Here is a 1,153,433-nt window from a genome sequence, read left to right on the forward strand (position 1 = left end):
ACACGCTCCTCATTCTGTTCCAAAGTAGAAGCAAAAACCAGTATGTCGTCCATGTATACAAAACAAAAGTCTAGATGGGATAAAGTTTGATTGATGAAACGCTGCCACGTTTGGGGGGCGTTTTTCAACCCAAACGGCATAAATTTGTATTGGAACAGCCCGAAGGGAGTGGTTATGGCAGTCTTTTCAATATCCTCCGGAGCCATAGGAATCTGATGAAATGCGTGCTTACAGTCCAAAACAGATAAGTACTTTGCACCTGCAAGCGCATGATTGAAGTCTGCAATGTGTGGGACCGGATATTTATCAATGATGGTGCGGGCATTTAAACGCCTATAGTCTCCGGCCATACGCAAAGTACCGTCTTTCTTTTGGTCAAACAGGATAGGACTAGCCCAGCAACCAGAAGAAGCTTCAATTATTCCCTTTTGTAATAGATCATCCTATTGTTCTTTTGCAATTTTCATAAATTCTGGCTTGAGGCGGCGTGGGCGTTGTGATATGGGCGGCCCATCGGTTAGACATAACCGATGAACTGTGCCATTAGTGACTACTGCAATATGTGGCGCGGCACGACAGTCAGATGTCCATGAAGCGGAGCAGGCAGTGGCGGACGGGCAAAGTTATGGCGCTGAGGGCACGGAAGTACAGGTGTGCCAACCGCTCGTAGGCTGCGTAAAGGCCGCACGCGTGTTTACATGGGCGAGGTTGGTACACTGGTTCTTGGTAGCGGGCCGTGCCACTACGAGCGCTGTAGGCACGAGTGGGTGTGGTCGAACAGCAGATGGCTGTAGTTCATTGCCACGAGCTTGGCAAGTTAATTGTCCATTCAGAACACAAGGAGCATGAACACTCGGGCATACACTATCATTACAAATGGGGGTGCTGACACAGTTTACAGAGTTCACAACATTGTCGTTAGCGTGCGCGGGCACGGGGACACCAGATTGGCAAGGACTGACCTTGTCTGTAGCCGACGAGTCGTCTCCTTGTAGTGCCGCGAGGCGTTGTTGTGTGGAGGCCAACTCGTGGTGTATGTTGCAGAGATGCAACAGCATTTCCGTATGTTCCATCCTCAACTTCGAAGACTTGGCGCACTCCACTAGCCACTTGTTTGTCCAAGATTGCAGCTCCAAGGATAGGTTTACAATCTTTTAGCACAGCACACATGTTTGGTGTTAGCAACACAAGGATCCCACACACGTCCACTAGGATGCACACTCAGTGTGATATCTGCTGTTTGGCGAGCATTGAACACCTGTTGACTAGCCAGCGCGGAAAGATACGCACGTGGCGGGAACTGATTCGAGTTTGAATTTACTACTGGATTTTCCAAAGTAGCAAAACCTCACTCGACGCCACGAACTGTATTGAATTGTGCGTTCGACACAGGAGTAGGAATGTTCCGACCAACACTCTGTGGAGAACACGTGGGAAGGTCTAGGCTAACAAAGCCAGAGTCCACGACCGTTGGCGGTTGGAAGAAACTGGTGGCACTCGATGAATTCCACTGCATGTTCTGGCTGAAGGATTCCGAAGATTCTTGCGGCATGTCCACTACGACGGCAGGAGTGCTGGAGAGATGTTGCTGAAATGCGGGTGGCGGTGAGTGCTGAAAGGCCATTGTCTGGAGCTGAACAAAGGCCCTCGCGATCGTGGAGAAACCCGACGCGGTAGGCGCGTAAATAACCTTCGGGTGGTAACTCGGACGTGTATTACACAAAAAACGGGGTCACCAGTGAGGGAATATGGAATAGTTGTAGGTAAACAACTAGAATTCTCTCAGATACAGATTTATTCACACTTCACTTCTACACAGATACAAGTCCGGAGGCTAACTGCCATTAGCGTCCAACATCCTGCCCAAAGCCCTCTCCCCAAAGATAGCACACTTATGCACTGAACAAATATTGATATTTATGGCGCTCTATGCCACAAAACCATCTGTCTGCTTTGTCTGTTGCTAATGTGACTTTTTCCTGTAAGTCAGCTTCACTATTTGCTTTAACAAACATACTTGTATCATCAGCAAACAGTACTGCCTCTGCTTCAGATAGTTGACTTGGTAGGTCATTGATAAATATTAAAAACAATAATGGCCCTAATACAGATCCCTGGGGTACTCCGTACAAAACTCTCTCGAATCTTGATGAATATGTCCTATCTGCATGGCTTATCTCCACTTTCTGATACCTGTCCGACCGATATGATTGAAACCATTTGTGGGCAACTCCACGTATCCCATAGGCATATAACTTCCTAAGCAGTAACTTATGGTCGATGACATCAAAGGCCTTTGATAAGTCTAAAAACAATCCACAATTTAATTCCTTTCTATTAATGGAATTTAGAACAAGTTGCAAAAAATTGAAGATAGCTCTTTCAGTTGATTTATTTTTACGGAAACCATTTTGCGCATTGACCAATATTCTATTCTTAATAAGAAATTTGTATAGTCTATGATACATTATCCTTTCTATTATTTTTGAGAAATCTGCAACATTGATAGAAGCCTAAAGTTACTAACATCATATTTATCACCATTCTTGTAAAGTGGCTTTATAGTTGACATTTTAAGTTTTGATGGAAACACCCCTGTCTTAAAAGATTCATTTATAATTTCAGTGAGATGTGAGGGTATGTTTCTTGCACTTTGCTTAATGACTTTGCCAGGAATCCCATCACACCCACATGACATTTTATTTTTTAACTTATTTATAGCATTTAGTACCTCTGATTCAGTTACTGGATAAAGAAATATTGTCATGTCATTCATGGGGATTTTTGCCTTGCAATTGGAATTGCATTTAGTTTTAATTAAATTTATGGCTATATTTGTGAAATGTTTGTTAAATATGTTGGCAATCTGAAGTGGGTCCTTAACAGTTTTACCCCCACTTTTAATGACATAGCTGTTATCTTTCCTTTTGTGTCTACCTATATTTTTATTTATTACCTCCCAAGTTGACTTCATTTTGTTGTACCTTTCTCAATATATGAATCATTATCAAGCTTCTTAGTTGCAATTATTACTTTCTTGTACAGGCTTCTATAACATTTCACACGTGCTTTCAGTGCTACATTCTTCCTGGCTGATTTATTTAACTTTCTGAGAGTGTCTGATGACTTTTTAATCCCCTGTGTAACACTGTGCCAAGATGTGCTGGCCGTGCACCAAGGCATGTTTAGCCACAGGGTGATCCTCATTACCAACAAACACTGTCTGCCTGTGTCCATTCATGCGAGTGGACAGTTTGCTGCTGATCACCCTGTGGCTAAACATGCCTTGGTGCACGGCCAGCACATCTTGGCACAGTGTTACACCGTCCGGGTTATCTGGATACTTCCCACTAACGTCAACCTGTCAGAACTCTGGAGATGGGAACTTGCCCTTTGGTATATCCTCTCTTCTCATTATCCGCCAGGCCTCAACCTCCGCTAATTTCAAGTTGCCGCCGCTCATACCTCACCTGTCTTTCAACAACATCTTTGCCTCTGTACTTCCGCCTCGACTGACATCTCTGCCAAAACTCTTTGCCTTGACAAATGTCTGCTTGTGTCTGTGTATGTGCAGTTGGATATGGGTGTGTGTGCGAGTGTATACCTGTCCTTTTTTCCCCATAAGGTAAGTCTTTCCGCTCCTGGGATTGGAATGACTCCTTAACCTCTCCCTTAAAACCCACATCCTTTCATCTTTCCCTCTCCTTCCCTCTTTCCTGATGAAGCAACCTTTGCTTGCGAAAGCTTGAATTTTGTGTGTATGTTTGTGTTTGTTTGTGTGTCTATCGACCTGCCAGCGCTTTTGTTTGGTAAGTCACATCATCTTTGTTTTTAGATATATTTTTCCCACATGAAATGTTTCCCTCTATTGTATCCATATCGAAAAGTAATATTATTTATATGTACTGATATAAAATTTTTGTATTTACTATCCAAGTTTTTGAAACAAATTAAAGATAAGAAACTATATTGTAATTGACTACATCCACACAATGTACATTGTTAATGGATTAATAAAGAGATTGATTGATTGATTGAACAGACAAAAAATTTTGTGCAACTGAAGTAGCTGTACGTATGTCCTGTATTAAATAGTGTGCAGTTTCTGCATCGCAGCCAATTCAATGTTTAAAATTTCTAAATGGGTCAGGTGCACACTACATATCAGATGCTGCTACCCAGGTAACTGACTGTGTATGGGATGCACATAAGACTTTTTTTAAAATAAGTGTCATAACACAATAAGGGTTTGGTTACAAATGACAGATGAACAACAGTACAGCAGCTATGGTTTAAGATGCACATTATACCATCTGTACTGTTTAATGTTATGACTGCACAAGTTTGGATGTCAACAGTTGTAGCACTGTTAGTTTCATAAGCCCATCCACCACAGCAAGGCTGTACCACATCAGATGGGAAAAATCAGTTTTAACTACGCCAAAAACTGCATAAAAAGCAAAATGACATCAGTTTCTAATTGTCATAAGACCTGCGCAAGACATGTTCAGTATGCTATCAACTGTTTTCTGCCACAAGTTGAAACTGAGAAACAACATATTCCACAACAAATTAGTGTGTCTTAGGGGTCATTCAGAATGTGTTGCACAATGTGTACCTTCAGTTCAGCTACATTCATAATTGTAGCACTGAACATATCATCTCTGAGATAACACCACTGCCACAAGTCATACAGATTAAGATCAGGTGATCTGGATGGAGAGGCTTTGAGGAAATGATGGCTGATAATTCTAGCATTTCTGAAATGCCTCTGCAGCAGCTGCTTCACTGGCTGTCCAATGTACAGAGGAGTGCCATCCTGCATAAAGAGGATTCTACCCACACAACCTGAAGGGTGGGAATAATGTTGGTATGCAAAAGACACTCATAGCATTTACCACTGATGGTACAGGTAACAGGACCCACAAAACTCATCTCCTTGAAAAAAATATGGCCATATGATAAATGACGCTGTCAGTCTACACCACATTGTCACCTTTGCAGAATGAAGTGGTTCCAGTTGATGTGTATGCAGATTTTCTATTTCCCATATTCTTCAATTCTGTATTTGACAGTTCATTGGAGATGGGAGTGACCTTTTTCTTTCCACAGAATGTTCCATGGCCATTCATTGTCCACTTTCATCTGAGCAAGAAATTCTAGAGCAAATATTTGTCTTGCGGCACATCAGCAGGAAGAAACTTCTGAACATTAGTGACTTTGTATGGATAAACACAGGAAGTTTCATTGGATTTTATGCACTGTGCATTTGAGCAATTTCACATGATTTGTATATTTGCACTTCACTGCTTGGCCCCTCCTGCAATGCTGTGGCCACATCTTTGACAGACATCAGATCACCTTCTTTCCTCCCTCTGCCACACTACACTTCAAAAGAATCTGTCTTTTCAAATTTTATCATCATTTTATTCAGAGCCTTGGCCGATATTGGACCAATGCCCTTTTTCATACCCTTGAGTGTACAGAACTTCTGTAGGACTACTGGTACACAGTCACCTTTCTTGTAAAAGAGCTTTACTAGCAGACATGATCTTTCATGGAGACTGTCATGCTGGGCTTCTCAGATTCAAACTGAGGAATATCTGTGTGCCACGTGTCTATTGGTGTGCATATTCTGATGCTTATAGTGCCATCTATTGGTCAAATTTTCATTGATTTATTTATTTACTTTCCTAAGATGTTTTTCCATGCATCAATCATACACTGTTCAAATTTGATGTCATTCTGAGTAGTGGTTCTCTTTCTACAGCATATTGAAACTGGAACTTTAATTATGGACACACTGTATACATTCAGTATCCTAGATGAAAAACCAGTAATGTCATATCTCAATGAGAAACTCAAAACTTTCAGCACAGGGCTGGAGCATGTAGAGGAACTATCGCTCAAGTTTAAAAGAATGGCTGACCATGCATTGGATAGCCATGTACCCAGTAGAACATTCATAATGGGAGGGACCCTCCATGGTAGACAGTCACTGTATAGAAACTTCTAACGAAGCAGAGACTACTGCATAATAGGTGTAAAAGAAAGTACAAGACTACAGATAGAGAGAATGAAATGCATTTGGCTGTTAAGAGAGCAATTCATGAAGCCTTCAGTGACTACTGTAGCAGGATATTGTCAAATGATCTTTCACAAAACCCATAGAAATTCTGGTGATATGTAAAGGCTGTTAATGGCACCAGAGTTAGTGACCAGTCTCTCGGGAATGAGGTAGCAACTGAAATTGGAGGTAGTAAAACAAAAACTGAAATGCTTAACTCCATTTTCAAATTTTCCCAGAAGAATTGCCCTAATTAATCCTTGTACCACTGAATAGCTGAGTGGAATAAGTGTTAGTGACAGTGGTATTGAGAAACAGCTGAAATCGTTAAAATTGAACAAAGCTAAAGGTTCTCATCTAATCCCTATCATATTCTAACCTGAATTTGTGGCCGAGTTAGCCCCTCTTCTATCTGTAGTAGATCCCATTAATACAAAACCCTGCCCAGTTCTTGGAAAAAAGTGCAGGTCACACCAATCTACAAGAAGGGTATGGTTGTAGAATCTTAGAACATATTCTGAGTTCAAATACAGTGAGGTATCTCGAATGGAATAACTTCCTCCATGCAAACTAACATGAATTCTGCGAACATCAATCATGTGAAACCTACTTAGACTTTTCTCACATGACATACAGAAAGATTTGGATGAAGACAGTCAGGTAGATGCAGTATTTCTTGATTTCCAAAAAGCATTTGACTTAGTACCACACTACACTTAATGTCAAAAGTATGATTATATTGGGTATAAAATGAAATTTCTTACTGGATTAAGGACTTTCAGTAGGGAGGATGCAGCATGTTATCTTGGTGGAGAGTCTTCACCAGGTATACAGGGTGCGGCAGTCAAACCTACATTTTTTAAATGAGTGTAAAATAAACATGGATGCAGGTATCAAAATTTTATTTCATATCATCTTACTCTATGTTAAAAAACATTTAAGAAACATCAGCACATCTTTGTCATTGTTTGAAAATAACATCAGCAAGATGGCATCCTTCTCGATCACGGCGTTCTCGCAGGCGATTTACGAAGCTGTCCATCACATGATGTAACATACCCTGAGGAATTCTCTTGATTTCCAGCTGGGTATTTGCTTTGAGATCACCAGTATTATGAGGTCTTTCTTTGCACAGTTTGCTCTTAAGGTAACCCCGTAAGAAAAAATCACAAGCTGTAAGGTCGGGTGAAGGAGGGAGCCAAGCAATCACTCCATTCTTGGAAATCACCAGGTTAGGAAAAACTTCATTGAGAACATTAATGCTCATGTGGGCTGTGTGACTTGTTGCTCCATCTTGTTGAAATAATGTGTCATCATTCACTACATATTGATGAAGCTGAGGTATGAAGAAGATTGTCCTTAACATTGTTGAATAGCGCTCAGCATTCTTGGTAACAGACTGCCCTCTTTTGTTCTCCAAAAAATAAAGGCCTATCATTCCCAATGAGGACACTGCACATCAAACTGTTATCCCGGTTGAGTACAGGGGTTTTTCATGGTCTTGTTGAGGGTTCTGATCACTCCAATATCTAAAGTTCTGTTTGTTCAGATATCCATTGAGGTGAAAAAGTGCCTTGTCACTCATCCAGAGGTTGTGAACAAGCTCCTTTTTTACTTCAGTCATTTTCAAAAGACTTTCACAGAAATGCTGTCAGACCATGAAGTCATTATTATTCAAAGTGTTAACCACTTGGATTTTGTATGGGTGGTGATGTAAGTCTAATCTCAAAAACCTTCAGACAGTCCTGTCAGAAATTCCAAGCACAACACTCTGTCTATTCGCTGATCTCTGGGGCTTCTTACATATTCCACATTCTTGGGAATACGCACTATCTTCAGTCTGCCACCTTCTTTCCTTGTTGTTTCACTGACATTTTCAAAGTTTTTGACCCAAGTTTTTATTGAGTTAACTGAAGGCACACGCCTATTACAATTAATTTGAAAATGCAACCGGAAACAATGCTGAGAGGCTACATAGCTACCAATTTGGTAGAACACTTTCACTGCAAACGGCCGTTGTTGCTTAGTCCACTGCTCCATGGCTACTGAAATGCTTTGTGCTGTGGAACAGAGTGGTGACCTTGGTTATTGGCCTCCCACTACTTCCAACACTTCCATGCACTGATAACAAATGCAGGTTTGACTGCTGCACCCTGTAAAAGTAACTTCAGATGTGCTCCAGGGTAGTGTGTTGGGACCCCTGCTATTCATGTTGCATGTTAATTACCATGTTGACAGTAATAATAGTAACTTCAGCCTTTCTGCAGATGATGCAGTTATCTATAATTAAGTACCATCTGAAAGAAGCTGCATAAATATATCAGTCACATCATGACAAGATTCTAAAGTGGTGCAATGATTGGCAACTTGCTTTAAATATTCTGAAATGCAGAATTGTACTTGGCCAACTCATATAAATACTTGGGTGTAAAACTTTTTAGGGATATGAAATGGTATGATCACATAGGCTCTGTGGTGTGTAAAGCACATCATAGACTTCAGTTTATTGGTAGAATACTGGGGAAATGCAAAAGGAGATTGCTTACATACCACTAGTGTGTATGGGAGCTGTACCAAATAGAACTAACAGGGGACACTGAATGTATACAGAGAAGGGGAGCACAAATTGTCACAGGTTTGTTTGACCCATGCGAGAGTATCACAGAGATTCCGAAGAAACTGAAGTGGCAGACTCCTGACACAAAATATCCCAAGAAAGCCCAATTAAAAAGTTTCAAGACCAGATATTAAATGATGACTCTATGTATATACTATAATACCCTATGTATTGCTCACATAGGAAACATGAGCACAAGATTAAATTAATTACAGCACTCACAGAGGCATTTAAATTATCATTCCCCACACACTCCATATGTGAATGGATTGGAAGAAGCCCTAATAACTGATACAGTGGAATGTAACATCTGCTGTCTAGTTCACACTGGTTTGCAGAGTATAGATGTAGATGTAGACCATCGTATCAAAGGAGAAGGATCAGCCACTTTGAGTTCATTTCTATGTCAATGACTGTATACTGGCTTGAATAGAGTTGGACATCTTCATCTTCAAGAACACCTGCACTCCCAGGCTCATCTGCGTCTCTGGAATCACAGTGGCATCTTTTTGACATCCAAGGTCAACATCAATGGAGAGGCAATAAGATGGGGTCCCCACATAACTTCTTCACCATCAAGATCTGTCAACAATAAATCCAGCTACCTTATACTGATGAACAAAAACATATCATCCTCTTCAGTGTTACATACTATATGATAAACTTTCTTTTAAATCACTCTATTATTTTGCATCTGACCTCCAACCCCACAACAGAGAGAAGAGTACTGTGTATGAACTCAAATGTTGGCTATTTTGCTCTATGACTGTTGTATATATAATTCTCTCTGGCCTTTTTACATGTGTTTATTTATCTGACTGTGTGTTATTTTCCCTCCCCCACTCCCCCACACTCCAACAGCCAAACCATAAAAACTCCTTTCTCTGTGTCCCACTCCTCCTTTTGCATTTATCTTCCCCTTTTCAGATTCTGTCCATCATTGTCCCTCACAAACCTGGTACTCCAAAAACATATCTCCATGGTACTGGCATCTCAGAACCACCTCTGCATCCTCTGCAAGATAATGCTGCTCTGTAATCCCTATTACATACATCATATCTCTGAACTTGGACCCCTTTTCCTCCAACAGCTGGAAGGGCGGCTGGCAGTCCCTCAAAAGTTATACAATCTCTGACATGCTACTGCCACCTTGGGGCACCACTAAGCCACTGCTATCCTACCCTTAATGTTCCTCCTCATCAACCACATATAGCCCCAGACCCTGCCTAGCTGACCTTTTGCACTTGCCACATCCCCCCCCTCCCCAAACTCCCTACCAATATTCCACTATATCCATAGCCAAAAATCGCAAAACACAGTTATTATTCTTTCCAACAAAATCCCCAGCCCCACAGAAGTTTTAGTCCCATTCAACGGCTTCATCTTTTGACCTACACCCAAATTTAACTGGCTTGCACTTGTTGAAGACCTACTCTCCTTTTCTTGATCCCTTCAATGGAAACACGTCTTTGTCATCAATCCCTTCAGCCAAAGCCAACCAAACCTTAACAATGAATTCTGCCTCTCCCAGGTCATACCACCATCCAAGTGTGGTCATTCCCTCCCTCTCACCTAAACATCCCCAGGTTACCTTCCAGGAATTTCTTACCTCCACCTTGGCCTCACCACCCTTCCCCAACTCCCTAACAACACCAGCCTTTCAGCAGAGGAAAGGGCAGCTATACACAGCCTCAAAACTGACCCTCACCTAACCATCCTACATGCAGATGAGTTAAGAATCACAGTGGCTACCTAGTGGAAGGCCTCTGTCAATTATCTGACTCCTCCACCTATACATTCTGCCAGAGTGATACAATCCCAGAAGTCCAACTCAATATCCAGTCCCTGCTTAAAGCCTTAGGCTTTTCCAGAACCTCTTCCCTCTGAACCCCTATGACATGCTGCACAAAGTCCACAATCTGATTATTGCGCCCCACTGAAAGAATTTTGGCCTGCATTGATCAACACCTAAAACCAATTGTCCAAAATCTAGACTTCCACATCAAATATACCAACCACTTTCTCCACCAACTCTCCACCATCCCCACCCTTTACCTCATGGATCCCTGCTCATCACCGTTGTTGCCCCTTTTCTAAATTTGTTTGTTTGTTGAGTTACCCCAAAAAACAATACCATGCCTAATAATGGATTCAAAGTAGCTTGTGTATGCTACTTTTCATGTGTCCATGTCAGCTGCAGTTGATAATATTTACATTTCAAAGGCAAAGCTGCTCAGTTTGCTAGGTATTGTTTTCCATCACACACCAAACATCAACAACCCAGCACGTCCTATTCAAGTCCTGTCAAAGGCTTACCCTACCTCAAAAAAAGGCCAGGTTTCCAGTGAAATCAGCCATGTCGTATATGAGGGTAATCCCAAACCTAAGGTCTCCTATTTTTTTATAAGTACATGGACCTGTTTATTTCTACAATGGTTTACATCAGTTTACAGCCATTTTTCGACATAATCACCATTTCTGTTGATGCATTTTTGTAGATGCTGTGGCAGTTTTTGTATACCCATATCATACCAGCTCGCCACCATGCTGTTCAGAAAGTTATGAACCTCTTCTTTCACCTCGTCGTCGGAGATGAATCACTTTCCAGCCAAACGTTCTTCTAACCTAGTGAACAGGTGATAGTCACTGGGCACCAAGTCAGGACTATAGAGTGGGCGGGTGATTAAGTTCCACTGAAACTGTTGCAGGAGAGCAATGGCTTGCCGAGCGATGTGTGGGTGAGCGTTGTCATGGAGAATGTGTATGCCCTTGCTCAACATCCTCTTCTCCGGTTCTGAATTGTCCGTTTGAGTTTTTTCAGAGTCTCACAGTACCTGTCAGCATTAATGGTGGTCCCAGCAATTCAGCTCTGACAACGAGGTGAAAGAAAAGGTTCATAACCATCTGAACAGCGTGGCAGCAAGCTGGTATGACATAGGCACACAAGAACTGCCACAGAATCTACAACAATGCATGGACAGAAATGGTCATGATGTTGAAAAATAGCTAAATGTTCTAGATGTAAACTGATGTAAACCATTGTAGAAATAAACAAGTCTATGTACTCACAAAAAAATAGGAAACCTTACTTTTGGGATTACCCTTGTACTAGCTCTGCTGCAATCCTTGCACAGATTTTTATATTTGTATGACTACCAACCAGCTGTCCACCAGGATGGATGGCCACTAACCAAGACCAAGAGCAAAGTGGGCCATCCTGTGGCACAATGTGCATCTGAACATAACATGCTCAACATCAATGGCTGCTTCACAACCTGGGACATTTGACCCTCCCCTCCACCACCAGCTTTTACAAAGTATGCAGATGGGAATTATCCTTAAACATATTCTGTATTCTGCAAAATTATCCCAGCCTCAACCTATGATAACCTACAGTCCTCACATTCTCCACCCAACAGCTTCCACCCCCGTCTGTCATATCACATCCTCTCAATTCACTTCCCCTCATCTTAATTGTGTGATACTCTCTGCCAGTACACCCACCGATCTTCCTCCCTCTCTGCTTTTCTCCTTTTCCACTCCCTAGTCCTCACCTCTTCCCCACAACCTCCTGACGCTGCATCTGGCAGCCTTATCCTGCCATCTCCTTGACCCTGCATGCTGTGCCAGACAGTGCTTTCCCTCCCTCTTCCCTATGCCACTCCTAGCTGCTGCCTTCATTCAATGCAACAGTTGCAGTCTGGCCTGAGAGTCTGAAGAAACTGACAACTTGTGCATGAGGTGTGTGTGCTTGAGTGATTGTGTATGCGTTTCCGTTTCTTCTCTGTAGAAGGCTTTGGCTGAAGCTCAGTGTGTAACAATATTTTTGTTGTGTCTCTCTGCAATTCAATGTGTTATCTTGATGGTGAGTAGCAGTCTATCCTTTTCATAACTGTTGGTTCATGAGGTAAATCAGAGGAGACACTGTAATATCAGTGGTATGTTTTAGGGTGTAATTTGAACAGCCATAGATATCTCCACTTTGTGAATTACCTAGTTTAGATACAGTTTGGTGTATCGTCTTGCGTCAGGCCTTAGTCCACCTGAATGTAATGTGTCTCAAATCGGGGAGGCCTATATTGTCCAAAGTCCCTTCAGAGTCATTTTCGTTTATTTTTGAGGTATCAGATTTTCCATGATTTGCACGGTTAATGAAGAAGTTATTTAGCACCTCAGCCATGAGCATCTGCAGTATTTTTTCTAAGAGGGAGAAAAATTCTAAAATTTTCATTTTCGAAATACAATATGATGTGATAAGTTTGAAACAGTTTTACATTCCTGGAATTAAATCTGACAAGAAATATAAAAAGCTTTCCCATGCCATATGCTCACACATCCCCAATCCTCCCACTACCCCAAAAACCAGGAACAAAGGAGCACCCACTTTGTCACCAAATACCATCCCGGACTGGAACAACTGAAGTACACTACGTGATCAAAAGTATCCAGACACACCCAAAAACATATGTTTTTTCATATTAAGTGCATTTTGCTGCCACCTACTGCCAGGTACTCCACATCAGTGACATCAGTAATCATTAGACATCCTGAGAGAGCAGAATGCGGTGCTCTGCAGAACCCATGGACTTTGAACGTGGTCAGGTGATTGGGTGTCACTTGTGCCATACACCTGTGCACGAGTTTTCCACACTCCTAAACATCCCCAGGTCCACTGTTCCCAATGTGATAGTGAAGTGGAAACGTGAAGGAACACGTACACCACCAAAGCATACAGGTCAACCTCATCTGTTGACTGACAGAGATCGCCAACAGTTGAAGAGGGTCATAATATGTAATGGGCAGACATCTATCCACACCATCACACAGGAATTTCAAACTGCATCAGGATCCACTACAAGTACTATGATAGTTAGGTGGGAGGTGAGAAAACTTTGAGTTCATGGTTGAGCAGCTGCTCATAAGCTACGTATCATGCTGGTAAATGCCAAATGAGGCCTCGCTTGGTGTAAGGTGTGTAAACATTGGACAATTGAACAGTGGAAAAACATTGTGTGGAGTGACAAATTACAGTACACAATGTGGTGATCCGATGGCAGGGTGTGGGTATGGCAAATGCCCAGTGAACGTCATCTGTCAGAGTGTGTACTGCCAACACCAAAATTCAGAGTCAGTGGTGCTATGGGGCTTGCACCCCTTGTTGTTATCACAGCACAGGCCTACATTGATGTTTCAAGCATCTTCTTGCTACCCATGTTGAAGAGCAATTCGGGGATGGTGACTGCATCTTTCTACATGATCGAGCACCTGTTCATAATGCATGGCCCATGGTGGAGTGGTACATGACAATAACATCCCTGTAATGGACTGCCCTGCACAGAGTCCTGACCTGAATCCTATAGAACACCTTTGAGATGTTTTGGAACGCCGACTTCGTGCCAGGCCTCACTGACTGACATCAGTACCTCTCCTCAGTGCAGCACTCCATGAAGAATGGGCTGCCATTCCACAAGAAATCTTCCAGCACCTGACTGACTGAGAGTGGAAGGTGTCATCAAGGCTAACAGTGGGCCAACACCGATGGAGGGCGCCACGAACTTTAAGTCATTTTCAGCCAGGTGTCCAGATACTTTTGATCACATAGTGTGCATTCTTCATCCAGGTTATAGACTCATAGATCTTGTTAACAGTCTTATATACCCCCAGATGATCCCCCCATTGCAGAACTATGATAACGTTTGAAAACAGCCAGAACGAGCATGGTATGCCGACAGATTTTAAGCTCTTTATCAGGGCGCCCACAGCAGCAGAGAATGTCCTTCTGCTGTCTGTACCTGGGAACTTGCTGACCAGGTCTCAATTGCTCTCTAATGGAGCCCAACTGGAGGCCCTGCTCTTGTCATTGCACAAGTTCAGCAAACAATGCCAGAACCTCAGTAAGCACTGAATTAACAAGACCTTCTACCACCTTAGCATCATGGGGAGAAGAACCCTCCTCCTCTTCAAACATTCTGCTTAAGATATTCGCTACAACATTATTGCACCCTGTAGTGTGGAACATGTTGAAGTGGAAGGTGGAAATTCAGACAGCCTACCTCACGATATGTCCTGTTTCATGTGGGCAAGCCAGAACCCAACTAAGGGCCTGGCTATGCATACCCAGTGTGCATTCCTGGTGTTCAAGCTAGTATTTAAATTTCTCTACTGTGAAGAGGACAGACAGCACTCCCAAGTAGAGTATTTCTTCTAAGCTGGAGACAGGCACCTACAGGCAAAGGCTAAGGGACTTCCACTTGCTACCTTGCTTCTGAAGCAACACAGTGGCAAGCCCTGAGTTAGAGGCTTTTGTTTGGACCACGAAGGATTGACTGAAGTCAGGAATGGCCAGAACAGGGGCTTACTCAAAGTGATCTTAAGCAACCCAGCACCTCCATGAGCCATGAAAATTCACCAATGCAGTGAGAAAAGGACATGGGCTCTATTAGAGGAGGAGCTTGACCATTAACAGTTCTACAAGTTTTATCCATGCACTTTAAATTAGGAAAGTTACAAATGATCTGGCATTTGTTTGTCCCTAATATAACCCTTTGGGTGCCAGGCTAGCATCCTAAGGATGCTCACACACCTCAGCCACAGGTAGAACTTAGTGCCTCTGGTAATCTCAACCAACTCACACAACCAGGCAGGTCCAAGATGGCAGACTTCAGAATACTGCTCAAGAGTGTTTCTCTGAATAGTAAAAGCAGTAAGTACCGGTTAATGATGGCTCTTGAGTGAGTGATCCTGGATCATAAGGTGAGATGTGAGTGTGTAACATGTCATTCCCTAACCATTCCTGTGTGCTATTGTCATCACTAGTGCTAGTTTCCAGCTGTAGGAGAAAAGGGGTCTTTGTTCGGTCAGAAGGCAATGGGATGGCCTTTCCTTAATCATCCTAAGTGGTTGATGGTGCAGTCCAACTTGATGAGTTTCACTGGCAAGTAATTTTCCAATGATGAAAGGTGTTTTTTAAAACCTATTGCAGAAAATCTTCTGAAAGTCCTGGCCAGAAACCGCACATTACAGATGCATTGTAAGTGGGAGTGGGAAATGACCAATGAAAGTGCCTTGATTCAGCTCTTGATTCTGATTGGCAGGAAAGCCTAAATGTCAATGAATTTCACAGAGCATTTTGGAAGCTTGTGAAATTGACTATTGGCTGACAGCTTCCATGCATGTACATGGAGTTGTGTGCCCTCTGTGGTGGAGGTAGTGGTCTAAAGTTTGCGTATAAAGTCAATAGCTGATGGTCATGAGTGATCAACCAAACTGTTTTCCAGTATAGGAAGTTCACAAGAATCTAAAGTGTTTTTCTGTGAGCCAGCATGGAATTTTGCTCATGCATTTTCTAGTTTTTCTTGTGGAATGTCACCTTTAAGTGAGCATGCATGTGCCTGGGAGGAAAAGCTGCTTCATCAAATCATAGAAGCAGTAGCTAGCAGGATGGAAGTTTTTTAATGAACAAGGTGGAATTGGCAGGTTTAATAGGCACCAATAAATTATATCTGTTTCTGCGGAGATTGAGAGTGAAGTTTTTGAGTATGTGCATTGTATTGAACTGTCAGTGGTCAGATCTCAGGATCTGCCCTGAAAGTAGTCAGATAGCTACAGAGCTTTTTATTATTGACTTTGGAGCTGTTAGAAGTTTAACCCTGTTTTTGGGTCAAAATGAGGCTGGCAATACTTATTTTGATTGATCTAATACTGTAGCAGAGCACAGAATTAACCCGGATCTGCCAGTAAGTGTTCCTGACTGAGTCTGTGGAGTAGTACATCACTTATTTTGTCTCACACATCATACACTGCCAAGAACGTGTGGATTCTGGTCACAGTCACTAGTTTGATTTTGCACATTGCCCAAGAAGCTCTGAGGCACAGATGAAAGAAACATTCCAGTATTCCTTAGCCACAGACAGAACCTGATTCCTCTTGTCAATCCAACCAACTCCCACATTGTTGGACAAGTGCCAGATGGTGGTATGTAGAATACTGCTTAAATGTACTTCTCTTTATAGGGACAGTTGTGAGTGAAGATGAGTGATGATGCCTGAATAAGTGATGTTGGAGCATGAGGTCACATAAGTGTTTATTGCATCATTGCACTTTATTGTGCTGCTCAGTCACTAGCTATTTGTTCCTTAAACACAGGGTATTGCCTTGTCCACTCTGTGCTGAATGTGTGTACAGAATACAGTTTGTTCTGCCTGATCCAAGCCTGGCCAAGCTATGATGTATATTGGTGGTGAACTTGATTTTCAGAATTATCCACTGATCATACAGATGTGATCTCAATGAGATGGGGCTGCTTTCAACTTATTTCTAAAGTTGACTTTGACCCATTCTTCTTTTTTAATTTTTTTGTGCAATGAATATTTTGTACCCAAACGTAGATTTATTCCTTATGGAAACATACAAACTACACCATCTTTGATAACTGAATCAGTTTTATTTTGAAAGTATCTTCCTGACACTTTTACTACCAAAATCAACAGATACGCAAAAAGCAAGTAGTTGTTGAAATGAAGGTTTAAAAACATAATCAAATGTTATATCTTCTGTCGTTATATCTACAGTGGAATTTGATTGGTCCTTACATCACCAAAAAGGTAATTATTCTGTGTGCAAACTGATAGATATTGTGCACCTTGAACTGCTGGCACACCTCTGAGAGTTCTCCTTTTTTTATGAGAACTACTTCAGCTTGATGGTGGTCTACTGATTGAGACTGATGGCACTGAGCATAAGGGAGGGCAGCTGATGGTGACTTTATATGGATAACAATAAAGGATGTTGTGTACGATTTTATGCAACATGTTTGCAGGCATTTCAGACGTTTCAGCAGTTCCCCATGCACTGCATGTTTGCACAACACCGCTCGTCCCCTCCTGCAATGCTGTGGTCACAACTTTGACAGATGTCAGATCAACTGCTTTCATCCCTCTGCCACACTGCACTTCAACAGAGCCTATCTTTTCGAATTTAGTAATCATTTTTTACAAGCCCTTGGGCAGACATTGGACCAATACTTTCTTTCATTCCCCTGAGTGTCCGGAACTTTTGCATCTCAGGCGCAAACTAAGGAACATCCGTGTGCCATGCAGCTGTTGTTGTGCACATTCTGATGCTTATTGGTCAAATTTTTGTTAAATATTTTTTGTTCCATGATGCTTGCCCCTGTGTCAATAATATGATGTTCCAATGTGACGTCATTCTGAGCAGTGGTTCTCTTTATACAGGTTTTTAAACTGGAACTTTAATCATGGACACCCTGTATATTCCAAAAACATTCTGTCCATTTAGTCGCTGGATATTATTTACTTGAGCAACTTCTTTTTCTGTTTGATTGAATATTTTCATTGTTTTGCAAGCTATCATTTGCCTTCCCTGAGTATCTCCTCTATCGTGCTGTTCCAAGATGGCCGCCGAGTAAGTGACGCCAGAAACTATTTCCAGAAAGTTAAGTGATTTAGACAGGAATATAATTTAGTTTAACGCCGATAACAAATTAAATACGTGCATTAGTGTATCGTTTAGTCTTGCCGTTGAAGGTTTGACTTTTCTTTGCGTATTTTTTCGGAAAACACGAAAAGATCGTAACTTCGCGAAGTCGCGCTTAGGCTTAAATTTTGTAAACGTGTTTGTTTCTTGTTTCACGGTAATTTAACTGGTTTCTCGGTAACAAATAAGTAAACTACCGTAAATAGCGTATAACTTCGTTGTTTTATAACACATTTCAGAAAAACAGCGTAACTTTATATCAGAAACTTGCTTATATACATTTGTTAATAGGCTTAATTCTCGTAACGTTTTTGGAGACTCAAACTTAAAGTATCTCCTTTAGTTGTCCTTTTTCTCATTCCATCGAGTGAAATATATAATAAATAGCGTATACCTTCATTGTTTTAATACAGATCTCAGAAAAACAGCGGAATTTTAAATCAGAAATTTGCTTATATACATTTGTGAATAGGCTTAATTCTTGTAACGCCTTTTTTTGATTTTCGGTAATTTAATTGATTTATTCTAGCTAAAGTATTATTTTTGTCATGAGTGAGAAGTGCCTGACTTGCCGTAGAATTGTTAGTTCCGGGGTTTGGTGTGATGGATGCAGTAGTTTTTTTCACTGGGGGGGACTGCAGTGGCGTGGGTGTCGGGAAAGTGGATCAGGCTCATCAGTGATTATGTAGGATTTGCACAGAGATAGGAAGATAGTGGAACAGGAGGGTAAAATTGCTGCCCTTCAGGCTGGGGTAGATCAGGCTAGGGAAGATCTGGACAGGTAAAGGAGGGAGAAGGGCAAAGAGATGTGGGAAGTGGCAACAGTAACAGAAGGAACAGGCCTAGAACAAAGTCTGACAGTTTTGTGGTGAATGTCAAAAATAAGTTTGACCTGTTGCTTCAGTTAGAAACTGATGAGCTTCAAGCAGAGGTAGGTGTAGACGGGACACAACAAACTTTCAATAGGAAATTGAAAAAGAATGTAGGAAAGTCATCAAAAAGGAAGAAAGTTTTGTTGTTAGGCAGTTCTCGTGGCAGAGGTGTAGGCCAACTTCTGCAGGAGGAATTAAGACCAGAATACCAGGTCACAATTTTTTTCAAACAAAGTGCTAGTCTGGATCAGGTGACAGAGGATTTAGGTTCACGCTGTAAAGGATTTACCAGGGAAGACACCGTGGTTATTGTGGGAGGGCCAGGGAACAGCATCAACAGAGATCCTGGGTACAGTATAGAGTGTGACCTGGTAAAGATTGCGTCGGCATCAAGACATACCAATGTTGAATTTGTATCTGTCCTGAGACGCCATGACCGGCTCAATTTGAACTCTTTTGTTGGGAGAGTTAATTTGGAGTTGGAACGGCTGCTTGGGTTGGGTGCGGGGGCTCATATTGGTGCGGTTCCTGTTGATTCTCTCAGTAGGTGGGACTATACCAGGCACGGCCTACATCTCAACAGGAAAGGGAAGGAGAAACTGGCTGGGGTAATAGCAGGAAATTTAAGGGGGGGAGGCTCTGCCATGAGTGGTAAAATACCAGTGGTTACAGGTGTTGGAGCAGCACTTTTTTTAGGATAGGTAAGACAGAAAGATGTCAAGTTCTATGAGAGGTCAGGATTGAAACAAATCTTCAGTTTAGGAAAGAAATTAAACAGCACAATTCTAGCACACTGGATCACCAATTACAGCTGTCAATTATAAATTTTCACCAATCACCAGAAATTTTATCTCCACCAAGTTGTATCTCAGTCCTAGGTAATTGCATTGATGAACTAAAGTCACCCAACCCAGTGGACATAATCTGCCTCTCTGAACACCATCTGACCACTGGTATAGGAACTAGGCCTAAGCACAATGAGAAACTCAGACAGGAGAGTACTGCAAATATTAGAATAAGGAAAGGTTCTCATAAAAGTATAGTTAAAAATAATGTAAGTATATTTCATCAAAATATTGGGAGTTTAAAGAATAAAATAGATGAGCTTCTGGTTTTTTTAGAAGATTTAGAAGCTGAGGATGAAATAGATATACTATGCCTGTCTGAGCATCACATTGTTACTGATATGGATAAGGTAAATGTAGGTGGATATAAGCTCCCTGCACATGTAATGAGAGAAAATATGGAGAAAGGAGGAGTTGCCATATATGTCAAAAGTTATCATTGTGCAAAAAGTATAGAAACAAAAAAGTTTTGTGTAGAGAAACACATAGAAGCATGTGCCTGTGAGCTTAAATTAAATAAAGGCACATTTACAATTGTAACTGTATATACAGGGCTATTACAAATGACTGAAGCGATTTCATAAATTCACTGTAGCTCCATTCATTGACATATGGTCACGACGCACTACAGATACGTAGAAAAACTCATAAAGTTTTGTTTGGCTGAAGCCGCACTTCAGGTTTCTGCCGCCAGAGTGCTCGAGAGCGCAGCGAGACAAAATGGCGACAGGAGACGAGAAAGCGTATATCGTGCTTGAAATGCACTCACATCAGTCAGTCATAACAGTGCAACGACACTTCAGGACGAAGTTCAACAAAGATCCACCAACTGCTAACTCCATTCGGCGATGGTATGCGCAGTTTAAAGCTTCTGGATGCCTCTGTAAGGGGAAATCAACGGGTCGGCCTGCAGTGAGCGAAGAAATGGTTGAACGCGTGCGAGCAAGTTTCACGCGTAGCCCGCAGAAGTCGACGAATAAAGTAAGCAGGGAGCTAAACGTACCACAGCCGACGGTTTGGAAAATCTTACGGAAAAGGCTAAAGCAGAAGCCTTACCATTTCGAACTCATTGATGGGGACATGCTGTGCCGAGTGTGAGAGGAACTTGATTATCGGCTTGATGTCTGCTGAATCACTAAAGGGGCACATATCGAACATTTGTGAATGCCTAAAAAAACTTTTTGAGTTTTTGTATGTGTGTGCAAAGCATTGTGAAAATATCTCAAATAATAAAGTTATTGTAGAGCTGTGAAATCGCTTCAATCATTTGTAATAACCCTGTAGGTCCCCATCAGGAAATTTTCATCTATTTCTGAAAAATTTGGATTCCTTGTTGTGCTATCTGTCAGACAGGGGGAAGCAAATTATTGTTTGTGGGGACTTCAATGTAGATTCTGAAAGAGGGTAATAGGAAAAATGAGCTTGAAGTATTAATTGGTTCTTTCAATTTGACACCCATTATTGATTTTCCTACTCAGGTGGTAAAGGATAGCAGCTCATTGATAGATAACTTCTTTATAGACCAAGATAAGTTTAACCAGATAAATGCTCAGCCTGTTGAGAATGGTCTTTCTGATCATGGTGCACAGCTAGTTACGTTCAGTCAACGATTTAACAATTGCAAATTTCAGGGAAAGCCTACAGCAGTTAGACTGGGGTGAGGTGTACCGTGAACCTGATGCCAATTTAAAATATAATTTATTTCATGACATTTTTGTAAATGCATTTGAAAACTGCTTCCCCAAGAAAATAGTTAAATATACTCATAAGAAACCTTGTAACAAACCATGGCTTACTAAGGGTATAAAAATATCTTGTAACCGGAAAAGGGAAATGTATCTGACAGCAAGAAAGAGTAGTAACCCAGAAACTATCAAACATTATAAAAACTACTGTGTTATATTAAGAAAAGTTACTAAAAAATCCAGAAGTATGTGTATCATGTCTGAAATCAGCAACTCTGATAATAAAATTAAAACTATTTGGAATATTATTAAAAGAGAAACAGGTCAACCAAGAGCACAGAAAGACAGTATTACCATCAAATTGAATGAAAACTTTACGAACAAAAAGTCAGAAGTCGAAAATATTTTTAATAATCATTTTCTAAATGTTGTGGATATAGTCGGATCCAGGTGTTCATTAGAAGATGGCTGTTAATGGAAGAGGCCATACCTATGCAATTTGATACAATTGAAATCCCACCCACTTCTCCCTCTGAAAGTAGGAAAATAATAAACTTTCTTAAAAGCAAAAACTCACATGGAATTGATGGCATTTCCAGCAAAATACTAAAAGCTTGTTCTCAACAGATAAGTAAGATTCTCAGCCACCTGTGTAATAGCTCTCTGGAACAGGGCATTTTCCCTGATAGACTGAAATATGCTATTGTGATACCTTTGCATAAAAAGGGGGATAGATCTGATGTCAACAATTACCGTCCAATCTCCCTTCTAACAGCTTTATCCAAAATTTTTGAGAAAGTAATGTATTTAAGAGTGGCTTCACATATCTGTAAAAATGAAGTACTAACAAAATGTCAGTTTGGTTTCCAGAAAGGTTTTTCAGCAGAAAATGCCATATATGCTTTCACCAATCAAATTTTGAATGATCTGAATAACCGAACACCACCCATTGGGATTTTTTGTGATCTCTCAAAGGCTTTTGATTGTGTAAATCATGAAATTCTGCTAGACAAGCTCAAATATTGTGACATGAGTGGGACAGTGCACAGATGGTTCAATTCGTACCTAACTGGACGAGTGCAGAAAGTTGAAATAAGCAGTTCTCATAATATGCAAAGATCAGCACATTCCTCAAACTGGGGAACTATCAAGAATGGGGTTCCACAAGGGTCAGTCTTGGGTCCTTTGTTGTTCTTAATATATATTAATGACTTGCCATTCTATATTCATGAAGAGGCAAAGTTTATTCTCTTTGCTGATGATACAAGTATAGTAATCACACCTGACAAACAAGAATTAACTGATGAAATTGTCAATAATGTCTTTCAGAAAATTGCTAAGTGGTTCCTTGTAAACGGACTCTCACTGAATTTTGATAAGACACAGTACATACAGTTCCGTACAGTAAATGGTATGATACCATTAATAAATATAGACCTTAATCAGAAGCATATAGCTAAGGTAGAATATTCCAAATTTTTAGGTGTGTCCATTGATGAGAGATTAAATTGGAAGAAACACATTGATGATCTGCTGAAACATTTGAGTTCAGCTACTTATGCAATAAGGGTCATTGCAAATTTTGGTGATAAACATCTTAGTAAATTAGCTTACTACGCCTATTTTCACTCATTGCTTTCATATGGTATCATATTTTGGGGTAATTAATCACTGAGGAATAAAGTATTTATTGCACAAAAGCGTGTAATCAGAATAATAGCTGGAGTCCAATCAAGATCATCCTGCAGACATTTATTTAAGGATTTAGGGATATTCACAGTAGCTTCTCAGTATATATACTCTCTTATGAAATTTGTTATTAACAACCAAACCCAATTCAAAAGTAATAGCAGTGTGCATAACTACAATACTAGGAGAAAGGATGATCTTCACTATTCAAGATTAAATGTAACTTTGGCACAGAAAGGGGTGAATTATACTGCCACTAAAGTCTTTGGTCACTTACCAAATAGTATCAAAAGTCTGGCAGATAACCAACAAGTATTTAAGAAGAAATTAAAAGAATTTCTGAATGACAACTCCTTCTACTCCATAGAGGAATTTTTAGATATAAATTAAGAAAAAAACATTATAAAAAAAATTAAAAAAACACAAAAAATAAAAAAGTTGTTATATTAAGTTAAGTATGTTGTTAAATTAACTTAATTATGTCATGTATTGGAAAATTTGACTCGTTCCACATCATTACGAAATATCGTATTCATGATCCATGGAACTAGTATTAATCTAATCTAATCTATTAAGTGCATGAATGATTCTTCTCTGTCTCCTTCATACTCATATGTGACATCGCAACCTAAATAAGCTATTTTTTGTCCACAGAAGGGATTTTCCTGTAAAAGCCATTGATTTTGTTTTCTTTTCTGAAATCATCAAATCATACTGACAGATATTGTGCACCTCAAATTACCCCCACACCTCTGAGAGTCCTGCTTCGTGATGAGAACTACTTGAGCTTGATGGTGGTCTACTGACTGAGACTGGTGGAACTGAGCATAATGGTCGACAGCTGATGGTGTCTACCTTTGTTGGTCATCTGCATTCTCATTCTGCATATAAAAAGCAGTTAAAGTGGGAATTTCTGTTAATCTTAATTCTCCCATTAAAAACTCATCTTTATTCCACAATGTATCCTAGGTGTAACAGTTTCCCTGTTGCTTATAACTGAAAACAACAGGAAAAGGACATTATAAGTCTTGTAGCTATACTTCAAAGACAAGGTGTCTGTTGACAACAGACACCAAAGTATTGCTGATGTCAGTGTAATAAGGGGCACTACTCCCAACCAAACATCAGGCACAACTACAAAAATAATTACATTCGTATTTCCAAAACACACATTCATTCAGTGACACACAAATCACTTCAATAAATCACTTACTATAATCTTTGCCTGTGACAGGCTTGCTCTGAAGTCAAGTCCACACTACAGTCTTATATCCAGAGCTGGCACTTCCATGGTGATTTCATGCATCATCGAAGAACAGCAGTCCTATTTTGGACAGGTGAACTGTGATGAACTGGAGTGATAGCGACTGGAACTGGAAGACAGACTGGCTCTCACTGGAACACTGCGAAATGTTGGTTAAGCCACAGAATGCAGCTTATATCCTAGTGTGCAGTAATACTATGTTCTGCACTGTTTGTTTCATGTGATGTGTGAAGTGAAACATAGGACCATAATTCCCCTATGCAAGTGATGTCTGCGGAAAGCTGCTAGTATTTGCTGGTGGACTCGCTTTGCCTGATGACATGGCCATCCTGCAGAGCTTTCAGTGTTTGAGGGAAGTCTAGTCTGCAGGAATTGCAACTCATGGCCACAACTATAGGACAGCCTTAGGATAGAAGAAAGGGAGCAATAGGCCCTGTGTAACACATTTTGGCCTGTCCAGCTTGGGTGACCTTTCTGGTAGATAAGCTACCCCGTAACTGTGGTTTGGAGTAGCATCTTTGATTACTAATCAAAATGTCCTTGGTCCCTGGTTCAAAACCTGCCACCCCTTAAATTTTGATTAACAATGAGCATTGGTGGCTGAAGACTTCTGGCATAAGAAGTCACCCTCATTCTGCCAATGGTCTTGTCAAAGAGGGTGGAAGGGCAGGTAGAGGTTTAGGGCACTCTCTTGTCCTTGGGGTGGGAAACTGCCCCTAAAATGCGGAAGAATCAGCAATGATCAATGGCATCAGGATGCAGAAGGCAATGGAAAACACTGCACTAAAGACACATAGTGTCTGTCAACAGGACACATGGCCTGTAATTGAAAAAGTGTCGTGATGATCTCTCCACTGGGAAAAAATTCCAGAAAAGTCCCCCATTGGGATCTCCATGAGGGACTGCCAAAGGGAGGTGACCATGAGAAAAAGATTGAACAACCAACAGAAGGATAACATTCTATGAGTCAGGGCACGGAATGTCAGAAGCTTGAACGTGGTAGGGAAGCTACAAAATATGAAAAGGGAAATCCAATGTCACAAGCTGAAGATGAAGAGATACAGAAAGTATATGAGGATACTGAAAGGGTAATACAGTACATAAAGGGAGATGAGGATCTAATAGTCATGGGGAACTGGAACGCAGTTGTAGGGGAATGAGTACAGGAGAATATGGTTGGTTGGTTAGTTGTTTCGGGGAAGGAGACCAGACAGTGAGGTCATCGGTCTCATCGGATTAGGGAAGGATGGGGAAGGAAGTCGGCCGTGCCCTTTGAAAGGAACCATCCCGGCATTTGCCTGGAGTGATTTAGGGAAATCACGGAAAACCTGAATCAGGATGGCCGGACGCGGGATTGAACCGTCTTCCTCCCGAATGCGGGGGAATATGGGTTTGGGACAAGGAATGAGAGAGGAGAAAGACGAAGTGAGTTCTGTAATAAATTTCAGCTATTAATAGTGAATAATCTGTTCAAGACTCACGAGAGGAGGTGGTATACCGCAAAAAGGCCAGGTGATACAGGAAGATTTCAGTTAGATAACATCATGGTCAGACAGAGATGCCAAAATCAGATACTGTGTTGTAAGGCACACCCAGGAGCAGGTACAGAGACAGATCACAATGTAGAAGTGACAAAAAGTAGGATGAAGTTTTAGAGATTAGTCTGGAAGAATCGATAGGCAAAGAAGTGGGATATGGAAGTACTAAGGAATGACAAGATACGCTTGAAGTTCTCAGTAAGAATGCAACAGGCATTCTGCTCTTAAATGCAGAAGAGAGACGAGATAAATGGAAAGAGTACATTGAAGGCCTCTATGAGGGGGAAGATTTGTCTGATGTGATAGTAGAAGAAACAGAAGTTGATTCAGAACAGATTGGGGATCCAGTAGTAGAATCAGAATTTAAGAGAGCTTTGAAGGACTTAAGAACAAATAAGGCAGAAGGGATAGATAACATTGCATCAGAATTTCTAAAATCATTTGGGGAAGTGGCAACAAAATGATTATTCACATTAGTGTGTAGTATGTATGAGTCTGGCGACATTCCATCTGACTTTAGCAAAAATATGATCTACACAGTTTCTGAGACTGCAAGAGCTGACAGGTGTGAGTGAGTATAATCACACAATCAGCTTAACAGCTCATGCATCCAAGTTGCTAACAAGAATAATATACAGAAGAATGGAAAAGAAAATTGAGGATGTGTCAGATGATGATCAGTTTGGCTTTAGGGAAGGTAAAGGCACCAGAGAGACAATTCTGATGTTATAATTTTCAATGCGATAGGGTCCACAGCTGCGATCAATTTTTTGAATGATTTCTTGAAGGCTTCAGCTGCCATTTTCTTTATTTCCTGTACGATTATACAGTTTTGGCCTTAGGCCATTTTCAAGTATGTTACAAATGAATTTTTGGTAACAGATTATGTCATATACAATATTGCTCCTATGACATCATATCATGCTCATAAATTGGTTCAAGGTGAACTATTTATGAGCATGATATGATGTCATAGGAGCAACAACGTATATAACATAATCGGGGGGGGGGGGGGGGGGGTAGATCTGCAGATATGGAGTATTTTTACTGTTTTGGAAGATGAATTGCAACTTGTAAGTAGCTGTAAAAAAAATCCAATTCTGACCCTGTTAAAAACCTGTGTAATACTGTCTTTTAAAAATTATTTTCTTGAATGAAAAACACCTTACTACACTATATTTATTCATTTCCCTGAGAGCTGCGGGATTTTTTTGGGAGGGGGGAGGGGGTACAGTCCCCCTTGGCCCCAGGTATGGCTGCTCTTGCCAGGTGCTGGAGTTAAATGACAAACTTTTTTCTGCAACTCGATTACAGACTTTGTTTCTGTCTAATACACTGGCAGAAAAACACCCCTTCGAACAAATAGTATTTTGTTTAACAGAATAATAAAACTTCTTGTATAAAAACTGTCATCTATTTATCATAAAATACATATATATTACACATATATCAAAAGCATTTTTACATTGCATATTATATCTACACATTCTATGTTACATATTTACAAAACATATACAAATGGCACTGATATGTACAAAATAAAATATGCACAGAACACCATTAAATGTTACATCTACTTACACAATTATTGTTATAAATTAACAAACTCCAGTAACATGTCATTTTGATTAGTTAATACACTACAGCCTGTTTCTGTTCCTTTACATGATAAGATTTATTGCTCATCAAAATGTATCTGAAACATTCTGTACTAATTTCTGAATGAAATGGTTTTGCATAGTAAATTTCTCATGTTGTCTGTACATTCATGTGTATCAGACAAAAGAATGGCAATTATTTGTTTCTTTGATGAGAATGGTCACTCTTGTTATCTGCAACTGCTTCTGAAATGTTGTGACAAACTGTTTTGCTGGCTTGAAATTGTGCTATGACATGTACTGAAAACACAACTTCACAACTTTCTATAAAGAACACAGTCTACTACAAACACTCATCTGAGAAAGCTTTTAAGTCTGATATGAAATCTACACAATTTTCTCTGTTTTGTGATGTAATTGCAACACAGTTTTTTTTATGTTTTACAATGTCTATGAAACTTGCATAGAAATGAGTATTTCTTTACACATATGAGTATTATGATGTGAAACATTGATCCATAACTCTTCTCTGAGAGTATAAATATGTTCAGTCTATGACATTGACAATACTTGCTTTATGGTGACTCCTCTCTTATAAGCAAAGTGACTGCTTAGCTCCTGTAGATAGGCTGACAAAATTTCTACCCTGCAGCTGAAGTGTCATCTTTTTCCATCATGGAAATATATTACTATAATGTAGTTACTTGATGTCATGAGGGGTACAATGACTATATATCAAGCAGAGGCTTCCATGCGTTTTTACTAACGAAACAGCAATTTATTTCTGGGAGAGAGGAATGTAGATGACTAACAACTAAGGTTTACAATGGTACTGACTGAGAATTTTTGTCAAAGCTACAAAATCTAAAGTAATTGTACATTTTATCAGCCTACCTATTAATGACTTGCATTTACTTGAGCAGTAAATTCCTATCCAACTTTGTCATGAGTGCACAATATAAACCATTTCCCACATTATTTGTACATGATCTGTCTTATTGCACACAGCAGTGAGATGTCTTGACTGAAAATAAAGTAAAATAAAGCCTCATTTGTGAGCTGCTTTTTATTTATGCTTCGATGTTGTGAATGTGTTTCCTATAAAGCTGTGCATCCTGTCATTACACTTGGAAAAGTCTTTTCTACTCTCAGCGATTTACATTTATAGTATCACAACAAAATTCTACCCAAACTGAGAATTTGTAATAACAGTACCATCATTTCTATCATCTTTTACTGTTGCCCTTCTCCCCACATTTGGTAACAGTCTTTTACAAAGAAACTGGCAGCATCTGTGCTTGCTGTTGTCATGATTCCTACTGCTTATTAATTTCAACACAAAATGGTACATTTCATAAATAACAGTCTACTGTCATCATGTTCACAGGATCACTGGAACTTAGTGTCTTCATGATCATTTTTGTTCACAGCAGACGATGCTCAGTTGTATGAAATTTGCCTAAACATTGCTGTAATCTCCTCCAAGGTCTTGTTCTTGGTCTCAGGTACTTTGAAATAAATAAACAGCACAAACAGTGCTTGAAGTATGACGAATATGATGAACACATAACCTCCAATTGCTTCCTGCAAAATGAAAAAGTAAAGGGTAAGATAATTCCTTAGAATATGCAAGCACACAATAGGACACTAAAACTATCACATAGCAAATCCAAAAATATACAATCAATTGCAGCTCAAAAGCAGACTACAAGGAAATGTAAATGTGAAAAAGTGTTTATCAACCTGAATTGGAGCAGCAGGGCAAAAGCCAAACATAGAAAAGCAAAAAATTTGAAGTCTATGGAACCAATAGTTGAGATTTTCTCCTCTTCTGTGTGAATCAATCAACCTGCTGTCCTCCAAGTTAGTAAACAACCAGTTTTCCTATATCTAGGTAGGCTACTAAAATCTGAATGCCATATATAGTTCCAGACTAGGGCCACACATGAAATTATGAGTAACTGAACTGAAATGTATGTGGAGAGCAAAAATTTATTATGGTAAAGTCTATATATCTAATATTTCTTCACTTTTTGTTTCTGTGCTTCTACAGTCATTCTTTAAATGCTACTTATGTATAGAAACTGATAGATTTGTTACCTGAATGGGTAAGAAAGCAATGCCCACAATGAAGTTGGCAGTCCAGTTGATAGCAACAGCAAGACTTGTAGCAGTTGGTCTCGCAGACTGATTGAAAAGTTCAGAAACCAAGAACCATGGAATTGATCCTGGTCCAACAGCAAACATTACCACAAACAGAATCACCAGGATGATTGATATCACAGACAGCCACATTACTCCTGGTTTCTGCAAGAAAAGAAAATCATTGCTATAAGGAAGGCAAGGAGAGTAGCATTTAATATCCAAAGACAAAAACATTATAGTCATGTATTAATACTTCATACTGGAGGTAAACTGGTTATGTAAATATGGTACAGAATGCAAATAAGCCGCAGGTGTGGACAATTAATTACAGGAAACCCACACTGTCAAGAGTTATCTAGTTTGTTAAGATGTGTGGGACCCTATTTCAGGCTTTCCAAATCTGGTAAAGCTTAGTTGATCACTCGACTATGCTTACGATTTCTAACCAAATTAGTAACAAAACCACAGAGATAACCAGTTGTAAATATCCATATTTTTAACTGAATTTTATTCTCGAGGTGTCTTCCTGAAGTCTGCATAATATTTTTGTTACTTACCACATATACAATGCAGATTGTGAGGAGGATGGTCACCACACACATTCCAGAGAAACCTATCAGAAGTAATGTTTTGCGGCCGGCCCTTTCGACCACTACCAAGGACACCACTGTCATGAGTACATTGATAGATCCCATACCCAGAGTTGCATATTGGGCATTTTCCTTGCTCAGCTGTGCCATGGTGAAGATGCGTGTTGAGAAGAACATCACCTGAAATGTAAGGTTTCATGATAATAACTGGAAAAAATTTCTGAGAAAGTAAAGGTATGAACTGTGCAATAATGATTTATAAAGAAAACATATATGCTGATTTTAACTTATTTTATGTATATTTCCTTTTATAGCTTGTCATGTGCAAAGGACTGTTAATGCTCTTCTGATGATGGAAATGAAATTTAAATCCTATTATTTTCTTTCAGTTCTTCTTTGTGTAATTTTATTGAGCCTGGTGTTCTTGGAAAGCTATTGTTTATTATAGGGGAGGTGGGGATGGAGGTAATGAAACCTTGATTTCTTGTATAAAATAACTGTGCGGCTTTACATAAGAATAGAAATGCTGTGTTCAATTGTATCCTGAACCACAAACAATTCCAACCACCTGCATCATTATAGCAACAGACTTGACACTGGTATACAGAAATTATTTCATATTTTAGTATATATAAAAATGATTCAACATATACATTATGAAAGACTATTTCAAATGCTGGACAGTTAGAATGTTTTTGATCTGACTTCAACTAATTAAGGAGAAGAGACTGGAACATTTACTGTATCTCTGGTTAATCTGCAGCTATAGAAATGGGAAGTGCCATACAACAACACTGGGATCAGGCCTCTACCACTACTTTGTACCGAAGAACAAACACAGGAAATGATGTTGAAATATAGGTATTCCCTCATGTGAAGCAAATATAGAATTGCACCTACACACATGCATAAGTTGTGAAATTCTTCTTTTTCAACTGAAGTGATTTGCAGCATGTTTCTGTTCTTGACCAGGGGGCAGCAATCACTGTGGAACTCCATGAGACTAGTTTCACAAACTGAGGGATAAAAGTTGGTAAGTTTTGAAATATCATTAATGGAATCATCGTACACTGTGACAAAGTTGGCAATAGGCATTTCAGGAGGTTGCTAGGGAAATATTTTAACATCTTATGGACAGACAATTTGTCATTTCTGTCCAGGCTATCTGTTGTAAAGCATGGAATACTTGCTCCATTTTTACACTTAATGCATTATTGAAAGCTATATTTTGTGTTTTAATATTGCCTCTAGTACCTTCAAGGATTATTTTTAATCAAGCTGTCAAGTGGAAAAATAGGTTATATTGTAGGCTAAAGAAAGAAAGGGAGGAGGAGTGGCAATAGATATTATTTCTGGAGCAACTGTCCAAGTGTTAGGTTCTTACAGCTAACAAATTTCATCATTTGGTAAAGAATAGTTTTATAGTAGCCTGAATTAATGTTTATCTGAAAAAGATTTTCATAGTAGCTCCTTTATTGCTTCACGAATCTCACCAATGGACTCCCTCACAGAAAGTACAAGACTAAAACCTGCAGCACAAAACACTAAACCTCAGTTCTATTCTCAAGATGCTTATGAAACATCCGTGTACATAAAAGTACACGGATGTGTAAAGTAAAAAAAAAAAAAAATAAAAGTACAGACACATGTTGTTACAATTTGCTCTCATATTTTTGGCACAGTTTACTTCATCTAGTCAAATCACTACAACCAGAAGATTTTTTTTTTAGCAAATTGTAGTGCCATTCCTATTTTAACCACGGATTGTTGACTAAGCGTATCACCAGCACTCTTTTATACATAGCCTCAACATGTAGTGAACAAATCTAATAGTAAAGGAACTGCAGTAAAATTAAGTTACTGTAAGAACATAGTTTAGAAGTATACTTACAGCATTAATACCAGAAAGCTGCTGAGCAATCATCACCATCATGGCAATTACAAGTGGAATACGAAGGCTAGCATTGACAAACATCTCGGTCAAAGTCACTTTCGGAACCATCTTCAGATTTTCATGTTCATTCCTCATTTCTTCCATCTCATCATGAACTTCAATTGTACCTCGCAACCAAGTAAGAGCTGGAATTGGAAAAAGTACCATGTGGAATACCACTGACATGCTGATATTCTGAGTAAGAGTAAATACAATACACTCAGAGTTGCTTTGGTGTGCTTCAAAATTGTGATTAATGAAACCCCAGAGCTTCTGTGATCTGAGGTGGAACTAATAAACAGAGTTTTCCAGAGAATATTTGTACTTTAAGCCAATATGTACTGAAACTCAATTACAAAGAAAAATTTATTTTTATATATAAAACTTTCATAGGTTTTGCTTTCATTTGTAGCTCATAATCTTTAATACAGAGTCTGAACTTAATATTGTACCTAACAGATTATCCAGAGTCCACAAGAAAATTCCAGAACCTTTTGATTTTCCCAAATAACACATTTATTGCAGCAGTAATTTATTGCTTAAAATGTGGCTTCTGTGACACAAATGTATTTTATGGGTCCTGCCATGGGCTGCGTATCTTACCTCTCTGTGCTTCAAGCTCCTGTCCCTTATTGATGAGCAAATACTTGGGACTTTCTGGACACATGGGCAGTGTTGCCAACTGGAAGAGGCCAGGCACAATGGTCAGTGCTAGTAGCAGAGGCCACAGGTCACTGGTTCCCAGGACAGATTCCAGGCCAAGTATTTGAGAAATTAAAATTGAAATTGTGATCACCAACTGGTAAACAGTACCAACCTGCAAAATAAAACATTTGTTGTAGGCCAGTTTCCAGACTGTCTTCTTCTTAAGAAAAAAAAAGTCAGAATTAGGTTGCTATAAAACAAAACTAACTGAATGAAGCTTTCACAATGAACTGACACTTATGCTACATCTTATTTTGTGTCATGAGCAAATGCATCAGATCTAGAGTTTTGTCTATCACCAGCAACAAGCTAGTGGTTGTGTCAACCATCCCTGTTTAGGGTATATATAATGCCCAGAGTGATCAACAACCATTCATGTTTAATAATAGCTTCTTTGCCATTGCAGTTATTATGCAGTCTTGATGATAGATAAACCATTTTCACACAGAAAAAACAGAACTCTTGACTCAAAAAAGATTTGTCTCAGTTGAAGGATGAACGAAGAATGGTAAGGCCAAACCCTTATTTATTATATGGCAACTGCAGTGTAATGTACAAATCCGTACATGTTATAATAAGGATGTACATGTGTGTTTACGTGTGTATATTCCACATCTCCTCCTAAACCACAGGACCGATTTCAACCAAATTTGGTACACATATCCCTTGGTCCCTTGCAACAATTACTGTGGGTGTAAGAACCACCTATCTACCATAGCTTAGAAGATATATCATACAAAATTACTACTAAGATGCTCCCACAGTTGAGTCTACTTGAGGAAATCCCCGACACTGGGTGTGCTTTTGAGAACTTACAATTGAAAAGTGCAAATGGCTGTAGGCAAAAACAATAGACATCTATAGAGCAATGAAGAGGTGTTGCCACAGACATGTAGACACACAAGAGAGCTGTACCCAGTATACAGAAACTGTCCAGGACCATCTCACACCAAGATTACTGCAGGAGTGCATACTGTATAAGGTAATAATAAATGAAAGGAAATGTTTACCTTTGTCACAGGTCAAATTGGCAAAATGAATACCTAAGCAATGCTAGTGTAGGCAGCTAGTACAATACTAAAATGTGGAGATGCACAACAAATTGTCGGTATCATTGATCAAACCCTTATTAAATGAAAAACTATCTTACTGGTGCACAAATAATGAAAAATGTTCAGTATAACATTATAATCATTTTAAAAGTCATTTTCTCCACTGTTCTTCCATCTTCTCTCCTCTTTTTATTTCATATCCTAACAAAGAAAATGTCTGAAGGTTCAAAAACCCAGTCTTGAATGTGTTACTTTAATCTGCATGTATTTCAGCCTATGAAGTCAAATACAAGCCCTCAGCTACCATTCCAAATCAATGGCAAAAATATTATGTATCATGGTGTGTGCCGTCTGTTCAATCTGATACCTCTCTGCCCTCCTTCCAGTACACAGATTTTGGTTCTGTGGGGAAAAAGTACTAATTGTTGGATATCTATGGCAGTGGTTGGTGGTGGATAAGGCATGTCTACTTTTATATGTGTTATTAGAATGCTTCTCAGTAGTATGTCAGACATACATGAATTGTCCACTAGTAATCTGTTGTGGCTTGAAACTTCACTTATAACCTGTATGAATCACTAGGATTATTTTATGTGTAATAAGTGTAAAAAATAGAATTAATTGCATTCATTTGCTTCTCCATTTAGAGACTAACAAATGCAATGGTCTATGTATTGTCAGTAGTACATGCACGTTCGAACAGTTTTACTTGTATTTCTCATACTGGTGGACTTTTTTCTTTTCCTGTTGACTTATTGTAGTATATTGTTTGCACCTGCACTTAACCAAGCCTGTGAATTTACAAAGTTCACATACAGATTGACCTTTACAAACTTTTTCACTTTCATACGTGTCCTTCTGATACTATTCCTCTTCATGTTCATGAACATTCAGAAATAAGTATGGAGCGACAGTGGGATGGAAGAGTAATTAGTTATACGTACCGCACCCCTGAGGTGCTGTGGAGAGATCTCTGCCAGGTACATTGGTGTGAGACCAGCATTTAGTCCAGAATTGATTCCTATTAGAAACCGGCCAATGATGATCATTTCATATGAACTTGCTGCCTTTGAGCACCCTGCAAAAATAAGAAGTAGGTTCTAATAATATCAACATTATTAGTGTGTTTGATGAATAAAAACTATTACTGTGAAGAAAATTTCTAATGTCCAGGATTATCCATTTTTATTAAAAAGAGTGAAATACAATAAAAGTTAAAATTGGAATGGAAGAAAAGGGTAGCAGTCCACTGTAGGAAAACTGACCTTTTTGAAACCACAAACTTCAGAAAATTTTAACAAATTTTACTAATGAAATAAGTAAGGAAAATGTGATTCACTAATTTTCACAGAGTAAGAATTAATGCGAATTATATGAATAGTAATTAAAATGTGATAGAAAAATATAGTGGTAAGGTAAATGGTAACACGACTATTTGTTGCAGTTATACAGGGTGGCACAGATAAAAGAAACCCATGTAAGTATAAAGGAAAAGCAGTGAAATTACAAAAATGAGGAGCCAAAATGGACTTATCATTTATTTACAATGAAAAATTCGTTTATAGATGTCTAAGATTATTCAGATACAACCAGCATAAAGTTCAGATACTGATGGCAGCAACTTCATGATTGATACTGTCTTTGTGTTGCTGTATTGTATGTGGATTTGTTTCATAGACCTTGCTCTTCAAGTGCCCACACGAAAACATCACATATTACAGTGAAGTTGGTGGCCATAAACGTTTGCTGATAGTTCTTTCCTCAGTAAAGACATGCGTGGTCTCATTTTTGGAATATGTTAGATATGTGGCATGCTGCTCCATTTTTCAGGAAGAAGCAGTATCATCTTTCATATTCAGTGATTTGAGACAAAATGTATCAGAAGTTTCCATATATGCAACTGTGTTGACAGTAGTGTCAAAAGATATTGGTCTAGTGATGTGTGTTACTGCTGCACCACATCAAACAGTGAGTTTTTCATCATGGAGTGGCTACTGACATACAGTTTTAGGCTCTCCATTGCCCAGTACCTCATGTTGTATGAATTCATATGACCAGAAAGATGAAACCATGCTTAATCACTCATAACGTAATGGAAATGGTTAAGCAAACAATCACTAATGTTATTCAGAAGCCACGTGCAGTAATCTACCTGTTTCCAGCTGTCATTCTCCCATAATTGCTGAACAGCTGTCGTACAATATCGCTTCAAATTAAGACTTTTCAATATCTGCTGGCCACTACTACTACTTTCATGCACCTGTTGGGTCAGTTTATGTATAGACTTCTTTGGGCTCCGAATAATTCTTTAGCCAATGACTGCAATAACTTTTTTTATGTTAACTGAAGGAAGCCTTTGTTATTTTACATTTTGCACAGATCTGAAGGTGTGCCAGTTTTTATACAGACTCTGTATTGCTCTCTATGCTGTTAGTCCTCTATCCATATACTTGACCCAAAAAATTTGGCAGGTTTCCTTAATCGAACCTGTTTTCGCATATGCTTCCACAATTTCAACTCTTTCTTATATTGATAAAGTCATTTGCAGACCATAAAGAGAAACGTGTAACTATACTGATGAAATTAGCTCAAATGCTGACAGAAAAATGCTTACAACCAATTACTGCATAAAACTGTCCATTGTTGCAGTTATTTACTCTCTTACAGAAGTCAAAATACTGCATTTGCATTCAAAGGACAGGTGGGCTACTTTTAACTGTGCCACCCTACACTTACTACGCTGCTTCAAGGTTTCTTGGGAATGGGTTATTTCATTTTCAATATCTTATTGATGACTCATTACACCCTGGTAATGCCTCATCAAGACAACAGATTGTAGTACAGAGTCCCAGATTTTAAGTTTGTCTGTCATCAAAAATAAGGGCAAATTGTTTTTGTGCTAAAATATTGGAGGCCAAAGGAAAAAAAAAATAATGAAGTAGATTTTAAAAGTGTAACTATCCTGGGAAAAAATATCAAGAAAGCTGTACATAAAAATGATTTTAAATTACAGTGCACACACAATGCAAAGCTTTTAGGAGGCAGTATGAACATTTATATATAAATACTTTGCCTGACAAAGCAAAAATAAGTCATCACTGTGTGATAGACAAGCCAAACTGCTTCAGTGTAGTCATATGTTTTCCAGCATATTATAAATTAGAAAAGCTGGAAATACCGAAAACAAGAAGAATTTTGATAAAACATTTGTCTACTCTGATAAATGCACAAGCCTGAGAGAAGATAAAAACAACGTACATAAAATCTACAGAAATTGCCACAATATAAAGTGATATTATTTCAACATTTAAATTGAATCAGTGGCAATATTTCAAACAAAATACACAAGAAGTCCACAATAAAAAGAAGTTGAATCCACAAAGTTAAAACAGACAGTAAAAAATAATATAGGAGACAAGAACCCAAAAGACATATGTTTTCAGGAAAGGAAGTTTGGATGAGAAGAGTTTCTAGAGCAGAACAATAAAATAACAGCATCAAGTGATGACGAAAAGAAGAAAAAATGGCTAGAAGATAAAGAATAGGAAGGGAAAATATGCATATGTAGCACATTAATGATTAAAAAAACGGAGGAAAGAAGGATGGGTGATCAGAAGGGCTCTAGTACCTTGCAGTAGGGCACTAACGACGACAAGTGCATTGTTGAGCAGAAGTCCACCCTTGCGGCCAAAACGATCTGCAACAATGCCAGTGATGGCGCCACCAATCATGCCACCCACACAGAAGATGGAGACTGCAATGGACCAGATCATAGTGACCTTAGTCGAAGTCACCACCTGGCCCGTCCGCGCCTCTTCTGTCTGATTGATCCATGTCTCGATGAGCTGTATTCAACAACACAAATTACACATTAGATTTTCTATTGACATAATCTCACTTGTGAGATGTAAACTTTCACAGTGCTAGAAATTTCACACATATTAAAATATTCCAAACTGCTGTGCCATGGCTGAATGAATTTTTGAAGAAATAATTGTTGATGAAACACTGAGTTTCTCCAAAGAAGAAATTCATTTGACCATGGAATAATAATCCAGAATATTTTAGTAAGTGTGACTGCCTCACTTACATTAGTATCTATGCATGTACTTTAATGTAAATGGATGGATAACTTTGCTATATGTATGTACTTCACAAGTCACTGTACAGTGTATGGCATGGAGTACTTTCTGTGGTTATTACTGTCTATCTTTCCTATTAGATTCATAATGGGAAAATGTAAGGGCTATCACATAATATTTATGAATGTCATCTGGAATTGTAGAGTGAGTGCAACAATCTATCCACTTAGTTAGGCAAGAATGGTCAACCATCGGAATGACCTCTTTTAAGGTTTCCTTTATTGTAACTTATGTGCGCTCTTGAAAAAGACAATAAATACTGTATTAATACTACTATAAAATTACCACAATAGTACTGGAACCCACCCACCATCTCTCTCTCTCTCTCTCTCTCTCTCTCTCTCTCTCTCTCTCTATGTGCTCCTCATAGATTCATACACATCTTAGCAACATTGATCTAAACGGGTTCATTTCTGAATGTACTCACCTCCTGTGGGGCATTGACGACTCCAGTGTTATACCCATGCTGGAACGAGGAGCCTAGGGCTGCCGCTGCAATGGCGAATGCGAGGCGAGCGTTGAATCCCTGCAACATAAACCAGCTGGTGAGCACACTTCAAACTGCATGAAAACAAGAAAATTTAACTCACATTATAAGTAAAATAATTTGTATTTTAAACAATCATCTGGTCTGTGAGCTTCCTAATAACTTTGCTCTGCAAAATATTGTTTCTCAACTAAATTTATTCAACATGATGTATAGGGCTGGGATAGTTCAATATGACTGGAATAATTAACAGTCAGTGCTCAGTATTCTACATACTTCATTTCTTGCAAATATAGCTGGTTAATTTTGCTCACACCCCTGTCTTCTATTCCTTTATTAATTTTCTTTATTATTTTGCACCTGGTGTGAACTAATAAAAAGAGTGTCCAGCTAAGTGTCAAACTCTGACCCCTGAATTTTGAACACTGTGCAGCTCCAATAGGACATCTAGATGCTTGACGAGAACCACCTCTGAGTTTTTATCTATGTCTCCTATCTTCAAAATGCGACAGTAGCTATCTTGGTGGCTACACAGTGCTAAATCCAAGGACAGCGAGGAAAAAGAGACACAGTGGAGGCAATCAATAGTCCTTAATGAACTTTTGAATGTACTGATACCCATCTACCTTCTTTCAGCCACATAGTATTCAGAATGGTGGGCAAAAACCACTCATCAAGCTCTAATATGCAGTTAAATGTTTTATAAAAATTCTTATTGTTTTTAATGTCTTCAGCATTTCTAATCCGTGCCCCATAACAGAAAATGTTATTCCCATGACTTCATGTTTGTTCGCTTCACCAACATACAACTAAACTGTCACCTTCCATCCTGATCTAGGTGCTAGGGCAGGCTACAGATCAGTTTGTCACCACAACCTACATTCCATAACACAATGCAGAAACAAATAAAACATCATCAGTGTTCTATTCTATTTCAGTGTGTGCACATATGATGTCACATCATCATTATGTCCAGTGTCATAGCTGATGTTCAGTACTGATATTTTCAACCCACTTGCCTATAGAGTAGAGTTTAAGTAGCTCAAAAGGAAGACCACTGGCAGATTCCTTGATGCCTCCAGATGTGTCCCATTAACTAATCCCTTATTTTACTCAAGGTGTACAGTAAATTTCTTTTTTGATTCGATTCAGTACCTCCTCAGTATTTTTTTGATCTTCCAATCTCATCTTAAGTATTGTCCTGTAGCGTCACATTTTAAAAGCTTCTTTCTCTTCTTGTCTGAAATCTTTATCTACGACATTCCACTTGGAAACAAGGTTGCACTCCAGACAAATGACATCAGGGGAGACTTCCTAAAACATTAAATCTACGTTTTATGTTAAGAAATTTGCTCTTCTTCAGAAACACTTTTCTTGTCATTGCTAGTCATTGCCTCTCTACTTCTACCATCATCAGTTATTTTACTGCCCAAACTCATCAACTACGTTTAATGTCTCATTTCCCAGTCTAATTCCCTCAGCATCGTCTGATTTAATTCAACTACATTCCATTACCGTTGTTTTGTTTTTGTTGATCTTCATCTTATAACCTCTTTCGAAGTACTATCCATTCTGTTCAACTGATCTCCCAAGTCATTTGCGGTCTTACAGAGTATGAGATTTAGGTTGATGAAAATATTAGCAAACGTCCATATTCGAATTCCTGCAGATGAGAAGAGAGAGAAGAATTTGTGATCGCGCTAATATTTACTGACTGGTGCCGCTCTGAGCATAGCGGTTTTGATGCAGCACTGAAAGCAACGTCGTAGCAAAATTTTGTCACAGCGCTTTCTTTTACCTAGTCTTGTTTATCAGTTTAGCAGCGACAATTACGTAAACGACGACAACGGCGTCGATGTCGTCATTAGAAGTGGATCACAAGGTCAGAATACGGAAAAAAAAATCGGCCGTGTCCTTTTCAAAGAAACCATTCCGGCATTTGGCTTGAGCTATTTAAGGAAATCACAAGATTCTTTCAAGCGTTAGTAGTTTCACGCATGTATGTTAATGACAACAAAAACTACCAGTGAGAAATCACGAACACAAACCTCATCATCGCAAACGAGATCAGTGAATTGCTACGTTCCCCTCATGACTTCTTCATATTTTCTGGAACGCCAGAGTTTCTAATAGCAGAGAGCAACTCGGATCAATCTCAGTATCTACACGAACCAGCGCCAAGCTGTGTCCAGTCTGGTAAGTGCTTGTCCCCTGCTGTAGTTGACGCGTGGACTGTTGGACTTTCGCACACCCAGAGCGTAACCTCAAAATTCCGTAGCTATAGCGTCTGCGAACAGTCTTATCTCTCTTATTCTTCCTTCTCGTCCCTCTCTGTCGAACGGATTGAAATAAATTGCTCGTGCTTGGGTGCCCGACTGGCGACACGCCGTCCGAAGGCGGTCAACCGCTTGTCCTCTCAGAGTGCTTAACAGTTCCAATTAGTGCCGCTCTGTTAGGCACGTCTGCTGCAGCTAACAACTGCAGGAGTTTAGGTGTACGCTGTTCTCGGTTGCCGTTAAGATATTTACTGGCGCGAGAATCACGTAGGGGTCTACATAATCGGGAGATACCCCGCCGTGTCATGGTTTAGACAGTTCGCTAATTGGCAGCTGGCTAATTGTAACCATTTTCACAACTAACGACAGCAACGAGGTACGTCCGGGCCTAAACTCACGTAGGCTGAAGGACCATGCAAAAATAAAGAGTTGCACTAATAGAAACACGTAATTTTTATTATGTACGTGTATGCGCGTTTCACTTTCATGGATGAAACCTTGGGGGCGTTCAGCGCTGTTTTTTTAATAAACTGTTGAACAATCCGTTCAGTCGTTTTATTGGCATTCAATGCACCCACATTCGTAGATATCACTACAGATTTTCGGTATGATTACATTTTGGATCACTTCATGTTTCGGTCGAGCTGGACTGCCGCAAGCAATTCTAAAGACGGAATTGCATAAATTCGAAATAGGTCGCGTGAATTAAATGTTATCAATAAAATAGCCGAGGGGATTAGCCACTAAAAGTACATTAACATTTCCTATTTTTAGAGTGATTCTGTTCGTATCTGTTTACAGCCTGAAACGGTGGAAGATTTTTATACTTTTTTGCTTACATAAAATGGCTTCTAATCGAGGGATGAACTACATCTTCTTGAATATGAAAGAATGACTGAGTCAAGTTCTTAATGAAACGATGAAAACAATGATTAACTGTACATCTCTAATAATGTGAAAACTCGTAGGGCTAATTTTCACTTGAGCCGTACTTTACCCTTCACTGAAGCAATGAAGGTGTGAAGTTATTGTCTAAACTTTCAAATATTGTTCTGGCTACGTGAGTCCTTCCTGCTGGTGGGATGACTTCGTGACGAACATCTGTAGGGTGACTTCGCCTCACTAAGGCTGCTGCGATGAAGGACGTCTCGAGTCCCACACTATCATTTCAAAATTATTAAGGTAGCTTCCACAGGAAGGAGAAGATATAACGTTAACCCACACAACTTTAATCACAGGAAGCGTACAAACTCTGTCAAGCTTATAACTCGAGAAATAGTTGGTTTATTCGCTCGCGATCCAACATCAGCTCCTCAAATTATGATCTGTAAACAATCCTTTATCGAGAACCTTGGCCAACTCTTCGTGGCTTGAACGACCCAGTTCCTCGGATGTTTCCATCAACGATGACGAATTTCTTTAATTAGGACGACTCCTGTAGCAACAACACAATCGTGGATCTTCCTGGAACCTGCAGCATATACTAAATACAGGTTTTGCACGTTCTTGCAACGAATCTCTTCGACAACCACTTACGAAATTATAAAAAAATTGGTAAACTCTACAGTGGACACACAATAGACGATTGAGTACAGATTATTTTAACGTAGCACCATCAACTGCGATGCGAAACGCATGTGTCTTTTGTGAAACATGAGCAATTTACAAATACGTATCTGACACATATTGCCAATTGAAGACCACATACTGCCTGAAATATACAGAGTGAGCAGCTGAAGTAGGACACCAAAAATTATAACGAGGTGCAGTTTAGTTATGAGGACCTTGTGGTGAATTTTCTTATACAAGCATCAAATTTATAACGTTATATTAAGGCCTAGTAGAAATCCTTAGGTGACACAGTCGGTATTGAAATTAATTAATGAAAGGAGAAAATATAAAAATGCGGCAAATGAAGCAGGTGAAAGGTATTACAAACGTCTAAAAAATGAGATTGGCAGGAAGTGCAAAACGGATAAGCAGGAATGGCTGGAGGACAAATGTGAGGATTTAGAAGCATATAACACAAGGGGAAATATAGATATTGGCTATTGGAAAATTAACGAACCTTTGGAGAAAAGAAAGAAGCAGTGATATGGACATCAAGAGCTCAGATGGAAAACCCGTCCTAAGCAAAGAAGGGAAGGCTGATATTGGAAGGATTATATAGAGGGTCTATACAAGGGAGATGAACTTGCAGGCAATATTATAGAAATGGAACAGGTCGCATATGAAGATGAGACAGGAGATATGATACTGCGAGAAGAATTTGATAGAGCAGTGAAAGACATTCCACAGCCACATTGCTGGGATGGTTCATTACGTGGAAGGAAACAGTGGGTGAGCCTGATATGACCAATGCGTAGACGGCATAAAGCAGTGGACGCCTTCCGAGAGGAACGGAAGGAAGAGTGTCAAACTGCACCAGACTCCTTGATTGTGAGGAGTTTATTACTGCGAGCAGTGGCGCATAGGATGTCATTGCACTTTTTGGCAAACAGAGATTTGACGGAGATCCGCATACCCGCAGCTGGAATTATGAAAGGGAATGGGGGTAAGTATCTGCTTCTCCAGCCAAACGGTCAGCCAGTTCATTCCCTGGACTGTCCACATGTCTTGGAACCGAGGGAAAGACAACTGAGCACGCGTTACGGCCAAGCGCAGAGAGGAGGTAATGGTTAGCAAAGACCAAAGGGCGACTAAAGTAGATTTGGTCGATAGCCTGCAGGCTACTCATTGAGTCGGTACAAATTAAAACACTGTGGATGAAGGCCTGAGAAACAAAATGGAGGGCTCTGTGAATGGCATGCCATAGAGGAACAATTCGGAAATGATGATTGTTTCTATCAGCAGACGATGCATCCTGCGAGGCCAAGATTTGCGGACAATATCATACCTAAAATGCACTTTCTTGCCGAGAGTCCCGATATGAACCCAAATGAACACGTTTTGGATGAATCAGAACGTAGCCTTCGCTCCAGGCCCCAGACTCTACCATCACTCTCTTCTCTAGTTGCGTCTCTTGAGGAAGAATGGGCTGCCATTCCTCCACAGACATACTGACGCCTTACTGAAAGTATCGTCAGCAGGTTTCAAACCATCATAAAGGCGAAGATTGGACACTCCCCATATTAATGTCCACTAAGAAATGTCCGAATATTCTTAAACAGAGAGAGCAGTTTAGCAAAAACCACAGCTCTGTATATCCTCTCGATTGTGGTATGTTTGGTGTGGCCTGTATTAGTTGTGACACCCTTCATTATTTGCGAACACTGGTGTCCATCCTAATTAGGATTAATGTCTGTAAAGGAAAGAAATCGAAGAAGGACATCAATAGGGTGGAGGATGACAGACTTTCAAAAATACTACATCGTTACAAACCAGCAGATTCAGAAATAATAGTGAGACACAAAACCAGATGGAAAGACTTGCAGTTTACCTCTGTAAGTAGGTGCAACAACCGGAGCCTGGTGTGTGCAGATGATGATGATGCTGCTGCTGCTGCTGCAGTTAATGATGATGGTGATGATGATGATAATAATAATGATGGTTCTCAGGTCAAAATACACCACTGGCCATTAAAATTGCTACACCTCGAAGATGACGTGTTAGAGACGCGAAATTTAACCGACAGGAAGAAGATGCTGTGATATGCAAATGATTACCTTTCCAGAGCATTTACATAAGGTTGGCGCCGGTGGCGACACCTACAACGTGCTGACATGAGGAAAGTTTCCAACCGATTTCTCATAGACAAACAGCAGTTGACCGGCGTTGTCTGGTGAAACGTTGTTGTGATGCCTCGTGTAAGGAGGAGAAATGCGTACCATCACGTTTCCGACTTTGATAAAGGTCGGATTGTAGCCTATCGCGATTGCAGTTTATCGTATCGCGACATTGCTGCTCGCATTGGTCGAGATCCAATGACTGTTAGCAGAATATGGAATCGGTGGGTTCAGGAGGGTAATACGGAACGCCGTGCTGGATCGCAACGGCCTCGTATCACTAGCAGTCGAGATGACAGGCATTTTATCCGCACGGCTGTAACGGATCGTGCAGCCACCCCTCGATCCCTGAGTCAGCAGATGGGGACATTTGCAAGACAACAACCACCTGCACGAACAGTTCGACGACGTTTACAGCAGCATGGACTATCAGCTCGGAGACCATGGCTGCGGTTACCCTTGACGCTGCATCACAGACAGGAGCACCTGCGATGGTGTACTCAGCGACGAACCTGGGTGAACGAATCGCAAAACGTCATTTTTTCGGATGAATCCAGGTTATGTTTACAGCATCATGATGGTCACATCCGTGTTTGGCGACATCGCGGTGAACGCACATTGGAAGCGTATATTCGTCATCGCCAAAATGGCGTATCACCCGGCATGATGGTATGGGGTGCCATTGGTTACACGTCTCAGTCACCTCTTGTTCGCATTGACGGCACTTTGAACTGTGGACGTTACATTTCAGATGTGTTACGACCCGTGGCTGTACCCTACATTTCAGCAGGATAATGCACGACCGCATGTTGCAGGTCCTGTACGGGCCTTTCTGGATACAGAAAATGTTCGACTGCTGCCCTGGCCAGTACGTTCTCCAGATCTCTCACCAATTGAAATTGTCTGGTCAGTGGTGGCCGAGCAACTGGCTCGTCACAATACGCCAGTCACTACTCTTGATGAACTGTGGTATCGTGTTGAAGCTGCATGGGCAGCTGTACCTGTACACGCCATCCAAGCTCTTTTTGACTCAATGCCCAGGCGTATCAATGCCGTCATTACGGCCAGAGGTGCTTGTTTTGGGTACTGATTTCTCAGGATCTATGCACCCAAATTGCGTGAAAATGTAATCACATGTCAGTTCTAGTATAATATATTTGTCCAATGAGTACCCGTCTATCAACTGCATTTCTTCTTGGTGTAGCAATTTTAATGGCCAGTAGTGTATTCAGCGTAGAATCTCATACAGTCTGCATAACTGTGACCGTAGTGGTTTAGAGCACCCAGTTTAACGTCGAGCAAGCAAGACAATCACCAAAAAGACATCACGAAGGTGGGCTACCTCTGCACTGACTACTGATTCGATTCGCAAGTAAACTGCATATTTAAGGAATCTCCGTAAATGCTTTTCAGAAGAACATGCAGGTCAGTGCCATGCTTTTTCTCTGTCTAATTTTCTTTAGCCGCTTTTTGTGTGTAAGCGGCAGGATATTCGCCGGCCCGCAGTTCCACAAGAAGCCGTTGCTCCCGTATCTGGGGCTCTTCCGTCCGCAGCGGAAGCTGTGGCGCAGACCCCGCACTGCTTGCCGCCAGCTCAACAGGAGAGACCTAGGCAGGTAGGCAGGCCGGCCGTCCTACACGAAGCCCTTTCAGAGCACCCGCAGGGCGACTCTGGTCTGGCTCTGGTGCGTATGGGGCGGCTTCGAACAGTGGTTGCGGGCCGCCGATAAGCCGCTATCTGTGAGCACAGCGCTATCTCCCAATCACCCGGTACAAATGGCGAAGCGACGTTCCGGCAGCGGTTCGCCGTACGTCCCATGGCGTGCAGCCTGCTATTCTGTGCCCGCTACTCAACTGCTTATACTCACAGTCACGGCTCCGAAACAGGCTACACTGTCACTTTTTACGCTAAGAACACGATGGGATACACTGACGGTCCGAACTCCAAAGTATAGAAACAAGCGTTCATCAGAGTGAAGCACTTTCAGGCTCCGTGTGACATGTGGATTTGATAAGGTTTATACTCGTGGTTGTTATAGCCATTCTGATTAAATGCTGCAGTTGTTGTGGTCTTCAGTCCGAAGACTGGTTTTGTGCAGCTCTCCACGCTACTCTATCCTGTGCAAGCTTCTTCATCTCCGAATAACTACGGCAAGCTCGTACTTTTCCACCTGTTTCCTCCACTCATGTCTTTACTCTCTCTTTATAATCCGCCCACCTCCTCCCCTCCCCCTCTCCACGCACACACACTTCCTTCCAGTGCTGATCCCTTGACTTCTCAAAATGTGTCTCATCAACTGATCCCTTCTTATACTCTGGTTGTGAAAAAAATTTCTTTTCTCCCCAATTCCTCATTGTTTATATGCTCTACCTATGCAACCTTCTGCATTCTTCTGTAGCACTACATTTGAAAAGTTTCTATCCCCTTCTTGTCTGAACTGTTCCTCGAGCACATTTCATTTCCCTACAAGGCTACATTCTAGCCAAATACCTCCAGAAAAGACTTCCTAACACTTAAATCTGCATTCGATGTTAACAAATTTCTTTTCTTCAGAAACACTTTTCTTGCCATTGTCAGTCTAAATTTTGTACCCTCTCTACTTCGGCCATCGTAAGATATTTTGCTCCTACTTTTAGTGGCTCGTTTTCTAATCTAATTCCCTCAGCACTGAATGATTTAATTTTACTACGTTCCTTTATCCTTGTTTTGCGTTTGTTAATGTTCCTCTTACAACCTCCTTTCAAGACACTATCCATTCTATTCAACTGCTCTTCGAAGTCCTTTGCTGCGTATGACAAAATTATAATGTTATCCGCAACCTCAAAGTTTTTATTTCTTTCCCCTGAAATTTAATTCCTTCTCCAAATTTTTCTTTCGTTTCTTTTTCTGCATGCTTAAAGTACAGACTGAAAAACATGGAGGATAAGGTACAACTCTGTCTCAAACCTTTCTGAACCTTTCATTCCCTACGACTGTTGCAACTGACGTCTTGTTCCTGCACAAGTTTTGTGTATGATCTTTCACTTTCTGTATTCTATCCCTGCTACCTTCATTTTCCTTAGCTTATCTTCTCAGACTAGTCGTAAAGTCATTATTACTTCGCTTGTTCCTACATTTCTACGGAATCCCTTCCCGAGGTCGGCTTGTACCAGTTTTTCCATTCTTCTGAAAATAGTTCGTGTTAATACTTCGCAATCGTGACTTATTAAACTGATAGTTCGTTAATATATACAGCCATCACCTGCTTTGTTTGGAATTTGAATTATTACATTCTTGTTGAAGTCCGAGAGTATTTCGCCATTTCATACATCTTGTGCACCAGGTGGAATAGTTTTGTTATGGCTGGCTCTCCTAAAAATATCAGTAGTTCTGGGGGAATGTTGCCCACTCTAGGTGCCTTGATTCGATTTAGGTCTTTCAGTACTCTGTAAAACTGTTTTCTCCTGCTACTTCTATCTTGATTTGGCTACACAGTCTATAGCGAAGTAAGTCTACGAGGAATGAAGTCTATGGAGAACGAGGTACTTGGAGAGCCCTTAGTGGCAGAAGGAAATGGTTACTGGAATATACCCGAAAGCTTCGAGAAATAATTCGGAAGAAAAATTAGAACGAGCAAGAGAAAAAATTGGATGGAGACAAAGAATAGAAATGAAAAACAGTTTACAGGAGAGACCTGAATGTTGTAAATACACAGAGAATAGTTCAGGGCTGCAAAGGATCAAACTAATGAAAAGACTGATGATAAACCACAAATAAACAAATGAAGACCTTTCCTTCATCTTCTAATGTTGGAGCTCCAAATTTTTTAAACAGCTGTAGAACGACATCTTTGGCTACGTGCTACAATCGCAAATGAAGCAAGGAATTCATCAAGTAGAATATCGGTTTATAAAACATTGATTTGAGTATTATAATCCTGTTGGTAGTGATCTATCTGCCTTTCACCCACTGGAGAACTAACTCAGAACACCTGTTACGTTTGGACCTTCAGCCACGGTTAAAAGACATGAGAAGAGCTGTGATTCAATGGAAGTCCAATAGAGCATCGTTGGATACCTAGTCAGATACTTAACTAGGTGAGTAATTACTCCAAAAATCTTTCTCAGATACGAACACAAAAACTTTCCATAATGCATACCACTGTAGCTGTTGCGACCGAACGAGGTGGCGCAGTAGTAACACACTACACTAATATTCGCGAGGACGGAGGCTCAAATCCCCTCGCGGGTATTCAGAATTAACTTTTCCATATTCAGAATTAACTTTTCCATGATTTCCTTAAACAGTTTACGGCAAATTCCGGGATGATTCTTTCGAAAGGGTGTGGCTGATTTCCTTCCCCATTTTTCTCTATTCCGAGCTTGTGTTTCGTCCCTGTTTACATCGTCGACGGGACGTTAAACGCTGAACCTCCTTCCTTGTGGCACAGCACTCGTGCAACGTGACAGTGCGTCCTTCCAAACGTCTCGTGAAAGTAATCGCTCATTCTGCAGTTGGACACGACAGCTTTCCGGTTGGAACTGGTTGGCCTCTGTGTGGGGTACGACGGGTCCGACACCGTGACGCACTGCCCCGTCGGACTTCGCACGCTGGCCTGCGACGCTGACGTCTGCTGTGTATGCTTATAGTATCAGAACTCATTTGTTTGTCGTGGTCCGCGACAACCCGGATCCGTAGACGCGACCGCCCACCGGCCGAGTACCCGCGCTAGCGTTGCGTGGGCTTCCCCCGCCTGCACTCCCAACTGAAGAACCATGCTGTGGAGTATACACACAACTGTCGAAATGGACTTCCCGGCGTCAACAACACAATCTCAAACACGAGTACGGTCCCTCCAGAGCAATCTCCCCTGTATATCTGTGGCAGACAATGGCTGTTTCTGGTGTGCATTCTGTATTTGTTCACCAGACCATAACCGTGTTTGATCGTCATGTCGTATTTAGTCAACAAGCAGGAATACGACATGCATTATGGGCGTAATTAGAGATATGGTATTCCTTCCCGTAAGTTATTCAGCAATGGGTTGGTTGTTCATGAACGTTGCTGCAATTGCTGTAAATCGGAACGCCACCTCCATGTCAAGACTTAAGTGGCCCATTACACCAAGTTAGACCAGAGAGGAGCACTGAGACATATGCTCTGCATAAACGATGCAGTCTGGGGGAGACACTCTTTTTCATTAGTGTAGCAACCACAATACCAATCGTGGCCTGAGGTCTACAACACTCTTCCTTCAGAAGCCATGGCACGCTTCGTCTACACAGTCGACCCATTCAAGCGAGCTGGAAGATACTCCCTCTGCACTGATTGATGGCGATACGAGATTCAACAGTTGACACCACTTTTATTATGCTATTTGGCACGTTAAAGACATCTAGAAGAGAAAACCCAATGAGGAAATGTTTGAAAATTTGTAACTAAAACAATTAAATGTCAGGCATTGTTCATTGACCACCAGCCACAAGCATTCTTGGTATAATTCATAGGTAAACTGAGGAGGTATCACTGCTATCAGCTGCAAGCAACGGAACGTTAAGCGGAATTACCGACGAGCAAAAATGTGTACCGGACCGGGATTCGAGGCCGGGATCTCCTGCTTACATGGCAGACGCTCTATTCATCTAAGCCACTGAGGATACATAGTGCGACTGCAGGTCCTATCACGCGCACGCCTCCCGCGAGACCCACATTCTCTCCTTATATATCCACATACTGCATTCGTTGTGTCCCTACCCATTGTGTCCCATATCCATCTAAGTACAGACTGTCCATTATACTCCTGTTCGATACTTAGAGATTCCCAGAGGAGGTCGGAGGTATCTGTGCATTCGCACTGAAGAAAGTGGATTCATTGCCCAGCCAGGCTTATCAATTATCTGAACGCAGCTGATAGCATTGATCACCCTTCAATTTACATATACTGTTTCACAGTTGCGGGATCTGTGTGGTGTCTGTTCTTCCAAAGGGACAGACACCATGCATTCAAATAAATGGTGTAATTCAGTTTGAGATCGTCTGTTAGCTGTATCCAATCTTTACGACTGACATACTAAATGGTGACGCAAGCACTGACAGATGAAGAACCATTGTCCAGCCACCAGCCATTTTATGTGGTCTGGAAGTAAGTTTAAGGGCCGTCGACACTCGTCTGAAAATATTCAACACTCTTCAACTACGTCTGCCGCATTCAGATTACAAACATAAGATAACCCTCATTGTAACTATCTATGTACCAAACCACCAAGCCAATGCCCATCACATTCTATGAGAAATTTCTCAAATACATTAGCATCAGAAAATCCGATTTCTCCACAGAACACGAGATATGACCTTCACACGTCACGGTAAACATTGCTCGCATGCACAGAACAAAGGCACAACCAATATTACATAGATTTTTATAAGGTATCCGTGACTGCATCGATCGCTTTGTCATAAGTCAGAGAGACCTAATCTGAATAAAGCTTCTGTCAAAAAATCGTACAGTTTGATGCTCTGAAAACTAGGGCAATCTTGGATTCATGACATGTCAGCCAGTCACCAAAAGCCGTAAATTCAGTGTTACTCAAAAGGAAACAATTTTTAAAAATCTCCCAACTGTTCTTGCAAGTAGTACAGTCCCCTTAGCTCTTCCAGTTTGGTTACATCGGTTTCAAATGGACAAGCAATAATACGAGTGGTTATCATAAGTGTATTGTGGACTACTTCCTTCATAGAGATACTACCATTCCTCAAGATGCTGCCAGTTTAGCGAATTATGTCATTCCTTGTCTCCATTGCTCGACACACGATGTCCATCTACGAGGCTGAAGGATTTGCATGTTTAAGTTCCGCATAGAGAACTTGCGTTTAATGGCCGCTGTAGTCCATTACTTTTCCTTTATGGAAGGATTGTAATCAGCCCTGTAAGAACAAGTAAGAAAGTAACTGAAGAAACAATGGCTACGCTACGCTGGCGTCGAAACCCGACATTAAATATCACGAGATTTTCGTGCTGATGTTGTTGTGAAACTTCGCCTGGGAAAGGTCACCAGCTATGGTAGGCTCACAAGCAGTTTTTCTGGTACAGTCTTTGGTGGTAATGTGACAAGCGTTTTGGCTGATCTGATGATCCATTATAGAAACGACGCTGCTGCCAACAGGTGGTCATCCATTCACTACTGCCGCACCATTCATTAGGTGTGATCCATTATCACTCCCGTTTCGCTACATCGTAACGGTTGTTGGTACAATAACAAATATAAAATTCGGCAAATGTCAAAATACTTCCGTTCGTCGAGTATAAACCATTCTTATAACCTCAAATAACTAACTGGAAATACAGTTAGAACGAGAGCAGAAACGTGGTCGCCCTTGAGTTAGTAGAAACATAGGCACGTGTCACACTGGCTAAAAGTCTGGTTTTGCGTTCGCTCGTCCGTTCGCCCGTCGCCGTGTTTAGCTTCTGAGTGAGCTGTGTGGAGACCGGGGCACGTTCTGTTAACAGACACACTAAGGCTAGTCTGCCGTGGCTCTTGCTGAGTAGAAGCAGTCCTCTTCTACAGAAAAGTTACCTCGCAGTGCAGCTGTTTTTGTGACAACCGTTCTGGAATCGGAGGTGGCTCCAAGGAAATTATTGTCCAATTACTGCAGCCCTAATTTCTTGTTTGATTTCAGTATATCAATCATGTGGTCTGCAGCACTTTAGTGTAGACCTCATCAAATCAGACGACTGAGAATAGTGGGCCCATTGTGACATCTACAGTTCTCTGACTTGGTGCCTACCTTCGAATTGGAGGTCTATAATTAGTAATACAAATGAAAAATCTGTCACTGACTGCTGGAATCAGATTTCGCTGGTTACTCCTAAATCCACACATCTGTTGGCCTCATACTCGGCTCACGCATCCCTGCCAAAGCTTTAAATTTTACGGAGACTGCAGCTTTACGAAACGACATACTCCGTAACGTGATCATACACCACCCTTTTCGTGTCGACGAGGCTTCATGGTCTCTAATGTAAGCGATTTTGTTGATAAACCATTTAAAATTGATCAACGATCCTCTAAAACTCCACACAAACAGCCAACATGGCCTCACTCAAGGCACTGCTCGAACCATGTACAATCTGTCGCTCGGTAGCTATCATCATTTACATTTCCAACCCTGCTTTGAATCTCTTATAAAGTAAATGCTTTCATTATGACGTTAATCTGACGAGAAAGAATAGTAAAGAATGCGTTGTGCCGGAACGAGGAGCCGCAGCGGTAAAATAATTGATTTATTTTCGAGGATCACGGTTAAATTCCAGTTCTTTCGAGGATCACGGTTAAATTCCAGTTCAAATGGTAAAAATCTGGGGTGTAACGTCCCAACGACTTAGAGACCACTCGTGTAACTGCTCAGAATAGCCAACGGTGCCATTGCGCTTTGTAATAATATTCCTATATAATAATTTACCTTAATCGACTCATGAAAATCGTAGTAAACCTAAATCAAGATGACAAACTAGGATTTGCAATCCGATCATTCTGAATAGGAATCTAGTATCTTACAAAACTCCAGATGTCAGACACTCAGATCGGTACCAAACGTTGTATGTCGACAGAGTATCAGCCAAAACTCCGATATAGTTCGTACTATGTGTTGTCATTCAGCATAACGAACGTCAACGTTAATTGAAAGTAATGCTGGGACTACGGACAACATCAGAAGCCTAACGGTGAGTAGGTAACTTATGTTGCTCCGGTTGGGAAGTTAGTAAAGCGTTAGATTTTCGTGCCAAAGGTCCCGCGCTCAAATTCCAGTAACGACAATTTTTTTTACTGTATTATGTGTGAAAGTGTTAAATGGGACACCGTATTTATGACATGTAGAAGGACTATTTAGAGTTTACAGCAATGTTCTCTTGGCAGTCTGCTTTCGCTTCGTTTCTTTGAAAGTAGTAAACCTGTAGAGTACATTTATAGTTTCACAGAATATACAATTAGAACAGAAAAAAATTACATAACACATGCCGAAGTAATAGTAATGAGAATAATTATTAATAAACAAAATAATAAATAATAAGATTATTAGTAAGTACATAATGTTCAACTAACGAAGCGAAAGCAGATTGCCAAAAGAACATTGCCAAAAACTTTGTAAAGTCCTTTTACATGTCAGGAAAATACTCTCACATACAACAATTTCATGTGTAAATAGTAAAAAAATATTGTTGTTGGTGGTGTTTGAACGCTCCATCTTCTCACCCACGCGAGTTGTACAATACAGTCAATCACAGGTATACTTTTCCTGTGCTCCGTAGCTCTGGTGATAATTACCGTTTCCGCATGTTCTACTCGACGACAGCACACAGCACGTACTAAATTAGTGTTTTGTTTGATACTCTGTCGGGACGCAACGTTTGGTACCGATCTGAGTGTCTGGCATCTGGAGGTTTGGGTGTCAGCAACTGCGCCACCTCCTTCGATGACTTCGATTTGGCCTTCGTGATTATGCTTGCGCTGCTTGCCCATATTACAGTTTAAGTCGCGACCTCTGTGCGACATCGATTATTAAACTACGGAATCATCAGGTGTAGTCGAGATATTAGTTTTTTGTGTAGTTTATATTGTCCCATCACACCATCAGAAATAATAGAACCTATCGAATGACGTGGCACATCAACTATTGAACTATTGATAAACTGGTAAAACGACATTGTTTTATTAGAAAAATACACGACACGGACGACAATGATTGTCCAGTTCAGTGACCAATCACAAAGTGTTCGTTACACACGTTGAAAAATGCTCAACGGTTAACTGTTCAGTTTGCTTAGCAGAGGTATGGTATATTAACTGTTAAATTTAACTGCTTCAGTTTCATTTGTAGAAACCCCTTCAAAAGGATGATACTGTTTTTGACAGGACATGGTCCATATCCCATGCAGTGATGTAGAATTAAGAAGACAAGAACACAGACGCCTAGCTGAGGATTAGTAGGCACATCTGAACATACTTTGAATGTCATCAATGTACTGAATTTAGACGCGGACTGGAGATATGATCTGACACCCCGTAATGAAGAGAAGTGGGAGCTGCTTGATACTTTAGTGAATAATACATCCGAAGTTACACTAGATGAATATCAAAATACAAGAAGTCTCCTTAAAGAAACTGAAGTCAGTAGCAGTCAAAACAACTCATCGAGTTCCGGTGCAAATGGAGAAACATCGCTTGGAGTTATGACAAGATAAAGATCAAGACGTGGTCTTCCCTGGAAGCGTGTAGTGAAGAGTCACGGAAGGCCAGTGGGGAAAGAACCAGTGACAGAAGAGAATTTTTGTGGGTTTAACTGATGGGGCGACGCCGGACGTCGGGTGCCGTGTTCTCCCGGGACATTCCAGGAGAAATTAAATGGCTCCCGATGAGTTTGGTGTGGATGCGATATTGCCTGCTGGAGCCACCGATGATGCCAGGAAACTTTCCTAATGAAACGGTGGTCATGCATGTCCCGCTCAGAGAACGAAAACCTTTTCGTGTCACAAGAACTTCCTGCGCACTCCATAATGTGAGATTGGCCAGAATGAATCATTAGGACTCTCATGGAAGTAACAAGATGTATAGTTAGTTGGTTGGTTGGTTTGTTGGGGGAAGGAGACCAGACAGCGAGGTCATCGGTCTCATCAGATTAGGGAAGGATGGGGAAGGAAGTCGGCCGTGCCCTTTGAAAGGAACCATCCCGGCATTTGCCTGGAGCGAGTTAGGGAAATCACGGAAAACCTAAATCAGGATGGCCGGACGCGGGATTGAACCGTCGTCCTCCCGAATGCGAGTCCAGTGTCTAACCACTGCGCCACCTCGCTCGGTGATGTATAATTATCGTGAGGTGTTATACTTAGCGCTTATTCAATAGCTTAGTATAGATTCTGGGTGCCAGAATCGTATTCAGTTTATATTCTATATCTCTATTCTTCGTGTCTACATATTTGTTTTTTAAACACATTTGTCAGAACGAGAGACCAGTTTGTTGATACCGTCACTGAAGTGTGTTTGGCTTTGTTGACGGAACCACAACCTCACCTCTGCTTGCACCACTTTATTACGATCAAATTACATGAAAATCGGATGGGGCTAAGGAACTCGAAGGCGCCGAATCATTGCAGCTGTCGCAACGCTCAAATGTGGTCTGGCAACGCCTTGCTGGCAGAACACACTGCCACGTTACAAGCTACAATTCGGAGACCTTTAGCGGCAGAGAGCTGCAAATGTGTAGCCACGAAGAAAAAATTTCGGAGGCATTGCTTTCCAGCAGGCCCTGGTAAAATGGCATACGTACTCAAAGTATCAAACCTGACATTTAGTTTCAAGAGGTTAAGTGACGGTTTCTTACGATAGATTATTCTGGCTGTAGAAAACTCATTCAGCAAAGAATAATGCTTGTAAGAGTGAAAGATTTAATATACCTGCAATTACAATTGGAGTTATACAACCTGAAATAGGTAGCGAGACTTCAGTTTTAGGTGTTTAGCTGTAATAAATGAGTAAAAATGTTAATTTGCGACAGCCACTATGTTTAATGCGAGGCACTACGGTATCGTTTTAAGATACAAATTCATGAACAGAGCCACGACCTGTTCTCCCAACATTTATTGTACAACACGGAAGGGCGTGTCAATTGGACGTTCAGCACTGCCAGATGAAAGTGAACAGCGGGGCTTGAGAAGTAGGGTTACGCGCATGCGCATTGTAGCCGTTTGTACCTCTTAACAGGCCGGCGACTGGTCGGTGACGCCTCGACCCCAATTCAACACCAGTGGTGAGCTACACACTTCGTTCACGATTGCCAGTGCGTACTCACGCGACACTGATTCCGCTCTACGTGCGACCTTCAACGTCGACAGCTCAGACCCTGCCCAGGGCCATCCCGTCAATCCACGAAGATCGCATCGCCCGAACCTATTAACACACTTCCGACAATGACAGGAACTTCCAAAGGCCGAGGTAAGACCGATTACGTACACAAGCGACATCAGCTGTCCCTGACATCCCTATTCTCTCTGAAAGCGAGCAAGAATTTCAGGACTTGTTCAATGGAATGGACAGTCTGCTGGGCGCAGATGGTGGATTGCGAGTAAAGGAGAGAATTTCGTACTGAGGATCAGCAGAAGTGAAGCAAGAGACAAGGTTAACATCGAAATTGGGAACCACATAATAGTGAAGGGATTCCGCTACCTTGGTCGCAAAATAACGCATGAAGGGCGGATAAACCATGAGAGAGAATTCAGACGACAGATGACCCAAAAATAAATTCCTACATTAAAATCAACATTAACTGCACAATACTGTACACTGTTCAGAGCAAGTAACCAATGTGGTGTCCCATGTTCCCCAAAATCATCTCTTGTTCACTATCTCTTTCTTTTTACATGCCTTGCAGTTTGTTACAAAAGAAATAATTTACAAGACAATAAAATATCCTCGAGTATTGCTCCCTTCCTGAGATAGTACCACGAAAAAAATGACTATGCCGGAAAGCTTCTTGGAGTTGATTGGCGGAACAGCTCAACAAACATACGAAGAACCAGTACAAGAAAATGGGTCTAAGCTCTGTGGGACTTAACATCTGAGGTCATTAGTCCCACTACAAGAAAACACGGACGGGGATTTGAACCGTCGTTCTCCCAAATGCAAGTCCAGTATGCTAACTACTGCGCCAGTCCGCTCGGTAATTTAAGACGATGGAGTAGACAACGATAAATGAGAGGAATTTCTTACTTTCGCAATTATACTGAGGTACTGAGGTTTAGCGGTATGCATGTAGAAGGCTGGCCTTGTCATCAATCAAAGTAGCGTAAATAATTAGAGATAACGGAATATGGAAGAAGACAAACAAAACGACTTTTCTTAACAGCAAGTTGACATCGGATGCCGTCCTCTTGAGTGAACGAACGGTCGTTGGACACTACATGATTTGATAAACAGTGTTCCATTAGTATGAACTGCCCGCGTATTCCATACATCCATATCCTGCTGTGAGTGTCAGTTTTCTAACAGTGATGCTTTTGGTGACTGTGTAACGGTATGGGATGTATTTTAAGGTGACAGCTGGACTCATATGGCTGAAGTGAATCAGTTATTAACTAGAAATAACTCTGATCACTATAGTTCCATGAACATTATTTATAGTACAAATGGTGACATCTTTCACAATGGCAGTATTTCATGGCGCTGGGTACAGACTTTTGCAAGCGAATTGACAACAGATGTACACAATTTTAGCACATTATTTGTCCACCGATGTTATGAAATATTTGGGATACCATCGAACGATCTACTTTATTTTCCACGTTAGATCCAGTGTGCACAGTATTACAGATATTGTAAATTAACGGCACAAAATTAATAATCTATACCTCGTAGAAATCGCCAGAAGTTAATCGAATGTGGTTTTTGAGGGCTCAGAATGCCAATCGCCACCAAGAGAACGATAATACGAGTCATGTTGCGCGGTTGCTTCCCCTGACGAGTGCTGGAAGCTTGAGACATCGGAAGTAAGTGTGAACAGTCCGAGCGATGAACTGTCTGAACAACGGAATGGTACAGTGTAGTTTCTGTTCTACTCTCTCTCTCTCTCTCTCTCTCTCTCTGCGCACGCATGTGTGTGTGTGTGTGTGTGTGTGTGTGTGTGTGTGTACGTACAGTGTTCAGTCTATGTTAGTTGGCCAGTGGCCACATTTCCGACCTCTAAACAACGCGAGTGATCCTTATTGCGAGTGGGCTTCCATGATATCCGTCGAAGCATAATTCACTGCGTATCTTCTAGGAATTTACGCCGACTTTAATAATCTATCGGTATGCTGTCCTTCGCTCGTTTTGAACACGTGCTGCTCAGAGTTACGGCCACCTCTAAAAGTATACTAGGCCCGTTTTTATCTAGCAAATTGTATTCCATTATATACTTGTCCGGCGGATGTAGTAATCTGTGAAGGAAAGTGCACGACTGAAATAGAGCGTACAGGCGACGAACGTGCCATCTTGGAACCGGAAGACAGCATCCAGGAACACTCGTTTTGAGGTGAAATTATACATCGTAACTAAAGATCCCGGTGAACAAATGATTAGTTAGAACTCTCATAATCCCAGAAGAAACATGACATACAATGGTTTGCAACGAATTCCTAGGGATATAGCATAAGCGGACGTGCTGAGAGGACGACGAATGGACGTAGTAGACGTCTCGCCAACGCCGAGATCGTTAAGGAATGAGCACTGCCGCAGTTAGAGCAATGAAGAGAAAGAAACCATCTGGGACTTTGCTGAAGGAACCATCCCAGCATTCTTGTGAAGCGATATATCTGCTCAATGGCGATCAAGAATTTCGAAATACAGTAAGAGTATGTCGACAGTCTGTCTGTTTCCCTTGATGACGTGCCAACTTACGCGAATATTTTCATAGATAAATCCTGTCTCTTAACGAGAACTTAATTTATCTTTACAAAGATAGCTGGATTAGCGATGAACACTAAATCTGATTTTTTTTTTTTTTTTATTGTGGAGAAGTCATGATTCTGTTGTGCTAACCGGGACCAGGTTTACCGAATTATCGAATGTCATTTTATTACTGTTGTTATTGCTGAGATCAAAGTAGAAATGTATGCAAAAAAATGTGATGAGATGACCGAGTAAACACAGAACTTCAGATTTATTCTCCTAAGTTTTTTTTTGGACATCAGTGTTTTCCTTGGTAAAGCGTCAGTCATTTAGGTCCAAAGACGCATAGCGAGAAAAGCAAGCCAAATCTCATTACTGTAAAAGCGACGCCAGTGTCAGAGGATCAGAAGCTAATAGTGTTACGGGCGCCGTCGTAACAAAGCAAAAAGCTCTGCAGCGATATGGCTTCTTTCCGGAAAACAGAAAATTTGCGGCGTCACAACTTTTAACAATGGTGATACTTGGTGTAAATGTTTAATGATAGCGCGTTGAACACCATCAGCTTGTTCCTTTCAACGGCACCGAGCAGGGAAGCGCAGTGGTTAGCACATTGGACTCGCATTCCCGAGGACGACGCTTCAAACCCGCGTCCGGCCATCCTGATTTAGGTTTTCGTGATTTCCGTAAATCGCTTAAGGCAAATGCCGGGATGGTTCCTTCGAAAGGGCAGGGCGGCTTTCCTTCTCCATCCTTCCCTAACGTGAGCTTGTGCTCCGTCTCTAATGACCTCGTTGTCATCGGGACGTTAACTAATCTCCTTCTACTCCTTTCAAGGGACTGTTTAAATATGTTACCTAACTTTTTTTCCCCTTAGCTGCGTGGATGTCAGTGAAGGCGACTTGCGGTAAACGTGTTTGAAAATAATACGTACGAAATTGTAACGGTACTTCTACAAAATACTATGCAGAATGACCAAATCGTGCTCTCACAAAAATCCGGAAGACTGACTACAGGACATAGAAAAAACCCCATTTCGTTAAAAAATTTCATCTTCCCAGTATCGCTGCTATACTTCACAAGCGAGAAGGTTGTCTTTTGGCTGAGAAGGTAGCAGCATAAGCGTTCAACAGTTTACTGTATATACGCAATTCTGTGTATATGGTGAATTTTCGAACAGTTACTACTTTAGTTGACTTTACCATGTAAATAATAATAAATAATTGTAACAGAAATTAATTTACAAAAGGTGTATCACATTTCTTGTTGTCTAAAGTGATAACGAATGAAATGAGTTTTTTTAACATGTCTAAAACAACGGAAACATGAATTCATCATCAGAACTCATGAAAAGCTGTAAAATGCAACGTAAATATAAAACTACTAGCACAAAACAACTGATAGCTTCATTTGAGGCAGATAAACAACAACAACAAAAATCCCAGTGACAACACAGCTTTTATGACTTATATTTGCTCCCTTGATGACTTTCGTTCTACGTGCCTTAGGCAGCCGTCCAAGGCATCTTCCTGTGCCTCAGGTTTCGTCTCCTAATGTTGGAGGCATAATCACAGGCTAGGAAGGAAAAGAAAGATTCTAACTGCCCTTATAACAAAAATCAACAAGGGCGCAGTGAAGATAGCGCAAAAAGTGCTGAAACATGTTTGGGTAAAGCAAAGATAATTATGTTAATATCAGTGACTATTGTCCCTATCTTCCTCTAAAGCCAAAAACATCACACGTATGGCCTTTCTGGGCAGTGAGAACTTATCCGTGATCCCCAACTTAGCCAAGTAACAGAAACTTCCGTTTGTTGCGCTACACGCTTCCGTCCCCAGAGCACAATTCCTCTTTTTATGAGAAAAGAAGGGCTGCCATCTGTGGTCGGTCCCGTAGCGCACCCCAGTAGCGCGGGAACCCGCCAAAGCTGCGCCGAGCGCTTACTCACCTTGACGTACATGGCTGCAACTTGCCGACTAGACCGTCACTCGGAACTGTGCGTCGCGCGGCGAGCCCCCAGACATATAAAGTGGGGATCCGGTCGTGCGCGGGTGGGAGGGGGAGGGGCGGGGGGAATGTGGGGGCACGGCCTCTGCGCGCGTGACGTGGCACGCTCCCATTGGCCGGCGGGAGGCTGGCCCATCGGCGTGCCTAGAGTCGCCCGCGAGCTGCGGCGCCGAGACGCGTTCCACGTGGGGCTGAGGGGACGCCGAACCTGGCTTTCCCGCCTCCGGAGAACAGCGGAAGCTGATGGCTTTGTGCCGGCCCCAAGGTCGCCAGTGTTCCCAGTAAAGTGTATCCTCTAATAGTGAACTGTCGCTGCCCTCAGGAGTCCCAAAATTCACGGAAAACTGAACTATTTCTGTACACCATCTTCTTTTCGTTTCTAGGCCCTAATTGCACCTTTTGAAGAGCAAAATTATGAGAATTGGGTGTGCAACGAACTTTTTTTTTCTTCCGTTATTTTCCTGATATAAACATGTGTTCCATCACCAATGTGGCCTTATTGTATTGAGACCTTAAATTCCAGTTGGTTAGGCTTTGTAGTATTTTCATTAAATGATCAGATACTTTGCCATAATTATTTTCAGCCATAATGGCTATGTTTGTGAACCGTGACTGTGTGGGAAAATTATTTATTTCAAGTTTCTGCTACCAGTAACTTTTTATTTTGTGCTTAATCTAACATGATGCAACGCGTTTCGAACATGTTTTGTTCATCTTCAAGCGTTTGTACATACACACATTTCTCGATGTATGTATGTATGTATGGATGGATGTATGTATGTACAAACGCTTGAAGATGAACAAAACATGTTCGAAACGCGGTGCATTATGTTAGATTAAGCATAAAATAAAAAAGTGACTGGTAGCAGAAACTTGAAATAAATAAATACTTTGTTATAATTTGTGTGGTTGTTCTAGTGGTCATCCATAATTTCCTTAATTGCAGATGGAGGTGTCAAAAAGTACACATGTTATCAATAATTTATCCACTTTGCTGGCTGTCGAGGTCTGTGGCTGTGGGCTATATTACGTTGGTGCATAAATTCGTAGCGTTTTTGTTTTGCATGTTGGTATTCCGTTACCTACGGGTGTATTTATTGATTATCATTTTTTTTATTTGTAGTTCACTGTTGCTACTTGAGTTTACATATTATCTTTTTGTCATTTGGACATAGTGAGTGGAGCTGTGGAAGCTAGAAAATGGAATGCCAAGTACAGAAATCGGAACATTTCATAAGTATTCTTCTTTTTGAGTTCAATAGAGGGCTGAAGCAACAGTGGTAACCACGTGTGGGGATAACGCCATTGGACGGAGCACGGCAAGAAAATGGTTTTCTCGTTTCATGGAGGATCGTTTTGATACTAGTGACTCCCCATGTTCAGGAAGACCTTCGGGTTTTGATGAAGATCGGCTAAAACGCATTAACCCACCACGATCCACATCAGTGTAATCGAAAACTTGTACATGTAATGAACTGTGCTCGTTCCACCGTCGTGCGACATTTGCATGCAGCGGTGAAGGTTGAAAATATGGTGTGTAGCTACCCTATGTTCTAAGCCCAAATCACAAAAATCAACGGGCAGGTGCGCATCCCTGCTTACTCGTCATCAATTGGGTCGTGAACAACACTGACCATTTCTACCCTGTATCAGTACTGGTGACGGGAAATGGCATCATTACGCTAACATATGGAAAAGAAAGGACTGGTTGAGCGCAAACAACTCCCCGAACAAAGACCTTCGCGCATCCAAAAAAGATAATGTTATGCATATGTGGAACAGTATGGTGTAGTACAAATTGCTTCACCTAGGTGTAGCCATCACTACTCACATTTATTGTGAATAACTGAGACGTTTTACAGACACAGTCCAAGAACAACGATGAGGAAGATTGCGTGAAGAGATGCTACTCCACGATAACACCCGCCCGCATTCTGTTATACTGACGAAAGAGACTGTACAGGAGGTGGGATGGGAAGTCACTCCGCGCCCACCTTATTCACTTGATGTTGTGCCTCCACATTGTCACATTTTCTGCTCTCTATCCAACGACCTTCAAGGAACTTCTTTTCCAGATGAAAATACGCTCAGAACATGGCTCGAGGAGTTCTTCGCCTCAAAACCACGTGATTTCTACAGTCGCAGAAACGAAAAGTTACCTCAGCGTTGGCAGACTGTTGTAAATAGCGAAGGAGAATATATTTTTGGTGACTCAAGTCTCTTATGTGTATCTGTTGTGTTTATCAAACTTATGAAAAAACGATACGAACTTATGCACCAACCTAATACTATTGTAAGGAAAATATCAACCAGCCACATTTTTATGTAATTTTATTTAAGACAATACGCATTTCGGAGTTTCACCCGTATTCAATTAGCGTAACACATTTCATAGTGTTCTGTAAGTTCAGTCACTATAATGTCTACAAAGTGTAGTAGCTAAACAAAATTTTTATTTTACACAAGGCAGCTGCAGAATCCAATCTGCTGTTGATGCTTTAATGATGTACTTACTGATGATTGTAATAAGCATTACGCTAGCTGAAAATGGATGAAAGCCCGAAACGCCTACTGGCTTAAATAAAAATACACAAAAACTTGGGTGGTTGCTGTATTTCTTAAAATAATGCACAAGTTATTTTTCGTAACAGCACGAAACAAGCTTAATCCCTGCCGCATTTGAATATGTATATTATGTTTCTGAAGTTCAGTGAGTGTTGTTACGAGACATAATAAGTGTATTATTTTTGTACCTGCACCTGCAAGAGAGGAGCATGTGCATGATGCCAAGCACAACGATACTAACTGTGGCAAGTTACGTAATCAGTTAATCCATGTCCTAAAGAGCGTGACCAACTAGAATTAATGCCTCGTTAACGTCAGACCACTTGGTTGAGGATGAAAATGTTCCGAAACATGTTTGAACGAGGAGAGTAATATAAAAAAGATTCTAGCTCTATTGCAGAGATCATCTTAGTTGCTACGTATACAAACATGAAACACATCCATTTATAAACGGAAGTGCCGGGGATACCTAGGATCACATTTAACGAACCTCTCGACAGAAACTGAGATCCAAAGTAATTTTTCCGATTTTCATTTTTTTTCCTCCACCGATTTTGGATTCCTCTAATGCTTTGACCAACTTCTCTTTCCAGTCAAGCTTAGCTAAGTCGGCTGGCAATTTTTCTTCGACAGTTTGAACGCACGTTGTCTTATTTGCTTCCTACTATCTCTATCGCCTGTTTAGCTGGATTACTAAATGTTTTACGCTTACCCCGATTACTCCACCGACCACCTGACAAATGTTCCGCACCTGCCTCTTGGTTTGTGTATAACGATTGCTCCACTTCACTTTAAAATTCAATTCGACCTACTCCCTTAAATATTTACATTCTCCCTCACTATCAGATACAACACACTTCTGACCTCTTATTCACTAGATCCATGTTCTCTGCATTTTATAATCATGTAGTAATTCCGATGTAACGAATTATTTCAAGAAATTTTTCTGTAACTATAGCGAAGTATTTGGGGCCAGCAGATTTCTTTTTTTATGTTCGCCAATACTAGTCCGCTTTTAATCTGCATCAGTATGTGCCGTGGATATAAAAACTACTACTATACATAGTATCATGTTACCCTTCCCCATTCCATTCACGGTGGTTCCCCTTAATGTACAAACGCATCTCTGCGATTTTGTCATACTCATAAATGCTGCACGTATGTTAGAGAAAAATACGTATTTCTTTGACTCCTCTTTGAATACACGCTCCCTGTAGTTCAAGAATAAGCTTTTACGTGGCGTAGTCTTTTTTGTCCTTACCTGTCAAACCGTAAGAACGATTTTATGCCACCCAGAAGTCGTAAACAAGCCTTGGGTAAGGAGATAATACAGTTCGTACCATGCGCAAAGAACTGAGCCAACAATATTCAGTATTTGGCTTCTTTTCTTCCCGCTGATTGCCGTTCACAGCGACATTGACACTTTTGGCCCACACTTTAAATTTCCTACGCGCGACTTAGTTCAAAATCACACATAGAAAAATTAAATAAAAATATGGAAATAAAATAATGAAAAACTTATACCTCTCCGACGTCGATAAGCGGCAACTAATGTAAATAAACACAAAATCGTATAGACAGAGGAAAGACACCTCCAAAATGACCGTGATGTGAGGCAACAGGCACACGTAACGCGTCTGACTTGGAAAATGTCAACACACATAAGCAGGCTCGACACTTCCTAGGAACTCATGCAGATATACTACGCAGTGCAAGGCGTCTGGGATTTTACGTCAGCCTAGTGTGACACACGATGTTTCGCTAACAACCCGTGGTAAACCCTAAGCAAACGAGTGCGTTACCGCCTTGACAAGATGCGCGGGAGATTTCCAAGGAGGTCGTAACTCAGAGATACCGCAAGTACACAGATAAGGACGCCATTTCTCCTCCGTACGCGACCTCTTATTCAAAAGTTTTGGGGACGCTTGCATCATACAACCAGATGAAAACGAAATTCGAAATTGGTCCGACAGATCCAAACGCGGGAAACAAACATTTTACGTACAACAGGAGCACGACGCCATTAAGGGATTACAGAAATGTTGAAGATCAGTGAGGTCTCGAACTGCACGTTATTAGCATAATCTAAATATGAAGCGTGAAAAGAATTATTGCGTAAATGTGCCTTGCAGGTGTAATTAGCTTTCTGTATTCGGAATCGCTACGAGTGGCACGACCATAGACGCAAACCGAGCTTTCGTAGTCTCAATCAACATAAGTGGAAGATTTATGTCGGAACTCGAACAAAAGCAGACGTGAAAAAGGAAATATTTCTATGCCCGTTCTGTTCAGTGGTGAAGCGTGCCTCTTGCGGAGGTGAACAACGCAGTTTGCCGCGCTGTGTGAAGTCCCTTATCCGTCTGAGGGGCTGTTTTGGTTGTCCACCCCTGGGCTGGAGATTCTGCCCGTGCCGCGAGGCACGTACGCACAACGCAGCCGCTGTACGCATCCGTTCGACGTCTCACCACCGCACATACACTCTTTCCTGCGTAACAGATTAACACGCATGTTCACTACAGGCACCGAATTAAATCACCCAATTGAACAATATAATTATCTGTCAACTCGCAATTAACATTAACTTAGAAACTTTGCAGAATAATGCATTAGACGCATACTTCTACCGAGCTCACAAAATATTTTTAATCTTATTTTTTATCTTTTCTAGATCTAAATTATCAGACGAGTATCACTTTTCAAGCTGTGTAGTTCGTCTTCTACCTTTTCGCTATCTTCGTTTCCAGTATATTTCATTTTTTGCTGTTTTATTCTTCCATCGATTTCTTAGCTTTCTTCTGCGTGTGTACACTTGTAGTTCAGTATTTTCTTCTCAAAAACCTCTCTTCTTTATCATTCTCTCAATCATTTTTTCCGCCGAGATCTTTTAATTTCTGCGGTCCGAAGTATTGTTAATTTAATTTTTTAAAAATCTGGGATATTGTTTCGGTGATGTATGGGGCAATGTGTTATGGTTTCAAGAACTATGTCTCCGAATTTAGTATTAAAATAAGTAACCTTTGTGTTTATTGTTTCTTTGTTCACAGAGAGAAAAGATTTCTTGCAATATACACAGATACTATATATATATATATATATATATATATACAGGGTGACGCAGAATAACGGGACTGTTTGAAATGAGTTGTGGCAGCCATGGGCTGGCGGCATCACTGCGGGTTCGTGACAGTTAACGAGTAAACAGTCCGCCATTTTAGTAACCATGGATCAGTGGAACGGACAATAGCGTGCGTTAGCCACAAAAATGTTTTATAAAAACAATGACAGTTTGGTAGCGGCGCAGAGGGAGTTTCGACGTTTTTATAATTCAGGACGTCATGATGATGTTCCGTCGAAACACGCGATAAAATGTTGAATTAATAACTTTGAAGAGACTGGATCTGCCCTCAAGAAGAAACCAACAGGACGACCATGAAATGTGCGTTCTCCAGCGAACAATGATGGCGTACGCGAGTCTGTCTTACGCAGCTCATGGAGTTCAATTCTAAGTAAGCAGCAGTTGTTGAAGTGTCCCGAGAGAGTGTTCGCAGAATTCTCCATGTTGTTTTAAAATTTCATCCGTACAAGCTACAGATGGAGCAACAACTGAAGGACAACGATTACCGGTTACCATTAGGATTCTGTCAACAAATAATAACAAAAATAAACAACTACCATGATTTTTTAAACAAGTTGTGGATGTCAGATGAGGCACACTTTCATCTCACAGGTTATGTGAATAAACACAAATGCTAATTACGTTCATGAGCGCCCTTTACACGCTAGTAAAGTGACAGCATGGTGTGGTGTTTCATCACATGCGATTATTGGACCGTATTTTTTCGCAAATGAACAGGGGAACACAATAACTGTCAGTTCCGATCGTTACGTGGAGATGTTACTACGAACTTTCATTACAGCTGCATTGAACAACTTTGCAAACGTTCAAGAAGCCTGGTTTCAACAGGGCAGAGCGACATCAAACCTTGCACGGCAATCAATGGCGTATGTGCGAGAACTGTTTGGCAACCGTGTGATCTCACGATTCGGTAACATTCCCTGACCCCCTAGATCGCCAGATGTATCCGTTTGTGATTCTTTCTTGCGGGGCTACCTCAAGAGCAAAGTCTACACGGCTCGACCAAGAGCCGTGGATGAGTTAAAACAGGGAATTCGAGACGCAGTTCACAGTATCCCAGCTGAGATGTTGCAGAGGTCAATGACAGCTGAGATGTTGCAGAGGTCAATGAGGAATCTCAACAATTGTACTCGTACAGAAGGACGCCCTCTAAAGGACGTAATTTTTTTTGAAAGTGTAAATGCCATTAATGTTTCGTAAATGGCAAAGTTGTAAGCCTACATCCTTCTGAACCTGCTTACTGTACACATCTTTTGGTCTCCCTCTACGATTTTTACCCCTCACGCTTCCCTCTAACACTAAACTGGTGATCCCTTGATGCTTCAGAATGTGTCCTCTCAACCGATCCCTTCTTTTGCTGAATTTGTGCCCCAAATTTCTTGTCTTCACAATTCCTTTCAGTGCCTTCTCATTAGTTACGTGATTTTCCCATCTAATCTCCAGCATTCTCCTATAGCACAACACTTCGAAAACTTCTTTCTTCTTCCTTTCTAAACTGTTTACGTGTATGTTTCACTTCATACATGGCTACACTCAATACAAATACTTTCAGTAAAGACTTCCTAGCACTTAAATCTACATTCGATGTTAACAAATTTCTCTTCTTCAGAAACGCTTTACTTCCCACTGCCAATCTACATTTTATATCCTCTCTACTTCGGCCATCATCCGTTATTTTACTGCCCAAACAGCAGAACTCGTCTTCTTTTATCTTACATCCTTCTTTAAAGACAATGCACATTCCGTTCAACTGCTCTTCCAAGTCGTTTGCCGTCTGTGACAGAAGTACAATGTCTTCGAAAGCCTCGAAGTCTTTATTTCTTCTCCCTGAAATTTAATTCCCATCCCAAATTTGTCCTTGATTTTCTGTATGCATGCTCAGTGTACATATTGAATATGTCGAGGACAGATTGTGTAAAATTATACCGTAAAATAACGAGACTGGTTTAGTCCTTTCAAAGACATTTAAGCAGATATCTAAGCTTTTGATGTTTTATGGTGGGACTGTACGTGGCTGCTTGATGACCTAGTTAAATCATCGGAGACTTGACACAACACAACACTTTAGAACATGTGTTACTCTTGATCCAACACCGCCTAAAATGGATGACAAGCTGATCGACCGCATATGAAACACAGCATGTTAAGAAGGGATGCAGTTGAAGGAGTGTCGTCTTAAATTAAGATTCTATACCTGTGGTAGAGCGTGCGTGATCAAGCTGCTTCTGCTGCAGCATGTGAAACAAAAGTGTCCCCTATTATGATCTGATCACTGTTCGCAAAGTGCAACGAAGTCACAACATAGCACAACTTGATACTATGCCGTTTTATCTTTATACTGACTACTCATGGAAGGTGTAGAACAAGTTAAGGATCCGGTAATGGTAGTCGAGTCTGCTTTTTAACAGAATTTTTATTTACTCTAAAATTGAACAAAGATAAATCAAAAGTTACTTGCGTTTCACAGAATTTGCCTATTGTCTTAAACGAAACAAATGTTGATTGAACGAAATCTGCCGTTAAGAGAATTTCATTTATTCAAAAATGAAGCAAAGTTAATCACAAGTAATCTGTCTTCAACAGAATCTCAGGTACCGAAAACTGAAACAGAATTTAATCACAGGTAACCTACGCTTAGCAGAATGTAATTTACACTTAAATGAACCAGAGGTTCGCCAAAAGTTAGCAAAATTAACTAGAGGTTAATCAAAAGTTAGCAGCAGAACAACATTAATTCATGCTTGAATTAGGATTCTCCAAGTTGTTTGTTTGGAATTTTCTGTTCTATTAGGAGACTTTCTAATAATACTTTAAAGTATTTTATGCTAAATGTTGACATTTGCACGTTTTGTCATCGAATTGCATAAACTCTCGAAACATAAACTTTGACACTCTAAATTTTTCTTATTATTTATTTTCATTATACACTCCTGGAAATGGAAAAAAGAACACATTGACACCGGTGTGTCAGACCCACCATACTTGCTCCGGACACTGCGAGAGGGCTGTACAAGCAATGATCACACGCACGGCACAGCGGACACACCAGGAACCGCGGTGTTGGCCGTCGAATGGCGCTAGCTGCGCAGCATTTGTGCACCGCCGCCGTCAGTGTCAGCCAGTTTGCCGTGGCATACGGAGCTCCATCGCAGTCTTTAACACTGGTAGCATGCCGCGACAGCGTGGACGTGAACCTTATGTGCAGTTGACGGACTTTGAGCGAGGGCGTATAGTGGGCATGCGGGAGGCCGGGTGGACGTACCGCCGAATTGCTCAACACGTGGGGCGTGAGGTCTCCACAGTACATCGATGTTGTCGCCAGTGGTCGGCGGAAGGTGCACGTGCCCGTGCCCGTCGACCTGGGACCGGACCGCAGCGACGCACGGATGAACGCCAAGACCGTAGGATCCTACGCAGTGCCGTAGGGGACCGCACCGCCACTTCCCAGCAAATTAGGGACAGTGTTGCTCCTGGGGTATCGGCGAGGACCATTCGCAACCGTCTCCATGAAGCTGGGCTACGGTCCCGCACACCGTTAGGCCGTCTTCCGCTCACGCCCCAACATCGTGCAGCCCGCCTCCAGTGGTGTCGCGACAGGCGTGAATGGAGGGACGAATGGAGACGTGTCGTCTTCAGCGATGAGAGTCGCTTCTGCCTTGGTGCCAATGATGGTCGTATGCGTGTTTGGCACCGTGCAGGTGAGCGCCACAATCAGGACTGCATACGACCGAGGCACACAGGGCCAACACCCGGCATCATGGTGTGGGGAGCGATCTCCTACACTGGCCGTACACCACTGGTGATCGTCGAGGGGACACTGAATAGTGCACGGTACATCCAAACCGTCATCGAACCCATCGTTCTACCATTCCTAGACCGGCAAGGGAACTTGCTGTTCCAACAGGACAATGCACGTCTGCATGTATCCCGTGCCACCCAACGTGCTCTAGAAGGTGTAAGTCAACTACCCTGGCCAGCAAGATCTCCGGATCTGTCCCCCATTGAGCATGTTTGGGACTGGATGAAGCGTCGTCTCACGCGGTCTGCACGTCCAGCACGAACGCTGGTCCAACTGAGGCGCCAGGTGGAAATGGCATGGCAAGCCGTTCCACAGGACTACATCCAGCATCTCTACGATCGTCTCCATGGGAGAATAGCAGCCTGCATTGCTGCGAAAGGTGGATATACACTGTACTAGGGCCGACATTGTGCATGCTCTGTTGCCTGTGTCTATGTGCCTGTGGTTCTGTCAGTGTGATCATGTGATGTATCTGTCCCCAGGAATGTGTCAATAAAGTTTCCCCTTCCTGGGACAATGAATTCACGGTGTTCTTATTTCAATTTCCAGGAGTGTATTTTGCTTGTTGTATTCCTGAACTTAATTTCACGCTCTTGGGCGGCAATTCGAAATTGATCTTAATTCAAAATTTGCATTCCTGGTGTGCTTTACTATTACAAAATATGGGCCATAGGCGAGAATCTATAGAATAGGGTCCTAGCAGCTATTATCGCCCATAATAGGAATTTATATATATGGTCAAGTTCTGGTTGATTTCACGTCAAATTTGATTTTGGTCAGTTCTTGGAATAGTCAGCGTTCGCATTATCTTGTCACATGTCCGGATCCCGCTCCATAATTAGTAGTGATGCGAGCCAGATCACGATGTGAACTTGGATTGGAAATTAAATTTTGTGGAAACTTCGACCCAAAGAAGGAAGTTAACACTCAGTCGATGATTTCATTTTAGACACAACTGAAGATTTTTCTCAAATTTGTAGTTGCTTATTTCGTATGATTATTTGCAGAAGATTGCGGTCTTACATCGTTCAGCTTTATGTTTACAAGCACTGAAGTTGCATACGAATATATGTAGTTTGTAATCCGTACGAAGTCTTGCCCTCAAGCGGTATTATTCTGACCGTATCACTCATACCAAAGAGCATCTATGCAGGAATGAATTATTACGGAAAATGAAGGCAACACATGGTAGATCATATACACCTTCTCGTACAAGTAGCTGTAGAGAAAGTGTCTGCTCGGGGAAATGCGCTTCTGTCCGTACATGGAAAGTATTCCGACTCAATTCCGAAGGACTGAATGAACAAATTACTGAGAACTTGTTGCGAGCGGCTGTTTCTGAACCCTGTCTCATATTTTCTCAACGAGTCCTGCAGATTGGTGCAGTATGAAGTAGTTTCCTTGTGGATACGTATCAGTATCCTAGTTACGTTAATGTTTTTCATCGGAGAGAAAATCTGTTTTTACAGGCAATACCTGCAGGAGGAGCCGACAACAGACTGGTATCAATGATGCTCGCTGATCAGTAGAAAACATGACTGCATATGTTGTGAAACTATAAATAAATGGAACTACCGATAAGCAAAATCACTACGGAAGAAGAGAAAGCATCTACGAAAGAGCTTTTGTCCTGCAAAGTCTTCCTAATTTTAACTTCAACAAAGTTTTGACAGATAAATAAACAAATAAATAACTGACGGGAAGGTGTGAAGATATTGTTCATTATGATGACAGTTCTTAATGTATAAAGACTTCAATAATTGCAAAACTATTTTACCTGTTGAGAAATGCTAGACCCGACGAGCTCCGAATTCAAAATACTCTTCGTGACTTAAATGGTGAAAAATATCTCCGCCTTACAGATATCAGTAGTAAATCCTCTCCGGGAAGGTCATTTCAGATGTTTAAGTCAGCAAAACGAGAATTCTTCCAAATAAGTCGAAATATTTAATGGTATTAGAGGTTCAATAGTCAGCAGAATGCAACCCAACGTTGAAAAGAACTGGGATCAGATCTACGTCCAGGCACTCGGACTTTTTTTCGGAGTTTTCCACAGCACGTCGGGCAGTGTTAGAACTGTCCCTCTAAAAAGGCTTCGGGCGATACTTTTATCGCGACTTTGTCGGTACGAAGTGTTGCTCGCATTTTAATGATCCGTGGGGCGTTAACCTGTAAATATTTCTGTTTTTGAAAAAACGCTTTGTTTTAGTTTACATGGTGTTCGTCGTGTAGCCCGCATAAGAATAGCAAAACAGCCTTCGTTTAGAATTCATACCGTGCGACGCTATATATCACCAGCAGGTAGTGGTTTACAGAGGGACAAGATGTACTTCCCCCGACTCCAGACAGATGACGACCCACGAGGCTGGCCGCTAAGAAACCACCAAGTGGCGCCTGTAGCTGGGGGAGTGTTGCTAACCAAGTGGTTAGCGCTGAGACTACGCGCAGCGAACACCGTCGTCACGCTAATGACGTCTTCGAGGCGACGAGGTAAGAGCGCGCCAACGTACGCCACGGGGGGCAGTCGTCTAGTCTCCACCAGCCTATAAAAGTAGCAGTAACGGCTGGCAGCAGCTTCTCTGGAGACAGCTAGTCAGTCCACTGCACTCCATCACGAACTGATGCAGCTTAGCCACAAGCCTCAACAATCTGGCTTTCGGGCAGGTTGTTACCTTGTATACTTCTAAAGGAAATAAAGAGTATTACGGAATGGGTGAGGAAGACCTTTAAAACTTCGACAGTCCCCACTCCTCTCTGGCCCGCTCACCTCTAAACACACAAGAAGATCAACATAAACATACGTAAGAAAATCCTTGGGTTTTGGGGTGCTTAATGAAAAAAGAAACGCTTTATATAGTCAGAAACTTACAACAAATAGTCGAAATGTCCGCAGATCGCTTCTATACATCCCGTATTCATCTGATCATGCAAAGTGGTTACCTTGCATGGAGTATAATGGTTCCACGACGCATTCGTGACACGTCTCTGTATTACGAAACCAATGGTTCCAAAAGGGTCCCGCAGATAGAAGTCCAAAGAACTGAGGTCGGGTGAACGTGCAGACCATAGAAATGGTCCCAATTTACCTATCCATGTGTTATGGGAGATGTCGTCCAGGGAATCTCAAACAATGCGATCGTAATGTGCTGGAATTGTATCACGTACGAACAACACGCTTCCTCTAATTTTCAGTGGTATGTCCTGTGTAAGTGTGGAAGAATATTCTGAATAATAAAGCAACACAATGCCGCTGGTACGATAGCCGCCGCCAACCACCACCACCACCACCACCACCACCATCACCACCACCACTTCAAAGGTGAAAAGTTCAAGACGTTATAACGTCAAAGTTCTAGGGGACTGATGACGACAGATGTTAAGTCCCATAGTGCTCAGAGCCATTTGAACCATTTTATAACCTCAAACGCACATATATGTCAAATGTAAACGTCTCCATAACCACGTCGTCATCTATAATGCAATGAGTTATTAGTGAATCTGACTTGAATCAAGAATATAACTAAAATCTCTGATGAAATAATTTGTAATTATTGAGAACAAGCTTTATTTGGTGGATTTAACTCGAACTACCTTGAACCCAAATTTTCATTAACAATGACCTCACAGAGAATTTTTCGAATTTACGTATGCGGTTCTCTTTGCCTGTTCTTATGTGAAATGCGCGCCAATGCCTGTAAAACCACACTAGATAAAACACGTGATACGGACGGAGAGAAAGAGGCTACAGTGTACGAAACACCCGTGATGTATAATACATTGTTATATAAGTGTCACAAAAGCGAACAACAAGAGCATCCTAACGTTTTTCTGATGAATTACCTACAATGCTCGTTCGACCTATGTTGATACATAGCTGAAAATGATGGGTGAGAGGACGGCTGCCAACTGACAAGTGATGAAAAGCCATTTATGTTCAATTGGCGACAGTGTTGTCAAACGGACGTTTCTGCACGGTTCCGAAGAAAGCCATTTTTGTGACGTTCCTTCCGTGTACAGAACGGAAAAAAATCTTACTACTAGCCACAATAAAAGATATCCTTTCGGCATCTACATAAACAAACTGCTTGGATCGCATAGCAGAAGTTACCACATTTTTACCTTCCTTCCCTGTTCCACTAGCGAACCGAGACACCTTTACATCAATATCCTCCGCAACTGCACTACACTTTCCGTGTGTTCTCCTCATAAGTCTAAGCGATTCATTAACAATACTTACCACAGTTTGTACGTTCGTCACACTTGATATAAATTTGTTGCCACTGAATACATTGAAGAGCCAAGGAAATTGGTACACCTGCCTAACATCGTGTAGGGCTCCCGCGAGCACGCAGAAGTGCCGCAACACGACTCACCATGGCCTCAACTAATGTTTGAAGTAGCGCTGGGGGGAACTGACATATAAAAAAAGTTCAAATGTGTGTGAAATCTTAGGGAACTTAACTGCTAAGGTCATCGGTCCCTAAGCTTACACACTACTTAACCTAAATTATCCTAAGGACAAACACGCACACCCATGCCCGAGGGAGGACTCGAACCTCCGCCGGGACCAGCCGCACAGTCCATGACTGCAGCGCCTGAGACCGCTCGGCTAATCCCGCGCGGCTAACTGACATGAATCCTGCAGGGCTGTCCATAAATTCATAAGAGTACGAGATCTCTTCTGAACAGCACACTGCAAGGCATCCCAGATATGCTCAATAATGTTCATGTCTGGGGAGATTGGTGGGCACTGGAAGTGTTTAAGCTCAGAAGAGTGTTCCCGTTGCCACTCTGTAGCAATTCTGGGCGTGTGGGGTGTCGCATCTTCCTGTTGGAACTGCCCAAGTCCTTCGGAATGCTCAATGGACATGAATGGATGCAGGTCATCTTATAGGATGTTCACGTACGTGTCACATGTCAGAGTCGTATCTAGACGTACCAGGGGTCCCATAACACTCAAACTGCACACGCCCCACACCATTACAGAGCCTCCACCAGCTTGAACTGTCCCCTGCTGACATGCAGAGTCCATGGATTCATGAGATTCTCTCCATACCCGTATACACCTCCATCCGCTCGAAACAATTTGAAACGAGACTCGTCCGACCAGACAACATGTTTCCAGTCATCAACAGTCCATTGTTGGTGTTGACGGGCCGAGGTGAGGCGTGAAGCTTTGTATCGTGCAGTCATCAAGAGTCCACTAGTGAGCCTTTGGCTCCGAAGGCTCACATCAATGATGTTATTTTGAATGTTCACGCGCTGACACTTGTTGATTGCCCAACATTGAAATCTGCAGCAATTGAACGTTTCTCTTCAGTCGTCGTTGGTCCCGTTCCTGCAGGATCTTTTTCCGGCCGCAGCGATGTCGGAGATCTGACGTTTTGCTGGATTCCTGATATTCACGGCAAACTCGTGAAATAGTCATCCCCACTTCATCGCTAGCTCGGAGATGTTGTGTTCGATTGGTCGCGCTCCAACTATGACACTACGCTCAGACTAACTTAAATCTTGATAAACTTCCATTGTAGCAGCAGTAACCGATCTAACAACTGTGCCAGACACTTGTTGTCTTACATACGACGTTTGCGACCACAGCGCTGCATTCTGCCTATTTTGCGTATCTCTGTATTTGAATACGCATGCGTATACCAGTTTCTTTGGCGCTTCAGTGTATATTGGACTAAATATATAGGATGGACTGAGTGTATGTGGTAATTTTCGTCTATTTCTTGCGTATGTTCTTGAATTTAAGATTTTGCACCAAGTGTGTGTTCCACCTGTCACACATTTAATGAAGGATTTAGAACGTATAGTTTACGTGGTAAAAAAGTAAAGAAGTCCCGGTATTAAGTGCTGTAAACATTCTGATACTGGGCACTGAGTCATTGTATTGTATATCGAAAAGTTTATTGCTGCAAGTTTCACGAAACATTCAATTCTGGTTCGTAGTTTTCATATTACGTAGCAGTGTTGATCGTCAAAAACATGTGGCGATTCATAGCACTGTTTACTGTTCGTGAAATACTGTTCTTCGAAACGCCTGATTTACACAAGACACAATCCTCATCACCTCAGATTACAAATAGGAATTAGTAAGAGTCTCGCATATTCTCTGTAAAACGTTTGGAATATTTCTTCGCAGCATAGCTCGAAGTATTACTTCTTCGGCATATTTGTTGTCAAGGTAGTATCACTAAGCAACCGGGGCATTATTATATTCAAGCAGTCACTCCCAAGTAAATTTTAGATTCAAATCGAAACACAACTGGAATTGGTGTCAAAATAACCGTCTTTTGACAGTAGTTAAACAGACTCAAACGTAAAACGTTTATTTGTATTGTATTTAGTCGTGTGTGACTAACGCCGTGTGAATTTCAAACCTTTCTTTGATGGTGTAGCTGTTTTTTGTTTAATGGAGCAGATTCATCATCAGAATATCTGACGACGTATGCGAACAAAACGATCATTCTGTAGTTCGCAGGCAGTCAGTTATTTGTTACGCTTTCCGTGTAACGCATTTAACAGACAACGCTTCGTTCTTAGACGTCACTGGCTGCAGTTGATTATCTGCCTGCGGCGAACTGACAAACCATTAACACTTTGTGTACTTCACGTTTCTTTAATTAACAAAGTTAGAGGTATTAAAACGTGTAAATTGTTCCGGAACTTCCTTGTATACCTATTTCTTTATCTAAATTGACACTGCCACTGGATTAACAAACCTCATTCTTAGAAACAGCCAGTCGAGATATGTACCTTCTGTGCAGAGAAATAATACACGTTTATTTAAACAATAGCCAAAAAATTCAACCTTCGTCAAGTAAGAGTGTCATCACATTGTGGAAACTTAAAAGAAGGGCAATATGTGAAGCCTCCATAACGATTCCAGCAAATTTTTATTGAAGAACTACTCCTAAAATCTTGAGAAATACTGATGATATGCAAAGTCTGCAGTGCCATCCAGATATTCAGGAATCGAAGTAGACAATACGTTAGTGCCATTCAATTGCTATAATAATACATGAAAATAAATAATAAATGAAAAATGGCGAGAAATATGAACCTTCCTATGAAGAACGACTGGTTCCGCTCTTTTCCTGTCGTACAAGTTCGTTTGACAAGTCGCCCACTGAACTGGCGTATGCTCTCTGATCGACAACGTATTCTCGAGGGTCCTCCAACTGTCACTGGTGAAGCTTTGTGGTTCCCATGTAAATTGCTTGAAGGGAGATTCACTATGCGTATATTCGGGACATTTTTGTTTTCATGCTATTACGTCTAGTTACTCTGATGGTTTGACAGAATGCTGAATATTCTGTCACAGATGATGTACGAGTATTTCACAATCCTAATAATTTATACATACCTAATTGTGGTATAAAATTGACTTCAGTCACTGTATATTTTCTCGATGTTGCAGTTTTCACAAACACGAGTGTTAAGTCTTGCCCACGGGAGGGTTCAACTATTCTTCTGTTGCGGACTCCCCTCACTAGATACTGTGGACCAATTTGACGGAACCACCGTTTCTTGCCTTAGTTGTAAGAACGAATGACTGATAAAACAACTGATATTGCCTTTGATTGCAACAAATTATAGTAAAGCTTTCGGCACTGAAAGACTGGCTAAGGATGTTTCACTCTGATCTTCAGTCCGAAGACTGGTTTGATGCAGCTCTACACACTATCCTATACTGTGTAAGTCTCTATTATCTTCTAATAACTACCACAACCTACATCCATTTCAACAGGTCACTGTATTCATTCCTAGGCCTTGCTTCCTTCGATTACCAAATATATTCTTCAGGTTTGTCCTATCAAATGATGCTTGCTTGCAGTCAAGTTGTGCGTAACTGTCTCTTTTCTACAACTGGAGACTTCTTCATTTGTTACTCGGTCTATGCATCTGATATTCAGCATTCTTCTGTAGCACCACATTTCAAAAAATTCCTATTCTCTTCTTGTCTGAACTGTTTCCCGTCCTCGCTTCACTTCCTCACCAGACAACACTCACTCAGGAAAAATGCCTCCAGTAAAGACATCCCGCCACTGGTACAAAGTTTAATTCATTGCTTCAGCCTACATCATTACTGTAGATAAAGGTAAGACTCAATTCGCCTCAGGAACCTCAACTGTATATGATTAATAGTAAAATTTATATTTCATATTAATAAATTTCTCTTTTTCAGAAATGCTATTTTTGCTGTTGCTAATTTGTATTCTATATTCTCTCTACTCGGACATTAGCTTTTTACTGCCCAAATAGTAAAACTCACCTACACTTTTAGTGTCTCTTTTCCTAATCTAACACCTTCTGCATCAGCTGATATCATTCGACTATATTGCATTACTCTTGGTTTATTTTGTTCTTGTTCATCTTATAACCTCTTTACGAGATTACTATCCATTCCATTGAACTGCACTTCCAAGTCCTTAGCGGCAAACCTTAAAGTTTTAATTTCTTCTCCATAAACTTTAATTCCCTCTCCAAATTTGTCCCTGGTGTCTCTTACTACTTACTCATTGTATATGTGGAATAACATCGAGATGTAGGCTACATCCCTGTGTCACCCGTTTCTTGGCCATTGTTTCCCTTTCATGTCCTTCTACCCTTATAACTGCAGTCTGGTTTCTGCAAAACTTGTAAATAACCTTTCGCTCCCTGTGTTTGATACCTGTTACCATCAGAATTTCAAAGATAGCATTCCAGACGACATTGTCAAAAGCTTTTCCTGACGGCTAGGAAGGAAGGTGGAGGACACTTCGTGCCAAGGTTAAATGCAAGCATTCGAGATAGCATATTCCCAGTTTCTCAGATCGAAAAATCTTGGTCTCTGAGAAAATCTTATCAAACGAGAATTGTATGGTAGGCCAACTCATTGAAAAACTCGGGACAACGGATAACGTACAAGTGGAAAAATCACAGATCCAGCGTTAGCTGCACAATCGAAGGTTAAAGTTCGTCCCTTTCTTCATTGGTTGGGCGGGAGGATTGGTCATGCTCTAAGAGGACTCCTTCAGTGGCCTGTACAAGGACGCAGGCAAGAGTTATCAGACGAGGACGCGAAGGTAGATGGCATAGTTGGAAAGAAAGTAGGTATCGACATCCTTGTAAACACTGTATCAGCTCAGTTTTGAGGTGACTGAACCAAAGTTTCGTCTTTTCTTGGGCGGGAGGTGGGGCGTGGGAGTGGTGATAACAACTGGTCTTGTATAAAAACCAGTGAAGTATTGGACTAAGTTGACTTTTACAAAGAGAATCGAAGGGCCACACAAGCATATCCACATTCGTGAACTGTTCCTCGTAACTTTCTAACACAATTCAGGAACTATGGGGCTGTGCACTGACTTGCTGAAGAATATAGTTACCTGCAATAGGCTATCTGTATCCTTCGCTAGTCAGATACTGGCACCCTTATCAGAAGTCTGATTTTGTCTCACGTGGTTTAGACGCTCACTTATCCTCCCACCGGCGCGCACCAAAGCGTACTATACCAGCCCAGCAGACCTCTCATTCTTCAAGCGTCCAACGCAGGTGTTCCTGCACGTCCATGTTAATTTCCGTGCCGTGTGCAAGGGCATATCCAGCGACTGGGAGGCGAGCGCAGTTGTAACCCCCCCCCTCCTCCCCCTTCTTATCTTAAGAAAAAAATATCTTTGAAAACTTAAGTCACATTCTGCCCTGCCAAACAAGCAGAAGTACTAGTTTCAAGGCATCAACATTTAATGGGTACTGACTAGCAGCAAGTGTATCGAGAGTCGTCAGATATCAAAGCTCCGCCGTCCACCATCCCAGGTCCTGGATACGCTCTTGTCGTTCGGTGAACAGAGGTACCGTGCATGTGTGGAACGGTGGACGCTTTGCCCTAAAGCGTGGAGGTTGATTTATGTAATGCGGTTGCTCAATGGTTGTCCCGCGCTAAACAATCGACGATATTCGACATCGATCCCCTGCACTAACAAGTTGTTGCCCACGCGAGTAGCGGATGATTATCTCATATCTGTTAATCTGTGGAACACCATTGACATTTGACACTTTGGGTTCATGTTTTTGCTGTAGGAGTATAAATTGACTCTCACTATATGGTCGAGATCAAATGCATTGATATCAAGTGTCTTGTCCATCCACCAATCGACTATCAGGCCAAGGAAAGGTACGAGACCTGACGATCTTCTGCACGTGTGACACGGCAAATTATTCCACTAGCCAAGGCAACAATAGAGCTGTTTCTCCAACACAATCACTGTCTCTCATTCAGTTGTTGATGAGTACATTAGAACTATCTGTTCCTTTCTGTCCCCAGATGGTGAGGTTTGTAGTACACACTTCACATGTTACTTTTAAAAAAGAAGTCAAATTACTTCGGCGGTACAATAGGTCCACCTTTATTGGTCCATTGCTCTTTGCAGATAGCGGTACTGTTCACTCACATCACATCACATTCCTGGCCTCTTCGTTCAATGAGCACACATGTCCCGCACATAATGCCATTCGTACGGATACACGTCGGAACATCAAAGTTGCTTGATAGGAATCTCCAACTCACATTTATCACAGTGGACTCTGTCCAGAATGTTTCCATGCTCTGAGCACTATGGGACTTAACATCTGTGGTCATCAGTCCCCTAGAACTTAGAACTACTTAAACCTAACTAACCTAAGGACATCACTCACATCCATGCCCGAGGCAGGATTCGAACCTGCGACCGTAGCGGTCGCGCGGTTCCAGACTGAAGCGGCTACAGCGGCCGGCGATGCGAACTTTTATTTCGTATCAAAGTCCCATGTCGACGTGACATTAATTCTTAGTTTTTCTGCATTTTGTTTTTCCTCTTATTTTCCTTTGCCAAAGAGAGACATTTTTGTAGAGCCATCACAGCTATTAGTTCTGTAAACCCTCACGAGTGCAAGGGCGTAGTGGTATTCTTTCCAGGTACATATTATTTGAGGAATGATATATAATCAAATGGAATGTATTTGTCAGTTTCGTCACCATTACTCTTCCTGGTGTTGACTCATGCTGGTAATGTAGCACATTTGATAGATTTTTGTGAGAACATTTTCAGGTTATTCTAATAGTTGTGAAGCCTACACAGCTCTTTGAATTTTTCAAGCGCTTGATAATGCCAAATGCTCCGATATCATGTGGTAGTGTACAAGTGAACAATGAAATAAAGAAACATTCAGTTAAAAGTTATTTAAACATCTGAAGGTGACAAAGGAGTTTCAACCTCCAAAAAACGTTAGAGTTAAATGTGAATTTCCCAATAATGATGTCTCAGTCTCGGAAAAGGGAAAGAGGGCCCAGATATTGTATGCGTAGAGATCAGCCAAAGGCACATACCATTGTCTTCGGTCACCCACCTCGCTAGGGTCTAGTACTCATATGAGACATCGTTCCCAAGTCTCTGGCAGTCATAATTTACTACGTCATTGTATGAACCTCATCCCCATATCCTCTACAGATTTCGGATGTACTGCAGACTGCACACAAGCGTGAGGGCAAAATTAAAAACAATAACAATAGCTTTAGGATGATTCTTTCGTGGTGCGTCTTTTTTGTCTTAGAGTGTATTTGTGTGCTTAAGAAAATGATAGAATGAAATGCAAATGACGCACTAACGGTCTATACCGACGGATATAACTACAGATTGGGGAGCAGTGTTGGGAGGATGCAGTTCATGCCTGCTGTCAGATCAGCACACGTGGCAGCCATGTTAAGTGTTGACTGACTAACCATCCGGTACTCTGTGCAGGGTAAATACATCACTTACAGTCAACTTGAGGGCAAGCACGTCAGCTCCAATTAATGAAGAGCGGAACTGCCAGTATGATAAGCGGATGAACGATAGTTGCTCGTGTCTTATTTCCCACGACCCCGCGCGTTGTGTACTGTTTAAACACCAGTTCGCTCCTTCACTATTAGCTGGCGTAGTTATGTCTGTGCAATGTTTTGGTTTCTTTCCTATCTTTATAGTCTGGGACGCAAAGCTCCTTGTAACCCCCCCTCACCCCTGCTCACGACAAATTATACATACGGAAATTTCCGCAAAACTGACACACCTACAACGTCACCAGTGTCTTGAACAAGTATGCAAATGTTTGAATTAGTCGGACAATAAGTAGAATAAACAGATAGCGCCACATCGCGTCTCATCCCTCCTGGAAACGCAAACACTAACGGACAGGTGTTTAGTTCTCACAGAAACGCTAAACGCCTGCGGTTAGCGTACTCGGCCGCACCGTTTCGCGGTACCGTACTTTTCCCCTGCCACTTCCCTAGTTTACGCGCGTCTGCAGGTCAATGGGTGGAGACAGGGATCAACTGAAGTGAATAGCGTGCGTAACTGGGGCCAACACAACACGGCGTTTATGTGTAGCACACGCATTGTCGAGTGAACAAGCGGTCTGACAAACCCTTTGATTTTAATCCCAGAACTGTTAGTTCAGTTAGTGATGTTTTTAGTTCTAAATTCTACATCTTTATACTTTTTTAAAAATACAGTAAAACGGTAATAGTGATAAGCCACTCCCTTTTCTAATAACAGGTATTATTTGAAAGGTTGAGAAATTTCCCCCCAAACTTTCTCTTTATGTGTAGTATCTTTACAGCTTCATGAATGACGTTCATTACTTTTGATTTAACATCAAATTGTCTAATAGTTTCATATATTGTATCTCTGTGCGTAGATTCAAATGTTTTCCTGAAACTATTAGATGACACTTTTGCAGGTTACTATTCTGTGATGAACGATTAATTTTAAGTTAAAAATCTGTTCTGTGCAGGATTTTCCCTTTCGAAGACTACCTTGTTATTCTCCTAGCTGTATGTCTGAAGTCTCTTCAGATCTATTCAGAAAATTTTTTAATTACATTTTGTGTGCCACTGGTAGAAGTGGCATCCCTCTGTAACTTAACATTTTTGCCTGTCTCCGTGATTTTTAGTGATCCGATTAATGCTACTTTCCGCTCTTATGGCACGTTTTCTGTTTCCCCAGTCTTCCCAAAAAAACAACTGTAGACCTCTTATGACCTTTAGTCCTGACCATTTGAATAATTTTGCTCAACTCAGACTCCAGTATTTAATTTGTTCTTTGTGTGTTTTGGTGGCTTCAAGAACTTCTAATTCTGTTCATGGGAAATCTTACTATGGATTTTCTGGTATTGCTGAAATCTTAGGAATCTTCGGCTCTTTAAAGATAGGGGTGAAGGCAAGTTACACTGAAACACCGAAGAAACTGGTATAGGCATGCGTATTCATATACAGAGGAATGTAAACAGGCAGAATACGGCGCAGCGGTCGCCAATGCCAATGTAAGACAAATAGTGACTGGCGCAGTTGTTAGACCGGTTACTGCTACTACAATGGCAGGTTTTAAAGAGTGAATTTGAACTGTTGCTATAGTCGGCACACGAGCGATGGGGAACAGCATATCCGAGGTAGCGATGAAGTGTGCGTTTTCCCGTACGATCATTTCACGAGTGTACCGTGGATATCAGGAATCCGGTAAAACATCAATTCTCCGACATCGCTGCGGCCGGAAAAGATCCTGCAAGAACGAAACCAACGACAACTGAAGAGAATCGTTCAGTGTGACAGAAGTGCACTTCTTTCGCAAAATGCTGCAGATTTCAATGCTGGGCAATCAACAAGTTTCAGTGCGCAAGCCATTCAACGAAACAGCATCGATATGGGCTTTCGGAGCCGAAGGCCCACTCGTGTTCCATTGATGACTGCACGGCACAAAGTTTTACACCTCGCCTGCGCCCTTCAGCACCGACATTGGACCGGCGATGACTGGAAACATGTTGCCTGGTCGGACGAGTCTCGTTTCAAATTGTATCGAGTGGCTGGAGGTGTACGGGTATGGAGACAACCTCGTGAATCCAAGGACGCTGCATGTCAGTAGGGGACTGTTCAAGGTGGCGGAGGCTCTGTAATGGTGTGGGGCCTGTGTAGTTCGTGTGATTTGGGACCCTTGATACGTCTGGATACGAATCTGACAGGTGACACGTAAGCAAGCATCCTGTCTGATCACTTGCATCAATTCATGTCCATTGTGCATTCCGACGGACTTGCGCAATGCGACACCCTACACGCCCAGAATTGCTACAGAGTGGTTCTAGGAATACACCTATGAGTTTAAACATTTGTTCTGGCCACCAAACTCCCCAGACATGAACATTATTGAGCATATCTGGGGATGCCTTGCAACGTGCTGTTCGTATTCTTACGGATTTATTGACAGCCCTGCAGGATTCAGGTGTCAGGTACTTCCAGCACTACTTCAGACATTGGTCGAGTCCACGCCATGTCGTGTTGCAGCACTTCTGTGTCCTAGCGGGGGGCCTACACGATAGTAGGCAGGTGTACCAGTTTCTTTGGTTCTTCAAGTGTATACTGCGGGTGGGGCAGCGACCAAGTGTGACTCATGCCCAGAACCGAAACCTAACCAGATTTGTGCTGCTGCGCTGTAAACCTCTGACAACCGCATGTGCCACGCGTAAGTCACTGGAGATGACCGTTGTGTACGTGCCTGAGGTTCTCTACGCGATCTGAAGAACGTCCTCGTTTGGTGCGAAACGCGCCTGCATCGCTAGGCGGGTGGGACTGCCCACCCGTGAAGAGGGCTGTTTACCGGCGGACGTGTCCGGCGTTGCCAAAAGGGCTGCACTAGCCCAGGGCCCGAGCGCGGCGATCGTCTTCTGCTTCACTGGCGTCCCGACCCAGGACCGCAAGGAAGTGTCAGCAGGGAAACAGCAGACGAGGCGTCACAGAACACTGCAGTCTTAATCCACGAGCCTCGTCAACGCTACTCTGCATACCTATCTGGCATTCTTCCAGCATCGACGTCAAGGAGACATCCGACCCATCTGCAAGTGTGGTAGACACTCGACCCTCGAATATTCTGCCTCGACATACATGTGGTACAACACTTGTCCACTATTCAATATAAAATAGGTCCTCATCTGTCGAAATAGCGATGGCTGAGAATTTTTTTCTTATTGTTCTTGCCATCCAGTACTGCAACATGCTTCATTATGCAGCAATGTTGCTCATTTTTCTTGAAGTGCGGTTCTGTTATCAGATGTTGGAGGTCTACACAAAGCTTCTATCTTCGTCCACCGCATTTTGATAAATTAAGGCAGATCTCCTTCTCAAAGGAATCATGCCGTCAATCGATTTAGAGGAACGAAAGAAAAACGAAATCTCTTAGGATGAACGGGGATTTGAACGCCACCGTCGCCATATACAGAAGGAACTTGCAAAATTTTATCACAGAATGTTTGCGAAAGAACAATTATTAAAAACAAAGAAATGGCTATAATTATGCTCCTTCATAAGAAATGGGTCATATGAAGCGTAAGAAACTATAGATTTATTAGCATCTTCTCTTAATGAATGAGATATTCACTAAAATAATCACCAAACTGCATATAAGAAAAACTGATTTTGATCAGGTGAAAGAACAAGCTGGTCTCCGAAGATGGATATAGCACAGTCGCGAACGAAATTACAGAATCTAGAAGTGAACATGACTTGTCAATATTTCTGGAATTTTCAGATTCCGAGGATGTTTACGACTCTTTTTTAACGGTATATTTAATAAAAATCCCAGAGAAACGAAACATCGATCTAACATATGTTGTTATAAATTCCATCTACATCTCCAGACATACTCGCCAAGTCGCCATATAGAGCCACTACTAGTCATTTCCTTTCCTGTTCCACTTGGAAATACATCGACGGAAAAACGACTGTTTGTATGCCTCGATACGAGTCCTAATTTCTCTTATCTTCGTCATCCTTACACGAAATGTACGTTGGTGGCAGTAGAATCGTCTTGCAGTCAGCTTCAAATGCCGGTTCTCTAAATTTTCTCAGCAGTGTTCCTTGAAAAGAATGTCACCTACCCTACAGGGATTCCCATTTGATTTCCCAAAGCAATACTTGCACTTTGACCGAACCTACCGAGAGCAAAATATTGCAGCTCATCTCTGAATTGTTTCGATGTCTTTCTTAATTCGACCTCCTGATGATCCCAAACACTCGAGCAGTACTCAAAAAAGGGTCGCACTAGTGTTCTACAGCGGTCTCCTTTATTAATGAACCACACAGTCCCAAAATTTTCTCAATAAAGCGATGTCAACCGTTAGCCTTCTCTATTTTAATTCTCATGTGCTCGTTTCATTTCATATCGCTTTGCAATGTTGCGCCTAGATATTTAATCGACGTGACTGCGTCTAGCAGTTTCCATAGGATTCAACAACGCAGTGAGAAATTCAAAATTTAAAGAGGATTAATAGAAAGAGATTATATCACCCAAGCTATCCTAAATAATTCTCGAGGATGTTTCAGATTGGTAGAGTGGGGAAACGAAAAACGGATACGAGTTAATGGAACAGATCTTAACTCTTCTGGTGGCATTGCACAATTTGCATGTATGGCGAATAAACTTCACGAACAAATGACACAACTAATAGAAGTTCGAAAGTAGCTATAATAACACTAAAACATTAAAATAAGCCACATACAATCATTCTACACTGCCTGACAAAGTTAAGCACCCAGAAGAAATGATAGGAAAGCAATGTAACTTCGTAGACGTTCACGTTATCGGTGGGTATATAAATGATCAGAGTTTCAACTCTCTTTAACAGGTAGAACGGCCACCAGAGTGCTTAATGTTCTTACCAGGCCTTGTGGTGTATATAAGCGACATGAACAGCATTAGATATTGAGTGATCATTGTGAATGACACGGAAACGCAGCACTACAGTGTAACAGCGTTATCAACACGTGGCAGAGTTGAAAAAGGGCCTCATTGTTGGCCTCCGTTTGGCCAACTGATCGAACCGTGCAGTGTCCAGATTTTTGGGGCATTCGTCTGTATCAGTTGCCGGACGGTGGACTGCATGGAAACGTGAGGGCAGGCATGTCCGTCGTCTATACCTGGTCGACCACACCTGGTCGACCACACCTGGACGACCACACCTGGACGACCACACCTGGACGACCACATCTGCACTAAGCTCAGAGTAACCCCTTCATATATGGTTTCTGTGAAGACTTGAATAAAACTGATACCAGCAGCCGTAATTTTGTGTAGTAATGATATGTAGCTATCAGTATGGTGCACCATTGGCACCATGTTCAGACCGCTATACACGAAACTATGTAATTCATCCAGTCGATTGTTATGTTATAGGGACCACTATATCCAACTGGTTGCCGTAGAGACTTGTAAAAACTTCTCAGTCGACGTGAGCTTCACATCTCTAACTGTGAAGGATCGTTTTTAGAAGTCTACGGAAACCAGTTGGATAAAGTTATCCCTATAGCAGCAGAAACGACTGGATGACTTACTTAGTTTCGTATATATGGGCCTGAAGATTGTGCCAATGAAGAACCGAAACTGGTAGCTAAGTACAGTTATTAAATAAAATTACGGTTTTTGCTACCAATTTTCTTCACGTCTGCATCTGTCATCCCTGAAGAAGTAATGGTCTCCCTGCAACAATCTGTGTCGTCGCGCTCCATTGGTCGGAGATTAGGAGCAGCCGATTTAGGGAATTGCTGCCCCACGCGTAGCGTGCAACACAAACGGCTCTTTTTGGAGTGGTTTCGTGACCGGCAATCGTGGACTGCTTGTGAAGGGCGTCGCATTGTATTCAGCGATGACAAGCGGTTGTGGACTACCCTCTATGACCATCGTCAGCGGGTATGGCCGCGACCTGGAGACAGGACCTTTTCTTCCAAAGTTTTGGACCGGCACAGAGGTGAACTTAGTGACATTTTGATGTAGGCTGCCATCGGGTATGGCTTCAGGTCACGGCTGGTAGTGACTCCATCGTAATGTGTTACCTCTCATTTGATAGTGTCGTGGTGCCCATCTAGACATGGCATATGTCTGTATATACCGTATGCGCGATGTTGAGATATTCCCGTGGTCAGCAAGATACCCAGATCTGTCCCCAATAGAACATGACGGGAGCAGCTCGGACGTCATCTCTGTCACACTGCCAGTATTCAGGACATCATGGACCAGTGACAACAGTTGTGGCCCAGCTTGAGACAGAACAGGCTGCAACGGTTTTATGACACCCTTCCCAACCGAATCACTGCATGCATCCAGGCTAGAGGGGGTGCAACGTCATACTAATAAGTGCCCTCATACTTCCAAGTTCAATGTAAATTTGACCCAATGTTGTAATCGTAGGAATAACGTCACATATCCTCTCAACCACTGAAGTGTCATTTCGTTCCTTCCTGCTCTTCTGTGTGCTACACTATTTTTTTTAAAAATTTTTTTTAGCCTTTCTGTCAAGTAACAGGAAACCAGGACTTTTAATGTGAAAACCATTCAAACCCTGAGGATGGCCCAGCGAACGCTAGGGAGATTTAGGTCGGATGTTACCAAGAGACACAAGAAGATGTACCATTATGACCGTAATTAAAATGAGACTGTGCTGAGCGCGATATATACCGAGACTAACAGATAGTAAATGGACGAAGTAAATTCCCTATCAGAATCCATAGGCGATAACGCACTGAAAAGTGCCTAGATGACATTGAAAAACACACAAGGTCAAATGGTTCAAATGGCTCTAAGCACTATGGGACTTAACATCTGAGGTCCCCAGTCCCCTATACTTAGAACTACTTAAACATAACTAACCTAAGGACATCACACACATCCATGCCCGTGGCAGGATTCGAACCTGCGACCGCAGCAGCAGTGCGGTTCCGGACTGAAGCGCCTAGAATCGCTCGGTCACAGCGACCGGCAGACAAGGTCAACAGTGATGTATACAGCTGAAAACGGAAGTACAGGGAAAAGTCTACAGAATTTTTAAAAAAAACTTGTAACACTGCTGATTAGATCGCTAGGAAAAAAAATCACTTGGTGTTCAGTAGTTCACATCTACTGTCGCGTTTCGAGATCAACTCATTATCAAAACATCTGTCAAAAGAACACAAAAGTCATATGCAACAGAGCAATAAAGATTTTCTGAATAACGGTTAACAGAATTATTTTTTTTAACATGCAGTGCAAACCCACGAACACACTTTCGAAGAAAGGTGTTAATCGTCGTGTGAGCTAACTGCTCCAGAGTACAACTAGCGTGAAGCCCATTACAGACTAGCAAATTGACAGAAGTGACCTCCAAGTTCTGTTGGTATATGAGTGAAGTGGCGCTACCAGTAACTGATGGAGGTGTGAAGGAACAGTTGTACTAACAATTAAAACACGATATAAAAGAGTAAATACTTAACCATATACAAAATGTAACAGGGGACAAAATAATGTTAGAAACGTCACATATGCATGAATAACAATCATCTTCGAGAGACCAAAAAGGCAAATAAAGGATCATAAGGGGCGGTAAAAAATGAAAATGGTAAAAATACAGATTATAGTTAAAATAAATGGACATCATACAGGTATGGTAAACGAAAAAACAGGAAATGGGACAGCAGCACAAAAGGAGCAATACAATTTTTATTGATTACACAAAATTACACACGATGTAAACCGATATAATGCTAGACACATTAAAAAATAGTGTTCCCATATGACCTCAGAGCAGTATATCAAATATCACAATTTCATTTGTTTAAATTATTTTGTTAAAATACATGTGAGAGAAGGGGGACAGACAAAAGGAAGAGTCAAACGATAAGAAAGGATGACAACATGCCACACATAAGGAAATCGTAATGTGCAAAATGAAAGGCAACCGATCCCATAAAAATATAACCAGGCGTTCAAATGAAACGAACAACATAAGTGTACATGCAGTCATCGCCTCATTCCGAATGGCGTGCCGTCAACAAGCCATCGAAAATACTATTGGCGAACGGAACCCGTCTGTTCACTATAGTAGGGTTAGCAGTAAGGTGAATATAAACTTCCAGCTCCCCGGGAATATCGATCTTTTCTCCTTAGGTTCAGTATGTAGTATTTTAGTGCCCTCGTTTATAGAAGGCAAAGCGAGTCCTCCATATTCTAGATGACGGTCAAGAGAACTACTGTTTCTATAATTATATTCTCTATACTCAGTCGCAAAGTCCCTTCCTATTTGTCCTATGTAGACACTATTGCACGACCCACAATGAATTTTATATACAGCAGGTTTTCAAGTTTATCTGATCTGTGGCTCAAATGGTTCAAATGGCTCTGAGCACTATGGGACTTAATATCTATGGTCATCAGTCCCCTAGAACTTAGAACTACTTAAACCTAACTAACCTAAGGACATCACACAACACCAAGCCATCACGAGGCAGAGAAAAACCCTGACCCCGCCGGGAATCGAACCCGGGAACCCGGGCGTGGGAAGCGAGAACGCTACCGCACGACCACGAGATGCGGGCTTATCTGATCTGTTGAGAAATCAGTAGCGCAAGAGCGTAGTACGTTTCTTAAGTATACGGAAACCTATTTTCACACCAGTCTTCTTAAAGGCGTAACCTAGTCTATCAGAGCAGGTACCAAAATAAGACAAAGCGTATTTAGTCCTTTCACCCCCAGCTAGCGCTCATTAACCGCTGCCTGCTCAAAAATTTTATACCAAGAGCACGGATGGATTTTTCAGCGTAACCATTAGCTATTCCAGCCTGAACTATAATCTCAAACTCTGTGCTGATAGCGTCTCCGCTAAGCTGCAGTTTGGCGAGTCTTCTGAACATACAGGAAAAGTATGCTTGCGTATGAACGAAGGGACTATACTAATCCATTTCGATAACGTGTCGGTGGTAGTTGGCTTAATATAAATGGCAGTAATCAAACTTGAACCTTCCCTACTTATCTTTTCAGAAGAAGTCTAAAGAAAACCTTTATCTAGTAACGGATATCCAATGGGTGGTGGTAGTGGTGATATCGAACGATCATCATCATCATCACTATCATCATCATCATCATCATCATCATCACCACCACCACCACCACCACCACCACCACCACCACCACCACCACCACTATCATCCCCTCAAGGATTAGGCTGTTATCTGTCATGAACTCGCAAAATAATTCCCATCTATTTCTAGACCTTCCATATCTCTTTTCCCATTCGGTTTGTAGTTCAGCATCTTCTGTGGAATTCTGTGACATGGCATTTTCATGAAGTGTTGTTTCCAGTCCTCGCGGTATTTTTTAATTTTTTCATTCATGCTGAAAATATTCAATTCTTTTCTAATATCTTCGTGTCCAAATCTTAGTTCATATCGATGATATCATCGATTTGAATTACGTTCATGAACCATGAGCCTTCTGCAAGATGTGTTAATTGCGTCTGACGTGTTGCTTGCCTGTACGAATCCATTCTTACAATAAGCTGTCAACAGGTAGCAGAAAGCTCATTACGAGTACAGGAGCGAATTGTGTAAGATGTGCGTAGACTCTTGCGGTAAACCGTAACGGTTCTTCGGCCACCAGCAGATACAGAGCGTCGTGGCCACTGCCTGGTCCGGACTGAGCCGGATCTAAGCCGAAGCCCCGGGCTGACCCGAGGGACAGAGATAGCGACGCCGTCTGTGGCTGTTTGTGAACGGAACTTGTGTCGGCCCTCGCGAGCGCGCACGTGTCCCCTGTTTGTCAACAGGATCGTTCTCTTCTGACACAACACGCTTCTCATAATTCAGCCTCGATGATGAAACAGCCGAAGGTACAGAGTGCACGCACCAAGCGCCTGTTCCTTATTGATTGGGGGCCGTCACGGCCTTTTCGCTTATTTCCCTTACAAGGACACAAGCTCCTCCTCTTCGTTAAGCTCGATATCTTTATTACTAAACGGCTTATTCAGGGCTCTATTCCAGTAGTAGGTTGCCTATCTACCGATTTCCAGGGGCAACAAACATTTGATTTTCAGTTTCTTATACAGTTATTAACCGAATTCAAAAATTTAAAATGCTGTTGTAATCTACTTATTAAGAATTACAATCTTACGTGAAAAGTTTAACACAATAACTGTTACAGTCAGAAATTGTGTGTGTGTCTTGAGGCAGCATAGCTCACAGCGCGCAAGTTACCCAGACTATATTCATCCGTTATTTGAGAATTAGAGCACTCACCGACTTCCAACAAACTTTACACATAATTTCAACCTCTACCGCACTTTATCTCGCTGACACCCCTCACAAACTGATAAAAGGAAAAGAGTCCTTATCTTACTACATTTCGCTATTCAGCATCAGCCATGACATTTTAATTTATTGCTTCTTTACCATCGACTCTATTCGGAAAACATTTTGGAGACAGTCTCCACATATTCAACGGAAAGTAAACGTCTGACCATTAAAATTGCTACACCACGAATATGACGCGCTAGAGACGCGAAATTTAACCGACAGGAAGAAGATGCTGTGATATGCAATTGATTAGCTTTTCAGAGCATTCAGACACGGTTGGCGCCAGTGGCGACACCTACAACGCGCTGACATGAGGAAAGTTTCCAACCGATTTCTCATACACAAACAGCAGTTGACCGGCGTTGCCTGGTGAAACGTTGTTGTGATGCCTCGTGTAAGGAGGAGAAATGCGTACCATCACGTTTCGGACTTTGATAAAGGTCGGATTGTAGCCTATCGCGATTGCGGTTTATCGTATCGCGACATTGCTCCTCGCGTTGGTCGAGATACAATGACTGTTAGCAGAATATGGAATCGGTGGGTTCAGGAGGGGACGTTTGCAAGACAACAACCATCTGCACGAACAGTTCGACGACGTTTGCAGGGCTGCGGTTACCCTTGACGCTGCATCACAGACAGGAGCGCCTGCGATGGTGTACTCAACGACGAACCCGGGTGCACGAATGGCAAAACGTCATTTTTTCGGATGAATCCAGGTTCTGTTTAAAGCATCATGATGGTCGCATCCGTGTTTGGCGACATCGCGGTGAACGCACATTGGAACCGTGTATTCGTCATCGCCATACTGGCGTATCACCAGGCGTGATGGTATGGGGTGCCATTGGTTACACGTCTCGGTCACCTCTTGTTCACATTGACGGCACTTTGAACAGTGGTCGTTACATTTCAGATGTGTTACGACCCGTGGCTCTACCCTTCATTCGATCCCTGCGAAACTTTAGATTTCAGCAGGATAATGCACGACCGCATGTTGCAGGTCCTGTACGGGCCTTTCTGGATACAGAAAATGTTCGACTGCACATTCCCCAGATCTCTCACCAACTGAAAACGTCTGGTCAATGGTGACCGAGCAACTGGCTCGTCACAATACGCCAGTCACTACTCTTGATGAATTGTGGTATCGTGTTGAAGCTGCATGGGCAAGTGTACCTGTACACGCCATCGAAGCTCTGTTTGACTCAATGCCCAGGCATATCAAGGCCGTTATTACGGCCACAGGTGGTTGTTCTGGGTACTGATTTCTCAGGATCTATGCACCCAAATTGCGTGAAAATGTAATCACATGTCAGTTCTAGAATTATATATTTGTCCAATGAATACCCGATTATCATCTGCATTACTTCTTGGTGTATTTTAATGGCCAGGAGTGTACTTCAAAATTATAACACTGTAAGACACATAGTTCAGGAGATAGGACACCACAAAAATTTAGATACGTTAAAAATTAGTTTTTCTCACAACGGAGTTCAATTCTTCATAGAATAATGGGTATGTTGGGGGTCACTGGTTCCAATCTTAACTAAAATTACGAACTTGAAACACTCTTTGGTGACCTCAAACTTTTTAAATTCTATGTAAAAGAATTAATTCATAATTTTATTGCCTATATGATAGATTTGTAACCGATTACGGATTTGCTAAATCTCTTCCGTCAGTGCTGCATTATCTCAAACTCATGTGCAGCTACTCTATATTGTTTCGCACACCACACGCCTGATATCCGAAGCATGAAACAACTGAAGTGTTAATCGAATACTTCTAATTTCTGCCATGAATGTTGTCTGCTCTTCGTCTGCTCGTAGCCTCACACGTATAATTATTTCACCTTTTCCGAAATTTTCGCCGCGTGAGATTCCAAAACTGTACTGATATTTAAAAATTTCATCGTTTATTTTTCCAAATTAGCTGCACATATCTAATTATAATATGACTAGTTTTGATCAAAGTTGATTATCTTCAGGTCTGTGTAGCTGCGTGAACGATCCGTCGTGTTCGTACGGAACTACACGTCAGAATACTGGACAGCTTGCCTAAGGTGCCTGATGAAATATCGGCAGTTCTGCACGCAACAAACCAGTGTCTCGTATCCTTTCATGTCAGGATGGAGGCCAACCGAAAGTTATTTGAAGTGTTCGGAAGAAATGTAGGTATACCATGATTAACGTTGCACTACCGCTTCTCATCACGGAAGTACTACGTTCTTCACAAGTTTCATCAACTGTAAGCCAGTAGTTGAGAGAGATAGTGCTCTTTTACAAACAAGTAAATTCACGTGTGCAGCTATGCTCTTCCTATGCCGGCAAATTATGGAAGCTATTTCTTGCCAGCTGCGTTCTATAGCTTCTTCCACTGCGCATTTTCCCAATTTGAAAATTACCATGCCACTTTTCTCTCTTCAGCTGCTTCATCACTTTCACCCACGACAAACAAAAGCGCGGGAGAGAGAGAGAGAGAGAGAGAGAGAGAGAGAGAGAGAGAGAGAAATCTCATTTCCTCAGCGTGTGACTAAGTTCAAATTTTTTGACTGCATTTAGGCTCGGAGAAAATGATGAAAGGTGGAAATCTACTGATTTCATAGAGTTGGGTTGATTTGTGGGGAGGAGACCAAATTGCGAGGTCATCGGTCTCATTGGATTAGGGAGGGACGGGGAAGGAAGTCGGCCGTGTCCTTTCAAAGGAACCATCTCGGCATTTGCCTGAGGCGATTTAGGGAAATCACGGAAAACCTAAATCAGGATGGCCGGACGCGGGATTGGACCGTCGTCCTCCCGAATGCGAGTCCAGTGTGCTGGGCACTGCGCCACCTCGCTCGGTGATTTCATAGGAATTAAAAAAAAAAAGCACGAAATAAAATTACAAAAAGTTTATTGCAAAACAAGATTCCCTTGCCACGACGTACCAGAGTACTGGACAACCTTACACTATTATTCTGTTTCGACAGTTAACAGCATTCTTTGAGTTGTTCGCTTCTTTCCTTTGCAATCTCACATAGTGAAAGGACGTGAATTCCCAGATATCACATGGTTACTGCTTGTAAAATTAGAACACTGCGCTCTAAAATAAAGCCCTATCTTACAGATACCTTTCCATCAGGCATGTAAACAATTCATAATCAATATGTAGCTTGGAGGAGCTTGATATTGACAAAAGTTCATGATAAAAATCGTGTCTTAAACACTACATAAGATTCGAAAGTAGATTGTCTGGACAACAGTCTGCAGGAGACATCTTAGAGCAACTGTTAGTGACAATGCTCTTCTGCTGCCTTAAACGATGGAGATAACCCACTGTGGAAAAAGCCAGAGATTATAAGACGTATCAGTCCGCAGACTGGAATGAGCACCTTGAAATGCATGAACTGGGGCAACGAAGACTAAGATATTTGTGTCAAGGCAGCTGAAAGCGTCTGTCGGCGATGATAACGGTAGAAATTTATGCGGACTCGAGAGATTTATATACACATCTCGTAAATGGAACATTACCGGCCTAGTGCAGATCCAAAGAAGGTAACGAAACTTATCATTCTGCTACATCATTTTTATTTAATTTATTGGTCTTTAGCTTGCACCTTATACAAACTTAGCGGAAGTGTTACAGACCATCGGTATTACGATATGTTCTTTTAGACACACGGGCTCCGTTGACTAGCCATCAGATATGGATGTCTGTAGCAACATCATATCTGAGGAGCGTGTTCTGGGGCTCGTAACAGGACGCTCACAAGGGATGCCAATAGATGAACAAGCCATAAAGTCCGTATAAGATGGCTGACGCAGTTTCATGTCGTCTGTGACACCGAAATATAAGTCTGTCTTCGTCCTCCTCCATAAAAACACAAAGGAAAGTCCATAATGTGCAACCTGAGGAGATGTTTGCAAAAACGCCTGCTGGAAAATTTGATTTTAACTGCTAAAGATGCCAAGCGCCTTCAGACTGAAAATTAATGGGGTTGGCTGTTTCATAAACAGCTGGACGGGTGAATGCAGAGTCCGTAGCTGTGCGTCATACTGTCTGTTGCAACGCCTTTAATTATTACCTGTCTGTAATCCGTACAGTTTTGAATCTTGGCGCAGCATCTTCTTGGCTTGGTGACCAATAACTTCCTTATGGGTAAACCGATTATGTGTTTCAGCCAGCCGGCCGTGGTGGCCGAGCGGTTCTAGGCGCTTCAGTCCGGAACCGCGCGACTGTTACGGTCGCAGGTTCGAATCCTGCCTCGGGCATGGATGTGTGTGATGTCCTTAGGTTAGTTAGGTTTAAGTAGTTCTAAGTTCTAGGGGACTGATGACCTCAGATGTCAAGTCCCATAGCGCTCAGAGCCATTTGAACCATTTGTTTCAGCCACCTGCCGATATCTTCTCGTAATATACGTCCTCCACGCATCGATACCAGCACTTCGGTGACCGTGTTTACATTAGGGTTTCCTACTAGCTGGTGCCAACGGTTTAGAAATTGCTAGAACAGATAGTCAATCACTAAGTGTACCGGATAAAGATGATGGCATCTCGCAGCAAAAGCGTTTGTAGGAAGGCCACGAATTCCGCAGTAATGATGCTTGTAGACGTTAGTAATTTTACGAACTCAGTTTTCATATACGACGGGAACTCACACACAAATTTTGAACCAGTCAAGCGTTCGTTTCCTGCTGACGTTTAGAGGATTTTTTGGTTCTCTCCAGTAAGTGGATGTAGTGCCACACGTGCAACTGGGTCGTGATAATGTCTGCGATCAGTGGTGTGAAGTTACTGGAGTGAGCATGAAATGAAAGGGAGGGAGATGGTTAAAATTATCGTGGTTTTCCCTTCCGCATTCAGCATTTTGAAAGGTTTGATGCTGTCGTCTGTTTCTTTCAAACTTAATCTTTGTGCTCCGTATACCCATCACATCTAAATCTTCGCCAGAGATATATTTTTTATGCAACTTTCAATGGTACGATAACAATTTTAAGGCGGCTTACTCTCATGGTACTCCTAGGTACTGCTCTCTTGAAAAATACCTGGAACGGGGAGAGGGTTGGAGGGGGGGGGGGTGTGGGATTGGCACCAAGCTTGATGTTACCGCTATCAAAATTGTCTCAGTTCTTACATTACCCACGGATTTGTAATTTGACAACATTGGCGTAATGTCTGGAAATCACAAACAGCATGCAACCATACTCGTGGGTACTGCATGTCCAGTCAGTTGTTAACAGGTAGGGAAGCTCTACGAGTTAGCGCTCTCCGACACCATGTTGTACTCGGTTAGTCCCATATTTATGCACGGGCAGCATGTGACCGGACTCGGCGTTGCGAAGTTCTAGGGGCAGCGTATTTTATGAAAAAAAAAAGGTCAGAAACCTGAGTTAAGCACGGATATGAAGTGAAAATAATGAAACAATTGAAATCTGCTACAAGTACAAATACTGTTCTTTTAAAATAACATAAAAGGGGCAGCCGGACATTTCCATATGGAGGGAAGAATCTCCATCTGATATACACGAAAGACTTCCATTGACATTGTTTGAACTCCTAAATTTTATCCATTTTGCAACTGATACAGGTATAAGAGTAAAAAATGGTACCAGTCCATCGAGTGAGATGGCGTAGTGGTTAGCACACTGTACTCGCATTCGGGAGGACGACGGTTCAAACTCGCATCCGGTCATCATGATACAGGTTTTCCTAAATCGCTTCAGGCAAATGCCGCTATTGTCCCTTTGAAAGAACACGGCTGACTTCCTTATGCCGCTATTGCCCCTTTGAAAGGCCACGGCTGACTTCCTTCCCCATCCTTCCCTAATCCGCTGGAACCGATGACCTCGTTGTTTGGTCCCCTCCCCCAGATCAACCAACCAACCAACCAAGCACCAGTCCCCATTCTGAAAAGCCAGTTAGTGAAATATTTGTAAACACAAAAAGAAGTTCAAGGCAAATGGGTTACCGATACATTTTGACGGACTATACTTACAACTTAGATTCAGTTTTAGTAAGTAAGTTAGTTAGCCTGAAGAGACTCCACGAGCTATAAAAAATCTTTACATTTTCTAAGTCTTTTATTTCACTGTTAGAGTAAAGGTTTTTGGACCACGGACATTCACAAAATTAACTGCAAAACTGGGTTTTGCAGTTAATTTTGTGAATGCCTGTGGGATGCCTTGAATTAATGAAGTGCAGTTCGGTTGTTTCCAGGACGCATGATCACTTCCGATGTTGATTTCAAAATTGAACTGACTAGATTGTTCTGGATATTTCCATTCACTAACGAGTTACGGTATCATTTTATACAATGTACACTGCCGCCCGCCGGTGTGGTCGTGCGGTTCTAGGCGCTTCAGTCTGCAAGCGCGCGACCGCTACGGTCGCAGATTCGAATCCTGCCTCGAGCATGGATGTGTGTGATGTCCTTAGGTTAGTTAGGTTTAAGTAGTTCTAAGTTCTAAGGGACTGATGACCACAGATGTTAAGTCCCATAGTGCTCAGAGCCATTTGAACATTTTTGTACACTGCCTGATAAAGCACCCAAATGAGAGCTCGTAACGAAATAGAAATCTCACTGGTTGAGATGATACGTGATATTATTTCATTTATTACAAAATCGACTCAAATTTGCTGTGTATGAATCAATGTACAGTATGACCGCACTTATCAGCAGGGTGTTACATCCCGTCTGCACCGTTATTTTATGGGCGGATTCAGTGAGAGAAGATTTCGAATATGTTTGAAATTATCTGTAAAGTTTGTCGGAAGTCGTCAAGTGCTCCCATTCTCAAATACTGGGTGAATATGGTCTGGGTAATTTGTGCGCCGTGTGTTACGCAGCCTCAAAACATAAACATACTTTCTAACCTTAATACTTGTCTTATTGTGTTAAACTTTTAATGTTGGATTATACGTCTCAATGAGTATCAGAGCATTTAAGATTTTTAAATTCGGTCAATAATTATGCACGGTCTGTCATAATAAAGTGACTAGGTTCTAGGTGAAAGTGCAATAACTACGTAAGACGGCAGGTGGCAGCAGTGGAGGGGGTATAAAGCGTGCCGGGGGACGCGGAAAACAGTGCAGTCGTTGTAGTAATGCGGAAACTGAGCGATTTATCTGACGTCCGAAAGGGCAACATCATTGGGTTTCAAAATTTTCAAATGTGTGTGAAATCTTATGGGACTTAACTGCTAAGGTCATCAGTCCCCAAGCTTACACACTACTTAACCTAAATTATCCTAAGGACAAACACACACACACATGCCCGAGGGAGGACTCGAACTTCCGCCGGGACCAGCCGCACAGTCCATGACTGCAGCGCCTGAAACCGCTCGGCTAATCCCGCGCGGCATTGGGTTGCGGGCCAAGGGTGGAAGCTGTTCTGAGGCGGCTATGTTTATAAACTGTTCACGTGACGCCGTAGTTGCAGTATACTGCGTATGAGAAAATTGAGCTATCCTTATCCGGCGTCGAGGCAACTGCGGTGAATCACTGGGCGTAGATGAAGGGGTGAACAGCGGATGTGGAGATGTGAACGGGAGAACAGACGTCGAACTCCCCAAAATGAGATTTCCACTCTGCAGCGGAGTGTGCGCTGATACTGCAAACTGTTGAGCATCTGACCGCTCAGATGAACCTAGAGGCTACAGACAGTGTATCCTCAACGACCGTTGCTGTGTATGGGCATCCGGAGCGGGCGCCTGGTTCGTGCACCCATGCTGTCTGATGTTCATCGGCGACGAAGGCTGGAACTTGCACGCCAATACTACAACTGGAAGTCCACGGAGTTGCGACTGGTGGCCTTTTCGGATAAATCACGTTTTTGCTCTATCAGATAGCGGGCCGTTGGCGTTTAAGACGTGAAACGTCTGAAAGCAAACATCCTGCAACCGTGAGGGAAGGCTGAGGGCTGGGGGATGTTTTTATGGCATTTTCCGGATGATCTCGTCATTCTGGAAAGCAAAATGAATCCACAGAAGCATGCATCTATCCTTGGTGACCACGTCCATTCCTACATGCAGTGTGTTTTTCCTCGGCACGATGGCATTTACTCTCCGCTGGCCGCTAGACTCCCCGGATTAAAACCCAACCGAAAATCTACGGGACCACCACAACCGTGATGCTCGCGCCATGGATCATCAGCCGAGAACCCTAGCGGAGCTGGGTACGCACTGACTCCACAACCCTGTCGATACCTTCGAGAACCTCACTATTTTCCTGAACGCTTCGCAGCGATCCGTGCTGCAAAAGGTAATTACTCAGGCTTTTGTCAGGCGGTTACATAAATGTGACTGGACAATGTACATTACTGGCCATTAAAATTGCTACACCAAGAAGAAATGCAGATGATAATCGGGTATTCATTGGACAAATATATTATACTAGAACTGACATGTGATTACATTTTCATGCAATTTGGGTGCATAGATCCTGAGAAATCAGTACCCAGAACAACCACCTCTGGCCGTAATAATGGCCTTGATACGCCTGGGCATTGAGTCAAACAGAGCTTGGATGGTGTGTACAGGTACAGCTGTCCATGCAGCTTCTACACGATACCACAGTTCACAGTGACTGGCGTACTGTGACTAGCCAGTTGCTCGGCCACCATTGACCAGACGTTTTCATTTGGTGAGAGATCGGGAGAACGTGCTAGCCAGGGCAGCAGTCGGACATTTTCTGTATCCAGAAAGGCCCGTACAGGACCTGCAACATGCGGTCGTGCATTATCCTGCTGAAATGTAGGGTTTCGCAGGGATCGAATGAAGGGTAGAGCCACGGGTCCTAACACATCAGAAATGTAACGTCCACTGTTCAAAGTGCCGTCAATGCGAACAAGACGTGACGGAGACGTGTAACCAATGGCACCCCATACCATCACGCCGGGTGATACGCCAGTATGGCGATGACGAATACACGGTTCCAATGTGCGTTCACCGCGATGTCGCCAAATACGGATGTGACCATCATGGTGCTGTAAACAGAACTTGGATTCATCCGAAAAAATGACGTTTTGCCATTCGTGCACCCAGGTTCGTCGTTGAGTACACCATCGCAGGCGCTCCTGTCTGTGATGCAACGTCAATAACCGCAGTCATGGTCTCCGAGCTGATAGTCCATGCTGCTGCGAACGTCGTCGAACTGTTTGTGCAGATGGTTGTCTTGCAAACGTCCCCATCTGTTGACTCAGGAATCGAGACGTGGCTGGACGATCCGTTACAGCCATGCGGATAAGATGCCTGTCATCTCGACTGCTAGTGATACGAGGCCGTTGGGATCCAGCACTGCGTTCCGTATTACCCTCCTGAACCCACCGATTCCATATTCTGCTCACAGTCATTGGATCTCGACCAACGCGAGCAGCAATGTCGCAATACGATGAACCGCAATCGCGATAGGCTACAATCCGACCTTTATCAAAGTCCGAAACGTGATGGTACGCATTTCTCCTTCTTACACAAGGCATCACAACAACGTTTCACCAGGCAACGCCGGTCAACTGCTATTTGTGTATGAGAAATCTGTTGGAAACTCTCCTCATGTCAGCACGTTGTAGGTGTCGCCACTGGCGCCAACCTTGTGTGAATGCTCTGAAAAGCTAATCATTTGCATATCACAGCACCTTCTTCCCGTCGGTTAAGTTTCGCGTCTGTAGCACGTGATCTTCGTGGTGTAGCACTTTTAATGGCCAGTAGTGTATGAAGAACTGAAAATAAAATTTTTGTTCTCCCTGGAAACCGTTAGACGACCGTTTAAATCTGTGACTTATTTCCACCTCTCAGAGAGCCGTCTTGATGGGATCCGTGGAATGGGACAGAGGTGATGTAATGCAGTGCAGTGCGCTGTAACCGTCAAAGTGCGCTTCACTAGTCACTACGGAAAGACTCGTAGTTTATGTGAGTTTGGTGACCAGGAATTGTACACAACCTCCTCTCCTTCCTCACAGGCTACGGTTTGTCGCTCAAAAGATCCAGCTACCAATACAAGGGGCGCCGAGCGGCACCGCAGCGGCGTACGTCAGCGACCTCGGCTGCCGAGACGCTGCTGAGTCAGAATGAGCCTCACAACACGACGGCTGCGAGCAACGATGTCGCCTCCGGGGTGACTTGCGACTATCGCGTCCCGTCCAAATGTCACGGCGCGCAGCTCCGTGGATAGCTGCGCCTTTCTGCAGAGGTAATTTGCGACTTGCTGTCTGTCAAAGACAGCATTTTAGTTGATTCACTAACGTTCTAAACATTCCTAGAGACAGGTGTCTGCGCGGTTACGAATATCTGCAGTAGTAATTATTTCGTGGTTAACAATCAGGGAATAGTGTCAGTGTTATGATTATCACCTATTTGCATTACCTGCTTACGAATACGAGAGATATACTCACAAACTTTTATTCGTCATCTCGACAAAATTAATTCTTTGAAATGGGCTCATTACCAGCTTTAAATCGCTGACACTCATAGACTCTCTCAGTGTATCAAGTAAGATTTTGTGCATTTACGGATACGGTGAATACTATTGTTTTAATGTACAAAATACTCATCTTTTTTCCAATCCGTTTGTGGCAGTCGTCATCTTTAGTGAGTCTTGAGGTTCTCATATTGTTTTGATAGTGATTGAGTAAACTTGCAATTCATCATTTTCTGGATTTAGTCAATTACGCATATGAAAAATTGTCACAATAGTATTCTTACTTTCCGCCATTACACTATCTTTTCCCGATTTCCTATGCACTTCCACAAAATTTTCCAATAACAAAACGATTACCTAACAAGGATCATACGACCACAAGACAATATATCATACGTTGTTACCCTAATGTGAGACAACTGATATACCTTTGGTGCCAAGCGCTGGTATTTATAATAAACTGTATTGCTCTAGAATATTCTGGAATAATGCTATGAAGTTAATTTACTATTTCATTTACGTTAGTAACAAACAGTGATAAGAAATGACGAAAGAGCACTATAGGTTCTTAAAAAAACCTGTAAATCAAAATTGTGATGGTAAAATTTTAATTAGCACCAGAATAATTATAAGAATGTCCAGAATTTTTTTCTTTTACAAAATTTCATTTTTGTACATATGGCAGGATTTTGAGTGATGTTACATTCGTTTCTGCAATCGGATTATCAAATGTTAACTAGTGAATAGTAAAATATTGCTGAATACGTTGTAGCACAGATTTGGAAATTCGTGGTGGTGGTGGTGGTTAGTGTTTAACGTCCCGTCGACAACGAGGTCATTAGAGACGGAGCGCAAGCTCGGGTTAGGGAAGGATTGGGAAGGAAATCGGCCGTGCCCTTTCAAAGGAACCATCCTGGCATTTGCCTGAAACGATTTAGGGAAATCACGGAAAACCTAAATCAGGATGGCCGGAGACGGGATTGAACCGTCGTCCTCCCGAATGCGAGTCCAGTGTGCTAACCACTGCGCCACCTCGCTCGGTTTGGAAATTCGTAATTACACGTGTTCTCTTTGAAACTAAACATTAGTAACTGGAAACTAATTTACTTGTTTTTGACACGTTAATGTTGTTTAAAATTATGTTTTTGAACTGATAAAGTCTGCATCTACATCTACATCCATACTCCGCAAGCCACCTGACGGTGTGTGGCGGAGGGTACCCTGAGTACCTCTATCGGTTCTCCCTTCTATTCCAGTCTCGTATTGTTCGTGGAAAGAAGGATTGTCGGTATGCCTCTGTGTGGGCTCTAATCTCTCTGATTTTATCCTCATGGTCTCTTCGCGAGATATACGTAGGAGGGAGCAATATACTGCTTGACTCCTCGGTGAAGGTATGTTCTCGAAACTTCCACAAAAGCCCGTACCGAGCTACTGAGCGTCTCTCCTGCAAAGTCCTCCACTGGAGTTCATCTATCATCTCCGTAACGCTTTCGCGATTACTAAATGATTCTGTAACGAAGCGCGCTGCTCTCCGTTGGATCTCCTCTCTCTCTTCTATCAACCCTATCTGGTACGGATCCTACAATGGTGAGCAATATTCAAGCAGTGGGCGAACAAGTGTACTGTAACCTACTTCCTTTGTTTTCGGATTGCATTTCCTTAGGATTCTTCCAATGAATCTGTCTGGCATCTGCTTTACCGACGATCAACTTTATATGATCATTCCATTTTAAATGACTCCTAATGCTTACTCCCAGATATTTTATGGAATTAACTGCTTCCAGTTGCTGACCTGCTATATTGTAGCTAAATGATAAAGGATCTTTCTCTCTATGTATTCGCAGCACATTACACTTGTCTGTAAGTGTGTTATAAACAGAATGATTATTATATTGTGACTTCATGTTCGGTTGTCGAACTTCATGAACAAATCTGAAATTTATGTAATTTGGCAATTTAACTTCGGGAGTCGAGTACCTCATTTGAAATCTGGTACAAATGTGGTATAGTACGCTTCACTATATCAGTTTCACCTGTTTGTAGTCTGTTATAACTTCTGTAATTAATCTTTGTTTAGTTACAGGGAAATGTTTGCGGTCGTGGCACTCACTGAAATCCCAGCGACACTTACCGTATTACACCGCTACAGATTTTAATTTGGCTCCCGAATCCGTGAGCTACCGTACTGTGGCATGACGTTTTCAATGTGTACCAAACTGGCAAATACGTACCTGCAAAGAAACAGAACATTAATCACGTAAGTTAATTTTTTTTCAACGAAATAATCTGAACTTTATTACTGTTCAACGTATTGTTTGGCATAAAATCAATGAATTTATCAACTTTAACAAGTTTAATGCTTATTACAGTGATAAGTGTTGCACATTAAAATGGTTTTACATTATCATCAACTAATCTACATCTATATCTATATAATCTACATCTATATAACTATAAAAGTAAACGGTATGGAATATGTGACAACAACTCACAATACGACTTCATCTGGCTTCCCAATACTGCAAAACCGTTGCGCAGAAAATTTTACAAAATTCTTTTCCGTAATTACGACAGAACGTTGCCACTTACGGAACGTATGAAGAATATGAGAGGGTATTAAAATGTAGGTACGATTGGCCTCTACTTTCTTAGTCTAAGTAATGTAAATTACGAGGACAGACTTCAGCAGACGTAAACTTTGGCCCCACCTTTAGAGGTACGGCGTACTAAACAAGTTGAAGTGGTTAAGAAAATTTTAATGTCCACGAATACAAGACTTGCAGATGCGAATGAGAGCTCTTGAGGATGGTACCACCTTCCTCGTACCCACGCAGACCCCTAAGGAAAAAGTGTCCATGTTTAGGAGGCTTTCTAACATAGAAAAGCGACTCTCACAATGAAAACCAACAAACAGACGCGTCGTCCTCCACGATGTTTATAAAACATGTCCAAGTTAGTCAGGGTGTGTAATTTTTTTTGTCTCCCTCTTGCTTTTGTTTGATTTTGACTTTTATAGTTTATTGTGATTTACTTCATGGACTGAACTCGTGCAAAGAGATACTACAATATCCCAATTCAAAGACTAATTAATGAACGAATTATTTCAGAATTCACCGACATTTCAAAGTGCGCTCACAGATGTATTCAAATTGTGTTTCATGCAATGTCAAAATGGAGCATTAGCGCCTAGTTAGCAGGGTATATAAAATGTCTGATACTTTTGTGTGAAATAAGAGAAATGAAGGTGGCAGGGGTAAAATACAGGGAGCGAAAGCCTATTTACAATTTGTACAGAAACCAGATGGCAGTTATAAGAGTCAAGGGGCATGAAAGGGAAGCAGTGATTGGGAAGGGAGTGAGACAGGGTTGTAGCCTCTCCCCGATGCTATTCAATCTGTATACTGAGCAAGCAGTAAAGGAAACAAAAGAAAAATTCTGAGTAGCAATTAAAATCCATTGAGAAGAAATAAAAGCTTTGAGATTATAACATTGTAATTCTGTCAGAGACAGCAGAGGACCTGGAACAGCAGCTGAACGGAATGGACAGTGTCTTGAAAGGAGGATATAAGATGATGATCAACAAAAGCAAAACGAGGATAATGCAATGTAGTAGAATTAAGTCGGGTGATGCTGTGGGAATTAGATTAGGAAATGAGACGCTTAAAGTAGTAAATGAGTTTTGCTATTTGGGGAGCAAAATAACTGATGATGGTCGAAGTAGTGTGGATATAAAATGTAGACTGGCAATGGCAATAGCAAGGAAAGCGTTTCTGAAGAAGAGAAATTTGTTAACATCGAGTATAGATTTAAGTGTCAGGAAGTCATTTCTGAACGTATTTGTATGGAGTGTAGCCATGTATCGAAGTGAAACGTGGACGATAAATAGTTTAGACAAAAAGAGAATAGAAGCTTTCAAATGTGGTGCTACAGAAGAAGGCTGAAGATTAGATGGGTAGAGGAGGAGGTATTGAGTAGAATTGGAGAGAAGAGAGATTTGTGGCACAACTTGGCTAGAAGAAGGGATCGGTTGGTAGGGCATATTCTGAGGCATCAAGGGATCACCAATTTAGTATTGGAGGGCAGCATGGAGGGTAAAAATTGTAGAGGGAAACCAAGAGATGAATACACTAAACAGATTCAGAAGGCTGTAGGTTGCAGTAGGTACTGGGAGATGAAGAAGCTTGCACAGGATAGAGTAGCATGGAGAGCTGCGTCAAACCAGTCTCTGGACTGAAGAACACAACAACACAAGAACAACAACAACAACAAGAGAAATGACTCCGTTTCTCTTTCCTTTTGTATCTTGGGAGGTGAAAAGTGAACAAAATGCTGGCAGCAGTGACATAGACGGTCAAATAGAGAATCCTTGATCGGAAAAGTATCACATGACGATATAATTATTCACGAATAAAAAGGGGAACACTACTGTCAACGTCATGGACAGTATACACTATCTGATCAAGCGTATCTGGATCCCTGTTAGTGGACATAATGTGGGGTGTATGCAACCTTCCTCTTTATGACAGCGTGAAATATGCTGGAGACACTTTCAACGAAGTTTCTGAATGTCTGTGGAAGATTGGCAGCCCAGTCTCCCTCAAGAGCCGAAAGCAGATGGGGTAGTGATGTTACACGATGAAGTCTGGAGCGAAGTCGATGCTCTAACTCATCTCAAAGGTTTTACCTTGCGTTCAGATCGGGACTCCGAACAGACCAGTCCATTTCAGGAACGTTATTGTCCAGAAACCATCGCCACACAGTTGCTGCCTCATGACAGGCTGCATTTTCGTGGTAGATCAAACAGTCGTCATCTTCTAATTGTTCCTCTACAGCACATAGTACACAATGCTGTAACATGTGATCGTATCCATCCGCTTTCAGCGTTTTCTTAAGCGCAATAATGCATCCTAACCACAAAAAAAAAACAACCCTCGTACTGTAACACCACCTCTTCCGCACTTCGCTGTTGGCACTACACGTGATGGCAGGTAACGTTCCCAGGCATTCGCCAAATCCAGACCCTTCCACCGTACCTCCGCATAGTGTAGCGTGATTCATCAGTCCAAATCATTTGTTTGCAATCATTCACTGGCCAGTGGCATCGCCCTTTACTCCACTCCTAGCGTCGTTTAGCACTGACTTCAGAAATGTGTGGCTTATGAGCTGTTCGACCATTACACCCCATTCTTAACTCGCTTCGCACAGTTATTGTGCAAGATGGGATTTCGGTAGCGCTTTGGAATCCACGAGTCATTCCTTCCGCTGATTTCATGCGGTTGTTGAGACCGATTCTCCACAATGTTCGACGGTCCCCGTCCATCAGTACGTGAGGTGTGTCTGGTCTTTGTTTAGTTGCGGTTGTTCCTTCGCGCTTCCACTTCACGAAGACATCACCAACAGTCGATCTGGGCAACTTTGGTAAGGTTGAAATGTTCCTGATGGATTTTTTACAGGCCGGCCGTTGTGACCGTTGCTGCTACGGTCGCAGGTTCGAATCCTGCCTCGGGCATGTATGTGTGTGATGTCCTTAGGTTAGTTAGATCTAAGTAATTCTAAGTCTAGGGGACTGATGACCTCAGATGTTGAGTCCCATAGTGCTCAGAGCCATTTGAATTTGTTTTGCTACTCAATTGATATCCAACAGCTAGTCCACGATCTAGGTCACCGACTCTGCGGACGGATCCATTGTACCGTTACTGCTCCTCTACTAACAACACAGTAACCTTCCCACCACCATCTACTTTTATGTTGGTGGGTCCGTTTCTCGTGACATGTAGTGGTTTATTCTGTACCACATAGGGGTGCCCGGATAATTTTGATCGTATAGTTAACGTTACAGGCCCAACTTACGATAATGAGAGAGGCGCTGAAACGGGTGTTTTGAGGTGCAGAACAAATTGTAGACTTTAAATATTCCAGGCTGTACGAAATCTTGCATGAGCAACACTTGTGATACACGTCTATGTGAACTGCTTGTCTTTCGTAACAGACAACTGCCTGCCAACGAACATTGCTGGCGCCAGATCGAAAAACAACAGACAGACGTCTGTGACGAGCCCACGCTGAAGTAGATCACCGTTTAGAGTTGACGACTCTCTATCAAAAATGGAGCATTACCTGTAACAGGAACTTGCAGACACACACTTAATATACGGTTCAGTGCATGAAAAGACTGACGAATGGATAAAATTAAGTTTCGCTACACGTGCCATCAGAATTGGAAGTAATTTATCGTTGTTGTTGATGTTGTTGTGGTCTTCAGTCCTGAGACTGGTTTGATGCAGCTCTCCATGCTACCCTATCCTGTGCAAGCTTCTTCATCTCCCAGTACATACTGCACCCCACATCCTTCTGAATCTGCTTAGTGTATTCATCTCTTGGTCTCCCTCTACGATTTTTACCCTCCACGCTGCCCTCCAATGCTAAATTTGTGATCCCTTCATGCCTCATAACATTTCAATACTTCATCATTAGTTATGTGATCTACCCATCTAATCTTCAGCATTCTTCTGTAGCACCACATTTCGAAAGCTTCTATTCTCTTCTTGTCTAAACTATTTATCGTCCACGTTTCACTTCCATACATGGCTACACTCCATACAAATACTTTCAGAAACGACTTCCTGACACTTAAATCTATACTCGATGTTAACAAATTTCTCTTCTTCAGAAACGCTTTCCTTGCCGTTGCTCCCCAAATAGCAAAACTCTACTACTTTAAGTGCCTCATTTCCTAATCTAATTCCCTCAGCATCACCCGACTTAATTCGACTACATTCCATTATCCTCGTTTTGCTTTTGTTGATGTTTATCTTATATCCTCCTTTCAAGGCATTGTCCATTCCGTTAAACTGCTCTTCCAAGTCCTTTGCTGTCTCTGATAGAATTACAATGTCATCGGCGAACCTCAAAGTTTTTATTTCTTCTCCATGGATTTTAATACCTACTCCGAATTTTTCTTTTGTTTCCTTTACTGCTTGCTCAATATACAGATAGAATAACATCGGGGAGAGGCTACAACCCTGTCTCACTCCCTTCCCAACCACTGCTTCCCTTTCATGTCGCTCGACTCTTATAACTGCAATCTGGTTTCTGTACAAATTGTAAATAGCCTTTTGCTCCCTGTATTTTACCCCTGCCACCTTCAGAATTTGAAAGAGAGTATTCCAGTCAACACTGTCAATAGCTTTCTCTAAGTCTACAAATGCTAGAAACGTAGGTTTGCCTTTCCTTAATCTTTCTTCTAAGATAAGTCGTAAGGTCAGTATTGCCTCACGTGTTCCAATATTTCTACGGAATCCAAACTGATCTTCCCCGAGGTCGGCTTCTACTAGTTTTTCCATTTGTCTGTAAAGAATTCGCGTTAGTATTATGCAGCTGTGGCTTATTAAACTGATAGTTCGGTAATTTTCACATCTGTCAACACCTGCTTTCTTTGGCATTGGAATTATTATATTCTTCCTGAAGTGTGAGGGTATTTCGGCTGTCTCATACATCTTGCTCACCAGATGGTAGAGTTTTGTCAGGACTGGCTCTCCCAAAGCCATCAGTAGTTCTAATGGGATGTTGTCTACTCCGGGGGCCTTGTTTCGACTCAGGTCTTTCAGTGCTCTGTCAAACTCTTCACGCAGTATCATATCTCCCATTTCATCTTCATCTACATCCTCTTCCATTTCCATAATATTGTCCTCAAGTACATCGCCCTTGTATAGACCCTCTATATACTCCTTCCACCTTTCTGCTTTCCCTTGTTTGACTAGAACTGGGTTTCCATTTGAGCTCTTGATATTCATACAAGTGGTTCTCTGTTCTCCAAAGGTCTCTTTAATTTTACTGTAGGCAATATCTATCTTACCCCTAGTGAGATAAGCCTCTACATCCTTACATTTGTCCTCTAGCCATCCCTGCTTAGCCATTTTGCACTTCCTGTCGACCTCATTTTTGAGACGTCTGTATTCCTTTTTGCCTGCTTCATTTACTGCATTTTTGTATTTTCTCCTTTCGTCAATTAAGTTAAATATTTCTTCTGTTACCCAAGGAGTTCTACTAGCCCTCGTCCATTTACCTACTTGATCCTCTGCTGCCTTCACTACTTCATCCCTCAGAGCTACCCATTCTTCTTCTACTGTACTTCTTTCCCCCCAATTCCTGTCAATTGTTCCCTTATGCTCTCCCTGAAACTCTGTACAACCTCTGGTTTAGTCAGTTTATCCATGTTCCGTCTCCTTAAGTTCCCACCTTTTTGCAGTTTCTTCAGTTTTAATCTACAGTTCATAACCAATAGATTGTGGTCAGAGTCCACACCTGCCCCTGGAAATGTCTTACAATTTAAAACCTGGTTCCTAAATCTCTGTCTTACCATTATATAATCTATCTGATACCTTCTAGTATCTCTAGGATTCTTCCATGTATGCAACCTTCTTTCATGATTCTTGAATCAAGTGTTGGCGATGATTAAGTTATGCTCTGTGCAAAACTCTACCAGGCGGCTTCCTCTTTCATTTCTTGGCCCCAATCCATATTCACCTACTATGTTTCCTTCTCTCCCTTTTCCTACTCTCGAATTCCAGTCACCCATGACTATTAAATTTTCGTCTCCCTTCACTAGCTGAATAATTTCTTTTACCTCATCATACATTTCTTCAATTTCTTCATCATCTGCAGAGCTAGTTGGCATATAGACTTCTACTACTGTAGTAGGCGGGGCTTCGTGTCTATCTTGGCCACAATAATGCGTTCGCTATGCTGTTTGTAGTAGCTTACCCGCACTCCTATTTTTTTATTCATTACCCCTATTTGATTTTGTATTTATAACCCTGTATTCACCTGACCAAAAGTCTTGTTCCTCCTGCCACCGTACTTCACTAATTCCCACTATATCTAACTTTAACCTATGCATTTCCCTTTTTAGACTTTCTAATCTACCTGCCCGGTTCAGGGATCTGACATTCCACGCTCCGATCCGTAGAACGCCAGTTTTCTTTTTCCTGATAACGACGTCCTCTTGAGTAGTCCCCGCCCGGAGATCCGAATGGGGGACTATTTTACCTCCGGAATATTTTACCCAAGAGGACGCCATCATCATTTGTCCATACAGTAAAGCTGCATGCCCTCGGGAAAAATTACGGCCGCAGTTTCCTCTTGTTTTCAGCCGTTCGCAGTACCTGCACAGCAAGGCCGTTTTGGTTCATGTTGCAAGGCCAGGTTACTCAATCATCCAGACTGTTGCCCCTGCAACTACTGAAAAGGCTGCTGCCCCTCTTCAGGAAATTTATCGTTATGGATAGAAAATTTCTAGAAACTGTATCATACAAGCAACAGGTTCTCGAAAATCACTTGTTTGAGGTGACAATGCTAGATCTACTTTTCACAGTTAAAAATACCCCACCTAATATGAATTTAGTTTTCAGCAATAAATAGTAATAAACAGGGTAAGTACTAAGTTCTTGGGAGTGTATATTAACAAAAACCTTAAATTGAAATAACTAGATCGTAGATGTGCCAAAATGTTTATATTCAGTTACTCTTGCGATAAGGACAATTCCCATCTTTAGGTAAACCGTAATCAATAAGTCGAAGTATTTTGCATATTTGAATTCATTGATGTTTTAAACTGCAGACTGAAAATAGTAGACATGTTCATCAATGTAATGTTAGAAGCGAATTTAACTTCTTCGCTGAAAGCTGTGCACTACTCAGCTATGAAATTTTTTGAGAATCTGCCCAGGGAAATAAAATGTTTGGCATACAGCAGAAGAGTTTTCAAATGTATATTATAATATTTTTCTATAACAATTCTTCTATATCATAGAGTAATTCCTGAATAGAAATAATTGGTGAACTACAAAACTGAGTAACTTTTTTTCTAATTGTCTATAGAAACTTTTGGCCGACTAACACGTCCCACGTTAGAAGTTTTTCATGAATGTGATCTATGGTACCAACATAACTATCCAAGTACTGATGGAACGGCAATTAGATCCCTATGATAAATAACGTGTGTAAGCAAGTTCTGCTTAACCCAGCATCAGTTCTGTCAATGGGTTCTGCTGTGATACATGCATTAACATTGGAGGTCGTAGTTTTGAACGTTTGCTATGAGCTCAAGTTACAGTTATAAGGTGTAAGATGTTTATGTCAATAAAAAGAACTGAATACTAATTTCCAAACATTATGTTTCAAACTTCTCAGTTAATGATCCTCTACAGTTTGTATAATATTGGCGCTAGAGACTTGCGTCACCCCGAGTACTGATGTTTACAGTACAGTTCAGTTAGGATGTAGTGACACATGGACAAAGCGTTAATTATTACAGAGCACAAACTACGCTGATCTGGGCCAGTTGTGGGTCTCTTGCGCATCTTAATCTTTTCTTAGTAAATCGCCAATCAATTTGGGTTTAACACCTGCTTGCCTCCTGGACCAACTCATGTAGTACATTCCTCGAACTGCTGCGACAGAATGAAATTCACCTCGAGTCCAACTCAGTGGATGTTTCAGACCCAGAAAAACAAAAGAAAAAAATCAGGCAGCATCTACTGCAAATCAGATTTCATTGAAGAACTGTCCGTGTTCTGCGATTGGCAACTGGCTGTAGAACAGCAATTCCTCTAGTCATTGTTTCAGAATAGAAGAGTAGTCCATACTTTCACCAGCTCCAGAGTAAACCTACCAACTTTGATACGTTGCATCTCAGTTCATCGGGTAGACCACGCATTTCTGGAACCACTAGCCACCAATTACAGATTGTTTTAATGCCGACATCACAGACTAGTGATATTGTTTCTTTTCACGAAACTCTACATTACATCCGTACAGCTTTTCTCACACAAACTGTGCTAGCCATACTAACGCCTGTCGAGTGCAAATCTCAAATAGCAGATCTCTTTTCCCACCATGAAATGAGATTGATGTTAAGGCACTGGTTTCTTATTAGGAATGAGTGGTGGTAAAATCCCTGTACGTCACCTAAACTTTGGCTTTCCGTGGCTTCCCAAGATGAATAATGCCAGATCGTCTCTTTTAAAAAGGACTCTGGATGTTTCCTTCACCATCCCTGACCAGTTACAACTCACAATCTGACTTTACTGACCTCCTCTTCCTTCAACAGAATGGTATAAGTTGGGGGAAGGATACGATTACACATTAACGTATATGTATTGGAAGCCTCCATTTGTGCCCAGGAACTGTTCTAAGACGTTTCGTCCTAACAGACGGCTGTTATTCAAGGGTACACCAAGATTTAATTCAGCGCCTTCAAAACTGTTTTATATACTGATAAAAACACTGCATTAGAAAATATAAAAAGAGAGTGAATTTTCTTACTACTGGAAAATACTGTCACAATACCGCCGCTGATGAGCCCAAACATTATGACCGATCTCCATCGCGAGGTTGAATACCGATGGTGGCGTTATGGGCACGTAGCGCCTAAGCAAAGTCTACAAGCTGAGCAGAGACGAATAGGGGATCATTCTAGCAACGATAGGGGCCACTAATTGGCAACTCCAATGACATAAGCGACTTTGACAAAGGTCATGTTGTTATAGCCCGGCCATTGGAAAATATCATCTCGGAAACGGCGACGCTACTGCTGCGACTGTCGTGAGCATCTATGGAAAGTTTTGAAGGGCGGTGATATCACCAGTAGGCGACGCTAAGTCTCATCACAAAAGGTGGACGTCGGAGGCGTGCCCTCTCTGTAATGCAGGATAGACAGCTATCTGCGTCACAACTAACGACAGAGTACAATGTTGGTGCAGTCATTAGTGTTTAGGAGAACATGCTCAGCACAAACTGTTGACCATGGAATTTTGCGGCAAACGACCACTACGTGTTCCCGCGTTGCCTAATGACATGCCAGTTACTTTGCAGAGGGCACGGGATCATCGAGACTGGGCAATTGTCAGTAGAAACGTTTTAACTGGTCCTATGAATCATGTTTCTTGATTCACTAGGTCGACAGTGGTGTCCAGATAGATACACCATCATCCAGAAACGGCTGCTTGAAACATTTATCGCATCACAGACGCAGGCCGACGGTGGCAGTATAATGCGGTGGGGGACATTCACCTGGTGTTCCATGGGACCTGTGGTAGTAACCGAAGGCACCATGGCACCTGTGGACTACGTGAACACTGTAGCGAACCACCTGCATCCATTAAGGCTTGATGTCTTCCCCAGCGGCGATGACATCTTCCAGTGGGATAAATGTCCTTGCCACAACAGAAATGTTTCATTAGTTTGAAGAGCTTGATGGAGACCTCATGCTGATGCCTTGGTAACCAAATTCGCCTGGGCTGAGCCCGATGGAACACTTCTGGGTCGCTATGGGGCAACAGCTCTGCACCCGCAAACCACCAGCTAGCAATTTAAGGGAACGACTCGACCTATCCTTGGACACTTGTTCCCATCTACCTCCAACAACCTACCACAGACTTGTTGAATCCATGACACGAAGAATCGTTACTATACAGCTTTCCATTTGTGGATTAGTAAGCTACTAAAAGCCAACCTCTTGAACGGGAGGTCGAAAGTTCAATCTTTAGTAAGACTCATTTGAAAAAGTGTTTTGTTAACATTATGACAGAAAAAAATGTTGGCTCACTATGTGCATCAGGAGGGCGACAGGGAAGGAGAGTCAGGGAGCTGCAGAGGTCAACCTTCTGTGGGATGTACGAGTATGTACAACATTCACAAAATGGACATCGTCGAGGTTCAAGAAATGTCGAAAACAAACCATTAACCAGCATCACGAAAACCGAATAAAAAAGGCACGCCACAGTGAACACAAAGGTACGTACCATCAAGATCGAAGACGAACTCCTTGGGAGTTACAAATCATGCAGGACGTTCAGCTAGATACCCACTCTTACAGATTGCATGTACACTGAAGAGCCAATCAAACTGGTACACCCGCCTAATATCGTGTAGGCCCGCGCGAGCACGCAGAAGTGCGGCAACACGATGTGGCATGGATTCGACTAATGTGTGAAGTAGTGCTGCACGGAACTGTCACCATGAATTCTGCAGGCCTGTCCATAAATCCGTAAGAGTACGAGGGGGTGGAGATCTCTACTGAACAGCACGTTGCAAGGCATCCCAGATATGCTCAATAATGTTCATGTTTGGGGAGTTTGGTGGCCAGCGGAAGTGTTTAAACTCGGAAGAGTGTTCCTGGAGCCACTCTGTAGCAGTTCTGGCCGTGTGGAGTGTCGCATTGTCCTGCTGGAATTGTGCAAATCCGTCGGAATGCACAATGGACTTGAATGGATGCAGGTGATCAGATAGGATGCTTACGGACGTGTCGCCAGTCACAGTCATGTCTCGACGTATCAGGGGTCCCATATCACTCCAACTGCACACCCCCGATACCTTACAGAGCCTCCACCAGCTTGAACAGTCATCTGCTGATATCCGGGGTCCTTGGAGTCACGAGGGTGTCTCCATACCCACACACGACCATCCGCTCGATACAATTTGAAACGAGTCTCCTCCAACCGGGCAACATGTTTCCAGTCATCAACAGTCAAATGTCGGCGTTGAAGGGCCCAGGCGAGGCGTAAAGCTTTGTGTCGTGCAGTCATCAAGGGTACACGAGTGGACCTTAGGCTCCAAAACCCCATATCGATGATGTTTTGTTGAATGGTTCATACGCTGACACTTGTTGATGTCTCAGCATTGAAATCTGGAGTAATTTGCGGAAGGGATGCACTTCTGTCACGTTAAACGATTCTCTTCAGTCGTCGTTGGTCCCATTCTTGCAGGATATTCCTAATATGCACGGTACACTAATGAAATGATCGTATGAGGAAATCCGCATTTCACAGCTACCTCGGAGATGCTGTGTTCCATCGCTCGTGCGCCGAGTATAACACCACGTTCAAATTCACTTTAGTTTTGATAACCCGTCATTGTAGCAGCAGTAACCGATCTAACAATTGCGCCAGACACTTTTTGTCTTATATAGGCGTTGCCGACCGCAGCGCAGTCTTCTGCCTGTTTACATATCTCTGTATTTGAATATATATGCCCATAACAGTTGCTTTGGCGCTTCAGTGTGGAATCATATCGGTATGACGGGGTGATGAGGATAGACTATGATGGCATACAACCAAATGCGAAACAGTCTGCCGTGGAGATTATCATGAAACTGGCTACAGTTTAAGGCATATCTGCATATAGTGCGATAATATGTTTTACAGGCACGGAAAAAACGAACACCCAAAGGTGGATCTGTCCAGTGGTTCCTGGTGGTATGAATTGCAATGTCACACATTTTTCAGAAGGGATATTTTGCTCTAAGGGAGTACGATTTTTATACTCAGATCAGGAATCAAGCAAAAGCAAGTTATTTTGGCCAGCTATTGGCCAAAAGCAGTGCACACCATATGTGTAATTGTCTTACGCTCATTTTGCCCTCTTGCTTCCACTGACGTAAATATTCCCTACTGCCCTAGAAAGGTCACGTACACGGGAAAAAATCTTAGCGGGAAGAGTACCTCCAACTTTTCTCAACACAATAGATAACTTTCTAGTCAATTTACCATCCAGATTAACAGTCGATATAATTGTATACGAATGCGTTAAGGCATTGATATTGGTTGATCTACAACTCTCTTGGTACCTCTAATTTCCAGAGTCCCTTTCGAACGGTGGTATAAGTTTGTTTATATCACCTACAAATTTTCAGGCCGATTCTGCAGTTGCTATGCATCGTCAAGTTGACGCTTTGTTTGAAATTTCGTTATCTTACGTCTTCCAATTCTGTAGCGTTGTTTGAAGTTATACAACCGTCTACTTCTTCTTCTTCTTCTTCAGTAGCTCTACAGCCCTTGGTGAGCCTTGGCTTCTTCAACAATCTTCCTCCACACTTCTCGGTTATTTGCTGCTCTTTTCCACCCCCGGACTCCCATATTGGTGATATCCATTATTACCTCATCGATCCATCTTCTTCTAGGTCTCCCTTTTCGCCTAACTGAATGGATCATACCTTTCATCATTTTCTTTGGGATTCTCTCCTCTGCCATTCTCTCCAAGTGTCCTAGCCATCGTATTCGCTGTGATTTCACAAATTTTACTATGTCCCTGCCTTGTATTAACTCTTGTAATTCGGTATTGTAGCGTATTCTCCAGCCTTCTTCCTCCCTTATTGGCCCATAGATTTTGCGTAGTATTTTCCGCTCAATGCTTCTTAGAGCATTTTTATCGTGTTCTGTCAACGTCCATACCTCTGAGCCGTACGTGATAACTGGGCGGACTAGGGAATTATATATTAGCAGTATAGTTTTTCTTGTAACAAGGCTATTTTTGAAAAACTGCAGTTTTGCAAAGTAAGCTCTGTTTCCTGCTTGTATTCTTTCCCTTATAGCCTTTCCAATACTGTTATCATTTGTTATTAGGGCTCCCAAGTAGTTAAAAGAGGACACTTCATTGCAGCATTTCCCATTGATGTTAAGGTTTTTAGGGGTTCTTCTGGCCTCAGATTGTGACATTACCATATGTTTTGTTTTGTTTTCATTTACTATGAGGCCAATTTTTAAGGCTTCTGTTTCCATTGCCCGGTATGTTTCTAGGAGTGTATTGGTATTTCTTCCTACTATAGCAATGTCATCAGCGTATGCACATATCTGGCTAGTTTTCATAAATATGGTGCCTCTTTTGTTGATTTTATTTACTGCACTATGCAGGGCTATGTTGAATAGGACAGTGGAGAGACTATCCCCTTGCTTCACACCTTTATTAAAGTCAAAGCTATCACTTGTTCTGCTAAGGACCTTTACTTTTGCTCTTGTCTCTGTCATTGTCATTTTGATTAGTCTTATTAATTTAGCACATATACCAACTTCTTTCAGTACTCTGTATAGTTCTTGCCGATTTATGCTGTCAAAGGCTTGTTTGAAATCGATGAATAAGAAATGCAGATCTATATCAAATTCATAGAACTTTTCCATCATTTGCCTTATCACAAATATTTGATCAGTTGTTCCTCTGCCTGGTCGAAAGCCACACTGATATTCCCCTAGTATGCCTTCTGCACACTTCTGTATCCTTTCGTTTAATATACTTGTGAAGATCTTATAAGCTGTACTTAGGAGTGTTACACCTCTATAGTTTTCACATGCTGTTCTGTCCCCTTTCTTATAAATGGGGACTATTATTCCAATTTTCCAATTATCTGGCATAGTTTCTGTTTCCCATATATCTGATATTAATGTGTGCAGTTCCTTTATTACAGCCTCACCACCAGTTTTTATTAATTCAGCAATTATGCTGTCTTCCCCAGGGTCTCGATTGTTTTTTGACTTGTGCACAGCCTGGGAGACCTCTTGTAGAGTTGGCTTCCTTGCCTCATTGGTTTCATTGTCTACTTCCAGCTCCACTCTTCCCTCCTGTGCAGCTGTCTCTTCATCTTCTAGGCTGGTGCTTAGTGTATCTTTGAAATACTCTGCCCACCTTCCCACTATCTGTTCTTCCTCCCTTATCATTTTCCCATCTTTACTGGAACAGGCCGTTGTTTTTGGTTGGAATCTATTCTTCATTTTGCCTATGGCATGATAGAACTTTCTTATTTCACTCTGTTCCTTTAGTTCTTCTAGTTCTTGAAATTTCTTCTTATTCCACTCTCTTTTCTTTCTCTTGCACAGTCTGTTAGCTCTTCTCCTTAATTCTCTATATTGTTCCACATTATTTCTGGTTTCTCTCTGTAGCACTTTTGTTCTTGCCCTGTTCTTTTCCTCTATTGCTGACCTGCAATCTTCATCAAACCACTCCTGGGTTCTTCTGTTCCTTCTTATGCCTATTATTTCCTCTGCAGCATCCTTAATGGCTTTTTCAAACCTGTTCCACCTTTCATCTACTCCTACTGTGGTCTCTTCATTGCTCAACTTTCTGCTTAGTGTTACTTGGTATTTTTTTACTTCATCAGGAATGTTCAGTTTGTCTGAATTCCATTTCATCATCTTTCCCATTCTGTTGCCCTTTGTTAGTGACAGTTTCTCTCTCAAGAGTGATTTTATCAAAAAGTGGTCTGAATCACAGGTTGGTCCTCTGCAGCTCCGTACATCCGTAACTGACGTGGAGTGGCGTGCAATCACTAAAATATGGTCCATCTGATTGACTACTCCATTGGCTGCAGACTTCCAAGTACCCAGATGGATCCTTTTATGTGGAAAGCAGGTACTTTTAATAATCATATTATTCCTTGCTGCGAATTGGCATAGTAAGTCTCCATTCTCATTGTTTTCTTCATGTAGTGAATATTTTCCAGAAACTCCATATGGATGTTCATTCCTCCCTATTTTTGCATTAAAATCTCCTATTACTAGCATCAGGTCATATTTAGGTACTGCACAGCATACTTTTTCCAAGTCTTCGTAGAACTGTTCTTTAATTATATCTTCTTTTTCCCCTGTTGGTGCATGTGCATTAACTATTGATATATTCCTAAATTTACCTTTTAGTCTGAGTCTGCACATCCTTTCATTTATAGGTTCAAATTCTAGAAGGCTTTTCCTAACTTCCCTAGTTATTATAAACCCTGTTCCAAGTTGGCCTGTTCTTTCTTCTGGTCCACTATATACCAATGAGTAATCAGGTTTATCTATCTGCCCATTCCCCTGCCATCTTATTTCCTGTAGCCCTTGTTGTTGTTGTTGTTGTTGTGGTCTTCAGTCCTGAGACTGGTTTGATGCAGCTCTCCATGCTACTCTATCCTGTGCAAGTTTTTTCATCTCCCAGTACCTACTGCAACCTACATCCTTCTGAATCTGCTTAGTGTATTCATCTCTTGGTCTCCCTCTACGATTTTTACCCTCCACGCTGCCCTCCAATACTAAATTGGTGATCCCTTGATGCCTCAGAACATGTCCTACCAACCGATCCCTTCTTCTGGTCAAGTTGTGCCACAAACTTCTCTTCTCCCCAATCCTATTCAATACTTCCTCATTAGTTATGTGATCTACCCATCTAATCTTCAGCATTCTTCTGTAGCACCACATTTCGAAAGCTTCTATTCTCTTCTTGTCCAAACTATTTATCGTCCATGTTTCACTTCCATACATGGCTACACTCCATACGAATACTTTCAGAAATGACTTCCTGACACTTAAATCAATACTGGATGTTAACAAATTTCTCTTCTTCAGAAACGCTTTCCTTGCCATTGCCAGCCTGCATTTTATATCCTCTCTACTTCGACCATCATCAGTTATTTTGCTCCCCAAATAGCAAAACTCCTTTACTACTTTAAGTGTCTCATTTCCTAATCTAATTCCCTCAGCATCACCCGACTTAATTAGACTACATTCCATTATCCTTGTTTTGCTTTTGTTGATGTTCATCTTATATCCTCCTTTCAAGACACTGTCCATTCCATTCAACTGCTCTTCCAAGTCCTTTGCTGTCTCTGACAGAATTACAATGTCATCGGCGAACCTCAAAGTTTTTATTTCTTCTCCATGAATTTTAATACCTACTCCGAATTTTTCTTTTGTTTCCTTTACTGCTTGCTCAATATACAGATTGAACAACATCGGGGAGAGGCTACAACACTGTCTTACTCCCTTCCCAACCACTGCTTCCCTTTCATGTCCCTCGACTCTTATAACTGCCATTTGGTTTCTGTACAAATTGTAAATAGCCTTTCGCTCCCTATATTTTACCCCTGCCACCTTTAGAATTTGAAAGAGAGTATTCCAGTCAACATTGTCAAAAGCTTTCTCTAAGTCTACAAATGCTAGAAACGTAGGTTTGCCTTTCCTTAATCTTTCTTCTAAGATAAGTCGTAAGGTCAGTATTGCCTCACGTGTTCCAGTGTTTCTACGGAACCCAAACTGATCTTCCCCGAGGTTGGCTTCTACTAGTTTTTCCATTCGTCTGTAGAAATTCGTGTTAGTATTTTGCAGCTGTGACTTATTAAGCTGATAGTTCGGTAATTTTCACATCTGTCAACACCTGCTTTCTTTGGGATTGGAATTATTATATTCTTCTTGAAGTCTGAGGGTATTTCGCCTGTTTCATACATCTTGCTCACCAGATGGTAGAGTTTTGTCAGGACTGGCTCTCCCACGGCCGTCAGTAGTTCCAATGGAATATTGTCTACTCCGGGGGCCTTGTTTCGACTCAGGTCTTTCAGTGCTCTGTCAAACTCTTCACGCATTATCATATCTCCCATTTCATCTTCATCTACATCCTCTTCCACTTCCATAATGTTGTCCTCAAGTACATCGCCCTTGTATAGACCCTCTATATACTCCTTCCACCTTTCTGCTTTCCCTTCTTTGCTTAGAACTGGGTTTCCATCTGAGCTCTTGATATTTATACAAGTCGTTCTCTTATCTCCAAAGGTCTCTTTAATTTTCCTGTAGGCGGTATCTATCTTACCCCTAGTGAGATAGGCCTCTACATCCTTACATTTGTCCTCTAGCCATCCCTGCTTAGCCATTTTGCACTTCCTGTCGATCTCATTTTTGAGACGTTTGTATTCCTTTTTGCCTGTTTCACTTACTGCATTTTTATATTTTCTCCTTTCATCAATTAAATTCAATATTTCTTCTGTTACTCAAGGATTTCTACTAGCCCTCGTCTTTTTACCTACTTGATCCTCTGCTGCCTTCACTACTTCATCCCTCAAAGCTACCCATTCTTCTTCTACTGTATTTATTTCCCCCATTCCTTTCAATTGCTCCCTTATGCTCTCCCTGAATCTCTGTACAACCTCTGGTTCTTTTAGTTTATCCAGGGCCCATCTCCTTAAATTCCCACCTTTTTGCAGTTTCTTCAGTTTTAATCTACAGGTCATAACCAATAGATTGTGGTCAGAGTCCACATCTGCCCCTGGAAATGTCTTACAATTTAAAACCTGGTTCCTAAATCTCTGTCTTACCATTATATAATCTATCTGATACCTTTTAGTATCTCCAGGGTTCTTCCATGTATACAACCTTCTTTCATGATTCTTAAACCAAGTGTTAGTTATGATTATGTTGTGCTCTGTGCAAAATTCGACCAGGCGGCTTCCTCTTTCATTTCTGTCCCCCAATCCATATTCACCTACTATGTTTCCTTCTCTCCCTTTTCCTACACTCGAATTCCAGTCATCCATGACTATTAAATTTTCGTCTCCCTTCACAATCTGAATAATTTCTTTTATTTCATCATACATTTCTTCAATTTCTTCGTCATCTGCAGAGCTAGTTGGCATAGAAACTTGTACTACTGTAGTAGGCGTGGGCTTCGTATCTATCTTGGCCACAATAATGCGTTCACTATGCTGTTTGTAGTAGCTTACCCGCATTCCTATTTTCCTATTCATTATTAAACCTACTCCTGCATTACCCCTATTTGATTTTGTGTTTATAACCCTGTAGTCACCTGACCAGAAGTCTTGTTCCTCCTGCCACCGAACTTCACTAATTCCCACTATATCTAACTTCAACCTATCCATTTCCCTTTTTAAATTTTCTAACATACCTGCCCGATTAAGGGATCTGACATTCCACGCTCCGATCCGTAGAACGCCAGTTTTGTTTCTCCTGATAACGACATGCTCTTGAGTAGTCCCCGCCCGGAGATCCGAATGGGGGACTATTTTACCTCCGGAATATTTTACCCAAGAGGACGCCATCATCATTTAATCATACAGTAAAGCTACATGCCCTCGGGAAAAATTACGGCCGTAGTTTCCCCTAGCTTTCAGCCGTTCGCAGTACCAGCACAGCAAGGCCGTTTTGGTTATTGTTACAAGGCCAGATCAGTCAATCATCCAGACTGTTGCCCTTGCAACTACTGAAAAGGCTGCTGCCCCTCTTCAGGAACCACACGTTTGTCTGGCCTCTCAACATATACCCCTCCGTTGTGGTTGCACCTACGGTACGGCTATCTGTATCGCTGAGGCACGCAAGCCTCCCCACCAACGGCAAGGTACATGGTTCTGGGGGGGGGGGGGGGGGGGGGGGGTAGCCCTACAATATCATATTTGAATTTTAAAATTTCATTGGCTATTTCTTTCATTTTTCCAGGCTGATGCATTGTCCTCACATTCCACGATGCTACAGTTAGATCCTTTATCCGTTTCCTTTGCCGGGGTCGTGATACATGCTTTCCATCCAGTTTCCGAGGCTTCTGTTGAATTTCCGTAATATTCTTTTTTTTACAGTATGGGGTTATTAGCCCCATGCCCAACCCCCAACCTGGAGCACCAGGATTTGTATGAGGTTTACTCCTCTAGGGAAGCTGGCTTCACTGCGCCTCTGGAACCCTCCCTGCCCTATGTTGTGGGGCACACTTTGTCTGGCTCCTCTGTCGAGACCAGACCGGCTTGGGAGAGGAGACCCTGCCAGTAGCTATGCTACCGCCGGCATAGCTCTCGACTTCACCGAAGCACGCAAACCCTCCCGCCCGGCACTGAAGGTGCCTACTATAAGGCGGTGTCCCCTGGGAGGGGACACTGCTTCCCTTGAAATAGCTGTAACTACGTTGCGCGCACTTTTATGCACATAACGTTGTAGGTCACTATCGTGCACATTTTGTAAATTGTATCGAGTATCCTTGAAAAGCGCGAACACCAGTTTTTGTAACAAGTGCGCCTTGTCCTCCCTTGAATATCCGTAGTTTTACCTTGTGCACAACACGATCATATTGCTGTTCATAACTTTTTTATTTTACTATGCTGCAGATAATCTTTCACGTACATAATTGTGTTTAGAACCAGCTCCTTGGACAACGATTGTCCTTTATTACGTTTCACTGGAGACAGAATTTGTGGTTCCCTGTCCTACAAGAATGATGAATTACATAGCTCGACACCTGTTTCAGTACCACTTTCACGTGTAATGCACGTGTCTTCATCATTGTACTCCTTATGTACATTGCCCGCACAGTCGAGCGTATACGATACCACACATCTTGCAGAAACGCTGACGGAAAATAAAGAGAACTTGAAGGAAATAAGCTACTACACTACGATGGAATGGCAATTTTTATCATTGTGTTTTGCGATACGATTTAGCAGTAAATGATCTCAACCGTGAACTTTGAGACTGAGACCTTAGAAAGACAGAGACAGATTGCAATGACCCGCAAAATTAATGAGACATGAAATTAACTCTGATACGGATTCGAGGAACGGACGTCAGTAGACTCTGATGAAACACTCAAAGAGGCAGGTCTGTCGGCAATAACATATCATTAAAAATTGCACCCGCTGATAGGACATTAAAAAAATATACCGTGTATGCAGCAAATACGATTGCTAGTGACACAAACATTTCCTCTAAATGAAGTAACTGTTTTCATAATCGTAACTACTGACGTCTGACAGAACCAACGCAATGGTGAAATGTTTCAACATGCTATTAGTTGGTGACGGCGACGCATGTACAACGAAAGCAAGCAGTTAAAGTAAAGGAGAAAAAAATATACCATCACGATTCACGAAAGTAATACAAAAATACATTTCTATTTTGATAGCAAGAATTTTTATTAACATGTGTCCGGTTTCAGTGCCTTTTGCACTATCGACAGATATACAACGTTTGGCTACGAATAGCACTGCAGTATCGTAAGCACCATGCTGCGAATGAAAAATATTTGGCACTAATAATTTCATAATTTACCAACAGTTTCGTGATCGCTGCATCGTAGTGACAGTGTCACCGTTTCATTTGCGAGAGTAACGAAAACTTTGTAGTACATTACTAAAAGTGGTAGAATAAGGTATCAGAGTTTCAAAAAAATTACATTAAATAATTATTGACAGTTAAATTTCAATAAACAACTTAGCAAAGAAATGATAAAAGATAACTAACATAGCAGCAGAATATAAAACTTAAATAACTTGTGTAATATAGTGTAATCGTAATAAACAACAATAGAGTCATGTTAGGCCTAACTTTTTCATGCAATGCAAGCAATGTACTATACAGAAATCCTTATCATAAAGGCCAGTCAAATGAAAACCAAACAGATAGAAAAAAGGAAAGAAATTGATTAATATTTCAAACTAATTGCCATAACTGTTAATATAGACTGAAGAACCAGAGAAACTGATACAACTGCCTAATATCGTGTAGGGCCCCCGCGAGCACGCAAAAGTACCTTAACACGACGTACCTTGGACTCGACTAAGGTCTGAAGTAGTGCTGGAGGGAATTGACACCATGAACCCTGCAGGGCTGTTCCTAAGTCCGTGAGAGTATGAGAGGGTGGAGATCTCTTCTGAACAGCACGTTGCAAGGCATCCCAGATATGCTCTATAATGTTCATTTCTGGGGTGTTTGGTGGCCAGCGGAAGTGTTTAAACTCAGAAGAGTGTTCCTGGAGCCACTCTGCAGCAATTCTGGACGTGTGGGTTATCGCATTGTCCTGCTGGAATTTTCCAAGTTTTTCGGAATGCACAGTGGACATGAATAGATGCAGGTCATCACACAGGATGCTTACATATGTGTCACCTGTCAGAGTCGTATCAGGAGTCCGATATTACTTCAATTGCATACGCTTCACACTATTACAGAGCCTCTATCAGCGTGAACAGTCACCTCTTGAAATGTAGTGTCCATGGCTTCATGAGGTTATCTCCATACCCGTACACGTCCATCCGCTCGATACAATTTGAAACGAGACTCCTCCGACCCGGCAACATGTTTCCAGCATCAACAGTTCAATGTCGGTGTTGACGCGCCCAGGCGAGGTGTAAATCTTTGTTTCGTGCTGTCATCAAGGCTACACGAGTGGGCCTTCGGCTCCGAAAGCCCATACTATATTTCGTTGAATGGTTCGCATGCTGACAGTTGTTAATGGCCCAGCACTGAAATCTGCAGCAGTTTGCGGAAGGGTTGCACTTCTGTCACGTTGAACGATTCTATTGTCGTCGTTAGTCCCGTTTTTATAGGATCTTTTTCCGTCCACAGCGATGTCGGAGATCTGATGCTTTACTGGGTTCCTGATATTCACAGTACACTCGTGAAATGTCGTAAGGGAAATCTCCACTTCGCCGCTACATCGGAGATGCTCTGTTCCGACTATAACACCACGTTTAAACTCACTTAAATCTTGATAACCTGCCATTGTATCAGCAGTAACCGATCTAGCTACTGCGCCAGACACTTGTGTTATATGGGGGTTGCCGACCGCAGCACCCTATTCTGCCTGTTTACATATCTCTGTATTTGAATTGTCATGCCTATACCAGTTTCTTTGTCGCTTCAGTGCATTTATCCAACTGTGAGACAAGACGGTTAATGACTGCATGAAAAAATGTCAGCCATTGTCTACTACACCAGACGTGCCCCTCTTCGTTCGAAGCAAATCGCCGGCCACAAATGCCTTTCTTCAGGGCTCCAAAAATATGGAAATTGCATTGGGAGAGATGAAGACTGTATGGAGGATGTCTAAGATCTCCCAACCGAAACTTCTGTAGCGTAGTCGAAACAACCTTGGCAACATGGGTTGGGTTGGGTCGATTTGGGGGAAGAGACCAAACAGCGAGGTCATCGGTCTCATCGGATTAGGAAGGATGGGGAAGGAAGTTGGCATTTGCCTGAAGCGATTTAGGGAAATCACAAAAAACCCGGATCAGGATGGCCGGACGCGGGATTGAACCGTGATCCTGCCGAATACGAGGTGGCAAAATGTCGGCCGACATTATCCAGCAACAGAATGACGCCGTCCGTCAACATTCCTGGCCGTTTGTACGTGATGGCTCGCTTCACGTTTGCCAAGTGTCCACGTGCCGCTGTACGTTAATTGCGGCGCCGTGTTCCAATAAGTCAATGAGCAGCGGGCCACTGCAGTCAAAGACAACGGTCATCATAACTTTCCCAGAGCCGGCGTGTCTGTTATCTCGACTGTGCTGCAGAAGTTTCTCTGGGAAGCCCTTCCGCATCATTTACACAGTCAAGATCTCTCCTCACGCAATTTTCATATTTTCGGAGGCTTGAAAATAGACATTCGTCGTCGTTGATTTGCTTCGGTGTAAGAGGTCCACCACTGGGTGCAATCATCGTTCCGTAGGCGACTGCAAACATTTTTCCCCAATGTATTGACCATCTTCCCTCTCTGTGGGGTAACTGTATTAACAGTTATGGCAATCACTTTGGTAATAATAAATAGTTTGCTTACTTTTTTCCAGTTGCCTCGTTTTCATTCAACTGTCACTTATAGCTGCAAATGACAAACTGTACAAAAATATCAGCTGTACTGCACACGACAGACAGTTACGTGGACATCATTATGTACTATTAAGATATATTTTTGATTAAAATGATATGAATATAATCATCACAATCGTAAAACTGTGTATATTATCATGCACTTTTTACCTAGTCTCATACGTAGAATAAATCCACTGACCTTGGTGAAACATCAGCGAAACAAGTATGGATGAAACAAGAAAGTAGGGCGTGCTTCAGGCGGAATCCTTTTCAAAATCTATTTGCTTAACAACAAATACGGCCAAAAAGTGAGCTGCAGCCCCAAGACGAAGAGTGTATTGTAGGTATTTCGCATTTTCTAAATTTTCATCATCTTGCCTTGTACTTGTTGTTGTTGTTGTTGTTGTTGTTGTGGTGGTGGTGGTCTTCAGTCCTGAGACAGGTTTGATGCAGCTCTCCATGCTACTCTATCCTGTGCAAGCTTCTTCATCTCCCAGTACCTACTGCAGCCTACATCCTTCTGAATCTGCTTAGTGTATTCATCTCTTGGTCTCCCTCTACGATTTTTATCCTCCACGCTGGTCTCCCATACTAAATTGGTGATCCCTCGATGTCTCAGAACATGTCCTACCAACTGATCCCTTCTTCTAGTCAAGATGTGCCAAAAGCTCCTCTTCTCCCCAATTCTTTTCAATACCTCCTCATTAGTTATGTGATCTACCCATCTAATCCTTCGCTCCCTGTTTTTTACCCCTGCCACCTTTAGAATTTGAGTGAGAGTATTCCAGTCAACACTGTCAAAAGCTTTCTCTAAGTCTACAAATGCTAGAAACGTAGGTTTGCCTTTCCTTAATCTTTCTTCTAAGATAAGTCGTAAGGTCAGTATTGCCTCACGTGTTCCAGTGTTTCTACGGAATCCAAACTGATCTTCCCCGAGGTTGGCTTCTACTAGTTTTTCCATTCGTCTGTAGAAATTCGTGTTAGTATTTTGCAGCTGTGACTTATTAGGCTGATAGTTCGGTAATTTTCACATCTGTCAACACCTGCTTTCTTTGGGATTGGGATTATTATATTCTTCTTGAAGTCCGAGGGTAACTCGCCTGTCTCATACATATTGCTCACCAGATGGTAGAGTTTTGTCAGGACTGGCTCTCCCAAGGCCGTCAGTACTTCTAATAGAATGTTGTCTACTCCCGGGGCCAAGGGTACCTTACACTAAATTATCTCTGAATAACCTCGGAAATTTATTCGGCTGATTTCGGGTTCGTCCTGTATAGCGACTGAATTATCAACAGTCGATGTAGTGACGAAGGAGCTTACAATGCGTACGTTTATGAAGAATAGGCCACAGCCACGTTTGGTGACTCACGGCGGAATTTTGTTGGTGGAACTGCCGGTCCCGATACATGTAACATGGATTACTAATAATAAAAAGGATCTGAGGCCTCACTGCTGATCTTACGTGACGCGAACTTGTAATGGCGAAGTGGTTTTGAAGCGCTATTGCTGGTTTGTCTGAAGGACCCGAACTATCGTGAGGAGCTTCATCTGTCTTAAAGGTGGCAGCTGGAGACGACTGGAAGACGGCAGTCCAGTGTCGCAACAGTCGGTGACTAAGCCCCACAAATAGATGTTTGCTTTGACACCGCCAGTCCACGCGTTATCTTCGCGTGGGAACGAGTTTGTACCGGATACTAGGCTCCGAAAACGTGATCGGATACCGACCTCGTGGATAGGGAACTCATTCGGTTTCGTTCATCGCATGCACGTGTTTGGACCAGCAGGAATCTCTCTTTTATATCTTCCAGTGCCAGCCAGTAGATTGGCAGATGAATTGGTTAACTACTGGAGTAGTTATTAAGGGTTTTATTATCAACAGAAGATTGACATGAGCACCTGATTGTTTAATTAGGCTACTAGGCACGGTACAATTGAAGCAGGTATGACCGACGTGTAATTCCATACGGAAGCGTTCTCGCCCGGCCTGTTACAGCAGCAGCTACTGCTGGTACAATCATAACACTGTGGTTTGGTAGTCAAACCTAACTATAAAGTCAATCATCGACTGCGTCTATGGTTTGCTTCAGCAATTAACATGACCTTCACTTCTTACCAGTTCTGTGCGCGAAAGAGTCTAGTTGCAGCGTTATCTGGTCTTCCGCAGAAAACTTCGGTCCTGAGGAAGGCAAGAGTGTCACGCCGAAAGCAGAGCCGTACTATACTAAAAACTGCGGTATTAAGACCAACCTAAAAGTAACTTACATAGGTCTGTGTCAGTAACTGACTGTGTTAGCAACCACACTTGTGGGTGCAAAGGGGGTATGTACCATTTACAACAGCGGCATGCCTAGAGGAACGCGGTGGTTTGAAATTATATGATTTTTGGGTTTAACAAAGCATTAGAGTAGCATGAAGAGCTGCATCAAACCAGTCTCAGGACTGGAGACCACAACAACAGTAGATGTATCCCCAAAACGCGCTAATCTTTTTGTTTCATTACGGTCACAACTGTGGCCGAAACACTGTTGAATCGCCCTTCGCAATCTGCTTTGGTATCAAGTTAACGTTGGTAGAGGAAAGTAGGCAACGTTTTCTTTGCTACCTCCGGTCACACAAAGTTACCGATTGTTCGGTTCTAGGGGACTGGTAAAAACGGTGGCACATATTAGGCGACGATTCTTGCCTATACTGTGAAGCTTCGAACATATAATTGTAGGACGTGACAATATCGCGAGTAGACAAATATTTGGAACGCCTGACGATGGAAGATTTTCATTTCGCGTCGTTCGCAACTATTTGTTGCAGGGATTCTCTGAAAATTATCAGTACTTTTAAGTACGAAACTCCTCGACTTAACTCTGACAGCATAAGTTCGTTACATGCACATAAGTAATGGCTGTTTCTCCTCAGTACTAAGACAGTAGATATACAAATGCTGGATTCATATCAGATCGAATGAACCATATAAAACAATAGAGAGAAAACTACAACACAAATAATTACATTGAAACACTAAACTGAGGCACAGTCTCTCAATCTGCAACAAAATGCACACCCAAACGATTTTTTTTGAAATATTATACTTAGCGTCAGACCAGTACTATGCCTTCCATATCTTAATTTTTTATGATGCTTCCTGAAAATATCGACAAGATTAAGCTTTATCATACGCAGCACGGAAGTAAAATTATAAGAGACGATCAAAAAGTTTCCACTCGAAGGCCATACAGTTTAGAATCGATATGCCAATCAGGCAAAATCGCCGCGAGCATTGTGGCAATCATCCCACCTACACGTCAGGTTGAAGATCCCTAATTGGCAAAATATCGTGAAGAAGTCTGTAACCGCCTGACGCACAACCACACTCGACAGTAGTCGTCGAGCCGTCAGGGACTTTTTTAAGGGACCGAAGGCACAATAACCGCATGGGGAGGGGGGGGGGGGGATTAGGATTATACTTCGGGTGCCCGAGTGTCCGCCATTTGAGTTAGCTGGCCCGCCAGCTCGACCGGCGTCTTGGGTCTAATCGTGACCAGTGCAGAACTTGGCGCACAATTCCACAACAGTGGTTTTCGACAGGCATGCTGCCCCACACAAATTCTTCATTCCTCAGTAGATGTCTGCTGGCGTTTGTTCTTCAGCAGCCAAAAAAAGATCAACAGTTCATTTATCACACGCACGTCAGAAAGACACAAACGGCACTCTCATCCCTAGCCTAAATATCGCTGCTTATATACCGGCATCGGAGTTGTGCGGCATTGGATATACATTGCAGCAACGCCTTCAAACATAATCTTTTTGAACACACCTAATACTTTCAGAATCACACAAAAATTTCACACTTAGACGAATGATGGTGGGTGGAGCCCAACGTGGAAGCAACGGCCATACATACAGCATAGCTCTGGCTGGAAAATGTTCACGATGTCATGGAGCCGGAGTTATCAAATTATTACTTTGCGCGTCTACATCAATGATGCCTGGCTGAAGGGGTTCATCTCTGGGTGAAGAGATTTTCGGATGACAATCTATTGATTAGGTGTACATGGAGGCGCTAGAGAATTCTACAAAACCGCTAGTGAGTGGATACAAGGCAAACAAAGTTGGGGGAAGGGGGAGGCGGGAGTAATGCGGACTGAATACTCGTCAGTCTCCAACACTAGTGAGCGGTTAAAAATTATTTGTTTCTAACCTAGTCGGGGATTTGAACTCTTCTTAATGAGACTCGACTCTTATACCAGGTACTTAAAGCATATGACGTTCAGAGTGGAATATGCTCCTGCGAATAAAGGAGAGCCTCCAGACATGTTGCTGCTGGTATGTAGCATGAACTCGAAGGAACGATAAACGGAAGTTCTGTGTAATACTCTGACGACTTTCAAAATAATACCCTGAATCGGTAAGGAAACTGGTAACGGTGCAAATTAGATGTACAAAAGGTGCCTTAGGTAATCCAGACAGACTCTTCCTAGAAGTCGTGTGAATGATGGAAATGTTGATCAAAACGAAAGATGAGAGGTGTCTGACGATAACTGTGAGCATAGAGACTAATCACGCTGTCTAGAAACTTATTAACATTCGAAAAACGATGCGAAATAATAGATAAATAGCACACGCTGCGTCTGTAGTCTCATATTATTTGTAATCATTGTTTTCTGTCCTCAATGTAACATATGTTGGTAACATTGTTTATAAGAGAAACATGCACGTAAAAACGTATACCAGGTGGTCTTCACTGGTATGTTCAGAGTAACGATTAAACCTTAAGGTCTAAAGTAAATACTGAAAGTCACCTGGAATATAACGCTCAGCATACAATCCGATGCTGAGAGCTATCGGCGGCTAGGAGAAGATTAACTTTAATTTTCTCTACCCCCATATGTCCTATTGTGTTAATTATCGTCAATTAACTACTTTCTACTCCAAGCGACGTAAGCCAGTTTTTTCTTCCTCTTCTTCAACACCTTTCAACTTCCTTGTACATTTCGTAATAATGTTTCCATAGCTACAAGAAAATAAATTAATAATTTCTCAAGTTTTCCATATAGTGATATATATTTCTAACGCGTGATCGACCGTATCCAAAAGATCACATGTTCCACATCAAAATGTAGTAACAATTACATTCTCATGGCTCTGCATATGCATTACCGCGTAAGCGACAGGCTGAGAATGCTAGACACATCAGTGACCACGCCGCATTCCATCTGTAATTTGTGTGCCCTATTCTTGCTAAGCGTGTTATGATTCACTGGCCGCAGTTTACTGCGATGAATCATTAACAAGCATTTGAGGATGAACCACCCTAATGGCAAAACCAGTCAAAGTCTAGCAGTGTGTGGAGCATTGTACTTTGGTACTGACGCGCTACAGTGAACACCGAAGGAAATGAGTTTCCGTGTCTTGTTGCTGGCAATACAGAAAGAGTAAAAATTACTTCGAATGGAAATATTGGACAGTGCTAATTAAAAGACTACCAGGCACTTTATTTCGATGATCAGGAAATGAAGGCTATAGAATTTTCTGGGATAATCTCTTGGCCCTGAGGAATAAAGAGTATGTGGATGTCTTCCGGTGTATAACCATTTATTCACGTTGGCCAAACTAATTTTGCCGCCGCCAGTGAGATTTTTAGTTATGAAAAGCACGGAAAATAGAGAAGGTACAAAAACAATAAATTCATTTCTTATGTTATTCATTACTAATTTCTTGTTGCAATACTTCAACAGCTTTTCCTTTTGCTACCTCACATAGGGCCAAACTCTTACTGTGTGTGTAGCTTATCACAGTATTCGACATGAAACATGAGCTCTGCTTGTAACTATAGAATTTACCAAGAGGGCTTCATTAACTTTAATTTACGAATGCTGAGAGAAGTTGAAATGAGCCCTGAAACAAAATAAAAAAGTATTACTTCTTTAATTTATTTCGGTTCTTTCTTGATTAGCATTCATCTTTTCAAAATACGACGAACTTAGCTGCAAAATAAACTGTCTTGTTTATGTTGATTGTTTATCTCGTGACAGTAGTTTGTTCGATAATTTGACCAATACGCTCTACGTGGGGACCGTTCTATTTATAATAATAAACTTAAGATTTATATTTTGGCGTGTATTTGAAGTTGCCTGTCGTGTTTCAAATCCTATGGACGTCGTTAATACGATATTAATGAAGATGATTATGAATCTATAATGGTTGGAATGAACTGATAACAGCATTAGAAAAGTTCCTCCATACAACAGCAAACATAAAGATGCAGTTTAAACATTCGTGGCACGACTGACTGCCAAAACCCTTGTACCAGCAATGCGAATAAGGACAACCATAGGCCGTAGAATGGAATGACGATAATGAAAATTTGTGGCGGATCGGGTATCGAACCCGGATTTCCCGGTCATCGTACCATTTGGCTATCTGTGCACGACTCACGACCAGAACCAAACTTGCATATGTCGTCAACCATACGTCTACGAGCTGTACTTTTACATCCATTATGTATATTCCCTTACAGGTCAGACGTTGTACTTGAAAGTCGCTTCCCCGGTATCGCTAGATAAATTCGATATTGCAGTGACTGCGTTATTCTGATTACGATGCAACGTTCCTTTGGGGCCTGCCGTTGTGGCCGAGCGGTTCTAGGCGCTACAGTCTGGAACGGCGCGACCACTACGGTCGCAGGTTCGAATCCTGCCTCGGGCATGGATGTGAGTGATTTCCTTAGGTTAGTTAGGTTTAAGTAGTTCTAAGTTCTGATGACCTCAAAAGTTAAGTACCACAGTTAAAAAAAAAAAGCCGTTATGAAATCAGAATAACACAGCACTGCAATATCGTAATCATCGAAAAATGGAAAAAAGTGGAACATCTGTTAATCTGAACTAATTCAGATCTATTCAAACACGGATACGTGCAAGTCATGTCTAGTAAAAATAATTTTACAATAAAAGATTCAGAAGTACTGTTACTATTGAGCAAAAGGGTGTGTCTTACAATTAATTTTTCTCGGTTGCAATATTTAACATAGTCATTTCGGCATTACTTGAAGTTTAAAGTAATTTTCGAAGTGGTGTGGTGGCAATATCATTGCGCAAAATCAATGTCAGTTTTCAGTGTAATTTTTCTCATCAGCAGCTTATCATAAGAATGTTTCAACTCGCAAATTAAGTGCAGCAATGTAAAAAGAAGAGAAAAAAAGTACGTCGCATGCTCATAGTTCCCTAAATGTTCTATGACCTTTCGTCTGTGAAATGCCTCGGAGCGGAAACCCTATCGGTGAGAAAAATCAATACGTTAATTGATGACTTCGTCTATATTTCGCCACAAAGCCACGGCAACCCTCGACATATCATCTATTGACAAACTAGGTTCAACGAGAATGTTTAGCAGATGATTGTGTACTGGGAGTAGTATTCACGATATGGCAAAGCGAGGGAACGGGCTGGAGTCTCCCCATGGGCCTTAGTGTGAGTTTTAATTCTGCCGTTGCAGTATGTGCACACTACAGTAGTAAGATCCGCTGACAGAAATAACAACATGTGCGAGAAAATTGCATGTTCACTGAAAAAGAAGCTATTTTCACAACAGAGACTATTCGAAGTACTGTCAGAGCTAGTAGTCTGACTGAGGCTCCCAAACCCAGTTTTTTTTTTTTTTTTGTATCACTGTATTGTTTACCCTGTTGCGATGTGCAACAGTTGCATGAATGAGTCACGCTCTTCTGCGCTAAAACATTATTTTATGCCACCAGTTTAATTTGATGACGAGCTTAGCTTATGATTTCATTGTGACATTTCTGATATTTTGCATTTCGGTTCTGTATGACTGATTTTTAGTCTGACAATATTGGTTTTGGGTGCCAAGTTTCATTTTATGGAGACCAAACAAACTGATGTGTCACGAGAAAAGACCGTAAAATACCACGAACTCTTGTAACCATCATCAATGTCTGTAGTCAGCTAACTAGGACAGCACGACCTGTCTGAGATTTGAAGACAAAGTATTCATGAAGCGTTAACAAAAATTTCAGTTGGAGACTGACAACTAAAAACGAGAAACACAAAATTTTAATAGAGTTCTGAACAATATTCTTCTTCGTCTTCTTCTTCTTCTTCTTCTTCTTCTTCTTCACCATTCTGTCTATATTCATTTTGTTAATACGTTTGTTCCATTACATATATACGTGCTCTATTTTTTTCACATAGTGTGTATTAAGTTCTGATCTGTATTTAACCCTGGGGGCACAACCTTGAACTATTTCTGAATTAGCATGCAGTCGGCTGAAATTAAATTTTTAAGAAAAAAGTTACTTATTATTATGTTCATTTTTCAGTAAAAAACTCATCTATACCAGTCTGTATAGGTCTACACTAGCACTCATCGCAGCGTACGTGTGAACTTGCCAGTGGAATCTTTTCGTTTTGTGTTTACTGGAAGACTCCAGAGCGTGTTTTATGCGTCGCGTGGGCAGGCTGGGACGTGACGGCTTTACTGAGTAAATACGCCGCCAGCCTGTGTCGGCGCAACCTTTCCCTCACTTAACTTTGCCGATCCTCCAGTACACATTGCGTGGCCTCCCAAACGCAACTCTTAACATACAGAGCAACGTAACATTCCATGGTTTTCTGCTGGACTTCTCAGGAATCAAGATATGTTTCTAATGTATTGAAAGTAGGAATAAAACAAGTTTTTGAAAGAATGCATCTGTACAATATGTTTCATGAAGGATTGAGGATACGTAGAGAGATGATAGTATAAACAATTCTGAACGTAAAATTTGAAAAAATACGCTGTTTTTGCGTTTATCGTACTCTAAAACTAGAAGTGTTTGCAGAAAGTTCAAAGGACTTGATTCTGCTTGTTTTTGGATTTCAGTTGTTTCCCAGATTCAGTTGTTTGAAACTCACAGATTTTCCCATGACAGCCACATAAATGTGAACGTCGTTTGTACGTAAATTCTAGCACCGTTTGTGTCGGACTAGCCTGGAAATGTTGGAGGAATTACGAGTGTGCTATGGTCAAGCAAGTAATTACACATACAGAGTATGTAATCAAGCTGTCTTAATGGGAAACGAGAATACAGACTGTAATGTATTCGTAATACCTGGACTACAGCTACCGCTAGTTATGCCACTTCTCCTGCCTTGATAGAACATTGACGGGATATCTGACTCCAGTTAGGGATTTAGTTAAACTCGACTTGAAGGAAGACAACTTCTCAGCAAAAACCGCATTTGTAAAACATTTATTTACGATGACCGGTTTAGGTAAACAGAGTTACCATCATTTGCTCTGTAAATAGTGTACATAAAGTGTAAAGCGTATTACATTACTAAAAAATAGCGTACAGTGTCATATATGTAATACATAGAATGAATTAGTATTACGTATATCTTGATAAAGGTCAATACACGTACCCAATTAGAGCTATAAATGTACTCCGTATCTTAATTAGCCAGATAGTTGACGTAAGATGCATCGGCATGTCAAAGTTAAATCCAGTATTTACAAAATGTTTCGCCAAGTCCAACCATCCCATCTTACAAACTACAGAGTACGTCACTAACAGAGAATCGCCGCTGAACTGAAGCGCGTCGACAGTTACTACAGAGCATGTTGACATTTATTGCCGCTTGAGGCCCTTATAAATTCATGGCATTGTTAATTGCACATATACGTAAATAATTGTAATAAAATTGTAGTAACTGGTATACAGTCATAAAATATTTGTAACAGATAGAAATTAAAATATTTCACAGAAAAGAATGAGCATGTCACTGTCAAATCAAATGTGTGTGTAATCTTATGGGACTTAACTGCTAAGGTCATCAGTCCCTAAGCTTACACACTACTTAACCTAAATTATCTTAAGGACAAACGCACACACCCATGCCCGAGGGAGGACTCGAACCTCCGCCGGGACCAGCCGTACAGTCTGTGACTGCAGCGCCTAAGACCACTCGGCTAATCCCGCACGGCATGTCACTGTCAATTGCAAATATAAATACGTAATTACAATTGCAAATACAAATATGTAATTACATGTTTATATTTGCAGTTGACAATAACATGCTCTTTCTATTCTAGAAGATATTTTAGCTTTTCCTTGCTACAAAAATTTTACAATTGTGTACTAAAATTTTGTTAAAATTACATGTGTGTTAGTCATGCTCCTCTGTGCTGCGTACTTTAACAATAATCACCATACCTGGAAAATCTTAATGAGTAATTTATTTAGCTGAGACTACTTACTATCACGGCCCCAGTTGACAAACACTGATCATGTTTAAAAATGTCTTACACTGTAATGCACTTCGTAGCTCATTTATTTACTTTGTTTTAGTGGAAATGCAACAACAACATTGCATTACAGTGGTCAGGGCATTACTAAGCACTGTTCTCCATTTTTCTCTTCTGTTATTCTCAATTATCAGTTTTGGCTGGAGTATGCTATTGCAGAGACGTTATAGATAAAGCTGGAAGAACAGAAATTTTGTGCGCAAGACCATATTCTTAGTAAGCCACCGTCAGGTAGTAAAGGGAAGAGGGAACGGTTCGCTGTTTACAGACGTTGACGTCAAATGTCGTACGATAGACGAAGGCGATATATTTATTGTTTACTCACGTACTGAGATAGTGAACGTTGACAAGATAAGAGCGGAAGGAACAGACACATTTGAGGACAGAGATCAAAGTGTGCGTCATCGGTAGCTTCAGTGAGAAGGATGCGTGGGGCTCGGCGGATGACTCTCAGCGAAGGGTATTCCAGGCGAGTTACGAGCTGTGAACGCACTTCCCCAATCGTCACCGCAGGCAGCACTGTGGTGTTTCGAAACAATTCTCTCCGCGTCGTCAGCGTAGCGGAAGTCCGGAAACGCGGTCTGCGTTCAGCGTAATCGTCCTTATCTGCAGAAGACCTAGCGGGTTGGCTATAGTAGTTCAGAGCTCACTGTATCTGCGTTAGCCCCGTCACAGTTCCATACTAACTCCCATATTTTTTTTCTCTTTGTGCGCTTTCGGCATCTTCTTTGATCCTAAACTGGTATTCTTTTTAACTTCGACTAAACCGAAGGGGTGATCCAGCAGGTTCACCATTCATAAGAGGAACATTTTGTTTGCGTTTATTTTGACTATGTGATTATCAAAAATAATGATTTCTGTTTTCTTTTGAAGAATCTGAGACTAAAATAAAATTTCACAATTACTTAAAAGCGGAGTTACACACAATAAAATTTATTTGCATCAAACAATGGCTGTAGCCCTTGTTTGAACTGACAGAATTGATAGGAAACAAACATTGAAAATTATGCCTCTCTCTATGCTCCCTCTACTGTCCCTTCCGTTGCGTGTGGCCGTGCGCTTCTAAGCGCGTCAGTTTGGAACCGCGTGGCCGCTACGGTAGCAGGTTCGAATCCTGCCTCGGGCATGGATGTGTGTGATGTCCTTAGGTTAGTTAGGTTTAAGTAGTTCTAAGTTCTAGGGGACTGATGACCTCAGTAGTTAAGTCCCATAGTGCTCAGAGCCATTTGAACCAACCTTCCGTTGCCTGCAGAAAATGGTGTAATACTCGTACCTAGGACAGGTATGACAGAGTGTAGAACAAGCACTGAAATCCTGCAACTACAGTAGTTTCTTGTGAGTTAGCAACACCACAGCCCAGTGTATTTTTATAAGTGAAGGTAAGCCCCAATGACTGCCAAAAGCGGGTTATACAGATTTACTTGTTCCAGTTCTGATGAGTTTTGTGTTGATCACTCACACAGAGACATAGAAACTACGTTGGCTGAACATGAACGCACCTGGAGAGTGCAGAATTCGTCTGCACATTTGCTGAGCATGTATTGAGTGTGGGTCACAGTTATCACCCACAGTCCTACGTCCTTCACTTAACAAATGCAGGTCAAAAATGTAATCTTTTGGAAGCCCCCAAATCAATAAATATCTGGCCCACATTCTTGACTTGATATTAAATTAACATACATCTCAGTACAACCAGCTTTTTACAATTAATTTAATCTTCAAATTTTTCCAATTATTCCCACACTGCCTGTTGAATTCTACGCGCCCATTTTCCTGATTCTTTCAATTTTATTGTCGTCATCTATGTATTTCTTGTAAGACGAAAACCGGTTGACAAAGTAAATTACTACCATAGAAAAGCAAAGACTGTGGAGCAAGCCCGTGACTGGGTTATGGGCGTGACTGTAGGCATAGTACATGCCATGGTACTATCGTTGAATCGGCGTAAGCTGATCCCTCACAGTTGCAGTGGACTGGGTGCGGCAGCTTCGCGCACCTACCTCGGAAATAACGTAACGCAGTTTTGTAAACGTCCCTATGGCAACGCCATGGTGTTGTCACAGCTCCATTAGACGGCTACTGTTTTCTCCTGCAGCTGTTCGCGCTTCGCAGCTGAAAGCTGCGCTGTGAGTCGTCAGCTATCTTCTTACGGCGACTTGATTATAGGGGGGAGGGTGGCGCGCCCGTGGCCCCGGCCGCTTTATGCCCCGCGAAATGTCCCCGGTACTCTTTTGAAGGCAGTCTGAGTGAACTTCAGGCTGTCCTGGAGGAACAGGAAGAGAAAAAATCCCCTGCCCCCTATCCGAGATTGAACCGAGGACGATACGAGCCGGAGTCGAGTACTCTACCTGCTCCACCAACGTGGTCACAGTATTTTGCTTTTCATTAATACCTTTAATTATCACTGTATATCAAAATAAAAAATACTTCTTTGCACAAAATAACCATTGATTTCGCTGAAATGTAGGAAAAAAGAGCAGGCCGTTACTGTGTTCATGAAGGATCATTGGACAGATATACGTAATTAAACACCTTACATAGCTAACTTCAATTTCTTGTAGAATTACAGATTATGTTTTATGCTTATGACTATTTTGGACAACAACAGCGTCCTCTGTAAGAAGCAACGCAGATACTGCGAACTGAGATTTTGCACTTTGTTTCGCGGGATTATTTAGTCGGTGCAAAAGTGTTATGAAGATCCTCAACGAACTTCAGTGACAGGCGCTACAAAAGAGGTGTAGTGGATCATGGAAAGGTTTAATATTGAAATTACGAACGAGTACCTTCCGGGAAGTCGAGCAACTTATTACTTCCTCACACATACGATTAACGAAATGGTCACAACGAGAAGTTCCGAGAAATTAGAGATGATTAGGTGATTTACCGACAATCATACTTCTCACGCGCTGTTCGCGAATAAAACAGGGAGGGGTGGACCAGATAGGGTGTACCAGAAGTACCCTCCCCCACTCGCCGTAGGTCCTCCCTGTGGTAATATTTGTTGTCCACATTATGCAGGTCCATCACTTCAAGTTTAGCATTCTCCCATCATCCTGGTATTCTGCCATGATTTTCATAACAGCATATGCTGTCAATTAATTGATATCTTTTTCTACTTCTGGTTCTCTTCCCTGTGGCCATTACTACTAGCGCGCCGCGCGGTTAGAGGCGCCATGTCACGGGCCTCGCCCGGAGGTCCGAGTCCTTCCTCTGGCATGGGTGTAAGTGTTGTTCTTAGCGTAAGTCAGTTTAAGTAGTGTGTAAGTCTAGGGACCGATGATCTCAACAGTTTGGTCCCTTAGGAATTCACACACACTACTAGTGCACCCTTTATTATGTAGTCTGTTCTCATACAGCGTCCTAGCCAATTTATTTTCCTCCATTTAAAAGTTCCCAGTGTTCGTCTTTTCTCGTTAAAGCTCTGTAACTGTCACATAACCAAGCCTAATGCTTATTATGAAATCTACGATACCATTGTGTATTCGATCCCTTCATATAAATTTATAGAGCAAGACATAAATATGTTCATAAAGCCATTTGTATAAATATTTACGCAAACTGTAATAATATTTACATGTTAATTTATGAGAAGAATGTTGAATACTTCCACTGAATACAACTACATCCTTTGAGTTACATGCATGATACGAAGAGGTGTTCAGTGAGTAGTGGAATACATTTTTTCTCTCGGCCAGTTTCGGTTGAAAAAAAAATGCAGTATTTGTTGTGGGGCATCGTGGAATATTTCCGCTTCACTTCGTATAGTTTCGTTAAATTCCGGTACGTGGTGGCTCAATAAGCAGACTTCAGACTGGCGTCTGTCCCGAGGACAAGCAGGGAGCTACCATTGAGTTTATTTTGGCGGAAAACCAGAGCATCGCATATATTCCTAAGCGCTTGCCAGAGGCTTGGCCGTGAACAAAAGCACGATGAGTCGTTCGGCGAGGTGCCTGTCATCATCGCAACAACGTCGCGCAAGCCTGTCCGATTTCCCGCGTGCCGGCTGGCCTTTGGTACAAGCGTTTGTACCAATGAAACGTTGTGTCAAAATTTCAAAGCAATTGGTCAAAAACTCTCTGAGATTTGCGATTACGAACATCTGCAAGTACAGACGTAAATGTTCGTTTCTTCAGAGTCTCAAATCTCCGAAAGTTCTTCATGGATTCCATTGAAATTTTGACACGATGTTGAATTCTCTTTCGGACGTTTTTTATGTAACTAATTCTTTAGTATAACCTTTAAACACATGTGGGCTGTATACTTTTACAAGAAAGCTGCATTTATGCCTTACTGGTTTATGATTAGAATACTACTACTACTACTACTACTACTAAATCTGAATTTGCAATAACAATAAACAAGGCTCAAGTTCAGAAATAGGGGGGAAGAGGTGATGGGCAGAGGGATGGGAGGATATGGACATAAAAAACGGGAAGGAGGAGATGGATAGAGAGAGTTGGCAGGAGGACAGAGAGGGAGAGAGGGGAGGAGAATGTGGGGAAAGGAGGAAGGATGTAATGGATTGCGAGAGGGGTAGAGGGAGGGGCCAGGAGGAGATGGAGAGAGAGAGAGAGAGGGGGGGAGAAGACAGACAGAGAGAGGGGAAAGAGGAGGAGACAGACAAACAAAGGGGGAGGGGGAGATGGAAAGAGACGGGGGAGAGAAGGAGATAAGGGCATATATCCAAATCCCATACAAATTAGAAACGCGTGCTATCTCTTTTCTTTCTTTTCAGTCTAAGCAGACTGTGCCACAGCAAAGTGTGGTCTGGTGCAGCTAGGTCGTTATTGTAAAGACGTGTTGCGTAAGACAACCTCGTTCCTTATTTTGCGTATCCATTTCACGCCTGCCATTCTTCTCGAGATCTACATCTCCGCCGCAGTGCCCATGTTTCTGAACCACGGAGTATATCATTTCATACAAAACACCTCACTGGTCTTTTCCGTCACTGTTTATTTAATGTACTACAGGAAATATTTCCCACCTTGTGAAACATTTCTTTTGCAGCAGCTATCTTTGTTTTTACTTCTTGATTACATTACATTGTATATTGAGCAAGCAGTAAAGGAAACAGAAGAAAAATTCGGAGTTGGAACTAAAATCCATGGAGAAGAAATAAAAACTTTGAGGTTCGCCGATGACATTCTAATTCTGTCAGAAACAGCAAAGGACCTGGAAGAGCAGCTGAACGGAATGGACAGTGTCTTGAAAGGAAGATATAAGATGAACATCAACAAAAGCAAAACGAGGATAATGGAATGTAGTCGAGTTAAATCGGGTGATGCTGAGGGAATTAGATTAGGAAATGAGACGCTTAAAGTAGTAAATGAGTTTTGCTATTTGGGGAGCAAAATAACTGATGATGGTCGAAGTAGTGAGGATATAAAATGTAGACGGGCAATGGCAAGGAAAGCATTTCTGAAGAAGAGATATTTGTTAACATCGAGTATAGATTTGAGTGTCAGGAAGTCGTTTCTGAAAGTATTTGTATGGAGTGTAGCCATGTATGGAAGTGAAACGTGGACGATAGATAGTTTGGACAAGAAGAGAATTGAAGCTTTGGAAATGTGGCGCTACAGAAGAATGCTGAAGATTAGATGGGTAGATCACGTAACTAATGAGGAGGTATTGAATAGAATTGTAGAGAAGAGAAATTTATCGCCCAACTTGACTAGAAGAAGGGATCCGTTGATAGGGCATATTCTGAGGCATCAAGGGATCACCAATTTTGTATTGGCGACATTGCCATGCGGCTTTCACGAGGAAGACCAAGGGAGTGATTGTCACGAGGCAATCGAGGAATATGAAGTTATCAATTTGTTTCAGCAACTAACGAAGTTTCACTTTTATCTTCCTCGGTTGCCTTGTGACAATCACTGCCTTGGTCTTCCTCGTGAAAGCCGCATGGCAATGTTACCAGTTGGACTTGCTGTCAGGATGAGTCGTGGTACTGGAGTGGACGCTAGTACACATTAGACGCTAACTCTATTAGCTGAGGTCGCGCGGTGTGGAGTGCGGTGGCCCCGTCCTCGCCACTTGGCAGTGCTTCGACTTCAGAGGTTGCCGCGGCCTTGTACCCGTTACGCCACAGCTCGGCCTGAATGGAAGTCGCCGTGTCTCCAAACCGCAGTGCGCGGCTAGCGGAAAGTCTCAACCGGAGCACTGTCTGCTATCGCTGAGCCGTACGTATAACTCGACTAAGCGAACGTCCGCAACGAGAACCAACTTGGTGACGTGGCTAGGTGCAGCCATGTTCTAGCTCAAAGTAGCGCGCGTTGGTACCTTGCAGCGCAGGCGCCAAAACTGATAGCGGAAAATCCGTTCCCGGGCAACTGCTGCGGCCTGCTATTAGTCGTCAAATTTATCGACGATGAGAAGGCGAAGAGAGTAATAGTGCTGACGGAAAAATTGTCGGAACTTGCTAACAACATTTTAAATTTGAATATAACTCGATGACGTGTCAATTACGGCACGGGGGCATGCCGCCCCAAGCATCAAACAGTAAAGTGGCCACAATAAATAACGCACTGACGAATGGACAAATGGGTTGTACGCATAAATTTGTCCAGTGTAATGAAGAGTTGAAAGGAACTACTACTTTGCGAAAAGTTGAACTCTTTTGCCGCACAACACTAGATTTCAAAATTGGTAAGGAAACTGATAGCCGGCCGAAGTGGCCGAGCGGTTCTAGGCGCTACAGTCTGGAACCGCGCGACCGCTACGGTCGCAGGTTCGAATCCTGCCTCGGGCATGGATGTGTGTGATGTCCTTAGGTTAGTTAGGTTTAAGTAGTTCTTAGTTCTAGGGGACTGATGACCTCAGAATTTAAGTCCCATAGTGCTCAGAACCATTTGAACCATGTTTTGAAACTGATAAAAATATTTCTCTTTCTATTCTTTTTAAAGCTGTCTCAATATAAAGGCGCATCACGTACGAACGAGACGACATACACTGTCTGATCAAAAGTATCTGGACACCTATCAGTCGATCATAATAAGGGGTCTGTCCATCTTCGTCATTATTACGACTTTAACTCTGCTGAGGGCAGTTTCAATGACTAACTGTCTATGTAACTGTCTAACGCGGGAAATTTATTTCGTTCTTCCTCAGGAGCCGAAACCAGAGAAGAAAGTGAAGTTGGGCAACGGGGTCTGGAGTGAAGTCGACGCTCTGTCTCATCCTAAAGATCTTCCACTGGCTTCAGGTTGGAACTCTGGGCGGGTCAGTCCATTTCAGTAATATTATTGGTGAAAAACCTTTGCCTCACAGACGCTGCTTTATGACAGGGTGCATTGTCATGTTGGTACAAACAGTCATCGCCTCCTAACTGTTGTTAGACTGCACGCAGTACACAATGTTGTAAAACGTGTCCTTATCTTTCTGTCTTTAGAGCTTTCATAAGCACAAGAAGGGGGCCGCAGTCTAACCACGGAAAACACCCCTATATTGTAACACCTCCACCTCTCTACTTCACTGATAGCACTACACGGGACTATAGGTAATGTTCTCCAGGAATTTGTCAAGCCCAAACCCTTCCAGCGCTTTACTATAGCGTGTAGCATGATTCATGAATCCTTATCACTCGTTTCCAGTCATCCAGTGTCCAGTGACCTCGTTATTTGACAGATGTGCGGCTTTTGAGGAGCTACTCGACCATTGCGTCCTATTCTTTTTAGCTCCCTACGCTCAGTCACTGCGCTAGGTGGACTGTTGGTAGCGCGTTGGAGCTTACAATGGATACCTTCCGCTGATTTCACCTGATTTTAAGATTCTATAGCTTAATCGGTAAAAGCAGAACCCTTATAGGATCACTTTGTTGTATATCTGTCCGACTGTTAAAAACCCTTTTTCCCAGGAATGGGTACACGTTTCAAGTTGAAATTCATGTCACGTGTTAAGGCCTATGGCCCCTGGACGCTGTGAGAAATTTATTCTTGTAAGCCAATACAGTCAAAAGATACGGCTATTTATGTCACCTACATTGATACTCGCAAGCTCATTCACTTTCCTTTGTCTTATAATCATGAAATTTGGTAAGAAGTGAGGTTTCGCAGTACAACTAAAGGAAAAACTTCGAAAATCGTTAATCTGCAATTATAATGCATGGAATTTTTTTTGCTCATTGGTATCTGTCTGTCTGTGTGTCTGTCTGTTCGTTCTCCTGTTAAGATCCCTTTTTCTCAGGAATAGTTCGAAGTATCAAGTTCGAATTTATGTCACACGCTAAGGTAAGGTCTATAGTCACTTGGCGGCGTGAAATCCTTAAGTTTCTGAGGCTGTGTAATCAGAATGTATGGCCTCTTAATTCACATATTTTATATTGACAAATTCACCCATCAAAACCTACAGGGTACTCCCCGTTGACCTAGAATCAGGATACTTGGTGAGATCAACGGTTTCGCAGTACGAGCAAAGGAAAAAGTCCGAAAATTGTTGATTTTTAATTATATCATGAAATCTTCTTGAGTAATACTCGAGTTCCCTAGCATCTTGGTTGTCGTGTAATTCTGCAGGCTTTCGTGGCCGTTGTCACTGAAGTCAAAATCTTCTGGGTTATTAGGCCGCGTCGTATTTGTACTAAAATGATCGACGTTTCGACCCCTCTGCTGGGATCTTCCTCGGGATCCTATAGACTGCTAGAACACTGTCAGAGACGAGTGTCACGTCGTCTTACAAAGGGGAGTTGTTAGTTACGCTAAAGACATTGGACTGGCCGACACAAGCGGAGGATGGACGCGAGTGTGTGGCAGGACACGTGCAGCGGACACGGGGCCAAGGTTAGTCGCCGTCATGCTTCCCGATGGGTCAGTCACGTGGACCTCCACTCACTTCATCGTAACACATGTGGTCAAGGATATTTAGTAGGGTCGTATATCGCCCCCCTCCCCGCATAGAAATTAGGAGACATTTTATAGAATCATAAACCGATGTTTATTTTTTCCTTGAAAGTTATTTGTATTCCTCGGCGCCCAACTTCACGAGTTCGCAGTCGGCTCTACTGTACTGTTTCATAAAACGGGTGTGCAGCTGAAATAGTGCAATGCGACATGACTAGTCACTGCGGAAGGCGTTACGTGCATTGGAATCCTCGAACGCTCGCGGAATGTTTATGGGCTCCCAACCTTGGACGGGTGTCTGGTGAAGGGGACGGCGCTTTAATGAAACTGGACAGCGAGAATTGCGCCTTGTTGACGCAAGCGTAAGTGGGTGCCCAGCCACGCCATGTAGCAACTTCCGACATCATCGAAGCCATTGCTCTATCCCTCACCGTTTGACAAAGGATAAAATCTACTCTTTATTTCCAGGTAACGATGTATACTGGACGTCAACAGAACGACACGTCCCGTCAAGTGGTAGTACGTCAACGTCACCTCACATTGCAGGGCCTGTAGCACCGAATGACGGAAGTGATGTTACGAAAGTTCTTCTGTCCTACAAGAGATCGGAAATCAGCATCAGCATTAAGGAAGCATAGATCGCGGTAGTACTACTAGGATAATCCCAAAAGTAAGGTCTCCTATTTTTTTTTTATAAGCACAGAACTCTGATTGTGTGGCAGTTGGTCACACTATTATGAAGAGTGCTTCACGCGCTGTGTGTAATCATGCGCACGCCTCGCTGAGGCGGTCAGTCTTGGCTTAGCAGCCGTTGAGAATGGAGCTCCAGTTGGATGTTACCGCCAAGTACGAATTGCGCGCAGTTATTTGGTTCTTGAACGCAAAGGGCACTGCGCCGATTGAAATCCATCGCCATTTGACGAAAGTGTATGGTCAGTCGTGCATGGATGTCAACAATGTTCGTAAGTGGTGTAGAGAGTTTGCAGCTGGTCGGACCGAAATTCACGACGAACAAAAGAGCGGGAGACTGTCAATTTCTGAGGAGACCGTGTTGAAGGTTGAGCAAAGCAAGCGTGAAGATCGGCGGATCACCCTGGATGATCTCTGCACGTTGGTTGCTGAGGTTTCCCGAAGCACCGCTCACAAAATTTTAACGGAAATATTTAACAACCGGAAGGTGTGCGCTGGTTGGGTGCCACGCAAGCTGACTGAGGACCACATGCGGCAACGAGTTGATGCTTCCCGTGCATTTCTTCATCGCCTTGCAGCCGAACAGGACAACTTTCTGGACTCAATTGTCACGGGTGACGAAACCTGGGCATACCACTTTACACCTGAGACCAAGCAACAATCACGCCAGTGGCAGCATCCTTCCTCGCCAAAGCCGCGGAAATTCAAGCAAATACAGTCTGCCGATTAAGTCATGACAACCGTCTTTTTGGGGATTGGAAAGGGGTATTGTTGGTCGACTTTATGCCAATTGGGACCACAATTAACGCTGACAGGTACTGTGAGACTCTCAAAGAAACTCAAACGGGCAAATCAGAACCGGAGAAGAGGAATGTTCAGTAAGGGCGTGCACATTCTCCAAGACAACGCTCGCTCACACATCGCTCGGCAAACCGCTGCTCTCTTGCAACAGTTTCAGTGGAACATAATCACCCACCCACTCACCCTATAGTCCTGACTTGGCGCCCAGTGACTATCACCTGTTCCCTAGGTTAAAAGAACATTTGCCCGGAAAGCGATTCAGCTCCGACGACGAGGTGAAAGAAGAGGTTCATAACTTCCTGAACAGCATGGCGGCGAGCTGGTATGACATGGGCATACAAAAACTACCACAGCGTCTACAAAAATGCATCGACAGAAATGGTGATCATGTCGGAAAATAGCTAAATGTTCAACCTGTAAACTGATGTAAATCATAATAGAAATAAACAGGTGTATGTACTTTAAAAAAAGGAGACCTTACTTTTGGGATTACCCTCGTATTTACGCCTGTTATTGGCCACAGAAAAATCAGTAGTGCATGTTACTGAGAAAGTTCATATGGTAAATTTTAAGCGCCAGAAAAAAATGAAATTATGGGGACAATGTGGAATAAACATATTAGAACGAACGTTTATTCGTTCAAGAAGGTGTATAATAGGGATATTTAAAGAATTATTTGTCACCTCGAAAAACTGACTATTTAATTAATTGTTTGTAGGCACGTATCTGCAGTCACGGTACACAATGAATAATCCGCGCAACAGTGGCGCACGTTGTTTGAGGTGCCAAAACAAAATGACTCAGCCCATTGATAAAATAGACTATGGCGTGGTAACGTACAATGAGGTGATAAAAGTCTTGGGATACCTCCTAATACCGTGTCGGAACTACTTTTGGCTGGCGTAGTGTGCTGCAACTTGACATGCAGAAATAATGAGCCAGTCTGCCTCTATACACAACTTTCCGTAATTGCGAAAGTGTTGCTGGAGCAGGATTTTGTGCACGAACTGACCTCTCGATTCAATCCCATAAATGTTCTATGGGATTCGTGTCGGTCGATCTGGATGGCCAAACCATTCGCTCTAATTGTCCAGAATGTTCTTCAAATCAATCGCGTACAATTGTGGCCCAGTGACATTGCAAATTGCCACTGAGGCGTAGCGCCGTACACCGATCCTGCCTTGGAGGCGGTTAAGTGGGAGATGTGTCTCAGAGCTGGATAGTGACAGATGGTGACGCGAGACTGGACGCGCATGTAGTTTATGTATAAGCCGATAGAGGACAATATTGGATAGGGGGACTGTGATTTTAGTTTCGATTGTGCCCACTAGAGTGCACCAAAGTAATACAATGTTTTTAATAAACTGTTCTAGTATTTTCATAAAGTGTCATTATGTCTTTTAGTGTATGTAAAATGTTATAAATGTGTTTTAGCAGTATGAATGATGCGTGAGTGTGGTTTAAGGTTAATATGAAGATAATTGTTTAACTTTAAAAAGTTATGTAGTGGGATTTAGTGGGAGAACATTTCGAAGAAGTATGGATGTGGACAAAGGGGATTTTTGTAGAATAGATTTGTAAAGTAAGTTTATGGCAAAGGGAAAGTTAATTCAGGTATAAACAACAATAGTAAATAACTTCATGCATAAGCAAAACTTCAGCATATTAGATAATTACGTCGGTAAAAAGTGCATTCGTCAGGTTTATTATTTTGCGATTGGTTATTGATGGAAAGCGCGGACTGACGCGTGAGAGTGTTGTTTTGCTATTGGCTGTTGAGTAAACTGACCAATGGTAAAGCAATAACCTTCGCGCGCCTTTCTCGGCTGGTAGAGAAGACTTAGAGTATTCTAGGGAAGAGTGGAAGCCTAGCCATGAAACAGTTCGGACGTATGTAGTAGTAGTTCCTATGGAAATGATAAGTTGCCGGATCTAGCATGTTTCATACATCAAACGTGTGTTAAAGTGACGGCATAATTATTCCGATGGGTGTGTAGAAATTTCGGAATTTTTAAGTGAATTTTGTGACGAGAGAAGACATATATTCCACGTGGTGTATTGAGCAGGTCGGTGGCTAGAAACTGTGACTGCATTTGGTACCGACAGACTTAATATTAGGCGAGCATTCTGAATCAAAAACAATCAGTACTTTGTAGCTATTACGTTTTCGGGAAATGCAATGCCATAAACTTGATAACGTGAGTGAAAGGGATTGTGAGTGACTGTGTTAAAACTAGCACGGGCTTGGCAGTGATACTTGTTCACCTAAGTTTCAGAATATATTAATTGAGGACAAAATTTCCAACCTTTCATTTCGTGTGAAAACTTTCTCCCGAAACGTAGATTAGTGACTTTAATTGCAGCCTGGTTCACGTCGAAGTACAGTAGGTTTCGCTCGGCCTCCCTACTGATGATATGCTGAGACAAGGTAGGTGCAGGTACGTCGAAAAGGGGCGGAAAGAACCGCGCCGCCGCACCATCCATAAAATTCCATCCTTGTTTCGGAACATGAAATCCATGAATGGCGCAAAAGCTCTCCAAGTAGCCGAACATAACCATTTCCAGTCAATAGTCGGTTCATTTCGACCAGAGGACAGAGTCCATTCCATGGAAACACTGCCTACACCAGTACGGAGCCATCACCAGCTTGCACAGTGCCTTGTTGACAACCTGGGTCCAGCTCTTCGTCCCGTCTGCGCTACACTCGGACCCTAACGTCAGCTCTTACCAACTGAACTCGGGACTCATCTGACCAGGCTACGGTTTTCCAGTCGTCTAGGGTCCAACAGACATGGTCACGAGCCCAGGAGAGGCGCTGCAGGCGATGTCGTGCTGTTAGAAAAGACACTCGTGTTGGTCGTCCGCTGCCACAGCCCATTAACGCCAGATATCGCCGCACTGTCCTAACCGATACGTTCGTCGTGCGTCCCACATTGATATCAGCGATTATTTCACGCAGTGTTGCTTGTCTTTTAGCAATGACTGTTGCTTGTATGTTAAGAGGGACTACTCTACGCAAACGCCGCTGCTCTCGGTCGTTAAGTGAAGGCCGTCGGCCACTGCGTTGTCCGTGGTGCGAGGTAATGTCTCAGACTGGGTATTCTCGGCACACTCTTAACAATGTGGGTCTCAAAATATCAGTATATTGAATCACATAACGACATCCGAAATTGAATGTTCCTTGCACCACAGTTATAACAGCCGGCCTGTGCGGCCGAGCGGTTCTAGGCGCTTCAGTCTGGAACCACGCGACCGCTACGGTCGCAGGTTCGAATCCTGCCTCGGGCATGGATGTGTGTGATGTCCTTAGGTTAGTTAGGTTTAAGTATTTCTTAGTTCTAGGGGACTGATGACCTCAGAAGTTAAGTCCCATAGCCATTCGTACCATCTGAACAGTTATAACAAGTTTAGTTTTCATTTTCATAAGGGCTGATTCTGGGATTTTTCCACTGCGGTTCGTAACGTGGCCAGTGTAATGCACTTCAAGCGGTCCCGCAGTCGCTGCTCTTAGTTTCTTAACAATAAATTTTAAGTTTATTTCGATTGAAAATTGTTTGAGAAGAAGGGAATTGAACAGAATGTGATATTATTGAAGAAACTGTGGTATTTGATGTTATCACACATTCTAACGCAACGTTGTAATATAGACACTGACTCACAGCGCTCGATTAGTCACAGCTCCAAGGATCTTGTCACCAGAACGTAGCCACCTCCGCTTGGTGTTTGTCCTGCTCCGATAAGCAGATTCGCCATGAGCAGGTATTTTATCTCAAGAAAAGCCAGAAGCAAAGGAGAAATCTACTAGGGTGGTCTTCGTGTCTCGTATTGATGGCGCGTCCTACAAGATCGTCAGACCTTTCGAGAAACGCCGAATAAAATGTGTCTTCTGTTGTCCGCCGCGAATGCAAACGATTCTGAATTCTGTTAAAGACGACTAGGGACTATACAAGATACTGTACCAGGGTACGAATACATACATTTACGTAACGCTGTGTTAAAGACAGATAGGATTAATATAGACGTCACACCGGACTAGATCTTCCAGAAAAACCTGCTGTTGCTGAATGTTGTCTTGATACGGGACTGTGGATGAACTACGGAGTGACTAAGATCCTTTCGTTTTGCCTCAACCTGGTGGGAATCGGTCTCAAAGAAAATTGACACACACATGCGATTTCAGCTCAGAAAAGTATGGGAACTAGCAATGGCGGACCCGAAGCATCGCTGGCTACAAACTAACAAATTCAACGAGATCATACCGACGGAAATCGAATCGAAGCCAGGACAACTGAACCGGGTGCCAGCACGTTGCCCCATCGCATACACTGCGGTCCACGGCTGATTTCTTAGTCAGGGAACACCGTGGGAACGACGTACAAGTTGGTGAATCACTACAGCCAGCCAAAGGCGTACCTGAAGATGGCGAGCAGGTGTTTCGTATAAATATTGTGCAGTTCCCACTCCACGATATTCAATGCTCGAGAACATTCCAAGGTGTATTTTGTATACTGCCAAAAATAATGTGAATTGACTGAATTTTGTTTCACAGCTGTAATAGAAGTGAAAAATTACTTTTTGCCGGTTTTGCTCCCTTTCTTTGAAAACAGTCAGAATTGCCAGTAAAATGGAAACAATATTGAGAATGAAACACTGCATCTAATGAGAAGTTACATTTATATACCACCAAAATATAATGTGACCTGACTGCGTTTCGCCTCGCAGGAGTAAAATAAATAAAAAATTATTTTTTTCTAGTTTTCTTCCTTTCTTTGGAACCAGTCAGAGGGCTTGCCAGTAAAAGAAATCCATATTGAGAAAGGAACACTACATCTAAAGAGAAGGGAAGAAAGATTTTTTTCCATACAGTAGTATTCCGTCTTCGCAACTAAATGAAAGGCAGTTTTTTTATGCCATAAGTGTTTTACTTCTTTTATTTCCGAAGCGCCAACGGCCTTGTCACGTTGGTAACACAAGTTTCCGCTCAATCAACGAAGTTAATGAACGTTGGATCCTGCAAGTACTTGGATGGGTAACCGTCCAGAGAAAACCGGGTCCCACTGGTTATGAGGACATGAAAGTCACCGAAGTGGCGTACAATTGAAAGACTTGCACCAAGCCGCGTTTCTGCAAGAGCTTGTTTCTTTCTATTTATTTGTGAAGCATCTGCTGACGCCTGTAATACGTGTTTGTTTCATGTATATGATACTTGCGATGTGTAGTAGTAATTACAAATACACTCCTGGAAATGGAAAAAAGAACACATTGACACCGGTGTGTCAGACCCACCATACTTGCTCCGGACACTGCGAGAGGGCTGTACAAGCAATGATCACACGCACGGCACAGCGGACACACCAGGAACCGCGGTGTTGGCCGTCGAATGGCGCTAGCTGCGCAGCATTTGTGCACCGCCGCCGTCAGTGTCAGCCAGTTTGCCGTGGCATACGGAGCTCCATCGCAGTCTGTAACACTGGTAGCATGCCGCGACAGCGTGGACGTGAACCGTATGTGCAGTTGACGGACTTTGAGCGAGGGCGTATAGTGGGCATGCGGGAGGCCGGGTGGACGTACCGCCGAATTGCTCAACACGTGGGGCGTGAGGTCTCCACAGTACATCGATGTTGTCGCCAGTGGTCGGCGGAAGGTGCACGTGCCCGTCGACCTGGGACCGGACCGCAGCGACGCACGGATGCACGCCAAGACCGTAGGATCCTACACAGTGCCGTAGGGGACCGCACCGCCACTTCCCAGCAAATTAGGGACACTGTTGCTCCTGGGGTATCGCCGAGGACCATTCGCAACCGTCTCCATGAAGCTGGGCTACGGTCCCGCACACCGTTAGGCCGTCTTCCGCTCACGCCCCAACATCGTGCAGCCCGCCTCCAGTGGTGTCGCGACAGGCGTGAATGGAGGGACGAATGGAGACGTGTCGTCTTCAGCGATGAGAGTCGCTTCTGCCTTGGTGCCAATGATGGTCGTATGCGTGTTTGGCGCCGTGCAGGTGAGCGCCACAATCAGGACTGCATACGACCGAGGCACACAGGGCCAACACCCGGCATCATGTTGTGGGGAGCGATCTCCTACACTGGCCGTACACCACTGGTGATCGTCGAGGGGACACTGAATAGTGCACGGTACATCCAAACCGTCATCGAACCCATCGTTCTACCATTCCTAGACCGGCAAGGGAACTTGCTGTTCCAACAGGACAATGCACGTCCGCATGTATCCCGTGCCACCCAACGTGCTCTAGAAGGTGTAAGTCAACTACCCTGGCCAGCAAGATCTCCGGATCTGTCCCCCATTGAGCATGTTTGGGACTGGATGAAGCGTCGTCTCACGCGGTCTGCACGTCCAGCACGAACGCTGGTCCAACTGAGGCGCCAGGTGGAAATGGCATGGCAAGCCGTTCCACAAGACCACATCCAGCATCTCTTCGATCGTCTCCATGGGAGAATAGCAGCCTGCATTGCTGCGAAAGGTGGATATACACTGTACTAGTGCCGACATTGTGCATGCTCTGTTGCCTGTGTCTATGTGCCTGTGGTTCTGTCAGTGTGATCATGTGATGTATCTGACCCCAGGAATGTGTCAATAAAGTTTCCCCTTCCTGGGACAATGAATTCACGGTGTTCTTATTTCAATTTCCAGGAGTGTATATTACTACATTACTTTATTCCTTGTTATTATCTTGCTTCTTTTTTAGGTGAGGAACAATTTCAGCAAGACAAGTTTCATTACCATTCAGCAGGACAAGTTACATTACCATTTGGTGCTACTTTTTCTGGTGTTATTAATTCGCATGTGTCGTCTATATAGTTAGTCTACATACTCCAAAAGGCCGATTTTCGGATATTTTTCCGAACACATTTATGTGAGCACTTAACTTACACTTTTACTGTGTGTCGTCCGCCCCCGGTAGCTGAGTGGTCAGCGCGACAGAATGTCGATCCTAAGGGCCCGGGTTCGATTCCCGGCTGGGTCGGCGATTTTCACGGCTCAGGGACTGGGTGTTGTGTTGTGTGTTGTCCTAATCATCGTCATTTCATCCCTATCGACGCGCAAGTCGCCGAAGTGGCGTCAAATTGGAAGACTTGCACCCGGCGAACGGTCTACCCGACGGGAGGCCCTCCCTAGTTACACGACATTTACATTTACTGTGTGTTGATCGTATGTGTTTACAGCCTGCACTAATCGACCACATTATTGTTGCACCTATGAGTGAGGGTGCTTCGGTCGGCTTATCGTGCATTTTTATCGCAGTATTTCACGAGGACACTCCGAACCACTTGTTAGTGATAGTATACGCACAACTGTCAGGAAAGGATTTACACTGCTATGAGTTTTCTATGTTACCACTACTTTACTGTCATGTCAGCGCGTGTTTTCGATAACGGCAACAGGAGGCCAAGTGCAGTGATATCGTGGTCTGGTAATAATGTTTCCAACTGTCGCTGCGTATATCACACGTCTTTTGTCTGTGTTGTCGTATCTACATTTAGTCTGATATTTGTTTGTTTGCTATGTGTACGTGAGTTATTATAGATGTTAGTGTGTTATTTCGTGTGTGACTGTGGTTTTTTTTAATTGTAAAAGGATATCTGGAAACACTTCGTAGTACGTAATACCAACCAAACAACATACACGCAATCTTCTTCACTTTAGTGTAGTATGATAGGTAATGTCGTGGACGCCACCTGCGAATCGCCCCAATATTCTTCAGTGCTTCAGATGTTTGGGATTTACGTTTCTGAGATCGAGATAGGGAACCAGTGCTTGACTATACGTTTATGGGAGACTGGTATAGTCACACTCACATTAGACTGTGTAGCAGTGCAACGCATGGTTAGTCTGGTGTGCAGGTTTGACGCAACAGTGATTTAAATTCGCATTCGTCGGCTTCGCCAACTCAAAACTAAATTTTTACATTTCAGCCTTAGCTATACCTCGACGTTCGCTACAGATCAGTCTATCACCAAACCTACATTCCAAAAAATAATGTAGACGAAAAAATTGCTATTATTTTACCTTTTTGTTTACTGGTACACGGCGTCACACGCCAAAACAACATTACGTCACGGGATGCAACCGAGATCCGGTGCCGGTAGGTTCAGTTGACTCGAAAATGGCACAATCGGCAAAATTGTGAAGAAGCTGTTAATTTTTCAGAGACTGGTGCAGGTGTTCTTGAGTAGGGGGATAGTTATGTGATAGGCTGAACAAGAGAAGCCGAGAGCCGGACAAGGAAGTGCAGATAGCAGCAGCAGCAGTTTAGACGCCTGGCCTGGGGTCAGTGATCTGGCAGAGGCGCGGTCTCCGGACCCCGGGTCGCTCTGCCTTATCTGTTGGCACTGATTACTCTTGCCCTGTGCGACAGACGCAACTGTCCAGCACCAACGTCACACGGGCGGCGTCTCACGCACGTCCGACCAACAGTTATCCTCGCTGTTGTCCTTTTAGTGGCCCGACAAAGAGCTATAATTGCGTCTCTCATAGTAGTTTTACCGTTCCATAGAAATTGCCAAGCATTCGAAATATCCACTCGTATTTATCTCTTGGCAGCGCTGGATTAAGGTCGGGCTGACTACGTAACACTAATTAACTGTGGAACTCATATTCAGCGAGATGTTGCGAAATCCCACGTGCGTTTGAATAAAGTTAACTGTATCAAAATTAATCGTGATGCAGACACATCCTAATACTGGAATACATGGATGCAACTGAATGATTAACGCCATGAAATATGGCGGCCCTAGCAGTGAATCGTAAGGTAGGAATATACGTTTTATCGCTGAAATATCTATAGCCATATTAATATTATAAATGCGAAAGTAACTATGTCAGTTACGGTTTCACAACTATTGATCCGATTTTGATGAAATTTGGTATGGGGGAGAGCCTGAACGCTCAGGAAAAACATAGGCTCCTGTAGAAAGTGTGTAGCACAAGATATTTACTGACCTGAAGAATAGAACGCGCAAAGTACTGTAATTGTTTGATATGTCCTGCATAATACAGTTCAACGTCATGAATGCAACGCTTATACAGAGCCGAAAGTGTTTAATTCATGCTTATATACTAATATTATTGCATTCAAAAGAAACAATGTCGGTTACGTTTCCACGGAAAATCGCTAAACGTATTTCGATGAAATTTTGCATGGACATAACTTGAATCGTGAAGAAGACCATAGGCTACTTCAGAAAGTAGAAAATAAAATCGACCCCTAAGAGAGTGAAGTAAGGAATAGAGCATCTTATTTTACATCAGTGAACATTAACTATATTAAAAACTGTTAAATTTGCTGCAAGACGTACACGTTGTCTAATGTATAGGAAATCATTGTCCGCTGCTTGCACCACTCGGGAACGACGCTGCGCATCCCACGTCTTCATACTTTGTAGATGGGGGCGGGCGGGGGAGTGGTCACACCACGAGCTATGCTTATCCGGACAGACAGACACATGAAGGCAGCTGACTTTGTGGAACATACAGTAGCTTGCTTACTCACCAACACTCAAGGAAGTTAATGATACCTGAGCCCAGCTGCGGATAAGAGCTAGCATTAAATATGACCAGGGAGAGGAACTCATTAGTTTATTACAAAAAGGCACGAGAATGAACCAGCCTCTAAATAAGTCATGTAATCATGAAAATTGCAAACACAGAATATTAACTATGGGAAGTAGATAAGTGAAATGTCGGATGGCAAAGTTACTTGTTTGGGGTTGAAAATAGCTCACAATCACATACCAGAGTTTGTAAAATTTAGCTCGACCTGCCCCCACATCAGTTACCATGATTTATTGTGTGACCGGAGTAACCAAGAAGCCCATGTAACTGAAAATGCGCTGACGAACGTGAGAAAGTGAATTCGAACACGAGTCTTAATTTCTTGTTCGCAATCGTCCTTACATGCCGAAGCTGCAAGTTGTGCTCAGCGTTATCGTCAGTGCGATATGAGCAGAATGGTGATACTGTGTCTGGCTGCCATTAAGTACGTCGCCGCCAAGGACTCTTTAAACATTAGACCCCACTCTGCTAATGGAGTCTGCTGCTCCAGCTGAAAGCGAGGCCCGAGGTATTACGATGCGTTTAGCGCCAAGTCTAGAGAGGAAGTTCTGAATTTCTGAGCCGCCGTACAGCCCAGATCAACGAGATTTTCGTCCTTTCGGGAATCTGAAAGAACATCTCGAGGGGAAGAAATTTTCGGGCGATGAGGACGCTCACACAGTGGTTCTCTAATACCTCCGTCACCATGGAGGTGATTTCTGTCGGCGATAATTTGGACGTTTAGTAGAAGGTTCCGACCGTTGATTACAGAGACTTGCTGAGTACGTTGCAAAATAGTGTCCTGTATCTGTGCCACTTTGAAGTGTAGTGCAGCATTTAGTAAAGGTTACTTGATCTGTCATGGTAATGTGTAATTTACTTTTTGAATTCTTCTCATAGTAACAGACTTTGAACTTTGCATCCATCCTAGAGGTGTGTCATGTATTTATTCTCGGTACCAAGGAGCGAATGTGCTCAGCACTTCATTGTTCCTAATTGTACTATTATACACACATCAAAAGAAGTTTTGCATCACCTCGATTCCGAGAGTTCCGGAACTTGTACAGAAAATTTGAATAGAGATCAACATAAACATCATTTCCGTAATTTTTATTTCTCAAAGAAACCACACACTGCGTGTTACACCACTATACGGCGAGAGCATCAAAGGCGGTGGTCCAGATTGCCGTACACATTGGTACCTCTAATACCCAATAACACGTCCTCTTTCATTGATCCATGCCTGTATTCGTCGTGGCATACTATCCACAAGTTCATCAAGGCACTGTTGGTCCAAATTGTCCCACTCCTCAACGACGATTCGGTATAGATACCTCAGAGTGGTTGGTGGGTCACGTCGTCCATTAACAGCCCTTTTCAATCTAACCCAGGCATGTTCGATAGGGTTCATGTTTGTCACTCTAGTCGAGCGATGTCGTTATCCTGAAGGAAGTCATTCATAAGATGTGCACGATGGGGGCGCGAATTTTTGTCCATGAGCCGTTATGGTTGCACTATCGGTCGGAGGATGGCATTTACGTATCGTACAGCCGTTATGGCGCTTCCATGACCACCAGCGGCGTTCGTCGGCCCCACATAATGCCATCCCAAAAAGGCAGGGAACCTCCACCTTGCTGCACTCGCTGGACAGTGTGTCTAAGGAGTTCAGTCTGACCGGGTTGCCTCCAAATACGTCTCCGACTTTTTCGTGGTTGAAGGCATATGCGACACTCATCGGTGAAGAGAACGTGATGCCAATACTGAGCGGTCCATTCGGCATGTTGTTGGGGCCATCTGTACCGCGCTGCAAGGTGTTGTGGTTGCAAAGACGGACCTCGCCATAGGTGTTGGGAGTGAAGTTGCGCACCATGCAGCCTATTGCGCACAGTTGAGTCGTAACACGACGTCCTGTGGCTGCACGAAAAGCATTATTCAACAAAGTGGCGTTGCTATCAGGGTTCCTCCGAGCCATAATCTGTAGGTAGCAGTCATCCACTGCAGTAGTAGCCCTTGGGCGGCCTGAGCGAGGCATGTCATCGACAGTTCCTGTCTCTCTGTATCTCCATGTTCGAACAACATCGCTTTGGTTCACTCCGAGACGCTTGGACGCTTACCTTGTTGAGAGCTCTTCCTGGCACAAAGTAACAATGCGGGTGCGATCGAACCGCGGTATTGACCGTCTAGGCATGGTTGCACTACAGACAACACGAGCCGTGTACCTCCTTCCTGGTGGAATGATTGGAACTGATTGGCTGTCGGACCCGCTCCGTCTAATAGGCGCTGCTCATGCATGGTTGTTTACGTCTTTGTGCGGGTTTAGTGACATCTCTGAACAGTCGAAGGGACTGTGTCTGTGATACAATATCCACAGTCAACGTCTATCTTCAAGTGTTCTGGGAGCCGGAGTGATGCAAAACTTTTTTTGATGTGTGCCTTACGAGAGGCGTCCATTAAGTAAGTTTCCCTGTTTTATGAAAAAGATTACACACAAATTATAATGTTGAAATAATTTTATTGGCGTTGGCGAATGCTTCTGTTGCATTTCTACGTGGTCGCCATTTTTTCCAAGCATTTTTTGTAACGCGACAGGTTTGTGAAAACCAGTTTCTACCAGGTTGAAATTCTGCGCTCGTAACCAGCTGTTTACTGTTGATATGACTTCATCATCGGTATTTAAGTGCTCACCTCCAAAATAACCTTCGTGCTGACGGAACACCTGAAAATCACTTAGGGCAATATCTGGTGAATGTGGAGGATGCGGGAACACTTCCCAGTTGAATTTTCCGAGCTTCGCTTGAGCCATTCGAGCTGTATGAGGGCGAACTTTGTCATGAAGGAAGAGAAATTCACGAGACTAAAGTACAGGACCGATGATGAAGCCACATCAATAGTGAACAGCTACTTACGAGCACAGGACCCGACCTAGTACAACACCCGTTTGAAAAACTTGTATCACGTTATCAAATAAGTTTGGAAAACCATGGCGACTTTGTAGAAAAGTAACAGAAGCAGTGTACAATGTCAATAAAATTATTTCAACACGATAAACTCTGTGTAATTTTTTTTTGTAAAATATGGAAACTTACTTGTTTAACGCCTCTCGTAGTTTTATCTTCAGTCTTCTGACTCTTTTTTTGCGACTCACCGCGATTTTATGACCTCAGAGCAGAGGTTCCACGGAACGTAGTTGATTCTTTGTTGTATGTGTTCCAACCTCTGTCTTCCTCTACATTTTTTGCCCTCTACAGATCTCTAGTACACCATGAAAATTAATCCCCTGCTGTCTTAAGACATGTCCAATCACCCTATACTTTGTTCCAAAGTTTCCATCATAGTCCCTTCCACGGAGATTTTTATCTAGCTCTACATCTATACTCTACAAACCACAGCGAAGTGCATCGTAGAGGGTACGTTCCATTGCACCAATTTTCATTTCAGCTAATTTTCAACATCCTTCCTTTGCACCGCACCTCAAACGCTTCAATTTTCTTCTTTTCCTTTTCCCACAGTGCATAATTCACCTCTGTAAAATACTGTGTTTCATATGCACACTCAGATATTTCTTTGTCAAGTTTAAGGCCTGTGTTTCATACTTGCATAGCTTTTTTGGCGAGTAATGCTGTCTTTCCCTGTGCTAGTCTGTATCTTATATTCTCCTTACTTCGTCCTTCTCGTAGCACCCAATTTTGATGCCAATATGTACTGCAGAAGGTTATGTTTAAGAATTGAGGTTATTATTTACTCTTAAAACACGTTTTGCCCTCCCAGTACTGCCACAACACAGTGCGTCGCTTACTTCTTCCTTAGGCACGCACTTTTCTTGGCTGAAAGATTGCTGGAGCGCACTTGTTTGTAAATACGCACTGCAGTTCCAAACGACCGGACACTCCTTCACGGAGACGGCGCGACCAGTTCCGTGTAACGGGATCTGGCAGGACAGCCGGGCGTCTCAAGGACGGAGTCTCGCTGTGGCCTTCAGGACCATAGTCTGTGCGCTGACAGGCTAATTGAACAAGCAACGCCTGTGCGGATGGGGGTGAGCAGATAGTGTAAATGGGACGTCCACTAATTACGTGAGGAGTATTCTTTAAAATTTGGATCCCCCCTCCCCTTTTGGCGACATTTGTTGAGATGTGATGGGATCCCCTGCCCCTTTTCCCCTCACGTGAGGTTTATCCCGTATTCTGGTAAAAATATATAAAAATGATTTTTTATTTGTTTTAAAAATTGATTAAAATACTTTAATAAAACCGTGTTTTATTTAGAAAGAGCATTGAAGAGTGTTTTTAAAACGTAATTAAAAACAGAATAGAATCATAATGTCATTGGGAAACCTCAAAGTTTTTATTTCTTCTCTGTGGACTTTAATTCCTACTCCAAAGTTTTCTTTGGTTTTCCTAATTGTAAGAAAAGCGTTTCTGAAGGATAGAAGCTTTTTAACATCGAATATAGATTTGTGTCAGGAAGTCTTTCTATGGATTGAAGCCATGAATGTAAGTGAACCATAGACAATAAGCATTCAGACAAGAAGAAAATAGGTCTTGAAATGTGGTGCTGCATAAGAATGCTGAAGATGAGATGGATGGATCACGTAACTATTGAGGAGGTGCTGAATACACTATGGGTGGACAATAACATGGAAACATCAGAAACACAACACAACGCATTACTTTGTCTATTAGGGTGTAGGAAAACCCTTGGCATTCAAAACAACTTGCAGTCGTCTCGGATTGGACAAATGCAGGTCCTGAATGGTTTTAGGGGGAATTTTATAACGTTCTTCCTGCAAAACAGTGGCAAGTTCAGGTAACTATGACCGAAAATGATAGCGGTCACGCAGGCACCAAAAAGGCTCAATAATATTGAAGTCTGATGACTGTGGTGGCAAGGCGAGATGCAACAGTTCAGCCTCGCGCTCACAAAACCAGTCCAGGACGACGCGAGCTGCATGAACAGGGCCCTATCATCTTCGAACACATCATCGCAATTTGGGAACAAACACTGTGTCATGGCATGCTTCTGCTCAGCCGAAATGGGCACAAATCCTTGGAAGTAATACGGCATTTCAAGGTAACCATAGGGCCCATAGAATGTCACGATATGGCCGCCCACATCATCATCGAACCGCCACCACGACTCACTCTTGTGACGTAAACACAGCCAGGAGTTGTAACGGCCTCGTATCAGTAGCAGTCGAGATTACAGGCATCTTATCCGCATGGCTGTAACGGATCGTGCAGCCACGTCACGATCCCTGAGTCAACAGATGGGGTCGTATGCCAGACAACAACCATCTGCACGAACAGTTCGACGACATTTGCAGCAGCGTGGACTATCAGCTCGGAGACTATGGCTCCGATTACCCTTGACGCTGCATCACAGACAGGAGCGCCTGCGATGGTGTACTTAACGACGAACCTGGATGCACGAATGGCAAAACGTCATTTTTTCGGATGAATCCAGGTACTGTTTACAGCATCATGATGGTCGCATCCGTGTTTGACGACATCGCGGTGAACGCACATTAGAAGCGTGTATTCGTCATCGCCACACTGGCGTATCACCCGGCGTGATGGAATGGGGTGCCATTGGTTACACGTCTCGGTCACGTCTTGTTCGCACTGACGGCACTTTGAACAGTGGACGTTACATTTCACATGTGTTACGACCCGTGGCTCTACCTTTCACTCGATCCCTGCAAAACCCTACATTTCAGCAGGATAATGCACGACCGCATGTTGCAGGTCCTCTACGGGCCTTGCTGGATACAGAAAATTATCGACTGCTGCCCTGGCCAGTACATTCTCCGGATCTTTCACCAATTGAAAACGTCTAATCAATGGTGACCGAGTAACTTGCTCGTCACAAGACGCCAGTCACTACTCTTGATGAACTGTGGTATAGTGTTAAAGCTGCATGGGCAGCTGTACCTGTACACACCATCCAAGCTCTGTTTGACTCAATCCCCAGGCGTATCAAGGCCGTTATTACTGCCAGAGGTGTTCTGGGTACTGATTTCTCAGGATCTGTGCACCCAAATCGCGTGAAAATGTAGTCACATGTCAGTTCAAGTATAATATATTCGTCCAATGAATACCCGTTTATCATCTGCATTTCTTCTTGGTGTGGCAATTATAATGGCCAGTAGTGTATGAATGCTCTACTTGCAGGCTTGGCTAGCATCTGCATTTGTGTGCAAGCACCCATTTCTCGTGGTGTTCCCATGTTTTCGTCCAACCTCAGTGACTTGCAATACCTGGGAGGTCAAGAGGTGCTTTGTGATGAATGTTCTCCCACTGGATCCGTCACCATCTTTTCGAATTCTACTGTGTGAAGAATTCTAGGTCTTTGACTCAAACGAGCACACTTACCTACGGCAGCATTATTATTATTATTATTATTATTATTATTATTATTTCCCCAACTAAGACGACTGCTGGTGTGAAACTTTTCCCTGCACATTCATTCCGCTTCCTGGTCGCTGCCGACTGCTGCACCAAACATTAAACGTGTACCAGCTGTTCTCGTTATAATCTGCTAAAAAATATTGTATTGCCCTCGTAACTGTCACAGATTGTTTTTTATTTGAAACCTCTTTCTTAATTTCTTTTGACGACAAGAAATCGTTTGCTACAGCCAGCCAAGTGCGTAATGCAGGTAAAAATAAACCCTCAGTCTGATTGCAATTCAGTGAAACGCCTGTCTCCAGCCGTGTACGGGGAGACAGTATCCGGAGGCAATCTGTAACTATACTGACGGCTCCAGAACCAATCACTCTGTCGAAAGCGCGTACTGCATACCATGTTTGCAGATGTGTAGGCTGTTTAAATCGGGAAGAGACGCAAGTAGCACGACTGCGGAACTTCTTGCTATACCAGAAACACCACGTTTCTGCTCGCAGATGACACCATCTCTACATTTTCTACTCAGTGACTCTTCATATGCTCTAACAGTACTTCACATTTCGCCGTTTTAGCAACTGTTTGATTGAAAACCCCTTTGTTTACAGCAAATGGCTCTGAGCACTATGGGACTTAACATCTATGGTCATCAGTCCCCTAGAACTTAGAACTACTTAAACCTAACTAACCTAAGGACATCACACAACACCCAGTCATCACGAGGCAGAGAAAATCCCTGACCCCGCCGGGAATCGAACCCGGGAACCCGGGCGCGGGAAGCGAGAACGCTACCGCACGACCACGAGCTGCGGACTGTTTACAGCAGTATCGAAGTGTGGGAACTGATGCATGAAGGAGGACATTCGGTTAATTAGGCTTGGATGAAATAACTATGTGGGATCGCTGGCAGTGAACCTGTCGACCACACAAACAAAGTAGCTGCTACGACAGTATGTACCACCTAGACTGAAATCCCAAGTACGGATTACCTGTAACTTTTTATTTCCACTACTGCAATTTCTGCCTTAGGCCATTATCAAGTGCAGATGTTTTGGCTGTAAGCCATGTGTACTTTATACAAGCTGACAAATTTATATGCCATTGTCATTTGCTGTTATATACATTCGTAACGCTGCTAAGTAGTGCGAGCGCAAATGTCCATATATCATAAAAGAGCACAATATATGGACATGTGTGCTCGCACTACGTAGCAACGTTACGAATGTATATAACAGCAAATGAAAACGACATATAAATGTGTCAGATTGTATAAAGTAGACATGACTTACAGCCAAAACACATGCACTTGATAATGGCCCAAGGCAGAAACTGCAATAGTGGAAATAAAAAGTTCAACAGTCACTGGCGTAAACATGAAGTCTTTCAAGAAATTTCACATGACTGAATCCCAGTTACAAAAAGTTAAGTAATTGGAGGAAACAACAAGACACAAAGACAAGAAGTATGCAACGGTTCACTCATTGGTTTCCTATTCTACATTCAGTCTTTATAGCTGAGCCGGTAAAGTTCATGTATGACAGTTGTAGTCCGCTGGGCTCGCCTTCTTCAACCAATCACGTAAAGCGATTTTGTAAACATCCCTATGGCAACGCCGCAGCGTTGTAACACATCTACAGACGGCTATTGTTTTCGCCTGCTGCCGTTTGCGCTTCTCAGTTGAAAGCTGGCAACTGTGCTGTGAGGCATCAGGGAGCTTCTTACGCCGCCTCGATTATAGACACCTCGCCTCCGTAATACCCAGACTCAAAATGTACCAAAGTATGTTTATGTAATCACCTTCAGATGATGTTCATCATAGAGACACCTTTCTGCTCTTTTGGAGAAGGAAAGGATGCAGAGGAAACCTTTTCTTTGAATGCTCCAGCCTACATGAAAGAACTACAATGTTTTTACAAGAACTTGTGAATATTGATCACCCGTTGCCGATCTGCATGATGACTTTGTTATCAACACAGGATCACTGACTTCTAAGATCGTGAGCAGGACAATGTGGCCTCCACACACCGTTCTCTTAGAAGAATCGAAGAATAAGTTCAGGCTTTCTTCCTTACGGGAAGAAGTAATGTCAGAAAAGGAAGTTGACCGCCACATTTGTGTGCATCCTAGGCCCACGAGAAAGACAGGCCACGGCGCGTACGCCACGAAGGTAGGCCTGAACTCGCTCGTTCACTCAGCTCAGCAGACAAAATGCTTTTCTAGACCTGTTGACTCGCAGCTCGGCGTGTACATACTACCGAGAATTGCATCTTCTACTTTAATCTGCTATTATGAAGTCCTACTAATTACCACCAAAAATTTAATTTAAGAGCAATATTCGACATACAGAAACGGTATAACAGCTTGTTCATAGCATTTACTCTCTTCTACTTAGCAGTCATATCAAACAAGAAGTGGTGCCTTAAGCAAGTGATAATCATTTTGCCATGATTTTAGTTTTATTGTACCCAAATACAGCCGTAACAAATTGCAAGCCCTGTGGACTTCCGATCATTGCAGGACTAATAACAGTAAGACTCCATGATTGCAGCCGGCCGAGGTGGCCGAGCGGTTCTAGGCGCTACAGTTTGGAACCGCGTGACCGCTACGGTCGCAGGTTCGAATCCTGCCTCGGGCATGGATGTGTGTGATGTCCTTAGGTTAGTTAGGTTTAAGTATTTCTAAGTTCTAGGGGACTGATGACCTCAGAAGTTAAGTCCCGTAGTGCTCAGAGCCATTTGAACCAACTCCATGATTGCGGGTTCCAGTAGAACATGCAATTCTCGTACACTTTCATCCGTCGTAAGTAACGTACATATTAAGTCTTTACTTGCTCCACTTGCAGGTCTCGTAACAAATTTTGCTGAATGCTGTTATTATCTCGACGTAATACCTACGACTCCATCGAAGTGCGTTTACTTTTGATCCGCTGCTTTTCTTCCAAATACAAACTGAATGCGATTATCCTACTAGCAACTGGAGCGCATAACAAGTTGTTGCCCGCCATATTGAAATTTTATGAAAAATATGACGACAATGTAATATCCCTTTTTACACCACGTCAAAGATCTTTGCCAAAGTAATATGATAGTGTAATACTGGCCTTAGCGGGATTGGAAGAGACGCCTCATCTACGACCCCTCTTTCCATGCGCAATCGCTAACCACTTTTTTCCCTTATTTAATTCATTATTGTTGGTTGCATTTGTTCGGGGCGGACGTCTATGGAACCTGTTCAAATTCATTGTTGATCCATTCACTCAATTTTTTGTGTTACAGAGGGCAGCTAACCCTCTGACCTAACGAGCTGAGCTGCCATGCTAGCGAACCACTGGACCACAATGACTTCTTACAGCTAGCTCCTTCGCACAGATACATTTTAGTTACACAATAGGTGCATACATTTTCTCTTGCGCTTTTCTCTGAATTGCCAGAGTAATGCACCTTGCTACTTGCGAATTATGCTATTTTAATGGCCTACTAGAGGCGTACGAAGTCTGAAATAAATCCGTGATCAGAACCTCGTGGCCTCGCCTTGTGGGTAGGGCGCTGTGACAAGCAAGCTACCTCTTATGTCCACTAGGTGGCAGTTTGGTAACAGACGTTACTGTCTGCATTTACATTAGACACATTGTGCAATTCATTTACCAGATAATCGCTTCAGTATTGTCAAAATATATGGCACAAATTTGAAAAAGATGAGGTATTTTACCTACGTGTAAGATATTATACTGATGTATTCCATAGCTACTGACATAGAAAATATGTTGAAACAGGTCATCAGTTCAAAACAAACACTTAGTGCGATCTTGCCTCAGAAATATTTCTTCAGATATTAGAATCCGTAGATTGCCTCCCTAACGAAAATGTCTGTATATATATAACATGTCCACAGGATCAATCAGGCTGTGATCAGTCTGATTTTTAATCGTATCTCCATACAGTGCAGCGTAAACAAGATTACCGCTACGCAAGTCAAGTCGTCCAGCCATTGATACTTACGCCTGTGCTACCCGTGAAAAGCCGCGGCGGATGACTGGTACTGTTATAAAATACGGCTGAGAGCCATGGGTCGCAGTGCGGCCATCACTGCTCTGACCTAGAGAGCCTGTATACAGAGAGAGTGGCCATAGGTGAAGTTTCCCGTGATTTGTTGATTAGCTTTGGCGCCATTTTTCTGCCAAACGACTCTCGCGGTTCCTATGTTCGCCGTGCTTTTGAGTTGAATTGAAGTTCAGAGGACTTTTGGAAACGATTAAAAGGTATTTGTATTATTGAGGGACTTGTTATGCGTTGTGCATGTATGTTCGATTTATTTGTATATCGTTTTTAGTTCGTAATTAGCATTTGCGATCTTAAATACGAGTTAAAATAATGAAGCGTTTTGTGTTGAAGTCGGTAGACCTACATGTTTGAAGTAAACACGTTAGTAATTGTACAGTATTGTTTTTGACATCTGTAATTCGTTCTGCAGACGTTCGTAAACAATGCCAGGTCATGCTGCATTTGGTTGTAAACAACTGCTTACGACTTTCATTCATCTGACGTAATACAAAAAATGGTTCAAAAGGCTCTGAGAACTATGGGACTTAACTGCTGAGGTCATCAGTCCCCTAGAACTTAGAACTACTTAGACCTAACTAACCTAAGGACATCACACACACCCATGCCTGAGGCAGGATTCGAACCTGCGACCGTAGCGGTCGCGCGGTTCCAGACTGTAGCGCCTAGAACCGCTCAGCCACTCCGGCCGGCTGACGTAATACAGGTACGTTAAATCTTTAGCATTATGCACTTCCGATACAAAACAAATGCTATACACTGTATTTCTTTTATTTACGTTACTTTCATTGCAATATGTCTAGTAAACGAACTTTATTCGTTACTTGCATTTATCTCCTCTAATTTTTACATCCACCGTATGAAATTTTCCTGTGCTGTACGTGGTAGGCTACTATGAGTATGTTATAGCTGTAAAGAAAGGCATTTAACGAACGATTTCTCCATATTGTCTTGTGCTTTTGATTCGGTGAATGTGTACTCCACTAATGGCCATTCAAAAGTCCCGCCCGCAGTTTGGCAGAAAAATGGCCACCGTATCGTCCGGTTGGCGACTCTCTCCCTATACAGGCTCTGTTCTGTCCTGTTGTCACTCCTTACTGAGATAGCGTCCGCCCCCGGTAGCTGAGTGATGCAGGCACGGTTGCTCAGCGTGCTCGTCAGAGGGTTAGCTGCCCTCTGCAATTAAAAAAAAAAAAACTGAGGGAATGGATCAACGAAGAGCTTAAACGGACGTCATAGGACGTCCGCCCCGAACAAATGGAACAAACTATAACGAACCATATGAGATGGTCAGCGCGACAGAATGTCAATCCTAAGGGTCCGGGTTCGATACCCGGCTGGGTCAGAGATTTTCTCCGCTCAGGGACTGGGTGTTGTGTTGTCCTAATCATCATCATTTCATCCCTATCGACGCGGAAATTCGCCGAAGTGGCGTCAAATCGAAGGACTTGTACCCGGTGAACGGTTTACCCGACGGGACACAGCTTCTGGCCGCTCACGACTTCCCAGCTGGGCTGGTGAGAGTGTCTGCGGCGGCCGAGCAGCGACCTCCGCGGCTGTCTGGCACGTGTACGCAGCCCGCACGTGCCGCCCACGACACGCTCGTGCGCCGCCAGACGGCGGAACCACACCACGCACTGCCGGAAACGATCACCGCCCACAGCGCTGCTCAGCGTCCACTGTCGCCGCTGTCGTGGTGGCGCCACGGTGTGAGCAGAACGTCTACAGACGATCGGGAACATTCGTTGCAAGTGCTACACCAAGGAAGTGTGACAGGATCGTTACTGTTACACAGTGAGGTGGCAAAAGTCATGGAATAGCGATATGCACATACAGGGTGTTACAAAAAGGTACGGCCAAACTTTCAGGAAACCCTCACACACAAATAAAGAAAAGATGTTATGTGAACATGTGTCCAGAAACGCTTAGTTTCCATGTTAGAGCTCATTTTAGTTTCGTCAGTACGTACTGTACTTCCTCGATTCACCGCCAGTTGGCCCAATTGAAGGAAGGTAATGTTGACTTCGGTGCTTGTGTTGACATGCGACTCATTGCCCTACAGTAGTAGCATCAAGCACATCAGTACGTAGCATCAACAGGTTAGTGTTCATCACGAACGTGGTTTTGCAGTCAGTGCAATGTTTACAAATGCGGAGTTGGCAGATGCCAATTTGATGTATGGATTAGCACGAGGCAATAGCCGTGGCGCGGTACGTTTGTATCGAGACAGATTTCCAGAACGAAGGTGTCCCGACAGGAAGACGTTCGAAGCAATTGATCGGCGTCTTAGGGAGCACGGAGCACTCCAGCCTATGACTCGCGACTGGGGAAGACCTAGAACGACGAGGACACCTGCAATGGACGAGGCAATTCTTCGTGCAGTTGACGATAACCCTAATGTCAGCGTCAGAGAAGTTGCTGCTGTACAAGGTAACGTTGACCACGTCACTGTATGGAGAGTGCTACGGGAGAACCAGTTGTTTCCGTACCATGTACAGCGTGTGCAGGCACTATCAGCAGCTGATTGTGCCTCCACGGGTACACTTCTGCGAGTGGTTCATCCAACAATGTGCCAATCCTCATTTCAGTGCAAATGTTCTCTTTACGGATGAGGCTTCGTTCCAACGTGATCAAATTGCACATTTTCACAGTCAACATGTGAGGGCTGACGAGAATCCGCACGCAATTGTGCAATCACGTCATCAACTCAGATTTTCTGTGAACGTTTGGGCAGGCATTGTTGGTGATGTCTTGATTGGGCCCCATGACCTTCCACCTACGCTCAATGGAGCATGTTATCATGATTTCATACGGGTTACTCTACCTGTGCTGCTAGAACATGTGCCTTTACAAGTACGACACAACATGTGGTTCATGCACAATGGAGCTCCTGCACATTTCAGTCGAAGTGTTCGTACGCTTCTCAACAATAGATTTGGTGACCGATGGATTGGTAGAGGCGGACCAATTACATGGCCTCCACACTCTCCTGACCTCAACCCTCTTGACTTTCATTTATGGGGGCATTTGAAAGCTCTTGTCTACGCAACCCCGGTACCAAATGCAGAGACTCTTCGCGCTCGTATTGTGGACGACTGTGATACAATACGCCATTCTCCAGGGCTGCATCAGCGCATCAGGGATTCCATGCGACGGAGGGTGGATGCATGTCTCCTCGCTAGCGGAGGACATTTTGAACATTTCCTGTAACAAAGTGTTTGAAGTCACGCTGGTACGTTCTGTTGCTGTGTGTTTCCATTCCGTGATTAATGTGATTTGAAGAGAAGTAATAAAATGAGCTCTAACATGGAAAGTAAGCGTTTCCGGACACATGTCCACATAACATAGTTTCTTTCTTTGTGTGTGAGGAATGTTTCCTAAAAGTTTGGCCGTACCTTTTTGTAACACCCTTTATACACATGGCGGTAGTATCGCGTACACAAAGTATAAAAGAGCAGTGGACTGGCTTACATTTGTTCTCAGCTGATTCACGTGGAAAGGTGTTTCCGACGTGATTAAAGCCTCACGACGGAAATTACAGACTTTCAAAGCGGAATGGTAGTTGGAGCTAGACGCATGGTACATTCCATTTCGAAAATCGTTAGGGAATTCAATATTCCAAGATCCACAGTCTCAAGAGTGCGCCGAGAACACCAAATTTCGGGCATTACCTCTCAACACGGACAACGCACTGTCCGACGGCCTTCACTTAACGACAGAGAGCAGCGGCGTTTGCGTAGAGTTTTCAGTACTAACAGACAAACAACAGTGCGTGAAATAACCACTGAAATCAATGTGGGATGTGCGACGAATGTATCTGTTAGGACAGTGCTGCGATATCTGGCGTTAATGGGCTATGGTAGCAGACGACCGACGCGAGTGCCTCTGCTAAAAGCACGTCGCCTGCGGCGCCTCTCCTGGACTCGTAATAGTGTCAGATAGACACTGGACTGGAAAACCGTGGCTTGTTCAGATGAGTCCTGATTTCATTTGGTAAGAGCTGATGGTAGGCCCCAGCAAGCCATGGACCCAGGTTGTCAGTAAGGCACTGTGCAAGCTGGTGATGGTTGCTTAGTGACGTGGGCTGTGTTTACGTGGAATGGTCTGGTTCCTCTGCTCCAGCTGAACAGACCATTGACTGGAAATTATTCTGTTCGACTACTTGGAGACCATTTGCAACCACTAATCAACTTCACGTTCCCAAACAACGATAGCATTTTATGGATGACAGTCTGCCTTGTCACAGGGCCACAATTATTCCCGATTGGTCTGAAGAACATTCTGGACAGTTTGAGCGAATGATTTGGCCACCCAGGCAGCCGGACGTGAATCCCATCGATCAGTTATGGGACATAAGCTGGTGGTCAGTTCATGCATAAAATCCTTCACCGGCAACACTCTCGCAGTAGTGGACGACTATAGAGGCAGCATGGCCCAGTATTTATGCAGGGGACTTCCAACGACTTGATGAGTCCATGCCATGCCACGTCGAGTTGCTGCACTAGGCAGAGCTAATGAAGGTCCGACACGACATTAGGAAGTATCCCATGACTTTTGTCAGCTCAGTGTACATTACCACGCGATACTCTATGGACTGGGCCATTTTGTTTTGGCACCTCAAGCAATGTGCGGTGCTGTGTCGCGGAGTATTTTCTCTGAACACATTTTTTAAAATGACGAAAGATAAGTGGTACTTGGTTTTGGTGAGCGTTTTATTAAACCACGAATTAACGAGTCAGTGGGAGAATTGGTATAGACCTAGCTTTATTTGTAACAACGGATACAACGTTGAACCAATCCTCAGAGCATCGAAAGTGTTACCTTCAGCTCCCTCTCAGAAAGAAAGAAAGCTAATTATCCTCATTGAGGGTAAATATGCTTCCTTTGCACTACTACTCTCCCTAGCGACACTTGCTTCACCCATACGCTGTACCGCATTTAAAATCTACCATGTTATTCTTGTATACTATATTACACTTCATTGCCAGATTCCTTACTTCTGAACTGCCATTAACTGGAAGACTTCAGGTTGCCGGTACTTTGTGCATGACCACTGCCTACAACAACAACAACAACAACAACAACAGCAATGAGTTGGCTCTATGACAATATAGTAACCATTGCATTTTTACTGTTGTGTTGTGGTATTATTGAGTTCTTGAATTCTTGGTGCTCCGCCGCTTTCAGATATTTATTAAAGAACATCTTGTATACACATGAAAAAATAGTTCAAATGGCTCTGAGCACTATGGGACCTAACATCTGTGGTCATCCAGTCCCCTAGAACTTAGAACTACTTAAACCTAACCAACCTAAGGACATCACACACATCCATGCCCGAGGCAGGATTCGAAACTGCGACCGTAATGATCACGCGGTTCCAGACCGAAGCGCCTAGAACCGCACGGCCACACCGGCCGGCTATACACCATGAGCTGCGCTAAAAATGTTTATTTGCCAATACCGGCTTTCGGGTTCCTAAGCAGCAGTGACATGCATATCAGTTAATAAGCTTGTAAGATCTGAATCTGTTTTGTTACATGGTACACAGGTTATCACGTATGTTAGCGCTGTCAAATCTTAGGGACTGATAATTCTTGATAACTTTGGAAATAACTGTCATATATGAAGTCGCTGCTTAAGATTTGACAGCACTAACATACATGACAACCTTTATACTGTTTAATAGGACAGATTATAGATTCTATCATATTAAATGACACGCAAGGCAATGCTATAGAGCTGCCACTGATGACAGGTTAGGAACCCGATAGCCAGATTTGGCAAATATACATTTCTAGTGCAGCTGATAGTGTATAGAAGATGCCGTTTAATAGTTAATGAGTTGGTTTATCTGTTGGGGAATGAATAATGAAGCAATTTCCGATCCACTGAGCGACTACTTGCAACTCGGAAAAGCCATTTCCGTGTGGTATCTAAGCCATATGTGACGTATATCTCTCAATTTCATTGTCATAGATGCATAGTATGAAGTATTTGTGTATTAGATGGAGTGTGTGTGGAAGATGACTTTCATACAGTCGTTTCGCAAGCTTTAATTTCCACCATAGTGTCTCATTCGTTAATCCTAATATTAAAATAGAAAAAAAGTGTTATTATCGCTAACATGTAACCAGTAATACAGTATTCCGAAATAGTGATAATAGTAATGATCTTTTGAAAATAATTATGTTTCGTCACCGAAAGAGTATCGAACTCTTTTGTTTTTACCCCTCAGAAAATTTCATTTTAGCACTCAAGGGGTAATGGAGAACCACCAATGTAGTGGATAGCGCCGGACGTTCCATAAGGCTGTTCACAGATGATACCGTTGTCAATAAGAAGGCAGCAGTGTCAGAAGACTATAGCGAACTGAGGGAAAACATGCAGAGGATGGATGAAGACTGCGGGAACTGGCTGCTGATCCGGAACGTAAATAAATGGAACCTATCGCACGTAAATATACGAAGAGATCCATTACTGTTCGGCAACACTATTGGTGACTAACCACTGGAAACAGTAACCACGAAATATATCTACGACTAATCATCCGTAGCGACCTAAACTGGAATGACTATATAAAGCAACCTGTAGGAAAAGCCGTGGACAGGCAGAGATTCATTGCGAGACACTTAAGGAAATGTAATTCATCCACATAAGAAATGGCTTAAGAAACATTTGCTGGATCGATACTGGAGTACTGCTCATCAGTATGAAATTCTCACCACGTAGAATTAATAAAAGAGAGAGGAAGATTCAACGAAGAGCGGCGTGTTTTGTCACGGGATGATATAGTCTCCGCGAGAGCGTTACAGGGACGCTCGACAAACTCCAGTGGCAGATAGTACAAAACATGGGGGGCGTCGTACATCACGAAGAGGTTTACCATTGAAATTCAGAGAGTGTACATTCCGCGAAGGGTTGCGCACAATTTTACTTACACCCGCATACGTCTCACGAAATGAGCACAATGAGAAAACCCGAGAAATTAGAGATAATTCGGAGCCTTCTGGACAATCATCCATTCAAATCGCCATTCGCGGATGGAACAGGGAAGCGCGAAACAGATAGTGGTACCAGAAGTATTTTCCGCCACACACCGTCAAGTAGCTTGCGGAGGATAGATGTGGATGTAAATGGAGCTGCGTGAAGACATAACTGGACGTCGCACATGCCCGTCTCGTCCATCAGGACGTTTACGAGCATAAAGGGTAAGATAGTGAGGTAATGGGCACTTGTTAGGCGTTCCGACGGTGTATCGTAACTTACAGCTAAATCTGACATGGGGGGGGGGGGGGGTAAGATAACAGAATCAAACACATTCTGCTAAGCACGTAAGTAACTGAATAAAATATGTCAATACGTCAAACGTGACATACAAAAATGTACCTTGCGATCGAATGTACAGTTGAGAACACAACAAGCAACAGTTGTTATTATAAGCATGCTTCTGCTCTTACAGAATGTTTTTCTGTGACAGTTATCATGGACTACTGTAAGGATTAGACAACAGTAAACAGGCGGCAGTTATTTAATATGCTGAGGCAGCTTTTCTCGGGTTAATAGCATATTAAAATGGCTCTGAGCACTATGGGACTTAACATCTGTGGTCATCAGTCCCCTAGAACTTAGAACTACTTAAACCTAACTAACCTAAGGACATCACACACATCCATGCCCGAGGCAGGATTTGAACCTGCGACCGTAGCAGTCACGCGGTTCCGGACTGAGCGCCTAGAACCGCTAGACCACCGCGGCCGGCAATAGCATATAGCATATAAAAGTGCAAAACATATACTACAATGCAATGTCATTACATTATTAATACAATATACAGAATAACACAATTATTGTCACATATTGAACAGCTAATGAAATAATTGTTCGGTGCTCATGTATGCGACAGCTTTGTGACAATTGTTGTACATGGTGGTAACGCCTTCCCCCATTCAGTCAACTGCAAAACAACTGGGAACGATAATAACAGGGCGAGTATTGTCATTTTTGAGGATACGAGGTTTTATCAATACTGTCTTTTAGTTCTTGTTTTGCGCTTTTGTATTTGTATCCAGACACTCCGTATAAAGCGGAATTGACCACCACATGTCAGGAAAGGTGGACCTTCAAGAATAAAACGAGGCAGCAAATATTGTGTGGTCACTAGAGAAGCAGTAACAGCAGACTTATCCCATCAGGAGAGTTCATTGACTTCTAACGTGGACTAATCACTGGATGCCATATGAGCAACAGATCCGTCAAGAGCATTTAAATCATTATAATACTGCTTAAGTGGAGTGTTAGTGAAGCGACTGAAGTGGAAACGCGAAGGAACAGCCACAGTTAAACCAAAACCAGGGAGACCCCATTCACTGACGGACAAGGCCAGTGGAGCAAAGCAGAGGGCGCTCCTAAATATCGCATGAAATCAGCAGAAGTTCCTAAGTTCTACCAGCAGTCCAGCTAGCAAAATGACTGTCAAGAAGGAGTTAAAAAGAATGGGGTACTATGGCCGATCAGCTGCTCATCAGCCACACGTTTGTGTAGGCAATACTAAGCGACGGTTGAGTTATGCATCTACATCGATACTCTCAAAATCACACTTGAGAGCCTGACAGAGGATTCGTCAAACCACCTACACAATAATTCTCTGTTATTCCACTCTCGAACAGCGCGCAGAATAAACGAACTCCTGTAACTTTCCTTGTGAGCTCTGATTTCCCTTGGTCGTTCCTCCCTATGTAGGTCGGCGTCAACAAAATATTTTCGCATTCGGAGGGTTAAGTTGACGACTGATATTTCGTGACAAGATCCCGCCGCAACAAGACACGGCTTTGTTTTAGTGACGGCCACCACAAATGCTGTATTATGTCCGTGACGCTCTCTCCTATTTTTCGAAAATACAAAACGTGCTGCTCTTCTTTGCACTTTCTCGATGTACTCCATTAATCCTATCTGGTAAGGCTCCCAAACCGCGCAGCAGTATTCTAAAAGAGGGCAGACAAGTATAGTGTAGGCACCCTCTTTAGTAGATCTATTACATTTTGTAAGTGTCCCGCCAATAAAACGCAGTCTTTGGTTAGCCTTCCCCACAATATTTTCTATATGTTCCCTCCAATTTAAGTTGTTCGTAATTGAAAATTCCTAACTATTTATTTGAATTTACGGCCTTTAGATTTAACTGATTTATCGTGTAACCAAAGTTTAACGGATTCCTTTCAGCACTCATGTGGATGACCTCACACTTTTCATTTTTAGTTTCAATCACCAATTTTCGCACCATATAGATATCTTTTCTAAATCGTTTTGCAATTTATTTTGATCTTCTGATGACTTTAGTAGTCCATGAACGACAATGTCATCTGCAAACAACCTAAGACGGCTTCTCTGATTGTCTCCCAAATCCTTTATATAGATATGGAACAGTAAAGACCCTATAACACTTCCTTGGGGAACGTCAGAAATCACTTCTGTTTTACTCGATGACTTTCCGTCAATTACGACGAACTGGGACCTCTCTGACAGGAAATCACGAATCCAGTCACAACACTGAGACGATATTCCATAAGCACGCAATTTCACCAGAAGCCGCTTGTGTGTTATAGTGTCGAAAGCCTTCCGGAAATCCAGAAATACGGAATCAATTTGAAATCCCTTGTCAATATCACTCAACTCTTCGTGCGTGTAAAGTGCTAGCTGTGTTTCACAAGAACGATATTTTCTAAATCCGTGTTGACTGTGTGTCAACACAAGGGTTTTGGAAATTTGTGGTAAGGTCTAATGGGACCAAACTGCTGAGGTCATCGGTCCCTAAGCTTAACACACTTCTTAAACTAACTTATGCTGTTTACGACACATACACCCATGCCGGAGGGAGGACTCGAACCTCCGATGGGGGCAGCCGCGCGGACCGTGAATGACGCCCCAGACCGCGCGGCTACTCCGCGCGGCTTACACGGTTTTCTTCGAGGTAATTCATAATGTTCGAACACAATATATGTTCCAAAATCTTGCTGTATATCGACGTTAATGATACGGACCTGTAATTTAGTGCATTACTCCTGTTGCCTTTCTTGAATATTGGTGTGACCTGTGCAGCTTTCCTGTCATTGGGTACGGCTGTTTCGTAGAGCGAGCGGTTGTATATGGTTGTTATTTATGGAGCTATTGCCTCAGCATAGTCTGAAACGGAACCTAATTGGTATACGGTCTGAACAAGAGGACTTGCTTTTATTAAGTGATTTAAGTTGCTTCATTAATCAGAGGCTATCTACTTCTAAGTTACTCATGTTGGCAGCTGTTCTTGATTCGAATTCTGCAATATCTACTTTGCCTTCTTTGGTGATTGAATGTCGGATGACTATGTTTAGTAACTCTGATTTACCAACACTGTCGTGTATAGTATTTCCAGTTCTATGGCGCAGAGAAGACATTGATTGTGTCTTGCCGGTAGCATACTTTACATACGACCAGAATCTCTCTGGATTTTCTGCCAGGTTTCGAGACAAAGTTTCGTTGTGAAAACTATTGTAAGCACCTCGCATTGAAATCTGTGCTAAATTTCGAGCTTCTGTAAATGACTGCCAATCTTAGGGACTTTGCGTTCATTTAAATTTGGCATGCTTTTCTCGTTGTCTCTGCAACAGTGTTCTGACCTGTTTGCCAGTCGACAATGAATGACTAGAAAGGAGTGGTTTGAAGTGACGAATCACGCTCTACTCTGTGGCAGTCCGATTGGAGGGTTTCGGTTTGCAAATGCTCAGAGAACTTTAGCTGTGGTCATGTGTAGTGTCCACAGTGAAATACGAAGGAGGTGGTGTTACAGTATGCGGGTGTTTTTCGAGGGTAAGGTGTGGTTCCCCTATAGTGCTTAGTAAAATTCTTAATGCAGAAAGATATTTTAACGAAATTCTTGCGCTGGCATACCAGATCAAGTGTTAAATGAAGAACACGAAATATTGTGTTTGAGAAGCGACTGGTTTGTTAAATTAGTCTGCGATCGTAAATTTTAAATATTTCAAGTACGCCAATTTTATTCGCATTTGTGCATCGGAATTAGTAATTAAAAGAAAAAAGAAACAAGCAGATTCTATATAATTACTACTGTTCGCAGTTGTCACAGTGAGGTAGCTGTAATGGATTACGTCCAGGCCGGCTAATTCTAGTCATGAAATAAACTCACCAGCACTCCCAAAAGATAGGGTGTTGAAAATCAAATATATCATTAGTGTCAGGGCAGTCAATAACCACTACTTAATGTGTGTATTTGATCGTACTTATTACTGTGCAGAATAAATTAAATAATTGTACATATCCATACAAATAGAGGCTAGGACGAGAATAGGTAACAAACAACGTGACAGGAGAATGTTGCAAGACAAAAGAAGAAAACGTATTTCCAAGCTTAAACACTATGCAAGTCTATTTTTATCACAAAAGAAATCATTAACTGTCCACATAAAATAAGTCACGAAGGAATCAAACTATGAGTACAGTTTACAGCATTGCGTACTGAGTGCAGTAGATGAACAGTTCGGAGACGATGACACTGCAGCCCGTCATAAAACAGCATCTGGGAGGCAGCGGCTTGTGGACAATAAGATTCTTCAAATGTACTGATTTGTCCAGGGTCCAGAACTGGTCCCAATGAAACACCTTGGGATGAGTTATAACGTCGACTTCTGAGCAGACCCCAACGCCAAACACCCAAAGTCAAACAACATTACCTACTCTGGTTTCGGCTCTTGAGGAGCAATGCACTGCCATTCTTCTACAGACACCCAGGCACCGGACTGAAAATGTCACCAAAAGGCTCCCAGCCGTCATAAAGGAGAAGGGTGGACACACGACATATTAATATGCACTAATACGGGTCCAGATATTTTTGATGAGATAGTGTTTATAAGTTGTAACAGCTCTGTCGACATGCAGGTATACTTTAACATTTATACCTAATATAAAACACGAATATTTTCTGTAGTTGCTTCTTTGTGTGTAGTACTTCTCCGGAAAAGAGGCCTCTTTCTGTTTTCGTATTTTTACGCGAATGTATCTCGAATTGATCTCTCTGTCAGCTTTTCAATTAGTGTGTATATTGAATTCCAAAGCACTCCGTCACTGATAAATATTAGCTTTCTTATCTTATCCTCAGCATATACTAGACTAAATAATTAATGTCACATGAGGTTTTATATGTATGTGCTCGGGGATTGGAAAGTCCGTGACAGGACAAAATTTCCATATGCTTTATCTTATCGCGGTGGCTTTCCGCTATATTGTTTCAGAGCGCCTGAAACAACAAAACTTGTCATGTGATTAAAGCGCATGTGTCCGGAGTACTATACACATTCCACGTTGCGTGTTCTGTTCTTTTCAGCGATGGCACACATTTACGTCATTTCGGATACAGTTTATATTTGACGAGATGCTAGGGTACAAAATTTCAGGTAAGTGCACCCACACAGTCAGGCCTTCGCTTTTCGGTGCATATGAAAATGGTTTGGTGTTCCACTTTATTAGTGCCGTAGCTCTTACTTGTCTTGTGAAAGTAATTTGGTTTTCACAATTCCATTGCCTGCGGTATTCTCAATCTTTAGTGGAATTCAGCGTAGTCATGTCTAGAATTATGTTGTATAGATTTATTGAGAAGTCTAAGAGTAACAAATTTATTTTCAATACTGAATTAACACCACAGCTACAATAATAAATGAGTATATTGTCAATAAGCATGACACTAGCCGGAGGGCCGTAACGCTGTTAGGTCGACTGATTCCGGATCTCATGGAATGCGACATCAAAACATTCTACAGTGCGTTTCGAAGTTTAGAATGGCGATACCCTTACAGATAGAGAGCGGGACGGAATGAAACACCGCCATCAAAGATTATCGGGAAAAAATTCTGATTTTGACGTACACGTAGGCAAACGACAGCTGCTGATATCGTATGTTCATTTACTCCCGCCACACTGATTCATGTTACAGTAGTAGATTTCGAGGTCTTGTGTCTTCTTGTCGGCTGAGTTGGGGGTATGGTAAAACAATGGGCTTATACGAGGGGGAGTTCAATTAGTATTGCAACACATTTTTTTCCTTGGCCCCGTTGAAAAATTGCCGAATTTACTGTGGAACATCTTGGAATATCCCCGTTTCATCACCTATAGTATTATGAAGTTCTGATAGCTGACGGCGTTCTATGAAGCTTTCAACATGGCGCCTGTAATGTAGATGCGTTGCAAGCAGAGGGCTGTCATTGAGTTTCTTTTGGCGGGAAACCAGAGTGACGCAGATATTCAGAGGCAGAATATCTATGGAGATTAGACTGTAAACAAAAGCATGGTGAGTCGTTGGGTAAAGCGTCTGTCATCATCGCAACAAGGTCGCGCAAACCTGTCCGATCACACACAGCTGTGACTCCCACAATGTTGGAACGTGTGGACACATTCATTCGTAATGTCAGACGGATCATAATGAAATGCCTCGTTGCACAACTGAACGTCTCTGCTGGTAGTGGTGATACATTCGTCCATCATTTGGGGCACTCAAAGGTGTATGTCCGCTGGGTTCCTCTCAGCCTAACAAAAGACCATAAAGAGCAACGAAGGATCATCCATCCATGCAGAACTGCTTGCGTGTTACAAGGCTGATCATGACAATTTTTTGTCGAACGTCGAGCAGACGATGAAACGTGGATTCATCACTACGATCCGAAACAAAACGGCAGTCCATGGAGTGGCACCACACCACTTCTCCTCTGAAGAAAAAGTTCAAAGCCGTACCGTCAGCCGCTAAAGTAATGGCGACGGTCTTCTCGGAAATTGAAGGAATGCATTCAGTGTGTTCGTCGCCGCAAAAATGCAAACGAACTTCTCCTTCTCCATGACAAGACAAAAAGGCCTCACATAAATTTGCGCACCGGAAAGGAGCACACAAAACTTCATTGGACCGTTCTTGTTCGTCCACCCTACAGCCTGGACATCGTACCTTCCCACTTCCGTCGGTCTGGCCCAGTGAAGGATGCACTCCGCGCGAAGGAGTACGTAGATGACGGGAGGTTACTGATGTAGCAAAACGTTGATTACGACGTCGACCAATAGTGGCTTCATGCAGGCATACAGGCCCTCCCAGTAAGGTGGCGTAAGGCCGTCGCATTGAAAGGGGATATGTTGCAAATTAAGGCTTTTGTATCCGAAAGGATGGGAAATAATAAGATTTATTGGAATCCTTAATAAAACAAACCAATGTTTTACATTACTTATTGAACACCTCACATATTTGAGAGAATGGTGATTCAAATACCCGTCCGGCCATCTAGATTTAGGTTTATCCCTGATTTTATTAGATCAATTCAGGCGAATGGTGGGACGGTTGCTTTGAAAGGACACAACCGATTTCTTTCACAGTGGGATTCTGCGCTATGTCTCTAAAGACCTTGCCGTCAAAAAGGTGTTAAATCCTAAACTTCTTTCCTTTCTTCCTTCATTCTTTCCTTCCTTCCTTCCCTCCTTCCTCTTAATCTTTATTTTATTACTTTCTTTGTTTTCGAGACACACTGCGAAGACTGGAGATGTCCTTGCTATTCTCCCCGTGCAATGTCTGCAAGTGAGAAATGATTAGGTTTTAGACTACCTGGACAAAGAAAAATCTAATTCTACGCACAAATAACAACATAAATAAGTAGGCGTTTTCTAATTAAACTGTCTCAACGGTGAAAAAAGACAGCTCAAACTTTTTTCCGACGTTATTTAGCAGACAGAAAGGAAGCAAAACACAAAGGGTATGTTCTGTCTTCAAAATATTGATTTTTTATATTTTTCCCTCTAGCAAATAAGCGAGGACTTAGAATGGAAGATAATCTTCCTATTCTTTCAGCTCTCAGCAGCGTGGGAACTGTATCAAAGAATCTTTGCGAAGAACATCCATTATGAATTTTTCTTAGGCTTTAATGAACCCTACTACCATTGCTAGTTGCTTAGTGCCCTTATTAAATTTCGCCTTCTTGTAAGATATATTGCCCTTCACATCAGTTCTTGGCTGAGCGACGAGACATTGTGCTGATGTTCCGTCTACGCGCAGGTGCCGACATAGAAGGGGGTGAGGGAGGGAGGAGCTTTGTCAGACATCACCACTAAAAACATTAGTAGGTGTTTTTAATTTATTAATTATGGTTTTCGTCACAGTCGGAAATAATATTTTCGAACTTTTCGTTCATTCTTAAGCCATTACCTTTATTGTGAGATACAACGTTGTTAACAAAACATGAAGTACAACATTTTCGAAATTACGGCAGTGCAGTAATTTTTTTGTGAAATACCTGCATTTGTAATGTTTCTCTGTACATGACACGTTTGTTTTTACATCAGACCAACATAACAAATGTTAGTTGGTTGGTTGGTTTGGGGAAGGAGACCAGACAGCGTGGTCATCGGTCTCATCGGATTAGGGAAGGATGGGGAAGGAAGTCGGCCGTGCCCTTTCAGAGGAACCATCCCGGCATGTGCCTGGAGTGAGACAAATGTTAGTACTGTATAACAGTAGTCTTGATACATTAAAAATCCGATACGCGTTTTTAGTTGTTTATACACAAAAATATGACAGGCGCCTTCAGTTGTTTATTGTGTGTCCATATGCTCTGTCTCTCAGAGATCATAATGCTACAACTAAATACATAGATCTGTATTATTAAGGGTCTCAGACATTGTCACACTATTTTATAAATTACTGAAATGTCAGAAGTTAACGGCTTATCTAAAACATGAATCATTTTAAAAAAAGAGCAAAAAATTTGTGTATTAAATTCCGACCGTTCGTTCAACAATTTGACCGGCTCCATTATCTTCCATTTATATATGTCCCACTCTTCAAATACATCTAACTTGATTCCTTTAGGTGTTACGTGTAGAATTTTCATAATACTGACCACACCACCAAGCCTATGTTTTGTGCTTCGCAAATGATGGCCAAAAGCGGTCTTGTTTGGGCGGATATGTTTCCTTCTATCTAGTTATAAAATTCTGGCCTATATAAAAACGATCACATGTTCCACTTGTAATGTCTACACACCAGATGCGTAATACATTTTTTCATTTTTTTATAATGTAATACCCTACAATTTAGTTTAAGCCTTAACTGACCTGCAGTTCGAAATGATATTTTGTAATGTTTAGGGCCGGCCGGGGTGGCTGAGCGGTTATAGGCGCTACAATCTGGAACCGCGCGACCGCTACTGTCGCAGGTTCGAATTCTGCCTCGGGCATGGATGTGTGTGATGTCCTTAGATTAGTTAGGTTTAAGTAGTTCTAAGTACTAGGGGACTGATGACCTCAGAAGTTAAGTCCCATAGCGCTCAGAACCATTTTTTTTAATGTTTAGGGAAAGCGTGCGCAAGCTTCTCGATAATACACCCATAATATTTCTATGTATTGAATTTTTTTCTTTCTTTACGTGGGTTTTTTCGCATTTGTATTTATTGGGAATTTGTGTAAACAAGCTTCTCTTAAAACCAGTGGCGACTGCTACTTGTTTGAGGATGCATAACTCCCGTTGTATTTCCGTTTGATCTAATGAAAGCTTACGTAGGCGAGCTCCCATACCAAAAAACTACGTATTTATATGTTGTGGTGGGTCACTGGAGTCATTCATTGTTACTGCATCTGGGTGTGTTGGTTTACGATGAATGGAAAATTTCAGCTTATTTTCTGCCCTCGTTCCTGTTAAGTCTTCCTTCTCCATGTGCCTTGCACATGACTCTTAACCAGCAGTATCGCAATACTGAATACACTTCAGAGAAAGAGTCCGAAAGTAAAATAATTCGATGTTATTACAAGTTTATCGAACCTTTCTTCCCGGCTACGTGCCACCTCTACAGCCATGAGCTTCCGTCGATGCCCATTATGATGTACATACTGACTGACTGACTGACTGACTGACTGCTGCTGCTTCTTGTTCTTTGGAGTTTGTCAGGCGCAAACACGTTCCGCTCACCCGCTATGCCTCCGTGTTGACCGAGAAAGAGTATCCTGTGTTGGCTGCTTCGTGTCGAAATTCGAAACGTCGTCTTTGCGGTTTGACGGGAAGTAGAGCGTAGACCGTCTCCATCTTCCGCTGTGATAAATTCTTCCTTTTTCTTTTTTCGGCCCCTGAGAACGTATCCCGACAACACAAAAAGGGAATAAGTACCTTCAACGACCCCCAAAACGTAAATAAATGTCATGAACAGATTTACTACAGAACACTTTCTGCTCTGGACAGACAACGGTGGACGTAAGGGAAAGTTATGAGTTTTCGCTATTGGCAGCGAGAATTTTTACTTGGAAAACAGCACTTATAATGTCTTTGTAGTTAATGGGCAGTTACGTGCGATCGTATAGTCCACATCAGGAATAAATCGACAATTTAAAAGTCATATCTGATAAAAACGACACTTCTCACTGTGTACCATACATTCTAAAATGCAGCATGAAACCATGTATAACAGTTTCTGACCTGGCAAAAATGATTGCAATCATCAGTGGGACAATTAAATAGAACATTGCGTTGAATTTTGCCATACAAAGCGGTATGTTCTTTCCCAGTTGCGATCTCGGAATTGTGTCTCCCAGCCAGTTAAAGGTAGACCTACAGTCCAACGTTAATCTTGACATATTTTCATTAATTCATTTGCATTCGCTGTGCTTCTTTCATATCAATTGATCTGAACATATTTTTATTAATTCATTAACACTTGCTATGTGTTTCTTTCATATAAATATAATCCAACAAAGTCCTATTGAAGGCATATAACAAAGATCGCTCATTGCTCTAAAGAAGAGTATCGGGAGCATTCGATGTTACTAGTCATTTTCATTTATGCATGTACTCAAACTGATTGCTATAAGGAGCTATCGCGATCGATTTTATTGTTTCGTAACTGGATTGATCATGATTTATGAAGCAGTGCAACCTGGGAAAAGGAGGACCTTACAAGGTAATAACTGGTGTTCAGAGACACCAAGGTTTGATTACTCATAACAGTAGTTTCTTAATGGTGAAATTCGACGGTCAACTATTCCTGTTCCAAACAGAGAATAAGTTACATATGTACGAGTAAGCTATGGGAAAGAAACATTAAAGGAAAGAGTAACTACGTCACAAATTAAATACCACGGACTTAAAAACTGGCAGGATACCTTTCCTTTGTACTATATGTTACATTTGCAATTGCTTATCATTCCTGTGACTAATCATTAACTCATCTAAATTTTTATTAGGACGTGGCCTTGTTCCTCTGTACCGTATTTCATTAGTTTTCTGTGGTTTTCTTTGGACGAAGTTTTATGACTGCTAATCAGTGACTCTGTTCAATAAAAATGCGGTATTTCTTACAGTACCTCGTTTTGAATAAAAAAGAAACCTCTTTTACAAGAGAGGCAAAACTAATATATAGCTGCAGGCTGTTACTGCATAACGCCCATGATTTAAGATATTGAAACCGAATTCTTAAGTCATTGCATTTAATATTTACAAATTATCATTCAAGTTCCAAGTCTACATTTGTATGGCTATGTAATATTACATTTCAGTTTTTCTTTTCCACCACCGCCATTCGTGCTGGCGAAACGTAAGAAATATCATCACACGAACGTCGGCCGAAGAACTCGAGACAGAAGGCAATAAGCAGTTTGTCAATTTTTCTATTATATGAAAAGGGCATTCTAAACATTTCTATAAACATTAATTACTGTTTGGTTCACTTCACACAAGTAATATGAAATATTTTATAACAAATACTGTAAAAAGTTGCGTGAATGGGTTAACCACCCACAAGGTAAACACTGCTGAATCCTCAGAGATGGGGAAAACATGGCGGACGATTCAGCCTCTTATATAGGAACTCTAGTCTGTGGCACAGACCGGCTGAAGTGCCTGTTAGAAAGTGCATTCACCCCACACAGGTCCGTCCCAGGCTTCATGGTGTTCGTCCAGAGTGAAGTAACCGGTGCCCGTTACACTGCCCATTGCACAGGCTGTTATCACCGTGGCCGTGATACTGCCATATCTTCGATAGGAAGGACATGCTCTTTTTCAGAAGGACAGTGCGCGTCGCCAAACGGCTGCTGCGGATCGTTCTACATGACCTGCGAGAACCACTGCCGAACTGCAATAAAAAGTCAAGACGCTTGGGACAATCTATTACAGGATTCCATTCGGCAGAGGGGGGGGGGGGGTGTGCACCAAGTGTTGATGCGACTATTTGTGCACCTTTACCGTGACATGTTTGTTTCATTTGGTCTGAATTAGTTATGAAATACTCCTACGATGATGAAGTGCCTGTAACGGACACTCAACTGAAGACGGCTAGACGGTTGTCAGCCGAAATATTGTCGCAAAAGTCAATATGATCCGGCTGCAATACCGAAACTTCATAAAATACCTGTCACCTCAAATGCTAGGAAAATGTCCTTGTTCTTGCAGGTACTGCACTCTTTCCTCCCTGCAGTGTACTTGTTTCATACAACCTGTCAAAGCCTTAGGAATACTATGTTGTCCACGTTCAAAGACCGTTTTCATTGCAGGCAAGGAGCCCTAAGATGTAACTTCGCGAGAGAAGGCAAATCGTGGAAGCAAAGTTGAACATAACATTTTTCTCAAACTGTGTTACACATTAAAATGACACTTTGAACGCGTACGAGGACAGATAATCTGACTCCAAATATCGTGCAAGTTTTTCAACATAGTACGAGATTTCAGGTTCTGTCATCAGTTCATGTAATTGACACGTACTCAACATATGCGAAAAAGCTTGACCCTTACAATTAAACTGTTATACAAAGTGCCATGAACGCGGTAAATACTCATAGATTTAGTGGCGACCTGGAGGAAGGCGCCTTAAGGAACCGGCTACAATGTCGGTGGAGGTAGTGGGGATAATTGTGGGGGCAGGAGCAAGAGAGCACTTCCCAGACAGGTCCCAGAGCAGCTTTGAAAAGAATGCAGGGGCTTCAGGAGCTATCAAAGAAACCGCGGCTCCGGAGGGTCCGCGCTCAGACACAGCTCTCTCAATAGGGCTCTCCGGTTGTGTGTCTGGTGGAAGTGGCTGACAAGCTGGAACCTCATCAAAGTGGCCGCCGTGCGTTTTGCTCTGTTATGAAGTTCTGAACTCGTCTTCTTTTTCTTGAGCCTTTGTCCAGCATTTTCGCAGGGTCGCATAGTTATAGCCTGATTTGGCACGGTTGATTTATGGGGTGGCCGGATGCCCTTCCTGTCGCCACCTCGTTGAATGAAGACAACACAGCACCTAGTCCCTGAGCAAAGAAAATCTTCGAACCAGCCGGGAATCGAACCCGCGCCCTTTTGCATGCCATTCCGTTGCGCTGACCACTCAACTATCGGGCTGACTTATGCAGTTCTTAACTATATTAATAAAAGCTACAGGTGTGCCAGAAGAAAACAAGCGATACCGTGAATCTGTCTACCAGCCACACGCTCCAAATCCCGAGGTACGACACAAATAGGAAAACTGTCAGTACGTACCAGAATAGTACATGTGTTGCACTGTCAGTCTTTGTCTTTTCCAATCATCACTGGTGCGTCAATACATCAGTGACTAAATAATTAACAGAAAAATAGGATATTTTGACGACGGCAGTCGAAGGTTAATTTGATCGAACTTGTCTTTATGTAAGATAGGTCGCAATATGCGTAGCAGTTCAATCGACAATACGCATGGGCGGAAATTTTACTGCGTGGGTAACAAGCTCATTGGCTCCTAAACTCAATTTGCCTTTAAACATTAGCTGTTAGTTTTCTTTTTATCCCGCTGACAAACGGACTTTTGGTTGTGTTCTCTCGATATGTCACTATTCGTTTATTATCTGATACATGAATTTCGTTAGTATTTGACCTGGTTCAGCCATCGCCAGGCAAAGGATACGCCAACAAAATCAGTGATGGATGGTCAGTTAGTCGGAATCCTGCAATCATAACTCCGCATATGAAGCCAGTTCATGCTTCCCGACTTGGTTTGTCATTATAACTTTTATTCAATTTTTTACTAGGAGCAAACTGGCCCCTAGATGTTTTCTGCGTTTTGAAGGCTTAGTAGAGTTTTCCTTTTTGACTAATTGTTATTACGTAGAGTATCATGTACATTCACGCTAGTTTAGCTGCTCTGGACGGATATTTACAACCTTGGCATATGTGTCTTGCAGACGAAGTAACACATCTCTAGCCCCCCCCCCCCCCCCTCCCCGATACACACTACACACACACTTCTACAAAACATCGTCTGATTCTGAGATTTAATTTTGCGAAACTTTTCGTTGTTCCTTTAGTGCAGTTCTTCCTCTCATTTCTTCTGATTGTAGTATGTCAAGTTTGCTGGCAAAAGGTACAGTTCAGGCCTAAAACACTGACAGTCGAAATTTCACTGATCATGACTTTGAATATTTCTCACTCGTATTAGACGAGCTAAACTTTCAACGTGCTTACGTGATCACGGTTGATGTGTTACTTGGCAAAACAATTGAGCAGATGTCGAGATGCAGATGGAAGTGTTTCAGGGTTTGGTCCCAGCCTTCTCAATGAATTTTTTGGTAGGCAACTTTATTTCGTTTCCGGTAATATTTTGAATCTGAGATAAAAAATAATAGCAATTCGCACTGTTATCCATATTTTATGATAAACTGCAGCTAATCCCTTAACTGTCTTAGCTAGGTCATCGATCGAAAGAAGGCTGCATCATACTCCTTCCAGGAGAAGCACGCTTGGTAAAGCAATGTACTTATGTTATTCAATCTTAGTCTTCATCATTGCCACGGGGGGGGGGGGGGACATTTAATGTTTTACCTTGAGCGTGCAGCCACCCGCTGTGGCGAAGCGGTTCTAGGAGTTTCAGTCTGGAACCGCGCTGCTGCTACAGTCGCAGGTTCGAATCCTGCCTCGGGCATGGATGTGTGTGGTGTCCTTAGGTTAGTTAGGTTTAAGTAGTTCTAAGTCTAGGGGAATGATGAGCTCAGATGTTAAGTCTCATGGTGCTTAGAGCCCTTTGAACCAACCTTGAGCGTGCACAAAAACAGTTTTCTTAAAAGCGCAACAGTCACCAACATATCTGTATAAACTACGGTTAAACCGGGCAGTAATCTTGTGAGTAGTCAAAACATTGAGTTATTACAAATAGATTAACTCCAAGAATACACGCCTCAGAATGAGGGAATAAGACTACCTGCAAATGTCTGCGAAGATTGAGCGCTGGTCCTAGTGCTCGCTACAGGACGTAATTTCATTAGACTGAACGTACACGGAACAGAATAACGAATCAAGTGAACGGGACATCAGGCACGTAAGTTTGCATTAGTCACTCACAAATGGATACGCTGACGAACTTCAGCCAGAAAGTAGGTAACGGCTATGCTAAGATAATCGCGCGAAAATGCTTGCGCAAAGGGAAGTGGACAGCGTATCGCGATCTCGCAACTGAGCGGAAGGAGGTGCACGCAGCTCATGGAAAAGCTGCGGAAGTGTTCACTTCCAGCCACCTGTGCGCAAATCCAGGGGCAGGACAAAACAACAGAAACCGGAGCACAGGGTCAACAGCACGTGACTGTTAATTCTCTGACCTCCCAGCTAAACACGCACAATGTTCGAGAGTGAACGTAAGTACTGTGCAGCAACAAATGTCACGCCTCATTATGTGTGTCACTGCCAGCCTGTATCCTGAATACTTTTACAAGACACTTGAGATACAATTATGTCTACTTCTTTCTACAGTATCCTTTCCTGACTATGTTTTTGAGGCTCTTACTAGAGTGTGCTTGGTTGAGAAGTACAAAATTTGTTGATTTGATTACGATTTCTAAAATCTGTGTGTGGGGAAACATTTAAGTATTATTTCAACTCACTTTTGTCGCTGTTCGCAGCGGTTTTCAAGTTGTTTTGCAGTAAAATTAAGAGAAATCCACTGAAGATAGTGGAGCCTAAAAATATTTATAAGAATTAGTGCACAAGACCAGATTGTGTACTACTCTACGTGGAATACTTACATGTGATGTTACTATGGCAAATACTGTAGTAAGCAGTAAGCCTTTTGAAAGGAAAAACAAGACACGTATTAATAATTATTATTAATGACTCGTCAGACGAAGCTGTTTCACTCTTCTTGGGTTTTTCTCCTAGGCCCATGGTCCAGACGACAATTTCCTATCTGAAATTTTGTCTGTCTGCTAGATGAAGTTGTGTTATTTCAGCTTCCTTCAGATGTTCTTTGACAGGTCCGATCTAATCAGACAAGGAGGTGCTTTTAGCCAACATGGTCTTGAACAAAATTATCAAACAATGGGAAGAAAAAGTAACAGAGATTCAGTTAGAAAGGACATGTGCAAACAAGACAATCATACAAATTGCTGGCTTTTGTCGGTGACTTGACAAGAAGCTCTGAATATTTCCATCAAGTACTTGGCAGAACAGGTCTGCATATATCATATGAGAAAAAGTAATGCATGGAAAGAACAACAACGCTCAAGCCATGCGCATACAAATACGGAAAGCTTAACGGAGTGGAAAAATTTAAATATATACAAATAGGAGGATCAAACAAGACATCCAACATAGAACGAACAGAAAACCTTCAGAAAGTATACAAACTAGCATGGACTCACTGCACTAAAAGAAAGATTTCAAGACAAGCCACAATGAGGCAGTACAATACAGTTGTACTGTCAGAAGCACTCCACGCATCAGAAACGGCCACTATCGGAGTATCAGGCACCAAAATGGTTCAAATGGCTCTGGGCGCTATGGGACTTAACTTCTGAGGTCATCAGTCCGCTAGAATTTAGAACTACTTAAACCTAACTAACCTAAGGACATCACGCACATCCATGCCCGAGGCAGGATTAGAACCTGCGACCGTAGCTGTCGCGCGGTTCCAGAGTGTAGCGCCTAGAACCGCTCGGCCACATCGGCCGGCCAGTTAGGTTCGCCAGATTAGTTGTTAATTAACACACGTTCAGCCCATATTTGATCAACTTTATTCAGGCTGTAACTAAACTGCCTTTACAGACGATGAGGACTTATAATGGGGACCAAGCTTAGCATAGGAACCTACGTCCGGAAACCAACGGCCGGCATCAGGCATCACAGAGACAGGAAAAATAGAACGTAAAGTACTCAGAAAAAAATTTGGAACAATGTACAGAGATGGTATATGGATGAAGAGACCAACCAAAGAATTAAACGATGGGCTCATGGGCACGGTCTGAAAAAGCCGATTAAAATTCTATGGACATATACGCACAATGAACAACAACAAACTCATAAAGAGGATTTCTGGTGCAGTAAAAAGCTCGATTATAAAAACTCTATTGCTTACAAGAAATAGAAGACCTAAAACAACCAGAGAGCAACAGGGCAATGACAATCGAAGAGATAAATTCCGAAACAAAATTATAAACACGAAATATGAAGCAACAGAAGAAAATAACTGGGAAAACATGTACAAAGCAAAGGAAACACGAACACAGTCAAAGAATGAAGAGATATTGCGAAGAGAAAAAGAAGGAAACAAGAAAAAATTGAATAATCATTTAACATTCAAGTTAAGCGTTGTCTTCATGGCAATAATAATAATAATAATAATAATAATAATAATATAGTGATTACAGAAATACTCTGCGAATTGTCATGCATTTTAGAAGAGAAATATGTCTGTGGGTATTAAAGAATCATCTGAAAAAAGAATTAAGGCAACAAACCAGTTTAATATTTACAAATTTTATTAATTTGAATAAGTTTGAAATATGTGCATCGGAACTGAATTACAATTTCATAATTCTGCAAAACACAGAACACAATTTCACCGTCAGTATTATTATCATTCTTCGTACAATTGTAAATTTAAGCAATGACACCTCCACAATATCAAACTGGTGAATGCTTCGTAGCGAGAAAGAACAGCGAATCTGAATGAAGCTAACAGACGGCATCAATAATGTGGTAAGTGAAGTGAAAGCGAGGAAGTGACGCTAGGGGAAGGGGGCTCCCTGAGTGAGTATGAATCATGGGCAACCAGCCAAGAAGTGATGTGAGGGCGGAGGCGTAGCGGATATGTGTGTGTGTGTGTGTGTGTGTGTGTGTGTGTGTGTGTGTGTGTGTGAGGCTCGCGAGAAGGGAATCCAAAGCTTACGTCCTCAAGGCTAGAAGGAAATTAGCAAACATAGTCGTCGTTGTTTAGTGACGATTAGCATTCTTTGTATAACTGTAAATTCAACTAATTACGTCACTGTGGAATCAAACTGCTAGACGCCCAGCAACATCTAAAATCGACATTACTGATTTGAAGAAAATTTACTCGCGGTAACTTTACTTCTGTGCAATAGTGAGATCAACCTTATTTATCTGAATCTGTCATACATATCCAATCATCGGCAACGGATTTTTTTTTTTTTTTTTCAGATAAAGATGTTAAAACCACGGATCAACTTCGTCACATGTTGTTGTCTTCGAAACGGGAATAAACAGTTGGTGACTCATTGCAATCAAGTGACGCCGTGCTCTCAGTATTTACTGGACAAACCGTTGTACTGGAAATAAGCTGGTGTGACGACAAGCGGGCGCTGCCAGAACCACTGCTGAAGAAAAGGAGTCGTATGGTGAATGAGGGACAGGGTGATAGGACGGAGCAGAGGGACACAAGTTAGAGATTTGAAACTAAAACGAGGACATTTTATCGAAATTACTTTATTTACGAGTGCTACTTTGCGTGTTCAAGTATTTCTTATTGATGATTTGAAAACAGACCGGCTTGATACTGAGAGTTTGACTCTCGAAAAATCCGTTGCCAACCTGCGTGACGACTTAATACACACAAGCTGTTCAAAAAAGACTGTCGAATACTTTGAGAGGGCCGGCCGCGGTGGCCATGCGGTTCTAGGCGCTTCAGTCCGGAACCGCGGGACTGCTACGGTCGCAGGTTCGAATCCTGCCTCGGGCATGGATGTCTGTGATGTCCTTAGGTTAGTTAGTTTTAAGTAGTTCTAAGTTCTAGGGAAATGTTAAGTCCCATAGTGCTCAGAGCCATTTGAACCATTTTGAACTTTGAGAGATGGTAGTACTCATCGAAACAAGAAAAATAAGTCCTATAGACAAAGGTCCGGAAACACATACTTTCCGAGATAAACACGTGTTTATAGGAAGGGCTTCGCGACGATTGATTGCGGATATCACCATAGTCGTTGCATTGGCTCTCCGCCAGATGTGTAGGCAGGGGATTATGATATCTTACTCAAAGTACTCTGCCTACCTTTATGCGGTCTGCAGTCTTAAGTGGTTCGAGTCGTGTTGCAGGCTGCGTTAATTTTTGTCGTGTTTATGTGCGTTGTTGTTCAGTACTGTCAACCCTGGGTACGTATCGTGGTGTTTTACCTTCTTCCAAACGAGGATTGCCTTGTGTGTTTACTGTTATTGCACTGTTCGTACCTACAAATGGTGTAGTACATTTACATTTTCTCTCCTCCACCACTTGTTAGAGATTGAAACCTACTACTAGACAAGTAAAACGGTGGATATGATATTCTGCTATGGTTTAGCTAATGGACGTAGCCTGTGAGGCCGTGCCCTCTACGCTGAAAAATACCCATAGCACAGAGTGCTCTCTTATATCATAAGCTGTTCGGCAGACTTTTCCAGCGTCTGAAGGACACAAGTACCGCTGCACCTCGGAACACTGACAGGGAAGGCTTCACACAGGCCGCACGCCTGACATAGAGGAGCGTGTGCTACGTTCGGTGGAAGAAACCCCTGGGACCAGTGTGCGACGATTGGCAGCGGCAGAAGGCGTGTCTCACTCTCTTATGTGGTAGATACTTCATAAACAATTGCTGTACCCGTATCAACTATAGCGCGTTCAGGCTCTAAGGCCACAAGATAATCATGGCAGACGGCTGTTCTGTCAATGGCTGTTGCAGAAGTGTGCTGCAGATCCTCTGTTCACATCCAAGATTTTACTACCGCCGGCCGTTGTGGCCGAGCGGTTCTGGAGCTTCAGTCCGGAGCCGCGCTGCTGCTACGGTTGCAGGTTCGAATCCTGCCTCGGGCATGGATGTGTGTGATGTCCTTAGGTTAGTTAGGTCTAAGTAGTTCTAAGTCTACGGGACTGATGACCTCAGATGTTAAGTCCCATAGTGCTCAGAGCCATTTGAACCATTTTATTACCGATGAAGCAGCGTTCACAAGAGATGGTGGTGTGAATTTACATAGCCATCATGTATGGGCAGATGGAAATCCCCAGCAATTCAGGAAATAGAGCACCAAAACCGATTCTCAGTCAACGTATGGGCAGGCGTACTTGGAGATAGATTAATAGGGCCGTACGTGCTACTACAAATATTAACTTTGGTGCACTATCTGGACTTTCTCAATAACGTACTGCTTACCTTGCTGGAAGCTGTGCCATTGCAGCAGCGAATACAAATGTGGTTCGTGTATGATGGCGCATCAGCACAAATTTCTTCACAACGTGCGCGAACATCTGACTCAGACATTTCAGGGTCGCTGGATTGGTCGAGAAGACCCACACCTTGGCTTACTCGTTTCCCAGGCCTCAGTCCTCTGGACTTTTGGTGAGGGGGACACTTGAAGGAATTATGTACTGATATGGATATGGTGTCTGTTCTTTCGGACATGTGCAAAAGAACAGACACCATTGACGACTTGCAGCCGTCTAAAACGAAATTAGAATTATATTTGAAATTACAATTATATTAATACCGTCAGCTGCTCACGAGCATTGATATATATCAACGGGGACAGGTGAAAATGTGTGCCCCGATCGGGACTCGAACCCGGGATGTCCTGCTTGTATGGCAGACGCTCTATCCATCTGGCCCATGTCCGAAAAAACAGACACCATATCCATATCAGTATATAGTTCTGGCAATACCGACCATGACCTCCTCCTCCTTTGCGGATGCACACATATTCCCCGAACTCTTACGGGACTTGGTAAGAATGTCTTCCACGAGTAATGAGTGTGTTGGGGTGGGACACTACGAATGCAGTGTGTGGACATACAAGGAGAGAATGTGGGTCTCGCGGGAGGCGTGCGCGAGATAGTCCCTGCAGTCTCCCTATCCTCTGTGCCCTCGGAAGCTCAGATGGATAGAGCGTTTGCCATGTAGGCAGGAGATCCTGGGTTCGAGTCCCGGTCGGGGCACATATTTTACCTGTCCCCCTTTATGTATATCAACGCCCGTGAGCAGCTGACGGTATTTATATAATTCTAATTTCTTGGAGGAATTGGTCTGCGTCACGCAAGTCACTGATGTGCGGACACCACAGGGTCGCGTCTTCAATGCACGCCAGCAGGTACAAGAACAACCGCATGTACTTCAAAGGGTGCGTCACTCTTTACGCCGGAGGGTAGAGGGATGCACTGTCAGAATGGACTCCAAGTTGAACACCTCCTGTAAACAGGTGTTTATCGCAGAAAGTATGCATTTCCGGACCCTTTGTTTATTGGACTTATTTTTCTTGTTTCGATGGGTACTACCACCTCACAAAGTATTTGACACTTTTTTGAACACCCTGTAATATCGGGTTTTTACCTGGTTATTAGTAAAACGAAACCTGTAATAACCGAGACCAAACAAATAGATAAAAACACAGGTTATTCAGAACTACAATACCGGTATCAGTTTTAACTGATCGGTTTTTCCCATCCCTAACCAAGTCTCTCGTGTAAGGCAGGTTTCAGAAGAAGAAGAAGAAGAAGAAGAAGAAGAAGAAATCGTGTGCTGAGCAGATTGCACTTGAAGCAATACAAAATGCAGCCTCACCCCTGCGACTGTGGCGCACTCGTTGCTCTCTGCCGGATGACGCAGCGCGCCGGAGGCGTGGCAGTGACGTCACGGCCGCGTCACGCGGGCTCGGCTGCCTCAGCATGAGTGGGCGGCTGACGCAACAGCGCGCCTCCTGTCGACTGCACCGCCGCTGTCCCAGTTCCACTGTACTCTGGTGCACTGTGCAATTCCGTCAGTATTTCCGACACCATAGCTCTGTCACTGCCGGACGCTTGCATACAACAAGGCAATTAAGTCAGCTGCCGTGCACTCGCGTTACGGATATCACTTCGCTTTCCAAGGTATAAAGCCGTTCGGCTGAAACGTTCAAGTGAGATATAAACAAATATGTGGACCTTACTGATAAGGGAAGTACAAATCCATCGGAGCACTGCTCTTGTCGTCTTTCGCACAATTTTAGTACACACTTAGACGCACGAAGTGCTCCTCTACTACGATGCATTTCTCAACTGTTTTCAAGAAGTCGAGGTTCAAAGTTTTTCGAGGCTGTTGACTGCCATACGAGAGGGCCAGCCATGAAGCAACGGCGCTTTCTGCATCCAGCTACGATGTCACATTACAATCTGCCAATACTGCGTTAGAGTCTCGTCATTTTCTCATTTTTCTAATCTTTCACCAAACACATGTACGCTACAAAGAATCATCTAAGAGGAACAACAACAACAACAACAACTTACTACTATTACTATTACAACGGCGACGACGACAACAGCAACAACAATAATAGTAGTGCTACATTCGTGACCAATAAATAATGATGACAAAAAGAACATTTATTTACCGATGCATTCATGCACATATCGCAGTGAAGTCATAGTGAGTTATATCTGCTTTGAATAACTATTTGAAGTACACACATGGAGAAACTGATCAATGAATGTTCTTTCCATTTACAATAAAAAATGTCAATCTAAAAAAGCGAAAATGAGGCATTAAAGTACAGTGGTGAAGCCAGCATGTCCACATACAAGCGATTGACCGGCACTAAACTATAACTTAGATACAATACAAATACTAGAAAGGCGAATCATTAGGAAATTATCAGGCCCATGGAAAGTTAGGAATCACGACGTAACGATGAAGTTTATCGAAACATAGAAAACTTACCAGAAATAATGAGAAAAACAAGACTGATATATTTCACACATTTATGTCGAATTCAAGACAGTAGATTAATCGAAAAAGATCTTCAGATATTTCTGGGATAAAAGGTCAACAACAAGTTGGATCCAAGTAGCGAAAAAGGATTTAGAAAAAGTAATATAAAAGCTGAAGCACCAACGCACAGAAGTATATACAGAAAAAGTTGAACTTGCAAGGATTCCGAGGAAGGAGAGCAAAAAAATAAATAAATAAAATAAAAATAAATATCTGGTCAGAAGAGACTAAGGAAAAATGCAGTGAAAGTAGATGAAAGAGCGTTGGAAGAGAAAGAAAACAACAACGAATAAGGAATTGAAATAATTGGCACGTGGTTCTTAGTTAGCCCAATCGATAAGAAAAATTTTATCTGGTTTCATTATTATAAGTCGTCACGTTGCTTTAGTGGTTGTAGCAAAGAGTGCATTACGCGTGTTATTACTCTGCTTCTGCCACGATTCAACTGTTCTACACTTTCTTAACGAAAAAGAAAGAGATATTACAACTCTACGACTATAACCTGAGATAAGCAGACGTAATTTTGCGGGTAAGAGTCATCCATTTTGTTTAAGTTAATTCAATTGCACTCGCACGATTCATGTGACGTGCTAATAAGCGTCAGTTATGAAGCGAAAGGGTGACTTGTTCTGCGAAAGGCCGTGCCAAAGAGAGCGGAGGGGCAGACAGCAATCTCTTGCTCTTGGGATGGGAAATGACTCCTAAAAAGCGGAAAAATCGGCAATGGTAAAAGGCATGAGGATGAAAAATTCTATGGAAACAACTACTTAAAAGACAAATAATGTGAATCCACAGAAATGTTGCCTGTAATTGAAAAAGTGTCATTACGACCTCTCCATTGGGACAAGATTCCGTACTACTCCCCCCATTCAGATCTCCGGGAGGGAACCGGCAAGGGGGAGGTGACTATGAGAAAAAGATTGCATAACTAACGAAAGCATAACGTTCAACGATTCAAGGAGTGGAATGTCATCAGTTTGAACGTGGTAGGGAAGCTAGAAAATCTGAAAAGGGAAATGCTAAGGTTTAATCTAAATATCGTGGGGGTCAGTAAATGAAATGGAAAGAAGACAGAGATTTCTAGTCAGATTAGTGTACGGTAACATCGACAGTAGCATAAAATGTTATAACGAGAGTAGGATTTGTCGTGAATGGGAAGATGGGGCTGAGAGTGAGTTATTGTGAACAGTTCAGACATAGATGTTCTCATCAGAATCGATAGCAAACAAATACCGACAACGATAGTTCAGGTGTAAATGCCGACGTCGCAAGCCGAAGATGAAGAGAGAGAGAGAGAAAGTATATGAGGATATTGAACAGATAACTCAGTATGTAAAGGGAGATGAAAATCTGATAGTCATGAGTGACTGACTGAAGGCGGTTGTAGGGGAAGCAGCAGAAGAAAAGTTTAAAGGGAGAATATGGGCTTGGTACTAGGAATCAGAGAGAAGAAAGAGTAATTGAGCTCTGCAATAATTTTCAGCTATTAAACACGAACACCCTGTTCAAGAGTCACAAGCGGAGGAGGTGTAATTGGAAAACGTCGGGAGGTACAGGAAGATTTCATTTAGATTACATGACAGACAGACAGAAATTCTGAAATCAGATACTGGATTGTAAGGCGTACCCAAAACAAGATATTGCCTCAGATCACAATTTGGCAACGATGAAGACTCGGCTGAAGTTTGAGAGACTAGTCAGGAAGAATCAAAGCCCAAAAAAGTGGGAAACGGAAGTGTTAAGGAATGAAGGGATACGCTTGAAGTTCTCTGACGCTATAGATACTGCGGTTAGGAATAGCTCAGTAGGCAGTTCACATGCAGAGGAATGGACGTATCTAAAAAGGGCAATCACCGATGTTGGAAAGAAAACCGTTGGTACAAAGAAGGTAAATGCGAAGAAACCATAGCTACCAGAAGAAATACTTCAGTTGATCAAAGGAAGTACAAAAATCTTAGAATTCAGGAGTACAAAAATACGAGTAACTTAGGAATGAAATAAATAGGAAGTACAGGGAAGCTTATGTGAAGAAACCGAAGAAGAAATTATTATCGGCAGGACTGACTCAGCACATAGAAATGTCAAAACAACCCTCGATGAAATTGAAAGCAACGGTAGTAACATTAAGAATACAATGGGAATTACACTGTTAAATGTACACGAGAGAGCGGGCAGGTGGAAAGAGTACACTGAAAGCCTGCATGAGCGAGGGTACTTGTCTGATGGCGTGATAGAACAAGAAACAGGAATTGATAGGAGAATCCAATATTATAATCAGAATTTGAATGAGCTTCGGAAGACTTAAGACCAAATAAGGCACAAGGAATAGATAACATTCCATCAGAGTTTCTAAAATCATTGGAAGGAAGTCGCAACAAAACGATTGTTCATGTTGGTGTCTGGAATATACCACCTGAATTTCAGAAAAACATCATCCACACAATTCGGAAGATTGCAAGAGCCGATAAGTGCGACAATTATCGCATAATTAGCTTAACAGCTGATGCATCCAAGTTGCTGACAAGGATGACATACAGAATAATGGAAAAGAAAATGGAGGATATGTTATATGAGGATCAGTTTGGCTTTAGGTAAGATAGAGGCGCCAGGGAGGCAGTTCTGACGTTGCGGGTAATAATGGAAGCAAGACTGAATAAAGATGATATATTTATAGGATTTGTCGATCTCTGGAAAGCTTTCGACAATATTAATGGTGCAAGATGTTGTAAATCCTGAGAAAAATAGCCGCGGGGAAATACAATATATACAAGAACCAAGAAGAAACAGTATGAATGGAAGACTAAGAACGAAACGCTCGGATTAAAAAGGGCGTAAGACAGGGATGTTGTCTTTAGTCCCTACTGTTCAATCTCTACATCGAAGATGCAATGACACAGATAAAACGAAGGTTCAGCAGTGCGATTAAAATTCAAGGTGAAGGGATATCATTGATAAGATTCGCTGACAACATTGCTATCCTCAGTGAGAGGGAAGAAAAATTACAAGAGCTGTTGAATGGAATGAAAAACCTAATGAGTACAGAACATGTATTGACAGTAAATCGCGGAAAGACGAAAGCAATGAGAAAAATTTCAGAAATGAGAACAGCGAGATGTTGATGAAGCTACGGAATTCTGTTACCTAGGCAGGAAAGTAACTAATGGCGGACGGAGCAAGGAGGACATAAAAAGCGGACTAGCACTGGCAACAAGGACATTTCTGGCCAAAAGATGTCCACCGATATCAAACAAAGGCGTTAATTTGAGGATGAAATTCCTGACAACATCGTTATAGGTACAGAAAGCTGGCTTAAGCCAGAGATAAGTTCTGCCGAAATTTTTACAAAGGTACAGACGGTGTTTAGAAAGGATAGATTGCATGCAACCGGTGGTGGAGTGTTCATCGCTGTTAGTAGTAGTTTATCCTGTAGTGAAGTAGAAGTGGATAGTTCCTGTGAATTATTATGGGTGGAGGTTACACTAAACAACCGAACTAGGTTAATAATTGGCTCCTTTTACCGACCTCCCGACTCAGCAGCATTAGTGGCAGAACAACTGAGAGAAAATTTGGAATACATTTCACATAAATTTTCTCAGCATGTTATAGTCTTAGGTGGAGATTTCAATTTACCAGATATAGACTGGGACACTCAGATGTTTAGGACGGGTGGTAGGGACAGAGCATCGAGTGACATTATACTGAGTGCACTATCCGAAAATTACCTCGAGCAATTAAACAGAGAACCGACTCGTGGAGATAACATATTGGACCTACTGATAACAAACAGACCCGAACTTTTCGAATCTGTATGTACAGAACAGGGAATCAGTGATCATAAGGCCGTTGCAGCATCCCTGAATATGGAAGTTAATAGGAATATAAAAAAAGGGAGGAAGGTTTATCTGTTTAGCAAGAGTAATAGAAGGCAGATTTCAGACTACCTAACAGATCAAAACGAAAATTTCTGTTCCGACACTGACAATGTTGAGTGTTTATGGAAAAAGTTCAAGGCAATCGTAAAATGCGTTTTAGACAGGTACGTGCCGAGTAAAACTGTGAGGGACGGGATAAACTCACCGTGGTACAACAGCAAAGTTAGGAAACTACTGCGAAAGCAAAGAGAGCTCCACTCCAAGTTTAAACGCAGCCAAAACCTTTCAGACAAACAGAAGCTAAACGATGTCAAAGTTAGCGTAAGGAGGGCTATGCGTGAAGCGTTCATTGAATTCGAAAGTAAAATTCTATGTACCGACTTGGCAGAAAATCCTAGGAAGTTCTGGTCTTACGTTAAATCAGTAAGTGGCTCGAAACAGCATATCCAGACACTACGGGATGATGATGGCATTGAAACAGAGGATGACACGCGTAAAGCTGAAATACTAAACACCTTTTTCCAAAGCTGTTTCACAGAGGAAGACCGCACTGCAGTTCCTTCTCTAAATCCTCGCACAAACGAAAAAATGGCTGACATCGAAATAAGTGTCCAAGGAATAGAAAAGCAACTGGAATCACTCAATAGAGGAAAGTCCACTGGACCTGACGGGATACCAATTCGATTCTACACAGAGTACGCGAAAGAACTTGCCCCCCTTCTAACAGCCGTGTACCGCAAGTCTCTAGAGGAACGGAGGGTTCCAAATGATTGGAAAAGAGCACAGATAGTCCCAGTCTTCAAGAAGCGTCGTCGAGCAGATGCGCAAAACTATAGACCTATATCTCTTACGTCGATCTCTTGTAGAATTTTAGAACATGTTTTTTGCTCGCGTATCATGTCATTTCTGGAAACCCAGAATCTACTATGTAGGAATCAACATGGATTCCGGAAACAGCGATCGTGTGAGACCCAACTCGCCTTATTTGTTCATGAGACCCAGAAAATATTAGATACAGGCTCCCAGGTAGATGCTATTTTTCTTGACTTCCGGAAGGCGTTCGATACAGTTCCGCACTGTCGCCTGATAAACAAAGTAAGAGCCTACGGAATATCAGACCAGCTGTGTGGCTGGATTGAAGAGTTTTTAGCAAACAGAACACAGCATGTTGTTATCAATGGAGAGACGTCTACAGACGTTAAAGTAACCTCTGGCGTGCCACAGGGGAGTGTTATGGGACCATTGCTTTTCACAATATATATAAATGACTTAGTAGATAGTGTCGGAAGTTCCATGCGGCTTTTCGCGGATGATGCTGTAGTATACAGAGAAGTTGCTGCATTAGAAAATTGTAGCGAAATACAGGAAGATCTGCAGCGGATAGGCACTTGGTGCAGGGAGTGGCAACTGACCCTTAACATAGACAAATGTAATGTATTGCGAATACATAGAAAGAAGGATCCTTTATTGTGTGATTATATGATAGCGGAACAAACACTGGTAGCAGTTACTTCTGTAAAATATCTGGGAGTATGCGTACGGAACGATTTGAAGTGGAATGATCATATAAAACTAATTGTTGGTAAGGCGGGTACCAGGTTGAGATTCATTGGGAGAGTGCTTAGACAATGTAGTCCATCAACAAAGGAGGTGGCTTACAAAACACTCGTTCGACCTATACTTGAGTATTGCTCATCAGTGTGGGATCCGTACCAGGTCGGGTTGACGGAGGAGATAGAGAAGATCCAAAGAAGAGCGGCGCGTTTCGTCACTGGGTTATTTGGTAACCGTGATAGCGTTACGGAGATGTTTAATAAACTAAAGTGGCAGACTCTGCAAGAGAGGCGCTCTGCATCGCGGTGTAGCTTGCTCGCCAGGTTTCGAGAGGGTGCGTTTCTGGATGAGGTATCGAATATATTGCTTCCCCCTACTTATACTTCCCGAGGAGATCACGAATGTAAAATAAGAGAGATTAGAGCGCGCACGGAGGCTTTCAGACAGTCGTTCTTCCCGCGAACCATACGCGACTGGAACAGGAAAGGGAGGTAATGACAGTGGCACGTAAAGTGCCCTCCGCCACACACCGTTGGGTGGCTTGCGGAGTATCAATGTAGATGTAGATGTAGACAATGTATGTATGGAGCGCAGTATTGTATGGAAGTGAAACATGGACTGTGGGAAAACTAGAACAGAATCGAAGCATCTGAGATGTGATGCTACAGAAGAATGTTGAAAATTAGGTGAACTGATAAGCCAAGGAAGGAGGATGTTCTCCGTAGAATCGGCGAAGAAGGTAATATATAGAAAACACCGACAAGAAGAAGGGACAGGATTGAAAGACATCTATTAAGACATCAGGGAGTAAGTTCCATGGTGCTAGAGGGAGCTGTAGAGAGTTAAAAACTATAGAGGAAAACAGAGATTGGAATACATCCAGCAAATAATTGAGGAAGTAGGTTGCAAGTGCTACTCAGGAATGAAAAATAGAAAGTAGCAGAACTAGGCGATGTTCGTTGAGGGACGTGGAAGCGATAACTTTAACAAACAACTTGCTTATGGTGTTTGTGCAACAATCTTCATGTAAAGTAACATTGGTGAGTTTCCTAGCTTCCTTGCAACAGGTAACATGGAGTGCAAAGGACAGGAGTAGTTTGAAGTGATATCTTCATCTCGCCACCGTCAAGTTCAATTTAATTATGTGTTCATTAAACTCTGAGATATTCGTTTCAGAAATAGACATAAACTTGTGAAGAAGAAATTACCACGCGTGCGGCTTCAGTCGTGACGATAACTTACCTTCCTGAGGCAATGTATTGCAAAGCTGATAAATATTGTACGATATTCGTTGCAAAATGGAAATTAAAACTCATCTACCTTGTTCGTTAACTTGTTGAAATAAATAATCACTAATTGAAACTTGACCTCAAGTGTTAGCTTCTCATTTAACTTTAAACTGAATTTAAAACTGCACGTTAAATACTTGAAACAGTATACCGATCTCGTAATTAATAAATAAATAAATGCCATATATCACTATCTTCCCCTTTGGCATAGATTTAATAAACGCAATGCAACACTTGCATATAGTTATCAGTTACTAATGGCCAAATACATTCCTCACAAAAAAAAGTAGTTGATCTGTGTGTACCCAGAGCAGCATTTATGGTGAATCGCAACAAATAACCTCACAAAACAGAGGTACTCCACACAACAGTAAGCAAGGTTACATCATGTTCCGCGAGGTCGAAAAAGCAGCAAGAGATCATCCTCCATCACTGGACTTTGTGAATCTCGGGTGAGTCTTCGTTCGAAGACGGGACAGCTGATAACAAACCTGCACTGCCTTCGTAAACTTGAACCGAACTTCTAAAGTGCAACAAATGCCTGACGGCGAAGGAGGAAAGCTACAGGCTTGCGCCAGACTGTCATTTATTTCTTTTGTTGGAAAACAAAGAGATAGCGAACAGGAAGTGAAAAGCCGGTTTGTGTGACCTCGGGGTAGCGTTAGTACCTCTTAGAGTGGAAGTGGTGGGTTATAGTACAACCTATTGCTTGACTGAATGGTTTTTAAAGAACCGTTACTGTGTGCTGATCCACTGCTGTGGGAAAAAAAAGGATTGGTTCAACAACGTGTGTACAGGCGAGATGTATTATAGCTAAAAGGCATTGCGAGCAGCATTTTATGTGGTGCTATAGAGGTTTATTGTGTGAAACAGGGATTTAACTGAATGTGGAACATTTAAAAATAAATATAACAAACTGGCCAAGTGCGAGTAGGGCTCCGTACAGACTTAATTATGTATAAAGACAGGTCATTCAATTCGGGAATCGAGAATCTCTAAGATCTTTGCCTATTACCAACACTGATATTCGCAAGATACCTGTCCCATTGAGTCCAAGACTTCCGAAAATGTTTCAATTTCAAGTTACAAGTCGGATAACAGATAACAAAAAAAATTTACTCGTTTCGTGTGATATAATTACAAATTCACAATACTCGGATTTTTTTTCCTTTGGTTGTGCTGTGAAACCTTGCTTCTTGCCAAATTTCATGATTCTGCGTCAATGGTAAGTATCCTACAGGTTTTGATGTGCGAATTTGCGAGAATAAAAAAATCCATGACATAAATGGTCGTATCTTTTGACTGCACTGACTTCAGAAGTTTAGATTTATTAAACCGCCAAGGAAATACAGACCTTATGTGACAAGCTGCAACTTGAAACGTGCATGTGGTCCTGAGAAAGAAAGGATCTTAACAGACGGACGGGCAGGCACTCAGTGTGATCACAAATGACAAAAACTTTTTTCTGTGATGTAAGTAGAAATTAGAAATTTTCCGATTTTTTTTCCTTTGGTTTTTCTGTGAAACGACGCTGCTTGCCAAGTTTGATGATTCTAGGTCAACGGAAAGTACCCTATAGCTTTTGATGAGTGAGTCTGCGTGTATCAAAATGTGTGACGTACATGGCTGTATCTTTTGATTGCATTGGATAATAGAAGCCTCAATTTTTTTACACCACAGGGACTGTAGACCTCAGTAAGTGTCATAATTTCAACTTGATACATCTGCCCCTCCCTGAGAAAAAATGGGCTTTTAACACTCGGACAGATAGAGAGAAGGACAACAAAATCGCTCCCAGTACCATGGGACTTAACTTCTGAGGTCATCAGTCCCCTAGAACTTAGAACTACTTAAACCTAACTAACCTAAGGACATCACACATATCCATGCCCGAGGCAGGATTCGAACCTGCGACCGTAGCGGTCGCGCGGTTCCAGACTGAAGCGCCTAGAACCGCTAGACCACTTCGGCCGGCAGAAGGACAACAAAGCGATGCTATAAAGTGTTCCTTTCCTACCGACTGATGTACGGAATTCTAAAAAGGACAAATAAAGAGAAAAAAAGGCAGCATTCGTCTTCATTGTCACTAGAAAATGAGAGAATTTCGAGGTGTGTATGTAAAAAAAAGACTATAACCACTGACGAAAAATTTCTTGTCATGATGCTCGTTAATACAACTTTCTCTGTTTAACTAGGCCATACTGTTGATTAATAATCAACACGCGTCTCTGTTGGCCTACCGCGAGGCGTTACCCTTGCTAGTACATCTATTTTAAATACCACTACAAAGTAAATATATTCATATAGCTTTGTACAGACTAATTAATTCATTTTGTCTGCTAAGAGACTACACGTGACATAGATCAACAAAGAGAGAATCAATATCGTCTCAACGAGCGAAGAACTAGGTCATAATCTATTTCAAAAGATGGCAAGTATTTGCACATCCATTGTAACACTATTACAAAATCGTGTAAACGAAAACAGTTATTGCGAAAGAAGATGTAGCAACCAAAACTCGAGAAACCAACCAGGATTTTGAACAGCAATTAAGTGCAATACTTGCAGTCGTCCAACTACATATACCAGGGGCTCTCAACCAATTCCTCTAACGCAACACTTCGAAAATCCTGGTACTTTGATGGAAAACCTTGTTTAAACTGAGGGTTAACAAAATTTTAAAAAGTGAGATAAACTTGTTTTCTTCAGGGATTACTTCAGTTTTGCCGACCAGTGTGGCCGAACGGTTCTAGGCGCTTCAGTCTGGAACCGCGCTGCTGCTACGGCCGTGGTTCGAATCCTGCCTCGGGCATGGATGTGTGTGATGTCCTTAGGTTAGTTAGGTTTAGGTAATTCGAAGTCTAGGGGACTTATGACCTCAGATGTTAAGTCCCATAGTGCTTAGAGCCATTTGAACCATTTTTGATTACTTCAATTTTACATCGTAACTACTAACACAGAAATCATAATATTATTTTATAAGTAATTAGAACCGTCAAAATTTCGAAAAACCGCCATGTTGTTAATACTCTTTTGCGTAGGTCTTATTCATTTCGCACGAGACACAAACGGTCCGCAGAAAACAGTTTGGGGAACCCTGGCAGAGACTCATGTTTTGCACTTCCATAGACATACAAGAAACAAAGTGTAATAAAAATGTACTGGCATTTACAATACTTGTATGATGAAATAATCAATCATCTAAAAACATTTTTATCTAAAATTGATAAAATGAACCTTCTGAAACGCATGTAGCTATTCCACAGTTCAAATTAAATGACCTTTCGTTTTTATAATCGTAATATGTAGCTAACTGAGGTTCAGATTAAATATTTTATTCTAAACAACTGCGCAGCACAGACGAACAGGATCACGGCTTGGGGGCAGTGAAAGGTTAGTAAACAATCAAAAAAATGCCACATATTGTCTTACTCTAATCTGATTGCACGCGAGTCGAAGTTACTTCATTTTGATGTGATGTGCGACAGGTATCATAAAAATTCACAGTTATGGTATAGGTTCAACAAATATGTAAGTATGTCGTTCTGTAATTCTGAATGTGTTTCAGCACAGTTTCGCAAACTGCAATTAAGAACCCATTATAGCTTTCCACAGATGCGCGTTTCTGGCGTGTTGACATCGCAGTGTAGGCGCTTACTTAACAACTGTGGCCTGATTATACCTAGACCTCGAACTGTAAATTGTCTGTAATACTGCTTGTAGCTCGAACTTTAAATGGTTTGTACACTGAAATCTTCACAGTTAATACAAGTTTTAAATTTGGAATTTGCAATTGACGTGGCAATCTATGACAAAAAATTTCTTAGCTTGATTTGTATTAGCATTACGACAGACTCTGATAATATTTCGTCTTGATGCAAGAGCTAGAAACTGGCTCTTCATGTGGAACGATTTAAATTTGTGAACGTAACTAAACCTACAGAAATAACATCCACTATGTACAGCATTGTTAACAACGGCTCCGCGCTCACGCATCACACATTTCGTCCAAATTTGTTGTACTTGCAGGACTTGGCCAGAAACGGCAATGACGGAAGTGGGGGCTTCAGATGGTAGAGTGTTTAGAGAAAACAGCATTTTTGGCGCGGGTCGAGAGACGCATGACCCATTTATGTTAGCGTAGTTGCAAGGAAGCGGTTTGCTCTATCGAAAATGTACAAAACGGTAATCCGAGGGTCGTGGGGTCGACTTCCTATGCAAAACCTTTTTCTTATTTTCAACTTTACGTTACTTACAGTGCAGATAAAGTGGAATAATGTTCCATATACTGTACTGATTAACATCTTCATAAAAATGCTTGAAAAGAAAAGGCAAAGGAAAATATGAGGACGGAAATAAATTACCAGGAACGGATTATAAGGCATATACAAGAACTTTGCATACAAAATCAGATAGATACTTTTATTATTTTACAGTTGATGGTTTACACATGCTGAGGTGAAATTCGTCGTAAGAACAGAGGAAGCAGTCATTTTCTCGGCATCTTGCGCGCGTTATAGACGACACATTTTTATGATTACGTGTTTCTATAGAAAAATAACTTCTGTTTACATTCATAAAAGTTTTACTTTCATCGCACTGTTTGGCAGGAAACAACGCGTAACACAACATTTCGCCAAATCTTGGCGAGGATAGTTGATAAGGTCCAGTGGAATGTATTTTGATGCAGTCTTCTGGGTATGTGATTTCTTATTCTCTCTCGATGAGTTTAGAGCCATTTTGCAGTTTTTTTATCAAATTCTTTACCTGACGACAAAAACGGACATCAAAGGCTTACACTTGCGGAATACATTTGGGAAGAATCACTTTAATAGTGCATGATGGCAATCCATCATCTTGAAAAACCTAGTTGTCGTTTTGTTTGTCTTGCCCACAAGTCAATTAAGAGAAGAAATTTGTTTTCCTCCACGTAGAGCTTTATCACATCAATCATAAAATTTTTATATAAGGCTGTTGTTAAGTTTCCCAAACTGAGAAATAACGACGACATTCCTGTGTTTTGCCCCGTACTCATCAACAGTTTTTTTTTTAATCTTCTGTACTAAAATAGTCAGAAGTCTCTTGCAGGCTAACGTAGACTAATGGCGATAATTTTCCAGAAAGCATTTAGCGTATTATGCTGTGTACGAGTGAATTACTTTATTAGTATTTTTTTTTTTTTTGCAGTGCAAGTAAGGTAAAAATAGATAATTTTAGAAAGTTCCCATTTAGGGGTTTGACCCCACGGTTGTCGCAATGTATTTGTGTACTATTACCGCTTCGTCAACCGCTGCTTAGTAACTGCTCTAACATAAATAGCTATGCCGCTCCGAATCCGCGCTAAAAATGTTCTTCTTTCTAAACACTTGGCTATCCCGAGCTAACATCTGTCCCTTTCGTTTCTGGTCAAGCCCTGTATATACCACAAATATGGACGAAATCTGTGATTACGAACAGACGCGGTCTTCTTGTGAGCTACAACTGGAATTTGAAATTTTCTTCGCCTATCTGGAACAATACAAGCGAAAATGATGTGGACGTAAATTCAGATTTGGGGAAGGTAAGTGGCAGTTCATTGATAGGACCTGAAGAAACTATATTCGTCTACGAATGGGCCTGCTCCCAATACACTAGTGCAACGTTCCGTAGAACATCGCTCGAACGTACAGAGGCAGAACACCAAGGATGAAAAGTCACAGCTGTGCAAAAGATATGAAGATTTATCGTAACTTGCATGTTCTAGGTTGCGAGTTATAAAACGAAAGTTAACTTACATAATCCAAACTATGCTCATTACTGACTGCCAAGTTAATCATTATGAACGTACAGTGTCTTGAATTACTATTACGCAACAATATTCAATAATAGCAAAGCATCTTCAATCACGATATGTTTGTAACTTTTTCGACGAATGAAATATTTCACCGTCGTATCTCCATTCTCAACGACTAAGCTTCACATTTACTGCAATGACGATAGTAACAGCCGGTTCGCAAAGTACTATCTGTAAGAACTTCGGAGAATCATATGTGCTGTAACCATAAGAGACTCAAAGATTAGATTAGTGATGATGGATACACGGTTTATTCGTGTTTTCTAGTCGCATGCGTGACTGGGGGGGAGTGAATATTACAGCAGAATGGAAAATATCTCGTGCCATGCAAATGACGATGAATAGTATTGTAGATATGGGATGCCGTGAACACTTAAATGGAGAGTTATCAACCTCCTGGCTGGCGGTCGGGCTGCGCGCTGCGTGCCGATTGGTTGGCAACCCTGCGCGCGGAGGCTCGGCTGGGGGCGCGGCCATGACGTCACGGCAGAGGCCGGTCTAACGGCTGCTATTCTGGGCAGAGTGGAATGCCCGCGCCGTGGCTTGCCTTGCAGCGTCTGCAGGTTGGGCTGATGCAACGTGGCAGGGTCCGCCGTAAGCCGAGACACGCACCCCACCCCACTCCACAGCCCAAGCTCGCGCAGGCACACGCGCAAGCTCACGCACACACGCACTCCAGATGTCTGGGCGCTCAGACGGGAGGGTCACGTAGTCAGCAAGGCGGAAGTCAGGGACCCTGCGAACGTGCCCTGTCTCACGTACGTTTAGAAAGCCAATAGACAGTCCTACGGCAGTAAGCCATGTTTACACCAATTTGCACGCGGGACCTACAGTCAGTGGCGTTACAAGGTGAAATGCTGTCACCTACCGACTGGGAAAAAGACTTAGGTTTTGCAAGTGACACCAAATCAACACTTTTGATTATATCTAACAGTAAGCACTATTCAAATCTAGCTGTTTAAATAATTTAGTACATGAGACAGTCCGCCCCGAAACAGTGTAATATGTCCGATGAACGGCACAATGAATGAAATATCAGTAACGCAATTTCGTGTTGGCCATACAGTAAACTGTTCAGAAAACATAAGATTCATTTCTTTCAGTTCAAAGAGACCCAAGCGATTACAATAATTCCTGAAAAAATATTCCTTGTCGAAGTTAGTAGCAACTAAGCTTTGAAAATTGTCTTCGTTTCTGTACAATGTATTTTTCATGAGTAGTTGTGATATTAATAATTACTTCTAGTACTGGGTGAGTACAGGAAACGATTTCATGTACCTGAACTTCGAATAATTAAAACGTAGAAGTCTTGTTACAGTTCTGTGTTCGATGGGCAGGTCGCTAAATACGACAAAGATCAACAGAAATATGCAAGAGTCACAAATTTTTACATCGTCATGACCATTGTAACACTAAGAAAGATAGGCATAGTAAGAGATAAACCTGCAAAACAGTAGTAGTTATCCACTGGCGTCAGTATGTTACACAGTGAATGAGAGACTACTCTAACCGTCAGCGTATTATTAAGCTCACAGAATGACGACATGCAATGAAACTAGGAACTTTTTATTGTACGTTGAACCTGCAAACTACCAAGTTCTTGAACAATAGAGACTAAGAAACATTTTTGGTTGGACGTTACGAATGCCATGTCACAAAATAAAATACTTAATGCAGAGGGAATTATTTATAATTTCCATAAAGCAACTTTACTATTTTCGTCTCCCGGTTAACTAAAACTGTCCACAGTTTCCGTCCTTACTTACTAGAAACATTAGCATGATGACCATCATTCTTACTTCCACAGCGGAAAGAAGCTCCTGGCATGCTTCTAGATTGTAATTCATACAGGCCATACAGGCCAGCGAATCACCATCAGTAAAAAATTTAGCCTACAAAAACTACTGTGAAAATCTTATTTGCAAACTTTCACCACAGACTAGTCTTACAGCGCGAGTGTTTACCGATGTTTAATTACGAAAACTGAAATGGCAATATACATGCAAAGTGCGGCTAGATGTACCATATTTCCGTATACAAATAATAATCCACCACTGAATCGGTATCCAGAGCATTCAATTCACGAGAGCACCGCGTGCCTTGCAATAGCCGAAGAAAACACTACACAGGTTTAGAACAAAAAGGCGTCCTGATCTTTCACTCAGTCAGGGACTACACTGGCTGTACTCGATGTATATACGCTCCTCAGCGCCCAGCACACTTGAGCCCACAGAAGCAATTACGAGGGCAGTTCAATAAGTAATGCAACACATTTTTTTCTGAAACAGGGGTTGTTTTATTCAGCATTGAAATACACCAGGTTATTCCCCAATCTTTTAGCTACACAACACTATTTTTCAACGTAATCTCCATTCAATGCTACGGCCTTACGCCACCTTGAAATGAGGGCCTGTATGCCTGCACGGTACCATTCCACTGGTCGATGTCGGAGCCAACGTCGTACTGCATCAATAACTTCTTCATCATCCGCGTAGTGCCTCCCACGGATTGCGTCCTTCATTGGGCCAAACATATGGAAATCCGACGGTGCGAGATCGGGGCTGTAGGGTGCATGAGGAAGAACAGTCCACTGAAGTTTTGTGAGCTCCTCTCGGGTGCGACGACTTGTGTGAGGTCTTGCGTTGTCATGAAGAAGGAGAAGTTCGTTTAGATTTTTGTGCCTACGAACACGCTGAAGTCGTTTCTTCAATTTCTGAAGAGTAGCACAATACACTTCAGAGTTGATCGTTTAACCATGAGGAAGGACATCGAACAGAATAACCCCTTCAGCGTCCCAGAAGACTGCAACCATGACTTTACTGGCTGAGGGTATGGCTTTAAACTTTTTCTTGGTAGGGGAGTGGGTGTGGCGCCACTCCATTGATTGCCGTTTTGTTTCAGGTTCGAAGTGATGAACCCATGTTTCATCGCCTGTAACAATCTTTGACAAGAAATTGTCACCCTCAGCCACATGACGAGCAAGCAATTCCGCACAGATGGTTCTCCTTTGCTCTTTATGGTGTTCGGTTAGACAACGAGGGACCCAGCGGGAACAAACCTTTGAATATCCCAACTGGTGAACAATTGTGACAGCACTACCAACAGAGATGTCAAGTTGAGCCCTGAGTTGTTTGATGGTGATCCGTCGATCATCTCGAACGAGTGTGTTCGCACGCTCCGCCATTGCAGGAGTCACAGCTGTGCACGGCCGGCCCGCACGCGGGAGATCAGACAGTCTTGCTTGACCTTGCGGCGATGATGACACACGCTTTGCCCAACGACTCACCGTGCTTTCGTCCACTGCCAGATCACCGTAGACATTCTGCAAGCGCCTATGAATATCTGAGATGCCCTGGTTTTCCGCCAAAAGAAACTCGATCACTGCCCGTTGTTTGCAACGCACATCCGTTACAGACGCCATTTTAACAGCTCCGTACAGCGCTGCCACCTGTCGGAAGTCTATGAAACTACACGAGACGAAGCGGGAATGTTTGAAAATATTCCGCAAGAAATTTCCGGTTTTTTCAACCAAAATTGGCAGAGAAAAAAAAGTGTTGCATTACTTATTGAACTGCCCTCGTATTTCTGCGTTATTACTGCTCCGGCCCCCGTAACATGCTTCACGCAAAGTACAGGGTAGGGCACTGAAGTATCCCTAACTTTGAAGGCTAATTAAAAAACAGTAAGAAATGCCACAACAAAATTATACCTTGGAATCAGTACGGTACAACTGCAAGTTAATTTCATGAAGTTTTCAATAACAGGTCTTGCAAGTGATTTTCATTGTTAATAAAGTGCTGCAGTTGGTTTCAGAAGTTCTGCATAGCTTTGTGAAGCATCTGTTCCTAAAAAATGGGTCTGAGCACTATGGGACTTAACTGCTGAGGTCATCAGTCACCTAGAACTTAGAACTACTTAAACCTTACTAACCTAAGGACATCACACACGTCCATGCCCAAGGCAGGATTTGAACCTGCGACCGTTGAGGTCGCGTGGTTCCAGACTGAAACGCCTAGAACCGCTCGGCCACAGCCGCCGGCACATCTGTTGCAGAATGCACCCTATTTCAAGGTGTACTGCACGCTTCAAGATTTGTAGGGTCCTGGGTCAATGTTTATACACTTCTCTCTTGAGATAGATCAATAAAAAGTAGACACATGGAGTTAAATATGGCGAAAGTGTGGACCATGGAATGATATCGCATTGGGAGATCAAGCGCCCAGGGAGAATTTCCCCTCAAAACAGTAATCAAATTTCTAGCAGTGTGGGCTCCATCCTGCTGAAACCACTCTAGTCCCAGGTCCATTTGTTGAAGCTGTGGTTCAAAAAGCTGATGGATCATGTTGACACATCGCTCCGGTGTACTGATAAAAGCATGGCCATTTTCCTAAAAAAAAACTAAGGCCCGATGATGATTTCAATACTGACTGCCCGCCAAACTGTCACGTTTTCACTGTGTAGACGCCTCTTGTGAATTCCCCTATGGTTATCACCACTCCAATAACGCATTTTCTGCTTGTTAACACATCCAGAAATGTGGAAATGTGTCTCTTCACTAAGCAAAACATGTGCATATTGAGGCAAATTTTGAATCAACATTTCTCATGCCTGTAGTCTATTTAGTCAATGCACAGTATGGTCAGAAACCGCTATGATGGATACATGTTTGGGAGCAGAATACTTAGGAAATTGCCAAATCTATTTTCTTAACCGCTCAATGTTTTCTGGAGTTCGACTGGTCCTGTTTGCACAACACTACCACACGCACCGAAATCCTCCACCTATACCAAAATCGATTTCCAGTTAGGAACAGTGTTCCAAGGAGAGATTTCATTCCGAGTATGTACCGCACGCTGTGCTACAACAATAGACTTGTATTGGTAAAGTACTTCTTGACGGCAAACGCATTTTGTTCGATCAGCGAAGCCCTGTTTACAACTGACAGTGGCACTAACAGATACTTCCACTGTTACTGCATCTTTAGGGCACGCCCTACCCTAATTTCCATCATTATCTGTTGCCTTAGCTCATAGTGCTCGAAATCTATTACTACCGACAAGCCTGTATTTCTTCACCTTTCCGTCGTTGGCTGTGTACAAGGTTTGTTAGAGAAAGTAATAGTGCTATAAATCACCCTAGACTGCAGTTACAAAAGACCAAGCAACAGCTGGTTATTAGAGCAATAATCTGCAGTCACGCTAAAGCTATGAGTGAACAACTCCGGTTGCATCTCATTAACATTGGAGCCATTATCAGTTTAATGAACCCCTTAAATGTCATACAAAAGAAATAATAAAATAATATAAGTCTCTACAATATAAAGGCGTATAGCATTCTCATCACAGAGAGTAGAGCATCCTAGAGTGAACGCCTTGAGATTTGGAACCAACGATCGGAAATGAGCGTATCGGGCGGTTACGAAGTACTGAAAGAGCAAAGCGTGTGTCTGTACACTGCTTATGTTTCACAACGAACAGCTGCCTACCCCATCACCATTGGTGGAGCTGCCTCGATAAACAATACACCATCATTTGTCAGATGTCGACGACGGAGTTTATCACATATACTTATATGGATATGGTGTCTGTTCTTTCGGACATATCCGAAAGAACGGACACCACATCCATATATGTATATAGTTCTGGCAACACCAGCCATGACCTCCTTCATCTGTGCGGATGCACACATATTCCCCGAACTCTTACGGGACTTGGTAAGGATGTCTTCCATGAGTAATGAGTGTTTTGGGGCGGGACACTACGAATGTAGTGTGTGGACATACCAGGTGAGACTGTGGGTCTCGCGGGAAGCGTGCGTGAGATAGTCCCTGCAGTCGCACTATCCTCTGTGCCCTCGGTGGCTCACATGGATAGAGCGTCTGCCATATTAGCAGGAGATCCTGGGCTCGAGTCCCGGTCGGGGCACACATTTTCACCTATCCACGTTGATATATATCAACGCCCGTTAGCAGCTGAAGGTATTAATATAATTCTAATTTCGAGTTTACCACTGTTTACAGCTCATGGTAGCTTCGCTGAAAATGCAGCATTGCTTGGTACGGGAACTTGTCCATATGAATTTAATGTGTGGTGCAGCAGGATGTAGTACCCAGAAACCAGAACGGATGTACAGAGGAAAGTTTCTACAAACAAGTGGCAACTATTTATATCCTAGACAGAAACTTACGAGATACGGAATCGTTCGAACTACACATAGCTGGCCAAGATTATCGACAAACAATTGGTGGCATAGTATGATTTGAGGAGATAGTGTTGGATGGGAGAGGATTCGTCAACAAGCAACCGCCAACTTGGCAGTAGTCACTCAGAATACTTGCCAAGAGTTTAAGCTGTAGCTCTAAAGTGCATGCTGGTTATGTCAGTAACCACTTTTCTTGCTGTTAGTACTCAATTTAGGTTCCTCTACCACGTACATAATTTTGACCCTAAATGTCTTGTACAGTTTTACATCATATCTTGTACAGACGAAAGAGAAAGAGTCAAGATGACGATTTCGTCTGGTCTTCACGCCTTGAGAGGCACCTAATATTTTCACCTCAAGTACCATTTGATACCTTGTCCATATTTGTAATCTATTTGAAAAATAGTTACAAGGGTTCTTTCTTATAAATAGATGACCAGTAAATTTCCATAGTCTCTGTCATCACCGAGACACAAACATCAATAAGTAAGAATAAGTATTATTGTTACTACTATTATTATTGTCATCATTTTTCATTTCAAACTGTGCTGCTGTTTGTTGTGCAATAGCAGTTTTCGGTAAGAAATTCAATTCTATGACTATTCCATACAGCTGAGAAGAAACTGCGGAGAATTATTTAGAATTTTCTACGCTGGGATGTACTCCCAGGAAATTTACACCCTTCAACTAAAAAGTTAGGAGACTGATTTTGTTCCTGGCATATAAGCGATGTCAGCGCAGTAACTACGGTGGCAGCTTGAACTAACAACTGTAAACAACCGATGTGCATTTGAACAGTTAGTTGTGAGCAGGCAGTGTTAAGTAGTGAACGTGCGGCCCTAGTGTGTCAACCTTGTTTTGCCACAAACGCAATTGAGCAACATCTCTAAATCACGTGGTCAGGACGTTCTCCAGGATGTTTTGAAGGAGGGAAATGCGTGTGCAAAGCTTGTCCCGCAGACCTTGACTCACGAATAAAACAACGACGCGTGCACGCCTGACGCGACTTTAACGAAGTGCAAACTCGGACAGTTCTTTTCTGAAAAAAAAAAAAAAAAAAAAAAATTCAGGGACGACTAAACTTGGTGTTATCAATACAAAAACAACTATGTACAAAAATTAATATGAACGTTTAAATTGGAGATTTGTGTAATTTGTAAGGTCTTACGGGACCAAACGACTTAGGTCATCTGTCCCTAAGCGTGCACACTACTTTAAATTAACTTACGCTATGGACAACACACACACCCGTGCCCGATGGAGGACTAGAACCTCCTTCCTCTTCAGATTCTCCAGTGTTTGTGTCTTTATCAGTTCTTCAAGCGACTTATCCAATATGTTAGTATCAAAATCAAACTCAGAACCATCTATATTGCGCTAAGTTCAGTAGAAAAAGCCGAGATTAGCATTGAAGAGGGCCAATGTGATACATTCTCTCTTCTATCTTTGGTTCGTATTTCACCTAAGATGCCACACTAAGATAAATTCTAAGCGATAAAACAAATACGCCGACTATTAGAAAACGGGTACACTATTATCAAACATTCGTAATGTTTACGAGAAGACCGCCGGTGCTAGAAAAGAGCTGGAATCAGGCAATAAATAATTCAGCCATTGTTGACAAGAATATTTGGCATGAAGGTACTCTAAAGAGCGCGTGTTGCTCATGTGCCGAGATGGGCGGGAACCGCGAAGAAGTACCAAGTGTAATCGTAAATTTTACGAGGGTTCAGTAATGTACGGTTAAGTGAGGGGAGATAGGAGACCTGAACCTTTAAAACCAACAGATTAACTTTTCTCTCTCTTTTATTAATCCAGTCTCGAAACTTTGCAGATTGATGGATGCCTCTCTTGACGGGAAAATATTTCTTCGAGGTAAAGAAGGCTTCCTAGTTGTGCACTGCACTTCGTATGAGTGTATATATATATATATATATATATATATGTGTGTGTGTGTGTGTGTGTGTGTGTGTGTGTGTGTGTGTGTGTGTGTGTGTGTGTGTGTGTGTGTTTTTTACGTTAAGTGTAGGGGACAATAATCTCGACATTATAGCGAAGCGAACGTATGGTGCCCACGCTTTTCCTGGTATCAGGTACCAGGGTATTTTCTGTAAGGCATAGATTCTGCTATTACATACGAATACGAACGAAAGGTTGCCGGTGTTTGTAACCGACTTGTGGGACATGGTCAGAGCTCTGAATAGCTGGAATGTCCGCGACCTCTAGTAATAAGGCGTGGCCGCAGAACTGAGCTGGAAATGCAAATGTGCGACACCGGACGGCCTTGATGGAGGCGTTGTTGAGCAGCAGTACTTACGGCTACAGAGCGTTCTGCCACTGCTTACCTGAAACACAAACAAACAGCCAGTCAGCACAACCAATACAAGGCATATAGTATCGTAGCTAAAGCTTTCAGAAAAAAATACATTCTCGTTCCCTACAACACTCTTTCTCGGATCTCCATAGCCACGATAATGGTAGGTGTCTTTAATTAATGTTTGTGAAACAGAAAGAAACTTGCGACACCACTCTGCAAGTGTGGCTGGTTCTAAAAACTGCGCTAGAAATAGGCGTGTATATGTACAAAGCACAAAATGAAAGCTTTCAGACACTGCAAACAGAGAGTACAACGATTTTTTTTAAAGCCGTCATTTCATCTGCATAAAAACAGTCTCGAAACATAGGAAAGATATGAAGCTGTATGGTGATTAGTTTAATGTGCTGGTTGATTGACAGCACTTCGGAAGGGACCAACTCTTTGCTATTAATTTTTGAGATAACCTTTTTTTCAAGCTACGTTACACATTTCCAGCCATCTCTTGCTATGGCACGTAATCCACAGGACACAGTAATAATAATAATAATAATAATAATTATTATTATTATTATTATTATAATTATTATTATTATTATAACGAAATTTTTCGCTAGATTAAGACTGTAACGGACGGAGGTTCGAAGGTAAGGTTCTAGGTTCGACTCCCTGTCCGACACACAGTTTCAAATTGCCTGAAAATTTTAAAACACCACACTGTCCGCCGCCGAGCGAAATCGTCATTATTGGAATGACAGTTATTAGGTATCGTACAGTGATGTACAGCGCTTCACATTCTCGTATTTTTTTTTCAGAACTTTCTTCTAGAGACCTGTCTCGGCACTAAAGCCGCGACTTCGGAAATATTTTCTGAAAGTAGCGCAGTGAAGAAAATTTATACGGCATGAAATAAAGTTCTCAGCTTGAACTGGAACTGTAAAGTTGCCTCTTATGTTGGCACTTGCCATTTTCAATTACGTTACCACTCTATTTCGCCAATTGGTCACTGGAGAAGCTTTGCAAAGATGATTCCGTACCAGCATCGACTGCAGACAGTATCTATCATTAAAGCTCTCCTCTGTGAGGATCGGCGGAAGAATGTTTAAACGTTTGTGGGCGCTTAGGCCATGAATGTTTAACCGGTACAAGAGCACGCGGTATCGGAGCATTTCAAACTATTCTTGTTCGTTGTTCTCGGCGGCGTGCATTTCTTCCTTGTTCTTGGCAGCGTGCGGTTGACTAATATTGATTGCGCCTTCGCAGGCTGGCAGTTTGCTAAGACGGTTCATGTTACTGGGGTTAACTGGAGGCATTGTCTACTCGCGATGTGATTTCGTTAGGTGTACGCGAGGTATTTCTATTACATTGTCAGATTTTCACTGATTTAACTACCGTAGTTGCTACGTTTGCCACTAGTGGAAGATTGTTCGTCGTGTCGTGACTTCTCAATTGTCTTACGAGGTCTGTAGCTACCAACCAAGGTGCAGAATCCGAATTCAGTCATTCCGTCCGAAGAGTGGTTCAGTCAACTCAATCACTCTAACATTCCATTTAAGTTATTTTGTTGGGCCCAACCTACATAGGTAGGAATGATCATCAAAATAAAATAAGAGAAATCAGAGCTCGAACAGAAAGGTTTAGGTGTTCGTTTTTCCCGCGCGCTGTTCAGGAGTGGATTGGTAGAGAGATAGTATGATTGTGATTCGATGAACCCTCTGCCAAGCACTTAAATGTGAATTGCAGAGTAGTCATGTAGATGTAGATGTAGAATAACAACATACGAAAGTTTGGGTCTGGCCGTGAGTCGTCCATAGATAGGTAATGCGGTTAAGGCGACCGTTCACGTAAACGAAAAATCCGGGATCGAGTTCCGGCCCGGCACAAGTTTTAACTGTCGTCATTCCATTATACAGCTGATATTTTCCGTATTCGCAACTGTGAAAACCTTTCATGTACTTTCCACGGTGGTTTGAACATGACCAAGGTCGCCACTCGCTGGGTTCCGTAAGTGCTCACTCCCATTCACAACGCCCGCCATTCTGATGCAGTAACGGAAAAGCTGCTGCTACACCAGACCAATCCAGATGGTTTCTTGATCCGCCTAGTCACCGTGACGAGTGCTGCGTGAATCACTGCGAGCCCGAGTCGACCGGAGCAAAGCAAGCAGTGGAAACATGTAGATTCACCGCCTCCGAAAAAGGCGATGACCCAACCATCAAGGGAAGGGTGATACTGGCTGACTTTAGGGTGTAATGTTGACAGATCATGCGCGTAAGGGACAAAACGGAACTTCAGCGGAAGCTGCCCAAAGTGAGGCTTCGCTGCACGTCAGTGCCCCAGCTCATTGTCCACATGAAACAGCCACACGTGCTGCTTTTTGGGGCTACCAAATTTTTCCTCTCCGCCTATATTTGTCGTGACATGGAGCCCAGAAACGTCTTCCACTTTCTTCGGGTGACGACAAGTTGCTTTTCGAGGGGGAACACTTCCTCCTCAACAACGAAAACGCAGAATGCTGCAACTAAAGTCTCCTCCAAGTAAGCCGTCGTTGGGGAAAATGTTTCGCGTTTAAGTACGAATATGCAGAGAGCGACAGGCCATTTTCCTCGAGGTGACAAATATGTATGACTACCACTCTAACATCAGTTGATCAGTCTCTTATACGAAACCAATAGGTGATACGTTTAATATTTTCTCGTTTTCTGCTGGACAATGACTATATTAGCTCATTAATTACATAACGAGTCTCGTTTCGGCTGTTTGCCACTTTCAAGGTATCGTGCAATATGCAATGATACTTTTTTTTTCAAATAAAACTATGGAGTATAGGTTAGATGGCTTACGTCTATTTTTCCAGATATTTACGTTTTTATGTGTCACAACATATTGTTGAAACCATGACTCATTTTCCATGCTGTTACAGTTTGTTACAATTTTATGGACTCTGTGCACTTTTTTATTTGTACTTATGCTAGTTTGATAGCATAAACCAATCCACAGACATAGCTATGTTTACAATGAAATTACGTTTCATATTCGCGAAACTTCAGTGATAGTAGTTACATGCAAAGATTGTATTATTGGGCGCTTTTACGTACTGTCCAAAAGATAATTTATGTTGAGAGTTCTACTGTTTGTTATTTATTTATTTCGTGGCATCGTGCCGCGCGGGGTAGCCGCGCGATCAAGGACGCCTTGACACGGTTCGCGTGGCTCGGAGGTTCGCGAGTCCTCCCTCAGGCGTGCGTGCGTGCGTGCGTGCGTGCGTGCATGCGTGCGCGTGTGTGTGTGTGTGTGTGTGTGTGTGTGTGTGTGTGTGTGTGTGTGTGTGTGTGTGTGTGTGTGCGTGTGTGTGTGTGTAGTCATTAGCTTAAGTCGGTTTAAATTACGTTAATCAGTGTGTAAGCCTAGGGACCGATGACCTCAGCAGTTTGGTCCTATAGAACCTTTCAATTGGCATCGTGAGGTGCTGAAAATCGTACTTTCTCTTTTACGAAGTCAATAAAGTTTTCTAAATATTGTCGTGCTTAATTGATTTCCTAAAAGAGAAAAAAATACAATTTTCACCATCTCACGATGTCAAGAAATAAATAAAAACAGTACATCTCTCAGCATAAATTATATCTCTTGCACGTTACATGAAAGCATAGAATAATACGATCTTTGTATGTAACTACTATCACTGAAATTCCGCGAACGTGAGACGTAAATTCATTGTAAACATAAGTTTGTGGCTCGAGTTTTGCTGTCAAATTAACGTAAGTACAAATAAAGAAGTTTACACAATCCATAAAATTCTAACAAGTCTCAGCAGCATGGAAAATGAGAGACGGTTTCAATAGATGTTCCAAAACAGCGTGTTGACACACAAAAACGTAAATACCTACAAAAATGTAAATAAGTCATCTAAACTGTACTCTATAGTTTGATTTGTGAAAAACTATACATTGCATATTGCACGATAACTTGAAAAAGGCAGACTGCCGAAACGGGATCCATCGTTTGTGTAAATAACGAGCTAATAAAGTCATTGTGCAATGGAAAACGGGATAATATTCCATATGTCATTCACTGACTTAAAGCATGCTGCAGGCCCATCAGAAACGAAGCTTTCGGAAACCGTTTTAGTTAAGCTACGTAACACACAAGCCACCCATGCACTGTCAGCTAGAAACGCTCGTACCAGTCTGTGAGGCGACGAGTAAATACGTAAGATACCGGTATGGATGGACGTTTAGCTTACGCCTACTGGCTGCGTTAACGTGTTTGCCGTGAGCAGGACGCGGCAGCTGGGCCGCGCGTGCACGTGTGGCGCGCGCTGGTTGCGACACGCCGCGCCGGCAGGATGCACAGTCCGCCAGGCATGGCGAGCCCGAGAAGCACCTCTGCACGGTTGGTAGCCTACGCTGCAGGGCGCTTTTCCCTGCGTTACGCGACTTATGCAAGAGTGACTTTCTTGTCTCGGTCGATCACTCGCGTCAGTTCATAATCTATACAGGGTGAATCAGGAGGGAAATGTACATGCTTTAATGGGTGATAGTGATTCTATACAAAAAAAAAAAAAAAAAAAAATGCAAGCATGTTCTGTTCTTACGTTTCTGAGGAAACTAACGAAAACTATGGAGAAAAGGACAAATCCAGATGTTAGTAAATTGAATTATGTGATCTAATGTTTCAATTGTGTACATTTCTCCACAAAATACACTACTGGCCATTAATACTCCTACATCATAAGAAATGCAGATGATAAACGGGTATTCATTGTACAAATATATTATACTAGAACGGACACGTGATTACATTTTCACGTAATTTGGGTGCATAGATCCTGAGAAATCAGTAACCAGAACAACCACCTCCGGCCGTAATAACGGCCTTGATACGCCTGGGCATTAAGTCAGAGCTTGTATGGCGTGTACAGGTACAGCTGCCAATGCAGCTTCAGCACAATACCACAGTTCGTCAAGAGTAGTGACTGGCGTATTGTGACGAGCCAGTTGCTGGGCCACCACTGACCAGACGTTTCCAATTGGTGACAGATCTGGAGAATGTGCTGGCCAGGGCAACAGTCGAAATTTTCTGTATCTAGAAAGGCCCGTACAGGACCTGCAACATGCGGTCGTGCATTATCCTGCTGAAAAGTAGGGTTTCGCAGGGACCGAAGGAAGCGTAGAGCTACGGGTCGTAACACATCTGAAATGTAACGTCCACTGTTCAGAGTACCGTCAATGCGAACTAGAGGTGACCGAGACGTGTAACCAAAGGCACCCCATACCATCACGCCGGGTGATACGCCAGTATGGCGATGACGAATACACGCTTCCAATGTGCGTTCACCGCGAAGTCGCCAAACGCGGATGGGTCTATCATGATGCTGTAAACAGAACCTGGATTCATCAGGAAAAAATGACGTTTGGCCATTCGTGCACGCAGGTTCGCCGTTGAGTACACCATCGTAGGCGCTCCTGTCTGTGATGCAGCGTCGAGGGTAACCGCAGCCATGGTCTCCGAGCTGATAGTCCATGCTACTGTAAACGTCGTCGAACTGTTCGTGCAGAAGGTTGTTGTCTTGCAAACGTCCCCGTCTGCTGACTCAGGGATCGAGGCGTGCCTGCACAATCCGTTACAGCCAAGCGGATAAAATGCCTGTCATCTGGACTGCTAGTGATACGAGGCCGTTGAGATCCAGCACCGCGTTCCGTATTACCCTCCTGAACCCACCGATTCCATATTCTGTTAACAGTCATTGGATCTCGACCAAAGCGAGCAGCAATGTCGCGATACGATAAACCGCAATCGCGATAGTCTACAATCCGAACTTTATCAAAGTCGGAAACGTGATGGTACGCATTTCTCCTCCTTACACGAGGCATCACGACAACGTTTCACCAGGCAACGTCGGTCAACTGTCGTTTGTGTATGAGAAATCGGTTGGAAACTTTCCTCATATCAGCACGTTGTAGGTGTCGCCACTGGCGCCAACCTTGTGTGAATGCTCTGAAAAGCTAATCATTTGCATATCACAGCATCTTCTTCCTGTCGGCTAAATTTCGCGACTGTAGCACGTCATCTTCGTGGTGTAGCAATTTTAATGGCCAGTAGTGTATGTCCGAAAAGTCCACCATATAATGCAACGCAATCTGCAGCTCTTGTAGACAGCTGCTGTGTTACTGAACTGAACTCAATCGTACGCTCCTGTACTTCAGCACACTCATGTAAAATACGAGTAGAAGTTCCTCCTTTGTGTCCACTTTGCGCCGGCCTCAGTGGCCGTGCGGTTCTAGGCGCTGCAATCCGGAACCGCAGGACTGCTACGGTCGCAGGTTCGAATCCTGCCTCGGGCATGGATGTGTGTGATGTCCTTCGGATAGTTAGGTTTAAGTAGTTCTAAGTTCTTGGGGACTGATGACCTAAGATGTTAAGTCCCATAATCATTTTTTTTTGTCCACTTTGCGCTTGTAGTCTTAGCTCTTAAGCAAACTCCACATGTCATTGTGGTTGTACCGAGTGGTTATAATAAAACTTTCCGTATTTAATACGCTATGACACGGAAAGTAATTACCGTACGGATACCAAAGTCGGTAGAGTAATGTCCAGAGTATGGGGTGCATGATTTGCCCCATGCATCACAGCGCCACCGTCCAGTCCCAATTATGGCCACTGCGTGCCGTGATCAGTCATCGTCATTCGTAGTCTCACACACCTGACCAGCTTCAGTGCACCAGTTAACGTGTCAACATGAGCTTGGATAAAAGGAGCAGGGCATTATGGGTGAAGCTCTGTTATCAAAACTACAATAATGCTGCAGCTGCGCCTCGAGAATATTGCCGGATGAAAGGATTATGAAAGGGTCATCTTTCTCCACCTACTGTGCTGAGCATAATGATGAAGTTCCAATCAACTGGAGAACTGGGCGTCGCTCCGGGAAAAGGCCGACGACCGGTTGCTCCACAGTTGCTTGTTGTAATCGCTGTTGCTATGGCAGACAACGTTGTGCGCAATTCCCGATCGTCAGGCAGTGCGTGTACTGTGTCACTACAGTTGAGCATCCCGTGGTTCACTGTGTGGGAGGTCCTTCGATCCATTCTCAAATGGTATCCGTACAAGATCCATATCGTACAGCAACACAGGACGCACAACGAAGTGTTGACTTCGCTCTCCACTTTCTCGGAAGTATTGAAGTTGACGAGGGCTTGGCCTCGACCAACCTATAGACAGGCGAAGTTCATTTTTCTCTGACCGGTGAGGTGAACATACAGAACTGCTGAGTGTGGGGATCTTCACTTCCAGTCACTGTGCATGAAGTCCTCTGTATGGTGAACGTGTCACCGTATGGTGTGGCTTCACGGCTACGTTCATCATTGGCCCACTCTTTTCTGAACAGATTGGCGCTCAAGGTCCAAAGACGGGCAGTGTCACTGGCCGGTGTTACTGTGATATCCACGCCAGCATGTCATACCCACCCCAAAGAAGAGGGACGCATTGAACTCAACAGTTTTCACGCAATATGGGGCCCCACCGCACGTCGCTCGTACTTAACATGCTTCTCCGAAGACAATTGGAAACGATCGAATTATCAGCCGATCGTTTCCAAATGCTTGGCCGGCACGATCATCTGATCTCACTCCCTGTGATTTCTGGTTGTGGGACTGCCTGAAGGACATGGTTTACAAGGGGAACATTCACACACATACTGATCTAAAGCGCAGCACATCAAGAGAGAAAGCCAGCATACCGACGGACATGCTTCGTTCTGCTTTGCAGAATGCAGTCCTGTACTTTCAGACTCTTCTAGACACTGATGGGTGCCATACTGAGCCCGTTTTGTAGCAGTAATGGTACCGGTATGTAATGGTCTGATGTACCGTAGCAGCACATTGAAAGTGTTCAAAAATGGCTCTGAGCACTATGGGACTTAAAATCTACGGTCATCAGTCCCCTAGAACTTAGAACTACTTAAAACTATCTAACCTAAGGACATCACACAACACTCAGTCATCACGAGGCAGAGAAAATCCCTGACCCCGCCGGGAATCGAACCCGGGAACCCGGGCGCGGGAAGCGAGAACGCTACCGCACGACCACGAGCTGCGGACCTTGAAAGTGTTTCAACTGAATTGATTCTGCATTATTTCTCTTCCCCATGTCCTTGACATTAATGCTACTAAGTTTGGTCCTCTTACAGTAATTAGTGACCGTTCCATAATGTGTTAAATAGAGAAATTTCAATTATAACCACCCGGCATTCGCATGCGAGCGCTTGTGAAGGAGGACATGCGAATGACGGCCATTATTTTCCAAGAGCTGTATATTGGATACTGTTAACAAAAGGGAAAATGTGCATTCGAAGTTTTTTATTCAGAATCACTAGTACTGTGACACTTCAAAGCATGTGCCTTTCTTCCTGATTCGTCCTGTACAGAAGTCTGAACACTATTGTTCGTTTTGGAACCGCCACATTAGGGCTAAAGCGGACTACACAGTGTAATGCCGTTAACAGAGCACTAACTTACTTCCGGAAGTATGTATCACTTTGATGGTAGTTTTGAACAGGAAACGGCGTTGCTATGTCTACAAATAAATCATGGATATCATACAAAGCCAACGTAAGTTGTTTGGTGGGAGAAAAATCACAAACCTCCACGTTTCGTGTAAAAAAATTCAACAGTATCCTCACTGTCGAACTGTGGCTGTGACGTTTCCTAAGACAGCAGCGATTAGTGCTCTGTATACTTTACAGTCGTATGAGATTTGTGTTGTGAAAAAATTTAGTAACTCGGTAGTAACAAGAGACATCTTTAGTGATCCCTTTTATAAACGAGTGCATATTTAATACAAACAGCGGAAACATACTGACAACGTCAGCACCATAAATGTAGCCTTACAATGTGTTTTTTTTTTTTAGCTCATACTAATTAATGGAAGACGGGGAAGGACAACTTACAAAATTGAAGCTCCACTTACAGATTTCAGGGAACCTAGAACCGACAATATTGTCAATGTAATAAACAGAAGATTTTCTTTTGCATGAAGAGTACCATTTGTTGCCTACACATTTAGCCAAAAACTGGCAACAGTCTGCTATTCCCCATAATAAGCGTATTTCATTCAGTCCTGACGATGTTTTAAATTATTTAAGTTTCAACTTGTCTTTCAAATTATGTGGGACAGGAAAAGACTTACACTACAATTTCCAAATACTGGTGTCTTTTTTTCATTACACTGCGTTCCATTTTAACGGCTTACTACCATCACTTCAGTTCATCTCGAATTGCGAGTTCTCAGAGTGAAACTGAAACGAATCATGCACACTTACACTCCATAGCAATAAACGTTTTAACTGTAATTTGATTAATCACTCATCCAACAAAACTTGGGACATATACTTCGTATCCACTTGTCTCTACTACTGGGCTCTAGCCACTTCGCTCTCCGACTATTTTCGTAGTAAATCTAAATATCGTGATTCCTTTCGCCGAGTTGCTGGTACTATTCGACGCAGCATAATACCGAATTCGAAGTTTCCAACTTCATAAATATAATCTCATTAACGAAAACTGTAAACAAACACTGTCTACTTCAGACAAGTAAAGACCCAAGATGGCTACCAGCGTAACGGATCATGGGAGCGTGACTTTATCTCTCCTGTACAGATCTTGACAACTGAGTCTCCTGCAGAGCCCCTATCGTGTTATTCCTGTACTGACGTTCCCTTGTCACGAGGGGTCGTTTTCTTTTGGCGTTGGCGCACTAGTAGCGCCGAGTATTACTCGGCGGAATAAATCTCAGCGTGGTGCTACTTTCGGTCTGGCGGTTACGCAGCTCCCTCTATGATGATTTAATGGGAAAGAAGCCAGCATACAGTCTCAAGACTTTAACTGGTTCCATTTATATTAAAAAATATATACATATGTTTGTCAGTCTAGAAAATCCTTTGTAATGTTTTATGTTTAATGCTGTGGGGCGTTTCGTGTATGAACTATGCCAAGAGTGTATTTTTAAATCCGTTAGAACGTGTAGAAGGTACTCATTAACACTACGGACTCTTTACACCAATATATTTTTCTCATAATTTTAATACAAAACTAAGGCATACTGGTTTGGCTTTAGTAATGACAGTGCAACTCATACTTCCGTTTACCACGAGAAATGGTACGTTATAAAATGTTTTCGTGGTAATCAGATAATCTTTTAGTTCTGTGGTATTGTAAGCACTGCATTAAAACCTAACTGTCACTAATTATTGTAGTGTTTAACAGATCTGAATATGAGCGACAGTTCCCGAAAGAGGTTAGTCTGAAATAATAAAAACAGCAGTCGACAGACGGAAAAAACGACATGTTCTATAAATAAGGATAGCTGGTAAGTCTCTGTGACAAGTAGGTTGTTCTGATGTTTACGTTCACTGTAGCCTTGTGAATCGGAGTAACTCGTGTACAGACTGCCTTGCACTGAGGGCGCCGTACATGTTCCACACTGGTTCGTCATTTCGCCTCGCAGCCCGCGCGCTCACGCCGCGTCGGCTTTAAAGAGGTCGCCCGAGGTGGCCCACAGCGAGTGTAAGCAGACACGCGCAGTCGCCAATTCCGGCCACTTCTGTCGGAGCGGCAAGCAGGCACAGTTTCTCACACGCCGCTGGCTGCTCTGGGATGCGTTTTGCGCTATTTGTAATCCACCGCACATGTTTATTGCTCAGGACGACCACTGCCTGCACAAAGGGTACGTCCATGAATTACGTGAACTCAAAAGAGTGTGGAAGGGTCCGACAAAATCTTACCAAATCATTTAAATTTGGGGGGGGGGGGGGGGGGAGGGGGAGGCAATGAAAATCTCACCGTCACCTTTTTAATTTAGTGAATATTCATTATTAAAACGGATAAAATTTTGTTTTAAAAAATTAATCCCAAGCATAGAAAATATTGAACTGCTTATCAGTCTTTATGGCCTCTTTGAACTGAACTGAATGCTTTGCACGTGTGCATGCTTGGGATTTCCCGATTTGAAACAAGTGCTGCACCAGTGTCAGATTTCATTCGCGGAGTTCTGTGCCACTGAGCAGTTGCTCGCGGATATTTTTTCGTTAAACTAATTTTTTAAGGTGTTTCCATAAGATTGACGTCTTTGAACATGCATCTGCCGGTGTGCCTTTAGTTATTACGTGCCAGGTATGTCAAGACATTGTGCATTCGACTCAGACCAACAGTTGACATTCCCTCAACATCCGTCCACGATCGCTATTTTTAGTCATGTTACAAGTAGGTGAGCTAAGTTCAACGGCAGCTTAAGTACTGAACACGCCGTTCGGCCACCATTGAGCAGCGCGGCAGCTATTCCAGAGGTGGCTACTGCAGCAACAAACTTTTATGTATCCGAATTTGTGCTAAGAGCAAATTTAAATGATGTTTTACAAGTTACTTCCTGGCGCTTGGTGCAAGTCTTTATTTATCACCATTTCAGCGACTTGCCCAGCGATGATGGTAAAGTGATAATGAGGACAACACACGTACACTCACTTGCAATTTAAAGAAATCGAACCTCGCCGCGAATCAGACCTGAGACCCCACGACTAAGTCAGCAACGTTAACCAGGGGAGCATCGCCTGTTTATGCACATCAGTAGGCCTACGCGTCTCAGAAGGTGTAACACAAGCGAGACGCTGAGCAGCTAAAATGCGAAGAGCTTGCCATTGATATTACTATGTAAGCATGGATTAAATATGCAAAGGATCTCTATAAGCGTTGTACTCATTACGCTGACTCGTATTATGTAGAACATATGAAACAATAAATGCATTTTCACAGATATGATATGTCGGCCGGAGTGGCCGTGCGGTTCTAGGCGCTACAGTCTGGAGCCGAGTGACCGCTACGGTCGCAGGTTCGAATCCTGCCTCGGGCATGGATGTGTGTGATGTCTTTAGGTTAGTTAGGTTTAATTAGTTCTAAGTTCTAGGCGACTGAAGACCTCAGAAGTTAAGTCGCATAGTGCTCAGAGCCATTTGAACAGATATGATAAAGTTCTGAAGTCAGAGATTAAATAGCTTATTCGAACACTAATTATTGTTCCATATTTCGAGTTATATTCTTCAGCTCAATAAAAGTGTAGTACTACACACTTTCTAAAGTAGTCTATAATCTTCCCCAGCGTTCAATCTACGTCCATACCAGATTTCATCAAAATGACTCTGAGCACTATGGGACTCAACTGCCGAGGTCATTAGTCCCTTAGAACTTAGAACTAGTTAAACCTAACTAACCTAAGGACATCACACACATCCATGCCCGAGGAAGGATTCGAACCTGCGACCGTAGCGGTCTCGCGGTTCCAGACTGCAGCGCCAGAACCGCGCGGCCACTTCGGCCGGCCATCAAAATCGGTTCAGCGGTTTAGTCGTGAAAACAGAGCAGTTTCGCATTTCTAGTATTAGTATGGAAGTACGGGTTTCAGCTAGCCAAACAGGCATATATTGTGGAAGTGACGAGTTATGGCTAATAAACCCAGGCGCAACCTGACGGAGGGGTACTAGTATAGCGGCTGTCTACTGGTTAAGCCCGGTACCTTACTCTGAGTCCGCTCACATGTGATCGACGAGCTGATTGCTGTCACGTAATTCCGGTGGTTCCACTTCCACGACTCATTGTGCCTACTCTGAATGTCACAACTCAGACGGGCCAGCCGGTTTCCACCGCCTTGTGTAGCAGCAGGAAGGCAGCTGGGAAGCTGGTACTCTGCAGAAGGTGCTGTCCCGTATGCAAAACTCGCCATCCTCTCGTAGCTGCTGCCACTCTCATCTTTTGTTGATCTCTTTTCTGCTGCTAGTAGCGTTCCTGGCGTTGACAGTACCACCACCAGCTTCTGTCTTCGACCGTGGAATGCGAGGGCGTTTGCCGTTTGAGGCAGCGCTACGGATGTGGCTTTGGCTGGTTGACAATCCGTTTACGGATACCCAGCGGATACACAGAAAAATGTACTGCCCTATGCATGTCTTGTGGCGAACGACACACACTGATTAGGCGCGGTATTCCCGTCTCATTTACACTTTCATTTTACGAATGTGTCGTACAGAAGTTAAAAAGCAAGCTGTGGTAACCCTATTTACAGCTCTCTGGGGATATATGATGAGCATCTTTCCGTGTGGCTGCTGTTTAACACAAAACTATGACGAATATTTCTTGAGGGGTAACAGTTATGAAGTCAAGAATGAATTATTCGGCTGTTTCAGGTGAATCGTCTTGTTTCTAGTTCTGCTTTATGACGGGGAGTTTCGAAAAATCAGGGAAAGAATATGAAGTGAGGACGAGTGTAAGGAAAATGGAAGTGATGAGTAGCAGCAAATATGAAGGGTCCGCCAAAATATCGTTGGAAGGAAAGATTCTGGAACATGTAAAATCTTTTAGGTATTTAGAGAGTGTGTTGCCAAAAAATGTGAGCTTTCTGAAGGAATTAAGTAGATTATCTACTAGTAAAAGTGCTTCTGAAAGGTGAAAGTTTGCTGTCAGAAAAAAGTATTCCGATATAAACAGAGATTCGCGAAGTGTTTTGTTTGCAGTGTATTACTTTATGGCAGCCCATCATGGACAATCAAAAAGAAAGAGCAAAAAATATTTTCATATTTTTGAAATGAGGTTGTGGTGAAATTAACTGACAGAATGAAGAACAAACAATCACTCCCAAGAATAGGCAGGAAAGAAAAGTATGGAAATGATAGAAACAGTGAAAACATTTTGGCTGGGACATATATTGCGAAGTTATTACCTACAACGAGGAATTTTTGAGAGAAAGAGAATAGGACAAGAAATGGAGGACCTGTATTGCTGGATGATGTTAAAAAGGAATTACAGGCAAACTGAAGAAGAAGTAGACGACTAAGGAAAGTGGTGCAGTGGTACAAGTTGAGTAGCATTAAGGGGTTCAAAATACTGTACTGCGTTGTGCTGGTGCGTGTAAATTCAGGCCACCTGCAGAATCCAGTGTTCTGAGATATGTTCTGTAATGGTCCAACATAACTGTTCCAAACTTCAACTTTGTGCGCCGTCGCCCAATGGCTACACGCAACATGCAGCAGATGCAACAACAACAGCGGAGCGGGAATTAACAAAACGCCAATGCCGCCACCGAGTCCAAACTGAAAATAAACAAAGCTAAGGTAAGATAAGGCTTGGATTTTACTACAATAAACAACGAGGGGTGTTGTGTATCGCGGAGAAGTTTACTACTGAAATTTTATGGGGACGGTCGGACAAAATATTACGTCTTCCAACACACCTCTCACGAAACAATCACGACGAGAAAATTCCGGAAATTAGATGTACCCATAATACAGAGGCTTACCAACAATCATTCTTCCCACACGCCACTGACAAGTGGAATACGCGGAAGGGGAGATCAGTTAGTGATACCAATTTATAACACAGTATTCATTTCCTTCCATCGAGCACAAGTCTGTCAAGTCATACCCTCAATCGATGAGGAGCCGATACCTCTTTCCACGCTGCTTTAGGTTTCAATATTTTTACTGTAACCGCGGATTAGAAAAGTCAGATATGACCAGGTGGGAGACAGATTTTCTTTGCCAATATACACTCCTGGAAATTGAAATAAGAACACCGTGAATTCATTGTCCCAGGAAGGGGAAACTTTATTGACACATTCCTGGGGTCAGATATATCACATGATCACACTGACAGAACCACAGGCACATAGACACAGGCAACAGAGTATGCACAATGTCGGCACTAGTACAGTGTATATCCACCTTTCGCAGCAATGCAGGCTGCTATTCTCCCATGGAGACGATCGTAGAGATGCTGGATGTAGTCCTGTGGAACAGCTTGCCATGCCATTTCCACCTGGCGCCTCAGTTGGACCAGCGTTCGTGCTGGACGTGCAGACCGCGTGAGACGACGCTTCATCCAGTCCCAAACATGCTCAATGGGGGACAGATCCGGAGATCTTGCTGGCCAGGGTAGTTGACTTACACCTTCTAGAGCACGTTGGGTGGCACGGGATACATGCGGACGTGCATTGTCCTGTTGGAACAGCAAGTTCCCTTGCCGGTCTAGGAATGGTAGAACGATGGGTTCGATGACGGTTTGGATGTACCGTGCACTATTCAGTGTCCCCTCGACGATCACCAGTGGTGTACGGCCAGTGTAGAAGATCGCTCCCCACACCATGATGCCGGGTGTTGGCCCTGTGTGCCTCGGTCGTATGCAGTCCTGATTGTGGCTCTCACCTGCACGGCGCCAAACACGCATACGACCATCATTGGCACCAAGGCAGAAGCGACTCTCATCGCTGAAGACGACACGTCTCCATTCGTCCATCCACTCACGCCTGTCGCGACACCACTGGAGGCGGGCTGCACGATGTTGGGGCGTGAGCGGAAGACGGCCTAACGGTGTGCGGGACCGTAGCCCAGCTTCATGGAGACGGTTGCGAATGGTCCTCGCCGATACCCCAGGAGCAACAGTGTCCCTAATTTGCTGGGAAGTGGCGGTGCGGTCCCCTACGGCACTGCGTAGGATCCTACGGTCTTGGCGTGCATCCGTGCGTCGCTGCGGTCCGGTCCCAGGTCGACGGGCACGTGCACCTTCCGCCGACCACTGGCGACAACATCGATGTACTGTGGAGACCTCACGCCCCACGTGTTGAGCAATTCGGCGGTACGTCCACCCGGCCTCCCGCATGCCCACTGTACGCCCTCGCTCAAAGTCCGTCAACTGCACATACGGTTCACGTCCACGCTGTCGCGGCATGCTACCAGTGTTAAAGACTGCGATGGAGCTCCGTATACCACGGCAAACTGGCTGACACTGACGGCGGCGGTGCACAAATGCTGCGCAGCTAGCGCCATTCGACGGCCAACACCGCGGTTCCTGGTGTGTCCGCTGTGCCGTGCGTGTGATCATTGCTTGTACAGCCCTCTCGCAGTGTCCGGAACAAGTATGGTGGGTCTGACACACCGGTGTCAATGTGTTCTTTTTTCCATTTCCAGGAGTGTATCTTGAATATTTTATTTATTATTTATAGTGAGAAGCACATACACAGCTCAAATGCAGAAGTGTGATTCGTTGATTTCATTTCCTCGCAGAAATCAGCTTTTTAGGATAGTATTGCAGTATGGACCACTGTGGGCGTAGCCAATGGCTTTTCCTAGCGCTAAACTGGCAGTGGAATTTCGCCGAGTTGCCTTCTTTCGGCCTTTTTACAAGGGGGATCGTGGCTGTTCACCTATGCCAAGTTTAGCGGACTGTTTTCTTTCAGCCTCAGTCCGCACACCGATTTCAACGTTCTTGCAGTGTAACACAGAGACTTTCCAGTTTCGTTAAGAAATCGGTCGTAGTCTCTAGCTGTCCAGTCCAATCCCCAATCTCCCCTCCCCTCCCCCCCCCCTCCACACACACAGACAGAGGGGGGAGGGAGGGAGGGAGGGAGGGAGGGAGATAGGAAGATAGGAAGGGAGGGAGATAGGGGGGGGGGGGAGGGAGTGAGAGAGAGAGAGAGAGAGAGAGAGAGAGAGAGAGAGAGAATAAAATTAAAACTGCCGTTCCAGTCACAGCTCCGCGCTGGTTTTGCACAATTACGAGTTCAAGGCAATAGGCATGGGGCTGCAAACTCTTTTACTAAAAGACGATTAGCTACATTCGCTTGGTTACGCATTAAAAATAATTTTCTCAAGTCATCTGCAGCGACATATAGCTTACCTGAGTAGGGTACTGTAAAGTGGTGGGGACGGAGTGTATGTGATCACCTATCAGTTAATTCGTAAATTCTTCAAGATGGCGTGAAACTATAGAGGTTTCTTTGGCCGTTGCTTTAAAAAAAAAAAGAAAAGGCGACGGCTGCCAGACGCCTCGTGCCACATCAATGAGGCCACACGGTGCGGTGCGTGGGCACACCGGATGACTCCTCACCTGAAAGCCTAAGTGACCATTGGCATTCCTACCCCCTTCACATTGGCAAAAGGTATCTCTTAGTCTTTGAGGAAGCACACTGTGTGAGGAACCGATTTCACAGAACTACACAGACACGCCCTTCTGGTGTCAGTTCGTGGCACTAAACGCGATTGTTTACTTATGAACACTACAGCCTGAAAGAGGAGTGAACAGGAAGAGCGTGGAGAGGGGAAGAGGTGGACAGAAAGAGCGGACAGAGGAGATATACAGAGAGAGGTGGAAGAGGAAATAGACGGATAAGAGAGGGAGGAGGGGGTGCACAGCGAGAGGCGAGGAGGAAGGAAGGAAGATTGGGTTTAACGTCCCGTCAACGTTGAGGTCATTACAGACGGAGCACAAGCTCGGATCGAGTCAAGAACGGAGAACGAAATCGGCCGTGCCCTTTGAAAGGAACCATCCCGGCATTTGCCTGGAGCGATTTAGGAAAATCACTGGAAACTTAAATCTGGATGGCCGGACGCTGGTTTCAACCGTCGTCTTCTCGAACGCGAGTCCAGTGTGTTACCCACTGCCCTCTCAGGGGAGGAGGGGATGGTGAGGGAGAGTGGGAAGTGGAGATGGACAGAGGGACAGGGTTAGTGGCGTGAAGGAGGATGGTGTGAACAGATAGACGTGGGAAGATTCCGTGGTTTCTTAGTATGGTCTCATTTTAGATTAATGTGTGCTGGTATTAAAAACGTATACTTAAAGTGAGAGTAATTCTACTCCGGCTTTGCAGCCAAGTCGCATGTGGAATCGTCCGTAAATGGGGTGTTTAAGAAATGTCCTAATTCCTGCAGGAGGTAGTACTGATCGAAACTAGAAGAAAAATTTCGATAATTTTGGGCCCGGAAACCAATAACTCTTGAGCTACAGGCTACAGGCAGTTTTACTTGTGGCGAGTGCCGGCCGCTGTGGCCGAGCAGTTCTAGGCGTTTCAGTCTGGAACAGCGCGACCGCTACGGTCGCAGGTTCGAATCCTGCCTCGGGCATGGATGCGTGTGATGTCCGTAGGTTAGTTAGGTTTAAGTGGTTCTAAGTTCGAAGGGGCTGATGACCTCAGCAGTTAAGTCCCGTAATGCTCAGTGCCATTTGAACCATTTGAACTTGTGACGAATAATAGCTAAGAGGCATCAGGACAATTCAGTACGAATATGTGGACAGTAATTGTCGGTGACAAGACTCTTAATGCCATATCCTTTACCATACAGATTGACAGGACCGGTGTATCACCGATTTTTGCCCGATGATTTACCAGCGCTACTGGAGAACGTAACCTTGCACAAAGACAACGACTGTGACGGGGCACCACCTCACTTTCTACGGATTATACGACAGTGCCTCACCGTAACGTTTCATAGGCGACGTTTTGGTCGAGGTGGTCCGGAATCATGACCTGAATCCATTAGATTTCTGGCTATGGGGTCATTTAAAGGCATTGGTGCATGACCCACTTATCGACAATGTGCAGACGTTAGAAGGTCGTGTGACTATTGTATATGACATAGTCCGAATGCAACCAGGTGAGTTTGATAGCGTGCGTGATTCAGTGCGAAGTAGAACTGAGGGATTTTTCAGGATGCACGGTAACATGCTGCACTGTCTAGTCTCTCCTACGTGACAGATGGGATTGATAGGAGAGATTGGCCCATATTTCAACAAATATAGGTTTCCGGCATACTATTGCAAGAACTATTTTGGCCGACCCTACCTCCCGGAAGTATATGTGGAACCTTCTGTTTTAAACACTCGGTATAAGTTAAGGGGATGGTGAGAGATTACGTCTCTGGCTTGGTTACGAGCTGTTACCACACGCTTAGTTCCCTTGCTCTGGTTTCGTAACTGTTGGCTCGCTTACAGGACGGGGTATATAATCTGTAAACAGCTGGGCCATGGCAACGCTCCACCAGTCCAACTGCACGAAGTCACTGTCAGTACGAAGCTGGTATAATTTGCGCGGTTCGGATCATTATGTACAATTATTTGTATTCAAGGTTCTTCCAGCAGGACTCGTAGCTTCCTTTCCTAACCTACGATTGTTGAACTAATACTCAGTTCCTGCTAATTCCCATGTTGATGACACGTAAAACAGATTTTTCGAGTAAATATCCTTCCACTGCGCCTCCGTATCTGAGTCTTCAGCTTCTGTGGCCTCCATATGAAGGACTCGGGTTCAGTCACCGATACCACCCGGGATTTTACGTTGGTGGGAGGAATAGAATAGAGGTGCTCTCAACCCCGTGAGGCCAACTGGCGAGCTATATGAGAAATGTCGGCTCAAAGGCCTGGAAGGATGAGAACTTGCCACAGAGGAATGTTCTGCCCCTACAGAGTTTCTGTTCCACTTTGGCAGTGTGCCTCCCCAGTACCCTTCCAAGAAATCCAAATCTTCCATTCGCCTACTGTAACAATAATCGTGCGCTTCACACCAATTCCTAGTGCTACCTTTAAATACTTATACGACACGAAATGCTCAAGAAGTTTACCACCAGTATCTGAATGCCCTTTGGGCCCACGGCGCAGTCTCTGGGTAAGTTTCTTAACATTGTCCCTGAAGTTGTGTCTTAACTACCTAATGCCTTGTATGAAGCAGCAGTTTACTGGAGCAACGAAGGGTACTTGGCGACTGGAAAAAAAAACAACGCAGGTTACTCCCTTTTTCAAGGAGAGCTGTAGCACAGATGGACGTAATTATAGACCTAGAGTGTTGACGTCAGTCTGTTGTAGGATTATGGAACACGTTTTATACTCAAGACTTATGACGCTTTTGGAGAACAAAAATCTCCTCTGTAAAAATCAACATGGATGCCGTAAACAGAGATGTTGCGAAACTCACCGCGCTGTGCTCCTCCGTGAGAGCCATGGGGCGGTAGACAACGGCATTCTGGTTGACCTCGTGTTCCTTGATTTCAGCAAGTCATTTGACACCGTCGCGCACAGCCGTTTAGTGAAATACATACAGGCTTACCGAGCATCGGAGCAAATTAGCGACTGGATTCGAGACTTCGTTGCAGACGGAACCAAACACGTCGCCCTTAATGAAACAGAATCTTCAAATGTGAAGATAATTTCCCGAGTACCGTTATTGTTTACATTACATGTGAATGATCAAGAAGAAATTGTCGGCAGCTCTCTGAGACTGTTCGCAAATGATACGATTGTCTATGAGAAAATAGCAACGCCAGAAGACAGCATTTGTTTGCAGAATAACATGCAGAGGATTGATAAATGGTACAGGCTCTGGAAGTTTACCCTAAGCACAAATAAATGTAACATGTTGCGCATGCATAGGAAAAGAAATCCTGTACCGTAAAATTCGACTGTTGGTGACAGACGGGGGATACGGTATCCACCGTAAAATATCTAGAAGGATTCTATCCGAAGTAGCAGGTAAAGCAGATGTCAAACAGATTTATAAGAAGGATCTCAATGAAGTGTATCTCATCCACTTCAGAAGTGGGTTAGAAGGAACTCTTCGACTGATTCTTACGTATTGTTCAACAATCCGGAGAGAGAGAGAGAGAGAGAGAGAGAGAGAGAGAGAGAGAGAGAGAGAGAAGATCCAACGAAGAGCGTCGCGTTTCGTCACGGGATCGTTTAGTCGGCGCGAGAGCGTTACAGAGATGCTGAACAACCTCCAGTGGCACACGTTACAAGAGAGGCGTTGTGCATCACGGAGAGGTTTGCTATTGAAATTTCGAGAGAGCAGTTTCCGCTAAGAGTTGAACATGTTACTTCCTCCCACACCCATCTCACGACCTGAGTAGGACGAGAAAATTCGAGAAACTGGAGCTAACACAGAGGTTTACCGACAGTCATTGTTCCCATGAGACATTCGCGAGTACAAGAGGGAAGGTTAACGGTACTAGAAGTACCCTCCACCACACACCATTCGGTTGCTTGCGAAGTATGGTGTGGGTATAGAAGGTATCGGGCATATACAGGCACCAGCATTCTAATATTAATTGAATTATATATTTTGAATGATAAAACATAGTAATATCTAAAAGCTGTATGATGTTACGTATTAAGCACGTCTTATCAATAGAAACGACACGAACAGCCAGCAGCGCTGGCAACTAGGAAAGGCAAAGCTCGACACTTCCTGTGATTAGAGCCACTGGCAAAATGTAGCAGGTGCGGCAGCTATGTCACGCCGCGCGGCAGTGAGACAGGCCACATACGGGTCTCGCTGGACGTATCTGCAAGTCAATGCGTCTTCCTGCCGCCAAACACGCACGGGAAAGCTCGCCGCGACGTCTCGGGGCTCGCATAGGGAGCAGACGTGCGGGTGTGCACGCAGTTAGCGGACGCGGGAGGCGGCTTCTAACAACGCCAACTAGATTGAGGTGGCGTTGCTTGTAGACTGCACGGCCCGTCGTGTTTACTACAAAAAAACCGGATAAGTGCGAGTAGCACCCGCGCACTGAGCGTTCAGTACAAACTCAGTTATGTAGATATCAATAACAATTTCGTGTGGCTCAGTGGCCTGGAGTAATTCTTTCTAGTGCGCGTCACTTTGGCGACTTGTGTGTTCCTGTCCTACCCGAATTATCAAACCGGGGAAAGGGGACATACAGATTAACGTGGAATCCGAACCGCGTTGTTGTTTCTGGCGATTCCTCACATCGTTTAGAGGCGAAGGCTAGGTTAAAACAAAAACTGGAAAATCCATGAGGTGAACGAGATACGATTCTAAGACCTCTCGGTTTCCAGATAATTTACCGCAAACGCACGAGACCCGACAGACGTATAAACTGGTGGAAAAAAATCACAACACCAAAAAATGGTTCAAATGGCTCTGAGCACTATGGGATTTAACATCTGAGGTTATCAGTCCCCTAGAACTTAGAACTACTTAAACCTAACTAACCTAAGGACATTACACACATCCATGCCCGACGCAGGATTCGAACCTGCGATCTTAGCGATTGCCCGGTTCCATACTGAAGCGCCTAGAACCGCTCGGCCACTCCGGCCGGCTCGCAGCACCACATAGTAATTAATGCAGAGTAATGAAATTTTGGAAATACATTTGTCTATGTAACACATTTCACTGATTAACATTGCAAGATCACTGGTTAATGTAAGTGCGAGATAAGCCATTGCAGATGTGAAATGCTGGCACATTAACAACCGGTGTAACCGCCAGAATGTTGAATGGAAAGAGGCAAACGAACATGCATTGTGTCGTACAGGTGGCGGATGGGAATTTATGGAATGGAGTTCCATGCCTGTTGCACTTGGACAGTTAATACTGTTGATGGATGATGCCGGCGTTTTTGTCCGATGATGTCCCATTTGAGCTCGATTGGAGACAAATCTGGTGATCGAGCAGGCCAAGGTAGCAAGTCGAGCGAACGGTGTCCTGTTGGAAAACACCCTCTGCAGTTCTGTTCATCAATGGTAGCACACAACAGGTCGAATCACCAGACTGACTAACAAATTTACAGTCAATGTGTGTATGATAACCACGCGAGTGCTCCTGTTGACATGTGAAATTGGACTCCAGACCATAACTACAGATGTAGGTCCAGTGTGTCAAGCATGCAGACAGGTTGTTGGCAGGCCCTCAACTGGCCGCCTTATAAACAACACACAGGCATTACTGCCACAGAGGCAGAACCAGCTTTCACCAGAAGACACAACAGACCTCCACCTTGTCCTCCAATGAGCTCTTACTTGACACCATTGAAGTCGCAACTGATGGTGGTTTGGGGTCGGTGGAATGCATATTACAGGGCGTCTGGCTCGGATCTGTCCTTGAAATAACCGATTTGTCAGTTGGTGCCAACTACCGGCAAAATTGCTGTTAGAGATGCAGAACGATACGCCAGAGCCTTACGCCGATCACTATGATCTTCCCTCTCGACAGTGTCACCTGGCCGTTCGAGCCCTGTGTTCTCGCGACCGTACATTCTCCTGATCACCGCTGCCAGCAGTCATGTACAGTAACTACATTCCTGCCAAGTCTTTCTGCAGTATCATAGAAGGAACGTTCAGCTTCTCGTCGCCCTACTAGACAGCCTCTTCCAAACTCAGTGATGTGTTGATAATGGCGTCTTCGTCGTTTTAAAAGCAATCTTGACTACATCAACTCGCCACGCGAAACATGAAAGCTAACGAACGCTCACGACCGTTATAGCGTGTATTTAAAGCAAACCTGATTTGCATCCTCATAGTGGCGCTACTAGCGCCGCTCTTAAGCAATTTCCGCGAAATTTGAATAAATGTCATCTTTCGTATGTAGAAACACGCCTACGAACTTTCGTTTATATCGTAGAATTCCTTCTTGGTGTTGCGATTTTTCCTTTAGAGTAGATAGTTCACTTATAGGTTTTGATAACTGAGTTTGTGAGTATCAAAATATGTGACATATATGGCCCTATCGTTTGATTGCATTGACTTAGAAGTTTAAATATTTTTACAGCCAAGGGACCATAGACCGTAGAATGTGACATAAATTTCAACTTGATACCTCTACTCGTCCCCAGGAAAAGGTGATCTAAAAAGTCGGACGGACAGACAGACAGATAGACAGATAGATAGATAGGTAGATAGAAGGACCACAAATGATCCTATACGGATTTCGTTTTTATTGATTGATGATCGGAAACGCAAAATCCTCTTAGCAACTGGCTCAGTCGTGTGGTTGGAGCTAATTTTCGGTCCACAATACACGCACCTCAAGCTGGTGCCGATTATCCCACCGTTACGTTGTCAAGTGAAGAATGTGATTGTCCAATCTTCTGGCAACAAATGGTAACAATCAGCAGGCGTTTGGAGTGTTTAATCTATTAAAATTTCGGGAGTCCTACTTAGCTGCAATAGCTTTGTGGTATGGCAGATGAGGGCAAACACAGTTGCTATACTATAAATAAATTGGCTTACAGACTTAAATTAGCATTCATAGTGGTCAACCAGAGTGGAAGAATCGATCACAGAGAATAGAATCAGTGACCTCCCTTCATCGGGCAATGTTCTATCGGTTCTACTGTCCAGAAACACTTCAAGTCAGTACTTTAAATTATCAGTATCTAAGATTCGAAAAACGTGAAGAGGATGCAGTAGTTGGGAAGAGACATTTGGAAATGGATTTAAGGTTCAGAGAGAAGAAATTAAAACTTTGTAACACATTGCGCTTACATACGAGAAGAAATCCACTGCTTAGCAATTGCACTATTGATGTAAAATTGCTGGAAACTGTACCCATCATAAAATATCTACGAGTAAGCACCCCACCTGAGCGACCTTACGCGGAATGACAATATAAAACGAACAGTTGGAAAAGCAGATGCTAGACTCTGATTGATGGGAAGAAAATGCAGGATATGAACCTCATTCACGAGAGAAGAGGTTTACAAAACACTTCTTCGATCGTTTTTTGAGTGCTGTTCATGACTTCAGGAGCCTTACCATGTTAGATTAATGCAAGAGCTACACAACATCGAGCGAGGAGAAGTGCGTTTCGTGACAGAGTCGTTTAGTCGGTCCGAGAACGTTACAGAGTGTCTTTGTGGATCATAGAGTGGTTTTCCATTGAAATTCCGATAAAGTACGATCCGGGAAGAGTCCTCCCACATACGTCTCGCGAAATGACCACAACGAAAAAACTCGAGAAATTAGAGCTAATACGCAGGTTTACCGACAATATTTCTTCCCACGCGTCATCCCCGAACCGAACAGGGAAAGGAGGAATCAGATAGTGGTACCACAAATACTCTTCGCCAAACAGCGTCAGGTGGCTTGCGGTATATTGGTGAAGATGCAGATGAGATTTGACAGTCGAACGAAAAGGATAGTGCCTTACTAAAGAGGCTACAAGGTGAAAATCAACAAAAGTAAAACAAGGGTAATGGAGTGCAGCCGAATAAAATCAGGCCAGGCCAGGGGAATTACATTAGGGAATGAGTTGTTAAAATTAGTAGAAGATTTTTGCTATTTGGGAATCAAAATAACTGAACGTTACCGAATTAAGGTGGATATAAATTGCAGGCTGGCAGTAGCAACAAAACTCTAAAACTATTTGTTGGGAGTGCTGTCTTACGTGAAACGTGGACGTTAAACAGTGTGGACAATAAGAGAATAGAGGCAACAATACTAAAGAAAAATGCTGAAAATTAGACGGGCAGATCGGATACCAAATTGGGAGAAACGAAATTTGTAGCAAGCTTGGCTGAAGGAACAGAACGGTTGACAAGTTACATATTGAGCCAACATGAAATAGTTTACTACGTAATGGAGGGAAGTATAGGGAGTATAAATTGTAGACGGAGACGAAGACTTCAGTAAGCAAATTCAAATTGATTCAGTGTGCAATATGTATGGCGAGATGAAAAGATTTTCTCAGGACAGACTAGCGTGGACAGCTGCATTGTCATAGTCTTCGTACTGATGACCGTAACAGCATCATCACGGCCTTCTCTCTATTTGTTAATAAATCCAGATTCATTCGTGGTAATGCAAGACAAACTGCCGCAGGAGGTCGGATATAGCGAGGAAAAAAGCCGCAGTCTAAATATGAGTTCAAAATTTAATGTGGTATTTGTGGCTGAAACTTCTGATACGAAGAAGCCAACGTCGCCGGTTCAGAATATGACGAGTTGACTTTTTGAGGTGTCCTGGGATTGTTCAACCGGCACCGATGTCCGTTCGCGGATGGCAACATTCGAATCTGTCTCTGCTGACTGTTTTGATTCATCACGACTGTCCGAATGAAGAGCTTGAGAAATGCAGTGTAGCAGTCGAGCTGGGGATTTCATAGCTAAAGAAGAATGATGCTGTCCTCACAGACCCTGGGGAAGGTTGAAGGCCACAAGGTTCGCTGCATCGTACTTGTGCAGTACTCAACGTAGTCAGTCCCTCACACGGCACGAACCCTGGTAACGCTGAAGGTGCATATAAAGTTCGGGATTGTTCGTTGCGTTTGGTCTGGGCGGACGTCATATGACATCCGTTCAATTTGATCGTTGATTCCTGATTCCTTTACTCAATTTTTTTTTATTACAGAGGGTTTTTCTTAGATATGTCTATCTGAGCCACCGCGAGGACAGAGGATAGTATGACTGCAGGGATTTCTCTCCTGCACGCTCCCCGTGAGGCCAACATTCCCAACTTAATGTCCACACACTACATTCGTAGTGCCCCTGCCCATTACACATCTTACCGAGTCCCGTAAGAGTACGGGCAATGCGTGTGAATCCAGCACAGAAGGAGGACGTCAATGGCCGGTTAGCCTTTACCATATGAAGATGGTATCTGTTCTTTCGAGCATGTCCTAAAGGACAGATACTATCTTCATATAGAGTTTAAAAGACGAGTGATTTTTTGTCTCTATTTGGCCAGCCGGTTGACTCGTGTAATATCCAGATTTATGGGGCATTCAGAAGTAACCGTTGCTCGATTTTCGACAGCATGGGAAAGTGAGAGCAGACATCGTCGTTGTGAAGCTTCCAGTGTACCACGGCTGAGCACCTCAAGCGAGGATCGTCATATTGTGCACAAAGAACACTATAACCTCTTGACAACCGGACGGAGTGGCCGAGCGGTTCTAGACGCTACAGTCTGAAACCGCGTGATCGATACGGTGGCAGGTTCGAATTCTGCCTCGGGCATGGATGTGTGTGATGTCCTTAGGTTAGTTAGGTTTAAGTAGATCTAAGTTCTAGGGGACTGATGACCTCAGAAGTTAAGTCCCATAGTGCTCAGAGCCATTTGAACCATAACCTCTTGACAGCTACGCCTGCCATCTGGGAACAAATAATGGATTTCCTGCAACATTCTGTGTCATCCTGCAGCAATAGTCTTAGACGAGCAGCAGCCGGGCTGTAGAACTACCGTAAAATGCATGGGCTGCCGTTAACACCACTACAGAGAAAGCTGTATCTGAAGAAGTGCCGTGATTAGGAGGCATGACCAGCTGATGAATGGTGCCGCATTGAGTTCAGTGATGAATCGCTGTTCTGCGCTACTCCAGATTCCATCGGCAGTGAGTACGACGGTGACGTTGTTGGTTAGAGTTAAAGGGACCGAACTGTGAGGTTATCAGTGTGCATCCTATATGTAACGAACCAGGAATAAACCTCAGAGGAAGGATACAAAAGGCAAATCCTGGGAAGCTCGATTGTAACCAAGACACAATAAGAAAGATATAAAATCAAGGAGAAGTAGGAGGGGAGTGAGAGAGGGTAATGTGGGCTAACCGCTCTGCCCACAATGCAGTTGGTGGTCACTGGGACATGGAATGCGGTCGGAGATGCACCCTCTTCATCCAACCAGCGCTACCTCATTGTCCGTTACCTCAAGGAAACCAGCATCACAGACAAGATGACAAAATTTTAGGGAAGACAAACCATTAAAAACGGTAAACATAAAAGAGTAAGGAGAATAAAAAGGTAGGAAGGGTAGGGGCCAGGCCAGACCGCCGAGCAAGGGCCGCCGTGGGTCCCCTGGGCCAGAGCAGGCTACAGATGCCCCTCAAACCCTTCAGGCGGTCAATGAGGCCAAAGGGTTCCACCTGACAGAGACGAGTAAAGACCATCTTCATAGGCGAAACATAAAACCAGGTTAGACGCCTTGGCGTCGTCTACTAGTACTGCGGTAGCGTATCAGGAAGCTTAATATTTGGCCCGAAGCAGTCATATTTGGGCAGTCTAGGAGGATGAGGGCCATCATCAGGCGGGCACCACATTGGCAGCAAGGTGGCTTCTCACGTCGGCGACCTGGGGAGAAGTCGCATTCTTCCGAAGTGTTGGAGAGATAAAGCGGTGTTACACCTGACGTTATGGTATGGAAAGCCATCGGGTATGACTTCTTGTCACGGCTGGTAGTTATCTGGGAACTCTGTCGGTACAACGGTACATCACAGTCATTCTGCGTCCTCAACTAACTACATGCTCGTGCCATTTTACAACAGGTCAACGCGCGTTTGCATATCACATTTGTATCTATGAACTACATCTACATTTATACTCCCGTAAGCCACCCAACGGTGTGTGGCGGAGGGCGCTTTACGTGCCACTGTCATTACCTCCCTTTCCCGTTCCAGTCGCGTATGGTTCGCGGCAAGAACGACTGCCGGAAAGCCTCCGTGCGCGCTCGAATCTCTCTAATTTTACATTCGTGATCTTCTCGGGAGGTGTAAGTAGGAGGAAGCAATATATTTGATACCTCACCCAGAAACGCACCCTCTCGAAACCTGGACAGCAAGCTACACCGCGATGCAGAGCACCTCTCTTGCAGAGCCTGCCACTTGACTTTGCTAAACATCTCCGTAACGCTATCACGCTTACCAAATAACCCTGTGACGAAACGCGCCGCTCTTCTTTGGATCTTCTCTATCTCCTCCGTCAACCCAACCTGGTACGGATCCCACACTGATGAGCAATACTCAAGTATAGGTCGAACGAGTGTTTTGTAAGCCACCTCCTTTGTTGATGGACTACATTTTCTAAGGACTCTCCCAATGAATCTCAACCTGGCATCCGCCTTAGCAACAATTAATTTTATATGATCATTCCACTTCAAATCGTTCCGCACGCATACTCCCAGATATTTTACAGAAGTAACTGCTACCAGTGTTTCTTCCGCTATCATATAATCATACAATAAAGGATCCTTCTTTCTATGAATTCCCAATACATTACATTTGTCTATGTTAAGGGTCAGTTGCCACTCCCTGCACCAAGTGCCTATCCACTGCAGATCTTCCTGCATTTCGCTACAATTTTCTAATGCTGCAACTTCTCTGTATACTACAGCATCATCCGCGAAAAGCCGCATGGAACTTCCGACACTATCTACCAGGTCATTTATATATATTGTGAAAAGCAATGGTCCCATAACACTCCCCTGTGGCACGCCAGAGGTTACTTTAACGTCTGTAGACGTCTCTCCATTGAGAACAACATGCTGTGTTCTGTTTGCTAAAAACTCTTCAATCCAGCCACACAGCTGGTCCGATATTCCGCAGGTTCTTACTTTGGTTATCAGGCGACAGTGCGGATCTGTACCGAACGCCTTCCGGAAGTCAAGGAAAATTGCATCTACCTGGGAGCCTGTATCTAATATTTTCTGGGTCTCATGAACAAATAAAGCGAGTTGGGTGTCACACGATCGCTGTTTCCGGAATCCATGTTGATTCCTACAGAGTAGATTATGGGTTTCCAAAAATGACATGATACGCGAGCAAAAAACATGTTCTAAAATTCTACAACTATCTGCGGGATGCTGAGTTACTGCCACGTCCATCAAGATCCCCAGATCTCTCACTTACAGAAGGTGTAAGGGACCAACTCGGACGTCACATCTGTTATGACGCCAATATCCAGGATATCAAGGACCAGTTACAACAGCTGAGGGTCACCTTGTCTCAGGAGAGGATAAAACAGCTTTATGACACGCTTTACAACCAAATTAGTTTAAGCATCCAGGACAGAGGAGGTGTAACGCCATACTGACAAGTGGACTAGTACTTGCCAATTTCTTTCTACATTTGATTCTATTTTTTAATCACTGAAATAACGTCACATAGCCTCTCAACTAGCGAGGTTTCATTTCGTTTCCTCTTCTTCTGGGCGCTTCACTTTTACTTGTCATGCAGCATGATTCTTTTCGGATACGAAAGAGAAGATAGCACGTAGAAAGACATAAGACAGTCTTGTTACAATAATAAACGGAAGAAGATGATTCCCAGACACGGTCTCTCTGGTGATGTCACAACATTGCAGGGAATGGGTAAAACGTTTTCCGGTCGGCAGTCGCCCGAGTATTGACGTAGGAGGATGAACGACGTGAAGTGCTCTTCAAACTATGGAGCAAGACGGGAGACTCTTGCCCCCAATTAACTTGCCTCACTGGGCCAACGCGGCGATTACGAAGTCTCCCACGCGAGATGACGGACGTAAACTTCAGAAGCACGTCGTGAAAACTGTAATGAGGCGGACGAGAAAAAGCAAGCCGTGGCCGACAACAGCTGCTCGTTGCAGTTCCTTTTTCCGGTGTAGGAATCCGTATTGTTTACACAATCAGAACAGGAAACTGCGTAATGGAGGAGCAGAGTGTGACGGTGTGTAACGCTTCGCTTGTTGTGGAAAGTGTAGAGCTAGCGCCAAGGCGCGTGGAACACTGCGAGTCGAACGCGAGAAGCACGACCTCCCGCGTTCGGGCAAAACAGCGCGAGGACCTGACAGTCACACGATGCGCGTAACGCTCATGCTGATCTCAGTCGCCGCAGTCTTTTGTACATCTTAAACCTGCAGTATGCGTGAGTCTACACGTGAAGGTGAACGTGTAAATAATCGTAAGGACATTTCACTTTCCATAACTACATGTCCCAGGCTAAATATTTCGGTCTGCTAATCACGAGGATACACACCAAAGTGTCGTGGTGACGAAGCCAGCATGCTAATTTAATGGTGTACAGTGAGTGATAATGCTTCATCATGAACAGTTCTCCAAGAATGCATCTATTTGTCTTCACTAATGACTTAGAACTGTCTTAACAACTGGCGGTATCTGTGTTTCCTGTTTAAAGAGTACAATGATAAGCCAAGATATGATGACTACCTATTTAACAGAGTGTTGGTCTACCTTTCGAATGCAACACAGTAGCGATTCTGGGTGGGATGGTAGGTAAGTACCACTCGAAGTCTACGCACAGGTGTCACAGTTCCCGTAAATCTCGGACCACAGATTAATGGGACGGAGCTGGCACCCGACAGTGTCCCAAAATTGTTCCACCAGGTTCACATCAGGCAAATCTGTCCAAGGCATCGACCTGAGTTCACTAATCATAATAGCCCGACTCTGGCCTTGTAACACGGACAGTTATCCGGCTGAAAGATACCACTGCTTTTGGGGGGCGAAACACAACATGAATGGATGTAGGTAGTCTGCAAATAAGTTCACCTAGTCCGCAGCTGTAACGGTGCCCTCTGTTACTGCCACAGACACCATGGAAGCTCAGCAGAATGTCTCACTATTGTAATACTGTCCCCACTGGCCTGCATCCATGCACGTTACGAGCTGCCGTTCTCTTCGGTGAGTGCACATGCAAACACTACCATCGACCTGGTGTAACCAGAAACGTGATTAATGCGGTCAAGTGACCCGTTTCCGTTGATCCGCGTCCGAATCTCTATGATCCCGTGCCCGTTGCAATCTTAATTGACGATATTACTCTGTCAAAATAGGAGCACGTAGGGGTCACCTCATGCTGAACTCCACGTCCAGCAAAGTGTGCTCTGGAACTCTTGTGCCTAAAACAGCATTGCACTTTGTCGTCAGATATGCAGCAGACTCTGCTTTACAGAGCATTCTAGCCTCCGACCTACACGTTCTGTTACGAGGACTGGACGTCCAACACCTTGTTGCCTGCTCGTGGTTTCATCGACCTTCGTCCAGTTTCCATAGATGCTCAGGACAGCAGCACGCAGGAAGCCGAACAGCTTCGCCGTTTCTGAGATGCTTGTTCTCAGGCATCTAACCATTACAATGTTCTCTTTGTAAAAGGTCGCTTATGTCAGAGGATTTTCCCATATGCCGCCCATAGGATGTCCCTCTCCTCTGCTTTTCTTATATATTTTTCGTAGCCCGCTACGTGGACCCAACGCCACCAGGCGACTTTGTATTCGGTGGTAGGCAGTGGTCACAATGTTTAGGCTCGTGAGTGTACGGGCATTCAATCCATGGAGCAGCACACGCAGGAGTATAGAGAAAAAGCAGGGCTCCGTATGACTGTGCAATAATCAAGATAAATCTCTGTAGTCTGTCATCGCAATATTCAAACAAGATGCCTGTAGTCCCAGATTACGTCATATCTCACGGTCTGCTGCCTACAGAGACGAACTGTCTATCATGGCTTCTTTCAGACGGCATACTCCGTAAACACTGGAGTTCTCAGGTGAGCCTTGCTAAGCAGAATATTCATTTAGTGCCGATATACGTATCTATTCTTCCACTGATTACACCAATAACGGTGAGAAAAGATTGTGTTTAATGAATGTCGCCAGTAAGTCTACATAGCAAAGGCCACACATCAGTTCATAAATCGTGTCCTGAGTATAAGACCTAACACGGTAGGTGATGATAATAGCTCTCAAACATTGCTCCTCAGCTACGTAGTTTACAGACAGGTTGCTACGCGAGAAAATTCTTTAAAAAAACTCAAAAGGCGTAAGACTTGTTTTTGGTAAAGCGTCTACAGTAAACTAAAGAAAATGTAATGTTAAGATGAAGAAAACTGGAAGAGAAGGGAATCGAGTATTTTAAGAAATTATTTGACAGAAGGTTGTTGCAAAACAATAAATGACGAGGTTTTCAGCAGCATCGGGGAGTAAAGGAATATCTGAAGAATAAGTGCCTAGTGAGTAAAATAAAAAATGGCCCAGAAAATAGCCGGCCGTTGTGGCCGAGCGGTTCTAGGGGGGCTTCAGTCCGGAATCGCGCTGCTGCTACGGTCGCACGTTCGAATTCTGCCTCGGGCATGGATGTGTGTGATGTCCTTAGGTTAGTTTGGTTTAAGTAATTCTAAGGGACTGATCACCTCAGAGTTAAGTCCCATAGTGCTTAGAGCCATTTGAACCCAGAAAATATCTGCATTAAGACCATCGAGGGTGTTTTGGAAAGTTACGCGTTTTACGCGCTACAGAACCCGATTCACATCATTTTGCCGCTAAGTTTTGCGACGCAGACTTGGCTGCAGGTTTTGCTAGAATATTTCCACACTTAATCCCTTGTGGAAACAGTTCCACAGACGTTTCCCGACGAGCTCTGAATCCCATAACACTCGACAATGGACACGCGCTGTTATATCATATCATTGTCCGCCTCCGGTAGCTGAATGGTCAGCGCGACAGAATGTCAATCCTAAAGGCCCAGATTCTATTCCCAGCTGGGTCGGAGATTTTCTCCTCTCAGGGATTGGGTGTTGTGTTGTCCTAATCATCATCATTTCATCCCCATCGACGCGCAAGCCGCCGAAGTGGCGTCAAATCGAAAGACTTGCATCCGGCGAACGGTCTACCCGACGGGAGGCCCTAGTCTCACAACCACACACACACATCGTATAATTTTGTGTCGCGTTCAGTTGGTCACTAAACACGTCCCCATTGCTCTAGAGAGAGTCGTAGAGAGTAAACACTTCAAAGGAAGTTAGAGATTGTTATATACACAGCAAATAATTGACGACGTTGGATGTAAGTGCTTCTGGGAGATGATAAGACTGGCATAGGTGGGGCCCAAACAAGTCAGAAGAGTCATGAAAAAGCTACATCGAGCACGCAGAGAAGTTAAATGTCTCTTACTCGGTCAAGAATAGCAGCGAGTATGAGTTACTGCTGTTTTGTGGTGGTGGTGGTGGTGGTGGTGATCAGTCTGAGAGACTTCGTTGAAATGTTCTGTTGGTCACGGGGACGATTTTGAAGGTATGAGGTTTGCCAGAAGATTATATTGCAAGATGACAAAGCAATATATCCTCGAAATTGCTGTATGTACGTCATGTCGATACAGCCGGAATGGCTAAAGAAACTGTAGTGATTCAAGGCAGAGCTTCACTATCTGATCCGACAGCGAGTCTTACACTCATGTTTAACAAAATCCTAGGGTAAAATGTACAAGAAATGCTCCGTTAATAATGTTGAAGGCATGCTTTATAGTCTCGGGCGAGGACCTCTCTGAGAACGTATCTCAGTCATTGTCATATTAGTTTAATTATCACTTTCATCTAATTGTAAGTTAGGGGAACCGAATTAGCAGTCAAACAATTGTTTTCCTCTCCCATGATTCGTAAGTGTAATAAGAAGAGAGAAAAATGACGTCGATATAGAGCACGGTATATGTCACCACTCTTGGCCCATATAAATGTAAACTCAGAGGTGTAAAATCTGATTCCGTTGATAGGACGACATGCGGGTATCAAACACCACGTCGAAAGCCATTATGAAAAACGATCTGTTTTGCTACCACGTAATTGTTTCACATATGTCACGTATCAGTCTGGTTCAGCGAAAGTGAGCTCGTTGGTACAGGTAGACAAAGGCTGCGTTGGCATAATGAAACGTGAAAGCCAGGCACCTTGTGTGTGATCTCGTCTGGATGAAGGGTGGTTCACAGTTCACTACACACATATTGACGGCTACGCACGCTTGGAAGAAATAAATAACACCAGCGAAGAGGCTTTTGATCGGGGGAAACTACATGGAAACTTCTACAGAACTGTGTATACGGGGTGTTACGAAAAGGTACGGCCAAACTTTCAGGAAACATTCCTCGCACACAAAGAAAGAAAATATGTTATATGGACATTTGTCCGGAAACGCTTACTTTCCATGTTAGAGCTCATTTTATTACTGCTCTTCAAATCACATTAATCACGGAATGGAAACACACAGCAACAGAACGTACCAGCGTGACTTCAAACACTTTATTACAGGAAATGTTCAAAATGTCCTCCGTTAGCGAGGATACAAGCATCCATCCTCCGTCGCATGGAATCCCTGATGCGCTGATGCAGCCCTGGAGAATGGCGTATTGTATCACAGCCGTCCACAATACGAGCACGAAGAGTCTCTACATTTGGTACCAGGGTTGCGTAGACAAGAGTTTTCAAATGCCCCCATAAATGAAAATCAAGAGGGATGAGGTCAGGAGAGCGTGGAGGCCATGGAATTGGTCCGCCTCTACCAATCCATCGGTCACCGACTCTGTTGTTGAGAAGCGTACGATCATTTCGACTGAAATATGCAGGAGCTCCATCGTGCATGAACCACATGTTGTGTCGTGCTTGTAAAGGCACATGTTCTAGCAGCACAGGTAGAGTATCCCGTATGAAATCATGATAACGTGCTCCACTGAGCGTAGGTGTAAGAACATACAGACGAAACTAACATGAGCTCTAACATGGAAATTAAGCGTTTCCGGACACATGTCCACATAACATCTTTTCTTTATTTGTGTGTGAGGAATGTTTCCTGAAAGTTTGGCCGTACCTTTTTGTAACACCCTGTATGTGTGTATTCCCGTTTTCAAGAAAGATCATCAAACAGGTGATCAGATATCTCTGACGTCGGTTGTGGAATTTTGGAACACGTTCTATGCTCCTGTATTAGGACATTTCTGAACGCCGAAAATCTTCTCTTTTAGTAACCAATGTGGGTTCCGGAAACAACGATCTTGTGAAACCCAGCTCACTCTGTTCACCCACGAGACCCGAAAGGACTAGATACAGGTTCCCAGGTAGATGCCGTGTTTCTGGACTTCCGGGAGGCATTCGATACAGTTCTGCAATTCGAACGTATGGAATATCAGTCCAAATGTGTGATGGGATTGAAGAATTTCTATCGAACAGAACACAGCATGTCATTCTGCACGGAGTGAAGTGCCCAAGGCGAGTGTTATAGGGCCTTTAAGTTTTACAATCATATAAATGAGATAGAGGATAACGTTGAAAATCCGTAAGATTTTTGCGTATGATTCTGTAGTAATCAGAAAATTCGCGAAGCTAGAAAACTATAGCGAAATGCAAGAAGACCTGCAGAGTTCGACGCTTAATGCAGGGATTATCAATTGATCCTCAGCATAAACAAATGTAACAGTTGCGAATATACAACAGAAAGACCCTTTATTGTAAGATTACACGCTGGCAGAACAGTCACTAGTCCATCACCAAAGGAAGTAGCTTACAAAACACTCGTTCGACCAATACCTGAATATTGCTCGTCAGTATGGGAGCCGTACCAGATAGGACTGATAGAGGAAGTAGAGAAGATCCAAAAAAGAGCAGCGCATTTCGTTATAGGTTCATTTAGTAAGCACGAAAATGTCAAGGAGATTATCAACCAACTCCTGTGACGGACACTGCAAGGATGGCGTTCTGGATTCCCGTATGGTTTATTGTAAAATTTTGAGAGCGTACGTTCCTAGAAGAGTCAACAAATATACTGCTTCCTCCTACGTACATGTCGCGGAAAGATCACTTTGATAAAGCTAGAGAGATGCGAGCCCACACGGAAGCTTACCGGCAATCGTTCTTCCCGCGAACTATTCGCAACTGGTTCAGGAAAGCGGTGGAGATACAGTGGTTCACAAAGTACCCTCCGCCACACACCGCGAGGTGGCCTGCGGAGTACAGATGTAGATATACGCAACGAATATTGTTACTCTTCTTATCCTCTCTCTCCTCTCTCTCTCTCTCTCTCTCTCTCTCTCTCTCTCTCTCTCTCTCTCTCTCTCTCCCCCTCTCCCTCACTCCCCCTCTAAGAAGAAGCTACGACGACAGTTGGAAAGCTAAATCTCCGTATAGATGTCCTCTGCTACAGGTGGGTTAGTCAGTCAGTCAGATAGGTAGCTATTTGGTTAGCTAGTCATTTGCCTGATTAATGGGTCATATTTGTGACCTATCGCTATCATAAGGAACGAATCAGCTTTACAGTTATAATACATTTCCTCGGCGGAAAACATGGTAACAACTACACATTCAGAAATCCTTCTATGGAGTAGGGGGAGTCGTCCAGCAGATGTAATTTCGGTTTCTATTTGAATTAATTTTATTATATATTAAATTCTTTATATCAATGGGTCCCAGATTTATATGGCTAAATACCTTACTTCTTTTTGTGGCACACTAAAGCCGAATGATGGATGGTGTAATCATTTCTCCTTTTAATATTATGTATTTACGAGTGTTACTGTTGTTTCCAAACTGTGACTGTTGACAAGAAACTTCATAAGGGGGTATATGAACTATGGGACTATTGCCAGTGTGCCGAACTGTTTAAACAGTTGTTCAAGATATTCTAAAGAGGACACCACGTACTACCCTTATTACACGGTTCTGGGCAATAAATATGTGTTGCCTCTATAGCGAATTTCCCGTAATATGTCATAACTGCACAATTCTGAACATTTTGTACCCAGATAGTGGTACTCTCGCCTTTTCGTCTGAGGCTGACAGCAAAAGACCCATTTAATGCTGCGCTGTAACTTAGTACGTACGTGAAGTAGCAGGGACAGCAAGTTTTCCGGATGCTACGTAAACCAGGTCTCAAAAACTGTGTCAACTGTTTGATAAGGATAAAGCCTCTCCTTTGATCTAAGCTACTTGCTGACATTTTCCAAGTTACAACTCCGCTGACGTCGTAAATCACTGCTACCTTCGTACTGAGTCTCGGACTCGACAAGAGAGCAGCAACTTTGTCCTCAATTAGGTCTTTAGTCCTACCACATAGTCGTCTGGAAATAGGTATGTTTCGGGCACACTTGTCCAGAAATGTGGACGAGAGGAGGGTCTTTCACCGCTGAGTGTTGTAATACCGCAGAAAGCGGCCCAAGCTCCTAAGCGTGGGTCGCAAGCTGTTTCGTGTGTGTATTTACTGCGTAACGTTTATCCGGGCGGGCTTACATAACGCGGGCCACGGACGCTGATGTCTAGCGCCAGGTCTTCCAGACTGGCTCCAGGACACAAATTCTAACCACGAGCTCCATTACAAACGGCAGCTCATCAACATCAAATGCGACATTTAGCCTTGAGCCACCACTGACATTAAGAGCTTAGCTGATGAGATAATCGTTTCATCTGATTTGGTCATTTCACACCATAAAAATTTGAAACGTTTCGCTAGAACGCTGCCATTATCGTGTGCGGTATATACGACATCACCCTACGGTCATCTAACCGAGTAAAATGTGCAGTACTTACGCTGTACAGTGAACGACTGCCACTACAGCACGTCTGAGGAAAAATCACGAGAAAATTTCAGAAAGCAAATTACACATTATGATGGCAGGCCAAGTAACTATTACTAAATGCTGCACTACACTTCAAAGTGACACAGATATGTTCCATAGCATTATTTTTCAACATAGCTTCCAGGTCTCCGCGAACAACGGTATCAACATTCTACCACTTTTTCATCAACGATCACAAAGCCATTCGAGAACTGACGTGTAAACATCCTCATCGTCGGAAAACCTTTTTCTCCCCCCAGATGTTCTTTCAGTTTGCCGAAAACATGGAAATCAAATAGTGCAAGATCTGGTGTCCCCATCTCACCAACATCTATGCGGTCTTAGTCAAATTGTTGGCAGTATTTTACTGTGGCTGGATGTGACATTCGTCTTGCCCACGAGAAGAATACTGTCCAGCCTACTTGAACTTTGGGAGTACGTTTCCACTTGTAGCTCCATTTCAGTCTCACATTCTGCTCCTGTTATACGTACCGCTGCAAAACTAAGCCTGATAACGCAAATATAATAATAATGCGCCGCTCTTGTTGCGCAGTGGTCTTAGCGAGGGAGTATATGTGTAACTTACTTTTCGAACTCGCTACATATGTAGGATAATGGGAAGTCCAGTACTGGAATGAAAATACTACAAGGTGATTCCATATAAAATAGTTTATACTAAATAATCAGAGCGCCATTTATGGCTTTGGTGGGCGAATCGGAACCTACCGACCGCCATGTCATCCTCTTCTAGTGATGTCATTGGGCGTGGTATGGAGAGGCGTGAGGTCACCGCACCGCTCTGTGATCAAGTTCCTTGATCCTTTAGAGTCTTACTTCTCATTCAAGTAGCTCCTCATCCCGCCTCAAGAGTCTGAGTACACCCCGGACCAGCCCTGAGACCAAGGTAAAGTCCGTGGCAGTGCCGGGAATAGGACCCACGTCCTTCGTGTAGCAGCCAGACACGCTGACCACTTTACCTTAAAAATATTAGTTTATTTATCGTTAGAACTACAGAGTTCACATAATAATAAGACAGGTGAGTATTTAAATAACAATGGAGGCGGAAATTCTAGGAAGTCCTAGAAAAAAATTATCAAATTTCGAAACTGGGGAAAGCGAAGTAGGTGTTCGCGTCATTGAAGCATCCTGAAATATTTGCATTTTTCTGATGATATTTTATAATTTGCCTCTTGTGAAGATAGAAGTTCAGCAATAATCATAGAACAAGTTTGCAAGTAAGCTTGGAAATCAATTACAATTATACTAAATAATGTAGAAGCGACATATTGTGAAGAAAAAAGTATGAAGTCACAGAACAAAACGAAAATTTGTTAATACGAGTATTTAGTGCAGTTTAAGACGATGCCTAGATGAACAGAAAAATAAACAGAAGAGTAAAACTGGCAAGGAGTGCTTTTGATAAATTAAATAGGGAATTGAAAACTAATTTTTCTGTAGGTAAGGGATGTTTGTGATCTTTTTGACATATTGCAGTGAGACATGGACTTAGAATAACGAACAAGGAGATCAGGAGACGAGTCGGTGACGTATATATGATTGCAGCGAAGACTAAAATGAGGTGGGTTGGACCTGTACCCCGTTGAAAGGGTGGTACATGTATGAAGTGATTCCTTTGCTAGATTTTACGAAATAAGAAATGACTGCGCTACAACAAAATGGAAGATGGTAGGTCAGAGCAGAAAACGTAAAGGAGCAGCGACGGATGCGTGTAGCTCAAGATCGTAATGCACAGGCTGATGGTGGTGGTGGGGGTGGTAGCCTACTTTACATGTGCTACTTACATCGTAAATCCTGGATCGTCTTAGCAGGACTGATGTCAGCGATAGGCTTAGTACAGCTAGGGAAAACAGGAGAGAGAATGGACACTGGAGAGTAAAACTGCACAGAGATTCACATTCACACCTTGATACTTCGATCGTATGACGCTTGTGCACAATTTTAGTGCTTCAGCTCGTCATTTAATACATAAAGGTGAATATTATCCCTTTTGTTCGTCTTCTATGCTTCTCTATACCATTCATCCGTTAGCGATGAAACTTTACTGAGTTGAAACCACCTACTTCCAACAGGGTTGCGGGTGAAAAGGGTAAGACATTGCAGTGTAAATCAGCAACGTGAGAAAGTTTCAACCAAATTTTGTATATAATGAGTCATTATTCGTATAGAACTAATGTGCGGGAACTATACCTCTTTCAACACTACGGGTGCGTGTGGGTGAGAAAAGCCGTGGCCTATAATAATATTAGATAACGACCCATATTAGTATCGAATTCATAATTTTCTGGAGCGCTGGGCGTATTGGTGACAGCGGCTATAAAGTTCTACCCCTTGGTGTGGGGTGCGTCTGTTGGCGTGTGCAAGTACAGTGACGTATCGGCGTATCTCTCTGACTACTGAAGCAATTTCTACCACACTTGGTACACGTATCACTGGAAAAAATCACTGTGACAATAGGACGTAATAAGACGTCTCCGGTATCCCTATGGCTAGAGTGGGAATGAAAAAGTTACATAAAAGCATGACCCAGCAACTCCTGGAGCGATTTCAACCAAATCTGGTGTATATGTGACTCATAGTATGTTATAAGAACACTGTGAGAATAAGATACCCCTTCTACAACTAGGAGTGTGGCAGGAATGAGAAATGATGACGTAAAAACATTCTACAACGATCTGGTGATATTTCTTTCCCGTATTAAGTTGACTTGGAATATTTTAAAAGTATGGAGCGTAATCTCTCATGCGTGTTGTCGAATGCTTTAACAGGGTCGCAAGAATGGCTAATGCAGCGAGCTAACATTTGTGTCAGCCTGTATACATACACGCGGACGAAGCCGCAGACAAAAAATTAGTTATTATTTTATAATTTTTCTAATAACAGTTACTGTTAAAGGTCACAACCACGCTAAGAAACTATCGCCACACATTGGGACCGATGACCTTTGTAGTCAGCACTAAGTAAATGACATAAAACGTATGTGGGCAGCCGTCTGAAGGTAAACCATTCAGTTTTAAACCTGTAAAGGTGCTATTTATTAAGAAGTAAAGCAATTAACTGCGTTTAGTTGCTGTTTCTACTTTCAGTAAGAATACATGTCTAAGGAGAGAATACTCTAACTACGGGAGTATGAGCCAAAGAACTGCAGAAATGAACAGTCCACTAAACATCAGTGAAAGAGTACATGTTGTCCAGTGTCCTGTACCAAGGAGCAACTTCCGTAGAAAGTAGACAGCGCAATAGGAGATGCCCGTTTCTTGCCGATGACACTCTCAGAATCTTCACCGTGTATGCATGCTTACTCACTTACTTGATCATTGTACTATGTATATTTTACATTTAATAGTATTATCAGTATTAGCAACGCTTGTGACAGGAGTAATAATCATAATGCTATCAGGAAATAGTCATAGTCAAGCACAAGGTTGTCTACAGGGGAGGGTAATCCGTCCAATGCTGCTAAACTGCTTGAGCGAAGTAAAATACCGGCACAGTAAAGCGCCTCTTCTGACCAGTGCCATCTCCTGCTCGAGCTCCAGAAGTCCTCTTTGTTTTTCTCTGGGTAGTCTCTTGCGTCATAAGCTGTGTGAGGAGAATACGATGAGCTGTGTACGAATGTAGTGGCTCTCCTTGAACGCAGTTGCACCTTGAGTTTTGTGTTGCAGCTGCAAACGTGCATAGGTCAAGGAAAGAAATGTGTTGACGCTAAAAGATATTTATGTTAAGTGCGGAACTATTAGCAAAGCAACTAATGAGGTGCTTTCAAACAAATGGTTCAAATGGCTGTGAGCACTATGGGACTTAGCCGGCCGCGGTGGTCTAGCGGTTCTAGGCGCGCAGTCCGGAACCGCGCGACTGCTACGGTCGCAGGTTCGAATCCTGCCTCGGGCATGGAAGTGTGTGATGTCCTTAGGTTAGTTAGGTTTATGTAGTTCTTAGTTCTAGGGGACTGATGACCACAGTAGTTAAGTCCCATAGTGCTCAGAGCCACTATGGGACTTAACATCTGTGGTCATCAGTCCCCTAGAACTTAGAACTACTTAAATCTAACTAACCTAAGGATACCACACACATCCATGCCCGAGGCAGGATTCGAACCTGCGACCGTAGCAGTCGCGCGGTTCCGGACTGCGCGCCTAGAACCGCTAGACCACCGCAGACGGCGGGTGCTTTCAGACTGCCGTGAAATGTTCTGCAGCATTTTGTTTTTCAATTTACGCAAGCAAATTATTTTACGCGAACGTATTGTCTCCGACTCATTCAGAACCGTGGGAGGAATTAATGACAAGAGTTGTACCACTTCGAAACCAAGTAGATACAACAAATGAAGTTTTTAATGTGTTATAATCACCTTCTTAGAGTTACTGTTATCTCTTATTACCATATTAACAATCTATAATTCAGATATTTCAGAATACTTCGATCAATAACTGTGTGTTGGATCTCAGGAAACTATCTGGAAGAAATTCATAGCTCTCCTCCAACATACATTATTATAGATCCTATGTTGCAGTAAAGCGACACTCAAACTTACGCCATTCCATTTGTACATCAATCATTTTCACACCAGCACACTTCGTAATAGGTGTTAATTGTTTTCAGTCATTGATCACGTATCCTGCACTGATAAATTTGCGACCCTAGTATGTGTTAGGATTTGTGACGACGGCACGATCATGGTGCATCAAAGCCTACAGGTACGGATGTGCCGTATGTTGCCGCCGCCCGGACAGCCGCAGCCGTGTTGCAACGCGACCCACATTCGCGGTCCGGTCTACAGTTTCACCCGGGCTGCACTAACTGCCTCTATGCGCAGCTGGCTGAGGCTTGGATTAGCTGTTGCACTCGCCACACTGATGTCATTTCACGCACTTATTGCCTAAGAGTAGCTCAATAATGACTCAGCGTTTTCGAGACGAGAAGGCTCTTAGATCTGTGTACATTCTCTGCAAGCTATTGCTCAGTGCATGAAAAAAAGTACAGCGCGTCAATAGTCGTCGCATCACTTTCAATTCCATTCGCGTACCCAGTTTGATGTTTCTTATTTTGTCTTTCTGACAGTCATAATCTAGTCCATCTCTAATGATCTTATCGTCAACAGGACGTCGAAACTTAATCTTTCCTTTCTTTCAAACCCAAATATGTGACAAGAGTGTGAATTGTTCTAAAGACTACCTGAAATGTCGTTTTTCCAAGATAATTTTTCCTTCGTAGAATTTCCATTTAAAATTCCTTGATCACTCCAACTTCACAACACTGGGTAAGGTTAATTCTACAAAACGTATTAACAATGTGGCAACTATTAGGAGCTTGACATTTATGCTGTAATATGACATTGCAATATTTTCGCGTTTAAATATTTCTTCTGAATTTACAAATATTTATGGCGTTCTTCAGGTTACTAACAATATAAAATTGTTTCCATATAACATTTTGGATTTCCTTTCTTTCTTCCACAAACGATAGTTTCCAGTAGAAAACAGCGCTGTCGAATAATGTGCTATTTCTGCTCAGTTTGTAAATGGTTTGTGAACCAAATGTGTGCATTAGTTGTAGTATTGTACAATCTTAGAGCAACTGGTCTTGGAGTCGTTTCTAATGTGACATCCTCCCAAACATAATGTACTGGGTGACATATGCTCCGGAAGTTACTGAATCTGTCAGATCTTGGATTTTGGTCCACATTATGAAACAGACGCCGTGTCCCAACTTTTGAGCACGCCTAACAACTCTAAATATAAAGCGTATTCATTGCAAAACCTGGTAGAGTCCGCGAAAATTCCGAAATGAGTTTCCAAACGCGTTCATGGTGGGAACCACGAAAGTTAGGATACAGTGCGCCAAGAGGTCGCGATCAGCTGACGAACTAAAATGACGCCTCAGCACATGCCCCACCTACAGGTTTCGGAAAGACTCAGCCGCACGGCTTCCATTGTTATATCATTGCCACCGTGCCGCTACTTCCTGAACTGCACCCTCTCGCCGACTGTCTGGCCGCTACTTGTCTTGTCGCTCCAGTCGGTACTCTGTTGATTTGTGCTGAAGCATGTCTTGAATTTATTACGAGCCTTAAGCTGGTACTTCTGATGAATAGAACTGTACTTTTGATTAAAGTGTACCAACCTTGTTCATCACGTACACCGCTTGACAGAAAAAGTGAAAACCTCAGAAGGGGAGGAAACTTCACAGGTTGAAACTTCACAGGTTGAAAGAGTATGTAACTTTATTTCAATGATTAGAGGATCCAGGCAAATTTACAAATAACTTGGAAGTATGAGTCCACTTGTCAGTATGACGTTGCACTCCCTCTGGAATGGCTGCGTGCGCTGATTCGATTAGTATCGGTGTCAAAAAAACCGCTGTATCCTTTCCTGAGGCAAGCAACTGTTCTAACTGGTCCTACATATCCTGGATACTAGCACGGAGATAGAGCTAACGACCGAGATGGTCCCATAAATGTTCTATCGGCGATAGGGCTGGCAAAGTTGCTGGTCTCGGGGACTACCTCACCACCATGCAGACAGCTCACTCACTCACTCATTCACACACACACACACACACACACACACACACACACACACACACACACTCCGTGTCTGGGTGAACATCGTCCTTTTCAGAGCGAAAAACAACATCAATATACTGTCGCATCAGATAGGACACATAAGAACGCAGGATGTATGTGACGTATGGAAGTGCCTTCAGAGTTCTCTCAAACATTATCAGCCGCAGCCTGAAGACATACCCAACTGCTCCTCACATCGTTACGCCAGGAGTAAGGGATCTCTGCCTCTCCACAACGTTGGGTCACTGCCATACTCACCAACGTTGGTCATGCGGGAAAGTGCAGAACTGCGATTCGTAGCTGATCACAATACGACGCCATTCATCAGCAATCCATTCTTCCCTGTCACGGCAACACTTCAAAAATTGCAGCTGTGCTGCTGTGGTGTGAAAGGCAGCTTATGCATGGAAAGGTATAAGGGGCGTTCAAAAACAAGCGAGCCGGAGGCATAATTACAGAAACCGGTACCTGTATGTCAGAAGTATTGACCCTGGCTATTGAGACACTTGTCCCACTGTAACACAAGGCGGTGAATGGCTGTCTCATAAAATTACTGGGGCTGCGATGTTAACCAGTTCCGCACGTACAGCTGGACGTCGTCATCCGAGGTGAATCATTTGCCCCTCAGAGCGTTTTTAAGGGGACTAAAAATAGCGTAATCACAAGGAGATAGGTTCGGACTGTATGGAGAGTGGCCGAGAACCTCCCATTTGAATTTCTGCAGGAGTGCCGCGACTGTGTCGGCCGTGGGAGGCTTTACACTATCGTGGAGCAGAATGACCCCAAGGGTGAGATTGCCTGGACGTTTTGATTTGATAGCTTGGCGAAGAGTGATCAAGGTTTGCGAGTAACGCTGGGCATTCACTGTTGTCCCGTGCTGCAGGAAATGAATCAGGAAAGGCCCATCTTGGTCAGAGAAGAACGTCAGCATAACCTTTCCTGCACTCGTGTGGATGGGCTTGGTTTTTTTTTTGGTGGTGATGATCCTGGGTGCTTCCACTAGAGACTTTGTCGTTTTGATTCTGGTTCTACATCTACATCTACATCTATACTCCGCGAGCCACCTTATGGTGTGTGGCGGAGGGTACTTATTGTACCACTATCTGATCCCCCCTTCCCTGTTCCATTCACGAATTGTGCGTGGGAAGAACGACTGCTTGTAAGTCTCCGTATTTGCTCTAATTTCTCGGATCTTTTCGTTGTGATCATTACGCGAGATATATGTGGGCGGTAGTAATATGTTGCCCATCTCTTCCCGGAATGTGCTCTCTCGTAATTTCGATAATAAACCTCTCCGTATTGCGTAACGCCTTTCTTGAAGTGTCCGCCACTGGAGCTTGTTCAGCATCTCCGTAACGCTCTCGCGCTGACTAAATGTCCCCATGACGAATCGCGCTGCTTTTCGCTGGATCATGTCTATCTCTTCTATTAATCCAACCTGGTAAGGGTCCCATACTGATGAGCAATACTCAAGAATCGGACGAACAAGCGTTTTGTAAGCTACTTCTTTCGTCGATGAGTCACATTTTCTTAGAATTCTTCCTATGAATCTCAACCTGGCGCCTGCTTTTCCCACTATTTGTTTTATGTGATCATTCCACTTCAGATCGCTCCGGATAGTAACTCCTAAGTATTTTACGGTCGTTACCGCTTCCAATGATTTACCACCTATGGCATAATCGTACTGGAATGGATTTCTGCCCCTATGTATGCGCATTATATTACATTTATCTACGTTTAGGGAAAGCTGCCAGCTGTCGCACCATGCATTAATCCTCTGCAGGTCCTCCTGGAGTACGTACGAGTCTTCTGATGTTGCTACTTTCTTGTAGACAACCGTGTCATCTGCAAATAGCATCACGGAGCTACCGATGTTGTCAACTAAGTCATTTATGTATATTGTAAACAATAAAGGTCCTATCACGCTTCCCTGCGGTACTCCCGAAATTACCTCTACATCTGCAGATTTTGAACCGTTAAGAATGACATGTTGTGTTCTTTCTTCTAGGAAATACTGAATCCAATCACAAACCTGGTCCGATATTCCGTAAGCTCGTATTTTTTTTCACTAAACGTAAGTGCGGAACCGTATCAAATGCCTTCCTGAAGTCCAGGAATACGGCATCAATCTGCTCGCCAGTGTCTACGGCACTGTGAATTTCTTGGGCAAATAGGGCGAGCTGAGTTTCACATGATCTCTGTTTGCGGAATCCATGTTGGTTATGATGAAGAAGATTTGTATTATCTAAGAACGTCATAATACGATAACACAAAACATGTTCCATTATTCTACAACAGATTGACGTAAGCGAAATAGGCCTATAATTATTCGCATCTGATTTATGACCCTTCTTGAAAATGGGAACGACCTGCGCTTTCTTCCAGTCGCTAGGTACTTTACGTTCTTCCAGCGATCTACGATAAATTGCTGATAGAAAGGGGGCAAGTTCTTTAGCATAATCACTGTAGAATCTTAAGGGTATCTCGTCTGGTCCGGATGCTTTTCCGCTACTAAGTGATAGCAGTTGTTTTTCAATTCCGATATCGTTTATTTCAATATTTTCCATTTTGGCGTCCGTGCGACGGCTGAAGTCAGGGACCGTGTTACGATTTTCCGCAGTGAAACAGTTTCGGAACACTGAATTCAGTATTTCTGCCTTTCTTCGGTCGTCCTCTGTTTCGGTGCCATCGTGGTCAACGAGTGACTGAATAGGGGATTTAGATCCGCTTACCGATTTTACATATGACCAAAACTTTTTAGGGTTCTTGTTTAGATTGTTTGCCAATGTTTTATGTTCGAATTCGTTGAATGCTTCTCTCATTGCTCTCTTTACGCTCTTTTTCGCTTCGTTCAGCTTTTCCTTATCAGCTATGATTCGACTACTCTTAAACCTATGATGAAGCTTTCTTTGTTTCCGTAGTACCTTTCGTACATGATTGTTATACCACGGTGGATCTTTCCCCTCGCTTTGGACCTTAGTCGGTACGAACTTATCTAACGCGTACTGGACGATGTTTCTGAATTTTTTCCATTTTTGTTCCACATCCTCTTCCTCAGAAATGAACGTTTGATGGTGGTCACTCAGATATTCTGCGATTTGTGCCCTATCACTCTTGTTAAGCAAATATATTTTCCTTCCTTTCTTGGCATTTCTTATTACACTTGTAGTCATTGATGCAACCACTGACTTATGATCACTGATACCCTCTTCTACATTCACGGAGTCGAAAAGTTCCGGTCTATTTGTTGCTATGAGGTCTAAAACGTTAGCTTCACGAGTTGGTTCTCTAACTATTCGAAGTGATGACACCATGACTCATCTCCAGCCACCACTCCTGGCAGGAACGCATTCCATTCCGAAGCATAGCGCTGCCAATGAGCAAGACAGTGGGCCGTTCGACATGCCTCCTGGTGTGGTTGAAGACTGAGGGGCATCCATTGGACACACACTTTGTGCATGTGCAGTCGTTCCTTCTTGATGGTGTGAACACTTCCGACGCGACCACGGCGGCTATGGCTTTCACTGTCACTCGGCGGTCCTGGGTGATGAGTGCATCCGCCAGCTGGACGATGTCATCGGTAATGCAGTGTGGTGCTCCAGACCGTGCATCATCGGCTAACGACACCCGTGCGTCCCTCAAGCGCTTGTGCCACGCCTTGATCCTTGCAAGGGACATGCAGTGTTCTCCGTTCACTTGTGACATTCGTCGATGAATGTCCGTTCCTCCTACTCCTTCCGCTGTCAGTAAACGAACAACACCTCTTTGCACTTCTGTTGACGCCTCCATGTCACTGTTTGCAATGTGACTGGCAGCGTTGGATGATTGATACAGACTGCTGCATGCTCTGTATAGTCACGTGACGTGCACGTGTGCCCTCTAGCGACGGGCTGTGAACTTCCACGCTCTGGTCGGAACCACACCTTGCTACACACGCCACGATATGACCCTCCTGTCACCGGTTCGCGCATTCGAGACTCCGGCTATAATTCATAGTCTCTGACTAATGATGCGGCATGACAAAGAATGTTGCAGGGATTACTTGTTCTTGGATGGCAGGAGCAAATGTGAAATGATGTACTCAGTGCACTATGCGACGACTAGTGTGGAAACCTCAGCTACCAACCATTCAACAGAAAACCCACAATAGGCTAAAACTACTAACTTGGCGAACGTGGGGATTACATCCCTCCACTACTCTCCACATCCACAAAACCCAGATGGGACCCATCCTCTGCAATGCAAATGTTGCTTGGATCTCCGCCCCACCAAAGGCCTGCAAGTCTCTCCAAATCCTCCAATGCCATGCACTCCGCCTCGCTTTCTGCATCCTTTTAACTTCACCCACCTAGATCCTTTACCATCTCATCAAATTCCCACACCACCTCACCCACATAGAACACCTCCGCATCTCCTACACTGTCCGCAAACTAGATTCCAATCACCCCATTGTCTCCCCTCTGATCACCAACCCTAGTATGCTGCTGCGCCTTCATAGATGTTCAGATGTGTGTGAAATGTTATGGGAGTTAACTGCTAAGGTCATCAGTCCCTAAGCTTACACACTATTTAACCTAAATTATCCTAAAGACACACACACACACACACACACACACACACACACACACACACACACACACACACACACACACACACACACATGCCCGAGGGAGGACTCGAACCTCCCCCGGGATCAGCCGTACAGTACATGACTGCAGCGCCTGAGACCGCTCGGCTAATACCGGGCGGCTGTGCCTTCACAAACACATCCCTCCGTCCCTACCATTACACACACTCCATATCTTACCCCAATGACACTTCAACCCACTCCCCCTCCCAGACAATATCCGCCCTCATATTTATCCCTCCTACCGACTTTAACTCTTCCCCACTTATCCCACTCCACATCAGGACTCCCCTCTTTCTTTCTGTCTCCATCCACCCCATCCCTTTCCTCTTGCAACAATTACCCTACCCACACGACACACTAATCCTAACCCTCTGTCTTACCCACCGACTATATTTCCCGCTATCCACCTCAGCTCCTACCTCTCGTCTCCACAGTTTTCCCTCCCTAACAGACCCTTTTCTTTCTACCCATACTCCTCAACCCTAGGGAACATACTCTTTCTTCCAGCAATACCTCTCATCCTGGCGCAAGTCCTTCAGTATTTAAGTGAAAGTGCAGTGCTCGGAGTTTTTATCAGAAGAATTTCACCCTCCTGCGAGGATTTATTTTAACTCTCAGTTCCTATGTAACCGATTTTCTGCAAATTGGAACTTCTAACACCAGTTGTGATACCCCTAAAAATTGCACAGTCCAGTCAAGATACCAGAACGAGGTGCTCAGCGGAAGATAATATTCAAATTGTCAAGTATTTGTTGTATGTTCAATATTGGGAATTTCTTATCTACTGCAGGTTTTTCAGTTTATCAACCTATCATTTTGCTGCATTTTACAGCTCGTAAGTCCTGGGACCTTACAGCAAGTCTTAGTGTTTAGAGTGAAATATTTCGCGAAAATAAAGAGAAATTGTAACAGAAGTCACGGAGAAGTACGGCGGGACATCAGATCTTCAGCCCTTGTTGGCAAAGTTGAGAAGAAAATGGAACGGAAACAGCACTGCGCAAGCAGACATGGACTTGTTGCTTTGGAGGAAGGTAAGTGAATCAGATCAGAGGTAGCTATCTGTACGAATGTGTGATGACACAATTAAATACACATAACACACATTTAAATACACTCACTTTTGGAACATGAAAACATAGTCTAAATTTTATACGAATATTTGTAAATTTCAGTTCACAGCGGAATTCGAGATATTTCAAAGTCACCAGTATTCTATGAATGTATCCAGTAACGCCGTCTGTTAGAAACGCAAATAACTGTTTGCACAAAGTTTTCATTTTCCTATACGCAGAAACACTTGAATGCTGATATTATTTTTGTGATTAGTTCTTTCAAAAGATTAATAATGTAGAAATCAAAAATATGTAGTGGAAGCAAATGCAACGTGTATAACGAATTAAAATGGCTGCACGGGAGCTACACTCGCTAGGCAGAGTTTTTATTGTTGTCGTAGCTTTGAGCACAATTAAGGTCTGTGGAGTTTGTTGTGTGATATGCTCAATGCAGAGCAGTAGCAGCAGCAGCAGCACTAGCAGCACGGGTCTGTGACGATAAAGGAATGCACAAGGGAAATTAACTTGGAACATGGCCATATACGGCAATATCAGAAGAAGAAGACCACTAAGGAATCATTCATGTAATATTGCCATAAAATGAACGATGAAAGACATGAAGGCTATCTACCGATAAAACACGACAACGATGACAACAACCCAGATAAAAGGCCCTTTTCTTGTAAAGTACTTTTTCCCAAGAAATAAAAATCTTTTTACTGTAAATGTAGGCACCACCTTAATTTAAATCAGTAAAATGGATCCGGTCGTTAACTTAGTTATTTTTCTAATCCACTTTATAAAACATTTGGCACTGAATCAAACAGATCATACTGCACAGTATTTTTTGTACATACAGTTATCTTGCTTAATTAATAGTTCGGTTGTATACTAGGGTTTCAAAAGTGATAGGATAGCGATATGGCGGTAGTATTGCGTACAGAAGGTATAAAAGGCAGTGCATTCGCGGAGGTGTCATTTGTACTTAGGTGATTCATGTGACAAGGTTCTCGACGAGATTATGGCTGTACGACGGGAATTAATACTTCGAACTTAGAATAGTAGTTGAAACTACGGCATGGGACACTCCATTTCGGAAATCGTTAGGGAAAGCAATATTCTGAGATTCACAGAGCCAAGAGTGTGCCAAGAATACCAAATCTCACGCATTACCTCTCACCACAGAAAAGGCAGTGACCATCGGACTTTACTTAACGCCCGAGGTCAGCGATGTTTGCTTAGAGTTGTCAGTGCTAACAGACTAGCAGCTGTGCGTGAAAAAACCGCAGAAGTCGATGTGGGACGTACGACGAGCGTATACGTTAGGACAGTGAGGGCAAATTCAGCGTAATGGGCTGTGGCATTTGACAACCGACGCGAGTTCAAAAAAAGGTTGAAATGGCTCTGAGCACTATGGGACTTAACATCTGAGGTCATCAGTTCCCTAGACCTAGAACTACTTAAACCTAACTAGCCTAAGGACATCACATACACCCATGCCCAAGGCAGGATTCGAACCTGCGACCGTAGCGGTCGCGCGGTTCCAGACTGAAGCGCCTAGAACTGCTCGGCCACCCCGGCCGGCGACGCTAGTTCTGCAGAACATCGCCTGCAACGCTCTCGTGGGCACGTGACCACATTGGTTGGACCCTAGACTACTTGAAAACCGTGGAATAGTCAGATAAGTCCCAGTCTCAGTTGGTAAAAGCTGATGGTGCGATAAGAGTGTGGCGCAGACCCTACGAAGCCGTGGACCCAAGATGTCAACAAGGCATTGTGCAAGCTGGTGGGGTCGGCCGGTGTGGCCGTGCGGTTAAAGGCGCTTCAGTCTGGAACCGCGTGACCGCTACGGTCGCAGGTTCCAATCCTGCCTTGGGCATGGATGTGTGTGATGTCCTTAGGTTAGTTAGGTTTAAGTAGTTCTAAGTTCTAGGGGACTTATGACCACAGATGTTGAGTCCCATAGTGCTCAGAGCCATTTGAACCATTTGCAAGCTGGTGGTGGCTCCATAACGGTTTAGGGTGTGTTTAGATGAAAGGTTTGAGTCCTCTGGTAAAACTGAACCGATCTTAGACTGGAAATGGCTATGTTCGGCTATATGGAGACCATTTGCAGCCATTCATGAACGAAATGTTCCCCAACAACGATGGAATTTTTATGGATGACAATGTGCCATGTCATCAGGCCTCAGTTGTTCGTGATTGGTTTGAAGAACACTCTGGACAGATCGAGCGAATGATTTGGCCACCCATATCGCCCAGCATGAATCCCATCGAACATTTATGGGACATAATCGAGAGGTCAGTTCGTGCACAAAATCCAGCACCGCAACACTTTCGCAATTATGGACGACTATAGAGACAGGATGGCTCAGTATTTCTGCAGGGGACTTTCAATGACTTGTTGAGTCCAAGTCACGGTGGGTTTCTGAACCACGCCGGGCAAAAGGAGGCCCGCCACAATATTAGGAGGTATCCCGTGACTTATCGCCTCAGTGTAGGTGTCACAAAAAATGGTTCAAATGGCTCTGAGCACTATGGGGCTTAACATCAGAGGTCATCTGTCCCCTAGACTTAGAACTACTTAAACCTAACTAAGTACATCACACACATCCATGCCCGAGGCAGGATTCGAACCTGCGACCGTAGCGGTCGCGCGGTTTCAGACTGAAGCGCCTAGAACCGTTCGGCCACATCGGCCGGCTAGGTGTCACAGTGTGAGTAGTTATTTTGTATACTATGACTGTAAGACACTGTGTAATCTAAAGTGACACAAGCAATACAGTTTGAAGACTTTCACTAACACTCCTGTGCTGTATTTTGTTTATTACTAATTTCAAAATTGTCTGTTTTTGCGCAAAAAAAACAGTAATTTTCCGTGTACTTGAAATTTAGTTATAGCACGGCGTTGGGTAGTCCGATACCAAAGGTCACATTTTTGCATAAATCGGCACTACTAAATTATATAAAATGCCGACAGTCACGTTATAAGCTGAAGCACGACCGTGGGCGTGGCGGGTGTTTTCAAAGCAGCAGCTGCTGGATTTCCAGCCGGCCAGCGGCAAGCGTGCTCCACAAGGCCACGTCCTTCCACCGCAGCCTTCTGCCGCCACAGCGCACTAATTCCTCCGTAAACACTGCTATCTACTTTTTGGTAAGGCACCAGCAAACACACCTGTAATGACAGAAACGGGGGACATCAAAGCCATCGACGCCGTGTAGCGGGTTTGTTTCAGTTCTCATTGTGTTGAGGATCGATGGGGACGCACGGCTGAGCATCTGAGAAGGGGCAGAACGTCCGATGTATCAAAATATACATGAAGCGACATATACTGAAGCACAAAATAGGCTTCTTTTCTGTCTGTCGATCGCTCTTTTTATTACTTCATGACCGATTTCAGATCTGTTAAACAGTAAAAATAAATGAAAATTGGGTTCAAATCCTGCGTTTACATTGTTACATAGCTACTATTTTTCTGTACAAAAACTGCTGTAACATACAACATAATTTGATAGAGAAAAAAGGTATTTAGCTTTGTAATATCGCAAAAACAGAATTAGAACTCAATTTTCATTTATTTTTTAACTGATTTAGAGATGGGTGACATTGCCCGAAACCGGTCATGAAATAATAAAAAACATCAATCTACAGAGAGGAAATCAATCCATTTTTTATAAATAAGAATCGTGGATAACACCTCGCGTGAAACATATCCAGTTTTGATAAAATATATTGAAGTTCCAACTTTTTTTTCGTGCCACTTGCGACAAGACACTGAATGTCTACTTACTGCATCTGTAGTAGAGGTGCTTCATCACTAAAACACAGGCAAAAAACTGCAAAGAGATAAACTACAAGTATATATTTCATGTTTTGTGGTTTCATTGCAGTCGTTAGGCCTAGATGGCAATGATGATCATATCGTATCGTGGCTTTAGCCTCGAAACTGATTACGGTAAAAGCTTTACTTCCTGTAATATTGTCAACAAAAAACCCATCAAAAATCTTGGTCTGAAAAATGAGAGATCAGGAACTATGTGAGTCTGATACCAGAGAGAGAGAGAGAGAGAGAGAGAGAGAGAGAGAGAGAGAGAGAGAGAGAACCAAACGTTTCTTAGCTTGTATTGCAGATTTGTATGGAATCAGTAAAGTTGCGAAATTCACAACACACAATTTCTCAACACGTTCTCTTAACCAGCAACGAATTCGCACATGGACTTGCAAACAGACAATTTTAATAAGAGACTAGAAAATACAGACGAAAATTTCAAAGAAATTCGTGAGTGTTTGTCATTGGAAACCAGCTGTATATTGTGCTGTGTTCAGTTGACCTGTTGATCGGAAATAAATAATGTCACGTACGAACCACACACACATGAGTACGTCATATGTACAACAGAGGCCATGACCCTTCTTGTTATACAATTTTTTGTTGCACAGCTGCACTTCTCTAGGGTAGTGGACGCATCCGAAGTTGCAATTCCTTAATGGAACAGTTAAAGAATTAGGACCGCACAACCCATACGACTATAAAAAAGTGAACACATTTTTCGTTCTAACACGTAACTGGAACATACTATCAATTCTCGGTGTTGTTCTCGATCAGTGAATAAGGCTATGAAGGACAAAGACGATCCATTGCAATTAGCAGCTGGGTCGCCATCATTTTGATTAAAGTTAAAAAAAATTTTTTTTCTCGATCTACACAGCTGGAAGTCCAGTACACACTATATTTTAAACACAGATACCAAACTACGGCTTATATTTTCACAGATACTGTTTTCTCTGTTCTTAAAACACACGTTTATATTTCTGGTGAAGTGTTCACTGGCTAAACAACGATCTTACAAAAGAACTTCCTCGCAGCATGATTTGCAATGGAGCGAAGTAGTGAAGTGCTTGAGTCGTGATTCATTTTCCGGAGGAACATAGTTCACTTCGCCCATACCGAGGAAGGGTCTCCACTACTTCACTAAATCAGTTCAGGAGAATGCACCGTTGTTTCTCCAAAAAATAAAAAAAATAAAATAAAGGCCTTACTCCTTCTCGAAATCATTTTCGATCTAATCGAGTTAGCTGCTCATATCTAATAATCTAAATATCGACGAAACGGTGCATTAAAAGTCAACGGATGGAAAACGAAAGTAATGGTAATACGAAAAACGTGAAACAAATTGAAGTCAGTATAAAAATGTATCATGTCAGAACTGACCAGGTGAAAGAATTCTGTTATCTCGGTAGAATAATCACAGAGGACAATAGATATTTCATGGGAATAAAGAGAAGGACTGCACTGGCAAAACAGATGTTTTTGAGTAAAAAAAAACATTTTCACCAGTAAACATATGATCATATGTGTCAGAAAATCCTTTGGAGAATTGCTTGTAATGGAGTACGCTGCTCTATGAAACTGAACCGCTTTGGTTGGATTGTAAAGGAATCGACTTGAAGCTGTTGAAATGTGAATATGATGGAAAATGACAAAAGCGAGCTGGACGGAAAGGAAAACCAAACCTGGAAGTCTTAAGGGTAGTCAGCGAAGAAGAAGATTACTAAAGAAATGGAAAACAGAAAAATAAAATTTATTGGGCACGTCGCCTACTCATCGTTAACAGCCTGAAGGCAAACGACTGTGCAAGGGAGGAAGATGGTTCAAAATGGTTCAAATGGCTCTGAGCACTATGCGACTTAACTTCTGAGGTTATCAGTCGCCTAGAACTTAGAACTAATTAAACCTAACTAACCTAAGGACATCACACACATCCATGCCCGAGGCAGGATTCGAACCTGCGACCGTAGCGGTCGTTCGGCTCCAGACTGTAGCGCCTAGAACCGCACGGCCACTCCGGCCGGCAAGGGAGGAAGAGGACGGCCCAGGAAGAGGTATTTGGAAAACATTGAGAAGAGGATACATAGGATGCGACAATTACAAGGAAGCGAAGCGAGCCTCGAATGACAGAACTTTGTGGTTGCATCAATACGATATTAGCCTTTAGAATATGTACGTATGCAAGTAAAAACGTCCGTTCATAATTGCGCTCTACTAAGCACCTTCGAAACACTTTTTCCGTTTGATTGATGAAGTCACCCATCTGTAAGAAATGCGACCATCCAGACTTGGAATGTAGTAATTCCATGGAAATGTCTTGATCGCTGAAAATTCTATTTATGACCCGTTTTGAGTAATCAACATCAGATAAAATATGCTTAGGAAAGCTCATACAAGTGAGAATTACAAGAAAAATACACAATCTCATGTACAAATGACTTAGACGTATTTTCCAAAGATGTTATTGCGCCGGCCGGGGTGGCTATGCGGTTCTAGGCGCTACAGTCTGGAACCGCGTGACCGCTGCGGTCGCACGTTCGAATCCTGCCTCGGGCTTAGATGTGTGTGATGTCCTTAGGTTAGTCAGGTTTAAGTAGTTCTAAGTCTAGGGGACTGATGACCTCAGAAGTTAAGTCGCATAGTGCTCAGAGTCATTTGATGTTATTGCGAGACGTCGTATGCCAAACTGCGATGCGACGTCTAACAATATCTTTTGCACATACGCTTAAGAATAACTGTACATGAGATTGTACGTTTTATTGTATTTCTCACTTGTATGAGGTTTCCTAAGCATATTTTATCTGATGCTGATTACTCAAAACGCGTCATAAATAAAGCTTTTAGCGATCGAAACGCTTCCACGGAATTACTGCATACCTACGAAACATTTTATTACAGTCACAGCTGACTTGGCTCTAAGATTACGTAGTTCGGTCACTTTGTCGATACTGGTCTGTGGTGGCAGTGGTGACAAGGTTTGAGGTGACGTTGCGAAGAGGGGCGAAGGGTCTGTATGGTTTATTGAGAAACATTCATCACCTGCACAAATGATTAGGGACGCTGAAGGCATAAAAATCATACAAAATAATTGACACTTTGCTGAGGTGCATCCCAAACATGGCACGCAAAGCGTTACTGAATGATGACGTCGAGATGACGATTATCCATCAACGGTGACAGAATTAGGCTTCTTGCCAGAATATACTTGGACGTCACCTTCGGTTGCTTTTTCACTCCGTCCTACCGTGGGAACCCTAGGCTTCACAACGGCAACGATCTCTCATCGTAGAAAGATGAATGTGAGATACAGCAAACGGAAGAAGCAGCGAACTTCTCCGTGCGCATCATCGCCTCTTGACATATTCTGAACCAGTCCTGGACAAGCTCTGTGCGTGACGTTTCTCAGTAAGTTCAAGGTTGAGAGCACACGACGACTGCTCGACTGCAGGGACAGCTTGTGGCAGCACTTGTTCACATGAAGTACGCTTTAGGCGCGCCTACCTTCAGCCTGCTGGCTCCCATGGCGTTGCGCGTAGCGAGGCTGGCGTGGCGTGGCGCGGCGTCTGCTAGCGGGACTGGCTCGCGCGCGCGGTCGCCGCCGCCTCTTATAGCGAGCAGAGGCAAACCCACTGCCGAGCCTGCCCTGTGCTGGCTTGGGTTGGCGCCGCGGCGCGACCGGTTCCCGCGGTAACCAGCCGCGGCTACAGGTGCCAAAGTCTGCTCTCTGTCTGGTATCGTTTACCAACCCACTGGACTAGAGGGTATTCACTTTCTGCCAGACAATCTGTATCGGCCCCTCCCAGGGGATACTGCCTTACCAAGAGTGTCTTCAGTAAAGGGCGGGAGGGTATGCGTTCCCCAATGAAGCTGATGGCTATGCTGGTGGTAACTCAACTACCAACAGGGCTACCCTGGCCGGACAGGCCTCAGCAGAGTGGAATACTTGTGTGGATTGACACTTCTACGGAGAGACATCTGTATCTAGAGCCTGGGGATTTTGCTGGGATAAACGGCTTTAAAAACTTTGAGGTTCGCCGATGACATCGTAATTCTGTCAGAGACAGCAAAGGACTTGGAAGAGCAGTTGAACGGAATGGATAGTGTCTTGAAAGGAGGATATAAGATGAACATCAACAAAAGCGAAACGAGGATAATGGAATGTAGTCGAATTAAGTCGGGTGATGCTGAGGGAATTAGATTAGGAAATGAGACACTTAAAGTAGTAAAGGAGTTTTGCTATTTGGGAAGCAAAATAACTGATGATGGTCGAAGGAGAGAGGATATAAAATGTAGACTGGCAATGGCAAGGAAAGTGTTTCTGAAGAAGAGAAATTTGTTAACATCGATTATTGATTTAAGTGTCAGGAAGTCGTTTCTGAAAGTATTTGTATGGAGTGTAGCCATGTATGGAAGCGAAACGTGGTCGATAACTAGGTTGGACAAGAAGAGAATGGAAGCTTTGGAAATGTGGTGCTACAGAAGAATGCTGAAGATTAGATGGGTAGATCATATAACGGATGAGGAGGTATTGAATAGAATTGGGGAGAAGAGAAGTTTGTGGCACAATTTGACTAGAAGAAGGGATCGGTTGGTAGGACATGTTCTGAGGCATCAAGGGGTCACCAATTTAGTATTGGAGGGAAGCGTAGAGCGTAAAAATCGTAGAGGGAGACCAAGAGATGAATACACCAAACAGGTTCAGAAGGATGTAGGTTGCAGTAGATACTGGGAGACGAAGAAGCTTGCACAGGATAGAGTAGCATGGAGAGCTGCATCAAACCAGTCTCAGGACTGAAGACCAAAACAACAACAACAACAACAACAACAACAACAACAACAAACGGCTTTTCACTGGTAGCATACACTCAGATGACAAAAGTCATGGGATACCTCCTAATATCGTGTTGGACTTCGTTTTGCCCGGCGCTGTGCAGCAACTCGATGCGGCATGGGCTCGACAAGTCGTTGGAAGTCTCGTGCGAAAATGCTGAGCCATGGTGCCTGCATATCCGTCCTCAATTGCAAAAGTGTTGCCGAGCCAGGATTTTATGCACGTACTGATATCTCGATTTAGTCTACAAATATGCGATGGGACTAATGTAGGGCGATCTGAATGGCCAGATCATCCGCTCGAATTGTCCAGAATGTTCTTCAAACCAATCACAAACAACTGTGGCCCGATGGCGCAATGGTATCCATAAAAGTTGCTTCGTTGTTTGGGAACGTGAAGTCCATGAATGGTTGCAGATGGTCTCCGAGTAGCCGAACATAACCATGTCTCAGTCAACGATCGGTTCAGCTGGACCAGGGTACACAGATCACTCCATGTAAACACAGCCCACACAGCTCGTCCAATGCCTTGACGACGACTTGAGTCCATGGCTTCGTTGGGATCCGTACCAGATAGGGTTGATAGAAGATATAGAGAAGATCAAACGGAGAGCAGCGCGCTTCGTTACAGGATCATTTAGTAATCGCGAAAGTGCTACGGAGATGATAGATAAACTCCAGTGGAAGACTCTGCAGGAGAGACGCTCAGTAGCTCGGTACGGGCTTTTGTCAAAGTTTCGAGAACATACCTTCACCGAAGAGTCAAGCAGTATATTGCTCCCTCCTACGTATATCTCGCGAAGAGACCACGAGGATAAAATCAGAGAGATTAGAGCCCACACAGAGGCATAACGACAATCCTTCTTTCCACGAACAATACGAGACTGGAATAGAAGGGAGAACCGATAGAGGTACTCAAGGTATCCTCCGCCACACATCGTCAGGTGGCTTGCGGAGTATGGATGTAGATGTAGATGTTGAGTCTGCGCCACACTCGAACTCTACCATCAGCTTTTACGAATTTAAAGCGGTGCTCATGTGACTAGGCCACCGTTCTGCAGTCGTCTAGGGTCCAACCGATATGGTCACGAGCCCAGGAGGGGCGCTGCAGGCGATGTCGTGCTGTTAGCAAAGGTACTCGAGTCGGCCACAAATGTGATGCCATAGCCTATTAACGCCCTAACTCATACGTTCATCGTATGTCCCACATCGATTCCTGATGTTATTTTACGTAGCGTTGCTTGTCTGTTAGCACTGACAACACTACGTAAACACCGCTGCTCTCGATCATTGACCGAAGGCCGTCGATCACAGTGTTGTCTGTGGTGAGAGGTAATGCCTGAAATTTGGTATTCTCGGGACGCTTTTGAAACTGTGGATCTCGGAATATTGACTTCCCTAACCATTTCCGAAATGGAATTTCCCATGCCTCTGGCTCCAACTACCATTCCGAGGCCAAAATCTTGTTAATGCCCGTCGTGCGTCCATCAACACGTCGCAAACATTTTGACACGAATCATCTGAGTATAAATGACAGTTCCGCTAATGCACAGTCCTTTTATCCTTATGTGCGCGACACTACGCGATCTGCATACGTGCGTATCGTTTTCCCATGACTATTCTCACCCCAATGTATTTAACTAATCTAAAAGGCGGAAGGCTAACAATGAACGCATGATTGAATATTCTCCCTGAAACCTAACACGTAGATAATATTAGACCCAATGAAATCTTTGCACAGCAATAATTAATGAACTCGGGCTTGCTGCTCACAAACTCAAAATAAATTATCTTTTCCTGAAATGCTCTCTTTTTATACAAGCATCTTAAAAATTATCCTTCATTGTCAGGTTACACATCATGGAACATCTCAAACAGAGATCTCTGTGCGGCACATCCGCTATCCAAGCTGCTCGTGCCGTGTGGTCTAAGGGCGCCTTGACTCGGTTCGCGTGGCTCCCCCCTCGGAAGTTCGAGTCCCCTCCCTCGTGTGTGTGTGTGTGTGTGTGTGTGTGTGTGTGTGTGTGTGTGTGTGTGTGTGTGTGTGTGTGTGTGTGTGTGTGTGTGTGTGTTTGTGTGTGTGTTTGTTTTGTCCTCAGTGTAAGTTAAAGTTGGATTAAGTAGTGTGTAGGCCTAGGAATCGATGACCTCAGCAGTTTGGTCCCATAGGAACTTACCACAAATTTCTAATTTCCAAGCTGCTCGTTCTTCCACGATACAATACTCTCTCTCCACGACTACCCAAGACTACAATTCGACTCCACTGTTATCTATTTGCTTGCCAGATCTGTACTCAATAATGCAATCTCTGTGAACTAGACACTGTGCGTGGCCTACTTGTCCATCAAGCAAAGATATTTTAAGTGGCAACTTTCCGAATACACTTTTAGTTTTCATTGTATTTTCATTCAAAGATGCATCAGGTGGCGATGCATCAAGCGAACTGTGATTTACTATCATTACTACCATTCAATTAGCCTTTCAAGGTACAGTGAGAATTTGTTTGCTATCTAGCAGTGTAGCATAATATGCTGTAGTCTACGATACGTTTCGCAATAAAGACTGTTTGGTCTTTCATATTATTAGGAATCAGTTGTAATGTGTGTTTAAAGGTTGGAAAAACTGCGACAGTTTTTTTTATTATGATTGTTTTGTCTTTGCCAGTTTCAGACAGGTTAGGCCGTATTCAGACCAGGCCTAGGTTAAGTTGTAATCTGGCACTTTGGTTGAAAGTTGGCAAAGCTAATGTAGTAACTCTCGAAGGGAAATCCTATGCTTTCAAGGCTGTGAGTTGGGTTAATTGACCATCACCTCATTATAAGAAAAGCTCTCTAATTCTAGAGAATCTAGAGTGAAGCCTCGGATCTCGCATGGGTAAAATAGGGTATGTGAATTCTTTATGGTGGCACAAGAATAGTAACAATAAGAACGGGAATGGATTATTCACGGGGGAACAGCAGAATATCAAGAATCGAGAAACAAACTAATGACCAAGTAGTAGCTATAACGGATACAAGCGAAAAAGTCATAGGATTGAAAGAAAATCATTAAAGTGGTATAGATATCTGTTGACAATGCCAGATCATTGGCGGCCAAAGAAAAATTATACGTTACGAGATATATATATCTCGTAACGTATACTTTTTGTTCGGTTGTAGGGCTTAAAACCGTTAAGGTCTTAAGCTCCCAAATCATGACTAAAAATTCACGTTTTCTAGGGTACGCGGTGTGTCGTCCTTGAAGTTACTTGACAAACAGGAGCCTAAACGGCATTAGTAGGTCGGTAAAACTATAATTAATAAACGCTCCTTGAAAGGCAACAACTAAAGTAGACAGTTAACTGAATAACTATAACCATCCTCATTTTTTTAAGAGGCCGTTCAATAGCAGTTTCTAGGATATCGGTGCCCAGGGTTGAAAATTATATGTCTTTCGCCATGTCACTACGGTGAACAAAGGGTAGAAAACTATCTAAAGCCTGTACTGTAACTGCTAAAATTCGGATAGCTCAGGTGACAAAAACACATTAAAGCCCAGAGGTTAAAAAATTGGCACAGGGTTAGAAATTGGCGCATTGTGAGATGGTTATGGCTGAAAAGACAGTGGCAAATACGAAGTCTAGTTGAAATCATCTCCTCGTGACGACAAAGGCGAGACGATTTCGCCCAAGCCGTAGGGAGAGCATTACTCTTGGATATCTCTGGCTTTGAAGTCATAAGATGCCTTTCCAAGATGTACTAAATAGTTTGGCTGACATTACAGCAGATGAGGCGTGACGTAAGAGATGTGGCGAGAGAGAGAAAGAGAGACAAGAGATGGTACAGTGAGAAACAGTCAGGGGAAATTGCGCCTGTTTTGTAGGAGGACTGACCGCTGACATAGCAGCCAATGTGCCAAGTTTAACGATTCATTTATTAATATTTGATAAAGTGTAATTCATATTTTGTTGCCTGTCGTTCTGAATACATTCTCCGTAGCAAGCTTTAATCCACTTGGTTCAGATCTCATTTTTTATAACAGTTTTAATTAATATTAGAATAACGATACTCAGACGAGGTACTTCGTGCACCTTCGGCTACCGCCAGAAATGCACTACGAAGCGAAGTGATTCGGTTCTGTCTGGTGAGTCTGGAGCGAGGGGTTGAAGGGTACGGTTCGCGTTACTGGCCGCACCATTAAGATTTCGCACCCGCGCCACATAACGCATATCCAGCATTTCCATTACAAATGGAGACAATTATGTGCTATTGGTGGTGACACGAAGGAGGAAGAATTATTGTGGGAATGGAGTGTTATTCAGACACAGAGTATAACCTTCATAATCGATAATTAGCTCAGTTAACATTTGACCTGATTGAAAATTGTTCTGATAGAGATTGCAAGCAGAATGTTCAGAGAAAGTGCAAATCCATCTTGTCGCCATATTTCGGACTTTGAGAAAAACCGAGTCGTCGGCATGAGGGGCGCGGGTGCATCATACTAGCGGATCGAATACACTGTTGGCTGTTGTGTAATGATGCATATTGGTGGAAGATAGTGTGGCAATAGGAGCGAGCACGGGTCCTTTAAAAAGGACTGCAAAACGAGAGGGTCATAGAACTGTTCTAATGTTTGTGACGAATAGACCATTGATTACAGCAGAAATCCGGACGGAGGTTACAGATGCAGTTTCTCCAAGAACCGTCGGGAATAGATTATTGGACGTTGGATTGAGAGCTGCAGTTTCAATGCGTCGTTTACCGCTGGCAGCAGAGACTTGGATAATGTACCGCTACAGTCAACTGGAATACTGAGTGGTATTCCGTGATATTCGGCAGAGTGTCTCGCTTTTGTATGTTGCGATCAAATTGATACCTACGTGTCCGTTGTCGACCTGATGAAATGTCACGGGTAGCAGCGAGTCTTAAGTCCATACCTTTGCAACACGTGGAAATGCACTGTGGGGTAATACTGGATATGACGACAGGACTGATTTGATAGTGACTGAAGGGAGGCTGAATGGTCATAAATATGTGGTAAGAATGGTGAACCTGCTGTGCTTTCCTCAATGACAAGGGTACGAAATGGCATGTTCCTGCATCATAATTTAATATTCCATAATGTCATTCACAGCGTGAAATGTGTGTATCGCGAAAAGTTTGTGATGTTTGACTGGTCTACACGGTCTCGCGATTTTACACCCATGGACCATGTCTGGAATGAGATGGACATTCACACTAGCCCCCAGCCAACAATCTTCATAAACTGACAAAGCACATTTTTAAATGAAGACAGGAAATTAATCAAGATGGCATTCGGAAGATAACGAATATAAGAGTCTATTTCGGTTCATATGGATCACACCTCATACTGATTTTGATGATGATGGACATCTGTTCTGAATGGAAAGAAAGTTTAATCTTTTAATGTCCGTTATGTAGTGAACATATCCATAAAGTTCAATAAATATTGGAGTGACGTGTCATAATTTAACACTTCCATTTTCGTCAGAGTATTTATGGGCAATATCAAATGGGACGATCGCGTAAAATCAGTACTGAAGAAGACGACTAGAAGGGATAAATTTATTTTAAGTATTATGGGAAAATGTAGTGCATCTATAAAGATAACCATATACGAGACGCTAGAGCGCTATTCCATCATTTGGATTGTTATGCGTGTAAGTACGCGTGACAAAAGACATTGAATGAATTTAGAGACACGCTGCTAGAATCCTACCAGAAATCCTCGGGGACCTGACATGGGAGTGCATGAAGAAAGCTTTACAGTTGTCACGGAACTCGGATGAGTGAATTTAGAAAACCTTATTCGAAAAAGACTGTGCGACCATTGTGCTGCCGCAACAGAATGCCTCTCACAGGGATCGTAAATTAAGATAAAGATTAGGACATGTGCAAAGGCATGCAGAGTTATGTTTACTTATTTAAGTGCAAAACAAAATCGTTAATACTGGTTCGATATGCTCTCCACCATGCACTGCACAGTTTGGAGAGTAAATACGTAGACGTATAAAAAACTGATACCTCACACAACACCACCTATTTATAATAAAAACGCTAAATAAGCAGAATCTGAAACAACTGGCACGTAAATTCAGCACGTTATTAACTCGGTAGTCTTACAGAATTTTGAATGACCTGAGCCGCACTGGCTGCAAAATAGTTTGAATAAAAGGCCAGACCGTCTTAGCGTCAATTAGAGACATATCCTCAATTGATTGAAATTATTATTAACAAGTTACAGAGGAAAGGTAACCGTCTTAGAACCGCTCTCCTTCATTCACGTCAAATTGTAAACAAATAGCGCGCTAAGAGTGACACTCCATAGTTAAAATGAAGCGGATAGCAGAACCTATAAAAACTAAACCATGCCTCGGGCAGAAACATGGTTCAGCGGCAGCTGGCCTGGCAGAAACGTGGAAAATTGGCTGCTGTTGCCCACAATTTAAAATAACATCCTCAGTCTTACAGAATTCTACCACATACAAACCAACGTCGCTGCAATTTGCCAGCTTTATACACTACCTCATACAATAAAATGAAACGCCAGCAAGTGTCAGGATTAGAAAGAACTTGGCAGTATGAGCACCCCCTATGGTATGGGCGAATGCACTGATTCGGTTGGGAAGGATGTTACAAAGCAGTCGTATCCTCTCCTGGGGCAAGCTGGCCAAAACTGTTGCAAGTGGTCCGTGTATCCTGGGACAAAGCTGACATCAGAGCTGATCTCATATTTGTTCTGTCGGGGACAGATCCGGGGATCTTGCTGGATACAGGAGTACCTCGGTATCACGCGGACACTCCACAGAGACACGAGTGCGGACGAGCATTGTCTTGTTGAAAAATGGTACGACGATACTGTCACATGAGAGGTATAGTGCACGCAATATACCATGGCCAGTAGATGCGGAGAAGGCAGGGCATGTGTGGGGAGAGCAGTAGTGAAGGGTGTTGCGGGCAGGCGCTGTAGGAGAAATGCGAGCGCTGGAGGGGAAGTGCTGTTCTAAACTGAAGCTTACATCCACATTTTTTGTAAATATTAAGCGGGGCCCATTCGCCCCCATACCTGCATGGTGATCATTTAAAAAAATCTCTCACGTCATCTTTGGTTAGCATCTAAAAAGACTTCCACTGAAAATGCAGCGATTTATTTTCGCCTGGTTTGTTAACCATTTGTAACTTTCGGAAAACAGTCACGAGTGGGGAATTTTGAGTAAGGCGTATCCACTTCTCTTGTCGCCAAGTTAAAATTTGTTTCTTTTGCCTGAACTCAGCGGAGTTTCCAGTACCACAGTAACTTCTTGTGCATACGCAGTTGCGAGAGAGAATTCTGAAACAGTGCTTTATTTAAGTTATTAAGCGAGGAACTGAAGAAATGTAAGGTCAGCATCTTATGAAAGAGCACATCCTCGCTAAAAAATAAACGAGTATTGATTTCACTTATGTGATTCCGAACCCCACAGTATTTCTCATTTCACCAGTTATCAATGGTCCTTTAAAAAGGTTTTGCATAATAACCACACTGCAAAATACTCTCCTCTTTCTGTGCTATCCTTTGCCAAAATCTCATTTCGATATCTCAAACTGTTTATGAAATATAAGGAATGTTATTCATATTTCACTCTGGCTTTATCGTTGGAGCGGTGCGATCGCAAATGAGTGTGTTACGTCAGATCGGTTTTTCCGAGATTGGTGACAGATAGACATCTCCACCCAAGTCTAAAGAAAAATTCAATATGGTAGCTAAATTTCATATGTAGCAACATATTGTGTAATATACACCAAACGCAAAATCATAGCGACTTCTATTTTTCATTGCAAACTTTTTCGAATTTCGTGCAGTGTCTTCCTTCCACGTAAATATCACAATAGGCTAACTATGGCTATTAACGAAATTATAGGCACATCATAATGAACCTGACATATAAATCTACACATAAAGCAAAAACGAATTTTTTTTACCGAATAGTTTCCGTAAAATTGTTTTCGAAAGATTGCAGGACGTGCGCATCGATTCCGTTATCGCCGACCGGCCGAATGGTGGCAAACGGTTGTCGGCCTCCCCTTCTGAACAAACGAATGAACTCGCCCAGCGCTTTGGACGAAAACTGGTCACTGCACATCGGCCTCCGTATACTGCGTGACGTATAGCACATGAGGATTCAAGATGTCAGTTACGAGCTGCTGTGCCCTCAAAACTACCTCATATCACTACCAGCCATGACCTGAAGCTATACCCAATGGTTCCCCACACTTTGACGTCAGGAGCAGCACCGGTATGTCTTGCCAAAACACTGGTAGAACGGAACCTCTAACAAGGTTGCTGCCATACTCGCCGACGGCAGTCATCCGGGGTAGTCTAGAACTGTACACAACGTGTCGCCATATCTCGGCAGTCCATGCATACCGGTCACAGTAACTCTACAAATCCGCATTTGTGCTGTGGTGTTAATGACAGCCTATGCATGAGAAGGTAATTTCCTAATCTGGGTGCCACTGGTTTCCAAACTTTGGTGGATGTTGACACAGAATGTTGCAGGGAGTCTACTACTAGGACTCGGGTGGTGGGTGCAGCTGTGGAGGGGGTTACGATATGCTTGGTGTACCCAATATGGCGATCCTCCCTTTTACTGGTCAAATTCAAATGGCTCTGAGCACTTTGGGACTTAACTTCTGAGGTTATCAGTCCCCTAGAACTTAGAACTACTTAAACCAAACTAACCTAAGGCCATCATACACATCCATGCCCGAGGCATGATTCGAACCTGCGACCATAGCGGTCGCGCGGTTCCAAGCTGTAGCGCCTAGAACCGCTCGGTCACCCAGGCCGGCTTTTACTGGTCAGATGTGTTCGACCGGAACCTCATCAACAGTATGTCTGTCCTTATGTTCCCCCACAGTGCAACATCAGGCCACTGTCAAATCCGAATGCCCCACAAATCTGGATACTGAACGATTCGACCAGCCAGCCAAATGGAGACCCACAATGAGGCCCTTTCAAAATCTGCTGAAAGAAGTACGTGACACATCCGTGTCCTTCGCAGTGACCATTCAAAATATGATGGTGTTCACTCCTTTTAAACACCCTGCTAGGCACAACCTACCAAATCTACACAAAAAAAAACTACTGTATTTTGGTGGCTGTTTTACTTGTCACAGAGAATTTCAACTCTTTTCATTTACATACCCACAGATGGTGTGTACATGTGCGAATTTACACTGATGTCCTGTTATGTCATCTGAGGGCTCACTTTTTTTGTCAGACAGTGCATGTGCGCAACTTCTGTGCCCCAACTTCAGCTGAAGGCAGTACCTGATTCCCGAGTGTATTTTTGGTTCCGCAATGGCAAATATGAGTAACTGGCTTCCTTGACAGGATACAACTGTCTTCGAAACAGATTCTAACCAAGTCCTTTGTTTTTCAAGAGTCAATACTTTTTACCACATTACAAATAGCAGGGAATGGATTATAGTACCAGGAAAGTTGAAAGTAGGAAAGAGCTGCTGAGACACTGCAGTTTTGCGATGGTTCTTTATGTGTGAAATGATCATAAGCGCATTGCCTGCGATAGGTGAGGTCACAGTACCGAGCTGCGACGTAATGCACAGTTGTAATGTGCCAGTAAATTTTATATATTTCAGACTTATATGATATTATGAGCTTCTTCACTACTTCCAGCATTTGGTGAGATAGTGGTTCTTTCCCTCTGATATTCGATGGAATCTACAGAAAGTCTGTAAGTACTCTCAGATATAGCGATGGTAGCTTATGCTTTCTGATGTTTCATTAGAAAATGAAACTTCTCTTTTTTTACCGATGTTAGTGCTAATGAGAAGCGTGCAGTGATCTTAGTCTGCCACTGCATAGTAATAATCTAATGCTGTAGCATGAGTACCTATGTCATGATGTAATGGTTATGTGGAATGTTATCGATGGGTACCAAGATCATATGTTGCTACGATATATTACTGACTTCAAGCCCGACTTCACAACGTGATGTCATCTTGCTATAAGCAGTCCGTCCACTGTAAGCGAAGAAGTAACTGAGACTCATCTGCACATTCACAAGCTGGTGAATAGTGTTTAATCCTGACGGTGCAACTTCTATGAATCGTGGCCTGTCACTATACGTCTGGCATGTATTTCTCAGAGGAGTTTTAATGTCTCATCCTACTACACGAAGAGCCATTTGGCATGCAATACACGCGCTAGGATCACTAAGCTACTGGATGTGTTCACATAACATCAGCAGATTCCCTCCGTCAGGTATGACTGAGATTGTGTCTTGTTACATCAGGTAAGCTGAGACGTGTTGTGCAAGAATCACGGACTGTGACTACTCCACCTCGTTGCTTCCTGCCTGTCCGCTGGCAATTTATCGTGCCCGAGTGAAACTGTCGAACAATATAGATGGAAAGAAAACGCGCGAAGTTGTTTTTACCCACCGTACAATTCTACTCGACCTTGGAACCGAGAACGCTGAGGTGAGTGTATCGGCATGTGGTTCACCATGTACTTTGTTCACATGAACACATTAGAGGAGGAAGGAGATGCGAGATAGAAAACTGAAAAGAAGATTAGCGTTTAATTTTCTGTCGACGGTGAGGTCATTATAGAAGGAGCACGAGCTGGAAATTGGAAAGAATGTGTAAGGGTGTCGGCCGTATCCTCATCCTAACTATCCCAACATTTGCCTTATTTTGCTTATATAAACCATGAAAAATCTAAATCTGGGTGGTCACACTGGGATCTGAAACCCGTTCCTCCAAGACACGAGCCCAGAGATATAACCACAGCGCGAACTTGCTCGCTTTTCGCACGTGAACTGCGTGTAAATAATTCGCATCAAGAAAGCTCATGGTCTCATGCCATTTGAATTTTAAGTCGAATTGCGAAGGTTTATCCGCTTACGTGGATATTTTTCGTGCACGCTGCTCTACCTCAGTGGATAATTCCACCACCATGGTGGTGGTGGCTCTGAGCACTACGGCTCTGAGCACTATGGGACTTAACATCTATGGTCATCAGTCCCCTAGAACTTAGAACTACTTAAACCTAACTAACCTAAGGACATCACACAACACTCAGTCATCACGAGGCAGAGAAAATCCCTGACCCGCCGGGAATCGAACCCGGGAACCCGGGCGTGGGAAGCAAGAACGCTACCGCACGACCACGAGCTGCGGACGGTGGTGGTGGTGGTGGTGGTTATGGTAATTCCCCCTAAAGCTGGCTGGAGCAGTCGTGCCATGTTCCTCCCTAAATCTTTAAAACATTCCTTCGTTGTTGTTTTAATCGAGCACAATTAAAGTACATTAGGATTGAATAGAATGGTTAGCGAAGAGAATGAAATTTTATTGCCACGAAATTACAGGTCATTTTCTGTGACAAATAATATAAAACACGGCACTGCCAGAGAAGAACTTCACATACTGCCCACCCGTAAGATGCCTTTTCAAAGTTTTCTGTTCGTGTGTACTCCACACCTGCTTGTTGGCCGTATTTTCGTTGCGTTTGTCCAACATTCTGGAAAATTTCTGGCTATAAGACAAGTCGTTTATGGTGTTCCACGTGAGCGGGCTATAAGGCGAGTCGTTCGGTGGGCGTCCAACTGATAACCCTTGTTATGGAGACGATACAGCTAACTTTTCCCCGATGCTAGTCGTGAATTCCAATCTGCTTTTTTCGCTGCCATTTATTTTGTATAGCGCGTAAACACTGAAGAATGCGACGTTCAATACATTACGAAAAAGCTTGTGATAAGTTCTTTGCTACATGTCATTTGGGACATATTCTTGTTTTAACCCATGACAACACTTGATTTTTGCAATATGCCATTCTTCGCATTTACACTCCTGGAAATGGAAAAAAGAACACATTGACACCGGTGTGTCAGACCCACCATACTTGCTCCTGACACTGCGAGAGGGCTGTACAAGCAATGATCACACGCACGGCACAGCGGACACACCAGGAACCGCGGTGTTGGCCGTCGAATGGCGCTAGCTGCGCAGCATTTGTGCACCGCCGCCGTCAGTGTCAGCCAGTTTGCCGTGGCATACGGAGCTCCATCGCAGTCTTTAACACTGGTAGCATGCCGCGACAGCGTGGACGTGAACCGTATGTGCAGTTGACGGACTTTGAGCGAGGGCGTATAGTGGGCATGCGGGAGGCCGGGTGGACGTACCGCCGGATTGCTCAACACGTGGGGCGTGAGGTCTCCACAGTACATCGATGTTGTCGCCAGTGGTTGGCGGAAGGTGCACGTGCCCGTCGACCTGGGACCGGACCGCAGCGACGCACGGATGCACGCCAAGACCGTAGGATCCTACGCAGTGCCGTAGGGGACCGGACCGCCACTTCCCAGCAAATTAGGGACACTGTTGCTCCTGGGGTATCGGCGAGGACCATTCGCAACCGTCTCCATGAAGCTGGACTACGGTCCCGCACACCGTTAGGCCGTCTTCCGCTCACGCCCCAACATCGTGCAGCCCGCCTCCAGTGGTGTCGCGACAGGCGTGAATGGAGGGACGAATGGAGACGTGTCGTCTTCAGCGATGAGAGTCGCTTCTGCCTTGGTGCCAATGATGGTCGTATGCGTGTTTGGCGCCGTGCAGGTGAGCGCCACAATCAGGACTGCATACGAGCGAGGCACACAGGGCCAACACCCGGCATCATGGTGTGGGGAGCGATCTCCTACACTGGCCGTACACCACTGGTGATCGTCGAGGGGACACTGAATAGTGCACGGTACATCCAAACCGTCATCGAACCCATCGTTCTACCATTCCTAGACCGGCAAGGGAACTTGCTGTTCCAACAGGGCAATGCACGTCCGCATGTATCCCGTGCCACCCAACGTGCTTTAGAAGGTGTAAGTCAACTACCCTGGCCAGCAAGATCTCCGGATCTGTCCCCCATTGAGCATGTTTGGGACTGGATGAAGCGTCGTCTCACGCGGTCTGCACGTCCAGCACGAACGCTGGTCCAACTGGGGCGCCAGGTGGAAATGGCATGGCAAGCCGTTCCACAGGACTACATCCAGCATCTCTACGATCGTCTCCATGGGAGAAAAGCAGCCTGCATTGCTGCGAAAGGTGGATATACACTGTACTAGTGCCGACATTGTGCATGCTCTGTTGCCTGTGTCTATGTGCCTGTGGTTCTTATGTCAGTGTGATCATGTGATGTATCTGACCCCAGGAATGTGTCAATAAAGTTTCCCCTTCCTGGGACAATGAATTCACGGTGTTCTTATTTCAATTTCCAGGAGTGTATTTCTTGAAATGTGTCGTCACCGAACGAACTGACGATCACAAAATCTCTCTTGTCCTTCCATTTCATCAATACATGCTTGTTTAAGTACATCGTTAGGTGTTTGCCCTGTTTCAGTTTCTCATTTTTCATGAAGTCAGTGAACCGCTTCCTGGTTTGCTGCACTGTATCGACAGCTTCTGCGTTCTTATTCGTTAGTTCGTGTACCAAATGTGGTCTAATATATGAGATGTTGATATGAATACAATAACCCTTCCCAGAAACTCACAAGCAAGCTCCAAAACAATTAGAGGAATTACGTTCTCTCCAGTATAGATTGACATAATTTGTGTCCTTCCCAGCATAAACACGAAAAACATTGTACTCGGCCGAGAATACATTACCTTGACTGACATAAGGTATCATTTAGTGAAGGAAGCGTTAAAACACCTGCCAACTGAAACACATTCCCATTAGGTACAAGTTACAGGATGCTGCGGACGGATATATCCGTCGAATCTACTGATGACGAGCAGGCCATGATCGGTATATCCGTCATGGTCACTTAATGGATCGAAATTGTACATTAGCGAATGATAATGAATGTAGATCGTATGTGGTACCTACGACTGCGGTCGCTTTACCCTTGTAAAATCCGGCCCCAATATTAATTAACGAACTGGTTTTAAATCTTCTCGAAAGACTGTAGGCAGTGCAACTGCATACTTTAAAAGTCAAAGACATTTTCTAACAATGATTGCTCTTGCCTGTCCATCGATAGAATCCAGACTGTAAATTAGGGCAACGAACTGGAGAAGCAAAAAAAGTGAGCTTAGTGGCAAAGCGACTATCTAAGAGGACAGTAATCGTGGTCTCTTTTTGAAACTCGCTTAGACACATAGTAACCAGTTTATGAGCTGGGCAGTCTGAAACGTTCAACAGCCCACTCGAGCCGCCGGCCGGGGTGGCCGAGCGGTTCTAGGCACTACAGTCTGGAACCGCGCGACCGCTACGGTCGCAGGTTCGAATCCTGCCTCGGGCATGGATGTGTGTGACGTCCTTCGGTTAGTTAGGTTTAAGTAGTTCTATGTTCTAGGGGACTGATGACCTCAGCAGTTAAGTCGCATAGTGCTCAGAGCCATTTGAACAACTCATCTACATCTATACTCCGCGAGCCACCTTACGGTGTGTGGCGGAGGGTACTTATTGTACCACTATCTGATCCCCCCTTCCCTGTTCCATTCACGAATTGTGCGTGGGAAGAACGACTGCTTGTAAGTCTCCGTATTTGCTCTAATTTCTCGGATCTTTTCGTTGTGATCATTACGCGAGATATATGTGGGCGGTAGTAATATGTTGCCCATCTCTTCCCGGAATGTGCTCTCTCGTAATTTCGATAATAAACTTCTCCGTATTGCGTAACGCCTTTCTTGAAGTGTCCGCCACTGGAGCTTGTTCAGCATCTCCGTAACGCTCTCGCGCTGACTAAATGTCCCCATGACGAATCGCGCTGCTTTTCGCTGGATCATGTCTATCTCTTCTATTAATCCAACCTGGTAAGGGTCCCATACTGATGAGCAATACTCAAGAATCGGACGAACAAGCGTTTTGTAAGCTACTTCTTTCGTTGATGAGTCACATTTTCTTAGAATTCTTCCTATGAATCTCAACTCGAGCCTATTACAGGATGTCTGGAGTTAAACTCATGATCCTAGTTATCAGCATGACGACCATGAATTACACGCCTCACTACCCCTCCTTGTCAGGTTAGAAATGAACAAGTTTGGGCCTAGCTTCAGATTACGAAAATAAGTTATCACCGAGTGAGGTTCTGCAGTGATCAGACTTGGGCTCGTACTCTAGAGTGTGGCAGTACAGATTCCTGTCCTACTATGTGAATTTAGATTTTCTGTTATTTCCCTAAATCGCTTAAAGCGAATACGGGTAGTTTCCTTCCCCAGTCTGAGCTTGTGCTGCGTCTCTAGAGACCACGTCGTCGACGGGACGTGAAACCCTGATTTGTCGAAAGGTCTGTTCCTAAAGACTGGAAAGTAGCAAAGGTCACACCAATATTCAAGGAAGGAAATAGGAGTAACCCATTTAATTACAGACCCATATCACTGACTTCAATTTGCAGTACGATTTTGGAGCATATACTGTACTCTAACATTACCAGTCACCTTGAAGGAAATGACTTACTGATACACAACCAAAACGGATTCAGAAAATATCGCTCTTGTGCAGCGCAGCTAGCTCTTTACTCTCATGAAATAATGAGTGCTGTCGACAAGGGATCTCAGATCGATTTCATATTCCTAGATTTCCAGAAGGCTTTTTATGCCGTTCCTCACAAGCGACTATTAATCAAATTGGGTGCATGTGGAGTATTGTCTCAGTTGTGTGACTGGATTCGTGATTTCCTCTCAGAGAAGAAACAGTTCGAAGTGATAGACGGTAAATCATCGAGTAGAACAGAAGTGATATGTGGCGTTCCGCAAGGTAGTGTCATAGGCCCTCTGCTGTTCCTGATTTACATAAATGATCTAAGTGATAATCTGAGCAGCCCCCTTAGACTATTTGCAGATGACGCTGTAATTTACCGTCTAGTAAAATCATCAGACGATCAATTCCAATTACAAAATGATCTAGAGAGAATTTCTGTATGGTGCGAAAAGTGGCATTTGGCACTAAACAAAGAAAAGTACGAGGTCATCCACACGGGTACTAAAAGAAATCCGATAAATTTTGGGTATACGATAAATCGCATAAATCTAAGGGCTGTCAATTCGACTAAATACTTAGGAATTACAATTACGACCAACTTAAATTGGAAAGACCACATAGATAATATTGTGGGGAAGGCGAAACAAAGACTGCGCTTTGTTGGCAAAACATTTAGAAGATGCGACAAACATTTGTCCGTCCTCTGCTGGAATATTGCTGCGTGGTGTGGTATCCTTACCAAATAGGATTGACGGAGGACATCGAAAAAGTGCAAAGAAGGGCAGCTCGTTTCGTGTGATCGCGCAATAGGGGTGAGTGTGTCACTGATATGATACGCGAGTTGGGGTGTCACTCACTGCAACAAAGGCGGTTTTCTTTGCGGCGAAATTTCAATCACCAACTTTCTCTTCCGAATGCGAAAATATTTTTTTGACACCCGCCTACGTAGGGAGAAATGATCATCATAATAAAATGAGAGAAATCAGAGCTCGAACGGAAAGATTTAGGTGTTCCTTTTTCTCAAGCGCCATTCGAGAGTGGAATGGTAGAGAAGTAGTCTGAAAATGGTTTGATAAGCCCTCTGCCAGGCAATTAAGTGTGAATTGCAGAGTAACCATGTAGATGTAGATGTAGATGTAGATGTCCTTCCTGCCTTTATAAATTACCATTCTCTCATCTACGTAGACACTAAGTCAGGGACAGAAGAACCAATGGGCCGCGCCTCCTTTCAGAACAGTACGCTGTCATTTGTCAGACGTAATTTAGCGATAGCTTAGAGACAGGCTGCGTTACGTCAGTGGAATTATACACAGAAAGAAGCTTCCGTTCCACAGAGACAATGCACCGAGGACGTACGCGCCAGCACGCATGACTTCTGTACAGCAGAGGCAGTCGAACAATGTAGCAGATTTCAGACATAAGAATATTGTGTGTGGCGTGCTACAACACCGCACGGAAAATTTCTCGAGAAGTTATTCAGTCGAGCACAGTAAACTACTCACTCATTTTCTTATCTCCTTATAATGCAATGAATCGCTAATTATTTGTCACAGTGATTTTTTCTGTATTTATTTCGCGTATGGCACAGCAAATCACATATATGTAAGATAAAATCAATAGTTAAAAAACAATGTATAAGTTCATGTAAAAGAACAAAGGGACAAATGACAAATGTCACAAACAGAATCAGATTTTTTTATGTAATCGATTACATGACGGGTAGGATCGCTGACCAGGATTGTCTATTGGCACCACGCCACATTCTGGTCAAGCGGCTTTTCCCCATCGATAAAGCGAAACCTACCATTTGCCCTGTTCTATTCTCGTCCGGTTGAGGATGGTTCATATTTTACGGCGTACGTCGAGGCCCGAGATTTTCTCTGTGATTCATGAAAGGTCCTTGGAACTTATTAACGAGACTTATTCCACCGCTGTTGTAACGATTTGGTGATGTTAAAACAGTTGACAAGTAGTTTTCTGGTTTTTGGTCCGAATTAACTCTGGAACGCCGTCTGCCGATTTCCACACACCTTCGAATGGAGGGTTGGGAGCATATAATCACTTTTTATTTTAACGTATTCTGTAACACCCTATTTTTTTTTTTGGGGGGGGGGGGGGGGGGGGATGGAGCTTGAACGTGGCTGAGCAGATAGAGCCAATATGTAGGCGTAGACCAGATACAAACTGCGTGTTGTGGTTTACTTTCCCGCTGCGGATCGATAGTATCCGGAGCAAGGATATAATTTCTTGGATTCCAAGAGATAAAAAAGACCTCGTGACGATTAATTGGTAAGTGTGTAGAGGAAACTATAAACCATGCAGGAAAAATTGGGATCCGTGCAGGTTAACCCTGTAATGTATGGAGAACTCTGGAGAATGGCTTTACTCAGCACATTATATGTTACGGATGACGATGGTAACACATCAGTGACTGGTAGAATAGCGACTACAATATGCAACAATCTAGTAAGACCACGAAAAAAAACTAGCAAAAATTATTCCCTCTCAATTCCCGAAATGTGCTTTGCACAGTCACGAAATCAACATCTCTGGAACACCTAGAAAGAATCTGGTGTACATAAATCAACTAAAAATCGAGGCAGGTGGTCTACAATCTTTTACTAATGGTTCAGTCACATCTCCCTGCACAGTGAGAATGTAGATGACAGGGGGGCGATGATCACATCACAAGATTTCGCCGCTACAGGCTACCGAAGGTACTTCACTGATCTCAGCTTGACAACCAATGAAGGCACAAAATACCGTGACGAACCAACATGACTGTTAGTTTGACAAACTACTGACGTAACACTAGTGAAAATAACTACACTGAAACATTACATTGCTATAACTAGCATCACGATACGGAATCGCAGGTTAATTTTCTGAGATATCTGGGAAAAGTTGTCCAGAAACCGGCATACATCACTACCTGTTTTAGTCATTTCTCCGTCTGCCAAAATCCGTCTCCATATTATCATCAGGATTCGAGTAATCTCCTTCTCAAGATTAAGCGTGGCTTTCTGGAATAAGAGCGTCTCTGAAGGACACATGGTTGATTCAGCCTCCGAATAGTTTTATCAATTTCGACGTACCTTGTACAGAGACACCGCAGTCCTAAAAACACTTTTTGCTCCCGACATTCACATTTGAGAATATTCAACAAGTTTTTGACAAAATAATCTCTTACCCAGAATCGAGGAATACAAATTCGCTGTAATTACAATAATTTTTATCTCGTTCCATAGTGGCAGAAAATATTTCGCCGTTGTTCAGCGTTCAAGTGATGAGCAATGATATGTGAGTCCACTTCTTAATAGCCCTTAGCATGTAATGCGTAACTACTTGCTCAGTTTTCTTCTTCTTCTTCTTCTTCTTCTTCTCCTCAAAGAATTTTCAGGTGTACAATGTGAAGCAACATGATCTTCGTAGCAAACTTTGTGAACCCAACAGTTTCGTATATGTGTTCCACAGTGCATTCCATTTCCTGGAATGACATCACTTTCCTTTTATAAACCGATTGGCTTTCTTCCTTTAGATTATATCACTGATATCTGAAATAATACGGAAGAGTCAGAGAAACATTCTTACCCCATCGTACCCTTTTTCATAAACAAAAATTATTTAAATAAAAAATCCTTTTAATGTAACACGTTTTTAAAAATGACTTTTTAAAGTATAAAATAATTTCTCCTAGCCCCATACAGATAGTCCTGAAAATTTATGCTTGTGAATTTTTAATACCTATGAAAATAGGGCCTACTCGTAAAATTTTAAACGAAGAAGCTGGGACGGATGCAATAAATAATAGTAAGAAGTGCAGAGAGAAGACGTCTTTAAAAATCGCAAACAATTCTTATATTTGCTGCGTAGTAAAACTGTTAGTGACTTAAGTGACCTATTCATGCATCAGTTATCTACTGGAAGTGCCCCATGTTCTTCCTTTTAAATTTTACATGTATTGTCATAGACACCTTGGACACTCCCTCCCCCCCCCCCCCCCCCCCACACACACACACACACACACACACACACAAACACACACCTCGTTGGCTACGTCCTTATTTGAAAGTCCCTAGCTCATTGAGAATTTAATTTAAAATCAATTGTGAAATTTGTACTGAATAAACAGACAACAAAGTGACGTAATAAAAATGAGTTAATAAAACTGTGTCAAACGTTGTATAAAGAAGACGTAGATATATGTTTGACGTTTGATAACCCTCTCATCGGTACCCTATGATAGTGAGAGTTCTTAATGTGTGTGTGTGTGTGTGTGTGTGTGTGTGTGTGTGTGTGTGTGTGTGTGTGTGAGTGAGTGAGTGAGTGAGAGAGAGAGAGAGAGAGAGAGATGGTTCAAACGGCTCTCACCGAGCGAGGTGGCGCAGTGGTTAGCACACTGGACTCGCATTCGGGAGGACGACGGTTCAATCCCGCGTCCGGCCATCCTGATTTAGGTTTTCCGTGATTTCCCTAAATCGCTCCAGGCAAATGCTGGGATGGTTCCTCTGAAAGGGCACGGCCGACTTCCTTCCCTAATCCGATGAGACCGATGACCTCGCTGTTTGGTCTCTTTCCCCAAAACCAACCAACCAAACGGCTCTGAGCACTATGGGATTTAACATCTATGGTCATCAGTCCCCTAGAACTTAGAACTACTTAAACCTAACCAACCTAAGGACATCACGCAACACCCAGTCATCACGAGGCAGAGAAAATCCCTGAGCCCGCCGGGAATCGAACCCGGGAATCCGGGCGTGGGAAGCGAGAACGCTACCGCACGACCACGAGCTGCGGACAGAGAGAGAGAGAGAGAGAGAGAGAGAGAGAGAGAGAGAGAGAGAGACAGAGACAGAGACAGAGAGGGGGGGAGGGGGGAGGAGGATCGGGGGAGCGGCTCCACTGCTCGTGTCTGGGTGGAGGAAAGCAATTCAAATCCTCATCCGGACATTGAGATTGAATTTTGCCGCGAGTTTCTTAAATGCCAGGATGGTTCATTTGTAAGGACACGGCCGATTTCCTTCTCTCCTCTTGCCCAATCCGAGCTTGTTCTCCATCTCTACTGACTACAACGAAACCAGGAAATTCAGCCCTGATATAACTCCTTTCCTTTCAGATTTAAATGGTTTTCTCTTTAGGTCATATGGCTGTCCCATACGTCAAAACCAGTAACGCACACTTATTTTTAACTCTTCGTTTAAGACGTATCGGAAACCGGAAACTAAATCGAGCTTTCGAAAACTCATTTTAATTCGCTAAAAGAACTCCGAGCCCCTATTTATTTCTTTTGCTGTGCGTACTGCTACTGTATTCAGTTAACGCAAGTAAACAAAGTCACCAATTAGTAGTTTGACTTCACTGTTAATTTATTTAATTTTATTTTCGATGTGTTGACTATGAATTATTTTTGCCATATTCCAGTGATTTTTCAGGTTTGCTCTCTAAAGTTTTATTGAGTTTTTCGATCAGTTGTTAATAACGGAATGCCTCCACTATAGATAACTTTCGACAGTTAATGGGAAAACTCAACAGAAAAAAAAAAAATGGTTCAAATGGCTCTGAGGTCATCAGTCCCCTAGAACTTAGAGCTTCTTACACCTAACTAACCAAAGGACATCACACACATCCATGCCCGAGGCAGGATTCGAACCTGTGACCGTAGCAGTCGCGCGGTTCCAGACTGAAGCGCCTAGAACCGCTCGGCCACCCCAAACTCAATAGAAAAAAGCTTTTTTTTTTAAAGAAACTGAGGGCGTGAAAATCGTGTGGGGAGAGATCATGATTATAGGGCAGGAGCTAGAGTGCCTCCCACATGAGTTAGTGTAACTTCTGCGCTGCGAAAATTCCGATAGGGGATTGCGTTATCATGAAAAGCAGCACCCAGCACAGAACCCCGCGCACCATTTCACACTGGTGGTTTCCAACAGATGTGCTGCCCCATACACATTCTTCATTCTCCGATGGATTTCTAACGATGTTTGTCCTTCGATAGCCAAGAAAGGAGTAACAGCACATTGGTCCTGTTTGGTCGAATTGGTAACATCACCACAGTTCACATTTACCCATTTACCGCACTCGCGTCGTAAAAACAAGAATGCCACACGAATCGCTTGCTTACACGTCGGTACTACACCACTGGCCACTAAAATTGCTACACCACGAAGATAACGTGCTAGAGACGCGAAATTTAACAGACAGGAAGAAGATGCTGTGATATGTAAATGATTAGCTTTTCAGAGCATTCACACAAGGTTGTCGACGGTGGCGACACCTACAACGTGCTGACATGAGGAAAGTTTCCAACCCATTTCTCACACACAAACAGCAGTTGACAGGCGTTTCCCGGTGAAACGTTGTTGTGATGCCTTGTGTAAGGAGGAGAAATGCGTACCATCACGTTTCCGACTTTGATAAAGGTCGGATTGTGGACTTTCGCGGTTGCGGTTTATCGTATCGCGACATTGCTACTCGGGTTGGTCGAGATCCAATGACTGTTAGCAAAATACGGAATCGGTGGGTTCTGGAGGGTAATACGGAACGCCGTGCTGGATCCCAACGGCCTCGTATCACTAGCAGTCGAGATGACAGGCATCTTGTCCGCATGGCTGTAACGGATCGTGCAGCCACGTCTCGATCCCTGAGTCAACAGATGGGGACGCTTGCAGGGCAACAACCATCTGCACGAACAGTTCGACGACGTTTGCAGCAGGATGGACTATCAGCTCGGAGACCATGACTGCGGTTACCCTTGACGCTGCATCACAGACAGGAGCGCCTGCGATGGTTCACTGAACGACGAACCTAGGTGCACGAATGGCAAAACGTAATTTTTTGGGATGAATCCAGATTCTGTTTACAGCATCATGATGGTCGCAGCCGTGTTTGGCGACATCGCGGTGAACGCACATTGGAAGCGTGTATTCGTCATTGCCATATTGGCGTATCACCCGGCGTGATGGTATGGGATGTCATTGGTTACACGTCTCAGTCACCTCTTGTTCGCATTGACGGCAATTTGACCAGTGGACGTTACATTTCAAATGTGTTACGACCCTTCATTCGATCCATGCGAAACCCTACATTTCAGCAGGATAATGCACAACCGCATGTTTCAGGTCCTGTACGGGCCTTTCTGGATACAGAAAATGTTAGACTGCTGACCTGGCCAGCACATTCTCCAGATCCCCCACCAATTGAAAACGTATGGTCAATGGTGGCCGAGCAACCGGCTCTTTATCTGTACACGCCATTCAAGCTCTGTTTGACTCAATACCCAGGCGTATCAAGGCCGTTATTACGGCCAGAGATGGTTGTTGTGGGTACTGATTTCTCAGGATCTATGCACCCGAACTGCGTGAAAATGTAATCACATGTCAGTTCTAGTATAATATATTTGTCCAATGAATACCCGTTTATCATCTGCATCTCTTCTTGGTGTAGCAATTTTAATGGCCAGTAGTGTACTTATACCCGCATCGGAGTCGCGCTACGTTGCATTTACACTGCAGCAACACCCGCAAGCGGAAACTTTTGATCGCCCCTGATATTAACGAAGCTATATTGTCTTGCTATGAGATTCTGTATTCTTTTATAGTGGGTTGTTACATAAGTTCGTAGCGTTTTTCCGTAAGTTTAATACATATAACAGAGAATTTAGTCATCAATAATATATTCCTCTTCGCTATTTACAACAATCTACCATCGCTGGGGTAACTCTTCGATACTGTGACTGTAGAAACTTCTTGGTTTCGAGGCGGAGAACACGTCGAGTCATGTTCAAAGCGTATTTTCCTTCGGAAAAAAAGTTCGTTGAGGGTTGTTCGACAGAGAAGGGGAAAGGTGGAAATCTAAGGGCGTAAGATAGGTGAATAACGTGAGTGCGAAATGACCTTCCAACCCAACTCCTGTATAGTGTTTTTTGTCAGTCTTACAGAATGCGGGCGGTCGTTATTATAGAGTATCATTGCTTCACGCAGTCTTCCTGGCCGTTTTTGTTGGACTTGGACTACATTTGCGCGCAGGTCTTTCTACGGAAGGTTGCTGCTTTGTTTACGCTCATTCATTCCTTTCTTTTCGTATTTTAGAATAAAGAGTCCATTCGGTGTTGTTCACGACCTAATTGATGCCGAGCAACCAGAGATGCACCTGCTGTCACCCACTGATTTTTGTGATTTTGGCTTGTGCAGTACGCATATACCCAATTTTTGAACCTTTGCTATTACATGCAAGTGCCTCACGATGGTGGAATGATCACAGTCCATTCATTACATTTGCCAGTTATCGAGTACAATGACGTAGATTAATACATTTAAACTATCTTCATCAAACCACGAAGTTCTTCCCGCACGTGGCAAGTTTCTAATCTCAAAAAGATCTTCCTTAAAACGAGAAAACCAATTTCTTTCCGTCCTCTGTCCAATGGCATTATCCTCATACACGGTGCGAATATTTCTGGCTGCCTCTGCTGCTGTCATCGATATATTAAATTCAAACAGAGGAATTTATCGGAAGTGTTCCGATTTCTCCATTTGGCATTCCATTTTCTAGCGTCTATAGTTAAACTCACTATCTCCAAATGATAAAATGACAACACGTAAACTCAAATAGCAACAGTGAACTACAAATTTAAAAAAAATTACAATCGATACATAAACCCATAGCAACCGGAGTACTAATATACAAAACAAAAACGCTACGAACTTAAGCAACAACCTATTACCTACACGTTTATATGAATTTGTTATCTGAAGCTGTCCATGTTTCTTCTTTGCCAATGTTGAGAGTACTTGTTTAATTACACTTTATGAATTCTATAAGTTATTATTTACACTACTGGCCATTAAAATTGCTACACCAAGAAGAAATGCAGATGATAAACGGGTATTCATTGGACAAATATATTGTACTAGAACTGACATGTGATTACATTTTCACGCAATTTGGGTGCATAGATCCCGAGAAATCAGTACCCAGAACAACCACCTCTGGCCGTAATAACGGCCTTGATACGCCTGGGCATTGAGTCAAACAGAGCTTGGATAGCGTGTACAGGTACAGCTGCCCATGCAGCTTCAACACTATACCACAGTTGATCAAGAGTAGTGACTGGAGTATTGTGACGAGCCAGTTGCTCGGCCACCATTGACCAGACGTTTTCAATTGGTGAGAGATCTGGAGAATGTGCTGGCCAGGGCAGCAGTCGAACATTTTCTGTATCCAGAAAGGTCCGTACAGGACCTGTAACACATCCGAAATGTTACGTCCACTGTTCAAAGTGCCGTCAATGCGAACAAGAGGTGACCAAGACGTGTAACCAATGGCATCCCATACCATCACGCCGGGTGATATGCTAGTATGGCGATGACGAATACACGCTTCCAATGTGCGTCACCGCGATGTCGCCAAACACGGCTGCGACCATCATGATGCTGTAAACAGAACCTGGATTCATCCGAAAAAATGACGCTCTGCCATTCGTGCACCCAGGTTCGTCGTTAAGTACACCATCGCAGGCGCTCCTGTTTGAGATGCAGCGTCAAGGATAACCGCAGCCATGGTCTCCGACCTGACAGTCCATGCTGCTGCAAACGTCGTCGAACTGTTCGTGCAGGTGGTTGTTGTCTTGCAAACGTTCCCATCTGTTGACTCAGGGATCGAGACGTGGCTGCACGATCCGTTACAGCCATGCGGGTAAGATGCCGGTCATCTCGACTGCTAGTGATACGAGGCCGTTGGGATCCAGCACGGCGTTCCGTATTACCTTCCTGAACCCACCGATTCCATATTGTTTTAACAGTCATTGGATCTCGACCAAGGCGAGCAGCAATGTCGCGATACGATAAACCGCAATCGCGACAGGCTACAATCCGACCTTTATCAAAGTCGGAAACGTGATGGTACGATTTCTCCTCCTCACACGATGCATCACAACGTTTCACCAGGCAACGCCGGTCAACTGCTGTTTGTGTATGAGAAATCGGTTGGAAACTTTCCTCATGTCAGCGCTTTGTAGGTGTCGCCACCGGCGCCAACCTTGTGTAAATGCTCTGAAAAGCTAATCATTTGCATATCACAGCATCTTCTTCCTGTCAGTTAAATTTATCGTCTGTAGCACGTAATCTTCGTGGTGTAGCAATTTTAATGGCCAGTAGTGTAGAAGACGCGGACCGTTACTAGAACGTAACGTTGCATTTAACGTGGGCTGCCATTTGAAGAGGGCAGCACGTAGCACAAGCAGAGAAAAGCTGTTTGGAACATCCTGCCTCTCCCACAGACACAATGACAGCTATCCTTGCAACACGCAAGCCATGCTGCAGTTATCTTCTCGCCGGTTGCTCTGTGCCCGACTTTTCAAAGGAATCTGTTGGAGCTGCCATTCCGTGTGTCACGCAATCAACCTGTAATACTCTCCATTTTCTTGTTGAGGAAATCGTACGGATCATTGGTGGACATATTTGGCCAAAATCAAGACTCTCAGACTATGGCGAGGTTCTTAATATTGGAAGTTCACCGACAGGCGACATACCTCGCTCCAGGCAGAATAATTTAGGATCACTTCTCAGAAGAAGAAATATGCTAACACAGTGACATTCATTGCTATGGTGTGAACGCATAGTAACTGTTCCTTTCGCCATCAGAGAATAACATCCCTGTCATCAGCATCAGCCAATTCAGCACTGTTTTTTTGCGTAGTTTCAATGCTTTGCTTTCCTTCAAAATTTTTCATCCTATCTCATGATTCCCCATACTTCCAAACTTATTGCACGAATCGCTGTCAGGACAGTCCCATGTAGAGCGAACTGCAATGTCCAGCAAATTCGCAGCTTACTCTTTATTTTTTCTAATCTCCCAAAAATTAATTTCATTTTTCATACAACTGCATTTCTGACTAAATGTTTAACCGTTATTACGCTACGCTTATACAGACTTGTTATTACACAGACATAAAAAAAACTGCATTTGTGAAATTTAAAGCACCGTGACTTTTATACGATCTTCGTTAATTAAACATGGAAAGAATTTACTTCTAATTAACTGTACCCGGATACGCGTTCCTGTGGCTCTTCCTGGTTAAATGGAAAAGAAAGAAAAGAGAATGTACACGTTTATAATATGTTTAATTTCACAACGTTCGCTTGTGTTCTGGCCTATCAGCAGCAAATGTTTCAGTGATTTTCTGAACCTGGGCAACGCTTCGCAACTGCTAAATATTTATGGGTAATGGATACACATCAACAGAACTCCTGCTTCCCCACGTCTTCGCGCATCTCCTCCACCCCATTCTCTACGCCCACTGCCTCCCCACACCCGTTTTCTGTCCTCCTACTTCTCCCTCTGACCTTGGGTCTCGTTTATTGTTATTGCAAATGGTATTCGAAAAACAACCAACGTCCAGACTTACGAGTTCGGTGACTGGCCGCGCCACACACAGTATTGCGCAGTGTTTCTCCGGATGCTGTGAAACATCGTTGTTCAATAGTTATGAGCAATCGGATTCCTGGAAATGAGCCATTTGCAGAGAGCTCACCAGCAGGAAGCGACGAAGACCGAGATCGCCGCGACTGCAGTTCAGAGTTCCCCACCCAAGGGCAAGTTCTGAGAACAAAGCGAACAGTTCGTAGAAAGCACACACTACTTTAGCCTATACGTCGTTCTGTGTAAACAGACGAACATCTGGTCTAGTAGTAGGGAAGTTCAAGTCCCTGCAGTTCAGTAAACTACCTAGGAGGTCAACCTCTATGTTTGACGGTCAGTGTATCGCCGCTTTGTTCTTTTGTCCACAGATGAATCATGGTCCTCACATCTGTCCCTCTTACCTATCAGGCAATGTATATTGTGTTATCTGGAGCAAAAATAATGGTATGCAGTGAAGAGAAATTGCTTCGCTCAGGCTTACCGTTTTACTAGCTACTTGACCATACTGACAGAAAGCCTTACTAACGAAAGCTGGACCATCTGGACACGAATGTGAATCGCGCTCTTCTTCATTAGAAATGTACATGATTCGCACATAAATACTTTACACAAATTATTCACTATACACTACTGGTCATTAAAATTGCTACACCAAAAAGAAATACAGATGATAAACGGGTATTCATTGGACAAATATATTATACTAGAACTGACATGTGATTACATTTTCTCGCAATTTGGGTGCATAGATCCCGAGAAATCAGTACCCAGAACAACCACCTCTGGCTTTAGTAACGGCCTCCATACGCCTGGGCATTGAGTCAAACAGAGCTTGGATGGCGTGTACAGGTACATCAGCCCAAGCAGCTTCAACACGATACCACAGTTGATCAAGAGTAGTGACTGGCTTATTGTGACGAGCCAGTTGCTCGGCCACCATTGACCAGACGTTTTCAATTGGTGAGAGATCTGGAGAATGCGCTGTTTCCAAAAAGGCCCGTACAGGACCTGCAACATGCGATCGTGCATTATTCTGCTGAAATGTAGGGTTTCGCAGGGATCGAATGAAGGTTAGAGCCACGGGTCGTAACACATCTGAAATGTAACGTCCACTGCTCGAAGTGCCGTCAATGTGAACAAGAGGTGACCGAGACGTGTAACCAATGACACCCCATACCATCACGCCGCGTGATACGCCAGTATCGCGACGACGAATACACGCTTCCAATGTGCGTTCACCGCGATGTAGCCAAACACGGATGCGACCATATTGATGCAGTAAACAGAACCTAGAATCACCAGAAAAAATGACATTTTGCAATTAGTGCACCCAGGTTCGTCGTTGAGTACACCATCGCAGGCGTTCCTGTATGTGATGCAGCGTCAAGGGTAACCGCAGCCATGGTCTCCGTGCTGATAGTCCATGGTGCTGCGAACGTCGTCGAACTGTTCGTGCAGATGGTTGTTGTCTTGCAAACGTCCCCATCTGTTGACTCAGGGATCGAGACGTGGCTACACGATCCGTTACAGCCATGCGGAGAAGATGCCTGTCATCCCGACTGCTAGTGATACGAGACCGTTGGGATCCAGCACGGCGTTCCGTATTACCCTCCTGAACCCACCGATTCCATATTCTGCTAACAGTCAATGGATCTCGACCAATGCGAGCAGCAATGTCGAGATACGATAAACCGCTATCGCGATAGGCTCCAATCAGACCTTTGTCAAAGTCGGAAACGTGATGGTACGCATTTCTCCTCCTTACACGAGGCATCTCAACAACGTTTCACCAGGAAACGCCAGTCAACTGCTGTTTGTGTATGAGAAATCGGTTGGAAACTTTCCTCATGTCAGCACGTTATAGGTGTCGCCACCGTCGCCAACGTTGTGTGAATGCTCTGAAAAGCTAATTATTTGGATATCACAGCATCTTCTTCCTGTCTGTTAAATTTCGCGTCTGTAGCACGTCATCTTGGTGGTGTAGCAATTTTAATGGCCAGTAGTGCCATGATGGTATCGAGATTGGAGTGAGATATACAGGGGTTGGACAAAAATAACACTGGAGAAGTGCATGCTTCAACACATTTGCAGATGCTATCGAAGCCGGCAGGTTGCCATGTTGTATTTGACGACGAGCGGCACCTGTGCACTGTGCTCAATACTTTTCAGATGTCAGTCGTGGTCAGAACAGCATTCTGTATAGGTGCGAGAGCATTAAGTGAATTGTAAGTGGGACAATTGTTGGCGCTCGTATGGTAGATGCTTCCGTAACTAAGGGAGACGAAGTGTTTGGTGTTAAATGTGGCACCAGATCCATGATTTATGCCTCACATAATGTCATACGCTAAGTCGCAGAGCGGACTGAAGAGTGTATTGAGTAGTATTGACGGGACGGTTATGAAATAGGACTGCGACGAAAAATAAGAGAACGACAGGTGTAACTGCAAAAACAGAATGTCTCTCTCTCGGACATTGTCAGCACCATAACACGAAGAAGCTCGATAAGCTGGGAATTGCAGGGCGAGCTGGAATTCCATAACGATTATCAGTGATGCAAATGGCAATGACAGGAAAACGTGGTGTCAAACCCGCAAAGCCTGGACTGAGGAGCAATGGAAGAAAGTGGGGTGAGTCTTGTTTCACACTGTTTCGAAATTCTGACTCAGTTCACGTCCCAAGAGTGAAACGTAGAGGGGGTTCGGCGATAGTCTGGGTAGCAACATCGCGGTATTCTATGGGCCCCACAGATACTCTGCTAGGACACATTACAGCCATGAATTATGGAATAATTTTGGCTGATCGGGTCCATCCCATGGTACTATGGTTGTGACCAATGGTGACGTATTCCAAAGCGATAGAGCCCTTGTTCTCACAGCTCACATCGTCCACAACTGATTTTGTGAGCACGGGGATGAATTGTCTCAATTCTCCTGGCCACCACAATCATCAGATCCCAATATTATTGAGCCTTCGTGGCCTACTTTGAAGAGTATAATGACTTTTCTGGAGACTAGAAATCTACTCTGTAGGAATCAGCATGGGTTTCGAAAAAGACGGTCCTGTGAAACCCAGCTCGCGCTATTCGTCCACGAGACTCAGAGGGCTATAGACACGGGTTCACAGGTAGATGCCGTGTTTCTTGACTTCCGCAAGGCGTTCGATACAGTTCCTCACAGTCGTTTAATGAACAAAGTAAGAGCATATGGACTATCAGACCAATTGTGTGATTGGATTGAAGAGTTCCTACATAACAGAACGCAGCATGTCATTCTCAATGGAGAGAAGTCTTCCGAAGTAAGAGTGATTTCAGGTGTGCCGCAGGGGAGTGTCGTAGGACCGTTACTATTCACAATATATATAAGTGACCTTGTGGATAAGGTCGGAAGTTCACTGAGGCTTTTTGCAGATGATGTTGTGGTGTATCGAGAGGTTGTAACAATGGAAAATTGTACTGAAATGCAGGAGGATCTGCAGCGAATTGACGCATGGTGCAGGGAATGGCAATTCAATCTCAATGTAGACAAGTGTAATGTGCTGCGAATACATAGAAAGATAGATCCGTTATCATTTAGCTACAAAATAGCAGGTCAGCAATTGGAAGCAGTTAATTCCATAAATTATCTGGGAGTACGCATTAGGAGTGATTTAAAATGGAATGATCATATAAAGTTGATCGTCGGTAAAGCAGATGCCAGACTGAGATTCATTGGAAGAATCCTAAGGAAATGCAATCCGAAAACAAAGGAAGTACGTTACAGTACGCTTGTTCGCCCACTGCTTGAATACTGCTCAGCAGAGTGGGATCCGTACCAGATAGGGTTGATAGAAGAGATAGAGAAGATCCAACGGAGAGCAGCGCGCTTCGTTACAGGATCGTTTAGTAATCGCGAAAGCGTTACGGAGATGATAGATAAACTCCAGTGGAAGACTCTGCAGGAGAGACGCTCAGTAGCTCGGTACGGGCTTTTGTTGAAGTTTCGAGAACATAACTTCATCGAGGAGTCAAGCAGTATATTGCTCCCTCCTACGTGTATCTCGCGAAGAGACCATGAGGATAAAATCAGAGAGGTTACAGCCCACACAGAAGCATACCGACAATCCGTTCCACGAACAATACGAGACTGGAATAGATGGGAGAACCGATAGGTACTCAGGGTACCCTGTGCCACACACCGTCAGGTGGCTTGCAGAGTATGGATGTTGATGTAGATGAAGCGTTATTGCTATCCACCTCCATCGTCGTTACATGAAATTAGCATAATTTTGCACGAAATGTGGTATGATATAAGCGTCTCTTGAAAACCATAAAGGTCCCCCCCCCCCTCTCTCTCTCTCTCTCTCTCTCTCTCTCTCTCTCTCTCTCTCTCTCTCTCTCTCTCTCACACACACACACACACACACACACACACACACACACACACACACACACACACGCGCGCGCGCGCCAAGTGAGGTGGCTTTAATGCTGAGACTCTGGATTCGTATTCCCTAAAGCACTTAACACAAACGCTGGGGTGAATGCTTTGGAAGGGTGCAGCCGATTCCTCCCCAATTCGACCTCGTGCTCTGTGTCTAATCATTTCGTTGTCGGCGGAATATTAAACCTCTTCCTTTCTCTCTACACAAGCAATCATTTGGTGTGTGACGGAGATACATGTTGTTGTTGTTGTTGTTGTTGTTGTTGTTGTGGTCTTCAGTCCTGAGACTGGTTTGATGCAGCACTCCATGCTACTCTAACCTGTGCAAGGTTCTTCATCTCCCAGTACCTACTGAATCCGTTTAGTGTATTCGTCTCTTGGTATCCCTCTATGATTTTTAACCTCCACGCTGCCCTCCAATACTAAATTGGTGATCCCTTGATGCCTCAGAACATGTCCTACCAACCGATCCCTTCTTCTGGTCAAGTTGTGTCACAAACTCCTCTTCTCCCCAATTCTATTCAATACCTCCTCATTAGTTATGTGGTCTACCCATCTAATCTTCAGCATTCTTCTGTAGTACTACATTTCTAAAGCTTCTATTCTCTTCTTGTCTAAGCTATTTATCGTCCACGTTCCACTTCCATTCATGGCTACACTCCATACAAATACTTTCAGAAAAGACTTCCTGACACTTAAATCTATATTCGATGTTAACAAATTTCTCTTCTTCAGAAACGCTTTCCTTGCCATTGCCAGTCTACATTTTATATCCTCTCTACTTCGACCCTCATCAGTTATTTTGCTCCCCAAGTAGCAAAACTCATTTACGACTTTAAGCGTCTCATTTGCTAATCTAATTCCCGCAGCATCGACCGATTTAATTCGACTACATTCCATTATTCTCGTTTTTCTTTTGTTGATGTTCATTTTATATCCTCCTTTCAAGACGCGGTCCAATCCGTTCAGCTGCTCTTCCAGGTCCTTTGCTGTCATACTTTACATAACATTCCCGAAAGTGAATAGTGCGCTGGAAGAGCGATTCTGTTGGTTGATTCTGTAATTTTAGATTCATGTTCATTTCGCGAGATATACTTCGGAGGAAGGAATCTCTTGGTTGACTGTACTAGGAACTTACGCTCTCTGAATCGTGACAGTAAAAGACACCGCTATACACATCTCTTTTGTAAGGTCTGATACTTGAGATGGATGAGCATCTCCGTGACGCTTACTATAGAAACTGTGACGAAATGTGCCGCTTTTCTTTGGATATTCTGTATTTATTGTATCAGTGCTGTCCGGTTAGAGTCACGTAATATTCACCTATCATTTGTACGAGGAGGTTTCATAAGTTCTCTCTCCCTTTTCCTCTCCACCCTTGCATAATCTGTGTCTGTTCGTGATGTGCTTTTCCCCATCCTGTATTTATCAGTATTGTATTCCTCTGACAAGAGTTACAGGCAGCGGGCCAAAAATATGGAAACATCACAAATGAAGCACATTACCATGCTTAATACGGGGTAGTACACGTGCTGGTATTCTAAACAGCCTCGAGTTGTCTGATTATCATAGAGTTTAATCGTTTGGGACCTCATCAGCGCTGGCCTGAGTGGCCGAGCGGTTCTAGGCGCCTCAGTCCGGAACCGCGCGACCGCTACGGTCGCAGGTTCGAATCCTGCCTCGGGCATGGATGTGTGTGATGTCTTTAGGTTAGTTAGGTTTAAGTAGTTCTAAGTTCTAGGGGACTGGTGAGATGTTAAGTCCGATAGTGCTCAGAGCCATTTGAACCATTTTGAACCTCATCAGCGAGGGAGATCTGCCGGAGAAACAGCTCTGGAAGTGTGCGTGGGCACTGCTCGCACTGAAAGAGCCCGGTGCAGACAAACACTGTGCGATTACATTGTGGGTGACGGCTGGCGTCAGTACAAACACGCTGAAAGGCCGGGGATAAAGTGCGCTCCACAGGAAAAACACTGACAGACGCTCCTGGCTTACCGGACGCGCTAGTCACCGCCAGTGTGGGCGCTTCAGCGGTTCACAGTACCCCAGACAAAAATATTCGGCCAGGAACATCAGTGTCTGAGGGATTGTGTAGTCGGAAGTATAGAAGGAAAGCTAGCCTTTTACGTCGCGCTGTCTTCGAGGTCATAAGATACTGATTAATATCAGACCAGTTGGGATAGGTAAGAAAAGCAGCTGCGTTGTCTTCGGTGGAAGGATCGCAGCATTCATTTCTAATGAAGCTTCGGAAACCGTAAAACAGAACGCCCGGAAGCTAATCCGAACCATCCTCCTACTTCTGCATTTGAATGCTGAATTCCACACACAGCGCCTACTTCAACAGGTAAATATTTCGAGGGCTTTAATCTACGTGAGAAATCTTTTGTTTGGTGACAACGGGTAAGAACGTTCTGACGAATTACGAAGCTTCTCCGAGACACGAACTGCGTAACTGCACATGCTTGTGAAGTCAGCTTCGCCACACATTTACAACTCCCATAAATTCTCAAGAGATTCAAGGTAAGGTGATATTAGCGGTAAGGTGAGATTAGCGCTTCTCGTGGCGAAGACATTTGGTACACTGAAGGCAAACAAAATCATTCCACAATTAGAAGCACACTTTAGGCATTAATCATTTCCACTACAAAAAATTCCGTTCAACAGGGCAAAAAAGAAAGAGATTGTGACACATTGTTTATAGACAGGACTCTTTAATAGTTAAAGTAGATTTCTGTTCCTCATCCAGACGTGGATAATATTTGAAAAATAACATATCAATAGAGTGAAAAGGAAACTGCCGGCCACTGTGGCCGAGCGGTTCTAGGCGCTTCAGTTTGGAACCGTGCTGCTGCTACGGTCGCACGTTCGAATCCTGCCTTGTGCGTGGATGGGTGTGATGTCCTTAGGTAAGTTAGGTTTAAGTAGTTCTAAGTCTAGGGGACTGATGACCTCACTTGTTAAGTCCCATAGTGCTTACAGGCATTTGAACCATTTGAAAAGGAAATTACTGAATTACTGAGGTCCAAGTACGTCAGATTAGATTCAATGTACAACTTTCACGTGATAGGGGATATGCATTCTCAAGTATTGCCGGTGCCGTACATTGAAATGAAAATTTAGTATCGGGAGTATAAGACAGGACGTGCATGTCGAGAGAAGCTATAACAAATACGCAAACGATGTACAGCGTACCGGATTACGGAAGGTCCACAGAATTACTACCTAGTGAAGCGCCACGGTGCTAAAGACTCTATACTATATTTCCTGAAGAACGAGGTTCGCATCACTTCCAACAATGGGTTGGAAGGAGATAGAAAGATCAGGGTTTAACGACCCGTCGACGAAGAAATCGTTACAGACGGAGCACAAGCTGAGATTTGGGGGGGGGGGCGGGGGGGGGGGGGGGGGAAGGATATGGGAAGCAATCGCCCGTCTAGAGTGTCGATTAGGGTCTATAAAGTACTAGATACGAATTTACTGGGAAAGATTTGAATTGCAACGTAACGTCATTTCTGAGGAAGGAGAAATTTCTCCAATTAGTTAATTATTTGGATCGATAAAATGCTGTAAGAAGCCCAGCACCAATTCCTTTTATTAGTGTTCGTTAGCAGTGCATTTCTAGTTACGTTACGACGTAAATATTTTCACGTTGACAACTACGATAGTGTGGGGGTAGCACATGCGTTAACACGCAAATCTGTCCATGAGGTATACCATACAAATGTGGCTGTGTTAGACATAATACAGCCCTTTCAAACGGGTACTTTATGCTGACTTTACGTTTCGTCCCCTTTTGATTTGATGTGACAGAAAAGATATAATAGTTACTTAACTTGTCAAATTTTCTCATTTGTTTCGTTGTCAAAGTTGCTGAGCGATTATGCTGTATTCTCCAAATTTACGATCGGCGTAAATGACGTACTCTATAAATGCTGCAAGCATGTACGGCTACTTTTATTTCACAAACATGTTTCGAGCTCTCGCTGTTCCGCTTTCTCTATAAATTCGTCGTTATTATTACATCTCAGCACGAAATTTCACCAAAGAGTAATTTATTTTACTCTCAGTCTCACATACACGTTTTTACTCGAACTTGCTCTGTGTCATGGAAGATTACACAAATTGTACGCTCTCGATGTTATTAGTTGCGAACAGAGATGTTAGGATTATGTAGTTACAGGTGTGTATAAATTTACACTGATTCTAACACACGTCATAAACACGATAAAAAGACGCAAGAAGTCTATTCGATGTTATTACTTTGTTTGTTAAGTATAGAAGTAGGGCCTTGACTAGTGTAAAAAAAGTGTAAAAACATAGTTGTAATGGCATTCTTCGTCATAATCATGTTTAACCTTATTTTATACACTAATAAAAGCACAATATCATGTCGCTGCTCTGACCTGCTCAGTGGCTTTTAGAGCCTCCGCAGTATGTACGATAATACGTAATTTAGCTGTCGTGATCACTGCGGTCGATGTTTTGGAGCATCTTTTACATTGCGATAGGTAATTATTTCGAATTGTTTCTCAGATATTAATCTCAGTGGCTAAGTGTTAGCCTATGGAAACAAAATCCACAATTTGTCCTTGGTGATATCGCTTCTTTCGCTGACAAGGATTTGGTATTACGAAAAATACCAAGCTGCAACGTGGTTCAGCATCCTTATTTTACCGTTGGTACCCCCTATAATTGGCTGAGTCCGTCAATTACCCACCACACGAACCAAGAAACGTATTTTTTTCTTCACGTAAATATTAAATTATTCGACAGGAAGACAAAGGCGAAAATTGGTTGCTTGTTCAAACAAATTTTGGGCTTGCAGCCGGTCGTCGTTTAATTGATTGCACGATATTTCGACTGGGCACCTGCCAGCCATCTTCAGACGACTTGGTTCAAATGCCTCTGAGCACTATGGGACTTAACTTCTGAGGTCATCAGTGCCCTAGAACTTAGAACTACTTAAACCTAACTAAGCTAAGGACATCACACACATCCATGCCCGAGGCAGGATTCGAACCTGGGACCGTAGCGGTTGCGCTGTTCCAGAATGTAGTGACTGGAACCGCTCGGCCACACCGGCCGGCTCTTCAGGGGACTCTTCGATGGCTCACCTGAAGATGACTGGCAGGTGCCCAGTCGAAATATCGTGCGATGAATTAGACGACCGGCTGGAAGCCCGAATTTTGTTTGAACATTCAATTCACTGGGAAAATTTTAAAACACACCATTTGCATTAGTTCGCTCAGCCCAATTTCCGAAAAGAATTTCCGATCTTCAAAGCAGAGCTTACACACCTTTTTCCCATCTAAAAAGAAAATCCTGTTTGTAAACAGTAGAAACATTGTAACTGAAATACTTTATTTCGCCCAGTAGTCCAAAGCTCTAAAATGTTTTGGGAGTAAATGTTCAAACTAAAATCAAAAATCGTTGTGCTTTATAATTAGCCGAAACACTTAGGAAATTGCATTACTCGTCAGAAGCGTTTATAGCTCCATGAAGTTTCAGCATCTTCCGACACTGGCATTCAAAAACAGTTCAGCTTCCAGTTACTGGCGCAGCATTAGAAAGATGCGATTTCGCAACACTCGGGATAAAGGGAGTAATCATTGATCGTCGTCAGGTCGACATAGTATATAAATACAGCATGGTAAGACGTTGACGTCACATAAGTAGAAATAAAAACTGAGGTGTTTGTAGAGGTATGACGTTCAATAAGGGCGACTCTCATAGCTTGCTAGTATCTTTGATGTCAAAGAACTGCCCTTCCAAGCCATATTTATATTCTATGTCTACCTGACAATAATCCCCGACTGAAACTAGTTGGAAATGAAAATAAAATGTTGATATAGCAGATTTCGGCGGATATTACGCTGAATTTAACAATTATCTGACAACTGTTGAGTCTTATTTAACCACTAAGTAACACACAATGCAACAACGGAACGCATTACATCGTCACGGAGCAAAACACATTTCAGTGGAAAAGAAAATTTCGATTAAAAACAGAAGGAAACTGAGCGTTAATCCAGCCTAGATTTACACACTCTTTCTGAATGCTGCAACATCACCCGGAAAAAACGTCAATCATTAGATACGACGGGTCTTCTCCGTCTGTTTGTCTCACAAAGCAGAAGAAACTCATGACAAATTCACTGTGCACATTTATGACAAAACGTCAAATATAAAGCATGGAGTCGGAAGTAAGAGTCTTCCCACTGTAGGCGTACAGTCGTCAGCTAGTAACGTGGTGGTGGTGTGTTGGGGCTTATGGGCGCTCAACATCGAGGTCATCAGCGCCGGCTAGTAACACTAGACACCTCTCGCAGCGCATCCCAGACTGGAACTGAACACGCAAAAGCCACACGCGCCGCATTCACTCACCCTGGGAGACGACATGCTGCCAGACTCGTCGACAGAGTCGGATCACTGTGCGTGCGACAGGCGAGCTCAGCGCTTATATCGCATCCGCCCCCGCCACGCCCCCTCAAAGGCACCGTCGTAGCGCATGCCCAAAGCACACACACTTCCGTTAAAGCCGCTACTGGCAGTGGTAAGGTTTCATACAAGACTGTCACACCGCTGCCACAATGTGTACTCATTGGTCGGCAACTGGCGTGACAGCAACGTCACCATGGTTTCCATTGTATCCAACAGCAGACTTAGATTTCATACATACAAAGCACCGTAAAAAAGGACGATCATGTTGATCTTCCTGAAGCCATTCGATACTGTTCCGTGTTGCCATTTAATGAGCTACACTGCCTGACAAAAATCCTGAATACCCAGAAGACATAGCCAGATGCGAATGTACCTTCGTGTGTGTGTGTGTGTGTGTGTGTGTGTGTGTGTGTGTGTGTGTGTGTGTGTGTGTGTGTGTGCGCCCCCCCCCCCCCCCCCCCGCCACACACACACACACAGCAAAACAACCATCAGCGAGAAGCCGCGTACTCGTCTGAGACACCATTAACAGCACGTGCCAGAGTAGAGCCGGCTGCTCGAATCGTGCAGTATCCAGATTTGTGGAGCATTCGATTGTGACTGTGGCCCGATGTTGGAATGCATGCGAAGGCATACTCGTCGTCAGCTATCGGTGGATCCCGTCTGACCACCGTAAGGGAAGATTGCCGAGTTGCGCATCAAGCACACCGTAGTCTCTTCACATCTGCGCCTGTCATCAAAAAATAAGTAGTGAGCCCCCTGCTATCCCGCACCGTTGGTCGGAGATTAGAGGCGGATAGACCAGGGAATTACCGCCCCAGGGGTAAACTGCCGTCAACACCGCAACAGAAACGGTTGTGGTTCAAATGGTTCAAATGGCTCTGAGCACTATGGGACTCAACTTCTGAGGTCATTAGTCCCTTAGAACTTAGAACTAGTTAAACCTAACTAACCTAAGGACATCACAAACATCCATGCCCGAGGCAGGATTCGAACCTGCGACCATAGCGGTCTTGCGGTTCCAGACTGCAGCGCCTTTAACCGCACGGCCACTTAGGCCGGCGAAACGGTTGTGGTTGGAGTGCTGTCGTGACCAGGAAGCATCATGGGCTGTTGATGAAAGGTGTCGCACTGTGTTCAGCTATGAATATCGATTCTGCATTACCGCGGATGACCATATTCGGCGAATAAGGCAGCGATCTGGGGAGAGCCCCCTCCTTCCAATGTTTTGGAGAGGCATACTCCTTACGTCATCATGTGGAGACCCATCGGATATGACTTCCGGTTATGACCGGTAGTGACTGAGGTGACGCTACCGACACAACGGTACGTCACTGACATCCTTTCACCTCACATGTCACCTCTCAAGCAACAGCATCGTGGTGTCATTCTCCAACAGGACAATGCTTGTCCACACACAACATGTGTCTCTACGAAGTCCCTCTGTGATGTTGAGGTACTCCCGTAGTGAGCAAAATATCTATATCTAACAGAACAACTGCGTGATCAGCTCGGACGTCAACTGTGTCCCACTGCCAGTAGCCACGATATAACGAACCAGAATACATCTATGAGCCAGGTTGCCTCAGTGAAAGATACAACTGCCTTATGAAACCCATCCCAACGGAGTCAGAACAAGCATCCAGAGCAGAGGTGGTGCAAAGTCATACTGATAAGTGGACTAATACAACCAAGTTCTTTATAAATTTTTCTCGATTTTGTCATCACTGAAACAACATCACATACCGTCACAACCCGTGAAGTTTAATTTCGTTTCTTTCTCTCCTTTTGACAAAGTAAACTGCGCATGGCACCCCCCCCCCCCCCTCTTCCCACGCCCTTTCCCATATTTAGTGGTAAAATGGTCCAGTAGATGATGTTGTTGTTGTTGTTGTTGTTGTTGTTATCTTCAGTCCTGAGTCTGGTTTGATGCAGCTCTCCATGCTACTCTATCCTGTGCAAGCTTCATCTCCTAGTACCTACTGCAACCTACACCCTTCTGAATCTGCTTAGTGTATTCATCTCTTGGTCTCCCTCTACGATTTTTACCCTCCACGCTGCCCTCCAATGCTAAATTGGTGATCCCTTGTTGCCTCAGAACATGTCCTACCAACCGATCCCTTCTTCTAGTCAAGTTGTGCGGCAAACTCCTCTTCTCCCCAATTCTATTCAATACCTCATTAGTTATGTGATCTAACCATCTAATCTTCAGCATTCTTCTGTAGCACCACATTTCAAAAGCTTCCATTCTCTTCTTGTCCAAACTATTTATCGTCCATGTTTCACTTCCATACATGGCTACACTCCATACAAATACTTTCAGAAATGACTTCCTGACACTTAAATCTATACTCGATGTTAACAAATTTCTCTTCTTCAAAAACGCTTTCCTTGACATTGCCAGTCTACATTTTGTATACTCAATATTTAGACCATCATCAGTTATTTTGCTCCCCAAATAGCAAAACTCCTTTGCTACTTGAAGTGTCTCATCTCCTAGTCTAATTCCCTCAGCATCTCCCGACTTAATTCGACTACATTCCATTATCCTAGTTTTGCTTTTGTTGGTGTTCATCTTAATAGCCCGTCAAAAATTGAACACAGATAAAGCATGAAATCAGGAAGAAGTTCTAATGAAATGTGAAAAAAGGAAAATGAAAACAGTGAACGGTCCAAGCTCAACATGTGCAACATCAAGCGTTTCGCAAGAACCACGGCGTCGTGGTTGTGTGGTCACGGTATTGGGCTGCAAAGCTGGAGATCTGAGTTCAAATCTCACTCCTGCCCTCTTTTTTTCCACAAAATTATGAACTCTACGTCCAGTCATTGATTTGTCTGATAGAATATGAACATATTACCCGTCGCAAGTAAATGTGATGAATCATGAGAGCAGGTGAGATGGTGCATAGAGCTCTTACAGAAATGAAAATAACATATAAACGAGTATGAACTATGTTACAACAAAGGGACTCGAGAGGCAAAACTTCCAAACGAAATGCAGGAGTCGTAAGGTGAGGTACTTGTGTACAACAAATAGGGGGAACGTACATCTGGAGGCCCCTTCCTTACACCTCGCTGTCGCATACGGAAGTTACACCATGATCCAGACACAAATCTGAATGCCGCGTCAATGACCGGACGTACAGTTCACAATTTTGTGGAAAAAAGGGGTCACGAGGGAAATTTGAACCCAGGTCTCCCACTTCAAAGTCCAACACCGTGACCACATAACGACGCCATGGCTATCCAGATTCATTCGATGTTGCACGTCTTGAGCTTGGACTGTCCACTGTTGCTATTTTGCTCCTTTTTCACAGTTCAGTACACCTCCTTCCTGTTTTCATGCTTGATCTGTGTTCAGTTTCTGACTGGCTACACACTGGGCCACCTTATCACTAGATCTGAGGGGGATGCGATGGGGAGTTTTCCTTGTGAGTGCTTCAATTATCTCGTCAGGCAGTGTAAATACGAGCTTATCAAGTGTCAGACCAGATTTGTTGCGGGTCACGGACTTCCTTGCAGACAAGACTCAACACGATCATGGAACAAAATGGAGAGATCTAAGGGTAATTACGGGAGTACACCACCGTGGAGTTATAGGGCGGTTACGCTATTTACAATTTATATTAATGACGAATGGATAAGTTTAAACGCTGCGTGAGGCTATCCGTGGACGATGCTGTTGCTTACAGGAAGGATGTGACGCCAGAATACTGTAATGGACTGCAGACTGACTTGCAGAAGATCGATTACTTGTGAAATGCCTGGCAGTTTGACCTCAACGTAATTACAAATACTACATACTGCGTATAAACAGGCGAAGAGATCCGCTACTGCTCGATTACACTGTTGGCGATAAATCAGTGCATACAGTAGCTAACGTAAAATACTTAGGCGTAACCAGCCGGAGCGATCTAAAGTGGAAGTATGACAAACCAAATAGCAGGAAAAGCAAATACCACGCGTAGATGCATAGGAAGAATCTCGATTATTTAAATGTTATTTACACACGAAGGAAGTGGCTTACAAAATACTTGTCCGACCGATTCTTGAGCACTGTTCATTACATCGGGACCCTTATCAAAGATGATTAACACAAGATCCAGTAACATTAATGTGACCACGGCCTACGTTCGACGTCAACGTGCAATTACCACTCACAGTCGTTAGATGGCAGCACTAGCAGCGGAGGATACATAAAGCGTGTCGGGGTTGCCACGGACAACAATGCAGTCGTTGTAATACGGAAACGGAGCACTTCATCTGACATCCAAAAGTGGACTGTCATTGGATTTTGAGCTAATGGTGGAGGCATTTCCGAAACTGTTAAGTATTTAACCTGCTCGCGTGCCGTCGTGGTTAAAGTATACTGTGCGTGGCAAAATGGCGCTACTCAAAATCGGTGCCGTGGCAACGAGGTGCAGCACGGGCCGTATAAGATAGGGTTGGACGACAGCTACGGAGATGTGTACCAGCGAACAGGAGTGACACCACCAGCAGTCGACCGATGGTGTAAACGCCCAGAAGATGACCCCTATATCGGGTGGAAACCGGTTGGCGGTATAATAATAATAAATGCGATTAAGATTGTTTTTGAATAACTGATTAATCATACTAATCGCTGCTTCAACTCCACAGCCATGCTGTCCAAAAATAGATGTATAACTGTTCAGCAACTGGCTACCCAGATGAACCAACGGCGTCTCCTGTCAACAACCTATCAGCGCCTGGTTCCTTGCACCCATGCTGACTCCTGTTCACCGGCTACGAAAGCTGCACTCCAGCAACGCAACTCGATGTCCAGTGAGTGGCGACAGGTGGTCTTTCCCGAGGAATCACGTTTAATGATCCATCGGACAGATGGCAGTTGGCCTTTAAGGATGAAAAGTCTAAAGGCAAAGTGTCAGGCACGAGGAGGGAGTGTTATAGTCTGGGGAATGTTTTCGTTGCATTATCTGGGTGATATCGTCACTCTGGAAGGTACAATGGGTTAACACAAGTATGCTGCCCTCCATGTTCACCTCTTTTTGCCCGGCCGGTGTGGCCGAGCGGTTCTAGCTCTTCAGTCTGGAACCGCGCGACCGCTACGGTCGCAGGTTCGAATCCTGCCTCGGGCATGGATGTGTGTGATGTCCTTAGGCTAGTTAGTTTTAAGTAGTTCCAAGTTCTAGGTGACTGATGACCTCAGATGTTAAGTCCCATAGTGCTCAGAGGAATTTTTCACCTCTCATTGTTTTTCCTCAGCACGATGGCATCCACCAGCTGTACAATGGAGCGTGTCACACAGTTCTCAGTGTATGTGTGTGGCTCAAAGAGCACCCGAAAGAGTTTACCGTACTCTCCCGGCCACCAGCTTCCCCGGGCTTAAATCCAATCGAACAACTGTAGGACCACCTCGATCGGACTGTACGCGCCATGGATCCTAAACCGAGAGACGTAGCTAGCCAGCCACGGCACTGCAGTCGGCACGGCTCCACATCCCTGTTGGTACCTTTGAAAACATTACTACCGACCTTCCTCCACGTCCCGCAGCGGTCTGAGCTGCAAAAGGTGGTTATTCAGACTTCTGACAGTTGGGCACATTAATGTCACTGGACAGAGTAGAAGAGGTCGAGATGATCCAACGAAGACCGGTGCATTACGTTATTAGATAGTTTGCTTGGTCCCACGTTGCGCCTCAGTTACGTACACAATCGGCCATTAAAATTGCTGCACCACGAAGATGACGTGCTACAGACGCGAAATTTAACAGACAGGAAGACGATGCTGTGATATGCAAATGATTAGCTTTTCAGGGAATTCACACAACGTTGACGCTGGTGGTGACACCTACAACGTGCTGACATGAGAAAAGTTTCCAACTGATTTCTCATACACGAACAGCAGTCGACCGGCGTTGCCTGGTGAAACATTGTTGTGATGCCTCGTATAAGGAGGAGAAATGCGTACCATCAAGTTTCCGACTATGATAAAGGTCGGATTGTAGCCTATCGCGATTGCGGTTTATCGTATCGCGACATTGCTGCACGCGTTGGTCGAGATCCAATGACCGTTAGCAGAATATGGAATCGGTGGGTACAGGAGGGTAATACGGAACGCCGTGCTGGATCCCAACGGCCTCGTATCACTAGCAGTCGAGATGACAGGCATCTTAGCTGCATGGCTGTAACGGATCGTCCAGCCACGTCTCGATCCCTGAGTCAACAGATGGGGACGTTTTCAAGACAACAACCATCTGCACGAACAGTTCGACGACGTTTGCAGCAGCATGGACTATCAGCTCGGAGACCATGGCTGCGGTTACCCTTAACGCTGCATCACAGACAGGAGCGCCTGCGATGATATACTCAAGGACCAACCTAAGTGCACGAATGGCAAAACGTTATTTTTTTCGGATGAATCCAGGTTCTTTTTACAGCATCATGATGGTCGCATTCGTGTTTGGCGACATCGCGGTGAACGCACATTGGAAGCGCGTATTCGTCGCCATACTGGCGTATCACCCGGCGTGATGGTATGGGGTGCCATTGGTTACACGTGTCGGTCACCCCCCAGTTCGCGTTGACGGCACTTTGAACATTGGACGATACATTTCAGAAGTGTTACGACTTGTGGCTCCATACTTCATTGGATCCCTGCGAAACTCTACATTTCAGCAGGATGATGCACGACCGCATGTTGCAGGTCCTGTTGGGCCTTTCTGGATGCAGAAAATGTTCGACTGCTGCCCTGGCCAGCACATTCTCCAGATCTCTCTCATATTGAAAACGTCTGGTCAATGGTGGCCGAGCAACTGGCTCGTCGCAATACGCCAGTCACTACTCTTGATGAACTGTGGTATCGTGTCGAAGCTGCATGGGCGGCTGTACCTGTACACGCCATGCAAGCTCTGTTTGACTCAATGCCCAGGCCTATCAAGGCCGTTATTGCGGCCAAAAGTTGTTCTGGGTACTGATATCTCAGGATCTATGCACCAAAATTGCGTGAAAATGTAATCACATGTCAGTTCTAGTATAATATATTTGTCCAATAAATACCAGTTTATCATCTGCATTTCTTCGTGGTGTAGCAATTTTAATGGCCAGTAGTGTGTTACGCAAACATTTGGAACTTGTCGTCACTCTTGCAGATAGGATTAACTCTGAACGCAGACAGGCGGGATACACAGATCCCGTCCTCGGTCGTTAATGAGATAAATCTAACCTTAGATGTTTAGTCTCTTCAACAATCAGTGGTCGTAGTAGTGGTGGTGATGGTGGTGGTGGTAGTAGTTGTGGTGTCACCGCCAGACACCACACTTGCTAGGTGGTAGCCTTTAAATCGGCCGTGGTCCGTTAGTATACGTCGGACCCGCGTGTCGTCACTATCAGTGATTGCAGATCGAGCGCCGCCACACGGCAGGTCTAGAGAGACTTCCTAACACTCGTCCCAGTTGTACAGCCGACTTTGCTAGCGATGGTTCACTCACAAAATACGCTCTCATTTGCCGAGACGATAGCTAGCATAGCCTTCAGCTACGTCATTTGCTACGACCTAGCAAGGCGCCATTATCAGTTGCTATTGATCTTGTTAATCATGTACCGTCAAGACCGACGTTCACCTTTAACGGATTAAAGTTAAGTATTCCACCAGCTACGTCCGTTTTTCTATATTCTAATTTCCTTGTCCTGTTCCAGACCTCACGCCAGCCTGCGTGAGTTAAAACGCGTGCCTTTCGGCTTCCTCTAGTATTCCTGGGTTGGCTCTCCTGCCAGCCCACAACAGTAGTAGTAGTAGTAGTAGTAGTAGTAGTAGCAGCAGCAGCAGCAGCAGCAGCAGCAGCAACAACAACAACAACAACAACAGCAGCAGTTTATTCGACTGCGAAGTCGTTATGGAGATACTCAACAATCTGTAGCGGAAGGCAGTAAAAGAGAGGTGTTGTTCATAAGGGAGTGGTTTCCTGTTGAAATTTCGGGGGCTTAGGTTCCCAGAAAAATAGGGCAACATATTATTTGTTCCTACATACGTATCGCGAAATGATCAAGACGAGAAAAACGAAGGAATCCGATGTTATATAGAGCTTCACTGAAGATGTTTCTTCCCATGCACCATTCGTGATTCGAAACGGGACAGGAGAGGAAAAAGAGAATGGTTGTCGCCAGAAATACCCTCAGTCACGCACCGTAAGGTAGCTTGAGGAGTACAAATGTAGATGTGGTGTAATGGTGCAAAGATGTGTACCCACGAAAAGACTGTATTTTCGATATTGTTTTTTATTTTGGACAAATGATTTCTTTAAACTTTCATAGAATGGTTCAAATGGCTCTGAGCACTATGGGACTTAACATCTGAGGTCATCAGTCCCCTAGAACTTAGAACTACTCAAACCTAACTCACCTAAGGACATCACACACACGCATGTCCGAGGCAGGATTCGAACCTGCGACGTAGCGGTCGCGCGGTTCCAGACTGAAGCGCCTAGAACCGCTCGGCCACAACGGCCGGCAAACTTTCATAAGGCTTATTCTTTCACGCCTTTCTCTCACTGTGTCCAAGAACGGACACATTCACAGACATATAGCTGGTGCAAAATTTTTCAGTAGTTTATTACGCTGAAATGTTGCGTGCACCAGTGGACAGTAGAGAATCCTGTTCTGATAGTGCGATGAGTAGCGTCAGACGTCCGTTCTTGACAACAGTTCACAAAAAGACTGATGCACCTTTCCTCTGAATCCGTAGCACTGTGTGCTTGACATGTGCGTTAGTGCCTGGTCGTCTCCACAGTCTTCTAAGACGATCATCAGTCGTCAGGCAGATCTTGCACTTGCCAGCAAAAATAGGCAGATTTCAGTGATATAGGTTCCATTAGTAGCATTCCGTTGTTCGTCTCCTTCGCCAGCTACGGTGCTACAGGTTTCATTATATGATTTAAAGTATCCGACCATCTATTTGTGGACATTAATAAGGTCTATGTCCACGGTTCGCCTTTATGACGGCTTGAACTGTGCTGGTGACTCTTTCCATGAAGTGTCTGAATGTGGAGAAAAGACAGTCCATTCTTCCTCAAGAGCCGTAATCAGAGAAGGTAGTTACATTGGACACTGTGACGGAGCAAAATCAACGGACTAACACATCATAAAGGTGTTCCATTGGGTTCATATCGCGACTCTGGACAGCCCTGTCTATTTCAGGAATGTTGTTGTCCACAAACTATTCTCTCACACATGCTGTTTTATGACAGGTTGCCTTGTCGTACTGACACAATCATCGTCTCTAACCTGTTCCTTTACTGTACGCAGCACACAATGCTGTTAAGACGTGTTCATATCCTCCCGCATTTAGCGTATTCTTAAGCGCAATAAGGAGACCATACCCTAACCGCGAAAAACACCACCATATCGTAACATCAGCTCTTCCGTGCTGCACTGTCGGCACTACACATTACGACAGAGTAAAATTCTCCAGGCATACGTCAAAACCAAATACTTCCATCGGACTGTCACAGGGTAGAGCGTGATTCATCACTCCAAATCATTCGTTTCCAGTCATCCACCGTGCAGTGACGTCGCTCTTTATTCCACAATCGTCGCTTAGTGTTAACTACAAAGAAGTGTGGCTTATGAGGAGCTGCTCGATCACTGTACACCACTGTTTTAAACTTTCTACGCAGAGTCACTGTGCTAGCTGATCTACCGGTGCTTCTTGAAAATCACTAACATTTCCTTCCGCCGATTTCATGCGATTTTTTTAAATCCACCCTCCACAATGTTCGACGGTCCCTGTCCATCACAGTACATGAGGTTTGCCCAGTCTAGCTGTGGCTGTTCCTCCGCGTCTCCACTTCACGATCACATCACATCACATCACTAACAGTCGACTTGGGCTGCTTTAGATGGGTTGAAATATTGTTACCCAGTTGACATCCAATGCCTAGTCCAATGCCTAGTCACTGTGCTACCCTGATTGGCCCATTCTACTGTTACTGCTTCACTACTGACAACACAATACTCCCAGTCTCATTTCATACTGGCGTGTCCGTCTCTCGTGTCACCCAGTAGCCACCTAACCAATTAGGAATTATATCCGGATACAGAGGCAAATATTCAATGTTTTGTATCTCACGTTAGTTGCTTAATATTCGAAGGATGTCGCTGAGGTGGACGTCATTTCGTTGAGAGGCTTCCAGAGCCGACAAACCTTCTACCGTAAGTTTACAATGCTCCGTCGAGGCTTGTTGAATAAATACCAGCAATCGGTAAAGAGTGAGAAAAAGGGTCAAAGAAGTGAAAGAGGAGATATTCTTTTGGATTTTTTACGCTCGTTATGTAGAACGTTCCAAAAATTCTCGCAGAAGTTGTACTCACAAAGGATGACAATGAAAAAAAAAGAACTGCTGGGTTACACTACTTACGGATAGGGAAACTAACATACACTATATGATAGATAGCATCTGGATTCCCCCTCCCCCCCCCCCCCCCCCCAAAAAAACGATTTTCATATTAGGTGCATTGTGCTGCCACCTACTGCCAGCCAGCCGGCCGCGGTGGCCGTGCGGTTCTAGGTGCTCAGTCCGGAACCGCGTGACTGCTACGGTCGCAGGTTCGAATCCTGCCTCGGGCATTGATGTGTGTCATGTCCTTAGGTTAGTTAGGTTTAAGTAGTTCTACGTTCTAGGGGACTGATGACCTCAGATGTTAAGTCCCATAGTGCTCAGAGCCATTTGAACCTACTGCCAGATACTCCATATCAGCGACCTCAGTAGTCATTAGACATCTTGAGAGAGCAGAATGGGGCGCTCTGCGGAACTCACAGACTTCTAACGTTGTCAGATGATTGGGTGTCACTTGCGTCAAACGTCTGTACGCGAGATTTCCACACTCCTAAACATCCCTAGGTCCACAAGTCCACAATTTCCGATGTGACAGTGAAGTGGAAACGTGAAGGGACACGTACAGCACAAAAGCGTACAGGCCGACCTCGTCTGTTGACTGACAGAGACCGCCGACAATTGAAGAGGATCGTAATGTGTAATAGGCAGACATCTATCCAGAGCATCACACAGGAATTCTAAAGTTCATCAGGATCCACTGCAAGTACTATGGAAGTTAGGCGGGAGGTGAGAAAACTTGGATTTCATGGTCAAGCGGCTGCTCATAAGCCACGCGTCACGCCGGTTAATGCCTAACTGACGGCTCGCTTGGTGTAAGGAGCGTAAATATTGGACGATTGAACAGTGGAAAAACATTGTGTGGAGTGACGAATCACGGTACACAATGTGGCGATCCAATGGAAGGGTGTGGGTATGGCGAATACCCTGTGAACATCATCTGCCAGTGTGTGTAGTGCCAACAGTAAAATTCGGAGGTGGTGGTGTTATGGTGTAGTCGTGTTTTTCACGGAGGGGGTTGCACCCCTTGTTTTGCATGGCACTATCATAGTGCAGGCCTGCATTGATGTTTTAAGCATCTTCTTGCTTCCCACTATTAAAGAGCAATTCGGGTATGGCGATTGAATTTTTCAACACGATCGAGCACCTGTTCGTAATGCACGGCCTGTGGCGGAGTGGTTGGACGACAATAACATCCCTGTAATGGACTGGCCTGCACAGAGTCCTGACCTGAATCCTACAGAACACCTTTGGGATGCTTTGATGCGCCGACTTCGTGCCAGGCCTCACCGACCGACACCGTTGCCTTTCCTCAGTGCAGCACTCAGTGAAGAATAGACTGCCATTCCCCAAGAAACCTTCCACCACCTGATTGAACGTCACGAACTTTTAAGTAATTTTCAGCCAGGTGTCCGGATACTTTTGATTGTATAGTGTACGTTTGTACAGTGGCGTGTACTTTCGATCATGCAGAGCAAAACCTACTGTAGAAATGAAAGCGAGAGAATATGGCGGAATGTAATGCACTTGCGAATGAAATGGAATGCAAAAATGGAGAAACTGGGGTAGGGGCGTGACTATGGTCACACGCCGTTTGGTAACTTACAAAGTGTGCATGTGAGAGTAAGGATAGACAGATGCTATGTATTTCATGTTGTTGGATGTTGAGCTGCTGCACCGGGCGAATAATATTAAAATAAGATCAGTACATTTTCAATGCAAGTTCCCAGGGAAACGTAACGTGCTTAAACATGTATTCAACTATAAAAATAACAACATCCAGAAGACTATTGCAGAGTGTATTTTATCCAAGTTCCACGCGGAATTCTCAGTAGTTTTGTATCTTTGGCGACAAATGAAAAAGTAAATCAAAACGTAAACGAAATAAGCAACTCGTCATTTTTTCTAAGAGTAATTATTATACAACTGCTTTGTTAGAGGCATGTCGTTATTGACATGATATTCGTTTAGTTAACTATTAGGTCTAGTACGGTAAATATATTTAACAGCGCAACCATTCTCACTGAAGCTCGATCAGTGAGAATTGAAAATCAGTAGCATGTTCTGATGTGACGAGTCAGACTGTATAAACGAAGCAAATGGACAGTCTGACGAATTTATGTACGTAGCGAGGTGAGTTGAGCATCTGCACATGAGAAGATTACTAACGCTGCCACCGGACGTTGCGATATCTGTCAACTCACTGAGAGACTGTAAGTGACATCAGTTCATATTTTCTTTTCATATACTTTTTATGACCATTCTGATTATTTTCAATGAAAAATAATTATCTGTTACTACTTTACGTCTTAAGAGAAACACAGAGAAATGTTCAGCTACTAAAAGCCGATTGTAATAGTGTGTATACGTGAACTATTCATGTCACTGAATGAACTTATTATTGGGAAATGAGTAGAATGAAGTTGAAGTTAACTGTCACCCATTAAAGTGATGTACTTCTATTTCTTTAAAGCTTCACACGATATATTTAAAACATCATCAGAATATTTTAAAGTGAGAAGAGCTGTGAGAATTTCTGTGTCTACTATTGTATACTTATTATCAACAAATAATATCTTAGCCAACCGTAATATTAGTATCGTTGAATTGTTAACCAATTCATATACAGAATGCTTCCGACGTTAAAAAATGTATTAAGAATAATATGGTTGTGATGACCGACAACAGCCGGCCGAAGTGGCCGTGCGGTTAAAGGCGCTGCAGTCTGGAACCGCAAGCCCGCTACGGTCGCAGGTTCTAATCCTGGATGTTTGTAATGTCCTTAGGTTAGTTAGGTTTAACTAGTTCTAAGTTCTAGGGGACTAATGACCTCAGCAGTTGAGTCCCATAGTGCTCAGAGCCATTTGAACCATTTTGACCGACAACGGACCCTCCAAGGAACCTTCGACAATATTTTCCTGAAATACTCATTCTCCGAATTGTAGGACAAGACAAAAATATCGGCGGATTCTTCCATCATGCATAACCGAAGTTTCAATCACGCAATTTTATACAGGGACAAGTAGAAAATACACTGGACTCTACGACAGTGTACACAGACCGAAAATTAAAGAAAATGGGACAAAAGTGCTATAACCACTCATGCCTGAAATAACGGAAGACTAATCACAAATAATGTAAATAGTAATTTAGAAATATTTTTGTCGACTGTCAACAACAGAGGACAAGCGTACATGTAAAGAAGTTGATACAAAGTTTCCTAGGATGTAACAGAGTCTGAGGGCTTATTTACCCACCCACCTGACAGAACGGTTGACGTAGCAGAAATAAGTTACACGTGCACAGAACGCATAGACATGCAGTTACAGTCTACGGCACATTGTTTCTAAAGTGACTTAGTGCCATGTGAGGAGGTAGCGAGAATATTCTTCTTCGGTGTTGTTAGGCCAGGCATTCGCAATCTCAATATGTCTGAGCGTCAACGAGAGTTTGTTAATCGAAACTAATCTCTTCCCACGCGCTGTTATCTGCCAACGTCAGTCAACTTTCCCTGTGTAAAGACAGCTGATAAGCGACGGGAGATCATACGATGGGCAGGCAGCAGCTGGACCATTTACCCGCGCATGGGGCAGGCAGCTGGGGACGGAATTCCGTGCCTGACAAGGTGTGGGACGAAGCAAGGTGTACTGAAACAAAGTAAAATATTCCTTTCTAAAGGATACTTCAGATTCAACAGATCTGACAGCAAACAATAGCTGCCAATGTGTACGATATGCATTCGCACAAGGCACTGATCGACTACAGAAATGTAACTTATGAACAGAATTTTTCTGTAAAATTGTATAACTCTTTCAGTATGTAGATCTCCCCTTTTTATTTCCATTACCTGTTTCGGACAATTTCTCCCATCTTCAGAACGCATTTTGTAAATACAGGGTGGTGGTTGTCGTGGTCTTCAGTCCGAAGACAGGTTCGATGCACCTCTCCATGCTACTCTAACCTGTGCAAGCTTCATCATCTCTGGGTAATTACTGCAATCTATAGCCTTCTGAATCTGCTTAATGTATTCATCTCTTGGTTTACCCCTACGATTTTTACCCCCCCCCCCCCTCCTTCCACCGTCCCACGCTTCCCCCCATACTAAATTGGTGATCCCTTGACGTCTCAGAATCTCAATCGATCCCTTCTTCTAACCAGGTTGTACTACAATGTTATTTTTCCCCCCAACTGTATTCAGTGCCTCCTCGTTAGTTAAGTGATCTACCCATCTAATCTTCAGCATTCTTCTGTAGTACCACACTTCAAAAGCAATTACTCTCTTCTTGTCTAAACTGTTGTTTTCACTCGATGTTAAGAAATTTCTCTTCTCCAGAAACGCTTTTCTTGCCGTAGCCAGACTATATTTTATATCCTCCCTACTTCGACAGTCATCAGTTACTTTGCTTCCCAAAAAGCAAAACTCATTTACTACTTTAAAGTTTCTCATTTCCTACTGTAATTCCCTCGGTAATTCGACTAAATTCCATTATCCTCGTTTTGCTTTTGTTGATGTTCATCTTATATCCTCCTGTCAAGAAACTGTCCATTCCGTTCAGCTGCTCTTCCAAGTAATTACAGAGTTACCTGTCGCAAGGAGACTGTCGGTTCACTGTCATACATATGGGTGTATGACATTATCAATGTGCGACACTGAACTGAGAGTTCCTTTACGACACGTTACTCTGTGACAATAGCATATGATCTGAAGATCGGGGTGTCCGAAACCTGTACTTAGGAAATAAAAAGCAGCGATCTGCAGGCTGAAAAAATTAGATAATTTTTTATAAATAAGGATCGCGGATACGTCTTTTGTGACGAATTTTTCTGATTTTGATAAACATTTATCTTATTTTACAGGCCGTTATGAGTACCGTTGACTTGCCGAGCTTTTGTTACTGAAGTGCAACATTTGAACTTTCGCTTGGCTGTTATGATGCACGATTTTGTGGTTTTACGAATAAAAATTAACGAGAAGGAGAGTGCCACTTGCTAACGGATCCTGTGTCCTCCATCTCTCCCCCCTCCCCCTCCCAAAAGAAATTAAACTGCGTATGGAATCAACATTTCCACAGAGACTTCATTACGGGACAACCTGTGGTAATTGTTTTCGTCTTGATACACGTTATTTGCTGACTGATTAATGCCATCACATGCTAAGACGATTTTCTTAATCCCCTGAGCACCTGCTCTTCAATTAACATACTGATCCGCTCGCTTGTGAAGCAAGGTCCGTTTTCTCCCGCAGTTGCAATCGTAATTAATTTCAGCCGATCATTAGAGGCAGTTGAATGCGTTCCTCAGCCCAGGAACTCGAACGAAAATACAATGTTGCGGGCGGAAGTAAACCTACGAACCATTTATGCGTATTACACTTCCTCAAACTTTTGTAGATAAGCCATTTAAAATTAATTGTTTTCTTTATCTCATATAATTTGACGAATGAAATAACTTAGATAAAAAGAATAAACATTCTAGGTGAAGTGGGACTCTGAAACATCCTCACTGAACGTTTCTAACCCATCTCGACGCTGCAGCTGACCAATCCCGTCGACTTAATGAGTTTTGTAAACTTGAAAGTTTTCTTCCAAAACTTCCTGTACACTTTAAGAATAGTATGAACTTCAATTTTTGTGTTTCTACGAGTATTATGTCTCTATGAATTACAAGTGAAAACAAGTGCTCTTACTTCTGATTACAGTGTCACCCGTATATTCTGATCTCGAACGATCTTTTCTACACAACACTGAACACGAACATTAACTATGTAGATTACTTTCCATGTGTGTGGTGCCAATTTCTCTAAGATCTGTCTCTCTGTAAATGAAACTGAATACAAAGAATGGCTTTTACAGTACACAGAATAACTTCCCTCATCAGACAATTAAATCACAATGATGAAATGTATTGAAACTGTGCCCTGTTAGAAAATGCACCTACTGGAGTACGTGAAAATTTTCAAATCTATTTTCTAAGTTTGTCTCACGAAGTACGCTTAGGCCTACAGTTGTTTCTTCCTGCGAAGAAAACCTGAGCTCTGCTGTTTGTTTAACTGCTTAGTTTGAAAAGTTGAACTGCATGAGGGCCCTACCTGAAATAATCACTGTACGACTGATTTCCTTCGCATTTATTTTAAGCTGCTCTATAAAATGAGACTTTTGCTATTTCTCTGAGAAAAACTTGCCAGCTGTCAACGCAATAGCGCAAGATGTGACAGAGTAGTAACGTTACGATTTGCATTCAACCTGGGAGGATAAATTTAGTAAAAATTTTTACAAATGAATGAAAATATTGCTTTAAATGAAATGGCGTTACGGTTTTTTAGTAGCACATAAATGCATCACACTAATGGGAAGACTACATTTTTCTGTAGCATTATTATGTACAATGAAAACTGAGCCAGACAAACAGTATTTAAGTTAAAAATTTAGTCTTTACTTTTCCTACAAAATGCTTTTAACTAAAGGCGGAGAGTGGCGAATAATGATTAAGATTCGGAACACTCGACCGACAGTTTGCCCTAGATATCAATTGTGGATACTGTTACTCCGAATGCAACATTTTCACTACAATACTACGCGGTTAGTGATCGCAGCAAATAAGAACTTTCTTAATGTTTCCTTTTCCAACTGTGCCCTCTGTCTGAAATCATCTCAAAATCATCCTCTAGCCTCAGTCACGCCAGGGAGCACCTCAAATAAAATTCATTCTCTATTCAGCATGTCCGCCAGCGAAGCCTCTCTCTCACAGCAGACTCTGACTCTGTCATCCATTCCTAATATGAGCCGAAGAGTAACGTATCATTAATGTGTTCAGTGATCGAAAGGCGTTCATAGTGGTAAACATTCCAAATAAAACTGCCATTTCTCCCGATGTATAAACCTTTCAACCTATTGTAATACACTTTCTCAGTATAGCAATCAAACAATATTTTGACTGATTTGTTGTTCTCTGTATTTCTCTCTGTTCTAGAAAGCAACTTCCTAATATTTGCGATGGGTTTGTACAAGGGATCGCAAGCTACACGGAGACATAGGGAGGAGAAAACTTGCCGAACAATGCACTTCAGAAATTAAGGAAATAAATGACGTTACAATATTGAACAAAACAAACGTGAGAAAGGACTCTGAAACTGGATAAACACTATGTGTGACGAAATTCAATCACGGAGTCCACCACTCATTACAGATTATTTTATGTATCAAGTAGAGAAAGAATTCGCACAAGTTTGACAAGATCCAACACACAAATTTAATATGGCAGCAAGTTCCACGCCGGCATCTTCTGTAGAACCTACATAAATATTCATTCAATCAAAACGCCTACACCTTTGGTTTTTACTGATATTTGACTCTTATCCTTCTTTTCGTGTTTTGTGTAAAAGAAAGTACAAAAATCAAAAGGATTTGTAAATAAAACAGTAAACGGAATTCTATTTCATGTTGAAATTACGAGGGGCGTTCAATAAATAATGCAAAACTTTTTGTCGGCCAGTTTCGGTTGAGAAAATAAGGAATTTGTCGTGGGACATCGTACATTATTCCCGCTTCGCCCATATAGTTTCATGAACTTCCGATAGGTGGCGGCGCTATGCGTAGCCTTCAAAATGGCGTCTGTAACGGTGCTTTTCTTTTTACAGAAAACCAGAGCATCGTAGATACTCGTAGACGCTTGCAGAATGTCTACGGAGACCTGGCAATGAACAAAAGCACTGTGAGTCATTGGACGCGGCGTCTATCAACATCGCAAAAAAGTCGCGCAATCCTATCTCCCGCGTGCCGGCCGGTGCGACACATCTGTGACTCCTGCAGTGTTGGAGCGCTCTGACACATTCATTCGACGTGATCAGCGGACTACAATCACACCTCGCTGCACAACTGGACGCGTCCACTGGTAGCGCTGAAACATTCGTGTGCTGAACGGCTTGGGCATTGCTAGGCTGATGGTGACAACCTTTTGTCGGACACACAGGCGTTCAGACAAGGGTTCATCGCTTCGAACCAGAAACAAAACGGCAATCAATGGAGTGGCGCCAAACCACCTCTCCTTCGAAGAAAAAGTTCAAAGCCGTACTCTCAGCTGGTAAAGTCATGGCGGCAATCTTCTGGGACTTTGAAGAGGTTATTCTGTTTTACTTCCCCCTTCATGGTGCAACGATCATCTCTGGAGTGTGTTTGCTAACATCAAGAAATTGAAGTAAAGACTTCAGCGTGTTCGTCCCACGAAAGAAATTCTCCTTCTTCAAGACAACGCATGGCCTCACGCATGTCTGCAAACCCGAGAGGAGCTCACAAAACTTCATCAGACTGTTCTTGCTCATGCACCTTACAGCCCGGATTTCGCACCTTCCGACTTTTATCTGTTTAGCCCAATGAAGGATGCAACCCGCGGGAAGCTGTACGTGGATGATAGGGAGATTATTGATGCAGCAAGACGATGGCTCCGACGTCGACCAGCATACAGGCCCTCCTAGTAAGGTGGCCTAAGGTCGTCGCACTGTCTGAGATTATCTTGAAGAAATAGGGTTTGGAAGCAAAAAGAGTGGGGAATAATATGGAGTACTGGAATCCTGAATAAAACCAAACTGCTTTAAGAAGAAAGTGTTGCATTACTTATGATCACTCCTCGTAATACCGATGAAACCAAGATAGTGTAATATTTCCAAAGATGCACTGAAAGTCTTTCACATATATGGCGGAAATAAATGTGGAGTGATGAATATCAACATTGTGACACACAAGAGGTGTTTAGCTTACAAGAGAGTTCAAAATGGCTCTGGGCACTATGGGACTTAACATCTTAGGTCATCAGTCCTCTAGAACTTAGAACTACTTAAACCTAACTAACCTAAGGACATCACACACATCCATGCCCGAGGCAGGATTCGAACCTGCGACCGTAGCAGTCCCGCGGTTCCGGACTACAGCGCCTAGAACCGCACGGCCACCGCGGCCGGCTGCAAGAGAGTATCCTGTGTGCAATTCATGAAGTGCATCTTCCAGTGATAGTAGTACACTTTCTTGGAAACAAGGGAGCTAGAGACGGAAGGGTGGGGGCAGGGGGGAGGGGAGGGGGAAACAGTAGAGAGAGAGAGAGAGAGAGAGAGAGAGAGAGAGAGACGTGTGGGCGTGTTTGTCGGCAGGTCGCATGCCGCACCTGTTTGCGCGGCCCTGCTCTACACTCTTGGCACGCAATTCCTGTCTGTCACACACAGCTTTGAACCTCCCTGTTTCACTGATACGCAGCTACTCAGCTGCAGGTCGTGAAGTGAGAAATATTCTCTTGAGGGCTCGTCAGCTGCGTCCGCGTTTTACTGCAAAAAGCGCTCTAGGAATGACGCAACCTCACGCGTCATGGAACAGTACACTAGTCGCGCAAGAAGAGTTTCTTGTGGCGAAATTCGCGAACGGGAGGCTCTTTCAAGGACGACAAACTTCGAGGAGTGAAGGCTTTACGATCGGCAACATCGCTTAAACGGCGGTGGAAGCGTGAGGCGTTACTCGATAGCCACATACCAGAGTTTTAAGTGTGATGCGAGGGTAATCCAGAACGTAATTACCTTATGCTTTACCAAATTCAAGAAAATTTTTTTAATAAATATTTACTTGTCACCAAGTTGGAGCTCAATTTCTCCCCACATTATCACCTCTGTTACGTAATCATTTGTCGTACCTGTCCATGAGCTTCGGAATTCCCTTGTACGAGGCAGACGCCAGTCGAATAAGCCATCCGTTCACTGCATTTTTCACCTCTGCGTCACTTCTAAATAGTTCCTCGCAAGGAGAATCTTTGAGCATCGTGAAAAGATGACAATCATTCAGAGCAAAGCATTCTACGGCTACGTGTTTGGATGGTCTACCGCAGTTTTCTTAGGTTGTCACAGTATCGACCTACATTGATCGAAGTATCTTTTGGATGAAACACACCAAGAGAGCATCCTTGCGATCCCAAATAAGTGTAATTTCCTTGTTCTTGCCCTTCATACGTTGCTCTTTGGTCTGTCTTCTCGTCACCTTGAACGTCACTATGATTCTTCGACCGTATGAAGGCCACCTTCTTTCCCATTATCTACAGACTCCTTGATAATTTCGAAATACTCTACACAAAACAGTAAGTGGTTGCTTAGCCGACATAAAACTGAGCCGGAATTCGAAATTATCACAAAAGAATCTTGTGACCTTTCTTCCGCGTTTTTCTCCGATCCAAGATTGAAATAACTGTATGTGGAAGTTTTTTTAAGTATAAAACGCATGGTTATTGCGCCCACGTGGGCACCACCGGTTCATTTAACAGTATGTTATGAGCGTAACTGCTCAAAAGAGTGTACATTATGATTTAATAGTCAGCAGAGGCAGCCATTGAGAAGTTATCATCAAAAATTGCTAGTTCACACACGTTATCACGTAGCACTTCGGGTAAAGGTTGAGATGTTAAGATATTTAGTTTCAGTTCCTTGTGCAATTGGTGAAAGATCCTTTTTCCTCCAATAGCGGCTCGTGAGGCATTCTTTTAGATTGGATGCAGACTTTATTAATGAGTGAGTGTTGTTCAGTTGACCACATTTAATCATAAATTTACCTGAAAGGCATCGCCAGTATAAATGTAACAGTGGCTCTGACGCCTTCACCAGAAACTCATTCGTTTGTTTCGACGTCATGCCCCCAGAGCATAGTCTTAGTTATTCTTGCTGTATTTACTTATTTGTGTTATAAATGTTTTGTCGTCGACCTATAGCCCACATGCCCATAGCCAAAGTGTGGTCTGACTATTGCTCTGCACGTTACTATTCGTAGCAACCACTGGCAACTGGAAGCAGAAAAGGACATGAGCTATGAGCTACGAACAACCGCACTATTTTGTTGTCATAGAGTAAACAGAATGGAAAACACCGTGCGTTGACCATGCATGTATATTTCGATAAGTATATGACATTTGGCGAGTCTTACACAAGTGCATTCGAAACACTTGATGAAAACGTGAATTACAAAGTTATAAGGAACTGGATCTGTGTTGAAACAGAAATCAGCAGGAAGATGGAGAGGTTGCCAAACTCCACATCATGTCAAAGCTGTACTTATTTCTCAGTTACGGAGCATAGGCACAAGCTACAGGTCGTGGAAGTACGGTTTCTATTGGTAACGACCATGCGGATGAAGACACACACACACACACACACACACACACACACACACACACACAGGTTACACGCGCAGTTATAAATGAAGCTGACGAAACCGTAAGGATGTTCATTAACGCCATTTAATGTGCTGTAAGGTGACATAGCATGTGCAGCTTCGTCACTTTTTCGAACAAGAGCAGAATATAACAAGATCACTCGAGAACAGCTTGGTGAGATGCTGCAGTATTGTGTTGAACTTGCACTGCAGACCTTCACAAATCGGCAAGTTGCACGGATGCTTCAAGGGATTTATTGGCAACTTTGTGCGTATTTTTTGGCCTCTTGCCGTCTTTTTTTAAGGCTTCCTTAAAGATCTGGCGTCCCCGACTCGCCTGAAGCCAACGCCATTGGAGAAGCTCCAATGGCGTTGCATTCCCTCATGTGCGCAGATATATTGCGTCAAATGGGGAGAGGATGGAGATGGAAGCCGACACTGCCACCCATTTAAACGCTCAATCTTGGGCGTGGCATTCCGGAACGCTGCCGCGCGTGCGTGTAAGAACATGTCCAACTTCTCTCCAAGCACCTGAGCGCCATGGATCTGTTCGCTTTCAGATGCGCGCAACAGTACGCGGGGAGGGGCGGGGATAATGCATGGATAGCGGCCAGATGGAAGAGCTTTATGAGAAGCTTCGTGCAAAACCTCAGGCTAGATGCTCATGAGAACCAACCGCTGAAGAGATGGGGAGCAGAGCTAGAAACCTCGAACAGCTTTCCAACAGAAAATGTTACTGGTGGCTGTGGCCTCCCCTATCCCTAATCTGTGGAAATGCTGCGCTGAAAGAAGGTCGTGCTAAATTGAGATCTCCTTCCGGCCGAGGCGGGCGTTGTCTGCAGCTGCGGTGAACTGTAAGAGCAGGGGCATAAATAGGTTGCGGCAACAAGGGCAATGCCCCGGAGCCCCCGAGGAAAGCAAGAGGTAGCTCTCAAAGGAAAGAATGACAAGACAAATTTAAAAAATTAAATGCAAATTAAAAGTCGAAAGATTAGTAAAATCGATTAGTTAAGTCCTTAACTATGCTAAACTAATGGACGATTGTTCTAAAGTACCTTAAGAGATATCACTTACCTTCATTACCCGTATCAATGATCAATCTGCATTTGGACATCAGTTAATTGAATCTATAGAACTAAAGTGATGAAGTACGTGAGTTGTATTCGCAGTTGCAAATATGGCCAACCATCAGCTGTATAATACAACAACGACAATGAAAATTTGTGCCGGACCGGGACTCGAACCTGGATTCCTCGCGTATCGCGAACGAGCTTCTTACTATTAGCCTATCCGAGCACGACTCACAGCGAGATGCAAACGTTTATATGGTGTCAACTATGTGTCTACAGCCTGCACTCATACATCCGTTATATATATCCCCTTGCAGGGGACATTTTAATTGAAAGTCGTGAGTGAGAGAACAAATGCGATAAGGCACTGCAATATTGTATAGTAAAATTAAGAGATGTGACCAAATTTTAGGGTCAAGGCTATAACCGAGCAAGCATCATGAGTGAAGCATACAATGGTTTGCAAAAAACAATCTAAATTAAACTCTCAAAAGCGCTACTCTTTCTTGTCATACTATGGTGGCAGGAGTTCTGGGGTACTTCCCACGTTAACGGCTAAAAACACTAAACCCATCCGACTAAAACCAACCATTGACAGATACGACTCCAAACTTGCGCTTAAAGGGATATTCACTTTCGTTATCAGGGCTCTGACAAAAATACTTCTTAAGAGTACGTAAATCAGCGAACGGTGTGTTTTAAAAACGCGCTTCAAACCTATAGCTTTCTTTTTCAATTTTAAGTACTAGAAACAATCTGTACATAACCTAAGTCCTTAATCTCAGAGCAGGGACCTTGTCGATGCATATGGCCTCGTAGAACAGTTATCTGAGATAGATAGCACCGAAAAATCATTCGACAAACTGCTTGACGAAACATTTTCAACATTTGTGAGAGATAGTGAATCGAATGTAAACGCTATGGCATAGATGCATACGGGGCAGAACAACCGTTGCTCGTTATAGCCACGTGGACTTTACGTTATAATTTATAGTCATTTAAGACCACGAACCACTATGACAAATGAATTCGAAGGAGCAGTTGATTCTTATGTTAAGAAGAAATAAAAGTACGATCACGTTGATAACCTCCGTTTTACAGTGACCAGCATTTTGTAGCCTTTACTGTAGGAAGAAGTTCATGAGCAGTTGTCAATAACAGTAGCAATATTGTGGACTCTAATTAGCGATTTTGAGTTATTCATGGATCAGTTTGACGCATGATTAAGCTTGTTAAGTTTTAAAAAGTTTGAGTAGTTTTAACATGGTTTAAATTTTTAGAGCATACCAATTCTAGAGCTATACCTAGTACCTCGCCATTTTATATAATCCCCCCCCCTCTCTCTCTCTCTCTCTCTCTCTCTCTCTCTCTCTCGTACGATATACACCTTTCTATACACACATCGAGATGTAGGCCATTGCGTAAATATTTGCAGTTAAATCGTAAGACTACTAAATCAGACAGAAATAAAGGACTTCAAGATGTATTTAAGAAAAACAGACAAAGAAGATGTACACAACACACTTGGAGTCAATAAAAATATAAAATAATGTGTCAGACATAGTCTACATGCTTAGAAAACTGTTATCCTGAAATTCTAAACAATCTCATCAGACAATCAAACTGCATGTATTATAAAAGAGGGACGGTAGATTAGAGTTCAACGTCTCGTCAATGGCAAGGTCCGTAGAAGCGGAGCATGAACTGAATGGAGAAAGGTAATGAAGTAAATCTGTCTCCCTCTACAACGGAACGATTCCAGAAGTCTCCTTAAATGGTTAGCAGAAATCGTGGAAAAGCTTAAGCTTAAATCTAGACAGGGATGTTAACAGGCGTTTTCTGGAATAAGATTCCAGGAATTTTCAAGGAAAATAAATATTTACGGCAACAAGTTTATAACTATTTGGAGAGCGTGGTAAAAATATGCAGTAAAAAAAGGAAAAAATAGGATATTTTTAAAAGGAAAATAATGAACTTATCATTAATATTTGCTTTATTATAATTCCAGTTTTGGATTGCAATGTTTATTTGTAATCAGGTTATTAACTTCGGTCGGTAATGACCATCTTCAGCCCTAGACAAAAATAAGCAAATAGAGGTAGCCTAATTTACAAACGCACTCCTAATTATACGAATGTAAAGTAGAAAAAACAACCTATCCATACCTGGGTAGAAAAATGTTACGTTACACATATTACGCCGTTATATGTGATGATGCGATCAAAATCATTACCCATTTCGGCTTCGTCAAGCAGTTATTATAGGGTATTTGTTTTCTGGAAATAGTCTTAAATGGTTAATTAAGTCATTTTATGCTCGTAACATGCTGTTTTCCTTCTTGAATTTCAGTATAATCTTACAAAAACGGAAATGAAATTCAAGTAATTTGAAAGCCCCCTAAAACGCACCAATTTTCGTAACCTTTCCACTATCAGCGTTCACAAAATTCCTTTCTATTGTTACTTAAAAGTTTTAAATGCGTTTTACTTCACTAAATAGCTTAACTATTTGCAGAAAAAGTACGTAAGAACCTAGTAACATTGACTAACACTCCTGTAACACACGTACAGCTTCGTCATACTCCTTGTCTATGACATCAGAGCTTCAGTGAATAACAGAGCGTTTTCGATAATATGATAAAATCTTGATATTTAATGATTTTTATCCTTTAATCGCTTTAAAGTAAGAGAGATTTTGTGAGAATATTGATCGTCAATGCGATTTGGATTTTAGAATCACCCCGAATAACAACGATTAGAACCATATTTTTAACATAAGGAAATAGTGTATTATGGTGTATAAAGAGTACCACTGAAGCATAAATAATACACATGAAGACTCAGTTACACCGCCGTGCTCCGGCAAGCAACATGCGTCTATCCAAGCCCGCTAGATATCGCCGCTGTGCGTCAGTTTACACGATTTCAAAGAAGTATATTCATATACACAATAACTTAGTTCACATTTTACGAAACGAAATGTAGAAAATCAAATGTAAATTCTTGTGCTTACACGTCGTATGATAAATTTAATGGGAAAGGATCCTTTATTAAAACAAATACTCATGTTAGAAGATTACAGTCTCTTCACACAATAGACACAATTTAATTACACAAAGAATTACAGCTCGCTAGTGGAAAGATTATCAAATGTGGACAACGCTCACGCAACACGCTCGGCAGAGTGGAGCTAGCAATAGACCACAGGCATAACCGTAAAATGGAATAAAAATGTCATTGCATGCCATAGCATCACTGCTACACGTCATCCATACAATAACCATGATTGTAAAGTATCAGTATATGAAAATGAATTAACACATATGCCGCATTAGGAATCCCAAGCCGCTGTACAATGTATCTGTTCATGGCGTTTCAGATGTCTGACTCGTAAAAAAAAAAAACAAAAAAAAACTGGGCAGGCTACAGTCGAGCAACTAACTCGCTAATCAAGAGCGGATAAAATGGCTAACAGAAAAGTAACGGCATGATGAAAAAACATTACTGCGAAAAAGTATCATCTGTTCTTGTGAGCATGTATAGTTTTTTATTACCGAATAAAATTGAACAGTTTTGTAGTCCGTGCACAACATCTTTGTATAAGGCAACCAGTATTAAAATACACACGGAGAAAAATGTTGAGAAAAGGAGGAAAAAGGAGAAAATCTCTCCAGCTTGATAAATAAAGAAGAAGAAAATTCATGAACGTACACACTGTGATCCAACAACCCGGTCGACAAAATGGGAGCCTCCAAAAGCGATAAAATATTGAAATATCATTAGGCATAAGAACCTCATCATACCTTATCTGCTTCTAAAACACAAAGTACAACTAGAAATTTTTTTATTAAAAATGTTTGCTAAAGATTTTTTGTACTAAATGTTCTACTTAAGATGGCTAGAAGGCTAAATTATACAAATGTATATCGGTTGGTAGGCTGCTCTTTGACAGTTCAATGTCCATATGTGAGTTCACAAAATTTTTTTGAATAAAAGAGCTATTTGCCAAACATGTGATTAACTTACATGTGTCACACAGTAACAGTAGATTTAAAATAATCCCAAAACTGTAGACAGTTTTTATGCAGTCCTAAAGCATCGAGTACACACCGACCACAACGCTGCTTTATGCTTTAACCAGCCGCCCATTCCTGGTCGGCCCATTCCGGTCGCAGACTTCGAGAACGTCAGTAGGGAGACGTTGCTTAGACAACGTACTGCGAATGGTAATAGATTGTCAAGTACTTGCACGTAGGAGGCACAGGAATCAAGTTATGTCTATTTTCTTTTTAGAAATAAAGAGTACAATCAATATTCAAGTGTTATGTACAGATGATTTCGGATTTCTGCCACCGGCCATCGCAACTTCTCTCCTTCCTTGTTCGTGTCGGTGCTGACCCCCACAGTAGCCAACACAACACTTTTAATAACTTTTTTCTTCGCGAAGTTGCAAATAATTTAGGCGTGAATATTTCCTTAGTGAACGGATGTAGAGTTACTCAAAAAGAGTTAAACAATAAATTTCAACCCTTGCATTTTTGTTTTTTAGTAATATTAATCGACACATTCTGATGAACTGCCTGTGCTGCTAAACCCAACAGTTAAACGAACTGTTTTCCGTATCATCAGAGCTCCCCACCACAGTAGCGTTCGAAATACTGGTTGAAATTGCTCAGTAATTGTGTGTGGCGGGGTCGATAAAAGCAATAGGATGCAGACGATACTGCCACCAGCGATATATCGCTCGTATATGCGCTTTCAATCAACTCATCGATGGAAGTACTTGGTGTTACGTCAAGAGGTAATTACGCAGTGGCATAATGCGTGATCTGCATGCACAAATGGCACTGCTACAATTTATTTTTCACCGAAATGAAACACATAATTAAGTACTGACAACTGCAGCTCGAATCCCAGTGATCTACCATTTCAGCGTTTGAGAGTGCAGAATTTATGAAAATATGAGCGCACTTTACTGGGATTGAGAATATTACAGAACTAATACAAATAAAATGCAGACCCACTCTTATTTACCTATACGTCAGGAGAAATAATTTCAAATCGCGTTTCATTCCGTTAACTGTTTAAGAGGTCTCTTATTTAAAGGGCAAATTAATTTCTGACAAAATTACAGCTGAATGCATGAAATCCGTCAGTACTATCTTAGAAATTCTTATAAAATTATATTGTTTGTTATGATGTGCGAACTGAAAACGTATGTTTGAAGACACTATGCTAATACACTGATACGTCAAACTTTCTCCATGTGAGTGCATGCAGAAGTGTACATGGCATTAAAACATCGCAGCAAAATTTATTATTGTAGCATTTCGATTTACCTTTAACTGCAATATTTATAAAATGGCTTATTCTACACAAACTGCTTCAGAAGCCGCTATCAACAGTCTGGAAGACTGGTTAATAAAATGAAATTGTTTTGAATGTAACTCCTGTGTCGAATAACTCCATATTTATTACACGTTATTTACTCTTAAAGAATATGCGAAAAACAATCACCGAATAATTAAGAAAACTATCTAGCGTTGATATAAGGACGTAACTAGGCAGGGGCAGCTCGGCCCTGGCACACCAAGGAAAGAAAGGAAAAAATAAAATGGGGAGCAAATGTGAAAAACTGTTAAAATATCAGTCAGGTGAGCCGTTTTGATATCTTAAAACAATCAAAGATGGTTCTGGAAATTCTTCAGTCGTAAAGATATGCGTATCATTTACCTCTGTTATCTAGGTCAAATGAGTCAAATTTCGCTGAACTTACAGGAACGAGCAATTGTTGACGCTAAGGCTGCTGTGGACCAACCGCCGTGAGTGTTATATACATACACAATGATATTCACGAAAGAATGAAGTCACAGTAAGTTTTTAAAGACGTTGTTGACATTCTCAAGGCTCTGACAAAACGTAATTTTTACGGGTAAGGAATGATGCGACAAACGGTTTGACGAATCTTTTAAAACATATGAAAAATGGTGAATCGAATTAAGTTTGCTAACGAACAAATAAAAATATTAAAGAAGCAGTTCGACAAACATATCGAGGACGAGAAGGCGACAGAGGCCGTATTACTCACTCAATGATTATCATCATTTACACGCAAATAAATACCTGTCTTGCTGCCTCCCTCCCTCTCTTGCGGACGACTGTGTTGGACACTGACTACTGTTATGATGGCTTTGGTTGCTACAAAGTAATGTAAGATTGTGAGGGAGAGGGCAGCGGCTGGCTGAGAGACCGTGTTTCGGCTACGGTTTGGTGAGGAAGGAAGGAAGTATGCATGCATGAAGAAGACGTCTGACTTTAGAACCTTACCTTGGGAACTCTATAGCCATAACTAAGAATGCGTAAGACTCCGGAGACCAGCGTCTGTTCGATGCTCCTCGAATCCAAAGCTATATTTGTAGCTTATTACAAGACAATATCGGCCACATATTTTTGGAAACACGTAGTCTGAGCGAACACGGAATATAAAATAAATCGTATAAAATGCAAGAAACATCAATACGACTTCCAGGGGATCGCAACTCAGAAATAAAAATGAGCCTGCAGCATCCTCAAAGACTGACTGCTCGAATGTGTGAGTTGCGATGGACGTCATCAACAATATCTGATGTTTCATCATTGATCGACTTCTTCACTTCTTTGTACAAGGAATGCTGTAATGGTGTAAATTCTCCATACGACCTTGTTTCTTTGCTTTCTTCCGGTATCGTTCAGTTTTTGAAAAGATTTCCTTTATTGTGTTGTCCTATGTATGGACCCATCGGTAAATTATTTTGCAACCACGACCTATCACACTGATAGTTCAGTACTATTCACACCTTTTAGCACCTGCTTCTTGTGAACTGTAATTATTACTTTCTTAACGAAGTCTGAGAGTATTCCACTTGTTTGACACACCTTAAGCTAACCTCGGGGAAGATCAGTATGGACTCCGGAGACAATACTCACCCTATAACTTTTCTTAGAAGATAGTTTAACGAAAGGCCAATCTTTGTTTATAGCATTTGTAGACTTAGAGAAAGCTTTTGACAATATTGGTATGAATACCTCTTTGAAATTCTGAAGGTAGCAAGGCTAAAATAGGCCAGAGAAATCAGACGGAATTTGTAAGAGTTGAGGGACATGAAAGGGAAGCACTTGTTGAGAGGGGAGTGAGACAGGGTTTCAGCGCATTCCCGATGTTATTCAATCTGTACAATGAGAAAGCAGCAGAGAAACCCAAAGAGAAAGAGAAGAAATTTAAGTTCAGGGAGAAGAAATAAAAACTTTGAGATTTGCCGATTACATTGTAATTCTGTCTGAAATATCAAAGGACTTGTAAGAGCAGCTGAATGGAATGAATAGTGTCTTGAAAGGAGGATACAACACCAACATTAACAAATGCAAAACTGGAGTAATGGAATTTAGTAGAATTAATTAGGCCGATTCTGAGGGAGCTAGATTTGGATACAAGGCACTTAATGTAGTAGATGAGTTTTGCTACTTGTGCACCAAAATAATTGATGATGGCTGACGAAGAGAGGATATAAAATATAGAGTGGCAATGGCAAGAAAAGCTTTTCAGAAGAAGAGAAACTTGTTAACATCGAATATCGTTTTAGGTGTTAGGAAATCTTTTCTGGAGGTATTTGTCTGGAGTGGAAGTGAAACGTGGATGATACACAGTTCAGACAAAAGGAGACTATAAGATTTTGAAATATGATTCTACAGACGAATGGTGAAAATTCGATGGGTAGATCATATAACTAATGAGGAGTTAGTGCACAGAATTGGGGAGTAATGAAATTTGTGGCACGGTATGACTAAAAGAAGGGATCGGTTGATAGGACACATTCTGGGACATCAAAGGATCATCAGTTTAGTAATGGAGCAAAGCGTGGGGGTGAAAATTGCAGAGGGAGACCAGCATATGAATAAAGTAATCAGGTTCAGTAGGACAAAGATGGTTGCACAGGGTATAGTAGCGTGGAGAGTTGCATCAGATCAGTCTTCGGACTGAAGACCAACTCAACAACATGTATGCATCCAAAAATCAACGGGTAGAACAATAATATAAACCTGTCCTCAATCTGAAGTTTGCCTTTCGCTGGCCTCAGAACTAAGTCACATAGCCGGTTATAGCGGGGCCTTAAGTTTTACATGGATTCCGACCCACGATGCAACATGACATTTTTCTTCATGCAGTCTTTGCCAGCACTGAATGCAGCGATGAGTCACAGAAAGGAATCGTAGAACCAGCTGGAAACTGAACCTCGGACCTATGGATTTATAGCTTGACATTTACCCACCTTGCCACAGTCGTCTGGATATTGACGGTCATTTTTCATCCGTCATCCTCTGTACGCTGCCAAGCGTGTGCTGCTATATTTAATTCTAATTTCTCAGAGTTCGTAAAAGCTATTAAGATAATTCTGTAACACTAACTATAAAATATAGTTTCTGGTTGGATAATTTTTTTTCCCCAGACGTTTAAGTACCCGTATTTGTACAAAGGATAATGGGCACAATAGGACGAGGAGGAAAATTAGAGTTTAATGAGGCGTCGAAAATGAGATTATTAGAGACAGCACACTAGCTCAGATTGAAAGGACGGGGAAGGAAAATGGTCGTAGTTCAGGCGCGGATGCGGGGTTAGGTTCTGCGGGGAGGATGTCACTGTTTCAGTCTCTTCTCCCCTCCACCCTACCCCTCCCTCCAAACTCCAACTTTCTGACTTCACACTTGCCTACGACAATAGCAACAATAAAATAATTTTGTATTTGTGTTATTATTTTTGGTCTCCGAGTGCTTTAGGTTTCTCGAAGGAATCATCCTTGCTTCGTTTGAAGTAAAATCTGCAATGATTTGACTGCTGTTTGAACCCTGCTTCTGATGCTGCTGGATCCGTGTCCAGAGTATTAACCACTGCGTCACCTAGCTTTGTAACCACAAGAGCAGATAGACCAGGAACTATACGGAGGCATAAGGTGTCAAGATTTTCCTTTTGCTTCTTTTCTAAATAAAGCAGCAAAGAGAACGACTTAGAGGCAGAAAGCTCCCACATCATACAATGCACAGTCGCTTAGGGAGTGTCTATGTAGATGTTTACTCTAGCACGCTGTGTATTAACGAAGCCTCCTCAGTAAATAACTGCGAATGCACATCTGCAGAAGCAGGAATTAATAATGGCAGCCAGCGAAGCAAACACTTGTGCGACTAACTGCTGTATCACTTCATAATACATCATGCTGCGCACACGCACTCACGCCCACTCTCCCCCCCCCCCCCCCCCCCCCTACACACACACACACACACACACACACACACACACACACACTGGACGTGGTCTGACCGCATACTGGTCCTTCTACTTCCCCTTCTGACAGTCATCTGCTATATATCTCAGTCTTATTAATGCTCTATAAAGCAATAGTAGCGTCCCTCTATTCCCTGGGTATGCTGCATTTAATCAGTCTCTTGGTATTTTTTGCGGCGTTCTTTTTGTTAAGATTACCTTTTGAAAATACGTGTGACACTGTTTACGAACTAAGACCGCGGAGTTGACTCATTACCTAGAAGAATTCAGATAATATGGATTCAGGAAGAACCTGACTACTTTTAATTATTTAAAAACAAAATTATAACTTCAAACAGCCAAGATCGCTATCGTACAGCATTTACTGTGATGACTGGTTTGTCATCGTCAGATCTGTAAAGAATAGATCAACATATACAAGCACGTTGGGATGATAAGTATAACATATCTTCCGCAGACTTACGAATAATCTTACGCTTTACACACATTCTTTGCTGAGACGGATATATCGGACGTATTTACTTATCTTATTCTTAATTTTCATGAACTTATAACACTCCTCAATTGCCTGGCTAGGCGGGATATCATACACTCCTGGAAATTGAAATAAGAACACCGTGAATTCATTGTCCCAGGAAGGGGAAACTTTATTGACACATTCCTGGGGTCAGATACATCACATGATCACACTGACAGAACCACAGGCACATAGACACAGGCAACAGAGCATGCACAATGTCGGCACAAGTACAGTGTATATCCACCTTTCGCAGCAATGCAGGCTGCTTTTCTCCCATGGAGACGATCGTAGAGATGCTGGATGTAGTCCTGTGGAACGGCTTGCCATGCCATTTCCACCTGGCGCCTCAGTTGGACCAGCGTTCGTGCTGGACGTGCAGACCGCGTGAGACGACGCTTCATCCAGTCCCAAACATGCTCAATGGGGGACAGATCCGGAGATCTTGCTGGCCAGGGTAGTTGACTTACACCTTCTAGAGCACGTTGGGTGGCACGGGATACATGCGGACGTGCATTGTCCTGTTGGAACAGCAAGTTCCCTTGCCGGTCTAGGAATGGTAGAACGATGGGTTCGATGACGGTTTGGATGTACCGTGCACTATTCAGTGTCCCCTCGACGATCACCAGTGGTGTACGGCCAGTGTAGGAGATCGCTCCCCACACCATGATGCCGGGTGTTGGCCCTGTGTGCCTCGGTCGTATGCAGTCCTGATTGTGGCGCTCACCTGCACGGCGCCAAACACGCATACGGCCATCATTGGCACCAAGGCAGAAGCGACTCTCATCGCTGAAGACGACACGTCTCCATTCGTCCCTCCATTCACGCCTGCCGCGACACCACTGGAGGCGGGCTGCACGATGTTGGGGCGTGAGCGGAAGACGGCCTAACGGTGTGCGGGACCGTAGCCCAGCTTCATGGAGAAGGTTGCGAATGGTCCTCGCCGATACCCCAGGAGCAACAGTGTCCCTAATTTGCTGGGAAGTGGCGGTGCGGTCCCCTACGGCACTGCGTAGGATCCTACGGTCTTGGTGTGCATCCGTGCGTCGCTGCGGTCCGGTCCCAGGTCGACGGGCACGTGCACCTTCCGCCGACCACTGGCGACAACATCGATGTACTGTGGAGACCTCACGCCCCACGTGTTGAGCAATTCGGCGGTACGTCCACCCGGCCTCCCGCATGCCCACTATACGCCATCGCTCAAAGTCCGTCAACTGCACATACGGTTCACGTCCACGCTGTCGTGGCATGCTACCAGTGTTAAAGACTGCGATGGAGCTCCGTATGCCACGGCAAACTGGCTGACACTGACGGCGGCGGTGCACAAATGCTGCGCAGCTAGCGCCATTCGACGGCCAACACCGCGGTTCCTGGTGTGTCCTCTGTGCTGTGCGTGTGATCATTGGTTGTACAGCCCTCTCGCAGTGTCCGGAGCAAGTATGGTGGGTCTGACACACCGGTGTCAATGTGTTCTTTTTTCCATTTCCAGGAGTGTATATGCTTGACACTTTCAAGCTGGGGGCGATCTAGCTTAATATAAAAACAGATCGCTCTTTAACTTGACAATGTCAAGCATTTGCCATATTCAGCCTAACCAGACTATTGGCAATTATGCGACTGCATAATAGATTATGAAAATTTTAACTCGTCTTCCAAAAATTACTGTAACTCATACTCAGATTGAAATGATCGTGACAATACTCCTTTTGAGTGTATGTGCCATTGCAATAACCACTGTTCATTTATATTTCCTTTAAACCACAAGCAAACAGCGAGGAATACACAGCGATGGCACTTAGAAAAATACCGCACAATATGCCAGAAGAAACAGTGGCGCATCACTTTACTGCATGAAATGTCGCGCTGTAGCGATTATTACCGTGAAGGACCGAGCAAAGCAGACACACACCAAGGTTTGGTGTGCACGCGGCCCGCAGATGGCACAAGCGTGCATATTGGTAAGCCGTTTTAACACGCCTATAGACACATCTTCCAAGATCCCATGCAGTATTCCATCTAGGAATCTCAAGTCTGTGGCACCCTGAGATTTGGTGAAAGAAAGTCTGGCCCACTCACACGTCCATCCAGGAACCCTGCTCATATGTTCAGACTGTATCGTTCCTTGAAACCCATAGGGATGCCCAGCATGTGGGTTTTCATCATCTCACACACGACTTTTCGGGAATTGAGCATACGGTCCCTGGTGAAACTGGTTTCATCTGTGAAAAGGATCCGCCACGGAAGTCGGTCTTCGCCATCTTCTGGGGATGGTACAGTTGTAGCTGCTGCTCATGCAGAACACGCCAGACAGCTTGGTGGTCCACATTAAGTCTACTTGCTGTATTTCTGGCACTCATTGTCGCTTTTGGTACTCGTTGTTGCATTCTCCTCCAATGCATGGACTACAATCTCTTCAAACTTGGGTGTGTGGTACTGTCGTGGAGTACTACAGTTGACCTTGCTGGTAGTGAATATAACCGTTGTGAGGTTCCTCCTTGTTTTGGTGTGTGTTCGTTTTCTCAAATTTTACGTTACTGGAACTCGGCATGATAGCGAGTAGTAAGCTGGTTACCATGGTGGCAATGGCAACGACTGGGCCGTATGGTGCGGTCGTGAATAATGAGAATGGAGAGAGGAATGTGAGCATTGAGAACAAATCTTGTTCGACACTACACGCCTAGGAGAACTACGAGTGTCCTACTTTAATAATAATTAATGATTTAAGTATACTTTTGGCATAACTGGTACTTGGAGGTATAGCTTCACAACAATAACAACACTGTGCAGTAAACCAGTAACTTTTGTAAACCACTGAATGTTGTTAACTTACTGAAAATGTACGAAAAGTTACAAAGTTCTACAATGTAAACATGAGACTTCGGCTACACTTTAATCTCGCTAGTCGGCAGTGGGACATACTCGGAGCTTTTTTTTCTATGATAGTCGGCTTTACCATGCACTCGAAGTTTATTAACATTTTGTGGAGAATTGTTTCATAATACTGGTACTAAAATGTTACTATTTTACTGTATTTCCAATTAAACTCGTTGTGGTGGTTTCCCAGGACTTATTTCATATGAATTAGCTACCTGCTCCACCGCTTACAGTCACAGGTCGCCAGTTTGCATCTTCTGCCGAATCCAGTGCGCTACATGAGCTGCTTCACAGAGAAGAGGCAGGAGATAATTCTATGCAACGAATCACCAAGATAATCTATGGCAGGGTCATCTTAACCAGTACAGCCTCTGTTGAGAAAGCCTGACCGCTATACTGTAGTCACTTATATTACCCTTCTACAGAATCGCGGCTGAACTGAAAAACTTGTATAGAGGTTCGGTGCTGCGAGGGGATTTTGTACCGTCTCTAGGCACGCTAGTACACCGTAGGAATCCTGCCCGGTTGGCCGTGCGGTCCAACGCACGACTTTCCGGGCAGGAAGGAGCGCCTGGTCCCCGGCACGAATCCGCCCGGCGGATTTGGGTCGAGGTCCGGTGAACCGGCCAGTCTGTGGATGGTTTTTAGGCGATTTTCCATCTGCCTTGGCGAATGCGGGCTGGTTCCCCTTATTCCGCCTCAGTTACACTATGTCGACGATTGCTGCGCAAACAAGTTCTCCACGTACGCGTATACCACCATTACTCTACCACGCAAACATAGGGGTTACACTTGTCTCGTGTGAGACGTTCCCTGGGGGGTCCACTGGGGGCCGAACCGCACAGTAACTCTGGGTTCGGTGTGGGGCGGCGGAGGGGTGAAGTGGACTGCGGTAGTCGTCGTGGGGTTGTGGACCACTGCGGCTGCGGCGGGGACGGAGCCTCTCCGTCGTTTCTAGGTCCCCGGTTAACATACAATACAATACAATACACCGTAGGAAAGGAGGGCTGTGGGGCCAGGCGGTGTGGCAAACGCTTCGCATACAAGTCACGAGCAGCCCTCCCCCCGCACAGTGCTTCACCGCACGATAACATCATGTCGGCGTATTCCGAAAACGTATAGTCCACCAGTCAACAGCAAAAAATGAAATGTACGCACAGCTTGCATTCTGTACGTAGTGAATGATTACTGCTGCACTGTAGTACATGTGAACATAGACCACAGGCACAACAGGGAGTAAAAAACCTCTCTGGACAGATCACAAACTCAACTGAATGGCATGTAAATGAAACCTGTAGTGGGTATGGGACAGTAGGTGGTCTGTGAATTACGTACGCAATACCCTAGCCATTGGCGCCGAAAATTCTGGAGATTTAAACGTGTGTTTTGCATGTAACGGGAAAATATTTTCCGGACATAGGTTCCTATGCTAAGCTTGTTCCCCATTACAAGTCCTCAACGTCTGCAAAGGAAGTTTAGTTACACCCTGAAAAAATTGATCAAATATGGACTGGACGTGTGTTAATGAAACAACTAAACTGTCGAATCTAACTGAATGCCTGACGCTCTGAAGCCCAAAATAAAACAAAACCTCTATGTTTTGGTGGACGAGAGGATGTTTGAGCATCTGCTTTAAGAACGCATGGTCCTGATAGATAGCGAAAGTAATTTTAAACCCGAACTGAAGTATGTTTTGCCAGGAGACTCTTAATTTTATTACAAATTTCTGAGTAGGCACCATCACTAAATCTGAATTTCGATGAGGACCGAAGTAAATCATTATTAAATTGCTACTGAAGCATTTTTAAAGATACATCTCTGAACATAGATATTTCACTTCTCAGTTAGAAATTTAAACAAATACATGTTTAAGTGTCTTTAGAAATTCAGCCCCTAGGGGAGTAAAATAGGAGATCAATGTTTTTGTGGACGTATTTAATTATGAAAGCATTTTTGAAACTAATTTTCTGTGAATCTGTCTTTGGCTTCACGGCTGGAAACAAAAAAATACGTGTTTCAGCGTTTTTTAAAAATTCAACCCCTTATGGTGTTTGCTTTCTAAAGAAATATGTGTTAGGGGATGACAGTTTCTGTGAAAATATCGCCACATCAAATTCAAAGACAAGTTTAACAAAGCCTTCCCTTTATCAGAATTACATTCGGAAAAGACCATACTTATATAGGCTTAATTAGGGGGAAAAGATTAGAAGACATTGCAATTTGTGAACAACATAAAAATTCGATTAAAGTTAAACACAAAATCTGTGCAGACCATACAGTCAATATGCGGACGAAGAAACGGGCACTAAGCAAGTGTAGCATATTTGAAAATCAATTGACAGGTTTCATATTCCAGCGAGATACTGTAAGTATGATTCATGGAACATACAAAGGATTAAGCGTCACTAAGTTACTAATACACAGTACGTTCCTCAGCAGAGGCAGATGGGTAGTACTGTATGCAGGATGATTCTTATTAATGTTCAAGAATCCCCGAAGCGATGTAGATGACGATGAGACAAATAGTTGAATGCAAGACAAATGGGGCCGCAAATATCTGAAAATACCCCAAAAGTAGATTAAAAAAAAGTTAAACACGTGACGTCACCAAACAACTTACCTCTCCGCAAATGCTGCAGGTGGGCTTGTCGATCGTACTGTCGTTGGTAGGGGGCGGTGCTACACATCGCTCCGCTATGCTACTCTGTTTTCGTAATGTAATCTGATTCATCGTAGTCTTGTATTACCACTACCGTGAGCACCACCGCACTACGATAAACAATGCAAGAACGAAAACAGAGTACCCTAGCGGAGCGATGTCTACCACTGGCCCTTACCGGCGAGGGTTGAACTGAAAACCCCAACCGCTACACTTGCGGCGAGTTACGTCATCTGGTGACGACAGATGTTTTTAAACGCTGGCAAGAATCACCCTGTATATGAATCTGAGGACTCCCCAAACAGCCAGTGATCGCAAATCCTAGTGAACCAAAGGAGATGGTATAAAAGCATTGCCTCCACTCGCCTCATCACACACGACACCCCAGAAACACGCATCTCACGCGCACCAAACCGGAGTTAAAATCCCCTCTCCCTCAAAAGCCCAGACCCATGCCCCCGAGTAACTGACAATATTTCGGCTGTTCAAGCAGCCACCGCTTGATTATCCTTTTCTCCAGTCTTTTCGTTTTAGTCCACTTCCTTCCACACGAACTGTAAGCGTATGAGGGATGCTCTTTCCTAGCGGGACCTATCCTCATGTTCACAAAGATCCCCTGGTAAAATGGGAACACTTGACAAACCACCCAACTCAGTATCGCCTGCAAGAGCACTCTTTAAGCAATGGTAAACTATCGGAAGCTAAGTTTGGCCTACTTACAGTAACCTAACCTCGTTCGCTAATTACTACCGACAAGAAGAGAATCGCAGTAAGATATGGAGCGACTATGACTTAAAAGAATTCGCAGGATGCTCTTACTTGTTTCAGTGACACAGTAGTGGAAATCAGTACACAGGCAAGGTTCCCAAGAAAGTAACTGTACGATGTCTGAAGCATATATAAATATCAAATTTGTTATGATATTAATAGATACATATGAGACAAACATTCATGGCGGAATTACATAGTTTCTTTCATAGCACGAGTAACAAAATATGGCATTTGCGTTTCTTGGATGGACTTTGGTATAAATGCGCTCACTGTCCTGTTGTGCTATTGCAGTGTTAGTACTTTGTCCCCTCTACGTTGTTTCAAATTACCCCAAAAGTTCTTGTCGGCATCGAGTTTGTTAGGGTTTGTAGTTCTTGCATTGAAATTGTTGCCCACTATTTCCGTATTGCTATTTTCAGCTCACGCAAGGCCTCAAACTGCCTTCCACTGCGATAACCACGCATTGCAAGTATTCTCCAAAGGTTCTTCACGGAGCTCAAATCCAGGCAACTTGCAGACCAAGGCGAGACATCGATATCTTTATCTTCAGCAGAAACATGCAACGACGCATTGTCTTGTTGAAACATCAGACTTTCGCCTCCTAGGTCGTCGTACATTATAATCCATTCCGTCTCTTCCATCTCAGTGTAGATGTTAGGGTTCATTCTAGTGTTCAGCTAAGCAATGCACGATTTACTGTTACACAGAAAGCTGCACGGATCATAAGACTTCCAACACCGAAGTCTGTGCTTATTTTACCTACTGCTCTGTTCTCAGATCGTACTAATAATACTGAAATACATCAGACCTATCTAAACTGAACTACTTCTCATCATTGAATGTCACTTTATCCCTTTCTGAAGTCGACGACGTATGTTTTTCAGAAAATTCCAATCAATCGTATTTATGTTTAGGTGTTAGAACAGGTCTGTGCAGTCGTTTCTTGAATACAAGAAATGTGTCATTTGACAAAATGTTTCGTATACGCATGGCAGTTACTGGCAACTGCAAATCAGCAACAAGCTGAGAAGAATAACGGTTTGTGGTCTTTGCTTTGCGCAAAAGTAACTCTTTCGATGCCTCATATAATGTTCTACTTTGCCCATATGTTCCGTTCTGTCCATACTGTACGACCAATCTAACAAATTTATTAATCACTGTACTTGAACAGTTAAACTTCTTGGCAATTAGAGTGTCCCATTTCCTCGTACGGATAGATTTTTGCTTCTTCACATTATAACTGTTTTCCGCGTGGCTGTGTCACAATCGTGGTTTATTTACACAACACGAGCTGTCACTAATGGTGTCTGTTTCTTATCTGCAGGAAAGGCACGTACTCACACAACAACACAGTACAAAGCCAAATCTTCCTTATACCGAATTCCACCATCTACAAGCTAATCACTGATGTTTTGTTATGTACTGCACCACTGACATCAAAGGCGATATAATTTTACTGCATTTGTATTACACTTGATCTCATACTATGGTACATACACTGTGAAAAACTATTAAAACCTACGATGTTAATTTTTCTATAAATATTCATGTCTTTGTACTGACTTCGACTGCTGTACGAATAATCCTCCGAATCTCGTCCCTAAAGTACACTTGTTCCCGTATGGTTAGCAAACGATAAATCACAACGTTATATTTTCTGTTCAAAAATGGCTCTGAGCACTATGGGACTTAAACATCTGAGGTCATCAGTCCCCTAGAACTTAGAACTATTTAAACCTAACTAACCTAAGGACATCACCCACATCCATGCCCGAAGCAGGATTCGAACCTGCGACCGTAGCGGTCGCGCGGTTCCAGACTGAAGCACCTAGAATCGCTCGCCCACAACGGCCGGCTGTTTTCGGTATTCCTCTGGAAATTTAATCGTTGCTTTATAGCAATTTAGATCACATTGTCACGTAGAAGAAGTTGTAATTAGATGAATGACGAACACTAACTTCACTTGCACATACAAGAGCGCGGAACTATCTCCTCCGGCCAGAACAAATACAGTATATAAACAGCTACAGAACATTCCAGTACAATGATTCTTGACATTTGCGGATACTTCTAGAATGTACTCGAACCGAATATAGAAAACAAAATATTACAGTCGAGGTGTTTCTTGTACTCGCGACCCTCCGTGCAACAGTTAAGTCTTATAATCACTACACCACTGTGTAGCCCAGCTTCTTCTCCGACAATATTTCGACCAAATTTTCTATTAGTGTATTGATTTCTTTAATCTTTCCCGAATAGGATCTACGAATCAAGGGAGCTAATTGGAAAACTCCGTGATTGTATGCAGCCTTGTTTCAGTTTGTATTACGTAGCGAATAGGAAGGCCGCAGAGAAGAGTGGGGCACCGGTGGGACGCCGAGCGTCGCGTCGGAGCAGCATGCCCCGCTGATTGGGGCTGTCATTACGCACTTAGGCGCATCCTGCTTTGCCTCATGGGGGCGCCTGGGATAAGACGCTGCGTGGATGGAACGTGGACCTGAGATCTGCCGAGAGGTTTGCGCTACCTGCAGGCGTTGGCAGCGCCAGAAGGGACTTCCTGGCAGCAGTCACGTGCCTACGGAACACCAATGTGATTTCAGTTGCTGAACGCGACCGCCTACTCCCCGTGCTCGCTGTGATTCAACACAAAGACTACACAACATTAGTCGTATAGTAAAATTTACTCGACTTCCAGTCGTGTTCAGTGGCTAAATATTTCGGCGGAATATCCTTCGGACACGGTCAACTTGGCTGGAATCCCTGTTGGATATTCTTCAGTATGCGATGTTTGTAGGAAGGTCCACAAGCTTCCGGTTTTTCCTTCCACTCTGCGTAGTGGGTAGCGCAGTGGTTAGCACATTGGACTCACATTCAGGGCGACGACGCTTCAAACTCTAATCTGGCCATCCTGATTTAGGTTTCCCGTCATTTTCTTAGACCGTTAACGCAAATGTCGGGATGGTTCCTTCGAAAGGGCACGACCGCTTTCCTTCTCCACCCTCCCCTAAAGCTTATTCCCCGTCTCTAATGATCTCTACATCTACATCCATACTCCGCAAGCCACCTGACGGTGTGTGGCCGAGGGTACCTTGAGTACCTCTATCGGTTCTGTCTTCTATTCCAGTCTCGTATTGTTCGTGGAAAGAAGGATTGTCGGTATGCCTCTGTGTGGGCTCTAATCTCTCTGATTTTATCTTCATGGTCTCTTCGCGAGATATACGTAGGAGGGAGCAATATACTGCTTGACTCCTCGGTGAAGGTATGTTCTCGAAACTTCAACAAAAGCCCGTACCGAGCTACTGAGCGTCTCTCCTGCAGAGTCTTACACTGGAGTTTATCTATCATCTCCGTAACGCTTTCGCGATTACTAAATGATCCTGTAACGAAGCGCGCTGCTCTCCGTTGCATCTTCTCTATCTCTTCTATCAACCCTGTCTGGTACGGATCCCACACTGCTGAGCAGTATTCAAGCAGTGGGCGAACAAGCGTACTGTAACGTACTTCTTTTGTTTTCGGATTGCATTTCCTTAGGATCCTTCCAATGAATCTCAGTCTGGCATCTGCTTTACTGACGATCAGCTTCATATGATCATTCCATTTTAAATCACTCCTAAAGCGTACTCCCAGATAATTTATGGAATTAACTGCTTCCAGTTGCTGACCTGCTATTTTGTAGCTAAATGATAAGGGATCTATCTTTCTATGTATTCGCAGCACATTACACTTGTCTACATTGAGATTGAATTGCCATTCCCTGCACCATGCGTCAATTCGCTGCAGATCCTCCTGCATTTCAGTACAATTTTCCATTGTTACAACCTCTCGATATACTACAGCATCATCTGCAAAAAGCCTCAGTTGACTTCCGATGTCATCCACAAGGTCATTTATATATATTGTGAACAGCAACAGTCCTACGACACTCCCCTGCGGCACACCTGAAATCACTCTTACTTCGGAAGACTTCTCTCCATTGAGAATGACATGCTGCGTTCTGTTATCTAGGAACTCTTCAATCCAATCACAAAATTGGTCTGATAGTCCATATGCTCTTACTTTGTTCATTAAACGACTGTGGGGAACTGTATCGAACCCCTTGCGGAAGTCAAGAAACACGTCATCTACCTGGGAACCCGTGTCTATGGCCCTCTGTCTTGTGGACAAATAGTGCGAGCTGGGTTTCACACGATCGTCTTTTTCGAAACCCATGCTGATTCCCGCAAAGTAGATTTCTAGTCTCCAGAAAAGTCATTATACTCGAACATAATACGTGTTACAAAATTCTACAACTGATAGACGTTAGAGTCTCGTAGTCGACGGGACGTTTAACTCTAATCTATTGTTCCTCCTCCTCCTCCTCCTCCTCCTCCTCCTCCTCATCGCCCACTTCGCTTATTTTACAAAATTAAACATTTTTTATTGATCTTCCGGAGATGATCGTGATGGCTGTTTTTGTTGCTGTTGTGGTCTTCAGTCCTGAGACTGGTTTGATGCAGCTCTCCGTGATGGCTAAAATAGTTAAAATGTTTATTTTCCTGGCACAAACATTACTATCTTTCCAGATTACCAGTTTCGACCATTTTAAATGGCCGTCTTCAGATCCAGCTGCTGCACGGGAAGGCCAAGTGTTGTCGGTCAACGCATGGCCCTTCTGTGCACCAAATTGATCTGAAGATGGAAGTTTGAGACGTTATAAACCGATGATCTAGGTAGGCAATTGCGTTCCTTGTATTTGGAAGTCCCTAATTTTGTTATTTATTTTGCTTCTTCTAACATCATATGCTCCTTACCGTGTGAGTAGGTCAGGCCAAGTGATAAGGCACGTCAGGGGAGTTGGTGTCGAAGAGCCTGGATGTGGCGCTGTTAAGACTGAACTACTACTACTACTACTACTACTACTACTACTGCGGACTCTGAAAGGAGAGGGAGGGGGGGGGGGGGGAGGGAAGGGGTAGGTGTCAGACTCAATGCATCGTTCTGCAAGGAAATGCAGGTACTGGATGCGTGTATACTGTGTCCCCCTACACTTCGGCGACGTGCTCCACTACCGGCCGGATAGTGCTTGTACGGCATGACGCGAGATGTACCGGTGTAAGTAACCTGCTTGCATTTTGGCCGTAGGATTTGAGGCGCCATGTCACGGGCTGAGTGACCCCACCTGCCTCAGGCTCGAGTCCTCCCTCGGGCAGTGTGTGTGTGTGTGTGTGTGTGTGTGTGTGTGTGTGTGTGTGTGTGTGTGTGTGCGTGTGCGTGCGTGCGTGTGTGTGTGTGTGTGTGTGTGTCGGGATGGACTATCAGTTAGCGAGTGGATAGGGAAGTGTGTGGACATGATATTCTTAGTGGAGACTCTGTGTTGGTAGGACATGTATTGTAAAGTGAGATTAAATGATGTGTTTATAAGAAAATACGCAAGGAAATGTATGATAATGGATGTATGGTTGATAATGTTTGGGTAGTGGAATTATTAACAACGATATAATTTTTGCAACTGGATGTCACATGAATAAGGTAAAATTTTCTAAATACATTGTTTGTTCTTTCAACAAAATCTTTCTTTTTGCTAACCATATGCCTCCTAGTAGCTAGAGTCCATAGTAGTTAGAATGTTTTTAATTAGCTGGCCGTTATTACTACTTGCTGTAGTTGCTGTAGTTCGTGCTTTGAAGATTTTCTGTGAAATAAGTGACTTATGAAAAAAATGGGGTTTTCACTGTCGGGATTCGTGACTGAAATGAGTTTAGGCAGTTAACAGAGTTGGAGGTAGTGTCATATTTCCTTAATTTCATATTTTTTGGGTTTGTATTATTGTTAGAGCTTCTTTCAATTCAGAGCCATTCATTTGTGTTAATTATTGGAAGTCATGTTGTCAATGTATAGCAGTCAGATTGCGTTGGGCTTGTATATTGTGGCTAATAAATGAATAGGTTAAGTTTGAATTGTCTTTGTCAGGGAAAATTCTGTAGTTCAGTGTTTACTAAAAATAAAATAATTGACGCAAGAGCTTCACCGGCAACTTCTACGTTGGGTTTTACAGGTGTAGCGGCTCTTAAGATGACGAAGCTCCTTCGCCTGCAGTTTGTGGATACTTGGCGGTGTAAGATTTTAAGTTGATAAGACAACTCAGTCAAAAGATACAGTTTGATAGGTCTACTCACCAACTCATTCATCACTTCCCGTTGATCTAGAATCATGGGATTTGGCAAGAAGCAACGTTTCACAGTACCAGTAACGTAAAAAACATGAAATTCGTAAAATTAAAATTACATCACATAAAAATGTCTTTCTTCCATTTGAATATACATTGCATTCATCATCCGTCAAAAGCGTGACAGAAAACATAAAACGTTAAGTTTTAGTCATGTTCTGCTAAGTAAATAAAAAATGTTTTATTAAATCTTCTCTCTCTACATACGCAATAAACTGAAGTGCCCTGCTCGATTCTTTTTGTATTGTCGCAGTGTTCTGAGGAACTACTGCAGAGATTTTGATGCGGCCTTGGAATTCCCACCATCAATATTTCGCCCGTGTCAATATTGATGACAGGCAAAAATCGCTAAGATTCTCGATTCCCATGACGGATGTACTCTATATACATAAGTTTCTACGGAACTCTCAGTGCGCGGATCCTACTCACACTTGGCCAACTCTTTTTTATTATTACCCCAACCAGTTTGGGTCACAACTGCCACGTCTATCGTCGTTAGAGTACACAGACTCAAATTTATTTGTGCATTCCTATAACGTCAGACATATTAGACATATAACCACTATAACCACTGGAAAATAGCCTTGGTGGCCAAAACTGGAAGTGATAACAAAAAAAGACAAAAGTGCAGCTGGCATTGTCATTTGATTCCAAGTAATACAGCTACAGTTCGGGTACGAGCACGACGATGCTCTATATGCTGGACAAGAAATACGATTTGTATTCGTTTCTGTCGTAAGCGTACTGCATTTTAAGAGAATGTTACACCGACGCGGTTCAGTTGCTGCACGTACATTTCTCCTTAAAATATTCGTCGATCTGAAGGAAAGATCTCCAGGAGTAGAACGAGAAGAGGATGCGCTTTGGTTGAGGCACTGGACTAACTAAAACGCCGTCTGGCCATCCAAATTTAAGTTTTCCACGGTTTCCCTAAATCGCTTCACGCAAATGCCAGGACTGTTTCTTTGAAAAGGGCCCGACCAACTTCCCTCCCTGTGCCTTACGAAATATGACGTAGAGCTCTGGAAACACTTTTCTATCCATGTAATGGACGAATAATCTCCGTATAAATCCTGTACCGGGAGAGGGGGCTGGGGCAGAAATTCCAGGACCAAAAAGAAGTTCTTGAAATTGAATAATTTGCGCGCATGCTTAGTCCTTTAGCGTGTGTGGTAATTTTCTAAGGGACCAAACTGCTGAGGTCATCGGTCCCTAGGCTTACCCACTACTTAATCTAAATTAAATGAACTTACGCTATGGAAACACACACCCATGCCTGCCCGAGGGAGGAGTCGAACCTCCAACGGGGGGAGTCGCACGAACCGTGGCAAGGCGCCAGAGACCGCGCGGCTACTACACGCGGCCGCTCAGTCCTTCAAACGCTAAGACGTAACATGAAATGCAAGCCACTGGGCTTGCTCTATTTGATATGATGATCGATACAGCTAAAAAAAAACTGGAGTTCACGTCCAAAATTGAGAGTCGAGGGAAAAAGGAAGATTACGATTTAATGTCCCGTCGACTAAGAAGTCATCAGAGACAGAGAATCAGTTCGTATTAGTGAAGAAATGGGGAAGGAAATCGGCCGGGACTTATGAGAGGAATCTTCCCGGCATTAGCTTTAAGCGATTTAGAGAAATCACGGAAAAACCTACATATGAATGGCCAGAGAGGGATTTGAACCGCCCTCGTCCTGAATACTGTTTCAGTGTAAAGCACGAGGATAAAGGATAAAGTGATGACCGTATATATACATATATATATAATAAGCAGCCAGTTGCATCTGAGAAATTTGATTTCTTGACCAGCTTCGGGCACTTAGTGCACCTCTTCGGAAGGTTTGCCTATCACATTATTTGCATTCTTTTCGATAGGCATAACCTTCTGAAGAACGGCACTAAGTGCCCGAAGTTGGTCAAGAAATTAAATTTCTTATATGCGATTGGTTACTTATTATTTGATTATATACGACTACTGTTGCTGAAGTGGACAAAATATTAAACATACATATATAATACACTCTAAGAAAGAAAAAAAGGACGCACCACTAAGGAATTATCCAAGTGGAAAAGAAATAGGTAGATCTAATGTACATGTACACCACATATTGTGGTTACAAATCCTGGTTCCAGTTGTTTAGCGTCTTGGGTGAAATAGAATCAGTGAAGAATCTGGAATGAAACTTCCTTTCGGACTGCAGTGTAAAATTTCGCGTAATGCATATAAAAGCAGAAGGCACTGCGCCATGAGATTCATCGAATGATTTACAATGAGGTTCAAACGACACGAAAACAGCTTCCTGGCCCCTCTGTTGTCTCCAACGAAGGAGAACAGATACATTCGTCAAGAATCATTATGGTGAAGCGCTCTAGCCAATGTGAATATTTCTGCCGCCTTGTCCATGAAGACTCAAGCGAAGCTACTTCTTACACCGTGGTGATTTTGGAGTGTTAAGCCCGCTGGTTTAAACCTCTCGTACACTGTAAGTGCCGAACTGCGCCGTTCGTTTCATGCGTGACCTGAATATTTAGTACAGCCATAAAAGCCGCGATATGCTTTATTGGCACCTTGTCGGTGAGTCAATGACAACTAAGATAGTGTGATGATATACAAAGCTTACATAATTTCAAAGATTATAACAATTCATGTGACAGCTCTACCAGAATCGATCATATAGATTACTAATGTCATAAATATCACTAATCAGACTCTTAGATTCCGTCAGTTTGCATCAGTATTTCAGATTGCTTACAACGGCAACAGCATTATAATACTAGGAACAACCTTAGGAATCTTGTATACAAAAACAGTCAGGATGAAAAGAGGCGATCTGAGCGTCAGACTGAGTAACTTATAGCACACTGCAGCGTCTCATAGACAACAATAAAATTATATTCCTTCGTTTAACTAAATCAGTCAGGTGAATGCTAGGATAACTGCTAAAATCAGACACGGGCAGATTTTTTTCTCCGTCCTTTTGGCATTAAGAACTAGTACTCTGTCGACTGAGTTGCCTTCATTTCAGATTAATCACTTTTGCACTAGTTTATTTGACTGACAACGTATAACTCTATTAGTAACTTCACTTGGTGTTCTTCCATTATTCTATAGAACGCCAAGGAACTATTGAGCACGACTGAAATCGACTTGTAACGTTCATTTTAGTGATGTGAAGAACAGGCGGTGTGCTGGCACTAGGTTTCACCGTTCTCTCTACCAACACCAACAACTCGAGCTCCACACTACACTCTACTTCTACTGTCTTCTCCCTACCAACACCAACAAAATTGCAAACTCCACACTACACTCTACTTCTACTCGCACGGATACTCCGTACTCAGAGGACACTTTCGCGGGGCACAGATGCCACGGTGCGCTAATAAAGGAACACTTCTAGTTAGACGGCTGAACCTACCTTTAGGCGGCTCTCAGTCAAAAATGCCGTAGGTCATTAGTTTATCTCGACGAGTGATAAGAGCACTGACGAAAATTTCGAATGTTCCTTATGCATCTAGCCATATTGGCTTCATTACACTTACAATGTTCCCACAGTCCATTTGTATCAATGTTTGTGGCGCGCTTGGTGAAGGTAAAGGCTTTGTAATTGCGTCGGGTCTGAATTTCACTGGCTCATCAAGCACTGTGGAACGTGGTTTTTCAGATTATGGTCGAAACATCACGATCTGAAGGGACTAACTGTTGAGTGCATTAAAAAAAAGGTTCAAATGGCTCTTAGCACTATGGGACAACAGCTGAGGTCATCAGTTTCCTAGAACTTAGAAATACTTAAACCTAACTAACCTAAGGACACCACACACATCCATGCCCGAGGCAGGATTCGAACCTGTGACCGTAGCAGTAGCGCGGTACCAAACTGAAGTGCCTAGAACCGCTCGGCCACCTCGGCCGGCCGTGCATAAACCCATATGGTCATTGCATCTGAAAACTGATTACAAGTCATTGTCAGGGTATCCATATGTTATTCAGGAAATGGAAACAAATGTACACATAGTGTAAGATCGAAGTTCGAAGTTATTTGCTCTCAAATGTATAAATGCAATGAACAAATTATACATTAATGTCCTTTACATACATAATATCAGTTTATCAAAAAAACATTGGTACACAAATACAGATATGTGTGTGTGTGTGTGTGTGTGTGTGTGTGTGTGTGTGTGTGTGTGTGTGTGTGTGTGTGTGTGTGTCTTTGTTTTCGTTTTCCAGAACAATTCTGAAATTTCTGCAGCAACTACATACGCCACTTGATCAAATTACCAACCTTCTCTTTACTCGTCCAAACTCCACATAGAGCGGTTCTAGGTGCTTCAGTCCGGAACCGTGCTGCTGCTACGGTTGCAGGTTCGAATCCTGCCTCGGGCATGGATGTGTGTGATGTCTTTAGGTTAGTTAGGTTTAAGTGGTTCTAAGTCTAGGGGACTGATGACCTCATATGTTAAGTCCAATAATGCTTAGAGCCATTTTAACCATTTGAAACTCTACATATAAATTTGCCTGTATGTTCTGTGAATTTGTAAAGGACAATGAATGATGTGTCAGAACATAAAGGTCGGGAAAATGTTTCTAAAAATTTCCATACTACTGTTTTTTTTATTAAACTCTGAATTAAATTAGGTCGAGACCGTCATCAAAACGCCTCACGAGTCCAAAAACTAAGATTCGACAGTAATACAGATCTATTTCAAAGATATGTCACACTGAGCCACCCCCAGCCAAATCTTAAGGAAGCTTAGGGTGCCTCACCACTCTGTAATTTCCTTCTGCAGTTTCTGAATAAAATTAGATGACATTGCTGCAGATGTTCCAAAGTTAAGTGTATTTTTTAATATCATCCCGCTCTCTTAGCGGTGGTAGGGGTATCTTACAAGTGATTTTGTTTCTGGAGAGTAGATCACATGGGCACCAAGTCTGGTTGAAATTACTACAAGCATTCAAGAGCTATGCTGGAACAGATCCACCAACATACATCCATTTTATATGTATCGATGCCCCCATTCCGTCATTTGGGCGTCTCCGCCGACATCATATCAAATGGCTCCCTTGGAAAGTGTAAGAGTAGACTGAGTGGCTTCATAGTGAAAGAGTACAAATTGTGTTGGGTTGAATAAACCTCCAGAAACTCAGCTGACCTCTGCAGACGTGTGTTACATTATCCTGAACGTAAAGGAAGAGAGTAAGACAGTGTACCACGTGGACGAGAACTACCGAGAAGAATATCACCTGGCATGAAGACTTGTATTTTGGACTAGCTGTTACTTGTGGCTGCACTCACACGCCAGTAGTTTTATTACGGTGAATCATTGTGAGTAAGCACACTACTGTATGCACAATATCAGCTGCTTTCACGTGGCTGCCTGTTCGAGTTAACATAGATCGTGATGTGTGCTCTGGTCTCCCATCTCCTAAGCTGGCTGAATGCCCGATGCCTTGGCAAGCCCTGCATCGCTACCGAGCAGTGCATAGAGTCCATGCAGAATACCATTGCCGGTAAATGCACAATAGGCAGGAGGAGCGGTAGTGGGGTGGGGGTTACTGGCAGTGTAGGGAAAACGCCGAGCACTGGAGTGCAAGTGCCGTTTTACACTGAAGGCTATGCCCACTCTGTTTGTAAATATTAAGTAGAGCCCCTCTACGCCCTCGCCTGCACGGTGACCATTCAAAAAGATCCGTCACCTCTGCTTTGGATAGTATCTAAACGGAATTCCGCTGAAAATGCAGCGATTTGTTTTCGCCTGGCTTGTTAAGTATCTCTAACTTTCAGAGAAGCGTCGTCAGATGCGAATTTTGAGTAAAACAGACACATTTCTCTTGACGTCACGTTAAAATGTGATTCTTTAGTCAAAACTCCGGGGAGTTTACACAGTGTCACCTCACTAACGTGTTGAGCAGACGCAACTGCGAGATAATTATGAAGCATTGGTTTATTACGGGAGCAACTGAGGAAAAGTAAGGGCGTATCTTATGAAAAAGCACATCCTCGGTACAAAATAAACGTCTAATGACTTTACTTATGTTGTGCCAAAAACTATAGCATTTCTCGTTTCGCCAGCTGTCGATTACACCTAAAAATTACATTATTTCACCGAAGAAGTCTGTAGTTAGTGGAATGAAGCGGCAGATAATGAAGTTTTGCATAGTAAATACATGGAAAAGTACTCTCCTCTTTGGATGCTATCATTTGCCAAAATCTCATTTTGATATCCCAAACATTTTATGAAATATGAGGAATGTTGTGGATATTTTACTCTGGCTTTATCACTGGAGCAGCGCAATCGCTAATGAGTGTGCTAAATCAGATCAATTTTCTCGAAATCGGTTATAGACAGAGACCTTCCACCCAGTCCAAAGAAAAATTCAATATGTTAACTGAATTTCATATGCAGCAATATAATATGCACCAAATGCAATCCCAATTTTTTATTGCAAGCTTATTCAAATTTCCCGTGAGGCCTTAACGATATGATGGACACACAATCATGAACCTGGCATATAAAGCTATAAATACGGCAAAAATGAAACTTTTCAGATAGTTTCTGTAAAATTGTTTGAGAAATACAGCAGGGCGTGCGCCTCGATTCTGTCATCGACGACTGGCCGAAAGGTAGCGAACACCGTCGTCCTTCCCTTCTGTATAAACGAATGAACTCCCCAAGCGCTGTAGATGAAAACTGGTCACTACGCATCGGCCATCACATCCTCCGTGGGCTCTACAGAGGGGAATGGACAGGACCGCGCATCTATGCACCGTGCTATTGAAGCAATGTGGAAGTATGGATTTAATACACTGAAGATTGTATAAGCATTGTATTCGTTAATTTGAATCGTATCACGTAGCACATGTCAACCAATAAAAGGGTTTTCTTAAATATGATAAAGTTCAAAAGTAAAACAGTAAATCGAACAGTGAACAGGTTTTTCGAAGAATAGATATTTTTCTCTAATTCCCATAATATTCTTCAAATCAATTACCATCTTGTACTACACACTTTCTAAGGTAGCCTATGTTCTTCCTCAGATTTCAAATTATCTCGTTACAAAATTTCATCGAAATCGGTTCAGCGAGTTTATTTATCAGTGTTTATGACGTCGTATATCCTAATTATGTGTCATACACTTGTACAATTTTGCAGGTACATTCAGTGGTACATGAGAACATTCTCTGCAAAATGTGTCGCGAATAAAGTTTAGAAGTAAATAGTTATAACGTCATGCCTGGTGCGAAAATGATCAGCAAAAATATAGTAAGCGACAAACTTTTTTTTTCTTTTCATCAAATCTGGGGGGGTGTAAGTGAGGAAAAAAATTCGCAAAGGTCAGAAATTGTGTGTAAAGTTTGTTGCAAGTCGCTAAGTGTTGTCGTTCTCAAATACTGGGTGAATAAAATCTGGATATTCACGCGTCATGGTCTACACTTTTTTTCGTCCCTACCTCCACCCCTTTGTTAGGTAGATAGTTCTTACCCCACAGTGATTATTTCCACACAGTAAGTGATACGCGTACCAAAGCGATTCTTTTCAGACAGTAAATGATATGTGTACCATATTTGGTTGAAGACGGTCCAGTGGTTTCGGAGGAGATGGAGTACTTACAAACATACATGCATATATACGTACACGTATTTTTATAATATGTATGGATATCTTTTTGCATCCGATTTTGATGAACTAAAGCCCTTACGAATCCCAAAATTATGTCGAAGTTGCCTGCAATACCCCCATGAAAATTCTTCGCAGGGAATTTAGAATCACTGTTGAGGAAAATTTAAAGTCATGTTGCAAAGAAGACATAAGCAAGCACGTTAAAAAGAAAAAAAAGCATTCTCGTTAACTCTTGTAGAAAATACTGTTACAAAAACTGCAGTTTTACGAAAAAAATAGATTTCATAGATTTCACAGCTTCAAAGTCAGGAGCAGTCCAAAGAGGAATTGTGCAACCCGTCGATTATCATCCATGATTTTTGTAGAATGATATAGTAATACCAAAATACTATTGCATACAGGTTTTTCCACATATAAAGGAAACTATAATATTCTGCCGCTAATAGCTGAAATCCCTTGTTTTAAAGTGGCTCTATGTCACATCCCTCTCGAACTATTACAAATGAAGAGCCACAGGAAATTATGTCAAAAATATAGTGCTGAGTGAAACAATTCTTGATGGATTACAATCTGTAATCTAACCTGAAATGGACCATTAATCAGAAATAGTTTTAGTTTGTGTGGAATATGTCAGAGTTATGGTACTCTCAGAACATTAAAAAAATGTCAGAAGTTCACAGAGTGATGTAATGATAGGTCGCTCTGAAAAGAGAAATGCGGTGCTTTATTACCTCCAGAGTAGGAAGCTGCTTGAAATATTCTTGAGTTGTTGTTGTTGTTGTTGTTGCGGTCTTCAGTCCAGAGAATGGTTTGATGCAGTTCTCCATGCTACTCTATCCTATGCAAGCTTCTTCATCTCCCAGTACTTACTGCAACCTACATCCTTCTGAATCTGCTTAGTGTATTCATCTCTTGGTCTCCCTCTACGATTTTTACCCTCCAATACTAAATTGGTGATCCCTTGATGCCTCGGAACATGTCCTACCAACCGATCCCTTCTTCTAGTCCAGATGTGCCACAAATTTCTCTTCTCCCCAATTCAAATCAATACCTCCTCATTAGTTATGAGATCTAACCATCTAATCTTCAGCATTTTTCTGTAGCACCACATTTCGAAAGCTTCTATTCTCTTCTTGTCCAAACTATTTATCGTCCATGTTTCACTTCCATACATGGCTACACTCCATATAAATACTTTCAGAAAAGACTTCCTGACATTTAAATCTATACTCGATGTTACCAAAATTTCTCTTCTTCAGAAACGCTTTCCTTGCCATTGCCAGTCTACATATTATATCCTCTCTACTTCGACCATCATCAGTTATTTTGCTCCTCAAATAGCAAAACTCCTTTACTACTTTAAGTTTCTCATCTCCTAATCTAATTCCCTCAGCATCACCCGACTTAATTCGACTACATTCCATTATCCTCGTTTTGCTTTTGTTGATGTTCATCTTATATCCTCCTTTCAAGACACTGTCCATTCCGTTCAGTTGCTGTTCCAATTCCTTTGCTGTCTCTGACAGATGTCATCGGCGAACCTCAAAGTTTTGATTTCTTCTCCATGGATTTTAATTCCTACTCCGAATTTTTCTTTAGAACTACTGATAGCCTTGGAAGACCCAGTCCTGACAAAACTCTACCATCTGATGAGCAAGATGTATGAGGCAGGCGAAATACCCTCAGACTTCAAGAAGAGAATTCTTGAGTTAACACGACGAATTACAGAGTAACTATTTGTAAGGCTCACAATGAAACATACTGCAGGAGCAGTCATGGCATTTTATTCTTCGGTGAAACTTAGGACAGCTACAAATATTTTCTTCTGAGCTCGGCTTCGTACAAGGGCTTGGCTCCTGTCCAACTCTTGAGACTGTTATTGATTTCGTCATACGTGCGACATGGACTCGTGATAAGACTGCTCATGAACTCTGTATACATAAAAAATCCGTCAAGCAAATTATGCGTTTCCCTCAGTTTTTTAATTAACTATGGCGTTGCCTGTAAAAAAAATGGTTCAAAATGCTCTGAGCACTATAGGACTTAACATCTGAGGTCATCAGCGCCCTAGAACTTAGAACTACTTAAACCTAACTAACCTAAGGACATCACACACATCCATGCCCGAGGCAGGATTCGAACCTGCGACCGTAGCGGTCTCGCGGTTCCCGGCTGTAGCGCCTAGAACCGCTTGGCCACTCCGGCCGGCCCTGTAAAAAGTTACCATCAATGACTAGCTGAATATGCGTTGACGAAATCTATTTACGTAGGAAAGTTAAAAATTAAAACATGCTTAAAACGTAAGATTTGTTTTACATGATAGTGTTTTATTTCACACGAGTTGGTTCCAGGTCGCATTACGGTAAGCACAAAAATTTCCCTGCTTAGTAAAACAATGGTGCAGATATCTATCTCATATTGGAAATAGTTGTGTTTATATGACCTTTTAGTACTTTAGTTACAAAATTCTTTGTGTTGGACGGTTTATGGTTATCAGAAAGTCTTACAAAAGAATGAAGGATTGAGTTCAGTTGTGAAAATGTTTCTCTTGAAGGCGATCCATGTGAAGAATTTTATAAAACTGAATGAGGACAAGACTTCAAAATACAATTCGAACCATGGTACAGTTTTGCATTTTTTACTTCTAAAATGCACCGCCAGAGGCGAAAGATCCTCTAATATTCGATTGCAAGAGATTTAAGAAGGTACATTTCTCAGCAGTCTCGCTGTGTGATCAGACTAAAAGGAACGAATACATGAATCAGTTGTAGTGAGAGTATGGTTTTCGTTGATTCGGAACAGAAATGTTCAAATGTGTGTGAATTTCTAAAGGACCAAACTGCTGACGTCATCGGTCCCTAGACTTGCACAGTACTTAAACTAACTTATGCTAAGAACAACACACACACCCATGCCCCAGGGAGGACTCGAACCCCCGGCGGGAGTTGCCGCGCAGTCCGTGACATGCCGCCTCAAACCGCGCGACCACTCCGCGCGGCTTCAGAACACGTGTATTGTATGTTCAAGAGAGCCTTCATGTAAGATACCCGTTCGACCTATTTTTGAATGCTAATCGAGTGCATGGAATGCCAAGGAATACATGCTTGAATTTGATGGAACCAACAGGTTTGCTTCAGCCGGAGCTTTAGTCAGCTTCGTTTGTCGATGTCACAGCGTTTCGTATATGTTCAGGTCACCTGCGTAGTTACAGGCAAGAAAGACAATACCTTCTCATAAAAGATTCGTAGACAGATTTTAAGAACTGTTTTTCGAGGTAAACTGTGCAACGATTCTTCTGCTTCCATCGTATATTTCGTGAAAGAACCATAAAGAGTAGATAAGGGAGATTACGTAACACGCTCTGCAATATATGAACATAAGCTTCACTGCCCGAAGCCTACTAGATATAATTATCTTGGGTGTAAGGCGGCACGGTGATGCAAACTAAATTTCAGCAACATATGCAGAACCCCAGGAGAGTCACGCAATCTAGACTGCCTTCTTCCAAGCGTGAAGCGTATTGCATGTTCTGTAATGGTTTGAGAGATTACATAGCGACTGTCAGTGGGTCCTTTGCTAGTAACGAAAGGCAAGATAACTGGCCAGGATTATGACATTGTTTTAGATGATTATGTTCATTCAACGAAACAGGCATTGTTCCAAGCAAGGTATTTTATCTTCCAAGATAATTACCTTCCTCCTCCCTCACACTAATGCAAATGTCCAGCAATATTTTGATGAGCGTCAGGAAGAAACAACACTTCTTTCTTATATATTCAGTCGGTCAATTGAAATATCATCTACTCATTGTGGTCAGTGTAGGGGAAAGAAGTAAGGGCAAGCTGTCTTACACAGCATCTCAAAGTATTGGAAGAGTTTCTGCGCAACAAATAATACAAAGTCCCGTTGATTACCATTTAGAATCTATGAGCGTCGAATCCATACTAATGTACAATATACGAGAGCTATACAGAAAGTAAGATTTGAACAGGCGCGTAGTGGAAATCACAGTGAAAATTCGATGAAGCTTTGCACAAATGTGTTGGGCAGTGTCTCCAGTATGCCCGTCGGTCGCGACACGTTGCTTCTTTCAGTTCTGCATGCACGGCACGCAAAGATGCCTAGGCCAATAGTGTCTCCGCCAAGTATGGCTGCCACTGTGAGGTTTCCCCCGATTTCATGCAACACCACTTAAAGTACCTGTCACACATTTCCTTCTTCATGACAATTCTCAACCGCACTCTGGCAGGGACAATGAAGATGCTCCTGCAGGGTTTTCGATGAGAAGTATTTCATCATCCACAACACAGCCCGTAATTGGATACCCCTGCGTTTCATCTCTGCTCACATGAACTGATGACTATGAAGACAACGTTTTGTCAGAGAAAACGGGCTGTAGACCAGCGTAGAGAATTGGCGCAAAGCACAGGCGGCTGTCTTCTACGAAGAGGGTACTGGAAAGTTGGTACAATGGCAAGTGTTTCAATTGGAGCAGCGACTATGTAGAGAAGTAGCTGGAAGGTGCAGCAAAACAAAATACTATATTTTTGAGTTTCTCGGTGGTTTCCATTTCGTGATCGATCGGACCTTTCTTTCCAATTAGCCCTCGTATTTTGATATCCCACGTTGCTTAGATGGGGAAATGTATTGTTTTCTTCTGTACAAGCTTATGAGATTTTGTTATTTTCTACCAGAGAAAAGTCGTAATTGACGGATTATTCGTGCGCGCGGAAAACACTTCGATTTCTTTTCACTTCGATTGAATTGCTGACTTCCGAAGCAGATTTCTTTACCTGACGTGATCTCAAGAACGTGTCGTACAATCTTCCTTTGTTCCGAGTACTAACTTTATGTATTATTACAACTGTATATACGACAACAAATTTTGTACAATTAGGGTAAACACTGACAATTTTTTTTTTTTTTTTTTTTTTTTTTTAAGATTAGGACTGATGAAATTTTGAGGGCCTACAAACCGTCCAATCTCTGTAGTGTCAGTTTGGATATGCGTGGTTAGTGATATTACATTATACGATTCTTGCTGCCGTACATGGCACTGTCAGGGCATTGCATTGTAGAGACGCTTTTGTATGCAGGTGTTGAACAAAAGCCGGCCGCGGTGGTCTCGCGGTTCTAGGCGCGCAGTCCGGAACTGCGCGACTGCTACGGTCGCAGGTTCGAATCCTGCCTCGGGCATGGATGTGTGTGATGTCCTTAGGTTAGTTAGGTTTAAGTAGTTCTAAGTTCTAGGGGACTGATGACCACAGCTGTTAAGTCCCATAGTGCTCAGAGCCATTTTTTTGTTGAACAAAAGCCATGAAAACCTGTTAGAATAACATAACTTAACCTTTAGTAAATGTTCGTACTCTAGTTTTGAAGCTCGCCGTCTGATGGACAACTATATATACATATCTGTGTATTACTGTCAATAATAGCTTTCGTGTTAGAAGTATGGTATGGTGTGGTGAGTGAAACTTCGTTATGGTCGAGGGCTCATATTTCATTTCGAAGCAAACATGGCTGTTGCCCGTCTCGCTGCAGCCCCAGTAACGAAACCGTCTAACCTTACTGGTGTCGGAAGGAACATATTGTCGACTGCAGTTACAGCCAATACGAAATGTGGAAGTAACCATCATCATTCGGGCACAACAGGGACCAAAAGTCGAAACTGACTGGTACGACACGAGGGCTTGAAAGACAGTTGCAGTGAGAAAGCACAAAACAACAGCATTCCAGATAACATATGAGACAAACACACGTCTACAGTAATCCAAATCACCAGAAACTATCTGACGCGAATTGCATGAGAAATGTTCGCCGTAGGGCTGTTATTACCAAACTGTTATTACCTAACTATTTAATAAATCTACTTCCTTAACATGAGGAAACTGATTTCACAAGCATACAAATGGGACACAACAACAGTGGAGGAGTGTCATTTGATTAGTTGCATTGTTGTTCAGATATTTCTCGACTAATAGACACGTTTACAAATGTAGAACATCGGTAGAAGCCTCTCATGTTGACAGTCTGTCTTCCATCGAAACGTGGCGGAGATCGGCGATGGTGTGATTGTGCAATGTCGCATCGTGGTCTTGACCTACTTGTCGCTCTGCTTGGGCGGACGACCATATATATGTAGCAGTCTGTGTTTCCTGGTGAACAACCACCGTACAGCAACAATAACAGTCCCATTCACACGTTTGGAATTGTACGAGACTGATTTATGGAACACGATGACTAACAAGGAGAGGTCCCCAGCGTTGCAATCGACGTTTTGAAACTATCTATACGGTGATATAGGTTAAGATCCTAGGTATCACACACTGCAGTCATTCACCCTGGTGGGCCCTCGGTTGCGAGTAATCGACGAAAAAAATTAGAGTTACGTGTGTCACGCAATAGTGATGAATAAGATACATGAAATATTGTGCTTGTGTGGTTTAATGGGTGGGACAACAGCTTCGCGTGCAGGAAGATGTAGATACGTATCTCGTCAGGTGTACAAAAAAATGTTTGTTTTTAAATCTTTACGGAAACGACTTTGATCATTTTTATCTAATTAATTAACTAATTCCATTCCATCGTCACATAATTTTAATCATAATATCAACTACTTCATTTACTCTCATTTTTCTTTCTATCATTCCTTCTCCACCTGAAATCGTTATTTATGTGTTTTAATTAATTTTATGCATTAATTTCCATTTAATTTCTATTGTTCTATCATCCTGTTTTTTCCGTCCACATCATTGCTTTCAATGTATCTATTTCTTATTGTGCTTCAGTTTCGTTTTACTTGTAAACCCGTCTTTCATTTAAATTTTCATCTGTGTTGTTTTGTCAATGGTGCAATAGGTATTTAGATTATGTTTTAAATGTTTCTATGACGATTACCATGTAAAAAAATTGCACATCTGGTAACAAAAATACATTTTTCACACCACTGTACTAACATAAATAGATCATTTCGTGTTCTGTTTTTTAACTGATGGCTCGGAATTTTCAAATAATTGAGAATTATAATAGACAAATAAAATTAAATTCATATTCACAAAAATTCCGATTGGAAAGAGAATATTAAAAAAATAAAAATAAATGAAAAAGTTCATACGGTAATTAAAATGATGTGACAAAGGAATAGAAATAAAAAATAGATTTAAGCCAATTTATTGAATAAAAACGATGATCAAAGTAATTTCGATAAAGCTTTAAAAATAAAAAAGAACTCGCGCATCCGTCACGATTCGAACCCACATCCCCCTTCATGCAGTGCTCTTGGCTTATCCATTATACCACACAACCACGGTACATTAAACATTTTTTATAATGCTATTGCGTATCACACAAAATTCCAAATTTTTTTCGTCAATTACTCGCAAAGGAGGGTTGACCACGGTGAATGGCTGGAGTGTGTGATACCTGGAAACTTAACTTACATGACCGTATAGATAGTTTCAAAAAGCAGATCGCCCTGCTGGGGACCTCTTCTTGTAAGTCCAATATTTCATGTCAGCCCGCCATCCCTTAAGCTGAATGTACCTGAATCTCTGTGTATTTTAGAGAACAAGTTGCTCAGTCGATTTCCTTCTCCATGGACATTTTCTGACTCAGTAAACTTTTTGCTGAACGGTTGGGGATATATCCTTTTCACTGTTGTGCATCCATCCCACGTCGGATACAATCTTCAATTCTAGTAAACGGAGAACCACAAGTGTTACTAATGAAGGTTTTCTCTCTTTTCGCAGGGGTTCACATCATTTTGTCCAACAGCATCACTAGTTGCGGCTTGTGGTTGGATATCAGTTTCAGAATGAGTATGTCAGAGAAGAGCGCTATGCTGTGCAGTTCGCGGGTGACGCAGTTTCTTTATAATAGCGTACGCCGAATGACTAGACTTGCTCAGAGCTCAGAACCCCGGTGAAGATTTATGTGATATAGTGGAACGCTGACTTCGTGCCAGAGCGCTTAGAGCCACAACAACTATACCTGGCGTCAGTCCAGCTCTTCCGCGAATAACAGGCCGGCGCTTCTCAGTAATCTTCTCTCCACCTGGTTACAAACATCCCTGCAAGAGCAGAACCGAGCGAGGTGGCGCAGTGGTTAGACACTGGACTCGCATTCCAGACGGTTCAATCCCGCGTCCGGGCATCCTGATTTAGGTTTTCCGTGATTTCCCTAAATCGCTCCAGGCAAATGCCGGGATGGTTCCTTTCAAAGGGCACGGCCGACTTCCTTCCCCGTCCTTCCCTATTCCGATGAGACCGATGACCTCGCTGTCTGGTCTCCTTCCCCAAAAACAACCAACCAACCAAGAGCAGACGCATGAAGTTGCTCAGACAGTGAGCTCTTGGTCTCGTCAGTCTACGTGCGGAGACCCAGTATTCGACATCCCCACAACGCCTAGTCCCTAATGGCAGCTGATATTCAGTATCGTAGTTTTAAAGATAATATCTGCAACATTTTATCAGAATGTGTAGTGCTTTTGTAACAAAGCACGTAAACATTTTTCTTAAGAACCACCACGCTATTAACACTGTTGTGAAATGAAAATGAAAGCTACAAACTAGCTCTAATGAGGCAAAATATTTAATAATTTACATGACAGGCCTATTTCGTTTAGTTTACATTATCAAGTAACATCTAATAAGGAAGTGATGACCGTACTGCACCTATAGTAAAGTTTTTCCGTTGAGTCTTGGTAAGTAACATTTTTTGTAATTGCAAAACGTGAAAAACACAATTTCACAAATATTTTGACGGTTCCAATATTTTCAGATAGTTCAAATGGCTCTAAGCAGTATGAGACTTAACATCTGAGGTCATCAGTCCGGTAGACTTAGAACTACTTAAACCTAACTAACCTAAGTACATCACACACATCCATGCCCGAGACAGGATTCGAACCTGCGACCGCAGCAGCAACGCGGTTCCGAGTTGAAGCGCCCAGAACCGCTCAGCCATCCAATATTTTCACAGTTTCCTTACTACGATGTTATATTGACAAAGTTTGTAAACAAAACGTCACTCGATAAGGCATTTAAGCCAAAATATTTCCGTCGTGTAAAATATTAAATATATTACCTTACTGCAGCTAGTTTCGTTTTATAATGAAGTATACTACGCTGCGGGCTCGGCGGAATATAAAATATTATAGTGGAAGTTGACGAGAGGAGAATGATATGAGAAAGTTAGGAGAGTGCTAACTGTTAATTGGAAACACGAAAATGTGTATCCTCTTGTGATGCTAGCGATCCACAGGTTGTGTCTAAACGGTGACCAAAAGAAGAAAAGAAGGAACAGCGTGTCTCAACCAGTGGTTCTAAAATCATATCATTAGAAAGTGGTGGAGATTAGAGTAATAGCGGTATTGTAAAGCACACGATGAGAACCACATTCAGGCTGTGGTTATTGTAAACTACAGCGTCATAACTCTCAGCAGTGTGCAGCCAGAAAAGTCCGTCTAAAAGAAAAGATGACGTCGTATCAGTTTTAAATGCGTCTAGGAATGGCAATGATTCTTTTTCAGACGAGGACATCGAATATTAGGACCAAAGAAAAGGGGGAAGAGATAGGCTGGTAAACGCTGACAGGTAATGAAGCTGAGGAAACAGATGGTTTGAAGAAGAAACCAGTAAAACTAGCACCTCTGCTTATTGATGAAGTTAGATATAACACTGCAGGCTATATAACAGAGAAAAAAATTCTTCAAAATATAGAAATATTGGATGTAAATCGAAGTACGGGATAATATGCATAAAAGTCTATGTTCGCCTACTTATGAAACATAAAAATTGTTTCTTGAAACATTATTCACAATCGCTTTTATTAAAAACTGAAATACACAGTATTAATGTATCTTTAAAAATATTTAAAATAAATATTATTGTGTATCATCATTACTGTGTATTTCAATTTCTAATGTGTCTATGTTCTTCCAAGTATCGACAGAATATTCCGTAAATGAAATCATTTTTATATCTTCCGTACATGATTCCAGAGTGTCAGTTACATTTGGGAGAAAATAAAGAAAATGTTAAAACCAGATATGTTCTTATTCTGATGGGGACTTGGGATTCGTACCTCTGGTTCACATCTATACACCAGTTATTTGTCCTAACAAATAATAAAAAAATAAGATGATGACGTACATTTCTTCTCAGAACATTTTAGTGGAATGTATAAGACGAAATTAACAGAAGTAAATTCATATCTCAGGACCGAAAGGATTTAATACCGCTAAATGAGACGAGCCAAGAGACAACTTAAGACTCCACTTCCAGGCCGTCTATAAGGTTTTACTCATTTAATATACGGCACGGTATAAATCAAAAATTTGGACTCAGTGCAGCTATAACCTACCTATATGAGCTACTCTGGAATATGACCACATACACAAGTATAACAATTCGTACCACTACACACCCGTACAGCATTGAGAATACTCATGTTCTCACATGCACAAACGCTTCCATTGTGTGCTAGTCTGTTGACAATCAGTTTCACATCGGCTAATAATATTCGACTCTCGCAAACTTAGCTGCTACTTTAGAAAGAACACGCAATTACCCAAACACAATCCTAACGGAAAATCACTTGGTATTCTCCTCGCCACGTGATGGTTATAGGAACTTAGTAAAGGTTTTAAATCGTAGCATGAAGCTGCCAAACATCCACGGCCTTTCACATAGAGTACGTAGGAGGGCATTACGAGGGATACTGCGTCCATAGAGTTTCAAACATTTGCACAATTTAAAACGAAGCTTATGAGTTCAACGCGCATTGACATCAAAGTCGCTAGACTAGACACTAAATACTTTTTCAGGTCGGCAAATAAGAAGAGCGAAGCCGATCGTGGTCTGAAGAAAACATGGAATACGTATATCGGGAGGGCTATCTCAATCGTTGAAAGAGTTACTAAGTGCTCTTTTTTTCCCCAGAGCATTGGGTCACGCAGCTACGCAAGACTGAACCAGTAACAGAGAGAATGATGCGTGTCTGTTTTGACACACGGAAACAAGAAAAGTTAGCTATTTCATTCCTGCGTGAAGAGTACGCCGTGCTCCACATGTATTTAGCCATGATCTGCCTAAAAGAATGTTTCGAGCCGGCTAATCACAGAAACAACTACGGAGTGCAGCTTCCTCGCCACGTACGCTCTATAGGAGGCAAATGGAGCCTACACACTTCTTGATGTCCACAATCTTAATGATACTTACAGGTCGTGCTTTCTGTTTTGAAAAGTTAGCAGTTCGGTAGCCATGAGTAAATAAGTAGTTATCGATGGCGTATCCAGTAGCCCAAGTGTACTTAGCGGTTTTTAAGCAGTGGGTTGGCATAACTTTGGAAGGTAGGACACCTATAGTTCGGTTTGGTACGTGGCCTAAGTAGGTATCACAAACAAAGGCCTACTCAGCGAGGAAGAGGGGGGGGGGGGGGGGCAACCGAGCCACCTCTCCTTCCTTCAGCTAGGTACAAACATCGCCCCGCAGACCAAACTGGCATCCTACCTCGCCAGACAGACAGATTGAAACATGTCTAGCAAAAAACGCATTATTTTTAACTTTCTTATCTTACAATGACATAATTACTCTGTATGAGAACCACGTAATTGAAAATGAATATAATTTCATGTGAAAAAGAGCTAATATTGCTTGTAATACTCTAGACTGTCTACACGAGAAACGTCGACGATAATTTTTAAATCTACATCTACATCTACATTTATGCTCCGAAAGCCACCCAACGGTGTGTGGCGGAAGGCACTTTACGTGCCACTGTCATTACCTCCCTTTCCTGTTCCAGTCGCATATAATTTTACATTCGTGATCTCCTCGGGAGGTATAAGTAGCGGGAAGCAATATATTCGATAGCTCATCCAGAAACACACACTCTCGAAACCTGGACAGCAAGCTACACCACGATGCACTCTCTTGCAGAGTCTGCCACTTGAGTTTGCTAAATATCTCCGTAACGCTATCACGCTTACCAAATAACCCTGTGACGAAAGGCGCCGCTCTTCTTTGGATCTTCTATTTCTCCTCTCTCAACCCGACCTGGTACGGATCCCACAATGATGAGTAATACTCAAGTGTAGGTCGAACGAGTGTTTTGTAAGTCATCTCCTTTGTTGATGGACTACATTTTCTAAGGACTCTCCCAACGCATCTCAACCTGGCACCCGCCTTACCAACAATTAATTTTATATGATCATTCCACTTCAAATCGTTCCGTACGCATACTCCTAGATATTTTGCAGAACTGCTACCAGTGTTTGTTCTTTTAATGTTTTATCAAACAACAATTGGGAAACGAAGAATTCCTCTTCTTGTAATTACTTCCATTTTCTCTTGCGAAGCGATCGAAGGTATGTGTATCTGCTCCTTGTACTTCCTCATTCATTAAATAATAATCTTCACCTTTCTGCTAAACGTGTCTGCAATCATTTGCAGAATCCCTTTAGTGAGAATACGTACATTAATTTTGTTCCGTGAGTTTCATGTTTCAGATGGATATGTCAGGATTGTGTACTAGCTGTTTGAGAGCAGAACGACTGATCGCGTCGTATCGTTGGAGTGTAACGTGCACACAGTCGAATCTGGACATTCTTTTCCATGAAGTCCGATTAACTACTCATTACTACCTTTTACAAGAAAATCATTATAGCAGTTTCATGGGCAAGATGCTTTCAACCAGTGACGATGTACAATAGCCACCAGGTCTGATACATCAGAAAGCAAAGATAAAGAGCGGTGGCACACGAAGGGTGATGAAATACAACACGAGAATTAATTCCAATTTGATGTGTTTTAAGGTAGCAAACGCTTCATGTCATCGCATTTGGGACGTGTCCTTCCTGAGGCAAACATTTCTTAATACAATGCATAATGTTTACCGGATTTAAGTATTTTTTCACCTTTTATTCTGCCGGTAAAGAAGGATGCTTAACAAGACGTATCGGTTCAACATAAGTCTGAAGAAACCTGGAACACAACACTGACTAATAGCAAGTGGCACTTGTTGTCAAATTTGAAAGCTTTTTCGTCATTCAACGCGGAAGTAACACGAATTGTCACAACCCCTCCAGTCCAACTCTCCAACCCAACTCAAACGTAGCAAATAAAAATTACAAATCTCGTTCGACATATTTATAGCAATGAATCATGAATAATGTGCTTTCCCCACCACCACACTCTGCAACAACTCTATCCACACAACGTCTGCTAACTACGAATCCAGGATGAGGCAGCTAAGACATGCTACTCAAAATATATCTAGGACGAATAAATATATCGAGGTGCGGTTTTCACCAAACTATACCGGAAAACGTGGTGAATTTCCTGACGTCCGCAAGTAATTTTTCCGTTTACAGACGCCGAATTGCGACACTTTTTTTGGCATTTGAAAGAAGCTTCTTAGAGCATTTCAGTGACATAACACGTGTGAGACTTGATATAATAGTATCAAGACAACAGCACCTCGAACAACTGTACCGCCGCCAGGAGAAGAGGTTCTATGAACGTCTGCCGCATTATACCAAATATAACCAAGCTCGTAACTCAGGTACGGTTCTTGTGTTTTCCTGTGCCCATAAGTCCTTCTTCTGCTATTGTAGTAATGAGATACCTTGCTCTTAAAGCTATGGCGACATCCACAATTTGAACGACAATCGATAAAGTGATTATTTTTTATAGCGAGTGCCCGCCAAGCTATTAGAGTAGCGGTGCGCTTGTATTTTGGATAATCCAGATCAAGCCAGGCACTCACGAACTGTCTTTACAAATATTATAAAAAGTTCTAGAAACTAGACGTTTGGAGTATAAATACGGCTAAGAAGTGAAGAGCAACTGATAAAAGAAGTGAAACTAACAATTTAGCAGCAGTAACACACGATGCAAATGTCCCTAAAGAGGCATCTCGGAAGTACGAGAGGGATCAACCAAACGAATGTTTTGGGAACACTACATTCGACTGCGTTTCATCCTCTTCATTTTGCTAAATCTTCAGCTTCATTGCAATAACTTCCGAAATTGGTTACAGTTCTCCAAATGTTATCTATGAAAAGTGCGAAGTGATGCGGCACATCTATCCAAAATTTTGTTTAAGAAGCTTAAAACCATGAGCAAGTCAATCTTCGCATTATGCACTAATCGTCAGCTGAAAATCCACGCTGACTTAAAAAAGTGGATAAAAACAATGCTTTTGGTCTATCAACGTTTGGTGCGTATTTTCCAAGACCCGCATCATTCGTCCCTGTTGTATTGATGGGAATCTAAATACACTCAATTATTTAGAGTTCCTAATATACGCTGCTGTCGCAGTTATTGAAAGACATCCCACTGGATATAAGGTAATCGGTGTGATACCAACATGACCCTCCCATTCCGTATTTGTAGTGACAGATCCTCTTAAGAGAACATTTGGAAAGCACTGGAACAGTCGTCCATAAGACGCATAATAATCTGCACACTCACCAAGCTAGTACAATTATTCTTTTATATATTGCGAACATTAAAACAAGGTGTCTATTAGGAAACAGTGGAGACTCCCGAAGGCATGGAATGCCATATAACACGGGCCTGTGCTGTCGTTAATTCCAAATGAAATTAGATGTGCAGAATAGTTCTCCAGAATCACTCTATAGCGTGTAGCAATGTTCAATGTCAACACACTAAGCACTTGGTATCATTGCCGTGGTATTAAACACACGAAGCCTACCTGTGTTACGTGCGTGCTTGCATTTGGTATAACAGGGCAGACTTTTGTGGAACCTCTTCTCCTGAGGCGCGACAGCGGTTTGCTGCACTGTCATTTTGATACATGTTATGCCGTTCAAGTTCTTCTAGGCGCTTCTCTCAAGTGCCACAAAAAGGTACAAATTTCCATTAGGAAAAAAAGTCGGTGTCCTAATTCGGAGAGTATAAAACGATAAAAATTACTTGTGAGCTTCAGGAAATTCCCCACATTGTCCGCTATAACTTGCCGAAAACCGCACTTCGCTGTATTTATTCATTCTGATATGTTTGGGATGGCCTGTCTTAGCTGCCTCACGCTGCATGGCGGGAGAGCCTTCGAAGCCCACGTTCTTCGACGATGTAACACCTTGTGTAGCAGCAGTCTCATCGTGAGTCAACAAGTTTCAACGAAGTAATGACGGCGTCACGCGAGCGACCGACGACCTCGCTGTTTCCCTGAAGTAAGTTCTAAACTCCACCGCTGTCATTTGCTTTCTCCCAACGTCAATTAAATCAGCTTCTTTTTCACTTTCCGCAAACGGAACTCACTGATTTCCCTTTAATTCAGAAACCAGCAATTATACAATCAGAACGTATCAGGAGATGTCTTCCGGTGATTCTGAAACACCGCATTGAATATAATATTGACAACTCAGTTACGCGTACAATAGGTTTTCGATCTCTAGACTAACAGGACGAAAGGAAAGGGATAAGAACAGCCAAGTGGTCAGAAACATGTATTATATTCTAAGTTGAAAAAATAGCGAATGCAGGTTTAATACATAGTACACACCGTTGGTATTGCACTGACGAATCCTTTCGAAGAACGTACACTGATCTGAAACCAACAACAGTGTATAACCCAGCTCAGTCTTCCGTTCTTGAGGACCCGAATGGTGTGGATAGCGTTGTTTTCTGATTTCCGCATGGTCTTCGGCACAGTTCCCTCTGGGTGATTAGTAAGTAAGGCAGTTGGTTGCGGAATATCTGATCTGTGTGGGTATGCATTGAAGACTCCTCAGTGAATTGCCAACATCAGAAGGAAAGTAGGTCACGATAAGTCGCGAAGAATGTGATATCGTTAGGTCCCACAAAAACTTCGTATGGCGACATTTAACAGCAAGTGCTGATTTTATCCTACGCTGGAAAACTTCGTATTTTATCTATTCACAGAGAGGAAGACGAAATGTAATATACATTCTGTTAGCAGAAACTAAAAACACGCATTCGTGCACTGTTGTATCGTGGCAGAGAAACATCGTATGTTCTCGTATGTTATATGACTCAGTGACATTTGATAACCAAGAGTCCAGGTGTTTAACGTGCATTTTTGTTGATTAGTGACTGCTGTTAAATGTCAGATCAATGTGCACATTGAACTACTGAACTTTAGTGTTCCATAGGGTGTCCGAGAAGTGCCCGTAACCACTCGACATTGTATTGTTGGGGAAATTAATAGTTGCATTGTTGAGATTCCTGCTTTGGACCAGACAAAAACCACTCCTCACTATTCTATTATTTTGTTGCAGTTTCCCATGGTTTCAGTAGTGACGCCACGGCTGATGTGAACGGACACAGGTTATTACACTCTCGATGAGCGGTAAGTGACGTGTTTGTATGTTCACAAACGTCCACAGGCAGGGCAAACAATGAATGCGTTTAGAGATGGCTTTGGAAAGGCACACGTCGTAAAGCAATCATGATTTATTGGGAAATCCGATCTTTTGTTTCAGGGAGTGGCAAAGACAGGCCGCGCAATGGACATGAGAAAGCGCGAGAACAAACGTGTGCTGGTGTCGCTCAATCAACTGAGCACTCTCTAGTGACATCCGTACACAGAAGAGCAGCTGAAACTCATTTACTGTGGTCAACAATACAGTCTGTCTTGTCACTAATTGAACAGCCCACACAGAACCGTATGTCTTTATGCTTTGGTTATTGTGTTGCAGTGCACGAAAGGGCTCCAAATCTAAAATCCTCTCGACTAATGATACTAGTAATGGTTAATGGAATGTTCCAGTGGAAATTCTGTGATAACTGTCTGCTAACGTTCATGGTTTCACTTCACAACGCCTCGAGATCATCGACGATCTATATGTGTGAATGCTTTTCATTTCTGAAGTCGAAACTGACGGTTTTAACTGGCTCGTGTTTCCATTTCACGACTACATCAACTATTACCAAACGTGACATTTAGAGCTTGTAGCCACTCTCATGGACATATCACCCCCATCACAATAGTGCGTCCATTTCGACCGATTCAGCTTGTAACACTTCATTCGGGAATTGTCCGGTCTCATGCAGATCCGTGACATATGTTTCAGTTACATCTACCATATTTTCAAGAGAATATGATAGGTCACAGGAAGATCGTCTACTTTTTGCCGTAAGTAAATTAAGCCCTTTTTCTCGCTGAAATTTTGCGATGTTGTTAATTTTTCCATTATTGTTTCATCCAACAAATATTTGTAAAACCTAGCACTAGTGATTCGCAGTACTTTAGCGCTGTATTCAGCAACTGTATCATTACGAAAGCTGTTCGGGGTGGTCAGTGGCGGCGGAAAGGGGAGGGGGTGGAGCATAGGAGTCCTCACCCACTTCCATACGTCGGTTGCTACGCAATAGACTAAGTTGTTCCAAATCTGCGGGAGATCTAATTACTTATTGCCCCCAAGTGTATTCTGCTGTGCATTCCATTGTAGAGGCCAGTTAAGTGCTTTTGGCTCCAAGGTGAGGAAAGGTATCTGTGCTACCTTCTCATTTGCATCTCGTTCTTGAAGTAGACAGTCCTGCAAGTAGACCTCGTTTATGTGACCAGCTAAGCAGGAACAAAGCATTACTCGTATGCTTTAGTCGTTTACTACGTTTTGCATCAGATCTGGAATTTATCTACCATTTTGCAAGCCATTTGTCGTGTTTCGTGAGTTTACACTACTTAGATATTTTGAATTTCGGTAACCTATGTCGTAAAGAGGGAAGGTTAGTATTTAATGTGTATTTGAGAACGAGATAATTAGAGCTGGAGTCAAGTTCTGTTAGGACAAATGAGGGAATGGCAATCGGCGGTGTACTTTTTAGGGGAAGGATAGCTTGATACTCGTTAACAGATGACATTAGACTCCTTCCGAGCGTCTACGCATTGCCTCAGCTGTGCACCACCTCACTCGGCACCCTTGTGAGGAAGCGTCTAGGTGAAACGACGGGTAATCCAGCTGATATGGCCCTAAGTCGAACTTCGACACCTGAGGCGGCTCGACGAGGCTACATACCAAGCACTAAGGCCCAAGTATTAGTAAATTGAATTAAACGATATTACGGGAGTTCAAGCGGGAATAGAAGTAGAGACCTAATATTCGCGACTAGAAGCCTATTCGGATCACTGATAAGTAATGTAGAGCTTAGAGACCAGTTTAATTTTGAAACATCCTGGCAGATTAAAACTGTGTGCCGTACTGCAATCCGAATCGGCGGCCAATGCTTTTTCCAGCTGAACCATCGAGGAAGAACTCTCGCTGCATCTCTCAGCTTTATTATGTCAGTGCCTATCTCTTACTTTATAAACAAACTACACAGAAGCTCGAAGCATACATCAGCAGGATCAAGGATACAAGGTCCATTGTTCGAGTCCTGGTCCGGCACATAATTTTAATGTGCCAGGAAATTTCAAAATTGTGCATTGTCACCTACGTAGTTATAATGATAAAGCGGTATTGTCGTTGGACTGGTGTAAGTCTTTCAATTAGATGCCACTTCGGCGACATGGGGTGTCCCTGAGCCAACGACACCCACCGCACCCAGTGTTGACGGGCCCGGTATTTCCATCGTGTCATGGCCACTGGCCGTTACATAGTGAAAGTGTCCTTCTGAACAAGAACTGACTCGGGTGGTTAATGAAACGGAACATGCGGTTGCTGATGGCTATAATATTAACACTAAAATAATAGTGTGCGTGGCAGGTGGACATGCTTGATGGCAAAACGTTAGGTGAGGACAACAGACTCTTTAACAGACGGACGAACTTTGCTAGCTCAGAAGTAGAGTAGATAAGAAGGAAGATGCAAAAAAAAGGCACAGTAGCGACAACTGCACAAGCCAGAAGGGCTTAGAAAGAAGCAGCTACTGACATCCAAAATACAAACCTCGAGACCAGAAAAGGTTTATAAAAAGCTGTGTTTGGAAAACAGCTCTGTACGGATGCGAAACATGGACTACTGAGGGAGACGTAAATAACGTCTGATGAACGTCAGATGGATGGATGGCTTAAGGAACGAAGACATCCTGCAACGAGGCGAAGGGAAAAGAGACTGGGGCATAATAAAATGAAGTTTCAGCGCATATTACGACTTGAGGTGGTAGAAGTGCAGGCCTGGAATGAGAATGTAGGACAGAGCCTCGTCGATGTCGGATGCACCAGTCATGCGATAGGAATGGAGAGCGGCATCGAACCAATCTTAGCGTTGATGACCAAAATAATAATACCTGCTCTGTTGCAAGACCATTCTCGTTTAATATTAATAAATATACAACAGGAAAGATCTTAATGAGCCATTAAACACACGATGCAGAATTTGGACACCATAGATTATGTAGGTATAGAAAGTTAGCTGTATTAATGTAATATTTTTTTAACTTATTGGCTTTCGGGGCGCGCCCATACAGCCGCCTCAAGAGTGGAATGTCATTTCAGATGATACGAACGTAAGGATAACACAACACGCAGTCCACTAGCGGAGAAAATCTCCGACCTATCCGCGAATCGAAGCCGGACCCCTTCGGTTAGCAATCCTCTGTGCTGATCGCGCAGCTACCGAGGCAGATTTAACGTAACATTCTTTTCATTTTGCTTTGTCCCATTTTTTGGCATTGTGAGTGACATTTACTTGCCGTATTCCCATCCTCACGCCGCCCCTCCTCCCAGGAAGGAACCTGTGTGCAGCTGTCTGCGTATAGAGTAGATATTACGTTCATGTGTAGTAACGTATTTGTGTAATGTACATCTGAGGCGGGACGTGGGTACCAGCGCGGTATTTATCTAGTTGTATGTGGAAAACTGCCTAAAAATCCAAATCCAGCGGCGTTCATCTGCGAAGCAGATCCGATCTGGGACTGGATCGCCTCCCTGTTTACCAGAATCAAGCGCTTTAGTGCTATCGGCTGTACGGTCGGGTCTAATATTTACTTAATGGATGACAATGTTACTTGAACAATATGGTTCAAATGGTTCTAATCACTATGGGACTTAACATCTGAGGTCATCAGTCCCCTAGACTGAGAACTACCTAAACCTAACTAACCTAAGGACATCACACACATCCATACCCGAGGCGGGATTCGAACCTGCGACCGTAGCTGCAGCGCGGTTCCGGACTGAAGCGCCTAGAACAGCTCGTCCACAGCGGCTGGCTCATGAACAATAATTTATATAGTATAGCAATAAATTTTACTAGTCTTATTTTATAAACACCAGTATCGTTTCAATGCAGAAAACTGCCGTGGTAAGCTGCGCTAGGTTTCTCGGCTGACGATCCATGACGTCTACAGCTCGATCGAGGTGGCTGCACGGATTCTCAATTGGATTTAAAACATGGGAATCTGGTGGCGAGGGGAGTACGGCAAGTTCTTCCTGGTGCTTGTAATATCTCTTTATATCCTACTATTTATCCCTGCACAATTCTATGAGTGAATTACGTTTCCTACTTGATCATCGCCGGTCTCGGTGGCCGTGCGGTTCTAGGCGCTCCAGTCCGGAGCCGCGTTGCTGCTACGGTCGCAGGTTCGAATTCTGCCTCGGTCATGGGTGTGTGTGATGTCCTTAGGTTTGTTAGGTTTAAGTAGTTCTAAGTTCTAGGGGATTGATGACCTCAGCAGTTGAGTCCCATAGTGCTCAGAGCCATTTGAACCATTTGAGCCACTTGATCATCTATATACTCGCAGAATCGATGCGAAAAGTAGTACAGTACTATTACTATTCCATGAGCGCATAATTACTCTTTGTAATATTTTCTCTCTGGTGTGTGTTGAGAGGACTTCTAGGATTTTCTCCGTGCCGAATAGCCGCATTGAATAATTGTAATTTTGCTATCGAGATTACTGGAAGAAAGAGATTGGAAATATATTGTATGCTAATCAGGAGAATATATACTGAGCATTTACATCAAAGGTCTGTAACGAATTTAATTATGTATGTATTCTCTAATTGGAAGTTTGCTCGGATGTGTCGTTTCGTTGGTAATCAGAAGGGAACTTCCGATGAATTGGAAAAGAACCTGCAATTATTAGATCCAAGAGCTCCATTACTTCATCAGATAATTAAACTCTATCAAAGCAAACTTTCCGCTTGATCTGAGGCTTCCCGACTGACTACGCAACGCAAGAAAACCAGGACATTTTATTTACACAGCATTGCAGATCGCTTCGAAACTTCGAGACTGCGGACAAGGAGAGTCATCGTCTGATTCTGATTAAACAAGTAAAGCTTAATTATAACTTTATTGAGCGACTGTGATGACTGTGATATTGGTGCTTATGAATGAGATCATTAATAAAATATTAATAACTAAATTTCCTCCTTACCAGTAACCAGTATAAACACAACAATTAATTAAAATTATATGCTCTTCGAACGACACACGTACACTACAAGCTGCCTGGTAAATGCCATCGTGCCGGGGAAAAACAAACGGCATGTAGGGGTTGACGTGCTCCTCAAGGACCCATTGTGCCTTCGAGAATGAAAAGATCACCCAGAGAGTGCCACGAAAACATTCACCAGACTACAAAGCTCCCTCCTCTGCTCTGAACTCTTCCGGCGATAGTTGCAGGGTGTTTGCTATCAGTCTGATGAAGCATAAACCGTGATTCATCTTAAAAGGCCACCTGTCGGCATCAGTGTCGTACAGTTGCGTTACTGGCGTGCAAATTCCAGGCTTGGTCGCCGATGAATAGCAGTTAGTGTGGGTGCAAAAAGCAGGCGCCTGCTGCAGAGGGCCACACGCAGCAACGTTCGCTGAGCAGTCGTTAAGGAGACACTGTTGATAGCCCCCTCATTCATCTGGGTGGCCAGTTGCTCAACAGCTGCACGTCTTTTCATCCGTACCCATTTCCACAGCCGTCGTGCACCTCGATCATCCAGGGCCTGTGGTGCGCCTCAGCTGCCTCGGCGCCGGTTTTGGAAAGTACCATTTTCCCATGGCTGCACGCGTACAGTTTACAAATGTACTTTCGTCCTATTCCCGGAAGCCAATGATCATCCCCTTTTAAACGTCAGATAAATCGCCCCGTTTTCGTGTTATGACGACGATTGTACATCCCCCCCCCCCCTCTCTCTCTCTCTCTCTCTCTCTCTCTCTCTCTCTCTCTCTCTGTCTCTCTCTCTCTCTCTCCTCCCCCCCCCCCCCAGCTCCCATGGACACGCTTTATATACCCTCCACTGCTAGTGCTGCCTCTGTCGTCTGTGAGTGATTATTGCACCATCGAACATAGGCCGTGGTCACATTAACGCGCTTGGACCGTACACAGAGAAGCTGCAGCATTAGAAAATTGCAGCGAAATGCAGGAAGATCTGCAGCGGATAGGCACTTGGTGCAGGGAGTGGCAACTGACCCTTAACATGGACAAACGTAATGTATTGCGAATACATAGAAAGAAGGATCCTTTATTGTATGATTATATTATAGCGGAACAAACAATGGTAGCAGTTACTTCTGTAAAATATCTGGGAGTATGCGTGCGGAACGATTTGAAGTGGAATAATCATATAAAATTAATTGTTGGTAAGGCGGGTGCCAGGTTGAGATGCGTTGGGAGAGTCCTTAGAAAATGTAGTCCATCAACAAAGGAGGTGGCTTACAAAGCACTCGTTCGACCTATACTTGAGTATTGCTCATCAGTGTGGGATCCGTACCAGGTCGGGTTGACAGAGGAGATAGAGAAGATCCAAAGAAGAGCGGCGCGTTTCGTCACAGGGTTATTTGGTAAGCGTGATAGTGCTACGGAGATGTTTAGCAAACTCAAGTGGCAGACTCTGCAAGAGAGGCGCTCTGCATCGCGGTGTAGCTTGCTGTCCAGGTTACGAGAGAGTGCGTTTCTGGATGAGGTATCTAATATATTGCTTCCCCTACTTATACCTCCCGAGGAGATCACGAATGTAAAATTAGAGAGATTCCGAGCTCGCACGGAGGCTTTCCGGCAGTCGTTCTTCCCGCGAACCATACGCGACTGGAACAGGAAAGGGAGGTAATGACAGTGGCACGTAAAGTGCCCTCCGCCACACACCGTTGGGTGGCTTGCGGAGTATAAATATATCGTGCCACACTTATGAATGAAAAGGTATAATCTACATGCTGATTGAGATACTGAAACATAACAAATTAGCCTGATCAGAAAATCCCGCAAGTTAATAGCCAGTGCATCAAATCAAAGAAGTGTTTCGCATGTATGAGTTTATCGACACGTACTGCAGCAATAAGGAAGGAAAGAAGAATCGCTAGATTTATCGTCTCGCTGACTGACACTATCACTGACAGAATATTTTCTCACAAGGAAACCTTAGAAAGCACAATTGCGATTATCCGAAAGGAAATCTGAACTACTTTTTCCTTAACAGAAAACCACTCCACCGTCTTATCGGTGGTCACTGTAGCTACTTACATGCTACTAGAATCTCCCAACTACCATATGCAGGGTACGCCTCTGAGGTTTAATATACGAACTTGCTTGGGAACAGAGCAACGTAAATGTAATACATGTTTTGTTAATGACATTGGCAACATGGATGGGCAGCTGGTGTCGCTGCGAAAATATCTCGCCAAAATGGCAGTAGGAGGGTGGGAGTACAGTAAAGTGTCTCTCTTAAATGAGAACAATGTCTAAAACAAATCACACTAACATCACAATCGAGTCAGAACACAATCCTGAACCAACACTAGGATAATTATATCATCTCCTTTTGCCAACTGATAAGTCGCTACTGGTGAAGCCACAGTGGTTAGAACAGTGGTCTTACTGTCGGAAAGGGTAGAGTTCCATCCCCGTCCAGTGAACAAAGTTTGGGTTTTATGTACAGTATACGTATATCATTCAAGATCCCTTTGGATACGGACACACTTGATTTCCTTTCTCGTCGTTCTCCAATCCGATCTTATATCCCGTCTGATGACGTCATCATCGACAGAATTGGAACTCTGTCTTCCTTCCTTCCTTCCTTCCTTCCTTCTTGTGCTTTCCTTTAGTACTAAAATCGGTTCCACATGCTTTACTGTAGAGTAGATCGCATCTTCACCCAGTTTTTGAAATTACATATTCATTGTGGCTATAATTAAACTTTCGTTACGTGAAAGCGCCTCCATGAAAAACTAGTGAACGTAGGAGAATGAAACTTTGTGGAGTCATTAGTAAGGACATGCAGAAGTGAAAAAACGAATAAACCATTGAAAGAAACATTTTAATTTTCACATCAGAGGGTAGCATTTGTGTACCGTGTTTCGTTCCAGGCTACAAACGTTGCTTAATGTGAAGACCGTCTGCATCCACAACAGCCTGGAACCGCACCGAATGTTCCAGTTCACAATTGCTCGCAGCACGTTTCGAGCGGTGGACTATGGAATGTTCACCTGTCATGACCGCTCGTGCATTGCTTGAAGATCGCACATTGCGTCCAGCGTTCTTAGCCATGGGAACAGTCACTTCTTCAAGAATTTGTGGCGCAATTGGTCGTCAGCCTCTCCGAAGAGCAATTCCCAAATCGCCAGTTAATTCAAACTTCCGAATCATGTTCTTCAACCTCGGTGCGAAGAGAAGACCTCGCCCTGTTCCTTTAATACATCGATACTCGCGAAGAGGAGTACTATTGCTGTTATTTTGATAAACAGCTTTACGAGCAAAGCACCTCGTCCGGATCCATATTGACTGACTGCAACTGTAATGCACACTGATGCTAACAGCAAGTCATGACTCGAACACTATTACCAATGCAAATACTACGACGCGCGGCCGGAATATCATTTACATAAAACTGGGTACTCGCACTGTAAATAGTTTTCCGTCTACACTACATGAAGTAATGAAAGTCTTTATGACCATTCGGAACATTCCGTTAAAGGGGTTGCTAGAATTAAGTATTGTTTGTTGCTGTCCGAATGTACGAGACTCTAAACTGTCGATCAACAAAGTGCGTGAAACAGCTGAGGAAACACGGTGGCATCGCAAACAGCTGGTGCAAGGCCTCAGACACACGCACTCTGTGGTTAGCACCTGTCTGATGTCCCTGGGAGGGACGACGGGAGACCATAAAATTCGAGGCGAATTCGGACGAAGCTCCCAGACAGGTGGTCTGATTTCTACCATTGCACGAGAGAGGGCAACCACCTGGTTTTATAGCCAGTGTACGGTAATTCCCATTGCTACGTCATTGCACTCGTTAAAAAGCTGTGACCGAAATCAAACGAAACAAGACGCATACTGATGAACCAAAATATTATGACCAACAGGAGATTAAATTCTCCCTGGTGGTGTTGGGAGGAGTCGACGCAGCAAAGAAGGCATGTAAGCGGAGCAGAGACGAGTGAAGAATCCCGCTAGAGACGAGACGGGCCGGAAATAAATAAATCCACTGACACAAGCGACTTTGGCAAAAGACTGATAGTATTGTCCGAGCGCCTGACAACCATCATCTCAGTAACGAACAGCTGTTCAGCTGTTGGTGTCTTACTGTCTTGAGCAGCTATGGAGAGTGATTGTAGGACGGCGAAACCACAAGTAGGTACTTGGATGTATAAACCTCACTACAGAAGATGTAGGTCGGCGGCTTGCGTGTTGTGCAAAGCAGGATAAGAGAGATCTGTGGTAGATCTGGCGACAGAGTAGAGTGCTAGTGCAGTCGTAAGTGTTTCACAATACACTGTTCAGCGTACCATGCTGAACATGTGGCTCTGCAGCAGGCGACCCTCTGCGTCTTCTCATGTGGATCCAAAGATATCGTCAGTTACGTTTTCAGTGGGGACAGTACTGTCGAGAATGGGCCTCGGATCAATGCAAACGTGCCGCTTGGTCTAAAGAATCACGTTTCTTGTCACACAGGTCGATGGTTGTATCCGAATACGCCGTAGTGAAATTGAACGACTGTTCGAAACATGCACCGTGCCTCGGACACAGGTCGGTGTGGGCAGTATTACGGTATGCGGGAGATTCATCTGGGCTTCCATGGGACCCATTGTGATAAAGCGCCATGATACGTAGGTTGGAACTTAAATAGTGGCAACGCTGCTGTGGAGACACTATGCAATGGAATCTACTATTGTCGCTGATAGCACACGTTGTTGACATACCTACCTTACCTCCGAGCAATTGGGCTCGCCCGTCCCGTGTCACCGGCGTGCGCACAATCGAGGGAAAAACAGTCACTTGTGAGCGAGCGGTCTAACGTAACGGTGTCACTGTTTTCGAAACAGGAACAACGGAGTTGGATCAAGATTGAATGTCCGAGAGGTCGTACAGCACGACAGTGTCATCAAGGTCTTCAAGAGGCGTGCGAGGAATCGGCATTGCCGTACAGAACAGTGGCACGTTGGGTAGAAGCCTTCAACGAAGGCCGGAAAACTGTGGCAGACATGCATCAGGCAGGTCGTCCGAGCGTCTCTGTGCACGCTGTTGCCGCGTTAGTAGACAGTGATCGACGCCATACGATTCGTGAGCTCGCCCACGAAACCGGATTAGCATCCTGAAGGAACGCGTAGGCATGCGAAAAATTGCATCACGATGGGTTCCGCATGACTTGACGGAAACGCAGAAATGGATGCGTTACGACGCTGCTCAGACGCACCTGGAGCGCTATGAGCGCGAAGGAGAGGCTTTCTTGCGCCGTATCGTAACACTGGATGAGACATGGGCCACATCGTAGGAGACAAAAGTGACACGCCAATCCAACGATTGGCAACATTAAAGGTCGTCGCGTAAGTCGAAAGTGCGTCAGAGTCCCAGTATGGTGAAAGTTATGGTGATTCTCGTGTACGGCTGCGATGGTGTTATCCTAACGCATTACGTTCCTCCACGGCAGACCGTCAGTGCACAGTATTACTGTTCGTTTATGGAGCATCACCTGCGACCACCTTTGCGAAAGAAGCGGCGACACTCTCTCCGCAACCCACCCATCATTTTGCACGACAATGCGCGGGCGCATACAGCGCAAGCTGTGGTTGCTCTGTTCGGTCGATGAGACTGGAAAGTACTGTACCATCCACCATACTCCCCGGACTTAAGTCCTTGTGACTGATTTGATTCCGAAGATGAAGGAACCACTTCGTGGCATTCGCTTCAGAACTGTTCCAGAGATTCGACAGGCAGTAGACCGCTCGATTTGCACCATTAACAGAACAGGATCTGCCAACGGTATACTACGCCTGCCACATCGCTGGCAATGGGTTCTACACAACGCTGGAGACTACTTTGAAGCACAGTAACAGGTGTAAACATGTAACTCTTTTTTATCAGTTGTGAATAAATAGTTGCCACTATTTAATTCCAATCTTCGTAGCTGTGGACTACATTAATGTTACTGTGGGCCACCTGCATCACTTCATGATTGATGTCTTCCGCGACGGTGATCGGACCTTTCAGTAGGATAACTTTGTGTCATGAAGCCAGAATAGCGCTACAATGGTTGAAGGAGTATGATAATGAACACGCGTCAAAGCGGCGGCCCGTAATTTATGGCAATTTTGTGATCTGTGCGAAGACGTCTGGTACCACATAGCTCCACAAAACTTCCTGGGACTTGTCGAGTCCATGCCACGCAGACTAAATGTTGGTATTGAGTTCTCAAGGTGGACCAACACGCTATTACGTAGGTGGTTATAACGCTTCGGCTTAGCAGAGAATTTCAAGACAAAAAGATATCCACAACCATTTCCTCACAGATGCTGCTTTATGACAGGCTGCACTCTCGATACAGTTATCGTCTCCAAACTGTTTCTCTACAGTACTGTGCTTTGTATAAAATGCTGTAAAATGTCCTCATATCCATTCGCATTACCTTACTGTTGGCACAACACATGATGGCACACCACATGATGGCACACCACATGATGGCACAACACATGATGGCACAACACATGATGGCACAACACATGATGGCACAACACATGATGGCACACCACATGATGGCACACCACATGATGGCACACCACATGATGGCACACCACATGATGGCACAACACATGATGGCACAACACATGATGGCACAACACATGATGGCACAACACATGATGGCACAACACATGATGGCACAACACATGATGGCACAACACATGATGGCACAACACATGATGGCACAACATATGATGGCAGGTAACGTTTCCAAATCCAGACCCTTCCATCGAATTTCCTGAGGATGTAGTGCGAGTCATCACTAGAGAGCATTCGTTCCCAGTCATCCGCTGTCCAGTGGCGTCGTTTCTTAGATTACTTCAAACGTCGTTTAGAACTGACTACAGAAATGTGTGGCTTATGAGGAGGTGGCGTACCATTCCAATCCCTTACTCTTATGCGCACAATCAATGTTCTAGCTGGACTGCTGGTAGTATTTTGGAACTCACGAGTAATATCTTCCACTGATTTTATACAACTTTTGACAGCCACTCTCCATAACGCACGGAGGTCGTTGTCCGTCAGTATATGAGGCCTGTCTGGTCGTGTTTTAGCTGTGGTTGCTCCTTCGGGTTTCCGTTTCACCATCACACAACCAACAGTCGACTTGGACAGCTTTAGGTTTGAAATGTCCCTGACTGATACGTTGCTCAGATGACATCCAATGGCTAGCCCACATTAGAAGTCACTGAGCTCCCCTGCCTGACTCATCCTGTTGTTACTCTTTCGCTACTGATGCCAAGATGCTCCTTACCTAATTTTATCCTGGCGGCTCAGCGGCTCGTGACGTATAGTGGTCATTCGCAAATTACATAGGGGAGTCCGGATATTTTTGATCACATAGTGTACATCGAAGGAGTAGAGAAGGAAATAGAAGCAATACTGCAGAGCGAGGTTAAGATTCAGGGTGAAATCGTATGAACGATGAGGGACTCTGATGATATTGGCGTCCTCTTTAAAAGTGGGGAAGGATTACAGGTCATGTTGAATGGAATTACAGTAAACATTTAACTGATTGATTGAAGACATTTTTACACCACGAAAAAGCTGATTTAAATCATACTTTATTCAGATAGAAGCTGCTGAGTGAACAACGACATTTTCCTGATGTAATGACTTATTTTACACAATTTCTCAAAGTTGTGGAGTACATCTTAAAGAAGAACATGTATTGTGATGAAAACAAAGAAAGATGAGCGTACTAATTGGTAGAAGAAACAAGATTAGTGACGAACTTCAAAAGTGGTGACCATTTAGTAGACGAAGTAATGGAATTCTGGTTCGTGGGTAACAACATAACGCACGATAGATGAAACAAGGTGGAGACAAGAAGCAGACTATCACAGGCAGAAAGCTCTTCTAGCCGAAATAAGTCTGCTAGTCTCAAACATAGGCCTTAATTTAAGAGAGAAATTTTTGCGTGCGTACTACAACAGTGTACAGAAGTGAACCATGGACTATGGTAAAACCGGAAAAGAAGAGAATCCAAACATTTGAGATACGAATCTTCGCAGAATCGGAGAGGGAAGAAATGAATCGTAAACCCTGACTAGAAGAAGAGACAGGTTTGGGGTATGCATCAAGATACCAGGAAATTATTTCCGCAATGTTAGTAGGAGGTCAAAAGTTACAGAGGAAGACAGGAACTAAAATACAGTTGCGTATAAAGATAGCAATATCAAAAAATAATTAATGTAGGGTCACGACTTTTCCGCAATACATTTGTCTAGATAACATATTTAACTGATTAACGTTCTAAGATCACAGATCAGTACAAGCGTGAGATAAGTCATTGCAAATGTGAAATGCTGGTACGCTAATGACTAGTGTAACTGCCACAATGTTGAATGTAAGCATACAAACGTGCATGCATTGTGCCCGCACAGGGGCCCGATGTCAGTTTCTGGCATGGAGCTCCATGCATGTTGCACTTGGTCGGTCAACACAGGGACGGTTACTGCTGTTTGTGGATAACGCTGCCATTGTCGTCCGATGATGTTCCATATATGCTTGACTGGAGACAGATCTGGTGATCGAGCAGGCCATACCAACATGTCGGCAGTCTGTAGAGCATGTCGGGTGACAACAGCGGTAAGTGGGCGAGCGTTATCCTGTTGGAAAACACGCCCTGTAATGCTGTTCATGAATGGCAGCACAACAGGTCGGATCACTAGACTGACGTAAAAATTTGCAGTCAGGGTGCGTGGGATAACCACTGAGAGTGCTCCTGCTGTCACACGGAATCGCACCGCAGACGGTAACTCCAGGATTTGGTCCAACGTGTGTAGGCCACACAAACGTTATGTGGAGGCACTCACCTGGTCTCCTTTTGGTCCTCAGATGGCCATCGCTGGCACGGAGGCAGAACCGGCTTTTATGAGAAAACAAAAGAGACTTCCTCTCCGCCTTCTAGTGAACTCTCGCTTGACACCACTGAAGTCACAAACGGAAATGGTTTGGGGGTCAGTGGTATGTACGCTACAGGTCCTTGAAGTAATCGATTTGCCACAGCTCAGTGTCATTGTGGTGCCAATTGCTGCCCTAATTGCTGCTGCATATGCGGTACGATGCACCAAAGCCATCCTGACCTCTCGCCCACACTCCCTGTCTCAACAAAAAATAGTGTTCCACAGTATTAGTTCATAATGTAAATCCACAAGCCCTCCTTGGAAGTGCAGATAAGCGATTGATTAGTCTCTATAATTAAACGGATCAGTGTTCCAATTCACGTTTATAAATTGTAGATTACATTCCTCTTGATTCTTGGCCTTTTAGGCATCCTGTGACTGTTACCTGAAAAAAAGCGTGTTTCCTGGCTATGGAGTCTAAACTTTAGTTTGACCTGTTTCATCATCACCAGATACGGACAATCTGAAGCAACATATTTGTTTACCTTTCTCTCACAGGCTGTGTGACGTTTGGACCCCTAGCGTTAATGCATATACAGTCGTCATGTTCCTTCATAAATATTTAGGCTAACCAACATGAGCCAAGTGAAAGGCAGCATTGTGCAATCTACATACTCCAAACATTGTCCCAATGGCGACAAAATGGATTTCTTGCTTCCGGAATAGAGTTAATTATTAAAAATGTTTTATAATGGAACTGATGAGAGTAGGACTGCATTATAAGGAAGACGAGACGTTCAGTTAAAGGTAATGAAATGAGCGGCGTAGCTGGTTTTCGTGGTCAGTCATTAATAGGATGATGCTAGACCGTGCATTGGTAGTAAAGGTTTTAATCGCCAATGGTTGTGTGCATATAAACACGTACAATAAATTACAATAGGAAGGCAGGTTCTACGACTGATCATGCAAATACGCATTAGGTGGCCGATCAACTGTATCACCTTATCAAGACTTACACGTTGTCTAGTCTCATTAATGCTGAAACAGAGAAATACGGGTAAGGACAAGGCAGATATGTCGATTTTGTGTAAAAAAAGTTTAAAGAATATACTGTCACAAAAGACACAAAATAAAAAAAAAAACGGCAGCTCCTCTCAAAGCATGCGTCTATATTGGAGGAAAAACAGTAGAAGTGTCCGAGAGACACTCAACAATAACGTAGAACGTAAAAATTCGTTGGACAACGACGTTGTTCAGCGGCCTACAGCTTACTACAGACACTGCTCTGTTCAATAGAATTACGGAAGATTTGAGGTAACAGCACTTAGCAGTATAATGTCTTTAATAGCAGCGTAAGGTCTCTAACACTATCACTTGTGATCAGATGGTAGGATATTTCTGAGTAAATAGCATAACAAAGCCTTCGGTTCAGGACTGTTGCATGTTCGCCTATCATTGGTATGTTGACACGGAGTATAAGAGATGAGAATCCACTTTTAAATCTCTCCTGTGACGCTTTTAAGATTCTTAAGTCCTCTGTTCGAGAAACTGGACCATATTTGTAAATTTTACCGTAGAATTTCACTGGCTAGTGAAGGAGTCATAAGAATTTTTTTTTATAAGTTGCAGCTATATTTGTACTCCGAAAGCTACGATGTATCAAGAACAGGAAAGATGATTACGATTTAAAGTCCCTTCGATGACAAGAACGTTAGAGAGGAACCTCAAAAGTTCGATAGGTAAATGAAATCTGTGTCTCCCGTTTAATGAAACCATTCTGGAATTCGCGTTATTTCACTTAGGGAACACACTGAAAACCTGGATGACTTGGTGAGATTTGGAGTTCGAGTCCTGAATGCAAATCCAGTACTACTACAGCGCCGTCTCGAAAAATCAGGATGTAGGGTGTGTCGCAGGGTACCCATACAATTATCTGCTTGATTCGCCCTTACTTTTCCACTCATCGACGCTTTACCCTACGAAAGATTACATGTACACAACTCGTTGTGAGCGAACACCGGTGCCTGTATCATCACTATTATCGCTGACCAAAATTTATCAGGGCTCACGTCGGCAGCTTCTCTTAATTTTCAGATTAGATCATTGCAAAAGAATACAGCCGCTTTCATAGCTGTGATCAACAACGTACGCTTGTGCCATAGTGCATGGTGTAGCTCGTCCGATTCATGTTTGTCGAACAAATATTCACCTTCAGTATTTGGCGAGCAAGGGGAAGAGAGGTGGCTCTGTAAAGCTCCTGATCACCACACTGACTGCCAGTTCCCTAAATTAAATGCCAGATCATCCCACAGTATCCCATGGAGTGAAGACATATGAAACTGTTTATAGTGATACAGTCGTTGGATTGTGACCTTAAGCTCGACACCTCCGTTGGTACTAATTAGAGAGCTACGTGCCGGCACCAGGTTTTACCTCTCCCTTCTTTCTCATTGCCATCAGCAACCCAAACACGACACAAAATCCACACACACAGTCACCTATACTCAAACGTACATTCCAACACAACGTTTACATTCGACAAAGTAATAGTGCCAACACGAGCGAAAAAAGACCTTTCTAGTTAGGCTGGTGAACCTATCCCTCAGAGCTTCCACCAAAGTGTCATGTAACTTCACTCAAGTTTTGCAAACTGAAAGATATACTCCCGATGGACTTCGCGGTTGGGATATATGTAGCTGAGACCTTCTGTAATGATCACGTGGTCATCAGACTCGCACTGCCTCTCACCATAGACTACATGAGACAATACGTAGCGTTGGGTTACGCGATACCTCATATAAGGAAACTGTGAAAGGTAGGAAGATTAGGATTTGGTATTTGGCCTATGTTGCTGTCACTAGCACTGGACTGTAAACTCGGGATGGACAAAGAAGGTGAAGAAAAATGACTGTCTTTTTTTATGGTTGAGTAATAAACTGTTTTTGTTATACTGATTTATGTTTATTTCTAACTACTTTTCGGCTTATTTAGGCCATCTTCAAGAAAATAGTTAGAAATTAATAGTTTTTATCTGAAGATAGCACAATTAAAAAAATCGGAACAAAAATAGTTTATTTTTTCTCATCTTAAATACGGATTTGTTCTACCAAGAAATGACAGAAAAATCCATAAATAAGAGTGTGACCTTCTTTGAAGAAACATCCCGATATTCTATCAAGCCATTTATGGAAATCACAGGCGAACTAAATTAGGATTTGAGACTCGTTTCTCCCTAATTTAAGTCTATCTCCGTCGGCTTGCTCTAATGCAACCGGGTCCGCATACATCGTGCCGAAGAACGAAACGTGCAAGAACTACGTATTATCGTACAGTGTGAAGCTACGTTTTAAAAGGTTGCGATGCTCAGTAGATGCTTATCACAGGATCCTTTAGTATTCTGTAAGCCCGCAGTATGTATTTTTCGCCACTGGAATCACTTCACGTTTCCACTTGGTTATAGCAGCGGGAAGAGCTACGCTGTGATGCTTAGGACGACGACATTTCCTGCAACCACCTGTTACAGGGCCCGTATAAACGTGCGTGAGCTTCACAGAACGATCTGATCTGCAGTGCTGTTTCCTTTCGTTGCGGCTGTTTCGCGCGTTAGATGACATCAGTGTCTCATGATAAACGCTAATATTAAGTATCCACAGCAACAAGTCAAGCTGACTGTGAACTGTGGGTGACTACTTAAGCATTGTGGATGAAACGGCCATCGTCATCATCTATACCACCCAGGTCTCTGCAACTCTGCCACGTCGTCATTTTTCAATAATATTGTACTTAAAATCTAGTGGGTTCTGTAGCATATGTTTAACTCAAGTGACGTATAACAAGGAATAATGAAATGTGGCTGTGCCTTGAACAAAAACAATTTGTCGTCGTTTACTACCCACACATGTTTTGGAGAAGTTTCTCCATCTTCAGTAGATTTTATTTATTATGTGTTGAACAACAGACAAAGAATTTATGCTTTATGATATTTACCAGTTTTGGAGATTATGGTGTTTACACTACTAGAAGTATTGACAGAAATAGTAGCATGAAAAATAAATATGTACCTTATTGTTACACATTGGTGTCCACAAGTCTTTTGGTGTTTGCAACACAGCTATAATTATTGCCTTCCAGTACGTCATCCTCAATTAATAAGCGTTTATCATTGTTTTGTTTCGTGATTTCTCAAATTTTAGGTCTCATATATTTTTCGATTTTTGTTGTATATGGGGCTACTTTCATTATATTATGTTATCTCGTAAACAAAGATTCGCTGTTTTATTCTTTGACTGCCTAATGTCAGTGCAAAATTGAAAATTCCAAGATGGCGGAGCGAATGAACATCATACAAACAGTGAAGTCTGTGTGTTAGGAAACTCCACTGAGACACCCTATAGAAGGACGAAAACACGACGTGTACAAAAAGTGCACACATTTACGCACATAGTCTGCTCCCCCTCCCCCACCACCATTTCACAAGGCCTAATCACTATCAGCTTACACTTCAGCACTTTTTCTAAAAATGGTACCGTAACCTAAAAAATGCTAGTGAGAGAGTAACATAGATCTTTGTTTACAAAACAACATAAAGTAATGACAGTTTTGAATCATATGAGGCCTAAAATTAAGAGAACACTGATAAATATTTATTGTATTATTGCAGATGACATAGTCGAAGACAATAATTATATACGTGCAGTGAACACGTTGTGTGTCGTGGGGCGATCACACTGTTTTTAAAATAATTGAAAAGCCACAATCGCTTCAATCTTTTATTAGATGACCGGTTTCAGCACTCTGAAGGTGCCATCATCAGATCTGTGAAGGTATAACAGGTTTGAGGGAGGGCTTACATGAGTTAACTATATACATATGTGACCAGTATGTGAGAAGCAGTTATAGTAAAGTTATGTTTTAGTAGTAATGAGTGGTTATACCGTAGGACTGTGTATGCGCTGCTTGGACAGCGCTATCTGGTGGCCGGTTGTGAACCGCTAGAATCACAGCAGGTAAGCCTGCGCGGAATAGGGCAGTGATGATGCCGACCGGTGTTGGGCGAGCAGTGGTCGTTTTATCTGGTGACTTCAGTTTTATATTTTATAGAAAGAACGAACATGAGAACGGTTTTTTATTAATTTTTATTGGTTGTGACAATGATTTTATCAGATGGTCTGCCTCATATGCCATGATGTCCATATGGTTTTACAAATGTTAATCCACGTTTCAGGTATGTGGTTCTGTAATAATTGTAATGTATATAGTTAACTCATGTAAGCCCTCCCTCAAACCTGTTATGTTATACCTTCACAGATCTGATTATGGCACCTTCAGAGCGCTGAAACCGGTTATCTAATAAACGATTGAAGCGATCGTGGCTTTTCAATTATTTTAATTATGTATGTGTTGCAAACAGCAGACTTGCAAACACTAATATAAAGAGTGTTCAAAGAAAAGTGTCGAATACTTTGACAGGCGATAGCACTCATAGAAACAACAAAAATAAGTTGAGTAAACATACGTCCGGAAACGCGTACTTTCTGCGATAAACGCGTGATTATAGAAGGGCTGCGAGACGCTTGGTTGCGAATATTAGCACAATCGTTGCATTCGCGCTCCGTAAAATGTGGCGGCAGTACTATGAGGTCTTACTAACAATACTCTACCTACCAGTAGGTGGTTTGCAGTAGCTGTTGGTTCGAGTTGTGTTGCAGGCAACGTCAGTTTTCGTCGTATTTGCGTGCCTTATTCTACAATACTGTCAATCTGGGTACGTATCATGGTGTTTTACCTTCTTCCAAACGCGGATTCAGTTACGTGTTTACTGTTATTGCGCTGTCTGTACATACAAATGTTGTAGTACATTTACATTTTCTCTCTTCCATCACTTGTTAGCAATGGAAGCCTACTATTCGATAAGTAAAATAGCGGATATGATATTCTGCAATAGCTCACCAAACGGACGTGCCTGCGAGTCCGTTCCCTCTACACTGAACAACACCCACAGCGCAGAGTGCCCCCTGGTAAGGTATTCGGCAGACTTTTCCAGCGTCTGAGGGACACAGGTACCGCGGCGCCTCGGGAGACTGACAGTGGTAGGCCCCGCACACGCCTGACATGGAGGAGCGTGCGCTACGTTCGGTAGAAGAAACCCCTGGGACCAGTGTGCGACGATTAGAAGCAGCGGAAGGCGTGTCTCACACTCTTATCTTGGGGGTACTTCGTGGCCAATTGCTGTACCTATATAATCCAAGGCCTCTGGCCACAGGATCATCATGGCAGTCAGGGGTTCTGTCAATGGCTGTTGCAGAAGTGTGCCGCAGACCCACTGTTCACAACCAAGAGTTTATTTACGGATGAGGCAGGGTTCGCCAGAGATGGTGGTGTGAATTTACATAACCAGCATGTCTCGCCAGATGTAAATCCCCAAGCAGCTCTGGAAAGAAGGCATCAACACCAATTCTCAATCAACGTAAAGGCAGGCGTATTTGGCGATAGGTAAATAGGGCCATACGTGCTACGACAAAGGTTAACTGAGGGCCGTTATTTGGACTTTCTCATTAATGTATCGCCCGCCTTGCTGGAGACTGTGCCATTTCAGCAACGAATACAATTGTGGTTCATGCACAATGGCGCAACAGTATACTTTCGTCGCAACGTGCGCGAACATCCGACGCAGACATTTCAGGACCGCTGGATTGGTCGGGGGTTCCACACCTTGGTCTGCTCGTTCCCCAGACTTCAATCCCATAGATTTTTGGTTATGGGACATTGTAGGGAATTGGTCTTCGCCATGCGAATCAACGATGTGAGGACACAACAGCGTCGCCTCTTCGATGCCTTCATCATTTCTTACGCCGGATGTCATGAACGGACGCCACGTTGAACACATCCTGTAAACACAATTTTATCGCAGACAGTATGCATTTCCGGCTCCATGTTTTTTGTACTATTTTTTCTTGTTTCGATGAGTACTACCACGTCTCAAAGTATTCTACGCTTTTTTGAACACCCTGTAATATAAGATATATGTTTATTCTTCATGTTAATATTTGTAAGTTCTCATAGTAATGTAAACTTTATCATCTCAAAAACTGGTTAAGTATCATAATGCATAAATTCTTTGTCTATTGTTAAGCAGCTAATAAATAAAACCCACTGAAGATGGAGAAACTTTTTCGAAACATGTTTGAGAAGTAAAACAAGAAACATTGTGTTTGTTCAAGGCAGAATCATATTTCCTCATTACATATTAGGAAGCAAACGCTGACAAGAGCTTCGACCATAAAATTATCGTTAAGTCCCAAGACCTGTGTCATATACGTATTTCATTCTAATTATAGATCTAAGCGTAATTTAGAAACGGTAATTACTTCACTGACATAGCAGCACAGTAATATTAAAAACTATGATTTGATTTTAAATAAGGTTAACTGAAAGGATGTATAGCTCAATAACGAAATCTATGGACTGTATTTAAGGGGGGTAGGACGTAAAACGGGCCGACTTTGAGCAGGGGAGGCATCACAGGACATTTTAATTTCCAGTGTCTATACTTTTACAAATAAATTCATCAAACTTTGTCAGCATCACCAGGAATGATTCATGATTCACACCCATTGCAGTGGAAGTTCGAAAACATAACAAAATAAATTTTTTTACGTGCAAAATTTCATCATTTTTTCACTTACTAATGGCTGCATTTGTTGCTATAGGTACAATTTTCTTCATAAGTTAGATTCTTCGGTGAATTTTGCACAGCATACATACCATACTCACAGGTGTATGAAACTCTAGAATTTATTTAATTTATGAAAAAACGAATGAACTGTTATATTTTAAACTTCATGTTTAGAAAAAACTCAAATTTTATAGATAATTACCTCAATTTTTACCACAGTTTTTAATAGATTTGGAAAATTCTAGAGTTTCATACACCTTTAAGTATGGTTTGTAAGCTGTGCAAAATTCATCGAAGAATGTCTCTTACTTATGAAGAAAAGTGTACCTACAGCAACAAATGCTGCAATTAGTAAGTGAAAAAAATGAAGAAATTTCACATGTAAAAAAGAATTATTTCTTATGTTTTCGAACTTCCACTGCTAAGAGTGTGAATTCTGAATCCTTCCTGATCATGCTGACAAAGTTTTATGAATATATTTGTAAAAGTATAGACAGTGGAAATTAAAATGTTCACTGGTGCCTCTCCTGCTCCAAGTCGGCCCGTTTGACGTCCTACCCCCCTTACGTGATAATTTTGCTGCTAAGGAACATTCAATTTTTCTCATTCTCGCATTAAGTGAGTGGATAAATATTTGGAAATAACTGACTACACAGTTTACAAGACTTAGCGATCGCTAATTGTCCTAACTCGCTTATGTATTTTAATGTTGAAGTACTAACACGCACTGCAGCACGATTTCAAGTAGTGTTCCGAGTAAAGCTGATTTCAATTTAAACATAACGATGTGAAGCATATTTGAAATATGAACGAGTACGTATGCCTTGATTCTAATGCTTCTAGTTGTTGGTACTAGCATTCGTTTTGTTTCCGTTCAGGGATAGCTGCTGTAAAACCATCGGTGAAAAAAGTATGAAGCTCTTTAAGTCATGATAGGCGAAAATCGCACAACTGCTATAATTAGGCGTTAGTGTGAGATTAGTGCAGAAATTTCAAGTGCACGTATAAAGAACTCAGATTCAGCAATACATGCAAGGAGCATTGGGATTGATTTAAAAATTAATAGAATTTTCGAAGACCTTAATCAGCACTGCTCAGAACTTCTACAAAATTTTGTCCTCTATTAGTTTTGGAATTTATAATATTATCTACACTCATATGTCAAAGAATCCCAACATCCGCCTGGGGTCTTAAAAACACAAATATTTGTAACATTCTCCAAAGCACCAAGCAGGAAGAATTACACTTGACACTATTAGTGAACTTTTCATTGTTTTCACTGTCGCCGGCCGGAGTGGCCGAGCGGTTCTAGGCGCTACAGTCTGGAACCGCGCGACCGCTACGGTCCCCGGTTCGAATCCTGCCTCGGGCATGGATGTGTGTGATGTCCTTAGGTTAGTTAGGTTTATGTAGTTGTAAGTTCTAGGGGACTGATGACCTCAGAAGTTAAGTCCCTTAGTGCTCAGAGCCATTTGAACCATTTTTTTCACTGCCACATTGTGCGTAACCATGAAACACGGAGACTTTTGAAAGTATACAACGCAGGTGGCGAGGCCACGACGACTGCCCAGGCCAGCTCCTACCACAAAGAAACAGATCCGAATAAAATTAATTTCTCAATTTTTATCGCAGATTCGAATGGCTCGCTAAATTCCCAGCTCATATATGTGTTATCACTTTTCGATATCATAGCGACGAAACAGTAAGTTGCCATTAGACGGCAATGGCGGTCGCTTGGCATCTGGCGGACCCAATGGCGCGCACCCGCTGCGTCACGCCTCCAATGACTGTGTTACGAGAGCCCTCTGCCGCCCCAATATCGGATGGCCAGCGGCACTTGGAGGCTCATCACAACGACACCATCGTTCGGGCTTAGTACAGTGAGCCTCGCCCTGGTTGCTATTTTATCAGCTGGGCTCTATCTCTTGCTGCATTATTTGTAGCGAGTCTTCGTTCGCTTGGAAAAATGCAGGATAAGTAAATCTTCTGTTTGCTGTATTAAGTTGTTCACTAATCATTTCTGCTGCTGCCCAGCTTTCCTACGACTGCCACGTCATTCTGTAGCCCACCTATCCTTACTGTTGCGTGCGAAGCCATACACAATATAATCCCATACAAGACTTAATTAATTAAAACGTCGTTAAAATAAATTAAGCATTTTATGTAATTAGATTAATTTTCTCCAGCCAACAGATAGGACGGAAAACTTGCCTGCATGAAGGACCAGCACGTGGATGAGTGGATTAATTTTCAAATTTGCCAGTTAATTAATCCAGAATGTAATCTACAAAGTTCCGGGCCCGTTACATTTGAATTTTTAAGCTGGAGCCAAGCCGTCACGAATGCACATTAATTCCTCCCTTGTTCGGTGAACTGCCGCCCAGACGTGTGTGTCCCACCTTGAACATCAATAGTTCGCACATCTCCACCAGTCCGAGGCAGAAACCACGGTTACGTCTCCGCTCCCTGTCATGTTCAAATGGTTCAAATGGCTCTAAGCACTACGGACTTAAAATCTGAGGTCATCAGTCCCCTAGACTTAGAACTACTTGAACCTAACTAACCTAAGGACACACACACATACATGCCCGAGACAGGATTCGAACCTGCGACCGTAGCAGGCGCGTGGTTACGGACTGAAGCGCCTAGAACCGCTCGGCCACAGCGGCCGGCCCTGTTATGTTGGCTATGGAACATTTTCGTTAACCAGGGAGCCTTTCTACTGCCCCTTGCAGCTGCAGACGTCTGCACATCGCGATTAGTAGTAGTAGTAGTACTTGTTGTTCTTGCTATTGTGGTCTTCAGTCCTGAGACTGGTTTGACGCAGCTCTCCATGCTACTCTATCCTGTCCAAACTTCATCTCCCAGTACCTACTGCAACCTACATCCTTCTGAATCTGCTTTGTGTATTCATTTCTTGGTCTCCCTCTGCGATTTTTACCCTCCACGCTGCCCTCCAATACCAAATTGGTGATCCCTTGATGCCTCAGAACATGGCCTACCAACCGATCCCTTCTTTTAGTCAAATTGTGCCACAAATTACTCTTCCCCCGCCCCCCCCCCCCCCCCAATTCTATTCAATACCTCCTCATTAGTTATGTGATCTACCCATGTAATCTTCAGCATTCTTCTGTAGCATCACATTTCGAAAGTTCTATTCTCTTCTTGTCCAAACTATTTATCGTCCATTTTTCACTTCCATAAATGGCTACACTCCATATAAATACTTTCAGAAACGTCTTCCTGACACTTAAATCTATACTCGAGGTTAACAAATTTCTCTTCTTCAAAAACGCTTTCCTTGGCATTGCTAGTCAACATTTTGCATCCTCTGTACTTCGACCATCATCAGTTATTACGCTCCCCAAATAGCAAAACTGATCTACTACTTTAAGTGTCATTTCCTACGCGATTAGTAGTGGTCCCATAGTGCGATCGTATTACGACGAACTTTGTCGTTCAGCCCCTGTCTGTTTGATGTGGTCGAATAGGGGGAAGTCAAATGAAAACGAGACAGAGGGAAAGAACGTACGTGAACTGTTTATTATTTCAAAAGTAATCGACCTATTTATTCATATATTTATCCCACTGAGAGACAAGACGATCAATGGCTTAATGGAAAATTGCTTGCGGTTGCCTAGAGAACGATGGTTGTTCCCTGGCGTGGACCTCTTCGTCAGAAGCAAATCTACGGCCACAAATGTCTCTCTTCAATGCTTTAAAAATATGGAAATCGCGTGCGGGAGAGTTTCGGACTGTATGGAGCATGTGCAACGGCTTTCCATCGAAACTTCTGCGCCATAGTCAAAACAAACTGCCAACAAAATGCTCGCCCACATGTTGCCAGGTTTGTTTCGAATACGCCGCCAAAGTTTCTCTGGAAAGCCGGTACATATCCTCCATATAGTCCTGATCTCTCCCCATCTTGACCCCCCCCCCCCCCCCCAGTGGGATAAATGTATTACGGGGATTACTTTGGATACAATTAACGCTTTACATACTTTTTTGCATCTCGTTTTCATTTGAGTGCGCCTTAGATTTTGGAACTCATGGCTAATGTGTCTCATAACCGTGATTCATCTCTGATTGTACAGTTCTCGCTCTCCCTAGGGACTACGTTTTCTTATTTAGTTAACATTGTATCTCTACGTATTTTACATTTCATTACTTGTTCTAACGCAAGGTGGCAGCCTATCAAGTCGCTCAGTATGGTGAGTGGTCTCCTTAAAACATTATGACACGAATATATCTCACATTTGTCTTTTTCTGTAACATTTTTATAGTTAATCACATTACTGGTAATTGTGATCTGTAGCTTTCCCACTGTTCTTTTTGCTTTAATTATACTATCAATTTAAGCGAAGAAACACTTGCTGTAAGTGAAGAAGCACAACACCTTCACAGTCTGGAAACGGAAAATTAACTGGTGAGTGCAATTTCTGTCTGATAGGGAAACAGTGGTAATACATTCCCCAGCTTTTATCCATGCTCGTCACAGACTTGACTACAGATACAGTACAATGTACAATATTTATCTGCATCTCTCTCTCTCTCTCTCTCTCTCTCTCTCTCTCTCTCTCTCTCTCTCTCTCTCTCTCTCTCTGTGTGTGTGTGTGTGTGTGGTGTGTGTGTGTGTGTGTGTGTGTGTGTGTGTGTGTGTGTGTGTGTGTGTGTTTTACATCCGGTTTTCCGGTATAGGGCAGATAGCATCCTACAAGAGACACTGTTTTTACGTGATACACACATTTTGATCCTTCACACAGCTCGACACGTCGTGCAGTGCGGATCAAGAAGAAAAGTGAAACGTTAGCACATTCGAAAATCGCTACATCATGTTCAGCTGTGTTAATTCTGTACGAGACGTGATAACTGGCAGGCGTCGCCTACTTGCTACAGAAGTGCGTCAGAAGCCTAAATGTCGTACAGTTGGTTAACGCTCCTGCGACACACAGTCGAGCATACTGGTGCCGAAAGACGCGCTAGGATTATTGTACATCTAGATAAGTACTCCGCAAGCACTGTATAGTTTATGACAAAGGGTACACACTACTGATGGTTCAAATGGCTCTAAGCACTATAGGACTTAACATCTGAGGTCATCAGTCCCCTAGACTTAGAACTACTTAAACCTAACCAACCTAAGAACATCACACACAACCATGCCCGAGGCAAGGTTCGAAACCGCGACCGGAGCAGCAGCGCGGTTCCGGACAGAAGTGCCTAGAACCGCTCGGCCACTGAGGCCGCCGATTATCGGTATCCAGAAATGTCATAACACACGAATATACAACATGTTCCAAAAATCTACAACTGTCCGACGTCAGAGATATAGATCTATAATTATGCGCGTCTGTTCGGCGACCCTTCTTGAAAACAGGAATGACCTGAAATTTTTTTCCCGATCATCAGTAACACTTCACCCCCCCCCCCCCCTCCCAAAGATCTTCGTCACACCGCGTCTAGAAGAGGGGCAAGTTCTTCCACATACTCCACGTAGAGTCTTATTCGTATCCCTTGAGGTCCAGTGGCCTTCTCTCTGTTGAGCGATTTTAGTTGTGATTCTATCGCATGGTCATTTATTTCGGTGTCTACTATATTGTCGTTCGTGCATTGATTTGAAGGAGGCTCTGCAGTGCGAACTTCCTCTGTGAAACTGTTTTGGAAAAAGACGTTTAGTATTTTGGCCTTCTGAGTCGTCATCGGTTTCAGGGAAATTATTGTGTCTGTGTACTAAACTGGAGAGCTAGAAACGACGTAGAGGCTTCGTCCGGGCGTGGCCCTCATTGATTCACAACCCCACAACAGGCCACAGCAGTCCACCCACCCCACCGACGCCCCACACTGAACCCAGGGTGATTGTGCGGTTCGGCCCTCAGTGGACCCCCCGGGAACGTCTCATACCAGACGAGTGTAAACCCAAATGTTTGTGTGATAGAGTAATGATAGTGTACGCGTACGTGGAGACAGTGTTTGCGGAGCAAACGCCGACATAGTGTAACTGAGGTGGAATAAGGACCACCAGCTCTCATTCGACAAGGCAGATGGAAAACCGCCTTAAAAATCATCCAAAGGCTGGCCGGCACACCGGACCTCGACGCTAATCCGCCGGGCGGATTCGTGTCGGGGACCGGCACGCCTTCCCGTTGGGAAGCAGCGCGTTAGATCGCGCGACTAGCGAGGCGGGCATAGTGCTATTATGGTCACTCAGTGTCTAAAAAGATGGCTTCGACCCGTTTACTGTTTAACATAATACAAAAACTTCTTAGGATTATGTGTCTCCTTATTGTGTATTACAGGCTTCTTTACTGTTGCGAGGCTAGTTTTCCATGTAAACAAGGGTTATTGCGGCAACAAACCGAATAAATCACAATTACGTTATTACTATGTAATCAGCCCCTGGACGCCGTGGGTCTCTTACACCAGAAGACTCAGAAGGTATCCCTGAAGCACCTCAGAAAGTTTGTAGTTTGTCGGTGGAATTCTGAATCAACCTTTATACATATGAACCCTCCCAATATACAATTCAAACATGAGTATTCACCACATGCGCTGATCTACCGGTCTTGAAGTGATGAACAGGAAAGAGAGGAACGTACTCTGGAGTCTTTACACCGTTATAAAGCTCCGTAGAGCTGTCACACTCTACTAGAAATAAAGGTGCCCAATTTTGTGCGTTGTGCTTATATCGATAGCGAAGCCCTTGGCACCGAGACACAAGGAGATTACAGTTGGTGTTACCGTAGGACTGTATACACAAGCTTCTCCGGTCATAGCTGCGAAGTTACAGAGCTTCATCAGTCCGTAACAGCTACTGCCTGGCAACTCCTCCATGTCTGTGCCATATAAGCTTCCTTTTGCAATGTGATCAAGAGGGGATGGCTTATGCAGAAGGATAATTCCTCAAGAGCACCTGCTTGCCGTCTCAGCTGAAGCACAACTCTTTATTTCACCGAATATTAGGTATTAGGTATTAGGAACGGAAAGTTGGTTAAAACCGGAAGTGAACAGTAACGAAATCCTAGACACAGAATGGAATATATACCGCAAGGATAGGATAAACGCCAATGGTGGAGGAGTATTTATAGCAGTAAAGAATTCAATAATATCCAGTGAAGTTATTAGCGAATGCGAATGTGAAATAATCTGGGTTAAGTTAAGTATCAAAGGTGGGTCAGATATGATAGTCGGATGCTTCTATAGACCACCTGCATCAGCAACCGTAGTAGTTGAGCGCCTCAGAGAGAACCTGCAGAACGTCGTGAAGAAGTTTCGTGATCATACTATTGTAATAGGGGGAGACTTCAATCTACCAGGTATAGAATGGGATAGTCACACAATCAGAACTGGAGCCAGGGACAGAGACTCTTGTGACATTATCCTGACTGCCTTGTCCGAGAATTACTTCGAGCAGATAGTTAGAGAACCAACTCGTGAAGCTAACGTTTTAGACCTCATAGCAACAAATAGACCGGAACTTTTCGACTCCGTGAATGTAGAAGAGGGTATCAGTGATCATAAGTCAGTGGTTGCATCAATGACTACAAGTGTAATAAGAAATGCCAAGAAAGGAAGGAAAATATATTTGCTTAACAAGAGTGATAGGGCACAAATCGCAGAATATCTGAGTGACCACCATCAAACGTTCATTTCTGAGGAAGAGGATGTGGAACAAAAATGGAAAAAATTCAGAAACATCGTCCAGTACGCCTTAGATAAGTTCGTACCGACTAAGGTCCAAAGCGAGGGGAAAGATCCACCGTGGTATAACAATCATGTACGAAAGGTACTACGGAAACAAAGAAAGCTTCATCATAGGTTTAAGAGTAGTCGAATCATAGCTGATAAGGAAAAGCTGAACGAAGCGAAAAAGAGCGTAAAGAGAGCAATGAGAGAAGCATTCAACGAATTCGAACATAAAACATTGGCAAACAATCTAAACAAGAACCCTAAAAAGTTTTGGTCATATGTAAAATCGGTAAGCGGATCTAAATCCCCTATTCAGTCACTCGTTGACCACGATGGCACCGAAACAGAGGACGACCGAAGAAAGGCAGAAATACTGAATTCAGTGTTCCGAAACTGTTTCACTGCGGAAAATCGTAACACGGTCCCTGACTTCAGCCGTCGCACGGACGCCAAAATGGAAAATATTGAAATAAACGATATCGGAATTGAAAAACAACTGCTATCACTTAGTAGCGGAAAAGCATCCGGACCAGACGAGATACCCTTAAGATTCTACAGTGATTATGCTAAAGAACTTGCCCCCTTTCTATCAGCAATTTATCGTAGATCGCTGGAAGAACGTAAAGTACCTAGCGACTGGAAGAAAGCGCAGGTCGTTCCCATTTTCAAGAAGGGTCATAAATCAGATGCGAATAATTATAGGCCTATTTCGCTTACGTCAATCTGTTGTAGAATAATGGAACATGTTTTGTGTTCTCGTATTATGACGTTCTTAGATAATACAAATCTCCTTCATCATAACCAACATGGATTCCGCAAACAGAGATCATGTGAAACTCAGCTCGCCCTATTTGCCCAAGAAATTCACAGTGCCGTAGACACTGGCGAGCAGATTGATGCCGTATTCCTGGACTTCAGGAAGGCATTTGATACGGTTCCGCACTTACGTTTAGTGAAAAAAATACGAGCTTACGGAATATCGGACCAGGTTTGTGATTGGATTCAGGATTTCCTAGAAGAAAGAACACAACATGTCATTCTTAACGGTTCAAAATCTGCAGATGTAGAGGTAATTTCGGGAGTACCGCAGGGAAGCGTGATAGGACCTTTATTGTTTACAATATACATAAATGACTTAGTTGACAACATCGGTAGCTCCGTGAGGCTATTTGCAGATGACACGGTTGTCTACAAGAAAGTAGCAACATCAGAAGACTCGTACGTACTCCAGGAGGACCTGCAGAGGATTAATGCATGGTGCGACAGCTGGCAGCTTTCCCTAAACGTAGATAAATGTAATATAATGCGCATACATAGGGGCAGAAATCCATTCCAGTACGATTATGCCATAGGTGGTAAATCATTGGAAGCGGTAACGACCGTAAAATACTTAGGAGTTACTATCCGGAGCGATCTGAAGTGGAATGATCACATAAAACAAATAGTGGGAAAAGCAGGCGCCAGGTTGAGATTCATAGGAAGAATTCTAAGAAAATGTGACTCATCGACGAAAGAAGTAGCTTACAAAACGCTTGTTCGTCCGATTCTTGAGTATTGCTCATCAGTATGGGACCCTTACCAGGTTGGATTAATAGAAGAGATAGACATGATCCAGCGAAAAGCAGCGCGATTCGTCATGGGGACATGTAGTCAGCGCGAGAGCGTTACGGAGATGCTGAACAAGCTCCAGTGGCGGACACTTCAAGAAAGGCGTTACGCAATACGGAGAGGTTTATTATCGAAATTACGAGAGAGCACATTCCGGGAAGAGATGGGCAACATATATCTCGCGTAATGATCACAACGAAAAGATCCGAGAAATTAGAGCAAATACGGAGACTTACAAGCAGTCGTTCTTCCCACGCACAATTCGTGAATGGAACAGGGAAGGGGGGATCAGATAGTGGTACAATAAGTACCCTCCGCCACACACCGTAAGGTGGCTCGCGGAGTATAGATGTAGATGTAGATGTCTTTCGGCATGTGGCTGCGTCTCGTGCTGGCACGTGCAGGAAGTAACTACAGGAGATCCCACCATTGGTTAATTGCACCTCTCCATCACTTCCACGAGATATTTTAACGACAGGAAAACAAGCCATTAGAATGGAGCGCCTCGCGCCATTAACTTCACGGCATGAGCACCGCACCATTAAGTTGCCGTGTCAAGCCTGGAGTCTGTATTACTTCAGCAAGGGTCACTCCCAACAACACTGTAAAACGAAGGTTATGGTTTAACGTTCCGTGGACGACGAGGCCATTAGAGATCATGGACAACCTCGTTTTGAGGGAAGGATAGGGAATAAAACCGACTTTTCTCTTTCAAAGAAACCTTCAGCGATTTAAGGCATCATGGAAACCTCAGATATGGATGGCTGGACGGGAATTTGAACCGTAGTCCTCTCTAAAAGAAGTCCAGCGTCTCACCATGGCAAATAACAGTGTGGACGCTGTGACTGGCGAGAGAAACATTCAAAATCGATACAATGTAAACATTAAGTAAATAAACATTATACACCACCGGCTATTTTTGTTACTTTTGAAGTGTAGCCACTCGTATCAGACGTCCCACCGGTCTGCTTTGCCGACATCGCTGACGCTAACCTGTGCGGTGGACCTGAATGACATTTTCACAGGCCGGCCGCGGTGGCCGAGCGGTTCTAGGCGCTACAGTCCGAAACCGCGCTACTGCTACCGTCGCAGGTTCGAATCCTGCCTCGGGCATGGATGTGTGTGATGTCCTTAGGTTAGTTAGGTTTAACTAGTTCTAAGTTCTAGGTGACTGGTGACCTCAGATGTTGAGTCCCATAGCGCTCAAGCCATTTGAACCATTTGACATTTTCACTCTGCAGCGGAGTATGCGCTGATATGACATTTCCTGGCAGATTAAAACTGTGCGCCGGACCGATACTCGAACTCGGGACCTTTGCCTTACGTGGCCAAGTGCACTACCAACTGAACTATCCAAGCACGACTGACGACCCGAGTTCGGGTTTCGGTCGGGCACACAGTTTTAATCTGCCAGAAAGTTTCATATTTGTACGTTGTTACTCGGCTCGTAGGTACCTAGTTCGAATCTCGACGGTGAAAACAATTTCATAGTCAATTTAGGGAGAGATGTGGAAGCCTAAAGTTCCTCAACAACAGTCTCCGCGCCGAACCCTTAGTTTAAATTCTAAACCTCTCCTCATGGAGTGAGGGCGTATGTCAATTTTGCAGATGACCCGTCCATCGGATGGGGTTGTTGAACTCAGAGACCTTTTTGGTGCTTCTGGAGAGGAGTAGTCGCTGGGCCGGCATCAGGTTCTGCAAGTGTCCGTCTTCTACTTTCCAGCTAGAGGCCGCTCCTGTCGTGGTGCGGTCCTTGTCAGTGAACTATTGGCTGACGTTGTCTCACAGCCTTCTCTGCTCTTGCGTTCTTCATCTTCCTGGCGGCGCTTATCGTTACGCCGGAACAGTCTTACCGTGGGACGACTTGTGTAAGTTACTTTTTGATGTTGCCTTGTACAAAAGTAGCTCTTACAACTGTCATCTAACGCCCACGTTAGTCACTTGACACAGTAGCTCGACTGAAACGTGGCCGTTAGATGACTTAGAAGTGCTACTTTGCTACTCGTTCTCATAATGACGCAGTAAGTCGAAACTGGCATGCTGTTGTGATTCCACCTAACACGATCCAGGTAAATTGTTTCTAAAAATGGTTTACAAATTAGATCCCGTGCCCTAATTCCCCATGCCAGTTTTCTTTAAAATAACCTTCGCGTCGCCTTGTCTTGTGTCCTTAGTAGGCAAATAATCATAATGAGACGACTATCTATCTACCTAGACGTCAAACTCCACGGTATTAGTGTGTATTAGAGACTTCGCTTATGGAGACAGATTGATAATTACTTGACAGTGTAATATTTTTATCTACTAGCGTTATTAGCAAGCTGAGGCATGAAACGGTGTTCCAAAAATCCTAAGACCTATAGAAAAAATTTTCTGATATACACACTGGAAAAATTCAGAAGCAGGCTCTGGAGTGATGTACTACAGTAAATAGTGTGCCCTAAAGCATTTCCACTACCTTTAGTACACAGTACCTTCTTTATCCCCAGATCTGCTGAAATTGATTTTTGTAACGAACGAAAGAGCACACATGGAGTAAAAAAAAAAAAAAACGTAGGACCTGAGCAATGCGTGCCCCTCTTCATCGGCGTCGTCGTTGGAACAATGTTGGAGGCTTAACTAAATTCTACTCGATTATTAGGCTTTCTACATACTACCTCCTGAACAGAGTCCCGATAGCTTCTTAAGGAATGTAAGAGGAAAACCACGCGCCCGAGTCACCCAGAGGATTTTACATTTATTAACAACAGCCAGGAAAGTTTTCAGACTTATGGCCGATTCCGGTTGGCTGTCCACGGAACGGCACAAAAGGCGATGTCACCGTCAAACGCAACGTCACTTCACTTCACGTAGCCCAATATCAAACGGTGAAAATGAGTTTATGAGACACAGTGATACAAAAATTCGGAACATATCAGAATTATGGAACAAATACTCATAATATACTTTAAAGCAAAATTCATAGGGGATGTTCTTGACAATGTTTGTACGGTAAACTGATGACGTGTTAGTCTGTACTGACAAGCGTAGTCCGCTAAGTGTTGCAGATGCAGAAATCAGATCGCAAACTTTGTGACATATTTGTGGGAAGACTGTTCGACACGGTGAAGAAACAACTAACATACTGTAAAAATATCTTCACTTATATCCGTTACATCCCGTATGTACAAACGATAGCGTATCAAATATGAACTATAATTTAAATTTGGCATCTACATCTACATCTACATTGATACTCCGCAAGCCACCCAACGGTGTGTGGCGGAGGGCACTTTACGTGCCACTGTCATTACCTCCCTTTCCTGTTCCAGTCGCGTATGGTTCGCGGGAAGAACGACTGTCTGAAAGCCTCCGTGCGCGCTCTAATCTCTCTAATTTTACATTCGTGATCTCCTCGGGAAGTATAAGTAGGGGGAAGCAATATATTCGATACCTCATCCAGAAACGCACCCTCTCGAAACCTGGCGAGCAAGCTACACCGCGATGCAGAGCGCCTCTCTTGCAGAGTCTGCCACTTGAGTTTATTAAACATCTCCGTAACGCTATCACGGTTACCAAATAACCCAGTCACGAAACGCGCCGCTCTTCTTTGGATCTTCTCTATCTCCTCCGTCAACCCGACCTGGTACGGATCCCACACTGATGAGCAATACTCAAGTATAGGTCGAACGAGTGTTTTGTAAGCCACCTCCTTTGTTGATGGACTACATTTTCTAAGCACTCTCCCAATGAATCTCAACCTGGTACCCGCCTTACCAACAATTAGTTTTATATGATCATTCCACTTCAAATCGTTCCGTACGCATACTCCCAGATATTTTACAGAAGTAACTGCTACCAGTGTTTGTTCCGCTATCATATAATCATACAATAAAGGATCCTTCTTTCTATGTATTCGCAATACATTACATTTGTCTATGTTAAGGGTCAGTTGCCACTCCCTGCACCAAGTGCCTATCCGCTGCAGATCTTCCTGTATTTCGCTACAATTTTCTAATGCAGCAACTTCTCTGTATACTACAGCATCATCCGCGAAAAGCCGCATGGAACTTCCGACACTATCTACTAAGTCATTTATATATATTGTGAAAAGCAATGGTCCCATAACACTCCCCTGTGCCACGCCAGAGGTTACTTTAACGTCTGTAGACGTCTCTCCATTGATAACAACATGCTGTGTTCTGTTTGCTAAAAACTCTTCAATCCAGCCACACAGCTGGTCTGATATTCCGTAGGCTCTTACTTTGTTTATCAGGCGACAGTGCGGAACTGTATCGAACGCCTTCCGGAAGTCAAGAAAAATAGCATCTACCTGGGAGCCTGTATCTAATATTTTCTGGGTCTCATGAACAAATAAGGCGAGTTGGGTCTCACACGATCGCTGTTTCCGGAATCCTTGTTGATTCCTACATAGTAGATTCTGGGTTTCCAGAAATGACATGATACGCGAGCAAAAAACATGTTCTAAAATTCTACAAGAGATCGACGTAAGAGATATAGGTCTATAGTTTTGCGCATCTGCTCGACGACCCTTCTTGAAGACTGGGACTATCTGTGCTCTTTTCCAATCATTTGGAACCCTCCGTTCCTCTAGAGACTTGCGGTACACGGCTGTTAGAAGGGGGGCAAGTTCTTTCGCGTACTGTGTAGAATCGAATTGGTATCCCGTCAGGTCCAGTGGACTTTCCTCTATTGAGTGATTCCAGTTGCTTTTCTATTCCTTGGACACTTATTTCGATGTCAGCCATTTTTTCGTTTGTGCGAGGATTTAGAGAAGGAACTGCAGTGCGGTCTTCCTCTGTGAAACAGCTTTGGAAAAAGGTGTTTAGTATTTCAGCTTTACGCGTGTCATCCTCTGTTTCAATGCCATCATCATCCCGTAGTGTCTGGATATGCTGTTTCGAGCCACTTACTGATTTAACGTAAGACCAGAACTTCCTAGGATTTTCTGTCAAGTCGGTACATAGAATTTTACTTTCGAATTCAATGAACGCTTCACGCATAGCCCTCCTTACGCTAACTTTGACATCGTTTAGCTTCTGTTTGTCTGAGAGGTTTTGGCTGCGTTTAAACTTGGAGTGGAGCTCTCTTTGCTTTCGCAGTAGTTTCCTAACTTTGTTGTTGTACCACGGTGGGTTTTTCCCGTCCCTCACAGTTTTACTCGGCACGTACCTGTCTAAAACGCATTTTACGATTGCCTTGAACTTTTTCCATAAACACTCAACATTGTCAGTGTCGGAACAGAAATTTTCGTTTTGATCTGTTAGGTAGTCTGAAATCTGCCTTCTATTACTCTTGCAAAACAGATAAACCTTCCTCCCTTTTTTTATATTCCTATTAACTTCCATATTCAGGGATGCTGCAACGGCCTTATGATCACTGATTCCCTGTTCTGTACATACAGATTCGAAAAGTTCGGGTCTGTTTGTTATCAGTAGGTCCAATATGTTATCTCCACGAGTCGGTTCTCTGTTTAATTGCTCGAGGTAATTTTCGGATAGTGCACTCAGTATAATGTCACTCGATGCTCTGTCCCTACCACCCGTCCTAAACATCTGAGTGTCCCAGTCTATATCTGGTAAATTGAAATCTCCACCTAAGACTATAACATGCTGAGAAAATTTATGTGAAATGTATTCCAAATTTGTGGTAGTGGACGGAAAATGAGCGCGATTTTGACGGGATGCTGGTGGGTACGTCTGGAATAGCACTGTGACGGCGCAGTTGTGTGACATGACCGCTCGATTCAGGCCACCATGTGCGAGCAAGAAGTACACAAGTCTGTTGCGCAGCGAGTATGGGCGAGTTCTTCATGAAAATGGTACCAAATCCGCAGAAATGTTGAGGAGGCTCAATGTAGGCTGGCGAAGAAACCCTTTCGAAGACCAAGTGTATGAATGACATACATCATTTGTGGCATGACAGATAGCTGTGGAAAATTAACACCATCAAAGACGTTACACTAGACAACACTCCTGCCTTACAAGACCTTATTGCAGAAGATCGGCGCATAAAACTTCCCGAAAATGCTTCAGTGGTAGGAATACGAAATGGAAGTACCAGAAACAGATCCGAAGCGTGATTCTTCTGCACGACAATGCAAGGTCGCACTCTGTTGCTTTAAAGAGGGAAAACTGTAGAAAATTCGTTGGGCAACTCTGGGAAATCCTCCTTATCGTCCAGATTCATCGGTGCGACTGGAAAATCTCTGCACACAGCGCGAGAGGAGGCCACAGGCGGCTGCACTGACGTCCCTCTTCTTTGGAGGATGGCATCAAAAAGTTGATGGGAAAATCCGTAGCAATGTCAGAAAACATTCACTAAAGTACCAGGTGTACCGGTATGAAATGACCGTTTTTTGCGAAAATGAAACACTAATTTTGAATTTAAAACGAAAAACATTTTATTCAAAGTACTGACCATTGCTTTCTATACATTTTGACCACCTTTCTGGCAATTTGTGGACACCACGCCAATAGAAATGTTCGTCTTTTGAAGCAAACCAATCACACACCCAATTTTCGACTTCATAGGAATCGAAGTGTTCCTCAGCCAATGCGTGTCCCATTGATGAAAACAAATGGTAGTCGGAAGGGGCCAAGTCTGGTGAATACGGCGGGTGGGGTAGCAGCTCCCAGCCAAGTGTTTTGATTGTATCCTGAACCAGTTTTGCTTTGTGTGCATTGTCGTGTGTAAAAAAAAAAAAAAAAAAAACTTTCCCATGTCTTCTGGCCCATTCTGGTCTTTTTTCGATCAATGCATAGTTCAAATTGATCATTTGTTGCCTGTAGCGGTTAGTATTCACAGTTTCATCTGGTTTTAGAAGCTCATGATTCACCACACCTTTCTGATCCCACCAAACACAGAGCATTGTTTTCTTGCCGAATCGATCTGGTTTTGCAGTCGATGTTGATGGTTGTCCCGGATTAACCCATGATTTTTCCCATTTAGGAGTATTAAAATAAATCCATTTTTCATCACCAGTAACAATTCGATGCAAAACTGATTTTCTTTCATGTCTTTGAAGCAAAATTTGACAAATGGTTTTTCGATTTTCCATCTTTCTTCCATTCAATTCATGTGGCACCCACTTTCCACACTTATGGATGTTTCCCATAGCTCTCAAACGGTCAGAAATTGTTTGTTGTGCAACATTTAGCATTGCTGCCATTTGCTTCTGATTCAAAGTATCATCTTCATCCAATATTGCTTGCAATTCGGCGTCTTTGAACTTTTTTGGTGGTCTTCCACGTTCTTCATTTCTTATATCAAAATCATTATTTCTGAACCGTTGAAACCATCTTTTGCATGTTGCTTCTGATAGAGCATGATCACCGTATGCCTCGACAAGCATTCTATGCTACTCTAGTACTTTTTTTCAAATGAAAACAAAAAATTGATGCTTTCCGCAAATCATCACTTTCTGGTACAAATTTCGATATTGTTAACACGATGAAAACACATGATGTTGCTTGTTCCATGACTTGATGTATACTAAATATCTTTGACAGATGTCATACCAACCAAACAAAAAAATAAGGCTCGTTCACAACAAATGTTCCCTATCGACACATTTGTATCTTAACGCTCATTTCATACCGGTACACCTGGTAAAGTTTACAAAGAATCATTCCGGTTTATATTTGACCTTCCCCGCACAAACAACACAGAAAAAATTTTTACCTTATTCATAGTTTTTTCCTTTTCCTCCTTCTAAGTAACATAACAATTTCTTTACTAGGGTTAATTATTCCACTCTGAAAAAAATTATTCACAGGCACTGTCTGAACGTTTTCTTCGTAAAGGTTTTGTAAATTCTAAACCATTTTTTGCTTTCATATATCTCGTTTGTTTTATGGAGCTACACTCATAAGAAAAATGTGCGACACGAAAACAAAGCAAGCAAAAAAATGAAGAGTAAGGAGACACAAAATCACAAAACCCACTACTACGACGTAATGTGAACACGCCTAAAATAAGTTAACTTTCGATGTTAGCAAACGACTTGGGGCCGCCGCCGCCCCCCCCCCCCCCCCCCTCCTTTCCCCACTCCAACGTCAACATCGAGACTTTCTTCCCGAGAAACTTTCACGTCTCGTTCTGTTCCATTGATGGCCTGGGTGAATGACTCTATTTGAAATGCATCGTGGAATGTTTTGACGTTCCGATCCGTAAAGAGTGAATCGACCTTTATATAGCGTTTGAGACACTGACCTATGTAACCCAAGAACAGTCGCCAGTGTTGAAGGCGTGGCACTGCTGCCTGGACCACGTGCGGCTTTGAAACTGCAGATGACGCCATCGTGAGTAGACAAATAAGCTGTTGAGATTAACGACAAGTCATTTCATCTGCGTGGCCGTGGGACAGAAGTTAAACTGCTGACTTGCACTTCCCATTTACCCATATTATCTGCCTGTGGCCTCTTTATCTAAAGAAGAGGATTTGGCTCGGAGCAAGTATGTAAACCTTTTATATCCCACCAGTTAAGAACATCATAATCGTTATACTTGAGACAGAAAAGTAACCATCTCCTTTTAAGCGCAGAGTTAACTCTTGAACAAAAGCAGAAACGAGATGCCACAGTGAACTTAGACTTTCTTCTTGATAATTACTAGATTGAAATCCTCTTTTGCTGTGATGGAGAAACAAAGTAATGATGAAATTTTTTTCTTTACTAGCGACATGCCCCGATTTCAAGCGAGTAGCATTGAATATCCTCGTCCGCACAATCGGTGTGGCGTGGCGGTACTAAATTGTACATATTACCGGCATTGTGTGAAATCCCGGTATTCTATAGAATGCCTGATGGTGTTATGCAAACTAAAAAATATAATTTTTTGTGAAAATGTTACGTACTTTTCTTAGGAATTTTATACAATTCCTAGGCATTATACAGAATGCCCAGCACCATTTACTCAAAGTAAAAAGTATTAAATGGCACAAGATGAGAAGCCTTTATTAATGAATACGCATTTGAAACAAAGAACAAAGCTACGAAATAAAGAACTGGATATACGTACCGGAAAACAATGAAGGAAGAATTGAGATTTAAGTACTTGTTGCAGCAAGGACTCGCTTTTCTTCTTCACAAAAAAATTTTACATTTTGGCAATCTGACCTTGTACATACAAGGTGCGACAATAAAGTAATGAGACTGATTTTCTTTGCAAGATGTGGCAACCTTGCAGGCTTGCATAGGCACAATACCTATGACTTTGGTCTATAAGCTGCTTCTAGTCCAAGTGGCACATCGATGCAACTGCTCAGTCGTGAGTTGTTCTGTAATAAGTTAACACGTGTTTGTGTCTCTCGTCAGGGAAATGGAACTACATAATATTGCACAATGGTACGCCATTTCTTTTTGCATTAAATTGGGTGAAAACACGACGACAACTTACGATAAGCTTCAGAAAGCTTTTGGAGAGGTGGTTATGTCAAGATCTCAAGCTTTTCTTTGGCATAAAATGATTAGTGAAGGCAGAATGAATATTGAAGATGAAGACAGCAATGGACGACCATCAACCTCGTGGAGAGATGTCAGCTTGGCCAATGTGTGTGAACTCGTACGATCTGACTGATGATTATCCGTGAAAATGATTGCAGAAGAACTGAACATCAATCGATAAACGGTTCGTCTAATAATAACTGAAGATCTTGATATGAGAAAGATTTGTGCAAAAATTGACCCCAAAAATCTCACACCACAACAGCGAGAAACACGGAAAAATATGGCAGCCGATCTGTTAGAGCAAACGGAAATCAATCCGGAATTGTTGACCCGTGTGACGAAAGTTTTTTTTTTTTTTCAGTGAGATCCAGAGGAAAAACCCCAAAGTTCGCAATGGTGCTCAAAGGGATCACCCAGACCAAAAAGATCTCGCATGTCAAAGTCAAAAGTGAAATGCATGCTTGTGTGCTTCTTTGATTCCAAGGGAACTGTTCATAAAGAGTGGGTGCCTCCTGCACAAACAGTTAACCAATATTACTACAAAGAAATTTTAGAAAGACTTCGTAAAAGAGTTCTTCGTGTCCGTGCCAACATTGCTGCTAGTTGGATTCTGCATCATGATAACGCGCCATCCCATACTGCTCTGTCGATACAGCAGTTTTTAACCTCAAAACAAATTTCAGTACTACCACAGCCACCTTATCACCAGATATCGCTCCGTGCGATTTTTTTCTATTTCCAAGAATCAAAACGGCGGTCAAGGCACCTCATTTTCAAAAACATAAAATGTCCGAAAAGCTGTGACGAGGGTCTTTGGAGGATATTACAGAAGACGAGTTCCTGAAATATTACCATCAATGGCAGAAGCGCTGGAAAAAGTGTGTGCAATCAGAAGGGAACTACTTTGAAGGAGACAACACTAAACTTGACTAAAACGGTAGGCAACATTTTTTTTTTTACATCAGTCTCATTAGTTTATTGTCGCAGCTCGTACATTTCATGACTTAAAGACTTGTTGCAGCATGAAGGCTAGAGAGACATTTTGAATTGATCTTAAATTTCTTTTTGACACAAAGACACCTCATATTTTGCCTTTTCGGTTTGCACATACACCTGACGAATCGTTGGCCGCTTCCTGTGGACTGAGAGGTTGCTGCAGATCGGAGAAGCATTTCTTGGTCAGGAAAGTTATCAATTCTCATTAAGTTCTATGGACATACGATGGATTCTTATCTTGCGCAGAATTGCTTAAAGATTGCTTTTGCAGTTCCAAGTCGGTAAAAGCCATCTTCCGTCACGTTCATAACAACTGACAATAGATTGCTTGAGTCACCCCGGAATGGAATGGGAACTCGCACAATGGGGCACAGGAGGAATTTTTTGTCAGAATCCATTTTCATTTATTTGGACTAAATTTCAAGTTTCAGTTTCGATTCCCTTTTAGTTTGGTCAGCTTTCTCAATACTTAAGAGAACACTGCATAAAATGCTAACACTATAACCTTCTACTTCGTCGCCGTCAACATCTTTAGGAGAATGTCAACAGATGGCATGAAAGTTTCGGCCAAACTTTTGACGTGTAAGAGCGTCGCTGGTAGACGCAACTGATAGAAAAGTAAGGATTTTCGGTAACCAAAGAAATGGAAGGCTGTTTGATAACCATGGCTTCATCACTGTTTTGGTTTCCTCCATCATCATGGATTGCATTCTCACCTATCTCTTCTGCAGAAGCCTTGCATTGATTCATCTCGTCTTTATTTCTGATGTTGTGTTATTTGTGCCATCTCAATTATTTTTTCCAGCTCTCCCTCAGTCTCTACGTCTTGCAAAACGTCGTCAGGCAGGAACGACGAAGAGAGACCTACTCTAACTTTGCAGCTGAGTAGAGCATCGTATGGTGTTCTGTCAATCCCAGAATGAATAGCTCTGTTTTTCGTAAGTTGGACGAACTACAGTGCGTCACTCCAGGAGCTAGTTTTTTCATCTTTCATCCAACCACGTAGCATATTTTCAGTCTCCTGATTTGCTCTTTCGACGCTCCTCTGACTTTGTGAGTGGCGCGGCTTACCATAGGGCATAGACGATCTTCAAGGTGGGCCAGTACTCCTCACCACACTTACCACATTGTTTGCAAATTCCCTGCCGTTGAGCACCAAGCAACGTAAATGGGGTGATGAGGTTACAGACTTCTTCCGCTATATTTGATTTCAGGGCCCTGAGAACTACAGACCTTTATAAACTTGTGCACCCTATCAGGGTGAAACTGAAAATCTGAGATCGACCTAACAACGGGAAATGAACTCCGGGAAAAAAAAGGCTCGACTACAACACCTTTACAGCTCAATATCACGACGGGTAATGATCTTATACTTAAGTGAAAGTTCTTCCAGCATCCTTTCTCGGCCTACATGACCAATAGCCAAATGGGCCTTATGCATTATGTCAGGTACACTGGAGATTGCGACGTAAACTGAATAGCACTCGTACCTTCTTTAAAAGCCTTTTTCACATCATTGACTTACTTTTGGTGGTTCGTATCGATTAGGAAAATACAGACTTTTGGAACCATTGGCTGATATTTGAGATAATTCATCGCAAAATTATCGTTGCATGTCAGCATGGCGTGATTCCTGTCTTGGCACTACACTCCCTTCAGACATGGTGAGGGAAATAAAAGTGGCTCGGATAACAGGGTTCCAGAATACTAAGAAACACAGCACAGGAAAGGAAATACAATAGTAACCTAACTATAGCATGCGCTGAACGTCACCAACATTCCATCTCTTGACACTTTTCGGTCCTGGTCAACACGTTGCTGAAGGCGGATTGAAGATGGACGGCCGGAATTGCTGCCATCTCATCCGGAATGTTTTGCTGTATTTCTTGTGGACAATGGGGGTTGTTAAGATACACTTTAGATTTGAGGGCTCCCCACACAAAGTAATCGCACATTGATGGATCAGGTGACTTCGGTGGTCAGCTAGGACCGCGAACTGACTGACCTTGCTAACAACTATGTCAGACGTGAAGATTGTGTAATTATGCTCCAAGGTTCGTCCGGCTGTATGGGCAGCTGCACCTTCTTCTTGGATGTAACTATAGGTCTTTTTCTCCTCCGTTAATGCACATTTACACATCCAATCGTATCCACTCGTCGGGAGTATTTTTATTTGCCCCACCCCGTACAAGAACAACGGGAAAGGATGGCGGGAGAGCACCTGTGGAACTTCAATCGGATATTACATGCTGCAGAACTGTTATGGCGATGTCCGCGCTGTGATAGTTGAACGTTGCACAACAATGCGCTGTCTTCGTAACATTAAACAAAGGCCCGAACGCCAACGCAAACGCTGGTTGCGGGAAAAATGGCGGAACTGGGCGTATTATATAATTTGCCAGCTGACAAGTCGACAAGGTATACAACGCCCAGGCAATGTATAAAGTATCGGTCTTTTCATACTTTGACGTTCGATTTTAGTCATTCTATACATTACCTAGACATTCTATAGAATATATATACTAAGATAGTATCTGTCCTTTCGGACATGTCCGAGAGGACATACCATCTTAGTATATATATAGTTATGGCTCACCGGCCACTTGATCATCTTCTTCTTCTGTGCGAATGCACAAACAGTGCCCGAACTCTTACGGGAATCGGCAACGCGCCGCGAGTAATGAGTATAATGGGCAGGGGCACTACGAATGTAGTGCGGGACAATACGTTGAGAATGTGCGTTTCGCGGGAGGCGTGTCAGAGATAAATCCCTGCAGTCGCACTATCCTCTCTGTCCTCGGTGGCTCAGATGGATAGAGCGTCTGCCAGCAGGAGATCCCGGGTTCGAGTCCCGGTAGGGGCACACATTTTCATCTGTGCCCGTTGACGTATGTCAACGCCTGTAAGCAGCTAAGAGTTTTCATTTCATTGTAATTTCATTCTATAGAATGCCAGATTTTACACACTGCTGGTAACACTTACACAACCTTCCCTATGAATCAGTTTGTCTATTAGCGAAAACCGTATCAAAATCCCAACAGTAGTTCTTCGATTACCCTTCACATGTAGGCAGAAAAACGCGGCGGGAGTCTTTAATTTGTAACTCGTATAGATAAAATTACGTAAACTCCGGAGTAAATTTTCTTGGAGGCTCTTATTGGATACGGGGCTTATAGCTTCTATATATTTATAATAAAGTTAGTTTATGTTAGTGTAAGAAGTTTGTAAGTCTAGGGACCGATAACCACAACAGTTTGGTCCCTAAAGAATTGACACATACACTCCTGGAAATTGAAATAAGAACACCGTGAATTCATTGTCCCAGGAAGGGGAAACTTTATTGACACATTCCTGGGGTCAGATACATCACATGATCACACTGACAGAACCACAGACACATAGACACAGGCAACAGAGCATGCACAATGTCGGCACTAGTACAGTGTATATCCACCTTTCGCAGCAATGCAGGCTGCTATTCTCCCATGGAGACGATCGTAGAGATGCTGGATGTAGTCCTGTGGAACGGCTTGCCATGCCATTTCCACCTGGCGCCTCAGTTGGACCAGCGTTCGTGCTGGACGTGCAGACCGCGTGAGACGACGCTTCATCCAGTCCCAAACATGCTCAATTGGGGACAGATCCGGAGATCTTGCTGGCCAGGGTAGTTGACTTACACCTTCTAGAGCACGTTGGGTGGCATGGGATACATGCGGACGTGCATTGTCCTGTTGGAACAGCAAGTTCCCTTGCCGGTCTAGGAATGGTAGAACGATGGGTTCGATGACGGTTTGGATGTACCGTGCACTATTCAGTGTCCCCTCGACGATCACCAGTGGTGTACGGCCAGTGTAGGAGATCGCTCCCCACACCATGATGCCGGGTGTTGGCCCTGTGTGCCTCGGTCGTATGCAGTCCTGATTGTGGCGCTCACCTGCACGGCGCCAAACACGCATACGACCATCATTGGCACCAAGGCAGAAGCGACTCTCATCGCTGAAGACGACACGTCTCCATTCGTCCCTCCATTCACGCCTGTCGCGACACCACTGGAGGCGGGCTGCACGATGTTGGGGCGTGAGCGGAAGACGGCCTAATGGTGTGCGGGACCGTAGCACAGCTTCATGGAGACGGTTGCGAATGGTCCTCGCAGATACCCCAGGAGCAACAGTGTCCCTAATTTGCTGGGAAGTGGCGGTGCGGTCCCCTACGGCACTGCGTAGGATCCTACGGTCTTGGCGTGCATCCGTGCGTCGCTGCGGTCCGGTCCCAGGTCGACAGGCACGTGCACCTTCCGCCGACCACTGGCGACAACATCGATGTACTGTGGAGACCTCACGCCCCACGTGTTGAGCAATTCGGCGGTACGTCCATCCGGCCTCCCGCATGCCCACTATACGCCCTCGCTCAAAGTCCGTCAACTGCACATACGGTTCACGTCCACGCTGTCGCGGCATGCTACCAGTGTTAAAGACTGCGATGGAGCTCCGTATGCCACGGCAAACTGGCTGACACTGACGGCGGCGGTGCACAAATGCTGCGCAGCTAGCGCCATTCGACGACCAACACCGCGGTTCCTGGTGTGTCCGCTGTGCCGTGCGTGTGATCATTGCTTGTACAGCCCTCTCGCAGTGTCCGGAGCAAGTATGGTGGGTCTGACACACCGGTGTCAATGTGTTCTTTTTTCCATTTCCAGGAGTGTATTTGAACAATTTTGGCCTTAAAACATTTTATGTCTCTGACTTTATTAGCTTCTTAGTAAACTACAGAATAAAATAAAATGTTTTAAGCCTGATTTTAGTTACAATAGTAATTATTTAAAAAGCACCCGAGTTTCACAGGCATGAGTAAACGAGTCACTGATGGCACCAAGGTGCTGAAACATGTTTGGGTGTTAAAGGAAGAACAGTTGTTTGCTTAATATGCATACCAGAATTCCAGTTATTTAATTAGGGAAAGCGACTGCTATTAAAGCTTCAAAACAAAATGACGACGATTCTTTGCATTCTATCGAAAATCTATCGGCACACAGGCAGGCTGCGTTTAGTGTTGCCAGATGCCCCGATTTTCGCGGGGTGTCCTGATATTGATAGGTGTCACGACCCGACTCACGTAAGCGTTAGGCCCGACACCAAATGTCCCGACATTTGGGATCTGCTGAGAATGCGAAATACAGAGCGTATTCACTTAAAAAATGCTACAGTACATGAAAATACAGAAATTAGCTCCTGACGGTAAGCAACAAAGTTAGAATACGGTGCACCAGGTGGTCACGATCATCCGCTAAACTGAAACGCTACAGCGAATGCCCAAAGTGTACATTTCGAAAACACTCAGCCGCACGGCTTCTATTGTTGGGTTATTACCATCACGCCTCTACTTCCTGAACAGTGATTCAACTCCAGCCTTAAAATCACTCTTGCCCATTGATAGGCTGCGACTCCTCCCGTCGCGCCAATGAGTACGCGCCTTGTGCTGAAGCGAGTCGGAAATTTTTTATTACCTGTAGTTGACACTACCGATGCACAGAGCAGTACCTTTAACTGCAAATGTTCCTGTCCACCAGCTTTATTCGTAATCTATTAAGAGGAAATAATTACTTCATGATTGAAAATTTACGTTCTTTTGTCCCGTCTTTTAGGTCCTTAATTCACCAATTTTTGTAAACAACCTGTCCTGATTTTCTGCAAATTAGACCTGGAAACACAAGTAGGTACGTCAGCCCATTTATGTAATCGTTGAGCAACTTTCATTATTTATACACATTGTAACAACTTTAGAACAGCGTTTCGTCGACTTTAAGCCACCTCAAACCGTAGCACACTAATTTCTCGAGACTAATGAGCCAGCTTTTCCTGCGTTAGTCTGCCTATCTAAAAGTTCTTAGTTCGCTCGTGTCCTTCTTGCGGTTAGTTCTCATTCACTATTCACCTAAGGTAAGTTAGTTCTGTAAGTCCACGATTCTTAAGCCGGTGTTAATGCACTATTCCGTGACCATATTTTAGGGGAAGGAATAGGCCATGACCGTGAGAAACTATTCCAGTATTCACGTAAAGTATTTTATTTACGCAACTGATACTTTTATGTAAATTACCCATAAAGATAGGGTGGTCTGCTCAAGTAACGCCCTATTGGAGGGTCTAAACTCAGTGTCTTTTCAGCCCAATATCAGACGAGCTCATGGTGTGGCGTGGGAGACAAAACTCGAAACACCTGGAAGGGAAATCCCAGATTCAGCAGTTGACTTACAACCAAGGTTGGTTAAAAGAGGGGGGAAGGGACCAAACTGTTGGTCATCGGTCCCTGCAACCAAGGGAAACCTCCCGAAGACAATGGTAAGAACTGAGGGATGGGGACTAATTTTCATTTAGTTCTGGGTTAATATGCCCCACGCAAAATAATGCAACCCTATGTACGTACATGTGTATTTGTTTTTTTGTAGCGACTATGTTTTGGGGGAAGGAATGCCCAATTTATCTGACAAGTGAGTGTTTGTTATTAGCTAAAGACGGTAACAGAACTAACTGAACTAATTTTGATTTAGTTCTAGGACAATATGTCCCACACGAATAATATGGGAGCTTAAAGTAAGTATAGGTGTATTTGTTTATATGTAGCTACAGTTTTGTGGGAAGGAATGCCCAGTTTTTCTAAGTTGTTGTTATAGGCTACATACGGTGACCTAACTGATTTATATGATGGAGTAATGAGCACTGTCCTTTTTCAAAGCTGTCATCGCCGCACTTAAAAGCTTCAGACTGCACTAGCAGAAATGCACAAAACTGTGTGAATGTGAATGGGCTCTCACACAAAAAAACTGAACGCAGGGATCGCTGATCGTTGGCTACGAAGGCAGATGTCTCGCCGCTTATCCTGTGCTGCCATCTATTGGCCGCGACCGCTACTGTAAGTCCGCAGTGACCTGTATAAGGAGACCTTGGAAATTCCCAATAATCCATCAATCAAGCGGGGTGCATTGTAAATATTGGTCACCGCTTAGTTATTTACACTTTCCATAAATCATATTCATGATAAAATTATAATGTAGAACGGATCACATGCACGAAAGTTACGAACATTTCATTCAGTAGGAGATGCAGTAATTTGCTTTCCAACACACCTGGGTCGTTTGTTAGATACTATTTTCATAAGCAGATAATCGAACAGTATTTGTGGTCGTTTTGATCAGTATAGGTCACTGATGTATCTATTTCCTTCTGGTATTTATGACTGTCATTGTTTTCTCAAAATTATTTGTATTATTTATTCTCACTTGGGAACACAGGTGCTGTGAGGCTATTATAAATAATATTACGTGTTTAATCACATTTGCCTACGACAAACGAATTTACAACCAACACGCAATATTTTTTTTTTTTTGAACAATAAAATATTTTAGCCTCAACTTCTCATGACAATAAAAACAATTCAACGTCTATTTATAAAATTATTAAATATGTATCAATCATTGAAACTGTAGGAAGCAAAACGTAAACCAAAACCAACAGAAGTATAGAACTGTTTCGCACACCACGTGTCGCCTTAGGATATGCAAGAGCGTCAACTTGTGTAAAATCGCCGTTCTCGAGTGTGTAGCAAACAGCTAAAGGGATCCAACTAATTGCAAAATGTTTTATTGGCCAATATGCGAATCGCTGCGTCTCTGTTCAGAGTGAGTCAAGTGGTTTGGGTTTTCTTATTTTTTTGTGCCGGACGGGGCATTAACGCCCTTTAGAAAAGCTGACCGTAGAGAAATAAGGTGTTCTAGTAACTAAATTCCGTGTACTTACCTCCACATCCCCTGCGATTTTGTCTTCCTGGTGAAGCGTTAAAGGAAGAAAAAGTATTTTTGTTAGTTTCCTAGGCGAATAGGTATGTTTAAAGTGATCAAAATTTTAATTCTTTAATACTCTATGTAGGGATTTCAAAATGCAGCACATAACGCAACTAAATATTTTTAGCTGCCGTGTTACTGGTGATTTGCCTAGCGAATAGTTGGTATCAACACTGAAGTCACTCCCAGAATAAAAAGTTCAAGCATTGCTGACTCTTTTAGAGAAATGACGTAAAAATGTCGGCCATATATTTATATTGTTCTTCGTGACGAAAATCACGAAGACTATCTTACATATCAGGTATTTATTGCAATCGATAATGTTTAGTAGCCGCTCAGATACTGTGCTGCTGCGCACCTAGAAAAATCGCTGCAGACACCTTTCAGACATGAAATGATGATTAAACGGACACCCTAGCTGCAAACAGGCGTTGATGTACTTCATTGGGGACATGTTGAAAATGTGTGCCCCGACCGGGGTTGGGTTGGGTTGTTTGGGGGAAGAGACCAAACAGCGAGGTCATCGGTCTCATCGGATTAGGGAAGGACGGGGAAGGAAGTCGGCCGTGCCCTTTCAGAGGAACCATCCCGGCATTTGCCTGGAGCGATTTAGGGCAATCACGGAAAAACTAAATCAGGGCGGCCAGGCGCGAGATTGAACCGTCGTCCTCCTGAATGCGAGTCCAGTGTCTAACCACTACGCCACCTCGCTGCCCCGACTGGGACTCGAACCCGGGAACTCCTGCCTACATGGCAGACGTTCTATCCATCTGGGCCACCGAGGGCACAGAGGATAGTGCGCCTGCAGGGACTTATCCCTTGCCCGATCCCCGTGAGACCCACATTCTCAACATGTCCACACCACTACTTTCGTAGTGCACCTAATAGATGTTTGCCCATCATATTCATTACTCGTGGCAGATTAATCTACCAAGTCCCGTATGAGTTCGGGCATAGCGTATGCGTTTGCACAAGAAGGTCAATGGCCGGGAAGCCGTATTTTAACTATCTGTGACGGTAGTATCTGTTCCGGAAAGAACAGTTACTGTAGATGACCATGCAGCATTGCTAGAAATGAAATGATAATTAAATGGACACCCTAGCTGAAAACAGGCGTTGATGTACTTCATTGGGGACATGTTTAAAATGTGTGCCCCTACCGGGACTCGAACCTGGGATCTCCTGCTTACATGGTCCATTTAATTATCATTTCTAGCAAAGCTGCATGGTCATCTACGGTAACTGTTCTTTCGGGAACAGATACTACCTTCACACATACCTTTCAAATATCCTTGCTGATTTGAGGTGAAGCATCGGTGAGTTTCGTTGCTATTTACGCACAACAAATTTTCTAGGATTGTGTCACATGGATTATGATTTACATAAAATTCAGGCTACTCCCTTTACGTTGTGTTCGTCAATAAGCGACCACTAATCCCCTCCTCCTTGGATTAAATACACGATAGACTGAACAACAATTTTACTGTTTGTCCTGTAAACTGGTTTTGTGAATATCTTTGCGTTTTCTTTTGGAATAATTTCGTATTTCTTCAAATGACATCAACTTAACCTCTCTTGTGCAATATTTGGTAGCAATTTTACAAAAGCCACAGTTGCTTCATTCGGAAAAAAATGAAATGTAATGATCGTATGGTATTGTTATCCAGCCGCCTGATGCAAGTCTTTCTTTATGACGACACTTCGGCGACTTGCATGTCGATGAAGATGGAATGGAATGCTGAGGACAAAACGAACACCCAGTCGCCGACCGAATAAAATGTTCGACTCGGCTGGGAATCGAACCTAGGACCCCGTTATCTAGAGGCAGTCACGCTAATAACTAGACTATGACCTAAGAACTGTTCAAAAAATGATTTGTAATATGATGAATTTTATTAGTGGCTGTCCATCAACAATCTGTACTCGTTTTTTAAATTTAATCTGTGCCTATTTCGGAACGAAATCTCTGTCTTCAGGCCGCACGGATTGAAACTGAGTGCCTCCATCTCAGCCCGAGGGAGCATACACACTTGTATTTAATGCAAAAAAGAAGGCAAATTTAACGTCTCCTCTGCGATGGCGCCATTTGGACACAAACTCGGATAAAATAAGAACAGTGAAGGAAATCGACTAGTTAGTATTTCTGAATAACATAAACACCAAAATATTTCAAGCTAATAATTACAAGTAAGCGTAGATTCATTCAACGGCTTACAGTCAGTATCCATTAGAGCACAGCCTTTCTTATTGCTTGAAATGATTGGATTTTGGAGTTATTTCTCCAGGATACCACCATTTAATTCATTTTTCATTCATCAATATGTTAAAAAAGATCATCCGTTCTTGATCGTCCGAACCTAAATCCAATCCGGTCTTCAGTTAAAGTTGGAAATTTGTGGTAAGGTCTTATGGGACCAAAGTACTGATGTCATCGGTCCCTAAGCTTACACATTACTTAATCTAACTTACGCTAAGGACGACATCGATTCGAACCGCAGACGGGGGCAGCCACGCGGACCGTGACAAGTCGCTCTAGACCGCGCGGCTGCCCTGCGCGGCCAGTTAAAGTTGTTTTGGGCATTTGTTAACCTTAGAGTTAAAATTTTTGCATATACTTTACAGCCAGCTATTAAAATACATATTCCCCTATAATTAATATACTGTTTACGACCTTCTTAAAAAAAGATATAACACCTGTTGATCAGACTTTCGGTGTTCTCACTATCTTGCAGCCAAATATTTTTGTTTGCATAACATAGCTGCCTGTAGGTTGTAAGGCTCCTCACCCCTCTTTTCATTTTTGTCTTTTTAAGTTTATGTTTCTACAGCTATCGGACTCAAATATGGGAGCTTTACATAGAGACCACACTTCGTTGCGAAAATAACCCGAACAAGTGCCTAATAAGAATACGTGTCTCATAAATACTGAAGGTTATTTAATTAAAGAATTAAAAACGTAACTTTGAAAAACAAAGTACAAGACATTACTATGGTGTCGTAAGCACAACACGTACCACCAGGCAGCACCACAGGCGTCGGTAGGTCGACAACAGACTCCAGAGATGGCATATGGCCCAGCGATTGTCGGACCAAGAAGTCGCAGCAGTGGGGGCCGCCAGAGAAGTGATATTCGCTGGCGCCAAAGCAGTGCAAGTCAGCTCGACTACCGAGAAGACCGCCCTTCTGCTTGTGTACGCCGTGCCGTATCGTCTGCTTCTAGCGAGTCCACGCCAGCCCATCTTCAGTGAACATTCTAGTGGGGCAAGAACTGTTCAATATCCAGCCTTAACGTCTGGGATATTAGTTGAACTTCAGGGTCTGCTGCCTGATATTAATAAATGTGTTTGTTTTTGTCAGTAATTCTTATTAGTGTTTCAGTGTTCTCTCATATTGTTTCCCTCAGCGCACTATAAATAGCTGAGGGTGGCGATGAGTGACATCTTCTGTGGTTGCATCGCACTTCTGATAAAATCACAGGAGTTTTACTTGTCCCAATCCTCGATTATTCAAAGTGCTCTGAGGGAAACACGTGACAAGAACGCACATTTCTTGGCGAATACTCAACTTTGTACAAGTCGGCTCGGGCAGCAAATCCTGAAGCTCAGCTACTATTCCAGAAGCTAAGACTGGATAGTTAACAGTTCTTTTCCCACTAGAACGTTCACTGAAGACGCGCTGCTGTGGACTCGCTAGAGGCAGACGATAGGGCACGATAGTCGAGGTGACTAGGAACTGCCCTCTCTGCTGCGGCGCCATCGCATATCACTTCTCTGGCGAGGCCACCACTGCGACTTCTTGGGGCGGCAATCGCTGGGCTATATGCCGCCGTCTTTGGAGTCGGTTGTCGACTTACGACGCCCGTGGTGCTGCATGGCGGTGCGTGCTCTGCTTACGCCACCACATTTACTTTGGTTAATTGTTCCTTTTGCACGTAACACACTTCCCTACCAATGTCTACCCACATCCAGTCTCGTTTGACAGTTATGTTTGTTTCACATTCACACTGATGTAACCATTGCTCCGCTAGGTCTCCACACTAATTAAACAGGTAATCACTGATCCCGGAACACACTTCATTTACGTTCTACTAACAATATGTTTCCCTACGACAGTTACTGATTCTCAAACACGACGCTGCATCAACCTCAAATGTCTTAAATCCAGGCGCCTTTCCGCTGAATAACTGAAATACTTTTTTCTGCAAACCGATGTAACACTTAATTATTAATTACACTTCCCACTAAGTTCTGCACATTGGTTATCGCCGGCGTTCGGTGCGCGATTTGTTCGGTACGGAAGCTCAACAATCAAGGCGCTAGGGCATTGTTGTCATTATAAGGCAGGACAATTGTCCCTCACAGAAAAGGCGCGCTAGGCTCCGAAAGTTCCAGAAGCCAGCTATTTACTAAAGAGTACAATATTGATACGTTTGACATCAAAGATAGCAGTACTCCTTGCAAGATGAATGCATACTGTAGAAGAACTGCAATCAGAATGTCGCTAGGTTATTCCTGATATTAGCAATTTTCGTACTTTTATGTAAATTCCACATTTAGTAATACACCGAAATGTTAATTAAAATATTGAATTAATTTTTTAATAAAGGTAGCATCTTTTTATTTTTAATTACTATTTGCACAAAAATGCATATATTCACAATACACTAAAACTTGATAAATAATTCGAAGACAGAAAATTTTTGACTTCTAGAGATTGAACAATACTACTGAGGCGTATACTTTTTTTTCATTTAACAAAAATGCATTTCTCATATCTGTACCGATAAATAAAAATAAAAAGATTTTACTTTTATGAAAACTATTTGTCAAATAATACTTTCGGTTGTTAATAAAAATGGAGTTTTAATTAATTAAAAGAAATTTGCTTGTAGAGAAATTCGAATCAGCATTTTCACGTTCACAAACCTGTTACTCTATTCACGCAGCTACGCGCGAAAGCGTTAAAAAATACTCAGGTATCTCGAGTACGTAACCAGGCTTTTGTCAAAAGAGAGGAGGGGCGATTTTTTTAAGAGGACGTTGAAAAGATTCATGTTTTTCATTTATTCTTAAATTTTCCATAACGAACGATAAACCATTTTATCCGAAAATGAGATCGGAGTTTTCACCAAGCGGAGATATAGTCTCGTTGCTTAGGAGTGCTGTATTTTAGCAAACCACTGAGCAACAGTCATGCTCCAATGTCCCTTCACTCTCCAAGGTTATTTTACTCTTTTTTTTCAGTCTGGGTTTTTGGTGGCGAAAATGCAAAGGTTGTACCTGGAATTATTCAACCTTAGACTTTCCCAAATTTCTTCGTTTAAGTATGGACTTGTCACTTCTTGCCATGTAAGAATGAGTGTCCCTGCAGACAAATGCACGGGGCTAAATGAGAACAATTTGGATTTTTATTTATGTATCATATGGCTTCTAGTGGCGGGAGTCTGGTGATTGAGCTCTTTTCATTTCCGTAGAAGGGCTGCACATTCAAGGGATTTGGAATCTGTCAGAAAAGAAAGGTAGTCGGAAGGAATGGCTGTGGCCTATAGTAACAGAAAAACCACGGTATTTGCCTACATTGAAAATGAGCCATTGAAAACCATTTTCAAGGTTATCGGCGGATGGATTCAAACCACCTAGCCTCCTGAATCCAGGGATTGCTAGCTCAGTGTATGTCCTAAGCCACTAATGTTAAATTATTGAATTTAATTACCCATTATCTTGGAAACTTTTTAAGACACCAACTTACAATTTTCCATAATTATTGAATGCACCTTTCTAGATACACTGCATTAGAATTATCATTAAAATTGTATTGTGGGGCATGTTATGTTTTTATTCAAACACTCAATTTCTTGACAGAATTTTGTAAATAAATGAACATACAAACAAAACAACTCAGGATATTTTAATTATTCTAGTTCCATATGTGTTGAATCTCACTCTTGGCATGTTGTGAAAATTTCATGTCTCTATCATCAGTACTTTTATAGGAAACGGGTCATTTATTGTAAAAAAATTAGTTAAGAGATATTGAGGTTTAAACCTTTTTTTCCTTACAAATTCTTATACAGACTTACATTTCTGCGTCTTTTATACACTAGAATTGCCCTGGCCCAAAGTCTGTGTCTTCTTCAGTGTCACAACAGACCAGTGCTTGCCTCTTCCTTTTCTTTCTTGCTTCTTTTGTCATTTGCTGAGCAGCTAACTCTGTTTCACGTACACGAAGAACATCACGTTCCCGCAGTCCTCCAACTGTGTTCTGTCCAAATCTTACCCCTAACTCCACCAGAACCGTAAGTCTTTCATAGTTCCAACGATTAAAAGTTATTACAGCATCAGACAGTGTGAAGTTTAGATTCATAAGGCTAACAAATACATTTTTAGGCACATGGCACCACACAACATTATTGAAGAACTCATCACATTCTGGGTCTTCCCATGTAAACACTTCTTTAGTAGCTCAGGATTTGCCAAATCTCTGTAAATAGGTTTGATTGCATCCATTACTGCCAAAGGAAGACAACGTTTATGTGTAAATTCATGCAGGTTGCCAGAAAATTCAGCTTGCATTAATTTACGCCAGGTGTTTGGTGGAGGTGGGCACAAAACTTGATATGGCTTTTCATCGGTTGATACTCGATAAAAGAAAGCGCTCCACACAGCTCTTTTCATCTTCTCTAAATTGTCACAGTTACCTCTAATGGCCTTCCCGTAATATTCCTGTAATTCATCACTTACTTTGTCCGTTAGTCTTCCAGCACATTTTATTGTCTTGCCATCAGAAAATTATGTTACCCAGCTTGGTTTTTAGGTTACGCAGACGTGTTCCCATCCTTTTCTTTACATGTCCTACACACTCAAGAAGTGTAGTCCCCAAGATATGACTGCTGAACTGTGGCAGTATATGCGTAGCCACGAAATTTGACAGTCACACGTCAACATTCAAAGTGTTATTCGAAGGTCTCACAATTGTCCGATTTTAATGTATTATATACCAAAATGTTCAGGAAAGTCCAAAGTACATAATGGAGTAGCAAACAGAAAATGTCAAATTTCAACGAATTTTACGTAGGATGTCCCCTTTGGATGAAAGGAAGAGGGAGAGTTGCAGTGCGGGCTCGACTCGCAGGAACTCAAGCAGCCCGCTGAAAAAATCTTTTACATACGATCGAACTACAGAACGTGCTGCCATAGCATAATATCCCTTCCGCTCTGCACAAAGCCCTCTCCATCTTTCCGTATTGGATCGGGTTTACATAATTGTGTATCACCTGAGTGACCAGACTAGGCTATATTTAGCCATTTGGTCTACTAACGATAGAATATTGAGCAAATTTTTTAAAGAAATGTTAGCATCGTCGTTTGAGCGATATTTATGTTGATCAACGCGATTTTCGGGTGACACAGGCAAATCCATGTGTATTTTTATGTGCTAATTTTAATTTAATGTTAGTTGTAAGTATATTTACCGCTCCGCCCCTTTGTGAAATACTGAAATACTGGAAGCCCAAAGTTCTTCCAGCCTCCAAATAACGAATCCAGTGCTAACATTAAAGTACTGTAGGTAGGTAAATAATGTACTACAGTACTGCTTAAATATTTTTAACTTACCATAACGCTAGTGGAGGAATCAAAATCGATTTTCCTCTTGCTTCTTGTTACAAAATTATCCATAATTAGAAACTTGTACAAAAGCACACAGCACAAAACAATAAAAGTTAGCACTTACATTAAATTCAACTGTAAATGAGAATTTGACTGATTAACAAAAAAACGAAGCCCAAACACAACTAACAATTGTCTTAGTTAAAACAGAGATGGATGATAACCGATAGTATCATGAATGAAAGATAGTATAAATCTATTGTCAGACTTGATAATATCGACAGTGCGTACTACTTTTCGTCGTATGACTGAAAATCAAGACAGCTTTCAATTTCACTACACGGCAGTTCGATCATGTGTAATTTCATTTAGGTGATAGTGTGGGTCCGGACTCCCTGGACGCCCCCCCCTTCCCCCACCTTTGGTTGCGGCCTTGGGTATCTGATCAAACACATTTGCATAAAGTATTGGGTGTTAGGAACGGGTGGAGGGGGGAGGGGTGGCAACACGCTCACGGGTACAGCGTTTCTTGTAAGCTTTGCTGTAAGTAAATCAGGTGGACGTCTCTCTTCAGTGGGTGATTGGTGGGATATTAGCAGCGAAAGAGATGATTTACGAATTATTTGACCCGCTTATTGTTTAATGCCGCTCGACATTTAGAGATAAATTTCCTTGATTATAAAGATAACACAGAGAGAATGTGTAGAAAGGGTCAATAAGGACGTACCCACATTTTTTTTTTCAGCCTACTGAGAGCTGCGCAGATACTGAAAACAATTTGCAAAGGCTACAGGAACGATGTCAGCCATTTCATGATGATGATCTTACGAAATTTCAAGATCAACCTCCCGCTGCAGTTGGAGCAGGGGACCGTATAAATGAAGTTATATTTCTAGTAGTGTGCTTGCGGAGAAACTTAAGAAACTACCATCCTGTACTACAAACGTGAAATTAATGAATGAGAGAAATGTATAAGGTGGCATTACAACACGAGCAATGTGTTGAGCCTGCAGAGGCTGCAGTTTAGATGTTCCTGAAACTGGAAAAAGCCTAAAACCAGTGACTTTCTCTGGTTAGTATTTCCAAATAAAATAAATACCAACACGTTTAAAGCGTATAATTATACGTAAGCGTACGTCCATTCCACACCTATCAGTCAGTATTCACGATATAAAGTGCAAAGCTTCTCGTATAGCTTGAAATGACTGGATTTTGGAATTATTTCGCCAGGATACCGTCGAGCACGCTCTTCGGAATGTGTATACGGCATACACGGGCTACAACAAAACCCTGTCTACTAGCAGATTGAAATCTGCGACGAGAATCCACCTTGACAAGCTTACTTCACACTGCACCTCTCAGAAAGTTAGCATTATTTACGAACGCTGTCCGCTATAGATATAGTAGACATGGTGTCTCTGAGCACGCAGACGAAATTCAATTACTTACCTCTTTTCCGTTCGTCGATCCAACGGAAGTCTTCTTTCCTTGAGGCAGCTTGTAACAGAAAAGTGGACAATGCTTAGCAACCTCGAAATATAGAGCACAATGTGTGTTGGTAAGCAACAGGTGTGAGTGGCAGCTTTCCTAAACATGTAACGCACCACTGGTAAGAACCCCTCGATACGATATGGCTGTACTACTTGAAATGGCTAAAATTTTATTCTTAGCTTCTTGCCAAGTAACTGTAACCATTCTGTAGCGCTACCTCTGGCATGTCTTCAGTATGCAGATGAAAAGAACCGTTCTCCAACAATACTCGTAGAGGGTAAATATCTTCTTTTCGTGTGATACCCTCAACAAATGACTAGCTGTAAATGACTTGTTTTCCTACCCGAAACGCGACGTGAATGTGAATGTGAAGGTGACACAGCACCACGAAATGTACACATCATTCAATGAGTCAGAGCTCACTGGTATTTGTTTACATCCAGAGGAGATAGGCTACAATGATTACAAGGCTGCACAAACGTACAGAGGTTAAACGGGATATGAGGTCAAGGAGAAACATCTTTCATCTCCGAAACTATGCCGGCATTCATAACATGTGGACACATTAAGCCATGTAGGTCCCGGTAACACGGAGTTGAACACATTGCAAGTGAGCGCAGACTGAACTGTTGTCCACTACGGTCGTCACCAGCGACATGAGCTAGAAATTGTGAAACAGTGTAATCGACAAGACCCACTGTATAACTGGGGAGTTGCAAATCATATGTATTTATTATTGAGCAATAAGCATTCGACGAAGCCCAAACAACTGATTCGGTGCTCAATCGTAAAATCCTTCGCGAGTTTTCTTCAGGTACGCAGTTCGTGCCTGACCCGAGCCGCGTCGGTTGTTTTCCCATTCCAAACCGCTGCTCCTCCAAATTCGTTCTCGCCAGGTGCGCTCTGAACACCGACCTACACGGAGTGTCTAGTGCAGGTTAGTGTTTTATCTGGCTTAGTATTAGATATGGTAAATCAATGTTTGAAACACTAACTTCACCTCTTACTTGCATCCTATAACAATTTTGATGCGATAACCGCAGTGAAATTATGTTTATTTTTAGGCCTTAATTATTCCTTTTCGTCAAGTTATCTATGTGACCTACGTAAACAGACATCTTAGATAAAACATCTCTATCACTAACATTTAGTGGTGACTCCCTGCATAGGGCGGGGCGGTATTCACAGTCTAGATGTGGCGCAGTATCCGAAATGGCAAATAATTATAATTCAACACAGGATTACTGTATAGTGCACAATTTAATACTGTGCGTAACGTTCAATTACAAGGATTATTGGTAAGTAGGAAGTGACCGCATTTCGTCCATGTTGGACAGTGATTCGGGACCTAATCACAGATATCTGCGACTGTTTATAACGGACAAATGAAAAAAATTAATTATTTCTGTCGGCTACTTATTTTCTTCCACGGTGCGTTTGAAGGGCATGTTCCCTGATCTTCAGGGGGACCAGTGGTTTACATGTGTATTCTTTTTCCCAGATGTAGCCAAGTATCTGTCTTACGATCATTTGGAAGACGTGCCAACAAAGTACGTGTTATATACGGGCTTCCCATTTATCTCGGACGTCCCGAATAACTTTTTATCCAGAACCAAAACAGAAATGTACCAAGTAAATGTTGTTTAGCTATCAGCTGAACTTTTTGAGTCATGAATCTTCTTCTGACTGGTTTGATGTGATACACCACGAGTTTCTCTCTCGTGCCAACCTCTTCATCTCACAGTAGCGCTTGCCATCTACGTCCTAAATTATTTGGGGCAATACGCCATGTGACTGCCCTCATTGTAACTTTGCTTTTGTATTTTTTAAATATCGCCCCATATTTTTATTCGGTAGTTCACTTCCTCTCTACAAGACGTGCTCAAAGACGTTGGTAGAGATGACAGTAAACAAATCTAAACACAAGGCATCTGAGCACTTATCATTCAGTCAACCGTTTTTAGTCGGAGGATTGTGTCAGTAAATGTTCAACAACGAAGAGATGGTAGAAAGGCTACTCATCTATGGAGAATGTAAATTAGCAGAACGGTAATTACAACAATATTTTCTTACCTGCTTTTATTTCGTTGTGTTTACTGTCAACTCCAGCGAATAGCCGAGTTACATTACCATGGGCACCTACAGTATGTGCTAATACGAGAGAGACAGTTACTTTTGTGTTATGTTTTTAATAACGTTATATTATGTGAATTAACACTGTGAATTGATTTTGAACAGATACTGCGCGGGGAAGTAGATTACTGAATAAAAGATGTAGGGTGCTGTTTAAAAAAGATGAACGCCTGTTCATACCTTCGTAACGAACAGAGTTACAAGGAATGCAATTATGCTGGTTGATGCCCAAATACCATTTTTGTTTTGTTCTGTCACTGGACAAAAAATTTTTGGGACGGCCAAGTTAACGTAGTTTTTGCCGTAATTCCTCTAAATGATGTGTAACCCAGACTATTTGCAACATCCAGGAAAAGGAATAATCATTTAATCCACTGATACACCTGAAGATGCGCGTGCAAGCCCTCGAAATGCGTCATGAAGAAAATGAGTGACTGACGCACATCATTGTTTATCTTTGTCTATCATAGGTAGAAGTGACTGCAGCCCATGGCAGGTGCGCTAACAATTCACTTAGTGTCAATAATCTTTTGAAATTGGCAATACTTGTAGTAGTCTCTCCTCACTCACCGGTGAAAATTCTATTTAGTCAACAACCTAGCGATTTGAGATTCTGTGTTGGCACTTGGAAAGACGGCGGTTAAAGTCCTTGTACGGCTATACAAATTTAAGTTTCCCTAAATCGCTAAAAGCAAATGACAGAGTGTCCTATTCAAAGTAACTGGCTGGTTTCCTTCAACAAATCTAGCTAATGTTCCGCCTCTTACACCTTGTCGTTGGAGACTGTAAATCGTGATTTCTGTCAAGAAAAAAGAGCGCACGTACTGTTTGCGATAACAGTTTGCCAGAAAAGACATGTATTGAAGTAACTTCGTAGGTGCTGCGCTGCTACTTTCGATAACACACAGTAGGTTCTTTTGAATGTCTCGCTTACATTTATGCTGCCCCGTAAGAGCGTTTGATATTAAGCACTGCGTCTTGAGACACGGTGTGGGTCAAAAATGCAAGAAAAAGGGCGACTTCGAAAAAAAAGGATATGAAGTTGGCACTACCGTGCGTAGCCAGATTAAAATGATGTGTCAGATCGGACAAAGTATACGTATATAAATGCGGAACGCACCTATTGTAGTGGTAGTGGGGAGTTCCACGTACTATGTAAGGTAGAGTGAGTCTTAGGAATAGAGCTTAACGTGATTGAGTGATGAATTTTGAAAGACGCTGGCACCGTGCAAATTCGCTAACATTTGGTGAGCATCCAGTATGCTTCTGGTGTTTAAGACAGTACAGTAGTCAAGGAGTGTACAGTTTCCCGATGGACGATGAACCGATCTGGAAACCGTGACGAAGGTTCACAAACAGCACCCAGCTGTCCGAGGGCGCGCGTTGATGGGTGTGAAAGATTCTTGCAACAGGTGGTGCGACGCGTGACAGGGCGTGTATCGTCTTACTGAACCGGAGTAACTGGCGCTACGCAAACACAAACGGTGTCAGATACTACCACACCTTTTACAGGTGTGTTTGCCACAAACAGAGCACCTGCTGCACCAATATTTACACAAATTATGAATCTCTTCTCGCATCAATGCTACATAACTGGTGAGTGGACTACATGAGAAGAGTCTTCATTTTACAGAACTACTCGAAACGAATATGCCAGAAAGGGTAGTGTAGTGATCGATGAGGTGCCATTGTTGACATTCTCCCTACACTCGGTAAAACAGTTGTTCCAGTTGCCTTGATATGGGCTCGTGACCGTTTCTACTCAACCATTCAAGTGAATTTTGTATCGACTCCTTCAAAACCAATTCCTTTCAAATGATTAATTGTTCTACATCTTCAATTCTGACTACTTCATTATAGTTTAGACGCTACTGGGTGATATAAAAATAGAAGACGATGTGCTGACTTATTTTCCACTCCTTATATTTTTCTAAGCCAGGTAAAAGTCTACACAGAGGAACAAAAGGTGCTAACTGAGTGTAGCTTACCGAAATGAATATACGAGCAATTTAACTACTCACTCCGCCTTAAGACACTTTTCACAGACTAGAATAATAACCTCATACTGTTTGACGAAGTTGAATCTAGCGCAGTTTAATATCTACCACCTTTTGAATCTCTTAGATTGTAATTTCTCTGCCTGTGAAGAAAATTTCCGACTTATGCAAGATACAATTCACTTATCACCGTTTTACCCATAAGAGTTTCAGAATTTTGCATGCTATTTTCAATGATTATTATTATTATTATTATTATTAAGATTCTGTGACATAAGAAGTTGAGGTTCCTATGAATTCGACTTAAAGTTATTCCTGAATAAACAGAATTTTTTGCTATTGACAAATAGCAGCAGGTACCTCCTATACTACAAGGGCCATTGTAGCGAAGTAAAATTTACCAGCACGAACATGTTTTACCTAACCACACATAGTCTTAACCTCTTAATTATACAAAAATATCTTGATGGCACAACCAGACTGCAAACGGGGATCGATTGATAGAACACGTCCTGAGGCATCAAGCAATAGTCAGTTTGATAATGGAGGAAAGTGTGGGCTTAATGACAATAAGCAAGTTAAATAGATTTAGTCTCCAGTAACTATGCGGAGGTAGAGACTATCAGTGGTCGTGGTCAGTCAGAGATCAATAACAGCCTGAAATCTTCCAGTTTCTGACAGTTCAGAAGTAAGAAGTGCAGCAATCAAATGCCTTACGTACGGTAAGTATAGAACACACATTTTAACTTGGTTTACTTTAAGTGGTGTTGCAATATGCAGGTCAAGCAAGTGCCGCAATGAAGACGAGTAATGCAATAGAAGCATGTTTTGTAACAAGTGTCAACCCTCACTGTGGACAGTCAGTTTTCTTTTATGAGAAGGAGTTGTGGGTAACACTTCGGGTGCAACACGAATTACTTCGTCATTCATTCTAACACACGTGCAAACAAACAAACTAAATATCATTCATCTTTCATCATTTTAAAAATAAAATTGTCCCGAGAAAAGTCCTTCATTTTACTGATAGTTGTGCTAAAGTTGGCGATAATGTGGAGGAGGGGGGGGGGGGCAACAGACGGCAGCGGGGGATGGTGGGGTACTAGTTAATGTCTAACTGCACTTGGGGACAATGGTCTGCAAAAGGTTGGTAACCACTGATCTAGAACGTGCAGCTACATCAGACTAATCTTCAGGTTGACGACGACGGCGACAACAACAAAACTCTGCGACAGACACGGTTTTAAGACAGCCAAACACGTTTTCTGAAATACAACTTCTAGAATTTTTATTGCATAAAGACGGGTGTGCTGACACATTATCAGAAATAGCAAAATTAAGTGAGAGTATGAACGCAGCGCTATGGTGCAGTTACATGTGGAATGCGAACGCCGATACGACTTGAAAAAATCTTTCTATATCTAAAGTTGAAATGCGCGATAAACAAAATTTTTGAGGACCTTGACTATCGGTAGTGACCCCTTTTTGACATTTAGTCTGACACTCCCCACTGACCAAGATCCATTCAGTCCAGTAGTATAATAAAGAACACACGATGCAGTTTTAGCAAAACAAATAGTTATTATTAGAGTGAACTTTTGAAAGATAGCAGTCTCAAAGAAATATCGTAGTCGGCGGTTTCTGTACAAATTTTTGCAAAAACTAGTGTCAGTAAGATAAAAGTTTTCGAAAACTTACCTCGTGCATCTCGGTCTGATCCTTCGGCTTCTGAGAAGCAGCGTGCAAAAGACAAGACACCTTGATTAGAAAAAAAAAATTCAGGCAAGTGTCAAGTTAACGCCCTCTTACTAACGCAGATAAAGTTGAGTAGGAAAAGGACAATCTTCGGCTTTGTTACTGACATGAGGATAACTGACTGCATATGTTTGTGTGTCATTTTGCGTGAACCAGTTTATACAGAAAACCCAGAAGCAAACTACTTCAACAACGAACGACACGTTCAACGCATTTTCACCACAGGAATAAGATCTCTAATAAAGAGCAACCATGGCAAATGTAATAGGTGTTTTTGTTTGACGAAACTAAAACGAATGGTTCGGCTCTGTTCGGCTTTCTGATTATCACGTGGGAAGCAAATCGCAAGAGCAGGCCTGTAGCTGCCGTCCTCACCAGCGACAAAATGAAAGCAGCGACGCATACTGTTCAATTTTAAATTGTTCTTGAGTTATAAAGTCCAAAATGTATGTGTGGTGTAAAATTCATAAAATCAGACAATATAAAAATACATTACGTCATGAGTAAAAACAGTCTCTCTCTCTCTCTCTCTCTCTCTCTCTCTCTCTCTCTCTCTCTCTCTCTCTCTCTGTCTGTCTCGCCCGGCCAAACGCGGCGTACGCACATCAAATTTCATTTTTCTCTCTTACCTCAGTATCCATGGTGCTCTACAAGCTGCGTCCATGTGAGGCAGAAAAACAAACAGACGCATTAGTAGAACAGACAATATCGCAGGCCTTAAATTTTACTCTTCCTATAAGCAACCATCACACTTTCATTGCAACTGGCTGTTGGAAAAGACACAAAGCCACCTCTCTCTCTCTCTCTCTCTCTCTCTCTCTCTCTCTCTCTCTCTCTCGCCTCACCATGTACCTATTGCTGTTTTGAAAAAGCACCCTTAAGGCAAAGCAAGAGCATGCTCGCAATGACATAGCATACGAAGTATGTAAGTAATAAGTGTAGATAATGGGGTTGGTAATGCTTACTTACTACAAGCTGCATAGTGCCCTCAGGTAATATACATTGAATGTGAACTCTATGGAACATGTGCACTGATGCATTTTTAATATTCATTTCAGGAATGCACATCGTGGTATTTTAACAGTGGAATCAAAATGCCTATAACCGAGTGATTGCTTGCAGGTCAGATTTAACGTATGTGCTGTCACTCGACTCCTTCTGAGTAGGCACCACAGCTTTGATAAATTTAGAGAACGAAATCGCTTAGAATAGGTTGATTGTTTGAATGAGTATCTTGTTATCAACAACTGGCCAGAGTAAGCGTTCATTTTCAACTGTACAAATGCGTGACGACAAAACATCCTCGTCGTAAGATTTTAACAAGAACCACACTTACACTTTAAAATAAACTCCTACGCGAAACTGGCTCATAGTATTTAATAAAGTACTCATTTAAAATATCAGGCTGGTGGAAGCGATATTCTTTCTAAATGGTAACATTTTACTTAGCCACGGAAAGAAATCAATCAATGGCTACGATGTATCTGCTGATCCCAAACAACGGCTTTAGTATGTAAATGGATACAACCAGACACAGAAGCAACAAGAGGACACTTTTAGAGTTCTTTATATCCCCGGATATAGCTTCCCAAAAGACACAATTCACCATCCTGAGAAGTGCTCAACGCCGAATGGTGATGAGGTTGTTTCTTTGAGAATAATATCTCATGTACTATATACTTATCATTGCATCGCACCCTGAACGCATCCCTGGGACAATGAGTGATAATCTCGCTGTCGGAAGTTCACCTTACAGGTGTTTTCACTTAACCCTAAACGCACAGTGTCACCTTTGCCTTGAATTACCCTGTATTTAACAATGTTTTACAACTTTGTGTGAATAGGCCATGTAACAAGAAATGAAATAATGTATTTGTTGTGGGATTTTTTACATTTCATAATTTTCGCCATCGACTGTGCTATTTACTACAATTTCCACGATAGCAATGTCGACTTGATTATTTTCAAGTAGTTACTGGCACTACTGGTAAAAACGCAGCAGTAGTGAACATTAACAAGATGAATAAAAATGATGAGCCTCTATGGCAGGGTTTACCCGGCTTCTTGTCGCTGCAAACCACTTGACTTCTCATAAATTTGGGTCTACCTTCATAGCTTCATAGCTTGTTCACTTTTTAATTAACGAACTCTGAAGTGGGTAAGGAGGGGGGGGGGGGGGAGGAGGGGGGCTGCGGGAGGTTGGGGACGTCTGTCGCAGCGGTGGCTAACGGGGCAATGGGAATAATTCTCGCCACATTGCTCAGTGCTGACAGTACAAACACTGTTTTTGCGACGGAGTGATCAATTACTGTGTATGCCAGAAATCTGACACACACAAATAACACGGTTTGTGGGAGGACTTTCTTGCAGAGTCATTCATGTTCACATGTGGCACTTACTTGTAGCAAATAATGTTAAGTTAAGCCTATTCTGATACAAATATTCTATGAGTAAGAGAGGAATGACATTTCAAACACTTATTAAACTTTTACATCACAAATAATATAAACCAGTTGTGCAACATGGTAATAAACTGAGCGTGGGCTAAAGTAAATTAGAGTTTAAAGAACAAAAGAACTCAAAACAAAATCAAACTTTGACGGCAAATCAGATTTCAAAATCAGTAATTAGTCAGTTATCAAATTTAGACGAAAGAACATCTATACGTTCAGCTGGGAGCATGCTACTGTTCATCTTTAAACATAGCTTCAAAGTCTAGCTCCATTGAGCTCAACTTAACTCCAAAGTCTTCTTAAACGCTGAGTCTGTTTCTGTATTTATTTTTAATGTACAACTCAAGAAACCCACTTTTACTCTTGTAAGTAGTAAAAAACGCCATCAAAACTCGGATTGCTTGTTTGAAAATAGAAAGGTACCGTTATACTATTCTTGTTCTCATCCGAAAAGAAAGCAGAGTTTTCTGTCTGAAAGCATCTTCCATTAAGCTGTAGCTCATATGTCGATGAAAGTTTATTAGTAATTGCTTCTTCATGTACTTTTCCTGAAAATAAATGCCTTATCCAGTTACATTGTGTATTCTTCGGGAAAGTACTTTTCAAAACTTTTTTGTAGGACCTCTAAACGTGCAGCAATGTCTCGAACTAAATCTTCCATGGGAGCTAGTTCCAAAACTGATGTAAAAGTAGGGAATGCGAAAAGGTCATTGTTCAATACTCGTGAACTAAAGAGTTTCAACTTACTTTTGAAAGACGATATTCTGTTATCTGATAAGAAGGATGCTTTGCCTCATCCTTGCACGTCTATAAACAAAACGCTAAGTCTGTGAAAGACATCAGCTAAATAGGCCTATCTTGATAACCACAGATCATCGGCGAAAAATTCTTCATGTAATTGTTTTTGTCACTGAGATACATAACAACCTCGATTCTCAGCTCAGATATTCAGTTCAAAATCTTGCCGCGAGACACCCATCTTACTTCAGCATGAGGAAGCAAACATTTAATTTTAACTCCCGTATCTTCACACAGTAGCTTGAATAACCGCGAGTTTAGAATCCTTGCTGTCATAACGTTTATAACCTTTGCAGCGTCTGTCAAAATAAAACTTTTTCGGCCATATCCTTGGAAGCTACTACTTCTCGGTGTATTATACAGTGTATGCTTCGACAATCAGGTGCTTTTACTTGTACTCGTTCCACCTGAAATGTCCTTCCAATACCAGCAGTGTTATTCGTACTAGCGTCTGGGAATCCCTGCCGTATGGGGTCGTGTCAGCATTAGTCACGTACTCCATCGGTACGTAATCCCATCCGCTACACACCAGTGGTGTATCTGACGAATGATGACGCTCACATCATTTTTATTCATTTTATTGATATTGACTCAATGGTGTGTTCTCACCGCCTTTAACCGCTTGAAAATAACCTAGGATCGAAATTGCAGTCGTGAAAGTTGTAATAAATAGTATAGTAGACGGCGAAAACGAAATTTAAGAGCCGGCCGGTGTGGCCCAGCGGTTCTAGGCGCTTCAGTGTTGAACCGCGCGACCGCTACGGTTGCAGGTTCGAATTCTGCCTTGGGCTTGGATGTGTGTGATGTCCTTAGGTTAGTTAGGTTTAAGTAGTTCTAAGTTCTAGGGGACTGACGACCTCAGATGTTGAGTCCCATAGTGCTCAGAGCCATTTTTTGAAGCTTAAAAAAGCAACGAAAGAGTTCGTTGTCCGACGAAACATTACTGCTGTGCCACTCTTAGTACTGACCAAACTACGACGACTCCTCCCATGTCTGTACTACTATTACAAGGCTGTGATTCCGACAAACCGCGAGGATACGTAACGTCGGAACACACACCCGGGATTCGCATTTGCCGCAAGGAATTCTTGCGAAAGGAAGACAGGAACGTCTGAGTCCGTACTTGTAATTGTTTCTCTCTTCTCGCACATGGACAGCAAACTGCAGAAATAGATTGTCTATTATAGCTACTTTCCTCTTCCTACAAGAAGTGAGTGATAGCCAGTTCCTCAATCATAAATATGTTTATTATGAATATTGCCGCCCAGGAGATTCGTTGTTTACTTGGTAAGACAGGTCTACTGTTTTTGGAATTGACAGTACGTCCCGATTGGATTGTTAATGGATTCCTTAATCTTACACACTCTATTTCGGCGTGTGCACCGTTTTCAAGTGCGTCAAAATCGTCTTCGCACCCAACCAAATTCATATATTTAATTTAATCTCTACGTGAATAAACATATTTCTCATCGTCTGTATAAAAGGATGGCATAACACTTCACTTCATATAGGCATTCCCACAGCAAATACTGCGCCCTTTTTACCACCGTATGTGTCCCACGTCGAACTGGTGCACGTCTACCGGCAAAAAGAACGCAACATTCACAAGGAGTTCAATGCAAATTGTTACATTAAGTAACATGTTTTCCTTTTATGCAGACGACGAGACCTACGTTTATTAGCAAACAGATGAAGTGAAATATATGAATGTAGTTGAACACGAACGTGGAAACTAAGATGTATTGACGCTCTTCGCAATGAGATATAATTTGAAAATGGCACAGACGCTGATATCTCCGACTGTGAAATAAATTAATAAATCCAGTAACAGTCTTGCTGGAACATGCTGTCGTTTCGGAAACCCACATAACTGGGCACATTCAAGAACACTGGATCGATCTACAAAGCAGTTAAGTGAGTTTTAACACACCTGAAATGGCAGTTTGGCGCCTACTATAAAAGCTGCAACGTCTAAAATATTATCATGAATAGTTATACTTATTGGGCTCTGATGAATTTCCGTTTGAAAGCAGTATACTCCAAAATCCTTATGCCAATCAGGCAAAATCGCCATGAAGATCGAGGCAATCATCTCACTGCAGCACATCTTCGTCCGACAGGAATCGTTGACCCTTCAGGGCAATTTTAAGAGCCTGAAGGTGTGATAATTGCATGGGGGCAGATCAGGACTAAAGAACTGGTGATCGTCTTCCATTTGAGTTTTGCGTAAATTCTGCGTTACGACATTTGCGATATGGGGGCGTGCGTTAAAATGGCTCAAATGGCTCAAATGGCTCTGAGCACTATGCGACTTAACTTCTGAGGTCATCAGTCGCCTAGAACTTAGAACTAATTAAACCTAACTAACCTAAGGACATCACACACATCCATGCCCGAGGCAGGATTCGAACCTGCGACCGTAGCGGTCGCTCGGCTCCAGACTGTAGCGCCTAGAACCGCACGGCGTGCGTTATCACAAAACAACACCCCCTTGGTGCAACATTCCAAAAGGGTGATTTTCGACAGGCTTACTTCCCCCTACACATTTTTTTATTCTCCGGTGAACGTCTACCGGTGTTTCTCGTTCGGCAGACAAAAATAAATAAATAAATAAATAGCAGCACGTTTATCCTGTTTGGGCGCATTTGGTAATAACGTCGGCATAGTTAACGTTTACGCATTTGGTAATAACATCGGTATAGTTAACGTTTGCGCATTTTTTGTACGCACTTCGGAAGGCACAAATGCCACACTAATCTCTTTCCCATATGTCGTTGCTTATACACCCGCATCGCAGTCGCGTTACGTTGTACGTACGCTGCAGCAACATCCTCAGACGGAAAATTTTCGATCGCCCCTTATATGTTCCGAAAACAATTCTTGGCAGGGTACAAAATGAAAGCTGGCGTAGCGAGAAATTTATCCAATTGGGGCTGTTCCCACTGATATCGAAATTAATCACAAGTACTAATCAGATCTGGGAAGTAACTAATTTTATCGTACGTTATTCACGGCAGTAAATGGTCGGGATACACCCCCTTGTCCGTGCTAAGGGCTGCCAATTCTACCTGCAAGCGACATTTGATCGTAAATAACATGAGACACACAACCAAAAATTTTAAATAAACAAATTGGTGCTAACATAAATATCACTAGTTCAGCGGCGGTTTGTGCAACACAAATATGGGTAGCGGCGGCACTACTTCGAACAGCAGGGCGAAGTGGACAGGAGCTGCCAGCCACTGTGCCAAGACTACCTCACGGTCGACACAGCGCCCGCCACTGCCCACGCCTGTTGGCGTTGTCCGTGTCGCAGCTCCTGCCTGAGCCCCTACGCAGCAGAGCGCCCTCACCTGTGCCGACGGCGACGCTCGGGCAGTCGTGACGCCACTGACGGCGCCGGCGCCGGGGCGTCTGCCCGCGCCGACCGATCCACCCCCGCACCCCTTCTCAGCGCTGAGCGAACTAGGGCGGCCGCCGTGACGTCATGGGCTTCCCCGTGACGTCACGAATCGAAGACCGGCCGCGCGCGGGCTTTTAGGCGTCGCTTCGTCAGCGTACGGCGCAGCGCTTCCGAAAGGGCTTATCGCGTTACAGCTGACGCGCCATTCAACGTGTCTGGAGGGCGGATGGCGATGTCATCGGCCTTGACGCTGATGGAATTTACCGGGAAGTTCATCGCAGAGTGTAGGACAGAGCGAGAAAATGTATAGAGATCTAGAGATGACTGCGGGAGGGTCAGCAACATAAACATAACGACCCCCACGTTGATGGCGTGTACCTTCACTTCCGGAAGCATCTGACAGAATTTCACACTGTCATTTAGTGAAAAAGGAAAAAAAAATACTCTGTATCAGACCAAGTTTGTCACTGGATTCAGAACTCCCTTGCAGATAGAGCTCAGTGCTTCGTTCTTAGCCGCGCGGAGTGGCCGCGCGGTTAGAGGTGCCATATCCCTAATTGCGCGGCCCCTCCCCCAGCGGATTGGAGTCCTTCCTCGGGCATCGGTGTGTGTGTGTGTGTGTGTGTGTGTGTGTGTGTGTGTGTGTGTACGCGCGCGCGCTCTGTCTTTAGCGTAAGTTAGTGTAATTAGTGTGCAAGTCTAAGGACCGATGACATTAGCAGTTTGGTCCCTTAGAAATTCACACACATCTGAACATTTTTCAACTTCGTTCTTAACGAAAAATCTGGCCAGTCTGAGTACGACTCACATCCCGCCTGGGAATCGAGAATCTCGACGATTTTTGCCTGTTATCGATATCGATACTGGCAAGATACTGGTCGCCCCAACTCCAAGGCCGTATCAGCATCTCTACTAATACTCTGGGCTAGCCCGAACATACAAAAAGAAGCGAGCAGGGGACTTCAGTGTAATACGTAAAGAGCGAAGACTTAGTAAAATTTGTATTCTCTTCTTAGCAAAACATGACTACAACTTACATTTTATATTTCCAGGCAAATGTTCGTCTAGCTCTTGATGGATGATGAACGCAATGTTTGTTCAAATGGCTAAAGATAGATTTTGTGATGCAATTGCAATTTAAAGACTTTCAGATTTTTAATTTACTTGTAGTGGGAAACGTTGTTTCTTGGCAGGTTTTATGATTCCAAGTCAACGGAAAAAAAAAACTTTTCATCGCACTGACTTAGGAGATGAAACTTTTTACACCGCCATGGAATCATAGACTTAAGTATGTGGCATAATTTTTTTCTGTTACTTGTAATGTAAAAATTTGGTCATTTCCAAATTCCACTATTTCAGATCAACAGCAAGTACCTTACAAGTTTCTATGAGTGAGTTTTCGAGTATCAAAATATGTGACATAAATGGCCGTATCATTTGACTGAATTGACTCAGATGCTGAACATTTTTTTTTTTACATCGCCAAGGTACCATTGACCTTAAGATGTGATATAAATATGAACTCAATACGTCTACCCGTTCTTGAGAAAAAGAGATCTTAGCAGTCAGTCAGTCAGTCAGTCAAACAAACAAAGCGATCCTGTAAGGGATATGTTGCTACAGATTAAAGCACAGAACCTGAAAATAACTTGTAAGGGAACAGTTCTTGGTTGGTTGGTTGGTTGGTTTGTGGGATTAAAGGGACCAGACTGCTACGGTCATCGGTCCCTTTTCCAAATACTAAAAACACCCACAGAGAATAAAAACGATGGACAGAATAGATCACAGACGACACAGAACAAGAGAAACTTAGACAAAGACCAGACAAAACGAACTAAAATCACACAGATGTTGACGGTGGTTGGCCGACCATAGAAATAAAAAAGGAAAAGCCAACCACTTAGAAACACATTAAAAAATCAGTTTAAAATCGTAGGCCAAAGACCAGAATCAACACAAAACAATAAAATAAAATAGAAACACTCAGATTAAATGATAAAAAACCCCTGCCCGAATAAGGAACAGTTCTCTTAAATATTGGAATATAGTATCGCTGACGCCACAATGTGTAGTGAACAAAAAGCAGTTGTATGTTAACCTTAGTAGCAGTAAGAATAGTTGTGAGCCAGCGATGGCGTAGCATGGCGGTTCTCGTTTATGGCACACAGTATCGCGAACTAGAGTATAGTGTAACACTTTAAGTGGTATAGAGATCTGTAACCCTCTCCAAAAGTACGCGAAGAATTATCGGTGCTGATGGATAGTAGTAGCTCATAACCTTTTAAGGTAAGTTCAGGAGTATCCAAAGGGAGCGTGATAGGGCCAGTACTGTTGAATGTATCGTAATGATTTAGCCGATATTGATGGATAATGATGATGATGATGTTTGGTTTGTGAGGTGCTCAACTGCGCGGTTATCAGCACCCGCACAAATTCCCAACCTTTGCTCAGTCCAATCTCGCCACTTTCGTGAATGATGATGACAACACAAACACCCAGTCATCTCGAGGGAGGTGAAAATCTCTGACCCGATAACGTTGGAGGTTTTGTGTGTGGATTCATGGACAACGCTGTTGTCGAAAGGGAGATTGCACCGCTAGAAAACTGTAGCGAAATAGGAATAACAGCTCGAGTATCGACGTTTGCTGCACGGAGTGGCAGTCGAACTCGAACACGAGTAAATGTAGCGTATTTCGCATGAATAGGCGACTAGATCTTCTTCTGTCCAATTACACTATTGGCGACAAAACATTGAAAACAGTAACTACCGTAAAACACCAGTGAGTGACCTTCCGAAGCGACCTAAAGTTAAATGACCAAATGAATTAAATTGTGGCAAAAGAAATGATTTACTAAACACTTGTTCTGTCGATCCTCGAGTAATAGTCATCAATGTGGGATACTTACCGGGCGTGACAAAGGGAGGGAGGGAGGGAGGGAGAGAGGGAGATCCAACGAACAACGGCATTGGATCGTTTCATCTGCGTGACACCGTTACGGATATGCTCAGCAAACGCCAGTGGCAGACACTACAAGGAAGATGTTGTGTACCAAGGAGAGGTTTACTGTTGAAATTCCGAGAGCGTAGTTTTGAAGTTACTTGCTCTCAAATTGTGAAAAAATCAGAAAAATTAGTATCCACACCGATAATCATTCTCTCCACGCAACCATTCGCGAATGGCACAAGAAAGAGGGACAAGATATTGTTAACAGAATACCCTCCGCCACGCACCGTAAGGTGGCTTACTGAAGCTAGTTACACAACCAATACTAAGCTGCTACAATATCGTGGACGGCCACAAAATGTGCTCACAGTTTGACACTGACGGGTGGTCCGAATTTTCGTGGTTGAGTTGTTTACAATGAGATGGATTATTAAACAAAAATACTCTGTGTTAAAAATGTCCCTCTTCTATGAGAAAACAGCTCTTAGAATGTGCTGTGGGAAAACAACTCAAAATGGGGAGCCCTTGGTAACTTGCTGTCAGAGCTGAATGGCGCAGTTCGGGTTTCTGTTACCAGAGGTTTCCAGTTTAAAGCGTGTCAGCTTCAATAAATGTTTTGTTTGGTATTTTCTTGTACAAACTGATTTATCGGTATACATAAACTGAGATGGGGACTAAACTTTACAATACTTTCCACAAACGTCCATCGTAATTCTTAAAGATATGGGTGGCAGCATACAAAGTACGATGCAGTGAAAAACAATAAACGCTTGAACTAATTCTAATGACACAGTCGGGAGTGTAACGTTTTATATCAAATGACTGTCTAGTCATATTTTTTAGGTTTTCAGGTTCTTAGATCACGTGCGCTGACTGGCATGGTGGTGTGCTTGTAATGACCACAGCCATTTTTTTCACCATCCTCATTTAATTTGATTTCGTGTTCGTGTTAACTTCATCAAGGGGTCTTTAAGCCATAATTTTGCTTTATTTTTTCGCTTGAACCAAATACTGATCATTTAGAATAATTTCTGCAGGTTGCAATTTCCCACCGGAGCCGTCACTTCCTATCAGTTTCTGAGACGTCCCGGCATCAAATACCAAGTCATTTATATACAGTGCTAATAGTAATTTATCTATGGACCGTATTGAGATTCCCGGGCAGCTTCTTACTTTTCTGATATAGTTAACCTATATGAGATGACTTACTGGCTTCAGTACCCTTGCAGATGGCCACACATTTGTAATTAATTTCTTTTGTTCACTGAGTGATAATGTGAAACAGTAGCAAATAATTTAAAAAATCCGACTGTGTGTCGCTGTCGAGAGCTATAGCCTGCTGGATGACACTACGACCCCTCCCTCTCCTCGGACTAAACTGAAATGACGAAAGTGACTCTCTCACGATGTGTCATTGTCAAATAACATAGCTCGATGAAACTTGAACCATACATAGAAAGAACTGCTACATTATGGTACCCAAGACACTGAAAGAAATACGCAATGAGACGAACAGATATTACACTTTTAGTCAAAGACAATGACTACACCGAAGTCTTCGCGATTTATGATGGTCCCCTGGAAAATGCAAAAGACGGCAAAGCATGCTCATTCAAGTTCTCCCATGCTGCCCAGAAACTTCGTAAGGGGTTTTATGGTAGAGCGCCCATGCCTCCACCAGTGCGGTTATATTACTAATGAAATCAAGGAGCCCAACAACGAGCTGAATACGGATTGTAGTTATATTTAACATTTGGGATGCATTCAGAAAGTATTGGTATAATGAATCAACATTATATTGAATAAAAAGCGAATGCTGGATGGTTCTTGGTGCATGTGGTCTCTTCCCATCAGGTGCTCGATGGCATTTAGGTCGGAGGAAAGGGCAGAGCCTAATAACCTCTATTTCTAAGAGCTCTCCCACCTGCACAATTCGAGTATGGGGAAGGAGTACAGTATCACAATAGCGTTGACCAATGAAAGTACGGTGTTTAAAGATTTGGAGATCAGTGCGCCCATGCAACAATTCACCTCCCCTCTCCATAATACCCGGACCAAAAAAACATCGTGTTCGATAATATTCCTGGGTGCATTGTGTATTCCTACCTCTCGCCATATGACGGTACGTAATGCACCCAGGAACACTGTGGAGTCCCACGGATTCCCAACAATGCACATAAAAAGTGCGGTGACTAAGGCTTCAATCGCGTGGTGCCCACTGTCACCGAAAATTCTGCCAAGACAAAGCATCGCTGAACAAATCCAACCGACATTCGGAATCCACTCACAGTTCTAAAAAACAGAAGTTTCAGCACAGTCACTTTGATGTCACTTACTCCTCCACCAACGTGGTCTTCTTGCGTTTTTTTCTCGCCTCGCTAGAGGTGCTGAGAATTTACACCAACAGAGTTACTAAGCTAGGTCTGCTGTTTCTGCCCACCGCATTCTTTATGAAAGGGGCTGATGGCTACCTGCAAAAGCGCTTCCAGAAAACATACAAACGCGGCTCTCTCCCGCCGTTAGAAAGCTGAGCACGTCAATGTTTCGTCTTTTGGCATGCCCCTTGTTATAAAAAACGCATTAAGCCCAGCGTGACTCCTCACCATCTCTGCGCCAGATTCCTGTTACACAGAGTCGCTCGGAGGCCGGACCAAGCTCTCCACAAAGAACCGTCTTCTTTGTTGCCGCGTTCCTCTGCCTGTCCACGTCCCCTCGCAAATCAACCATGCTCTGCTTTTCCCGCACAGCAGATACTTACGAAAGTAAGCTATCCATCACCAGGTTAGAGAAAAAAAGGAGTCATGCTTTCTAAAGTAGTACGTCCAGTCTCTGTAATTATGAATCGAGACACCTTGAACTGCTTTGCTATAGATCTCCTTTAAGATTCTAATTAAAATATACATGAAAAAAGAAAGGGCATGTGACCAGGCTTGCTGCCTTTCAAATGAGTTAATATCGTATAGTGAGTGATATGTGATAGCAATGTCGCAGTACTTTTGGTGCCTAAAATGGATGAATGTTTTTCGATTTCCATGAACATATACTTTCTCTCCCAATGAACTAGAACTACAACCTCCCATAATCTAAGTTCACCATGATTGTCTTTAGCAGATGTCCACTCACATTGTGGAAGAGATTAGTGAATGACTTCTGGGTTCCAGCTGAGAGGCAGGCATTGTTTTGGAATGAAAAAAAATACAAAAAAAAACAGACATACGCGCGTTGGTGCAATTATGGTTCAACCACAGACCTTAGTACTTTGATATCCAAAACTTGAGGACAAAAATTATTTCTAAATGATAGGTCACTGCAAAGTAACATAGCCTGATGAAACTTGGACTACACATAGAAAGAATTGTTGCAGTATAGTACAAATGACAACTGAAAGAAATACGGAATGAGACAAACAGAAACGGCACTTTTATTCTAAGACACTAATTACACTGAAATCACCGCGATTTATGATGGTCCCCTGGACATCACAATAGGCGGGACATGCTTCTTAATAGGTAGTGTGGTCACCCAGAATAGCAGTGTGTACTCTGCAAAGTGCTCCCATGCTGGCCACAAGTTTGGTAATGAGAGCTTGTGGTAGAGCGTCTCATTCCTCCACAAGCGCAGGTGGTAGCTCAGAAAATGGTTCTGAGCACTATGGAACTTAACATCCAAGGTCATCAATCCCCTAGACTTAGAACTACTTTAACCTAACTAACCTAAGGGCATCACACACATCCATGTCCGAGGCAGGATTCGAGCCTGCGACCGTAGCAGCAGTGCGGTTCCGGACTGAAGCGCCTAGAACCGTTCGGTCACAACGGCCGGCTAGCTGGTAGCTGTTGGACGGTCGTTGGCACATGTAGATGTGGTCCGATACAAAAATGTTCAAATCTGTGTGAAATCTTATGGGACTTAACTGCTAAGGTCATCAGTTCCTAAGCTTACACACTACTTAACCTAAATTATCCTAAGGACAAACACATACACCCATGCCCGAGGGAGGACTCGAACCTCCACCGGGATCAGCGGCATAGTTCATGACTGCAGCGCCAGAGACCGCTCGGCTAATCCCGCGCGTCTGAGGCGATACATTTCCCCAGAGCATCGCACACGTCCTCGATGGAATTTCAGTCGGAGAAACGGGCAGGCCAGTACATTCTCCTAATATCCTATTGTTAAAAAGCTCCTCCACCTGTGAAATTAGATCTGGGCGCACAATGTCATCCATAAAAATGAAGTAAGAGCCGAATGCACCCCTGAAGAGACGCACATAGAAAAGGAGTATAGTGTCGCAGTAACATTGGCCGGTGAGTATCTGGCGTTCAAAGATTTGGAGGTCAGTGTCCCGTGAAACGTAATGCCTCCCAATACCATAACTCCTGGTCCACAAAAACGATCATGAACCACAGTGTTTCTGAGTGCATTACGTACCCTCATATGGCAAGAGGTAGGAACACGTAATGTACCCAGGAGCATTCTCGAAAATTATGTTTCGGTGGTGCATATGGAGTGTCGTATCGGTTGTGTGACTGGATTGGTGATTTCCTCTCAGAAAGGTCACAGTTCGTAGTGATAGACGGTAAATCATCGAGTAGAACAGAAGTGATATGTGGCGTTCCGCAAGGTAGTGTCATAGGCCCTCTGCTGTTCCTGATTTACATAAATGATCTAAGTGATAATTTGAGCAGCCCCCTTAGACTATTTGCAGATGACGCTGTAATTTACCGTTTAGTAAAATCATCAGACGATCAATTCCAATTACAAAATGATCTAGAGAGAATTTCTGTATGGTGCGAAAAGTGGCAATTGGAACTAAACAAAGAAAAGTGCGAGGTCATCCAGATGGGTACTAAAAGAAATCCGATAAATTTTGGGTCTACGATAAATCGCACAAATCCAAGGGCTGTCAATTCGACTAAATACCTAGGAATCACAATTACGAGCAACTTAAATTGGAAAGACCACATAGATAATATTGTGGGGAAAGCGAAACAGACTGCACTTTGTTGGCAGAACACTTAGAAGATGCGACAAACCCACTAAAGAGACAGCCTACATTACACTTGTCCGTCCTCTGCTGGAATATTGCTGCGCGGTGTGGGATCCTTACCAAGTAGGATTGACGGAGGACATCGAGAAAGTGTAAAGAAGGGCAGCTCGTTTCGTGTTATCGTGCAATAGGGGTGAGTGTGTCACTGATATGATACGCTAGTTGGGGTGGCAGTCGCTGAAACAAAGGCGGTTTTCTTTGCGGCGAGATCTATTTACAAAATTTCAATCACCAACTTTCTCTTCCGAATGCTAAAATATTTTACTGACACCCACCTACGTAGGGAGAAATGATGATCATAATAAAATAAATCAGGGCTCGAACGGAAGGATTTAGGTGTCCTTTTTCCTACGCGCCATTCGAGAGTGGCAGGCACTTAAGTGTGAATTGCAGAGTAACCATGTAGATGTAGATGTCGACGTATTATGGGGTGGGGAGGCGTAATCTTGCATGGGCATTCTGATCTCCAAATCTTTAAACACCATACTCTCATTGGTCAACGTTATTTTACTCCTTCCCCATGTGGAATTGTGCTTGTGAAAGAGCTCTTGGAACTAGAGGATATTAGGGTCTGCTCCTTCCCCCGACATAAATCCCATCGAGCACCTGCAGTATGCTTTGAAGAGACGTACTGCAACCACGTCCACATGCACCAACGACCATCCAGCATTCGCTTTTTATTCAATATAATGTTGGTTCATTGTATCAATACTTTCTGAATGCATCCCAAATGTTAAATATAACTACAATCCTTTATAATGCTCATTACACGGCTCCTTTATTTCATTAATGATATAACAATGCTGGCTGAGGCATGTGGCGCCCTATCATGAAAACCCCTTTCCAACCTTTTCGGCAGCTGTGCCAACGAACGTCCAGCGGTTGCCAACTACGCTTGTGGAGGAATGGGTGGGAGGGGGGGGGGGGGGGGGGGGAAGGAGGTAGAGGGGGCGCTCGACATCTTGGTGGAATGGGACGCTCTACCCCAAGACCTCATTACCAAACTTACGGCCAGCATGCGAGCACTTTGCAGAGCACACATTGCCGTCCACGGTGATCACACGCACTATTAACAAACATGTCCCGCCTTTTGAATTTTCCAGGAGACCATCATATATCGCAATAATTTCAGTGTAATTATTTTCTTTGAATAAAAGTGTAATTTCTGTTCATCTCTTTGCGCATTTCTTTCAGTGCCCTGTGTATCAAGCTGGAGCAGTTCTTTCTGTGTACGGTCCAAGTTTCATCGAGCTATGTTACTTGGCAGTGACACACCGTAGGAAAGTTACTTTCGTCATTTCAGTTTTGCACACTAATGAATTAGTCCGAGGAGAGGTCGTGGTCGTAGCGGCATTCAGAAAGATATAGCCCTCGACGGCGACAGACAGTCGGATTATTTTGACTTTAAAAAATTATTTACTACTGTTTCGCGTTATCACTCAATGAACAAAAGAAATTAATTTAAAAAATGTCTGGCCATCTATAGGAGACTGAAGCCAGTAAGTCATCCGGGGTAGCCGCGCGGTCTGTGGCGTCTTGCCACGGTTCGTGCGGCTGCCCCAATCGGAGGTTCGAGTCCTCCCTCGGGCATGGGTGTTGTATTATCCTTAGCGTAAGTTAGTCTAAGCTAATTTAAGTAGTGTGTAAGACTAGGGATCGATGACCTTAGCAGTTTGGTCCCTTCGCAATTCACACACACACATCCTGTACAGGTTTGTGATGTAAGATGCTTTCCGGGAATCTCAATACAGTCCATAGATAAATTACTACTCACACTACATACGTAGAAGTAAGATTCGGCCTCCGAGCTTTGTGAAGAGAGGTTGGGCTCAGCCCTGTGGGGTTGAGTTCGACGTTCGGGATTGTGTTCATCACTGTTTCTTTTCGGACACTCCGTGTTTTGAAGATTGATTTGAGACAAGGTCCGGAGTCGGCTCCTGTACAGACGTCCATTGTTCGAGCCGTAACAGCGGCATAGTCTTCCGCGGCGTCATTTCAGCACGCGTTAGCATAATTCGCAGCACTGGCGCATAGGAAAACTCTGTCATTCATTGGGTTTTATGTCGTAGACAAGATTATGTCGTAGACGAGTTTGTCTCAAATCCGCAGTAGTTGTGTTGAAAGCTTGTGGTTTGTCGATAATACGGCAGATGTCCACTGACTGTATTTCGTCATTATATTTCGTGCAGTTTAACTCAAGTTAACGGGGTTCAGAGTGGGTCAGCACTGCATTGCAAGGGCCTAATTATTCAGCAATGGGATAATTCTGTGAGCCAGCGAACACAATCACTTTATACTCTTATTTGAACGGTGCTTGCTCATTATAAATTTGATTCAAGTATTGTATAAATATCGACTTTTCATATGAATGAATTAGTATTTAATTACTCGGTGGGTACGTTCAGCCGAATCACTGATATTTTATGACATATTGGTTGTGACATTGATAGCTTTGGGGGCTTTCAGATAGTGTTGTTGAGATGCATTACGTACACTAATTAGTGTTCTTTGATTGAAACGATGTAATGTAAATTTCTGAATCAGAGTATCAACCACTCTCATATACACGGCATTTAGCCCATTTTACAACCAAAATTTCACAATTACGTTTGTGTACACTTGGATTATGTGCTGGAAGAGAAAGCTTCGCGTCTTGCTCGAATCTCAGGTGTGGGTGAGGGTTCTTTTGTTGGCAGAAAGCCCAGCAATAGCCCTCATTGCACCAGCCAAGCGTCTTCAAAAAAATGTGTGTGTGAAATCTTATGGGACTTAACTGCTAAGGTCATCAGTCCCTAAGCTTACACGCTACGTAACCTTAATTATCCTAAGGACAAACACACACACCCATGCCCGAGGGAGGACTCGAACCTCCGCTGGGACTAGCCGCACAGTCCGTGACTGCAGCGCCTGAGACCGCACGGCAAATCCAGCAGCCCAAGCGTCTTTGAGGGTGGGCTAACTTCGGCATAAGTCGGGATGGCCCGCGCCACCACCACAGTGTGCAGGCAAGCTGTCAGCCTGGATGACAGGCGTCCCGTCTGCCTCACAACCCCCGTGATATAAATTCAGTACGACAATAAGGCTTCTCTAAGCTCGCTTCTAAACGCCTGACTCCGTCGCGCCAGACAGCTAGCGTGTAGCTTCATCTCTCTTTTCACTCCAAAAATTTGGTTTACTCGATGAGGCTGCATTGTGCCATCAAGCGCAAGGCGTGAACGCGCCAACAATCGAAGTAACACAGTGTTTCAGTCAAGGGCCAACCTCGTGTAAGCATAGAGGTGGAACTTTGCCGTCTTTTCCCCGATTTTTCGAAAATTGTGACATTTCTCGGCAGTGGCGTAGGCAATAGTTTTTGAGAGGCAGGAAGATGGGCAGGAGGGAGGAATTTTTCGAGGATCCCGGATAGAGTTTCGAGGCCGTCTGGGGCTGTTTGCGCACTCCGCTGACTCAGAGCAGATGTAAGTTTCCCCAATCTGCTGCAGCGCGATACAGAATCTGAGCAGCTCGCTACTCATATCTTTTAGATCTGCAACCTAAATTGCTAAGTTAATTCCAATTTGAGTTTGTGTTCTTTAATCTTGCATCATCGAGCTGCACAGATAATGATATCTTGTCTTCAAGCAGTCTTCCTTCCATAGTGTTCCTCCACAGTGAAACTCTCAAGTTTTGTTAACACAATTCGAGGTTCAATTGATTTTGTGTCCTTGCTAACTTTTGATTAACCTTTACTTTATTTAAGAGTAAAAGATTTTCCGTTAAAAGCAAAAAATCTTTGATTTAGCTTTGTTCAACTTTATACTAAATAACATTGTGTTAAAAGTAGACCTTACTTCCATTACATGATCCTTAACTTGTCCTGAAGCTTTACTGGTTAGTTAGTATAAAGATAACCTAGTATTCTGTCAAGTTATGCTTGGCTGTGTCGGAGCTGTCCTCTGCGTACAGTGGCCAGATTAGACGCTAGGATATTGTTATATAACATTAATCCTTGAGCCATATACCATGAATACGACATTTCGTAATGATGTGGAACGTATCCATTTAACATAAATTTTATTTACAAGATATAATCCTTCTTTATACAATTACTGCTTAATATCTAAAAATTCATCCACTGAGCAGAAGGCGCTGTCATCCAGAAAAATTTTTAAATGCTGGTTGGCTATCTGTCAAATTTTAATACTATTTGGTAAACGACCAATGATTTTTGTGTCAGCACGATTAACTCCTTTCTGTGCCAAAGTCTGAGTGAACCCAGAATAACGAAGATCACCCTTTCTCCTAGTGTTGTAGCTATGTACTTCGCCATTATTTTTGAAATGGGATGGGTTATTAATAACCAATTTCACAAGTGAATACATGTATTGCGAAGGTACTGTGGGTATCCCGAGTTTCTTAAATGTCTGTGAGGTGATCTTGGGTGGTTTCCAGCTATTACTCTGATTACAAACTTTTGAGCAACGAATACTTTTCTCTTAATGATGAATTACCCCAAAATATGTCATATGAAAGCAGTGAGTGATAATAAGCGTAGTAGGCTAATTTACTGACACGTTTATCAGAAAAATTGCAATTATCCTGATAGCATAAATAGCTGAACCTAAATGTTTCCGCAGATCGTCAATGTTATTCTTTCAATTCAGTTTCTCATTAATGCACACACTCAGAAATTTTGAATATTCTGCCTTAGCAACACACTTCTGTTCAGAGACTATATTTATCAGTGGTGCTATGCCATTTTTATATGGAACTGTATATACTGTGTTTTCTCAAGATTTAGTGAGTCCATTTGCAGAAAACCACTTAATAATTTTCTGAAAAACACTATTTACAATTTCCTGATCTAGTTCTTTTTTGTTTGGTGAGATTACTATACCTGTATCACCAGCAAAAGAAGTAGCTTTGCATCTTTATGAACACTGAGTGGCAAGACTGAACCTTGTGGGACACCATTCTTGATAACCTTCCAGTTAAATATGAATTAAACCATTTGTGCACTGGCCAACTAACAACAGAATACTTCAGCTTACCTAGAAGACTTTCATGATTCACACAGTAAAAAGCCTTTCATAAATCACAAAAAATCCCATTGAGTGATGTTCGGTTATTCACATCATTTAATATTTGATCAATGAAAGCAATTTAGCACTTTACGTTGGAAAGCCTTTCTGGAAGCGAAACTGATATTTTGTTAGTACTTCAATTTTACAAATACGTGAAGCTACTCTTGGATAAAGCTATCAGAAGTGAGATTGGGCAGTAGTTGTTGGCATCATGCAATGGTTTAGAAACAGCTTATTTCGGTCTATCCGGAATAATGCCCTGTTTCAGGGAGTTACTACATATATGGCTGAGAATCCTGCTTATCTGTAGGGAACAAGCTTTTAGTACTCTGTTGGAAATAACATCAATTCCATGTGAGCTTTTACATTTGAATCAATTTATTATTTTCCTAATTTCAGTAGGAGAGGTAGGTTGAATTTCAATTTTTACCAAATTGCATAGATATTGCCTGTTCCATACACAACCTTGCATTTTCTAATGAGTAGCTAGATCCTATTATCTCTACCCCACATAAAAAAAGATTATTAAAATTTTCTACTTCTGACGTTTTGTTAACAAACCTTTCATTGAGTTTGATAGAAATACAGTCTTCCTGATGCTCCCAGCTGTCCTTTTAACAATATTACAAATTGTTTTGATCTTATTATCAGAGATGCTAGTCTCAGACACGATGCACATATGTCTGGTCTTTCTTATAATTTTTCTTAATACAGTGCAGTAAATTTCATAATGTTTGACTATTCCCCCCCCCCCCTCCCCATGAACCATGGACCTTGCCGTTGGTGGGGAGGCTTGCGTGCCTCAACGATACAGATAGCCGTACCGTAGGTGCAACCACAGCGGAGGGGTATCTGTTGAGAGGCCAGACAAACGTGTGGTTCCTGAAGAGGGGCAGCAGCCTTTTCTGTAGTCGCAGGGGCAACAGTCTGGATGATTGACTGATCTGGCCTTGTAACACTAACCAGAATGGTCTTGCTGTTCTGGTACTGCGAACGGCTGAAAGCAAGAGGAAACTACAGCCGTAATTTTTCCCGAGGGCATGCAGCTTTACTGTATGATTAAATGATGATGGCGTCCTCTTGGGTAAAATACTCCGGAGGTAAAATAGTCCCCCATTCGGATCTCCGGGCGGGGACTACTCAAGAGGACGTCGTTATCAGGAGAAAGATAACTGGCGTTCTAAGGATCGGAGCGTGGAATGTCAGATCCCTTAATAAGGCAGCTAGGTTAGAAAATTTAAAAAGGGAAATGGATAGGTTAAAGTTAGATATAGTGGGAATTAGTGAAGTTCAGTGGCAGGACGAACAAGACTTCTGGTCAGGTGAATACAGGGTTATAAATACAAAATCAAATAGGGGTAATGCAGGAGTAGGTTTAATAATGAATAGGAAAATAGGATTGCGGGTAAGCTACTACAAACAGCATAGTGAACACATTATTGTGGCCAAGATAGACACAAAGCCCACACCTACTACGGTAGTACAAGTTTGTATGCCCACTAGCTCTGCAGATGACGAAGAAATTGATGAAATGTATGATGAGACAAAAGAAATTATTCAGGTAGTGAAGGGAGAAGAAAATTTAATAGTCATGGGTGACTGGAATTCGTCAGTAGGAAAACGAAGAGAAGGAAACATAGTGGGTGAATATGGATTGGGGCTAAGAAATGAAAGAGGAAGCTGCCTGGTGGAATTTTGCACAGAGCACAACTTAATCATAGCTAACACTTGGTTTAAGAATCATGAAAGAAGGTTGTATACATGGAAGAACCCTGGAGATACTAAAAGGTATCAGATAGATTATATAATGGTAAGACAGAGATTTAGGAACCAGGTTTTAAATTAGAAGACATTTCAGGGGCAGATGTGGACTCTGACCACAATCTATTGGTTATGAACTGTAGATTGAAACTGAAGAAACTGCAAAAAGGTGGGAACTTAAGGAGATGGGACCTGGATAAACTGACTAAATCACAGGTTGTTCAGCGTTTCAGGGAGAGCATAAGGGAACAATTGACACAAATTGGGGAAAGAAATACAGTAGAAGAAGAATGGGTAGCTTTGAGGGATGAAATAGTGAAGGCAGCACAGGATCAAATAGGTAAAAAGACGAGGGCTAGTAGAAACCCTTGGGTAACAGAAGAAATATTGAATTTAATTGATGAAAGGAGAAAATATAGAAATGCAGTAAATGAAGCAAGCAAAAAGGAATACAAACGTCTCAAAAATGAGATCAAGAGGAAGTGCAAAATGGCTAAGCAGGGATGGGTAGAGGACAAATGTAAGGATGTAGAGGCTTATCTCACTACGGGTAAGATAGATACTGCCTACAGGAAAATTAAAGAGACCTTTGGAGAAAAGAGAACCACTTGTATGAACATCAAGAGCTCAGATGGAAACCCAGTTGTAAGCAAAGAAGGGAAAGGAGAAAGGTGGAAGGAGTATATAGAGGGTCTATACAAGGGCGATGTACTTGAGGACAATATTATGGAAATGGACGAGGATGTAGATGAAGATGAAATGGGAGATACGATACTGCGTGAAGAGTTTGACAGAGCACTGAAAGACCTGAGTCGAAACAAGGCCCCCGGAGTAGACAACATCGCATTAGAACTACTGATGGCCTTGGGAGAGCCAGTCCTGACAAAACTCTACCATCTGGTGAGCAAGATGTATGAGACAGGCGAAATACCCTCAGACTTCAAGAAGAATATAATAATCCCAATCCCGAAGAAAGCAGGTGTTGACAGATGTGAAAATTACCGAACTATCAGTTTAATAAGTCACAGCTGCAAAATACTAACACGAATTCTTTACAGACGAATGGAAAAACTGATAGAAGCCGACCTCGGGGAAGATCAGTTTGGATTCCGTAGAAATTTTGGATCACGTGAGGCAATACTGACCCTACGACTTATCTTAGAAGAAAGATTAAGGAAAGGCAAACCTACGTTTCTAGCATTTGTAGACTTAGAGAAAGCTTTTGACAATGTTGATTGGAATACTCTCTTTCAAATTCTGAAGGTGGCAGGGGTAAAATACAGAGATCGAAAGGCTATTTACAATTTGTACAGAAAGCAGATGGCAGTTATAAGAGTCGAGGGACATGAAAGGGAAGCAGTGGTTGGGAAGGGAGTGAGACAGGGTTGTAGCCTCTCCCCGATGTTATTCAATCCGTATATTGAGCAAGCAATAAAGGAAACAAAAGAAAAGTTCTGAGTAGGTATTAAAATCCATGGAGAAGAAGTAAAAACTTTGAGGTTCGCCGATGACATTGTAATTCTGTCAGAGACAGCAAAGGACTTGGAAGAGCAGTTGAACGGAATGGACAGTGTCTTGAAAGGAGGATATAAGATGAACATCAACAAAAGCAAAACGAGGATAATGGAATGTAGTCAAATTAAATCGGGTGATGCTGAGGGGATTAGATTAGGTAATGAGACACTTAAAGTAGTAAAGGAGTTTTGCTATTTGGGGAGCAAAATAACTGATGATGGTCGAAGTAGAGAGGATATAAAATGTAGACTGGCAATGGCAAGGAAAGCGTTTCTTAAGAAGAGAAATTTGTTAACATCGAGTATTGTTTTAAGTGTCAGGAAGCCGTTTCTCAAAGTATTTGTATGGAGTGTAGCCATGTATGGAAGTGAAACGTGGACGATAAATAGTTTAGACAAGAAGAGAGTAGAAGCTTTCGAAATGTGGTGCTACAGAAGAATACTGAAGATTAGATGGGTTGATCACATAACTAATGAGGAGGTATTGAATAGAATTGGGGAGAAGAGGAGCTTTTGGCACAACTTGACTAGAAGAAGGGATCGGTTGGTAGGACATGTTCTGAGACATCGAGGGATCACAAATTTAGTATTGGAGGGCAGCGTGGAGGGTAAAAATCGTAGAGGGAGACCAAGAGATGAATACACTAAGCAGATTCAGAAGGCTGTAGGTTGCAGTAGGTACTGGGAGATGAAGAAGCTTGCACAGGATAGTAGCATGGAGAGCTGCATCAAACCAGTCTCAGGATTGAAGACCACAACAACAACAACAACGACTATTTTTTGTATTATTACTCCAGCTAGCTATGAGATACATTTCCCTTTTCTGTTTATGAGAGATTTTAATCCATTTAGAAAGCCATGGCTTTTTAGATGGTTTCTTACAATTATGTTTCACTGTTTTCTTAGGGAAGCTGTTTTCAGATACACTCAGAAAAATAACATGATATGAGTTAAATTTTTAAATTAGCACTAGGTTCCCTGTACACCTCATCCCAGTCTAACTTTTGCAAGCTTTTCCTAAAATTTGCAATTCTTAAATCGTTAATTGAATGCACTATTATGGAAAACTGTTTTGCATTACTGTATGGAGCTACGCCATATACTGTAACTAGGTGTGCATCATAATCAAAAAGACCATTATTAAAAGGAAAAGTTTTTATTTGATTAAATTTATCCTGGTCTATAAAAACATTATCAGTTGCTACTTTCCTGTACTACCTTAGTAGAAAAATCAGTAACTGATGTGAAATTGAAAGAACCAAGTAATGGCTCAATGCCATGCTTTTTATCAGAAAATCTACATTGAAATTCTCACAAAGAGTAATTTGAATCCCCCTGTCTGACAAATATCACAACAAAGAACCAAAGTTTTTCAGGAATAGCTGAAAATTTCCCAATGGGAACCTATACACAGTTATAATTATAAAAGTATCATTATTTAGTTTAAGCTCACATTCACATGCTTCTATATGTTGCTCTACACAAAAAAATTTAATTTCTAAATAAACTTTTAGTTTCTACAATAAATTTTAACATACCAGGTGATCAAAAAGTCAGTATAAATTTGAAAACTTAATAAACCACGGAATAATGTAGATAGAGAGGTAAAAATTGACACACATGCTTGGAATGACATAGTGTTTTATTAGAACAAAAGAAAGTTCACAAAATGTCCGACAGATGGCGCTGGACAGCAAAACGTCAGTGACTGCGCATGACAATCGTGTATAAAATGAGCTGTAATGAGAGAGAGAATCAGATGCGCCAGCTTTTTGTGAAGCTGTATTATCAGAATGGGGAATGTGCTGGTTTAGCGTTACGGTCCTATCGCCATAGGAAGGGGATTCGAACGGGTAAAGGTCCATTGACAAATGCAGCTGTGGTGAGAATCATTTCGAAGTTCGAAACCACGGCTTGTTTAGACGATAGACCCCGTAGTGGCCGACCGAGCACAAGGCGTAATGCTGCTGAGAAAGTTCAGGAAGTAATAGAGACTGTAGCGGGTTCGTCTATGCATGAGGAAGTCAGCGCTCGTGCAGTCGCACGTCGCACCGGCATTCCATACACTACTGTTTGGTTGGCACTGAGGCGTACCCTCCGATGCTATCCGTACAAAATCCATTGGCATCATGAACTGTTACCTGGCGATTTAGTGAAGCGGAGGGCATTTGCGGTGTGGGGGTTTCAAAAGATGGCGGAAGATGACGATTGGTTGAGTAACTTGTTGTGGACCGACGAAGCTCACTTCACGCTTCGAGGGTCTGTCAACGTCCACAACTGCAGAATTTGGGCTACCGAAAATCTTAGAACTGTCGTAGAAACTCCATTGCACGACGAGAAAGTCACGGTATGAGTTGGATTTACCACATCCACCGTTATCGGGCCTTTTTTTCTTAGAGGAAATGCGTGATTCTGGTTTTGTAACCGCTACCGTGACGGGTGAGAGGTACGCCGATATGTTACAGAATCGCATCATCCCCAGCCTGGCTGATAAACACCTGCTGGAACGTACGATGTTTATGCAGGATGGCGCTCCACCCCATATTGCTAGACGCGTGAAACATCTCTTGCGCGCGTCGTTTGGTGATGATCGTGTGTTCAGCCGCCACTTTCGTCATGCTTGGCCTCCCAGGTCCCCAGACCTCAGTCCGTGCGATTATTGGCTTTGGGGTTACCTGAAGTCGCAAGTGTATCGTGGTCGACAGACGTCTCTAGGGTTGCTAAAAGACAACATCCGACGCCAATGCCTCACAATAACTCCGGACATGCTTTACAGTGCTGTTCACAACATTATTCCTCGACTACAGCTATTGTTGAGGAATGATGGTGGACATATTGAGCATTTCCTGTAAAGAACATCATCTTTGCTTTGCCTTACTTTGTTATGCAAATTATTGCTACTCTGATCAGACGAAGCGCCATCTGTCGGACACTTTTTGAACTTTTGTATTTTTTTGGTTCTAATAAAACCCTATGTCATTCCAAGCATGTGTGTCAATTTGTACATCTCTAACTACATTATTCCGTGATTTATTCAGTTTTCAAATTTATACTGACTTTTTGATCACTCAGTATATGACAACTCCTCTCCATAGTGTCTCTACCTACATGTGCTAAAAGCTTATATCCACCTACATTTCCTTTCCATATCTGTGACTAGGTGATGTTCGGACAGGCAAAATACATCTATTCCACCTTCGGTTTCTAAATCTTCTAAAACAAACAAGAAGATCATTTACTATCTTCCAATCCCTTGACATTCTGATGCAATACACTAACATTATTTTTCACTGTACTTTTGCGAGAATCCTATGATATTTTAACATCTCTAGTTCATACCTGTCTGAGCTTCTAATTAACTTAATTTCATTCAATGTTGAGAGGTACTCCCATGAGTTTCGTGCCCTCGCCCTTGAAGATTTTTCTATTGCCATTGAGATGCAGGTCATACCTTGTGAAGTCCCTCTTAACAATCCCAGCAACACAAACCAAACCTGTGCCTGACAAAGTAGCCACCCGAAGCATCTTATCAAACTCCATACTGACCCTCCTGACAGAGCAGTTCAACTGGGTCGATCATACCACATGAAAGCAGGAACTAAGCGAACATTTGTATGGTTCGTTGCAGCTATTGCAGCTACTATTTTTACCAGGTCACACTCAACATTGTAGCGCTCATTCCTATCAATACTGTTACCGGCGCTATCCACCGTCACAACAAAATCCTGCTTAGTAAAACCCTTACACAATGATCCTGTATCCTCTGTCACTAGACTAAGACATGTACTGGACTTGAAAACAACTTGCGACCTGGAACTGTCGCCTAATTTTTCCTGCAAGACTGGCCCACACCCCTTCCGCCGTTACTACCTAACAACAGAACTTTCCTCCTACTTCGCGCTTTTTTTTAAAACAGTTGGTTTCCTGGTGAAAGTATGTTGAGTATTAACCAGACTGACATCTGTCTGTGCCCCTTTCTTAGTTAACTGAGGTAGCATGGCAAATCTGTTGTTTGTGCCAGTTATGAAACTTTCAGATACTGTTCTCTTTCTGTGACTCTTGTTCCTTTTCTATCACTTCCCACCTGTCTTTACCCTTCTTCCGCCTTAACCTCATCAGTTCCTCCTTAGCACTATCGAGTTCAGCCTTAAGGCTTCCCTTCCTGTTCAGCTGTTTTCCTGTTCCTTGAACATTCTTTGCAATGCCATGGAAGAGACCCATTTACTTCCCCAGTTCACATGCCACTACATTCCCCCCAATGTAACCATCTGTGGCAACACTAACATAGAACCCCAGAACTAACTTTCCTATGGCAGCTGAAACATAAAACTTAACTCCACCCGAACAGGCCATGAAGGTCCAACGGTACCGACCGGCCGCAGTGTCATCCTTAGGCTACAGGAGTTACTAGATGCGGAAACGGAGGGCATGTGGTCAGCACACCGCTCTCCCAGGCGTATGTCAGTTTACGAGACCGGAGCCGCTACTTCTCAGTCAAGTCGCTCCTCAGTTTGCACCTCGCTTGCCAGCAGCGCTTGGCAGACTGGGTGGTCATCCATCCAAGTGCTAGCCCAGCCCGACAGTGCTCACTTCGGTGATCGAACGGGAACCGTTGTTGCTACTACGGCAAGGCCGTTGGCACTTCTCGCTCATGGTTGTCGACAATCTTTTTACAAAATTTATCTACGCAATAAAAGCAGTGTTCTGTTAACTACAGATCACAAGAATCACTAAAGTTATGAAGAACACTAACATACATGTATACTATTAACATAGTGATGTAATGCACTTGAAGTAACGTTAAAACTCGAAGCTTGTATACCCGAAGGACATATCGCGTTTTGAAAAGAATTAAAAGACAGAACTTAAAACTTTTAATTCCCCGAGGAGATACAGCACTACTAAGTACTATATATGTGTAACGAAAACAACAAGTTCTTCACTTACTATTTATGCAAACTTCTTAAATTTTTATGAAAACCTACCTGTAAAGTGCGCGGAAACAAGCCCTTATAATTTCTTCCGATAAATACGTTGAAACAAGTAAAATATTCAATGGATAAGATGAAATAGGCTCTAATTAAGTTCCTTGTGGTGTAAAATTAACTTAATTGACAATTACACAATTAACTATTTATGTTCACGAGCTCCATATCCAAGCGAGTGCGGTCTGCGCCAGGGTTGTTACACATGCTGCAGCTTGAGGAGATTACGTTTTACCAACACTTATAGAATCAAATTTAAAACGACCATCTTTGGTACTTTATAGGTACTGGTGATAGGCCAGCACTGAAATCTGCAGCAATTTGCGGAAGGGTTCCACTTCTATCTCGTAGAACGATCCTCTTCAGTCGTCATTGGTTCCGTTATTGCAGGATCTTTTTCCCGTCGCAACGATGTCGGATATCTGATGTTTTATCGGATTCCTGACATTTCAAGATACAGTCGTGAAATGGTTGTACGGCAAAATCTCCACTTCATCGCTACCTTGGAGATGCTGTGGCCCGTCGCTCACATGCCAACTACAACACCACGTTCAAACTCATTTAAATCTTGATAACCTGCCATTGTTAGCAGCAGTAACCGATCTAACAACTGCGCCAGACACTTGTTGTCTTATAAAGGCGTTGCCGACCGCAGCGCTGTATTCGCCTATATGACTGTTTACAAGTCTCTGTATTTGAATAGGCACGCCTATACCCGTTTCTTTGGCGCTTCAGTGGGTATACCATTCAATAAACTCCGAGTTTGACTAGACTCATATTGATAAAATCGGCTTTATATTCCTCTGATCGCTGTTGCTGCTCTAACTACGCCATACACACACGCTCCAGCTATACGTTGTCTAATTAAGAGTTTCCCGATACCCCTATATGATGCGGAATCTACCAATGAATGTCACGTGAGACAGACCCGCCAGTACAACAGTACCGTGTTGTCAGCAGAGAATCATTAGCAGCAGAATGGTTCGATTAGGAGACCTCAGTGACTTCCAGCATGGACTAGTCATTGGTTGTCATCTGAGTAATGAAACCATCAAAGACATTTCAACCCTTCAAAGTTGCCCAAGTGAGGTGACTGTGAAACGAGAATCCGAAGGAACAACCACAGCGCATCAAACACCAGGCCAGTCTCATGTACTACCGGACAGTGACCGTCGAACACTGCGATAGGCGATTGTCAAAAATCGTATGAAATCACTGGAATGACTTACTGGTCAGTTCCAAAGCGCTACCAACAGTTCGGCTAGCACAATGACTGTGCATATGAAGTTGAAAAACTGTGGTTGAATGGTCAAGCAGCTCCTCATAAGCCACATACAGTCTGTAAAGTAAGAGAGTGGTCGGCATTACACGCAACTGAGCCCAGTTTACGCGTCGAGTTTATCAAAAATGTCTGATGCTGTGTGTCCAACGTTGGTTTATCGACAAAAACGACGATTGGAGACTGCAGGAGAACAGTGATCCGAAGCGCCGCAGCAGGCCTTGCAGCGACTGGAAAAAGGAGAAAGGTGTGCAGGAACTGGATTGGCTCTCAGGTTCCCCCGACACTACTACTACTGAAAATATATGGTCGTACGTCAAACAGAAGTTGCAAGGAAAAAGATCTTCACTCTGAAACAAACGTCAAAGCAGATGCGGCGCAGTTTGGGGTCCCTTCCATATGAATATGCGGAAAACTTCGCTTCAAGCGACACTCGATGTCAAGCAATTATCGATACTACGGGCGACTGGACGTATTATCACTTGTGATTGCAGATTTCTTTTGTTCATGCATGGTGTAGGTATATGTTTTAGTTTGTTGTCAAGTACATTTTTCTACTGATTAACTTGACCACGATCTTACTTAACGGACTGTCAACGCTGAGTGACGCTTGAGGCTGTGTAAAAAGCGACGCCACAGAACAGTAGGTGACTGGAAACTAGTGATTTGGAGTGATGAATCACTCTGTGTCATGTGGTAAACCGATGGAACGGTTGGCAGGATAACGTTACATGCCTTGATTTATTGTGCCAACAGTGAACTACGGAGGAGGTGGTGTTACGGTTTGGAGATGTATTGCGTGGTTAGGATGTAGTCCCCTTATTGCGCTTGAGAAAACTCTGAATGTGGAAGGATATGGACAAATTTCACCGGGATGTGTACAGTAGAGGAACAGTTCGGAGACGATGACTGTATCGGGATGACAATGCGCCCCGTCATAAAGCAGCATCTGCGAGGAAAAATGGGAATGCAAATTTGTGGTAAGTTACCATGGGACCAAACTCCTGAGGTCATCGGCCCCTACGCTTACACCATACTTAATCTAACGTAAACTAACTTACGCTAAGAACAACACACATACACATTCCCCCGGCAGGACTCGAAACTCCTACGGAGGGAGCCGCGCGAACCGTGGCAATGCGCCCAGACCACTTAGCTACCCGCGCGGGTATCTGTGAGGAAATGGTTTGTGGACAGGAATACTCCCTGCCCCGAGTCCCGACCTGAACTGAACAGACTACCGTTCGGATGAGTTAGAGCTTCGCCTTCGCTTCAGACCGCAGCATCCAACATCACTATATTCCTTGGCTGCGGCTCTTGAGGAAGAATGTTCTGCCATTCCTCCACAGACGTTGAATCTCCACACAAAGTGTCTCCAGGATGGTTCAAGCCCTTGTAAAAGCGGTACGCAAACACAACCCATATTAATGCCAACTTAGTAGGTGTCCGTACACTTTTGATCAGATGGCGTATATGACGTCCCTGACTGTAAAATCTGCAGCACTATAAATACCCTCCACTTTAGGCTCATAACATAACGTTGAAAATGTCAAATGTTCACAGGCCCTTCAACAAAACGAAGCAAAAGCTGTGAGCCACAATTCAACTTTCCGTCGACATCCAGATCATCAGACGTTATGAAATCTTCAGCCGTCCAATTGGCATGTTCGATTTGACGAGGCTAGTCATATAGCAGATGAATGAGATGGGGAGTGCAAGTGTAGCTGTGGCTAGGTGTTGAAATAGCTACGAGTGCAACTTTTGAGACGTAGTAATCGGGGAAATGTTATTGGGATGACTGCTATCATACTGGTTGGTAATTTACTTACACTCTCGCGCATCTGTTGACAACCATTAGTCACCTAACTTTACGTTAACCTTATCTGTCAATTGTTCTTAAAATATCGATTATCATAGCTACACTTTATTTTCGTGGAGTCTGCTACTTCGGAAATATCCATAAGAGTAACAGCTGTTATTTATTTATTTTAATGAGAGTCAATTCCCTTGCATTTGCAACTTTTTAAAATGTTATTCTCATGTAAGTACGAAACATACACCAAAATAAAAGAACGACTATTTTTTTTCCTTCAAACATCCAACTTTTGTCCTACATCTTTGCTATTCACGGAGGTCGTAGAAACATTTTTCCCGTTTGTATTCAAATCTAATTTAACCTGTTTCTGCAAGTCGTTCTGTCGTAGCAATTCGTAAAGATGGCTGTTGCAGTTTGTCTTCAACTGAAGCAACGTGCTGTTCTGGAGTTCCTGCGTGGTGAGAACAAGGCACTGGCAAACATTCACAAGTGATTGAAGAAAGTTTATAGACATGATGCTGTTAATCGCAGCACAGTTAGTCGTTGAGCAAGCAGATTATCTGGTGAACGTGGCACAAAAATTCTCGGGATCTTCCGTGCAGTGGCATACTGAGCTCTGCACACACCCCTGACAGTTGTGTAGAGTATTCACAACCTGATTTTGACTGAAGAACGCATAACAGTGAATAAACTGTCAATTCAAGTCGGAGTATGCGAAACTAGTATGCGCAGAATATGGAGTCAATGGAAATGAAAAAAAGTTTGCGCCAGGTGGGTTCTGATAATGTTGACGGATGTCGGTGAAGAAATCAGGGAAGACAGCGTGCAGTGAACTTTTGCAACGGTACGGGAATTCTAGAGAAGACTTCCTTACAAGAAATGCGACGAGATACGAAACCTGGTTGCAACACTTAGAACCAGGAACGAAAAGACAGTCGATGGAATAGCATCTTGCAAACTCGCCGAAGAATGAGAAATTGAATACTGCGCCTTTACCAGAACAAGTGATAGATACTGTGTTTTATGACTGAGAACGACTTCTGCTTATGGACATCTTGCCACACGAAACACGTAAATGGTAGCCCTTAAGAAACTTCATGTTCGAATGCGTCGCGTTCGACAACATAGGCAAAAACACTATATTCTGCTGATGTATGATAATAGCAGGCCAACAGCAGATGTCAGTCAGAAACCACAACTGTGATCACATAGCTTGCGTGGACAAACTAAAACATCCCGACAGCCTGATATGGCACCGTGTGATTACCACCCCTTCCGTAAACTGAAGGAATCCCTTCTCGGAAGGAGATTTGGAGGTATTGACTTTGTTGTGAAGGCCGCTAAACAGTGGCACAGACATTTTTGTGTCATGGCCTTAGTTCCATGGTGGTTTAAGGCAGTTCAAAAGGGTCGTAGATTATGTGGAAAAAAAAAGAAATTTTGTCTCTCAATAATGTATCAACTAATCGTAAAAATATCAAATGTACGGAAAATAAATTGGATGTTTATAAAACATTGTGAATTTCTTTATTGCAGTGATACTCATATAATCCATTTGAAGACAATATTATGTCATCTTCAGGTACTTGTTAGACATACTTCATGAATCCAACGCCGTGAGTACTGTGACTGTCACAAACTTTTCTGCCTTTGTTTTATTTATTTACCTTTATTCCTTTGCTATTCGTTTCGAGATCTCACTGCATTCATTCTTGTAATCTGCCAAGCTGTCAAGTTGAAACCTGGGAGAACCGCTGGCCACGGACTAAGGAGGCAACTGTCAATCTTTTGACGAATCAGCATTAAATACGGTGGTACTGCAACAGCTCACATATGCAGTCCTCTGGTCGACTCTGATACGTCTTCTCAAATACTGCTTACTGAGAATTGAAACTCAGTGTGCCAGACAGCTGAACGATGACGCAAAGTGAGTGTACAGAGGGTGCACTGGCTATTGTATTGTTTCCAAATACTAGTAGATGCAAGAGGGTTTGATGTATCTTATTACAGTAACACAAGGCAGTGTTGAGTGCGTAAAAAAATCGAGAAATTTGATAGTTTTTTGGAAACTTTTCACAATTCAACAGTGTTATGCCACGTACCAGTATCAGTTTGGATTCCGTAGAAATGTTGGAACACGTGAGGCAATACTAACCTTACGACTTATCTTAGAAGAAAGATTAAGAAAAGGCAAACCTACGTTTCTAGCATTTGTAGACTTAGAGAAAGCTTTTGACAATGTTGACTGGAATACTCTCTTTCAAATTCTGAAGGTGGCAGGGGTAAAATACAGGGAGCGAAAGGCTATTTACAATTTGTACAGAAACCAGATGGCAGTTATAAGAGTCGAGGGTCATGAAAGGGAAGCAGTGGTTGGGAAAGGAGTGATACAGGGTTATAGCCTCTCCCCGATGTTATTCAATCTGTATATTGAGCAAGCAGTAAAGGAAACAAAAGAAAAATTCGGAGTAGGTATTAAAATCCATGGAGAAGAAATGAAAACTTTGAGGTTTGCCGATGACATTGTAATTCTGTCAGAGACAGCAAAGGACTTGGAAGAGCAGTTGAACGGAATGGACAGTGTCTTGAAAGGAGGGTATAAGATGAAAATCAACAAAAGCAAAACGAGGATAATGGAATGTAGCCGAATTAAGTCGGGTGATGCTGAGTGAATTAGATTAGGAAATGAGGCACTTAAAGTAGTAAAGGAGTTTTGTTATTTAGGGAGTAAAATAACTGATGATGGTCGAAGTAGAGAGGATATAAAATGTAGACTGGCAATGGCAAGGAAATCGTTTCTGAAGAAGAGAAATTTGTTAACATCGAGTATAGATTTAAGTGTCAGGAAGTCGTTTCTGAAAGTATTTGTATGGAGTGTAGCCATGTATAGAAGTGAAACATGGACGATAAATAGTTTGGACAAGAAGAGAATAGAAGCTTTCGCAATGTGGTGCTACAGAAGAATGCTGAAGATTAGATGGGTATCTCACATAACTAATGAGGAAGTATTGAATAGGATTGGGGAGAAGAGATGTTTGTGGCACAACTTGGCTAGAAGAAGGGATCGGTTGGTAGGACATGTTTTGAGGCATGAAGGGATCACAAATTTAGCATTGGAGGGCAGCATGGAGGGTAAAAATCGTAGAGGGAGACCAAGAGATGAATACACTAAGCAGATTCAGAAGAATGTAGGTTGCAGTAGGTACTGGGAGATGAAGAAGCTTGCACAGGATAGAGTAGCATGGAGAGCTGAATCAAACCAGTCTCAGGACTGAAGACCACAACAACAACAACATGCCACGTACACTTTTATTTTCTGAAAACGATGCGTCACTCGGAGGAAAAATAAGAACGAAATTTAACGTTCGACCATCATAAACAGATTGCAGTTAAATTGGAGGTGGATCAGAGAAAAGATAATGACCTTATTAAAGGAAACATTCTGTCATTTACAGTAGTATGAATACTAGTATGTTGATTTTTGAGAAAATATATATTTATAAAAAAATCGAAGGTTAACAACTCATATTTTATTTACATGTTCACTTACGAAAAATCATGTCATATAAGTGACGGCCATTCTTTCGAATACAATTTTCAAATCTATACCTGAAGTTTCTCCAAACTCGGGCCAACAAGCATTGGTCAGTGAAACCCAGCTCCTCTTTAATGATATTGCACCATCCTCTTGAAAACAAACAGAATACACCTCATGTTCATTCGTCGTCCCAGTAGTTCCGCCAGAAAGAATGTATTCAGCCTGTGTGCTTAACGTTCTGAGTTCACTGTTACGCCGTCTCACCAACAGCAGTTACGACACATCACACAGTCACATTTGGGGATTGGACAGGTCTTTCATGAAGTACGCAAGGCTGTTCGGGGATCCGAAAACGATATATCTGTTTAACTGACTCACGTAAGTGAAAATGTGTCTCATGGTTAGTAAACACTACTATATTTCGGTCGTCTTCAAAGATCACTTGCGTACGCACAGCGAACCCGTCTTATTATTGAAACCCCTGTATCTGATCCACTGAACTATCAGAATTTTATACGAATGGAATTTTAGATCCAAATGTAACGTTCCTGTCATCCGTAGACATCGTGCAAGTTGACGTGTGCATGCTCTCTGACTCCTAAAGATTACCTCTCTAGTAATGTTTTCAGGTGAAGAAAGTTTTCTGTTCTGAAAGCTGTAATTCATCAAGGACCGTAGTGCAACTTGGAACTGTGCAATTAAAATGGCAAAGAAATATTCGCCGTGTTGTAACGACAGACTCGGTATGTACGATAGAGATATCGCATGCGAATAACCGATGTTCTATCGTCCACTGTTCCACTGCTACTGACATGGTGGACAGTCCTGAAGCAAACGACGTTTGCGCTGTCCCCTTCCACTATGACAGCGATGCACTGGACTCTCTCAACACGTTCGTCATCCTATATAAGAAAGCACTGAAAACTTAATTTGTGGTATTCATATCAACTGAAGTTACCATTTAAACACAACTGCCTCAGAAACAGCCTCTCCCTTCTTTCTGTATTACAGCTATCCTGAGCTTAAAGAATGGAAAGGCAAACAATTTAATTACAGAAGCTTATAGACCCATGAACACACGTTCTTTGCTGCAGCTCTTTGTCTACCTAGAGGACGCGGACTCGCATGCAGCGCAAGTAGTCCGGAATCAGCCGATCTCAGTCACGCGATTGGTCGACTGTTTAATTCATTGCATTAGCCCCCTTCCCGCCACTGCACTTACTTGCCCATCTGTGAACCGACTACTGATAGAGAAACTTTCTACTGTGGTTGAAACATTCCAAGATATCTTCAAATTTCCCCCTCTCTTGACTTGCGCGCGCGCGCGCGCACACACACACACACACACACACACACACACACACACACACACACACACACACACACACACACACACACAAAATTGCATTTACTATTTGTCACACACTCAGAGCAGCTTTTCTCTGTGTTACTATTTCCAGTATAGATCATAATTAACACGAAATGCTCCCGCTGGTCTTCTTTCGTTTTAGTCGACTTTGGAGAACTTTAAATCAATCACTTTTTAATGTCATGTGCCTTTCTATTAGCTCAGTATTCTCATTCATTCTGATATTGCTTCCCTTTCTTCTTCACAGATTTGGACCGTTCATTAGGTTTTAATTTTGACTTGGAACCTCTCCTTTTTTGCCTTGTTATCTATGACCATGTTTTCTGTGATTTGGAGTTTTCTCAAGTCCTTCTCTGTTTCTCTAAATCAGTTCGGTTGGTATTTTTCCGTTGTTGCGGAAGTAGTAAAAAATTTTTCTTAATCTATTTGCTTTCATAAATATCACAGACTATTTTGTAGCAAATAGCATGTCATACTCAAGGTTTAACTTAGACTACGAAATAAGTCGACGTCGCAAGATTTCTTAATGTGTAAGAAAGACGAAAAACCGGACAGCCCACTGTGTGGAAAATTCTGAGCAGAGACGGAGTAACCCATGGAAAGCGTATGTATGGGGAGCAGTACGGGTGTTCCATCATCACCACTTGGTGTGATGTGGGGCCGCTTATTCCGATTATTATTATTATTATTATTATTATTATTATTATTTTGGTTCTTGGGACGCTCAACGGTGTGATTATCAGCGCCCGTACAAATACCCAATCTTTTCACTATCCAGTGTCGCGATTTTCCCTAATGATGCTGAAAGGATGAGGACAAGACAAAGATCCATTCCCAGATGGAGAAAATCCCCGATCCGGCTGGGAATCGAACCCGGAAGCCCGTGATCCAGGTGGCTTACTCCGTGCTGCTGCCGCTCCAGATATCGCCCTATGGAATAGCACCATGGACGACAATGAGCAACCGTCTTCTTCTCTGTGCAGAGAGATCATATGATGCTGGTCTGGAGCATGTGTGACGATCTGTCACACAGAGAACACTGTCCGCTCTGGAAACTGTAACATTAACGAGGTGTATTCGAAGAAGTTAATGCGAATTGTTGTTTATGGTGTTTAATAATATATTAGTTGAACTGACGTCCCAGTAGTTGTTGATTTGGTGATGTTAGTTGGAGAACAGCATTTCGTGGAGCTCCACACACAAAAGCCGGTTGAAAAGGAACGATTAGCACGGCAGACCGGAACCGACTAGCGGAGGCGGTGCACTATGCAAACGGCGACCGAATTATTTAAATAAATCATGAGTACTCGGAGCACCAGACAAGACGGTGTATGCACTTGCACGTACTACATACGTAACTACCAGCATCGATCAAGCCATTGCGACGTCGCAGGATTTGTCCATAAAAATCAGTTCTTCTTTTCCTCATTGTGTCTGAGTTTTTTTCTTAGTTTGGTAAAGAGTTTCATTTTTGATTTGCATTATTTTGTCGTTGTAGGATCTGGGGCCAAGGAGTTTTCTTAATATATTTTTTCTTTGGTCTCCAGTCTTTCAACTGGCGCGTGATTGGTGATGGACAGTGTTTTGGCTGCATACAGAGCTTCCAGTATGATTACTGTGTTGTAGTGTCTTACTTTTGCATTCCGCGAGAGCGACTTCTTGTTATGTGTGTTTTTGGTGAGTTAGAAAGCGCTCTCGCTATTAAACACTTCAGTTTACTTTCAATGGTTTACCTTGTGCTTATGACTTATTTATTTCTGTGACATAAGTGAACGGACCATTAAATGCAACACACAGAAACTGAATTTCTTACCCCGTTAATCAAAGAATCTACAGAAAATGATAGAATGAATGCTTTCACGACAGTGTAACTTGCTGCTGATAAACTTTGAAACGTCCCCTTTGAACAATTATACATGGTTGTGCTTAAACTGACACACAATATTTTTTAGCGCAACGCAATCTGACTTTCAAAAATCCCTACAAAAGAATGGCCCTGACTAACATTAACCTATACGTTTCACAAATCTCTTACCTCACAAAAATCTTCGTTACTCGAACTACTGCAATACAGCGAGCGCCATTACTGCCAGCTAAATAAAAGATTCAAACTACGGAAGGCACTAACTACTGATAGGCATAGTTAGCAAATGAAAGATTTTAATAGAGAACAAACAATGTATTTACCTTAATAGTGTTGACAAATCATAATATACATAGCAGTTCATGACATCCAGTCTAACAAATTTCTAAACTTCGCCATCTCTCTCCCCACATCCACCACTGCTGGCGGCTCACCTCCAACTGCGCAACGCTACGCGCTGTTCACAGCCAACTGCCCCACTACAATGGCAGACAACAATGCAAACTAGCCACAGACTGCACACAGCACAGCCAGTGATTTTCATACATAGCGCTACGTGGCGTTACCAATAAGAAAACATAAACAGCCTACTTACAACTTTCTGGGGTATAAGCTCGTGGTCCACGAAAATCTTCTGTTTTTAACGTTTCGTGCAGAACTGCGCTGGACACCTTTAGAGGCGTTGCTCCTCCGTTGTCTTGCCGACTGACGGGTCGGACGACTGAGAGCGACATACATAAGGCAGAAAAAGGGGCGTGGCCGGAGTTACACGTGATAAGCACAGATGATCCTTGTCAAAGTTAAAGTATATAATATATATTAAAATATATAAACACAGGGATAATTTTAATAGGAAAGAAGAGACAATGGAACTTGGCGGCATATGGATAGTGGCTCTGCAGAACAGCTACACAGTTTTTTATCTTTGACAGAACGAAAACAAATAAGTTTAATCTTTGACAGGACGAAAACAGATGCTTAAGTTTTATCTTTGACAACGATCATCTCTGCTTACCACGTGTAACTCCGGCCACGCCCCTTTTTGTACGTTATATATGTCGCTCTCAGTCGTCCGACCCGGCAGTCAGAATCTGTGGGACCACCTCGATCGGGCCGTTTGTGACATGGATCCTCAACACCGAAACCTAGCAGTTAGCCACGGCACTGGAGTTAACGTCACTTCACACCCCTGTTGGTACCTTCTAGAACCTCACTGACACTGTAAAAGGTGGTTATTCAGGAATTTGACAGGTGGTCACATTAATGTAACCAGAGAGTGTAAAATATATGGCTGCGTCTCTCTCACTTTTCTGGCAATTTTGTCCTTACGAAACTGTAGGACGCACAGTTACACCAGTTTTATTGAGAAACGACTAGGTTTTGTGATGAAATAATATTTTACACTGCATCTCTGGCAGACTTTGTTAAATGTGAAAAATCCTGTATTGCACCCTGGCCTGGGGTCTACATTAATAAGTTGACCTGCAACTGCTTGGGTAAGTCTGTTCAGAGGAGCGGAGGAACACAAGGACGAACCATAACCAGTAAAGAGCTGTGGTGTTCAGTCCAACCCTATGGTTGAGGGTAGTACATGTTTCGCATTCCATAAGAGAGGCCGAAGCTAGATTTAAGAAATTTAATTAAGAGAATGTTTTACTGTCATTCAGTAGTCCTCAAGCACTAAAGAAACTTACTCGCCTCCACAATGTGCTGTACCTCTCGGCCCTGCTGTAGGGTCACTATGTCTGACTGCTGCAGCAGGCGAGAGGTCACTTTGATAGCACGGCCACCGCGCCACAAATTAAGAGATATGTGAAATGTATTCGCAGTTGCGAATATGGACAACCATCAGCTGTATAATGGAATGACGACAGTGAAAATACGTGCCGCACCGCGAGTCGATCCCTGATTTCCCGCTTATCGCGAGCTGTCGCCTTACCATGGACAGACCCAAACGTCTATATGTCTACAACCTGTACTTGTACATCCATTATGTGTCTCGTATTTATCCGCCGACTTCGCGGCAAGCAACTTTCCAGTAGGCCTCGTCTGTGCGGAATTACGTACCAATGTGTGTACGAGTACAGACTGTGATGCAGGAACGACGATATGTTAAAGTTTCGGGTCTGACTGTGAATGGTGCACGAGTAACCAAAGTTGTTAAGGCGACCACTTGCGATAAGCGGAAAATTCGGGTTCGAGTACCGGTCCAGCGCTAATTTTCATTGTCATCATTCCAGTGTATAGCTAATGGTTGTCTATACTCTCAACTGGGATTACATTTCGTGTATTTCAAAACGGCTGTACTGTAGTCGCCACAGTGCCTGTTCCTTCTGCGGCGGAAAGGGATCGTTCTGTCTTTCTCTCGTCTCCTTTGCTCTCTCTCAGTCATTTTCATCGAACAGTTCACTTACCTCTATATTTCTTCCTTCAGACTCCCTTCACTCTGCAATAGTCGATCCACGCTAGGTAGTGTAAAGCAGTGTTGATGAAACCACTATCTAATACCTACCACACAGAGTCTGCATAACTGAAGTTGCAAATCAGTTCCTGTAAGTTCATTTTCACAAATTTCGGGCAATAGGAGAATGCAGTTTAATTGCAGTAAGCATTTGAAAATTCTAGTAACGTCTTTTTATTGATAAGGAAGCACATGAAATGGCTCTGAAGTCCGTATTTACTATGGTAATACTCTATCATTCAAAGTTCACTGCCTATCCAACATATTTCACACGTAAAAGCAGCCAGAATTCCTGCAAGTCCGACCCGATTAAATTTGCGATCTAACAGTCACTGACCCACACTTTTAGCGAGTTGAACATTCGGTCATTTCAGTGGTGTTCTATGTTAGAAGTTGTAAGGTGGCTTGGTCTCCTGACCTTCATTTCTTACATATTCCGTCCTCACAATCGTATTCTGCACATCAAGACGCTTCATTGAAACCCAAACTCGATAAGGTAGAGTCAATTTTGTATGAATTTATGTAAGCGATATGCAAATCTAATAAGTAAATCGCAAGTGCATACCAAGGTTAAAAAAGTCGAGTCTGGCGTACACAACATGACGGCCATAGGAATATTCGTTCTAGGGAGGGGGCTGGCCCGCTGGGAGGCATGTCCCTTCAGAGAGGTGGGTCGGCACACACCCACTTCGGCCGGAATGACCACCCAGAGAGAGGACAGCTTTTGCCAGAGCGAAGGGATAATGACCCCCGTGTTCAACTTAAAAGCAAATTCCGCTAGATTGTGTGGGAGCGCCCAGAAGACGCATTTTTTGACGGATCAACTGCGTAGTTATGGAGTTCTCACAGGAGAACAGTATACGCCTAGAGGAGATGCTACATATTTCTGCATTGGTCGACTCAAACGAAACGTCATTCTCCCGTTTAAAAGAGCAACGATGATTGGCGGAATATTTCTGACACAAAGAGCCAGAGGAGTGAGGGAAGACAGCGAGTGATATACCATTGCAAATTTCCAGAAAAAGGGACCGTTCCGTTGTCGCTCTTGGAGCGGGAACACGTAACAAGAGTGAGTGCACTCATACATGCACGCAAAGAGTGAGGAACATAGTCTCTCCTTAGTACTTCACTGGGGGAGCACCTCTGTCGTTAGCGAATCGAAGTGATACTCTATATTGAGTCGCTCGCAATTAAGCGTTGTTCACTGTGTTGGCCGCCACACTTATTGTGCAGTGCGAACATGGACAGAGTACTAGTTAAATGCCTGTGAACGAATATTGAGTGGCATCGCGGTGGACTGGTTATCTGACCGGTGTACCACGCCAATAGTTATTGCGCGCTACAGCGTATGTGAGCCCCATCTGTGCTCCATAATAATACACTCCATTACATTTCTCACGCGACAGCCTTGAGCGTACCTAGAAAAGTTATCAAAGTTATGTAGGCGCGGCTCTCAGCCATTCTGCCAAGTAAATAACGTTCTTAAAGAAAAGGGAGAAAATAACCTTTCCATACTTTGTAAAATAATAGCATTCCTATCCGTAAGAGGCAATCTACTGTTCTGAAAAGAACCCGGAAATTTATTAATTTATAAGAAAAATTTTCACTTGATTTCTCAGAATTTTTTTTTACAATAAATAATATTTTTCGTTCATTTAATGTTTTTCTTACACTATATAGCAATATTCCAGTACCCAAGTATTACACTAGTGATAGAATATTTTTCTGTCATTTCCTTACAGCGGACGACTCCAGAAGATATTTGTTGCTGAATGTTTTTCAAGCAGTTCTTTTTGATACATTAGGAGCATCTGTCTGACTTCTGTAGTAGTGTGAGGTGGAAATTGTTTCTTGCAGGAGCCAAAGGGTGCTTGTTAGATCAGTCCACTGTGCAACTTGACAAGATAAAACCCACACACTCACAAAGTGCTCGTCAAAGTATTCCATAAAGAACACGGAACATGCCACGCGGAATTCTCTCTATGACGAAAAGATCACACGCTTATAAAACTTCAACTAATTAATTTCGAAACACCACACTTTCCTCAAAATGTTGGTAACGTAAACCACTTTAGTCACGACACGTTCTATCTGAAATGATCTCATTATCTCTTCATTTTACATACTATTTTCGCGGAGACATCTAGCATGGTGTTACTCGCAAGAAGGTTAGCAAGCGACTCTCTCGATGCTCTTTTCCTCTCTGCCTATCTATCTGCACGTGGAAACCGCTTAATTCTGATTGGCTATTGATCTGAATGACCAATCAGCATGATCCTTCCAGATCATTCTCGCGGCAAAACTTGCTTTAGCCAACCAGTAATCAGATAGACATTTACGTCATTACAATTTCAATTGCTAATATATTATTTAATAAAATAGAACGAAATACAAAAGTTCTTTAAATTAATGTAGAAACTTTTTCCACTTCAGGCTTTTACCCTGGCTGCTCTCTTATAAAAGCAAGTACACATCGACATATATTTTCCCACAGTTGAATTTTATAAGGTTTTAGATAAAATGACATTAAGTTTTAATGATTTTATGAATTGTTAGCTTTGTTATCACTTCAGGTGATATTAAGACATTTGGTTATTGTTCCCAACTGAGTTTTGAAACGTAAGTGTCGGTTTTAGGATATTTAAGTAACTATAATAAATAAAAATATGAAGTTTTGACATGATCGCTTCCTTAATAACAAAAGATTGCGTACCAAGTTTGAACAAAATCGGATAATAATTGCTACGGTTTATTTAGATCTGTTGAGGGGTATGATTTTGCGAACCGACTGAGTGTTACTTGAGACCTTTCACACGGGCGGTAGCGTCAGCTGCGCTGTGAGTCAGAGCGGAGAAAAAACGTAGCTATTCTGAAACCACCGTGTTACACTGCTGCGTGCCTTATTGCATGGAATGTTAATTCGTAATAATTTGCTACGTTACACTTCGGACATGCAGGTATACCCGAAGGAACATTGCATCACAAATCGGAATTACATAGGCATTGCAATATCGTAATTAAGATACATGCTGCACGCAGAACGATACTCTTCGTAATCAGTAACTGCATACTGCAAGATGGATTACGAAAAAAGGTGTCACTCTTCAAGTATCCCTCTTGCAATCGCCTTTAGTGGTGTATTGAAGTCTCAATTGACGCGATACGTCGCGCAGAACTGTACATAGCGATGACAGACGTTCTATCTTGACGTCAGTGATGGTCATTTTGTAACTGGGCGTCAACCAACGATCAGGATGCACCAGGTGCTGGATACGAAACCGATATACAAGTCAATGCATACAATGGCCGTACACCTCTGGTGCGCGTTAAGGGAACAATGGAAACTCTCAGAACATCGATCAACCCATTTGCGTGGCCTCTATACAACTTAATCGTATGTGCTCTTCTAGCAGAACAATTCCCGTGACTATAATTAATTGTGCACATAATGAACCTGTCTGCACTGATCCAAGACGTTATCAAAACGGTGAACATAACCCTCTCACTGAACGCCAATACGGGTTATTTACATGAGATACACAATCGTTGGCTTCCCCAACTCGCAACCTAACCTGCTACGCTATAAACTAAGGTGATAAAAAGTCATTGGATAACGATGTGTACACATACAGTTGGCGATAGTATCGCGTACACGAGGTATAAAATGGCACTGCATTCACAGAGCTGTCATTTGGACTCAAGTGATTCATGTAAAAAGGTTTCCGCACGACGGGTGTAAACTGACCTTGAACGCGGAACGGTAGTCGGGACAGGACATTCATTTCGGAAATCATTAGGGACTTCAGTGTTCCGCGATCTACAGTGTCAACAGCGCGCCGAAAATACCAAATTCCAAACTTTACTTCTTGCCACGGACAACGCTGCGGCCGACGGCTTGCAATGAACGACCGATAGCAGCGGCGTTAGCGTAGAGTTGTCAGCGCTAACAGAGATACAACACTGGGTGAAATAATCGCAAAAATCAATGTGGGGCGTACGACGAATTTATCCGTTAGGACAGTGCAGCGAAATTTTGCGTTACTGGGCTGTGGTAGCAGACGGCCCACGCGAGTGTCTTTGCTAACAGCACAATATCGCCTGCAGCCCCTCTCCTGGGTTCTTGACCATATCGGTTTAACCCTAGAAGACTCGAAAACAGTGACCTGGTCATTTGAGTCCCGATTGTAGTTGGTAAGAGCTTGTAGTAGGGTTCGAGTGTGGCCCAGACCCCACGAAGCCATGGACCCAAGTTCCCAAGGCACTGCGTAAGCTGGTGATGGCTCCACAATGGTGTCGGCTGTGTTTACGTGGAACGAACTAGGTCCTATGGTCCAACTGAACCGATCATTGACTGAAATCGGCTATGTTTGGCCACTTGGAGACCATTTGCAACCGTTCGTGGACTGCCCCAAAAACAATGGAATTGTCACCGGGCAACAATTGCTCGAGACTGGTTTGAAGAACATTCTGGACAATTCTAGCGAATGATTTGTCCACCCAGATCATGAATCGCATCGGACATTTATGGGACATAATCGAGAGGTCAGTTCGTGTACAAAATCCTGCACTGGCAACACTTTTGCAGTTATAGGCAGTTATAGAGACAGCATGGCTCAGTATTTCTGCAGGAGACTTGACAACGACTTGTTGAGTGCATGCCACGCCGAGCTGCTGCACTATATCAGTCGAAGTGCGGTTCGACACGATATTAGGAGGTACTCCCTAACTTTTTTCTCCTCAGTGTAGATCACTCTGTAACCGCGACCTACACTCCACAAAATGATAGACTTACTTGGCTTAATTCCTTTGGCCCCTATGGGGGCATAGGGCATCCAGGAGAAGTCGCCATCAGTCTCTGTCTTTGACTATTTGTCTCAGTTCTGCCCAGGTCTTCCCAACTCTTTTTGCTTCCCCTTCCACTGTCCTCTTCCATGTGCCCCTTGGTCTTCCTCTCTTCCTTGTTTCCTGGGGATTCCATTTCAATGCTTTTTTCTCGATGGTTCCATCTGGCTTTCTCAAGGTGTGCCTCAACCAACCCCACATTCTCTCTCGTATCTGGTCTTCTACAGGTATCTGGTTTGTTATTCGCCAGAGCTCCTCCTCATATTTTTTCTGGCCACCAGATATTCATGATGCGTCGAAGACATCTATTTATGAAGCTCTGTAACTGGGATGTTATCTTTTTATCCATTTTCCAGCTTTCACTGGGGTACAGAAGGACAGCCTTCAACATTTGTATTAAAAATACGGATTTTTGTTTTGTACGTGATATTTCTATTTTTCCATATTGGATACAATTGTATGAAGGCAGCATTTGCCTTTTTAATGCGGTTTTTCACGTCATCTCCAGCTCCACCATCTTCCGTCACTATACTACCCAGTTACAGGAATGAGTTGACAGTCTCCACCCGCTGCTCACCTATTAACAGTGGCACCTCCATGTTCCCTGAATTTACTTTCATTTCCTTTGTTTTGCCTGTACAAAATAATAGAGGAGCAAAATAAATACTGTCAGTGTTCGTTCTATATCTGTTTGCACAAAGAAGCCGTCACACCCACCACACCATTATAAAGTACGGGTGTAACCCATCGACCGATATCAGTAGGTTCTACCTATCACTCCTTGCGTTGTCTCGTGGTGTGTCCAAGAATTTAGCAACTCTCCTGAAAAAACAAATCCTGCATGGCTGCTCTCCATTGATGTAATGAAAGGGCTTCTGGTCCTATATGCGTTATTGGCAACAATCCTTGACCACTAACGACAACGGGTGGGAGTAGAGCGCCTCTTAACCCTTTCAGACCCTCTGGCTAAAATTGTGTACATTAACTTTTACAGTTTGTTAGCTGCAACAAAAGTATTTCTTTCCTATGCGAACTTGAGCTACACACTTGTGAATGTTCAACCTTTTCATCACGCGCAAGTGCTGCTATAAAAATATCAGCAAGTCAATGTAGCATGCGCAGCAACTCTTGACCACCAGAATACACGGTTCGCTATATTCCAGTGTATAATTCAATATCGTTGTTATTTTGCATGGAAATTACTGAATGATCATTTCACTATTTATTACAATACAGAATATTTCACAATTAGTTATTTTAGTCCTTTAAGTTAAGCCAAGTGAACAAAGTATGTTTTGGAAACAAATCTTGCTCCTAAAATCGTTAAAAAATCACATAATACGACTACCACATATAGAAAAAATTTTCTTCCTCCAGAAAAATTTCGGGTCTGAAAGGGTTAAAACGACATTTGACATCTCTATGAAGTTCTTCATACACGATTGCTGGACTGCACTGCAGTTACGGCACAAGACAAATTATTGTTCAGGAGTGAGTGTCCATAGGCGAATGGCCCTGTGATTTTGAGCAAATTAGTGCCCACGATACAAAATATGAATAAAGCGTCATTCCTTGGGATCTATTGCTTCAGCGTATTTCTTCATTTCCCACAAGTATATGCGCCATTGAATTTTGTGGTGTAAATGTAAGGCAGCCTGCACAGAATCATTGCTGAAAGGAGACTGAAGATTGTGATGTATGTTCCACGCGTGAAAGATACAAGAATCCCCAAATCAGCACTATTGTAGAAGCCAAAAGATGGAGGCAGATGTAGAGAAGACCTTGTAAGACCTGGAAACCAACTTATGTACGGGACGTTTGATGCATGAAAGTGAGCTGGGAACAAGCTGAAAACATGGCAGCTCATCGAGTATGCAGGAGGTTACTTGTTGCTCGATACGCTACTTGGCTGTGGGAGAACTAATTCTACGTCTAAGGCAACACTCCAAGACAACTTAGCTTCGAATGAACCGGTAGATTTAATCGAGAGCTCGAAGCCAAACATATCTCCTCTCCTCCTTTCATTACTGTGACTGCACCGTTAGTTGTTTTTTGGTGGCTATGATAGTCGCAGGAGAGCATAAGATATTTGGAAATATAAAGAAAAATTAAAAATTCGTAGTAAGGAATTCAGTTGTATGGTGCTGAAAGTTCTACAACAGCTATGGTCAGCAAAGTAATTTTGCAATCTGTTCTCATTTTACTCAAGTATTAACGTAGTCATATTAACCGTGTACAAGTTGCATTTAAAAAATAACTGCGCGAGCAGCAAAAACTGGTTTGATAGTTCTGCATGAGCGCTTAGGCCACTACACAGCTGCAGGATGGGTAAGGTCTTGGCAGCTGTCTTTCGCTGTATGCGGAAAATGAGAGCGCCAGATTTCGCTGACTATAGAGCGCACAGCTGCGCGCTTTGGGCACCCCTGGTGACGTATCGATTGCCAGTGCCTGGCCCACCTTCGGAGCGCTCCCATTGGTGGAGCGTGTGGGTGTGGCGCTCAGCTGTTGCGTAACGGTCGGCTGACCTCCAGGCGACCTTTAGCGCCGGCGCCTGCTACGCAAAAACAGCTGCCATTGTTATTGGCAGCCCTAGCGTTGCTGATGGATGACTGCTGAGAACAGGTACACCTCAAACACATCTTAAACACGGCGGTATGTAGACAAAAGATGCCGCAAGTTCTTCCAGTGAATGGTTGATCATCATTTGAGCTTCGCTTCTCAGTTCTCTGCCGAGGACCAGCCCGGATCTATGGGGGGAGGGGGGAGAAGGGGGTGCAGGGGGGAGGAGAAGGGGGTGCAGGGGGGGGGGCGGGGGGTTGCAAACCGGGGTATCTGCCACGGGCGGCAATTTCAGGAGCACCAAATTGATATTCTTGAATAAAAAACTTCGTTTCACAAAGTGCCTAGCATCAAGTGCACGCTGGTCTATAGATTATTCATATGATTTTGAAACGAGTTCTTGTTCGTGTTTGAGCATTTTTGAACACATTCTAAGTTGTTTCTGAACAACTCATAAATTGATTTTTGAATGCGTGCTTCGTGTAGCATACGTAATCTTTCTGCCATGGGAATCGCCGTCGCATCTAGAAATAAAAGGCTTTAACGCAGACAAAAGGGGACGGGGCTATGCGAGCTGAGCCGAATAAACCAGAACGGGTGAATGTCAGTCGCTGTTTATGTGATTGATTCGGTGTGTGAATGATCAGCGTTGTTGTAATTACTAGCGAAATCCATAGATTCAGACTACCACAGTAGAAACTAACGAGTAACACGTAAGAAAAATTACATATTAATCTTCTCCGTGTATCCAAGAAAATGAAATTTTGACAAAGTTTTTGCCAGATCGCTACACTACTAAGTGCCAGTTGTACAGTCCCGGGTTAGCAGTCGCTTAAGTTCTTGTCTCGGAATCTCGCTGAAAACGCGTTGTACGAACATGTAATAACGCCTAATCGAAGAATGAACGTGAGATAACTAAACTGGCGATTGTGGCAGGATTAGTGAAGTTAAACGGAGAATAAGTTTTGACAATAGCAGGTACAGTTACAGAATTAGTGCGACAAGATTGTTTGTTGGAACAAGGAAGGAGACGAAACGGGGACATCACACGAATTATATGGAAGTAATTGACGATTCCAATTTTATATAAAAATTTCTTACTACTACTTATCAGTCTCATGCTTGAGAAACTAAAGCGTATGAATGAAATGTGGTACTATTTCCTAACATAAAATTTTTTGCTTGTAGTAGGCCTAACAGGCATTTGATATTGGTACTTCGTGAACTGTATTATGTCGTGTTATCTATGTAAATCAGGTAGATAAAAATGACCATTTGTGTCAAAACAGTCTCGTTTATTTGGCTTGTGTTACAATTGGTGCAAAACTAGAAAGGCTATTTGTTTCATCTAGCAGACAGTGACAAAATAGACGTAATCAGATCAAGAAACCACACCAGTCTTGGGTATTGTTCCTATTAACGGCTTTTTCAGTATTAGACAACGACATTTTGATTTTGCACGTAGCAAAACGTTTGACGAACTTTGTATTTGTCATTACAACGAGCTGCTAAAACCTTTCCAGGAAAAAAATAAGAAAAACAAATATTAGAAAACTAAAGTTCTAGCTCATAGAGCCCTTCGTATGCATCCGATGATTGGAATGCATTTCTGTCACTGGCAGTAAAACTAGTATTACCACCATATTTCTACAAAGCTGTTCACAGTATACACTATGACAAATGTAACATTCTGCTGAGGATCTTGTTTGTTGAGCTGAGAAGGCAGAGCGCAACGCAGTGCAGGCACGTAGCCTGCCCCTTTCGAAAATCACCAAAACGGCCTCCAGGCTTTGTATTCATTCCTATGCGACACAACTTCCGGTAGACGAGAAACGAAATTTTGAGACGAGTTTACCCTGTCGTGTTTACATGTTGGCTGTATCGATTTTGCTAGCCTGATCAGATATCTGTTTTCCAATTGTCAGTTGTTTTACACAAATAGCTTCTGGAATTCAGTTGTTTTAGCTTTCTGTTCATTCAACACGATGGCTGTTCCTTTTCAATCAAATACTTCTTTCTTAGGCTAATATTTCTTCCACACAGAGCACAAAAAATCGCTACGTCCAGATTAGCTGATTTTGAAAAGAAGAGTAATCCTGACAACCAAAGCACATTTTTTAAAAAGGCTGAGCGTTTGGTGGGAGCGAAAATTGGTTGGGGAAACCCGACAGCTACGAGTAGAACAGTATTTCAGAAACCGGTATTGGAGTCTTTTCGATCACCAGATACAGGGGTCCCCCGTGAGCGTAGTATGTAAAACATTGCGGATCGGTATGTGATCTACGTCGCGTTACTGGCGCCCAATCTCGTAATCAGGAAATTAAGGTCTCACATATCCTCCCCCTACGAATTACTTCATCCGCAAGATTAGTAACCTTTCACTTTCTCGAGTGATAGTATGTGAATTCGGTGATGTCAGCCATGCAGACGGATTTTTTATCGGTCTCGGAAATCTCCTGTTGCGTTAATTACAAAATTTCGATGCAACACCTGCAGATTTCCAATTATAATTGCGTAGAAGTTTCTGTAAACGATTTACCAGCTTTAACGTAAGGATATTAAGTGAAATTTGCACCTTATTTTCTGCTACACGATCCCACTAAACATTTTCAGCTTAATCGATGAAAATGACGTGATCGTCACCATTTTATGGTCACCTGAATATGTCCACATGCCTTTCTTTCCTCTAGAAGCGATGCATTCCGATCCCTCTGCATGAATGTTTTACTTACTTCGTTTACAGATAAATCGCCATTATTTAACAACTTTCTTTTGGACTTTAGTGAGTGATAAGTTACTGTTTTTCGTTGTTGTGTATAATATAAGAATACGATTACACCCTGGATATCTCTGGCTTGCCTTACCGGCAGTCTTGCTGGTAAAATGTGCGTGACGTTTTAGATAAACATGACGCACCTCATACTGACTGAACCTATTTTAAGTCGTAGGAAACTAGGTCAACTTCAATAATGCAGTTTTAAATAACTGGATTTCTTCCATTTTAAAATGAAAAACAATAAGATTTTTTATCTGGAAATAACCATACTGTCTGCAATTCTTTTTCCGAGGAGGGATGAAACGGCAAACAATTGAATTTGTAAAATATGCCAGTAGCTGCAACCTGAAGTGCAATAGTCCATGGACGAGAAAGCATACAACAAGGGGAAAATTTTTTTGATTGTTTTCTGTACGAAAACTAAAACAAGCGCATGAGATTTCTATAAATCTCTAAACTGAAACATTTTAAATAACATTTGTTCTAAAATTTATAGAACTTTAAAGATAAGTTTGTTTAAAACAAAGTATAAGAAAAAGTTTTTCCTTAATAAAATACTATATACTTAGGCCTAACTTTACGGACGCCTATCAGCCTACAGAAATTTCGGCACTTATGCAGTTTAGCAGGTACGGAAAAAATTTTTCATTTTTTTTCAAAATTTGATCGATTATAGTCAAATTTGATACGCTGATTACGAATACGATATTTATTTTCGCCCCAGTCAATTATTTACATCAAAAAAATTGTTTTAAATTTTTTTAAAATTTTTTTATTTTTTTTTTTATTTTTCAATATTTTGTCGATTACAGTATACAGCCGCATTCCAAAAAAAAAACTCCCAACCTAACCTCAAGTGGGCTACGCTACAGATCACTTTATTTATGAAAATACAAAGTACAATCACCAACAAACTTTACATATTCACCCACAAAGCTCTCCAAGCCAGATACATTTGGAATGAAAAATTTTTTCCGTACCTGCTAAACTGCATAAATTGATCTGTAGCGTAGCCCACTTGAGGTTAGGTTGGGAGTTTTTTTTTTTTGGAATGCGGCCGCGGCCGCGGCAGCGGCCGCCTATGATTTGAAAATACTGATTAGTTAGTGTATTACGCAATGTTGCGTCATCGGCAGCGCCGCGCTTATCGGGCAGAAGATATCGCCGACGGTCAAGGGAAAATGAAAATGGATGTTATATTCGAAATCAGCGCATCAGAATTCACTATATCGACAAAATATTGAAAAATAAAAAAATTTTAAAAAAATTTAAAACAATTTTTTTGATGTAAATAATTGACTGGGGCGAAAATAAATATCGTATTCGTAATCGGCGTATCAAATTTGACTATAATCGATCAAATTTTGAAAAAAATTGATAAATTTTTTCCGTACCTGCTAAACTGCATAAGTGCCGAAATTTCTAGCACTTTCCTGATATTTTGTTCTAAACATCGGCGTCAGGAAGACTGTTTTTAATCGTATAACTAACAGTATAACCACATAAATTAGCACAATAAATATTATGATCAAATGGATTTTGCGTAGCTTTGTGCCAATGTAATTGGTTTACAAGAAAACGGAAGATTGTGGCCGTAGCTACTATAGTATTGAAAATTCCAGTACCGAAAAGCTATACTTTTTACTTACATTTCGCTGGCCCATCCAAACCACACTCTTGTCAGCATCCCAAACGTAACACGTCGGTTGGTTAACTTTTACTGTGGCGAGAGCCCACGTGCTTATGCGGCGTTAACTTAGTCTCTCATGTGTCCTAGTAAAAACGGTAACTCAGAAAGTGCATTTTGATACGTTTGTACGTCACTATGCGTTTGTATATAGCAGTTACTTTGAAGCATGTGTGAGTTCTTTACGTCATTGAACATTAAAAGAGTACGACTCCAATTTTCCCATTTGAAGACAATAGTGTCACGCTTCTTCTGTTTTGACGTGGCTACACTCTGGTAAATCATGCGTAGAGCTCCTTTTTTTTCCAGAAAATAGCGTATTAGTTGCTGCGAACACACACTGGCACGTTGCACGTCCGTATGTACACTTTTCAACAAATAACATCGGTCACCGATTCCTAAGCCGATAACAAGGCTGTTTGTTGACAGTGTAGACATCTGGTTGCTTGGGTAATCAGAGAACAACACAAGTCCCGTGTCAAAGATGCTATACGAACTAAGTAAAATGACTATCGGAAAACTGTTGCTCTTATCAGTAATTCGCCAGATTAGTTGGAAAGTTCGTTTGTTGGTTAATAACGGTGTAAGACAGCTTTATTTTGGCATTGAAAGATCTGTTCTCTTTAGTATGTTTCGTAAAATAAAAGCAAGATAAGCTTATTCAGCGATCGATGCCATCTAATAAGACTAGTGACTAATTTCGTTCTTGCGAACACGGACATTGTTCTACTGGTGCTCGTTGACGCTTAATTAATGTATGCGGGGATATTAGGTAAATGATTACTCCATGGGAGAAATTGTTTCTAGTAAATTAACTCTGTCGAAAATTCTTTGTCTGCAAGAACCGCACCTAACTTTTTTTCTAAAATTTAGCGAATGTTTGTTAAACTGCAAATGAAAACTGGAAACGTTAGCGATTTGACGTCGAAAAATGTTAGCGTACTATTGAATAGCAGAAAGTACAGCACTGAAATAAAGAAAGAAGCAATCTAAGAAAGCAAGATCAGTAGAGCTACGCAAGCCTGAAAACGTCGTACTGACACTAGGCAGTGCATGCCGCGGTTTCGTACACGCTACTAGTTTCTGAATATGGTTTGAGTTAGCAAGCTATGAAAATGTAAGCCACGTACGGGGCATCCTATAATCATCCGCCATTAACTGAATTGCAGCTTCTAAGCTGTCACGTAAGTGCGTTTATTAAGGTGGTTGCAACTTTTTTTTTTTGTTTTTGATTCATAGCAATATGTTAGTCTTTCGTTAAGTAACTGATTTCAGCAAGCTCGTGGTAGACTACTAGCATCATCAATTCAAATTTTCGTTGTTCTAAAAGGAGCATTTCAGTTCAGACAGGTGTATAGTTCCTAAGAGTAAACGAAACGAATGTGGCAAAACGTCTAATATTAAATATACAATACTTATTGTCCCATCGATAGCGGTATTATTAGAGAGAAGCCTACATGCAACGATAGTCGGAGACAGAATCTCTTCTCATCTTGAAGATTTGTAGGAAAATGCAAATGAGCTGTACTGTATTAGGACTGCCTACTATGATTACCTTCTGGTAGTTTTAACACGGCATCAGTTTTGTAGGTAGACAACGCTACGAAGAAGGAATCCAGATGATTGTAACTACTAAATTTTAAATAGTGGGTTTATTTTTCAAACAAACATGGGACGTTTAGAAGATTTTTGTCATAAGGAAGTAAAAAGAATCAGAAGGGGTAGACTTAATGCACGGTTTTACTAAATAGATTGCTCTTGAAGAAGGTTTACTGTGTGTCTCTCGGCTGCTTGAGCTGTACTATCCATTTCATTGTGGGGTGACCTGTACTCTAAAATGAAGAGTAACACGCGATGTGGTTTGGTTTATTTCCCGCTTAGAATGTGCTGGCAACTGCTCTAGCATCAAGGTCTATGTCACAGACTCTGTGGATTGTCTTGACAACCAACAACTATGGTGTTATCCCGCTCTTTCCGCGTTTACTGACCTGTGATAGAACGATTCCACGTTGGAAAATCGTTGCCATTCTTCTACCCCACGCGGGCGCTGGCACACACAAAACGTATTGTGTGTGCTCCGTTCTCCCCATTGAAATCCGCTTACTGCACAGCGGTTGGTTCATTGCATTGTAGGGAAGCAGAACAATGGCTTCGTTCTATTTCTCAGGCGCCTTGTTTTTCACGCCTGTGAGCGCTGACCTCAAGCGTTTGCCAGTAAACGTTGGAATGGTAGTATCAAATAGTTGTGAATCTTGACAAGTCAAGGGAACAGCCGCTATAGCTCAGAAAGCCTTAAAAAACTGTTAGCACCAAGTGTATGTTTCCGTTCGCCTTGGCCAACTGGCAACTCAGTGAACGAGTTACGTGATTACAGAGACCTAGGAAATACCTCAGCTGTCATAGGTACACGTGCACCTTATTTTTCGCGATAACAAGTAACTTATATTTTTGATCATTTCAAGAGCGCTAGTCGACCAATAGCGCCGATAGACTTGCTCCATGATGTTTAGTACTAAACCACGCCAAAAGTTAGAAGAAATGAGCTACAATCTTGCGAAGTTTGTACAGCAAACTGGCAACGCAGCTGCTGGTAAAATAATGTCTGGCGGCGGGAAGAGTGCCAAGTCTGCGCACTGGTTCTGCTCGACCTCGCCAGCTGTGGACGCAGCCTGGGACCTTTCGTGTTATGTTGCTCTCTGAACCCGCCTCTTCCAAAGGCAACTAACAGCCATCACACGTAACCAAACGACGACTCCCAACGTTCTAGGAATTATTCAAAATAAAATTATTACAAATTTTCATTGACGAAAAAATTCTGATGATATACAAGAATTATTATGGGAGGCTGACAATACTGGAAGAATTTATGATAAACTCCAGTACATTATATTGGATGGCGAATGTTTAACAGGAATGAAAGTAACACCGTTTGTGTCCCATTAGGGGTCCAATCTCCTCAGTTAGCCTACAAAATAAGCGACTTTACGATTTTTTTTTGAAAAAAAAAACAATATCAAACCCATAAATGTAAATCTTTTTGTACATTTTTTATTTGTAGATTTCTGGACAACTTTTTTCTAGTTTTTTAAATTAATTCGGTTATCTTTAAGACCACCATCCAAGAGTTCAAGTTGCTCTATCCAAATGAGATATGTCCATGACGGAAGTCTTGCAATCTGCAACTCTTATCTGAAAAAAAATTTAAAAAAAAACAGAATTTTCTTAATAAATAGGATATTGCGCTTTGAGAAATAGCACAGCTTTTGAAATTTGAAAAAAATAATAAGACTAGACGTTTGAACTAAAGATGTAATTTTGTCGTATGTTTTTCGTCACGTTTTTGCAATGCTTGATGAATAAATTAAAATAAAAAATAGCCTATTGCTCCTTGTGGACTCGTCCGATGAGTACTTCAGCCAAATTTCAGAAAAATGTCTTTATTAGTGTGCCTGAAATCTATTCCGTCAGCTTGAAATACACTGTATCTCAGGCTGACAGAATGGATTGCGGACACACTAATACAGACATATTTTTGAATTTTGGCTGAATTATTCCTTGGGCATGTCCGCAAGGAGTAATACGCCACTTTTTTCTTTATTCATTAGGTAGTGCAAAAAGTTGACCAAAAACACATGACAAAACTACAGCTTTGTTTCAAACGTCAGTTCGAAATGCAGAAGAGTCATGATTAATACGCTCGTAACACGAACAAGACGAATTTGTGAGCCGCAACACCTCAGACGCGGGATGCAACACTTGGAAAGTGTTCTGAGGAGTAATGGGTTCAAAATGGCTCTGAGCACTATGGGACTCAACTGCTGAGGTCATTAGTCCCCTAGAACTTAGAACTAGTTAAACCTAACTAACCTAAGGACATCACAAACATTCATACCCGAGGCAGGATTCGAACCTGCGACCGTAGCGGTCTTGCGGTTCCAAACTGCAGCGCATTTAACCGCACGGCCACTTCGGCCGGCTGGAGCAATGGGTACTCCGCAAATTATATTAGAAGTGTAACAGAGCCAAACACTCGGCGAAGTAACAAATCAGAAAAAGAAATGTCGGGTACTGCCTTTCTGCCATACATTCCCAGAGTGACGGACAGAATCGGCCGTATATTGCGCAAACACGGCGTAAATTACTCCACGACAGCCTTAACAATTTTGTATTACGTCTCAAGTTCTCAATATACGTAAAAGATTGATAGGTGAGGGTTAGCAGTATTTTTAAACTGTTCGCTGTCGATAATGTTGTCTGGGGGAAAATATTGTCCCTGGAACTGAAGTATGATTTCGTCCTTCTACTTCAACGAAGGCAAACGCAAGAAAAAGCACATAAACAAGAGGTAGGTGCGCCATAGGGATCCATAATCGGTCCACTCTTGTGCTTGTTATATAGATGTGATCTTCCATGACGTATCCAAGATGCAGTTGTCTTACCTCACGACGCTAGTATTATAATCAAGCCTAAAAGTGTAACTTCAACACTTGAAAGCGTAAACAAGTTTCATGGAAATTAATAATCAGTTCTCTGCAGAGACTGTCACCGAAAGTAGATTAAGCACAATACAGGTTGTTTAGTATAACACAAAAGTTAACCACACCATTAGAAATAATACATGAGTGGAACTAAAATCATGAAGTAGAATTTCAAAATACGTAGACGTTTATATTGATAAAATATGAACTGGAATTCACATGTTACAGATCTTCTCAAAAGTCTTATTTCTGCAACTTTTGTCTTACGGATAACATCAGATTTTGGAGATGAAAATGTAAAATTGTTACACTATTTTCCTATGTTCATTCACTAATGTTTTGCGGGATCATATTGTGGGGTAACTCCTCACTGAAAAAAAAAAGTTTGTTGCACAGAAGCGTTTGGTACCCACACTAGAACCTGTAGTAGACAACTCTTTACACAGCTAGACGTACTGACAATAGCCTCTTAGCATACTACTGGCCATTAAAATTGCTACACCACGAAGATGACGTGCTACAGACGCGAAATTTAACCACCAGGAAGAAAATGCTGTGATATGAAAATGATTAGCTTTTCAGAGCATTCACACAAGGTTGGCGACGGTGGCGACACCTACAACGTGCTGACATAAGAAAAATTTCTACAGATTTCTCATACACAAACAGCAGTTGACCGGCGTTGCCTTGTGTAACGTTGTTGTGATGCCTCGTGTAAGGAGGAGAAATGCGTACCATCACGTTTCCGACTTTGATGAATGGCCGGATTGTAGCCTATCGCGATTGCGGTTTATCGTATCGCGACAATGCTGCTCGCGTTAGTCGAGATCCAATGACTGTTAGCAGAATATGGAATCGGTGGGTTCAGGAGGGGTAATACGGAACGCCGTGCTGGATCCCAACGGCCTCGTATTACTAGCAGTCGAGATGACAGGCATCTTATCCGCATGGCTGTAACGGATCGTGCAGCCACGTCTCGATCCCTGAGTCAATAGATGGGGACGTTTGCAAGACAACAAACATCTGCACGAACAGTTCGATGACGTTTGCAGCAGCATGGACTATCAGCTCGGAGACCATGGCTGCGGTTACTCTTGACGCTGCACCTGCGATGGTGTACTCAACGACGAACCTGGGTGAAGGAATGGCAAAATGTCATTTTTTCGGATGAATCCACGTTCTGTTTACAGCATCATGATGGTCGCATCCGTGTTTGGCGACATCGTGGTGAACGCACATTGGAAGCGTGTATTCGTCATCGCCATACTGGCGTATCACCCGGCGTGATGGTATGGGGTGCCATTGGTTACACGTCTCGGCCACCTCTCGTTCACATTAACGGCACTTTGAACAGTGGACGTTACATTTCAAATGTGTTACGACCCGTGGCTCTGCCCCTCATTCTATCCCTGCGAAACCCTACTTTTCAGCAGGATAATGCACGACCGCATGTTGCAGGTCCTGTACGGGCCTTTCTTGATACAGAAAATGTTCGACTGCTGCCCTGGCCAGCGCATTCTCCAGATCTCTCACCAACTGAAAACGTATGGTCAATGGTGGCCGAGCAACTGGCTCATCACAATACGCCAGTCACTACTTTTGATGAACTGTGGTATCGTGTTGAAGCTGCTTGGGCAGCTGTACCTGTACACACCATCCAAGCTCTGTTTGAATCAATGCCCAGGCGTATCAAGGGCGTTATTACGGCCAGAGGTGGTTGTTCTGGATACAGATTTCTCAGGATCTATAGAGCCAAATTGCGTGAGAATGTAATGACATGTCAGTTCTAGTATAATATATTTGTCCAATAAATACCCGTTCATCGTCTGCATTTATTCTTGGTGTAGCAATTTTAATGGCCAGTAGTGTACATTCACTCCCTTGTAAAATTTGTTGTCAACAATCAATCACAGTTTAGAAACAACAGTAAAATCCGAAAATGTAATATTACGCCTTCCAGTCATATGAATGTGACTATCTGTCAAAAGCCTGAATATGCACCTTTTGCAGCGCGAGACGTGTAGGAAGAGAGACAATGAGGTTCTGGAAGGTAACGATAAGGATGTGGAGCCATGCCCACTCCAGTGCCAGGCCAGCAGCGCTTCGTTTCTCGATTGAGTATGCATCGTAGGAATAGCCCTATCGAGGTGATCCATAGATTATCGATTGGGCTTAAATATGGGGAGTTTGGTTGCCAGGGAAGTGCGCTAAACTCATAGCGATGCTCTTCGAACTACGCACGTGGGCTTCAGAGCAGTGCGACGCGTTGCATTTTCCTGCAAGGCCATCTTCGCTGAGGAAAAAAAAAAAAAAGCCGCATGTAGGGGTGGACATGGTCCCCAAGGCTGGATGCATACTTGTGTTGATCCATTGTGTCTTCCAGAATGACGAGGTCACCCAAGGAACGCCTCGAAAACATTCCCCAGACATAACGCTCCCTCCTCCGGCCTGGATCCCTCCGTCGATTGCTGCAGGGCCGTACATGTCAACGACCATCGGTTCGATGGAGCGTAAAACGTGATTCATCCTAAAACCCTATCCGTCGCCACTCAGTGGGCGTCCCGTTACGGTACCGGCGTGCAAATACCAGCCTTCGTTGCAGATGAACAGCAGTCACATGCGTGTATGGACAAGGCGCCTGCTGCGGAGGCCCATACGAAGCAATTGAAACGTTCCCTTAGGAAAATTATGAATGACTGTGCTGGTAAACGTCTGGTTTATTTGATTTTCAAACAGCTGAGCAAAACTCAACGTACTCAAACAGTTTTCTCTTTACTTATTCTGATCATCACTAAACTGTCACAATATTTTTAGCGCAATGCCATATGACTTTCAATAATCCCTACAGAAGAATGCCCCTGACTAACAGTAACCTATACCTTTCATGAATCACTTACCTCGCAAAAATCTTCGTTACTCAAACTACTGCAATACAGCGAGCGCCGGCCGCGGTGGTCTAGCGGTTCTGGCGCTGCAGTCCGGAACCACGGGACTGCTACGGTCGCAGGTTCGAATCCTGCCTCGAGCATGGGTGTGTGTGATGTCCTTAGGTTAGTTAGGTTTAAGTAGTTCTTAGTTCTAGGGGACTTATGACCTAAGATATTGAGTCCCATAGTGCTCAGAGCCATTTGAACCAATACAGCGAGCGCCAATACTGCCAGGTAAATAAAATATTCTAACTACTGAAGGCAGTAACTACTGATAGGCATAGTTAGCAAATGAAAGATTTTGATAGAGAACAAACAATGTATTTACCTTAATAATGTTCAAAAGTCATTATATATATATATATATATATATATATATATATATATATATATATATATATATATATATATGTCATGAACTTATATATATATATGTCATGAACTTATATATATATATATATATATCAGTTCATGACATCAAATCTTACAAATTTACTTTCTCTGGCGGACACACGTCCAGATCGTCCTCTCTCAAAATTCTGCCATCTATCTCCCAACATCCACAACTGCTGGCGGCTCACGTCCAACTGCACAACGCTACGCGCTGTTCACATCCAACTGCACAACAGTACAATAGCAAATATTCCAACAATGCAAACGAGCCACAGGCTGCACACAGCACAGTCAGTGATTTTTATACAGAGCGCTACGTGGCATACCAACATAAAAACCTAAACAGCCTACTTACAAAGTGTCTATCACAGTTGCGAGGACTATCTCTGCATGCCTCACTGCCGATCGACGCTCCCACCGAGCGCCACCTATCCGCAGTCTGTGTCCATTTCCTCTATGCTCGCTACTCTGAGATTCCCGCCGCAGGTCGGGCGTACTTGTGCACCAGTACTGAAGTAGGTAAGTCCACGGACCATTTAGGCGAATCAATTGTATGAATGCGTGGTGTCTGTTCTTTCGGGCATGTCTTCAGTACGGATGCGGAAGTACGTCGGACTCCAGCGGGAACCTCAGAGTAGCGAGCGTGGAGGAAGTGCATGGCAGCCGTGAGGCGTAGCGAGATAGTAAGCGCATTTGCGATACAGCCTTGTATCCCGGGTGGCACAGTGGTTGACGCCATTGCTTAGCAAGCAGCAGAGCCCGGGTTCGAATTCCGGTCCGGTACACATTTTAACTCATCGCCGCTGATGCTCCACAAATTCGTGATACAGCTGATATCACTAATTCCTTTCCTTTTCTTTCCTATCTCCTCCTTCCTCCTTCAATTAAATCACATGCACTCAAAATTGTTGGCACCATTTCCCTACGGCTGGAACGAAATAACGTTTCGTCCATATATCTCCAGAATTTCATGCTGAAAAGGTGAGACGCTTTGCACACAAGAATCGCACAAACCTGCGTACTTCAGCACTGGAGTACGTTTCCAATTGACGCGTTATTTCACTCGCACAATGTGATACTCCTACCATCCGTGCTGTGATACCCATTTCCGTAAATTAATCGGACAACCGCTCGCTCCAGAGGTCGAACGACGCGACGTAGTATAACATTTATGGAACAGCAATCTGTGATTCTTCAAAAGTGAATCAGCCCCTTTTGAGCCAAATGGCAGTAGTTTCTGTAGAGAGGGGGAACGAGGTGGTGCAGAGGTTAGTACACTGGACTCGCATTCGGGAGGACGTCGGTTCAAACCCGCCTGCGGTCATCCTGATTTAGATTTTCCGCGATTTCCCTCAATCGCTTCAGGCAAATGACGGGTTGGTTCCTATGAAAGGTCATGGCCGATATCCTTCCCCATCCTTCCCTAATCCGAGCTTGTTCTCCGTCTCTAACGACCTCTTTGCCGATGGGACGTTAAACACTGATCTCCTCCTCTTCGTTCTGTAACGAGGGATCCTGTCTCCTTCACTCACTCTCTTCTGTGTTAGCTCCCGATATAGACGCACGCTTGATAAGAGTGTGCTTAGTTTGTGACATTATATCAGTTAAGCTGTGAAATGCTCTTATTTAAAATAAACCATTCCAACTACCTTGTCCCAATCGGCATTTATTTAATTCAGTGTCAGTTTGAGATGAGGCAACGTGGAAGTTTGATAGGGTGACGCAATTGATCGGCAGCCATTGTAACAGCCAATATGCAAATATGCATGATCATTCATAGAACCTGACTTCATTATCTTTTCATGATTTACGAAGTCCGATTACAATTTGTTGCACGTATTTTTTATGCACATCATCACTGGCGATTCAAACTTTCATTACCGATACTCGATCTAAACTAAACTCCGTCTGAACAGGCATGAAGATTCAGCGGTATCGACCGACCGCCATCTCATCCCTAGACCACATTCACTTAATGTGGATATGGAGGGGCAATTGGTCAGCACACCGCTCTGCCTGCCGTTGTCAGCTTTCGTGACCACGGCCGCTACTTCCCAGTCAAGTAGCTCCTCGATTGGCGTCACAAGGGTTGAGTGCACCCCGCTTGCCAACAGCGTTCGGCAGACGGGACGGTCTTCCACCCAAGTGCTAGCCCAGCCCGATAGCGCTAAACTTCGGTGATCTGAAGTGAACCGGTGTTACCACTGCGGCAAGGCCATTAAAGATGCACATTATAGCATCATCCTATTAATGAGTGACCACGCTTACCAGCTACGCCGATTTTTAAACACGGTCTTTTGTTCATTTCATTTTCCGTATCAGAACGCCTCGTATTGCTTACAATATTGCTGCTCCCATCACTTTCCTTAGTTAAAATTTTTTTACGACACGACGTAGTATAACATTTATGGAACAGCAATCTGTGATTCTTCAAAAGTGAATCAGCCCCTTTTGAGGCAAATGGCAGTAGTTTCTGTAGAGAGGGTGAACGAGGTGGTGCAGAGGTTAGTACACTGGACTCGCATTCGGGACAGGAATATTATAGTATCGCTACACAACTGTGGCTGCAGGTAACCTTGTTGATGTTATCTCTTCTGACAATGCGCAACTCTTGTTGCACAGTGGTCTTGGTGTGCGGCGGCATGTCTGAATTATTTTTTGGAGTCGTCTCACAGATTGGCCAATTAAGCTCTTTACCGCGTTCAAAGAGAGGAGAAAAGTCAAAGACAACGATATAATGAAACTTTTGAGGTAGATGGTATTAGAAAACATTCAGAAACATCGTGGATGCTTATCAATGTCTATGCACTGGAAAGCAGGATACCTTTAGCAAGTAGTGGATGTCATATGGTTGTTGTTCTTATTGTTGTTGTCAATTATGATGATTATAGTAGTAATGATGACTGATAGTTACCAAAAATAACAGTTATCTATATGGTGTGAGTACAGGAACCTGTTTACAATGGACGTCGGTACTTGTAACTCTGCTAACAGGAGATTTCAATTCTTGAATTTTGATAATGACGCAGACTGCACAAATACTGGATAATGGGGTACTGAGGAAATGGCGCAGTGGTTGAGACATCTGCAGCTTCCATCAGTGTTTGGGAAATTCTTTATTCCCCAAATTCACACAAGGGAAATGATAAGTTTTCACATCTTTCCAGAGCAATGTGATATATGAACGTGTGTATCTACATAAAATGTTTTCGTCTTGCATAGCGTATAATTTCTTCAAGTTCTATGTCAAAGACTCAAGGTATCTAAATACCTACATTCTTTGTGCGTCATTTTTTACGCTTTGAAACGAATATACATCCGTGACACACAGAAGTGAGCGATTCAGTGTCAGCTACTCCTCACCTTGCCAAAGGAAACACATACCGGCGCCAGTCTCTGCTGGGACAGACGGTGGCGCAACGTGCAGCGGAATCAGAGCGAGAATGGAGCCGCTGTGCTGGGAACCGGAGACAGCATTCCAGCCTTCAGCCACGACCTTTCTGCTTGGAGGACGCCGCCTCGCGAATCCCACACCGTTACTCCACACCCATCTAGTTTTCCCGAAAAACGCGCTATCCGGATCATCCTCACGGAAGGTAGTTGTTGATAAGATTGCTTTGCTGTGTTAAGGCTTTTTCTGTGAACACGGACTTATGTGGCGCATAGATGAAAACAATGAAATCCTTTACATTACGACCAGGATTCAACTGCACGTCTGACCTTCCAGGTAAGTTTCCTATGGCTCAGTGCCAGTATGATTTGTGTGGCTGTGTGTGTGTGTGTGTGTGTGTGTGTGTGTGAGAGAGAGAGAGAGAGAGAGAGAGAGAGAGAGAGAGAGAGAGAGAGAGTACCTGTTTATCAGAGTGTGTGTATGCTCTTGACGTGGCTTAACCAAAGTGCTAGGATACTACTAAACAAGACGGCTTCAGAGATTCGCCTTAATATAGAGCAGGTTGCTTCCATGTGTGGCCACCCATGAAAAAATTTTAAGATACTCGTCGTCATTCGTTTACAACATACAGTAGAGGGTGGTTATAATTAAATTTTCTCTACCTGAGAAACACCGATGAAGAACGAGTGATCGTACGACAATGAAACTTTGTGGAAACATTTGAATGGACATGCCGAAGAGAAATGACGAAATAACCATTAAATGAAACCCATTTTAATTTCCACATGAGAGGGTTCAAATCTGGTGATATTGGTGGTAACGCAGTTTCTACATCTACATACATACTCCGCTAGCCACCAAGTTTGTGTGGCGGAGGGCACAATTCGCCGCAGTCACATAGTCACATTCCCCCCCCCCCCTCCCACCCCCTCTGTTCCACCCGCGGATCGCGCAAGGGGAAAACGACTGTGTGAACGCCTCAGTACGAGTTCTAATTTCCCTTATCTTTCAATGGTGATCATTGCGCGACTTGAAAGTTGATAATAATAATATATGCTCTACATCCTCGGGAAGATCGGATTTTGGAATTTAGTGAGCAGCCCCTTCCGTTTAGCGCGTCGTCTGTCTGCAAGTGGGTCCCACCACAAACTTTCTATGAGATTTCTAACGCTCTCGCGATGGCTAAATGTACCAGTCACGCTGGGCCATCAACGATGGACCAATAACTCGGTTTGTCCTAGCAGACGCCGACGGCCATTTGCGCACAAATTGTTGAAGTTACTGTTGGCATGGCTGAGAATGCTGGACGCAATGTGCGATCTTCAAACAGCGCACGAGCTGTGTCATGGCAGCTAAACATTCCGCGGTTCATCTTACGACGGTACGTAACGGTTTTCTGCTGCTGAGTTGTTCTTCCAAACAGCAGTCCATACGAGCAAACCGGTTGCGTCTTTGCCTGTGGTATCTGGGCTATGCACGGCTCTGTATAAAAAGAAAGGTGTTTCATGTCCCTCGCTAATTCACTGCAAATAGTAACATGTAGCTGTGACCCTGCAGTCACATAGTCTATGCATTGACTAGAATTGCGAAGTAATAAAATACACAGAAATAGAAAATAAAAGTTAAATAAATAATTTAACAACAAGGTTTCTATTCTAACGTCTGTAATTGATGTAGGCGACAGAGAATTATGTTGAATAATGTTTATTCAACAAAGAACATCTCACATAAACGGGAAATGATCGTAAGATATTCAGTTAAAATACAGGTGGCAAATGCCCTTATCAGAGTCTTGTGATAAGCAGCAAAATCCCCAAACTAAATTGTAATCAAAGATATGCAAAAATTAAGACCATTTCGTAAACAAAGTTCACCAACTCAAAACAGTTCAGAGTTCAACAAGATTATTTACAGATTACGACACACCATCCAAAGAGTAGTAACTCATGCTTCGTCTATGGTCAGTTATTTATATAAATGGAGAAAAGTTAGCGTCCTATTTTAGAGAACATTTAGATCTCTCCAAATATAAACTCCCTTCAGAAGTTAAAGTGTGGTAGCAGCCACTCGACGCCCAGAGTCAAACACCTCCACGGCTGAATACCACTTGTTACCATAGGCACTTGTGCCTCCTTTCAGAACTCACATTAAAGTGCCCAGAATCGCTCCCTTGAGCTCTTCACTCGAAAAGTCGCAGTCTCCACTTGATTCCCATAGTGTTCCACTACTGCCTGGTTTTTCATTGGCCGAAGGCCGTTCCCACCAAAAATGCATCATTCTTACGTTCTACAGACATCATTAGACTCAATTTGACCACTTTCCACACTAAACTGCTATATTATGACAATACGTAAATGAAGAAAAGTTGTAAACATCCGGTTACAGTCAGACCATTCACAATAAATACAAATAAAGTTTTGTCCGCAAATAACTAAGCCATTATTTTTCTGCAAATGCGCTCACTATAAATGACAACAGATTGTCGTTAAATATTGTTTATACAATTATTTTGGCCTGTTTGTCAGAAGCGCTGTTTTACAAAGGTGGTGTCAGGTAACACTTGCGACTGACACTTCTTAAACTACCATGATTTTGTATTATCAGTTGTAATCAATATCTAAATAAAGTTACTGCCAAAATATACACTGTTTATAAAATAAATACACAACTATGACAAAATGTGAGATATGCATGCTGTTTTAATTGCTGGGTCGCAGGTTCGAATCCTGCCTCGGGCATGGATGTGTGTGATGTCCTTAGGTTAGTTAGGTTTAAGTAGTTCTAAGTTCTAGGGGACTGATGACCACAGTAGTTAAGTCCCATGGTGCTCAGAGCCATTTTTAATTGCTGTGTAATTGAGGTGGATACTATGGTTTGATAAACGTTTTGATACTGAGAAGATGTAAAAGACATAGTAAATCAAGAAATAAAATAGACATTGATATGTAGCTTTCAGATATGATAGCCATAGTCCAATGCTATGACTTGAGACATCATATGTTGAAATTGCCTAAATTGTTTTAAAGTTTTTAATTCAGAGGCTCATTGTGAAAATGTTTTTTCATTCTGAAATATTAACTTCTGTAGTTTTAAAGATACTAAAATACTGCTGTGTCATGAATGCACCTTAATTTTCTGAGATCACAAGTGTATTCAGATTTGCTTTAATACTTTACTGTGAATTATTACGGAGTTTTGAAGAGCTGTAAGAAGCCATCTTTCAGCTTGTCTGACACCCCGCCATTTCTTGGAGCACTGTCTGTCCTCTTTAACTATCAATATTCACCGTACAGGGGTTTACCGATATCCAGTGACGTGCTCCTTGTCTCTGCACTTGAGCCCACCAGGAGCAGCAACACGACTCACACCCAGGCAAGCAAGAAAATTCAGTTCTCATCAGTACCAGTCCAAGATGGACGAATAGCTTGTCCACATACTCGTAACATTACAACCACTTGAAAAGTGCTGCAGACGATTGTGAAAAGGTATATGTATGAAGCTCACGTTATTCACCAACTTTTACCACACCTCACAAGGGATGAAATCGACTTGGAACATTCTGTGAGCGATAAAGCACACTTTACGTACACTGGGCCAGTGAACACTCACAATTGTCGCATTTGGGGATCGTCACCGCCAACGAATTTGCACGAAGTTCTCCTGAATAGTGAATGCGTGACTGTGTGTCGTGGCTTCACAGCACAGTTCATGATTGGTCCAATTTTCTTGGAGGAACTCGGATCCCGAGGACCAAGGACATGCAGCTTGAATGACACACGTTACTGTGATCTGCTTTGCCAATATGTGATCCCTGCTCTACGGGAGGGAGGTGCTTTGGACTCAACTGTTTTGATGTACTGTTATCTCACATTGTTCATGAGGCCACTCGGTTACTCCGTGACATATGCGGAGAAAACTGAATCACTGGCCGATCGTCCAAATTGTGTAACCACCAAGATCACAGATCACATGTGGAAATTGAAATGTGTTTCTTTCAATGGTTTATTCGTTATTTCTGCTCCACATGTCCTTACAAATGATTCTACAAAGTTTCATTGCCCTACAATCACAAGTTTTTCATAGATGCCGTCTTAAATAGCGAAATTTTTATTATACCCACCTTGTACATGCGAAAAACAAATTGTCCAGCAAGTATATTAAGAGCTTCGTAGTTTCCACAGTAAAATTTACGTGTCGACAAAGAGACAAGATAGCATTCTGCCACTGAATTTCAGATGTGGAAGGTGCACAGAGTCGGTCACTCGCCCTGTGATTACGCCATTTGTGGTCGCCTTAAAAAGGCTCTGAGGAGCAAACGATTCACCTCGGACGACGATGTCCAGCTGTACATAAGGAACTGGTTAACATACCAGCCCTGGGAATTTTATGAGACAGCCGTTCATCGCCTTGTGTCACAGTGGGACAAGTGTCTCAACTGCCAGGGTCAATACTTCTACCATACAGGTACTGGTTTCTGTTATTATGCCTCCAGCTCATTCCTTTTTGAACGCTCCTCATATATTCGCATTTAAAGCTTATCATCATCGTCTCGACTCTTTTTTCCATTCTGTAACGTGAACATTCAGTCAGTAATATAGTATGAAGAAGTTGATCTTCCACCATAGGACTGTACCCTGGGGACCTCCCCAGTTTCTGGCAGGCGTACGTCTTCACCCCCACTGCATATTATTGCGTTTAACCGTCGTTTTTTTTCGATATTATTTTATCTTTTAACCTTTTCTGACTTGAACACTATATCTATATTCTAGAGTCACATGGGGCTGCCAGTATGGGTGGAAGGTGGTGGTATCTTCCGTTGTAGTCTAGACCCGAAGGAGGAGTAGTCTCCTGCTGCTTCAGACCAGCACATGCCTCCTACCTAACTGCGGTCCCTTATCTTTTGAAGTTTGCTTTCCTTCCCTCTGCTTATTACCTGGCTCTCTGCCTCAGACGCTGCTCAAGCTGCCAGTTCATCCTTTCCTTATCCCAGAAAACACAGGCTTCGATTATCAAAGGAAAAAAGGGACTACTGACATTCAAGTCAGGTCCCTTTTAACCTTCCCCAAAAATTCAATTCAGTTTTAAATAGAAGTAGTTTACAGTATTATTAGTACGAGAGGAGTTCAATAACTGAAGCAACACTTTTTTCTGAAAGCAGGTTGGCTATATCCAGAATTCCAATATACCATATAATTCACCACTCTTTTGAGTACAAAACCCTATTCTTCAACATAAACTCCGTTCAGTGGGACTGCCTTACGTCACCTTATTGTGAGGGGCTGTATGCCCTCATGGTACCACTCTACTGGTCGACGTCGGTGTCAACTTCTTGCTGCATCAGTAACCTGCCCTTCACCCACGTACTGCTTCCCGTGGAGTGCCCTCCTTCATTCGGCCAAACAGATGGAAGTCGGAAGATGCGAGATACGGGCTATAGGATGGATGAGGAGAAAGAGTCCAATGAAGTTTTGTGAGCTCCTCTTGGATGCACAGACTTGTGCGAAGCCTTGCGTTGTCATGGAGAACGACAAGTTCTTTTGCATTTTTGTGGCGACGAACACGCTGAATTCGTTTTTTCAACTTCCTGAGGGTGTATGCTCAGTGCAGCTGGCAGGCAGTAGGGTGATCGGACCGGTTTGTGTGAACTTGTTGCGATGATGACAGATACCTCGACCAACGACTCACCGCGCTTTTGTTCACTGCTAGATCTCCGTACACATTCTGCAAGCGCCTATGAATATCTGCGATCCTCTGGTTTCCTGCCGAAATAAACTCAGTGACAGCTCTCTGCTTGGAACGCACCTCCGTTACAGACGCCATTTTGAAGGGTGCGTGTAGCGCTTCCATCCATCGTAGGTTCATGAAACTATAGTTACTGAAGCGGGTATATTCTACTACGTCCCATAAGAAATTCCTAATTTTTTCAACCGCAACGGGGTGAGAGAGAAAGCTTTGTATTACTAATTGAACGCCCTTCATAATAGTATTGTACTGTGGCTCAAAGGTCTGGTGCAGGTCTTTTTCAATTGGACGTCATTTCAGCAACATGCGTGTCCCTAATCTACCCCAGTTATCCAGCCAGGGAATGGGGAGCTACTAACTGACGGGGAATCCGAACCACTTGTTGTTCCTGGCGACTCCTCACATCGTTGAGAGTGGGAGGCTAGATTATAGGAAGACTGGAAATTTCGGTGGACCATGCGGGATTCGATGTAACGACCTCCGAGTTTTCAGGCACGGGCTTTACCGTTATATCACCAGGCAGTATCAGTTAGCAGAGATGAGGAAGCTGACACAGGAGAGACTAGAGAACGGCACGGAAATACACTACTGGCCATTAAAATTGCTACACCACGAAGATGACGTGCTACAGACGCGAAATTTAATCGACAGGAAGAAGATGCTGTGGTATGCAAATGATTAACTTTTCAGAGCATTCACGCAAGGCTGGCGCCGGTGGCGACATCTACAACGTGCTGACATGAGGAAAGTTTCCAACCGATTTCTCATACACAAACAGCAGTTGACCGGCGTTGCCTGGTGAAACGTTGTTGTGATGCCTCGTGTAAGGAGGAGAAACGCGTACCATCACGTTTCCGACTTTGATAAATGTCGGATTGTAGCCTATCGTGATTGCGGTTTATCGTGTCACGACATTTCTGCTCGCGTTGGTCGAGATCCAATGACTGTTAGCAGAATATGGAATCGGTGGGTTCAGGAGGGTAATACGGAACGCCGTGCCGGATCCCAACGGCCTCGTATCACTAGCAGTCGAAATGACAGGCACTTCATCCGCATGGCTGTAACGGATCGAGCAGCCACATCTCGATCCCTGAGTCAACAGATGGGGACGTTTGCAAGACAACAACCATCTGCACGAACAGTTCGACGACGGTTGCAGCAGCATGGACTATCAGCTCGGAGACCATGGCTGCAGTTACCCTAGACGCTGCATCACAGACAGGAGCGCCTGCGATGGTGTACTCAGCGACGAACCTGGGTGCGCGAAAGGTAAAACGTCATTTTTTCGGATGAATACAGGTTCTGTTTACAGCATCATGATGGTGGCATTGTGTTTGGCGACATCGCGGTGAACGCACATTCGAAGCGTGTATTCGTCATCGCCATACAGGCGTATCACCCGGCGTGATGGTATGGGGTGCCATTGGTTACACGTCTCGGTCACCTCTTGTTCGCTTTGACGGCACTTTGAACAGTGGACGTTACATTTCAGATGTGTTACGACCCGTGGCTCTACCCTTCATTCGATCCCTGCGAAACGCTACTTTTCAGCAGGATAATGCACGACCGTATGTTGCAGGTCCTGTTCGGGCCTTTCTGGATACAGAAAATGTTCGGCTGCTGCCCTGGCCAGCACATTCTCCAGATCTCTCACCAATTGAAAACGTCTTGTCAATCTTGGCCGAGCAACTGGCTCGTCACAGTACGCCAGTCACTACTCTTGATGAACTGTGGTATCGTGTTGAAGCTGCATGGGCAGCTGTACCTGTACACACCATCCAATCTCTGTTTGACGCAATGCCCCGGCGTATTAATGCCGTTATTGCGACCAGAGGTGGTTGTTCTGGGTACTGATTTCTCAGGGTCTAAGTACCCGTGGTCTAGGGGTCCGATCCCCGCCACTGCCTAAATTTTGATAAATAATCAGCATTGGCGGTCGAAGACTTCCGGCATAAGAAGTCAGCTTCATTCTGTCAACGGCCTTGTCAAAGAGGGTGGAGGAGCGGATAGAGGTTCAGGGCACTCTCTTGTCCTAAGGGTGGGAAATTTCCCCTAAAGGCGGATGAATCAGCAATGATCAACGACATGAGGATGCAGAAGGCAATGGAAACCACTGTATTTAAGACACGTAATGTGTATCCACAGGACATGTGGCCTGTAATTGAAGAAGTGTCATGATGATCTCTCCATCGACAAAAGACTCCGGAATAGTCCCCCATTCGGATCTCTGGGAGGGGACTGCCAAGGGGGAGGTTACCATGAGAAAAAGATTGAATATTCAACGAAAGGATAACGTTCTACGAGTCGGGGCGTGGAATGTCAGAAGCTTGAACGTGGTAGGGAAACTAGGAAATCTGAAAAGGGAAATGCAAAGGCTCTATCTAGATATAGTAGGGGTCAGTGAAGTGAAGTGGAAGGAAGACAAGGATTTCTGGTCAGATGAGTATCGGGTAATATCAACAGCAGCAGAAAATGGTATAGCGGGTGTAGGATTCGTTATGAATAGGAAGGTAGGGCAGAGGGTGTGTTACTGTGAAAAGTTCAGTGAGCGGGTTGTTCTAATCAGAATCGACAGCAGACCAACACCGACAACGATAGTTCAGGTATACATGCCGACGTCGCAAGCTGAAGATGAACAGATAGAGAAAGTGTATGAGGATATTGAAAGGGTAATGCAGTATGTAAAGGGGGACGAAAATCTAATAGTCATGGGCGACTGGAATGCAGTTGTAGGGGAACGAGTAGAAGAAAAGGTTACAGGAGAATATGGGCTTGGGACAAGGAATGAAAGAGGAGAAAGACTAATTGAGTTCTGTAACAAGTTTCAGCTAGTAATAGCGAATACCCTGTTCAAGAATCACAAGAGGAGGAGGTATACTTGGAAAAGGCCGGGAGATCCGGGAAGATTTCAATTAGATTACATCATGGTGAGACAGAGATTCCGAAATCAGATACTGGATTGGAAGGCGTACCCAGGAGGAGATATAGACTCAGATATCAATATAGCAGTGATGAAGAGTAGGCTGAAGTTCAAGACATTAGTCAGGAAGAATCAATACGCAAAGAAGTGGGATACGGAAGTACTAAGGAATGACGAGATACGTTTGAAGTTCTCTAACGCTATAGATACAGCAATAAGGAATAGCGCAGTAGGCAGTACAGTTGAAGAGGAATGGACATCTCTAAAAAGGGCCATCACAGAAGTTGGGAAGGAAAACATAGGTACAAAGAAGGTAGCTGCGAAGAATCCATGGGTAACTGAAGAAATACTTCAGTTGATTGATGAAAGGAGGAAGTACAAACATGTTCCGGGAAAATCAGGAATACAGAAATACAAGTCGCTGAGGAATGAAATAAATACGAAGTGCAGGGAAGCTAAGACGAAATGGCTGCAGGAAAAATGTGAAGACATCGAAAAAGATATGATTGTCGGAAGGACAGACTCAGCATACAGGAAAGTCAAAACAACCTTTGGTGTCATTAAAAGCAACGGTGGTAACATTAAGAGTGCAACGGGAATTCCACTGTTAAATGCAGAGGAGAGAGCAGATAGGTGGAAAGAATACATTGAAAGCCTGTATGAGAGTGAAGATTTGTCTGATGTGATAGAAGAAGAAACAGGAGTCGATTTAGAAGAGATAGGGGATCCAGTATTAGAATCGGAATTTAAAAGAGCTTTGGAGGACTTACGGTCAAGTAAGGCAGAAGGGATGGATAACATTCCATCAGAATTTCTAAAATCATTGGGGGAAGTGGCAACAAAACGACTATTCACGTTGGTGTGTAGAATATATGAGTCTGGCGATATACCATCTGACTTTCGGAAAAGCATCATCCACACAATTCCGAAGATGACAAGAGCTGACAAGTGCGAGAATTATCGCACAATCAGCTTAACACCTCATGCATCGAAGCTGCTTACAAGAATAATATACAGAAGAATGGAAAAGAAAATTGAGAATGCGCTAGGTGACGATCAGTTTGGCTTTAGGAGAAGTAAAGGGTCGAGAGAGGCAATTCTGACGTTACGGCTAATAATGGAAGCAAGGCTAAAGAAAAATCAATACACTTTCATAGGATTTGTCGACCTGGAAAAAGCGTTCGACAATATAAAATGGTGCAAGCTGTTCGAGATTCTGAAAAAGTAGGGGTAAGCTATAGAGAGAGACGGGTCATACAATATGTACAACAACCAAGAGGGAATGATCAGAGTGGACGATCAAGAACGAAGTGCTCGTATTAAGAAGGGTGTAAGACAAGGCTGTAACCTTTCGCCCCTACTCTTCAATCTGTACATCGAGGAAGCAATGATGGAAATAAAAGAAAGGTTCAGGAGTGGAATTAAAATACAAGGTGAAAGGATATCAATGATACGATTCGCTGATGACATTGCTATCCTGAGTGAAAGTGAAGAAGAATTAAATGATCTGCTGAACGGAATGAACAGTCTAATGAGTACACAGTATGGTTTGAGAGTAAATCGGAGAAAGACGAAAGTAATGAGAAGTAGTAGAAATGAGAACAGCGAGAAACTTAACATCAGGATTGATGGTCACGAAGTCAATGAAGTTAAGGAATTCTGCTACCTAGGCAGTAAAATAACTAATGACGGACGGAGCAAGGAGGACATCAAAAGCAGACTCGCTATGGCAAAAAAGGCATTTCTGGCCAAGAGAAGTCTACTAATATCAAATACCGGCCTTAATTTGAGGAAGAAATTTCTGAGGATGTACGTCTGGAGTACAGCATTGTATGGTAGTGAAACATGGACTGTGGGAAAACCGGAACAGAAGAGAATCGAAGCATTTGAGATGTGGTGCTACAGACGAATGTTGAAAATTAGGTGGACTGATAAGGTAAGGAATGAGGAGGTTCTACGCAGACTCGGAGAGGAAAGGAATATGTGGAAAACACTGATAAGGAGAAGGGACAGGATGATAGGGCATCTGTTAAGACATGAGGGAGTGACTTCCATGGTACTAGAGGGAGCTGTAGAGGGCAAAAACTGTAGAGGAAGACAGAGATTGGAATACGTCAAGCAAATAATTGAGGACGTAGGTTGCAAGTGCTACTCTGAGATGAAGAGGTTAGCACAGGAAAGGAATTCGTGGCGGGCCGCATCAAACCAGTCAGTAGACTGATGACAAAAAAAAAAAAGTACCCAAATTGCGTGAAAATGTAATGACATGTCAGTTCTAGTATAATATATTTGTCCAATGAATACCCGTTTGTCATCTGCATTTCTTCCTGGTGTAGCAATTTTAATGGCCAGTAGTGTAGTCCTCGGTTTGAACAGCATAACAAAAAGGCGTCAAAAATTGCTATATTTTCCGTAATAATGATGATACAGGCCATTTGCTGTGAAATATGGTAGCTGAGATGTTTGTGAGGGAACGTGCTTCCCGGCCTGACGGAGGGAGAGAGAGAGAGTGTGGAGGCGTGGCGGCCTTCCGCCCTGTTCCACGGCGGGTCGCCGTGCGGCTGGGCCGCCTTCTGCAGATGCCTGACGGGAATAGCGCCGGCAGCTAAGTTTAGCGTCACTTCAGGGGTCTCCAGACACTGCCAGTCGTGCCCGCGATATGCTCCGTGGCAGACCTGCACATCGCCACCAGCACGTGTCGGCGAGCGCCGCTACCGCCGCCTCCCGCCAGTGGCAAGAGAGCCTTTAGGGGTATCTTATTAGCTTGGCATGCTTTACACTAAATTGGAACATATCCTGCCACGCCCAGAAAGAATGTCGTTCCTTCGATCTTGTACAGTTCCATTCGCAAGTACACTCTGCAAAAAAAGGTTGCTCTCAAGACGCGTGTGCGAGCCTTCCTCGAATAGAAGACGAGTGGATCGGGCCCTTACCACGTTGGTCTAACTGGAGATATTGAACGTATACAAAGAAGGACAGTAGGAATCAGTAAGTCCGACAACATACTTAAGACTATACGGAATGTAGTGAAGGAAGAGATTGGACGACCAGCCGCAGAATATGTCAGCATCACTATTGAACTGAACTGAAGGGCTATAAGTGATTAGTCACAGGCAGCAGAAATATTTAATAATCGTTCTTACATACAGTAGAAAGCATAGGAACAAGTAGTTCAAGAGAAAATTCACAGCAGTATGTTAAAAAAGGAACTATCGTAAAAATCAATCATAGGGATGTATCACCAACTTATCCTTATGAAATTACGAAAATTATAAATCCTATTAAAAATAAAAGCTTACCTAATTTTGATGGTGTTTCCAGTAGGGTACTAAAGATTCGTTTCTATATAATAAAATCAGTATTATCTGAAACATGTAATTCATCACTAACTCAACACAGATTTCCAGTGATACTCAAATATGGCGTTGATAAATCACACTTTAAGAAGAGTAATAAGAGATATATCAATAACTACCCATCTGTTCCAGTACTGACATAATTTTCCAAAATTTTTGAGAAGCTGATCGTTCTAGACTAGTATCTCACGTTAACAACAATTATATCCTCAGAAAATCAGGATATCTCAGTTTTGGTTTCAGAAGAGTTCTTCTACTGAGAATTGCGTTTACATTTTACAAGCATTAAATAATAAAATATGCGCTGGTTAGTATTTTCTGCCATCTATCTAAGGCATTTGAGTGCGTGAATCATAGTATTCTCCTAGATAAATTGACGTCTTATGGGACTGATGGCATAGCCAACCACTGGACAATATCAAATCTAACCAAAAGAGTGCAGAGTGCAGAAAGTTTTATTTAGCATTTCTGCCGATACTGACTGGGGAGAAATGACTACGGTGTTCCCTAAGGCTGAATCTAAGGTCTACTATTGTTCCTCAGATATGTAAACGATGTTCCATCTTATATACAACAAGCAGAATGAGTTCTTTTTGGGATGACACTAGTATTGTGATCAAGCAAGGAATACATACAGAAACAGAAGAAATGGTAAACAATGCCCTTAAAAATATCAAGGACTGATTTATGCGAATGGTCTCACCCTAGTTTTAAAAAGACACTACATATTCACTTGTAAATAATAGATTTCAGCTATCAGCCGTCCTTTGGAATTTTTATTAGCAGATCTAGATTTAAGCTAGATACTAGCCATTCTCAATGCACTATCATTTTTGGTCAATGCATGTAATGCGTGTTGGTTGGGCTTTGTCCGCAGTTCATTGAATACTCAATTCTGCCAATAAAAATTCCAAAGGGCGACTGATAGCTGAAATCTATTATTTACAAGTGAAAATAACAGTCACTGCGTGCAACAGCCTCTGAATAGAGGGTAACCTGACTACATATTCAGTTCTGTACATCTAGGGGTGTTATACCAATGATAATGTAACACATGGCGAGGAAATAATAAGTAGTCTGGAAACATCGAAATTCTTAGGCGTCATAATTGAAGAGAATTTAAATTGGGAAAAGCACGTTTTGTAACTCCTAAAACAATTTAGTTCATCCACGTTTACACTTAGAATGATAGCAAATGTTGGGGAGAGACAACTCAGCAAGTTGACATATTTTGCATATTTACATTCGATAATGTTGTAGGGAAACTCATCTTTAAGGAAAAGAGTCAGAATCTTGCTGTAAGAATAATGTTTGGTGCTCACCCACGATCATCTTGTAGACATCTGATTAATGAGTTGGGCATTCTGACTACTTCTTCACAACACATTTATTCTCTAATGAAGTTTGTTTTAAATAATCGACTACAGTTCAAAAGGAACAACGATGTACATAATTGCGATACCAGAAAGAAGAATGGCACCCATTACTCCACATTAAAGTTCTCTTTAGCACAAAAAATGGAGCACAATTCTGCAACAAAAATTATTGATCACTTACCCTGTGATCTAAAATGTCTGACAGACAGAAAAGTAAAATTTGAAAACAAAATGAAAAAATTTCTCCTTGACAGCTCCTATTCCGTAGAAGAATTTGCATGATAGTAATGTGTAAAAGGTTGTGGGTACCAATTACTAGCCCACATTTGTAAATTTAGGAAAAAAGCTTCTAAATGGTCATTATGCAGCTATATTTATAAATCAATTTGCTATGTGGATATAAAATGGCGCGTTCCACATCATTACGTTTTATCGTGCAAAATGACCCATGGACCATGGAACTGACTAAAAATGGTCTCAGGTTTGTGTGATCCATGAGAGTCTGTGGCGGTGATATCGAAGAGACTGAGCTGGCAAACGCTTGAAGATTGAAGCAAACCATCCCCTGAAAGCTTGCTTACAAAGTTTCAAGAACCAGCTTACAGCGCCGAATCTGGGAATATACTCCAACCCATTACGCGTCGCTCCCATATAGATCTCGATGACAACATTAGACATTACATCGTGCACGGAAGCGTTTAAAGGCCCAGTCTTCCCGCACTCTCTACTTGAATGGGACGGCAAGGTGTTACTGACATCCTACAGTTCGCCCAAAATTCCATGGAACGATCTACACTATCTGACCAAAAGTATCCACACATCCACTATAGGGCGTGTGCCCGCCCTTCACGTTTATGATGGCGTGAACTCCCCCCGGGGCGTGTGTCCACCGTACACTTTTACGACGGCTTGAACCCTGCTGGTGACACAGTGAGGTGTCTGAATGTCTGTGAAGGAATGGCAGCTAACTCTGCCTCCAGAGCCGAAACCAGAGAAGACAGTGATGTTGGCGCTGGGGTATGGAACGGAGTCGAGGTTCCAACTCATCTCAACGGTATCCCACTGGGTTCAGGTCGGGACTCTGGACAGACCAGTCCATTTCAGGAATGTTGTTTTCCACAACCCACTGCCCCACACATGCCGCTAGATGACAGGGTGCATTGTCCTGATGGTACAATTAATTACCGTCTCCGAACTGTTCCTCCAGCGTACGTAGTACACAGTGCTGTAAAGTGTGTCACATCCTTCCGCATTTAGCCATTGTTAAGCGCAATTTCGGGACGACACCCTAACCACGAAAAACACCCTCGTATCATAACACCACCTCATCCGCAAATCACTGTTGGCATCACAGATGATAGCAAGTGACGTTCTCCACCCATTCGCCAAGACTAAGCCCTTCCGTCGGACTGCCACAAGGTGGAGCCTGATTGATCACTCCAAATAATTCGTTTCCAGTCACCTAATGTTCTGTGGCATCGCTCTTTACACCACCTCAAGTGTCGCTTAGAACTGACTACGAAAACGTATGGCTTATGAGGAGCTACTCGACCATTGTACCCACTGTCATTGCGCTACCGTCGCTTCTGGTAGCACTTTGAAACGAGTGAATCCTTCCACTGATTTCATGCGATTTATTTTTACAACCGCTCTCCGCAAATCTAAACGGCCCTGTCCATCTGTACATGGGATCTGCTTGGCCTTGATTTAGCCCTGGTTTTTCCTTCACGTATCCACTTCATAAACACATCGCCAAAAATCGACTTAGGCAGCTTTAAAAAGAGTTGAAATGCTCCTGATGGATGTGTTACTCGGGTGACATGCAATGGTTAGTCCACGTTCGAAATCAGTGAGCTCTCCTGACCAACCCATTTTGTTGTTATTGATTTTCTTGACAAGATGATACTCAACGCCTCCTTTTATACTCGAGGTCTAGTGGTTAATTCCGAATTAGATAGGGGAGTGCGATTGTGGTTGTAGACAAGCAGTACTAACATCCTTGAATACACCGATAATACTGAAACAGCTACAGCCACAATGAACTATTTCACGTCAAGCAGATAGTATCGGACCACTTTACACGTATGATAAAAAGAGACGATGGAGGAGCATTAAGCTGGATTTCTACACTCTGCTAACAAGGAGAACCCACGCCCAGCGACGAACCATATCGAGGAGATTCGACATACTAGTCGGTGATACACGGAAGAAACTTCTGTGAAAGACTTTGGCACGCTAGACTCCCTTGGTCAAAGAAATAAAAAATATATGAGGTCGCCAGTTAAGTGATTTTAGGATCAGGAGGAATCGTTGGCCAAGTTGGGTGTTAGACAGTAAGAACCATAGTTGATTATGTAAGTGAGGTTCTTATTATACTTATGTTAAAAGATTCTGTCGTGTATTGAACAGTTCTCTCTTTAGTGCACTGTCCGTCGTAATCCTTGAGAGTTAATCGTTGAAACAAAGTCTGTTGCCAAAGTCGGAACTAATGGCTGTACACTGAAATAGTGGAACGTTAAAGATGCGCGACTCAGAGGGATAGCACACAGAGAAAATGGAACAAAACCCAGATACTCAAGCAAGAGGTATTCAAAATCAGTCTATTTAGATTTTTTGTAATGCACCAACCAAGTGTGAAAGCTGGACGAGTCACCGTAAGGACCGAGTGGTTGACGGCGGAAACACTACACAAACCCGAAAGGACAAACCGAGAGTAATCCAAAACGTCAAAGTCGAGAATCTTCAGCTTCGTACAAGCAAGCCACAATAGGAAAGAAAGCAAAGCAAGCGAGTAACTGTAGTTGAAAATAGCGTCGGCGATCGGAAAGCTGCGGAAACATCAACACGATTGGACGAGAAAGCATATGCCAACTGACGCAAAGTCAACACCACCACTCGCAGTGCAGATGCGAAACCAAACAACTCTGCAAATGTCTGAATGCCTCCGTCTCGATCTGGATGTACAAATCCGGCGAAGATACTAAAATCTAAATGGTTAAAAGTTAAGATCATTCTAGTTTTCTCGTTAAGAAAAGAAATTATTTTGGAATACCTGACGTCATTGGCTTCGTAGGACCTAATTTAACGATCCGAAGTCCAAGATAGAACTGCATCTCCGAAATGCATCCTAACTAATAAATATAAATCTTGTGTCCGGTTACGGATTGTTTTTGGCGTTCCAACGCATAAATTGGCTATCCAAATTGATTTATTATTTCGTTTTATCCACGGTAGTCGAACCATTAAAAATACATCTGTCACTGTCGCGAAGCTGGTACATTGTTACACAGTGCCTTGCCGACATCTGGAACCGCAATTCCGATCGGCACTGTCCTTTAGAAACCGCCTTCCCCAAAATTCTTCCGATCCAACTGTATGGCTTACTTTCGGGAGTCATGCACACTTCGTGCATTACTCCATCAACGAAATCAATGTCCAGCCACAACTTTATAGCCAACTGAGTTGTTTGTTGGGCAGTATGCAAAAGATTAATTTAGTATCGGTTCACTCAACAGAGAATAACTTACGTATCTTTGGTAGAATTTCAGTCGTTTTTTTTCATGTAAGACAGATGAAAATACATTCGAGTTCTTTGGAGTTTTTTTCTTTTGCTGGCTTCCATAAATGTAAGACTAATTTGTAATTACACTTAAGCTATATGCTACTAATTACCATAATTTTGGCAGATTTTGGGTTCATATTCATTCCAATAACCTTTCCTATAACCATGAATATTTGCGTGTTCGTAATTTTTGTTTCAGACATATTTTTCCCCTGTGAAGCATAAGTTCGGATTAAGTTATTTATTTTAGAACCTGCAGTCTTACCTGCTTGTAAAACGAACCCCGAAGGTTTATTGCTGTACATTGCGATACATTTCGTCGTATTGTACCACACGGTCGTACATCATTGGAATGACTGCTGTCCAACAGTGTACTCTGCACCTGCATATAATTCCTCGAATACAAAAAGTAAAAGAAAAAAGCGCAGAACCAGGTATGGAGCAGTTTGGTACAAACAAGTATTCCAGTGGTTTTAAAAAATCTTTTATCAGCCATATTCAATCCCGAAACAGCTCTTGTAATATATTCCGTGGTAAGCAAACTAAACAATTAATCTCCACATTTTGACTTATACAGACAACGGAGTATATTGCAAGTAGTGAGTGCTGTCATTGGCAGTGTTCCCGTTTGAGAGTATAACCTTTGTAATACGCTGTTTCTTAGAAGGGCGGAAGACCTGGAACTGTCAAACTAAAGCTCCATTGTTTAGGCGCTGAATCGTAATATCAACAAAGGCCTGCGTTACTTGTGTGACACTTCCCTTGTGTGACACTTCATTAACGACCTCGGTCGGTTGGATACTTTTCTGAAGGTAGACAAATTATTACCGACAGTAACAGGTGCTTCTTCTTCACAGATTCGGATGGAAAACGTATTTTCTTATGGTTTAAATTCAATCGCGAACACAGTTAACAGAATTTCCACTCCCCTCTCTGGCATTGCATCCTCTCCAAGACCAAAGTACAATTAGAGTCTGACACAACCACTGACACGCACCATATGATGTGATACTTTATGCCGCGCGGGATTAGCCGAGCGGTCTCAGGCGCTGCAGTCATGGACTATACGGTTGGTCCCGGCGGAGGTTCGAGTCCTCCCTCGGGCATAGGTGTGTGTGTTTGTCCTTAGGATAATTTAGGTTAAGTAGTGTGTAAGCTTAGGGACTGATGACCTTAGCAGTTAAGTCCCATAAGATTTCACACACATTGGAACATTGATACTTTGGTTATGTGACCAATGGCGAAATCCGTAGGTGGTGCCGAGTGGCATCTATTGTTGAGAAGATGAAGCAAAGCAGTCTATGGTGGTGTAGAAACGTAGTTTGTGCAGACCAAGAAACAATAGCAAAAGTCGATTTTCCTTGAAAGTCGATCGTAAAGGACCTTTTTGGATTCCGAGGCAACGCTGGCTAGATAACCTCCATATACATCTCAAGACAGCGGGTCTCTTTTTTGGCAAAGCACAAGTTCGCGCCAAATGCAGACAGAGCCGAAGAGGCAGGCTCCGCTACTTTGCGGGACAAAAGCTGAGCAAAAAGAAGACTGTGCTGTACGAATTCGCTCCGCAGTCGGAAAGTGCACTATAACGCACTGGAAGTGCAGAGAAAAAGCTCCTAGTTAATTGATGGCGGGAGCTGCTGGTCGGCTTTGTTTTCAAGCAATAAGCTAATGGACCGCCATGAAATGAGTTATTACCGCCGCCAGGAGGACATCAGGGCGCTTTCACATTGGCAGTATACCAGAGAAGAATTAAACGATGATTACTCTTTCGATATGGATCCAGCAGGCAATGAGTCATTAGGGTACTGGAATCATAATGAGTACACTGACAGTCTGTTAGTACAGGAGCATCGTAATTAAAGTCTAGAAATATGCACAGATCACAGCCAAACACAAGAAAGGAAATAGAAATAATAAATTTTAGACCCGTATCATTGACATCGACTGTCAGTATGTTATTGAAACATATACTGTATTCGAACATTATGAAATGCCTCGAACTAAACAATTTATTGACAATTCCTGGTAGATTAAAACTGTGTGCCGGACCGAGACTCGAACTCGGGACCTTTGCCTTTCGCAGGAAAGTTCGAGTCTCGGTCCAGCACACAGTTTTAATCTGCCAGGAAGTTTCATATCAGCGCACACTCCACTGCAGAGTGAAAATCTCATTCTGGAATTTATTGACACACAAACATCACGGATTCAGAAAATAGCGTTCGTGTGAAACACAACTAGCTCCTTACTTACATGAAGTAATGTGTACCACCGAAAGGGGACATGAAGTTGACTCCGTACCTGAAGTAACGTATACCATCGACAGGGGACATCAGATTGATTCAATATCCCTAGATTTCCAAAAGGTTTGTGACACAGTTCTTGGTACGCTGCTACTAATAAAATTGCTTCCCTGTGGGGCATCATCTCGATTGTGCGATTGGATTCCTGATTTACCGCCAGGAAGTTCACGGTTCGTGGTAACTGACAGAAACAGAAGTGATATATGGGGCCCCTCAGGGAAGTGTTACATACCCTCTGCAATTATCAATCTACATAAACGATTTAGACGACAATCAGAGAACTCCTCGTAGAGTGCTTAGAGATTATCCGTCGTTTGCCGCCTAGTAAAACCATGAGAAGGTCAAAACGAATTGCAGGACGATTCAGACAAATTTGTATGGTGCGAAACGTGACAATTGAGTCTAAACAATAAAAAGTGAGTTCCTCTGCGTGAGTACTAAAACAATCCATGAAAGTCAGGCACGTATGTAACGGTTTTCGATGTAACTAAATACCTAGAGTGCAAACAAGATAAATAGGAACCTATAACAAAGCCAATATTGTCGGGGAGACGAACCAAAGATTCCGTTTTATTGGCGGAACAGTTAAGAAATACAACAAATCTACTAAAGAGACTGCCTCAATTACGCTTGTCCCTCCTCTTCTGGGATACTGCCGCGAGATAAGAGATAATTGATAGATAGTATTGACAGAAAACATCGAAAAAGTTCAAAGAAAGGAAGAGTATTTTAGGCAGAGACAATAAGCCTGTCAGGATAGGAAAATCTAGGAGGTTAATTCAGACAGAATCTTTTTTATAACATGTAAGTTCTTATACAAATAGAGTTATCACGGGATGACACTGCAGTGACGTATTTCAGATAAAGAAAATAACTATTGCATTTTTATACTATGATGACTCTCCGAGGGTTAAAATTATTGATTTAGCAAATTAGGGTGTAAGAACGTCCATCAGGACGTTTATCGGAGGGGCAGCGCAGTGACTCCTTTATGTCGGGAGCAGTAAGAAGGTTGCAAGACGAAGAAGTTCGCCACTGTGTGGGCGAGATGTCAGATGGCGGTAGGAGCCAGTGAGAGGTCATTAGCGCGGTCCAGCGAAGGAGGGACGCAGTGCCGGGTCTCAGCTGACACTACCTTCACAAATGATGCGTCAAGCAGCCAACATGGAGGCTCCACACAGAATTACGGACTAGATAAGCTCACAACGCCTATGCTGCAGGCATCTGATGGCTGACAGTCGCGGAAGTAAAGATGGCTGCCGTTTACTCCGCCATATGAAGAAAGGGACTTCCATCATGGGGGACTGATGACCTTAGCTGTTTAGTCCCCCTTAAACATCCCAACAACCACCACCACCACCACTTCCATCATCTTGTAAAACGACGCTTGTGCCTTTAAAGACATGCTGGAAGGACTTTTTAATAACTGATCTTAACACTGTAGCGATGATTCTGAATTTCATTTGCGTAAGTCGCCTTGTTTGCTAAGAATACATCATCAATAAAAGACATTTGAACCCGTGAGTTATTACTCCTCTGGATCATTCTGATTTAATGAGGCTGCCACAATACAAACTTTCTTTCGGAGTAATAAATGGGGAATGATATCAGACCAGCTAGGGTTTCACCTGTCGTCGTCTCGTCGAACTCAGTGCTACGAAGGCATCACACATAAGTGGTGGATTTCCCGACCACATAGAACTATGACCAGCACAATTTTATTCGATAGAGTTAACTGCCTCAGCTACTTTTTACTTAATTAATTCTGCTGCTGCTGTAACTTGTAACTGGAATACAGGCAGTTAATTACTAGTTTTTTAATATATCAATAGAAAAATTAGTAAGAAACTTTTATTATTCATCTTGTTCATATATCTATGTGGGTCGACTTCTTCCATGATGCTGAGAGACGTTTTTGAGCATTGTTCATGAAAGCACTGTGTTCAGAGTTTGCGATCGTGTGGGGTAGTAGAAGGTCTTGTATCCCGCCTGGAAGGCGGCGCGTGGGTCTGCTCCTGTAAACTGAAGGGTAGGCCGAATGTAGGAAGTGAGTAGGAGCAGGAAAAGGTGAAAATCCTTCGGCATTGCTCTTAGAAATGGTTTTACTATATCACAATATTAACTGAATACATAACTTTGCACTGAGGTGCGAAGCCTTAGACGCGTCGTAAGTAATACATAGTCTCAATAGCAAGCGAAGTGTCCCGGCCGTCTGCTCTTGATCAAGTGGGCTGAGAATCTGCAGCGGAGCTCGTAGATCTGGACAGCACCTGCTAGAGGGCGTTATCGTCGGTGTCGGTCGTAGTGACATCTTAAGTACTTGCACCCACGCCGTAGCATCGTGTCTATCGATGCACCAGAAGGAAATATTTTTATTTTACTTCGCAGCGTGCCCGCGACTGGCCTATAACCCACAACCGGAAGTCAGTCGCGGCAGTAAATTTTACGACCAAGGAAGCGGCCGGTATTTTAGAGGGGAACGAATAGCTGACGGAAAATGAGATGAGAAAGTTCCTCTTGTGAACAACTTCAACTCCGCGACTCTGCAATAAAAATGGCACTGATACTAACGCGAAACTATAAAAAAAGAAATCTGGGAGCAGAAAAATTGTTTCGACCCGAATAAAACGACAGCTTTCGTGACAACAAGTGCTTGGTGCATTATAGGGTCGCCATTTAAGTGTCCCAAGCATTAACGAACGTAAAACATGGCCAATATACACAGCCTGACAAAAAATTAAACCTCCCAGAAGGGGAGCAGGAAACGAAATGAAACTTCACGGGTTGAGAGGCTATGAGATGTTTATTTGAGTGAGTACAAAATCGAGTCAAACTTACGAAGAAATTGTCTGTATGAACCCACCTATAAGTATGACGTTGCGCCCCATCTAGTCGCTTTGCGAACACTAATACGGTTGAGAAGGCAGTCATAAAACCTTGGTATCACCTGCTGCGTCATACTGGCCCACAACTGTTGAAACTGGAGCTTGACATCCTAGGTAGTGGCACTGGGATAAAGTTGACGTTCGAGCAGGACAGATTTGGGGATCTTGCTGGCCACGGAAGTGCCTCGGCGTCACGCAGACTTGTCATAGACACATGTGTCACGTATGTACGAGCCTTGTCTTGTTGAAAAATGGCACCACAACACAGTCACATGAGATGTAACTCACGAGAAAGCAGGATGTTCGTGGCGTGCAGCTGTGCCGTCAGAGCTTCCTCAATCACTACAAGCCGTGACGAGAAATCATACACGAAGTCTCTCCATTTCATGGCACCAGAAGTAACACCGTTCTGCCTCTCCTAACCATTGGAAGAATCGGACCTTTCCCCAGCTCGCCGCCATAGTCACTGACGAAGATCATCCGGGAGAGTGCAGAACGGCTATTCATCACTGAACACCATGCGACACCACACGTCAGCAGTTCATGCTTTCCGGTCACAACACCACTCCCAATGCAACAGTCCATGTTCCATTACGATGTGTCTAAACATCATACTCCATTGTTTTATCGATGAATGTTACAGGGTCTGAAGAATGTTTGGTATGATTACTTACTGGATTACATCATTAACTGATTACATAAACAAGTTTTATGTATTAATAGAATGGAGTTTTTTAAGAATTCCCTAAAACTTGTTGTTTTAATATCGCTATAGTTTCTGATTTGGATCACGCTTTGCATATAATCATGGTTATGTGAAAGCACTTTTTTCAATTAGCATATTAGCAATTACTTAGTATTGTATATTCATGACTTTGCTTTACACAAAACGATTGCAAAATGTACTATTACAATGCCACCTGGCTTAAGGAGTAGTTGATGTGTATACCCTGCATCTCAGTCTGTAGTTAGATATTGTTTGAGCATGAACACTTGTATTCGGTGCACTATCCTTGTGTTTGTGCAGATTGTTTCTTTTAAATCCGACATGCTGATATCCTGTAATTTTCACCATCTTCACAAGCACATTCGTGATGTGACATGATACACAGCACAGATGAAGGAGATTATGTGAATTTGTAGAGCATAAGGTACGTTACTTTTCCAAGTGTATGGACAACTCATTTTGTGCATTGTTATACTTCACTTGTAAATTTATTACCCTGTCAAATTTGTTCTGCCATTACAGATCCAAAGATAGTCACGTAATCTTACCGAAACCGGAAATCGAAATAAATACTTTACTAGCGATCTCGGCTTTTCTTCTGAGTTTAATACGCCGTAGATTGCCCCCATTCTGGCACCATGTCAGGAATGTATAGCGTTTAGCCGTGTTAGCGACAGTCTACCTCCGGGACTGTAATTCCCTCGTCTGGCTGTGACATATGGTGCGGGATGATACAGACAATAGTGCAGGGGGTCCATGCTTGTTCTCAGACGGAGAGTGCAGATGTGAAGATGTTACAATGAATATTTGTGCTCAATACGGTGATCTTCCTTGTGGTGGTCAGATGTTGGCGACTGGAATCTTGATGACCAGTGTGCCTGTCCTCACTTTCCCGTGCACTTCAACATCAGCCCACAGTCACATCCGAATGCCCCACAAATCTAGATATGGCATTGTTCGACCAGCCGACGAAATAGATACAGACAATAGGACCCTTCCAAACTCTGTCGGGCGCTGTTAACACTGTCTCATTCGAGAACGTGGCATCTCAATATCCTTCACAGCGATCACTCAACATCTGACCCTGTTCACGCCTGTTATACACTCTTCGTGGCCCAGTAACAACACTAACCACGAACAGCAATAATGCAAGCTGGAGACCATTCTACCTGTCACTGACAATTGCAACTCGTATCATTAATAGAGGGTGTAACGGTTATAAGTGCAGATATTTCTGTTGGTGACTGAGGAATGTGTTGAACAACATTACATCAGTATTTGGAGCATTTACTGAATAATAATTATAGTTGTTGCAAGTCGTATGTTTTTAGGTTGGTTACTACCTCGAAGCGCCAACGGTTTTGCCGCAGTGGTAACACCGGTTCCCGGCAGGTCACCGAAGTCAAGCGCTTTCGGGTTTGGGTAGCACTTGAATGGATGACCATCCGGATTTGCTAAGCGCTGTTGGCAAGCGCGGTGCACTCAGCCATTGTGAGGTCAATTGAGGAGCTACTTGATTGAGAACTAGCGGCTACAGTGACGAAAATAACAACGATTGGGAAAGTGCTCTGTTGTCCACATGCCTTTCCATATCCGCATCCAGCGACGCCTGTCGGCTGAGGATAACTTGGCGGTCGATCGGTACCATTGGGGCTTCCGAGGCCTGCTCGGACGGAGTTTAGTTTCGTTAGTACCTCCAAGTACGTGTGGCAAGAGTAAGCCACTGATGCCAAGGTTGGTTTATACTGGCACGCGTCGTTAACTTCGCAGCTCAGGTATGGACATACAGAGAACAACAGGTCGTAAAGTTTCTGACGTTTTTGGGGGGAGCCGGCCGCGGTGACCGAGCGGTTCTAGGAGCTACAGTCTGGAACCGCGCGACCACTACGGTCGCAGGTTCGAATCCTGCCTCTGGCATGGATGTGTGTGATGTCCTTAGGTTAGTTAGGTTTAAGTAATTCTAAGTTCTAGGGGACTGATGACCTTAGAAGTTAAGTCCCATAGTGCTCAGAGCCATTTGAACCATTTTTTTTTTTTTGGGGGGGGGGGGGGGTGGGAAGACTGTTCGTCGCAGAGAGAAAACAACCAATCCACTGATCGAAGTGTAAAAATACACTGAAGCGCCAAAGAAACTGGTACAGGCGTGCGTATTCCAATACAGAGATATGCAAACAGGCAAAATACGGCGCTGCGTTTGGCAACGCCTATTGTAAGACAAAAGTGTCTGGCGCAGTTGTTGGACCGGTTACTGCTGCTATAATGGCATGTTATCAAGACTTAAGTGAGTTTGAACTTGGTGTTATAGTCGGCTCACGAGCGATGGAACACAGCATCTCCGAGGTAGCGATGAAATGGGGATTTTCCCGTATGACCATTTCACGAGTGTACCGTGAATACCAGGAATCCGCTAAAACATCAAATCTCCGACATAGTTGCGGCCGGGAAAACATTCTGCAAGAACGAGACCAACGAAGACTGAAGAGAATCGTTCAACGTGACAGATGTGCAAACCTTACGCAAATTGCTGCAGATTTCAATGCTGGGCCATCAAGAAGTGTCAGCGTGCTAACCATCCAACGAAACATCTTCGATATGGGCTTTGATGACACAAAGCTTTACGCCCCTCCTGGGCCCATCAACACCGACATTGGACTGTTGATGACTGGAAACATGTTGCCTGGTCGGACGAGTCTCGTTTCAGATTGTATCGAATGGATTGACGTGTACAGGTAAGGTGAGAACCTCATGAATCCATGGAGCCAGATGTGAGCAGGGGACTGTTCAAACTGGTGGAGGCTCTGTAATGGTGTGGGGGGTGTGCAGTTGGTGAGATATGGGACTCTTATACGTCTAGATATGACTCTGTCAGGTGACGCATACGTAAGCATCCTCTCTGATCACCTGCATCCATTCATGTCCATTGTGCATTGAGACGGACCTGGACAAATCCAGCAGGTCAATGCGACACCCCATACGTCCAGAATTGCCACAGAGTTGCTCCAGGAACACTCTTCGAAGTTTAAAAACTTCCGCTGGCCACAAAACTCCCCAGACATGAACAGTATTGAGCATATCTGGGATGCCTTGCAACATGCTGTTCGGAAGAGATCTCTAGCCCGTTGTACTCTTACGGATTTATGGATAGCCCCACAGGATTCATGATGTCAGTTCCCTCCATCACTACTTTAGACATTAGTTGAGTCCATGCCACGTCGTGTTGCGGCACTTCTGCATGCTCGCGAGGGCGCTACACAATATTAGGCAGGTGTACCAGTTTCTTTGGCTCTTCAGTGTATCTGCACTTCTACCCGTTACACCCTGTATACCCTCCAAGGATGTGTACTTGTAAGACATCCTACCGCGTCTTCTGGGAGCTTCACTTCCTTTTTATCGGGCATTGTAGTTGAAGTCGCAACTGAGGATGGCTGCAAGTTATGTGGTACGAGCGCCTGCTGGCAGTACTCACCGGCTGCGGACGGCGCACCACTGTGGAGTCCTGGCGGACGTAGATGGGCGCCGCGAGGTCGCTGACGCTGGACGAGATGGAGAGCCGGCCCGGCACCTGCAGCATGGCCGCCGCCTGCGGCCGCAGGGGGTGCGACTCGGCGTGGTAGCCCTCGCCCTCGTCCGGGGAGCCCTCGCGGGACATGCTGCCCCCTGCGCTGCGAACACCACAATGCAAGGCAGCTGTACCACACCAGCACTCTGTCAATACACACTGATGAGCCAAAACATAACAGCCACCTGTTCAATAGCGCTTGATCTATCTTTGAACGCAATACAGCAGCGAATCTGTATGGCATGGATTCTACAAGTTCTTAATACACACACACACACACACACACACACACACACACACACACACACACATACGCACACAAACACAAAAAGTCGTCTTCGATTCATTGGTAGAATTTTGGGAAGATGTGGTTCATCTGTAAAGGAGACCGCTTATAAAACACTAATACGACCTATTCTTGAGTACTGCTCGAGCGTTTGGGATCCCTATCAGGTCGGATTGAGGGAGGACATAGAAGCAATTCAGAGGCGGGCTGCTAGATTTGTTACTGGTAGGTTTGATCATCACGTGAGAGTTACGGAAATGCTTCAGGAAGTCGGGTGGGAGTCTCTAGAGGAAAGGAGGCGTTCTTTTCATGAATCGCTGCTCAGGAAATTTAGAAAACCAGCATTTGAGGCTGACTGCAGTACAATTTTACTGCCGCCAACTTACATTTCGCGGAAAGACCACAAAGATAAGATAAGAGAGATTACGGCTCGTACAGAGGCATATAGGCAGTCATTTTTCCCTCGTTCTGTTTGGGAGTGGAACAGGGAGAGAAGATGGTAGTTGTGGTACGAGGTACCCCGCACCACGCACCGGATGGTGGATTGCGGAGTATAGATGTAGATGTAGCATGACGAGGGAAGCATACGAATGGGACGGAAATCAGTAGATGTGATCTAAGTGTACAGAAAAACATATCATTACAGTTTCAGAAAAACTGCATGATTAATTTAAGTAAAAGGGCTTCACAAATTGAGGAAGTCAATGACATGTTGGTCCACCTATTGCCCTTACACATGGATTTATTCGAATTCGTATTGACTGACAGACTCGGATTTCCTCCTGAGGGACATCTTGGCAAATTCTCTCCGATTGGCACGTTAGATCGTGAAAATCCCGAAACTGGCGGAGGGCCCTGCCCTTAATACACCAAACGATCTCAAATGGGGAGAGACCCGGCGACTTTATTGTCAAAGGTAAAGTTTGCCAAGCATAAAGACAACCAGTAGCAACACTCGCTGTGTGGGGGCGAGCATCATCTTGTCGAAATCTAAACCCGGGATGGCTTGCCATGCAGGGTAACAAAGTGGGATGAAGTACATTGTCAATGTTCCGTTGTTCTGTAAAGGCGCAGCGAATAACTACCGAAGGGGCCCTGTTACGAAAAGAAATGGCATCCCAGAACAGCAATCCTGGTCTACCTCTACATCTACATACATACTCCGCAATCCACCATACCGTGCGTGGCGGAGAGTACCTCGTACCACAACTAGCATCTTCTCTCCCTGTTCCACTCCCAAACAGAACGAGGGAAAAATGACTGCCTATATGCCTCTGTACGAGCCCTAATCTCTCTTATCTTGTCTTTGTGGTCTTTCCGCGAAATGTAAGTTGGCGGCAGTAAAATTGTACTGCAGTCAGCCTCAAGTGCTGGTTCTCTAAATTTCCTCAGTAGCGATTCATGAAAAGAACGCCTCCTTTCCTCTAGAGACTCCCACCCGAGTTCCTGAAGCATTTCCGTAACTCTCGCGTGATGATCAAACCTACCAGTAACAAATCTAGCAGCCCGCCTCTGAATTGCTTCTATGTCCTCCCTCAATCCGACCTGATGGGGATCCCAAACGCTCGAACAGTACTCAAGAATAGGTTTTAATAGCGGTCTCCTTTACAGATGAACCACACCTTCCCAAAATTCTGCCAATGAACCGAAGACGACTATCCGCCTTCCCCACAACTGCCGTTACAAGCTTGTCCCACTTCATATCGCTCTGCAATGTTACGCCCAAATATTTAATCGACGTGACTGTGTCACGACGGGCTGTATGGCGAGGGCAGTCAGTTTGGTGTTCTGCCGCTATTCTGGGCGTCACCAGACACGTCTTCGGCCTGGAATCTCATTGATTTGAGTAGAATTGTCTTCGGTTATGGAGACCCGTTTCGAACTCAGCCCCGATGACCAGTTGCAGGGATACCAACCTGACTGTCGCCTGCCATGTGGCCCGACAATCAGGAGTCATGATCTGATGCGTCATTTCTTTTCATAGCGGAACCCCTTTGATTGTCATCCGCGGCGTCCTTACAGCACAACGGTACATCGACGACATTCTACTCTCCGCTTTGTTGCCCTTCATGGCAAGCCATCATGGGCATACATTTCAGCAAGATTATTCCTGCCCGCACACTGCTTGTCTTTGTGCTTGACAAAACCTACCTCGGCCAGCAACGTCTCCGGCTCTCCCCCCAAATGGAAACGTTTGGGATGTTATGGGCAAGACCTTCCAACCAGCTCGGGATTTTGACGATCTAACGCGCCAATTGGACGCAGTTTGGAACGATATCCCCCAGGACGACATCTAATAATCAATCAGTACCAAGCCGAATAAGTGCTTGCACAAGGAGCAGAGGTGGACCAAAGCGTTATTGACTTGCTCAGTTTGTGGAGCTCTTTCTCTTGAACAAATGATCAATTTTTTCTGAAATCGTAGTCATTTGTTTGTCTGTACATGCACACATGTTCCTGTGGGTGCAGATAAATGGAATTTGGTGGCCCAGATACCAACTTTAAGTTCAATATCATGACCCTAAGATTACTGTAACGCGCTTCCGGTCTCGTGACAGGCCAGTTATCGTGCTGGAAGAGGCCAGTGCCGTCGGTAAAGTCATCAGGCATAAAGGGATTCAGACGGTCCACAGTAACGTTCACGTTGTACGTGCGGGAGAGCGTACGGTATTTCGCCCTGCAATACTTTCTGAAAAGTGACAAAGGGCTAATACAAGGGCAAGACATTCACATAAGTTGTTAGTGGATACTTTCCTTATTTGTTCTTCACATCATTTTTGAATATACTGATAGATTATTTTAATCTGTTTGTAGTTTATAAAGAGACACTAAACTATAAGTTGATTACTGAGATGACCGAATACAACAACTAAACCTGCTATGGAACAAACAGGGAGAAGATAGTTCGTGCATTGATAGCTTCTCTCAGTGTCAGTGCTAACTGTAACCAAACGTAAAGAGCATTCTACAGTTACGGTAGAGATATGGACTTCAAGAAACGACTTAATGCCGGCGCTAAGCAGGATACACAATTTAGGGGAGTAGAGAGGAACGACAGAAATCCTGAAATATACAGTAAACAATAATATGACAATCAGCTGAAATCACAGAATTAAATGAAAAAGCAAAAAAAAAAAAAAAAAAAAAAAAATACGTTGGGAGGGGGGTGGAATGTGATATTATCTCTTATTTCGTTATCGTACTCTTAGGCGTCTGCTTACTTCGTTATAATACTTATGTTCTAGAGCGATTCTACTTGCTTCCTGCAACTTCTGTGTTTTCCTACGCATAATATAATATCTGTGTTACTATGTTCTTTGGTTCAACAAATATGAAAGTAATTGTTCTTATTTTCCGTAAAGTTATGTTTCCAAGAATTAGTGTGTGGATATAGTTTTCAAAACTATATCCTTTTATAATGTTAAGGTAGTGTGAGTAAAACTGGTTCATGCATAGGACACGTATGACAATACTGTATGTAAAACCTGCAACGAAGTCCTTCCCCCAACGACAAAACTGTAGGTGGGAATGTAAAAAGTGGTTTGGCGCGAAGGACCGCAAGAAGTCTTTGCGGCACATACAATCGGTGGTCAGCATCCAAACACTTAACATTCTGTGTGCCGAATGAGGCTGGATTTGTAGCAAGATTGGATAAATTATGCCTCGGATGTGGATCTACATGTATTAGATCGTGAAAATTATTGGTGTGCCATGAACCATAAAATTTTGGCGCTAAGAAGATAATTTATAGAGCATTTTTACATTAAGGACAATAATTTCGCCGGACGACTTCATATTGATGTTACAGAAGATCACGACAGCCACCACCTTCAGGACAAGTTAAGTCTACTACTGTGTTTATTTGCCTGCACCAGCGATTTGCTTAATGTGAAAATACTAACTGATCTAAAATCTACTCTGTGTAGATTCCTCAACCATTTACCTGGACCTGTTCCTCTTCCTAGCGATGCAGTAATTCCAAGCGTCCGAAATTACTGAACGTCAAAATCGATACTATTTCAAAAGTATTTGTTAATTGTCGTAGAGTAATAAATTTCTAAAGTGTTTTGTATGAACTGCTTCATGGGACCAGTAAAACGAATAGTTGAAGTATTCCAACAGATGAGTGCAAATAAAAAGGCCTAATTACAATATTTAATTTTCTTTCTTTCTAAAATTTTTGCTCAGTACTTAAAGTAACATAACAGGGTTGTGACTATGAGAAGCATTCATAAGCCCATGCAGATTAGAGGCCTACACAATTATGATTCACTTTGAAGGTTTGTAATAGTGCTTTTGTTCTTATATTTCCATTTATGTATTTATCTTTACTGTGTTGGTCAGAAGTACTTGTCTTAAATCTATTCAGTAGACAGAATAGTTTCTGGGATTCCACCGCACGTTCCGAAAGTAATTCAGTAAATATTACAGTGAAAGTGTTCACAAAGTGTGACAATCATTTTAGAGCCATTTGTGCTCTTATAATTTCTTAGACTCTCATCTTGTAGAATCGGGCATTCTGCCGGTGGTCCGTGTCTTCCCAACACGATTTTTCGACGTCGCAATCCGGCATCTTCATTAAGTGTCTCCTGAGACGAAATACCTGATGAAGACGCCTAGCTACAAAGTCGAAATATTGTGCTTGAAAGACGTGGGCCACTGGCTGATTCTACGAGGTGGCATTTGTGCTCTTGTTAAAATAACTGGCAAGAATTTATTAAAACCATAATACATTCAGGGCCCCATGTTTCACTTAAGCTCTACATAACGCAAAGAAGTATGTTCTGCAGCCGGCCGGAGTGGCCGTGCGGTTCTAGGCGCTACAGTCTGGAACCGCGAGACCCCTACGGTCGCAGGTTCGAGTCCCGCCTCGGGCATGGATGTGTGTGATGTCCTTAGGTTAGTTAAGTTTAAGTAGTTCTAGGTTCTAGGTGACTGATGACCTCAGAAGTTGAGTCCCATAGTGCTCAGAGCCATTTGAACTATTTTTTTATGGTCTGCAAATGAAAACATATACCGGGTGATCAAAAAGTCAGTATAAATTTGATAACTTAATAGACCACGGAATAACGTAGAGAGAGAGGTAAAAATTGACACACATGCTTGGAATGACACGGGGTTTTATTAGAACAAAAAAAAAACTAAGTATTGGTAGACGCATGAAAGATCTCTTGCGCGCGTCGTTTGGTGATGATTGTGTGCTCAGCCGCCACTTTCGTCATGCTTGGGCTGTCAGGTCCCCAGACTTCAGTCCGTGCGATTATTGGCTTTGGGTTACCTGAAGTCGCAAGTGTATCGTGATCGACCGACATCTCTAGGGATGCTGAAAGGCAACATCCGACGCCAATGCCTCACCATAACTCCGGACATGCTTTACAGTGCTGTTCACAACATTATTCCTCGACTACAGCTATTGTTGAGGAATGATGGTGGACATATTGAGCATTTCCTGTAAAGATAATCATCTTTGCTTTGTCCTACTTTGTTATGCTAATTATTGCTATTCTGATCAGATGAAACGCCATCTGTCGGACATTTTTTGAACATTTGTATTTTTTTGGTTCTAATAAAACCCCATGTCATTCCAAGCATGTGTGTCAATTTGTACCTCTCCATCTACATTATTCCGTCATTTATTCAGTTTTCAAATTTATACTGACTTTTTGATCACCCAGTAGTTATCATATCCGTTAGTATAACAGTTTAATGACCATTCCTATATTACTGTCTTTCAAAAGTAAAGTGTTAGAGCTAACTCATGGACTCGCCGACACACTGGCTCTTCTGGGAGCCGGTAAGCTGATTGGAATTCCGCACCGGGAGTTTTGTGGGGGCTACCAGCCTTCATCACTTAACCCCTATTAGTTGGGAGCATTAGTAAGGAAAATGACCGCAGAAATCAATGTGGGACGCACGACGAACGTATCCGTTAGGGCAGTGTGGTGAAATCAGGCGCTAATGGGCTACGGCAGCAGACGACCGACGCGAGTACCCTCGCTAACAGCACGACATCGCCTGCAGCGTTTATCCTGGACTCGCGGTCATATCGGTTGGACTCTAGACGACTGGAAAACAGTAGCCTGGTCAGATGAGTCCCGATTTCCGTTGGTAAGAGCTGATCGTAGAGTCAGAATGTGGCGCAGACCCCACGAAACCATGGACCCTAGATGTCAACAAGGCACTGTGCAAGCTGGTGGGGGCTCCATAATGGTGTGGGCTGTGTTTACATGGAATGATAGGATCGTGCGGTCCAACTGACCGATCGTTGACTGGAAATGGTTACGTTCGGCTACTTGGAGACAAGTTGCAGCCTTTCATGGATGTCATGTTCCCAAACAACGATGGAATTTTTATGGATGACAAAGCGCAATGTCAGCAGGCCTCAGTTGTTCCCGATTAGTTTGAAGAACATTCTGGACAGTTGGAGCGAGTAATTTGGCCACCCAGATCGTCAGATATGGATCCCATCGAACATTAATGGGACATGATGGAGAGGTCATTTTGGACACAAAACCCTGTCCCCGCAATTAACGATGACTGTAGAGGCAGCGGGACTCATTATTTCTGCAGGGAACGACTTGTTGAGTCCATGCCACTACACCGGGCAAGACGAGGTCCGACACGACATTAGGAAGTATCCCACGACTTTTGACACCTCAGTGTACTGTCTTCACAAAGTCTGTGCCTATCGTTTCCTTGTCTTCCTACCACTTGAGTTACAGTTCGCGGTAGTGTTTCATCTCTCATTCTATTTACACACTGTTTCCGCCTTCTTCTGTATTCAGCTGTTTCCTCATTCATAGGACGCACACAGTTCATTCACACTAATGTAAACATCGCCTATGTTCTACATCAACTTGCAATAACCACTCACAGATGGCAGGTGGAGGATATAAAGCTTGTCGAGGGGATGATTCGTACTGTGCAGTCGTCGTAATGCGAAACGTAGCGATTTACCTGACGTCCAAAAGATTAGTATCATTGCCTTTGCCGGCCGGGGCGGCCGAGCGGTTCTAGGCGCTACAGTCTGGAACCGCGCGACCGCTACGGACGCAGGCTCGAATCCTGCCTTGGGCATGGATGTGTGTGATGTCCTTAGGTTAGTTAGGTTTAAGTAGTTCTAAGTTCTAGGGGACTGATGACCTGAGATGTAAAGTCCCATAGTGCTCAGAGCCATTTGAACCATCATTGGCTTTCGGGCCAAGGGTGGAAGCATTTCGGAAGCGGCTGTTTAAACTATTCGCTTACCGCCGTGGTTGAATACATACCGCGCACGGCAAAATGGCACTAACCAAAACTGGTAGCGAGGCATCTGTTGTGCACCATGGGCCATAGATGACAGGGGTGAACAACGACAGGGGCCTTGTGTACGGACGAACGGACGCGCAGTTGTTGAGCAATTGACCGCCCATGTGAACCATGGGGCTACTACCAGTGTCTCCTAACGACCGTTCGGTGAACGTTTCTACGTATGGGCCTCCGCAGCAGGTGTCTGGTTCATGCACCCATGCTGTTGGCTGTTCATAGGCGATGAAGGCTGGAATTGGCACGCCATACCGCAACTGTATGTCCACTGAGTAGCGAGAGGTGGCCTTTTCAGATGAATCACGTTTTATGCTACATCGAACAGATGACAGGTGGCATGTATGGCGTGAAACGTCTGAAAACAAACCCCCTGCAACAATCGTCGGAAGGGCCGAGGCTGGAGGCGGGAGTGTTATGTTCTGGGGAATGTTTTTGTGGCATTCTGTGGATGTTCTCGTCACGCTGGAAGGCACATTTGATCAACATGAATGTGCATCTATCCTCGGATAACATATCCTCCCTACATGCAGTTTGTTTTTCCTCGGCACGATGCCATTTACCAGTCGGACATTGCAACGTGTCACACAGCTCACAGTGTACGTGCGTGAGTTAATTGTACTCCCCTGGCCACCAAGCTCCGAGGATTTAAACCCTGTGGAGAGTCCGTGGGACCACCTCGATCGGGCTGTTCGCTCCATGGATCCTAAGCTGGGAGACCTGGCGCATCTAGAGTCGGCATCGCTCCACATACCTATCTGTGCCTTCCAGAACCTCATTGACTCTCTCCTGCATGCCCAAGCGGCAAAAGGGGTTATTCCGTCTTTTGACAAATGGAAACATCAATGTGACTATACCGTGCGTATTCAATTTGCAACCGTTCAGTCTCCTCAAGAGTCTTAGCATTACTACTTGTAGTTTTCCGTCACTTTTCCTTTTATTTGTCGAACTCTCTCTTATACGCAACAATAATGGAATCGCCATAGTTTTATAAAATTTGTGTATCTTTTCTCGTTTTTTAGTTGAATATCTTTGTTCAGTTTTTAACAGATTACTTGCCGACTTTTCCATCTCTATCGTAATCATTATTCCAGTTGCAGCCCAGTTATTTAATACGTAACTCCTGTACTAGTATTTCGTTATTAATAGCTGCCTTCGACGATACTGAGTATTAATCGTAAAAGGTCATAACTTTCGTCTTACGTAATGAGTTTTTAAGACTGGTTCTGTACATATTTGTTTTAACAGATGTACTATAAGCTAGAGGTCATATGTTAACAGCAGTCCGTTCTAATTTATCATATTAAACCAAAAGTTACTTATTTGCATTAATCGATAAACTTCTTAATAATCATACGGAGCAGAATTATAGAACGAGTTTCCAATTATATGCAAAGTTTCGTAGTTTTTATTGATAAGGAACTTGTTAGTGTTGACATTTTTGTTGTGTACCTAGCAGAAGAAGACAAATTCCGTATTTTTAATGCAACAAAGTCGCCATTCTATAGCCTTAGTAGTACACTGAGCGTGAAAGTAATTTCTCATTTAGTACAGAACCCATTGTAGCTCAGACAATTTATGCTTCATTACAGAATAGTGATGTAGCAAATCATGATTCGACAAAAATTGTTAAATTTGTCACTCTCCAATATTTCTGTTGAGTTTTGTCGCCTTTGGTAATGTATCCGTGTAAAACAGAAGTGTGTCAAGATTTTTATGACGTAGTAAATTGGAAATTTGATGGTAAGATCCTATGGGACCAAACTGCTGAGATCATTGGTCTCTAAGCTTACACACTACTTAATCTAACTGAAACTGACTTACGCTAAGGACAACACACACACCCATGCCCGAGGGGGGACTCGAAACTCCGAAGGGGGAAGCCGCGCGAACCGTAGCAAGGCGCCCTTTACCACGCGGCTACCCAGCGCAGCTGTTGATTGTAAGAACAGCTAGCTCTACTGTTACACACAAATAAAATTTCGAGGGAACATATTGAACAAACAAACCTAGTTTAACAGCCAGATGTTTTTAACAATTTCAGCAATTTATTGTTCTCTAAAGAGGGCAGAGTTAACAGTTATAACCATTTTAAAACACAGAAAAATCGAATACCTGCAGAAAAACTTCGTTTTGCAAATAATATCTGTGTACAGATAAAAATGTAACAATATTGTATCTCCCTAGAAATAACATCAACTGTGTGTATATAAAATGTAAAGTCTTTATACTGAGATTCTGTCTGACTTGTTGCTTGCATATAAATATGTTTACACATACTGTAACTAAGATCTATGTAACTACCTCTGTACATAGCAAGTAATTCTCTATCTTGTGTTAGTTTTATAAAAATGTACTTTAATTATAACATAGTATATTATCTTGCAAGATACCTATGTATGTTTAACAGGACCAGTGGTAATCTGATTTTTAAACAAATTCGAATTATGCCGTACATTGCAATAAAAATCATGTTTAGTAACTGAAAGTGTATTTTTTCTTCTTCTTCTTTTTCTTTACGGTAGTTATACAGTCACCACAACAACAGTGACGTTAATGGCCAATAATAATTTTTTTTCTGCGCAGTTCCATTATTTCCGAAACACTGAATTATGTGGCAAATCTTCCACTAACTCCGCCGTTCGTCAGATATATACAATCCTCGACGGCAAACTGTTTTAACACACTTAATTAGTCATAATAGGAACGGCATTTGCTTCAGTCTTTTATTTTATAACTTATTAAAACAGCTGCTATCTTTGCATTCCTCTTGCGACACTATCTAATTGTAGATTCCACGCACATTCTGGCAAAAATATGGCGGACGCTTGACGATTGGCAACTCATTGTTTGCAGAGTATACAGGTACATCGCCGACAAAACTTCGCTTGTTCAGGCATATTTTTGAGAATTTTGGTGCAAGACACATGATTCCGGTGGCTCGTAGCAGAGTAATAAAATGATTATGATTGATTCGGTTTACTACAGCCAAAAATATTTATTTCTGTGAAAATACCTCTACAATAGTGAAGACGCAATAATTCCAGTACGGAAGAATCTGGTTTCTTGTAAACGAATCACGGCTGCAAAAGTACCAATATTCTCTCACTGTCCGGCTCTTCCGCCGTATTCTCTGAAACCACACACGAGGTGCATATCGGGCAACTCTTCCATCGGTAACGTTATCCATACTACCATGTATCAACACAAGTAAAACTGCAGGAAGTAAACTATTTCGAGACAGAACCGAGCCGTACTGAATGCTCACTTGACGGGGAAGAGTAAAGAGTTGCAAGTACCGTGAGTGGATAAAGCAAATTTGTTTCAAAATACAGACACAGCACATACCGTCGATATTTGCTCTGTTGTTCGGATATTTTCCGTAAAATACAAATATAAAGATAATTAGAGGTTTAGAAATCAAATTTTCTAACGACCAACCGGTAACCACAGATTCCTTACACCAAAATAGTCGGGAAGTATCTCTGAATGGCCTCCGAAATTTTGCCGGTTGGGCTGGGTTTTGACCTGTCGAACCTGTCTTTAAGGATTCTAACGGTGACCGGTCAGCAGCGCGGTCCTCAGTGCCTGACCGAGGAGTTATTTGGTCTCCACTTCCCACCAAAACTGACCAGTAGTTCTACGTGACCTGTAAACTCAGACTGACTACACAATAGCTTTCTGAAAGATAATACAGTCCGTCGACATTGCTGTACCAAGTGGTTGATTCAAACTTGGCAGGACATTACGTTTTGGCCACTTTTCTTAAAAAAAAAAAAATAAAAACAGGGGCGGGCAGAGAACAGAGAGACACTCGAAAGAATCGCTTTCGAAGATCTGAAAATTTCCGAGAGTTATTCAGTATAAAACATTTGGAGCATTTGAACAAGACTCGCTAAAAAGATATCTGAGAGTGTAGCGTAGAAGTCTTGCAATCGCAAAGCTGCCGGTTCGATTTTTACTAGTGGTAGTTCTTTTTTACTTTTCATTTAATAGTATATTTACGAGCGTGATTTGAAAAGTTCTCGGAATCACCACGAGAGGTCAGCGCTAGCGCAACGAGTTGTTCACGTGATTTTCATTGGACTGCTGCCTATAAACACATGCCAAGTCAGTGCTCTTGGAAGAGAGCTGTGGCGGTGACGTCGCTCTGTTGTTGTTCCCCTGTAGTGATTTGCGAAGATGGAAAACATCGAGATTCGAGCAGTGATTAAGTACTTCGTAAAGAAAGGTATGAAAGCAAAGGACATTCATACCGATTTCCAGAAAACACTGGGGGACTCTGCTCCTTCATATTGAACTGTTGCCAAGTGGACAAATGAATTTAAATTTGGTCGGAAGAACTTTAATGATCTGCGCAGTGGTCAGCCAAGATGTGTCACTGCTTCAGAAGTCATAGCAAAAGTGCACAAAATGGTCATGGAGGATCGCCGATTGAAAGTGCGTGAAATTGCTCACGCTTGCCACATGTCATCAGAAAGGATATATCACATTTTAATTGAAGAATTAGAAATGAAAAAAATTATCTGCAAGATAGGTGCTGCTACTCTTGACGCTGGATCAAAAACGCGTGAGAATGGACATGGCAGAATTACACTAGTAAGGTATGAATTGTTGCCACACCCGCCTTATTCACCTGATATGGCTCGTCAGACTTCCATCTCTTCCCGAAACTGAAAATTTTTCTTGGTGGACCAATATTCACTTCAAATGAAGAACTTATAGCTGGAGTTGACAACTATTTTGCAAGCCTGGAGAAAACTCATTTTCGCGATGGAATCGAGGCAGTGGAACATCGTTGGACCAAGTGCATTAGTCTACAAGGAGACTACATTGAAAAATAAAAAAAGTTTCAGTGATGTAAGTACTTTTTTTCTGTTCCGTTCCGAGAACTTTTCAAACCACCCTCGTATTATGAAACCAGCAATCCATTAAGGGTTCGCGCGGGATCTATGACCGGACGACTAATCTGGTACAGCGATAATTTTATTTACGGACCACTGCGTAGAGTTAAGCATAAAATTCAGAGAACTACGTTGGGTAAAGTCTCTCTTAGTGAAAGCCGTACCAAAATCGCTAAAGCAGTTCCTGAGATTACCCTGAGCAAGCGGAGAGAAACCACGACAAGGGACTCTAATCTATACTAAAAATAATTCTATAAAACAGTTGTGTCTTGTCTGTCTGTTTGAACATGCTTCTCCAAAACTACCAGACGAATCTTCACTGAGTTTTCGCAGGTTACTTGAGCACAGCTGGGGGCAACGTATTCGTTTTATTTCATCAAAATCGGATAAAGAAAAAACAGCAATTTAAAGTTTTATCCATACTAATACTATAAATGCGAAAGTTAGTCTGTTACTATTTCAGGACTAACCTACTGAACTGATTTCGATGACACTTGAAATGGATGAAGAACATACGCTGTTTCAGAAAGTGCGTAGTACAAGATACTTATTGATCTGAAGAAGATTACGCGAATTAGAAAAAAAATTTACTCTTTGGAAAACTCCTCGACTTTCTTATCTTTATCGTATTTATGAAAACTGGTTGATACGCAGTGGTTAGACACTGGACTCGCATTCGGAAGGACGACGGTTCAATCCCGCGTCCGGCCATCCTGATTTAGGTTTTCCGTGATTTCCCTAAATCACTCCAGGCAAATGCCGGGATGGTTCCTCTGAAAGGGCACGGCCGACTTCCTTCCCCATCCTTCCCTATTCCGATGAGACCGATGACCACGCTGTCTGGTCTCCTTCCCCAAACCAACCAACCAACCAACCAAAACTGGTTGATATATGCTACGTGCTACGATTCAAATTAACGATTGCAATGTTTATACAATCTTCAGTGTGTTTAATCCATACTTCCACAGTTTTGTTGCATAATATGTATGTTATAGTATAATGAATAGCTACTTAATAGCACGATGTATCGATGCGCACTCCTGCCCCTTCCCGTACTAGGGCTGCTGATATTTTTAAAAATATCGGGAATCCATTATATCGCTACCTAAAAAGATAACATTATCTGCACACATCTTGTAAAAGTATCGATATATCGACGGAAAAAATATTGACGCACCGGCCTATAAAATATCGGCAGCAAATTGTACACTACTGGCCATTAAAATTGCTACACCACGAAGATGACGTGCTACAGACGCGAAATTTAATATGCAAGTGATTAGCTTTTCAGAGAATTCACACAAGATTGGCGCCGGTGGCGACACCTGCAACGTGCTGACATGAGGACGGTTTACAACCGATTTCTCATACACAAACAGCAATTGACCGGCGTTGCCTGGTGAAACGTTGTTATGATGTCTCGTGTAAGAAGGAGAAACGCGTAACATCACGTTTCCGACTTTAATAAGGTCGGATTACAGCCTATCGCGATTGCGGTTTATCGTATCGCGACACTGCTGCTCGCGTTGGTCGAAATCCAATGACTGTTAGCAGAATATGGAATCGTTGGGTTCAGGAGGGTAATGCGGAACGCCGTGCTGGATCCCAACGGCCTCGTATCACTAGCAGTCGAGATGACAGGCATCTTATCCGCATGGCTGTAACGGATCGTGCAGCCACTTCTCGATCCCTGAGTCAACAGATGGGGACGTTTGCAAGACAACAACCATCTGCACGAACAGTTCGACGACGTTTTCAGCAGCATGGACTATCAGCTCGGAGACCATGACTGCGGTTACCCTTGACGCTGCACCACAGACAGGAGCGCCTGCGATGGTTCACTCAACGACGAACCTAGGTGCACGAATGGCAAAACGTAATTTTTTCGGATGAATCCAGATTCTGTTTACCGCATCATGATGGTCGCATCCGTGTTTGGCGACATCGTGGTGAACGCACATTCGAAGCGTGTATTCGTCATCGCCATACTAGCGTATTACCCGGCGTGATGGTATGGGGTGCCATTGGTTACACGTCTCGGTCACCTCTTGTTCGCATTGACGGTACTTTGAACAGTGGACGTTACATTTCAGCTGTGTTACGACCCGTGGGTCTACCCTTCCTTCGATCCCTGCGAAACCCTACATTTCAGCAGGATAATGCACGACCACACGTTGCAGGTCCTGTACGGGCCTTTCTGGATACAGAAAATGTTCGACTGCTGCCCTGGCCAGCACATTGTCCTTATCTCTCACCAATTGAAAACGTCTGGTCAATGGTGACCGAGCAACTGGCTCTTCACAATACGCCAGTCACTACTCTTGATGAACTGCGGTATCGTGTTGAAGCTGCATGGTCAGCTGTACCTGTACGCGCCATTCAATCTCTGTTTGACTCAATGCCCAGGCGTATGAAGGCCGTTATTACGGCCAGAGGTGGTTGTTCTGGGTACTGATTTCTCAGGATCTATGCACCCAAATCGCGTGAAAATATAATCACACGTCAGTTCTAGTGTAATATATTTGTCCCCGTTTATCATCTGCATTTGTTCTTGGTGTAGCACTTTTAATGTCCAGTAGTGTAAATATACTGCCGGTCTTATAGCTGTGTATTTACATATTGGTTTATTGTTAGTTATGCCTTACATCAACAAACTAGCAGCCTGCTTATCCCACTTAGAGCAAGAACTGAAAGGAAACCGATGTACGTTCACGCTTGGCGTCTTGGCGATAACCACTTTGCTAATAATGGTAACTGCAACTAAATGGCACAATAAAAGATTTCCGATGAGTCCGCCGTTCGGTTTTGTCACATATCGGATTTGTCAGGAACACTTCATGTCGACTTCCCTGTTTTTTCATTTCTGCAAACGCCAGCGACCTAGCAATTATAGTGTCAAAATTTCGTGGTGAAGCTAAACTTTGCAGTTTCTGTTGGTAGCGCCGAGCGCATATTACGTCAGCATTTCCTTTCAAACTTCTCTGCCCACCAAGAGCGGTGGCTCAGTGGTTGGCACACTGGATTCGCACTTGGGAGGACGACGGTTCAAACCCGCGGTTGGGCGTCCTGATTTAGGTTTTTTGTGGTTTCCCTAAATCGCAACAGGCAGGTGCCAGGATTGTTCCATTGAAAGGCCAACGACCGACTTCCTTCCCTAATCCAATCTGACCGATGACCTCCCTGTTAGTTCTCTCCCCCCAGATCAACCAACCACCCACCCGTCTCCGCCCACGGGAAAGACCTACCTTGTCATTTAGAGTTTTGTAGATTTTCAGCAACCGTTTCTGAAGAAACTAGAGTGCTCTTTCTTCACTTCGTAAATCTTGTAATTGAATTAACACCGCCACATCCCAGTGCAATCGGTCTTCTTCTTTGTGCCACCTATATCTACATCTACATCCATACTCCGCAAGCCACCTGACGGTGTGCGGCGGAGGGTACCTTGAGTACCTCTCTCGGTTTTCCCTTCTATTCCAGTCTCGTATTGTTCGTGGAAAGAAATATTGTCGATATGCTTCTGTGTGGGTTCTAATATCTCTGATTTTATCCTCATGGTCTCTTTGCGAGATATACGTAGGAGGGAGCAATATACTGCTTGACTCCTCGGTGAAGGTAAGTTCTCGAAACTTCAACAAAAGCCCGTACTGAGCTACTGAGCGTCTCTCTTGCAGAGTCTTCCACTGGGATTTATCTATCATCTCCGTAACGCTTTCGCGATTACTAAATAATGATCCTGTAACGAAGCGCGCTGCTCTCCGTTGGATCTTCTCTATCTCTTCTATCAACCCTATCTGGTACGGATCCCACACAGGTGAGCAGTATTCAAGCAGTGGGCGAACAAGTGTACTGTAACCTACTTCCTTTGTTTTCGGACTGCATTTCCTTAGGATTTTTCCAATGAATCTCAGTCTAGCATCTGCTTTACCGACGATTAATGTTATATGGTCATTCCATTTTAAATCACTCCTAATTCCTACTCCCAGATAATTTATGGATTTAACTCCTTCCAGTTGCTGACCTGCTACATTGTAGCTAAATGATAAAGGATCTTTCTTTCTATGTATTTGCAGCATATTACACTTGTACACTGAGATTCAATTGCCATTCCCTGCACCATTCGTCAATTCGTTGCAGATCCTTCTGCGTTTCAGTATAACTTTCCACTGTCACAACCCCTCGAAATACCACAGCATCACTCGCAAAAAGCCTCAGTGAACTTCCAATGTTATCCACAATGTCATTTATGTATATATTGTGAATAGCAACGGTCCTACGACACTCCCATGCGGCACACCTGTAGTCACTCTTACTTCGGAAGACTTCTCTCCATTGAGAATGACGTGCTGTGTTCTGTTATCTAGGAACTCTTCAATCCAATCACACAACTGGTTCAAATGGCTCTGAGCACTATGGGACTTAACATCTGAGGTCATCAGTCCCCTAGAACTTAGAACTACTTAAGCCTAACTAACCTAACGACATCACACACATCCATGCCCGAGGCAGGATTCGAACCTGCGACCGTAGCGGTCGCGCGGTTCCAGACTGAAGCGCCTAGAACCGCTCGGCCACACCGGCCGGCACACAACTGGTCTGATAGTCCATATGCACTTACTTTGTTCATTAAACGACTGTGGGGAACTGTATCAAACGCCTTGTGGAACTCAAGAAACGCGGCATCTACCTGGGAACCCGTGTCTATGGCCCTCTGAGTCTCGTGGACGAATTGCACGAGCTGGGTTTCACACGGTCGTCTTTTTCAAAACCCGTGCTGATTCCTACAGAGTAGATTTCTAGTCTCTAGTGCTTCATGCAATCAAAGAGAAAGACTGGACGTAATAAAAGCTCAACAATTAGTAAGACTCCTTTACACAGTGAAAATAAAATTATTTTCTACTACCATTTCAAAAAGCGATTTCAAATATTTGCCGATAATTGCGAAAGAAATATAATGTAAAAATAAATATTGTCACTCGATATTGCCATTTCGATATTGTTATATCTGTGAAAAGAATGTCGCCGATATATATAGACATGTTCTGGAAAATTATGATATTTTATCAACAGCCCTACCCGGCACGCAGTGCTCATTAGCGACGTTGCGCGTGTTGACGCACAGCTTGGTAGGGGGGAGAGCAGGCCGCACATCGCGAGCTATGCTTACTCGAACAAGCAGACACATGAAGGCAGCTGGTGCTATTGCAGGTACTCACCATCAGTCATCATAACAAAACTACTGGTATGCGAGTGCAACTGCAGGTAATAGCTAGTTTTACAACATTTGTAGAAGTAGACATGTGTAAATGTTACGATTTTGGTAATAATAAGTTCGTGTACCTCAATGGCCTGGTGCGGTTTCTTCAATTGAACGTCACTTCATGTCCGTACTGGACAACACTGACTTCGTCTTTTAAGATGCGCGGGCAGCACAATGTGTGTGAACCACAGAGCGGAATAGATCGCACAACCATGAGAATGGTGTCTTGTAGCGAACGGAGACTCTTCGCCGCAGCAGGGAGCGGCGAAGATCAAACGCACAGTCTCGATAGCGCAGTGACAGCCCGTGCTGCTAGAAACATTATCGTAATACTCAAAGTGAAGATAACTGACTCGACGGAAACCACTGGCATTGCTCTCCAAACAGACAGTGGCAGCAACGGCGCGATAGGAGATACGAGCCAGGCTATTGAAACAATGGACGCTGGCACGAACAGCGGTGATGGTCCTGTGAATCGGGAGGGACAATATCTGAATTAGTCTATGTATAATACGAGCGCGTACTGAAAAGTAATGGCTCCGAATTTTTTATGTGAAAATTCTTAAAGATTTTAAATAAAACAAATTTTATTAACATTATGCACCTTTATTCGTCATGTCTACATATTTATTTCTCAACATAGTCACCTCGGCGACGAACACATTTCTCACAACGGGACACCAGTTTGTTGACACCGTCACTGTTGAATGTTCGACTTTGTCGATGGAGCCACAACCTCACTTCTGCTTGTACCGCTTCATCACCATCAAAGTAAAGTCCTGGAAGGGGTTTTTTAAGTTTGGGAAACAGGTGAAAATCGGACGGGGCAAGTCGAGACTGTATGGAGGATTACAGATAACAGCCAAGGCGTCAGGCTGTAACAGATGTCGGAGCCCTTGTGTGTGGTCTGCCATTGTCTTGCTGAAAGAGAGATTGTTCTATGTGTGGACGAACTCTTCGAATTCGGAACTCGATTACATCACGCAGTTTCTCACGCACCAACGTAATTACGTTACACATCGCCGCGTTACATGCTGCAATTCGGAGCTCTGTAGCTGCAGCACTTCAAATATGTAGACATGAAGAATAAAGATGTAGAATGTTATCAACGATTGTTTTACTCAAAAAGGTTTAAGAGTTTTCACATTTACTTCTCAGCATGCCCTCGTATGTGTGGATGATACCGAGAGTTCTGCCATTCACTGCTAGAGGGCGATGACATCGTTTTCGCAGTAATGGTGGACGTTAATTCATTATAGTTCAGCCAGTTTGCACGAAATATTTATAAATTATATACACAAACCTTCCTCGTGAATCAATCTATGTATTACTCACAACTAGTTAAAAATCCTTACAGTAGGTCCTGAGAATAGCCTTCCACACAGACTATAAAATCGTGGCAGGTGCCTGTAATTCATCATCATCACATATTTATAAATTATATACACGAATCTTACTTGTGAATCAATATGTCTATTAGTGAAAACGCTATCAAAATCCCTACAGTAGTTCCTGAGACAGAAAAAGTGGGATAGGACTTTCTAACATGTATAAAAGGAGACTGTATGTATACATGTACTGATTTTGATAATAATACTTTAGTGCAGTTCAATATCCTAGTGCAAGTCTTTCAGTTATCCAGCCAGGAAATGGAGACCTATGACTCAACATGGAGTCCGAAACACGTTTAGTTTCTGGCGAATCTTCACACCATTGAGAGATGATTCCTAGGTTAAAAAACATGAAAATCTTCGGTCTGACCGGCGTTGTACCTAGTAACCTTTCGGTTCCTTGGCCGTACTTTACCACAAGATCAGCAAGCCTGACTTCCCTCTGGGAAAATGAGATCCACAGTTTACCATGGAATCCTCACCATGATCCGCTCGTGACGAATGTCCACATCACTGAGACGTAAAGGCTGGGTTAAAAGACCTTAAAAAATCCATCGTTCGACTTGAATTGGATCCCGCGACCTTTCGGTTTTCAAGCACGCACTTTATCGCTAGATCACCAGGACCGATGCAAACTCTGCTCAAGCTTTGTAGCAGTCTGGATTTGCGGCGGCTGTACCACTAGATGGCAATGTCGTCTTTTTTACAGTGGTGACGGACTTCAATTCATCGTATTTCGACCATTTTCCACAAAATATATATAAATTATATTCACGAATCTTCCTCATGCATCACTCCAACTATTAACCAAAGACAGAACAAAATCCTTATGGAAGTTCCCAGGATTAGCCGGTACATACAAACACATGTGAGTAGGGAATTTCAATATACACACATCACATAAAATTTGCATCACCACGGTTCACGGAACTCCTGAAGATAGACGTTGACTGTGGGTGTTGTATCACAGACACAGTCCCTTTGACTGTTCAGAGATGTCACTAAAGCCACCCAAAGATGTAAACAACCATGCTTGAGCAGCGCCTATTAGACGGAGGGGGTCCAGCAACCGCTCAGTTCCAGTCATTCCGCAAGGAAGGAGGTACACGGCTTGTGTTGTCTGTAGTTCAACCATGCCTAGACCGTCAATACCGCGGTTCGATCGCGTCCGCATTGTTACTTTGTGCCAGGAAGGGCTCTCAACAAGGGAAGTGTCCAGGCGTCTAAGAGTGAACCAAAGCGATGTTGTTCGGACACGGAGGAGATACAGAGAGAGAGGAACTATCGATGACATGCCTCGCTCAGGCCGCCCAAGGGCTCCTACTGCAGTGGATAACCGCTACCTACGGATTATTGCTCGGAAAAACCCTGACAGCAAAGCCAACATGTTGAATAATGCTTACTTGCAGCCACAGGACGTCGTGTTGCGGCGAGCAATAGACTGCATGATGCGCAGCTTCACTTCCGACGTTCATGGCGAAGTCCATCATTGAAAACCATGACACCATGCAGCGCGGTACAAATGGGCCCAACAACACGCCGAATGGACTGCTCAGGATTGGCATCACGTTCTCTTCACCGATGAGTCTCGCATATGCCTTCAACCAGGCAATCGTCGGAGACGTGTTTGGAGCCAACCAAGACAGGCTGACCGCCTTATACATACTGTTCAGTGATTACAACAAGGTGGAGGTTCTCTGCTGTTTTGCGGTGGCATTATGTGAGGCCGACGTGCGAAGCTGGTGGTCATGGAGGTGCCGTAACGGCTGTACGATACGTGAATGCCATCCTCCGACCGATAGTACAACAATATCGGCACCATATTGGCGAGGCATTCGTCTTCATAGATGATAATTCACGCCCCTATCGTGCACATCTTGTGAATGACTTCCTTCAGGATGACGACATCACTCGACCAAAGTGGCCAGTATGGTCTCCAGACATGAACCCTATCGAACATGCCTGGGATAGATTGAATGGGCTGTTAATGGACGACGTGACCCACCATCCACTCTGAGGAATTTACGCCGAATCGCCGTTGAGGAGTGGGACAATCTGGACCAACAGTGCCTTGATGAACTTGTAAATGGTATGGCACGACGAATACAAGCATGCATCAATGTAAGAGGACGTGCTACTGGATATTAGAGGTACCGGGGTGTACTGCAGTCTGGACCACCATCTCTGAGGGTCTCGCTGTATGGTGGTACAACATACAATGTGTCGTTTTCATGAGGAATTAAAAAGGGCGGAAATGATGTTTATGTTGATCTCTATTTCAATTTTCTGTAGGTTCCGGAACTCTCGGAACCGATTTGATGCATAACTTTTTTTGATGTATGTATATACCGTTGGTTTCGCGAGGATAAGACATATATGCTAGATAGTCAGCCACCTGTGGCACAATGTACTCGAACAGAGGAAAAGTTTTGTGCTTAACGGCATTCGGGAATTTTTGATGGCGATTTTTATAGCATTTTTTAAAAAAAAAAACGAGTGCGTCGCAATTAATTAGGGACAGATGTCCAGGGAATGACCTTCAGAATTCAAAATTCGATACCCCAAAACTGGTTAATATCCTAACATAATGTCACTTTTCTCCTCAGGTAGCGTGCCTTTGTGGTAAAATGCTTGCTTTCTGTGTAAGGGTCCTGGTTTCAATCCCTCAATAGTGCAAATTTTTAAACATACGTGCATGTTCTCACTAGCATTTACATGTACCGCAAAATGAATAAAAATGGAAAAAAATCAGTGGCGTTCGAGTTGGTACTCGCAGGTTCAAGTCTCTTTTCGATCATTATTTTTTTCGTTTCTTTCCATTCAGTTCGAATACCTACGTCATTTAAATATTAAATTCTAATTAAAGAATGTGTTATTGTTATTTTTATAAAAGAATTGACGTCCTCTCACTTCTAATTACACATTCCTGAAAAAAATTTGTGAACTCCTTTAGAAGTTTCCAACTCCTTCAAGATCTGTTGCTGCAATAGTGGATATGCGGTACATGAAATGATTACAATTAGAGATAAGTAGCACAAGCAATTCTGAGGTAATAGTTATCGACTCACACTAAAACATCGACATTAGTACATGGTGTAGCCTCCACGTCGGCAATGCAGGCATTGACTCTGACATGCAGGCGATCGAACAGATGGCGAATATTGTCGTGAGATACGTCATGCCACGCCAGCTCGACCTACTCAATTAGGTCTATAAGGGTTGTTGGCTGACGAGCCACACGAGTCAAATCTCGTCCCCTCACTCGATTGGAGACAAATCCAGTGATCGTTCTGGCCAGGGAAGTTGATGCATGTCTTGCAGAGCACGTTTATTGCACGGGCAGTGTGTGGGCGAGCATTACCATGTTGGAAGAACAGCGAAATATCGGGTCTAACAACATTCTGCACATACCGAGAGCTGATTAGCGTCCCTCCAGAAACACCAAAGTTGAACGAGAGTTGTAGCATATCGCGCCCCAGGCCGTAAGGCGTGGGTTGGTGTAGAATGGTTCAAGTGGCTCTAAGCACTATGGGACTTAACATCTGAGGTCATCAGTCCCCTAGAACTTAGAACTACTTAAACCTAACTAACCTAAGGACATCGCACACATCCATGCTCGAGGCAGGATTCGAACCTGTGACCGCAGCGGTCGTGCGGTTCCAGACTGTAGCGCCTACAACCGCTCGGCCACCCCGGCCGGCGCGTGGGTTGGGGCCATGTATTTTGGACGCATGCATTCTACGAGACAGCATTCACCAGATCTACGTCGTACGCCCAAACGACCATCACCTGTGTACAGGCAGAGTCTACTTTCATCGTTGAAGACCAAGGCGTCCCATTAAATCTTCCAAACGATCCTCTGACGGCACTAATCGAGCTGTACACGTCGATGTTGTGGCGTGAGTGGAAGACGGGCTGGAGGCGTGCGTGCCCGTAATTCCACTGCTAATAACCGGTTCACAACAGTTCGTGTTGAACGTCTGTGCTGTGATAGCTGTACGATCTGCCACTGCTGCCCCTAAAATACGACCATCCTCGCCGGCGTCTGCGCTGGGTTGACGTTCAGATCTTCATTTATGGACATGAGAATGTTCATGTGAATACTGATACCATCATCGTTGCACAACTGACGCAGCACGTCCAACTCCTGTGGCAGTTCTATGAAAGGAGCATCCGCAACTCAGAAGGCCACAATCTGACCCCTTTCAAACTCGCTCAGTTGGCTGTAAGAAGCACGAATGCATCTCTGTGGCATGATGGCCAGCTTGCTTTACAGCATTGCACCACAATGACCCTTCTGGATGTGAACATTCCCTATTAAAGGGTAGACACAGATGGCGCTCTGGTAGCTATACCACTACGTAATCTGTTGGCGGACGACGCTGAAACCATTATCAGTACCTGCACTACCCCCCGGTGGGATATGCCGTCATCGGATCAAAATCGACAACGACTTTCGAGGCATACTAATTTTTTTCCTGAGATGTATTTTACGCTTCATGGAAATGATCATGGAACATGCACCATTGTTTAAAATTTTACTATAATCAGGAACCAAACCCAACCCCCCCTCCCCCTGTGAGGTTACAAGGGATACTGTAATAGTATAACTAATTTGCTGGATGTGGTAATGTTTACTGTGGAAGAGCAGTTGGGGTGTAGCAAACACAAGTCACTATATTTATGGAGTCACCTTCTTGGTAAAGAGAGGAGGCAGACTATAACAGTCTCACATTGAATTACTTAGTTAAATAATTGCCTATGTCTCAGTGCATAACTTGGTACATATGTTAATAATGTAAGGTGTGTTTGTCTTGCTAATCATTGGATTTGCTGGGTATCTGATCACTGAAATAGGAGTACTTCATAAACATAAGAGCTCTTCAAAATAGTTCAAAACTCAAATTTAAAGCATAGTAGCAGAGATATTATTTTGGACATTAAAGAACATGTTTTATATAAAAATTAAGTTGTAAGGATGTTTGGGAACCTCTGCGTAATAAGTTATTGTCTTTTATTGTGAAGGTACGTTCAGTTTTCGATCTGTGTGGAGCAAAATGAGTATTTCGTATGCCACACCTTTTAGAAAAAGACGTGATTAAACAAAAGAAGAGGGGTGAAACTGCCAAAAAGTGGAGTGCCCTTAAATATGTAAATAATCTGGTGATTGTCTACAAAATAATATAAGGTATTTAGTTTTACGTATTTTAATATTGTAACATTGTAAATGCATGATGGTCACGTTTAGAAATAATATATTTGACTAATGTAGTGTCACGGGACCGGACACAGGACAGAGGATAGGGGACAAGGGTCGCGGTCTTTTCATCGTGGCCCGTCGGCGCGGTAAGGTCGGTGCGGCTAAGAGCCACCGACATAGTATCACGTGGCCATCAGTTTGTTTTGTGGATGAGATTTAGTAAAATAAAAACGTTTTCATTCTAAACTGTTGTCGGTGTAAATCATTTGTGAACGATCGTGATTTAGACAAATACTTGAATTCATTCACTGCTGTACTTAGGCTGGCTATTTACTCAGTATAGGCGCGAATGCAACTGTGCACAAACGAACCCCTTTTGCAGACGAGTAATGATAAAAGGTTGTGTACAAGCCCGAGTGAAGTTGCACCCCCAATGGGTAGACGAGCATTCTACCACATAGCCACATGGGCCCTCAAGCAGGCTCGGCAAATTTCAAAGTCTATTTTTTCGAGAATTGTTGAGATTTGTATCGAACTGCTTTTGCTGATTGATATTTGAGTTCAGCTGTTCATGTACGATAAATATAAAAAGTGATTAAAATACGACTACCGTGTGGTCTCTTTGAAAATACGAAGAGAATGGAGCAGTGCGTGAGGTCCCCTTGCGAGGTCTTCCGGTCAACGGACCAGCGTGCGTGCGCAGGCGGCGCAGGTGCGGTAAACACATTAACCTTGTGACGAGCGGTTGCCCAAGCGGTCGCGCCTGCTGGCAGTCGCGCACTGGTGACGTCAGCGGTGCGTCGCGGCGCCTCGGAATTAGCCGGCGCCCTGGCAGCGACTGCCTGAGTTGCGCAAGCGGCGCTCTAGCCTATCCTAGCCTAGACGAGCCCTAGACTAGCCCTAACAGAGTGCACAGCGTGGCCTAAACACAGCAGTCGGAGTTGCGAAAGTCTTGGACCAGCCGCCGCTACTGCGCTCCACGTGAGAACACGTGCGCCGCAGGAATCCACTCGCACAGGGACCTATTTGACAATGTCACAGGCACCTCGTGCCATGCATCGCAAGCACCTCTCGTGGGTAGGTAATGCATCGTAAGAAGACACGAGTGATGGGACCGTGCAGCAACACGGCCCGAAGTGCAGAGACTTGGCAGCCAGTCAACACATGGATAGAACACCTTTGTCTGCTAGTTGCAGTTAAGGATCCTTTCACAATGTGCGATAAATTTAAACATAACGAGATATCTTACCGAGTATCACATCAGATTTGTGTCTGGATTCTGGACTTTCTTGAACATAGAACTCAACACGTCGCTTTTAAGCCCCCTTTACAATGAAGCGAACACGCGACAGCGAACGAGGATTCTCTCGGGTGTAAACACTTGGCGCGTGGTGTTAGGTGGTGTAAGGATTGCATTCACAAGTCTTTGCTTGTGATCCGCTGGATGTCGGTTTTAGACTGAATTATCAAAGGAAATTCTGTAGGTGGCAGGGGTCCAATACAGGGAGCGAAAGGCTATTTGAAATTTGTACAGAAGCCAGATGGCAGGTAGTAGAGTCGAGAGGCAAGAAAGGGAAGCAGTGCTTGAGAAGGCACGGAGACAGGATTGTAGGCTATCCCCTATGTTATTCAATGTGTATACTGAGCAAGCAGTAAAGGAAACAAAAGAAAAACTGGAGTAGGAATTAAAGTCCAGGGAGAAGAAATAAAAACTTGCAAGAGCAGTTGAACGGAATGGACAGTGTCTTGAAAAGAGGGTATAAGATAAACATCAACAAAAGCAAAACGAGGATAATGGAATGTAGTCAATTAAATCAGGTGATGCTGAGGGAATATTATTAGGAAACGAGACACCTAAAGTACACACATCAAAAAAGCTTTGCATTGCCCCAGGTCCCAGAACACCTGAAGATAGACGTTGACTGGGGAAATTGTTTCACGGACACAGTGCCTTTGATTGTTCAGAGATGTCACTAAACCCGCCCAAAGATGTAAACACCCATGCAAGAGAAGCGCCAATTAGACGGAGGGGTCCAACAGCCGATCAGTTCCTGCCATTCTACCAGGACGGAGGTACACGGCTCGTGTTGTCTGTAGTTCAACCATGCCTAGACCGTCAATACCGCGGCTTGATCGCGTCCGCATTGTTACTTTGTGCCAGGAAGGGCTCTCAACAAATGAAGTGTCCTGGCATCTCGGAGTGAACCAAAGCGATGTTGTTCGGACATGGAGGAGATACAGAGAGACAGGAACTGTTGATGACATGCCTCGCTCAGGCCGTCCAAGGCTTACTACGGCAGTGGATGACCGCTACCTACGGATTATGACTCGGAGGAACCCTGACAGCAACGCCACCATGTTGAATAATGCTTTTTGTGCGGCCAGAGGACGTCGTATTACGACTGAAACTGTGCTCAATAGGCTGCATGTTGCGTAACTTCACTCCCGACGTGCATGGCGAGGTCCATCATTGGAACCACGACACCATGCAGCGCGGTTCACATGGGCCCAACAACATGCCGAATTGGCATTGGCATTGCGTTCTCTTCACCGATGAGTGTCGCATATGCCTTCAACCAGACAATCGTCGGAGACGTGTTTGGAGGCAACCCCGTCAGGCTGACCGCCTTATGCACACTGTCCAGCGGTTACAACAAGGTGGAGGTTCTCTGCTATTTTGGTGTGGCATAATGTGGGGCCGACGTACGCCGGTGGTGGTCAGGGGAAGCGCCGTAACGGCTGTACGATGGATGAATGCCAACTTCCGGCCAATAGTGCAACCATATCGGCAGCATATTGGCGAAGCATTCGTCTTCATGGACGACAATTCGCGCCCCTATCGTGCACTTCTTGTGAATGACTTCCTTCAGGATAACGACATCGCTCGACTAGAGTAGCCGGCATGTTATCCAGGCATGAACCCTATCGACCATGCCTGGAATAGATTGAAAAGGGCTGTTTATGGACGACGTGGCCCAACAACCACTCTGAGGGATCTGCGCCGAATCGCCGTTGAGGAGTGAGACAATCTGGACCAATACAGGCATGCATCAATGCAAGAGGATGTGCTACTGGGTATTAGAGGTACCGGTGTGTACTCAAAATGGCTCTGAGCACTATAGGACTTAACATCTGAAATCATCAGTCCCCTAGAACTTAGAACTACTTGAACCTAACCTAAGGACATCAGACACATCCTCCGCTAGCACTGCCAGAACTTCGGCAATTTCTTGCCAACTATCATTTTTTTGGTGAACATTTTTTTGTTTTGTGGATCCCTAGGATTCCAGAAGCACCTGTTGGATATGTACTCTTCTATCAACAGAAGTACGCTTTCATCTAAACAGTCCATCACCAAAAAGAAAACACTTACAGTAAACAACACCAACTAGAGTCTGCGCGCGTAAAACAGCGCACTGGGGCAGGGCGAATGCATTGTGTCTATCACGGAAGTTAGCGCCGAAGAGGAGACTAGACGCGATCTTCCTTTCATGTTGTTGTTGTGGTCTACAGATATCCACGCTACTCTATCCGGTGCAAGCCTTTTCATTTCCGAGTAACTACTGCAACCTACAGTCTTTTGACTCTGCTTACTGTATTCATCTTTTGGCTTCCCTTTACGATTCTCCCCCCCCCCCTCCACTTTTCCCTCCAGTACTAAATTTATGATCCCTTGATGCCTCAGAACATGTCCTATCAACCGTTCCGTTCTTCTAGTCAGTTGTGCCACAAATTTCTCTTCTCCCCAATTCTATTTAATACTTTATCATTAGTTACGTGATCCACGTATCTAATCTTGAATATTCCTCTGTAGCAGCACAATGCAAATGCTTTTATTCTCTTCTGGTCTAAACTGTTTCTCGTCCATATTGCACTTCCATACATGGCGACACTCTATTCAAATACTTTCAGAAAGGACTTCCTGATACTTAAATCTATACTCGATGTTAACCAATTTCTCTTCTTCAGAAACGCTTTTCTTACCATTGCCTGTGTACATCTTATATCCTCCCTACTTCGACCATCATCAGTTATTATGCTGTCCAGATAGCAGAGCTCATCTACTACACACATCAAAAAAAGTTTTTCATCCCCTCATTTCCGAGAGTTCCGGAACCTGCACAGAAAATTGGCATAGAGATTACCATTAATATCATTTCCGCCCTTTTTATTGCTAATTAAAACCACACATTGCATGTTGTACCACCACACAGCGAGAACTTCACAAGTGGTGGTCCAGATTGCTGTACACACCGGGCTGAGCGATTCTAGGCGCTTCAGTCTGGAACCTCGCAACCGCTACGGTCAGAGGTTCGAATCCTGCCTCGGGCGTGGGTGTGTATGATGTCCTTAGGTTAGTTAGGTTTAAGTAGTTCTAAGTTCTAGGGGACTGATGACCACAGCCGTTGAGTCCCATAGTGCTCAGAGCCATTTGAACCATACATTCGAGGTATCTGTCTCAATATCACAGTTTAGCTACTATGCAGTAACGGAATGCTTAAATGCAGAAACAGAATAAGGGATAATTGTTTTCATTCTGATAGAGATGTCTGGTCTTTCACATATTTTTACATTACATTACTCATTTTTAATGACTGTGTCTCCCTCACATTTACCTTTATAAAATCCACGAGTGGTTCGCATGTGGCACTAAATACTTCAGAAATTATTAGGGAAACAGATGCGGTTGATGTACGAAACAGATATTTGACTCTAGAGTAACTGTCATTTGTTGTTTAAGGGGAGGTTTACTTTATTTTGGTTTAACAAATCAATTTTTTTAAAAATTGCATTTTTGGATCCATAAAAGTGTTTAGAATCCACCCCCGAAACGGTTTTTCCGAATACGGAACGGAAATGTTTGTTATTCGCGGTTGGACAAAAAAATGCACCTGCCTGAAATCTGACTTTTCCACACACCAGTTCTTTTCTTTCGGAGGACGAGTTATTGTATCGGTGCTTGGGAGGAAACACACAAAATTCAAATGAAAGTTTGAACGCGTGTGTTTGGAAGTTAGCCCCCAAGCATCTGAATTCTGGTGCGAAGACTGGAGATTGCAACTTTCCTGGCAGTGAGCAGTTTCAACGAAGGGTATTCAGCAATTCTGAAGGCCATGACAAAGATGGACGGCACCCTGGGACTCTATTCGACAGTTCGCCAAGCATTCGGACGACCACCAGATTTAAGCGGCCGAAAACCGTTTACACCGGCCGTACGAGCGGCTCTGGAGCAGCACAGAATGGCTCAGATCGAGCAGAACTCCCTCTATGAGGAAGAGGAAGGACTAGTTTATGGACCCGGAATATCAAATTGAACGTACCTTGCATAATATTGCATTTCTATGTAGTCAAAACTTCAAACGCGTTTTTCTCGAAATGACTTTTTTTATCGCACGGTATGGTAACTTCAAATCTACTGAACCGATTGGCATGATTCTTGGTTTCCGACGAAGCTAACTAAATTGTCTAGGAGTTGTACCACTTTTATTCCGATACAGCAACTATAAATGTTTTTACTTGGCCGACGAAGTCGAAAAATCGATGAAAAAACCCTATTTTTTCACATGGCCTCAATTTTGTTTCCTATGGTCCAAATAACTTCAGCGAGGTACAACTCCTAAAGAATCTTACATACTTCGCTAACGTCAACTCAATTTTGATTTCAGACGAGCCGACTGACCTGTGACATACCGCGCGTGGAGGTCTACACCGAAATTTTGTTTCGTTCCGACGGCACTTCCGCCTTTGCTCTTCGTCATTTCCGGTCAAAAAAATTCCAGTTTGTAGAGGAAATATCAATAAACATTTTGACCAAATTTGACATTGATATCTATAACACACCCCGAGAAAAAAATTCTCAAAGAACATGCTGCTTTCAGGCCAAAGATAGTAAACCTCCCCATAAGAATCGCAGCGCTAGTCCTAGCCTCTCTCCTGCTGTTGTAGATAGTCGACAATCTGTGTCTTGCCGTGAGATCTTCGATTCACGGAACACGTATGCCTTGTCTTCCGCTCGCTCTAGTGCAAACGCTTATTCGCAGGTAGAAGTCAATGATGGAGCGCACAAGCGAACCCCCCCCCCCCCCTCCCCCCTCCCCCCTCCCCCTGCGCGTGCTTGCGAATGTGCATTCGCTTGCGTTCGCTCGTTTTCGCTTCGGTGTAAAGGAGGGCACAAAATCAACAAATGCAAATGTAATTTCGGGAGTGTGATTGGGCCTTTACTGTTTCCAATATGCAGGGCGTCGAAAAATGTATTCCACATTTTGAGAGGTGGTAATATGGCCAAAACAAGACAAAAGTGTCTAATAAACATTGACTCTAAAATGCCTACCTTAAGAGCTATGGGCACTTGCTCGTCTTCGCAACTGTGAAACACATCTCTTCTACTGTAAGCTCTTTTTTATTACCAACGACCTGCAGGAAACAAGTGAGGACATATTCCTCTGTTATACACCAAACCGGAATAGTCATGTGATTTTGGGATGACGTTGCTTGCCTGCAATTTGCGGTAATAGCTAAACTTGATGATTACATATTCGCCTTGTTTTATATACGTTTACAAATCTTTAAAATAATGCAGCGCTTCAGCAACCGTGAATTGTTCAGAAAATAAGAAATTCAGCCTTCAGTTTACCTAGGTTTGGATGCCAATAATGGTATCTTCTTCAGAACCTATAAATTAACCCATACGGACGTATATTAAACGTTGAAATACATCATCAGTCTAATGATTTCATAATAAGGAAAATCGTGATATTTACAAAAATTAAATTATTTTGAGGGCCAAACGTTGGCCATGTCACAGAATAAAACTAATACAGAATAAAATAGCATAATCATAAGATTATGTCTGTAAATACTAAAAACAATAAGAAAAACGTATACGGAGCTACGGGCCGGGCCAGGAATAAGGGTCACACGTAAGCAGCAAGGAAACTAGGCGTCGCGAGCACTTCAGTGGCGAGGCTCGGCCAGCGGCCAAGCGCATGCGCAAGCGCTAGAGACAAGCTGTTTCAAAATTACTTAGCGCAACGCAAATTGTAAACAAAATGTGTCAGGAAACAGTCTTGCAGATGGACAAATGCCTACCTAAGGTACAGTACATTAAACAATTTTCCTAAGAACTAGCTACTAAGTCAGAGCAAGGAAATTTACATTCAAATATTATAATAAGAGGGCGAAACCCCACTACAGTAATTAATAAATTAGTATGGGAGACACAGGCGTGCGAAGCATGAAATATCTTGAACATAAAACAGACAAATTAAGAAACACCTTTGCAACTGGTGTCATTACCTGTATAATACAAAATATACGGAGACACAATGTACAAACGCACTATAGTAAAGGGGCAAAGCAGATAGGAAACAGCATCGGCCATTCGAAGCAGACCATGGGTCAACTCCTCTGGGGTAAAGGTTGAAATCCTTCGAAATAATTTCTATTTTTCAGTTGCAGCTGACCATTAAGTAAATTTTCTCTATCAATAATAAGATGTTTAAAAATTTGCAATTCGTTGTCTAACTTACATCCTTTGACTTCATTTTGCAAAAGTTCTGCATCTTTTAGAGGCTTGGGAGCATGGGACATTTGGACAAGATGTTCAGCAAATGTAGATCCTCGTGTTCCACCGCCGCTTTTAGTCGGCAGATGCTCTTTAAACCTAACAGACAGGGCCCTTCCGGTATGGCCAATCCAATAACAGGGACATTCATTACAAGTGATCTTAGCTACACCTGACAGAGATGATTTATCAGTACCTTTATCAAGATAATGGAGTAAATTCTTTTTAAGGTTGTTGGTGGTAGAGTAAGAATCTTTACACCCTAGGTTTTTTAATAAACGACCTACCTTGTAGGATACGTTACCTATAATGGGAACTGATATGTATTTCGTTGCCTGGTGTTGGTTGTGGGTACCTGACCTGGAAAGGGTGGTAGTCTTCCTTCGTGTTTTTTCGTTAAACAACTGTCTCACTATACTGGGATTATATCCATTATTCTGAGCGATGTTTTCTGGGACCTTTAATTCGTTCTGTAAATTGTCTGGCGAAAGCGGAATGAATAAGGCTCGATGGATATTCGAGTGAAAGGCCATTTTATGGTCCTGAGGACGGGTGGAATCAGCTGGGATGACGTTATCGGAATAGGCTGCTTTGTCGAAAAATGATGGAATCTATTTTGTTGCCAATAATGGATAGAGTCAGATCTAGATGGCCTAAGGTCCTGTCAGCTGTCTCATTTTCTTGCGTGAAGCTGATTTTTTCATGGAGGTTATTGAAAATGGTAAATAACAGTTCTAGGCCTTCATGGGAACCTTAAAACACAAACGGCAAGTCATCTACATATCTCGCATAGAAAATTATATTATTTGCCAGCTCCCGATAATTCCGAAAAAACATCTGCTCTATTGAGTTTATAAAAATCTCTGACATGATACCAGCTAACGGGTTGCCCATAGCTAGACCACAGCGTTGCGAATATAATTTATTATTAAAAGAGAAGTAATTGTATTTCAGGGTGGTGCGTAACAGAACCATTAGTTCATCAATCTCAGGGACAGATAATTTTTTATGGTATCGCAAATTGGTTTCTATAATGTCCATCGTCTGCTCAACAGGTACATCAGTGTACAAACTTATAACATCAAATGATACGAGTTTTGTGATGTAAGAACAAGCTAAGGTTTTGAGTTTGTTGGCCAGGTCTGCCGAATTTTTGACAGAAAATTTTTATATACGTTTCTCCACGTTGAGTTTTAGTGACAGCTATGGTGCAATATTGTCGTTATAACGTATGTAAAGAGAAGTATGTGAAAGGAGGAGCTGTTACTTTTCATAGGTGCGTTCAACAAACGTGTAATTGCAAATGTCATAGCGATATGAGGTACTTCATATGTTGAAAAATATCGAGACATGGTATTGTAAAGTCTTTTATTGTACACATAATTTCTGCGATGTTATGGCCATGTGTTTACGGGACAAGTGCTAAGTAAATATGCAAGTGCGTTTGAGTAAAAAGCTAGTCAGTGTACACATATTGGTAATATGTTCATATGCAAATAAAATGTATACATGATCTTCATTAATTTCCTCCAATTTATGCATTTTCTCAAACCATTGCATGTATTTAAGTATTTCTGGATGAGACAGTTTCCTGTACAATGTCATTGTAACGTATCTAATTCGACGATATGAATTAGTGCAATAGGAAACGTCAAAAAATTATTAGCTGTCACTTCTATTATTACTCCAAAATCCGAGCTTTTACCTCGTATTTTTTTTTATTTTTGTGCATAGTATCTGGTTTTACTTTTCTTATAAGCTAACGAAAAAATGTTGTAGATATTTTACCTGTTTATAAAAAGCAGAGGGATGAAAGCAGAAAAACTAAAAATAGTAATGGATACGCAGGTGGTGCAAAACGCTTACCGTATTTACTGTAACAATTTCATAGTTCCAAATGCGTTGTTTTTTTCGTGACGCCTCAGAGACGTCTGCAATGTCTTTGTAAAGCAATTAATTAGAACAGAGATTAGAAAATATGAAGTGCAATGTATAGCGAAAAAAATATTGTTGGCTGTCAATTCTTATCCCATTACCGAAAAACGTAAATAAAATGGAATCTGAGCTATGATACTGTGAAGGAAAAGCAGATAACTATTTCTCTTCACGTCTTCAAGCCAACTTCAGTTCCAGATATCAAATTTTTAAGATGTCTGTAAATCCTTATACAAAGTTTCACGGTACTCCTGAAAGTGATCTACCTGTAGCAGCTAAGTAATAACACTCAAAATACGCTAAGTGCTACACGGGCTAAAACGCTACATCCCAAAATCACGAGACTTGAGCAGTAGGAGACGTTGCAAGCAGAATTCTCGTTCTACACATCCGAATTCTTACTCCTTAGATATTTATACTCTATGCCTTACTAACGACCTATACAACGCACTAAACAAATGGAGACACATTCCTCTATTACTGTCCATGGATATATCACCTAGTAAACACTTAATATTGTTGTTAGTGTAAACCGTATTCACAGTTCTGGAAAAGTGCAGCATACACATTAGTTTTGATGGTACGAATCTGCGTTTTGATAAGTTTGTGGAATGCTTTTACACTGTAATTTCATCTTTGCGCGTACCAGCATAATAGAAGCCTATTATTCTACGCGTAAATGGCAGGTTTCCATCTGGACAACTATTCCAGCGACTAGCAGTCTGTGGTTTCAAAGCTCCACAAACGGCGGATCGTGGCACACCTCGCACCATTCGTACTGCTGTTGTGGGGAAGCGAGTCTTGCAAGCAAATTACATTACAAGATTTGCAATTTCACAGTAAAAGAATGTGTTCTCATTTGTTCACTCATTTCCCTATTGCATTCTGTACTTCGATCGTCACGGGGTCGTTTAGTGGCAGACGCTGCAAGAGAGGTGGTGTGCATCACTGAGAGGTGTACTTTTGAAATTCAGGGAAGAGTCGGGCAACGTATTACTTATTCATACAAGTATCTCGGTAAATGATGACAACGAGAAAATCCGAGAAATTAGAGCTAATAAGGAGGCGTATCGTAGTTTTATATCTACGACGTGTTCTAAGCTTTTCATCTGCAAACAACGAAACGTTAATAGTTTTTCTGTTCATTTCACACCGAAAATTGCTTTAGTGCATCTTGTTATTTAGCGTGTTACTTACGGTTGTTTTGTGCTGTGGTCCTGTTTCCCTTGTTTACAATACGTTAAACATTTATTTCTTTCGCTATTGTGTTTTTTTGCTGTTACACACACATTTGACATATTTCATCACAAAATCATAACAAATGGCGAAAAAAAACTTTTGTTTTGCCGAACTGTCTAAAATGGACGAAAAACAGATTTTCTCGTTGGAATCATTTACCGAGATGTTTGTGGGAGTAAGTGATACGTTTGCGTATGACATGTATAGAAGATATATAACTCTGTCCGAACAGGCCTCGCAAGACTTAACGGTACCGACCGACCGCCGTGCCATCATCAGCCGATAGGCGAGACATGATGTAGATATGGCGGGGCATGTGGTCAGCACACCGCTCTCCCGACCGTTATCAGTTTTCGTCTCTGGAGCAGTAACTTTTAAATCAAGTAGCTCCTCAACACGCCCACAAAGTCTGACTGCACACCGCTTTACAACAGAACTCGGGAGACCCGAAAGGTCACCCTTCCAAGTGGTAGCCTAGTCCGACAGCGCTTAACTTCGGCGATCTGAGGGGAACGGGTGTTACACTGCAGCAAGGCCGTCGGCAGTAGATATAAAACTACCAACATACAAAGCTTATAGCACCATGTGAGGTATATGGACAAATGTATAATCATCTTATTTTTAAATTAGTATCCTACACCAAAAGTATTTGAGGATATCTCAAGTGTACAATGCCCCAAATCTGTGACATGTGTCTTTAACTGTAAATATTAACTAATGTAATTGTGGCTTCTTTTTTAAGCAAAAAATTCATACAATCTGCACAAAATGTTAACATGTACTACCGATAATTTTCAGAAAAAATAAAAACTTACTGGTGATAACTGAGTAAAATAAAACTAATCAAATAGTGTCTTGTATAAAGCGTCATTTCTCTCCAATTTTTCTTAACAAACACGGACAGAAAGACTAGCTACAACATCCTAAAGATGATTATGAATTTTAGAGTTCAGCGTCCCGTCCACAACGAAGTCATTCGAGGTGGGGCACAAGCTCAGACTGAGGAAAATGGGGAAGGAAATAGGCCGTGTTAATTTCAGTGGAAACATATTGGCATTCGCCTTTGGCGGTTTAGGTACAACAGGTCTGGATGCTCGGACGGGGTTTTGAACCTTAATCCTTTCGAATGTAAGTCCATTGTGCTAAATGCTGCTCTTCGTCTTTCCTGAACGTTGAGCGTGTTGTAGCATTGGAAAGTTACCTGATAAGAATTTCGTTAAACCATGGTACGAAATTCAGTCATGAGGAAACAGATTGAATTTTGTACATGCGGCCGTGGTAGTGGTAACGGGTACGAGGCTGCACTGCTCTCTTAAAACGCATGTCCATGAAGAACATATGCGAACATACGTCTTTTGCAGCAGTTCCGTGGTTGGACATTTCTTCGACCTCGCTTCTTTGGATTATTATTACCTGTGTGACCACGTAAAACAACAACGTCTGGCATAACTAATGCAGAGACGCTTACGTATAGTGTCAGACCATGAACTGTTGTATGGATGTGTATGTAGAATACAGAGAGAAAGAGAGAGAGAGAGAGAAAGAGTGAGCGAGAGAGTGGCCGGGGGGGGGGGGGGGGGCAGGCAGGAGAAGGAGACTGGTTTGTTTATTTGATTTGGGGGAGGGGACCAAACAGCGAGGTTATCACTCCCATCGGAATAGGGAAGGACGGGGCAGGGAGTCGGCCTTGCCCTTTCAAAGGAACCATCCCGGCTTTTGCCTGAAGGGATTTAGGGAAATCACGGAAAACCTAAATCAGTATGGTCGGACGGGTTTGAACCGTCGTCCTCCCGAATGAGAGCCCAGTGTGCTAACCACTGCGCCACTTCGCTCGGTGGGGGAGGGGGGGGGAGGAGGAGGAGAATAATAATAATAATAATTTACATCGATGTTAGACGAAGTATAGGGACAGCCAAGCAACAAGTGGCAATGAAGGTAAAGAAGTAGCAGGTTGTGTCTGATTTTGCAAATCGCTCTCCTCTGAAACCACTTGCTCACTGCAGCTCATTTGACAGGCTTATAGAGCTAGGTATTGGTTCAAATGGCTCTGAGCACTATGGGACTCAACTGCTGAGGTCATTAGTCCCCTAGAACTTAGAACTAGTTAAACCTAACTAACCTAAGGACATCACAAACATCCATGCCCGAGGCAGGATTCGAACCTGCGACCGTAGCGGTCTTGCGGTTCCAGACTGTAGCGCCTTTAACCGCACGGCCACTTCGGCCGGCCAGCTAGGTATTCAGATGCAAAACTTCAGCACACTGTGACCTCTTCGTTCGGTATCCTGGACGTACTCGGGAATCGAGATCGAGAAGGACGCACAAGTGCTGGCCATCCATAGTTGTTCGGTTTGGCGTCCACACCGCAGGCGGCGTGGACTTTGCGCCAGTTGGCAAGACCCTCTGGTGGCGCAAGTTAGGAGGAAGGTGTGCGCGCTTTCCTCGTCCACTTGTGTTGATGTTTCCGAAGTTTTCCGATAGCCGACGTTATATTTCCGTGCAGCTACTCGTTTGCTCTTTATTTCCTCTCAAAAATGTTCAAATGTGTGTGAAATCTTATGGGACTTAACTGCTAAGGTCATCAGTCCCTAAGCTTACACACTACGTAACCTAATTTATCCTAAGGACAAACACACACACCCATGCCCGAGGGAGGACTCGAACCTCGCCGGAACCAGCCGCACAGATTTCCTCTCGGTTTGCTATTTGTGGCTTTGTCTGTACATTGTTGACGATTCTTGGCTTTCAGATTCAAGATTGCCCTCAGTTTGTCCTTTCGAATGCGTGTACTGTTCCCGTTGTCGACCACTCGACCTTTACGGCCACTCGCCATTTCTGAGAAACTGGTTAGTGTCACTCTCACACGGGGTAGTGCACTAAACTTCGCCTTGGTTGTCCACGGCACGCCCCGCACTTCCTGTTGCGTGCGCACGTTTCTAAATTTTCGGCGTAGCTCATTATAAACTGTCGAGATTACTCTGTGAAACTAACCAAGTCGCCTAGTTTGTACCTCATTCTAACTCTTAAAGAAAACTACCTATAGCTTGAACGTTATTATGAATCAGAGAGGTGGTAGAATAATTTTTACAGATTGTAGACATGCATTTTCGTGAAGGAAGGAGTTGTTGTGTCAGTAACCCTACCTGCAATAAATTTTATTTCAGTTTTTATTATTTTGTTGTGTTACCGTACATAAATGTTTTCAAAAACTATCACAGACTGGCAAATGAAATTACACACATCAAAGAAAGTTTTGCATCACTTCGGTTCCGAGAGTTGCGGAACCTGTACAAAAAACTGGAATAGAGATCAACATAAACATTATTTCCGCCCTTTTAATTACTCATGAAAACCACAAATTTCAAGTTGTACCACCTTACAGCGAGACCTTCAGACATGGTGGTCCAGATTGCTCTACATACCGGTACCTCTAATACCCGGTAGCACGTCCTCTTGCATTGATGCATGCCTGTATTCGTCGTGGCATACTGTCCACAAATTCATCAAGGCACTGTTGGTCCAGATTGTTGGTCTTCTCAACAGCGATTCGGCGTAGATCTCTCAGAGGGGTTGTTGGGTCACGTCGTCCATAAACAGACCTTTTCAATCTATCCCAGGCATGTACGATAGGGTTCATGTCTGGAGAACATGCTGGCTGCTGTAGTCGAGCGATGTCGATATCCTGAAGGAAGTCATTCACAAGATATGTACGATAGGGGCACGAATTGTCATCCATGAAGACGAATGCCTCGCCAATGTGCTGCCTATATGGTTGCACTATCGGTCGGAGGACGGCATTCACAAACCGTACAGCCGTTAGGAGCCTTCCATGAGCACCAGCGGCGTACGTCGGCACCTCAACATGTCACCTCAAAACAGCAGAGAAACTCCACCTTTCTGCACTCGCTTGACAGTGTGTCTAAGGCATTCAGCCTGACCGGGCTGCCTCCAAACACATCTCCGACGGTTGTCTGGTTGAAGGCATATGCGACACTCATCGGTGAAGAGAACGTGATGCCAATCCTGAGCGGTCCATTCGGTATGTTTTTAAGCCCATCTGTACCGCGCTGCATGGTGTCGTGGTTGCAAAGATGGACCTCGCCATGGACGTCGGAAGTGATGCTGCGCATAAAGCAGCCTATTGTGCACTGTTGAGTCCTAACATGACGTTCTGTGGCTGCATAAAAAGCATTATTCAACATTGTGGCGTTGCTGTCAGGGTTCCTCCGAGCCATAATCGGTAGGTAGCGGTCGTCGTCTGCAATAGTAGTCATTGGGCGACCTGAGCGAGGCATGTCATCGACAGTTCCTGTCTCTCGGTATATCCTCCATGTCCGAGCAACATCGCTTTGGTTCACTCCGAGACGCCTGGACACTTCCCTTGTTGAGAGCCCTTCCTGGCACAAAGTAGCAATGCGGAAGCGATCGAACCGCGGTACTGACTGTCTAGGCATAGGTGAACTACAGACAACATGAGCCGTGTACCTCCTTTCTGGTGGAATAACTGGAACTGATCGGGTGTAGAACCCTCTCCGTCTAATAGGCGCCTCTCATGCATGGTTGTTTTCATCTTTGGGCGGGTTTATTGACATCTCTGAACAATCAAAGGTGCTGTGTCTGTGATACAATGTCTATATTCAGAAGTTCTGGGAACTGAGGTGATGCAAAACCTTTTTTGAAGTGTTTACATTGTCTGGTTGGTTTTCTGTTGTAAATGGTCAGGAAAACTGGAATCGTTTCTTCAGGAGCAAAATGATCTCCACAAATAATGCTGTAGTTTGATTTAGGGTAAACTGTGCATTCGGTTTTTTTTTTGTTTTGTTTTAGAACTTTTTTTTTTTTTTTTTTTTTGTTTTTTTTTTTTTTTTTTTTTTTTGTTTTGGAACGTTCCCCTCGGGAGAGCCTGTAACTCCTAGAGGGCGCGTCCCCAGGTGGCGGATCGGGGAACGCCTCCCAGATATGGGTGGTAGGAGGGAAATCAAATACCTCCCGCGGACCAACAGGCCGGGCAGAGCAAGTTCGTTAGCTGAAGTGAAAGCAACTGCTCTAGGGGTAGGCATCCCCGAAATCAAGACCCTGGTCCTCCAGGTTGGGGGTTGTGCTTAGGGCCAGCGACCCTATCACAGGATCCTGTAGGAGAAAATGGATTGCTACGAATCAGAATGACAAGAATGCTGGGCCACCAAACTTGATGACGAACTTGCAAAATTTAAAGGTTATGAATATGGGAACATGGAATGTATTAAGTCTCTATAGATCAGGATCACTGATAAATGTCATACAGGAACTTGAAAGGTATAAAATGGATTTAGTTGCAGTACAAGAAACCAGATGGACGGGCAATGGAAGTATAAACAAAAATAAGTATACAATAATGTATGGGGGAAACGATACACAAATACATGCACTAGGGACAGGATTTATAATAAACAACAAATTGTTACCTTTTATTAGGAAATTTGAGGCAGTGAATGAAAGGATATCTCACATTACGATTCAATGCAAATATAAGACTTTAAATGTTATAAATTGCCATGCTCCAACAGAGGATAAAGAGGACAATATTAAAGAAGAATTTTACAACAAATTGGAACAGGTATATGATACATTCTCGAAAAATTCAATTAAAATAATTCTAGGAGATTTCAATGCCAAGTTAGGACATGAAAATCATTATAAACCTACAATTGGACCTCATAGTCTACATCAGCAGAGTAATGAAAACGGAACAAAACTTATTAGCTTTGCCACTTCCAAAAACATGTTGATCAAAAGTACATATTTTGCACATAAAGATATACATAAACAAACATGGGCTTCAAGAGATGGCATCACAAAAAATCAAATTGATCATGTATTAATCGAAAAACAACATCATAAATGCATACATGATTTCAGAAGTCAAAGGGGAGCAGACTGTGATTCGGATCACTTTCTTGTAAAAGCCAAGTTCAAGATCTCACTCTCAAGACATAAATGGTCTAAATTAAATGGTGTTCCTAGGTTTAATACAATGAAACTGAAAAACCCAAACATTCTCAACCAGTACATTAGAGAATTAGAAACACACAAACCTGAAGTGGAAAGTAAAATTAACAATGATGATACTAATCAAGCCTGGAACGCTCTGAAAGAAAATATCACACGAGCAACTACCTCAGTTTTGGGACATTTTACTACAACTAAGAACCCCTGGTTTGATGCCGAGTGCTCGAACGCTATCGAAGATAGAAAATTAGCAAGGGAAAAATTCCTACAAAAACCAATAACACAAAACAAACTTATTTTTGAAGAGAAACAGAAACTTGCCAGGAAACTCATTAGGAAAAAGAAAAGGGATTTTATGAATTACAAATTAAAAAGAGCTGAGAATGACCGTACCACAGACTCCAGAGGATTTTTCAAGAGCATAAATATGTTTAAAAGTGGGAATATAAAAAATTATGGACAGTTCATAACAGACCCAGATGGCTCCTTGCTAACAGAAAGAAGTGACATTGCTAACAGATGGAAGGAATATTTTAATGAGTTACTAAATGCTCCAACTATAAGCGTCTCTCAGGAAGATGACAATGAATATCTTACTGCTGACCCATCGGACGAAGAGCCCAGCTTAGCAGAAATTAAAGAAAGCATCAAGAAGCTGAAGAGACATAAAGCTCCTGGAAGTGATGGTATAGACACAGATATATGGAAGCTCAGTAAATTTCCTTTTGTAAACTGCTTACACAAAATCATCACCAACATCTGGAAGCAGGAACAGGTCCCACATGATTGGAAAGAAGTAGTTGTGTGCCCTATATACAAGAAGGGGGACCCAACAAATTGTTCAAACTACAGAGGAATTGCGTTACTAAACACAACATATAAAATTCTGACAAATATACTGTTAGCAAGGATAAGCCCTTACGTTGAAGACTCCCTAGATGATGCCCAATGTGGATTTAGACCTAACAGATCGACTATTGACAATATATATGTCCTAAGGATGTTGGGTGAAAAGAAATATGAATTCAATCAAAATGTACATATGCTTTTCATTGATTTTAAAAAAGCTTTTGACAGTATCAACAGGGAATATTTATGGAAGTGCATGAGGCAGATTGGCATCCCTAACAAATTGATAAATTTAATAAAATCTTGCACTTTAAACTCAAAATACAAAATAAAAGTAGCTAGCAAACTTTCTGAAGACTTTGAGGTTAAAACTGGAGTCAAACAAGGGGATTCACTCTCACCAGTTCTTTTTAACATAGTAATCAATAGAATAATCCAAAAAGTAAAGCTACTACAAATTGGAGCACAACTGGAAAGCAAAATTAACATTGTAGCATACGCTGATGACATTGCATTATTATCTGACAGTGAGAATGATTTGAAGCTTCTTACAGCACAATTAATTAAAGCCACAAATGGCACAGGCCTCCAGCGGAATACAGACAAAACAATGTACTTTATCTTATCCCGCTATCCATCAAATAATAATGTACTGCAAATTAATAACACAGCTTTCACAAAGACAAATGAATTTAATTACCTTGGTACAATAGTAACCTCTGACAACTCCATAAAAATTGAAATAGAATCACGAATTCAGAAGGCTAACAAATGCTACTATAGTCTCTTGACAGTTTTCAAAAGCAAGTTAATTTCTAGGAACACCAAACTACAAGTATACAAATCATTGATTATACCAGTACTCACCTATGGATCTGAAACCTGGACTCTCACAAAAAAAGAGGAAAACAGATTAAGAGTATTTGAACGAAAAATTTTGAGAAAAATATTTGGACCCATAAGAGATAGGATCAGTGATGAATGGAGATTGCTAAATAACAATGAAATTTACAAATTATATAAAGACTCCGATATAGTGGCCAAAATTAAAGCCAAAAGACTGAAATGGATAGGGCATGTCATCAGAGCACCACCAAACAGGACCATCAAGAAAGTGACTGAAGAGATTCCCACCGGAAGACGACCTCTTGGACGCCCACGCATGAGATACTTGGACAATATTCAAGACGATCTCAGAAAACTAGGACATGACAGACAGTGGCAAATTACTTGTAAAGACAGAGCAAAGTGGTTCAACATTGTCCATTCTGCAGCAAAAAGCCTTCATGGATTGTAATGCTTAATAATAATAATAATAATAATAATTTAGAACGTTCGATTGCGAGTGAGGAAATTGGTAAATATTTGGCTTTTGTTAGTTGCTTTACTCCTTTTTCTCGAATTTATTTTTTATTTTTCTACTTACTTGTCATACGTAATTTCTAAGGCCGGATAACAGTAAATTGTTTGTGTTCTACTGATTTTTGTTTCTTTCTAAATACTCGTAGTATCTGGTTAATTGGGCTATCTTCAGGAAACAATTATCTAGAATCCATTATGTAACCAAACATTATACGCAAAGAACTTGGACAGTATTTGTGTACGAGACATGTTTTTTTAACACTGCAAATTACACGTCATGCAATGAACATATAAGATGGCAAGAACTATGCCCCTTACATGAAGTCATTAAAGATCACCGAACTCACGTTGAGCGAACAGTAGGGCTGAACAAAAATGACTGACAAGGCACAATGCATCTTGTAGAGGGTACAGTATGGACGTATTGGAATAATTAATGTTGGGTGATGGTTTTAATGTAATTCACGCGAAATGAAAACTTTGTGGAAATGTGTCGATTTACTGGAGGCTAGTTTATCCCAGGGAAGTATTCAGAGTTGACTGCGGCCAGGTGGCGGCAATGCGCTGTGGAGTGGCGAAGGGAAGCGACAGTAGGCAGCTTAGGGCGGCTCAAACTCTGAGAAAGCGGTAGCGGGGCGCGGCCTCCAGCTGCCTTAAGATGAGTGACAGTGAGGGGGCGGTTGACCCCATGCAGGTGTACTGGGAATCAGACGGAGAACTAACTTGTACACCTGTTGATAAATGTCAGTCGTCCCGTTTTCAGTGAAACATGCGAGAAAGGCGCGTAAAGCTACGGTGGAGCGGTCAACAGAGGCTGAAATATGCATGTTCGTGACTATAGCAACTTCACGCTGAATTCATGGTCCGCAGAGTCTGAAGTAAATCAGGTGAAGAGTGACAGAATGAAATATGCCGGCCTCCGATGGGAACGTAGGACCAAGGAATTTGAAGTACTCTCCTGAGAGTCAGACTTTCGAAAAATTGGTGTTTTATGCAGATACTAACCTTGATGGGTGGCCTAGGAGGAGCTAAATAGCAGAAGTTGAGCGGAAGGGAAATTTTGTTGGAATTTGTTCACTTCCCAGAGCAGGCATTGGTCGGCGCTGGGAAGCGACGCACAATTAACACAACTTGTGCTGCAATTGGCATAAGTGATTTTGCTGGAGAGGAAACCGAGGCGAAGAGCAGACTGACAGAAGTCTCCTAAGCGTATCCGTTCCCAGCTTGCCTAGAGTGCAGACGTGGCGTTCTTTACTCAGCTTGCCTGAGAGGGAGTGAGCATCTCTGCAGTTTAGGACTTAGCAAACGGAACGATTTAGCTATGTACTGAGCAAGATAGCTAGGCGTGAATAGACAAGCGCAGCCTTGCAGCACCACGAGGCCGGCCGACGTCCGCACAATGACGATGCCCCGTCACGCTGGATTTGGTGATATTGCGCCCGCTCCGGCTTGAGTTAGGCCACTGATTAATTTGTTGGATCACGTCGGCAAAGTTTCCACAAGGGTTTCATGGGCCGTGTATTGTAGAATTCTTCTTGCACTTCGCATTACGCCTGGGTCAGTCGATAGGAATTAATTTTGATTTAACGCGCTTTACTCCAAGTAAATGCAATTTATTCCCACTGCGTGTTAGGACAGTCATGTACGTGATGACTGCAGGTCGTGAGTTAAAATAAATTTGTGCTAATCGACTGCATCTGTTTTCAATCAAGTAGTTGAAATCCCAAGTCACTTTCTTAATTATTTTTATGTTCAACATTTGCATCTGGTGTTCAATAGCTGAATATAACATCAATGTGCACCCCTTTTTAATTAAAAGGGACCAATTCTGAATCAATTAATGTCAACACTGCCACCGCAGTTCAATCAGGAGTCAGAGGGCCTTATTACTTTCTTTGCGTTATCCGATATTGTGGCAGTTTTGCACTCTCTGTTGATCTGTTAGTCAATTAGCTGGGGTGAACACACGCCAAAACCAGATAAGTGGCGGGTGGGGTATTACAAACAAGATTAAACAATAAATAATTAAAACACACGATATTGCAGTATTCCAGGTTTTTTAACTATGATGCTATAATTTGTGACGTCGTGACATTGGTTGAGAACTAAGTGAGCAATAGTCACTTATGTTGTGCAACAGACATGTTTTAGACTGTAAATTGTAATATCGAACACGATACAGTGTTAAAATACACTCTGTTACAGTATTACAGGTTATATTGTTATAATGTTGAGGTTTGTGAGATAAGGAATATAAAATTCTATTTTATTTTAATGCTGTGTAGCAGTATGTGTCATTGTGATGGTCTGCGGGCATATGGCTGGTTGACTGCATCATGGGAAACTTGAAAGTTGGGTGTGCTCATTTGTAATTGCTCATTTAGAACCTGCTGGGGATTTTAAGCTAAATGTTTGTGCTTCCAATAGGCTTAGTTTCCTTCCTTTGTGGCTATACATCAGCAGCTTTGAAATTTAACGCCGCTTTCAGTCGACCATCAGTTACTGCATCTGCATTCAACACAGTTGTCTATCATTTTCGTTCGAAATATCAGAGCAAGAGGCACTCGATAATCACACACTCTGAATTCCAAACACCAATATAGTCCCCCCCCCACCCCAATTAGTCTTTCCGAAGACGGCCTTGAGTCTTCTCTCCAACATTGAAGTAAGCTTGCTTGGGCTGGTTACAAGCTGCTCAGATGGCAGCGCCTGCACTCAGCTGTATAGGCAACCCAAGGTGCTCTTCGTCTGGTCTTGCTTCCCGATAGCAACAGGTCTGTGTGGATGAGGCAAATGCTATCCCTCCGTCAATTTAAGCGCATCCTCAGTCGCAAGTCTTTTACCCAAATTCACAACTTGGGATGTTAAAATGCTATAAATCACTTTAACTCGTGTGGTACGTCAGAGATCTGAAGTAAGCTTGCACTCGGCCTGACGGACGTCGTAATTTACATTCCGCTGACTAAGAAGGCAGAGGACTGTCATCACATTGTAATATAACATAGCCAGTCATCTTCTTGATACGTTCTGCAAGTTAAAGTTGTCTATCGTAATTACTGAATCGGATTTCGTTGAATTTTCTGTGTAAAATTTACGTAACACTAGAAAGTTAAACGAAGTCCTGTCACAAGTTGACGCGACATATTTCACACGATTAAATGTTAGTCATATAGTTGGTTTATCAAATGTACGATAGTTCAACAAAAAGTTACGTCAACTTGCTGCGCTTCTCAATGTCGCAAACTCTCTGAGGTTCTTTGTAGACAAGCTGCTGTCTGTAGGAAGATTTCAACATCTCAAAACTACAGCGAAAGCAGAAAAGACTTGCACAGGATCGATGATTGAAGGATGGACTTAGAGTTGATCCTGAATGTAAGCAGGTGTAAAATTTTGCGTGTAAATAGACGAAGAAATTCATTACAGTTCGAATACGCTATTGGTAAAAAATGTCATTGGATACAGTAACAACCTAAATTAGAAGTGATCTAAAGTGGAATGACCTCATAAAACAAACTGTAAGAGAAGCAGATGCCAGGTTGAGATTCTTAGGAACAATCTTTAGGAAATTAACTCATCCACGAATGAAGTGGCTCACAAATAATCTATTCGACCGGTTCTTTAATGTTATTCGTTCATGTTGGGCTCTTACCAGGTAGGGTTAACTCAAATGGTAGTCGCTACAACAGAGATTATGTGTATCATTGAAACGGGTGCTGTTGAAATTTCATAGGCGTACCTTAGAAGAAGAGCTGGTCAAAATCTTAGTGTGTGCCACACATTTCTCGTGAAATGACTACAACGAGAAAAAAAGAGAAATTAGGAATTCATACATAAATTTATCGACAACCGTTCATCCCACGCACCAGTCGCGAATGGAACAGAAAAGGTGAGAAAGATAATAGTACCAAAGGTACCCTCCGACACACTGGAAGAGTATAGGTATAGATGTAGTTGTAAATGCAACAAGCGTTGCATTTTGTACTTATAAAAACAAGGTGTAACAGGTACAAGTGAAGATAATTCTGTTGGTGAATGAGGAAGGCTTTCTGTCACAACATTAAGTCAGTCATTTTTCCCACTAATTATTATAGCTATTACAAATCGCAGTTTTTAGGTTGGGTAGTGCCTCTAAGAGCAACCTTAAGGCTTATTTTCCCTTGTACAGCAGGTCAGTTGTTGAACTGTGGACGCGTGAGAGCAAATCGTAAGCCATACTGACAGGCGTAGTCCATTTAGTGGTGTACTTACGACCGTGCAGAAAACACCAGATCGTCAAGTTTGTGACACAGGAAAAAAAAAATACCAACACACTGATGTGATTACATATTAAGATAACATATATAAAAATCTACATTTATACCCATTACACCCACTATATTGAGATGATAGATTATCTGATTTTATACTGTACATTATCTACGTCGCATTTGATAGACAATCAAAAATCAGACCATGAATCGAATATTCTGATTGACAGAGTATTCACCAACGTCCTTGACGTCCCATTATGGCAGCTTTCAATAACATCAGAAGTGATCGTTCTTACTGGGAACAGGAATGAGACAGACATAAACTCATGACACGGGAGGAACAGGATGTATGTGTATTTGTGCAGGAAACCAGGAAGAAGAGAATTTCCACATCTTTAGTCCTGGAAAACGTCGAAAACGCATCTTTCTTCTATGGACACTCCGACCCGAATAAGAGCGACTTAAAAAGTAATAATTATAATTAGGGCAAATGTAGTAATACAGGAATGTTGCAACTCGACGTTTAACCGCAAAGTAAGTATTATTGTGGGTATCCGCAGATAATAAACATTCAACTGGGTAGGACCTCTAATCACAGCAGAAGAGCCTGACTGCAAGTCGGGGTACGTTGCCAACATGGCTAAACTTTTTACAAATGGCTATATTAAAATCACGTCAAATGTACTCACAAGGACACTGAACCGCATAAACGAAACGGAAAGAACCATCAGAAGCATCAGTGCAGAGTCCTCATTCTGAGCTGTCAGGTGAGGTGGAACTGTTAACTGTACGTTGACGCCGTGTCTGTGTCAGAGCATCAGTCAAATTTAATTTTTCAGGTTTTATCCTGCTGTTTTCAGTTCTGCAGCCGATGAAATAGAGAGGGGGCGGTATAGCGATTTAACTAAAGGTGTTTCTGGAGTACTATCTGTGAGGTTTATTGCTCCAAACCGCGGGCTATGGACATGAATCTGGGTAGTCTACGTATCAGACTAAGATTGGTAAATGAATACAGTCACGGGCGTATGGGTCGGTAACAGATCTCCTTGTCTGTCAGACGTCATTGCCAAAGAATTGTGTGAAGACCAAGCCACTGAGCCTAGGGATTCATGAACGAATTCAACTGCTGCAAACTGCAAGAGTCTGTTACAGTACTTTCTACTTTTCTCAAACTGAATTAAGCAGATTAGCACAGTTGAGGACCTACATTACATCTCTAAGATGTCATCGCTACACAAAAGATAGTATAACACCCTTAAATATGGGTCATGAAGAAGGAACTGCTGGCGAATCACGCTCCTAGAAGGCAATGCCATTAAGATATTATTATAGTTTTTGATGCGCTACAGAATGCGAATTTTTATCTCTCTCTTTCATTTAATCTACTTAAAGTGCATCCGTTTGAAATTTCACATATCTGACTCCCTAGTTTCTGTAACTACCCTAACGCAAATGCAGCAATGTCTTCGCCACCGATAGAACGTTAACACCTAATCTTCTTTTCATCCTTTAATTACGTGCGACATAAAATTAATTCTTTTGCGATTATTCTCCGATGCCCCTTTTTTTCACCGCCTATGTGCCGAATATATCCAAAGTCTGTGATTTCCCATCAACACAATAATAGCAGGTGCTAAGTGCATGTGGTTTTTCTTGGCTACAGGTAAGCCTTAGCTGCCTGCAACTTCACACAGTCGCGTAATTCATAATATATTAGGCCGGTGCGTAAGTTCGTAGCTTTTTTGTTTTGGATATTGGTGTTCTGTTAGGAGATTTTTTATCGATTGTCATCTTTATTTGTAGTTCACTGTTGCGATCTGAGTTTGCATATTGTCACTTTGAGATAGTGAATGCAGCTGTTAGCGTTAGAAAATGGAGTTCCAAGTGAAGAAATCGGAACATTTCCGGCATATTCTTCTGTTTGAGATCAATAGAGGGGTGGCAGCAGTGAAGGCAGCCAGAAACACTTTCAAAATATATGAGGATAATGCCATTGGACAGAGCACGGAAAGAAAATAGTTTTCTCATTTCAAGGAGGAACGTTTCGACATTAGTGACTCTCCACACTCAGGAATCCTTCGGTGTTTGATGAAATCGTTTAAAGGCATTAATCCACTATGATCAACGCCACTGTACTCGAGAACTAACAGATGTGATGAACTGTGATCATTCCACCATCGTGCGACATTTACTTGCACTTGAGAAGGTTCAAAAATCGTATGTATTGGTGCCTCACGCTCTAAGTCAAAATCACAAAAATCAATGGGTAGCCATATGCAAACCTCTGCTTGTTCGTCATCAATTGGCTCGTGAACAGCACACACCATTTCTATCCTGTATCATTACTGACGGCGAGAAATGGTAAAATAAGGAAAAGAGAGGAATGGTTGAGCCCAAACAAAGCAGCAACTTCTCGCACAAAGACCTGCGCGCATCCGTAAAAGATAATGTTATGCATCCGGTGGAAAAGCGTCAGTGTGGTGTACTACGAATTGCTTCTCCGAGGCGTAACCACAACTGCCGACATTTGTTGTCATCAAATGAGACGTCTTGCAAACGCAGTCCAAGAACAGTGACCAGAAAGACTGAGTGAAATGTTGCTACTCCACGAGAACTCCTACCACCACATTCTGCTAGACTGACGAAAAACACCACCCTTATTCACCTGATCTTGCGCCCTTTTCCGCTATCTATCGAACATCCTTCAAGCAACTTCCAGGGTCAAAATGCGCTTCGAACATAGACCGAAGAGTTCTTCGCCTCAAAACAATGTGATTTCTACAGTCACAGAATCGAAAAGTTAGCCAAATGTTGGCAGTCTGCTTTAAAAAAATGGAGAACATATTACTGAATACTGAAGTCTCTGTTATGTGTATCTGTTGTGTTTATTAAACTATGGAAAAACGTTACGAACATATGCACCAACCCAATACATACTGAAGGAATATAGGGAGATTAAAACGAAACTGAGAGTAAATATGACAAAACAGTACGTGCTCAACAGTGGCATAACTCCGAAATTGGAACAGCGAAAAATTGCGTCCTTTAAGCCATTGATGTTTTGTCTCCGGGTTAGCATAGGAAACCTAAGTCACTGGTAGGCCTTGTCTGGTAGGCCTTGTCTTCCGTACCGTAACGAAAAAAGAAGTCCAGAAAGCATCCATTCGTTCAGGTTTGCGGTTAATAGAAAGGAGTTCTGGAACCCAACGAGCAATTAGCTTATGTTATGGTAACTGTTTAGTCAGGGTATCTCGATGAATTAATTCAAGAAAAGATAAGATTAGTGTGCAAATTTCTGTACAATGAAGATTTCCTTAACGGAAGTACCGGCGCAAAATGACAATAAGTGCTTCAACACGTGTATTTGAAACTCGCATGTCATGACTGTGGGGCAAAAACTGTTGAAATAGCAGCATATATAGCTGCAGGCATATTCAACGTAGGTTATTCATCTATTCTTTAGACAATGAAAGCGTTAAGAATCGTCACAGAGTCTAACAGAAAAACCTTCGCGGAGTTATCTAACGGAAACACGTGGCCGCCACAGAACCAGGAATGTCTCAGTTTGTTAAAAGGGGCCGGTTTGAATAAATACAACACCAAATTCGGAACCAGGGCATGTTTGAGGAAGAGGAAGAATGCCTGTATCGTAGATTGAGCGCAAGTTTTGAAACAACGTCGTCTTTTTGTTACTGAAAACTTTAAACGCGTTTTTTTCGAATCATTTTTAGTGGGAAAAGCTTTGTAGAATCTCGACAGATTAACCGAGTCATTCGATTTAAAAAAAAATGATGGTTTGATTTAGGGGCTCTTAGTGAAGGCTTTTTTTATTCGAATTTTATTTTTTTTAAGGATTTGAACTTAGAAAAGCATGCCAAGAAATTGAAATGTTTTTGAAGTAGCTGCAGTTTTTTTTCGAAGTATTTTGCAACATTCCGCCGTGAGGCCCCCCCCCCCCCGAAATTCATTCTAGTTCTTGAATTTGTAAGTAGGCTGTTTAGGTTTTTATGTTGGTAACGCCACGTAGCGCTCTGTATGAAAAATCACTGACTGATCTACGTGCAGTCTGTGGCTGGTTTGCATTGTTGGAATATTTGCTATTGTAGTGTTGGGCAGTTGGATGTGAACAGCGCATAGCGTTGTGCAGTTGGAGGTGAGCCGCCAGCAGTGGTGGACGTGGGGAGAGAGATGGCAGAATTTTGAGAGCGGACGATCTGGACGTGTGTCCGTCAGAAAAACGACATTTGTAAGACCGGATGTCATGAACTGATATATATATATTATGACTTTTGAACACTATAAAGGTAAATACATTGTTTGTTCTCTATCAAAATCTTTCATTTGCTGATTACGCCTATCAGTAGTTAGTGCCTTCGGTAGTTAGAATCTTTTATGTAGCTGGCAGTATTGGGGCTCGCTGTATTGCAGTAGTTCGAGTAACGAAGATTTTTGTGAGGTAAGTGATTCATGAAAGGTATAGGTTATTGTTACTCAGGGCAATTCTTTTGTAGGGATTATTGAAAGTCAGATTGCGTTGCGCTGAAAAATATAAATTAAAAAAAAAATAAAAAAGTTTGTGTGTCAGTTTAGTGTTGATCAGAATAAGTAAAGAGAGAAATGTCGGAGTACGTTCAGTTTTACTCAGCTGTTTTAAAATCAAATAACGTAAAGGTTTACCAGCACTGTCATTTGTATAATTTTCAAAGGGGATATTTCAAATTTTCTGTTTTTATCGATTTTAGAAGTAGTCACGAATCCTTACAACGCATCGCGCAAACCAGGGCAGGTTCTGCAGCCGCCAATTTTTATTTGTTTGAGATTTAAAATAACTTATACACAGATGTTTGTGTAATAAAATGGTAAAAGCCGTATTTTAATAAAAACAGTCCTTGTAAGAAAAAATATTCTAAACTTCACCCATATTTCGTGCCACTCGACCAGAAGTTCCCTTTAAGGCAGTGGTAGCGGACGCTGGCGGCGGTTTCCACAGGAGGCCGCAGCCGGAGTGCGAGACGGGCGAGAAGCGCCGCTGCAGCTACTTACCTGTCAAACTCGGTGAGTCGGATCAGTGTGGCCGCGGAAGAACGCGAAGTTGCGGGTGGACGCGTGTGCAGAGAGGATCGCGCAGGCACTGGCCACGGCTAGGGCCCTGCGCCGCGACCCCGGTCCCCGGTGCCAAACGGCGGGTATTTTGGGACCCTGCGGCTCCCACGCGCCGAGCTGCACTCGTGATCTGCACGCCACACCCCTGCCTTCTCGTGTGCTCCATAAACACAGTGTCCCATTGACAGCGGCCACCGAGCGGGAGTATCTAAGCAGGGAGCACTGCGTACTCCGCATACCGCCAGCATTAAACTGTGACTGTTGGGCGCGGTTCACACTGAGATGATACGACATACGGTACTAAACACGATACTACACTACTGGCCATTAAAGTGGCTACACCAAGATGAAATGCACACGATAACGGGTATTCATTAGACAAATATTTTATACTAGAACTGACATGTGATTACATTTTCACGCAATTTGGGTGCATAGATCCTGAGAAATCAGTACCCAGAACAACCACCTCTGGCCGTAATAACGGCCTTGATACGCCTGGGCATTGAGTCAAACAGAGCTTGGATGGTGTGTACAGGTACAGCTGCCCATGCAGCTTCACCACGATACCACAGTTCATCAAGAGTTGTGACTGGCGTATTATGACGAGCCAGTTGCTCGGCCACCAATGACCAGACGTTTTCAATTGGTGAGAGATCTGGAGAATGTGCTGGCCAGGGCAGCAGTCGAACATTTTCTGTATCCAGAAAGGCCCGTACAGGACCTGCAACATGCGGTCGTGCATTATCCTGCTGAAATGTAGGGTTTCGCAGGGATCGAATGGTGGGTAGAGCCACGGGTCGTAACACATCTGAAATGTGACGTCCACTGTTCAAAGTGCCGTCAATGCGAACAAGAGGTGACCGAGACGTGTAACCAATGGGACCCCATACCATCACACCGGGTGATACGCCAGTATGGCAATGACGAATACACGCTTCTAAAGTGCGTTCACCGCGATGTCACCAAACACGGATGCGACCATCATGATGCTGTAAACAGAACCTCGATTCATCGGAAAAAATGACGTTTCGCCATTCGTGCACCCAGGTTCGTCGTTGAATACACCATCGCAGGCGCACCTGTCTGTGATGCAGCGTCAAGGGTAAGCGCAGCCATGGTCTCCGAGCTGATAGTCCATGCTGCTGCAACCGTCGTCGAACTATTCGTGCAGGTGGTTGTTGTCTTGCAAACGTCCCCATCTGTTGACTCAGGGATTGAGACGTGGCTGCACGATCCGTTACAGCCACGCGGATAAGATGCCTGTCATCTCGACCGCTAGTGATACGAGGCCGTTGGGATCCAGCACGGCCTTCCGTATTACCCTCCTGAACCCACCGATCCCTTATTCTACTAACAGTCATTGGATCTCGGCCGACGCGAGCAGCAATGTCGCGATACGATAAACCGCAAGCGCAATAGGCTACAATCCGACCTTTATCAAAGTCGGAAACGTGATGGTACGCATTTCTCCTCCTTACACGAGGCATCACAACAACGTTTCACCAGGCAACGCCAGTCAACTGCTGTTTGTGTATGAGAAATCGGTTGGAAACTTTCCTCATATCAGCACGTTGCAGGTGTCGCCACAGGCGCCAACCTTGTGTGAATGCTCTGAAAAGCTAATAATTTGCATATCACAGCATATTCTTCCTGTCGGTCAAATTTCGCGTCTGTAACACGCCATCTTCGTGGTGTAGCAATTTTAATGGCCAGTAGTGTAGTTGGACCTCCTTTTTCTCACAGTACTGCAGCAACTCGATGTGCCATGAACTCAACAAGTCCCCTGCAGAAATACTGAGCCATGATACCTCTATAGCCGACCATAATTGTGAGAGTGTTGCCGCTGCAGAATTTTTTGCGCGAACTGACCTCTTGATTAAGTCCCATAAGTTTTGAACGGGATTTATATCAGGCGATCTGGATGGCCATATCATTCGGTCGAAATGTCCAGAATGGTCTAGGAACCAAACACGAACAATTGTGGACCGCTGATAATTCCATCACTGTTACCACTGTTTGGGAACATCAAGTACATGAATGACTGCAGATGGTCTTCAAGTAGTCGAACGGAACGATTTCTAGTCAACGACTGGTTAAGTTGGACTGGAGGAGCCAGTTCATTCAGTGTAAACACAGCCCCTCCATTACCTCCTACCATGTGAAATCGGGACGCATTTGATCAGGTCACGGTTTTCCAGTCGTCTAGATTCCAAAAGATATGGTCACGTGCTTTGGGGAGGCGCTGCGGGTGATGTGCTGTTAACAAAGGGACTCGCCATAGCCCATTAAAGCCAGATTTCTCCACACTGTCCTAACAGATACGTTCGTAGTATGTCCCACATTGATTTCTGCTGTTATTTCACGCAGAGCTGATGGGCTGTTAGCACAGACAACTCTACGCAAACGGCGCTACTCGCGGTCGTTAAGTGAACGACGACGGCCACTGCGCCCTTGGTGAGAGGTAATGGTAGAAATTTGATATTCTCAGTACACTCTTGACACTGTTGGTCGCTTAATGTTGAATTCCCTAACGATTTCCAAAATCGAATGTTCCAGGCGCCTAGCTCTAACTACTATGGCATGTTCAGAGTCTATTAATTCGCATCGTGAGGCCGAAATCTCGTCGGAAAACTTTTCACATGAATCACGTGAATACAAATTACAGCTCCGATTTTTTTTTCTTTATAGTCATTTTACACCTTACACAAGGTGGGCTGGCAGTGGCAACTTTACGCCGCTCTTCAGCCACAGGCAGTACAAAGAGAGAAAAACAATGAAGACACAGAAGTAACATAACATAACGGTGGACAAAAAACAGTAGACACAGTAATTAAAAAACACGAAGCCGTTCACACGCGAAGAAAAACAAAGAAACTATCAGCACTGTACACGAACACTGATGATTGAGATGACACACATGAACGATGGAGCGTGGGCAGCGAAAACACTGAAGCACAAACACGACGGCACACACACAAAACCGATGGCGATGATCTCCAGCGCGCTAATGTTCACGTGATGTGTGCGAGTCTGGGGACCTGCCAACAGGGGAAAAAAGGTAGGGGAGGAGGGAGAGGGGAGAGTGGAGATGCCAGTGGCAGAGGAGACGGGGGGAGGAAAGAAGGTATGGGGGGGTAGGAGGAGCCCGGGGGGAGGAAGGGAGGAGGGAGAGAGGGGAGAGAGGGTGCCCTAAGGAAAAAACACAGGAAGTGGAAGAGGAGGATCAAAGTTGATAGGAGGGGTAGATGGAGGGGATGAGGGCATCATCAGGGAGGGGGAGCTGGTGGAAGCCACCTTGGGAGAGGGTATGGAGAGTGGAGAGATGGAGAGCAGGTGGGACTTGGGAATACAGGCGCGGCAGTGGATGGGGGTGGGAGAGGATGGGAGAGACAAGTGGGTGAGAGGGATCAAGTTTATGGGAGGTGCAGAGGATCCATATTGGTTCGAGGGAAAGGAGGAGGTGTGGGAACAGAATAAGGCCATACAGAATCGGCATGGGGGAGGACAGACGGATGTGATAGGTGAGGCAGAGAGCATGGCGTTCTAGGATTTGAAAGGAGTTGTAAAAGGTAGAAGGGGTGGAGATCCAGGCAGGGTGGACATAGCAGAGGATAGGGTGGATGAGGGACTTATATGTGTGGAGAATGGTGGAGGGGTCCAGACCCCATGTGCGGCCAGAGAGGAGCTTGAGGAGACGGAGTCGAGAGTGTGCCTTGGCTTGGATTGTCCAGAGAGGGGGTTCAGGAGAGGCGACGGTCAAGGGTGACGCCAAGGTACTTAAGGGTGAGTGTGAGGGCGATAGGATGGCCATAAATGGTGACATAGAAGTCGAGGAGACGGAAGGAAGGTGTGGTGTTGCCTACAATGATCGCCCGGGTCTTCACCAAGTGATGAACCGGTCAAGATGGGATTGGAGAAGGCGTTGGGAGTGTTGCAGGGTGGGGGCAAGGGCAAGGGCAAGGAAGACGGTGTCATCGGCGTACTGGAGAAGGTGGACGGGTGGTGAAAGTGGCGGCATGTCCACCGTATACAAAAGATATAGAAGAGGAGAGAGGTTGGAACCTTGGGGCACACCAGCAGAGGGGAAAAAGGTGTAGGAATCCCTGTTATGGATGGTGACGTAGCTAGGACGTTGGGAAAGAAAGGACCCGATCAGACGGACGTAGTTGATAGGAAGGGCGAAGGTTTGGAGCTTGAAGAGGAGACTGGAATGCCACACACGGTCATAGGCGCGTTCAAGGTGGATGGAGAGGAAGATAGTGGAGTGACGGGAGTTGAGCTGTTTGGAAAGGAGATGAGTGAGGTGAAGGAGAAGGTCATCGGTAGAGAGCAGGTGGATATAGACTGGGAGACTCAAACGTCCATAACGGGTGGCAGGGACAAAGAATCCAGTGAATTTTTTTTAAGTGCTTTATCTGAAAACTACCTTGAGCAATTAAACAGAGAACCGACTCATGGCGATACATATTAGACCTTCTGGTGACAAACAGACCCGAACTATTTGAAACAGTTAACGCAGAACAGGGAATCAGCGATCATAAAGCGGTTACTGCATCGATGATTTCAGCCGTAAATAGAAATATTAAAAAAGGTAGGAAGATTTTTCTGTTTAGCAAAAGTGACAAAAAGCAGATTACAGAGTACCTGACGGCTCAACACAAAAGTTTTGCCTCAAGTACAGATAGTGTTGAGGATCAGTGGACAAAGTTCAAACCATCGTACAATATGTGTTAGACGAGTATGTGCCAAGCAAGATCGTAAGAGATGGAAAAGAGCCACCGTGGTACAACAACCGAGCTAGAAAACTGCTGCGGAAGCAAAGGGAACTTCACAGCAAACATAAACATAGCCAAAGCCTTGCAGACAAACAAAAATTACGCGAAGCGAAATGTAGTGTGAGGAGGGCTATGCGAGAGGCGTTCAATGAATTCGAAAGTAAAGTTCTATATACTGACTTGGCAGAAAATCCTAAGAAATTTTGGTCTTATGTCAAAGCGGTAGGTGGATCAAAACAAAATGTCCAGACACTCTGTGACCAAAATGGTACTGAAACAGAGGATGACAGACTAAAGGCCGAAATACTAAATGTCTTTTTCCAAACCTGTTTCACAGAGGAAGACTGCACTGTAGTTCCTTCTCTAGATTGTCGCACAGATGACAAAATGGTAGATATCGAAATAGACGACAGAGGGATAGAGAAACAATAAAAATCGCTCAAAAGAGGAAAGGCCGCTGGACCTGATGGGATACCAGTTCGATTTTACACAGAGTACGCGAAGGAACTTGCCCCCCTTCTTGCAGCGGTGTACCGTAGGTCTCTAGAAGAGCGTAGCGTTCCAAAGGATTGGAAAAGGGCACAGGTCATCCCCGTTTTCAAGAAGGGACGTCGAACAGATGTGCAGAACTATAGACCTATATCTCTAACGTCGATCAGTTGCAGAATTTTGGAACACGTATTATGTTCGAGTATAATGGCTTTTCTGGAGACTAGAAATCTACTATGTAGGAATCAGCATGGGTTTCGGAAAAGACGGTCATGTGAAACCCAGCTCGCGCTATTCGTCCACGAGACTCAGAGGGCCATAGACACGGGTTCACAGGTAGATGCTGTGTTTCTTGACTTCCGCAAGGCGTTCGATACAGTTCCCCACAGTCGCTTAATGAACAAAGTAAGAGCATATGGACTATCAGACCAATTGTGTGATTGGATTGAAGAGTTCCTAGATAACAGAACGCAGCATGTCATTCTCAATGGAGAGAAGTCTTCCGAAGTAAGAGTGATTTCAGGTGTGCCGCAGGGGAGTGTCATAGGACCGTTGCTATTCACAATATACATAAATGACCTTGTGGATGACATCGGAAGTTCACTGAGGCTTTTTGCAGATGATGCTGTGGTGTATCGAGAGGTTATAACAATGGAAAATTGTACTGAAATGCAGGAGGATCTGCAGCGAATTGACGCATGGTGCAGGGAATGGCAAGTGAATCTCAATGTAGACAAGTGTAATGTGCTGCGAATACATAGAAAGAAAGATCCGTTATCATTTAGCTACAATATAGCAGGTCAGCAACTGGAGCAGTTAATTCCATAAATTATCTGGGAGTACGCATTAGGAGTGATTTAAAATGGAATGATCATATAAAGTTGATCGTCGGTAAAGCAGATGCCAGACTGAGATTCATTGGAAGAATCTTAAGGAAATGCAATCCCAAAACAAAGGATGTAGGTTACAGTACGCTTGTTCGCCCACTGCTTGAATACTGCCCAGCAGTGTGGGATCCGTACCAGATAGGGTTGATAGAAGAGATAGAGAAGATCCAACGGAGAGCAGCGCGCTTCGTTACAGGATCATTTAGCAATCGCGAAAGCGTTACGGAGATGATAGATAAACTCCAGTGGAACACTCTGCAGGAGAGACGCTCAGTAGCTCGGTACGGGCTTTTGATAAAGTTTCGAGAACATACCTTCACCGAAGAGTCAAGCAGTATATTTCTCCCTCCTACGTATATCTCGCGAAGAGACCATGAGGATAAAATCAGAGAGATTAGAGCCCACACAGACGCATACCGACAATCCGTCTTTCCACGAGCAATACGAGACTGGAACAGAAGGGAGAATCGATAGAGGTACTCAGGGTACCCTCCGCCACACACCGTCAGGTGGCTTGCGGAGTATGGATGTAGATGTAGAGAAGGATGGCCGAAAGCCACACTGGGTATCGGGAAGGAGGCAGTGCTGGTGGAGATGCTGGTGGATGCGTTGGGTAAGGATGGATTCCAGGACCTTGCTGAAGACTGAGGTAAGGCTGATGGGATGGTAGGAGGGGACAGCGGATGGCGGTTTTCGGGTTTAAGGAACATCAGGATACGGGATTTTTTCCACAGGTCGGGGTAGTTGCCAGTGGACAGGACCACATTATAGAGCCTGGCCAGTGTGGAGAGGAAGAAGACAGGAGCTTCGCGAAGGTGGCGATATGTGACACGATCGTGACCGGGAGCGGTGTTGCGTTTCATGCGGAGTGAAGCTATGATATCCTGAGTAGTGATGGGGCCATTGAGTTCATTGTGTGCAATGTTGTCCAAGTACTGGAAACCAGGAGCGAGTGGAGGGACAGAGGTGTCAGTTCGATCGCGGATATCCGGGAAGAGGGAGTAATCGAACTGGGGATCGTCTGGGATGGTAAAGACATAGGAGAGGTAGGAGGCAAAGTGATTGGCCTTACTAAGGTTGTCAGGGAAGGATTGGTTATCATGAAGGAGAGGGTAGTAGGGGAGGGGGGGGGGGGGGGTTAGATCCAGTAGGGCGGCGGAAGGCGGACCAGTACTTGAACGAGTTGATAGGAAGTGTAGCATTAGGATGGGTGCATGTCTGTCGCCAGTCCCGGCGTTTCTTAGCCGCGAGCAAGTTTCTGATGTGTCGTAGTGTGTTGGGGTCGTGCGTGTGAAGGAAGGCACGGTAGAGACGGCGGGATTCATGGAGAAGCAGGATGGCCTGTCGGGGTAAAGTAGGACGGTGTGGGTGGATGGCGACGGACAAGGTCTGCTGGAGAAAGGAGGCAGCATGGGTGACATCATCAGGGTGATGGTAGGTGAGGGGGTGGCTACCGACCTTGGTAGAGAGGGTATCCCGGTAGACATTCCAGTCGACACAGGAATAATCATGGACGTACTTTGGGGGAGGGTTGTTACGAGGATCAGGACGGGGGCGACGACCGTCTGAAACAGTGAGGAGGACAGGGAGATGGTCGCTACCAATATGGTCCAGGACATCCACCGCTATGCGGCGAAGGAGGTTAGAGGAGAAGAGGATGACATTGGGAGTGGAGTTGGATTCAGGGCGGGTGTGCTGGGGAATGGGAACGAGGTCGCCTTGGAGGGAGGAGAGGAACCGATGCCACCGCCGTAACTGGGCGGCGGAACGACTATGGATGTTGAGGTCGGCGGCGATCACGTAGGAGGAGACGGTATGGTCAATGTGGGAGAGGAAGTCAAAAGCAATAGGGGCGTTAGAACGGACATAGATGGTGGCGCAGGTGACGGTAAGGCCAGGGAAGAAGAGACTAAGGATCAGGTGTTCTGTGGGGTCGGGAAGGAGAGGTTGCAGCCGAACAGGGATCTGGCGGTAGTGGCCAACGGCTACTCCGCCACGCGCTATCGGGAGGGGATTATCGGAGCGGTGAAGGAGGTAGGGCAAGGTGTGTTCGGTGTGCTGGGGCTGAAGAAAGGTTTCATTGAGGAGGAAAGCTTCCACGCGGTGGGTTGCGAGGGCGTGCAGGAGGAGGTTCTTGTTGGCGGGAAGGGAACGGATATTATTAAACAAGATACGGTGCTGTCGCGCCATGACAAGGATTTAGACGAGGGTGTCGAGACGGGAGAAGGTGAAGTAGGCCTGATTATGGGAGTAGGTGGCATATGTGTTGAGGTGGAAGACGGATCGGGCGGCGAGGGATATCTACTGGAGGGTGTGGGGGCGCTGGAATGGGTCGACATCCTGGAGGAACAGCTCCGCCAGTGTACTGCCCTTTTATACCTTGTGTACGCGATACTAACGCCATCTGTATATGTGCATATGCATGATTTTTGTCATATCAGTGTAAAGCACAGCACAGCGCATATTTTGGAAAGTCAGCAGTGAAAAATGTAGTCGCTGTTCATTTTACGTTTGGTGCATTTCTTTGATACGAAGAAACTTACCTAACATATCTAACTTGTCTTTAATTCTGGAAGGAAAGTCGTACCTCTGTCCAGTCTCGAGTAAATGTGTGATGCATTGGCCTCGAAAAGCTACGACGCGCCACGCAATGCGGAAACTGCCTCGTGTTGGCGTCTCGACCAGTGAATTTATTTTTGATCTGCTTATAGTCAACGTGTCTTTCACACAAGAGAACTATTGTAGCATGACATCTTTCGTCCAACTTGTTGAGGAAAGCACTCTTCTGTGGGATTTGTCATCATCATAGGCTTCTTCCATTTCTAGTACAACATTGTCTACTCCTACACAGAACTTACCATCTCACCCTACAACATCGATGACGACTCATCTGCCTTCAGATCCGGCAACGTTCCTTGTAAATACGTGTGAATCTGAATCATTTTCTACCGTCACGCACTGAACAGTTGCAGCTTTACACAAGATATTTGTTATTTATAGATGTACTTCACCTGAACAAAATATCACACTGTGTGATCTTACTGAAAATAGAGTTCTCTTGGTGGAATTTTCAACGTAATTCACACTCTTTCACCAGGTTGCTTTGTTGTAATGAGTAGCTTCTCGGCAGGAGAAATAGCAGGTCGAAAATTTGTGTCCTGTTTTGTCGTGGTAGCTAATATTGACCGCTCAAAAAACTGGAAACTGACAACTCATTCTGCAGAATTCGTGGAATTTGCGTTCATGTTGAAAGAGCTCACGCGAAACCATAGCGTAACTATGTTCGATACTAATACCGTTGAATGTGTACACAAAGTACGTCCATTGTTCAGCTTTTTGAGCTTTAAATATTGGTAAGCCACGATGACGTCCTCTTCAGAAAAGCTCATTATTGCGATTGAAACAGAAACGTGATTCGGTCTGTCACGTTGTTTGTCGTTGCATCGCGTATCGCATCGCATATCGTATCACTCTAGTGGGAACGCGAGTGTCCTACCGATAAGCATGGCGTCGCGCAAACTTTATTACAACGAATCGTACCGTATATGATATTACCTCAGTGTGAACCGCACCTTAAGCGACTTCCGGATAACGCTGTTTCTTTACATTTTGAGCTGAGAACGAACCGTTAGTATTACACTTGTTTACACTGTTCTCAAACGTCAGCTTATTATTAATAACAATAGTGAATAATATAGGCCTACAAATTTATACAGTGGGTGGACAAAGATACGGAAACACCAAAAACACCACACATTACCATGCCTAATACGGTGCAGGGAAACCGTTTGCATTCAAAGCAGTTTCAGATCGTCTCGGAATGGATAGATACATGTCCTCTGTGGTTTCCAAGACAATCTTACACCACTGTTCCTGCAAAATGGTGCAAGGTCACGTAACGATGACGGAAGTGGATAGCAATCGGTAATATTGTGATCTGGTACCTATGGTGGGCAGGGGAGATGCGACAGTTCATCCCTGTGCTCACAAAACCAGTCCTGGGGGAGCCGAGATGTGAGAACAGGGGTCTTGTTGTCTTGGAACACATCTTCACCATTGGGAGAAACATCGTGCCATGAGACGGACCTGATCAGCTAAAAGGGTCGCATAGTCCTTGGCAGTAATGAGATCTCACAGAGCAACCATGGGGTCCATGGACTATGTCTGACCGAATCATTACCGAACACCCTCCATGTTTCGCTCTTATAACATAAATCCGGCCAGACATTATAAATAGCGTGAAACAAGAAGGATCCGACCAAACAGAGACCAATAGTTCTCCCCAGTGCAGGTTTTGTGGTTTCGGCACCACGTTTTCCTGTTACTTGCATTTTTAGTTGATCTCATTGTTTCTGATATGCTGAACGTTTCCATCTACCAAGTAAGACTATTCCATAAAATGTTGATGAACATACAGAAAATTCGTACAAAATGCATACTTTCAAAATACAAAATTGTTCAAAAATCGTGCTAAAACAAGATACACCTAACACTACAATGAAGTATAATGTTCTTCAGTACTAATACAACGGCAAAAATCTCTTCCCTTAAGTTCCGTTTCGAACTACTTCTTTTGTGCACTGCCTGGGGACAATCCCTGAGTATAACCCAGCAATAGTCAGCTATCACACTGACATCCCATCGACCCTGGTAATCAATTCCATTTCTTTAATGTCTCCTTCTCACTCATAGCACTTAGATTTTCTGGAAAATACCTGATGCGGGAGTCCACGAAGTGCAGCTTCAAGATCGTCGAGGGACCCAAAACTTTGAAGTTATCCAACAGGTCTCTTACTATTTCTCTTAATTACAGTCTGTGCAATTGCCAAGAAAGTTATTGGCAACTTCTTCAAAGGATATTCAAGCTCATATTTCAATTTACTTCGTTCTATCTTCAGATATTTCGTCTGTCATTAGTTTCTGAATGCCAACACCGACGGAGGGTCGTTCTTTCAGCTTAGCTTCTGATAGTCATGGAAAGGTACTTACCACATACTTTGGAGTGTCACCGTCTTTCGGCACGGCTTTAATTGATTGTTTCATAACGCCTAGTTTTATGTGAAGTGGAGACAGGAGTAGTTTCGGAGCGTCCACCAAAGAACGAACAGTCTGATTTTTCCCTCCAACATTTGTCTTTCTTCTTGACCAGACTTTCTAAGACCTGTACTTGTCGTTTTCATTATTGTTCCCTTCACTCTGCAAGTAGCGGTGATTGGTATAGCCACTCTGTCGGTCAAGGATGATAGAGAGTACTTTCAAATTCCTGCGTATAATTCATTTGTATTCTCTCTTTAGGGTCAAGTAGCCCCATTTACGGTAGCTCTATTATATACTACAAAATAAAACAACTTTTTGTAGCAGACTGCATTGCGAAACAAACTGGGGTTATTACAGTGAGGTGACAAAAATCATGGGACACCACCTAACACGGTCCTCTTTTTGCCTGCCGTAGTGCAACAATTCTACGTTCCACGGACTGAACAAGTCGTTGGACGTCTCCTGCAGAGACATTAAGCCATGATGCCTCTATAGCCATCTATAATTGCGAAAGTGTTGCCAGTGCAGGATTTTGTGCACGAACTCACGTCTCGATCATGTCCCATAAATGTCCGATGGGATTCATGTTGGACGGTCTGGAAAGCCAAATCATTCGCTCGAATTGTCCAGAATGTTCTTCGAACCTGTCGTGAACGATTGTGGCACGGCGACATGGCTCACTGCCATCCATAAAAATTCCATTGTTGTCCGAAAACATGAAATCCACGAACGTCTGCAAATGGTCTCCAAGTAGCCGAACATAGCGATTTGCAGTCAATGATCGGATAAGTTGGACTAGAGAAACCAGTCCATTTCATGTAAACCCAACCCACACCATTACGAAGCCACTAATAGCTTGCACGGTGCCTTGTTGGGACAACTTGGGTTCATGGCTTCGTGGGGCCCGCGCAGCACTCGAACTCTACCATCAGCTCGAACATCGGCACTCACCTGACCACACCAAGGTTTTCCAATCGTCTAGGGTCCAACCGATACGCTCACAAGCCTAGGAGGAGCTGCGCGGGCGATGTCTTGCTCTTACCAAAGGCACTCGCGTCTGTCGTCTGCTGCCATAGCCCATTAACGCCAGATTTCGCCACACTGTCCTAACTGATGCATTCGTCGTACGTCCTACATTGATTTCTGCGGTTATTTCGCGCTGTATTAATTGTCTGTTAGCACTGACATTTCTACGCAATCGCCGCTGCTCTCAATCGTTTAGTGAAGGCTGTCGGTCACTGCTTTTTCTGTGGTGAGAAGTAATGCCGTGGGTCCGGCCGCTTTCCCTCCGGGGAGATCCCCGGCACTCAATTAGATAGCGGGCAGAGTGGGCCTGGGTCCGTCCTGGAAGGACAGAACCAACGAAAAATCTCCGTCCTTAATTGGGATTGATCCCAGAACCTCTAGTGCGGGAGTCTAGCACTCTATCCGCTAGACCACCACGTCAACCTTTCAAGCAAAAGTTTTACATGTTTAATAGCAGTTTTAAGATATATAAAAAACCGATGGATATAACGGATTTTTTAATATATATATATTATATATATATATATATATATATATATATATATATATATATTGTTGGTAACTACGGTTTTTAAAACTTTTTAGACGATCTTTTATTACTGTTGAAATATAATCACTGATAATAACGCTCAAGTTGTATAATGATAGAGCTGGTGATACATGAAATGGCCATGTTCACGATGGAGGTGGAATGATGAGTACGGCTATGGGACCTTAGGAACCGCAGGCAGCGACTAAAACTCATTGATCGGGACGAAGAGGGAGGCAGGAAAGGATGAAAGATGGCATGAGCTGGGCCATTGCAGCCAGGACTGGAAAGAGGGGTAAAATGATTTTCGTCGTTAAGTCGTGATGATTCTGGAACCGCGCGACCGCTGCGGTCGCAGGTTCGAATGCTGCCTCGGGCATGGATGTGTGTGATGTCCTTAGGTTAGTTAGGTTTAAGTAGTTCTAAGTTCTAGGGGACTGATGACCTCAGATGTTAAATCCCATAGTGAACAGAGCCATTTGAACCATCTGAAGTGGTGGTGATTTATTGAGGTTCTGGAGGATGAGGATGGATAAGACACGAAGGTGCATGTAAGTGTGATATGGATGTAGCGGCGCAACATGTATTGGTGATTAGGGATGGGATACTGGGTCCCAGGACTGCGTTTCGCCGCGCGGAGTAGCCGCTCGGTTAGAGGCGCCATGTCACGGACTGCGCGGCCCCTCCCGCCGGAAGTTCGAGTCCTCCCTCGGGCACGGGTGTGTGTGTGTGTTGTCCTTCGGGTAAGTTAGTTTAAGTAGTGTGTAAGTCTTGGGACCGATGACCTCAGCAGTTTGGCCCCTTAGGAGATCACACAAATTTGAACATTTGATTGGGTTTCGCGGTTAATGAATCGGATTTGATTGTGCTGCAAGGAGGGGAACAGGTGTGGTAAGTGGATGAGTTGTTATAGGATGCTCTGCAACTGAAAAAAAAATTGAGTTGAAGTCTAAGTTTTCGCTGTATTCTTTGTGTTAAAATGTTATGATTTTAAAAACTGAATTATATTGTGTATTTTATTTGTACGAATAGGCTTGTAACATTGACTGTCAGGTTTCCTTTTGAAAGGTCTCTACATGAGCAATTTAACTTCATTTTCCATGTCTTCAGCACCTCATACTTTCGGTGCATTTAATAGATCAGGCAGCGAGAAAACGTCAGCAGTTGAGTGTATCATTTTCAGTCACAAATTCATACATTTTCTGAATTTATGTTTGTTTTGTATTTGTTTTACATGCATATATGTCGCTCTGCTAAGTATCTGCGATTCGTCCAGCTTCCCCACACTTGATTATGATGCTGTAATGTTGTATGCTATCCTTCTTTTCCATTTCTAGCTTCTTAGAAAGACGGAATGAGTAAATGCATGTGGATATTGGGTTTTCATAGTGTCTGGTGGTGGGTAAACTTCTTATCTGCTACTGTGGCGGTTTTGGCAATGTTTGTGTAAGCTTAGAGAGAGGCCAGGAGGTTTCGTCTGGTCGAAGCGCTATTGTGCTTAAATTGGCAGAGTGAGGAATGCGTTCTCTCTGACAATTCTCGCTGTCTGTAAGGACCCGATTTGGTTAGCATGTTCTTCTATGGTTTCCTGGGATTTTGGAGAGAGAGCGTTTGCTCGTGGGAGCTCGTTTGCGATAGTGAGTATGGTAACTGAGTTCATATATGTTTCAGCCTAGCTGAGGTATTTTATATTTTTTCTTGATCTGGTGTTCTTCTACGGACTGTCAGAAATCACCAGTATCTGCATTATGAAATTGCCTTTACATTTCCGCCACATTATTCTAGCGGGCAGATGTAAAGATGATATCGAGGGATTTAAAACTTTGATCCAAAAGCTAGGTGAGTGCGGGCAAAACAGCGCAGCGGATGAAGTCAGTGTAGGAGACAACATGGCGCATGGCGGCGTGACCAGGATAACATCATCACCAGCCAGCCACAATAACAGAAATGTTCGGTATGATAACTAGCAGAACTATAGGCTTGACTGTGCTGAGGAACAGAACTGGCAAAGGAACAGTTATGGGAACCCTGATTGCGTCTGTGATGAGTGCGGTGGGAGCAATAGTTATATTGGTCCACCACCTGGTGTTGAAATGACATCCATAGAAATCCACCGGGAGACTGACAACAGGCACTACAGTGACGGTTCCCCGACACGGAATGCGTCGTGGTGGAAAGAACCGTGGCAACAGAGTGCGGAGTATGGTATGTCGCAAGAGAAGATGTAAGAAAAGAATTGTTATGAGAGCCTGTCAACATGAGAGATCCCATTGTTAGTCCCGTAGTAAGGATTTTGATTAGGGAGGTACCATTTGTGGGTTCTGGATACTCAGAGTTCCTTGATCATTATTAGTAAGGAGGCGTTTCAGAAGTGCGAGGAGGCATTAGCTTTGCCATCTTTCCGTTTGGAGGTACGAAGCTGAAGGATACGACTCATTGCAAGAGTGTTGATATCCAAAGGCTGGCTTGTATTAATTTTAAATGCCAGGGAAGTGAGTTTTCATTTAATTTTCTAATGGTTCCCGTGATGATTGTGGAGGTTGTTCTGAGGATCAACATTATGCATGCCCACCATGTGGGGACCGACCTGTGCGGAGAAATTACGACATTGAAAATAAAAGGAAGCCCCCATAAAAGTAGTGCTTGACGAGTACATTGTGCGTAACGACTCTGTAATGAAGTGCCTAAAGTTTAATACTCGGCCCAGATAACGACCCGAACTGGAGGTCCTCGTCAATTGTGTTGGTGTGTTGAGCCCCGCGTCTGACGAATGAAGAAGAGATGCAATCTTCGCTGGTGTTGCGAACAGAAGCGCCTGGTGCAACTAAAGGTATTGTTTGCTAGTCTAGGATGTGGCGCATCCCACATCCCAACGCCATGGAGAGGGAGAAAAAAAAATGGCTCTGAGCACTATGGGACTCAACTGCTGTGGTCATCAGTCCCCTAGAACTTAGAACTACTTAAACCTAACTAACCTAAGGACATCACACACATCCATGCCCGAGGCAGGATTCGAACCTGCGACCGTAGCAGTCGCACGGTTCCGGACTGCGCGCCTAGAACCGCGAGACCACCGCGGCCGGCATGGAGAGGGAGACTTTTCGGTCATGGCGATCAAGGACGCTGCAACGTGAAGCCACTCATTGAATGGTCTGGGTGATGACGGATGAAAGTCACGTGAAAATGACGCAGCGGCACTCAGATCCTTTGTGTTGATTTTGTTTTGTTGTGTGCCCAGTGGAAATTCAATGTTTTTTTCATTCTTTTTTCTACGCTAGAATGTCATCAGGCTTGATGGTCTCGAAGCAGATGAAGTGAAGGAATTATGCTACCTTTTTTTTTTTTTTGGTCATCAGTCTACTGACTGGTTTGATGCAGCCCGCCACGAATTCCTTTCCTGTGCTAACCTCTTCATCTCAGAGTAGCACTTGCAACCTACGTCCTCAATTATTTGCTTGACGTATTCCAGTCTCTGTCTTCCACTACAGTTTTTGCCCTCTACAGCTCCCTCTAGTACAATGGAAGTCATTCCCTCATGTCTTAGCAGATGTCCTATCATCCGGTCCCTTCTCCTTATCAGTGTTTTCCACATATTCCTTTCCTCTCCGATTCTGCGTAGAACCTCCTCATTCCTTACCTTATCCGTCCACCTAATTTTCAACATTCGTCTATAGCACCACATCTCAAATGCTTCGATTCTCTTCTGTTCCGGTTTTCCCACAGTCCATGTTTCACTACCATACAATGCTGTACTCCAGACGTACATCCTCAGAAATTTCTTCCTCAAATTAAGGCCGGTATTTGATATTAGTAGACTTCCCTTGGCCAGAAATGCCTTTTTTGCCATAGCGAGTCTGCTTTTGATGTCCTCCTTGCTCCGTCCGTCATTGGTTATTTTACTGCCTAGGTAGCAGAATTCCTTAACTTCATTGACTTCGTGACCATCAATCCTGATGTTAAGCTTCTCGCTGTTCTCATTTCTACTACTTCTCATTACCTTCGTCTTTCTCCGATTTACTCTCAAACCATACTGTGTACTCATTAGACTGTTCATTCCGTTCAGCAGATCATTTAATTCTTCTTCACTTTCACTCAGGATAGCAATGTCATCAGCGAATCGTATCATTGATATCCTTTCACCTTGTATTTTAATTCCACTCCCGAACCTTTCTTTTATTTCCATCATTGCTTCCTCGATGTACAGATTGAAGAGTAGGGGCGAAAGGCTACAGCCTTGTCTTACGCCCTTCTTAATACGAGCACTTCGTTCTTGATCGTCCACTCTTATTATTCCCTCTTGGTTGTTGTACATATTATATATGACCCGTCTCTCCTTATAGCTTATCCCTACTTTTTTCAGAATCTCGAACAGCAAGGTGGACATCAAAAGCAAAGCAGATTAGCTCTGGCAAAAAGGCCATCCCTGGCAAGAGACGTCTACTAGTGTCAAACATAGGCCTTAATTGGAGGAACAAATTTCTGATAATGTACGTCTGGAGTACAGCATTGTATGGTATTGAAACATAGACTGTGGGAAAACGGGAACAGAAGAGAATCGAATCATTTGGGAAGTGGTACTACAGACGAACGTTGAAAATTAGCTGGACTAATAAGGTAAGGAATGAAGAGGTTCTGCGCAGACTCTGAGACGAAAGGAATATGTGGAAAACAAGACAAGAAGAAGGAGCAGACTGGTAGGACACCTGTTAAGACATCAGGGAATAACGTCTATGGTACTAGAGAGAGCATTAGAGGGTAAAAGCTGTGGAGGAAGACAGACTGGAATACACCCAGAAAATAACTTGGGACGTAGGTTGCAAGTGCTACTCTGAGATGAAGAGTTTGGCACAGGAGAGGTATTCGTGACTGGCAACATCAAACCAGTCAGGAGCCGGATGATTCGAAAAAAAATGGTCAAATGTATAATGTATGAGTGCATGATGACAGTCTTCTTCACTCGAGGTGTGTATTGATTTTACATACGTGCTTTCTTTGTGAATCGGCCTTGCCGTTCAGTGTAAATGTTTCACGGGAAACTTCGTTTCATTCATGGTTCTGCGATCATGAGCAGCTACCGCGAACATCAGAAGTCGTGGAGAAATGTTGTCTAAGACAAAAAGAGGAGTAATGCAGTTAGCTGGATGTGTAGTAAAGACATTTCTTATTAACCTTGTCCAAACCATTCTATAGAGTAAGCGAAAGATTTTATGGTTTAAAAGTCAACTTTTTTTTTTTTTGTTCGAGTCCCACCATATTATATTATTATAATAAATTTTCTAGTGATATTATTATCGTAAATTTTCTAGCCACGTCATTATCATAATTTTTTAGTTCAAATAGAATTATCCTTTTGGTAAAGAATAGTAAGTAATTTTTTGTTGTTGTAAGCCTATCATGTAAAGTTATCTTGAGCGGATAATTTTGTAATCATTTTTAAGTAGTAGGGTTAAAACTAGAATTTAAGACTGTCTGCGATGTTCTTAGAGGGACAATATTACTATTTGATTTTAATTTGATGCCATATTATTAACCTAAAATATTATGAGTCCAGTTGGCAGTGAGAAGCGAGGCACCTGCCAATAACTAGCACCGAGTACACTGCAACTGCGTGGAAGAGTCGTTAGCAGCCGAGGTACGCAGGGATTTTCGCGGCGTCAAGGTGTTCGACGCAATTAGCTGGCCGCGAGGGGTGGCCAAGACGCAGAGAGGACGTCGCTTGCGCTACCCGTCCTATTGCTCTGGCGACGAAGCTCGCCTGGGTGCAGCATGCCTGAGTCCTACACTGGCCCTCTACACTGGTCGGGCTATCTTGAGCACGAGGCAGCAGCCGAAACCGGGCAGCCACGCCGGAAGACCCACTGGGCGATGGAGGTGTCAAACTCATATGCTGTGACCAGGGGCGGATTAATGCAGTTTCATGGGTGGGGGCGGTCGCCTAGAGCAAAAAGAGGACCCAGCGGTACTCCCTTCGAAAGTTAAGAGAAAAAAGCCTCGAAAACTACTGTTTTAAGCTGTTTTGATACTGACAAGTATCAAAGATTGTAAAAATGTGTTTTATTTTTGACAAAAAAGTTTTAAATTTATTGAAATGTGTAGCATTCACAACCTTGTTCTGAGTAACTTCTATTATATAACAGTTAACATACGCAACAAGCTCATAAGACTCAATCATTTTTTTCTTCTGGTCCGGATGTAGAGGTTCGGAAAAATTTAAGGAAATATACACGGTCATTCACTCAAGAGCGCCCATTATATCAACAAGTACGTCTACCCACGAACGCTCACTTTTCGTTGCCCAAGTAAATACAGTAAAACTAATTTAGTTTTATCAATTAGTTTGATCCATTTACCACCTGAAGATGATGGGTGAACATCAAAACACTTCGTGCTTATCAAGTAAGACGACTGATGTAGAAATTCTCTGTACTTTCTAATTGAACTTTGCAATCGCAGCATCAAAAACAGTCCATTGAGGACGAGAACGGGTAAAATTTTGTGTAATCTCAAATAACGTTACTTTACTAAGACTAATTCCGAAATTAAGTAATATAGGAACAAAAAGCACTGGTCAACATAATACGCAAGGAGTCACTTACAAGTTGCCTTCTGTTTACAGAGGAGAAAGATATTATTTCTGAAACTTGTTTCATGTCGCACAAAAGTGAAAAACTCCACACTGTCAAGAGGAACGTCCCCTTCGCACTGAGCTACCGCTGGTGGAACACTGATTTCAATAGTGGTCTTCACATGACGCCACTAGGTGGCCAAGTCTCCGATCGACGCCTATGGAAAGTCGGAACGTGACGTCAGCGTAGCAGTAGCAGAAGGCGCACTAACAAAGCTGATCGTGGTAACATCAAAAGCTGATCGCAGCAGCAGCGGCAACTGTTTCTCAATGGCGGCGTACCGTGCCGCTCTCTGTGAAGGCCGGGGCGCTGCAGAGAAGCACTTCTCGGTGGCCTCACGTGGAGGCGCCAAAACTGTTTGGATATGCTCCTGAATTATGGGCAAGTAGTCCAACAATACTAGCAATTACAACAATAAGGGCAAAGCAGATAGTGGCTTAAGGGAAACGCGAAGCGCGTGCTTCTGTGGCAGATAGGGAAGCTCTGCTAATATTTGGCGCCCCCAAGTCGAACAAGAGGAGGAGCACATGTCACTGGTATAAGTAGTACATTCTCTCGAGCACACGAAGTAAGATGGCTTGGGGAATACTGAATTAAATGACTAAATCCACTGACCGAGACTCTAAATTCGCGTGCTTAACGTCGGTGCAGATTACTAAAATTATCATGTAGTTTTAATTTAGTTTCAACTCTCGGTGGGGCCGGTCGTCCCCTCAGCCCCCCCCCCCCCTCCCAACGCCCAAAGTCTTTAATCTGCCCTTGGCTGGGGCGTGTAACCGCTCAATGTCATTCAATACGATCACGACGACACCCCTCGATCGACGTTAACACGCGTGTGTCACTCGCCTTCATATATGCCAGTGGACGTTTGAAAATTCGTGACGCTAGCTCAATGGTCGTCAATTGATTTAAATGTTATTCCCTGCTGACTCTTAGTTCAATTACTGCCACGCGGGTGAGGAGAAAGAACACATCCTGGTGGTACCAGCATTATGCGTGTTTAGATGTTCGATTAATCTGAATGGTTTGCAATGTTCCAGCGATTCTATTCGAACTCTATGCTGTTGTACCGACAAGGACCATGTTCGCAGATAAACATGCAAGTACGTAATGGATGTTCAGTTTCTCAATATAGTCCGTCGCACTCACACATTATACATCCTCTGTAAGAACAATTTCATTCATTTACATTTTTGGCGTCCCACAATATTGGTTGGCTAAATATTACGGTATTATGACCATACGTTTTATACAACTTCCACAGATATTGTTTATCATTTAGTCAAGACGACGTAATGAAGCCAAAATCGTGGATAAAATTGAAATGTAGTTTGTTTATTATCACTTTTCTTCTCACTAACTAAATATGAAATATGAATCGGCATTGGAGGTGATGATCCTATCCTTCATATCTGGTAGTTAATAAGCGAACTATTTTTATGCTGGCGCGTTGTGTGTATCAGTTACCCCCGCAACCATCCAAGGATAAGATTCTCTTAATGTTCCGCGCACACGCGTTTCACAATTTTATAAAATGCAGAATTACGTAAACTATAGCTCTGCGTTGCGTACAACTTTCGTGGGTTCCACAACCATAATAGTTTCCCAAGGGTATTTTTCCCAGCTAACACAAAGTTCGAATTATGTTGTCGGAATCATTTTCACTTCACCCGACGATAAACGTCTCTGATCACTTCGTCACACGTAATGTATTTTAAACGTGCTTGAAGTGTCTTTAAAGAATCTTCTTAACGAATTTCGCCGTCGCGTACCACTTTTTCATCGACTAGCCCGATCGCGGTAACTGAAGGTAGAGAGCTCCATAATGTGTTACATGTTCTTTTATATGTATTAAAAACAAACGTGCCCCTATATCTTTCTGTCCCGCTTGGTCTTTGCTACTTTGCTTTTTATTACTTTTCATTATATTGCTTCTTGGTAATACTGTGCAGTTATTAAAGTTTCTTATTACTTTCCCCTTTTAAATTCTTCCAAAATAAAGTCAATTTGTCCCCGATTTTGCCCCTATATCTTTCTGTCCCGCTTGGTCTTTGCTACTTTGCTTTTTATTACTTTTCATTATATTGCTTCTTGGTAATACTGTGCAGTTATTAAAGTTTCTTATTACTTTCCCCTTTTAAATTCTTCCACAATAAAGTCAATTTGTCCCCGATTTTAATTAATATGATGCTAATTGACACGCCTACCCGCAAAGTACCGTTATAGACGGGATCGCTGGTCGCACGCGTGTGACATTGCACTAACGTGCGGCGAGTCCTGCACTGTGCCTGTCAGATATTCGCTATGGACTTCAAGTCGATGAAGTTATAAGAAGAAGACTGGTGCAGCACACGGGTGTACTACCCACGAAAGGTATCGTCTTATAGACTGCAGATGACACCACTAAGAGATGTCAACGGCGCGAGTCGACGCGCCCACCCAGCTGACAGCTTTCAGACGCCAGCACCACCACAACCATGGAAGCTAGGACAAGCTTCACTGCCTGCTAAGTGGGGCACAATGAAGAGATTATACGTGCCACCATAAGGCAGGAACATCTAGGACGTTGTCAATACATCATGCCACAAAACATTGCCAACCCCAGGTGGATGTACAAATGCCACCATCGGCATGGTAAGGTCTATCGAAGAAGAGACTCCACACAAACTGCTGTGAATGAGTTTATCTGTTGGATCAGAGGCAGGAAGGTCGTGTTTCGTGAATGGACAGTCAGCGTCTACTGACACTGTGACGACGAGCGCCTCCCCCTTTCACCATCCCCGAAAACTGAATCCGAAGGTGTCTCCCTCAAGACTGTGTTTTGTGCCAGTGGTAAGCGAAGTGCGACATATATCTGAAATGTGAGTGTTCCTTCAGCAAGACTGAGTATTATTCTTTGATTACTAGTGTGTTATTCTTCCATTTCATTGTCTGCTCTTATAACACGAGTCACTCAGATTTCCCTTTTTGGTCGTACACAAATGTGCCAAAGACGTACATAATTTTCGAGTTATCGGAAGAGCTGACTTTTGCGTAGTCGCTAAAGATTTAGAATCAGATTAATAATTATTTCTTTGGTTGATATAATACTGAATTTTTAACTTTGTTTAATGATAATTTTGACATGTTCCTTTGGGATAATGTTTTGTTTAAGTAAGTTACTTTTTTCTTTGATACAGAATGTTCGAAAGATAGATGGTTTTAAACGACATTCAAGATTAGAATCGTATCATTCGTATGTTTCATATTTCATTATTTATTGATCATTGTGATGCATTTTTGAGATGTTTTGCTTTAGTTCATTGTTTGTTTGAATTCATTATTGTAGCACTTTTGCTTTTGTGAAAAAAGTGTTTGTAAATATTTTTGATTTTTGGTGATATCTGTTCTCCATCAGGGTAACAGCCTCCTGTTCATTTTAATATATAGCGTAGAACCCAATTAAATTTGGCTGACATCAATAACGTCCAAAGTAATTATTTGAATCGGCTGTCACAGTATTAACATATTTTTAATATTAATGAGTACTTTTAGTTAAATTTTTAGCCTATAGTATTGGTTGCCTGTATGCCATTTTGCAAATTTTACTTTAAATCGTTTGCACATCGGTTCATTGGCTCGTATGAGTGGCGTGAGTTTAGAAAGCGTGCTTGGTATTGTCATACATAGCCAAAACACTGCCTGCACAGTCTTTCCCTCCGTAGCATGAGGGTGATGAAAGATGTCTACACGAGCCATATCATACTGATTTACTGAAATTTTACTTCATTTTCCGTGTCTTTAGCACCTCATACTTTCGGTGCATTTAATGAATTAGTCTGGAAGAAGAGCCAGCACCTGAGTGTGTCATTATCAGCCATAAATTCATACATTCTCTGAATTCGTGTTTGCTTTGTATCTGTTTTACATGCGTACATGTCTGTTTATTATCTGTTTCCCTCAACCCACCACACTTCATTTTAATGTTTTGGTGTTGTTCTGCTATCCTTCTTTCCTATTCCTACCCTCTTCGAAAGACAATGAGTGAATGCATCTGGGTATTGGGTTTTCATAATATATGGTGGTGGGTAAACATCTTGTCCGTTACTGTGGCGGTTTAAACATCTTTATGTGGGTTTAGAGAGAGGCAAATAGGTTTCATTCCTTGTGGTCAAAGTGCTATTGTGTTTGTTGGCAGGATGTTGACATGCGTTTCTCTGACACATTCTGCTACCTGTGAAGGCCCAGATTTGATTAGGCTATTCTTCACTGCTTCCTGGAATTTTTTTTTTTTTTTTTTTTTTTTTTTTTTTTTTTTGGGGGGGGGGGGGGGAGAAGTTACTCATGGGAACTCGTTTGTAGTAGTGGGTATGGTAACTGAGTTTGTATAAATTTAAGCCTAGCTGAGGTGTTAACCCGCTTCTTTTGCAGCTTCAGACTTTAGAAACCACGCAGAATATTTCACTGCGAACAGTAAACATAGGAATGTGAGAGCATGGTGTTCTAACTATACTTGGTTTTAGTTAATATTCGCATTTAGCAGTATGAAAGTGCATGTGAGTGCGTTTCTGATATTAGTTGGTTTTGTTTCTTTAGTTTAATCTGTAATTAGCAGTTCCTACCCGTTGGTGCATAAGCCTTTATAGGTTCAACCCCTATGTTTGTCGTTGATTTGGAGAGCCTTAGTTCTCTGAATATGTTTCATCTTGCAATTATTAAGCAGTAATTTACTTATGTGGGTAATTCCTTCCAGAGAGTAACAGACGTTTCGGGGTTTTGTATATTTTTTCTTGGTTTTCCATGGTGTGGCTTGGCCACGAGTTTGAAAAACGAACGAGTCTTCAGCTTGTTGAGTTACAGTCTCGTTCTATTCCGGTAGTGGTTAAATTACATTCCCTGCACGTGTGTGTGGTCTCTTGAATGCATTCATGATATGATTTGCGTACCCAATCGTAATTCTCGTTCAGTTTCAACGCTTGAGATTTCCATGGGATTAGCCTAATGGATCGCACCTAATGCCGACTGTACGTATTCGCCGTGCGTCTCATAGTTCTAGTTTCTTTTGTGTCTTCTGCGTGGTGTTAATGTGAATGCAAAGTGCATGTGTGATTCCTTACCATTACATTATGCCTACTTTGTGAGAACCTAATGATTTACGAGTCCACCATGTATCATATTATTTGTTGCATTTTTATATAAAATACATAGTGCTTTTCTAATTGTTTATGGTAAATAAGTGTTCGGTACGAGTTAAACAGAAACCCACTGTTACTATTGGCAATTCATCCCACACATCCCAGTCTTTGTTCCGTAGGATACACCCGACTGCATTTTCCCTTGTGCAAATATACGGGTCCAGTCATTTCAGTGCTTATTAAGTAAAGACTTATTTGATAAAGTAATTAGCCTAGGAACAAGTTGACTGTTTGATTAATAATATATTTAAGCTATGAGCTTTCAGCCTGCCCCACAACTAAAGAACTAATATTTTGAATGTGTACTATTGATTGACGAGGGCCTCATCTGCTCCTTATTAAATTCGAACTATTTACTGTAGAGCAAGATAATTACACAGTGGAGTCACTTTGAATTAACTGTAAGACTCATCCAGCAATTGCACCAGTGAGTAATTTAATCTATTAATTTTAAATAAATCAATCTGTAAAGTTTGTGCTTATTCTAGAATTGAGAACAACTGTGTAAGTTGAAATGATATGTTTAATTTCACAAATTTTAGCACAAAAATTACAGCTTTTACACAGATTTCAACTCGATGACATAAAAACAGCGCAATGGATAACACATCTCGCCAACACCAAAAAGTGAAATAGTCCTATACACAACACTATTAAATATCACTGAAAGAACATTAATCCTAAGCACAATAATATGAAAGTTTAATTGGAAGTCTCTTTACAAAATTGCTCCTACACATACGTTATGATGTTGGTCAGTACTACGAAAATTGTACGATTCCGGTTCAAAGTTCGGTACTGTTTAGGATGACAATCAGTTCTACGGTGGGTGGTTAGTTATGTGACAAATTTGAGCGCAAGATTACGCAAGGACGCTCGAGTTTACAGTGGACGCAAGCTTGTGAACCAATAAAGTTTACGCTTCCGAACGCATATCTACCTTAAGATGCGACGAGCTGCCGGCTGCAAGGCCGCTCTCTCCCACTGAAATTCCTACAAAACTAATGAGGCCTTTGCTGAAATTTCCAGCAGAAACTTTCGCTATGTTTCCCATTACGCGAGAAAACATGCACTCAGCCCTAGTCTTAGTATGTGGCAATATACACGCACATGGTTGGATCAGCATGCATATTATAGTGCCCTCTCAGTACCCGCAAGAACAATTAACTAATTTGGCTGATTCGTTCGCTGATTTGTTTCTCCACAGTTGGAGCTCAACGTTGCTACAGCTAATATCTAGCCGGATTGCAGCCGCTATGAACGCAGTGTCCACACAAATTTCTTCTCTGCGTTGTACAGAGCGTTAAGTGTTCTGTTCTGCACTTGACGCCAGTTCAGAGAAGGGTCCACGAAAATTTCTCTCTTGTCCTACTCATGGCAGAACTTCCTACCCCGCTTGGGTTCATTCGTTCTTCACGTCATGGCCTTTTACTACCAATATGAGCGCTCTTCTTACTTCGTGGAAACTCTCTCTACCAATCGCAGTGTCCCTTCTATCAAACTGCGTCAAAACTTCAGTATTTTTCTCCTTTCTACTGCGTTTCAGCCAATCGGACGTTCTCGAAATGCATTACTAGTTTTGTTCGTATCGTGTTGGAATTCCGAAACGCAGCTTGCTAAAGCTTTTTCTCTGTCCCTTGTGCAGATGTGCCGCTACACTCAATCCTTCCTCCTGAATCACCTGGTCGGGGTCGCTGACATTCCTCCTGCCACCCCTTTAAGTGGTTTCTGTCATCACCCCTGCAGTGCGCTTTCGCTATGCAATTGTCCGCCTGGTTTTTCAAACTAAGAACGACTCGCATTGCCTATTCCGCCTTCTCCTCAAAGACATGCATTGTATAGGAATGGTGTGTTTATTACCGTCGATTGACTGTCATCCCTTTATGCATTACATACTCTTAGGCAAATTTTCTCGTAACCACCAAATTATGTTAGATGTCATATTCACCTACTTGTTGCGATGTATAAAGTTCTCGTGTAAGGTGTGAATCTGACCATTTATTCTGCCACCTAACAAATCGAACAGTCGATTATGATATTTGATATCAATGATTGCTTTATTTAATGGTTCAAATGGCTCTGAGCACTATGCGACTTAACTTCTGAGGTCATCAGTCACCTAGAACTTAGAACTAATTAAACCTAACTAACCTAAGGACATCACACACATCCATGACCTAGGCAGGATTCCAGACTGTAGCGCCTAGAATCGCTTGGCCACCCCCGCGGGCAATTTGCATATCAATTTGATATCAAAAGTGTCCTTATAACTCCAACTCCATACTACTTTTGCGCACCCTTACCTTCGCGTCCTCCTTCTGTTAATCTCTCCTCGTTTCGTTTTTTTTTTTTTATCATTTGAAAGGTCTGTGTTGGATTCCCTTCATGTTTAATTTCTTAAATCTGTTGTCATTTACGGCATAAATTCCTCTTCTAAATTTACTGTGGCGTTTCTGACTATCTGGGAGGAGACTGAGTAGTGGAAAGTGTTACTTTTACACATAAACAAGAACGATCTGTCACACTACTACACTTTAAAACACAGTTTATATGTAATTCATGTCACACAGTCTCATACGGAACCTACATCCGCTTTCTTTTATATACTGTATATGATAAGATACTGACATCCCCCTTCCCTTCTGTGTGAGAGGATGAATGAGCAAATGTATTTCTAGTTGCATGCTTGAGGGTAGCAGACAAGGCTGTCTGCTAGAAAACAGTAGGACCAACGTCGGAACAGGTAGCTACGCTTTCTAAAAGCAAAGAGGTTTCTATCCTTAGTATGGTCCTGTCCGTCCGTTGTCATGTTGGTATAGGAAGCTGCCCCTCTGGCCACTTCCGTTTGTATTGGTGAGCCACCCCTCAGGAAGGGACCAAGCAGTCGATCCGTGGCGAGCGTCTGAAGTGGTAAGATCTCCGGCTAAGCGCGTGTCTGCTAAGTCCGTAGGACAATGGATTTCTTAAGTTCAGCCTAACTGAAAATTTAATCACCTTTATTTCAGGTTTAGCTCTAAAATATCTAATGTTATCTTAAATTGCAGCGCAGTGTAATTCTCGTGTGAAGTTCAGATTATTTTCCGGTAGTTGCTTTGTCACTACTTTGTGAGTAAAGTGGAACCACGCGTTGATCAGTAATTCTAATTAAGATCAATCTTAAATGCGAATGCTTCTGTGATTATAACGTCTCGTCTTGGCAATATTTTTCAACATAGCAACTTTTCTTCATGTTCAACCCACGTGGGGTGTACTTTGCGAGACCAGTACCACGTGCTTATATAACTGTTTGACCCGTCAGGTTAACAGTAAGACGTTAGTAACCAGTTCGAGGTTTTTCTTTTGTAAATTGCTTATGGATCTAATTTATTTTAATTATCAAAATTATTGTGGAGTTACACTCTTTGTGTAAACCAAGTTGGCCACCTGAAGCAAGTGGTGTAATCATCAAAGTAGCCCTCAGCTATTCTTTTCGCGAAGATTTCACAAAGAGTTAATATGAATTTAGTATACCAGTGTGTGGTAATTACATGACGGACAGGATTGTGCTACGAACGTATCTTCTTTGGGTGAAAATTTGAATCTGTTGGTAGTGGTTAACTTTCTCTTGCATACGTTTCAACGTTCTTTGTGTGTTGTTTTATGAATGCAGTGTTGTATGCAATCTCCCGATCTTGCCTCCATATTTGATGTGTTCCGTAAGATTGCAATCTCACATTTTCACAATCCTAAATAAGGCACCAGTTTATTTATGAATCAAATTTAATATGCTGAAATTTCAATGATCAATCTTAAAATAAATTTCCAAATATAAATTGATTTATTTCTTTTTATTTAAATTCTCTTTTTTATATATATATATCACCAGTTGTCGTATGATTATTAAAAGATTATAATTAATGTTAGTCTGTTTGGGAATTTGGTAAACCTAGACTAGATACCTGGTGAAACAGTTGCGCAGTAATGCACGGTTAACTCCCCCCCGACAGCTCACAGCTTTTAACCGCTTTTATCATAGCAAATTAAAGTAGCAATTTTACACACTCACCAAATTTCTCCCCTCATCCGTTCTCGGTGGTTTGCCCTATCTGAAAACGTCTGTAAAGCAAGAGAGTAGTTTAAGCAAGAATAATTTGTTTGGAAATTTCCCGTAACCTGTCTCGAGAAAGTCAAAATGGTTCAAATGGCTCTAAGCACTATGGTACTTAACATCTGAGGTCATCAGTCCCCTAGAACTTAGAACCACTTAAACCTAACTAACCTAAGGATATCACACGCATCTATACCCGAAGCAGAATTCGAACCTGCGACCGTAGCAGTAGCGCGGTTCCGGACTGAAGCGCCTAGAACCGCTCGGTCACAGCGGCCGGCGAGAAGGAGTCACCAGATTGCAAATTCCATGTTTCAAACCAACCAAACTAGCTATAGTTATAAGTTTTTTGCACTGTAATGAGCTAATGTTATGTAATTAGGAATAATTAAATATGTTTATGGTTGACCTGCTGCAAAAAATTGATTAAATATTGTGTACCTTGATAACAATTAACAGTATCTATTGAGAATAAAATGAAACTATCTATTGGAATCAAATTTATCTTTACGTTATACAATTTATTCAGTTGATAGAGATATCCAGATGGAAGGAAAGCGCAATACCAAGAAGGTGTTGTGCGACATAAACGAAAGTTGGTAGGCATGTTTCTGCATGTGAAAGACGATGTCTCTTCAAATTTCGCACCAGTCACATAAGTGTGGCTACTATGAGGATGTCACTCAGGTTTGCTTTAAATACATGCTGTAACGGTAATAAGCGTTAGTTACCTTTGAGATTAGACGTGGTGAGGTGATGTCAGTCAAGAATGCCTTTAAGGCGACAAAGACGCCATTATCAACACATCCTGAGTTTGAACGTTTTCATGTAATAGGGGTCCAAGAAGCTGGATGTACCTTCTGCGATATTGCAAAACGACTTGGCATGAATGTAGCCACTACACGTAATTGCTGGCAGCGGTGGTCACAGGAATGTTCGGTCGCAAGAAGATTGGGCTCCGAATGGCCATGTGGCACTATCGAGAGGGAAGACCATCGTGTTCGGCGTATGTCTCGAGCATCGTACTGCACCGCCAGCAGCAATTTGAGCAGCAGTTGACACCACAGTGACAAAACGAACTGTTACAAATCGGTTACTTTAAGGATTACAAATCGGTTACTACAAGACAGTTCCGAGCCAAACGCTATGCAGTGTGCATCCCACCGACATCAGATCACCACCATTTGTGACTTCAGTGGTTTCAAGTGAGACCTCATTGGAAGGCAGGATGGACGTCTGTTACGTTTTCTGATGAAAGTTGGTTCTCCCTCAGCGCCAGTGATGGCCGTGTGCTGGTCAGGAGGAGGCCAGTTGAGGGCCTGCTAGCAACACGTCTGTGGCGTAGACACACTTGACCTCCACCTGGAGTTACAGTCTGCTGTGTGATTTCATATGACAGCAGGAGCACTCTCTTGACTGTAAACTTGCATGTGAGTCTGGTGATTCAACCTGCTGTGCTGCCATTCATGAACAGTATTCCAAGGGGTGTTTTCCAGTAGAATAACGCTCGCCCACATGCCGCTGTTGTAACCCAACATGCTCTGCACAGTGTCAACATGTTGCCTTGCCCTTATCGATAACTAGATCTGCCTGCAATCGAGAACATGTGGAACATCATCAGACAACTCCACCATTAACTGACCCTGTATTGACCGGCCAAGTGCAAGAGACTTGAGACTCCATCTCACAAGCTTGACACACGGCATCTGTACAACACAATGGGCACGTCTGTATGCCTGAATTCACCATTCTGACAGTTACATCAGTTATTAACATACCAGCATATCACATTTGCAATGACTTACCTTGTGTGAACTTGCAATGTCAATCACTCAAATATGTCGTCTAGACTAACGTATTTCTGAAATTTCATAACTTTACATTAATTATTTTTTTGGTATTGTGATTTTTCCCATCTGTGTATACTCAGTCACCATTAAATAAAGCAATCACCGGCCGGAGTGGCCGAGCGGTTCTAGGCGCTACAGTCTGGAACCGCGCTACTGTTACGGTCGCAGGTTCGAATTCTGCTTCGGGTATGGATGTGTGTGATATCCTTAGGTTAGTTAGGTTTAAGTAGTTATAAGTCTAGGGGACTGATGACCTCAGATGTTAAGTACCATAGTGCTTAGAGCCATTTGAACCATTTTGATTCTTTCTCGAGACAGGTTACGGGAAATTTCCAAACAAATTATTCTTGCTTAAACTAGTCTCTTGCCTTACAGACGTGTTCAGATAGGGCAAACCACCGAGAACGGATGAGGGGAGAAATTTGGTGAGTGATAAAAAAAAAAAAAAACGAAAAGAGGAGAGATTAACAGAAGGAGGAGGCAAAGGTAAGGGTGCGCAAAAGTAGTATGGAGTTGGAGTTATAAGGACACTTTTGATATTAAATTGATATGCAAATTGCCGGCAGGGGTGGCCGAGCGGTTCTAGGCGCTACAGTCTCGAACCACGCGACCGCTACGGTCGCAGGTTCGAATGCTGCCTCGGTCATGGATGTGTGTGATGTCCTTAGGTTAGATAGGTTTAAGTAATTGTAAGTTCTAGGGGACTGAGGACCTCAGAAGTTAAGTCCCATAGTGCTCAGAGCCATTTGATATGCAAATTAATTAAATTGATCAAATAATCACCCCGCCCCTGCCCACGCACGCCCCCGACCACGCCCACCCCCACCCCAGATGACGTCACGCGTTTTTCTCAGCCCCTCCCCCAACCTACCCCGATGGCGGGAATTTCGAATATTGGTGAGAATTTTTTGGCCCAAGGCTATGCTGAAATCCCACCCCCCTCCCCCCTCGGGAACTGGTGGGAAATTAAAATTGGTGGTTCCATTTCCGGGACTCGAATCGTTGTCCTCCTGGAACGGAAGCCCAACTACACCCACTAACACAATTGAGGTGCTTGGAATTGATGGGAAATTAAAAATTGGTGGTGCCCTTTTCAGGACTCGAATCCCGGTCCTCCTGGCCAGAAAGGCCAAGTGCACCCTCCTAATGGAACTAAACTACTAGAGGCGCTTGGAATTGACGGGAAATTAAAAATGGTGGTGTCCCTTCTGGGACTCAAACACTGATTCTACTGTATGGAAAGCCCACGTACACGCCCCCAACATATGGAGACTGTCCAGATGCGAGAGAGGAAGGTTAGGTTAGTGTACTTTATTCATTTTGGTCGGGAAACTGACGTAAAGATCGACCCTAATTACGTAATTAATCACAAAGATTGGGCATAATTACACAACCGTATGCATAGTGCTACACAAGGACGGCGTAATAGCGCAATACAACTCAAAAATTAGCGACACTATACAACTGGTGTTATCCTGCTGGGAAAAAATTTCGCAATACCACTCTAAACTATTGACAGACACACTCAAACTCTACCCTTGACCTACATGCTCGTGGGAAAAAGGCAGAGGTGTAAGGTACTATCTTTATTCTATTTGGTGGGAACTATGATCAACTGACGAGATGCTGGTGTTGGACAGAGGGGAATTTAAAAATGTATTAGCTATAAGCCTACAGTACAGGGCTATTACAAATGATTGAAGCGATTTCTTAAATTCACTGTAGCTCCATTCATTGACATATGGTCACGACACACTACAGATACGTAGAAAAACTCATTAAGTTTTGTTCGGCTGAAGCCGCACTTCAGGTTTCTGCTGCCAGAGCGCTCGAGAGCGCAGTGAGACAAAATGGCGACAGGAGCCGAGAAAGCATATGTCGTGCTTGAAATGCACTCACATCAGTCAGTCATAACAGTGCAACGACACTCCAGGACGAAGTTCAACAAAGATCCACCAACTGCTAACTCCATTCGGCGATGGTATGCGCAGTTTAAAGCTTCTGGATGCCTCTGTAAGGGGAAATCAACGGGTCGGTCTGCAGTGAGCGAAGAAACGGTTGAACGCATGCGGGCAAGTTTCACGCGTAGCCCGCGGAAGTCGACGAATAAAGCAAGCAGGGAGCTAAACGTACCACTGGATGGTGCTCCACCGCACTTCCATCGTGATGTTCGGCATTTCTTAAACAGGAGATTGGAAAACCGATGGATCAGTCGTGGTGGAGATCATGATCAGCAATTCCTGTCATGGCCTCCACGCTCTCCCGACTTAACCCCGTGCGATTTCTTTCTGTGGAGTTATGTGAAAGATTCAGTGTTTAAACCTCCTCTACCAAGAAACGTGCCAGAACTGCGAGCTCGCATCAACGATGCTTTCGAACTCATTGATGGGGACATGCTGCGCCGAGGGTGGGAGGAACTCGATTATCGGCTTGATGTCTCCCGAATCACTAAAGGGGCACATATCGAACATTTGTGAATGCTTATAAAAAAACTTTTTGAGTTTTTGTGTGTGTGTGCAAAGCATTGTGAAAATATCTCAAATAATAAAGTTATTGTAGAGCTGTGAAATCGCTTCAATCATTTGTAATAACCCTGTATTTATAGTTGTTTGACGTTAGAGTTCGCTACAGACGCCTGCTCAAAAACCACCTACAGCCCAGGTAATCGATGCCAGTACACACTACCATAATTGATGGAAAAAAATGCGTCGCAGTTTTAATTACACTTCGAAACCGCAGTGAAAAAACCAGCACTCGTAATGAATGGATCATAATGAAGCACATGTGCTGGGGGAAATCGTAGTCCTAAATGCCTTCAGAAGGGGCGGTAGTTGGACGTGCGTTCTCCTCGATGTACAATCACAAACTGCCGAAAATCGAGGCCATCTTCCTTCCTCCACCCCCCTCCCTCAATCCACCTACGGGAGGGGGGACACATGCTTTTTGAAATGGCCAGATACTCCGCCGACCGCCTCATGTCTTGCCCCCCCCCCCCCCCCCCCACCACTGCCTGCACACACTCCACGGTCACTCGCGATACGCAGCATGCCTCGAGGCGACCGCCATAGACAACACAAAAGGGGAATTTAGTAGCACAGCTCCGCCCATCCGGAGAAAGGCGCAGATGGTCCGCACCACTCATCTTTCCACCATCTGGCCACCATCTTAAGGCGACGCTCCTACGCCAACACAATAGTGTCTATATTCACCTAAACAATAGGAGATAGGACGGCTGCCTCAAGTGCAACCTGTTTGTCTAAAGTATAGTAACACAGCCGCCTCTAAAAGTTAGGGAGTACACCTATGGCAGCTACATGACACAGACTAGGCAGGCCCCCAACACTTCCAATTGGCCTCTCGTTCTGCGATGGAAAACACTTTTATTTGACGTCAACCCATCTATAATCAAGCATGTATTAAACAAGGAAGACACAACTGCGACGATAGTAAATGTCCTCTTCCCACGAAAATAGGCAAAGTACATTTTCTTTTAGTTTTATGAGCAAAATCTGTATTGTTTTTACTTTCAACTGCATGATACAATCTGCATCTCACTATTCTGTGACATCCAACGAAATGCACCGCTACCGATCACAAATGATCAACAGAGACATGTGCACCATGTGTAAAATCAGGAAAAAAAACTTTGACTGTTTTGCTGCGAAAATTACCGATCACGGCAGAATGTCCTTGTTACCTCGAAACCGTCATTGGAGTAAAGAAAAAGCGAGAATATAAACTCCAAAGAAAAAAATCTGTATTAAGCAATTTCTTTCAGCTTGTTGAGAGTTTCTCTCGCTTTTGGTGTCTGTAAATAAACTGTCATGCACGTTTGTATTACAAACATTTCAGACAATCTTTCATGCAATTGGCCTACATGTCGAAAAAAAAAAACACATTCATTTTACATTTGACAACAGCAAGCTATAATTCAAGAGAACGTAGCTGGTTTGTACACAATGACAGGTCCCCTTTTACCAATGCGATGCTATATCATACAAATCGTGGGAGGCTGTCTCAGTCTGTGAAGGTGGGAGATTTCGTAGAAAGATATCGCCGCAACGAACAAAAAAGAAATGTCTGTCAAGAATCATTCTGTGGTGTCCTAGTCATCTCCTCCACACACCACGTGGCATGTCATCGATATCAATTTGATAGGCTGAGTAATTAAATTGATCACGAGAGTCAGTTTACATGGCGAGTAATTTTTTTTTTTTTTCAGTAGCTGAATTACACTCACCAGGTAGGTCAAATGGGAATACTAGCTCCCACGACGTGATCTTCCCGCTGGTGGATCCAACTTCGAACATACAACACAACTCTGTACGTACCGCGTGATTGATCCACCTGCTAGCCTTATCCCAGATGTGACGTGTTGTGGATCAGCCTTCAGATCCTATTTCGGACGTCGTATATTATGGATCCTCATCTCAACATCACTCCAGATATAACGCTCTGCAGATCCACACCCGAACGCTAACTCGGGTTTACTGTGGGACCTGGGAGCCATCCGTGTCACCTGCACAGACACAGACATACATAAAACAGAGAAAATGTGCTGCAATTGTAGAACATGCGGTTGGAGGTGACTGGATGCATTCAAATTCAGTGCTATACTACGTCACCCGACCAGAAAAATAGTGCATTTGCGCTAGTTGTTGGTAGCTGTACTACATTTACAAGCAATTTTAGCACACAGAACGAGAAGTGATGTTGTGATCGCATGGACAGAAGCGACATAAAATCGATAAAATGACGAAAAATACGTATAAACTTAGGGAAAATACGACGAAATGGGGGGAAATTGAGAGAGTACTTGCATATTTTCTGATTGGTGTAGTACAATTCTTGTACACGGGAAAGAGTGCATGACAGCAAGAGGAAAACAGAAAAACGTTGAAATGGAAGCACCGGGAACTGGGGAAACAATCTTTTATTTCTCGTCGTGGCAACATTCTACTGTCTGTCTATTGAGGTAAGAGTGACACGCGCAAGTTGACTACTGTCTTTGATACTTTCCTGGGAAAAACATAACCATCTGCCTCTAAACTTACTTGCATAAGCGTTAAAGGATGATAGTGGATGGAGTGATTGGCTGAGATGGAGTTGTAACGAAGTAGTATTTAATGGTAGACTCATAATGCATTCTAGAGAGATAGGGACATATCGCTGCAGGTCATTTGACCTTTTTTTCCGTTGTTCTGTCGGGATGCATCAGTTGTGTGACATAACCTACGTTCGACTCTCATACAACTGCGTGTTCTGTGTGTGACTTAGAACACTGTCTACTTGCGCTCGTTAATGGCAAACGTTTAGGTCATCAGAGGACTTCTATCCTGTTTCGACACATTCCTCTAGACGAACGAAGATTTACGCGACGTACTCCATTCCCTGCCGCATCTTGGACATAAAATCGAGTCTTCAGTTTGATAACTGCGGTGATTCTAAGTTAGCGACAGTTGTTTGTGAGGTACTACCATCCCTGTGTACATCTGCTTGACAGATGTCCTACTTACCGAGTTAGTGGCGGCATGACATGTAATTTCGCATGTCAATTATCGCTCTTTCTTTGTAAGATACATTCTCCGTTATAACTTTCATTTTATGTAGGACTGATGCGAGCATAGTATAATTTCTGCACCGTGATCGGACTGAGTAGTGGGGGCTATACACCTCTGGAAAGCTATATTGTACATGTATCACAAGGAGTCGACGTTTTGGGGCCGGCCGAAGTGGCCGTGCGGTTAAAGGCGCTGCAGTCTGGAACCGCAAGACCGCTACGGTCGCAGGTTCGAATCCTGCCTCGGGCATGGATGTTTGTGATGTCCTTAGGTTAGTTAGGTTTAACTAGTTCTAAGTTCTAGGGGACTAATGACCTCAGCAGTTGAGTCCCATAGTGCTCAGAGCCATCTGAACCATTTGAGTCGACGTTTTAAAGAAGCAGTTTTTCATTTCACAGTTTATCATCATAGTTTATGCTAGAGAAACCTACAACGAGAATGTATGTCAAGCACTGGAAATATATTTCTTACACTGGCACAGTAAGAGTGCTGCATTCGATACGACTAATAGGTCGGAAACCGCAACTATCTAAAATTATAGCGTGTTTTAAGTGTAGAACCTTGCAGCCTTAGGAATGCATGTTTTTACAGGGTGTTTCAAAAATGACCGGTATATTTGAAACGGCAATAAAAACTAAACGAGCAGCGATAGAAATACACCGTTTGTTGCAATATGCTTGGGACAACAGTACATTTTCAGGCAGAAAAACTTTCGGAATTACAGTAGTTACAATTTTCAACAACAGATGGCGCTGCGGTCTGGGAAACTCTATAGTACGATATTTTCCACATATCCACCATGCGTAGCAATAATATGGCGTAGTCTCTGAATGAAATTACCCGAAACCTTTGACAACGTGTCTGGCGGAATGGCTTCACATGCAGATGAGATGTACTGCTTCAGCTGTTCAATTGTTTCTGGATTCTGGCGGTACACCTGGTCTTTCAGGTGTCCCCACAGAAAGAAGTCACAGGGGTTCATGTCTGGCGAATAGGGAGGCCAATCCACGCCGCCTCCTGTATGTTTCGGATAGCCCAAAGCAATCACACGATCATCGAAATATTCATTCAGGAAATTAAAGACGTCGGCCGTGCGATGTGGCCGGGCACCATCTTGCATAAACCACGAGGTGTTTGCAGTGTCGTCTAAGGCAGTTTGTACCGCCACAAATTCACGAAGAATGTCCAGATAGCGTGATGCAGTAATCGTTTCAGATCTGAAAAATGGGCCAATGATTCCTTTGGAAGAAATGGCGGCCCAGACCAGTACTTTTTGAGGATGCAGGGACGATGGGACTGCAACATGGGGCTTTTCGGTTCCCCATATGCGCCAGTTCTGTTTATTGACGAAGCCGTCCAGGTAAAAATAAGCTTCGTCAGTAAACCAAGTGCTGCCCACATGCATATCGCCGTCATCAATCCTGTGCACTATATCGTTAGCGAATGTCTCTCGTGCAGCAATGGTAGCGGCGCTGAGGGGTTGCCGCGTTAGAATTTTGTATGGATAGAGGTGTAAACTCTGGCGCATGAGACGATACGTGGACGTTGGTGTCATTTGGACCGCAGCTGCAACATGGCGACCGGAAACCCGAGGCCACTGTTGGATCACCTGCTGCACTAGCTGCGCGTTGCCCTCTGTGGTTGCCATACGCGGTCGCCCTACCTTTCCAGCACGTTCATCCGTCACGTTCCCAGTCCGTCGAAATTTTTCAAACAGATCCTTTATTGTATCGCTTTTCGGTCCTTTGGTTACATTAAACCTCCGTTGAAAACTTCGTCTTGTTGCAACAACACTGTGTTCTAGGCGGTGGAATTCCAACACCAGAAAAATCCTCTGTTCTAAGGAATAAACCATGTTGTCCACAGCACACTTGCACGTTGTGAACAGCACACGCTTACAGCAGAAAGACGACGTACAGAGTGGCGCACCCACAGACTGCGTTGTCTTCTATATCTTTCACATCACTTGCAGCGCCATCTGTTGTTGAAAATTGTAACTACTGTAATTTCGAAAGTTTGTCCGCCTGAAAATGTACTGTTGTCCCAAGCGTATTGCAACAAACGGTGTATTTCTATCGCTGCTCGTTTAGTTTTTATTGCCGTTTCAAATATACCGGTCATTTTTGAAACACCCTGTATGTTCTCTCTTACTAATATTCAGACACTAGAATAATACTTTAGAATTGGTAGCGCAGTTGATGCAGCAAACTCCGTCCATCTGGAGCTCCATCATGCATAAAAACCACCCGTTTCTTGTTCTTAATCGTCTGTTATATCATCACAACAGTTTCATATCTACTGTACAACTCCTCGACATTCGCACATCTGGAGAAATCTTGTGCTCTTGGATGGGTGCGGGACAGCAGTTACAGCCTCAGTTCGCACTGTTCCTAGACGGAACGTGGAATGTAGCGCTCCACTTCTCGCCAGCTGCAGGAAGCATTGATCAAAGACAATGCGAGGAGATCTTTCGGTCTCTGACTTTATCCTAAGAACGCGAGAATGCCCTGTGACTCCCATCCACACAGAAAAAGCTCGTAAATAATGCACTATGATTGAAGTGCTAGAGATATGTAGGTCGCTGTCTGGTATACTTTGGTGTGTATGTTCGAGAATTAACAATGAATGAACGTACCGCATGGTCCTCTATTTACATTCGCGATTGTACTCCCAAAGTAGTGGAGGACTGTTCAGCGATGGTACAGAAACTGGTACGCATGCTGCCGTGTCACTGATCGGTGTTGAAACTACGATAAAATTGCTAAAATTGACCGCACTATTAACTTTGATGGTTGTTATTAATACAGTACATCGACAGTGGCTTTTCCATCCCAACAGTCCACTGCTATGCTGCTGATTACCATATAGGCCTTATGACTGACTGATACCGCTTGTTTTAAATGGAGAAAGAGATCAAACGGAACACAGCGCCGTCAGCTATCCCGTCACTGTGAATGATGACTTTAAATATAGAGGTCGTCAATCTCAGCAGTTTGGAAATGCTCCACAATGCCTCAAAACTCTTCCAGTTTCCTTATATTGCGACTTTCTTTGATTTCAATCACCCTGTGTATGAGTGTGTTGTGGGATCAGCAGCGCCAACATGATTTATGCCATGTGATGTCTAGTTTTCTGGGGGAGCCAATGGACCAAAACGTGTTAATATCAGTTTAGAATATAACACAGACGTCGAAGTCGTGGCGGAAAAAAAAGAAAAGAAATGTATGGCAGTGAACAAAGCGTGTTACAGCAGAAAAAGCGGTGTATCAAACAACGAACTGTGACTGATAAACTGTGGGAGAATGTTCTCGTACAGTACAGGTGGTGAAACTTCACACCGGTCTGTGCAAGCATCGTCGATCACTGGTCACCTGCTCCACATACGCTCGATGGCGGCACGTAAGCGTATTCGTTTTCGAAATATCGGAAGAGAGAGATGCAGTAAAAATCTATCGAATGAAGTTAGCGGAGCTTTTATATTTCGTAATTTTTCTCTGTTGGATGGTACAGAATAACGACGATAAAATGTTTGGGTGATAGACGTGAATGGACCCTGAGGGACGAGGATCTGCTTCAGACTGCAGTCCCTAATTTTCCTGATAAGAAACACCACCGTAACTATTCGTACTGTCTTTTATATTACGTCGTGTTGCACGGGCAGGCTTCGTTTGGCGCTGACCTTACACATCGTACACGGGTGGCGGAACTGCGACAACTTGTTCCCTTTTCCACCGAGTGGTCCAAACACGGTCTTATAGTATTAACTCAGCTCACTTATTTCTACACAGGTTGTAGAATGTGGTAGACATAGCTCTCTCCGACGTCTGGGTAAAATTGATCTTGCTACCAACTATGGTGTATGTTAGTCATCGTTCCACATTAACGGTGGCTTTCTCATCCCGACCGTACACTGGGAACGCTGATAATTACCGCATAATGATTGACTGACACCTCTCTCAGCTGAGATGGAGGGAGCCTTGGCGGAACATCGGATATCTGCTACTTGTCGCTGTGGAGCATGGGATTAAATGCAGAGATCATAACCTCCATACAGTTGTTTGGTATCGTTCTTCAATGCTACAGGCTGGTCCTATTTCCATGTGACGCCCTTCAAATGCTTTTATTTTTTTCTCACCAATAAGGTGACAGTACCTCTTTTTTTGTACTACCCCACTCATGTTGTGAACAGAACCTCCCGCCGATGATCAACACCGGAACAGTAATCATGTACATGACTGCAAAATGAAGGAACAATGCTTTTCGAAATGGAACACCGAGACATCCGCTATGCTGTCGATAGAGAAGATGAGGTTAACTGTACGGGTCATCACCTTCGAATAGCTGTTGGAAGCGCTCTACAACACCGCAAACTCTTCCAGTTTTCATATGTTGCGATGTCTTCCACATTTTTGTCAGTGAGAAACATCGCCTCTGTGTTTTATTTCTACCAGTCTGTGTTGTGATACCTGTACAGTTTATGCCATGCAATGTTCAGCTTTCTATGAGAGCCAGAGCATCGAAACGTGTTAATGTTGGTCTGGTCGTACGTCAAATCTATGTATGCTACAAATAATTCAATACCTTCTCTTGCTGACAGTATGGGTAATGTAATTGATGATGATAAACAGGTCGAAATTCTAAACCTAGCTTTCAAAAACTCGTTTACGGTAGATGACTACAGCACCATTCCCCCTTTCAGTTATCGAACAAACGCAAGGATGGCTGACATAGTGTTTAGTGTATCTGGAATTGTAAAACAGTTAAGATCCTTAGACGCCAGGAAGGCAACAGGCCCAGACGGTATCCCCGTAAGATTATATATTGACTATGCTTCAAATATAGCACCATTCTTATCCATCATCTATCAGAGATCATTGGAACAGCGTAAAGTTCCACGAGACTGGAAGAAGGCCCAGGTCATAGCAATCTATAAAAAGGGTAGAAAATCGGATTCACATAATTATCGACCAATTTCACTGACATCGATTTGTTGTAGAATTATGGAACATATTTTGTGTTCAGACATAATGACCTTTCTAGACTCTGAGAAGCTCACCTGTAGAAACCAGCACGGTTTTAGGAAACAGCGGTCATGCAAGACACAGCTGGCCCTCTTTGTGCATGATATACAACAGGTTCTAGATACTGGCTCCAAGGCTGATGCCATATTTCTCGACTTTCGAAAGGCTTTCGACTCAGTTCCGCACTGTCGCTTGCTCCAATAAGTGCGCACTTACGGTCTATCCGATGACATATGCGGTTGGATAGAAAGTTTTCTAACGGACAGGGAGCAGTACGTCGTCCTGAACGGGATGATTTCAACAGAAACAAGAATAACTTCAGGTGTGCCCCAGGGCAGCGTAATAGGTCCACTGGTTTTTACGATTTACACAAACGATCTGGTTGATGGTATTGACAGCGGCATTAGGCTGTTTGCCGATGAAGCTGTAGTCTACAGGAAAGTAGTATCACACGAAAGTTGTGAACAAATCAATGACGATTTGCAGAAAGTAAATGAGTGTTGTCATGACTGGCAGTTATCTCTCAATATTAGTAAGTGTAACCTACTGCGTATAACAAGGCGAAAATCCCCATTAATGTGCGAGTACAAAATAAATGCCCAGACTTTGGAAGTGGTAACACCAGTCAAGTATCTGGATGGGACTGTTGGAAATGATCTCAAATGGAATGATCAGATTACACAAATAACGGGTAAGGCGAATTCTACATTGCGGTTTATTGGTAGAATACTGAAGCGATGCAGTCCTTCAACAAAGGAAATAGCTTACAATACGTTAGTGCGTCCAGTATTAGACTATTGTTCGTCTGTATGGAACCCTGACCCGTTGGGTCTGAGTCAAGAGATTTGGAAGGTCCAAAGAAGAGCGGCAAGATTCGTGACTGGTACATTTAGCCAACGCGTTACAAAGTGGGATACACTTGCAGACAGACGGCGCGCTAAACTGAAGGGGCTGCTCACTGAATTCCGATATCCGATCTTCACCGAGGATTACCACCAACTTTCAAACCGCGCAATGATCGCCATTGAAAGATAAGGGAAATTAGAGCTCGTACTGAGGCGTTCAGACAGTCGTGTTATTCCCTCGCACGACCCGCGAATGGAACAGAGGGTGTGGGGGGGGGGGGGGGGGGAGGGGAGGGGGGAAATATGATTTTGGAACGAATTGTGCCCTCCGCCACACACCGCTTGGTGGCTAACGGAGTATATATGTAGATGTAGATGTAGCAGTAGCTGACACGGATTTCTAAGTCATGGTAGAAAAAAACAAAGTGTATCATGGCGTACACTGATTGGATGTGATACATCCGGAAAAACAATGTATTAAATTGCTTATTAAGGAACAATACACGAACCCTCTCTTGTGATTGATAGTCCGTTGGATATGGTCATCCTACAGTATAGGTGATCAAACCGTTCACCGGAAACAAGTTCGATCATCAAGATGCAGAGGGTCTGTCTAAAAAAATAGCGCTGGAGTTTTTGCTGTGTGGGATTCGTAGCAAAAAGGTTCGACAAAGGTTACTTGTTTCGAGATATGAGAGTGGCACGAATATGATTCACCAGTGGCTGTTAATGAATAGACTTAATTCCAAATCGCAGCCAGCATTTCTGCCTGAAAGCATAACACTATCAGCGACTGTTGTGTGTGCCTATAGACTCAAGACCACTTTTTATGCAGCGTGACGGTAACATAGTCGCTACGATCTTGTTTTCAATAGCGCAGCTCTTGCGCGAAATGTATGGTGTGGGCTGTAGAATCCCTCTGCTGTCAGCTTCAAATGTCGCTTCTCAATAGTGTTCTCGAAAGAAACATCGCCCTCCATTGGTAGAAGGGGACGTGTCATAGTACACAAAACAGCTACGTTCTCTTGAATTATAGCTTGTTGTTGGCAAACGTAAAATGAAAAATTTTTCCCCACATGTGAGCCAATGGCACGAAAGATTGTCTGAGATGTTTGTAATACACACATGCATGACAGTTTATTTACAGACACAAAACGCGAGAGACACACTCAACAAGCTGAAAGAAATTGCTTAATACAGTTAAGATGTGTTTCCACTAGCGCCCTTTATGCCACCCCGAAAGGCTGTCTCGTGTAGATTTTGAGCGGCGGCGTGTCTGAAATGTTTTCTTCTACCACCCATATGGAAAGAACGTGATTTCAACGATGACGTCGCGGTTCTGAGCTCCATCGCATTGGCGTCAAAAAATGGGGCGAAACGGGGGTAAGAAGGAATTTGGCGACCTCCATATCGTGTGACGCGTCAACGGTGGCACTGGGCAGAATTTTGATGTAAATTTGGTGCCAATGTGGCGTAATTAACCTACCTTACACCACACTTGAACTTCTGAGCTCTGACCTTTTTTTCGCATGTGTCGACACCTCGCTGTATGAAGTGTCACCGAGCCCAAGGGTGGCGCTGCAAGACGTAACGCTTTTGCACCATTAGAGAGGAATGTTGTAGGTACCTCGAAATAAATTTCAAACATCGCAGTGGGAGACAACGACAACGTTTCGAACAAGTAATTCCTTAACTGCATTGCGCAGTGTGTTTTCCATGAAGTTACAGCAAAGAGTTATGATTCTTTAAACAGAACATTTCTTTCCTATCGTTTACCTGACACATAAACGAACCGTCTACTAATTACTTCCTATCATACACTGAAGGGCCAAAGAAACTGATACACCTTCCTAATACCGTGTAGGGCCCTCGCGAGCAAGCAGAAGTAACGCAACACGACGTGGCATGGACTCGATTAATGTCTGAAGTAGTGCTGGAGGGAACTGACACCATGAACCCTGCAGGGCTGTCCATAGATCTGTAAGAGTACGAGGGGGTGGAGATCTCTTCTGAACAGCACATTGCAAGGCATCTCAGATATGCTTAAAAACGTTCAAGTCTCTGGAGTTTGGTGGCCAGCGGGAGTGTTTAAACTCAGAATTCTTTTCCTGGAGCCACACTGGAGCAGTTCTGAATGTGTAGGGTGTCACATTGTCCTGTTGGAAATTCCCAAGTCCGTCGGAATGCACAATGGACATGAATGGATGGATGCAGGTGATCAGACAGTATGGTCACGTACGTGTCACCTGTCAGAGTCGTATCTAGACATATCAGGCGTCACAGATCACTCCAACTGCACACGCCCCACACGATTACAGAGCCTCCACCAGCTTGAACAGTCCCATGCTGACATGCAGGGTCCATGGATTCACAGGTTTGTCTCCATACCCGTACATATCGATTCGCTCGATACAATTTGAAAAGAGACTCGTCCAACCAGGCAATATGTTTCCAGTCATCAACAGTCCAATGTTTTTGTTGACCGGCCCAGACGAGGCGTAAAGCTTTGTATGGTGCAGTCATCAAGGGTACACGAGAGGGCCTTCGGCTCCGAAAGCCCATATCTACATCTACATCTATACTCCGCGAGCCACCTTACGGTGTGTGGCGGAGGGTACTTATTGTACCACTATCTGATCCCCCCTTCCCTGTTCCATTCACGAATTGTGCGTGGGAAGAACGACTGCTTGTAAGTCTCCGTATTTGCTCTAATTTCTCGGATCTTTTCGTTGTGATCATTACGCGAGATATATGTGGGCGGTAGTAATATGTTGCCCATCTCTTCCCGGAATGTGCTCTCTCGTAATTTCGATAATAAACCTCTCCGTATTGCGTAACGCCTTTCTTGAAGTGTCCGCCACTGGAGCTTGTTCAGCATCTCCGTAACGCTCTCGCGCTGACTAAATGTCCCCATGACGAATCGCGCTGCTTTTCGCTGGATCATGTCTATCTCTTCTATTAATCCAACCTGGTAAGGGTCCCATACTGATGAGCAATACTCAAGAATCGGACGAACAAGCGTTTTGTAAGCTACTTCTTTCGTCGATGAGTCACATTTTCTTAGAATTCTTCCTATGAATCTCAACCTGGCGCCTGCTTTTCCCACTATTTGTTTTATGTGATCATTCCACTTCAGATCGCTCCGGATAGTAACTCCTAAGTATTTTACGGTCGTTACCGCTTCCAATGATTTACCACCTATGGCATAATCGTACTGGAATGGATTTCTGCCCCTATGTATGCGCATTATATTACATTTATCTACGTTTAGGGAAAGCTGCCAGCTGTCGCACCTTGCATTAATCCTCTGCAGGTCCTCCTGGAGTACGTACGAGTCTTCTGATGTTGCTACTTTCTTGTAGACAACCGTGTCATCTGCAAATAGCCTCACGGAGCTACCGATGTTGTCAACTAAGTCATTTATGTATATTGTAAACAATAAAGGTCCTATCACGCTTCCCTGCGGTACTCCCGAAATTACCTCTACATCTGCAGATTTTGAACCGTTAAGAATGACATGTTGTGTTCTTTCTTCTAGGAAATCCTGAATCCAATCACAAACCTGGTCCGATATTCCGTAAGCTCGTATTTTTTTTCACTAAACGTAAGTGCGGAACCGTATCAAATGCCTTCCTGAAGTCCAGGAATACGGCATCAATCTGCTCGCCAGTGTCTACGGCACTGTGAATTTCTTGGGCAAATAGGGCGAGCTGAGTTTCACATGATCTCTGTTTGCGGAATCCATGTTGGTTATGATGAAGGAGATTTGTATTATCTAAGAACGTCATAATACGAGAACACAAAACATGTTCCATTATTCTACAACAGATTGACGTAAGCGAAATAGGCCTATAATTATTCGCATCTGATTTATGACCCTTCTTGAAAATGGGAACGACCTGCGCTTTCTTCCAGTCGCTAGGTACTTTACGTTCTTCCAGCGATCTACGATAAATTGCTGATAGAAAGGGGGCAAGTTCTTTAGCATAATCACTGTAGAATCTTAAGGGTATCTCGTCTGGTCCGGATGCTTTTCCGCTACTAAGTGATAGCAGTTGTTTTTCAATTCCGATATCGTTTATTTCAATATTTTCCATTTTGGCGTCCGTGCGACGGCTGAAGTCAGGGACAGTGTTACGATTTTCCGCAGTGAAACAGTTTCGGAACACTGAATTCAGTATTTCTGCCTTTCTTCGGTCGTCCTTTGTTTCGGTGCCATCGTGGTCAACGAGTGACTGAATAGGGGATTTAGATCCGCTTACCGATTTTACATATGACCAAAACTTTTTAGGGTTCTTGTTTAGATTGTTTGCCAATGTTTTATGTTCGAATTCGTTGAATGCTTCTCTCATTGCTCTCTCTACGCTCTTTTTCGCTTCGTTCAGCTTTTCCTTATTAGCTATGATTCGACTACTCTTAAACCTATGATGAAGCTTTCTTTGTTTCCGTAGTACCTTTCGTACATGATTGTTATACCACGGTGGATCTTTCCCCTCGCTTTGGACCTTAGTCGGTACGAACTTATCTAAGGCGTACTGGACGATGTTCCTGAATTTTTTCCATTTTTGTTCCACATCCTCTTCCTCAGAAATGAACGTTTGATGGTGGTCACTCAGATATTCTGCGATTTGTGCCCTATCACTCTTGTTAAGCAAATATATTTTCCTTCCTTTCTTGGCATTTCTTATTACACTTGTAGTCATTGATGCAACCACTGACTTATGATCACTGATACCCTCTTCTACATTCACGGAGTCGAAAAGTTCCGGTCTATTTGTTGCTATGAGGTCTAAAACGTTAGCTTCACGAGTTGGTTCTCTAACTATCTGCTCGAAGTAATTCTCGGACAAGGCAGTCAGGATAATGTCACAAGAGTCTCTGTCCCTGGCTCCAGTTCTGATTGTGTGACTATCCCATTCTATACCTGGTAGATTGAAGTCTCCCCCTATTACAATAGTATGATCACGAAACTTCTTCACGACGTTCTGCAGGTTCTCTCTGAGGCGCTCAACTACTACGGTTGCTGATGCAGGTGGTCTATAGAAGCATCCGACTATCATATCTGACGATGTTTCGTTGAATGGTTTGCACGTTGACACTTGTGGATAGCCCAGCATTGAAATTTGCAGCAATTTGCGGAAGGGTTGCACTTTTGTCACACTGAACGATTCTCTTCAGTCGACGTTGGTACCATTCTTGCAGGATCTTTTTCCGGCCGCAGCGATGTCGGAGATTTGATGTTTTACCAGATTCCTGATATTCACGGTACACTTGTGAAATGGACGTACGGGAAAAATCCCGATTTCGTCGCTACCTCGGAGATGCTGTGTCCCATCGCTCGTGCGCCGACTGTAACAACACGTTCAAACTCACTTAAATCTTGATAACCTACCACTGTAGCTGCAGCAACCGATCTAACAATTGCACCAGACACTTGTTGTCTTACATAGGCCTTGCCGACCGAAACGCCGTATCCTGCCTGTTTACATATCTCTGTATTTGAATACGCATGCCCTTATAGTTTCTTTGGGGTTTCAATGTGTTTCTGTCCATTTTAGTTAGAGAACTAGAAACGTTCAAAGTTATAGGGATGTTTGCAACATGCTGTACATAAATTTGCCAGTATCATGCAGTGACAAGTCTCCTCGAATTGCTATTTGAAATCAGGATTGATTAGACTGTAAGAAGTATCTTTACACTGTCGTATACAAGGCAGATCGGAACCCATGTACAAATGAGGTTCGGACTACCACGGAAACGGACGTGGAATAAACATGGCATACACAGATAACAAGTATCTGACAAGTTGCTGATGCTCAGTGAAGGCCGACATGATGCCAATGAAGCAGCTATGGCTTAAGCCGTGAGATATATTGTGCGTAGAACTCTATCAGCTATTAAGTTTTTACATGCTGAATAAAGAGTTCGAGAAACAAGTAATTTGAGAAAGCGCGGATTTATGGACGAAGATTAGTAACAAGTAACGATATGGAAGTGTTTGCTTGTGTTTGGTGTGGTGTCACCGCCAGACACCACACTTGCTAGGTGGTAGCCTTTAAATCGGCCGCGGTCCGTTAGTATACGTCGGATCCGCGTGTCGCCACTGTCAGTGATTGCAAACCGAGCGCCACCACACGGCAGGTCTAGAGAGACTTACTAGCACTCGCCCCAGTTGTACAGCCGACTTTACTAGCGAAGCTACACTGACAAATACGCTCACATTTGCCGAGACGATAGTTAGCATAGCCTTCAGCTACGTCATTTGCTACGACCTAGCAAGGCGCCATAGCATTTGATATTGAGATTCTATTAATGTATCATCAAGAGCGATGTTCTACAATTGTGGATTAAAGTTAAGTATTGTATCAACTACGTATTTTATTTGCTACTATTAATTCCCTTAACTGTTCCAGACCTCGCGCCAGTCAGCGTGTAATTAAACGCGTGCATTTAGGCCTCCTCTAGTAACACAGTGTTGGCTCTTCTGCCAACACTTCATTTGGTTTAGCTACAACATACCACGATGCGCAAGTCATTTTATGCAAAGTTGCTGCATTCACTGGGATCAGCTTCAAACCTGTGTGGTGAGTACTACATGGCTACACGTTTCGCACGTACTGCTGCCACTGACTCGGAGCTACATGGGAACGATTGCAACCGGGTGGGTTACTTTCTGCAAACGAGCCATGAGTCATTTGACTCTGGACGCCTTACAAAACTTCTGTTTTTAGTGGATCTGCAATCGCAAATTATACTGCAGAGAAACCTTATAACAAGCATTACAGGGCCACAGAAAATGCTAGGTGAGTATGTCTTGCTGATCGTCGAAATTGGTGGTGTGCAACCCTTTGAGATAAGATCAATGATTCATATCACTTCGTAAATCCTCAAACAGATGAGATGTATCGAGATTTTATCGAAGACAATTCAGATACTTTCCTTGAAAACGCCAGTTTAGACCAGGCCTGACCAAACAGCACTCTGAGAGCAAGAGCACTCCTGCCTAGCGCTCGCAGTGCAGTGGCGAGTGGGGCGGAGGGACGAGGAGGAACAAGAAAAGGCTGCAGTCAGACTCTGCTAGAGCGAGGCAGTCGGCTTGTCCAGTTTACTAACAAAACCAATAGTGCTAAAACAGACTTACGTCCTGCATTAAAAATACCGTGGCGTCTACGTACTTGTCCAAAAACAAAGAAAAAGTCGAGAAGCCACATCATTCAATGCTGAAAGGGAATTGTTTTGCTTTACATATAGTTTCAAGGTCTTGCAAAGTACTTAAGACACCACCACACTATTATGAGCTGGGAAAATATTCATTCGACCATCATTACGTGAAGACAATATGCTGCATTTGTCTTCTGTCGAACGAGTGTGATGCTGGCTGAATTTAAGGTGGCCATTAGGGAAAAACTCAGTTAAGGGTAAATGGAGCAGTGACGACGATGATGTTTGGTTTATGGAGCGCTCAGCTGCACAGTCATCAGCGCCCGTACAAAGTCCCAAGTTTTACACAGTCCAGTCAAGCCACTAATAACGATGAAAACACAAACATCCAGTCTCCGGGCGTAGTAAATCCCCAACCTAGCCGGGAATCAAACCCGGGACACCGTAATCCAGAAGCAGCACGTTAGCCACTAGACCACGAGCTACTCGCTAGAGCAGTGACAAAAACTTTTATGGTAGACATCAGCACTTATTTGATTTAATTAAGATTTTCAATGCAAGAGGAGAATAATTTGGTAACATTTGTGGTAGATAAGAATAATACAATCAAACAAAAATTAATCGCAAGGAAAAATCAGTTTGAAGTTCATGACATTTCCCGAAACAGATATGTTTGACTACTTTTCAGTAACTGAAACATTTCATCGTAAGTTCTCAAAGAGATTCCAAGAGTTTGCACGTTGGAGACTGATTACGATTTATTTTCCAGGCAGTTCTCGCTTTTAGCAGCTGATATACCTTATCATTAACTCTAACGTGAGCTGATAAAAGGAAGTACTGTGTGTACACATTCAACGTTATTACACTACTGGCCATCAAAATTGCTACACCACAAAGATGACGTGCCACAGACGCGAAATTTAACCGATAGAAACAAGATGCTGTGATATGCAAATAATTAGCTTTTCAGAGCATTCACACAAGGTTGGCGCCGGTGGCGACACCTACAACGTGCTGACATGAGGAAAGTTTCCAACCGGTTTGTCATACACAAAAGGCAGTTGACCGGCGTTGTCTGGTGAACCGTTGTTGTGATGCCTCGTGTAAGGAGGAGAAATGCGTACTATCACGTTTCCGACTTTGCTAAAGGTCGGATTCTAGCCTATCGCGATTGCGGTTTATAGTATCGCGACATTGCTGCTCGAGTTGGTCGAAATCCAATGACTGTTAGCAGAATATGGAATCGATGGGTTCAGGAGGATAATACGGAACGCCGTGCTGAATTCCAACGGCCTCGTATCACTAGCAGTCGAGTTGACAGGCATCTTATCCGCATGGCTGTAACAGATCGTGCAGCCACGTCTCGATCCCTGAGTCAACAGATGGGGACGTTTGCAAGACAACAACCATCTGCACGAACAGTTCGACGACGTTTGCAGCAGCATGGACTATCAGCTCGGAGACCATGACTGCGGTTACCCTTGACGCTGCATCACAGACAGGAGCGCCTGCGATGGTGTACTCAACGACGAACCTGGGTGCACGAATGGCAAAACGTCATTTTTTCGGATGAATCCAGGTTCTGTTTACAGCATCATGATGGTCGCATCCGTGTTAGGCGACATCGCGGTGAACGCACATTCGAAGTGTGTATTCGTCATCGCCATACTGGCGTATCACCCAGCGTGATGGTATGGGGTGCCATTGGTTACACGTCTCGGTCACTTCTTGTTCGCATTGACGGCATTTTGAACAGTGGACGTTACATTTCAGATGTGTTACGACCCGTGGCTCTACCCTTCATTCGATCCCTGCGAAACCCTACATTTCAGCAGGCTAATGCACGACCGCATGTTGCAGGTCCTGTACGGGCCTTTCTGGATACAGAAAATGTTCGACTGCTGCCCTAGCCAGCACATTCTTCAGATCTCTCACCAACTGAAAACGTTTGATCAATGGTAGCCGAGCAACTGGCGTTCACAATATGCCAGTCACTACTCTTGATGAAGTGTTGTATCGTGTTGAAGCTGCATGGGCAGCTGTACCTGTACACACCATCCAAGCTCTGTTTCACTCAATGCCCAGGCGTATCAAGGCCGTTATTACGGCCAGAGATGGTTCTTCTGGGTACTGATTTCTCAGGATCTATGCACCCAAACTGCGTGAAAATGTAATCACATGTCATTTCTAGTATAATATATTTGTCCAATGGATACCCGTCTATCATCTGCATTTCTTCTTGGTGTAGCAATTTTAATGGCCAGTAGTGTAGTTCCCTAACTAAAATTGATAAAAATTTAAACTGATTTGTAGACAGTCCGTTTAAGTACGTCGGCTAAATGACAGAAAAAAGTGCCATACAACTAATTTTTATAACTCTGAAAAATACTAAATAAATAATGTGCATAACTCCACAGAAAGAGCAACGTTCATTTCCCTTAACTATTGATATAATTTTCCGTTTCCCTCATTATTCTTGTAAGCTACAGACAAAAACAGATTATCTGAAACAACATGTGTAATTGACCTGATTGGTAAGGTCTAGAGCTCTATGAGGCTTCTGCAGACAACTTAGCTGTACACGGTTAGAAACTTGCTGCAGTACGCAGAGCTTCTTGCAAATGATCAGTGTCTGGTGCAGAGATTGTCAGCTGGTCCTCAACGTAACTAAATGCAATGTAATAATCGTAAGTAGACGAAACGATCGGATATCGTTTGACTTCAGGATCAGTGATATAAATCACTGGATCAGACAAAAACTTCACGTACCCTGGGAATTGCTATCTGTAATTATTTAAGGTGGTAGCTCAGATATTTTTAGCAGTCGGGGAAGCAAATGCCAGGCTCGGATGTATTGGAAGAGCCCCACAAAAGCGTAATTCACGTACATCATATACAAAACCCTTGTTATGGTAGCAGGGTATTTGACTGTTTTCTGGAAGCTGTCTTAATTAATTAATTAATTATTTCATTTTATACTCCTAACCCGCTTTTTTTCCTCTTGAATTGCAGTATTCCTTTATAAAAAACGGCAATGAAATTGAGATAATTTGAATGCCCGCTAAAATGCTCCATTCGAATCATGTGATACCTGTGACGTCACTGGCTAGCTCGCTGACGTTTCAGAAAATGGGTTAAAATGGTGTGTAGTACCATACTGTACGAATAGATGTCCAAAAACTTCTGAGAAGTTGTTTTTGAGTGTTCCAGAGAATGAGAAGATGCTTTTTGTGGTTGCTCTGTATCGGCAAATTGCCACCACGTCGACACTCAAGTTCTCTAACGTAATTAAAAGTGTGTTGCACTGTGAAGTTAACATTAACTTATGTCCGAGATATGCTCCTCCCACTGTTACAACGAAGGATAGCGTTATACAATGAAATTAAACTCCTAGTGAAAATTGTCACTTTACCCAACAACACCTTAATTATTCGGTAGCTCAGCGTGTTCGGTGAGAGGGTTAGCTGCCCTCTGTAATAAAAAACTGAGTAAATGGATCAACGATTAATTTCAATGTGTGTCATGGGACGTATGTCCCGTACAAAGGAACGAAAGATAACAAGCAAAATAAGATAAAAAAAGTTGTTAGAGCGGTAAACCGTCGAATTTATAAGACGATGTCCATAGATCGCTGGTTAGAATCTAACCCGAAAGAATATATGATCTACTTTTAAAACGACTCGACAGTTGTATCATATGAAAACCAAATCACAATTACCCAACTTCACCACACCGATCAGAAACAGAATATTATTGCGTTTTTCTTGCTTTTCACATGCGCTTATATTTGCAATCGCTGTTCACACACGTCACGTTCAAAAAGATATTTTGAAGTTAATGTAATCACACACTTTTTACTTTCTTAAAAACTATGTTTCCATCTTCGTACTGTCTGGCTAGGATCCTTATTGTGTAAACTGTTGCAGTTTCATCATCCTATTTAAATAATTACTATTAAAAACAGTCTTGATCACGATTTATTTAACAAGGTGACCGGTTTCGACCACTACTGTGGTCATCTTCAGACCATTGAGTAGGAACCTCTTTCTGTTGAAGTGATTCTCCAACAGAAAGAGGTTCCTACTCAATGGTCTGAAGATGACCACAGTAGTGGTCGAAACCGGTCACCTTGTTAAATAAATCGTGATCAAGACTGTTTTTAATAGTAATTATTTATAAGACATTGATCACTGCTGTTCCCATAATGCATTCAAAAGTAATCTTATTTAAAGATGAAGCACGTCTGCTTCGGATGCTAACGTTAGTTTACACTCCAAACATCACCTCGCTTACGTTTGTGTCACTGCATGTTGTACACGCTTCATATCTCTCCGTATAAACTCATCTTTCAACACCTCGCTGTACTGTGGCGGTATGGACATATCTTCACTACTAACAGTGCTTTCCAAAAATTGAATTGTTCGTTTGCAAAGTAAATGCGTCCGTTTCTCAGACCAAGACTACTCTGAAGCTAGGCATAATACTCCTCACAATCCCGGCCGTCCTGATTTAGGTTTTCCGTGATTTCCCTAAATCACTCCAGGCAAATGCCGGGATGGTTCCTCTGAAAGGGCACGGCCGACTTCCTTCCCCATCCTTCCCTAATCCGATGAGACCGATGACCACACTGTCTGGTCTCCTTCCCAAAACCAACCAACCAACTCCTCACAATCGAACCCAACTGCTACAATCAGTTCTTGCTAACGCTGTTTTCCTATTGCGTCTAAAACTTTTAAAAAAGTATTCGTCCCTTCTGGCATTCGCACATGTGATCTCTTGCACTACAATCGTACGCGCTATCCGTAGCGCCACGGAAGGCCTATCAAATGCATTGTCTCTGCTGAGTGCCTTCTACACAGGTAATCAGCACCCAAGTTTTACCAAGAATACCTTTTTTGTAATTTGGGTCGTAGCTCGTGACTGGTAGTCCATAATCTAGTTATAATACACGGACCCATTTGAAAAAGTTTTGCAATTCCATAGTTTTGAACGTGTGTAATGATGTTGCAGGGACCATGGAAAAGAATGTCCGACGTAGCACATGTCGCCGCCCGAAAGGGGGGGGGGGGGGAGAGAGAGAGCATAAACGCTCAACTTTCGCAAGGCTTCCACTATCAGCGTTCACAAAATTCCTTTCAATCGTTACTTAAAAGATGTAATTGCGTTTTCGATCACTCAATAGCAAAACTGTTTGAATGATTTTCAAGCTTTAATTACATAAAAATAATAGATATTTTCTGAGAATATTGAACGGAAATGATATTTAATGTTATAATCAATCAGAACAACAACAGTCCGAAACATATTTCTAACATAGGAAAAACAGCCTATTCTTGAATATTGTTCACTTGTATGGAACCCTTGCCCAATTTTGCAATTGGAAGAGACAGAGAAGACCCTAAGAGGAATCTCCAGGTTGTTTAGTAGGAGTGACAGAGTGCGATCTTCCTTGCTTTGTGAAGTATAAAATCTCTCGTAGCCTTCCTGATAGATTTATGGCCCTTGTACTAGCTTAGATATAACGAGCTATCGGTCGCTATTACCTGCCCCTTCAGTGAAACTGTCGATATGGTAAAGTCTGTTTGCAGCCATCGATCCAAAATATTTACCTCACGTGCGGGCTATCCAAATAGTTCATTAATACAGTTTTCTGAGAAAACACTCAAGAACTAGTTTGCAAGAGACTGCATATCTGTTCCACGGGTAGTGAATCCATAGACTTCTCTCTAGGGTTAAGTCTTTTTCTATTACTCATGCAACGGTGGCCGATAAGAACATCTTATGACTAATTTGTAAATGTCTGCCGAGACAAAAGTAAATGCATTTGACAGTTCTTAGGAGAGACGCACGGTATGTACGAGGTGAGCCAGAACTCCAATGACAAACTTTCAGATGTGGTAGTATGCGCCGAAACAAGAAAGAAATGTCACGTAAACATAGGCATTAACTGCATATCCTAAGAGCTATGAGCATTTGTTCATGTTCGGTTCTGTAAAACATCTCTTATACTGTAAGCTCTTTGCTTTCCAGACTTTGGATGGAGATGGGTGGTATGGAGCAAGACAAGAAAAGAAAAGTTCTGTAAACGTGTGCCCTATAATGCATACTTAAAATGTGTGGAAGCTTATTCAGAACAAGAGTTGTGTTCACCAGACTTTTTTCCTTAATTTAGTCCATATACCATCTCTGAAAGTTTGTAAGTCGAGTTCTGGTTCACTTTATAAACGACCCATCCAAGATTTGCACGAGTAGCATAAAGCATCTACGGCGGCACGACTGTCAGGCGTAGCCGTAATAAATTACGTACGCAGACCTTCCTCGTGAATCATTGACCATCAGTGAAAACCGTATCAAAATCCCTACAGAAGTTCCTGAGAATAGCCTACACATACAGAAAGAAAAACGCGCCATAGGACTTTATAATGTGTGTAGATATGTTTGTTCTTTTTTATATGCAACGTTGTTATAACGCTACTGACATGAATAAATAAATTGATAAATTACCGAAGAATTCTTAAAAATTAAGTAAACCGATTGAAATTATTTTGTAGATGGCTATATGGGCAGATAATAAAAGGACAATAAAGAAATTATAAATAATCTATACACAACACGAAACCTGCAACAGTGCTGTGGCCTAGCCATCATTCACCATACGTAGGGCGGCCAGCCGTAAAGAAACAGGGCGACTCGTTGGAGATTCGAGTCAGCGGAACTGACGTAATCTGACGGAAAGTAAGCGCGGGTTCGGCGCCGTCGCGCGTATACGCCGTCTTTTGCTGGTCACGAGTGCCGACGTCACACAGGCGGCAGAAATAGCGGCGCAGCTGCGCGCGCCCCCCATTCACGGCGCGGTCCTGTGCTGCACTCACACGTACCTCATCGCACCGGCACCACGGCGCGCTTTTTCCCTGTTCTGTGCAAAGGCGGCTACACACGTAATTGCAAGCTAGACAAGCACGAGTGTTCAACCTTGCGCAAAAACCTCCTTCGCCTTGTAATGAAAGCAAAAGCAGTCTTTCCTTAATCTTTCAAAATCTCAAGTTTCGCTCTTTCCAGATTTGCAATCTGCTCACCACTCCATTTTCTGGTTTCTGTTTCTCCTCTTCAATTTACACTATCCTCCACACGTCTGGAAACACCATGGTGCGTATTACACTGAAGCGCCAAAGAAACTGTATAGGCTAGTGCATTCAAATACAGAGATACGTAAACGGGCAGAATAAGGCGCTGCGGTCGGCAACGCCTATATAAAACAGTTGTCTGGCGCAGTTGTTAGATCGGTTACTGCTGCTACAATGGCAGGTTCTCAAGCTTTAAGTGAGTTTGAACGTGGTGTTACAGTCGGCGCACGAGGGATGGGATACAGCATCTCCGAGGTAGCGACGAAGTTGGGGTTTTGCCGTACGATCAGTTCACGAGTGTACCGTGAATATCACAAATCCAGTAAAATATCAAATCTCTGACATCGCTGCGGCCGGAAAAAATATTCTGCAAGAAAGGGACCAACGACGACTGAAGAGAATCGTTCAACGTTACAGAAGTGCAACCCTTCCGCAAATTGCTGCAGATTTCAATGCTGGGCCATCAGCAAGTGTCAGCTTGCGAACCATTCAACGAAACATCCTCGATATGGACTTTCGGAGCCGAAGGCCCACTCGTGTACCCTTGATTACTGTACGACACAAGACTTTACTCCTCGCCTGGCCCCGTCAACACCGACATTGGACTGTTGATAACTGGAAACATGTTGCCTGGTTGGACGAGTCTCGTTTCAAGTTGTATCAGGCACATGGATATGTATGGGTGTGGAGACAACCTCGTGCATCCATGGACCATACATGTCGGGAGGCGACTGTTCAAACTGGTTTAGGCTCTGTAATGGTGTGGGGCGTGTGAAGTAGGAGTGATATGGTACCCCTGACACGTCTAGATACGAATCTGATAGGTAACACGTACGTAAGCATCCTGTCTGATCACCTGCATCCATTCATGTCCACTGTGCATTCCGACGAACTTGCGCAATTCCAGCAGGACAGTGCGATACCCTCACACGTCCAGATTTGCTACAGAGTGGTTCCAGGAACACTCTTCTGCGTTTAAACACTTCCGCTGGCCACCAAAATTCCCAGAAATGAACATTATTGAGCATATCTGCGATGCCTTGCAGCGTGCTGCTCAGAAGAGATGTTCAACCCCTCGTACTCTTACGAATTTATGGACAGCCCTGCAGGACTCATGGTGTCAGTTCCCTCCAGCAATACTTCAGACGTTAATCAGTTCACGCCACGTCGTGTTGCGGCACTTTTGCGTGCTCGCCTGACAACATGCGTCAGCGCATAGTCAATGCATGTGCGAACATTACGGAAGGCGAACTACTCGCTGTTGAGAGGAATGTCGTTATATGTATTGATTGCCAAATGCATTGAGGTTGACGGACATCATTTTGAGCATTTATTGCATTAATGTGGTGTTTACAAGCAATCATGCTGTAGCAGCACGCGTTCTCAGAAATGTTCTCAGAATAAGTTCACAAAGGTACATGTATCACATTGGAACAACCGAAATAAAATGTTCAAACGTACCAACGTTCTGTATTTTAATATAAAAAATCTACCTGTTACCAACTGTTCGTCTAAAATTGTGAGCCATATGTTTGTGACTATTACAGTGCCATCTACCACAAAGCGAAAACAGTGGTCCAACTAAAACATTCATATTTCTTTACGTACTACACGAATATGTAATAAAAATGGGGGTTCCTTTAAAAAAAAAAAAAAAAAAAAAAAAAAACACGCAGTTGATATCCGTTTGACCTATGGCAGCGCCATCTAGTGGGCTAACCATAGCGCCATCTGGTTTCCCCCTTCAAGCTAGACAAGTTTTGTTCTTTGTAGTTTTTTCGTTTGACGCTTATTTCGTGAGATATTTGGCCCGGTCACGATTAATGGACCACCCTATATATATTGACTGATACCAAAGACGATCCTATCAGTTTATTAACGTTAAGGTTCGATGATTAAATCAATCGCTTTCACCATCAAGGATAATTTTCTCTGAGCCTCAAATCACACTGACATCATGCTATCAAAGCAGACTGTCGGATGGGGGCGGGCTAACTATTTTTCCTGTTCATCCTTTAATTCATGTTAAAATTTCTCAAGCTGGCCTGTTGTCTTATGAGTCTTTTGCCGTTACTTTCAGATATGGCCAGAAGGCCAGTAGTTACTCAAGGCCACCAACTTGCCATGTATTTCGGGGAGTTGGCCCCCAAAGAGGCCTGGCAACCTAATTTTTAAATGACCAAGTCACGCCTTCAGTCCAGGACACAGGAACTGTTAGCTCCAGACCCTCCAGATATGTTGGCATCTGGCACCATTTTACATATCACAGAAGTGCACTTTGGAGAGGAAGCCAAGGTATCAAAAGTCCTTAGAGGGATCTCTCAGCCCAGTCAACAAATGTTCAACTGTGTGTGAAATCTTATGGGACTTAACTGCTAAGGTCATCAGTCCCTAAGCTTACACACTACTTAACCTAAAGTAGCCGGGACCAGGGGCACAGCCCATGACTGCAGCCCCTTAGACTGCTCGGCTAATCCCGCGCGGCTCAGCCCAGTCATACGCAGATGTTTGAAGATGCAAAGCGTGCTGCTTCACAAGTAGCAGTAACACGGAAGTGGTAAGTGTCTTAGTCAATGCTATTTTTTCATCACTTGGGAAGCAGGCTATGAAATGTCATCAATACCAGAATACCGATCGGAATCTTGCCACATCTTAGGTGGTTGCTCACATGCTGTTAATCAAAGTACCACTCTTGTGTCTAGCACTATGAATCCGTTAGCAGTAATATAGTAATTTACATTGTGCCACTTTTCTACTTTTGCACCTCAACTCCCGTGGACTGCTCTTGCAATGATCAAGGTAGATCACACACTCTCTCTCTCTCTCTCTCTCTCTCTCTCTCTCTGTCTGTCTGTCTGTCTGTCTGTCTGTCTGTGTCTCTCTCCCTCCGGGATTAGTTCTCAATTTTATTGCTCCCTTGAACTACACACATGTTTATCTTATATATTTTCTGACCTACAGACAGGATAGAATCTCGCCATTTATGATACAAACATAATGTTCGTAACAGGTGGAGGAGATTAGTTTTGAATGTCCCATCGACAACATCATCATTAGAGACAGAGCACAAGCTCGAATTAGGGAATGGTGGAGACGAAAAGTGACCACGCACTTTCAAAAGAACCATCTCAGCATTTGCCTTAAGTGGTTTAGGAAAATCATGGAAAATTCAAATCAGAATGGCTGGACCCTGGTCTGAACCATCATCCTCCCGAATGTGAGTCCAGTGTGCTAACCACTGTGCCACCTCACTCAGTTTTTGTAACAGCGCTACCTCAAATTTTGTTCTCTTTGGTTACTATATATTTTTAAATTAACATCTCAAAGGGCCTCTGAGTGCAGCTTTCCCCTGTCCTAATCCTATTATCTGAACAACTTCTAGACAGCACCACGCCCACCAGTAGAAGAAGAATCTGATAGCCTACACAGTTAATGGGCCATACATTTGTAGGTAAGTGACTATCTTTGTGTCTGATAGGAAAAAGATGTGAGGTCATTTATTAATCTTTAATCCCAGCTGCTGCATACGCATTGAGTGTTTTGATAACAGTAACAGTCGGTTACCAGTATTAAACCACAGTTGTCTATGATTATTTTGTACAAAATCTACAAGTCAGTGTTATTCAAGTGTGATCTGTCACTTTAAAAGAAATCCAGTTTTCATTGGTCATAATTTGCCAAGTCAGTACTGGTGACAGAAGAACAATTTGTTTCACATTAGCCACACTGCAAGTGGTGACCACAGGTTTTTCCTTCCTTGTGTACTTATATCAAACTGCAGCTGTGAGGGAAAGATTGCAATGCTGCCCAGGCAGCCTGGCTGGCAACTCAGAGGGCTGGCCTGGCACTGCACAGGGTGAGCCATCCCAGTGTTCAGCCTTAGCAGAAGCAGGTCCAAACCGTTACTGAGACAAAGGAAACAGTCCATGCACAGGCATCAATGGACTACCTTGATGGCCCAAAAGACACGGATGTTGTTCCTGCCCAACCCACTGATGGTAGCAGCTTGCTGCACCATCCTGTGTTGAACATTGATGGCGTCTCTGGTGTTGCTGAGATGATGATAGCGCCACCTCCACTGCCTCTGACATTGCCAGCAATGGTGAAGCTGCCACCACCGCCATCGTATCACAGCACACTGACGTTAAGGAAACTGACTTGCAGATGTCAGTGCTGTTGGTTGCAGAAAAGCTACAGACAAGGCAAGTGCCACTTATCAACCAGCTATTGTCCACTCTGACTTGCAAGGTATCTTGGATCAGTTGCTGGCCACCATGTGTGCAAACTTAAATTCTCAGAATTCTGAATTAAGGGCAACACTAGATGAGAAAAGTGATAAATTAAGTGCACAACTTAATAACCTGCTCAACCAACAGTTCCAAGCCCTACAGTCTGTAAAAAACTCATTTTCTACAGCCTTTCACGGGCACAGCAACGAAATTTATTGGCACCTAGATGCTCAGGCTATGGATCTTCAGATTCAGGGAGAGGTCCTGGGCAGTGCTTACAGATAATGAGCAAACACAGAAGACTTTAGAAATAAAATTAAGTTCTGTAGATGAAAATTTTTGGGCATGGAGGAACAGGTAACCACCACTGCCAATCAAATCTAGGGACAGAATGCAAAAGTGTGGAGGAAACTTGAATTGTATTTTCTGGGTGTGCAGAATCATTCTCACCTATGGTGCCAAGAGTGGTGGTGATGATGAGAGAAAACTAGTAAAGTTTCAACCAGGCTTTAATGAAAATATCACAGAATCATATGCTGAAATAGAAATACGCCTGATGATAAAATTAATGATAACTTGCAGTGCAAGAAGGTTGACCAACAGAATTTTGTTTCTGGTGCAGGAATGTCTGTGTCGCCTAGCACTCAGATGATCTCACCATTTCAGGTGGCGACATCATTCAGTCAGGCAGTGTGCTAGAACAGACAGCTTCTCTATCAGATGGCGGCAAGTGTGCAGATCAACTTCAGCCCATGCTTGTGGTGATGCCTTTGAACTGTGTTCACACTAATGAATAGCTACAAGTGTCCGGGAAACAACTGGAATAAATTCATTCACCTCAACAGAAAGAGCACTGCTGATCCGTGTGGGAACTTCTTCAGAGAATTTGGTCAAGGGAGAGCTAATAAATTAGGCACCTACAAATTGGTTACAGCCTTTCTGGTTTTATATCCAAATTCCACCCCCAAACTAGGAATGGTTTTGTGGGTTAAATTCGAAAATTCATCCAGAAGACTTCCTGCAGAACTTTCAGGACTGGTATGGGTCTATGATTATCAGTTGTGGTCCATCTATCACAGCTTTTGGTCAGCATCTCATCTCCAAGCCAACTTGTTGATACAAATAATGAGCCGCTACTGTGTGTATTTCATGCAACTAAACATGGAGTTTTTGGTTGAGCATTGGAACCAGCCACATCAACAAAATGTTAGGTATTCTTTGATGATGGATGCATCTTAAAACCCTTATTGTAGGGCATTCCATTATTTTTTCTTGTGTGAGATGGCAGCAGTGCATCATCTGGAGCCTCCCACAGACGTTGAGGAGGTATCTGAAATCTACCACCGAATACTGGAATGGGCACGGCAACAGCTGTTGAGTGTCCCCATTGCTAATATCAAGTAGTCATTTATGGTCTTGTCAACTTTGGATGACTTTCAGGAAGAAAGAAATTGTCAACTGCCTGCCGATGAAGGGATAAATACAATAAACAATCAGTCACAAAAGAGCCATGGTCATAACCTAAATTGCTCAGGCCACACAAGGGATCAGTCAGGGTGAAACATAGGCGGGAACAACTGGCAGACAAACCAGAATGACAGGAACACTGCGTTGATATGATTTATGAATAATAGAGGATGGAATCAACAAGCATATCACCGGCTGTGGGTGCCTCTGCAGAACAATGGGGAACATGCACTACAGGTGACTGATGCTAGCGTCTCTGAGATTGCCCCAGAAAACTATCTTTCACAAACCAGTTACACTCATGGTTGGCCCACTGAGGTGCAGCAGCAAGGCATAACCAAAAACAGGACAATTGTGTGACATGTGACAGTGAACTCCATGTACGTTAGTTACTTTAGAGAAGTTAGGCAGCTGAAGTGACTACACTGGTTTGCCAAACATTTGCATTGGGTCAAATACACACCCCACTTCAAGCTTTCTCCAGAAGATGATCTTCAAACTAAAATAGTAGTGACTTCGAGAAAAATTAGAAAAAAAGGACCTCTCAGGACAGGGAAATATGATAGAACTGCCAAGAAAGCCATTATCAAGAAGGGGGTTCCCTATTGGTAAGGAGTCACCCTAAAGCATATTTGATTAAACAAAGTATTACTAATTTCTATATATTGTACGATGGACTCTATGTATATAAAAAAAGTACTAGTTGACCACCCATTCTTAGCTGTCAACCTAAATTCTGGGGCAGAAAAGGGCATTCAGTTGATTAGCAATATTTATCAGCTACAGGCTGCAAACTTTAGAATTAAGATCTTTTGGAATTTTGTGGTCTTGTGTGCTTGTATGGTGAGCAAACATTTTCACGCTGTTAATTTGAACAGATTGAAAGAGAAAGATGAGTATTAATTTGTGTGCTTTAAAGAATATGTTGACGTAAGATAGCATGTAATTTTCTTTTTATCACCTAAAGAGTGTCACGTAACTGGGTGAGGAAGCATCCAACACTGGGCGTCAAGAGAGAGGAATACGAAGGAGTATCTCTGGAGTAGGAATACAGTGCTCAGGTCAGGAAGAGTAAGACACTGGGAAGATGGTCACATGAACTACAATGGCTAGAGGGGTCATAGAGGTGGTACCAGTGAGAATCTGTTCCCTTTGAGGCAGGAGCACCCCGACTATGGCCTCCTGTGTGTGTTTAGTGTGACTGGCATACAGACTACATCTCCCAATAATACTTGCTATTGACAGGGTGTACCTGTGGATCGATCTACAGCCCTGACATCCTCACAACTTAGTATGTAGTCCCATTGCACATGACAAGTAGTCAGTACACAACCACTATCTCACACATGATTACTCACCAGAGCCAACCACTAATATAAGTGAATTTGATCTTTTCTTTTTTGTTATGAGTAAGTTGGACATGCTCAAGAACAAAGACAAGGGAGAAGAGGTAAACTGAAAGAGCAAAACAATAAGCAATCAGAGGCAATAGTTTAAGCATCCTGATGAGCAAGTAGATGAGCAGAATAGTAAAAGGTTAAATGAAACAGAGAGAATTAAATAGGAGGAGGGGTTAATAAAAGGAGAGCTTAAGACACCACTATGCCCAGACAGTAGCTGAAAGCGTGGAAATGGGATACATCATGCAATACACACAAGAGGGTACACTGAAAATGCAGATCAGTTGAAATCCCTTATTCGGCTAGTGACTATTGGGAATTGTAGAAGGAAAAACCAAAGAATTAAATGGTAAGGAAAAGCACTCTCATGACACATAGACACTTTATCTGTGGTACTCCATTCGTGATTTTAAAATATTTCAAATGAAACCTCACCCTGAGGTCAGGAGATCATAATGTCCTCAGAATAAGATACCAATGAGAAGAGTTAATGAAACTGTACAGTAATTAATTTAAAAAAACTCAGGGGAGGGAAATCCTAAGTCTATCAAAGGTCAACGAAGACCTGATAAGTGTCAAAAAAGAAGAAAGAAGAGACACAGGAAGAAGGCAGGTGAGGTGTCCCATCTAGGAAGCAGCCAGAAGTCCCCAAAAGCAAACTTCAATGTGAGGGGAACATATATACCCCCCCCCCCCTCCTCTCTTACCAGAGGTACCCCACTCAGGAACTGCCCAGGAAAGACTAGAAACATGGACAGGGCAAGAAAAACACATACCACATGATAGGGGGGAGCAGTTAGGGTGAGGCCTGAGGTAGACCACCGAGCTCAGACAGCCAAAGCCCAGTCTAGGTAGAGGAGGCAACAGTGCATCCTGCCAAGCCCTCAATGGGTCAATAAGGTTAAATGGCCCTCCCTTTGGGGGAGTAGTAAAAGCCCCTTTCATGAATAAATTATAAAACAAAGTCAGTCACTGAGGCACTATCTTCTAACACCAGAAGTTGCATCTCAGGGAGATCAGGAGTCTGCCACAGGGTGGCTAGGTTGGGACAGTTCAGCAAATTTGGACCACTGTCAAATGGGAACCACAATTACACTGAGGTGGGTCTTTGCAATTGAGGAGATGACCTGAGTCAGCCAAGTACAGCCAATGTGGAGCCATCAAAGGATGGTAGATTCCTTGCAAGAGGCCTGCATGGAGGACCTCCACGGATTGGTAGCCTCCTTTGTGAGCCATTCTATATTCCAGATCCCTAAAACTTGACGTCATTCAGTTTCCAGAATACCAATCTCAAGAGTCAGCTTGCTAGTAACCAGTTTAAGTAAGCTATCAACAAGTTCATTCCCTGGGATCCCAATGTGGCCTGGGGTCCAGACAAAGGTCTCTGAGTGTTCACATTGTTCAATGGCATACAGGGAATCCTGGATAGCCAGGGCCAAGGGATAGCGAGGGTAACACTGGTCAAGAGCTTGCAGACTGCTCAAGGAGTTCAAATGGCTCTGAACACTATGGGACTCAACTGCTGAGGTCATTAGTCCCCTAAAACTTAGAACTAGTTAAACCTAACTAACCTAAGGACATCACAAACATCCACGCCCGAGGCAGGATTCGAACCTGCGACCGTAGCGGTCTTGCGGTTCCAGACTGCAGCGCCTTTAACCGCACGGCCACTTTGGCTGGCTGCTCAAGGAGTCACTGCAGATAAGAAGACACTCACCAGTGCAGTAACAGATATGCTCAAGAGCACAAGAGATGGCACCAACACTGCACCTCTATCTGGCAAGGAGCTCAGTTCAGTATGTCCCACATGACTATAAGTAAAGCCTACATGACCAGCCATCAGTATTTGACTGCTTCTGAACCCTGAGATGCGGCAAGGATGGAGATGAATTGGTGGTTGAGGGCCTCAGATTGAACTGAGTCTTTTGGACCTTGTGATAGGTCAAGACGATGCTGATGGGATGCAACATGGAGCTGCACCACAGAGATGTACATGAGGGGATCCAGATGAGATGTGATAGAGGGAACAACTGGAGTTCAGAGAGGAGTGACTGGATGCAGATTGTTGTTGTAATCCCTGATTTGGGCCATCACTGCAGGAGAAGATCTCCCTGTTTGGAAGGAATGTGTATACCGTAACTGACAAGTTGTTCTTGGCACCTGATCCCAGTGGAGTAACCACAGCCTCCGTGAGTAAGCTGTTCACAGGGCTAGTTTGAAACGCTCCAGTCACAAGTCAAACATCACAGTGGTGAATCGGCAATGCTGAGGATGAAGCCAAACCACACACCAGATTCACAAGGCTGCAGAAGGGTAGTGGGATCTGTACCACAGGTGGCGTTATTCAGGCAGTGAAGTGTATTAAGGTGCAGCCAGCACTTTTGCTTAAGCTGGCAAAAATGGGGAAGCAATGTCAACCGAGCATCAAAGACCAGTCGTAAAAAGCCTTGAGTATAGTGGCGTCTCATTTTCTTCTGTGTTTTCTGGTGCCACTATGTTTGCTAGCGTCGTATGTCTATGAGTGGCAGCAGCAGCAGCAGCAGCAGTTATCGATATATAGTATGGTGGTACTATCTCTGGAGGGATGTCAAGTGTTTCCCGGGTCAGAATGTGTCAGGGAGTTCAGTTGGGACGGGGGTAGCAGTGAGGTCCGGCAGTGCGCAGGCACTGCCAGATAGAGGGGCTGTAGTTGCGAGGGCAACAGCCTCGTTGTCCACTAGACCCGGGACGTTTGAGTTGAGTGAACATTAACCCAGTAGTTAAACCTCCACTACTTTGAAATCACACTGTTTGTTCACGCCTTGCTGCTCACAGGGTCGCTGAGATGAAGAGCAATGAGTGGAGTGTTTGGAGTTGGCGAAATTAATTAGCCATCCACAACTTCTTATTATTAGTCATTGAATTCCTTGTGTTATTATTGGTGAAGTTCAACCAGAGGTATTTTTCTACCTAGTGGCCGCTAACGCCCCAGTTACCTGCCCTGGAGGTTAGCGTATTTTCGCGGCAGTGTATCTTTCCTCGCCTTTTTTTAAATTAGATATTGTCTCTTAATAGTGAAATTTTGATGACTGTCTTTTTTTAAAAAAAATTTAGTATCTCTTGGAGAAGTTTAACAGGTTCTTAAGAATTTGCTATCCAGGCCTTCAGCCATCAAATTCTTTCTGAGTTACTACTATTGGGGACTTCAGTCGACAAATAATTTGAATTTCTGGTCAATAAGGCCTTCAGCCATGAGTGCAACTTGCTTAAGAAATTTTTAAGTTAGACATTGTGTCTTAACAGTCAAATTTGATAATTGTTCCTTATTGTCAACTTTATTTGCAATTGCTTCCACATAAAGTGTACGTGATTTTAAAAAAAACTGTGCAACCAATGGTAACTGATTACAGCCCCATCCACACCAAATCCTGCCTTTCCCTAATTACCAGGTCTCAAGTCTCCACCACATTGAGTCGCTGGTTGTCAAGGTAAAGTTCTTGTTGTGGGTGAATGGTCCAACATTAACAGAAGTGTATGACATGAATCTTAGCAGCTGAAAACCGAAGGCCAGGGGTGAGGGCCCATGACTGGGCCTTTCATATGGCACTTGCAGTTGATGTTCAGTGATACTCACACTAGAGGAGCAATAGCAGAGGCAAAAGTTGTCAGCACACAAGGAGAGTGATACTAAGGATCCCACAGCTGCTGCTACACCATTTATGGTAACTAGGTGAGGGACACTCAGTACAGAGCCCTGCAGGGCTCCATTCTCTTGGGGGTTGGGAGGTACTGTGGGAAGCACCAACCTGAACCTGGAAAGTAAGATGCGACAAGAAGTTCTGGATAAAAATCGGGAGTGGGTCCTTGAGACCCCATTCATGTAAGGCAGCGAGTATGTGGTGCTGCTATGTGGTGTCATAAGCCTTTAAAAGTGGAAGAAGACGGCTATAAGATGTTGATATTGGGCAAAAGCTGTTTGTATAGCAGACTCCAGATAAACCAGATTATCTGTAGCAGAACAGCTTCAGTGAAAACCACCCTGGGATGGAGCTAAAAGACCCTGACACTCAAGGTGTCAACACAGCCGCCAGCTCACCAAGTGTACAAGCAACTTACAGAGAACATTGGTGAGACTAATTGGGTGATAACTATCCATCTCTAGAAGGTGCTTACCCAGTTTTAGTATAGGGGAGATGATGCTTTCTCGCCACTGCGAAGGAAACTGTTGGGTTAAGGGTTTATTGCCCTAGTGAATGGAAAGGTACATGGAGGAAAAAGCACAAAGGTAGAGCCTACAATGCATTAGGTGACCTCTCCTGCATAATCTAACTTCTGGAAAATTTTGAAAATTGATGGCAGGTCAAACCCAACAATGGGGATCATGTGTTTGTTTAATGAAAAGTTGTAGAAAATTTTGGAAATGTAAATTCAATTCACAGGTCATAAAAAAAGGTCCAAGCAGGGTCTGCACCAAGAAACCCATCCGATGAAGAGGCAGACAGGGAAAGGGATAGTGGAAGTATAAGCTTGCAACAAAGAAAGAAAGTAATGCTGCAAAGCCTGGGGCCCCATGGTAATGTAAAGCAGTATGGGACATAATCAACCAAAACAATTCACAAACCCACACACAAGATGGAATGCTGGTCCCAGAAGTAGTAAATAATTACTTCCTAACCTCAGTGAGTGAGCTGAAAAACAAAATCAAGCAAAATGGCACTTGTGCACTAGATCATCTTGGTGCTGTGTCCAACAGGAGGGATACTTTCCACTGGAATGTTGTCACCCCAGAGGAGATTGTAAAAGCTGTGGCAAGGTTAACCAACTCCAAAAGTATGGACTGTTATTAGTTCTCTATCCATGTAATGAAAAAATAATATGCTTTATCTGTCAACGTCTTTCTTTCATTTTTAATGTGTTTAGAATCTGGAGTTTTTCTAGATGCACTCAAAACTGCTAAAGTGATACCAGTCTGTAAAAAGGAAGATAAGCATCTGCTCCAAAACTATCGACCAGTTTCTATTGTCCCAGTTTTCTCTAAAGTTTTTGAATATCTAATGTACAGCCAAGTAAATAACTATTTTGTAACGTATTTTAAACATAGCTGCACAACAGCAATGGTTCCACATAATAAAATTATAAACAGCCGACCAGTTGCAATGGATAAAGAATTCTTTACCTAGGTTTCAACAAATTTAAATTTGTCTCCAACAGACAGTTTGCGTATCAACATGGTAAAAATACCACTACTGCTGTCACTGAAGTTGTTAACCAGGTGTTAACTGCATTCGAAAATAAAGATCTAGTATCAGTTGTACTTTGTGATCTTAGCAAAGGCTTCGAGTGCATACAATTTATGGTTCAAATGGCTCTGAGCACTATGGGACTTAACATCTGTGGTCATCAGTCCCCTAGAACTTAGAACTACTTAAACCTAACTAACCTAAGGACGTCACACACATCCATGCCCGAGGCAGGATTCGAACCTGCGACCGTAGCAGTCGCGCGGTTCCGGACTGAGCGCCTGAACCGCTAGACCACCGCGGCCGGCGCATACAATCTAACACCCTACTTGCAAAACTGGAATTTTATGGCACACGCAAACTATCTTCAGATGTAATCAAATCATACTTAGGTAATAGGAGACAGTTGGTATCAATTAAAAATAGATGCTCCTTGCTGAAGGAAGTTCGGACTGGAGTGCCTCAGGGCTCGGTCCTAGGTCCTTTTCTGTTCATCATTGCAGTTAATGACTTACCTTACCTTGTAGGAGCAAATTCAATTGTGTGTTATGCAGATGACAACACTGCTCAGTACACACCATTACACAACAGAACTGCATCGGGCAACACAGGAAAAACTAGAACTAGTAATGAATTGGTTTTCTTCTAATTAACTCCTATGTAATCCTGATAAAACACAAGAACTAATTCTGGGTTTAACTACAGCTGTTGAAAGCAAATCAGTAGAATTGTTAGGATTCCACACTGATTCAAAATTAAATTAGGAGGAACATATTAGCCATATCTGCAAGAGAATAGCAAGAGAGTGTTATCTCATCTGGAGACTGACAGGTGTAGTCACTGATGAGTATCTAAAGGTGGTATATTTTGGCCTGTTTCCTATGTTTCCCTATGGCATATTGTTATGGGGACATTCTTGCTTTGTCAGTGAAGTTCTGAAAATTCAAAAAAAAAGTAATCAGAATAATGAGCAAAGTTAAGCTTAAGGAACACTGCTGCTCCCTCTTTATCAAGAACATGATATTAACTGTTGTCAATCTAAACATCTACACAGCACTACTTTATGTCAAAAGCAACTTAAATGAGTTCAAGACCAGAAAGAACATATATCCCCACAACACCAGAGGCAAACTGGACTTCGACATACCAAGACACATACTCACAAAGGCTGCAAACTCACACAAAATAATGAGTTTAAAACTCTTCAATAAACTTCCAGTTGCTGCTCGGTCACTGACCAGTAATATTTTCAAATGTAAGATTAATGACTGGTTACTCAAACACCCATTTTATAAGATAACAGAATATTTTGAAATAATCATTGACATTAGTACAAAAGAATATTCCTAAAAGAAGTGGAATTAAATTGTAAAAAGTTTACTGTAAAGTTATTGTTAATTGTATATTTAATGTTCACACCTATTCTGCTGTAAGTGGTCAACAGTGAGTAAACTGAATACTGAATAGCCAAACACATGCTCACAAAGGAATTTTAAGTCCCCCTGGGGCTGGAAAGAACTTTAAATTGTCATGAAGCCAAAGCCCACTGTGTAAAGAAAGGGCATAAAGGTGAGAACTATTGATTGAGGTAGCACTATATGAGAGAGAAGGTGACCACAGGAAAAAATAAAAACAAATCCTTTAAGTATTTGTATTACCACTGTTTGAGTAGGTATCAAGTACCTATAACAATAAGATGAATTAACATGTAAACAAACCTCGAGTCTGAGCAAGGTTAGTCTACAACTGAGCCATCACAGTTGTGTATCACAGGGTCCATTTCTGAGATGGCCTCAATCAGTCTGCACAATTGGGGCAGTGACTCTCTCTGGATACGTCAGATGAAAATAGGCGGTGGTGAGCAGATACCTTCCACGCCCTAGGGAAAAGCGGGCAGTAAGCTAAGAAACTGCAGGGATATGTTTCAGTGGCTGCAGCAGTGACACTGAGTCCCATTGTGACCAGATATCAACTGTCCTTGGGAATCTGTTACTGCCCTTCAGCCATGCGGGATGGCTCTGCAGATAGTTTGAAAGTCAGTGGCCACTGCTCACCCCAGTCCAGGGGCCAGGCTGTGGCAAATACTCGTTGGCATCCTTTGTCACCTCTGATAAGACATCGTAACTGACTGTTTCACAATGGCCAAGCCCACCACCTACTTATGGGGAGTGTTGTGAGTAAACAGTGGTCCCTGTTAGATTGTGGGGGGGAAGTTAAAGCCCTTCCAAACCAGTGAATAAGTGAACACACCAGGTGTGGCACAGTCAGACTCTGAAGCACGAAAAATGTCCAGGGTCCTATAAGTTTAGTGCACACCAAGTTTAGTAATAGTGTAGTTCATTGTTTCTAATGAACATCCCTCTTGGAACAACCCTGTCCTCAAGGGCTATAGCAAATCAGAAAATAGTGAATTTATTAAAATCATACATGCTATATAAAGTTTTGAATAACATTTATTTTGTTAAATAAAAATTTCTATTGTAAAGTAAATTTTGATAAATTGGGAAGACTGCCTCTGGAACTTAGTTCCTGCTTCTGTGCAAAGAGTACTTCATTCCCACTGTTTTTGTAATTTTTGTTCATGAATCTGTAGGTCTAACTTCTCATTGTAGTTGTTTTTGTAAACATAATGTACGGACTGATTAGCAAGGAATTCTGATTCCCGAGTGAGAACGGCTGTTGCCTAAATCAATATCCTGGAGTGGGCAGCTGTAAGCCATAGATTATTTGTAGGCAGACCACCTATTTGGTGTGGCCACAAAGACTGCCCTTTCCAGTGCCAGAGTGCAAGAGAGACATATAATTCAGCTAATCTGATTACTGATTCACATGGATGGTGAGATAACAACTAGACTGATCCCTATCGGATGATCAATTGACTCATTCAATTTGACCATTAGAACTAATTTTCTCTGACTATCAAACTATACTGATGCCATGTCTTTGAAGCAGACTACTGGATGGAGGGGCTAACTATTTTTCCTTTTCACCATTTTATTTACATTTCAATCCCTCCAGATGGCAGGTCGTCTTAAAGTCTGTAGCTGTTATATGCTAATATGACCAGAGGGCTAGTGGTTGCACAGAGATAACAATCCATCATGTGTTTCAGAGAGCTGGTGCCCAAACAGGCCTGGCAACTTAGTCTTCAAAATGAGGAAGTCACACCTCCGGTCCAAAAACAATCTACCCACTTTTAATATGATGGCATCTGGTACCATTTCACTTATCAGGAAAGTGGACTGTGGAGAAATGCTGGCACCAATATTATGCATCACAAAAGTGCACTGTGGAGAGGTGCCTGAGGTACTGAAAGTCCTCCAAGACCATATGTCAGCCCAGTAGTACACAGTTGTTTGAAGATTCAAGATACTGCTTCACGAACAGCAGTGAAGCAGAAGTGCTGGCTATCTTAGTCAAGGCTGTCTTTACATCACTTGGGGAGCAGTCTCATTAACATCCAACTGCTATCAAGCACCCTGAATAACAACAAAAACACTAAGAAACAAACTGCCGTGCATTTCATCAAAGAAAGTGTTCCTAGTTGACGTACCATTTAGACACGACCTTCCAAACAGGTCAGGTGTAAACACAGACATAACAAATACAAACTTACAAATCTATAAACTCTGTTCAAAATTCGCTAATGTCACCATAATTGAAGCTAGCAAATTTCGCAGAGAACACTATACACGACATGCGTTCCACTTGAACAACCTTGGCAGAAGAGAAATTGCAAATCATATATCACAATCTGTACAGCAAAAGAAAGGGCAAAGCGGTCCAACAGTACCTTTTAGATTTTAGGAACAAAACATAACTATAAAAAACCTTGCACCCAAAGACAAAACCAGTGCAAGCCATACAGGTTACGCCAACAAGGGTAGGATGTTAAATCTAGAAATTTTTTTATGACCAAGCCCCCTACCTCCACAGAGGCAAAAGAGCCATCAGTGTCCACATACATACAACTTCTCCATATACCACCAAAATGTGCAGTCAATAACAAACAAGCTTGCAGAAATCGAACTCCTGTTCACAACAGACCTACAATATGTAAATGTCATTTGCATTACAGAACATTGGCTGAAACCAGACCAAATTAGTTTAGCTAGCATACCTGGTTACACATTAGCTTCCCACTACTACAGGGAAAGCCAGAAAGGTGGAGGTGCTGCCATATTTATAAAAAGTTTCATAAACTATAGAAGTTTTGACCAGTTTGACCACTTAAATAAAGAAAACGATTTTGAGGCAGCTGTGATCTAAATTCTAGAAGCAAATATAATCGTAACATGTATCTATCATTCTCCAACAGGCAATGTACGTGTCTTCCTAAAAAAAAAACCTTGAAATACTCCTAAACAAACTTCACCAAAACAAAAAGGTACTAATTTTATGTGGTGATTTCAATGTTGATTTCCAGTCTATAGGGCATGTGAAAGGATCCCTACTGAATCTCACTAACTCATTAGTCAGAATCCCACAGTAACATTTCCCACAAGGTGCAAAAACAACACCAAAACCACACTTGACCAGATATTTGTAAACTGTCTCTACCACAGAGTCGAACCTCTGGACACAGGCTGCAGTGATCACCGTGGCCAAGTCCTATACCTTACAAATGTTCTCCCCTTAGAGTGCAACAACAAATACACAACTAAAGTAAAAAACTACAGCAATGAAAACATGAAAATCTTCAATGATTCCTTAGCTGCAGAAACATGGAACAAAGTACATGAAGCAGACGATACAGACAACAAAATGGAATCATTTCGAAACACATTTCTATATCAATTCAATATCAACTTTCCTCTTAAACTCAAATGCACCACATCAAAAGAACCCAATAAGGAAGCCATGGATAACAACTGGTATAAAGATTTCTTGTAGAAGGAAGAGAGATCTGTTGAAGTATCTAAAAAATAACAACACCATCCCCACCCCATCTCAAGAAAGATATATCAAGCAAGATGTCAAAATCCTTAAAAAAAAAAAAGTCATAGCACTAGCAAAGCAAACAGCAAATGACAACTATGTGGCAACATCCTCAAACAAAACCAAGGCAGTGTGGAACATTATAAGGAACGAAACAAATCAACAGCCATATAAATATGAAACCACTATCCTGATCCACAACAACACCAGAGTTACTAATCCACAAGAGATTTCAAATATTTTCAACAATTACTATGAAAATATTGTTAAAAATCTGTTACAAAGCTTCAACAAACCCACACCCAACAGGCAAAACAAAATAACAACCCCTGTAGAATCTATATTCTTCTGGGAAACTACTCCTGAAGAAATTGTACCAAGTGCAAAGTACCTCAAGAATAAATTCTCATCTGGAATCGATGACATCCCAGATTTTATCATCAAAAACTGCATAAACAAATTAGCTCTCCCACTCTCAAATGTGTACAACTCATCGTTGATGGCAGGTACATTTCCAAAATGCATGAAAGTGGCTAAAGTCATCCCAATCTTTAAGAAAGGTGAAAAACTCAACACAGAAAATTACAGACCCATATTGCTGTTACCTGTGTTTGGTAAACTTCTGGAGAGATTAGTTCACCAAAGACTAATAAATTTTCTTGATAAGAACCAGATACTATATGATGCCCAGCACGGTTTCAGAAAAAACAAATCCACAACTGCCTTATATGAGTATTTACATTCCACCCTAGATACTCTAGACAAAAAACAAAAAGCAGTTGGGATCTTCCTAGATCTGTCAAAGGCATTTGATGTCACAGACCACAAGATTCTTCTCAACAAACTGGAGTCATATGGCATCAGAGGCACCCCACTAAACTGGTTCAGCTCATACCTGACAAATGGGAAACAAAAAGTGTCAATAAAACATAACAACCAAGGACTTATCGAAACATACTACTCTGACTATTGCAATATTACACAAGGTGTGCCCCAAGGCTCAATACTTGGACCAGTGCTCTTCCTTGTGTACATAAACGACCTACGATCAAACATCAATGCCAGCACCAGTACACTCTTTGCAGATGATACCAGTATCCTCATAACAAGCAAAAATGAACATGAACTCCAAGAGGCCATAAATGGAAATACAGATGAACTTGGTGACTGGTTTGAGAAAAACAAGCTCATAGTTAACACAAAGAAAACCACTTACCTAAGCTTCCACCTAAGATCAAATAAAATTATGCCTGATATGAAATTACACCGTTCCCAAATATCACCAAATACAGAAACAAGATTTCTAGGCTTATGGATTCAGGATAATCTACAATGGCAAACACACATTAATAAAACTAATAGTTAGCTAAACCAAGTGTGCTATGCCCTACGAATCCTCGCATACTGCACAAGCCCAGAAACTGTTCACACAGCCTACTATGCACAATTCCACAGTGTAATGCAGTATGGTATTATATTCTGGGGAGAAACTCTCCCTTCAACAAAGGCATTAAAATATGCAATAGCCTGCCATCAGAAATAAAAAACAGTAAGTCCCTGACTGTATTTAATAAAAAATTAAAATCATTCCTACTTGATCATTGTTTCTACAGTGCAAGTGAATTTCTGCTCCACATGAGTGGAAAGAAACATGAAACAAATTGCAGCAAAGAATTTTGTAAAGAGTAAAACATTAATGCAAGTATGTGCAAAAATCTTGCATCTATATCATCTGCTACTAAGCAGATTAAGTGCAGAAAGAATATCCAACCAGGTACTGTTGTGTATATGTGTTAGAGGAATATAGCATTAAAATACAAATGTGTAACTGAGTATGTAATTTGTGTGTTCATAACCTCAACTCCCTGTGATTTGCTCCCTTGAACTTTACGCATGTTTACCTTGTTTATTTCCAGTCAGCAGCACGATGGAAGCTCACCATTTACACCAGTATTTGTGATAATACAGTCAAAATTTTCATAACAACACTACCTCAACTTGTGTTCCCTTTGGCTACACCATATTTTCAAATTAATATCTCAAAGGATGTCTGGGTGTAGCTTTCGCCTGTCTGCTTTCTATTAATTCATCAAATTCTAGGCAACAACATCCCCTGCCAGTAGGAGAATAATGTGACGGCCTACACTGTCAATAGGCCAGACATCAGGTGAGTGACTCTCTCTCTCTCTCTCTCTCTCTCTCTCTCTCTCTCTCCCTCTCTCTCTCTCTCTCTCTCTCTCTCTCTCTGATAGGGCAAAGGTGTGAAGTCTTTTATCAATCTTTAATTCCAGCTACTGAAGACATGTTGATTGTTTTGATCACAGTACCACTCCATTATGTTCAAGTGATTAACCAAATTCCTACTTGTTATACAAAGTAACAGACATGGAAATGGCAAGTATTCTAGAAACTTACAAGTTATGTTTAACACTGAATACTATTCACTTTCATTAGTGAGAGTTAGGTCACTGGCATGAGCTTGCAATCTAATGAACTGCAGAGACCATTCCAGCCCAGTATTGGTGCTCATTCTCAGGTTGGCTGTATCTGCTGCCAACACTGTCATGAACTCAGACATGACAAAAAGGGAAAGATTCTCTACTAAGAAAAAAGCAGCAAAGACTTTCTCTCCTGAATGAACAGATTTTTCCCCACCATACACACACTCATTTAGCTACTGCCCACAGACCCATATTCACAATCGTAGGGATAAATGCTGACTCTCATGATTGCGCACTTCCATTTGACATCATTTAAATTATTACTCTGTGAAGGTTGTGGTTCTGTCGGTATTGTAGTTCTTAAATCAGCTACATGATATTTCAATTTTTTGGACGAACACAGTTCGACATGTGTATTTCTCTGAATGGTAGGAAGCTATGTTAAAGGGGTATATGAAGCACTCATCTAAACAAATTATTATTATATTAAACATATTATATATTTTACCACTATTATTAAAGTCATAGGCACAAGAGGCATGTTAAAAGTGATTTACAGCAGGTTATAGTTGGGGAAAAGGGTGGAAGGGAGCCAGTAACAGATTTTTACATGCTTCTATGAACCGCTTGCCTTCTAGCCATTTTCTTTCTTTCTGTCAATATTTTTTTTGCGTCTATTTTTCCTTTTGCCTGCTTCATTTGCTGCATTCTTATATTTTCTCTTTTCATAAATTAAAATCAATCTCTCTTTCCCCCGTTTCAGTCATTTGTTGCCTAAAGTTCCCTTTGCAACAAACAACAAGATCTGGTTCTTTCAACTTATCTAGGTCCTTCTCCTAATTTCCTATCTTTTTGCCATTTCTTCAGTTTTAATCTACATTTCATAACCAATAAATTATGGTCAGAGTTCACATCTGCCTCTGGAAACGCCTTACAGTTTACAATCTGTTTCCAAAATCTCTGTCTTACCATTATATGATCGATCTGAAATTTTCCAGTGTGCCTTCCCCATATACAACATTCTTTAGTGACTTAAACCAAATGTTAGCTTAAATTAAATTAGGCTCTGTGCCAACTTTTAGCTGGTGGCTTCCTCTAACACTTATTTTCCCCAGTTCATATTCTCCTACCATTTTTCCTTGTTCTACTACACAATTCTAGTCACCCATTACAAATTTTGTCTCCCTGAACTGCCTTAATAATTTCTTTTACCTCAACAAACATTCTTCCGATCTTTTCATCATGTGTGGGGGTAGCTGGCATATAAACTTTTATTACTGTGGTGGGTGTTGGCTTCAAGTCTGTCTTGAATAAGACCATGAATTCACTTTGTAGAAGCTTATCCACATTCCTATTTTCTTATTCATTACATTATTACACCTACTCCTGCACTGAACCTATTTGATTCTGTGTTTACAACCCTTTAATCACTTACCAGAAATTCTGTTCATCCCACCACCAAAGGTAGCAAATTCCCTCTACGGTATATCTAACTTTGACCTAGTCATTTCCCTTTTAAATTTACCATCATATCTACCAGATTAAGGGATTTAACACTGCACAGACTGATCTGTACAAAGCCAGTTTGCTTTCCTGGATGGTGACATCCTCCCGAGTAGTCCCTGGCAAAAGATCCAAATGGGAGACTATTTTACATCCAGAATATTTTACCAAAGAGAATGCTACCAAAAGATCCAAATGGGGGACAATTTAACATCCAGAATGCTTTACCCAATCATACAGCAGATCTGCAGGTCATCAGTAAGAGTAATGGCTGCAGTTTCCCCTTGCTATCAACCATTCTCAGTATCAGCACAGCAAGGCCATGTTGGTTGATGTTCAAAAGCTAGATTAATTAACAGTGCAGATTTTTACTACTGAAAACGATGGCCCCTTCAGGTACCACATGTTTGGAGGAATCTGAACAGATACTCTTCCACTGTGGTTGTTTCCATGACACAACTAATTGCATCACTGAGCACACAAGCCACTCCACCATGGTAAGGTTTGTGGCTCAGAGGGGGTCGCAACTCAAGCTAAACAATCCACCCTATTCTGTGTTAAGGAGAAACTATAAAATAACAAGGAAAAATGTTATTTTCCACCCAATAAAAGTGCTGGCTTGTTTTTTGACAAACCTACCTAACAATTTAACTCGGGGAGGATGTGGTAGGGTCAATTTGACCTCGCTCATTTTGTTTTGTTGGCAGTTCCTTGTTGTGCAGTTGCACATTGTTGAAGTTCTCAGTAGCTGTAATTATTGAACACCCCTCTCTAATGCGTGCAAGCACTGAGTCGGTTGCTGTCCATGAAAGGAGATAAATGAGTGCAAACAGTATGAGAGTATTTTTGACCCTTCCTCAACCGTGAAGTAGTATTTCTGTGCCTTTTTCAGTTTATCTTTTTTTCATGAATGTTTCTTGCTTTTTGGTGTTTTTAGTCAAAATGGACAACAAAGAAAGGGAGGCTGAGCATAGACATTGTTGGCTGGCGGAATTATCGAACAGTGAAAACTACTTTACGACAGATGGCAGTGAAAATGAAGATTGTGTAAGTGAGCACATTGGCAGTAGTGGTACTGAGCAAGATGCACGTGAAGGCAGTGACAAAGAAGATAATAGACCACTAAATCAACTCCAAAATATTCCCCATAATGCTGTGTTACCAGAATTAGTCAAGCAATCGGAAAAGCAGGTACGCAGTTCACTTTATTTTGGTAAAGATGGATCCAAGTGGTGCAAAAATCCACCTCAACAACAAGTTTGGACTTGTTTAGAAAATATCATCAGGCAGGTAACTGGCGTGAGTTTAGTGGCAAGATTAGCAAAGGCAGAGTTTGAATGCTGGAGTCTGTTTTGAAATGAAAATATGCTTAGTATTATCTTGAAATACAGAAACTTGCAAATTGCAGAAAGGAAAGCAGCTTGTGAAGTAGGACTGCAGTGATACAAAATCTACATTTCCCACAAAAAAGTGAAAAAATCTGAAATTCACTTACAGTATAGATCTAAATAGTCTCTCTAAGCATGTGAAAAATCTGTTCTTAATTTTGATCAGTGGCAGAGTTGTGTTATTTCCTAGAAATAGAGGAAATTTTCATACCCAGAAAAGTCTCCAACTACAGATAAGGACCCCTGCTGGTGTATTGCTGGTGGGAGCTGTCCATCCAATCAAATACCTTGTAATTTAAATAGGACCATAGTAACCATATATCGTCACAAAAATTGGTGTTTTTAATGGCTAGAACTAAGAATGTTATGCACAATAGCTTAATTAAGCTAATCCAGTCATAATTACAATGTGTGGCACTTCACGAGCCTTTTAACAGCTGTGATATGCTGTGACATGGAGTGAATAAAACTGCGGTTTTCAATGTCCAGTAAGTCCTATGACAAGAACATGGACAGTTCAATCAGCTTCTGCAACCCATTATGAGTGAATGGCAGAGGATACTTTTCACCGTACCACTTAATACAGTGTCTTTTTCCCACTCCATTCATGTATGTAGTGCAGGAAGAAAGACAGCTCGTGTGTGTGTGTGCGTGTGTGTGTGTGTGTGTGTGTGTGTGTGTGTGTGTGTGTGTGTGTGTGTGTGTGTGCACATGCTGTAATGAGTCTGATCTTGTCTTCCAGTCCGCACAGGAAAAATACATAGGAGGGTTATAGTAAATTCCTAGATGTCTTACTTGAAGTTTGTTCTTGAAACATTGAAAACTTTTTGTTGACTTTGACAGGGTAGCTGGTGTTTCACTACCTCAGTGCAGCTCTCACAAAATTCAAACTAACCTGTGACCATTTGTGCTGCTCTCCTTTGTTTTTCCACTATCCCCTGCTGGTGTTATTTTGTATGGGTTCCACATGCTTAAACTACATGCTAGGGTGGGTTAAATGAGTATTTTGTAAGCATTTTTTCACTTTACCTATGATCCTATGTGATCCTTTCATATCCCGACAAACCTACACCCAAGTATTTGCACAAGCTGGACTGACCCATATTGACACTTACTGTTTCTGTAGTTTTTCTCCTTCTGTGAAGTGCACAATTTTACATTTCTGAACATTTAAAACAACTTTCATCAAACAGTACTTCATTAGAGATAACAGTATCATCTGTGAAACACCTGAGATTACTATTAATATTGTCGGCCAGATCCTTAACACACAACATGAACAGCAAAAGTTCCAAAACACTTCCTGAGACAGGCCTAAAGTGACTTAAATCTGTTGACTCTCCACTGAAGATAACAAACTGCTCCCTCACTACTTGGATACCTTCAACTCCTTTACAAATTTCGGTTGATACCCCCAGATGATCATACTTTCATTAATAAGCATTGGTGTGGTACTGAGTCAAGTTTTCACAAGCCATGTTGGTTGGCTTATGGTATGTCATTCTGTTAAAAATACCTCATTATATTTCAACTTTGAATATGTTACAAACTCTACAACAGATGAATGTCACAGATATAGGAATGTAGTTTTGCAGATTATTTCCGCTACCATTTTAGTAGCTGTCTGTGACCTATACTTTCTTCCAACTACCATGCACAGTTGTTTGTTTGAGGGATCTTGGGTATACAAGGGGTAGTCAAAGTTTTAATCATCACTTTGAAAAATCTAGCTGCAACCTTGAAATTCAGTCATGGTTTTATTCCTCTATGTATTTACTCTTCAATGTGACATTTTTTCACGCAATGTATGTCATGACATATACCTTGATTGTTGAAGCCTGGATTTTGGCTGTTGAGGAAACATTCCATCACTAAAATCACCTTCTTGTCATCCTGGAAATGCCTGCCATGCAATGGTTTAATCATGAGAGGAAAGACGAAGAAATAACTAGGTGCCATGTCAGGAGAATAAGAAGGTAAGGCAAAATCTGAAAGCCCAAAGAAGTGGCATATGTGTGTCCTGTGCAGAATGATGTAGAGCATCGCCTTGAAACAAAAACATCTGTTTGTACAATTTTCTCCATAATGCTTGCACTTGACAGCCTGCCACAGCCTTGTCAATGGATTTCATTAGTACGCCCTAGTGATGATTTGCCCCTTATGAGCCTAATCTATTAGCACCATGCCATGGCAGCCAAGGAGAGCTTCTGTGAAGTTGGGGAGAAAGGATATATCTACTAGTAGAACTGCAAAATTTTACATGCTGCATCTTTTGATTAATGCCAATAATACACTGTCATCCCAACATGAAGGCACAATAGCCATAACTAAAATCAAGAGTTAAAGATTATCTTGTGACCAATGCAGGTACTGAGATCACGAGCAATGTTGTTGGTGCTGTACCACAGAAAAATAAAAACATGAGTAGAAAAAATTCAAAAAATCAAAATAGCTCAATGGATTTATGAGCTTCAAAAAATTCAAAATAATTATACAACTTGGTTGATGAATTTGTCACTTTTTAATTATGTGACTTCACTTCAGGGCCTTAGGAAAGAATATGTTTTGCAGTAAGATTGTATTAATCATAATTTCAAATGATTGACAATGTATTACTCTGTTATACAAATTAAATTATGTATAGTAGCTATATGAATTAAAAGTTAGGACACAGCCAAAATAGTAGATGAACATTTGTTTTTAGAGGCACATCTGCTCTGATGAAGGCCTGTTGTAGTATAAATTAGCCCAGTCAGGAACACAGTTGGTCTTCATATAGGACTCCTTCGTCAGGGACCGTGACACCAAGGAGTCTGTTGCACCAAATATTGCACCTGGAATAAAAAATTATTTATTTCGATATCTTACAGTACCATTAATACCAACCTAACAACTGGGAAAAAGCTGAATGACATCTGAGCTTAAAAGCTTCAAAACTATAAGAAATAGCTTGGTATTATATTACACATAAAATAAGGCCACAAGAACCTGATATGTATATCATCACAATAATGCTGACTACCGTATTTGGCATGCTTGCTTATTTAAGTCGTCTCTACCCTTTACATACTAGATTCTTGGTATTAATATTCTCCTCTTTGGAACATGGGCAGAAAGTTGATTGTCAGGGACACTGTGCAGCAACTCCTGTACAGGAAGTGTTGGACTTTAAATCATTTTACAGAAGTTACAAATCCGGAAGGGATACAATGGTATACAGTAATGAGGAAATGACATGCCCCAAGCCACTTGAGCCAATGTTTCTACAAGATTAAAATTATACGACGCCATGTCCCCATTTATTTGCCAAATTGTTTAAATACCTTGGGTACAAAGCTCATCTCAATTATGAACACAATAAATTCTGCCTTTTAGCACACATCTGCATCTTTCTTCTTTTACAATGTCCGCCCCGGTAGCTGAGTGGTCAGCGTGACAGACTCTCAATCCTAAGGGCCCGGGTTCGATTCCCGGCTGGGTCGGAAATTTTCTCCGCTCAGGGACTGGGTGTTGTGTTGTCCTAATCATCATCATTTCATCCCCATCGACGCGCAGGTCGCCGAAGTGGCGTCAAATCGAAAGACCTGCACCAGGCGAACGGTCTACCCGACGGGAGGCCCTAGCCACACGACATTTCCAATATTTCAGTGTCAAAATAACAGTATGCTTATTTTCAAGTTCACAAACCCCAACAGATGCCTTACAATTACTTTCTTTGGATGTATGATTTAGGTACTTCAGGACAACCAAATAAGGCACTGCTGGTGTTATGGCTGCAGATTCACATTCATCTTTATCCAGTTTGACCTTGTGTTTTTATCTCTGATGATCTCACTCTTGACGTAATGCTAAACTCTAATCTTCCGTACTATTGGACACAGTAAGTGACTTACATTACGTTCATGTAGTGAAGTTTTGAAATCATGATTAACATTGGCATGAGTAAAATAATTTTAATGTCCATATCTTCTTTTATATATATGAGGTCATCGGACAAAAAATTAGTCACCCCTAGACATAATCACAAGCATAATTTAGTGTCCAAGTATGTCACATCCAGTTTAAGCCATTCACTGAGGTTTTGATGATGCAATTCCACCAAAGTTGTGGGACTGCTGATGCCGGCATTTTACCTGCTGTTCCACCATGTTCCACAGATTCTCTATGGAGTCCAAGCCCAATGATTTTGCAGGCCAACTGAGATATAACATGGTGGGAAAGTCTTCAGGAAACAAACTACATATTCTTCCAGCCTGGCGAACTCTGATGTAGTGGTTGTTATGTGCCTGTGTGAGCAATGGCCTCTTGAGAGGCAACTAGCTCCAAATGTTCATTGCATGCAGTTGCTGTTGAGCTTGGAAATGACTTTAATTCACAAGCTGTGAAATGTGTCCCTGGTCCCTCTCAGTCACAATCTTTTTCCAACCACAATTGTCATATTATGTTTCACGGCCACACGTGTTACAACACCGTGTAGACACGTTGAACAGTTCCCTGCAACCATTCCAGCAGCTTCACACACCTTATGGCAATGAGTGTGGCCAAACAATATTGTCCATTTTGCCACCCCGTCACATCCTTAAATTCACTCATGTTTAGATACAATGTTGCTTGAAACATAAATGTCTCACTTAGCGCCTTACGTTCACATAGAGGCAATGCGTGCACAGTTGAGCACAGCTCAGTTGCTGTGCCACCCGTAAAAGCTTAATTATTCATCTGAGGGTGCATACTGGGATAACTAAAACTGCCATATGCAACATTCAAGAACGCCAATGTTCAGTCAGTCTTCACTTTCACAGCATGTTCAGTACTACATTGTCTGAAGATTATAGACCTACAGCAATGGATTACAATCACAACAGTGATGTAGAAACAAAGATGTGATACGGAGCACGGCAGTTCGGGGCATTTTCCTAAAAATACTCCATAAATAAACTTGCTATGACTTGTGATGCTATATAATTATTTGGAGTATTACCTATAATGCAATAATGTTTTCCATGTTACATATTAATTGTTCTTGGTGTTAAGATGTTCTGATCACATTATTTTATAGTGTTTATTTCTTCTGTAATCTCTAATCTTCTGCAAAACGCTTTGTTTTGAACAAACAAAAGCAGACATTAGCTGTCAAATCCTTCAGCAAGTTCAATTATATTCAGTGTTTGACTGCGGTAGGCTATCACAGAAGTCACAATTTTTCATGGCCCCAATGATGATGCCTAACAGATAATTTGCTACGTAACTACTGTGGTGCATACTACTGATGTAGGATCAAGAACTGTGTATTCATTCGTTTGTGTGTGTGTGTGTGTGTGTGTGTGTGTGTGTGTGTGTGTGTGTTTTTAGCAACAAATTAAAACTAGAGATTATCTGCAAGTACTGGAAATTGTGGGAATTACTTCTAGTTACTGACTCTTCTCCCATACAACTCAGCTGCTGTTTCTATCTAATACTTCAAACAACATATTAATGTCTTTGCATAAAAATTTCTCGCTTCACTGGCTGTGTCAAATTCGGACAAAATTCTAAGCTTTTGATGATATACACCATAATTTTCATCTTGGACTAAAAGTTACTGTCATGAGCTGGCAAGGTTCCCTCTTTTGTACCCCGAGAATGGCATCCAGTTGGCTGGATTATGTGACAATGGTGCTTACAGTGGTGGCGCACCCTACATCCATAGATTTTGCTTGCACTCACACTCTTAGCTTTGTTTGCAGCATCACCTGTCACATCAGGCAGGGACTTGTGGGAAGTTTTCCTCTGTATTTTTTCCCTCTCAAATGCATTCTTTCATGCGTTGCAATGTGCATAGCCATTGTCTCAAAGCTGTTTTCACAAAGTCTGATATCAACAGCTTCTCTAGTCACAGAATGCCAACCGTTTGATGCATGAGCCATTACTCTCATTTGATCAAACAAGATCTTGTTATTACTTAACAAGCTGTGCTCTGCTCTCAATGGGCACAGCTTTCACCATTCAGCTCAGAAGGGAGCTATGCTGAACACCTTGTTATACAAAGCCAGAACTATTTTGGACATGGACCACCTCGGTTCTGAGATTAAGTATCTGAAGACGATATTCAGAAGGAACGGGTGTTCTGTCCATGACATTAGATCAACGTTGTGGCTACCATTCCGGGGTGCAACAACAGCAAAATAGGTAGTCCTAAATAGTAAAGGAATCAGACCAGTCTTCAGACCACCAAGAAAAATTAAAGAAATATTGCAACCCGAAGATGATTTTGACCTGAGAGTACTAAGAATTTATAACATTCCTTGTGATACAAGCATTCGGATAAATCAGCAGTGGCAGAGCACAGCTTGTTAAGTAATAACAAGATCTTGTTTGATCAAAGGAGAGTACTGGCTCATGCATCAAATGGTTGGCATTCTGTGATCAGAGAAGCTGTTGATATTAGACTTTGTGAAAACAGCTTTGAGACAATGGCTATGCACTTTGCAACGCATGGAAGAATGCATTTGAGAGGGAAAAAATACAGAGGAAAACTTCCCACAAGTCACTACCTGATGTGACAGGTGATGCTGCAAGCAAAGCTAAGAGTGTGAGTGCAAGCAAAATCTATGGACGTAGGGTGCGTCACCACTGTAAGCACCATTGTCACATAATCCAGCCAACTGGATGCCAATCTCGGCGTACATGGACCACCTCAGTTCTAAGATTAAGCATCTGAAGGCTATATTAAGAAGGAATAAAATCAGATCAATGCTGTTGATAAAACAAAGATGTGTCTTTATTCATAAATGTTGCCTCCATGACAACAAGAGGACCAACACCTAGTATAGCTTCCATTCTGCGGCGCAACAAGTAGCACGGTAGGTAGAGCCCTGGACAGTCAAGGAATCAGACCAAATTCCGGCCACTCAGAAAAATTAAAGAAATGTTGTGACCCGTAGAAGATAATCTTGTCCTGACAGTGCCAGAAATTTGTAACGTTCCTCATGAGTGTGGAAAGAGTTACATGGGCCAGTCTATACAGAGAGCTGCTGATTGTTGCATTGAGCACCAACGTCACTTTAAATACAGGCATTTAGATAAATCAGCGGTGACACAGCACAGCCTGTTAAGTAATCACAAGATCTTGTTTGATCAAATGAGAATACTGGCTCACACTCCGAACTATTGGCACTCTGTGATCAGAGAAGCTGTTGAAATCAGACTTTGTGAATATAACTTCAATAGAGACAATGGCTATTCACTTAGCAATGTCGGCAAGAATGCACTTGACAGGGAAAAAACACAGGGGAAAACTTCACACAATCCACCACCTGATCTGATGGATGGCATTGCAAGCAAAGCTAGATAGAGAGCGCAAGCAAAATCTGTGGATGTAGAGTGCGCCAACCCCTGTACCTGCCATCAAGACATAATCCAGCCAAATGGACGCCATTCTGGTGGTATAAAAGAGGGAACCTTGCCACTTCATGACAGTCCATTTTAGTCCCCAAAAAAAGATGGTGGCAGATATCACTGAAAGCTTGGAATTGTGTACAAATTTGACAATGGCAAGTGAACCAAGAAATTTTTATGAAAGGCATTTATATAACTTGACACAGACCACAGTCAGCTGTCTATGTACTAGCAAAGTCATTACAACCCTAAGTTCAAATTTTCTAATAAATTGTGGAGTGGTTAATGAGACATTCTTTTACTTGATTTTTTAATATCTGAGAATTTTCAGTGTCTTGCCTGATGTCTGTTAGTAAACTGTTAAATGATTCTGTACTCCATTCTGGAATCTAGATGAAGATGCATAGTCTAAAGAGAAATCATTTTTACTCCTAGTACTTCAGCTGTGAAATGCACAGCTTATCCCATATTCACTTTTGTTATTAACCATAAATACCACCAGAGAGTATGTGTATTGGCATGTAAGTGTAAGATTCCCTAGGTCCCTGAAGATGTTTCTCCAAAATGGTCAGTTGCCAACTTCACACAATATTTTTACTGCACAATTCTGTAGAATAAAGACTTTCTTGACCTTAACTGCAGTGTCCCAGATGACTATTTTATAGAACAGAATTCAGTAAACATAAGCAAAGCACACCAATACTCCCATGTGTGGGTCAACACAATGACAGAGATTCTTAAGTGCAAAGCAGGCAGGACTGAGTTTCTTGTTTACCTTACCCATCCACCAACACCACCTATTATCCATCTGGATGCCTATGAACTTCACACACGGGGCCTCACCCAGTGTGTAAGTCATCTTGAGTTATTTGGAACTACACAGTATGAGTATTAGATCACGGATTAAAATGTTTGTTGTGGATCAGTTGTAAGACCATTTTCTTACTCTTCTGGCTCTGTCTGATACTGATGTGTTTGAGCTCATTATTAGTATACTAGTGTCACCATTAAGTCTCACAGCTTTTGAAAAGTCCTTTCATGTTCCCGATAAATTACATATGTAGGCCAAGAACAGGAAGGGGCTAAATACAGAACCTTGCGGGATGCCATTTTATGCATATCCCTGTCACATTAATGTAACACCTCTGTTTTTTATTGTTAATATGGCTATCCATGCAAGGGGACTGCCTTTAATGACATACCATTTTAGTTCCCCTCATAGAATTTTATCAACTATTCAAAAAAAGTCCTTGGCTAAATTAAAAAAAAAAAAAAAATCCAAACATGTAATTTCTCTCATTTTCTCACATGTTGTATTCTCAGTGAAAAAGCCTTCAAAGAAGGCAGATTGAGCTCCTGCTGAAATATGGTTCAATATTTTCTTCTAAAACGAATACGAGAACAAGAGAAGGAGGGATATGAGTCTATAATTATAGGTCACTTGCTAATCTCCACTTTTATAAATGAGTGATACTGCTACATACTTAAGCATTCACGAAAATACACATTGACTCATTAACAGGATACTGTAACAACTCAATAGGGGTGCCACCAAGTCAGCACAAGATTTTAGTACTTTAAAATACAATCATAGCCTATCACTTTCCAGCAGCCTAGTAATTTTTGTGATCTCCATAACAGGTGATTTAGCAAAACTGATGCTTGGTGGTGGTGGTGGTGGTGGTGGTGGTGGTGGTGGCGGCGGCAGCGGCAGCGTATGGTGTATGAAAGTAGGTCTAATGGACTGTGGATACAGCATTCTTTTTTGAGTGTATGTCAGTGACTAAATGCTATTACTATTTGATGAGTTGTCTCCTTTACTCCCAAATTATTTAAATTCTGACAGAACTTTCCTTACCATATAAATCTTAACAGTCTTTTTCAGTGGATCATTTTTAATCCCTATGTTTTCAGTTACTGTTAGAAAGAATTCACTGAATTTAGAAGCCAATGTTTTGAGTCTGTTAACATCTGTCTCACTGCTAATATCATCAGTAAATTGAACAGCATTCACCTTGTCAAATTTATTCCAATAACTTTACTTTGTTCTTGAATTTTTTTGGACTTAAAGCACGGGTTTTTCCACTTTGAAGCCACAGTAAAGAATTTCGGGGACAAGCTGCTTTTGTCCATGGTGTTAATCATCCTTTCCTTCAGCTTCTGCTCTTATCATTCCTGACCCATTGTAACAGAAAACTGGATTATTATTTTGTAAGAAAGTTAAGGGTCTTTAGAGTTCATCAAATTTCTCACGATTATATCTTCTGCATCACTGAAGATAAAATGCGGTTTAAATCTTTATTTATGCATTGAAACTAAAAGTTTACCTTAGCCCCCCAATGTAAGTTGCCAGTTCATGTGACTGCTGTTACAGCTCTCCTTCGTGCAGCTAGCTGACTCACTCACTATGTGTGTTGAGCGAAGATCGCAGTAACATAGCAACAAAATGTCTTTTACACTCCTTGTTTCAAAAGGTGCAAATCAGTTACAACTATGTGTTGGCAGTGTGGCACTGAACTCACTAAAGTGTAAGATGTGTATGAATTTTGTATTGCACCATTGGCCTCAGATGTTGCCTGATCTCACACCATGGTTTTCAGGGGGGGGGGGGGGGGCAGGGGTGTTGCAAAAGACTATAAGCCTCCCCTTATAAAAACTTGGGATGAACTGTAATGCCACAAAGCAACAGCAGTAAATGCCAACACCAGATATGCTTGCAAGTGTATGATGCGAGTATGATTATCATCTGAATGCTTGTGTCCTACATCTGCTGACAGGCATTACGAACATTTATGAAAAGCAAATGAAAACTATGATCCTAAAAGAAATTGTAAGAAGTACAGAAAGGTATGTACACACATGTAAAAGATGTACTCTTGTAAAATCAGAGGGATCTTTTGGAAATAAAAACGTTGTACCTCTATACGAAAGCCAAAATTGACCCGAAGTTTCTATGTTCATTAATGTGGAAGATATAGTCACGTGAAATCAAATGAACCTTTTTGTAATACTTTATATTTACAAAAGAATATAAAATTTCTCATCTATCTTTTTGTAGTATTTCATATTTAAGAGTGAATATAAAATTTCTCACTTATCTTCTTGTAATACTTTGTATCTAAGGAAAAAAAAATATCAAATTCCTCATTGATCACATGTCCTTGATAAACTACTTCCCATTGTTCATCTCATAAATTTTCTCTGAATGGTGTAACTGGATTAGCACTTATGCATAAGTAAAACTGTATGTTTCTTTCTTAGATGAACCTAACTGATGGGGATGCTTTATTGCTGCCATTTGATCTTATAGTAACAAAAAGCATTTATTATTATGAAAAACAGATGATTTAGAAATAAATTGTCAATTGATATTGCCCTATGTCCTCTTCTTGTCTGGATTGTTATATTGTGAACAAAACTGTTTAAGAGATGAATCACAATTAAGAAACAGTTTCTATTATAACTTAATGAATACAAAGATCTTGTTTCAGAACTCATCAACAGTCAAATTTTCTTTATGCATGCATAACATAGTCACAGACCAAAGTCTGTCACTGATCACCATAATAGTAGTAAGTGCAGATGCCCTGTTATTCTTAGATTTTGAAAAAGGAATTACGATTATTCATTGCATATAAAGCTTTTGGTAGTTGATTCAAATGGCTCTGAGCACTATGGGACTTAACTGCTGTGGTCATCAGTCCCCTAGCACTTACAACTACTTAAACCTAACTAACCTAAGGACATCACACACATCCATAACCGAGGCAGGATTCGAACCTGCGACCATAGCGGTCGTGCGGTTCCAGACTGTAGCGCCTAGAACCGCTCGGCCACCCCGGCCGGCGATAGTTGATTCAACATGATGTTTAATGATAACCAGTTATGTCTAAAATTTGGCAACCTTTGCAGAGAAATTGATTACATTACTTACAGTTAATTCAGTTGCAAAGTTATAATTTTTCCTTACTACTTGATAACTAAAAACTTTATTGCAAGAGACTCACCTCCAAGCCATGCAGCATAATTTTCTTTGGCAGGGGCTCTGTGAAATTTCAGATTTGGCAATGAAAGCTTACTGGCATAACGCTCCAAACCCAAAAGCTGTCTCATTTCATCCCGTAACCTGGCACGGAGGCCAGGTACCATTGCTGTCCCACCAACAATGAAGATATTTTCTGCTAGCGGCCGACGAGCATCTGTTGCACACTGTTTAAAATTGAACAATTATTGTAATGAATTATTCATAGTATTTCACAGCAAAATTAGATGCTTTTTCAGCAGTCATCTTACAACTAATTAAATTAAAAGACATACTATTTTTCAGTTGTCTTTGTAATGATACATATTTCACTGGTGATTGGGTAGTTATGGCAATCAAATAGTGATATCCTAATAACAGAAAATGTTCACACACACACACACACACACACACACACACACACACACACACAAATTCTTATTGCTGACAACTAATCATTCATTTACCACATCATAATGCCTCCTCCCATCCACTTTTACAACCTTTTCACACGTTCCTAATTGTTGAGGCCAGCTCTCCATTAAGGTCAGACACTGGCCTCTCATCATAACAAAAAATAAAATGATAAAAGAAAGATGCCCCATGATCCTGCCAAAGGAGGTCACGTGTCTCAAATATATTAAAATCACTTCTTTAAGTCTGCATGACTGAAGGACTGTCTACCACCACATGACTGCTGGTTGAATGTCTGCAGTTTGTTACTTTGTACCTCCCGTAGCTCATTCTCACATTTTTTTTAGAGCCTTCCCTTACTGTCCTATTAGCTTGCTCCTTTCCATTCAATCCCATGTGCTTGCTGACATAACCAACACAGACAGTGAGGAGGAGTTATCACAACAGTCCAAAATCAATCCATACTTGCGGCCTGCACTGCCAATGGCATTGCGGGCTGTGAGTGATCCCCGTAAGACGAATGGCAGAAAGGAGCCACACCCTTGAAGCAATCGCCATGTCACCTTGGCAGGATCCTGTGGCCAACCTGCCCGATATAAGCAGGCACTCCATCGGAAACTGCAATTCTTGCTGGTGCTCTGTACGACCTGCATATTACGTCGGCTGCCTTGGGGTGGCAACAACCACCTCAGATCTGGACAACTTTTGGACTGTGTGATTGTGTATTTATTGTTCACTGTTTGTGTATTCAGTGAATATAGCACAGCACACAGCACAGCACTCCGTCTTCAGGCCACAAGTGGCCCATTGGGACCATCCAACCGCCGTGTCATCCTCAGTTGAGGATTCGGATAGGAGGGGCGTGTGGTCAGCACACTGCTCTCCCGGACATTATGATGGTTTTCTTTGACTGGAGCCGCTATTATTCGGTCGAGTAGCTCCTCAATTGGCATCACGAGGCTGAGTGCACCCCAAAAAATGGCAACAGCGCATGGCGGCTGGATGGTCACCCATCCAAGTGCCGGCCACGCCCGACAGCGCTTAACTTCGGTGATCTCAAGGGAACCGGTGTATCCACTGTGGCAAGGCCGTTGCCATTCAGCGAATATGGAATAGCGGTAAACTTCAAAATGTTCACACCCAACAGAATACTATTTTCTTATGCTGCTTGGGGGGGGGGGGGGGGGGGGATATGTAAAAAGTGTCCTGTATGTACAGTTAAACTGTGTCAGGTGGGCACATTTGCAAAATATGAGGGTGATTACAGATAATGAAAGCACTTGAGAAAATTCTTTTGTCAATTACATATCTTTTAGTCGTTTCACGACAGCATCGGAGACCATAAATCTTTTAGGAAAGTGTATCTTAAAAACAATTCCAGAAAAAAACTATGAAGCAGACAACACTGACTCCAAACATTAACTCATCAGTATAAATTATGAAGGAGATTATGCTCAACAGAAAAAGAATAATAGGCTTCTTTAAAGTAAAATTTTATACACGCAGCCTCTTTACTAAGCTAAGCTTAAAAACAGTCTGCGCCTCTCTAGGCTAGACATGTACCTGAACTTTATGATAGAAAATCGAAGTTTGCCACACCCACATTTGTTTAAATCTAAAATGGCACTGTCTCTCTCAACAAAGAGCTTCCGAAGTTTCATATATTTCTCTTTTATATACATTCACAAAAGCCTTCACTACTGCAGAAGCTTTAGTTTCTCTGCATGTGATCTGAGTTCATTTGGGAATCATATGATCTATTTCAATACAAATGCCATTTCAAGATGGATTTTTCTGAATGTGTCCTTTGTAATGCCATGAGAATACTTTCTTCACTTAAGGCTCAGACAGTATATGTCTTTAACTTTATTCTTGAACAACCATCACAACTTTTGCCATTGTTGCTGTTGTGGTCTTCAGTCCTGAGACTGGTTTGATGCAGCTCTCCATGCAGCTATCCTGTGCAAGCTTCTTCATCTCCCAGTACCTACTGCAACCTACGTCCTTCTGAATCTGCTTAGTGTATTCATCTCTTGGTCTCCCTCTACGATTTTTACCCTCCACGCTGCCCTCCAATACTAAATTGGTGATCCCTTGATGCCTCAGAACATGTCCTACCAACCGATCCCTTCTTCTTGTCAAGTTGTGCCACAAACTTCTCTTCTCCCCAATCCTATTCAATACTTCCTCATTAGTTGTGTGATCTACCCATCTAATCTTCAGCATTCTTCTGTAGCACCACATTTCGAAAGCTTCTATTCTCTTCTTGTTCAAACTATTTATCGTCCATGTTTCACTTCCATACATGGCTACACTCCACACAAATACTTTCAGAAATGACTTCCTGGCACTTAAATCTATACTCGATGTTAACAAATTTCTCTTCTTCAGAAACGCTTTCCTTGCCATTGCCAGTCTACATTTTATATCCTCTCTACGTCGACCATCATCAGTTATTTTGCTCCCCAAATAGCAAAACTCCTTTACTATTTTAAGTGTCTCATTTCCTAATCTAATTCCCTCAGCATCACCCGACTTAATTCGACTACATTCCATTATCCTCGTTATGCTTTTGTTGATGTTCATCTTATATCCTACTTTCAAGACACTGTCCATTCCATTCAACTGCTCTTCCAAGTCCTTTGCTGTCTCTGGCAGAATTACAATGTCATCGGCGAACCTCGAAGTTTTTATTTCTTCTCCATGGATTTTAATACCTACTCCGAATTTTTCTTTTGTTTCCTTTACTGCTTGCTCAATATACAGATTGAATAACATCGGAGAGAGGCTACAACCCTGTCTTACTCCCTTCCCAACCACTGCTTCCCTTTCATGTCCCTCAACTCTTATAACTGCCATCTGGTTTCTGTACAAATTGTAAATAGCCTTTCGCTCCCCGTATTTTACCCCTGCCACCTTTAGAATTTGAAAGCGAGTATTCCAGTCAACATTGTCAAAAGCTTTCTCTAAGTCTACAAATGCTAGAAACGTAGGTTTGCCTTTCCTTAATCTTTCTTCTAAGATAAGTCATATGGTCAGTATTGCCTCACGTGTTCCAGTATTTTTACGGAATCCAAACTGATCTTCCCCGAGGTCGCCTTCTACTAGTTTTTCCATTCATCTGTAAAGAATTCATGTTAGTATTTTGCAGCTGTGGCTTATTAAACTGATTGTTCGGTAATTTTCACATTTGTCAACACCTGCTTTCTTTGGGATTGGAATTATTATATTCTTCTTGAAGTCTGAGGGTATTTCGTCTGTTTCATACATCTTGCTCACCAGATAGCAGAGTTTTGTCACGACTGGCTCTCCGAAGGCCATCAGTAGTTCCAATGGAACGTGGTCTACTCCGGGGGCCTTGTTTCGACTCAGGTTTTTCAGTGCTCTGTCAAACTCTTCACGCAGTATCGTATCTCCCATTTCATCTTCATCTACATCCTCTTCCATTTCCATAATATTGTCCTAAAGTACATCGCCCTTGTATAGACCCTCTATATACTCCTTCCACCTTTCTGCTTTCCCTTCTTTGCTTAGAACCGGGTTTCCAACTGAGCTCTTGATGTTCATACAAATGGTTCTCTTATCTCCAAAGGTCTCTTTAATTTTCCTGTAGGCAGTATCTATCTTACCCGTAGTGAGATAAGCCTCTACATCCTTACATTTGTCCTCTAGCCATCCCTGCTTAGCCATTTTGCACTTCCTGTCGATCTCATTTTTGAGACGTTTGTATTCCTTTTTGCCTGCTTCATTTACTGCATTTCTATATTTTCTCCTTTCATCAATTAAATTCAATATTTCTTTTGTTACCCAAGGGTTTCTACTAGCCCTCGTCTTTTTACCTACTTGATCCTCTGCTGCCTTCACTACTTCATCCCTCAGAGCTACCCATTCTTCTTCTACTGTATTTCTTTCCCCCATTCCTGTCAATTGTTCCCATATGCTCTCCCTGAAACTCTGTACAACCTCTGGTTCTTTCAGTTTATCCAGGTCCGATCTCCTTAAATTCCCACTTTCTTGCAGTTTCTTCAGTTTTAATCTACAGGTCATAACCAATAGATTGTAATCTATCTTATACCTTTTAATATCTCCAGGGTTCTTCCATGTATACAACCTTCTTTCATGATTCTTAGACCAAGTGTTAGCTATGATTAAGTTGTGCTCTGTACAAAATTCTACCAGGCAGCTTCCTCTTTCATTTCTTAGCCCCAATCCATATTCACCTACTACGTTTCCTTCTCTCCCTTTTCCTACACTCTAATTCCAGCCCACATGACTATTAAATTTTCGTCTCCCTTCACTATCTGAATAATTTCTTTTATTTCATCATACATTTCTTCAATTTCTTCGTCATCTGCAGAGCTAGTTGGCATATAAACTTGTACTACTGTAGTAGGTGTGGGATTCGTATCTATCTTGGTCACAATAATGCATTCACTATGCTGTTTGTATAGCTTACCTGCATTCCTATTTTCCTATTCATTATTAAACCTACTCCTGCATTACCCCTATTTGATTTTGTGTTTATAACCCTGTAGTCACCTGACCAGAAGTCTTGTTCCTCCTGCCACCGAACTTCACTAATTCCCACTATATCTAACTTTAACCTATCCATTTCCCTTTTTAAATTTTCTAACCTACCTGCCCGATTAAGGGATCTGACATTCCACGCTCCGATCCGTAGAACGCCAGTTTTCTTTCTCCTGATAACGACATCCTCTTGAGTAGTTCCCGCCCGGAGATCCGAATGGGGGACTATTTTACCTCCGGAATATTTTACCCAAGAGGACGCCATCATTATTTAATCATACAGTAAAGCTGCATGCCCTCGGGAAAAATTACGGCCGTAGTTTCCCCTTGCTTTCAGCTGTTCACAGTACCAGCACAGCAAGGCCGTTTTGGTTATTGTTACAAGGCCAGATCAGTCAATCATCCAGACTGTTGCCCTTGGAACTACTGAAAAGGCTGCTGCCCCTCTTCAGGAAGCACACGTTTGTCTGGCCTCTCAACAGATACCCCTCCGTTGTGGTTGTACCTACGGTACGGCTATCTGTATCGCTGAGGCACGCAAGCCTCCCCATCAACGGCAAGATCCATGGTTCATGGGGGGGGGGGGGGGGGGGCTTTTGCCATAAAATTCAAATTAAATAGGTTCTGTTAAACAAACTGTTGTATCTGTCCCGTAGAAGCTGCAGACAGGAAATAATTATAAATTTGTGTGTGTTAACTGTGACTGAATGACTCCTTAATCCAATTCAGTTTTCATGTCATTTCAGATACGCACCAAGGTTTTTCAATATCTGAAGTAACACACTGCCAGAAGAGAGTTGTTTCACATTAAACATTAGTTTAATAGAAGTATTACAGATAAATGATTGGAAATTGCTAACAAGAATAGTATTAATGTGAAATTATAGGATGTGAAAATTCAAGCTAAAGGGAACAATGACCTCCAGTATAGCATCCAATATGAGATTGGACAGAGACAACTGGTCACCATCCTCTTCAAACAAAACTTCAAAAGCAGTTTCACGCAAGTTGCCAGGAACAGTAATATGGCGTCCACATGCCACTGGGTAGTCCACGGAAGGGGGTGGTTTTACTTCACTTAGCTTTTGAGAGCGTTCCAGTGTTGTCACGAAGCAAGTTCTAACTGAAAGAGATAGTACTGTGATCAAAAATTTTTAATGCAACAATGGAATGTACAAAAATGCACTTTTATAAATATGCAATGCACTATACGTAACTTAAACTTTTGACAATCCTGGTCCAATACTGGCATGCCTGAAAGACACATAATTGAAGCGTTTAATCTTATCTGTTAATTCAAGTTTCAGTAATTTGTGACTGTCATAACCAAAAATAGAGCCCTGCTGTCATGCCTACATAGTAGTGAAACACTATCAGCCTTTGAATTAAAAGAGAAGTATTTCTGTTGTCACCTTTTATGATTTCAAAGTGAGTTCATGAGGCTAGAGCAATTGCATATAGCAGTGGTCTTACACTCAGGCCACAGTTTCTCATTGAACTGATTATGTTCAACCCCAATAATTTTTTAAAGATGCAAGTAAGTCTAGCGTTAATCTGCTACCAGTACTGAAGTAAATGTATTTTAAGAATGACCATTAAAATTGTCAGTTGCAATTATCAATACACTAAGTGTTCTCTCTTGCAGCTTATAGGAGAGACTGAGTGTGTCAAACACACACAGTTAGGCAAACTATTCCACAGAATAGCAAACATTTTCAGATCACACAACATTAACATTGCTTTCGCAACACAAAACAAACTGCAACACACATGGACACAATGTAAACAAACAGATAGATAAACACTATCAGGTATTTACAAAGTAGTACGTCATACATACAAAGCCACTCTATGTAGGTAAAATTAGGAGAGACTTCCAAAACAGATACAACCAATAAACAAATGTCTACCATGCAAACAATTATACTAAATCACCATACAAATAATTATACTAGATCATCAATAATCACCCACATAAAGAACCCTGGCCACCCATACCATGATATCATGAATGATCTTTGAGTATTACATAAAATGGACAAGGGACACCAAATGAAATTGTATGAAGAATTAGACATCTTCACTCATGGCACAGTACATTGTGACAGGCTGCTGAATGCTTAGCTAGAAAGTAAAAGAAAAATCTCTTTAAAAATTTCTGTACTATCAAATTCTTATTTCAGTATTAAAAAAATGGTTATATCATTTAATATGTGCCATTACACCACTACATCTATATACAAAGGTTTCATCTTCATTGCACAGACTATCTTAGCAACTGAAAGCAGTTTATCTTATTAGCAAAGACTCTCTGGAATGACACAAACACATGGATGTGAAAGTGTTAAGTTGTGAAGTGACTGTTACTGTGCTCTGTGTGACAACCAGCTTCCAGCAAAAGTATGAGTAAATATGTGAAGGAAACAATTTAAAACAAATTCCACTTATGTATCTTTCTGTACAGAGTTATATTTCAATACATTATCACACTAGCACATCCAGTAAAGGAATCTCATCACAAGTCAGGTTACTGTAATGCACATGTACCTGTAATGCACACAATGGTGGCAGTATGCTGCTGAATAACATCATGCTAATTAAATGTTAGTGAATAGTGACTACTTCAATAGAAATTCTATCACAAACAAAGCATACTATCTAACCTAGGTGCTTGATACTAAATACTGGAGAGCTCTGTCAACTAATTCTTTATCGTTTTTGGTTCTGGCAGTTCAAATTGCTGGTGTTAAAACATGGTTTTACCATCTATCGTCAAGGATTGACCATGAGACAGTCAGGCACGGTGACCACTCAATCACAGCTGTAGACAAAGCAACTGTTTATGAACAAAAATAGGCATTTAAAAAGAAACATCTACAAGACTGTCTAGGAAAAGGAAAAATCCCTCTAAGTATCATGTCTGTAACATTTTTAAACAAAAATTAAGCTTTGTTGCTGCAGAATAGATTGAAACTAGCTGTACTGATTAACTAATTAATGTGGTATATTTGATAGAAACCAAACAGTTATCAGATTACCAACCCTTAATGTCTTCAATTTGCTCACTGCTCAGGTCACAGGGGCTACCTTCACTTGCTGCAAGTTGCTCTCTGATGCGCCTGAAAACAGGAAGTAATACATTACTTCTAAACTGAAGTAATACACATTAAATAAGAAAGAAAATCTTGTGATCTCTAATCAAAATGTGTATCATTTAAATGACATGGCAAACAACAAAAAACTAGTGTTCTTATATTTTCCAGTGTTTATCATATAAACAGATCCCACTTAATCTTTCCAACATGTTCTGGGACAAACAACATCAAAATCCATTACTGCAAGCAAGATGCAATTATTTAATCCTAAAATGAGACAGAAATAAAAATATTTATTAAGACAGCATCAAAGTTTTCAGAGAGTAAGGCACATCATTAGGAAACTATTGATCCCATTAACTGTGGTAATTGGACTGTAAATTACAAGTTGGTAGTTAACTGTTTATTCCTCTCCTTTAATTGAGTAATCTGAAATTAATTTATCACATCTTGTACAGGCAGGACTAAGAAAATAATCAGAGATTTGTTGCCAACAGTGCAGGACTTGATTTTCAGGGAAAACAAAGCATAGAAGTTCCACTGACAATGTTATGACATCAACAGCTGCTTGATTTTGCAGGCCATTTGGATACCCCCTTCCAGCACAAGTTTCTCTGCACAGTGCACATGGGAACTGTCTCTTAAATACATTCTGTGCTCTCAAAGACCTTTAGCGTAAACCTCTGCTAACCTATTCCCACAGTCTTATCTTGATTTTTCCCTTCTCACTTCTGTCCAAACCACACCTGCTCCATGTAGATCATGTACCGCTTTCTCCCACCACTCTTCCCTGCTCCCTCCCCTCCCATGTGGGCATACAGAGTGATAGAGTCGGTCAGTCAGTCAGTCAGTCAGTCAGTCAGTCTCTCTCTCTCTCTCTCTCTCTCTCTCTCTCTCTCTCTCTCTCTCTCTCTTCCTCCCTCCATTCAACTTCCTCTTCTTTTATCCTCCCCCATTTGCCCCCTCTCCCTTCTTCAGTTATTAGGAGTAGACTACATGCTGGTACTGGGTGTCACTGTTTCCCTTCATCCATAACACACACAAACTCAACACTACAGCGTACACATACTCCTCAGAGTTGTAAAAATTGAAATTACTGATTTGCCAGTGGCAACATACTTACAAACACTGTTCAGCCTTCTAGACGGGCATAACTACCACCAAATTATCAATTACGATGAATGGGCACAAGCATAGGCTGTATACTGTCAACTCACAATATCCTGTTCCAGAGCATGCTCTGCAACGTGACATTCGTGACCTTGGTGCCCGTTTCACCACACATGCCATCTGGATTCTTCCCTCAGATACGAGTTTCTCTGAACTCTGCAGGTGGGAACTAGCACAACATGTCCCTGGTTCTCGCCACCCACCTGGCCTTAATCTACATTAATTTCTTCCATCTCAGCATTTCTTCACTGTAACTACTCTTTCCTATGCTCCATTTTAGTTTTCTAAATCTTTCATTGTCTTTGCTGTCTGTTTTTCACTGACAACCCCCCCCCAACCTCTGTTACGTACAATGCACTTAGCTTTTCACTCTTCTTATTAACTCATGCATGATGTTTAAGCAGTAATCTCTGTCTGTAATCTCTTTCTTCCATTTTTAATCTCTCAAGTTTTCAAATCTAATCCGATGCAATCGCTAACAATCAGTCTTTCCTTCTCACCCCATATGGTAAGTCTCCCCTGACCCACGGTTCTTGGCGACTTTGTCGAAATCTATACCCCTTTTCCTAGACCTCTTCAGTCCTCCTCCACACCTCTTCCTTCCTCTTCAACCCTTCTGCCTGAAGAAGGAGCCACTGGCTCCGAAAACTTGCTAATTACAATCGTCTTATTTGTTTATTCTGCCGCTGCTTGGTGAGTAGATTTTTATTTATCAACTTAAATAATTTTATAAATTTTTCAGTACTTTGTAGTTCATAGTTTGTTATGTATCTCCAGAACTATGATGCAAATGTAATGTAGGCATGATTCTGAAGATTGTTTATCCCATACTGTTAAAACTTTCTTGCACAGTTAATCATATTCAGGTGGAGCATTGACTTCTGCTAAACAGCACTGAATCTATAATTTTTTTTCTGAGAAACTAACGCATACTCCATTACAAACATCCAGTAATGAAAAGTCCTCCTTGCTGGGATATGAAGAAAGGAAGGTAGGTTTAGAGTTTCACACCCTACCAAGACAGAGTGCCAAGTCCAGCTGGAGAAGGTTGAGGAAATAATCTGATTGAGATATTGTTTGATAAATTACCTGTGTCCATCTGAAATGATACAGGGAAATAGTGGCACACCTAAAATACAAAGGACAGATGGGGAAATGTGTGCTACGTGACCTGGTTATGAGAACGGTCAGAGAGGACCGAACAATGGCATAAGGAACAGTGCCTGCCACATGCAGCATTTCTCTGTCTTCATAAAGAATATCTGTATCAAGCATCATACATAAAGACTAAGTTTACTTCTGTGAGAACTATCTGAAACAATACAAATAATGACAAATACCACATGTTCCATGCCTGCTGGTCATAGTTCACAGTTATTTAAAAGGTAGAGTTTTTACACAAATTTTACATTTCAAGAGGACAGAGATTTTAATACAAGTTTCACGTGCAGTATTCTTGCATCCATGCTAATCTCTGTACTTTGTGATATATAATGAGCCAAGGCATATGTATGACGTAACGTAACTGTCAGTGTTAATTAGTACTGTAGAACATGATTTCCTATTAGCGAAAAGCCTGATACCATGTGTATTTGTTTTTACACTTTCATTAATTTACCAACAAAAGATGTTTTATTTTACCTTGCTGAACTATATTCAGTGTCTTCTGTGTGATTTATATTTATTTTGTGACAATTCTAGTACTTATAACATTGAACATTTTGTTAATAGTTGTACGTTATTAAAAGGAACTCACTTTTTCAATAGCTTTCAAATAAACTTTATAGGAATAATGAAAAAGATATTTCTGAAATTGTTTATACAGAAATGTAAAGAATGACATAAAATACTTGTAGTAATGTTAATAATAATTTTGGAATGTTTTACATGTAAAATTACCAACACAAATAAGTATTTTGCAACTGATAAACCCTTATGAATTTCAATGGTTATTTTTTGATATTTATAAATTGTATTTATAAATTGCTGTATTTTAAAATATTACAGTTGAGGTTTAATCACTCAAACACTACAAAAAGTTAATAATTATTTGTAAATTAACCTAATTAGTTATATCTGAATTTGTTTACAATGAAATACTCCTATGCATCATTAAAATTTTTGTAAGCAGCTCACACACATGTAACTTTGTGGCAGTATTTGATTGGCAGAATTTTATGAGCTCAGTATCGTTAATATGGTACAGTTTAGACTGGAATTTGCAAAAGTTGATGCATGAGGTGTCGTGCTTGTTACTATATCTTGCTGCAGGAAAAAATAAAAGAAATGTAATGAGAAAAGTGTGTCACGTTATTAATATATAATAACAGCCATGGACCAGTTTATCCTACATTGATATTAAGTATAACACATTTTTATTAATATTCTAAGAACATGCAGTTCTTAAAATTTTGTTTTTGTGAGGATCCCACAGTCTCCAAATGCTTAATAAGAGAAAGCAAGGTCTGTAGTAGGCTATAATGTAGATGAGCCTCATTTAAATCATGTGATTAGCTGATTTCAATGACTTATTTTCAAGCACCTCACATTAACATACCACCTTACTATGCAAAATTCCTAGTTATATGAGTAATATTACATATTACAAGTAATTTTCAAATCATTTCTCACCGCATGTAAAAAATGGGCGTTACATTCCACCCTTACATTACTAACGTGACAACTTTAATCATCATATTGTGGACTTTGCTCCAGGTACTCCACACTTAGCAAAGTTCATCTAGAATTGTGACATTAATGTGAATCCATTCATAATGTAAGGATGGAATACAACATCTGTGTTTTACATGCAGTGAAAAATAATTTAGCAATTATGACACGTAGTCCGTAATATTACACTTTTAAGTAGGAATTTTGCACAGTCAGGTAGTATGTTAATGTGAAGTGCTTGAAAATGACAAGCCATTGAAATTAGCTAATTGCACGATTTAAATAAAGGTTGTCTACGTTACAGCCTACTACAGACCATCTTTCTTTAATTGAATGTCCATTTCACTGTTGGAACTTAGTTATGTTTTAGGTTATCTTGCCATGAAAATCACCTGCTAAATTAATTCTAGTATTAAATTTTTTGTAATCAAAGATGAAATATGAATACGTTGAAATGGGCTGATATCTTTTGTACCCAAAGGTCAGGAGATATTTCTGGATGACACAGGAGCTCACCAGTTGTTGAACAGTGAACTCTACGTGATTTATGGAATTGTAATTCACCTATACGCCATTTTCTGTTATCAATGACAACCATCTGTGACCCCTGTTATCAATACATTGTTCTTCATGGCAGTTGAGGCGATCATGCTGCATGTTTAACTCTGTGGTATCTGTTTATTCTAGTTCTTGAATGACCTTAGGCTGTATCATTGACAGAGAATCAATGTTACGGTTATGGGAAAATGTACTTAAGAATCTCTTGCACTGTGCACACCCAACTTCTGTCACCATTACAACCAGTACAATGTCTGATAGTATGTCAGTCATATGATACACCAAACTATTAATTTTCTGTTGCTACAGGAGCACCATATCTCTCAAAAACAGTAATGAAGGCCTTGTTCTAATAGGGTAGGCTATACCTGTGATGGAACCAGACCAGCATATGTTGCTTACTGTCAAAGGCAGGTCTTGTACCTGAGCCTTCCACACTGATATGACTCATATGACCAGGGACTGGGCATGAGTGTGGGTGTGGCAGTAGAACAGACTACGAAACTTCAAGAATTTGATAGGCAGCAGAGATAGAAATGACTAATTCAATGATAGGTAGTCAAGCACTGGAGAAGGCGGTGCTTAAGTAGTTCCAGTCTGGATATGTAGTGGGTAATGCAGATGGTTTGTGGGAGTGACAGAAAGATTAGGGATGCGTGTGTATATGACATGGCAAGTCTGTTGTGGAACATGTTTGAAAGACACTGCCAGTCCCTATGAAGGCCATCATCAGCATCATGGGAAACGGACTGCTGGTCACTGAAGATTCACCATTCATGCATAGCCAGATCATATGAAAGTTACTCTTTAGTGTGGAAAGGTCTCATAAGGGTAAACATTTGCAAACATTAATACATTTCTCATTTTACTATTTATATTTTTTATTTGCCTCTAAAACTTACTGGTCCAACTTTTGAAACATATGTTGTAAAAGAGATGTCTGTGAAACACACTGTGACTTTTTATCATACAGACTGTAAAGTTGATCAAACTGTCTTAAGGTTCCAGTATTTCTTACTCATGATATTCACGCAGCACAGGAAAGAATACTTACGAATTTATGGAAATGAATCAGAGATTGTTCCAGGAAGAGAAAAGTGCTCAGTATGGTTTTAACACCCTGCAGTCTGGTTTAGGAAACTGAATTTCTACACGATCTCAATAGTGTTTTACAGTAGTAACTTTATTTACACTTAATCCTGGGATTTGATTTACCTCTCCACTGCCTCTCCTGCTATAGGTTGTGCCTGCCAAGCACGAAGCACTGGAACACCTGCATACACTGGGACGACAGTGGCTTCGCGATACCCCAAATCTACAAGGAGTGCTGTATCGGTGCCCAGTGTACAGAGAGCTGCTAACTGTGATGGTAGAAACAACAGCGAGGCCACCTGTGCCACACAGCGCAAACATGATTAATTAACAATGAAGATGCCAAGACAAGCTGAAAGTGGAAACAAGGGAAGTACATTCATTACAATGAAATAAATGTGGGGAAACATTACTTCGCTGCTTACCCCTTAACTACTATGGACACAGACAGGAACATAGTTGCTATAGAGGGGTCTCTTGGACCAGCTTTTTATGTTTTATAGATAAAACGAGTGTTTTGCTGCTGAATATATATTTTCATGACTGTCAATCATTGCACTTCTTAGAAATAGTCTTTGTGGAAATTTGAATGTTTTTGAACAACACAGGATTTTAAACATTTAGACAAATAAAACACAGCAAAACTTGCAGTATGTTTTTAATTTGTGTGTTAAAAAAAAAAAAAAACAGTAGATAGTTCTCTGCCCACTCACAGATTATCACCAAAGAGATAATATTTCATTTACACAAAATAACTAGTTGGAAAAACACACTTCACTAATGAGAAATTGGATGCAAAGTCAGTTTTGAGTTTACTGCTCACTGTTTCAAAGTAGAATGACTATTGCACTCCATAATTCAATAATGGAAAACTTTTGCCACATTTTATTTTTAAAAACCAAGTACAAACTAATCATGAGTTCCTGAATCATATTTCAGTCACTTTCATCTTGCATGCATTTCACACTGACCTTGCTAGAACACTCCAAACAAATCGGAATGCCACGCTGTTGACAGGGAAATATTGTTTTACTCTTCAGATGAGTTCTGTTTTTAACTGTTCTTTTTGTGTCTGCGACTTATCTTGAAAGTGAAGTATTCTTCTGACGGTGTCACTCAATTCTTGTGGCAAGCATTCTATAGAAAGTCTGCGCTTCATATGAGGCTCAGGAAGACCTCTAGCTAGAGTCTTCCTGAAGATCAATCTTGTCATTACTTCTGCCTTTGGATAAGCTTGACATACCACGTAAGGATCCACACCACAAGCAACATCCACTAATGTGAAGAACATGATCAAAGGCCCTCTTCTCATCTGGCAGCTTGATGAATAAGCTGCACACCTTTGATCGAGAGTGTTCACACCATCTTTTGTCGTATTATAAAACATGATGATCTTAGTTTTTCCTGATTCAGGATCACTGTTTACTGCATGGTGCATAGTAGAGATCAGTATTGTAGCTTTTGATTTCTTGGGCACAAAGGAATCTAGTGTAATGTCTTCTGTATATAGGTAAACAGTTGTCTTCACACCTCGTTTATTATTAGATAGAAACTGCTGTGGTATCTCCTTTTTATTTCTTTTCAGCATACAGACATATGTGAGGCCTCTTTTCGAAAGCTCATTGACTAGTTCTACTGATGATTACCAGTTGTCACCTGTGGTATTTCTCCATCGTGTATTTATATTAGGTTTCACCAATCGAAGAACAGCCTATGTGGGAACACTGTGGCCTTTCTCATAGTCTAAAGGCACATGACCACCGCTGCCTCTTCGAAAATAAATGTATGCATATTACAAGCAATCTGTATATTATACCAGTCAAGCACCAAATTTTCACGCCATGTTTTGTCGGTTTGTTTGACATACACACTCTAAACCCACACCTTCCATGGAAAGGTACAAGCATTTCATTGACACAAACTGTTGCACCTACAGAGTAGCTAAGTTAACTGCTTTCGATGAAATGCCGAAAGATGTGTGAAATTGCTGGTGACTTGTCTACTTCCTTTCTCTCCTCCTGATCATCTGGGTTATCAAATAGTAATGCATATAATAAAAAAAGAAATTTTTCTTTACTAACAGCGCAGCTGAAAACATTTCTGCCTGTCCCATCAGTTGCAAATAAGCTTAAACCAATTTGTTTCCCAATTGAAAATGGCTGAATACATCAACAGATCAATCAGTGCCTTCCAATCAATGACATCAACATCTTGTACATAGGATAAGCGATCATTTGTGTACTGTGCTCTAAGCTTAGATATCTTCAGATTTGTCCCTAGAATGATTTCATCTAGAATATCATGGGTAAAGAACAGTTTCTCTATCTCCAAAACAGCAGTGTTTTCTTTGAGACATTTCACTGTCTGTCACAGTCTAGGAAGCTGCAAGACAATATCTGTTGCTTTGTTCTTACATTAGCTGGTGGCTGCTGTTTTCTCCAGCAAAAACATCTGATCTTACTGAGGTAGTAAGCTTCCACATTGTCATTAGCTGTCATATCTTCATCACTTTCTGTTTCCTGTTCTGAATTAGAAAGATAGATTGATTGATTGACTGATTAATCGGGAGGGGGGGACTAAATGGTGAGGTCATCAGTCCTGCGATTCCAAAGTTACACATGGAAGAGTGGGGGTCCACAAAAGTGGACACATACAATCACAGGAAGTTAAAACACAAACAGTAGAAGGTATGAAAGGGTAGCACAAATCTAAAAACTAGGAAAACAGAGTGGCCTTTGGAAGGGGGAGTGGTCATGGGTCCCAAACTGAGAAAGCTTGGAGAGAGGCCACAACCACAAGCACCTTGCCCCTGCTCCAGGAGTAAAGCAAAACCTTACATCTGAACATAAAAACACATTCATGGAGGAAACCGAGAACCAGTTCAACCATCCATGAATCCTCTGCTAATATTAAATTTAAGGAATCTGGAAGACTATACTTAGTAGCAACGGCCAAAAGAAGGGGACATTCCACCAACATATTAGATACCGTCAGTCAGGCTCCACAACCACATTATGGGGGTGGTTCAGTATGCAAGAGGAAACAATGAATGGGCCTTGTACGACAAATGCTTGGAGGTATAAAACAGTGGACTTCTTCCGACAGGAGTGGAAGGAAGAATGCCGAACTGCAGTAGACTCCTTGATCGTGTGGAATTTTTTTACTGAGAGCTGTAGCACAGCAGATGTCATTTCACTTTTGGGCACAGAGATTTGAGATACATCCACATATCCGCAGCTGGGATCATGAAGGGAATGGTGCATTAGTGTCTGCTTCTCTAGCCAAACAGTCAACCAGTTCATTCCATGGAATCCCACATGACTTGGGATCCAGAGAAAGACAATTGAGCAGGTGACACGGACAAGGGCAGAGAGAAGGTCTTGGATAGCAGAGACCAAAGGGTGATGACGGTAGCATCGGTTGACAGCCTGCAGGCTGCTCACTGAGTCTGTACATATCAAAACACTGTGGAGGGAGGCCTGAGAAAGAAAATGGAGGGCCCCATTGATGGCTAGTAACTCTGCTGTAAACACACTACATGATCCCAGCAATAAATGCTGGTCTAAGCCAGAGGGAGACATGAAAGTGTATCCCACCTTATCTATCGTCTTAGAACCATCAGTGCAGAAGATGGTGGGACCCTGGAACTCTGCAAGGATGGACCGTACAAGATGCCGCAAAACAATAGGGGCAACAGAGACTTTAGGACTCTGGAATAGGTTGGTCCTAATCCGTAGTCTAGACGCCGTCCAAGTAGGAGGAGGGGGTGGGGGTGGGGGGGAATACACAGAGTGCATTCCAGTGACTGGAGGTGGAGAGTGACAGGATTGTCAGGGAATCAGCTAATGGCGATTGTGTAAGAAACCAGGAGTTAGCTCTGTCGTATTTGTAGAGGGGGAATCCCCACTTCTGCGAGGAGACTGTCAATGAGACCAGTGCGGAAGCTACCAATACCTAGACACAACCCATAACGTTGAACAGGGTTGATTATTTTCAGAGTGGAAGGAGCTACTGGGCCATAAACCTGACTACCATAATCTAATCTGGACAAGACCAGAGCACAGTAAAGATGGAGAAGAGCAGCACACACTGCACCCCAATATGTGTGGGCCAGGAGGCAGAGAGCATTAAGTTTCCACAAGCACGTAGTCTTCAGATGGTGAATATGGGGCAACCATGTCAGCTTTTCATCAAAAACAAGGCCCAAGAAAGGGGACTGTACTACAACATCGAGGAGCTCGTCGCCTAAATAAAATTCTGGATTGGGGTGTACTGTGGGTCGACAACAAAAATGCATAATCAATGTTTTGGAGGGAGGAAACTGGAAGCCATGGAAGACGGCTATGCACACAGGATAGTGGCTTGGAGCTGGTGCTCAGCAGATACTACTGAATGGGAGCTGCAACAGATGCAAAACTCGCTGACATACAACCCTGGGATACCACAAGCCCAACAGAAGTTACAAGCCCATTGATGGCTATGAAGAAGACACTGACACTTAACACAGAACCCTGTGGGATACTGTTCACCTGAATCCGAGGGGTGCTGAACGAAGTGCCAACTCAAACTCAGAAGAGCCAGTGAGATAAAAACTTGTGGGTAATAACTGGAAGGGGGCCTCAAAAGCCCCAATCATGAAGGGTAACTAAAATATGATGGTGCCCAGCCATGTTGTATGCCTTATGTAGGTCAAAGAAGAATGCGACAAGGTGCCGGCAGTCAGAAAAAGTCTGTCGGATAGCTGTTTCCAATCTGAGTAAATGGTCAGTTGAAGATCATCCTTCCTGGAAGCCAAGCTGATATGGGGACAACAGGGCCTGAGATTTGAGTATCCAACATAATCGGATGCTAACCATCCTCTCAAGATGTTTACAAAGTATATTCGTCAGGCTAATAGGACTGTAGGTGTTGAGAGATGTTAGGTTCCTCCTGGACTTATGGATAGGGATAAATATACTGTCTCGGCATTGTGACAGTAAAGCACCCATGAACCAAAAGAGGTTGAAGACACTGAGTACATATTGCCTCTGCGTAAAGTCCAAGTGTTGGATCATCTGGTTGTGAATGGAATCCAGACATGGGGCAGTATCATATGAAGAGGTAAAAGCCTGCAAAAATTACCATTCAGTGAAGCATTCATTATAGGGTTCAGCGTAGTGGTGACTGAAACAGAGGGGGGTCTGTTCAACACAGCATTTCTGCTGGAGAAAGGTAGCGGGATAGGAAGAGGATGCTGATGCCATCACAAATTGTGTCAGAAGGTGATCTGATCTGCAAGGACCAATGGATCAGTGCACAAAGCACCTTGGAGGCTCAATAGATCAGTGCACAGAGCACCTTGGAGGCTAAGAACCTAGATAGTTGACTGTTGCTGGTAGTCCAGAAGGCCACAGAGCTGAGACCAAACCTGCGAGGAAGGGGCATGTGCCCCTGGCAGGAAACAAATCACTCCCAGCATTCCTATTTACTCTGCTTAATAAGGTAATGAGCCTTAGCACAGAGACACTTAAAAGCGAGGGACCGATGACCATAGCAGTCTGGTCCCTTTAATCCCACAAACCAACCACCAACTTAAAAGCGAGGAGGTTGCTTTGTGAAGAGTGTCTTTTAAATCGCTGCAGTGCCTGTTAGTGGTCCTGGACAGCAACTGCTATGTCTGTGGTACTGATTGACGAGTGGGGGACGTGGTTAGGGGGACGGCAGTGCCAGCAGCAGGAAGAACAGCGGCAAAGACGCCCTGCATGACCACGTCAACGCAATTCGAGAGAGAAATGTCGAAGTGCACAACAGATGTATATAAAGGCCAAATGGCCCTGCGGAATGCCCAATGTGGGGGCCTGTCTGCCTGGTGGTGGCAGGGGAATGATAGAATCACCGAAAACTGGTCACTCTCACAAAGATCATCATGGGGTGCCCAATGCAGGGAAGTCATGAGAGGTGAACCGTCACTGAGGAGACACAAATCAGTCAGTAATAAGCTGGTCAATTAGGAGACCTCTACCTGTTGTAGCGGCACTCCCTCACAAGGGATGGTGTGCATTGAAGTCATTGAGGAGGAGGAATTGGGGCGGGAGTTGCTGCAACAAGGTAGAAAGTTCAACTAAGGAAGTGGCCTACCTGGAGAGAGGTAGACATTGCAAATGGTGATTGCCGGAGTCACTTGCACTCTACCCACTATTGCTTCCAGGTTGGTACAAAGGGGGATCCAGTCACTTTTGACAATGAAGCACTCCCCCCCCAAAGATGCTATCCTGTGGCCAACACAGTTCCGACAGAATCCCCGAGAACGATGAAATGGTGAAGCGTGGTAATCACAGAAGTACATTTCTTGAATAGCAAGACAGAATGCAGAATGGAAGGAAACAAGAGGTTGTATTTCCAGTCGGTGATGACAGCGTCTGCTGCAATTCCACTGGCTTATCATGTGGCAAGTGTCGAGGTTAGACATAAAGAAGCCAAGAAGTGATCATGTTACTCTGTCAGCTGTTGTCACCAACAAGGATGGGGTGACCAAGGATGGGGTGACATCCGTAAATAAGATGTCAGACTCAGGTTGCGAGGGGGAGATGGCACCTCCGGGGGCACTGAGGAAGCCTTGTCCTGGGACTTCTTCTTCTTCTTCTTCTTCTTCTTCTCCTCCTCCTCCTCCTATTTTGGAGGTAGAGGAGGGCAGGGGACAGAGGGAGTATAGGCTTCTGCAAGCTCCAAAACTGAAAGAGAGTGAGAAAAATTGGGGCGCTCAGATGGTGCGTCTCATAGCAGAATTGTGGTAGTAGGCCTCCAGCCTGAGAGACACCAGTGAGACGGGTCTCTGGTGGGAACCCCATTACCGGCAGGTGCAGAAGAAGTGGGACACTACTTCGGCCGGGAAGGGCAAGCAGCTCCTGGAGGGGAGATCGTTTAATCTGCAGAGGAGGGGGAGGGGAGAGGGGAACGGGGCTGGGGTAAGGATGAGGTAGGAGGAGAAGGATGTAACAGAAGCAAAAGTTGAAGAAAGTGACACCGGATGGGGGCTCTCATGTTTTTGGCAAGTCTCAGCATAAGACAGGCGATCCAGGGACTCGTAATCTTTGATCTTTTCTTCTCTCTTGTAGGCTGGGCAATCTGGTGAGCGAAGGGAGTGGTGATCATGACAACTGACACACACACGTGGTGGAACACAGGGACTTCCCTGATGGTGGGGGTGCCCACAGTCACCACACAGAGGGTCCGCCATACAGTGGGAAGATATATGCCCAAAAAGCAAGCACCAAAGCACCTCATGGGCGATGGGACATACAGCTTCATGTCATATCTGTAGCAAATAACCTCGATCTTCTCTGGGAGGGTATTCCATCAAAAGTCAGAATGAAGGCACAGATATTGATGTCTTTGCGACCCATCTGCACATGTTGAACAAAATTAACATTGCGTGGTTCCAGATTAGCCCAGAGCTTCATCATTTTGTAGGATGAGGTCCATACGAAAAATCACTTCCTGTATCATATGCAAAGGTTGGTTAGGGGTAATAGACACTGGGACATTGGCAAGACCATTAAAAAATGAGAACTGCAGATTAGGTGGCAGAAGAAGTTTTAATCAACAGGAGCCCAACTGCACCTTGCTGAGAGACTCCACTTCATCAAATCTGTCCTCAATATCCTCCAAATAAAAAATGGCTTTGTGGCAGTAAATGTGCCCCATCTGTACTAGCACAGATGAGGTAGTGGGGTAAATGTTTCATCCCAAGACTGCGAGCTTGGCCCTCCTCCCATGGCGTAACCAGGGAAGGGAAGGCTGCTGGATCATATGAAGCAGCATTCAATGATTCATCATCATTCAAAGAGACACCTGTTTGAGGTTTTTGTAGCTTCATGCACTTCAAGCACAAAGTATCTGTCCTGATACTACCCCCTCCTATCAGGGGCTCTTCCCACAGGAACCACCGAGCCACAGCAAGGGCTGCTTGGCACGGCGACTGTTGCCCGGAGTTCCGATGCTCCAGGAAGACAAACAACCACTCCTTGGCATACATGGGGAGGGAACAGCTCAGCTATCAGTAGTGTGATCCCTGTGTTGTCAGGGGGCTCAGCCAGATGGGTACATAATCACAACATGGACTGGCTACACATGCTGGCAGACTAGCGGGGTCCAGGGGGCTAGGGCAGAGAAGGAACACAAGGGAAGGATGGGGGAGAGGAATCCATACCATAAATGGTAGGGAGAGAGTTCTTCCTCAAATGGCTCACACTAAAAACAGAAAATTTACAAGTGGAGGTCAAACCTCCAGTGCGGACCTAAACGGCAAAAAGGATAAAAGACAACAGGCAGGAGGAACAAACACTGCAAGCAACCTAGGGAACCAGATGGATAGCCAGGTTGACATAAATCAGAACACCAAGTGAGGGGAAGGAGGGGGCAGAGGGGAAGGAGCGAGGATAGGGAGGGAAGGTGGGGCAGGGTGAAGGAAATGCACCCAAGGAAGGATGAATGGGCTGCAATAGCTCGGGGCCCTATGTGTGCCACACACAAATTCACGAAAGAACCGTGAACCTCCACGAGGTGGGAGAGAGGTGCTCTGAATTAGTGTCATGATCACTAATGATCTTGAAATCAGGATCATTATCACAGCAATCAAAGTCTTCATGTGACGATTCACTAAGATTTTCTTTAACATTCACATCTCTGTTACGTAAAATATGTTCCACAAAAGGTCCAGTTCTCTGTGCCATGGAGAAATGGTGGCATTGAACAAAACAATGACACACAAACACTATGGTACATCTGTAAGGCCTCTCAAGATCCATAAACAAGAAACAAAGAGCAGCAATAATGCAAGAGTTCTGGCATGTGTAGCTTGTCAAACAATAGGAATGCGCACAGTATAGTCCATTTCACTTCACACGGTTGTGCGAAATATCATGAGACAAAAAATCGTAGTGGTGTGAGAGTTGGTCCACAGCAGTGAAGGGTTAACAAACAGCAGTAAACAAAGAAAGAAACAAACAAAAGGTGACACAAAGTCTGGCTATTGGAATGAGAACTTTATATGAGTAGAATGTTGCCCCTATCCTTGCCATGTAGCAATAAAACACTTTCTCCATTTACATTCTGTTGATATTCATTTTGAAACTACTGTATGTCATAACATTAGCAAGATTTTTCGTGTGTGTGTGTGTGTGTGTGTGTGTGTGTGTGTGTGTGTGTGTGTGTGAGAGAGAGAGAGAGAGAGAGAGAGAGAGAGAGAGAGAGAGAGAGAGAGAGACACTCACATCAAAATGCCGGAAGAAGACCTTAGCCAAAGTATCTCGAAAACTTGTTGGGCACAAGAGAGATTCAACGATTACTACACGCCGATCCTTCGGGCTCACCAACAGCTTCCTACAACAGAAAAAAGGTAATAGACATAAATTATTTTTGTCCATTTTATTTGTGAGATCTGTTCAAAAAATTCCGGAACTTTGACCACAAAATTTTTCTACGCTTACCTTTTACTTATTGTGCATGGACTCCTTCGAAATACTCTCCTCCACAACTGTTACATTGCTCCCAATGCCATTTACACTTCTAGAAGCAGTCCTGGTATGCCTCTTGCTGGATCGCATAATGTGCTGTCTGTGAATTTTCTTTTATCTCGTCTATCATTGCAGATCTTGACGCTTTCAATGGGGTTTTCACCTTTGGAAATAAAAGAAAGTCCACAGGGACCAGGTCTCGAGAGTATGGAGGATGAGGCAGCACAGTGATTTCATTTCTTGTGCAATAATCATGCACCAACACAGATTAATGAGCGGGTGCATTATCATGGTGCAAATGCCATGAATTGTCTCGCCATGTTTCAGGCTGGCTCCTTCTCACATTTTCTTGCAGGCATCACAACACATCCTGATAGTACCACTGATTAACAGTTTGTTACTGTAGTACAAATTAATGATGAACTAATCTTTCAAAGTCAAAGAAAACTATCGGCCTTGCTTTGACATTTGACATGACCAGCTTTTTTTGGTCTTGGGGAACCTTTCCTGACCTACTGTGAAGACTGAACCTTGGCCTCAACATCATAACCATATACCAACATCTCATCACCAGTTATGATTCTCTTCAGGAACATCTCGTTCTCATTTGTGGGATCTAAACACTCTTCACAGATTACGAGATGAGTGTCTTTTTGGTCTTGATTCATGAGCCTTGGGATGAACATGGCAGCAACAAGATGCATTCCAAGATGCTGTGTCAGGATTTCATGACATGATCCAACTGAAATGTTACAGTCTTCTGCAAAAGAATCTCTCAGACAGTCAGTCTTCAATTGGCATGCACAATTTCATTCACATTCCTGACATGAGCATCGTTGACAGACTTCGAAGGGCATCCTGAATGAGGGTCATCTTTAACTTCCATCCAGAATTTTTAAACTTTGTGAACCATTTGTAACACTGAGTATGGCTTATGCATTCATCACTGTAGGCTTCCTGCATCATCCAGTGTGTCTCTGTAAAGGTGTCCTTGCGTTTAACGCAAAATTTAAGTCAAACACGTTGCTCCTCTAACTCTGCCATCTCAAAATTCACAAACTGTGTGTGACAACTTTCTACTCAATGCACCACTGAATAACAACTAATACACATTCAACAACGAAACTTCTGGCAGTTACACATTACACACAGGCATGTGCAGGGATGCCAACTGCATTTCGCCCCGATACACCACTGGTGCAAAATTATGAATGTTCCGGAATTTTTTGAACAGACCTTGTACATTATGACAGGTCAAAATGCTTACCAGAAACAACAGAGATAAAAAACCTGCTACATCACAGTCTATCCAAACAGAGTAACTAAAAGCAATGCAGTAATGACAAATTCAGATGGACACATGGACTTCATCATTATTGGTACATCACCAATAATAAAATCTTACTACAAAAGGATGTATTAAAAAAAAGACCAGCATATTAAATACTACAGCTCAGATGTCTTTAAATAAATATTTACTATGACTACTGCACTGAAATTGGATATATACAAAAACTTGTGCCACAAGTAATACATTTCAGCTATCTTTGGACTATAGACACCATTGCATCAAAAGAAAAATTCACTTGAGGCGCACCAACGAGATAGAGTTGCTGATCATCACTTACCTTCAGGAGGCGAAATTCCAGTTACACTGTCAAACATATTTACAACTTGAAAACTATTTCTAGCTTTCAAAATTTATAGTTTCTACCTCAGGTTGGAAAAAAAGGATACACTGGGTAAGGTAAGAAAGTAAGACCAGTCACTCAAGACCCCAAGATGAGGGGAAACACCTTGTTATAAACTACATTAAAAGATTTCTTTAGAATTGCTGTACATCATTAGACTACTATTAAGGAAATGTCTTCCAGTAGAAAGTGGACAGTAATAATCATCTTGGGTTTATATTTTTTAAATGATAAATATCTATTCATTATACTGTTTTCCACGTTCTCTTTTATGAATATAATCATCTTATGAACATACACAGAATACAAAATCAGTAAATTAAAATTTAATAAAGCAGGCTCAACATGATTGACATTTGTTCACATTATTAATTATTCACAGTCTAAGTCAATACTGAGGAAGTCAGCACTTCGTTGTTAATTTCTGTGTGCATGTAAAATGCAGTCTTGCAGCAACCTGACTACAGTGAGCATGTTCCTGCAGATGGGAATTGTCTCTGCAACATATCCTGTGCTTCCACAATAAGCCTGATCTAGACCACCTCTAATTGGTTCCCACTGCCTTACCTTAACTTCTCTCTTTTCTCTTGTGTCCACACCTTTCCTTCCCAAACAAGATTGTGCGCTGTCTTCTCCCACTAGTCTTCGTAGCCCCCCCCCAAGGCTTACCACCTCCTTCACCTTTCTCTCCTCGCCCGCCCCCACCCCTTCCCTCCAACCCTCAGTTTGCCCATATCCCCTTCCTACATATCTTTTTGCTGCACCCTCTTTTCATCTTGGTGTGCAGCTGCACAGTCATTTGTCCAAAGACCTGCCTCTCACGCTACCCCTTCCTCAAGCCCCTCTCTACCTTATCTCCACCCCCACCAGCTCAAGCAACTGCATTCAATAATCAAGCATCAATAATTAGTCTTGCCATGGCATTTTGTGACTGGATTGAGGACTTTTTGGTCGGGAGGACACAGCATGTTATCTTGAATGGATAGTCATTATCAGATGTAGAAATAACTTTGAGTGTGCCCACGGGAAGTGTGTATTGGGACAGTTTCTGTTCATTTTGTATATTAATGACCTTGCAGACAATATCAACACTAAAATCAGGCTTTTTGCAGATGATGCAGTTATCTATAATGAAGTACTATCTGAGAGCAGCTGCATAAATATTCAGTCAAATCTTGATAAGATTTCAACATGGTACAGAGATTGACAACTTGCTCTAAATGTTCAGAAATGTAAAATATAGAACTTCACAAAAAGAAAAAAACATAGTGTCCTATGACTGTCACATCAATGAATCAATGTTGGAATTGGCCAACTCATACAAATAACTGGGTGTAACACTTTGTAGGGATATGAAATGGAATGACCACACAGGTTCAGTCATGGGTAAAGCAGGTCGTAGACTTTGGTTTATTAGTAGAATGCTTGGGAACTGCAATCAGTCTACAAAAGAGATTGCCTACAAATCACTCACATGACCCAGCCTAGAATACTGCTGAAGTGTGTGGGACCCGTACAAATAGGACTAACATGGGATATTGAATGTATACAGAGAAGGGCAGCATGAATGGTCACAGGTTCATTTAACCCATGGGAGTATGTCACAGAGATACTGAAGGAACTGAAATAGCAGAAGTAAAATATCCTGAGAAAGTCTATCAACAAAGTTTTAAGAACTGGCTTTAAATGATTACTCTAGGGATATACTACAGCCCTCTACATATTGCTCACACAGGGATCATGAGGATAAAATTAGAATAATTACTGCATGCACAGAGGCACTCAAACAATCATTAGATTTGGGTGTCTGTTGTGGTTGTGTGTGTGAATGTGTGTAGTTTTGCAAGAAAAAGAGCTAGCGCTCAAAACTTACGGTGAATGCCATTTCCTGTTCCATGTTTCTGTGCTCCACGCATTGATCTGGTATAAGTGAGTGATCACCTTTCTTTTATTTTACATACTCATATCTTCTTGAGCCTGGTACCCTACCAATGTACTGCTGTCTATGCCAAATTTCAATCACTTACTGAAGGTGCAAGTGGATCAATCCATACAAGATTTATTTTAGGACTGGAGGTGTTACAGTTGTAGAAAGGAAGGAAGGAAGGAAGAAAAGTTAGGGTTTAACGTCCCATCTACAATGATGTCATTAGAGATGGAGTGCAAGCTCTGATTATTTCAATGAAGGAAAAGGAACTCCACAGAGCCCTTTTAAAGGGAACATCCCAGAATTTGCTTGGGGCGATTTGGGGAAATCATGGAAAACCTAAATCTGAATGGTCAGATGTGGATTTGAGCCATTTTCTTCCCAAATGCAAGTTCAATGTGCTAACCATTGTGCCACCTCACTTTCTCTCATGCCTACATGTTGTATTAATAAGCAAATGTTTCACCTAATTTATTCACAGATGTAGCTGATATGCTCTTTCCATGTAAGATGTTCAACTGTAACAATACCTAAAATTGGTTTATCACTTTTTTCACCTAAAGAAAAAGCAATTCAGCATTTTTCCATGGATTATAATTCATCGAAAACTTCATCACAACTGACCTATTCATACAAGTAGTATCTGGATCAGTCCTGGCAAAGAGTGGCTCATGAGATATTTTTCTCCAGTGAGCACTTCCGTCTCCAACTTTACTCACATGGTGTCATCACAATCTAGCCACAGCCTGTGGTTTGCTTTAGCAACAACTGAGTGAGGCCGCATCTTTCCCATAAGGCATAGGCTTTTGCATCTTCACACTCTGTCTGACTTTACTGAGACATCATTGGTTTGTTAGTCCAGTTGCTCTTGGTGTATTGTTCAGATTTATTCTCCTTAATATTGGGCTATTACTCAGGTTGTCATTTTGGTTATTACTTCTGGCTGTCATTCTGGTTATTACTGTGGCTATTTCTATATTACAATGCTCAAGAATGTCAAAAGCAAACAATTCCGTAAGGAGTGGGAGATTAAGTACTTTTTTTTTGTACACAATTCCTAGGAAACCACATTTCTCTTAGCTTCGTAAAGTGGACATTACTCTCATGACTATCAATGTGCTTTAGTGTTCTGGAGGGAGGGAGGGAGGGAGGGAGGGATGCAAGAACCATCAAGTCTTAATAAAAACAGTTTTATTGTATCATATGTGGTATCCTTAAAGTTAGCAAAGGGTCATAAATGGCAAATGCATTTGGGTACAATGATGTCACTGAACATTTTACAACAGCTGCTTTGTCATGTAACACTGTAAAAAGTCTATTTCTTGGTATGGGACATAGAATAAACAATTTAATGGCAAGTGCCACTGCTGGTGGGATAGAAAGCATACATAGTGCTGCAGTAGGATCAGGGAAGGGGATAGGCTGAAGGCTGCACCCAGCACGTTAGAGGAATGAAGTACAACTTGCAGGGAGAGTTCCTGCCTGCAGAATTCAGAAATGTTAGTGTTGATGGGAAGAATCCAGATGGCACAGGCAGTGAAGAATTCACTGGAGTTAAGCACATCAAGTCGAGCAGCATGCTCAGCAACTGTGCAGTCCAGCTGTCTATTGACCACTAGCCAGTCATGCAGACAGACAGCTTGTTAGCTATCACACACGGTAGAATGTGGCACAGTGATTGGAGCTAAATTAGTAGAGCACGTGGTTGCTTCCACAGGTGGGCTAAGAGATGCCTGTGTAGGACTGGAGTAGGTGTTAGTGGAATGATGGATTAGTCTTGCATCAAAGGCTATTGCAAGGATTGAGCTGTAAGGCAAGGAGTTGGAAGCAGGGGTGGAATAAGGGTGGGCAAGGATATAGCATAGGTTGGGTGGGCAGTGGAATACTACTATGGGAGGCATGGGAAGGGTAATTCTCATCTGAGGGCACGATGAGATGTGAAATTTGTTTCCTGGACAGGATGGGGAGGGCGATTTGGTCTGAAGGCCTCAGTGAGATCCTTGGCACAAGTGAAGGGCGGCAGCATATCATTACAAATGCAATGACCCCATGCTGCTAAGGTTATTGGCTGTGTTGCAGATCTGTTTAGGTTCTGGGACCTGTAGGGTGGATGTGGGGGTGGAGGGATGAAGAGATGGTTTCTGAGACTATAGTAAATGCAGTACATCTGCACGGCAGAGTTTGACAGCTATGTGGGTACACGAGGGAAGTATGGAATCGGTAGCAGCAGCCTAAGTAGAGATATTAGTGGTGGTTGGTAGGTTTGATGTGGACAGACGTACTGATGTAGCCATGCTTGCAGTGGAGATCGACATCAAGGAAGGAGGCTTGCTGGGCTGAGGAGGACCGGGTGAAGTGAATGGGGAAAACGTTGTGTGGTTCTCGAGGAATGTGGATAGTGTCCTCACCCTCAGTCCAGATCATGAAGTCATCAATGAATCTGAACCCGCAGAGGGGTTTGAGATTCTGATTGATTAGGAAGGATTCCTCTAGATGGGCAATGGATAGGTTAGAAATTAGTGCCATGAGGGTGCACACAGATCAGTTTGTAGTGACACCTTTAAAGAAGTAATTTGGGATGAGGATTACTTGGTTAAGGAGACCACGAAGGAGGCTGGAATCAGTCAGGAGTTGGGAAAGGTGTAGGTAGTGTTCTCAGAAACAAGACCACAGACATTGAGAGGGAGAGGGTACTGACAGCGATGAGCAGGATGCTGGGCATTGACAGTAATGAGCAGGGTGTTAAAGGAAATGCAACTTATACAGTAGGGTAGGTTATGGGTAATAGGCTGAAGGTGTCAGTCCACAAGGGCAGAGATTCAGTCTATGGGGGCAGGGCACAGTAACATGCCACAATGAGTCATCCTGGGTGGGTGGGTTTTTGTACTTTGGAAGCTATTAATTGCTGGGGGTCATGGGCATGAAGAGGGAGTTAAGTCAAGTGAGAGGTTGTGGGATGGATCTAGGGGTTTGAGAAGGGACTGAAGATGCTGCTGGATCTTTAAATGGAAATCCCTGTGGTTCATAGCCAAAGCAATGGAAAATTTTTAGGCAGTTAGGATTATAAGGTGGGTGCAGTATGGCAGAAGGGTGCAGCTCAACACAGTCACTTCAATTAATTATCTGAGCATAATGTTGCAAAGTGATATGAAATGGAATGAGCATACCATGTTGGTAGTAGGGAAGGTGAATGCTCAACTTCGTTTTATTGGGATAATTTTGGGAAAGTGTACAGGATTCATAAAGGAGATGGCAAACAGAACACTAACACAACCTATTCTTTAGTACTACGCGAGTGTTTGGAATTCCCACCAAGTCAAATTAAAGGTAAACATTAAAGCAATTCAGAGACGGGCTGCTAGATTTGATACCAGTAGGTTCAATCAGCATGCAAGTATTGTGGAGATGCTTCATGAACTGAAATGGGAATCCCTGGAGGGAAGCTGACGCTCTTTCCCCAATTGCACAAATATAGATAATTGGGATCTGAGGCCAACTGTAAAAAGATTATACTGCCGCCAACGTACATTTCACATAGGGCCCATGAAGATAAGATATGAGAAATTAGGGCTTTTAGACAGTTGTTTTTCCCTTGCTCTATTTGTGAGGGAACAGGAGAGGAAATGACTAGTAGTGGTACCAGGTAACCTCCACCATGCACTGTACTGTGGTTTATGGAGTATGTATGTAGACATAGATCAGTTTTTATGTGGTGGATTGTGATTGATACAGTGTGTTGATACACTGAAACTGTCTTCTCCTGCAAGCTCTTTGCTTGCCATATTTTGAGAGAAGGTAGCATGGACCAAAACAAGAAAAAGATGTCCAATAAACATGGATTCTGAAATGCATAACTTAACAGCTACGAGCACTTCTTCGACAGAAGAGATGTGTTTCACAGTACCACATGCATTTTAGAACCATGTTTACAAGGCTTTTTTCCTTGTTTTGTTGCAGGGAACCCAAATTTTGTGAAAGTATTTTGGAAACACCCTGTATATGTCAATTCTCTATTGAATGAGTATTACAGAATTATTTGCTTTAATCAAAAGCATTAAAAACAGAAGAACAATAATGGTTTGAATGTAACTTAATTTGTGCAATGGAGAGGTTGCTATTTACAACTTTACCTGAAGTACAGATGGTGTATAAACTCCACAAGCAAATCGTAAAGCTTATCATCCTGCAGATGATCAAATATCTTAACCCTGGACTTGTTTTCTGGAAGTGCAGCTTCTGTTCGTATAAAACCCCTTGGTGCTGCTTCACCTGTGAATCCATACCTGAAGAGCAACAAAGAAACTTTATGCATGTTCATGCTGTAACAATGTTTTGGTCTTACAAAATCTAAATAGAAATGCCATTAGTGAGGGGGGGGAGGGGGAGGGAAGTGAAAGGAATAGATTTCAATATCCTTCTTTATATCCTATCTTATTTTCTGACGAACATCTATACACAAAGCCAAATTGTTAATATTGCACATGTATTAATGAATTTACTAGATTAGTAAGTAACATGATACAACACTGACAGAACGATGACGTCATAAACATAGTGTAGATTTGAGTCTCCAGAAATGACCGATGGATGATGTCACTAAAAAATCAACAAACTGATGGGACCTTCATGGAGACAGGGTTTTATGAACAGGGATATTATTGTTTGCATCATGTTGAAACACATTAAAAATTTGAAATGTCTGACCTCAGTGCAAAAATAGAGGCTTCCAATGTGGAAAAAATCTGGGTAGCAGCTTTATATACTGGTACTGGGCTTTCTGCCACAACAAACTGAATAAAAGGATCCATTTTGGAGAGATTTTTAGTGCTTGGCATCACTGAAACTACATATTTTCAGAATACGCACATATAAATACAAAAGCCACCAAATAAGACACAACAGCTTCGGAAATTGAAATTGAGATTTCACTGTGTGATGTGCTTTTATTAGACAGACATGTCATCTCATCAGCCAATTAGAGCAAAAGATATGTGAGCTTGTCAGCCAAACAATGCACAGAATTAGAGCACATGAGACGATTTAACAGCCAATCACATTTTCAACACGTCAACACACAAACAAAGAAAAATATTAAGCATGAAACAGGAATGAAGTAAATGTCTAAAGTAGTATACAAAGTGTTCAGTACCAAGCAAAGCAATGCTGTACTTATCTTTAATGGCAAGGAAAGTGAAGGCCCCGGTTTCCCCGAAAGACGGAATTGTAAACCGCAGGCGCTAATAGTGCTTACAGCATTCTTCACAAGAATTACTGCATCACAGTTCTGTTGAATGGGTTAAGTTTATCTGCTTCAATGAAATAGTGCTGTAATATTTCTTTCAAGCAACCAACAAAATGTTTGGTTTTTTTGCCTTATCATTGGGTGATACAGCTGACATCCCACCCATGCTCTCCACATTCTGCCTGTGAAAAGAATAATCTTTCAGGTCTACAAAGTTCAGAGTATGGTTGACTCTAAGGTGTTGGAAACATTCAGTACCTAGAGTGTTATATGAACTGAAGCAGTTGCTAGTGTTCATCATCCCAGGGAGGAACTTTTCCTTGCATTTTTCGGCCCTTGCTGAATTCCACCAAACACTCAAATTCCAACAATTTCACAACTGCTGCCTTGTTTCCTTTTGCCAAATATCACCTCATCTTGTGTATCGCCCACTTGATAAACACTTCACCACAGAAGGAAGACCAGTTCATCAATGTACATGAAAACATTCTGAAATGCGTGACAAGTCTCACTACAGCTCTGGACAACAAATGGAGACCAACATGGTGCAGAAGTCGAAGATTTTTTGGATCGTCATTAGTGAATTACCAACCAAGTACCGATATGGGCACTCCATTTGAATATGGCATCTGTGGTAGTCCACTGCCCATGGTGGTATGTTGTGCTCCACCAACCACAACCCTAAGACAGTTTTGCTTAAACTATAAAATGCAACTTCACCTAGAGGGCACTCACAGCACTCCATTGTCAAGACTGGGCTACAAATACGCAAATGATAACTGACTTCGAATGAGCCCAAAATTAGCAATGCATCACAGCACTCAATACAGTATTGACATTGGTTGAACAATAATATCAATTTTGACTTGAGCAGAGTAAGTACTAAAGCATACTACGAACTAGCCTCAAGTTATAACTCTGCTTAAAAATTGACAGTTTCATGAAACAGGAAATTTATAATCTAGGTTACAACAAATAGTTAGCTTCACCTACTGAAGCTGTGCTCTTAGTATTCTGCCTATGCCCACCCCCAGAGGTGGTGACATATTTGGAGAAATTTCTCAATATTGTTGACAAGCAAGATTACAAATTTCACTGCTGCACCGCAAGTTACGGATAACTCGATCATCACAATCAAACACTGGAATATCCAGAATGGAATTATGACAGTATTATGATAAGAATAGTTGCTACCCACCATATAGCAGAGATGTTGAATTGCAGATAGGCACAACAAAAAGTGTGATGAACAATGCACGTGCCCCCCCCCCCCCTCCCCCACACACACACCCGACCAGTCTTTTGGCTGCCAAGGCCAGACTGTGAGCAGCAACACATGATGGGAGAAGCAAACTGGCTGATGGGGGTAAGGAGGAGGCTGGGACAGGGAGGGGTAGCAGGGTAGGGGTTGGGGGCAGTAAGGTGCTGCTTGTGGGAGCATATAAGGATGTGGTGGGGAGAGGGTACGGCAGCTGGATGCAGTTGGGGGGCTAGACAAGAGGGGGGGTGGCAGTGGAAGAGGAGATAATTAAAAAGACTGTAGGTGTGTTGGTTGAATAGAGGGCTGTGTAGTACTGGAATGGGAACAGGGAAGTGGATAGGTGGGTAAAGGACAATGACTAAAAAAGGCTGAGGCCAGGAGGGTTACAGGACTTAGGATATATTGTAAGGAGAGTTCCCACCTGCACAGTTCTGAAAAGCTGGCACTGGTGGGAAAGATCCAGATGGCGCAGGCTGTGAAGCAGTTACTGAAATGAAGATCATCATGCTGGAATGTGTGCTCAGTAACTCGGTGGTCCAGCTGTTTCTTGGGCACAGTTTGTGGGTGGCCATTCATACGGACAGACAGCTTGTTAGTTATCACATCCACGTAGAATGCAGCACAGTGACTGCAGCTTAGCTTCTAGATCACATGGCTGCTTTCACAGGTAGCCCTGCCTTTGATGAGATGGGTGATGCTTGTGACCGGACTGGAGTTGGTGGTGGTGGGTGGATGTATGGGACATCTATGCTCCCATGAGCAGCACTTTACTGCTCCCCACTTCTACCTTGCTATCCCTCCCCCATCATCACCCCAGCCTCCTCCTTACCCCCCCCCCCCCCCCCCCCCAATCAGTTTGCTTCACCCATCATGTGCTTCTGCTCACAGTCTGGCCTTGGCAGACTTAAGATTGTTGTCATTTGTATATTGTTTGTCTAGCCCTGATAAATGCCGAAAGCTTTGTTTGACAGTCTTTTTGTTGTGCCTATCTGCGACTCAGCATCTCTGCTGTATGGTCATTACAATCAGGTTTTCTGCTTTCACACTCATTGGCTTTGCCAAAACACAACCAAACTGTCACCTTTCAACCTAACATGGACCCAGATTGGTCTGCTACCACAACCAGACTTTGTGCTATCAGATTTGTTGGTTTTGCCAACACACAACTGAACTATTAGTCTACAACCTAACCTTCGGGCTACGCTACTGGTCATTGTCACCACAACCAGACTTTTTTGCTTTCACATTCGTTGGTTTCACTAACTCACAACCGAACTGTTACATTCGAAGCTGACCTTGATGTTGGGCAACACTACAGATCATTCTGTCACCACAACCAAACTTTTACTTTCCAAGCTAATGTAGAAATCAAGCCATACTACAGATCAGTCTGTCACCACAACCGGGTCTATTGTGGCAATTCAAACAGTGCCCTTGTTTCCCAGCCTGACGACAGCCTCAGAAACTGCAAGATATATAGAGAAAAACAACCTAACCACGCTCTGGGGAAAAAAGTAGCAGGCAGTATTATTGACAACCAAAACTATATGTGAAGGTATAGCGCTACTTATTTCTATACCGTATGTATATTACTTTGTAATTGGCTAACTAGGTCACATCTGCTGTGCTCACAGTAACTGGCTGATAGCAAATCTAGTTACCAGTCATCTTAATTTCAGTGTTCTGGAAGCTATTTGGTGGATATTATATTTACACTTGTGTATTTCAAAAACATGCAGTTTCAATGTCAGGTGCATCATAGATCTCAAAATGACACATCATTTGGAGTAAGGAATATGCGCTACAGTGGCAGAAAGTCTGATACAGGTATATAAAAAAATTTACCCATAATCGTAAGAATGGAATGCACAGCATCAGTAAACAAAGTGAAGATACAAGCCTCAAGAAATTGTTATGCTCCACAGTAGTGAGGTGACTGAAAGAAACTACCCATGGATAGTCACTTTTAATGATAAAGCACTAGGAAAACAAAAGCTGACAAACTAAGGTGACCTCCACAGGAGTATAAAGTTTTGATCTGGTATGTTGTTGTTTGTACCTTCAAAACTACAAGTCATTAGCTTTGACCAGTGATATAAAAAATGCTACAAACACCATAAACAAATGACAACTCTAATGTGATGTACTGATTTTTCCAACAGGCTAGGCTACAGATCAGCCTGTCACGACAACCAGATTTTTTTATCATATTTGTTGTCTTCACCAACTAACAACAGAACTGTGAATATATGCAATGAAAGGTGACGTGACAGCAGCCATTCATTATGTCACTGACCAAAGGTAACTTCTATCGAATGTTCCTCTCAACCTCAAAGCAGAATGGGAACACTGATTTTTATACCTCAATATCTCCACTAGACGTATGTAGGTCTAAACAACAATTAAATAATATATGATCACACTTCAAAGGATACGCCTGGGTTTGAATTACTATGCAAGATCTGGTTGGTTACTGACACAATAACAACAAACACTGGCAGGCATCCCATTTCTCAGCATAATTGGAAGAATAACTTCTCCAACTTATGTCTGAGGTGCTGAGAAGCAAGACATTCACCGTGTAGTTCAAGAATGTCCTCCGAGAGCTGTCCCTGGCAATCTAACAGTGTTCTTAATGATGATGGAGGAATCAATAAATTACAGTTGTGACCAAGATATTAGTTTGTAATACGATATAAGCATAAATATTAATTTTTACTGATGTAGCCCTATACTACACAAAATATAATTAAAATCTGTAATGCAGCTCACTTTAATCTTTACATCATACTAAAACTGTCCTTGACAATTTCACCCATTCCATTATAGGAGAAAGATTACAACGAAGCAATATGTCCACTACTACCACTACTATGCCTTCCATACTACTGAAAACATCTTCATATTAGCTTTGGCTTTCTAGCTTTAGGTGTCTATTACAAGATCTGAATAGCCACACTTTGAGATTCCAACACCTGATTTTTATTTGGTCCTGTACAAACGTTGGACTGTAATGTAGGACAAATGAAAGAGTATAATATTACATGGATAAAAAGACGGAGAAAATCAATACTGGAAACAACACATTCACAAACCATACAATAATACACCAACAACATAGCATATAACATTACAATATCACAAAATTTTAACAATGGCTAAAGCAGCAACTGTTGGAAATCTTTGATGAAAACAATGACAGCCAAACAGTTGCAGAATAAAGATTTATTGTAATCCTTGTCCACAGTTTTGGTAATAACTACATATACCTTCATCAGAAGCAAAAATACACCTGAACAGGGAGACACCTTCATTAGCAGAAAACTTAGCAACATAACTGAGATAGAAGAAAAAACACTTGTAGCTTTAAGTAACCATGAAAATTACCGAAGTATTACAAGCACAAAAACGTTTAGTCACTCACTAAAATCACATCATGCAGTAGAGATGCATTAAACAATTGTGCCCTCTCTCGGTGAAACTGGCTGCCCTAGTGCTTCCACACCCTCTTCACACTAGTTCACAGGCTAAGAACTGATAGCATGCCGTGTTTGCATCGACCATCTCTCTATAATTATGCTGTACAGATGGAGATGATATTTTAATTTTAACTTCTGATTGTTTTATGCATCTCTACTGCAGGAAGCCCAGAGAGCATCCCAGAGTGCCCCAGAGAGCATCCCAGAGAGCTAAAACACCAACAAGAATCGCTTCTCGGCTTTTGGCAAGATCAATGTGTAGTATTTGTGGCCCTTAAAAGGGCCGTTTATTCAGAACTGCCTTCAATGATTATATAAAGTACAATCACCCACAATGCGACAATCTACCAAAGAAGAAGGACCACTAGCCTTCACCCGTAAGTGAATACTGGAATCAGAATTTATCTTACAACGTCTACGACAAGTCAAAGACAAACTCCCGTGCGGCAAAAGGTAGGAACCCTCACTAGCAATAATAATCTCAGAAACAGGTATAGTACGGTAAGCTAAGATTTCCCGAGTTTCAAAGGATTAAAAAATCATCGCTGAGTAGATATACTGACTTGTGAGGATCAATATTCCAAGTGTCTTTCACAGGTGGCTATAAGAGGTCTGATTCGTAACACCACAGATCATCCGCATAGCTCTTGTTTTATTAGTTTAAAAACTTTTTCTACTTTTACATTTCCCCAGAGTATTGTGCCACATGAGACCCGTGAGTTGAAATATACATGATATGTTATCATTATTTCCCTGTCAACTTTGGGTGCGTTATTGCTTCAGATGTAACCTGCATTGAGGATTTCATGCCCTAGATAAAGATACTTGTAGCATCAGCAGACATTATTATACAAGTATTTGCCTTATTGCTGATGCTGGTAAGTTGTTAATGCAAACCAAGAAAATCTGCTGTCCGAAGACTGAACTTTGAGGAACACTGTACTTAAAGAGTTCACCACTATGACTTTACTGTTTTACCTGCAACTGTTACAGTGTTACAGCAACTGTTTGCTATCATGCAAGCAAGATTCTGGTCAGGCTAGTGGTTCACCTTCAATGCCATAGTGTGGCACAGTTGAAAGCTTTAGTGAAGTCACAGAAAATCGCCAAAAGAAATCGTGTACAGTTCAGTTTATCTAGAATTTCTTTTGTGAGACAATATTGTTCTTGTTACATAAAAACATGGGAGAACTACCAGACATCAGTAACACAGCAATCTGTGTGGTTCAATAAAATAAGAAAATACATAACTTTGCATAAGCTTAAAAACATTTAATACAAAGTAATTTTTAAAATTGAACCAACATACAGTGTTCAGAACCTGGGAGAGTGAAATGTGTAATGTGTACTTGTGGTATTGTTGCTATAGACTGACATCACATTCCTGATATTTTCGTATAACGAATCGTACAAAGAATGAAGTATTTTTGAGATCCTCGACTGGTTCCAACAAGTAAACAGTATAATTTCGCAGAAAGCAATTTTAAATACAGAAACGGTTATATATCGGAACGAAAACATAAATATGTATGGGATAGGTTAGATATTATCAAAGCAGCATTACAGAAAATGAGTCTTTGACTTCAAATATTTGTTAAGTGTAAGTTAAATCTGGAAATTAAGTGCACATTTCTCAAAATAGTACGTAAGCACGACCTGCTTCGATTGTGACCGGAATTAGACACTGTGACACGCATAAGCAGTATAACCAAAAGACAATCAAGAAACAATGACTTAAAGGTGTGTTACCTTCACCACAATCTATCCTGGAAATATCCTGTACAATTTAGAGCTGAATTTTATGTAAGACACCTCTGAATTTGATCATAAAGACAGTGTGTTCTGATCTCTCAGTTTCTGGTTGCACTGAACAAAAAAAAACCGTAATATGATGTCAGGGAAATGCAAATAAAGGTAAAATCATGTAGCGAAATGTCAATTATTGGGAAGAAGTTGAATATTTTAGCAACTAAAATAACAATCGGCAAAGTCTTATAAAAGGATTCACTAATGGCTTAGTAATTGGGCCAAAGACCGCCACATTGTTTACAAACATTGGCAGCCCGTTCTTCCAAGTTAAGCGATGTAAAACTAGTGAAAGCAGCGTGTACAGTAACGTAGAATTTACAACACATACTTCGTATACGCATATCCGATGTCCAACACAACTGTTTGCCTATCAGTTGTCACGCCAAGTCCAATTCCTTCATAAAAAGCCATCATATAAACACATTGAAAGGCCAACTGACACTGACAGCACCTTCATAGATCATACATAAGATGCCAAAGATATAATACTCACATCGAGCGACTTCAACAGGGTGGATGATCGTAGTATCATAAACATCCATAAAAAATGTTTTTACAAATAGTACTTTTATAAATAATATTTAAAGACGCGTAAAACCGTAGTATAATCTACTGAGCACCTATCCCTCAAAACTTGCAAATAAATAATGAACATCACTAGCTCTTCAAAATTCCCAAACGACCTCGAGACGTCTGAGTGTTTCCGCAGTTTATGTGTTCACCGTTCTGGCGCGTCTGGAACGAAGACTCCTGCCACCGACTGACTGCATTGTCCTATTGCTTCTGAGAATACTTGTGGACCGTCCCCTGCTGGGTGTGACTGTCTGGCGCCGGATGGCCAGTGGTCTAGGCATGTTGTATTCGTAGCTGGTCAAACGGCAGGTTCAGTGCCCTCAGCTGAATAGCGAGGCATGATTGGTCAACTTAAACTAAGCCTAGTTTACGTCATAAAGCCCTGCTCTAAATTGGAGGGAATGGTCGCTATTGGCGCGAATGATGTTCTGAGACAGTGTGGGGGAATTTAGGAATCAGCACTGAATGCTGATTCGAGGTTTTTCGAGGAGAGTAAGGAGTTGTAAGACTGAGATTTAGGAAGTAGGTTTTAAATTGTAAGACATTTCCAGGGGCAGATGTGGACTCTGACCACAATCTATTGGTTATGAACTGTAGATTAAAACTGAAGAAACTGCAAAACAGCGGGAATTTAAGGAGATGGGACCTGGATAAACTGACAGAACCAGAGGTTGTAGAGAGTTTCAGGGAGAACATTAGGGAACGATTGACAAGAACGGGCGAAAGAAATACAGTAGAAGAAGAATGGGTAGCTTTGAGAGATGAAATAGTGAAGGCAGCAGAGGAGCAAGTAGGTAAAAATATGAGGGCTAATAGAAATCTTTGGGTAACAGAAGAGATACTGAATTTAACTGATGAAAGGAGAAAATACAAAAATGCAGTTAACGAAGTAGGCAAAAAGGAATAAAAACGTCTCAAAAATGAGATCGACAAGAAGTGCAAAATGGCTAAGCAGGGATGGCTAGAGGACAAATGTAAGGATGTAGAGGCGTCTATCACTAGGGGTAAGATAGCTACTGCCTACAGGAAAATTAAAGAGACCTTTGGAGAAAAGAGAACCACTTGCACAAATATCAAGAGCACAGATGGAAATCCAGTTCTAAGCAAAGAAGGGAAAGCAGAAAGGTGGAAGGAGTATATAGAGGATGTATACAAGGGCGATGTTCTTCAGGACAATATTATGCAGATGGAAGAGGATGTAGATCAAGATGAAATGGGAGATATGACACTGTGTGAAGAGTTTGACAAAGCACTGAAAGATCTAAGTCGAAACAAGGCCGTGGGAGTAGACAACATTCCATTAGAACTATTGACAGCCTTGGGGGAGCCAACCCTGACTAAACTCTACCATCTGGTTCAAATGGCTCTGAGCACTATGGGACTTAACATCTGAGGTCATCAGTCCCCTAGAACTTAGAACAACTTAAACCTAACTAACCTAAGGACATCACACACACCCATGCCTGAGGCAGGATTCGAACCTGCGACCCTAGCGGTCATGTGGTTCCAGACTGAAGCGCCTAGAACCGCTCAGCCACAACGGCTGGCTACCATGTGGTGAGCAAGATGTATGATACAGACGAAATACCCTCAGACTTCAAGAAGACTATAATAATTCCAATCCCAAAGAAAGTAGGTGTTGACAGATGTGAAAATTACGGAACTATCAGTTTAATAAGCCACGGCTGCAAAATACTAACGCGAATTCCTTACAGACGAATGGAAAAACTGGTAGAAGCCGACCTTGGGGAAGATCAGTTTGGATTCCATAGAGATATAGGAACACGTGAGGCAATACTGATCTTACGACTTATCTTAGAAGCTAGATTAAGAAAAGGCAGACCTACGTTACTAGCATTTGAGGACTTAGAGAAAGCTTTTGACAATGTTGACTAGAATACTCTCTTTCAAATTCTGAAGGTGGCAGCGGAAAAATAAAGGGAGCGAAAGGCTATTTACAATGTGTACAGAAACCAGATCGCAGTTATAAGAGTCGAGGAGCATGAAAGGGAAGCAGTGGTTGGGAAGGGAGTGAGACAGGGTTGTAGCCTATCCACGATGTTATTCAATCTGAATATAGAGCAAGCAGTAAAGGAAACAAAAGAAAAATTCAGAGTAGGATTTAAAATCCATGGAGAAGAAATAAAAACTTTGAGGTTCGCTGTTAACAATTGTAATTCTGTCAGAGGCAGCAAAGGACCCGGAAGAGCAGCTGAATGGAATGGACAGTGTCTTGAAAGGAGGGTATAAGGCGAACATCAACAAAAGCAAAACAAGGATAATGGAATGTAGTCGAATTAAGTCGGGTGATTCTGAGGGAATTAGAATAGGAAATGAGACACTTAAAGTAGTAAAGGAGTTTTGCTATTTGGGGAGCAAAGTAACTGATGATGGTCGAAATAGAGAGGATATAAAATGTAGACTGGCAATGGCAAGGAAAGCGTTTCTGAAGAAGAGAAATTTGTTAACTTCGAGTATACATTTAAGTGCCAGGAAGTCGTTTCTGAAAGTATTTGTATGGAGTGTAGCCATGTATGGAAATGAAACGTGGACGATAAATTGTTTGGACAAAAAGGGAATAGAAGCTTTCGAAATGTGGTGCTACAGAAGAATGCTGAAGATTAGATGGATAGATCACATAACTAATGAGGAGGTATTAAATAGAATTGGGGAGATGTTTGTGGCACAACTTGACTAGAAGAAGGGATCAGTTGGTAGGACATGTTCTGAGGCATCAAGGTATCACCAATTTAGTACTGTAGGGCAGCGTGGAGGGTAAAAATCGTAGAGGGAGACCAAGAGATGAATACACTAAACAGATTCAGAAGGACATAGGTTGCGTTAGGTACTGGGAGATGAAGAAGCTTGCACAGCATAGAGTAGCATGGAGAGCTGCATCAACCCAGTCTCTGGACTGGAGACCACAACAACAACAACAACAACAACAGGGAGTTGAGCAATGTTGGCTTCGCTCTTGCGTTGCACGAGCGCTGGGGATTCGGGATCTGATCTTCATCAGAGTCGGACGGTCTTGCGACTTCGTCGCACTTTTTCAGCAGAACTTAGAATTCTCGAACAGCCTTCGAGGCCAGGGGTTGAAACAGAATTGCTGCACGCCAGAAGCCGGCGCCTACATCATCAGAAAGCTGCCTACCGACGCCCTGCTACAAATTTCAGGATTGGTAAAGTATTTTGCGGTACCAGCATTCTAGGACCTATCAATTTTATACTGAAGTCCTCAGCAGCACGCGTGCTCGCTTTGCCAGAAGTCCACCTTGCTTGTTTCTCCATGTGATACCATGTGAGCTCTCACTACTAATCGCGATACTGTGATATAGTCGAGAGAGTAATATTTGATTGATTAGGACCTCCAGTCATCATCGCCAAGCTATTGCATCACAGAGATTAGGAGCCCCTGTTCTCGAGACAACTCTTACTTGCATAATAGTTCAGAATACCCTATCCTTTAACCTACTGTTTGTGTCGATAATCATGTGCCTTTACGTTCTGATGTGTAATAAATCCCACTGCAATATTTAAGCTGCATATCATTTTGTAGATATATGCAGAATCCCATTTCCTGTTTATTATGATAAAGCTCTCTTTTTTTCTCTTAGTAGATTACGATTTTTATTAAATTATTGTGAGTGTAAACTCCTTATTTTATCCACTAGCAGGGTCCACCATCATTTCCCTTCGTTACTGTTGTGTGCATAATTAATTAGGTGGTAGGTGAGGAGGGGGTCGAGTGCATGTCTCGTTCTCATGCAAAATTCGTCAGAATTAAAGAGGTACAAACTCTTCTCCACCTCGGCACCTCGAATCTGCATCTCCTTCATGTCTGAACAACATTGCTATGGTTCACTCTGAGACGCTTGGACTCTTCCCTTGTTGAGAGTCCTTCCTGGCACAAAGTAACAATGTGGACGCAATCGATGGTATTGACCATCTAGGCATGGTTGAACGACAGACAACACAAGCCATGTACCTCCTTCCTGGTGGAATGACTGGATCTGATCGGCTGTCGAACCCCATCAATCTAATAGGTGCTGCTCATGGTTGGTTGCTTACATCCTTGTGATGGTTTAATAACATCACTGAACAGTCAAAGGGGCTGTGTCTGTGATACAATATCCACAGTCAACGTCTATCTTCAGGAGCTCTGGCAACTGGGGTGATGCAAAACTTTCTTTGACGTGTGTAATTTAAAAGATTTTCTGCCACAGGGCTCATAAGGCCTCATCTGTTTTTGATATCCGTAAATGACATTAAATATTGCTCTCGAAGCTCCAAAGTAGTCCTGTATGCAGATGTATGTCCATTGCATATAAAAAGGAATCATATAATGAACTAGAGACCTGGTGCAGTAATGTGGCAAATGAAATTGTTCAGTACTTTAATGAAAGCTACCTAAATGTAAACACTAGGAAGAACATCTCACAAAGATAGAAAGTAGACTTAATTATGAAATTAAACTGTACACAGGTAAAGAAAAGGTAAAAAAAGCTTTCATTGTAAAATTTCTTGTTTTAACCATTCAATGCAATTTGCAATGGAACATGCATATTGATTCCCTAGCATGTAAGTTATCTACAAACATATTTGTAATCAATATTGACTACAAGAATCATCTGTGGAGTAAATAAGGGGAATCATCCTGTGGCCTCTTTCTAAGTATTGGTGTGCTGAATGCAGTAAACATGTGTATTCTGAAAGCTATACTGTTTGTGAAAAGGCTGCATGCCAAAAGATATTCTGATCTGTTAAATTACAATGATAAAACTAAAGAATCTTTTACATGAGGAGCCACAGAAAAGCATTCTATGAAAAGGATCCAGTGTATACATGGTGGCTGCAGTTAGAATTAGAGGTGTCTGACATTTGAATAGGATGTATTTATTAGGCCAAGTGGTAGCAATAAAAAAACCACTCTTGTGATCCATGAAAAGCAGGAATCTTACATAACAGAATGAACACACTCAACACACAATAGCTATGAGCAATGAATAGATTTTTACTTGACAGTAAAACCGTCCCTGAACGATAACATTAGCTCATAACTAGTGAAACTCCTTAAATATGTATACACTGCAATGAATGAAATATGGAATGCCAAAGTCAAAGACTAAACGGTCACTGCTGCTGTTGCATACAACAACATTACTGGCTTGTAATTAAATCTGGTAGTTGCAACAACAACATGCAACACACATAGGAGATGATGGCGATCTGATGCTATAACAGCCTCCTTAATGGAAGTACAGCATCACTGAGAGAATGCATGTTACATTCAGATCAGGTCATGTGCACTGGTTGTGTTTCTGCAATGTGCAGCTGTTGCATCTGTGATGTGTTTGTTATGTTGCTGCTGGAAGATGAGGCTGCCTTCAGGATGCTTCAACTGGTAGTACATACTGGAAAATGTATGTGGGCTTGACATATTGAAAGAAACAGATGTGTTCTTGATGTTCACCACAATGTCCAAAGTCGACACACCTCTTCTTAAAACACAATGTGGATCAGTGTAAGGAGGTTGTATTGAAGATGTCACACCATTCATACATAACATTATGTAAGATGTAACGCGTGAGCCCGTCTTTAGCCCATAAAAAGCGCATCATTTGTTTGTGTCGCCTCAACTTATTATCGATTTTTATGTGCTAGGAGAATGAAGAGTTTATTAGGTAGTTTGTACAGATCTCTTATATATTTTTTGTTATGAGAGTCGTTCAATAAGTAATGCCCCACATCTTTATTGTTAAGAGTCAGAATTTGGTGACAATATACATCAATACGTCTTGTCCATGTCCTATTTTACTACATAGTCTCCATCACGTTCTATGGCCATACACCAATGTTGTGGAAGAGCATGTATTCGCTGCTGGTAGAGGCAAAGTGGTGTACCCAACTTTTGTCCCCTGTAACAATCCATGACAGAAAGGCCTCTCTGTCGGTCTCAAAATGCTGCAACAATTCAAATGAAATGGCCTTTCTTTGATTTTTGTGGTCCACTGTGAGCATTCGTGGAATCCATCGTGAGAACCTCTTTGAATATCCGAGAGTCTCAATCATTGCAAACGCACTTCCAATGCTGACCGACAACTATAGAGCCAATTGTCGAATTGTGATGCGCCGCCCAGCACAAGTAATGGCGTCTGCACGCTTCAGTATGTCTGGAGATGGGGCTGTGACAAGGTGTCCCGAGTGAGGCTGATCATGGAGCTCTGTTTCTGCATTTCCTGAGGCTGTAAATTTCTTTATCCATCGTCCAACTGGACTCCTATCAACTGCAGCATCTCCATGCACTGCACACATACGTTTATGGATGTTCACCACAGTTTCTTTTTCTGCATACAAGAATTCAATAACAGCACGTTGCTTGTAACGTGAGTCGTATGTAGACGCCATTTTGACGCTGTACTATGGCTCTGCCATCTGCCAGAACGATTCGAAACTTCACCGATTCACAGAACAAACATCAAATGTGAAGCACCAACAAGGACGTTTATCCATGTATATTAATCACTTTTTAAGAAAAAAAAAGTGGGTCATTAATTATTGAACGACCTTCGTAAATTGTGGCACCCGATGGTCGAGAAAGGCTGTGTCCTGTCAAATCAGAGACTTTGTTACGCTCAGCCGACTGCTGAATCGCGGCGAGCGCAAATATAACAACTATGGTGCACCTGGCCCCTATGAACGTTTGCTGGCGACAGCTAAGAAGAAACACTTATTGCTAAAGAGAGAATTAGTGTAATATGTTTGTTCGCAGAGAATGGTTCTTGACTTGTCCTTTTAAGATTTCAGTAGTAGTGTCCGAGTACTGTTCGAGTAGTGAGCCTCGAGAGAGATAACCTCAAGAATGTGATGAGATCGGCTCGCACCTACTATACGGAAGTAATCTGCAGTGGGGATACAACGCAAGTGTGTTCAAAGCAGTTCTAACTCGTTTAGAAAGATATTATGAGAAGATTATAGGCTGGTATAGAAAATGTTTATTTCGCCAATTTTGGTAGAGTGTAGACTCCCAATGTAGAGGAAAAAATTCCGATTTATTGAAGTGTGAGATTAGTTTCTCCTACATGTGATTAACGGCGCGTTGTGCTGCTTAACAGTCATGCAATGCTAGACGAACAGTGAGATATTTTTGTGAGATTTTCCGTTGGATGGTGTACTGAAGAGACGTGTTCACGTGAAGTCGTTTATTTATTTTGTGGTTGAGGGTTAAAGCACGCAGTATGGGAAAGTAACATTACATTGTGTTACTGTGGTTGTACAGGTGTACACAAGCACTGAGGAACAGTGACTTCGCGATATTTGGTTGGGATTTATTGTGTGATTTCAGCGTGAGCGTTGTAATACAGTAAATGTCGGAAACCTTGTTGGATACACTGAATGTATGGTCTACATTAAGGAGAACAGTCGTCATACATAATAGTTATTTATTGAGAAACAATCAGGAGTTTATTGAGAATTGGATAGCTTTACCCCTTATCCCTAAGTGACAAATCAAGAACCATTTACTAGAAAACGTGGTAATCCTCTCCGAAAGAGATCATCGAGTGCTGTGATTTGAGTTATAAATATTAGTAGGTCATGGAAGTCAACGCCTGAAGTGGTTGAGCTTTGTCTGATTATTTAAAGCTCATATAGCTGTAAAGTGGCGGTGACCTAGGCATTTTGTTTTTATTTTTTAATTACATTACTGCTTAGTCACTTTTTGAATAGAAAACTAACACCCCTAAAATCAAACGCTGACCTGTATCTGAAAATGATTTAACTGCAGGAAATAAAGAAAACGGTTTTGAACTGAAGTAGGCAGTACCCGACTTGTCGTTTATTTCCAAAGCATTATTTGAAAGCAGACTAATATATCGTATATATATTTTCGGAATAATGTAAATCCAAAGGCCAATAAAGTAAAAGACTGGAATATTGGTAAAAGCAAAGTTCAAAGAAATTAAAGTGAAGGAATAGTAATTTTTAGTGAGTGATTTGCAACAAAGAGAAAGATACTTAATCTATAGCCAGAGAAAGATACTTAATCTATAGCCAGAGAAAGCAAGTTTAGATGTTATTGAAAAGTGATTAATTGTAAATGAAAAGTTATTCCATTTAATTCTGAAAGGTTGAGATTAACAAAATAGTTTATTATGATAAACTTTCGGTAGAGTCAAGGATATTGTTGTGGCTAGATGCTACTTACAGAGGCTATCGTTGATTGACAACGAGATATAAACAATATGAAATCATATCTTCTGTAATCTGATTACAATAAGTTATATCTAAAAACATATGAATGTATGCCCTAACTAGTGTGTAAGACGAAGAAAAAAATGTTATCTTGTTACATGTGTCAGTACATTTATTTGTGATAGCTAAACAATTCTTATTCTAGAAACCAATAAAAAAATGAAAAGAAACCATATCTTTAACTTGTGAACTTATTCTCCGATGTACGTAAAAATTTATAACGTTCACTCTGATTGATGTACGGTTTTCGTTGAATCTTTTTAAAAGAGAAGTAACTACAATCGGCAACGGATCTATATGACATATTCATCAGTTGTGTACGAAAGCTATCGTTTCTGGCAGCTACGTTGTTGAGAAAGTGTTTAGTTGCGTCGTCAGAGTACACACAGTAAGCTCCAGTGTTGGATGCTGTTATTGGTGAAGTACATACGTCATTCCTACTCCCTGTAGATTCTCACATTTAGCATTTTTCTGGTGACTGATATTAGGTTTGGTGGTAGTTTATCTTTCGAACTAGTGAAACTTGAAGGTCAGATGCGTTGTTGTAATTAATATCCAAATAGCTACTACTGATCCCATTATACCACGAAAAGTGTTATTGCGTCCTCTCATTTGTAGATAGTGATGTCATAGTGAGCTGTAATGTGATTTATAGCGTAAGAAACTGAATATCGAATCTTACGTGACGTCGTCGTGTTAGTACCGACGATTATTTCAAGTCACACAGATTACGAAATTGAGTGTAGGCAGGGTCTTGTGAGGACAACTCACAGTAGTATTACGAGAGTGAGCTACATGGTTTGACATTGCTTTTCACCTATGTATTGCAGTGCTGTTGAGCCTGTTCGTACAGTATATCTCCTATGAGTTAAGTGGTATCTAAAGGTTGGCTCAGTACAGAGAGCAACTGTGTAAATCGTGATGCACGTAATGGGTGTTGTGCCATTTCTAGAATCTTTGTGGGGCGAATGGAAGCTGCGGGGTCCTTTGGACGATGAATGAAGTCTGGCTGGTCTTGAGTGGATGACTGCAGAGGATTTGCATCAATAACTTCTCCTACGCGGCGTTATGCTTCTCCTCAAACAAGTTCTGCTGACAATGAGTTTATGTCTTGCTTGTACATGTTTCGCAGACCAAGGAAAACTATGAGATAGCAGTCGTTCAGTTAGTGCGAGTTCACTCTTTCGTACAGAAGGGGAGGCCGACGGTGTTGGCCACCTTTCAGGCAATCAACGATGACAGAATCGAGGCGCACACCCTGCAGTCTTACTCAACGAATTTTATGGAAACTATTCAGTGAAAAATTTCATTCTTGCGTTACTTGTAGCTTTATCCGTCAGGTTCATGATGATATGACTGTAAGTTTGTTAATTATCGTAGTTATTGTGGTATTTGTATGGAAGTAAGACACTGCGAGAAATTCGAAAAAGTTTGCAATGAAAAATTGAGGTAGCTATGATTTTGTTTTCAGTGCGTATTACATAATACGTTGCTGCATATGAAATTTAGCGAACATATGGAAATTATTTTTAGTCTTTGGTGGAGGTCTCAATCTGACACCCATTTCGAGAAAATTGATCTGATGTGGCATACTCATTTGCGATCGCGCCGCCTCAGCGGTGAAAACAAAGTGAAATATCAACAACATTCCTCATATTTCGTAAACGATTTGAGATATTGAAAAGACGTTTTGGCAAATGATAGAACACAAAGAGTACTTTCCCATACGTTTATAACGCAGAACTTCGTTATCTACAGTGTTATTCCAATAGCCATAGACTTTTTTAATGAAAGAATTTAGTTTTTAAGGGCCATCAGTAGCTGGAGAAACAAGAAATACTGTGGGTTTGGGGGTAACATAATTGAAGACATTACACATTTTTGTACCAAGGATGTGTATTTTCATAAGCTGCTGACTTTACTTATCCTCAGTTCTCCATTAAATAAATCACTGTTTCAGGATTCTCTCGCAACTGTGTCTGTACAGCATGTTAGTGAGGTGACATTTTGTAAACACTGCTGTGTTTTGGCAAAAAATGAAAATTTTAACATGGCAACAAGAGAAATGTGTAGATTTTACTCAAAATTCGCCACTCATGATGTTTCTATGAAAGTTACAAAAAGGTTAACAAGCCAAACAAAAATAAATATCTGCATTTTCAGTGGAAATCTTTTTAGATTCCAACCAAAGTGGAGGTGACAGATCTCTTTCAGTGTTCACCATGCAAATTTGGGCGTGGAGGGACTCCACTTAATATGTACGAAAAAAATGAGCATCAGCTTCAGTTTAGAATGGCACTTCCCCCTGCAGCTTTCTGCATTTTCCCGTGGCGACTGCCCATAACCCCCTTCACTACTGTTCTCTCCAGGTGTGCCCTTCTGACAGTGCATCTACTGCTCACGGTACTTTGAGCGAACTTTGTGAGATGGGAGAATAAGTCAGATTTAAATTGTTGGATGTGGTAAGTGTTAAAGTGCGATGGGCAACCAAACCTAAATAATCCTGCTGATACAGAAGTGGGGGCTAATTTTTCTCCAGAAATACTCTCTACCAGCCCCGCTTCAGGCCAGCCATATTAAGCAAGTATCATTGGCCGTTCTACTGAGGTAATGGTCCTAGAACGTCAATATGCACGTGGACAAAAAGTGAAGTTGTGTCAGGGAATCTCCTGGCGCTTGCATGTGGCGAGACACTTTGTAACATTGATACTGCAAACATGTGTCTGTCCACAAACGGCAATCTTTTTCCATCCCAGGCCAGACAAAACGTTTTGAAACCAGGCGAATTGTTGGACAGACCCCATGGTGACACAAGTTGTGTAAGCTGTTGAAGGCTTGTCTGTAGAATGCAACTGGTAGGAAAGAATGTGATCCTCTCTGAGAGACATTGCAGTACATCTTGTTATCTTCATCAGGGACGTTTTCGAGCTGCGACTGCAACACAGATGTAGCATCGTATAGGACTCTTTGGAGCTCCTGATCATCTTGTTGAACCTGGGCGAGTTCTGTGAAATCAGTAGGACTTAACACCCTGTTGACACGAGAGGCAATTACAGCTACATTGCCAGTTCCGGAAATTTGCTTAATTTTGGTGCTAAATTAAGCTATAAATTCGAGGTAGATATATTAATGAGGTGTGCAGTTATTGCTTTTTGCACTTGAAAGTGTAAGTCATGGCTTATGATCCATGTAGATGGTAAATTTCCTTGCTTCTATCTGCAGCCAAACGTTCTTGACTGCTTCATACATAGCAAGAAGTGCATGGTCATAGGCATTTCATTTCTGCTGTGATGGTGACAGTTTTGAGAATAGTGAGCTAGGGGCTGCCGTGAGTCATGTGATGGCAGTTGCAACACTGCACCAACAGCTGTCTGACTTACGTCCACCACTAATGCGAAGGGGGCATCAAGCTTGAGCTCTGCACGAAATGCAATGTTCGCCATACTCTGTTTTTAAGCCCTGAAAGTGGAGTACATCGTATCACTCCACTGAACTGGAGTGTCACCTGAACAGTCAGTTCCCTGAACGATTAAAGTATTCAGTAGTAAAGCTGCTTAATAAAAAGGGAGAAAGGGATAATGTAGGCAACTTTAGACCTATTTCTATGCCATGAGTATTTGCTGAAGTTATTGAAAAGGCTGTGTATATAAGGATAATTGATCATTTTATATCACACGATTTACTATCAAATGTACAGTTCGGTTTTACAAGTCGTTTTACAACTAGAAATGCTGTATTCTCTTTTCTCTGTGAGGTACTGGATGGGTTAAATAAAATGTTTCGAACGCTAGGCATATTTTTTGATTTAACTAAGGCATTTGATTGTGTTGATCACAAAATATTGCTCCAGGAGTTGGACCACTACGGAATACGGGGAGCGGCTCACAATTGGTTCACCTCTTACTTGGGCAACAGACAGCAAAAGGGCTTTATTCACATTGTTGAGGATGGCTGTGATGTGCGGTCTGAGTGGGGTATGGTCAAGTAGAGGGTGCTCTAGGGATCAGTGTTGGGGCCACTCCTGCTCCTCATTTATGTAAGTGATATGCCCTCTAGTGTTACAGGTAATTCTAAAATATTTCTGTTTGCTGATGACACTAGCTTAGTAGTAAAGGATGTTGTGTGCAACACTGGCTCAGTTTCAAATAGTGCAGTTCATGACATAAGTTCACAACTTGTAAAAAATAAACTAACGCTAAATCACAGTAAGACTCAGTTTTTACTGTTTCTAACACACAATTCAACAAAATCTGACTTTTTAATTTCACAGAATGGGCATATGATTAGTGAAACTGAACAATGCAAATTTCTCGGTGTACAGATTGATAGTAAACTGTCATGGAAAGCCCACGTTCAGAATCTTATTCAAAGACTTAATACCGCCATTTTTACTAATCGAACGGTATCAGAAGTGAGTGATCGCTCGACACGAAAATTAGTCTACTTTGATTATTTTCATTCGCTTATGTCATATGGTATTATATTTTGGGGTAATTCTTCCCATTCCAAAAGGATATTTTTGGCTCAGAAACTGGCGGTTTGGGCAATAAGTGGCGTAAGTTCACGAACCTATTGTTGACCCCTGTTCACGAGTCTGGATATTCTGACGTTGACCTCTCAATATGTATATTCCTTATTGTCATTTCTTGACAACAATGTTAGCTTACTCCCAAGAATAAGCAGCCTTCATTCAGTTAATCCTCGGCAGAATCAAACCTGCATTTGGATCGGACTTCCTTAACTCTTGTGCAAAAAGGTGTTGCAGTATACTGATTCATCAGTTTTCAATAAGCTACCACTAGAATTAAAAAAAAAAGGTTCAAATGGTTCTGAGCACTATGGGACTTAACATCTTAGGTCATCAGTCCCCCAGAACTTAGAACTACCTAACTAACCCAAGGACATCACACACATCCATGCCCAAGGCAGGATTCGAACCTGCGACCGTAGCAGTCGCACGGTTCCGGACTGAGTGCCTAGAACCGCGAGACCACCGCGGCCGGCGCTAGAATTCAAAAATCTTAGCAATAATCCATGCGCTTTCAAATCTAAACAGAAGAGTTTCGTCATGGATCACTCCTTCTATTCTGTCGAGAAGTTCCTTGAAAAATTAAGCTGATTCTTGTATTACTGATTGCGTTTACTTAAACTTATGGCTTGACTTTTTTTGTGTTCATGAACATTTTATTTTTATTTGTTAGTACTTTTATGTACTGATACGTTCCATAACCTTGCAGATTTGCTCCTCAATTTGGTCCAACGGAACTTGATGGGTAAATAAATAAATAAACCTCAGGGCCAACAAGTGCTGCAGTTAATGGTTTCTGTACTTCTTCTGAATGCAGTAGATGGCGGCGGTAGAAATTCATCATTCTTAGGAAGTGGCATAATTCTTTTATGGTGTCTCACTTTGGGATCTGCAAGATGGCTTTAAACTTTTCTGATAATGGTAGGGAGCCTGCAAAAGATATCTGATGGGCAAGGATATTGATCTAGGATTACCTGAAAACACATTGAGCAGTGTTCAAAATCGCACCACACTGCTCTAAACGCTTGGACACTTCAATAACGTGTTGTTGATGTTGCTCCTCGGTGGTCAAAAAGGTTAGAATATCATCGACATACGCAAAACAAAATGGCAGACCTTGCAGAACTGAATCAATAAATTGTTACCATGTCCAAGCAGCGTTTCGTAAGCCATAGGTCACGTACATACTCTCAAGTAACCCAAAAAGAGGGATAATCGCTGTTTTGAGTATGCCTTCCTCTGCCACAGGGATTTGGCTATAGGATTTGGCACAATCAAGAGCACTGAATATAGTTACACCAAGCAAGGTATTAATTGTGGTCCCGCAACAACGGTACTAGGTAGATGATTGCATAGTTCTGGCGTTAAGCGCGCGATAGTCTCCATATTGGCGCCACACTCCACACTTCATAGGTACTAGGTGTAGGGGAGATGACCATGGGCCACCTGCTGGTCGGATAATGCCTTATTTGAGCCTAGTGGTAAACTCGGCTTTAGTGACAGCCCGGCAGTCTGGTGCCAAATGCCTAGGTCTGCATGATACTGGTGGGCCATCGGCAATTTTTATGTGGTGCAGCTATGATATAGCACATATTTAGGAGCACCTGCAGGTCTGTTCAAAGCTGGGAATTGCTGTAACAGTGAGGCATGCTTACAATCACTCACTTGTTCTAGCATTGCACTGTGCACTGCTGTGCTGCAACGAATCCTGTAGTAGTCAGGCCAGCAATGCTGTCAACGAGCTGAGCATTCGCCACGTCTGGCTGTTGATGGCAATAAGCCAGAAGATCGGCGCCTGTCATTGCTTCCAAGACGTTGGCGACGGTGAAGTCTCAGACGAAGGGGTGATGCAGTCCTAAATCCAGTTCCATTTGCTGGGTTCCATGTGCTGTTGTTCATTGCTGATAAAAAGAACGCCATTGGTGGTCTGCAGCAATAAGCTGAGGTTTGTGACAGTAAACTTAAATCAGAAACAGTGTCCATCAAATATTTTTGGCCTGATTTCCTGTCGCTGATAAAGAGGTGCTGCGTGGTTGACAAGCAATCAGTTGTGCCTAGGACCCACTGCTGCAGGCATTTGGGATGAAACATGGCGCAGTATACTTTTGCGACTGCTCACCGAATTTGCGGTGTCACCGACTAAGGGATCCTCCGATGAACAGCTCCTTGGTCCTGTTTGGTATTGTCCTCTGTCGTTGCTGGCCCCACACTGGGACCACTGATTGCTGATTTGTGTACTCATGATCATTCAATAACAAAAATACACAATTCACTCGATGATTTAGATATTAGACAACATAGAATATTCAGATATACGTTTATACTGTTTAATATTAAAGACTGGGAAAGTATAAGTTTATGAGATACTTATTTCTCATCGAAATGGCAGGAATTCAACAAAGGCCAGTTGCTGTGATTACAGTGGTGTATTACAAATAGACTGCACTATTAGCCACCGCATGCTGAAGACGTGCCTTGTTGTACTCTACAATTTTCGTTGATTGTGTTGAGGATATCATGGAACCAGCTAAGTACAAAACCCCTGCATATCACACATGTATTTACATATATAAGTTAGATCCGATATTTCCTTTGTAGGCGATTACAGCCAAGTGTGTCAGATAAATTCACTTCGAAAATCTAAAATTCAAATGTTCTTTTCTTGTTACTTGTAACAAAATTCATACATGTGTTGTGATATGCTATATATTTTCGAACATTAAGTGCCTATTAAACGTATATCATGCTGTTGTATCAGTTTTAATCCACTTTTCTGCGTTATACAATTTTTGTTGTACTATCCTCGTTCAAAAAATCGTTCACTCCTAATTTCAGAGTTTTTATATGTGAATACAGAAATGTTGTTTTAAAATTCTCGAAAGTTATGCAAGTTATGAGTGTTGTACATAACATATTTCATAGTAAATGGGCTTTTCTGCGTTAATTTACTGTTACTTCAGTATATTATTATTATTATTATTATCATTATTAGATAGAAATCACTTTCCTGATGTTATACGAAATTATATTTATGTGGCCACAAACTGGTTGTCTGGTTCCTAGGTCGTCTTTGTGTACGAGATAGCCTAAGAAGTTGAAAGTTGGTTCATGACCAAACATAATTTTGCGGAACATTAGGAAGTATTTCCTATTTAATATTATTATATTTTCTGCCAAGTACTGACGGAAAATTCAGTTAATATTATTATTAATATTAACGTTTTGGAGCTACTGGATCATGCAGGGTACAACAAAGGACGATTTAAGAATTTTGTTTTAACTTCTTTTGTGCCCATTTTACTTTCATTCCTTCAGAATTGGCTCTATCCCACTTGTGAATCTAAGCTGTTCCAGTCTTTTTGGGATTTTCTCCCAGCCTAACTATCCAGTCAAGAATTTTCTCCCTGAAGTTTTTCTATTTGGTATACTAATTTGTGTTATTCCTATTTCTGTCAGGTCTTTTCTTGCAGTGTGATCTGTTTTATTGTTTCAATTTTAGCATTACTATGGCTTTGGCAGAATTTCACAACTAATCCGACTATCGTGACTGAATACATTCTTTTAATATCCCCATAGAATTCTAGAAGTTTCAGTTTATCTTTTTACTCTTAGTCTGCATATTCCTTCTTCAGTATAATTTGGACTTAGATTTCACTTATTACTTTTCTTTCCCTGGTTTGGATTTCTTCAGTGTTTCTCTATCCTCCAGTCATTACCGTATTTTCTACAGGAAGTACAGGATCCACCACGAGTATTTAAAACCTATAAAGAACTCTGATTTGATAAGTGTATTCTAGTGTCTCTTTTGTGTATTTTGAGATGCCGTTTTGTTTTAGGTATCTTTTGTTAGTCTTGTGGCTGCTTTCACTACGTGGCAATGGATTTTGTTTCCCATTTTTTCTAATTTAGTCTCGTAGGTGGTTTCGCTTTTAGAATTTTGAGTGGCTAGTTTTTACTAGATATGTCATTTGTTTTTCAAATATTATTTGTAGAACTATTCTTTTTGTTGTTTCTTTAAGAATTTCTGTTTGTTTTTGTGCTGTTTGAATGGCTTAATATAGAATCGACAGATCGTCTACAAAATGTGAGCAGTCTGTCCCAAAATTTGTTCTTCCTTGCCTGCTTTTCATCTTCCTAACGCAAATTACAACTTTAAATTGGAGTGTGTTTGTCTGCATTCATCATAAATTTTCGATATTTTCGAGTTTCCTGTATGATATAACTGTGTAGGCTTAATGTAAAAAAACTATACTTGATAAAGCAACGTCTCGGCCACAGTTGCTGTGGCCATCTTATGGGTCTACTGGTGTGTTTCAGCTGTGCAGAGTCACTTGTATTTTTTTATTAGTGCTCGCTGAGTCTTACATTACCTCACAATTTCAAAAGAGGGTTGTTGTAATTGGTCTCTTAGGGTGGAAGGGATGGAAACCTTATTGTGATAGGTTACTACTGTGGAGGGAGTTGGGCTCTGCTGCTATTGTTTCTTGCATTGTGAGTCATGATTGGTAGTCACTGGTGTATGAGGCTTCTACCTTTCTCCTTCTGGGCGCAGTCCGCGCAGCGGCAGTTACTCGCCGGTAGCGCCCGCAACTCGTATATTTGGTGTGGCCAGATACAGTCTGAGGACTGGCAGCCAGCATGGGGCAAGCTTGAACCCATCCTCTCTATTCATGTTTATAGGATGTTTTCGTATTTCGATGACTTCTCTCATTTTGCGTTTTACCAAACCCAGGTGTTGGTAAGTACGCAGATTTCGTTAAATTTTATTTCCTTGCCACGGTCTTGCTGGTGTTCGGCCACTGCAGATTTGTTGTGTTGCCCTAGACGAATGTAGCGCTCGCCCTCTCGTATGTGGGTCGCTATTGACCTGCCGGTCTCGCCAATGTATACTTCTCCTCACTGATAAGTCACCGTGTAGACACATGCAGTGTGTAGAGGAACTACCTTGTCCTTTGTGACGCCTAGCACAGATTGGACATTGCAGCTGCTGAAGGAGACAGGCTGGACACCAACCTGGCGAAAACGTTTACTAGTCGGGTCAGTGACATTCTTCACGAAGGCTGAGAGAGTGTGTCCAAAACGTTGATTTCTCGAGCAGAACTTTTTACATCATGACATGGTACCACATTCAGAAAACGTTCATGTCGACTTTCTTACATGAGTTTGTAGTGACCATAACTTTAAAAATTTTCTAATACTTTCAGGGAACCAGTCACCTTCATCTCAGGGTTTCCTCTTATCATAATAGAAATCTATTGGTTTTGTGTTAATTGCCTCAGTTGTTAGTATAACAGATCCAGAAAGTAAAAGAGAATCAGCTAATTTAGTTTAAAGTTATTTGTTTGCTTCACTTGCCACAATGCGGCCCCACGGTAAACACTGTTCTTATAAGCAACTGGAAATCTTCCTGACTACTGTCACACAGCTGAAAGCTGCAGATAATGGATGTGTTGGGGGAATTATTAACAAGAAACCACTTGAGAGTGAGTTGGCAAGTTCAGTCTTTAGTAAGGCTCATTTGAAAGTGTTGTGTTAACAATTTGGACAGGAAAAATATTAGCTGCTAGTGACACACAATGCGCATCAAGAGGGCGACAGAAAATGAGCATCTGGAGGCTGCAGAGGTCAATCTTCTATTGAATGTTTGTATTACACTTCACCAAATCGACATTGTCGACATTCAAGAAATATTCAGCAGAAAACACTAACTTGCACCATTAACACCGAATGAAAAATGGCGCGCCACAGTGATCACAAAGGTTTGCACCATCAAGATCGAAGGCGAACTCCTTCGGACTTACAAACAGTGCAGGACGTTCAGATAGGTACCAACTCTTAAAGAATGCATATCGAATGATATTGGTGTAACAGGGTGATGAGGACTGATGGAATGTGATGGCATGCAACTAACGTGAAACAGTCTGTTGTGGAGCTTATAGTGAAACTGGCTATCATTTAAGGTATAGCTGCAGATAGTGCGATAATACATTTTATAGGCACGAAAAAAATAAACTTCCAGAAACCGAATTTGTTCAGTGGCTCCATTTGTAATTAACTGCAGTATCACACACATATTAAGTCGGTAGAGTTTTTCACAGTAAACGAGTTTAAGAAGGATTTAGTGTTTTTGGCAATCTTCTTGAGAAGTTTTGGCTGGCAGTTTTAGGAAGATTCACTGAGACAGAAACAGACTAGCAGTTAAGCTACACCTGTCGATCTTTCTGCCGAGGATAGTTCACTGTATCTTTTGAAAATATGTAGTCAGATAGAGTTCGATTTCTCGATAGCAAAAATACGAGTCTCCCTATTTTTTTATTAATGTTGCACTTCTTTTCAGGCATTGTAATACATTTAAAATTTTTCAATATAATCTGCAAATTTCTGTGCAAATAAACGTGACGATTATTGAGAACTTAGTTACGTAGATGGGATGCATTATAGTGTAAATGAATACTTCATTTATTCTTTTGAATTTATGAGCATTATAGTATCGAAAACCAGTTTCTTTCTTCCGTTTGGTCATTGTATATTAAGTTGTTTTTAGCGTAATAGAATTTCATCATGTTTGGCACAACGGGTAACTACGAAATTTCATCGTAACACAAGGCAGCAGAGAGTGTCGCAAGATAATGATTCAGAACAGGAAAAACGTATCATTTTGAACAATTAGCACTAGCCAGTAATTTACACGAGATCGCAGGAAATAGCCGCGGATTTGCAATTACCAATCAAGTCAGTTAACACTAACGATACAGAACGAACGATGAGTAATGAAAACATAAATCCTGAAGAAGAGTCTGTAGGCAACTAGTCGCCAGTCTTGGGAAATTTTACAACATCCGATAACAGACACATCATAATAGGGCGTCGCATCGTCTTTTGAGCGAACACAATCCACATCATCTTCAGGGAACAAGAACATAGAAACATGCTGCTCTAACCCGACAATGTTTCTAGAATCAGTCAGATGCTTAAAGAAACATGAGATAAAAAGAGTAAGAAAATCGACAAATCACAGGATGAGAATAGAAATTATAGGAAGAAATAAATTTGAAAATGCAAAATTTACCTTTTGAGATTAGGTAGATTAGGGGATAAATGAAAAATTACCTTCAACTGGCCATTAGCGGATTTGCAACTAGATTATGTAGCCTTGAAACAGAAAAGGAAAACATGAAAACCAACCAGTGGAATGACAAGGTCTAATTGTTAGCTAAAATCAACACTGTAGTTTAAGTGTGATAGTTTCATCAGTGTCTATTGTCGCAATAAAACGTTTCTAAATCGTATTTAATGAACACATTTCGTATTGTTTACCAGTTAGATAGATGCGATCTAGTCCTAAATTTTCCAAGTTGTAAACGTTTAAAAATCTGACCAAACATGCTTGTTACGTAAATTCTCTAAAACCAAAGTGACGCTCATATTTTCGTCGTATAGAGCTACCCGTACTTAACAAATATTCAAACACGCACTGAGAATATACTTGAACGGTTCATTACTTGGTATTACAGAAAAAGAACGATAGTTGCTATAGGTAACTTTTAAACAACAAAAACAGTAACCAAGGAACAGAATAAACATAAAAACGAAAGTTATAACTCCAAGGCGTAGGCAACAACATTATTCAGCGCTCCAAGCGGTGGATTCGAACTTGGCGGTTTACATCATTCCTTTGTTGCCGTGCAGTTACTGAATTCGCGACACAACTGTATCTATGGATGGCGCGAACGGAACTAACGTGTGCAGACACAGCAGTCGACTTGAGTAGTGGTCGCTACAAAAGTAGTTGCTAATTCATTCTTCTGTCATTGTATCTCTAAATCAGTACAAAAACAACAACAAGCGCACAGAAGACCTTTGTGTCATTTTTTGTTTACATTCAGCCTATCTCGCGTCCTTGACAAATTTAAAACATTCTTTAAACTTAATTATTCTTTCGAAACTGACCATGAGTGAGTAATGTGGGAGCTGTTATAGGGTCGTTATTAGAGGGATTTGTTGCCAATCTTGTAGGAAATATTTTCACTGGGAGGGATGCAGAGGGGAGAATGTTGGGAGAACAGAAGAGGCTCTCTCCTGGAACTGCAGAGTATGCAGTAGGAACATTTTGATTGGGGAATAGGAAAGGAAAATCTGTGCCCTTCAGGCACAGTCAGAGGGAGCAAGGAAGGAACTGATAAGGATCAAGGGAGATAGGGGGGAGAAGGGTGGTTGGGAACTGGCAGCTGGTAGGACGATAGGAAGAAAGAGAGCGCGATCTGACAGTTTTATCATCAACACCAAAAACAGGTAGCCGCCACTACCAGACATAAGTGGAGAAAAGCCTCAGGTAGAACGAGGAGCAGAAAATGTGCAACACACTTCAACTGAGCCCAAGAAGCCTAAGAGTGTACAAAGTGTTAGGAAGAAGAAAGTGCTGCTACTAGGTAGTAGCCATGGGCGAGGTGTAGGCCCTCAGTTACAGGAAAGTTTAGGAGCAGCGTACCAGACCATCAGTGTCTTCAAGCCAAATGCAGGGCTAAGTCATGTGATAGAGGACTTAGGTCTTTATGTAAGGACTTTAGAAAAGAGGACCATGTAGTGATGGTGGGTGGGGTGAGAAACAGTTTGGACAGGGATGAGACATATGGCATAGGTGGTGACCTGGACAAGATAGCTTCTCTGACTCATGCCACTGACATACGCTTTGTTGAGCTGTTGCGGCGTCATGATCGGCCACACCTTGATGGAGCTGTGAGTTGAATCAATGTGAGGTTAGGGATGGTTCTGAGGGCAGCCAACTTTGCTCATGTTTCTCTGGTGCCCGTTGGGACTATCAACAGATGAGGTTTCACTAGGCATGGCCTACACCTAAACAGAACTGGGAAGGGAAGATTGGTACAGCTGATTCATGAAAGTATATGGGGTGGATCTCGGGCCACACATGGTCAAATACCTGTTGTCATGGGTAGGAAAAGTAAGTCTTGTTTAGGATGTGTTTGATGTCCTTAGGTTAGTTAGGATCAAGTAGTTCTGAGTTCTAGGGGACTGATGACCTCAGATGTTAAGTCAGATGTTAAGTGGGATTGACGGGAGACATCAAAAGGGTGCAAAAAAGGGCAGCTCGTTTTGTATTATCACGTAATAGGGAAGAGAGTGTGGCAGATATGATACGCGAATTGGGATGGAAGTCATTAAAGCAAAGACGTTTTTCGTCGCGGTGAGATCTATTTACGAAATTTCAGTCACCAACTTTCTCTTCCGAATGCGAAAATATTTTGTTGAGCCCAGCCTACATAGGTAAGAATGATCATCAAAATAAAATAAGAGAAATCAGAGCTCGAACAGAAAGGTTTAGGTGTTCGTTTTTCCCGCGCGCTGTTCGGGAGTGGACTGGTAGGGAGATAGTATGATTGTGGTTCGATGAACCCTCTGCCAAGCACTTAAATGTGAATTGCAGAGTAGTCATGTAGATGTAAGTCCCATAGTGCTCAGAGCCATTTGAACAGTGACAACAGCTTAACAGGAAAATAGCATAACAACTGATATCACGATAAACGAAATTCTTTTACACCTCATGAAAACAAAAAACATTTGGAACTCGCAAAACAGATATAATAACAGAGACAATTACTGACGGGTCAACCTACATCATCCGTAAAACGTACAATACTCACTGATGAATAATGATTATGGTGGCAGAAGATAACTTCCGTAGTACTCACTATGAACTTGATACAAGGTATCACAGGAATCTCGGTAATAAGGACGGGTATCGCCATAATAATGCCAACAATCAAAACAGCACTCAAATTTAAACGAACATCACTCACATTACGGAAAACATTCAAATTTTAGTGGACAGCACTGAAATTTAAATAGTCATCTTGGTAACTCTAATGGCACAATTCAGGCAGATCGAGTCCGCAAAATAAACGACATGACAACAATCATGCATACACGAATCAAAACAGTCAAAACCACCACAGTCATAGTAACAGCATCCTCTCGAAACTGACAAAATTCTGGAAGGAATAGCCCATCGCGGCAAATATAAGTAATCTCAGTTGGATTACCAAATCCACGACATAATCAACGATGAGGAATCAATACAGAACAATGACTTGCCGCTGCTTTAAACTTTGATGTATTGAAAACATCAGGGAGATTCTATTGGACGAGGTGGAGAATAAACAATACTCTGTAATACAACGAATAATAAAAAGTGCAGTAGGCAGCACTATTCTTTCGGCTGTTCCTGTGGTCAGTGATACTGCATTCCACAAATGTATGAAAACAACACATTGTCTGACTTTACCATCACGAAAGATTAAACTAGACGTTGCGATTTCTGGAAAAAGTGTAGACGTCAAGGACATAGCCAAAGGGGAAATGGAGGGCCGCATCCCCCCCCCCCAATCACCAAAACGAAATTACACGCTACATGGTCGCCATATAGTGAAACTGAATGATATTTCGATTTTCAATCGTAGGACGAAGAAGGGATACACGCTTGAGGTCAGTTGTTGTTTTGCTGATGAGTTCAGTTCTTACTTACAGGTTTGCTTTTTATTGCTCTCGTGCTGCGAACTGTTGTAGTTTCTGATTATGGATGCGTTTCTAACGAGAAAGAATAAGAAACCCGATTTTGATCGGTCCCATAGCGTTATGGTAAGTTAAATATATGTATGCACTTCTAAAGAGCCCAATTACCCATCACAGCAGTTTAATGTTAGTACTGGAGTCGTTACTTGGAGACTTCTAGAACTTCGAGGTTGCAATATTTCAATACGTCACAGGGCAGCGGAGCTGTAAACATCGTCACAAATAACATTAAATTAAAATTAGTACATAAAAACCACTTGGATTTACCTGTGTTGCCCAAAAATTGCGTTTATAAAAAAAGTCTACCAAACGGCCATGACTGCATTTCTTTAGGTAACTTGCTTAAAATTCACTCGTTAGTAGCGCAAAAGGCGTAATATTGCCCAATTTGGTCACCTGGGCGGTACCCAGTTACGAAAATCAGTTTCGATACGGATAATGGGGAGGGGTTTGTGGGAAACGGAAGGGTTTCGTTTGTTCACTCGTTTATAAAAGATTTATTCAGGAAGTTGCTTGAATAAGTCTGAGCCTTCTGCATCCTCCTCCACGGTCACTCCCACCCCCCTTCCACGTTATCGTCCAGTATCTATTAACGCTCTTGTAATACTATAATAACTGAAGCTTTTGTAAATGTTCTATACTTATCTTCAAACTGTAATGTTTTTAAGTTGTAGAAACAATGATATAAAATGTGAATTTGTCGTTGCTTTTGTAACAGTACTTATTTTGATGGACTGGGGTGCACTCAGCCTCATGATGCCAATTGAGGAGCTACCTGATTGAGAGGTAGCGCTCCAAGATGTGAACGTCGACGTCAACAACTGCAGGGAATGTGGTGTGCAGACCCATGCCCTCCACACAGCATCCAGTGCTGAGTGACTGAGGATGACACCGTGGTCAATCGACAATCAGGGCTCGATCGCGATCTTCCTGTTCCTTAACAAATAAATTTGGTTGCCACAGTTTTTAAGATGACTTGAAATAATTATTTAAAAAAGTTCTTGATCACTTAAGGAAACTGAAGAATTTTAGTGAAAGGTACATTAATAAAATTTGGTACTGAATTAAGAAATTGGGGTGCCTTGGTGTGCTGACTTTGTTTCAGGTAAGTCGTAAATTGAAATGCAAGATTGTAGTACAATGTCAAAAGAGGTTTGAAGCTACTTAACTTTTATAAGTTATTCAACCTAACGTTAAGATTCTTCTGCTCTGCACTAGTGAACCTCATGCTAGAAGACTGTGCTGTGTTTGTTATCAAAGGGGCAATACATTACATATACATGTATATGGACACACTGTTATTCAGCTACCTTACCTATGAATTTTATGCAACGTGCAACTCATCCAAAAACCACCGGCCACCTGCAAGATTTTCATATTCTATCATTCTCTCGCTCGGCACGCGCAAGCTCTTATTTCTATAGAAAAGAATGAACAGAATATTTCTGTAGAGAATTTAATGTAGTTAATTTTTGTACTGTGGTGCATTTTCGAAGATTTCATAGTTTGTGAGTTACTCAATAAAAACGTATTTGAAGGTTCTTTTGCACTTTTGTAAGTGTTTGTTCTATAATTGTAAAACTACGTTCCCTAGCGAAAACGTATCCCAGTAAAAGATTTAACTACTTTAAATTTCCTACGAAAAGGTCGTGTCCATTTTTTCTGTCGGACTAAAGGTTGGCACTTAGCGAATGAAAGAATACGATATCAAGTGCATGGTATTTGAGGGATTTTGGGTTGCATAAAAGCCGTAGGTAGGGGTAGCTGTATCACCAGCTTTTCTTGCTTAATGTTATGGACCAAACTACACTATTTGCATGAAGGCAATCCAAAAGCAAATTATGCACATAAATTTAAAAAAAGTAAGCAAATGTGTTTTCGGAATAAATTAAAAACATAAGCCTTTTTAAAGCCCTTTATGAGAAATCTGACAGCCTCCATCTTTGACAAAGCCCTGACTAATCCTCAGAGATGTGAAACATCACACCTATTTAGACTTTATGTATCAAGGCTGTAACTTTTTGATGAATTTCTTGATTGTTCCTCTCTTGTCCACAGAAGTAATATTAGATGTAGATTTTCTAAATAAATATAAAGTAGTAAAAATGGAAGTTGAAGGTAAACCTATTTATTTAATATTTCAAGACTAGATTTCGAGACAGGATTAGGAAGTAAATTGTTTATATTTTTTGGCAGATAATGCATCACATTTTTCGGCAGGGTACCTTCATAATGACACATGTTGCCCAGATATATTTTATGATGACACTGATCAGGAAACTGACATACAAAGTTTGATTCAGGAAAAAGAAGACAGAGTAGAGCACTACATTGAAGTAGACAGAAAGGATCTTTTTGACATTTTCTGCACACATTCAGTCGTTTTTATATCTTGTGCAGGGACTGTTAAGGGTTCTCCAGTACAAACTTGATGCTAAGGAGCACAATAAATTTCACATTAGATTATACATCATCCACTCTGCGTCAGTGCAAAAGTGAAAGCAGAAATTTAGTCCACTTTTTTCTGTGGATCTGCAAATAGAGTTACACTGAGATTGTACTAATATTAAGTTATCATTCACTGATGTGTTATTTGTAGAAAACTATGCATATTATAAGACTGCTTGCACTATCTTTGTCTTAAGATCCGAATTTTAAAAATATGATAAAACTTTAAACTTATTACTATGCATACATACAGCCAAGGAATTATGGGACAATCACATGCATGTTTGGCACACTATTAAAAGAACTGTTACATACAGTGAAGATCACTAAGATATGAAATTACCAAAACAGAATGAGAAGCAATAATATGTGGGCACAGAAATATACCAGCTACGTTTTCATCATTACTTATCTTACAGAAACAATGTACTTATGGGCATTCGCCTGTAGAGGAATAGTGACTAACAAATACTTTAATAATGTTGATTTTTTTACTTTTCAGCTTTGTTCTTTTGCCACACCATAGTTTATGAATTTTTTGCTTATATTTCTACTAGCATGTGTGACATTTTATACAGATTATTTTCTTGTATCTACTGATGATCTAATGTAATAACATGCATTACTTTAGTGTAAGGAATTTTCAGGTTGAATTTGTCTCTTGCACTGAAGTCATTTCTTGGATTTCTTTGTAGTGCATATTATGTGTACAAATTGTTACTATAGGAAGAAGTGCCATTAGTACAGCAATTATATTAAGTGTAGTATTGTGTTGAGCTCTAGTAAGTCATGAAAGATGTGTGTGGGGGAAGCAAAAAGATAAAGGCGAGGAAAAAGGTGAAAGAAAAAATTGGTGTGCTCCCTGCCGCCGTTGGATAAGCAGCTGCAGCAGCAAGTCGTATACCCCTAGCTTACTTATTTGTTACATAGTTTAATTCTTAATTTCTTTGCATGCTTTTGGGTACTTGCATTGTTTCATTCATAAATTTCGGGCGTATTATAGTATTTGAGAGTTGTAGCATCGCTCTTTAGTGTTTGCTTTGTAGATTCTTACTTAAATTGCGTGTGAGTTTCGTATAGGAGGTGTAATTTCGAGTTTTAGTTACTGTAATCTTAAATTGGGGCGGATTGTAGCACAGTCGTTAGGCATTTGTACAGGTTAGTTAATACATTCTTTGCCTGTTTGTCTTGCGTTATCTAGGCACAGACTCGTGTTTCAGTAACTGCTGTTCAACATCGATTAGAATGGACAGGGACTGTGATTGCTGTGTTCGGATGAGGGCTCAGTTGGCATCCCTTCGCTCATAGCTGCAAGCGGCGCTGACTTTGGTCACGCAGCTTGAAGCTGTTGCCGATGGGCACCACTGTGGGGAGCTGGACTTGGGTATCACGGGGATGTCAACCTCGTCCCGTCCGTCCCCAGATCGGTCTGCCACTGTGGTTGCCCCGGTTACTGCCCGCAGTGGGGCTGAGCCCTCGCCTGTGGTTGATTGGGAGGTCGTTCCAAGGCGTGGCAGGCAGCGAAAGACGTCCCCGGAGGCTGATCAGAAAGCCTCCCCGGTGCGTCTGACAAACAGGTTTCAGGCACTGTCTCTGGCTGAGCCAGTTGCAGCTGCCTGCCCTGTTTCAGAGGATGATTCTCAGCCTTCAAGGTCCGGGCAATCACAGAGTGTGGGCTTATTGGTAGTTGGGAGCTCCAATGATAGGCGCGTAATGGGGCCCCCGTAGGGATATGGCGGCTAAGGAGGGGAAGAAATCCAGTGTGCATTCCGGGTGGAGTCATTCCTGATGTGGAAAGGGTCCTTCCGGATGCCATGAAGAGCACAGGGTGCAGCCAGCTGCAGGTGGTGGCACATGTCGGCACTAATAACGTGTGTCGCTTTGGATCTGAGGAAATTCTCTCTGGATTCCAGCGGCTATCTGATTTGGTGAAGGCTGCCGGTCTTGCTTACGAGATGAAGGCAGACATCACCATTTGCAGCATCATTGACAGAACCGACTGCGGGCCTTTGGTGCAGAGCCGGGTGGAGGGTCTGAATCAGAGACTCGGGCAGTTTTGCGACCGTGTCGGCTGCAGATTCCTTGACTTGCGCCATAGGGTGGTGGGGTTTCGGGTTCCGCTGAATAGGTCAGGAGTTCACTACACTCAGTTGGCGGCTACATGGGTAGCGGAGGCTGTGTGGCGTGGACTGGGCGGTTTTTTAGGTTAGAAGGCCCCGGGAAAGTACGGGGTGGGCTGCAATCTCAAAGCGTGCATGGCAAATACAGGACGTGCTTGGATCAAGGAACAGTCGGAATAGTAGTTGCAAATTGTTGTAGTTGTGCTGGGAAAGTCCCTGAGCTTCAAGCGCTAATAGAAAGCACAGAAGCTGAAATCGTTATAGGTACAGAAAATTGGCTAAAGCCTGAAATAAGTTCTGCAGAAATTTTTACGAAGTCTCAGACGGTGTTCAGGAAAGATAGATTAGGCAGAATTGGTGGTGGAGAGTTTGTGTATGCCAGTAGTGGTTTATCTTGTAGTGAAGTCGAATTGGTATGGGTGGAGGTTATACTTAACAGCCGAACTAAGTTAATAATTGGCTCCTTCTACCGACCCCCAGACTCCGATGATATAGTTGCTGAATAGTTCAGAGAAAATTTGAGTCTCGTAACAAATAAATACCCAACTCATACGGTTATAGTTGGTGGGGACTTCAACCTTCCCTCGATATGTTGGCAAAAATACTTGTTCAAAACCGATGGTAGGCAGAAAACATCTTCCGAGATTGTCCTAAATGCTTTCTCCGAAAATCATTTCGAGCAGTTAGTCCACGAACCCATGCGAATTGTAAATCGTTGCAAAAACACACTTGACCTCTTAGCCACAAACAATCCAGAGCTGATAGAGAGCATCATGACTGATACAGGGATTAGCGATCACAAGGTCGTTGTAGCTAGGCTCAATACCGTTTCTTCCAAATCCACCAGAAACAAACGCAAAATAATTTTATTTAAAAAAGCGGATAAAGTGTCACTAGAAGCTTTCCTAAGAGACAATCTCCATTCCTTCCGAACTGACTATGCAAATGTAGACGAGATGTGGCACAAATTCAAAGATATAGTAGCAACAGCAATTGAGAGATTCATTCCTCATAAATTGGTAAGAGATGGAACTGATCCCCCATGGTACACAAAACAGGTCCGAACGCTGTTCCAGAGGCAACGGAAAAAGCATGCGAAGTTCAGAAGAACGCGAAATCCCGAAGATTGGCTAAAATTTACAGACGCGCGAAATTTGGCACGGACGTCAATGCGAGATGCCTTTAATAGGTTCCACAACGAAACATTGTCTCGAAATTTGATAGAAAATCCGAAGAAATTCTGGTCGTATGTAAAGTACACAAGCGGCAAGACGCAGTCAATACCTTCGCTGCGCAGTGCCGATGGTACTGTTACCAACGACTGTGCCGCTAAAGAGGAGTTATTGAACGCAGTTTTCCGAAATTCCTTCACCAGGGAAGAGGAATGGAATATTCCAGAATTTGAAACACGAACAGCTGCTAGCATGAGTTTCTTAGAAGTAGATACCTTAGGGGCTGCGAAGCAACTCAAATCGCTTGATACGGGCAAGTCTTCAGGGCCAGATTGTATACCGATTAGGTTCCTTTCAGATTACGCTGATACAATAGCTCCCTACTTAGCAATCAGATACAACCGCTCGCTCACCGATAGATCTGTACCTACAGATTGGAAAATTGCGCAGGTCGCACCAGTGTTTAAGAAGGGTATTAGGAGTAATCCATCGAACTACAGACCTATATGATTGACGTCGGTTTGCAGTAGGGTTTTGGAGCATATACTGTATTCAAACATTATGAATCACCTCGAAGGGAACGATCTATTGATACGTAATTAGCATAGTTTCAGAAAACATCGTTCTTGTGCAACGCAGCTAGCTCTTTATTCGCACAAAGTAATGGCCGCTATCGGCAGGGGATCTCAAGTTGATTCCGTATTTCTAGATTTCCGGAAAGCTTTTGACACCGTTCATCACATGCGACTTCTAATCAAGCTGCGGGCCTATGGGATATCGTCTCAGTTGTGTGACTGCATTCGTGATTTTCTGTCAGCAAGGTCGCAGTTCGTAGTAATAGACGGCAAATCATCGAGTAAAACTGAAGTGAGATCAGGTGTTCCCCAGGGAAGCGTCCTGGGACCTCTGCTGTTCCTGATCTATATAAATGACCTGGGTGATAATCTGATCAGTTCTCTTAGGTTGTTCACAGATGATGCTGTAATTTACCGTCTAGTAAGGTCATCCGAAGACCAGCATCAGTTGCAAACCGATTTAGAAAAGATTGCTCTATGGTGTGGCAGGTGGCAGTTGACGCTAAATAACGAAAAGTGTGAGGTGATCCACATGAGTTCCAAAAGAAATCCGTTGGAATTCGATTACTCGATAAATAGTACAATTCTCAAGACTGTCAATTGAACTAAGTACCTGGGTGTTAAAATTACGATCAACTTCAGTTGGAAAGACAACATAGATAATATTGTGGGGAAGGCGAGCCAAAGGTTGCGTTTCATTGGCAGGACACTTAGAAGATGCAACAAATCCATTAAAGAGACAACTTACACTACACTCGCTCGTCCTCTGTTAGAATATTGCTGCGCGGTGTGGGATCCTTACCAGGTGGGATTGACGGAGGACATCGAAAGGGTGCAAAAAAGGGCAGCTCGTTTTGTATTATCACGTAATAGGAGAGAGAGTGTGGCAGACACGATACGCGAATTGGGATGGAAGTCATTAAAGCAAAGACGTTTTTCGTCGCGGCGAGATCTATTTACGAAATTTCAGCCACCAACTTTCTCTTCCGAATGCGAAAATATTTTGTTGTGCCCGACCTGCATAGGTAGGAATGATCATCAAAGTAAAATAAGAGAAATCAGAGCTCGAACAGAAAGGTTTAGGTGTTCGTTTTTCCCGCGTGCTGTTCGGGAGTGGACTGGTAGAGAGATAGTATAATTGTGGTTCGATGAACCCTCTGCCAAGCACTTAAATGTGAATTGCAGAGTAGTCGTGTAGATGCAGATGTAGATGTAGAAAGAGAAAAGTTTTAACGAGTACAATGTACACTCCTGGAAATTGAAATAAGAACACCGTGAATTCATTGTCCCAGGAAGAGGAAACTTTATTGACACATTCCTGGGGTCAGATACATCACATGATCACACTGACAGAACCACAGGCACATAGACACAGGCAACAGAGCATGCAAAATGTCGGCACTAGTACAGTGTATATCCACCTTTCGCAGCAATGCAGGCTGCTATTCTCCCATGGAGACGATCGTAGAGATGCTGGATGTAGTACTGTGGAACGGCTTGCCATGCCATTTCCACCTGGCGCCTCAGTTGGACCAGCGTTCGTGCTGGACGTGCAGACCGCGTGAGACGACGCTTCATCCAGTCCCAAAAATGCTCAATGGGGGACAGATCCGGAGATCTTGCTGGCCAGGGTAGTTGACTTACACCTTCTAGAGCACGTTGGGTGGCACGGGATACATGCGGACGTGCATTGTCCTGTTGTAACAGCAAGTTCCCTTGCCGGTCTAGGAATGGTAGAACGATGGGTTCGATGACGGTTTGGATGTACCATGCACTATTCAGTGTCCCCTCGACGATCACCAGTGGTGTACGGCCAATGTAGGAGATCGCTCCCCACACCATGATGCCGGGTGTTGGCCCTGTGTGCCTCGGTCGTATGCAGTCCTGATTGTTTTTTTTTTTTTGTTTGTGGTTTTAGGGCGCAAAACTTCTATGGTCATTAGCGCCCTAGTCCTGATTGTGGCGCTCACCTGCACGGCGCCAAACACGTATACGACTATCATTGGCACCAAGGCAGAAGCGACTCTCATCGCTGAAGACGACACGTCTCCATTCGTCCCTCCATTCACGCCTGTCGCGACACCACTGGAGGCGGGCTGCACGATGTTGGGGCGTGAGCGGAAGACGGCCTAACGGTGTGCGGGACCGTAGCCCAGCTTCATGGAGACGGTTGCGAATGGTCCTCGCCGATACCCCAGGAGCAACAGTGTCTCTAATTTGCTGGGAAGTGGCGGTGTGGTCCCCTACGGCACTGCGTAGGATCCTACGGTCTTGGCGTGCATCCGTGCGTCGCTGCGGTCCGGTCCCAGGTCGACGGGCACGTGCACCTTCCGCCGACCACTGGCGACAACATCGATGTACTGTGGAGACCTCACGCCCCACGTGTTGAGCAATTCGGCGGTACGTCCACCCGGCCTCCCGCATGCCCACTATACGCCCTCGCTCAAAGTCCGTCAACTGCACATACGGTTCACGTCCACGCTGTCGCGGCATGCTACCAGTGTTAAAGACTGCGATGGAGCTCCGTATGCCACGGCAAACTGGCTGACACTGACGGCGGCGGTGCACAAATGCTGCGCAGCTAGCGCCATTCGACGGCCAACACCGCGGTTCCTGGTGTGTCCGCTGTGCCGTGCGTGTGATCATTGCTTGTACAGCCCTCTCGCAGTGTCCGGAGCAAGTATGGTGGGTCTGACACACCGGTGTCAATGTGTTCTTTTTTCCATTTCCAGGAGTGTATAATGAAGTTTGTAAGGAGAGTTTGTTTGAGAATATAGGAAGTAACAGGTTAATAAAAGAAAGTTGGGAAAGATCGTAAGAAGTTCAAAAAAAGAGATATGACAAAGACAATAGATGATTAGAAAAGGTAAATGTGAAGTATAAATTCTGAGAAAGAAAAGTATGGAAATGGAGAAAAGAAAGTAACATAAATACTGATCAGTTTAGCATTAGGACCATCCCAACAAAATAATGACTTTTAGGTTATTCCTTATAGGGTGCACTCAATTCTCAGTGATGCGAACCATGGTTACTCCTTAATACAAGATTACCTAACTATATGTTTGTGTTCTCCTTGTCTGTGTATGTATATTACTGTTATGTCTTTACTTTTGCCTCACTCCCTATACCTGTGTGGACTGGCATTTACTTATTGAAGAGGTATATATATACCTGGATAGATTCAGAGTGTTATCAGATTACTCTGTACACACATAACGATTGTACCTTTTCACACTTATTGCTGTATCTGTTTTGCCTGTTTTATTTGTTTTATTTTTCTGTAATTTGCTGTTGTACACCTATTATGTTCAAACCAGGATACCATTTTTTCTCGTTTGTAGACATACATACATGCATTAATCCTTGTTCCATAGATCATGAATGCAACATTTCGTATTGATGTGGAACGTGTCACTCTGTGAAATCGTAATGTTATTTTCTTAGGCTTTTAGGTACACAACTGTACATCTTTTACTACTTATCTGATTTGTATAATTACTGAATTGTTAGTGTATACTAAAGATGAAAACTGTTACCTCCCTGTCACTTTCTTGAATTGCACGACAAAATTTTTTGACTGGAGATTGCCAGGGATATGTAGAACAAGTATGCAGTCAACTGTAAAATTTGAACTTACACATTGACTGTTCAGGACCAAATGTCGACTCTCTTCTATTATTCAGTGACGTCGAAACAATTTATTGATTCCATCTGAGACGATTGAGTAGTCAGTGAAGGACAGATTTCATGAGTCTGCACCTAGTACTATGATATACACTATAATTTGCATAACAATTACTAGTAGTCAATGTTAGCTGAACATAGACATTCCTCACAAAGTCTACCATTATTTACCTCTTTATAAGAAACTTCAAATGATAAAGGTGTTTCTTATTCAGTGAAAACTGCAAGTGGTTACCAATGATAACAGGCATTGAGGAATACTGTGAATACATATTTGTGCTGTGTGCTTTCAAAAACAAAGACTCTGATATCCTGTGCAAAGCAATTTATCTACACATGATTGTACTGTAAATAATTTATTCTATACTTTATGTATATCTGTATACCCATCCTAAGTAACTGAGGACATTGAAACTTTTTACTTTTGCTTAGGGCTGTAACTGAAGAAATACTTATCCTCTGTAAACATATATTTGTTATTACATTATTTTTTCAGTGCTTCACTCCTGCAACATTTCTGAGGATCTGTTTGCTTATCGCTATTCGAATTTTGCACTCAATCCTTTAACGATTTGTAAAAAATTTCATACACAGTTATGATTGGGGAATGGGGAGGATATGTGAGGTATGCATACTATTTTGGTCACAGTGTAAATTTCTCACTAAATGTCGATGTACATTACTTATACATAGCAAAAATATAGCTGAATATATTTGTGTTGCTACACTGCCTCCATCTGAGAGTAGTTGAATAGTATTAAGAAGCAAGAGTATTCCAGAGACTGGTCAGGAGATTTTGTTTATAGGTGCTATATTAGATTGACAGAATTGGAGTATGAATATTTTTGATTAAATTATGGAGAGAGAAGTTAAAGAGATTATTTGTGAGTTTTTCTGGAATGTTAAGAGATTGTGGTAATCTTGCAAGTATGTAACATTATTTTGTGTTACTGAGATTGTAGTAACGAAGCTCAGATAGTAGGATATATAGATTGCTCTGACAGGAATATTAAATTACCCTTGCTTGAAGCTATTTTTAAAGTCATGTTATGTAAATACTATTGTGATCATTTAGTTGATTTCCAAAGCATTGCTTTCGAATACAGAGCTTCATTTGAATTTTGTCATAAGTCATTCCTTACCAGTTGAAATTCCTACCCTTCATTCAGTTTATTATTTACATATGCACATCTCACTCCGTCATTCAGAATTTGCAATCATAGTTTTTTAATGTTGCTTTACTGCTGTATGCTGTGTTCTGCTTTCGAGAACTCTGCACATTTTTTTTGTCAAGGCATGAGGTTGGTGAAAATTCAGTTTAGGGCCAGGAATTTCTTTGAAAGCTGAGTTGCTCATTTATTTCTGAAGTCAGGTTACATTCAGGACAGTATTTTATTTTTATAGTAACTGCTTCAGTTTGTAGACAGTGTTGAACAAATCATTTTAAATCTCTTTATATTTCAGTATAGTCAGAGTTTTGCAGAATACAAGACTTTAAGTTAGGAACTAGCTTTTTTGGTAATAATTTCTGATAAGTTTTTGGTAGACAGTTTTAGGAAGATTCACTCAGATAGAGAGAAGCAGTTGAGCTACACTATGAAATGACAATACATGTGGAAGACTTTAAAAGACTCAGTAAGAAAACGAGATGATGAAGAGATGATAAACAAGAAATACTTTAAATGGCCTAACAGCACACCAAGTTCATGTTAGCGGAAGTCTCTATATGAGTTTCACCCTCACCCCCACCGCAGATGCAAATAAACCAAAGAGTGTGAGTAAAGGTGATGTTCAAATTGTATTGTAACAAGGATTTTCTTTGTCCAACACTTGCGTTTTAGAAAGCTGCACATGGATGGCAGTAAATATATATGCAGATTTAAATTACATTTATTATTACAAAAGCAACATGTATTTATTAATGCAAAATTCGTATGTTTTCCTTGCCACATGCAAACGAATCTAGAGTGCAGGGTAATATTTATACAATGATTTTCGGTATTGAATTTAAAACTTTTCTCTTTTCTTACCCATTCATCAGGAGCTAGATATCAGTGCTTAGTAGTTTGGTGGCTTCATTCAATAACACTGTTAAGCAATCTGGGCATTTGGGTTAATGAATGGTATAGGGGGTTGTGTGAGTGTATGTGTATGTGTGTGAGTTTGTGTGTTTTATTCTTGGGTATTAAGCTTAATTGTTCACAGTTAGGGTTTCTTTAAAACTCTGAAAAAGATGTGTTGTTTGCTAAATCAGTTTTTTCATTGAAGATGGTGCTGGGTAATTTATAGCTATGGCTGAAAATCTCTAACTGTTCGAAAAGGCCATCTTCAGTCTCTTGTCTATAGCATGTAGAATACAGAAGTTGTTATTTATATCTGTAATGGAGTGTGTTAGGTTGGCAGCAAAACTGAATTTATTTAGATTTTTTAAGTGGATTGTGTCAATGTGCTTTCTTTATCAGATTTCAAGTTACTTTATATATAGCAGATTTGTGAGAAGATTGGTTGACTGTTTCAGTGTTTGAACGACTTTGTTTTGTATTTTGTTGTTTTTGTGTAAATTTATTTTGACTTTTTGTGATTTAAAAAGCTTTATGAGCTGATATGAGATGTTACTGAGTAAAGGCGTAGAGGCATTTTTATTTTCTTCAGTTACTGAGGACTGATTAATAAATGCTGTTTTATTGGTTTTCATTAATGCATATTATTTATCAAGTACAGATGATTCGAAAGTGTTGTTGTATGCTGTTGTTTTTACAATGTTCAGTTCTTTAGTTTTTGTAGCAGATTCAGGTGAATTTTATTTATAAGGTTGAATGGCGATCTAAAGAATACTAGTTTATTTATTGAGGTAGCATGGCTCTGAGCACTATGGGACTTAACATCTATGGTCATCAGTTCCCTAGAACTTAGAACTACTTAAACCTAACTAACCTAAGGACATACACCCAGTCATCACGAGGCAGAGAAAATCCCTGACCCCGCCGGGAATCGAACCCGGGAACCCGGGCGCAGGAAGCGAGAACGCTACCGCACGACCACGAGCTGCGGACTGAGGCAGCATGATATTGTGTTGTTTATAATAACATCTGATACTGTGAGTTTCCTATAAATTTAGAATTTGTGTTTGTTGTTGTGAAACTAATGTTTCTGTCAGGAAAGTAGCGTGTACTTTCCGAAAATTCGAATTTTGACCAAGAAATTCTCCACCTCAACGCTAACTATATGAACTTTAGCCATGCTCTTTGGCTAGTTTGTATCCTGTAAAGCAACTGGGAATTGTTTCTTGTGGCATAGTTTGTGTAGTACTGTGTTATAACTGGAAAACAGAAACTGTGCGTCCCAGAGTAATGTGTGCAGCAAGATTAAAGCTGTGGGTGCCAAAAACTGCAAGAAAACGCTCGATGTCGATGTCACGATGTAAATAATTCGTCCTAGCTCGCCGTTTTCAGTGCTTACTTTTTTTTCTTCTATCTTACCACAGCTACACAACCCTCACAATGCTACAAACAATTATTAAAAGTGTGTACCATCTGAAGGTGAGGAACAAGGGGACTCGATACTGATCATGGTGTAATAAAAATTGAAGCATCAGAAAAGGCGATGGGTTGCAGTTATTGCTGAAAACCTCTGCTTATCAAAGACAGAGTGTTCCACAAGCGTAATTGATAAATGTTTCTATGAGTGATACTGACAGGGATTTTATAAAAACTGAAGCTTGGAAAACAGATTTACTGCAAAAGTTTATGTTAGTTTTAAAATTCAATGTTTTAGTGTTGTACGTGTGATTATTGTATACTATGGGTCGGTTAGCTAGTCATTGGCTGAGTGCATCAAGGTAGTGTTCACATACTGGTGATAAATTGGATAGGTCCATTTTTGACCATGTTATTTACTGAAGTAAATCCAGGTACTTAATGGCTGTTCCACTTCCAACCATTTTAAAAGTTGTCGCCCATAGGCTTTTACTACTTAATGAAGATCTGTACTAAAAGATACTTTCCTGATAGTAATGAGAGCTAAGTCCTTTTCGTATTCACACTAACCAAGATAAATACAAAGCTGCTGCTATGGATCTTTTATTGCTTCACACAAAATACATGAGCAAGACATATCTACGACGCAATGGCAATGCCAGTGTTCTGGCTGATCCACTCCATGTAGTTGGTGACACGAGTGAAGACTGGTGGCCAGCCGACCTCGCAACCCAGGCTGATACCGAAAGACACAATTCCGATCTGCGTTGGTGAACCATCAGCCTCGTAGATCACCAGTGGGCCGCCACTGTCGCCCTGTGTACATAGAAAGAGGTAACTGGAGGACTAGAAAATACAGCCATTCACAAGCAGCACCAAGGTACAGGAAGCATTTAACTTATACAAGGTGTAACAAAAATATATGGCCAAACTTTCAAATGACATTCCTTACACACAGAGGAATAAAATATTTTACGTGGACACCGTTCTGGAAACGCTTTATTTCCATATTAGAGCTCTTTTCCACTTCTCTTTATTATCATATTTCCCATGTCTGCGCCTAACCCCTTCCAACCTGTAGAGAATAGAGATTATAGATTTAAAAAAAATTCTTCATTGAGCTATCGTAACAAGCTTGGAAGCTGGGCAGACCATCAATGGTCCCATGCCTTCAGTGTGAGATGCTGATGTGCCAACTTTCTCACAGTCAGGGGTGCTCAGTGAGGGACACCTTCAGTGAACTTTGTTGAATCTCTTCGGCCAATGTGGTAGTGTAAGAGGAGTCACTTGGTGCCTCACGCGAGGTCATACAGGGGACCATGTGACAGAGCATTGCTTGTTTGCTCGCCAACGCTAGTACTACTAACAAACACCTCTCCCACTCCCAAATGCTGTCAATTACACTTTGGTCTTAGTGGCCAACTCTGTAATTCCCTAGGCACCAATGTGTACCTTTTGTGGAAAAAAAAGACTGTTTAGGGGCCAGTCTTCAACTGTTAGCCATTTTGTTATTCTTTCAACTACCTTGATCTGGATGTCCACTTCCTCACTGTTCATACAACCTTGTGTAATTCCAATGTGGATATGCGAGGTCTACCTCACCATGCAGTGTGGAATAGTGGTCCTTTAGTAACTGGTTGCCGCCAGTATCTCACATGTTAGCAATGGACAAATGCTAGGCACAACTTTAGGTATGACCTGTGGCCACCTCCGGCTCGTGCTAGCCAGTGCTGCAAAGTGCGTAGACTCTGTCTTTGCCACACCACACATTCCTCCAGCATTGTACATCTGGCGCAACTGTGTGAACATGGGTGTGCTGTCTTGCTATGTACGGGCCACCTGGCTCATGTCGAACCCTGTTCCACTGCTGTCATCTGCACCAAATCCTGGCTGGCTGACACACTGCTGCTACCTGTGCCCTGTTCAGCTAGCTGCCGGTCGCTGCCTATCTGCTCCCCAACGCCAGGCCATGCTCGATGTCCCTGCCATCACTGTGAGGGTCCTGGACTCGACGTCCCCATCATCCTCGCCACACTGCTGCTGTCATAAGAGTCACGTTGCCTGCAGCATCGTGACGTGCTGCTGCTGTCGTCATCATTGTCTTCATGCGATGTTGTGGATGTGTGTTACTAGCCTCTGAGCCACTACTTTTGCATCCTGTTGCCGATCTGCCAGAGAATGTATGTCACTTAGCAGCCAGAAGGAATAGAGAATCTTCAATATGTATGGTGTATTTTATTTCCGTATTATTTTGATTCATTTCTGTTGCCAATACGCTCCCATTTGCTGTATCCATGGCTCCAAATACACAGACTCGAGCCTAAAATGCATCAGACAGTGTGGAAGAAGACATTGTTGAGTTCTTACAATGAAGAATTCATGATTTCATGGTCGAAATTATAGATTTATAATAGAAAAACGCCGAATTACGAATACAAGAAACACAAGCAGCCTCCCCCCCCCCCCCCCCCAAAGGAAGATTTCAAAGTTCAAACCGCCCCTGGTGAAGTTAAAGGAATTGAAATCCGTTCAGCTACCACCTCGACTACCTCATCTACTACATAAAGTAGTTTTTCTGTAGCTAATTTTATTTCCTTCTTCTCTCGAAAACCCACAAAAAATGTGGAAACCGTTTTGAAAAATGTCCACGATGTGGTTTGCATTGGCACTCAGTGTGATACTTTTCTGATGAATGACCGATGATTGGAGTTAATGGGGGCCACACATGTCTATGTAGTGTCAACTGATACCCTAAAATATGCTGACAGATTTAAATTCCTGGCAAAAGGTTTAACAAAGTGGTATTCTGATAGGCAAACTGTTGGTTATTACTGTGAAGTGTGACAAACAGTCCACACTCAGACAAAAGTTGGGGGAAAAGTTTGAACAATTTGCAAAATGCATAAGAACAATCTCATGCAAAACACATACCCTTGGTCAGGATACAACTTGCAATGACGTACTCCTAAGAGAGGCTGAACTGCACCATGGTATTAATTCGCAAATTCGCAGAGAGGTCAGAGTAACCTCCTCCACCTCACTCCATGAAGTAGTCCGCCTGTCATTGTTATGTGAAGAAGCCAGACACTTTGTTGCTACAGATGCACCCCCTGCACCTAATAGTGAGCTGCAGTGTGTGGTCGCTAATGAATCAGTTTGTGGTCGATGTAAATGCACCAGTCACATGGCCAGTATATACTCAGTGCTATATTGTCCTAACTGCCAAGGACATGGGTACTTAGGAATGCTCTGCCCACAAAACTGAAACAGATCATTCCGAGGTCGTGGTGGTCATCCCTGTGGCTGGGGAAGTGTGTGTCTTAATCAGGGAAATGGCAGGGGGCTGGCTCAGCCACCCTATCCTGCCGTCATTAAAGTCAGTTAACTGTGTAAATTACTGAGGTCTGAAACGAGTGGCAAATGTGATAGTGAGAGAGGAGGTACAAGAAAAACCAGCTCTAATTTTGATGGATAAGAGTGCCTCGATAAGTCTAGTATTTCTTTCTCTTGGTGGTAAGTGGCCATTAAAACTACCCAAATGTCATGTTAATGGTGTGGACACTGAATCTATAAATCCAACAAGTATGCATTCAGTTAAGATGAAAATCAATGGCACCATCTATAAATTTGATATGGAAGTGACATGGTAGAGAAGGTCTGATTTAGAAGTCATACCAGTTTCTTGCACTGATTTCAGGTTTTGATTGACTTCCAGTTGCATACTATAAAATTTGCTGAAGCACTTCACCATTCTGGCGGTGGCAGTACTTTTTAGACATGAGGAAATCTGGGGAAGGGGCTCATACACCAAAATACCAAAATTCCAATAAGTCACATATCTTAGTGCTGAAAGCACTGGTGGCACTGGAAAAGTTCTCTGGTGGACTGTTAATAAGCAGGAGACTAGGGAGACCATCATTCTGATTGATCCACTTGCTCAAATGACAACCTGAACAGAATGCAAGTTTCTGTGAAACAAAGTCTGTAGGCCGAAAGTAAGAATTTCTGTGTGTCGAGATAAATTTTGGAATCAGTAATAATACCAAAGGGAACCATTCTGGCCAGTACGCAAGACGTAACTGAGAATTAGTAATATGCTCCTAAAAAGAGTGCTAAGAAAAGAGGATAATTCTTACCAGTTTGAGAAGTGTGCACGGTAATGGCACCCTTAAAGCAACAATTGCAGAATAAGTTGTCCCATTTAGATGGCGCTGAGTAAAGTTAGTTATAATCGGTTTTAGTTCAGTATTTGTAATTATTCGAAGAGAGGCAATACTTGTCAGCTACTGATCTTATAAAGCATGAAATCAGAACCAGAAATGCAAGGCCAGTTGCCTAGAAACTAACCGAGTTCCATCTCAATTACAGTCCGTTGTCGAAGAAACAATCTGACAACAACTTCTTGCCAGAATTATTCAACTGTCAGCCAGCCACTGGTTGAGTCTGATTGCCACTGTCGCAAAAAATCTGTTAATGGATAGAAGACCTCCTACCTATGTATGGACATAAGAGTTGTAAATAAGTCACTATCCTGACAAATCTCTTTCCAAATATTGATGGAACGTTGTACAGATAACGAAATTCCAAGTTTTTCAGTATTATTGATAAGGGATCAGGATATCATCACATCCTGATAGCCTATCAGGACTGACCTAAAACAGCTTTTATTGTTCTTTTCAAATTTTTTCATAATGTGGGGCGACAATATTTCTTTAAAGTCAGTACCGCCATTAGACTGTTGTTTATTTACAGTGTTACATTTACACTTACACAATCATGATTTCGGCTTCAAAGTGCTATTACCAAGTGTTTTGAGTGTTATAAATTGCCTAAGATGACATACTGTAGTATTAAAATACTGATTTTAAAGAGCTTTTATTGTATCTTCTGGGTTGTACGACTTTTTGTGGATGCTTTTTGGCTTAAGAAATGCATCTGCATCAGAGGTTTTCTGATTTGTTGTTGAGAGGCCTGAAACCACTGCCTTTTTGGTTTATTTAGATGATATCATTGTTTTCTCTCAAACTATTGATAAACACACAGAATGATTGAAAAAAAAGTATTGACGAAGTTACAGAATGATCATCTCAGTTTGGAACTGGAAAAATGCTCTTTTGCAGGCTACAAGTTCAGTACTTAGGACATGTTTAGCGCCATTGGGGTTAAATCAGACTCAGGTGACTGACAGAAGCCATAGATAACTGCTCTGTACCAACCAATGTAAACGAATTACATAGCTTCCTGGGATTAAGTAATTGTTATCACAGTTTTGTAAATGATTATGATAAACACTTAACCAAGTTATTAAAGAAAGGAGTAACTTTTGTACGAACACAGAATGTGAAAACGCAATGCAGAAAATTAAGGAAGTTTTGATGAGTTTGCCTCTGTTGATATACTCTAACTTCGAGAAACTATTTATACTCTAACATGATGACTCAGACATTACTATTAGCGTTTTTTGAGCCAAGAGCACAACAGAAAATAAAAACCTATTGCTTATGCTTCTTGCCAGCTCAACAAAGTTAAAATCGATTAAAGTGCCACAGGAAAGGAGTTGTTTACATGTCCGAAAGAACAGGTGCCATATTCATACCGTTTAAGGCTAACCGGCTGATGACCTTCTTCAGAGCGGATGCGCACGATTTGCCTGAACTCTTACGGGACTCGGTGGATTGTCTGCCGCGAGAAATGGGTATAATGGCAGGGGCGCTACGAGTGTAGTGTGTGGACTATAAGTTGGGAATGTGGGTCTCATGGGGAGCGTGCCGGCGATAAATCCCTGCAGCCACTCTATCATGCTCTGTGTGCTCGGTGGCTCAGATGCATAGAGCGTCTGCCATGTAAGCAGGCGATCCCAGGTTCGAGTGCCGGTCGGAGCACACATTTTCAACTGTCCCCGTTGATGTATATCAACACCTGTCAGAAGCTAATGGTATTGATTTAATTGTAATTTCATTCTAGACAGATGCACGGTCACAAATAGCATCTGTTCCTTCGAACATGTCCGAAAAAACAGATGCCATCTTTATAATATGATGACAGGTCTTAAGATACATAACCATTTCATCAAGATTACGATGACCTCTTTTATTCTTGTTCATATCTACGTGATTGTTTTAATCAGATGTTGAAGCCCGTAAAATGGCCACTGCCGGACCCCTCCCCTAGAGGAGGAATGTAAATACTGAACAAAGAAGTACGATAACAAAGCGAGGTAAGTGTATACTGCTAAAACTGTGGTCATATCTCTGGCACTCAATGGGACCCACATAGTCAGGTGATTCTGCGCGATGTCTTTCATAGCATGTCCGTTTGCAAGGGTATAAAAAACTACTTATACATAGATGTAGTGTGTTTTGAAGATATAAAAGAAACAATTTTACATATAACAAAAATGTTAGGTGCACTGTTTCCCCGCTAGGATTCCATGAAATTTTTGACGCTAGTGATGTTCAGGGACGATGTTGAAGCTGCCCTGCGATAACATTGTTTTAGAAATGTTGCCTCACCGCTAAGGATTTCTTTTTGTGACGGGAAATGAAGCGTTTGATGTACTAGACATCGATAGACACTCCTGAAGAACTGGTTGCCCATTTGGCTAAGGCTGCAGCCATTTGCAAGGAGACATCTGGTTGTTATGACTGTGTAAGACAATTACCAGAAAGCAGATGCCAGTTGTTTATTCACGTAAACGGACGACGTCTTCAGCAATATCTCTGAAATAATATTCATCACACAGCAGCGTCAGTACCTTCACGGCTCGTAACGGGAAAAAGATGCACTGTGATATTCGTGTCACGTAAATAAAATGTTTCTTTTTATCTCTTCTAAACAATCTAAAATTTTGTGTACGTAATTTTTCTACTCCCTGTGTGTTGTGTGTGTATACATACGTTGCAAGTGCTGACGCCGTTGTCGCCGGACGTGCAGATGTGCATGTCGTCGTCGATGAGGAAGAAGTAGCGCAGGTTGCAGGACAGGTGGCTGATGACAGGTGCCACGGCGTAACGCAGCACCTCGCTGATCTGTTCAGATGCTGCAACACGAAAATGGCAACGGTGTGAACTGGCTGAGCATTCACTCGAAACCTTTTCGTGTACTGAAAGTTCACCCACAGCGCCATTGGTTATTCTACACTCATGCTCATAAATTAAGGATAATTGCAGAATGTGGTGCCACACAACGTGGCACTACACAAAACTGGCGCTAATAGCATAGCCACATAGGGAACACACACGACACAGATCTGTAAGTCCATGGTATTGGCGATAAGTTGAGAAAACCGTCCCGAAGCGCATGTGCTACAACACCACTGTTTCCTGCGCATGTACCCCGACATCAATATGGGATATGATCACCATGCACACGTACACACGCCGCATAACGGGTTGGCATAGTCTTGATCAGGTGGTCGAGCAGCTGCTGGGCTATAGCCTCCCATTCTTGCGCCAGTGCCTGTCGGACCTCCTGAAGTGTCGTAGGGGTTTGAAGACGTGCAGCGATACGTCGACCGAGAGCATCGCAGGCGTTCTCGATGGGGTTTAGGTCTGAAGAACAGGCAAGCCACACCATTCACCTGATATCTTCTGTTTCAAGGTACTCTTCCACGATGGCAACTCGATGAGGCCGTGCGTTATCATCCATCAGGAGGAAGAGGGGACCCACTGCACCCCTGAAAAGGCGGACATACTGGTGCAAAATGGCGTCCCGATACACCTGATCTGTTACGGTTCCTGCGTCAAAGACATGCAGGAGTGTACGTGCACCAATCATAATCCCACCCCACACCATCAAAGCACGACCTCCATATAGGTCCCTTTCAAGAACATTAAGGGATTGGTATCTGGTTCCTGGTTCAAGCCAGATGAAAACCCGGCGAGAATCACTGTTCAGACTATACATGGACTCGTCTGTGAACATAACCTGGGACTACTGTTCCAATTACCATGTACTGTGTTCTTGACACCAGGCTTTACGGGCTCTCCTGTGACCAGGGGTCAGTGGAATGCACCTTGCAGGTCTCCGGGTGAATAAACCATGTCTGTTCAGTCGTTTGTAGACTGTGTGTCTGCAGACAACTGTTCCAGTGGCTGCGGTAAGGGTCCGAGCAAGGCTACCTGCAGTACTCCGTGGCCGTCTGCGGCACTAATGATGAGATATCGGTCTTCTTGTGGTGTTGTAGACTGTAGACGTCCCGTACTGCAGCGCCTGGACACGTTTCCTGTCTGCTAGAATCGTTGCCATAATCGTGAGATCACACTTTGTGGCACACAGAGAGCCTGTGCTACGACCTGCTGTGTTTGACCAGCCCCCAGTAGCCCTAGTATTCTACCCCTCATAACGTCATCAATAAGTTTTCTTTGAGCCATTTTCAACTCACAGTCACCATTAGCACGTCTGAAAACGTCTGCACACTTACTCGCTGCACTGTACTCTGACATGCACCAACACACCTCTGCGTATGTGGACCGCTGCCAGCGCCACCGTGCGACGACCGCTGGTCAAATGCACCGCATGGTCACACCTCGAGGTGATTTAAACCCGCAAACCGCCCACCAGAGCGTTGTTTCACCATGTATCAGCATTGTCCTTAATTTATGAGCATGTGTGTATAAACGGCTCTTGGCTAGGAGTGTTGACTAGCCAAGAATAGTTATCGAAGTAATTCATGTTGCACAGCCGAAGCCGAAGATGCTCACAGACATTAGCGCTGAATCTCGCTACATTGGCCAAGCTACATGTGTCACTGATTCTCTTTTATCTTACTCCCCCGTTCGCACCGGCACGGCTGCAAGCACTAATCAGGGAAATGTTATTAAACTTCTGGACAATGGTTTGGAACTAAAATGTCAAATAATTTCTCACTACAGAATATATCAAGTAGGGTTCCAATCGGGGCACACTCTCCTCTCAAAGTTTTTTGCGGAAGTTCCCGTCTGAGGTCAAGAGGTGGTAGGCGAATCGGAGCGCTTTTTATACAACTCAGAATTTCCAACACGCCATGCGAACGCGACGGTAACACCAGCAGGTCCTGTCCCCACAGCAGCAAGCCTGGCCTCTTCAAGAATAGTAAGTTCTGTCCGGATGTCATCATGTCTACCTTAAGTCTCAAACCCGCTAACAGGACACCCGACTGTACAGTACGCCACAACATCGAAAATCCTTTCCTTCTTTGAGTGACATGAGAATCCCGCAAGTCTCAATAGAGTGGCTCTATATCCACGTAAACCAGGGACTTAATCCTCTGAGTGGCCAGCGGACTGCTCCGTTACTATAAGTGTTGTGTGCATCGGCCATTCCCCTACTCCTGGAGAAACGGACTGCAACGTTCCCACGAATTCTCTTGGCTAAAGCGACGTAAGTTTAGACAGACAACCCCTGCAATTTTATCAAATACAATACTTAGAACCAAGACCGGTAATCAGAGTTAAATAAAGTGATGAGGATCATGTGTCGTACATATCTTCAGTCATGATAAGGAGCAGATAGGGTTGGCCTATTAATGGAAGGAAGCAAGCTAGAAGGTTCGTAACTTTTCGACTTTTACAACAAAACGTTCAATTAACATGTCGGTTAAAATTTACCTGTACGAAATTCTGTTATTTTATACATAACCATGACCACAAAAGTACAGAATACTGTATGGAGAAATTCCGGAAAAGGAATAAGTTCCATGATGTTTTGGATAATTATGGAGCGTACGACCGAAAATCACGCTTTTGAGCAAATGTTAAATAGTAAATTTTTACGTGTGATTTATTCCTCGGAACGTCGCTTGTATCCGAAGCTGTCCCTACATTATTTATAACTCTAGTGTACTACTAATGATTGTAATTTTGTTGAATAATGGTTGTTGCCATTTATTCTGTAGTGACACTGAACAAGCAAACATAGAGGTATTGTGTAATAGTAAGGCAAATAGCGCATATGAAAAGGGGACTTCAATCCGCCACACATCGGCATGATATTAATTTCGGATAGTTGCCTCATGTCATTGTAGTCATGCTTACTTCAGTGCCAAGAAAAATTTCGTGTTCTCTACCTTCCATCTAAGGTGATATTGTGTGTCTAAGGATTATATACTGTTGTTGTCTTCAGTCCGAACACTAGTTTGATGCAGCTCTACATGCTGTTCTATCCTGTGCAAGCCTTTTCATCTTCAAATAATTGCTACCTCCTACGTCCATTTGAAGCTGCTTACTGTATTCGTCCCCAGGTATCCCTCTACAATTTTACCCCTCGCACTTTCCTCCGTTATCAAACTGACGGCTCCTTGATCCCTCGATATGTATCCTATCATCCGCCCGCTTCTCCTATTCAAGCTGTGCCACGCAATTCTTTTTTCCCCATTTCCATTCAATACCTACTCAACAGTTATTTGATTTACCCATCTAATTTTCAAAATTCTCCTGTAGCACCAGATTTCAAAAGGTTCTATTGCTGTCATGTCTTAACTGTTTATGGTCCACAGTGCACTTCTGCAGAAACTACTCTCCAGACAAATATCTTCAGAAAAGACTTCCTGATGGTGCGCGCTGGCACACACACACACACACACTCACACACACACACACACACACACATATGTATACGTTGTAAGGTTTTCATATATGTTCTACTATTGTAAATAATTCACCTTCACTGCATTGGGACAAAGCTGAATGAGTGCACTGCATGGGTAGTGAATAAGACACTTGACCTCTATTTGGATTTATCTGTGGTTGACTTCCTAGTCAGTCAGTTCTGCAGCGCTGGGGCATTCTTATGTGAGAGTTTGTAGCGAGCAGTTGCTTTTTTAAGATAATGAGATCTGTTTTCTATGAATCTGGGAGAAGCTATCTCGAATACTTTATTATGGAGATGAAAACTCATATATATTACTTTCTCGCTCTTATACTAATGGAAAAGATTTTGGAGGAATTTTAAAGGTAACGAAAGCACGCGCAAGTATGTAATGTTTATCAGAACTATTACTTGAAGGAAGTCTTTGTCCCTCAGATAATTAATAACTTTCGTGATTAGTGTTAATTTGATATCTTTGTTTTCATAATGGCACAAATAACGTAACTGGTTGAAATATTTCTAATTTTGTAATGAGAGAATTTTTGGATTCATACATATGTAAATATACACTGAAGAGCCAAAGAAACTGGTACACCTGCCTAATATCGTGTGGCGCCCCCGCTTGCGCCCAGAAGTGTCGCAACACGACGTGGCATGGACTCGACTAGTGTCTGAAGTAGTGCTCGAGGGAGCTGTCTCCATGAATCCTGCAATGTTGTCCATAAATCCGAAAGAGTACGAGAGGGTGCAGATCTCTTCTGAACAGCCCGTTGCAAGGCATCCCAGATATGCTCAATAATGTTCATGCCTGGGGAATCTGGTGGCCAGTGGAAGCGTTTAAACCCGGAAGAGCGTTCTTGGAGCCACCCTGTAGCAATTCTGGATGTGAGGGATGCCGCATTTTCCTGCTACAATTGCTCAAGTCCGTCGGAATGCACAATGGACATGAAAGGATGCAGGTGATCAGACAGGATGCTTACGTACGTGTCACCTGTCAGAGTCGTATCTAGACGTATCAGGGGTCCCATATCACTCGAATTGCACACGCCTCCACCAGCTTGAACAGTCCCCTGCCAACATGCAGGGTCCATGGATTCATCAGGTTGTTTCCATACCCGCACGCGTCCATCCACTCGTTATAATTTGAAACGAGACTCGTCCGACCAGGCAACATGTTTCCGGTCATCAACAGTCCATTGTCAGTGTTTACGAGTCCAGGCGAGGAGTAAAGCTTTGTGTCGTGCAGTCATCAAGGTTACACGAGTGGGCCTTCGGCTACGAAAGTCAGTATCGATGATGTTTCGTTGAATGGTTCCCACTCTGACACTTGTTGATGGTCCAGCATTGAAATCTGCAGCAGTTTGCGGAAAGGTTGCACTTTTGTCACGTGGAACGACTCTCTTCAGTCGTCCTTGGTCCAATTCTTTCAAGATATTTTTCCGGCCGCAGCGATATCGGAGATTTGATGTTTTACCGGATTCCTGATGTTCACGGTACACTCTTGAAATGGTCGTACGGGAAAATCCCACTTCATCGCTACCTCGGAGATGCTCCTCACATCGCTCGTGCGCCGACAATAACACAACGTTCAACTCACTTAAATCTTGATAACCTGTCATTGTAGTAGCAGTAACAGATCTAACAACTGCGCTAGACACTTGTTGTCCTATACAGGAGTTGCCGACAGCAGCGCCGTATACTTTATTATATTATACACTCCTGGAAATGAAAAAAAGAACACATTGACACCCGTGTGTCAGACCCACCATACTTGCTCCGGACACTGCGAGAGGGCTGTACAAGCAATGATCACACGCACGGCACAGCGGACACACCAGGAACCGCGGTGTTGGCCGTCGAATGGCGCTAGCTGCGCAGCATTTGTGCACCGCCGCCGTCAGTGTCAGCCAGTTTGCCGTGGCATACGGAGCTCCATCGCAGTCTTTAACACTGGTAGCATGCCGCGACAGCGTGGACGTGAACCGTATGTGCAGTTGACGGACTTTGAGCGAGGGCGTATAGTGGGCATGCGGGAGGCCGGGTGGACGTACCGCCGAATTGCTCAACACGTGGGGCGTGAGGTCTCCACAGTACATCGATGTTGTCGCCAGTGGTCGGCGGAAGGTGCACGTGCCCGTCGACCTGGGACCGGACCGCAGCGACGCTCGAATGCACGCCAAGACCGTAGGATCCTACGCAGTGCCGTAGGGGACCGCACCGCCACTTCCCAGCAAATTAGGGACACTGTTGCTCCTGGGGTATCGGCGAGGACCATTCGCAACCGTCTCCATGAAGCTGGGCTACGGTCCCGCACACCGTTAGGCCGTCTTCCGCTCACGCCCCAACATCGTGCAGCCCGCCTCCAGTGGTGTCGCGACAGGCGTGAATGGAGGGACGAATGGAGACGTGTCGTCTTCAGCGATGAGAGTCGCTTCTGCCTTGGTGCCAATGATGGTCGTATGCGTGTTTGGCGCCGTGCAGGTGAGCGCCACAATCAGTACTGCATACGACCGAGGCACACAGGGCCAACACCCGGCATCATGGTGTGGAGAGCGATCTCCTACACTGGCCGTACACCACTGGTGATCGTCGAGGGGACACTGAATAGTGCACGGTACATCCAAACCGTCATCGAACCCATCGTTCTACCATTCCTAGACCGGCAAGGGAACTTGCTGTTCCAACAGGACAATGCACGTCCGCATGTATCCCGTGCCACCCAACGTGCTCTAGAAGGTGTAAGTCAACTACCCTGGCCAGCAAGATCTCCGGATCTGTCCCCCATTGAGCATGTTTGGGACTGGATGAAGCGTCGTCTCACGCGGTCTGCACGTCCAGCACGAACGCTGGTCCAACTGAGGCGCCAGGTGGAAATGGCATGGCAAGTCGTTCCACAGGACTACATCCAGCATCTCTACGATCGTCTCCATGGGAGAATAGCAGCCTGCATTGCTGCGAAAGGTGGATATACACTGTACTAGTGCCGACATTGTGCATGCTCTGTTGCCTGTGTCTATGTGCCTGTGGTTCTGTCAGTGTGATCATGTGATGTATCTGACCCCAGGAATGTGTCAATAAAGTTTCCCCTTCCTGGGACAATGAATTCACGGTGTTCTTATTTCAATTTCCAGGAGTGTATATTACTTAGGGATCCAGAGGGAACGGTGATGTGTACGTGTACCTCACCCCTCATGGTAATGTACATGTGCGTCAGTGAAAAAGACCAATAAAAAGGTGTTAGCATGTGGACGTAATGTGCTGTTCCAGTCTCTTCTGTACCTAAGGTCCATCACCGTTCCCTTAATTCGGTGCTCTCCGATACACACGATCGAACAGCGGAGGAGTGGTACTCAAGCGTCAACTTTAGGTTACAATATCTCCGGATGTAATTAACATTTAACAATGCAACAGACGGCACTGATTGCGTATTTGTTTATATGTTCAGATGTGCTAACAAAACTAACGTAGTTCCATTTAAAAAAAACGTAGGTTTGTGTTAAAAAACATACTTCCGTGCATTTTTGTATGGTTTGTATTAACCAATTACACCAGCCCCTCTCCTCACGTTCGGTCTGTGGAATCGATTCGTCAGTATTTGATGTGGTTTACGAAATATATCCAGCGGTAATGACAGGTGACTCACCCTGTATAGTGAAGCCTATGCCAGTTACCAGTTTCTTTGGAGCTTCAGTATTCATTTTAACTGAAGACATTGAAATATCTCGAAAACTACACATCGGATCAAAAAAAGTTAAAATACCAATTTGTTTGTCTTGGAGGGGGACATCCAACGATACCACACTCGACCCGCCAAACCACGTCGTGCATGAGCGGCGGGGGGCAACTTTGAAATCTTCAATGGGAATCCCCGTTTTTTACTACAGATTACGATTCCACTGCAAAATTTACATTCCTTTTGTCTGAAGCATTTTCTTCGTTTCGCCACAGTTGGAACTGCAATCGGAGGAATAGAAATGGGTACACAGTCGTAATTTATGACATGCCACTCAATGGCCCTTGAATATCCAGTGGCACATCGAACCTCACATCCATGCTGCGAGGGTAGGACAGGTCAGTATTTCATAATTTCTAATTGGAAATCCCATTTTCAACGTTGTATGCATCCGACATATCGAACGGGGGACTGTGCGCCACCGTGGCCGTGTTGCGATTTACGACGTATCGTAACAGGCCGTATAAGGCGACCGGAGCTCACTTATCGTGCAGACGTAGAACAGATAGCGACTCTAAACTTTACAATACTTACACAGTGTTTATTCTCTGCACAACTACCTATCATTTGGAGAACGAACGTGCAAGTAGACAATGAATGTTGTGACCACAGAAGAAAAAATCGAAATGACCCTCATTTACGCAGACTGTAGAAAAAATGTTGAGGCTGCTGTTGCCTTGTATGCCGATCGTTTTCCAAAGACAGCTCGCTCTCGTTCGTTCTTATACAAGGTTGTGGACGCATGGTGGCAACATAAAGTCCGGCAACAGGAAACAATGCAAACGAATTACTGGAGAAGCTAACAAAATAATTGGACTAGTGACATTGCGCCACAACCCATGGATAAGCGCCAGACAATTACACCGCGATTCCGGTATGTCTGTAGGTAGTGTTGTCACAATACTGCATCGTCATGAGTATCATCCACACCACGAATTGCTACATCAATAAGTTCATGGCGCTGATTTCCATAACCGGTTTGTGTTTTGTGAAAGGGCAGGTCAACAAATGCAAACGACTCCCACATTGTTTGCCGAGGTACCATTTTCCGATGAGTCTACATTCACAAACCATGATTGCGTTACCCAGCATACCATCCATTACTGGAGTGTACACAATCCCTACTGGTTACGGCAAGTTGGCCATCAACGTCATTCTTCGGTTAACGTATGGCGTGACATCATGGGGAACAAATTCACTGGTCGATGGCACCTTGAATGTCATATGGTTTTCATTGGGCGCACAATAGTTTATTTCGTCATTTAATTAGATTCATTTCCTTTATTTCGTATTTTGCAGTTCCTGAAGTTTAAAATTTTATGTCATGTCGCTGTTCACATGGGAAACAAAGGGACAACCAACTGTCAGTTTCACTCAGCAGTTGAATACGGTGTCTAAAGTACACGTGACACGAGGAGAAAGTTTTGAAAACAAAATATTCAGTATTCACACATACAGACAATTATTACACAGAAAGCCTACAACGTTGCCAACAGAGGAGTACTCACAGTCGCTCTCCAGTCCCCATCCACTGACGGTCGTCTCAGCTCCGACGAACTTGTTGTTCAGTTCGCTGCTACTGGGCAGGTTCACAGCCTGGATGTATTCTGTAGGCAAAGAGGGGGTCTCATTGACTCAAATTGCAGTACACCTCACAAAGACGACAAGCAGCAGCAACAACTCTGCTTGTGATAATGTGTGGCAGGGGAGGAAAAACATGAAATATTATACAGTAAGAAGTATCCTTTTCGTGCATGCGCTGCTAGAAATTAGTCAATTGTTTCAAGAACGACTACACGCTACTGAGTTTATTCATCTGTCATTCGCGACTTCAGTGTGTGCCATTTTCTAATGGTAACTCAAATTAAAGTGAATTAACTGGTATCCTTTACTGTTAACAGGACATCGTCTTCGTGTCCAACAATATTTACGTAAGAACAACAGATGAAAAATCAATCATTCCCACGAGACATCAAGCTAACACAGTGTAACTCCTCCATTAGATTTGATAATGATCTCAGTTGAAGAAGAAAGTCCACAAGTTTGTTCAGATATGCCACATCCAACAGATGCCATTCCATGTTCGTCAGATCTCGTAAGGCTACCAAATTGCAGGGAATTTGAGCTCTACGTTTCGCCCGCTGTTTCAAATAGTAGTGGAGGTGAGGTAAGGACCCTGAGTATTCCTGAAACAGGAACGTATGTGTGCAGCCTAGTGAATAAGGCTGTTGTCATCTTGGAAGCAGGCCAGCAACTGGAAGCAGTTAATTCCATACATTATCTGGGAGTACGCATTAGAAGTGATTTAAAATGGAATGATCATATGAAGTTGATCGTCGGTAAAGCAGATGCCAGACTGAGATTCATTGGAAGAGTCCTAAGGAAATGCAATCCGAAAACAAAGGAAGTAGGTTACAGTACACTTGTTCGCCCACTGCTTGAATACTGCTCAGCAGTGTGGGATCCGTACCAGATAAGGTTGATAGAACAGATAGAGAAGATCCAACGGACAACAGCGCGCTTCGTTACAGGATCATTTAGTAATCGCGAAAACGTTACGGAGATGATAAATAAACTCCAGTGGAGGACTCTGCAGGAGAGATGCTCAGTAGCTCGGTACGGGCTTTTGTTGAAGTTTCGAGAACATACCTTCACCGAGGAGTCAAGCAGTATATTGCTCCCTCCTACGTATATCTCGCGAAGAGACCATGAGGATAAAATCAAAGAGATTAGAGCCCACACAGAGGCATACCGACAATCCTTCTTTCCACGAACAATGCGAGACTGGAATAGAAGGGAGAACCGATAGAGGTACTCAAGGTACCCTCCGCCACACACCGTCAGGTGGCTTGCGGAGTATGGATGTAGATGTAGAAGACCGGAGTGTCCACAGCACACTAACCATCAAGATGTCGAGGAAAGGATAACAGTTGTCACCGAGAATGTTGAAATAAACATTTTTGTTCGTGTTTACGGTAACCTGAAAGAGTTGGCCCCAGTCATAGTACGATAATCAACCCCAAAACATCACAGAACCATCTGTGGCCAGAACTGCATCCTGAAAACACACTGCAGGTTAAGGCCCACACTGGATCGTCGGTGCCGGCCGCTGTGACCGAGCGGTTCTAGGCGCTTCAGTCGGGCATGAATGTATGTGATGTCCTTAGGTCAGTCAGGTTTAAGTAGTTCTAAGTTCTAGGGGACTGAAGACCTCAGATGTTCAGTCCCATAGTGCAAGGAGCCATTTGAACAATTTTGAGCAAAAACATCGTCGGTGCGCTAGGCGCCCTACGTAATTTGAAAAGAGGCAAAATCGCAGTTCGTTGCAGCACACTACACACCTCCAGCCAACTACTGTACAGCTTCTGTATTGTTTGGCACGCTGAAGAGGTGCAGTATCATGTTCCACTGTGGACAGTCACCTATTGCGCGGTACCCGACTCCAGATGTCCTTTGCAAGCAGTTTCTTTCGCAGTGTTTGCTTTAAAATTGGTTGAGATGGGCCGGCATACATATAGAGCAGCAATTCTTGTCGGGTCTAAAACCGAATGTCACTGGCAAGGCATGACATTCGTCTCCGGTCCCTGTCGGTTAGGACGTTTTTGCGACCACTGTTCTTACTCGGTGTTTCGTGACCGTGTGCTGTACTCCATTCCATGTAGACACGTTGGATAGCCCGTGTAGATACACCAACAAATCGTGCAGCTTTATTCACGGTGTCATTCATGTCACATCTTGACGTCGACCCATCTTGCTGCACCGATTCCATGCACTCTACTTGCCTGTACACACTACCTCACTGCCGGAACTTGAGGCAGCAGTAGGTGGTCACACTACCACTTGTCACCAGTGCTACACTGTCTACAGCTCTCCGATGTGATTATGGCCGCACGACGGAAACTTACAGACTTTAAACGGAGAGTGATAGTTGGAGCTAGACGCATGGAACATTCCACTTCGGAAATCGTTAGGGAATTCAATATTCCGAGATCCACAGTGTCAAGAGTGGGCCGAGAATACCACTGACAACGCAGTGGCCTACGGCCTTCGCTTGACGACCGACAGCAGCAGCGTTTGCATAGATTTGTCTGTGCTAACAGACAAGCAACACTTAGGGAAGTAACAGCAGAAATCAATGTGGGACGTACGACGAACGTATCCGTTAGGACAGTTCGGCGAAACGTGGCGTTAATGGGCTATGGTAGCAGACGACCGACGCGAGTGCCTTTGCTAACAGCACATCACCTGCAGCGCCTCTCCTGCGCTCGGGACCATGTTTGTTGGACCCTAGACGACTGGTAAAATGTGGCCTCATCAGACGAGTCCCAATTTCAGTTGGTGAGAGCTGATGGTAGGGCTCGAAAGTGGCGCAGACGCCACGAAGCCCTGGATCCAAGTGGTCAACAAGGCACTGTGTCAATAGTGTGGGCTGTGTTTATATGGAATGAACTGGGTTCTCTGATCCAACTGAACCGATCATCGACTGAAAATAGTTATGTTCGGCTACTCGGAGACCAATTGCCGCCTTACGCGGACTTCATGTTCCCAAACAACGGTGCTCCATGTCACCGGGCCACAACTGTTGGCATTTAGTTTGAAGAAGATTCTGGATAATTCGTGCGAATGATTTCACCAACCTGGCCCGACATGAATCGTATGGAAGATGTATGGTACATAATCGAGAGGTTAGCTTGTGCACAAAATCCTGCAACAGCGGCACTTGCATAATTATGAATGGCTGTAGAGGCAGCATGGCTCAATATTTCTGCAGGGGACTTCTAACTACTTGTCGCGCCGGGATCCTGCACCATACCGGGCGTAAAGGAGGTCCGATACGAAATTAGGAGATATCCCACGAATTTTGTAATCTCAGTGTATTTTGTCCGCTGAGAATACTATAGAACTCAGGACTGTATAAGAGGAAAAAAAAAAAATAAGTAGTCATCAGCGTTATAATCGAGTGTAAAATAAAGTGTGTCTAAATGGAACATATCACATGATTTCTTGAACATTGTCAACTCTAAAATTCCGTTTTACTAGGCATATCCATTTGTTGCATTTGGCTCAAAGTCTTAAATGTATATTATACAACTGAAACAGCGGACCTCTCGCAACAACTGTCTATGATATAGATCATATAGCGTTCAGTGACGTGCGTTTGAACAGGGGCGCAATGGCAGATGCCGCTGTGCGGGTGCTCACCGTTGAAGGTGACGGCGCTGGGAAGCTGCACGAGGGCAATGTCGTTGAATGTCAAGATGTAGAGTTCGTGCACGATCTTCTCCGTGCTTGTCACCACCACCTGCTGCGCCTCGTCCTCGCGTATGTAGTAAGCGCCCAGGTGAACCTCGAACACCGTGCCCCTACAACAAAGCACAGACGACCAGCCTTAAGCACAATACGCCAGAGACAGATTAAGCAAAAATGGCGTACACTAGACAACTAGCTGTTAGTTCAGTCGTTCACTCATCGTATTCCGCAGATCCGAAGAAGGACAACATTCAGAGATATGGGACCATAAAGCATACACTGAAAAAAAATAAATAAATAAAAAAAAAATACAAGTAAAACACAGAACCTTAAACAATCGCTGCTTACTGGCGCTGTTATAATCAGAACCGTATTGACGTTAACACATCACTATACTCTATAGCCCAGGAAGCTCACGAATATCAGGGTCCAGATTATTCCGTCTGCAGATTATCTGGGCGCAGTTTGGTAGTTTTTGAAAAAAAAAAAAGAAGTATGAAGTACCTATACTATGTGATCAAAAGTATCTGGACGCCCTCAAAAACAGACGTTTTTCATAATAGGTCCATTTTGCTGCCACCTACTGCTAGGTTCTCCATACCAGCGACATCAATAGTCTTTAGACATCGTGAGAAAACAGAATGGGTCACTCCGCGGAACTCTCGGACTTCGAACGTGGTCAGGTGATTGGGTGTTACTTGTGTCATATGTCTGTACACGAGATTTCCACACTCCTAAAAATCCTTAGGTCCACTGTTTCCGATGTGACAGTGAAGTGGAAATTTGAAGGGACACTTACAGCACAAAAGCGTACAGGCTGACCTCGTCTCTTGACTGATGGAGACCGCCGACAGTTGAAAAGGGTCGTAATCTATAAAAGGCAAGACAGCTATCCAGACCACCACACAGGAATTCCAAACTACATCAGGATCCACTGCAAGTACTGCGACAGTTTGGCGAGAGGTGAGAAAACTAGGATTTCATGGTTGAGCCACACATTACGCCGGTAAATGCCAAACGACGCCTCGCTTGGTGTAAGGAGCGTAAACATAGGACGATTGAACAGTGGAAAAACGTTGTGGGAGTGACGAATCACGGTACACAATGTGGCGATCCGGTGGCAGGGTGTGGGTATGGCGAATGCCCGGTAAACACTATCTGCTAGCGTGTATAGTGTCAACAGTAAAATTTTGAGGCGGCGATTTTATGGTGTGGTCGTATTTTTCATGGAGGGGGCTTGTACCCCTTGTTGTTTTGCGCGGCACTATCACAGCACAGGCCTACATTGATGTTTTAAGCACCTTCTTGCTTCCCACAGTTGAAGTGCAATTCGGGGATGGCGATTGCATCTTTCAACACTATCGAGCACCTGTTCATAATGCATGGCCTGTGGCGGAGTGGTTACGCGACTCTAACATCCCTGTAATGGTCTGGCCTGCGCAAAGGCCTGACCTTAATCCTACAGAACACCTTTGGGATGTTTTGGAACGCCGACTTCGTGCCAGGCTTCACCGACCGACATCGATACCTTTGCTCAGTGCAGCACTCCGTGCCTTCCAGCACGTGATTAAACGTATGCCTGCGAGAATGGAAGCTGTCATCAAGGCAAAGGGTGGGCCAACACCATATTGAATTCCAGCATTACCGATGGAGTTCGTCACGAACTTTAAGTTATTTTCAGCCAGGTGTCCAGAAACTTTTGATCACATAGTGTATCTGTACCATGATAATTAACTAATTCGGTATGGAGATACGCACACCTTGAATTCTTGATGTTAGTTATTGAATTTTATTTTTGTGCAAAAAGCTATTTATATACCGTAATGGCGTCTCAAACAGTAAAATCTCTCTCCTCCTCTCACACGTCCTATCTGTCCAATTCCTTCACAAAGAGTCTTTACAGCAAAATCTTTGGTTGGGTAAGATACAGAGATGCGTGTATACCGCTCACCACAATGTCAGTTCGTCGCACCCAAATTAGAGTTTTGCATATGTTGGTACACCACACTACGTTACCAACCGACTAACCTGTTCATGGCTCGTGCTTGAGTTACAACTATCTAACAGCTTACAGGAGCAGTGGAAATATATTTTCAGTACTTCATATACAGTGATAATTGATTGAATTTAAAAATTTAATGTACTGTCATAGTCTATTCATCAAGATCTATAATCTTACGTTAAAAGTCTAATGCAATAAGTCAGGTACTACAGTTAGGAACTGTGTATATATCTCGAGGCAGTTTAGCTCACTACGTGTAATCTACCTAAAACATATGCACCTAGTGTTTGAGAATGGGAGCACTTCGTGTCTTCCAAAAAAACTTTGAAGATAATATCCGTCCTTTATGAAACTTTTTCTCGCTGACTCCCCCACAAAATGACGAAAGTAAAGGACTTTATCGCTTTCTACATTTTCGTTTTTGTTGCTGTAAATCTTCAGCATCTGGAGCGATGTTTTAATTTTTTACTTCTTTACTACTCGCTCTATCTGTAACAGACTATGCAAGCAGTATTCACACACACCACTAAATGTACGTTCAAAATTATTTCATTGTACGACTCATAATTTAGGATATAACGTCATAAACATTGAGATGCATGAAAAACTAAATTTTGCTTAAAATGGAGTGCAAAGTACCCATACTTTGTTCATCCAGTGTTTCATAATGAGAGCACTTAGCGACTTCCAAGAAATGTAATTTCAAACCGTTTCCGAACTTTTTCCCGCTTACATGCCCAACATCTAATATTTAACACATTAATGCATTTGTAATCAGGCATTTGAAGCTATATTATACATGGAAGTTCGATTTTTTAAAGACACAGAGTTTAGTGGTGGTCTTATAATTAGGAAAATCCCCATTCGAGATTGTTTAAAGAATCGATCTTTGGATGTACATTAAGTGGTGTATGCTCAAAAGTGTTGCGAATTGAGTTGGCAGTAAAGAAGTAATAAATTAAAACGCTATGTCTAATGTGGCAGTTTTTCTGCATGAGCAGCGAAAATGTAGTAAGCTATCAAGCTTTTTCCTTTCATCTTTTTGTGGGAGATGTCAGTGACAAATAGTTTCTAAATCGTTTGAAATCGAGTGTAAAGTTTGTTGGAAGTCGCTAAGTGCTCTCATTCTCAAATACTGGAGAAACATAGTCTGGATAAGATGTATACAGGCTTTCTAACTTTAATACTTTTCTCAACGTGTTAAACCTTTAACCTAAGATTATACCTCTTAATGAGTGTACTACGACGGAATTTTAAATTTCGAAATACCGTCAATAATAATATGAATTACTGAAGATCAAGAAGCAACTAGTTAGCCAACGTGCAACTGGAACTGTTCAGTGTGCACCATTTTATCTGGTTAGTGTGACTCATGTTACACCACTAAAAGGCGCTGCAGTCATGGACTGTGCTGCTGGTCCCGGCGGAGGTTCGAGTCCTCCCTCGGGCATGGGTGTGTGTGTTTGTCCTTAGGATAATTTAGATTAAGTAGTGTGTAAGCTTAGGGACTGATGATCTTAGCATTTAAGTCCCATAAGATTTCGCACACATTTGAACATTTTTGAACAAAAAGGCGTTGTCATCCCTGAAATACTTAACCTTTGTTTAGTGTTTCATCTCTAGGTAAATGTGGGAAATTCTCCTCTTGTAAAATATCTGCTGCCGATTTCCTATCTGTATATTTGCCTATCCCTTACCCTAGGAAATAAAGGTCTTTAATTTCCACTTCACTTAATATCGATAATAAACGAAAATAAAATTTAGGTATTTCTTCTAGGACGGCTGCCTTCAGAATGTTTGCTCTGTGTTGATACGAAATGAAAGCATACCGGTAAAATCGCATTGCTGATCGTACTTTTCTAACCTCCAACAGATCTCAATAATAATTTAGCTTCTAAGATTAACATTAACAGTATGTTAGCCTATTGTCAAACGTCTTGTTATTGTTGAAATTAAGGACGGTTTACATGTGCTAGGTCGGTACACATAAATGCTAACGTGGTGTACTGACGGTCGAAAAGAAATGATAAGTTAGAGAGAAATTAGTGGCGAGCGAGTCTGCAGTAAGACTTTCACAGGATTATGGGATGAGCAGGGAGGGAAGTTTTAACGCTGCTGAGGATGAGAACCATCGACAGCAAAAAAGAGAATGAGAAACAGAGCCAGAAAAAAGTGCAGTGATTGTTTCCCGAAAGTGGACGTTTAGCAAGCGATATGAAACACAATATAATGAATACCTGGATTGGATAAAAAGTAGGCAACAATGTTAACACTCGCATCAGCTTTTAATGACAAACATTCACATTACTACATGCCCTCAATATAATCGGCCTGCATCTCAATCACCTTCCCCAGACAGATAGATGGCGTAGTTTATCGTCAGCCCTTCCACCTCTGTCGACGTGTCGCAAGGGCGGCCCTGTGGCAGGGGTGATGTTTTCTCTTGTGCTGTAGCGTGTGCCACAAAGAGGTACCTTCATTTTGGCGAGCAGATCGTAATCGCATAGACTCATGTAGGATGAAGAAGGTGGATGTTCCACCCGCACGTATGTAAGAGCTCTTACACGGGGTTGATTGTGTGGTACCATGGATTGTCATGAAGGCAGATGGGTTGCAGTGCCAGAAGGCGCTGTCGCATTCTTCTCAGTGCTGGACGAAGATGGTATCGCAAGGAATTGCAGTAGTAGCCCGCTGTGACCATCGGATAGGATGTTTCAACTGGCTTCCCGCTCTTTCAGGCAGTAAACATTCGAGTGACTCAACATAGCCGTCGCCCGCTCACTGCGCCACTTCGATTGATCTGCTACCAGTAACAAACACCGCGCATGCAATTTGATACAAACCTTCATGTTTTGATAGTGTTGCCACTACTTTCTATCCAACCCATGTAAGTGTAATTTTCCTGGATGTGTTGTCTGTTTCCGGCAAGTAACTCCCAAGTAGTGTTGTGAACTTTCAAATGTGACATGTATGTTTTGTAAACACAGTAATGATCAGTTTCCGATGAAAAAATGTGTATTCCGTAGTAGCCGTGTATTTTGGTTATCCATGCAGTCGCAGCTTCACATGAACCTTCATACCATCTAAATTTAACCGAATTGTAGGAGAGAAAGCTGTGTCAATATTCTGCAAATCATTGAAAGCACATGGGAGACAGCACTAAACACTATACCACACAGAGTTTCCTTGCGTTCCATTCAAGTATGGAGTGCGGGGAGAGTGACTCAATGCCTCTGTGCACGATATATTTGCTTTAATATTGTCTTCTTAATCCTTTCGGGAACGATTCACAGGGATCTGTGATACATCGCTACATTCTCCACTCAATAATGGTTCTTGAAACTTTGAAAAGAGTCTTTCACGTTATAGTTGGCGTCTCTCTTCAGGTGTCTGGCGACAAATTTTTCGGCGTCTCCGCAATATTCACCTTTGAATCAGAAAATCCTGTGAGAGTTCTTGCTGCTCTCCTATGTCGTCATTTGCATGCAGGGTTTAGATTAGATTAGATTTACTTTCATTCAAATTGATCCATAGCGGTGAGGTACTCCAGGATGTAGAACTTGTCAGGAAAACAGTAATACATAACAAATATTAACAATTAAAACAAAAAAGCTAATGTACCTTCCACAGGTCCCAAATAGAATGATCATCATTTTTTTTAATGAACAGTATAAGAAAGAAACATTTTACAATACTCATTTGCTAAGTCGCATTAATGCACTGAATTCAAAATAAAAAAAATTGTAAAAAATTGTTTTTCTTATTTATAAGGTAATAAACATATAATAGAATTACAAAATGGTGCAGAAGTTAGATTGTAATATATATATATATATATATATATATAAATCAGTTGGTTCTACTGAGAAATTCGTCAATGGAGTAGAAGGAGTTGGCCACCAATAAATCCTTTAGGATTCTCTTAAACTGAATTTTATTGGATGTTAAGTTTTTATGGCTGCTGGAAAGTTATTGTAAATGTGTGTTCTTGAATAATGCACACATTTTTGTCAACAGTAAGTTACTTTAAATCCTTGTGAAGATTATTCTTATCTCTAGTATTGATTCCATGAACTGAGCTGTTGGTTTGAAAAAATGATATATTTTTAATGACAAATTTCATTAAGGAATAAATATATTGGAAAGGAGTAGTTAGTATCCCTAGTTCCCTAAACAGATCTCTGCAGGATGTTCTTGAGGTCACACCACATATAACTCTTATTGAACGTTTTTGTGTCTGAAAAGCTTTAGCTTGGCTGGATGAATTAGCCCAAAAAATAATTCCATATAACATTATGGAGTGAAAGTAAGCATAATATGCCGGCTTTTTCATTTTTATGTCCCCTATGTCTGACAGAATTTGCATTGCAAATAAAGATTTGTTTAGACACTTCAGCAGTTCTGTGGTGTGCTCCTCCCAGTTGAATTTATTATCAAGCTAAGAATTTAACACTGTCCACTTCTTATCTTCTTGTCATCATATGTTAGGCAGATACTGGTGGGACAGCCCTTAGAAGTTCTGAACTGCATGTAGTGTGTTTTTTCAAAGTTTAGCGACAGAGAATTGGCTAGGAACAGTGATTAATGTCCAGAAATGTTTTATTAGCCGATCTTTCTAAGACTGCACTTGATTTGCTATTTATTGCAACGTTTGTATCATTGGCAAACAAAACAATCTTGTCATCTAGTAATGTTACTGATGAAAGGTCATTGATATACACAAGAAAAAGTAAGGGCCCTAAGATGGAACCCTGTGGGACACCACATGTAATTAGTTCCCAGATGGATGATGCCTGATAGCTTAATACATGTTTCTTTTCTAATAACACCCTTTGTTTCCTACCAGAGATATAAGATTTGAACCATTTAGCAGCGTTACCTGTTACATCACAAAATTATAATTTACTTAAAGGATATTGTGATTTACATAGTCAAATATCTTTGACAGATCACAAATTATACCAGTTGCCTGAATTTTTTGTCTAATGAATGAAGTACATTTTCATCGTAAGTGTAGATAGCCTTCTCAATATCAGAACCCTTTAGGAATCTGTACTGCGGCTTTGACAGTATGTTATTTGTGATAAGATGGTTATAAAGCCCATTGTACATTACTTTTTCTAAAATTTTTGGGAATGCTGGCAAAAATGAAATTGGATGGAAACTTGAGACTATTTCTTTACTTCCCTTCTTAAACAGTGGCTTAACTTCAGCGTATTTCAACCATTCAGGAAATATTCCACTGATAAACGAAAGGTTACAAAGATAGTTTAATACGCTAGTTAACTCAGAATCATATTCTTTAATTAGCTTTGTTGATGTTTCATCATACCCATTAGATGTTTTTGATTTTAAAGATATTATGATGGACATTACTTCTGCTGGGGTAGTGGGGGTCAAATTCATATTATGGAAGTTACTTGAAATGTCTGATCTGAGGTATCCCACGGCAGCATCTACAGAACCTGACAACCCTATCTTTTCAGCAACCGTTACAAAATGTTCGATAAAAAGTTCTGCAACTCTATACCTGTCTGTCACCAATGTATCATTTACCCTTAATGCTATTTGACCGTCTTCATGTCTGGTTCTCCTCCTTCAGTATATTCCATACTGTCTTTATATTGTTATCTGATATGACTATCTTTTCCTTGTAATATATTTGCTTTGATGTCCGCATTACAGTCTTTAATATTTTGCAGGATTTCTTGCAGTGTGCTAGAACATCAACATCAGAACAGTATCGGATTGACAGATACAGTTTTCTTTTTGTTTTACGAGATAACTCAATTCTTTGAGTAATCCATGGTTTCTTTGTAGAATTTGCTTTAACCTTGGTTAGTTTTTGGGGAAAACAGTGTTCAGATAAGGTAAGCACTTTATTAGTAAAAGTGTTATTTTTTCATTCACATGATCACTGTAGGCATCACACACATGAATGTCTCTAAGGAGTGTCCTAAAATAATCAATTTTTGGCTTACTGATTAACCTCCTGAGTTCAGATTTAACAGATTTTATATCCTGTTCAGCATTACGATTTAATAGAAGGAACTACATGTCATGGTCTGAGAGGCCATTGACTGCTGCTTTTTTGTAGTATAATTTTGTTCATTGGACTTTTCTATAAAGATATTATCAATGGCTGTTTGTGAGCAATTGGCTACCCTAGTTGGTAACTTGACAGTGGTAATTAAGTTGAATCATAGCGTTACTAACTCAAATAAGTTCTTATTGGGAGAGTCTTTAAGGAAATCTACATTGAAGTCACCAGCAACCACAATTTCTTTGTTTTTGGTTGTTAAATGGGCCAATACAGCTTCACGGTGGTTTATGAACAAATTAAAGTTACTTGCAGGTGCTTGATATACACTTAATATTGTGAAGGTTTTCTTTTATGATGTTCTACTTCTGTTGCACATGCTTCCATATGCTGTTCTAGGCAACATTTATGAATGTCTATGATATTAAATTTATAACAGTTTCTGATGAATATGGCAACTCTTCCTTTCTCCATTTCTGCTTTACAAAAGTGAGATGCTAACCTAAATCCTGTAACACTTAAAAGTGCTATATCAATGGTCACATGATGTTCAGAAAGGCAGATTATGTCAGCTGCGTTTGAGGACTCTAATTCATTTATTCAGGTAATTAATTCATTAATTTTATTTCTCAGTCCTCGAATATTTTGATGCAATAAAGATAGCTGACATTTCATATTGCCTGAGTTAAAATTGAGTGGAGTTGAAATTTCTGCTGATTGTTGAAAATTCTTAACCAACAGCTGTTTATGCTGATGTAATAAACTAGAATTATGTATTTTGATTTCCTTCTCAAACTGAAGGTTTGTCTCAATCGTAAACTCTCTTAAAACTTAGTTTCTTTCTGTCCTCCCTACCCTAAAAAAGGGCCTTTCCTGAACCCTATAACCACTGGTATTTTATCATTCATGACAGTGCCTCACCACTTTAACTTTCCTGATATTTCCCCAGTCAGTTTACCCTTTCCTTTTTGTTGAGGTGAAGGCCATGCCTAGTACAATCCCACTTATTGAAAGAATCAACAGGAACCACACCAATGTGTGACCCTGCACACGACTTACCCAATCCCAAATTAGCTCCCCTGACAGAAGAGTTCAAATGAGGTCGGTCATGGCGCCAAAGAACAGATACAAACTCAACACTAGTATGCTTCGATGCTGATGCAATCTTTGCCAGGTGACACTCTATACTGTAACCAGGATCTCTGTCAGTACTATTACCTGGCCCACCCACTATAGCCACAGTGTCTTCCTTAGTGAAATCGTTGCAAAGTGATCCTAAATCCTCTGTCATCTGCTCCAGACCAGCACTAGGTTTAAACAAATTGGTGACCTGGTATTCTGATCCTAGTTCATCCTGCTAAAGTTGGCCAACACCTGTTCCATGGGAACTACCTAACAACAACACTTTCTTTCCCTTTACTGATTTCCCTACATTCTTACTTTAAATATGCTGCTGAAAGTTTTCCGTGCCCTGTCTACACCTGCAACTACTTGAGGCTCACCAGCTTCTAACTAAAGCAACACGTCAAATCTATTTTCCGTATTCACCACAAAGCTGTCAGACAAAGTTCTAGGCCTGTTCCTCCTGTTGCATGTTGCTACTTCCCACCTCTCTTTACCCTTCTCCCTCCTTAACCTGTCAAGATCTCCCCTGGCCTTATCTAATTCAGGCTGAGGGGCGGCAATTTTCCCCTCCTGTTCTAGTATCTTCCTATCTCTATTACATATCCTACAAAACCACTGATGAGCCTCATTTGCTTCCCCTATTCCCACGCCACTACAGTCACCCACATGGAAAAAACTACAGCACCGGTCACACCAAAGCCCCGACCTAAAAGTTCCACGGCAAGTCAAGCACTTTTCACTCATGATGAACGTTATAGTTTATTAGTAATGTCAGTTAAATTACAGATAAACACGAAAATATGATTCAACAAGTTTGGCATATAAGCAACTGTATGTAATCAAAAACAACAGTGCGAAGTTTCTGAAACAACAACTCAAACTTTACGCTATTTTTTGGAAATGTGAGTTAAATAATGAAGAGGTTCGCTACAATTAAATTGCTGGAGAGAGCAAGGAACAATTAAACGAAATTCTATAGATTTGCTGCGGCAAAACGTAAACAGAAAGTACGACTATAACCAGACTGTACTATCTTTTCACGTTTTCTGCTGTATTACATAAAGAAAAATGAACCTTTAATGTTGCGCTTAAAAAGCACACTAATACACCTATTTACCACGTAATCAAACCTAAAATAAATGTTATTATAATCCAAAATGAGTTATCTTTGCGAGAGCACCAAAACTTGCGCTATTCTCTTGGCTGCACAGCAGCCCTGTCTTCAAAAGCTTGTGCCCTTCATTGTATAAGTCCAATATTGCTGTTAGTCCCGTTTAACGTGGATTCAACAAGTTTGAGGAATATTCTGAGACGGATGTTTTAATGACAGTGTCCTTTGTAGAGTAACTGTATTGTTCCGTTATCCTACCATTGACTCCAGTTGTGATTCATGTACGTTGTAGCCATAGCATACTACTGATCCGCAGGTTATGAAGTTCACAACTTTATGCTTTTGAACAGTTGAAGATAGCTGCCGGTCTTTACACCAATGCGAAATATAATCAAAATCAGACTAAATATTTGCGCAATTTTTTAAAGAGTACTTCAGTATAGATAACTACAGCCCCTCAAAAAACTGCAACATCTACTGATGTTGTTTACCAAATCATTAACAAATAATATTAGCTATACCCGGTCACATGTTGGTGTGGCTCAGTGTGATTAAATGGGGAATAAAGAAAAGAGAAAGCACACCCTTCTAATACATACAACAATTAGATATACGTCCTACTCTCCTTCTCCCCCCTGTCCCTGTCTTTCTCCTCCTGCCTCCTTTCTTTGTCCAATTCCCTTTCTTTCCCACTCTTTTCGTCCATCACCTCCTCCCCTTACTTTCTCTTCTCTTTCCTCCCACTCGTCTTTCTCGCCAGTGAGATTCGTTTACCTCTTCTGTATAATCTGAAAGTGTTCAGATAGTATCTTTAAATTAAATGTATTCGCAATTGCGAATAATGACAACCATCAGTTGTAGAATGGAATGACGGAAATGAAAATTTTTGCAGGACCGGGACTCGAACTCAGATTTCCCTCGTATCGCGAGCGGTCGCCTTACTACTCGGCTATCCACCCACGACTCGCAGCGAGACCTGAACCTCCATATTTCGTCAATCATGCGTCTACGACATGGACTAGTGCATCCATAGTAATAATATCTTTCGACTCACCATGCAGAGGATCGTGATCGCACGTACCCGGTGATCAAAAAGTCAGTATAAAATTGAAAACTGAATAAATCACGGAATAATGTAGATGGAGAGGTACAGATTGACACACACGCTTGGAATGACATGGGGTTTTATTAGAGCCAAAAAATTACAAACGTTCAAAAAATGTCTGGCAGACGGCGCTTCATCTGATCAGAATAGTATAATTAGCATAAGAAAGTAAGACAAAGCAAAGATGATGTTCTTTACAGGAAATGCTCAATATGTCCACCATCATTCCTAAACAATAGCTGTAGTCGAGGAATAATGTTGTGAACAGCACTGTAAAGCATATCTGGAGTTATGGTGAGGCATTGGCGTCGGATGTTGTCTTTCGGCATCCATAGAGATGTCGGTTGATCACGATACCCCAAAGCCAATAATCGCACGGACTGAGGTCTGGGGACCTGGGAGGCCAAACATGACGAAAGTGGCGGCTGAGCACACGATCATCACCAAACGACGCGCGCATGAGATCTTTCACGCGTCTAGCAATACCTTTTTTTATTTTATTTTTTGGTTCTAATAAAACCCATGTCATTCCAAGCATGTGTGTCAATTTTTACCTCTCTATCTACATTATCCCGTGGTTTATTAAGTTTTCAAATTTATACTGACTTTTTGATCATCCGGTATGTTTGATTTAAGGGAAGCAGAAAGCTGGAAGTTGCCAACGGCCTTGCCGCAGTGGTAACACTGGTTCCCGTCAGATCACTGAACTTAAGCGCTGTCGGTCTGGGTTAGCCCTTGGATGGGTGACCATCCGGTCTGCCGAACGCTGTTGGCAAGCGGGGTGCACTCAGCCCTTGTGAGGCAAACTGAGCGGCTCCGGTCTCCGAAACTGACATACGATCGGGAGAGCGGTGTGATGACCACATGCCCCTCCACATCCGCATTCAGTGACGCTTGTGGGCCTTCATAGCCTGTTCCGGAGGAGTTTAATTTTAATTTAGAAAGCTGGAAATTGAGTTATCTGGTGCGCTGCAGCAAAGTTTTCTTATATAAACGAAGTCAAGGTGAATCCCATGCTGTTTCTTAGTTTATGCATAAAGAACTGAAAACCACAGGTTTTCGATTTGCATTTTGTTTTTCGCTACACAGTCGTTCTGAAACGAGTGCAATCAACTGGATGTCCCTTACGCGGCTTGTATGTCTCAACCAGTTATCCACTTGGGAAAAGGAAAGCTGCATTGTAACGGTAAATCGGAGTCACTTTTCGTTTTTGGTGAATCTCCAGATCATTGAGAGGTGAATGCTACGCTAAAAGAAAGAGTGAAAACACGTGATCCAGCTGAGATTCGAGCCTACAACTGTTCAAATTCAAGCCAGATGCAACTGGTCTGGGTGGACGTCGCATCACACCTCTTCGTGTTCATGGTCGAAAACTTCACTCAGTTTTTTTTTATATAGAACACGCTGTGCCACCATACCGGCGGACTGCTAGACCACCAGACCCTATGTGAATTGGGTCACGCTTTCCGCTCTCTCAAGTCACTGTTCCTCTTTTAGGTTATGGCTGCCGATCACTAGGTGGCAATGGCCTTGTTTTCACAACTTAACTTTAATTCATCATAATTCGGACAATTTGTACGAAATGTTTATAGATTATATACAGAAACATTCCTCATCAATCAGTGTATCTATCACTCAAAACCGCCGTTGTTCAAAACAGCCGTTGCTGAGATTAACTTTCACATACAGACTCACACGAGGAGGCGACTTCAATTTATATACAGAAAGAGGAGAACATGGACTGCATGGTTCCCAATACACTTCCCTGAGACATGCCTGAAGCTACGTCTGTCGATGGTTTTCCATCCAACACAGCATGTTGCATCCTGCATTCCAATAAATCTTTAAGCCGTTAACAAATATCGTTTGATATCCTATATCTACATAATTTCGCCTCTTCAGCTGTATTACCCCCTACTAATAGCTAAATATTTACATGATTACTTTGGTACTTTACAAAGAACATTCTTATCTATAACTGCAAAGACAGAGTTCTGATTACAATATATTATTAGCTGTCACTGCGACGATACTAGTGTTCTACAATTGCTTTAACCCGGCTAAATTGGTTAAGCAGAATAGACCATTAATTGGGCTATGCACGGCTCTGTTTACAAAGGCTGGCTCGATGAAGTCGTAAGGTCAAGCCATACATTTCTGCTTTCATGCACAGCAGCTAAACTCGCTGCAAATAATTATTTGTACCCGTCGCCCTGGAGTTGAATAGTCTATGCAACAGCTAAAATTGTGAATTAATAAAATAATCAGATATATTAAATATCAATAAATAATTAATAAAAGGGTTTTATTCTAACGTTTGAAATTGATGTAGACAACACAAGACGACTGCGTTGAATAATTCTTAGTTTAATCACTCAGATAATCAGATAAACATGGTAAGGTAGTCCTACAAATAATAATATGACAATATGGACAGAAATAAAATAATATTCAAAAGCAGTAACATTACGTTAAGTGTACTGCAGTAATGATAGCAAATCCCGAAAAGCTAACTAGAGGGCGAAAACTAAGTCCCATTCCGTGATCGCAAGACACGAAATATTCACCAGCTCAAAATAATTCAGAGTTCAGTACGGCGATCCACATATCTACACAAGCGAGATGAAGACTGGCACTCGTGTTCTGTCCAGTCTTAATTCCGTAATGCAAGCGCAGAAAGTCAAAGTTCTGAACTGGAACACATTTAGAACTCGAGAAACTACCCAAAAGAATGAGTATCACAAGTTATCTGAGGCAGGTCTATCTTCTTCCAGCTCTCGGAACTAGGTGTCCGTCTCCAGCATCCTGCTCAGCTCTGTGCTCCAGTAGCATTCCATCACTCCTTATTCTCACTGGCCGAAGTCCATCCCCACCAAAATATGCAGCATTCTTAGGTTCTGCAGACTCGCTTTGACTTAACCTGACCACCTACCACATTAAACTAACATATTATTGCAATATTTATTGAACGGAATGTTACTAACATTCGGTTCCAGTCAGACTATTTACAGTAAATAAAAATAATAGTTTGAACATAAAAAAATAAGACAGAATTCTCGTCATTTGAGCTTATGTTGAATGATAGTAAAATTTATTAAATATTTACTGAACAATAACTTAATTCCACTTGATAGAAGTGGCCCTCTATTCATTGGCGGTGTCAGCTTATTCGTATGACTGACCATTTTTAAAAACAATGATGTTTGATATCACCCATAATCAACATTTACATACAGTTATTGGCAAAAAACAATAAAATATACATTAGGTAACGACACAAGTGAGACAAGATTTGAGGCTAGACATTCTGCATCCAGTTGCTGTGTTATTGTGGAGAATACAATGTTTTAAAAAACATTTGATAATGAAAACGTTATAAAAGACATAATGAATCAATAAATAAAGTAGATACAGCTGTGTAGATTTCAAGGATGATAACTATAACGCAGTGCTATCTTCTGAGATATTGTTGTTGGAATCGCATTAAGCATTTAGAAGTTATTCATTTTTAGGTTCGTTGTGAAAGTATTCAGTGGCTATAAATTATTAACTTTAGTAGCTTTTAGGATATTGAAAATATGATTGTTTCATTGGATGCGACTCATTTTTCTGAGAACATAGATATATTCAGATTTGCTCTGCTACGGAACTGTGATCAATTATTAAATTTCTAAGTGTTGTACTTAGCCGTATTTTAGACTGCCTGTAAATGCTGACATTGTTGCTATTACTTCTGCACTCAAGCAATGCGAGCAACCGCCGTCGAAGTCCCCCTGCTCTGGAATTACCCTCATCCGGCCATGTGCTGATTGCCTAGGTACCTGAGCTCACCAGGAGCGGCTGCATTGCATCCTCGCCCTGCCGACTCGCACCCACCCAAGAAAGCATCACTTCTCCACAGTACCAACCCTGGACGGCCGAATAGCTCGCCTAAACACGTGCAGTGTTACATCATGAATCCTCAGACCAGATAGCGCTATTTGCAATGTGGCCAGTGTTTTACGGAAAGCAGAAGGCGTTCTCCTAATCGATGACTTTGCGTTCTCCTTATTGATGACTTTCAAGATGATAAAACAAGAACTGCTGAATTCTATACAAATCCTATGGACATTGGAAATCGCAATGTGAATGTATGCACAATGTTGCAATCTACATACATCAAAAAACGTTTTGCATCACCCCTGTTACCAGAACTCCTGAAGATAGACGTTGACTGTGGATATTTTATCACAGACACAGTCCATTTGACTCTTCAGAGATGTCACTAAACCCTCCCAAAGATGTAAACAACCATGCATGAGCAGCGCCTATTAAACGGAGGGAGTCCGACAGCCGATTAGTTCCAGTTATTCCACCAGGAAGGAGGAACACAGCTCGTGTTGTCTGTAGTTCAACTATGACTAGACGGTCTATGCGGCGGCTCGATCGCGTCCGCATTGTTACTTTGTGCCAGGAAGGGCCAGGAAGGGCTCTCAACAAGGGAAGTGTCCAGGCGTTACGGAGTGAACCAAAGCGATGTTGTTCGGACATGGAGGAGATACAGAGAGACAGGAACTGTCGATGACATGCCTCGCTCAGGCCGCCCAAGGGCTAATGCTGCAGTGGATGACCGCTAACTACGGATTGTGGCTCGGAGGAATCCTGACCGCAACGCCACCATGTTGAATAATGCTTTTCGTGCAGCCACAGGACGTCGTGTTACTACTCAAACTGTGCGCAATAGGCTGCATGATGCGCAACTTCACTCCCGACGTCCATGACGAGGTCCATCTTTACAACCACGACACCATGCAAAATGGTACAGATAGGCCCAACAACATGCCGAATGGACCGCACAGGATTGGCATCACGTTCTCTTCACCGGTGAGTGTCGCATATGCCTTCAATCAGACACTCGTCGGAGACGTGTTTGGAGGCAACGCGGTGAGGCTGAACGCCTTAGACACACTGTCCAGCCAGTGCAGCAAGATGGAGGTTCACTGGAGTTTTGGGGTGGCATTATGTGGGGCCGACGTCCGCCGCCGATGGTAATGGAAGGCGCCGTAACGGCAGTACGATTCGTGACTGCCACCCTCCGACCGATAGTGCAACCATATCGGCAGCATATTGGTGAGGCATTCGTCTTCATGGACGACAATTCGCGGCCCCGTCGTGCACATGTGGGGTGAATGACTTCCTTCAGGAAAACGACATCTTTCGATTAGAGTGGCCAGCATGTTCTCCTGACATGAACCCTATCGAACATGCGTGATATAGATTGGAAAGGGCTGTTTATGGGCGACGTGACCCACCAACCACTATGAGGGACCTCCGCCGATCGCCGTTGAGGAGTGGGACCATCTGGACCAACAGTGCCTTGATGAACTTGTGGATAGTATGTCACGACGAATACAGGCATGCATCAGTGCAAGGGAACGTGCTACTGGATATTAGAGGTACCGGTGTGTCCAGCAACCTGGACCACCACCTCTGATGGTCTCGCTGTATGGTGGTACGATATGCAATGTGTCGTTTTCATGAGCAATAAAAAGGTCAGAAATGATGTTTTTGTTGATCTATATTCCAATTTTCTGTGCAAGTTACGGAACTCTCGGAACCGAGGTGATGCAAAACTTTTTTTCATGTGTGTATTTTTAAGTACAACTAGCGTCTGTTACCTAATGTTGGTGAATTAAGTCTGTTTCGTGTGTGTTAATCTTCATGTAACATAAGATGTTCTGAAATGCCGAAACTGTTTGTAAGATAAAATGAATTCGCATACCAACTGTCGGTATGTGTATACGTGACGAATTTCGTACAAAAATGCTACTGGGCCAGTCAGACGAGAAAGACTGTGGCCAGAGGTGATTGGTTGTACAGTGGTGCTACACTCACGGTTCGGCGCAGTGGCCTGCAGTGAGGACCCAGGTGTCACTGATGAGGGAGCCACCGCAGAAAGCCTGTCCTTGCTCCACGGTGATGATGAGACCAACCTGGTACGGGAACTGGCCGAGAGTTGCTACTTCGCCGTTGGTGATGCGTTCACCTGTTCGGAAAAAAAATCACAATAAAATCAAGTACCACACGCGCATCTATCGGTGTACACTTCATCCTTGGTACGCACTAAAGCTAACATTTGACTTACAAGGAGAGGCCGGATTCTGTGACACAGCGATTTCGACAGATGGGCAACCATCATCTGTAGCCTGGAATGACGACAGTGAATATTTGTGCCGAACCAGGACTCGAATCTGGATTTCCCACTTATCACGAGCGGTCACCTTAGCATTTTTTATCTCATTTTGTTCGTTCTGTTTGTTCGGGGCAGACGTCCCATGACGCTTGTTCTTGTTCATTGTTGCCCATTAACTCGGTTTTTTATTACGGAGGGCACCTAACCCTCTGACCGAACAGGCTGAGCTACTGTACCGACCCATTTGGCTATCCGTACACGCCTCGCGGCCGGACCCAAACTTTATATGTCATCGACCGTTGTCGTCATTCCATCTTACAGCTGATTGTTGTACACATTCGCAATTGTGAATGCATTTAATGTACTTCATAACGGCTATAGTTGCCGCAGTGCCTGTTACTTTGCACATGCATGCGTGTCCAAATCAACTTTGCATTGTAATTAAGAATAACACAGACACTGGAATATCGTATTCAGCATGTTAGTCCTGTGAACGTGTTTAGGTCGCTACTCTTCCGCTTACTATAAAATGTAAGTTCAACGATCCTGACACAGGATCTATTTCGGACAAAATAGAATCGTTGGAGAACTCGAAAATAAGAATATTTTATTTGTAAACATCATGACCACAAGCTAATAATTTCCGGGAAATCAAAGAATTGGTGAGCTCGATCCGTTTCAGATTTATTTGGGGAGGGAAGATATTGCTAAATGCACAGGAAGGCAAGCTATAGAACGTCCGGTTTCAAATTGTAGTAAACTTTCGTGTGTGTGGATTCGGATGGCACTTCTTGAACCTATTTTACTTTTCTATAAAAGAACGGATATGTACATTGTTGTTTAACTTATTCATTAAATGCTAAGGGAGGAGTTTAATGAATATAAATCGAGTTCGCTTTCCACTGCACACAGGGTGGAAACTAGGTCGTCCGGCGAAATGGTTTTCGTCCAGCAGACATGATGCAGACATTTTCTCTGTTCCCCTGCTTCTATAGAGAATACTATTCGATGCACCGTGAATACTGAATACTTACTGCGACATGAAGGAAGAAAGGGAATCCTTGTCAAATATACAGATAGATAGATAGATAGAGAGAGAGAGAGAGAGAGAGAGAATTTCCAGCAGTAACCGCAAAATTATTCTAGTCAATTTTTAATCGCGTTTCCTACGAACAACCACATTTTGTGAAACAAATAAACAGAAAAAAATAAAAAGAAAACCGTCTGCACCAAGCCAAGGAACGAACATACACCAGAGCCGTGTCGACTCGTTTTTCGAGTTGTTATATCGATGCTTATTGGCACTATCCGTTTCCATATCAAGCCACAGGCTGGCGCTTCGATCGTCTTGTAGTTGGCTCTTTGGTTGGAGGAAGCGCCGGCCAGGGTGGCCGAGCGGTTCTAGGCGCTACCGTCTGGAACCGCGCGACCCCTACGGTCGCAGGTTCGAATCCTGCCCCGGGAATGGATATGTGTGATGTCCTTAGGTTAGTTAGGTTTAAGTAGTTCGAAGTTCTATGGGATTGATGACCTCAGAAGTTTATTGTCATAGTGCTCAGACCCATTTGAACCATTTTTTTTGCTCCATTTGGCTGATTTGCCCGCTGTTCTTCGTCACACCCTACTTAAGCTACTAAATTCGCCCTCCCTCCCTCCCTCCCTCTCTCTCTCTCTCTCTCTCTCTCTCTCTGTCTGTCTGTCTGTGTGTGTGTGTGTGTGTGTGTGTGTGTGTGTGTGTATGTGTGTGAACTCCACTTGTGAATGAGATATTTGATTGTATGTAAGCTGTATTTTCGTTTTATTGCAATTTCAGCATTTCGGTGATCTTGTCATTATTGCTTGTGGGTGAAATTAATTTGGTTGTAATATGCTCTAGGGCGTTATTAGTGACCACTGAGGGCGGATATCGAGCCTAATCTTTAAGGTGGCAAATTCTTGCTTGCCCGACTTGTGTATGAACTGTAATATCGGGCATGGTCGTGACAAGCAAATGCCACCGGCCTGATGAATCTACATCTACATCTACATTTATACTCCGCAAGCCACCCAACGGTGTGTGGCGGAGGGCACTTTACGTGACACGGTCATTACCTCCCTTTTCTGTTCCAGTCGCGTATGGTTCGCGGGAAGAACGACTGTCTGAAAGCCTCCGTACGCGCTCGAATCTCTCTAATTTTACATTCGTGATCTCCTCGGGAGGTATAAGTAGGGGGAAGCAATATATTCGATACCTCATCCAGAAACGCACCCTCTCGAAACCTGGCGAGCAAGCTACACCGCGATGCAGAGCGCCCCTCTTGCAGAGTCTGCCACTTGAGTTTGCTAAACATCTCCGTAACGCTATCACGGTTACCAAATAACCCTGTGACGAAACGCGCCGCTCTTCTTTGGATCTTCTCTATCTCCTCCGTCAACCCGATCTGGGACGGATCCCACACTGATGAGCAATACTCAAGTATAGGTCGAACGAGTGTTTTGTAAGCCACCTCCTTTGTTGATCGACTACATTTTCTAAGGACTCTCCCAATGAATCTCAACCTGGAACCCGCCTTACCAACAATTAATTTTATATGATCATTCCACTTCAAATCGTTCCGCACGCATACTCCCAGATATTTTACAGAAGTAACTGCTACCAGTCTTTGTTCCCATATCATATAATCATACAATAAAGGATCCTTCTTTCTATGTATTCGCAATACATTACATTTGTCTATGTTAAGGGTCAGTTGCCACTCCCTGCACCAAGTGCCTATCCGCTGCAGATCTTCCTGCATTTCGCTACAATTTTCTAATGCTGCAACTTCTCTGTATACTACAGCATCATCCGCGAAAAGCCGCATGGAACTTCCGACACTATCTACTAGGTCATTTATATATATTGTGAAAGGCAATGGTCCCATAACACTCCCCTGTGGCACGCCAGAGGTTACTTTAACGTCTGTAGACGTCTCCCCATTGAGAACAACATGCTGTGTTCTGTTTGCTAAAAACTCTTCAATCCAGCCACACAGCTGGTCTGATATTCCGTAGGCTCTTACTTTGTTTATCAGGGGACAGTGCGGAACTGTATCGAACGTCTTCCGGAAGTCAAGGAAAATAGCGTCTACCTGGGAGCCTGTATCTAATATTTTCTGGGTCTCATGAACAAATAAAGCGAGTTGGGTCTCACACGATCGCTGTTTCCGGAATCCATGTTGATTCCTACAGAGTAGATTCTGGGTTTCCAAAAACGACATGATACGCGAGCAAAAAACATGTTCTAAAATTCTACAACAGATCGACGTCAGAGATATAGGTCTATAGTTTTGCGCATCTGCTCGACGACCCTTCTTGAAGACTGGGACTACCTGTGCTCTTTTCCAATCATTTGGAACCTTCCGTTCCTCTAGAGACCTGCGGTACACGGCTGTTAGAAGGGGGGCAAGTTCTTTCGCGTACTCTGTGTAGAATCGAATTGGTATCCCATCAGGTCCAGTGGACTTTCCTCTGTTGAGTGATTCCAGTTGCTTTTCTATTCCTTGGACACTTATTTCGACGTCAGTCATTTTTTCGTTTGTGCGATGATTTAGAGAAGGAACTGCAGTGCGGTCTTCCTCTGTGAAACAGCTTTGGAAAAAGGTGTTTAGTATTTCCGCTTTACGCGTGTCATCCTCTGTTTCAATGCCATCATCATCTCGGAGTGTCTGGATATGCTGTTTCGAGCCACTTACTGATTTAACGTAAGACCAGAACTTCCTAGGATTTTCTGTCAAGTCGGTACATAGAATTTTACTTTCGAATTCACTGAACGCTTCAGGCATAGCCCTCCTTACGCTAACTTTGACATCGTTTAGCTTCTGTTTGTCTGAGAGGTTTTGGCTGCTTTTAAACTTGGAGTGAAGCTCTCTTTGCTTTCGCAGTAGTTTCCTAATTTTGTTGTAGAACCACGGTGGGTTTTTCCCATCCCTCACAGTTTTACTCGGCACGTACCTGTCTAAAACGCATTTTACGATTGCCTTGAACTTTTTCCATAAACACTCAACATTGTCAGTGTCGGAACAGAAATTTTCGTTTTGATCTGTTAGGTAGTCTGAAATCTGCCTTCTATTACTCTTGCTAAACAGATAAACCTTCCTCCCTTTTTTTTATATTCCTATTAACTTCCATATTCAGGGATGCTGCAACGGCCTTGTCATCACTGATTCCCTGTTCTGCACTTACAGAGTCGAAAAGTTCGGGTCTGTTTGTTATCAGTAGGTCCAAGATGTTATCTCCACGAGTCGGTTCTCTGTTTAATTGCTCGAGGTCGTTTTCTGTGTTCACGTTGGAAGGTCTTGGTGAGATCGAGCACTTCTCTTAAAAGGACTTTGTTTTACTGTTCTATATTTTGTTATTACTGCGATCTCGTGTTTAGGTATTAGCGCTTAAGCATTTCTTCTTACTTTTGAGCTTACTTAAGTGAATGTTTTGTTGAGGATCTTGTTAACAGTTGGCTGTTTAATCAAATTAATTCCTCTGTTTGGTCATTACTACTAAACGATTAACCGGTTAAACTTTGTTTTCATTGTACAGTCATTATAATATTTCGATTTTGGTCGGTGTCTGGGGTGGGGGTTGCATTTAGTATTCATGTGTAGGACCTTGGGAATTTACGTATTTGCTCGGTCTTGCATGAATTATATATCTGTTTGCCCTCGGTTTCCCGAGTTGTTGGTAGCATTGGAGCCATTGGCCCGGCGTGTTATCCACTACCCGCAGAGTCACCGGGCGTGGCTAGTCCACGTGAGCTGTGTACGTGTGCGGTGTGGCGTTTCGCCTCCTGTGTTGCAGTAGCCACCGAGGCAGCGCGGCCTCGTTGCTTACCACATCTCTCTGTAAGTTAACTTCTTAACCTTATGGTTTTTGGACTTTTTTAAATTAAGGTATCCGCTACCCTAGGCCATCCTAGCAAAGACTCACCTCCGCCAGCCCGGCCTTGTGTTGTTGTTTGATTTGAAGATATTTCAATTCTTGTTTGTGTATTGCGATGAATTTTAAAATCTTTGTTATCCTCTGTCCAATACCTGTTATTGCTCAAAGGACGTTCCAAATATTTGTTGTAATCCTAGAGGTGTAAATTTTAAAATTTTGTCAAATGCTAACCTTGTAAAAGTTTGAATATTGTTAGTTTCCTGTTTGAAAAGTTGCTAAATTGCTCACGCCAAAAGCGACCTCAAGTTATTTTAATGGTAATTCTGAATTTGTAAAAAAAAATTCTAAATGGACCACCTTCCTTGTTTGAAGTCTACTACGAGGGCAGTTCAATAAGTAATGCAACACATCTTTTTTCTGAAACAGGGGTTGTTTTATTCAGCATTGAAATACACCAGGTTATTCCCCAATCTTTTAGCTACACAACACTGTTTTTCAACGTAATCTCCATTCAATGCTACGGCCTTACGCCATCTTGAAATGAGGGCCTGTATGCCTGCACGGTACCATTCCACTGGTCGATGTCGGAGCCAACGTCGTACTGCATCAATAACTTCTTCATCATCCGCGTAGTGCCTCCCACGGATTGCGTCCTTCATTGGGCCAAACATATGGAAATCCGACAGTGCGAGAACGGGTCTGTAGGGTGCATGAGGAAGAACAGTCCACTGAAGTTTTGTGAGCTCCTCTCGGGTGCGAAGACTTGTGTGAGGTCTTGCGTTGTCATGAAGAAGGAGAAGTTCGTTCAGATTTTTGTGCCTACGAACACGCTGAAGTCGTTTCTTCAATTTCTGAAGAGTAGCACAATACACATCGAACAGAATAACCCCTTCAGCGTCCCATAAGACTGTAACCATGACTTTACCGGCTGAGGGTATGGCTTTAAACTTTTTCTTGGTAGGGGAGTGGGTGTGGCGCCACTCCATTGATTGCCGTTTTGTTTCAGGTTCGAAGTGATGAACCCATGTTTCATCGCCTGTAACAATCTTTGACAAGAAATTGTCTTTATGGTGTTCGGTTAGACAACGAGGGACCCAGCGGGAACAAACCTTTGAATATCCCAACTGGTGAACAATTGTGACAGCACTACCAACAGAGATGTCAAGTTGAGCACTGAGTTGTTTGATGGTGATCCGTCGATCATCTCGAACGAGTGTGTTCGCACGCTCCGCCATTGCAGGAGTCACAGCTGTGCACGGCCGGCCCGCACGCGGGAGATCATACAGTCTTGCTTGACCTTGCGGCGATGATGACACACGCTTTGCCCAACGACTCACCGTGCTTTTGTCCACTGCCAGATCACCGTAGACATTTTGCAAGTACCTATGAATATCTGAGATGCCCTGGTTTTCCGCCAAAAGAAACTCGATCACTGCCCGTTGTTTGTAACGCACATCCGTTACAGACGGCATTTTAACAGCTCCGTACAGCGCTGCCACCTGTCGGAAGTCAATGAAACTATACGAGACGAAGCGGGAATGTTTGAAAATATTCCACAAGAAATTTCCGGTTTTTTGAACCAAAATTGGCCGAGAAAAAAATGTGTTGCATTACTTATTGAACTGCCCTCGTATCTGAGTGGTTTTCAAAGTGTTATGGTAATGCTCCTTCTGTAATTGTAGTGAAGTAAGATTTGCCTGGTTGAAATCTTACAGATGCCTAAAGGGCTTTTGAGCTGTATTTTTATGAACACTAAACTTATTATTTTAAAGAGGTAGTGTTCTAAAAAAAAGGTTTGTTGTAGGTTTTGTCCCTTTTGGTTCGCCGTCCTGAAATGTGACAGTTATTATTGACTTATTAGTATTTTTAAGTGTATCTTATGAAATAAACGATTACCAGCTGTTGTGAAGCAACAAATGGCCTTCTGTAAACTCAGCCTGCACCTTCCTCCTGCCCGTTGAGTTGTCGTATCCTGGGGCGTCAACTGAGATTTCAGTATCGTCAGAGTTCGTACTTATTACTTACTTCCTTGTTCACAACACTCATGTAGGTCTGGCACTGATCGAAGTCACTAATTTTTCGACTTCTCGGTAATTACCTGGTTGCGAGCCTAATATGTATAAATAAAATATCCTTATTTTCGAGTATTGCAACGATTCCACTTGGCCCGAAACACAGTCTGCATCATGAGTCTTGACCTCGATTTCTAGCGGACGGAAGCGTAGACATGTAAACTCTTTCACTGTAGTTTATTTATAGTTGCCATTAACTAAGATGCCAAAGTGCGTCGAAAAAGGTGACTTTCAGGCTCTGATCTCACCTTGTTAGAAACAGAGGTCAGTACCAAAAGGCAGATGACAAAGTGTAGCGCGTAGCGGGACAGCGGCGTTACCGTTCCCATGCGGCCGGTGTGAGTTTCGACGTCGATCACTGCAGCAGCTGTTTTGTGTGGTTCCTTGAAGTAATGCGAACTGAGAAGCAGAGCGGGAGAATGAGTGTTGTCTTTCTGCCGTACGCATTTTCATTCCAAACGTTTAGTAGGCGTACTGGGTCTTACAAAGCACTGATCACTTAAGAGCTGAAGGAGATCATGTTAGTTTCTTGACGTCAGTATCTTCGTGAGGTATCAGGCTTGATCACGCAACAATGCCAGGTAAGCGTTCGCAAGTTTATAGCGCCAAATGACCCATTTACAGTGTTAATGTACAGGTTGACACATATTGAACTATATGAAACAAAATCGTCATAACTTCTGAACGGTGTGCGTTAGACCGTCCGAACTCCACGGCAGGCAGCGGGGCATGATGGGAATTAGACTGCACATGCATGGTTTGGTTTAGCGATTAAGCTCACTTTCGTTTCCATGTGTTCGTCAATAAGCAAAATTGGTGCATTCGGGGGCTGAGAATTCGCAATTCACGATCGACAAGTCTGTTCACTCTCAACAGGTGATTGTGTGGTGTGTAATGTCCAGTCACGGAATGATCGGTGCTGTATTCCTTGACGGCACGGTGACTACCGAACGGTACGTGAAGGTTTTGGAAGATGATTTCATCCTCATTATCCAAAGTGACCTGATTTCGATAGGTTGTGGTTCATGCACAATGGAGCTGGACCCCATCGAAGCAGGAGAGTATTTCATGTCCTGGAGGATCACTTTGGGGATCGCATTCTGGCTGTGAGGTACCCAGAGGCCACTGGCATGGTCCCCAATTGACCGCCACATTCTTCGAATATGAACACATGCGACTCCTTTTTGTGGGGCTATATTAAAGAAAAGGTGTACAGCAATATCCCCAAAACCATTGCTGAGCTAGAGGTCACGGGTAGCATCGATAGCATCGATGTTCCGACATTTCAACGAGTGATGCAGAATTTCGCTATTAGTCTGCGCCACATCGCCAATGATGGCAGGCATATCGAACATGTCATAACCTCAATCCGAATATATTTAGTGACGTGGACGCCGTAGTTTGTAACTAATTTACGTTTTTTCACATAGTTCAATAATTTTCAGCCAGTATACTCACAGTAGGAAGCTCTGGAACAAGCACAGTAAACCTACGCCAACAAGTGCATGCATATTCAGTTGATCGCGACTGCACAGCCTTAGTCTTGTCTCTTGATATTCAGTCAATCGTGAATAGAATGCTTGTGACAAGTTCCCTTTTATTTAGTGTGACAGACGCACGAAAGTGCGTCCCAAACGATGGGACAGTCATTCTTTGAAGTTATGCAGGCAGTGCGCATTTGCCAATCCACCCTGTCATACGTGCACAAACAACAGTGCCTTGAAGCTATTACGTGCCACCAAGAACACAGCCGTGAATACCTTATGATCGGGATCAGGGGCCAAGAAGTGAATAGTTTGAAGCGGTTGGTAGGTGAACTTCTCACTCGACATCTAAATTTAGTTCGCAATTAAAGAAAGAGATGGTCGCAAGGTTACGTAGGACATGAACCACAGAACTTCCCACTGGGATTAAATAAGATAAACAGTGTCTCGCCTGTGCCCCTGGAGTTTGTCGATGAGCAAAACAGAATTTTAATTAAGTAACTATGGTATTTGCCGTTTTCGGTGGATGTCTGCATTATGAAGCAGCACAGGGCACATGACATCTTGGGTCTTGGTCAATAACAAGGATCGTTAACATACAGAAGATAGTTTTGCGTGTGATAGAGGTCTTCTTCTTCCTCCTGGCCTTATCCAGTGCACTTACTGAATCGGCATAATGTTAATCTGGTTTCGGCAATGTTAATGGTATAGGGTTGTCGGATGCCTTTCCTGCTACCCTTCCTCCCGCCCCCCACCACTTCCCCCCCCCCCCCCCCCCCCCTGCATCTCTGGAACAGACGGAAATTGTGTACTCCGTCTGTCTCCGTCACGTGTTATGGCATATGAAAGTGTGAGAATGTTTCCGAAATGTGTGAGAATCGTGTAAGTGAGGTGGGACATGGTTACCAATCCGGTACTGGCTGTAAAGCGCCTGGTCACAGTTTAGGGTAAATATAATTTGAAGACAACACGGAAAGAAATGGTCAAGTCAAAATTTCACGAAAATGAGTTAGTCGTATCATTATGAAGTTCATCAGATGTACTTTCAGTTGGGTGAACTTCAATGATTGTGATGGGTATAGTCACAGAGTTGTAGCCAGGTTAAAATATGGTGTACACGGGGAAAACGGGTCAAGTCCGTCCAATACGCGGACAGAAAGGGTGAAGTCTAACAGGTGCAGATTTCTGAGCTGTATTGATTTTTTTTTGTAAGTCTCATTGTTGACATTGTTAAAGGCAATGTCATTGTTGATCTTTCTTACGTGTTACCGTAGCTAGCTCGGAGCAGACTTGACGTTAGCTTCTTTGCTTTGTGTTATGCTGGAACTGAAATTCGTGCTGTGATTTGTGCTAACACAGAGCAGCCTCGACAATCGTTCCAAGCTTTATGGTTTCGTAGATAGAATTGCATTTCGTGTCAAATCCAACTGAGGTCGGTATTTCAGCTGATGATGGAATATCCAGAGTCAAGCTGCAGTGGTTAAGTCTAGAAAAAGACAGAGCAATGGTAGAAAATCTGAAATATCTAAAAAGCTAGGAACAATGTCACATGAAATCGGAGAGATCTGTAAGTGTAAGAAGAATTTTAGTGATTTGCTAACTGATGCAGAGAAGTCTACATTAATACCTAATTTCAGTTTGCTGAAGGACTGGAATGAGCAAAGCTGTCACCTGCCAGGACTGATTTCTGTTGACAATGTATAAAGCCGAAGGCCTAGCAGAGATGAGGCAGTAGCTACTTTGCGTGGTTATACATTTCATTATAAGGTCAGAATAATGAGATACAGTATTGTGACAGAATTGTCTGTTTGTCAAAAGGCCTTTGTATCACTGCATGTTATTTCAAAGAAAATATCAGAAATTCCTTAAAAAATGAAGGCATGGAGCCAGTTAATAAACGAGGGAAACACAGAAACCAAGTTCATAAACTTTCAACACAGAGCAAAGCATATGCTCTGACATCAAGTCATTTAAAGGACGGTCCTGTCGTTAAAGTATAAATAAAATACAGAAACCGTATTTGCCTGAAGAACTCACAATCAAAATATTTCAAGAGACAAATTCTACTTGTTCGGTCATATGAAAGTTATTGTAAAATATTTAATACAAAATTTAATACCTCATTTGGTTTCCCTCGAAGGGATACATGCAGAACTTGTGATAAGTTTTCTGTAGTTTTCACAGGTGTAGAGGCACAACTCACACATGCAACAGATGGAAAGGAAAGAGCAGACGTTCAAAGCAATATTAAAGGAGAGAAGACTGAATATGAACTGCACCGCCGTAAAGCTGATGCATTCTATCAGTATAAAAGACAATCTCGACAGAAAGCAGAAAGTTTACGAACACAGAATCGATGTGTATGGATTTCCAATGAAATCTTCCATGTCCAAACATCAGCACCAACATTGTTATTATAAGCGACGGCTTTCTTTATATCTGATTAACATATGTCGACTCTCAGACAGTAATGCAGTGTTGTATGTTTATCCCGAAACTTAAGGGAAGAAAGGTTCAAATGAAGTAGTTTGTTTCCTGCTTCATTTTGTTATTTCGTTTCTGGATCGTGAGGTTAAAAATTAGGAAATTTTCTGACTCATGTGGTGGTCAAAACAAAAACTATACTTATTTCAGTTTCATCCATTATCTTGTCCATCATGCAAAGCGATTTGGATCAATTCATGCGACATTCCTAGTAAGAGAATATTCGTACCTGGAAAGTGACAAAGACATGGGCCTCATCAGACGTAAAACAAAAGCTGAGCTCCCAAAGGGCTGGACAGACATAATTAAAGACGCGTGTGCGAAACCCACTCCTTTTCAGGTTGTTGAAGTTGATGGCTCAATGATACGTGACTGGACTGATTTCTTGCAACCAAGATACCGACCAAAATGTCCATTCACAACGCGTATTATTAAGGAGATGAAGATAGAACGTCAACATCCAAGGCTTATCATACATCGTGACACGGATCTTGGGTCACATCAGTTGTTACTGCTCCTGCTGGACGAATGGAAGAGGAACCAGAATAAATGAAAATAGATCGCATCAGTGTCTGAAACAGCGGTTACTTTACTATAACAAACCTATTGAGATACTGTGCTAATAAGAAGTCGCATGTCCAATGTTTCAGGAATTCTACCTACAACCAAGGAAAAGTATCGTGATCTACAAGAACTGAAGGTGTTCTGTGACACAGGGGCCCAAGAGTACTATACAAATACGGGTCAGGCGTGCGCAACTGTTTGCCATTTACATTGCACACGTTCGTAGTTCCCTGCACAGCCGAATTACTGTTTCCTTTTCCCACCCACGGCTGTTCATCTCCCGCATCGGCGGCCCAGGTTAGGGCTTATGACTACAGTTCACGTCCAGTGTCTTCTGTCTGGAGTCATTGCCTTTACCACTTATATTCGTGGTCCATTCGCGTACATCTCCATGGCGTACACCTTGGCCGCGGCTTCGCCTGGACCTTTCACATGGCCCAAAGAACTCAGTACGTCCTGTGGATATCCGCTGTCACTTCCTCTAGATTCTTGGCATGTACCGAGGCCATGAAGTGGTTTACACCGACGGCTCGATGGCTGATGTCGGCTTCGCGTATGTCTATGGAGGACATATTGAACAGCGTTCCTTGTCCGACGGCTGCAGTGCTTTCACTGCAGTGCTGGTGGCTATATCTCGCGGTCTTGAGCACATCCGTTCGTGCCCTGGGGAGTCGTTTGTTCTGTGTACTGACTCATTGAACAGCCTGCAAACTGTCGACCAGTGCTACCCTCGTCAACCGTTGGTAGCGACTATCCAGGAGTCCATCTATGCTCTGGAACAGTCCGGTCTTTCAGTGGTGTTTGTGTGGACCCCAGGACACGTCGGAATCCCAGACAACGAACTTGCTGACAGGCTGGTCAAACAGGCTACACGGAAATCGCTTATGGAGATCGGCATTCCAATAACTGATCTGCGTTCTTTTTTACGCCGCCCTTTGGGAGACGGAATGGCATAGTCTCAGTATGAACAACAAACTGCGTGTCATTAAGGAGACAACGAATGTGTGGCAGTCCTCCAACGGGCGTCTCGCAGGAACTCTGTGGTTCTCTGCCGGCTCCGCATTGGTCACGCTTGGGCGACCCACAGCTACCTCCTGCGCCGTGAAGACCCACCTGAGTGTCGATGCGGTACCCCGCTGACAGTGGCCCATATTCTAGTGCACTGTCCCACTTTGACTGCCTTGCGACGAAATCTTCGGTTACCGGACTCGTTGCCGCTAATTTTATCTGACAACGCTTCATCGGCTGATTTAGTTCTGCGTTTTATTCTTCAGGGTGGGTTTTATAATTTGATCTAGTTTTCGCGCATGTGCTTTGCCCTTCTGTGTCCTCCACCCTAGCGCTTTTAGGGTGGAGGTTTTAACGTGTTGCAGAGTGGTTGGATTCTCCTTTTTATTCTCGTGATCGGCCAGACACTGTATCTGCTTTCTTGTTTTACTCCCTTCTGTTTTTCGCGTCTCTGTTGTTTTCTTGTCCTGTTTTGTCTACTGTAGTGTTTGTTATTTTTCCTTCGTTCTTGTGGTTTTTCCTTTCTTTCCGTTTTTGTGCTGTACGTCTGGTTTGGCATTGTTTTATTCGGAACAAGGGACCAATGACCAAGCAGTTTGGTCCCTTCCCTCCTCTTTTAAACCAACCAACCATAGCAGTCCGTACATAGCTAAAGCTCATAACTTGTTCAGTTGACACACCATCTGCTTCTATATTTATATCGTACAGGTGCTTTCGATATTGCCATACTCTTAATTTTTTTGAAGCAATTTCCATGTTACAGTGCTCTGCTGTTTTATTAACTCGATGAAGTAATCTGTTAATTATCCTCATTATTTGCTATCAGTACAGCATGGTCAGCCAGATTTTTCTCCCTTTTTAATGCGTTATGGTCCCTACATTTTTTTCCATCCCCCAGTGGTGATTAATTTGTGGTTAACAAAGACTGTTGACACATCACAATCACATGCAGCCTCACCAAAAGTCTCCGACGTTCCACATGTAAAGATATGGCTATGTGTTGTACAGCCTTTAAATGACACCGTCGTTGTGAGCCTTCAAGCGTCTTGGGAGCTGTAAGAGCTTGTGACTGTTCTAATACATCTCTGTAGCTTTAAGGCTCCCTGACGTTCTGCATCCAAGTTCCGCAGTACATTGCTCTGAGGGTTATTAGTGGAGTAACTTTCGCAGCTTGAGCTCTTTTGGAACTATGCACTTAATCAGATTTTTGTTAGCGATGCTTATAATTAAAATAAAAATATGTGACAGGAAGAAGCCAATAGAACCAGAGGGCAAGAAGTTTGTGGTTATGCCATACAATGGCGCGTTTTCCGACAGAATTGCGCACGCCTTTAGAAAAACGAAAATAAAAATTGGGTTTCAAACGAATGGTACAATTGGTTGTAAGCTACAGCACAAAGCTGGCAACGACAGCAATAAATATATGGGATCTGGTATTTATAAGACTAGCTGCCAGGATTGTGATAGATTTTACATCGGTCAGACAGGAAGAAATTCCAGACTAGTTTTAGAGAAAATACGTATAGTCAAAATAAGGGCGCTCTCGGTACGCATTTGGACAGAGAAAGACATTCGGTAGGACATATAGACAGTAATATGGAAGTGATGCATAGGGCGTCAAAGGGTCAGTTAATGAACTTACTCAAGGATATGGAGATTTATGCGCACAGAAAATAACAACCGGAATTACTGCTGAATAAACAGAACGTGTATAACCTGAATGCTTACTTTGATATATTCAGAGACCTACTAGTTTGAATAGCGTGGAGCACCCCAGCGGATTGGCATGTGCCGGCCACCGGCAACGAGAAAACTGGGCCGTCCTCCGTTAGCTCAGCCACAGGAAAACAAGCAAATCATGCAGAGAAAAAAAATGGTCCAAATGGCTCTGAGCACTATGGGACTTAACATCTTAGGTCATCAGTCCCCTAGAACTTAGAACCACTTAGACCTAACTAACCTGAGGACATCACACACATCCATGCCCGAGGCAGGATTCAAACCTGCGACCGTAGCGGTCGCGCGGTTCCAGACTGAAGCGCCTAGAACCGCTCGGCCACACTGGCCGGCCCATGCAGAGAAGCCACGACATATTCGCCATTAATACCGCACTCTAATATAATATCGATTAAAGATTTTCTATTTTTAATGAAGGGGCACTACTTTATTAATTGTATTATGATTACGTTCACTTTGAAATGATCTCTTAGGATAGAAGATTTCGTGATTATTTTACTTTATACTTTTTACTCTGGCATTCATAAAAGGTTGTATGTTAACTAACCAGGCTAAGGGCTGCATTGTAAAGTATTTGTGCTTTTTATGTATTTCAAGTATGAATCCAATTTCACATATAGCATATCAGCATGTGCTTTTAATGTCAGACGCTCATTTAGCCAAAGAAAAAAAAATAAAGATAAAAAAAAATTAACTAAAGACAGTGCATACTGCATTGTAGCCTTTTTACGCTTTTTATACTGGCATTCATAAAAGGTTGGATGTTACCTAACCAGGCTAAGGGCTGTATAGTATAGTATTTGTGCTTTTTATGGATTTCAAGTATGAGTCCAATTTCACAGTAGTATATCAGCGTAAGCTTTTGATGTCAGACGCTCATTTAGCCAAAGAAAAATTTTAACTAAAGACAGTGCATATGCATTTTAATCTTAATATTGGCGACACTGGTTTACTATGCACTCCGGCTAAAGTGCCCTCTGCTGGCAGTGGGTTATTATATAAATACCTGACGCAATCTCAGTATCATCAGCAACTACCATGTATTCACGTGTTAAACTTGACGATGATTTTTTATCAGAATATTTTAACGGTATGTATGGCTGCTATACATGGCTATAAATATTTTATATTTTTATATTTCATGCATCATTAATACTGTATAGATTTAGTCTTAACTTATTGAACCTGGTCGCTTACACAATTTTTATATTTACAACAGATCTGAAGTTGGCGGTAATCCGAAACCGGTAATAAATTGTAAAGAAATCTATGTGATCAAGACGGACTTGTGAAAATAAAAGTGCCAAAAATAAAATGATTGCAGACTCATTTACAGACTTCATATCTTCAATTGATAAACTTAGACTAATAATTTTAAATATTCTTCTCGGGCTGAGCGTCCGATTTTATTGTTCTGTTTCCACCAAAACCCTCTGGCTATGGCAAGTGCCGTAGGAACTTGGCTTCATAAACCACGAGCACAATAACATTGGCTTTCCACGGTCGCGCAATAATCTATAAACCCTACGAGTAGCCGACCATCACGCCAGCGTCGCCTGCACACCACTCACGTACACCTTATTTAAAAATATTAATAATACCGAAAAAGATACAACTGTCTAAAGTAATCCATGGTCTTCATCAGTGTTCAAGCTGTCTCAAGCCAAATTTCATGGATACTAGTTCAACAATTTAGTAGTGAAAACGTGACAGAGCTACTTTCGCATTTAACATGGGAGTCTGGATTGGCATGGATTAAACACGTTGAGGATTTCATAAGTATTGTACTGTTACCCAGGCCTGCACTCGCTTATCAGTAAAATGAAAAATTTGCTTATTACTTCCCCGGTTGGGATGTTCGGGAGAGTGGTGCAAGTATTTTTATTTGACGCCACTTCGGTGACTTGCGCGTAGATGTTGATTCAATGATGGCGAAGCACACATTCAGACGCGCGCAGGAAGAAAATCGGATTGGGCGGAAACTGAACCCCGAAAACCCCGAAACTGATGATAGTGAAACATCGCTAATCGTAATACCACGAGCTACTCGGAGAAAACTGAATGCAACTAAGGAGTTACAGGAAGCGCATGACGCTCACCGGCTAAAATATGGCGGGTTTGTGCCTGATATAAGTGCGGAAGTAAGGATTAAACACGTAGAGGATTGTATAAACACTGAAGTCAAGATGCTGAATCGTGTAATTTGATGTGTGAATCCTTCGTGTGTTTTAATTCTCGTTTTATTGTTTGATATTTCTATGATATTTGCTAAACCCATTGGTACTCCCCTGTCAATTAAGGTTTGAATTGTATCCTTTTTCTAATCATATCAATCTTTTTACGAGTCAACTAAACACAGGTAGGCTGGGTTGTTAAAGCCCGTGGATTTCTCTACAGAGCAAAGCGAAATTAAGATCTCTTGTGCTCCCATTTTTCCTGAACTCTTGCTGCTCTTCTGCTGTTTCTATATAACTCTGCATTCTATCTCTAAATACTGCTTTAACAGTTTTAAGGTGGTATCAAGCAGGCTAATTCCCCGGTAAGTTTCTAATACTTGCTTATCTTCCTTTTTATACACTGGAACTGTAATATTTGCTTTTCATTTTCTTGGTATTCTACCTTTGTTAATAATATTGTTAAGCAAGGTATGAAGCTGTTGATATAATACCTCTCCCCGTATCTTATTAATTCATTATATATGCCATCTGACCCTGAGACTGTTTTTAAGTGCTTTTACTGTAGTGCGTATAAGTCCCAATGACAAATTTATTTTGTTATTCTCTGTGTTTTGGTGACTAATATCAATTTCCACCTTTACGTTCGCGGAAGTAAGGATTAAACACGTAGAGGATTGTATAAACACTGAAGTCAAGATGCTGAATCGTGTAATTTGATGTGTGAATCCTTCGTGTGTTTTAATTCTCGTTTTATTGTTTGATATTTCTATGATATTTGCTAAACCCATTGGTACTCCCCTGTCAATTAAGGTTTGAATTGTATCCTTTTTCTAATCATATCAATCTTTTTACGAGTCAACGAAACAGAGGTAGGCTGGGTTGTTAAAGCCCGTGGATTTCTCTACAGAGCAAAGCGAAATTAACATCTCTTGTGCTCCCATTTTTCCTGAACTCTTGCTGCTCTTATGCTGTTTCTATATAACTCTGCATTCTATCTCTAAATACTGCTTTAACAGTTTTAAGGTGGTATCAAGCAGGCTAATTCCCCGGTAAGTTTCTAATACTTGCTTATCTTCCTTTTTATACACTGGAACTGTAATATTTGCTTTTCATTTTCTTGGTATTCTACCTTTGTTAATAATATTGTTAAGCAAGGTATGAAGCTGTTGATATAATACCTCTCCCCGTATCTTATTAATTCATTATATATGCCATCTGACCCTGAGACTGTTTTTAAGTGCTTTTACTGTAGTGCGTATAAGTCCCAATGACAAATTTATTTTGTTATTCTCTGTGCTTTGGTGACTAATATCAATTTCCACCTTTACGTTCTTATGCTGTAATTTAAAATAATTTTCCCACTGAATTTTGCTTACTTTGTGTATCTGAATGTGTTCATCAAAATTCATCTTTTGTGATCCATAAAGGTCTCGTTCCATACCTTTTACACACCGCTCCCAATAATCCTGTTTTATTTTTCGAATATCCGAGTTCACCCTATTATGAATGAACTTATTCTCAGTAAAATCTTCATGTTATGGTGTATCTGTTTCTTGTTTCTGTGGTTGGATTGCTTTCATGGCGCCCCAACGATGTACACATAAAGAGGGGATTGTCACACACTTGTGAATAGCCTTATCTGTGTCCAGTATGATTTCTTTTTTTCAGTATTGCCATGCTGTAGTTGTTTCGGATAAATGGGGAGAAAGCGAAGCGTTGGACATGACACGCGTGAGGAAGCGCCTTAAATCCGCACTTATGCTAGACGGTGTACTAGGCGAATCTTGGATGCGGCTTTGATCCGGGTTTGTCCCATAAGACCCCCCCCCCCCCCCCCCCTTCCATCTGTTACGCATATCAAGCAGTGATTCTGCCTGAGTTTTCTACCGAAACAGCATTGTCTATGGTGAAGGCAATTTGCACTGCCCATAATGTTTAAGAGATCGTAGCAGGATGTACCACGAGTCAAACCATGTTCTTACTTCCCCATTTCAGTTACATGCTGTTTTGGTCAAACATAAATATGTATTCTGGACTGGATATAAGGGGACAATCTCGTCTCTGTTTCAGAGAGGCATCTATCTCTTCCCTCTATCAAGCATGAGCTTACAATCTAGTATATCAGTGTCTCATACTTACCACCCTTGAGGGGTTTGACGGGCACTGAAACATTGTTTCGCATGGGCTTGACGTCGCTCCAGTTCACTGCAGCCTGCGAGAGACAAAAGGTCGTGGGTTAGCGTTGGCAGTTCATGTAAAAAAATCTTTCGATAACAGTAAACAGTATCACATGACGCAGGATGAACATTGATAAGTGATAAACCTGTGAGGCTAGTTTAATATCTAGGGCGCACCATAATCAGCTGCCCGAACTGGAGCAATTAAAACATGACGGTACAGGAAAAATGTCTGTCTCAGTAGTGGTTCGCAACGTTCCAGAAAGGTTTCTATGAACCACGTCTTCACCGGCTGTGGTAGAGTACTGTTTTCTTGCAAGTGTTTGAACACAGCCGTTTCATCTCACTGAAAGTTCGAGGATGGGGTGCAGTGGCAAGAGACTAGACTAGCATTAGCGAGGGCGCTGTTTCAAATCCATGTTTAGGTTTCACATGGTTTACCAAAATCAATGAGACGAGACAGGCGCGAGCCGTTTCCCCTATGACAGAAATGCAGGTTTTCAAGGTGTTTAGCTACCATTTCTGAACAGACTATTAAAGATAGAATCCTGAAACTTGGAAAGGAGATTTCCAGTAATTATTGCTTTAATCTAGTACAGAGCTCCGTTGACATTTGCTTAAAAAAACTGGGTTGAAATGTTAAGAACATGAGTCTTCTTCTTGATCCTGAATCAAAAGAAATACACTTATAGAGCCAAATGTGCACATGTCTATTTGTCGTCTTCGTCTTAAAACAACCGTAGAAAATTTCAAGTTTCTGTAACACACAGTTCCGGAAATAAAGGTACCTATAGGTCAAAAAATTTAGTTTTGAGAAAAACTGATTTAAAGTTTTATTGTGTATTGTTTACACATATTTATAACAGTTTTTACAATTAATATTTTCCTGCGCCATATTCAGCATCATCTGATGGTAGGCGTCTTCTTATGTTCTTGGCTCTTCTTTGTTTTATCACCTCTTTTGTGCAATTTGGTGCAGCAATGTTTGCTTTACGAATTCTTGAAACATAGATATTTTGTAACGCCTGTCTTGTGTTTGTACCTGCATTGACTCCTAGTCAATATGATACGTTATCATTACAACATAAAACAGCGTCTACAACAACAAATTTAAAAGTTTGATAGAGCAAAAACAGCGTTTTTGGCGGACGATTCGAAATTACAAGGTCAAACTTTCATGGTTTTGAGTTTTACCTTCTAAGCACGTCTTGAGTAGATCACTATTAGCAAGTCCTTAATTACAGGTTTCATTGTGCTCTTATCTACTAGCGTATGCTTATAATTTTCGCCAGAACACAGTGCCCGTTCCTTTTTGTACACAATTTCAGGGCCGCTTGGGCAGAGGACATGTTGTGGATCTTCATCACTTGATACCTTATGGGGGGAAAAATGCCCGCACCACTCTTCTCACACATTTTAAATCATTAGTCCCTTCTTATGGCGAACCCATACTAAGTTTGCTGCTTGTTTATTTCAGAATTTGTGAGACATCCTTTTCCTCAAAGTTGTTTCCAAATAAACAAAAGAAACCCATGTTCATCTGGTATCGACAAACGGCGTTCAGTTGTCACCTAGTTTACAGGGTGGGAAATCTTTGAAATATAAACAAAGATTGGCGCTTGATATGTGACGTATTGGAAAAATGTCAATATCTCGGAAAATAATCATCAGTTTTGCATGATAGAAGGTTCATTTTAGAAACAAAGCTGCAAACCTTTTGAAATGACAAAAAAGCATTTTCGTTTCTTTTTTTTGTGTTGATTTAGCACACGTCTCCCCTTTGCCAGGACGGTTCCTTTGAAAAGGACGCTGCTGGTTTTCTTCTCCACCCCCAGCAAGCACTCCGTCTCCAATGATCTCGTCGTCGATGGGTTATTAAACTCTAACCTTCCTTCCATTTTTTACAGACAGGTTCTGGTTAGTTTTCTACGTACGTAATGTTAAAATAATGTGTATAGCGCACAATGCATGCCTTTGTCACAGTGTAGTTGATATTTCACACATGTTTTTAGTAATATATTTTCGTTCCGCATACTGTAGATGGCACACTCTGCGAAGATGTTTCTGTACTGAGCAATCGGTCATTGACGACATGGATTACGAACATAATGGGTACATCGGGAGCCACCGAGATATACGGGCCATGCTACGTCGCACTAGTCGGCTTGTCCACAACACTTCGCGAAAGCTCGGCTCCTTGCAGGGCCCACGGGAAATCAGTATTTAATTGAGAAGGCACTCACTAAAGGTCTTGACATTGTCGTGTGCTATCGAGTACTTGCGTTCATTTAAATATGCAATCAAGAGTTATTAAACTCGTCTTAAATAGTCACTCGCTCTCCGCCGGCGACGGCTGCTGGCGCTCGTAAGACGTGCAGTATCACGTGCTGTGACGTATGTGCAACGGCCTGTCTTCCTCGTGGGCCTCGGGTGAAACACTGTGGCGAGCTGTAACGTTAGCCAATAAGAGGAGAACATGCCTCGTGGTTTCGCCGGGAACTGTCAAGCCCATTCTGTCTGGAGCTTCCTGCAGGTGTTTCGAGCTGCAGAGCTACCGCTGTGGTTGAATAACGCGTAAAGAAGAACTGAATTCAAGTTTTGTCGATCATACCCAAGTCTTGCCGAGGTTATAGTTTGCATGGCAAGGCTCGGCGTAATAATATTTGCAACATTTCCAGATATTTTACGTGTATTTATCCAATTTCAAATTTAACGTTTGTCGTTCGATGAGATGGTCAGTTTCCGTGTCATGGTACAGATTCGGGTTCACATTAGTTCGTTCGAATACTAGGGCCGATGAATTCATTACACCCCCACCTAGTAAACTTTTGAAAGTGTACGAAATTCTTATTGTTTCAATCTGTCGTTCGCTGTGAGCTACTGTACCAGGTTTCAGATACGCACGTCTGTATGCTTCACTGTAGCCATGACATGAATTAGACATCTCGCCATATTATGTGAAATGGCGGAAAATATTAACGTAATTTAATGTGTGAGATACTGTGAAAATTCAGTGTGAGGTTAAATTAATGACGGTACGATGTATCGGGCAAAAAGATGGTAAAAATTAACGTAATTTATGCTGTAACACACTATGACAATGCAGTGTGTGACTAAATTAGTGAAGTTTCGAAATATTATCCAAAATTATGGTAAATAGTAACGAGAGGATCAGCATGCGGGTATCTGTAAACAACAAATTAATGTTGTAATTACGTTAATACCACACCACCATCCGTACAGAAAAAAATCACATCCACTATATCCTTGGTCGTGGGGCATCTGTCACACACACACACACACACACACACACACACACACAGTAGTGTGTGATTACATCCATGCTTAGATGGTATGTCTGAAAGTGCTGCCATCTTGAAGGTACCGAAAAGTTTAGTCGATGATTCGTTTCGGTAGCAAAGGGTAACCCTTTGCTACCGAAACGAATCATCGACTAAACTAATTTGAAACTTCCTGGCAGATTAAAACTGTGTGCCCGACCGAGACTCGAACTCGAGACCTTTACCTTTCGCGGCCAAGTGCTCTACCACCTGAGCTACCGAAGCACGACTCATGCCCGGTACTCACAGCTTTACTTCTGCCAGTATCCGTCTCCTACCTTCCAAACTTTACAGAAGATCTCCTGCGAACCTTGCAGAACTAGCACTCCTGAAAGAAAAAGGATACTGCGGAGACATAGCTTAGCCACAGCCTGGGGGATGTTTCCAGAATGAGATTTTCACTCTGGAGCGGAGTGTGCGCTGATATGAAACTTCCTGGCAGATTAAAACTGTGTGCCCGACCGAGACTCGAACTCGGGACCTTTGCCTTTCGCGGGCAAGTGCTCTACCATCTGAGCTACAGAAGCACGACTCACGCCCGGTAGTCACAGCTTCGATAGCTCAGATGGTAGAGCACTTGCCCGCGAAAGGCAAAGGTCCCGAGTTCGAGTCTCGGTCGGGCACACAGTTTTAATCTGCCAGGAAGTTTCATATCAGCGCACACTCCGCTGCAGAGTGAAAATCTCATTCTGGAAACTATATTTGATCTATGGGGGTCTAATGCAAAATATTATCTGTCTATAATTTTAATTATTTATTATGGAATTATGCAGTTTCTGTGCTTGTGAAGTTGGTGTGCTTGTGTAAAATAATGTATTCTGAGACGTTTGTTACAACTACAGATAATCGCAGGATGAAGTAAGAATGGACGGTCGAAGTCTAAATTGTTCGTATTATTTTATAAAAAAGTATGTATTTTAGTTCTACTTAAAAAGATATGACAGTCACCCGTACATAATGATGACACTCCATGCTAGGATAATATTATCACATTCTTCCCTACAGTTGTCAGCTTGAGAGGAGCATCTCGTATTTTTTGTAGGCTTCAGAATTTATAATATAACAAATATACGTCGCTAAGTATGCATGTTTGGTGTAGCACTACGCACACAAACAAAACACATGCATGTTGCTTGTTGTTGCTGGATCCACGCTCTCCACCCCATGTCCCTGGGCTGTCCATGCGGCACACACAGACTGGTGTAACTGGATTAACAGTTCAATCACATTTCCAAGGTATGACCAGAAGATAACAAGATGGGAAGTGTTGTCATGACATCTAACCAACAGTTTTTGATTTAGTATGAATAATCATCAGTGTAAGGCAATTTTGCTATTAGTGGACATTCTGATAATGTCGCTTTACTAAAACGCAGTGTTCGTTCAATAAGTTTACGAGTACTGACACAGACTGATCTGGGATCTAAAACGGCATCTTTCAGGTAATTAAAGTAAATACTGTTGACTTGTGTTGATGTACTCACATTCCGGGTAATGAAGACCGATAATTGGTTACGAAATTGTGCTCTATATGTCTGTATTTTCTTATTTAACCTGGAAACCGATTACAGGAACTAACAAACAGCGATGGTCACATTTCTGCTTTAGACTATAACTTGGTGCTATTTTATGTTGTACTACTGGCTGTCTTTCGTTATAAGTAAATAATATTTCAAAATCAGTATGGGCACAATATCTGCCCAAAGGTTTTTTGCTTGCGTTAACGACATGGAAAATTCTAGGGACAGTAAATCTGAGAACGCGAAGAACAGCTATAGATCTCTTGAAGCTGCCTATCTTGAAGGCAAATATTTAGGTACCGAAAAGTCAATGTGTCAAGCAGGCATAGACAACTATCTATGAAACTTTTTAGAGTGTGTGCGGTTTCGATAAACGTTTATTTATGGAAGTAATTGGGGATACGTAATTAAGATTAATATAGACTATATTCTGGTGAGTTGCTGCTTATTGGCGTCAGGTCCATATTCTCTGCTGTGGTTTGTGTCTCTTGATCGGGGGTTGTGTCCTGCTCCCTGCTACATATCTACTATGTGTTGGCGAGAGAGATATTTCTCACTAGCTCTCTCTTTGTAGCAGCGTAGATGGGAAGCAGCGATATATGTGTGACTTCACATCAGAATTCTATCTTTAAAATAAAAAAAAATGCGATTCCTGTCCTAGACCTTTCTGTGATGAAATTTTATGTACTTTTATCACCAATCAGTCGAGAAGTTCGTGTGGTAATAAGAACACCTCTTCCAAAAGAGTGGTTTATTTGTGCTGCCTTAATATGCAGACGATTTTTTTATTTTAGTAGAGGTAGAGCACAGAGAAAGTGGAGATGAGCTAGTTCACACAATCCATTATTACAAATTACCTGTCTGATACGCAGAACAGTGTGTACTTCAAACCGGAAGTGATGTCGCCCATCTGGACTGATCTCATCTATAATTATCACATGCATACCACAGTTTAAACTGATTCGGATTCAGAGGTGTTTTGGTCAAGGAAAAATAACCATTTACCAGTCATAAGCGTAATAATTCTCGAGAGGGGACGTGTGATTGATTTCGTGATTCTCATCGTATGGTGGAAGAAAAACCCATTGGGAGATCAAAGTCCATCGAATTTAAGGATGGACAGCAGACTGAGTTGCAAGATTAGATTGAAGTTTGCATCTGTATTTCTAACCTAAGGAACCACCATGTGTGGATAATAAGTTTCTCATGTGAGCATGACGGCATTTCTGGGCATTACTACAAAAATAAATAAATAAATAAATAAAATAAAAATAGAACACATAATGACACTACGGACAAAAATCTCGTGGTGTGACTGGTTCATTCGTGATGTCGATTTGTGTTGTAAGGTGCTGTTCTAATGCTGTAACAGATGGTGTTATATCTGCAATTGTGTCGTAATTCCACAATGCCTTGCGAATGTCAATATTGTCATAAAATGTCCATGATTACTCATTATGATCAGTCTGTTTTATAATTATTTATCACTTATACTTTTGGGGAAATGATTCGACGCGTTTTTCAATGTGCGTTACGTAAAAATGTCACGTTACGTAAACTGCTCGTCAGCCTGAGACATATACCAGGTTGCACAAATAGATATGGTTTACACACTGATGGGGAAAACCCCAACACCAAGTAACGTTGTGCGAGACAAACGAAAGTTGGCAGGCGTATTTCTACGTCTGAAAGATGACGTCTGTTCAAAATTCGCGCCAGTCACATAAGAGTGGCGCTAGTAACGCCACTATGAGGATGCAGATCAGGTTTTCTTTAAATACGCGCTTTAACAGTCGCGTTATTTACCTTTGAACTGGACGTAGAGTTGTCTGTCAAGTATGCCTTTAAAACAATGACGCCGTTATCAGCGCCTCACTGAGTTTGAAGCAGGTCGTGTAATAGGGCTACGAGAAGCTGGATGTTCCTTCTGCAGAAAGACTTGTCAGGAACGTAGCGACTGTACGACTGCAGGCAGCGGTGATCATGAGAATGCAGGCCGCAAAAAGACCGGGCTTCGGACGGCCCCGTGGTACTATCGGGAAGGTTCAAAATGGTTCAAATGGCTCTGAGCACTATGCGACTTAACTTCTGAGGTCATCAGTCGCCTAGAACTTAGAACTACTTAAACCTAACTGACCTAAGGACATCACACACATCCATGCCCGAGGCAGGATTAGAACCTGCGACCGTAGCGGTCGCCCGGTTCCAGATATCGGGAAGGAAGACCATTGTGTTCGGTATACGGCTCTGAAACATAACACTGCATGTGCACCAGCAATTTGAGCAGCAGTTGGCACTACATTGAAACAATGAAATGTTACAAACCAGTTACTTGAAGAACGGCTCCGTGCCAGACACCCAGTAGCCTGCGTTCCACTGGGCCCGAACCACCACCATTGCGACTTCGGTGGCGTCAAGCGATAGCTCATTAGAGGGCAGGGTGGAGCTCTGTTGTGTTTTCTGATACATACTGGTTCTGCCTCTGTGCCAGTGGTGGCCGTATGTTCGTTACGAGGAGTCCAGTTAAGGGCGTGCAACCAACCTGCCTGAGTGCAAGAAACACCGGACCTACACATGGAGCTATACTCTGCAGTGCTATTTCGTATGACAGGAGCACACTCGTAGTTATCCCACCAAACTGACAGAAAACTGTACGTCAGTCTGGTGGTGATTTGACGTGCTGTGCTGCCATTCATGAACAGCATTCCATGGGGTGTTTTCCAACAGGATAAAGCTCGCCCACATACTGCTGTTGTACCTCAACGTGCTCCACAGTGTGATATGTTGCCTTGGCCTGTTCAGTCACCAAATCTGTCTCCAATCGTGAATATATGGAATTTCAGTGGGAGACAACTGAAGAGTCGTCAACGACAAGTATTGACTATCCCTGTATTGATCGGCCAAATGCAACAGACACGGAATTTAATCACACAGACAGACATCCAGCACCTGCACGACACAATGCAAGGACGTTTGAACGCTTCTATTCAACAGTCTGGCAGTTACACCGGTTATTAATGTATCAACATTTCGTATTTGCAATGGTTTTTCTCACACTTACGTTAACCTGTGAACTTGCAACGTTAATCACTTAAATATGTTACCCAGACAAATGTGTTCCCAATATTTCATTACTCTACATTCTATCTTGGTGTTGGAATTTTTTCCGTCAGTGTAATTATGTTAAACATATTTCCCTGAATCAAATTACCAATCAGATTGCTAGCTATAAGAGGAAATCATCACATGCAAGGATTATAGACAGTTTCCAAACGAATTGTCGTATTTATAACCTTAGAGGAGAATGAAAAAAAGATTTAGTAGTAACCTATCTACTGACTTACGAAGGCAGATCAGGCCCTTAACTTGATTTGTACATCTTCAGTGACAGTGTCGTAGATGTGGCGGTGTCGGAGCTCTAATGGTATATGAGAACCAGTGGAGAGGAGGGTTAGTGTTAAAATCTTATCGTCCAGTATTTTACACCTCGTGATTTTCTTGCATCGAGTACATATAGGAATGCATTTGTTACTAAATAATGCATTTCGTTTTACACAGGATGCTGTCGTATTTTTTTTTACTAAGTCTCTATGGGTAAATCCAGCAGCTCAAAGATGCGCTCAACGGCGTACGTGAACCATGTATTGAAAGTAATTTTTAAGGTAACCTTCATACAGCGTTCGGTGACTGATTTGGAGAGCACACAAGATCTCTATCTCAGTGAGTGGCTCCTCTAGATGGCGGCCATCTTAAGAGTTGGTATGAGTTATCTGGCGAAGGCTGGTTCGCGCCGGTGAATGAAATTCTGGACCATTAATATTACACACAGATTGGTGATCCCCTGTCATCAGTTTGCGTAGCACATTTTTCACCAGTTACTGACAGCCAATGCGTAAGTTGCTCGAACTGTCCACGGGTGTACTGCCGGCTCATAGTGGACCGGCAATACACCCGTGGACAGTTCGAGCAAGAAATACGCCGCGAGAAACTGAAGAATCACAATGCGTTAGTGTTCGAGGCTGAGCTGGGTCTTCTACGCTAGCTAGACGGTTAATGTATACGAGGTGTGTGAGAAAGTAATGAACTGACAACACCGCGTGCGATCTGGCAACACTGTGTTCTACTTGTGTAGACTTGTGTGTTCTTCCATTCCAGGTGCTCAGACCGACTTTTAACTCTGTAAAGCCACCCCATGATTTTTGAGAGCACTATCAGTGAAGTCATGTTTTTGTTGCGTCTTGCGAAAATGAAACAGCGGAATGCAGACCAACATTGTTCCATCAAGTTTTGTGTTAAACTTGGGGAATCCGCGAGTGTGACTTTTCAAAAGTTCAAACAGGCATTTGAGGAACAGTCCTTATCAAGAGCACATGTTTTTTCCCTGCCACAAATCATTTTTGGAAGGCTGAGAACACGTCGAAAACGTACCTCCCACAGGCAGACCTTCAACCTATAAAGCAGACGGAAACGTCGAACGTGTTGCGTCATTGTGCCCAAATGGTGCCCAAAGAACCTCACAACTGAGCAGAAGGACAATAGAAGAAACGTGTGCTTTGATCTTCTTGATAAGATTGCCAATGACCACGAATGGCTCAGTCGTCTGATCACTGTTGATGAATCCTTGATTTTTGAGTACGATCCTGAGACAGAGCGGCAAAATGAGTGGCACACTGAGACACTTCCTCGGATGAAAAAAGCTCGAATGAGCAATTCAAAAATCAAAACAATGCTGATTTGCTTTTTTTCACGGTATGGGTGTCGTGCACAAAGAATTTGTTTCTCCAGTAGAAATTACCAACCAAGTGTTTTACAAAGATGTCCTTGAAAGTTCAGGAGAAGGGCTAATAGAGTGAGTCTGGACACTGCAGATAAGTGGATGTTCCATCATGACAACGCCCCATGTCGGAAAGCCACTTCCATGACGGAATTTTTGACTTCAAAAGTTATTCCCGTTGTTATACAGCCTCTCTATTTACCTGATCTGAATCTTTGTGACATCTTCCCGAAATTGAAAAATATCGTAAAAGGACGTCATTTTGGAACTGGAGAGAATATTCAAAAGAATTGAGCGATATGTTTAAAGGCCCTATCAGTTGAAGCCTTTCAGCGCTGCTACCAATATTTAGAACGACGACTCCGCTGGTGTACAGCTGCCGAAGGGGTTTGAAGGGGAAAATGTTGTTGTTCAGAAAAAATAGAAACTTCGGTGGTTAAAAAGTAGTTCATTTTCTCACACACCTCATATGGAGGGTATAGTGGGACGCTTGACTTCTCAGATGGTTGTCGACGTGGCAGGGAGTGCTGCGAGTCAGTGAAAGATGTGTCCGGCCCAGCACTCGGCAAGAGGCATTTGTTTTATTTAATACCTTATGTGCTACTTAGGCAGGCATTTACGTGCTTCATATGAAAGTGGTCAGGGCGCAAGTGGGCATTTACTGTTAGGTAATGCATTACGCAGTTTATTAAACATTCAGACGTCTCGTATGTGGTTGAGGTCATGCTTTGAAGTGCACACAGAAAACTTTGTGAGATCATTGTACTAGGTCTACAGCATTGTTTAAGCAGATTTTCTCAATTTCGAGGATTTATTGTGAAAAACTTTCAGATAATTTAAGATTCAAAGTACTGACCATGGCTGGCCATTACTTTCTCCCATCTTTCGTGCAGCACACGAATCCTGCGGCGGCGGAAGTGCATGTCTTTTGAGGAGATGAATGAATCGATCTAATTTTGCAATTGTTCATTTGATCGGTAGTGCTGGACAGTCAGGTTGTGTGCAATTGATCGAAAAAGGCAGTAATTAGGGAAAGCAATGTCTGGAGAATACGACGGGTGGGGTAGGACTTCCCATTTCAACGTTTCCAAGTATATTTTGACGGGTTTTGCGACGTGGGATAGAGTATTGTCATGCGTCTGTTGTGACCGTTTGTCTTCCAGTGCTCGCACAATTGTATCATCTGTTTTTGATAACGATTTCATGTCATTTTTTCCGTCGGTTTAGTAGCATCCAAAACCTTCTCCCTTCCACCGTTATGCCCGTCTTCGACGAAAAGATCACCGTTCATGATGCATTGAAGCCCATTCTCTGCACGTCCTGTCACTAAAAGGTGCGACACATAGGTCACAGCCAGCATTTATGAGCTTCGGCCGCAGATTTTCTCATCTTAAAGCAGAAAATTAAAACTTCCCCCAAATGACGAGAATTGGGCTCGTAAACTGACCTATTCAGTCGAGAATAACTTTATAATGCAATCACAAATCGACTAGTGTTCTGATGGCGTTAAATTTACAAATGCCTAAGCTTATTGTATGACTCTTACAACCCACCACCTGCACCAACACTTGCCGCCACTGTCATCTATTGCAGAATGGCAGAAGCGATGTTGTAGACCTAATAATGCCAGTTTTTTAACACACACTATGACGTCACACATAAATAATAATAAAGGAGTTCAAAGTGGTTCAAATGGCTCTAAGCACTATAGGACTTAACATCTGAGGTCATCAGTCCCCTAGACTTAGAACTACTTAAACCTAACTAACCTAAGGACACCACACACATACATGCACGAGGCAAGTTTCGGAGCTGCGACCGTAGCAGCAGCGCGGTTCCGGACTGAAGCGCCAGGAACCGCTCGGCCACAGCGGCCGGCAATAAAGGAGTGATGTAACAAGAGTTTATTTGTTTAAATATCGTTTTGTGGGGGGTGAATTGTAATTACGTATCTTTTTATATTGCTGGGAGCGATGGCTGATCCCGGTGTTGTTGATAGGCCATAGCATAAAAAATGAGATCATTTGGGGCAGGTGGGGGGAACTTCTTTGTTGTTGTCAAAGGAAGCGCTAGACGCTGAAACTGTTAGCAACGCGTATTTGCAAAGTTGCCCACAGATTTCCACCGGTAACCATGTGACGTTGGTGGGTTACTGGTTTGTAGGGGAGAGATGACCCCTCCCTTAATGTTCGATTTCGTAGCAGTGTCGTCTGTGCCAGCCATTAGGTCGGTCGCATCAGAGGCGGTTACACATACATATTGTTTAAACAATGCAAATTTCTCTACCATTCCGGGGGAGTTGGTCTGGCGCAGTAGTGACTGCTCACGTGGAGCTCTGTCGCTCGCGGCCGATTAAGAAGTTACATTACCTGCAGGCATCCCAATTGGTGCATCCAACCCGCATTATTAAGCAAAAGCAGGGTCGATTTCCAGGTAATCTGGGTTTGTATTTGTAGCAGTGCGCTAATTGTTATACGAGGGTTGTTTTTTAAGTAAGGGCCGTTTTTATTTTTTAAAAAAGATACAAATACTTTCGTAAAAAAAAAAAAACTTTTATTTTCTGATTCTACACACTTTTACCTATTTTTCTATATAGTTGCCTTGTTTATTTAAGCACTTGTCATACCGTACAACTAAGTTTTTAATTCCCTCTTCAAAGAATTCGGCCGCCTGCTCCGACAGCCAAGAGTTCACGGCCGCTTTCACTTAATCATGGTCATTGAAGCGCTGCCCGCCAAGATGGTGTTTCAGATACCGGAAAAGGTGAAAATCGCTAGGAGCAAGGTCGGGGCTGTATGGTGCATGGTCCATAACTTCCCAGCCAAAAGAATCAATCAAATCCCGAGTCTTTTGAGAGGTGGGAGGCCTAGCGTTATCGTGCAGGAGCAAAACTCCATTTGTCAGATTGAAACACGTATGTAACATAGCAGCGATGGCGAGGCATTGTAGCATCTGTGACCAGAGAGTATGCGCTTGACCGCGCTAGTGTTGCGAGCGGTTCTTAGTCTGTCAGTCAGTCGCTGCGAGTCTGTCGAGTAGTCGTTGCGGGTCTGTCAGTCAGTCGTTGCGAGTCTGTCGAGTAGTCGTTGCGAGTCTGTCAGTCAGTCGTTGCGAGTCTGTCGAGTAGTCGTTGCGAGTCTGTAGCTCTGTCTAGTTGCAGAGCAGTACTCTGTCAGTAGTCGTCGCGTGCAGTACGCTAATAGTCGTCATGCAGAGCGGTCGGTCAGTAGTAGCAGCCCAGTACGGTTGTGTGATGTAGGCGGTCGGCAACACTGGTCAAGATGGTGAATAAGGTATACCATTAATTAATATAATCATTAGATAATGTAAAAATTTATTTATTGTAATTATTCTCCAACAAGTCCCCCAATAATAATTTTTATTTCAAAAGCATTTTTTCAAAAATTTAATTTTTTATTGAAGTAAAGATTTCGTTGCACTTCCCATTTCATTCCACTTCTTTTGAAGAAAAATTTCACTAAAATCACAAAAAAAGAGAATATTATTATTTGCAATGCAGTTCCTCCAAGCGGTGCGCAACAACAAGAGCAGAAATGTGACATCCATTTATTCTGAGGTAAGACTTTAATTCTGATTGTTTTACACAGGGCCAAAGACCGATATTTCGGTTTAATTAAATTTTCTTATCACTGAATGGACTTTAATTTTTCATGAGGAATTTATATTTGAGTCAGATTGCGAATTTCACATTTTTTGTTGCCATTGACAGTACATTTCATTGTGGGCAGGTTACGCTTAGCGCAATGTCCATTAGTATTCTTAAATAATATTGTCTTTCATTTAAATTTTTGTAGGGAGGTTACACTTGGCGACACCCAGTCCAGGATCGAATTTCGTTGAGAGTCTTTTGAGCAACAGTCAGATATCTGCTCTTATTTGCTTAGATATAATTAGGATTTGGCGCTACGCTTTTAATAATATTGTGACTTTCTCTCTACAGGTCAACGGCAATTTGTTGCTTTGTTGTATTTGTGTGTTGTTTTTGCATTTGTGCTTATTTGTTTTTGAATAATTGTGACTACTGTAAAAATGCCGCGAAAGACTGTGAATAGTGTATCGCGAGGTATTACGAACGAAACTACCGATTTAAACATCTTTACCGATAGGACATGTGACACGCAGTGTAATGATGACAATCCTGCGTTCACTAACAATCAGTGCATTACAACCACTAATGATGACTTTTACCTTGATAATGAACAAACGAACTCAATTGTCTCGTCTGTTAATTTGACGACAATTGGTGACGCAGAACGCTCTATAGTAATGAGCGCTGCCGAACTTAACACACCCGATTTAGAAAATCCAAGTAATGTACAGACAAATTTTTCCAATGAAAATGGTCAGTGTAGTGAAAGTACGACGGATTTATTTAATTCCGAAATAATGTCTGACAGTGTATGTCTAACTGGCAAACCTTTTTCTAAAATACAGAATAACCAAATGGTTACAGTAAGCGAGAGAGTTCCAGATCCACCACTAAACAGCACAGAGAGTATAAACGCTAACTTTGGCTTTGAACAAATTATGGCAAGATTGCTCAAACAACAATTTTGTGAACAGGATAAAAAATTTAATAAAATTAATGAAAAACTTGACAATAATGATGAAAATTTTAGACAACTTAGGGAAGATAACAAACAACAGAATGAAAACCTCAAGCAACTTAGTGAACAGGTCAGACAACAAAATGAAAAATTTGACGACAATTCGAGACAGCTTAGTGAACAAATTAGAGCCGTTGCCGCGCAGTGTCATGACACTAAGGAACAGTTGCGCACGGAAATTGAGGCGTGTTCACAAAAAAATAGCGTAGAAATTAAATCTGTTGCGCAAGAATTAAGAGAAATGCAAACAGTCGCAACAGAAACACTCAGAGACGAAATTAGCGGAGTCGCTAAACAATGTTCTGAAAAAGCTGCACAATTACGGGACAAGTTTAGAGCAATGACGGTAGAACTTTCGCGCACTATGGACGCAAAGATAGACACGAAATTCGAACAGCAGAACACTCAGATTAACGAGCGCTTTAATCAGCACATACAGAACAGTGATACGCGTTTCCGCAGATTTATTCAGGATCAAAACAAAGTAAAACGACAAGTCATGGAAACAATCACTGCACAAAGACAAGAGGACAAACGTAAAATATTCGCGAAAGCGAAGACGTATGTAGACAATAATATTACTACAGTGTCCGACAAAATTAACACCATAGAACAGTTGAACGCGGAATTACGGGATGAAATTTCTGATCTTAAATTAAAAACAGATACACACACAGTAAATATTCAAACAGTGACAGATAGATTCGAACAATTAGATCTAACACAGGATTGTGATGTTATCAAAGCTGATGTTAAAAAACTGAGCGAAACTACGCGCAAGTTGCAAAAACAGATTAATGCGTCTGATTCTAAAACCGATGATCAGGTTAAAATACTGACTGAAAAATATGATGAATTGGCCAGTCGTATTGATGTTATCGAAAATACTAATGACAATAAATCAGACGATACTGCACCGGTTTCATTTATCCAAACACCTGAATTTCAAAATTTACAGCAGACAATTAATGAGATCGATTCATCTAACAACACGTTACGTAGGAAGTTATCAAATTTACAACAAGAAGTAACAGAGATGAAAAACATTTCAGTTAATAACATACCACAACAGACGCCACTTTATGAACATTTGTCAGAGTCACGCAGCGCGTATAATGTGAGTAATTTACAGAGACTACGAGACGTAAAATCCGAAAAGCCACGCGACTTAAAATCTGAAAAGCTACGTAACTTGAAGTACGAAACGACACAGACAAACAGATTCACACACAAACCCGAACGTGTTCTCAAATTCAGTGACGAGAACGTTGATAATAAGCAGTTTGCATTTTTAAGAAAATGTAAGGAATTTAATAATGACAGAACACAGGTACACGCTTTGAGCGATATACGACAATTTCTTCTTGTACCTTCACCGCTATTGCCTGTAATGCAGAAACTAGCTTTGAACCTGATGCGACAATTTGCTATTGTATTTTCATCAGCATTGCGTATTATGCAGAAATTAGAATTAGCAAGAATACAGCGATTTGCTTTTGGAATTTTACCGCCATTGCCTGCAACGCAAAAGCTAAAATTTATTTGCAGTGCGTAATTGACCTCAGGGGATTCATTACGCTTTAATGAATATGTGCCGTAGCGAGCATAGGGCCCCGAGCTGTAGTAGTGCTGTTTCATCTTTAGTTTTCTGCACTGCTGCCTTCTCTTCTACTATCCTTTATATCTATCCAAACTGCTCTTTAACTATTGCTCTACCTAGTATTAAGAAACGAGTAATGAAAACCCGATGTGACAAACTTTACCGAATGTGACAATTTTCATTAGGCACTCCAGAACCAGCGTAATTTTAATAACGGATAAAATCGTAATCATCAGTATGTGTAAAATTATCAGCAATAGAAACCATATTTTTGTAACAATAGATGTTTTTCACCACAATAGCATGAAAGTCAGCCGCTTAGCATACCTAACCAACAATGCAGTCTACAAGGTCAACCAAACTTTAATGTTTCGCCGCGTGCACGTATAGTCCCAGCTCTAACAAATAGTAACGCATGGCAGCAAAGAAATAACTACGTACAGACAACACACCATTTCAATTCGCATCGCAATGCGCCCTATGGAAATTACTATCATGACAGACGTAAAAATGATGAGCACAATTTTCAGCGTACATTTAATAACAGTCGATCTTATGAGCAGCAATAACATCAGCAACAACAAATAATCATGAATGGAACAGACAATAGGTGTCATCCATAGCGTAACACGTCAGTAAGAAATAACAGAACAGTTCGTATAGTGGATATGCCACAACATTCTCTCGTAAATAATAACACGTACGATAAATTTTAACCAGATACAGCACAGATTGCATATTACAGTAACGCAAACATTACTTTTGACACGCAGAATTTTGTTCACGAGAATGTTATTTGAAACATGCTTTGTTGAATGCACCACTATTATCGCACCCAGATCTTACTAGAAATTTTTCCATTGCCACCGACAGTTCCAACACCGCCTTAGGCGTACACATTTTCCAGGAAATTGAAGAAGATGGTTCAATTGTAATCAAAAACATCGCATTTGCAAGCCGCATTCTGTCACCTGCTGAACGAAATTACTCCGTTACAGAACTTGAAACATTATGTGTTGTATGGGCTTTTACGAGATTTAGGCACTTTCTTTATGGCAGACATACCACCGTCTACACAGACCACAGAGCAATACAATTTTTGCTTTCAGCTAAATTTACTCACGACAGATTAAGCAGATGGAAACTTTATTTGCAAGAATTTAATTTTACGATTGTTCACATTCCCGGCACACAAAATGTTATAGCAGACGCACTATCGCGTTCTCTCGGCAACAATCAGCAAGACGTAGCAACCAACTTCTGCAAAACAAATTTCAGTGTCATGTACATTCAACAAGTTGCATTTGAAAACTTTATTTCATCGTCATTACAGGACATAGCAAAGGAGCAAAATAAAGACAATGTGTGGAAAGAAATTAAACACCTTTGGCTAGATAAGAATAATGTTACGATTAGGAACCACTACACTGTACGCAATGACATTCTGTTTCGCCGCTCTCATCCTGACAGCAACAATTGGTTATTATGCATTCCTGACGAACTGGTTAACAAACTAATTTGGTACACTCATTTAAGTTACGCACATTACGGAGCAAGAAAATGTTTTCTTATACTGAGACAGAACTGTTACTTTACCAACATGGAGAAACGTATACGACGAGTTTTAGCGTCTTGTAAAATTTGCCAGAAAGCTAAATCAGACACCACTTCACATATTCCTCCATTATATCCCATTATACCTGTTAAATTAAGACATATGGCCGCTGTAGACATTTTTGGTCCGATTCCCAGAACTAACAGAGGTTTTTGCTACATCTTTGTCGCTGTTGAGCTTACTTCAAAATTTGTTACTTTCACTCCATTACGCAAAGCTACTGCTAAAACTGTTTCGAAAGCATTTGTAAAACATTTTCTATCTCATGTAGGGCATGTAATGAAAGTAATTTCTGACAATGGATCTCAATTTCGTAGTAGCGTATGGACACGCATGTTACGAGCCAGAAACATTTCTCCGATCTATATATCCAAGTACCACGCTTCTTCGAACCCTTGTGAAAGATTAATGAAAGAAATTGGTAAGCTGTGCCGAATATACTGCCACAAAAGACATATTGATTGGGATACATACATACTCTCATTCCAAGATGTAATTAATTCCATACCAAATGAATCCACTATGCTATCTCCGTCTGTTATACTGAAAAATGCTGAACCACCTAACAAAATTAAAGAATTAATAACATTTCCTACATCTCGTCGATTACGACACCACGAAATAATTGACATTGCGCTGAACAACATCAAACGTGCCGCAGAGCGCCGGAGAAGACAGCAAAAACAGGTTTGTACACGCAGCGACTTTCACGTTGGACAGAAGATATTGATACGTACACACTATTTATCCAGTAAATTAAAAGGTAAGTGCAGTAAATTTGAACTTCTATACGCAGGTCCATATCGGATTCGCAGCATCCCTCACCCCAATGTTGTACACGTCGAAACTTTGAGAACCAGAAAATCGAAAGGCAATCACCATATCTCAAACATTAAACCGTTTATTGAGTGAAACCACTGTATGATTCAACACACTATGATGTCATTTACTAATGCAATTAATTCACCTGACTAATTACTGATGATTATCGTATTTTTTCTTGGCAAGTGCCCGGCAAGGTAAGGTTAGCAGGTCGCTTTTCTTGTCGTTACACATCAGACCGTGCACATTTTCCATTTTTTTGTGTGTATGATTGTTTTCAAGTTTTGTTTATATGCACTGTGAAATAGTTAAGATATAACACACACCAGTCGACGTTGACATTTTTTTGCCCTATGACATCTCAACATCGTGACTGTTTTACATTTTTTTTTTTGCTGCTGCATTGTATTATTCTGTGTATATTTTTGCATTTGAACACTGTCAATGTTTTTGACATATTACGTTTTCTGTCATGTTATGCTGTAGGGTTAATTATGTTACCATAAACCAGTCATTATCTAGTGGGTATATGATTTAAATGCAGGACATTAATCTTTGTTCATCAATTTCAGAAAGGAATGATGATTCTAAGAAATAAATTTAACGTAAATGGGAATTTCACCTACGGAATAAACGAAAGGAGATGCAATAACTTTATGAGGAAGAGTAAATGGATCAGGATTAACAAACATTAACAAGAATATACTATACTCATCACAGAATAGCAGTCTTAACTAATTTTTTCTTTCAGAATACAAGGTGATTGATGCAGGCTGTCAGAGAGAACTACACATCTTAGTTTTAGTGATGAAATATGCTAGAGATAAGGAATAGTTATGTAATGAGTAACGAAGTGATTTTTTGCAGATGATAATGAGTACTGATGAATAATGATGAAGGATATGGTATTATGAATAATGAAGTTTTTCTTTACAGGTGATGATAATAGTGAAGTTATGATGATATTGATAATGAAGTTTTTTCTTTACAGATGAGGATAGTGTTGAAGTTATGCATTTATGCTACGTAGTTATTTAAGTATTTGTTGCAGTTTGCTTTGACAGCAGGTGTTACATTGCATAGTAGGATGACGGAAAGTTTTGGAAAGGACAGCTATGGAGCACATTTTATACACATTTCACTACCTGTTAATTCGAAGTTCACTACTTTTCAGCATAGTGTGCGTTTCTTCTTTCAGGTCAATAATCCGTTTTTGTAATTTTTCCAGGAGAAGTTTTTTTTCATGATACTTACTAAACCTGTTACTTATTATACCTGTTCTAGTACTTGCATTTTTATATTTTTACCCATTTGTGTCTATCGTTTATAAATGTGATCACATGTACTGCCTTGTTACATAATCTTGCTACAGCTGACTCATGACGAATGACGTTACCTATCCTCATTTGCAGCAATAGGTCAAAAGCAAATAGTGTTATGCCTCAGCAATCAATTATCGATCCCAACGCAATGCATTGCTAACAAAAAAAAAAAAATGTATTACCAGTCCCACATGATGTCACTAGTTAATGATAATTCTGAATAATACTGATCAACTCTGAATAGCATGTCACTTGAGTAATGACCTCTTAATGAGACTATATTCAAAATAATGCTTTGTCACTAGCTAATAACTGCCACTGTTTATTGTAATGATACTACTTATAATGCCTGTGATTATTAATGATTTGACTGTAATTAACTGATTTTTAATAATGACTTCGTAATAATCTGAATAATACTGAATGATGATTCTATTCAATACTTGCTGGCCACTGAGTGCCAATAATTAATGTCACTCCACGAATTGTTATTAATTATGCCATTAATTAGCCCTTTTTTTTCCATGTTGAGTTTTCATGTTTTGGTTAATGGCCAATGAGTGCCAATAATTTGTATCACTCGATGTATTATGTTAATGCTAGGCCAATAATTGACTCTCCTTTTCAATTAAGGCTTCTGATGAACATTATTCTGTCTTACTAAATATACTTTGTAACTGGCCAAGGACCGCCACTGTTTATTGTAATACGATTACCCATGATGCCAGCTAGTGATTCTTAATAGATTGTAATGACACATAATTAATTAACTATGGTACTGTTTAATAATGCTTTGTAATTAATTAAGGCTAATAATTCTTACTATATTGGAATGACAAATGATTAATTAATTATCTGTAATTAGACAAATGATTAATTAACGACAAATGATTAATCAACTGTAATTAGGAAAAGGCTAATGATTTTTATTGGAATGACAAATGATTAATTAATTAACTGTAATTAGACAAATGATTAATCAACTGTAATTAGGAAAAGGCTAATGATTTTTATTGGAATGACAAATGATTAATTAATTAACTGTAATTAGACAAATAATTAACGACAAATGATTAATCAACTGTAATTAGGAAAAGGCTAATGATTTTTATTGGAATGACAAATGATTATTAATTAACTGTAATTAGACAAATAATTAACGACAAATGATTAATCAACTGTAATTAGGAAAAGGCTAATGATTTTTATTGGAATGACAAATGATTAATTAACTGTAATTAGGAGAAGGTTAATGATTCTTAATTATACTCTGTAACTGAAAAGAATGCGATTATTTAATAATGCTTTGTAACTAGGAAAAGAAGGTTACTGATTCTATGTAAAACAATTCATGAACATTTTTCTGTAATACTACATACTTGGTACAGAAATGTTCAATAACTGGGCTATGAATGCCGCAAACTATTAATGAAGACTGTAACTGTCAATATTATGTGACATAATGTCCTTCTCCTCATAAGCTAACTACCCTGAATTACTGCAATGTCCATTTGTCCTGTTTATCCTAGTGATCATGGAGCACTATATTTGGTTTTGCACTAATTCTACGTTGGTGTGCCTTGTAAGAGCGTGGTGTTGACACGACATGCTGTCCACCACCGTGAGCGATGAAGACGTTATTATGGTCCCACTGTTTGGTGTACCTAATGTACTGCCTAAATGAAAACATGGAACATTACTACGACAGTTCAGTGTCTTGGCTACACTGATAAATTCTGATGGGAAAAGAACTTCAAGTTGTGTCACTTGGTGTTGTACTTCTGTGGAAAGATATGGACTTTCAAAACAGCTGTGTGCAATCTAAAGTGCTACAACCATGATGCAATCCTTCCCTTTCCTATCCTAATTCTTGTCACATAGTGAAAATCATTTTTGCTAACATTATTTATGTTCATGGCTATACATTTTTTTCAATTCGGTGAACTCCAGTGCGAGTACACTTATGTCACTGGTCGACATGATTTTTTTGCTATTATGTTTATTTATTGCCAAAATGCTAAAGACATTTTTTTGATTTGTTCTGAAGTACAGTATATGTGCACTTTTGTCTTTTATATTGTATATACATTTTTTATTTTCTGAACTACAGTGCATGTGCACTTCTGTTAGGCGTTAATATGTTTTCTACTGAACTTCGGTGCCTGTACACTTTTCTCATTTTTCAATATGATTTCTACTATTATGTATATTCAATACTTTAATGCGAATGCACTTATGTCATTTGTTACTAATTGTACATACATTTCATCAATTACTGATATGTTCTCAACTGCAGTGCATGGGCACTCATGTCACTTGTCAACATAATATTTTGCCAGTCTGTTTATTTGTTCTGAATATGCTAAAGAATTTTTTTTTCAGTGCCTGTGCACTTTGTTATCTGTCAAATAATTTGTATATACATTTTTCTGATTTGCTACTATGTTTTGTACTCACATTTTGTCTTTGTCTGATATATTTTGTACTTAGTGCGTGTGCACAACATTTAAATATTCTGTAAGTTGTAGAATTTTGTTAATTAAAGAAAAATTTTGCCGCGCTTGGCAAGTCTAAATGACTCACCATCGCTGCCAAATTTTTGCCCCCCCAGTGGAGGGTTATGAAACACGTATGTAACATAGCAGCGATGGCGAGGCATTGTAGCATCTGTGACCAGAGAGTATGCGCTTGACCGCGCTAGTGTTGCGAGCGGTTCTTAGTCTGTCAGTCAGTCGTTGCGAGTCTGTCGAGTAGTCGTTGCGAGTCTGTCAGTCAGTCGTTGCGAGTCTGTCGAGTAGTCGTTGCGAGTCTGTCAGTCAGTCGTTGCGAGTCTGTCGAGTAGTCGTTGCGAGTCTGTAGCTCTGTCTAGTTGCAGAGCAGTACTCTGTCAGTAGTCGTCGCGTGCAGTACGCTAATAGTCGTCATGCAGAGCGGTCGGTCAGTAGTAGCAGCCCAGTGCGGTTGTGTGATGTAGGCGGTCGGCAACACTGGTCAAGATGGTGAATAAGGTATACCATTAATTAATATAATCATTAGATAATGTAAAAATTTATTTATTGTAATTATTCTCCAACAAGTCCCCCAATAATAATTTTTATTTCAAAAGCATTTTTTCAAAAATTTAATTTTTTATTGAAGTAAAGATTTCGTTGCACTTCCCATTTCATTCCACTTCTTTTGAAGAAAAATTTCACTAAAATCACAAAAAAAGAGAATATTATTATTTGCAATGCAGTTCCTCCAAGCGGTGCGCAACAACAAGAGCAGAAATGTGACATCCATTTATTCTGAGGTAAGACTTTAATTCTGATTGTTTTACACAGGGCCAAAGACCGATATTTCGGTTTAATTAAATTTTCTTATCACTGAATGGACTTTAATTTTTCATGAGGAATTTATATTTGAGTCAGATTGCGAATTTCACATTTTTTGTTGCCATTGACAGTACATTTCATTGTGGGCAGGTTACGCTTAGCGCAATGTCCATTAGTATTCTTAAATAATATTGTCATTCATTTAAATTTTTGTAGGGAGGTTACACTCGGCTCCCATTTGTATTAAGTATTGTCCTTGTCTTTTTTCTTTTAAATTACGGTGGGGTGGTTACAAGATTGCCGCGCCTTTTGTTTTGAATTGTTCTGCGGAGCTTCTTTAGAGTTGCACAGTAGGCATCTTAGTTGATTGTCGTTCCTCGTGGCATAAAGTCCACTAGCAAAACACCGCGCCGGTCCCAGAACACAGTTGCCATAATCTTGCGCTTGGACAGCGTCTGTTTGGCTTTGACCTCGACGGGTGAGGTTGTGTGTCACCATTCCATCGATTGTCGCTTGCTTTCGGGAGTGATATGCGATACCCATGTCTCATCTCCAGTGACAATTTGACTCAACATGTCATCCCTTTCTTCCTCGTAACGAATCAAAAAGTCCAATGAAGTGGCAAATCTCTTCCTTTTGTGGTCCTCTGTGAGGAGTCTGGGTACCCACCGAGAACACAGTTTCTTAAAGTTTAGGTTTTCAGACACAATTTTGCACAAAACCGATCTTGAAACTTGTGGAAATTCCAAAGAAAGAGTGGAAATTGTGAATCTTCTGTCCTCACGAATCTTTGTTCCGACTGCAGCCACCAAATCATCAGTGATCACAGAGGGCCGGCCTGAGCGTTCTTCGTCATGGACGTTTTGACGGCCATTTTTAAACTCTCTAACCCATTGACGCCACTCATTGCATTCAAGCCATAAACTTCTGTTAACTGACGATGAATTTCTGCAGCTGATAGGCTTCTCGCGGTCAAAAAACGTATCACTGACCGTATCTCACACGCGGCGGGTGATTCAATAATCGTAAACATTATAAAGTAGCACAGCGATGCGTACACGTCAGCTACAGAGCTGCAACTTGCATCAGTGTGAACGGGAAGGATACCGGCAAGTGGCACGGTGGCCTGTTGTGGCGTCCGCGCGAACTGCGGGACTCTACGCGCGAACGGCCCTTCCTTAAAAAACAACCCTCGTACACACCGAATTTACGCATGTCTTTGGTTGACAGTCTTGGAAATTTGTAAACCTCAGAATTTTGTTGTCAGTTTACACACTAGTGTCATAAATTTCGTTAATATGTACTGAAATATGCCGTGACGTTATTTTTACCAATACGAGGAGGAGCTCGTTTTAAGATTCGGTAGTAACTTAGCGATTACTTAGCAGGAGTTCATATATCGAGTTGTGATATTTCTACCAGGCGTCTGCGTCGATAGCTCAGTGGTCAACGCGGCCGAATGCTATGTAAAATGGGCCCGGGTTCCATTCCCGGCTGGATCGAGTTTTTCTCCGTTCAGGGACTGGGTGTTGTGTTGTGATAATGTAAACTTTCCCGGCGTATTAGTATATCAAATTCTTGTCGGGTTTCCAGCCGGATCAAACTGTCATCTGAGCACAATATTTCAGCAGTCCACCTGGCCGTCATCATCAGGTGAGAAAAACAACGCTGCTCTCGCCGATAACTGATTCCACTCGCAAATGACTGCACCTTTATATGCATCGGAAGTACAACAGCGCATGCGCTAGATACAGTGCGCACGCGCTCAATCATTCCTGCTGCCCCCTGGCGCAAAAAGAGTTGCAGCGCCTCCGGTGGTGAATGCTGGTGAAAACGATATATCGTTACAAATTATTATTCATAGCCGGCCGATTCAGATGCCATTGTTTCTTCATGTCTGATAAAATAGGATTCCACGTTTTACTTAGCGGGTATCCATTATCACGGTCAATGATATTATCCGCTAGTCTGGTTTCAACAGATTCTTTTAAAACACAATCCCAGTACCGAGAAGCATTTGCAACTACTTGCGTCTCATTGCATAGCATCCTGTGTCCCTCTGAAAGGCAATGCTCAGCCACCACAGATTTATCTGGTTGTAATAATCGCGTATGGCGATTATGTTCAATACACCTGTCGTTGACGGTGCGAATAGTTTTACCAATGTAAATTTTGCCGCACTCACACGGTATTTTGTAAACGCCAGACTTCCTCAAACCTAGATCATCTTTGACAGAGCCAAGAAGTGCTCGGATCTTAGCTGGCGAACGACAAACACATGTGATCTCATATTTCTTCAAAAGTCTACCTATCTTGGCGGACACATTCCCAGCACGGAAGAGAAGCCACAGACCTAAGGTGTCTTCAGAAGGCTCAGGTAGAGGTCCAAACTCAAAAGCACGTCGAATTTGTCGGTCCGTATAGCCGTTATTATTGAACGTGTCCTTAAGATGTTGCAGCTCCTGTGGTAAACTTTCAGCATCCGAGACAGCATATGCTCGTTTAACCAAGGTCCGAAGGACTGCTGCACGTTGGAAAGGTGGAGGGCAACTGGTATCACGTAAATACCTGTCGGTATGAATCAGTTTCCTGGGTGTTGAGTTGTTTTCATCATCTCATCCCCATCGCCTCCCAAGTCGCCGAAGTGGCGTCAACTAAAAAGACTTGCGCCGGACGACCCGTCTACCCGACAGGAGAAAAAAATGGCTCTGAGCACTATGGGACTCAACTTCTAAGGTCATTAGTCCCCTAGAACTTAGAACTAGTTAAACCTAACTAACCTAAGGACAGCACACACATCCATGCCCGAGGCAGGATTCGAACCTGCGACCGTAGCGGTCTCGCGGTTCCAGACTGCAGCGCCTAGAACCGCACGGCCACTTCGGCCGGCCCGACAGGAGACCCCAGCCACGCGACATTTCATTTCATTTTTTCTACTAGGTATTCAAATGGATCTGAGCACTATGGGACTTAACATCTATGGTCATCAGTCGCCTAGAACTTAGAACTACTTAAACCTAACTAACCTAAGGACATCACACAACACCCAGCCATCACGAGGCAGAGAAAATCCCTGACCCCGCCGGGAATCGAACCCGGGAACCCGGGCGTGGGAAGCGAGAACGCTACCGCACGACCACGAGATGCGGGCTACTAGGTATTCCCACCAGGCTAACCTCACTAAGGTGACGGACGTGTGCAATGTACCTAGAGGCATGGGTGGACTAGCATAAGCTTAAACATGTATTAATTAGCAAGAATCAAATTTAGGAAAAATGTCATGCTTTGTAATGAATATGTTTGAGCCTTGCACCTTACTGCAAAAGATTTCCTTCCATAATATGTCGCGACGTCATTAATTTAGCCACATACTGAATTGTCAGTCAAACACCCTAAATTACGTTAATATTTACCGCCATTTTGCATAATGTGCCGTGACGTCATTAACTTATGTCGTAGTCTTAAAGCGTAATATTCACCACCCCTTACCAGTTACGGCATATCACTAGAAGTGATGTGTAGCCCGGTATTTACCTGCACTCGTACCCACCCTTGATAATTACTCCTGACTTTATGTAATCCGAGTTGCAAAGATGGATAGGTAGCTTACAGTGTGACTCACTTCATTCCGACCTTTTGACAAAAAATCGAGATCAAGGGAGCAAACAGTGAAAACAATAAATCACGTGTGTGGTTGGTGGTCTCTCAAGTTGTATTCGTTAAAAACTAATACGAAGCTCTCAGGCAGAGAAAAAAATTGGATGCAGATGGTCGCCAAGTAGCCGAACATAACCGTATCCGGTCAATGATCGGTTCATTTGGACCAGAGGACCCAGTTCATTCCATGTAAATACAGCCTACACCATTATGGAGCCACCACCAGCTCGCACAGTGCCTTGTTGACAATAAAGGTTCATGTTTTTTGTGTGGTCTGCGCCACACTCGAACCCCACTATCAGCGAAATCGGGACACATCTGACTAGGCCACGGTTTCCAGTTGTCTAGAGTCCAACCGACAGTTCACGATCCGAGGAAATGCGCTGCAGGCAGTGTCGTGCTGTTAGCAAAGGCATTTGCATCGATCGTCTGCTGCGATAGCCCATTAACGCCATATTTCATAGCTCTGTCCTAAAGAATACTTTTCGCACGTCCCATATTGATTTCTGCGGTTATTTCGCGCATTGTTGTTAGTCTGTTAGCGCTGACATCTCTACGTAAACGCCGCTGTTCTCGGTCGTTAAGTGAAGGTTCAAAATGGTTCAAATTGCTCTGAGCACTATGGGACTCAACTTCTGAGGTCATCAGTCCCCTAGAACTTAGAACTGCTTGAACCTAACTAACTTAAAGACATCACACACATCCATGCCCGAGGCAGAATTCGAACCTGCGACCGTAGCAGCAGTGCGGCTCCGGACTGGAGCGCTTAGAACCGCACGGCCACCGCGGCCGGCCATATCGCTATCCCATGACTTTAGTCACCTCAGTGTAAATTTATTTCTTTCCCGGTACGATTCAGTACCTTCTCATTAGTTGCTAGATCTACTTATTTAGTCTTCAGCATTCTACTGTAGTACCACATTTGAAAAACTTTATCTCTGAACTGCTTATCGTCCAACTTTCACTACTGTGCAAGGCTTCACTGCACACAAATACCTTGAAAAAAAAAATTCCCAACACTTTAATTTATATCTGATGTTTATAAATGTCTCTTTTTTCAGAAATTCAATATCTCCTGTTTCCATGGGTTATAGTCAATTATTTTGCTGCTCAAATAGCAAAACTCATCTACTGCTTTTAGTGTCCCATTTCCTTATATAATTTTATCAACAGTTCTTAATTCGTCTACATTCCGTGACCCTTGTTTTACTTTTGTAGATGTTCATTTCATACATTTTACATCATCTTTTCAAGACACGATCCACTCCATTCAATTGCTCTTCCAAGCCATTTTCCGACGCAGACAGAACCACAGTGTCACCGGTAAATCTCAAATTTAGTTTCATGTCCCTGAGCATTATTTCTCGTTCCAGATTCCTCCTTGGTTTCCTTCACAACTTGGTTAATGTACAGACTGAATAGCATGGTAACTGATTTTCTAAATATTATAAAAGATACAGGAAGCAGTAAATGATTTCGCTAAGATTATCGCTCTCATGTAACACAGACATGAAATAATGCCTACGTGAAGATGATGTGGAGATTGTACTTGTCCACACCTGCGAAAGTTTGGCGCAAAGGAATCTAGCGTCTCGCCACGCCGAGGACAGCTCAACAAATGGCAGCAGCATTGCTTGGCTACTTCTGGAGTTAAGCAGAGCTTAGACAGTCCCTCACCTGAGCTGCGATGACTGTGGCGGCCAGGACCAGGAGGTGTAGGCTGAGAGTCGTCATGGCGGCGGTGTGCCTCTACCCCACCGGGCAGCTCCTTATATACCCCACATCAGTGCGCGCTTCACAGGTCCTCTACACTTAAACCTCGCCCCGGCCGATGATATCAGCTGTCAAAAATTGACGGCTACAAGTGAGGAGCGCATTGCGTCACAGCCTTAAGCAGTCGCTGAAAAAAGCGACTTGTCTGACTTATCGAGTGGCACTTTACCACCTACAGTTCGATATTTTCCCTCTTCTCGCAGACCAGATACTGGCACCTGAAGTGCACGGATATTCCAGACAAACAAAGGAAAGACCATCGATGGTGCATTTGATTGCACAAGCTAGAATTTTTAAAATTTTTGTCAGATGGTTTCTCAAAATGTGTCCCAGAATCTATCTGTAACACTGATTTTGAAAATTATTTACATTTTGTTTTGTCATATTAGGATTTTTATAAAATCTCATACCTTAAGAAACCGAAAACCAAAATATAAATTACAATTGCAATATAGGTCTATACTTTTATTATTATCTTCTTATCTTTTAGACATATACTAAAACACTGCCTTATTAGCATTTGAGTAGTTGGTTACATCTGATTCTCAGACTTTCTCGTTTTTCACGTTCCCTCCAACTGCACGACTACTCTGCAATTCACACTTACCCGCCTGACAGAGAGTTCATCGACCACCTTCAGACTATTTGTCTATCCTCTCACTCTCGAACAGTGCGCGGCAAAACAAACAATTAAATCTTCCCCTGTGAGCTCTGATTTCTCTTGTTTTATTACAATGATCATTTCTTCCTTGATAGGTGGGCGTCAGCAGAATATCTTCGTATTCGGAGGAGAAAGCCATTAACTGAAATTTCGTGAAAAGGTCTCGAAACCCCTTTTTCAAATGATTACCACTTCAAATCCCATGTAATATCCGTGCCACTCTCCTTATTTCGCGATAATACAAAACAAGAAGCCCTTCTTTCAACTTTTTTGATGTCCTCCAACAATCCTATCTGATACGGATCCCATATCGTACAGTAATATTCCAAAAGAGTAATATCTAATAGCCACAGTTCTCGCGTTTTCGTTTGCGTCGGACAGTAAACCGATTTTGTGACGTATTAAAAGTTCCTAATCATGGGTGAATTATTTAATTTCACCTGAGGGCTTCGGTAGCTAGGGTTTTGAATCTCTGCTATTAATGTAATTTATTAGACCTAGTTCCTGCGTTTTCGTCATGGTCTACCGTAGAGTTGCGCAGCACGTGCCGATAGTCCGTTTATCTGTATAGTTCAGTTTTCCGCGGTCTTTGGTACGGACAGGGACTGAGATTTTTGTGTGCGGATGCGAGCAGAGTAGGTGACACTTCACTCTCAGCTTCAAGCTGTGATGGCTTTGATTACACAGTTTGAGGCTGCAGTGGATAGGCACCAATGTTGTGGGCCGGCCGTGGGGATCCAACGGACGTCCAGCACGTACGAGTCCTCCGATCGGTCCCCACCGGAGAGCAGCCCAGTTATTGCGCTCACTGAGGTTGACCCCTCACCTGCGGTCGTGTGGGAGTCGCCCCGGGGCGTAGCAGGCGGCGAAAGACTTCCCAGGCGGCCGCACGTAAGGCCTCCCCGGTTTGTCTGACAAACAGGTTCCAGGTCTGTCTGTGGCTGACACTGTCGCTGAGCCGCCTGTCCTATTTGAGGAAACCTCTCAGCCTGCAAGATCCGGACAATCACAGAGGTTGGGATTATTGATGGTTGGGAGCTCCAACGTTAGGCGCGTTATGGGGCCCCTCAGGGGCATGGCTGCCAAGAAGGGAAAGAAAACCAATGTGCACTCCGTGTGCATACCAGGTGGAGTCATTCCAGACGTGGAACGGATCCTCCCGGATGCCATGAAGAGCATAGGGTGCAGCCAACTGCAGTTGGTTGTTCACGTCAGTACCAATGATGTTCAAATGGCTCTGAGCACTATGGGACTCAACTGCTGAGGTCATTAGTCCCCTAGAACTTAGAACTAGTTAAACCTAACTAACCTAAGGACATCACAAACATCCATGCCCGAGGCAGGATTCGAACCTGCGACCGTAGCGGTCTTGCGGTTCCAGACTGCAGCGCCTTTAACCGCACGGCCACTTCGGCCGGCGTACCAATGATGTGTGTCACTTTGGATCAGAAAAGATTCTCTCTGGTTTCGAGCGGTTAACAGAAGTGCTAAAGGCGCCGGTCTTGGTTGCAAGATGAAAGCAGAGCTGACAATTTGCAGTATAGTCGACCGCACCGATTGCGGACCTTTGGAACAAAGCCGAGAAGAGGGTCTGAATCAGAGGCTCAGACGTTTCTGCGACCGTGTAGCCTGCAGATTCCTCGACTTGCGCCAAAGGGTGGTTGGGTTTCGGGTTCCGCTGAATAGGTCAGGTGTCCACTATACGCAGGAGGCGGCTACACGGGTAGCAGGGGTTGTGTGGCGTGGACTGGGCGGTTTTTTAGGTTAAAGGGTCTCGGAAAAACCCAAGAAGAGCTTCAGTCACAAAGGGTGCAGGCCGAATACAGGAAGAACGTAGGTACAGGAACCATCGGTATAACAGTTGTAAATTGTCGTAGCTGTGTTGGGAAAGTACCAGAGCTCCAAGCGCTAATAGAAAGCACTGATGCTCAAATCGTTATAGACACTTAAAGCTGGCTGAAGCCGAAATTTTTGCGAAGAACCTAACGGTGTTCCGAAAGGATAGGCTAAACACGGTTGGCGGTGGCGTGTTTGTCGCTGTTAGAAGTAGTTTATCTTGTCGCGAAATTAAAGTGGATAGTCCCTGTGAGTTAGTATGGGCAGAGGTCATTGCTGGCAACTGGAATAAAATAATTATTGGATCCTTTTACCGAACTCCCAATTCTGATGATACAGTTGCTGAAAGGTTCAAACAAAACTTGAGTTAGATTTCAAAAACGTACCCAACTCATACGATAATATTGGTAGTGACTTTAATTTACCCTCGATATGCTGGCGATAATACATGTTTAATTCCAGAGGTACGCATAAAACATCATCCGAAATTGTGCTAAACGCATTCTCTGGAAATTATTTCAAGCAGTTAGTTCACGAGCCCTCGTGAATAGTAAACGGTTGTGAAAACACACTTGACCTCTTTGCAGCAAATAATCCTGAGTTAATAACGAGCATCAAAACGGACACAGGGAGTAGTGAACACAGTGTTGTCGTAGCGAGGCTGAATATTGTAACCCCCAACTCCTCCAAAAATAAACGAAATATGTACCTATTCAAAAAAGCAGATAATAATTCACTTGACGCCTGCCTTAGAGACAATCTCCACTCCTTCCAAATTAATAGTATAATTGTAGACCAGATGTAGCTTGAATTCAAAGAAATAGTATCGGTAGCAATTGAGAGGTTTATGCCAAATAAATTAACAATCGACGGAGCTGATCCTCCTTGGTACACAAAACGGGTCAGAACACTGTTGCAGAAACAACGAAACAAACATGCCAAATTTAAACAGACGCAAAATCCCCAAGATTGGAGGTCTTTTACAGAAGCTCGAAATTTAGCGGGGACTTCAATGCGAGATGCTTATTACAGTTTCCACAACGAAACTTTGTCTCGAAACCTGGCAGAAAATCCAAAGAGATTGTGGTCATATGTGAAGTATGTTAGCAGCAAGAAACAATCAATGCCTTCTCTGCGCGATAGCAATGTGGATACTATCGAAGACAGTGCTGTCAAAGCAGAGTTACTAAACACAGCCTTCAGCTTTCACAAAAGAAGACGAAGTAAATATTCCACAATTCGAATCAAGAACAGCTGCCAACGTGAGTAACGTAGAAGTAAATATCCTCGGAGTAGTGAAGCAACTTAAATCACTTAATAAAAGCAAGTCTTCTGGTCCAGACTGTATACGAATTAGGTTCCTTTCGGAGTATCCTGATGGATTAGCTCCATATTTGACAATCATATACAACCGTTTGCGCGACGAAATACTGGAAAGTTGCACAGGTCACACCAATATTCAAGAAAGGTAGTTGGAGTAATCCACTTAATTACAGGCCCATATCATTAGCATAGATATGCAGCAGGATTCTGGAACATATATTGTGTTCGAACATTATGAATTATCTCGAAGAAAACGGTCTATTGACACACAGTTAACATGGGTTTAGAAAACATCGTTCTTGTGAAACACAATTATCTCTTTATTCGCATGAAGTGTTGAGTGCTATTGACAAAGGATTTCCGATCGATCCGTATTTCTGGATTTCCGGAACACTTTTGACACTGTACCAAACAAGCGACTTATAGTGAAATTGCGTGCTTATGGAATATAGCCTCAGTTATGTGACTGGATTTGTGACTTCCTGTCAGAGAGGTCCCAGTTCGTCGTAATTGACGGAAATCATCGAGTAAAACAGAAGTGATTTCTGGCGTTCCCCAAGGTAGTGTTATAGGCCCTTTGCTGTTCCTTATCTATATAAACGATTTGGGAGACAATCTGAGCAGCTGTCTTCGGTTGTTTGCAGATGACACTGTCGTTTATCGACTAATAAAGTCATCAGAAGATCAAAACAAATTGCAAAACAGATTTAGAAAAGATATCTGAATGGTGCGAAAAATGGCAGTTGACCCGAAATAACGAAAAGTGTGAGGTCATCCACATGAGTGTTAAAAGGAGTTCGTTGAACTTCGGTTACACGATAAATCAGTCAGATCTGAAGGCCGTAAATTCACCTAAATACCTAGGAATTACAGTTACGAACAACTTAAATTGAAAGGAAAACATAGAAAATGTTGTGGGGAAGGCTATCAAAAGACTGCATTTTATTGGCAGGACACTTAAAAAATGTGAAAGACCTACTAAGGAGATTGCCTACGCTACGCTTGTCCGTCCTCCTTTAGAATACTGTTGCCCAGTGTGGGATCCTTACCAGATAGGATTGACGGAATATGAGGGCATTTCGAAAAGTAAAGATACAATGGTTCACAGTCCTTAAATAGAACATTTATTTAGAAAACGTCAGTTAAATCTTGTTAACTGGATTATTTGTTATTTTTCGACATAATCACCCCCGTTATCCAAACATTTGTTAAGTCGGTGCATGAGCTTTTCTATCCCACAGTCATAGAAAGTTGCCACCTGTTGTCGGGACCACATTTCAACTTCATTTTTGATCTCTTCAGCGTCGTGGAATGATTTTCCACCAAGATGTGACTTCAGGTAACGGAAGACATGGAAGTCGGTGGGCTCAAGGTCCGGGCTGTATGGTGGATGGTCCAATACATCCCATATGAATTGTATGAGTAGTGCTTTGGTTACGAGCGCTGTGTGAGGGCGAGCATTGTTATGAAGCAAGCGGACTCCACTTGTCAACATTCCCCTGCGTTTGTTTTGAATTGCCCTTCGAAGACGTTTCAAAGTCTGGCAATATGCAGCAGCATTAATTGTCGTTCCAGGAGGCATAAATTCCAACAGAAGAATGCCTTGTTTGTCGCAAAAAACAGAAGCCATGATTTTCTTCGTTGAAATCGACGCATTTCTTGGCTTTTGGCGAATTCGAATGGCACCATTGCATTGATTGTTGCTTGGATTCAGGTGTATGGTATAAACCAACATCTCGTCACCTGTCACAATGTGATCAAGGAACTCATCACCTGCTTCAGCATAGCGTGTGAAGAAGTCGAGTGCAAAGCCCATCCTTTTCTTTTTGTGTTCTTCCGTTAACAGTTTTGGAACCCACTGCGCACACAATTTCCTGTACCCTAACTTGACATTCACAACGTCATAAAGAGTGGTCATTGACATGTCCGGTATGATCTGATGGAATTCTTTCAATGTGAGACGTCTATTCGCACGAATTGCTTCCTCTGTTCTCTGAAGAAGGGCATCAGAGATCACAGATGGCCGACCTAATCTTTGTTCATCATGAACATCGGTCGTACCTTCAGAGAAATGACGACACAATTTCGTTACATTTTGTCGATTCACAATGTTCCCATAAACAGAAACAATTTCTTTCTGAATATCCGCTGGTCGCTGACCTTTTGCATGAAGGAAACGTATGACGGAGAGCACTTCGCATTTGGAGGGATTCTGAATCGGCGCAGCCATTTTAAAAATCGGCGCAGCCATTTTAAACACGACCTACTCCAACCAGATTCAACGTTCAACTGCCGAATGACAGAGAGGAGAAAGCTAACGGTTCAAGGTTAACACCAGTGTTGCCAACTTGCTCGACAAAACTCAACTGTTTCTCTGGCATACGGTGTAACTTTACTTTCCGAAATACCCTCGTACATCGAAAAAGTTCAAAGAAAGGTAGCGCGTTTTGTATTATCGCGAATTATGGGAGAGTGTGGCACTGAAATGATACAGGATTTGGGATGGACATCACTAAAAGAAAGGCGTTTTTCGTTGCGATGGAATCTCCTCACGAAGTTCCAATCACCTACTTTCTTCTCCGAATGCAAAAATATGTTGTTGATACCGACCTACATAGGGAGAAACGATCACCACGATAAAATAAGGGAAATCAGAGGTCGTACGAAAAGATATAGGTGTTCATTCTTTCCGCGCGCTGTAAGAGATTGGAATAACAGAGAATTGTGAAGGTGGTTAAATGAACCCTCTGCCAGGCACTTAAACGTGATTTTCAGACTATCCATGAAGATGTAGATATAGAAAAGTGTAGCGTAGGTAGTTTCTTAAGCGAACCTGTTGCTTCTTCGAAATGTTCTGCCAATAAAAATCATTGTTTGGTTCGCCTCTCCCACAATATTTTTTTGTGTAGTTCCAAGTTTACCGTAATTGCAATCCCTAAATATTCAGTTCAACTGACAGCCTTTATATTTGTGTGATTTATGATGTAACGGATATTTAACGGACTCCTTTTAGTAGGTACTCATGTCGATGACCTCACACTTTTCGCATCTTACAGGCTACCTGGAGTGAATCATTTTGCAATGATGACAAGATGTTCAACGACAGCATCACCTGTAATCAGTCTAAGGGGGCTGCTGACTCTCAGATTGACTCCTAAATCATCTATGCAGATTTGGGGACGGCAGAGGCCCTATTAACAGTTCCTTGTGGAGCAGCAGCAACCACTTCTGCGTTATTCGATGACTTTCTGACGATTACTATGAAGTGTGACCTTTCTGACGGAAAATCACGAATCCAGTGGCACAACTGAGACGAGACTACTCAGGCACGCAATTTGATTGGAAGTGGCTTGTGAGGAACAGTGTAAAAAAACCTTCTGCAAATCTAGAAATGTGAAATTAGTTTCAGATCCCTATCGATAGCACCCACTACTTAATGAGAATATATATGTAGTTGTGTTTCACAAGAACGATATATCTGCATCCGTGCTGACTGTGTGCCAACAGCTCGCTTTCTTCCAGGTAATTCTTAACATTCGAACACAGTATATATTATAAAATTCTATTGAAAGACGAGGTCAGTGATGTGAGTCTGTAATTCAGCGGGTAACTTCTATTTCCTTTCTTGAGTATTGGTGTTATATTTGCCACTTTACAGTCTTTAGGCACGATCTTCCGTCGAGTGAATTGTATATGAGTGCCAAGTATGGAGCTATTGCAGGAGCATACTCTGAAAGGAACGTAATTGGGGCGTAATCTGGTCATGATGCCTTCCATTTACTTAGTGATTTAAGCTGCTTCGCTACACCGAGGGTATCTACATCTAAGTTATTCATGTTGGAAGTTTTTCATGATTCGATTGCACCTTGTTTGGTCAACGAATTTCGGAAAACCGTGTTTAGTAACTCCTCTGTAGTGCAGTGTCATCGGTAACACTGTCGTTGGTATCGCGCAGTGAAGGTCTTCATTGTGTCTTGACGATGGTGTACTGTACTTACGACCAGAATGTCTTTGAACCTTCTCCCAGATTTTGAGACAGTTTGGTCTTGGAAACTATTAAAAGAACCTCGCATTGAAGTCCGCGCCTAATTTCGAGCTTCTGTTAAATATCGCCAGTCTTAGAGATTTTACGTTCTTTCAAATTTGGCAGGTTTTTCGTTGCTTCTGTAACAGTGTTCTGACCTGTTTTGTGTACCTTAGGAGATCAGTTCCATCCCTTATTATTTATTTGGTGTAAATCTCTGCTCTCTCAACAGCCGTTTATAATATCCTCGCAGAACTTCCAGCTTCCCTGTCCCTCTTCACATCCAGTAACAGTCGACCAGCGTACTGTCATTTCGTCTTGTCTGGTATCTCTTTTCGACCTCCTTTGTTTCCTGGTAGAACCTTTATCCTTGCTCTTCTGTATAATGTACCCACTTTTCAAGGAAGTAGTCGGCAGATAAGGACAGGGGGTGGACTTCCACGTTCATGTTACTGCGCTACTTCCTGATATTTTCAAACATGGTTTCGAAGGTGTTCATGTAATTTGGATTATTTTTACTCTCTAGAAGTTTTTCAACAACAGACCTGCAGGAAGCCCATGCGTCTGTTTCCGTAACATCCGTTGTATTCTCAAATACAGTTCGTGAATTTGAGGACCATCTCGTGGATGAGCTCTTAAAACTTTCTTCATCAAGTCCAATTTGCTATGTAATGAAGGGAACAATATTTTTTATAGTCTATTTTTTTAGTTGAAGGCACAAAATGTTCTGATATGGCCAATATTTACACTCCGATGCGTTTGCTTTGTCCAGCTGTCACACTCACATAAAAAGCAAAGAATGTTTTTGTTCCCTCCTTGCTGTCGCAGTAAAACACCCACAACTAAAACCAAAATAATCTTTATTTCATTATAAGAAACTGTTGATAATCTAATAACAGTTTTGAAATCAGCATAAAACAGTTAAGAAAATACACTTAGTTATCATGCAGTGGTGTTCTCCGTAAGGAAGCTGTAAAGGCACATTTGCATGCCGTGCGTGAGTTTCCTCGGAAACGCGAAATCTTAATTAAATAATTAATCTGTGACAAATAAATAAAGCCTATGGCACAGAACTGCAGCGCTGTGTCGCTGATAAAACAAAAACACAATTACGATACTCTTATGTTTCTTTAAGAAGGAGAGGTCTTGGATACTCTTATGTTTCTTTAAGAAGGAGAGGTCTTGGACAAGTGGTGCGGGAAGCACGCATATTTCATTGACTGGCACACCGCCATATTTGATGTTATTTAAGAACACTGCGAGTTGCAATCTTACTAGGCACTCGATTCTGTAAAGAATTTATATTTATGAAAGTAAGTAGAATTATTTAACTGTAGGCTTATTCGTTGAATATATCTGATTTAACTAACTGTGTAAACTTTTTATGTTTAGTAGACAAAAGTCACCTCTGAACGACGTATTGACATGGCTGGCAAATTATTCTAATATTGAGATTTAGATTTGAGTCCGCACCTACCGCAGCAGTCTTTGGAAACGATTTAAATACGAAGTCCGATTATTTGAGTCTTATTTCACGGTCAACTACGAATAACATTACATTTACGGAAAAGCCATTGTCAAGCGTCTGATACCGAATAATTAAACGTCCACGTTCCAGATAAGCAAATATTAATTACATCCAATCACTATCATACATAATTAATAAATAATGTAATATTTTATTTTATTTTATTTATTTTATATTGGCGACTGCGTGTCGGACTTGTTATTTTGTCATTTGTTACACTGTTCTCTTTGTTTCATGTGAAAAATCAACTTTCTGGACCTGGACTTGAATATATGAGAAATAACAAAAATCTGAAGATATTTTCCAATTCTAAAATTTTGCGGGAAGACGCAATGAAGCTTCCAGCAAAATAAGGTAAGACGCAACATTTGTGCATTGGCAGGCTTGACCAGACGCATAATTCAGTGTATTAGCTGTTCAGTAGATTCTGTAGTATTTCTTTCGCGCGTAGCAGTTCTCAGTGATAAATTTCATTCTCAGTACTTTTCCTTAAACAACAACTTCTGCAACAATACCAATACACGAGTGTACAATATGGCCGACTTCTGTACGATACGTTGTAACATGGCCAGCAGCCATTAAGAATAATCCGATATTCAGTTTACATTTTTAAATTAACAAACAGCCATTGTTGCTACGAGCGATTCATGCTCAACTGCATTTTATTTTAAAACCAGTGTCAAATATTATTTTCTTGAAACATATATCACGTGTGGCATGGTCATAACTAGAAAACAATACGCAAAGATGGAACAGCAAAGACATACTAGTCAGACGCAATCCGACTCGGACGAGAGACAAATGTTAGAAAATGACTTTACGACAGCAACCGGTAGTGACGATTCATCAAATATTGACGCAAGTGTTAACGGAAATTTTGACAATAGGCCGTCCACCACAAAAATTTCAAAGTCTCAGTCAGAGCCCATGTTAATACATGACGTCACGTCTAATGACGCGGCGGGGGCAGAGACCTTGCAAACAGTAAACATTGCCAACATGTTACAAATGCTAATGAAACGAAACGCAGAAAATATGGCAACCTTAAGGATGCAGAACGTGGAAAACATGGCAACCTTAAGGATGCAGAACGCGGAAAACATGGCAACCTTAAAAACACAAAATGAACAGTTAAAGACACAAAATGACGAAATTAAATCTGATCTCATAGCAATCAAGACAGGTAGTGACACTTTGTGTAAACGTGTGGAACTTATAGACGCCACACTGACCAAACAGATGACTGAGCTCAGTACGAAATTTTCCAAGCTTAATACGATACAAGAAAAGACTACAAATGACGTAGCACTTTTACAGACACAATTAAAAAACCTTAATGTCACGTGTGAAGCTCTTACTGAACAAATTCAAACAGTACACGGTACCCTTGAAAAACGAATTACAGACGTGCAGAATAAATTTGACGATGTTGAACAACACCTGACTGACATCTTACAATCTGATGCCACAGCTCATTTTCAAAATATTAATTAAGAATTTCATGATTGGGTAGAGAACAAAGACAAACATTTTGATAGATGCATACGTGAAAATTTACCAACAATTGTGCACGACTCCGTAGCGGAATACATCACTAATAACAAACAGCTGATCAGTGACGCAGTACAATCCGTCACTGCACCCATGAGACAATTCACCGATCAACCACAGTCTGAATGTAACGAAAATATCAGTCAAAATGTACAGTTCAGAAACCAATATACATTCGAGTATGGCGCACACATACCGCACACGACAAACACACAAGAACAAAACACACCACGACTACAACACATACCACGACGTGCAACCACAAACACAAGCTATTATCATGGTAAACCACAGCAACATTATCGTAATTACTCGCCAGCTGAACATTGCAGTAATTACAGTGGAACAAATCCATGTCATAATGCAAAGGAAGAAGAAAGCTTAATAAAACACAGGCAATTTCAGGCTTTTATCCCAGAAAAACGAACCATTCATCCGGTGATTTTTCTTAAATCTTTTAGTAACGCATTTCCACGCACTTGGAGTGACCGGAAAAAGATTTCATATATTGTCGGTTACATCCAAGGCGATGCAGCTGTCTGGGCATACAGTCAAGCTGACGTATGTACCACGTACAGTGAGTTTGAGCGTGCCTTTCTGAACAAATTCTGGTCGCAATCCGTCCAGGAGCGACTCAGAAGACAAATTTTCGAACCTGAAACTTTTAACAGTAAAAATGGTAACTTACGCAGATATTTTGAAAAATACTTGAACATGGGACATTTTTTGGACGAACCAGTCGCAACACGTGATATACTCCGTGCGTTGAAGGCCAAATTGCCTTTCAACATTAAAGAAAAACTCTTACATATTCCGGATGACGATCCAGATTATTTTTTAACAGCTTTAGATTCGGTTGACATGTTACTAGAAGATCAGCGCTTCGCGCGGCAAAACAGCAGCCACAATGTTTATACTAGTGGTATGCAAAACATCAGGCTTGCCAACTCAATTCTGGCGCGCCCACAGTTGGATACGCGGTACAGCAAAAACAGCAAACTCACATGCCGTCTCAATACGGAAATCAAAATCAACACGCGTATTCCAATACAAATAACAGTTACAACAGTAATAACACTCCATGCGGCAATCCATACAAAAGGCACCGCGGTAATAACAACAACGGTAACAACGGATACAAATGTAACAACAAAAACACAAACAGAAATAGAAATAATAATAACTACGAGCCAAGACAGAATCAAGGCTGGACTCGTAGCGATCAATACTTTCATTCAAACACTGTTTTACCACAGCAGCCACCAGGACAAAATTGGTGCATACCTTACGACCGACAGGTAAGTTATAATGCGCAACAGCAACAACAACTGCAGAAGTTTGGAGATCACAGCAGGCAATATCCGAATGTGAATATAATAGAAATGACACCTGATACACAACCTCAATCTGTGTCAGTACCTAATACAAATGCTAATCCAACAAACTAGAAACAGTCACTTCTATGCCCCGGGTCGTGGCTGAAGAATTCTTGGGGGGCGACTTCAATGTTAATCAGTTATTTGACACCACAATTGAACAACAAAATATTGATATGCCTAATAATTCTAAACAAAAACAACCTGTTTTATTTATAAGATACAACCACAATGACAATACATCAGATGAACTTTTGCAAGACAGTACACAATGTCGTTCAAACACAAATGAAATTGTTTTAGCATCTACTACTGGTGTAGTAGGTGGGATTCCAACTACTATTATCTTAGATACAGGTGCAGCTGTGAGCGTTTTGTCTTTTAATTTCTATAGAAAGATGTGTGAATTGGAGCCTGTGCCTGAGTTTCCCGCCCAAAACTGTAAAATAACTACTGCTCTAGGTAATAAGTCATGTAGGGTTACGAAGCAAGTTTTTGTAAACATTAAAATAGGTAATGGAACCGTACAATGGCCATTCCTGGTTGTACAAAACCTTGTGACAAATTGCATATTAGGAATAGATATTATGAGCGAGAAGGACTGCATTATAGACTTCTCCAAAGGTAAATGTATTTTAAATGATAAAGGCAGTGTAATTATTATTGATTTGGACAGGAGAACTCTAAAGCATGACAAACACTGTACGGGATACAAGGTTCAGTTAGTACTTGACAATGACATTCAAGACATGCAAACACACTCATCTGACAAAGAGCTAATGGACTTGAAAACATTGCTTGATCATAAGATAAATGAAGCTACAGCTCTCAGTGTACATGAACGTATAAAACTACAGAAAGTGTTATCCAAATATTTACAAGTTTTTACCAAACGATTAGGTGTTATCAACACGTATGTGTACAAGATTGAAGTTAAGCCTCACAAGATCTTCTACCACAAGACATATAACGTACCATTATCTCAACGACCTGCTGTGTGGCAAGAATTAAAGCAAATGTTAGACTGGAAGGTCATTGAACCATCCACCTCACCTTACTGTAGTCTTCTACTTGTTGTCAAAAAAGCAAATGGTAACATTAGGCTAGTGTTAGACGCACGAGTAATTAATGAAATAATTTTACCGGTTCACACAAAACCCGAAAATTTAGAAGAGCAATTACAGAAATTTCTAGATGCGAAATATTTTTCCACAATAGATCTCGCTAATTCATTTTGGCAAGTAGGTATCACTCCTGATTCTCGGAAATATACTGCATTTATGTTCGGGGGGCGAACCTATCAGTTTTGTGTTCTACCCTTCGGATTGAATGTCAGTTCTGGGGTATTCATTACAGCCCTGGATACCGTGCTTGGCGATGATTTAGTTGAGACAGTCACACACTATGTAGATGATATACTGATAGCTACACAGTCTTGGAATGAACACGTTGACACACTTTAAAGAATTTTAGAAAAATTTCTGCAAGCTGGAGTCACAGCCAATCTTAGAAATCAAAATTTGGTTGCAGTGAGATAAAATATTTAGGACATATCATTAATTCACAGGGCATACGTCCTGATCCCAGTAAATTAGATCCTATCAGAAACTTTCCTAGCCCTCGAACTAAAAAGCAGTTAAAATCATTCCTTGGGCTATGTTCATTTTTCAGACGTTTTTTACCACAACCACTTTTGAACAGTAAACATCTGCTAAATCTACTCAGAAAGAATCAAGTTTGGATCTGGTCGGAACAGTGCCAGAATGACTTTAATACAATTAAACATGCTTTAGTGAATGCAAACATATTGAGCCATCCAGATTTCAATTTAGATTTTTGTGTGACTTGTGACGCTTCACGTACTGGCTTGGGCTGTTGCTTATTTCAATTTGTAATGAATAAAGAAAAGGAACAGATAAGAATAATTGGGTTTGCAAGTCGTACTCTAACTGAATGTGAGCGTACATACTCCACTATTGAGTTAGAAACACTTTCCATAGTCTGGGCATCCAAGAAATTCAATTATTATTTATTTGGAAAACATACAGTAATTTATACCGATCACCAGGCCCTGACATTTTTGTTAACTTGTAAACTTGTACATCCTAGACTATCACGATGGGCAGTTACTCTTCAGAACTACTCTTTTGAAATTAAGTACATAAAAGGTAAGGACAACACCATTGCCGACGCTTTGTCTAGACTTCCACAAAGTATGAATGAAACCAACAGTGACTTAGAAAATATAAATGACTACAGGATTCTCTTAATGCAAGACAAGCAGTATCACCAATATTATATTGATATGTGCAGAAACATGGCTAAATTACAAAAATCTGATCCTCACTGGTATAAGATAATAACATTGCTGGTAGAAAAACACAATCATCCTTTGACTAGGTATTACAAGTTACACAATGATGTGTTATTTTATCGCCGACATCCAAATGCTACTAACTGGTGTGTATGCATTCCCAAAGAGTCTGAACGTAATTTGATTTGGCACACACACTTAGTTTGGGGTCATTATGGGACGAAAAAGTGTTTGGCAAAGCTCAGCACATACTGTTATTTTAGCAATATGAGAAGAAAAATTTACAGGGAACTGAAAACATGTGTCATATGTCAAAAATCAAAACCTCAGAATTTATCCACAAAAACAGATTTACATTCTATTTTACCGAGTAAACCCCTGGAAATTCTGTGTACTGACATCAGTGGACCGCATCCAGCAAGCTCTGGAGGCGTCAAATATATCTTAGCTTTTTACGATATATTTGCTAAACATGTAAAACTTTATGCTTTAAAATCCGCCACTGCAAATGCTACAATACGAAGATTCTCAAGTGATTACCTGACGCACGTGGGAAAACCTAAAGCAATTCTGTCAGATAATGCAGCATACTACTCTGGGTACAAATGGAGAAATTTCTTGAAGGACGATAACATTAAAAGTATATTTATTTCAAGGTTTAGTCCACAATGTAACGCGACTGAGAGACTTTTCCGAGAACTAAACCGATTCATGAGGACCTATATTTCATCAAAACATACTAATTGGGTGTCCTACCTAAGTCTTTTCGAAGACGTACACAATAACTTAAATATTTACGATACAAATTACACACCTAACGAGATCATGTTCAATTGCAAACAGAACGATCAATGGATAGAACCATTACCTAAGTTGTCAGACAAGGAAATCACACCTGAACAGAAAATAAAAGAAGTATTGACTACATTGACACATCACGCACAGATACGAAACAAACATCACATAAACATAATAAAAAGAAAACAAAAATTCAAGGTAGGAATGCTTGTACTACTTCGTACTTATCATAAATCCGTAGCACTCAAACGACGCAATGCTAAGTGGCGTCTGCTATATGAAGGACCTTATATAATTGTTAACATACCGCATCCTGGTGCGTATCTGTTACAACATCCTAGAACTAACAAAATTATTGGGCTATACGCACACCGAGATCTTAGAGCATTTCATGCTAAATAATGTCAAAGTCATACCCATGAAAATATTGCTAAGCAACTCGCAAAACTCTGCTACAACACAGATAATAAGTAGTATAGAAATTTTCATTTCAGCGGTTCCAGTGACGCAGTTGAAGACAGAAGAACTTTTCTTTCAACGCCGCGGCACCACCGAGAAGACTGAATATTGAAGTAAAATTTATGATTACGTAGCAGTGAATGATATATTAATTTCTCATGGAACATTTGTGACTGTAGGTACCACTGACTTGGTATGACACCTGACGAACCGACAGACGTCATCTTTGAAGCGATCTTTTACTTCGAGAAATAGATTAGACGCACATCTCTCAGCAAGAAAAGCATCTACCAGTAGCCAAGGCCACACAGACACTATACACACACGCACAAAACGCGAGGAATCGAACAGTTTTCCGTCTCTTATTATTTTCAATATTTATTGAGTAGTGAAAACGCCTGGTCTTGCCTACTGATGTAATGAATGTTGTGTCTAACCTATCTTAATTTCAGATGACATCACAAAAAAACATCGATAAAATCCCAGCAAAACCGTTAAAGAGAACGTAAATATCTGCAATTCATGTAATCAAATGTGACACAATGTAATAATTTATAGCTATGTAATGATGATGTAAACATGTTTATGTGTAACTGTATTATGTTTATGCTAAGAAAATATGTGACGTGTATATGTATGATTACTTATGTTTTTTTAAAAAATGATGTATAATGTAACTGTTACTATGTGAAAATTTGAACGATAACGAGTACCAAAATGTGAAAAACTTAAAAAAAAAAATTGCATAGTGAACGACTGTTCACGGACATTAACGTACATTACTAAGTCTTCAACTACGCAGAAACCTATGTGAAAGAAACTGTTAATGACATTCATCATGCATCGTACCTTTGTAAATGCGATGAACGATTTTTTTGATAAGTAACTACGAACATTTAGGTGAGCTATATTTAGCAAAAAAAACTGAAAATGTGAAGTGCGTAATTTGTGCATCGTCTAGTGACATTACTACAGTATCTAACTTCAAGATGTTAACTGGATTAAATGGTCACAACGTGCCTGTCCAGAAAACAACACGACGAGTGGAAGAATTTTGGTTGTAACTTCAGGGAATGGAATGTTCTCGAAATGTGACGGACACACTTACCTGGACTGTCCAAGGATCGACGCCAGCCATGTGCCGTCCGAGGTTCTGCAACCGAGCTTCCACGGAATATCGGAAACGAACTGCATATGGACTAATTACTCGACGGGTCACGTCTGATCTGTAATAAACAATGCCTTTTGTCACAACGAACTGCATCACAACGACTATAATGGAAATAGGAAATGGACATGCCTATGAATCAATCACGTTGTTATACAGCGATGTTACTGTGATTAAAAAAAAAAAAGCTTTACCACGACGACACTAACCTGTGTAAAATTATTGTGCAGCAGATGAATATAATCTGTAATAACTACACGATGTGTATAGGTCAACGCACCTGAAACAAAAAGACATTTTTCTTTGAAGCATTTCAATGCAATACTATGTAACTAAGAACATTCAACAATCTAAAGTTGTATTGTATTATAACAAATATTGTAATTTTAAAACTAAGGTACATATCATAGAATGTAGTCTTCATATGTAATCTTGGTGGAATATTTTCTTTGTGCAACGACTAAGAAATGCGCGCGCACACGAACAATATGAACTGCAACGCTGTGCCGCGTGATCTAAATTTACGAAATAACGGCAGTGCCGGAGTCACACTGACGCTTCTGCGCATGCGCGCACTCTATTTTGCTAACATAAGAACTTTTACGGCGCACGCGCGTCATTCAAATTTTGTATATAATATACAGTATAATGTAAGTCATGTAAATAGTTGTAGATAACTTAGATTTTCTTGTGCCTTTAGGTGAATTGCTCGCCTGCAGGTGTGTCCTTTCGCCTCGCAATTCAGGGGGCAATGTAAAGGCACATTTGCATGCCGTGCGTGAGTTTCCTCGGAAACGCGAAATCTTAATTAAATAATTAATCTGTGACAAATAAATAAAGCCTATGGCACAGAACTGCAGCGCTGTGTCGCTGATAAAACAAAAACACAATTACGATACTCTTATGTTTCTTTAAGAAGGAGAGGTCTTGGATACTCTTATGTTTCTTTAAGAAGGAGAGGTCTTGGACAAGTGGTGCGGGAAGCACGCATATTTCATTGACTGGCACACCGCCATATTTGATGTTATTTAAGAACACTGCGAGTTGCAATCTTACTAGGCACTCGATTCTGTAAAGAATTTATATTTATGAAAGTAAGTAGAATTATTTAACTGTAGGCTTATTCGTTGAATATATCTGATTTAACTAACTGTGTAAACTTTTTATGTTTAGTAGACAAGTCACCTCTGAACGACGTATTGACATGGCTGGCAAATTATTCTAATATTGAGATTTAGATTTGAGTCCGCACCTACCGCAGCAGTCTTTGGAAACGATTTAAATACGAAGTCCGATTATTTGAGTCTTATTTCACGGTCAACTACGAATAACATTACATTTACGGAAAAGCCATTGTCAAGCGTCTGATACCGAATAATTAAACGTCCACGTTCCAGATAAGCAAATATTAATTACATCCAATCACTATCATACATAATTAATAAATAATGTAATATTTTATTTTATTTTATTTATTTTATAATGCCTCGAAGGAGTGGAAGATAGAATTTTCAATCCCAGAGATGTCAACGTCATTAGAGATGGAGCATATGCTCGGACTGCAAAAAGGCCATCAAGGAAATTGACTGTGATCTTGCTCTAGTAGCCATTTAGGAATTCACACACGTGATTTTGGGGAAACTGTGGAAAACTGAAATTAGCATGGACAGAATTATAAATACGAGTCCAACGCCATAGAGATTGCTCGACAGGTGTAGCAAAGCCATGAGTCAGTATCATTAAACGGAAAACTTGACAATAGATTATGTCAAATTAAACGCCCTTCACCCCTTAATTTTCAACCTGAAAGGCGTTTAATGTGACATCCTCTATCGAACAGCAGAGTCCCGCAACCATCGCTAAAAAGATGGACATACTGTGTCAATAGATTTTCACCCCCTTAGCATCTGATGTCACTGACGCTTTCTCGTACAGCTTCACTCAGTCGAGAAGTACTTCTTTCTAATTTTTGCTGACGAAGAAATTTTCAGCAAGGAGACACACCTGAACTCCAATTCTGATTATGATCCTGTGCGCCTATCTCCATCATTACCAGGCATTTAACATCCACTGCTGCATAAAAGCGACCAATAACCTTTGAAACAGTCCAGGTTCGAATCCTGGAAGGGTCGCCAAATGAAACATCCCCTTAGAAAAATTATACATGATTGTGCTTAAACTGACACACAATATTTTTAGCGCAACGCAATCTGACTTTCAATAATCCCTAGAAGAGAATGGCCCTGACTAACATTAAACTATACCTTTCACAAATCACTTACTTCACAAAAATCTTCGTTACTCAAGGTACTGCAATACAGCGAGCGCCACTACTGCCAGCTAAATAAAAGATTCAAACTACTGAAGGCACTACCTACTGATAGGCATAGTTAGCAAATGAAGGATTTTGATAGAAGACAAACAACGTATTTACCTTAATATTATTCAAAAGTCATATTATATATATCAGTTCATGACATCCAGTCTTACAAATTTACTCTTTCTTAATGAGACATGTCCAGATCGTCCGCTCTCAAAATTCCGCCTCTCTCTACCCACATCCACCACTGCTGGCGGCTCACCTCCAACTGCACAACGCTACACGCTGTTAACATCCAGCTGCCCAACACTACAATACCCAACAACAATGCAAACCAGCCACAGACTGCACACAGCACAGCCAGTGATTTTCATACAGAGCGCTACGTGGCGTTACCACTAAAAAAACCTAAACAGCCTACTTACACCTTTTACAACTACATACTTTCCATAATAGTTGTTATGTGCATCCATGTTGCTCCTACATGTTTTCCAATCTCATACACGTGCTGTAGATTAGGGCGTTGTCCTGTCTTCTTCTCATTTCTTGTAACCCAACAAAAAACTTCCTTGGTACATCCACCACCCTTTCTCCTGACCATGTTTTCCGCTCACCTCCATTTCATTTTCATTGCAGTTTACGCCTCACACTTCAGTCGATAAACGACAAAGAGCAGAATGGGTCTCTGATGGTTCTCCAACAACGAAGAAGGTGCGAATGACAAATAGAAAGTGAACAAATCTGATACAAGTAAATTTTCCTTTGAGACATGTGAGTCTGGACTATATCTGCGATAGTGATGGAAGCTGAAGAAATGAATTAAAATTTATGCCACATCCAGAATTTGAACGCTGTTCGCCGGCACAGGTACTAGCTGAAATCTGGATTTGCATAATAAAATCTAAAAAGGACGACTGATTGCTAATTTATAAGTCAGATACTGTCGCTGAGTGCATCCACTTTCCGAATGGAAGGTAACCTGATGCAATAGCTTTTTCTTTTTCCAAGTGCAGCTTATGTTCTTCCTTTATGTTAGTTGCCTAAGTTATATACTCCACTCTTCGTTTTTTTGTTTCGACCTATTCCATTTCCAGTTTTATTTTTCATACACACACTGCACTTAAAGGTGTAATTTCTGTAATGAGGAATTGTGTAAGTCTGTGCAATACATTTATTCCTTTTCTTAGGAATTGTGGAATAACAACATTATTTGTGAGTGTCAGTCATAACATGGCGATATCTATATCTGACGGTATTGTGGAGAGCAATGTCATGGACTAAGAGAAATGTTTCTCATGCTTTAATACAACACTTCTTTGTAATATTTATGTTGCTTTTGTTGGAATCAGTGTTAAGAATCTCCACATAGTTTACACGTAGACAATTAAAACTGTATGCAAACAGAATATAATTTGTAAGCTATTCTCTGTCTTGAGTGTCAGGGAGGGTTATTTATACATCACTCAATTTTCGTGTTTCACTATTACCCCTGCAGACAAACTGCAGAATGTTGTTGAACACAACATAACAGCTGTTCTGAAAGTTGTAAGGTGGTAGAATAAAAGAAGGTCAGATTCGCAAGTTACATGAGAGCTTTATACATCGCAATGGGAAGGTGAGTATGACACCTAACTCAGTTCTGTGGCAATGAGCTAATTTACCTATCAGTATGTAATGCAAAAAGGAATGACACTCAATCGATGGTAATTAACACACCGTTCCTATAATGCATGTTTGAGTGGAAGGTGAAACGAGCAGTGAGAGGCGAGGGATGAGGGCAGATGCAAGACCGCACTACAAGGGGTACCATGGAAATCACTTCAAGCCGGCCGTGGTGGCCATGCGGTTCTAGGCGCTGCAGTCCGGAACCGCGGGACTGCTACGGTCGCAGGATCGAATCCTGCCTCGGGCATGGATGTGTGTGATGTCCTTAGGTTAGTTAGGTTTAAGTAGTACTAAGTTCTAGGGGACTGATTACCTAAGATGTTAAGTCCCATAGTGCTCAGAGCCATTTGAACCATTTGAAATCACTTAAAGGGGTGTCCCAGGTGGAATGTCAACGGCCGACCAGGTGACTCAGATGGGGAGAGCGAGTATAACAGCCCATCTGAGGGAGGACAGGAAAGAAAGCTTTTATAAAACTGCGTTTCGGAATTCCAAATGGATACAAAACAAGCCAGTGACGCATTTTCGATCACGTGTCCAGTGAGTGGTACACACGTGAGGGTCAATGCACACATTTAGGCGTCTGGAACGGGCACAAAACGTCCGATTGGCGGAAACGCGCTAGGGAGGAGAAAAGAGCCAAAGTTTTAATGCAATTTAAAGGTAGGGACCGTGCGATTGGTAGAGAGAATTTCCAAAAAATAAGAGGAAGGCTTGTATTGGTCGAAAAGAGCCGTGATGTGAAGAACAAAAGAACCCAGGAGGGGAGACACTTCGGCTATCAGTAAGACAAGACGGAAATTTTGGGGGGCTCTTCTCTGATCTGGCGTCAAGTGCAGAACGGAGCGCATAGCGCTCTGTATGACGCAGAGGAGTAATTTGTGTGAACACTGCGCGTTCACAGCGGCTGATACCCAGCTAGAAATTAGCTGTAGCATTGTTTAGCTACAACTGTGGAGAAACGAACCAGCTAATTAGTCAATTATTCTTGCGAGAACTGAGAGAGCATTATAATATGCATACTGCTCCAATCATGCACGTGTATATCGCCACATTCTAAGACTAGTGATGAGTACATTTTCTCTCACTTAACGAGAAACATAGGGAAAGTTTCTGCTGGAAAATTCAGCAAATATGTAATTAGTTTTATAGGAACTTCAGTGGAAGGGAGCAGCCTAGCAGATGGCAGCACATCGCAGCTTAAGGTAAATACCGCGCGCAGAGGTGTAAACTTGTTGGTTCACCAGCTTGCGTCCGCTGTAAACTCGAGCGACCTTGGTTAACCTTTTGCTCAATTTGTCACATAACTAACCATCCACCGTAGACTTGATTGTCATCCTAAAAATAGTACCGAACTTTGAACCGGAATCGGACGATATTCATAGTACCGGTCTAACATTCTGCGTGGTGTCTGTTTGTTCTATATCGTGTCTCCCTACCACTTTCGCGCAACGACGCTCTGAGCGTGTTTTTTAGGGAATTGACTAGTTTGAACCTGGGACCTGTTGCTGGTAAGGAGACTCCAGACCACACATGACATGTAGAATTATGAAGAGTTCAGTGAGACTAGCGATGATATAACCAAATACTTAATGATTTCAGCGTCAGCTGCACTGCACTCCCTGTAAAAGAATCTTAATACTAACTAAATTTAGTGGAAGGGGTTCAAGGCTTTCCTATTTTTAGTTAGCTGGTAAAATAACGTCGAAAAAGCAGTTAAGTTTACCATTAGAAATTTTATTCTACTCACAAAACATTGTTTATAAATTGCCCTATTGATAAAAGGAAATGTTTTAATACAGGATGGTAAAAACCAACTGCGTTCAACAAAAATGTGAACGAATATTCCCTGAGTGGGTTTCCAAGTTCTACAATGGATCGAAGGATGACCTATGCCATATCACATCTATAATCTAGGTTTAAATTAAGTTTCACAAGAGAGAAAACTATCAAAATGGTCTACAGTGACCCTCAATTATTTTTAATTACTTATCTAAGTTGTCGTAAATTACAGTGGCTGATGTGGCTTCTCAATAACTATATAACAGAAAAATCATCGCGTTTCAGATTTTTACTTCAAGTGGCAAATGTGAACACCATGAGCCTTAATTGACGATCGACACTAGTATTACGCAAAAAGGGGGTGTAACAGATGAGACTTCTGCAGTTCTGAGTGAAGCTTTATGTGCTGTTATGCGGCATCGCATGTGTTCATTACCTTGTCGGTGTTCGTCAGGGGGCGGCGGGCAGCACAGCTCCGCTCACCTCACCGTCTCGGAAGCAACTCTTGTCCTAACTTCTCCTTACTACAATTTACCGAAGTTGGTTTAAAAAAAACTATCTGGCTGTGATTTCATCTGACCAATCAGGGTCTCAATGTTAACCTTAAGCTCCGCCTACAAAAATTCTGTCCATCCAATGAGAAACGTTATACTTTTCGTCGTGGGGCAATGTTTTTAATGTTTACAACGTAACAGAGACGCGAAAAAGTCTCACGCTAAAACTTGCAGCTGGTGTGTTCCTTTAGTGTTATCGTAAGATCTATACTGTTCTCCTGGAGAGCTCTATCTTTTAACATGGGCTGGGAGGTGGTCCTAACGTAACAGAGACGCGAAAAAGTCTCACGCTAAAACTTGCGGGTGGTGTGGTCGTAGTGGTTAGCTGGCGACGTGGGTGTCCGTTCGTCACTTATCGTAGGGCCTTCCAGCTTAACACGGTTCTGCTCTCGGCTTCTGTTCCCGTTTCTCCCCTCGGAACTGCGTCTGTCTCACGGTGGGAAGGTATGACATGCATTTAGACATTCTTGTGTTAGTCTGTGGTATTCCATTTGCTCACTCGTTACTCGTATTACTTTGGTTAATTTAATGTCACGATTTATTCGGAGCTATGTGACATACTACTGGATTTGCTTATCATGACAGGGTTTTCATGGAAGCTGTTCGATTTGCCTGACACCTTACACTGGCCAACATCATAAAGTAAGTGCAGGAACAATTGTGTAAAGAAACTTCTAGTTAAACTTTAATATTTAACCTTCTGATGGTTAAAATTTATTATTGTTGTGTTTAGGATTATTTCGCTTTTTGACGTTGACGAGATGCGTTATCCTGACAACTGTTTTTTTGTTGTCACATTGAAAACTGTGTAAAAGTGTGTATTTTTATGCTAATTTTGCGACATTAAACATGTAATTTTAACTTGTACAGTTGTCTTCAATCCTAGAACAACTAAACCGCCAAATATTGCACCTTACAAAGTTACTCGTTAACTGACACCACATGAACATGATTGGCACCGAATACAGTGGATTACATTGTAAATACAGTTTGTTAGAGTTAAAACAAACAGTCTTGCACAGGGTCAGGTTGTATACTGTACTCTCCAGCCTGGTAACACCATGATCTTTAGCCAAGGCGGATGTCAAAGTTTCTCATAATCTATGTCTGAACACGTTATCAAACTTGTAAGATGGTTACCAATAACTTTGTTCGCGTCTGGGTTTATTATCTAACATATAAATTTATTATAGATCTCTACTCTACGGTTGGAGGTCCCTCACGTTAAACAGTCAGTCCCAGTTACCATTATCCATAATCACGTTGGTGTTTCCCTGGCAGTCTTATATTACAACATTCAATTTAACGTCAGGGAACTCCATTTTATATGGTATAGCCAAAGCATGTTTTTATTTCTTCAAAATGGTTTCCAGTGCTTTCTGCACAGTACTGTAAGATATAGATATCGCCAAATTAGGAGTGGCAGCCACAAATAATGTTACACCACAACTCCTAAGAAATAGAGTAATTGCATTTCTCAGACTTAAACAATTCCTCATTATAGAAATTACACCTTTAAGGAGAGTTGCTGTGGTGTGTGTACGAAAAACAAAACTGAAAATGGAAGAGATAGAAGCAAAAAAAACCTAAACTGGAGTACATGGTGAAGGCAATTATCATAAAGGAAGGATATAAACTGCAAGCGGAAAATGAAGAAGCTTTTGCATAATGTGCAGGCAAAGCTGACGTATTGCTATGAGCACAGTGGAGGGCGAAATCTGTCTGCGACTAGGGAATATAAAATTTAGAATTTACTGTTAATAGCACTCGTAAGTGGCCGTATGTTGGAATCCTGACCGAAAATGATGAATTGTAGCATCTTTACTATATTAACGGACGCACGAAAAATTGTTTGTAAAGCTCCATTTCCACCTAAATCTGCTCACAAAGGATGGTTACAAGGCATCTAAATGTGTCTCGCGTCCGTCGGCCGTCGTAATTTAATATATTATTATTGTTATTATTATTTTTTGATTGTTGCCGACTTACGTGGTGGGCCTTAATAGAAGTGATATTTCATTTAATTTTGATTTACGATTAAATGCTTTCCTGAAGTTCTCCTTTTTAACAATATTAATCTCAAATTATTTGTTACGTTAATGAATGTTAGACTCGCTGAATCTTTTAAAACATGAGCATACAAGTTGAACAATGTAATAAACTTTTCATATTAATTTCCTCGGCTAGTCAGTTCACTTTAAAGCAAGAAATCTTTAGTTATTAATTACAATTGCGGCCCACACACGCGCGAGAGTATTTTTCTTACCTCCGTTAACCATTGTATTGTAGTCGGAGTCCTGGCTCTGGGTCTCGGGTATGGTACTGAAAATAAGAGTCTTAAAGCTGCGTATTTCTGCAACTTCGTGCGGCTGTGGAGAAAAATTAATATTATGTTAATAGCGGGCGAGTATTTCGCTTCCGCTAATTTGTCATAAGTTAATATTGCCACGTAATGGCGTCGTTGGCTGCATCGGCAGCTGCGATTGTTGAACTGTAAATCACTTGAATGCAGGTTAATTCAAGGAAGGCGGACATGAAATCGGGATCACCTCTTACAAATTAAAAGTGCACAATAGTATTCAATTAATATATTATCTGCTTAATTCATACAAATATGCTTACATTTGTCAGCACTCGAAAGATGTCCGTCTATACACACTCAAGACAAAAGAGGAAGCCAAGACGACTAAAAAAATTAACAAAAGAGCGTATCTTGTCGTCTCTTTAGATCATTTTGTCATAAAGTATGTCTTTGCATTATCGAATAGAGAAATTATTATTTTACGGCTACATGATAAAAATATATTATTCAATTTTTGAATGTCTCTTCTTTATAAATATTGTTTTTTAAGTCTTTTCGTAATATAGCACTGGGGGCGCTATATTGCCCCCCGAAATGTTTATGTCATAAAAAAAATGTTCGTGTTTTTTGACATAAATATTTCCTCTTTCATGTCCACAGTGTCCACACGCAGATTTTTCTTTCACGGTCTACATATGTCACATCGTATGTTTAAACCGTTGTAATTACTGAGATGTGTTGCACACAAAGTGTAATACAGATGAAGTTATCTACATAACAATGTAATATACAATTGGTTATGTATACAGTCATGTTCAAAAGAAAAGGACATAGAATACAATTAGTTTCATTTTGGCTGCTTCTTCTTAGGATTGCAACTTTTGCAGTGTTCAAAGGTATACAATCACGAGTTAGTCTGTAAACTTGAAGTCCCAGGGGTGTCAACTATTCGCTCCCCATTTGGCGCGGCCGTAGGGAAACCCTGGGGAAAACCTCGGCGGAGCGACAGACTAACTGCTTTGGTCACTTTCACTTAATTGTTTCTGGGATGTCATTGGAGTACAGGATGTGCATACATTACAAATATTTTTTTGTTGCACTATGCAAAGAAACTAACAATTGATTGCGGTGTCGTTGATGATCTACGCCGCGACGTTTAGCTCGCGACGGCGTCGGTTGGTGTGTTCGGCGCTCGGCGTTCGCGGCGGCTGCGGAGAGGTCAACGCCCGCTCGGCGCCAGCGTGTCTCTCGCCGTCGCGGAACGTCAGAATCAGCTGATCGGCTGCACGGTTGGCGATGCGCTTCTGTCTCGCCCGGGCGTGGCGGAGTGGGATGATATTCGCCCCCCCGCGTTGTTGGCAGGAGTTAGCTCTGCTACGCATCTCCAACGTAGTACATGAAACATACACACAACCAACGTAATATTTGTTCCCCGCTGCAGGTGGTTAACGCTAGTGGGAAAGAAGCATTTATTAATGAGGCAGTTGTTGTTAAGTTTTCGCCAGTTTCCGAGTGTCCCGCAGAATACATGACATGGATCTTCTCCCGTGAATGCAGTTTTGATACAATACTGTTTCCATTACACGTCAGTTTTTGTCTTGACAAAATTATTTATGTTTTCGCCGCACTCGCAGGCACTGGTGAGTGTCCCAATACGAGCTTAGCACAAACATTCGCCGTTTCTGCGGTCGCTGTTTTGCAACAGTCCACGCATCGCATTCCAATCTCGCATTATTGTACTCACTCAAATTACAGTCTGTCCCAAAAATATTGACTGTGGGTTCACTTCACGTTAACAGTTTCACCTTCACAGTTTTTCACACTGCTTAAAGTAACTGTTTCGATTAGTTCACAAACACTAATGTATTTCATTCAGTCTGAACTGGATTTTGGCTCGTGCTGGATTTTACCAGTCTCTCGCACTAATTATCCCTTTTCATTTTCCACTTAGAGTCGTACTTGCCTTCAGATTTTTTGACTATACAATTGTATTTCCGTCTCATCTGAGGTAAGTCCCCATGTCATGTCTGCCCACTCATTGCGTACTTGCCCTCCAGAGCCAGGCTCGACTTTACAAAACTTTGTCTCTCGCATTATTGTAGACATTTTATAATCTAGGCCTAGCGTGCAAGTTCCTAGATTAATGTTAGATTTGTGACTTTTGTTTACACTACAAATTCGTGCAAATCTCTGCCTTAGCAGATGGCAATATATTTTAACAGTGCTTAGCGGTAGTCGCGTTTACTGATTTGCTTTGTGCCTTGTCCACAACACATGAGGTACCTTGGGTGATGTACACCCTGTACTGATATTGTTAAGTAAATTATGATTGAGCATATTTCAAGATCGGTATAGACATAAATACATGGAACGACATATACACTATAATATTGAATTTCATAAGTTGCATTACTACTACAGTTCAAAAATATTCATGACACACTAATGAAAAATTCTTTCATCATTAAATGCTGCTGAATTTTTTTAAAGCATTTTTAAACATGAAATTTGCAAAATATTCTTAAACCTACGTTCATTTTTTTTCAAAATGCAATTGCTTAAAAATACTATTATTCTTTAACATCTACAAAATTGAATCGCACTAATCCTGTGTGCCTCATTGTCTTTAAATGTTACACTAAAATCTAAACATTTACACACACAGAGAAAAATACACTATAAACTTAACCTATTATTCACATATGTAAAAGTTACTCTACTGAGCGAACTTCTTTAAGTCTTTGTAAGTATTTTTCTTGTTTCTTTCGTAATTGCCTCCTTCTTTGACCACGGGATGGTGTAGTTTGCGTGACAGAAAGTATCGTGAGGTACCACTTCGATGTTACAGGTGTAGCCCTCGATAACACCGGGTTTTTTCGAAAACACATTCTTATAATCTGTGAGTAGTTGAGTCAGTTCGTTTTGTTGTGCTTCAGTCAAATGTTCTGACTCGCTGACTTTCATGGCTATCTGTTTCCTTTTTTCCTCTCTGTCTTCAGTAATAAACTCTTTATAATATGCTTGTCTTGTACTTAAGTCAGAATATAAATTCATTACCTGTATTCCTTCGAATGTAGACTGAAAGCTCCGGCAATATTTACCGTGCACTTCCCGTGTCCTCAACAACGGCAAAATTACCCGTCTACCCTCATTCATAAGGCTTACTTCCCCGCACAAGAGGTCGATTTTTACGTCCCTCTGGCGTAAAAATTCCATCCCCAGGATGCAAGCAACACCTAATCCCTTAACTACTAGGAACGAGCTTTCCATTGCTTCATTTCCTACCGTAAACTCGACTTGCACCTGGTGCTTTATTATATGAGATTGTACACCTATTGTACCTATTACACGACAATTCTTCACTGGCAATACTGGTATTCTATTATTTTGACTCAAGTACTTGTAAAAATTTGCACTCATGACATTGGTTGACGCACCGGTATCGACTATTATCTTTATTGGTGCTCCGTACATATCTGCTTGCAATATAGCCTGCACAACACTTTTGTCGGTCCGGTTACATTTCTGCGGTATGTCTACAAGTTCCTTTTCTATTTTTATTCCCTCATTGTGTCTCAGCATACAAAGTTTATGGCTGTCATCCGTGAATGTGCCCTCACTACACCGTCCTGCAGCCAACAACGGAGAGCGTATTGTGGCTGTCTTTAGTGTAACGGATGAGCATTAGTGGGTTGACAATTGTCTGTCACTTCCACTAACCTCACATTGTGGTTCTGGTTGTTGTTGTTGCTACTGTTGGGTTGGCCACCCTGCCTTCCCGATGGTGTAATTTGATATTGTGTATGGCTCTGGTTTTGCGATGGTCGGTTGTAACTCCCTGACATGTTCTGTGACGGTCCTGGGTTGGCGTTCCATTGTGGCGCTGTGTTTTGTTGCCACTGTGGTGTCGGTTCATTACAACCACGCCACTGGTTTCGGTTGTTCCGCCATTGCGGATTGCCGTTACCATTATATCCATTAGTAATGGATATATCCATTAGTAATCATGATGTCTCTTCCGATTTTGACGATTATAACCGTTGCCGTTATAACCATTGCCATTGTTTGTGCCTCGATTCTGTTGCCGGTGCTCTTGCCTTTTCCCGTTACCATTTGGTACTAAGTTACTATCGTTACTGTGGCTGCCATTGTAATCGGCTTTTTGTTGATTACAGCCTGCATGGTTCCACTTGTTTTCGGTTTTTATATCTTCGATCAATAAGTCAACAGAATCCACTATTTCCATGAATTGTTCTATATCGTATTCCGGCACATTGATGAAATATCTTTTAATTTCACTGGGCAACTTCATTTTTATTGATCTGATTATGTCACGATGGGACATTTGCTCGTCCCAGTACCTGGTTTTGTTTATATACTTTTCGAAATATTTGCGTAACGTTCCCATCTTAGGATTGTACATTTCTGGACTGTACAACTCCTTTCGTAGTCGTTCTTGGACGCTATGGGACCAGAATTTTTGCAAAAATGCACCTTCAAACTGTGGCATCGTTAGACATTTTTCGGACACGTCGGTGGCCCACAGTGCCGTGTCACCTTGAATAAAGGAGACCACGAACTGTATTCTTTGTCTTTCCGTCCATGTCCTGGGAAACACATTCCTGAAACTCTTAATAAATACCACAGGGTGGACATTTCGTTTTTCGCTATTGAAGGGTTGGAATGTTCTGTGTTTTATTACATTGTCTTCTTTTTTGCACATCTGATTGCTACATTCTGTGACATTCATTACTTAGTGATGTGCGCTGCACGGTATCGCGTGTTGTTCGTGCCCGTAATTCACATTAGGTTGCGGTTGCGCACTCGCACCCTGCATACAGTCTGCGTTATTATAGTAGTCAGTACGCGGAGTCGGATTCATCTGTCCGCCACTATTTACATTGCTTTCCAACGCAGACAGTCTCCGCGGGACCTCCTGTTGCCAATTTGGCAACTCCGCAGTCACACGGGATTTGATCTGTGTTAATTCGGCATGTAGTGCGGCAGCGCTAGCGTCAATATTTACACTCGCGGCCGCCGTCGCTTGTTCTACAGCTGTTTTTACGTCGCTTTCAATCTTTGCAGATATCTCGCGATCCTTTACTTCTAGCCATTCATTTAATTCTTTTTCTACTTTTTGAGCTTGCACTTCCAAATATGCGTCAATACCTTTCCGTGCATCTATCTCCACATTATCCACGCGGGTGGTTAAAGTTTGGACATTGTCCTCAAGTCTAGCCTGCGATATCTGTAATTTTTGCATTTCGCCGGCTAAGCTTTGCACAAGATTTAATAAAAGAATATAACAGTTTCCAACATCACAAAATTCATTGACGAATGAACTGCATACTCGCCACGTTAACAAAACACTCACTGACATACTTCACAGATTTCTTTGACTGACAAAACAACAACTCAACAACTAACTTGCAGCCTCGCTGCATCGCTTTATATAGAATTTTAACAATAAATTTAAAAGTAACCCATTATTAATTTTGTACAGATAAAATTTACAAAACGTAAAGAAACTGATGTTTCAGCCAAATAAGGTATAAAATACAATATCTTATTACATAATTTTTTAGTATTATCTGCAGTTTTAAATATAAAAATATCAATCTGAACTTTAATTACAATAATGTCTCTTGTATTACTTTAGTTATATAATTAATGACAGTTTGGGTTTGGTTACTAACATTCAATGACATTACAAATCTCTTGCTTTATCCGTAAAATTTACAAATACGGCCTTAAATTTTGAAAATCGGAAAATTGTGAAGTGTAAACAATTGGAGAGTTAATTAGAAATGTAATTACAAAGGATATTAAAAGAAACAAAAGAAAAGTTCGGAGTAGGTATTAAAATCCATGGAGAAGAAATAAAAAATTTGAGGTTCGCCGATGACATTGTAATTCTGTCAGAGACAGCAAAGGACTTGGAAGAGCAGTTGAACGGAATGGACAGTGTCTTGAAAGGAGGATATAAGATGAACATCAACAAAAGTAAAACGAGGATAATGGAATGTAGTCGAATAAAGTCGGGTGATGCTGAGGGAATTAGATTAGGAAATGAGACACTTAAAGTAGTAAAGGAGTTTTGCTATTTGGGGAGCAAAATAACTGATGATGGTCGAAGTAGAGAGGATATAAAATGTAGACTGGCAATGGCAAGGAAAGCGTTTCTGAAGAAGAAAAATTTGTTACCATCGAGTATAGATTTAAATGTCAGGAAGTCGTTTCTGAAAGTATTTGTATGGAGTGTAGCCATGTATGGAAGTGAAACATGGACGATAACTAGTTTGGACAAGAAGAGAGTAGAAGCTTTCGAAATGCGGTGCTACAGAAGAATGCTGAAGATTAGATGGGTAGATCACATAACTAATGAGGAGGTATTGAATAGAATTGGGGAGAAGAGGAGCTTGTGGCATAACTTAACTAGAAGAAGGGATCGGTTGGTAGGACATGTTCTGAGACATCGAGGGATCACCAATTTAGTATTGGAGGGCAGCGTGGAGCGTAAAAATCGTAGAGGGAGACCAAGAGATGAATACACAAAGCAGATTCAGAAGGATGTAGGCTGCAGGAGGTACTGGGAGATGAAGAAGGTTGCACAGCATAGAGTAGCATGGAGAGCTGCATCAAACCAGTCTCAGGACTGAAGACCACAACAAAAACAATTAATTACAGAGGACATAAAAATAGATAACAAATGAAAATACATCACTTGGTAATAATTTTTAAGCAATTTCTCAAGATAGTGAGGTTCTCTGTGTCAATCCACCAATCAACTGCAATTATGATAATTGGAGGCGCCAGCCACTTATACCAACATTTCCACAGCCTCTTAACATTTGTTACTAACTATCTCTTGCTTCAACTTCTCAACTAGGTTTTTGGTTTGGAACGTGTGCATAATTTTGTTAATGGCAACAATCCATAAACAATTACGATGATATACGTCCTTCCAGAATATTCTATACATGTTTACAAATAATATACTGTATTTTGGCAAACTGAACTGAATACTGCATCCAAAACACACATAAAAGTATCCAGGAAGCACTGAATCGTCCGAAAACCACCTGGAAGCATAAAAAAGTGGTATCAAACATTTCATATGAATCTAGGGGGAGGCTGTACCGTTATAACCTCTCACCATGGACAACACAGCGGATGACGGCCTCCCCTTGGCGACTGACAGTAGCGGCGTTTGCGTAGAGTTGTCAGTGCTAACAGACACGCATTGTTGCTTGAAATAAACGCAGAAATCAATGCAGGACGTACAACAAACTTAGTCGTTAGGAGAATGTTGCGAAATATGGCGTTAATGGGCAGCAGACGACCGACGCGAATGCCTTTGCTAACAGCACGGCATTGGATCCATTTCCTGGGCTGGTGACCACACCGGGTGAACCGTAGACGACTGGAAAACCATGGCCTGATCAGATGAGTCCTCATTTCAGTTGGTAAGAGTTGATTGTAGGGCCAGAGTGTGGTGCAGACCCAAGGGAATCCATGGACCCAAGGTGTAAACAAGGCATTGTGCAAGATGGTGGTGGTTCCATAATGGTGGAGGCTCTGTTTACATCGAAAGGGCCGGACCTCTGGTGAAACAGAACCGATCGCTGACTTGAAATGGTTATGTTCTGCTATCTTAGACCATTTCCAGCAATTCATGGACTTCACGTTCCCAAAGAAAGATTGAATTTTTATGGATGGTAATGTATCATATCACTGGGCCACAGCTGCTCGCAATTGGTTTGAAGAACATTCTGGCCGTTTCAAGCGAATGATATGCCCAATGAGACTGCCCGACAAGAATCCAATGGAAAATTTATGGGACATAATCAAGAAGTTAGTTCGTGCACAAAATCCTGCACCTTCAACACTTTCGCAATTGTGGACGACTGGAGAAGCAGCATGGCTCAGTATTTCTGAGGGGGACTTCCAAGGACTTGTTGAGAGCATGCTACGTCGAGTTGCTGCACTATGGCGGACAAAAGCAGGTCTGACACTGCCATAGGTGGTATCCCATGACTTCTGTCGCCTCATTGCATATACCTGTACGTTATAGACAATAGCATTACTCTGATTCATTATGTGATATTTGTTCAGCATTTATAGGTCCGGAGGTTGATAGTACAGTGTCTTGCGTTAGGCGTAATTTGATGGGTAATTGTCCTAGGAAGGTATAATAAATGAAATTTTCGTAGCGATTTTGCTTATATTACGATAAGCATGTATTTTAATGAGATACACACACAATTTAGATGTAGCACTATTTAATTTCTGCTACCAGAGTGTGAAATGTCTCATACTGTGTGGTAATTTGTTACATTTATTTTGCGAGATATCGACTCTGACATTGTCTTTGAACAATGACGTCATTCCTTAGTCATAGATAGTAATGTCTTCACTTCGAGGCATAGATAATAAAGCAGTTCTGTGTTCTAATAAGCGCTAACATTAAAATAATTGAATGTGAATCTAAAAGCGATCGTTTATCTATATTTCACTATTTTACCAGATTTCACTTTCTTATTCCACCAATATGCTTCAGTAGCTGATAAGTGTTTTTTGGCTTATTAAAAAAAAATCTCACTAGACAGAATAAACTGATCCTAAGATACAGTTGCTTCAGTAGCTGATAAGTGTTTTTTGGCTTTTTAAAAAAAAAATCTCACGAGGTAGAATAAACTGATCCTACTTCATTAAGCAATCAACAAAAAAACTAAACTAAAACATAACAGCTTTTGCTGTTTTGTTTTAGTTTAGTTTTTTTTAGTAGGATCAGTTTATTCTATCTCGTGAGATTTTTTTTTTAAAAAAAGCCAAAAAACACTTATCAGCTACTGAAGGGAGCTACAACACTAAGAAGAATCGCTTCTTGGCTTTTGACAAGGTCAATGTTTATGTCTCTCGCATTCCTTTGTTTCTCAACATTTTTCATCTTTGTAATACATGCTCTCTGGCGACTTGTGACGTCATTGGTCAAAGCCGACGGTTGTATCCCCTGCTACACTAGACCCCAGAACAATGTAAATGTGGGAATATATACTTTGTGGGCGTGTGGTGATTTGAATAATAGGTAGCCCTAATTAGTTACATTCAGTCTATCTATTTTCCTGCTCAGTGCAGTATGTTTCAACTAACACGTATTTTTCTGCAGTTCTGGTCAGGTTAGTTTTACGACTTAGAATTATTGAACGTACAATGAAGTGTCAACTGCTATTAGACGTTGAAATCTAGCATTGGGGATACGTACTTTAGAATTTTGGGCACTAATTTGTCGAATTTTTGTATATATGGTAACTAACTCGTGCTTTCTTTTACATTGCAGACGTATGAGACGTCACATTAATTGATTTGAGTCTTACAGACTATTTCCCGTATTAATATCAACTAGAAATATAAAAATAGCAGGCTAGTAAGATAGCCGACCAGTTGCAATAAATGGTTTTCATTTAATTTTAACTAGGTTTCAACGAATTTAAACCAGTCTTCTTCAGAAGGCCAAAAAACCTTCATACAACGCGACTACATACATCACAATGAAAACATCATACTTTTTGCGCCGGCGACTTCTTTTCCAGTAATTTTAGAATTTTTCAGTATCTCAATGTGATAAATGTACCTCTCTGTTGTGTTTTACCACCAAAGGCCAGACTGCTAACCACTGTTATTGTACATGACTTTCAGTATGTCTGTGTCATTTGTAACAACAGCAATAACTGCTCAATGAATATCATCGTTTGCATGTTTGCTAGTGAATAACACGGTGCATAATCTTTGCCTCTCCTAAAATCGTGCCTGATAACAATTGAAATGTGGAAATACATACTTTCGTATGTAATCAGTTACATTCAGTCTGTCTGTTTCCCTTTGTAACATAGTGCTTTTTATCTTAACATATTTTTCTGCAGTTATAAGCCTGGTCAGGTTCGTTTTAGAACATCGAATTTTTAGGCCTACATTCTCAAATACCAACTGTTATTAGCCATCGAAATCTAGCATTGCAGGTACATACTTAGAACTTTGGGCACTTTTTTTTAAATTGCAGACGTAGTTTTGCAATATTGAGACATCACATTAATTGATTTGAGTCCCACAGCGTTTTTTCATGTATTAACCGCAAATTAGTAATATAAACATCGCACTTTCCGCGCTGCCAACTATTCTGAAGACAGTTTAGAATGCTGCAACGTATTAACTGTGGGAAAAATTAATTTTCGGTTCTTTCATGTGTATTTTTAGTCTAGAACTATTTGATTGTAACAGAGAGAAATACTTACTCATGGTACAACAAATGGACTGAGGATGATTTCAACAGTGGAGCCATCTATTGGTGTGATAGCAAGGTCGAAATACACTCGATTTTTTTTTTTGGTGCAGCCATCTGCTGATGACAGGCGGAACTGGGATGTGAAGCAAGACTTGCTGTATATAAATATCCAAAATCATGATACAGGTACGAAACAAAGCATTGCAAAAACTTTGGTGAAAGTGCATTAAGCTACTAAGGAATACATCGAAAAATAGGTGCATACGTGAATTAAAAATTCTTTCATTGCCAGGCCGAGAAATATTGCCAATATTCGAATCAGAAATGGGTCACATCATTCTTATTGCCACTGCTACACTAATAATGAGACAAAATAGGTCATTTTTCCTGCATTCGAACAATTCCCAGCAAACCTTGTGAAACCTCATGATATCTACGTTTTTGGCATTGGCAAGGAACGTACATTCTATGACTATCAGAAAATAAGAAGAGATTAAATGCTACAAAGAGAATTTGTCATAAGATATTGTTTTTAAAAGTCTATCACGACAGTTAACAAATGATTTTCTTTTCATTCGTTAGTTTTTCATATAAATATAGTGTTACACCTAACAATTAGCACATTGTTGATAACTTTCTTAAAATTTCTCCTTGTTGCAATGGAAGAGGAAAAATGTGTAAAGCAAAAACTAATTGACTTTTACTGTAATACGTATAAGGCGGTCGAAGACTCATTTTCCAAATATTTTTATTCAACTTGAAGACATTTTTCCATGTCTCCTACCAAGCACTTTCACCATCTACGGACACACTTGCCCCTGCGGCTTTGCCATGTAGCCCTGTAATTGTGGAAAGTTTCGTTTGGAATGTTCCTCACCACCTGTGGCAAACTCTGCTTAACAGCGTGCTTTCGGCACTTTTTTTAGAAACACGAAAGAGTTACTTATAGTGATGACTGAGCTTATAGTGATGTCTGAGAAGTGATCAGCTACCTGACTTTTGGCACAAAAATCGCAGTCTGACGAAGCTGAAATATAGGGCATATCGTTGAAAGAGTCTTGAGTTGTCTTGACACAATTGTGGTCTCTTCCGCGAATATTTCCAAGAAAACTCCTCAGAGCTCTTCTGTTGATAAGGTTGACTGATTGACCTAGAGAAAAAAATGAAAACGCACAATAAGAGTAAAATTGAATTAAAAAAGTATGAACAATACATCAGCATTGTACTGATTATACCATTAATTTATAGGACGTGAAGTCCTTCGCCAATCTAAAGTGGTAAATGAACTTCTGTTTCGATGTTGTAACGTAAACTCAGCACTCGTTTTCTCTGATGATGCTTTGCATAATTTTTTAATTGTAGCCAGCTTGTTCAACGACTGTCACACGTAAAGGTTGACAAGGTTTTGGTTCAACTCTTTGTTCAAATAACGAAGAAAAAACTTTTCTACAGGTTTTCGGATTAAATATCCTGTCATGAACCAATTGAGATTGCGGCGTTTTACACAAATTTTCTGACAGGCAAAGGGTTGGCACGCATTACGAACATATAAATCAGGAGAACCGTTCTTAACACGGTGTTTGCCCTATAGTTTCAAACATAAAATACTTCTGTAAATGTTTTCCACCATTTCAACCAAAAATTCACTCAGCACCGTTGCTTTCGTAATTTAGGCACTGTAAAATTCGTCACGAATATTAGAACACTTTCTCTTGAAATTACGAAAACTGTGTAGGATCGCAGGATGACAATAACTTTAAGTCGAAATATAGATACAATGAGGTTGTGAGATATTCAGTGCTGCCAATGGCACGTCACCCCGACACTTCGTTCCCATTTACGTTTTGCATAGACTTTGTAGATGAACTATCTGGTTTCAGTTCTTAATAAACAGTTACATATGTTCCTGTCAATTTGCTTATCATTCCTAATAATTTCGATGGCAATGACTTGTTAAATTGAAACTACCTTTATTAATATTTACTATCAAAAACAGTCTTGATCACAAATTGTTTATTCCAGTGATCGGTTTCAACCACAACTGTAGTCATCTTCAGACCTACAGGTCATATACAAAGCTTTGATTAGAGGACTACATACATAAAAAAAACACTTAAAACAACAAAGCTTAAAACGGTGAATTACCAATGAGTAAGAACCCACTTCTCGTGGTAAATGACTACTGGCGAAAACACTGCACGTCTTACTATATATACTGGCGGCTCCGCCCACTTCTGACAGAATGATGTCATTGCTAACCAATGGGTTATAGGTCGAATAATAACGTAAAATTTCTTAGTTGAAAGAACATTGACAAGAAAGGAAAATAAACACACAGAAAACGTAGCTTGTTCAACAGCTATTGTCAGTTAAGAAGCGTTAAAAATATTTAAACATGTAGGATAAATGAACATCGTTTTGACAGTACATGGGTTGCGCTCTCAAGGCCTGTTAGTGAACCATTTGGAACCACTGGTTGCCATGGTGAAGTTAGAAGCCGTTCCAAAGATGTGGCAGCAGGCTTCTTTCCACTGAAATTATTGTAGGGTCGATAGGTAAACTAGTGGTTGCCATGGTGACGATGGACACTATTCCAAAGATGTGGCAGCGGACTTCTTTCCACTGAACTTATTGTAAAGTCGATAGGCAAACTAGTGGTTGCCATGGTGAGGATAGACACCATTCCAAAGATGTGCTGAAGGCTTCTTTCTAACGAAGTAGTTGTGAAACTGGAATGGCAAACATTGTCACGTCAGACGATGTACTATTGAGCAGCAACATGTCTTTACTGAAACGATAGACGCTCTATCAGGGCGCTTTTCAATGAGGAGGCTGCAAAAATCGTTAACTGACCATAAGAAGTAGGTTTTTACTCATTGGTAATTCATCGTTTTATCGCTATGTAGTTTTATGTATTTTTTTAAATACATGTAGCCCTCTAATCAAAGCTTTGTATATGACTTGTAGGTCTGAAGATGACCACAGTTGTGGTCGAAACCAGTCGCCGGAATAAATAATTTGTGATCAAGACTGTTTTTAATAGTAAATATTTGTAACAACATTGATCACTGTTCACTCCCACAATGTATTCAAAATGTAACTACCTTTATTTTGTGCAGAAGAAATATCATTGTTTCAAAATAGGATGGTTTATTCTGCTTAACTTTCATTGCCGTATCTTGCAGAATAACCCACTTATAGATAAGACTGAAATAAAGCGTAAAAACCCCGTTCTCCTCTTCTCGCGAAATGAAGAGTAAAAAACCCATTCTGCTCTTTGCACGGGTCGTGCTCTCGACGAGCTGCAGACCTTGAAGCGATCATTCGAAGAATCAGTGTGTATCACGTGTGACAGATAAGGTACCAAATGCTCACTGAAACTTCAGTTTCCACATTGAGGCCATTGCAGAGGCTCGTGCGGCGATAAGACCATTCTTGTAGACACGAAGTGCTTCTGAACGACAAAATCTCCGAAGGTGACAAAATATCTTTACTCCTTAGCGATCTGTACGATGTAATGAACATTTATGACAAACTAAGACTGTTTTCTACTGTGCCTCAAACTCAAATCTTTGCTTTTTGTAGAGCGTGAGCTACCACTTTCGCTAACCAGATGAGCGTTTCATACAGTGATTTAACGTAGTGATTGAAACAGTCCTAATACAAGATGTGCTGTGTAATACTTACTTGGCCTGGGGGAAATGGATGTTTTGGACAAATTATCAAAGTCTGATAAGTTTATTTATTTTAATTTCAGATGTGTCGACCGTATAAGCAGAGAGGGTGAGCCTTAACAGCCCTGATTTAATTGGAATGTACTACTGATATGGTACATGCAATATGTTACATCGCCAAGTACAGTTTTACAGAACGTGGAAGCTCTGAAGATAGTACGTTGACCATTTGTATGCCTTAGACATTTGAGAGAGATTTTTCCAACTATTAGGAAGCATGCCATGAGACGTTCTGATAGTGAAAAAATCGGAATTGGAGGAGGAGGCAGACAATACTGTACATCACGAAAACTACACTATTTGATCAGAAGGATATGAACACCCCTGTGTAATGCGGAATTGACCACTATGTCACGAGAGGCTGACCGGCCATTGTAAAAGTGGGTAATATCGTTTTCCCAGTAGAGAAATAGTAATAGCAGAGTGGATCGATTAGGAGAACTTCGAACGTGAACTAATCCTTGGTTGTCACCTGAGTAACAAATCCATCAGGGACATTTCAACCCTTCTAAAGCTGCCCAAGTCGACTGTTGATGTGATTGTGAAGCGGAATTTCGAAGGAACAACCGAAGCTAAACGAAGACCGGTCAGAATTTATGTACAGACGGACAGGAACCGTCGATCAGCGTGGAGGGTGATAGTGAAAAATCGCAAAATATCACGCGTGATTTACAGAGTGTTACCAACTGTCCAGCTAGCACACTGACTGTGCGTAGGGATTTAAAACGGACGGTCGAGCAGCTTCTCATAAGCCACACATTTCTGTGGCCAGTGCTAAGCGTCATTTGAGGTGGTGTAAAGGGCGACGCCAATGGGCAGTGGATGATTGGAAATTAATGATTCGGTGTGATCAACCACACTACACCCTTAGCAGTCCGATGGAAGGTTTGGGATTGGCGAACATCTGGAGACCATTACCTCCCATCTTGTGTGGTCCAACAGTGAAGAACGAAGGAGGCCTTGTTACAGTACTGGATGTTTTTCGTGGTTAGGGTGGAGTCCCCTTACTGCGCTTAAGAAAACCCTAAATGTGGAAGCATACAAAGGAACACTTTTAGCGTGAGTTAGAAGGTCCACTTCGCTCCAGACCACAGCGTCCAACATTATTACTTTCTCTGGTTTCGGCTCTTGTGGAAGAACGAACTGTCTCTCATCCAAAGACTTTCAGACACCTCACTGAATGTGTACCCGGCAGAGCTCAAGCCACTATAAAGGCGAAAGGTGGGCGAACCCCATAATAGTGTTCACTAATAGCGTCCGGATAATTCTGATTATATAGTACATTCTGCTTCTCCTGGATCAAGATACCAGATCCCAGAATCGGGAAATGGAGAAGAAACAGGTACCCATTAGAGGAAGGTACTTGAGCCACCTTCGTCTGATGACACGTTAAGTATCATACCTACCAGAAATGATTAGATGAAATTAAGAAACTAAATTTGATGAAGGCGTGAAAATCAATTATAATAATACTAAAGTAATATATTTCGACAGAGCAAAAAGAAAATTATAGGAATTAACAATGAAGGCATTCAACCACTGGATGAGTTTTTGTATTTAGTGCAAATCAAGATGACGACTGGATGAACAGGAAAAGAAATAAAAGGAAAAGTAAAAAATGGCCTGAAGAGGGTTTGGTATACTAAATAGGGTTTTCAATACAATCCTCAGATGAGAGTGAAAATGAAATTTTGTATTCATTGTTCATTTGCAGTTTCCTACAACGGCTGTGCGACATGTGCTTATAATACGAACACAGTTCAGAATCTGAGGGTTGCTCGGCGAGTAATGGAGAGATCCTTATTGGAAATTCCTAGTAGAAACGGGTAAACAACTGAATGAATCAGGAAGATACTGGAACAGAAGACATAATTATGGCCATAGTGAAAGTCAAATGGAGGTGGGCGGGAAATATAGCTAGGCACGTGGATGATTGGCTGACCGTGGCTGTTATCTGCTGGATTCTGAGAGACCAGCAATCACTCGAGTCTTTAAGTAATCCATCTCCCCTGCAAGCTTTAAATGTTTGATTATATGTTACATACATGACGTTACGCATGAAAGCGAGGAAAAGTTTACAGAAGGTTTGAAATTATGTTCAAAATACACTAGGTACTGAAACTAACCTTGTGTCACACAGATCTAGCGTTTGAGAGTTCCTTAGCTGACTGTGGAAGCACTAAACGTCGAACTGAAACCCACTCGTCAGCAGCTTCAAGAATGAATAGGTGAACTTCATACATTGAACTCGAACTTACGTCAAGTAGCATGAAGTCACTCGAATCTGGCATTCTTTAAGTATAAATCCTTACCGTAGATACCAAATTGATATTAGATCGTATTAAAACGTATTCTTTTCATGTAATTCTGATGTGATGGTCGTACATGTGGATGTATTTTACGGTACAGGAGATATTTTAGTTTGTGCTGAGTTAATTTTTTGTTTAACTTGGAAATAACATATGCATGTTGTCCCTGTGCTCCCATGCCTCGAATTAATTCTGTGACTGACATGCTATTGAGATGACAGACTATAAAATCAAAACTGAAATAATAAAATATGGTAATATAAAATTTAATTTATATTTTCTTACTCTGTAGTTTCTGAGAAAGTTAGATCCACTATTAGGATATAAACGTATTTGAATTGTGTTTTACGAAGTGTCATTAATATGATTTGAGCTTAGACAAAACATTTAACGCATTACAAATATTTTAATACTCATGGTGTATACACTGCCGAGCCAAGACATTATGGCCACCTGCTTAATTGCTCTTTGGTCCATCTTTGGAACGCAATACAGCAGCGATCCTGCTTACCGTCGGTTATACAATTTGTTTGTAGGTTTGTGGAGGTATGTGGCATCAGATCTCTACACACGATCACGCAATTCCTGTAAATAACGGACCCCCGCTTTGTGTACGTGGTGATAGCGTCCGATAGCGACCCAGAAGGGTTCCATAGGATTCACATCAGTCGAATTTGGTCGTCGAGACATCAACGTGAGTTCTAAACTTTCAAAAAGCTAAAATAACGCCTTAAAGTGCAAGCTAATTGAGATTAAACGTCGCAAGTGCGCCAGACTGTGTGTAAAAACTTAAGCATATTGTACGTGTCGCTACTTCTATAAGTGTAGCAATTAACTGAAACTAACAGCTAAGGAAAAATCATGCCATGAAAATAAGAGAGGCTGAATCAATCTTAATTAAGCAAAATTCAACCTATGTGTTGATTTTTTTGTTCTAAATACAAAACTTTACGTAACGACAAGTTGGGTGCGATACAGCTGTAGCTGGTAGAGGTTTCCATTTGGCTTTTAGACACAACGCACATGCATTAGACTTGTGGAAGTCACTGAAGACGTCACAGTTGTCGTGCATTCTACGAAGGCTCTTTAATGACACTTGTGCACTTAAATTCATGATATGTATCAATTACAACAATGATGTGGAATCCAAGGAACAAACTCTCTGCTCTGGTACAACAAAACATGAAGATTGACGCAAAAGTAACGAAATAACTTGTAGAAAATGTAAAATTAAACCGATGTTTCATCGACCTGACATTGTATTAAACGCTAAAGAAAAGTTTAGAATGGCAGATAGAGCACTGTGGCAGCTCTTTCCATGGTAAGGTACCAGAGAGATAAGGTTCGAGAAGAACCTCCTGTGGAGGGATGCAAAAATATATAGAATACCCTGTTTTATATTAAAAAATGCCGTAGTGTCACGGTGAGACTGTCTTCTGCACATACAGCATTTCTCAAGTGAGTATTCTGTTTTGTAATATGAGAATCCACTTTACCGAGAAAATACTGAGATGCACTTTCATCCATTCATAAGTAATTTATGTAAGACTTGGCATCCTCCACTTGCAGCTCTTTTAACAAATTTTGCTGAATACTCTTATTATCTCATTATAATCCCCATGTCTTCACCCAATTATGTTTCCTTTTCCTTCGCCGCTTTTCTTCCAAATGCACACGCAATGCAATTACAGTACAAGCAACGGCAGCGCATAATAACTGGTAGTTGTTGTCCGCCACCTTGAAATTTGACGAAAAATATGACGACAGTGTAATACCCGACGTCAGTGATTTACATCAAAGAAATTTGACGAATGTTGATCATATTTCTTTGTCAAAGAAATGCATGACGGCCTAATGCCTGACGGCTGCGCAGGAGTGGGAAGAAGGACGGGGAAACTTCTTGTAGTGAGGAAGGATGTGAGCTGTGGGGCTGGGGCAGTGGTCAGCGGTGTTCGCTGCCGCCCTGCCAGCGAGTGAGCAGCCGCTACCGGCAGTGTGAGGCGGGGCGCAGCCACTTGGTGCTACTCCCACAGACAGCGAGCCCGCGCAGTACCCCCAGTGCAGGAGCGCTGAGGTACCGCACTGCGCGAACGAATTATGCCCGCACTGCAGGATCTCTCTGCCGCTACATTTCGAAATCAGCTTCCACGCTGCTACTTGGGGGCCACAGAAAACTATTTTAAGTCTGCCTATAAGAATGTGTGAAATGTATGTCACTAAATAAAAGGAAACAATATACCGCGATGCTTTTCAGGAAAGGTTTCCAATGACGTCACTAGCTGTTCGGTTCACGGAAATGTGTAGACTGCCAAGCCATTCAACACTACATGACGGTTCTGCAATTCGAAATTAAGTACCTGGCACACGGTTCCAGTGAACGGGAAAAACGAACATTCCAATTTTTCTGTGCGAGCTGTGATTTCTCTTACTTCATTACAATGATCATTTATCCCCGTGTAGCTTCCCGACAGTAAAATACCGGGTGGTTATAACTAAACTTTCCCTATTTGAAATGTTATAACATGGAAACTAATTAGCGTAGGAGGACCAAACTTGTTAGAATTTTAATGTCAAGGACATGGGGAAGAGAAATAATGCAGAATCAATTCAATTCAAACACTTTTAAGGTGCTGCTACGGTACATCGTACCATCACATACCAGTTCCGTTACTGCTTACAAAAGGGGCTCAATATAATGCCCACCAGTGTCCAGAAGAGTCTGACAACGTAGAATTTCATTCTGCTGTGCAGAATGAAGTATGTCCGTAGATATTTTGGTTACCTCTCTTGATGTGCTGCGCTTCAGATCAGCATATGTGTGAATGTTCCCCTGGTAAACCCGGTGCTTCAGGTAGCCTCACAATCAGAAATCACAGGGACATCAGGTGATCCTGCCGGCTAAGCATTGGAAACGATCGGCAGATAATTCTGCTTTTTCCAAATGTGTTTCGGAGAAGCAAAATGGCTCAAAAGGCTCTGAGCACTATGGGACTCAACATCTTAGGTCATAAGTCCCCTACAACTTAGAACTACTTAAACCTAACTAACCTAAGGACATCACACACATCCATGCCCGAGGCAGGATTCGAACCTGCGACCGTAGCAGTCCCGCGGTTCCGGACTGAAGCGCCTAGAACCGCACGGCCAACGCGGCCGGCTCGGAGAAGTAGGAGAAGTTCACGAGCGACGTATGGTGGGGCCCCATCTTGCATGAAAATTGTTGGGTCCAGTGCGTCTCTCTCCTGTAGGGCGGCTTTGACATACTGGCGAAACATATCGCAGTAACGCTGGCCAGTCACACTGCTTGTCTTTCGTCCATGAGTGCCAAACTGTTGAAAAAAGAATTGACCAATGATGAATGTAGCCGTGAAAGCACATCATACGATGACACATTCACCATACAGAGGAACTTCATGCACAGTGACTGGAGGTGAAGATCCCCACAATCGGCAATTCTTTCGGCTGTACGTACGATGGTCCAGGGCCAGCCCTCGTCAACTTCAATCCTTGCGAGAAAGTGGAGAGCGAACTCAACGCGTCGTTGTGTGTTCCTGTGGTGCAAGCTGCTGTACAATATGGATTTTCTATGGATACCATCTGAGAATGGTTCAAAACACTTTCTGTACAGTGGACCACGGGATGTTCAATTTTCGTGACACAGCACGCGCTCTGCCTGACGATCGGGAATAGCGCACAGCTTTATCTGCCGGAGCAACAGCAATTTCATCAGCCACCTGTGGTGTAGCCGGTCGTCGGCCTCTTCCTGAAGCGACGCCCGTTTCTCCAGTTGATTCGAACTGCTTCATCATGATCCTCACAGCAGGCGGAGAAAGAGGAACCTTCCGTAATTCTTTCATCCGGCAATATTCTCGAAGTGCAGCTGCAGCATTGCTGTTGTTTTGATAACACAGCTTCATCAATAATGCCCTGCTCCTTTTGTCCAAGCTCGTGTTCACATGTCAACAAATGCACTGCGACTGGTCAGGTGTGTTACACTATGAATCACGGCAACTGATGACGGCACCTGGTGGCGATAATTGGAACTGGACGGTGGCGCTGTGACGCATGGAAAGTTATTTTGCTCCACAAATACCAAAACTCATCTACTACTTTAGATGTCTGATTTCCTAATCTAATTCCCTCATTCACTTTTGTTGATGTTCATCTTATATCCTCCTTTCAAGACACAGCCACACACATGAAAACGTGTTTGGTCCTGTGTTCACGAGACAAGTGCTGTCAGGACATATTCTGTAGAGTGGTACTGCGCCGCCAGTCAATCCGTAGAAAGTCTACAAATACTGAGAAGTTATGACCTGCAGGTAAGGTTTATAAGTGTCCACCTAACTGACTACCTCCAGATTATGCATAGCTCCAAACAACTGTGCTCATTGTAAATTAGTCACAACAGGAAACTCTGGTAAGAATGCCTGAGACGTGGAAGACGAGTATATCGAATCACTACAAGGTTGCTATTAGTACCTCCGGCGTTTCACAAAAATACTGTAAGGAAGCTACAAGTCACACAGGAGATTGACACACATCAGTGGATAGAAACTTTCGATTCGTGATAGGCGAGTCTGAACAAGACGTATAATGAAGCGATGCGTGCGTTTTGTGTCCTCAAATTCGCTAAATGTGAGTCAACAGCGATGGTTCAGCGAAGATTTGGCACAAAATGTGAGATAAAAGTTCCTGTGCACAAAGAATCCACTGGTGGTACAACACTTGTTGTGGGACTGTCTGCATATGTTGTGTGAAGGAAACAACCAGTTGGGACCATCAGCAGATAAGCTGTAGCGTGTGTGGCGTCACTCGTTGGGAACCCAGCGAGATCCCCCCTGCGGGCCCATGGGTTAGAATAGGCCTGAGCTATTCCTGCCTGTCGTAACAGGTGACTAAAAGGAGTCTCTTACCTTTCAGCCTTTATGTGATGGTCCCCTGTAGGGTTTGACGTCCATTTTTCAAAATTTTCCTGAAGAGCAAGCCAATTGTGGAAGGGCGCCTTACATGGTGCATCGTGTACATCGTGCATTGAGATCTTTAGCCCCCTTTCTCATCGTGGCATTGCAGTCCTGCTCATCCTCCATCTCTTGAACGAGGACACCTTCCTGCGTGGGTTTTCCTCCATCCACTATGCTGTGTCATTTTCTGCGCCAACAATGACCATGGTATTTTTTGCACCTCATATCCAACATGGTAGCCAGTTCATTGTGGTGCAGCAGCCATGTACCCCGTTGGTTGCAACCACCTGACTACACAGGGATTGCTCTGCTGATGCCTGTGCTGTTAACTCTCGATGAATGCCAAGGAGTAGATGCCCATCACTCTGGGTCATCGGGACTCTCAGCAGTGGCCATCCTGACAGGAGGCCTTTGCTGCAGATGGGTGGTGCCTGTGGGGAGGGCCCCTGGTTGGAGTGGGTGGCATCAGGGCGGATGACACATGATGAAGCATACCATGTAATCACTTGCTGGTGATCAAAAGCCAGCATCTCTAAGTGATCCAAGTCTCTGTAGAACGCAAGGAAGTATGACCATAACTCGTTCCCCCCAGGCCACACCATGGTAGGAACTGGAGGAACGCCAGGCTAAGAGTGGCAGTGAACCTTATTCGCCCCGGTACCTCATGTGTATGAGGGTCGATGGGAATTCCTTTGGCTCGATGAGGCCTCAGTTTTTTGTAGAGCATTTAGAGGATAAGTTTGGGGAGGTGGAGGGTTTATCGAAAATGCGGTCAGGGTCAGTCTTGATAGAAGCAGCATCCTCTGCCCAGTCATGAGAATTTCTCGCTTGCGAAAAGCTGGAGGATGTTTCCGTGACCATCACGCCTCATAAGACCTTAAATATGGTCCAGGGTATTATAGTGAACAGAAAGCAAAATCTTGGAATACAAGACCCTGGACAAACCTACACTGAGCCCAAGAGGAAATCTTAGCGCCTACATCCTGTGGCTATGACCTCTTCTTATGCAACCACTATGAGAACAGTTGTTGCACCATCAGTTCCTCGAATTCCTGTAACCTCTCAGAACTGGGAGACTACACCTGCTCCCTTGATGGTGGGGGGCATTTCCCACCCTGTTGCTCCTGCACCACCTACTTCAGGAGTAAAACACCCCAACCATCAGCCAGAGAAGCGTAAGGCTTCTTCGGCTCCTCTTGCTAGGAAGGGGTCCCTTGGGTCACTCCCTTCCCAGGTTTCCACTTGTGGGAAAGATGACACCCGCCAGTGGCTGAAGTGCCCAAAAGCAGCTGGTCATAGGGCTTCAGGACCATCCTGTCACAGAGACTGAATCAGTGAAGCCCTTCCAGCCAGAGAAACCCAAGGATCAGTGAGAGAAATCCAGAAAGAAGACCCCCAAGACCAAGAGAATTGCAGTGGCACCCACACCACCGCTACCTACAAGCTCTGCGTCTGAGGTGAAGATTCTGGCTTCCACTGAAGACCTAGATCTCGCCAGACCCTCAGACACAATGGGTATAGCCTGTCCAGAAAATAAGTCAGTGGCAGCAGGTGACACTGAGGCGTAGACTGCCTCATTGAGTGTTTCCTGCCTTCCCAGTCTCACGATCACGCCATCCTCCAGTGGAATTACGGTGGTTTTTTCTCCCCTCTGGCTGAGCTTCGGCAACTGTTAAGCTTTACACCTGCTTTCTGCATTGCCCTCCAGGAAGCCTGGTTCGTGGCTCTTCATGGCTACAGGGGATATTTGCAAGAACCACAGTGAATATAACAGTGTGTCAGGTGGAGTTTGCGTTTATGTCCTGAACTCGGTATGTGGTGAATCTGTGCCCCTTCAAACTCCTCTTGAAACTGTGGCTGTCAGGATATGGACAATGCAGGAAATGATTGCAACATATGCCTCCTTCCAGATGGTGTGGTACCTCTGAATGTATTGACTGCACTGATTAGTCAACTCCCTACACCTTACCTACTTTTGGGAGATTTTAACATCCATAACCCATGCTTACAGGTTGTGGCAGAGATGTCGAGAATTTACTGTCCCAACTCGACCTCTGCGTCTTAAATGCTGGGGCCACCACACATTTCTGTGTGGCTCATGGTAGTTACTCGGCTATTGATTTATCAATTTGCAGCCCAGGACTTCTCCCATCTATCCACTAGAGTGCACATGACAACCTGTGTGGTAGTGACCACTTCCCCATCTTGTTGTGATTGAGCAGGTCACTACAACGATAATCTCTGTGGTGGAAATCGCGATCCCTCGTTTTCTAGGGTGCCCCGGCGAAAGACAGTCCCTTGGTGGTCGCCGGAAGTCGCTGAGGCAATTAGAGAGCGTCAGCGAGCTCTACACCAACATAAGTGGCACCCCTCCCTAGAGCACCTCATAGCCTTCAAGCAGTTCTGTGCCCGCGTTCACGTACTTATAAAGCGACGGAAAAAGGAGTGTTGGGAGAGGTACATGTCGACAATTGGGTGCCATACGTCACCTTTCCAAGTCTGGACGAAGATCACACGTCTTTTTGGGTACCAGATCCCAGCAGGTGTGCCTGGCGTCAATATCAATGGCGTGCTCTCTACTGACGCATAAGCGAGTGCCGAGCGCTTTGACGAACACTATGCTCAAGCCTCTGCGTCGGAGAACTAGCCCTCAGCCTTTCGCACCCTCAAACAGCAGATGGAAAGGGAAGTCCTCTCGTTCTCTACATGCCGTAGCGAACCCTATAACGCCTCATTTACAGAGTGGGAGCTCCTCAGTGCCCTTGCACATTGCCTTGACACAGCTCCTGCCTCAACGACGTTCTCTGTAAGCTGATGGAACGTATGGTGTGTCGATGATTGGGTTGGGGTTCCTGGAGTCACATGGCCTACTTGGTCCATGTCAGGGCGGCTTCCGCCAGGATCACTGTACCACTGATAATCTTGTGTTGCTCGAGTCTGCCATCCAAACAGCCTTTTCCAGACGCCAACACCTAGTTGCAATCTTTATTGACTAACATAAAGCATATGACATGACCTGGATACATCATATCCTTGCCACATGGTATGAGTGGGCTCTCCGTGGCCTGCTTCCAATTTTTATCCAAAACTTTCTCTCACTCCATACTTTCCATGTCGAAGTTGGTGCTTCCCATAGTTCCCCCCATATTCAGGAGAATGGCGTTCCGTAGGGCTCTGTATTGAGCGTATCTCTATTTTTGTGGCCATTAACGGCCTAGCAGCAGCTGTAGGGCCGTGGGTCTCTTCTTCTCTGTATGTGGATGACTTGTGCGTTACGTAATGCTCCTCCAGTACTGGTGTTCTGGAGTGGCGCCTACAGGGAGCCATCCACAAGACGCAGTCATGGTCTCTAGGCCATAGTTTCAGCTGTGAAGTCGTGTGTCATGCTCTACTGTTGGCGTCGCACCATTCATCCGGAACCAGAACTTTACCTTAGTGACGATCCACTCACTGTAGTGGAGACTTAGGACTGGCGTCAAACACCCGTTTGACTTGGCTACCTCACCTTCATCAGCTTAAGCTGGAGTGCTGGCTGCGCCTCAATGCCCTCTGCTCCCTGAGCAACAGCAACTGGGGTGCAGATCGCTCTATGCTGCTGCAGCTCTACAGAGCCCTTGTTCAATCCCACCTTGGGTATGGGAGTCTGGTTTACGGTTCGGTGGCGCCCTCAGCGTTGAGTTTAATCGATTCAGTGCACCACTGTGGCGTTCTCCCAGCGACGGGAGCTTTTAGAACGACTACGGTGCCCAGTGTCCTGGTGGAGGCCAGAACCCTCCATTGCAGATCCGACGTCCAAAACTGTTCACCAGTCATGTTGCACGCTTTCGCAGTTCTCCTGAGCATCCGAATCACCGTCTCCTTTTCCCACCAGTGGCAGTTCACGTCCCACATCGGCGGCCCAAGTCAGGGTTCACGAATGCAGTTCGCGTGTGATCCCTTCTCTCTGAACTGGAGTACTTCCCTTTACCATCTCTACTTGAGGTCCATTCACGTACACCTCCAAGTGTACACCTCGGCTGAAACTTCGTCTGCACCTTTTGCATGGCCCTTAGGACTCTGTTATCCCCGGTGCTCTCTGCTGTCACTTCCTCTCGATTCTTGATTTGTTCCAGGGCTCTGAAGTTCTTTACCCCGACGCCTCGATGGCTGAAGGTAATGTTGGCTTCGACTATGTCGACAGAGGTCATATCGAACAGCTTTCCTTGCCTGATGGCTGCAGTGTATTCACTGCAGAGTTTGTGGCCATATCTCGTGCACTTCACTACATCCGTTCCCGTTCTGGTGAGTCGTTTCCTCTCTGTTCTGACTGCTTGAGCAGCTTATGCGCTATCGACCAGTGCCACCCTAGCCAAGCCTTGGCAGCGAACATCCAGGAGTCTATCTCGGCCCTGGAGCGGTCCAGTCGCTCTGTAGTGTGTGGACCCCAGGACACGTCGGAATCCAGGGCAACATACTTGATGACGGGCTGGCCAAACAGGCTATGCGGAAACCGCTCCTGGACACGGGTATCTCTGAAACTGACCTTCATTCTGTCTTGCGCCGCAAAGTTTTTCGGCTTTGGGAGACGGAGTGGCATAATAGTATGCAAAACAAACTGCGTGTCATTAATGAGACTGTGAATGTGTGGAAGTCTTCCCTGTGGGCTTATGGCAGGGAATCAGTTGTCCTTTGTCGACTCCGCATTGACCATACGTGGCTTACAAATAGCTACGTCCTCCGTCGCGAGGTCCCACCTCAGTGTTTCTGTGGTTCCCAAATGACAGTCGTCCACTTCTTGCTTGACTGCCCACTTTAGCCGCTCTGCGGCGGACTTTAACTTTCTCAGCACCCTACCTTCGGTGTTGGGCGACAGTGCCTCAACAGCAGCTTTAGTTTTACGTTTTATTCGTGAAGTTGGATTTTATCATTTGATCTCAGTTTTAGCGCTTGTCCTTTGTCCCTGTGTGTCCTCCATCCTAGGGCTTTTAGGGTGGAGGTTTTAATGTGTTGCAAAGTGGCTGGCTTCTGCTTTTTTATTCTCATGGTCACCAGCCATGGTAATCTGCTTTCTTGTTTTTAATCTCTTCTCCCTGTTTCTTGCGTCTCTGTGGTTTTCTTATCCAATTTGGTCCATTGTAGTGTTCGTTGTCCTTCTGTCCTTCTTCTGGTTATTCCTTCCTCCTGTTATTGTGCCATATGTCTTCTTTATTTTCTTCTTTCCCTTAAGTAATTGTTCTACTGGGAACAAGGGACCGATGACCTCGCAGTTTGGTCCCTCCCCGGCCCTTTTAAACCAACCAACCAATCGAAAAGATCGGCAGTATTTAAGCGCAGAGAAGTGCACATGGTGCAGTCAGTTATGTGGCGCATTCTGTGGAAAACGTCTGCATATAAAACCATACCGGCTGCAGCTGTTACAGGCGTAGATAGTTCGGGAACGAACACCTTGTGATTTCTTTTTATGAGGCCATATCAAGGATTATGTGTGTCTGTCTCTACTGCCATTTAATTTGAATGACTTGCCAGGAAGGATGGAGAAAGATACGTTTAGATGGGTCATAAAAATTGCATATTGCCGACAATTTCTCCCTACGGCGTTGTTTGACGACATTACGTCCACACGAATTGCAGCCACACATACGATTACACACCAGCCAGTATCGCTCGACGGTGTTTACGGCAGTACATTTCCAGGCCAGTGACATGTGTTTGCACACTATTTACACAGATTGGACGAACACGAGTTAGATAGGCTTTACTGCTTTTAAATCACACACGTAAAAAAGTTATTAGAAAGAAGAACAAGAGATTCAAGTTTATGGATGCGTCCATTCTTAAGTAGGCGGAACGATTCAGACAGTTTAACTCGTGAATTGATGCCGGATACGTACCTGTGTCAGAATTTTACTAGTGCGTCGAATACGGATCCGAATATATCGTCAAAGATATTGATCCGAGAATTGTAAAAGTAGTAGAAGCATGAAAAACTATACGATTTACAACACGGTTCGGAAACACACTTTGGTTTTTAGTTACTGGTAATTCGCATAGAAGTTTGACTTAGCCTGCCTCTTCAAAGTGCACTATTATTCAATAACCCGCATGGTACCTGAAGCATTTACTGCAATGTTTTTGGTAGAAGGACTGAAAGTTAGCATTAACAGATATTTGGAATAATAATATAATTTTTATTATATTCTTGTTCATCAGCAAAGACCCTGTTTACACTGTCAATTCCTGCTTCAGGTACGTCTCGAGACGGTGCGATACTCAAAGCATCAACTGCAAACCCAGTGAATGAAGAAGCACCTGCGCTTCCACTCGTCTTATGCAACTTTTTTGCCACGCATTTGGCGTAGCTTGGAAGACTTGCGAATTGTCTGTATGCTTCGTCAAGCGTGATCCCCAACTTATGCTGTCAGTACAGCAGTACATTGCAAAAATAACACATCACTTACATCTTTTTTCAGAACACGTCAAACTTTAATATCTTTCGACATGTATACACGTCACCATCAGAACTGAGCGTTTACACTATAATAATACAGAAAGACTAAATGAGCGCGAAGCTGCGTACATCATGAAATGATGTATATTACATGAATCATTGTCATTGCTAACATCCTTGAAACAAAACAAAATAAACCGTGTGTTCTTACACACTGCTTACTTGTGAAATGAGGCAATTGGCGCAAAAATACATTCACAGTTCTAGTTTTTTTTGTCCTTGCCAGAGATAGTACGTTCCAACGATAGTAACTTGTAAGCTTAGTATCATAACATCATTTTACATTTGTTGACAACATACAGCTTTCTATGTAATGACAGCATCATACGCTTCAGAGGGCGGGACGGGAAAATTTATTTTTAATAGGAAATTTATTTTTTGGGTGCTCATACAAATATGCGAACAATAATTATACGTATCTATTTGCTTGCATATCCATTGTAGCTACTGGAACAGCACGAAAGGCACAAAAATGATTGCCTACTAAACGGTCAAACAAAGCAGCCAACAGCGCAGCATATCAGGTTGAGAAAACATACAATGATGCGTTGCTCTTCTATGGAAATTTAGTTATAGCTTTGACAGAACGTGAACTTCGTAAATGTGGCTACAAGTCTAATTTTACGGTAACTGAAATAAATTGAATTCTTCAACAGTAATGCAGCTGTCACCAGAAGGAGGCAGAGTAATACATCCTTTAGATTGTGGTAATGTGGTCTTGATGACGCACCTATATCGTGCATGGTACGACCGCGTTGTATGCCCATCTAAAGCTGTAGATATGTTACCAACAAATACCAGAGCCAGTTTATGTCAACCACCACCCATCGATATTGTTTACTGGGGCCATTAGTTAGTTGGATCGGAGCCCGACTGAATCAATGATCAGAGACGAATAATCGAATCATTAGCTATAGTTTCTTGCACGTAACAACCACAAGACACATTAAAATAATTGGCATCTAATCTCAGGGTTGCCATTTGCTAATTAACGACTGAAAGCAATGCTCGTTCTGCCATTACGTGTCTTCATAATGGTCTACCTACTTCGCTATTGCAGCCGGAAACGATCTGAAGCCGGTTTATTCAAACAAGTAAAAATCCTCACTGGGAGAACTTATGATAAGAATAATAACAAAAGGGTACTTTTTTATACTTGATTCTGAGAATAAATCCAGAAAACATCGAATGGACTTAGAAAATGCGGCTGCTAAGGCAGGCTGCGAATGAAGACGTAAGACAAATATGCAGAGCTACGTATCTACCACAAGACAAATGAAAGATTGTTTCAGGCACAGGCTGATTTCATATCGCCGATTTTCTTTGGGATTATTTTTACGCTAAATAGTTTTTGAGTTACAGAGATTTTACGAAAAATCTTCATGTATCCAAATAAAATAAAGTTCACACACGTGTGAGGAAGAGATTCCTACTGAATGTTAAAGAAAAATGGGACCTTTACATGAAGTAATACTTTATTGCCGTTTCGAAGGCTCGGAGCTATTCTACAAGATGAATAGGCTTTATGACTTCGAACGAAAAAAATCAAAAGACTTGATAAATTTGAATTTGTCAGAACGTAAATTTCTAGTTATAATTCTCAGTAGAAAATGCATACATTATGCTCATTATAAAGGTACACAGTAACCTTCCTTTTAAAAAAGACATAAGCACAATTATAACACGGGAAAATTCATATTCGCAGGAGTACATGTGACCAAACAAAATATCATTTATTCCTTTCTTTCAGAAATATCAAAAAGTTCAACAGTAGTAAGTGGTGATTCAGGATAAGGAGGTACCTTTCTTTGCTAACTATCTCAGCCTAGCTTTAAAACAGGTAATTACTGAATTAAGTTTCATATCAAAGTGAGTAGGCCTCATTGTTAATATTGAAGCACTTGTAATTAGCTTTAGAGATTTTTCCAAATATTATGCAGGTAATTTAGACTACAGTTCTCTTTTTCTGGGATTAAGTAGTTTTAAGAAATTTCTCCATTTCGATAATAAAGAATTAATATCTTGATTTTATATAATACTAGACAGAGTTGGTACCTTCGGGTGGGTTGGTGACAGTAGTTGAATTGAAAATAAACGTACTAAATATAATAGAAAGTAGGCTCGATGTCCACTGATGCCGAGGTGACGGCAGATGAATTTAGGACATTTTTGCTGAATTCAGTGCAAAGTAGACTCGATGTCTTCAGATGGACAGGCGACGGTAGATGAATTTAGAAAATTTTTTTCTGAGTGCAATGCAAAGCAGACTGGATGTCTTCAGATGGAGAAGCGACGGTAGATAAATTTAGGAAGTGTTTTCTGTATACAACGCAAAGCAAAAAATGTTCAAATGTGTGTGAATTCTTAAGGGACCAAAGTGCTGAGGTCATCGGTCCCTAAGCCTACATACGACTTAACCTAACTTAAACTAACTTACGCTAAGGACAACAGTCACACCCATGCCCGAGGGAGGACTCGAACCTCCGACGGGGGGAGCCGCCCCAACGCAAAGCAGACTCATTGGTTTCATGTAATCACTGGCATCGGGATCAACGAGCGGAAGGAGGCTGGGCTAAGCACCGTAGATGTTGGCGTCAGATAAGTGGCAGCACATGTCAGTTCAGTTGCAGCAGCCTACATAGACAGCTGGTGGTCGCATGCAGACAGACAACCTGGTGCTAGTGCTGCCAATGCTCCTCATCAGTACGTGATGGTTAATACGAAATAAAGTGAGAAAGGAAGTATCGATATATGTTAGAGGCTCGAGGGAGCAAAGTTTCCATTGTCTACATCCCTGCTCAAATCGCGTATTGTCGTTAAACAGAACATTCAGTTACAGCATGTGCAAAATAACATGACCGTTAGATGCGCAGTGGGCAGGCCAAGCCTGGGGAGAGTGGTACTGGTGGGGCTGTGGGCAGGCGCAGTAGGGGAAGTGGCAATTGCTGGAATGGAAGTGTCATTCTAACCTGAAGTCCATGCTCACATTTCTTGTAAATATTAAGCGGAGCCCCTCATTGCCCACACTTGCATGGTTTCCATCCAAAAGCTCTCCTGTCGCCTCTGCTTTGGTTGGTATATAGAAAGAATTCCACTGAAAATGCAATAAAAATAGCAATTTATTTTCGTAGGCTTTTTAACCTTTTTTAACTTTCAGAGAACTGTCATGAGTGGCGAATGTTGAGTAAACCTACATTTATGTGGTTGTCATGGTAAAATTTGCTTCTTTTGCCAAATCACAGTGGACTTTACACAATGCCACCTCACTAACATATGCAGACGGAATTTCGAAGGAATTCTAAAACAGTGGTTTATAAAAAAAATTATTAAGTGAGTAACTGAGGTAAAGTAATGTCAGTAGCTTATGAATACGCATCCTAAGTACAAAAATGAATGTCTAATGTCTTCACTTATGTTGTTCCAAAACCCACAGTATTTATCGTTTCACCAGCTATCAAAGGCCCTTAAAAATTACATTCTTTCAATGATAAGTCTGTGGTCAGTGGAATAACACTGTAGATAATGAAGTTTTGCCTAATAATCATATAGAAAAATACTCTCCTTTTTTGTATGCTATCATTTGCCAAAATCTCATTTCCATATCTCAAACTGTTTATGAGATATGATGAATGCTGTGGATATTTCATTCTGGCTTTATCGCTGGCTCAAGCAATTGAAAATGAGTGTGCTATATCACATCAGCTATCTCAAGTTGATGGCTGATAGAAACCTCCACTGAAGTCTAAAGAGAACTTCAATATGTTACCTTAATTTCATATGCAACAACATATTATATAACATTCACCAAACTCAGAATCATAGCGATCCCTATTTTTCAATGTAAACTTTTACGAATTGCTCACCGTGTCTTACATAAATGCAAATATCACAATTGTTAACGAAATGATGGGCACGTCGTCACGAAGCTGGCATCAAAAGCTGTAAGTAACGTAAAAACAATTTTTTTATCGAATAGTTTCTGTAAAATCGCGTGAGTGAGATTGCTGGGAGTGCGCCTCTGTTCTGCTATTGCAGTGCATTGCTGACTGGCCGAAAGTGGACAATGTTGGCGTCCCGCGCCGAACAAACGAATGAGCTCGCCCAGTGCTTTGGACGAAAATTGGCCATTGCGCACCGCCCACCCTATCCTGTGTGAAATCTGCTTTATGCAGTCGCGATCCGCAACTATACGGTCTTGTATTATTCACTGGTTTTATGTTGGTAATAGGATTTATGTTTGCTGTCTTTACAAATTACTGATAGCAATGATAAACTGATTTATTTTACTCCTGCTGAAATATAGTCCCGAATTCCTACAATTACTCTATATACTTCGTTACTCGCACTACAAGAATGTCCTTTCATAGCAGTTGAGTATAACCCACGCAGAGCGAGGAGTTCAAACTGATACGCACACTCAACAGGAAGCTCACTCCGTACCCGAACCCAATGTTGTCGGCTGCCTTTCTTCACACCAGACTCTTCATGGAAATGCTACACCAAGGCCCCTCTATCCCGTGAGTGGTCAGTGGTGAACAGGGGACGAAATGAATAGTAGCCATTGTGCTAGTAATCTTATGAGCAAAATCTTCTCTAGCTTGCAATGTAGTGTCATTAAAGCTACATAGTTAAAATAAAATGTGTTAAGGCCTACGGTTCACAAAAATAATTTACATTCTGTTGTATATGGTTCGGAAAACGAAAAATAGATCGAACAGCACAATTTTCAGCCTTCAGCAATTTACATAGTTCACAAGGAAACAACTTCCCTCCAAATGTTCCAAACATAGAAAATGGTTTTCTGCCAATCGGATATCACACCATCTGACAGCAGTTAATCATTTTCTAAAAGCTGTGGGTTTCAAACAGGAAACCTGCAATTAAATGCACATTTGTTATACTATCATGTCGCAGACACGTTTATCAGGCAAGTTCATCAACATACAAAACATTCATGAAACTATAAAAGGTAATACAGGGCGATAATTATTGAACTATATGAAAAACTGTAAACTATTTACGAACTACGGTGTGTGCACACTTTATTTCAACATGTAATCGTCATTACAGATATTCGGATTTATTTCTGTACACCTTGACTGTAATGTAGCCCACAAAAAGGAGTCACATATGTTCAGATCTGGAGAATGTGGCGGCCAATCGAGGCCTATACTAGTGGCCTCTCGGTATCCCAGAGCCAGAACGCGGCCCCAAAGGGCTCCTTCAGGACATCAAACACTCTCCTGCGTCGATGGGGTCGATCGCTGTCTTGTATGATCCACATCTTGTCGAAAACAGGGTCGCTTTGGATAATGGGGATGAAATAATCTTCCAAAACCTTCACGTACCGGTCGGTAGTCACTGTGCCATCAAGGAATATCGCACCGATTATTCCGTGACTGGACATTGCACACCACACAGTGACCCGTTGAGGGCGAAGAGACTTCTTAATCGCGAAATGCTGATTCTCAGTCACCCATATGAACCAATTTTGCTTATTGACGACCGCATCCAGATGAAAGTTGGCTTCGTCGCTAATCCAAACCAAGCATGAGTATACTAATTCCCATCATGCTCCGCGGACAACCGTCTAGTTTGAACGTCCTAACGCAAACCGTTCAGAAGCTACGACGACTTTATTTCATACAGTTCAATAATTGTCATCCTGTATTAGCCCCTTTATCGAATTTATTTCTGCAATTATATGCTGCTCAAACCTTCAGAAACTTTTTTGACGTAAACTGAAATGTGTGTACAGTACAATTATGATTAAGAAACACAGTATGCATCCCCTGATAAGTATGTACAGTTTGATCCGTGTCCTTAAAATCCACACTTCACTCTTGCCACCACTATGGCGAAGGTTCAAAATATCCCGCAACTGTATCGCTGTCGGGGAGTCTAGTTATTTTTACAAGATCTTCGAGCTACTCAGAGTAGTGGTGTGTGTGTGTGTGCGTGTGTGTGTGTATGTTTACAAGTGTATGTGATATTGGAGTCCTGTAGCATCACAGGATTCAGTGTTTTCATCGAAGTCATCACTAGTCTCCGCTTAACTTGCAGCTGGGCAGAGGTAAGTACCTTTTCACTACGCACATTCGTACTTTTCACCAGCACTCTTTATTTTGCGTCGGTGAGACAGTTTCAGGCACACAGCGTTACTGCATGCCAATTTCGTTCACAGAAGGTGTTAATTTGAAACAAAGTGTTCGTGCATCTGCGCATTCGTCGTTTTCTTCACAAAACTAGCATTTATCTTGTTCCATTCCACGGATCCTGATAATTGTTCTTCATGCTGTACTTTCACGTTATACGTACTCTTCTTTTACAATACAGAGTGATTGGGTACACGTAGATTTTTAAGTGTAGATACCGTTGTTCTCTGGCTGTTTCCAACTATGGTCAGACACTTACATCTTGGCCCAGTACTCTAAACAACAGAAATAATAATAGGGAAAGGGTTAGGACGCCAGGCTTTCTAAACCCGCACAAGACGTGATTTGAGATACTGAACCTTTCGGAATGAAATATAAAATAACAAATTGCTAAGAAGACGAATGACACAGACGATCAGGAAATAAAAGAAATTCTCTAATTACTATGTGTTCTCAAACTTTTACCAAAACAGCCCATGGATCACTTTGCCTTTTGGCACTATCACAATTCAAGTACAAACAAAATAATTGAAACAATATACAAGAACAAGACAACCCTTTATTGGAAGCTAAGGTGGATTAGTAAAAACACAATGTAACAATCAACGATAAGTAATAATTTCCTTTGGCTTGATCATTAAAATAAGGAATGTTACTGTGCGTAATTTTACACTACGTATTTCAGTGTAGGCACAGTAGCCTGCTAGTGGCAGAAGATTTTCATTCTATGCAGCGGTTGGTATGAAGTCTTTGTATAACCAATCGATTATGGTACTTGACAGCATATGTGTCTTAAATTTTCTTCCTTGTTAGGCTTCCGTTGATCAAATACTTTCACTGTTAAGTAATAAGAAAAATCTACGTTCTAAATCGGTCTTTTGGACATAGAGATTCGCAAAAATACCACTACATGGCCTACTAACTACGTGCATTTTTTATTACACGACTAAATTAGGTCACGGCTTGGATTCTACCCTCGTGGCTGTGTTCACTCAACCTTTTAGAGTAATCAACAGATTTTCATGTTAATATAAAGTATTTTAAATCATACTAATCAATATTGATATTTATATTAAATAACGCGATACATTTGTCTATACATTAGATTTCCATGGAATTTATGAAGTTTCACGTTGGGAAGTATCCCCTCATAGTTCACTGCAAAACAAAAATAGCACATCACACCACAGAACAATATCTACGTATACAGAGTGAGTCACCAACAATTAACTCCGAAAGTATGATAGTAGCTCAAAAGTTTGTGAGACAAACGTTGCATGGGTCAACGGGGGCCATAATATGACGTTGGTTTTTTGTTGCTAGACGGGGTCGCGTCAGAGATATGGTCAACATTTTTAAAAAAATAGGATGCTATAGTTTCGTACTTATTTTCTGATAGCGGCTATTGAGACGAATCCAATTATGTGCAACAGTAAGGTCTTTGAAGTTAAACGAAGGTCAAAAAGGTGGCATGAACGTCCATTTACAGAAGGTGTTCGAAGTGATGACCATTGGTATCAATGCAGTGCTGCAATCTTCTTATCATGGATTTAGTGGTATTCCTTATCACTTCTGGGGGACTGATGACCTTAGCTGTTTAGTCCCCCTTAAACATCCCAACAACCACCACCACCTTATCACTTCGGCACTTAACGAAGCACATGCTCTGACAATTCTCTCTCTCGTATATCCTGCTAATAGTAAATATTAGCTTAATACGGCGTATCCATCTACCGTGCCATTGACATGTAAACACCATTCGATGGTTTCGCAATACGACACGAAAAGGCACGGTAAGACTAGTATCGTCGAATCAAGCAAATGTGAATGATGTATTCCTTCGAAGAACAAGTCGATAAGTTTCAAATTTTCGGAGAAGGCCAACGAAATTCAATGAGAGGTAGAGACTTATACACTGAAAGATATCGTCAACATACTCACCCTACTCGTCGTACATTTAAATATTTGTATGATAAATTGAGAACAACTGGATATTTAACGCATCAGAACCATATCCGAAAAAGGAAATACTCTCGTCGCTCTGGTTCGAGATCCTTGTGTTAGTTAGCGTCAAATCGCAAGGGAATCTGGCATGAGCCAGAGTATTGTTGTTAGTGTTCTGCATCGCAGTAAATATCATCCTTACCATATCAGTCTCCACCAAGAGTTAACTGGTACGGATTGCATGCGTCGCATTGAATTCTGCGGATGGGCTCAACTTCAGATTCGGAGGGATGACACATTTATTAATCTGATTTTATTTACTAACGAAGCTACATTTACGAACCGACGAACCGTGGAAGTGTTCATTTGCATAACATGCATTATTGGGCAACTGAAAATCCATGTTGGCTGCGGCAAGTTGCACACCAAAGACCGTGGTTGGTGAATGTACGGTGTGGGATTCTTGAGGACAGAATTATATGTCCCTATTTCATCGAAGGAAATCGTAATGGTACGAAGTACACATTCCTGCAACAAACATTAGGTCTGTTATTGGAAGAAATACCTTTAGGAACAAGAAACATAATGTGGTACCAACACGATGGGTGTTCGGCACATTTTTCGCTGATGACTAGAAATGAGTTGCAGAGACAATTCCCAAATCGTTGGATTTGACGCGGAGGAGATGTGTCGTGGCCGGCTCGTTCGCCAGACTTGACGCCTCTGGTTTTTTTCTTGTGGGGATTCGTAAAAGACATTGTTTATAAAGACGTTCCAAATACACCTGAAGATATGCGAGAGAGAATTACCATTCAATCCACGACAAGACTGAAGCATTGCCTTGAGACCAATGGTCATCACTTCGAACACCTTTTTGACCTTCGTTGACCTTCGAAGACCTTACTTTACACATCACTGGATTCGTCTCGATAGCCGCCATCAGAAAATAATTACCAAACTATAGCATCCCACTTAAAAAGAAACAAAGTTGACCTTCACATCTCTGACGCGACCCCATATAGAAACAAAAAACCAACGTCATATTATGGCTTCCGTTCTCCCAAGCAACTTTTGTCCGACAAACTTCTGAGCTCCTATCGTACTTTCGGAGTTATTCTTGATGGCAATAGTTAGTGACTCACCCTGCATACAGTCATGCAATAAAACTTACAAAATGTCATCCTTAAGGCATTGCTTGTCGGCTTACAACTTTCTTACTGTATGTATCTTTTCAATTCTCTATGGTGATAAGGCCTTTAACCTTATCAGAATTAGGATAGTAAGATAAGGTGGCTTTAATTTTGGCGGGCAGCGACTCTACTGACGCCACTAACTTGTTGTGCAGCCGATATCTGACCTGGTTATGTGCCAGGGCTAGAGGTCTTTGGTCGATGAGTGTGTTGTTGGGTTTGGTGGGTTGTGGTACTGAAAGTTGGCGGGAGGCCACGTGACTGGCGAGTTGGTTTTTGTGGCACTCCTGCTGCCCAGGCGTGGAGCTCATGAAACTGTGAGTTGTTAAGTTGGTCGCAGCCAAAGTTTTCTGGCTGGATTAAGCACTGATAGCAGCGAGTTGCGGTAAGAGCAGCTGACACAGCGTGCAACCTGGTCAGCAAGCATGGGGGCTAACTCTGAAGGCAAAACATAGATCACCTGCCGGATTGGAGGCAATAGCCCCCCTGCTTGGAATCCTGGAAGCCACGGCTCCTTCGCACCTGACTGGAGTTCAGGGTTGATCTTTTACTGGTACTTGTTATCGTAAGCCCACGTCTGTGTTAATGTTGAATTGGACTCGTCTTGACATTACACCTCCGAGTGATTGTGTGGATGGTCACCGGCCAGTATAACTGACTCCGCACGACGTCTAGGTTTGCCCGCAGCCAGGCGCCTCTATCGACTGTCTCGTGTTAGTTCAAGTCAAGTAAATTAGATCGTTTTTGTAAGTGCCGCGGTGGTGTGTCGCCCAATTAATTCCGGAACCATTGATGTATTCAAAAGCTGAGAGTTGAGCAAGTTCATAAGCCTTAAGGTGTGTTCTGCAAGTCCGAAGTTCCTTGTGACTATGTTTGCTCTTTAATAACCAGTTTAAATCTTGCAGGCTTTATTTTGCTAGTTATGGAGCATGGTAAGTTTTAAAGGCTTCTACTTTTGCGTATGAACTGATGAGTTTTTTTATCCTCTATCATTAGCTGACGCCATTCATTGTGAAACTTGTGTGGTTGTTGTGATAACTGGTTGCTGTAATTTGTCACCGTTCTCGTATTTTGAGGGATTGTACAGTTATTTAAGAGTCATTTTTAGTGTTTCTGCTGGTGTATGACTTCCCAGCTTTTCTTGTACTTTGGAAGACTGCGAATTTGTTTAAGGATGTTTCTAATGGGCGTGTGTACCAGCTGGGAGTCAAGTCTAAATTGAGTGCCCTTCCAGCTTTTCTTGTATTTTAGGGGATTGTGTATTTTATTGCCTAAGGGATTTTATTGAGGTTTACAAATTATTAAGGGCTTTCCAAAAGTGGCGTGACTTATCCTTTCTGTACTTTGTATGGGCATTGTCTATCTGTTTAAAGTTTTATTCATGCTTGGGGATTATTAGCACCTTAGTGGCAGTCATTTGTAATTCATTTTACTGGTAAAACACAGATTGTTAAACCAACCTAGTTGGTGTGACTTCTTACTTGTCTTTAGGCATTTATGTACATTCCTGGTTTTAAGCCCTGTTCTTAATGGTATAAATTGTTAAAGTTTTAATTAATGAATTGATCCTGTTCCAGTTCTTTAAATTGTTGTAAGCACTGTTATTCATTTTAATAAGGTTTTCAATTTTTAATCATAATAATTGTTGTAAAGCAATGAAGTGTATTCCACAAAATGACAAATGACGAAATCTGTGAGTCTACCTTCCACATGTTTTTTCTTAAAATTGCACCAACCGTTGTTGTGAGGTATCAGATAGGATGAAAGATAGGGTTCTTAATGAGGAATCTTCACACTTCTGAAAGGACCATTATATAGAAGTTGGCACTTGTTTTTCGTTTCAGGGGTGGAGATTACGGATGAATACTTAATAAGATTGAATCTGCTACTGAAAATGTTTGTATGCAGCGTATCCACTTGTCATATGCATTCTTTATCACAATTACTCGACGAGTTTTTCTTCCCAGGCAATGCTGTTACTAGGTACTTGAGGAAGCAGCTTTACCCAGTCTTTCGTGTCTTTCTTTCCTAGTACGATTTTACCAGGAGAGCCTCCTGAGGAAAGGCGTGGCAATCCTTTCATCACCTGCGAAAAGAGCGAGGTTCTTGGTTCGGTGTATATGTTCGGATAAACCAATTAAATTCCCAGAAAATCTTCGCAGTTGGATTTATTTTGATGTGAAAACAGGAAATAAAAATTGGCTTTATTTTGTGTTCCTTTAGGAAAGTTTGCTTAGTGTTGCCAGTAAAGTTTGAGGCGTTATCAGATAGTATTGCTTTGCGTATTCCTAATTGAGGGAAGTTGTTTTCCTTTAATCTTTTGACAATACATCTTGCTTTGGTGTACTTGGTTGCATACAAATGTACAAGTTTGGAAAGTAAGTCATGCATAGCCACAACATATCATATTCAGCCCGTAGCCTGCAGCGTGAGTTATGCTGAAACGTCCTAGCAGATTAAAACTGTGTGGCAGATCGAGACTCGACTCGGCACTTTTGCCTTTCGCAGGCAAGTGCTCTACCAAATGAGTTACCCAAGCACGACTCACGACCTGTCCTCACAGCTTTACTTCCGCCAGTACCTCGTCTCCTACCTTCCAAACTTCACGGACTCTCCTATGAAACTTGCAGAGCTAGCACTCCTGGAAGAAAGGATATTGTGGAGTCATGGCTTAGCCACAGCCTAGAGGACATTTCCAGAATGAGATTCTTGAAGTATCTGAGCTATAAGGATCGAAATGCAGAAAACACAAGTCCGAAAACAATTTATTGGACTCACCAAAACGAAACAACAAAACAATCTCTAAAAGAACAACAGACTCGATCCCAACTGCGGATCGACACAAATAATAATAATCGACCAAATAATATTAATAATAATAATAGAAAAGACCCGACTCTTCACGGGGTGTGAACACAAGAACACAATAAACAATTGTACAATATTAAGAGGCTCGTCGACTCTACCATCTACAAGAGACTGGCCAGCTAGAAGAGGGTCTAGCTGTGGCTGCAGGGGCGGCAGCTCTGTATCCCTCCAAGTGGTGTGTCGAACTGCCTTTTGCCGGCAGTGCGCCGCCTTATAAAGCCCGTTGGCGGAGGTATCTGCCGGCACTATTTGCGATCACGTGCCTGGCGTATCAAAGTAGTTTCTGGGCTATCTGCGACCTCTGGTGAAGCTGTGCTGCATGCTCCACGAACGGGTAGCAGTCCCTGGCGGCCGCTGGTGTTGTGTTGTGGGCGCCGGTAAGTATTTGTTTTGACAAAACAGATGATGTAGGTTTTCCTGGTGAATATACGACCTGCGATGCAGGCATCCCGTGTTGGTTTGGTGTGAAGTGGGATGCCGATGCAGCAGGCGCTATGATGTATGAAGTGGGCGGCCACAGCAATTTTCACTCTTCAGCGGAGAGTGCGCTGATATGAAACTTACTGGCAGATTAAAACTGTGTTCTGGACCGAGACTAGAACTCGAGACCTTTGCCTTTCATGGACGAGTTCGAGTCTCAGTCCAGCACACAGTTTTAATCTGCCAGTAAGTTTCACATCAGTGCACACTCCGCTGCGGAGTGAAGACCATAAAGGCGAAAAGTGGGCTAAACCCATAATAATAACCACTAATAACCATCCGTATAACTCTGATTAGGTAGTATATTCTGCTTCTCCTCGATCATTCATTCTGGGAACATCCCCCTTGCTGGGCCAAGCCATGTCTCCGCAATATCCTTTCTTCCAATAGTGCTAGTCTTCAAGTTTTGCAGGAGAGTCTGTGAAGTTTGGAAGTTAGGAGACGAGGTACTGGTAGAACTGAAGCTGTAAGGACAAGTAGCGAGTCGTGTTCGGTTAGTTCGGTCGTAGAGCACTTGCTTTTTTTTTTATCTGCCAGTAAGTTTCTCATCAGCGCACTCTCTGCTGCAAAGTGAAAATATCGTACTGTGAGTTGATGCTATTTCCCCTGGTCCTGACATTAGCATCAGGTGTAGTGGTACCTTTATAGATAGATTTATCGACTTCACCCTCTGAAAGGCTAGTTTGGTTGGTACTAAAATGTAAACTTTCACGGCCTGAAATATCATGTCCATTATAATTATCCGGGCTGTTATGCCGTGGTCGGTTGATGAATTCTGAGGTGATTCCCAACGTTTCGTCTCCGACTGCGGGAGACATCTTCAAGGGGGTCCGTAGCTTGATGGAAGGTCCAACACACATACTGGCTCGCTACTGACTGCCGCTAAAAACTCCTGAATGACGACGATAGTATTTTGGTTCTCCCAGCTGACAAAGGAAGCGCAAAGGTGGTTATGGATGTGGCCGACTATCAGAGAAAAATTACGGATCTACTGGATCCTCAAGCATATAGGAAGCTGAATAAGGACCCCACTAACAGCGTTCTCAGAACTGTGTCGCGGTTAATAAAAAAGTCCTCCATTGAAGAGAGTGTACAGAAAGGTCTCTGCAGTTCGGTTGCGCTACCACCGAGGCTTTATGGATTGCCCAAAATTCATAAAGAAAATGTTCCGTTAAGACCGATACTAAGTGCCATTGGTTCGCCCACCTACTCGTTAGCCAAGTTTTTGACTACGCTGTTAAAACCACATGTGGGCCGTTCGGACTCGTATATAAAGAATTCGACACATTTCATCAGCAGATTGAATGGCATAGTGGTCCAGCCGGAGGACATATTGGTCAGCTTCGATGTGGTATCGCTGTTTACCATGGTTCCACTTAATGATGTGTTGGAACAGCTGGATCGAATTTTTCCTGCCGATATTTTAGAGCTGTTTAAGTGTTGTTAGACGACCACATACTTCAAGTGGAATGAACAGTTTTATGAGCAAACGGATGGCGTGGCTATGGGAAGCTCCCTAAGTCCCGTAATTGCAAACTTCTTTATGGAGAAATTCGAAGAACAGGCCTTAGGTACTGCCAGCAAGAAACCAAATGTATGGTTCCGATACGTGGATGACACGTTTGTGTTGTGGAGACATGGTAGGGAGGAACTAAGCCGGTTCCACGAACATCTGAACAGTATAAACTCAAGAATTCAGTTTACTATGGAGGAGGAGGTAGACGGCAAACTACATTTCCTCGATGTGCTTGTGTTTAGAAACGAAAATGGTAGTTTGGGCCACTCAGTGTACCGCAAACCCACGCACACGGACCGTTATTTGCACCGGGATTCGAACCACCACCCACAACAGAAGCGGGGTGTTATCAAGACGTTAGCGGACAGAGCTAGAAATATTTGTGAACCTGAGTTGCTCGACGCTGAGATGGAACATCTCCACAATGCACTAACGAAGAACGGATATTCGTCCGCCGAAATAAAACGTGCGTTGAGGAAGCCACGCAGAAATCATACTGACGTACAGGCTACTGCAAAATGTAAGGTTTTCCTGCCGTTTGTTAAAAATGTAACGGAAAGAATAGGGAGGATCTTGACGAAGCGGAATATTACCGTAATTTACAAGCCCACCAGGAAGATACAGGAATACCTTAGGCCTGCCAAGGACGCTCGCAAACCATTGGAAAAATCTGGAGTGTATAGGATCCCATGCAGCTGTGGTGATGTTTATGTGGGTACCACCAAAAGAACTGTTTCTAAACGTTTGGAAGAGCACAAGGGAAATTGTAGAAGAGGAGAAACGGAACGATCAGCTGTTGCGGAGCATGCTTTCCAGCCAGGGAACCACAGTATTCGTTTCGAGGAGACGCAAGTACTAGCGGCCACGAGCGGATGCTACGAAAGGCTCTACATTGAGGCAATCGAAATCGCTAAACACCCAAATAATTTCAACCGAAAGGAGGAGGGCGTCAAATTAAACGGTTTATGGATGCCGGTGTTAAAGAAGATATGTACCACTCGTCCACTACTGGGTGATGGCAACGGCGATCGACGGCGACGGACAGCGGCCAATTGCACTGACGTTTTCAAAACACGTGACGTCACGCCGCGGCGCGGGAGCACGCGGACACGGAATTTAGCGGCAGTCAGTGGCGAGCCAGTGTGTGTGTTGGACCTTCCATCAAGCTACGGACCCCCTTGAAGATGTCTCCCGCAGTTGGAGACGAAACGTTGGGAATCACCTCAGAATTCATCAACCGGCCACGGCATAACAGCCCGGATAATTATAATGGACATGATAGTTTGGTTGGTGGCAAATATATGTCTATCTGTGCAGGTTGTGGAGATAACAATAGGATGCAATTTTTGGCCATACACTTTTCTACCCCCACGTGCCCCCTCGCCATATGTGTGTTCCAATCAAGAGACCCTGACGGGCATGAGGTACGCATACATACCATGATTCTGATGCAGACCCCCCTGCAGGTCCGGGGATAAGAATAGGCCCGTGGTATTCCTGCCTGTCGTAAGAGGTGACTAAAAGGAGTCTTTAATGTTTCGGCCTTAATGTGACGGTCCCTAAGGGGTTTACTTTTCAAAATTTTCTGTTTGTGCATACTATTTGAGGAAGGACGCCTTATGTGCTGCGTCATAAATCCATCTCGCCCTAAGATCTGGCACACTTGATATTATCAAGGAGTAGGACTTGCACCGAGCTTCCGGCCGCTTCAGCTGCAGTGTGTTCTGGGTAGCATACATTCCCTCCATTGTGCACTTCCATCTTCGCCCTCACGATACCAATGGATATTCGACACCTGAAATACAGCATGGTAGCCAATCTGTTGTGGTGGGGTTGCCATGTACCCTCTAGTTGGTAGCCCCTGACTACACAGGGATTGCACTGCTGATGCCTGAGCTGCTACCTCCCCACGTATGCCAATGGGTAGATGCCTATCTCCCTGGGGCATCAGGACTCCCAGCAAAGGCCATCCTGTCAGGTGGTCTTTGCTGTGGCTGGGTGGCACCTGTGGGGAGAGCCCCTGGTTGGAGTGGGTGGCATCAGGGCAGATGACCAACAATGAAGTGTGGTACATCATCTCTCGCTGGTGGGCCTCCACCAGCAGTCTCTAAGCGATCGAGGTCTAACCTCAATGGCAAGAAATACGACCTGAATTCAGTTCCCTCCCTGGCCATTCCATGGGAGGAACGCATGTCTAAAGAAGGCAACGAAGTTTATTCACCCCAGTACCTCATCTGTAAGTGAGTTGGTGGAGAATCATTTATGTTGACGAAGCCTCAGTTTTTTGCGGAGCTTTTAGAGGATAAGTTTGGGGAGGTGGAGGGCTTGTCCAAAATGCGCTCTGGGTCAGTTCTGATCAAAATAGCATCCTCTGCCCAGTCATGGAGGTTGCTCACTTGCGACAAGTTGGGGGATGTTTCAGTTACCATCACGCCCCATAAGAGTTTAAATATGGTCCAGGGTATTATATTCCACAGGGATCTTCTTCTGCAGTCAGATGATGAACTGCGCACCAACCTAGATCAACTAGATGTTCACTTCGTCTGGCGCGTCCATCAGGGTCCGAGGGATAATCAGGTAGCCACTGGTGCCTTCATCTTGTCCTTCGAGGGTGACGCCTTACCCTGAAAGGTCAAGGTGATGATTTACTGCTGTGATGTGAAGCCATATATCCCACCCCCGATGCAGTGTTTTGGTATATGTCATCCTGATGTACTTCCGGCGTCATGTGTCGAGATTGTGAACGTCCTTCACATCCCAATACTCCATATGCACCTCCTCCCATCTGTGTTAACTGCAGAGAATACCATTCCACTAGCTCTCTGGACTGTAGTATCTTCCAGAAAGAACGAAAGATAATGGAATATAAGACCCTGGACCAACTGACCTACACTGAGGCTAAGCAGAAATATCAGAGACTCCATCCTGTGTCAATGACATCCACCCACACTGCCGCTGTGACAATGGTTCTACTGTCTCCTGTTTCATCACATACATTTGGCTCTCTGATCCGTCAGACTCCACCTGCTCCCTTGATGGTGGGGGGCACTTCACTCCCTGTTGCTCCTGCTCCATCTACTTCAGGAGCAACACCTCCTCAACCATCAGGGACATCAGTTCCCACTTCCCAGCTGGAGAAGCGTAAGTCTTCTTCGGCTCCTTTCGCCAGGAAGGGGTCCCTTGGGGCCCTCCCTTCCCAGGTGCTGACCAGTGGAAAAGCGGACCCCCACCAGTGACTGAAGCAACCACAGGTCGCTGGTCATAGGGCTTAAAGGTCCTCGTCTGTCCCTGAGACTGACCCAGTGAAATCCTCCCAGCAAGAACCACCGAAGCCACAGCGAGAAAAACAGAAAAAGAAGAAGGCACCTAAGAATCCAGACTTTGCGGTGGCACCCATCCCACCACTCCCTACAAGCTCAGCGTCTGAGGATGAGGTAGAGATTCTGGCGTCCGCTGAGGACCTAGATCGCGCCGGACCCTCAGACGCAATGGATGTCACTCGCACGGGTACTCAATCGGTGGCGGCAGGCATCCCAGCGGCCTAATCTGCCTTCTCAGTCTCTTCACGCCTTTCTCAACCACGGACAATGTCATCCTCCAATGGAACTGCAGCGGTTTCTTCCACCATCTTGCTGAGCTCCAACAACTTCTCAGCCTTCACCCTTTCCTCTGCATTGCTCTTCAGGAAACTTGGTTTCCAGAGTTGCAAACCCCCACCCTCCGTGGCTATCGGGGTTATTATAAGAACTGGAGAGCTTATGAGAGCGTATCTGGTGGCGTCTGCCTCTACGTCCTTCACTCTCTTCATAGCGAGTCTGTCCCTCTACAAACACCTTTAGAGGCTCTCGGTGATCGGGTGTGGATGCCTCAGGCTGTTACTGTCTGCAGTCTCTATCTTCCGCCGGATGGTGATGTCCCGCAGCATGTCCTGGCTGTGCTGATAGCCCTATTGCTGCCACCTTTTCTGTTACTGGGCGACTTCAAAGGCCATAACTCTCTGTGGGGTGGATCAGTGGCAACAGGCCAAGGCCGCATTGTTGAGCAAGTGTTGGCAGAACTCGACCTTTCTCTTTTAAATAATGGTGCCTTCACACATTTCAGTGTGGCACATGGCACGTACTCTGCCATTGACCTTTTGATCTGCAGCCCTAGCCTATTACCATCTGTCTAATGGGGTGTGCACGACGACTTGTGCGGTAGTGACCACTTTCCGATCTTTCTGTCGCTGCCACAGCGTCACTCTTCTGGGCGCCTCTGTAGATGGGCTATGAGTAAGGCTGACTGGAACTTTTTTACCTCCATTGCCACTATTGAGCCTCTTTCCAATGACGCCACTGATGCAGTGCTTCACACGGTCAACACCAGCATCATTACTGCCGCAGACTCTACAATTCCCTGCTCTTCTGGGACCCCTCGGCGGCGGACTGTGCCTTGGTGGTCGCCAGAGATCGCTGAGGCGATTACAGATCGCAGGCGGGCCCTCCAGCGTCACAAGCAGCATCCCTCATTGGAACACCTCATCACCTGTAAACGGCTACGTGCGCGAGCCCACCGCCTCATTCGCCGATGCAAGCAGGAGTGCTGGGAAAGATATAGCTCCGCCATTGGCCTCCGTACCTCTCCATCGCAGGTTTGGGCCAAGATTAGGCGAATTTATGGCTATCGGACACCAGTCAGTGTACCTGCACTTTCGCTGAATGGAGCAGTCCGTACTGACTCTGCCACACTTCCAAACCACTTCGAGGAGCATTTTGCTCAGAGTTACGCCACTGGCCTTCCACTCGCTGTAAGAGCGGTTGGAACGTCGGAGCCTTTCATTTCACACACGCCACCCTGAATCTTGCAATGTTCCGTTCAGTGAGTGGGAATTCCAAAGTGCCCTAGCCGCTTGCCCTGATACGGCTCCCAAGCCAGATCGCATCCACTCTCAGATACTCAAGTACCTCTCGATGGACTGCCAACATCGCCTCCTAGACCTTTTCAATCGTATGCGTGTAGAGGGTGAGTTCCCGTCGCAATGGCGGGAAAGCATCGTAATCCCCGTTTTGAAACCTGGCAAGAACCAACTGGAGGTGGACAACTACCATCCGATTAGCCTCACCAACTTTCTTTGCAAGTTGCTCGAATGCATGGTGAGCCGGCGGTTGAGTTGGCTACTCGAATCTCGGGGTCTTCTGGCTCCATTTCAGGGTGAGTTCCGTAAGGGCCGCTCTGTCGCCGATGATATGGTGTGCCTGGAGTCTGCCATCCGTACGGCCTTTGTCTGCCGTCAGCACCTGGTCGCCGTCTTTTTTGATATGCGGAAAGCATACGATACGACATGGCGACATCGCATCTTCTCTACGCTTCATGGTTGACGTCTTCGGGGTCCACTGCCGATTTTCATACAAACTTTTCTGTCGCTTCGTACCTTCCGTGTGCAAGTTGCGGCCTCCCATAATTCCTCCCGAGTTCAGGAGAATGGGATACCACAAGGATCTGTCTTAAGTGTCTGTCTCTTTTTAATTGCAATTAATAGGCTCACTGCGGCGGTGGGAACGTCTGTCTCAGCTTCCTTGTATGCTGATGACCTCTGCCTATACTATAGCTCCACTGGCATTGCAGCTACTGAACGGCAGCTGCAGGGCGCTATCCGCAAGGCGCAGTCTTGGGCTGTAGCGCATGGATTCCAGTTTTCGGCTGCCAAGACCTGCGTTATGCATTTCTGCCGACGTCGCACTGTTCACCCTGAGCCACGGCTTTGTCTTGACGGCGAACCTCTTGCTGTGGTGGAGATGCTTTAGTTTTTGGGTTTGGTTTTCGATACCCGGTTGACTTGGCTGCCTCATATTTGGCAGCTCAAACAGACATGATGGCTGCATCTTAACACTCTTCGTTGCTTAAGCCACACCAGCTGGGGTGCCGTCTGTCTACCGTTCTACGGCTGTACCAGGCATTAATTCAGTCCCGTCTAGATTATGGGAGCCTGGCTTATGGTTCGGCTTTCCCTTCTGCATTGTGGTTGCTGGAGCCCATCCTTAACAGCGGGATCCGACTCGCCACTGGAGCTTTCCGGACAAGCCCTGTCAACAGCATACTTGTGGAGCCATGTGTCCCTCCACTGCGGTTCCAGCGCCAACGATTACTGGCCGATTATGCTACACACGTTTGTAGCTTTTCCAGGCATCCCAGTTATCGTCTCCTGTTCCCTCAGTCGGTCGTCCATCTTCCGGAACAGCGGCCCCAGTCAGGGTGTATGATAGCGGTTCGCGTCAGAACTCTTCTCTCTGGGCTCGAGGTTTTCCGCCTTCCACCTCTTTTCCGGGCTCCTCTGCACACACCTCCATGGCGTGTGCCCCGCCCATGCCTTTGGCTCGGTTTGGCACAGGTCCCTAAGGACTCAGTCCCTCCTGAGGCTCTCCGACGCCGCTTTCTTTCAATCCTTGCCGCGTTTCAAGGTTCTGACGTTGTCTATACCTACGGTTCGATGGTCGCTGGTCGTGTCGGTTATGCTCTTACTCTAGGCGATCATTATGAACAACACTCATTGTCGGCTGGCTGCAGTGTTTTCACTGCTGAGCTGCTCGTCATCTCTCGCGCCCTAGAGTATATCCGCTCCTGCTCAGGTGAGTCCTTCGCTATCTGTTGTGACTCCCTGAGCAGTTTACGTGCTATCGACCAGTCTTTCCCTCACTCTCGTCTGCTGATGGCTATCCAGGAGACCCTCCAATACTCTTGCCCGTTGCGGCCGCTCTGTGGGCTTTGTGTGGACCCATGTCAGCATCCCGGGCAATGAACGTGTTGATACGCTGGCCAAACAGGCTGTCGGTGCACCAGCCTAGAGATTGGCCTTTCGGGGAGTACCTCAGGTCCGTTTTGCAGCAGAAGGTACTTCGCGCCTGGGGTGAAGAACGGCGCACCCTTCCTTCACACCGAGCGGGGTGGCGCAGTGGTTAGCACACTGGACTCGCATTCGGGAGGACGACGGTTCAATCCCGTCTCCAGCCATCCTGATTTAGGTTTTCCGTGATTTCCCTAAATCGTTTCAGGCAAATGCCGGCATTGTTCCTTTGAAAGGGCACGGCCGATTTCCTTCCCCATCTTTCCCTAACCCGAGCTTGCGCTCCGTCTCTAATGACCTCGTTGTCGACGGGACGTTAAACAACACTAACCTAACCCTAACCTTCCTTCACCCAACAAACTTCGCTCCATCAAGGAGGCTACCGGTGCGGGGGACCCACAAGGAGTGTGGTGTTCTTTGCCAGCTGTGCATTGTCCACACCCGGATGACCCACAGCTTATTGCGCCGTGAGGACCCACCTTTGTGTCACTGCGGGTCAGCTTTGACGGTAGTCCACATTTTGTTGGCCTGTACCCTTTTAACTGCGCTCAAGCAGACGTTTGCGCTGCCTGATATGCTCCCTGCACTTTTAACAGATGACGCTGCCATGGCAGGCTTAGTTTTGCGTTGTATTTGAGCAGGGGGCTTTTATCATTTGATCTAAGTGTTTGTATTTTTTTTTGTTGAGTCTGGCCTTTGGCCTACGATTTTAGACTGCTTTTTTTAGTGCATTTCTTGGTGGTTGGCTTTTCCTTTTTTTTTTTTGGTCTTTATGGTCGGCCAACCACTGTCCCCCTCTGTGTGATTTCAATTCCTTTTGTCTGGTCTCTATCTGAGTCTTTCTTGTCCTGTGTCGTCTCTTGTGAAATCCATGTTTGTTTTTATTCTTTGTGGGTGTTTCCCGTTCGTGTAAAAAGGGACTGATGGCCCTAGCAGTCTGGTCCCTTCAATCCCACAAACCAACCAATCTGCTGCAGGCTCGTTGTGGTGAAACAAGATATCATTATATAATTTTTTGGATTTTGATAACTTGTGTGAAGATAATTTCTGTTTAATTTGTTTGGCTCCCTACCACCTGTGATCCGCATCTTGCAATGTACTCATATTCTTAGACGTATCGAGATATTAGGGATGATGTGCCGGATTTTTCATCAGATGAATCACATAATCGGTCACATGCCCAATAAACTCAGCACATTCAGGCAACCCTTGGGGTGACCTGAAAAGTGCATCAGCGATCATGTTCTCACTGACCTTGGTGTATATGATTTCGGAATCGTAGTCTTACAGGAAAATACACCACCTAGTTAGTTGTAGCAAGAAGAAAGCTCATTGCTTTACGGCCACAATAAACTCTAATATGAAAAGTGTAAACGCAATAATTTTTCTGAGAGACCAGACGACAACAGGGCCTCCAGTTCTGTTCAAAGGGTTCAAATGGCTCTGAGCGCTATGGGACTCAACTGCTGTGGTCATAAGTCCCCTAGAACTTAGAACTACTTAAACCTAACTAACCTAAGGACATCACACACATCCATGCCCGAGGCAGGATTCGAACCGGCGACCGTAGCGGTCGCGCGGTTCCAGAATGTAGCGCCTAGAACCGCTCGGCCACTCTGGCCAGCTCCAGTTCTGTCACTGGGTATGCCGTTTTGCTTTTAGATAACACTTTATTTGCGTAGCTGATCATGTTAATTTTGCTTTTGCCATCCTTTTGCAATATTTGAAACAGACTGACTCCCAGTCCAGAACAGGACCCGTCTGATGTGACACAGAAGTCTCTCTCCATAACTGTCTGGTGTATATGTGAACATAGCATAGTTCATTCAGTTTTGTTAAAAGCTTTGTGGTACCAATATCCAGGGTGAGTTCCTCTTCGAGGGGTCTGACAGTTCTCGAATGTTGAGGAGGTGGTTGGAAACAAATTTTCGAAAGAATGCTACCAAACTGTAACAGTCCTTCAATTATTTCTTTGTGATAGGAGGAGGTAACTTCTATTGATTATATCTTATCTGGATCAAGAACAATCCCAGTAAGAGATATAATGTGGTCTAAGATTTTTAACTGTTTCCTGGAAAACTTTGATTTTTCAAGGTTGGCAGAATACCTATGTATAAAAGGTTTTTTAACTCTCTCACAAGGACATTCTACCACGGTGCAGGTGTTGTAATCAGCAGATTATCCACATAAAAAGTGACTTTGTCTAATACCTCTGGCCTGAGAATTGTCTCAAGTGGAGTAACAAACACAGTGGGACTGATGTTTAGCCCAAACAGTAACACTTTAAAATGATACAAATGTCCTGAGAAAATGAACTCCATGTCCTTTTTAGATCCCTCTAACAAAACCACATGCCAGTATGACGATCTTGATTCGATGGTAATTAGTTTCCTCCATGAAATCTCTGAAGATCTCCTCCAGCACTTCAGGTTGGCTCCTAACAGGGACAATAATTTTATTTATATACCAGGCGTCAAGTACTAGGTGCATGCTTCCTCTTGCATTCGAAACTGCTAACCGCTGACTGCTGCATGGGAACAGTGAAGTTTCAATGATATTCCAACGTAGCATCCTACATATCTACTGCTTTGTTTTACTCTGTTACGTAGATCTTTGTTGGCCTAGAAAACATATTTTTTGTTTCTTGTTGTAACATGAAACTTTACTGTTTTGCTTTATTTGTATTCCTACTTGAATCTCGTTTTAAGTGAGTATGCAAAAGTTTCAGTGCATGTTTCATTTTCTTTGTAATGCTTATGTGTAAAACTAAATGTAATATCCAGCACTGTTTTATGACCTGGGATGCGACAGTGATGCCGATAGTTGCAGTCGAACAGTGAATGAAATTCAGGATGTGTGCAGTATCGTGGGGCACGCGCCGTTTATGTTGTGTAATCGTGCTAGACAAAATTACACGAAAGTTTATGGCCATGTTCTTATTTTTTGGTCGCTGTGTAAACTAAATTTCGACATGGACGTTATGAAACGAAATGGTAGACTGTGAATACTGTAAGATTCATTGAGTACTATAAACAGTAGTGACATTGCTCACAAAAATGGACTGCGATTGTCGTGATTAGGACCGAACTGTTTTTCAGGTGACTGAGTTGCACGAACTAATGTAACTTGAATTTATTGTCTCGTACGCAACTTAATGAGCAACAAAACATTAACTTTCGCAGTAGAGACCTTAATACTGATTGTGACGCGTGGCACCGGTTTCTCCAGAGCTATGAACTCGCGACCGTGATCGCTAAAAAGGTATAGACTGTAATATCATTGTCAGCGGGTGGAAGTGAATTGCTCACTACTTTAAAATTATGTACAGGACATTAACACAGAAACGTGTGTGTAAGGAAAACTTTATTGGTACACCTACGAACTTGGATTTATACAGCAACAATTACGGGTGTGAACAAAAACAAAGTAGAACCGAGGAATATACTCATAAACCGTTTAAATCGAGCAGGTCACACAAGGATTCATAAGAAGGAACATATATAAGTGAATCCATAGTACACCATTCGATGAAACCAGCTTATTTTTTATATGAAACAAATATCGAATCATTTTCTCCATGGAATATTACGGACACGACCAAAACTCAAGCAGAATACGAGCAACACATTTACAATGGAATTCAAAGGGTGCAGTACACACAAGAACACAATACCATGAAAGCAGTTTCTGTGTACCACGAAATGAAAGCAAATACTGAATACTTTCAGTGAATCAATAAGAAAGCAAAATGATGGACTGATAAACTTATAGCACGCCATGTGGCCTGGCGGCGAACCAAGGTCACATTACCAGAAGCCCGTAAATGAGTTTCACGTCCCTGATGTAAACAAACCAATAAGCATGACTAAAGTAGGCGTTCAAAGAATTTGCGTTGGAACATATTTCTTTGGTCGACACTCCCATTTTTAATGTTGCATGCTGATGACAACAAATACACATACAGGTTTAATTACATTCATTATTACAAAAGTAACCTGTATTCATTATTTCAAAATTAACGCTTAGAGTACAGGGCGATGTTTCTTCTATAATTTTTGGTATTGAAATTACATTTAAAGTTATTCTTGTTTATTACCCGTTCATTAATAGCTAGACAGAAGAGCTTCGCATGTCGGTGGCTTCATTTAATGATAATGGTAAGTCGCCTGGGCATTTCGATAGTTCGTGTAGTGGGTGATGTTTTGTGTGTGTTTGTGTCGTGTGTGTGCGTGGTATGTGTGTGTTGATCTTACGTATTAACAGTTTAGTTGTTCAAGGTTAAAGATCCTTCAAAATTCTGAAAAATTTTGATGTTTACTAAATCAATTTCTTCATTTAAATGATGCTGGGTGATTTATGGTTATCGGTGAAAGTCTCTAACTGTTGCAAATGTACATCTTCATTTCCTTGTCTACAGTATGCAGAACATGGAAGCATGTTTTTGTATCTGTAATGGAGTGACTATTTCGTGTTATATCGAAAGCAAAACTGGATTTGTTCAGCTTCTTTTTTAAATGGATTGTGTCAATGTGCTCTTTATGCCGGATTTTAAAGTTTGTTCTTGTTTGCCTTATGTGGTAACTGGAGCAGCTATCTCAAGTTAGTTTATATATAACAGATTTATGAAAAGGTGTGCCGGCTGATTTAATGTTATAAACTATTTTGTTTTGTATACTGTTGTTTTTGTAGAAACATATTTTGACGTTTTGTGGTTTAGACAGTTTTGCGAACTGCTACAAGATGTTACTAAGAAGATATAGAGATATATTTAGTTTCATCTGCTGCTTTGGCCTGGTTTTTAGAGACTCTTTAATCGGTTTTCATTTTTGCATCTAATTTGTCAACTATGGATGGGTCATGAGCATTATTGTAAGCTACTGTTTTTAAAATGTTAAGTTCTTTAATTGTTGTGTATAAGTTAGAATGCTAGTTTGTGTAATTTGGGATGGCATGGTGTGTTGTTTAAAATAACATCTGATATGGCGAGTTTCCTATAATTTTAGGCTTTATGTCTGTTGTTGTGTCTTGTAATGTTTAATTCAATAAATTTATGTAAAACTTTCGAAAATGCGAGTGTTGACAAAAGAACTCTTTGCTCAAACTCAAATTTTTTGGGCATCAAATTTAATTACGTTCTTTGCTTGGTTTATATCCTGTAGAGCAACTGAGAGTTGTTGCTTGTGACAAAGCTTGTGTAGTAATGTGATATAACTCGAAAACATGAATTATGTTTCCCAGAATGATGTGTACACCAGGGGTAAACCCATTTCTGCTGATAACTGTAAGTAAAGGCTTCAAGCCGAACTTACGATGTAAATAATTCGTGACACCTCGTCATATTTAATGCTTACTTGTTTCACTTGTTCTCTCTTGTCATAGCTATACGACTCCCACAGTGCTACAATCACTCAAAGTGAGTACCATCTGAAGATGAGTCACTAGGCGATTTGAGTGTAAGAAAAACTAAAGCATCGCTAAAGGTGATTTGTTGCAGTTATTTCTGAAAACCTTTATTTGTTAAAGTCGCAGTGTTCCACTTGCATAACGGAAAAAAGTTTTATGAATGACAGTGTCAAGGAGTTTGCAAATACTGAAGCTAGGTCAGTAGATTTACTGTAATGATTTGTGTTATTTGAGGCGTCCAGATGCAAACTGCTGTAAATCTACTTTTTCTCCAAAATGAGTTGGTGCCACCATTTTGTTCTCTGTGCTGCCATCTATCGATTACCCTCTTAAAACACGAACAAAACAGCTTTTTTCTGCCCTAAAGTGTACCTCGAAAACCGTCTGCAGATGCAAAACACTGTCTTTCCACTTCTGCTCGCAAAGCAAAACTGAGTGAATTCATTGTATGATAAAGAAGCAGAACTTGGTGTATCCTTAGCGTACGCCATTATTAAAAAGGTTTGAAGATGCAAAACTCGCTTTGTACACATTATATATTTTGTCCGAATAATATAGCCTTCCCAGCTTAATACTTCATAAACTTTACTTTTGAGCCTATGGGTGGCAATTTCTCAAGTTGTACCTACTGCTAACTAGTGTGAAACAAAAAACAGTAGCACGTCAACTGTTACCTAGCCATATTGGCGTGTTTTTCTTGTCTTGGCTTGTTTGTGAGTGCATGGAGAGCGTTTGTGGTACTGTTGATGGATAACATACGAAGAGTGCTTTATCATTTCCTCCATAACCATGGATGTTACTGATGGAAGATTTATACAGTCAGTTCCAAAAGGAAAAGGCAGTATAAAATCAGCCAATCCTTCTGACTGGAAGAGGAACAAAGCAAAACGCACGAGATAAGATTTACTCCTCAACCTTAGTATTTTGTGCTATTTCACTGCATGGAAATAATAAGAACTTCATTACCAACATTTCTGTAAGCAGTAAGTTATACTGTGATGTTTTAGGTTTATGATAATATAAATTATGGTCATTTCATATGGCTGTAGTCAGGAACGATTCCCTTGAATGAACAGTGCATCACTGATTTTATAATCGTTTATTTAGGAAACGTAGTACAGCATATAATTTTTTAGTGCATTATCCTAGCTTTCTCCTCATTAGTACTGTTCTTTGGTAGATATTCCGCAAGTGGGTTTCCAGTTCTTCCCCAGTGCAAGCATGCAGCTTCATCAGTATACCAGTGTGCAAGAGTATCAATGCAGAATATAAGGAGATCACAGCAGGCCTTTTATAAAGTTGCAGACAAAATAAAACAGGACGTGTTTATAACTATAAACACATCAGTCGAATCTCCGAGGAGACATCGGATTGAAGCAGCAGATTCCAGGAAAAACATAAATACTTCAATCTGATACTATTTTCCCTATCTGAAAGCGGTAAACCAAACTCAGCAATTACGCGTGTGCCAAAAGATGTTTACTAGTGCTCTTGGCATATCAATAGCGAGAATACAAAGAGTCTGTAGACGGTACTTACAAACAGGAGAAGTTCCAATTGAAAAACAAGGTGGAGACCAAATGGCGAATATTTATCAAGGAAAACGGGATTCGGTTAAGGAGTTTATTGAGAAGCTGAAACCAGTGCAATCGCATTACTATCGTGGAAAAAACGTCAGTAGACTCTTCATGTCCTGTGAATTATCGATTGCAAAGCTTTGGAAAATTTTTAATGCGGATCCAGAGAAAACTGTGGATAAGGTTACGTACGAGTTTCTCAAATCTGCTTTTGCATCTGATTATGATATCAGTTTCGCTTCCCCAGCAACCGACTGTTGCGCAGTGTGCATCAGTTTAGAACAACAAATGAAGCCATTAACCCGAACAACTAGAGATGAGGTGAAGAAACAAGAATTGACAGCACAACTTGCTTTACACAAAGCTAAGGCAAATGCTTTTTATGATGTACTGGAAGTTGAGGGCAATGGTGGAATAACCCTGACATTTGACTACCAGAAAAACCTTCCACTGCCTAAACTTCAAAATCAAAGTGCTTATTATACATGTCAAATGTACATGTATAATTTTACAATCTGTCAAGGACCATCTGGTTCACGGAAAAACAAGGAGAACTCATTTATATACATATGGAAACAAAAAATACTTTGCAAAGGGATCCAATGAAATTGTGTCTTGTGTACATCACAGGTTAACATCTAAAGACCTAACTGACATCCATACCATCCGACTGGTGTCAGACAGTTGTGAAGGGCAAAACAAAAACCAGACGATGTTGGGTATGCTGTGCTATTGGCTAACACAAGAAGCTCCTGTCAACGCGAAACGAGTGAAGATATTCTATACAATGGTTGGACATTCGTTTCTACCACCCAGCAGAATTTTTGGCCGAATAGAAAAGGTTCTCAGGTCTAAAGTTACAATTACCTCACCGAGTGAGTATAATGAAGTGTTTGAGCATCACGGAATAGTTTTGCAATTAGGAGAAGATGTCAACAATCTGTGTTGGTAGGATGCAGTTACTGATGTCATTAAGCCACCTAGTCAATGGCACTTCAGTATTGCCCCCGTAAAACGGGTTGTGATCACCAGAATTAAACAAAGAAACGCACTAGTGAAGTGGCTTATAGAATGAACGCTGGTGAAGGAAGAGGGATATGCCGACGAGGCAAAGCCTACTCGTCCATACAGCCAAACGTTATCAGAATTGGAAGAGCCTTAAAGGAAGCTAAAGTAAGGGATACTGATTTCCTGCTCAATAAGCATTTTGGACAAATTTGGGAAGAAAACGAAAAATGCCGGCCGGAGTGGCCGAGCGGTTGTAGGCGCTTCAGCCTGGAACCGCGCGACCGCTACGGTCGCAGGTTCGAATCCTGCCTCGGGCATGGGTGTGTGTGATGTCCTTAGGTTAGTTAGGTTTAAGTAGCTCTAAGTTCTAGGGGACTGATGACCTCTGATGATAAGTCCCATAGTGCTCAGAGCCATTTGAAAACGAAAATCTTGGTTTCTACTAGAATGTAATCCATTGTCAGACAGCTGGGAACATTGCAGATGAAGATTCAGACTTTGAAATTCATCCAGAGGAGAATGAGTTGCCAGTGTAATTAAGAGGGGACGGGTCAGGACTTGAAAGCTTGTGACGTATTAACTACCTTCAAACTATTGTTTAATGTCACATACTTTGTATCAACGACTTTCAAACTATTGTTTAATGTCACATACTTTGTGTCAACTACTTTCAAACTATTGTTTAATGTCACATACTTTGTAATCACATTCAGTTTTAGTCTTTAAATATTTTGTAACAGTATTAAGGTTTCTTTTTTATATAATGATAATATATGCACATCGATATCTACAGAAGCATAACTCTGTAGATCCCTGGGAACAGAGGCAAAACTCGATGAATCCAAATTATTTAAGGTAATAACTAACAAAATAAAAGCTGAATATTTCAGGAATTGTCAAAAATATACTCCTTAGGTAAGCATAAATCTATTATGAAAAGGAATTTCGAATATCTGCCATGTGAAGTAAGTAAGAAGTGTTTTTCGTTTCCTGAAAAAAATATTCTAGTGCACTCACTGCATTTTGCTTCTGGACGCCTCAATTTAGTGTTGTATGTGTGATTTCTTAATACTGTGGGCGGAATAGCTAGTGAACTTACTTTCATCATTAGCTGGGTGCTCAAAGGTACTGTTGATACTGATATTTTATGGGCTAGGTCTATTCGTGGCCATATTAATTCCTAAAGTGAATCCAGTTACTTAATGTCTGCCTTGTACTGCTTAATAGAGAGCTGTACTAAGAGACACTTTCCTGATCGTAAGATAAAACGTGGAAGCTTAGTGATTTCCGTATCTATGCTAACAAAGGAAAATACAATGCTGCTGTTTTGGGTCTTTTATTGATTCACACAGAATACACGAGCAAAGCGCATCTATGATCTGATGGCGATGCCACTGTTCTCGCTGATCCAGTCCATGTAGTTGGTGACGCGGGTGAACACTGGTGGCCAGCCGACCTCGCATCCAAAGATGATACCGAAGGACACAATTCCGATCTGCGTGGCCGATCCGTCGTCCTCGTAGATCACCAGTGGGCCGCCACTGTCGCCCTGTACACACAGACGGAGGGATTACCAGAGGACTGGAAAATGCAGACGTTCACGCGGAGCGTAGTAGTAATGAGGTACAGGAGGCATCTAACTTATACAGGGTGCGACAAGAAGGTGTGGCGAAACTTTCAGGAAACATTCTTCACACATAGAGGAATTAAATGTGTTGTATGGAAATTGGTTCGGAGAGAGACAGATATAGGACGTTCCAGCAATGCACGAAACGTGTTGTTACATGAAATGTTCAAAATTCCGCCTTGATTACGTTACGGACCAGATTTAAATGAATAAATGAAAATGGAGAGGATTACAAAGGCATCGTAGTTGTAAGCTTAGGGACGACTCATTGTCTTGTCTGTTAATCGTCGATAACACCTCGTACTATAGCAGTCTCTCGTGTGTACACAATGCTGCTGCAAGGACAGCCTCCAGCAGCTTAACCAGAGGGTCACAGTTCGCTGGAGTGCTTAGACTACAGCTGAAGCAGCAACTATGTAATCATCATCAGCTGACGGTAACAGCGGAACTCTTCATCATGCCTAGAACAATGAACCGAACAGAGTGCAGCAAGTTATTTCACTTCCAATGAATATAAATGACAGTACGGACTCGAGTTACATTGCCTGATACTTGTATTGAATGATTCGAAGAGAAGTATAGGGGAGCGCGCTTATAATTCTTTATTGGCGGAGATACGAATAAAATATATTATAGTACATTTGTGTGTGGAGAACCTATTCAATCTCAGTCAGCACCAACACAAGAAAAGCCGACACTGCCGTTCCCATTTGTAGACATTTAAAGAGCCTCTGACTGTGTACAGATGGAATTTTGTGCGAACTCCACAGACATGTGCTTCCAGTCAGTTATGTCCGCCTTATGGCATACTTTCTAACTGTCCATCCAGTGTAAGAATCAACTAAACCCACTCGCCAAAGTTCCATCTCGTCACTGCTCCTTCCATTCTCTTCTATTTGAATTCAGAAACTGCTGGCAGTACTTCTTCATCAGTCTTGGAAAATCCAGGGAATAATTATAGGAAAGAACACCCAGGCTCTTTACGCACTAGACCTTTACCTCACAATCTACAACTATTCAAATACCTAACCAAAGCACTCAAATATCTTGACCTAATCTTCGATGAAAAGTTAACCTACTAACAGTCCAAAATACATCCAGCCGTACTCTTGATCTAACACAATATTGAGATTAAATCCGTCTACAGTCTTACATACCTAAAAGTCGTTCATCGATTCCATCCTCCCCTATGCAAATTCTGCATGGTTCTCTGCCTCTCCCATGTTTACCACTCTTTCCGAGACCTTGAGCGTTGCACAATCCGCCTCGATTTACGTGTTCTTTTACCCTTCCCACCTGTATCCCGTACCAAATCATAAACACCTGAAGTATCTTCAGTCCTATGCCTCCCCTCAAAATCAAACCCCCTATACCCTGCTATATACTCCACCATTGAGAACCGTACTTGGCTGCCTCACCTTTCTCACCAGTCCCACCTTCCCTAAATCTTCACACACTCCATGCACTTTTCCTAGGTAACTTCAAGCACCTTCCCCTCAAAGACCAAGACATCATTCTTGAGACGTTACCATTGTATCGATCGTACGGAACCTACTTATTCCTTCTTTTCAAATAAAGACTCAAGGCTATCGTTTCCATTCATAACGGAAGTCCTTCCGCCCCTTAGTACCGACACACATCCCTTGATCCCTACCGATAATCGACCCACACCGTTCCTCATATAACCTAGTCTTCAGTTCTATACACGCCTAAACTCATCACCTAGGAAATGTTAGTAGGAACGCAGAGCACCATCACCCTAAGAAGTCATCAGATCGTACATACAACCGTTCCATCAAGATTATGATATTGCTTTTATTCTTGTTCAAGACTGTGATATTGCTTTTATTCTTGTTCTTATCTGTAGATGTGATTGTTTTTCAATCAAAGGCAAAATGGAAGCTGCCAGCCCGCATCCCCTAGAGGAGCAATGTAAATGTTAAATGAAAAAAAAATGTATGACTACAAAGGGAAGTAACTGTATACTACTCAGATTGTGGTAATTTCTCTGTGTCTCATTGGGACATAGATAGTCAAGTGATTCTGCACGATCTCGTTTATAGCAGCAGAAACACGCGTATGTCCGCGTGCAAGGATGTAAAAACCTGCGTATATACTATTTTTGTGTGTGTAGAAGAGATAAAAAGAAACACTTCTCCATGTAACAAAAATGTCATATGTATCTGTTTCCCCGCTAGCAGTTCATGGAATTTTTGACTCTAGTGATACTCAGAGACGATGTTCAAACTTCTGTGTGATGAATATTGTTTTAGAGATGTTGCCTCACTCTTCTGGATTTTCTCTTGTGGGCGAAGAAGAATAATTTGCTGTACAACACACAGATAGACACCACATAAGAACGGGTTGCCCATTCGGCTAAGGCTGCAGGCAGTTTACGCGAAACACCTGGTTGTTACGACCGTGTTAGACAGTCACCAGAACGCCGATACCAGTTGTGCGTTAATGTAAACGGGCGGCATCCTCACCAATATCTCTGAAACAGTATTCATCACACAGCACTCTGAACACTGTCTCTGACCGTCAACAACATTAAAGCCCTAATGGCCCGTAGCAGGAGAAAGAAGCATCTGTGTCGTGCCACACAAATGTAGTGTTTCTCTTTACCTTATCTAAACACTAAAATTTTGTACACGTATTTTTTCTACTCCCTGTGTGTTGTGTGTGTATACGTACGTTGCAAGTGCTGACGCCGTTGTCGCCGGACGTGCAGATGTGCATGTCGTCGTCGATCTGGAAGAAGTAGCGCAGGTTGCAGGACAGGTGGCTGATGACAGGTGCCACGGCGTAGCGCAGAACCTCGCTGATCTGTTCAGATGCTGCAACACGAAAATGGCAACTGTGTACTCTCGCTGAGCGTAATGCAATAAGGAATGAGGAACTGCGGCATTAGCTGGACCCGCCGACTGCTGAAGTATCAGCTTATGAACTGCAACCCTACATGACTGAGAGAGAACCAAGAAGAAGAGGTCTTACATCAACATAACGAGACGCGCCACGGTCGAATACCCACCAACAATAACCTTCTGGAAGCAGTGAAGAAACGAGCGTCGGGGAGACTAGGAAGGATTTCCTGAGACCCTGATAGCCATCTCCCAAAGTATTTGACCGAAATTTATAGAGTAAAACAGAAATGATTTCTGGCACTCCCCAAGGCAGTGTTATAAGCCCTTCGCTGTTTCTTATCTATACAAATGATTTGGGAGAGAATCTGAGCAGCCGTCTTAGGTTGTTTTCAGATGACGCTGTCGTTTATCGACTGATAAAGTCATCAGAAGATCAAAACAAGTTGCAAAACGATGTGTTTGGTGCGAAAATTGGCAGTTGACCCTAAATAACGAAAAGTGCGAGGTCGTCCACATGAGCACTAAACTGAATCCGTGAAACTTCGGTTACGCGATAAATAAGTCAAATCTAAAGGCTATAAATTCAAATTAATACCTAGGAATTACAGTTACGAAGAACTTAAACTGGAAAGAACACAGAGAAAATGTTGTTGGGTAATATAAACAAAGACTGCGTTTTATTGGCAGGGCACTTAGAAAATGTAACACATCTACGAAACAGACTGCCTACACTACGCTTGTCCGTCCTGTTTTAGAATACTTCTGCTCGGTTTGGGTTTCTTACTAAATAGAATTGACGGAGTACCATCGAAAAAGTTCAAAGAAGGTCTGCACGTTTCGTATTATCGTGAAATAGGGGAGAGAGTGTCATTGAAATGATACAGGATTTGGGGTGAACATCATTCGAATAAAGGCGTTTCCCGTTGCGGCGGAATCTTTTCACAAATTTTCTATCCCCAGATTTCTCCCCCAAATAGGAAAATATTTTGTTGACGCCGATCTACAAAGGCAGAAATGATCACGATAAAGGTAAATGATAGATCTCACTGAAAGTATATAAGTGTTGGTTTCTTCCGCGAGCTGTACGACATTGGAATATCAGAGAATTGTGAAGGTGGTTGGACGAACCCTCTGCCAGGCACTTAAATGTGATTTGCAGAGTATCCATCCAGATGTAGATGTAGATGTACACCTTGGCTGAAACAGCAGAGCGGCCCCTGTGAATTGCAACTTGCACCTCAGCTCGCCTTGGGCTATCCATCCAGACAAATAAGAAATCCAGCTTGATTATGATACCAAGTACAGTAGTGTAATGTTGCCTACTGCAATGCTGTTTAGTGTAGTGTTGTATGGTAGCATAGTCCAGAACTGTAAATTACAAAATTTGTGATCTGTCAATAATGCATAGTGTAGCAAACCAGTGTTGTATGCCTTCTAGATTCTGGATGAACATATATCTGTGTGCCAGATGGCCAAATGGTAGTATGTAGACGTTTCTTTTTATTATTATTATTTTTCTTTTTATGTGGATATTCTGTGTAGATTTTTTCTCCTTAAACGGCGTAATGCTTAGTTATTACTACCACATCTGAAATTGTGTTAAAATATTATTTGCTGTATTCATGCCAATTCGTGCGCAGCATTCGGTCTATTCTTGTATATAGACAACAAACTAAAAGAAAATAACAAATAAATAAAAAGAAATGAACACTTGCTCGAAACCCCTTCATTTGGTGAACATTCACCGGATGTGCCATTGGTTATTTTGCAAGTGGCTCTGAGCACTATGGGACTCAACTTCTCAGGTCATTAGTCCCCTAGAACTTAGAACTAGTTAAACCTAACTAACCTAAGGACATCACACACATCCATGCCCGAGGCAGGATTCGAACCTGCGACCGTAGCGGTCGCGCGGTTCCAGATAGTAGCGCCTAGAACCGCTCGGCCAGCCCGGCCGGCGGTTATTTTGCAAATTGCTTTTGGCCAGGCATGTTAACATTTATCGAAGTAATTCGTGTTCCACAACTGAAGGTGAGATAAATACTGCAGCTGAATCTCAGTACCTTGGTCAATCTACATGAGTCATTGGCACTATTTTATGTTACATTTGAGATTTAAGCAGCTCCCTTTCTTCACTTCCTGAAATAACTTTTGTGGCGAAGGAACTTTATATCACGATTTTTCCTTTTGCGAGAAGGAAGCTAAAGTACGATGGAACGAAGATAAGGGTTCAGTGGATTAGGTCCAAGAAAATGCCCTGAATATCGTTTTTAGTATATTAAAATTTCAACATGATATATATATTTTGCATTTACCTTAATTCATTTTTAATTTATTTTTTTAAAAATGCTCATATAGGCTTGGCGTGAAATATTCCCTGGCGAAATATGTCATTTAAATTTTCAGAAAATTTGCAGATAATACATCTGCAGTACGTGTAGTCACAGTTCGCTAATCTGGTACTACAGGCAGTTGTTTCCATTTCAGAAGGCGAATATCCAGAGCGTCAATATGATAGTTTGGGGTGGGGTGGGGGGTGGGGGTGGGGGGACAAGGTCTGGAGGTATGGAGTATTTTTAATAATTTCACAGATGAATAATGACTTCAAGCACCCATAAAAAAATTCCTGTTCTGACCCTATTATAAACCTGCATAATTCCGACTTTTAAATAATTTTCTTGAAACAAAATCACCTGGCTACACTATGTATTTTTTTCCTTTTCATGAGGGCTAGGTGGGGGTGGGGGGAGGCGCAGCCCCCCTTGTCTCCGGGTACGAGCGCCCTTCCGAATATCAAGAACAACGAACTCGTTTGTTGTTTATTTGTGAATTTTATTGTTGGATCAGTGCAAATATGGCATGATTCAGTAACCGAATTTTTAAAAAGAAGAAATCTCCAGGGAAGCACATGAGAAATAGAATAACGACAGTTTCTTGCGAAAATGGGGGCATTGCTACTGGCAGTGCAGTCGCTGTGTGGGAGGAGGCGGCGTCAACTACGACATCCGGTGCATAGAAGCTCCATGTATATGAGGACCAGAATTCCGGTCAAAACTATATTGCCTCATAATCTCATTCTGATTCTGTGTGCAATCATGAAGACTTCTCTTTAGAACTATGTAGGACATAAATCTCTTAAAGACGGCTTCATCATGTCCACGACAGTTTTTAGCAGACTCTGGTTACTTTTATAAACACGCCCCTGTCCTTAGTATCTGCTGCATTTGCACCAACAGTCTGGTCACTTCGGACATAACCCATGTAAAGGTTAAAGACAGATAGACATAGTGTATTACAATTTACACTTGGGAACAAATAGTGCTGTTGCGACATACAACAAGGAATATATTATTAAATACCATATGGACTGCGAGTATGCGAGTCATTCAGAGACGATGAGAGAAAAAGGAATGTAGCGAAGAAAGAGGGTTGGGTGAGGCATGATATATAGAGGTCGAAAACTGATGATAGAAGCATAGTTGTCTAGTGGCGCAGAAAATACTTCCTATGGACCGGGAGACACTAAACCGTTGCTGAAACTTTAGTCGCCGTCCGCAACCGCACCCTCCCAAAATGCTTTTTCCTCCTGTAACGAATATTTTCAATCGATCTGTTAAAGACATAAAATGGTCAGTATTTGTACAGAATATCAGTGCACACATATTGCGATAATCTTTACTAAAGATGCCGAAAAAGTAAAGATGAATACCAACAGTAGATGTTGAAAAAAAAGTTGTTTTCATTTTTTCAGCAATATATGAATTATTACTTAAAGAATAATTAAGGATGTCCAGCGGACGAGTCCCTGATTTCAGTATTAAATATCTCAAAAGCTAAGATCGATAGACAAGTGCAACAAACGGGATGTTCGTTGTGAAAGCTGTAGGAACTTTATACAGAAAAGCTGCTAACAGATAGCGTTGTAATCGCAATACGTAGTGGTTATAAGTAGTGCACCACAGCTAAGAGCGATCAGTTCTGCAGTTGAAACGTGAAAGGAGGTTAGTGTAGCGAAGGAAGAGGTTGAAGTCATCTCTTCCGTTTTTTCTGGTATTGGAATGCCATAGGTTAGAACACAGCCCTACGACAACAAGGCACAGTTTGCAAACAGGATTTAATGTTCCCAAATGATTCGATACGAAAACTATTCGCAAGCTCTTCGCCGGATTCCAGTGGACAGGCAGTGTGACTCATCATCTAGGAGGGATTTTTGGCCCGGGCAAACTGTAGTTGCTCCTGAACATGTCATCACGGGGATATCCGTCCGAAGGACTGTAGAAAAGACTGGTCTGAACCGTTCCAGCACGCAGAACATACCGAGACAGAGCCTATATATGTGTCCATTCAAGATTGAAAGCCACCAGGCCGTACCTGAACCGTGCGACATAGGGCTGCCTTTGCGAACCACATCTTCATAATGGTTGCTAATTAAGATTTTCATGTTGGCTGCATCTGGTTCACAGATGAGGCACGCTTCCACCTGAACGGAGTCGTGAATAAACAGAAATGGTGATTTTGGGGTACCGAAAATCTCCATTTGTGTGAAGCGGAACCATTGCATTCTCAGAGAGTTACTGTTTGGGCTGTGGTATGCAGCAGAGGACGCTAGCGTTGGAGGATCAACCACGTACTGAGTGATTTGCGCAAGATGGATCCAGACCACATCGCACCAAACAGATGTTTCACTTTCTAGATCAACGCATCGGGAATGTCATTGTGTTTGTCTACTGCCAATTTGTTGGCGCAGTGATGGATTGGCACCAATATTCGCCCTATCTGACTCCTTGTGGCTACTTTTTGTGAGACACTTTGTAAGACAATATCTACCGGAACCATCTCACCACACTCGGCGAGCTTGAATCGGCGATCTAATTACATCTGAGTCCATTTTTGTTGAGAAACTACAAGATGTGATGGTAGCATTTATTGTTCGTTTGCGCGACCAGATTGTGATGTGATTGTAAATATTGATTGAGGAGCAGGAGTCTGTTTCATTAGCAAAGCAACGCGAGAACAAAGGAGAGCCCTAAGTCTTGCTTACATTATTATACTTGCATACCACGCACGTTTATCCACGCGTGCGCATACGTGCGCGCCCACACACACACACACACACACACACACACACACACACACACACAGGTATATATATGTTACCAACAGAGGAGTACTCACAGTCGCTCTCCAGTCCCCATCCACTGACGGTCGTCTCAGCTCCGACGAACTTGTTGTTCAGCTCACTGCTACTGGGCAGGTTCACAGGCTGGATGTATTCTGTAGGCAGAGAGAAGTCTCCTTGTTTCACATTGCAGCACACCTCCCAAAGGAGATCAACAGCAGCAACGACTCTCCTTTTGACAATGGACGGCAAGGGAAGAAAATCATGTGATCTATACTAGTTATGCACTGAGGTGGTAAAAGTCATGGGACAGAGATATGTACACACACAGATGGCGGTACTATCACGTACACAATATTCAAAAGGGCAGGCGATGCTCGGCGTGATTATGGTCTGACGACGGGAATTAACAGACCTTGAATGGGAAATGGGGAGCTAGACACATGGGACATCGTTAGGGAATTCAGTATCCCGAGATACACAGCGTCAAGAGTGTGCAAAGAATACCAAATTTCAGGCATTCGTCTCACCACAGGCAACGTAATGGCCGACGGCCTTCTCTTAACGACCGAGAACAGCGGCGTTTGCTTAGTCGTCAGTGCTAACAAACAAGTGACACTGCCTGAAGTAACCTCGGAAATCAGTGTGAGATGTACGACGAACGTATCCGCTAGGACACCGCTGCATAATTTGGCGTTAGTGGGATGTAGTAGCAAACGACCGACTGGAACGCCTTTACTAACAGCATGACATCACCTACAGCGCCTCTCCTGCACTCGTGGCCGTATTTGTTGGACCCTAGACGACTGTAAAACCGTGGCCTGGTCAGACGAATCCCGATTTCAGTTGGTAAGAGCTGATGGTAGGGTTCGAGTGTGGCGCAGACCCCACGAAGTCATGGATCCAAGTTAGTTAGTTAGTTGGTTACGTGTTCCATTGATGAGTCGCACGATACGGTAGCCGTTATGATGTGGAATACCATCTCCATTCCAGTGGACAGGCATATATATATATATATGTATATATATATATATATATATATATATATATATATGCCTAGGCACATGGGACATTCCATTTCGGAAATCGTTAGGGAATTCAGTATCCCGAGATACACAGCGTCAAGAGTGTGCAAAGAATACCAAATTTCAGGCATTCGTCTCACCACAGGCAACGTAATGGGCTGTCATATATATATATATATATATATATATATATATATATATTACAGAGATAAATATTAATATTTCTATTATTTACCCCATACCCTTAAATGGCACAAAATGCATATACTATATTTATATGGTTCAAATGGCTCTGAGCACTATGGGACTTAACATCTATGGTCATCAGTCCCCTAGAACTTAGAACTACTTAAACCTAACTAACCTAAGGACATCACACAACACCCAGCCATCACGAGGCAGAGAAAATCCCTGACCCCGCCAGGAATCGAACCCGGGAACCCGGGCGTGGGAAACGAGAACGCTACCGCACGACCACGAGATGCGGGCACTATATTTATAGATTATATTTATTCCTATTCAAGAATTCATCTATGGTATAGAAGTAGTAGTCAAGGAGAAATGATTTCAATTTATTTTTGAAGTTATTACTGCTGTCTGTTAGACATTTTATTTCATCTGGTAATTTCTCGAAAATTTTTATAGCAGCATATTTTACCGCTTTCTGTGCCAAAGATAGGTTGAGTAAAGGATAGTGTAAGGCTTTCTTTTTTCTAGTATTATAATTATGAATGTCACTGTTTTTTTAAACCGGTCCATGTTCTTGAGAATAAATTTCATTAGTGAGTAAACGTACAGTGAGGCTGTTGTAAGAATTACCAATCTTTTAAAAATATGCCTACAAGATGTGTGACTATGAACCCCACACATTATTCTAACCACTTTCTTTTGAGCAGTGAATACTTTTTGTCTAAGTGTTGAGTTACCCCAAAACATTATTCCGTATGAGATCAAAGAGTGGAAGTATGCAAAGTATGTTAGCTTACTAAATTCTGTAGCCTCAAAATTGACAATTATTTTTACTGCAAAAGTTACTGAACCTTGTCGCTTTAGAAGATCCAAAACATGAACTTTCCAGTTAAAGTATGCTCTACCCTGTCTACTGGCTTCTATTATGTGTTATATTTATTGAAGGAACTGTAATTTTTGCAGCAGAAAATTTGATGTACTGTGTTTTTTCAAAGTTTAGAGCAAGCCCATTTGAAGAAAACCAGATAATGACTGTTCCAAAGACCTTATTTGTATCATTTTCAATTGGAGTTTCTTTTACTGGATTACTAATGATGCTTGTGTCATCAGCAAACAGTGTCAGTTCAGCCTCTTGTCTCAGATAAGAAGGGAGGTCGTTCAAATGTATCAAGAACTGAATGGGACCCGTGATTGAACCCTTGTATCATTTTCAATTGGAGTTTCTTTAAAGCTGTCAACAAGGCACTGTGCAAGCTGGTGGTGCCTCCATAATGGTGTCGGCTGTGTTTACACGGAACGGACTGGGTCTTTTGGTCCAGCTGAACCGAACGATGACTAGAAATGATTCTGTTCGGCTTCTAGGAGACCATTTGCAGCCATTCATGGACGTCATGTTCCCAAACAACAATAGAATTTTGTGGATGAGAATGCACCATGTCACCGCGCCACAATTGTTCGTCTTTAGTTTGAGGAACATTCTGGAAAATTCGAGCGAATGATCTGACCATCCAGATCGCCCGACATGAATTCCGTCGAATCTTTATGAGACTTAATCGAAAGATCAGTTGTTGCACAGCATCCTGCACCGGAAACACTTTCGCATTTAGGGACACCTATAGAGGCAGCATGGCTCAATATTCTTGCAGGCGACTTCTAACGACTTGCTGAGTCCATACCATGTCGACCAGCTGCACTATGCCAGGCAAGAGGAGGTCCGACACTTTATCACGAGGTACCCCATGAATTTTCCTACCTCAGTGTCTTTTGCTGCATGAGATTGCTGTAGAACTGCAGAACATTGTAAGTGAAAACACATAGCAATAATTTGTGTTCTAATTAACTGCAAAATTAATTTTGTCTAAATGGATTGTAACAGGTAAGTCGATGGACAGTGTCCACTAAGAAAACGGTTAATCATTCAGTTTTACTAGGCAGAGACTCTCGCTGCAATAGGTCCGTAGTTTTAGGTTATACTGTAGAGTTAAAACTGCGGACCTCTTGCAGCAACTGTCTATGCTATTCATTGTAGTCGTATAGCGTTGACCGACGTGCGTCTGAACTGGAGCGCAACGGCAGCTGTCACTGTGGGAGTGCTCACCGTTGAAGGTGACGGCGCTGGGCAGCTGTACGAGGGCAATGTCGTTGGAGGGCGGGCTAGCGATGTATCTGTTATGCACGATCTTGGTCGTGCTCGAGAGCACCACCTGCTGGGCCTCCTCCTGGCGCACGTACAGAGCGCCCAGGTGAATCTCGAACAGCGTGCCCCTGCAACACAACACAGAGAGCTTGTCAACAAGCACAGTACGCCAGAGGCGGATTAAGCGTGGCGGCCGCTATAAAACCGGTTGTTCATTCAGTCATTCGTTCGTCATATTCTGTAGATCCCATAAAGGGCAACAGGCATGTACACTAAAAAAGACAGAAAAAACAGAGAGACTTAATCAATGCGCTGTATTATCATTAAACCATCACTATACTCTACAGTACAACAAGCTTTCGAATACCAGGGCGCTGATTATCCTGTTAGTGTATTATCCGTGCACAGTTCGGCGACTGTTGAAAAACTAAAAACGAATCCTGAAGTATCTATAAGGGGCAGTTAAATGGAAACTGAACACCCGCCACAATAGGACCGTGGAATGGTTCCATTCAAAAGTGATCACCGCTCGTATTGACACATTTATCCCACAGGGAAACGCCACGATCAGTTCGTGTTGCAGCCAGCCGTTGTGACCGAGCGGTTCTAGGTGCTTCAGTCTGGAACCGCGCGACCGCTACGGTCGCAGGTTCGAATCCTGCCTTGGGCATGGTTGTGTGTGATGTCCTTAGGTTAGTTAGGTTTAATTAGTTCTAAGTTCTAGGGGACTGATGACCTCAGATGTTAAGTCCCATAGTGATCAGAGCCATTTGAACCAGTTCCTGTTTCGCAGAATGCAGCTAGCCGCTGAAGGATCCAGAACCTCATGCATTTTTGAACTTCCTCATCCGACTGAAATTCAAGTCCACGCATGCCTTACTTCAGTTCACCAAAGATGTGAAAATCCGACGGCGAAAGATCCAGTTTGTAGGGAAGATGTTGCAGTGTTTCTCAATCTAGTTGCTGAATCGTAGCCTTCGTCCAATTCGCAATGTGGAGGCGGGCGTTATCATGCAACAGGCTGATCCCATACGACATCATTCGAGGGCAAACGGCAAAGCCAACAGTGGAAACATCACACATCTCCCCTGCCAAAGAAATCCAAATCTGTTCACACAAGTTCCGGTAAGGTCATGATGACTTCGTCTTTCGATTGCAGTTACCCTCCGCTCGTCGAGTTCCTCGAGCGTCGAACCACAATCAATGCGCTACGAAGACACTTTGCAGAAACGTGTCATGAAGTCAAAGCTCCCAGGAATACCGTCGGACAGAATCATCCTGTTGCATGTCAACGGCCGCCTCCACACTGCCACACGAAGACAACGAACGCTTCAGTGATTTGGTTGGGAAACATTACAACTACCTTCGTATTGCCCGGATCTTTCACCGAGTGATTTTCACGTCTTTTGCTAGCTGAAGAAAGACATGCGTGGAATGTGGCATCAGTCGGACGAGGAAGTGCAAGAGTGGTTGCGTTCTACGAAACAGGAATTGATGGTCTCTTCTCCCAGTGGGATAGATGCATTAATTACTTTTGAATGGAACCACTCCATGATCCTGCTGTGGTGGGTGTTAGACTTTCATTTCACTCCCCCCTTATATATTACTGACTAAACCGTTTCATCGCTCACAGTTCATTGTCCATGATTCACAATTTCAGTTGCAGGATGCCTATCTAACTGCTTGCAGAGGCAGCAAAAATATAATTTTCAACAATTCATGTAATTATCAACCGAATTAAAAAATTTGAAATGTTATCACAATTTACTCATTAAGAGGTATGATCTTACGTTAAAGATCTAAGACAGTTAGTCAAGTGCTACAAACTGCGATTGTCTCGAGGCAGCATAGTTCACTATGCGCAAATTATCACGATTATATTCACCCTGCAGTATAGAATGTGAACACTTAGTCTTCCAGCAAACTTTAACCACAATTTCAAAGATTTGTGAAACATTTTCTCGCTGACAGCCCCCACAAAATGATGAAAGGAAAGGAGTTTATCCCTTACCATACTTCCCCTGTTCTTGCAGTAAGACTCCAGCATCAGTCATGACGTTTTACTTTATTACTTCTTCACTACTAGCTCTACTCGGAACATGTTTTGCAACCAGTATCCATCTACACCACTGAATATACTCGCAAAATTCCATCATTGTACGAAACATAGATCATTAGATGCGTGAAAAACTAGCTTTTGCTTCAGACGGACGCAAATTACCAAAAGTACACCGATCCAGTGTTTGGGAGCACTTAATAATTACAAAAAATTTAAACGTAATTTAAAGCCTATTGTAAACTTTTTCTCGCTTATAGTCTTGATGTAAAATATTTAACACAGTAATCAAACATTTGAAGCTGTTTCATAAAAGACTTCAATTCTTTTAAGAACCTGGGGTTTACTGGTACTGTTATAATCAGAACAAATATTTGCGTTTAGGATACATCACCAGTAGCTCACGTCCACAGCCGATTCTTTAAAGAATCGAGCTCGCATGTATAAAATAGCGTTAATACAGCTGTTTTAAGAAAAGCTAGTTCTTCACATCTCTCAATACTTACGTCACCAGTCTCCTGAACGCTTTTGAATTATGCGTTTTATATTGATATAATATTGCATATACATTCAATGTTATATGTGGATGTTGTCTGCAAAATGTTTGCGAACTGAGTTTGCAGTGAAGAAGTAATGAATAAAATTGTCATCCCTGATGTTGAAGCTCTACTGTGCGTTCAGCGAAAATGTAGTAAGCGATACAGCGTTTTCTTTCCATTCTTTTGTGGCACGTACTAGCGAGAAAAAGTTCCGTAGAGATTTGGAATTATGTGTAAAATACATTGGAAGTCACTAAGTGGTCTGATCATCAAATACTGGATGACTGTAGTCAGGGTAATTTGCGCGCCTAGAGTTGCCTCAAGACATAAACACAGTTTCTAACTTCAATAGTTGTGATATTCTGTTAAACTTTAAAACAAGATTATACCTCTTAAACATTTGAAATTTCAAAATTCGGTCAGTGATTGTATGGAATACTATCAATCAAATTTTATTGCTCCTGGAAGCTGTTAGTTAGGCTACCTGCAATAAGACCTGTGCACCGTTTTAGATGTTCAGTATTATAGATTACACATGTGACTCACGCTATACCAGTAAGTGGGATGCATTCCTGAAATATTTGTTGTTTCCCATTTCGTGTATAGCAGGTGTTCCAAAACCTTTCCCCTGACAGAACACTTTGAGAATCCTGGTACTTTGATGGAGCACCTTGTTTATTTTGAAGGTTAAAAAAAATTAAAAAATGAAAAAAAAACTAGTTTTATTTAGTGATTAGTTCAATTTGAAATCGTAACTAATAATACGGAAATCATAATAAAATTAAAAAGAAATAATTAACATCTTCAAAATGTCGAAAAAACGTCATGTTTTTATTTGTTTTTTTGCGGAGCTCATATTCACTTCCCATGGAACACTGGTGTTCCTTGGAATATAGCATTTTTGTGAAACCCAGGCGTAGAGCACTCTCTGTAAAACCGAATTGGGATTCCACACGCACTTGGCGACTTGTTTGTTTTCAATTCTTTCAGCTGCTTCTCTACGCCATGGACGCCTATTACTATGTTCTCCATACTTGGATCTCCTTCAGGTATGAATTCTTAAACGCGATATTTAAAACTTCCGCTTTCCTTTGCTGTCTTCTATTGCCATACCAGACTGGTAAAGGAGCGAGTGAATAGAAGCCTTCGACTCGCTTAGCGATTTATGTAGGACCAGAATCTTTTCTTGGTTTGTCGGCAAGATCATTTGCTGTACGCCTTGCGAACCGATCTTTTTACAGAGGCACGCATTCCTAACAACTTTTGCCTGTCGTCATTTGTGCGTTATTTTTTCAATCGAATGTGCAACAGTTTTCCCAGTATCCTATATTATAGCCATAGGTTACTATTGTTCGTGAACTCCACCGTTTTATATTTATGAACATTTAAAGTTAGTTGCCAATCCTTGCACCATTTAAAAGCTCATCAGCCTCAGACTGGATACTTGTGCAATTTTTTTTCAGGTAGTACTCTAGCACAGATAACTGGATCATCTATAAAAAGTACGAGGTTACCATCAATATTCTTTACCGGATCGTTAACATACAAGATGAACAGCATGGGTCTCAAGACACTTCCCAGGGACATGTCTGAAGTTACGTCTATGGATGGTTCTCCATCCAAGATAATATGTTGCATCATCCCCATCAATAAATCCTCTATCCGTTTAAATTACGGTTGGTATCCTATGTGATCGTACTTTCGCTTCCTCAATTAAATTAAATAACTCCTGTTTCTCTCCTATTGGCAGCTAAATATTTACTTAATTTCTTCGATATTTTTCAAAGAACATTGTCATCTACATCAGTAAATATAGAGTCCCGATCACAATACTTTATTAGTTACGTGAATCCTTAGACCGAATACTGTTATTTGCCATGTGCCAGTCTTTTGTGGAAAGCAAACTGGGATCTTCCTAGTAATGACCTTCAAGAGGACAAAACAAGAATTACTGAAAACTATGCAAATCTTTTGTACACTGGAAATCATATTGTGAACGTGTGTACAATGTTGTGATGGATTTCTAAACATCTCATGTTTTTTCCTATTCTTGATCATAATTTCTTCCATGTTGGTGCATTAAGTCTGTTTCGATATGTGTTAATGTTTAGGTACCTTAAGATGGTCTGAAAGACCGAAACTGTTAGTAAAATAAAAGCAATTCACATAGCAACAGTCGGTGTATCTATACATTATGGGTTTCCTTAATAAAAAAAGAAAATAAAAAAAGCTACTGGGCCAGTTAGTTGAGAATGGCTGTGGCTGGAAGTAATTGTATAGTGATGATACTCACGGGTCAGCGCAGTGAGCAGCGGTGAGAATCCAGGTGTCACTGATGATGGAGCCACCACAGAAAGCCTGTCCCTCAGACACAGTGATGATGAGACCAGCTTGGTACGGGAACTGGCCCAGAGTGGCAACCTCGCCGTTGGTGATGCGTCCAGCTGCACGGAAAAGAAATCCAATCACACACCACACATACAGTGATAACACATGCACATGCTTACAAACTCGTCCTTGGTACGCACTAAAGCTAATGTTTTCTTACAAGGAGAGGCAGATCCTTCGACCCAGCGATTTGACGAACCTCAGCATGTTAGTGGGGGGCCACTCGATAGTGGCTCTTGAGGACGTGGCCACGCCACTACTCTTCCAATTACGGTAAAATCAACGTCAAACGTCGAGGCACAGGATTCGTTTCGGACCAAACAGAATCGTTAGAACAGTCGAAAACACGAAAATCTTATTTTTAAGTATCACACCCACAATCTAATATTTCCTAGGAAAACAAAGAATTGATGATTGCAGTCTGTTGCAGATTCATTTGGAGAGAAAAGACATTGCCAAGGCGGTCGTTGGTCAAATGGTATAAGGCCCACTTTCGTATCATAGTACTTTTGGGTTCGATTGGTACTTCTTGAAACTTTTCTACTCTCTGGCAGGAAAATTAAAACTGTCACGAAACTGATATAGATTGTTGCTTAACATATGCATCGTTAGCGTCTAAATTAAACACCAAGGGAGGTGTTTTAACGAATGTAAATCAACTTCGCTTTTCATTGCATATAGGGCAGAAAATATGTGGGACCAGGAAAATGGTTTCCGTGCAGTGTTCATTTCACTAGTTCTGTAAAGAATACTAGCCGATGCACGTTGACTATGGTTTCTTTTTTAGAGAGAGATAGGGGGCGATAGAGATGGAGAGGGGGGGGGGGATATTTCAGCGAAAATTTCAGAATACTTCCGGTAAATTTTTCGTCGCTTTCCCTAAAAACAAGCACATTTAGTGAAGAATAAAACCCAGAAAAAAAACAAAAAGAAAAACATCTTCACCAAGAAAAAAACATTTCGTCGAAGTTCGAAGGCCTGCGTGTTTCTTCTCTACTTTTTTGTCACAATATATTTCTTTTGGGGGGGGGGGGGTGAATGGTAGGCCTAATTTAGAAATTTTGCGATAGCTTTCATTCACTTGCCAAAGGGTAAAAACACGTCTACATGGTTATCAATATCTTTTGTCTTCTATGCAGGGTGGTCCATTGATAGTGACCGGGCCAAATATCTCACGAAATAAGCATCAAACGAAAAAAATACAAAGAACGAAACTCGTCTAGCTTGAAAGGGGAAACCAGATGGTGCACATCAGTAGCAGACAAACTGGGCGAGAATCGGGAATCTCAAAACGTCGGTGCTGAAAATGCTACATCAACATCGATTGCACCAGTACCATATTTCTATGCACCAGGAATTGCATGGCGACGACTTTGAACGTCGTGTAACATGGACCATAGTTTCAGATGTATACAGTTCTAAAACAGAAATGTGTATAAGTCTATAAACATCACAGTGTAACTTTAAATGCCTGTATGTAATGCCTTTTGTGGTTCTGCTCACCGTACTAACACTGTATAATGTATTTATTTAATCAAGTAATAGAAGTTATTGCTCTGGCAGAAAAATGGAAAGTTGAAAGTAGGCACACATCATAAGCTTCTGCTTATTAAAGTATGCTGCAGTATTGATCCGTTAGAAGTAACTGCACTGTGCCGCAAACACGTCTTCCTACATTTCCTCTTAGACAGTTAGTTACATGTTCCATTGCTCAATCTCACGGTAACCGTTATCATGTGGAACGTGTCAAGTGCATAAGAAATGCACACACCAATCAAGTTTTTTTTAAAGGTTAAAATTTTTATTATCTGCCCCATCTGGCACAAAATGCATATATTGTACCTATAGATTTATGTATTCCTATTCAAGAATTCATCTATGGCACAGAAGAAGTTGTCAAGAAGATATGGTTTCAGTTTATTTTTAAAACCATTACTGCTGTCTCTCAGACATTTTATTTCCTGTGGTAATTTATCGAAAAGTTTTACAGCAGCATACTTTACCCCTTTCTGTGCCAAACAGGTTAAGTAGAAGATAGTGTAAGTCTTTCTTTCTTCTGGTATTATAATCATGACTGTCACTGTTGTTTTCAAACTGGTCCGTGTTGTTGAAAACAAATTTTATTACCTAGTAAATTTACTGCGAGGCTGTTGTAACAATTCCTTAACTTTTAAACAGATTCCTAAAAGACGTGCGACTAAGAGCCGCACACATTATTCTAACCACTTTCTTTTGAGCAATGAATACATTTTGCCTAAGACATCAGAGAGTGAAAGTATGCAAAGTGTGTTAGCTTGCTAATTTCTATATCCTCAAAATTAGGTATTATTCTGATTGCAAAAGTTGCTGAATCTAGTCGCTTTAGGAGATCCAAAATATGAATTTTCCAATTAACATTCCCATCTATATGTACACCCAAAAACTTAGTATGCTCTACCCTGCCTACCGACTTCTGTTGATATTTTATATCTCTTGAAGGAACTGGACTCCTTGCACTAGAAATTTGGATGTACCGTGTTTTTTCAAGGTTCAGAGCAAGCCCATTCGCAGAAAACCAATCTATAACTTTTCCAAAGACATTATTTGTGTTATTCTTTACTGGATTAATAATGATGCTTGTATCATCAGCAAACAGTGCCAGTTTAGATTCTTGTTTCAGATAAGAAGGGAGGTCATTCACATATATCGAGTACGGAAGGGTACCGATGATCGAACCGTGTGGAACACCTAATCAAATTTCACCCCAGTTAGATGAAGTGGGAAACTTCCTTAAATCACTTAAACCGTATAAAGAAAGATTTTGCTTCCTGTTCTGTAGATATGACTTAAACGACTCATATTATATTCCATTTATATCACAGAATTGTAATTTCTGCAGTATAATGTCATGGTTTCCACAATCGAACGCTTTGGATAAGTAACAGAAAATACCTATTGGTGACATTTCACTAGTTAAAGACTCTATTATGTTTGCGGTGAAATTGTATATTGCTGTCTCATTGGAACAGCATTTTTGAAATCCACACTGTGATTTACTAAATATTCCGTTACTGTTGAGATCGGTAACCACTCTTGAGTATTCTCGATGATTTTTGAAAATGCTGTAAGGAAGGATACTGGCCGGTAATTTTTGATATCTGTGTGTGTAGACTTCAACATATAGCCCTGTTACTCACAGCTGCTCGAAAAGGGCACTGTTGGGGGAAGCTGGAGCGCTTAGCTGACTTGACTGTGCTGCCGCAGCGCAAATGTTGGCCAGGGCTGTACTGAATCACATTTGTTAACCTTGGATGCGGCTTTGATGTGGGTCTATCTCATTAGCCAGCCCTTCAATTGTTATGCACGTCAAATAGTGGTTCTGTCCCATTTTTCTACTGAAACCACGATTGTCTAATGTGAACCCAATTTGGATGACGCATCGTCTTTAAAAGATATGCTGGCATCGTACTAGCACCGACCTCAGTTCAAACCGTGGTCCTACTCCCCTGCTTGCTGCATACAGTTTTGTGAAGTGGTATAAGTACATGTCATGGACTATGAGCAAGTGAACAATCTCGTCTCCATTTCAGAAAGTCTTTCGTCTTCCCCCAGTATAAGGCGCGAGTTTACAATCTAGTGTAACACAGTGTTCTGTACTTACCACCCTTGAGGACTTTGACGGGCACTGAAACGTGCTGCCTCATAGGCTTGACGTCACTCCAGTTCACCGCAGCCTGCAAGAGACAAGAAGACGTCGGTTAGTGTTGGCAGTTTGTATGAAAAAAGTGCTTTGTTAACAATAAGCAGCACAAAATAATATGACACAGGGTGAATACAGCTAAGTGATAAACACGTAGCACTATTCTTAATATGTGGATTGGGCCATAAGGAATGGCCTCACCCGACAATATTCAGACTAGACGACATTAGAAGCAAAATTATCTATGTGAATAAGGTTTCGCAACATTCCAGAAGTGTTTATATGGGAACAACTGTATGAACACAACGTTCTTTACACTGAAGGAGCGAGAGAGGTGGTGCAGTGATGAGGCACCAGATCAGCATTAGCGAAGACGGCCTTTCAAATACTCGTCTATTCATACAGATTTAGGCTTTCAATAGCATCCCGAAATGGCTTAATCCAACTACCAGAATGGTTGCTTTGGAAAGGATTCGGCTGATTTACTTCCTCAACGTGAGCTTGTACTACCGCCGCTGTGGCCGAGTGGTTCTAGGGGGCTTAAGTCCGGAACCGCGCTGCTGCTACGGTCGCAGGTTCGAATTCTGCCTCGGGCATGGATGTGTGTGTTGTCCTTAGGTTAGTTAGGTTTAAGTAGTTCTATGTCTAGTGGACTGATGACCTCAGATGTTAAGTCCCATAGTGCTTAGAGCGATTTGAACCATTTTGAACCACCTTTGTCACCAACGAGTTCATCGTCGACGGGGGATTAAATCCTAATCTTCCCTGTTTCTTTAACTAACAAAAATGGTTCAAATGGCTCTGAGCACTATGGGACTTAACATCTGAGGTCATCAGTCCCCTAGAACTTAGAACTACTTAAACCTAACTAACCTAAGGACATCACACACATCCATGCCCGAGGCAGGATTCGAGCCTGCAACCGTAGCAGTCGCGCGGTTCCGGACTGAGGTGCCTAGAACCGCTCGGCCACCAAGGCCGGCATTTAACTAACAGCATCCGGTTCGTTTTCGACGTACACTATCTGTCCCAAAGTATCTATATACATTTTAGTGGACATTAATATGGTCTGTGTGCACCCTTCGCCTTTATGAAGGCTCAAACTGTGCATGGCACCCGAATCTTCCTCAAGAGCTGAAACCAGAGGTAGTGATCTTGGACACTGGGATCTGGAGCGAAGTCGACGTCGTAACTCATTTCAAAGGTTTTCCACTGGGTTCGGGTTCGGATTATGGGCAGGCGAGTCCATTTCAGAAATGTTATTGTCCACAAACTATTGACTCGCAGATGCTGCTTTACGAAAGGGACCATTACATCTACATACATATTCCGCAAGCCACCATACGGTACTTGGCGAGTGATACGTTTTATCACTACTAATCATTTCCTTTCCAGTTCCACTCGCAAACAGAGAGGAGGAAAACGACTGACTACATGCTTTCGTACGAGCGCTAATTTCTCTTATCTTCGTGGTTCTTAAGCGAAGCGTGCGATGGCGGCAGTAGGATCATTCTGCAGTCAGCTTCACATTCCGGTTGTCTGAATTTTCTCAATAGAATTTCTCTAAAAGAACGTCTTCTTCCCTCCATGGATTCCCATTTCAGTTCCCAAAGCACCTTTGTAATACTTGCGTGCTGATCGAACTTACCAGAACCAATCTACAAGTAGCACCTCACTACTGAATAGCTTTGATCTCTTCCTTCGATCCGATCTCGTGGGGATCCTAAACACTCGAACGGATCGCACTAGTGTGCCATACGTGGTCTCCTTTACAGATGAACCACACTCTCCTAAAACTCTCACAATAAACCGTAGGTAGCCATTTTCCACTACAATCCATCCACGCTCGTTACATTTCATGTCGCTTTGCAACGTTACGCCTAGATATTTTATCAACGTGACTATGTCAAGTAGCACATTAAAAATGCTGTATTCGAACGTTAGGGATTATTTTTCCTGCTCACCTGCGTTAACCTCCATTTTCCTACATTGAGAGGTAGCTGCCATTCGTAACACCACATAAAATTTTGGTCTAAGTGGTCTTGTATCCTACAGTCACTTCCCATACATCATCAGGAAACAGCAGGAGATTGCTGCTCACCCTGTCCCTCAGACCATTTATATATACAGAGAATAATGGCAGTCCTACCACACTTCCCTGCGGCACTCCTGACGATACCTATGCCTCTAATGAACACGTACTGTGTCCTATTACTTAAGAAATCTTCAAGACACTTACATATCTGGAAACCTATTCAGCAATTAGTGAAACTGAACAGTTCAAATTTCTAGGCTTTCAGAGAGATACTAAGCTGTTGTGGAAAGCCTACATTCAGGATCTTGTTCAAAGACTTAATACTGCCATTTTTACTATTCGAACAGTATCAGAAGTGAGTGATCATTCGACACGAAAATTAGTCTACTTTGCTGACTTTCATTCGCTTACGTTGTATGGTATTATATTTTGGGGTACCTCTTCCCATTCTAAAAGGATATTTTTGGTTCAGAAACGGGCGGTTCGGGCAATAAGTGGTGTGAGTTCACAAACCTCTTGTCGACCTCTGTTCACGAATCTCGGTATTTTGACATTGGCCTCTCAATATGTATATTCCTTATTGTCGTTTCTTGTTACCAATATTAGTTTATTCCCAATAATAAGCAGCTTTCACTCGGTTAATACTCGGCAGAAATCAAACCTGCATTTGGATCGGACTTCCTTAACTCTTGTGCAAAAAGGTGTGCAGTATAGTGCTGCATCCATTTTCAATAAGCTACCACTCGAATTCGAAAATCTTAGCAGTAATCCACGCGCTTTCAAATCGAAACTGAAGAGTTTCCTCATGGGTCACTCCTTCTATTCTGTCGAGGAGTTCCTTGAAAACTTAAGCTGATTCTTATTGTATTGCTGATAGCGTTTACTTAAACTTATAGACTGACTTTTTTCAGGTTCATGAACATTTATTTTTATCTATTATTACTTTTATGTTGTAATTTCATGTACTGACACGTTCCATGACCTTGGAGATTTGCTCCTCAATTTGGTCCTACGGAACTTGACGTGTAAATAAATAAATAAAAAAAAAAGAAATATTACCACGCTGATACAGTCACCGCCTCCGAATTGCTCCTCTAATGTACACAGTTCACAGTGGCGTAAAAAGTGTCCATATCCTTCAGCATTTAGCGTTTTCTTAAGCGAAAGACGACGCTCATACCTAAAACACGAAAAACACCCCGATACCGTCATTCTGTAACACCATCTCTTCCTTACTTCACAGCTGGTACTACACATGATGGCAGGAAACGTTCTCGAAGGATCCCCCAAACTCAAACCCTTCCATCGGATTACCACAGCGTACAGCACGATTCATCACTCCAAATCCCTCGTTTCCAGTCATCCACTGTCCAGTGATGACGCTCTTTATATCATCTCAGGCATCGCTTACCATTGACTACAGAAATGTGTGGCTTCTGAGGAACTGCTCGACCTTCCGTCCTGATTAATTTTAACTCCTTGCACACATTTTGCTGTCTGGACTACTGGTAGTACATTACTCCACGAATGAATACTTCCGCTGATGTCATGTGGTTTTTTGTAGCCAGTCTCTACAGTGCTCGACGCTCCCTGTCCATGAGTACATGAGGCCTACCTAGTCTTAATCAAGCTGTAGTCGTCCTACGCGTTTCCGCTTCACAATCACGTCGTCAAAAGTTTACTTGGGCAGCTTCAGAAGGGTCTAAATGACCCTGATGAAACTTTTGCTGGGGTAACATCCAGTGACCAGTCCACGTTCGAACCCACTGAGCTCTCCTGACCGACTCAATGTGCTGTTACTGTTTCTCTACTGACAACAGAATACTCCCTGCTTCTTTTTACACTTCCTGGTCCACCTCTCTAGACATCTTGTGCTCAGTTCCGCTGTACGTACGCGTGTCCGGATACTTTTAATAAGATAGTTCATATAGCATTAAGGACGGATGAATAAAGAGATGTAATGCAACAGATATTTGCTACTGAGGCTTGGCCAAAAGTAGCCGAAACGCACGTGTAAACAAAATACACAAGATTTATTTTCTTAGTAAGTAACATGTTGAAAGTACCGTGCTTGTACAGTAAAATAGATCTTATAGCAGCTTTCAACTACAGAGTTGATGACACGTTTTTGTTTCTTACCGCTACCAGTTACCACAATTATGTTAGTAATCAGATCGTTGCATTGCATTTGCATGGGGACCTACGAATCAGCTCTTGAAATTTTACAGTGCTACGACATGCCACAGTGAAAAAAAATTTTGACTTCAGAAGTATGCGAAATGAAAATAAAACTCAAGGAGAAACGAGCGTTAAAAGCGCAGGATAAATGTATGGTCCAGTATAATGTCCCCTGTTTTCCGTGTATCGCAAAAAATCCCGTTGATGGAAGAGGAGGAGGACACTTTTAACGTACCGTCGACAATGAGGTCATTAGAGACGGAGCACACGTTCGAATTATGGGTGAATGGGGAAGGACACCGGCCGTGCCATTTCGAAGGAACAATTTGCCTTAAGCGATTTAGGGAAATCACAGGAAACCTAAATCAGGACAACCGGAAGCGGATTTTAACCGTCGTCCCCCGAATGCCAGTTCAGAGTGTCAACCACTGCGTTATACCTCTCGGTAATGCCGTTGATACAATTATCACATTAGTGAGTGCTCTTGCCAACAGAACCACGAACGTTCCGAGACGGCGGGCCACCAGTATCACATGATTACTGAACGACCTGTTCTCACACTAGCAAGGAGTGTTCTAACATGCACTGACAGCACAGAGAGACGCTACAGAGTAAATACGTTCATTACTTACTTTGGGCATCAGGCACAGCTGGGAAGAGATGTCAGTTAAATTGCGATAAGGGTATCAACGACATCCATGGCTCTATTCGGAAACTGCTAGTTTTCAGGGATAATTGGGACAGTTCACTGTAAGTACTCGGGCCATATATTTTTCTTGTTGTTTTTTACTTGAGTGTATTTTTTATTTTTATTTCCATCTGTAGTATTTCACAGCTCAAAACTGTTCTCCACACAAGGGCACCATGTCACAGTAAACATTCAACAGCTGATAACAGCAATACAGCCATCTGATAAAGAAAAAATGTTCGTAACCAATAGTTCTCAAAAATCATAAAATATTTGCAAAATGAGTCGTCAACTTAGTACGTGGTAGCTGTTATTCTTGTTGAGGTCCTCAGTATGAAGACTGGTTTGATGCAGCTCTTGAATCTAGTCTATCTTGTGCGACCTTCTTCATCCCTGTGTAGCTATAGCAAGCTACAACCATTTTAAACTGCTTACTGTAGTCTAGCCCCAGACTTTCTCTACAATTTTACTCCCAGAAATTATCTCCATTACCGAATTGATGATTCTTTTACGTGTCGGGATGTGTCCTATCACCCAATCCCCTCTTTTAGACAAATTGTGCACTAAATTTCTTTTTCCCCCATTTAGATGCAGTATCGTTTTGTTAGTCTTTCGATCTACCCATCTATTCCTCAGCCATTTCCTGTAGCAGCACATTTCAAACGCTTCTAATCCTTTGCTGTTTGAACTGCTTATCGTCCACATTTCATTTCCATGCAGGATTATACTTCACACAAAAACCTTAACTCAAATTCTTATTCGTCGTTAATAGATCTCTCCTTCTTCAGAACTGTTTTCCTTACTTTTACGAATTTGCACTTTTTGTTCTTTCTACACCACCCATTACCAGTTATTTTGCTGCCCAAATAGAAAAACTCCTCTACTACTTTCAGTGTCTCATGCCCTTATAAAGTTCGATCACAATTGCCTTATTTAATTTGCCTACATTCCACTATCCTCGTCACCTTTGTTGATGTTTATTTTACATCGTCTTTTCAAGACTCTATCCATTCTATTACCCACTCTGACGGAATTACAATGCGATCGGTAGACCTCAAACAGAATTTCTTGTCCCTGGACATTAATTCCTTTTCCTAATTTCCCTTGGTTTCTTCACAACTTGTCCGGTGTACAGACTGAATAGCGTGGTAACTGATACTATACGTATTATAAAATAGACTGTATGTACTGTGTAATTTCGCCACTATTATTCACTCTGAACTTGTAAACTAGGTATGAAATACTGCGTTCTTAAAGACGATGTGTGTGGTATCGTCCAGAGATCGCGGTACCACAGCAAAGTCAGCAACATGAATCGATGCCACCGATATATACAGGGGCTCGCTACAATTCGCAACTACCGATAGGAGGCACTCCTAAAGACCACGACTCTCCCCCAATACCGCAGCGCCCTCACACTGTAGTCAAAATAGTGTTGAGCATCCAAGAACTCAGTACCAGTAGAGACCTCAGCTTCAGCAGTCAGCGTTTGTGATGTTTCAGATGGAGATACACTTTTGTCATGGCTGAACGTTGTACTTCAGGAGCACAGTTTGTGATAGATTGCATGAAGTGATTTTTTGTTAGTCCATCACAATTGCAGCCGGCCGAAGTGGCCGTGCGGTTAAAGGCGCTGCAGTCTGGAACCGCAAGACCGCTACGGTCGCAGGTTCGAATCCTGCCTCGGGCATGGATGTTTGTGATGTCCTTAGGTTAGTTAGATTTAACTAGTTCTAAGTTCTAGGGGTCTAATGACCTCAGCAGTTGAGTCCCATAGTGCTCAGAGCCATTTCAACCATCACAATTGTAGATTATTCAGTACTTGTGTGGCAAATATTTTATGTGATAAAGTGAACAAATACTTCATGTGTTGTAGTGTTATGAGCCTCCTCACAGAGCAATCAAAGAACCCGCAGCTGTGGACGGACGATTGTATTTATTTGGCGCATAAGTTGATAACGTTTTTGCTTTTCATGTTAGTATTCCGGCTGATATGGGTTTATTTAACGATTTTCATTTTTTATTTGTAGTTCACTGTTGCCATTTTGGTTTATATATTGTCATTTTTTCATTTGGAGACAGTGAGTGGAGATGTGGACGCTAGAAAATGGAGTGCCAAATGGAGACCCCAGAACATTTCCGACATATTCTTCTATTTGAGCTGTATAGAGGGGTGACAGCAGCGGAGGCAGCTAATAAAATTTGCGCCTTGTATAGGGATAATGCCGTTGGACAGAGCAAGGCAGGAAAATGTTTTTCTCGTTATATAAAAAAAAAAAAATGTTAAAATGTGTGTGAAATCTTATGGGACTTAACTGCTAAGGTCAACAGTGCCTAAGATTACACACTACTTAACCTAAATTATCCTAAGGACAAACACATACACCCATGCCCGAGGGAGGACTCAAACCTCCGCCGGGATCAGTCGCACAGTCCATGACTGCAGCGCCCGGGACCGCTCGGCTAATCCCGCGCGGCTTTTCTCGTTTTAAGCAGAACAGTTTTGACATCAGTTACTTTCCACGTTCAGGAAGATCTTCGGGATTTGATGAAGATCGCTTAAACGCATTATTCCACAACAATCCACATCAGTGTACTTGAGAACTGTCAGATGTGATGAAGTGTGATCATTCCACCATCGTCAAACATTTTCATGCAATGGAGGAGATCTGAATCTCAAAATCAGAAAAGTCAGAGGGTAGCCATACGTGCACCTGTGCTTGCTCGTCAACTAGTTCATGAAAAACTCCGAACATTCCTGTCCTGTATCGTTTCTGGTGGTGACGAGAAATGGTGTCTTCATGCTAAGTAAAAGAAAGGGATGATTAAGCCCAAACAAAGCAGGAAGACGTGGATGCATCCACAAATGTAATATTATTCATCTGGTGGAATAATGACAGTGTGGTGTACTACTAATTGCTTCCACGAGGGGTAGTCATCTCTACTGACATTTATTGTCAACAACTGAGACGTCTTGCAGACTCAATTCAGGAACAACGACCAGGAAGTCTGCGCAAAGTGATGCTACTCCACGATAAGGCACGCTCGTAACATGGTAGACTGACAAGAAAGGCTAAAGAGGAGTTGGTTGGTAGGTCATTTCGCATCAACTTTACTCACGTTGCTTCCTCAGATTTTTTCCTTTTCCGATCTCTAACGGACAACTTCAGGGAACTTCCCTTCCGGATGAAAATGAAATGCGAAAGTGGTTCGACGAGTTCTACGTCTCAGAACCACGAGAATTCTACGGTCACGGAATCGAAAAGCTAACCCAGTGTTGGAAGACCGTTGCAGGTTGTGAAGGAGAATATACACTACTGGCCATTAAAATTGCTACACCAAGACGAAATGCAGATGATAAACGGGTATTCATTGGACAAATATATTATACTAGAACTGGCATGTGATTACATTTTCACGCAATTTGGGTGCATAGATCCTGAGAAATCAGTACCCAGAACAACTACCTCTGGTCGTAATAACGGCCTTGATACGCCTGGGTATTGAGTCAAACAGAGCTTGGATGGCGTGTACAGGTACAGCTGTCCATGCAGCTTCAACACGATACCACAGTTCATCAAGAGTAGTGAGTGGCGTATTGTGACGAGCCAGTTGCTCGGCCACCATTGACCAGACGATTTCAGTTGGTGAGAGATCTGGAGAATGCGCTGGCCAGGGCAGCAGTCGAACGTTTTCTGTATCCAGAAAGGCCCTACATGACCTGCAACAGGCGGTAGTGCAAATGTAGGGTTTCGCAGGGATCGAATGAAGGGTAGAGCCACGGGTCGTAACACATCTGAAATGTAACGTCCACTGTTCAAAGTGCCGTCAATGCGAACAAGAGGTGACCGAGACGTGTAACCAATGGCACCCCATACCATCGCGCCAAGTGATACGCCAGTATGGCGATGACGAATACAGGCTTCCAATGTGCGTTCACCGCGATGTCGCCAAATACGGATGCGACCATCATGATGCTGAACCTGGATTCATCCAAAATAATGACGTTTTGCCATTCGTGCACCCAGGTTCCTCATGAGTACACCATCGCAGGCCTGTCCGTGATGCAGCGTCAAGTGTAACCGCAGCCATGGTGTCTGAGCTGATAGTCCATGCTGCTACAAACGTCGTCGAACTGATCGTGCAGATGGTTGTTGTCTTGGAAACGTCCCCATCTGTTGACTCAGGGATCGAGACGTGGCTACACGATCCGTTACAGCCATGCGGATAAGATGCCTGTCATCTCGACTGCTAGTGATACGAGGCCGTTGGGATCCAGCATGGCGTTCCGTATTACCCTCCTGAACCCACCGATTCCAGCTACAATCCGACCTTTATCAGAGTCGGAAACGTGATGGTACGCATTTCTCCTCCTTACACGAGGCATCACAACAACGCTTCACCAGGCAACTCCGGGCAACTGCTGTTTGTGTATGAGAAATCGGTTGGAAACTTTCCTAATGTCAGCACGTTGTAGGTGTCGCCACCGGCGCCAACCTTGTGTGAATGCTCTGAAAAGCTAATCATTTGCATATCACAGCACCTTCTTCCTGTCGGCTAAATTTCGCGTCTGTAGCACGTCATCTTCGTGGAGTAACAATTTTAATGGCCAGTAGTGTACGATCGATGACTAAAGTTTCTGTTATGTGTATCTGTTTTGTTTGTTAAACTCACCGAAAAACGCTCCGAACTTATGCACTAACCCAATAGTTTCGTCTGGTCACAACAGTGTGGAGAATCGAAGTCGTCCAGTCATGCGAACATTTGGTGCAAAGGAGTCTGGCGTCTCACCACGCGGGACAGCGCAACAAACGGCAGCAGCATCACATGGCTAGTGTTGGAGTTGAGCAAACTGAGACAGAGTTCCTCACCTGAGCTGCGATGACTGTGGCGGCCAGGACCAGGAGGTGCAGGCTGAGAGTCGTCATGGCGATGGCGTGTCTCTGCCCCACCGGTCGGCCCCTTATATATCCCACACCAGTGCACGCCTCGTGGGGCCCTCCACTTAAACCTCGCACTTCAAGCGATGATATCAGCAGTCAAAGATATGATGGCTATTAATGACGAACGCGTCGCGTTTCTTCACAGCGATAACCAGTCGATCAAGGAACGAACAGGTGGATCACTTCTCGAGTGGTGCATTGCTATCTCCAGATATCCCCCCCCCCTCCCCCCACCCCCTCTTCTTGACTATTCTCTGTCAAGCACGGGAAGTGTATCTGAACTCCGGACGAACAAAGAGATGACCATCTGGTGCATTTGATTACACAAGCTATCTTTACAAAAATGTTATCAAATGATTTCACAATAACAAATGTGCTAGAATCAATTAACACTGGTTCTGAAAATCCGCGTGGGATTAGCCGAGCGGTCTGGGGCGCTGCAGTCATGGACTGTGCGGCTGGTCCCGGAGGAGGTTCAGATCCTCCCTCGGGCATGGATGTGTGTGTTGGTCCTTAGGATAATTTAGGTTAAGTAGTGTGTAAGCTTAGGGACTGATGACCTTAGCAGTTAAGTCCCATAAGATTTCATACACATTTGAACAATTTTGGTTCTGAAAATTACTTTCGTTGTCCTCAATCTCGTCAGGATTTTTCACAAATCTCATATTTCAAAGATTTAAGTAATTGAAACACAAATTTTAAAATAAAATTTCAGTCAAACTCTATATTTTTATTAGTATTTAATTTTTTAGACTTAGACCAAAACTACTAGAAACAATTGTCTTAGTAATAATATGAATACTCTGTTACATATAGTTCTCAAACATTCTCTTTTTTTTATTTTCTCGCAGAACCTTCGTCTTTCCTCTCCCTCTTCAACATCCAGTAAGAGTCGACCGTCGTACTATCATCCCAGTTCCTTATTACTGAATCAAACGTTGGTTCTCGGTGAAACATTGTATACTGTAATAACTAAATGAAACACTTTGTAGCCTGTTTCACAAATTTTTATTATTACTGTTCGACCAAGGTTTCGTGTAAAAAGCCCATTTTTTAGTGCATAACTGACTCCAAAGATGAGAACTAAGCAAAGATAAGCATATCAACTCTCTAAGCTATCGATTCTTGACTTAACTGTAAAAATTATCTCTGCTGACAATTTTGACAAAATTGTACACAGATTTACAAAATTCATTATGGCAGCATTTACAATGACTGTGACTAAGCATGCGTTGAGGTAGGGATTGCTCTGAAATGGAATTGATGTGAATGTAGGCACCAAGATTCTTCTTCTATTTATAGGTTGCAATATTGTCTAAAAGTGGTGAATAATTGAACTAAGTTGGCTCATTCAGCTATACATGTGGCGATATACTCCTCTGTTTCTTAATTTCCAAAACTTCTGACTGAGTGAGCTTTGCATCCTTTCCCTCTATGTGCAGGATTTCGGTAACTATGATGCATTTTTGACCTACCTTTATCCAATGTTTGAATGAATCTGGCTTCCTTCGTCTTCAACATCTGTTGTGCTCTCTGAGCCTAAGCCTAGTGCAGATTGACTTCCACATTTGACAGATACTGATAAAATTTGTGAAACTAGGCTAAAAACGTGCTTCGTTTATTTAACACTATCGTTCCATCTTCCCAGATACCTCTTCTCCTTTTAATGTCCTGGAGGAAGGGTTCTCCTTGGTTTTCACTACAGTGCCAAAGATTTTCAGAGAATTAGTTAGTATATGAGCGTAGGGAGTGGATTTTTACACTGATGTTACAGCACAAATTCTTGAAATTTTCCGAAGTGGTTTTGACAGTGTTCTTATACGTGAGATTTAAAACTTTCCCGGCGTAAAGACTATTCCATAAAATGTCGGGCGAACTGCCGAATGTCTGCAACTTGGTTGCCACGATTTTTCAGCGCAGAGTCTTCTGCCCATCTTCAGGTGAATATTGACAGGAAACGCACTGAGCTTACATATTTAAGACCCACCTGCCTTGCGCAACTCTAAGTCGTGTTTAATAGATCCCAATAAAGCCGAGATTTTAGAATGTCTTCTTAATATTCTGTCTCTTTTGGCTGAAATATATCCAATATGTGGCAAATAAGCAGTCGCTTTGAAGGCCCCATCCTCTTGTTTGTCTTGTCGTTTGTATCTCAGCAGCGCTCCCTGTATTTGCTGGGACGAGTATCCATTCTTTTGGAACACAATTTTCAGGTGGTCCAGTTCCGTTTGCAGATTGTTGGCATCCGATATGGTATGAGCACGGTGGATTAAAGTCTTTAGAACGCCCATCTTTTGCGCCAGTACATGGCAATTAGTAGATTGCTTTCGAAATATCGAATACCCAAGTGTGCCATCTCTCTTCCGTCGCGCCAAGACATCTAAAAACGGCAAGCAACCATTTTTCTTCATCTCCATAGTAAATTTTATGGTTTCACGTACGGAATTCAGATGTTGCAGAATCTCTCGGAGACTGTTCAAACCATGAAGTCAAACTATAAAAGTGTCATCAAGGTACCGCCAAAATACTGTTGGTTTTAGAGTAGCTGAGGCTGGTGCTCGCTCCTCAATATCTTCCATAAAAAGATTGGCCACCAGGGGAGACAAGGGGCTCCCCATGATGACATCGTCAAATTATTCAAAAACCTCGTTGTTAAATAAAAAGTACGTCGAGGAGAGACTGTGTTCGAAATAAGGTGTAATGTCACCCCCAAACCCATTACCGATGAGGAGTAGTGAGCCCACCAGAGGTACAGTTTTAAAAAGCGAAGCTACATCGAAACTGACCAAGTCGTTGCTTTCGAGCATAAATGACTGAAGTCCGCTGATAAAATCACTAGAACTTCTCGTATTAACTGGACACTTGCCTACAAAGTATTTCAGTAAAGACGCGAAGTATTTGGCCAAATCGTAGGTGGCTGCTCCAATTTTGCGTACTACAGGACCTAAAGGCACGCCTTCTTTGTGGACCTTGGACAGTCCATACAGCCTAGGTGGAACTGAGCTGTTTCGTCTGTCTCTTAATGACCCCCTTTGGTAGAGAACTGTTGCCTACAAAGTATTTCAGTAAAGACGCGAAGTATTTGGCCAAATCGTAGGTGGCAGCTCCAATTTTGCGTACTACAGGACCTAAAGGCACGCCTTCTTTGTGGACCTTGGACAGTCCATACAGCCTAGGTGGAACTGAGCTGTTTCGTCTGTCTCTTAATGACCCCCTTTGGTAGAGAACTGTTAGATAGAAGTTCTACTGTTTTTCGCATCACTCGATTGGTAGGACCCTTATCGAGTTTGCGATACGATGAGCGCCTCAATAAAACATCGCTCTTATGCCGTGCGAAGCTAATCGATCTACTATCGATAATGCCAGCTTTCACCACGAAGGGCGCGCGACGCAGCGCACAGATTATGGAACATGTTTTATGCTCAAGAATTATGACGTTATTGGAAAATGAACAGTTACTCTATAAAAATCAACATGGATTCCGCAAACAAAGATCCTGCGAAACACGGCTTGCTCTGTTCCCCCATGAGATCCACAGTTCAGGTTGATGCGGTGTTCCTTGATTTCACTAAGACATTTGACATCGTCCCGCATTGGCGTTTAATGAAAAATTGCGAGCTTACGGAGTATCGGAGCAGACCTGCGATTAGGTTCAAGACTTTCTTAAAGATAGGACTGAACATGTCGCTCTTAACGGAACTAAATAGGCAGATGTAAAGGTAATATCAGGAGTGTGATACGACCGTTGCTGTTTACAATGTATATAAGTGATCTAGTAGAAAGCGTCGGATGCTCCTTAAGGCTATTCGCTGATGATGCAATTGTTTATACCGAAGTAGAAACGCCAGAAGATAATAAGAATTTGCCGAACGACCTGAAGAGAATTGATGAATAGTGCAGACTCTGGCAGTTGACCCAGAACGTAAATAAAAGTAGCATATTGCGCAAAATCCACTACTGTACAGCTACACTATTGATGACAAACAGCTGGAGGCAGCGTCTGCCGTAAAAATATCTAGACGTAACTATCCAGAGCGACATTAAATGGAATGATCATATACAACAGATAATGGGAAAAGCAGACACCAGACAGATTTATCGGAAGAATCTTAAAGAAATGTAACTCATCCACGAAAGAAGTCACTTATAGGGCGCATGTTCGCCCGATTCTTGAGTATTGTTCATCTATTTGGGATCGCTTTTAGGTAGGACTGATAGAGGAGATGGAGAAGATCAAACGAAGAGCGGCGCGTCTCGTCACGGGATCGTTTAGTTGGCGAGAGAGCGTTACGGAGATGCTAAACAGACTCCACTGGCGGACGTTACAAGAGAGGCGTTGTGCATCACGGAGAGATTTACTACTGAAATTTCGGGACAGCACTTTCCAGGAGGAGTCAGACAACATATTACTTCCCCCCACATACATCTCACGTATTGACCACGAGGAGAAAATTCGAGAAATTAGAGGCAATACAGAGGCTCACCGACAATCATTCTTCTCACCACTCTCCTCGTAGCGGTCAACAAATTGTGCGTAATTGGTGAGCAGTCTGTACTTGGGACGGGTTTTTCGTGCACCACCTTTTATTATTTCACTGCAATCAGCCACATAACGCTACAGTTGGCTAAACGAGATGTTTTGTAGAGTCACGAAAAGTATTTCTACAAGTGTATGAGACTTCTGTAACGAACAAAAACTCTGTACTCCAGGGACGAACGAACGGTGAACGAGTAAAAATTAACATTTCCCAAAAAAGAGCGATCACGAGTGAACTATTTCACATGCATGAACGAGTTTGCCCATCTCTAATTCCTGGCCACGAAACGCTGTGCGCCACGGTGCGGTCTTGACGATACTGCATCAGTAGCGACGCACCCCAAAGGGATACCATCAAATTCAGTGATGATGTAGTGCACACAGCGTCCTAAGCGAACAGTCGAAACGTCCGAGGGTGCTAGCAGTGTCGAAGGTAGTCAAGAACGTCTTCCTGTTGCTCATCACACTACCGACTATTGTTCTCGACCGCAAAATGTGCGTGAATCAACTACCCAAGGTAGGGGGTGGTTTCATTGGCAGCCTCTGTGCCACAGTCTGAGGTCCTTTCGTATCGATTCTGAACGGCGGTGTGTCTGAAATGTTTTCCTCGGCCCCTCGTAAGACAACCGTATGATTTCAACACTGGGCGTCGCGGTTCTGATCTCCATCGCAGCAGCGTCAAGAGAAGGGGTGAAACGGCATTCCGATCGTATGTCACGTCCACGGTGACAGAATTGTGGTCAAATTTGTTGCCAACGTGACATTAACCCAACTTACAACTCAAATGAGCTTCTGACTTGTGGCCTTTTCTACACACGTGTCGACACCTTGCTGCGGTGCCGAGCTCGAGGGTGACGTCGCATGGCGCCATGCTTTTGCACCATTACAGAGGAACGTTGTAGGCATCTTTGAGCCTAGTTCCAAACATTCGTCACAACTGGTGACAATTGCGCCGTTTTGGAAACGTGTTTCTTTATTTTGTTGTGTAGAGCATATTTCACGCAGGAAAGACTTTTCTTACGAAATAGCTTTTCAGCAGTGGCTCGAGGCCTGTGGCTTTCCAGCGATAAAGGTCGTGCCGATTTCATGGGGATCAATGTGTGTTACCATTTTTTTCTGGTTTAAACCTTTGACTACTATTGGGACATATGTGCCCACTATAAGTTATCAGAGAATCAGTGGGCATTTGCTGCATGGGAAAGGGAAACCTGCTAATGGTTTACGGAATACTAATAACTGCAGATTGCACCTGTAGGTTGTGCTACCTTTATGTTTTTTCTTAAAAATCTGTTCTGTATTATAGATCGAATTATTTTGTACGTACAGATAGGCAACCTAATGATTAGATTCGCAAAAAGTGCAGCTGTCACGCCTTGGTGGACAGACTCCTTTTTTGTTTTCGTTTCAGTTCATCGTCTTTCAATTCGTGCCCACTCAGTCATCGTAGTAATGGAAAGACATACGACAATGTATTGGTGACGATTTGCTTATCAGTTGCGAAAATACGAACTTAAGGACAGTAGAAAACCAGTTCCCAAGTGGAGAAAACGTCCAACGCAGCCGGGAATCGAAAACGGGCCCATCGCATACAATTGGCAGCGAAAAACCCCTCAGCTACTGAAGCGGACAAGCGGACACTAACGGACAGCTCAAGTCAATACATTGGACGCACTTAATGACGTATGCCGCGTCACTAATGGTGCCCATAGTGAGCATCTGTTGTGTGTGTTAACAACGTGAAGAGGTGCTCTGTCCGTTGACGGATGTGTGTCTGTTTTCCGTGTCTTGTGGTTTTAGCGGAGTCGCCTTCTCAAACCCCGGAGGTACTTACGAATAACTCTGTACGTCACAAACATTCTCGGCTTGCAAATTAAACTGTGAGACATATTTTTTCATATTGCTACTTCTGAATATGGAAATAATTAAAATTACCACTCATTAATGTCTTTAACTCTGGAAAAAGTGACAGTCAAAGGGTTACAAAAGGATTTTTCTTATTGATTATCTTTTAAAATATAAAACATTAACTGCCAATTAGTACGTAAGTCGTTTGAACAAACTTCGAATGTATAACGAAAAAAAAATTGCCTGACAGTGACTCTGCCAATAAAGGTGACTTTGTCAAGCCAGAACCAAAATTTTTCTAGAAAGAAGTTATGGACCATCAATACTATTTAGCAACTCCCATTCAGACGGACGACGGTTCAAACCCGCGTCCGGTCGTCCTGATTTAGGTTTTCTGCGATTTCCTTAAATCGTTCCAGGAAAATGCCGAGATGGTTCAAAATGGCTCTGAGCACTATGGGACTTAACATCTGTGGTCATCAGTCCCCTAGAACTTAGAACTACTTAAACCTACCTAACCTAAGGACGTCACACACATCCATGCCCGAGGCAGGATTCGAACCTGCGACCGTAGCAGTCGCGCGGTTCCGGACTGAGCGCCTAGAACCGCTAGACCACCGCGGCCGGCAAATGCCGAGATGGTTCCTTTGAAGGGGCACGGCTGACTTCCTTCCCCATCCTTCCCTAATCCGATGGGGCCGATGACCTAGCAGTTTTGACCCCTCACCCAAGTCAACAAACCAACCTTTTTAGCAAATTGTGCTTCCTCTGACTGGCACGTACTCTCGTCAGTCCTCGAAAGAGTTTAATGTAGCTGTTCATATGTATCCAAAATCGTACAACAGGATGAGAAAAAAAAATTTTTTTTGAGTCATCAGCCTGCTGTTTGGTTTGATGTGGCCAGCCACAAATTTCTCTCCTGTTCCTCCTTTTCATATCAAAGTAGCCACCTACGTCCTCAATAATAGCCTAGGTGTATACAAATCTCCGTCTTTCTCTACAGTTTTTACCATCTACAGTCCCCTCTAGTACCAAGGAAGTTTTCCTTAATATCTTAACAGCTGTCCTACCGCCAGGTTAGCCGAGAGCGCTAATGCGCTGCTTTGTGGACTCGGGTAGGCGCGTCGGCCCCGGATCGAATCCGTCTGGCGGATTGACGAAGTGGGCCAGTGTGCTAGCCAGCCTGGATGTGGTTTTCAGGCTGTTTTCCACATCCCATGAGGTGAATACCGGGCTGGTCCTTACATCCCGACTCAGTTACACGACTCGCAGACATCTGAAACATGTTCGCACTTTTTCATGGTTTACACTAGACGCAGACAGCTGGGATACACTGATTTGGTCCTGGGGGGTAGGGGGTGGCGGCAGGAAGGGCATCCAGCCACCCCTTTAAATTATCCATACCAAATCGGATTGTAACACTGCCGACCCTGCGAAACCTGCAGGACAAGGCACAAGCCGAAGAAGAAAAAATCTTAACAGTGTCCTATCATCCGGTCCCTTCTTCTTCTCAATGTTTTCCACATATTCTTTTCCTCGCCAGTTCTGCAGAGAACCTCCTCATTCCTTACCTTATCAGTCCACCTAATTTTGAACATTCATCTGTAGCATCATATCTGAAATGCTTCAATTTTCTTCTGTTCCGGTTTCCCATAGCCCACGTCTCACTACCATACAATGTTATACACCAAGTGTACATTCTTAGAAACTTCTTCCTCAAATTAAGACCCCTTCTTGACACTAGCAGAACGCTCTTTTTGCCAGAGCTATTCTGCAATTTCTGTCCTCCTCGCTCCGCCCATCATGGGTTATATTCCTCTCATCGTTGATATCCTCTCACCTTGAATTTCAATCTCGATGTATGCTTGTTCGATGTACGGACGGAACAGCAGGAGAGGAAGACTACATCCGTGTTTTACACCCTTCTTAATCCGAGCACTTCCTTCTTTGTCTACCACACTTATTTTTTCCTTTTTGTTCTTGTACATACTGTATATTTCTTGTCTTTTCCTACAGCGTAACCCTATTTTTCTCAAAATTTCGAACATTTTGCATCATTTGACATTGCTGAACGCTTTTTCCATGTCGACAAATCCTATGAACGTGTCTTGATTTTTTGATTCAACCGCAATGTAAGTATTACCTGTCTGTTGCCTTTCCCTTTCCTAAAACAAATTGAACTTCCTTCTATAGATTCTCAACTTTCTTTTCTATTATTCTCGTCAGTAACTTTTATGCATGAGCTGTTAAGCTGATTGTGCGATAATTGTCGCATTTATCGGCTCTTACTGTATTTGGATTTGTATGGATGATGCTTTTCGGAGTCTGATGGAATATCGCCGGTCTCATACATTCTGCAACCCGACGTTTTGCTGGCACTTCTCCCAATGATTTTAGAAATTTCGATGGAATTTTATCCATCCCTTATTCCTTATTTCATCTTAAGTATTCCAAACCTATTGTAAATTTTTATTCTAATACTGGATCCCCTAACTCTTCCCTATCGACTCCTGTTTCTGCTTCCATCATGTCCACACACAATTCTTCACCCTCAAAGAGGCATTCGATGTACTCTTTCCAGCTATTCGGTCTCTCCACAGCATTTAATAGTGGAATTCCCACTGCTCGCTTAATGTTACTGCCGTTGCTTTTAATTTCACCGAAAGTTGGTTTGACTTTTCTGTATGCTGAATCGGTCCCTCCGACAATCATTTCTTCTTGGATTTCATCACATTTTTCATGCAACCATTTCGGCTTTTCCTGTTTATTTCATTCCTAAGTGCCTTGTGTTTACGTATTCCTAAATTTCCTTGATAATTTTTGTATTTCCTTCTGTCATCTATCACCTGAAGTATTTCTTGTGTAATCCAGGGTTTCTTTGTAGTTACATTCTCAGTATCTATGTTTTTCTTCACAACTTATAATCATTGCAAAAACTTTGTTAAATTATTGCCACTGCTACACTAGTAATCAAACAAAAGAAGGCGTTTTCCCATTACTGGAGGAACTCCCAGTAAATCACGTGAAGCCCCACGATATGTATATTTTTGTCATTGTCAAGAAACATGTATTTTATTACTAACAACTCAAAGAAAGAAGAGATTATAAGCCACAAAGGAATTAGCTTCTTGGTTGTGTAAACAGTTGTCAATAAGAGATTGTTTCAAAAAACGTCAATAACAACAATAATTATCGCATGATTTCTTTGTTATGCGGTAGTTTATTACAAAGTGAAAGTATTTCATCTAATAACTGGTAATTTGTTTACAACGTCTTTAAAATTTCATCTTGGTGCAAAAGAAAAGTAAAAAAAAAAAATTAAAACATAAACTGATTAAATTTTTCTGTAGTCCAGATGAGGTTGTTAAAGGAGAACAGATATTTTATCCTTGTCTCCCTCAAATTACTTCCCTCCTCCAAAAACACAGGTGTTCCAGCGGCTTTTCCACTTTGCTATGTAGTGCCGGAAAGTTTCATTTGGAGCGTTCTTCACTGCCCATGGCGAATTTTCCTTAGTTCCATAAACAATGTCGAAATAGTGACCTATAGGAACTGATTTTAATTTTAGAAACACTAAAGAGTCGCATGTAGCGAGGTCTGTGGCACGAGGTTTTTGGGAAAAAATCGCGGGCTGACAAAGCTCAATGGGCAGACATGTTTTAAGGTAGAAGAAACCACGAGTTGTCTTGCCACAATTGTACTCTCTCTTTTGCAAATTTTTGCAAGAAGACACTTCAGAACTCCTGCATTGTAATGGAGGTTGACTGTTTGATCTAGGTTGACTGTTTAAAACACACATTTCCTGCAAAATCGAAAAAAATTGAACTCATCGTGTCGTTACTTTTTAGGCGCGAAGTCATTTGCCAGGGTTGTACTCTAAATTCAGCATTTGTCTTCTTTGATGATGCTTTGCACGAATGTTTCATTATTGTCAGCTTGTTCGAAGACCCCCAAACAGACGTTTACTCGATATTACTTGAACGAGGAACGAGCTTTCCTGCAGTCTTCCGGATTAAATCTCCTGTGAACAACTAATTGGGACTGCAACGTATTTTACAAGTTTTCTGACAGGCGAATGTTGATCGGCATCACCACCATTTTAAATCAGGAGAACGATTCCTAACACTGTGCTGACCCATAGTTTTAAAAATTAAGGTACTTCTGTATATATTTTCTCTAATTTCAGTCAAGAATTCACATTGCGTGACTGCTTCGATAAATCAGACATTGTAAAATTCACCACGACCACTGTACCACTGTCAATTAAAATACCAATAACTTGGAAACTTACATGGATATCAACAATGTGGAACAACGAGGTTGTGAAGTATTCAGTGCTTCTGATGGAACGTCATCCTACGCTTTTTCCTTGTAAACAGTTATCTTATTGAATGGATCTTATGAATAGATTATCAGGTTTTGACCTCTTAAGAATCAGTTTTTATATAAGTTATTGGCAACTTATGTCTGTCGTTTTTTTTTAATAATTCGATATCAGTCGATAGCTAAATTGTAACCACCCCTGTTCTGTTAAGAAATGATAACAGTTAAAAATGGGATGGTTCATTCAGTTTTAGACCTTTCATTACTGTAGCTTGTAGAATAATTAGACTATAGATAAGACTAAAATAGCGCATAAAAAACCATTCTGATCTCCGCTCCAGTCATGTGCTCCCGACGGGCTTTAGACCTTGAAATAGTCAATCAAAGAGTTAAAGTGTATCATGCGCGGTAGATAAGCTGCCAGGTGTTCATTAAAACTTGAATTTCCACTTTGAGTCATATACACATGCTCGTGCGGCGATAAGACGTCCTTGTGTGGTTCTGAGTGACAAACTATTCGCCGGCGATAACGTATCATTATTACTTAGCGATCTATAATATTTGATGAACATTTGTGACAAACTAAGACTAGGCGCTAAAGTGGAACTCAAGACTCAAATCTCTGCTTTTTGTAGGAATGAGCTACCACTTTCGCTAACCAGATCGGTCTTTAATACAGTGATTTAACGTAATGACTGAAACAAGATTGATACAAGAAACCCTGTCTTAGAGGTGCTTGGCCTGGAGGATATGACTGACTTGCACGGATTATCAAAATCTGGTATTGTGGATTTACACTGATCAGCCAGAACTTTGTAACTACCGGCACCTCGATATAAACCCATCCATGCGATAGCAGCGTCAACTGGCGTGGAACAACTGCTAGTCAAACACCCGCACAGTGCATGTAGTATCAGTGAGAGTGCTGTCAAAAATTGGTTCAAATGGCTCTGAGCACTATGGGACTTAACATCTGAGGTCATCAGTCCCCTAGAACTTAGAACTACTTAAACCTAACTAACTTAAGGACATCACACACAGCCGTGCCCGAGGCAGGATTCGAACCTGTGACCGTAGCAGTCGCGCGGTTCAGGACTGAAGCGCCTAGAACCGCTCGGCCACCACGGCCGGCACGCGTGTTGTCCATGAGTATAATGGGAAAGGCGCAGGTAGGTCATCTGAGTTTGACCGAGGGAAGATTTTGATCGCCCAGAGGTTCGGAACGAGCATTTAGGAACCTGCACGACTTGTTGGGCATTCTAGGAGCGCTGTTACGAGTCTTCAACACGTGGCGAAACCACGTCCAGACGTCATTGGGTTGGGCGGCACTCCTCGTTAGAGATGTAGGTCGTTGTAGGCTGGGTAGACTGGTAAAACAGGACAGGTGGCGAACTGTGGCAGAACTAACATCAGACTTTAACGCTGGGCAGAGTACAAGTGTGTCTGAACACACAGTGTACCGAACACTCCTAACGAAATGCCTCCGCTGCCGAAGACACATCCATGTGCTAATATTAACATCTACATCTACATCTATACTCCGCAAGCCACCTGACGGTGTGTGGCGGAGGGTACTTTGAGTACCTCTATCGGTTCTCCCTTCTATTCCAGTCTCGTATTGTTAGTGGAAAGAAGGATTGTCGGTATGCTTCTGTGTGGGCTCTAATCTCTCTGATTTTATCCTCATGGTCTCTTCGCGAGATATACGTAGGAGGGAGCAATATACTGCTTGACTCTTCGGTGAAGGTATGTTCTCGAAACTTTAACAAAAGCCCGTACCGAGCTACTGAGCGTCTCTCCTGCAGAGTCTTCCACTGGAATTTATCTATCATCTCCGTAACGCTTTCGCGATTACTAAATGACACTGTAACGAAGCGCGCTGCTCTCCGTTGGATCTTCTCTATCTCTTCTATCAACCCTGTCTGGCACGGATCCCACACTGCTGAGCAGTATTCAAGGAGTGGGCGAACAAGCGTACTGTAACGTACTTCCTTTGTTTTCGGATTGCATTTCCTTAGGATTCTTCCAATGAATCTCAGTCTGGCATCTGCATTACCAACGATCAACTTTATATGGTCATTCCATTTTAAATCACTCCTAATGCGTACTCCCAGATAATTTATGGAATTAACTGCTTCCAGTTGCTGACCTGCTATTTTGTAGCTAAGTGATAAGGGATCTATCTTTCTATGTATTCGCAGCACATTACACTTGTCTACATTGAGATTCAATTGCCATTCCCTGCACCATGCGTGAATTCGCTACAGATCCTCCTGCATTTCAGTACAATTTTCCATTGTTACAACCTCTCGATATACCACTGCATCATCCGCAAAAAGCCTCAGTGAACTTCCGATGTCATCCACAAGGTCATTTATGTATATTGTGGATAGCAACGGTCCTATGACACTCCCCTGCGGCACACCTGAAATCACTCTTACTTCGGATGACTTCTCTCCATTGAGAATGACATGCTGCGTTCTGTTATCTAGGAACTCTTCAATCGAATCACACAATTGGTCTGATAGTCCATATGCTCTTACTTTGTTCATTAAACGACTGTGAGGAACTGTATCGAACGCCTTGCGGAAGTCAAGAAACACGGCATCTATCTGTCAACCCGTGTCTATGGCCCTCTGAGTCTCGTGGACGAATAGCGCGAGCTGGGTTTCACACGACCGTCTTTTTCGAAACCCATGCTGATTCCTACAGAGTAGATTTCTAGTCTCCAGAAAAGTCATTATACTCGAACAGAATACGTATTCCAAAATTCTACAACTGATCGACGTTAGAGATATAGGTCTATAGTTCTGCACATCTGTTCGACGTCCGTTCTTGAAAATGGGGATGACCTGTGCCCTTTTCCAATCCTTTGGAACGCTACGCTCTTCTAGAGACCTACGGTACACCGCTGCAAGAAGGGGGGCAAGTTCCTTCGCGTACTCTGTGTAAAATCGAACTGGTATCCCATCAGGTCCAGCGGCCTTTCCTCTTCTGAGCGGTTTTAATTGTTTCTCTATCCCTCTGTCGTCTATTTCGATATCTACCATTTTGTCATCTGTACGACAATCTAGAGAAGGAACTACAGTGCAGTCTTCCTCTGTGAAATAGCTTTGGGAAAAGACATTTAGTATTTCGGCCTTTAGGCTGTAATCCTCTGTTTCAGTACCATTTTGGTCACAGAGTGTCTGGACATTTTGTTTTGATTCACCTACCGCTTTGATATAAGGCCAAAATTTCTTAGGATTTTTTGTCAAGTCAATACATAGAACTTTACTTTCAAATTCATTGAACGCCTCTCGCATAGCCCTCATCACACTACATTTCGCTTCGCGTAATTTTTGTTTGTCTGCAAGGCTTTGGCTATGTTTATGTTTGCTGTGAAGTTCCCTTTGCTTCCGCAGCAGTTTTCTAACTCGGTTGTTGTACCACGGTGGCTCTTTTCCATTTCTTACGATCTTGCTTGGCACATACTCATCTAACGCATATTGTACGATGGTTTTGAACTTTGTCCACTGATCCTCAACACTATCTGTACTTGAGACAAAACTTTTGTGTTGAGCCGTCAGGTACTCTGTAATCTGCTTTTTGTCACTTTTGCTAAACAGAAAAATCTTCCTACCTTTTTTAATATATCTATTTACTGCTGAAATCATCGATGCCGTTACCGCTTTATGATCGCTGATTCCCTGTTCTGCGTTAACTCTTTCAAATAGTTCGGGTCTATTTGTCACCAGAAGGTCTAATATGTTATCGCCACGAGTCGGAAACTACGACTGGAATGGGCAGATGACCACCGCCACTGGACGTTATCCCAGTGGCAGAGCGTTGCAAGTTCAGATGAATTGCGATACCTTCTTCATCATGCAGATGGGAGAGCGGGAATCCGTCATCTGCTGGGGGAACAGCTCCTTGACACCTATGCTGCAGGACAGAGACAAGCTGGCAGCGGTTCCATTATGCTCTGGGGAACACCCACGTGGTCATGCATGGGTCCAGATGAGCTCTTAGAAGGCAGCATGACGGCCAAGAAGTATCGTATACTGCTTGTAGACCGCGTACACCCCTTCTTGACGACCTTGTTTCCCGACGACAGTTGCATTTTTCAGTAAGATAAGGTACCATGTCACATGGCGAGGAGTGTGACGGAGTGATTCGAGGAACACAGTGGCGAGTTCCAATTGATGTGGTGGCCCCCCAACTCGCCAGATCTGAACCCGATCGAACACATCTGGGATGTGATTGAACGTGGCGTCAGAGCACATCGCCCGCCTCCCAGGATTTTACGGAATTCAGGTAACCTACGTTTGCAGATGTGGTGCCAACTCTCTCTAGCGCTATCTTCCATGGCACGATGTTTCGCCGCTGTTGTCCTCCCAAAGGTGGACATACCGGCTATTAGGTAGGTGGTCACGACGTTCTGGCTGAACAGTGTACTTTAATTTAGAATGTGTCGACCGCATAAGCAGAGATGGTGATTCTTAATAGCCCTGAATTTACTGTGACGCAACATTCGTGTGGTATATGTGGTGTGATAAAATCTTCAAGTATTATTTGAAAGACGTGGAAGCGATGCAGGTTGCATAGCGGCTATTTTGCTTACCTCACAGATTTTCGAGGTTTTTTTTCAACTGTTTGGAAACGTTATACAGGGTGTTACAAAAAGGTACGGCCAAACTTACAGGAAACATTCCTCACACACAAATAAAGAAAGTATGTTATGTGGACATGTGTTCGGAAACGCTTAATTTCCATGTTAGAGATCATTTTAGTTTGGTCAAATTGTCAATTTTCACAATCAACATGTGTGGGCTGGCGAGAATCCGCACGCAATTGTGCAATCACGTCGTCAACACAGATTTTCTGTGAACGTTTGGGCAGGCATTGTTGGTGATCTCTTGATTGGGACCCATGTTCTTCCACCTACGCTCAACGGAGTACGTTATCATGATTTCATACGGGCTATTCTACCTGTGCTGCTAGATTCGTACGCTTCTCAACACCGGATTCGGTGACCGATGGATTGGTAGAGGCGGACCAATTCCATGGCCTCCACGCTCTCCTGACCTCAACCCTTTTGACTTTCATTTATGGGGGCATTTGAAAGCTCTTGTCTACGCAACCCCGGTACCAAATGTAGAGACTCTTCGTGCTCGTATTGTGGGCGGCTATGATACAATACGCCATTCTCCAGGGCTGCATCAGCGCATCAGGGATTCCATGCGACGGAGGCTGGATGCATGTATCCTCGCTAACGGAGGACATTTTGAACATTTCCTATAACAAAGTGTTTGAAGTCACGCTGGTACGTTCTGTTGCTGTGTGTTTCCATTCCATGATTAATGTGATTTGAAGAGAAATAATAAAATGAGCTCTAACATGGAAAGTAAGCGTTTCCGGACACATGTCCACATAATATATTTTCTTTCTTTGTGTGTGAGGAATGTTTCCTGAAAGTTTGGCCGTACCTTTTTGTAACACCCTGTATAAGGGCCGATCAAAAAGTTTGCGCCTGAGGACGTTGCTGCAGGGTATATACAAAACAGCACGACTTCAATGTGGATACGAAGCCAAGCGATTAGTATGGCGTTCGCGTCTTTCCGACGTGCGTGTGGTAAATTCGGAAACCTGAAGTATGTCCATATTGATAACGTCCAAACAAAACCAATGAGGTGTGATTCTGTTCTTGGTTCCAAAGGACAAACACCGATAGAGATCCATCGGAGAATGGAAAACTTCTATGGGGCAGCATGTCTGATGATAACCACCGTTGTGGAATGGTGCGCCAAGTTCCGTGCTGATCGCAGTTCGACAAGACGTCGGTCGATCCGGGAGGTCGGCGTCACCCATTACGGTCAAGTGAGAGACACTCGAGCATCAGCCTAAGCCATTATCAGTCCTTCGGTCCATCAAAAAAGGCCTTGAAGGTTCGACGATTCCGCCAAAGATGTGCAGCAAGCTGTTATGGACTTCTTCACCCAACAGGACGCTGTGTTTTACCAAACGGGTATCTTCAAATTGGTGCGTTGGTGGGATGATTGCCTCAGCGGTCACAGCAATTTTGCCTAGTTGGCACACCGATTCCACATTCTAAAGCCTTCGACTGGAAACTTTTAGATCGCTTCTTATAGCATAAGACGTTCTGATAGTGCTTTCCTTACTATGTATTTAGCGTTATTTCTTTTCTCCTTATAGTTTTGTTTGTTCTCAATAGTGAGGTTGCTTAAGTATTTTATATATGCGTCCTGTTTTCCTTTGACAGCTTTCATTATATCCTCATTCCAAATTTTTAGGCCTTTTCTTTTCCGTATTCTTTTCTCTTTACCGAGAGCTTCTCCTGCTACTCTACATACAGTATTCTTCAGAGTTTACCATTCTTCTTCTATTTTGTCTTTAGTTTGTAAGTTTGCTAGTTCTTCATTTAATCTCCTTTGGTAAAGGTGTCTGATACTGTCCTCTTCTAGCAAGCATACCGTATAAACGCTTTGATCTTGTTGGTTTGTTACTTGTTTAGTTATTTTCTTCCATTTTGTAAAAAAGATCTATTCTGGAGATTAGTAAGAAATGATCTGATCCTATATCTTGTCCTCTATAAACTGTTGTATCCCTTATTTGGCCCGCTACCTTATCATTTTCTAAGATGTAGCCAATTATTACCAGCCAGACCGCCATTTTGGGGGGGTTTGGTTGGGTTGTCTGGGGAAGGAGACCAGACAGCGAGGTCATCGGTCTCATCGAATTAGGGAAGGGTGGGGAAGGAAGTCGGCCGTGCCCTTTCAAAGGAACCATCCCGGCATTGGCCTGGAGCGATTTAGGGAAATCACGGAAAACCCAAATCAGGATGGCCGGACGCGGGATTGAATCGTCGTCCTCCCGAATGCGAGTCCAGTGTCTAACCACTGCGCCACCTCGCTCGGTAGCCGGTTATTGATCTAAGACTTCTGCTGGCCCAAGTATACTTGTGTATATTCTTTTTCTTAAAAAGTGAATTTGTGATTTTTAAACTGTTGTAAGTGGCAAAATCTCATAATAGCTTTTCATTTTCATTACATATTGGTTCCCCAAAATCGGCCTATAACGTTTATTACAAGGATATTTTCTATTCTGGCATTGAAATCACCCATCATAATAATCTGATCAGTAGCACTGTATTTACTCACAGTTTTCTGTAGTTCTTCATAGAAGCTTTCAGACACATCTTTTTTCCCTTCTTCAGCTGCGTATACACTTATAAAGGTGGCGTTACCCCTTATCGGTTTCAACCTGACTATAAGTATTCTTTCACTTACGTATGTACAACCTTCAATGTCTTTTTCCCACGTTTATGCAGGAGTAATGCTATATCTTTGCTTGCTCTTTTATGTTGTTCAACACCACTATAAAACATAATGTAATTCCCTACATAATAATTTCCTCTTAATTTCTTTTTAGTTTCAAGAAGACTGTACACCATCAAAAGTATTCTGATTAGTTCTAGATCAAGATATTATATCGCTGAATTGGGAAAACCAAGAAGGAATATGTACCTGATAATGGACAATATCTCAGCCACCTTTTGCTGTCATCAAATACACTGATTATGAAACAGGCGTAAAATCAATTATGATAACACTAAAATAAAATAATCGACATAGCATAAAGGAAAATATAGAAAATAGAAATTAACAATGAAGCCATACAACTAGTTAATGAGTTGTTATAAATAATACAAATGAGAATAACGATTGGATGCACAGGAAAAGAAATTAAAGGATAAAAAAAATTGTCCTGGAGCGTTGTGGTAAACAAAGCAGGGTATTCAAAAAGAATATATTGACGTGTGTGAAAAGGAAAGTTTATATTCTTTGTGTATTTCTAGTTTCGAATTACCGCTGCGCGCCATGTATTTTTAATACGAAGACTATTAAAAGATAAAGTCAGCTCAGCTTGTAATGTAGAGATGTCTTTTGGGAATTACTGGGAGGAAAGGAAAACATATCAATGGATTGAGGGACAAAGTGGAGTAGAACACATGAGTGTGGGGCTGAGATTGTAAGTGGTATAAGCGATATTTCACAAGAAAACAACTTCTTTCTGTTTTCTTTCTCTATGGGACTTAACTTCTGAGGTCATCAGTACCCTAGAACTTAGAACTACTTAAACCTAACTAACCTAAGGACATTACACACATCCATACCCGAGGCAGGATTCGAACCCGCGACCGTAGCGGTCGCGCGGTTCCAGAATGTAGCGGCTATAACCGCTCGGCCACCCCGGCCGGCAAGAATACAACCTAAATGTACATTTGGTAGGCTAGAGTATGTAACTCTTCAGAGTGAAAGAAGTACAAGGGATTTACTGCACAGTGCTGCACTACGTGATGCTGAAATTTATGCTCTACGCCAATGCCTGGATTGCATTTGGACTCCAACTAGTACAAGTGAAATGGCAGGCAGAAGGAGAAGTGCTGCTATCTTTAATGAAATTTCAGTTATGCTTTGTTCTGAAAGTGCAGCAATAGCCTAAAGTGTGTACTTTTAAGAGTGTTTATAGTAATAGTTAATGCATGTTTAAATAGGCCAAATTTCTAAATATGGATGTACATCTTGAGGCAAAATGAACATTTTGACACAGTAGGTCGCAAGATCCTTCAATCTGATAGTACTTGCACAGAAAGTGAAAAATATTCTGGTGTCTCTGTCAAGGCAAAGTTACGCTTCAAAATGTATTGTTCCCCAAGATAGAACAGAAGCAGTGAAGAAGATCAGCAGAAAGTTTTCGTAGTGTAAATGGCGAAATATCAAAGGAAAAGACACAGTGCAAAACAAATCACAATAAAGAATATAGGGTGGATCTGAATCAGCAAAAACTCCTTTAACAATGCTGTTCAGGTATTCACTAACCGGTGATCTTGAGTTAATAGGAGCTGAGTGTAGGAGGCCCAGTAATGGTCCCTCATCTGTACCTCTTTTACAGCCATTGCGTCAAGATATGTTTGACGTAAAATTTGAGAAGCAGTAAAATCTTCATGAGGTAAAGCACTACTATTCTCCACATTATCAAGAGTTATATAACAATGTTTCCCAATCCCAGACAGAAGTTACTGTGGGTGTAAGAAGAGTGAGTGGAGAGAGAAGAGAACTCGGTCAAAGAAGGGAACGAGAAAGACTTACAGGCGTGTGAGTCAGCGGTACAGCATCACAAGCGGTACCCCAGAAAGGACATTCTTCAAGAGATACTACAAAATGAAGTGGTTCTGACACTATAGACACTGTGAGAGGATTATAGAAACTGACTATGAATAATCTATCTTATGTGTTGGAGCCACGCCAATACATTTCCGTTTTGGTGCTTTTATTTTTATTGCCATTTACCTATTGTTTTTCACTTTCTGGTATTAATTTTGCTGTAATATCTCACATATCTCTGTTTTATAATGAACGTGTACACAGAGGTGATGAAAGTCGTGGCTACCTCCTAATATCTCCGTTTGCCCGGCGTGTGCAGAAATTCGACATGGCTTGGACTCGAGAAATCGTCGGAAGTTCCTTGCAGAAATATTGAGCCATGTTGCCTCTATAGCCGTCCATAATTGTGAAAGTGTTGCCGGTACATGCGATTATGTCGCATAAATTTTCGATGGGATTCATGTCTGTCGATCTGGGTGGCCAAATCTATCCCCCGAATCATCGACAGTGTTCTTCAAACCAGTATCGAACAGTTGTGACTTGGTGACATGACATCGTGTTCGGGAACATAAAGTCCATGAACGGCTGCAAATGGTCTTCAAGTAGACGAACATAACCGTTACAGAATGAGATTTTCACTCTGCAGCGAAGTGTGCGCTGATATGAAACTTCCTGACAGATTAAAACTGTGTACTGGGCCGAGACTCGAACTCGGGACCTTTGCCTTTCGCGAGCAAGTGCTCTACCAACTGAGCTACCCAAGCGCGACTCACGCCACGTCCTCAGAGCTTTACTTCTGCCAGTATTTCGTCTCCTACCTTTCAACTCCTACCTTCCAAACATTACAGAGAGAGCACTTGCCCGCGAAAGGCAAAGGTACCGAGTTCGAGTCTCGGCCCGGCACAGAGTTTTAATCTGTCACGAAGTTTCATATTAGCGCACACTACGCTGCAGAGTGAAAATCTCATTCTGGAAACATCCCCTAGGCTGTGGCTAATCCATGTCTCCGCAATATCCTTTCTTTCAGGAGTGCTAGTTCTGCAAGGTTCGCAGGAGAGCTTCTGTAAAGTTTGGAAGGTAGGAGTTGAGGTACTGGCAGAAGTAAAGCTGTGAGGACGGGGCGTGAGTCGTGCTTGGGTAGCTCAGTGGTAGAGCATTTGCCCGCGAAAGGCAAAGGTCCCGAGTTCGAGTCTCGGCCCGGCACACAGTACTATCTGTCAGCAAGTTTCATTACCGTTACAGTTTGACCAGAGGACCCTGTCAATTCCGTATAAATTTGTTGACAACTTGGGTCTATGGTTTCGCGGGGTCTGCGCCACACTCGAAACCAACCATCAGCTCTTACCAGCTGCAATCAAGACTCATCTGAACCAGGCCACGGTTCTACAGTAATCTTAGGTCCAACTGATATGGTCACGAACCCAGAGAGGCGCTGCAGGCGACCTCGTGCTGTTAGCAAAGGCACTCGCCTCGGTCGTCTGCTGCCATAACCAATTAACGTCAGATTTCGCCGATCTGTCCTAAAGGATACGTTCGTCGTACGTCCCACATTAATTTATGCTGTTATTTCACGCAGTGTTACTTCTCTGTTAGCAATGATAACATTACGCTACGCAGCTGCTCTCGGTGGGCCACTTCGTTGTCCGTGGTCAGAGATAATGCCTGAAATTTGGTATTCTCGGCACACTCTTGACATTTTGGATCCCGGAATATTAAGTCTTTAGGCTTTCCGAAATAGATTATCTCGTGCGACTGGCTCCAACTTCCATTTCCGCGCTCAAAGACTGTTAGTTCCCGTCGTGCGGCCATGATCACGCCGGGAACCCTTTCACATGACTCACCTGAGTACGAATGACAGCTCCACCAATGTACTGCCCTTTAATACTTTATCATCTTGTGTACGCGATATTACCACAATGTGTATATGTACGATCGCTATCGTTTGAGTTTTGTCACTTCAGTGTATTGAGCCATGTATATCGCGTGTGTCGAAAAAAAAATTTTCAACATATAACGCAGTGAATAAAATGTTTTTGCACTTGTACCAGTTTTACCTTAAAAAATTTAAAGGCGCAGCTGGTATAGGTATTTTCATTTTATAATAAAATACCTACAACTCTATAGGGACTAACTGACGCCGGCCGCTGTGGCCGAGCGGTTCTAGGCGCTTCAGTCCGGAAACGCGCTCCTGCTACGGTCGCGGTTCGAATCCTGCCTCGGGCATGGATGTGTGTGATGTCCTTAGGTTAGTTAGGTTTAAGAAGTTCTAAGTCTAGGGGACTGACGACTTCAGATGTTAAGTCCCGTAGTGCTTAGAGCCATTTGAACCAGTTTTGACTAACTGACCATTAGGAAACAATTTCTCATGTCTTGATAGTAACTTACATAATTTATAAATAGTCCTTTAACTTCGGCGGTCATTTACTCAATTTGCTTCAGCAAGCACTTGTACCACTTATACTCTCAGCCCCTCAATTACGGCCATATTGTATTGTATTGGTATGTTAACTGGGGACCTAGAAACGACGGAGAGGCTCCGTCCCCGCCGCAGCCGCAGTGGTCCACAACCCCACGACAACTACTGCAGTCCACTTCAGCCCTCCGTCGCCCCACACCGAACCACTCTTTCAGGGTTATTGTGCTGTTCGGTCCCCGGTGGACTCCCCAGGGAACGTCTCACACCAGACGAGTGTAACCCCTATGTTTTATAGAGTAATCGTGGCGTAAGCGTACGTGCAAAACTTGTTTGGACAGCAATCGCCGACATAGTATAGCTGAGGCAGAAAAAGAGGAACCAACCCGCATTCGCCGAGACCGATGGAAAACCGCCTAAAAACCATGCACAGACTGGCCAGCTCACCGGACCTGGACACAAGACCGCCGGGAGGATTCGTGCCGGGGAACAGGCGCTCCTTCCCACTCCGGAAAGCCGTGGGTTAAACTGCTCGGCCAACGGGGCGGGCCAATTATGGCTTTAGTGAAAGCTAAACGGAGGTGGATGAGAAACTTAACCATGGAAATGGACCAAGATAGTTAGCTGCTGGATTCTAAGAGACCAGTGATCCCTTGAGTCCTTAACTCTCATTCAGAAAACAGATTTAAACGTCTTGTGCCGTACTGATTTCCCTTCCTCCCAAGAGCTATTTTGTGTGGAGGGTCAGTTCGAGGTGCAAGGGGGCAGACGGCGCGGATACATGAGTGCTGCCTTTGCCGAGTTGGACACAAGCACGGAGGCCAGTGTGACCAGTCAGGGGTAGCAAGTGGAACCAGCATCATCATCTGGACGCCAGCGCCGTCGCCGCGGTTGAAGTGAAACAAGCTTATGGACTGTAGCCAGAGGTTGGATTGGCGCGGAGGCCGTGGTGTCCGTACCGGCGGGGGTTGTCTGGTGCACGGAGACGGACGAGCGAGTTGTGGACAGATCCGTGCGCGAGATCCTCGAGAATCTGATGTGCTCCGGTTCTCTCAGCCGAACCTCATTGCGGTCTGTGCGGGGCGTGGCCACTCTGTGGACACTGTGTGGACACTACAGCCTGGTGGAGCTGTTGGTGTCTTTTCACGGCCGGACGAGCAACGATCCTTCGGAGGCAAAGAAAGGGGCTTCTGTGTATCAAAATGGGCATTGCCTGTGTGCTTTTGGAGCTGACAGTTACAAGCTGGTAGTCTTATGGTTGACACAGCGCACTGTGTGGTATACGAGCGGTGCATTCGATGTGTTTGATAGTCATAAACTCTGTACTGTAGTCTGTGGTTCTCATGTGTAGGTTGTGGTTGTTTACTGATGGCACAAAGGAGTGCAGATGCGTGTGCTGCGAACTAGAGCAGTTCTATGTGTTAACTAAGCGCTATGAGTGTGATTAAGCGTAAATGTTTTCTTTCAAGTACACCTTGAGCGGGACTGCTGAGATTGTTACTTCTTGTACGTGTCTAATCAACAGTTCGTATTATTGTATAAGAATGTATCAAGACATCAGCGTAGGTAGTCTGGTAGAGCGCTGTGTGTAACTTGTAGTAGTAGCTATCTGACGACACTAGTAGTAGTAGACTAACGTGTAGTTGTGTCGTATAATTCTAGTTCAGTCTATCAGTTGTTTCTCCATCTTATGTTTCACTTGTGAAGTTGTTTCAGATAATTACTGGTTATGATCGGGTGCAAAGCATTACAATTTTTTAGTTTTGTTGTCTGGTTGTGCATGTTAGGACCAAGATTGAATAGTAATTCTTTTATTTTTGGAAGACAGTTCGTTCTTTTGATTGTTGGAACCCTGTTTAAGGACCTTTACGGGCTACATAAATATTTCGTTTTATTCAAAGTGTGTTTCTATTTTGATGTTAAGCAAAATAGTTGTTAAATTGAACCCAACGCTTTCATTATGGAAACTTCTACTCTTATTTTCAGACACACACACACACACACACACACACACACACACACACACACACACACACACACACACACACTGGTCCCTATATAGTCTTGGTCAAGAATATGTAACGAGTTTAGGGGCAGACTAAAAACATGTAGGTGTAAAAATTTTTCTTTTAGGGGAGCAGATTAGGGAAGTCTGATTTATCGCCAGTCTGAAAAATTGAGTCTTCTGTGATTCTATAGTTGAAAATGCGAGATTTTGACTGTAGTTGGACCTCCCGTATCTATGTACTGTAATCCAGGACATTTATATACTGAGAAATAGAGCTCGTCAAGTCAGAATGATTAAGAGGAGAGGGAGGGGATGAGGGGACAACTCGCCGACTTAACAGCGAAATAAGCCTGACAAGTGCTGTTACTGGCGAACGTCAGTAAATACTACGTGTTCGGAGCTTTTTTGTTAAATCTGAAGAAATTTTTTCTTTTTCAGAATCACGAGTTGAACTATATGTGGTGAAAATGTGTCTAGTCTTACGTGAATCATTTATCGTTCTTCAAATTCGAATTTGTGAGCAACTCGTTGTAGTCCAGATCAGAATGTTCAAATGGTTCAAATGGCTCTGAGCACTATGGGACTTAATATCAGAGGTCATCAGTCCCTAGAACTTAGAACTACTTAAACGTAACTAACCTAAGGACATCACACACATTCATGCCCGAGTCAGGATTCGAACCTGCGACCGTAGCGGTCGCGCAGTTCCACACTGAAGTGCCTAGATCCGCTCGACCACAACGGCCGGCAGATCAGAAAGCCTCTGTTGTTCAGACATTTTGGGAATATACATCGCAAGAGTCCGGAATGGAACGAACAGTGGCGTCTTTTTCACTGTAATCTTGACAATAACATTCATTTAAAGAGTTATTGTGCAAGCCAAGAGAAATTTCGTAGAATTGAGACGTAGCAGAATTGAATAATTTTAGTATTACCAGCAGTCTACTAAGCTATGTTTCTTGGGCGAGAATCATCATCGACAAAATAAACTTCACTGATTCTGAATTCCTTCTTTTACGAACTTCTTATAGAAGTGCTGCAGTAGTAGATGAACAATAATAGAAATGCAGGACTTGGTCTCTCAACAATCCAAATGAGGAACCTTGAATAAGAGTGAAACAAAATCAATGCATTTTCATGTTTCAGTCCAGTAGACAGATTGACCAAATATGTCTTCACTGACTTCTACGCAGCACGTGCGATGTTCACGCACAGTGAAGAATGCTGCAGAAACGGAACTGACGGGTGATTAAGGCAAGGACATTCTCCGTCTTTTTCAGCTGGCAGCAGAAAAGTAGCTCTAGTACCATGCGCCGAAGGAAACCTTGTTTCCTGTTAGTGAGGGCAAGTGCGGAAGCACTCAACGACGAGATAAAACCCGAACCCGCTGGAGCTTCAACAACAAAATAGATGAGCTTCATAGACTAAGAGTTACATCAAGCAGCATGAAGTCACAACAATACGGCATTCTTTCAGCGCACTTCCTTACTGTGGATACCAAGTTCAGATTACAACACGATGAAGTATATTATTTTCTTTTAACTGTGATGAAACGCTTATACAGGGTGTTACAAAAAGGTACTACCAAACTTTCAGGAAACATTCCTCACACACAAATAAAGAAAAGATGTTATGTGGCCATGTGTCCGGAAACGCTTAATTTCCATGTTAGAGCTCATTTCAGTTTCGTCAGTATGTACTGTACTTCCTCGATTCACCCAATTGAAGGAAGGTAATGTTGACTTCCGTGCTTGTGTTGACATGCGACTCATTGCTCTACAGTACTAGCATCAAGCACATCAGTACGTAGCATCAACAGGTTAGTGACCATCACGAACGTGGTTTTGCACTCAGTGCAATGTTTACAAATGCGGAGTTGGTAGACGCCTATTTGATGTATCGATTAGCACGGGGCAATAGCCGTCGCGGGGTACGTTTGTATCGAGACAGATTTCCAGAACGAAGGTGTCCCGACAGGAAGACGTTCGAAGCAATTGATCGGCGTCTTAGGGAGCACGGAACATTCCAGCCTATGACTCGCGACTGGGGAAGACCTAGAACGACGAGGACACCTGCAATTGACGAGGCAGTTCTTCTTGCAGTTGACGATATCCCTAATGTCAGCGTCAGAGAAGTTGCTGCTGTACAAGGTAACGTTGACCACGTCACTGTATGAAGAGTGCTACGGGAGAACCAGTTGTTTCCGTACCATGTACAGCGTGTGCAGGCACTATCAGCAGCTGATTGGTCTCCACGGGTACACATCTGCGAATGGTTCATCCAACAATGTGTCAATCCTCATTTCAGTGCAAATGTTCTCTTTACGGATAAGGCTTCATTCCAACGTGATCAAATTGTAAATTTTCACAATCAACATGTGTGGCTGACGTCAATCCGTAAGCAATTGTGCAATCACGTCAGTAACACAGATTTTCTGTGAACTTTCGGGCAGGCATTGTTGGCGATCTCTTGATTGGGCCTCATGTTCTTCCATCTACGCTCAATGGAGCACGTTATCATGATTTCATACGGGATACTCTACCTGTGCCGCTAGAACATGTGCCTTTACAAGTACGACACAACATGTGGTTCATGCACGATGGAGCTCCTGCACGTTTCAGTCGAAGTGTTCGTACGCTTCTCAACAACAGATTCGGTGACCGATGGATTGGTAGAGGCGGATCAATTCCATGGCCTCCACGCTCTCCTGACCTCAACCCTCTTGACTTTCATTTATGGGGGCATTTGAAAGCTCTTGTCTACGCAACCCCGGTACCAAATGTGGAGACTCTTCGTACTCGTATTGTGGACGGCTGTGATACAATACGCCATTCTCTAGGGCTGCATCAGCGCATCAGGGATTCCATGCGACGGAGGGTGGATGCATGTATCCTCGCTAACGGAGGACATTTTGAACATTTCCTGTAACAAAGTGTTTGAAGTCACGCTGGTACGTTCTGTTGCTGTGTGTTTCCATTCCATGATTAATGTGATTTGAAGAGAAGTAATAAAATAAGCTCTAACATGGAAAGTAAGCGTTTCCGGACATATGTCCACATAACATATTTTCTTTCTTTGTGTGTGAGGAATGCTTCCTGAAAGTTTGGCCGTACCTTTTTGTAACACCCTGTAGATGTGTTTTACGAGGGCTATTCGGAAAGTAAGGAACGAGAGGTCGCGAAATCGAAAAGACAGTGAAAATCAAAACTGTTTTATTTGCAGCAGTTAGCTACAACTTCCAGCTACTTATCTCCATAGTCGCCGATCCGACTTAGACGTTTGTCGTAGCGTTATACCAGCTTTCCAATACCGTCGTTATAGAAGGCAGCCGCCAGCGCTTTCCGCAAATTCTCTAAGCTGGCTTACAGCTCGTTGTGTGTGCCAGAATTCATAGCCAGCGGTTCATGTGAGCAGAGATGAAACCCAGAGGGACAGAATTACGGGCTGTATTGTGGGTAATCAAACATTTCCAATTGAAAACGATGCAGGAGCAACTTCATTGCCCCTGCAGAATGCGGCCGAGGATTGTCTTGAAGAAGACAGCTCACGACAGTTATGTAATGTTGTCTGCATAGCTTCAGGCGAAATTTCTCACCAGAGCCTCATTCTTGGCGGGAGACACTATTGTTCTAGCAATATTTATGTGCTCCTAGTGTGCTCAGAACTAAAAAGATCGAAGTAACGCGATCACACTGCCCAACAAACCTGTGCAAAACTTCATCGGATTTTCACTGTGGTTTCCATTTCGCGACCGATCGTTCCTTACTTTCCGTTGTTGTTGTTGTTGTGGTCTTCAGTCCTGAGACTGGTTTGATGCAGCTCTCCATGCTACTCTATCCTGTGGAAGCTTCTTCATCTCCCAGTACCTACTGCAACCTACATCCTTCTGAATCTGCTTAGTGTATTCATCTCTTGGTCTCCCTCTACGATTTTTACCCACCATGCTGCCCTCCAATACTAAATTGGTGATCCCTTGATGCCTCAGAATATGTCCTACCAACCGATCCCTTCTTCTTGTCAAGTTGTGCCACAAATTTCTCTTCTCCTTAATTCTATTCAGTACCTCCTCATTAGTTATGTGATCCACCCATCTAATCTTCAGCATTCTTCCGTAGCACCACATTTCGAAAGCTTCTATTCTCTTCTTGTCTAAACTATTTATCGTCCATGTTTCACTTCCATACATGGCTACACTCCATACAAATACTTTCAGAAAAGACTTCCTGACCCTTAAATCTATACTCGATGTTAACAAATTTCTCTTCTTCAGAAACGCTCTCCTTGCCGTTGCCTGTCTACATTCTATATCCTCTCTACTTCGACCTTCATTAGTTATTTTGCTCCCCAAATAGCAAAACTCATTTACTACTTTAAGAGTCTCATTTCCTAATCTAATTCCTTCTGCATCACCCGATTTAATTCGACTACATTCTATTATCCTCGTGTTGCTTTTGTTGGTGTTCATCTTATATCCTCCTTTCAAGACACTCCATTCCGTTCAGCTGCTCTTCCAGGTCCTTTGCTGTCTCTGGGAGAATTACAATGTCGTCGGCGAACCTCAAAGTTTTTATTTCTTCTCCATGGATTTTAATTCCTACTCCGAATTTTTCTTTTGTTTCCTTTACTGCTTGCTCAATATAATTTCCGTATAACCCTCGTATATTTTAGTTCTTGCAAAGTATAAGTTTTATTTAACTGGAAATATCGTATGGATACGTGTTCTTGTGGCTCGAATTTATACTTTTCCCGAGAAGCTGTTAAACTGACCTACTATAAAATAAAATTGTAATTATTAAATTTATAATTGCTTGTGACCACCAGAATGGGGGGGGGGGGGGGGGAGGGCGGTTCTTGGCCGGCCGCGGTGGTCTCGCGGTTAAGGCGCTCAGTCCGGAACCGCGCGACTGCTACGGTCGCAGGTTCGAATCCTGCCTCGGGCATGGATGTGTGTGATGTCCTTAGGTTAGTTAGGTTTAAGTAGTTCTAAGTTCTAGGGGACTGATGACCACAGAAGTTCAGTCCCATAGTGCTCAGAGCCACTCGTGCTGGCGAAAAATCAGAAAAATCTTCAAACAAATGTCAACCGTAGATCTAGGGACAAAAGTCAACAGACAATACGTTTTAATGGACCGTTCACACTCTTGTCGTAATTATGAATATTAATGAAGTCGTCGTACTTCCAGCCGGCTTCTTCTCGTTGCGTGTCGGCCTTTGGGTCCAGGCGCCAACCTCGATATACACAAATATTAGCAGGCAGCTGTGTTTTCTTGGTTCAAATGGCTCTGAGCACTATGCGACTTAACTTCTGAGGTCATCAGTCGCCTAGAACTTAGAACTAATTAAACTTAACTAACCTAAGGACATCACACACATCCATACCCGAGGCAGGATTCGAACCTGTGACCGTAGCTGTCACGCGGTTCCAGACTGAAGCGCCTAGAACCGCTCGGCCACATCGGCCGGCCTGTGTTTTCTACCAGAGTAACGATGTTAATGTGATTCCCTGTCAAAAGCCTGAGTGACCACCTTTTACAGAGCACACCGCTGTGAGATGGGCAGGAAGACAGTCGTTAAGGTTCTGAAAGCTGCCAACAGAGATGTGGAGCCATTCCGACTCCACTGCCGTGGTCAAATGCGCATGGTTTCTCGGTTGAGAATCCATGGCGCCACCAGCCCGATCGGGTTTTAATCCGTGGAGTTTGGTGGCCAGGGGAGTAGGTAAACTCATCCTGGTGCTCTTAAAACTGCGTATGCACCGTGCGAGCTGTGGCACACGCTGTATTGTCCTGCTGGTGGTCAGTTCCATCGTATCGAGGAAAAACAAACTGCATGTAGGAGTGGACATGGTTCCCAAGGTTATATGCACACTTGTGTTGCTCCATTGTGCCTTCCAGAATGGCGAGATCAATCATGGAATGCCTCCGGCCCAGATTCTTCCGACGATTGTTGCAGGGTGTTTACTTTCAGACGTTTCACGCCGCACGCGCCAACGGCCATCTTTCCAATGGAGAATACAACGTGATTAATCTGAAGAAGCCATCTTTCGCCACTCAGCTGACATCGAGTTCTGGTGATGATGTCGATGATGATGATGATGAGGTCCCATTCTCCGAGGAGCATAGGAGACGATGCGGGAAACCCGCGCCGCCATACTAGGCAAGGTCCTAGTGAAGGTGGTTTGCCGTTGCCTTCCTCCGATCGTAATGGGGGTGGATGATGATGATGAAGACGATACAACACCCAGTCATCACGAGGCAGGAAAAATCCCTGGCCCCGCCGGGAATCGTACCTGGGACCCCGTGCGCTTGAAGCAAGAACGCTGCCGCAAGACCACGAGCTGCGGACCCAGTTCTGGTACTGGTGTGCAAATTCCAGCAGTCAGCATGAATGCACGAACCAGGTGCCTGCTGCGAAGGCCCATACGCAGCAGCGTTCGCTGAACGGTCACTGTGGAGATACTGTTGATAGCCTTGTCACTGAGGAGATACTGTTGATAGCCCCCTCGGTTCATCTGGACGGGCAGTTGTTCAACAGTTGCTCGTCTATTCGCCAGCACACATTTCTGCAGCCGTCTTCGTCACTGTCATCTGTGGCCCGTGGTGCATCACTGTCACCTCGGTGCCAGTTTTGGATAATGCCACTTTGCCATGGACGATACTTTAACCACGGCGGCAGGTGAACAGTTTACAAACTTAACAGTTTTGGAAAGGTTTCCAATGCTTAGACCGAAAGCCAATGACCATGACGTATTGGACGTCAGATAAATCGCTCCATTTCCCAATTACTATAACGACTGCACTGTTTCCGCATGCCCTGACACGCTTTATATACACCCCTAGCTAGTGCTGCTTCTTGCCGTCTGTGAATGGTTATTGCACGTTGACGTCGAACATAACTTGTGGTCACATTAACGTGACTGGATCGTGTAAGAGTCCGCTTTGTGTATAAAACCAGTGTTACACTAATGGAAACCATATCGTTATGGAGGCCACGTACCCGTAAAACCGTTAGAGACCGAATGCACTGAAATTAGTCGCCCCTTCTTCAGCGGTCTTTCTCCCACAGCACAGTTCTCTTTGGTTACGAACAACTAATTAACACAAATTGTGTAAGAGCCACAAACAGCAATGTCAGCTGACTGAGAGGGTCTTCAGCTTTGAAAGCTGTGATATTCGCTCGCCCATGCTGACGTGGCGCTCCTGTCTTGTGTTTTCCTATACTTGTTCGATAAGACCTGCCCTTGAAATGCGGGTGATTCCAGTATCGTCAACCGCACTTCACGGTAGAGATTTCTAGAGATATGCGACAGCGTAGCTTCTATAAGCGGGCATTATGACTGTTCAGTGCTAAATGGTGGAAACGGTGGTTGGAGAACTTTTTTCGTGCGATGTTATCCATTTCAAACTACTACAAGCAAATCTAGGCACAGTATCTAGGCACAAGCAGCAGACCAAGTATTTCCTATTTGTATTATAAACTACGAATGAATTGTTTTTAATTTATTACTGTTGTCATAACTTCCTATCTCTTTTATTATTTTACAGACATGTCAGACAAATAATAAGCTTTTCATTACTTCCAATTAAAACCCATTTTTAGGTCAAATATATATCTTTACGACCTGTCACTCGCTGCTTCGCTCGCATATCAGAAGTTCTTTTATGATGAGCGATGGTGAGTAAGCAGGCTAGTGATTTTAAGATTGTCTGTCTAAATAGTAGTGTGAAGACATTTGTATAAATGTATGCTGTTTCGGTATGCAAGTACATAATGAATGTGTTTCTATTACCTTGCTTTTTATGTCGAACCTAAAAGCATGTATTATAATCTCTAATTATATCCAAAAATGCCTCTATTCATTACATACGTGCAGAAGTAGAGTTCTTTGTGGTTTCTCTGGCTCACCTAGTGCAGGTTGTGAAAAGTTGCCACCAGAGCAACACATACCAACCATTTCTCCCTTCCATTTTAAAGGATTATGGCGCCTACATTTTTGATCATACCACTATGATGACTAATTTATAATCAACATAGCTATTTAATCTATCGTAATCAAATGCAGCCTTACCAAAAGTCTCCAACGTTCCATATGTGAAGGTACGATTCTCTGTTTGTCGTACAGCCCTTGAATTACGCCACCGTTGTGTCTTCAAGTGTCTTGAAAACTGTAAGAGACACGTGGCGCTCAGAGTCTAAAATGCGACGGGGTTGTGGCGCTTCTGCTGTCTCTGTAGCTCTTGGGGCCGCCTGACGTTCCGTATCCAAGTTCTGGAGGATGTGAGAGTGCTCTGAGGTTTGCTGGATTCGAGTAACTATACACCTTGAGTTTTCTTAGAACTATATGCTGAATCAGACTTACATTTCAGTGGCTTATACTGATAGTTTAAAATATGTTGCGATTTTATTGTTGTATCGCCACCAAAACTCTCCAACTATGTCAGATGGTGTAGGAACTCAGTATCATAAACCACGCGCATAATAACATTGGATTTGCACTGCCGCGAAATAATCTATAAACACTAAGAGTCGCCGACCATAACGCCAGCATCGTCTGCATGCTATTCAGGCACATAATATTTAAAAATGTTACTAATACTCAAAAACTACAACTTTCTAAAGTAGCCTAAGTTGAAGCTATCTGCATACCAAATAGCATCGGAAACGGTTCAGCTGTAGAGTCGTGAAAACGTAACAGAGTGAGTTACTTTCTTAATTAATAATACTGGTATTAGTATGGAACTACGGATTACACACGTTGAAAATTGAATAAACCGTGTTTTCATTACTTTGAATCATATTACGTAGAACATATCAATCAATAAAAGCATTTTGACAAATATGATGAAGATCAAAAGTGAAAGAGTAAATAGCTTTTTCAGGGAGTAAATATTTTTGTTTAAGTTGCGTAATATTCTTCAAATCGATAAATGTCGGTAACACCCACTTTATAAAGTAGTCTATCTTTTTCACCAGGGTTCAAACTTTCTCACGGCAAATTTCATGGATGTCGGTTCAGTGGTTTAGTCCTGAAAACGTGATATACAGAGTTACTTTCACGTTTATAATATTACTATGGAAATATGATCTGGCATGGATTAAACACGATGAGAATTGTATAAGCACTTTATTGTAGTTGTAACCCACAGCTGTACTCGCGTATCAGTAAAATGAAATGAAATGTGCGTATTACTTTATTGGCCGGGAAACCATGGTTGGGATGTTCGGGAACTTGGTGCAAGCCTTTTTCCTTGACTTAACTTCGGTGACTTGCACGTCGATGATGATAAAATGGTGATGACAACGCACACATCCAGTCGTGAGCAGAAAAGAAAAACCATCCGGCGTGGGAATTGAGCCCGAAAGCCCATGATCGAGAAACTGAAACGCTAACCCCATTTTCCCCTAAATTCTTTTATTGTGCTAAAACACAATGAATTACAGTGGTATAAAGAAGTTGATCAAAGCCAGTAACTATCAAACCATTCTTCAAACTGTTACATTAATGAAAGGATTAATTTTTGTAAATGAAATAAACAAATAATAAAATAAGGAGCAATATTGGTCAATATTCATATCCACGGCACGAGCTGGCTTTAACTTCTTCTTGCTGGACATATTCACTATTGGATGTTGATGTGTTGCTTGAACTACTTTTAGATGTAAATTAGGGAACAAAATTTTAAAAATGCCACAGGACTTGTACATAAGACTTTTTAAAGGTTGCTGTAGCTGTTCTTTCGAAGACATTTTAAGCATTTTTCCACAGTTCTTTTTGTGATCTGAGTACCTGATAGTTTTATATAATTCGCACTGCGTATGCTTGTGAATTCAATTATATTGTAATCTCCCAGTGGGCATTCTGGTGAGATCCTCTCCTGGAACTGCAGGTTATGTAGCAAGAGTAAGTTGATAGAGGAGCAGGAGCATAAGATCTATGCCCTTCAGGTTCAGTTGAAAAACGCACAGGAGGAGCTAGATAGGATGAGGAGGGAGAAGGGGGTTGGGGAATGGGAGCTGGCTGTTGGCAAGAGATCTGTTAGGAGAAGATTTTCAGATAGCTTTACTATTGGTGTTTACAATAGATATGACCAACTGTCAGAGTCTAGTGGAGAGGAATCTCTAGTAGCTGTAGATGTAGGAAGTATGCAGCAGACCTCAGTAGTTACGGTGGCTTCAACAGTTGCCAAGTCGAAGAGGAAGAAGAAGGTTCTGCTGTTAGGTAGTTCTCATGGCAGAGGTGTAGGCCAGCAGTTGCAGGAAGTGCTGGGGAGTAAGTACCAGGTCACCAGCATTGTGAAGCCTAATGCAGGATTGGCTCAGGCGACTGTTAGCATAGGGGGGTTATGTAGGGATTTTACTAAAGAGGATCAGGTAGTGATTGTGGGTGGGGCTGGTAATAGTATTGATAGGGATGGGGAGTATGACATAGATGGTGACCTGGAAAAGATAGCCACTCAGACTGGCAACACGAATGTGCATTTCGTGGAACTGTTTCAGCGTCACGATCGGCCTCATCTTAATACAGCCGTCAGGCGTATTAACATGAGCCTTGGGTGTGCGCTGATGACAGAAAGCATGGATCACATTTCAGTGGTGTCGGTGGAGTCTATCAGCAGGACGGGTTTCACTAGACATGGTCTGCACCTTAACAGGTATGGGAAGGGGAGTTCGGCTAAGCTCATAGGTAACAGCATAGGTGGGGTGGGTGGGATCACTCATGGGAAAATTCCTGCAGTAGTGGGTGTTAGAGCTGCACCTTTTTTAGATTGAAGTCAGCTGACAGGTATTCCTGCTTAAGGGAAGTCTCTCTAACAAAGGAACCACTTTTGACAAAGCTTAGGTATCCGAGTAATGAGGGAATTAGTATATTTCATCAAAATATACAATGTATTAGAGATAAAGTTAGTGAACTGCTTATAGATGTTGACTCTGAAATTATTGGTATATCTGAACACTTCATAAATAAGGAGATAATTCAGAGGCTTCCTTTACCAGGATACAGGTTGGCTGGCAGCTTTTCGAGGAGCTCTTTGCGGTGTGGGGGAGTAGCCACGTATGTGAAAAACGGCATCCCATTTGAGTCAATTGATGTTTCAAAGTACTGCATTGAAAAGGTGTTTGAATGTTGTGCAGGTGTGGTTAAATTTAACGGAGCTAAACTTCTAACTGTTGTTATTTGTAGATCCCCAGACTCCGATTTCACAACATTTTTGCTAAAGCTAGAGGAGGTTCTTGGTTCACTTTATAGGAAATACAAACAGTTAGTTATATGTGGTGACTTCAATATTAATTGTATAAGTGATTGTGCAAGGACGGGGATGCTGGTAGACCTCCTTAATTCATATAATCTTATGCAAACCGTATTGTTTCCAAAGAGAGTGCAAGGGAACAGTAGAACAACCATAGACAACATTTTTGTTCATTCCTCATTACTAGAAGGGCATTCTGTTAGCAAAAAGGTGAATGGCCTTTCAGATCATGATGCACAAATTTTAACTCTAAAAGATTTTTGTGCTGCAACACGTGTTAAATATAGTCATCAGCTGTTTACGAAAGCTGATCCAGCTGCTGTAGAGTCCTCTGTAAACCTTATCAAGGAACAAGAGTGGCAAGATGTTTATAGCGCTGATACAGTAGACGATAAATATAATGCTTTTCTCAAGACTTTTCTCGTGCTCTTTGAAAGTTGCTTTCCGTTAGAACGTTCAAAACAGGGTACTAGCACAAACAGGAAGCCTGGGTGGCTGGCTAGAGGGATAAGAATATCTTGTAGAACAAAGTGGCAATTATATCAAAACGTTAGAAACAGTCAAAATCTAAATGCAGCAGCCCATTACAAACAGTATTGTAAGGTGCTTAAAAATGTTATTAGGAAGGCAAAAAGTATGTGGTATGCAGATAGAATAGCTAAGTCTCAGGATAAAATTAAAACCATATGGTCAGTCGTAAAGGAAGTGGCTGGTCTGCAGAGACAGGTCGAGGATATAGAGTCAGTGCGTAGTGGGAATGTCCGTGTTACTGATAAGTCGCATATATGTACGGTATTTAATAATCACTTTCTGAGTATAGCAGGTGAACTAAATAGAAACCTAGTCCCAACAGGGAATCATATAGCGCTCTTAGAAAAAAGTGTTCCGAGACTGTTACCTTAAATGCTCCTCCATGATACTGACAAGAGCGAGATTGAGTTAATAATTAAATCACTAGAGACCAAGAACTCTCATGGATATGACGGGGTATCTAGCAGAATACTGAAGTATTGTTCTATGTATGTTAACCCAGTACTTAGCCATATCTGTAACTTTTCCTTTAGGAGTGGTCGGTTTCCTGACCGATTAAAGTACTCTGTAGTGAAGCCATTTTATAAAAAGGGAGACATTGATAATGCTGACAATTTTAGACCTATTTCTATGCCATCGGTGTTTGCTAAAGTTATCGAGAAGGTTGTATATACAAGGTTACTGGAGCATTTTAGTTCACATAATTTGCTGTCAAATGTTCAGTTTGGTTTTAGAAATGGTTTAACAACTGAAAATGCTATATTCTCTTTTCTCTGTGACGTTTTTGACGGATTAAATAAAAGGTTGCGAACGCTAGGTGTTTTCTTTGATTTAACGAAGGCTTTTGACTGTGTTGACCACAAAATATTACTGCAGAAGTTGGACCATTATGGGGTAAGGGGATTAGCTTACAATTGGTTTGCCTCTTACTTTAAGAACAGGCAGTAGAAGGTAATTCTCCGCAATGTTGAGAGTTGTAGTGATATTCAGTCCCAATGGGGCACTGTTAAGTGGGGCGTTCTCCAAGGTTCGGTGCTGGGGCCACTGCTGTTTCTTATTTATATAAATGATATGCCTTCTAGTATTACAGGTGATTCAAAAATATTTCTGTTTGCTGATGACACCAGCTTGATAGTGAAGGATCTTGTGTGTAATATTGAAACAGTATCAAATAATGTAGTTCATAAAATAAGTTCGTGGCTTGTGGAAAACTAAATGCTGCTTTATTTACCATTAGAACAGTATCTGAAATAAGTGACACTTCAGCACGAAAAGTAGTTTACTTCGCATACTTTCATGCGCTTATGTCGTATGGTATTTTTTTTGGGCTAATTCTTCTGATTCAAAAAGGGTATTTTTGGCTCAAAAACGGGCTGTTCGAGCTATATGTGGTGTAAGTTCGAGAACCTCTTGTCGACCCCTGTTCAATAGTCTGGGAATTCTGACATTGCCCTCACAGTATATATTTTCTTTAATGTCGTTTGTTGTTAGCAATATTAGCCTATTCCCAAGAGTTAGCAGCTTTGACTCAGTTAATACTAGGCAGAAATCCAATCTGCATGTGGAATGCACTCCCTTGACTCTTGTGCAGAAAGGAGTGCAGTATTCTGCTGCATCCATTTTCAATAAGCTACCACAAGAACTCAAAAATCTTAGCAGTAGCCAAAACTCTTTTAAGTCTAAACTGAAGAGTTTCCTCATGGCTCACTCCTTCTACTCTGTCGAGGAGCTCCTGGAAGAGCTAAAAACTTAAGCAAATTCCAGTGTTACATTGTTGATTTTCTTTATTTAGACTTACGACTTGTCACCTGAATATGTTTTTTTATATTTCATTTTATCTGTTTCTAATATCGTGTTATTATTTCAAGTATTGACTCGTTCCATGACCATGGAGACGTCTCCTTAATTTGGTCCCACGGAACAATAAATAAATAAATAAATAAATAATAAATAAATGTAGATAATGAATTAATCTCGTGGTCAATGTTTCTTGTCCTATCTTTTCATAAATAATCGTTCTATAATGTGCTGATAGAGTCTTTTGACCTAGGGGTAGTGGCTTTGATTAGTAATGAAAAAATCCTCGGTCCCGCGTTCGCAAGCGGGACTCGAACCCGGGATCTCCTGCTTACATGGCAGACGCTCTATCCATCTGAGCCACCGCGGGCATTTAATTATCATTTCATTTCTAGCAAAGCTGCATGGTCGTATATAGTTAAAAAATATGGGTTCCCGGCCTTTGACCTTCTTGTGCGAACGCACATGCTATGCCCGAACTCGTACGGGACTTGGTAGATTAATCTGCCACGAGTAATGAGTATGATGGGCAAACATCTATTAGGCGCACTACGAATGTAGTGTTGTGGACATGTTGGGAATGTGGATCTCACGGGGAGCATGCAAGGGATAAGTCCCTGCAGACGCACTATCCTCTGTGCCCGCGGTGGCTCAGATGGATGGAGCGTCTGCCATGTAAGCAGGAGATCCCGGGTTCGAGTCCCGGTCGGGGCACACATTTTCAACATGTCCCCAACGAAGTGTATCAACGTCTGCTTGCAGCTAGGGTGTCCATTTAATTATCATTTCATTTCTAGCAAAGCTGCATGGTCATATATAGTTAAAAGACAATTCCGTGTGTATAAAGGGGAAAGATGTAAGCAATAAAAGATCATTGAACAACAGGCTACCTCAAGGGTCGGTTCTTGCTCCCTTGTTGTTTTGTCTGTACTTTTCAGACATGCCAGAGACGCTTTCAAGGAAATTCGGATATGCAGATGACTGGGCATTTACTATCGGAAAACAAACCATTGAACAAACGGAAGAGATCCTGACAGAAGACCTCAAGAAGCTGACGCAGTACTTCAAAAAGTGGGGACTCAGGCCAAACACCAATAAAACTGAAGTTTGTTGCTTTCATTTAAACAACAAAATGGCTAATAGGGAGTTAAATATGTGCATGGACAACCAGCAATTGAGACACAACAGATACCATAAATTCCTAGGGGTCACATTGGATAGACCGCTGTTTTTCAAACATCATCTCCAAAATGTTGCTGCAAAAATGAGAACTCGCAACAACATAATTCATAAACTATGTAGAACAACTTGGGGATCTACAGCCGCAACTCTGAGATGCTCAGCTCTAGGGTTGGTGTACTCCACTGCTGAATACTGTGCTGCTGTCTGGCTCAATAGTGCCCATACACATATCGTTGATACCCAACTAAATACCACAATGCGTCTTATCACTGGCACAGTCAAATCTACTCCCATACAAAGGCTACCAGTACTAAATCATATCCGCCCGCTAAATCTCAGACGTAATGACGTTCTCTTACGAGAACTCAACAAAATAAAGGACAATTCAGAACTACCGATACATTCTGACATCAGCAACGCAAATGCTAATCGCCTGCGTTCGAGAAAACCACCAACAAGAAATGGCATGAACTTGAGGAACGGCAACTACCAAACTACCATTGATTGGCAGAAGAGACTTAACGACAAATGCTGCCCAACAATGCTGCCTGTGAAGAAGACGCTGCCACCTGGTTTCAACATGCCTCGCAGACGGAGGTCCACACTAAATAGAATCCGAACCAATCATTGGAATTGTGGAACATAACTTCAACGCCGGAGTGTGACTGTGGTGCTACACGACAGACGATCCAGCACATCATCACCGAATGCAGGACAAGAAAGTATAATGGCAGTGCTAGTGCCTTTGCACTCGCGACTCCCCAAACTATAGACTACATTCGAATCTAGACATACAAGTGTAAATTTCAATCATGATAGATGTTGTATCTCTAGCCATACGCTAAATAAATAAATAAATATGCCCGGTTATCAGTAAAAAATAAATAGAATCTGTTATAACCGAGACCAAACAAATATCGAAAAATAATTGTTAATTAAAACTGTAATATAGGATCGGTTTCCAACGGTCGGTTTTTCCCATCCCTAGAATCCGATTGGAGACCATCTCAGTGAGCTGTGAAGTGTGAAAGGTACGTAGGATATTGAAAATAGTGTTCTTACACATTGGTCAGGCTGTTCTGTCAATGATTTACTGTCAAGCGAATTTGGAAACAGTTCTATCAGAAAAAAGTAAGAAATGCTAAATCTGGGCGGGTATCACCCACTCACACAAGCAATTCAGTGCTCCTGATGCCTTTTATTCAGCTATAAACACTACGGAAAGTGTGATGTGTGAGGAAGACTAGCGCAAAAGCAGCCGCTCACACGTTTGCAGAGAAGCTTCCAGGTGCGAGTCTTCAGCTGATTTCTTCCCAGGTGGCGGTCTAGCCTCGGTTGGTTACAACGAAGCGAAGAACAGTGACAAGGGCGAATAATTTCAACGAACTTCCTTACCCCTATTGGTATTACATAGCTTTCCTGGCCATTTCCTGTGTACACATTCCTTTCTACTATGGCGTTACCGAGCGAGGTGGCGCAGTGGTTAGACACTGGACTCGCATTCGGGAGGACGACGGTTCAATCCCGCGTCCGTGCCATCCTGATTTAGGTTTTCCGTGATTTCCCTAAATCGCTCCAGGCAAATGCCGGGATGGTTCCTTTCAAAGGGCACGGCCGACTTCCTTCCCCGTCCTTCTCTAATCCGATGAGACCAATTACCTCGCTGTCTGGTCTCCTACCCCAAACCAACCAACCAACTACGGCGTTCTCTAGAATTTAATAGCGTGTCCTAAATCTGATTGTAGTAGAAGTGATCTTTGTGTTCAACCCAAGAGATACTTCGGGTTCCATGACGATCACGCTGTAACAAAAAAGAATTAGGTAGCGCCACAGTAGTGTGCAAGTTAATTGGAATAAGCTCTTATTTTACAAGGAATAGAAGTTGATTAGCTGCAATTACCTTTATCCGCGCAGTTGTTGGTCTCTTCGCGGACTGTTGTTGCCTCGACTACGAACAACAATTATAGGTGCCCTCCAGTACAGTTGAGTGCTTGTATGTGTTGCAACAGCGGGTGTTATATCTGTGTTATTAACAGGAAAACTTTGTGTTTGTGTTAAAATAGACATTACATCTAAGAGGAGGTCAAAAATAGTTGATCTTCACGAAGACACGTCTACAGCTATAAGAGACATTGCCTCTGTCGTTCGTGTGGGAAAATATTGCATTTTGTTTCAGGACTTATTAGGGCATGTAGTAGTACTACCTCATTGCCTCCAAAGAGAAAAAACAGATGGGGACGATAACGCTAAACCACCCATAGAATTACTTAGAAACATTAGAATTAAACCTCACAAGACAAGTAACGGCCTTCAGAGAAATTTATTGGCTACTGGAGTACGGTGTAGACTTCTTGAGTGTCGGAGGGTGGCACCAAAGCCACTAAAGAAAGAGTTTTTGACATCTGCCACGAAGAAAAAATGGTTGACATGGGCCAAAATACATAAATCTTGGACCTCCAATGACTAGAAACGTGGAATTTTCAGTGAAGAGTGACATTGTATAGTTCAGTGATACAGAGCTAACGTTCTCGGACGAAGCACCCATGAAGCAGTGAGAGCTGAGCATTTCGAACAGACTGCAGAATACCTTCCCAAAAAAATATTTTGCGCTTTCTTCACTGCATGTGGCCCCCGGCACTAGTTCTAGTTGATGGAATGATGAATTCAACCAAATACGTGGAAGATCTTAGGGGCAAATTGTGCCATTCCTACATACCTTTGCAGATGGTGGAGCAATATTTCAACATAATCTGACCCCACGTCTCACTTCTAAAGTAGTCAAGACTTCCATGGAGTAAAGTAGCATTAACATGCTTCAGTGGCCTGGTAATTCGCCAGAGCTCAATCCCATTGAGAATTTGTGGAGTATTGTGAAAAGGCGTCGTGATAAAATGGATTGTTCAAGAAAGGTTGCTCTGACTTAGTCGAATCTAAGCCACAGCGTGTTTAGAAGATCTTTAAAGCAAAAAACTACTAACTGCATTATACATATAGTAATAATGTGCACGGTTAGTGTCCCAATTAATCTGCACACTACTGCAAGTGAGTACTTCAGAAAGTAAGTTACAAATGTCTTCCGACGCTAAGAGCATTGCGCAACACGAATGGTGCATTACTAGAAGAGAGTATTTCAGGGCTTCTGCAGATACGGTTCTGCTGCGATACGGATAACAAGTGCATCATAGGCTGTGAGTGAAATGACGTGGCTACAGGAAACGTAATCAAAAACTGAAATATATGGGACAGTACGACTATTGCAGCAAAACGTCGAAACTGCACATAGATTCAACGTGAAATTCTGACGGTGTAGGGACCAAATGCAAAGTCGCGTTCAACGATAGTGAAATGGTGCCAACAATTTGATCGAGGCCGCACAGCTGTGGGTGATACCGATAGAAAAGGAAGACCATCGCCATCGACCAGAGACGACCTCATCCAGCAGTCTTTTCGGCAACCTGAAAAAACATTTCAGAAGAAACACAGTTTACAATGATGAGGACGTTCACATCGTGGTTCTCGAATGGATTCATGACCAAGAAGCGGATTTCTCTTGTCGAGAAATCGAACGATTGGTAAACTGTTCCAATCGTAAGTTATAGATAGTTAGTGACCATGTTGGAAAACAATTCGTGTACCTTTGTCACTTTGATGTGTAGTGCAGCGTTCAATAAAAGTGCACTATGTGATCAAAAGTATCCGCACACCCCTAAAACATACGCTTTTCATATTACGTGCATTGTGCTGCCACCTACTGCCAGGTACTCCATATCAGCGACCTCAGTAGTCATTAGGCATCGTGAGAGAGCAGAATGGGGCGCTCCGCGGAACTCTCGGACTTCGAACGTGGTCAGGTGATTGGGTGTCACTTGTGTCATACGTCTGTGCGCGAGATTTCCACACTCCTAAACATCCCTAGGTCCACTGTATCCGATGTGATGGTGAAGTCGAAAGGTGAAGGGACACTTACAGCACAAAAACGAACAGGCCGACCTCGTCTGTTGACTGACAGAGACCACCGACAGCTGAAGAGGGTCGTAATGTGTAAGAGGCAGACATCTATCCAGACCATAACACAGGAATTCCAAATTGCATCAGGATCTACTGCAAGTACTATGACAGTTAGACGGGACGTGAGAAAACTTGGCTTTCACGGTCGAACGGCTGCTCATAAGCCACACATCACGCCGATAAATGCCAAACGACGCCTCGCTAGGTGTAAGGAGCGTAAACATTGGACAATTGAACGGCGGAAAAACGTTGTGTGGAGTGACGAATCACGGTACACAATGTGGCGATCCGATGGCAGGGTGTGGATATGGTGAATGCACGGTGAACGTCATCTGCAAGCGTGTGTAGTGCCAACAGTAAAATTCGGAGGCGGTGGTGTTATTGTGTGATCGTGTTTTTCATGGAGGGGGCTTGCACCCCTTGTTGTTTTGCGTGGCAATATCACAGCACAGACCTACACTGATGTTTTAAGCACCTTCTTGCTTCCCACTGTTGAAGAGCGATTCGGGGATGGCGATTGCATCTTTCAACACCTGTTCATAATGCAGGACCTGTGGTGGAGTCGTTACACGACAATAACATCCCTGTAATGGAGTGGCCTGCACAGAGTCCTAACCTAAATGCTATAGAACACCTTTGGGATGTTTTGGAACACCGAATTCGTGACAGGCCTCACCGACCGACATCGATACCTGTCCTCAGTGCAGCTCTCCGTGAAGAATGGACTACCATTCCCCAAGAAATCGTCCAGAACCTGACTGAACGTATGCTTAAGAGTAGCCTGAAGTTTAAGAGACCAGTGAGAAGGAATCAGTGCGCAAATAAGTGAGATGCGGAAGTACTAAGGAATGAAGAGATATGCTTGGGGTTCTCTAAAGTTACGGATATTGCAATAACACACCGACCGAATGTTTTCGATCAAATTCTGCTACCTCCTGCTCTCCCACCTTAATAAATATGTCTGTCAGCAAAACGCTTTGGACAGGCACGTAACGAATATCATCGTCTGTAGGCGAAAACTGTGTTCTAGAATCACATGAGGAGGTGGTACACTTGGAAGAGGCCGGGAGAAACGGAAAGATTTCAATTAGTTTATCTTATGGTCAGGCAGAGATTCCGTAATCAGATATTGGATTGTAGCTGATATAGACTCAGATCGTAATTTAGTAGTGATGAAGAGTAGGTTCAAGTTTAAGAGACTAGGCAGAATGCATCAATGCACAAAGAAACAGGATATGGCAGCACCAAGTAAGGAAGAGACACGCTTGAAGTTCTCTAAGGCTATAGAAACTGTGATAAGGAATAGCTCAGTAGGCAGTTCAGTTGAAGAGGAATGGCATTCACGGAAGCTGGAAAGAAAACCGTCGGGACAAAGAAGGTAACAGTGAAGAAACCAAGGCTAACAGAAGAAATACTTCATTTGATCGATGAAAGAAGGAAGTACAAAAATATCCAGGGAAATTCAGGAATACAGAAATATAAGTTGCTGAGGAATAAAATTAATAGGAAGTTCAGGGAACCTAAGGCTAAATGGTTTTCCTGAAAAAATGGGAAGAAATCATAAGCGAAATGACTGTCGGAAGGACTGACTCAGTATATAGGAAAGTCAAAACAGCCTGAAATTAAAAGCACGTGCGATAACATTAAGAGTACAGTGGGAATGCCACTGCTAAATGCAGAGGAGAGAGCGGATAAGTGGAAAGGATACATTGAAGACCTCAATGAGGGGGAAAACTTGTCTGATGACGTGGTAGAAGTGGAAACAGAAGTCGATATAGAAGAGATGGGGGATCCAGTATTAGAATCAGAATTTGAAACAGCTCTGGAAGACTTAAAAACAAATCAGGGAAGAGGGATAGATAACATTCCATCAGTATTTCTAAAACCATTGGGAGAAGTGGCAACAAGACGACTATTCAAGTTGGTGTGTAGAATGTACGGGTTTGGCAGTATACCACTTGACTTTCGGGAAAATATCATCCACACAATTCCGAAGATTGAAAGAGCCGACAAGTGTGAGAATTATCGCACAATCAACAATCCAAGTTGCTGACCAGAATAATATACAGAAGAATGGAAAAGAGAATTGAGGTTGTATTAGATGACGATCTGTATGGCTTTAGGAACGTAGAGGCACCAGAGAGCCAATTACTCGTATGACGTTGCGGTTGATAATGGAAGCAAGATTAAAGAAAAATCAAGACACGTTCACAGGATTTGTCGACATGGAAAAGCGTTCGACAATGTCAAATGGTGCAATATCTTCGAAATTCTGAGGCAAATAGGGGCAACATATAGGGAGAGACGGGTAATATACAATATGTACAATAGCCAAGAGGGAATAATGAGATTGGTAGACAAAGGACAAAGTGCTCGGATTACGAAGGGTGTAAGAGAGGGACGTAATATTTCGTCCTTACTGTTCAGTAGGGGCGAATAAGCAATTACGGAAACGAGACGGGTTCAAGAGTGGAATTAAAATTCAAGGTGATAAGATTCGCTGATGACATTGTTATTCTCTGTCGTGGTGAGTAAGAATTACAGGATCTGCTGAATGGAATGAGCAGTCTCTCTCACTCACTCTCCCTCTCTCTCTCTCTCTCTCTCTCTCTCTCTCTCTCTCTATTAGAACAGGCCATGACGACCACACGGTACCGACCAGCCGCCGTGTCATCCTCAACCACAGGCGTCACTAGATGCGGACATGGAGGGGGATGTGGTCAGCACACCAATCTCCCGGCCGCATGTCAGTTTACGAGACCGGAGCCACTGCTTCTCAATCAAGTAGCTCCTCAGTTTGCCTCGCAGGGGCTGAGTGCACCCGCTTGGAGAACAGAATTGTGTGGTAGTGAAACATGGACTGTGGGAAAACCAAAAAAGAAGAGACTCGAAGCGTTTGAGATGTGGTGCTACTGAAGAATCTTGATAATTAGGTGGACTGATAAGATAAGATAAGGAATGTGGAGGTTCTCTGCAGAATCGGCGAGGAAAGGAATGTATTGGAAACACTGACAATAAGAAGGGACAGGATGGTGGAACACGAGTTAAACACCAGGGAATAAATTCCATGGTACTAGAAGGAGTTGTAGAGGCTAAAATTGTAGAGGAAGACACAGATCAGAGTACCCGCAATATATAATTGCCGACGCAGTTGCAAGTGCTACTCCGTTTGCATTACGGAATTGAGGACAGACAGAGTACGAGTTCCTACTCGTCATCTCTGATGTGCTATTGCCTAAATTACCATACTGTCTGTAGTATTCTGAGTTGGCAAATATTTCGTATACTGTGTTCATGAAACTGACTTAACTTTTCACGCACTGTCAGGGATTCTGACGCCATTCTGGTAACGCTCTCTATGCAACTTTGCTGCATTTAATAAGGTCATTTTCTGTCTGTTGTTACTGGTTATCGTAGAACAACTGCCCGAATATTTGAGATTTACTTTCTTAAATAAACATTAGTCAACAACAGAATCATTTTCAGTAATTATTCATTTATATTTTATTTCATATTTCTGTTTATTAATTCGCAGTTATAGGCAATGCATAGGCTATTTTTGCAGCAAGTTAGCTGCTGGGCAAGAAAGTAAATGTTTGCGGCACGATCCTGCTACCTTATAGTGCTAATTTTTTTAAACAGTGCCGTACGTATTCCAATTACCTAAGGTGCGAGAAACTTAAGGTAAAGTCGCAGTTGGTTTGCTCGTACGGCACGCTGCTTGGTGATTAACTCCATCAGAATATTTCATCAGATAAAGTAGCAGTTGGGATTTTCAACGGCAGTTACTTCCATGGCGGTGAGCAGCAACGGACCAATGCCGGCGACTTCATCAGCTTCAACAGCGGCATCGGCATCGATAGCGGCACTGGCAACATCTACACTTTCGGCAGCAACACCACAGCAGTAGCACGCATGACCGATAAGATGAGTAGATGTGCCGATAGTAGTGTTATTATGTGTGAACCTGCGGAATTACCATCAGTGATGGAGCCTACAACGAATGAGCAACCATCCAGTCTGAGTAGTTCAGATAATACTAGTAGACCAGTTAATCCTAATCTGAGCGTGGTAGTGCCGTAAAGGAACTTACTGATGGCGCATTTAGTCGAAAATCAGAGAGGGGAAGTAAGCTTTCAGACAATACATCGTCACAATTAGTGCAAGTTTTGATAGAAATACGATGTAGGCTCTGAGCACTATGGGACTCAACTGCTTAGGTCATTAGTCCCCTAGAACTTAGAACTAGTTAAACCTAACTAACCTAAGGACATCACAAACATCCATGCCCGAGGCAGGATTCGAACCTGCGACCGTAGCGGTCTTGCGGTTCCAGACTGCTGCGCCTTTAACCGCACGGCCACTTCGGCCGGCCAAATACGATGTAGTATGAGGGCACTGGGTACTGCCCTAGGTTCAGTAAAAAGAGAGCCAGGTTCAGTAAAAAAAAGAACTAGCCCAGTAGGGGCAAAAATTGATAATGTAGAGACAAATGTAGAAAGTGTAAAATCTGGGGTGGAAACGATTCAGTCGGATTCTGCATCGATGTTTGATACAAATTTATAGGTTATAAGGGCAGACATGGACAAAATTTCTGAGGAGGTTGGCCTGGTCAACACCAGCGTCGATGCAGTAGGAAAATATTTTGGGGACAAGTTGGAAAAGATACACGACGGGCTGGTTGGTGATAACAATTGTGTGCTGAGACAAAATACGATGAGGAAATGCTCACTAAGTCTGTTAACAATTTGTAGGGTTGAGTGGTGGAGTGTGATAAAGAGTGGTTGAATATAGGCAGCAGTCTGAATCAGGAATAAATAACGAATCTGTGCAGCATGCAAGGCAGATTCAAGTTGTAGGGGCAAAATCAAATTCCTTAGATTTGTATCAGGCTATCAATGTGATAGGTGTCCCACGAGTTAGCTAAGGATCCACAAAGTGTTTTGCAAATGATGGAAAATACGATCCAGTTGACTTAACTATTGCGTGTGTATACGGTTTTGTGCGAGTTATGTCGAAAGAGGCATAAAATTAAATTCGGGAAAAGGCATCTTGAGGGCAACGGCACAATCACGGACAAATTTATTGAGTGCTTCATTTACTGCCATTGAAGTGATAGACAATAGTTTCCTGAACAAATTCTGGAGTGAAACGAAGCAAACGCGACTTCAGAATGAGTTCGTAAACGGACCAAGATTCAGATACGGGAATGGGTCATGAGGGATTTCTGAGTGCTTGAAATGGCTAAGTTGAAGCATATAAATCGTCCGTTCAGAGTGTTATCGGAAATCACGACTCAGGAGACAATCATCGGACGTCAGATAAACTGCTTTCCTCCTTCTGCCACATTGCTCTTGGAAAGAGCCTGTATTTTCGAATTTTGTAATCATTTTCTCCAGATTCTTGGCCGACATCGGACCAAGTCCTTTTTACATACACCTGAATATCCAGAGCTTCTGCAGGGCTACTGGCGTGCAGTCACAGTTCTTTTAAAAGAGCTTTACCGACAGCACTCGATGCTTCATGGAGAAACTGATGCAAACTAAGAATCAGCCATGTGCCTCGTGTCTGTTGGAGTGCACGTTCTGACGCTTTCAGAGCCATCTATTGGCCAATTTTAAGAATATGCTGTTCAAATTTTACGTAATTCTGGGCAGTGGTTCTGTTATTGAACTGCAACTTTTGAAAGTGAAACTTTAATTATAGTCGTCCTTTATGGATAATAAGCCCAAAACGCTGCTACAGTCGAAGACTTTGTATTTAGATGTCATTTTCTGGTGGTATAAGCTTACTTCATCTCCATGGTCATTATTAAGCTACCAGCAAACATATCGAGTTAGTGCATACAGATTTTTTCCACCGTGTACTGACTCTAGGGACTGATTAATGAGAGGAAACGGAACAAAAAAGGTGTGATGAATTTACATCCGGAAATGCATGGTTTCGATGCTAGAGCCCATTTATTCAATCATACTTTGTTACAGTGACTGCGGTCTAGCATGCGCTGTACCATGCAGCCACAGTTACAGTACGCATTAGAAATGGTTTCCATGTGCTTCAACACACCGGAGTACGCGCCGTAGCATGTTCTATCTCACACGTTCACATCGCCCAGGCTGCATGCGAATAGTGTCAAAGGCATCATGAATACGCTGCTCCAGTGTTTCCACACTTGGAATGGGCTCTGCATACACGGTACTTTCGAGATGGTCCTATAATCAGAAACCCCACTGGCTGAGATCCGATGAACGAGCAAGACACGCAACTGGACCCCCTCAGCCGATCTATCGACGAGGGAAGACACGACTGAGATGCGTCCGGACGTTGCGAAGTGGGCTGGAGCACCATCATGCAGCAGCCACGTAACACTTCGAATCATCACCGCGTGGGGTAGCCATGCTGTCTAGGGCGCCTTGCCACGGTTCGCGCGGCTCCCCCCGTCGGAGGTACGAGTCCTCCCTCGGGCACGGGTGTCTGTGTTATCCTTAGCGTAAGTTAGTTTAAGTTGACTTAAGTAGTGTGTAAGCCTAAGGACCGATGACCTCAGCAGTTTGGTCCCTTACTAACTTACCAAAAATTTCCAAATTTCCTTCGAATCATCAACGGGACTTCTTCCAGCAGTGGCGGCAAAGTCACTCGCAAGAAACGTCGATAGTTCCGGCCTGTTAGGCGATGTGGAAGGAAGACTGGTCCCAAAATACGGCCGCCAATTATCTCAGACCACACACTCCTGCTGCATCGACGTTGATGATTCGCTGCCATCATACAATGAGTGTTCTGCATATTATACCACAGACGACTGTTACGAAAGTTGAATATACCACTAACGTAAAGATGGCCTCATCTGTGAAGAGGATGGATGACACAAATCATGGTACCGTGGTTGCTGGGCGGAAAAACCAGTGACAAAACTCCCGATGTGGAAACTCTATCTTGGACAAAAATATCATTGCCTTTCTAACAAAGAGGAGGCAGTCTGCAACATGTTTTTTTCTGTCTGCTCAGGTCCGTTGTGAATAAAGAAATTCGTCCATGAAAATTCAGCAGAATTTGGGACAAGAAAGTCAGGGAAATCCTGAGTAATTTGTGTGTCAAATGTTAAGCCATTTCTAGAATAAGGTTCAGTTTGTAGAATTGAGGCACTAGGACTCAACATGATAATTGTAGTTTTTTTCCTAAGGTGCATCCATCATAGATTTGCTGAATGAGGTATTCTCGTATTATGTGTGATTTCCATCTATAAGTCCTGAAATGTTTGTTAGTTTTGAAATGAAAGGATAGAATTTGATGTGTGATGATGTATGTGAGTCCATCTTGAAAGGATATCTGTATCTTATAATTTGAGTGCTGAAAGTTCTTTTTTTTTGTGGAAGCTCGATGGGAGCATTGATATTTGGGGTTATAATTTTAATCAAAATTGTGTTTATACTGGTTGCTGGTGAAGAGGAAAGTTAGTTATTAGTATTTTATTAATGATCTCATTCATAAGCAGCCGTATCACAGTCATCACAGTCGCCCAAGAAAGTTATAATTAAGCTTTACTTGTTTAATCAGAATCGGACGATGACTCTCCTTGTCCGCAGTCTCGATGATTCGAAGCGATCTGTAATCCTGTGTAAATAAAATGTTTTGGTTTTCTTGCGTTGCGTAGTCAGTCGGGAAACCTCACATCAAGCGGAATTATCCGATGAAATGATGGAGCTCTTGGATCTAATAATTGCACGTTCGTTTCCAATTCATCGGAAGTTCCCTTCTGATTACCAACGAAACGACACCTCCGTGCAAATTTCCAATTAGAGAATACATATATAATGAAATTCCTTTCACACCTGTTATGTAAATGCTCAGTATATATTCTCTTGGCTAGCATACAATATATTTCCAATCTCTTTCTTCCAGTAATCTCGACTGCAAAATTACAATTATTGAATGCGGCTATTCGGCACGGAGAAGATCCCAGAAGTCCTCTCAACACACCCCAAAGAGAATATTACAAAGAGCAATTATGCGCTCATGGAATAGTAATAGTGATGTATTACTTTGCGCATCGATTCTGCGAATATAGTTGGTCAAGTAGGTAACGTAATTCACTCATAGAATTGTGTAGGGATTGTAACGTCCCCTTAGAAAAATTAATGAATTACTGTACTGATAAACCCCTACGTTACTTGATTTTCAAACAGCTGAGCAAAACTGAACATACTCAGACATTCACTAAAGTGACACACAATATTTTTAGCGCAACGCAATCTGACTTTCAGTAATCCCTACAAAAGAATGGCCCCGACTAACAATAACCTATACCTTTCATGAATTCTTACCTCAGAAAAATCTTCGTTACTCGAACTACTGCAATACAGTGAGCGCCAATACTGCCAGCTAAATAAAAGATTCTAACTAGTGAAGGTACTAACTGCTGATAGGCATAGTTAGCAAATGAAAGATTTTGATAGAGAACAAACAATGTATTTACCTTAATAGTATTCAAAAGTCATAATATATATAGCAGTTCATGACATCCAGTCTTACAAAGTTACTGTCTCTGATGGACACACGTCCAGATCATCTGCTCTCAAAACCCCGCCATTTCTCTCCCCACACCCACCACTGCTGGCGGCTCACTTCCAACTGCGTAACGCTACGCGCTGTTAACAGCCAACTGCCCAACACTACAATAGCAAACAACAATGCAAACCAGCCACAGACTGCACGCAGCACAGCCAGTGATTTTCATACAGAGCGCTACGTGGCGTTACCAAAAAAAAAAAAAAAAACATAAACAGCCTACAGCCTACTTACAGGATAATTAGTAGAATATAAAGAGATATTACAAGGTGTAAACTAAGGATTTGCATAAATAAAGAAAAGAGATGCATCAACAAGGGGTTTGGGCACATATTAGAAAAGGAGAACCTTTTGACAGCAGAGCTGTTAAAGGAGATAAATACGCCTATGTGGTAGATATGATTAATTTAACAATTTAATCTACCTACCTACTTCTGTTGCAAGCATTATCCTTGTTTACAAGAATTATTGGAATATATTGGAAATTAGAAACGAAATCAGCAATGTGGATCTACATGGGAAAACAGGAGCGAGTTGCGATATGGCAAATATATCGTCCACATATCTGCTGTACACAATAATTTTTTTTAGAACTCACGCACATATCCTTGTCTTTTAATTGATTTAAAATGAACGGACGCATTTATCATCAAAGCGACCGTCTCGACGTGGTATGTACTCTTCCTGGGATCCTTCTCGATGTTTTTGTGAACTATCTTGAAAATAGATTCTGTAACTCTTATCTTGATTTAAAAAAGAAAATTATTGGGCACGACAGATATGTGGATGATATTTTTGTCATTTTCCAGGGCAGTACGTCCACGGTAGACTCATTCGCACAAGTTTTTAACGCAATGCGTGGAAACATAGAGTCCACGGTGGAACACGAAGTTGATGGTAGTTTGAATTTTCTTGATCTTCGGATTTCCAGGACAGGCTGTAAGTAAATTATGGATATCTTTCGGAAACCTACTGCATCTGATGTCATTCATGTTTAACATTCCTGTCACACGGTAGCACATAAGCGTGCATTCTTTTCGTCTATGTTTCACAGGCTCACTAGATTTGGTTTAGACGACGATGTGGTTAATAAAGAGATTACTATCATTACGCAGGTGGGCCTGCCCAATGGTTTTCCTGAAAAAAATAACGGAATATTGGCTACGGAATCCTTACCAAAGTACAATCCCCTGGTACCTATGTCTAAAGACAGGTTGTAGCATATATCCTTGTCCTATTTCGGTACCTGGTGCGATAAAATAGCGCAAACTTTTAGAAAGGCAAAGGTAGGAGTAGGTTTCCGCGCAGGGAAAAACTTGGGCTTGTTTTGCGACGCGATCCTGATACTGGAGGTAACAAAATTAAAAATTTAGGGGTTTATAAAATTGTTTGTGATTCCTGTGACGGTATCTACGTGGTTGATACTGGGAAGGATTTCAAAAAAAGGTTTAAAGAACACACGTACAGAAGTAATAATAGTGTACTCGGCTGCCATTTAAAGACGAAGGGCCATTGTTGATCCTCGGGGAATGTGAATGAATCCTTCACATCAAGCGTAAGGGTAGGGATCTTGATGTCCCAGAGGAATTCTAAGTGTATGTACACCACTAATTAAGGAGTAGTTTGCGAGCAACAGGAACTGGTTTTTTTAATATCTTTCATGATGTGTAGATTTAGTGATCTCATTTAGGTCTGCTGCATTCACAGCTCTCGTTTCTGCTTGTTTCATTGATTCGTTTCTGTATGAATGGATACCGGGTTTGGGGGGGGGGGGGGGGGGGGACTTGTGCGCCCCTTTGAAAAACAGTGTGTCTGGTTTTCCTAGTTCGTCCAGGATTTGGAGTTTTGTTGCTTGATAATTGTCTCGTGTTATAATGGTTCAAATGGCTCTGAGCACTATGGGACTTAATATCTGTGGTCATCAGTCCCTTAGAACGTAGAACTACTTAAACCTAACTAACCTAATGACATCACACACATCCATGCCCGAGGCAGGATTCGAACCTGCGCCCGCGACCGCAGCAGTCACGCGTTCCGGACTGAGCGCCTAGAACCGCATGGCCACTGCGGCGGGCCTTGTTATAATGTACAGATGTAACGGATGAGTGCGTCATGCACCTCTTGCGACAGTTTTGTGGGTATTTTTAGCAAAGATTTGGTGATTTTCTCATAATTTTCAGTTACTGTTCTCGTAATTTTTGTTCACACTGATTTTATACGGAAGGATGCCCCACTGGGATTACTATTTGCCTATTTACTTTCATCAGTTTCTAGTATTGTGTGAAATATATTTTAGTATCCATTCTAAAAATGAATGTCAGGACTGGACTGTGTCCGCGCCGTCCTGAGTGCATAATGCTGTTGTATAGCAGCTTGAGGCACCTTTTTTACTAATGGTTTTATGGTTTATTCCTATGGTTTTATTATATGACTTCAAATCGAATCCCTGTACTTGTGTTAAAATAATTTTTTGCAAAATATCCTCTTCCCTCCGTATCTTGTATCCCTGACTATAGTTTGAATCACGTAGGCTGCATAAGCTACTGTTATGATTTGTTGTTGCCATTTAATACATATATATTTTAATGCATTGTACTATGCTGTATTGATTGTTCCCATTAACTCTATGAAATTTGATGACATTCTTTGTCACACACTACTAATGGTAGCCTTTTTGTTTCTTTCCGCACTTTTTTTTTTTGACATTGTTTGGAGCGCTAAATTCTGTACGCCATCTGGCATCTGGTAATCTTTTAGTTTATTTCGCTCTGGTTGGCGTGATTTGTTCAATTTAGTTTTCATGTTTAACCGTTGCACTTTTTCTCTGTGAAATTTCGTGCACTATATATCAGTGCTCACGTAACTTTCTTTATTATGTACGCTGGTGTGCACTCTGTAAATACCTGTCACTTACTTTGTCTTACTGTGTGGGTCATGAAATATTTTTGTGCTCATAAAGCATGTATTTTTTAACAGATTGTCTGATGAGAGGCCACGCCCGAAACGTTTAATAGAGTTTTGATTGAATGCAACTTTGCTATGGAACACTCAAAATCTGTTATTAGCGACGAGTCATTATTGTATATGCTATTGGACTGGTTGCTACTTTGCTTTCATCATGCGTATTACGTGTAGAGTTGTCTCATATATTGCACAACCTACTTGCGAGTCTGAGTTGATAAAGGAACCTTGATGGGATCAACTCGTAGGCAGTCCAAATTATATTACGTTTGATTGCTGTTCTGAATTGCTCTTTAGCGCCTTCCCAGATTCTAGAAAAACTTTTGAGATCAGAAGATAGTTACCTTTTTATTTGAGCCATCCGCATCCTATTTTGAGGCTGTGCTTACTGGTATTGCCATTGTTATTGCAACAAATCGTCCAACAATGGGATTTTGTAGTCCGTACTTGCCTTTAGGTCACAAATTATACTTTCCTTACGATTACAGGCAGCTTCTACATCTTTTGCCAACTCATCATAAAATAAATCGTTTTCTGCCACAGTGACAACGTCACTGGGGGCGTGAACAACAAATATAACTGTATGACAACCTATAATTTACAGATGGGCTTGAAGTATTCGAACATTTCACTCTCTTATGAAATAAGTGTTCCTCTTTTTTAATGACTAATGACACTCCACTACGAGCTCATTCTTCTTCACTTGCTCCTGAACAAACGTGGATGTATCTGTCCTTTCCCTCGGTCCCACTACCTGGCTCTTTGGTTTCTAGTAGACCAATCATGTCTACATTTAACTGGTTAAGTTGTCTGAACACTTCATTTGATTAACAGAGATCCCCTGTACATTCAGTGTTACGCTGAGTATTGTTCTTTTCAATGTAAGATTTCATCTTATTTTTGGTCAATTTCCGAGGTTTGGGTGGGAAATTTAGCGGTTTTTACTTATTACAGATTCCGGAATGCAAGTCCGACACTACCAACTCCCAACTTGGAGGACCAGGTCTATTTTCATTCGTGGTTTCCATCCACCACATTATCTTCCTAGACTCAAGGACGTAAACTATCCTTTATCTTTAAACCAAATAGATCCTTCCGTCAGTGTCGCCGAGTCGGAATCCATCTCCTTCGCCAGTGTCGCCACTGAGTCTTCACCAGAACCTTTTCAGGGTTTCTGCAGAATCTTCACAGCTACCGTAGCAGCCTTGGGGTCCACCATGTCCCCACTGTGCTACACCTCTATAGGCACTCCTCTACTTTCATCATGTTGCCCGTCTCCCGCGAACGTGGAAGGGGTTCGTACTTTGGAAGACGTCAAATTGATTTACTTTACAATAATCACCATGGCTTAATCATAATAAAAATGATGTTTTTATTTTGACAGGTCTCGGGAGATCCATATGGTGTCTGGTGGGAATTAGGGGGGGGGGGGGGGGGGCGCCATGCAGCAACAACTAATGCTTCATTACGGCCTCCAGCTGTAGCTCAGTACAGGAAGCGGCAGCTTGGCAACAGCATTCGGCACTCTCTTGCTTGTTGTCGCCACGCAACGCTGACGGAGCGCAGTGTACGCCCAACAGTGGCCAGTGATACAACTTCCGTCAGCGGTGACTTGAAACATTTCCCTCTTAAATTTACAACATGAAAAATCCTGAGATTTTTTAAAGATGAAAGCTTTCTCAATGAGTCATGGCAAGAATACAATGTATTAAAATACTGATTATAATCTAACACGGTGACGAGTGAGAGAAACGTCCAAAGACGGCAAACCTGATCCAAAATTCTAGATAAACAGAATTAGTGATTGCTATTAAAAGATGATAATTAAGCATCCACGTAATATTTCAGGTTGTGGCATGTTGATTTTGGCGAGGCCAAATACAAGAGATATCCGAGGCCTTTGTTGAAACGCAGTTGACCAAGCAATTAACAAAATGCTTAGGTAAAAAATACACTACTGGCAATTAAAATTGCTACACCACGAAGATGACGTGCTACAGACTCGAAATTTAACCGACAGGAAGAAGATGCTGTGATATGCAAATGATTAACTTTTCAGAGCATTCACACAAGGTTGGCGCCGGTGGCGACACCTACGACGTGTTGACCTGAGGAAAGCTTCCAACCGATTTCTCGTACACAAACAGCAATTGACCGGCGTTGCCTGGTGAAACGTTGTTGTTATGCCTCGTGTAAGGAGGAGAAATGCGTACCATCACGTTTCCGACTTTGATAAAGGTCGGATTGGAGCCTATCGCGATAGCGGTTTATCATATCGTGACATTGCTGCTCGCGTTGGTCGAGATCCAATGACTGTCAGCAGAATATGGAATCGGTGGGTTCAGGAGGGTAATACGGAACGCCGTGCTGGATCCCAACGGCCTCGTATCACTAGCAGTCGAGATGACAGGCATCTTATCCGCATGGCTGTAACGGATCGTGCAGCCACGTCTCGATCCCTGAGTCAACAAATGGGGAAGTTTGCAAGACAACAACCATCTGCACGAACAGTTCGACGACGTTTGCAGCAGCATGGACTATCAGCTCGGAGACCATGGCTGCGGTTACCCTTGACGCTGCATGACAGACAGGAGCGCCTGCGATGGTGTACTCAGCGACGAACCTGGGTGCACGAATGGCAAAACGTCATTTTTTGGATGAATCCAGGTTCTGTTTACAGCATCATGATATTCGCATCCGTGTTTGGCGACATCGCGGTGAACGCACATTGGAAGCGTGTATTCGTCATCGCCATACTGGCGTATCACCCGGCGTGATGGTATCGGGTGCCATTCGTTACACGTCTCGGTCACCTCTAGTTCGCATTGACGGCACTTTGAACAGTGGACGTTACATTTCAGATGTGTTACGACCCGTGGTTCTACCCTCCATTCGATCCCTGCGAAACCGTACATTTCAGCAGGATAATGCACAACCGCATGTTGCAGGTCCTGTACGAGCCTTTCTAGATACAGAAAATGTTCGACTGCTGCCCTGACCAGCACATTCTCCAGATCTCTCATCAATTGAAAACGTCTGGTCAATGGTGGCCGAGCAACTGGTTCGTCACAATACGCCAGTCACTACTATTGATGAACTGTGTTATCATGTTGAAGCTGTGTGGGCAGCTGTACCTGTACACGCCATCCAAGCTCTGTTTGACTCAATGTCCAGGCGTATCAAGGCCGTTATTACGGCCAGAGGTGGTTGTTCTGGGTACTGATTTCTCAGGATCTATGCACCCAAACTGCGCTGAAATGTAATCACATGTCAGTTCTAGTATAATATATTTGTCCAATGGATACCCGTTTATCATCTGCATTTCTTCTTGGTGTAGCAATTTTAATGGCCAGTAGCGTATACGCAAGTAACTGAGCGAAATGATTGTGATCTCGATACAACATGAATAACAAAAGAAGGTGACATGTGTTCCATCGTTATACCTTCGAACAATTCGTCACCAAGACTTTCCTTAGGACCTCTGAGACAACAATCCAAAACCTCGTACAAAATTATGGTTATTAACATTGGAGATAATCAGGTATAACATTTTCAATGAATTTCATCCACACAGTTATGACAATACGTTCTATTTAAGTCAGAATTAGGTGCATAGATACATGGACTTTTATGTCACAAATCGATAAAAAGCGCTTTAACATGGCAAGTATAATTGAAGTAAGCTTTTTCGGTTGCTTTTAGAAAAGGTTATAAAGATTTTGGTCCTTTCAGGAATCTTGGCTCGTTCTTTAAATCTATGGTCAAGGGCTATTCGGCAAGTAAGGTCCGATTGGTCGCGAAATGGAAACCACTGTGAAATTCAAAAATGTTTTATTTGATACAGTTGGCTACACCTTCCATTTACGTCTCTACACAGTGGCCACTCAGACTTAGACATTTGTCGCACCGTTGTACAAGCTTTACAATGCCCTCGTCATAGAAGGCAGCCGCCTGTGCCTTCCGCCAAATCTCTAATTTGATCTAGAGCTCGTTGTCTGTACGAAAATGTTATCTTCATAGCCAGCGGTTCATGTGAGCAGAAACAAAACTCAATGGGAGCCAATTGTGGGCTGTATTGTTGGTAATCACTCCCATCGAATACGTTGCAGGAGCATGTTGATAGCCCCTGCAGAGCGCGGGGGAGAACTGTCATGCAGAAGGATTCGCATGACAATCATGTGACGTGGGCTGAATAGCTTTAGGCGACATCTCTCAGCAGACCCTCACACTTGGCGGGAGACACTTTTTTCTCTGCATCTTAACGTGCTCACTGTGAGCTCGAAACTGAAAAGAGCGACGTGACGCGATCGACGGGCATATTAGAGACACACATCTGTGCAAAGGTTCATCGGATTTTCACTGTCGTTTCCATTTTGCAGTCGATTGGACCGTACTTCCCGAGTGGCCTCGTACCTTTTGAATTTAATGACATAAAGTATTTCGCACACAGTATGATATGGAAACTCACATTCATTACAGCATTAACATACTTTTTATCAGTATACATTTATTTTATGATTTATTCGTTAACGTGACACATGTGGGTTATATAAATTCACTCATGCTCATAAATTAGGAATAATGCTGATACATGGTGAAACAATGCTCTGGTGGGCGGTTTTCGGTTTAAATCACCTCGGGGTATGACTATGTGGTGCATCTGACATGCGGTCGTCGCACGGTGACGCTGGCATCAGTCCACATACGCAGAGATGTGTTGGTGCATGTCAGAGTACGGTGCAGCGAATAAGTGTGCAGACGTTTTCAGACTTGTTAATGGTGACTGTGTGCTGAAAATGGCTTAAAGAACACATATTGATGACGTTATTAGGGGTAGAATACTAGGGCGACTGGAGGCTGGTCAAACACAGCAGGTCGTAGCACAGGCCCTCCGTATGCCACAAAGTGTGATCTCAAGATTATGGCAACGATTCCAGCGGACAGGAAACGTGTCTAGGCGCTACAGTACGGGACGTCGACAGTGTACAACACCACAAGAAGACCGATATCTCACCATCAGTGCTCGCAGGTAGCCTTGGTCGGGACCTTACCGCAGCCACTGGAACAGTTGTCTCCAGACACACAGTATACAGACGACTGAACAGACATGGTTTATTCGCCCGGAGACCTGCAAGGTGCATTCCACTGACTCCTGGTCGCAGGAGAGCCCGTAAAGCCTGGTGTCAAGAACACGGTCATGGTCATTGGAACAGTGGTTCCAGTTTATGTTCACGGACAAGTCCAGGTATAGTCTCAACAGTGATTCTAGCCGGGTTTTCATCTGGCGTGAACCGGGAACCAGATACCAACCCCTTAATGTCCTTGAGAGAGACCTGTATAGAGGTCCTGGTTTGATGGTGTGGGGTGGGATTATGATTGGTACATGTGCACCAAAAATGGTTCAAATGGCTCTGAGCATTAGGGGACTTAACTTCTGAGGTCATCAGTCCCCTAGAACTTAGAACTACTTAAACCTAACTAACCTAAGGACATCACACACATCCATGCCCGAGGCAGGATTCGAAACTGTGACCCGTAGCGGGCGCGCGGTTCCAGACTGTAGCGCCTAGAACCGCCACCCCGGCCGGCACATGTGCACCCTTGCATGTCTTTGACAGAGGAACTGTAACAGGTTAGATGCATCGAGACGTCGTTTTGCACCAGTATGTCCACCTTTTCAGGTGTGCAGTGGGTCCCACCTTCCTCCTGATGGGTAATAGCGCACGGCCTCACCGAGCTGCCATTGTGGAGGAGTACTTTGAAACAGAAGATATCATGCGAATGGAGTGGCCTGCCTGTTCTCCAGACCTAAACTCCATCGAGCACGTCTGGGACGCTCTCGGTCGACGTATCACTGCACGTTTTCAAACCCCTACGACACTTCAGGATCTCCGACTGACATTGGTGCAGGAATGGGAGGCTATACCCCAGCAGCTGCTCGACCATCTGATCCAGAGTATGCCAACTCGTTGTGCGGCCTGTGTACGTGTGCATGGTGATCATATCCCATATTGATGTAGGAGTACATGCGCAGGGAACAGTGGCGTTTTGTAGCACATATGTTTCGGGACGGTTTTCTCAGCCTATCACCAATACCGTGGACTTACAGATCTGTGTCGTGTGTGTTCCCTACGTGCCTATGCTATTAGCGCCAGTTTTGTGTAGTGCCACGTTGTGTGGCCTCAAATTCCACAATTATTCTTAATTTATGAGCATGAGTGTATATCTTGAGGATAACGTACGTAACGTTAAAGAGTGCAGCTCAGGGCAGCCTCGGCTAATTGTGACTGCATGCGTTACGCTTTGTGGCATGGCTCACACAGCCCACATCGCCCAGAAGGCGGCAGGCCAGTGATACATTCGCAGTGAGCTACTGCCAGCAAATCGATGGCCGGCGAGCTGTTTCTCATGGCCAGTGCTGGCCCGTTATGACGGCGGCTCTAGCTGCTCCAGGTCCCTTGGGCTCAGGGCGGACTGTCCTGATGCAGAGTCGATCTGTGATCCCCCCCCCCCCCCCCCCAGAGCGGTCAAGGGATGCTGCCCTAGAGTGATGAGCTGCGATACTAATAGAAGTGTCTAGTATAAATGTCTAGGTATTTATATACTTTCGATCTGCGCTTGTTTGGGCTTTGCTATGCCGTGCGTCATGTAAGGGAATCTACGGGAATTCGGCGGACCTAAGGCATTTTGACTATAACCTTTATTCTATAATACCTAGAGGCACCAATATTCGTGTCCGCAGATCGTGACTAGTGGCTAGCGTTGCAACCTCTTGCTCACGGGCTCCCAGATTCGATTCCCGGCCGTGTCTGGGATTATCTCCACCCGAGGATTGCGTTTTTGTGTTGTCTCATCATCATTTGGGAAGTGGCGAGATTGGAACTGGACATACTGGGAACTTGTACGGGCGCTGATGACCTCGATGGTGAGAGTCCCACAAACCAACATCACGATCATCCAATTTTTGTATAGCATTAGCCACGTGTATTTACTCTAGCACATCTTAAAACTAAATATATACAGCTACACATTTTAGGAAAAAACCGATAATTATGACATCATTGTATGGCCTCATTTTATCAGGTTCAAATGGCTCTGAGCACTATGGGACTTAACATCTCAGGTCATCAGTCCCTTAGAACTTAGAACTACTTAAACCTAACTAACCTAAGGACATCAGACACATCCCTGCCCGAGGCAGGATTCGAACCTGCGGCCGTAGCAGTCGCGCGGTTCCGGACTGAAGCGCCTAGAACCGCTCGGCCACCCTGGCTCTGAGTGCAAATGGCTCTGAGCACTATGGGACTTAACATCTATGGTCATGAGTCACCACCGTGGCCGGCTCTCATTTTATCCGTCATAGCAGGTAAAATGATGCAGTAAGTGAGGTAAACTAGCGCAAGAAGTGGCATAAGGTATTTAATTCCACACATCGTATAATACAAAGTATACTAATAGAACATTACTTTTATTAAACAGAATACTGAACAACATAGTTAACGAAAAGAAAATAGAGAAAATATCAGCTGAATTAACTATTGGATAGGTACAAAACAATCATAATACATTTCTTTTAAAATAGTAACAAAAGTGAAGAACACACGAGTATAACGGTATTCAGTAATTGGTCTCTTGTATATCTGTAAAGCAAAAAACCATTCTTCAGACGGGAGCCACGGTTAATAGTTTTCAGGACTATCCCAGCCTTTACATTCAGAATGGCACGAAAAAGTGCAAGAAATATACCGGTACCGTTCCTTCACGTCTCCGCCGAATTCATCACATACTACAGACACATCTTTGCCTCTGGCCTGTGTACTGGTTGGCGTTCTGTCCAATGGAAGTTCCGTGAACAGCACTGATGGCATTTCTTCGCCTTCCAAGAAGCTCTCTCTGTTTTACGGGTGTAGGTCCTCAACATCCGAACAGGGAAGCAATTCTTATAAACATAATGCACTATGTTACTTTGACCTTCATTAATTATATTATGTTTACCTACCTACTTTCATTGGTGTAAAATTGAAATGGGATAAAATGATGCGCACAGCCTCTGTGCGTCAAATAACCCCAAAAGGCATGGTCTACATGAAACTATAGGTCCACACTCCCGCTTTGCTTAAGATAAATAATACTTACTTAATCATTAGTGTTAATGTGCAGAGATAGGCATAACAGCAAAAACTTCTGGTCTAGCGTAACAAGAAATGCTTACTTCTTAGAAACTAGAGATTAAATATTAGAAGAAGCAGAGACAAATCACACTCTACGTTCTTGAACCGATAACTGGCGAATAATGATTCCCGTGTTCTGTATGGTTAGTTGTGTCAATGAGCGACACCAGTCGGAAAAGACTAGCTCTCACAGTTAGAGATATAATGACATGCGTCATTTTATTAGCTGCGCCAAAGTCCCCCATCCCTCCTTTCACTAAACGTTTAGGTGGATGCCAGTGTGGGAAGTCTCAGGGCCGTTACTGCTTAGGTAATGCTGCGTCAGGGCGTCAGGTTTTTCCACACACAGCCTGGCTATCTCGCTTACGACAATACAAAGGCTGTGCTATATTTTGATAAGCATAACACTCTTACTTGCCTGTGGCTGGCGCTGCTGCAGTCCACTTCCAACTTCCCACATTTATGACCAAATAAGATCGGTGCGATCAATGGAGAGGTTTGATGACACTCATTCAATAATTCCTGTGACTCTGTATCTTGATATGATTGGGATCCGGGAAATGGTAGAGGGGGCTGTTGATATCCCGCTCTCAAGACCAGACACGATACCAGAGCTGTGTGTGTGTGTGTGTCTTTTTTTTTAAATTTTTTTTTCGGTGACGCGATATTTATTCAGTTCCGCGCTAATGATTCCCTCATTTAAGAGAAAAGTGATCATGTCATTTTGGTTTTTGTACGTTATCGATGTGCATGTCAGAGAGAGAGAGAGCAAGTTACGATACTGTTAAACAATCTTTGGTCTTGTCGTGGCACGGTCTTTGCCTGTGCGCAGTCTTATACATTCTTAGTTGAAGTGTGGTAGGTGATGGACGTATTTAGTAGGTCTGTGTTGACTTGTGATTGCATCTGTTAGATACAGAAAGATTTATCGTAAAATGACAACAAGGATGAATGCGATGTATGTATTGGAAAGTGAAAGGGATATAAATTTTGAATAATGTTAACTCTTTCTTGAACAGAAGAAGTTTGAGGTAATACTGCAGCACTGCACGCCTAATTTGTAGGCATGGTTATTGGTAGGTAGGTAACTTGGTTCACTTGCTCAAAATTGAAAGACCACCCCACTTCCCTGAGTCACGCATTAACATGTTAATTGATTAAGCTGCTTTATTTTATAGAAATTCTCTGTTAATATTATACCTTTCTTAAATCATTGTTCACTTTGTTAAGCGTTGTATTGTGTAGACCTATTTTATGTGTGAAGATCACGCGAAGTTTTACTGTGTCTTTTTGAATATAGAATTCATTCTAAAATCGTTGTCTTGGAATATCATTTCATATGAATAGTTACTCTCCCCACTGTTTATCATTAAGCATTATCACATGTGGTATGCGAAAGCTGGAAATTTTATTTAGAAATAGAAATCTAGCTCATCCGCTGCCTGCTAGCTGTTTGGTGCTGTGCTTCCGAGAAATTTGCAACAATGTTTCCAGGTAAGTGGAAAATTTTGATTAGGGCTTGATAATTGTTTTACTTCAGTTGTGCATTTAATACAAAACAAGTCGCATTCAGATCAGTTACAAAAATGGTTCAAATGGCTCTGAGCACTATGGGACTCAACTGCTGTGGTCATTAGTCCCCTAGAACTTAGAACTACTTAAACCTAACTAACCTAAGGACATCACACACGTCCATGCCCGAGGCAGGATTCGAACCTGCGACCGTAGCAGTCGCACGGTTCCGGACTGCGCGCCTAGAACCGCGAGACCACCGCGGCCGGCAGAGCAGTTACAGTTCAGTTCAGATTAAGTTCTGTTTGGTCAAAGGTTAGCATACGAGTTTAAGTTGGATAACAGTTTGTAAGGACATAGCTTTTGTAATACGTAGACTTTAATGGAGTGGGATGTAAAGTTGGGCTAAATACCATACAGAATAAATATAGTGGGGAGGTTACTACTTCTCCTGGCCGATTCGCAAGTGGGCATCAACTTGGTAAATCTCGTCCACCTTCTCGCAAGGTTTCTCAAGCAGTGCCAAGCGCATGCCGTTAATTACTTGCACGTCCGATTACCATCCCGTACAGATAACACGACCCATGCAGTTGTTTCTGGACCACCAGTGAATGCAAAGACCGAGATCCTCAGGGCTGCTTTCATTCTTGTCTTTACCATTTCGATGCGGCCGACTCATCTGCATTTAATGTATGATGCAAGTGTTTTCTTTACCATATCTATTAGCGTATTTATTTCTCTGTTATCTGTGAATATTCTGTAGTTTTCCTTTTTATTTGTGTTCCCGTGTAATAGCGGTACACATACGACAGCATGCAATACCTTATATGTTCCCAAACACCGCGCAATAAAACGGGATCTTTCCGGGGCTTATACCTCGCGTGCTGTGTAGGGTCAAGAGTTTTGTAAAGCCCTTAAGCTAGGGACCATTTGTATACCCAACAGAAGGATCATCTTGCTATAACAATCCACAGTACAGAGTCAAAGATTGAATATTACACACTTCCTCCTGCTTACGCAAATGCAGCAAATCGGATGGTTCCTTTTGCATTAGATGTGGTCTACGATGCACCTTAAGGAGTTTATGGATTTACCGTTTACTTCATCAGCGGTTCCTGAGAAAACATAGGTTTTCGGTACCAAAACTGAGTCGCGGATTCCAAGAAGGCTATGCACGGCAAATGGTTGAACTTTTGCAATATATTCCCAAGATATCGGTCTCGAACAACTTTGAAAATTTCCTTGCTATCTTTAACTGTTTTTGAGACACAGAGGTTCCAATTTACCCTACATGTACACGTGAAAAACGCATGTACTGCCCAGTGTCAGGCAAAAACATAGTCACTTTGTACTGACATCGCACGGAAAAATATGCTATAAAGTGTCTCCGCTAACACCAGAAGGATTCTGGGAAACCTATATTATAATACTGAAGTACATGCAAAACTTTTGCGCTCATAAAATCTCATCTGAGGTGTAAAACTAGTTTTGTGTTCTTTCGATTTCAAGTAAACTATCAAAATTTTACAGACCAATTAAGTTTTTTTCATTTGACAGATGTGCCCTGCTGTAGCAGGGAAAATAATTCAAGCAGCGGAAAAATGCTATTATCGGAGCACAAAAAAGGCGAATATGCTCCTCCTTCTTAAAAGACTCTGGTTGAAAAATGGGTTGCCAGTTGCCTCACTCAATAGACCTTCCTCAGTATCTTTAAAATATTTTCCAAAAATTCGTTCTTTTTTGTGCTGAGAGAGAAGGAGACAGTGGCAACGGTAAAGAGAGGAAAAGTAATAACTATTGGAAGGTAGCAGAAAGTATCACTGCTCCACATCAACCTGAAAGGCGAACACAGTGCTTTAGCCTACAATGGCGAAAGGGGAACTCGGCTCCGCGAAAGAAGCTGAGCTCAAACAGGAATAAGATGAGATATTAAAATTTTTTATTAATTTTTCTGCTGGAATATTAATGAGAAAAAACTACCTAATAGTGAACTATGCATTCCAGCAACGAATTACAACAGTGACAGAGCTAATCCAACAAAAGGTAATTAGAGAAGTTATTTCCGTTTTTGAAATTATGCTCATCACAGTTCTCTGTGGCCTGTTGTGACAGCACGCCCTATGGGCATAGATCTGCATTATGCACATAAACGCACTCAAGGAGTTCGGACAGCTGAATCGGTGTGATCGCCAGCGCGTGCTAGGCAAATCCTGGCCGGCAGACATAAGAAGCAAGGAGGCAGGTCACTGTTTAGCCTACCGACGGTGGTATTCGTAGCGTGCCTGTCCAAAGCCTTTTGCTGGCAGACATATTTGTTAAGGTGAGAGAGCAGGAGGTAGCAGAATCTGACCGAAAATATTCGGTCGATGCTTTATTGCAGTGTCCGTAGCCTTAGAGAACCTCAAGCGTATCTCTTCATTCTTTAGCACTTCCGCATCTCACTTATTTGGGGGCTGATTCCTTCTCACTAGTCTCTTAAACTTCAGCATTCTCTTCATCACTACTAAATTGGGACCTGAGTCTATTTGAACTCCTGTGCACGCCTCACAATCCACTATATAATTTCGGAACTTCTGCGTGACCATGATGTAATCTGATATCTTCCCGTATCTCTTGGCCTTTTCCAAGTGCACCTCCTTCTCTTGTGATTCTCAAACAGAGTATTCAATACCATTAGCTGAAATTTATTGCAGAACTCAGTTCGTCTTTCTCCTCTCTCTAGTACCAACTCCATATTTTCCTGTAACGCTTTCTTCAACTCCTTTCGTACAGCCGCTTTATAGTCTTCCGAGACTGTTAGATTTTCATCTCCCTTTACGTACTGAATCACCCACTCAATATTCTCATATATTTTCTCTGTCTCTTCGTCTTCTGCTTGCGGTGTCGGCATGTATACAGAACTATCGTTGTCTGTGTTAGTGTGCTGTCGATTCTGATGAGAGCAATCCTATCGCTGAGCTATTCACAGTAGCTCACTCTCTGCCCTTCCTTTCTATTCATAACGAATCCTACTCCTGTTATAAGATTTTCTGCTGCTGCTCATATTACCGTATACTCATCTGACCAGAAATCTTCTTTCCATTTCACTTCACTGACCCTCACTATATCTAGATTCAGCCTAAGCATATCTCTTTTTCGATTTTCTAGCTTCCCCACAACGTTCAGACTTCTGATCGTCCTCGCCCCGAGTCGTAGAACGTTATCCTTTCCTTGGTTATTCAGTCTTTTTTCACGGTCACCTCCCGTAAATCCGAATTCGATGCTATTCCGGAATATTTTGCCAATAGAGAGATCATCATGACACCTTTTCAGTCACAGGACACATATCCTGTGGATGCACATAATGTTACATTAATGCAGTGGTTTCCATTGCCTCCTACATCCTCATGCCTTTGATCATTGCTGATCCTTCCGCATTTAGGGACAGATTCCCACCTCACTGGCAAGAGATTGTCACGAAACTCTGTCCGCTCTTCCGCCCTCTTTGACAAGGGCGTTGATTGAATGAGAGTGATTTCTTATGTCAGAAGTTTTCAACCGCCATTGCTGATGGTTTTTATTCAAAATTTTAGGGTGGTGGGGTACAAACCCGGAGCCTAACACGTATTATCATAATCTAAGGAAACCAATGACTTTTATTAGATTAGGGATGGCTTAAAAGAATTATAATGTAAGGTAGAATGCTGGTCCGGTATAAAAAATTAGTAATTTACACATATGTTTAGGGTTGTTAGCATTTTCACAAATTTTGCGATTCATTTTCTTAAAAATATTGTTTATATTAATCACAAATTAGAAACCTGTAGTCGCATGGTAAAGTGGAGATAAAGAGGAGTCATTGAGATGTCAAAACTTAAAGTACACTCAATATGATTCGAGAAATTGGCATTAAGTATCATAAAAAAACGGTTGCCCAAAATAGTAACCACTCCACAATAAACACCCACCTAAAAGGCTGGTCATTTCCTACAAATGATATATAAATATGATAAAATGTTAGCCTCGTGCTAATACTAAGTGGCTTGCCTTTGTGCTAACGCTTTAAACTGCAGAACGTGAATTCAACATTGTCCAGATTATGGTAAAACATTAATGACACAAAGCTTGTAAACACCTCACGAGGTGTACTATGGAAAGAGGCTTAAACTGATATGCATAACATTGACGTAACTTGAAGGAATTTTATATGCCGAAGCATCATGTAAATTGAATGGCATTGAGAAACAGTCATTTCGGCTATAGATAGTGGACAGAAGCGTCTGTTCAAGTAGTCTTTCGCTGGGCTCGTTTGCGGACGGTCATGCTAGTGAGTGTAAGGAGATGCGTGGTCAGACACTCGCGAGGGGACCTAGGATATTCTGCTAGACTACTGAGTTGAGGGACTTAGAAATATTTCGGATGATATTGCCATATTTCAGCAGTCTTTGGACTTGGAGAAATTCCAATAGTTGGTCGGTCGTCGGGCTTAGATATATTTCAACTGTAGTTAAACTGGGAATATTTCTAGCGCTGTTGAACTCTGAAATATTTTCGGTTGTCGTAGGGCTTTGAATTATTTGTAACAATAGCGCAGTTTAGAATTCTGCAGTCTCGTTGAGACTTCGATTTTTTATAGGCTACTCTAGATTTTAAGTACGAAGTTGGACTTTGAATATTTTCATATGAAGTGGGGCTGAGGCAACAAAGAGAATGTTGATCAATGGCCACTGAAAGTACATAGAGAACCTCATTATGCTACTGTGCTGAGGAACTCGTAAGTGGAGTGATTTTCATTTACTGTTTTGTTTAATGAACCCTGTAACTTAATTTTTAATAAAAAAGCGTAGCTATTTCAAATTTTTGATGGCTAGAATTAGCTGGGCACTGAAGTGAAAGCTCATCTCTCCTCTCTGGACCTCCTAGGTACTACATTTATTTCTAAAGCCCCAAAGAGAGAGTAGTTGTAAAGTCGCAAAGTTTACTTAACAATACTGAGTTCGGCGAGATATTGCCAGGCAGCTTCCTATCGTTCCTATATCATTTCACACTAAATTTTGCGGAAAAAAGTTTGCGATGAGGTTGGGCGCAGTGAGCAATTAGTTGATTTGTGGAGACACTAACTCAAAGGTTCAAATATCTTTTACGATCCATGTCAACTTTTATAAATGAAACTAAACCATCTCTACAGCGTTAAGAATAGTTAGCAAAATGTGCTTTCACTAAGTCATTGAAGCTGCAGGGGTCGTTTTACGAGATGGTGCTGCTCCCTTCCGGCTGCGATTTGTACTTTAGAGACTGGTGTTCATCTAACCCTTGTAGCCTAGGAGTTACGAGCTGAATTAGAACGTAATTCTGAATGTTGCCTCCAAAACGGCAGCTGCTGTGTCAAGCGGTTCCGGGTGCCACGCCATTCTCGGCGGAATACCTCGGCGCCCCTCTGGGAGCTGCTTCTTTCTTTATTTGTATCAGAGGTACACTAAAATGAACACACATACAATACATACAAAGAAAACTATACAGTATTCACCCAGAATTGGGCAACTTTGATAGAATTGGGTGCTGCAGATGTTAAGTCCTTCATGCTACAGCTGGTTGGGCATAAGTTACATCAGAAGAGATGTCGGGTTGTCAGCAGTTCACTGCATTCGCACAGTGTTGTGTTGGAATTTGGCAGTTGGAAGTTCTATTTAAGGAGATTGTCCCTCGATCTCGCGACTCTGGTCCGTAGTCTGTTCAAGGACTTCCAGATGACCCACTTCTCCATGTGTCCAGGCGGCACGGCTTCTTGTGGTGTCATCCAGTTTGACAGGTGCTGGCATCTTTCTTTCCACTTGTTGAGTCGGGTAGCCGCGGATGATCCTTCTAAGGGCCGTGAAGTTGTTAGGAAACTCTTCCTGGACTTCAGTATTGGCTTGGTAGGTTGATGTCCAAAGAGTGGTTGCTGCTCTGCTGCTGTCCCCTATGTTGTCCACACACAATGATCTGCTTCTTCCGCATCTGGCAAACTTCTGACTGCTTCTGTCACGAAGCACCCACACTCGTGAGTCTTCTACCACACTGCTACCATCATCAAGAAATACTCTCACTGGTCGTTCTTCAGTCTATTTTGTTAAGCTAAGCCGGCCGTGGTGGTCGAGCAGTTCTAGGCGCTTCAGTCTGGAACCGCGCGACCGCTACTCTCGCAGGTTCGAATCCTGCTTCGGGCGTGGATGTGTGTGATGTCCTTAGGTTAGTTAGGTTTAAGTAGATCTAAGTTCTAGGGGACTGATGACCTCCGATGTTAAGTCCCATAGTGCTCAGAGCCATTTTTTTTTTATTAAGCTAAAAATTTAGATCTTTGCGTGGTTCAGATTAGTACAAGGATTTAATGGTTTTTTCTTTGTCTAAAATAAGACATTACAATGTTATTAAGTATTAGATATAGAAATATAAGAGTTTAATCAGCATAACAAAGTGTCTCTGTTTGAACTTGTCTCTCAGGTTTTCTGCCAATGACAGGCTTTTTGTCTCATCTTAAGTCACGTACGCCTCACTGTCACTGCGTCCGCTGCGTAAAAGACTCGAATGCGCTTATCTCTGTTCCTTTGATAACTACTGAAGAAAAGAAAGTGCGATGACAAGAAGAACTGTTACACGTAGCAACTTAATTTAGGCAAATAAGTATTCTCTATGGTGTGGCAGTCAATGAAGAATTCTGAAACATGATTTCGTAGACACTAACCTTGTCTCGATGAAATCATACGTACGTGCTGTGAATGCAGTCTCGGAGTACGCTGCTGATAAAAGGCTCTGGGGTTTCCAGTTGGAAATCTCATCGAGTTAACACATCGGTTTGAAGAAGTGATTCCGCAAAAACAAATTTTTTTTCCATTTGATTAATTAATAAGACGCTTCACATTTATTGATGATAGTCTACTTCTAGAAACACCAGTATGACGTCACCCTTTGCTAAGATCACAGGTCCCTTATTTGTAGAAAGAGCTTAATTTTGGAATAAGTGCCACTCGCTCTGCTTTGTTTCATAATGAAATTTACAGTATTAGCAAAAGAAAGAGGTTTAATTAAATGAATGTTATTCACTCTTAAGAGAGTAGGTGATACACATTATCCAAGAGAGGTGTAGGAATATTGTGATTCATTTATAAACAACGTGAAAAAAGAAGAGCTTTCACGTAATTCAAGCCGTAGTGGAAGGTGGTGGCACACTTTTGGTAACAGTCCAAATAACAGTAAACTGATACAAATTATCAAGACTTAATACGCTACTAAACTTTTCAGGATGCTAAGGAAGGTGACAGAATGAATATGAAGCTGCTGGAGTACAGTTCAAAAACGGGTTTTAAATTCACGCCTTGCGATCCAGGTTTTCCTTGATTTTTTCTGCATAACTCAAATTGAATGTGGAGATGGTTTCTGATTTCCTTTCCTACCCATCCACATCTTGTAAGGAAGGAAGGTGGAGGAGGTTAAACATCCTGTCGACGGTAAGGTCAGTAAAGACGGAGCTCGAGGCCCGATCGGGAAAGGACAGTGAAAGAAATCGGCCGTGTACTTTTCAAAGAAGCCATGCCAGGATTCGCATTAAGCGACTTCGGAAGTATTTCGTCCATAAATGACGTTATTATGATGGCTGCGACTGCTGGCAAATATTAATAAACTGGTTCTTTGCGCCACTTGTTTATTTTGCCATTACACGTTTCGATGGTTCACATCATTTTCTGGTGGAGAATTGTTCATTGACATAGACGGTGTTGGTCAAGGGTACAGAGGTTTTCTCACATTGAAGTGACAGCGTACAGTGTAGAGGACATACAACAGCAGCAGTACGCCAACTTTCCGATTCCGCCGCCCCTCAGAGGATGTAAAATAACCTACACTGCTATTGGTCTGACACTGTGAAAAGACGTCTGTACTCTTCACCAACACCAGCTATGTGAATAACCAATTCTCTGCCAGAAGATGACGGTGTGAGCCATCTAAACGCGTAGCGGCAAAATAAACAAGTGACTGACTGACCGGAGTGGCCGAGCAGTTCTAGGCGCTACAGTCTGGAACCGTGCGACCGCTACGGTCGCAGGTTCGAATCCTGCCTCGAGCATGGATGTGTGTGATGTCCTTAGGTTAGTTAGGTTTAAGTAGTTCTAAGTTCTAGGGGACTGATGACCTCAGAAGTTAAGTCCTATAGTGCTCAGAGCCATTTGAACCATTTTTGACTGACTGACCCGGGAAACAGTTTTATTTGTATTCGGTTTCGGTAAACTACAGGAAACCTAAATCTGGACGGCCAGACAGAGATCTGACACGTCGTCCTCTCGAATGCCACTCCAATGGCTTTCCACTGTACTACCTTGCTTGATTCCAAATGGTTCAAATGGCTCTGAGCAGTATGCGACTTAACATCTGAGGTCATCAGTCCCCTAGAACTTGGAGCTACTTAAACCTAACTAACCTAAGGACATCACACACATCCATGCCCGAGGCAGGATTCGAACCTGCGACCGTAGCAGTCGCGCGGTTCCAGACTGTAGTGCCTAGAACCGCTCGGCTACAGCGGCCGGCGCTTGATTCCAGTCTGGTGCTATATCTCTCAGTGGAATCCATCACAACTGCGTAAAAACCTTGTTTTTGCTTCCTTCCACTACACGCGATAAAGAGGATAATGATGTAGCCTCGAAATCTTACAGTAGTGGTATCTTTCGTCATTTCACTGGGCCGAGTTCCCGCCCCTCCGTCCCCTTCCCACATCTGATATCAAAATCTTTTGCAATAACTAATTTATTGCGTCTATCAAGCTAGAAAAGCGTTCGAAAGCGTAAAGTTGTGCAAGATATCTAAAGTGCTCAAACCGATAAGTATAAGCTACAGGGAAAGATGGGTAATATACAGAACGTACATTCATGTTCAGAAAAACCGAACACCGTGAACGACTAGAGGTAGGACGTTCACATCCATAGGACATGTACGTTAGTATGTTCTGCAGAAATTATTAGCACTTGACCCATGTCGGCCAACGGGTTCAAACTCAACATCGATATCGCGGCGCAGAACCACCTACCTGTAAACTGTGCCTGCGGCTCTCTTTGTCACTATAAACCGAAGGTAATGAATCAGTGTCGCTATAGCATATATGGAGGATGCCAAGTAGATGTATGTACGAACCGTACCGTCAAATCAATGTCTAAAAGAGGGAGCATTGTTGGCATGAGAGAACGTGATGCATCCATGTGGGAAATGCCGCTCGTGTGTTTCGGCAGTGCAACGGGTGTGTCTAGAATGTCTCATGGAAGGCCATAGAACAAGACGAGATGGGTCAGGTAGCATCACCCAGACTACTCTCCGAGAAGATGGACACCTCATCCGAATGGCATTGCAAGACAGATCTGCGTTCTCCTCGTCTCTGGTGCAAAAATGGAACAGTGAACACATTGTACACTATTAGGGGGACAGTCCCTCGTCGTTTATTACGGCACGGGTTACGTGCGCGTCGTTCACTTCTCCGCTTATCTTCGAGAAACGTGCAGAAACATGCCAGACGGAAATGTTGTAGGGAACATCACTGGGGACAGGAACGGCAACAGATAGTGTTTTCGGACGAATACAAGTTCTGTTTGTTTGAAATTTATGGCCGCATTTTGGTTCGCCATGGACAGGGCGAGCAGCACTCAGTGACTGCATTTGCGCAAACATACAGCGCCAGCTCAAGGCCGTATAGTGTGGGGTGCTGTTGGGTAGAGTTGGGTAACAGTTGGTGCGCGTCCAGGGCACTGTGACCAGTGTGACCTATGTGAATGATATCCTGTGACCCGAAGCCATGCCTTTCCTACAAAACACCCCAGACGCCATTTTTCAGCAAGATAATGCAAGACCTTATGTTGCAGCACGAACACTTGGTGTCACAGGATATCAGACTTTCGTCCTGGCCCGCCTGATGACGAAACCTGTCGCCAATCGAAAATGTGTGGGATATGGTGAAACAACGGATGCAGTGATGTGACTCAATGTCAACCAGCGCAGGTGAACTTTGGAACCAGGTGAATGCAGCATGGATGCCTATACCACACGACGCCTTTCGCGCCTTATACGCTTCGATGCCATCACGCATGGAACAAATTGTCAGCGCCCATGGTGGACCCTGCGCCTACTAGGCTACAGGACACACGCTGAACCGGGGTGACTGAAATGCTAATCATTTCTGCAGGACATAGTAATGTTCATGTCCTGTGAATATGAACGTCCTATCTTTAGTCGTTCATGGTGTTCTGTTTTTTTTTTGTGAACTTGAGTACGCAAGAACCAAGAGGGAAACAATAGGAAAGAAAGACCACGAGTGAAGTACCTGGATTAGAAAGGGTGTGAGGCATGTGTGCAGTTTTTCTCTTCTTTTCTTCAACCTGTGTATCGAAGAAGTAAATGGAAATGGAAATGCCGTGTGGCTAGGGCCTCCGTCGGGTAGAACGTTCTCCTGGTGCAAGTCTTTCGAACTGACGCCACTTCGGCGACTTGCGTGTCGATGGGGATGAAATGATGATGATAAGGACAACACAACACCCAGTCCCTGAGCGGAGAAAATCTCCGACCCAGCCGGGAATCGAATCCGGGCCGTTAGGTATGACACTCCGTCGCGCTGACTTAGCTACCAGGGGCGGACATCGAAGAAGTGATGAAGCAAATATTAGGTAGGTCCATCCGTTCGTGGTGTTTTCGTTTCACTTGTCGATATTCCGATTGCTATGGGTTTAGTTATCGATTGTCATTTTTTACTTGTGGTTCACTGTTGCTATTTGAGTTTACTTTTTGTCATTTTGTCATTTGGAGGTAGTGAGGTCGGCCGCTGCGACCGCGCGGTTCTAGGCGCTTCAGTCCGCTGCTGCTACGGTCGCATGTTCGAATCCTACCTCGGGCATGGATGTGTGTGATGTCCTTAGGTTAGTTAGGTTTAAGTAGTCCTAAGTTCTGGGGGACTGATGACCACAGCAGTTGAGTCCCATAGTGCTCAGAGCCATTTGAACCATTTGTTAAATCTTTAACGTCTGATGACCTCAGATCTTAAGTCTCATAATGCTTAGAGCCATTTGAACCATTTTTGGAGGTAGTGAAACGGAGCTGTGAACGCTAGAAAATGGCGAGCCAAGTGGAGAAATCGGAACATTTCCAACAATGCAACATTTGCATGCAGTGGGGAAAGTTCAAAACTCGGGTGTATGGGTATCGCATGCTCTAAGCCAAAATCACAAAACTCAGCCGGCAGCCATACGTGCGTCTTTGCTTACTCATCATCCATTGCCTCTTGAACAACACCGACCATTGGTATCCTGTATCGTTACTGGTGACGAAAAATGGTGTCTTTATGCTAACATAAGGAGAGGAAACGAATGGTTGAGCCCAGACAAAGAAGCAACTCCCCGTACAAAAACCTGCGCGCAACCACAAAAGATAACATTACGTATCTGGTGGAACAGCGAAGGTGTAGTGAACTATGACTTGGTTCCCAGAGGTGTAACCACAAGCGCTGACATGTGCTGACAATAACTGAAACATCTTGCAGAAGCAATCCCAGAACAGCGATCAGGAAAACTGAGTAAAGTGGTGCTATTCCACGACAACGCCCGCCTGTGTTCTGCTAAACTGAGAGAAACTACTATGCAGATGTTGGGTTGGAAAGTTATTCCGCGCCAAACTCAGATTTTCACGTGTTGCGCTCTCTATTGAATAACCTCCAAGGAACTTCCTTTCCGCATGAAAATACACTCCGAACAAGGCTCGACGAGTTCTTGGCCTCAAGACCACGTGATTTCTACAGTTGCGGACTGCGTTGGCAGACTGTTGTAAATTGTGAAGGAGCATATATCTATGGTGACTAAGGTCTCTGTTAGTGTATCTGTTGTGTTTATTAAACTTAGAGAAAAACACTACGAACTTATGCACCAGTCCAATAAAAGGAACTTCCAGAAGTATTAAGATTAGTGGTAAATGGACAATATTCACTGTGGCATTGCTATTTTGAAATTTATGTTGAAAGTTAAGTGGACTACTAAGCTAAGAAACAAGAAAGTTATCCGTAGAAACGGCAAGGTATGGAATGTGTGAAATACACTAATCAGAAGAAGGGGTTGTTGATTTGACACATGTTAAAACGTTATGGATTAATTTCTATGGTAGATTCTAGCAATAGCCAGAAAACAGCGGATTCTGTAAGTAATAGAACTCCCGTGTGGAAAACAGCTGCACACTTCTGATTATTTTACAAATGAGTTAATGTGATAAATATTTGGCTTTAGGCTCGGAAGTGAGAAAATGTTTGCGATTCGTTTTAAGAAAAAGCTAGTTTTTCACGCAGCTCCGAATTTATGGTGTTATATCTCCTGAATTACGTGTCGTACAGGTGCATTCAGTAGTGCATGTGAATACTGTCTGCAAAATATGTTGCGGATAGAGTTAGCAGTATGGCAGTAATGATGAGGCAAGTCTACTGCACGAATTGCGAAAATGTAGTAAGGGATAAACTTTTTACCTTACATCATTCTGTGGAGACAAAATGTTTCGTTAAGGTTTGAAATTGTATGTAAAATTCGTTGCCTGTCACTAAATACTTTCCTTTCCAGTTATTGGATGGATATAAGCTGGGTACATGCACGCCGTGAGTTATGCTCAACATAGTTTCTAACTGGAAAACTTGTCTTACTGTGTTAAATCTTTTGCCGGCCGCGGTGGTCTCGCGGTTCTAGGCGCGCAGTCCGGAACCGTGCGACTGCTACGGTCGCAGGTTCGAATCCTGCCTCGGGCATGGATGTGTGTGATGTCCTTAGGTTAGTTAGGATTAAGTAGTTCTAAGTTCTGGGGGACTGATGACCACAGCAGTTGAGTCCCATAGTGCTCAGAGCCATTTGAACCATTTGTTAAATCTTTAACGTCTGATTGTACTTCTTAATGAGTAGATTACGAGAACGATTCAGATTTTTAAATTCTGTCAAGAAATTACGAGAAATACTGAACATAAATTTTTGTAGCTCTTGGCAGTCGTTAAGTAAATAACCTCTGACTGGGATCGTGCGTCATGAACCATGAACCATGAACCAGCTGAGTCGTTTAGTGATAGAAATTCTTGCAGTTCTCTCTAGGATTTTGTTTACTACTCGTGTGCCCTTAGAGACAATCATCTGTTCGATGAGGTTCTGCACTTATACAGGGCGTTCAGAAACGGTCTGATAAGCTTGTAAGGGTGTTGCAGGGTAGGCTGTGCTGAGAAATAATTGCGAAGGAAAAAAACTCAATACGTTGCCCCTTTTCCGCGTCAATTAGCATCGAAGATAGCCAGTCAGGACGTTTCGCACCCAAATCCAAGCGGCCCAGCAGATATAATTAGTGTCAGCTGTTATTCTCACAGCGTAAATGATAGCATCACAGATTTCTAACTGAAGGGGGCCGGGTTCGACTCGCTATCGGGTCGATTTTTCTGAGTTCGTGAAAGGTGGCTGCACTGAGTCACAGCGCCAGAGATTGCGCCAAAGATTATTATTGCGCCGCCTCCACTGGTGCAGTAGTAATTCAGAGCATGTCGAGGGCAGTAGTTGTTCTGTTGGGCGAGAGAGTAGATGCTGTTCAAAAATGGCTCTGAGCACTATGGGACTTAACATCTATGGTCATCAGTCCCCGAGAACTTAGGACGACTTAAACCTAACTAACCTAAGGACATCACACAACACCCAGTCACCACGAGGCAGAGAAAATCCCTGACCCCGCCGGGAATCGAACCCGGGAACCCGGGCGTGGGAAGCGAGAACGCTACCGCACGACCACGAGCTGCGGACAGATGCTGTTCGGTTGGTGTAATGTATAGATGGAAGAAGTTGGAATTGTCAGAGTGTATTTGAGAAAGGAGATGGGATTTTGATTTATGATGCTGGTGTAATGGAAAATTTTCGTTAATATATAATGAGGTAAAAAGGTATTACAGTTTTCTTTAATGTCAATGCCTCTTGCTCACAGGTACAGTCAACAAGGCATCTGGCTCGTGTTCATTTATTAGACTTGTAATTCTGATTTCTATGTGCAGTTATAGTATTTCTGGTTTTTCAATTAGTTCATTGTAAATGGTGTTTAAAATATTTTGTCGTATTGAGGAAGAACCGAGCCAGATACATGTACGTTGAGTCACACTACCACACACAGAACAGTTACACTTGTGCTTTGTTGTTTCGTAGCTTTTATAGTTGCAGGGGACTTAATTAATCAATTGTGTTAATGGAAATTCCTTGTCATTCTTTATTTTTATTTTATGCAGTCAGATTGCGTGCTAATACTAGTCAGGGCCAACCGGTTACGAGACTTCGTAACGGGTCACACAGCTACTAAAATTATTGTATTTATTCATTAATATTAGTCCTTTATTTTTAATTAAGCCCTCATGCACGTGGCGACCCTGCCACGATCGTCCCTTGGAATTCTTTTGATAGTAAAAATACTAGACAGTAGTATTGTTGTAGTATTTTGTAGTTTAGTGATTGTAGCCTATATTGCACGTGTAGATTTTGTAAGTGAACATTTGTAGTTGTCTTGTCATTCTTCTGATGGAATTTTTGTAGAATTTAGTTTTTGATGTGTCATATACGGGTTTGACAATTTTGTGCAATTGTGAAGGTTTTAATTGTTCGTTAATCGTGTTTGTCGGGAAGAATTTCGTGTGAATGGTATTGTTGGTGATAAAGTGTTATATTGTGTGTAATTTTCGTATAGTGACGAGTTTTGTATGTTTTGTAAATGATTACTCGATCTATGAAAAAGGCAAGAATGATGGATAGCCAGAACAACGAAATTGTTGACATGGCGAACTCGCCAATACAGGAGAACAGTATGGTGAATAATGAAGTAGAAAACAATTTAATAAGCCAGGAAAATAGTCCGGAACCAGTTCAAAACATGTCACAATTGAAAAATTTTCAGAATACGAGATTAACGATAGAAGATTCTGGAATAGTATCAAACACAGATAGCTTTACGGCTATGACGAAGGAAGTTAGTTTCACGGGAATGTTAGGGGCGAAAAGAATTTCGAACCAGTTAATATGGAGCAGTTGATGAGTGCAATATTAAATTTGGGATCACAAATGGGAACAATGGAAACAAGGTTAGACTCACGAATAGGGATATGTTTTGAAAACATGAAAGATGAATTAAAGAAAGAAATTAGAGAAGAAGTACAACCGATTTTGAATGCTGACAATAATAGATTAACTTCAATAGAAATTAGACAAAAGGAACAGGATAGAGAACAGGAAGAAAGAGATCGCGTGATAGTACAGAAATTTTCAGAGCTAAATTTATAACGTGCACACGACAAAGAAGAAATATTTGAAAGAATCGAGGAATCCGTACCAAATGACAGAATAAATAACCTAACACAACAGTATGAACAGTTAACTACCAAATGTGTTAATACTGAAACCCGAGTCGCGACACTTACGGAAGACGTAAATAAACAGAAAGAACAAATAGGTGATTTATCGGAAAGAGTTGAGGAGATTTCAGATAAATTGACAAGTCTTAGTTTAAATGGGGACAGAGGTTCAGATGATACAGCTCCATTGCCATTTGCAGAAACAGAAGAGTACCAGAATATAAATAAACATGTTGAAAATCAGGGAAAGTTTAATGAACGCGTTAAAAGGGAATATGAGGCTTTACGAAAGCAAGTTAGACAAATTGAAAGCGAAATCGTAGGAAAAGACAGTAGAAGAAATTTAGAATCGCCGATAGCGGGGGTTTTAAAGAAAGTAATTTATTTCATTTACGAGATGCAACAAGAGAGCGCCAGGCGCGCGAACTTGATAATAATCGACATTCGGACTGGGACAGACGCAGTAGGTCTTTGTCGCTACGAGGCGAAAACTTTGACTATAAACACTTTTTAACTGCTCGGAAATTTAAGATCTTTCGCAATTCTAATAATGACATATATCTATGTTCATGGTTAGATCAATTTATGTACGTACTTCCGCCAAAGTGGCCACTAAGTCACAAACTGGAATTTATGTGTGGATATTTAGAAAACGAACCGGCGACGCGCATGCGCGGACCTATTAGAGATTGTAATAATTTAAATGATTTTTATTATGCATTTCTATCGGCATATTGATCCGAAAACACGCAATACAGAGCCAAACATAGTCTTATTAAGCAGCGTAATTTTAAACAGTCTGAGTTCCGCACGCCGGCAGAATACTTTGAAGACACGATTCGAAAGAATCAATTCCTTTCCAACCCTTATAGCCCGACTGAATTAATTCGTATTTGTGTAACTAAGCTGCCACATACGATAAGACACATTGCTTTAGCCGGAAGATGTAAAGACGGCATTGAAACTTTTAAGACTTTGCTACAAGATCTTGAGTATGACAACGACGACGGAACTTCTTGTAATTTTTTCAGTAACGGTAATCACAATAGATTTTCAGAGAAAAAAGGATAATGATCGGAACGGACGTTATGACGGTAATTTTGAAAATGACAGACGAAACATACAGGACAAAGATACCAGCCTTATGACAATAACAGACGTTCTAACAGAAATTACACAAACAATTATAATAACAGAAATTCTGGATGATCAATCATACGGAAACAGTAATCGGTATCATCAAAACAAAAATTATTCATACAATAATAGAAATTCTTACTACAGAAATAACCAGGGTAACAGACCTAACAATAATTTCAGAAGTGACAGTCGAAATTACACAAGAAGTAGTCATGAAATAACCAGGAAAATAGAAATTTTAATAACAGACACAACCAAGAATTTACATCTAACAGGCAGTAGGGACCTAATTGGCATCCTCCACGTGACAGAAATTCAGAGAGACAAGTGCAAATCGTAGAAATTGATCCGCTAAATGACGCGAATAATCAAAGACGTGACGCAAACAATCGACAATGACTTGTAGCTTCGGCTTCTGGCAGCAATACAGACGGTTCAGAAAGTAATGACACTACGACTTTGCACTACGTACGCTTGGAAGATATGAGAGAAATTTTGCTAGACGAAAAGGAAAATAATATAGACGCATTTTTTCATCCTGTTATTGAAGTATGTGTGAGTAAGAATAAGTTCACTGCGGTTTAGATTCTGGGAGCCCATTGAATGTTATTAGTGAATCAGTTTTACGTATATGTGTAAGAACGATTGCTTGTCGTGTGTTACCTGTTTCTAAAACGACAATTCGAGGAGCTATTTCTGGAAAAAGTGTGGAAGTCAAACAACAGACCAACTTAAATTTCGTTTGTCAAGGATATGAATTTTCTGGTAATTTTATTATTGTTACATTACTCAGTACACAAATTGTATTAGGTATGGGAGTTTCGTAATACATATAAGGCAATTTTAAAATTTAAGGAAGGAAGTGTGAACTTGGTTGTTGCCGGAATGCCGAGATATTTGAAAATTTTCAAGTGTGTAACGAAATCTGAATCAGACACAAATTGTTTAAGGTTTCTTCCTTCTGATGTTTTCGCTGAGTATTATGACGACAATGTGCTCATTCGTGACAACGACAATAGATACAGCGACGCGATGGATGATATGATTAATAGTGAAGAATTAATTAATGTAAAGGTTAAATCGGGTGATGCTGAGGGGATTAGATTAGGAAATGAGACACTTAAAGTAGTAAAGGAGTTTAGCTATTTAGGGAGCAAAATAACTGAGGATAGTCGAAGTAGAGAGGATATAAAGTGTAGACTGGCAATGGCAAGGAAATCGTTTCTGAAGAAGAGAAATTTGTTAACATCGAGTATAGATTTAAGTGTCAGGAAGTCGTTTCTGAAAGTATTTGTATGGAGTGTAGCCATGTATGGAAGTGAAACATGGGCGATAACCAGTTTGGACAAGAAGGGAATAGAAGCTTTCGAAATGTGGTGCTACAGAGGAATGCTGAAGATAAGGTGGGTAGATCACGTAACTAATGAGGAGGTATTGAATATGATTGGGGAGAAGAGAAGTTTGTGGCACAACTTGACTAGAAGAAGGGATCGGTTGGTAGGACATGTTTTGAGGCATCAAGGGATCACAAATTTAGCATTGGAGGGCAGCGTGGAGGGTAAAAATCGTAGAGAGAGACCAAGAGATCAATACACTAAGCAGATTCAGAAGGATGTAGGTTGCAGTAGGTACTGGGAGATGAAGAAGCTTGCACAGGATAGAGTAGCATGGAGAGCTGCATCAAACCAGTCTCAGGACTGAAGACCACAACACCAACAAGGTTAACAAAGCTGAAGTGACAGATGACGTTGCAAGAGAAGAATTGCACCAAATTTTGACTTCACATGCTACAGTATTTAGTCATCACACAGGAGCTATACAAGGCTTACAATATTTATTTAAAGTAAAAGAATACACACACCATTCCGGGGAAAAACGTACGCTATTCCTTTGGCTTATAGAGACAAGGTTAAGAGTGAACTTCAATACATGTTAGATCAAGGCATTATTGAGCCAGCAGTCAGTCCTTATATCAGCCCATTACATCTCGTTCATAAAAAGGATAGGTCAATTCATTTGGTTCTGGATTCCAGACAGATAAATAATATCCTCATTCCTGAAACTGACCGTCGACAAAATTTAGATGAGCTTTTTCAACATTTCCATGAAATTAAAGTTTTATCCACAATTGATATGCGCGCAAGTTTTTGGCAAATTGTACTCCACCCTGATTGTAGGAAATACACTGCCTTTTTAGCCTTTGGTAACTGTTATCAATTTCAGAAATTACCGTTTGGACTTACTGTATCTTCAGCAGCATTCATTCGTGGTTTAAATGAAATTTTACCTGTTTATCTTCGTAACAATATTACTTCATATGTTGACGATATTCTTATTGCTAAACGTCCTTGGAGTGAGCATAACAGAATTTTGGATTCATTATTACGTACTTTTGCAAGAGTTGACATTACAGTGAACTTGGAAAAATCTGAATTTGGTCGTTCTCAGATGAAATTTCTTGGTCATATTATTTCTACAGAAGGTATTCTTCCTGATTTAGAGAAAGTGGACGCTATTCGTAATTATGGTGTTCCTACTACTAAACGTGATGATCGTAGTTTCCTTGGTGTCTGTAATTTTCTTAGACGCTTTGTTAGATTGGACGATTTGGCCACACCTCGTTTATGTGAACTTTCTGGAAAGAATTCTAGTTTGTGTTGGGATTAGGAAGCTCAATTAGAATTTGAACAACTTCGTGTTGCTTTAGTTGCTTTTCCAATTCTATCACATCCTGATTTATCTAAAGATTTTTGTTTGGCGACGGACTCATCATACAAAGGCCTAGGTGCACACTTACTTCAAGAGATAGAAGTAAACGGCGTTGTAGTACAGAAAACTATTGGATTTGGAAGTCGTGTTCTCTCTAAATTAGAAAAGAATTATTCGATTACGGAACTTGAAGCTTTGGCTGTTGTTTGGGCTTTCACAAAATTTCGCATCTTTTTGTATGGCAGACATACTAAGGTTTACACCGATCATCGAGCTCTGGAATTTCTCATGTCAACAAAATTAACACATGGAAGATTATCTCGATGGGCACTGTATCTACAAGAATTTGATTTTAGTATTGTTTACATCCAGGGTTCTTCTAATATTATTGCTGATGCTTTATCACGTGCACCTATGGGTTTGAAACAAAGTGCTGAGGAGGACTGCAAAGAAAACAATTATTGTTTGATGTATATTCAAGGTGTTGCGTTTGAAAATTTCATTTCGTCTTCGCTCCAGGACATCGCTAAGGAGCAAAACAAGGATTCAATCTGGAAGGACATTAAGGAGAAGTGGAGGAGAAAGGAAAGCGTAGCGATTAGACAGTATTATTTAGTTCGCAATGCTATTCTTTTTACACGAAAATCGGTTCACAGCACTGTTTGGTTAGTTTGCATTCCTGATGAGGGGGTTAATAAATTGCTCTGGTATACACATTTCAGCTATGCACACTTTGGTCCCAGAAAATGCTTTCATAAATTACGAGAAAATTGCTACTTCAGTAATATGGAAGAACGTATTCGATTTGTTCTTGCTAATTGCAAATTATGTCAAAAGGCTAAGCCGCCAACTATTTCTCACAGAGCACCGTTGTTTCCTATCATTCCAGCGAGATTAAAGGAGATGGCTGCAGTCGATTTGTTCGGTCCAGTGGTTCGTTCTACTAATGGTTTTGCGTACATTATGGTAGTAGTGGAATTGACATCAAAATATGTGTATTTTACACCTTTACGCAAAGCAACAGCTCGTTCAGTATCTAATGCTTTCATCAAACATTTTCTTAAAGAAGTGGGTCATGTTGATAAAGTTATATCAGATAATGGATCACAGGTACCGACCTTCTTCCTAAATATTATTTTACTTATTTGTTGTGGCTTGCATTGACATCCATAAATATTATAGGTTTACTGATATTTGTGTATTTTCAATAGTTAATATGACAATTATCTGATATCATTTGTGTGTTTATTATAATTTGTATGTTTAGTGTAAGGGCATTGATAATAATTTTGTAAAAGAAATTGTGTGTGCATTCAAACTGTTGTTCGTGCTTACACCTATTATCATTGGTGGGTGCCACTTGGAAATGTTTCATTTCTGTTGATGAAATCTGATGAACTGTTTAATTATTGCTGGTGAATATTATGGACTGTTACCTGCACTTGTTCAACATTGCTGGGTGCCACTGTTAGAACTGCTCAACCACTGATGAGATGTCACTTGTTGCTGTCTGCACCTGCTCGCCATTGCTGGGTGCCTCTGTTCGAGCTGTTCAAATACTGCTGATGAAATGTTATGGGACTGCTATTTGTACCTGTTTACCATTGATGGGTGCTACTGTTGGAACTGTCAACTACTCTGAGGAGTGCTACTTGTTTGTTGAACTACTGAAAAGAGCCGACCATAGTGGCCGAGCAGTTCTAGGCGCTTCAGTCTGGTACCGCGCGATCGCTACGGTCGCAGGTTCGAATCCTGCCTCGGGCATGGATGTGTGTGATGTCCTTAGGTTAGTTAGATTTAAGTAGTTCTAAGTTCTAGGGGACTGATGACCACAGATGTTAAGTCCCATAGTGCTCAGAGCCATTTGAGCCATTTTAGTGAAAAGATTTTATGTGAATATTTGTGTAAACTGATTTATTGTGTATTTACTGTTTATGAAATCCTATGAGACTCTTATCTGCACCTATTTGTCATTGCTGGTGCCATTGATTGAACTGTTTAACTACTCTGAGAAATGATACTTGCGTAAACTATTATGTAAAATCACATGTATGCAAGCATTTGTATTCCTTACTGTATTTTTATATATTACGTCATTGAAGGGTCAGTCCAAGGCCAAAATTTATTTAGTTATGTGATATTTACTTATTAATATCATCTTTTATTTTTGTCTGTGTTTTTTGTACGAATTTGGTGGTATTTTCACCACCAATGCTGCCAAAAATACCATCAAATTCTAGCCCGTGGAGGAGGGGCATATAAAAGGTGGCTACACTGAGTCACAGCGGCAGAGATTGCGCCAAAGAGTATTATTCCGCCTCCTCCACTGGTGCAGTACTAGTTCAGAGGGTGTCGATGGCAGTTGTTGTTCTGTTGGGCGAGAGAGTAGATGCTGTTCGGTTGGTGTAATGTATAGATAGAAGAAGTTGGAATTGTCAGAGTGTATTTAAGAAAGGAGATGGGCTTTTGATTTATGATGCTGGTGTAATGGAAAATTTTCGTTAATATATAATGAAGTAAAAAGGTATTACAGTTTTCTTTAATGACAATGCCTCTTGCTCACAGGTACAGTCAACAAGGCATCTGGCTCGTGTTCATTTATTAGACTTGTAATTCTGGTTTCTATGTGCAATTATAGTATTTATGGTTTTCAATTAGTTCACTGTAAATGGCGTTTAAAATATTTTGTCGTATTGAGAAAGAACCGAGCCAGATACATGTACGTTGAGTCACACTACCACAGACAGAACAGTTACACTTGTGCTTTGTTGATTTGTAGCTTTTATCGTTGCAGGGGACTTAATTAATCAATTGTGTTAATGGAAATTCCTTGCCATTCTTTATTTTTATTTTATGCAGTCAGATTGCGTGCTAATACTAGTCAGGGCCAACCGGTTACGAGACTTCGTAACGGGTCACACAGCTACTAAAATTATTGTATTTATTCATTAATATTAGTCCTTTCTTTTTAATTAAGCCCCCATGCAATCGGCATCTAGGTGGTGTTTGTTCTCGCGTTCATGTCGTCGTAGTTAACATTCCACTATTCTGATGGCTGTATGGGCACGTCCTAAAAGCCAATAAATAAATAACGCACAAGACTGCTTAGCCTTTGGCCCGGATCCGATCCTTACTACCGTCCCATGTACATTTTTTTATCGCTGTTTCATTCGGTTTTAGGAAACCAAACGAAGAACACGGATGGCGACACCATCTCTAGCGGGCCGATGGAACCTGCGCACGCACCGACCTGATTGGCTAACTTCACTGCAAATTAACTCTTAAACGGCACAACGCATCGATTTTTTTCTGAATTATTTCTCAGCACAACCTACCTTGCAAAACCCTCACAAGCTTATAATGCTGTACTGACCACGCTGTATAGTAACTGAGAGAGACACACAGAACATAGTGCGCCACACTTCATCGACACAAAGTGACGCTGTTGGAAAACTGAACGGATCCTGTCATAGGCTCATTTTTATTGATTATCAGTAGAGTGTGGATTTATTTTCAATAAAAATAACCAAGTATGCAAAAATGCACAGTTGTATGAAAAATGTAGGTTTAAAGAAACATCAACCACTGACTGAAAAGAAGCGAAACAATACAAAATAGTAATTTTAACAGACTCAAATTCCTTACGAGCAGTTTCCAACATCAACAGCAATAATTTCATATTGACGATAATTGTTACTGATATCTCTTACAGTTAATTACTAAATACTTTTTTCAGATTTACTGTAGTAAATACTTTGATATTGTCTCTCAAAACTTTTCTCAAGTTTGACAAGATTCTCCCTGCTTCACATGATGTCAGATAGCAAGAGTTCTAGGCAGCGATGTCAAGAGAAGGAGTTTTTAAAAAGATTCATCTGATTTCACAAAATTACATGTTCTTCATGTATAAAGTTAGAAACTTTGAAATACGTATTAACTTAAGCACCGAAACCGAGAGCTTATCTTGGAGCCAGTTGTAATATGAAGGCTCATGTGGTTCCCGCAAGGTATTCCCCTTCTGCTGCCAGCTCGCACACGTGCTCAAATACAGCTGAAGATCCAGTTTTCTCCACAAATGCGAGACCATACCGAGACTTTGATTTTTCGACAGGATGGGACACCATTGCACTGACACCGAATTTAGAAAGATTTGTCAACGACGAGGTGCCTAACAATGCAGTAGCAGCTCGTTCAAAAATTGATCAATGTGGTGGTCTACAGCCTTTTGACTTACAAGGGTAGTAAACCTAACTAAACTGAATTTTTTAATTTTTTGTATATAAATTGAACTGTTTAACATTGTGAGAAATAAAATAAAATTTATGAAAAAGAAAGTAGCAGCAGGAATCGAACTCAAGCTGACAAATTTGTAGTCAGTGCGCTTGACCACCTTTTTTTCTTTTCTCAAAAGTTTATTTAACAATACAACGTTACACACATCACAGTAACACATGAACAAAATAATCAGTTTGTGGATAAGGACACATCGTAACATGCACACTTGAGTGTTAAGTATGGGTGGTTGTGAGAAAACATTTACTTTGTTTCATCGGGGTCTGTTCTTGAAAAATATCATCAGCTTTTAATGTATATCCATTGGTGATGGACTGTCAGATCTGTGGATACCTGTAGAAACTTTCCAAATTAACTTTTATTCAGTTTGTTCATTTCTATTCGCCTGCGACCACGCTGGCGTTACGTCAACTGTCTGTCAAAAACCTCTCATACTGTATGCTTGCACAGTACATTACACGACCTTTCAAAGAATAATACTGACCTGGTGCTGTGAGCAACGTAGCACTCACAGGCCGGAAGGTATGACGTCTCATCAGACTACGTGCATCAGCACAACACTGGTTTCTAGTTATTGCAGACGGAACGCAACAGAACTTGCTTTCATTCGTTTTATTTGCATACAAGCATGCAGTCGAAGAGAAATGGCGTCATTTTAATGCGACTTCCGGCTTGTGTATAAAGAGAAATGTCGTAATTTTAGTGCGATATTTACAATATGCTGTAGCACATTAGCACATAATAACTGGCTGCCATTGGAACAATGGATTCATTGTAAGAGCCATACGGATCTCAGATTCTAACAGCGGCATCCGGGGCTGCCTGGTCTCACGGTATGTGACTGTTTTGTGAAAGACCTTTTCTATGTGCGGTACCTCAACTTCCAACAAATAAGGATGAACTACGACGCCGAACAGCGAGACTAACGCTTGCAGCTACTCCAGACAAGCTCGCAAAAGTGCGAGATGAATTTGACTGCCGTCTGAATGTTTCTTCTCCGTCCGATGGATGGCTCATTGCTAGTGTTGTAAAACTACCTTAGGCTGCTGTAGACTGTCATCAGTAAGCGTGGACTATGGTAGTTTTCCCTGTATCTTTGGTCAGTTACGGTCGTACCCGCATTACCTGTACGTTACGAGTGTTGCTTACCTATCGGGCGTTTACTTTGTGTATTCGATCGTTGTCTTAATAGATTCCCCTAAAAACCGGAAGCGGTGAACCGTCTAGAAATTGAGTGAGGAAACGTAAAGGGCCAGGTAACCTACCGAACAATTTCATTCTGCATAGTTATCTTCCTATCTGTTACTTAAAAGTAAGCAATATTTATTGTTTATTTACTGAAATTGTCAATTTGTAATTCAGGTTTTCCTCGGAAAATGTTGATTTGTAATATGAACCACAGGGTTGTTGCAGTAAAAGCAAAGAAAACAATACATATTTATCATATAATGCTAAAAAACGCAACTTACTCAACAAAAAGATAGAATAAAAAAAATTCCAAAACAAAAACATATCAAACATTGTTTCAATACTTTTTCGAACATATGTATGTAGTGTTTCTGATATTCCTAAACAACTTTCGTATATATCGGTAAAAGCAGGAATCTTGCGTCTTTGATCATGATGAACGTACTTTTGAGTACAAAATAATACTAATTATACCATTTTTTATGATTGTATATGTTAACTGTACTTGCATCAAATGTAATTCTTTGGTTACACAAAAGCGCAGAAGACACGCGATCAGCTACTTTTTTTTATGAAATGCGATTTACATTATATAACTATATAATGTACATAATGGACTAACATTGAATGTTACGCAGTTCTACTTTGCCTATGTGCATACTAAACAAACAAAAGAACAAAGAGATGTCGTCAGCTTTCAGTTTCTCTCTAAGATATTCTTTTATGTTTCTGTCCCTACCAACAGTACCGGTAATTTTTGCGTCATTTATGTAATGTACCAAAATCACCGAACCGTAGTTTTGGTATGTGCAACTCGACACGTTGCGCATTTAAGAGAATTAAATGAAAACTCTGATCCTAAATCTAGCAAGAGAAAGGAGCAAAAGCTGCAGGTGAATGTAGGTGAAAGATGTACCTTTGAAAATTGGATGGTTCTTTTGAAAGTAAAAGCTTTGTAACTCTATGTGTGGTTTAAAATTAGTCCAAAGTATTCATCTTCGTTCACAGGGAAGATATAGTCTTGTGATATTGAATGAAACTTTTTGAAACAACCTGTTGTTCATTTAGCTAAGACTTTAAAACAAAAATACATCATTTTTATGAAGCTTACTTACGATATTATAAAAATTTGTTACAAATCTGTGGCCAAAAAAATGCAAATCGGAGCTGTTCTGCGGGACAGTGGGAGACAAAGAGGATCAATTCACAATAGTATAGCGTGTAGTGGCTAGTGGAAAAGGAGAAATGGGAAAGTGCAGATACAGCAGTTCTGCCAGAGCCTAGGATCGCCTCGATCGGTCCATCTTTCTTGAAGAGTATCTGTAAGATGCAGCTAGCGGAGTGAAACCTAGTATCTTCACTTGTTACCAAATTTGAGCCAGTTTGTCAGGATGTCGCATCTTGATCTTATGTATACTGCTGCCATTTCCGTGGTTACTTGACCATCGTGGATTCTTGATTTTGCTTCGTGGCCAAAACTTTGTTTATGTTTTTTTGAATTTCATTCCTCAGTTTTGTAATCAGAATCGCCTAGCGAACAACATTGTTTCATGCTATATTGCCAGTTGTGTATACTATTTTTTTAATATAGCAATGCTTCTTCGTGGTGTTGTGGAACATGTAAGCCTCTCTTACTGACGCTTTTGATCCTGTGAATCTACTTGGTTTTATGTATTTTTGTGTGTTGCTTCAGCTTTATGAAAATGGTGAAATGTCTGTTGATTGGCTTGTTGTGTGATGGACATGTCAAGAATATTTACTTGTTTTTGTTCCTATGCGCTGTGAACTTAGTTTTTTTTTCATAAGTGGGAATTTACTTGGATTGCAGTGTTTTTATGTTTGTTTGTAGTTTGTCTTGTTTTGTTGTAAGTTCATTGATGAAGCAAGTAATATCAACTGCGCACATAAATTAGTAGGCAAAATTGTACTTACTATGACCAATTATAGATTTAATCACTTGTGCTTTATTCATAAAATTATTACCTTGAACACCAGCAAAGCTTCATGTTCAGTGTGTTATCTATTGAAACTGCGACTGTAGACGTAAAAAAGAAAGCAAATAGAGATCTGCCGATAGAGTCCGTGAGTGACAGTGAAGTGCTTGCTTGATATGCTTATCTCAGTACGTAATAAGACGTATTTTTGAACATGTTATTCGCATGTATGACCTTCAGGTTCGAAGACAGCAACTCCAGAGAACCGCCTATCAGTATCATAAGAAACAGCCGTGGCACCGTTATCACTGAGGGCTGAGAAGCGACCAGATAAGCAACAGCGTTCGGGACCTGCTCATTACATTCACCACGTGTCATATTGTGTAACTAATTGTTTTCACGCGGTTTGTGAGATAAAGTTTCTCCGTTTTCCCCGTGTTTCAGCGTCTCAGAATTTTCCCGGCTAAAACAAAGCAACCCGTAGAACAGATACACGTAGCATTCCCCAGTTGTGGGTGACGTCACTGTCCACAGAAGTGTAATCGCCAATTAGTTCTGTCTCGTGTGTAGGAATACATTTTACGTGAAGTAGCCATGTGAAACTGCATTAATCTTTTTGAAACACCGTGTGTACACCTGATAAACATTATAGACAACGTAATATATGGATCGCTACAGGAGATAAATTACAAAATGTTCATACCTTCTATAAAGGAAGGAGAACAATACAATAGCTGCTATGATGCTGGAAAAGTAAAAGCTGAAACTCACATGAAAGGAAAAATTAAGAACGTGACCTTACGCCATTAGACTCTTCAAATTCACTGACCGTTTCTAGCAGCAAAAGCATCACCCAAACAAAAAAGAAAAATACGTCACTTCGCAGCTCTTAATTCGTGAAGAGAATTGTCAAAACAAAAAGTAATAGTTAAAGAAACGTGTGGAAAACGAACAAAAACGGAACTTCATTAAAGTGTGACGAGTGATTGACAATTTACAACTAGCACTTTCATTTCGTGTTCCTTTAGGAACACTAACGATTTATTCCATCAATTTCTCATTTTCACTCCCCATCTACACGTCCAGTCCTCTTCCCTTCACGCTAGTTTCGGCGCCTGCCCTATTATTCCATCTCCTCCCCCCCTTCTGCACCCTTCCCTCCTCTTTCCCAAATGACCAGAAATTTAGGTTACAACCCGACGATACTTATACTGACAGGAAAGTTCTACGAAAATAATATACAACATCCACATGTGTAGCTACCTTTGCGCTTCGTAAGCTCCGTGCGGTGTGTATGGAAGGAGCACCTTATTAGTCCTTTGTCTGCTTCGATGCGACCTGCCAAGAATTTCTCTCCTGAGGTGAAGCGGTCGCCGCATAACAGCACATGTGGCCAACGTCATCAATTAATCTCAGTGGTCCCGTGGAGTTATTACCCTCTACGGCTCTTTCTGGTTCCATGAGCGTTATTTCATAGCGTCTTAACACACGTCCCTTCACCTTATGTCTTCTAGCCGGAGCTCTCTAGTCTTTTGCTTGTCGATTCTGTGGACAACCTCCGCATTTCTTATCTTATCAGTGTACTTAATTATCAGGATCTTTCTGTAAACCAACATCTAAAACAGAGTCATTCTTTTCTCTCGTGGTTTTCCCGCAATCAGTGATTCACTGTCATAAAGTGCAGTGCTACAGGCGTACTTTCAAAGGAATTTCTTTCATGACAGTAGATGTTTTTGGCGAGGATTGTTGCCTTTGTCTGCGTTAGTCTGCTTCTAATATTCATTTCTTTCCCTTATGCTCTCCCTGAAACCATGTACAACCTCTGATTCTTTCAGTTTATCCAGGTCCCATCTCCTTAAATTCCCACCTTTTTGCAGTTTCTTCAGTTTTAATCTACAATTCATAACCAATAGATTGTGGTCAGAATCCACCCTGGAAATGTCTTACAATTTAAAACCTGGTTCCTAAATCTCTGTCTTACCATTATATAACCTATCTGATACATATAGTATCTCCAGGGTTCTTCCATGTATACAACCTTCTTTCATGATTCTTGAACCAAGTGTTAGCTATGATTAAGTTATGCTCTGCGCAAATTCATTTCTTAGCCCCAACCCATATTCACCTACTATGTTTCCTTCTCTCCCTTTTCCTACTCTCGAATTCCAGTCACCCATGACTATTAAATTTTCGTCTCCCTTCACTATCTGAATAATTTCTTTTATCTCATCATACATTTCACCAATTTCTTCGTCATCTGCAGAGCTAGTTGGCATATAAACTTGTACTACCGTAGTAGGCGCACTTACGGTCTATCCGATGACATATGCGGTTGGATAGAAAGTTTTCTAACAGACAGGGAGCAATATGACGTCCTGAACGGGGTAACTTCAACAGAAACAAGCGTAACTTCAGGTGTGCCCCAGGGCAGCGTAATAGGTCCGCTGCTTTTTACGATTTACATAAACGATCTGGTTAATGGTATCGACAGCGGCATATGACTGTTTTCCGATGATGCTGTAGTCTACAGGAAAGTAGTAACACACGAAAGTTGTGAACAAATCAATGAGGATTTCCAGAAAATTAATGCGTCTTGTAATGACTGGCAGTTATCTCTCTATATTAGTAAGTGTAACCTACTGCGTATAAAAGTGCGAAAATCCCCATTAATGTACGAGTACAAAATAAATGCCCAGTCTATGGAAGCGGTAACATCCGTCAAGTATCTGGGTGGGACTATTCGAAATGATCTCAAATTGAGTCATCAGATTACACAAGTAACGGGTAAGGTGAACTCTAGATTGCGGGTTATTGGTAGAATCCTGAAGCGATGCAGTCCTTCAACAAAGGAAATAGCTTACAATACGTAAGTTCGTCCAGTTTTAGACTATTGTTCGTCTGTATGGGACACTTACCAGTTGTGTCTGATTGAGAAGGTCCAAAGAAGAGCGGCAAGATTCGTGGCTGGTATATTTAGCCATTTCGAGAGCGTTACAAATCTCATAGAAAGTTTGAAGTGGGACACACTTGCAGATAGACGGCGCGCTAAACGGAAGGGGCTACTCACTAAATTCCGAAATCCGAAATCCGATCTTCACCGAGGATGTAGAGCATGTATTATTACCACCAACTTTCAAATCGCGCAATACTCATTATTCAAAGATAAGGGAAATTAGAGCTCGTACTGAGGCGTTCAGACAGTCGTTTATCCGTCGCACGATCCGCAAGTGGAACGGAGGGGGAGAATTATGAGTTTGGAGCGAATTGTGCCCTCCGCCACACACCGATTGGTGGCTAGCGGAGTATATATGCAGATGTAGATGTACGCAGCGTAATCCAGGCGAATGGCTGCACAAAACATGCACCGCGCTGCAGTTGCAGTCTGATAAGAGCAGAATTATGCTGTGGGATACATTGAGTTAGGCTTCAATGAGATCTGTGGTGGTAATCGAAGGCATCGTGGCAGCAGTGAACTACGTGAACGTTATTCCGAAACACCTGCATCGCGTCGTGCTTGAAGCCCCTCCCTGCTGTGAAAATTGTCCGTGTTACAAGATCAGAATCGTGCTACAGTGGTTTGAGGAGCATTATGGTGAACTCACATTGGTGTCTCGCCAGCAAATGTGCTTAATCTGTACCCAATGGAAAACATATAGGGCGTCAGCTGCGTGCTCGTAAACCATCATCCCGTAATTTGTGAGAATAGCTTGACCTGTACGTAGACATCTGGTGCCGCATACTTGTGAAGTCCTGTCAAGTACTTTTAGAATCCATGCCAAACAGAAAACCTCTTGCACTGTGTTTGAAAAGTGGGACATCACACAATTCAACAGGTGGTCGTAATGTTTTGGCTCATCGGTGTATGGTACTCTACTTTTTTATACCTATTTTTCTGAGTATTTCAAAGATAATAAACCTTTTTCAATGTTGTTGTCGTTGTGGTCTTCAGCCCTGAGACTGGTTTGATGCAGCTCTCCATGCTACTCTATCCTATGCAAGCTTCTTCATCTCCCAGTACCTACTGCAACCTACATCATTTTGATCTGCTTAGTGTATTCATCTCTTGGTCTCCCTCTACGATTTTTACCTCCCACGCTGCCCTCCAATACTAAATTGGTGATCCCTTGATGCCTCAGAACATGTCCTACCAACCGATCCCTTCTTCTAGTCAAGTTGTGCCACAAACATCTCTTCTCCCCAATCCTATTCAATACCTCCTCATTAGTTATGTGATCTACCCGTCTAATCTTCAGCATTCTTCTGTAGCACCACATTTCGAAAGCTTCTATTCTCTTCTTGTCCAAACTACTAATCGTCCATGTTTCACTTCCATACATGGCCACACTCCATACAAATACTTTCAGAAACGACTTCCTGACACTTAAATCAATACTGGATGTTAACAAATTTCTCTTCTTCAGAAACACTTTCCTTGCCATTGCCAGTCTACATTTTATATCCTCTCTACTTCGACCATCATCAGTTATTTTGCTCCCCAAATATCAAAATTCCTTTACTACTTTAAGTGTCTCATTTCCTAATCTAATACCCTCAACATCATCCGACTTAATTCGACTACATTCCATTATCCTCGTTTTGCTTTTGTTGGTGTTCATCTTATATCCTCCTTTCAAAACACTATCCATTCCGTTCAACTGCTCTTCCAAGTCCTTTGCTGTCTCTGACAGAATTACAATGTCATCGGCGAATCTCAAAGTTTTTATTTCTTCTCCATGGGTTTTAATACCTACTCCGAATTTTTCTTTTGTTTCCTTCACTGATTGCTCAATATAAAGATTGAATAACATCGGGGATAGGCTGCAACCCTCTCTCACTCCCTTCCCAACCACTGCTTCCCTTAAATGTCCCTCGACTCTTATAACTGCCATCTAGTTTCTGTACAAATTGTAAATAGCCTTTCGCTCCATGTATTTTACCCCTGCCACCTTCAGAATTCTAAATAGAGTATCCCAGTCAACATTGTCAAAGGCTTTCTCTAAGTCTACAAATGCTAGAAACGTAGGTTTGCCTTTCCTTAATCTAGCTTCTAAGATAAGTCGTAGGGTCAGTATTGCCTCACGTGTTCCAACATTTCTACGGAATCCAAACTGATCTACCCCGAGGTCGGCTTCTACTAGTTTTTCCATTCTTCTGTAAAGAATTCGCGTTAGTATTTTGCAGCTGTGGCTTATTAAACTGATTGTTCGGTAATTTTCACATCTGTCAAGACCTGCTTTCTTTGGGATTGGAATTATTATATTCATCTTGAAGTCTGAGGGTATTTCGCCTGTCTCATACATCTTGCTCCCCAGATGGTAGAGTTTCGTCAGTACTGGCTCTCCTAAGGCCGTCAGTAGTTCTAATGGAATGTTGTCTACTCTCGGGGCCTTGTTTCGACTCAGATCTTTCACTGCTCTGTCAGACTCTTCACGCAGTATTATATCTCCCATTTCATCATCATCTACATCCTCTTCGATTTTCATAATATTGTCCTCAAGTACATCGCTCTTGTATAGACCCTCTATATACTCCATTCACCTTTCTGTTTTCCCTTCTTTGGTACGAACTTGGTTCCCATCTGAGCTCTTGATATTCATACAAGTGGTTCTCTTTTCTCCAAAGATCTCTTTAATTTTCCAGTAGGTAGTATCTATCTTCCCTCTAGTGAGATAAGCCTCTACATCCTTACATTTGTCCTCTAGCCATCCCTGCTTAGCCATTTTGCACTTCCTGTCAATCTCATTTTTGAGACGTTTGCATTCCTTTTTGCCTGCTTCATTTACTGCATTTTTATATTTTCTCCTTTCATCAATTAAATTCAATATTTCTTCTGTTACCTAAGGAGTTCTACTACACCTTGTCTTTTTACCTACTTGATCCTCTGCTGCCATCACTACTTCATCCCTAAAAGCTACCCATTCTTCTTCTCCTGTATTTCTTTCCCCCATTCCTGTCAATTGTTCCCTTATGCTCTCCCTGAAACTCTGTATAACCTCTGGTTTAGTCAGTTTATCCAGGCCCCATCTCCTTAAATTCCCACCTTTTTGCAGTTTCTTCAGTTTTAATCTACAGTTCATAACCATAGATTGTGGTCAGAGTACACATCTGCCCCTGGAAATGTCTTACAATTTAAAATCTGGTTCCTAAATCTCTGTCTTACCATTATATAATCTGTCTGAAACCTTCTAGTATCTCCAGGGTTCTTCCACGTATACAACCTTCTTTCATGATTCTTGAACCAAGTGTTAGCTATGATTAAGTTATGCTCTGTGCAAAATTCTACCAGGCGGCTTCCTCTTGCGTTTCTTAGCCCCAATCCATATTCACCTACTATGTGTCCTTCTCTCCCTTTTCCTACTACCGAAATCCAGTCACCCATCCCTATTAAATTTTCGTCTCCCTTCACTATCTGAATAATTTCTTTTATTTCATCATACATTTCTTCAATTTCTTCGTCATCTGCAGAGCTAGTTGGCATATAAACTTGTACTACCGTAGTAGGCGTCGGCTTCGTGTCTCTATCTTGGTCACAATAATGCGTTCACTGTGCTGTTTGTAGTAGCTTACCCGCACTCCTATTTTCCTATTTATTATTAAACCTACTACTGCATTACCCCTATTTGATTTTGTATTTATGATCCTGTATTCGCCTGACCAAAAGTCTTGTTCCTCCTGCCACCGAACATCACTAATTCCCACTATATCAAACTTTAACCTATCCATTCCCCTTTTTAAATTTTCTAACCTACCTGCCCGATTAAGGGATCTGACATTCCACGCTCCGATCCGTTGAACGCAAGTTTTCTTTCTCCTGATAACGACGTCCTCTTGAGTAGTCCCCGCCCGGAGATCCGAATGGGGGGACTATTTTACCTCCCGAATATTTTACCCAAGAGGACGCCATCATTATTTAACCGTACAGTAAAGCTGCATGCCCTCGGGAAAAATTACGGCTGTAGTTTCCCCTTTCTTTCAGTCGTTCGCAGTACCAGCACAGCAAGGCCGTTTTGGTTAGTGTTAGAAGGCCAGATCAGTCAATCATCCAGACTTTTGCCCCTGCAACTACTGAAAAGGCTGCTGCCCCTCTTCAGGAACCACGCGTTTGCCTGGCCTCTCAACAGATACCCCTCCGTTGTGGTTGCACCTACGGTACGGCTATCTGTATCGCTGAGGCACGCAAGCCTTCCCACCAACGGCATTGTCCATGGTTCACGGGGGAGGTTTTTCAATGTAGTATGCTTTTTCTAGGTCGACAAACGTTATAAAAGTGTCTTGATTTTTCTTAAATCTTCCATCAACTATCAAGCGAAACGTTAGAGCTGCTTCTCTGGTATCTTCACTTTAGCTACAGCCAAACTAACTGAAACGCCCTTTTAAACCCGCAGGACAGGACAGGTAGTTGGAATTGTGGAAAGGGACTATAATGAGCGGTTGTCAGTTACACTCTAACACATATAACTTTCTTTATTTGATCAAACATTACAGTACAAATTCTTGAACTTAGTTATCGGCTGAATAAGCCACACTATCTAATGCCTTAAGCTCACAACCACTGCAACTTAAAAAAAGGCTAAAAGCCATTAACTCAAAATTCAGACGCCAAAGAGAATATTTAGAGTGCAGAAGGCCTCACGTTAAGTAAGTTCTACAATTTGGCTGAAGGCCCAAAATCTAACCTTGAAAAGCAGGAACCTTAATTCAAAGACGACTGAATGCCCATGATTTAAGACTTAGGCTAAAATTAAATAAAAAAGCACAAGGCAGAAGGCCGTATATTCAAATAGGCTGAAGGCCCAAAACAGTCGGATGCTCGAAAGACAAAGATCCTTAATTTAAAAACGGCTGAATGCCCCATGACTTAAAACTCAAAATAAAATAAATTTAAACAACTAAGCTTTATCTTAAATTAGGCTGAAGGCCTAAAACAATCTAATACTTGACAAGCAAGGAATCTTAATTTTAAAGTGGCTGAAGGCCCATGACTTAAAACACCACTAAAAACAATTCAACATTAATTCAAAACCATCGGCTATGAGCCATACAAATACACACAACAGAAAATGAGTAGAGGCAGTGCAGCTAACGGCGCTCAGAAGTTTCGGGGGTCGGCCAGCACTTGAAATACTAACGATCACTTAGGTGAAATAGGCAGTCGGCCCAACGATTTTCGATCCGACGACAACCCAACCAACAGACAGTCAACGAATCCACCGACAAGGTAACTTGCGATTCACTCGACCAGCACACAACCGGCAGTTCAATGCAAAACGTAAAAGGCAAGGACGCCCACAACCAAGCATACAGTAAGCTGTCAAACTACACACCGTGCTGGACAGCGACAACACGCTGAGGAAGGACACTGCCAGGGCAGGTAACCAGAACATTAACGGCCACAAGGCAGAAAATTCCGCTGATGCACTTCAATTGCAAGTAACCAAATACAGATAGACTCCACCGGATGGCGGCTAAACCTTTGCCACCTCGAGCACACACGTTGTTGCTCGGGGGAATGTCCCAACGGCGAACAATGAGAACCAGATGGAACAATGTGAACAGCCTTGTCTTGCTGATAAATTAAATCCAAACTCAACTTTTGTGTCCAGGATCGGTGAGCCACGGACCTCCTACCAGTGGGAACGGCCCCACACACTCCGACACTGTGTAGATACCACCAGAGGGCCCGGCCAAACTACGCCCCACGGAGATTTTCTCACTGCTCCACTCCAACCGACCGACTGCCACACATCAGCACTGAAATAACTGAGCAGTCGACATCATAAGCTTCAAACAGTTTCACGAACACTTGCACGAAGGACTAGACAATACTAATGGCAGCGACTGTGCAATAAAAAGAACGAATCACGAGTCGGCACACGCAGGCAACCCATAAGTGTACACCGGCCAACATAAATGTCAGCCGACAAGACAAGCGACCGACGACCAAGCAAGGTGGTCCGTACTCAAGTGATATGTGTCGGCAACAATCGGGCGAGTCATGGCGGTGCGAACCTCACTGCAGCCGCGTCCCGACTGAACTTCTACCGCGTCCTATGTCAAACACTGCTAGGTCCAAACTGCACTGCTAGCGCCTCCTAACTCACTGGCAGATCCGAGGTCACTCCGAATACTTGACGACCGGGAAGTAATAGCAGTCAGCAAAGATAATACGCCAGGGCTTATATCGATAAGTGCCGCTGCTGCTGCTCACGGGCAGGCAAGGCGGTAACTCAGTGACACCAGTAATTGAAATTAACATAGCGAGGTGGTAGTACAGTAAAAACTGGATGTCAAATGAGATATGGCAGGAACACGAGCCACGAACGGCTCACTAACAGACTCGTAACAGGTTCCATATTTCTCTTCCATTCTTCTGCGTATTATATGTCAGGAGCTTGAAGGATGAGTTGTTTGGCTGACTGAGTGATAATTAATTCTCACCCTTCCCTTGCTCCTGCAATATCACTTTCCTGCTTTCATAATTTAATAGCGTGTGATACACCGGAAGACAAACTGTCGCCACCCCTCTGTATGAACCCGAATATCACTAATTTTGGGGTCGTGGTCGTACCTTGACGTACTGCAACGTCTCCCACAACAGTTCGTTGAACATTTCTGGAACCTTCTCACGTAGTCTAAATAAATCGATCACGAATTCCGCATTGTGCCTTTCTATATATTTCGTTAATATAAGTAGCTAAATGTCCCAGATGGATGAAAGATTTTCAAATTTGTCAAACAGTAGTTTTGTAAGAGACCTCATTTGGGCGTGAGTTATATGTTATTATAATTTTACCAATAAATCTGAGCCCTGCGCCTCAATTCCCTAGGGCTGAATTTATGTGGTCATTCCCATTGCACCTTTAAATCACTCCAGACAGAAGGTTGTGACTAATCATCTGTCGCTTCGTCAAAAGATGTCTTACTCTTTCAGCAATTTATAGCCCTTTATATTACGTTATAATTTGGTAGGGGGTTACACTAAACGTCGTTAGTACTCATGAAGCATATATACTGCACCCATTTTTTATAGCTCAGGGAATAAAGTAAATTCGCTGTGCTTCAATGTAGCATATACTTTACACCGCTTGTTTTCAGGCTATCGCTTGTTTTCGTTTCTGCATGTTCCAGCAGGTGGCGGCACTTGCTTAACGAAAGCTGTTTATTGCAGTTTCAGCATGTCTTGGAGAAATAAAGACAAGTTCTACTTATTTCCAATAATTTTGAACTAGAATGTGGCTGTAACGTGCTGTAATACACTAATATACACTACACTATCGGTAATTGTATTTCATGACAATAGAGCGATATATTTTTTTCAATTTGTTTATTTATTTAGCGTGTGTCTGCCCCCGGTAGCTGAGTAGTCAGAGTGACAGACTGTCAATCCTAAGGGCCCGGGTTCGATTCCCGGCTGGGTCGGAGATTTTCTCCGCTCAGGAATTGGGTGTTGTCTTGTCCTAATCATCATCATTTCATCCCCATCGACGCGCAGGTCACCGAAGTGGCGTCAACTCGAAAGACCTGCACCAGGCGAACGGTCTACCCGACGGGAGGCCCTAGCCACACGACATATTTAGCGTGTAGCAGAAATCTCAAATAATGGAGGACACCTGAAGTCCATAAATTCGTAAATGCGCAAGAATAATCAAAATAAAAGTTAAAGATAGACCACAAATATGCAAAGAAAAATACGCACATCACAAACATATCTCCAGATTACTCGTATAATCGAAGTTCTCTTCGGTTGCTTTCAGGAACTCAGCAGTCTGGCCATAGTATTTCCTAATAGGACATTCCTCGGTGTTGTGTTGAATCTTTTGTTTCTCTGCCCTCAGTCACACTCAGGAGAAGTAAGGATCTGCCGCTTATACATGAAGTCTGCTGATGTTTACATCTTCAGAGAAAGAATGAATAGGGAGCTGAGTGTTATTTTATATTTTTCTGTACACTCTGACTAATGCATTGTATCTACGCAAGTTCGGGGTGGAATATGACTGAGTGGAATACGAATAACTATCGGTAGCCAATGGACAGGTATACGTGTTGTTACCCAGACAACTTTCTCATGATTCTGTTCATTTCCATGTCGATTTTTCTCGTGTGAGCACTATTGACGCACCGATTAGACCAATTCCAGAGCAGATGCACATAGAGTAGATGCAATAGAGCCCCAAGTTGTATCACAGCTTTTGAATTACGTTGTTTCTGGTTTGGAGTTCAGCCGCTGTTATTGTCACGTGCTGTCTGTAACTGAGGGTCTTATCCAAGGTGACTCCCAGATACTTGGTGTCATATTATGGAAGAGTAAATAGCTGTTAACATAAACAGCTAGGTCTTTATTTGCAGTTATATTATTCACGTGAAAACATGTAACTTCTGTCTTTGCTGGGCTTAGGAATAGCCTCCAGTACCAAAAGTAGTTACTAACGGTGGGTACCCAGTCGATAGCACAACCAGATTTTGAAGACGTTGTTTCAGGTATGTCAGCGATGTGTATGCTAAACAGCTGCGGCGCCAATATTTGAACCCTGTGGAAGGCCATTATTGAGTTTTACATCGTTTGCTTGTTCTATGTTCCGTACCAAAATGGAATGTCTGTCGGTCAGCATTTTATTTATCGACTTTGCAGCCTTTTTCGTGGGGTAATACGTACAAAACTGTAAATTATACCCCGCCTCTAAACTGTGACGTACGCTGTCTTAAAGTCTAGTAATGCAGCTGTGGTTCTGAGTTTTCTTTAGCATCCCGCCTCAGTGAATGTTGTAATAGCCAAAACCTGATCGTTGCACGAAATAAATCACATAGATACTTTTTTTTCGATGTAGCACTGGGACAAGATCGGGAAGGACTTATACTTTTCACAACCAACAACACTGTATTTGATTTTTTCTGTCGCAGAACCTTGCTGTTTGCACCACAATACTGGTCGCACCATATTTTATTTGATGATCATATTCGAGGCAGTGCTCAGTGCTTGGAGATAGCTGATTTGCTTGGTTGTTTTAATGGGGTATGTCGCTGATGATCGTTGTTTCTCCCCTCGACTGTTGTGATAGTTTACCCCCTCGCCTCCCCAGCACCCGTTCTCCCTTTAAGACATGCCAAATTCGCTTGGAATGTGATTCACATCCTGCTACATTACAAGGAAAACTTTTTATCATAGTTGAAGGAAGCAAAATAAAATACATTGGATTCCATGCAGCCATTTATAAATAACGCTTGAGGTCTGGCACTCACTGTATTGAATCTCGATGGCCATCACATGCACCAGATTTGGAAAACGCTGAGAGAATTTGCGTTTCACAGAATATCAGCACGAGCTCTGAAAAACAAAAGAGCGTATGGACTTCGGGAATCCAATAGTTTACTGTCGTCTTAAATACTTATCTTATTAATTAGTTGTTCGACAAAAGATGTTTTGTGGTAGTATTTTATTTCACTGGACTAGCTTTGGGCATTACCTGTGCTGGTGTACTCTGGCGCCAGCACACAATGTGGCGTAAAGAGTACAAGAGTATCGACAGAGACCAATGGCAAGACTGACTGGAAATATGCCACCAACGCCCTCTCATCCGCCAGTATTTAGGATCTCCACCTCGGACTGGAGGGACAGTTTAGCCAGTTAGTTTGAGTCTGTATGCCGTGGAGTTCCAGCGTGTCACCGAAATGAAATCGCAGACTTAGCCTCTAGCAAAGAGACAGGCAGCACATAGTAACCTTATAGTGGACACAGTGGGCTTCTACTTCAACAGTGTTGAGACTACGCGGACTATACAGAAGAGAGCTTGTACCACAGCACATGGAAATAGCTCTTTCTTTATGAATAAAGAACCCATTATTAATTGATTGCAGTTTGTGTTATAGAACGAGGATACGGGCCACCAGCCAACATCCTGTCCTTGCTTATAATGGTACAGCTCTACAGAGACAACGAAACGACATTAAAGCGCCAAAAGAGATTACAACATTACCCATCATCAGTGATAACTGTATTACACAAAAAACACATATTTCTTGTAGTAAGCTACTTACGGTGTACATTGTATATTTTATGTACCTGATTTTTCAGTTTACTGTCGTCCAAAATCACACAAAGAAGCATATTTTCGAAACTGTATTGAGAAACCATAACACCAGAATTAAAGATACTAGGAAGAATACCAAAAAATAATAATTGCGTACCCAACATAATCGAAAAAATTTGTAGCAGAAAGCTACAAACAAATGAAAATAAAATAAAAGACAGCATTACCTTAACAAGCACAAATGATAGCAAACCTATGAAACTAACTGTCTTACCACACTGAAGAAAATATTTCCGATAAAATCAGTGTTGCACTCCATAAAAACAACCTAAACATAGGCTTCAGAACACAGAACACATTGTGGTCATAAATTTGTCGTACTATAGAACAACCCTTTAAGTCTGCACGTTCAGGTGTTTATAGGTAAATTGCGACAATTGTGACACAATTTACATAGGATAAACTGGGCGATATCTGAAAACAAGATCTAAGAAACATCTGATCTTAACTGGCTCGAATCTTTCTTCGGTAAGTACACACTTGAAAGAACAAAACAACAGAGGCAGCGACATGACGCAACACCTATCTCTCTTTCATAATGCTGAAAAGGCAGTTTACTAACACACAGAAATTTTCTCACGTATAATGAAGTACCCTGATAGTTTAAACCAACATAACGATCCAAAAAACAAAAATGCATCGAAAATTTCGTTAGTAAGCTTTAACGAAAACACATTTCTTTGTTCTGCCAACGGAGATAATACAAATTAGAAGTAGTATAGGGGAAGGTGGGGCAAGATGGAGAAGCTAATTTTAAACCCTTACAAAAGGGACAAAAATAAACAAATTCAAGTAGGTTTGATTATCGTTTGTTAACTTAACCATTGAATTACAATAGCATGCAAAGAAACCTGCAAACTTGTTACATTTAGTTAGAAATATCTCGATTTGAAACATAAACTACCAATTCCCCGTCTTGCCCCGTATGCGGGGTAAGAAGGGGAACTAGGATGAATTCGTCTCTAAAGCTTAAATAAAGAAGGGAATAACGAAATCATGTGACGATAAGGTTTCGAAACGTGGTTCTGCGAATTGTAGAATCAGGTATTACGTTTCATTTAGGCCTCTTACTTTCACATAGTGCACAAGTGTGGACAGCCTCGTCATCATCACTTTCTATCCCTGCACAAGTGTCGTGGGCCTAGCGACCGCAGCTAATACACCGTATCCAGCCTCCTTCAGAGAAGTCATAGCAGTATAAACATTCTTCACTCTCTTCCTCGTTGTCATTTGACCTCAGTTTAATATCCCTTGACCATGAAGGGGTGGTTAAGACGTCAGTAACGATCGTCAGTTTCTTTTTGTCATCATGTCCTTTTGGTGGTACCCCAGATTTATTAAACGTCTTTGAGAAGAGATTTCGTTTACATGCAGCACGTTTGGGGACTCCTTTTCGTTTAATTTCTTCAGATAGTTCACTCCTATAAGGACATTCGGTTAAAACAACGGGTTTTCCACGCTTGTTAGATGGTTTCCTTTTGGTTTTTTTATCCACCTTTGGAATAGCTAACATAATTTCAGAGCTGGTAACCTGAAAGTTAGACGAAACAGAGGCTTGATCGTCAGTAGTTAATTGTTCAGGTGTTTTACGTCTTGACAACATCTCTAATATTTGGTCTTCCGTTTCTGTAACTTCAGATGTGTGAGGTCGATGAATGTCTGTAGTTGAACAGAGAAGGTAATGACTTTCTTGAAACACATTTCTGTTTACAGGCCAAATACCTGTTTTACGAAACCCGTTCACTGCTGTGGACATTGTAGTTGAATGAATGAAGGCATTGTCGAATAAACTTGCGATCTGATGCAGCGTAACAAGTGTCCCAGAATGGGTGCGAAGCCACGATCTTACTTCATCTTCGTAAAATTTACTGAGAGGTTTCTTAAATGGTACATCTAGTGGTTGAAGACGGTGTGAGCAGTTTGGTGGCAAACACAGCAAGACAACCCCATTTTCGCGGGCCACATCTATCAGTTCTAAATTCTTGGTGTGCGTTTTGTGGCCGTCCAATATGAGAAGTATTGGTCTTTCCTTTGACGCTCCAGTAAATGCAATAAATTTCTGAAACCAAGTCAAAAATACTTATGTCCAGGCACCAGGGGGCAGGCCGGTCTCAAACGCTTGTTGCATTCCTTTTCGAGGATAAATTAACATAGGTGGTACTTAGCACCCCGCCGCTGAAACACAGATTTCTGCAGTTACAGTCTGGCCTCTTTCTGCTGAAGTAACTGCTCCCACCTGTCTGCGCCCCTTCAAAGCAACCACCTTTGTTTGACCTTTTGGAATGACTGTTAAACCAGTCTCATCGCAATTGAAAATTCTGTCTCCCGTAAACTTGAAAGTGTCTAATTGACTTTCTAACAGATCGATAAACCTATCTACAGCAACTCGATTAAACCCCATTGCTCGTGCGATTGATGTGGCCTCTGGTTTTCGTATTTAAACAATCTCTTCCAGCAGATTTGTGTGCAGTATTAAATGGATGTTTGATGTTTCGTTCGGCTAGCCGAAAAGCAACTTCAGAAAGTTCATTAAGTGTTAGGCCAAAATACTGTCCTTCCATCTGTGTTACGTAGCCTTTAAGTTCTGCCTCTTGTTCTGGGGTAAACACACTAGTGATTGGTCCTAACCTTTTCACAACTGTATAGCCAAGATTAGCACGTTTCTTTGCTACATGTCGTTCAATTGTTGTCTGTGACACGTTGAACTGTCGAGCAGTCCTGAAAGAACCCATATGACCTTCTATAACAACATTTACAGCCCCTTCCATTGACTCCAATGACCAATCTTGCCTAGACGTTTGTCGCCGATACTTGCAAACCATCTGAAATAAAACACGTGGAACGTAGTATTGAGTCAGATCATTCCGGGTAATCTATATTATATAGTAAATATCATATTTCCAATAGTCAGTCGTTCAAGCATAGCAAGAATACTGTCTTTGCAGGTTTTGCATATTGTAATTAATTAGGAAACGTTGGAATAACGAATACCATTCTATTTACAATTGTATTCAACGTATAATGTACGTGTTCAAAACCCGCAGCGAGGTAAACACATGAGACGATAAGAACGTAATGGTTGGACAAATAGTAAGGGCAAGATGGGGAAGCTCCCCATCTTTCCCCACCCCGCCTTGCCCCCCACCATGCTGTCAGTTATGTTACGCCTACATGAACACTATTTAGTGAACATTGACTACTGACCAGCAGTTTACTGTTAATAAGACGAACTATTCAATGCTATATATACAGTATGGACAAATGTTCACGAAACACATGTTTTAGGACCTCGAAAGGTGTAAAACATTGCAAATCAGTATAACAATTTTACGTACCTTGCAAATCTCACAGAAACCGCCGCGTAACTAAGATTCAGCAATGTCAACACACTGGGACCTGTTTATTGATGATGTTGACATAGCTATCCACAGATGGCAGCACTCTAACTATAGCTTATAGCCCTTCCCAGTCTTACCCCACCTCCCCGTCTTGTCCCACCTTCGCCTATATATTTTTGATGCATACCAAAAATAATCTTCGCACATACAGGAATTGCTGATGACAACTGCATACATTTCATAAAAAAATCCGTGTAATGATTACATATGTGTGTTCATAAAACATGCAATCAATATGCAAGTGGGATTTTCTGGTGCTCATACCTGACGTTCTATTGGTGACGAAGAGGTAGGGTCAAATATTTTGGATAACCCCTGGGCTAGGGAACATTTGTATGTACAATGGAAGGATCATCATAGTGTCACTATCCTTCAGTACAGAGTCAAAATATGAATATTACACATTTCTTCTTGTTTAGGCAAATGGATGTGTGGGTTCTTTCTGGATTTGATGTGGTCCACGGTGGTCTTGATAGGACTTACGATGGCACCGTTATTCACTGGCGGTTACTCGGAAAATCACAAGAAAAAAGTTTTCTACTATATTTTCGCCGTCACTAGCACACCAAAACCCAGCCGAGGATTCCAAGATGGCTATGCACAGCAACTAGTTGTAATTTTTACGATGCAGATGTAAGATCCCCATCTCTAACAAGCTTGAAAATTTTCATGATATCTTTATCAATTTTCAAGATACAGAAGTTTAAAATTACCCTACTTGTACACGTAAAATACGTACGTAAAACCCTTTTTGACAGGAAAATGTAGTTTGCAAAGTGATGTGGCCCAGAGAAATTTGCCGTAAATTGTCTCCATTGTTTCCCAAAAGTGTTGGCATGAGAACATAATCGTGGTTTTCTATACTGAGAGAGAAGAAGACAGTGGCAATAGCAAAGAAATGGAAAAGTAATACATATGGGAATAGAGAAACAAAGAAATTGGATGTGAGTGGGCATTGATTGAAATCAACGGGGCAAGATGGAAATTTGCGTCAGACTGGGGTTCGGACCTGGGTCTCCTGCTTCCTAGAGAGATAGCCTGAATACTGTGCCATCCAGACACAGAGATCACTGCAACTGCAAAAATTCCAAATTGTCAACTTAACCACAAACTATCGTTGTAGTGCCTCTTGCCCATTATCGTCATTATTTATGGCATTTTATTTCGCTGATTCTCGTAACAGTTCAAGCTGCGTGTGCATCTGCACTGAACATATCATTGGACGTCTCGCCTTAATTATATGTATGTGTGTTCTAAACATTCTGCGTGGTGTCTGTTTGTTCTATATCGTGTCTCCCTACCACTTTCGCGCAACGACGCTCTGAGCGTTTTTTTTTTTTTTAGGGAATTGACTAGTTTGAACCTGGGACCTGTTGCTGGTAAGGAGACGTCAGACCACACATGACATGTAGAATACAGAAGAGTTCAGTGAGACTAGCGATGATATAACCAAATACTTAATGATTTCAGCGTCAGCCCCACTGCACTCCCTGTAAAGGAATCTTATTACTAACTAAATTTAGTGGAAGGGGTTCAAGGCTTTCCTATTTTTAGTTAGCTGGTAAAATAACGTCGAAAAAGCAGTTAAGTTTACCATTGGAAATTTTATTCTACTCGCAAAACATCGTTTATAAATTGCACTATTGATAAAAGGAAATGTTTTAATACACGATGGTAAAAACCAACTGCGTTCAACAAAAATGTGAACGAATATTCCCTGAATGGGTTTCCAAGTTCTACAATGGATCGAAGGATGACCTATGCCATATCACATCTATAATCTAGGTTTAAATTAAGTTTCACAAAAAAGCAAATTATCAAAATGGTCTACAGTGACCCTCAATTATCTTTAATTACTTATCTAACTTGTCATAAATTACAGTGGGTGATGTGGCTTCTCAATAACTATATAACAGAAAAATCATCGCGTTTCAGATGTTTACTTCAAGTGGCAAATGTGAACACCATGAGCTTTAATTGACGATCGACACTAGTATTACGCAAAAAGGGATGTAACAGATGAGACTTCTGCAGTTCTGAGTGAAGCTTTATGCGCTGTTATGCGCCATCGCGTGCGTTCATTACCTTGTCGGTGTTCGTCAGGGGGCGGCGGCCGGCGCAGCTCCATCCAGCTCGCCCTCTCGGAAGCAACTCTCTCTTAACTTCTCCTTACTACAATTTACCGAAGTTGGTTTAAAAAAAAAAACTATCTGGCTGTGTTTTCATCTGACCAATCAGGGTCTCAATGTAAACCTTACCTACACCTACAAAAATTCTGTCTATCCAATGAGAAACGTTATACTTTTCATGGTGGGGCAATGTTTTTTTAAAGTTTGCAACGTAACAGAGATGCGAAAAAGTCTCACGCTAAAACTTGCAGCTGGTGTGGTCCTTTTAGCGTTATCGTAAGATCTATACTGTTCTTCTGTAGGGCTCTAGCTTTTAACATGGGCTGTGGGGTGGTCCTAACGTAACAGAGACGCGAAAAAGTCTCATGCTAAAACCTGCAGGTGGTGTATCCTTTTTTGTGTTATCGTAAGATCTATAGTGTTCTTCTGGAGGGCTCTAGCTTTTAACATGGGCTGGGGGTGGTCCTAATGTAACAGAGACGCGAAAAAGTCTCACGCGAAAAACTTGTAGGTGGTGTAGTCGTAGCGGTTAGCTGGCGACGTGGGTGTCCGTCCCTTATGGTAGGGCCTTCTCGCTTAACACGGTTCTGCTCTCGGCTTCTGTTCTCGTTTCTCCCCTCGGAATTGCGTCTGTCTCATGGTGGGAAGGTATGACATGCATTTAGGCATTCTTGTGTTAGTCTGTGGTATTCCATTTTCTCATTCGTTACTTGTATTACTTTGGTTAATTTAATGTCACGATTTATTCGGAGCTATGTGACATACTACTGGTTTTGCTTATCATGTCAGGGTTTTCATGGAAGGTGTTGGATTTGCCTGACACCTTACATATCACCACCGTTCGAACTTAATTTTTGCACTGAATTTAGGCAATGATTGAATCATTGTCTAAGTTCAGTCAAAAATTATTCTGTTGTCTAAATTTTGTTGCCTACTGTTCAGCCACGTTATTCTGTTCTATGCTAGTTAGTATTACTAATTTAAATTTTTTTATTTTCTTCCACATTATAATTAAAAATGACAAGAGAAGAAACTTTTTATGCTATTATTAATTTTTAATTATTTTCTTTCTTTATTTAAATGTGAAGTTTGTTTTTTAAGAAGTTTGTTATCGAAAGTGAGGAGTCTTTCACATCGATTTTCTTAGAAATATTGTTTTTACAAATGTAGTAATTAAATAAAATCTATTCCTAACACATTTTCTAAATATCATGTACAAGTAAAATGTTTTTGTTTCTAGACACTCATTTCAACGTTGTTACACTAACAAATAGGAGGCCGGAGTGGCTGTGCAGTTCTAGGCGCTACGGTCTGGAACCGCGAGACTGCTACGGTCGCAGGTTCGAATCCTGCCGCGGGCATGGATGTGTGTGATGTCCTTAGGTTAGTTAGGTTTAAGTAGTTCTAAGTTCTAGGGGACTGATGACCTCAGAAGTTGAGTCCCATAGTGCTCAGAGCCATTTGAACCATTTTTGAACCATTTGAGCCAGCCAAATAAGAATTATTTCCAAGAATTGCTTTGACAAAGAAATATACATACACAAGTATTAAGATATTATCCTAACAAATGGTACAAATGTTAAAAAAAAGGAAAACATCCAACAAGATAATTTATTATTCTTTGTTTTTATAAGAAGACAATAAGTAAAATATAGTTGCCCTTTTATTTTTATGAGGAGAAAATAAGTGGCATATAGTTTTAGTGTTCATTATGCCTTACTTTTGTTCTTTATATACTGTCCATTTCAGAACTAATGACTTATTTTTATCGATAGTCTATTTTTTACTGAAGTCCATAGTCAATGACTGTTATTTTGTAGTTTATTAGCTGTCTGGTGAGCTTAACTTATTTAGTTTTTCACACGTTTCTTTTGCATAATTCCTACATCACATAATTTGATTTCACACAATCCTATGAGTGTTCAAGCATGAGGTTGGCGAATGTTTTTGTACAAAGGTGATGGACTTGAGCGAGATGGATGTGGGCAAGTATTTGATGTACAGCTTCGTTCGTCGTTCCTTGTTGGCTTTGAAAGTGTGTGTTGCTGTTGTGGAGGTCCCATAATGGAATGGAGCTGTGAGTGCAGAATCTCGTGGTTTACTGGCTTTTGTATGCGTGAAAGTCATCGTTATGTGTCGCTGAAAGCGGTCGTTTTTCGTTGTAATATTTCGCAGACGACTAGTTTACAATAGGATAGGGATTTGGGAAGGTATGTCGTCTATTCTTCACCCATCTTCTTTCTTGGTCTCCATCTTGCGAATCTTCAACTTCTGTTCTTCCTGCTTTTTCTCTGCTTCTTACTTGATTCTTGGTTCTTCTCTGGGCAGGATATGGAAATATTTATTGATAACTAGTCGCTTTGAAGTTCTCCTCTTAGTAACAGTTTGATAAATTGTTTGGGCATGTCATTTTTGCCTTGTGGACGTTTTCTTCAGTTTCGTGGATCAGCATGCTGTTTAATAGCGGTAGTGTGACTTTTACACATATTTTTTGCCAGTGGTGGCTTGCCCAAGCGGTCTTCTCGTCGGGCCGTTTTTTGCTCACTCCGCTGAGTGGAGGCACTCGGAGACCTTTCCGGTGTTTGGCGTTGCATCCCGTCGCATCTCTGCAGGGTTCCGTGTTCTGTCCCAGCAGATATACAGCCTACTTTAGCAACAAGGACCTTCTGTTGGTCTCGCTGTCCTTTCCCTTCTCTCGATGCTTCTGCCTTGTAGGAATCGTGTCTTGCTTATTACATCCTCTTGATACTTCTCGTGTTGCAACTTGTGGGTCCTTGCATCTGGTCATTGCTGGAGTTTTTACAATGGTTCTTACAAAAAGTTTTACTTATAATCATCTGACATATGTCTAGTACCTACATTATTTTACACATTCTTAAAAAGCTTTACAAATTTTGGCATCCTTTCCATGTTACAATTATAAGATATTTTGAGTCTTAACGTCTACAAGAAACCTCAAATTCGTTTTTTATTGTTGTGTAGTGTCGTGGTGTATCACAATTTAGTATTTCATGCTGTTAGACTATCTAAATCTTATCCCTTCACCTTAATCTATGGTACTATTGGTGTTATTTTTGTTTTTGTTTTTATTGAAACTACTTTCTTTTTCCCACCTTCCTCTCTCTTCATTCTTCTTTCTCCTGACGATCTTATCTGTAACATAATCTTGAAATATTGTGCTGATTATTTACCAATAATAAAATTAATCTTCAAACTTTTTGATATGGCTCACATGGTGAAGTCCTAAGGTTTTGCCTGTTTTTGGGTTCTTAGTTCCACAGCATTATCATGAGCAATTCGGCTAATTATGACAGGTCCTTTGTATGCAGTGTAAAACTTATGTATTTTGTGTTCTGTTTGCTGGAGAGATGGTGTGTTTTTACAAATACTTTCTGGCCTACTGAGAATGTTCTTTTAATTGCTGTTCTATCTCCTCTTTCTTTTCTTTTAACGGCTGCCTTTCTGATGTTGGAGAGTGCTGTTGCTATGATTTGTTTGTGCTGTCTATGTGGTAAAATAGGAAATCTAACATTTTCTCTGGTTATGTTTGGCGGTTCAGTATTTTTAAGTGCAGTAACTGTAGGTAGTAGTGTAGTGCTATGTGGCATTTCATTTATTACTTCTTGAAAATCTTTAAGGTATATATCCCAAGTCTTGTGTCTTTTGCCTGCACATAATCGGCATAAAGTGCCTATGTCCTTCATAGATAGTTCTGCTAGATTTACGCTAGGTTTGTACTTAGATATGTAGATGGGTTTTATTTTGTGTTGTTTTAACGTGTTCTGCCATTGCACTGATTTGTATTGTGGGCCATTATCCGAAATTATTCGTCCCACTCCACCTACTTGTCTGAGAAAATCTTGTCTAAATGCTTTACTTATAGTAAGACCTGTTGCCCGTTGTAATGGTGTCAAGGTAACATATTTAGAAGTAAGTTCCAAAATGGCAAATATGAAAATATATCCATTTTTGTGCGTGGGAGGGGCCCCATCAAATCTGTTGCAGCTATTTGTTTTAATCTTTTAGGGATTATTGGAAACATAGGTGGTTTGGTTTGGAAAGTGACGTGTTTAGCCCTCATACATTTTTTGCATTGGACTAATACTGTTTTAATTCGTCTTTCCATATTAGAAAAATGGCTTGTTTGTTTTATTTTTAAAAAGCATTTCTTTGGTCCAAAGTGGCCATTACTTAAATGTGTATACCATATGTACTTATTAATTACTTCATCTGGGACATAAATTAACCATTCATTCGTTGCAACATTTCGTCTAAAAAATAAAACATTGCTTTTTACGAGATAGTGCTGTCGAATGTCTGGAAAATCCTTACTTCTCCACTTGTGTTTGATTCCTAGTATTTCGGGATCCTTGTCCTGTTCTTTGCCTATGTTTTTCAATGCTGTCGTAATGTAGTTTTCGAAAGGTACTTGTTTCATATAGTACATCATAAACTGGTCTTCTGCTGCTTCCAAACCTATGTTATGGGATGCACCCTGTGGACATCGTGATAAAGCATCTGCTAATAGATTCGCTGGTCCTGGTATGTGTGTAATAGTGAAGTCAAATTCTTGTAGTATTAACATCCATCTGGCTAACCCCCCATGAGTTAGTTTGGCGGATAACAGAAATTCTAATGCTTTGTGGTCAGTGTATACTTTTGTTTTTCTTCCGAATAGGAAGTATCGAAAACGTTGGATGCCCCATACAATGGCCAATGCTTCCAGCTCCGTGACTGAATAGTTTTTCTCGCTTTTTGTGAGTACCCGACTGGCAAATGCAATTGTTCTACATGATTTTAGCCCTGCCTGTTCGTATTCTTGGAATAAAACAACTCCTAAACCTGTTTTAGCGCTATCAGTGGCCATACAAAAATTTTGTGTTAGATCAGGATGTGCCAAAATCGGTGCTGTTGTTAGTGCGTTTTTCACTTTTAAAAATTCTTCATTGGCTTGTTGATCCCATACCCATGGCGTGTTTCTTCCAGTTAATGCACATAGGCGTGGTGTTGCGAGAGATTCGATCCAAATAAATTTTTTATAGAATCCGGTGAGACCTAGAAATCCTCTGAGAGTTTTCTTATTATATGGGGTACAGAATTCTTTGATTGGGTCGGGCATTACCCTTTTCTCTGAAATTATGAGGCCTAGAAATTTGACCTCTCGCCTTGCAAATTTGGATTTTGTTATATTTATTGTGACCCCATGCTCTTTCATGATTTGTAAAAACTGATTGAATGTGTCGTTGTGATGTTCCCAAGAGGGTTCTCCTATAATCACATCATCAACATAACAAGTAATTTTTTGGAAAATTTCAGGACTGAGTATAGTATTAAATCCCCTAATAAACGCTGCTGATGATATGTTTAAACCAAATGGCAATCGTTTAAACTGGTAACATCTACCGAATACGATAAATGCTGTAAATTTTCTACATTCTGAGGCCAATTCTATTTGCCAGAAACTACTCCGTAAATCAATTGATGAAAATATTTTAGCACCGTGGAAGTTTTGTATCAATTCCTCTAATTTTTCTGGGCGATCTATCTCAGTGATTATGATTGTGTTGATCTGTCTGGAATCAAGCACTAACCTGATGCTCCCATCTCGTTTTTGTACAATATGGAGCGGGCTGTTATATGTGGAGGTAGCTGGTTCAATAATATCGTCATCTAACATTTTAGATATCTCCTGGAATACTTTATTCCTGTAGCTTAATGGGATTGTATAGGGTGGCACTCTAAATGGTTTGTGCTGTTTTGCTTCAAACTTGTACTGAAAGTGCTTAATACTGCCAGTCTTAGGTGAAAATACCTCTGCTTTATCTCGTAAAATACCCTCTAATTCTCTTTTACTGTGTTCCGAAATACCTTGAACTTCTTGCAATTTCTCGTCGATTTCTTTATAGACTTCTAACATGAGTTGAGGCGATTCCCCCTTTTGTGGATACCATTCTAATTCTTCATCCTCTTTATCTCGCATCATTCTTAATTGTTTGTTTATAACTGGTATTTCTTCTAATTTTAGCTTTTGCTCAAAGAGAAGTGTGACATCCCCGAATGTTACCTTTCCCCATATCTATTATTGCTCGTCTCTCATTTAAAAAATCTGCACCTATAATCAAATCTACAGTTAGTTTAGGTATAATCACGAAGTTGGCTTCGATCTTTTGACCTTGGCACGAAAGAGTTAACCTTGTTTGTCTCGTAACTTCCGCAGCATTGTTTTTAATAGGACCTCTTACTTTAATCTTACGTGTTTTCAGAACTGGCAATTCCTCATTGGCATTACACTGTATGAATAAATTTTCTGAGATCGCAGTCGGTTCACTTCCGCTATCAATTACAATATTGACTGGGATATGCTTTACCATGGCCTTCACAATTGGTTGAATTTGATAGGGTTCTTCTTCTTCTTGCATCAACGAATCCTCCACTGAATCATACATCAGTCTTTTTAGGAATTTCCCTTGTGAATTCGAACTTTCTGTAGGATAAGCTTCGACTGCTACTCCTCTCTCTTTTATTTCCTCTTCTCTGTTTCTTCCTTCATTTACGCTTTCTTCAACATCCTCTACTTTTTCCTCATCTTCGTCTATCTTCTCCTTCTTCGTCGCTACTTCCACATAATCGCATCTAAATGCTCTAATTATCGCTTCATAACTTCATTATATACGTTGGGTTGTGTGCCCACTCGTAACTTATTTTCAACTTCTGTCGGCTGCGCATTATCCTCATTGAATTCGCTTTTCCTGGTTTCCATCTCAAATAGCTCTGCAATACTCATTACTTCATCCTTTCCTCCTACATTTGTTGTGCATGCCTCTGGTAATTCATCTTCCTCGTCTGTATTCTCCCAATTAATTTCGTCCCAACACGATATTGTTATTTTCTTGTCTTCGTTTTCATCTGGTCCCTGCGGATTTATTTCTTCCTTCTTCTCTTCTCGTGATTAGGTATTTACTTCTCCGTTCAAGGTGCTGCAACTGTCCTGGGTCGGTGCATCATTCTCTTTGGCATGGGCGCTTAGCTGTCAATTCGAACGTTTATCGGGGTTTGGTGGTCTTACCTCCACCTCTTCTATCTGTATTCTCTTTTCTTGTTCAGCTTGTTGATAGTGGTTTCTTTGTTGATAATTTGTCGGTCTATTGGTTCTCCAGTACCCGTTCCGGTTGTCGTTATTCCCTCTGTAATAGTTGTTGCCGTACCTGGGTGAAATATAGTTGTTGCCATATTTTCTTCTAAATCCATAACTGGTTCTTTGTTGAAACCTATTGTCGTTTCCTGGTGCGAAGTTATCACGTGGTTCGTAATTATTGTTTCTTCGTACTGTGTCTTGTGGATTCCACTGCTTTTTGCTTTCGTTTTCACGTGCGCTTCGTCTTTTTCTTGCGTCATCTTCCGAAAATATGAACTCTAGTTCCCTTAGAATGCCTTTAAATGCTTCAACGTCATTGCCTCCGCGACCTACTAATGATTGCTGGTATTTTAATGGTAGCTTCATCGCGCATAATTTAAACAACTCTCCGTCACTGTATGGCACATCAAAGCATTGATTTTTCTTTGCCATTAATTCGAAAAATTTCACGGGACTCTTCTCTCCTGAATTTTCAAAATATGGGTTCAGTAATAATTCGTACTTCACTCAATTCTGTGCTTCGCTGGACCAATATCGTGAGAGAAACTCCTCTCTGAAATCTTCGTGCGATCGGCATGTCGCTGCAACATTCTGCATGGTTTCTGCGACTGTTCCTGACATGTGTGCACATATAAAGTCTAGTTTGTGTGCTGGCGTCCAGTGTTCTGGTAATCCTACTCGGAATTGATCAATAAAAGTTCGTGGATGTAATGAGTTTCCTTCTCGAAAGTGTTGAAATTTTCTGACTGTGAGGAAATGATCGTTGTCGTACTTCGTCATAGTTCCATATGAAATTCGCGATTCTTCGCCACTTTTGATTCTGATCATTTCTCCCGTCGTTCTTTCCGGTTGTGGTAGATCAATTGGATATTGTCCACTGTAACTTTCGCCTACCCTTGTGTAGTATCGTTGGAGTGGTACGCAATAATTTTCTTCCATCGGTTGTGAACGTGTAGCTGAATGCATTGCACTGTACTCTTCGCGACCTGGCTTTCCATTGTCACGTATGTTACTTTCTGCCTGTGATTGGAATCGCAAATGCATGATATCTTCGTTAATTGCTTGTTTTTCGGTGCTGTTACAGATACGGATGTGGTTGCAGACTCTGTGCTTGTTCGATCCTGTTCACTACGCTCTTCAATGGTTTGCAACAACTCTGTTCGCAATTTCTGAAATTGTCGCTTCGTTTGCGCTTCTATTTTGACTATGCGGTTATCATATCTTTTCAGCGCTGCTTTTGTGATACGTTTGTGTAACACACTGTTTTCAACAACTTCACGCGCTGTACCTGCTGCTTGTCTAGTAATTACGTTTATCTGTTTCTCTAGTTTCTTGACTTCTCCGTGGGTGTTGTTACGTAATGTTTTGATCTCGTCCTGAGTGTCATCTCGCAATGTTTGTACGTCCGCTTGTACCTTGTCAATGTCTGTTCTCAATTGATTGTGACCTGTTATTAAGTTTCCTATCACTTCTCGAGATTCTTTTGCCTCGTCTTCAGTATGACTTAGGTGTAACTGAATTTTTTTTGTTTTGTTCTTTAATCTCACGCATTTGTCTCGTGGTTTCTGCAATTTGAATTTGAATTTGGTTCGCTATGTCTTTATTTTGCCTTGTCATGGTTTCCGTAATTAATTGTAATAATTCTGCCAGATTGTTGGGTCCTATTGCGTTTTCTTCCGACGTCCTACGCTCTGTGTTTTCGCCCAAGTGTTGGTTCGCAACCGATTGCATTGAACTGTGCTGTGACACGTTTCTGCTCGCATTCCTTGTACTCTGTGGTGAGGGAGCTCTGATTACTTGTACTATGGGTTCTACGTATTCAAGATGCAAGTTAGAATCCTCATCGACTGTCTCTCTACCTTCCTGCTCCTCTGTCGTATGCTGACCTACGTTTTCTGTGCCTTGGCGTACATTATCCCCGTTATGGTGCGTTATCTGTCCTATTTCTCGCGATACTGCATCGTCTGTCGTACTGTCCTCTATTCTCTGTCCATTTTCATGCTGGGTCTCTACCTCAATTCGGTCAAGGTCTCGATCTGCCATTGCTAATCTTTCCGAATCCCTTATTTTCTGTTTTAAAAGCAATTCTCGCGCCCTACTTCGAGTCAACATGCGCTCATACGATCTCACGCGTTTCATGAACTTTTTGTTCACACGACTTGACAAACCATTCACTTACTTGTTGGGTCAGAACCAACTTGTCAACGATGTACCCGCCACCTGTGTTCTTGCATTGAAGAGAGAGCTTAATTCTAACAATATTAAAATTCACAACTTAATTATGCTATTGTCTCTGACACTTTCTTTTTATCTATGGCTGCAGCTACTGTTTTCGAGTATTTAAAACTTTAGGAAAAAATTTTTTTGCTACGAAAATTTTTCAGCAAGATATTTTTCTGACCTAGTTAGGCATGTGGTCGACCTTCAATCATGGTATTTTACCATCCTGGCAGGGTCGCCATTTTCTAAACATTCTGCATGGTGTGTGGTTGTTCTATACCGTATCTCCCTACCACTTTCGCGCAACGACGCTCTGAGCGTGTTTTTTTTAGGGAATTGACTAGTTTGAAACTGGGACCTGTTGCTGGTAAGGAAACGTCAGACCACACATGACATGTAGAATACAGAAGAGTTGAGTGAGACTAGCGATGATATAACCAAATACTTAATGATTTCAGCGTCAGCTCCACTGCACTCCCTGTAAAGGAATCTTATTACTAACTAAATTTAGTGGAAGGGGTTCAAGGCTTTCCTATTTTTAGTTAGCTGGTAAAATAACGTCGAAAAAGCAGTTAAGTTTACCATTGGAAATTTTATTCTACTCGCAAAACATCGTTTATAAATTGCACTATTGATAAATGGAAATGTTTTAATACACGATGGTAAAAACCAACTGCGTTCAACAAAAATGTGAACGAATATTCCCTGAATGGGTTTCCAAGTTCTACAATGGATCGAAGGATGACCTATGCCATATCAAATCTATAATCTAGGTTTAAATTAAGTTTCACAAAAAAGCAAATTATCAAAATGGTCTACAGTGACCCTCAATTATCTTTAATTACTTATCTAACTTGTCATAAATTACAGTGGGTGATGTGGCTTCTCAATAACTATATAACAGAAAAATCATCGCGTTTCAGATGTTTACTTCAAGTGGCAAATGTGAATACCATGAGCTTTAATTGACGATCGACACTAGTATTACGCAAAAAGGGGATGTAACAGATGAGACTTCTGCAGTTCTGAGTGAAGCTTTATGCACTGTTATGCGGCATCGCGTGCGTTCATTACCTTGTCGGTGTTCGTCAGGGGGCGGCGGCCGGCGCAGCTCCATCCAGCTCGCCCTCTCGGAAGCAACTCTCTCTTAACTTCTCCTTACTACAATTTACCGAAGTTGGTTTAAAAAAAAAACTATCTGGCTGTGTTTTCATCTGACCAATCAGGGTCTCAATGTAAACCTTAAGCTCCACCTACAAAAATTCTGTCTATCCAATGAGAAACGTTATACTTTTCATGGTGGGGCAATGTTTTTTTAAAGTTTGCAACGTAACAGAGACGCGAAAAAGTCTCATGCTAAAACCTGTGGGTGATGTAGTCCTTTTTGTGTTATCGTAAGATCTATAGTGTTCTTCTGGAGGGCTCTAGCTTTTAACATGGGCTGGGGGTGGTCCTAACGTAACAGAGACGCGAAAAAGTCTCACGCTAAAAACTTGCGGGTGGTGTAGTCATAGGGGTTAGCTGGCGACGTGGGTGTCCATCCCTTATCGTAGGGCCTTCTCGCTTAACACGGTTCTGCTCTCGGCTTCTGTTCTCGTTTCTCCCCTCGGAACTGCGTCTGTCTCACGGTGGGAAGGTATGACATGCATTTAAGCATTCTTGTGTTAGTCTGTGGTATTCCATTTTCTCATTCGTTACTCATATTACTTTAGTTAATTTAATGTCACGATTTATTCGGAGCTATGTGACATACTACTGGATTTGCTTATCATGTCGGGGTTTTCATGGAAGGTGTTGGAGTTGCCTGACGCCTTACAGTGTGTGTGTGTGTGTGTGTGTGTGTGTGTGTGTGTGTTTGTGTGTGTGTGTGGAGATGTCCAAAAGAATATATATATATATATATATATATATATATATATATATATATATATATATATATATATATATATATATACTGGAAGACAGTCGAAGTGGCACTGTGAGAGCAACAGAGAGATAGTGAAGTGGAACATAGCTGACTGTGACAGAACGGTGCTAGGAAAAAAGAGTCAGTGTTCGGAGGGGGGTAATAAAAAGGAAAAGGGAGTGGAAATAGGTGACAGTCAGTGATAATAAGAGACAGAGCATATGACAATGACAATGTGGAAGAGGGAGGTAGTGACAGTGAGAGGAGAGGATAGAAACAGGACAGAATGAAGCAACTGTGTCTGTGATGCAAGAGACAATAACAGAAATATACAGAGATGGTGACAATGCATGCAGCTGAATGAGTGAGTGAGAGAATGCAACTGGGAGTGGATGGGTATGAAAAACTTTCAGTGATGGACTAGTGGGTGTGCGTAAGTTACAGTTAAAGGAGGTTATGGGAGTTTGTGGTGAATTGCTTGTTAAAAAAGTGCTAATATTTTTGTGTGCCAAGATTTTTGGGAAAATTTTTAAAGGTGGTTAGGAAAGTAGAAGGAAGCAGCTGGTACCCCACTTTTCAGTCAGTCTTTTAAATAAACTGGAATACATTCGCATTTTTTGTGATCTGATAGGAGCATTTTTCAATTGGTCGTATTATTACATGAACACTGTGAAATATTGTCATTGGGGAAACTCTATAACATACACTGTAAGTACTTTACTATAAGAAATATATTGCTGATGATGGACACCCCCAGAACTAGTTTGGTGATACAAAATACTACCACAAAGCAGTTTTATACAATACGCGGGTGAAAGCTGCAGCGACTCCTTGGCCCTCGACACTGCCGCCGACCGACCGGCGCCATCCCATGTGTCTGCACGATAAGACCAGGAGATTTGGCTGTTGGCAAATGTTTCCCCCAGGTATGCCCGTCTGTTCTTCAGAAAAAAGACTCCCCTCGGCTCTCAGCTGCCGTACGCCTTTACTACTGTCAATTAACTTGGCACCCTCGTCCTTCGTACGCAGGTAAAGCCTACGCTATGCCTTCTCTAGAGCACACAAGCAAGAGCGTTAACTATTGCCAAACATTCCATCACATGAATGAAATCAGATCGTATCAAATGTAGAAACCAAGTAATAAAGAACACCTTCCTTATGAACACTAAGCAGCATGACACCGTATCAAAAGTGAGAGTGCCCAGCAATCTCTCACAGGGCTCCGTCAGTAGTCGAGATATTGTGCATGAAATTGAAACAACAACTAGACAAAACACTCGGAAGCATACTAGTAAGCAACTGCGCAGAGAAAACCTGAGAGATTACAATTTTTACGTGTTTAAAATTACATTTTTTGAGTGGCCCATGTATTTCAGTTACTTTATATTGTATTGTATTGTATGTTAACCGTGAACCTAGAAACTACAGAGAGGCTCCATCCCCGCCGCAGCCACAGTGGTCCGCAACCCCACGACGACTACAGCAATCCACTTCACCCTTCCGCCGCCCCGCACCGAACCCAGGGTTATTGTGCGGTTCGGCCCCCGGTGGACCCCCCAGGAAACGTCTCACACCAGACGAGTGTAACCCCTATGTTTGCGTGGTAGAGTAATGGTGGTGTACGTGTACGTGGAGAACTTGTTTGCACAGCAATCGCCGACATAGTGTAACTGAGGCGGAATAAGGGGAACCAGCCCGCATTCGCTGAGGCTTTATTTATCTAATATAAACACAGTAAGTACGAAATAAATACAGTAGCTACCCGAAGTTAATTACATAGACCAAATCAACTTACTTTTCAACAGACAAGCGCTTATGCTATAAAGTTAACATTAAAGTGTAACTGGGCAGCAACTGTACTAAGACACATTGCCAAATAACACTAATTACTAAATTCCAGTCCAGTTACTTTCAAAAATCAAAATCGAAAGGTTTTAATTAAGAAACAGGTTTTAAGTTGGCTAAACTTTTCCTGAAAAACTATTGTTTCCAAGGCAATAGTAATTCCAAAGAACCTTATTCACAGCTATATGACTATTTCTGAAGAACTTGAAAACACCGGTATTTTCACTGCTTACTTGAGCAAGTCTTCAACTGGCTACTTTCTTCTGAGAACTGTGGTGTGAGTACTTAAAACACTTGGAGCGACTGGTGTCAGTTACCTCTAGAAATTTCACCTGAACATTTATTTTGAACTGTGTTTTTTTAAGTATATATCGTTTTGAAATAAAAATAAAAGAAGTGGATTTTAATTGGCAATTTTATTTTTGCATGATAGCCTGTAGATTAACCTACATTTCTGCATAATTCCCACCAATATTAAGGCACTTACCGTATCGTACAACAGCTTTTGAATACTTCCCTTGCAGAAATATGCTGCGTGATGAGACAACCATTGCAACACAGTCATTTTGATATTGTCATCGTCATTATGGTACTGACCGCCTAGATGCTTCTTCAAGTGCAACAACATGTGGTAGTCACTGGGTGATGTAGATCGGAGTTGAATGGAGGGTGATCAAGTTGTTCTCAGCCAAATGATCCGATTAGCTCTTGAATCCCATTGGTCGTGTGTGGACGGGCATTGTCATGAAGCAAAATTATCCTCTTACTCAGCATTCTACGCCTTTTGTTTTGGATTGCATGGTGCAGTTTTTTAAGGTCTCATGGTAAGTAACAGAACTGATGGTCTCTCCACGAGGCAAAAAATCTACACGCAACAACCCCTTACTGTCCCTAAAAATCGTACACATGATTTTCTGGGCTGTAATTATTTGTCTGAATTTCACTTTCTTGAATACTGTTGAATGCCGCGATTCCAAGGATTGCTGCTTAGATTCTGATGTAACGTAAGACACCCATGTTTCGCTGCCTATGACAATATAGGTTAAAAACTGGTCACCTTCCTCACTGTACCGCTGTAGGAAAGTCTAAGAACTGGCTATTGCGCACCTCTGTTAGCACTTTTGGTACTCACTGTGTACATAACTTCCGATAATTTTAGCATTCTATAACAACTGCATAGAGCATACTTCTTGACACCCGAGGAAACTAACCACATAAGGTCGAAATAGTAAAACGTCTGATCTATCTCACTTTTTCATCAATTTTTGCACCAATTAGGCAGTAATGACTGTAGGTCGCTCACTTAGTTCCTCATCATACAAATTTGTACTGCTATCTTTACAAGCTATCGCCCACTTCCGTGCTATACCAGCCCTCATAATGTTTTCTCCATTCACATCACAGGTCCGACTTAATTCAGTCTTTTTCACGCCTTTAGCCCTAAGAAAACGAATCACAGCGGGTATTTCAGTGTCGGCTGGCAGCTCAGTCGAAGGAGGCATCTTAAATACTCGCAAACAAACGTAAACACACCGAATTACTCTGTAATGGCGCCTGTGGATTTCCAACAGAGTGCAGTACACAGCGTGCATGCGCCAAGTGCCGTTCGCGGCGATGCAGCGACGGAATTCCAAAACGGTACTTAGTTTCAACACACACCCCGTATATGGTATTTGAAATGTATCGCCTTTAATCAACTGGCTATCGCTGTTTTCTGTTGTAAAGCTTTTCTGAGTAAAGATGGAGATGATGTAGCACGCAGTAGGTTTCTGTCGTTATCTCAGTATAAAAAAATCTGTGACGGCTCATTTAATGAGGCTTTAATCTGAAGATATCAGTAAATGCCATACTGTCATTCTTTGGCTGAAGTGGGAATGTGGGAAACCTGGTGCCTTGGCCGCAAGCATTATATCTCTCTGGATAATGGCCTCCAGCGAAAAGAGTAGGAACGATGCATATTGTGCCGCGTCCCTGGGAAGGCGGTATAGATCAGATATGAGCTCCGTATACTCGCTTTAAACTCGCCAGCGAGTCCTGTGACGTTATCTCCGTACTCGACGTCTCCCTGTGCCCATAGACTTGACTCGCTAGTCTCTCCTGCAGCCCTTTCTTCACCTGAGTCTGTTGTCAGATACAAGTGCACTCGACAAGCTCAGAAAAAGAGGACGAGAACACGAGTTCGCAGGTGTTACAGTGGACTGGCGGCATTCCCGCAACATACGCAAACGTTTTGAAAGAAATTTCCCCATTAAACTGTAAATTACTATTCGTATTTTTCAGAAAATTATGATTTCGGCTTTATAGCCGTTCTCAGGTTGACATTTCAGAAAATTTCCGATGATGATGATGATGATAATTGGTTTGTGGGGCGCTCAGATGCGGGATAATCAGCACCCGTACAAAGTCCCAATTTTGACACAGTCCAATTTTTACACTGTACAATCTCGCCACTGTCCCGAATGATAATGATGAGGACAACACAAACACCCAGTCCCCAGGCAAAGGAAATCCCCAATCCGGCAGGGAACCGAACTCAGAAGCCCGTGAACTAGAGGCAGCAACGCTAGCCACTAGACCACGAGATGCGGACAAGAAAAATGTCCGACCCGCCTTAGTGACAGAAGCAATTTATCTTTATACATGTATAAGGCAATGTCCTGACTGATTGACTCACTCACTGAATCACTATCGCCCAGCCCAAACCACTAAAGATAGGAACTTGAAATTTGCGGAGAGTATTTAAAGAAGAAATTTTTCTATATTACATCCCTAAGGGGTAGAAACAGGGAATCAAAGGCTTTGAGAAAATATGTCACTATTAAAGCAGTTTTGAAGCTAGAACTACAAAAAAATTGGTATTTGGTTTCTCGATCAGAAATGAAGAAATGCATGTTTCAGCATGTTTGGAAATTTAACCCCTATGAAGGTAAAATAGTGGGTGAAAAAAATGTTTGAAAATAAATCATTATTAAAGAACTACTAATTTATGTTTAAAGCGAGATCTGTGAAAATTGGTTTTTGACTTCTCGGTTATAAATAAAAAAATATGTGTTTCATTTTTTTTGGAAATACACCCCTATGGCGGAAGAGCAGAGGGGATGAAATGGTTTTTCGAAATATTTCGTTATGCAACCTGTTTTGAAGCTGAAAATTAATATTTGGCTCCTGTAATAGAAATAAATACTCATATCACTGCTTTTGCAAAATCAATCCCTAAGGGGGCGAAATGTTGTTATTGTTGTCTTCAGTCCAGAGACCGGTTTGATGCAGCTCTCCATGCTACTCTATCTTGTGCAAGCTTCTTCATCTCCCAGTACCTACTGCAACCTACATCCTTCTGAACCTGTTTAGTATATTCATCTCTTGCTCTCCCTCTACGATTTTTACCCTCCACGCTGCCCTCCAATTTGTGATCCCTTGATGCCTCAGAACATGTCCTACTAATCGGTCCCTTCTTCTTGTCAAGTTGTGCCACAAACTCCTCTTCTCCCCAATTCTATTCAATACTTCATCATTAGTTATGTGATCTACCCATTTAATCTTCAGCATTCTTCTGTAGCACCACATTTCGAAAGCTTCTATTCTCTTCTTGTCCAAACTATTTATTGTCCATGTTTCACTTCCATACATGGCTACACTCCATACAAATACTTTCAGAAACGACTTCCTGACACTAAAATCTATACTCGATGTTAACAAATTTCTCTTCTTCAGAAACTATTTCCTTGCCATTGCCACTCTACATTTTATATCTTCTCTACTTCGACCATCATCAGTTATTTTCCTCCCCAAATAGCAAAACTCCTTTACTACTTTAAGTGTCTCATTTCCTAATCTAATACCGTCAGCAACACCCGATTTAATTCGACTACATTCCATTATCCTCGTTTTACTTTTGTTGATGTTCATCTTATAGCCTCCTTTCAAGACCTTGTCCATTCCGTTCAGCTGCTCTTCCAGGTTCTTTGCTGTGTCTGACAGAATTACAATTCTTACTCCGAAGTTCTTTGTCGTCTACAAGCAGTTCATGCTAGATGTTTTCAGTTCCAGACATAAAATGTCTTCGATTTGTCAAAATCTTTACACTCTAATGGTCTTTATTGCCTCGTTTCCCCACTCACATTAAAAATAATTAATTCTCGTGCACCCAGTTCGCTATCCAAAAAGCTTTCATAACTAAAAATGAAATAAACTAATTTTCTTATACAAAAACTTTACGTGATGGATGGAATCTAACCACAGTTTTGAAGTCAGCATAAAAAGTTAGTTGAGAACACGTGTTATTTTATTTTCAAAAATCTGTTATCGTGAAGACTGTTAGTGTAAACTGTAAACCTACGCGTTGCAACTTCACTTCGGCGGCAATCGATGTGGCTACTGTAACTTCAATACATTGAGAACGACATACAGGATTTCGCTGATTTGTTTGTGCAAGCCGCGCGGGATTAGCCGAGCGGTCTTAGGTGCTGCAGTCATGGACTGCACGGCTGGTCCCGGAGGAGGTTCGAGTTCTCCCTTGGGCATGGGTGTGTGTGTTTCTCCTTAGGATAATTTAGGTTAAGTAGTGTGTAAGCTTAGGGACTGATGACCTTAGCAGTTAAGTCCCATAAGATTTCACACACATTTGAACATTTTTTGATTGTCTGTGCAAACGGGACACCACTCAATAACAAACCCTGTCGGTCGCACGTAACATAAATATTACAACTTCTCAATTACTTACAAATCTTTATGCCCAAAATACTAATTTTTATCAGTTACAAAAATACTCAACTCTCATATGATCGTTGTACACATACACTCAATTGACAACAGTCACTGGATACCTCCTAATATCATGTCGAACATCCTTTTGCCCGGTAAAGAGCAGCAACTTGAAGTAGTATGGACTCGACACTTCTTTAGATGTCCCCTGCAGAAATATTGATCCATAGCTGTTGACAATTGCGCAAAGACAGAGGTGCAGGATTTTGTGCGTAAACAAACCACTCGATTATGTCCCATAAATGTTCACTGGGATTCATGTCGGACGATCTGCGTGGCGAAATGAGTCGCACGAATTATCTAGAATTTTCTTGAAACCAATCGCGAACAATTGTTGCCCAGTGACATGGCACAGTGTCATCCCTAAAATTCCATCGTTGTTTGGGAACATGAAGTGCATTAATGGCTGCTGCATGGGGTCCATGTAACCATTTCCAGTCAATGATTGTTTCATTTGGATCAGAAGACCCGTCCATTCCATGTAAACACAAACCACATCATTAAGGACCCATTACCAACTTGCGCTGTATCTTGTTGATAAATTGGGTCCACAGCTTCGTGGGGTCTCCGGAATACTCGAACCCTACCACTAGCTTCTACCAACTGAAATCCGGAGTTGTCTGATTAGGCCACGATTTTCAGTCGTCTAGGGTCCAACCGATAAGGTCACGAGACCACGAGAGGCGCTGCAGGTGATGTCCTGCTGTTAGCAAAGACACTCACATCGGTCGTCTGCTGCCATAACCCAATAACGTCAAATTTCTTAACGGAAAGTTCCTCGTGCGTCCCACAATGATTTCTGCGGTTACTTCATGCAGTGCTCCTTGTCTGTTAGCACTGACAACTCTACGCAGACGGTGCTGGTCTCGATTGTTAACAGAAGGCCGTCGGCCACCGCGTTGTCCGTGGTGAGAGATAACGTGTGAAATTTGGTATTCTCGGAACACTCTTGACACTGTGGAACTCGAAACATTGAATTCTCTAACTATTTTCGAAACGGAATGTCACATGGTTCTAGCTCCAACTACTAGTCCACTGTGGATCTCGAAATATTGAATTCTCGAACTATTTCCGAAACGGAATATCACACGGGTCTAGCTACAACTATCAGTCCGTCTTCAAAGTCTGGTAATTCCCGACGTCCGGCCATATTCACGTCGAACATCTTTTATTACTATCAACTGAGTACAAATGAAAACTCCACCAATGCACTGCCCTTTTATACCTTGTGTACGCGATATTACTGCCATCTGTATGTGTACATATTGCTATCCCATGACCTCAGTGTATTCCTAGGCTGTGCATTGTCCCGTGCAGAGAATAAATGCTAATGAGTGAATACGGCTATATTCTCTCCGGTATAAGCACCACTCAGTGGCGATTTCTTCCGTTGTCGCTGGACTGCTGATTTCTCGCAGGAGTCGTCGTCCGTGGATGGCGCGATTTCTTTGGCGAATAGATCGAAGCTCCTCGGGGAGTGATCTGCTTTCTAACTGCTGAGTTCGATGGAATTGGAACCGCGGAATGCAGATTATATCCTTGTTTGGGCAGTGAAAAGAAAGTGAGCACCACTTGTCACACATGACTGCTGACTTGCTATATAGTTCGGGTTATACTGTCGACTTTCATTGCGGGCCCTCAAATTGCAAATGGTTCGGTTGCGCCTGGCAATCAGACTGTGCCGTACAACCTATGTTGTTGGAGGGAAGGCTACCCTGCAGTGGAGTTGTGATGACGGTGACTAGCGGCCACAATGCGGCTACGATTTTTGGATTTTGGCGGGTGAGAAACAACTCCTTGCATTATCTGAACAGGCTAGATGTTGAAGAGCGCTTGTAAAATTTACAGAAATGTGTTCGAAGATGATAGACAAACCTAATGTAAAGGCACGTTAGTTGAAAAAAGTGGTGGAAGTAATGTAGTATAAGATTTCAGTAACTCCATATATTTTACTCCAAAAAAAATGGGGAGTGCTGCTGCGGGTCCATTGACAGTGCAGGGCCTATGGCATCAGCTGTATGAATGTAGCGCCTCTGGACCGAGGACAGTCAATAAAAAGCCAGCTACTGTTTTTTAGGTTAGATGTACTACCCACCCTCCTTTCCTCCCTTTCGATCAGAGATGGATTGGCTGCCGAAGATGCATCAGGCACATCATTCTCAGAGAATGCTCGTCCTGCAGATCGGGAATAGAAAATATTAATATGGTATTAGGAAACCGAAGGGGCGGGCATGGTAAGGCTCAGAAATAGTATCACTTATTGAATGTTTAAGGCCCAGATAGTATTAGGAACAGAAAGCTATTTGAAACCGGAGATGAATAGCAACGAAATCCTAAATTCGGATTGGAATATTTATCGTAGGGATAGATTAGTCACCAATGGTGGCGCTGTGTTCGTTGCAATAAAGATACCGGTAATATCTAGCGATTCCGGATGCGAATCAATCTGGTTGAAGCTATGCATCACAGATAAGGCAAAAATGGTAATCGGTTGCTTTTATAGACCACATCAGGAGGTATAATGGTAGTACGCTTCAGAGAGAACTTGCAGAATATCATCAATGAGTTTCCTCAACATTCCGTTGTAGTAGGGGGTAACTTCAACTTGCCAGTTGTAGACTGGAGGAGTCATGTAATCAAACTGGTGCCGGAGGCAGGCATTCATGTGACGTTGTTGTGCATCTCTTATCCGAAATTAGTTCGAGATGGTAGTTAGAGAACCAACTCGTGAAGGTGAAGTCTTAGATTCCCAGCAACAAACAGGCCTGAACATCTCAAATCACTTAACGTATAGGTGGTATTAGTGATCATAACGTTGTGATAGCATGTGCGATTACGGATATTACAAGAATGTCAAGACAGGAAGGAATTTTTTTTTAACAAAAATACTTATTCCTGGGGAGGAGCATGTAGAGCGCAAATGGAAAAATTCAAAAGCATCTTTCAGTACACCATAAACAATTATGTACCGAGTAAGATCTTAAAGGGTGGAGAGACCCACTGTGGTGTAACAGCACGTAAACAAAGGAAGTTCCATCACAGATTATAGAGAAGTCAAAACCGAGCTGACAAATAAAGGCTGAATAAAACGAAAATGAGCATAAGGAAAACAATGAGACGAGCTTTCAATGATTTTGGAAGTAAAATTTTGTCAAACAATCTGATTAATAGCTCTAAGAGGTTTGAGTCTTACGTAATATCAATGTTGTTTTTGTTGTGGTCTTCAGTCCTAAGACTGGTTTGATGCAGCTCTCCATTCTCCTCTATCCTGTGCAAGGTTCTTCATCTCCCAGTACCTACTGCAACCTACATCCTTCTGAATCTGCTTAGTGTATTCATCTCTTGGTCTCCCTCTACGATATTTACCTTCCACGCTGCCCTCCAATGCTAAATTTGTGATCTCTTTATGTCTCAGAACATGTCGTACCAACCAATCCCATCTTATTGCCAAGTTGTGCCACAAACTCCTCTTCTCCGCAATTCTATTCAATACCTCCTCATTAGCTATGTGATCTACCCATCTAATCTTCAGCATTCTTCTATAGCACCACATTTCGAAAGCTTCTATTCTCTTCTTGTCCAAACTATTTATCGTCCATGTTTCAGTTCCATACATGGCTACACTCCATGCAAATATTATCAGAAACGACTTCCTGACACTTAAATCTATACTCGACGTTAACAAATTTCTCTCCTTCAGAAACACTTTCCTTGCCATTGCCAGTATTCATTTTACATCCTCTCTACTTCAACCATCATCAGTTATTTTCTTCCCCAAATAGCAAAACTCCTTTACTACTTTAAGTGTCTCTTTTCCTAATCTAATTCCCTCAGTATCACCCGACTTAATTCGACTACATTCCATTATCCTTGTTTTGCTTTTGTTGATGTTCATCTTATATCGTCCTTTCAAGACATTGTCCATTCCGTTCATCTGCTCTTCCAAGTCCTTTGCTGTCTATGAGAGAATCAGAATGTCATCGGCGAACCTCAAAGTTTTTAATACCTACTCCGAATTTTTCTTTTGTTTCCTTAACTGCTTGCTCAATATACTGATTGAATAACATCGGGAATAGGCTACAAACCTGTCTCACTCCCATCCCAACCACTGCTTCCCTTTCATGTCCATCGACTCTTATAACTGCCATCTGGTTTCTGTACAAATTGCAAATAGCCTTTCGGTCCCTGTATTTTACTCCTGCCACCTTCAGAATTTGAAAGAGAGTATTCTAATCAACATTGTCAAAAACTTTCTCTAAGGCTACAAATGCTAGAAACGTAGGTTTGCCTTAATCTATCTTCTAAGGTGAGTTGTAGGGTCAGTATTGCCTCACGTGTTCCATATTTCTACGGAATCCAAACTGATCTTCGCCGAGGTCGGCTTCTACCAGTTTTTCCATTCGTCTGTAAAGAATTCGTTTTAGTATTTTGCAGCCGTGGCTTATTAAACTGATAGTTCGGTAATTTTCACATCTTTCAACACCTGTTTCGTTCAAATGTGTGTGAAATCTTATGGGACTTAACTGCTAAGGTCATCAGTCTCTAAGCTTACACACTACTTAACCTAAATTATCCTAAGGACAAACACACACACACATGCGCGAGGGAGGACTCGAATCTCCGCCGGGACCAGCCGCACAGTCCAAGACTGCAGCCCCCTAGACCGCTCGGCTAATCCCGCGCGGCTCAACACTTACTTTCCTTGGGATTGGAATTATTATATTTTTCTTGAAGTCTGAGAGTATTTCGCCCGTCTCATGCATATTGCTCACCAGATGGTAGAGTTTTGTCAGGAATGGCTCTCCCAAGGCTGTCAGTAGTTGTACTGGAATGTTGTCTACTCCCGGGGTCTTGTTTCGCTCAGGTCTTTTCTTTCAGTGCTCTTTCAACCTCTTCACGCAGTATCATATCTCCCATTTCATCTCCATCTACCTCCTCTTCCATTTCCATACTATTGTCCTCAAGTACTACGCCCTTGTATAGACCCTCTATATACTCCTTCCACCTTTCTGCTTTCACTTCTTTGCTTAGAACTGGGTTGCCATCTTGATATTCATACAGATAGTTCTCTTTTCTCCGAAGGTCTCCTTAATTTTTCTGTAGGCAGTATCTATCTTACCCCTAGTGAAATAAGCCTCTACATCCTTACATTTGTCGTCTAACCATCCCTGCTTCGCCATTTTGCATTTCCTCTCGATCTCATTTGCATTTCATCCCTCAAAGCTACCCATTCTTCTTCTACTGTATTTCTTTTCCCCATTCCTGTCAATTTTTCCCTTATGCTCTCCCTGAAACTCTGTACAGCCTCTGGTTTAGTCAGTTTATCAAGGTCCTATCTCCTTAAATTCCCACCTTTTTACAGTTTCTTCAGTATTAATCTACAGTTCATAACCAATAGATTGTGGTCCACATCAGCCTCTGGAAATGTCTTACAGTTTAAAACCTGGTTCCTAAATCTCTGTCTTACCATTATATAATCTATCTGATACCTTCTAGTATCTCCTAATTACTCTATTACCTCTATTACTCTATTACTCTATTACCCCTATTACCTCTAGTAATATCAATGAGCGGTTCGAAATAATCTATTCTGTACTCAGTCTCCATTATGGCACCGAGACGGAGACAGGGCACAGAAAAGGCGCAATACTGAATTCGATATTCTGAAACTGTTCCACCACGGAAGATCGAAACATGATCCCTCATTTCAATCACCGGACGAACTTGTAAATGGAAAATATTGAGACAACTGATAGCGGAATACAACAACTGCAATAATTTTGTAGTCAAAAGGTATCAGGATCAGATGAGATACCTGTATGATTCCATAAAGAGCGCAGAAGAACTTGCATCGCTTCTAGCAGCAGTTTATCGTGGTTCGCTGGAGCAACGAAGGGTACCTAGAGACTGGAAAAAAGGGTAGGTCATTCACGTTTTCAAGAAGAGTCGTGAGAGATGTGCACATAATTACAGGCTGCACTGTTGACGTCCATCTGTTGTAGAGTTATGGAACATTTTTTATACTCAAGAATTATGAGGTTATTGGAGAAAGGAAATCGCCTCTATAAAAATCAAAATTCTGAAAACAGCGATCTTACGAAACTCAGCGCGCTCTGTTCCTCCATAGCTCTGTAGAGAGCGGCGCCAAGGTTGACGGCGCGTTCCTTGACTTCAGAACGCATTTGACGTCGTCTCACACTGCCGCTTACTGAAAGAAATACGAGCTTATAAGGTATCGGATCAGATTTTCAACTGGTTTCAAAACCTCTTTGCAGTTAGAAATCAACACGCCGCTCTTAATGAGGCATCAGATGTTATGGTAATTTCCGGAGGATCCCAAGGAAGTGTGATAAGACCGCTACTGTTTACAGTGTGTATAAATCATCTAATAGAAGGCTTCGGAAGCTCTTTTCAACTGTTAGCAGATGATGGGGTTGTCTATAAGAAAGTAGCAATGCCAGAATATAGTATCGATTTTCAGAACGGCGTGCAGAGGTTTGACGAATAGTGCAGGCTTTTTTAGTTGACCCTCAACGTAAACAAATGTAACATATTGCGTGTACATAGGAAAATAAATCCACTACTTTACAACTACACTATTGATGGCAAATTGCTGGAAACAGTACCTACCTTGAAATATCGAGAAGTAACTATCCGGTGCGACTCTACGTGGAATGGCCACATACAACCAAAGCAGATGCCAGACAGGTTCATAGGAAGAATCGTGAGGAAATGTAACTCATCCAATAAAGAGGTGTCTTAAAAGGTGTTTGTTCGACCGATTCTTGAGTACTGTTCATCAATTTCGGACTTTTACCATGGAGGGATAACAGAAGAGATAGAGAAGACCTAAAGAAGAATGTTGGGTTTTTTCACGGGGTAATTCAGTTGGCGCGAGAGCTTTACAAAGATGTTGGAACTCCAGTGGCAGACACTACAAGAGAGGCGTTGTGCATCACGGAGAGATTTACTATTCAAATTTCGAGAAGTCACTTTCTGGGAAGAGTCGGACAACATGTTACTTCCTCCCAAATATGTCTCCCAGAACAACCACAACGAGAAAAAAAAAATCGAGAAATTAGAGCTGACGCCATTCATGAATAGAACACGGATGGAGAGATCAGTTAGTCGTACCAGAAGTACCCTCCATCACACACCGTCAGGTGGCTTGCGGAGTATTGCTGTAGATGTAAATGTAGTGGCGTGCACGTAAGAAGCGGAGTATTGGGGTCATGGGCAATACCAAGGGGCAGTTGACGCTACAGTCAACAGCGTCTGACCAAAACGTGGACATTTACCATTGAGTTTTGCGTCAGTTTGGGAGTGGTGAGAGTCCTTACACACGTGTTCAATATGCGTAGCCTAAAGCAAACACTTGAAGTATTACTCTAAGAAGCGACAGCTACTATTTTTCGAGTACACATATCCTGTTCTAGAAACAGTCGGAAAAAGAAAGCGTGGGCCAACGTGGCGTTGACCGCAGCGTCGCCAGTTATCAGAGTAGGCAACGGCTGGAGCTTGTGGCGCTCCGCAGAGTCAGAGAGAGCGGCGGCGCCTCCGTAAGGTATTTTCATCCCTCTCTGCTCTGAAAGAGCATGCGGCCGCACAGGTGGACAGAATCCCGAAAACCTGGCCGAAATTTAAGAAACCTGCTCCAATATGACAAAAAATGGGCTTCTGCTAACGACTTATATATGAAAACTGAAAATTCATAACGGCGGATCCAGTATGGCGAGAAGAATATGGAAAAAATTAATGGGGCTTAAATGAAAGAAGGCTGTATACGTGGATGAGGCCTGCAGACACTGGAAGCTTATATAACGGTTAGACAGAGATTTAGGAACCAGGTTTTAAATTGTAAGACATTTCCAGGAGCAGACATGGAGTCTGACCACAATTTATTGATTATGAACTGTAGATTAAAACTGAAAGAAACTGCGAAAATGTGGTAATTTAAGGAGATGGGATCTGAATAAACTGAAAGAACCAAGGTTGTAGGGGGTTTCAGAGAGAGCATTAGAAAACGATTGACAAAAACAGGGGAAAGGAATACAGTAGAAGAAGAATGGGTAGCTTTAACAAATGAAATATTGAAAGCAGCAGAGGATCAAGTAAGTAAAAAGTCGAGGGCTAGTAGAAAGCCTTGGGTAACACAAGAGATATTTAATTTAGTCGATGAAAGGAGAAAATACAAAAATGCAGTATATGAAGCAGGCGAAAAGGAATACAAACGTCTCAAAAATGAGATCGACGGGAAGTGCAAAATGGGTAAGCAAGAATGGCTAGAGACCAAATGTAAGGACATAGAGGCGTATATCACTAGGGGTAAGATAGATACTGACTACAGGAAAATTAAGAGACATTTCGAGAAATGAGAACCACCTGTATGAATATCAAGAGCTCAGATGGAAAATCAGTCCTAACCAAACAAGGGAAAGCAAAAAGGTGGAAGCAGTATATAGAGGGCTGTACAACGACGACGTACTTGAGGGCAACATAATGGAAATGGAAGAGGACGTAGATGAAGATGAAATGGGAGATGTGATACTGCGTGAAGAGTTTGACAGAGCACTGAAAGACCTGAATCGAAACAAGGCCCTGGGAGTAGACAAAATTCCATTCCATTAGAACCACTCATGGTCTTGGGAGAGCCAGCCCTGACAAAACTCCACTATATGGTGAGGAAGATGTACGAGACACGCCAAATACCATCACACTTCAAGAAGAATATAATAATTCAAATCCCAAAGAAAGCAGATGTAGGCAGGAGTGAAAACTAGCGAGCAATCAGTTTAATTGGTCATGGCTGCAAAATACTAACACGAATTCTTTAGACGCGAATGGAAAAACTACTAGAAGCTGACCTTGGGGAAGATCAGTTTGGATTCCGTAGAAATGCTGGAACAGGCGAGGCAATAGTGTACCTACGACTTATCTTAGCAGATAGATTAAGGAAGGGTAAACCTACGTTTCTAGCATTTGTAGACTTAGGGAAAGCTTTTGACAATATTGACTGGAATGCTCTCTCTCAAATTCTGTAGGTGGTAGGGGTAAAATACAGGGAGTGAAAGGCTATTTACAGTTTGTACAGATTTTTTGTTTTTTAGAGGTGCAGCCCCTCCATGCCCACACCGACATAATGGCCAACTCAAAAGGTCTATTGCCATCTCTGCATAAGGGTTATTTTTCACTAAAGTGAGGTGTCACAGGATGTGGGTACTGCGATGTTTGCGCACGTCTGGTTAAGGTTAACCATTAATACGCGCTCATCTGGAGACAGATTGAGTCGAAAGTCAAACTAAGTGTAGTGGTTTGAAGGGCAGAGGAAAAAAAATTCCAAGGCAAAAGCCAAGGGAGAAAAACCTCTGCGATAGTTAGGTCGGATAGTAAGAGCATTAGCGGATGTCTTGCTGCCTGCGACAGGTCATGCAATGATAGGCTTTGTTAGTAGTGGGTATCATGCATGTCCATACCTTTGACGTTGTGCGGTGCTGTTACTCGGCGGCTGTCGCTGGGTGCCGGTGTTGATCTCTCGGTCAGCGTCAGCAAGCCTGTAACAGTTAGGCTCATCATCGTTTTGTGTCCGATAGGTCAGATATCAGATGCACAGTGTAGGGTGATGTTGGCGATTTGTTTGTGCGTCAGTGGGCGAGCTCGCCGGTGTCCCTGCTGTAGCCTGTTGGTCGGCTTTAATAGCAGCTGGTATATCCAGTCAACGTTGCTGATATTCAGGGGCTTGCCGACGGTTGTAGCTTGTTGGTGTATGTTAGCTTGGCGTAGGTGGTTATGCCCTAGCTAGTAGTGTCTTTGGCTACTTATGCTTCCACCTATGGTTGTAATCATAGTTTCCCATAGTAAGGAAGGCGTTTAGGAGCTGCATATCCCCAGACGGGAGCTGCGTATGTCATCAGAGGTCTAATCAGTGTCATATATATGGACCTCGACACCATCCTATTCAGTGTGCTTTCCCAGTTGAGCATTGGGTAGAGTTGTTTGAGCCTCGCATACGCTCTGTTGGCAACGTATTCGATGTGGGCCCCCCATGTAAGTTTCTGGTCCAGCCAGCCACCGAGATATCTGACTTTCTCTCGGAAAAGTATTGGGCGTGTATGTAGTGTTATCTGTGTACTGTGTTGATGTTTACGCAGTAGTTTCGGTCTGCGTGTATACAGAACTGCTTCGCACTTGTCAACGTTTACTTTAACACGCCATCGTTCCAACCAAGGCTCGGCAGACGAAAAAGCCTGTACAGGATAGAGTAGCGTGGAAACCAGCATCAAACTAGTCTCTGGACTGAAGACCACAACAGCAACAATAATGTTTAAGGTGAACATTTATAATTTTAATCTTAAAATTTATTACAAAACTGCAGTTATTACTGTCTTTATTGCAGAAAATACGTGTTAGTAACAAAAATTGAAAGATTAATAAGTTTTCTTAGTCTTCATTTACTTCTTCACCTTCTTGTTCACCAACATTTGTAGCCTCTTCATCTACCTGAGCATCTGATTCCTCGTAGTAGGTACCAGGAGAGCAAGAGCTTCAGACAGTGAAGTTTTCACTTTCCCTGTATGTCGTTACCGTAAAGAACAAACATAGGGATCGACTGTTGCTAAACGACTCTGAAACAGATCCTGCAAATTTTTCACGTGAGAAGACTTCGGTCCATGTTCAGACAATACTGCTTTATTAACTTCTTTGTTGATTCCTACGTGTACCCTGACAGCTTCCCGACTCGTATAATTTTAGTAAGTATATCGCTGTGTTGTAGCAGGTTATTGGCGAAATTATGTAAATAACAATTGTACGTGCGTATGTGTTTTATTCGTAGTTTATTAAAATTTTTAGTTCTTTTTCCTCAGAGTAAATAACGGTATTTTGCAACTGTCGCTTGAAAAATGGCTCAAAGTCGTAGTCGCGGTTGGTAGCTGGATTTTAAGGCTGATTCGCGAAGATAATAGTACATGTTTAAGACGGGGTGAAACAGTAGGTAGAATGTCGAGGAATCTAAAGCCTACATTTTTTTCGCTCGAATTTTACAATTTTTCTGTTTGCAGTTGTTAATAATGATTAAACAACGAAATAATTGGTCTTAATTAAGTATTTCTTGTGGAACAGCCTCCAGTTAAAAAAAACTTCAGTCTGATTCCGCTGAACAAAAATGTTTCATTCTAACGACGCAGTGCTTTCGCAGCCTGGCTAGCTCAGAGCGCGGCTCACAAATGAATGTCGCGTTGGACCTGAAATTCAACGTTGGGAAGAAAGAGCTGCCGCTTCTAAGATCGGGGTTGAATACTGCCCTCCTTATTCTAGCCAAACTATTAAACGAAACTATTTAACTCCAAACTTTTTTATTTATTTATGGCCGCTTTTTCATGATTCTGACCCACTGTGAGCCATTTTCTTAGTTGCACACCAATATATAAATCGGTCATAAGAGATGGTTAAGTCAATAAAATTACCAGGGTCGACGGCTGATGTTGCTGCCGACCGAAGAGACCCTGCTCCGCTGCTTTATCGCCATCAGCACTGTGGTGTTTACAACCGAGAATCTCTTATCATCGATGCCGGCGCCGTCTACATAGCCACTGCCGTCGCTTGAAATATGCGCTGATAAGAGAACTGATATCTGTGTCAGAACCATTTTCGTCGGTGTTATATCCATGTCTGCAAGTATTTCGCGGATGTTTTGTGATTCATTTATTTCGATGCGCTAGAGCTTTGACGGTAGTATTGTGTCTGACTTAAATTTTTGTCTGCTGACGTTGGATCTCGTAAATTACATTCCGTTGATGTAGGACGTAGAAGTAGATAATGACTACAATTGAATCCAACATAGTTGTCACATTCTTAGCGTGTTCCATGAGTTAGAACTATCCATCGTATTGAATAATAACGAATTCATGAAATTTTTGTGGAACATTTCCGCAACAATAGGACGTTAAACGAAGCCATGTTGCACTAAGGCGACACATATTGCGTACTAGTTTGAAGCTAGTTATTATACTGTCGATATCCGAAATTTTTCTCTCTTCACAATAACATCAGATCACGATAACTTGACAACTTCTCAGTGGAATAAGCATTGTGCTGTCTACTTCCAAAGACATCGAAGAGGAACGCTGACGGATCCACTGATTTTGCAAAGAACGTTATTTCTGCCGTTTGTAACAGAGGAATAGGAGTAAGATTATGAAGCGAAGTTTCCAATGAATGGAACTGCCTAACACATTAAATAATCGAAGTAAATGTCTTGGTCAGATATTTGTTCATTAAAACTCGTGATCGGTTTCGGCTTTGATGCCATCATCAGGTCTAACGAGTACAGAAGCGAAACGTGGACGTGTTGTCAGTATTTACTAGGAGAGCTTTGAGGGAACTTTGTGGTAGCTTTCGGTAATCGCTTAAATCACCTCTGTCACTGCAAGTGAAACAGGAGGCAGCTGTTGATACGACGGAAACAGGAAATGCGTTCATAAGCCCAGGAAAGAGGGCATATCCCATCATTGGCCCTTGCAGATTTCACAACTCCTCTTACCCTTTGTAGAGCACTGTGTATTGAACGTAGTATAGTATGTCCAAATGATTAATAGTACAGACTTAAACCAACAATTATTATTAATTACGAGGGGCATTCAAAATATGATGCAACGCATTTATTTCTAGGTCAACTTCCGTTGTTGTCGGACATCGTGGAATATTACCACTGCAGCTACTATTTCCATGAATTTCCGATAGGTGGCGGCGTTCTGCGTGGCCTTCAGAATACCATCTGTAACGGAGGAGCATTCCAAGCAGAGAGCTGTCATTGAGTTTCTTTTGGCGAAAAACCAAACCATCGCAGATATTCATAGGGGCTTTAAGAATGTCTAGGGAGACCTGGTAGTGAACAAAGGCAGGGTGAGTCGTTGGGTGAGGCGTCTGTCATTTTCGCAACAAGGCCACACAAACCTGTCCGATCTCTCGCGTACCAGGTTGCCATACACAGCTATTACTCATGCAGTATTGGGTACTGGAACTGGAGCGTACCGGCACTACCATTCCAGGTGATCCACGGATCACAGTCAACATCCTTCCGCACAACTGGACGTCTATGTTGTAGTGCTGACAAACTCGTCTACCGGTTAAGATACTCAAAGATGTGATCCGACTAGGTTCCTCGCCACCTAACAGAAGACCGTAAAGAGCAACGAAGGAGCATTTCTGGGGAAATGCTTGTGCATTACGAGGCTGATAGTGCCAATGTTTTGTCGAACATGGCAACCCATGGAGTGACGCCACACCACCTCTCCTCCGAAGAAAAAGCTCAAAGCCGCACCGTCAGCCGGTAGAGTCATAGCGACGGTCTTCGGGGACTCTGAAGCCGCAACCATCATCTCTGAGGTGCAAAGGGCTACCCTCATGAAACTGAAGAAACGACTTCCGTGTGTTCATCGCCACAAAAATGCGAAGGAACTTCTTCTTCTCCACGACAAGGGAGGGCCTCACTCAAGTCTGCACAAGCGAGAGGAGCTCACTGTTCTTCCTGATCAACACTACAGCCAGGATCATGCACATCACAACTTCGGCCTGTCTGGCCCAGTCCGCCCCTGGTAGCTGAGTGGTCAGCGCGACGGAATGTCATACCTAACGGCCCGTGTTCAATTCCCTGCTGGGTCGGAGATTTTCTCCGCTCAGGGACTGGGTGTTGTGTTGTCCTTATCATCATCATTTCATCACCATCGACACGCAAGTCGCCGAAGTGGCGTCAACACGAGAGACTTGCACCAGGCGAACGGTCTACTCGACGGGAGGCCCTAGCCACACGACATTTCCGTCTGTCTGGCCCAATGAATGACCCATTTCTTGGGAAGCAGTACATGGATGATGAGTTTATTGATGCAGCAAGACATTGGCTCCGACAGCGACCAGTAGGGTGCGTAAGGCCGTCGTATTACACGGAGATTACGTTCAAAAATAGGGCTTTGTTGCCAAAAGAGTGGGGAATAAAATGTTTTATTGGAATCTTGAATTAACAAAATTGTGTTGCAATACGTATTTAACGCCTCTAGTATTTACCACCGAGAAACCCTGTCACCGATGCCAGCGGCGTATACATAGCCACTGCCCTCGCTAGAAATCTGCGCTGATAAGAGAACCGAGACCAGTGTCAGCACGATTTTCGTTGTTCTCATATGGATGTCTGCAAATATTTCATACACAATCCCGGATATTAAAATTTTGTGAACTATTTAAAATCGGTGCCCCGCAGGTTTGAGGATAGAATAGTGCCCGATCTAAATTTTTGTCTCCCAACGGCCTTCCCACAGTGGTAACACCGGTTCCCGTCAGATTACCGAAGTTAAGCTCTGTTGGGCTGGGTTAGCATTTCGATGGGTGATCCTCCGTTCTGCCGAGCGCTGGTGGCAAGTGGGGTACACTCAGCCCTTGTGAGGCAAACTGAGGAGCTATTTGATGGAGAAGAAGCGGCTCGGGTCTCGTAAACTAACATACGGCCGGGAGAGCGGTGTGCTGAACATATGGCCCTCCATACCCGCATCCAGTGGCGCCTGTGGACTGAGGATGAAAAGGCAGTATCTTTGCGCCTTTCAAGGCCTGTTCGGACGGAGTAAATTTTTGTCTGCTGACGTTAGATCTCGTACATTCCATTCCATTCACGAAGAACGAAGAAGTCGATAATGACCACATGTCAATTCAATACAGCTGTCATATTCTTAACATGTTCTGTAATTTAGAACTATATGTTGTATTTAATTAAACGAATTTATGAAAATATCTGGAATTTTTCCGCAACAATAGGGAGTCAAATGAGGCCATGTTACAATGAGGCGTCATATATTGCATACTACACTCCTGGAAATGGAAAAAAGAACACATTGACACCGGTGTGTCAGACCCACCATACTTGCTTCGGACACTGCGAGAGGGCTGTACAAGCAATGATCACACGCACGGCACAGCGGACACACCAGGAACCGCGGTGTTGGCCGACGAATGGCGCTAGCTGCGCAGCATTTGTGCACCGCCGCCGTCAGTGTCGGCCAGTTTGCCGTGGCATACGGAGCTCCATCGCAGTCTTTAACACTGGTAGCATGCCGCGACAGCGTGGACGTGAACCGTATGTGCAGTTGACGGACTTTGAGCGAGGGCGTATAGTGGGCATGCGGGAGGCCGGGTGGACGTACCGCCGAATTGCTCAACACGTGGGGCGTGAGGTCTCCACAGTACATCGATGTTGTCGCCAGTGGTCGGCGGAAGGTGCACGTGCCCGTCGACCTGGGACCGGACCGCAGGGACGCACGGATGCACGCCAAGACCGTAGGATCCTACGCAGTGCCGTAGGGGACCGCACCGCCACTTCCCAGCAAATTAGGGACACTGTTGCTCCTGGGGTATCGGCGAGGACCATTCGCAACCGTCTACATGAAGCTGGGCTACGGTCCCGCACACCGTTAGGCCGTCTTCCACTCACGCCCCAACATCGTGCAGCCCGCCTCCAGTGGTGTCGCGACAGGCGTGAATGGAGGGACGAATGGAGACGTGTCGTCTTCAGCGATGAGAGTCGCTTCTGCCTTGGTGCCAATGATGGTCGTATGCGTGTTTGGCGCCGTGCAGGTGAGCGCCACAATCAGGACTGCATACGACCGAGGCACACAGGGCCAACACCCAGCATCATGGTGTGGGGAGCGATCTCCTACACTGGCCGTACACCACTGGTGATCGTCGAGGGGACACTGAATAGTGCACGTTACGTCCAAACCGTCATCGAACCCATCGTTCTACCATTCCTAGACCGGCAAGGGAACTTGCTGTTCCAACAGGACAATGCACGTCCGCATGTATCCCGTGCCACCCAACGTGCTCTAGAAGGTGTAAGTCAACTACCCTGGCCAGCAAGATCTCCGGATCTGTCCCCCATTGAGCATGTTTGGGACTGGATGAAGCGTCGTCTCACGCTGTCTGCACGTCCAGCACGAACGCTGGTCCAACTGAGGCGCCAGGTGGAAATGGCATGGCAAGCCGTTCCACAGGACTACATCCAGCATCTCTACGATCGTCTTCATGAAAGAATAGCAGCCTGCATTGCTGCGAAAGGTGGATATACACTGTACTAGTGCATACATTGTGCATGCTCTGTTGCCTGTGTCTATGTGCCTGTGGTTCTGTCAGTGTGATCATGTGATGTATCTGACCCCAGGAATGTGTCAATAAAGTTTCCCCTTCCTGGGACAATGAATTCACGGTGTTCTTATTTCAATTTCCAGGAGTGTATATTGAAGCTAGTTATACTGTCGATTTCTCAAAATTTTCTTAATTCACAATAACGTCACGATAACTTGCAATTCTTCTCAGTGCATTAAGCATTGCGCTGTCTACTTGTAAATTTACCGAAGAGGAACGCTGATGGATTCATTGATTTTGTACACATTCTATCCAATGCAAGGAACAGCCTGCAACATTAAATTCCAGAAATCGATGTACTGCTCAGATATTACTTCACTGAAACTCGTGATCGGTTTCGGCTGTGATGCCATTATCAGCTGCACAGACACGTAGTCAGCAGTAGCTAGAAGAGCCGTCAGAGAACTTTGCGGAAGCTTTCAGAAATCGCGTCAGTCACGTCTGTCACTGCAAAAGAAACAGGAACGACTCAGACTTCCGGCAGCTGTTGATACGAGGGAAACAGTAAGCGCATCTGGAAAACCAGGGAGAAGGGCGACACCATCATTTGCCTTTGCAGATGTCAGAAACCTACTTACCCTCTGCAGAGCACTGTGCGTTCAAGGTAGTACACTACGCCCAGTGGGTAATAATAGGGACTAGAATCAAAAATTATTTACAGTTATTATTTGTTGTTTTTCTGTTTTAACCATACCGAAGTTTGCCTGTAGCGTTTCGCTTTTATTTTCAAAGCATCGTATGTAATGGCTGGTGCTTATTTCTACTTTGTGCGTGGTTTGAAATAGATAGTTTCCCTCGTTGGTAGCAGAACCAGTAGTCAAAAAACTTGGTTGAAATTTCACCCTTCGCGATTTTCCTGTTTTTCGCAACTTACAGTTTCTTTTAGGGCGTTTTCATTCTTTGGAGATCACGTTAGTAAAACCTCACACGGCCACAACTCATAGAATTTTTACCGTGGTTTCCCAACAGCTGAAAAAAGTTGCTTTATTATAGTAATAGTAACGATAGCAACAACTAAGACATTTCCAGGGGCAGATGTGGACTATGACCACAATCTATTGGTTATGAACTGTAGATTAAAACTAAATAAACTGCAAAAAGGTGGGAATTTAAGGAGATGGGACTTGGATAAACTGAAAGAACCAGAGGTTGTACAGAGTTTCAGGGAGAGCATAAGGGAACAACTGACATGAATGGGAGAAAGAAATACAGTAGAAGAAGAATGGGTAGCTTTGAGGGATGAAATAGCGAAGGCACCAGAGGATCGAATAGGTAAAAAAACGAGGGCTAGTAGAAACCCTTCGGTAACAGGAGAAATGTTGAATTTAATTGGTGAATGGAGAAAATATAAAAATGCAGTAAATGAAGCAGGCAAAAAGGAATACAAACGTCTCAAAAATGATATCGTCAGGAAGTTGCAAAATGGCTAAGTAGGGATGGCTAGAGGACAAATGTAAGGATGTAGAGCCTTATCTCACTAGGGGTAAGATAGATACTGCCTACAGGAAAATTACAGAGACCTTTGGAGAAAGGAGAACACTTGTATGAACATCAAGAGCTCAGATCGAAACCAGGTTCTAAGCAAAGAAGGGAAAACAGAAAGGTGGGAGGAGTATATAGAGGGTCTATACAAGGGCGATGTGCTTGATGACAATATTATGGAAATGGAAGAGGATGTACATGAACATGAAATGGGAGATATGATACTGCGTGAAGAGTTTGACAGAGCACTGAAAGACCTGAGTCGAAACAAGGCCCCCGGAGTAGACAACATTCCATTAGAACAACTGACAGCCTTGGGAGAGCCAGTCCTGACAAAACTCTACCGTCTGGTGAGCAAGATGTATGAGACAGGCGAAATACCCTCAGACTTCAAGAAGAACATAATAATTCCAATCCCAAAGAAAGCAGGTGTTGACAGATGTGAAAATTACCGAACCATCAGTTTAATAAGTCACAGCTGCTAAGTACTAACGCAAATTCTTTACAGACGAATGGAAAAACTGGTAGACGCCGACCTGGGGGAAGATCAGTTTGGACGCCCGCATCTCGTGGTCGTGCGGTAGCGTTCTCGCTTCCCACGCCCGGGTTCCCGGGTTCGATTCCCGGCGGGGTCAGGGATTTTCTCTGCCTCGTGATGGCTGGGTGTTGTGTGCTGTCCTTAGGTTAATTAGGTTTAAGTAGTTCTAAGTTCTAGGGGACTTACGACCACAGCAGTTGAGTCCCATAGTGCTCAGAGCCATCAGTTTGGATTCCGTAGAAATGTTGGAACACGTGAGGCAATACTGACCCTCCGACTGATCATAGAAAAAAGATTAAGGAAAGGCAAACCTACGTTTCTAGCATTTGTCTGTGTACTGAGCAAGCAATAAAGGAATCTAAAGAAAAGTTCGGAGCAGTTATTAAAATCCATGGAGAAGAAATAAATACTTTGAGGTTCGCCGATGACATTGTAATTCTGTCAGAGACAGCAAAGGACTTGGAACAGAAGCTGAACGGAATGGACCGTGTCTTGAAAGGAGGGTATAAGATGAACATCAACAAAAGAAAAACGAGGATAATGGAATGTAGTCGAATTAAGTCGGGTGATGCTGAGGGAATTAGATTAGGAAATGAGACACTTAAAGTAGTAAAGGAGTTTTGCTATTTGGGGAGCAAAATAACTGATGATGGTCGAAGAAGAGAGGATATAAAATGTAGACTGGCAATGGCAAGGAAAGCGTTTCTGAAGAAATTTGTTAACATCGAGTATTGATTTGAGTGTCAGGAAGTCATTTCTGAAAGTATTTGTATGCAGTGTAGCCATGTATGGAAGTGAAACATGGACGATAAATAGTTTAGACAAGAAGAGAATAGAAGCTTTCGAAATGTGGTGCTATAGAAGAATACTGAAGATTAGATGGGTAGATCACATAACTAACGAGGAGGTATTGAAAAGAATTGGGGAGAAGAGGAGTTTGTGGCACAACTTGACTAGAAGAAAGGATCGGTTGGTAGGACATATTCTGAGGCGTCAAGGGATCACCAATTTGGTACTGGAGGGCAGCGTGGAGGGTAAAAATTGTAGAGGGAGACCAAGAGATGAATACACTAAGCAGATTCAGAAGGATGTAGGCTTCAGTAGGTACTGGGAGATGAAGCAGCTTGCACAGGATAGAGTAGCATGGAGAGCTGCATCAAACCAGTCTCAGGACTGAAGACCACAACAACAACAACAATAGTTGGTTGTAATAGCCAAGAAACTAGCAAATGTCTGAATGATGGATTTAATGAAAGCAGATGTAAGTATTAAAACTGTAAATATTAGAAGTTTAAATTTAATTCGTGTACATATTTTTACTGTTTATTAACTGAGGATCATTGAAATTAATGAAACTCAAGTTTTTCTAATTACATTTTTGTAATGTGTTTATCTGACATGTTCCACACCCAAGAGGATTCCCTCTTTTATGGAATGAATAATTAATCTAATCTAAACTAATCTAATCCAAGCATCGTCTGTCTACAGTAGTTACTTCAAGCTGCCGCCGTAGTTACTGCGCTGAAGTCGCTTATACGACAGGAATAACGTCATTCTTGGACGGACGGTGTATATCCATTGCCTCTAACGTGTCATTAGCCTCCGTCAGTCCACCTGCTTCTTTACGCCGACCAACCGACCATACTCATCCCACAATTCCACGTTAGCACTTTCTCGACATGGTGTAATCTATAGTTCCTGGAAACTAATAAAGCAAAGACAACAATCATGGGGCAACTATTCGCCCTACCCACTCCAGTTTACTAAAACACAAAAATAGTTAGAACTAATTTCCTCTGAAAACTGACTTAGGAACCACTTTTATAATTACGAAATTTATTCGCAAATTGCGAATTCAATTTGACTTTAGCTGGTCTTATTAGTGATGCACGAAAATTTGACGCTCATTTTAAGTGGATAACTTGTATTTAAATACCCTTTCATTTGCTAATGACAAATTTATTTTTAAATATTAAGAAGACGACTTGCATTTTACGGCGAATAAGTTGAGATACATCCAAATTTTGCACGTTGAAAATATCATTAACAAAAGTCAAGCCGATGGGCTGCCAAGAGAAATAACATTTGAGAAGCAAAATAGTTATAAACGACAGAATTATAGAACAAGTATACGGTTTCAACTAGTTTGGGCATAACGTATCTTACTGCGACAGTATGAAGATTACCACTGAAGTAACCAAATCAAAGAATGTGCTAAACTAACAGAACATCAGCCGCGTAGAGTTGCCGCGCGGTTAGAAGCGCCGTGTCACGAACTGCGGAGCCCCTCTCGCCGGAGGTTCGAGTCCTCCCTCCGGCATGGGTGTGTGTGTTGTCCTTAGCGAAGTCAGTTTAAGTAGTGTGCAAGTCAAAGGGCCGTTGACTTTAGAAGTTTGGTTTCTTAGGAATTCAAGGACATTTGAACATTTTTTGAACAGAACATTGACGAAGTAAACCCAAAAGTCAATACAAAGTTGTATAATTTATGGCAGCCCCCGCGTCAAAATATGATGCCGAGAACTGGACATAAAACACATCAGAAAAAGAGAAATTAGAAGCTGCTGAAATGAATTTTGTAAAATCGGTGGCAGATAAGAAACCAGTAATGATTTATGGTAAGATCTCAACGTTTACAATGTAAACGATAGAGCACGGAAAATAAACTAAAATGGAAAGAACATATTCAAATAATGGCCAATAAGAGATTTAAAATATTTTACTGGAGTATGAGCCAGTAGGACGACGGAATGTAGAAAGATCCCTCACAACATGGGAGGAAAATTTCCCCTAAAAGGAAGAGGCCGACAGACAAACTTGATGATTGTGATGATGATGATGCTATATTGCTGCTGGTATTAACTTCATAGGGTACAGGCTTAACATCTTGTAATACTAAACTGACATTTTATCTGAAACTGTGTGCATACTTTAGACACTCCGCGTCATATATTCTACAGTTTTGTTAAGTTGTATATTATTTGACGTATCTTTTGAGTTATAATTATTTTAATGGCCTTCCGAGTATCTAGTTCAATCAAAATAGTAATTAGCATACTGGCACCTTAACTTTATATTTTCTTTCATTTAATGAAACCCCCTTTGCTTCTTAATCATTGAATGATTGGCCTTGTACAAATCACGTAACAAATCCTGCTACGGGAAAATTTTTGAAAGTAACATTTTCTTGTCTTCGATATTTCGTGACTTGTCTAGAAAACCTACATGTGGACGCTTCCGAAAGTAGCTCATTCTGCAGGTCCTCAACTTCAGAAACGACACACAAATCATTTCTGAGCACGCTCACAGCTGACGGAGATTGATGGCAGTAGCTGGGCTTACATGCACAGGGTCCATAACGGCGAGTGTCCGATAAACGGAATGCCCCAGAGTAATCAGTAGTTTGGGAGGCACAGAAGCACGAGACGGCAACCAATTTACGATGCCCAGTGGGAGGGATAAGGAATACACACATGTGAGACCCCTTCTCATTCTTGCGATATGCCGATTCATCAAGTAGATTAAGATTATGGCGCGCTATATATATATATATATATATATATATATATATATATATATATATATATATATATATATCAAGCCAGTGTAATAATGACTCTGGGTCAATTGCATTAGGAAGCGAAATGCTAAAAGTAGTAGAAGAGCTTTTCTATCCGTGCAATGGAATAACTGACGACGGCAGAAGTAAAGTTGGGGATGGAAAGAGCAAGCAGTACATACAGATGCCCTAGGTAGATACAGTGTTGCTTGAGTTCCGAAAGGCATTCGATACAGCTCCGCACTGCCACCTAATGAACAAAATGTGAGCGTATAAAGTATAGGACCAACGACTCGACTGAAGAGTTTCTAGCAAACAAAACACAGCCAGACAATCTGAACGGAGAGAAGTCTTCATACTTAAAAGTAGCCTCAGGAGTGCCGCACATAGTCTTATAGGACTATTATTTTTCACAATACATATAAATGACCCAGTAGATATCGTCAGAAGTGTATGAGGCTTTTCGCGGATGACGACGTTGTATACAGAGAAGTTGTGACGATTGAAAACTGTGGCGAAATGCATGAAAACCTGCAGAGCATCGCACTTAGTGTGGGCAGTGACAATTGACCCTCAACATAAACAAATGAAACATATTGCGAGTATAAATACAGAAACACCCTTTATTGTATGATTACAAAATTACGGAACCTTCAGTGGAAACAGTTAACTCCATAAAATACACTATAAGTCAAAATAAAAGTAATTATCTGAATGGGACATAAACTGATGTGATGTACGTGTACAGATAAACAAAGCGTTACAAATTCGGAAAAAACGGTATGATATCTTCAAGAGAAGGAGCGTCACAAACTGAGAAAGTTAACAACGCGGTGGACCACCTAGGCGCCCTTGTGCAAGCCATTATTCAGCTTGGCATTGATTGGTAGAGTTATTGGATGTCCTCCCGATGGATATTGTACCAAATTTTGTCCGACTATTACGTTAGAACGTCATAATCCTGAGCTGTTTGGAGGGCCCTGCCCAGGATGCTTCAAACGTTCTCGGTTGAGAAGAGATACGATCTGCGGCGCCATTTCATGTTGTGGTAGGACCCCTTTAGTTGTCATCCGCGGCACGTTTAAAGCATACTGTAACGTTCCCTGGCAGCACACACACTGTTAATAAACTGAAATGACGTTTAATTGCACTATGCACGCCGCTATGAAGCAATTCGTATGTACTGTAATTGTTTAACAAAAAATATTTTTTTATTTTGTATAAAGGACGTTGGTTATTATTGTAATATTTTCTGTAATAATATTCTCGATGAATTTATGATTGTAATATTTCTATACTCATAATGTAATTACGAAATATGTTAATATCTGCTATGAAAAAATGTAAAATATAGCCACAGAGGAAATGTTGTAAGATTACAAAGATATATTAATAATCAGCAATTGTATAAATAGCACTACATAATGTGCATTCTTTGTCGTCTTCCTCGAGAACTGAGAGAGAAAGGAACCTGTGACGTAGCATTTTATGCATGAGTAGACTTTTTTTGTCTGTATCTGTCTTTAGCCGCCATTAGAGGAGAAATTATAAAGGTGTGTAATTTTAATTATTGTTGTGGTCTAAATACATTACAATTTATCAAAATTGTGTATTATTAATGTAAATTAGCTTGCCCATGTCATCTATAATATTTCTTTAAGGAATTTTCAGCACTTTTGGCGATTATCGTTGGTGTTGCTGGGCTGCGCCGCGACCGAACGATTTGCAGCGGCGGCACATTTAAAAAATTGTTCCGGTATAAAATTAACCAAACCCGTAAATCGGGAGCAGGTAAAATTAGCAGTGAATTACGAAATATTTTTCTTTCACAGCGATCCTGAGGCTGACTGAATTTATTACTGGTTTTACATTTGTGCATTCATAGGCGGATAATTAACGTTGAAGTTGTTAACCTGTTGGTGCTTTCAATTTCTAAAGCAAATAACTTAAACGTATAGTGAAGTGTGTTTTGTCAATGATGATTAAACGTGCAGGTCGGCTTGGCAATATTTAACCATTTTATACTAACAGAGACAGTCTTGTGTTCCATAGCTAACGCCGGGAAAGAATTCAGTAAATATTTAAAAACCCACTGCATTTAGAAAATGTGTGCCAAGGCCGAAATGCGTAAAAAAATTTAATTTAAATAATTTTCAACGTCATAAATGTTATTAGTCAGTTAGTTTGAATTTATCAGCATGAGAGGGTTGCTAAAGTTTACGTAATTTTAAATGTGCTTAATTCTGTCTAAATGAATTTTTATTACCACACGTAAAAAAAAGGGTTCTACAACAAAGTTCGTACTGAAAAAGTAAATAACAAAAATATTTAAAGCCATTTCTTCCCAATTTTCATCCATTCATTTTACATAATAAATATTTAAAGCCATTTCTTCCCCATTTTCATCCATTCATTTTACATAATAAATATTTATATATATATATATATTTTTTTTTCATTAAAATACCGATACGTCGACAGTATTCCAGGCCCTCGTTTTGTTGCCCTTCGTGGCAGTCCATCCTGGGATTACACTTCAGCAATAGAATGCCCGCCCGCACACCGCGATTTTCTACTGCTTATCTTCGTGCTTGACAAATCCTACATCGCCCATAAAGGTTGCCGGATCTCTCCCCAGTTGAGAACGTTTGGAGCATTATGGGCAGCGCCGTCCTACCAGCTCGCGATTTTGACGATCTAACGCGACAACTGGACAGAATTTGGCACGATATCCATCAGGAGGTCATCCAGCAACTCCGTCAATTAATACTAAGACAATTAACTGCTTGAATAAGGAACAGAGGTGGACCGACGCGTTAATTCATCCACTTTTCTGAAATTGTAATGATATGTCGTTACATGTACATCACATCTACCGATTTCCTTCCCATTCGGATAATTAATCGTGCTGCGTCTTTTTGTGCCTTAGTGTGTATCTAGGAATATGCGTACGGTGCGATCTGAAGTATAACGACTGCATTATCACGAGTAAGGCAGATGGCAGACATTATGACTGGAAGGGTCCTCAGGAACTGTAGTCCAACAAAGGAAGTATCTTAAAAAACACCAGTTCGACCAGTACTGTCCTAATAAGAGTACCAAGTTTCGTTACAGATTCATGTAGTAAGCGCGAAAGCGTCACGGAGATGCTGAGCCAACTCGAGTGAGAGATGTTGCAAGACGCGTCCTGCATCACGTTATGGTGTACTGTTTAAGTTTCGATAGCGTACACTCCTAAAAGAGTCAACCAATATATTGCTTCCTCCTACGTCTATCTCGTGAAAAGACCAAGAAGATAAAATTAGAGATATTCGAACCCACACGGAGGCTTACCAGCTGTTGTTCTTCCCGCGAATCATGCTCGACTTTAACAGGAAAGCGGGAAGTTACACTAATACACAAAGTACCCTCCGTCAGACACCGTAAGGTGGCTTGCGGCGTGCAGCTGTAGATGTAGATATAGATGTACAAAAAGTTTTCCTAAGAAAGAGGAATAAACATCTAACACAAATTTAAGTGTTAGAAAGTCTTTTATGAAAGTACACTCCTGGAAATTGAAATAAGAACACCGTGAATTCATTGTCCCAGGAAGGGGAAACTTTATTGACACATTCCTGGGGTCAGATACATCACATGATCACACTGACAGAACCACAGGCACATAGACACAGGCAACAGAGCATGCACAATGTCGGCACTAGTACAGTGTATATCCACCTTTCGCAGCAATGCAGGCTGCTATTCTCCCCGCGTGAGACGACGCTTCATCCAGTCCCAAACATGCTCAATGGGGGACAGATCCGGAGATCTTGCTGGCCAGGGTAGTTGACTTACACCTTCTAGAGCACGTTGGGTGGTACGGGATACATGCGGACGTGCATTGTCCTGTTGGAACAGCAAGTTCCCTTGCCGGTCTAGGAATGGTAGAACGATGGGTTCGATGACGGTTTGGACGTACCGTGCACTATTCAGTGTCCCCTCGACGATCACCAGTGGTGTACGGCCAGTGTAGGAGATCGCTCCCCACACCATGATGCCGGGTGTTGGCCCTGTGTGCCTCGGTCGTATGCAGTCCTGATTGTGGCGCTCACCTGCACGGCGCCAAACACGCATACGACCATCATTGGCACCAAGGCAGAAGCGACTCTCATCGCTGAAGACGACACCTCTCCATTCGTCCCTCCATTCACGCCTGTCGCGACACCACTGGAGGCGGGCTGCACGATGTTGGGGCATGAGTGGAAGACGGCCTAACGGTGTGCGGGACCGTAGCCCAGCTTCATGGAGACGGTTGCGAATGGTCCTCGCCGATACCCCAGGAGCAACAGTGTCCCTAATTTGCTGGGAAGTGGCGGTGCGGTCCCCTACGGCACTGCGTAGGATCCTACGGTCTTGGCGTGCATCCGTGCGTCGCTGCGGTCCGGTCCCAGGTCGACGGGCACGTGCACCTTCCGCCGACCACTGGCGACAACATCGATGTACTGTGGAGACCTCACGCCCCACGTGTTGAGCAATTCGGCGGTACGTCCACCCGGCCTCCCGCATGCCCACTATACGCCCTCGCTCAAAGTCCGTCAACTGCACATACGGTTCACGTCCACGCTGTCGCGGCATGCTACCAGTGTTAAAGACTGCGATGGAGCTCCGTATGCCACGGCAAACTGGCTGACACTGACGGCGGCGGTGCACAAATGCTGCGCAGCTAGCGCCATTCGACGGCCAACACCGCGGTTCCTGGTGTGTCCGCTGTGCCGTGCGTGTGATCATTGCTTGTACAGCCCTCTCGCAGTGTCCGGAGCAAGTATGGTGGGTCTGACACACCGGTGTCAATGTGTTCTTTTTTCCATTTTCAGGAGTGTATTTAGCTTCACAAGGAAGTGAAACGTGGGCCAAAAACGAAACAGGCAAGAGGAGAATGGAAGTTTTCTTAAATATCGCAGTACGGAAGAATGCTGAAGGTTAGGTAAGGAGATCGGGTAACTAATGAAGTGGTACTGAATAGAGTGGGAGAGGAAAGAGGTCAAACGCTCGACAAAAATAAGTGTAATGTTGGTAGGTCACTTCGTGAAAGTAGTTAATTTTGCGATGAAGGGAAATGAGCCGGGAGGGGAGGGTGAAGGGAAAGGAAAGTATAAAAATTGTAAAATGACGCCAAATCTTGGATAAGTTAGCATGATCTAATGGATATGAGCTGAAAAAGTTATGCAGCTGTTTAAACATCTGTGAAGGCAGACAAGGGTGCAGAGATGCATGGAACCAGTCTTCGTATTGATGTCTGTCGCACAATGATAACAGCTTTGTGTGCGCGTAAATACCATCTGTTACAGTTATTCCTGGATATTACGGAAAGTGACCCCATCAGGCAATTGCTTACGCGGCTGGTATTGTACACTCAGTAAACGCAATCGAAATTCCATTAATTGACTCGCTATCGTTGATAATGATAAAAGGATGTTACTGATTGTGCTTTAGATACAGATCAAATTGAGATCTTTGTCCAAAACCGTCACTATGCCCTTGTCTGTTTATTAAAATATATTTGTTTATTGCTGTTAACAAAACAAACATGCAGCCTCGTTACCTAATGCAGATTGTAATTGCACAAATGATTAAGCATCCATTCCTACAATAATAATTCAGTGTTGAACAAATGTTCTACAGCTAGCGTGAATTAACCTGAGAATCTAGCAGCCAACCCCTTAAAACAAAATATTACGATTGTATCACTTTGAGTTTTTTTTATTTTTTAAAAATAGGATGGAGCCCCGCCACGCCCACACCGGCATTATGGCCAACGCAGAAAGTCTACTGCCATCTCTGCATATTGGTTAGTTTTCACTAAGTGAGGTCTCGCAGTACATGGGTACTGCGATGTTTGCGTACGTCTGGTTATGATTAACCATTAGTACGCGCTCACCTGGCGACAGATTTGGTCGAAAGTTGAAAGAAGTGTAGCGGTTTGAAGAGCAGAGGAAAAAAAGTGCCAAGGCAAGAGTCAAGGCAAAAAACCTCTGCGATAGTTGGGTCGGCTTGTATTAGTAGTAGCGTTTTCTTTTTTGTTGCCTTCGACAGGTCTGGCAAGGATAGGCTTTGTTAGTAGTGGGTATCATGCTGGCGCATAACTTTGACGTTGTGCAGCGGTGTTACTCGACGGCTGCAGCTGAGTACCGGCCTTGGCTTCTCGATCAGCATCAGCATGACTGTAACAGTTGGGTTCGTCATCTTTTAATGTCCGATAGGTCATATATCGGATTCACAGTGTAGGGTAGTGTTGGCGGTTTGTTTGTGCGGTAGTGTGCGAGCTTGTCGGCTTCCCTGCTGTAGCCTGTTGGTTGGCTTTAATAGCAGCTGGCATATTCAGTCAATGCTGCTGATCTGTAGGGGCTTGTCGATGTTGTCGCTTGTGAGTGTATGTTGGCTCGCCATAGGTGGTTATGCCCTAGCTAGAACTGTCCTTGGCCGCTTATGCTTCCACTTACATACGATCAACATAATGTCGTTAGCAATGCTAAACACCGTGAACGGTACATCGCGAAATTGCCTATGAAAAATTTAACAGCAGAAACGGCCATGAACGTGAGTCTTATTATAACACTGGTAGCCGATTCGGTGGATGTTGCGACGGCAGGAGAACGCAGTTTGATAGCTGTGGGCCATGCAAGGCAAGACGAGCTTTGTGGCGTGGTCAGGTGGTAGCACTTTTGATGCACAATGAATGATGGAGCTCGAAGTGTGAGAAATCCTGACTGCAGGTCAGCTAGCCGGGCTCTCAGAACACGCAGTGACGAAAACGCGACGGTTTGAGTTGTCCAGTGAAGGTACCTGCCATGGACAAAGTAACTGAATTAAGAAAATATGAAATTAGGGAAACTCTAAATAAAAACTAACGAAACTAGTGACAGAGAAACCAGTCACATGAATTTAAAGTCAAAAATTAGAAGAGTGATAAAGACGCGACCTCGCTAGGAGATTTACTTTAAAGGTTATAAAATGTTAAATGTTTTGAATAGAAAGTTATCTTTATAATATATTTATTCACTAACACCTTACGCGACTCAGACAAACATAACATCAATGGATAGAGCTCAGTGAACATAACTAATAGATTTTCTGTGCATATTTCGTATTTCAAATTACAGTTGGGAATGTATTTTCTGTCCATGAAAATTTGTACATTATAGAAAATAAAACTTGAAATAGTGACAGCGTTAGTAAACGGAGGTAATTAGAGATGTATGACTTAGCTTTACTGTTCAATATTTATTAGTGATATAACGAAGCAAAATTGCGTACATATGAGCAGAAACACTGTTTGTGTGAAAACTATTATAGTTACACAAAACCTAACCCAGCACTGAAAAGAAAATGAAATTTACGTCCTAATTCATGTATATGATTCAAATGGCTCTGAGCACTATGGGACTTAACTTCCGAGGTCATCAGTCCCCTAGAACTTAGAACCACTTAAACCTAACTAACCTAAGGACATCACACACATCCATGCCCGAGGCCGGATTCGAACCTGCGACCGTAGGAGTCGCGCGGCTCCACACTGTAGCGCTAGAACCTCTCGGTCACTCCGGCCGGCAATTCATGTATAATATGTCTATGTAACCCTATATACAGGGTAGTCCATTGATAGTGACCGGGTCAAATATCTCACGAAATAAGCATCAAACGAAAAAAACTACAAAGAACGAAACTCGTCTAGCTGGAGGGGGGAAACCAGATGGCGCTATGGCCCGCTAGATGGCGCTGCCGTAGCTCAAACGGATATGAACTGCGTTTTTTTAAATAGGAACCCCCATTTTTTATTACATATTCCTGTAGTACGTAAAGAAATATGAATGTTTTAGTTGGACCACTTTTTTCGCTTTGTGATAGATGGAACTGCAATAGTCGCAAACGTATAAGTATGTGGTATCACGCAACATTTCGCCAGTGCGGACGGTATTTTCTTCGTGATATATTACACGTGTTAAAACGGACCGTTTGCCAATTGCGGAAATGGTGGACATCGTGTTGATGTATGGCTATTGCGATCAAAATGCCCAACGGGCGTGTGCCATGCATGCTGCTCTGTATCCTGGACGACATCATCCAAGTGTCTGGACCGTTCGCCGGATAGTTACGTTATTTAAGGAAACAGGAAGTGTTCAGCCACATGTGAAACGTCAACCACGATCTGCAACAAATGATGATGCCCAAGTAGGTGTTTTAGCTGCTGTCGCGGCTAATCCGCACATCAGTAGCAGACAAATTGCGCGAGAATCGGGAATCTCAAAAACGTCGGTGTTAAGAATGCTACATCAACATCGATTGCACCCGTACCGTATTTCTATGCCCCAGGAATTGCTTAGCGACGACTTTGAACGTCATGTACAGTTCTGCCACTGGGCTCAAGAGAAATTGCGCAACGATGACAGATTTTTTGCACGCGTTCTATTTAGCGACGAAGCGTCATTCACCAACAGCGGTAACGTAAACCGGCATAATATGCACTATTAGGCAACGGAAAATCCACGATGGCTGCGACAGGTGGAACATCAGCGACCTTGGCGGGTTAATGTATGGTGCGGCATTATGGGAGGAAGGATAATTGGCCCCCATTTTATCGATGGCAATCTAAATGGTGCAATGTATGCTGATTTCCTACGTAATGTTCTACCGATGTTACTACACGATGTTTCACTGCATGACAGAATGGCGATGTACTTCCAACATGATGGATGTCCGGCACATAGCTCGCGTGCGGTTGAAGCGGTATTGAATAGCATATTTCGTGACAGGTGGATTTGTCGTCGAAGCACCATACCATGGCCCGCACATTCACCGGATGTGACGTCCCCGGATTTCTTTCTGTGGGGAAAGTTGAAGGATATTTTCTATCGTGATCCACCGACAAAGCCTGACAACATGCGTCAGCCCATTATCAATGCATGTGCGAACATTACGGAAGGCGAACTACTCGCTGTTGAGAGGAATGTCGTTACACGTATTGCCAAATGCATTGAGGTTGACGGACATCATTTTGAGCATTTATTGCATTAATGTGGTATTTACAGGTAATCACGCTGTAACAGCATGCGTTCTCAGAAATGATAAGTTCACAAAGGACATGTATCACATTGGAACAATCGAAACAAAATGTTCAAACGTACCTACGTTCTGTATTTTAATTTAAAAAACCTACCTGCTACCAACTGTTTGTCTAAAATTGTGAGCCACATGCTTGTGACTATTACAGCGCCATCTATCACAAAGCGAAAACAGTGGTCCAACTAAAACATTCATATATCTTTACGTACTACACGAATATGTAGTAAAAATGGGGGTCCAATTTTAAACAACGCAGTTGATATCCGTTTGACCTATGGCAGCGCCATCTAGCGGGCCAACCATAACGCCATTTGTTTTCTCCCTTCAAGCTAGACAAGTTTCTTTCTTTGAGATATTTGACCCGGTCACTATCAATGGACCACTCTATACAGGGTGAGTCACCTAACGTTACCGCTGGATATATTTCGTAAACCACATCAAATACTGACGAATCGATTCCACAGACCGAACGTGAGGAGAGGGGCTACTGTAATTGGTTAATACAAACCGTAAAAAAATGCACGGAAGTATGTTTTTTAACACAAACCTACGTTTTTTTTTAATGGAACCCCGTTAGTTTTGTTAGCACATCTGAACATATAAACAAATACGTAATCAGTGCCGTTTGTTGCATTGTAAAATGTTAATTACATCCGGAGATACTGTAACCTAAAGTTGACGCTTGAGTACCACTCCTCCGCTGTTCGATCGTGTGTATCGGAGAGCACCGAATTACGTAGGGATCCAAAGGGAACGGTGATGGACCTTAGGTACAGAAGAGACTGGAACAGCACATTACGTCCACATGCTATTACCTTTTTATTGGTCTTTTTCACTGACGCACATGTACATTACCATGAGGGGTGAGGTACACGTACACACGTGGTTTCTGTTTTCAATTACGGAGTGGAATAGAGTGTGTCCCGACATGTCAGGCCAATAGATGTTCAATGTGGTGGCCATCATTTGCTGCACACAATTGCAATCTCTGGCGTAATGAATGTCGTACACGCCGCAGTACATCTGGTGTAATGTCGTCGCAGGCTGCCACAGTACGTTGTTTCATATCCTCTGGGGTTGTAGGCACATCACGGTACACATTCTCCTTTAACGCACCCCACAGAAAGAAGTCGAGAGGTGTAAGATCAGGAGAACGGGCTGGCCAATTTATGCGTCCTACACGTCCTATGAAACGCCCGTCGAACATCCTGTCAAGAGTCAGCCTAGTGTTAATTGCGGAATGTACAGGTGAACCATGATGCTGATACCACATACGTCGACGCGTTTCCAGTGGGACACACTCTATTCCACTTCGTAATTGAAAACGGAAACCACGTGTGTACGTGTACCTCACTCCTCATGGTAATGTACATGTGCGTCAGTGAAAAAGACCAATAAAAAGGTGTTAGCATGTGGACGTAATGTGCTGTTCCAGTCTCTTCTGTACCTAAGGTCCATCACCGTTCCCTTTGGATCCCTACGTAATTCGGTGCTCTCCGATACACACGATCGAACAGCGGAGGAGTGGTACTCAAGCGTCAACTTTAGGTTACAATATCTCCGAATGTAATTAACATTTTACAATGCAACAAACGGCACTGATTGCGTATTTGTTTATATGTTCAGATGTGCTAACACAACTAACGGGGTTCCATTTAAAATAACGTAGGTTTGTGCTAAAAAACATACTTCCGTGCATTTTTTTGTGGTTTGTATTACCAATTACACTAGCCCCTCTCCTCACGTTCGGTCTGTGGAATCGATTCGTCAGTATTTGATGTGGTATTTACACGTTTCGGGAGGCAGTTGGAACGAAGCTCGCATACAGACAGCTCATACTGGAAGATTACAAGCCGTCTGGCTTGCCTCCTTCCATTTATCCTAAACCTATGTGCCCCATGTCACGACTAGCGATAGGTAGGACACTTAAGTTGCATCTTTTTAAACTGTCATCACGTTGATTTACAACGGGGAATTGTTCTTATAAAATGTATGTGGTCGTCAGTAAAGGGGCTAATGTAAGGCGCATTCAAATGAAACCCTGTCACTAGTGTAAAGAAACGGTAACGATTTTATTAACTCAAAAATGTAGTAATACACAGTACACATACTCAAAAATAGTCGCCAGAACTGTTGGCACATTTACCCCATTGTGACACTAGCCGGTCGATTCTATCGTTGAAGAAGCTAGTAGGCTGCAGTCGGATCCAGGCCTGGACCCAGTCACACACTTCGTCGTCCGTTGCGAATTGATGTCCGCGAATAGCTTCTTTTAGAGGTCCAGACACATGAAAGTCACACGGTGAAAGGTCGGGACTGTAAGGTGGATGTTCCAGTGTTTCCCTCCGAAACTGCTGCAATGTCATCTTCACCACATTGGCCGTGAGTGGGGAGGCATTATCATGCAGGAGGATAAGGCCATTGGACAACATGCCTCGGCGTTTCGACTTGATGGCTCGTCTAAAGTTCTGTGAAGTGGCTTGGTAGCGCTGGGCACTGATGGTGGTTCCCCGTTTCAGGAACTCGACAAGCAGTGGATCCTCGTGGTCAATAAAGGACATCATGATCTTTACAGAACTGGTGTGCATGGCCTTTGATTTCTTTGGAGATGGTGAAGTCGCATGTTTCCACTGCTTGCTCTGACGCTTGCTTTCCAGTTCAAAATGGTAACACCATGTTTTGTCACCTGTGACAATACGTGACAGAAAGACGTATTCCTCCTCATTATATAATTGCAAACTGACTCAACGACAGCGCCGTTCGAGTATTGCGCTGTTCGGCGGTCAGTTGCTGGGGAACCCATTGCGCACAGGTTATCCGAAAGTTCAAGCGTTGATTCATTATGGTGTGGGCGGTGCCCACTCTAACCCCTAGTAACCGGTGGATCTCGTCCGCGATGATTCTGCGGTTGTCCAAGACTAAATCATTCACTTCCGCAACCATTTCCAGTATGATGACACGATGAGCCTGTCGAGGACGAGCATCGTTGTCCAGTGATTCGCGCCCCTCAAGGAATCGTTTGCGCCATTCCACAACACTTAAACGACTCAGACTGTACTCACCGCACGCAGCCTTCATCCGCCGATACATTTCACGGCCTCCAAGTCCCTCCGTCGCCGAAAATCGATTCACACCTCGTTGTTCATGCTTACTCACCTGCATGTTCGGTGGTGGACGATAACTTGTGTGAACGCCTTCTCTTTGGCGTAAAACCACACTATGCAACATTAAAGGGTACTCACGCGTCAGTCTCTCTACCAATAGATGGCGCCACTATACCCGCAGTTACGTGGTGCCATCTTACATGTAAGGCAAAGGCTGACCCCCTGACCAGGTTTCATCGGAATTAACCTCATAGTTCAAGTTAGTGAATAAGTGGGAAATGCACGGCCTGTACAGTGCTCCTAATGCGGCAGCTGTGTCGTGGGCATTCAAAGCTTTGTGCTGGCTTGCGCGTGTCAAGTGGCAACCGGCGGAAGCTCACAGAATCTACCGGTGGCACGACACACCTCTTGAGATGGCCGAGGGCAACGGTTTCAAGCACTTGCTGGGACACCACAATATATGGCGGACAAGTACAAGTCCGAGAATGCGGTTTGGCCTCGGGAAACGCTAATATCATACGGGAATTTCTAGGACAAACTAGCAAGGGAGATGTGCTCTGACTGGCCCGTGACTGATGATATCCCATTATTACATGAAGCATTGTCAAGCTGTAGAAGAAATACGGAGGGCATATCAGATGAAAATAGAAGCGAAGATTAAGAATGAGAGCGACACATCAAATGAACATATAGAAGTAATGTGGAAACGATGTAAGACTGCAATCCTCGAGCCAGCTGGAGAGGTTTTAGGACATGAACGGGCTCAAAGAAAGGAAGGTTGGTTTGACGAAGAATGTATGAGAAGAATTGAGGAACGTAATATAGCACGAATGAAATTATTGCAGAGAACAACTCGAGCAAATCGGAATGAATATAATGCAAAGCGCCGTATAGCAAAGAGGGTCTGCAGACAGAAGAAAAGAGCACTAGAGAAGAAAAAACTGGAAGAAATTGAACAGCTAGGAGAAGAGAAGTCGTTAAATAAACCACGGAATAATGTAGATAGAGAGGTAAAAATTGACACACGTGCTTGGAATGACATGGGGTTTTATTAGAACAAAAAAAAAAGTTCACAAAATGTCCGACAGATGTGCGTCGTTTTGTGATGATCGTTTGCTCAGCCGCCACTTTCGTCATGCTTGGCCTCCCAGGTCCACAGACCTCAGTCCGTGTGATTATTGGCTTTGGGGTTACCTGAAGTCGCAAGTGTATCGTGATCGACCGACATCTCTAGGGATGCTGAAAGACAACATCCGACGTCAATGTCTCATCATAACTCCGGACATGCTTTACAGTGCTGTTCACAACATTATTCCTCGACTACAGCTATTGTTGAGGTATGATGGTGGACATATTGAGCATTTCCTGTAAAGAACATCATCTTTGCTTGGTCTTACTTTGTTATGCTAATTATTGATATTCTGATCAGATGAAGCGCCATCTGTCGGACCTTTTTTGAACTTTTGTATTTTTTTGGTTCTAATAAACCCACCCCATGTCATTCCAAGCATGTGTCTCAATTTGTACCTCTCTATATACATTATTCCGTGATTTTTCAGTTTTCAAATTTATACTGACTTTTTGATCACCCGGTACTTGAAAAATGTTACGAACATCGAATTAACATACACCAGCTTTATATCGACTTTAAACAAGCCTATGATAGCATCTCAAGAGTGGCATTGAAGAGTGTAATGGAAGAGGCTGGAATACCTAAGAAGCTCATTAAACTTTCTATGATGACCCTCAGCGAAACCAACTGTAAAGTAAAAATACAGGGCGAAATCTCCAGAGAAGTGGAAGTGAAGAAGGGACTTAGACAGGGTGACAATATCTCCTCTTTGCTATTCAACCTTTGTCTAGAAAAAGTCATAAGTCAGATAGAGTTAAATAAAGGAGGAACCTTCTTAAATCGTTCACTGCAGTACCTAGCCTATGCTGACGATGTGGCATTACTCGCACGAAGCACTGCTGTGCTAGGCGAAGCTCATCAACAACTGGAGAAAGGTGCAAGGGAACTTGGCCTGACAGTCAACATCGAAAAGACCAAGTATATGGCAATGACCAACCAACAAAACCTACCAAATCTCAGGATAACCGACAGGGAGTTTGAAAGGGTGAGAGACTTCAAGTACCTTGGGTCGACTATCACTGAGACAAATGACATTGGCAGTGAGGTGAAAGCCAGAATAGCAGCAGGTAACAGATGCTACTTTGCCGCATTACCCAAACTTAGGAGTTCGCTTCTATCACGTAAATCCAAAATCCTCATTTACAAAACAATTATAAGACCAGTTGTTATGTATGGTGCCGAAACGTGGACCATGACTGTAAATGAAGAAAGGATCCTCAGCATATGGGAGAGAAAGGTGCTACGCAAAATATATGACCCAGTATATGAGCAAGAGTGTTGGCGCATTTGTGCGAATGCAGAACTACAACACCTTTTTGAAGAACCTGACATTGTTACTACCATTAAAATAAGAAGACTGCGGTGGGCAGGTCACGTGGTCAGAATGAAAGAAGACACAGCATGTAAGAGGATTTTTGATGGCAAGGATGGAGGCAGACGGCGGAGGGGACGTCCCAGAAAGAGATGGGTGGATGGAGTTAAAGAAGACATGAAAAAGCTGGGTGTCAGAAGATGGAGACGGAAAGCCATGGATCGGATAGAATGGCAGCATATTGTGATGCAGGCCAAGGCCCTCCAAGGGCTGTAGAGCCGAGGAGTAGTAGCAGTAGTATTGTCAAGCTGTTGGCGGTAAAGAGTAACATTGTTCCTGATAGGTGTTTATGGCCAGATTGGTGAAAATTGCCGTGTCGAGAGCTGGTGGAAGAAAAAGGGACACTCTTGTTTTGACTGTGTATGGAAACAGTTGGCTGGTTCCAGACGTCGTGGCGCTTCGAGGTGTTCGAGTCCTGACGAGCGAGATTCTAATTCTCCACTAGTTTAGAGTGAAGGAGCCCATAGTGCCCTTCAATTCAGCAATTTATTCTATCGACTGAACGAGCATTCACATAGTAGGATTATTGCAACTTCCCAACTTACGATTCAACGTTAGGGCGTTTCAAGACATCGATTCCATTACATAATTTACTGTTAAGATGGGGGCGTAAGGGATATTGCATAATTTGTCGAACCCTGCTCAGTCTTCACTCCTTGGGAGATTCTGTGGACAAACTAACGTTTTCTCTTGTTATATATCATTTACTTAGTAAGTAGATCAAGTGTACGGTTCATTTTGTTATTTCTATTTTGCGACCAACTGTGGTAAACTTTATTAGATCCGCGCTGCTGTTAGATAAGCCTGAGAAAAATAGGGGTAAACTATAACCTGACAAAAATGGGGGCAAGCTATTAGGGAATACGGGTAGTATACAAAATGTACAAGAGCGAATAGGGAATAATAAGACTGGCCGACCAAAAACGAAGTGCATGGATGAAAAAGGGTGCAAGGGAGGGATGTAGTCTTTAGCCCCTATTGTTTAATCTGTACATCGAAGAAGCAATGATGGAAATAAAAGGAACGTTCAGGAGTGGGATTAAAATTGAAGGAGAAAGGATATCGATGATACGATTCGCTGATGACATTGCTATCCTGAGTGACAGTGAAGAAGAATTACATGATCTGCTGAATGGAATGAGCGGCTGGTCCCGGCGGAGGTTCGAGTCCTCCCTCGGGCATGGGTGTGTGTGTTTGTCCTTAGGATAATTTAGGTTAAATAGTGTGTAAGTTAGGGACTGATGACCTTAGCAGTTAAGTCCCATAAGATTTCACATCCATTTTCTGAATGGAATGAACAGTCTAATGAGTACATAATATGGACTGAGAGTAAATTGAAGAGAGACGAAAGAAATAATGAGAACAGCGAGAAACTTAACATCATGACTGATGGTCACGAAATAAATGAAGTTAAGAAATTCTACTACCTATACAGCAAAATAACCTATGGCGCACGGAGCAAGGAGGACATCAAAAGCAGACTAACACTGGCAAAAATGGCATTCCTGGCCAAGAGGTGTTTACTAGTATCAAATGTAGGCCTTAATTTGAGGAAGAAATTCCCGAGAATGTACGTTTGGAGCACAGCATTGTATGGTAGCGAAACATGGACATTGGAAAAACCGGAACAGAAGAGAAATGAAGCATTTGAGATGTGATGCTACAGACGAACGTTGAAAATTAAGTGGACTTTAAGGCAAGGAATGAGGAGGCTCTGCACAGAATCGGAGACGAATGGAATATGTGGAAAACACTGACAAGGAGAAGAGACAGGATGATAGGTAATCTGTGAAGACATCAGGGAGTGACTTCCATGATACTAGATGGAGCTGCAGAGGGCAAAAACTGTAGCGGAAGACAGAGATTGGAATTTATACAACAAATACTTGAGGACGTAGGTTGCAAGTGCTACTCTGAGATGGAGAGGTTGGCACAGGAGATGAATTTGTGGCGGACCGCATCAAACCCGTCACAAGACTAATGACTAAAAAAAATAAAAATAAAAAAAAATAAAAAAAGTTGTTTGGTTCCCTGGGTTCTGTACCATGTCTCTATGTCGTTTGTCGGCATTTTTTACCGTCGTTGTGATTTGGAAGGATATTGTGATCGTTCTCTATTCATGTATGGTGTCATGCAGCGAATTTTGTAATCGTATATATTAGTATTTGGTGTGTATGATCACGCGTAGTAAGCCCCACGAACATAAAGCATTAGTATAAGTTGACACAGTAGTCAATATAGAATACAGTAAAACAAACATCAAGCGCGTAAGAGCGTTTGTGCATGCATAGGCAGACGTTAGCATGGAGGATTTGGTCATGCGTGAAGGGTCAGATCAGGTAGACGTGAATAGAGAAGGCACTGAACAAGCCGAGGGGGATGTCGAAAGAAGAGGAACAGACGTGAAGGGGTTTTAACGATAAACGAGATGTTTTGTGTACATGTTTCGACTTGGTTGCTTAAGTTCCTGGGGATCTACATAATTTTTTGAGCCTCAGTGACGTAAATAATGAAATAAAATGACGAGGTCCGCTCTGATTTTAAAAGGGGTCGGAGGCAGTGAAGCACTGCATTCTTACAAGACATATTTTGTCGGATGTTCAGTGCTTGCGAAATGGGGGTGTCGATCACGCAACTGAGGGGGATCAGAGCCAAGGTACGGCTGATGCCCACCACAGCTATGATAGCGTAGACGAGGATAATGATGATGTCGCATAATGACACTAGAATGATGTAGAAGACAGACCGGACGGCGAGGCCCAGATCAAAGCAAGTTTCAGCATGCCTAGCCTACCAATCTCACGATCAAATTCACGCACATTCTCACGCAACAGGAGGGTGGCAAACGAACAAACCGGAGACGATTTGTTCACGTTCTTAAAGAAAATGGAAGCAAGGGCAGTAGAGAGGGAACAAGAATTCAAAAAAATACTAAAAAACGAGGTAAAAGACGCAGACGAAAGAGCAAAAAAAGGGCAAAAGAAGCAGATGGCAAGGCAGTGAAGAGAAGACACGAATAGTGATCGAGAAGATTAAATCGGAAGTGATAGACGAAGGCAAAAAGACCCGAACACCAGCTGTGAGTGCCTTGAGGGAAGCAGAAGAAGCAAAACAGTTAGCAGCAACAGCAGTCAGAGAGGCGAAGAATGCTCACACGGCAATCAAGACGTTAAAAGAGCAGGGTCGCGAAGTAAAGCAAGAAACAGATACGACGAACGCGAAATGCATCATTAGTTGAGACAAAATTGCGAATGATTCTGCCAAATTACGGGAGCGCACGAAAGAAGTATCACGAGACGATAGGATGACAAGTGGTATAAGCAGCTACACACCACTACTCAGAACTGACTAGCATCTCAGCAATGTGGCGAGTCCAATACTAAGCGACGCTGGCATTATGTGTTCGGAGCAGTATCAGACAGTCAGCCAGGAACACCATTAGGACGACAAGTTCGCCTTTGAACACTTTATATCCTACAGAAAATTCCAGAACTACGGAAACAACTGGAATGCCCTAGACCGGGACACCTTCATTTCTCAGTCTGTCCTCTCACTACCTGTTATTCGAGTACAAATTAAATTTTGTTGTGGGCACGTCAAGGGAAATGCCACAGAAAAAAAGCGTACGATCGCGGCAACATGCTCATCGTACAAGGAATTTAGGGATGCCTTCTTAGCGAGCTACTGGTTGACGAAGCTGCATGAACACATTAAATATGAGATCAGTTTAGCAAGGATCTGGTCGCCTCAGAATTTAAGGGCCCTGTGAAATTCTTGGAGGCGCTAGTCAAAAAGAACCAGTTACTAGATGACCCACGTAGCGATGCCGAAGCAATCTGCTTCTGCCGTATGGAGCAACCTCCACTCCACCAACAAATATCGATTGGAAAATGTGGTAATGATATTGAATCCCTTAAAAATAGCATGTGAGAATTAAGTTACACGCTGGGTGAACAGAGCACGATTGAAAGAAGACGTGGGCCTCATCACCGATACAACACCTCTCAGAAGAGAAACAATTCCAAAGAAGGTCATGCAAACAGAGATAGAACCTCAGGTGTCAATAGACACAACAGCAACCACCTACGGCAAATAGGAGGCAGGACCAACCAGCACTAACGCCAAAATGATAAAAGGAGATAGTTGAGGCTCAACGTGTTCGCTCCTGAAGAAGCTGGAACACAAGGGAATGCCGTCGAACGTCGTCCACCTAACTTTAACAGCAGTCATCAACAGAGAAATACGTGAGCATTCACATCAGTTACCTGAAACCATTCATTGATTGTTATACTACTAGGCGTATTCCGAAAGTAAGGTCCGATCGGGCGTGAAATGGAAACCACAGTGAAAATCCGATAAAGCTTCGCATAGGTGTGTCGGGCAGTGTCTCTAGTATGTCCGTTGATCGCGTCACGTCTGTCTTTTCAGTTCAGAACGCACAATGAGCACGTAAATATGTCTAGAAAACAGTGCCTCCCGCCAAGCATTAGTGCCCGTGAGAGATTTCGCCTGATTTGATGCAGCCCAAATAACATGAGTGTCATGCATTTCCTTCCTCATGACAGTTCATGGCCGCACTCTGCAGGGGCAATGAGGACACCACTGGCTATGAGGTTAACGTTTTGTCACTGACAACGAACTGCAGATCAGCGCAGAGAATCGGCGAAGAGATCAGGCTGCTGCCTTCTATGACGAGGGTATTGGAAAGTTGGTACAACGCTACGACAGAAGTCTCAGACGGATCTGTCGCTATGTGGAGACGTTGCTGGAAGATGTGGCAAACTATTGCAAAGAAAACACTTTTGGTTTTCGCTGTGATTTCCATTTAACGACCGATCGGACCCTACTTTCGGAATATGCCTCCTATTATATCGTAGAAATCCATAGTACGGACTACAGTTATGTTACGCAGGTAATTTTATGAGATTTTTCCTTCCAATCTATATTACAAATATTGTGTCAGTTGAATACTGATATACGCTTACAACCCACGTAAATAGAACTTGTGTGGCAGTGACTAGTAAAATGTGGGGGCCCCCAGGAATGTGTCTCCTCGTTAGAAAGCGCCGGGAAGGAACGCGAGTGTTGGCTATAAAGAATGATGGAGGAAAAAAGACGCGCTGTCTGACGGTTTCGTTATCTTTACTTGCTATTACAACGATTGTAAAACATCTATCATTGAGATGGCTGTGAGGGAGGGGTGAATCATCTCATTCCTGCAGGTAACACTGATGAAAGTGTTGTGTCTACAGCAAATGGGAACTTCGCTAAACCGTAGGTTTTCATTTTGTTGTAATTTGTTCTGGACGTCTTTCCTTGTAACGTGTTCTCAAGAAGTTGTGGGAAGAATCCATGCCACTGCTGCGTGGACTCATATCTGGAGAGTGGACATGTTTTGTTTTACGTAGTGTGATGGCAGGAAGCATTGGCACTTATCATCAATAATGGAAATGGTATTAATCTCTGTTGTAGGTGGAGACAGTACGCAGTATTGTAAGTGTGGAGGCGTGGCCTACTAGAGGGAACAATACGCCCGTGTTTACTTCTGCTTCAATTGCAGGAAAAGTTCACCCTTTTGCTCAACAGCTTAGGTTAATAAATTTACTAATGAGATTTTTAACACATGTTCTCTTTAGGTTCCCCAACAATAAAGTCTGAAATAATGACAAGGCGCTAACAAAGTAGAAGAAGAAGACGTGCATTTTTTCCGTCTTGAACCGCATAACTATCATTTACAGAGAAAAGTTGCAATTTTAATTTCGCTGTTAAACAGGTAGTCGCAAAGTTTCCTTAAATATTCTGACGATGTGACTGTGTTGCATATGTGGACAAGTACATTTCTTAGGTCACCGTGGCTTAATTAAGGACGTAGGTGTAGAATTAGTAATAATGATGTTGTTTATGTTAGTTCTTGAGTCTTGTTTTCCAGCCGTGCAGAATCTGAAGTCGTAGCTGTAGTATTGTGCAGGTTTCGCCAGACAGCACTGCGGAAATGGCAGCAGTCTGGAAGCTGCGCTGATCCGGGTTGTTCACGGTAGAGGAGGCCAAGCGTAAACACGAGTGACGGAAAGGACTAACGCCTTCGGCGGCCGACTAATCCAAGCCACCCGACATGCTGCTTGGTGTCAAGGGCAGCGCGTCTCAATTCGCAGGCGTTGAGGCGTGACTCTACGATTGCATTGTCTTTCTCCTTTTGGAGGGCATCATAATAACCAGGTTGCGGCTTCCCGAAAATTCTCTTATTTGTCTGTACGAGACCCACTGCGATGATTACTTTCAATGACAGTACCTTAGAAAGGGTACACAAATGTGGCCAATAATCTACTTCATTTTATATATTATTGGCCATGAGCTCTCAGCAATTCTCTGTCTCATTCCAGAAGAATTAACCGCATAGGTATTGCCGAACTGTGCGAGAGTCAACGCACCATGAGGACAGCGACCAGATGATAACCCTGTTGTCCATGTCTGCTGCCACGACGGACGGACGCAGTTACGCAATTGCTACAGCTGCCATTGATAGCGCTGGCATAGGATATGCTCACGGCTGACCAGCACTTTGCGCGTAATGCAACAGCAACAGAGACTATTGGCCTCGCTCCAACGCCTCCTTCAGCAGCCCTCTGACTCACCACACTCTGTGAAAGACACGCCGGCCTAAGCGTAGTCAACCACACCCTTTCGTGTGATCCTGTGACAGTAACACGTTTCTCTAATCTCAGTGTACATTAGTATGAGGGTTGCCCAGAAAGTAGTGCACCTGAACATAATGAGAATTACAAACACGAAAGAATGGTGTTTTATCTACACATCATATTTTTCCACGTTATCCCCATGCCGTTCTATGGCCTTCTTCGTGTGCGATAGAAGGGTGTTTATGCACTGTCGGTACCAATTGTCTTCCTGGTGGCGGAGTCAGTGCTTCACCGTGTGAATCACCTCCTCTTCGTCCTCAAAATGTCTTCTACGAATGACATCCTTTAATGGCCCAATCAAGTGGAAGTCCGAGGGGACTAGGTCAGGACTGTAGGGTGGATGGGGAAACACTGTCCGACCCCGTCTTGCGATATGTTCAGCAGTCCTCAGACCTGCGTAGGGCCGAGCGTTATCGTGTTGCAGCAAAATATCTCCTGGGTTGCTGTGGCACCGAAGTCACCGGAAGCGCGTCTTGAGTTTCGTTAATGTGTTGACATATGCTTCTGAATTAATGGTACCGCCTCTTGGCGTCACATAAAAGAGAATCACACCTTCACAGTCCCAGAGCACGGTGATCGTGACCTTACCGGTGGAAATAGTTGGTTTGAATTTTTTTTTCTGTGGGGAGCGGGAATGGCGCCGTACCAGCGACTTTCGTTTTGTTTCGGGCTCAAAATGGTAAACCCAGGTCTCATCACCTGTCACAATCCGGGTCAAGAAGGCCTCCCCCTCAGCTTCAAAACATTGCAACAAATCAAGACAAATGTTTTTTCTGTGCGATTTGTGATCCGTTAAGACACCGCGGGACCGACCTTGCACACAATTTTGAATATCCGAGGGTGCGGATGATTGCATCCACACTTCCTTTGATTGACAGATGCAGCGCCAACTGCCGAGTCGTGATGCGCCTGTCCTTGCTAATGACGACCTGAGATCGCTGCAACATGTCGGGTGTGACAACTGTGAATGGTGTCCCCGATCACTGCAACTCGTGGAGCTCAGCCGAACCGCTTTTCGATGACCTCACCCTCCGTGCCCAGCGACTAACTGTACTTCTGTCGACAGCAGATGCTCCATCGACTTCCCACAAGCGTTTGTGAATATTCCCCACACTTTCTTTCTCTGCAGTGAGAAATTCAATGACGACACTTTGCTTGTAACGTACATCACCTACAGACGCCATTTTGAAACTGTCCTGCAGCTGTTTTATCCGTCGGAAGTGGCGGAAACTTGGCGCGCTCACTCAGTAGACTTCAAATAATACATACATAACGTTTCAGCAGCTGTTTTATCCGTCGGAAGTGGCGGAAACTTGGCGCGCTCACTCAGTAGACTTCAAATAATACATACATAACGTTTCAGCAGAGAAACAAACTCGCTGCATTAATTTCTGGGAAACCTTCGTACTTTCGTTATTTTCTTTACAGTAGCCTCTGAACAACTATATGATATCCCCTTTATTAAGAGTACTAAAATCCATTCCGGAATATTATTCATACGGGGTGTTACAAAAAGGTACGGCCAAACTTACAGGAAACAGTCCTCACGCACAAAGAAAGAAAATATGTTATGTGGACATGTGTCTGGAAACGCTTACTTTCCATGGTAGAGCTCATTTTATTACTTCTCTTCAAATCACATTTATCATGGAATGGAAACAGACAGCAACAGAACGTACCAGCGTGACTTCAAACACTTTGGTACAGGAAATATTCAAAATGTCCTCCGTTAGCGAGGATACATGCATCCACCCTCCGTCGCATGGAATCCCTGATGCGCTGATGCAGCCCTGGAGAATGGCGTATTGTATCACAGCCGTCCACAATACGAGCACGAAGAGTCTGTACATTTGGTACCGGGGTTGGTAGACAAGAGCTTTCAAATGCCCCCATAAATGAAAGTCAAGAGGGTTGACGTCAGGAGAGCGTGGAGGCTATGGAATTGGTCCGCCTCTACCAATCCATCGGTCACCGAATCTGTTGTTGAGAAGCGTACGAACACTTCGACTGAAACGCGCAGGAGCTCCATCGTGCATGAACCACATGTTGTGCCGTACTTGTAAAGGCACATATTCTAGCAGCACAGGTAAAGTATCCCGTATGAAATCATGGCGGTGAATCGAGGAAGTACAGTACTTACTGACGAAACTAAAATGAGCTCCAACATGGAAATTAAGCATTTCCGGACACATTTTCGCATAAAATCTTTTCTTTATTTGTGTGTGAGGAATGTTTCCTGAAAGTTTGGCCGTACCTTTTTGTAACACCCTGTATATCTAACACATTAGAACATGAAAATGCTCATGTCTGTAACAAGAATCTTGTTAAAATCATCTCTGACAAATGGACCTGATCGGTACTGTGTGAACATTTCATATCCATATTGTACAACAAAATCTGCATTAGCATGGTTCTGTTCTCTGTATGTTTTGATGTAAACTAAGATGTATTTGCAATATTAGTTTAATAATGTCTCGTTTACCTAAATCATATCATGCGCGCTACGCCAGTCGACATCACAGTCACACTTGGAATATCTCAGTATTACATGCTACATAATTTGCATAACGTAATTTGTACGCCCACAACTTAACATGATATAACCTGTATCACACTTTCCTCAGTAATGCGCTTCACGCAAACCCATTTTGTTCACCTCTGACATCATTTCCAAGACTTATTGTTCATCCTGTCTGAGTAACTAGTCTAACGACTAACTCATTCTTTACGCCTATCATTCCAATGCCATGAGATTATATGTACCACGTCTTTCTGAAAGAAATAGGTCTTACAGCATATCACAAAATTTTTCGGTCGCTCTTCTACTTGAAAGAGGCAGAAACTGTAATTTGATTGAACAAGAATAGATCGTCTACCATCTTTATGTAGTATACACATATTTGCAAAGCACTAAACATGCAATAAGACCAGAGTCCTAGCTGATAATTTTGTATCAAACTGTAACTCTAAGCAACTAGTAACTGTACTGGCAGCCATTCCTTGTTACGTTAGTATTGTTGTGCTAGTTAAGTATGCTGGCGCAGATACTGTGTACCATCAACATTAGGCCAGATTATACTTATTCGAACTGTGTGCAGGAGAGCGATAACCTGTGGTTGAACGTGGAGTGTTTATTCTGCGTCCATCCCTGTTATACCATTCCATGCTGCACATTTCAGTGTTTTACATGGGTCCCACGGCCAGTCTTGATAGGAGATGCTTCAGTAGGTCAATTCCCGCTCAAAATTATAATGGGAGAGGGAGGTTATGGAAGGTTACAAGCCATCTGGCTTGCCTCTTTCCATTTATACTAAATTTATCTTCCCTCTTCCACGAATGGCTATAGACAGGGCACTTTAGATGTATCTACTTAAAGTCTCATTGCGTTGATTTACTGTGGGGAATTGTATTTTATAAAAGTTCAGTGATCATCAGTTAAGGGGCTAATAGTTCCAGACTGTGAACACGTGAGAAATGCACAGTCCGCATACTGCTCTGAATACGGCAGGTGTGTCGTGGGCACTCAAAGCCTTGTGCTATTTTGCTCATGTCAATTGGCCACCGATGGAAGCTCACAGAACCCACATGTCATTTTCTGCGTTAGCGGCTTGTGGCACTACTCGCCTCTTGAGATGGCCGAGGGCAGCAGTTTCAAGCACTTGCTGGAACACAACAATTTATGGAGAAGTACAAATCTGGGAATGTGGTTTGGTCGCGGGGAAGTCAGAACTATTAAAATTCGCTCTGATTCTCCTATCGCTGCCAACGGTGCATAGGAATTTCTAGGACAAAATAGCGAGGAAGATGTGCTCTGATTGGCCTGTGACTGACGACATTCCGGGGTGAGAATTTGTTAAACGTGGCACTGACTCTCTATTGGAGGAAAATAGTAACATTTTTCCTGTTTGGCATTTGTGACCAGATTGATGAAAACTGCCGAGTCAGGAGCTGGTGGAAGAAAAAGGGACACTATTATTTTGACGGTGGATGGATACAGGTGGCTGGTTCGAGACGTCGCGGCACATGGAGGTGTCCAAGTACGGACGAGCGAGATTCTGATTCTCCACTACAATCAAGGTCCTCTGATTTACCGCCAAAGCAGATTGGTGAGAGTAATCAGCAGCATGGCTTATTAGATGGGGGTTAATGTTAAGATAGGATGTGTACCATTGCCACTGCTCCACTAAACTTGGCTCATGCCTAAATATCGTTTGATATGGTATTCAATCGACCACTGTAGTTTTTAAATGAATTGTTGGATTGTAGTGGTTTAACGATTTAATGTGCAGCTAGGATACGGTAACCATCCGTCCACTTGCCTATATTGTTAGTTGTTGTCAGTAGTTAACTTTATTTTTCGTAGAATGTTGAAGACAATATTTTGTATAATAATGATATAATAAATTTAGTATAATAAATAATCGGTATATTTTTATTTGAAGGAGCACCTAGTTATCTTCAATTCACTGATTTATTCTATTGGGTGACCGGATAGTTATATAGTAGGATTATTGCAATTTCCCACCTTATGATTCCGAGTAAGCGTAGTTCAAGACAGCAATTCCGTCGCATAATTTACAGTTAAGACGGTGTCATAAGGGGAATGTGACGGAGTCTGGGTAGGTCCATTACTCTGATAGGTTTCACAGTCTCACACAGCGCGGGATATTGCAATGTGTGCGACTGACTGGAAGTCGTCTCGTGCGTGTAATCGGTATATTTTATGAGTGTTCAGTCTGACTTGTAAAACGATTATTGCGAGGAACTCTGAAATAGTTGTAGCTTGTTGTTGCCTTGGAATAAATTCACGTCACGTGGATGGTGCGTTGGGACTTATAAATAATTCACGAGTGTCAATTGCAAGAAGTATGAAACATTGTTCAGCTTGTGGAACTCTGAATAATTTCAGGTAGGCGACTGACCCTAAACATTTATGAATTGTTCTTCAGTTAACCTTGACGGTAATCTGTAGTTGAAGATATCGTCAGTTCTCGATTACAGAAACTTCATCTTAGAAGTGTGCTAAATTATTCTGAACAATTTTCTTCGATTTTGCAGGTGTTAAACGAACAGGTCACGCTGGTCGACTTACTTAGGTTCTCGCAATGACAACTATTATTTTAATAATAAAATGTTGTGGATAATGAGAAAGGGAACTTCGTTTGTTTTACCTGCAATAAAAAGTGCACACTATGTGACTGGAAGTTCTTGCCTGCAATTTCAACAGACTTGGGACTGCTTTCATTTAGTGTTAAATACGACTGATGCATTGGTTGGCCTCTGGTCAGTGACGAATCCAGTAGTTTGAAATCCAACCATGCACTGGGAAACACTACGAATATTGTATCTCTTGCATTGTTTAATTTTTTATTCAGAAGTCGAACTTTGGTGGAAGCAACAGTTAATAACTTCACCACTGGTCCTTTTCTTTTTCATTAAGCGAGCAGCAAGAAGAACAGATAATTTAAACGAACATTTTCAACCCAAAGTATTAGCCGTCCACCATCGCAACAGCCAATGAATGGATTCTCTTGAAGTACCTTTACCAGTGGTTCCATCATAACATTAATAAAAAATGGGCCCCACGTGAGCCCTGTCAACCTATTTTCGTAATTCTGCTTATAATTTTATTTACTGTTGTTTCCCACTCTACTACTCTGCCTGGACACTAGTGCATAAACCTCAGTAGAGGGAGCTATTAACATTCATTTCCCTCTGCCCTGTGGACAGAACACGCCTGCATAAGTCATCGAATGCTCTGGCTAAATCAGGATCCCAACCACTTACTATTCCTCTGTGTTGTCAATAACAGCCTTGGCATAATTAATCGCATCATCTATGGACTTACATTTGCTAAAACCAAATTGCATTCACTAAGTTCATACAGTTCCCTATTACTTCGTAATCTGTTAAATTGAAGGTTTTCTGGAACTTTACCTTAACTGCTCAACAAACAAACAGGTCGATATGACTTTGCAGCGGCGTAATCATGGTCGACGCCTTTTTCATAACTGAAACATGAGAACGTTTCCACATATTAAGTATCCGTCGATACATGAGACATTCATTTCATCAAACTGAAAAATGTGGTGGTTTTACTTTGTGTAACACGTAAACGAATATGTTAGGACCAGGTGCTTTGCCTTCCTCATGTTGAGATGTTGCTGCAGGCACTTTCTCTTGAGCAGATTAGGACCTATGAGAAGCAAACACGTCTTCAGCATCACATCATGTCGGAGACAGACAGAGATGAAGGGGCGTTCGTCAAGAGAGTAGCAGCGTCTGAGGGCGGTGGAGAGGTAGGGAAATACAGAGTCTGACAGTCAAGATCTCTGTTTGTCGCAGCGTTTTTTCAATACTAGCTAACAGTCATATTCAGTATAGAAGGACCGCCCATCGAATCACCACCTCTGTGTAAGGACTTGTTCTCTTAATGAGTACCAAGCCCAACTAATAATAGTAGTAGAAGAGGTGCCATTTTAAGAAATAAACTACGAATTGTAACGCAGTTATTGTGGAGATCATTTGAGTTACCTTCCAGTCCTCATCCCAATTAACAAGGAGGAATAGCTAGTCAAGACTCCCTCTCACATAGGCCAATCGGCTAATTCACTCCTAGCGAGCAACTGTCGCTCAGCCACAACACCACTCATTTCTGGGAAGCGACACGAGGAATATTATTTGTAATTATAGTTCTCTTGTAATAAATGAAACTTTTCGTTTTGTGCAAAAATTTAAAAATGGAAGAAATTGACCTTTGTTGGGTAGGGGGGGGGGGGGGGGGGGCGGGAGATGGGAATACGAGGCTTTGATGTTTACAATGTTACAATTACATCCGATATGTATGTTTTCGCGAAGTTTCAAAACATAAAAAATTATTTCCACCAACTGCTGGTATTTCTTACTAATGTGCCTGGAGTAATTTGGAAACCCTGTGATAACATGTGATAAAAACGTACAAGCAGCAATAAACTCTCAACAAGCGCTATACTGTTACGAGAATTAGGCATCTAAGTGATAAGCACGCCATCACGGTAGAATTGCTAACTCATTAAGGGAGTATCATTCTAACCAATATATGTAAATACATATACTGATAAGCCTCTCCAGCGTAGGGTGTGTTCAGTATTGCCCTTAAATTTGTCTGCTGAATCTTTTGGGAGTAGCGTGTCAAGGAGGTGGTAGGCAGAATCCTTCTAATTGTCGTGGAGTTTTCGCTGTTCTTAATGGCTGATAGATTCACAGGTGATAAAACATTTTCCTTACAATTTTGTAGGACATGCCCCATATGTTTAATTGCAATTTATTTTGTACATACCGACCTCAGTATTCAGTTTCTGTCCGGAATATTAAATCCTTATATTGCTGTTTCGCTGCCAGATATTGTTGTAGTCGCATCTGTTACAGTGGGCCCACAGACTGCTGCGAAGGCATTAGTCTCATCGTTATTCTGAGTTCTCCCAGCTTAGCACTACATGCGATTTTAGGTAGCCAGACGAGACATTTGTTGGGAATGGTTGCTGGTTTTGCATTATGAATACCGCTAACTAAGGCCTCTATCATCTACTTTCACCCAGATTTCATGAGGCTCTGACTGCCGAATCCGAGAGCTATAATTGCTCCAGAGTGCATGTTTGATGCCCAACCTTTCGTAATAAGCTGAATGTCCTCTCCACGAGCTTCGAGACTTTCACTCCCTATTTCAAAAATAATCAAACTGTCATCAGGAGCCGCACGGGATTAGCCGAGCGGTCTAGGGCGCTGCAGTCATGGACTGTGCGGCTGGTCCCGGCGGAGGTTCGAGTCCTCCCTCGGACATGGGTGTGTGTGTTTGTCCTTAGGATAATTTAGGTTAAGTAGTGTGTAAGCTTAGGGACTGTTGACCTTAGCAGTTAAGTCCCATAAGATTTCACATACATTTGAACATTTTTGTCATCAGGAGACTGGATTACTGGACCAAAAAAACTTAAAGAATTCAAGTTGACTGTAAAATAAGGACAGTAGCAATGAACATGAGTAGAACACCCACTCCCTGTAACATCATACTGGAGTGGAGGAGGTTGGATGTGTGAATAGTTTCAATTATCTGGGAAATGTAACATGAAGCGAGGGAATTGCAAAACTAGAAGTTGTAAACAGCGTTAACAAGATCCAGCTTCATCCACCAAGTACGAAACCGAAACTGTGACAACCGAGTCCTTCTAAGAGCTTAACAGACCATGTATGACGTATAGTCTTGAGTCCTATGTTATAAACAAGAGGAAAGAGTAAAATACAAGCATGTGAAATGAAGTTTTTTTTAGGTTAGCTCTACCAATATATGTAAGGAGAGACCTTGGGCAACCTAGGACGAGATAGACAGACCATGTTAATGACGACCTCAAGAGGAAAGGTGTAACGTGGGATGTAATGGAGAGAGAAAATCTACACCAGTACAGAAATAAATGGAGGCTTGTAGTTAGTAGTTACATGGCTCACTGGAAGGAAATCCTGGCGATGTAGATGGTCACGTATCTTTATGCTATCATGCACATCCCGCGAGGTGATTTTCTGTGCACCTCGGCAGTGTCATGAATATTAAATTCTCACCTCTAGGGAAGGGAACTTTTCTGTTTCTTACTACTACATCCCATATGAGTGTTGTGTCAAAGTTTCAAAAATTTATAAATTATTATCCCAATTTTTCCTAATTTGCCTGGGGTAAAAGGGAATAATGAAGCACATCGTGGAGTGCTGACAGCACCGAACTTAAGCGCGGAAACCTGCAGCAGGGCCTCGTGAGTTCCATGTTTCTGTTTAACACTTAGGTGCCTCCGTGTGCTGAAACCTATCGGCCAGGAGATCGATCGACCACACGACTTACGATACCACACATAGAATTCGGAGTGGGATCGAGTACACTCCAGCAGCTAGTACGAGATCACTCGTGCTGGACCATAGCCGCGCCAGCAGCTCTCCGCGGTACGAGGTCACTCACTCTTCGTCAGGGCCTGCAGGGCTTGCATACGACGAACTGACTCGGCAGCCGTCAACGAGAAACCAAGGCATCGGCTACAAGTCCGGTGTGGGACAAGAGGACTGCAAATATGGTTAATAAACAACTGAACTTTGGCAGTGTTTTACAAGCTTCAGAGACGCTTCACAGGCACCCAACTGCTATCCTGACTTCATGCAGAGGTGTCGCCGTTCGGCCCCTCTGTAGTTCATCTGTGCTCATATTCGTTTATTTCATTATTTACTGCGCTGTGAAACTGTCAAAGTTTCCACAAGAGCATTTTTAAAAATCTTCCTTGTTTTTAATAATGAAACGTCATTTTGAAACTATTTTGCAAATAGGTACACAGTTGGCGTAAGTTGGCCACCTAACCCAGTGTGTCTTAGCAGGTTAAATAATCTCTGGCACTAATTATGCCGACGGCCCAAGCCCATAACTAATCACAACGGTGAATATGGGTCAACAACATAGTGCGGACATCTCAGACGTAGAATTTGTCACATCGTGCAAAGTAAGCAGACATTCTGTCCCAAACAATGCGAACAACTTGAATCTCTAAATATTTCCTACGAGTGAGATATTCGTTAAAGTTAGAGAAATGTGCCTGATATTTAGGAATCCATTAACTGTTATTTGGGTTCTGGAGCGTCTGTCCATTTTCAAGGTGAGTCACAACGCTAAATTCAGTGAACCATGTCTCTCATTTCTTCTGCGAAACAGTCAAATTACGCATTACATTCTATAATGTAAATACGGCCTGACGACGTATACTGTGGAAATAAAACAAAGATTAGTGACAACCAAATAAAACTGGAGAATGAGTTTCATTTTGACAGCGTTACCAATCCGCGTCTGGCGTGACTTTCCTCTTACTGGAGTTGGCCGGCGCTTTGAGGAGAGGCAACGCCTGCCAAGAGTTAAATAGGCAACCAACCTGGCTCTTATCTTCGTGGAGTTGCAGATGTCCTCTAGCGCAAGCCAAGTGACGCACTCTGAAGGAGTTATGACGACCAGTCAAACAATACCGGTGTTGGACTAAGAGAGAGAGAGAGAGAGAGAGAGAGAGAGAGAGAGAATAGGAATTGTTTGTCACCGCAGGACTATAACCACAATCACACAGTTTTTTTGGAGATATTCTGATGGCCCCTCAGTTATAATTCATCTTTCATTAAATCGGTTACGGTCAGTCATGACTGAAATAGAAGACTGCGTTGATGCCAAAAACCACATCTCACCCCTTTATCAATTATTGATTACAACGCCATGAGTTGTGGAGTTGCAAATGAGGTTATCAGCATCGCTCTGAGTGCCGCAAGAATACGACATTAATATCTGTGCAAAGATTAATTGAAATTTGTAGAGTGACCACGTGCGTAATAATTTTCAATAAACACAGTGGTAGTTCACTTCCAGAGAGTTTATTTACCTACTAAAATGTCTTCAGCATACTCTAACTGTTCAACGTCACATTCTAATATGAGAGACAGATGTATGCAATCATAGTGATACTTCCCACTAGTAATTAGAATTACTTCCCAGCTAAAGCATATAGGACATAAATGAACAATCTTAAGTTGATGCTTTATGCTGAGAAACACACTAGTAGCAGTCGTTCATAAATCCATAATCGCACTGTCATAAGAATTTTAGATTTAGAGGAATTTAAGGATGCTTTACTCCCTTAATTAACCTATTTGTCCCCGTAAAGTAGCAACAGCACTAACCAGGAGATTATATATAAAGTGTACGTCTAGTGGCCCTTTGTTGAATAACTGTTCATGTGTGGCATGTGAGTATCAGGTTTAGAGGATGGGAGTAACATGGCTTTCAAGTAATTATACGAGGGTTATTTGGAAGGTAAGGAACGATCGGTCGCGAAATGGAAAGCACAGTGAAAATCCGATGAAGTTTTGCACACATGTGTTGGGCAGTGTCTCTAGTATGCTCGTCGATGGCGTTACGTCGTTCTTTTTAGTTCTGAGCACACAGGGAGCACATAAAGATACCCAGAACAATAGTGTCTCCCGCCAAGTATGAGGGCCTGGGGAGAAATTTCGCCTGAAGCTATGGAGCCAACATTAAATAACTGTAATGCGGTTTCTTCTTCAAGACAATTCTCAGCCACATTCTGCAGGGGCAATGAAGATGCTCCTGCATCGCTTTCAATTGGAAATGTTTGATTATCCATAATACAGCTCGTAATTGTCTCCCTCTGAGTTTCATCTACGCTCACATGAACTGCTGGATATGAAAACAACATTTTGGCACAGACAACGAGCTGTAGGCCAGCGTAGAGAATTGGCGCAAAGCAATGGCGGCTGCCTTTTTTAACGAGGGTATTGGAAAGTTAGTACAACGCTACGACAAACATCTAAGTCGGATCGGTGACTATGGAGATAAGTAGCTAAAAGTTGTAGCTAACTGTTGCCAATAAAACGGTTTTGATTTTCACTGTGGTTTCCATTTCGTGACCTATCATTCCTTACTATCCGAATAGCCCTCGTACTTAGGGCTACCTAGGTAACTTCCGTTGTCATATAGCATTGGAAATAGTGGGGTGTCCAATACAGTCGCTCCTCTGAATTTACTTGGAGCTGTGGTAGCAAGAAATCCACATTGTTTCTCTTTCGATAATAGCAACCGTTGTAAATGAGCGTATGCAGTTTAAAATCCCGAAAAATGAGAAATTCGTTCTGCATTGCGAATTACATAATTAATTCAGTATGCAGCCAGAAGATAACAAGTGAAGGTGTTAAGTGCCAATGATGTCGTTTGTTAAAGGATGGCTGGACGAATGTCCGTGATAGTGATAGAAGTTGATGTCCATCTCTAGCTAGCAACGAACTGGCACAGTAAACTGAAAAAATTCGTGGAAACCATCAACAGATGTCGCGGGTGCATTGCATAAGATAGTGGGTAAAAAATGAGGATGCCACAAGTTTTGTACTACTTGGGTTTCGAACCTCCTTTCAAACAATCACAAAATTCAAACAATTACTGCTTCTCTAGACTTTCATTTTCGTTACGACTTGGTGGCAGAAGGCCTACTGAACAGAATACTGACTGGTGACGGGGCCTGAGCTTCTTACGCTAATGAGGAGACCAAAGAGCAGCCAGTGAGAAACGATCCAAAACAAGCACATATAACAGTATGATGTAGAAAGGTTATGAATAGCGTTTCTTGCAAAGGTAGCGGAAGCTTGTTCGTGGGTGTTGTGAAACGCGGAAGATCTCGATTTTACACAGTTTTTGCACTCACAAAAACTTAACACTGACAGACATGACACAGCTATATCTGCACTCAAGGCCGCCATGCCTGCTACTGTCATCTTTTCTTTCTTTCCTCCTCGCCAAGGTCATCCACAAAAAACGGATTGAAATTTCATGGTCATGGTGGACCTCTGCTTTTCTTATTAGCTCACTTAAAAGTTATTTCCAAATAATCTCCAAATACTGTAGTCGTTATAACTACTACAATACGTTCATTACTATGCTCTTAGTAACTTTAACAAATAATTATTCATTCAGTTTCTTTTAATAAGAGTCAGAGACATTTAACATTGTTTGTAAAATAGATATCTCATGATCGGTTTTAATGGCTACAGTTCTTTAATAAGTCTTTAAGTCAACTTTAAGTCGTTATATTACTTATGCCCCACATTTCGTTCAATTATCCAATTAGGATGACATCAAGGACATACATCACCAAAACAGTGACTCTAGCTGAATTATTGATTACTTCAAATATTATTCCATTTTCCAACAATATAACATACATAGATCAATATTTCTCAAATCAAAAACATGGATTAAAAACTTATTAGTTAATAAGTTTCTTCAGAGTTGCACATTTATTTATCATTACACAATGTAGCATTCAAATAGAAACCATTCATTGTGTACTAAATGAAATGTCCCTCATTACTTTTAGTTTCAAAATCTACCGACTGAACTATTACGCGCATATTCTTTTTGCCTATACCTAAACAAAATCATTTGCTAAAGAAAATACTATTTAGATAATTTTTTAAGTGGAAAAGAGGGCAGTGTGCCCTAGAGTGCCCCTTCCTCACGCTTCATTTTATTTGTGCTTTCACTTATCATAAATCAGTAAGTCTTTTCTCACTCTCAGCGACATCCAGTTTCTCGCTATTTTGTGAGTCCATTATTTCAAGGCTGTTTCTCTAAAGCACAGTAATCTTACTTACATTTTATATGATACTAGTTTTTCTGAAACTTGAAAAACCATATTTAGACAGCATCAGGTGAATTCGCAATTGCGAATAATGATTACCATCAGCTGTATAATGGAATGACGACAGTCAAAATTTGTACCCGAGCGGGACTCGAACCTGGATTCCCCGATTATCGCGAGCGGTCGCCTTACCAACCTTTGTTTTTTGCATTTGTTCGTTATGGTTCGTTGTATTTCGTCGTTGAGGACGTCAGATAACATCCGTTGAAGTTCGTTGTTGATCTTCTCACTCAGTTTTTTTATTACAGAGGCCACACAGCTCCCTGACCGAACACGCTGAGCTATCGTGCCGGCAAACCATTTGGCTATCGGTGCAAGACTCATAGCCAGACCCAAACTTCCATATGTCGTCAGCCATACGTCTACAATATGTATTCGTGCATCCATTACGCAATATCGTATTTATCTGCCTATAGGGGGAATGCGACTTTCAGGTACAACGTTTCATCTGTGCGGGAATACGCATAATCGATGTGCGAGTACAGATCGTTGACGTATGGTTGACGACATGTGAAAGTTTGGGTGGGGCCGTGAGTCGTGCACGGACAGCCAAATGGTAAGGCGAAGGGTCGCGATCGGTTGGAAATCTGTGTTCGAGTCCCGCTCGGGTACAAATTTTGACTGTCGTCATTCCATTGTACAGCTGATGGTAATTATTATTAGCAACTGAGGATTCATCTGATGCGTTTCTTAACGGCTGTGGTCACCGCATTGCATCATCATTAGAATAACACAGGCACTGCAATATCGCATCATATTTAGACAATTTCCTTTATCACTAACACGTATATATACAAAATATAACACACATAAAACAAAATTTAATGAATTATATGAAACACAAATTAATATAAATACTGCCTTAATTCTTTATACTTTCCCAACGATATGTTGATATTTTGAATAATTTGGTGTTCTGCACGTTGTCTGTGTTGTTCTTGAAACATATTTCGATGGTGTGACTTGCTGTCTCCTGCTCCCTGAGATTGTCATAACATCGAAATGTCATGCAAGAACAACTGGCAAAAGCGCCAATTATACAACACGTCAAAATTCTTGTTATTTCCCGTTCTATTTTGAATCTAACGTAATTTAAATGCAAATTTATATCAGACTATTTTTTAATATCAGGAGAAAGAAAACTGGCGTTCTATGGATCGGAGCGTGGAATTTCAGATCCCTTAATCGGGCAGGTAGGTTAGAAAATTTAAAAAGGGAAATGGATAGGTTAAAGTTAGATATAGTGGGAATTAGTGAAGTTCGGTGGCAGGAGGAACAACACTTTTGGTCAGGTGAATACAGGGTTATAAATACAAAATTAAATAGGGCCAATGCAGCAGTAGGTTTAATAATGAATAGGAAAATAGGAGTGTGGGTAAGCTACTACAAACAGCATAGTGAACGCATCACTGACACGAAGCCCACGCCTACTACAGTAGTACATGTTTATATGCCAACTAGCTCTGCAGATGACGAAGAAATTGAAGAAATGTATAATGAGATAAAAAAAATTATTCAGATAGTAAAGGGAGACGAAAATTTGGTAGTCATGGGTGACTGGAATTCGGTAGTAGGAAAAGGGAGAGAAGGAAACGTAGTAGGTGAGTATGGACTGGGGGTAAGAAATGAAAGAGGAAGCCGCCTGGTCGAATTTTGCACAGAGTAAAAATTAGTCATAGCTAACACTTGGTTCAAGAATCATAAAAGAAGGTTGTATACATGGAAGAAGCCTGGAGATAGTGGCAGGTTTCACATAGATTATATAATGGTAAGATAGAAATTTAGGAACCAGATTTTAAATTGTAAGACATTTCCCTGGGGCAGATGTGGACTCTGACCACAATCTATTGGTTATGAACTGTAGATTAAAACTGAAGAAACTGCAAAAAGGTTAGAATTTAAGGAGATGGGACCTGCATAAACTAACTAAACCAGAGGTTATACAGAGTTTCAGGGATAGGATAAGGGAACAATTGACAGGAATGGGGGAAAGAAATACAGTAGAAGAAGAATGGGTAGCTTTGAGGGATGAAGTAGTGAAGGCAGCAGAGGATCAAGTAGGTAAAAAGACGAGGGCTAGTAGAAATATTTGGGTAACATAAGAAATACTGAATTTAATTGATGAAAGCAGAAAATATAAAAATGCAGTAAGTGAAGCAGGCAAAGAGGAATATAAAGGTCTCAAAAATGAGATCGACGGGAAGTGCAAAATGGCTAGAGGATAAATGTAAGGATGTAGAGGCTTATCTCACTAGGAGTAAGATAGATACTGCCTACAGGAAAATTAAAGAGATCTTTGGAGAAAAGAGAACCACTTGTATGAATATCAAGAGCTCAGATGGAAACCCAGTTCTAAGCAAAGAAGGGAAAGCAGAAAGGTGGAAGGAGTATATAGAGGGTCTATACAAGGGCGATGTACTTGAGGACAATATTGTGGAAATGGAAGAGGATGTAGATGAAAATGAAATGGGAGATATGATACTGCGTGAAGAGTTTGACAGAGCACAGAAAGACGTAAGTCGAAACAAGGCCCCGGGAGTAGACACCATTCCATTAGAGCTACTGACAGCCTTGGGAGAGCCAGTCCTGACAAAACTCTACCATCTGATGAGGAAGATGTATGAGACAGACGAAATACCCTCAGACTTCAAGAAGAATATAATAATTCGAATCCCAAAGAAAGTAGATGTTAACGGATGTGAAAATTACCGAACTATCAGTTTAATAAGTCACGGCTGCAAAATACTAACGCGAATTCTTTACAGAAGAATGGAAAAACTGGTAGAAGCTGACCTCGGGGAAGATCAGTTTGGATTCCGTAGAAATATCGGAACACGTGAGACAATACTGACCCTACGACTTATCTTAGAAGATAGATTAAGGAAAGGAAAACCTACGTTTCTAGCATTTGTAGACTTAGAGACAGCTTTTGACAATGTTGACTGGAATACTCTCTTTCAAATTCTGAAGGTAGCAGGGATAAAATACAGGGAGTAAAAGGCTATTTGCAAATTGTACAGAAACCAGATGGCAGTTATAACAGTTCAGGGGCATGTAAGGGAAGCAGTGGTTGGGAAGGGAGTGAGACAGGGTTGTAGCCAATCCCCGATGTTATTCAATCTGTATATTGAGCAAGCAGTAGAGGAAACAAAAGAAAAAATCCATTGAGAAGAAATAAAAAGTTTGAGGTTCGCAGATGAGATTGTAATTCTGTCAGAAGCAAAGGACCTGGAAGAGCACCTGAACGGAATGGATAGTGTCTTGAAAGGAGAGTATAAGACGAACATCAACAAAAGCAAAACGAGAATAATGGAATGTACTCGAATTAAGTCGGGTGATGCTGAGTTAATTAGATTAGAAAATGAGACACTTAAAGCAGCAAAGGAGTTTTGCTATTTGGGGAGCAAAACAACTGATGATGGTCGAAGTAGAGAGGATATAAAATGTAGACGCAATGGCAAGGAAAGCGTTTCTGAAGAAGAGAAATTTGTTAACATCGAGTATAGATTTAAGTGTCAGGAAGTCGTTTCTGAAAGTATTTGTATGGAGTGTAGCCATGTATGTAAGTGAAACGTGGACGATAAATAGTTTAGACAAGAAGAGAATAGAAGCTTTCGAAATGTGGTGCTACAGAAGAATGCTGAAGATTAGATGGGTGGATCACATAACTAATGCGGAGGTATTAAATAGGATTGGGGAGAAGAGAAGTTTGTGGCACAGCTTGATTAGAATAAGGGATCGGTTGGTAGGACATGTTCTCAGACATCAAGGGATCACCAATTTAGTAGTGGAGGGCAGCGTGGAGGGTAAAAATCGTCGAGGGAGACCAAGAGACGAATACACTAAGCAGATTCAGATGGATGTAGGTGGGAGTATGTACTGGGAGATGAAGAAGCTTGCACAGGATAGAGTAGCATGGAGAGCTGCATCAAACCAGTCTCATGACTGAAGACCACTACATACATTTTTTACATCTCTAAGCTATTATTTTGAACTCTAGATTCATTTTTTTTAATCTACTGTTTTTCTTATGCCTAGACTCCTTTCGGGTATTGTAAAATCCAAGAAGCAATAATTTGCTTGAGGTGTAGTTACGATTTTGTATGATCCATTGTAAACGAATGTGAGCGTGCCAATCTCATGCTTAAGTTCACTCGATCTCTCATGGGTCTTCACAAGGACTAAATCAAGCACTGTGAAACATGTGAATTTCAGATCTTGTCATGATGACAGATCCTGCCTTAAGCTTGTTTTTGCATCTTGTTTCTAAGGAGTTCTCTTGCCTCATCTATCGTGTTTTCCTTTCAAAGAGGAAAAGTCTAGAGATCTTCCACTAAACTTTTTGATTCCTTCCTTTTAAATATTTCTTCTGGAGTAATACCTATATTTTCGTGGTTTAACATGTTCATTATATGTTCATACTCTGTTTTACATATTGCTCCGATCTCTGAAGTTTTCATGACAGTAAGGTCAACATAATCACTCAGTCTCTCGCATATATCTCTCATCTGTATAGTTTGGTGGGTGGTAAGTAGATATGTACAAAACCTGTACTTGGTTGTCTGTTATATTGTCTTTCCATGACTTTGATCAATATAGAGTAGAATTATCGGAGAACACTCTCTTTGGCCTTCCTATGTTCGCAAAATAGTCCAGGGCCATTTCATCATGTACTGCTCTGGCAGTCACTTTCCTCAGCGGATACTGCTTTATAAATTTAGAAAATAAGCTCCACTACTATTAAAATGTATGAAAATTTATCCAAGATCTTTGGTAATGATCCTAAAATATCTAAGGCCATTATATCCAAACTGTTGTTTTATCTAATGATTTGCAAAGTATCTCAGGATTCAATCATCTGTGATACCTTCTTTATTAGATTATTAAACTTTATACACTTCAGCAATTTCTCCACGACTGTCATATGCCAAATGAAAATAATCTCTCTCTTCATTCAGAAACTGTTATAGGCAATAGCCACTCCATATTCCTAGCTTAACTTATGTTTGTATATACAACAAACTTTTCTATATTTTATAAGAAGCTTTCACATTGACGGCTTAGGCATTGTCAAATTGACCTTCACCAATTTCAAATCATCGTACGAATTCCGATAGTGTCTCATATACCTGTAAATATCTCTTATTACGTCGTTATCTTGTCCTTTTATTTTGATGTCAAACAATATTTGGTATTTAATTATGTAGTGGGTGTCAGTTAAAGAAATCAGCTCAGGACTATCTGCTCCCACACAGACCATATGCTCCAACACATATTATCTCTGGAACACATCTGCATGTCAACAGAATGGTCTTTACTTCCTCTTTGACAGGATGTATCATTCTTTTCTGTACCTACAGCAGTTATCACTGCATGTACAGAAACATGAACAATACGAGTCTACCTCCGAGCAGAACTGGCATCATGTACGGAGCATTCGAATCTGACAGGAGAAGGTGCGGGCCCCTGGCCTCACTGCTCCGCTCTGCCACACTGCCTTTGCGCTGTGCCGTGCCCAGCAGATATCCGTCGCAGGCACCCTTGCCTGGCTCTTGCGATGGGGAGTGTACAATCCAGATGCAACATCCGATCAACAGTACTTTAGTCTACTAAGTAGACCACTAACAAAACACTCACGCATCTCATCCTTGGAATATTGTTTAAGTGTGTAGAACCCACACCACTGTCACGCATGTTAAAGGTATTTGAAGAACAGCAGCACAAATGTTTACACGTTTGTGGGACACACAGGAGAGTGTCACGGAGATGCTGAAAACCTTGAACTGGCAGACACTTGAAGATAGAAGCCAACTGTCCCGTACAAGTTTATTTCAAAAGTTTAAAGCGCCCGCTATTAGTGAGTAAATTAGAAATAAACTGCTACCCCCTACGTATCGGTGATGTAGGAATGGGCAGGACAAAATTAGACCAATTAAAGCACGCACAGAGGCTTTTAAGCAATAATTTTGCCCACGTTCCGTACGCGAATGGAATGAGAAGAAATCCCAATAAGTGGTGCAATGGAAAGTTGTTTCTGCCATGTTCTTCACAGTAGTTGGCAGAGTAAGCACTGAGGTGACAAAGTCATGCGATAGCGATGTGCGGATATACGGATGGTGGTAGTATCGCATACAAAGCTATAAAAGGGCAGTGCATTGGCGCAGCTGTCGTTTGTACTCAGGCGATTCACGTGAATATTTTTCCGACGTGATTATGGCCGCACGACGAGAATTAACAGACTCTGAAAGCAGAATGGTAGTTGGAGTTAACTCATGGAACATTTCATTTCAGAAATCGTTAGGAAATTCAATATTCCTAAATCCACAGTGTCAACGCAGTTCCAAGAATATCAAATTTCAGGTATTACCTCCTACCATGGACAACACAGTGGCTGAGGGCCTTCATTTAACGACGGAGACCAGCGGCGTTTGCATCGAGGTGTCAGCGCAAACAGAAAAGCAACACTGCGTGAAATAACCACAGAAATCAATGTGGGACGTTTGACGAATGTATCTGTTAGGGAATTGAGCGAAATTTGGCGTTGACGGGCTATGGCAGTAGCCTTTGCTAACAGCACGACATCGCCTCTAGCGCCTCGCCTGGGCTTGTGGCCATAGCGGTTGGACCGTAGACGACTGGAAAATTGTGACCTGGTCATGTGAGTTCCGATTTCGGTAGGTATGTGCTGATGGTAGGGTTCGAGTGTGATGGAGGCCCTACGAAGCCATGGACCGAAGTTTTCAACAAGGCACTGTGCGAGCTGTTGGAGGCTCCACAGTAGTGTAGGCTCTGTTTACATGGAATGGACTGGATTATTGGTCTAGTTGAGCTGATCATTGACAGGAAACGGTTATGTTCGGCTATCTGGAGACCATTTCCAGCCATTCATGGACTTCATCTTCCCAGGCAATTACGGAATTTTCATGGATGACAGTGCGCCATGTACCGGGCCCCAGTTATTCGTGATTAGTGTGAAGAATATTGTGAACTTCGCGAGCGAATGATTTGGCCACGTACATCGCCTGACATGAATCTCATGGAACACTTACGGGGCGTAGTCGAGAGGTCACTTCGTGCGAAAAATCCTGCACCGGCAACACTTTCGCAATTATGAACGGCTATGGAGGTAGCATGGTTCAGTATTTCTGGAGGGAACTTCCAACGACTTCTGGAGCCCATGCAAAATCGAGCTAGTCTGGAAAAAGGAGGAATTAAGGGGAGGTTTACTATCTTTTGGTTCAAAAAATCGATTTTTTAAAATTCCGTTTTCGAATCCATTAAAGTGTTTAGAATCCATCCCTGAAACGGTTTTTGCGAATACGGAAAGGAAATGTTTGTTATTCGCTGTTGAACAAAAAAATGCACCTGCCTGAAATCGGCCATTTTCACCCACCAGTTTTCTTCTTTTGGGAGGACGAGTTATTGTACCGGTACTTGGAAGGAAACACACAAAATTCTAATGAAAGCTAGAACGTGTGTGTTTGGAAGTTAGTCCCCAACAATTTGCATTCTGGTGCGAAGACTGTGGAGTTGCGACTTTCCTGGCAGTGAGCTGCCGGCTGCAGTGGCCGAGCGGTTCTAGGCGCTTCAGTCTGGAATCGCGCGACCGCTATGCTCGCACGTTCGAATCCTGCCTCGGGCATGGATGTGTGTGATGTGCTTAGGTTAGTTAGGTTTAAGTAGTTCTAAGTCTAGAGGACTGATGACCTCCGATGTTAAGTCCCATTGTGCTCAGAGTCATTTGAACAATTTCTTCTTTTTTTTTTTTTGTTGGCAGTGAGCAGCTTCAACGAAGGGGAAGGGTATTCAGCAATTCTGAAGACCATGATAACGATGGACGTCATCCTGGGACTCTATTCGACGCAATTCGCCAAGCATTCGGACGACCACCGGATTCAAGGGGCCGAAAACCGGGTGTCACCGGCCGTACGAGCGGCTCTGGAACAGCGCAGGATGGCCCAGATCGAGCAGAACGCCCTCTATGAGGAGGATCAAGGACTAGATATAGACCCGGAATAGCAGATTGAACGTCAGTTGCATAATATTGCATTTATATGCCGTTAAAACTTCAAACGCGTTTTGCTCGTAATGACTTTTTTTTTTTATCACGCGGTATGGTACCTTTAAATCTACTGAACCGATTGGCATGATTCTTTGTTTCTGACGAAGCTAACTAAATTGTCTAGGAGTTGTACCATTTTTATTCCGATCCATCAACTGTAAATATTTTTACTTGGCCGACGAAGGCGAAAAATCGGTGAAAAAAACCTACTTTTTTTCAAATGGCTGCCATTTTGTTTCCTATGGTCCAAATAACTTCAGCGAGGTATAGCTCCTAAAGAATCTTATAGCCTGCGCTAACGTCAACTTAATTTTGATTTCAGACGAGCCGGCTGATCTGTGACATACCGCGCTTGGAGGTCTACATCGCAATTTTGTTTCGTTCCGACCGCACTTTCACCTTTGCTCTTCGATATTTCCGATCAAAAAAATGCCAGTTTGTAGAGGAAATATCAACAAACATTTTGACCAAATCTGACATTGATATCTATAACACATCCCGAGAAAACAATTCTCAAAGAACATGCTTTTTTGGGGCCAATGATAGTAAACCTCCCGTTAACTTGGACAAGATACGCAAAGACCTTGTAAGGGCACATTTACGAGTATACTTTGACCACACGCAAACTGGTGCTAGATGTTTTGTATTAACTAGACTGCCGTAGTGACTTTCTTACAATTAAATTGTATGAGAAATGGCATAGTAGTTAAAGGGCTTTTGAAGCTTGTGGAAGAAATAGATGCCAACATAATGTGCCTGCAAGAACCATACTTACGCAATGGCAGAGTAGCTTACCTTCAAGGGCATTGTTTGACGATAAACGAAAGACCAGACAGCAAGGCAATAATCATAGTATTTAACTCAGCTAAGCTAATCACACAGTTACTTCGGAATATATTGCAACAGCTGAGATAACACTACGCAACGATACTACGATGATCTCATCAATGTATGCACAATACTCGTTTGACGTAGAACCCTTCGCATACGGAATAAAAGACATAGCACGATTTGCAGCTGGAAAAAGACTTATGATTCTAGAAGACGTCAATGCACGCTCAGGTCTCTGGCACGTAGATAGAGAGGACGAAAATTTACACATAGTAGCGAACGTAATAAATGAATACAATCTGTTTGTTCTAAATAAACCTGGTTAACCGCCGACCTTTTGCAATAACGTGGGAAATAAAAGTAACACAGAAATCTCACTTGTAAACACTATGACAATTACACACATTTGTTGTTGTTGTGGTCTTCAGTCCTGAGACTGGTTTGACGCAGCTCTCCATGCTACTCTATCCTGTGCAAGCTTCTTCATCTCCCAGTACCTACTGCAACCTGCATCCTTCTGAATCTGCTTAGTGTATTGATCTCTTGGTCTCCCTCTACGATTTTTACCTTCCACGCTGCCCTCCAATGCTAAATTTGTGATCCCTTGATGCCTCAAAACATGTCCTACCAACCGATCCCTTCTTGTAGTCAAGTTGTGCCACAAACTTCTCTTCTCCCCAATCCTATTCAATACCTCCTCATTAGTTACATGATCTACCCACCTTATCTTCAGCATTCTTCTGTAGCACCACATTTCGAAAGCTTCTATTCTCTTCTTGTTCAAACTGGCTATCGTCCATGTTTCACTTCCATACATGGCTGTACTCCATACAAATACTTTCAGAAACGACTTCCTGACACTTAAATCTATACTCGATGTTAACAAATTTCTCTTCTTCAGAAACGATTTCCTTGCCATTGCCAGTCTACATTTTATATCCTCTCTACTTCGACCATCGTCAGTTATTTTACTCCCTAAATAGCAAAACTCCTTTACTACTTTAAGTGTCTCATTTCCTAATCTAATCCCCTCAGCATCACCCGATTTAATTTGACTACATTCCATTATCCTCGTTTTGCTTTTGTTGATGTTCATCTTATATCCTCCTTTCAGGTCACTGTCCATTCCGTCCAACTGCTTAGACACATTACAGTCTCGAAACTTTTAGTCAACGTGACACAGAGTAACCACAATGCAATAGTATTACGCACGGGAACTAGTAACACAAGCATACACAGCATACTAGAGAAAAGACTAGTCTTAAACAAAGCAGACGGGAATAAACTTTAACAGATAATTGAGAACTCGCCTCTAAATACTATTCAAGGCAGTACTGATTACCGAGCAGACATTGTAGCACAAGCGCAGATGCTAGGAATTCCTACAATCCAAATCACACAAAATCAAGCAGTGCCATGGTCGACCACATTGACAAGAATGAGGAAAGAAACACGAGACAAACGACACTACCAAAAATCTAAGAGAACCGTTGCTGTTGGTATCCTGTTTTCTCTTCTTCCGCAGGATAAGTACAGAATTTATGGAAAGACTGTTTAACATCTGTACGATCTTACTGTGAAATTGTTTTTGTAATGCCATATAGCCTAAAGATGAGGTATTCCCTCGAAACATGTCACAAAATAAATAAATGATACATTAGTTAACAAATTTTGTGACTGTTAGTGGTAGTTTAAAACCTTTACATGTTCCTTGAGACAACCACGATCGAAAAAATAGTGAAAATGACTTCAAATTCTTCAAAAGAATAGATATGGGCTGAGGGCAGTTGGAAAGGAGTCAGTGCCTCAGCTAAAAAATCGGAGGACAGTGACAGGATTTTGATTTGAATTACGGATTGCGTATAGGGTTATAAATTCTCTTGTCGTTTTCTCTGTTACTCCTCAACACGTGAAATGTAGAACGTGAAATGCAGATATCGTGTTGCAAGAACGAAGTCCTCGAGTCTTAGGCTTCCCAATAATTATTGCTTGTTCAAACTGCCCAGAAGCAGTTACACCAAGTAGTAAGTTTATACGGAATGGACATGAAATCAACCGTCAAATTGTCCTTGCAATGTGCCTGCCTGGAGTTGAGCTAAACGGAATTGAGAAGTATTGTGCGTTCATGGAACTGTAACGACCGATATTTCAATCGTTCTATGATAAGTTAGTGGATATGATTTCAGTGGTAACGGCAACAGTACGACAGGTCAATCCTGGGATAGATTAATGGTAAGACTTTTCTAATAGTAGAAGTTTTCATTTTTTCATGTGTATAGTATATTTCAAAACTTCAAACGCGCTTTTATCGGAATACGATTTTTCAAAACGGCACGCAGCATGATTCCAACAATTTTCAATCTTTTTATTTCAAAATTAAATTTCATGGTGAACCACGTAGGGGATTTTCGATTAGTTAACTTAAGCAATATTTATAAACAAACGAATGACCATTTTTGATGAAAATTGAAGACTTTATTCAAACCCTAGCTAATTACACAAAAATAAATATTTCAGAAATCGGCTATGTGATTCACTAGTTACACTCATGCAGATTACATAGATTTTTTTTCTTTTTTCCAGATTCAAACTGGCACCAGATATAGCGCATGCCGCAGATCGCCTCAGACTCAATATGCCTCGGGAGAATAGCTGCAGTGTCGCCGTTTTGAGATATTTTTCGACAATGTTTTTCTTAATACTTTTAAATACAGTCTCAATAAATACGCCAAATATTGTGTCTCTATCGTCTTTCCTACCACCAAAAAAAAGTCTCAAGAAAAAGCTTCTTTTTAGGCCGTTTCAGTGGTGTTCCCATTAATGGGCCTCAAATGTCAGTAGACGAACTTGGAAGAGCTTTACGGCATCGTGACCCAATGAGAAGACAGGCTAGCAGATTTTGCTTTTCGGACGAGATCTGAACAAGGACGTCACACACACTTGGTGCCGGGTTCTGTTCGATGTAATCATGGTGGTATTTCGTTGTTTCGGATCACTGTTTGGGTACGACTCAGATTATTACATGCGTGAAGCGCGTTTTGAATTCGCCATTCGTTCATGGTTTTCGTGTCTAAGCATTTATTTCGAATAAAGTCTATTCAAAATAATTTCTCGAACCGCGTGTATGGCGATTTGCTGCTGGACTATGTGATTTCTTTTGCGAGATATTAGAGTACACGCGCACATGTTGTTACTGATGTCGAGTTGTAAGTTTTTCATCTGCGAGTAGAAAATACTTCAGACATAACTTCTTTTGTTTTGTAAAACCGGTTGGAAATATTTTATAAAGTTCGTTATAGATATTTTTATCTACTTAATATATACTACACTGCTTATGTGGGACTACAAATTTTGTGTTATTTTTTCCAGCGTTAATTATCCATTTTCTCAGATTCTTCATTCACTTGTTTATTGAAGTAAAGAATTTTCATTTTCTTCCCGTATGGCCATGTGGTTTATTCAATCAAATATTCTTCGGCAATCAGGTAATGCATTACGCAGCTTTTGAGTTGCAGCGTGAAGTGGCAACTTAATAATTTTCAGGTCCCATACATTTCACTGCTTAGTTATCTTGAGGTGATACGATAACAAACAGCAAGTACATTTGCCGGCCGGGGTGGCCGAGCGGTTCTAGGCGCTACAGTCTGTCTACGGCCGCAGGTTCGAATCCTGCCTCGGGATGGGGGATGGATGTGTGTGATGTCCTTAGGTTAGTTAGGTTTAAGTTTTTTTTTTTTTTTTTTTTTTTTTTTTTGAGCAAGCACATTTGCCCGCTACGAATGGAGCCTATAAGTCAACATTTGCCAAGTTTGGAATGCAGGAGATGAGGTACTGGCGGAATTATAATTGTGAGGGCGGGTCCCTGAGTCGTGCTTGGGTTGCTCAGTCGCTTGAGCACTTGCTCGCAAAAGGCAAAGTTTTCCAGTTCGGATCGATCTGTCACAAAGTTTTAATCTGCTAGAAAAATTCAATTATTACGGCATTACATGATTTTAAATTATAGTTGAAATACAGGGTGTCCTAGGAGGAACGGTCAATATTCAGGCGCATTACAGGAACGATTTTTGGAAGCAAAGAAATCAAGAATATCTGGGCTCTAAAACACTTAACATAAGAGCTATGAGTATTTCTACATCTACATCTACATACATACTCCGCAATCCACCATACGGTGCGTGGCGGAGGGTACCTCGTACCACAACTAGCATCTTCTCTCCCTGTTCCACTCCCAAACAGAACGAGGGAAAAATGACTGCCTATATGCCTCCGTACGAGCCCTAATCTCTATTATCTTATCTTTGTGGTCTTTCCACGAAATATAAGTTGGCGGCAGTAAAATTGTACTGCAGTCAGCCTCAAATGCTGGTTCTCTAAATTTCCTCAGTAGCGATTCACGAAAAGAACCCCTCCTTTCCTCCAGAGACTCCCACCCGATTTCCTGAAGCATTTCCGTAACACTCGCGTGATGATCAAACCTACCAGTAACAAATCTAGCAGCCCGCCTCTGAATTGCTTCTATGTCCTCCCTCAATCCGACCTGATAGGGATCCCAAACGCTCGAGCAGTACTCAAAAATAGGTCGTATTAGTGTTTTATAGGCGGTCTCCTTTACAGATGAACCATATCTTCACAAAATTCTACCAATGAACCGAAGACGACTATCCGCCTTCCCCACAACTGCCATCCTTATCCCACTTCATACCGCTCTGCAATGTTACGCCCAAATATTTAATCGACGTGGCTGTGTCAAGCGCTACACTACTAATGGAGTATTCAAACATTATGGGATTCTTTTTCCTATTCATCTGCATTAATTTACATTTATCTATATTTAGAGTTCGATACTGCGAAACAAATCTGTAATACTGCAAGCTCTTTGCTTTTCCTGGTTAAGAGATGGTAGATGGATCAAAACAAGAAGAAATCTTAAGTCGTCTGGAGCACTGATGTTTCTCGTCTCAAAGCTTAGGCACCAGTACCGCATTTGGCATAGTCTCTGCCCTCGTAGTTGTATTCTTCACTAAATCAGAATTTACACCAACTCCAGCTA

General features: G+C 42.4%; 4 protein-coding genes, 2 non-coding genes and 1 pseudogene across 9 annotated transcripts; 2 read left to right on the top strand and 5 right to left on the bottom strand.

The window, feature by feature from the left end:
- Positions 1 to 27,467: 27,467 nt before the first annotated feature.
- On the bottom strand, positions 27,468 to 591,775 carry LOC124622594 (solute carrier family 2, facilitated glucose transporter member 1-like). Of its 4 annotated transcripts, XM_047148343.1 has the most exons (10): positions 591,679 to 591,775; positions 539,016 to 539,211; positions 38,665 to 38,763; positions 37,724 to 37,940; positions 35,040 to 35,173; positions 32,942 to 33,155; positions 32,297 to 32,484; positions 30,373 to 30,585; positions 29,771 to 29,977; positions 27,468 to 29,254 (listed from the first exon to the last, which is right to left on the bottom strand). In XM_047148343.1, exons 2-10 carry the CDS (start codon positions 539,196 to 539,198, stop codon positions 29,111 to 29,113), a joined length of 1,599 nt encoding a protein of 532 aa, XP_047004299.1. In that variant the 5' UTR covers positions 539,199 to 539,211; positions 591,679 to 591,775; the 3' UTR covers positions 27,468 to 29,110. The 4 variants fall into 4 exon arrangements, with proteins under 4 accessions (XP_047004299.1, XP_047004301.1, XP_047004300.1 ...); XM_047148345.1 differs by lacking the exons at positions 539,016 to 539,211; positions 591,679 to 591,775 and adding an exon at positions 316,261 to 316,301; XM_047148344.1 differs by lacking the exons at positions 539,016 to 539,211; positions 591,679 to 591,775 and adding an exon at positions 277,238 to 277,349.
- An 80,481-nt stretch (positions 591,776 to 672,256) lies between these two features.
- LOC124622595 (actin-related protein 10) lies at positions 672,257 to 720,810 on the bottom strand. Its single transcript, XM_047148347.1, has 8 exons — positions 720,674 to 720,810; positions 712,685 to 712,837; positions 704,694 to 704,802; positions 695,566 to 695,741; positions 689,900 to 689,976; positions 687,778 to 687,980; positions 681,903 to 682,104; positions 672,257 to 673,352 (listed from the first exon to the last, which is right to left on the bottom strand). Exons 1-8 carry the CDS (start codon positions 720,757 to 720,759, stop codon positions 673,219 to 673,221), a joined length of 1,140 nt encoding a protein of 379 aa, XP_047004303.1. The 5' UTR covers positions 720,760 to 720,810; the 3' UTR covers positions 672,257 to 673,218.
- Positions 683,310 to 683,426, bottom strand: LOC124623458 (annotated as a pseudogene).
- A 37,538-nt stretch (positions 720,811 to 758,348) lies between the features above and the next one.
- LOC124622544 (brachyurin-like) lies at positions 758,349 to 841,811 on the bottom strand. Its single transcript, XM_047148281.1, has 7 exons — positions 841,732 to 841,811; positions 813,424 to 813,496; positions 794,568 to 794,718; positions 777,263 to 777,423; positions 773,569 to 773,667; positions 764,658 to 764,800; positions 758,349 to 758,577 (listed from the first exon to the last, which is right to left on the bottom strand). The coding sequence occupies exons 1-7, from the start codon at positions 841,786 to 841,788 to the stop codon at positions 758,401 to 758,403; spliced, it is 861 nt and encodes a 286-aa protein (XP_047004237.1). The 5' UTR covers positions 841,789 to 841,811; the 3' UTR covers positions 758,349 to 758,400.
- An 83,734-nt stretch (positions 841,812 to 925,545) lies between these two features.
- Positions 925,546 to 955,716, bottom strand: LOC124622545 (brachyurin-like). The gene is made up of 7 exons (XM_047148282.1): positions 955,621 to 955,716; positions 945,810 to 945,882; positions 942,075 to 942,225; positions 937,148 to 937,314; positions 933,892 to 933,990; positions 928,547 to 928,689; positions 925,546 to 925,774 (listed from the first exon to the last, which is right to left on the bottom strand). Exons 1-7 carry the CDS (start codon positions 955,675 to 955,677, stop codon positions 925,598 to 925,600), a joined length of 867 nt encoding a protein of 288 aa, XP_047004238.1. The 5' UTR covers positions 955,678 to 955,716; the 3' UTR covers positions 925,546 to 925,597.
- Positions 955,717 to 976,694: 20,978 nt separating this feature from the next.
- Trnas-cga lies at positions 976,695 to 976,768 on the top strand. Its single transcript has one exon. It is a non-coding gene; the product is annotated as a tRNA-Ser (tRNA).
- Positions 976,769 to 994,201: 17,433 nt separating this feature from the next.
- Positions 994,202 to 994,276, top strand: Trnat-ugu. Its single transcript has one exon. It is a non-coding gene; the product is annotated as a tRNA-Thr (tRNA).
- Positions 994,277 to 1,153,433: the final 159,157 nt, after the last annotated feature.

Source organism: Schistocerca americana, chromosome 7 (genome assembly GCF_021461395.2).
Source record: "Schistocerca americana isolate TAMUIC-IGC-003095 chromosome 7, iqSchAmer2.1, whole genome shotgun sequence".
Lineage (NCBI taxonomy): Eukaryota > Metazoa > Arthropoda > Insecta > Orthoptera > Acrididae > Schistocerca > Schistocerca americana.

Coding starts and splice junctions, on each gene's coding strand:
- LOC124622594 (XM_047148343.1), bottom strand. CDS start 539,198: ATGTCCCGCGAGGGCTCCCCGGACGAGGGCGAGGGCTACCACGCCGAG. Junction 37,941..38,664: donor TCGTCAATGCCCCACAGGAG/GTGAGTACATTC, acceptor TGTTGAATACAG/CTCATCGAGACATGGATCAA. Junction 29,255..29,770: donor TTGCTTTCTTACCCATTCAG/GTAACAAATCTA, acceptor TTCATTTTGCAG/GAAGCAATTGGAGGTTATGT.
- LOC124622595 (XM_047148347.1), bottom strand. CDS start 720,759: ATGATGGCTTTTTATGAAGGAATTGGACTTGGCGTGACAACTGATAGG. Junction 682,105..687,777: donor TATTGGATGCTATACTGGAG/GTCATTGTTCCC, acceptor AATTTTAAACAG/TGTGCAACAGATGCTCGTCG. Junction 673,353..681,902: donor TTATGCTGCATGGCTTGGAG/GTGAGTCTCTTG, acceptor TTTTTATTCCAG/GTGCAATATTTGGTGCAACA.
- LOC124622544 (XM_047148281.1), bottom strand. CDS start 841,788: ATGACGACTCTCAGCCTACACCTCCTGGTCCTGGCCGCCACAGTCATC. Junction 794,719..813,423: donor CGTCAAACCCCTCAAGGGTG/GTAAGTATGAGA, acceptor TTTTCCGAACAG/GTGAACGCATCACCAACGGC. Junction 758,578..764,657: donor ACGGCGTCAGCACTTGCAAC/GTATGTATACAC, acceptor CTATGTACACAG/GGCGACAGTGGCGGCCCACT.
- LOC124622545 (XM_047148282.1), bottom strand. CDS start 955,677: ATGACGACTCTCAGCCTGCACCTCCTGGTCCTGGCCGCCACAGTCATC. Junction 942,226..945,809: donor CGTCAAAGTCCTCAAGGGTG/GTAAGTACAGAA, acceptor TTTTCCGTGCAG/CTGGACGCATCACCAACGGC. Junction 937,315..942,074: donor GCTGCTCACTGCGCTGACCC/GTGAGTATCATC, acceptor GTTGTGTTGCAG/GGGCACGCTGTTCGAGATTC.